Genomic DNA, 1,056,217 nt, shown 5'->3' on the forward strand with positions numbered 1-1,056,217 from the left:
TCACCGTCAAGAATTAAAATAAAACCCAATGTTTTATATAATAAGCGGAAGTCGAAGCAATAAAACCGATGGTCGTTTTGTTTACAGTTTCTCTGTTTGACTCTCACGTATGCTGTTACGCCTGACATCTTAAATTAAGAATGTTTATACATACACGATTTTCAGTTGCCTCTGATACGTATACGTGAGTAAATTGTTTCGTTATTTTATTGATTATAACAAATCAATATTCAAAACGACCCAATTCATTTTCCCGAAAATTTGGGAATACAATAATTTTATTCTTAGCATTACACTACATCTATCCCAACTGATATACGTGTCCTTGCAAAAATGTTGATGACGTCATCGCAATTTTTTTTAAATTCCCACTACAAAAATGTAATGAGAAAAAAAACACAATAGGCATGCAGTCGTCAAGTTTCCGACAGCGAGGGAAGTACTGTCTAAACTCTTTAGACCATTTTTTTCGTACTAAAAGGGTTATAACAAGTCGAGAAAACATGAAATTTTTTTATTTTTGTAATGTTTGTGGTTAAATGTCCGTCGGGGAGTAATAAAAGTCAATTAAATTTAATAAGCTCATTTAGTCATCATGGTGGAAGCAGTACATATGACTAAGGAATCTCAGACAGGACGAGCGAGTCAGCTCAGAGTGTTTAGAATATGGCATGTGACATGGCAAACACTTACAATTAATTTTTTGTGTACAAATAACTTAATGAGATTCTAATTTTTTGGTATGATAAGTAAAAGGCAATATTCGTGCTTAGAGACACCTTATAGTAGTATCGACCGCCAACGCCGGTCTAGCCCGGCCCTGGCGACCTGATGAAGAAATGGTCGGGACAGAAACACATACCACGTAAACAATCAACATTCAACTTTGACAAATAACACATAGGATGAACCGACCTTTGCTACCTTCTCTCGAAACAGTGAATATGAACTGACAAGCCACTACATAATACACCTAGCTATTATCTACACATTTAAATATTAGAATTGTGCTAAATTACCGGTGGGATTCGGCGGACCCGTCACAACCCGACTCGAACCGAATCGGTGCGCCTGGATTCCTGGTAAGCGTTATTGGGGGGTGTAAGGCACATAATAGACTTTTTATGTCGATTTGAACTAGTCTAAAATGTACCGTCTAATGATGATGCTTTTGATTTGGTTTGATTGAACAATAATTCGATCATGAACACGAGAGGCACCTTAAGGTCCGCCGAATCCCACCCACAACATAAAAAAGTCTGTATTAACTTACAAATTTACGTTTGTTATAAGGACTATTATTATTCGACCTTTCACCTGAACTTAGTGATATGAGTAACTTTTGCTTAAAAAAAGTTACTATAACTAGGGCATATTTAAACGGTTTCCTCCTCTCTCAATTCCATTTATCAATACATAAATATAACATTTAATACTTCCAAAATAAATACTCCATTTTTCATATAATATCCGATCATGATTCTCCATATATTATATGTTATTCAGCCTTAGGTATTATTACCGTCTGGGGCCTTTCAAGCCCGTCGTGGACGCGCTTCAGAGGCCCCCAACGTACTGATTGTTCGACAGATATTATGACACTGTTTTCGATATTCTGGCAAATTGTTTCATAGCACACGAATATAACACTATAATAAATATGTATATGTAGTATGTATAAAGGAGATGTGTTAACCACTGTACGATTAACAATTAACAAAGACTCACATGGAGCTAGTCTTCTGTGTCCGTAAACTTAAACAACAAAACAACTCGTACACATAAATAAAAACAATATAGCCTCAGTTGAGAACACTCGATCACATTTATATGGAACATTAAAACCAACAAGGGGGCATGGCATATTTTGTACAATTACAGGGGGGCGGTCATCAAGCTTTACACACCGAACGAATTGTGCCAAAAGCAACTACGTCTAAAAGGAAAAATACGTAAATACACATACCGTACACCCGTGAGATCAGCAAACGAAGATTCAAGTCAAGCACTATTAATTCACGCGATTTTTCGAAAATTTTCACCACTAAATCGGACAAGATGGCGTCGTTGACAGTTATTTAAAAACTGCGCCACCACTCAATCCGTCGTCAAAAAACGATGAAAAACACACGAAAACGATAATTAACACGACGAGCATACACACTTTATTCTAATTATAATTTAATTTGCTATTATTGCAACAGTTAAATTTTTTTTTCAAAAGTTGCTATTACAACGGTGCAGGTGGCGCCACCGACGTTCGATTCAAAAATGGCGCCGCCTGTTCAATTTGGAAAAAATCGACCAAAACGTGAAAATAATAGCCGGCGTGAGTGGATTAGAGCCTCCTAATTGATTCGGAGACGCCGAAGCGTTAGCCTAATTGTGTAAATAAAAGCAAGTTCAAAGACTCCGTCGATAATGTGATTTGTTCGGAGAGGGTCAATGTTTGTGAAAACGAGCTCTAATGGAGTTTTTGAGAGTTGAAATCGTGAGATGGTCGTTGAACCTGGGGCTAGCGACCCGAAAAAACATTTTTTATTGATTTGTGTTAGACGGACGTTTTGACGTAAATTCCAGTGGCGTAACCTGTGTCGGGGAAGGCGTGGATTTAAATCTCCGGAATACTGTCTACGTACTACACTACTCAAGCGCCACCTACAATACTGCGACTAATACTGGACCCTGCCTACTCCTAATTGACAAAACTGCAGCTGCCAATTTATTGCGTGTCTTTTTGTACTCTCTTTTGGCACAACGTTCGTCGTATTGCTGGCCGCGATCTGTCAAACAATAAGCGAGAAAAGAACGACACTTGAGAAGACTTGAATACGATTAACTTGCATCCAAACACACATACAATACTGGGCATTTTGGAGACGGCAGGCATCAAAATAGGGAATACATAGTAGACGAGAACGTAAAGTGGCCGCGCACCGTCCAGCAGTAGGGGGCCGTCCTGGACCGTCGCAACAACAAAGCACAGGGACTTCCATAACATTATATACACATGACTAGTAAACTTTGCACCCCGTTTTACAATAAATAATTACTTTTTTTGTAAGTTTTGTTTTGCATGTGACGCAACTAGTAGTGACGTAAACATCTTGACTGTTTACTACTCGACATGTAATAATTTTTTTAAATTAATACAATTTTGAGGGGATGGGTTCGACTATCGTTCAGAGAAGGCGGGAGCTCGGCTCCGTTCATCGGATGTCTCGGATGTTATGCTTTGAGCCGAATATCTTGAGCATTTGTTCTTCGTAGTCGTTTATGTTGCGCTTCATCAGCTGCATGCACGGGCCCAAGAGTCGCTCGAACGCCTCCACGTCCAAGACTGAAACAAAACAAACAAATTTTACTCTACTATAATAATAACGCTGGGAAGTAATAAAGTGGGTGAGACGAGTTCATATGATTAAATAAACAGAGTTGTTATTTCCTGGACGTAAGCTAATGAAGTGTAGTAATCGAGTCCATCCGCGACTTGTCACTTTCAAGTTTTATCGACGTTTCATGATCCTTGATTGGAGTCAAATTTTGAATGTATATTAGGGATATCATTTAGGTCGTAAAACACTAACCAAAATTACGTAATAATGGGTTTTAAATAGTATAAAATAGCATAATAAATTATAAAACAACAATATTGTATTTAGCCTTTTTTCTTCTTAATATATGTATTTAGTTTTCTATTCACGACAAGCAACTGAAAACATGTTTAAAATTAAATTTAAATTTGTGGAGAAGTGTTGAGGATAAAATTGGTCATTTTAAACATGTTTTCCGCCTCTTCTTTGTGAAAAGTATGTATATTAAGAAGGGAAAAAGGAAAATCATAAGCCCCGCCCACCCACCCAATCTCAATTGTGACGAATTTTTTATTTGTCGTCACACCGAGGGGCGGAGCTTAATTGCAAAATCCTTATTTTTCTAAGAGAAATTGCGATTTTCCAATTTTTCGTCTTTCGATTTTCTAATTTCTCAATTTTCCGACTTGTTGATTTCTAAATTTTCCGAATTTTCGATTTCTCTGCTTTTGTTTTCACAATTTTACACTTCGATTTCTCGATTTTTCGATTTTTCTATTAATTTTTTCGACTTTTCGATTTCTGAATTTTTTGACTTTTCTATTTCTAAATTTTTCGACAATTCGATTTTTTTGGTTTCACGATTTTTCAATTTCTGTGTTTGGATTTTGATTTCTCGAATTTGCGTTTTCTCAATTTTTCCACTTCGATTTCTCGATTTTCAATTTTTCTGTTATTCAATTTTTCGATTTTCCGACTTTTCGTCCAGATTTTTGGAAAAAAAAAATCAAAATTATAAAACAGTTTGCAATTTAATTTTGAATCTGCAAAATCGAAACATAAATTTTAAATCAAAATATATTTACTTCTCCCCTCCAAAAAATTGATGACATCAGCTCAAAATTTTGCCGACTAAATCCTATCTAATTGTACAAAATATGATGAGTCTGTCCTTGGAATTGATCATTCCATTCATATTTTTTGTTTTTTGCATATACAGGGTGACTCAAAAAAATTAGTAAATGCGTGAATTTATTTTATTGATTAAATCAAGAATTGAAAAACTGAATACTTTCAAATCTTGCACAAGTTTTGAAAAATGAGAAAAATCGAGAAACGTTATAGAATTGAAAAATTGAACAACAAAATTTAAAAATGGAAAAATTGATAAATCGAGAAATCCAATAATTCGAAAAATAGAAAACTTAAAAACAGAAAAAATGAAAAATCAAAAACCTGACAAATCGAAAAATTCAAGAACTGAAAAACTGAAAAATCGAAAAAAATGGCGAAATCGAAAATTTGGAAATTAAGAAAGATACAAATTAAAAAATTAAAAAATCATGAAACTGCAATAATGGAATTGAGAATTCGAAAATGAAAAAATCGAGAAATCGAAAATTTTAAGAATCGAGAAATTGGAGAATCGAAAGATTGAAAAAAAAAAACCGGAGAACCTTAAAACTGAAAACCTGAATAAGCGAAACATTGAAAAGTCGAGAAATCGATTACTTAAGAAATTGAGAAATCGAAAATTTGGAATTTTTACAAAGGTACAAATTGAAAACTTGAAATAACGAAAAATTTAAAAACCGAAAAACTGAAGACTTCGAAAATTGAAAAATCATAAAACCACAATAATTGAAAATTCAGAATTCGAAAAATGAAAAAATCGAGAAATCGAAAATTTTAAGAATGGAGAAATTTAGAAATCGAAAAATCGAAAGACCGAAAAATTCAAACATCTAAAAACTGAAATGTAAATTCTAAAATTCAACAGTTCGAAAAATAAAAAATAAAAAAAAAAATAAATAAAAAATTGAAAAACTGGAAAATCGAGAATTCGAAACATCAAAGAATCGACAAATTGAACAACAAAATTTAAAAATGGAAAGATCGAAAACTTAAAAAACGAAAAAATTAAAAAACCAAAAACCTGAAAATCTGAAAAATTCAAGAGCTGCAAAACTGAAAAATCCAAAATTTGAAAATTTAGAACGGCAAAAATTGACAAATTGATACATCGAAAAATTTAAAAACCGAAAAATTAAAGAAGAGTCGAAAATGGAAAATTGAGAATTCGAAAAATGAAAAAATCGAGAAATCTAAAATTTTAAGAATTGAGAAATTGGAGAATGGAAAAATTGGAAACTTAAAAAACGGAACAATTAAAAAATCAAAAACCTGAAAATTGAAAAATTCAAGAACTGAAAAACTGAAAAATCGAAACTTAAGATTACTTAAGAAATTGAGAAATCGAAAATTTGAAAATTTAGAAAGGTGAAAATTGAAAAACAAACATCGAATTTAAAAACCGAAAAATTAAAGAAGAGTCGAAAAATTGTAAAATCATAAAACTGCAACAATGGAAAATTGAAAATTCGAAAAATGAAAAAAATCGAGAAATCCAAAGTTGAAAAGTCGACAGATTATTTACAAATTTTACTATAATAAAAATACATGTTTCCAATGATTATTAAAAATTGAAAAATTAAAAAATCTCGAAAAACTGAAAATCGAGACATCAGAACATCAAAAATCGAAAAATTGAAAAATTCAAAAACTGAAAAATTGAAACATTGAAAAATCGAGAAATCGATTGCTTAAGAAATGGTGAAATCGAAAAAGAATCGAGAAATTTAGAATTCGAAAAATCGAGAGATCCAGAAATTGAAACATCCAAAAACTGAAATAAAAATTCTAAAACTAAGAAGTTCGAAAAATTAAAAAATAAAAATATCGAGGAAATGAAAAATCGAAAAAACGAGAAATAGAAAAATTTTAAAACTCGAAAAACATCAAAGGATCGAAAAATTGGACAACAAAATTTAAAAATGGAAAAATTGATAAATTGAGAAATCGAAAAGTCAAAAACCCAAAAAACGGAAACATTATAAAGTCAAAACCCTGAAAAACTGAAAAGTCGAGAAATGGCTTACTTAAGAAATTGAGAAATCGAAAATTTGAAAATTTAGAAAGGTAAAAATTGGAAAATTGAAACTTCGAAAAATTTAAAAACCGAAAAATTAAAGAGTCGAAAAATTGAAAAATCATAAAACTGCAAAATTCGAAAAATGAAAAAATCGGGAAATGGAAAATTTTAAGAATCGAAAGATTGAAAAAAAACCCTGGAAAATCCTAAAACTGAAATACCAAAAACTTTAATACAAACTTGAAAAGTCGAGAGATTATTAACAAATTTTACTATAATAAAAATACGACATATTTCCAATAATGATTAAAAATTGAAAAATTAAAAAATATCGAAAAACTGAAAAATGCAGAAATCGGAACATCAAAACTCGAAAATTGAACAACATTTAAAAATGGAAAAAATGATAAATCGAGAAATCAAAAAGTCGACAAATAGAAAACTTACAAAACAGAAAAAATGAAAAGGAAAAACCTGAAAAATTGAAAAATTGGAAAATCGGGAAATCGATTGCGTAAGAAATGGCGAAATCGAAAAAGAATCGAGAAATTTAGAAATCGAAAAATCGCGAGACCCAGAAATTGAAACATCCAAAAACTGAAATGAAAATTCTAAAACTAAGAAGTTCGAAAAATTAAAAAATAAAAATATCAAGGAAATGAAAAATCGAAAAAACGAGAAATAGAACAAGAATCGAAAAATTGCACAGCAAAATTTAAAAATGGAAAAATAAAAAATCAAAAACCTGAAAAACTGAAAAATTCAAGAACTGAAAAACTGAAAAATCGAAAATTTAAAGAGTCGAAAAATTGAAAATTCATAAAACTGCAAAATTCGAAAAATGAAAAAATCGAGAAATCGAAAATTTTAAGAATCGAGAAATTGTAGACAAAAAAAAAACTGGAAGATCCTAAAACTGCAATACCAAAAACTGAGAAATCGAAAGTTGAAAAAAGGAGAGATTATTTACAAATTTTACCATAATAAAAATACAACATGTTTTCAATGAATTATATTTAAATCTAGATAATCTAGAAAAGTTTTTCATGATTTTGATTAAAAATTGAAAAATTAAAAGATCGAAAAACTGAGAAATCGAGAAATTGAACCATCAAAAATCGAAAAATTGAACAACAAAATTTAAAAATGGAAAAATTGATATCTCGGGAAATCCAATAATTCGAAAAATAGAAAACTTAAAAAGCAGAAAAAAATGAAAAATCAAAAACCTGACAAATCGAAAAATTCAAGAACTGAAAAATCGAAAAAAATGGCGAAATCGAAAATTTGGAAATTTAGAAAACTAAAAAATCATAAAACTGCAATAATGGAATTGGGAATTCGAAAAATGAAAAAAATCGAGAAATCGAAAATTTTAAGAATCGAGAAATTGGAGAATCGAAAGATTGAAAAAAAAACCGGAGAACCTTAAAACTGAAAACCTGAATAAGCGAAACATTGAAAAGTCGAGAAATCGATTACTTAAGAAATTGATAAATCGAAAATTTGGAATTTTTACAAGTACAAATTGAAAAATTGAAAAAATCGAGAAATCGAAAATTTTAAGAATGGAGAAATTTAGAAATCGAAAAATCGAAAGACCTAAAAATTCAAACATCTAAAAACTGAAATGTAAATTCTAAAACTCAACAGTTCGAAAAATAAAAAATAAAAAAAAATAAATAAAAAATTGAAACATCAAAGAATCGGCAAATTGAACAACAAAATTTAAAAATGGAAAGATCGAAAACTTAAAAAACTAAAAAATTAAAAAACCAAAAACCTGAAAATCTGAAAAATTCAAGAGCTGCAAAACTGAAAAATCCAAAATTTGAAAATTTAGAACGGCAAAAATTGACAAATTGATACATCGAAAAATTTAAAAACCGAAAAATTAAAGAAGAGTCGAAAATGGAAAATTGAGAATTCGAAAAATGAAAAAATCGAGAAATCTAAAATTTTAAGAATTGAGAAATTGGAGAATGGAAAAATTGGAAACTTAAAAAACGGAACAATTAAAAAATCCAAAACCTGAAAATTGAAAAATTCAAGAACTGAAAAACTGAAAAATTGAAACATTGAAAAAATTGCTTAAGAAATGGTGAAATCGAAAAAGAATCGAGAAATTTAGAAATCGAAAAATCGAGAGATCCAGAAATTGAAACATCCAAAAACTGAAATAAAAATTATAAAACTAAGAAGTTCGAAAAATTAAAAAACAAAAATATCGAGGAAATGAAAAATCGAGAAAACGAGAAATAGAAAAATTTTAAAACTCGAAAAACATCAAAGGATCGAAAAATTGGACAACAAAATTTAAAAATGGAAAAATTGATAAATTGAGAAATCGAAAAGTCAAAAACCTAAAAAACGGAAACATTATAAAGTCAAAACCCTGAAAAACTGAAAAGTCGAGAAATGGCTTACTTAAGAAATTGAGAAATCGAAAATTTGAAAATTTAGAAAGGTAAAAATTGGAAAATTGAAACATCGAAAAATTTAAAAACCGAAAAATTAAAGAAGAGTCGAAAAATTGAAAAATCATAAAACTGCAAAATTCGAAAAATGAAAAAATCGGGAAATGGAAAATTTTAAGAATCGAAAGATTGAAAAAAAAACCTGGAAAATCCTAAAACTGAAATACCAAAAACTTTAATACAAACTTGAAAAGTCGAGAGATTATTTACAAATTTTACAATAATAAAAATACGACATATTTCCAATAATTATTAAAAATTGAAAAATTAAAAAATATCGAAAAACTGAAAAATCCAGAAATCGGAACATCAAAACTCGAAAATTGAACAAAATTTAAAAATGGAAAAATTGATAAATCGAGAAATCAAAAAGTCGACAAAAAGAAAACTTACAAAACAGAAAAATTGAAAAAGTGGAAAATTGGGAAATCGATTGCGTAAGAAATGGCGAAATCGAAAAAGAATCGAGAAATTTAGAAATCGAAAAATCGCGAGACCCAGAAATTGAAACATCCAACTGAAAAATTCAAGAACTGAAAAACTGAAAAATCGAAAATTTAAAGAGTCGAAAAATTGAAAAATCGGGAAATCGAAAAATTGAAAAATCATAAAACTACAATAATGGAAAATTGAGAATTCGAGAAATGAAAAAATCGAGAAATCGAAAATTTTAAGAATCGAGAAATTGTAGACAAAAAAAAACTGGAAGATCCTAAAAACTGAAATACCAAAATTTGAGAAATCGAAAATTGAAAAAAAGAGAGGTTATTTACAAATTTGACCATAATAAAAATACATGTTTTCAATGAATTATATTTAAATCTAGATAATCTAGAAAAGTTTTTCATGATTGATTAAAAAGTGAAAAATTAAAAGATATCGAAAAACTGTGAGAAATCGACCATCAAAAATCGAAAAATTGAACAACAAAATTTAAAAATGGAAAAATTGATATCTCGGGAAATCAAAAAGTCGAAAAGTAGTAAACTTAAAAAACAGAAAAAATGAAAAAAACCCTGAAAATTTGACTACTTAAGAAACGTCGAAATCGAAAATTTGGAAATTTAGAAAGATACAAACTGAAAAATTAAAAAATCATAAAACTGCAATAATGGAAAATTGAGAATTCGAAAAATGAAAAAATCGACAAATCGAAAATTTTTGAGAATCGAGAAATTGGAGAATCAATATTGTAAAAAAAACCTGGAAAATCCTAAAAGTGAAAAACTGGATAATCGAAACATTGAAAAACCGGGAAATCGATTACTTAAGAAATTGAGAAACCGAAAATTTGGAAATTTAGAAACGAAAAAATAGAAAAACTTCTTGACACATAATGATCTCGAAAAATCGGCCACTTCCGGGCGTTCCACTAATTTATGACTTGCAGCCAGGCAGCCACCTGCACAAATAGCTGCCGCCTGAGTTTTGTTTGCAGTATCATTTCTCATTCTTATTTTGCTGTTTTTATCGTTCAAAAATTATAAAATCCGCAAAATCAAATGTCATCATTTTGCGAAAATGCTGGATATGTTTCATTGTACTTCAAGAGCAACTTTCGACCAGTTGTTATCTGTTCATACATAATAAGCGAGCGCAGCGAGCTCTTATCAATCCTACGACGTCCGCCCTCCTCCAAATGGAATATCCTAGTAGTCGTCGTCGGATTAGACTTATCAATGCACTTCCATTAAGCAAATTGCGCCGCCATCACAGCTTGATATTTAGTTTTTACAAAGTTGCCGCCTACAAAAACCTTGTTATGGCAGCACGAAGTAATCGAGTTAGCTGCATGACCTTTCAAGTGCAACTACGACTACCTGCGCTGCCGTGTAAGCTAATAAACTTTTATTGATGTACGGGGGCTCCGCATCTGGAATTACGTTACGTTTATTTAATATCTTTATTAAATTACCAACGTCTAAATCGTGGATGCACATCGCTGATTTCGTTGAGCGATGACGGCCAGAATCGCGGACCGCAGACTGAACACGTAGTCGGTCCTTTTTGTTCGGGATGACAAATGTGACATTTGTTGCTGCCGTTGTTACCGAAATTGAGCGCGTGGGCGGCGCGAGTCGGGGCTGGAATTACTTCGACTATTTGTCGAACTGGAATAAACTTGTATAATTGGTTGCATACTCGACAATTTGATTAAATACAACTGGCGCAAATCTGGAATAATTGACATTTCGAAAAATCGCAACGCGTAGGTTATTGATCGGGTTTTCATGTCGTTTGATACGAGGTTTGTTCCGATTTAATTCTATAATTAAAAAATGATGTGCGCTATATCAAAGGCTTTGGGAAAAAATTGTTGCGAATACCCTTGTCGCAAAAATTGTATGAAGGTCGGGATAATTTCGCGTGTTTTTTTTTTATAAAATAAACACGAAGGTGATGTAAAAAGTAAAAAGGTTTCGAGCTGATAATGCATACGAATCCAAAATGGCGACTAGTAATCCGGCTAATGTTTTATTATGTCGGATTTTATTATGATGTGGACATGCAATAAATGTACTTTACGAGATACATGAAAAGTTTGAGTGGTAATAATTGCAGATTGGGGAAAGTCGGAGTGGCTTTTCCAGCATTAAAGATCTTTTTTAATTAAGAAAATTCAGCATGTTTTGGTCGATTCAGCGAAATGGATCGTCGTCTCAAACCTACAATAAGAAAGGTTTGATCAATCCGAAAACATCTTTAGAAATATAAGTCACAAGCATTACTAGTGTACGAATTTGAGCAATAAAACTTTTCTAAATGAAATTGATGTTTGCTTTCAATCCCCTTTCTTCCATCTCGAGCACGAATTGAAAAATTGCAAGTGCATCAATGGCTTCCGCAGCAGTAAAATTTCCATGGTTTGTGTACACTCTAATAAAATTTTCAGCGCTATTTGACGTGAACTTATTTTCTGCCATTTCCGAACATCTCCCAGTCTGTTTGTCTTTTAACAATGCTTTGAAAACTCACTGTTGCGTTGGTGGTTCGCTGAAAACACCAAACTCATTTCATTTCGACCGCGTCAGACACAAAAAGTTGACTTTTTACTGAAATGAATGTGCTTTTGAAAAAAAAAAAGGATTTCAGGTGGCTACGCACGTAATAGACAAAAAAAAAACTGGTCGTGGATTAATTCGACAGAACTTTTGTCTCTCTTGAAATATAGTCCGATAATTCTGTTTCTTTAAAAAAATTATAAAATTTGATTTTGCGATTTCTCAGTACATGCTTAACTTCGACTGTTTATGTTTATATTTCGAAAGAATTTGACTATTACCACGTTCAGATTACAAGAATGAGTGGTTAAAAGGAAATAAAATTTGACTGATTTTGTCTCCTCAAGGTAGAAGAGAGAACTGATCTATACATTAATGACATTGAATTTCTGTTTTGAATTTGAAAAACCGCAATAAAGAAAATTTTAAAAACTGGGAAATCGAAATATAAAAAAGATCGAGAAATAGAGAAGTCGAAAAATCGAGAACTTAAAAATTGAAAAATCAAATATTTAAAAATCGAAAAATTAACACAATGAAAAATCGATATCCTACGTCAAAAATAGAGCAATCGAAATTAAAAAAAAAATGATGGACTAAAATTTAAAAAATCGAAAAAATAAAATGTCGAAAAATTGAAAAATCGAGAAGTCGAGAAATCGAAAATTTGAAAAATCGTAATTTGTATTAGAAAATTTCAAAAGTGGGAAATCCAAACAAAAAAATCGTAAAACTGGAAAAGTGAAAAATGAACAAAAAGAGAAATCGAGAATTTAAAAAACCGACAAATCGAGGAATTTTCAAAAATTGAAAAATTAAATCATCAAAAAACTGCAAAATCTAAAACTCAGAATCGAACGACCAAAAAATGGGAACATCAAAGAAATTGAATAATCGGGAAATCGAAAAATCTAAAAATTTAAAAATAAAAAAAAAACCAACAATCGAAAAATTCTAAATTAAATCTAAAATTTAAAAAATCGAATTATTGAAAAATCCCCGAACTGAAATATCAAAAATTCGTAAAATTAAAAAATTGAAAAACTGAAAAATCGGAAAACTGAAAAACCAAAAAACTGAAAAATAGAGAAATCGAAACTTTGGAATGTCAAAAATTGAAAAAATAAAAAATCGATAAATTAAAAAAGCAAAAAACTGAAGAGTCCCAAAATTGAAATTTCGAAAATCTCAGAGTTCAAACGTCAAAAAATCGGGAAATCCAAAAACCTAAAAATGAAATAACGGAGACATGGGAAAACCGAAAAATCGATGAATCGTAAAAAACGAGATATCGAAAAATTAGTTAATCCAGATATCGAAAATTCGGAAACGCCAAAAATTGAAAAATTTAAGAATCAAAAAACTGAAAAGTCCCAAAATTGAAAGTTCGAAAATCTGAGTTCAAAAGTCGAAAATTATAAAATCAAAAATCTGAAGAATCGGACAACTGAAAAATCGGGAAATCCAAAAATCTAAAAATGAAATAATAGAGAAATGGGAAAATCGAAAAATCGATGAAGCGGAAAGCGGAAAAAACGAGATATCGAAAAATTTGTTAATACAGATATCGAAAATTTGGAAACGCCAAAAATTGAAAAATTGAAGAACCAAAAAACCGAAAAATCCCAAAATATTGAAAAATTTGAAAATTGAAAAACTGAAAAATAGAGAAATCGCAAACTTAGGAACGCCAAAAATTGGAAATATGAAAAATCGCAAAACAGAATTATCGGAAAATCGCAAAGTCGAAAAACCAAAAATTTAAAAAATTGAAAAATAGGGATATCGAGAAGAAGAGAGATGGGAAAATAACAAATCGAAAAATCTAAGCGTCGAAAAACAGAGGAATTGAAAAACTGAAAATTAGAAATATCATAAAATTGAAATATCGGAAAATTGAGCAATCGCGAATTTGAGCAATTGAAAAATCGAGAAATTGAAAAATGAAAAAATCGAAAAATCCCAAAACTGAAGTATTGAAAAATTGAGAAAACGAAAATTAAAAAATCCGGAAATCGAAACATCAAAAAATCGAACAAATGAAAAATTTAATAACGAAAAATCTAAAATTTAGAATTTCGAAAAATCGCAAAATCAAAAAATTGAAAAATCGAGAAATTGAATATAGAAGAAAAGTCTAGAAATAGAGAAATGGAAAAATCCAAAAATAGATGAATCGAAAAGTGGAAAAATCGAGAAATCGAAAAATTAAGAACGCCAAAAATTGAACAAATGAAAAATCGAAAAATTGCAAAATTAAAAAACTGAAAAATCGCATAACTGGAAAATCGGGAAATCGATAAATTAAAAAATTAAATATCGAAAAATTGCAGAATCAAAAGATTGAAAAATCAAAAAATCGAAACATTAAGCAATCGAAAAACTTTATAAATCGAAATATAAACTCCCAAACTGAAATATCGAAAATATGATAAACCGAAGAATCGTAAAATCAAAAAATTGGAAAACTGAAAAATCGAGAAATTGAACATGGAAATAGAAAAGGCGAAAATCGGAAAATCGATGAGTCAAAAAGTGAAAAAATCAAGAAATCGAAAAATCAGTTCATCGAGATCGAAAATTTAGAAAGGCCAAAAATGTTCTATTTTCAAATTTGAGAATCGAAAAATTAAAAAATTGAAGAACCGGAGAATCGAAAAACTGAAAAATCAAAAAACTGAAAAATCGCAAAACTGAAACATTGGAGAATTGATAAATCGAAAAATTGAAGAACTAAAAAAATTAAAAATCCCAAAACTGAAATTAAAAAAAAATTAGAGAATCGCAAAATTAAAGAATAAAAAAAAAATGAAAAATATCGATAACTTAGGAACGGAACGCCAAAAATTGGAAAAAATGGAATATCAAAAAATTGAAAAACTGAAAAATCGAGAAATCGATGAACCGAAAAGTGGAAAAAACGACAAATCCAATCAGTTAATCGAGACATCGAAAATTTAGAAACGCCAAAAACTGAAAAATCGAAAAATTGAAAAACCGAAAAATAGAAAAATCCCGCAATGAAATATTGAAAAATTTGAAAATCCAAACATTATTAAAGAATTGGAAAACTGATAAATAGAGAAATCGAAAACTTAGGATAGCCAAAAAGTGAAAATTCGAAAAAGCAAAAAATTGAAAAATCCCAAAACAGAATAAAAATCAAAAACTAGAAAAATCATAAAACCAAAAATTTTAATAATTGAAAAATAGAGAAATCAAGAAGTCGAGAGATGGGAAAATAAATAAATTGAAAAATCTAAACGCCAAAAAACAAAGAAAACGAAAAATTGAAAATTACAAACACCAAAATGAAAAAATTGAGGAATCGACAATTTAAACAATTGAAAAATCGAGAAACTGAAAAATCAAAAAACTGAAAAATCCCAAAACCGAAATATTGAAAAACTGGGAAAACAAAAATTGAAAATTCGAGCAATCGAAACATCAAAAAATCCTCAAACTGAAATATCCAAAAACTGATAAATCGAAAAATCGTAAAATCAAAAAATTGAAAAATTAAGAAATTGAACACAGAAGAAAAGTCTAGAACTAGAGAAATGGGAAAATCGAAAAATTCAGAAATTGAAAAATCGAGCATTTGAAATTTCGAAAAATTGCAGAATCAAAAAAACGAAAATTCGAAAATTTGAGAGTTCAACAGTCGAAAAATGGAGAAATAAAAAAATCGAAAACTTAGGAATTCCGAAAATTATAAAATAAAAAATCTGAAAAACCGCACAACTGAAAAATCGGGAAATCGAAAAACCTAAAAATTAAATAATCGAAAAATTAAGAAATCAAAATATCAGAAAATTGAGGTATGAAAATTTAAGAAGGCCAAAAATGTTCGATTTGAAAATCGAAAACTGAAGAATCAAAAATTTGAAAAATCGCAAAACTGAAACATTGGAAAATTGATAAGTCGAAAAATTGAAGAACCAAAAACCTAAAAAATCCCATAACTGAAATACCAAAAAATTTGAGAATCGAAAAATTAAAGAATAGAGAACCTGAAAAATCGAGAAATCGAAAACTTAGGAACGCCAAAAACTGAAAAAAATGGAATATCATAAAAATTGAAAAACTGAAAAATCGAGAAATTGAACAAGGAAGAAAAGTGCAGAAATAGAGAAATGGGAAAATCCATGAATCGAAAAGTGGAAAAAACGAGAAATCAAAAAATTGAAAATTAGAAACGCCAAAATTGATAAAATAAGGAATCCAAAATTTGAACAATTGAAAAATCGGAAAACTGAGAAATCAAAAAACTGAAAAATCCTAAAGCTGAAATATTGAAAGATTGAGAAAACGAAAATTGAAAAATCGAGAAATCGAAGAAATGAAAAATTTAAGAAAGAAAAATCTAAAATTTAAAAAATCAAAATATCGAAACATCCTCAAACTGAAATATCCAAAAACCGATAAATCGAAAAATCTGAAAAAATGAGAAATTGAATATATAAGAAAAAATTCTAGAAATATAGAAATGTACAAATCGAAAAATCGATGAATCGAAAAGTGGAAAAATCGAGAAACGGAAAAATTAGAAGCGCCAAAAATTGAACAAATGAAAAAGCGAAAAATTCAGAAATTGAAAAATCGAGCATTTGAAATATCGAAAAATTGCAGAATCAAAAAACTGAAATTTCGAAAATCTAAGAGTTCAACAGTCGAAAAATCGAGAAAACGAAAAATGAAATCATCAAAAAATTTCAGAATCGAAAGATTGAAAAATCAAGAAATCGAAACATCAAAAAATCGAAAAATTTTAAAAATAGAAATATTAATGAACCCCCAAATTGAAATATCGAGAAATTGAACATCGGAGAAAAGTCCAGAAACAGAGAAGGGGAAAACCGAAAGATCGATGAATTGAAAAAAAAATCGAAAAACTGGAGAATCGAAAACTAAAAAAATCAAAAAATTGAAACATCGTAAAACTGAAAGATTGGAAAATCGAAAAACTAAAAATTTGAAATATCGCAAAACTGAAATATCGGAAAATTGAGAAATTGGAAAATTGAAGAAACAAAAAACTGAAAAATCCCAAACTGAAATTTCGAAAATCTCGCAGTCCAAAAGTGGAAAAACCGAAAAATCGAGAAACCGAAAATTTTTAAAATGGAAAACTTAAAAAACTGAAAAACTGAGCACAGAGAAGAAAAGTCGAGAAATCGAGAAATTGGAAATTTGAAGAATCGAAAAACTGAAAAATCAAAAAATTCAAAAAACGAAAAATTAAAAAGCTGAAAAATCGGGAAATAGGTAAGTCGAACAATTGAGAAATCGTACAACTGAAATATCGGAAAATTGAGAAATGGAAAAATTGAAAATCGAAAAATTGAGAAGACGAAAACTGAAAACTCGAAAAACGAAAATTTTGAAAATCCGAAAATTAAAGAATTGGAAAACTGAAAAATCGAAAAAGCGATGAATCGAAAAGTGGAAAAATCGAAAAATTAGGAACACCAAAAATTACACAAATGAAAAATCGAAAAATTGAGAAATTGAAAAATCGAGCATTTGAAATATCGAACGATTCCAAAATCAAAAAACTGAAAAATCCCAAAACTGAAATTTCGAAAATATGAGAGTTCAACAGTCGAAAAATCGAGAAATTGAAAAAAATTTAAAAATGAAATGATCAAAAAATTGCAGAATCGAGAAATTTTAAAAATAGAAATATTAATAAATCCCCAAATTAAAAAATCGAGAAATTGAACGTCGGAGAAAAGTCCAGAAACAGATAAGGGGAAAATCGAAAAATCGATGACTCGAAGTGGGAAAATTAAGAAATCGAAATATCAGTTAATCGAGACATCGAAAAATGTTAAATTTTCAAATTTGATAATCGAAAAACACAAAAAAAATCAAAAAATTTAAACATCGTAAAACTGAAACATTGGAAAATTGATAAATCGAAAAATTGACAAAAACGGAACATCGAAAAATTGCAAAACCAAAAATTTGAAATATCGCAAAACTGAAATTTCGAAAATCTGAGAGTCCAAAAGTCGAAAAAGCGAAAACTGAAAACTCGAAAATCCAAAAATACTGATAACGTGAAACCATTCGCAAGATTTTAAAGCATTCGATTTTGCAATTTCAAAGTTAAATTTTAAAATGCTGTTATACATTTTTGATTTTTTGCAAACATCTGAATGCCTAGGGTAAAAACTCAACACGGACTCATAAACCACAAGTAGAAAAGCACGTCATTTTATAAAATTAAAATACCATTTCACTACTACAAATTTTGGAGATGACGTCATTCCATTGTTGGTGGGGACCAGACAAATTTCGGACTCGATTACAACACTTCCTCAGTGTACCCTCAGTAAACAAAAAAGAGATCTCCGGTAGCTACGCACGCAACAGAAAAAACCGGATCTTCCTTTCAGCCTTGATGCAACAAACCAACCTTCGCACCGCTCTTACGATTGTGTTACTAACGAAATAAAACGCTCGGTAATTTTTCGACACCGTTTCACTTAAACAAATTGCCTTCCGCCTGAACCGAAACTAGTAAAACGAGTAACTTTTTCTTGCCGTTTTTGGTGTTTTTTTTGCCGAAAGCAGTATGTTAATTTTGCCCTTTTGTTCTGTCTTGGGAAGTATATAAAAGCAACAACGCAAGCTCAGTCTTGTTTTGGTTGCTAGAGGCCCGATAATGAAGTCGAATTTGGTAAGCAAATCTGCTTTTTCTCGTAATTGTGTTATTAACAAGTGAACTTTCCAGGTTATCTTCTTCTTAGTAAGTGTGGGAATTATGCTGGCGGTGGCTGCGGAAGCGTCCGCCGAAGGTTACTATTATTACTATTATTATTATTTGACAACATATGGTGACCGCAATTTGTTTTAGACACTTCTTCGGCTCCGGCGGCGGCTCCGGGCAGCGTCAACAACAACGGGAACGCCGGAGTTAAAAACCACGACGGTTCCAGTGGTCAAGGTAGTGATCGATACGCAGGCGACCACAACCACGGAAAGACCAATTAACGACATGATTCCCCACTTTATTAATGGCTGTTTTCCTTCGACCTGTATCGCTTTGTAACCGTTTTTTTACAAATAAACTCTGTATTTTCGCATTTTCGCTTTGGACTTACATGCCAATTTGACGTCGCCTTCGGCGTAGGCCGACGCCGCCCGCGGCCTGTGCGTGACCAGCGCCAGCTCCCCGAAGTATCCTCCTTTGCCCAGGCGGTTGATCTCCACCTCCTTGCCGCTGTCGTCCAGCACGCTGATGATGACCGTCCCGTCCTCGACGAAGTACATGCCGTCGGCGGCGTCGCCCTGCTTGATTATCCTGTCGCCCGTCGTGTACGTCTTGGGGACGAGCGCGTCGGCGAGGTTCATCCGCTCGTACGGCTGGAGCGTCTTCAGCATGGGCACGCTCTCGATGAGCGATTCGTACATCTTTCGTTTCTTGAACGCCGACTTGAGGAGGATGCGTCGGAAGGTCTGTCGGTCCATCGCCCAGAGGGAGCCGTCCGTGTGGGCCTTGATCGTCGCCGCCCGCGGCATGTTGTAGAGGAGGGCCAGCTCGCCGAAGCTGCCGCTGTTCTCGTACGTGTGGATGTGCTTCGGCTCCTGGCCGGGCTCGCCGACGAGGGCGTGGAATATGCCGCTGGAAGAGAAAAAGGGGGTTAGTGAAATGGTACTCTGAGTAAATAAGTGTGGCGTCGGAGATAAAAGTGTTTGTCTAAAGGGGGCACGTATTTGCGAACAGATGGAGATTGTCCTGATGAAGTAGGGTTGCTATTTAAAAAAATTGGTCGAAAGTTATCTCGAAAGAACTTCCCTCGCTCCTGAAGTACAATAAAACAAATAATAAAGCATGTTTCAAATAGGATTTAGTTTGCAAAATTTTGAGATGACGTCATCTACTTTTTGTGGGATGAGATAAACGAATTAATTTTGATTAATTGATTATGATAACCTTAAAACGTTCGTACGATTTTAGTGCATTGATTTTTTGTAATTTTAAAGTTTTTTTTTTTCATAAACTTGGAAGTTGAAAACTTTAACGGAATCATACACCACAAGTACAACAGCATATTATTTTTAAAAATTTGGAACAAATTTTGGGGATAATTAGCCAAATTTTGAAACTAACGACAGACAGACGGAAAGGGAAGACTACTTTTTTCTTACTCTAGGGGTCATGAAATGTCGAGAAAGTATAAAATGAGCAAGTCTCCCGATGGACTCCATTACTATACTTTGTTCGCTTACGCTCAGAAAAAAAAATATTTCGAATATGGAGAAAATATGGTTACTATTAAGAAACATATTAATAACATGTGTAACGTTAATATTGAAAAACTGAAAAATCTAGAAATTGAAACATCAAAAAATTAAAAAATTGGAAAATCGAAAGAGTAAAAAATCGAAGAACCAAAATATGTATTGAAAAAAAAAAAACCTAAAATATCGAAAAATTGAAAAATCGTGAACTGGAAGTCGAAAAATCGAAAAACCATGAATTTTAAAAGTTGAAAAATCGAAAAATTGAATAATCATGAAATTGATGAAGCGAAAAATCGAAAAATCCCAAAACATTGAAAAATTGAAAAACCGAGAAATCGAAAAGTCTAAAACCTGAAAATCGAAAAATTGAAAAACTGAAAATCGAGAAATCGAAAAATTTGAAACGTCAAAAATTGAAGAATCGAGAAATAGAAAAAATGAAAACGTCAAAATAAAAAAATTAAATCAAAAAAATGATAAATCGTAAAACTGGAAAACTGAAAACTGAAAATCGAGAAATCGAAATTTAGAAACGTCAAAAACTGAAAAATACCAAAAAAATAGAAAAATCGAAAATTTGAAAAATCGAACAATCGTCAAGCCGAAAAATCGAAAACCAAAAATAAGAAAAAATTGAAAAATAGAGAAATCGAAAAAAAACGAGAAATCGAAAATTTGAAAAATCAAGAAATTGTAGTGCAAAATTGAAAAATCCCAAAACTGCAACATCGAAAAATTGAAAAACTGAGAAATTGAAAAATCTAAAACCTGAAAAATCGAAAAATTGGAAAATTGAAAATCGGGAAATCGAAAAATTAGAAACGTCAAAAATTGAAAAATCGAAAAACTGAAATAACGGAAAAATTGATGAAGTAAAAAATAGTAAAATCCTGAAACTAAACTATCGAAAAATAGATAAATCGAAAATATGAAAAAAAAATTGAGAAATGAAAAAGTCCAAAAATCGAAAAACCAAAAATTAATAAAATTGAAAAATCGAAAAATAGAGAAATCGAGAAGGCGACAGATGGGAAAATGAACAAATCGAAAAACTGATTAGTCGAGAAGTCGAAAAATTCAAAATTAGAATCGCCAAAATTGAGTAATCGAAAAATAAGAAAATCGAGAAATGGAAAATAAAAAAAATCCAAAATTGAAACATCAAAAAAATGATAAATCGAAAAATTAAAAAACTGAGAAATCGAAAAGTCTAAAACCTGAACAATCGTAAAATTGGAAAACTGAAAAACGAGAAATCGAAAATTTGAAAAATCAAACAATCGTCAAGCCGAAAAATCGAAAACCAAAAATGGGAAAAAATAGAAAAATCTAGAAGTCGAAAACTCGAGACTTGGGAAAACAAACAAATCGAAAAATCTAAAAGTCGAAAAATTGATGAATAAAAACGCCAAAATTGAAAAATAAAATGATAAATCGAAAAATTAAAAACTGAGAAATCGAATAGTCTAAAACCTGCAAAAACGAAAAATTGGAAAACTGAACATCGAGAAATCGAAAAATTAGAAACGTTAAAAATTCAAAAATCGAAAAACTGAAAAAACGGAAAATTGAGAAATGGAAAAATAAAAAACAGATTTGGAAAATTTGAAAAATCGAAAAATTGATGAAGCAAAAAATTGAAAAATCCCAAAACAGAAACATCAAAAACTAAAACATTGAGAAATTGTAAAGTCGAAAAACCGAAAAACCAAAAATTAAAAAAAATGAAAAATTGATTAATCGAGAAATCGAAAAATTCATAATTAGAAACGCCAAATTGAAAACTAGAACAATTGAAAAATAGTAAAATTGAAATAAAAGAAAATTGAGTAATCGAAAAATAAAAAAATCGAGAAATCGAAAATTTAAATAACCAAAAATTAAAATATTGAAAAACTGGAAAGTAGAGAAATCGAGACATCGATAAGTTCAAAATATGAAAAATCTATTAATCGAGAAATCGAAGAATTGAAAATTAGAAACACCAAAACTAAAAAATAGAAAAATTGTAAAACTGAAATATGCGAAAACAGTGAAATCGAAGAATAAAAAAAAAATGAGAAATCAAAAATTTGGAAAATCAAGAAACTGATGAAGGGAAAAATTGAAAAATCCCAAAACTGAAAGATCGAAATATTGAGAAACTGAAAATAGAGAAATCAAAAAATTATAAACGTCAAAAATTGAAAAATCGAAAAACTGAAATATTGTAAAACTGAGAAATGGAAAAAATAAAATATTGAGAAATCGAAAATTCGAAAAATTGAAAGTAAAATTTAAAAAACCTCAAAACTGAAACATCGAAAAATTAAGAAATCGAAAAAATGAAAAATCCAAAAATTGAAAAATCGGAAACCTGAAAAATCGAAAAACTGAAATATCGAACTATTCAGAAATTGAAAAATACAAAAATCGAGTAACCGCAAATTCGAAAAATTGAGAAATTGAAAAATCCCGAAATAGAAACATCGAAATATTGAAAAATCTTAAAACCGAAACATCGAAAAACTGCAAAATAGAGAAATCGAAAATTTGAAACACCGAAAAGTGAAAAATCGATATATCGAAAAATCGTAAAACTAAAATATCGGAAAATTGAGAAATGGAAAAATAAAAAAAATCGGGAAATCGAAAATTTGAAAGATTAAGAAATTGATGAAGTGAAAAATTGAAAAATCGAAAAACAGGAAAATCGGAAACTCGAAAAATTGAACAATCGAAAATTTAAAAAATCGAAAACTCGGAAACCTCAAAAGTCGAAAAATTGAAGGATTGAAAAGTCGTCAAGTCAAAAAATCAAAAAACCGAAAATTTAAAAAAATTAAAAGAATCGAAAACTTGAAAAATCGAAAAATTGAAAAGCTACAAAATAGAGAAATCGAAAATTTGAAACACCGAAAAGTGAAAAATCGATGTATCGAAAAATCGCAAAACTTAAATATCGGAAAATTGATGAAGTGAAACATTGAAAAATCGAAAAACTTGAAAATCGGAAACTCGAAAAATTGAACAATCGAAAATTTAAAAAATCGAAAAATCGGAAACCTCAAAAGTCGAAAAATTGAAGGATTGAAGTCGTCAAGTCAAAAAATCAAAAAACCGAAAATTTAAAAAATTCAAAATAATCGAAAACTTGAATAATCGAAAAATTGAAAAACTGCAAAATAGAGAAATCGAAAATTTGAAACATCGAAAAGTGAAAAATCGATCCATTGAAAAATCGCAAAACTGAAATATTGGAAAATTGAGAAATGGAAAAATAAAAAAAATCGGGAAATTGAAAATTTGAAAAATTAAGAAATTGATGAAGTGAAACATTGAAAAATCGAAAAACTTGAAAATCGGAAATTCGAAAAATTGAACAACCGAAAATTTAAAAAATTGGTCTAAAGAGTTTAGACAGTACTTCCCTCGCTGTCGGAAACGTGACGACTGCATGCCTATTATGTTTTTTTTTTCGCAGTAGATTTCAAAGCATTCGATTTTGTAGTTCCTGAGTAAACCAGTAAAATAAATTTACGCATTCATTATTTTTTTGAGTCACCCAGTATATGCAAATTCAAAAAATATGACTGGAATGATAAATTACAAGAAGAGACTCATCGCATTTTGTATATTCTAGATAGGATTTATTCGGCAAACTTTTGAGCCGACGTCATCAGTTTTTTGGAGAAGATAACCAAATATATTTTGACTAAAAATTTATTATGCTCTTTATAACCTTAAAACATCTGCAACATTTCAAAACATTCGGTTCTGTAGTTCCTGATTAAATTAATAAAATACATTTACGCATTCATTAATTTTTTTGGGTCACCCTGTATATGCAAATCCAAAAAATATGAATGGAATGATAAATCACAAGAAGAGATTCATCATATTTTGTACATTTTAGATAGGATTTATTCAGCAAAATTTTGTGGTGACGTCATAAATTTTTTAGGAAGGATGAGTAAATACATTTTGATCAAAAACTTACCATGCTTATGATAACTTTAAAACATCTTCAAGATTTCAAAGCATTCGGTTTTGTAGTTCCTGAGTAAATCAATAAAATAAATTTACGCATTCATTAATTTTTTTGAGTCGCCCTGTATATGCAAATCGAAAAAATTTGAATGGAATGATAAATCACAAGAAGAGACTGACCATATTTTGTACATTTTAGATATGATTTATTCGGCAAACTTTGGAGCTGACGTCATCAAGTTTTTGGAGGGGATAAGCAAATATATTTTGACTAAACATTTATTATGCTCTTTATGACCTTAAAACATCTGCAAGATTTCAGAGCATTCGGTTTTGTAGTTCCTGATTAAATCAATAAAATATATTTACGCATTCATTAATTTTTTTGAGTCACCCTGTATATGCAAATCCAAAAAATATGAATGGAGTGATAGATCACAAGTACAGACTCATCATATTTTGTACATTTTAGATATGATTTATTCCACAAACTTTTGAGCTGACGTCATCAAGTTTTTGGAGGGGATAAGCAAATATTTTTTGACTAAAGATTTATGATGCTCTTTATAGCCTTAAAACATCTGCAACATTTCAAAGCATTCTGGTTAGCAGATTAAAAATTAAATTTCAAAATGTTGTTTTATAATTTTGATTTTTTTTCCAAAAATCTGGACGTTTCGGGTGAAAAGTCGATTCAGAGTTGTAAACTACATGTGTAGGACTATGTTATTTTATACAATTGAAAACCCATTTACTATGTACAATTTTGAAGTGACGTCATCGCATTAGTGGTGGGGATGATTAGACAAATTTTGGTTAGCGTTTTACCATCTACATGATATTCTTAATATAAGTACAAAATTTCACAACAATCGGTCGAGTACTTTCGGAGATTATCTGTCTAATAAAAATCCGGGACAACAGACGGACAGACGGACGGACAGACGGACGGACAGACGGACGGACAGACGGACGGACAGACAGACGGAAATGGGAGACCTATTTCTTCGTCTTCTAGGGGTCATGAAAGATCGAGAAAACGTAAAAGTAGAGAGTCGGCCGACGGACTCGATTACAATACTTCCTTTGCTTACGCTCGGGAAGTAAAAATCGAAAAATCGGAAACCTCAAAAGTCGAAAAATTGAAGGATTGAAAAGTCGTCAAGCCAAAAAATCAAAAAACCGAAAATTTAAAAAATTCAAAATAATCGAAAACTTGAATAATCGAAAAATTGAAAAACTGCAAAATAGAGAAATCGAAAATTTGAAACATCGAAAAGTGAAAAATCGATACATTGAAAAATCGCAAAACTGAAATATTGGAAAATTGAGAAATGGAAAAATAAAAAAAAAATCGGGAAATCGAAAATTTGAAAAATTAAGAAATTGATGAAGTGAAAAATTGAAAAGTCGAAAAACTGGAAAATCAGAATATCGAAAAATTGAAGAATCGAAAAGTCGTCAAATCAAAAAATCAAAAAACCGAAAATTTAAAAAATTTTAAATAATCGAAAACTTGAAAAATCGAAAAATTGAAAAACTGCAAAGTAGAGAAATCGAACATTAGAAACGCCAAAAGGTGAAAAATAGATAAATTGAAAAATCGCAAAGCTGAAATAGCGAAAAATTAGATAAATTCAAAAATTGAAAAATCCCAAAACTGAAACATCGAAAAATTGAAAAATCGAAAAATGGAAGAAACGCAAATGTGAAAAACCGTAAAAACTGAAATATCGAATTGAACAATTGTAAATCGTTAAAAAGTTCAAAAATCGAAAAATCGGGAAATCGAAAATTCGAAAAACCGTGAAATTGAAAAATCCAAAAACTGAAATATCGAAAAATAAAAACATCGAGATCTCGAAAATTCGAAAAATCGAGAAATTGAAGGGAAAAACTGAAAAATCCCAACACTGAAACCTTGGGAAATTGAGAAATCCAAAATGTAAAAATCGAGAAATTAATGAAGCGAAAAATTGAAAAACCCCAAAAGTAAAATATCGAAAAATTGAAAAATCCCAAAACTGAAACATCGAAAAACTGAAAATTTAAAAAATGAAAAATCAAAAATTGCAAGGGAAAAATTGAAAAATTTCAAAACTGAAACATCGAAAAACTGATTAAAACTGAAATATCGAATAATTCAGAAATTGACAACCAAAGAATTCGGAAATCGAAAAATCGAAAAATTTAGAAATCGAAAACTAAAAAAATTCAGAAAACAAATTAATAAAGTCGAGAAATTGAAGGAAAAAATTGAAAAATCCCAAAACCTTGAAAATCGAAAAATTGAAAAATCGCATAAACAGAGAAATTTTAATTAACGATTTACCAATAACCTTAAAACTTTTGCAAGACTTCATAGCATTCGATTTTGCAATCTCAAAGTTAAACTGCAAAATTTTGCTGTCCAATTTAGAATTTTTCAAAAATCTGGATGTCTAGGGTAAAAATTCAGAACGGATTCATAAACCACAAGTACAGGAGCATTTCATTTTATAGAATTTAAAGAATATATTTTATTATTGCACATTTTGAGGAAGACATTCTGTTGTTGGTTAGCGTTTTACCATCTGCACGATATTCCTAACACAAATATAAAATTTGACAACTATCAGTCCAGTAGTTTCGGAGTTTTGGATTCATGAAACGTCGAGAAAACAAGAAAACAGCCAGTCATCCGAGTACAATACTTCCTTAACTTACGCTCAGGAAGTAAAAATCTACAAGTTCCTTTTGTTCTTACGACCGAGCAGAGAACAGCAGACGCGTAAACCTCGTCTATCACAGGCAATAACGATAATAATAGTAATACATTACGATATTTATAACCCCGAAAATGTCCCTATTATCTCGTGAACTCCAATCTAAACGCCGTCGTCGTAATAATATTAATGTTCCTTTCATTTCGTTCGAGTTTCTGGTGACGTTGGGGTCTTTTATGCCCTGAAACACGGTCTGGGTGGTGTCATTGTCGCTACCCACTATCGTGCACACACATACACATCTAGAGTAACATGTAATTATGTCACACCACGTGTCGCCTTGCTAAGTAAATTCTCATGAAACAAATGTTATGTCACAACTAAAACACGACTTTTCGAAAAACAACTTGCGTTAAATTCGATACGGAGCGATAAGATCGACCCTCGAATTTATTAACGCTCGCTCACGAGTTGATAAAATATCCGGATGTCTTATATTTCAATTAACGGGCAATATCTCGCTTATTAGTGCAGATGTCGATATCGACCATTTACAGGTTAATGTTAAATTTTTACGACGATAGAACTGCACAAATGCGTAAAACGTTAGTTACATGGAAAAAGTGAAAATGGTCGTACCGATAAAAACCAGAAGCTTTATTTTCCACTAATTAAACCGGCGGAATGCGTTGCTGGGCGACGCTGTAACGTCATCACTTTTTCCCCCCGTTTTTTAATTGTCGTTATACCGGGAAAATCCACAATGAATTGTAAATTTTAAACCGTACCTTCAGCGAAACCACTTTTAAAAATTGCCGCACGTGGACATTTTAGCCTCCCATAAACTAAAAAAAAACCCTAGAGTAAAAAAGACTAGAAATCTACGCCCACACAAAGCGCCATCATGCCAAACAACAACCTTAATCACCATCCTCCACTCTAATAAGATAATGTAACTTCCGACAAAAAATAACAAACACCAATCATTACTCGTGATTGTCCCATTATCCACTCAACTACACGCGTCTCCCTGCCCCGATAACCACACCTACAAACCCTTCCTGTACAATAAGCCGACTTTCAATCCAGGTGCGTCAATATTTTCACTTCGACCGTCATTAAACATCGATCCCTTACTTTTGTATAACGTAGAAGTTGTCCCCGTCGTCGCCTTGCTTGATCACCAGCTCGCCGGCCTGGACGATCCTCTCGAACATGGCGTCCAGCACCTCCTGCATTTGCTCCTTGTCGAGGGCGCGGAACAGAAGGATGTTGCGGACGGCCTCGGCCAGTCTCTGGCGCTGCTCGTCCGACTTCGGGAAGACCACCTTGCCGCCGTCGTCCTCGTCCTCCTCGGGGTCGTAAGCCTCGGCGAAGACGGACTTGCGACGTCCCGAAAATCGACTAACAGGTGGTTCTGGAACAATTAAAACAATTAGCGTCAAAGGACGAATTCATTGCGAGCGCGCCACTAATTTAATAACAATTTGGCAAACGCAAAAAGCGGTCGGCTCGGCGGCCTCATTTCGACAAATTGGGGAATAATGGGCGGCGCGGACGTCATCGCGGACGCGGTATTTTAAAATTCGGGAAGCGAGAAGAGGTTGATAGGAAATACGAGCGCGGCGAGCTGAATGGCAAATATTCCTCTGATATACTACGTTTACCGAACCGATGGACCTTCACGTCATTTTAAAACCTCGTTATTATTGGTCGTTCTCACAGTGCTATTTTATATTTCTTACATATGTAGCTAAATTAAAAAAAAAAAAAAATGGAATAAAAACCACGGTTGTCGTTAAAAGTAAATGTTAATGACATCATTAAAAAACCAAATTCGTAAAGTTACCAACACAGAACTTGCCCCCATTGTGAAACACCAAAAATACAATATATTGATTTTTGACCAATTTTAAAGAAGCACCTGATGTTTTGTATTTGAAGTAGATAGTTCTAAAAAACTTCAGTGGGGTCGGGTGTTTTTTCTTGTAGTTTTTTAAAGAATCTCAGAGGCACTTTGTGTTTTGGTTTGGAAAAACTTGAAAGGATCTCTAGTGTTTTATTTTTCAGGTATTTTAAAGAATCTCAGGGACACCTGGTGTTTTATTTTTGAAGTAAATATTGTATAGAATCTCAGACATACCCGACGTTTCAATTTTGGACTAATTTCAAAGAATTGGTGTTTTATTTTTGTGTGTTTTTATTGTTGAGGCATTTTAAAGTATCTCAGGGGCACCTAATGTTTTGATTTTGAGCCCATTTTAAAGAGTCCCAGAGTCCCGACTTTTTACTTTCAGATCAATTTTAAGGAATCTCTGGGGTTTATTTTTGCAGTAGTTTTAAATACATATTCTCGTTTTGTTTTTGAAGTAGCTTTAAAAATCTCAGGGGCTCCAGACGTTTGATTTTTGAAGTAGTTTTAAGAATGTCGGGAGCACCTGGTGTCCTCATTTTTGAGGTACATATTTGAAAAAATCTCAAGGGCATCCGACATTTTGATTTTGGAGCAATTCCAAAGAATCTCCGCGAAACCCGATGTTTTGTATTTGAAGAAGTTTTAAAGAATCTCAGGGGCACCTGGTGTTTACATTTTTGAAGTACATATCTGAAAGAATCGCAGGGGCAGCCAAAATTTTAATTTTGGTGCAATATGAAAGAATCTCCGGAGAATCCGAAGTTTTGTAAGTAGTTTTTAAAAACCTCAGGGCAACTGTTGTTTTGTGAATTTGAAAGAATCTCAGTGAGCTTGGTGTTTTATTTTTGAAGTATTTTAAGGAACCTCAGGGGCACTCGACGTTTTAATTTTAGACCAAAGTTAAATAATGTTTTATTTAAAGAAGTAGTTTTAAAGAATCTCGGAGTAACCTGGTATTTGAAAGAATCTTAGGGGAACCTGGTGTTTTATATTAGACGTATTTTAAGAGTCTCAGGGGCTCTTTGTGCCTCGTGATGTTTTGTATTTGAAGTAGTTTTAAAAAATTTTAGGGGCACTTGGTATTTCATTTTTGAAATTTTTTAAAGAATCTGAGAGGCACCCGACATTTATTTGAAGTAGATTCAATGAATGTCTGGGGCGACTGGTGTTTTATTTTTGAGGTATTTTAAAGTATCTCAGGGGCACCCGATGTTTTATTTGGAGAGGCAGTTTTAAAGAATCTCGGGAGCACCTGGTGTTTTGTTTTTGAAGTAGATATATAGTTTTAAAAAATTTCAAGGCGGTCTGGTGTTTTCTTTTTGAAGTAGTTTTAAAGTATCTTCGGGGCACTTTCTGTTTTGCTTTAGAAAAAATTTGAAAAGATCTCAGGGGCACCTGGTGTTTTAATTTTCAGGTGTTTTAACGTCCCGTCTGGTGTTTTATTTTTGAGGTATTTTAAAGTATCTCAGAGGCACCCCACGTTTTATTTGAAAAAGTAGTTTTAAAGAATCTCGGGGGCACTTGGTGTTTTGTTTTTGAAGTAGTTTTAAAGAATCTCTGGGGCACTCGACGTTTTGATTTTGAATCAATGTTAAAGAATCTGAGGGGCACCTGATGTTTTGTATTTCAAGTAGATAGTTTTACAAAATTTCAGGAAGGTCTGGTGTTTTGAATTTTTTTAAATAATCTCAGACCGATCCGACGTTTTGTATTTGAAGTAGTTTTAAAAAATCTTAGGGGCACTTTGTGTTTTGGTTTAGAAAATATTTGAAAGAATCTCAGGGGCATCTGGTGTTTAATTTTTCAGGTATTTTAAAGTATCTCAAGGGCACCCGACGTTTTCATTTTGGACCAATTTTAAAGAATCTAAGGAGTACTTGATATTTTTTATTTCAAGTAGTTTTAAAAAGTTTCAAGGGCACTTTATGTTTTGTTGTTAAAAGAATTTAAAATAATCCCAGGGACACTTGGTGTTTTATTTTTGAAATACATATTTTACAGAATCTCCGAGATACCCAACGCAACGTTTTAATTTTGAAGCAATTTTAAAGAATCTCAGAGAAACCCGACGTTTTGTACTTAAAGAATCTCAGGGGCACCTAGTGTTTTGTTTTTGAGATATTTTAAAGAGTCTCAAAGGCACCCGACCTTTTAGTTTTAGACTAATTTTAAAGAATTGCGACGGTATTCGAAGTTTTGTTTTTGCAGTAGTCTTAAAGAATCTCAGGAGGACCTGATATTTTGTTTTTGAAGTACATAGTTTTAAAGAAACTCAGGGGCATCTGATGTTGTGTTGTTGAAGTAGCCTTAAAAAATTTCAGGGCCCCAGACGTTCCCTTTTTGAAGTAGTTTTAAAGAATCTCAGGGGCATCTGATGTATTTTTCAAGTAGCTTTAAAGAATTTCAGGGACTTCGACGTTTGATTTTTGAAGTTGTTTTAAGAATGTCAGGGGCGCCCAGTGTTTTATTTGTTACAGATTTTAAAGAATCTCAGGGCTCCAGACGTTTTCTTTTTGAATTAGTTTTAAAGAATCTCATTGGCAGCTGATGTTGTGTTTTTGAAGTAGCTTTAAAGAATCTCAGGGGACCCAGACGTTTGATTTTGAAGTAGTTTTAAAGAATCTAAGAGGACCCAGACGTTTTGTGTTTGAAGTCATTTTAAGAATCTCAGGGGCACCTGGTGTTTTATTTGTTACATATTTTAAAGAATCTCAGGGGCTTCAGACGTTTTCTTTTTGAAGTAGTTTTAAAGAATCTCAGGGGCACCTGATGTTGTGTTTTTGAAGTAGCTTTAAAGAATCTCAAGGGACCCAGACGTTTGATTTTGAACTAGTTTTACAGAATCTCAGGAGACCCAGACGTTTTGATTTGAACTAGTTTTAAAGAATCTCAGGGGACCTAGACGTTTTGTGTTTGAAGTCATTTTAAGAATCCAGCGGCACCTGGTGTTTTATTTGTTACCGATTTTAAAGAATCTCAGAGGCCCTAGACGTTTTCTTTTTGAAGTAGTTTTAAAGAATCTCGGGGGCACCTGACGTTGTGTTTTTGAAGAAGCTTTAAAGAATCTCAGGGGAACCAGACGTTTTGTGTTTGAAGTCATTTTAAGAATCTCAGCGGCACCTGGTGTTTTATTTGTTACCGATTTTAAAGAATCTCAGAGGCCCCAGACGTTTTCTTTTTGAAGTAGTTTTAAAGAATCTCAGGGGCACCTGACGTTGTGTTTTTGAAGAAGCTTTAAAGAATCTCAGGGAAACCAGACTTTTGAATTTTGAGAAGTTGTTTTAAGAATGTCAGGGGTACCTAGTGTTTTATTTATTAATGAATTTCAAGAATCTCAGGGGCCCCAGACGTTTTCTTTTTGAAGTAGTTTTAAAGAATCTCAGGGGCACCTGACGTTGTGTTTTTGAAGAAGCTTTAAAGAATCTCAGGGGACCCAGACGTTTGATTTTTGAAGTTGTTTTAAGAATGTCAGGGGTACCCAGTGTTTTATTTATTAAATAATTTAAAGAATTTCAGGAGTCCCAGACGTTTTCTTTTTGAAGTAGTTTTAAAGAATCTCAGGGGCACCTGACGTTGTGTTTTTGAAGAAGCTTTAAAGAATCTCAGGGGACCCAGACGTTTGATTTTTGAAGTTGCTTTAAGAATGTCCGGCGTACCCAGTGTTTTATTTATTAAAGAATTTAAAGAATCTCAGGAGCCCCAGACGTTTTCTTTTTGAAGTAGTTTTAAAGAATCTCAGCGGCACCTGACGTTGTGTTTTTCAAGTAGCTTTAAAGAATCTCAGGGGACCCAGACGTTTGATTTTTGAAGTTGTTTTAAGAATGTCAGGGGCCCCAGACGTTTTCTTTTTGAAGTAGTTTTAAAGAATCTCAGGGGCACCTGACGTTGTGTTTTTGAAGAAGCTTTAAAGAATCTCAGGGGACCCAGACGTTTGATATTTGAAGTTGTTTTAAGAATGTCAGGGGTACCCAGTGTTTTATTTATTAAATAATTTAAAGAATTTCAGGAGCCCCAGACGTTTTCTTTTTGAAGTAGTTTTAAAGAATCTCAGGGGCTTCAGACGTTTTCTTTTTGAAGTAGTTTTAAAGAATCTCAGGGGCACCTGACGTTGTGTTTTTGAAGAAGCTTTAAAGAATCTCAGGGAACCCAGACGTTTGATTTTTGAAGTTGTTTTAAGAATGTCAGGGGTACCCAGTGTTTTATTTATTAAATAATTTAAAGAATTTCAGGAGCCCCAGACGTTTTCTTTTTGAAGTAGTTTTAAAGAATCTCAGGGGCTCCAGACGTTTTCTTTTTGAAGTAGTTTTAAAGAATCTCAGGGGCACCTGACGTTGTGTTTTTGAAGAAGCTTTAAAGAATCTCAGGGGACACAGACGTTTGATTTTTGAAGTTGTTTTAAGAATGTCAGGGGTACCCAGTGTTTTATTTATTAAAGAATTTAAAGAATCTCAGGAGCCCCAGACGTTTTCTTTTTGAAGTAGTTTTAAAGAATCTCAGGGGCCTCAGACGTTTTCTTTTTGAAGTAGTTTTAAAGGATCTCAGGGGCTCCAGACGTCTTCTTTTTGAAGTAGTTTTAAAGAATCTCAGGGGCACCTGACGTTGTGTTTTTGAAGAAGCTTTAAAGAATCTCAGGGGACCCAGACGTTTGATTTTTGAAGTTGTTTTAAGAATGTCAGGGGTCCCTAGTGTTTTATTTATTAAAGAATTTAAAGAATCTCAGGGGCCCCAGACGTTTTGTGTTTGAAGTAATTTTAATAACCTCACCGGGGCATCTGGTGTTTTGTTTGTTGCAGAATTTAAAGAATCTCAGGGGTTCCAGACGTTTTCTTTTTGAAGTACTTTTAAAGAATCTCAGGGGCACCTGATGATGTGTTTTTGAAGATGTTTTAAGAATGTCAGGGGCACCTGATGTTTTATTTTTCAAGTGTTTTAAGCAACTCAGGCAAACCCGAAGTTTTATTTGAAGAAGTAGTTTTAAAGCATCTCGGGAACACCTGGTGTTTTGTTTTTAAAAGAATTTAATTATTTATTAAATTTGACAGAAGTAGCTGCATTAAAAAAAATGAGTAAAAAGCACGGTTATCATTAAAAACAAATATTGATGACGTCATCAAGTTATCAACACAGAACTTGCCTCCATTGTGAAGCACCAACAATACAATATCAGGGGGTGTTGTTCAATAAAGATTACTCTCATTTTTTTTCGTGATGACGTCTGCAATTTTCTGGCGGACTACAGTGTTTCTGGAATTGCGGCAAATTAGTTTAAATCGCCGGAGATAATCGATAAAATGAATCAGCATTTTTTTGGAGGGACCGAATACATAAATTTTAATTAACGTTCTCTAATCCCGAAATCAATACCACTGTCTTATAAAAATTTCTAAGCGCTCTATTGCGAAATCTGTAAACTTGGACTGCCATAAAATCCTAAAAGAAACTCAAAAGATTCCCGCAAAGCAATGAAGTTACATAAAATAAATGATGCCACTTTCGCCACGTTTCGCTTGTCGACATAAACATCCTCATGTCACAACAGTGACATTAATTTAAATTTATCGCGTATCGATTATCAACCACAAAAAATTTTACCGAGAAGTAGACTTTATAATGAAATGGACTTTTGAGCTTTCATGCTTATAATAAAACGAAACTTGAAATTTAACCGAATCAATAAAACTGGAGACCGAAAAAACACAAGGTTATTCAATAAAAATTAACCCTCAAAAAAACTTACATTAACGTGACGTCAACTTCGCTTCAGCTGAACTGAATAAAGGCTGAAACCTGTCGTATGCACATTAATTCTCGCACCACCAGCACTCTTTTTACTCTTTTTATATATTATGAAGGCTTAAATTCAACGTTTAATTTAAAGTCGCGAAATTGTGACGACGTAAAAAATAAAAAATCAAAACACAATATAAATGTATAAATACCCATTTAAAAACGCGTGAAAAGATATATACAGGGTGTTTGATTTTTTTAAAAAAGAAAACATGAAAATAGCGGTCCGCGTGTCTTTAAATCCAACACGTGAGTACAAGATTTCAAAAACCAATTTTCAAATCACGTATTAGTTTAATGTGAAAAATTAGTTTTACTCACACTACACCCAACCCCACGCCATCTTGGATCGAGGCCACCCATTCATTCAGAAAAATTCTTCGCTACCGTTTAGGTACACACCAGTTTTCTAAAATAGAATCTAGACCAGTTCGAGATTTATTTCGCCTTGAAAGAGTGTTTAATTTTAAATATTTGTACTAGTCAAAGCATACATCACTCACGTCGACGTTAACTCCTTAAACATCGCATTACATATCGCATTACACGTAATTTCTAAGCGCGGTAGCGCGCTATTTGCGCTAGAAATTAACGATCCGGTCGTCAACTCGTTTGGTCCAGTTCGCTACCTCCAAATTGGGCCGAGAGAAAGTCCGCTCTTGCAATCGAGCAATGACAATTTCGTCTCATTAAGGTTATTTGTAGAAAAATCCGTTGCGAAAGTGTAACGCACGTCACGGTGAGCCCGCGACACGTCGCACTCGCTCCAACCTTGAGCGCTCCGCAACCCCGCGTTTATTTAGCCTAAAATTTTAACGTCGTGGGAAATTCGCCCGGGTCGGATGGAACGAGCTCCTTAAATATTTCATGTGGCGTGAGGCGGCGATAAAATTGCATTAAAATCACATAAATCGAATTTGTTGCAAAAAGCGGGCGTTTAACTCCATTGTTGTTGATTTATCGATCGGTGTTGTGTTGTTTTTTCCCAGAGATAAATTTTCCGTTTAAGAAACCGAGACGGAACCGGTCGGACCGAAATAGGATGGAATATTATAGTGGATCGTGGATTTTGAAATAATGAAACTCTTTTTCCGTAAGAGTATCAATTTAGTGCGGAAAATAAGAAATGAGGGAGGGGAAAATGGGCAGCGAAATAAATACGTGAACTAGGTAGAAGGACGAAAAACACGCGTTATCAACGTTTCGATAAAACGTGTTGCTTTAATTTATAATATGTTTAGTAGAAAGTGGAACGTCGTGGATTAGTGTAAACAACGTGGATGAATATTCAAAAACATCGTGATGTATTGGCTTGTATTGTTATCAGTAACGTCATTGAAAGATTAGGTGTACAAAACAAAACATACCTGCGTTCCAGGAAAAAACAAAACAACGGAGTTAATTGGCTTTCTGCCGTCACCGATTGGATAGTTATTTATGAAAACAGTGATTTTTACTTATTCTGAGAACGCTTCCTGATATAGATAGCTTTATATCATTCGAACCGAATTATTGGTTGCCTACCTGTCAGGCGGCAAATACACTGAAAAAATTTTAAAACATTACGTGATGATTGACACCTGTGACAGGCGACGAGTAGTCATCACCATCAATCAGAACGAGGCGGTAAAATTCACAAGCCAAGTTGTGCAATGAAACACGCGAATAACGTAGGACCAATACAAGTTTCCTGTGAAACGTCAGAGGCGACGTAGTAATTCACTTACAAAATAGTCCTCTGTTTTAACAAACTGTATTTTACCTCTAGGGTAAGTAATAAATCAAGTACAACATTCTGTAAAGTAATTTACACCGAACTTGACTCGCCTCTGAAGCAAAATCAATACTGTATACGTCAGACGGTATTTTTCAACATAGATTTATCTGGATTTTTTGTTATGACGTGTTTTTTTTACAGGGAATATATTAATCTTGATATGTGCATAAAGCCACGTTAATCACGACCGTTTAATTTATAATCAATTACAAACATTAAAAGAACATTACTGAACTACAAGCATGATTGCTCTTCAAAAAATGTTTAATGTTTTGTAACTTATTTAAGAACTTCTGCAACGACGGCAGCAATTTTTTGGTGGGGGTGAATAGTATCTTAGACCTAACAAATCAATGGTAAATATAGTTTCATGAAAATTGGCATAACGTCGAATCGGAATTTCAAAAAAGAACCACGGTTATAAGTCCGCAAGAAAATTAAAAAGTGACGAAAAAACTAAAAGCAACAATAAAAAAGGCGACTAAAAACAACGAGAAAAAATGGCTATAAAAAGCGGGAGGAAAGATTAAAAAAGGCGCAAAATGCGACAAAAAATTAAGAAATTAACACGAAGGGTGAGGAAAAACTGATAAAAGATGGGCGAAACAAGTGGACAAAACGCGTCAATATGCTATCAAAAAAGGCGACTTAACAGAGACAGGAAAAAATGGGACAAAAATCGAAAAGAGCAATGGAAAACGGCAACAAAAAATGAATCAAAAGGTGGTTACAAAAAAAAGCAAAAAAAGGCACCAAAAAAGCAGCAAAAAAGGTTAAAAATGACAAAGAAAAGGTCACCCAAAAAAAAGCTGACCAAAAGACGACAAAAACTTGTTTAAAAAAAAGCGAAAAAAGTCATTAGGAAAAAAACGTCGTTCCATTTTTCGATTTTTCATTTTTTTGAATTTTGGATTTTTCGAATTTTCGATTTTATATTTCAAAACATTTTTAATATTCTAGAATTCATTTAATAATTTCTGCAATGACGTCAACAATTTTGTGGTGGGAGTGAATAATATATGGGCCGAACAAAGTCATTTTCATAATTTTGGAGATTATTGTCAATATAACCGTCAACAGACAGTGCGATGGAAATTGGTGACCAACCTTTTTTCGAATTTTTTCCCTAGACAATTCAAGAAAATTTGAATAACTTGGCAACGTTGCATTTCAATATTTAAAATCCCAAGGAGACATCAATCAAAATATATAGAAAAAATATGCAAAAACTAAGTTGCACGTTACGTCTTAAAAAAAGAACACTCTGTACAGTTGAAAATAAATTGGGTCTATTTATTCAGAAAAAAAATGTCTATTACTTGAAGTAAGTACAATGACGTAGGACGAAAAAGGGCGAAGGACGAAAAAGGACGAAAAGGACGAAAAATACGAATAAAGACAAAAAAGGACGATAAATACGAAAAAGGACGGAAAAGGACGAGAAAGAACGAAAAAAGACGAACAAGAACGAAAAAGGACGAAAAGGACGAAATAGGACGAAAAAGGGCGAAAGACGAAAAAGGACGGATGATGAAACAGGATGAAGGACGAAAAAGGACGAAAAGGACGAAAAATGCGAATAAAGACGAAAAAGGGCGAAAAATACGAAAGAGGACGAAAAATACGACAAAGGACGAAAAATACGGAAAAGCATAAAAAAGGACGAAGGACGAAAAAGGACGATGAAGGACGAAAAAGGACGAAAACGGATGAAAAATACGAAAAAGGACGAAAAAAATGATAACAGTATTAAACTGTTTTTGTTCCTTTTGGATCTTTTTTTTATTCAATAAATGTATTATTATTATTATTATAAAAAGACGGAAAAGGACGAAAAAGAATGGAAGAGGACGAAAAAGGACGAGCAAGGACGAAAAATTGAAAAATCGAAAAGTCGAAAAATCGCAAAATTCAAAATTAAAAAAATCGAGAAATTTAAAATTTTCAAAACCTAAACGAATAATTGGGAAATAGAAAAACTGAAAAAAACGGAATACTTGAAAAGCCGAAAAATCGAAAAACCGAGAAATCGAAACTTCAAAAGATCGAGAAATCGAAAATCTGAAAAATCGAAAAATCGAGAAATTGAACAATCCAAAAATTGAAAAAAAAATGGAAATCTCTATAACGCACGAACGTCTTATGCCGTTCACCGATTTCCGTGATGTGCAAATGTGCTAATAAGCTCGTGAGTGATGTTTTCTTGGGTTAGTTCTGTTTATATTATGATCGAGAGTGCTGATTTACTCGTATTTATTTATTTATTTTTTTTTATTTAGTTATTTGTATATTTATTATTATGTATTTTTTATATTTTGTCCTGTAATTAGGGAAACCTGTGGGACAATAAACTTATTATTATTATTATTATTATTATTATTATAACTCGAGAAGTCGAAAACTCTAAAATTTAAGATCTCGAGAAATTTGGAAATTCCAAAACCCAAATGAAAAATTGGCAATACGAAGAATTGAAAAATCGGAAAATCGAAAAATCGAAAAGCCGAAAAATCGTAAAATGGATTAACAGAGAAACCGAAAGATCAAAAGATCGAGAAATCGAAAATCTGAAAAATTTAAATATCGAGAAATTGATAATAATAATAAAATTTAATAGTACTAATAAAAAAAGTACGAAAAGGACGACAAAAGACGAAAAAGGACAAGGAAGAACGAAAAGGTCAATAAGGACGAAAAATAGGGAAAAGGATGAAAAAGACAAAAAAGGACGAAGAGGACGAAAATGGATGCAAAGCATGAAAAATTGTGAGGACGAAAAACGACGAATAAGGACGAAAAGGACGAAAATTACGAAAAATTGCGAAAAGGACGAATAAGGACGAAAAGGGACGAAAAGGACGAAAAGGGACGAAAAGGATGAAAAGGGACGAAAAGGACGAAAAGTACGGCAAGGACGAATAAGGATGAAAAGGACGAAAATTACGTAAAATTGCCAAAAAGGGCGAAAAGGACGAGAAAGGATGAAAAGAATGAAAAATTGCGGAAAGGACGAAAAAGGACGAAAAGGACGACAAAGGACGAAAAAGTACGAGGAGAACGAAAAAGGACAAAAAGTACGGCAAGTACGAAAACGACGAAAAGAACGAACAAGGACGAAAAACGACGAAGGACGAAAAAGGACGACAAAGGATGAAAAAGGACGAACAAGGACGAAAAAGATGAACAAGGACGATGGACGAAAACGTACGAAGGACGAAAAAGACGAAGGAAGAAAAGGACGAAGGAAGAAAAGGACGAAGGACGAAAAGGACGAAGGAAGAAAAGGACGAAGGACGAAAAATACGAAAAAGAAGCAAAAAGGACGACAAAGGATGAAAAAGGACGAAAAAGGACGAAGGGCGAAAAAGGACGAAGGGCGAAAAAGGACGAAGGTCGAAAAATACGAAAAAGGACGACAAGGACGAAAAATACGAAAAAGGAGGAAAAAGGACGACAAAGGACGAAGGACGAACAAGGATAGAAAACGACGAAAAAGGACGAAACAGGAGGACAAAGGATGAAAAAGGACAGAAAAACGCGAAAAATCGACAACGAATAGGACAAAAACCGCGACAAAACAAAAAAGAAAAATGTGACCAAAAGGCTACCAGAAAATGCAGCAATAAAAAGCAACAAAAAAATGAGAAGAAATGAAAGAAAAAAAGACGATAAAAGTGGGAAAAAAAGAGAAAAAAAAAACGATCAAAAAGCGGGGAAAAATAGTAAAAAAATCACAAAATGCGACAAAAAGAATACAAAAATGGAACAAAAAACGATAAAAAAGAAGAGAAAAAACGAAGAGAAAAGCGACTAAAAAATGACAAAAGGACGCGGACAAAAAATTAGAGGAAAGGTGAGAAAAATTACAAAAATGTGGTGAAACAAGGCGACAAAAAGCAACAAAAACTCTGAGAAAAGGCAACAAAAAAGAATCAAAAGACGGCTATAAAAAAAAACAAAAAAGAGGCCGAAAAGCGTCAAAAAGTGACAAAGAAAAGTTCACAAAAAAAGGCGAACAAAAAAAGTTGATCAAACGACGAAAAAAATCGTTAAAAACGGACAACAAACGGATTTTTCAGTTTCCGATTTTTAATTCGATTCCTGCCATCTTGGTTTTCCCATTTTTAAAATTTTTCGACTTTTCGATGTTTCAATTTTCCAATTTCTGGATTTTGCAATTTTTAAAATTTTTTGATTTCTCAACTTCTCGATTTATCGATACTTCGACTTTTCAGAAACATTAACTTTCCGTTGGTTATCTGTTTTAAATATATTTCACATTGTGGCCACTGGTTTTGCGGTATTTGTTGGGCTGACTTCAGGGACGAAGGAAGTTCTGTCGAAATAACCCTCGACCTATTTTTTAGAATTGCTTATACAGGGTATCTCAAAAAAATGAATGAGTCAATTTCATTCCATAATTTTGGAGATTATCATCAATATAATCGTCAACAGATAGTTCTACGGAAATTGGCGACCAACCTTATGGCGAATTTTTTCCCTTAAAATTTCAAGAAAACTGGAATAACTTGGCAACGTGGCATTAGAATTTCTAAAATCCAAAGAAGAGATCAATCAAAATATATGTATTAAAATATCCATATAAAAAAAGTATGCAAAAAACGCGGCAAAATAAAAAAAGAAACATGTGACCAAAAGTCCACCAAAAAAGGCAATAATAAAAAAGGCGACAGAAAGATGAGAAAAAAATGCAACAAAAAAGGCGATAAAAAGTCACAAAATGTGACAAAAAAACAACAAAAAAGGACAAAAAACCGATAAAAAAAGAGAAGAAAAAAGGAAGAATAACTTCGCAACGTGGCATTGGAATTCCTAAAATCCAAAGAAGAGATCAATCAAAATATATGTATTAAAATATCCATATAAAAAAATATGCAAAAAACGCGACAAAATAAAAAAAGAAACATGTGACCAAAAATCCACCAAAAAAGGCAATAATAAAAAAGGCGACAGAAAGATGAGAAAAAAATGCAACAAAAAAGGCGATAAAAAGTCACAAAATGTGACAAAAAAACAACAAAAAAGGACAAAAAAAAAACGATAAAAAAAGAGGAGAAAAAAGGAAGAATAACTTGGCAACGTGGCATTGGAATTCCTAAAATCCAAAGAAGAGATCAATCAAAATATATGTATTAAAATATCCATATAAAAAAATATGCAAAAAACGCGACAAAATAAAAAAAGAAACATGTGACCAAAAGTCCACCAAAAAAGGCAATAATAAAAAAGGCGACAGAAAGATGAGAAAAAAATGCAACAAAAAAGGCGACAAAAAGTCACAAAATGTGACAAAAAAACAACAAAAAAGGACAAAAAACCGATAAAAGAGGAGAAAAAAGGGAGAATAACTTGGCAACGTGGCATTGGAATTTCTAAAATCCAAAGAAGAGATCAATCAAAATATATGTATTAAAATATCCATATAAAAAAATATGCAAAAAATGCGACAAAATAAAAAAAGAAACATGTGACCAAAAGTCCACCAAAAAAGGCAATAATAAAAAAGGCGACAGAAAGATGAGAAAAAAATGCAACAAAAAAGGCGATAAAAAGTCACAAAGTGTGACAAAAAAACAACAAAAAAGGACAAAAAAACCGATAAAAAAGAGGAGAAAAAAGGAAGAAAAAAAGCGATTACAAATGACAAAAGAAGGCGGTCAAAAATTACAGGAAATGTGAGAAAAAGTGATAAAAATATGGCGAAATAAGGGGACAAAAAAGCCACAAAAAGCTCTGATAAAAGGCAACAAGAAAAAAGAAAACGACAAGAAGTGACAAAATACAAGGCGCTCTACTTGAAGAAACCGAAATATCGACATTTGGAAATTGTTATACATAGTTTAGTTTTTTTATAGACACCTGTATGTTAAAACCCAATTTTATTTATAACACAACAAATCGTCCATTTCTATTTATTTCTGCACAAACTATTGTAACCCAGATTTAAAAAAAAAAACCTATTGAAATTGGAATAACTCGACAACGTTGAATGAACTATCTTTATAAAGCCTATGAAGATGTCAATCAGAATATATAAGGATTTCAAAAAACTAAGTTATAATTTGCGAAATTTATCAATTTGTTCAGTCAACAGTTTCCGTGGTAACCCGATCTGGAAAATGTAACATTATTTGTAACTAAAATATCTTCCGCGACATAAAGAACAAGACAGAACTTATTTCAGTGATTATTTATGTCTCTCTCAGGCAGAAAATTTGGCAGTTTACCGATGAGAACTACGAGTTTAAAAATTTTCTTTTCTAAAACAGAATTTATGACTCGCCGTATTGTCAAATAATTTATCAGAGAAACTACCAACCGCCGAGAGATTAATATTTAAAGGGTGACGAAGCAAATTTACATTTGGAACAATGTTAAAATTTTCACCAGTTGCTCTAACATTATCGTGTTTCCGTTAGTTACGTTTCCAAATTTATCAACACCGCTAAACTGGCGTAGCCATAAGTAATTCAGTATTGATACATCGTCAATTTCGCTGTCCTTAACTTGGACTCTAAATTAGTTAAATAAGCTAAAATTATCTAGTCAAGCTCATGAATCATTTAACTTAACGAAAAAACGCCCAATCGAGCTAAACTTTTCACAACCTAATTATTCCTTTTATTTAATATTTCCGGCAGCTCGGAACCGCTAATCACCCCGATTTTCTTTGATCACCACACGTCCCCTTCGCGCCCTCAATCAAAGCCGTCCCCTCGAGACCTCCTCGTCGCCGAAACGAACAACATCCGAAACTTCTCTTCGCGCGATCACAGCCCCATCATCACTCCCCCGGGACGAAATCTGCTGGAAACAAAGCCCGCCGCAGCACGCCGCCGCCCCTGCGTAGGCGAACTCGTCCAATCAAAATTTCATGTGTCTCGAGAAGGCAACAATTGCCCAAGTATCAACTTTTTAATCAATCGCCCGCTGGGCGTTTATCTGCCTTGAAGTGCAACAGTTTGGCACAGGGCCGGCGGAGATCGGCCGCCGCGGCCGCCGCCGCCGCCGCCGGATTTCGCTGAATATTTCACGTTGTTAATAAATGATGGAGCGTTTTGTGAGTACCAGGGATTGAAATGGCTAACCGGGGTTTATTTTTCCGACAAATATGATGGAAAATGTATGAGGGGCGAGGCTGGAGGTTGTTACGTATTAATCGGGGGTTGTAATCGCAGAGCACACAATGCGGACGCGCTCATGGGGCGAAAATCCAAATTTCGTCTCGGGAGGAGGGTTATCGATTATCGTCGCTTGAGGAAATGCAAAGTGCGAAAAAAACGATGTTTTCATTAGTATTTTTGTGCAACATATTATCAGAAAAAAAGTGTGATTAGTATTGGTAATGCTCTTAGTGGCATTCTTTCGAAACCATGACGCCCACGCGCTCCCGAAAAATAGACGAAGAATAGAGCCAAAACGATCGAGCGTCGGCGAGCATATTTTTATTTGTTTTGAAGTGTGATAGAATGCAGGCAGCTGTAAAATTAATTAAGTTTGTCGCTTTGAATAGAACGGCGCGTCGGAAAAAATAAGCGGATTTCGAGAGACGGGTGTACGGGGAGGGCGCGAGCGCGAGCGAGAGCGACAAGCGGATCGATCGAGGGGGCGGGGAGGGATTTTTGAGAGTGCCTGGCTGGGAAAAATTTAAGATTCCGAAATATGTTATTGTGGGTTCTGGTCCTGGAAGATTAATTGGGGTTTAAAATGGGTCGCGAGTGTTGCTCGGGTCCGTAATAATTTTATGCTTCCTGGAATCGTTCATCTAATAAATCAACCTGCTTCGCCCCTGAAGCACAACACGATGGCTTTTTTCAGAAAATTCTGAAATTTGATTTTGCGAATTTTAATTTTTTATAAGCTAAGTATGTAATGTGAAAGTAAATGTAAAGAAGCATGCTACTCGTATGTTTCAAATGAGTTTTTTTTAAATAAAATTTTCTAATGACGTTATCAACATTCGCAATTTAATTAATAAAATAAATTGACTCATTCATTAATTAATTTCGATGGAACTTCCTTCGTCCCTGAAGTAGGGGAACTAGGGGCTTGTTGTAACAGGGGTAAGTTGTAACACTAAATTTTTACCCACAATTTAAACTCTTTAACGTCAGGTATTTTACTGAATTTAATTCTTGCACCATAAGACATCATGTCATCACAACCACTGTTCCTTGAGCCAGCGCAGTAAGTGGATGTGTGCACGTGTCTTGTTTTGGCCAAGTAATGTAAAATATTGCTTTAGTAAAATTTGGTTTTTCGTATCAGTTATTAATTAATTTAATACTTTTAGTTTTGCATGTAGCTCAAAAATTACTCAGCTTTGATATTCCTTACACATTTTGACGCTAAGCCACATAATTTTGTCGAAATGTAATTAAATGTAGAAAATTGTGCCACGGGGCATGTTGTAACAATAGCTTTGGAGCAAGTTGTAACATGTTACAACTTATCCCAAATTCACTTCTACAAATCTCATACCTAGCATACGAAAAGCGAGCCAAAATTTTGACCTATGCCATATATCGCTTTCCAGATATATTAAGAAAAAGGAAGACAACACTCAAATTTTTAATGTTAACTCTTTTTCTAAAAGTTTATTTCAGTTTTACTGAAAAAAAATTGTATATAATGAAGTGTTGTGTTGATTTTTCAAAAATAAAGTCTAAATATGTATCAACATCAGCTTTATTTTTACTGGTACTACCTGTATGATGGCTGTTACAACTAGCCCCAACCACGGGGCAAGTTGTAACAATGCACTTTTTTTAAGAAAATGCCTGGTGTGAAGTGAAGATGAACAATTTTGACCTTTTGCCTGTTCAGTCCAATAGGGGAATAGTTAGACTACCGATAGATACTTTTATAATGGTCAAACAGCTAATAGATACCAAATTATATTCGTTTTCCTAAAAACTGTTACAACAAGCCCCTCGTTCCCCTACTTAACCAACGGGAAATTATGTTTTCTGAAAAATCGAAATTTTGACAAACAGAAAAAATGAGAAATCAAAAAAAAAATTTAAATCGACGAAATTCGAAAAGTCGAAAAATCGACCAATCGAAGCATCAAAAAATCAACAAATTGAAAAATTCCCATAATTGAATTGTTGAAAAACTGAGAAATCGAAAACTTGAAAAATCGAGAAATCCCAATATCGAAAAAAATTGAGAAATCGGGAAATTGAAGAACAGTATTTTATTACTGCTTGCCACATTTTTTGTGGCCTTTTTTACTGTCGCTTTCTTTTTTCGACCTTCTTTCTCACCCTCTATTTTTCGCTTTTTTTTGTTGTCAGTTTTTAATGATTTTTTGTCATTTTTTGTACAACTTTTTGTTCACCTTTTTTGGGGCTTTTTTCTGTTTGTTTTTGTCACACTTTCCGCTAATTTTTGACTGGCTTCTTTTGTTATTTTCTAGTCGCTTTTTCTTCCTTTTATCTCCTCTTTTTTATCGGTTTTTTTTGTCGCATTTTGTGATTTTTTACTTATTTTTTCGTGTTTTTTTTCATCGTTTTTTTCTTTCATTTTTTCCTCATCTTTTTTTTCACCTTTTTTATTGTTGCTTTTTTATAGTCCTTTGGTCACATTTTTGTTTTTTATTTTGTCGCGGCTTTTGTAGGCGAAGTCAAAAAACTGAAAAATCCATAAATTCAAAAACTGAAAAATTGAAAAATCAATAATTTTAAAAATCCAAGAATTAAAAAAAAAACAAAAATCCACAAATCTAAAACCGAGATTCGAAAAGTCAGAAGATCGAGGAATCGAAACATCAACAAACTGAAAAATCCAGAAATTAAAACTTCGAAAAATTGAAAAATGAAAATACCGAAGAATTAAAAAATTGAAAAATCTAAAATTTCAAAAACTGAAAAATTTAAAATACCGAAAAATTGAAGAATTGAAAAACTAAAAAATCGGGAAACCGAACCATCGAAGAATCGAAAAATTGAAAAATCAAAAATTCGAAAATCGCAAAATCCAAAATTAAAAAAAATCGAGAAATTGAAAAATTTCAAAACCTAAATGAAAAATTGGGAAATAGAACAACTGAAAAATCGGGAAACCGAAACATCGAAAAATTGAATAATCAAAGATTTGAAAATCGAAAAATTGAAAAATCGAAAACTCGCAAAATTCAAAAAATCGAGAAATTGAAATTTTCAAAACTTAAACGAATAATTGAAAAATAGAAAAACTGAAAAAAACGAAATACTCGAAAAGCCGAAAAGTCGAAAAACCGAGAAATCGAAACTTCAACCGAGAAATCGAAAATTTGAAAAATCGAAAAATCGAGAAATTGAACAAACCAAAAATTGAAATAAATATCCAAATCTCTATAACTCGAGAAGTCGTAAACTCCAAAATTTAAGATGTCGAGAAATTTGGAAATTCCAAAACCCAAATGAAAAATTGGCAATCCGAAGAATTCAAAAATCGGAACATCGAAAAATTGAAAACTCCAAAAAACGAAAGGCTGAAAAGTCGCATAATGATTAACAGAGAAATCGAAACATCAAAAGATCGAGAAATCGAAAATCTGAAAAATTTAAATATCGAGAAATTGATAATAATAATAAAATTTAATAGTACTAATAAAAAAAGTACGAAAAGGACGACAAGAGACGAAAAAGGACAAGGAAGGACGAAAAGGTCAACAAGGACGAAAAAGAGCGAAAAGGATGAAAAAGACGAAAAAGGACGAAAAGGACGAAAAAGGACGAAGAGGACGAAAAAGGATGCAAAGCATGAAAAATTGTGAGGGCGAAAAACGACGAATAAGGACGAATAAGGACGAAAAAGGACGGAAAGGCCGAAAATTACGAAAAAAAGTGAAAAGGACGAATAAGGACGAAAAGGACGAAAAGGACGAAAGGGACGAAAAGGACGAAAAGGACGAAAAGTACGGCAAAGACGAATAAGGACGAAAAGGACGAAAATTACGTGAAATTGCGAAAAGGGCGAAAAGGACGAGAAAGGAAGAAAAGAATGAAAAATTGCGAAAAGGACGAAAAAGTATGAGGAGGACGAAAAAGGACGAAGAGGATGAAAAGGACGAAGAAGGACGAAAAAGGACAAAAAGTACAGAAAGTACGAAAACGACGAAAAGAACGAAAAAGGACGAAAAAAAACGAGAAAGGACGAAAAAGATGAAAATTACGAAAAATTGCGAAGAGGATGAAAAATTGCGAAAAGGACGAACAACTACGAAAAGGGACGAAGAAGGATGAAAAGGACGAAGAAGAATGAAAAAAACGAAAAAGGACGAAAAGGATGAAAAATTGCGAAAAGGACGAAAAAGTACGAAAAGAGACGAAAAAGGACGAAAAGAACGCAAAGGACGAAAAAGGTCAAAAAGGACGAAAAAGAGTGAAAAGGATGAAAAAGACGAAAAAGAACGAAAAGGACGAAAAAGGATCAAAAGGACGAAAAAGGACGAAGAGGACGAAAAAGGATGCAAAGCATGAAAAATTGTGAGCTCGAAAAACGACGAATAAGGACGAAAAAGGACGAAAAGGACGAAAATTACGAAAAATTGCGAGAACGACGAATAAGGACGAAAAGGGACGAAAAGGACGAGAAGGGACGAAAAGGACGAAAGGGACGAAAAGGACGAAAGGGACGAAAAGGACGAAAAGTACGGCAAGGACGAATAAGGACGAAAAGGACGAATATTACGTGAAATTGCGAAAAGGGCGAAAAGGACGAAAAAGGATGGAAAGAATGAAAAATTGCGGAAAGGACGAAAAAGTACGAGGGGGACGAAAAAGGACGAAGAGGATGAAAAGGACGAAGAAGGACAAAAAAGGACAAAAAGGACGGAAATTACGAAAACGACGAAAAGAACGAAAAAGGACGAAAAAAAAACGAAAAGGGACGAAAAAGATGAAAATTACGAAAAATTGCGAAGAGGATGCAAAATTGCGAAAAGGACGAACAAGTACGAAAAGGGACGAAGAAGGATGAAAAGGACGAAGAAGGATGAAAAGGACGAAAAGGATGAAAAATTGCGAAAAGAACGAAAAAGTACAAAAAGAGACGAAAAACGACGAAAAGAACGCAAAGGACGAAAATGGTCAAAAAAGGCCGAAAAAAAACGGAAAGTACGAAAAAGGACGATGAGAACGAAAAGGATGAAAAAGGACAAAAAAAAGGACAAAAAAGGACGAAAAAGGACGAAAAGAACGAAAAAAGACGAAAAAGGAAGAAACTGAAAAACTCGAAAACTCAAATGAAAAATTGGGAAATCGAAAAACTAAAAACTCGAAAAATCGAAAAGTCGAAAAATGGAAAAACTAAGAAATCGAAAACTCCAAAATTTAAGAAATCAAAAAATTTAGAAATTCCAAAACCCAAATGAAAAATTGGGAAACCGAAGAACTGAAAATCGGAACATCGACAAACTGAAAACTTGAAAAATCCAAAAGCCGAAAAATCGAAAAACCGAGAAATCGAAAATGTGAAATAGAGAAATTGAACAAACGAAAAATTGAAGCTTCGGAACCTCGATAAATCGAGAAATCGATAAATTGAAAAATCGAAAAACTGAAAAATCTATAAATTTAAATATCGAAAAATTGAAAAATCGAAAAACGAGAAATCGAAAATTCCAAAATTTAAAGAAATTGAAAAATTCCAAAATTCAAATGAAAAATTGGGAAATCGAAAAACTTCAAATCAGAACATCGAAAAACTACTCGAAAAATCGGAAAGCCGAAAAATCGAAAAACTGAGAAATCTAAACATTTAAAAGATCGCGAAATCGAAAATCTGAAAAATCCAAACATCTCGAAATTGAACAATCGAAAGATTGGAACATCGAAAACTCCAAAATTTAAGAAATCAAAAAATTTAGAAATTCCAAAATCCAAATGAAAAATTGGGAAACCGAAGAACTGAAAATCGGAACATCGACAAACTGAAAACTTGAAAAATCCAAAAGCCGAAAAATCGAAAAACCGAGAAATCGAAAATGTGAAATAGAGAAATTGAACAAACGAAAAATTGAAGCGTGGGAACCTCGATAAATTGAAAAATCGAAAAACTGAAAAATCTATAAATTTAAATATCGAAAAATTGAAAAATCGAAAAACGAGAAATCGAAAATTCCAAAATTTAAAGAAATTGAAAAATTCCAAAATTCAGATGAAAAATTGGGAAATCGAAAAACTTCAATTCAGAACATCGAAAAACTACTCGAAAAATCGGAAAGCCGAAAAATCGAAAAACCGAGAAATCTAAACATTTAAAAGATCGCGAAATCGAAAATCTGAAAAATCCAAGAAATCGAAAAATTGAAAAGTTGAAAAACTGAAAAATCGTTAAATTTAAAAAATCAAGAAATTGAAAAATTCCAAAACTCAAATGAAAAATTGGAAAATCGTAAAATCGAAACATCAAAATATTGACAAATCGGAAAGTCGAGAAGTTGAATTATCGAAAAACTGAGTAATCGAAATAGCCCAAAATCGAAAAATCGAAGAATTAAAAACTGAAAAATTGAGAAATTTAAAATTAAAATTTTTTGCATTTGTTCCAATAATCTGGATACCAAGTAAAAATTCAACACGGATTCACAAACCGCAATTGGATAGAATTTGAATTTACTATTGTAAAATTTGGAAAAGACATTCCCTTTGACAGCAATCGGTTCGGCAGTTTCGGACCTATTTTTTCGTTCTCTAGACGTCATAAAACGTCCGAAAAACATGAAAGTATCCAGTCGATGGACTCGATCACAATACTTAGCTTACGTTCTGGAAGCAACAATTAATAAACAATAATTTTAATAAATCGCGAACATTTTAAAAAGGATTTCCAACAAAAAATTAAGTCAAAATTAAATCGAACCACAGAATTTCAAAATTCCTAGAACTTTTTCATCATTAACGTTACGCCCAAAATCTATTAATACAAAATTTCATTCCGATAATACAAAAATAACGAGAACACGCCGCCAAAATCCGCGCCCATTTTTCAAAAACCCCGACTCTGCCAACACCCAATTTCCCACGTCATTTTCCGAAAACTGCACCTGTTATTTTTGGGACGCCGATGACACATCCACAAATTAATAAATGTTATCACGGACTCTCGATTCATTTCGCAACGTTACCAACCGCAAGGAAGCGGATTAAAAAAGCACGCCGTACCCACGCCGCCATTCAAAATTATTTTTGTAAACACACCAGATTTCATTTGCCCATAATAAATATTTAGTTCGTTGACATATGCGCTTATTGTTTTAGTAACGCGATATATCAGAGGTGATAATAGCTCGTTCGGTTTATTTGCCGAGCGAATTTAAGAATCGAATCTCTCTCGATTCCCCGAACCGACGCGACGATCAGTGGCGTAAATAGCACCCCGGCAGATCCCGCAATGCGGGGGGGCGCAGCGTCAAAAGGGGCGCAGACCGTAACGTAACAGATATATTTTTTTTTAAATGTGCAATTTTTAAAGAAGGGGTTTTCATTGGAATTGAAAATGAGATCAGGTAAATTACTAGCTATTTAACGAACAAGTTTGTTAATAAAGCTGATTAATAATCGAGATATTTTAACGCGCGAGGAACGAGTTTTTATATTTTTTCTTTTTCTCAATTTGAAATTTTTCAGTTTTTGGATTTTTCAATTTTTTTTGTTTTCAATTTTTTTTGTTTTCAATTTTTCGTTTGTTCAATTTTTGATTTGCAGGTTTTCTAATTTTCGTTTTAGATATGTAATAATAATTATAATTTTTATTAGAGTTGTTCACTTTTTCAATTTTTCGTTTTTGGAATTTTTTAATTTTTCGATCTTTGAATGTTAGTTTTGGACGAACATTTTTCGATTTAATTCGTTCTTTGATTCATTAATTTTTTCTCGATTTCTAGTTTTTCAATGTTTCTATTTTTCGTTTCTTCAGTTCTACAATTTTGTCAAATAAATGTTACATAAATTAAAAAAAAAGTAACAGTGTACCTATGGTCTATGAATCCGTGTTGAATTTTTATCTTCGACATCGAAATTTTTGTGGAAAAATAAAACAAAATTGTATTACAATTTTTCTATTTCTTGATTTCTCGATTTTTAGTTTACTTAATTTTTCGATATTTCAGTTTTACAATTTTTGCAATTTAAAAAAAAAATCATTTTTACATTTCTCAATTTCTCTATTAATCAATTCTTTGATTTTTCGATTTTTCCTCTTTCCAATTTATCGATTTTTCAGTTTGTCGATTTCTCAAGTTTTCGTTGTTCTAATTTTGGGATTTTTCAATATCTCCAATTTTTTAATTTAAAATTTTTCACTTTTTGATATATCGATTTCTCGATCTTTCGATTTTTAAAATTTCTGATTTTTCGAATTTTGAATATTTTGATTTATCGTTTTTTTAAAGTTTAAATATGTATTTCAGTTTTAAATTTTCCGGTTTTTCGATTTCGGGCTATTTCAATTTCTCCATTTCTCGGATCTTTTGATGTCTCAATTTTTTAATTTCGATTTCTCGGCTTTTCCATTTTTCAATTTTTTATTTCTTCAAGTTTTTAGATTTTCAAAATTCTCCATTTTTCGATTTTATGTTTTGTTATGCTTCGATCTCCCGATTTTAACCTTTTTAACGTGTATTCCAATTTTTCGATTTTAAAATGTTTTTACTTTTCGTTCTTTTTTTCGATTCTGGATTTTTCAAGTTTTCGATTTCTCAATTTTTCAACATTTCAATTTTGAGAATGTCTATATTTTTCAGTTTTTTGATATTTTCATTTTTCAACTTTTTAAATTTTGATTTTTCGACTTACCGGAAATCGATTTTTGGGTTTTTCAATTTTTCGACTTTTCAGTTTTGAGATTTCAATTTCTCGATTTTTGGAATTTTTGATTTTGTGTTTTTTTTTTAATGTTAAATTTTTCGTTACTGTAATTTTTCTATTTTTTAAATTGTAGATATTTAGATTTTTCGACATCTTGAATTCTCGATCTTTTTTCAGTTTGAATTCCTCGGTTTTTCGATTTTCCAAAATTTCGATTTTTCAATCTTTCGATTTCTCGATTTTTCAGTTTTTGATTTTCCAACTTTTAGATGTTTCAAATTTTAGAGTTTGCAAATTTCACGAGTTTACAGTTTTTAATTTCGTCAATTTTTCGATTTGCAATTTTTCCTGTGGGTTTTTAATTTTCTTTATTTTTTCAATTTTCTGCTTTCAATTTTCCGTTTTTTTAATTTTTCATTTGTAGTTTTTCTAGTTTTCATTTTAGTTATGTAACACCCCTAATAATTATAATTTTTAAAGTTGTTCACTTTTTCAGTTTTTCGTTTTTGGAATTTTTCAATTTTTCGGTGTTGAATGTCACAGTTTTTGGACTTTACAATTTTCAAGATTCTATAATTTTTCGATTTTACAATTTTTGGATTTTCCAAATTTTCAATTCGAATGGTTTTTCTTCTTTCCCATTCTTCGATTGATTAATTTTTTTTTAGATTTTTTTAAGTTTCTCGGTTTTTAGTTTTTCATTGTTTCAATTTTTCATTTTTTCCAGTTTTTAACTTTTCGAATAAACAAAATCGAAAAATTATAAAATAGAAAAATTGTAAAACTGAAAAAGTACGAAATGAAAGCTTCGAAATATAAAAAAATTGGAAATCAAGAACTTAAAAAATCAAAGATTGAAAATGTAAAAAATTGAATAAACAAAAAATTATAAAATCCAAAGAAACATTGAAAAAATAAAGATAATGGAAAAATGAAAAATTGTGATATAAAATCAAGAAAATGAAAATTACAAAATCGGGAAAATGAAAATATCGGAAATCTGAAAAATATAGAAATTGAAAAGTTCCCAAAATTGCGATGTTTAAAATTGAGATCGCGAAAACTTAAAAATCGAGAAATCGAAAAATTATTAAAAATTGGAAAATTGGGATATGAGAAATCGAAAATTCCAAAAATGGAAAAATTGAAACACATTAAAAAATTAAAATCGGGAAATCGAAACATAAAGATTATAAAAGGCAAAAATGAAAAATTTTAAAAATCGAAAATTTTGAAAATCGAAAAACCAAGAAATCGAAATCGAAAAATTGAGACTTCAAAAGATCGAGAAATCGAAATAGGCCGAAATCGGAAAATTCAAAATTGAAATATTTACTTAAAAAAAAGATAAACGGAAAAATCGAAAAACTCAAAAAAATCGATAGACCTAGGTATGAGAAACAGAAAATTCCAAAAATCGAAAAATTGAAATACATTTTAAAAAATTTTGAAAATCGAAGTTAAAAAATCGTAAAAACAAATTCCATTGGATTTTCCGTTTTATCGATTTTAATATTTTTTGTTTCTTCAATTTTTTCCAATTTTTTAATTTTCCGATTTTTCAATTTTTCGAATTTTCTACTTTCCGAATAAACAAAATGGAAAAGTTAGAAAATAGAAATATTGTAAAATTGAAAACTCAAAATGAAAAAACGCAAAAGTATAAAATGAAGGCTTCGAGAAATCTAAAAACTTGAGAAATTGAAGAAACGGAAAATTCAAAAATCGAAAGATTAAAAATTGAGAAACTTAAAGATCGAAAAATTGCGGTCGAAAACACGAAAATTATTGTAAAATCTAAATATTGAAAATTGGAAAATCGAGGAATTGAAAATGTGAAAAATTGAATAAACGAAAAATTGTGATATCAAATCCAGAAAATGAAAATTAAAAAATCGGGAAAATGGTATTAAAAAAAATGAAGAACTTGAAACAACATCATTACGCCGAATATGTTCATTGCGCTACACATAACCTCAATTTAGTCCTTAATGATTCTGTTAAGAATGTACCAGGAATTTCCGCATTTTATGATTTAATAAATGCTATATACGTCTATTTCAGTGAGAGTTTACCGAGATGGCAACAACAATAACAACATTGAGATGAAATAAAATGATAAGTGTGTTATAAAAAAAACTTTAAAGAAGTTATGCCCCACCAGATGGTCATCGAGATTTGATTTTCTAATTGCCATTAGATATAATCTCTCAACAGTTATGAGCTGAAATTATTTTAACATCAAAAAAGAAAAGTGAAATAGATGAAGCTGTAGCTCTTCGTAAAAAAACGGATTAATTTGAATTTGTTGCTCTATTAGTATTTCAATGCAAAATTTTAGAAAATGTTAATTTGGTCTCAAAAACTTTACAGAGTTCAAATATTACTTGAGATGAGACTTGTATTTACAATTTGGATGGAACATCTAAAAGACAAATTTCAAAGTATACGTGACAATTTTGAACAAATAATGGAGGAATCAAGGAAATGTGCTGATACCTGGAAAATTAACAATTCTTTTTCAAATAAACGTATAAAAAAAGTAAAACTGTTTCATGACGAATTATGAGAAGATACCGTTTTCAAAGATCCCACTGAAAAATTTAAAACAACCGTTTTCTATCCTGCTCTTGATATTTTAAATATTCAAATTAAAGATAGGTTTGAAAACATGAAAAACGTCAGAAACTATTTCTCTGTTCTGGAACCACAGGAAATGTTGAATAGTACAGACGAAGAATTTGTAGAGGCAGCATCAAAGTTGGCAAATAAATACGAAGAAGATATTTCTAGTGCAATCTGTGGGCAAATCGTTACTTTTAAAAACATTGTTGTTGGTGAAATTATTCAGCAAAAAATAACTAAAATTACAGATATTGCTAAGTTTCTGTTTATGGACAATAATTTTTGAACGGCAGAAAGATCTTTTTCTAAATTAAAATTAATTAAATCATATTTGGGAAGCACGATGAGTCAAAAACGATTAACCAACTTGGCTGTGTTGAGCATTGAGTGTGATCGATCCCAAAAATTAGATCTCGACAGTGTAATTTTTAAAAATTATTATGTGTATAAATTATTATTATTTGTAAATCTGTGTTATTCGGCGCCACTACTGGTAAACCAGTAATTTCATATTAATTTTATATTACTTTTTAAATTTGGTGTATGGGGGCGCAGTGGAAGTTAGCTACGCCACTGGCGTCGATATTATCAAAGTAGTACAAATTGCGGTAATGGGTGTCAACTGTCAACATGGCATCGTCACGTGGACGATCTCCGGACTTTGGTTGGCTGCTAATGAGATATTGCAGCGATTTGGCGGAAAACGGCCGCTCCATCTGTTCGGTAAACGGGCTACAGTATACCTATAGAATTTATAGTTCTCGTATGATAGGTTGATTTGCTACCTTCGTCGCCCCCTGTCCCGTCGGAGAAATGCAGCACCGTCGTGCTGTTCCTCCGCGGCCTGTCGCCGTCGCCGCCGTCGGGGTGGCGGCGCATTCCGCGGCCTCCTGCACTCGCGCACTAATTGGCTTTCCGCTCGAATCGTATCACTTTTTGCTTCTTTCGGCCCCGCGATGACAAGGGGAGGTTATGACAACCCGGCGGTGGCCGGGGCGACGGCGTAACTTGTCACCTTGGAAACGTAACTCGCTAGATGTAAAAATTTTAAATTTGGTTCTGATTTCATTTCCACGGGAGAGTGTTTTCTGTATTTAATCATATTTTTAGCTAATCGCGAAGTTGGGATGGGACGGCGATTGCTTCGCGAGGAGAAATGGATTTTTTACTTCAGCGAGGGCGACGCGGAATGGCCGAAATGCGGAGTTTTATGGTTCGGAAGGCGATTTGGAAATGGGCCGCGTTCTCACGTTCGATTTTGTTCAGAAAAAAGTTGCAGGAAGCTATTATGTGTGTTGTGTAACTGGCGAAGTTTTCTCACAAATTATTAAATTCTCATGCATATGTATAATATGTTGCAGGTCAAGTTCTGCCGGTTTTGGGGACTTTCGTTTAGATAAGGAACACACACGAGGTTGGAAGTTACGTGTGAAAACAGTAACATAAATTTTGGGACGACGTTTAAATAGAAAAACTTCGTTCAAGTTGTTTGCTCGTTTGGAAAAGTTGTCTAAAGTCATTTCGTAACTGAAGTAAGACGTACAAAACTGTCGCCATTTTTTTACAAATTCTTGGAGACGAACTTTTTTAATGTGGAAAATTAAACAATCTTCACCGATTTTTCTCTCTAATTATTCATTGCTATTTTTTTTTGTATTTCTGTGGTCACGGAGCGTATGCAGATGAAGTTTAGTAAAAAAAAACATGTTCTGTCTTTCAGCGTATTCAAGTGAAAATCCAAGCCAGTTTAATTTTTTTTAATAATGATGAGTTCTATTTAATTTCAAAGTTGATGTTTCCTCTGGCTAATCGATACAAAATTAATCCCAGACAATCAAAAGTCCCGTTTCCGTCTGTCTGTCTGTCTGTCGTCTTTGGCGTTTTTATTATATATATAATCTCCGAAACTGATTGACTGGTTGTTGTAAAATCTTTTATGTATTGATAGCCCTTGGTGACCCTTGCCCATTGGTATTTCATTTTAGAAAAAATTTGAAAAAATCTAGGGGATCCTTGATATTTTGTTTTTGAAAGAATCTTCGCATTCTATTGTAAAAATTGTAAAACCGACACATCGATAAGTCAAGAAATTAAAACATCAAAAGATAGAAAATCCAACAATAAGAATTTTAAACAAAAAGTTGAAAAATTGGAAAACCAAAAAAATTTTGAATTGTAAATAATGGAAAATCGAAAAATTGTAGCAATGAAACACTGAACAATTGAATAATTAAAAATCGGAAAATTGAAAAATGGAAAAATTACAAAATTGTAAAACAGAAATATCGAAAAATGATATCAAAATTTTCAAAAATAATGGTTGAAATTGGTGCAAGTGACCGAAAATTAACGTCAAATTGTGGATAATTTCCACCACTTACCAACTTGAAATCGCCGTCAGGACATTTGTTCCAATAAACACGAAAAATGAATTCAAAATTTTCAAAAATTTTCCAAAAAATAAAAATGGTTCAATCGACCGAAAATTGGTGTCAAATTATAGCTAATCTTATGCTAGTTATAAATTTGAAATCGCCGTTCGATATCTATTCCAATAAATACAAAAACTGAATTCAAAATTTCCAAAAATTTTACAAAAAAATGATTAAAATTGGTTCAATTGGCCGGAAATTGGTGTCAAATTGTTGATAATCATCCGCCAATTATAAATCTGAAGTCCCCGTCACGATATTTGTTACAATAAACACCAAAAGTAAGTTCAAATTTTTCAAAAATTTTCCAAAAAAATTGTTAAAATTGGTTCAGTCGACTGAAAATTGTTGTCAAATTGTAGATATTCTTCCGCCAGTTATAAATCTGAAATCGTGATCCGACATCTATTCCAATAAATACAAAAACTGAATTCAAAATTTTCGAAAAAAACGCTTAAAATTGGTTCAATCGACTAAAAATTGGTGTCAAATTGTCGATAATCTTCTGTCAACTACAAATTCGAAATAGCCTTCACGACATCTATTGAAATAAAAGTAAAATATATTCTAAATTTGTCAAAAATTTTCCAAAAAAAAAATGGTTAAACTGGGTTCAATCGACCTAAAATTGGCGTCAAATTGTAGATAATCTTTCGCTTGTTACAAATCTGAAATAGTCGTCAGGATATTTGGTCCAATTAACACGAAAAGTGAATACAAAATTTTAAAAAATTTCCCAAAAAAAAATGGTTTAAATTGGTTCAATCGACCGAAAATTGGTGTCAAATTGTAGATATAAATGTGAAATTTCCATCACGACATCCGTTCGAATTAACACAAAAAGTGAATTCAAAATTTTCAAAAAATTTCCAAAAAAACGCTTAAAATTGGTTCAATCGACTAAAAATTGGTGTCAAATTGTTGATAATCTTCTGCCAATTACAAATCCGAAATAGCCTTCACGACATCTATTGAAATAAAAATAAAATATGATTCCAAAATTTTCAAAAATTCTCCAAAAAAATGCAAGTCTAAAATTAAAAAAAAAAAATGTTAAAATTGGTTCAGCCAACTGAAAACTGGCGTCAAATTGTAGATAAATCTTTCACTTGTTACAAATTTTAAATAGATTTCTGTTAGATTAAACAGCAAAAGTAATTTCAAAATTTCCAAAAATTTACTAAAAAAATGGTTTAAATTTGTTCGATCGACCGAAAACTTGTGTCAAATTGTGGATAATCTTCCGCCCGTTACAAATTTGAAATCGCGGTCAGGATATTTGTTCCAAGAATCACGAAAAGTGAAATCAAAATTTCTCAAAAAAATTGTTAATATTGGTTTAATCAAGGGAAAATTAGTGTCAAATTGTAGATAATCTTTCGCCAACTACAAATCCGAAATCGCCTTCACGACATCTATGAAATAAACGTAAAACATGATTCCAAAATCTTTAAAAATTTTCAAAAAACGTCAAATTGTAGATAATTTTCCGCCAGTTACAAATTTGAAATCGGCGTCAGAATATTGGTTCCAATAAACACGATAAATTTTCGAAAATTTTCCAAAAAATGGTCAAAATTGGTTTAATCGACTCAAAATTGGTGCCAAAAAAATGTAGCACCAAAACATCGAAATATTCTATAATTAAAAACCGAGAATTTGAAAAAAAATCGAAGACTCCAAACATTGAAAAATCCAAAATTGCAGCATTGAAAAATTATAAAAGCCACATTGAATCGAAACATTGGAAAATCGAAAAATCAAAAAATAAATCGAAAAATTGCAAAATTGTAGAGCTGAATAACCGAAAAAAGAAATCCAAATTTTTGATGTGGTGATAGCCTCGGTGACTCTTCACACCTGGTGTTTTATTTCTGAAAAAGTTTCCAATTTTAATTCCTTTAATTTTCCACTTTTCAGGTTTGAAATTTTCACTTTTTCGTCTTCTCAATTTTTAGAATTTGCGATTTTTCGATTTTTAATTTTTCAATTTTTCAAAAAACGAACAAATTTAATCAAACTGAAATTTTGAAAAAATGTAACATGTAAAATTGAAAAATAAAGAAAAACAAAAAAAATTCCAAAAAATCACATGGCTGAGATTCCAAAGACCGAAAACTTGTAAAATTGAAAACTAAAAAAATTGTAAATCCGAAACATTGAAAAATCAAAAAATTGTGGCATTGAAAATCGAAAAATTGAAAAATTGTAAAATGCAAAATCAAAATCTAGAAACTGAAACATCAAAAATTAAAAAATCGAATAATTCGAATTGCAAAATTGTAGAATCGAAAAACCCAGAATCTGACAAATCAAAAAATTAAAATCTAAAAAATGTAAAATGAAAATACATACTGCAAATTGAAAAATCGAATAATTAAGAAATCGAAAAACTGCAAAATTGTAGCGCTTAATTATCGAAAAATAGAGAATTTGAAAAATCCAAAATTCGAAAAAACAGAAAATTGTACTCCAAACATTGCAAAATTGAAAAAAATAAAAATAGAAAATCGAAAAATTAAAAAATAGAAATTTGTAAAATTGAAAAATCGTTACACTGGAAAACTCCAACCATTGAAAAATCGAGAAATTGAAAAAGTAAAGATCGAAAAATTCTAAAATGAGAACTTAGAAAATCCAAAAACGACAAAACGCAAGGTAAGAAATCGAAAAATTGAAAAACCAAGAATTTTAAAAATCAAAAATTGAAAACTCCAAAATATGAACTGAACAAAAATCGAATAATTCAGAATTCGAAAAATGGTAAAGTTGTAGAGCTGAAGAATCGAAAAATTGGAGGAATTCAAACATCGAAATTTGAAAAATTAAAACTCGAAAATTGAAAAATCGTAAAATCAAAGGAATGAAATATCAAAAATCGAAAAATCGAAAAAATTGGAACCCCAGACATTGAACTCAAAATTTTCCAAAAAATTGTTAAAATTGGTTCAATGAAGCGAAAATTGGTCTCAAATTGTAGATAATCTTCCGTCCGTTACAAATCTGAAATCGCGGTCAGGATATTTGTTCGAATAATCAAGAAAAGTGACATCAAAATTTTCCAAAAAAAAATTGTTAAAATTGGTTTAGTCGAGGGAAAATTAGTGTTAAATTGAAAATAATTGAAATAAACGTAAAACATGATTCCAAAATCTTCAAAATTTTCAAAAAAAAAATGGTTCAAATTGATTCAATCGACCGAAAATTGGCGTCAAATTGCAGATAATTTACCTTCAACAGTTAACTTTAAAATTTAGTTTAATTTGTATAGAGTACCCATAGGATTTTTTTTTCCTCTACTCTGTAATTTCTCTGTTAAATAAATAAATTTTTTGCTTTCTTCAAAAAAAAAAAATTCCGCCAGTTACAAATTTGAAATCGGCGTTAGGATATTTGTTCCAATAAACACGATAAATTTTCGAAAATTTTCCAAAAAAAATGGTCAAAATTAGTTTAATCGACTGAAAATTGGTGCCAAAAAAAATGTAGCACCAAAACATCGAAATATTGTATAATTAAAAACCGAGATTTTGAAAAAAAAAATCGTAAAACCAAAATCTCCAAACTTTGAAAAATGGAAAAATTGTAGCATTGAAAAATTATAAAACCCACATTGAATTAAAAATCGAAAAATTGTAAAATTTAAAAATAGTAAGATCAAGAAATTGAAAAATTAGAGGAATTCAAACATGGAAATTTGAAAAATTAAAACTCTAAAATTGAAAAATTGGAAACTCCAAACACTGAAATCGAGAAATTGAAAAAACAAAGATCGAGTAATTAGAAAATTAAAAATCGAAAAATTGTAAAATGGAAGCTTTAAAAATCGAAAAATCAAGAGTTTGGAAAAAGAAAATACAAAAATTTGAACTGAAAGAACAAAAAAATCGAATAATTCAGAATTCCAAAAATCAAAAATTTAAAAATCTAAAAATTGTAAACTGAAAATATTGCAAATTGAAAAATTGAGTAATTAAGAAATCGAAAAAAATTGCTAAATTATAGAGCTGAAAAATCGAAAAAATGAGAATTTGAAGAACAAAAACAAAAAATTGTACTCTACATATTGCAAAATCGAAATATTACAAGAATTCTAACGCCGAAAATTTGAAAAATTAAAACTTGAAAATTCAGAAATTCAGTGTCGCAAATTGAAAAATTAAAAATAGGAAAATTGTAAAATCCAAAAATCGAGAAAGACCGAAAAATTGAAAAATCAAAATTTGAAGTGAAAATTTGAAAATTATAAATAGAGAAATTTCAAAACTGTAGAATCGAGAAGGAACATCGAATCGAAATCGAAAAAATGAAAACTAAATAATCGAAAAATTGTAAAACTACAAATAGAAAATTTGAAAAATCGCAAAGCTGGGAAATCGAAAAATTGTAAATTCGAAAAATCGATTAAAACACCAAAAATTAAAAAATCAAATAATTAAGAAGTCTCAAAATTGCAAAACTCTAGAACTGAAAAATCGAACAATTGAGAATTAGAAAAGCCAAAAATAGGAAAAATCAAAAAATTGGTAACTGTAAATATTGAAAAATTGAGAAATTCAAAAAATAAATTGAAATTGGAAAATCGCGCAGCAACGAAAAATTAAAAAAATTGTAAACCTGAACATTCGAATAATTGAGAAATTGAAAAATCGAAAAATCGAAAAATCGGGAATCTGAAAAGTAAATAAAAAATATTTTGACTTTTAATAATAATAATATTTATAAAAATGAAAAAATTGGAAACTCCAAAAATGAAAAATCGAAAAATTGTACAATGGAAACATTGAAAATCGAGAGAAATCGAAAAATTACAAAATTTCTCGGAATGAAAAACTGAAAAATGAAAAATTTGAAAAATTGAATAATCTAGAATTGAAATGAAAAATAGAACCGAGAATTTGAAAAATCAAAAATTGAAAAATCGAAATATGGCACCCGGTATATTGTTCTTGAAAGAATTCAAAAAATCTTGAAGTTTTATTCTTGGAAAAGTTAAGAATTTTGGGGATTCGAATGCATTTTTTTAGAAAACAAACGAATTCTTTTTTGTTTTATTTTTGACAGAATTTGAAAAAATTTTGGGGACGCCCAGTGTTTTTTTTTTCTGAGTATATGAAAGAACCTTCGAGTCCTCTTCTATGGCATTTTTATTTTACGCTCAAAAGCTTAAAGGACATTAAATTTTTTTAAATAGGTAAATATACAAAGGACGGTCTTGAAAAACATTGCAATATTTTTCAATTCAACGGACATTTTTTGTCATTACATAGTTGACCATGACGTTTACATTAACCGATAGGATTTCCAGATCACATTTTTTTGCACTAGTAAGTAAATATGTATTAAAAAATACTATATGTAGTAGTAAAATTATAATAATACCAAATTCACAGACAAAAGTGTAATCAAAGGAAGATTACCGGCCTGGACGCAAGTATAAGTAAAAATTAGTGAAGATTATTAGTCTTGCAAATTTTTAGACGCCTTTAACACTTGATAATAAATAATACGAGGAATAGAGTGTTCAGCTCAGATGCTGGTCCTCCCCACTCTTCTCCGTTCTTTCTGGTAGGCAGAGGGGGAAATCAAAGTGGAGCACACAGCCCTTAGATTTATTTGATTGGGCAAAACTTTTGCGGTGTCGTGGGTGAATAAATCGTGAAGTGTTTGTGTAATGGCTCCATATCCAACAAATAAAAATTAGAATATTAAAGCAGAACTAGTCACAGGAAGAAAAAAATCCCTTGCAAATAGCGACTTCATCAACTTTTTCCACTAGTAAACAAAATACTCGGAACAATGACTTGAGTCTCGTGCGAAAATGTAGCCAAAAGGAGCTAAAAATGGCGTGATCTGTCATATTTACACACACACAAAAATGACACAATTTCTTCAACTAACAAACTTTCCAATAAAAAAAAACGTCGGACGCAAGTTCGCTCGTCAAATATTAAAAAAAAAAACAAAACACAATGAATAAGAACTCAAGTAAAACGAAATTATCCCATTTATTTACATCTAATAATCCTGTTTAGATTACAAGTGCACTCAATCCTCCATTTCATCCTAATAGACTACACGTTCGCGCGAAAATATTTGTCCGAGTATTTGATCACCTGAAAGAAAATCGATGAAAAATGCAAAACTCTCGAACCAACGCTACGAAAAAACCCGGCTTCCGACATGCAAGCAACGAACGCCACTGACCTTCCTCCCGAGACAGGGTCGACTCATCGGGAGAGGACGCTGTCGTGCCGGCCTGGTCGAACACTATCTGGGTGGTTCTGGTCTCTCTGAGTCTGATGAAGTAATCCGCTGCATAGTTGACGACGTCGCCGGGCTGCTCCAGAAGGTAGCTTATGGTGAACTCGAGAAGGACCTCGCGAAGATCATCTGGGACTTGGATGCGTCCTTGGCTCCGACTCATATCTTACGAACGGTAAAGCGCTACGATGTGTTTATCTGTCAAAGAAAAAAAACGTTTAAGTACTCGAGTCGAATGGAGCGGCGGCGGCGTTACCAGGCTGGGCTTGCTGGGAGTCAGGACGTGGCTGAAGGAACCAACATGAAAGGGGGATGCGACTATGGCTGGTAGGGATAAGAACACGGAAAATTTTTCGTGGTTTGGGCCAGGAGAGGTAATTTATGGACGGGAAACAAAATGTCACTGGGTCGGCTTGTCATGAGACGACAGTTGTGACGTTTGGGGTTTTTGGGGGTGGAATGGGGAGAAAATCGAACAGAAACGGGTGGAGCGAGTTGTTTTAGTGTACGATTCGTGGTATGGGGGCTCATGTTTTGTGGTACCAGTGAAATGGTACCGAACAAGTAGGGAAGGTGGTGCCTTTGGGATTAGCGTAGAGGATTAGGAGTGTTTACTCGACAAAATAACAAATTTTGATTATGATTCTTAAATGATATCAGAACTAAGAATAAGAAGTCTAGAAAGAGGTTGTTGTATTATTTGACAAATGTTTTAAAGAGTGCATTACATAGTTGGTGTTTTTTTCATTCATACAAATTCAATACAACCACTATCAAATAAATCGAATAAGAAAAAAAAAGTAAGGAAAACATATCTTCGCAAGTGTTATTTTGAATCGAATTTAATTTAGTATATGTATTTTTATTATACATATTGTGTGGTCTGAGTATTTTTTTTTACTGGCACTGATTTTTGAGTTTTTAGTTTTGATTTTTCAACTAATCCATTTTTTTTATTTGCCTGTTTTCGAGTTTCCAATTTTAATTCCTTTAATTTTTCCACTTTTCAGCTTTCGAATTTTTCACTTTTTCATTTTCGCAATTTTAAGAATTTGCGATTTTTCGATTTTTAATTTCTCATGTCGTCAATTTCTAATTTTTGAATTTTTCAAAAACACTAAACTCTAAACAATGCAAAATTGAAAAATTATAGGAATTCAAACATCCAAAATTTGAAAATTAAAACTCGAAAATTGAAAAATTAAAAATCGTAAAATTGAAAAATCAAAAAAATGAAACACTAGAAATTGAAAAATCGAAAAAACTGGAAATTCCAAACATTGAAAAATCGAGAAAATGAAAAGGTAACGAGTGAGTAATTGAAAAATTAAAAATCGAAAAAGTGTATAATGGGAACTTTGAAAATAAAAAAATTGAAAAAAAAGCTGAGAAATCGAAAAATTGTAAAATGAGAACTTAGAAGATCGAAAAATTGCAAATTGAAAAATTTGGAAATTGAAAAATAAAAAATTGAAAACTCCAAAATTTGAACTGAAAAAAAATCTAATAATTCAGAATTTGAAAAATTGCAAAATTGTAGAATCGGAAAACCCAAAATCTGATAAATCAAAAATTTAAAAATCTAAAAATTGTAAACTCCAAACATTGAAAAATCTAGAGATTGCAAAATTAAAAGTCGAAAAATTGCAAAATTGTAGAGACGAAGAATCGAAAAACTGGCGAATTTGAAAAAGCTAAAAAATCCAAAATTTGAAAAAACAAAAAATCGTACTCTAAACATTGAAAAATCGAGAAATTGAAAAAGTAAAGATCGAATAACTGAAAAATTAAAAATCGAAAAGTTGTTAAATGGAAACTTAGAAAATCGAAAAATCAAGAATTTGAAAAATCAAAAATTGAAACTCCAAATATTGAACTAAAAATTCAAAAAATCTAATAACTCAGAATTCAAAAAAATGCAAAATTGTAGAATCTGAAAAATCAAAAATTTATAAATCTACAAATTGTAAACTCTAAACATTGAAGAATCTAGAAAATGCAAAATTAAAAGTCGAAAAATTGTAAAACGAAAATCTTGTAAATTGGAAAATTGAATAATTAAAAATCAAAAAATTGGAAACTCTAAACATTGAAAAATCGAGAAATTGAAAAAACAAAGACTGAGTAATTAAAAAATTAAAAATCGAAATGTAAAAAAGAAACTTTGAAAATCGAAAAAAAACGCAAGTTGAGAAATCAAAAAATTGCAAAATTTGTAGAAATGAAAATAGAAAAATCGAGAGTCTGGAAAATGAAAATTCCAAAATTTGAACTGAAAAAACAAAAAATTGAATAATTCAAAATTCGAAAAATAGCAAAATTGTAGAATCGAAAAACCCAGAATCTGAAAAATTAAAAATTTAAAAATCAAAAAATTGTAAAATGAAAATATTGTAAATTGGAAAAGCGGATAATAAGAGATCGAAAAATTGCAAAATTGTAGAACCGAAGAATCGAAAAATTGGAGAATTTGAAAAATAAAAAACTAAAAAATCCAAAATTTGAAAAAACCAAAAAATCGTACTCTAAACATTGCAAAATCGAAAAATTGGAAGAATTCAAACATCGAAAACTTGAAAAATTAAAATTCGAAAATTGAAAAATTAAAAGTAGGAAATTGAAAAATTAAAAATCGGAATTTGGAACCCCAAACATTAAAAAATCGAGAAATTGAAAAAGTAAAAATCGAATAACTGAAAAATTAAAAATCGAAAAATTGTAAAATGGAAACTTAGAAAATCGCAAAAATTGGGAAAAAAGCTGAGATCGAAAAATTGTAAAACGAAAACTTAGAAAATTGAAAAATCAAGAATTTGAAAAATCAAAAATTGGAAACTCCAAAATTTGAACTAAAAAATCAAAAAAATCTAATAACTCAGAATTCAAAAAAATGCAAAATATAGAATCTGAAAAATCAAAAATTTTAAAATCTACAAATTGTAAACTCTGAACAATGAAGAATCTAGAAATTGCAAAATTAAAAGTCGAAATATGGTAAAACGAAAATATTGCAAATTGGAAAATCCAGTAATTAAGAAATTGAAAATTTGCATTCAAAGCTGAAGAATCGAAAAACCGAGAATGTGAAAAATCAAAAACTGAAAAATCCAAAATTTGCAAAATCGAAAAATTGTACTCTAAACATTGCAATATTGAAAAATTGGGGGGAATTCAAACATCGAAATTTGAAAAATTAACACTGGAAAACTGAAAAATTTAAAAAGTGCAAATTGTAAAATTACAAATAGTAAATTTGAAAAATTGAAAAATCGCAAATCAAAAAATCAAGAAAATGAAAAAAAAAATTGAAAAATAAAAAATTGGAAACTTCAAACATTGAAAAATCGAGAAATTGAAAAAACAACCAGATCGATTAATTAAAAAATTAAAAATCGAAAAATTGAAAAGACGCAAGTTGAGAAATCGAAAAATTGCAAATTTGTAGAAATGAAAATAGAAAAATCGCGAGTCTAAAAAATGGAAGTTCCAAAATTTGAACTGAAAAAACAAAAAAATCGAATAATCCAGAATTCGATAAATTGCAAAATTACAGGAGTCGAAAAATCCAGAATCTGAAAAATCAAAAATTTAAAAATCTAAAAATTGTAAAATGAAAATATGGCAAATTGAAAAATCAAGAATTTGAAAAATCGAAAACTGAAATATCCAAAGCCTAAAAAAATAAAAAATTGTAGTCTAAACATTGCAAAATCGAAAAATTGTAAGAATTCTAATATCGAAAATATGAAAAATTAAAGCTTGAAAATTGAAAAATTAAAAATCGGAAATTGAAAAATTAAAAATCGGAAAATTGTACAATTACAGACAGCAAATTTGAAAAATTGAAAATGGTAAAAACGAAAAATCCAAAAAATGAAACACCAGAAATTGAAAAACTGAAAAAGTAAAGATTGAGTAATTGAAACATTAAAAAACGAAAAACTGTAAAATGGAAACTTTGAAAATCAAAAAATTGAAAAAAAAGCTGAGAAATCCAAAATTTGAAGAAACAAAAAATTGTACTCTAAACACTGCAAAATCGAAAAATTGAATGAATTGAAACATCGAAAACTTGAAAAATTAAAATTCGAAAATTGAAAAATTAAAAAGCAAAAATTGAAAAATCGTAAAATCAAGGAAAAGTTGAAAGATGGAAACTTAGAAAATCGAAACATTGAAAAAAAAGCTGAGAAATTGAAAAATTGTAAAATGAAAACACAGAAAATTGAAAAATTGAGAAAAAAAGCTGAGATCGAAAAACTGTAAAGTGAAAACTTAGAAAATCGAAAAACGTAAGCTGAGAAATTTAAAAATTGAAAATTCCAAAATTTGAAAGGAAAAATAAAAAAAATCGAATTCAGGATTCGAAAAAAATGCAAAATTATAGATAAAAAAACCCAGAATTGAAAAATCAAAAATTTAAAAATCTATAAATTGTACATTGAAGAATCTAGAAATTATAAAATAAAAGTCTAAAAATTGTAAAATGAAAAACTGAAAAATCCAAAACTTGCAAAATCAAAAATTGCACTCTAATAAACATTGCAATATTAAAAAATTGGAGAAATTCAGACATTAAAATTTGAAAAATTAAAATTCGAAAATTGTAAAATTAAATATCGGAAAATTGTAAAATTACAAACAGCAAGTTTGAAAAATTGAAAAATCGTAAAATCGAAAAATCAAGAAAAATGAAACACCAAAAACTGAAAAAATTGGAAACTCCAAACACTGAAAAATCGAGAATTGAAAAAGCAAACATCGAGTTATAAAAAAATTAAAAATCGAAAAATTGTAAAATGGAAACTTTGAAAATCGAAAATTTGAAAAATCAAAAACTGTAAATTTCTAAATTTGAACAGAAAAAACAAAAATCGAATAATTCAGAATTCGAAAAAAAGCAAAATTTAAATTATAGAATCTGAAAAATCAAAAATTTAAAAATATAAAAATTATTGTAAACTCTAAACATTGAAGAATCTAGAAATTGCAAAATTAAAAGTCGAAAAATTACAAAATGAAAATATTGCAAATAGAAAAATCGAATAATTAAGAAATCGAAAAATTGCTGAATTGTAGAGCTGAAGAATCGAAAAGTTGAGAATTTGAAAAATTGAAAACTGAAATATCCAAAATCTGAAAAAACAAAAAACTGTGCTCTAAACATTGCAAAATCGAAAAATCTAAGAATTCTAACACTGAAAATACGAAAAATTAAATTTGAAAATTGAAAAATCGTATAATCCAAAAATCGAGAACGATCGAAAAATTGTAAACTCCAAACACTGAAAATTCGAGAAATTGAAAAAGCAAAGATCGAGTATTGAAAAAAAAATCGAAAAATTGCAAAATGGAAACTTTGAAAATCAAAAAACTGAAAAGTCGAAAATTTGAACTGAAAAAAATCGAAAAATTGTAGAATACGAAAAATTCAAAACTTCAAAATCGAAAATTGGAAAATTATAGAGAAATTGCAAAAACTGTAGAATTGATAAGAAAAATCGAATCGAGAATTTGAAAATCAAAAATTGACAAATCGAAAAATTGAAAACTAAACATTGAAAAAACGAGAAATCCACAGGATAAAAATCGAGAAATTGAAAAATGAAAAATCTAAAGCTGAAAAATTAATAATCGAAAAATTGTATATTGGAAAAATCGAAAAATTAGGAGATTGAAACGCCAAAAATTAAAAAATCAAATAATTAAGAATTCTCAAAATTGCAAAACTGTGGAACTGAAAAATCGAACAATCGAGAATTTGAAAAGCCAAAAATTGGAAAAAACAAAAATTGGAAACTCCAAAGATTGAAAATTCGAGAAATTGAAAAAATAAAAGTCGAGTAATTTAAAAATTAAAAATCGAAAAATTGTAAAATGGAAACTTTGAAAATCGAAAAATTAAAAAAACGCAAGCTGAGAAATCGAAAAATTGCAAAATTTGTAGGAATGAAAATTTCAAAAACGAAAAATTTGAAAAATTGAAAAATCGAAAATTGAAAATTTCGAAATTTGACTGAAAAAAACAAAAGTTGTAAATTTAAACTATCAAAAATCAAAAAATTGTAGAACTGAAACAACGAAAAATTGGAAAAATCGAAAAATTGAATTATTTCAGTACTGAAATTCCAAAAATTGCAAAACTGTAGAACTAAAAATCGAACAATCGAGGATTTGAAAAGCCAAAAATACGAAAAATCGAAAAATTGGAAGCTCGAAACGTGAAAAATTGAGAAATTCAAAAAATAAATTGAAAATTGAAAATCGTATTGCGGAGAAATCGAAAAATTAAAAAAATTGTAAAACTGAACAATCGAATCGAGATTCTGAAATGTCAAAAATTGAAAAATCTAAAAACTGAAAAAACAAAAAATTGTAAAATCGAAAAGTCAAGAAATCGAAACATTAAAAAATCTAGAATTTGAAAAATTGAAAACTGACAAATCGTACGTAAACTCTAAACAATGGAAAATCAAGTAATTAAAAAAATTCGAAATCGAAGAATTCAAAAATCGAAAATTCTAAAAATTAAATCAAAAAACTGAAACATAGTGAATTCGAAAAATTGCAAATCTAAAAACGAAAAAATGAGAAATCGTAAAATCGAAAAACTGAAAAAATGATTGGCCAGTATGGGTGCGAAAATTAAGCGGCGGAGCGTCATCTTATTAGAAAAAAATATCATCAGACACTTATAGACCTTCAACTTCGCGAAATGTGGCGTACACTATTAACAGGTTTTTCAAACATAAATAAGCTGACAGTAAACAGATAATTTTCAACGATTTTTCGTGCTTGCGATAAATTTTGACATTGAAGTTATTTACTTTGATCGACGATGTACAAAACGAAAACTGATTGTTATTACACAACTTAGTCATTAGAAAACGCAACAAAAAAGTTTTTTTTAAATTAATTTCCATGTATTTTTCGGAAGTAACACACTTTTTTTTCAAATGTGTATAAAAACTAACCAAAAATAAGTGAATAAAAACCAAAAATAAACCGTAACTAAAAAGCATTTCTATAGAAGCCAGATTTGTAAAAAAAAAAACTGTTGTATTGAATACTTGAGGAGTGTTAATAATATTTTCTAAATTCATGGTCAACTACAAGGAAGCATTTAAATAGCCACTTAGTCACACTTACCAACAAGAAAATTGTTTACAATTCACTGTTTTTTTAACTTTTAATAATTAATTATTATCTCTTAATTAAAGTGTGGGAAAACATCATTATCAATTTTTTACCGGAAAAAGTGAATAACTAAATTAATATTCAAAAGACAGACTTATCAATGCCATGTAAACATTTCAGATTATAACAAAGCCAGTGAAAACACAAAAAAACAGGCCTACTTTACTGAATGTCATGACTTAAAAGCTTCATCTATAATTTTTGAAAAATCGCAGCTCAATCCTGTTTTTTTAAAACTCGTAAACCAGCAGTGACGCGTTGATTTCATGCGGAAAAAACATTCGTATTGAAATATTTTAAGAATGCATATTTATTTACTCATGGGCACATCTGCAAAATATAAATCTTGCAAAGTTTGCTCTTCGACTGATTATACAGTGCCGAAAAGTTTTCACCAAACCAACACACAAATAAACAAATTTGACGCCCGATTTTCGCTTTAGACGCTTCTGTGGGAATCTAATAACGTTAGCTAGCAATGTTCCAGCTCACGTTAAATAGCCGCTGTCAAGTTAATTTAATTTGGCACGTCCCAGGTATATTGGACACTACAATAACAATCCATGAATACCTCACGAAATTTAATAAAAGAGCCTCAATTAAAGCTGACGTTTGTGCATATCGCAGACCTTTTCCCAAACGGATATGTTTTAGATTGGCCCAATTCAGGGAACAAAACCCAAGGGGATTACAGTCTGTCGATGACATAATAATTAAATCTTAATTTAATGAGCAACGTTGTCAAAAAATCAAATTAATAACTGCAATCCATCTAACACGGCTTTAAATGTCAGAGATAACATTCCGTACGGTGATGAAATTTAAATTCGCGTGTACTTTGATATCGTCGTCGACACCCACATACATTAATCAAGGCAGATTCATAAACCACTCGTATAGAAAAAACATAACCTCAGTTCGAGAGTTCAATTCACGCCGCTCACCTGTCAGCTTCACCCCCAAGACCACGACGGTGATCGCCGCCGCCTTCGCCGCCTCCACTTGTTCACATCCGCCACCCCCGAGCCCATTTTTCCCTCCCACAGACTTCCTCCTTCGCCCGTCCTCCAAATAAATCATCCCGTGCGTCGCGTCGTCCCGGCATCCATCACAAAAGTTCGATCGCAGCGCGCCACCACGCCGCCCCGAACTAGGTCAGGGATGAACCCCTTTTTTCGGCCGCAACAATTTGTTTATTCGCAACGATGCCGATGTTCCGCGATCACGCATTTTCTATTTCGAAAAATTAAAGCGGCTCTAACCCGTAATTATTCACTCGGTGACGCGGGTTGTACGCAGGTATCGGGTATTAAAGGTTGCGGGTTAGAACTGGCAGCGGACGTCAATCATCGCGATTTTTTGATCAATATCCTTCCATCTAATCGTCCAGACATGCGAAATGTTTTTATCGGGACGTCACGGAGTGAATTATTAACATCGGAGGCAGTGGCGGGTTTTTGCGCTACGCGCACTGGAAATGTGGAAATTTATTAGCGGTTTTACGTTGGAATGTATTGACGGTTGGGTGGCGGCGAAGGCGTGTCTCATGATTTATTTGCGCGGGTTTTAGTTGTCACGTATCATACGGGCACGACATAATCAAAACAATCGTTCCATTTACTTGCAATATCAAACAGACGCAATTATTGTGTGGCGACGAACAAATCGAAGCAAGAAATTAGCAAATGAGGAGTCGATCTCGCTACTTCTCCGACAGGTGTCACAGAAACATTGAGTCAGATATAACATCAAGTGACATTTTATTTAAGGTATAGTTACACAAGCAGGTTTAAGTCGGGCTTGAAAAACTAAAAATCACATATGTCGCAGAAACTACATAAAATTGTTAATCGTGTTGTGAAAATTGGTACTGAGTGTACTTTACGACGTCGTAAACCCGTTCCGGCTTGGCAACCTTACGGCTGTATAAACGGCACTTAAAAAAGTGCCAGTTACATTAAGGCTGTTACTGCGTTTCAAACTATGTCTCGATAGTGCTATTTTTGTTGAACTTTCAGGACGATTTAAGGAATAATGCGAACAAATAAGTTTTTGTCAAGGCATCAGATTACCGCTGATTCGCTTCAGTCAGCCCTGCAGCGTAGCAACAGCCTTAATGTTCATTGTAGACAGGGGTAGTTTATGTTACGCTTTGTAGTCACTGTTCCCTTTTATCATAATTCTAGAGTTGGCACGCAAAACTTTATAAAAATATATGTGTGTAGTTAGTGAAATTATTAATTTGAAGTGAGATAAAGAACAACCAACTTATTTTCACTATTTTTTAAACCACGAGAGGTTAGTGTTGGGAATAAGTAAAAAGAATTATCGAATTTTTTAAGGTTAAATAAGCTATATGTATATTTGTACTGTTTAAAATTCGTTCAATTGCCAAGTTATTAGAATGGAACAATCAAACTAGAACACACAGATAATACATTTATGAAGATAAGCAATAAAAAACGGAGACGATAAATTAAAGATAAGGAAAAGAAAAAAGTATTTTACACACTAGTGAAAATAAAAGACAACCAAATACACAAAATATAAGGGAAAAAAACGATAAACAAAGATGGGTAGAAAAGGATAAAAAGGATAAAAAAATCAAAAAAAAGAAAAATCCGCCAAAAAGGGAGCCAAAAAAAGCAATAAAAACACAACAAAGAAATAAAAAAAAAAAATGACGAAAAACAGCGATTAAAAAAAGCTGACTAAAAAGAGAGGAAAACGCAACAAAAGGTACCATTGTAAAAAAAAGGGTGTCAGAAAAAGGAGCAAAAAAAAAAGTAAAAACCAGACACAAAATGTGCCAAAAAAACAAAGCGATAAAGAAGTCAACAAAATAATAATAAAAAAATGTGACAAAAAGTGTCAAAAAGGGTAAAAAAAACACGACAAAAACTCGAAACCGAACGACGAAAAAAGGGATGAAATGAGAGACAAAATACACAAAAAGGATACAAACGCAAGGAAAAAAGGCCAAAAATAAACGAAAAATGCGCCACAACATTTCATTAATAAAAAGGGAGCCCAAAAAAAGCAATAAAACAGACAACAAAGAAATCGAAAAAAGGGTCTAAAAAAGATCACAAAAAAGGGGAGGAAAACGCGTCAACGGTGCTATAAAAAAAAGTGGTCAAAAAAGGGGCAAAATAACGTACAAACCAGACACAAAAAGTGCCAAACAAATGATAAAGAAAACCAAAAAGGACCGAAACACAGACTCAAAAACGCAATATAAGACGGCCAAAAAAATGAAAAAGACGACAAAAAAAATCAAAACAAAAAAACGAAGAAAAAAGTCAAGTAATGAGACACAAAAAAATGAAAAAGAAGGCAACATAAGAATGACACAAAATTACCGAAAAATGGCAAAAAAGGCGATGATAAAAACTGCAAAGACTGATAAAAAAGACGACAGAAAGACGAAATAGGGACAAAAATTCGATAACAAACGCGCCAAAAAAGGCGAAAAAGGTCAAGAGATGAGACAATATTCCCAAAAAGGGCCAAAAAGTACACCAAAAAATGTTTATTAATATAAGGGAAAAGCGTCAAAAACAATAGATAGGACAAAAAAGACGATAAAGAAGGCATCAAGAGACAAAAAAAATGCGAAAAAAGCGGTAAAAAGCACAACAAAGATGCTGAAAAAAGACGATTAAAAAAGAGCCAAAAACGGCTCCAAAAAGGTGCAAAAATACGATCAAAAAAGGAGAAAAAAGACTATTAAGAAAGAGGCAAAAAGACAAAAAAGGGGCCAAAAACGGAAAAACGAGACACAAAAAGTACGTACCAAAAAAAAACGAGAGCGAAAGCGACAAATATTAGTAAAAAATCGCCAAAAAGGACCAAAATGCAGACTCAAAAAAGTGACATAAGAGACGGCCATAAAAATGAAAAAGACCACAAAAAAAATCAAAACAAAAAAAACGAAGAAAAAACTCAAGTAATGAGAGACAAACTTCCCAAAACGGCTAAAAAATATGAAAAATACACAAAAAAATATTATTAACATAAGGAAAAAAAAAGCGACAAAAAATAGAAATAAAAAAAGGCGATAAAGAAGGCATCAAGACATGAAGAGACAAAAATGCGAAAAAAACGAAAAAAACAACACAGATGTCGAAAAGAGACGATTAAAAAAGGAGAAAAAGACAATTAAAAATGGACAAAAATACGAAAAAAAAAGCCATTGAAAAAAGGCCCACCATAAACGAAACATGCGCCAAAAATGGTCATTAACAAAAAATGAGCCAAAAAAAAGCAATAAAAAACAAAGCAATACAAAACACAAGAAAGAAATCGAAAAAAAGGGACTAAAAAGGGTGACAAAAAAGTTTCAAAAAGGGGCAAAAAAGACTATAAAAACAACAAAGGATTGACAAAAAAAACAAAACAAAGACGAAAAAAGTCAAGAAATCAGACAAAATTCCCAAAAAGGTCCAAAAAATATTATTATTATTATTGTTATTATTATGTGTGAGTTGGTCAACAGGTTGAAAACAAATCCAATGGATATGAAAAAAAGAGGCAATAAAGAAGGCATCAAGAGACAAAAATGTGTTCAAAAGCGATAAAAAACACAACAAAGATGTTAAAAAAAGTCCACCAAAAAAGAGCCAAAAAGACCCCAAAGAGGTGCAAAAATGCAATCAAAAAAGAAAAAAAAGACGATTAAGAAAGGGACAAAAAGACGAAAAAAGGGACCAAAAATGCCATTGAAAGAAAAGTCCAAAATAAACGAAAAACGCGAGTGAAAAAAAGTGACAAAAAAGGGGGTCGCAAAAGGGACAAAAAAAAACTTAAAAAGCACACACAAAAAGCGTGAGAAACGATAAAGAAAGCCACAAAAATTATTAAAAAATCGCCAAAAAGAACCGAAATACAGAGTCATAAACGCGACATAAGAGATGGCAAAAAAAATGATCAAGAAGGTGACCAAAAATTACCAAAAAATGGCAAAAAAGGCAATAAAAACTGCAGACTAACAAAAAAGACGACAAAAAAATAAACAGGAAGACGAAAATGAGACAAAAATGCGATAACAAACGCGCTAAAAGAGGCGAAAAAGTCAAGAAATGAAACAAAATTCACAAAAAAAAAACAAAAAATATGAAAAGAACACCAAAAAATGTTTATTAATATAAGGGAAAGATATCGTCAAAAACAATAAATGCGATAAAAAAAAAGTCGATAAAGAGGGGATCAAGAAACAAAAATGCGAAAAAAAGCGATAAAAAGCACAACAAAGACGCCGAAAAAATAGGTACGGTTAAAAAAGAGCCAAAAACGGCTCCAAAGAGGTGCAAAAATACGATCAAAAAAAGGAGAAAAAAGACTATTAACAAAGGGGCAAAAAGACAAAAAAGGGGCGAAAAACGGAAAAACGAGACACAAAAAGTACCTACCAAAAAAAAAACCGATAGAGAAAGCGACAAAAATTAGTAAAAAATCGCCAAAAAGAACCAAAATGCAGATTCAAAAAAATGACATCAGAGATGGCCAAAAAAATGATAAAGAAGGTGACAAAAGAGTGTCAAAAAGGGCCAAAAAAGGGAATAAGAACCGCAGAGGATGGCAAAAAGACGACAAAAAAACCGAAACAGAAAAACGAAAAAAAAAGTCAAGAAATGAGAGACAAAATTCCCAAAACGGGTAAAAAATATGAAAAATACACAAAAAAATATTATTAACATAAGGAAAAATAAAAGCGACAAAAAAATTAGGAATAAAAGGAGGCGATAAAGAAGGCATCAAGACATGAAGAGACAAAAATGCGAAAAAAACGAAAAAAAAAACAACACATGTCGAAAAAAGACGATTAAAAAAAGGAGAAAAAGACAATTAAAAAGGGACAAAAATACGAAAAAAAAAACAAAAAAATGCCATTGAAAAAAAGGCCCACCATAAACGAAAAATGCGCCAAAAATGGTCATTAACAAGAAATGAGCCAAACAAAGCAAAAAAAAAAACTTAAAAAGCAGACACAAAAAATGTCAAAAACGATAAAGAAAGCGACAAAAAAAAGAATCGAAATGCAGTGTCATAAACGCGACATAAGAGACGGCAAAAAAAATTAAAGAAATACGAAAAAATGGACAAAACTGCGATAACAAATACGCTAAAAAAAGCGAAAAAGTCAAGAATCAACAAATGAGACAAAATTCCCAAAAAGACCAAAAAATACTAAAAATACACGAAAAAAAAAAGACAAAAGGGAATCAAAACTAACTGTAAAATTATAATTCTAATATAGTTCTAGTATAGTTGGCAATTATTAACGAAATTTTAAATTTAAGACAAAAAATCAAAATTTGCGATAATTCTGACTGTTACGCCCCGGTACGACGCCTATGGGCCGTCGAGAACTTTCTAGTATATACGGAGATGATGACTCATCGTCGATGACAGTGGCCGGCGTTCGCTAAAGAAACGCCTGGAAGCGGAAGTCGCGATGGGAAACCCAGAAGAACCTCGAAGCGGCGTCCTCGATTCGTTGAGAGCAACGTATACGTTTAAATAGAGGCAACCGTCGGGAACGAGGATTATTCAGTCAATCGAGTCCACGAGAGTACAATCAAATTGCGCCGGAATCGTTTTGTACATGAACGCTGTGTAATTCGAGTTATTAAGAAATACATTTTTTAGTTTCACCCACGTCGATTTTATTCATCGATCAACGTAACAATACCGTAGATTCTAAATAGTAAAAAATTTAGAAAAATATACTTTCCTATTCTATGCTCTCCAAAAATACGCAGAAATCGATGAAATTAAACATGATTTTTACCATTTTCAAGCTGCCAAAACCAAGTCTTTCGAAATAAAAATTACAAATTAAATTTCGTTTTTCGGTAAATCTTGTCATATCAATTTGTTTTCTTTTCGATTTCTGGATTTTTCAATTTTTCAATTCTTTAAATTTTCGATTTTTGGTTTTTTGAATTTTCGACTTTTCAATGTTTCCATTCTACAGTTTTTAAAATTTTCCTATTATTTTACTGCTCGATTTTCAGTTTTCCCATTGTTCTGTTTTTTAATTACATATTTTACTAGTCAATTTTTTGATTTCTGATTTTTCTAATTTTCGATTTTTCCACTTTTACATAAATTTATCATATGATCGAAAAAAAAGTCTAGTCAGCCACAGAATTAAAAAAAAAATCTGCCCTATCACAATCGTTCGTTTTCGATATTATAGGAAATTTTCTTGCTTGAATAATAAATTCACTGACAACACGAATGTCAAAATGACAGGTGACTTCAAAGAAAAATAACAGTCGTACCACCACAGTTTTTTTATTAATTCCATGGCTGCCTAGACGACTTTTTTTTCGATCACATGGTACTGTCAAATTTGCATTTGAGGTTCTCATCTCATATTATCGTTAACGTCGTTTCTAGTTCTTAGTTTATATCTTTGACGTGTCACAAATTCGTAAATTAACACAGTGAACAGTTTGAATGTAAAATTGTTGCTCGTCACGTTACGTTGTCAAAATTTAAGCAATTGGCACCACTGAGAATTTCCCAGCAGACGTCCAATAACTGTCAAGTTTAAACTAAAATGAAAACATGAAATCTGTTTCAAGCTATGAAACATATTTAGCATATAATCGGAAAAGTTTCCGTAAATTTCCTATAATTAACTGCTAATAATTTTTCATTTAGCGTAGTGGCCAGTTTTTCCCTAGAAACAGGTCAGTGCCTAGAATTATATTTACTTACATATACGTAAATTAAAATACATTACCAACATTCAGGTTATGTTCACCTTCGCACCACTGCGTATCATATTTAACCGAAACAAAAACGAATATAGACGCTTTAAAACAACAAACCAATCCACTTTTTTCTATTAAGAAAAAATCTTCTAGACGAAATAAATTTTGCTAAAAGTAGGTCAACACAAATTTTTGTAAACACAATCGTTTTTTCTCTAATGTAAATATACGATAAAGTATAGCCGTGTTGCGTTATCCGCTATTTAAAAAAATAACAATGACGACATAACCCTGAAGGCGACAGCCAAAATTTATGCAACCGAATTAAGTAACTGAGTAATTTTTGAGAGAACATCCGAGCGAACTTCTTCATTTAACACTTGAAACTATCTATAAAGAAATAGAAAGTAGGAAAATGGGTTTATTACAACAAGAACCGGCCATGTTAGGTGTCAAAACTATGAAATACCTTACTTGTACTGTATAACTCATTTACGGTAGAATAAAACGCTTTTCGCGTTTCTCCAATTCGAATCTATAATGAATGTTAATAACAGCATTAATAACGCTTTTTTCCCCGCCACAACCCGAGGAAATCCCGCCTTCGACGCTGCCTCTGTTTCTGTTTTAACACAATTAAGGTTAATAATCTCTTCGCTCCCTCCCACGCTTCGCCTCATTTAAATTTGGCCCTAAGACGTAATTCCATCTGATACGGCGACATTAACAAATGCACCTCATAACCAATTAAGACCGTCACTTTGTAACGGTTTCGCTAGAAAACTCTCTCAAATAGATGCCGAGAAACTCGTTTATATTATGAAACCTAATAAATTCCGTTTTCTACGCGATAAATCACTAGGATAATGTCCTGCGATGTCTGTTTATTGGGACACGCCGTTCTCTCCAACACCTGAAAAGAGCCGGAATCAGGAGTCGGCCCTGCGGAACGCCCTCGGACGGTATTAAAGTGTATCGATTCGGGGGTGTTCGAATGAAGCGGTTCGCTGAATTTCAAACGGAGGGACCGATTTCGATTGGAAATTTCGGGGGAAATTGATTTTTAAGGCGGCAGGTCGGACGCGCGAATTACATGTGAATCAAGCGGAGAACAGTTAAGTTTTTAGTGGAGGAAGTTGGCGACATGTGCAGCTGAAAGTTTGCCAGAAGTACGAATCAGCGGGGGCGGCGAATTATTAAAATTGAGTAAAACGCGAATTTGCACCATATTCTGAACAGGAGAAAAAAAGTGAGCTCAAAGTTTCCGACAGAATTTTTTTAACATATTACGTACAAAGTCCTCCAGTTTTCTGTACTTCTCGAGCGTAAGCTAAGGAAGTATCGGGTGTTCAATTAAAACAATTTTTGGTTATCTTAAGCATGGCAAATCGTTAATTAAAATTTATTCGTCTATCCCCTCCTAAAAAACTGATGACGTCAACTTAAAATTTTGCTGAATCCATCCGCCGAAATATACAAAATATTACGAAATCTGTATTTAGACTTACTTTCGACCAATTTTTTGATAAGACAAATTTTAGTTTTTCTTTTTCTTCGAATTTACAACTTTTTGAAACATAAATTTTTTGTTTTTTTATTTTCTTTAACTTCTCAATTTTTCCATTTTTCAATGTTTCATAATTTTTCGTTTCTTCAACTTTAATTTTTTCAAAATTTTTCGATATCCTGACTTCCGAATTATTGATTTTCCGTTTCTTCAATTTTTCGATTTGCAATTTTTCAGTTTCTCAAAATTTAATTTTTGAATTTTTAAATTTTTCGTTGCATCAATTTTCCAAGTTCTTAATTTTTAATTTTCAATTTTGCAATTTTTGGATTTCTTGGGTTCACGATTTCTTTAATTTTCAATTTTTAAGTTTCTCAATTTTTAGTCTTTAGTTTTTCAAAGTTCTCGATTTCCAATTTTTAGACTTTTGGGTTCTCACTTCATACTTTTCCGTTTTTTTAATTTTGATTTTTCAGTTCTACAATTTTGCAGTTTTTTAAGTATTTTGATGTGAAAAACTGAAAAACAGAAAAACTGGAAAAACGAAAAATTGTAAATCGAAAAATTGAGGAAACGAGAAATTGAAACATTAAAAAACTAAAAATCGAGAAACTTAAAAATCGAAAAAAACGAAAGGAATCGAAAATTTGAAAAATCCAAAAATTGTAAAATCGAAGTTATATGTAGATTCGTCAAAATTTTCAAGTCGAATAATTGTAACTTGGAAAGATTGAAAAATTGAATATCGAGCAATTCAAAAAGGGAAAAATTCTAAAATCGTAAAATTGAGAAAGTGATTTTTTAAATTTTATTATTACATATTTAAAATTAAAACTAGAAACATTGAAAAATCGAGAAACTGAAAAATATAAAAAAAGAAAAATTTAACTTTGAAAAAGAATAAAATTATAACATCAGAACATTCAAAAACCGATAATTTTAAAAAATCTAGAAAATAAACCGAAACGAAAAATTCCAAACCGAAAAATGAAAATATCGAAAAATTCAAAATTGAACACTTGTGAAATCTAAACACCCATCAGAAGTTGGAAAATCAAAAAACTGAAAAATTGCATTCAGTAAAATTAAAGAAACAAAAAAAAATTAAAATTGAAGAAACGAAAAATTGAAACATATCGAGAAACTGTAAAATCTAAAATTGAAAAATCTAAAAACTGAAAAATTTTACTTCGAAAAAGAGAGAATTTATAAAATCAGAACATTAAGAAAATAAAAAAACCGAAACGAGGGATTCCAAACCGAAAAATTGAAGAAATGAAAAATTGAAATATCGAAAAATTAAACACTGGTGAAATTGGAAATCAAAAAACTGAAAAATTTAAAAATGAAAACTCGAAGAGTTGCATACGGAAAAATTGAAGAAACAAAAAAATGAAAAATTGAAGAAACCAAAAATTGTGAAAAATCGAGAAACTGAAAAATCTAAAATTGAAAAAAAAGAAAAATTAAAAATCTAAAAAGATGAAAAATCTAAAAATTGCGAATCGAAAAATAGAAAATCACACCTCACTTCATAATTTTCCGTTTTTTTAATTTTGATTTTTCAGTTCAACGATTTTGCAATTTTTTAATTTTTTTGATTCGAAAAATTGAAAAATCGAAAATTTTAAACTCAAATAACTGGAACATAGAAAGAGAGAAAAATTGTAATAAAATTTAATAAATAAGAACGTTTTAAAATCCAAAAAAAATGGAAAAATTCTGAACTCGTAAAATTGAAAAAGTATTTTTTTTTTATTTTATTATTACATATTTAAAAAAAAAAATAGTAAAAAATCGAGAAACTGAAAAGCGTAAAAAAAGAAAAATTTAACTTTGAAAATAAATAAAATTACAATATCAGGACATTGAAAAACCAAAAATTTTTAAAAATGAAGAAAATTAAAACCCGAAACGAAAATTAAAAAACTAAAAAATTCTAAAATGAAAGGTCCAAGAGTTGCATACAGTAAAAGGGGAAAAAAAATTAAATTGAAAAATGAAAAATTAAAAAATCGAAAAGACGAAAAATTGAAAAATTGAAAACCGAAAATTGAAAAATTTCACTTCGAAAAAAAGAAAATTTATAAAATCTGAACTTTGAAAAATCGAAAAACTGAAGAAATGAAAAATTGAAATATCGAAAAATTAAACAAACGTGAAATTGGAATTCTAAAAATTGAAACTTTGCATACTGAAAAATTGAAGAAACGAAAAATTGAAAAATTGAGAAACTGGAAAATCTAGAATTGAAAAAAAAAACAGAAAAATTAAAAAATCTAAAAGATGAAAAATTGAAAAATTGAAAACCAAAAACTGAAAAATTTCACTTCGACAAAGAGAAAATTTATAAAATCAAAACTTTGAAAACCCGAAAAATTGAAAAAACCGAAAAATTGAAGAACTGAAGAATTGAAAAATCAAAAAATAAACACTGAACACTCGTGAAATTGAAAATTTATAAATTGAAACAACCAGAAGTTAGAAAATCAAAAAACTGAAAAATTTAAAAATTAAAGCTCAAACATTTGCATAATAAAAAAACTGTAGACATAAAAAAATGAAAAATTAAAAAATCTAAAAGATCAAAAATCGTAAAATTGCAAATCGAAAAATGGAAAAGCAAAAAATTGAAAAATTGAAAAATTTCACTTTCAAATAGAGAAAAATTATAAAATCAGATCATTGAAAAACCGAAAAAATAAAGAAATTAAAATTGAAATATCAAAAATTAAAAACTCGTCAAATTGAAAATTTAAAAATTGAAACATCCACAAGTTGAAAAACAAAAAACTGAAAAATTTAAAGGGCATATAGTAAAGTGGAAGAACAAAAAAAAATGAAAGACACGAAAAAACTAAAATTGAAAAAACAAAATTATAAAATCGGAGTATTGAAAAATCGAAAAATTGTAAAAATAAAGTAAATAAAACAACCGAAACAAAAAACTACAAACCAAAAGCTGGATGAAATGAAAAATTTAAGGTTCGAAAAATTGAAAATTCGAGAAATTTTAATTCGAAAAATTGCAAAATCTAAAAATTGAATAAACAATAAAAATAAAATTGAAAAATCGCATATGGGAAAATTGAAGAAACCAAAAATTGAAAAAATGAAGAAAAGGAAAAACCGAAACGAAAAATTGAAAAAAAAAAGAAAATAATAAGCTGAAACGAAAAACTCCAAACCAAAAAGAAGAAGAAATGAAAAATTGAAAATTGAACACCCGTGAAATTGGAAGTCTAAAAATTGAAACATGCAGAAGTCGGAAAAACAAAAATCTGAAATATTTAAAAATGAGAGCTCGAAGAAACAAAAATCGAAAAAAAAAAAATTGAAAAAACAAAAAATTATAAGATCGCAAAAATAAATTAAACAAAAAACTGCAAACCAAAAAATGGAAGAAATGAAAATTTAATTATCGAAAAATTGAAAATTCGAAAAATTGCAAAATCTAAAAATTGAAGAAACAAAAATTAAAATAATAAAGAAAATGAAAAACCGAAACGAAAAATTGCAAAATGAAAAGTTGAAAAACCGAAAAATTGAAAAAAATAAGGAAAATAGAAAACTCAAAGGAAAAATTCCAAACCGAAGAATTGAAGAAATGAAAAATTGAAAATTAAACACACGTGAAACTGGAACTCTCAAAATTTTAACATCTCAAAATGGGAAATTCAGAAAAATGTAAAAATGAAAGCTCGATGAGTTGCATATAGCAAAATTGATGAAACAAAAATAAATGAAAAATTGAAGAAACGAAAGAAAAAACTAAAATGGAAAAAACAAAAAAATAAAAATCGGAACATTGGAACATTGAAAAATCGAAAGCTCGTAAAAATAAAGTAAATAAAAAACAAAAAACTGCAAACCGATAGTTTGAAGAAATGAAAAATTAAAGCATCAAAAGAATCAAAACTCGAGAAATTTTAAACCGAAAAATCGCATATGGAACAATTGAAGAAAGAAAAATTGGAGAAACAAAATTGAAGAAACAAAAACTGAAGAAACACAAACTGAAGAAGCAAAAAATTATAAAATCTGAACATTGAAACATCGAAAGATCGTAAAAATAAAGTAAATAAAAAAAAGAAACAAAAAACTGCGAACCGGAAGTTTGAAAAAATGAAGCATTAAAGAATCATAGGAGAAGTTTTAAATGGAAAAATTGCATATGGAACAATTGAAGAAATAAAAATTGGGGAAACTAAATTGAAGAAACACAAACTGAAGATACAACAATTGAAAAAACAAAAAATTATAAAATCAAAATACTGAAAAATCGAATAATTGAAAAAATAAAGAAAATAAAAAACCAAAACGAAAAATCGCAAAAGGAAAAATTTTAACCCGAAAAATTGAAAAATAAAAAATTGAAGATTAAACAGTCGGGAAATTGGAAATCTAAAAATGAAAGCTCGAAGAGTTGCGTAAGATAAATTGAAGAAACAAAAATAAATGAAAAATTGAAGAAATAAAAAACTGAAAAAACTAAAATGGAAAAAACAAAAATATTAGGAGTATAAAATCTGAGCATTGAAAAATTTAGAGAAAAAAATGCAGACCGAAAATTTGAAGAAATTAAAAATTAACGAATAAAAAAAAATGAAAACTCGAGAAATTTGAAATCGAAAAATCGCATATGGTACAACTGAAGAAATAAAAACTGAAGAAACAAAAATTGAAAAAGCAAATAAAAAACCGAAAAATTGCAAATCGAAAAATTGAAAACTCGAGAAAATCAAATCAAAAAATTGCAAATTGAAAAACCGAAGAAAGAAAAGACAAAAAAATTGAAGAATTGAAAAATTCAAGTCACAAAAACTGTAGCAGTGTTATTTATGCCACTACTGTTTACTTTGTAGAGCTTATCAAAAAACAAAAAAATATATAATTTTTCAAATAAGCGTTCAAACCTCCGACCAATTTTTTTGTGAACAGACTCCACAAGTGAACGCTCTGTTCTGCTCGTAAATCTTCCACAAAACTTCACTACCATAAAGCAAATATTAAAACCTAGCCACTCAAATAGAAATCGTGGATGTCTGGAAAGTTTTAAAGCAGAGAAAAATTATTCGGAGATTTATGAGAACAGCTTACGTGATTACGAATTACCACGTTCTTTCAATGACCTTTCAGACGAGATCTGCGGCTTCCACACAAGAATGTGGCAACATTAATAATTTTTTAAAACCCAATTTGTCGTCAACCATTTATAGCCTACTTGAGTGACATTAACCACACACATGCTTCATTTTTAATAAACTTCTCAGTTATATGTGTGTACTAAAACGAAACCAGTTCTAAATAAGTAACCCAATAAAGTTTTATTGAAAAATAATACCTGCATTGTTTTCAGATATCAAATGCGGTACACTTTACTCAACAATGTCAATTCTCGTTAAGCCGGCCTTATTAGCAATTTTATCAGGAAATAAACACAAAAAACACACATATGTGCACACCAACACTATTATTCCTGAAATTATGATAATTTACAACCATTTGTTCTCGAAGCTTAATCAAAAACAATAAAATCGGGGTCAAAATTGCAAATATCTGCATAAGTTAACTTGCATTTCGTCAGAAATAAAGCATCCACCGTTAACAAAATAAACAGGGTATTTTCGCACAAGCACCGTTTATTATTAGCCAGAAGTTGTAAGTTCGTTTGTAATGCATCTAAACCCAGCGAGAACGTCTACCTTTGTTCCACAATTCCCCACTAGATTGCCTAAACCTAAACGAATATAGTAAATATAATTTCGACGGTTCGTGCTTCACATGTATTTCAAAAAGGTCAGAGTTCAGATTTAGTTTTCAATTGTGTTATTTTTCCGGGGCTTAACTATTGGGAGCTCACAAAGCCTTATAGATACTAAAATTCGTTGGAAAATGACAGACGAAGGATAATTTCGATCCAAATAACAAGATACACGTTTTTTTGTTAGTTATTACGCGTAACGAAATTTATTTTCTAGCAGAAATACATTAAAATGACATAGTGGAACGACAATTAAAATTTTTGATGCAGTGCCAACTCCAAACGTGAAACTAATTGTACATTCCCTACTCAAATTAGAATATTACATAATTTTTTTCATGTTTGTAAAGATTATAGAGTTTAAGGTACCGTAATGTGCTAAAAAAGACATCCGTTCCACTAGCAACAAATAAACAATCACTCCGACAGCAGCCAAAAATTTAAGTAAATTACGACAGGTTCTAGTAGCCGCAACAGATGGGATTTGTGGTTTCGGTTTATTTGGGACGTACCGTTTCATTATTACTTTAAAGTCACGTTTTTTCAACACACCGTACGCAATTTTCACAATTACCCGAATCCTGGGTAGTTTTTCGAGTGATTAATCGCTAAACCGCTCGCCTCGACCCCATCGACCCCAATTCCCTTCCGATTTCATCCTCGACTTTTTTGACTTTTCCTTTTCTCCCGTCCTTTTACATCGAGATGTGGGGTGCGATAACGTTGTTGAAAGGATGAAAACGAAAATCAAGAGAACTGCAACCACTCCGGCCGGCCTATTTTTAGAAATACTTATTATTATTTACAAACGTTGTAGGTGGAATTTTAATTTGAAAGAGACGATCTTCGAAATCTAGCGACACGATTTTATTGCGATTTGTGTTGCGAGAAGCCAATAAACACCAGTTCTCCCGAAGCAATTCCAAGTTTTGTGCGAATTCTGCAGCGGATAATAAATTATAATAACGATTTTGATGTTTTGTTTCGCTAGTTATAAAACAGGCGCCACTGTTTTGCAGTTCTAGAATCAGACTGGGGTTGACAAACCCATTTGTGCGATCAACACATTCACACACGACTATTCCTCAAAGTTTTTTAACTTCTCCATTAGGGAAGTTATTAAAGTAAAAAGATTTCAACAATTTTCGCGTTTTTGGCTTCCTTAAGTACTTTTAGGTCTTTTTTCTTACGATGTTTTCTCCGAAAAAGTCCAACCGGAACTGGTATATGCAAATTTATGATGTTTTCGGTTGATTGTTCATTAGACAGGGTGAGTCACTAAGCCCGCATTCCTCGATATTCCACCAATTATTAGAAAAAATCAAAGACCAAAGGTGCACGGTTCTTTAATGAAACATCCTATATGTATTTTGATTGACCTCTTCTTAAGCTAGCTTCCATTGCCAAAAAATTTCAAGAAAATTGGAATAACGTGGCAACGTCGCATAAGAATTTTAAAAGTAAACTGTGATTGTAAAGTCTTCAAAAATGACGCACCAACTCAAGAATACATAATTAACTCCACAAGTCCAATAGAAAACATACTAAAAATTCTTCACGTCAATTTCATGTTCAAAAATAATAATGAAGAAATTTATGGATGCCTCAAAAATTAATTTGAACAATAAAGTTCAATCGATTTCAGATACCCAACACAACCACATTTCTGATTATTTTGAAGTTACATCTGGAGTACCCCAGGGCTCACATTGTGGTCCAATTTTATTTCTTCTTTTTATAAATGACTTGAGTTATTGTATTAAATCTTCAAAATTTCTATTCTATGCAGATGATCTAAAGATATATAAACAAGTTTCATCCATAACTGATTGTCAGGAATTACAAAAGGATTTAAATAATATATATGAATGGTGTGAAACAAATTTTTTAAAACTGAATTTAAATAAATGTCATAAAATTACATTTTCTAACAAAAAAATATGATCGATTATGATTATTATATTGGGAAAAGTTTGCTCAAGCCTGTTAGTGAAATTAGAGATCTCGGCATACTTTTTGATAATAAACTCTCTTTCAAAAGTCATTATCGATACATATTTAACAAGGCTCTGCAGATGTGGGGATTGATTTGGCGCCATTGCAAGGATATGAGCTCTCATGCACTTAAAGTGCTATATTGCTCTCTCGTGCGTTCTGTTCTGGAATATGCTTCTTCAGTTTGGCATCCAACATGCGACACTCATATTTCATTGTTAGAGCGTGTTCAAAAAAAGTTTTTGAGGTCTATTGAATTTAAAGAACATCATCTACATCAACAAGGTGAATATGAATGGGTCATGAGCTTCCTCAATATTAAATCCTTGGAGATACGTAGAGATATAACGGATTTATGTGTTCTTCACGCCATTATTAACAACCATATAGATAGTAATGACTTATTAGCCAAACTAATGTTTAGGGTTCCAAATAAAAACTGCAGAACTACTAGATCTTGTAAAATTTTCAGAATTAACAAAGCATCTACTAATATGTCAACTAACCACCCATTGCGAAGAATGATGAAACAAGCAAACGAACTATCTAATTTTGTAAAATTTGATATTTTTAACTCAAACCTTGTTGTATTTAAGAGAATGATAAATAATCTTGTATAATTCGGATAATTTAAAATTGTTTCTTTTTGTGTTTATTGTATGATCATTGTTATAAAGATAATTAATTAAGTTAATCATATACCTTATGTATTTGTAAGTTTAATTTTCTTACTTTTTGTAATTGGAGTTATTCCGTAATAAACTAAACTAAACTAAACAAAGTGGTTAATTTAAATATGGCGAAATTTCGAAAAAAAAAAATGAAGGGCTCTATCTTCTACATTTGGATGAAAGGATTGTTTTAATTATTTTTTTCTGTTCCATAATATGATGTAGATTACGAAAAAAACGTAATTTTGCCATTTCTTCTTAATATACGTAATCTTTTTACAACAAGAAACTTAAAACATATTCAAAACGGAGATCGGGACGGGTGGGTCGTGCTTAGTCTTCGTTTTTTTTTTCTTTTCAATATAGGTATATAGTTTTTTGTGAACAACACAATAATTAAGCATGTTTTCAGTTTCATGTTGCGAAAAGAAGACTTCGTACATTAAGAAAAAATGTATAAAATATAAGCCCCGCCCACCCACCCCCTCTCAATTGTGACGATTTTTTTATTCATCGTGCGTCGAGGGCGGAGCTTAGTTGCAAAATCCTCGTTTCTCTACAAGAAATTCCCATGTGAAATAATGTCTTGAAAGAGTAAAATTTTGAAATTAAACTCCACCGCTCGGTCTGACAACGAATAAAAAAAGATCATTACAACTGAGACAGGGTGGGTGGGTGGGGCTTATATTTTGCCATTTTTTCTTAATGTACGTAGTCTTCTTTTCACAACAAGAAACTTAAGACATGTTCGAAATTTTTGTAGGGAAATTTGTATTTTGCAATTACGCTCCGCCCCTCGGTCTGACAACGAATAAAAAATTCATCACAATTGAGATCGGGACTTTTTTTTTAGTTACATATAGCTTTGTTTGAACAACACGGTAATTAAATAAGTTTTCAGTTTCTTGTTAGAAAAAAAATTCATATATTAAAAAAATGTACAAAATATAAGCCCCGCCCACCCACCACTTCTCAATTGTGATAATTTTTTTATTCATCGTGCGGAGGGCGGAGCTTAGCTGCAAAAACCTCATTTCTCGACAAGAAATTACCAGGTGAAATATGTTCATGAAAGAGTAAAATTTTACAAGGAAATATAGAATTAAATTAAACTCCGCCGCTGGGTCTACAACGAATACAAAAAATCATTACAACTGAGAAAGGGTGGGTGGGTGGGGCTTATATTTTGCCTTTTGTTCTTACTATACGCAATCTTTTTTTCACAACAAAAAACCTAAAACATGTTCGAAATTTTTGTAGGGAATGTATTTTGCAATTACGCTCCGCCCCTCGGTCTGACAATGAATAAAAAAAAAGCATTACAACTGAGATCGGGTGGGTGGGTGGAGTTTATATTTTGCCCTTTGTTCTTAATATACGTAGTGTTCTTTTCACAACAAAAAACCTAAAACATGTTCAAAATTTTTGTAGGGAATGTATTTTCCAATTACGCTCCGCCCCTCAGTCTGACAACGAATAAAAAATTCATCATCATTGAAATCGAGTTTTTTTTTTTTAGTTACTCATAGGTTTATTTGAACAACACGATAGTTACATAATAATGCTTTTAGTTTCTTGTTGGGAAAAGATTTCCTGTATTAAAAAAAAATTAAGAAAATTAAGTCAGCTCGTTTTGTTTCCAAATTGTGATCATTTTTTTGCAAAAGTTAATCATCGGTATTTGCTAAGATAAAACTGATTTTGGCAAATGACATATCCTACAAGAAAATATGGGGTGGGTGGGCGGGGCTAGTATCTGCCAGGACAAGATTGATTTTGGCAAATGAAACCACCCACCCTCTCTTTTCTTACACGGTATATCATTTGCCAAAGTCACTCTTTATCTTAGCAGGCACTAACCCCGCCCACCCACCCTCTCTTTTTTAGAGGTTATGTCATCTGCCAAAAACAGTCTTATCTTGGCAGCTACTAGATCGGATAAGACTAATTTTGGCAGATGACATAACTTCTAAAAAAGAGAGGGTGGGTGGGCGGGGCTAGTACCTGTTAAGATAAGACTGATTTTGGCAGATGACCTAACCTCTAAAAAAAAGAGGGTGGGTGGGCGGGGCTAGTACCTGTTAGGATAAGACTGATTTTGGCAAATGAAATGAGATCTTTCTAAGAAAATAGAGGGCGGATAGGCGAGGCTAGTACCTGCTAAAATGAGTTTTACCTTAGCAGCTACTAGGCCCGCCCACCCGCCCTCTCTTTTCTTAGAGAGTATGTCATTTGCCAAAATCACTTTTATCTAACAGCTATTAGCCCCACCCACCCTCTCTTTTCTTACACGGTATATCATTTGCCAAAGTCACTCTTTATCTTAGCAGGCACTAACCCTGCCCACCCACCCTCTCTTTTTTAGAGGTTATGTCATCTGCCAAAAACAGTCTTATCTTGGCAGCTACTAGATCGGATAAGACTAATTTTGGCAGATGACATAACTTCTAAAAAAAGAGAGGGTGGGTGGGCGGGGCTAGTACCTGTTAAGATAAGACTGATTTTAGCAAATGACGTATCTTCTAGAAAATGGAATTAAATTATTATAAGAAAAGACACTAGAGGCTCCAAAGCATTATTATTAATAAATAAACCAAAAAAAAATATATAAGAGATTTATAAATTATAAACAAAAACAACAAAAGAAAAATACATTAAAGCATAACCAACTAAACACTAGAGATATTTAAAATGCCTGCTTTAAAATTTAAAAATTTAAAAATTCATAAATTATAAAAAGAAAATTCGTTAAATCGAAAAATTGACAAATTACAAATCGAATCAAAAATTGAAAAATTTATAACTGAAAACTCGAAAAATTGGAAATCGAAAACTTGTGAAAATCTAAAAATGAAAGAAAAGAAAAACTGTAAAGTTCAAAAATTAGAATTGAAGAAACAAAAAATTGAAAAATCGAAAAATTAAAACTTGAGTAACTGAAAAATCGAAAAATTGAAGGGGCCAAGAATTTACAACACTAGAATCAAAAAATTAAAAGTCGGGAAACTGAAACACTGATGGAAAATTTAAAAATCAAAAGTTGAAAAATTGAAGAAATCGAAACAGGGAAAAACTGTAAAATCGCAAAATTGTGAGATTGAAAAATTGCAAATGGAAAACTTGAAGAAACAAAAATTTAACAATTGAAAAATACAAAAATTGAATAATTTGTTACTGAAAACTTTGTCAAAATCGAAAAATTTAAACAAAAAATTGTAAAATCGAAAAATTAAAAACTGAATATGTGCAAAATTCAAAAATTGAAAAAGCGAAAAATTTAACAAGCAAAAATGGAAAAATTAAAAGTCGAGAAACTGAAACATCGAAAAATTGAATAATCTTTGAGTTGAAAAATTGAAAAAATCGAAAAAGTGAAAAACTGTAATATCAAAAAATTGTAAGAATTGAAAAATTACAAATAAAAAATTACAAATGAAAAATTACAAATGAAAAATTACAAATGAAAAATTACAAATGAAAAATTAAAACAAAAATGTAATAATTGAAAAATTCGAAAATTGATTAATTTAAACTTGAAAACTCGAAAAATTGAAGATTGGAAACTTGTAAATGTCTAAAAATTAAAGAAACGAACAATTCGAACGTTCAAAAATTAGAATTGAAGAAACGAAAAATTGAAAAATCGAAAAATAAAACTTGAGTAACTGAAAAATCGAAAAATTTAAAAAGCTAAAATCGAAATATTAAAAGTCGAGAAACTGAAACACTGAAAAATTGAAAAATCAAAAGTTAAGGGCATATAAGTAAGCTCGTAATGTTTCCAAATTTTGATATTTTTTTGCAAAGTACTTGCTAAGATAAAAAGAGAAGGTGGGTGGGCGGGGCTAGTAACCAAGAACCGTACAATTTTGGTCTCTGACTTTTTTCGATCTCTAATAATTAATGAGATATCGAAGACGGCGCTCTTAGTGACTCACCCTGTACATCATCATGAATATACGAGCGTGGTGTAGTAAACTTTAATAATTGTTTAAATTTTTATATTTATTGAACATTAAGAAATTTCTTGATTATACTATGCATTTGCAGAGCAGCCCCCTAGTGGAATAAGAGAATAACAAAATTATGGCATTTTTTCCAAAATTTCTGAATAACTGGGGGCAGAAAAATGACAAAAATTGAGATTTAAAATTATGTCTCGTGTTCTAGTACTCCAAAAGACTACAAACTCAAAAATACGCACTCCAGATTAAATTCTGTATTTGTAAAATAATTAACACTTTAAACGCACCAAGAACAAATTATTACAAATAATGTAACAAAAATAATTGGAAAAGAAGCACGTTATTGACAATTTTAGTGCGGAAGCGCTGGCTCTTGTGTATGAACTGAGAAAAATTTCACCGACAATTTCCGGGGTTGGTGATTTGTTGAGATAACACCAACGACGCGACACCGATTTGACAATGTTAACGTTTTTATTCAATCATAAAAGCTATTATTAATTTGGGCTTCTATATTATTCAATATTTTCCTGAATACCCCCCTGTTTTACGACGAGGACGTTATTGCGGTTAAAGAAATTGGCGATGAGATGGCAATAAAAACGTCTCGAATTAACGAACTGGAACGAATTATTAATCTAATTTCCGGGCTACAATATAAACATTACAGATTAAACTAAATTGGATGGTTATGATCAATTTTGTGCATTTATTTAAATTTGGCTTGAGACATGGTTCGACAAAGTGAAAGAAAAAGATTTCGGGGCCGAGGATCCCTCTCGGCCCTAACTTTATCATGAAACGTTTCCACTGCTTTCCATTGATTTTTTATTTCATTAAATAAAGTCATAATAAATGATTAATCTTGTTTGAGTTAAAACTGTGAAAAATTAGATTATTTTAACAAGTTTGAGGTGAGGCTTTTTCTTGTAGTGGCCGGACACGGGTTTGGTAAATTCATGAGGGTGATTATTGATCAACATTCATTTTTTAGCGTCTTATAACGCTATAACCCCATTTAATAAAAAAAAAGTGGTGTCCCATTACCACCGGACTTTAAACCGACCTCCTAAACCTCTCCATCACCGGAATTACCCCGTAAATAAGCAAGCGTCTTGCCCTCTAAACCCGTCTCGACCCCCAAACCGTTCGCAATTTTCCACAATTACCCAATTCGTGAGTAGTTTTTCAGGTGATTAATTCCCAACTCGACCCCAATCCCTCGCTTTCCCTTTCAGACGCCCTCCTCCCATGAATGAACCCCTCGTGTCCACGCAAAGCCCCGCTCTCGCCTAACCTCAAACGTCACAAGGGGGCCCGAGCGAGCCTCCGCTCCGTACCTGAAAGCCGCCCAAGCGGACCGCAGGCGCCCAGCAGACGTCGCCCCCGAGCTTGTTTCCTCACGAACGCCGCCCCCAGCACTCTAGCATCTGCCTCCGGACTTAGGGCCGTCTCCCCGCATTCACCATCACTGCGATCGAGTTGGCACTGCACTAACGCGGCTGTCGCCGGACGGGCCCTTGGCGAAAATGGAGCTGATGCTGAAGCGGACCGCGGATTCGGGGGCTCTCACTGCATCGGGGCGTCACTGCACAGACACTGCTTGGCCGCGATAATCAATGATTAATGATCGACTGACACTTGCGGATGACAGGTGCAAAACGGGAATCTGCCTGACCGGCCGCCAGCGGCGCGCGAACGGGAAAATCGGGAAACGCGGGATGGCCACCAGCGGCGCACGCAGAGTGAGGTCAAAAGGCGCTGACTCCCGCGGGAAGCCGCCGGAAATTACCCCAAAGAGAGCTGGAGGAGGAGGAGGAGCTGCTAGGTGAATCCACCTTGGGTCGGCAGCAATGACAGAATTTCGGACGTTTTGGCATCTTACGACGCACTGACAGACGCCAGGGGGCGCTGCGCCGCAGAAATTTTTTTTTTGTTAATTTTTTATCGGGGACGAACGGGGGGCGCAAACGAGGCGGCGGGAATCGATACGGGGCTCTTACGCAAATTCTCAATTATTCAGCCGATACATCGCCGAACTTTTAAATGGGTTAACGCGGAACACGTGACATGGCAGCGGCGTAACTTGAGCTCCACAAAAGGGGCAATTAAATCGACCCAGTTCGAAATCATCCGGTTTGAATTTCGCGCGCTTAATAAAATACAATATTTATGACTTTTAAAATGGAATCAACAATTTTTTGTACTCAGCTAGAATTAATTAAATATCTTAGTTTTGTAAAACTGACTAACCAAGGACAAAATTTGGGTCTGAGTGATAAAAGCGACTGGACACTTGACTTCTTGTGTCCTTTCTTACGCACTACTCACCAGATGGCGCCGTGCCAAATTAATTGAATCGTTGAACTTTTTTGCAGCTACTCGTTACGACACGTTAATAGTTCTAAATTAGTAACGATTTCTGTTGCACAATTGGGGGCTTCCCTCCACAGTCAGTTGGCACTTGTCTGAATATAGCCACAGATGCACTTGGTAAAAGGAATAAACGTCCACTTGAGTCACTCGTTTCATTCACTCGGCATTGTTTAAAATTACACTTGAGTATCTAAAACTATGAAAAGAATGGTGTTGGGATTATGCGGTGTTCCAATTTTAGCGTCCCGTGTCATAATTTATAATCCGATCTGTTTGAAATGTTGCCAACCCAACACCGAATCTTTTGAAATCGAATTAAATGTTCGCGTGTTGATCCCGGTTTACATAATGTTTTTTTCGAAAAACAAGTCGGTTATAAATAAACCCGTCCAAACAAACTTTTTCTTTATAAAGAGGCGGCGCATCTTTGGAGTGAAGACATGATTAGCAGTTGTTGAAAATCAGTTAATCATATTATTTATTAATATTGTACAGTAAATTTACAAATAAAATGAAAACTGTATAGGTATATAACTTTTTTAATCTTTTTCAAAATTAATACTTATCCAATTCTAGTAAATAAGTGAAGTTGGTCACTTATTTAATAGACGCATTAACCTTAAGAACTAACAACTCATATATAGTGTATACACTTTTCATTTATTCATAGTCGGTCGAAGTCATGGAATAACACCGTTTCACGATGTGTTGTGCAAGTTCGGGGAGATGACAGGCCGGCCTTCGAGTTTACTGTAATCCAAGTGGAATTCTTTCGGGACTTTCCTCCAGTTCTGCGCGTCGAAGAAGTAGTAAGTTCCTCGTTCGTACGTGGAAGTCTTTTCGGCCAGCATCATTCCCGGGACCTGCGTTATCCAGACTTTCTCTTCCGTGTGGTAGCGCCACTCTCTACTGTACCTACAAATCCAGAAATTGCGGCGTTGGTGGATCTTCCACACTACAAAATACTCACAATTCACTAGCTGCGGCCAACTGTAACACGTCACCGACGTTATTATAAAACATGAAAAACAACAGGTCGTCCTTATACCGACTCAACTTCATGGATGCCAACTTATCCCTGCAAACGCTGTTGTTAGTAGACTGAATGAAAGCGCGCGTGAGTCACCTGATGGCGTGGTTGATGAGATATTCAGGAGGAACGTGGAAGTCTATGTCTTGGGGCCGACACGGATACTCCGCCCAGGGGCCTCCGAATGTTGGGTAAAGGTTGTCTGGAGAGTTGAGATTCAGTCCGAGCGCCGTCAAGTCCTGGCCTAACGCTAGCGACACCAGGTTGGGATCCGTTTCCGCCGCCCTTATGAACGTTAAGAGACCGACGATGCCGAACTGGTCGTTCACCATGCTGGCGGGGATGTTCGTCACTCGACCATCGGGGGATGTTTGGATTCCTGGAACGAAAACAACCAAAATTCACTTATTCATCCCTCCAAAAAATCGATGACGTCAAAAAAATTATGTTGGCAACACGATACATTCCTTGTTCGATAACTGTCATTTTAAAAATAAATTTCAATGTGGTAGTAATTTTGTGAATCTTTTTTCATTTTAGTCATTAAAAATCGACCGATAAAAATAAACAAATAAAAATAAATCTTACAAACGCTACACCCACAGATGTTATAGATTACGCTACATTTTTAGTCGCTTCAGACTACATTTCTGCATTTCATTATTCGGAACTTAAAAATACCGAGAACTTTCCATAATTTCATTTAATCCACAAAAAGCCTCATTAAAATGAGACACTTTAACGACTAATTAGTTCAAAGTGCGCGGCTTTTTTCAGAATCGGTCGCCTCAATTAGAACAGTACATTAATAACCACGCTAACTAGGTGATAATAAAACTAGTATTCAGGAAAAATATTGAATAATATAGAAGCCCAAATTAATAATAGCTTTTATGATTGAATAAAAACGTTAACATTGTCAAATCGGTGTCGCGTTGTTGGTGAAATTTTTCTCAGTCCATTCACAAGAGCCAGCGCTTCCGCACTAAAATTGTCAATAACGTGCTTCTTTTCCAATTATTATTGTTACATTATTTCTAACAATTTGTTCTTGGTGCGTTTAAAGTGTTAATTATTTTACAAATACAGAATTTTAATCTGGAGTGCGTATTTTTGAGTTTGTAGTCTTTTGGAGTACTGGAACACGAGACATAATTTTAAATCTCAATTTTTGTAATCTTTCGGACCCCAGTTATTCAGAAATTTTGGAAAAATCCCATAATTTTGTTATTCTCTTATTCCACTAGGGGGGCTGCTCTGTAAATACCATACTATCAGTAGTATAATCAAGAAATTTGTTAATGTTCAATAAATATGTACAAATTTAAACAATTATTAAAGTTTACTACTCTACGCTCGTATATTCATGATGATGTACAGGGTGAGTCACTAAGAGCGCCGTCTTCGATATCTCATTAATTATTAGAGATCGAAAAAATTGTACGGTTCTTGGTTTCTAGCCCCGCCCACCCACCCTCTCTTTTTATCTTAGCAAGTACTTTACAAAAAAATATCAAAATTTGGAAACATTACGAGCTTACTTATATACACTCAACTTTTGGTTTTTCAATTTTTCAGTGTTTCAGCTTCTCGACTTTTAATATTTCGGTTTTAGCTTTCTAAATTTTTCGATTTTTCAGTTACTCAAGTTTTATTTTTCGATTTTTCAATTTTTTGTTTCTTCAATTCTAATTTTTGAACGTTCGAATTGTTCGTTTCTTTAATTTTTACAAGTTTCCGAGTTTTCAATTTTAAATTAATCAGTTTACGAATTTTTCAATTATTAAATTTTTGTTTTAATTTTTCATTTGTAATTTTTCATCTTACAATTTTTTGATATTACAGTTTTTCACTTTTTCGATTTTTTCAATTTTTCAACTTAAAGATTATTCAATTTTTCGATGTTTCAGTTTATCGACTTTTAATTTTTCCATTTTTGCTTGTTAAATTTTTCGCTTTTCCGATTTTTTGTTTAAATTTTTCGATTTTGACAGTTTTCAATTACAAATTATTCAATTTTTGTATTTTTCAATCTTACAATTTTGCAATTTTACAGTTTTTCCCTTTTTCGATTTTTTCAATTTTTCTACTTTTGATTTTTAAATTTTCCATCAGTGTTTCAGTTTCTCGACTTTTAATTTTTTGCTTGCAGCGTTGTAAATTCTTGGCCCCTTCAATTTTTCGACTTTTCAGTTTCTCAAGTTTTAATTTCTCGATTTTTCAATTTTTTGTTTCTTCAATTCTAATTTTTGAACTGTACAGTTTTTCTTTTCTTTCATTTTTAGATTTTCACAAGTTTTCGATTTCCAATTTTTCGAGTTTTCAATTATAAATTTTTCAATTTTTGACTTTCCGTTATTCAATTTTTGTTTCGATTTGTCAATCTTCGAATTTTTCGATTTAACGAATTTTCTTTTTATAATCTATGAATTTTTAAATTTTTAAATTTTAAAGCAGGAATTTTGAACATCTCTAGTGTTTAGTTGGCTATGCTTTAATGGATTTTTCTTTTGTTGTTTTTCTTTATAATTTATAAATCTCTTATTTTTTTCTTTTTTTGGTTTATTTATTAATAATAATGCTTTGGAGCCTCTAGTGTCTTTTCTTATAATAATTTAATTCCATTTTCTAGAAGATACGTCATCTGCCAAAATCAGTCTTATCTTAGCAGCTACTAGCCCCGCCCACCCACCCTCTCTTTTTATCTTAGCAAGTACTTTACAAAAAAATATCAAAATTTGGAAACATTACGAGCTTACTTATATACAACTTTTGGTTTTTCAATTTTTCAGTGTTTCAGTTTCTCGACTTTTAATATTTCGGTTTTAGCTTTCTAAATTTTTCGATTTGTCAGTTACTCAAGTTTTATTTTTCGATTTTTCAATTTTTTGTTTCTTCAATTCTAATTTTTGAACGTTCGAATTGTTCGTTTCTTTAATTTTTACAAGTTTCCGAGTTTTCAATTTTAAATTAATCAGTTTACGAATTTTTCAATTATTAAATTTTTGTTTTAATTTTTCATTTGTAATTTTTCATCTTACAATTTTTTGATATTACAGTTTTTCACTTTTTCGATTTTTTCAATTTTTCAACTTAAAGATTATTCAATTTTTCGATGTTTCAGTTTCTCGACTTTTAATTTTTCCATTTTTGCTTGTTAAATTTTTCGCTTTTCCGATTTTTTGTTTAAATTTTTCGATTTTGACAGTTTTCAATAACAAATTATTCAATTTTTGTATTTTTCAATCTTACAATTTTGCAATTTTACAGTTTTTCCCTTTTTCGATTTTTTCAATTTTTCGACTTTTGATTTTTAAATTTTCCATCAGTGTTTCAGTTTCTCGACTTTTAATTTTTTGCTTGCAGCGTTGTAAATTCTTGGCCCCTTCAATTTTTCGACTTTTCAGTTTCTCAACTTTTAATTTCTCGATTTTTCAATTTTTTGTTTCTTCAATTCTAATTTTTGAACTGTACAGTTTTTCTTTTCTTTCATTTTTAGATTTTCACAAGTTTTCGATTTCCAATTTTTCGAGTTTTCAATTATAAATTTTTCAATTTTTGACTTTCCGTTATTCAATTTTTGTTTCGATTTGTCAATCTTCGAATTTTTCGATTTAACGAATTTTCTTTTTATAATCTATGAATTTTTAAATTTTTAAATTTTAAAGCAGAAATTTTGAACATCTCTAGTGTTTAGTTGGCTATGCTTTAATGGATTTTTCTTTTGTTGTTTTTCTTTATAATTTATAAATCTCTTATTTTTTTCTTTTTTTGGTTTATTTATTAATAATAATGCTTTGGAGCCTCTAGTGTCTTTTCTTATAATAATTTAATTCCATTTTCTAGAAGATACGTCATCTGCCAAAATCAGTCTTATCTTAGCAGCTACTAGCCCCGCCCACCCACCCTCTCTTTTTATCTTAGCAAGTACTTTACAAAAAAATATCAAAATTTGGAAACATTACGAGCTTACTTATATACAACTTTTGGTTTTTCAATTTTTCAGTGTTTCAGTTTCTCGACTTTTAATATTTCGGTTTTAGCTTTCTAAATTTTTCGATTTGTCAGTTACTCAAGTTTTATTTTTCGATTTTTCAATTTTTTGTTTCTTCAATTCTAATTTTTGAACGTTCGAATTGTTCGTTTCTTTAATTTTTACAAGTTTCCGAGTTTTCAATTTTAAATTAATCAGTTTACGAATTTTTCAATTATTAAATTTTTGTTTTAATTTTTCATTTGTAATTTTTCATCTTACAATTTTTTGATATTACAGTTTTTCACTTTTTCGATTTTTTCAATTTTTCAACTTAAAGATTATTCAATTTTTCGATGTTTCAGTTTCTCGACTTTTAATTTTTCCATTTTTGCTTGTTAAATTTTTCGCTTTTCCGATTTTTTGTTTAAATTTTTCGATTTTGACAGTTTTCAATAACAAATTATTCAATTTTTGTATTTTTCAATCTTACAATTTTGCAATTTTACAGTTTTTCCCTTTTTCGATTTTTTCAATTTTTCGACTTTTGATTTTTAAATTTTCCATCAGTGTTTCAGTTTCTCGACTTTTAATTTTTTGCTTGCAGCGTTGTAAATTCTTGGCCCCTTCAATTTTTCGACTTTTCAGTTTCTCAACTTTTAATTTCTCGATTTTTCAATTTTTTGTTTCTTCAATTCTAATTTTTGAACTGTACAGTTTTTCTTTTCTTTCATTTTTAGATTTTCACAAGTTTTCGATTTCCAATTTTTCGAGTTTTCAATTATAAATTTTTCAATTTTTGACTTTCCGTTATTCAATTTTTGTTTCGATTTGTCAATCTTCGAATTTTTCGATTTAACGAATTTTCTTTTTATAATCTATGAATTTTTAAATTTTTAAATTTTAAAGCAGAAATTTTGAACATCTCTAGTGTTTAGTTGGCTATGCTTTAATGGATTTTTCTTTTGTTGTTTTTCTTTATAATTTATAAATCTCTTATTTTTTTCTTTTTTTGGTTTATTTATTAATAATAATGCTTTGGAGCCTCTAGTGTCTTTTCTTATAATAATTTAATTCCATTTTCTAGAAGATACGTCATCTGCCAAAATCAGTCTTATCTTAGCAGCTACTAGCCCCGCCCACCCACCCTCTCTTTTTATCTTAGCAAGTACTTTACAAAAAAATATCAAAATTTGGAAACATTACGAGCTTACTTATATACACTCAACTTTTGGTTTTTCAATTTTTCAGTGTTTCAGTTTCTCGACTTTTAATATTTCGGTTTTAGCTTACTAAATTTTTCGATTTTTCAGTTACTCAAGTTTTATTTTTCGATTTTTCAATTTTTTGTTTCTTCAATTCTAATTTTTGAACGTTCGAATTGTTCGTTTCTTTAATTTTTACAAGTTTCCGAATTTTCAATTTTAAATTAATCAGTTTACGAATTTTTCAATTATTAAATTTTTGTTTTAATTTTTCATTTGTAATTTTTCATCTTACAATTTTTTGATTTTACAGTTTTTCACTTTTTCGATTTTTTCAATTTTTCAACTTAAAGATTATTCAATTTTTCGATGTTTCAGTTTCTCGACTTTTAATTTTTCCATTTTTGCTTGTTAAATTTTTCGCTTTTCCGATTTTTTGTTTAAATTTTTCGATTTTGACAGTTTTCAATAACAAATTATTCAATTTTTGTATTTTTCAATCTTACAATTTTGCAATTTTACAGTTTTTCCCTTTTTCGATTTTTTCAATTTTTCGACTTTTGATTTTTAAATTTTCCATCAGTGTTTCAGTTTCTCGACTTTTAATTTTTTGCTTGCAGCGTTGTAAATTCTTGGCCCCTTCAATTTTTCGACTTTTCAGTTTCTCAAGTTTTAATTTCTCGATTTTTCAATTCTTTGTTTCTTCAATTCTAATTTTTGAACTGTACAGTTTTTCTTTTCTTTCATTTTTAGATTTTCACAAGTTTTCGATTTCCAATTTTGCGAGTTTTCAATTATAAATTTTTCAATTTTTGACTTTCCGTTATTCAATTTTTGTTTCGATTTGTCAATCTCCGAATTTTTCGATTTAACGAATTTTCTTTTTATAATCTATGAATTTTTAAATTTTAAAGCAGGAATTTTGAACATCTCTAGTGTTTAGTTGGCTATGCTTTAACGGATTTTTCTTTTGTTGTTTTTCTTTATAATTTATAGATCTCTTATTTTTTTTTTTTGGTTTATTTATTAATAATAATGGTTTGGAGCCTCTAGTGTCTTTTCTTATAATAATTTAATTCCATTTTCTAGAAGATACGTCATCTGCCAAAATCAGTCTTAACTTAGCGGCTACTAGCCCCGCCCACCCACCCTCTCTTTTTATCTTAGCAAGTACTTTACAAAAAAATATCAAAATTTGGAAGCATTACGAGCTTACTTATATACACTCAACTTTTGGTTTTTCAATTTTTCAGTGTTTCAGTTTCTCGACTTTTAATATTTCGGTTTTAGCTTTCTAAATTTTTCGATTTTTCAGTTACTCAAGTTTTATTTTTCGATTTTTCAATTTTTTGTTTCTTCAATTCTAATTTTTGAACGTTCGAATTGTTCGTTTCTTTAATTTTTACAAGTTTCCGAGTTTTCAATTTTAAATTAATCAGTTTACGAATTTTTCATTTATTAAATTTTTGTTTTAATTTTTCATTTGTAATTTTTCATCTTACAATCTTTTGATATTACAGTTTTTCACTTTTTCGATTTTTTCTATTTTTCAACTTAAAGATGATTCAATTTTTCGATGTTTCAGTTTCTCGACTTTTAATTTTTCCATTTTTGCTTGTTAAATTTTTCGCTTTTTCAATTTTTGAATTTTGCACATATTCAGTTTTTAATTTTTCGATTTTCCGATTTTTTGTTTAAATTTTTCGATTTTGACAGTTTTCAATAACAAATTATTCAACTTTTGTATTTTTCAATCTTACAATTTTGCAATTTTACAGTTCTTCCCTTTTTCGATTTTTTCAATTTTTCGACTTTTGATTTTTAAATTTTCCATCAGTGTTTCAGTTTCTCGACTTTTAATTTTTTGGTTGTAGCGTTGTAAATTCTTGGCCCCTTCAATTTTTCGACTTTTCAGTTTCTCAAGTTTTAATTTCTCGATTTTTCAATTTTTTGTTTCTTCAATTCTAATTTTTGAACTGTACAGTTTTTCTTTTCTTTCATTTTTAGATTTTCACAAGTTTTCGATTTCCAATTTTTCGAGTTTTCAATTATAAATTTTTCAATTTTTGACTTTCCGTTATTCAATTTTTGTTTCGATTTGTCAATCTTCGAATTTTTCGATTTAACGAATTTTCTTTTTATAATCTATGAATTTTTAAATTTTTAAATTTTAAAGCAGGAATTTTGAACATCTCTAGTGTTTAGTTGGCTATGCTTTAATGGAGTTTTCTTTTGTTGTTTTTCTTTATAATTTATAAATCTCTTATATATTATTTTTTTTTGGTTTATTTATTAATAATAATGCTTTGGAGCCTCTAGTGTCTTTTCTTATAATAATTTAATTCCATTTTCTAGAAGATACGTCATCTGCCAAAATCAGTCTTATCTTAGTAGCTACTAGCCCCGCCCACCCACCCTCTCTTTTTATCTTAGCAAGTACTTTACAAAAAAATATCAAAATTTGGAAGCATTACGAGCTTACTTATATACACTCAACTTTTGGTTTTTCAATTTTTCAGTGTTTCAGTTTCTCGACTTTTAATATTTCGGTTTTAGCTTTCTAAATTTTTCGATTTTTCAGTTACTTAAGTTTTATTTTTCGATTTTTCAATTTTTTGTTTCTTCAATTCTAATTTTTAAACGTTCGAATTGTTCGTTTCTTTAATTTTTACAAGTTTCCGAGTTTTCAATTTTAAATTAATCAGTTTACGAATTTTTCAATTATTAAATTTTTGTTTTAATTTTTCATTTGTAATTTTTCATCTTACAATTTTTTGATATTACAGTTTTTCACTTTTTCGATTTTTTCAATTTTTCAACTTAAAAATTATTCAATTTTTCGATGTTTCAGTTTCTCGACTTTTAATTTTTCCATTTTTGCTTGTTAAATTGTTTGCTTTTTCAATTTTTGAATTTTGCACATATTCAGTTTTTAATTTTTCCGATTTTTTGTTTAAATTTTTCGATTTTGACAGTTTTCAATAACAAATTATTGAATTTTTGTATTTTTCAATCTTACAATTTTGCAATTTTACAGTTTTTCCCTTTTTCGATTTTTTCAATTTTTCGACTTTTGATTTTTAAATTTTCCATCAGTGTTTCAGTTTCTCGATTTTTAATTTTTTGATTGTAGCGTTGTAAATTCTTGGCCCCTTCAATTTTTCGACTTTTCAGTTTCTCAAGTTTTAATTTCTCGATTTTTCAATTTTTTGTTTCTTCAATTCTAATTTTCGAACTGTACAGTTTTTCTTTTCTTTCATTTTTAGATTTTCACAAGTTTTCGATTTCCAATTTTTCGAGTTTTCAATTATAAATTTTTCAATTTTTGACTTTCCGTTATTCAATTTTTGTTTCGATTTGTCAATCTTCGAATTTTTCGATTTAACGAATTTTCTTTTTATAATCTATGAATTTTTAAATTTTTAAATTTTAAAGCAGGAATTTTGAACATCTCTAGTGTTTAGTTGGCTATGCTTTAATGGATTTTTCTTTTGTTGTTTTTCTTTATAATTTATAAATCTCTTATATATATATTTTTTTTTGGTTTATTTATTAATAATAATGCTTTGGAGCCTCTAGTGTCTTTTCTTATAATAATTTAATTCCATTTTCTAGAAGATACGTCATCTGCCAAAATCAGTCTTATCCTATCTAGTAGCTGCCAAGATAAGACTGATTTTGGCAGATGACATAACCTCTAAAAAAGAGAGGGTGGGTGGGCGGGGTTAGTGCCTGCTAAGATAAAGAGTGACTTTGGCAAATGAGATACCGTGTAAGAAAACAGAGGGTGGGTGGGCGGGGTTTATATTTCCTACATTTTTTTTTAATACACCAAATCTTATTTTCCTAACAAGAAACTAAAAACATAATGTAACTATCGTAACTATAAGTAACTAAAAGAAAGTCTCGATCTCAATGATGATGAATTTTTTATTCGTTGTCAGGCCAAGGGGCGGAGCGTAATTGCAAAATACATATTTCCCTACAAAAATTTTGAACATGTTTTAAGTTTCTTGTTGTGAAAAGAAGACCACGTATATTAAGAAGAAATGACAAAATATAAGCCCCACCCACCCACCCTGCTCAGTTGTAAGGATTTTTTTTATTCGTTGTCAGACCGAGGGGCGGAGTTTAATTGCAAAATTTTACTCTTTCGAGAACATATTTCACATGATAACTTCTTGTAGAGAAATGAGGATTTTGCAACCAAGCTCCGATCTCGGCGCACGATGAACAAAAAAATCATCACAATTGAGAGGGGGTGGGTGGGCGGGGCTTATATTTTATGCATTTTTTCTTAATATACGAAGTCTTCTTTTCCTAACATGAAACTGAAAACATACTTAATTATTGTGTTGTTCACAAAAAAATATACACCTATATTGAGAAGAAAAAAAAAAAAACGAAGATCAAGCACGACCCACCCGTCCCGATCTCAATTCTGATGAAATTTTCATTCGTCATTAGAACCGAGGGAGAGCGTAATTGCAAAATACATATTTTCCTAGAAAAATGTACCGTTTTGAACATGTTTTAAGTTTCTTGTTGTAGAAAGAAGACTACATATATTAAGAAGAAATGGCAAAATATAATTATTATTATTATTATTATCAATTAGAACAGTCCATTAATAACCACGCTAACTAGGTGATAATAAAACTAGTTCGCAGCTCGTTTTCCAAGTCAAATTAATGAAATACGATACAGTCAAGTGATTTGACATTAACTTGTTTATTTTATGAATCGATGGGAATACACAAACGATCCCACTGTACGCCTTTTTGAATAAAGTAGAACGCGAAACTGTAAAAATTAACACTTGTAGAGTGGGCTGGACTCATCGATTTTCCTTCGATAAGAGACAGCGCGCAATTAATTAGCAAATGGCTCCGAATCGGGAAAAAGTGCGTTTTTTTCCGCTAATGAGTCTAATCTCCTTCAAGGTATTTTTTTAAAGCAAGACCTGGGGAATAAATAAAGAAATTAGCAACAGTTTATCTGTTTATCTTTGCGCCAAATCTCGAGCCAGCGACTTTCAACTGAAATAATATTGATTCTAGATTAAGTTGTGTAGAAACGGATTTAGTGAATGGAAGAGAAAAACAACAATTTTAACTCGTGGGTTCAAACCACTAATTCATTTATCTGAAAGGAAAGTGACTACGAAAAACGTATCAATAAATCAATCGATAAAACACTCAAAATCGCTGATACACCATAAATTAAAAAACCAAAACTCGTCCACAGTTGCTATGGAATGCGTCGGATTTTTTACAGAAACGAGTTTTCAAGTGTTGTTGTCATCGTCGCCTGAAAAATCTACCGAATTATGTAAAACTTCGCCGCTCCACCAGCCGAAAAAAATAATCACAAATCTGGCAACACCTCAAATTGCAGTCATATTCATGCACCGCTGTTTATATTTTTAGAAATTTTCGAATTCGACGCTCGTTTGTTGTGGTGCGACTTTTTGAACTTTGCTATCACTTTCGATTAAATGCGCCGAAATTTCGATCAAAAATCGACGATTTGCGTCGTATTTGATACCGGGTCCGGTTTATCTCCCCTTCAAGATCTTTATTTTACGTGTGACCCATAAAACAACAGGAAACGTTTCTGCGTGTCGTAATAAACCATCAGCGGCTTTATCGGCTTGAAAAATCTTGAAAAGCGACTGAGTCTTTTTAAGCTTAAAGCGTAACAAAAGTGTGTTTGGTGGGTTTTAACGAGAAAGTCGGTCGTGGATTACGGACGATCTCTTACATGGATTTGATTTTTTGAATTCTTTGCTAAGTGAATGTGGCGATTTTAGAGATCCAGTATACAGTTACAGCAGTTTTTTTTTTTTTTAATGACATCTCCTGGGAATTTATTGCATGCGAGCTAGCATGTTTAATTTTTTGGGTTTGTCGTCCCATTGTATTAATATTGTGAAGTGGACTATATTTAGGTTTAAGATAATTATCTATTGCATACAAATTTTGTGCGAGGGTACGAATTACAATACCAAAAGTTGCCAGATTTTTCCTCACATGTTAGTCTCCAATTTATTACGCTTATCACAGAGTTGATCCCTATATTTTTGTAATTTAGATAACAGTAGTTTCTAAAGTGGAAATTAGAAAAACAAATTAAAAATATTTATTGCCTAAATCACGATTATGACGCCAACAAAAGTTCATTTACGACCCATTAAAGTTACCCGAAACCGCAGCCACTATTGCAGACTTTAATGTGTAGCTAAAACTAGCCAATTAATCGTCGTAAATTTTATTCAAATTTGAATAGCGCGCCAAAAATAACCTGTGTTTGTAAGTACCTGTTTTGGCGCTGTTCTTCTCACTCTCTCTCGATCCAGCCGAGCCGTCGCCGCCCCCTCCCGAGTTGGTTTTGTCGCCTGACGTGCTGCCCCCCGGCGACACCCCCTCTCGGTTCTGCGTCCCCGGCAGCGCGGGGAAGTCTTCGGACGACATAGTAAACTCACTCGATTCGGACGTGGGTTGTTTGACCATTCCTACGTAGGGTTTAGCACCGGGCATGGGGCTAGGTTGGGGCACGTTATCTCCCGAACTTCGATTCGTTAACGAAGGAAATTCACTAAGATCCAATAATGACGGGGTGTTAGTATCTCCTGAGCCAAACACAGAATTAAAGGAACTATAACCTCCCAATGAGTTCATGTTACCCATTTGGCTACTATTTCTACAACAGAAGAGATTATTGCGTGAGGGTAACTGGAATGTCGCCATTTGAGTGTTGACACTTAGGTTATAAAACTGACATAAACAAACTCTAGCAATGCTCGTAGTCGAGCTAGAGTTGGTTTACGAGCCGGGCGCCTCGGCGCTATTTACCCCATGGCAGGGATCCCTCTCCTGTCGGAAGGCGCTCTCTGCCCGAAAACGGGGGTGACATGACCAGACATAGAGTTACTTCCGAAGCTAACGCTGGACCGTCCGAGGCTGCTACCTCCTATGTTCCTCGTAAAGTTCAAGTTCGCCATAGCTATCTGGTGTCAAGCCAGCCACCTTTTGGCATAACGGAATTACGGTTGGACGCTGAAAAAATCGCTCGTTTCCTCGCCACAGTCCTTACATTAACTTATCAGCACAAAAAATACAAATAACATCATAAACACTCGAGATTTAAATGCAAGCTTGCTGGTTGAACTAGACGGTTGAGACCACTGGGTGATGGATGCACGATTCTTGGTTCCACTAAAAGGTGAAGAAAAACCTCTCGCTATACAAAATAAAGGCGCAATTTTGACAAAGTGTATGTTATTGTCCAAGTATTCTCCGCCATTACAACTGTAACTGTCAAGATGGTTCTGATTTCAGAACTGTCACCTGTCAGTTGGCCCACTTCGAACAATGCCACCAGGGGGACCAACGCACGCTTTATAGGCAACACTCAAACAACGCTGTATTGCGGGTTGCCCACATCATTTATCAAACCATTCATCGATTCCCATTAATAAAATTATAAATAACAAAACAGTTTTTTTTCTTCAATATATAATTTTCATTGTTGTGTAACAGTAATACAGTTTCTTCAAACACCTTAGAAAACTTAGTGACTATCCTACGTGGTAACAAAACTTACCAAAAAAAAAAACACAAAATGACTCACATAAATAACCCTAACTAACTATAACAAAACACGCCGACTGGTCCACCAGCCCGCAGATATCACACAGAAACTCGAATTTACAATATAATCTCCAAACACCCGAAGTTAAAGCTCAAACAAACCTTATCCTAACTTACAAAAGTATCAAAAGCATATTCCTGTAAAATAAACGCTAACACTATCACTGCAACGTGTGCAAATTATCGAATACTGAATCAACAGTCCCTTTTATAGATTCTTTCCATGATTTTGAAGAAGAGCTTGTGGGGGAGTCCCTTGGAGCTCTGTTGGATGTGGGTGCGGATGATGTTGAAGCTCTCTTCTTCATAGATGGCGTAAGTGTTGGGCAAGCTCAGCTCTTGGTACAGGTTGCGGATGACTCGCGCGGCCTCGGGGCCGGGGCGCCCGTAGAACTCCTCCATGATTTTTCTTTGGGCGGGATTGGCCCTTTGGAGGGCCACGACGGCCAGCCAGGAGCACTTGCCCTCGCGGATGTCGTTGCCGCCTTTGCCGGTCACCTCTGGATCGCCGAAGCAGTCCAGGAAGTCGTCCTGTATCTGGAAGAATTGACCGATTTCGAGTAAAATGGTCTTGGCTTGTCTGTGCATCTCTGGGTCGTACAAATTCGCCATGTACATGGCTAGGGCCACCGGCAGTTGGAAAGTGTAATAAGCAGTCTTATATTTAACAATCGAATTGTACTTTTTCATGGTGAAGAGATCCAGATTGGGTTTCCCGTCTTTTTGACACATGCAATCCAGAGCTTGTCCCATCGCGGTTTTTAAAGTGACGTCATGGAACAGTTCAAGGGTTGGGACCAGGCAAGGGTGATTCGAAAAATGTCTCTTCAATAAAGTATAAATGCCTTGTTCTAGAATTATGGCGTCATTCACGGCACTCAGTCCTATTTCCTCTTTCTTGTACCAGCAAGGAAGCCCCCTTCTGGTCTCCGACCGATCCATGAAGTCGTCCGTGACGACGAAGAAAGCTTGCAACTGGAAAAGAAAACTTTCTTTACAATCATTGCACATTTATTTAATTCAAAAGAATTAGTCAAATTTGGTGCGTGACCTTTCCCCGAAGCCCCACTCCAATCCCATTACTCTAATCCAATTTCCGAAGCCCCGCCGCGCCCCATAAATACCCCGATCGCCGCCCTCGGTCGCTTCTGGTAGAAAACCACTACGCTCTCAATGGTTGTAGCCGTTAAAGTCTTCAAAAAAACCACACCGAATGGTAAAGTCACCGTCTACCTCAGCAAGCGCGACTTCGTCGACCACCTCGACCGCACCGACCCCATAGATGGCGTCGTCGTCGTGGAGGATGACTACCTGCAAGGCCGCAAGGTCTACGGCCAGGTGGTCACCACCTACCGCTACGGCCGCGAAGAGGACGAGGTCATGGGGGTGAAATTCAGCAAGGAGATGACCATCGCCTACGACCAAATCGTCCCGCCTAAGAAAAACCCCGACTTGACCACCGTCCAGGACAAACTGACTAAGAAGATGGGCCCCGTGGCCTACCCGTTCGTCTTCCACTTCCCGGAGATGGCGCCCAGTTCGGTGACGCTGCAGCCGGGGGAGGACGACCAGGGGAAACCTTTAGGGGTTGAATATTACTTGAAGGTGTACGTGGGGGCGAACGAGGAAGACAAGGGGCATAAGAGGAGCACGGTCACTTTGGCTATCAAGAAGTTGCAGATTTTGGCGAGACCTAGAGCAGTGACGCGGTTACCGAGCTCGGTGGTGGCGAAAGGGTTCACGTTTTCGACGGGGAAAATCAACCTGGAGGTGACGCTGGACAAGGAGATTTACTATCACGGGGAGCAGATTGGGGCGAATGTGACCATCTCGAACAACTCGAGGAAGACGGTGAGGAACATGAAGGTGTACGTGGTGCAGCACTGCGAGGTGACGATGGTCAACGCGCAGTTTTCCAAGTATGTGGCCAGTTTGGAGACCAGAGAAGGGTGCCCGATTACTCCAGGTAGAGTCCCAGAGTCCATTCCCTCATTATTAATCTATTAGTTACAAAAAAATATTTCCAGGGACTAGCTTCACCAAGACCGTCTACCTCATCCCCCTCGCCTCCAGCAACAAGGACCGTCGTGGGGTTGCTCTCGACGGGCGCCTGCGCGACGACGATGCCAACCTAGCCAGTTCTACCCTGGTGCCAGACGGCAAATGTCCCATCGACGCCATCGGTATCGTCATTTCCTACTCCTTGAGGGTCAAACTCAACTGCGGGACTCTGGGTGGGGAGATCGTCACCGACGTGCCCTTCAAACTCCTCCACCCAGGACCTGGTGCTTACGACAAAGAGAAACCCAAAACCTTTAAGAAGATGAGATCCATGGAGAAGGGGCGCTACGGCAATTCTTACGAGAACGACGACGACGACAACATCGTTTTCGAGGATTTTGCTCGCTTCAGGTTGAGCCAAGACGGGGTCGAATAAATCGAGAAAATCCAAAAAAATAGTAAAAGTCGAAATATGAAAAAAGGTTACTTCCGCGACCATTGGTGATTCTGCCAGAAGTGATAATTTCAGTTATTTTTTATTATTTACAGGAGATAGCAACATTTTTGTTTTATTTTAATTTACGCAGATTAGTTACAAAGGTGTATAATTATGCATAATTATGAGGTTTATATAACTGTTTTTCCGTTAGATTTAGCAGCGTAGTTTTAGTCTTAGTTGTTGTAAATGCATGCAAAAAAACAAATAAATAAATATACTTCACATTGGGCTACTCGTAAATTTTCAGACTCCAAATTTGCGACTTAATGCAAATCCCCGAATTCTTTACCTTTGTTTACAATGTCGACTTTCTTAAAAATAAATCGCGCGGTGAGTAATAAAAATAAATAAATTTTAAAAAGTGAAACAAATTCTCACCCACATGTTTAAGTCTTGTTTGTTTACAAACTCGCGCCTGATCTCGCCGATGATGTAACAAAATAAAATCTAGTGGCTGCCACGTGATCAGCGCACAAGGTTGTCCTTCAACTTGAAATTACAACAGGCTTTTATAATTTCTACAATTACTTTAACGTCGACGAGTTTCGCTGCTCTATTTAAATAACAATAAAAAAATTGCGCTTTCTTGCTAAACAGGTCGCTTCACACGAACGCCTTACGTAACCGCAACACCTAGTTTCAGTTGCGTTATCTTAAGTCACTTCTTTTGTTCACTATTTACAGAACTGTATTCGTTATTTGTGTACTAAAAATAAGTTTGCTCTTTACACTGAATAATGCATGGATAAACAACGCGTGATTATGTTAATTTTTGAATAGTTTTAGTTGGATGTAGTTGAGACTTGTTGCCAGATGGACCGCGGATCCTATTTTTTCTGCAAATATTTAAAATGGATTAAATTAAGCACGCTGTTTATTCAGTCGTAACAGCGTCAGGTGATTCAGGCTGAGGGAAATGCAAAACATTCGTAAACGTGTCTCACCTTTGACATACGCTACCATGAGAAGACCTCGTGGTATTTTTGAACCGTAAAAAGAGGGCGACGATTTTCATTCTGAGACGATTGGACTGACACGAAATTGGATCAATAGCCAATTATTTTTCGACATAAAAAATTTAAGGTCACAGTGTGCAGGAATTTTTAATATTCAGTAATTTTTTGTTAAAAATCAGTTGTTTGTGATATGTGTTCTCGTGGATTTAAATTTGTTTACTCACCACTTCCACGCACCACCCCATGATGTTGGCCAGCCTGATGTTCTCGGGGGTGAGATTCTCCTCTTTTTCGAGCATTTTGTAGGCGGCGACCACCGCCAGCCCCCGATTTTTCTTCCCGTTGGGGACGTTGTAGTGCAACAATTTGGCATAGCGCTTCGTCACTTCTGGAATGTCCGTCTGGCGTCCCGCGTCGGTCAAATCCCTGACAATATCCGGGAACACCGCCATAAATTCGCGACTCTCATCCTTGGTGACCAGAGTGTAATTGGTCGACTGGGGTTTGGCCTTTGTCTGAATGGTGGATAAAGCTCTGAAATACAAAAAAAAAAAAATGAATCATTGTGCTTGCACTTTCCTGTTGGCCAGACTGTGCGAGGATCACACGTTGACGCGCTAATTTACCATCACTAATTCGTCTGATTGATGTCAAATTAAATTGGAACTAACGGTATTTCCGATAACGAGGTGGTGGACAATGTGATAATAATGACAAATTTTTGAACTTCCGTCAAGTTTTTGCGAAAAATTATAAAGAAGTGGCGGCTTTGTTGGTACAAGGACGCTTATAGTTTACAGTTAATTCAATGTCAAACGAGATTTTTGCGCATTATTTCTACCTGGCAATTGTGGGAGCACTATGCGTGGAGAATGATAGGTTTAGGGCGTCTACGCCACTGGTGTTGCAAATTATACCACATTTATGTGTTGATTGTCCAGTTGGAACATTCACTTTCTTATGGATTTCTCCATTTACCATATACCTATTGGTTTCTAGTCCGTTATCGCAAAATTATCACTCCATCAGACACAATTCTGTTTACTGGTTTATCATTTGGTGTAATAAAGAAATTTACTTTACTGAAATAGATACCACGATGTTTATTTTAATTGTCTGCTTCGAGTTAAAAATGGCTTTGTGATCAGCTGTTGACAAGATAATTTCATTAGTATCAGTGTGAAAATATTCACTGACCTTGGACTTTGTGCTTTAAATAAGCTACAATAAATACAGCTGAAATCGTTGACCAAATACTTAATGAAAATGTCGCTCGTGATTCAAACAATGCAATAAAGTGGATTAAGTCGGTCCTATACAATATGTTACTTATGAAAGATTAAGATATTTTATTTTATTGGACACGAAATTAATATAAATGTGAAAAAACAGTGTACCGCAATCCTAAAAATTTTGGCTTAAAACAAAAATTGTTAAAAATAATGACGGGTTTAAAAAGTGAGTTTTATTAGCGATCCCAAAATTAGTGAAATTTAAGCAGGTTTATTTGTTTTAATTAAAATTTTATTTTCTGTAATATGAAAATGGGTAACTTCTTTAAATAATAAATCAGTTTTTACTATCACTAATTGATAACACTAGTTTTTCGCAATTTAAGTGTTTTTTTTAAGTTTAGTCCTTGAAACCTTTAGAATGCGAGCGCAGCGAGCACGTTCAGGTTTTATTTAAAAAATTGGTCTAAAGTTGTAACCATTTTCACTAAAAAACCCTTTCATTAATAATAACTTTCAATAAAACCTAAATGTGCTCGCTGCACTCGCATTCTGAATCTTCTTTTCTTAATCAATTTAATGACATAAAAACATTTATGAGAGAACGGTCAGCAAAACCAACTTAGTTTTTATTATAATAATTCCCGAGATCTCCCTATGAAGGTAAATAAATCATTCCGAAAAAAAAAGGTCTAAAATTTTTCGACAGAACTTCCCTCACTTCTGAAGTACAGTCCAACAAATACTGCTTCTCTGAAAAATTATAAAATTTGATTTTGTGGAATTTTACTTTTTTGGTTTCACCTTTTTAAAAAAGACAGTTGGGGCCCCCGAAAAGATTTCGCCTTTAAAAAAAAGATATTTGGGCCCCCCGAGAAGGTTTCACATTGTTAAAAAAATACGTTTGGAGCCCCCGAGAAAGTTTTACATTTTTAAAAAGACAGTTGGGATGCCTGAGAAGATTTTACATTGTTAAAAAAATAAGTTTGGGGCCCCCGAGAAGGTTTCACATTGTTAAAAAAATACGTTTGGGGCCCCCGAGAAGGTTTCACATTGTTAAAAAAATACGTTTGGAGCCCCCGAGAAGGTTTTACATTTTTAAAAAGACAGTTGGGACGCCTGAGAAGGTTTCACATTGTTAAAAAAATAAGTTTGGGGCCCCCGAGAAGGTTTCACATTGTTAAAAAAATACGTTTGGAGCCCCCGAGAAGGTTTTACATTTTTAAAAAGACAGTTGGGACGCCTGAGAAGGTTTCACATTGTTAAAAAAATAAGTTTGGGGCCCCCGAGAAGGTTTCACATTGTTAAAAAAATACGTTTGGAGCCCCCGAGAAGGTTTTACATTTTTAAAAAGACAGTTGGGACGCCTGAGAAGGTTTCACATTGTTAAAAAAATAAGTTTGGGGCCCCCGAGAAGGTTTCACATTGTTAAAAAAATACGTTTGGAGCCCCCGAGAAGGTTTTACATTTTTAAAAAGACAGTTGGAATGCCTGAGAAGGTTTCACATTGTTAAAAAAATACGTTTGGGGCCCCCGGGAAGGTTTCACATTGTTAAAAAAATACGTTTGGAGCCCCCGAGAAGGTTTTACATTTTTAAAAAGACAGTTGGGATGCTTGAGAAGGTTTCACATTGTTAAAAAAATACGTTTGGGGCCCCCGAGAAGGTTTCACATTGTTAAAAAAATACGTTTGGGGCCCCCGAGAAGGTTTCACATTGTTAAAAAAATACGTTTGGAGCCCCCGAGAAGGTTTTACATTTTTAAAAAGACAGTTAGGATGCCTGAGAAGGTTTCACATTGTTAAAAAAATACGTTTGGGGCCCCCGAGAAGGTTTCACATTGTTAAAAAAATACGTTTGGAGCCCCCGAGAAGGTTTTACATTTTTAAAAAGACAGTTGGGATGCCTGAGAAGGTTTCACATTGTTAAAAAAATACGTTTAGGGCCCCCGAGAAGGTTTCACATGGTTAAAAAAATACGTTTGGAGCCCCCGAGAAGGTTTTACATTTTTAAAAAGACAGTTGGGATGCCTGAGAAGGTTTCACATTGTTCAAAAAATACGTTTGGGGCCCCCGAGAAGGTTTCACATTGTTAAAAAAATACGTTTGGAGCCCCCGAGAAGGTTTAACATTAAAAAAAAACATTTGACGCCCTCGAGAAGGTTTCACATTGTTAAAAAAATACGTTTGGGGCCCCCGAGAAGGTTTCACATTGTTAAAAAAATACGTTTGGAACCCCCGAGAAAGTTTTACAATTTTAAAAAAGAACAATTGGGACTCCCAAGAAGGTTTAACATTTAAAAAAAAAACATTTGACGCCCTCGAGAAGGTTTTACACTTTTAAAAAAGACAATCGGGACCCCCGAGAAGGTTTCACATTAAAAAAAAGACAATTGGGACTCCCGAGAAGGTTTAACATTTAAAAAAAAAACATTTGACGCCCTCGAGAAGGTTTTACACTTTTAAAAAAGACAATCGGGACCCCCGAGAAGGTTTCACATTAAAAAAAAGACAATTGGGACTCCCGAGAAGGTTTTACATTTTTAAAAAGACAGTTGGGATGCCTGAGAAGGTTTCACATTGTTAAAAAAATACGTTTGGGGCCCCCGAGAAGGTTTCACATTGTTAAAAAAATACGTTTGGAGCCCCCGAGAAGGTTTAACATTAAAAAAAAACATTTGACGCCCTCGAGAAGGTTTCACATTGTTAAAAAAATACGTTTGGGGCCCCCGAGAAGGTTTCACATTGTTAAAAAAATACGTTTGGAACCCCCGAGAAAGTTTTACAATTTTAAAAAAGAACAATTGGGACTCCCAAGAAGGTTTAACATTTAAAAAAAAAACATTTGACGCCCTCGAGAAGGTTTTACACTTTTAAAAAAAACAATCGGGACCCCCGAAAAGGTTTCACATTAAAAAAAAGACAATTGGGACTCCCGAGAAGGTTTAACATTTAAAAAAAAAACATTTGACGCCCTCGAGAAGGTTTTACACTTTTAAAAAAGACAATCGGGACCCCCGAGAAGGTTTCACATTAAAAAAAAGACAATTGGGACTCCCGAGAAGGTTTTACATTTTTAAAAAGGCAGTTGGGATGCCTGAGAAGGTTTCACATTGTTAAAAAAATACGTTTGGGGCCCCCGAGAAGGTTTCACATTGTTAAAAAAATACGTTTGGAGCCCCCGAGAAGGTTTAACATTAAAAAAAAACATTTGACGCCCTCGAGAAGGTTTCACATTGTTAAAAAAATACGTTTGGAACCCCCGAGAAAGTTTTACAATTTTAAAAAAGAACAATTGGGACTCCCAAGAAGGTTTAACATTTAAAAAAAAAACATTTGACGCCCTCGAGAAGGTTTTACACTTTTAAAAAAGACAATCGGGACCCCCGAGAAGGTTTCACATTAAAAAAAAGACAATTGGGACTCCCGAGAAGGTTTTACATTTTTAAAAAAGAACAATTGGGACTCCCGAGAAGGTTTCACATTTTTAAAAAAAGACACTTGGCGCCTCGAGGTTTTACATTTTTAAAAAAGAACAGTTGGAATCTCGGAGAAGGTTTCACATTAAAAAAAGACTTTTGGGACCCTCGAGAAGGTTTTAGATTTTTAAAAAGGACAGTTGGGATCCCGGAGGTTTCACATTAAAAAAGGACATTTGGGACCCCCGAGGTTTTACATTTTTAAAAAAGACAGTTGGGACTCCCGAGGTTTCACATTAAAAAAGGACATTTGGGACCCCCGAGGTTTTACATTTTTAAAAAAGACAGTTGGGACTCCCGAGGTTTCCCATTCTTAAGAAAAAAACATTTGACGCCCTCGAGAAGATTTTACATTTTTAAAAAAGACAGTTGGGACCCCCGAGAAGATTTTACATTTTAAAAAAGGACAGTTAGGACCCCCGAGAAGGTTTTACATATTTAAAAGACGGTTGGGACCCCTGGAGAAAGTTTCGCATAAAAAAAAACATTTGGCGCCCCCGAGAAGGTTTTACATTACAAAAAACATACAAAGAAGACAGTTCGAACCCCCGAGAATGTTTCACATTCTTAAAAAAATACGTTTGGGGCCCCCGAGACGGTTCCTCATTCTAAAAGAAGAAGGTCATATTCTCACCTTTTAGAAAATGTGGGGTAATTTCAGCAATAAAAAATTTGTTATGACGTCATAAACACAGATAATACACAATGCGAAAAAAGAAAAGAAAAAAACGAAAGACCGAGTGTAGAATCGAACTCGCGACGTCCGATTCGCATTTCTGACCCGTAACCACTAGACATCGCCGAGATGCCTTACGCTAATGGTAAACTGTTGTAGCGTGCACTGTTTTTGCAAAAATTTTGACGGTTAAAAAAAAACTCAAAGCGGATTCGTACACCACACATATTGGACTGTATAACTTACATACTTATATAACAGTTAAATCAAATAAACATGGTAAAATATATCCAGCATTTTTGAGTTGAGTTTTTACTTTAAAGAATTTTGTGATGACGTCATCAACATTTTTGCGCGAACAAGTACATATATCAACTTGAATTTGTTCAGTGTAATACTAAAAATAACAGTATTGCATTCCCAAAATTTTCTGGGAAAATGAAGTGAGTCGTTCCTGATTTAATCAATAAAATAAACTGTCACATTCATTAATTTTTTTGAGCCACTTGTGACTTGTATAAGCAAATCTAAAAAATACGAATGCAATAATAAATCACAAGTAAAAACTCATCATATTTTGCACATTTCGGGTAGATTTAAGAATTTAATTCGTTACTATGGAGATTTGCAATTTAACACCTTGAAATTTCACAAGTTTTTACAAGATTAATAGGGGCAAATCAGTTTTATCTTAACAAATACTAGGCCCGCCCACCCGCCCTCTATTTTCTCAGAGGATATGTCATCTGCCAAAATAAGACTTACGTTAGCAAGTAGTAGACATCCAGATTTTTGAAAAAAAATCAAAATTGATTTTAGCCATAGTAAAAAGTTAGCCAAAACGCCCTAAATGATGACGTCGCCTTACAATTTTACTGAATAAAGGTTACCCAAATTTTGTAAAATAACATACTCCTGCATGTGTAATTTATGAATCCGTGTTGCGCTAGATAGACATGCAAATTTTTGAAAAAAAAATCACAATTGTACCAATGGGTAAGAGCAGTTCGCGATGACATCATCAATTTTTTCAACTTCTTTTATTTATTTTTTTACGCTTCTTATTAGTTATTTGACAACTTGACGCACCAACATTTGCAATTAAAATTAATTTCCATAATCATATGTATTTACGTACGGTGGCATTACCTGCTGATTTACTTTAGATAACATTATTAAATGTTAGCTTTCCTGATACACCAAGTTTCAAAAAAGTTCCTTGTGTTTTCCATAAAAGAACTTATTTATTTATAGATCTCAATGTCTAGGAAATCTGTCATAATTATGTGTGTTAAAATCAATTTAATGATTGTGGCAGACTTCCTTGTCAAAACTGGGTTACATATAAATAATTTGACGAAAAAAACATGTTTGCCGGTATTTTTTCAAAACCGGCTTTAACCTCACTTTTGATATTAATATTACACAACATACAAGTCGCCAAATTTGGAGTCCCTGGACTAACAAAAAACAAACTATTAAAAAACCATGATTTTGTGCTAGCGATTTATTATTGAGCCGTAAATCCCCCTACATCCTTGACTGTTTACTGATACAATTTTTATGTAATAAATTAATAAATAAAAACAGATTTTCAGGGCCACTATTAGAAAGAGTAAACAAAACACAACAATAAACCTGTAAACCTCACAAATCATGTATCTGTTGCATCAGCAAGTTGACTAACCGTGATTTTTCTCTATCTTTCGTTGAACTTTACTCGGCTGCATTTAACCACACGGTTTAATAATACACCTTCAGGCCATCAAGCCATGAAAAAATCGACGAATGCAGTTCCTCGATCCATTTGCTGAAACCTGTTCTCCAAGCCTCAATCTACCACTTTTTTCATTTAAAATGAAAAAATCGAGACTCAAACTGGTCTAGAAAATCACGGTATTGATAAAACGTAGCGTGACATGCAAAATCGGCACAAAATAAGCTCTAATTGTTTAATGGGTACTTATTTGTAGAATGTAGCTCGTGCATATTTTTTCAATAAATTGTAGCTAGTTTATACATATTTAGCTACGTTTTTGATAGCGATTTTACGCGTGGTAACAGCTGCTTCGTTATCGCGCAATTATTACCACATACAATTCGACTTAACAATATCCATCACCTCCTCGTTCCAATCTTTAATCATTTTTGTTCAAAATTCGTATCGAGTTCGTTACATAACCCGTCCACTGTTTTCGCCGGTCGGCGTCCTCCATTCCAAGGTCGCGTTAATAGGTCGCAGCGAGCCATGTAAACAAACGCCGCGAAAAGGGGTCGACCGAAGGGCTCGCCGCAACGCGCTCTCGGTCACGTAGCCACGTTGAAGTCTCCACCTCGATCGAAGAGCGAGTCAACGACCGCCGCCTCCTCGCCAAGAACGTTTTTTACCTGTTATTGTTGTGCTTGTTCAAACGCATCCACTTATTCGGCGGATTCTGGCTCAGATTCAGCTCGGTTTTCTGCTGTCTGGAGATGGCGTCGCTGTTGGGGGCGGTGGAGGTCTTGCTGATCTCGCGCCGCCACTCCCTGAGGAATTCTCGGCTGGTGCGGTTCACCGTGTGCCTGAACGTCGACAGCATTGCACTGATAATGATAACGAACTGAAGCGAAACGTTGCGCGCTCGTTGCGAGACTGTTTGACAAGAAGACGACGCCGCGATTATAAACGGGGCAGACAGAGATGAGGAGAAAACAAGCTGATAGAGGAGTCGGTCTCGCTCTAGCGTGTGTACGTGACCACGTGGGTCGCGGATGACGGGAGGTGTCTTGGGGCCGAATGTACGTGCACGGAGTCAGGAGATGGTCGGCGGCGGGTTGGGAGGCTGGTCAAGGGCTAATTGGGTGCTGGAGGAGGATTAGCGTGCGGTGGTTACGCAATCGGCTAGGAATAGATGTTTTGTTGGTGGATTTCGCGGTTTCGAAAAAGATTTCGTTATCGGAGGAGAGATTTCGTTTTCTACGTTGTTTTGTTGTTGGGAGCAAAAAATGGGTGACGCGGTTTTGGGTTGACAAATATCCGACCATGTAAAAATTAAAGAATTTTTTTCCATTGATTATTATTATTATTAGACAGCTGCGACCAGTGGCGTAACAATAAATCTACGGGCCTGTGTTCTACAACACTGTGGGGCTCCTAATGAACAGCGAAATAAAAATTATTTAAAAATACGAGTATAATGAGTAAAGTATGAGTATATTGCAATTAGGGCTTACGTTTTATTAAAATCATTCTACCTGAAACACTGAATTAAAAAACAAAATATAATAACTACCTAAATACATATAATTAAAATGTATATCAAAAATAAAAATGCCCGTTTTTTTTATCTCAAAATTGTTTTTTTCTTGCTTTCCAATGGGCACAAGTTGATACAAGATTTGACACATCTAAGCTTCTGGCAATTTGATTTTCAAGTGAGATAATAAGCCAGTGAAGATAATCTGCATTGGCCCATTGTGTTACTTAAAAAAAATTTAGTCATTTTTAATTTCGAAAAAGATCTTTCCGCTGAAGCCAGCGAACGATGTACCTATTGTAAGAAAAGTGAAACATGTTGTGATAATTTCACTGAAACTAGTGCAGGTACTAGGTACTCATTCTGTAATAATTTGGTGGTCCAGTGTTTTTTCTACTTAAAAAATTAGTTGTAACATACATCAGATATAATTTATTATTCCCAAAAAGCACCACAGACACAATATTAAAATAGTTTTGAAAATACGAAAGTTTTCATAAAACACAATTGAAACTGATTTTTTTTTTACGTCTTACGTCATAAAGTTTCACTGAAGATCTGAAGACAAAATTTAAGTATTCTGTTATCCTGAATCATAAATTAGTCATACTATTGTAGGTTAAAGATTGGTAATTTAGTTAATGGGGTGTTAGATTTGCCACAATGGGATTGCGACAGTGCGACAGGTTTATTAGAAACAGATGCTGCTGCGTTTCTGGCCGCCGGTGCCGATCGCTAAAACCCGAGTTTACTGAGTCTATGTGCTCATTCACAATGGGCATAAAGCATAAGGATGTCATAAGCATTAATGCATAAGAATTTTTTGTTTAGTGCTCTATGCTTCTATTCGTTCACAGTGAGCATAATGCTTAGGACATCCTTAGGCTTTATGCCCATTGTGAATGAGCACTATGATACTGAGATCAGAGAACATAGAGAAGCGTCATAGTTTAAATTAAATGACGGTTGAGGACTCATCGACTTATGTTGGCAACAGTGTTCGTTTCTAACTAGGAATAAAATTAACTAGAAAAAATGTAATAATATTTTTAACGACGCGTTTTAGTTTCGACAAATTAACACTAGATTTATCAGAATATTACAAGCTGATTACTGTTTCCTTCACTGTAATTCAGGTCACACGAATTACAGTTCGTCGTCTGAGAACTTGTTTGATCTACAGACCAGAGCGCACTCAAGCCAATGTCGACTCTAAGCGTTCGGAAACGATTTGATTTATAAGCCATGGTCCGTGATCTGATATACATCCTAGCCGGCTTCGACCATAATTTCTTGCTGTTTCAACTTTCGAAATTTTAGTTTGGGGACTTTTCAATTTACTCCTATTTATTATTTAATTTTTAATTTCTCAATTTTTCAAGTTCTCGGTTTTCAGTTTTTCTCTTCAATTTTACGATTTTTAAATATTTCGATTTTTCAATTTTTGACTTTTATAAACTCTCTATTTGTCGATTTTTCAATTAATTGATTTTTCAGGTTTCTTGGTTTTTCAATTATTCTATTTTTTCAGGTTTTGATTTTTCAACTTCACTTTTTTGATTTTTCGATTTCTCAATTTTTCAATTTTTTAATTTCTCAGTTTTTCGACATTTCAGTTTTAGGATTTTTCAGTTCACTTATTATTCAATTTTTCGATCTTACGATTACGCAGATTTTTGATTTTTCAATTTTTCGATTCTTTAGATTCTCAGTTTTTGGATATTTCAGTTTTGGAATTTTTCAGTTTTTTGATTCGTCAGTTTTTCTTTCATTTTTCAGTTTTGGGATTTTTCAATATTTCTGTTCTTCGACTTTCTATTTTTGACTTTTAAATTTTTTAGATTTCTCAATTTTTTGGAATTTTAATTTTTCAATATTTAAAATTTTTGATTTTTCTATTTCTCGATTTTTCATTTTAGCTCTTCCATATTTCAATTTTTCAAATGTTTCGATTTCTTAATCTTTCGATTTTTCGACTTTCCGGATTTAGATTTTCTGTTTTTCAATTGTCGTTTTTTCAAATTTTAGATTTTTCAATTTTTCAAATTTGACATTTATAAACTGTTAATTTTTCGATTTTTCAATTAATCGATGTTTTGATTTTCCCATTTCTTGACTTTCGAGGGTTTCGATATTCCTGTTCAATTCTTTAATTTTTCGATTTTTCAAGTTTTTGATTTTTCATTTTTTAGTTTTTTTAAGGTTTCGATTTTTCGACTTCACTTTATGGATTTTTCGATTGCTCAATTTTTTGACTTTTTAGGTTCTCAGTTTTTGGATATTTCAGTTTTCGGATTTTTCAGGTTTTCCCATTTTTCAGTTTTTCGATTTTTGACTCCTGGATTTTACGATGTGTCGATTTTTTTACTTTTTCGATTTTTCAATTTTTCGATTTTTAAATTTTAGATTTTTAATTTTTAAAATTTTAGATTTTTCGATTTCTCGATTTTTCATTTCAGTTCTTCGATATTTCAATTTTTCAAGTTTTCGAATTTTTCTTAATCTTTTGATTTTTCGAATTCGCGGTTTTAGATTTTCTGTTTTTCATATGTCACTTTTATAAACTCCCAATTTTTAGATTTTTCAATTAATCGATGTTTTCATTTTCCCATTTCTTGACCTTCGAGTGTTTCGATTTTTCTGTTCTCAATTCTTTAATTTTTTTGATGTTTCGATTTTTTAGTTTTTCGATATTTCAGTTTTAGGATTTTTCAATATTTCAATTCTTCGGTTTTTCTATTTTGGACTTCTGGATTTTTCGATGTGTTTTACTTTTTCGATTTTTCAATTTTTGGATTTTCAATTTTAGATTGTTCAATCTTTTGATATTTTAGTTTTTCAATATTTCTTAGTTTTTCGATTTTTCGACTTCCTGGTTTTAGATGTTCTGTTTTTCAATTTTTCGATTTGTTAATTTTTCATTCCCGCTTTATCGAGATTTGATTGTTCAGGTTTTCGATTTATCAGTTTTTCAATTTTTTATTTTGGCCTATTTCGGTTTCTCATTTTTTCCGTTTTCCATTTTTTCGTTTTTTTTCCGCTTTTCCAATTTTTCAACTTTTAACTTTTTGTTTGTCGATTTCTGTATTTTTCAATTTTTCGACTTCATCACTTTTCGATTTCTCGTTCTTTTGATCATTCAATCTCTCAATTTTTCAATTTTTCGAATTTTAAGTTTTTTGATTTCTCGTTTTATCGAGATTTGGATTTTCCGATATTTTGATTGTCAATTTATAAATCGTTCAATTTTTAACTTTTCGATTTTTCGATTTTGGCCTATTGGTTTCGATCTTTCAGTTATCCGACTTTTTAAATTTGGGAGTTTCGATTTCTCAATTTTTCGTTATTCGATTTTTAAATTTTAGATTTTTGAATTTTACATTTTTTCGATTTTCTGATGTTTCATTTTTTGATTTTCAGTTCTTCGATCTTTCGATTTTTCAATGTTTCGGTTTTACGATTTTTTAAGGTTTCGATTTTTCGATTATTAGATTTCTCGATTTTTCAAATTTTCGATTATTTTCATTTTTCATTTTTTTTCTCACTGTCAATATCATACAGTGTATTGAAAACAACTACAAAAATTGTCACTAAAAACATTTAAAAATTCATACAAAATAGAACACAGTGTTTCCAAAACATTTTCCCGAAAAAAATCCATTGGGTTATTACGATTTCAACAATATTCTTAGTTTAAGACGTTTTGCTAGTATAAAACACAAATAAAGAGTTAATTCTTAGTTAAACAAAATATGTAAAATCATCTAAATCTGTACCAAAAATATTCACCTAGTCGTTATAAAAACTGACCAAACAACTATTTCCCGCAGAAATTATAGTCTAAACCAACCAAGTTGCTTCTGAACGCTTAGAGTCGATAATGGCCTGAGCGCGCTTTGGGCTGTAGATCAAACAAGTTCTCAGGCGACAAGTTGTAGTGAAACCAGTTTTTTTATTGGCATCGACTATTTAAATTTGGCGCTTGTCTTTGGCGGTTGAGGACTCCAATGTCAATAAGGGTGGTTTTGCAAAATCAGACTGTATGTCGCATCTACATATATTAATCTATACTGAGATGCCGCAAGAGGTCCAGCCCTTTGCAGCAAAAAATCGTAAATAGCAATGAACGATCGATCTTGGCATCACCGCACATTTTCGAATTTTTTATTTCGGGATGTAATTTGCCAAATAATATAAAAAATCCAATAAAAAAAATTTTCGTGTGATCGGACCGGGCCCCTTGACGAAGCGGGCCCGTGTTCCAGCGAACACATGGAACACCGGTAGTTACGCCACTGGCTGCGACATACAATGATTCCCGGAAAGATTTCTCACTCCGCATTTCAGAAGATTTTGTCTTTCTAATACAACCAAGAAAGTGTGTTACCTGCTAAATTCAATTAAATTTCCTTATTTATTTTTTTAAATTAAAAATTGTCAAGTTACGACCTATTTTTGACGGAATTTGTTCTGTCAACAAATTCTTAGGTAGAGATCGTCCACTCTAACTTCAACATGATGAGTCATTAGAATCTGACAACTGATTATCAGCCAGTAGCGTAACATGTCCACTTCAGAAGGGTGGTTTTTAATTAAAATTTATTTTGTCAATTTTTTACAGTTGCAAGTAGTAACAAAAGAAACGTAAACTTGTTAAGAAGCCAGCACGAATGCAAATGAATAAACTATTAAACTAGAAATACCAAGGTAGAAATGTCTATGACAAAGAAACGACGACGGACGCCTCTGAGGGTGCGACCACTAAATTTAAAAGTGGAATTAAGCCGACGCATTTTGCACTTCTGCTGGTAACCTTCATTAACAAAAATCAAATAGTTTTAATTGGTACTTTTATAATTTATGATAATTATTATAGTATACAGGGTGATTCACGACTGCATCATTTTGATGGCTAATTATACATATGCCTACAATAGCTTGTCTGGGAAGATCTACTCCTACTGTAACAGTAACAACTAAAATAATTACCCAACTGTCTATTACGCAATTCGCTATAAAATATTTATGAAATCAAAAACCAAAAATATACGTAACTTCCAAGGCAACAATCAGTAAAACCCTGTATTTTTGAAGGCATTCAGCAATTTTTTTAGAACTTTTTACTAAATTTTTTCCGCATAAATCAATGCGGAATTGCATATTGCATAGTTTTATTGGGTTCAGTGATTATGCAAGGAGACTCTAGTCTGGACTTGATACAAAGCACTTATTTTTTTTTCACTTAAATGTTACCGACTTGCTATAAATATGCGAGTGGTTAATTTTCCCCTTTTTAATGTCAAGCTCAAGGATAGCCTAATTAATTTACATAGATCACGTGATAACCACTAACGTTTATAGTCAGCTTTTATTATATTACATCTTATCAGCAATGGGTCTATGGGTCGGTAGGCAAACAAGAGATACAAACGTGACCGAGGTATTTGTTTCAGTTTGTTCGAAATGTCTATTTATTTAATTTATTGTATTGGACTATCGATAAAAGTTCATAATGTACTTATTTTTGCGTCATTTTTTTTAAACTGAAATTAAATAATTCGGCCCATTAAAAGAAAAAAAAAAAGGGGAGCCGCTCAATCGTGTCTGTTGGGGACACTACGGAACCAGTTATTTTACATTTGGTTGCACTCTAACCAGGTCGGGTGATCGCAAATGTTAACCGAAATTTGTTCTAATACCTCTAAAAAAACTAATGACGTCAGGTAATAGTAATCTATTTTTAAGGAAGTTAACGTTTACAGGTCATAAAACCGAATTAGAACTGGGGAAACTGTAATATGAAAAAATCTCAAATTCTTGTGAAAATGTAGACTGATGTAGGTATGTCCATTTCGTGCAGCAGCGGGTAATCGCTACAAAATATGCTTTCCATTACTACCATTATTTTAAACAATGTTCAAGAATTTAAGAATCGGTGTGATTTTAGCTGCAAAACAAGCAAAGACAAACTGAAAAACGAAGCTGAATTATCATAGAAACGTAGTAGAAACATATTCGATCACGTTATGTGTTGATAGGGATGCAAATCTATGCTGGATTTTGAAAAAAAGTTAAAATAACAATGCAGAAATATCGTTTACGTGGAGTGTCTGAATTTGAGATTTGTAAAAATTAACTTTCACAACAAATTATTTGCACACGAGGCGTAGCCGAGAGTTACTTCAAGAGTAAATTACGAATTTACTTTAAATAGTTGTTTTTAAAAAAATCACTCCAAAATTAGAGACACATGTATGTCCGAGTCGTAAAGAAGAGGGGACTCGCTATGAATTATGGTTTCTTATACATATATTTAATATTATTTTAACCTGTTTTTGAGTTAATTTTGGGAGCCCATTTTTTTTGAAAAATTTAAATCAGTTTAATCTTAACACCCCGCTCACCCATCCTCTGTTTTTTTAGAGGGTCCTAAAATAAAAAAAAATCAAAAATTTGAAAATTTCAAAAATTGAAAAATCTCATATTGAAAAAAGAAAAATTATGAAATTAGAACACTAAAAAACTAGAGAATTCAAAAAGCAAAGAGAATAAAAACCGAAACCCAAACGAAAAATTACAAAATTGACAAATCAAAAAATTGTAAAATAGAGACATTGAAAAAAAATTAAAAACTTGAAAAACTGGAGAAACGAAAAATTGCAAATCGAAAAATGGAAAAGCTAAAAATTTAAAAATTTGAAAAATTATAAAATAAGAACACTGAAAAGCCGAAAAACTAAAAAAACAAAAAATAAATACCGACACGAAAAATTACAGATCGAAAAATTAAAAAAAACGAAAAATTAAAAATCGAAAGAAAGAAAAGGAACTGAAAAAACGAAAAATTGTGGTAAAAAATTGAAAAAATAAATATTTGAAAATCGGGAAAATGAAAAATAAAAATCTAGAACTTGAAAGACTGAGGAAACGAAAATTTGAAAAACCAAAAAATTAAAAATTGAAAAACCGCAAATTTGCAAAACGAAAATTTGAAGAACCAAAAAAGTGAAAAATTTTAAAAATTGAAAAATTGAGAAATTGAAAAATTGAAAAATCAAAACCTAAAAAAATTGGAATATCGAAAAGCCGAAAAATCGAAAAATCGAGAAATACAAAAATTCCAAAAATGAAATGACGAAAAATTGGGAAATCAAAAATTGTCAAAAAGCGAAAAATTGGAAAATCGAAAAGCGAAATATAGAGAAACCGAAAAACAAAAAATCGAAACATCGAAAAATTTAAAAAATAAACATTGAGAAACTGAAACGCCAAAAAATCGAGAAATCAAGAAATACAAAATCCAAAATTTAAAAAATTTAACAATTGAAAAATCGAGGAATTGAAAAATTCCAAAACTGAAAAGACGAAAAATTGGGAAATCAAAAATTGAAAAATCGAAACAAAAAAATTGGAAAATCGAAAAGACGAAAAATCGAGAAATACAAAAATTCCATAAATGAAATGACGAAAAACTGGGAAATCAAAAATTGTTAAAAAGCGAAAAATTGGAAAATCGAAAAGTGAAATATAGAGAAATCCAAAAACAAAAAATCGAAACATCGAAAAATTAAAAAAATAAACATTGAGAAATCGAAACGCCAAAAATCGAGAAATCAAGAAATTCAAAATTTTAAAAATTTTAAAAATTTAAAAATTGAAAAATCGAGGAATTGAAAAATTCCAAAACTGAAAAGGCGAAAAATCGGGAAATTAAAATTTGAAAAATCGAAACAAAAAAATTGGAAAATCGAAAAGACGAAAAATAGAAAAATCGAGCAATACAAAAATTCCATAAATGAAATGACGAAAAATTGGGAAATCAAAAATTGTCAAAAATCGAAAAATTGGAAAATCGAAAAGCGAAATATAGAAAAACCGAAAAACAAAAAATCGAAACATCGAAAAATTAAAAAAATAAACACTGAGAAATCGAAACGCCACAAAATCGAGAAATCAAGAAGTCCAAAATCCAAAATTTAAAAAATTTAAAAATTGAAGACGAAAAATTGGGGAATCAAAAATTGAAAAATCGAAACCTAAAAAAATTGGAAAATCGAAAAGCCGAAAAATCGAAAAATCGAGAAATACAAAAATTCCAAAAATGAAATGACGAAAAATTGGGAAATCAAAAATTGTCAAAAAGCGAAAAATTGGAAAATCGAAAAGCGAAATATAGAAAAACCAAAAAGTAAAAAATCGAAACATCGAAAAATTCAAAAAATAAACATTGAGAAATCGAAACGCCAAAAAATCGAGAAATCAAGAAATCCAAAATACAAAATTCAAAAAATTTAAAAATTGAAAAATCGAGGAATTGAAAAATTCCAAAACTGAAGGACGAAAATTAGGAAATCAAAAATTGAAAAATCGAAACACAAAAATTGGAAAATCAAAAAGACGAAAAATCGAGAAATACAAAAATTACATAAATGAAATGACGAAAAATTGGAAAATCAAAAATTGTCAAAAATCGAAAAATTGGAAAATCGAAAAGCGAAATATTGAAAAACCGAAAAACAAAAATCGAAACATCGAAAAATTAAAAAAAAACATTGAGAGATCGAAACGCCAAAAAATCCACAAATCAAGAAATCCAAAATACAAAATTTGAAAAATTTAAAAATTGAAAAATCGAGGAATTGAAAAATTCCAAAACTGAAATGACGAAAAAAAGCGAAATCAAAAATTGAAAAACCGAAACCGAAAAATTGGAAAATCGAAAAGCCAAAAAATCGAGAAATACAAAAATTCCATAAATGAAATGACGAAAAATTGGAAAATCGAAAAGCGAAATATAGAAAAACCGAAAAACAAAAAATCGAAACATTGAAAAATTAAAAAACAAACATTGAGAAATCGAAACGCCAAAAAATTGAGAAATCAAGAAATCCAAAATTTAAAAAATTTAAAAATTGAAAAATGGAGGAATTGAAAAATTCCAAAATGAAAAGACGAAATATTGGGAAATCAAAAATTGAAAAATCGAAACAAAAAAATTGGAAAATCGAAAAGCCGAAAAATCGAAAAATCGAGAAATACAAAAATTCCAAAAATGAAATGACGAAAAATTGGGAAATCAAAAATTGTCAAAAATCGAAAAATTGGAAAATCGAAAAGCGAAATATAGAAAAACCGAAAAACAAAAGATCGAAACATCGAAAAATTCAAAAAATAAACATTGAGAATTAGAAACGAAAAAAATCGAGAAATCAAGAAATCAAAAATACAAAATTAAAAAATTTTAAAAATTGGAAAATCGAAAAACGAATTATAGAAAAACCGAAAAATAAAAATTCGAAACATCGAAAAATTCTAAAAATAAACATTGAGAAATACAAACGCCAAAAAATCGAGAAATCAAGAAATCCAAAATACAAAATTGAAAAGATTTAAAAATTGAAAAATCGAGGAATTGAAAAATTCCAAAATGAAAAGACGAAAAATTGGGAAATCAAAAATTGAAAAACCGAAACAAAAAAATTGGAAAATTGAAAAGCCGAAAAATCGAGAAATACAAAAATTCCATAAATGAAATGACCAAAAATTTGTAAATAAAAAATTATTAAAAAGTGAAAAATTAGAAAATCGAAAAGCGAAATATAGAAAAACCGAAAATCAAAAAATCGAAACATCGAAAAATTCAAAAAACAAACATTGAGAAATCAAAACGCCAAAAATCGAGAAATCAAGAAATCCAAAATTTAAAAAATTTAAAAATTGAAAAATCGAGGAATTGAAAAATTCCAAAACTGAAAAGGCGAAAAATCGGGAAGTCAAAAGATGAAAAATCGAAACATAAAAAATTGGAAAATCGAAAAGACGAAAAATTGCGAAATCAAAAATTGTCAAAAATCGAAAAATTAAAAAAATAAACACTGAGAAATCAAAACGCCACAAAATCGAGAAATCAAGAAATCCAAAATCCAAAATTTAAAAAATTTAAAAATTGAAAAATCGAGGAATTGAAAAATTCCAAAACTGAAAAAACGAAAATTTGGACATCAAAAATTGAAAAATCGAAACATAAATAATTTGGAAAATCGAAAAGGCGAAAAATCGATTCCATAAATGAAATGACGAAAAATTGGGAAATCAAAATTGTCAAAAATCGAAAAATTGGAATATCGAAAAGCGAAATATAGAAAAACCGAAAAATAAAAAATCGAAACATCGAAAAATTCAAAAAATAAACATTGAGAAAACGAAACCCTAAAAATTCTAGTAACCAAGAAATCCAAAATCCAAAATTTAAAAAATTTAAAAATTGAAAAATCGAAAAATCGAGAAATACAAAAATTCCATAAATGAAATGACGAAAAATTGAGAAATCAAAAATTGTCAAAAATCGAAAAGCGAAATATAGAAAAACCGAAAAATAAAAAATCGAAACATGGAAAAATTCGGAAAACAAACATTGAGAAATCTAAATGCCAAAAAATCGAGAAATCAAGAAATCCAAAATACAAACTTTAAAAAATTTAAAAATTGAAAAATCGAGGAATTGAAAAGAAAAATTCCAAAACTGAAAAGACGAAAAATTGGGAAATCAAAATTTGAAAAATCGAAACATAAAAAATTGGAAAATCGAAAAAACGAAAAATTGAAAAATTCAAAAAATAAACATTGATCAACTGAAACATCAAAATATCGAGAAATCGAGGAGTCAAAAAATCGAAAAATTGAGAAATCGAACTAGGCCAAAATTGAAAATTTGAAAAGTAAAATTAAAAAAATCGATAAATCGAAAAAAAAATTAAAAATTTTAAAACTGCCCACCCACCCTCTCTTTTCTGAGAGGGTATCTCATTTGCCAAAACCAGCCTTGTCTTAGCATGTACTAAAATGTATTCTATTTTCATTTTGTTTTGAATTGCTAACGTTAATCAGATAAATATGGAAGATAAGTAAAGTAACTAAATTAACTAGTGATAATGTGAACAAAAACCGTATATTTAAAGCGACGTCACCCTTGTGGGTTTTCAACGATTTATAGTTTCTAGAAAACGAAAAAGTGGGTCACCCATTTGTGTGTCTGTTGAAGATTTTATTATACCTATAAATACCGTACGCCCTTATACATGAATTAATTTGTGAAGCAAAAAACAATGCGTACAAAAAGGAACAAGTTTTATTATATCCTGTAAATTTCTTGAAATCGCGAGCAACTATGTTAACAATGTTAGAAAACATTTATGGTATGATTAGTATGACATTATGCGTATCAAAATGTATATATTTATCCCCACTGAGTAGTTAGTGACGCTTTAAATGAGTCATTTTTTCCCAAAATAACTACATTGTTTCGAAATTTGCATTTGTTTTGTCAAAATCTATTAATACTACTGTACTAAATTTTCATTGCGGTTCAAAATCGTAATCGCAAGAGCTTCATTTGCAATTTAACAGGAAACTCATCTTAACACAATGCTTGTAAAAGTGCGTCCCTAGAATTAGGAATAAATTCGATAAAAATAGGAACGAATCAATTTTGCATTGTATAAATCTTGACACCGTATTTATCATTCATAGTAACTATTTTATTATGAAAAAAGTCTGATAAACTAGACGAAAACGAGCGTAGTGATGCAACACAAATTTTATAGTTAACTTAATCAAAAATTTTGAAATGGATGGATGTACATTTATGACGAAACATCCGTTATTGTTGACATTATAAAACATATTGCTCAATTTAATGTTACTTATTACAACAAATAATAATGGACAATCAGTAGCGAAAATGATTATTTACTAAAAATTTAACTGTATTGTTGTAGTGCATTAAGTGCAACGAATAACCAGCCATTGCAGATCGAGTTTAATTTTCTTAAACACCGTTAATTTATGCTACGAGAATTATAAGCAGCTAGAGTAAATCACTTCGTCACACCAAGCAATGAATCAATCTATTAACTACTCTTCCCAAAATAATGGAAAGTTTAAGCCGCACCAAACTAACAAATTTATCACCATTACGGTTACATAATCCACTAAATGCATTAAATTTGTATAGGAAAAATGAAGCACGCCGATAATTCCAAAACCATTACTAACAATTTACAAACAGATAAGACAAAAATAACCTAGATTAAATCAGCCAACAAGTACATAGTCAACAATAATCCAGCTTGTCGTTTTCTGAATCATGACGAATTAAACAATTCTGCACTCACGTAAAGTACGGAAAACACAACTCTTAAAAATTATGATAACAGGAATGTTGTTTACGTTATCAATATTGTGCCTTTTCTCAGCGTGAAGGCCGACTATGTTTCGGTATTTGTGAAGAGAAACTTTATGTTATGGATGTGGGTATACATTCTTGGTTTGTGTAGTATGAAAGTAAAAGCTTGAATGACGTACAGTTAAATTTGTGGAAGACGTCGACGTGTGATGTATAAATAATGCGAAAGCGACACATGTTGTGCATTTCTGGAGTTATTAATACCGAGTTGTATGTAGATTAACTTATCACCGTGAGATAAAATCGTAACTGGAAGGGTCTGAGCTTGACGGTTAAACACGCTAAATAAATATTTTGGTGGATTTAAACGGGTTATAACTATATGAATTCAATTTTAAATGCGATATCACAGATCACACATTCTAATTATTTTTTAAAATTAAAAAAAAAACTAAAAATAAATATTTGATTATTTGCTTAGCTTTGCTGATACGAAAACATGCAGATTGGAACATGGCTTGTTTTTTATAGCTTAGTGATAGACAGACCTCAGGTGCACCATATTTTAATAAGTATACAACGTGTTTAGTGTTATTTAATAAGCAACAGATAGTCGTATATTTATGTACGTGGGGAAAGCAGTTACTGTTTTAACTGAGCGTGAAATAAAATGACACGACACATTTATTTAAAAAAAGGACGTAAGTTGCATTAAAACTTATCAGTATATAAAAGTAAACCTTGGCAACCAAATTAAATGAAACGTCAATGCAAAAAAATATATATGGCACGAAATTATCAAGCTGTAAAGGTAGGTCATAGTAACTAAATTATGAGGTGAGTCAGTGGCAATGCAAAAAAAATAATAAAAATAAAGATAAAAGCAATTATAGAACCGAGCTGGGTAGTTTTTGGAACTTCACAATGTATAGGTCATCGCTTCAGACGGTCACTATCTTCATTAGTCCATGAATAATGGCCCACTACAATTTTTTTAACAGAAAACAAAAATAATACGAAAATTTTGACAACTTTGTAACAGATTTACAAGAATTAGTAATTGATTGAGAACTTGAAGACTTAGAAGAGACGATGTTATTTTTTGTAAAAGTTAATCATCAGTATTTGTTAAGATAAAACTGATTTGGCAGATGACATACCCTCTAAGAAAAGACAGGGTGGGTGGGCGGGGCTGGGGCTAATAGCTGCTAAGATAAGACTGATTTTGGCAAATGAGATACCTTCTAAGAGAAGGGGGGGACTAGTAACTGCTAAAATCAAAAATTGAAAAGTCGAAACCGAAAAATTGGAAAATCAGAAATCGAGAAATACAAAAATTCCATAAATGAAACTACGAAAAATTGGGAAATCAAAAATTTTCAAAAATCTAAAAATTGGAAAATCGAAAAATTCAAAAAACAAACATTGAGAAATTGAAACGCCAAAAAATCGGGAAATCAAGAAATCCAAAATCCAAAATTTTAAAAAATTTAAAATAGAAAAATCGAGGAATTGAAAAATTCCAGAACTGAAAAAACGAAAAATTGTGAAATCAAAAATTGAAAAATCGAAACAAAAAAATTGGAAAATCGAAAAGACGAAAAACCGAAAAATTCAAAAAATAAACATTGATAAACTGAAACATCAAAATATCGAGAAATCGAGAAATACAAAAATTCCATAAATGAAATTACGAAAAATTGGGAAATCAAAAATTTTCAAGAATCTAAAAATTGGAAAATCGAAAAATTCAAAAAACTAACATTGAGAAATTGAAACGCCAAAAAATTGGGAAATCAAGAAATCCAAAATCCAAAATTTAAAAAAATTTAAAATTTGAAAAATCGAGGAATTGAAAAATTACAAAACTGAAAAAACGAAAAATTGGAAAATCAAAAATTGAGAAATCGAAATAAAAAAATTGGAAAATCGAAAAATCGAAAAATTCAAAAAATAAACATTGATAAACTGAAACATCAAATTATCGAGAAATACAAAAATTCCATAAATGAAATGACGAAAAATTGGGAAATCAAAAATTTTCAAAAATCTAAAAATTGGAAAATCGAAAAATTCAAAAAACAAACATTGAGAAATTGAAACGTCAAAAAATCGGGAAATCAAAAAATCCAAAATCCATAATTTAAAAAAAATTAAATTTGAAAAATCGAGGAATTGAAAAATTCCAAAACTGAAAAAACGAAAAATTGGGAAATCAAAAATTGAGAAATCGAAACAAAAAAATTGGAAAATTTCAAAAATTGGAAAATAGAAATATCAAAGAACTGAAAAATCGAAAACTCGAGAAATCCAAAAATTACAAAACTGAAATGACAAAAATTGGGACATCGAACAATTGAAAAATCCAAAAGCCGAAATATAGAAAAACCGAGAAATCAAATTTTCAAAAATTGAAAAATCTCATATTGAAAAAAGGAAAATTATGAAATTAGTACACTAAAAAACTAGAGAATTCAAAAAGCAAAGAGAATAAAAACCGAAACCCAAACGAAAAATTACAAAATTGAAAAATCAAAAAATTGTAAAATAGAGAAATTGAAAAAAAAAATCAAAAACTTGAAAAACTGGAGAAACGAAAAATAGAAAACAGAAAAATTGCAAATCGAAAAATGGAAAAGTCCAAAAATTAAAAAATTTCACGTTGAAGAAAAGAAAAATTATAAAATCAGAACAAAGAAAAGGGAAAATTGATAAAACAAAGAAAATAAAAACCGAAAAAAGTTACAAATCAAAAAGTTAAAAAACGACAAATTGAAAAACCGAAACATTAAAAATTGAGAAATTTAAAAATTGAAAAAGTGAGAAATCGAAAAAACGAAATATTGTAAAATCGAAACATTGAAAATTAAAGAAATTGGAAAAACGGATAACTGAAAAATCCGAAAATTACCAAAAATATGAAAAATTGAATAAACGAAAAATTTATAAAATCGAAAGAAAGAAAAGGAATTTAAAAAAATTGGTCTAAAGAGTTTAGACAGTACTTCCCTCGCTGTCGGAAACGTGACGACTGCATGCCTATTATGTTTTTTTTTCGCAGTGGATTTTAAAGAATTCGGTTTTGTAGTTCCTGAGTAAATCAATAAAATAAATTTACGCATTCATTAATTTTTTTGAGTCACCCTGTATATGCAAATCCAAAAAAAAATCAATGGAGTGATAAATCACAAGTACAGACTCATCATATTTTGTACAGTTTAGATAGGATTTATTCGGCAAACTTTCGAGCTGACGTCATCAATTTTTTGGAGGGGATAAGCAAATGTATTTTGACTAAACATTTATTATGCTCTTTATAACCTTAAAACATCTGCAAGATTTCAAAGCATTCGGTTTTGCAGTTCATGATTAAATCAAAAAAATAAATTTACGCATTCATTAATTTTTTTGAGTCACCCTGTATATGCAAATCCAAAAAATATGAATGGAGTGATAGATCACAAGTACAGACTGATCATATTTTGTACATTTTAGATATGATTTATTCGGCACACTTTCGAGCTGACGTCATCAAGTTTTTGGAGGGGATAAGCAAATATATTTTGACTAAACATTTATTATGCTCTTTATGACCTTAAAACATCTGCAAGATTTCAGAGCATTCGGTTTTGTAGTTCCTGATTAAATAAATAAAATATATTTACGCATTCATTAATTTTTTTGAATCACCCTGTATATGCAAATCCAAAAAATATGAATGGAGTGATAAATTACAAGTACAGACTCATCATATTTTTACAGTTTAGAAGGATTTATTCGGCAAACTTTCGAGCTGACGTCATCAATTTTTTGGAGGGGATAAGCAAATATATTTTGACTAAACATTTATTATGCTCTTTATAACCTTAAAACATCTGCAAGATTTCAAAGCATTCGGTTTTGTAGTTTCTGAGTAAATCAGTAAAATAAATTTACGTTTTCATTAATTTTTTTGAGTCACCCTGTATATGCAAATCCAAAAAATATGAATGGAGTGATAGATCACAAGTACAGACTCATCATATTTTGTACATTTTAGATATGATTTATTCCACAAACTTTTGAGCTGACGTCATCAAGTTTTTGGAGGGGATAAGCAAATATTTTTTGACTAAAGATTTATGATGCTCTTTATAGCCTTAAAACATCTGCAACATTTCAAAGCATTCTGGTTAGCAGATTGAAAATTAAATTTCAGAATGTTGTTTTATAATTTTGATTTTTTTTCCAAAAATCTGGACGTTTCGGGTGAAAAGTCGATTCGGAGTTGTAAACTACATGTGTAGGACTATGTTATTTTATTCAATTGAAAACCCATTTACTATGTACAATTTTGAAGTGACGTCATCGCATTAGTGGTGGGGATGATTAGACAAATTTTGGTTAGCGTTTTACCATCTACATCATATTCTTAATATAAGTACAAAATTTCACAACAATCGGTCCAGTACTTTCGGAGATTATCTGTCTAATAAAAATCCGGGACGGCAGACGGACAGACGGACGGACAGACGGACGGACAGACGGACGGACAGACGGACGGACAGACGGACGGACAGACGGACAGACAGACGGAAATGGGAGACCTATTTCTTCGTCTTCTAGGGGTCATGAAAGATCGAGAAAACGTAAAAGTAGAGAGTCGGCCGACGGACTCGATTACAATACTTCCTTTGCTTACGCTCGGGAAGTAAAAACAAAAATTATGATCAAAAATAAAAGAAACGAATATTTAAAAATCAGTAAAATGAAAAATAAAAATCTAGAAATTGAAAAATTGAGGAATCGAAAAATTGAAAAATTAAAAATTAAGAAACCGAAAAATTGCAAACTAAAAATTTGAAGAACTGAAATTGTGAAAAATTTGGGTCGAAAAATGGAAAAATTGAAAAATTTAAGTTGAAAAAAAGAAAAATTATAAAACCAAAACATTGAGAAATCGATAAATTGTAAAATTAAAAATCGAGAAAGAAAGAAATTATAAATTGAGAAACGAAAAATTGAAAAATCTTGAAATAAAGAACCTGAAAACTTGAAACACGAAAAATTCAAAACCGAAAAATTGCAATTCGAAAAATTGAAAAATTCAAAAATTTAAAAACCCCACATTGAAATAAAAGAAAAATCATAAAATAAGAACACTGAAAAACCGAAAAACTAAAAAAAACAAAAAATAAATACCGACACGAAAAATTACAGATCGAAAAATTAAAAAAAAACGAAAAATTAAAAATCGAAAGAAAGAAAAGGAACTGAAAAAACGAAAAATTGTGATAAAAAATTGAAAAAATGAATATTTGAAAATCGGGAAAATGAAAAATAAAAATCTAGAACTTGAAAGACTGAGGAAACGAAAATTTGGAAAACCAAAAAATTAAAAATTGAAAAAGCGCAAATTTGCAAAACGAAAATTTGAAGAACCAAAAAAATGAAAAATTTAAAAAATTGAAAAGTTGAGAAATTGAAAAATTGAAAAATCAAAACAAACAAACTGGAAAATCGAAAAGCCGAAAAATCGAAAAATCGAGAAATACAAAAATTCCATAAATGAAATTGGGAAATCAAAAATTGTCAAAAATCGAAAAATTGGAAAATCGAAAAGCGAAATATAGAAAAACCGAAAAACAAAAAATCGAAACATCGAAAAATTAAAAAAATAAACACTGAGAAATCGAAACGCCAAAAAATCGAGAGATCAAGAAATACAAAATCCAAAATTTAAAAAATTTTAAAATTGAAAAGACAAAAATTGGGAAATCAAAAATTGAAAAATCGAAACAAAAAAATTGGAAAATCGAAAAGACGAAGAATTGAAAAATTCAAAAAATAAACATTGATAAACTGAAACATCAAAATATCGAGAAATCGAGAAGTCAAAAAATTAGAGATGTACCGACTACAGTCGGCCGACTGTTTATAAATGCAACAGACAGTGGGTTTTTTTTTTCTATTTCTCTGACTACCTTAAAAACTTGTTTTATTTTAATAAAAGAAATAACTGAAGTTTCTTTTTTTTTCCAAAAAATGTGTTAAATTTTTTTGGATAATTTTAACATTTAATTTTTTGTAGTAACGCAGTACAAAAATAAAGAATAACACAATTTAGGGCAGTTTATACAATACTTAACCAATTTTAACCACTTTTTTGGAAAATTTTTGGAAATTTTTAATTCGCTTTGCGTGTTTATTGGACCATATATCGTGGCGGCGATTTCAGAATCGTAACTAGCGGAAAATTATCTACACTTTGACACCAATTTTCGGTCGATTAAACTAATTTTAACCGGTTTTGACAAAGCCGACTAGTCGGCCGACTGTAGTCGGTACATCTCTACAAAAAATCGAAAAACTGAGAAATCAAAATAGGCCAAAATCGAAAATTTGAAAAGTTAAAATTAAAAAAATCGATAAATCGAAAAAAAAAATTACAAATTTTAAAACTGCCCACCCACCCTCTCTTTTCTAAAAGGGGTATCTCATTTGTCAAAATCATAGAAGGATCTGATTTGCCAAAATCAGTCTTATAGTGGCAGCTACTAGCCCCACTCACCCACCCTTTTCTACAAGGTATCTCATTTGCCAAAATCTGTCTTATTTTAGCAGGTATTAGTCCCGCCCACCCATTCTTTCTTTTCTTAGAGGGTATGTCATATGCCAAAATCAGTTTTATCTTAGCAGTTACTACATAGAATAAGACTGACTTTGGCAAATGTCATATCCTGTAAGAAAAGAGAGGGTGGGTGGGCGGGGCTAGTATCTGTTAAGATAATACTGATTTTAGCAAATGACGGGGTCCCAAAATTAACTCAAAAACAGGTCAGGTCAGAATTTTCCAAGAACAGAACACCAAAGTCCCCAAAATTTGTCCCAAATAATTTATAAATAAAATCTCCATGGGCTCCCAAAATAATACAGCATGGGTACTCAAGTGTCTCCCAATTAAAAAAAAAAAAACACTGCGGCACTCACGACTTTTTCAAATTCGTAAAAAATAAAACACTGCAAGCTCAAAAGATATTTTTAAGTTCATCCGGCAACAAAACAATCCTACTCACAAAAAAGAATGACAAAGAATTTTGCGATTAATAAAAATTATCCTAGAGATTTTATTCCTAATTTAGCTTCTTTAAGAGGACCATTAAGAGATTTGTTAAAAAAAGATACTGTTTGGTCATGAAATGAAAGTCGTAGACAATTATTGAAAAATTTAAAAGATATTACAAATTCACCAGTTTTAACAAATTTCAATTTCAATTAAAAATAATGTTACGAAAGAAACCCATACGCCACCCTGGTACGACGCCTATGAGTCATCGAAAGTTTTCTAGTAGGTATGCACTAATCGTTGTTGACGGCGGCCGAGCGGCGTTCGAAAAGCCTGGAAACGGAAGTCGTGATGGGTATTCGAGAAAGACCTCGATCGCAGAAGTATAGGTTTAAATAGAGGCCACCTTCGGGAACGATTCATTCATTCAGCCAGTTGAGTCAAGAGAGTCCAGTCAAGTTGCGCTGGAATTATTTTGTTTTTGAGTGTTACCCACGCCAATTTTAATCACCGGTTCAACGTAAAGAATTTTTGAAAACCTATGAATTTAAATATGTATAAAAAAGTAACCGTTGATTTTTGCCGCTTTGTCGAAATACGTAACGTACGTAACATAATCGGCAAAGTGAGCATTAGATAATTTTAAATTACCAGTAGTGGGTCGATAGGATAACTATTTAAATAAGCGAAAGTTGAGTTCGAAGTTCATTTTGAATCAAATAAATTTTATAACACCTTTGAAAACCATAATTAATTGAGAGATATCTTCGGATATGCGTAACAGTGCCATGGTTTTTGGTGATGAAAACTCTCAAAAACCTCAAAAAGATCGAGAGCTTGTAATAACACTTTTTGTAATAACACTTTTATTAACATTTTTCCTTTCCTGTTCAAATGTGGTGCTAAAACACACAATCTTGTCTTATCACCGTTAGCAACGACTTAATTAAGTTGATTATATTATTTTTAATGTGGTTTTATTGCTGGTACACGCAACTGTACAAATACGTCTACACAAAAGGAGATTAAAATAAATCAATCAAACTCTCACATAAAAACAAGTTTCGTTGAACATTCAAATAAATAAAACCATAAATCACAATATTTATAATTTTTAATGCAAATATAATGGTAAAAGTTTCAACACGACACACTAAATCCATGTTTTAAAAACATTCTCAATCTTACACAAGATGAATAAAAAGCGACGAGATAATGCGCCTAGAATTATCAACCCGATATCACGGACATAAACATTTACACAAAGTGTTAACTTTCGTAAAACAATACGCATCTCTTTAATCCGCCAATTATCCACTTGTACAACAATTTAAATACCACACAACCCATTGATTAACCACTGTAATGACCCACGTCACAATCAACCATTCAAGGTAAAATTTGGTAACTTGCTGGTATTTTCACAGTAGCTGGTTTTAACCACCCATAAAGCATTCGCCCCATCGTGCAATGACTGGCGAATTCCGCAAAAACCAAAAATCAGTTCATCATCCTGGCGATAATTTCCAGTCTGCTGGTCATTCGTCGAAATATTTAGAATTTTCGAACTCCCGGAAAATAGAACAGAGACGAAAAATTGATGTCATCAGTCGGAATTAGTTCATCAACACGTTGAGACATTAACATGTAACGATTTTATGGCCAAAACAAGGACAGCCCATTCAGAGCGGAAAATTTATACGTGCGGCTAGGGACTAGTCCGGCGAATCCACCATTTGTGCCCAAGGACGAGCTTAAGTCGCCCGTCTTGAGATCGTGCTGATGGTAGTGAGAACCAACGACGTCTTTCAGGAAAATCGGGATTGGCGGACCCATGCAAGAACGGACCCGAATGCGAATGCATCGACTGATAAAGGCCCAATATAATCGTTTTGTCCATGAAAACGACACGCAATTACAAATCCATAAAGTATGTAAAATCCGCGCTTGGAATTGCACAAGTGTGAGTGTTTGGTAGTGAGCAATGACCATCCAGTGACCCGAACATTTGATGCTTTCCCGGAAGCTGGGACAAAGGCACATCCGGATGGCGCGGACACCAAGGCCCCATAGCCTCATCGGTGGCTGCCCCCAGCGAACCATCAGTCGGTGAGTGCAGGTGCCAGTGATTACAACTAACCAAGGAGATACTAGTAAGTGGCTACCGTAACCCTTGCGATAATTAGTAGTGGATTTAGCACCATGGGTCATTTTTCAAATTTTTCGAAAAAAAAAAACAAAAATTGGTGGTGGGTTTGTGGTGGTTTTGGTTTTTGGACAAGTGATAATTTCAAAATACAAAACAAAAAACTGAATTTTTGACTCTGATAACGCTTAGGCCATGTAGAACTACGAGGTTATTAAAGTTAACAAAAAAACGTCGCAAAACTTTTTTGACACTGTTGAAGCAATTTTGGAAAATTTTGGTGTACTAAATACGAAAAATTCGCCACAAAATGTCAACTGTCTGTCAAAATTTTGTTCCAATTCATTCAATTTATTCATTCAAGTCACGAACGCGATTATCATCCCCGATTTTAGGGGAAAAAAAGTGTTTAATCCCTCGATATTTGCACGTTTTTTTCAAATTTTGACACACTTCGATACCCCGAGAGTTTCAAGTTTCTTCCTCAATTGAGTTTTCTTGTAAACAGTTACCTTGTGGTACGATTTACAATTCCCATGGTCAGATACAACAATAAGAGTCCATTAGTTGGGCATAACCCTTTCGTGTAAATTTAAAATGTGACAAGACCATAGAGCACCAAGAGCGTGGTCTGGAGTATATAACTGGATATAATTTACAAGCTTACGGTTTTATCAAATTTACTGCAAGCAATATTTTATCAACACCCAAATTTAAAAGTCGTTAAAATCCAAAAAACAAAATTGTCTTTACAATATCTCGTTTTCCCAAAATAGGTCTATATGTAATAACAATTTCTACTCTTCAAGGTGAAAGCTGTAATATGTTAAACGGATACTTTTCAAGCTACTAATAAACGCTAATTGTAAAATAAACTCAACATTTGAAGGTTACCTACCTGATGAAGACATTATGTAAAACATCGTTCTACAAATAACATATTTATTTATAATTCTATTAGAAAAGTCATTAAAAAAATTGGTCTAAAGAGTTTAGACAGTACTTCCCTCGCTGTCGGAAACTTGACGACTGCATGCCTATTGTGTTTTTTTTCTCATTACATTTTTGTAGTGGGAATTTAAAAAAAAATGCGATGACGTCATCAACATTTTTGCAAGGACACGTATATCAGTTGGGATAGATGTAGTGTAATACTAAGAATAAAATTATTATATTCTCAAATTTTCGGGAAAATGAATTGGATCGTTTTGAATATTGATTTGTAATAATCAATAAAATAACGAAACAATTTACTCACGTATACGTATCAGCGGCAACTGAAAATCGTGTATGTATAAACATTCTTAATTTAAGATGACAGGCGTAACAGCATACGTGAGAGTCAAACAGAGAAACTGTAAACAAAACGACCATCGGTTTTATTGCTTCGACTTCCGCTTATTATATAAAACATTGGGTTTTATTTTAATTCTTGACGGTGAAATTCACAATTGGTTGATTATAAACATGTCTATTTCACATTCGCGGAACCAAATGAACGCATAAAACAAATGCAGGTCTGTAATGTTAAAGTCGATGTAAATAAGCGTGCTACCCTTATGTTTCAACCGAGTTTTTCCTTTAACAAATTTTGTGTCTACCAAATTGGGTTGGTTGGGGTGTAATACTAATAATAAGTGTTGCCTTTAATTTAATCAATAAAATAAATTGACTTCATTAATTTTTTTGAACCGCCTCTTAAGAAAATCTAAAAAATATGAATGGAATGATAAATCACAAGTACAAACTCATCATATTTTTTGCATTTTAGATAAAATTTATTCATCAAAATTTAAGGGTGACGTCATCAATTTTTTTAGGAGGGATGAACAAATACATTTTGAACAAAAGTTTACCATGCTTATAATAACTTTAAAATATTCCCAAGATTTCAAAGCATTCGGTTTTGTAATTCCTGATTAAATCGATAAAATAAATTCACGCCTTCATTAATTTTTTTGAGTCACCCTGCATATGCAAATCCAAAAATATGAATGGAATGATAAATCACAAGTACAGACTCATCATATTTTTACAGTTTAGATAGGATTTATTCGGCAAACTTTGGAGCTGACGTCATCAATTTTTTGGAGGGGATAAGCAAATATATTTTGACTAAACATTTATTATGCTCTTTATGACCTTAAAACATCTGCAAGATTTCAAAGCATTCGGTTTTGTAGTTCCTGATTAAATCAATAAAATAAATTTACGCATTCATTAATTTTTTTGAGTCACCCTGTATATGCAAATCGAAAAAATTTGAATGGGATGATAAATCACAAGAAGAGACTCACCATATTTTGTACATTTTAGATAGGATTTATTCAGCAAAATTTTGTGGTGACGTCATAAATTTTTTAGGGGGGACGACCAAATACATTTTGATCAAAAATTTACCATGCTTATGATAATTTTAAAATATCTTCAAGATTTCGAAGCATTCGGTTTTGTAGTTCCTGAGTAAATCAGAAAATAAATTTACGCTTTCATTAATTTTTTTGAATCACCCTGTATATGCAAATCCAAAAAATATGAATGGAGTGATAGATCACAAGTACAGACTGATCATATTTTGTACATTTTAGATATGATTTATTCGGCAAATTTTCGAGCTGACGTCATCAAGTTTTTGGAGGGGATAAGCAAATATATTTTGACTAAACATTTATTATGCTCTTTATAACCTTAAAACATCTGCAAGATGTCAGAGCATTCCGTTTTGTAGTTCTTGATTAAATCAATAAAATATATTTACGCATTCATTAATTTTTTTGAGTCACTCTGTATATGCAAATCCAAAAAATATGAATGGAGTGATAAATGACAAGTACAGACTCATCATATTTTGTACATTTTAGATATGATTTATTCGGCAAATTTTCGAGCTGACGTCATCAAGTTTTTGGAGGGGATAAGCAAATATATTTTGACTAAACATTTATTATGCTCTTTATGACCTTAAAACATCTGCAAGATTTCAGAGCATTCGGTTTTGTAGTTCCTGATTAAATCAATAAAATATATTTACGCATACATTAATTTTTTTGAGTCACCCTGTATATGCAAATCCAAAAAATATGAATGGAGTGATAAATTACAAGTACAGACTCATCATATTTTTACAGTTTAGATAGGATTTATTCGGCAAACTTTCGAGCTGACGTCATCAATTTTTTGGAGGGGATAAGCAAATATATTTTGACTAAACATTTATTATGCTCTTTCTAACCTTAAAACATCTGCAAGATTTCAAAGCATTCGGTTTTGTAGTTTCTGAGTAAATCAGTAAAATAAATTTACGCATTCATTAATTTTTTTGAGTCACCCTGTATATGCAAATCCAAAAAATATGAATGGAGTGATAGATCACAAGTACAGACTCATCATATTTTGTACATTTTAGATATGATTTATTCCACAAACTTTTGAGCTGACGTCCTCAAATTTTTGGAGGGGATAAGCAAATACTTTTTGACTAAAGATTTATGATGCTCTTTATAGCCTTAAAACATCTGCAACATTTCAAAGCATTCTGGTTAGCAGATTAAAAATTAAATTTCAAAATGTTGTTTTATAATTTTGATTTTTTTTCCAAAAATCTGGACGTTTCGGATGAAAAGTCGATTCAGAGTTGTAAACTACATGTGTAGGACTATGTTATTTTATACAATTGAAAACCCATTTACTATGTACAATTTTGAAGTGACGTCATCGCATTAGTGGTGGGGATGATTAGACAAATTTTGGTTAGCGTTTTACCATCTACATGATATTCTTAATATAAGTACAAAATTTGACAACAATCGGTCGAGTACTTTCGGAGATTATCTGTCTAATAAAAATCCGGGACGGCAGACGGACAGACAGACAGGCAGACAGACGGACAGACGGACAGACGGACAGACAGACGGAAATGGGAGACCTATTTCTTCGTCTTCTAGGGGTCATGAAAGATCGAGAAAACGTAAAAGTAGAGAGTCGGCCGACGGACTCGATTACAATACTTCCTTTCCTTACGCTCGGGAAGTAAAAAATGGTCGAAAGATAACCTATATAAAATGAAAACCAGTGCTGTAATAACACAACTATAACCAACTTAACTTCGACTGTTTATGTTTATACTTCGAAAATTTGCCCGATTTTGTCTCCTCAATCATACTCAGTTTTCCAAACTTACTTATTTTTAAGACGACTATTACAAAAATGCAAAACACCTTTATTCAGTCAACTAACTACTCAAACACCGTCTTCAAAAACAACTCCGGCACATGATAGCACAGAGTTTCCGGTACATCGCAGCCCAACTCGCACAACGTAGGTGCTATCTCCTGGACGATATAAGGATAAATCTCGTTCACCTTATGTCCGCATCGATCTTTGACCGCTTCCAGAAAGCGCACCGTCATAGCGTAATCGTTGACCCTTCGGCACGCATGAAGGGCCGCTATTATCACCGAAGGTTCGGGTACTCCTTCGTACCCCAACAGATCGTTCATCCCTTGACGTATGTCCCATCCGTCGATATCTTCCCGATTGAAGAAGCACTCATATCTGAAAGAAAGGGACGGGAGGGATAAAAACGGGCCACTTGTGTACCTAGATCGACCTCCAACGAATGATAATCGACTTCTGGACCGCCCACTTTAATGCAAATTTGGAACGAGGTCGACACAACAATGGAACTAAGACCTTATTTCTACAAATCGAAGAATTTTAACTTTCTTCCGTGATAAGAGATGACAACAACAAATTTATCGAACGATATTTTTAGAAGTATTGTTTACATTACTCGACGATGATAGTGAGTGCAAATTGATCTAAAACGTGCTGTCAATAAAAAATGAAAATCGTCGAGTAAATAAAGAGGTTAAAATTTTATATCAAATCATATGCGTCAATTGTGACGTAGGTTATTTATTGGTACCGTTTGATACAAAATGTTGATATTAAAATTAGTACCTAAATTGATGTTGGTTTAATTGCGTTCATCAACACAATAGTTACATAAACTTTTAGCAGGATTTTTTTCAAAACAAGTTGACTGTTCTTATCAAACAAAGAAAACAACTTAATTTTTTAGAGTCAATAACTATATGTTGTGTGTTAACCATCCTGATTGATGTTATCTAAATGCATGTTTACACGCGCCACTAATCTTAAAAATACCTTAAATATTTTGCGTTTCAAGAGGGATAATAAACGATCTTTCCAGATTATGAACGAACAATGTAAAACTAAAGCCGGTCAGATTTTTTAGTGATGTTTTTTTTGGAACTATTACGCTTACGAGTTACAAAAAGTTCTAAAATAAAAAAATAAATAATAGCTTATAGTTGATCACCTCAAAAAGGACACGAATAGAAAACTTTGACCGTTGTTCCCCCATTAAACTTACTATAATTAATAACAATTATTATTATTACACCGCAAGAATAAAAAGGGCATTTTAAACATATATATAGCCGTACAATTAAATTTATAGCACACTGATGTCACCCCAATAAAATTAATTTTTCCGGTTTTTCAAATCTTCGACGCAAAATATTTGTGACAGATTTTGCAAAAGTGCTAAAAATAGATTCGACGCGACGAGCGTTATAGCGAAGAAAGTAACCTCAAGTGTCAATTAGATATTAATATTCAACCTGATTGTACGAAACAAACAAAAACAAAATCGATTTTTCTGTATTTTTCCTTTATAATAAACACATGGTACTGTTTATCCGGTCGAGATGACCAAGCACTTCCAAGCAAAAGATCAACCCATTCCTATTTAAATTAAGTTGATCTAACTAGTTGTGCTAATCTAGTTTTAAAGCATGTGGGTTTAGTGTTCCATGCCATTTCCGACCATATTATAAAATCCACAACTCCTCATAAAATTATCTTAATTACGCGATGATACAGACGAACAACTCTATTATAAAAATAAGAAAAAAAATTCCCCACCAACCACATTCTTACCTGCAAGTGAGATCATCATCATGTATTCTGTGTGTAATACTCCTATTCGAACTCAGAGTTTTTGAGAATTGTCTCAAAAGTCGAGCACCGATAGTTTTAGCCAACGCCATCTGCAAAAAGGTAAAAATTTAAATATCGTACCCTTTGTTCCATGCAAATTCGTTTCAATGCCAAATAAAAAATACACATCGTGTCTGGCGCAAAAAACCGACCGTTACATAGAGGAATAACCTTTTTTTCTCGTTTGTCCTTACGCTCCGACCAAATTATGCCATAAAATGTATAATAATCAATGCATTTGGTAATTAGAAGACCGTTTGACATGATAAACACGATACGCCTGATAAGCACGCAAGGTCAGAGCACTTAACGTGACATAATGTGTGTAATAAGTAATAACCACCCCGGACCACCTGGTGCACCCAATGCAAATTTCGTCCTTCGATTTTTCGACGAACCCGTCACAGGTCCGCTTTTTCTCTAGAAACCCCCGACGCAAAAGTCCCAAAACTCCCAAATTCCTAGCACCGATGTGTCATTGGTTGTTCCGCTTGGTTCCACCGTGACCGATGGCCAGATAGACCGTACACCATGAGCTTATTTTGTTCAGGATGTCAGCTTCCTGCTTCTTTGTCCGAATCTGTTGCATAGCACGCGAAACTTTCGCATGCGCCGCTTTGGTCCCCCAAAATCCCCCAAAAAAGATCTTCGCCATCTTCCCATGACTGACCCCGTTTAGGTCGTGGGAATCCGGAAGGACGGAACCGATGCATCCAGTTCCTCTTTGTCCGAATCGCATTGTCCCATTGTCCATTCAACCCCCACCAGGACCCGGTCATCAATATACAATCAATCGTCGATTTGTTCGCAGAAAGAAAAGTATGTCCAGATAGTGAACATCGAATCCCAGATCAGATCAAAATGAAAAGTTATCCGTATGTTCCCAGTATGGTGCACGCGATTACAGTTCTAACGGTTTTGAAGATGATGACGAAAGGTACGAATGGGGAGTCGTGAGGGTATCGATTGACTTGGTGTGTTCTAGCCCAAACATCTTGTGGCTCTGGGTCGATCAACGGCAGGGTGATGTACGAAAGGTTGCCTAATATACAGCTGCAAGGGTTCGATGATGACGTGGTTAGGGACTCGGCACCTCCATTCAGCGTCTTGGAGAAGTGCGAAGATCTGTGTCTGAGGGATCGGGCGTCGAACAACATAGTCCGGGCTTGTGCGTCTTTTGATTTTCAACCCGGCAGCCGAGTCGCCACGTTCAATGGAGGCCCGGAGTACGAAGAATCGACTTGTTACTTAACAGCGGAGCAAGCCAGGCCCGAAGGAATCGGAAGTTTAATGCTAGTACCCAACAGTGTACACTTCACCGAAGTCTGTCTAACATGTACGTACCATCACCAAAACCCTTCAAAACCAACAACGTTACTCTTGTAGCAAACAGACTCGAAAGGGACTGTCCAAACAGACGCTACATCTTCGAAAGACACCCCCGCAAGAAGCTCAAGCTTCCCGAATCCGACATCAAGGAAATGATGGCCAGCAACCGAAGCGAATGTGAAGACAAATGTCTGAACGAGTTCAGCTTCGTTTGTAGATCGGCGACTTTCGACAGCGCGATGCGCACTTGTACTTTGAGTAGGTTCACCAGACGGACTCACCCTGAGTTACTCAAGGACGATCCAGATTCCGACTACCTCGAAAACACCTGCTTGAACGGTAAGTACCCTCTCGACTCTTCCACCAAATCATCTTTATCTTCCAGCTGATCGAAGATGCGACGGTCTGGCCGTCTTCATCAAAGAAGAAAACAAGCGACTCGGGGGCCCTTTCGAAGTCGATCTCTTCACGAACCTCACTCTTGAAGAATGCCAGTCGATGTGTGTCCACGCCGAAAAGTATTTTTGTCGATCGATCGAGTACGACGAAATGACCAAGCTTTGTACCCTGTCCGAGGAAGATTCCATCTCGCAGAAGGAAGATATCGGGATCGCGAGTAGTCCCACTCACCATTTCTACGACTTTGCTTGTTTAGACAGTCGTGAGTTTACTAGTATGGTCAGTATTGAAACCCACCTCAATTAGTAAAATTGCCCGTTTCAGCTCGCGGGTCTGAGTATCCGGATAATCACGCGACTTCGCACTTGTTCAGCGGGAAGAAACCGGATACCGCTTTCCAGAGGTACCGGAATAGTAGACTTGGAGGTGAACACCACTCTGAAATTTCTGGTCGGTCGTTGAGTGAGTGTTTGGATGAGTGTCTGCGGCAACCGAGTTTCCAGTGTAAGTCGGCTGAGTACAGCGAAAGACATAGGATATGTCGGTTGACGAAGTTTAGTCAGAAGGACGGGATGCGGATTATTTATGACGCCGACTATGACTACTACGAAAACCTAATGCGTAAGTACTACACAAGTATGCACACACACATAATAGATTTTGGTGTTTTCAACAGTTGGAGGAGATGACACTCAACGACCTGGAGAGGGTTATCCAGGATACCCTGGTGGTGGTGGTGGTGGTGGAGGTGGTGGTGGTGATAGATACAGACCAGGAGGCGGCCGCTTCCCTCCCGGCGGTGGCCGATATCCACCCGGAAGATTCCCTCCGAGCAGTGGAGGCGGCGACTGGTACGATCGACCATCTGGACGTCCTGATCGTTACCCAGATGACAGATACAGACCGCCCGGAGATCGATACCCACCTGGAGGCGATTTATATCCATCGGGAGCCGACAGATACCCGTACAAACCCATCGATAGTTATCCCGATTCGGGGACTCGCTACCCGATTGGACCTCCCGGTGGCGACAGATACCCAGGAAGATACCCTCCGGGTGATAGAGATCGGTATCCTTATATCCCGCCGTCGTCCAGCGGTGGGGGGTACCCTCCCAGTCGGTACCCAGGCGGGCGTTACCCATCTCCTGGAGATCGATACGGAGATCGTTATGGTGACCGATACGGAGATAGATATGGAGACAAACACGGTGGTGACCGGTATGGAGATAAATACGGTGATCGATACGGAGATAAATACGGTGATCGGTATGGAGACAAATACGGTGGTGATCGGTATGGTGATCGTTATGGAGGTTTTAATGGGCGGTACGGAGACAACGACTACTACGGGTCCAAGTACGGCGGAGGTAATCGATACGGGGGTTCCAAATATGGCGGCGGTGGCAATCGATACGATGATCGATATGGCGGCGGCGGCGGCACTCGATACGATGATCGTTACAGCGGGCAGAGTTACTATGGCGACGAGAGAGACGGTGGAAGTCGGTGGTTCTTCCGGCCTGATCGACGACCAGGACGTCCTGTTGACGGAAGGCCTCTGTATGACTCGAGGCCGCCTTATGACTCGAGACCGCCTTATGACAACTCGAGACCACCCTATGACTCGAGACCGCCGTATGACGATAAACCCCATCGTCGACCGATTTCTCCCGGACCCGACGGACCCATCTACGATAACTTCGGCGGGATTGGACCAAACCGACCGTATGCCTCTCGGTGTGACGAAGGCGATAATTTCAAGCAGGTGGGAAGTAGGCAAAGGCTTCGTCGCGAGTTCGTAAGGAAATTCATGAATGCTCCCTCCCTCACCCATTGTCAACGAGAATGTTCGGACGCCAGGGATTTCATCTGTAGGTCTTTCAACTACCGGTAAGGCTCAAGATCGTCTGCTTCTGTCACCGTTTGTAAATTTTTTTTTTCAGAGACTCTCTCGCCGAGGGTGAACGCGACAACTGCGAGCTTTCCGACCGGGATTCCCGCGATCTGGAGATGTCCAACCGACGCTACTTCGACAACACCGGAAACTACGACTTTTACGAACGTGCGATTAGCCGTCAGGGCGTAGACGGAGACTGTCTCGATGGTAAATAACTCTGTAATTTCGGTGAATAAATCTTTCCTAATTGGTACCTCATTTTATTTCTTGCGCAGTCAGCCAAGTCTGCAACGAAGACGGAATGGAGTTTACTCTCAGAACGCCTGAAGGTTTCTACGGCAGGATATACACCTACGGTTTCTACGACCGCTGCTTCTTCCGCGGTAACGGTGGTACCGTCAACGTTCTCCGGATAAGTGGCGCCCAAGGATACCCGGAATGTGGGACTCAAAGATATGGGGATACCATGACCAACATCGTGGTCGTCCAATTTAGCGACTACGTGCAAACTGGTAGGGACAAACGCTTCAACTTGACTTGCTTGTTTAGAGGACCGGGAGAGGCTGTCGTGTCGTCTGGATTCATAGGCGCAGGGTACGTTTTCCCCAGTAACTTTCTTAATTATAGACAGAAATTCCAGGTCTGGAAGCCCTATCCCGATTGAGTATCTTCCAGCTGAGAACACACTCAGTTCGAAGGTACGACTCATGATTCTATACCAGGGAAGACCCACGACGACCATCGCCGTCGGAGATCCGCTAACCTTCAGACTGGAAGCCCAAGATGGTTACAATTACGTTACAGACATCTTTGCTACCAACGTAGTAGCCCGTGATCCATATTCGGGACGATCGGTGCAACTGATTGATCGGATAGGGTGTCCAGTGGACAGTTTTGTTTTCCCAGAGCTGGATCGAGGTCGCAATGGTGACAGTCTGGAAGCTAGATTCAACGCCTTCAAGATTCCCGAGTCCAACTTCCTAGTTTTCGAAGCCACAGTACGCACGTGTAGAGATGGTTGCCAACCAGCTTATTGTCAATCGGGAACAGGAAGATCTGAACCATCTTTCGGGCGGAAGCGACGATCCATAAACGAGACAGTTCTTCTGGAAAGTAACAACACCATCTCGGAGGAGGATTCAAGCGAGAGTAACGAGACCACGGTTTCGTTCCCTGAAGGTACAAGTCACTATTACTTCAGTCAATTAATCTTCTCTACGTTAACGTTCTTTTCAAGGTTCTCGAATTGACAACATCGACGACGGCTCCGAGGAGAAAGAGCCAGAGTCTCCCGAGTACGTTCGCGAGATGATCGAAGTGTTCGACTCCCGCGAGGAGCTCCAGCAGGAGGCGCGTCGCGCCGAGCCCGCCCCCGAGACCGTGTGCCTGTCCCCTGGGGAGTACCACGGGCTCGTGAGCGCCGTCTTCGCCTTAGTCGCCATCCTCCTGACCCTCGCTCTCGTCTCCGGGCTCGCCTATCGCAAGTATTGGGTCGTCATGCGCAAGAACATCCTCGCCGACCGCGCCTCCTCCAACATGTCGTCCTCCTACCCCAACACCCGCAGCAGCGGACTGTCCATCTTCGGCGGCGGCTTGCACAAGCCGTTCGGGGGCGGCTTCGGCCGTCGCAACTTCCCCGGTTTGCCTAAGGACGACATCGAGTGTCCCGGGCCGGCGCCCGGCGGTCCCTTCGAGGACCCCAGCGAGCCCATCTACACCGACCCGTCGCTGTTCGAGAGGTCGCGGAGTCTGCGGAGCATCGCCGTGTCGCAGAAGAGACGGAAGTCGCCCGGACCCCAGAACCAGTAAACTGTGAGGCGTGTTCGGGGCGGCCAACGCTCTAGGTTATTTTGTATTTATTGAAGCATGCTCGAAATTCTGGTGGACGTCCCGAATACCGTAGGTTAGTTAGGGTTAGCGCTAGGTTGATCGTGCATTATTTTTTATCTCGTTGCAATATGGAATTCACTGCCGAAACCAGCTCCAAATGCCGCTCATGTCAAAATATTGTGATCGCAGCGTGAGTGCGGCGTGTTGCTGCACGGATTTGCGCGATTTTTTTTTGTACCTATTGTCTGCCTATGGTGATGCCATACGAAGGCTAACTTCACTATTTCTAGGGCACGGATGCACCCTTTTAGGTTAAGGTCGTCGAGTAGGGCACATGCTGAACGCACTTTGTTGTAAGGACAAATTAGGTTTAAAATTACGTTTAGGTACTTGAGTAAGTCTAGGTAAAAAATTAAAATTATTTAAATTACTTGACTTTTTTTTATTAATGTAAATAGATACTGCAATAAAGTAATAAAAAAATTAAAGACTTTTAATACACTTCACTTGAACACTTTTCTTCCATGAATTTTTCTCTTTGTACATTACCAACTCACCACGAACGTGAGATAAAAACAAACCGATAATCATTAATGGTTACCGTGAATTTTCCACTTGTTTTCCTCAAACGAATTACGTTTTACCATAAATAAAAGCGCAGAATTACCATAGGACTCGACCGATATACCATGAAAGCAAACGGATTAATTTTGATCGCATTCATACTTTTGAAGTGTGGAAGCCGCGTGATTGGCGAAAAACACGAATCGGACGATGAAGATATCAACAGCAACCACACCGAGGTCACGAGAGAGGTAAAATTTGCACAAAAAGATAACCGCGTAATTAAAAATTTCTAGGTGTACTCTGAACCCATCGAGGAAGATAAAACCGGGATCACAGAAACGCCACAAAAAGATTCAAAAACCAAAGAAAAACGGGAAGGCATAACCCATTCCCCGTCTATTAACATCCCATTTCGAAATGAGTCACCAGTCAAAGGTACCTTAAATAAAAAAACAGACGACGAGTTTTATTTTCCACTTGAAGAAATTACAACACAAGAGTACGAAACTGATTTAGAAATTTCCACTCAAATCCAAGAAGCATCAACTACGGACGATGAAATTTTGAGTACTTTGGAGGCTTCGAACGTTGACGAAACCACAGCTTCCACTGAAGAAACGAACAAAGAAGTGGAAGATTTGCTACATCGGACCATTTCGTTCCTACGATCAATACTTAAAACTTTAGAAGCGAAGAACTTCACAAAAATATATAAACCATCGCTACCTGGAGTTCCTTGGATTATAGACACGGTACCAAAACGCACGAAACGCAGTGTTTCAAATTTTTTAGAAACCTGTTCGACGAGCCTTCCATGTCCACGAAGAGGGCTATTTCGTCTGAATGACTCCTGTACTAAATACTACGAGTGCCGTTTTAGCCCGAAATGTCACAAACTGGCACCCAAAATTAGAACATGCCCCAAATGTCTCAAATTCAACGCCCAAGTTGGAATTTGTGACCTTCCAGAACACGTTCCCGAGTGTTCGAGTTTGTCGTCGCAGACGGTATGCACAGGTCCGGGACAATTTTCGGTTCCCCATGACTGTCAAAAGTACTACGAATGCCGAAAGTTAAACGATACGATGCTTTTAGAGGTGAAAACGTGTCCCCCATCTATGGTTTTTAGCCACAAGGAACGCAAATGCGTGAAAGGTAAAAAATGCAGAAAACCTGTCCCCACGTGTGGCCACGGGAAGTCATTTTTGTCGGATAAATTTAACTGCACTGTGTATTATCACTGTAACAATGCAAATCAGCTTGTTCCGTTGGTTTGTCCAGCGGGTTTTGTCTTTAATGGTCATGTTTGCGAAAAATGGGAAGAGTCTAAGTTGAACTGGAATAAGCGAGGTGACGACAGGAAAGTGATTCGCCCCGACTTATTTTAATCTGTCTTAATATTAGAATCTTGAAGTGTATGTACAACGTAAAATAAAGTAAACAAAATGATAACGCTATTTTTAGAAATTACAAGTTCGTTGCGCCGCCACTGTGCAAGTGACCGATATCTTAATCTGCTGAAAAAGGTGTGTGTCTTGGCTATCCTCAAACATAACCTATTTCGAAAATCGGATAGAATTTGTAAAAAAAATCACACTGAACGCATTTTCGTCGTTCTTGCACGTCCTAAATCACTAAAAAGTGGCTAAAACTCGTAACAGTTTCGCTTTTGCGCAATTATTTATAGAAGTGTCACAGTAATTAGCATCCGGGTTTGGCGCTTTCCCGAATTTCACAACCGAGTTATCAAAATCGGTAAATAACATGTGAATTATGGAAGAAAAACCAAAAATGTGAGTATAATTAATTACCTTTCAGTGAAAAATTGCCTCGAAAATTCGTTGAACGCAAAAAATTACACCCAGCAGTGGCACCAACCACTTAACCTTTCAACTCAATTGTTTTCACAGTGTGCTAGATTGAAATAAATTTCTAATTCCTCAGTGGCGTACTTTTAGATTACTGTGTGGGGATGTGGAGGGAAAGTTTAACACACTCTTCAACAGAGTGGCGGCTATTAATAAGAAATCAGGTCCTTTCGATTGCCTTTTCTGTGTGGGGAACTTCTTTGGCATCAATAACAAGGAATTTGCGCTGTATAGAACCGGAGAGAAGAAAGGTTTTTTGTAAATTTAGTGTGACTGGGTGACTTTGTGGTTGTTTTAGTACCAATACCCACATACATTTTGGGCCCCAATAACCCCGACTATGTGAATTTATACCCAAGTGATGACTCAGTGGAGTTGTGCCCTAATGTGTCCTGGTTAGGCAAAAGGGGCGTCTACACAAACAGCAAAGGTTTAAAAATCGCCTATATTAGCGGACTTGCAAGCAAAGAATCCTCAGAACATGAATATTCAAGTAAAGATGTCATGGAACTGTTCAATGCCTGTGTTCGCGGGAATCCGTCGTTTCGGGGGGTTGATATTCTCTTAACGTCACAGTGGCCCTCTGACGTCATGAATCACGACTCTAAAAAAGTATGAAAGTGAAACTTTGGAAAAGTACTCACTTTATGATTTTAGGTTAATTTGACAATTAATAAAACTAGTGATCTTCCCAGCTGGTTGTCGATGAAGTTGAAGCCCCGTTACCATATATCCGGTTTAGAGGGGGTTTACTATGAGCGTGCGCCCTTCAGAGCTCCTACTTTAGGAGAACATGACACTACTTTAAGTATAGTCACTAGGTTCTTGGGGTTGGCGAGGGTTGGTAACCCTAATAAGGATAAATGGTTGTATGCTTTGAGTTTGTCGCCTTTGGATAAAATGAGGGTTGGGGAATTGTTGCAAAAGACGACTGATGAGACAGAGTGCCCTTACAATTTTGACGACATTAATCAAAAAGGTATTTAAAACAATCGGTTGGTAACAGTGATTTTTGATTAGTAACGTAACTGTCAAACAGTGGCGTAACATTCAAGATTTTTTTACGTGATTTTAATTTCAGTGTTCAATGTAAAGAGGAAAGTAGTTTCTTCTAGTCAGTACTTTTACGACACGAGTGCACCGGAGGAACCGTCTGGTGGTGGTTACAGAAAAAAAAGACCTAGAGTTGAGTTTGACCAGAGTAAATGTTGGTTTTGTCTTGCGAGTCCGTCAGTTGAGAAGCATTTGATCATTACAGTTGCAACTTCTACTTATTTGGCGTTGGCTAAAGGTGAGATGCATGTGGCGCCCTCTGTTTACTGAAATGTCATTCTTAGGCGGTATCGTTGATGAGCATTTCCTGATTTGTCCAATTGAACATTACCAGTGTGGCTTAGGGCAGCCGCAAGACGTTATTCAAGAGGTAAACCAGTTTAAAGAGGCTTTGCGGAAATTTTATGACAGAAAAGGACAAGTTGCGGTGTTTTTTGAACGTAATTATAAGACTTCTCATATGCAGCTACAAGCAGTGCCTCTTCCTAAAAAGGCCACTAAAGAACTGAAGGAAGTTTTTATGGTACGTGGGGTTCTAACTACATTCGTATATTTTCGTCGTTTTCATTTAGGAGGAAGCCGAAGGGAACGGTTTGAAACTCGCACTCTTGGACTCGCACAGTCGACTTGACCAAGTTCTACAACCCAAATCTCCCTATTTTACCGTCGAACTCCCAGATGGCGCCACCCTCTACACCACAATCAAAGGCAATTTCCCGCTCAATTTCGCGCGGGAAGTTCTGGTAACCGGTCCCATTTTAAACTGTCCCGACAAGTCCGACTGGAAGGACTGCATCGCCAACAAAGAAACCGAAGAATCTTTAGTCCAGAGGATACGCACCGACTTCGAACCCTTCGACTTCACGAATGACGAAGTCTAACTTAACACAACATTTTATTATTAGTTTGTTACATCTGACATTCTTACAATAAAAAGGTATATCCAAAAATGACAGTTCTTTGAATTCAGCGGAAAGAGGGTAAATTTTGCGTCGTCTTTTATTTATACAATGAGTAATGTTGTGATCGTGTCAACACAAATAGACTAGAGTGTGGAAACCACTGATCCTTCTCATTAACATTATATAACAATCTATAAAATCTATAACATACACTGCTCTATACACTTTATTATCAATTCGTATTTGGCACACCCACGCGGAAGTTAGGGAATTGTCTCCCTCTGAAGGCACCAGCCAACACTAGTTCGCTCCTCCGATACAAAAATAAAAAAAGTCTCTTAGAATAATGGCGGCGGGGCGCCATCTTGATTCCTTATCGGATCAAACAGCTAACCCGATAAGGAATCAAGATTCTGACGGTGGTGTTAAGAACAAGGGACTACACCTTCTGCGCCGCTTTCCTCCGCCCCGCATTCGAATCCCGCGATTGTCTGAGCCCCGCCCTCGCCCCGCCCCTTAAACGTTGATTTGGAACGCCTCTCGCGACAGCTTGGACATGCCCCGCCCCTTGTGGCCCTTCTCGAAGTCGCCCTCGCTCAGCTCCCTGGGGTTCAGATCGGAAAACCTGCTCGGTGGATGTATCCGTTCGTTGAAGCTCGGAGCGTGCGAAATGCTAAACGTCGTCTCGTCGTTGTGGCTCGAGTACCCGCTACTGCTCCTCACGTGGCGCTTGTTCAGGCCGCCGCCCTTGCCCTTGCCCTTCCTCGAGGGGTAGGGCTTGCGGCCGATGCTCCCCGACGGCGGCGACGTCTCCGACGACGATGTCGAGCCCTCGGCGCCCCCTAACGCAGACACAGTTAGTGCGAAATCGCGGTTACGGCCTGTATGTTAAGTGTGTTTACCACGCATTCTATGACTAAACGACATGAGTTCTTGGCTGGTGGCGCGACCGTCGCCTTCCGAGTCCGAGCCGAGAGTGTCGTACTCTGAAATAGGCAGGTGCAGAGTTAGTATCTTCTTCACTTCTGAGTCAGTGCTGCCCAGGTTATCAGACTCTGAAAAATGTTGCTGTTGGTGTTAGATGTTTGGTGCGCGGACCAACGTGTGAGCAGCAGTGGCCCCAAATCTACTACTGAACTACTCACTGGGGAAGGGAGGGGGTACTGTGGCGGCTCGTGGTCGGTCGAAAAATTTGTTAGTGAATTTTAGTTATGACCACCCTGCCCACCCCGACTAGCCGCCACTGGAGCTGGCAAAAATCTTCTGACAACGTCTGCTCTCCTTCTACCACTACTCACAATTGCTTGGAAGGTGGGGGGAGGTTGCGGTGGTTGAAATATAGTACAACGAGATACAAGTGACATTTTCTTGTTTTGGTTAAGTAGTGCGAAGAGAATGTCAGTTGCATAAAACTAAGTCATGCGTGTTTCAGTTCAGGATTTGTGTTATATTCTTTGGTCACCGGTTGTCACCGTGGCCCAATCTAACGACTGTGACGTTGTCAGGTGTAGGGTTTCGGAACCGACTTTTAGGTTTTTCGTGTGGTGGAGGAAACAAACCGAACCAAAATTGTCGAGTCAAAGAGTGCATGTAAACTCCAACCACATGAATAGTTACCTTGACTCTCCGAGTGTGGATCCCTCAGTCTCCCCCCTTTTCTCCGAACTTTGGTATATTCTGGTTCTTTGTTCTGGAAATAACGACGGTGTCAAAAACGTCTACATCATCTAGGGACAAACAATCACAAGTACCAAGACATCTTTTGACCGCTTGTCCCTTTCTACACATCAGCCCCGTAGCTACGGGGGGGCAAGAGGGGGCTGCGCCCCCCCTAGCAATTGTGGTTGCCCCCCCTGGAAGACTTATACATTATAAATTTCAAATTAGTAATAAAATTTCAATATAATGCCGATTGCCGAAGCATATTAACTGGCCCCACCCGCCCCCCCTTTATTTTCTTACAGGGTATATTATTTGGCAATATCACCCTACCGTTGATGTTGACCGTATAAAAAAATGAACATGTCACATTTTATTCCATAGCCTACTATGTACTTGAGAAAAGTCAAAAATATATGGATTTCCTAAAAATTGAGGATTTATTGAAATGGACAAAAAATCGACAAAAAATTCTGAGATGTAGATCTCGATGAGCTTAATCAAAAAACATAAGGTCTTGATGGTCCCAGACCAAGATTTTTCAAAAATTCGGTTTCAAAGTCGACATTTCAAAATTTCTCAAAAATTACATTTCTTTTGGCGGCTCTGGAAAAATTCTACCAATTTTCGAAAAAATAAAACCAAAAAAAAAACATTTGGAGATCGAAATCAATAAAAAGATTCCTTCTGCTAGTTTTCGAAAATGCGTGGGAAAAGTAAAATTTTTTTTATAGATTTTCAAAAATTGAGCTTTTGTTGAAATTGGGTAAAAATTCTGAGATGCAGATCTCGACGAGTTTAGTCAAAAAAAAGGTCTTGCTGGTCCCAGACGAAGATTTTCCGAAATATTCGGTTTCCAAGTCGACTTTTTATTGTTTCTCAAAAATTATACTCCTATTTCTTTTGACGATTCTAGAAAAATTTTACAAATTTTCGATCAAATAAAACCAAAAACAACATCTGAAGATTGAAATAAATAAATGAATGACTTTTGGTAATTTTTGGAAATGCTCAAGAAAAGTCAAAATTTATTTAGTTTTCAAAAATTGAGCTTTTGTTAGAGTTGACAAAAAATTCTGAAATATAGATCTCGATGAGCTTAATGGAAAAACATGTTCATGCTCCCGGAACAAAATTTACGAAATATTGGGTTTCTACCTAAAATTTTTAAAAAATCTCAAAAGTTACTTTAAAAAAAGCTATTTCTTTATGCGATTGTGGAAAAATTCGACGAAATATCAAAAAAATATAACCAAAAATAACATCTGGAGATCAAAATCAATAAAGAGATCCCTCTTGCTAATTTTCGAAGATGCTTGGGAAAAGTCAAAAAATGTATATGGATTTTCAAAAATTGAGCTTTTGTTGAAATTAACAAAAAATTCCGAGATGTAGATCTCGATGAGCTTAATCCAAAAACATAAGGTCTTGATGGTCCCAGACCAAGATTTTCAAAAAATTCGGTTTCAAAGTCGACATTTCAAAATTTCTCAAAAATTACATTTCTTTTGGCGGCTCTGGAAAAATTGTACAAATTTCGAGAAAATAAAACCAAAAACAACATCTGGAGATCGAAATCGATAAAGAGATCCCTTTTGCTAATTTTCGAAAACGCTTGGGAAAAGTCAAAAACATTTTATGGATTTTCAAAAATTTAGCTTTTGTTGAAGTTGACTAAAAATCCACAAAAAAATCTGAAATGTTGATCTCGACGAGCTCAATCAAAAAACACAAGGTCTAGATGGTCCCAGATCAAGATTTTCGAAACATTCGGTTTCAAAGTTCAAAAATTACATTTCGTTTGGCGATTGCTGAAAAATTTTCCGACTTTTCAACCAAATAAAACCAAAAACAACATCTGGAGATCGAAATCAATAAAGGAATCCCTTTCGGTAATTTTTGAAAATGCCTGGGAAAAGTCAAAAATTTTATATGGGTTTTCAAAAATTGAACTTTCCTAAAAGTTGACAAAAAATTCTGAAATATAGATTTCGACGAGCTTAAAAAAACATGACAGGTTCAAGGTTCCGGATCAAAATTTTCGAAATACTCGGTTTCGAGCTCGAATTTTCAAAATTTCTCAAAAATTACCATATTTCTTTTGGCGATTGTGGAAAAATTGCACGCATTTTTGAAAAAACAACCAAAAACAACATCTGGAGATCGAAATCAATAAAGGAATCCCTTTTGGTAATCTCGAACGTGATTTAAAAAAGTCAAAAATTTGATACAGGTTCTCAAAAATTGCCATATTTCTTCCATCGATTCTGCAAAAATTGTAAGAATTTTCAAAAAAATTGAATCCAAAACAATTTTTGGAAATCGAGATAAACAAAGGAATCTCTTTTGATAATTTTTGAAAATGCTTGGGAAAAGTCAAAAATTTTATATGGGTTTTCAAAAATTGAACTTTCGTAAAAGTTGACAAAAAATTCTGAAATATAGATTTCGACGAGCTTAAAAAAACATGACAGGTTCAAGGTTCCGGATCAAAATTTTCGAAATACTCGGTTTCGAGCTGGAATTTTCAAAATTTCTCAAAAATTACCATATTTCTTTTGGCGATTATGGAAAAATTGTACGAATTTTCGAAAAAACAACCAAAAACAACATCTGGAGATCGAAATCAATAAAGGAATCCCTTTTGGTAATCTCGAACGTGCTTGAAAAAAGTAAAAAATTTTATACAGGTTCTCAAAAATTGCCATATTTCTTCCGTCGATTCTGGAAAAAATGTAACAATTTTCAAAAAAATTGAATCCAAAACGATTTTTGGAAATCGAGATGAACAAAGGAATTCTTTTGGTAATATTCGAAAATGTTTAGGAAAAGTCAAAAATTTTATATGGGTTTCCAAAAATTGAGCTTTTGTTAAAGTTGACAAAAAATTCTGAAATACAGATCTCGACGAGTTTAAAAAAAAACATGACGAGTTCATGGTTCCGTACCAAAATTTTCGAAATATTTGGTTTCGAAGTCGGATTTTTAAAATATGTACTAAACATGCAAAAAAATAAACTCAAACAAATTGGATGTTACCTATATGGCCACTACACAAATTTTTGGATGCAGTACAGCTGTTTGTGAATCTACATTCTCTGTTTTAACCAGCATTTTAACCAAGTACCGTACTAATTTTTTGGACTTCGACAGATTTTTACGAAAATTTAGAGTAAAAAATCGACGTTTCCAATTATTTTAATGTTCTTTCAAATATAAAAACTCAGAAAAAATAAAGTAGTTATCTGAGTGTATTATTAAAATATAAATATTTACATGAAGCCCCCTCTGTCGACAAACTTGCCCCCCCCTGAATAAGTTTTCTAGCTACGGGGCTGCTACACATGCATGTCTTCACTTGTTTGACTCAAAGTAACAAAGTACGAAATCATCAAACAATCATAATCAGAGCAGAAAACAAATAAAAGAAATGAAACTTACATGTCCTAACTTAAACTTATCAATAGGTGGTGGTTTAACATCATGATAAACAAAAGAACCCCGTACCGAATGGTACGGCCCACTGTACACGTTCCCGCTGTACGAGCTTTCACTGTAAGCAGGTTTGGACAGCTGGAACGTGGCATAAGGACATATGTCCTCGATGTAGTCTGCAGATTCGGCCTTATAAGTATCCGAATCAATGGTCAAAGGTTGCGGTCCTCGTCCCGCTCGCACCGCGAGGTACTGCTGATCTCGATTCTGCTTGTTCTGTATCTGAGCCATCGAAGGCGATTCACCCATCGACCTATTCTGGCCCTCCCTCTCACTCCGAATCTCTGCAAAATCTACCAATCAAACATACGCAACCCAGCGAAACCGCGCACTCACTTTTCCTCCAGAAGAGAGTCGCAATCAGAGCCACTAACACTAAAACTGATAAGATTATGGGAACTAGGACGCGGGCGTTGGTATAAAAAGGATGATCCCCGGAATGCGACACAGGGGGCGAGAGTTCTGGAACGGCTGTGTATAAAATCGGTCAGAGTTTGTATCCCGATTTTGGAAGGTACTCACCACCCATCAGTGTCAAAGTTGTGAAGTTGTATAGAGCTTCGGTGTCCCCCGCGTTGTTGTGAGCAGTGATTTTTAATTGGTATTCAGTGGCAGGCCATAGGTCGCTTATGCTGTATATTCGCTCGGTGGGTTTAACGTGGTTGGACGACATTATCCACGAGGAGTGTCTTCCGGGACGAAATTCGATCACGAAGTAGAGGATGCCGCAACCGCCGTCGCCCCAAGAGTCCAACCAGATGGTGACCACCGTCGCGTTCATGGTGAGCATTTGCGACTGCTTAGGCTTGACGGGGACTACAAGAAAATATGACCACTAAGCAGGGAAACATCTTGAGTTTATTTATTCAACGTCTTGAAATGATGTGCATAGTGTATTTATTTAAACAAGATGTAAGTAAGCGAAGAAAAATGTTGCTTCTCCGGTGGGAATCGAACCGTACGTTTACCGCATGCCGGGCAGGTACCCTTACCACTAGACTACGGAGGAGTTTATCTTTCTTCGCTTACTACTACCATTGTTTAAGTATATTATAGTTGGACAACCTAATACAAATTTTACTTCGCCTAAATAGCGAGTTTTAGGACAAGGAATCCAGGGGGCGTTTTGGGCTTTTCCGATTCCGATTCTTCAAATTTTCTATTTCTCGATTTTTTTATTTTTCGATTTCTCAATCTTTCGATGTTTCAATGATACGATTTCTCAATTTTTGTCCTCTTCAATTTTGCGGTTTTTAAATATTTCGATTTTTCAATTTTTCAAATTTTCACGTTTCTAAATTTTCAGTTTGCCGATTTCTAAAATATTTTTTTTTATTTGTCCAATTCTGGACTTCCTAAAGTTTCGATTTTTCACACCTTCAATTCTTCAATTTTTCGATTTTTTAAGATTACGATTTTTCGATTTTGCTTTTTTAGATTTTCTATTTCTCAATTTTCCAATTTTTTAATTTCTCAATTTTTTGAATATTTCTTTCAGTTATGAGATTTTTCAATATTTCAATTTTTCGACTTTTCGATTTTTGAATTGATGGATTTTTTTTTGATTTCTCGATTTTTTACTTTTTGGATTTTCAATTTATTGTAAACTTTAAATTTTTCAATTCTGCGACTGTTTAAAGCTTCGATTTCTCAATTTTTCAACTTTTCGATGTTTTAATATGTATTTCATTTTTTAAAATTCTAGGTTTTTCGATATTTCGAGTTTTCAATTCTTCTATATTTCAATTTTTCAATTGTTCGATTTTTTTAATTTTAATTTTCGATTTTCCAGTTTTTCTTTTTAAAAAAATTTCGATTATTCAATTTTTTAATTTCTCAATTTATCGAATTCAGATGTTTCGTTGTTTTTTTGATTGTTCAATTTCTCAATTTTTCAATTTTTAACTTTCCTTTTCTGCTTCCGACTCCACAATTTCTCGATCCTCCGATTTTTCGCTTTCTCGAAGTCTTAGTTTTTGAATTTTTCGATGTTCCGGTTTTTGGATTTCTCGGTTTTTCGATTTTTTCGTTTGAGCTTTTCAATTTCTGGATTTTCCAATTTTTCAATGTCCCGATTTTTCAATTTTTCAAATTGAATTGAACTTCTCGATTCTCCAATTTTGCGGTATTTTAATTATTCAATATTTTAAATTTTCGATTTTTCGATTTCTCGATTTTTTGACTTCAGTTCTTCAGTATCTAAAATTTTTCTATTTTTCAAATTTTTGCGTTAAATTTTCAGTTTTCTGATTTCCCAATTAATCTATTTTTGATTTTCCCACTTCTCAAAGTTTCGATTTTTCGATTTTTCGACTTGGCTTTATTGGCTTTTAGATTTCTCAATTTTTGGATATTTCTTTCAGTTTTGATATTTTTCAATACTTCGATTCTTTGATTTTTCGACTTCTAGATTTTTCTATTTTTTATTTTTGGATTTTCAGTTTTTCGTTTTTTATACTTTAGATTTTTCAATTTTTCGATTGTTTTATATTTCAATTTCTCAATTTTTCAACTTTTCCATATTTTAATTTTTAAATTTCTAGATTTTTCGATTACTCGAGCTTCCAGTTCTATATTTTAATTCTTCAAATTTCCGAATTTTTAAATTTTTTGAGATCTCAATTTATTGAGATTCGGATGTTTCGATGTTTTGATTATTCAATCTCTCGCTTTATCAATTTTTCCATATTTAAGTTTTCGATTTTTCGATTTTGACCTATTTCGGTTTCTCAATTTTTCGATTTTTCGACTTCTCGATTTTTCGACTCCTCGATTTTTTGGTCTTTTGATTTTTAAATTTCTCGATGTCTCAATTTTTAAATTTTACGATGTTTCAATTTTCCGATTTGTTGGTTTTTCGATTTTTTGCTTGTCGGTTTCTCGATTTTTCGCTGTTTCGATTTTTGAATTTTAGATTTATCCGATTTTTCAATTTTCCAATTTTTTAAATTTTCGACTTCTCGATTCGTTGATTTTTCAGTTTTTCGATTTTTAAATTTTAGATTTACGAATTTTTATTTTTTTGACTTTTTGATGTGTGGATTTCTCCATTTTTCAGTTTTAGGATATCTTAACTTTTCAATGTTGTAAATTTTCGATTTTTCGATTTTTCAGTTCTTCAATATTCTTTTATTTTTCAAATTTTGACATTTATTTTCTGAATTTTTAATTTTCGGATTTCTCGATTAATCTATTTTTTTATATTCCCATTTCTCCACTTGACAAGTTTCGATTTTTCAGTTCTTCAGTTCTTCAATTTTTCGATTATTCAGGTTTTAGATTTTCGATTTCTCAATTTTCCAATTTTTTAATTTCTCAATTTTTTGAATATTTCTTTCAGTTATGAGATTTTTCAATATTTCAAGTTTTCGACTTTTCGATTTTTGAATTGATGGATTTTTTTTTGATTTCTCGATTTTTTACTTTTTGGATTTTCAATTTATTGTAAACTTTAAATTTTTCAATTCTGCGACTGTTTAAAGCTTCGATTTCTCAATTTTTCAACTTTTCGATGTTTTAATATGTATTTCATTTTTTAAAATTCTAGGTTTTTCGATATCTCGAGTTTTCAATTCTTCTATATTTCAATTTTTCAATTGTTCGATTTTTTTAATTTTAATTTTCGATTTTCCAGTTTTTCTTTTTAAAAAAATTTCGATTATTCAATTTTTTAATTTCTCAATTTATCGAATTCAGATGTTTCGTTGTTTTTTTGATTGTTCAATTTCTCAATTTTTCAATTTTTAACTTTCCTTTTCTGCTTCCGACTCCTCAATTTCTCGATCCTCCGATTTTTCGCTTTCTCGAAGTTAGTTTTTGAATTTTTCGATGTTCCAGTTTTTGGATTTCTCGGTTTTTCGATTTTTTCGTTTGAGCTTTTCAATTTCTGGATTTTCCAATTTTTCAATGTCCCGATTTTTCAATTTTTCAAATTGAATTGGACTTCTCGATTCTCCAATTTTGCGGTATTTTAATTATTCAATATTTTAAATTTTCGATTTTTCGATTTCTCGATTTTTTGACTTCAGTTCTTCAGTATCTAAAATTTTTCTATTTTTCAAATTTTTGCGTTAAATTTTCAGTTTTCTGATTTCCCAATTAATCTATTTTTGATTTTCCCACTTCTCAAAGTTTCGATTTTTCGATTTTTCGACTTGGCTTTATTGGTTTTTAGATTTCTCAATTTTTGGATATTTCTTTCAGTTTTGATATTTTTCAATACTTCGATTGTTTGATTTTTCGACTTCTAGATTTTTCTATTTTTTATTTTTGGATTTTCAGTTTTTCGTTTTTTATACTTTAGATTTTTCAATTTTTCGATTGTTTTATATTTCAATTTCTCAATTTTTCAACTTTTCCATATTTTAATTTTTAAATTTCTAGATTTTTCGATTTCTCGAGCTTCCAGTTCTATATTTTAATTCTTCAAATTTCCGAATTTTTAAATTTTTTGAGATCTCAATTTATTGAGATTCGGATGTTTCGATGTTTTGATTATTCAATCTCTCGCTTTATCAATTTTTCCATATTTAAGTTTTCGATTTTTCGATTTTGACCTATTTCGGTTTCTCAATTTTTCGATTTTTCGACTTCTCGATTTTTCGACTCCTAGATTTTTTGGTCTTTTGATTTTTAAATTTCTCGATGTCTCAATTTTTAAATTTTACGATGTTTCAATTTTCCGATTTGTTGGTTTTTCGATTTTTTGCTTGTCGGTTTCTCGATTTTTCGCTGTTTCGATTTTTGAATTTTAGATTTATCCGATTTTTCAATTTTCCAATTTTTTAAATTTTCGACTTCTCGATTCGTTGATTTTTCAGTTTTTCGATTTTTAAATTTTAGATTTTCGAATTTTTATTTTTTTGACTTTTTGATGTGTGGATTTCTCCATTTTTCAGTTTTAGGATATCTTAACTTTTCAATGTTGTAAATTTTAGATTTTTCGATTTTTCAGTTCTTCAATATTCTTTTATTTTTCAAATTTTGACATTTATTTTCTGAATTTTTAATTTTCGGATTTCTCGATTAATCTATTTTTTTATATTCCCATTTCTCCACTTGACAAGTTTCGATTTTTCAGTTCTTCAGTTCTTCAATTTTTCGATTATTCAGGTTTTAGATTTTCGATTTCTCAATTTTCCAATTTTTTAATTTCTCAATTTTTTGAATATTTCTTTCAGTTATGAGATTTTTCAATATTTCAATTTTTCGACTTTTCGATTTTTGAATTGATGGATTTTTTTTTGATTTCTCGATTTTTTATTTTTTGGATTTTCAATTTATTGTAAACTTTAAATTTTTCAATTCTGCGACTGTTTAAAGCTTCGATTTCTCAATTTTTCAACTTTTCGATGTTTTAATATGTATTTCATTTTTTAAAATTCTAGGTTTTTCGATATCTCGAGTTTTCAATTCCTCTATATTTCAATTTTTCAATTGTTCGATTTTTTTAATTTTAATTTTCGATTTTCCAGTTTTTCTTTTTAAAAAAATTTCGATTATTCAATTTTTTAATTTCTCAATTTATCGAATTCAGATGTTTCGTTGTTTTTTTGACTGTTCAATTTCTCAATTTTTCAATTTTTAACTTTCCTTTTCTGCTTCCGACTCCTCAATTTCTCGATCCTCCGATTTTTCGCTGTCTCGAAGTCTTAGTTTTTGAATTTTTCGATGTTCCGGTTTTTGGATTTCTCGGTTTTTCGATTTTTTCGTTTGAGCTTTTCAATTTCTGGATTTTCCAATTTTTCAATGTCCCGATTTTTCAATTTTTCAAATTGAATTGGACTTCTCGATTCTCCAATTTTGCGGTATTTTAATTATTCAATATTTTAAATTTTCGATTTTTCGATTTCTCGATTTTTTGACTTCAGTTCTTCAATATCTAAAATTTTTCTATTTTTCAAATTTTTGCGTTAAATTTTCAGTTTTCTGATTTCCCAATTAATCTATTTTTGATTTTCCCACTTCTCAAGGTTTCGATTTTTCGATTTTTCGACTTGGCTTTATTGGTTTTTAGATTTCTCAATTTTTGGATATTTCTTTCAGTTTTGATATTTTTCAATACTTCGATTCTTTGATTTTTCGACTTCTAGATTTTTCTATTTTTTATTTTTGGATTTTCAGTTTTTCGTTTTTTATACTTTAGATTTTTCAATTTTTCGATTGTTTTATATTTCAATTTCTCAATTTTTCAACTTTTCCATATTTTAATTTTTAAATTTCTAGATTTTTCGATTTCTCGAGCTTCCAGTTCTATATTTTAATTCTTCAAATTTCCGAATTTTTAAATTTTTTGAGATCTCAATTTATTGAGATTCGGATGTTTCGATGTTTTGATTATTCAATCTCTCGCTTTATCAATTTTTCCATATTTAAGTTTTCGATTTTTCGATTTTGACCTATTTCGGTTTCTCAATTTTTCGATTTTTCGACTCCTCGATTTTTTGGTCTTTTGATTTTTAAATTTCTCGATGTCTCAATTTTTGAATTTTACGAAGTTTCAATTTTCCGATTTGTTGGTTTTTCGATTTTTTGCTTGTCGGTTTCTCGATTTTTCGCTGTTTCGATTTTTGAATTTTAGATTTATCCGATTTTTCAATTTTCCAATTTTTTAAATTTTCGACTTCTCGATTCGTTGATTTTTCAGTTTTTCGATTTTTAAATTTTAGATTTTCGAATTTTTATTTTTTTGAATTTTTGATGTGTGGATTTCTCCATTTTTCAGTTTTAGGATATCTTAACTTTTCAATGTTGTAAATTTTAGATTTTTCGATTTTTCAGTTCTTCAATATTCTTTTATTTTTCAAATTTTGACATTTATTTTCTGAATTTTTAATTTTCGGATTTCTCGATTAATCTATTTTTTTATATTCCCATTTCTCCACTTGACAAGTTTCGATTTTTCAGTTCTTCAGTTCTTCAATTTTTCGATTATTCAGGTTTTAGATTTTCGATTTCTCAATTTTCCAATTTTTTAATTTCTCAATTTTTTGAATATTTCTTTCAGTTATGAGATTTTTCAATATTTCAATTTTTCGACTTTTCGATTTTTGAATTGATGGATTTTTTTTTGATTTCTCGATTTTTTACTTTTTGGATTTTCAATTTATTGTAAACTTTAAATTTTTCAATTCTGCGACTGTTTAAAGCTTCGATTTCTCAATTTTTCAACTTTTCGATGTTTTAATATGTATTTCATTTTTTAAAATTCTATGTTTTTCGATATCTCGAGTTTTCAATTCTTCTATATTTCAATTTTTCAATTGTTCGATTTTTTTAATTTTAATTTTCGATTTTTCAGTTTTTCTTTCTAAAAAAATTTCGATTATTCAATTTTTTAATTTCTCAATTTATCGAATTCAGATGTTTCGTTGTTTTTTTGATCGTTCAATTTCTCAATTTTTCAATTTTTAACTTTCCTTTTCTGCTTCCGACTCCACAATTTCTCGATCCTCCGATTTTTCGCTTTCTCGAAGTCTTAGTTTTTGAATTTTTCGATGTTCCGGTTTTTGGATTTCTCGGTTTTTCGATTTTTTCGTTTGAGCTTTTCAATTTCTGGATTTTCCAATTTTTCAATGTCCCGATTTTTCAATTTTTCAAATTGAATTGGACTTCTCGATTCTCCAATTTTGCGGTATTTTAATTATTCAATATTTTAAATTTTCGATTTTTCGATTTCTCGATTTTTTGACTTCAGTTCTTCAGTATCTAAAATTTTTCTATTTTTCAAATTTTTGCGTTAAATTTTCAGTTTTCTGATTTCCCAATTAATCTATCTTTGATTTTCCCACTTCTCAAAGTTTCGATTTTTCGATTTTTCGACTTGGCTTTATTGGTTTTTAGATTTCTCAATTTTTGGATATTTCTTTCAGTTTTGATATTTTTCAATACTTCGATTCTTTGATTTTTCGACTTCTAGATTTTTCTATTTTTTATTTTTGGATTTTCAGTTTTTCGTTTTTTATACTTTAGATTTTTCAATTTTTCGATTGTTTTATATTTCAATTTCTCAATTTTTCAACTTTTCCATATTTTAATTTTTAAATTTCTAGATTTTTCGATTTCTCGAGCTTCCAGTTCTATATTTTAATTCTTCAAATTTCCGAATTTTTAAATTTTTTGAGATCTCAATTTATTGAGATTCGGAGGTTTCGATGTTTTGATTATTCAATCTCTCGCTTTATCAATTTTTCCATATTTAAGTTTTCGATTTTTCGATTTTGACCTATTTCGGTTTCTCAATTTTTCGATTTTTCGACTTCTCGATTTTTCGACTCGTCGATTTTTTGGTCTTTTGATTTTTAAATTTCTCGATGTCTCAATTTTTAAATTTTACGATGTTTCAATTTTCCGATTTGTTGGTTTTTCGATTTTTTGCTTGTCGGTTTCTCGATTTTTCGCTGTTTCGATTTTTGAATTTTAGATTTATCCGATTTTTCAATTTTCCAATTTTTTAAATTTTCGACTTCTCGATTCGTTGATTTTTCAGTTTTTCGATTTTTAAATTTTAGATTTTCGAATTTTTATTTTTTTGACTTTTTGATGTGCGGATTTCTCCATTTTCCAGTTTTAGGATATCTTAACTTTTCAATGTTGTAAATTTTAGATTTTTCGATTTTTCAGTTCTTCAATATTCTTTTATTTTTCAAATTTTGACATTTATTTTCTGAATTTTTAATTTTCGGATTTCTCGATTAATCTATTTTTTTACATTCCCATTTCTCCACTTGACAAGTTTCGATTTTTCAGTTCTTCAGTTCTTCAATTTTTCGATTATTCAGGTTTTTGACTTTTCAATTTTTCGATTTTTTAAGTTTGCGATTTTTAGACTCTGCTTTTTTGACTTTTCTGTTTCTCGATTTTTTAATTTCCTAATTTTTGGATATTTCGTTCAATTTTGTGATTTTTCAGTTTTTCGATTTCTCGATTCTAACTTTTCAATTTTTAAATTAGTTTTTTTCGATTTTTTGAGTTTTCAATTCTTCTATATTTCAATTTTTCAATTTTCGGAATTTTTAAATTTTCGATTGTCCAATTTTTTTTATTTTTCGATTTTCCAATTTTTCGATGTTTCGATTTTTGAATTAACCGATTGTTCAATTTCTCGATTTTTAAATTTTAGATTTTCCAATTTTTATTTTTTTGATTTTTTTATGTTTCGATTTCTCGATTTTACAATTTTCCGATATTTGAATTTTTCAATGTTTTCAATTTTGAACATTCAAGGCTGTTTTAAGTCTGCTACATTTAATTTTTGCGATTTTAAATTTATTTGTTTTTGTGTAAAAATACGTGCTACCACACACATGAAACAGGTATGCACTACATACAAATATATTACATATATGTGAAGTCTTCAACACGTACGTTTGCTTATTTTGTGACTGCTCCCCGTACAACGTACTGACTAATACGTCCGTTTACTACCTTATCGACATCACGTGCTTGCAGACTATTTTTACCCCCTTTCGTAAGGTACCGCCACTTCATAGTGAAGCGAGTGAGATGTAACATATATGTTCATTCTTTTCTACATGGGAAAGTGATTGTCCGTATAGGTTGTCCAACTATAATATACTTAAACAATGCTACTACGTATTATTGTCCCTCCACAAAGATAAGGTAAAGAAAAATAAAAGAAAAAACAAAACCTTGCCCCTTGGGAGTTGTCCGTTATGAGTGTTTGGGACTGTGTCGGGTATGTAACACTCCACACAGGGTGTTTGTGGCCATATCCTCTGGAGCAGCCCACAATGAACCGATAACCGTGCGTGACTCTATTCCCCACCCCCAATAAAAATAAAAAACAAAAGAAAAATATTTTTTTAAAAAATGACAACGAAATAAAACGCCAGTTGAGCGAACCTACCGGTTCCTTTGGTGTGCGCCGTGACGATATCGCACGGGAGCCCTGTCCCTATCCTGTTGAAAGCCGTTATGTACAGGAGATACCGCGTTCCGCACCACAGGTTCCTCAGCATGTGTTCGTCCGTCCTCGCCGAGATCTGCAGCTCCTCCCAGTCACCGTGGTCCCTCTTGTAGTTGATGACGTAGCCCAGGATCGGGGACCCCCCGTTTCCTTGGTCGCTCCACCTGCAACTTTGACTCAAACCCGAGCACCCTACTTCAGCTGGTACACACCTCAAGTGTAAACTATCCGTGAAAGCGTCGACGACACTCAACACTGGCGCTTCCGGAGGCACTAGAACTTTCAAACTGTATCCGATTTCGTCTCTTCCGTATTGATTCTCGACGCTGCAGGAGTAGTTGGCTTGGTCCACGCTCTGGATGTCCTTGATGACGAGAGTGGCGTTGGGAAAAATTGTCCTTCGACCTCCCACTTCGAGCGGTAGCTCGTTCAGCCGCCAGATTGCGTTCGGCAAGGGAAAACCCACTCTTTTACAGTGTAGATAAACATTTTGTTTCCAGGCACTTATCACTTCTCGGCCGAAGGAAGCGATACGCGCCGGAACGGTCTTTGATGGACTCATCGAGATAACCCTTGTGCTTTCGCCCTCGCCGATCTGGAGGGGAGGCGAAATGGGGCATAAACGTGTGCATATCTGTTTGTTACGAGTAGCAGAATATACAGGAAGCGGCAGCTTTTTTAAGCTTTTAAGTTAATCGTGTGCAACTAGTGAAAGAAGTGACTACACGGGACATAGTTTTAGGCGATTGGTGTGCAGAGGTTGAAATTCCGCTTTCGTTCGATAGTAGCAGGTGCTAGAAGCATAATGGTGTTTGCTTCAAAAGAAACGAAGGATTGAGTCCTAATGTGAACGAACGATAGGTAAAAAGATAAAAAAGCTAAAGGAGCTAATACAATTAACGCGGGAAAAGCGAAAGGTTAACTCGAGGCATTAAAACAGAAGCAAGCTACGTAAACGGGCGAAACTTTTGTAAATAGGTTACCCTAATGTATGGAGACGGGGCCCAAAGTGTTGTGATTTCTGGTTTTTACTTTTACTTCTTTTTGTTAGAAAATTGGAAAATTAACTTTTGTTAATCATTTATTTATAATTATTATTATTTTTTTTTACATAGCAACTGTTCCAATATAAAATTAACACTCTTATTAAAATTTCATTTCCATCAACAACTCATTAACACCTTCTCCAAATTTTATTAATTGATGCTTGACATAAATTGTTCTTTCAGGTTTTCAAATTTAATGTTTCCAAGAGGTTTGGTAAATATGTCGGCGATTTGTTTTTCAGTTGAACAATACTTTATGTTTATAATACCTTCTCGCACCTTTTCATTTATAAAATGAAATCTTACATCTATGTGCTTGCTCCGTCGATTGAACTGTCCGGTTTTCACTATTGAGATTGCACTCTGATTAATCAACGTACAAATCTATCTTCACTTCACCATTGGTAAGTTCATCAATTAGAGATTTGAGGTAAAGAAGTTCTTTAACACATTCTGCAGCAGATATATACTCAGCTTCTGTGCTTGAAAGTGAAACTATTGGCTGTTTCCTGGAACACCACGATATGGGTCCACCACAAAAAAATATTATGTACCCTGTTGTACTTCTGCGTGTTTCAGTGTCCCCTGCAAAATCTGAATCACAAATAGGCAATCAATCTCTCACTGTTTTGGCCATCGTAGCACAGTCCATCATTTTTTGTAGATATTAAATAGCGAAACACTCTTTTTACTGTTACAATGTCTTGATTTGAAAAATTTTCCATTTTTCTACTACAGTAATTCACTGCATATGATATGTCTGGTCTGGTCTTGTTGTTTAAATATAATAAACTTCCAACAGCTTCTCTGAATGGATAATTAATTTTTACCATTTTATCTTCTGAACTTATATCTTGTTTGACCATGGGCGTAGGTACAGGTTTGGAGTTTTGCATATTAAATTTTTCTAAAGTTGCTTGTACATAATCTTGTTGTGAAAGTATAACTTTTCCATCATGTTTTCGAATACTAATTCCTAAAAACCTATTAGGATTTTTTTCACTTGTCATTTCAAATTCGGTTTGAAGATTTTTCAATAACGATTTCATTTCTTCTTCACATTTGCTGATCAATAATCCGTCATCTACAAAGATTGCTAATAACATGGTCTTTTCTATATTCGTAAATAAACATTGATCACTAATCAGTGGTTTTAAACCATTCAGTTTTAAAGATGTGGTAAAACGTCCATTCCATTTCATAGGAGCTTGTTTTAGGCCATATAGCGATTTCGACAATTTACACACTTTGTTTTCAGTTTGTTCACATTTGAACCCCTCTGGTACATGCATAAAAATTTCTTCTGAAATACTTCCATACAAAAATGCTGTTTTTACGTCAAATTTGGTAACTGACATATTATACTTGGCAGCTAGTGCTAACATTATTCTTACTGAGCTTATGTTCACAACTGGACTGAATGTTTCGTTGTAATCTATTCCCTTATGTTGTTGGCACCCTCTTACTACCAACCTTGCTCTATATTTTCCATTATCTTTAACTTTGAATACCCACTTGCTTGTCAGAATGCGATGTTTGTCTACTTCATTTATATTCACGTAACTCCATGTAAGATTTTTATTCAGAGATTCTTTTTCTTCACGTATAGCCTCAAGCCATTTGTCCTTTTCTGGTCCCTTGACTGCTTCTTCATAAGTCAATAACGCTTCTTCTTCAACAAAGTTTACAATATAATCTTTAAGTTTTACAGATTGTTTTAATTTTCTTCCACTTCTTGTTTCTGCGATGCCTTCTCCTCTTCTTGATTCTGTGATGCCTTCTCCTCTTCTTGATTCTGTAATGCCTTCTCCTCTTCTTGATTCTGTGATGCCTTCTCCTTCTCCCAAAATTATATTTTGTACTTCTATTTGATTTGGTTTTTGTCTAATGTCTTGTTCATTTTCAGTTTCGGTTTCTGAATTTTCACCTGTATTGTTTTCTTCTAGTTCTGCATTCTGTTCCTGATTTTCTTCGTCGCTTTCTATAACATTTATTTTGCTTGTTCTTCTGTAATCAGCCAAAGATTGACTACCTGGTTCATTGAAGATAACATCTCGGTGTATTTTTATTTCCTTAGATTTTTCATCCCATAAGCGGTAACCATTTGGTGCATATCCTACAAAAAGATACCTTTTACTTCTAGGGTCAAGTTTGTGTAAATTTCCCAGTGTCTTTGCATATGCTACAGAACCAAATATTTGTAATCTGGACAGATCAGGTTTCATTTTGGTCCAGTATTCTATTGGTGTTTTGTCTATTGCTTCTGTAGGACTTCGATTTAACAGATACGCTGCTACATACGCAGCTTCGCCCCAAAAATCTTTACTTAGCTTGGTGTCAAATATCATCGCTCTTGCCTTTTCCAATAAGGTTCTATTTAATCTTTCTGCTTTTCCATTTAGTTGTGGACTATGGGGTATAGAATAATCCAGAACAATGCCTTTATTTTTTGTCCAGAGTTTAAAATTCGATGACGTATATTCACCACCATTGTCACAACGTATTTTTACCACCTTTTGATTATGATAAGCTTCTGCTTCTCTAATAAAATCTTTTAAATGTTCTGATACTTCACTCTTATACTTCAATAGAAAAATTCTACAATAATGAGTATAATCATCTAACACTGTTAAAATGTATCGTTTTCCATCCCAAGTTTCAGGATCGATTGGGCCGCATACATCTGTATGTAGAATTTCTAGTGGTCGTCTTGCCTTCTGTCTCGTTGTATTAAAAGGGAGTCTTGTTTGCTTTGCTTCCATGCAGACTTCACAGAAACCCATTTGACATTTCTTTTTATTCAGTTTCATGCCTGTCGATAGATCTATTAATCTTTTTATATTCTTTGTTCCCAAATGTCCTAGCTTTCTATGCCAGTCTTTTACTGAAGTATTTTCTGCAAGATAACTCTCTTCCTTACTTTGATTTATACTAACCATATATAAACCACTTTCAATTTTTTTTCCTTCAAGTATTTTTTCATTGTTTTTCCTTATTACTACTTTTTCTTTAGTAAATGTTACTTCACCATCATTCTCTGTTATAGCATTAACTGACAGTAGATTTTTACTTAATTCGGGTACAAAAAGTACATCATTCAGTATACATGAACTTCCTTCAACTGTTCCTTTCCCTTCTGCCTTCATTTTTTCATTCTTCTTTGCAACTTGTATGCTACTTTCGATATTTTCTAATGCTGTAAACATCACTTTCGAGTTGACCATGTGGGATGAACATCCTGAATCAACTATAAAATCTTGCGTTGTCAGTCTTCTGTCTTCTGTAAGAAAGGCTATCTTCTTTTTTTCTAATGATTTTGTCTTATCTCTAAAGAAACAGTCTTGCTCTTTATGGTTTGTTTTCTTGCAAATCTTTCATTGGTTATTTGTCTTTTTGGGACAGTTATTTGCAATATGTCCAGAGCATCCACACTTAAAACATTTTACTTCGCCAGTACCCTTTTCTTTCCATTTTCGGCAATATCTTGTATCATGCGAACTACTTTTACAATGTTTACAAAATCTCTCTGAACTTTTAAATGCAATATCTCTCTCACTTTCCTTGCTACGGTTTTCTTCGGATAGTAGTCTTGCTATCAATTTTGGTAAGGTTTTTTCATTATCTTGAGTAGATTCCCAGGCAATCCTGAAGAAACCATAACTTTGAGGTAAAGATGACAGTATTTTTGACATTAACATGTTGTCATCAACTGTTTGATTTAGACTTTTTAATTTGTGTGCAATACTCTCTATTTTGCTAATGTGAGTAGCCATATCAGTACCTTTTCCAAATGTGTAGCCGTAGAACTCTTGCAGCAAATTACATATTTGTTCTGAAGTGCTTCTTTCAAAAATATTTTTGATTTTTTCGAACATTTCTTTGGAGGTGGTGCAGTCCATAATGTGCATCATGTACTTTTTGTCTATTGACGTCACAATTAGTTTTTGCGCTTTTGCATCATTTCTCACCCATTTAGTTTTATCTTCCTCCTTTTCCACACTATATAGAAGCTTGTCTCCATTTACTATTCCAAACAGATCATAAGCCTTAAATGTTACTACTATTTGAAATTTCCACAGCTGATACGTGGTTTCATCTTTGAGCTTTTCTATTAAATTCACCTCTTCTGTCAATGCCATTATTTTTGTTTTTTTTTCTTCTTATGTCACTGTCAAATACGTTTTCTTCCTTTTCGAGTTTTATTTCTCTCGTTAAGGTTCCAAAATTTCTTCTTCTAGCTTTACTGCCTCAGTACTTGCGAGTACTCTGGGCCCATAACCTGTTGTGATTTCTGGTTTTTACTTTTACTTCTTTTTGTTAGAAAAATGGAAAATTAACTTTTGTTAATCATTTATTTATAATTATTATTATTTTTTTTTACATAGCAACTGTTCCAATATAAAATTAACACTCTTATTAAAATTTCATTTCCATCAACAACTCATTAACACAAAGGCCCCACGTGTAATAATAAAATTTATAATGCCGTTACTTATGTAATACGGTTTCTGCTACTCTGTAAGTCTTACCCTCGTCGAAGCCGTGACCCAGAACTCCAAAGTGGACGATTCCTTCACCCTCTCGACCTCATGCATTTCGGTGGAAGGACTCAACACCCTCTTGTGCGTCCCTTCTTCCCTGCCGTCCTCCATTTGGCTCATGTAGAAAGTGTATCCGACTAATGGCCCATTACTGAATTTGGGCGGTAACCACGATACTAGTATTTTATCGGGGGCGCTTAGGACGGCCTTAATTTCCGCCGGTGCAGATGGCACTATAAATTTCCATTGAATGTACCGACTGTTACGTCGACAAAAAATTCATGAGACAGAAATTTATCGATATTTTACGAGCGATAACTTTACGATCTTGTTTATTTCGCCGAATTAGGACGGGCTACATTAGCGCGCTGCCAATTTCGGGAAATTGATGGGACAGTTTAACTTAATTCGTATGGATGTTTCTCGACAAGATCGTGCTACTAAAAAACGCTTACCGTCCTCTTCGGTTTGGCAGTACGTGGGCTCGGACCTCACCCCGTCCCCGCTGGACGTGAAAGCCAGGACTGTCATGCTGTAATTGGTGTATTTTCTTAATCCCGAGATTGTTGTGCGCAGCTGGCTGATTATTTTAGTCTGCTGGTCGTCGTTGTCTACAAAGTTACCGTCAACAAAAAGAAGATCCATGGGATATACAACTACCTAACCACTCTCCGGCCGAGTGGTAAGTAACTTTGTAGCCTTGGATGATTCCGTTGCGACCCTCCGGCAAGGGTGGCTCCCATGATATGTGTAAACTTTGAGCACTTAGGACCGAACATTGTACGTTCTGAGGGGGCAAAGTTGGAGCGTCTTCGAGAGTTCGGGCGGTGACGGGATCGCTCGCTGGGCCTGACCCGCGGCTGTTGTAAGCCTTGAAACAAGGGAGACTTCAGCGCTTAATTGGGTTTTTATCGACCGAATTAACTCCCATTTAGTATTTCTCTTTCTATGTATGCTCAAAAATGGCGCAGTCGGTAAGATTAAAAAAAATTGCGAATGCAAACACTTCCGAGAGATAACCCGTGGTGTTATAAAAGTCGGAGTATCCCCTACCTGCACGATTATTCCGTATGTGGTGTACTTGGAGAGTCCCTGCAGGACCGCTTCGCCCCCAAAATGCGGTCGAACTTCCACGCTTTTGAACGTGTAAGAGGATTGAGCGACGTTGTTTGTCTCTTCGGATGATACTTCTTGGTAACCGACGTGATAGCCTAAGAGATTACCATTCCAAGTTTCCCGACTCGGGGGTTCCCAGGTGACCACCAATTCAGTTGAGCTTTTCGCCTCGGCTCTTATATCAATAGGAGCGCCGCTCGGCACTAAATTAAGATTTAATCGGTTCGGTTCGGTTGATTAAATCAAAGACGAGTAGAGGACGTTTAAGGGAACATGTGGGATCAATTCTTAAGGAAGTTTGCATGCTGTGATCGAAGGCGGTTCTGCGCTGCGATGTCGGATGTTAAACAAAAATGTGTCGCTAAAATTTCGCATGTGAAAATAAAAATATTGAGCCGGTTTTACACAACTTAGGGAAAATAAATACTTCATTTTTACGGTTACTAAATTATTTTAACTTTCTGGACTTCTTATATTTCTCCATTGGCCCGTTTAAAAGTTTTCGCTCCTACGCGCGAGCCTTCCCCCGGCCGCAATCCCTCCCTCCCAAACAATATTCCTCGCAAAAATTAAACTTTTCCGCTCAACACTTTCCCCAGTATCATTATTATTTTCCATCCGACTTGGCAAAACGCGTCCGCGTCTCGTTGCGAACTTTCCTCGTCGACAACGCAAAGAGGAACAACAAAAACTTCTCCCGCGATAATCCTGAGCGCGGTGAAATGATCAGAAAGAAGCGACAGCAAGATGACAATTACCTGCATCAGTTCGGACATGTTTAACAGTGTTCCTAGTGTTTTTCTCTGTAGCGAGCTTTACTTAAACGGAACACGCCTGAGTCAGTGGCTTGCGGGGCGGATAATTGGTAATTGGATTCGTGCTTGGATTAAATTACCTTCTTCCAGGGTGCTCACTTGGACGATTTGGCTCGGGTCGCTTAAGCCCAGACGGTTTTCCGCCAAAATCCGCAGATGATATACTTGAGACGGGCGGAGGTTTTGCAGGGTGGTGGTAACTTGAGAACCGGGAACGGTTACTTTGGCCGGCTGGTTGGGCCACGCGTCTGGAATTAAAACGGGACTATTGAACGCAGCTCGCCGCGTTTACGTTTAAAGTTTGTGCTTGTTAGGGACGAAAAATAAAATGTATTAGCACATCGCGTCAATGACGAAATATATCCTGGTTTTTTGCTCCTAGAGAGTTTAAATCCCGGATTTTAACCCATCTGCAAACAACCGCCCTTAACCCGATGCTTATCACCCACCGAATAATGGAGAAGGCCCTATAATTACCTGATCCTGGCTTGTACTGGACAATGTAGTTAGTGATCGGGCTGTTTCCGGCGTAGGGTTGCGTCCACGATATCCCTATCGATCTAGATAGCTGGTCCATTACCCTGACGTTCCTCGGCGGTTCCGGTATCTCCTGGACGATCAGCTGAATATTCATCTCGTCGCTGCCGTAGGCGTTGGTCGCCGTGCAGGTGAAGATCCCCGTGTCCTGACGTATCGTCCTCTCGATGCTCAGCTCGGACACCATCCCCTCGGCCAGGTGCTGCCCTCTGACGGAGTATCGCTGGTCGCCCTCCTTCGATATGTGCTGTCCCCCCGTCTTCCACTGGATCTCCATCGGGGTGTCGCCAAGGGACGAGCATTGAAGGTGGGCCTGCTCGCCCTTGACGACCTGGATTTGCTTGGACTTCTGCGGGAAGTGGGCGGGAGCTGGAAAGAAAATTGTCTCGGGAGGTTGTAAATGGTGCGGACACGAACGGCTAAATGGTAAGGGTCACGACCCTTCTAAAATTTACGTTAATGTATTTGTCGCTTTTTGTCGAGGGTGTTTATAGTTTCCTAGCCGGTCTTTGTGTAATTTATTTCGGGGACTCACCGTTGACTTTCAGGTAAATGACCTTGCTGACTCCAGCGCCGATGTTGTTTTTCGCTTCGCACAGGTACTGGCCCTCGTTTTCTTTTGATATGTGAAGGAAGTTTAACGAACCGTTCTGGAATTGCTGCACGTTGGGTTCGAAGAGGAAGTCTTTGTATTCGCCGGGTTGCTCGCCTGATGAAAACGAGGGTGTTAATTGTGAATGCTTAAGGCGGGATGGGACGCTATTGGTATCCGGCGAAGTGTGATGGGTAGGCATTTTTAATTAAGGAGGTGGAAGCGAGGTGCACTTTTTCAGATTACTGTAATTAATGCCTTGCGAGGAATCGTAGCGGAAGGAGAATAAAAGAGGACTTAGTTTATCCCCGATTCAGACATGTACTAATACTCACCTACGGCCTTCTTCCACGTGACCGCCGGCTTCGGGTACCCGTCCGCCTGGCAGTGCAGCGTCGCCTCCCTCCCCGCCGCCACGCTGGAGTCCGCCGGCTCGACCGTCCACCGCGGTGGCACTGTAACCGCCGCCGCTTTAGCCCGCCGCCCCCGGCCGTCCCACAACTCACCGTTCACGGTCAGCGGGACGATGTGCTTCTCGTCTCCCGCGACGTTGCTCGCGATGCACGTGTAGTTCCCGGTGTGCGCCGACGTCACCTGCTCGATGATCAGCGACGAGGAGAACTCGTCGATCCGCCGGATGACCGTCCCGAGGGCGAGGTTATTGGAGACGGCCCTGCCGTTCCGCTCCCACCGGAACGTTATCGGCAGGTCGCCCTCCATTATCTGGCAGGTGATGGCGGCCCTCATGCCCTCGCGCAGCACCCCGGTCATCGGGTTTATGGGCAGGATCTTCGGCGGCACTGCAATGTCGAAGCGGTACGTCACGAACGGCGGATGCAGAATTGGCGTGCGAGGGTGGAATGGATAATAAAGGGGGTTTGGACCGTGGAGACGGGGAATATTTTTATTGGGGGTGGAGTGAGATTCTAACCAGTAGACAAAGAAAAAAGATGATGAAAAAAAAAAGATCAAAAACATGGAACCTGTCATATAGTGTATATAGGAGTGGGGAATAAAGTAGTATTAACTGGGCACTGGTTGTGGCTGCACGCTCCCACACCTCCACGTAACACATGGCGCAGTCGGTAAAAGGCGAAGGTCATAAAGGTGACCGGGAGACAAAAGGGCGAGAATAAGGCAAAAAAGGAAGCAAGGAGAAGAAATAAAGTGAGTTGGTGAGTTCCTTAGTGTGTGGAAGTCCCCAAGAAATCTCAAAATATGGAGAAAGGTGCAAAGGTACCCGCAGAGCTCAAGTTATCAGGTGATAAGGCAGCGGAATGGAAATTCTTCGTGCAGAAATTAGACATATATATGAAAGCGGCGAAAATCGATAAAGAATCCGAAGAGTACAAATGTGCAGTCATGCTAAACTGCATTGGAGACGCGGCTCTCAAAATCTATAATACCTTCGAGTTCAAGAGCGGAGAAGAAGGAAAATTCAACTGCTTGTTGGTAAAATTTGAAGACATTTTCGTGCCTACTATCAACGAGACGTACGAGAGACAGGCGCGGATACAGGATTTCGTCCAGGGGGGGGCAATTTTTGTGCAATTTTACCTATCTACCAGAAATTCGTTCTAAACAAAAAAATTTATAAAATTTTAGCTAGTATACTCTTTTTCACATAACATGGGTGACATTTGGTTCTTTTCATTACACGTATAGTGTACAGTAGAACCTCGATAATCCTAATTAATTGGGAAAAAGGTGTGTTCGGATTAACGATTTGTTTGGATCAGCAATTTTCTCAAAAATCTGAAAGGGAATTGAATAACAAACAACTTCATACACAACTGAAAACAAACTTCAAGAAATAAACCTAAATTTTATTAAACAAAAATTAAAAAATTCTTAAGCAAAAAAAATATTACTCCGTGACCATAACCACGCTTTAGATGAATTTTTCAAAAATGAAATTTTCCATTATGTATTCGTATTACCTCCATTATGCAAATTTCGACCCATTCTCGACGATTTTCGAAATTTAACTAAATATATTTTCTAGTAGATTTTGGACCTCAGAAGTCACTTCTGGCTTCATTTCTTCGATAACTTAAACCATTTTTCCAGAATCGTTGAAATATCGCAATTTTTAAAAATTTCGAAAAATTCGAATTTCACAGCGAATTTTCCGAAAATATTGCTCCGTTACCATAAACATGATATATATCTCTGAATTTTTTCAGAATTTTTAGAAAATTTTTTCGAAAATGAAATTTTTCTCATGCAAATTTCGACCCATTTTCGACGATTTTCGAAATTTAACTAAATACTTTCTCTTGTAGATTTCGGGTCTCCGATAACTTCATCCGTTTTTCCAGAATTAGTTAATTAATTCAGTGCTTTGAAATATCGCAATTTTTAAAAATTTCAAAATATTCCATATAACATATGTAGAAAGATCTTGCGTCATTTTTGGAAGTAGATGCATGTTTTCAAGTTCAGATCGGATTGCAGAGTTTTTGTTCGGATTAAAGAGGCATCGACTTCAAATAGCCTCTGTTCGGATTACTGGATGTTGAGGCAATCGTGAGTTCGGATTATAGAGGTTGTACTGTATTTACAAAATGAAATATGATTTCAAAATTTTGAAATTGGTCAAAACAAAGGACCTCGGTCGTGTGTCGGGGGGGGGGGGGGGGCAATTGCACCCATTGCCCCCCCCTGGATCCGCGCCTGACGAGAGATACTTGTTTTTCACAAGAGAAATGAAGCCGGGTGAAACAGTGGATGAATATGTAACACAATTAAGACAATTATCAGAAAACTGTCAATTTGGGACCCTATGTAAGTCGTTAATTAAAGATCGTCTGGTGTTGGGCATAAAAGAAAACAGCGTCAAGGACAGATTGCTTCGAACAAAAAACTTGGAGTTGGTGAAGGCCATCGAAATATGCAAGGCGGCGGAGATAACAAGAAGACAATTGCAAGTTATAAGTGAGGGAACCAGTCGAATGAGTGAGAACGAGACGGAAGATGAAATCATGAGAGTGAGAAGAACGAATCCGCGAGAGGCGAAGCAACACGTGAACCCAAGGAAGGAAGAGAGAGATGCATACAGCAGCTCAGCGGGAGTAAGACAGAGAAGAACACAGAACACCGGTACCACTCATCATCAACAGCGTCAAAAGATACGTGTGACTTCCAAAAACAACAAATTTAATTGTAATAAATGCGGTTATTTTCATTCACTACGTGATTGTCAAGCTTTTGGAAAGAAATGCAGAAACTGTGGACAGTACAATCATTTCAGTAGGTTTTGTCAAAATAAAAGCATTAATACCATAAATAAAAATGATGAGGAATTATTTATAGGTTTGTTACAGAAAAGTGAGAATAAAAGAAATGATTGGAATGTCGATTTAAAATTTTCAAATAAAAGTGTTATTAATTTTAGGAAACCGTTAATACCGCATACTGTTCCAGATTTTCGATGGCAGAAAGTAGGTTGCGATTTATATGAATTAAGGAAAGAGAAATTTATTATTGTAATTGATTATTTCTCTAAATATGTGGAAATATGTAAAATTCAAAATATTACGGCTGATACGGTTATTATACATTTGAAAAATATATATATTCAGCAGATTAGGTATTCCACAAATATTTGTGTCAGATAATGGAACACAATTTTCAGGATTTGTGTTCGAGAATTTTGCGAAAGAATGGCAATTTCAACATGTCACCTCAAGTCCTCCTTATGCAAAATCGAATGGCATGGTTGAAAGGGCTATTCAGACTGTAAAAAATATTATAAAGAAATGTTACGAGACAAACACTGATTTAAATCTTGCTTTGTTAGATTATAGGAATACACCTGTTAGCAATTGCATTTTATCACCTTCTGAATTATTGTTTAATAGAAAAACTAGAACTTTAATACATATCTATACTTATATAATAAAGCTGAAGCTTTTGTTTATTTGAACACGTTAATCTCAGACAATACTGGTTCAAATTCAAAAAATCTTTTTGTGTTGGATAGTCAATGTATCATATCTACATATAGGCTATATAAAATCACGCTACGATCATTAGGAGCGAAGTAGCAATGAAAAATTCGGAAAAACGGGAAAATTATTCCTCCTTTGACAGCTTCGGTTGCTGACACTGCTTAAACGGTTAAAGTTAAGTAAAAATCATGTATGACGAAATTGTTCCCCTCTAAAAGTTCTAAAGAAAAGTCCGCGACAGCATATGTCTATCTTTTAAGGTCGAGTCAGTATAACCTTTTTTATGGTAATGAAATTTGTTCTAAAATAATAATGCATTATGTATAAAATTCTCGCGTCACAGTGTTTGTAACCGAACTTCTCCGAAATGGGTTGACCGATTTGTATGAAATTTTTTATGTATATTCGGTAGGTCTGAGAATAGGTTGTAAACTATTTTTTAAACCCCTAAGTGATAAGCGTGGCCCACCCTAAAAAATTTTTGTCTATTTTTGGGACAAAACTTTTTATTTTTATTTTTTTTTAAGAATTGGCATCAAAAAATACACATAACCCTAAATTTTCACCTTTCTACCACCAACCTCCATTTTTTAATCGTCTATATAATAAAAATCAATTGCTGTTCCTGTTAGTCTCGCTAAGACTCAAAAACGGCTTGATCGATTCGAAGAATTTTTTATATTACGGGGATGGTTTATAAATAAAAAAATAAGGAGAACTTAAAAGAACAGTTAAAAAATTCTAAAAATTTTGTATGGGAATCGCCAGTTCGAATTAATTTCAATAGTTGGCGTTTCTGACGGACCTGTCGTCTAACTGACGTGTCATACAAAACTAATTCTTCCGTGCAATTGTGAAAAGTATATTGCATTTCAAATCGTTCTTTGTTTTTTCGTAAAAAAAAAACGTCGTTTATTTTAAGAAAAGTCTTGGTTAAAGTGAATTTAATTACACATTGCGAAAGTTTCTTATTAATTTTGATCTGCCATTCTATTTACCTATATTCACTTTGTTGGTTTCGACAAAACCTCAAACTTTACCGTTATTCGAGGATTTAATTTGAAGTTTTAAATATTTTAAAATTCTCAAGACAAAATGTACAGATTTGACTGACTGTGAAAATAATTCTGTGTCGTTTTATGAAGTTTATTAAAATGCCGAGAAGACGACAACCTCACATAGGTCCACGAAGTCAATCAAATGTGCGACGAACTACCTCAGGTGCAAACCGCAATGATTTATTTCATGGGTAATTCGGATATGGAAGTTGATCAGCGTTGTGCTCATAATCAACATAATCAAACATTGAAGCGAGACATTGGGTGGTATGAATAAAACTGAGTAGAAACTAATATTCAAAGTACGAAGTACCTACTTCATTATTACTCTTATATACATGAGCATCTACTCTATGTACTGAGTACCTACTTGGAAACATTGTATCTCCCCGGACACACATTGAACATCTACCTACGCGTTTTGTGAGCATTTAATCTAAAAATGAGCACCGGTGGTGGCAAATGACTGAGCCGTCTGTAAAGCAGCTTAGAAAACGAGTAGGATCGTTGTAAGAGTGAATTTTGACTAAACATGGCGACTTTCATAAACGTGGAACGTCGTCAAAAGGTGCATTCAGTTTGAAAAACACATTAGGAGCAGGAATATCGAAAACTTTTCCGGTAATTAACTTTTATTTATGCATAAATTGTGCAGTGCATTTTTTAATAACACTGGCCATAGAGATTCCCATCTCAAGGTGTCTACCCCATACTAACTTATATTTTGGTGACTCGATTTTTGCTTTGATGGTTGAACACTGTCACTGTTGTCCTTTTTTGTTGTATCGAGATGCTACTTGAGCATCAACTGTTACCTACTGAAGTATTAGCATCATCTAGAAAAACTAGAAATATTTTGATTTGATATTCGAGTAGATACTTCGTATTTCGAGTATGAGCATCTACTGAGTTTTATTTATATCAACCATTGTCAAAAAATTGTTCGAACGTTGTTTCGACAGAACTTCCTTCGCACCAAAAGTATAATGAAACATATTCAGCATTTTCGAGTTGAGTCTTTTCTTCACACAATTTTGTGATGACCTAATCAACATTTACGATTAACACGTATACCACCTTGGATTGGTGCAGTGTAATACTAAAAATAACTGTATTGTATTTCCAAAATTATCTGCGAAAATCGAGTGAGCCGTTCCACCAATTTTTTGGGGGCAATAAATAAATATTCTTAACAATTTACTATGCTTACAATAACTTTAAAACGTCTGCAAGATCTCAAAGTATTCATTTTTGCAACTCTTGAGTTGTTCACTAAAATAAATTGACTGATCCATATATTTTTTTGAGTCACTGTAAAAGCAAATCTAAAAAATATGAATGCAATGATAAATTACGAAAATATACTGATGATATTTCCCACATTTTAGATAGGATTTATTCGGCAAAATCTTGAGATGACGTCTTCAAGTTTTTGGGCTTGATAAACAGATATATTTTGATTGAAAACCTAGCATGTCAAACAGTAACTTCAGAACCTTTGCAATATTTCAAAATTCAGTTTTGCAATTCTTGATTCAATCAATAAAATAAATTGACTCGGTGATTAATTTTTTTGAGACACCCCTATAAGCAAAACTAAAAAATTTGAATGGAATGATAAATCACAAGTATAGTCTCATCCTATTTTGGACATTTTAGATAGGATTCATTTGGTAAAATTTTGGGCTGGCGTCATCAATTTTTTGGAGGGGATAAGTAAATATATTTTGAATAAAAATTTATTATGCTTATCATATGTTTAAAACATCTGCAAGATTTCAAAGCATTCGGTTTTGCAGATTCAAAATTAAATTGTAGGTGAAACGAAGTTCAGGGGGTCAGCTAGTTAAGAATAATATGTTAACTCCGAAAAATATTAATTTCAAAAAACAGAGGCAATTGTTAGTAGACAGACAAAATAAACAAAAATGTTATTATGATAGAGCGTCTAGAAAATTAAGAGCTTTGAGAATTAATGAAAAAGTTTATATTAGAAAAAATGATATTTGGATTCCAGGCAGTGTAGTTAGAAAGTTTAATGATAGGTCATATCTTGTTAAAGAAGATGATACCAACCTAGTTATGCGTAGAAATAGATATTTTTTGAAACCACAATATTATATGAAAACTTCCTCTAGTTACATGTCAGATACGGATTCAAATGTAAGCAATGTAGAAAATAATGAGGATGATGTAACTGATATGTCAGAGAACGTAAATGTAACCGATTTAACTGATAAAAATGTAAAACCTGAATTTGTAAGTGAAAGTGACGAAGAAAGTGATAGTACAACTGTGACAGAAGAGGAGCCAAATGAGACAACAGACGAGGCAACGCCATCTTCTTCTCACACAAGAAGAACGATTTATGTTTCAAAGTTTGGCAGGAGAGTAAAGAAGCCAAAAAATGTTAATTAAATTTAGTTTATAATTTTTTTTTCTCGAAAGGGAAAGATGTCATATAGTGTATATAGGAATGGGGAATAAAGTAGTATTAACTGGGCACTGGTCGTGGCTGCACGCTCCTACACCTCCACGTAACACAGAACCCAAAAAAGGACAAAAAGAAGGCTAAAAAAAGCAACAATAAAGATGACAAAGAAATGCAAAAAAACCGATAATAAAATATGACAAAAAAAAGGGATAAAAAATTGCATGATATTTAACTTGTGGTGGCACAATAATAAGTTGGTAAGCGAAGAAAGATAAGCCGCTCTGTAGTCTAGTGGTCAGAGCACTCGCCCGGCAAGCGGTCTCGCAAGACTTTATCTTAAAACTGCCCGTCGACAACAGTAATTTGTTGCCTTGGGACGTCTATAAATTACAATTTCCCCAGATTTACTTGCAAATACCGTTTCAAAACACTTCGTTAATAAAGTTCTTGAAGAGTTTTGTTCTTGCTTGTCGATCTCGAAAGGGCAGCGATTGGGTTATCAGACGGATCTCCGGTGGCTGCAGTGTGGATGCAATTCATCATGAATGGCAAATACAAAAATTGGAATTTGCGAGGCGAATGGCAAATATTTACGTGCAGAGTAATAAATAGGATTTCGACGTGTCGGAGTGATGAATATTTTTATGTGTGGCTGGGGTGAGCCGGGACGTGAGAATAATGTTCCAGCCTGTTTAATCCTAGCCAAGTTAAATTCTATTATCGTATTGTAGGTACATTAGGAACAGTTTTTATGAACTTTTCGCACGACCTTTACCCTTTGCACCACTAAAGCACCAACTCGGAACAACAGTTGGTGCATTGCGCTAAATCTGTCCATAAACCCCGTTCCGAAATATCACAATGTTTTCCGCATAGACACTAAATAACTCGCCTTTACACACCAACTTCTGGCTGTGCTCGGCGTTTAATTACTAGTTTTATAACTAACTTATCCCCCTTCGCCCCTCCGGAACTACAACTTCCAAAGTTGGGGCACGAAACACCGGTCCCGCAGCCTTCTTTCCGCAAATCAGCCTCCACTCACTTCATAAAACAAACATTATTATTACTCTCCGAAAGCCGGCGCTAAACTTCGTAACAGATTCTTTTATCCGCGGATCCATCGGCCCGAACCGAATAACCCCCTGTCCGTGACGCGCCTAGCAATCTCCGCATTTCTCACGACGGCAGCGATCTCCCGTTATCCATGTGAGGCACGGCCCTATTAATATGCATGACGACTTGCCTATAACTTGCACCTCGACGTTCCTCCTGTCCGAGTTCCTCTGCCTGTTTTGGGCCTGGCACGTGTACGTTCCGGCGTCCTCGTTGCGCTGGGTCTGCTCGACGACGAGGGTGCCGTTGGCGTACACCCTCTGGCGACGGTTGACGGGCAGCAGCTGCCCGTCGCGCTCCCAGGTGATGGTCTCGATGGGGTAGCCGGCCACGGGGCACTTGACGATGAGGCTGCTGCCGGCCACGCCGGTGATCTTGGGCATCTCGCGGATGTAAGGTAACCCGTAGACGTTCACCCTAACAAAACATCCTTTTTAAAACCCTTGCAATAATCCTGTCATCCGTCTTTATCATCCCAGCCAAAACTTAGAAGAACTTCAAGCGGAGAACACAAAAGGCACTTCTTAATTTAATTAAGACTAACATTTCTGTCATGCCAGGATCCAGGAAATACACCACTCCCTCAACACCCAAACTTGGCCGCTTTGTAAAGCCAACTTCCGGAAAGTTCGCGACATGAATAAACGACATCATCGAAAAAATTCTTTCATAAAACTTCAAAACTTTCTAAAACTACAAAATCTTTCATTATCCCTTCCGAAACAAAAAACCATTAATGGTCCGTAACGATTAAAAATTACCTCGCGCTATGCGAAATCTTGCCGACGCTGTTGTGAGCCGTGCACGTGTACTCCCCACCATCCTCGGCTTTGATGTTGGTGACGTTCACGTGACTGATGACGTCGTCCTGGATGGTGACGTACTGGCCAACCAGGAAGCGCGGATGGTCTGGAAGGGGAAAACCGTCCAGAGTCCAGGTGAACTGGGGTGGGGGGTTGCCGGTGGCGACGCATTTTAGGGACACCATGGGGCCCGGCTGGAGGGTCTGCTCCGAGAACCAGTAGAGGAGCTCGGGACCGGCGTCGCCCATGTCCAGCTCGGCGATGGCCTGGGCTTGGTCCCAGTTGTTGCTGACCATGCACTGGTACATGCCGCGGTCTTCTTTGGCCAGCTGGCGGATGGTGAGGCGGGGGGGCTCGGCCATGAGCTCGACGCGGTGGTCGGGGGCCACGGGTTTTCCTGAATTAGGGAAACAGTTTCATGGAAAAAAGGGTTCTACGTTAGGGACGTTCAATATTTGCTATGCAATCTATCAAATGTGTAGACTATTAGCATCGTATTAACGTCAGTTTCACCGGAAATGACATCAACGTTTTTTTTTCTAACTCTAAAAGAGTAGGTACTATAAAAGATATAATTTTTTTCTCTTTTCAATGATATATGGCTTGGTATACCAGTATTCATCTAGAAGCTTTAAAACGCTTGTGAATTAAAAAAATATATAATACGGTAATGTTTCTCAATCAACGTTTGCTCTCCTTTTTGGTGTTCTGGCTTGTCACTTCTAGATTAAAATAAATAAAATATTGTAATGTCAAAAAATGAAAACCGAAAGATTCAGCAATATCAAAAAGTTAGATATGATTACGAAGATTATACGCGAAATAGAAGACAATCCAGAACATTATACGAAGACAGATTTCCAAACATTTAGAACAATCTCGGTCTTTTACGAAAAACGGCACACCGTAGTTGTCTTGGAGACGGTTAATGTGGATCCTCATATTTCCATTCCCTTTGCAAAGAATTTTAAAAACGGCCAAATATCATGATTACAAAATTCATTCACGTCAAGCTTTTAGTACCAGCTGATTTTGGAAGAAGATTGGCTTTTATTGCTTGACTAACTAATAAAACTCCTTTCAATAATAATGGAATTGTGAATCGACATAATTGCCATTACTGGGCTTCAGAAAATCCTCATTAGGTGAGAGAAACTAATGTTCAACACATTAGTTTTGTGTGGCAAAATCAATAGTCAAATTATCGGGCCTCGATTTTACGAAGGAGATCTAAATTCGTAAATATATTTGGACTTTGTTGTAGACGAACTTCCCGTGTTATGAAGATGTTTCACTCGTCGTGAGACAAAAAAATTATTTCCAGTAAGATGGTGCATCACTACATGACGCGCGAATAATAACAGATTATTTTTTTCATAAATGGATTTGGTGGCCTGTCAGATCTGCACATTTACAACAATTGGTCTGGTAGTTTAAAAAATTATTTGTCTGATAAAGATCGACACAGACGCGGAGAAATCACAGATGGCCGACAGATAGACGGAAACAAGGGACCTATGTTTTAGTATTCTAGGAGTCATAAAACGTCGAGAAAACATAGAAGTAGCCAGTCGCCCGATGAATTCGATTATAATACTTCCCTAGCTTATGCTTGGGAAGTAAAAATAAATAAAATCAAAGCAATTACTTTTATCGGAAATGTAAAGACTATAAATCTGTGTTTACTTGTTGATCAAATCGGTTCTTAGAAGTTCGTTTGTCTTCATTTAAATTTTTGACAATTCCTAAAGTAGATATATTTAAAATTAAATGATTATCCCGGCGCCTCAACCATTTTTACACCAACTTTTAAAATAATTGTTAGGATTGAAATAAAATTGTGTTGTCGAATCAGAAATTTTCTTAATTTTCGTAGAACCACGAGTTTATATAAAATTTTATGACGTGAATTACGAAAAAAATGTTTCTCAATTTTTCAATGTTTACTTTTTGATTTCCCGAGTTTTCGTGTTTTCAATTTTGGAATTTTCCAATTTCTGGATTTCTCAATTTTTAAATTTTTTAAATTTTGGATTTTGGATACCCTGATTTCTCGATTTTTTGGCATTTCGATTTTTCAATATTTATTTTTTGAATTTTTCGATGTTTCGATTTTTTGTTGTCACATCAATAAAAGTTTTTCGGTTTTTCTATTTTTTGCTTTTCGATTTGCCAATTTTTCGATTTTTCAGAATTCTTGATTTCCCAATTTTTCGTCATTTCATTTATGAAATTTTTGTATTTCGCGACTTTTCGATTTTTCGGCTTCTCGATTTTACAGTTTTTCGCTTTCGATTTTTCAATTTTTGATTTCCCAATTTTTCGTCATTTCGGTTTTGGAATTTTTCAATTTTCGATTTTCCAATTTTTCAATTTTTTTAATTTTGGATTTTCGTTTTCTTGATTTCTCGCCATTTTTGTTTCGATTTCTCAATGTTTATTTTTTTATTGTTCGGAATTTCGATTTTCTGATTTATCGGTTTTTCTACATTTCGGCTTTTCGAATTTCCAATTTTTCGATGTCTCGATTTTTCAATTTGTGACTTGCCAATTTTTGTCATTTCCAATATGTAATTTTTGGATTTCTAGATTTTTCGATTTTTCAGTTCTTCGATATTTCTATTTTCCAATTTTTGAAATTTTCAAATTTTTTATTTTTGATTTTTTTTTTATTTTAGGACTTTTCGATGTATCGATTCAACATTTCGGTTTTTCGATGTAGCTGCTAAGATAAAACTGATTTTGGCAAATCACATACCTTCCAAGAAAAGAGAGGGTGGGTGGGCGGGGCTAGTAGTTGCTAACATAAAACTGATTTCAGCTAATGAGACACCTTCTAAGGAAAGAGAGGAGGGTGGGTGGGCGGGGCTAATACCTGTTTTTTTTATGCGATTTTTAGATTTTTCAACTTCTTGGTTTTCGATTTTTCGGTTTTACAATTTTTCATTTTTTTCGATTTATCAATTTTTTTAATTTTAACTTTTCAAATTTTCAATTTTGGCCTATTTTGATTTCTCAATTTTTTGATTTTTTGACTTCTCGATTTGTCGATATTTTGATGTTTCAGTTTATCAATGTTCATTTTTTGTAATTTTTCGATTTTTCGACTTTTCGCTTTTCTCATTTTTTTATGTATCGATTTTTCAATTTTCGATTTCCCAATATTTCGTCCTTTCAGATTTGGAATTTTTCAATGCCTCGATTTTTCAAATATTAAATTTTGTAAATTTTGGATGTTGGCTTTCTTGATTTCTCGATTTTTTGGCGTTTCGATTTCTCAATTATTTTTTGATTTTTTCGATGTTTCGATTTTTTGTTTTTCTATATTTCGCTTTTCGATTTCCCAATTTTTCATCATTCCATATATAGAATTCTTGTCTTTCTCGATTTTTCGATTTTTCGGCTTTTCGATTTTCCAATTTTTCGGTTTCGAATTTTCAATTTTTGATTTCCCAATTTTTCGTCATTTCGGTTTTGCAATTTTTCAATTTCTCGATTTTCCAATTTTTCAATTTTTTAAATTTTGGATTTTCGTTTTCTTGATTTCTCGACATTTTTGTTCCGATTTCTCAATGTTTATTTTTTTATTGTTCGGTATTTCGATTTTTCGATGTCTCGATTTTTCAATTTGTGATTTCGCAATTTTTGTCATTTCAGTTATGTAATTTTTGGATTTCTTCATTTTTCGATTTCAGTTCTTCGATATTTCTATTTTCTAATTTTTGAAATTTTCAAATTTTTGATTTTTGATTTTTTTTTGATTTTACGACTTTTTGATGTATCGATTCAACATTTCGGTTTTTCGATGTAGCTGCTAAGATAAGACTGATTTTGGCAAATGACATACCTTCTAAGAAAACAGAGGGTGGGTGGGCGGGGCTAGTAGTTTCTAAGATAAAACTGATTTTAGCTAATGATATACCTTCTAAGGAAAGAGAGGAGGGTGGGTGGGCGGGGCTAGTACCTGCTTTTTTGAAGCGATTTTTTGATTTTTCAACTTCTTGGTTTTCGATTTTTCGGTTTTAAAATTTTTCTTTTTTTTCGATTCATCAATTTTTTTAATTTTAACGTAACAAATTTCTAATTTTGGCCTATTTTGATTTCCCAATTTTTCGATTTTTTCACTTCTCGATTTGACGATATTTTGATGTTTCAGTTTATCAATGTTTATTTTTTGAATTTTTCGATTTTTCGACTTTTCGACTTTCCAATTTTTGTATGTTTCGATTTTTCAATTTTTGATTTCCCAGTTTTTCGTCTTTTCAATTTCGGAATTTTTCAATTGCTCGATTTTTCAATTTTTAAATTTTGGATTTTGGATTTCTTGATTTTTCGATTTTTTGGCGTTGCGATTTTTCAATGTTTATTTTTTGAATTTTTCGATGTTTCGATTTTTTGTTTTTTGGTTTTTCTATATTTCGATTTTCAATTTTTTTATGTTTCCCTTTTTCAATTTTTGATTTCCCAATTTTTCGTCTTTTGAGTATTGGAATTTTTCAATTCCCCGATTTTTCAATTTTTAAATTTTAGATTTTGGATTACTTGATTTCTCGATTTTTTGGCGTTTCGATTTTTCAATGTTTATTTTTTTAATTTTTCGATGTTTCGATCTTTTGTTTTTCGGTTTTTCTATATTTCGCTTTTTGATTTTTTAATTTTTCGATTTTCAACAATTCTTGATTTCCCAATTTTTCGTCATTTCATTTATGGAATTTTTGTATTTCTCGAGTTTTCGATTTTTCGGCTTCCCGATTTTCCAATTTTCCGGTTTAGATTTTCCAATTTTTCAATTTTTAAAATTTTTGATTTTCCTTTTGTTGATTTCTCGACATTTTTATATTTCGATTTCTCAATGTTTATTGTTTGTATTGTTCGGTGTTTTGATTTTTTGATTTCTCGGTTTTTCTATATTTCGGTTTTTCGAATTTCTAATTTTTCGATGTCTCGATTTTTCAATTTGTGATTTTCCAATTTTTGTAATTTTCAAATTTTTGATTTTACTTTTATTTGATTTTAGGATCGATGTAGCTGCTAAGATAAAACTAATTTTGGCAAAGGACATACCTTCTAAGAAAACAGAGGATGGGTGAGCGGGGCTAGTACCTGCTAAGATAAGGTTAATTTTGACAAATGGCGTATCCTCTACGAAATTTAATTAAATTTTTATAAGAAAAAACACTAGAGGCCCCAACGCACTTTCAAATTCTGTCCAAATAGGAATACCTAGAACCTTAAGATTGTTTTAAATTTTTCAAAAAAAAACGGCGTCTCAAAATTAACTCAAAAACGGGTCAGGTCAGAATTTTCCAAAAACTGAACACCAAAGTCCCCCAAAATTGTTTTAAATAATTTACAATGAAAAACCCCACAGGCTCGCAAAATAATACGCCATGGGTACCTAAAATTAACCACGAACATTTTAAACGTAGGATTTTGACAACTTTGACAATTTTTGATACGTCAAACATATTTTACTCGATTTTACCTACGCTTTATATCGGATATATTTCAAACACTCGTGAAAGTAAAGTTTTTGTGGAATAGTTACTTACACTTGGTCACTTCAGTGTGAAAAACTATTCATTTTATTACAAATACGCGTTTACTTTGCTATTTCATTCAAATACAAGGCTCGAAGTAAATATTTTTAAAATTACAGCTATCCCTCCCTGATATTAGTTTTCGCTGCGTAAAGTTAATTAATTTTAAAATCCGCCTCCACTCAAAAAACACGTCTACAAACAAGTCAAAGCAAGCCATCACGAGGCAATTCACCTCTTCGCCCGTTTGCAAACGTCAGATCCTCATCCCTTCATAATTTCATTACATCAAATTTCCACTAACCCTTGTGCCATCAAATGTCTTGCAACATTTGATGTACTCTGGCGTTGCGGTTGTTACTTATTTTTCAGTAAAACCTAGTTAGCGTAGGCAGAAACACTGCCTCCCGACATACTTACCGTTGTGCAACCAGGTGACTTGGGACACCGGGTATCCGTTGACGATGCACTGGAAGCTCGCTTCCTTCCCCACGTCCACCACCTGGACTTGGGGTTGAACGTGTGCCGACAGCGGCGCCGTTATCTCCAGGGTCACCCTAACGCTCTCCTCTCCAGCCGAGTTGTTCGCGAAGCAAACGTACACCCCGCGGTCCTCCAGACGCACCTGCAACAAGGATTCACATAAACAACACCTTAGTATACGGTTTCTAATAAAGCCCGATTCTCACCGCTGCGTGACTAATGGCGCCAATTTTCACGCACGGGGAACGGATGGCGTGAAGGCATCCGGCAGGGATGAGTGCAGACGTAAATTTTGCTTAGTTGAATAAGGCGAAACGAGGCGGTGGACGAGAGGTGCGAAAATACCGCAAAAATGATTTTACTTAAGAGAGGTTGAAAGAGGGAGGATGTGCCGATGAAATGACAAATTCTCAAACGTACAGTAAAAGATGTTTTTAAATTTAAGGGGACTCGCTAGACGAGGTATAACATTTTTTTGTTTTTTTGTATGAAAAAATGATATTAATATAGATGTATCATACATCAAACTGCAGCTTTTTTCATATTCTAGAGCGCAGAGACCAGTTCAATCAATTAAAAAAATATGACTGAGAAATATCATAGAATCGCTTGAAAATTCGCACATGGATAAAACATCACTTTTTTTAGTGGCACAATTTGTTTAAATAATAAAGTGTTTATTAAAATCAAAATATACCACAAATTAAAGCAAAATACGTGGAATAATTTTAACAGGAATATCAGAGGAAAATTACTGATCTATTGCTTAGCAGAGTTTTTAACAAAAACTAACAATTATTGAAAAAAATGGGTATCAATTCGACAGAATTTGAGCAGTTAGTTCAGTACTTTGCCGATAGGAGCGCCACTAAAATTTACGGAAGCGACTTTCCAGGTAAAACCCTTATCGCCTGCTCTACCATAAGCTGATTGTTAGAGTTCTCGGCTGATTTTTCTAATTTATGGCAAGGAAATCAGTTTTATAACAAGCCGCCAGGACCGGCCGTAGTAATCTATTGTTAAGGAAATTAACTTTTACGCAATGAGGTACTATCATAAAATCGAATTAAAACTGGGAAACTATAATATTTTTACTCCACTCAGGATCCTGAATTCAATACACATGATTACTAAAAATTCATTGTAATATTATTGTTAATATATATTTTGCTTTGTTAATTAATAAAACTAATAAACATATTTATAATAATAATAAAAAATATATAAAATACAGCTTTTGTTTAACACGTATAAGTTTCTAAGTGTATCTACTACTTATCCCAGAAAGGAGGTGTTTTAAAAAAGCCCTACGCCCAGTAACTTCTCCCTTCATTGTTTACTCGAAAAAAGTGCTCGTATATGTTTTCATTTGCCGAGAGATCATTTTCAAAATATAATTATAATAAAAATATGCAAGTCTTGGTGATGAAAAATGTACTCCTAATAAATTATTAAAGTACATAAAAAAATAGAAACAAATTTTATTTATTTAAAAAAAATCTCTCGCAAAGGCAGGTTCCTCTTTCTTCTTAAATCAATTATTTCGGGCAATAATGCGCCAAAGTAAAATCTGCCAAGTTTATCTGCCATCTTTTTACATATTTCTTCGTTTTTTTCTATATCAATTCTTTTGGGTGTCCACACAACAAAATAAACTTGTGAAATACCCGAAACAAGCATTTGTCCCTGGACTTGAAAGTAGTAATCATGATTTTTTTTTAGTTTCAATTCTCTGTCTGTCAATATACAAAATTTGTTTTTTTTTTTCTAACCGCTTCTTCGGGAGACAAATCTTGCGATTTTGAAGGGCATTTAATTTCGACTAATGCACTCCTATCCTCTAGAACCCTGTCTGGACTAGCAGCCAAGTAAGGAAATTGGTTTGAAATAAAGACACACCGTTCAGTTTTTATATTTTTATTTATTTCAAAACACTTGACAGCTTTTTCCTCACTTTGCTGTCCATAGTATGTATGACTATTACCTCTAAATGTACTGTACAACAGAGACTCCACAGTTTTAGCTATTGCTGTAGTCGGTCTAAGTTTGTAAATACGTCCAAAATTTGAAGCCGTAACACTAATTTCTCTTTCTTTTGCCCAAATGTGCCGGTTGCCTAATGTCTATTTCAATTTGGTCTAAATTCAAAGATAATTATCTCAAAAAAACGTCTTTGGCAGTCACAAATGTTTTTACATCCATTTAAATTTATCATAAGCATCGTAAATTTTTGATTAAAATATATTTGCTCATCCCTCCTAAAAAATGGATGACGCCACCCCAAAATTTTGCTAAATAAATCCTATCTAAATTGTATAAAGTATTATGAGTCTCTTCTTGTGATTTATCATTCCATTCATATTTTTTGGATTCGGATATACAGGGTGACTCAAAAAATTTAATGAATGCGCAAATTTATTTTATTGATTTAATCAGGAACTACAAAACCGAATGCTTTGAAATCTAATGTGAAAAAAACATAATAGGCATGCAGTCGTCACGTTTCCGATAGCGAGGGAAGTACTGTCTAAACTCTTTAGACCAATTTTTTTGATTTTCCCATTTCTCCATTTCTCAATTTTTCAATGTTTCAGTTTTGGATTTTTTCACTGTTTCGATTCTTTAATTTTCCTTCCATTTATAGGTTTTTCAATATTTCAGCTTTGGAATTTTGCAATATTTCGTTTCTTCAATTTTTCAAATTTTTGATATTGTGTTTTCTCGGTTTTTAAATTTTTCGATATTTTAATTTTTCAGTTTTTAAAGTTTTAGGTTTTTAGATTTCTCACTATCTCGACTTTTCGATTTTTCAGTTCCATGATTTTTCAATTTGTCGAATTTTTAAATTTTAGATTTTTTGATTTCTTTGATTTATTGAGTTCTCGATCATTCGATTTTCTGAGTTTTCAGGCTTGGATTTTTTTTGTTGTTCAATTCTTGGATTTTTAAAATTTTTGTTTTTTAAAGTTTCCTATTTATCAACTTACTGGGATTTCAATGTTTTGATTTTTTTATTGTTCAATTTCTCGATTTTTTGAATTTTTAGTTTTTGATACGATTTTTCAGTTTTTCGATTTATTAACTTTACGGTACTTCAGTTTTGCCCGATTTCGATTTCTCAATTTTTCGATATATTACTGTTGGGTTTTTTCAATTTATCGATTCTTCGATTTCTCGATTCTTCATATTTTCGGTTTCTCGAATTTCTTCATTTTCCGATTTCTCAATTTTCCGATGTTTGAGTGTTACGATTTTTTATTATTTTTTTTTCAATTTTCAATTTTTGACGTTTGTAAATTTTTCGATTTCTCAATTTTTCGATTAACTGATTTTTCCATTTCTCTATTTCTCCATTTTTCAATTCTTTCTTCAATTGTGATTTTTCAATTTTTCCATTTCTGAATTTTTCAATGTTTCAGTTTTGGATTTTTTCACTTTTTCGATTTTTTCCTTCCATTTTTCAGTTTTTCAGTATTTCAGTTCTGGGATTTTGCAATGTTTCGGTTCTTCAATTTTTCCATTTTTTGATGTTTCGATTTCTCGGTTTTTCAACTTTTCGATAGGTATTTTAATTTTTCAATTTTTAAGTCCTACATTTTCCATTAATTTTTCTGTTTTTCTTGATGTTTTGATATCTCGATTATTCGATTTTTCAAGTTCTCGGTTTAGATTTTTTGGTTTTCCAATTCTTCGATTTTTGAATTGTTTAATTTTTAGATTGTTCAATTTCTCGATTTTTAGATTTTTCCATTTTTCTGTTTACCGATTTTTTTTCATTAAAAATGTTTCAATTTTTCAATTATTAACTTTTCGATTTTTCATTTTTGGTTTAATTTGATTTCTTAACTTTTTGATTTTTTGACTCCTCTACTGTTGATGTTTTGATTTCTCGATGTTTCAGTTTTTGAACATTCCGATGTTTCGATTTTTCGACTTTTTGCCTTTTCGAATGTTCAATTTTTTGATTTTTGAATTTTAGATTTCTGTTTTTTTTTTTATTTTTTGGTGTTTCGGTTTCCCAATTCTTCAATTTTTCGATATTTTAATTTTTCAATTTTTCGAATTTTTAAATTTTGGATTTTTCTTTTTTTATTTTTCAATTTTTGGATTTTTTAAAATTTTACATTTTTCGATTTTACTATTTTTTAATGCTTGGATTTCTCAATTTTTCAAGTTTTCAAGACTCAATTTTTCAGGATTTGAATATTGAGAACTTTTCAATTTCTGGATTTTCAATTTTTTGATTGTTCAATTTCTCGATTTTTTGAATTTTTAGTTTTTGATACGATTTTTTTTTTCAAAAATTTTCAGTTTTTCAATTTATTAACTTTACGGTACTTCAGTTTTGCCCGATTTCGATTTCTCAATTTTTCGACATATTACTGTTGGGTTTTTTCAATTTATCGATTCTTCGATTTCTCGATTCTTCATATTTTCGGTTTCTCGAATTTCTTCATTTTCCGATTTCTCAATTTTCCGATGTTTGAGTGTTACGATTTTGAATTTTTTTTATTTTTCAATTTTCAATTTTTGACGTTTCTAAATTTTTCGATTAACTGATTTTTTGATTTTCCCATTTCTCTTTTTCTCGATTTTTCAATTCTTCAATTGTGATTTTTCAATTTTTCCATTTCTGAATTTTTCAATGTTTCAGGTTTGGATTTTTTCACTTTTCCGATTCTTCAATTTTCTTTCCATTTTTCAGTTGTTCAAGATTTCAGTTTTGAATTTTTTCACTTTTTCGATTTTTCAATTTTCCTTCCATTTTTCAGTTTTTCACTATTTCAGTTCTGGAATTTTGCAATGTTTCGGTTCTTCAATTTTTCCATTTTTTGATGTTTTGATTTCTCGGTTTTTCAATTTTTCGATAGGTATTTTAATTTTTCAATTTTTAACTCCTACATTTTCGTATAATTTACAGATAAACTTCGCCCCCTTGGTTCACGACCAATAAAGAAAATCATCAGAATTGAGACAGGGTGGGTGGGCGGGGATTATATTTTTCCTTCTTTGTTTATATACATTGTCGTCTTTCCAAAGCAAGAAACTTAAAACATGTTTAAAATGGTAAATTCTTGTAGACAAATATGGATCTTACAATTAAGCCCGTCCCTCGATCTGACAACGATTGAAAAATTCATCACAATTGAGAATTGAGATAGAGTGGGGCCTAATCTTTGGCTTATTTTTTTTTTGTTAATATAAATAGTATTCTTTGAATAACACGATACTCAAAACATGTTTTTAATTTCTCGTACAGAAACAAGGACTTTTTAGTTAAACCCTGCCTTCTCGGCTCACGACGAATAAAAAAAATCATCAGAATAGGGATAGGGCGGGTGGGCGGGGTTTATATTTTGCCTTTTTTTCTCCTTATTTACATAGCCATCTTTTGATAACAAGAAATTTAAAACATGGTTAAAATGGTAAATTTCTGCAAGGAAATATGGGGCGGAGCCTCAATGCAAAATTGACATTTCCTTATACAAATTTTCCATTTTAAACATGTTTCATGTAGTGAAAAGAAGTCTACACATATTAAAACAAAAAAAGCAAAATGTAAGCCCGCCCACCCGCCCTGTCTCGATTGTAATGATTTTTTTTATTCGCCGTGAAACAAAGGGGCGGAGACAAACTGCAAAATATCTTTTCCTTACAAGAAATTAAAAACATGTTTTTGAGTATCGTGTTGTTCAAAGAATACTATGTATATAAAGAAAAAAATAAAAAATATAATTCGCCGAGAACCAATGGGGGGGCGGAGCTTAACTGCAAAATACTTATTTCTTTACAAGAAATTAAAAATATGTTTTTCAGTATTGTGTTGTTCAAAAAATACCATGTATATTAAGAAAAAAACGCAAAATATAAACCCCGCCCACCCACCCCATCTAAATTGTGACGATTTCTTTTATTCTTAGAAACTCTAAACACGTTTAAAAGCTCCGCACCCTTGGTTCACAGCGAATAAAAAAGATCATTACAATTGAGACAGGGTGGGTGGGCGGGGCTTATATTTTGCCGTTTTTCGTAATATATGTTGTCGTCTTTTCGGAACATGAAACTTAAAACATGTTTAAAATGGTAAATTCTTGTAGACAAATATGGATTTTGCAATTAAGCCCCGCCCCTCGATCTGACAACGAATGAAAAATTTATCACAGTTGAAAATTGAGATCGAGCTTTATTCTTACTTCCCGAGCGTAAGCAAAGGAAGTATTGTAATCGAGTCCGTCGGCCGACTCTCTACTTTTACGTTTTCTCGATCTTTCATGACCCCTAGAAGACGAAGAAATAGGTCTCCCATTTCCGTCTGTCTGTCCGTCTGTCCGTCCGTCTGTCCGTCTGTTGTCCCGGATTTTTATTAGACAGATAATCTCCGAAAGTACTTGACCGATTGTTGTGAAATTTTGTACTTATATTAAGAATATCATGTAGATGGTAAAACGCTAACCAAAATTTGTCTAATCATCCCCACCACTAATGCGATGACGTCACTTCAAAATTGTACATAGTAAATGGGTTTTCAATTGTATAAAATAACATAGTCCTACACATGTAGTTTACAACTCTGAATCGACTTTTCACCCGAAACGTCCAGATTTTTGGAAAAAAAATCAAAATTACAAAACAACATTTTGAAATTTATTTTTAATCTGCTAACCAGAATGCTTTGAAATGTTGCAGATGTTTTAAGGCTATAAAGAGCATCATAAATCTTTAGTCAAAAAATATTTGCTTATCCCCTCCAAAAACTTGATGACGTCAGCTCAAAAGTTTGTGGAATAAATCATATCTAAGATGTACAAAATATGATGAGTCTGTACTTGTGATCTATCACTCCATTCATATTTTTTGGATTTGCATATACAGGGTGACTCAAAAAAATTAATGAATGCGTAAATATATTTTATTGATTTAATCAGGAACTACAAAACCGAATGCTCTGAAATCTTGCAGATGTTTTAAGGTCATAAAGAGCATAATAAATGTTTAGTCAAAATATATTTGCTTATCCCCTCCAAAAACTTGATGACGTCAGCTCGAAAGTTTGCCGAATAAATCATATCTAAAATGTACAAAATATGATGAGTCTATACTTGTCATTTATCACTCCATTCATATTTTTTGGTTTGCATATACAGAGTGACTCAAAAAAATTAATGAATGCGTAAATATATTTTATTGATTTAATCAGGAACTACAAAACGGAATGCTCTGACATCTTGCAGATGTTTTAAGGTTATAAAGAGCATAATAAATGTTTAGTCAAAATATATTTGCTTATCCCCTCCAAAAACTTGATGACGTCAGCTTGAAAATTTGCCGAATAAATCATATCTAAAATGTACAAAATATGATCAGTCTGTACTTGTAATCTATCACTCCATTCATATTTTTTGGATTTGCATATACAGGGTGATTCAAGAAAATAAATTAAAGCGTAAATTTATTTTACTGATTTACTCAGGAACTACAAAACCGAATGCTTCGAAATCTTGAAGATATTTTAAAATTATCATAAGCATAGTAAATTTTTGATCAAAATGTATTTGGTCGTCCCCCCTAAAAAATTTATGACGTCACCACAAAATTTTGCTGAATAAATCCTATCTAAAATGTACAAAATGTGGTGAGTCTCTTCTTGTGATTTATCATTCCATTCAAATTTTTTCGATTTGCATATACAGGGTGACTCAAAAAAATTAATGAATGCGTAAATTTATTTTATTGATTTAATCAGGAACTACAAAACCGAATGCTTTGAAATCTTGCAGATGTTTTAAGGTTATAAAGAGCATAATAAATTTTTAGTCAAAATATATTTGGTTATCTTCTACAAAAAACTGATGACGTCAGCTCAAAAGTTTGCCGAATAAATCGTATCTAAAATGTACAAAATATGATGAGTCTGTACTTGTGATTTATCATTCCATTCATATTTTTGGATTTGCATATGCAGGGTGAGTCAAAAAAATTAATGAAGGCGTGAATTTATTTTATCGATTTAATTAGGAATTACAAAACCGAATGCTTTGAAATCTTGGGAATATTTTAAAGTTATTATAAGCATGGTAAACTTTTGTTCAAAATGTAATTGTTCATCCCTCCTAAAAAAATTGATGACGTCACCTTTAAATTTTGCTGAATAAATCCTATCTAAAATGCAAAAAATATGATGAGTTTGTACTTGTGATTTTTTAGATTTTCTTAAGAGGTGGTTCAAAAAAATTAATGAAGTCAATTTATTTTATTGATTAAATTAAAGGCAACACTTATTATTAGTATTACACCCCAACCAACCCAATTTGGTAGACACAAAATTTGTTAAAGGAAAAACTCGGTTGAAACATAAGGGTAGCACGCTTATTTACATCGACTTTAACATTACAGACCTGCATTTGTTTTATGCGATCACTTGGTTCCGCGAATGTGAAATAGACATGTTTATAATCAACCAATTGTGAATTTCACCGTCAAGAATTAAAATAAAACCCAATGTTTTATATAATAAGCGGAAGTCGAAGCAATAAAACCGATGGTCGTTTTGTTTACAGTTTCTCTGTTTGACTCTCACGTATGCTGTTACGCCTGTCATCTTAAATTAAGAATGTTTATACATAAACGATTTTCAGTTGCCGGATACGTGAGTAAATTGTTTCGTTATTTTATTGATTTTAAAAAATCAATATTCAAAACGATCCAATTCATTTTCCCGAAAATTTGGGAATACAATAATTTTATTCTTAGTATTACACTACATCTATCCCAACTGATATACGTGTCCTTGCAAAAATGTTGACGTCGTCGCAATTTTTTTTAAATTCCCACTACAAAAATGTAATGAGAAAAAAACACAATAGCCAAGCAGTCGTCAAGTTTCCGACAGCGAGGGAAGTACTGTCTAAACTCTTTAGACCAATTTTTTTCTTAATATACTTAGTATTCTTTGAACACGATACTCAAAAACATGTTTTTAATTTCTCGTAGAGAAATAAGGATTTTGCAGTTAAGCTCCGCCCCCTTGGCTCATGACGGATAAAAAAATCATCACAATTGAGATGGGGTGGGTGGGCGGGGTACATTTTGGTATTTTTTTTTCTTGACATGTGTAGACTTATTTCGACAACAAAAACATAAAATATGACAATTTTCAGCTCTAAAAGCAACATCTGCAAATGCCGCAACTTCTCATTAAAACGGTATTAATTTTTGTATGTTGTCGCCGCAGGAAAATCGTTTATGAGCACATTTTCCCGTTTAACACCCAGAAATGATGCGAGATTCCACAAAAGTCGCCCCCGGCCGCAGCCGAAAACAATAACCGCCTGCCCTATTGAATTAAAGCAAATAAATTAGTGTTTAAAAATTCAATATACACACAGCAACTACAATTGAGTACATAACAGAGTCAATAGTTCATCAAATTCGCTCTTTTTCATATAAATTACAATAGAAATTCGCTGCGGTGATCATCAAACAATATAAAACTCCGTTCGGCTGAAAATTTAATACGCGTTTGCCATAATTGCAATCCACATGTAGCGCATCCTTTGTGCGTAAATGAACGGAATTTAATAAATCAGCGACAGTTTTATACCGCTACTGAACCAAGTGCATACTTCTCTTTCTCTTCGACAAAAGGAGACGACCGAAAATGGCTCTTTTAGCATAAATCGATCCCGGCGAGTCTTAACACCGTCGACGTGGAGATAATCACGAGCCGTAAATTCCAATCCAAATGAATGGCATCGGATCCCCGTAAAGAGGAATTAAAAATGTCTGGTCGCGTCTTGATTCGCGCCTGGAGCGGAAATTGAATTAATCGCGATGCAGTAAGGTGCACGTCAACCTGCGAGACGAAATGCATTTCATTGAATTACTCGTACATTTAGGACGTTTTGTAATTTAGCAATGCAAATGTCTGGTCGGAGAGTTCATCTGCATACACAACATCAAATTGCTTTTCATTTTGGTGGAGTTGAAACTGCGAGGCAACATTTACTTGCCGGCTCTTTTGTGATTGTTCGGAGTCGGGAGAAGTTCGGCTATAATCTCGTTCTTATGTTGCACATTTCCTAACGAGAGCTATATTTGCTTTTACGAGCCGATGATAAAGGCGTGTTTGATGATTAGAGAGATGGTGCGAAGATGTCGGACTAGTTTTACACTCGGAGGGCTTCGAGATTATAGGATCTGGAGAGGTTTTGTTCGCGATAATTACAGAAGGTGTTAATTAATTTCGCGATTAAAGATTTTCGAATAGGTGAATGGCTTAAGGAAACAACGGGAAACAGGTGTCAAATTACAGCGAATGCTTTTACTAAGTACTTCCAAACGCTTATTAATAAGAACGTTACTATACGCCCTCTCCAGGTCCATGGAGAGTTACAAAAAAAAAAATGAAAATGCTTAAAATTTGATGCAAAGTAACAACGTGGATGATCTAACTAAAATTATACTTATTTTGTTGTATGTACAATCGCACGCAAATGTTTTGAGCCTATGGGCGGATCGTTTTTGCTTGCCCTCACCGAAGAAGGCGGTCCAAATCCTCCAAGGGCAGAATTTCTAGGTAGGCTCAAACTACAACGAAATTCACATTTTACCCTATAAAATTTTATTGACAATAACGGGACGGACAGTAGTTACATATACATTTGGTAAGAAATATTTATGGCTTACACCAGTTCTCTCGAATTTGTCGGAGAAGATTTAGCAGGTAGTTGTTCCCATAAAATAATGGTCACTTTCGTTCGTGAGGAACGATGGTCCGGACATGAATTATTTTGCTTTCTAACATCTTTCGAGCAATTGTTCCGTATAAAAAATTTCATCACTTTTTCAAATAAAATACTCTTAAAAAAAACGATATTGTCGTTGAGTGACATGTAACTGGCATAATAATAAAAACGTGCCATTTTTATTAACTAATATTTTTTTCATAAATGTCGCAAAATTATTAAATTTGTCTAATCATCCCCACCAATAATGTGATGACGTCACTTCAAATTTATGCATAGTAAATGGGTTTTAAATTGTATACAGTAACATAGTCCTACACATGTAGTTTATGACTCCGTGTTGAGTTTTTATCCGAAACGTCCAGATTTTTGGAAAAAAAATCAAAAGTATAAAACAGTATTTTGCAATTTAATTTTGAATTTGCAAAATCGAATACTTTGAAATCTTGCAGATGTTTTAAAATCATGATAAACATGATACATTTTTAATTAAAATATATTTGCTTATCCCCTCTAAAAAATTTATGACGTCACCTCAAAATTTTGCAGAATAAATCCTATCTTAAATGCATAAAATATGATGAGTTTTATACTTGTGATTTATCACTGCATTAATATTTTTTAGATTTGGTTATACAGGGTGTCTCAAAAAAGTTAATGACTGATTCAATTTATTTTATTGAAGAAATCAAGAATAGCAAAACTGAATACTTTGAAATATTGTAGATGTTTTGAAGTTTTTGTAAGCATGGTAACTTTTTTGAAAATTTGATTAATCAAATATGCGCAAAATCAAAAATCGGAAAAACTGGAATTCACTAATGCAAAAAACAGAAAATCGAAAAATACAAATCGTAAAAATCGAAAATCTAAAAATGAGTAATCAAAAAATCGAAAATTCAATGAATCAAATACCTATGTCGATCGAAAAGTGGAAAATCACAAACCTCAAAAATCGAAAATTGAAAAACGGGAAAACCAAAAAATCGAAAAGTCAAAAATTTGTAATATTGAAAATTAAAAAAATCAAAAACAAAAATAAAAAAAATCGGAAATTAAAATAATCAAAATATATAAAGTAAAAAAAATGAAAAGCCTAAAAACTGAAACGAACAGAAAAATTGGAAAAACAAAAATTCGAAAAATCTAAAATCGAAAAAGTGGAGAATCGAAAATCTGAATAAAGCAACTTGGAAATTCTGAAAATTGGAAAATCGAATACCAAAAAATCGGAAAGTAAAAAAATTGAAGTCTAACAGTTGAGAATGGAAAAATTGAAAAACCGAAAATTCTAAAAATCGACAATGGACAAATTGAAAATCGCAAAATTTAAATTGAAAAATTGAACATAGAAAAATCGATGAATTGAAAAATCGAAAATTCGACTACTCGAATTTTCCAAAAATCGAAAAATCATAAAACTGGAAAATCCAAAATTCTAATCATCGAAAGTCTGAAAACTGAAAATCGAAAATTCTGAAAAGCGGAAAATAGAATATCGAAAAATTTAAAAGAAAGAAAATTGAAGTCTATAAACCGAAGAATGGAAAAATTAAAAATCAAAAATTCGAAAAATCAAAACCGAAAAATTCAACAATTTAAAAAGAAAATCGAAAAATCAAAAATCTGAAAATTGAAACTCGAAAATTTGGAAAATCGAAAAGTAAAAAAATTGAAGTCTAAAAGCTGAAAAATGGAAAACTGAACAATCGAAAATTCGAAAATCAAATATCGAAAAATCGAAAAGCCGAAAATCGAAAATTCAATGAATCTAATACGTAGGTCGATCAAAAAACTGGAAATTCACAAATCTGAAAAATCGAAAATTTGCAAGATTGAAAAACCGAGAATTGAAAAATCAAAAAACCGAAAAATGGAAAAATCCAAAAATAGGAAAACCGAAAATTCGAAAATTCATAATATTGAAAACTCTAAAAGTCGACAATTCAAAAATCAAAAAACTGGAAAAAAATAATCGAAAAATCGAAAAGTACACAAATTGCAAAGCCTAAAAACTGACGAACAGAAAAATCGAAAAATCATAAAACCAAAAAGTGGAAAATCGAAAACTGGAAACTGAAAAAACGAAGATTGGAAAATCGAAAAATCGAAAATCGGAATATCGAGAATCGACAAATTACAAAACCGAAAAATCGAAAAATTAAAAAATCGGAAATCGAAAAATCAAAAAAAAACGAAAATTCAAAAATCGAATAATCCGAAACTAAAATAATAGAAAAGTGGAAAAGTAAAAATTGCAAGGCCTCAAAACTGACTAACAGAACAATCGAAAAATAAAAAAAAATCGAAAAATATCTGAACATGGAAAATCGAAAAATCGAAAATCGGAAAATGAAAAACCGAAAAATCGAAAATCGAAAACTCGAAAATTCGATGAAACAAATACTCGAAAAAGCGAAAAGTAAAAAAATTGCAAGGCCTAAAAATTGAAAAATCAAAAAATCGAAAAAATGAAAATCGAAAAAACGACGATCGAAAAAAAATCAAAAAATCGAAAAGTGGAAAATCGGAAAGTCACAAAATTGAAATCTAAAAGCTGCAAATTGCAGAACCATAAAAACTGAAACAAACAGAAAAATCGAAAAACCACAAAAGCGGAAAAACGAAAATCGAAAAATCGTAAAATCAGAAAATGGAAAATCGAATAATGGAATGTTGAAAAATTGAAGGTCGAAAAATAAAACAACCGAAAAATCGAAAAATTTTATGATTAATGGAAAATCGAAAAATCGAGAATAGAATAATTAAAAAACCGGAAAATCGAAAAATCGGAAATCGAAAAATTAAAAACGTAAAATCGAGAATTCAAAAATCAAAAAAATCGGAAAGTAAAATATAATCGAAAAATGCAAAAAAATTGCAAAGTCTAAAAACTGACGAACAGAAAAATCAAAAAATCAAAAAATAGAAAGACGAAAAATCGAAAATTGAACGAATGGCAAATTAAAAAATCGAAACATCGAAAAATCAAAAAAACGAAAAATAAAAAAATCGAAAAACGAAAAAACTGAAAACTCGAAAAATCAAAACACCGCAAATTCAAAAATCGAATAATCCGAAACTAAAATAATAGAAAAGTGGAAAAGTAAAAATTGCAAAGTCTCAAAACTGGCGAACAGAACAATCGAAAAATAAAAAAAAATCGAAAAATATCTAAACATGGAAAATCGAAAAATCGAAAATCCGGAAATGGAAAAATCGAAAAATCGAAAATAGAAAACTCGAAAATTCGATGAAACAAATACTCGAAAAAGCGAAAAGTAAAAAAATTGCAAGGCCTAAAAATTGAAAAATCAAAAAATCGAAAAAATGAAAAAAGAAAAAACGACGATCGAAAAAAATCAAAAAATCGAAAAGTGGAAAATCGGAAAGTCACAAAATTGAAATCTAAAAGCTGCAAATTGCAGAACCATAAAAACTGAAACAAACAGAAAAATCGAAAAACCACAAAAGCGGAAAAACGAAAATCGAAAAATCGTAAAATCAGAAAATGGAAAATCGAATAATCGAATGTTGAAAAATTGAAAGTCGAAAAATAAAACAACCGAAAAATCGAAAAATTTTATGATCAATGGAAAATCCAAAAATTGAGAATAGAATAATTAAAAAACCGGAAAATTGAAAAATCGGAAATCGAAGAATTAAAAACGTAAAATCGAGAATTCAAAAATCAAAAAAATCGGAAAGTAAAATATAATCGAAAAATGCAAAAAAATTGCAAAGTCTAAAAACTGACGAACAGAAAAATCAAAAAATCTAAAAATGGAAAGACGAAAAATCGAAAATTGAAAGAATGGCAAATTAAAAAATCGAAACATCGAAAAATCAAAAAAACGAAAAATTAAAAAATCGAAAAACGAAAAAACTGAAAACTCGAAAAATCAAAACACCGCAAATTCAAAAATCGAATAATCCGAAACTAAAATAATAGAAAAGTGGAAAAGTAAAAATTGCAAAGTCTCAAAACTGGCGAACAGAACAATCGAAAAATAAAAAAAAATCGAAAAATATCTAAACATGGAAAATCGAAAAATCGAAAATCCGAAAATGGAAAAATCGAAAAATCGAAAATCGAAAACTCGAAAATTCGATGAAACAAATACTCGAAAAAGCGAAAAGTAAAAAAATTGCAAGGCCTAAAAATTGAAAAATCAAAAAATCGAAAAAATGAAAATCGAAAAAACGACGATCGAAAAAAAATCAAAAAATCGAAAAGTGGAAAATCGGAAAGTCACAAAATTGAAATCTAAAAGCTGCAAATTGCAGAACCATAAAAACTGAAACAAACAGAAAAATCGAAAAACCACAAAAGCGGAAAAACGAAAATCGAAAAATCGTAAAATCAGAAAATGGAAAATCGAACATTCGAATGTTGAAAAATGGAAGGTCGAAAAATAAAACAACCGAAAAATCGAAAAAATTTATGATTAACGGAAAATCGAAAAATCGAGAATAGAATAATTAAAAAACCGGAAAATTGAAAAATCGGAAATCGAAGAATTAAAAACGTAAAATCGAAAATTCAAAAATCAAAAAAATCGGAAAGTAAAATATAATCGAAAAATGCAAAAAAATTGCAGAGTCTAAAAACTGACGAACAGAAAAATCAAAAAATCTAAAAATGGAAAGACGAAAAATCGAAAATTGAAAGAATGGCAAATTAAAAAATCGAAAAATCAAAAAAACGAAAAATAAAAAAATCGAAAAACGAAAAAACTGAAAACTCGAAAAATAAAAATACCGCAAATTTGAAAAATCAGAAACTTAATAAAATCGAAAAGTTGTACTGACAGACATAAAACTAAATCATCAAATCAGTTTATTCAACTTAAAGAAAAAATATCAAAGCCTACTTTACCATATAAAAATCGTTAATGGATAATAGAAATGGTGGATGCGCCGGGTTTGTTTTCTAATATTTTTCATAAATATATTTTTTTAATTCTGATAGACATCGTCGAAACTGGGAGAAAAAATCATATTCAGCCCGATTTAAAAACCAGAGCGAATGTCCCGAATCCGCGCATTTTTTCTTTCGTGCAGTGAAATTCAGCCAACGCAACAAATTCACATCGAGAAGATTACATTTCTACATTTGCCGACGCGATCCACCTTATAAAGATAAATACTACCTAAGAACTTCTCCATTCATTCTTTTTTAACTTCGTTGTTGTCTCCGGCTTTGAAGCTGCTCGCTTTTCTGGCATAAACTCTTTTATACCGAGTCTCGAATTACCAATAAAGGAAGCAGTTTAGTTAACGATCTTTAAAATGCTCTTTGTTTCACTTCCTCAGTCTCAGACCTGCAGCGAGCTTTCAAATTGAACGATCACCATAAAGGCAGAGATTACGTCATTACAAATTCACTCTCTCCGAGATGTTGCTGCGACTTTCGGATTGCGAAATAAGTTGTAGAAATTCCTCGAGGAGGACAGGGAACGTAATCGGACGCTGGCTGCAAGGGTGGGAATAAAGGCAGCCGCACTGAATTAATTTTTCACTCACTTTGGATATCCGGAGTAATCCGGCCGATAAAATGGTCAGACGCTCGCCGAGTGCAACAGGTACGCTTTGTCCTTGCAATTCCCGTTTCCAGTAGTATCCAGGAACCGGATGTCCTTGCGCGACGCACGGCAGCGTGACGTCCTCCCCCAAGACGACGCGTCTGGCGTTGTACTTGTCGACGCTGATGCGCGGCTGGACGTTGCCCTTAGGCTCGGTCACTATTATCCTGCCGGGGTACATGCTCGTCTGGACTTCACCTGAAAGGAGACAATGGACAACACGGTTATATAACCGAGAAACACCAGCATAAAAATTAACAGAGATCGTGAATCTCCTTTCTTTATGGCTCCAACTCCCGAATCAAGAAAACTCCCCTTTTAAATCTCGCACGCCCCGTTGTCCGGCTCCCTCCACATTTCCCCGAGACTATATTACCCCGTTTCCTAAATGTGTTTGTGGAACTTTTCCAATTCGATACAAACAGCATTCTCTTCTTCCTGCGACCAACTTTTTCATTAAAAAACCGCCGGTCCCAAATATTTTTACAGCCCAATGTTTGCTTGGCGAGTCGGGGTATTTCTTGGGTAAACAGGAACTACACAGCGACAATTTCCAAACTCCTAATGTATTCCGTACGAGAGCCAAAGCAATTTTTTGCCGAGAGGGAAATAACCCCGCAAACTTCGCGGTTGCAGAAAGCAAAGTTTTAAATAAACTCACTTACTGACTCTTTCGGATCGAATTACCCAAATAGTGGGAGCTTTAATGCTCCAGGAAATGCAATTTGCGCTCCTTGGAACACTCATGCCGTGAATATTTAATTAAAGGAGTGCAGAAGTTTCGAAGAATAGCGACAGTGTCAATGGTGAAAAGCAACGAATTTAAGGATTATTTCGTTAATTTACCCTTTTCATTGATCGAGCTAAAAGTATGATTTTAACATGAGTCTGACCTGTTAAACGGTTGACAGTCCGACAGCCATAATTCTTGTAGCCGTCTCCTGGTCCGACGTTCGCCACGTAGAGGTCTCCGTTGCTAAGGACGACATATTTTCCCCCTATGTCCGTGTTGGGATAAATGTTTACAGTTTCGTCCTGGACCCAGGACGTAACCATGACGTACTCGGTCACATAATTCGGAATCTTGCATTTTAGCACCGCCGTGTTTCCGGCTATTACGTATTCGTCGTGCACTTGGACGTCGTATTTCTGCTTGACAACTGCAAATGGAAAAGCCACAGTGAGATACGTCGGGACATTTCCTGCTGAATGCGCTGCAGGAATTTTTCTTTCAACAACAAAAAAAACATGTAAAAAATGAAATTGTTCCCTTGTTGTTAGTTGTTCCAAGTAAATAACTTGCGCGAATTTACGTCCTTCCCCGTGTTTCATGAATAGTTAAAAAATCCGCTTCATAAATAGATAAAGAAACGTCTTCCCAAACTGGTCGTATTACGCCGATCAATCGTAATTTAATTTAACAAGTTTGAAATCTCGCGCACCTACACGCCGAATCTTAAAGTTTTTCGAGCCGTTTTCACCCTCAAAATGCTAATTCGGCCCCGAATAGCCCATTTATTTCGTATACTGGCTGTTGGAAGTTGAAACTTTTAAATTGGGCAAGTCGAGCAAAAAAGTTGTTATGTACTTGTAAGTCCGTACACACAATATAACTTTACAATGTAAATATACTCTCAACTTTTCCGCTTAAACTAAACGTGGGAATTTGATATATGGCTGATGATAAAACGGATCGGGTAATGATTTCCAGTGGCTTTTGTTCGAATAGGGGAATTTTGTTTGGAATAGTGGTTTATTTTACGAGGTAATCTCGATAACTACACGGGCCCGAGGTATGGGGCAAATGTTAATACTTAATTGAAAATGCAACATATGGAATGGGGCTGATTTGTATCGAGCGGGGCTAAATGATTCGTTTATTAACTGATTTAGCTGAATCGTGTTACGGCCATAAGGGACGCGGAAAATCGCTTTATTTATTCATCCCGGCACCGAATATTGCCGGTACGATTTTGACCGCCGCTTCGATATTTAATGCTTTAGGTTTATTTATCACGAAACAATTACCTATGTACATTTGTTTTTAAACAAAGAATCTCCAGTGTTCATTGTAGAGCCACATTTAATTTATAATGTTTAATTTTGGTGACACGACGCTCACAACCATGTTGTTATATAACTTGCATAGAGTGTCAATGATTTTTTAAATCACTGGTTTTTGGTTTAAAAAAATCGGATTTTTTCCCAACCCTCTTCCTAACAATAATGGGAATTTTATACAATTGGATACCACTGCATTTGTGGTTTATGAATCCGTGTTGATTTTTTAAGGTTATCGGAAGTATGGCAAATCGTTAGTTTTCTGTTTATCCCCCACTCCAACTGATGACATCATCTTACAATTTTGCCAAGTAATTATGTAGCATAGTACAATTTAATAATTTTTCAAAGAAGCGGGATTTGTTGGATTGTACTTCAGGTGCGAGGAAAGTTCAGCGAAAGTAGCCTTCGACCAGTTTTTTATCAGTTTAATAGATTTTAATGCGAAAAAAGTGCCCAATTTGTCACAGTTCGATCAGATGCAACTTGGCCGAGTGCCAAAATTAGTTGGCAAAAAGTATAAACGGTTTATTATTATCTTTGTTGTGAAAATTTGTTATTAGAATTTGTTAGTGGCATCTTAATTTTTGTTACTGGTTTATAAGAAATTGACTGATCCATTGAAAATATTCTCTGTAGTCAGCGGTACGTAGTTCAGCATTTGTTGCGATGTAGCAATCAATTTTTAAGTAACTTCCGTGGGGAACCTATAATAAATTGGAGGGTTTTTGTAAATCAAGAACTACAAGTATTAAAAAAGTGGTTTGTTCTATTTTGTAATAGAACGACGTTTTCCTGGTTTGGACTGTTGTCAGTTTTGAAGTGTTTAGACCTTTTGTCCACTTCGTAAGGAACATTTTCGTGTTTATTATTATTATTTCTATATAAATAAAAAACTAAAGTGGAAATTTCTGTGAACATCTATTTCTGAAAAAAATCAGTGTTTGTGGTTTCGAAGATTTTTGAGAAAACTGCTAATTGTGCAGATATTCTAAGTAAGTATTAAGTGGAGGACTTAAGTTGATTATTACCATTTTAGACATGTTTTAAGTTTCTTGTTGTCGAAATAAATCTACATATATTAAGAAAACAAAGGCAAAATATAAACCCCGCCCACCCACCCTATCTCAATTGTGATGATTTTTTTATTCGTCGTGAGCCAAGAGGGCGTAGCTTAACTGCAAAATCCTGATTTCTCCACGAGAAATTGAAACCATATTTCTGAATATCGTGTTGTTCAAAGAGTACTATGTATATTAAGAAAAATTAAGCCCCACCCATACCTGCCTTGATCTACATAGTAATGAAGTTTTCATTCGTTGGCAGCCCTAGGGGCGGAGCCTAATTGCAAATTCCATATTTCCCTCCAAACATTCACCATTTTAAACGTGTTTTAAGTTCCTAAGAATAAAAAAATCATTACAATGGAGATGGGATGGTGGGCGGGGTTAATATTTTGCCTTTTTTCTTAATATACACAAAATTCTTTGAACAACACGATACTCAAAAACATGTTTTCAATTTCTTGTAAAGAAATAAGTATTTTGCAGTTAAGCTTCACTGCGAATAAAAAAATCATCACAATTGAGACAGGGTGGGTGGGCGGGCTTACATGTTGTCTTTTTGTTTTAATATGTGTAGACTATTTTCACAACATGAAACTTAAAACATGTTTAAAATGGAAAATTTGCATACGGAAATATCGATTTTTTTTCCTTGCAAACATGTACCATTTTAACCATGTTTTAAGTTACTTGTTGTGAAAATATGGCCATGTATATTAAGAAAAAAAAAAGGCAAAATATAAGCCCCGCCCACCCACCCTGTCTCAATTGTGATGATTTTTGTATTCGTCGTGAGCCAAGAGGGCGGAGCTTAACTGCAAAATCCTGATTTCTCCACGAGAAATTGAAACCATGTTTCTGAGTATCGTGTTGTTCAAAGAGTACTATGTATATTAAGAAAAATTAAGCCCCACCCATACCTGCCTTGATCTACATAGTAATGAAATTTTCATTCGTTGGCAGCCCTAGGGGCGGAGCCTAATTGCAAATTCCATATTTCCCTCCAAACATTCACCATTTTAAACGTGTTTTAAGTTTCTAAGAATAAAAAAATAATTACAATGGAAATGGGATGGGTGGGCGAGGTTAATATTTTGCCTTTTTTCTTAATATACAGAAAATTGTTTGAACAACACGATACTCAACATGTTTTCAATTTCTTGTAAAGAAATAAGTATTTTGCAGTTAAGCTTCACTGCGAATTAAAAAATCATCACAATTGAGACAGGGTGGGTGGGCGGGCTTACATTTTGTCTTTTTGTTTTAATATGTGTAGACTTTTTTTCACAACATGAAACTTAAAACATGTTTAAAATGGAAAATTTGCATACGGAAATATCGATTTCCTTTTCCTTGCAAAAATGTATCATTTTAACCATGTTTTAAGTTACTTGTTGTGAAAATATGGCCATGTATATTAAGGAAAAAAAGGCAAAATATAAGCCCCGCCCACCCACCCTGTCTCAATTGTGATGATTTTTTTATTCGTCGTGACTCAAGGGGGCGGGGTTTAACTGCAAAATCCTTATTTCTCTACGATTTATTATAAAAACATGTTTTTCTGTATGGTGTTCGTCAAAGAATGCTGTGTATATTAAGAAAAAATTTAACCCCACCCATGCCTGGTCTGATCTAAATAGTAATGAAGTTTTCATTCGTTGGCAGACTTAGGGGCGGAGCCTAATTGCAAAATCCACATTTACCATTTTAAACATGTTTTAAGTTTCTAAATATCAAAAAATCATCACAATTGAGACAGGGCGGGTGGGCTATCTTATATTTTGTCTTTTTTTAATATTTGTGGACTTCTTTTCACATCATGAAACATCTTTAAAATGAAAAATTTGTATAAGGAAATATCGATTTCCTTTTCCTTGCAAAAATGTACAATTTTAACCATGTTTTAATTTTCTTGTTGTGAAAATATGGCCATGTATATTACGAAAAAAAAAGGCAAAATATAAGCCCCGCCCACCCACCCTGTCTCAATTGTGATGATTTTTTTATTCGTCGTGACTCAAGGGGGCGGGGCTTAAGTGCAAAATCCTTATTTCTCTACGAGTTATTATAAAAACATGTTTTTCTGTATGGTGTTCGTCAAAGAATGCTGTGTATATTAAGAAAAAATTTAACCCCACCCATGCCTGGTCTGATCTAAATAGTAATGAAGTTTTCATTCGTTGGCAGACTTAGGGGCGGAGCCTAATTGCAAAATCCACATTTACCATTTTAAACGTGTTTTAAGTTTCTAAGTATCAAAAAATCTTCGCAATTGAGATGGGGTGGGTGGGCGGTAGTTAATATTTTGCCTTTTTTTCTTAATATATATAAAATTCTTTGAACGACACGATACTCAAAAACATGTTTTCAATTTCTTGTAAAGAAATAAGTATTTTGCAGTTAAGCTTCACTGCGAATAAAAAATCATCACAATTGAGACAGGGTGGGTGGGCGGGCTTACATTTTGTCTTTTTGTTTCAATATGTGTAGACTTCTTTTCACAACATCAACTTAAAACATGTTTAAAATGGAAAATTTGTATAAGGAAATATCGATTTCCTTTTTCTTGCAAAAATGTACCACTTTAACCATGTTTTAAGTTAGTTGTTGTGAAAATATGGCCATGTATATTAAAAAAAAAAAATGCAAAATATAAGTTTCTTTTTACACAACTTGTTTCCGGAACTGTCAATAAAACTACATAAATGAAGATATTACGAATTAATAAAGGCGTTTATGGCCTTAATAACGTCGGGTTTATGCTTAATTTACATTTTAATGTCCTCGCACGCGTGATATTAGAATATTTTGCACTTTATTACAATTGCCATATAAAAATGTTTTAACCGTACCCCAAGACATAAAACAAAATTACTAATCCCGGACGAGAAAAAATTCACGACACCGTTTCCATTTTTGGTTGTCGCGAATTGTCGAAACTGAAGATGCTATTAAAAGCACCGAAACCGATCAGCAACAAATTCGTTTGACTGATCAACCGGTGCGTTTTCTATTTCCCGATCGCATAACCCCAATAATGAAATTTTAAGTAATTCCGCTTCACTTATATTCTGAATTATTGCCATCGTAAATAAACCATAAAATCGAACACATTTATACCTATTGCTCGTACCCTGTATTTTATTGCTTTTATTTGAAATGAACACGTCTCGAGTACCATTTTACTAAATCACTTAAGGCCGTAATAGATTTCCGTTCATGTTCAGAAAGTTTATGTATATCTAGGGCGAATTTACGTATGGCATAAAAACAAAAACAGACGACATAAACTTTTTTATGGAACATTAAATATTCGCTCAAAATCACAAAGGAAAAGACAAACGTAGAAAATTAGGGTCCACCACAGGTCAATAAAAAAAGCCTCAAATGGAAACTCGACGTTTGACCGGTTTTTCGACGTAGGACGCAACTGAAAATACGACAACTCAGCAGCATCACATTTCGCCGACTCAGCAGCGCCAAAACCGTCACGGTAAACCCCGGAATCCATCGCATAAACTTCAGCATACCTCCCCTTTGAATCTGCCAAGTTCTCTTTGTCTCGTTTTGAAAACCCACCACCCATCATCTCTGCACGCAAATCCGCCATAAATTTTCCAAATCCTATTGACATACAAAAGTGGCGTAATGCGTTTCTCCCTCTCCCGAATTGAAACGCGTTCAAACGTCTTAATTACGCCTCCGTGTTCGAACAAAGTCCCTGAATTCGAGCATGTTTTGATATGTCTGAGGTTGCCTCCAAGACAAAATAGCTAATCAATGGGGGATGTGAAGGCACGATTTAACTCCCCCGTTAAGTTTGTACACGTGTTCTTGTAATCAGCAGTAATTATCCTTGACGGATCGACTTAATTCGATTTGATGGGAACGAAGAAGTTAAGCGATGATATTTTCAATTACGTAAAAATGCTCCCAGGGAGAATTCGCATATTTCAGGATCGTGATATGTAGGCGCGTATTGAATAATTGATAGCATTTAAAAGCTCTCAGGTAAGCAGATGCGGCCGGCGGGAGGCCGGGAGGCGGAAGGGGGTGTGCTTCGTCTTGGAAGTTTCGGGGGGTAATGCATTAACTTGATATATGATTTTTATTATTGAGAAATTGGAACACAACAAAGCTTGAAGCGGAACGATGAGCCAGACACAAACAGAGCGACTCAGCAGCCCCAAATTACACACACACATACATAGGACTTTATTCATGATAAAATGATACATGTTTAGGCGGAGTCTAGCCATAGGCTATTCCACTCAACCTTACAAAATAAATATTAATTGCAAAAACAATAAAATAAAATAAAATAATAAAATTAACTTAGAGATGCAATATCTAGGAAGAAAATAATAATATAAATATGTAATAACCACAACAAAAATATATAATTCACACAATAATTTAACAGTGAATATTAAAAATATAGTTTATAATTATCCATATTGACCACTTAAGAAGGTATATGATCAGAAAGCCAAGTCTCCGTCACCGCTACCACATCAAAGTCATTGGAATATATTAAATTCTGAAATTCAGTAAATCCTATAAACACGGAACGTACATTCAAATGAGCTATACTCATTAGCTTAGAATTATTTTTATTTGAGCTAGTGGCCATAGTCAATTTTAGATATTAATATATTAAGCTGCTTCTTGTACATAGCGCACTGCTGCTTGTCCCCGCATACATGTTGTGTCGAAATTAATGAATTTTTGTTTTTTAAATTATACTCAGCGCAGTTGATACATTTATAAGACTCACTAGTACACTGTTTAGCTTCATGACTTAGAGAGCACTTGTAACATACTGACTCCTCATTTTTACAATCACGACTCCATATCTTAGGCATTTAAAACATTTTAGTATCCTAAAGTTATCATTACATTTACATGAACGCCAACCTACAAAAACTTTACCCTTACTCACTAAGATATTACGAACTTGATAGCTTACTTGCATTACAACATTAAAACTTTTTTTAAATTTTATCCTAGTTATAATTTTAACATCACTGGTAATAAGGGTTTCATCAAGCTCATTAGATGTTACTATTTTTCTGATCAATCTTGCATCATCATATTCAAAAAAATCTAAATCAATACCTTTAATTATAACACGCGGACTCCACTTTTTGCTCTTCTCAACAGAATAAGCTTCACCCAACGTAGATTTAAGCTCTTGCATCAGCACGCAATTCAGCACAATTTTACGTATTTTAAATTTATCGTGTTCAACAAATGGCATTATAGGTAAAAATTTTCTGAAAAAGTTTAGAGGAGTTATTGATTTTGAAAAGGATACTTTACTTCTGTCACATTTTAATAAAGAAACTATAATACCGTTACGTTCTGATAATGATGATATTATTGCAATTCCACCGCGATGTGAGTTTGTTTTTTGGTTATCGACAAAAATTAAAGAAGATTGTGTTATTGTGTCAAAAGAATTATGTTCTGAAGTCTTTATTGCCAACAGTATTGTTAGACCAAAAAATGGTAAAATTCCAGTCAAAATTCTCAATACAAGAGAAACTGAAGTATGTTTGAAAAACTGTGTACCTGAGTTGCAAAGATTATGTGAATATAACATATGTAAATTTGAGAGAAATACAGTTCTGGCTGATAGAGTAGAAAATTTATTAAATTTGTTAAACTTAAAGTCGTTAAATCCACAAGAACAGAAAACAATTGAAAATATTTGTGCTAAATACGCTGATATATTTCATTTACCAGAAGATAAATTATCGACTACTAATTTATATAAACAATCCATTAAACTGAAGGATAATACAAGTTCTATTTATGTCAAACCCCATAGGATTCCACAAACACAAAAACTAGAAATCGAAAAACAAATACGTAACATGTTGAAAGATGATATAATAGAAGAATCTAAAAGCGAATATTCGTCACCACTTCTTCTAGTTCCAAAGAAAAATGATAGAAATGGGGAAAAGAAATGGAGGGTAGTTATCGATTATAGGTTACTTAATCAGAAAATTGAGGACGATAAATTTCCCTTACCGAATATAACAGATATTTTAGATTCATTAGCGGGAGCGATATATTTTTCGCATTTAGATCTGAGTCAGGGATACTATCAGGTAGAATTAGAACAACAAAGTCGACCTTATACAGCTTTTACTACAAACCAGGGGCAGTTTCAAATGAAAAGGTTGCCGATGGGTTTAAAAACAAGTCCCAGAGCTTTTTCACGACTAATGACAATAGCAATGTCTGGTTTAAATTATGAAAAATGTTTTGTCTACCTAGATGATTTAATTGTATTTGGAAGAAATCTACAAGATCACAATTCTAATTTAATTAAAGTATTTAACAGGCTTAGGGAAGTGAACTTGAAACTTAATCTAGTAAAATGTGAGTTTTTGAAGAAAGAGATTCTTTATTTGGGACATATTATTACATCGAATGGTATTTTACCTGATCCTAGTAAAACTAAAATATTAAATGAATATCCTATTCCGACAACAGTTGATGAAGTAAGACGATTCGTGGCATTTGCTAATTACTACAGAAAATACATACCAAAATTTGCTGAAAGGGCAGCACCCTTAAATCAACTTTGTAAGAAAAATGTATAACATTTGAATGGTCTAAATCTTGTCAACAAGCTTTTCTAAATCTTAAAAATGCTCTTACGAGACCTCCGGTATTGGATTATCCAGATTTTTCAGAAAAAAATGAGTTTATTTTACAAACTGATGCATCTGGGATAGCAGTTGGAGCTATTTTATCAAATCAAAATAGTAAACCAGTAGCTTACGCCAGTCGAGTTCTAAATAAAGCCGAATTGAATTACTCAACTATAGAAAAAGAGTTATTAGCTATAGTCTGGGGAGTGAAACATTTTCGACCATATCTGTATGGTAGACGGTTTAAAATTTTAACTGATCACAGACCACTGGTATATTTATTCAATCTTACCAATCCCTCTAGCAGATTAACTAAATTTAGATTATGTTTGGAAGAGTATGATTTTGTTGTTGAGTATGTGAAAGGAGCAGATAATGTCTCTGCAGATGCTTTATCACGAGTGAGTGTGTCATCGAATGAATTGAAAAGTATGAATGAAAATTTGATTGCTGTGATGACAAGAGCGCAAGTAAAAAAATGTAAATCCAGTGACCAGAAATATGACAATTCAGAGATTACTGCAAACATACGGACTGATCACCCGAATATTGTAGAAATACTCAAAAAACCCAAAGATTGTATTGAATTGGTAGTTAATCCTAAGGCAATTTCCAAAAGTTTTGAGAAATATCACAAAGAAAAGATTGGAAATTTTACCTATATTCCTGCTGTGTCAACAATTTACACAAACCTAAAATCCCGATCGGCATCAGCGCGAGACGAGTTGTCGAGAGAATTAGCGTTAATTTGTAAAAAATTTGATATTACAGAGTTGACAGTTTTAAAAAATAATGATAATGCGCATGTTATAAGAGACCTAGCTAGGATATGTAATAATGAAATGAGCTCACAGGGTACCCAAAATACAAATAAGTTCAACCTTCCTTTTCCAAGGATTTATGTTGTGTCAGGAGCTCAACGTGTATTTAATAAAGATGAACAAACAGTAATTTTAAATGATTTCCACTTACTACCAACTAGTGGTCATGCAGGAATTAACAGAATGCTAAATAATATTAAAAAATATTACTTTTGGCCAGGATTAGGTAGAGACGTTACGAATTTTGTAAAAAAATGTGATAGTTGTCAAAAACAGAAATTTAGTAAACATATAAAAGAACCAATGGTAATTACATCTACACCATCTTCTTCATTTGAGAAAATCTATTTGGATATCGTAGGCCCCATAGAAAAAGATTTATATGGTTTTAACTATATACTCACACTGCAATGCGATTTAACTAAATTTGTAGAAGCGTATCCATTAAAAACCAAAGACACGATAACAGTAGCTAAAAATTTTGTAGAAAACTTTATTTTACGGTTCGGAATTCCGAAAGAAATTGCTTCAGATCGGGGTACGGAATTTATTTCATCAACAATGGCTGAAATTTGTAAACTATTGCATATTAAGCAGTTGCATTCTACATCTTACCATCATCAGAGTATAGGGGCACTTGAAAATTCTCATAAAGTTTTAGGAGCTTATTTGAGAACGATGACAGAAAATAAAACGAGATCATGGAGTACATGGCTATCTTATTGGTGTTTTTCTTATAATACTACAGTACATACGGAAACAAAGTACACTCCTTATGAATTAGTTTTCGGAAAAAAATGTAAAATTCCTAGCAATTTAGTTAAGGAAATTGAGCCAATGTATAATTTTGACGATTATTCTAAAGAATTAAAATTTAGGTTACAGAAAGCACATCAAGATGCACATTGTAATTTAGTTGCAAGTAAACTTAAACGGAAAGATAAGTACGATAAAAATGCTAATCCCATAGTTTATAAGAAAGGTGATTTAATTTTAGTGCAAAACGAAACAGGTGATAAATTAAGTGTTGTGTACAACGGTCCTTTCGAAGTTTTAGAAGAAGAAACACCAAATGTGAAAATAATTAAAAATAGTAGACAGGTAACAGTGCATAAAAATAGAACAAAATTATATCATATCTGCTATGTACGGCTCACGTTGCATGTAGTGTAGCATGTCTTGTAAAGTCATCAAAAGAAAATTTGTAATAGTAATAGTTAGCGTAGGTCATAACATGTTTAGAGTTAGTTTAAACCAAGTTTCAGATGAATGATTGTGCGAATGTGTTAGTTTTAGACAAAAATTACATCTAAATGTTACCTAAATGTAATTTTTTTTTTTTGTCCGGTAGAGGTGTAGTATAGTGTCAATAAAATGAGTAGGGAAAATTGTTAACGTAAGGAATAGATATAAGAGGTGATTGTACAGTTGGAGAGTGTGGATTAGGTAGTGTTAGAATAAAGTTCTGAAGCGCAACCTGCGTTTCTGTGACCCTTCCCCCCCGTACTCCGTGCCTAAATGTAAGCAGACAACAAATATAAAACGGCATATAAATGTTGAATATTACGCCGACTCAGCAATTTCAAATCGAAACGACTAACCCAATTGATTTGTCTTCCTTTGAATACTAATAACACGACAGAGTACATTCCTATGACCGTAAAAAATAATGTTACGTTACGCTAACTCAGCAGACCCAAGTTATGCCGACTTTTTAGCTCTAGATTGAGTTATTCTAAAACAGGCGTCGAGAAAATCCAGGTTGTCCAATTTCCTCGCTACTTAAAATTTATGGGTAATTATTCCCCGAACCAGCCAATTATCTCCCAGCCTTGCAGCTTGTAAAGGCCGCATTTAACCCCCGATCGGGTGTTCTTGTCCGGCTCTGAATACCTGATGTGTTTCGAGCAGCGCGTCTCAAGAGCCGTCGTTCACCGCAGGCCTGAGTGCATCCGGCCATAATACAGAATTTAGAACCCATAACGAAGTCTATCGTCAACCCATATACCTCCAGGTAATGGCTGTACACACCTGGAGCGGATTTACCGCCCCATGACGACTTTCGTGCGCTCGAGCGCGCTGTAATTCCGCGGAAAATGGCCGAATTTCCATTTTAATTCCGACCGCTGTCAATTCAATTTGATTTTAGAGCCTCGCCACACAACATCGCGTTTATTAAGAACGCCCCATTTTTTACCAGCCGCTCCCGATAATAAGCGGATAATGGTGGCGACGATTTATGTCCGACGTTCTTCAGAAAAATCGCAGTAAGTTCTAATTTCGTACACGGAAGGATTATTTCTATCATAAATAAATGACGTTTACTGCCCGCGGCGGTGTTTTTATGTTGAGGGAAATTTCTTTTTTTGGAGGCATTACAACGGCGACGTCTCTTTATATGGGTTTTATATGTTTTGTGAGCTGGGTCGGTAGGGAGAGCTCCGGTTTAATTATGCTTCAAATGAGTCGGAAATTGTGTAAGAATTAATCTGTTGCGACATGTTTTTGTGATGGCTTGCAGCTAGTTGTGTAATTTGGGGGCGGGGAATTAACGGGATGGCTCGGGGCCAATATAACTTTAACGAATTACGCGCGAAATCGAAACTGATACGAATGCGAAACTCCGGGAAATGAAAATCAGATATTATGCAACCAATCATATACATGTTGAGCTATTACATACGCCACCGCATCACTTCGGTTTTATTACTGAAACAACTTACGTACTTATGTTCTTTCTAGTTTATGCTTGCCCCCTAAGTCCGGCTCTGCCAACGAACGCGTCGTTGTATCGAGATCCCGTCTCTTTCGAGCCAAATTAACCGTTTAACCTCCGAATAGTTGCCTATTGTGGGGATCTTTGAGTAAAGTTGGCTTTTGACCTCTCAGCCGCGTCAATTAAGCCCGAAAGGAAACGCTTAAAATCGGTTTTGCGAAAATTTTATTAGGTGACCAGCGTTAGTGGTCCATTGTTATTCAGCGCGTATCGCCGAGGTGTTCTTTTTGCTTCAAGAAGCTTTTAGCGAATTGAATTCGCTTTAGAAACAGCAAAGGGTTTTGTTGGAGTGGAAAAAATGCATTCGGCGTAGCAGACGTTGTCGTCGTGTTGAGGGCAGTTTTTTTGCCTTTTGGAGAGGCGAAGAGGGGTGCTAACAAAAGTGATTGCATCGATATTCAGGGCTTTGTGTCACACGCGGCGAGGAAATGAGTGAAACGAGCGAGTTGTGGAGAGTGCCGCATTATAGGTACTCTGGGCCCATTGTGACAAATATTACGGTATTTCACTAGAATAGAAAATGTTTTAAATTAAAGCAACATTTTCGCACCTTTCCCTTTGCATTAAATAAAATAAATAGGCCCCGAAAATCTCCCATTAACAATTTTTAATTCAAAAATTCGGAAACTTGACGACTGCATGCCTGTTGTGTTTTTTTTCTCATTACATTTTTGTAGTGGGAATTTAAAAAAAAATTGCGATGACGTCATCAACATTTTTGCAAGGACACGTATATCAGTTGGGATAGATGTAGTGTAATACTAAGAATAAAATTATTATATTCTCAAATTTTCGGGAAAATGAATTGGGTCGTTTTGAATATTGATTTGTAATAATCAATAAAATAACGAAACAATTTACTCACGTATACCTACGTATCAGAGGCAACTGAAAATCGTGTATGTATAAACATTCTTAATTTAAGATGACAGGCGTAACAGCATACGTGAGAGTCAAACAGAGAAACTGTAAACAAAACGACCATCGGTTTTATTGCTTCGACTTCCGCTTATTATATAAAACATTGGGTTTTATTTTAATTCTTGACGGTGAAATTCACAATTGGTTGATTATAAACATGTCTATTTCACATTCGCGGAACCAAGTCAGCGCATAAAACAAATGCAGGTCTGTAATGTTAAAGTCGATGTAAATAAGCGTGCTACCCTTATGTTTCAACCGAGTTTTTCCTTTAACAAATTTTGTGTCTACCAAATTGGGTTGGTTGGGGTGTAATACTAATAATAAGTGTTGCCTTTAATTTAATCAATAAAATAAATTGACTTCATTAATTTTTTTGAACCACCTCTTAAGAAAATCTAAAAAATATGAATGGAATGATAAATCACAAGTACAAACTCATCATATTTTTTGCATTTTAGATAGGATTTATTCAGCAAAATTTAAGGGTGACGTCATCAATTTTTTTAGGAGGGATGAACAAATACATTTTGAACAAAAGTTTACCATGCTTATAATAACTTTAAAATATTCCCAAGATTTCAAAGCATTCGGTTTTGTAATTCCTAATTAAATCGATAAAATAAATTCACGCCTTCATTAATTTTTTTGAGTCACCCTGCATATGCAAATTCAAAAATATGAATGGAATGATAAATCACAAGTACAGACTCATCATATTTTGTACATTTTAGATACGATTTATTCGGCAAACCTTTGAGCTGACGTCATCAGTTTTTTGTAGAAGATAACCAAATATATTTTGACTAAAAATTTATTATGCTCTTTATAACCTTAAAACATCTGCAAGATTTCAAAGCATTCGGTTTTGTAGTTCCTGATTAAATCAATAAAATAAATTTACGCATTCATTAATTTTTTTGAGTCACCCTGTATATGCAAATCGAAAAAATTTGAATGGAATTATAAATCACAAGAAGAGACTCACCATATTTTGTACATTTTAGATAGGATTTTTTCAGCAAAATTTTGTGGTGACATCATAAATTTTTTAGGGGGGACGACCAAATACGTTTTGATCAAAAATTTACCATGCTTATGATAATTTTAAAATATCTTCAAGATTTCGAAGCATTCGGTTTTGTAGTTCCTGAGTAAATCAGTAAAATAAATTTACGCTTTCATTTATTTTCTTGAATCACCCTGTATATGCAAATCCAAAAAATATGAATGGAGTGATAGATCACAAGTACAGACTGATCATATTTTGTACATTTTAGATATGATTTATTCGGCAAATTTTCGAGCTGACGTCATCAAGTTTTTGGAGGGGATAAGCAAATATATTTTGACTAAACATTATTATGCTCTTTATAACCTTAAAACACCTGCAAGATGTCAGAGCATTCCGTTTTGTAGTTCCTGATTAAATCAATAAAATATATTTACGCATTCATTAATTTTTTTGAGTCACCCTGTATATGCAAATCCAAAAAATATGAATGGAGTGATAGATCACAAGTACAGACTCATCATATTTTGTACATTTTAGATATGATTTATTCCACAAACTTTTGAGCTGACGTCATCAAGTTTTTGGAGGGGATAAGCAAATATTTTTTGACTAAAGATTTATGATGCTCTTTATAGCCTTAAAACATCTGCAACATTTCAAAGCATTCTGGTTAGCAGATTAAAAATTAAATTTCAAAATGTTGTTTTATAATTTTGATTTTTTTTTCCAAAAATCTGGACGTTTCGGGTGAAAAGTCGATTCAGAGTTGTAAACTACATGTGTAGGACTATGTTATTTTATACAATTGAAAAGCCATTTACTATGTACAATTTTGAAGTGACGTCATCGCATTAGTGGTGGGGATGATTAGACAAATTTTGGTTAGCGTTTTACCATCTACATGATATTCTTAATATAAGTACAAAATTTCACAACAATCGGTCGAGTACTTTCGGAGATTATCTGTCTAATAAAATCCGGGACAACAGACGGACAGACGGACGGACAGACGGACGGACAGACAGACGGACGGACAGACGGACGGACAGACGGACGGACAGACGGACGGACAGACGGACGGACAGACGGACAGATAGACGGAAATGGGAGACCTATTTCTTCGTCTTCTAGGGGTCATGAAAGATCGAGAAAACGTAAAAGTAGAGAGTCGGCCGACGGACTCGATTACAATACTTCCTTTGCTTACGCTCGGGAAGTAAAAAGTTAATTTAAATTTCGGTAAAAAAAACAAGTTTTTACGCAAATTGTCATAATTTCGGGTTATGTTTCATAGATTTTTTGCGCTCCCTTTTAGCACGAACTTTGATTAGGGGTTTAATACGCAAGCACAGCGCGTTCAAATTTTATAGACTTTACTTAAATATTTGCTGTTTTGTTAATTAATAATACTTTAACGCAAACATAACGCACGTTATGTACTTTACCAGTAACTTTATAGACAGAGGAATAAACGCAAATAAATAGATGAAACCCACATAAGCGAATAATACATTAATCCGGCGAATCCAGCGTTCCCTACAGTCTTGTTGCTTCCTGACGAACCTTTTCGATCCGCAACTTATGTGCAATTGAATATTTATGAAAATAAATCCTTTTGTTAGATTTCGTCTAGTCGAAGTTGCTGCAAGCTCAGCGAGCTTAAAATTCTCAAACAGCTTACTTTGACTGCGTCCGATGTTGATTTATGTGCGCTTCTTATTTGAATAACAATTACTAAAAAGCGTATCCGCGATCCGTCCATTACCAATCATTCTGGTAAAATTGAAAATCCATAATTCGCAATTTTAATTTAGGTTTTGCAGTGCCGACTCACAAATGACATTTTAAATGCAACGTGCCGGGATTTAAAAAGCGTTTTAATATTTCATCGAGGGGCGTTTACTCGCTTTGATTAAATTTAAAAATTGGGAATGATACGACAGGAGTTTTAAAAATAAATCGGTTGACGTCTTGATTGCGAGCCAGTAAATCGAAACAGATTATCATATCGCTTTTCGTTCCCCGAGCAATAGCTTGGCTGCAAAAATTTTAATTTGACAAAAAGTGAAATTCCTAGGTCCTATTGTGTCCACTAATCAACGTTAAATAAGTATTTTTGTTGAAGATTTCTACGCTTCTGTTTATTTCCTCCGAAAGGAAAGAGACGGAAATTGCTCCGGCTCTCGGAAAATTCGCAATTAAATGCCAAAAATTTATCACTAATAAAACCGTGAGATGTCGCGGAAATTTCCGAGCGATCATTAATTAATTCTTCGGTGGCTTAATGATCTTTCGGAGGATTGTTCTTGTTATTTAACGACAATTAGAGTTGGGGCGGTGATAAATTGTGAAGCAGGATACGGTACATTCTTAATAATTAAATGGCGGAGTTATTTCGAATGAGCGGGCTTTGAGCGAAGCAGAGGGAATTTTTCGAGGCATTAATGCCGGAAAAATGAGAGGGCTAATGCTTTATCAATACTTTGTACGGAAAATTTATGATGTGTTCGGGTTTTATTGGAAAAACGTTGATAAATTCATGTGCCCGCCAGATAGAGAAAACTAAGTGAATTGATTTGCGGGAAAATTGCGCTTGAATAGTGATTACTTGTAGAATTGCAACGGAGAGGTGAAATATTGTTCCAGAAAGGGCTCGTTAGTCAATGAGTGCCTCTGACGTTTTCGGTGCAAGTAATTTCGTACTACTTTCGTAAAAAAACCAGAAATAAATTGATAAAATATTTCTAGGTTTATCAAAGAAACGACGAGGCCGGAAGTGAGTTCTAGGGCTCGAAATCTACAAGAAAATGTACTTAGTTAAGTTTAGAAGATGGTCAAGAATGGGTCGAAATTTGAAGAAGGGAAAAATTTCACTTTAAAAAAAGTTATCAAAAAGTTCTTAGAAAATTTAGAGATGTAGATTTGGACATGTTGATTCCAAAAATATGGCGCATGCATGGTCATCGCGCAACATTTTCAAAATATGCGGTTTTAAAGACAAATTTTTCAAAAATTCCAAAAATTTCCATATTTCGTCGGTCTATTCTGGAAAGATTGTTGGAGTTAACAAAGGGACGAGACCGGCAGTGAGTCATAGGTCTCGAACTCGACAAGAAAATATATCTAGTTAAGTTTCTAAAATGGTCAAAAATGGGTCGAAATTTGAAGAATTTGGTAGAACTGGAAAAATTTCACTTTTAAAATAGTTGTCAAAAAATCTCAAAAAATTCAGGGAAGTAGATCTTGACGTGCTGATTCCAAAAATATGGCGCATACATGGTCATCGCGCGACATTTTCAAATTGTGCGGTTTTAAAGACAAATTTTTCAAAAATTTCAAAAATTTCCATATTTCGTCGGTCTATTCTGGAAAGACTGTTGGATTTATCAAAGGGACGAGACCGGAAGTGAGTCCCAGGGTTCGAAATTGACAAGAAAACATATCTAGTCAAGTTTCGAAAATGGGCAAAAATGGGTCGAAATTTGAAGAATTTGGTAGAACTGGAAAAATTTCACTTTTAAAATAGTTGTCAAAAAATTCTCAAAAAATTCAGGAATGTAGATCTCCACGTACTGATTCCAAAGATATAGCCCATGTGTGCTCACCGCCCAACATTTTTAAAATTTTCAGTTTAAATTCCAATTTTTCAAAAATTCCAAAAATTTCAATAATTCGACGGTCGATTCTGGAAAAACTGTTGGATTTATCAAAGAAACGAGGCCGGAAGTAAGTTCTAGGGCTCTAAATTGGTAAGAACGTGTAGTTAATGTAGCTCAGTTTCGAAAATGGTAAAAAATGGGTGGAAATTTAAAAAATTTCACTTTTAAAAAAGTCGTCAAAAATTCTCAAAAAATTCAGGGATGTAGCTCTTAACGTGCGGATTCCAAAAATATGGCGCCAAACATTTTTAAAAAGTTTGGTTTTAAACACAATTTTTTCAAATTTTCAATATTTCGACGGCCGTTTCTGGAAAAACTGTTGGATTTATCAAAGAAACGAGATCGGAAGTAAGTTCTAGGGCTCTAAATCTATAAGAACATGTAGTTATTGTAGTTAAGTTTCGAAAATGTCAAAAAATGGGTCGAAATTTGAAAAATTTCACTTTAAAAAAAATCGTCGAAAATTCTCAAAAAATTCAGGGATGTAGATCCTGACGTGCTGATCCCAAAAATATGGCGCATGCATGTCATCGCGTAACATTTTCAAAATGTGTGGTTTTAAAGGCAAATTTTTCAAAAATTCCAAAAATTTCAATATTTCGTCGGTCTATTCTGGAAAGACTGTTGGAGTAAACAAAGGGACGAGACCGGAAGTGAGTCCCAGGGCTCGAAATCGGCAAGAAAATGTATCTAGTTAAGTTTCGAAAATGGTCAAAAATGGGTCGAAATTTGAAGAATTTGTTAGAACTGGAAAAATTTCACTTTTAAAATAGTTGTCAAAAAATTCTCAAAAAAATCAGTAATGTAGATCTCGACTTGCTGATTCCAAAAATATAGGCAATGTGTGTTCACCGCCCAACATTTTTAAAATGTTCAGTTTTAAATTAAAATTTTTCAAAAATTCCAAAAATTTCAATAATTCGACGGTCGATTCTGGAAAAACTGTTGGATTTATCAAAGAAACAAGGCCGGAAGCAAGTTCTAGGGCTCTAGATCTATAAGAACATGTAGTTAATGTAGTTAAGTTTCGAAAATGTTAAAAAACGGGTCGAAATTTCAAAAATTTCATTTTTAAAAAAGTCGTCGAAAATTCTCAAAAAATTCAGGGATGTAGATCTTGACGTGCTGGTTCCACAAATATGGCGCCAAACATTTTAAAAAAGTTCGGTTTTAAACACAAATTTTTCAAAAATTTCAAAAATTTCAATATTTCGACAACCGATTCTGGAAAAACTGTTGTACTTATGAAAGAAACGAGGCCGGAAGTGAGTGAGAGAAATTTGAAGAATTTGAGGAAGAGTATTAGAAAAATTTCATTTTTAAAAAGTTGTCAAAAAATTCTCAAAAAATTCAGGAATGTAAATCTCGACGTACTAATTTCATAAATATGACACGTGTCTGCTCACCGTGCAACATTTTTTAAATAGTAAATTCAAAAAATCGGGAATAAAAAAATTTAAAATTTAAAACATTGAACAATTAAAATATGGCAAATTGAAAAATCGAGAAATCCAAACATCAAAAAACCTAAAAATACAAATGTGAAAATCTAAAATTTAAAAATTGAAAAATTGAAAAGCCCAAAGGTAAAAAATCGAAACATCGAAAAATTCAAAAATTGAGACATCGAGAAATCGAAAAATTAGATCTTATACTGAACAGAAATAAAATTTGTTGTTAGAATGAAAAGAGGGGGGATGGGCGGGGCTAATGCTTAAGATAATACTGATTTTGGCAAATGACATACCTCCAAGAAAATAAGGGCGGGTGGGCGGGGCTAGTACTTGCTAAGATAAGACTGATTTTGGCAAATAACATATCCTCTAAGAAAATAGAGGGTGGGTGGGCTGGTCTAGTATTTGATAAGTTAAGATTGATTTTGGCATTGTTGACATTTTCGACCAACGGTTTTTTTTACTTTTTTCACATCCTAGATTCTATTATTAATTTGCACTCCCACTCGACAAAGGTACATAATTAGCCCCGCCCACCCACCCTGTCTCTTTTTCAGTGATTGATATTTTCCGATCTGAATGAAATGAATATTCTTATACTTAACAGATATAAAATTAGTTAGAATGAGAAGAGGGGGTGGTTGGTAGTAATACTTGCTAAGATAAGACTGATTTTGGCAAATGACATACCTTCCAAAAAAAAAAGAGGGTGGGTGGGCGGGGCTAGTATTTGATAAGATAAGACTGATTTTGGCACTTTTAACATTTTTCAACCATTTCCGAAAATTAGTTGAAGAGATTTTCGACAATAGAGAAGTCAAGACAGGTCAGTTGATTTTAGGCCAAGTCAGGTCAAGTTGCATGAAATAATAAATGAATTTTATAGTAGACAGTTCAACAAAAAAATTACGGTTAAAGTTGTTTTTTAATTTTTTTTACATCCTAGCAGTCAGAAGAACATAGTTTCTTCTATTCTAAAATTTTCTAAAAATTCGAAAATTGCGATATTTCAACAGTAAATCGTAATTTACTTTTTCAGACAGACATGCTGTATATTATGTCAAGTTTCAAGCTCAAGCTTTATCTTTTTTGCACTTCTCTCTCCTGCTACATGTTCCTTAACGAACCGCGTTATTTCTGAAACCCGTCTTTACTTTACTTCCTAACACTCTGCACTTTTGCACTGCTGCAGCTGACGTCACGTCATTAAAACTTCGCCTCAACGATTTATTAATTGCCCAAGAAAAAGCGCACTCAACTCGCCGACAACTTGATCGAAATTTTATTTCGGCTTTTACGACGCACGTCGAAGAGTGTTCTTGCTGATACCAGTTAATGTCACTATACGTGATGGAAATTCGAAGGTAGAAAAGTTAAATAGGTATATAGTGGGTGCGAAGCTCATTTGACAGTTATGACGTTCAGTCTTGGCTATAAATTTTTCTACATATAAAGTATTGATAAAACATTAGAGACGCGTTTTGGGGGCCTTAAAAGCTAGGAAACGGCGATAAAGACGGATTATGGGTTATTAATATTAAAGCATAACACTGTATTTATTTTCAGCTGGCCATAAGAATGGCAGTTAAGGTGACCCTGTTAAATTCGTGGGACAGAGGGGCTAAAAGCACTGACGTTTCGCTCAACACAACGATATTTTACAAAATAATTAAAACCACCCCTCGACGTAATAAACTCTTCCAAAATGATATTTATATCTACAATGTAACGAAAATTTTCTCCTGCTCTCGAATGTTAACGTTGTTTATTATTCTGTTTCGTGTATTGAAACTACGCAACTTTTGCCTGTTTAATTAGCCGCCGTCGCTCGACAAACTGCACAAATCCAATAAACCTGCCTCCTTCTCCGGCTACTCTAGCTTTGCACATTGACAAAAACAAATCTGAATTATTACGAATTCATTATGTTTGCAGACTGCTCCGAATAAATCTTCCTTGTCAACAGTGGATTCTCTTCGTAACTGAATCTGAAACGCAACGAAGTATTCTCGACGGATCGCTCGACTTTTTCTGAGATAATCTGTCATCAATATTCCTTACCTCATGCACAAAAACTGTTGCCATGACATTGTAAGCCGATAGAACAGATTTAGTTGAACTTGGATAGGAGCTAAGAGATGTTTGCGGAACTCGGCTTTGTTGAAAGTGAGCAAAGTCGTTCGAGGTTTATAACATTGCATCATGTGCGAGAAAAAGGCAAGTGTGAAACGAATAAGTAACTATAAACGTTGATTATAATCTCCGTCTAGCTGATTAACCAAACTCCATCATCTCGGCGCTCCCCGCGGATAGTAATACTCAAAATTGCAGCCCGCGAAAAAGCAACGAATTGTGAATGTAGAGTGGTTATCTTAAATGCAAATGAGCGACCATAAATCGTAACAGAGGCTGTATATCTTGCGGCTAAAACACAGAAGCATAAGCTTATCCGGCATCCGAAAATTTGAAATTTGTATTGGTATAAAAAGATAAAGCATCACCACAAATCATCCGGGAGCTCGGTATAATGCCGATGTCTTATCGGAACGTATAAATTGAGTCGATATTGTGAATTCGCCAGAAAAATTCAATCCAATATGTGTGTGGGCAATCTTAAGCCCCAAAATCCCGAAATTTACACCAACTTGTAGTAAATATTGTCGGTCGTAAATAGCCCCGAGGGGTAATAGAATTTTTTGTTTTTCGGGGGCGAGTGGTGTTTATGAGGGTGCGTGAGATTGTATTTTTCCGCGAGAAGAGAGATGGCCGAGGGTTGCACTAAATGCGGGTTTTTCGTTTTGTAATGATATCTTAAATCGGCTGTGGGAACTACGTGGGCGTGGAAAGTCTGCACAGACTACGACTTCGGGCGCCAATTTTTTTCGTGGCAATAATTATAACTCACCTGCTTTGACGTGCACTTCCCTACTAATCACCGTTCCTAAAGCACTTTTTAGCTTGCACCTGTAGAGCGTGGCATGTACATCATGCCTGTATCTTTCGTTTGGAAACGGCGGAAAAACCAAAGAGCCGTTAGGGAATAGCAGCCTCAGTTCTGGAACCTGAAAAACGACATAATTCAGATTGGAACAGAGCCACGAGCACTGTCTGGAAATAAAAAGCTCCATACATAGCCGAGGATATCTCCTGAAAGCCATAGAAGCGTGATTTTTACTAGTTTATGAACGATTAAGGGTGTGAAGTTGGACATATTATTTGAGTTACAACACGGCTGAGTTGTTTCACTGGGTAAAATGAAAGCAGCAGCTGTTGTTATTAAAAATACAGTTCTCTGATTTCGTATCGTGGAAAAAACTGCGTAATCATAACGTTGTTATTGATTTTTTTAATAAATGTTTTATGTATGATTTTTCGGAACATGTTTCAGCTAAATACACAAGAAAACAGAGCACATGAAAATATTTTTATCAGAATACATATCTTTTAAAATACACATTTAGTTTGTAATTGTTACCGAAACGAAAATATTTTCATTGCGATACAGCTGCTTTTTAAATGAAATTGCCGCCGAGTATAAATTATTATTTTTCCAGATATGTAGAGCGCAAATTGTTTTCGCAACATCAAAGTATCAGAATTTTGATGAGATATTGTGGTATTTTTTAATCCTTCTGACTCGGAAATAAATAAACAAATATCCATTCTTAAACCTTGACGACGTTTTAAATTCTACCACCGTGCAATACTTACAAAAACAGGTTGGTATATTATATTTCTGGGGGAGTTGGACGCCTAATGCATCCCATCCCTATAAACCTGTACTCAAAATTTACTGGACAAAAAAGTAATTAACACGAAAACAAACGGAAAAAATGTAGAGAAATATAATTAGAATTTTGAACGCGACCAGAGTTTTTGAGATGATGAAAGTGTTGCCACAGGCGGAGTTTTTTAGTGACGCAATTTAACAAACCTGTGTTGGAAAATCAAAACGGAGTAGTGTCAGAGGTGTAAATAGCACAGTCTCATTTAGCAATAATTTTAAACGAGCGTGAAATTTATTTAATGTTTAACATGTTCTCTTTATCACGTTTGGAAAAACAACCGTTATTTGGTATACAACCTCGAAATAATTTATTGAAATTTTTGCTACAAGCCGTTTCCATCTGCAAGAAAAAATCGGATAAAGGATGGGCGAAACGAATAAAATATTTTATTTTCCATACACACGCACCCTAAAGGAGCTTTCCTTCAACACCCTTGCAAATATCGAACACATTTATTAAATTTTTTCCTTTTCACTGAGCACTGCCGTGCAATGTGAAGCATAATTCATAAAAAAGTTCCGAACTTAAATTGGATTAGAATCTTCATTCAAACAGAATTCATTTATTAGAGTAGAGCCAGTAGACGCGAGATTTATATTAAGAAAATATTTCTTTTGAGCCGAAAGCACCTCGCACTTTCTCAGCTTATAAAACTGTGCACATTTTTCATGTTCAAATTAAACGCACAACGAAATTTACAAGCTCGTAAGTCCGCTAATAAAGATAAATCCGAACTTTTTAAACTACTCGGAGCGAGGTAAAAAGGCCGACAAAAACGGTTCGGCGTATTGGAATTCCGACGGATATTAATTTTAGATTTACAGAATCTGAATAAATAAAAAACTCCGATATTGGATCGTCGAAAATACCAATAACTGTGATGCCTCGGGCTACGGCCTAAATAATCCCCCCAACAGAAACTAGAAAAATTCTATTTCAAGATAATTAACATTTTAGCTACTGTATTTTCGCGTCGTCCAATTTTTACCCAAAAATAACATTAATGGAAGTTAAAACGACTTTCTGTGTCAATCGACGGTGCTCTAGTTTAATAACAGACAGGTAATTAGACGAAAATAAATGTATTTTTTTTTCGAACAACGTCGAAGCTTGATGAAAAGTTATTACAAAGTTGAAAATGCTGAAGCGCGAGGGGTCTCCACGGAGCAATATTTCAAAAGAAAATTGCTGGTTACTTTGTACTTCAGAGCGACGATCGACTTTTTTTGTTTTGTTTCAAGCTCGAGTCTTTTTGTACGATTCGGTAAATCTGGAGATGGTCGCTTGAGACTACTCTTCGGTGAAGGTAGGTTTAGAAAAGTTGAAGATGTTTCTTGGCATGGAAAGCCAGAGAAATCCTCCCTGGGCGTTTGTGTTATTTAGTGGATGAAGAGTCCGATAGAAGCTTTATTGGTAATACCCCTTTGGGTAAAAGCATGCAAGAAATGTTTACTTGAGTTATTTGTTTGTAGAGATCGCTGCATATCGAGATGAGGGTTTTAACCGTTTTTCAAATTTTCTTTTACAAAAAAGGAACGGTGTAAACAATAATTAAGTAAAAGTCAAAGGGTCAACAAATTTATTAAATTGATTTTGTGAAAGACGACTACGTTGTATTTCTGACAGACAACAATAAATTAAAAATTGAATCAATAAAACGAGAAAGAGCAATAGTTACCCTGACGCGGCTTACGGTAGATTTTGTTTTATTTATTTCTTACTGAAAACAATTTTCAATTTATCTTCTGACAATTGCAGAGTACAGGAAAAGCCGCGATTAATTTAGTTTATGAAGCGAGTTCAGACAATAATGCTCTTTAATAATTTCAAATTGCAGCTCAAGTAAACTGACAAAGAAAGCAGATGCTATTAATCATCTTTATCTGAAATTGCTGCTGCAAGAACCGCTGTAGAAAACTTGAGGCATATTTTTTTAATTTTTCTAAAATTTAAATCAAAATTTGATACCTGATGCACCGGAGAACCGTCAGCAAGCACCCACTCCACCTCCGGAGACGGGCTCCCGTGTGCAGTGCAGTCCACTTTGGCCCCCGCGGAATTGCTGAATTCCACCCTGTGGGGCGGTTCGTGCAAGAACAAAGGCCCTTGCAGGTCCAGTCCTCCGCTCCATACTGTAACGAAAACAATACTAGCAATTCATCAGTCCACACAAACCCGTCTCGCTTGAAGGGAAATAGGGACGGTGGGGCAAGGTGGAACGAGACAAGGCACTCCAATAATAATAATCAGACAATTATTTTCTTAATATTTGAATAGTTATAGTCTCACTAGTTTATATTTTTTATTTACAGTTTTACTTCTGTCAGTACAATCCCGACTTAAAACTATTATCTATCTTGTTTATTTCCATCAGAAACCAATCTACATATTCATAGAATCACCTCAAACTCACTACGCCTCCATGTTTCAATAGTAATTTGATTTTGTTATTGCACAAACACTTGATCCACACTATACAGGTTCACGTGTCATTTGCACTTTTAACACATCGGTTGCACCCTCACCCTTCGTACGGTTATGTTAATTTACAATTCCGTGATTTATTCTACATTTACATTTACAAAGTTCTCCAAGTTCTGATTGCCCCTGCTTCCGCTCGAAAACACCTGTTTCGATGTTCGTCTTGCGCCACTCTCCCCTGCTTGCCCGGAGCGGCGCTCGCCCGGAATGCGACTTTTATTGACGGTATTGCCCCAGATCGGGGTTAATCCACACAGGGATTATGGACATATTAGAGGATCCCGTGCCGCTAACGCCCGCACGTGAGCTATATTGCATACCTTCGGGCGACAATTCAGGACTGAATTTCGAGTTATTAAAGGGACGGCCGCAGGTGGGGGTATTGTTGGGTTAATAGACAGGAAATTTGGTTTGGTGGTCGCCGCCTCCGGGAATGGGTCACCCTTATTATCGGCGGACGTGACAGGATTTAATTGCTTAAGCTACGAAAGGTAGGTTAGGTTTATTAAAAACATGTTACAGACGAGGGTGTTTATTCTGAGCGAGCTGGTGTGGAATTATTAAGAGATATTAAGGAAGGGGAGGATTTCGATGTTAGAGCTCTGGTTTATGTTGTGGATAGGTCAAAGTTCTTTTAACGGGTTGCAGGTATAACAAGTTTAATGCGAAATAAAAAAAGTAATGGTTCTCTTTTGTAATATATATTTTTTTTAATTTACAGTTCCACGGTAAATTCAGACGGATTTTACCTTTTAAAAGCGAAATGCCGAGAAATTTAATAAGACAGTAGACGCTCCCCATATTTCATATTCCACATTTCGTTCACATAATATCCGGGCGACAATTTTAATCTTAAGCCGCCAACTTGTACGCTCTACAAAGAAGGTGTAATTGTTTAATATGAAATGTCAGTGTGTCCGTGAAAAATGAAATATAGTTGTACTTTCGCAGGAGGATATAAAGCGCTCTAATTAAATGAAAATAAAAACAAGTTAAGATTCTTTAAACCAGCTTAAGCGAGCAACGCGTCCTGAGTAGGGAAAACGATGACGTTTATTCACGAAATCCTAACTTCCGTTTTCAGAAAAAGGGTAAAGTTCAACGAGTGCTAATTATTTCAGAAATATATTAACCCACTGTCGGCCAGAGCATTTCGTTTGTCAAGTAAATGTTAAGCCGTCGTGTGGCTTATTTGGAATTCGTGAAATATAGTGTCATTTCCAGTTAAGAATTAAAACGAATAATTTAATCTTACTTGAGAAAATTTGATCTCTCTTGACTGTAATTTAGTTAAATCAGTGCTCATCTTAATTAATTTGACATCTCGGGAATGGGTGAATTAATTTGTAAACTTTGGTCTTACCTGTTTCATCTATTTCTGAATACGACTTGATACACGACACAATTGAGCGAAAGGAGTGACACCAAAACGATTTTACAACAACCGAAAACCTGTAATATCTGTTGTGATTTCTGGTTTTTACTTTTACTTCTTTCTATTAGAAAATTGGAAAATTAACTTTTGTTAATCATTTATTTATAATTATTATTTTTTTTTTACATAGCAACTGTTCCAATATAAAATTAACACTCTTATTAAAATTTCATTTCCATCAACAACTCATTAACACCTTCTCCAAATTTTATTAATTGATGCTTGACATAAATTGTTCTTTCAGGTTTTCAAATTTAATGTTTCCAAGAGGTTTGGTAAATATGTCGGCGATTTGTTTTTCAGTTGAACAGTACTTTATGTTTATAATACCTTCTCGCACCTTTTCATTTATAAAATGAAATCTTACATCTATGTGCTTGCTCCGTCGATTGAACTGTCCGGTTTTCACTATTGAGATTGCACTCTGATTATCAACGTACAAATCTATCTTCACTTCACCATTGGTAAGTTCATCAATTAGAGATTTGAGGTAAAGAAGTTCTTCAACACATTCTGCGGCAGATATATACTCAGCTTCTGTGCTTGAAAGTGAAACTATTGGCTGTTTCCTGGAACACCACGATATGGGTCCACCACAAAAAAATATTATGTACCCTGTTGTACTTCTGCGTGTTTCAGTGTCCCCTGCAAAATCTGAATCACAATAGGCAATCAATCTCTCACTGTTTTGGCCATCGTAGCACAGTCCATCATTTTTTGTAGATATCAAATAGCGAAACACTCTTTTTACTGTTACAATGTCTTGATTTGAAAAAGTTTCCATTTTTCTACTACAGTAATTCACTGCATATGATATGTCTGGTCTGGTCTTGTTGTTTAAATATAATAAACTTCCAACAGCTTCTCTGACTGGATAATTAATTTTTACCATTTTATCTTCTGAACTTATATCTTGTTTGACCATGGGCGTAGGTACAGGTTTGGAGTTTTGCATATTAAATTTTTCTAAAGTTGCTTGTACATAATCTTGTTGTGAAAGTATAACTTTTCCATCATGTTTTTGAATACTAATTCCTAAAAACCTATTAGGATTTTTTTCACTTGTCATTTCAAATTCGGTTTGAAGATTTTTCAATAACGATTTCATTTCTTCTTCACATTTGCTGATCAATAATCCGTCATCTACAAAGATTGCTAATAACATGGTCTTTTCTATATTTGTAAATAAACATTGATCACTAATCAGTGGTTTTAAACCATTCAGTTTTAAAGATGTAGTAAAACGTTCATTCTATTGCATAGGAGCTTGTTTTAGGCCATATAGCGATTTCGACAATTTACACACTTTGTTTTCAGTTTGTTCACATTTAAACCCCTCTGGTACATGCATAAAAATTTCTTCTGAAATACTTCCATACAAAAATGCTGTTTTTACGTCAAATTTGGTAACTGACATATTATACTTGGCAGCCAGTGCTAACATTATTCTTACTGAGCTTATGTTCACAACTGGACTGAATGTTTCGTTGTAATCTATTCCCTTATGTTGTTGGCACCCTCTTACTACCAACCTTGCTCTATATTTTCCATTATCTTTAACTTTGAATACCCACTTGCTTGTCAGAATGCGATGTTTGTCTACTTCATTTATATTCACGTAACTCCATGTAAGATTTTTATTCAGAGATTCTTTTTCTTCATGTATAGCCTCAAGCCATTTGTCCTTTTCTGGTCCCTTGACTGCTTCTTCATAAGTCAATAACGCTTCTTCTTCAACAAAGTTCACAATATAATCTTTAAGTTTTACAGATTGTTTTAATTTTCTTCCACTTCTTGTTTCTGCGATGCCTTCTCCTCTTCTTGATTCTGTGATGCCTTCTCCTCTTCTTGATTCTGTGATGCCTTCTCCTCTTCTTGAGTCTGTGATGCCTTCTCCTTCTCCCAAAATTATATTTTGTACTTCTATTTGATTTGGTTTTTGTCCAATGTCTTGTTCATTTTCAGTTTCGGTTTGTGAATTTTCACCTGTATTGTTTTCTTCTAGTTCTGCATTCTGTTCCTGATTTTCTTCGTCGCTTTCTATAACATTTATTTTGCTTGTTCTTCTGTAATCAGCCAAAGATTGACTACCTGGTTCATTGAAGATAACATCTCGGTGTATTTTTATTTCCTTAGATTTTTCATCCCATAAGCGGTAACCATTTGGTGCATATCCTACAAAAAGATACCTTTTACTTCTAGGGTCAAGTTTGTGTAAATTTCCCAGTGTCTTTGCATATGCTACAGAACCAAATATTTGTAATCTGGACAGATCAGGTTTCATTTTGGTCCAGTATTCTATTGGTGTTTTGTCTATTGCTTCTGTAGGACTTCGATTTAACAGATACGCTGCTACATACGCAGCTTCGCCCCAAAAATCTTTACTTAGCTTGCTGTCAAATATCATCGCTCTTGCCTTTTCCAATAAGGTTCTATTTAATCTTTCTGCTTTTCCATTTAGTTGTGGACTATGGGGTATAGAATAATCCAGAACAATGCCTTTATTTTTTGTCCAGAGTTTAAAATTCGATGACGTATATTCACCACCATTGTCACAACGTATTTTTACCACCTTTTGATTATGATAAGCTTCTGCTTCTCTAATAAAATCTTTTAAATGTTCTGATACTTCACTCTTATACTTCAATAGAAAAATTCTACAATAATGAGTATAATCATCTAACACTGTTAAAATGTATCGTTTTCCATCCCAAGTTTCAGGATCGATTGGGCCGCATACATCTGTATGTAGAATTTCTAGTGGTCGTCTTGCCCTCTGTCTCGTTGTATTAAAAGGGAGTCTTGTTTGCTTTGCTTCCATGCAGACTTCACAGAAACCCATTTGACACTTCTTTTTATTCAGTTTCATGCCTGTCGATAGATCTATTAATCTTTTTATATTCTCTGTTCCCAAATGTCCTAGCTTTCTATGCCAGTCTTTTACTGAAGTATTTTCTGCAAGATAACTCTCTTCCTTACTTTGATTTATACTAACCATATATAAACCACTTTCAATTTTTTTTCCTTCAAGTATTTTTTCATTGTTTTTCCTTATTACTACTTTTTCTTTAGTAAATGTTACTTCACCATCATTCTCTGTTATAGCATTAACTGACGGTAGATTTTTACTTAATTCGGGTACAAAAAGTACATCATTCAGTATACATGAACTTCCTTCAACTGTTCCTTTCCCTTCTGCCTTCATTTTTTCATTCTTCTTTGCAACTTGTATGCTACTTTCGATATTTTCTAATGCTGTAAACATCACTTTCGAGTTGACCATGTGGGATGAACATCCTGAATCAACTATAAAATCTTGCGTTGTCAATCTTCTGTCTTCTGTAAGAAAGGCTATCTTCTTTTTTTCTAATGATTTTGTCTTATCTCTAAAGAAACAGTCTTGCTCTTTATGGTTTGTTTTCTTGCAAATCTTGCATTGGTTATTTGTCTTTTTGGGACAGTTATTTGCAATATGTCCAGAGCATCCACACTTAAAACATTTTACTTCGCCAGTACCATTTTCTTTCCATTTTCGGCAAAATCTTGTATCATGCGAACTACTTTTACAATGTTTACAAAATCTTTCTGAACTTTTAAATGCAATATCTCTCTCACTTTCCTTGCTACGGTTTTCTTCGGATAGTAGTCTTGCTATCAATTTTGGTAAGGTTTTCTCATTATCTTGAGTAGATTCCCAGGCAGTCCTGAAGAAACCATAACTTTGAGGTAAAGATGACAGTATTTTTGACATTAACATGTTGTCATCAACTGTTTGATTTAGACTTTTTAATTTGTGTGCAATACTCTCTATTTTGCTAATGTGAGTAGCCATATCAGTACCTTTTCCAAATGTGTAGCTGTAGAACTCTTGCAGCAAATTACGTATTTGTTCTGAAGTGCTTCTTTCAAAAATATTTTTGATTTTTTCGAACATTTCTTTGGAGGTGGTGCAGTCCATAATGTGCATCATGTACTTTTTGTCTATTGACGTCACAATTAGTTTTTGCGCTTTTGCATCATTTCTCACCCATTTAGTTTTATCTTCCTCCTTTTCCACACTAGATAGAAGCTTGTCTCCATTTACTATTCCAAACAGATCATAAGCCTTAAATGTTACTACTATTTGAAATTTCCACAACTGATACGTGGTTTCATCTTTGAGCTTTTCTATTAAATTCACCTCTTCTGTCAATGCCATTATTTTTGTTTTTTTTCTTCTTATGTCACTGTCAAATACGTTTTCTTCCTTTTCGAGTTTTATTTCTCTCGTTAAGGTTCTAAAATTTCTTCTTCTAGCTTTACTGCCTCAGTACTTGCGAGTACTCTGGGCCCATAACCTGTTGTGATTTCTGGTTTTTACTTTTACTTCTTTTTATTAGAAAATTGGAAAATTAACTTTTATTAATCATTTATTTATAATTATTATTTTTTTTTTTTACATAGCAACTGTTCCAATATAAAATTAACACTCTTATTAAAATTTCATTTCCATCAACAACTCATTAACAATATCTAGTCATAAATTTGGTTTGCGACGCAGGTCGCTGTACTTTTGGCCAAACAAATAGGGCTCAGCTTTGAGCAAAAACATCGAAATAATTAAATTACATTATTTAAATAAAATTTACGTACTCGACCCCAAAGGTAATTTGTTTCGAGCTTAATTAAGAGTAGCTTTATCAGCGCGAAATATTTATTCCCCGAAAATAATTATTCATATCCATCATATTAATCTACAGATTTAAATTAATAATTCCAATTTTGCCTCCCCCTTAAATTCCATACAAATATGGGCTGCGATAATCGAACCCACTTCCGCTAAAAACTCTAAAAAACAAAACTCCCTCCACTAATCTCCAAATCCCATAAAAAAATTGCACTTTAAGTGGAAACTTCTGCACCAGCTCCCGACAAGCGCTTAATCAGCTTTTCAAAATTAGTTCGTTTAAATTTCCAACTTACTCGCCCCCAAAAAAACTATCCAAGTTTCCAGACACCCCGCATTTTTTCGCATCCGAGCCGTCGGGGCGGAACTGCGCCATAAATGCCTCCGAAACTCCCTCTAATAACCCCATTCATCGCGCATCGATTTTCAAAAAAGCTCAACCACCTAGACGCGACTCGTGCTTTTCCCTTTAATCCTCTAAAAGCCACGCAGATGTAAATCCCAGATGAACACTACCCTAATTGAGTTTTTCATAATGAAATGAATCAAAAGTCCCTATTGTTACAACCTGCAAGTCCCGAGCACGCGAAAATCAAAGGCCCCTTTGCAGCGAAAATAGCATGACGCTTTGAACGGACTTTTTCCTTTATTTCTTTAATTAAAGCGCAGCGCGTTGGGTCTAGTTTATACGGATGACGAACGCTGCATTTTTTTTTTCTGGACGAGGCAACGCTTGTTGACAGTTTTTTGCTGCTCGGGAAAATGCAAAAGGTGGAATTAAATTTGGTAAATTTTCCCGGCGCAAGCTTATCCGGATGAAACGAACACGCCGGTGACGGGGCGAGTTATAACGTTTAATTATTCGAAACATGTAGGAAATTATATTATTTTAGCGATTAATCGCTTAAACCGATCATTCCGCGATTTGGACGCCACTGAAATCGGCCAGAATTAGCAGGTAATCGGGTTTCGATGGTGCGTGCGAACGTTTGAACCGGCAGGAAAAATCCTCATCATAAATGCCGATTGTAATATTTTTCCAACGGTTTCCATTAACATAAGACTACTCGTGTCGCTAGAGGCGACCGCACACACCATAAAAATGCTGTCACGTGATCAAAGGCAGCCACCGCCAGCGCCAGATTTTGCATTAAGCTTTCCGAACACGTTACACGTACATTATCTACAAACACCTATAATCAAACACCTGTCATCAGCAGGAAATTGCATTTTCGCACATTAATATAGATCGACCAACATAAATAAATAACCGGCGTAAAATTGCCAAAACGTGGCCATTTTTCTTAAAAATTGAATCGCGCTTTAACAATTCAACGCAAAGAGAGAGCGCGGATCTAATTATTTCAGCAAGTGTCAACGTCATGACACGATAAAAAATTAAAACTCCCGTTGACATCCCCTAAAGGTGCCACCACTGATTTTTACGAGCAGACATGACGTACGGTTTAAAATGTCAGCTCGAAACGTGTGGGAGCAGGCAACCAGAAATACACCTAATGCATATTGCAGGGGCGTATTTTCGGCTGTCTAATTACCGCCCGTGTAATTTTTATTTTTGTGTAGCTTGTTCCCGTGGTGTGTAATTGGCGTCCCGATACACCTCCTATACTCCGCAACAAGCTGAAATCTGTCAAAACCAGTCTGCGTCTAGCTAAATCTAATATCCCCCTAGGAACTGTCACTTTACTAAAGGATCCTTGAACCTCAAGCGACGCATCTCGGGAGAAAAGCAACTGGACAAGAATAAAAATCCCACCTCTGCTTTCCTAAATCGAGGAAATTACTTCGAAAGAATTCTTCTTTCAATTTTTAATTGTACGAAATTATCCGGACACGGTGTTCCTTGGGGCGCGTTTTTGAAGCCAACACATCTGAATATTTAATGCAGGCGCTCGCTGCCCCGTTTTCCTGGCAAAAAATATCGCTTTTTCAGCACAACGCCGCGTTAAATTCTTTTATTACGCTTTCGAGGCATTTCTTGGGTCACGACTCATTTTATCTACACGGGAAAAATATAACAAACATGAAGTCGGGCAAGTTTTCCCCGGATAAGAATCGGGATGACAGGCAGAGGCGTTTTTGTTGATTACAGCAAATTTATAATAAAAATGTAAGACGCAAGTTGACAGCACGGATATTCACCAAATCAAAAACGTATTTTGTGTCTAAACCCTACCGACTGCGTCTGTTCAAACTTGAATAGTTATTACCAACTATAACTAAACAACCACAAACTTCCTCTAACCTTAAGTCGTGTATCGCTCCGCAGAGTTTTCTTCTTTTATAGCTGCTCTGCCTTATTACAAAATCAGTTTTTATACACCCCGGGGAAGTTTCATTTTGATGGCGATCGATGTGCTTCTGCTTAATAAAATGTAGAATTGTCTTGACGGAAACAATGTACTTTAATAACTAAATCAAGCACGTATCCCACCGACTGCGCCATGTGTGAACATTATCTCGAGTGAGTTTCGGATACCCACTTTAATGCTTATTATAAAACCAGCTCCGACTAACGTCTTGGAAGTATATGTTAACGTTAAATGGCGTTTCGTTTTAGTGTGTCTTTTTATTTTGCAGCTGTTCTCCCCTTACACAAAATCAGTTTCTTGTAGACTTTAAAGTAGTTTTATTTTGATGGCGATCGATGCGGTCCTGCTGGGTAAGTAGCAGCTGCTTTATTGTCTCGAAATATGAGATTGGCATTTTATTGCTCGGTGGACGCTATTAAAAATTGTTATCTTTAAAGGATCCGATATTTCCTCGGAGATGTGAAACTTAATAGCTAGCCGATCAAGATGCTGGTCAATATTGGCAGGTCAAGCTTGACCGGTTCAAGATGGAGCATTTTTATTTATTTAAGTTTTTTTCCAATTGTTACAGACTTGAGTTAACGGTTCTAAGTATATAGAAATTATAGATTTTAAGACGTGGACGTGACCTAGACACTCGACTTAAGATTTACGACGCACGTATAATTTGTCTGCGCAAACTTTCCTCTTTAAAATATGACCTCCAACGTTTTCTACATCCAGTTCAGCAACCCCTAAACCCATATTTCACCCCGAACGCAATACTTCTTTATCAAGCAAAAATGATATTTTGTCTTTGAGTGAAAGCCGTGTGAGTCTCCTTTCTCCCCTTGACACCCTAGCGACAGGGATGAAATATGCGGCGCCAATATATTTATCTCGACGAAACCCTTGCTAAATTCTGGATTGCTCGTAGAACGGGACAAACGCGTATTTATACGACAAACCACCTCCTGTTCGGATTATCCTGAAATATGAGCCGAATAAACTGTCCCGCCAAGAAAAATTACACATCTACGAAATAATAGTAGCAATCCGGAGCGCTTTTATTTCCACTTGGATCCTTTCATTAGACAAGACGTGGAGTTTTTTTATTGAGGAAGACATAAACGAACCAATGGTAAAGAAAACAAAACCTACTGGCTTCATGGAAAGCGAGCTCGTTTTTGTCGTGGCGTAGTGGTAATTAATGAATTAATTTTTGAGCTGCCGCCACCGGAACGAGCGACAGTCGATCTAAAAATAACCGTCGCGTTTTTATTTCCACTTGGATCCTTTCATTAGACAAGACATGGAGTTTTTATTGAGCAAAAACATACACGGACCGATGGTAAAGAAAACAACCCGGGGCAAAAAACTCGGCTTTACGCCCCGTTATCATGTCTCAAACATTTATACACAAATCCAATACGGGGAAATAGCGCAGACGTGAAGGGGAATAAGATAGAGTCCGGCGGGGACAAAAAAGGGACAGCAAGGTGCGTGTGCTTTGAGGGTTGACGGCAAAAAGGAGAATGACCGAAAATGTCATGTAAATTAGCCGAAAGTGATTAATTTTTCGTGTTTACTAAATTGATGCAACAGGATTAAATATATTGATCCGGGACGGACCGGAAGGTTAATGTAAATTTACGATAAGCTTGTTTACACTTCAGCAAACGAGTTTTTAATTAAGTCATCTTTAAAAGTTTGGAATTGGTAATACAAGAACAAGATGTCGAAATTAGAGAGATGGCGAAAGTTAATAAAGTATCTCTTGTAAGTTTTAATTTCGTCGAATCGATTTTTTGGTCTTTGATGAAACCAGGGGCTTGTTATTAGCAAAAAGCTTCTTTTTGAACGAGACATGACACAGGTAATTACAAAAAGGTATTATAACGCTGGGCGACGTAGCGGGGCTGAGTAATTAATATTTTTTGCGTATTAGTAACCCGATACGCTTTACGGTTTCAGGACATGCCAAGAACACAACTTAATAAATATCACTCGCGTCCTTTTAACAATTCGTTTGTTGTACATACATGTATGAGGCTTGAACGAATACGGAGATAGAATAGTCAACGCGGATGCTGGTCCCGTTTCATTCTCGAACAAATTTAACACAAATTCTCGTGTTAAGTACTTTTAGATTAGAAGGATTTTTTCTTAAACTTGATAGCCATTAGTTCAGCGATAAAGACCGTTAATTTCCGCTCGATTTGTCGACCGGCTGAACCAGATAAAAAAAAATCGCTGTATTCGGAATTACATCCAACTAATAAATAACGAAGCTCGAGTAGCGAACTTCGTCCCTGTATCATTAAGCGTTTTTTCCAGGACGCCGTGCCAATTTTAACGGGAACCGTGCCCGTTACCTGGAAACGTGTCGCGAAAATGATTGCCTCCCCCTCGGATCGCTCCGCTCCACTTGAAAATTGAAATAACTAGCGCAAAGCGTCTTTATCGTAAGTTGAGCTTTTGTTCCGCGTTCGGCGTCCCACTTTTAATTTATCATCAAACCGTGGAAAAAACTCGAATATAATCTTCTTTACGTAGGCTCGAGCGCGTTCGCTCCCGAAAAGAGACACCTTAATCCGGAAAGGGCGCTCCCAGCGCACGTCTCGAGTACGACTCCATGAAAAACTGCTTGTTTGCCAGAAAAGCGTCTCCAATTTCCCGCTAATTTATCACTTCCGGCTCTGTCCAATCGGATTATGCGACTCATAAATCCACTCGGTACGTAAACACAAAGGGCGCTAATTAAAAATTTTAATTATGAGCGATCGGATTGTCGGCGGGGACGTGCGAGTCGGAGAATCAATTTTCCGGAGGAAAGTGGTGTCGTGGACGAGAGTAGCAAATTGCGTTCTTTACGCTGCTATGTTTCTTATAATAATGCCATAAAGCCCCATTATTCGAATATAAAGCAGGAAGTTAGAGCAAACTAGTGGTGTTCGTTGCAAACAAGGAAATAAGAAGGTAACGAGAAGTTTATTAAAGGTTGCATACAAGCAGTCTAATGGAAAGAAAAATCGTTTCTTTGCAACTTTCAAATTGGTTGCATTCTAGGCAAAATTAAATCGCGTAACACAAAACAATTTATCTAAAAAAAAACGTGAAACCTTTTTATGTTAAAAAGGGAGCAACAATTCCTCAACTTTCGTTCCACGCTTTCGATTTATCACGTTTTCCCATAACTCTCGCCCCCCGGCGGTCGATGACAAAATGGTGGATGCGCCGGGCCAAATTAGTTTTGATATAGAAGACCTAATGTGTGTGGGGCGGAAAGAATACTCGACGGAGTGACAGCAGAAAAGATGATGCTTTCTCGCAGCAAACAGGGCGCGAAGAGGGACTGACACTGGAACCTCGTCGCTGATGGTGGCAAAGACCGATAAAAGGGGTATCGGATTACCGCCTGTTTACAGAGAGCTTGAGCAGATATCGGGAAAAAATCATCTCGACGAATATTGCACGTCGACTCCGTCGGGCGACAATTAAGAGAGAAGTGTTCTCGGCGGCGAGATATTGTTAGACGGAGGTTGAAGTTGAGCTCGCTTCTTCTGAAATTTGTCTTAAAAATAGGGCTGTGATAAAATAAGTGACGGAGTGTAGAAAAATGGTGAAAATAATTTCATCCACGTAATCTATGAAAATGAACAGCGAAAGTAGTGAAAGTGCCAGAAAAATCGGCGATTCCAACTCTTCTACTTGAAAAATCTGAAAGCCAATATGAGCACGCGAACGATGAATTTAAGAAACGGCGCAAAGAAAAAAGAATCGATGGTTTTGGAGAATATTGTTCTAGCATATTTCGGGGTCAAACCTAAAGGAATGAAATCACCGACACCGCAGTCGATTTTCTACGTGCACACCGAAGAAAACATCGATATTGTCAAGTTGGAATTTCGTCTCAAGAAAAACTCTGCTGGACAAGAATACACCGAAAAAAATTTTGCACGAAATGAAGTTAAGATATTTTATACCTTGTTTGTTTTTAGTTAAGACCTGAAAAAACAATACGTGTTGCTGTATGTCTGGATGTAAACGACTTTCCTTTCGCGTTTATGTAAAATATTATTATGAACAAAATTGAAAATTGGATTGAAAATGGAATTTTACCTGAGGTGATGTGAAGGTGTCGGTTGTTTTAGAACGAGTATATTTTAAAGTATACCGTAAATAAGCACAGATTCGTGAGTCTAAAAAAATTTCCAGTATGAATAAATCAACGTCCTGCGAAAATTTACCCGTTTTTAAAAAATCACGAATTTTATGTTTGCACAAAAATGGTGGATGCGCCGGGATAATAAATAACGTTATTAAATATTTGATTTTGCAGAAAATTGTACGTTGCGCGTCTTGACCTTTCTCCACCAGAATTAAGCACGTTATCAAATTTGAATCCGTACTGACAATAAAAACACGACGTTAAACTCACCCCCCAGCATCGCGAGTTCAGCCGTTTATCTAACAAAAAGAAAAACGCTCTCCCCGGCACTGCATAGTTAGACCGAGTTTGAAGTTCATTCTGGCGAAGAAATATCCGAAGGGGATTTTCAACGGGAGGCCGTTGACCGTCAGCGATAAATGTGTAAAGAGTTGGAAATTTTGAGAAATGCGGGGAATTATAAAACGCGATTGAGGCGGCAGTTTGGTTTTGTGGAAGCGTCGACGTTTGCATATTTTAAAAAGGAAGTCAGCGACTCATTGTTAGCAGATCGTGAAAGAATCATGCAGGAAGGGACTCTTGAAGTGGAGTGGCGATGGAGACGTCAAACATAGGGTTCTTTGTGCGAAGGGCGTCTTGCAAGTGGAGGGATGATTTTTTAGAATAAGCTCAATTAAGCAACGTTTTGACTTAGACGATATTTGACAACTCCCACTGTTGCCCTGAAACCTGTTATCTTTCACACATTCCAAATCCCTCAAATTCATAAGAACCACCCTCGTCTGCGCGAACATTTGTCGGCGATTCGCTTTTATCTGCAATAAAATAAATCTCAAGAACATCTTGTGTTTATCCATAATAACACAGCGAAACTCACCCTCAATCTACTTTGATAAAAACGCCTCAACAACCCCGACACCAAATCGTCCACATGTCGCGCAATTTTAATCCATATCGTCACCCCAACATCATTAGCTAGATTTTAATATAACGGCAACTTTTATTGCCCCGCCGCCCTAAATAACCCTCATAAAACAACAGGCTTTTTGCTCCGCACACCAACCCTGATTGAGTCTAAATAATGTATTTTTTGGAAATTAGATCCCTCTGTAGTACGATTAAAAAAAGATTTGAGGCAGCCAGAAATATTGTAACCCGATTTCGCAATGAGTTTTTTTCATTAAAAATTATAATACATTACAGGCTGTGCCACGAAAACGAGACAGTTTTTTTAATCACGCCAATGAGTACAGCCTGCCAGGATTTATCATTTTCTGAGATGTGTGTCTTGAATTTCGTAGGGATGCAGCAATAGAGAGGGGTTAAAATATCTCGCGCACCAGTCCGTTATTGGAATCCCTCGGGCTTGTAAAATATAACCTTGCGCAAATCCTCGTAAAATTGTAATATTAAAAATGTCATTTAGCTGATGCAGAATGTGAAGTATGGGAATAACTAGAGAGGCTATTTCTAAATTTCAATGATGGAAATGAAATTAGCCTGTAGTGGGGCCATCAGGCTAATTTATTACCCCGAGTTTAAATTGGAATTGTTGCATATAGCGACCGAACCAGGTTAAGGTTTTATTTATTTTGGTTTGATTTGATGTTTGATTTTTTGGTTGTAAAGGTTAAACAATCCAGAACGTCAAACGTTAAAAGACAATGTAAAGGAATTTGAGACAAAAACAGGTTCATTAAGAGCGATTTATATTCTACGGCTGAAATTTTTTGTAGAGATTAAAAACCGAGAGACATTAGGAGACAGTGTAAAAGAATTTAAAAGGAAAAGTTCGTTAAAAGCGGTTTATATTCTAAAAGCAATCAATTTTAAATACGTAATTCTTGACAGCTTTTTATACAAACAAGTATGTGTTCGACAAAACGTGGAGATCCGTTAAAAATCCAATATCTATCTTGGCGTAATTTCCCCATTAAAAGTTATATCGGAAGTTAAAAATCTCTTCCGACGATATCTGCTACAAGTCGTCGAAGTTGCGCTATCTAATCAAACCCCGTTTGGCTTCCTACAAACGTAAAAACCCTCCGCATGCAAAGAAAACAAACTCACGAATCGACGACAATTTTCCGCGCTACAGCCCCGCCCCCCGTTTTCATCTTCAGGCTTTTCAGCACGACATAATGCCCCAACTTGTGAGCTACACCTTTTAATTTTGATGAAATCTTTCCAACAAAGCCATAACCATTTCAGATATTACTCTCCGAACAAGCTCAACTCGGCCGAATCGCGCTTTTATAAAGACTTCCATAACAAGGCACGCTCCAATATTTCCAATATTCGAATCCCATAAGATTTTATGACGACTTTCCTTTATTACGCCCTCTTCATTCCGACATTATTATTAATAAGCGTCTCCATAACCCGATTTACACTTCGGAGTGGATCAAACGCGTAGTTCGTAACGCGCCCTCGTACGGGAGCTTTATCTGTATCTCTTTGTTTCTCGCTGCGTATTAATAATTGACTCGTTTGTGTGTGGCAGTAATAAAGCTGCTATTAGTCGTTGCGACAGGATTTACAAAATGGACCTCGTGTTCTCCGAGCAGGAGCAGGCTCATGATCGGCTGTTTTAAGCGTCTGTAGCGAAGATTACGGGAAATTTATGAGGAATGGGATCTAACAATAAACTTTAATAAAACAGGGGGATACGGGGATTATGCTTGATGCGATTTATATTCGCAGATGGATTGTAGTTGGAGGGGCTATAGATCAGGGCTGGCACGTTTATCTGGGCTTTTGTGCGGAGGTGCTTGACCAGGTGCGGATAACAGTGAGTTATGAGCGGAGGCGGAGTAATGATAAAAATAATCGCGAGAAAAGGGAAACAGACGCTTTAATATGGGTGTCAAGACAGAAAAATCAGATTCTCAGACACGAAAATGACGATAAAATCTTAAAATAACTTCTTGAAACAGAACCGCAAAAAATCGCTACTAAGGAACAAAAACGATATTCAAATGCAAATATTTTTATAGTAATTTTAATCGAGAACTCGAACGATTTAACTCGAAACAGTACAAAAAAGTTTAAGATTTATATATTTGACCTGCTTTTATACGGTAGCCAGGGTAACTCCCTCAGGTGATCGAATTTTTTATTCATCCTATGATAATTTCGAGCTTTATTTAATGACTAGGAATAATTCTAAAGCTACCTCTTTTGCTTTGTTTTCAGCACTGATTCCGAGTAAATTACGTCATTACGACGCACGCACCTTTTCCGCTGCCGCTCGTCTAATTTGAGGTTCTTTGACATTGGAATACAATTTTCAAGCGAAAAAAATCTTTGTGTAAACTCGTGTGTAATTTATTTTTTAAACAAGGAGCAGATTGATTTTTTTTGTTGACTCGAGAGGGAAATCTCTGTCTGTCTTGCTCAACGTTTCAATCCATAACTTAGCCCGGTTAAACACAGATCAAAATAGAAAAATAACCGTGTACTGGACGTACCTAGATCATTATCACATTACAACCCTTTTCTCTTTCGCCAAAATTAGAGTGACGCGACTAAAAATCCAAATCCTTTACGAACTATTTGGCGCTTAAAATTCATAGCCGCCTCCATCGCCGCCTCGCTCGCACGTAAAATATGTCGAGTCGGCACAAAGCGGCCAAAATAAAAATATGGACACAGAGTTTGAGTTCGTGTCGAGTGGAAGTGAGCGAATCGGCGCGAACAACCGGCTTGCGGTTATTTTGCATTGCAAACACAACCGTCGAACGAATCTCTCCACGCCAGATTTTCCCCGAGAACTTCCACACACGTAGGGGCAGAAAGGGCGACGAAATTCATCGAGACGGATGAAAAATGCGCACGATTTATCCGCTATGGAAGGACAAAATAAGTAAACGCCTCGCGTGGGATTTAATGAATAAATTAATATTTTTCGGCGAAGGCGACCCGTAAATATTTATGTTGGTCTTGCGCCGATATTATGTAAATGTTGGAATTTTCGGATCTCCAATTTACGAAAAATTAAATTTAAACTTTCACCTCGACTTGTACGGCGAGGAGATCGACTCGTCCAACTTTGTAATTATTCATCCCCGCTTCGCGTGCTCTTCGGGATATTTAATTTTACATCGAGCAACTTCCTAAATAATATAAATATCTTTAATTTAATAGCGAGGAATCGCATCAAGTATGCATGTTACGAAAATACAGCTCCTTTTGAAGTCGTGAAATATTTAAGGGGTTCGGGAGTTTTATACCCCTTTGCTCATTACACCGGAATTTCGGACAAATTTACTCGCGAGGGCGCGAGGTAGCTCAAGACGTACGTCTTATTTAAGCACGCCCGTTTGATGTTTAAATTCCTTAAGAATAAACAATGATGCGGAGTTTGTAGACTTTACAAAGGCGTTTGACCGAATAGATCACGACGTCCGGCAATCGTTACAATTTCCGGAGTCGGGGGACCGTTCTGGATCTCCTATTATTTTGAGTATTCATAAACGATTCAACTAAATCGCTACAATATTTTAAGCTTCAAGGGCGACATCTGTGAATTAAGCTTTGTTTATTTAATTTACTCGCCACCTTTTTTATTCCTGAAAATTTTTAACAGCAGCCGCGTCAAATTCTTCCGGGTTTATAAATTTTCACTAGAATTCCGGAAAGTCGGTTTCCTGGCTGTATGCACATGTTCCCTCTTTATTTATTGAAGAACACATCGCTGCAACGAATTAGCGTCTGTTCTCCGTCCTGAAGCTCAACTATTTACGATGTTGTGTACGAAAATAAAAACAAAAACTTAAAGTGCACCTGCCGGAAAGTTCGTTTTTCGCTATTTTGTGACAACAAAAAATATACGACATTATATACAAACATAAAGGGCTAAATTTTAACACTATAATGAGTTTTGTTGTTGACCACAATTTAATTAATAAATCGCTCCCTTCCGCCGGTTGTAATGCCCGAGTTTCGTTCCAGATTCTCCCGAAATTATGTATGCAACGTGTTATATTATTGCAGCTGTTTCAATAACCGTTCGGCAAAATATCTGTCAACAACAATTGTGTTATGGATTGTAATTATGGAAATTGCATGTAATCGCACTTTATATTTAGACTGCATTAAAATAACCGTCATTTAATCAACGAAACGTGGATGCCGCGTATTGGTTCATGCAAATGCCGGATAACTCTAAAATTTAATTAAATGGATTAAATGCTTAAGATGAATTTGTCCCGTTTTCCAAAAGTAAATATGTGTGCGCAAATGTTAAATTATTATTTCAGTCCACAATGCTTCTGATAGTATGGATTATTTATTTTCCGTTATGGTGAATTTCGAGTGCTCTTGCTAATTTATAACAGTGCATTAAGATTTCTTTGTTAATTAAAGAAACAGAGAGAAACGAAGTAGAATCTCGTAATCCTGAAATAAAATTCTACAGAAATAAATCTTTGTTGGACAAAAATAATAAATTAAATTTTTACAAAAAATGGTGGAGGCGCCGGGACAACAAATTATTTTAACTCAGTTCAATTCCACAGTTTTGAAACAATCGTGCAGCTAGATATCTATATAATTAATTAAAAGGCTTAACAACTTATGTTTAAATTATTATTTTAATTCATACTGCTTTTGACACTTGGATTAGAGTATAATTTCGTGTGACACATCTCTGTGGTTCATGTTCCTGCCTCCGAAATCGAACGCTTTTCCCACCTACACGTCATCTGGCGTACAGTTATATTTCCACGTCCCTGTTTGATTTAGATTTCCATCTGCTCTCCAATTATCGCAGCTATGACAGCTTGATCTACGGCGGCAAGAAAATGATAATTTTAGCATAACCTTATTAACGCGCACGTTATTCTACCTACGCCATAACTCAGCAATCCCCGCAACCGTCATCGCCCGACTTTACCAACATATGGTCACGTGATTTATGACTACTGCGGTTTCAGCATCATCTTGTTGAAACTGCCTTACTAAAGGGTAAACAATCAATACCGCCCATTCCGGCGGAACATAAATATCGCTCAAAACTTTTAATCCAAACATGAACATCGACATGAACCGTTTCAACATTTCGCCGAAAAACGCGACGGCTTATTCATCCGCAAAATCCGGCCCGGCTCTAATTGCAATCAATCCTCCCCATTTGGGTAGATAATCTTTAAAATTTAAAAGCCCAAAGCCGCCCCAATAAAGCGCGGCCACCCCTTTTCGAGCCGATGCAGTCGATAAATTTCACGAATATAAAGGGAACTTTCGCGGCAAGTTGATCACAGCAGATGGGAGACGCCGGAATTTGATAAAAATCACTGAAATTATTTTCGGGTTGCGATTTTTACCAAAGCAAATTCTGTTAGAGCTTTGTTCTTCGTCGGTGTTCGATAAATCAGCTTCGAGGAGATTGCCCCATCTACATCTGCACTGGCTGTTTAATTACCGCTCCGTTGGCAGCACTTGGAACTTGGTGCTTCCGCCCCCAAGGTGCGATATATTACCGATTACAATCACGATCTATGATGGAGCGAATATTAGCCTTTGATTAAAACCCGCTCTGGTAAAATGCAATTTCGACAAGCAACTTCATAAATTGCCAATGTAGTACAACGGAGACTGTTATTATATAGCAAGTGAAAGGAGAGAACTCCGGAGCAACCATATATTTCATTCCGGAGCTCGATTTCAACGGGAATCCCCGCAAATGCACGCCAGATAAGAAACATACAGAATTCGAGGCGGTTCAGAAATTACATTCAATTAACGGGACATGAAAGGAAAGTTGGAGTTAAGGCTTCGAAATTTATCAATTAATTGGGCTTTGGCGGAAAATGAGGGCGTATTACTTTGTGAGCTTCCGTTCGAACGTGGAAAAATGTCGAAGCTGTATTTACACTTGACAGAAAAAGGGGTGTTAATTTCGAAACATGATATAAATCGTGACGAGAGGTTAACCTCAAGTGGCTGCTGGAGACTAAACCGGGAGTGCAGTTCCACGTTTTGATTAACGATTTATGTTTATCACGAGTAAGAGGAACCTGTGGAATGGAACAAAACCAATCTGCTTCAAACGCTATTAAAGACACCATTTTCCTTAATATAATAACTTCATCCAAGTACCTAACCCAAAATATTTTAATAACGCAACACTAATTACACAAAGCACTTAAACCTCTTGCACTTCATCCCCCGCCTCTCTTCCCGCTCCAATTTTATCGATCATCCACCCATTTTCCTCTCCGCTGCACTCTATCGTACACAGGAACCACCAGTACCATCGCCGCCTCTCGCAGCCATCATGGCTGCATACGAGTGGCACGAGCGTGACCTATGACGATGTCGTTGCCGCCATCGATTTCTTTAAAAATGCAATGCACCTCTAATTACTGGATGCTGGATGAGTGCGCAACCGCACCGGCTCGATCGCTTACCCCAATTTCGGATTCCGCACCGATCGTTGATAATTAAAGGAGAGATGCCCACACATGACACGATTTCGGAGGGTCGCTGTGTTTGCATAACGGGGAGTCCAAACTGACCTTTTTACGATACGGTTTATTTATGTGCGTATCAGAGTACGTTTGATTTGATCGATGGGGGCGAACATGTGCTAAGCGTCACAAGAAAACAAATTTATGAAAAAAGTTGGACGTGTTGACATCTTTGGGGCCGATAAGCGACTCACGCTAGCTTTAACTTTCACGTTCATAGAGGGGCGCTTTCGCATACAAACCGTCCCGGAGCTATATCAATCTCTCGGCTTAGGCAAGGACACGAAAAAATTAACGCAGTTTTCTTAATGGAGACTCAGTTCTTTACTGAATTTTATTTATTTATTTTCTCTGATTGAACAGTCTGATCGTGTTGGCTGATTCATTATGTAAGTATATAGTTTTTTTTTTTTTGCAATGTTAGTTCCAGAAATTTCACCCTGATTCATATTTAATGCTAAACTAATTATATAAATTCGAGTCTGAAGGTACGCCGTTAGAAGCTGTTATGCATTTTCCACATCTGCTGCAGCGCTTAATGAGAAATTCAGAGCTTTTGAATATTTACTGAGTCGGGATGTTCCCTCTGGATAGTCTGTTAAGAGAACTGACACGATGCACGTACCGCTCGCATAGTTGTAACCAATGGAGGTTAAATAAGGCACAGATTAAATTTTAATCCTCAGGACATAGAAACGGGTAAAAATGCATGAAAAAACCCTTCATTTTACCCTACGCAATTGTGAAAAATGCAAAATCCTGGTATAAATCGCCTGCAGCGACAACTGCAATCCATAATGCTTGAATAAAAGACACAGGCCGCAAACAAAAGACCGACTAGCTAATGCAATAATCCGTCATATGAAATCTCCTATATGCTATTATTTTCTACATTAATTTTTCCGATTTGCCGGAAATTGTTCGTCCGAGCTCGCTTTTTTGGCCGTCTCTGAATAATTAAGAGTCGGCAGCGCACTGACCGGGCGCCGCTAAACGTCACCGTCATCGAGAATCGCAAAATCGATGCGCGATTTAACGCAGCCAATTTACGAACTTTTACCTGCTATCTTACATCGCATATGTTGCTTTTATCACTGTTTGCTTCCACGCAATCTCTTTCTCATTTACGTTGCGTGTGTCTAAACTCGTTACAGATTTTTTGATTTTCTGGATAGATTCGAGTTTTTGGATTTTTGCAATTATTGGATATCTTCGGTTTATTGTTTTTTTTTTAGATTTTTTGGATTTAGTTTCTTTCGATTTTTTTTGGGTTTCTTGGATTTTTTTAAGTTCTTCGATCTTTTGTGTTTTTTTGAATTTATTGGATATTTTCAATTTTTACGATTACTAAATTTCTTGATTTTCTTGGGTTTCTTGCATTTCTTGTGTTTTTTGGATTATTTCTTTCGTTTTTTTTTTTTTTTTTCTTTTGAGTTGTTTGGATTTTTTATATTTTTGGTCTTTTTTCGGATTCTTCGGATTTTTCCTTAAATTTTTTTGACTTTTTAGATAGATTCATTTTTTGGACTTCATTAAATTTTTCGGATATTTTCAATTTTTTGGATTATTGAATTTCTTGCGTTTCTTAAATTTCTTGCATTTATTGGGTTTTTTTGGATTTTTTCTTTCTTTCCATTTTATAGATTTTTTGATTTTCTGGGTAGTTTTTGGATTTTTGCAATTATTGGATGTCTTAGGTTTATTGTTTTTTTTTTTAGATTTTTTGGATTGTTTGAATTTTTTATTTTTTTTTTCTTTTTTCGGATTTAATTTTTTTCGATTTTTTTGGTTTTTCAATTTATTGGATATTTTCGATTTTTCCGATTATTAATTCTAGAATTTCTTGGGTTTCTTGCATTTCTTGCGATTTTGGATTTTTTTTGGATTTTTCGGATTTTTTGGACTTCTCGGATTTTTCTTATTTCTCGGATTTTTAGAATTTTTCGGATTTAGGTACTCTTATTTTCGATTTTTTTGGATTCTTCGAATGTTTCGAATATTTTGAGATTTTAGAATTTTTCATCTTAATTCAAATTTAAATCAAAACCATTTTCAAACCGAATTTTTCGAAAATCTTACTTCGGGACATTAATACATTCTATTTTTCGAATCAGTTCATTGAATTGAATTTTTCAGAATTTTTTGAGAATTTTTAGGCAACTTTTCAAAATTCTCAATTTTTCGATATGATTTTTTTTAGTTTTCCCAATATTAAAATAAAATCATTTTCAAGCCGAATTTATCGAAAATTTTGGTCCTGGACCATCAACACGTTTTTTTTTTCGAATTAGCGCGTCGAAGTGTATTTCACAAAATTTTTTGAGAATTTTTGGGCTACTTTTAAAAATTTTCAATTTCTCAATTTTTTGACCATTTTGGAGAACCCTTTGCAAATTGCCCAAAGACATTTGCTTGTAGATTTAGACTTGTAGAAGTTATTTTCGGCTTCATTCCTTCGAAAATTCTAACAATTTTTCCAGAATCGAAAAAATAAAAATCAAAATTTTCGAGATTTTATAAAAACAATCATTTTACAACCGAATTTTTTGAAACTCTAGTTTTGGAAAATTAGCATGTTATGTTTTTAGAATAAGTTTGTCGAAATGTATTTTCAAAATTTTCTGAGAATTTTTAGGCCACTCCAAAATTGCCAATTTTTCAATATCCTCCCATATGATTTTTTTTAATTTTCGAGATATTAAAAAAAAACATTTTCAAACCGAATTTTTCCAAAATTTTTCGATATTTTTGGGCAACTTTTCAAAATTCTCAAATTTTCGATGCCCTTCCATATGCGTCTTTTTTTAGTTTTCCCAATGTTTAAAGAAAATCATTTTCAAGCCGAAAATTTCGATCTGGGATCATCAACACATTGTTTTTCGAATCAGTTCGTCGAAATGTGTTTTACAAATTTTTTTAAGGATTTTTAAATTTTTTTATCATTGTTTGAGAACCCTTCGTAAATTACCCAAACACAAGTTTGTAGATTTAGAGTTGTCGAAGTTATTTTCGGATTCATTCCAACAATTTTTCCAGAATCGAAAAATTGAAAAATCACAATTTTCAAGATTAAAAAAAATCTTTGTTGGGGACCATCAACATTATGTTTCCCGATCAGCTTATCAAAGTGTTTTTTTTTCAAAATTTTTGGAAATTTTTGGGCTACGTTTCAAAAATCGCAGTTTTTCAATTTTTTGACCATTTTTGGAGAACCCGTCGCAAATTACCCGAATACATTTTCTTGTAATATGGAAAATGAAAGAGGTTTTTAGGCAACTTTAAAAAAAAACTCACTTTTTGATTTTTTTGACTATTTTTGGAGCACTTCGAAAATTAAAGACACTTTCTTGTAAATTTCAACTTCTAGAAGTAATTTAAAGTTGTTTTTGGCTTCTCACTCTTGTTTAATAACAAAATTTGATAATAAATTTATACTGAAAAGACGCCAATTTGGACATGGTTTTCCACTGAAAAATTAAGTTACGCGTATATTGCTTCAGAAAATGAGAGAACACTCTGTATAGTTAATGCTGTTCAGAGTAGGTTAGTTCGTCCGAGCTCGCTTTTTTGGCGGTCTCTGAATAATTAAGAGTCGGCAGCGCACTGACCGGGCGCCGCTAAACGTCACCGTCATCGAGAATCGCAAAATCGATGCGCGATTTAACGCAGCCAATTTACGAACTTTTACCTGCTATCTTACATCGCATATGTTGCTTTTATCACTGTTTGCTTCCACGCAATCTCTTTCTCATTTACGTTGCGTGTGTCTAAACTCGTGTTTCGTATCTGAAATGCAAAATTGAAACCAAAGTTTACGCACCTATCTAAACTAGTGATTTATGCCCGACTTGATCAGCGTGTTTTGTCAGCTGTCAATTCTTTGTTTATGTCGGAGAAAGAAGGATGGATGTAAGTGGGGGCGATAAATCAAAACCGGAAAGTTACGAGACGAGCGAGTTTGCATATGAATAGAGAAAATGGAGATTAGAAGATCGTACTTGAAATTCGTAAGATAAAAAACGCCTTTTTATGAAGTCTTATTGAGGCGCCTCGTTGGAAATGGTGGAGTTTTTTGCGAGATAAGCAAATTGCGACAAATATGCTCGAAATATAAAAAAACACAATATGTTCTTGTTTGACTTGCTTTCTACATTTACTCTCGGAATAGAGTCGACAAGTTTGCTCCATCAGGGTTCAGCAAACAGTCACTTAAGTAATTCTAACACAATGCTAAACCAATGCCAGATTTTTCCAGTGTCAGGCACCGATTTTCACACAACGAATTAAATAAAAAAAACGACAGCTCTTAACATTAGTTCACAATCGACTACAACTCTCGAGCAATAAATTTCTCGTTTCCTTATTCCTTTTAGAAAACCGCTTCGTCATAATCCCCTTTTTATGTATCTCTCCACTCCATTTGTTTTTCAGCACAAACGAGAAGATTTGTTTAGCGTCTATATACTTTATCAGCTTATTTATGAAGTCTGTAAAGCTCCCCGCGAGACTACAAATACGTAATCGCCGCCACTCCTCACACGAGAAGGCAATTCCACCCCGCCCGATTTTCGCGAAAAAACATAAACAACATTAATTGTTTACCCCACACGTTAATCAAACCACAAAGCGACCGCGCACAATGGACGCCTAAAAACTAATTTCTGTGTACAAAGCGGGCCTCGATCGTGCTCCCACTATGTACCGAATCCTATTTTTGCATAATTATTAATCCACTTTGTTGCGGTAATTAAGTACCACACTTCGCCGGAAGTAGCGCAAATTCGGTTCGCCTAGAGCTGCACCTTGGCGCTAGGTTGCCGTGTTATCGCGGCAAGTTTTGTTTTAGTTTCGGTTTTTACTCGCATAATTATCGAGTCCGGCCCTGCAGCTAATCCGAAGCCAGACGTGTTGGATATTTAATACTCGGCTGAGTTTCAGCTCGAAGCACATCAAAGTGCGTTAATTAAGGCGTGAAATTTCTCGAATAGGACCTCTTTATTATTTTTTTTTGAATACGGCCCGTTGTGGGTTTTTTATTGTGAGCAGACGTGGATTGATGGTCGTTCGGAGGGAAGAAAGTGAACAAACCGGTCGTGTAAATATATTAAGCCTACGGGAATGCTTTATTGGCGGCTATAAATGTTTGGAAGTCGTGATGTAGCCACGATGTAGACTTTCAGATGCCATTCGGGCTATTTATCTTCGGCGGTTTAAATCTCCCGCTTAATTTTATTCAAGAATTTCGCACTGCGTTGGAGGGGAATGGATTGGAGAAAGTGGAAATTTATTGGAGACGGTGCAGAATTGAATTAAAATGGTGGAGGCGCCGGGACAATTTTTCACGCGGAAGTAGATACTAAAACACCAATCTATAATTTCTTTGGTAATCCCCCGCCAAAAACTGATGACGTGTTAATTACGCCGACAAGTGTCTACACACACAGGTATTCACTCAAACCTAATTAACCGTTTTGAGTTCCGCCAAACTCCACTCCCTCTTCAAAATCTAAAATTCCAACTCGTTCCCTCAGCATCACTCCGAAACATGTTTATTAGCCACCCGAGCATAAATAAGAACCGTAGCCAGAATGTAAAGTAGCGCAATTACACGATATTGAAGGCAATAGAGGTGGAATAAATGTATTGTTCCCTAATGGAGACATCGAAAGCGTCCTCTTACCATACTCGCAATAATTGCTTCCAACTCTTAGAATTCGGTCTTTTGTGTGTTCGATTTTTCGGGCTGAACGAGCCCGATTTAAGGCACTCGTTCGGCAAAAGTGAATGGAACGTAATTACATTAACAAAAATTTCGGTATTTTATTTCAACACGCGTAACGCGTGTTCGGAAGAGGGAGTGCCGCAATAAACCGTGTAATTTATTCCCCTACACATATATTTACCGAGTGTTTTGATCGGCAATTTTAATCTCATCGCACGGACGACGCTAAAGCAATTTTCATTTTTTTCTGTAAACAACCTAATGGAAATGCTAATTATAAATTGTGGGGTCGTTACTCCGGAATGAGTGATGTTTAAGGGTGTTTAGCTCGGAAAGGTGAAAATTAACGAGGCTGATGTTTCAGTCAGTTTTTTATTAAAGTTTCCGGGTTTCCGTTCAAACTACGCGCCACTGAACAATTGTGAAGTGCCAATCGTGACGTCACCACTATTTTTTGCTAAGCAATAATTTTTCACAGTCGCGTTAAATTAGTGTCAAGACAAAAGCGCATTCCCAATTCGATTATTACTTTCAGTGAACATTATTTTTCCGGAGCTCGTTTGCGCTTACGCCGAAACCTGTGTCCCCGATGCGTGAAATTAAAATTGTATCGTGTAATATTTCTCGCAACTACCCACCACATTTTTGCCACCATAATAGCGGCGTAACGAGGGGAGGCGTAAAGATGTGAGTCTAAAACATCGGTAAAAGCATGAGTGGATCTGACAGAACGTTACAAATGTGCTGGAGCGTTCAATTAAAGAGGGTGCGGTGCGATACACGAATGCAAACTTTGCTTATGGAAATGGGGTGAAATCGTGATAAAGGTCGCCTATATTTGCCGGTGGGATAATGCCGGAGCTTTTTGTGTATGAATTCTGCTGTTTACGGACTTCTTTGGCGTTTATTAGGGGGGTCGGAGAAGATATGAAGAGAAATTCGCCGCGGTTGCCGAGAAAAATTGCGGAATTAGATGACGGGAGTTAGGGGACGATAACATCTCTAAATTGGAGACAGTTTTTCACAAGGAAATGCAGCGCTTTAATTGCCGTGAGTCTCCCCGAGTTTTCGGTTAAAGCTTGAATTTTTCAATATAAACATCTACTAGCCGCTTTTCCATAACGCTGGCCCATTTCTCAAAAAACCCATTTAATGCAACCCGAAGTGTAAATAAATTGCAAAAAATTAAAACTTCGCGCCCCTCTGCATGCTAACTAGTATTGGAAGTAGTGGAGCGCAAATAGCCATTAAAAAATCCATTAACTAGAACATTTCCAAAAAGAGGTAAATAAATAAGCCTCCCGAGCGTGCAGAACGGGGTTGTTTTGAGCGTTTTGCGCATTTAAAATTAAAATCGTCTGCGTAGGAATCCATCGGGAACAAAACAGGGTATAATAATGATGAGGCAGCCACTTACGACTCACCCCTTGTTTTCATACACCGATTCAGACATTTTAAACGCAGGGTGCAGCGTGTGGAACATCTATTGGTGGATGGTTTTGAATATTAAATGGATGTGAAGCAAACATAATCTAGAGGGTTGTTTTTGAGCCAAGCCTAGGGTGAGTGTGGGGTAATTTGTAAACTATATGCTAATAGATGAACTCGTTCTTGTCAAAACGTGATTAAATATAAATTCCACAATTACCAGGGTAAATATCCGCCAGGGTTTAACAGCGAAGCCATTAAAAGCGAGAAAGAAGTGTAAGTGTAGCATGGTGGGGATGGCACGAAACGAAGAAATGGTTTATGGACTTAGAAGTCAAGGCTAAAATTAGTATTGTCGACCCTCAGTGTTAATGCCCTTCGAGCAACCTTCTCCTAAAAATACAAATTATTAAGTGCCGCTCCACTTTCGGACTGCTCTTTATTCCTTTCGCTTTCTTCAATCCTCTTAAACTCTCACTTGTTAGCGCCACCCAAAGAAGAATCATTCCTATTTACCCCGTCGGCAACTAATGGAAATTTATTGCATTTTATCACGCAAAGCCACCCTGCCTCCGCCAAACTTTCGTTAAATTATCGAAGTTGGCGCACTTTTTAATCGTCGCACAAGTTCAAAGTCATTAGAGAGCCGAATTTCAACTTTGACAATTTGACAGAGTGCTGAATGGGGTTTTAACCGGTCGGGGCCTTTGATTCTTGCAGCCGCAAAACACGCAACGTTTAATCAACTCGATTATATTGGAAAGAAGCGATTTTTCAACCCCACGTGGAAAGGGGCGGTAATTAAATCTCGGTTGCTGCAATGAACAACTCCAATAAAGTTGTAGCAGGTTTAGCGGGAGAATTCGTGACCTGGAAATCAATTCGGAAAAGCGACAGTTCGAAGACGGTTTGTTTAGCTGAATGACGCAAAGGTGAAAATTTTGCGTTATGATATGCGATTTAAAATCGTTGTTAAAACGAGACTGTTTGCGATTTGCCACTTGTGCGGCGTTCAACAAATATGTTTCTTAAAATTTTGGACGAATTAAAAATTTAAGTAAACAGTTTTTTGCAAAAACTCGGTTTAAGTCGACCCTCCGGAAATTTCTATCGCTCACCTACTCATCGCCGACTTCTCTTTAATTCCTGCCTTTCATATTTGCATCTCCAACGAGACGTTTCTTTTGACGAATTTTTAATAAGCCGTTGGGCAAACAACAGGAGTAAAAATGAAGGGGACGATGATAAGAATTAAAAATCGGGGAGCAAATCCGAATCTGCCGAAGAGGCAGAGAGGGAGGCAAACTGGATTAATCCCAAACTGGATCCGTTCCGTCTTTTCTAATTTACCTCTAGAACGTCTTGACAAGCCTCTTGTTTCAGACTGTTAAGTCTGCCGCTTATAATCCAGTCTTTCGTCTAGATTTGGGGAAGATCTCGACTGGAATTGTCACTGTATTAGGTTAAATGGCGCTAAGCGAGAAGCTCCCATTTAATAATTACGTATTCGTTTGGAGCGGTTGTGGAAAACAGGATTAGAGAAAACGCGCATTAAACGAAATTAATAGGAATCGTTTTGGCGCGGAGTCCTTCTCATCTTTTATGAAAGCCAAACGGGAATGGAGGAATTTTAACTGAGAAAATCGTGCCGCAAAACTAAGAATACGGAATTATTAATAGAAAAGCGTAAAAGTCAGCTAATTTTCCGACCTTGCTGCACAAATGTTTTAGCTACTAAATTTTTTTAGAAACACTCTATATTTGACTGAAATTCTTTCACACAAAAAAATCTATTACCTTTATAAATTATTTCCTTTTAAAGCAAGGAAGGAGAAAAAAGTCCGGAAATTTAATCCTCGAATATTCTTTTTATAAAATAAATAAAACATAACAACGCTGTTTCGAATAACAATTTTTGTGTCTAAAGGTATTAATTTAGTACGAGTTGAGGAACTACGAACGTACATTTTCAACAGGCATCGTTTTTATACATATTTTGAACAGCTGTAGAAAAAACGCTTTGAAGTCTATCAACACCGAAAACAATTTTTTGATGGGCTTAAAACGTTTAGAAAAGAACACAACAACTATTCCCGAATCCCTCCAAGAAAGTACTACTTTCAAAAAAATTTTGACTTATAAAAACATTGTTGATTTAGTGTGTTATGGGTGTTATTATTATTATTATTATTATTATTAGGACCTACCACTGACCCGGGAACGACCGGTATTCAAACAAGACTTCTATCATTACTAACTAGTAAGAGTAAAGTAATATTACTATTATTGTCAAACTTCTATCATCGCCTCACCACATCAAACAGTCACGAGCCGCCACTCCACATTAGTAATCTAAAGAGAATTCTCTAGAAGCTAGCACTTTTTTTTCAAAAAAAAATGTTCGAAATTTTGGAAGTTTGTTTCTCACATTTCTCAATAGTTCGGACAGAAGTTTCACACACGATTTCATACTTTATACAATATCAATAAATATTTTCAGAAGTCACATTTAACGTTTTCAAAATCAAATTTTGCACATTTCTGGAAAACCTTTTCTCATATTTCTCGTCTTTTTGGCAAGATATCGTAAAAATTATTTCAGATTTGTAATCTCTAGAAGATATTAACTTTCTTTTTTTCGTTCAGTTAAACGTACATTTTAAAATTTAAAAAAAATGGGAATTTTTGAAAATTTATTTTTCGCTTGCTAGTTGAATAAATGTTTCTATAAATAATTTCTGATTAGTTATTTACCAAAAATTCTAGGCTTTTTGGGTGGGGCTTATATTTTGCATTTTTTTCTTAATATGGGTATCCATCTTTTCGCAACAAGAAACTTAAAACATGGTTAAAGTGGTACATTTTTGCAAGAAAATATGAATTTTGCAATTATGAGACGGAATCTAATTGCAAAATCGATATTCCCTTATACAAATTTTACATTTTAAAAATGATTTAAGTTTCATGTTGTGAAAAGAAGTCTATACATATTAAAACAAAAGGACAAAATCTAAGCCCGCCCGCCCACCCACCCTGTCTCAAATGTGATGATTTTTTTATTCGCCGTAAACCAAGGGGGTCAAGCTTAACTGCAAAATACTTATTTCTTTACAAAAAATTAAAAACCTGTTTTTGAGTATCGTGTTGTTCAACGAATGTGTATTAAGAAAAAAAAGCAAAATATTTACCCCGCCCACCCACCCCAGCTAAATTGTGATTTTTTTTAACCTTAGAAACTGAATACACTTTTAAAATGGTAAATTTTTGTAATGAAATATGGATATTACAATTATTGCAATTAGGTTCCGCCCCTAGGTTGGCCAACGAATGAAAACTTCATTACTACTTAATTTTTTTTTTAATATACATAGTATTCCTTGAACAATACGATACTCACAAACATGATTTTAATTTCTCGTAGAGAAATAAGCATTTTGCAGTTAAGCTTTACCCCACGGTTTACGACCAATAAAAAAAATCATCAGAATTGAGACAGGGTGGGTGGGCGGGGCTTATATTTTGCCTTTTTTCTCTTAATATACATAGCCGTGTTTTTACAACAAGAAACTTAAAACATGGTACATTTTTGCAAGGAAATATGAATTTTGCAGTTATGAGGCCGAGCTTAATCACAAAATCGATATTTCCTTATACAAATTTTCCATTTTAAACATATTTTAAGTTTCATGTTGAAAAGAAGTCTACACATATTAAAACAAAAAGGCAAAAATAAAACTGACTTTGGCAAATGCCACAGCCTCTTAAAAAATACAGGGCGGGTGGGCGGGGCTAGTACTTGCTAAGATAAGACTGATTTTGGCAAATGCCATACTCTCTGAGAAAATAGAGGGTGGGTGGGCGGGGCTAGCACTTGCTAAGATAAGAGTGATTTTGCAATCTCAGTTTTATCTCAGCAAGTATTCGTTCCGCCAACCCACCTTTTATTTCCTCAGAGAGTAGGTCATTTGCCAAAATCAGTATCATCTTAGCAGCTACTAGCCCCGCCCACCCACCCCCTCTTTTTTAAAGGATATATCATTTGTCAAAATCAGTTTTATCTTAGCAAGCACTAGCCCCGCCCACCCACCCTCTCTTTTCTTGGAAGGTATCTCATTTGCCAAAATCAGTCTTATCTTAGCAAGTACTAATATAAAGCTAATGAAAAAACGAAACATTGTGATACAAAAAATTGTAACATCAAAAAAAAAACGAAAACGAAAAATTATCATAGCAAAAATTGCTGGAAGGTAAATAAATCCAGTTTTTTCGAAAAATTGTAACATTTGATTTTGCGAATTTTATTTTTATGATAAACTTCATAAGTTAAACTAAAGATATGTTTGTAATGTGAGATAAAATGTAAACATTTTGTGATGAAAATAAGCCCCGCCCACCCGCCCTGTCTCAATTGTGATGATTTTTTTCATTCGTTGTCAGACCGAGGGGCGGAGCGTAACTGCAAAATTCATATTTACCTACAACAATGTTTTAAGTTTCTCTCTAAATTTTCAGTTTTCAAACGTTTCAATTTTTTGCAATTTTTTTATGGCGAATGTAAGCATAAAGCTAAAGTCTCATTAAAAACGTAGTTACAGTGATGTGCTTTAATTAAAGTTTTTCGTTTAATTGCCAATTAAAATGTTTTATAAAAATTTGGAATTTCTGAGTGAAGGCGGAGTTACAGAATAGAAATGTAGATCACAAGAAATAATTATTACGTAATTTCTTCGAAGAATTTTCCTTAACTACATCGTAAAAGAATATGATACATCAGTATAAGTAGTAAAAAATAAGTTTTTAAAAACATTTCCAACAAAGGAGATGCGTAATCCTGCCTAAAATTTGAATTTCCTACGCAAAAAAGGGTCAACTGAGACTGCGCAGCTTGACGTTTGCAGTCCATAAATTACGAAAACGCAAGTTTCCCGTCTTCATGTTCCTCTTGGCTATTTATGAAGTATTAGTAAAAGGATAAAAAGGATTAAAAATCAACCATCAAATTAGAGAAATTTCTTTATCCATTTAACATCGAAAATCGGCCACTTGGTTTTTAATCAAGTCGAATGGAAAACGTCCTGTTTGATGTAGTGCTCGCCAAAACTGCTGGCGAATTCTGCATTCGTGTATCGCTTATTCGGTTGGCAAATTGTTCTTATTACATACCTGACTTTGCTATATTGCTCCACATCCTCGCCGAGCAATGTGGTGAATACAGAATGAAGTTATTGCGCTTCCGCACTTATCGTCGCTCAATTACAACCCCGAAATGACTTTTCGCCGCGCAATCGACTCGCGACTCGGCTAAATCGCCAGAAAACCCGTCTGAGGTCGAATTTTTCTCCCGGCATGTGTCCGTTGATAATGGACTAATGAATCAGTTTCGACTCGAAACACGGAGGTAATAACCTAGAGATGAAATATATACCCGCCCCCGCCCCTGCCGCAACCAACAGCTTGAAATATGAGATTTGATATATTTCAGCTCTTTTCTGCGAAACTTCATTTCATTCCGTAATTGACTCTTAAGTTTGTTGCTGAAATTCAATTTGGCTCTCTTTATGTCTTCTCTAATTCCGAATACATAACTTCGGCGATGTCATCTCTAACAGATTCGACGTCAAGTCGACGATTCTGTTGTTAATTAAGGAGTGGAGAGCATTCGTTTAAAAAGCGGCAACATTTCGAAATTCTGAATAATAAAGTGCTTAAACACACATAATCCGGATGGCTTAGCCGTGTTGCCGACACGAAGTGTCGCAGCAAGTGCAGAGTTGGCAATTTTGGTATTCATTAGAGGATGGTGCGCTATTAATGAAGCTAGTTAGGGATGAGGCATTCATTCGGAAAGCACTTCAGAGGGCGAGTGCTGCACTCGACACACGTGCTGCAGAACACGATATTGTGATCATTATGCAGTTTTTTAAATGTCGTTTCTGGATGATTGTGTGTTAACACTCCACTTAACGCTTCATTGGATTTCCTGCTGTTTTTAAAAGGATGTCAGCTGCAGATTGACCCGTAGCCACAGATGTCAAGGAAGCGATTAAATGAGCGACGTTCGTGCTTATCACCACACTCCAGATTCTGTGTTTACAACGCACAAACAACCAAGGATTACAGTTCGACGATAAGTAAAAATAAACAAGTTATTTATTAACGTGGATTGTGAATTGAAAGAAACGTCAACAGAATTCCAAACTTATGTAAGTGAGCCACGCCTCGCAATTATGGAGTAAATCGAGTAAGCACCCAAGGAAAATTTATCGAGAATTTATTTGCCTAGCGCATGAGACGAGACTTTTCCCATTAAATTTGCCTCTTCATTATCCTTCATCTAGCGTGCGAAATTGCACTCTGAGAGTCATCAATCACGTCACATGTTCCGGTTTCGGGAAGTATTTTTTCGATTAGGGTTCAGCTGGCTTGCCAGAATTGTCGGTTTTTTTCTAAATGACACTTGTAGATTGCGCCGAAAGAAGATGTCCAATGAGGAATGCACGATTAACGAAAGCACAGTTTTAAACTTCGCTCCTTCCTCCCTCTCGGTTAAACTAGAAATTCCAGACGAACAAGTAGACAACTTCGGAACCCCTATTCGTAAGAACGCAATGTAATGTACTCGTAATTTGTCATATTTTTCCATTAAACACTATTGCCTTTCTCTTCTTATAGGTGTTGGGTATTTTCCTTGTATTCATTAAAATATCGTCAAATGTGTTAGTTTTAGGCGTCTTGTTCCCTTCACCTCATTAACTAAGTATTATAAGAACTTGAAAAACCAAATGTAAACTAGAGCCGTTAAGAACGTCGCGCGAATGATATTCAGTCGCTGTATTTGTGGAAAACTACAAAATAAAGAAAAACCATCAGTAGTGCAAAGTGTAGATTAATTGTCCCTAGCCAACCCATTACATAAAAGTGGTGGCAGCGGTGGGATACCGAAAAAGTTTGGGATACGATCAGGGTTAATTATTGTGCTGACGAATTACCGACTGGTTGATTCGTTATTCGATCCGAAGGAAGCCGTGATCAACCCCCTGGAATCTTCGATTTGTATGGTGTTGGCCATGGAATCAAGCACCACACTACTGTAAGTGACTTTTGTTAATGGTCGAGACACGATCCGGAAAAAAGTGCGACGGTACTCCAGTGAACGAAAATAGTGTAAATAATTTAACACCGGAAGTTACCGAAATTCCCGAAAGCATAAGTGAAGAAAGTGCGCGTTCAAACCCAATAATGGCTCTCTCATTAGAAACCGCGGAAAGAATGTTAATTAAGTTTGATGGTACTCGGTCCTTACTGTATGAATTTATTGATAATTGTGATACGGCCCTAGAAAGTATAGATAACAATAAAAAAGAAATTTTATTCTCGATAATTAAAACTAAGTTAACAGGTAAAGCGAGAGAACTAACGCGAAGTAGGCAATTCACAACTTGGAATTCATTAAAAGATCATTTAGTAGAAATTTATGCTGATAGGAGAACACAGGCGCAATGGCAACTAGAATTAAACTCTTGTAAACAAAGATTCAATGAGGACGTTTCGTTATATGCAAGTAGAGTAGAAAATTGTTGCACTGAATTGATTAATTCGCTTAGTACCACCCTTACAGCTGATGCTCACAAGGCGTGTGTAGACCTTTTTAAAACTCAGGCATTAAATGTGTTCGTGGCAGGACTAACCAAGGATCTAGCATTGTTAGTAAAGGCACAAAAACCAGATAGTTTAGAAGACGCAATTTCGATAGCAATTAATGAAGAACAAGAAATAAGATCTAAAATTGAAATCCAAAAATTTCGCTCTGGTTCACTTTCTGGTCAGTTTTGTAATTTTTGCCGAAAATCGGGACATTCTATAACTAATTGTCGGAATAAATTTAATAACCGTAACTTACACGTACATCATATGCAGAATACCACCAGAACATTTTCTAAATCACATTCGTCTAATAATACACTTAATCAATTTAATAATAATAATAATTTTAGTCAAGGTTTTGGATCAAAATTTTGTTATTATTGTAAAATTCCTGGACATATTAGTAGAAATTGTCGGAAAAAACAACGCGATGATGATCATAAAATACATAGTGATAGAACACGATATAGCCAATTTAATAATTGTAATCAGAATAATCGCAGCTACGGCAATAGTTCGAAATATGATAATCGAAATGGAAATAATTGTAGTACTAATGATAACACGAATAACAGCAATTTAAACTTCCCCGGTCCTTCAAGTTTACCGGCACCTCTGAAGGCTACACATATTCTGCAAGCCGGATCTCAACTATAAATCTTGCATCTACTTCATATGTTTCTTAAAAAATTGATCAATTATCAAACCCAAAAAATAAATTTCTTTTAGATTCAGGCGCTGATATTTCTCTCATTAAAGTATCTCAACTTAAAGGCGATACGGATTGCTATGTAGATAACATTATTACATTAAAAGGAATAGATCCAAACACAACTCTACATACTAAAACACTTTGTTATTGTTATTTCGATATTTATATCTATGGTCAGAAATTGACTCATATCTTTCATGTAGTACCTGATAACTTCCAAATTCCATTAGATGGTCTTCTTGGTAATGATTTCTTTCGAAGTTTCAATTGTGATATAAGTTATAAACAGAAAAAACTTTTTATTGGTAATACATTTTTGACAATTTTCCATATTGATGAAGATAACTCTAACAATTATTCACAAGGTTTTAAAGAAAATAGCTCTAGACAAGACAGTAGTAAAAATTTTGATCCTAATTCAAACACGCAAGTCAAGTTTCAGTTAGCTCCACGAACGGAGACAATTGTTAAAGTCAAAGCAATTAATAGTAATATCAAAGAAGGCATTTGCCCAAAGTTACAAATTTTAGATGGTGTTCATTTATGTCCTAGCGCTGTTAAGGTAAACAGAGATGGCGAATTTATAACTTCAATATTAAACACTACAGAAAAAATTATTGATGTAAAGAATATAGAAATTGTATTAGACCCAATCCCAGTAGAATCTTCAAACCTGAATGTTTCCAAAATACACTCAGATCAAAATTACAAATCGCAAAGGCTTGATAAAATTACGAGTTTATTGAGGACAGATCATTTGAATCCAGAAGAAAAAGAGTCTTTAACAAAACTATGTCTTGAATATAACCAGATTTTTCACGTAGAAGGTGACGTTTTGACCTGTACAGATTCTGTCGAGCATACAATACCGACTAATTCTCAAATACCCATCCATACAAGAACATACAGATTTCCAGAAATTCATAAAAATGAAGTAACGAAACAAATTGATCAAATGCGTGAGCAAGGTATTATATCACCGTCTAATTCCCCTTGGAATTCCCCAATATGGGTTGTGCCCAAAAAATTGGATGCCTCTGGAACTAAAAAATGGAGAATTGTAGTTGATTATAGGAAATTAAACGATATAACTATTGGAGATTTTTACCCACTACCTAACATTGTTGAAATTTTGGATCAACTAGGTAATTCAAAATATTTTTCAGTTATTGATCTCACATCTGGTTTTCACCAAATTAAAATGTCTCAAGACGATGCACCAAAAACTGCATTTTCGACATCCACTGGTCATTATCAATTTAATCGCATGCCTTTCGGTCTTAAAAACGCTCCAGCGACGTTTCAAAGATTGATGAATAACGTTTTAACAGGAATCCAAAACCACTGCTTTGTTTATCTTGACGATATAGTAGTTCACGGTAGCAACTTAGAAGAACACAATAAAAGATTAAGAGAAGTTTTTCAACGTTTATCAAACCATAACCTTAAGATTCAGCCAGATAAATGTGAATTTCTTAGGCGTGAAGTAGTTTACTTAGGTCATAAAATAACAGACAATGGCGTTTTACCAGATCCAGAAAAGATTAAATCAGTTTTACAATACCCTACCCCTAGGTCACCAAAAGATGTTAAAGGATTTCTTGGATTAGCCGGATATTACCGAAAATTTATTGCAAACTTTTCATCAATAGCGCAACCTCTAACAAAATTACTAAAGAAAAATTCTGAATTTAATTGGACCAGCGAACAGCAATTTGCTTTTGAAAATCTTAAAACGACCTTAAGTATGGAACCGCTTCTGCAGTTTCCAGATTTCGAACAAACGTTTTATTTAACAACCGACGCCAGTAATGTTGCAATAGGGTCAGTACTTTCGCAAGGTGAACCTCCAAATGATTTACCTATAGCATACGCTAGTCGAACTTTAAACAAGGCAGAGATGAACTATTCCACTACAGAGAAGGAACTTTTAGCTATTGTTTGGAGTGTCAAACATTTTCGCCCATACCTGTATGGCAGGAAGTTTAAAATCATAACTGATCATCGACCTCTAACATGGTTATTTAATGTAAAAGATCCTGGCTCACGTTTGATTCGGTGGAGACTGGCATTAGAAGAATATGAATATCAAATAATATATAAACCCGGAAAATTAAATAAAGTTGCCGATGCTTTAAGTAGAACCAACTCAGAAGATGCAAAAGAAAACACAAATAACGTAGAAATCAATCAGATCCAAACAAATACTATGAAAACTTATAACGATTTTTTAAGAAATTTACAATTCACTATAATTATAAATGATAATTTAGAAGAAATTAACGATAACCTAATTGATTCATCAGATAATATAGCACTATGCTTATCTAGCGACCTAGACGACAAAGACATGGTACAACAACAATTTAAAAAGAAATTTCCAGATCACCATTTAATATTACTTGAACAAGATTTAAATCCCCCTAAAATTATTAAAGTAAGCGAAAAAACAAAAAGGTTTTATTATTTAATCAATAAACAGTATCACTGGGAAACGACTTCATATGAAAAATTGTTTGATATTCTACTGCAACTAAAAGCTGAATTACTCAACGATAAAATTGAAAGTATTAGCATTCCAAAATTAAGTACCTCTTTTGACAATTTACACTGGAAAAAGATTCGTTCAATGATTAGATATATTTTCCACGGTACAAACATAAAAATCAAGGTTTATCATAATGATTTGATCATACCTACTACTCAAGATGAAATTAATAGAATTCTCATTGAAAATCATTCCAATCCCGTGTCAGGACATTCAGGCTATCACAGAACGTATAATAGAATCAAACAGAATTATAAATGGACTGGTATGAAAAACGATATTAGAAAATTTCTAAGAACTTGTGAATCCTGTCAAAAAAATAAGTTAGTACGCAAAAAACATAAAGAACCAATGGTGATAACGACCACTAGTCAAACTCCATTTGAGAAAATCTTTCTAGACATCGTCGGACCATTACCTATAAGTGAAAAGGGTAACAGGTTCATTCTCACCCTACAAGATGACTTAACCAAATATTCACAAGCTTATGCCATCACGAGTCATGAAGCTGAAACTATTGCTGAAATTTTAGTACGTGAATTTATTTGTAAATTTGGCATTCCGTCTATAATAGTAACAGATCAAGGTCGTGAATTTACTTCTAATCTTCTAAAACAAGTAGCCAAATTGTTTAAGATAAAACAGATAAACTGTTCTGCATATCACCCCCAGAGCAATGGAGCTCTAGAACGGAGTCAATCATACCTTAGCCGACTATCTAAAACACTATATTAACAAAGATCAAACAGATTGGGATTCATGGATAGATTTTGCTATGTTTTCTTACAACACTACAGTTCATTCAAGCACGAAGTTTACTCCTTTTGAATTGATCTTTGGTAATAAGGCAAATTTACCCTCAAATATCACAAAAAACCCCGATTTTAAATACACATACGATGACTATATTGATAACCTAACTCTAAAATTACAAAAATCTCAAGAAATCGCTAGAAACCACATCCTTGATTCTAAAGAGCGCAACAAACAATACTATGATAAACGGTGTAATAAACAAAAATTTCAAATCGGTGATAAAGTTTTTCTTTTAAACGAACACTCGAAGCCCGGTACTTCTAAAAAGCTTACCCCTAACTACAAAGGTCCTTATGAAATTGTCGACATACAGTCACCCGTTAATTACACTATTCTTGTTAAAAACAAAAAACTGATAAGTTAATTGAAGATAATTCTCTAATACCAAATGTACCAAATACCGTGACATATACTGTTGTAATAATAATTAAATTAATGATTTTAATTGTTACAATTAGGTTTATTTACTATTGTTATTATAAGTATGTTAAGAAACAAAATATTAATTTCTGTCCTTTTCAAATGTGTCAGCGTAACAGTCAACAGACTGTTCCGCCAGTTGAAGTAAGATACTACCCGGTATCTGATAGTATAGTAAATTCACCTGATCAGATTCCCGAATCAGTTTCAATGTATCCGCAGTTGTCAACTAAAGATGAAAAACCATTAAATTCTATTGTTAATTGTAAAGCAAAATTAATAGCCTAAGTAGCTATTAATTTTGTTGTTATGGGGGAAGGTGTAATGTACTCGTAATTTGTCATATTTTTCCATTAAACACTATTGCCTTTCTCTTCTTATAGGTGTTGGGTATTTTCCTTGTATTCATTAAAATATCGTCAAATGTGTTAGTTTTAGGCGTCTTGTTCCCTTCACCTCATTAACTAAGTACCTATTATAAGAACTTGAAAAACCAAATGTAAACTAGAGCCGTTAAGAACGTCGCGCGAATGATATTCAGTCGCTGTATTTGTGGAAAACTACAAAATAAAGAAAAACCATCAGTAGTGCAAAGTGTAGATTAATTGTCCCTAGCCAACCCATTACAGCAACTACGACAACCCTTATTGAAAATGATCCACTTGTAACAGTACACCAGTGCTGCGGTCGCGTTTATCCTACTTTCGCGCAAAATTTAACTCGACGATTTTCATTTACAAACAAGTCAACTCGAAGACTAAGGGCGCGACAACCGCATTTCCGCCATATATCAATTACTCGGAAGAACGCGTGTTACTAGAAGCGTTCCAGCACATGCTCGACGCAACCACGAACTCGTGTAGTGTTCGAGTTCGTTAATTAATAAAAATTGCAGTTGCGAGAAAATCTTTTCTTTCGTAATGGATTTCCCTCTTTCTCGACGAAGATTATCGTTGTCCGGATCACGAGAGAGGAAAAACTCGGGGAAACAATTTGGGCTTGATTGGTCCCAGATGGAAAACTTGCCTTAAAGCGTTTTTGTCCCATGCTCCAATTAACAGAATCGCTTAAAAGTGGAGAGAATATTGATCGTGTTTAGCGAACACGGCCACTAAAGGTTAAAACGGGGAATATACACGGGGCGCGACAAATTAAGGCAACCGTGAAATATAGTGTCCCACTGGTCACTAATTAAAATTTTATTCCATTACTGAACACACATATATTAAGTGGTCTAAGTTTCCGGACAATGCAGCGGTCGTCCTGATATAATACGTAAACACATTTTTTTTTCACACTTCATTAGCCCCCGAATCCCCAATCCCATCAGCCTAAGTATCCTTGCATTCTTCGCGTAAATCCTCTCCCTTCCGCCAATTCTGCCATATTTATGCCGAAATCATCCCTAAGTGGCGCTTATAAATACCGTTCATCTCCATCCGGCGTCCCCATCAAGTCGACCGGATCGAGCCCTCCGAAATCCATCAAAAAATGATCGCGTTCGGTCCACTTTCCGATCGCTTCGACCCGGAACTCGGCAATAATTAATCCGTTAGGTGGGGCCTAAATAATTCCAGAGACGAATGACGCAAAGTTGAGCGATTTGGGAATTTCCCGAAATAACTGCTAATTGTTTAATAGGGTTACGAGCCCTTCGCTCTACCTGCGTAATCCCTTCCTATTAGTCTACACACGTCGCGACGCAGAAATAGGCCGTGTTCGACAGCCTGTTTTCGGGTAATTAGCGCGTGATTCCGCATCATATTTCGTAAATTCGTCGGTGCGACGATTGCGACGGCGCTTGATTTAAGTTGGCACTAATGAGGCAGCCGTATTCCGGACGGAGGCTCTCACACTACTGCACCACCTCCGCTGGGGGTGATTGTAATCTTAGATGGTGATAATACACGGGGGTTTTTGTTACGGCGAGCTTGGAGGGTGCTTGGGGACGGAGAGAGCCGGCTAGTTGGAATTTTGCTCGGATTTGAGAGGAGCGGAATAATGAAGTGACGTGCTATCGACTATGGGGGCTCTCTTGAAATTTCTCGCACTATTTTAAAGCAGCGACGTCGACTTGTTAAACGCTACGTAACAACAAAGGTGTGCTTGCGAATGTTGTGGCATAAAGTCCAACTAAAATTATATTGTAGTTCGCAACAGACCTACAATAAAACTCGATGAATGTGAGAGCCCCGACGGCCCTTCCACACTCCCGTCGACACGAATCGTTTGAACATTTGAACAATTAAAAATTTTAGCTTTGGAGTTTTATGTTTATGTATCCACCAGCAATAATTATAAAGTAAAAATAAATTTAAGTACGGTCCTGGCGAGGATCTGTTAGATAAACACCTTTACAACAGCTTGTGGTTAAAGAGCTATAAAGTTTTGTGAAAGTTAATAACTACCTTCGGGTCACAATCACGCTGTAAACTAGTTGGACTATAACTAGTTAAATTGTATATGAAATGAGGCAGAAATTACAATTTTATCACACATATATATTTTATGTCATATATTATTGATGTTCCTCAAGGCTCCATCTTGTGGTCATAATTTTTTACCATTTACATAGATGATGTTAAAAAATCGACATTTTGTAAGCACTACCACCACTTACTTAATCCAAAAATATCGTCCATAAGCGTAATCTAAAAAATTGTTACTTATCCCATTATCCTCCTCTTCTGCGTACCCTCCCGCCGTCAGAATTTCACCGACGATAACCCGCGCAAATTCCATAAGAACAACAAAAGCAACGAATTAGCGAATATCGTCGCCATTTTCGTACTCCATGATGAGTTTTCCCCAAATCAAGACGTTTTATCACCGGCTCCAATCTTGCACCCGAAGCACTTTTGTCAAGATGAATTCATTTAACTTGTGAGTGATCTTAATAAAAGTAAATTAAATTTTCAAAGGAAACTTTCCCTCAACTAAGTTCGAGGCGAGACAGTGGGCAAAACCTATCTCACTTCGGGATCGCATTCTCGAGCCTCTTGCGATAATTCCAAATAAATTACGACGTCTGGGTTGGGGATGATCGTCCCTCGTAGAGGAAATCGGGCGCGGTTGGTTCAGATGTAGGTCGTTACGTCGCATTATAATTTTATTTGATGGGTGTCGCAGCTGGGTCACGTAAATTGTTTAAATTGTGTTGTAAGTTCGAAGTTTACGAATAGTTTGGGCGAATTCTGTCTTTCTTCTGGCCTTACCTAGTAGACCGTGGTTGCGGCTTAAATCCCGGTCTCCCATACTCAAAATACATACACTGTATGACGCAACAACAAGGTTAAAGACTTCGAATGACAAGAGAAACAAGAAGTCGATGCTCGGAAATGCGTTCGTTTCAACCGAAAACGAGAAGTTTGCTTATTAAAGTCTCATATTTATCCTGGACTTGGATTTATTTTTAGAAGGAAATACGTTGGGGCTTTAAATTTAATAATGCCGTTTGAAAAACGTCGCTTATGGTTTGTGACTTTCTTTAACTTGTTTGTACAAATTGGACAAAGGATGAGTTTACTTAGACAAGGACGTCTCGGAGGATGAGTTTATGAAAAAGTTTAACGACTGACATGTAAGGCAAACAATGAGACAAGGGTCAGACTGGTGGTGGTTAAAGAAATCAACAGCGTAAAGAGATATGAGAGTTTCAATTCGTGCTCGTTTTTTGACAGGAAGGGATTCTTTACGATTCGGTCTATGCACAGAGAAAGGAAGGAAAGATCTACAATCAAAAAAATACAATACGAATCCCAGAAATGTTTATGCTGATCTGTACGTCTACTGCAGACTGTGCGTGCCGTATAAAGCTGCTTAAACAGAACTTTCCCCACCTCTGAAGCGCAAGCAATACCTAAAACCATTGTTTAAGTTTATTATAGTTCGACAACCTATACGGACAATCACTTTCCCATGTAGAAAAGAATGAATATATATTTTACATCTCACTCGCTTCACTATGAAGTGGCGGTACCTTACGAAAGGGGATAAAAATAGTCCGTAAGCACGTGATGTCGATAAGGTAGTAAACGGACGTATTAATCAGTACGTTGTACGGGGAGCAGTCACAAAATCAACAACTTCGTCCACTTTAAAGGTATACGAAATTAAACGACCACTACTTTAATTAATAAGTAACAAGTCATCTAATTTGCCTCCAGAATAACTATGGGTTATCATCAAACTATGAACACCAAATTAATTCAATATGAACATCTTCTTACGTATTTTTTTTATTAACAGTAGTCAAATCATTAAATACATATTATTTTTGAAACTAAAATGCATTTTATCCTAAGATTGTATCACAAAATATTCATCATCATTTAAATATATACGATGATATAGACATTAAGAAATAAATTTAAAATTGCAAAAATTATATCTAGCAGACTTAAAACAGCCTTAAATCTTAAATGTGTCTTGTATGTACGTGCTTATCAGTATGTAGGCATTTTAACGCACAGCAATAATCGTTCTTGATGAGTAATGACTGATGACTACTGTAACACAGTAAATCCTCGAAATCGAAAATTTAAAACACTGAAAAATTCAAATCTGGGAAAATTGTAAAATCGAGAAATCGAAACATAAAAAAATCAAAAAAATTAAAATTGGAAAATCTAAAATTTAAAAATCGAGAAATTGAACAATCGGTTAATTCAAAAATCGAAACATCGAAAAATTGGAAAATCGAAAAATAAAAAAAAATTGGACAATCGAAAATTTAAAAATTCCGAAAATTGAAAAATTGAAATATAGAAGAACTGAAAACTCAAAAAATCGAAAAAAATTAATAATTTCAAAAATTAAAAAGTTAAAATTGAGAAATCGAAAAACTGAAAAATCACAAAATTGAACGAAATATCAAAAAATGAGGAAATTAAAAAATTGAGAAACAGAAAAGTCAAAAAAGCAGAGTCTAAAAATCGCAAACTTAAAAAATCGAAAAATTGAAAAATCAAAAACCTGAATAATCGAAAAATTTAAGAACTGAAGAACCGAAAAATCGAAACTTTAGGAAGTGGAGAAATGGGAATATAAAAAAATAGATTAATTGAGAAATCCGAAAACTAAAAATTCAGAAACGTCAAAATTTGAAAAATAAAAAAATATTGAAGAACTGAAAAATCGAAAAATCTAAAATTTAAAACATTGAAAAGTTAAAATATCCTAAAACTGAAAAATGGAGAAATCCAAACATCAAAAAATCAAAAAAAAAAAATCTAAAATTTAATAATCGAAAAACTGAAAAATCAACGAAGCGAGAAGTCGACAATTTAAAAAATTGGACAATTGAAAAATCGGATAAATCAAAAATCGAAACATCGAAAAATCGAGAAACCGAAAAGCAAAAAATCGAAAAACCAACAAATCGAAAATTCGAAACATTGTAAAATTCAAAAATTCAGACATCGAGAAATCGAAAAATCAAAAGACAAAAAATCGAGGAGCCGAAAAATCGAGAAGTCGAAAAATCAAAAAATTGAGAAACCGAAATAGGCCAAAATCGAAAAATCGAAAACTTAAATATGGAAAAATTGATAAAGCGAGAGATTGAATAATCAAAACATCGAAACATCCGAATCTTAATGAATTGAGATCTCAAAAAATTTAAACATTCGTAAATTTAAAAAATTAAAATATAGAACTGGAAACTCGAGAAACTGAAAAATCTAGAAATTTAAAAATTAAAATATGAAAAAGTTGAAAAATTGAGAAATTGAAATAAAAAACAAAAAACTGAAAATCCAAAAATAAAAAATAGAAAAATCTAGAAGTCGAAAAATGAAAGAATCGAAGTATTGAAAAATATCAAACCTGAAAGAAATATCCAAAAATTGAGAAATCGTCAAACCAATAAAGCGAAGTCGAAAAATCGAAGAATTAAAGAACTGAAAAATCGAAACTTTGAGAAGTGGGAAAATCAAAAATAGATTAATTGAGAAATCAGAAAACTGAAAATTTAACGCAAAAATTTGAAAAATTCAAAAATTTAAATTATGAAGAACTGAAAAGTCAAAAAATCGAGAAATCGAAAAAACTAAAATTTAAAACAATGAATAATTAAAATATCGCAAAATTGAAGAATCGAGAAATCCAATTCAATTTGAAAAATTGAAAAATCGGGGCGGTGAAAAATTGGAAAATCCAGAAATTCAAAAGCTCAAAAGAAAAAAATCGAAAAACCGAGAAATCCAAAAATCGAAACATCAAAAAATTCAAAAACTGAGATTTCGAGAAATCGAAAAACCGGAGGATCGAGAAATTGAGGAGTCGGAAGCCGAAAAGGAAAGTTAAAAATTGAAAAATTGAGAAATTGAACAATCAAAACAACGAAACATCTGAATTCGATGAATTGAGAAATTAAAAAATTGAATAATCGAAAATTTTTAAAAAAGAAAAACTGGAAAATCAAAAATTAAAATTCAAAAAATCGAAAAATTGAAAAATTGAAATATAGAAGAACTGAAAACTCGAGATATCGAAAAACCTAGAATTTTAAAAAAAGAGTTAAAATATCCTTGAAATATTGAAAAATCTCATAACTGAAAGAAATATTCAAAAAATTGAGAAATTAAAAAATTGGAAAATTGAGAAATCGAAAATCTAGAAAAGCAAAATTGAAAAATCGTGATCTTAAAAAATCGAAAAATTGAAGAATTGAAAATGTGAAAAATCGAAACTTTAGGAAATCCAGAATTGGACAAATAAAAAAAATACTTTAGAAATCGGCAAATTGAAAATCTAGAAACGTGAAAATTTGAAAAATTGAAAAATCGAAATATTTAAAAACCGTAAAATTGAAGAGGACAAAAATTGAGAAATCGTATCATTGAAACATCGAAAGATTGAGAAATCGAAAAATAAAAAAATCGAGAAATAGAAAATTTAAGGAATGGACGAATCGGAAAAGCCCAAAATTGAAATATTGAAAAATTGAGACATTTAAAGTTGAAAAATCGAGAAATCGACAAGCCGAAAAATCCCAATAGCGTATTTAGGTATAAATCCCAAGATCAGGACTATTCTACTTTTTAAAATTTAAATAACATTATAAATTGGAAAATGTTGATTTTTTTTTCCAAAAATCTTGACGTCTAAGGTGAAAACTCGACACGGATGCATAAACCGTAAACGGGGCGAAACTACAATTTTACTATTGTAAAATTTCATTGTTCGTGACAAATTTTGGTGAGTGTAATTTGATAATACATACAATTTGAAATGTAAATTTTGTAGTATAATTAAACAATGCTAAAACTTAGGAGGTGCATGTAAAAAGGAGAGTAAAAGTCGTAATATAATTGTTTTTCCATTATTAGAGACGCTTCGTTGAATGAAGCTGAAAATTAGGGTTACGTAAATTCACTGCCATAAATATGTAGACGGATAGAGAACCTATTTTTGTAGTTGTGTAACAACTGATTCAAATTTAACTTTACTCGCAAACGCAACTTATACTTAGGTGCAACCGAATATAACAATCATTAATTCAAATATGATAGCTAATCATTCTGAGATTACAACTATTATTAGACACAATTCTAGATTAGATATAATGATGCACTAATTACAACGGGTACAGAATAATTAATCAATCTGTGCAACCACCAGATATTATATTACGAAAATCAATGAAATCTATTTCGATTAAACAACAAATATTTTAATAACAAATTGTTTAGTTGTATATTTTTAAGCCCACTATCAACACACTGGTGAAAAAACGATTCAAGGTGTTGAAGTTTGCACCAACTTAGAAACTAATTACTCGACAACTCCTAGGATGTTCGTCATTGTCCAGGAAGTTACCCCAAGAACTTTCTAAGCCACGTTGAACACCGGTTCGCATATCCAGTTTCATTATCAAACAGTGTTTTAGGCTTTCGTTCGATATATATCCGCATTGTCGAGTTTCTCTCCTGCTTATTTGTCTGCTACCCTTTTTTATGACGTCGTAGTACAAAAAAAACGTGTTTTATACTTCCGTCCTTACACTAAACAGAAAAAATAAGCCACTTGTTAAAAGCTTTCGTCTGTGATTTGGCGCAGCTGGTCGGATAAGATTGTACGCTTTCAAACGAAAGCTAGATTATAAAGCGCCTCAACTTTATTTACAAAACACAGAACTTCACATCTAATCTACGATAGTTGAGTTTGTTTTTTATCAAGTTAGAATTCCGCGGCAGGAGCGCGATTCAATGTCATGTGTAACGTTCTTCTCGAACTTTCAAAAGAGATTAACTCGTCGACCGCGCCGTCACAATAACGTCGCAAATGGCTCAATTTTTAACGTCGCCACCCCCACGTGTTTCCCACGTCAATCCTGCAGGTGTTGACGGCGTGCATTCGCGCTATTTTATCATGTCTCCGCCTCGAATCTCTTGAATTTTATTACTTTGTCGATAGCTCCAGGCCACCGATATTTTCCATTCAATTTGAATGTATCCGCGTGTCCCGAAAAAACATAAAAAAGAAACATTGCTTTCTCCTGTTTTCCATTTGTTTAATAAACCGAAACGACATTAGACAGACTCGACTTCCCATTAAATGTCGGATTTGCCCTCGAGACAATACAATTTTAAAAAAGTCAAATGCTCGAGTTTATGTTTCTTTTTTTGAGCAAATATAATCACACCGAGGCGAGATTGGAAGGATCGGGATAGTAACCCAATTTCAATATTATTGGCTGGAACACGTAGGACGGGACCAACTCCATCAGGACTTCGCAACTAGATAAACTCGTTTGCGATCGACGAGGATAAATCTGTTGCAGCCAGACGACGACTCTTCGGGACTTAATTCGGGGGCATTAGACGTTTGTTTTCGTCGCGCAACTTTACGACCTAAGCTATATCCACGGTTTTGTTTACGGGCAACGACGCGACTTCGGATGGGCGGGAAATTGCACGGTTCAGCCTTTGGCGTGTCGATGGAGATCGAAATCTAAATAAATTCCGGGAAGTAGGCAACCAACTGTACTTGCCGGGGAACGGACTGACAACAAATAAAGGAAAAGGCGGCTACGATGAGCGGGGCGTGTCGACAACAATTTTTAACGTGATTAATCGAGGTGAATCCTCAGCCTAACTACTTTCCCGAACCTCTGATTGACAAATCAGACGCTCAAATCTTCTAATTTCGTTTCCAGATTTTCCGCCGAACTCCAAGCAAAGAAAGCGAGATTTGCGCTATTCCTATTACAAATGTCTTCATCTCGTATTCATATCCTCGCCGCCCCGTATTGTTCCTTTTGCCCTCAACAATCGCATTTACTATACAACATCAGGCTTTTACCCAATTGAACGAAACCATTCCCCCAAAATGTTTTTCGCATCGTATCAAACACAACGTTTATGCCTCAAATAAAACTGTTTGAATGTACTTAACGGTTTCGGCATTCACCTCGCGGCTGAAAACTTTATTAATTATCATTTCATAAATAATTCAAGCCGAAGAGGCGCGAAACTCTGACAAATTGGATCCAATTAGTCAAATTAACCGTTCCGTTCTATTCCGAACGCTTTTTTGACGGCGCCGAAACGTCAGAAACGTGTAAAATGTTCCAGATTAGGTATTCGAAAGGGATTATTCGCTCGTTTTGTGTCGTTAATTGTTTGGATTTCTCTGTCGGTCAGACTGGGGAAAAATGGAGAAAGCCGACATGAAAATAATCTCTTCGATTCTCGTGCGTGTTAACAGTGGCGGGTGTTTTTTTAATTGAAAAAATGTTATTTTTAAAATTATCATCCCGGGAGGTTGATGAAGGCACGTTCTGTGTACGCAAACACGTTACACAGGTGCTTTAGAGGTATTTTTTATAATGCGAGTTTTAATTACGCTTAATTAAATTTAGCATTTTGGCGGGACGGGCGGGCGGCGTAATGTGAGCAGGGGATTTCGTGGGGTTATTGTACCATTTGGAAAATGTAAATATAAAGTCAAACATATTTCGCTAAAAGGTTTAAATTCTTTGACAAAAACTCGACTTTAGCAAGTTAAATGTTACATTTCCAACTAATTACCTACGTTTTAAAATGTAGAATTTATTATTTCTAGAACCGTTTATTGCTAGCATCACGACTTATTGTCGCCCTCTGACAAACCAGTAAATAAGAAAATTACACCAACAACTTCATCCTCCCTGCCATAAAATTCGGGGACCGACTTTTCGCCATGAAAATTTTATAGCTTTGTTTATTCATCCACCGGCACCAGTACAACGTTCTTTTGAGACCTTATCATTCCAATAGAAATTATAACTAGAATAGCGACTTTTTTCCAAAGGGGTTCAAAGTTCCGGAGGGCGTCGAGGGTTCCGAGCCATTGAGACGGTCGACTGAAGAGTAAACGGAACACATAACGGGAAGTAGAAGGGTTGCAGGCCCTAAGGGCTGCTTAATGATTTTATAGAACAATAGAGCAGGTCTGAAAAGATCCGAGTTAGGCAACCCTTTTTGCAGACAATTCTCCAACCAGTACACAACAGTTTTTCCGAAAGAAATGAGCCGGAAAATCCAGCCAAGCACGCATTCGAAGCACTACACACACGGTTATTGTAATTCGGTCGGTATTTAAAGCCTCTTCGGCTTAAAACCCACCCCAACCCAAAACAGGGTTTTGTTTTAATAACACGTGCACTTGAAAGTTAACTCGCATAGAAATGGAAGCCGACGTTTCAATGATACCAAAACTGTCAAGTGCTTGACGAATGTAAAGAGTTTATTAGTATTTGTGTATATTAAACTTGCCACATCAACCCTGGCAAAATGCAAGTTATGCACCCCATCCCCGTCAATTTTTCCCGAAGAATCCATTCGGAAAATCCGTCCTAGCACGCATTTCGATGCACGGTTATTGTAAATTGTAATTCGGTCGTTATTTAAGCCGCATCGGCACAAACCCTACCTGAACGCAAAACAACAAACCCCCGATCGATGCCATTTTAAAAACACAACGGTTCCATTCGACAGCTGTAATCGTCCCTAATCCTTGCAGCGGCTTTATCATTAATATCGGCACCGGACCGTAAACGTCCACTTTTTATCTCACTCTTGAACTGTTCGCCTCCGAAGGCGCACCATTTATTTTTTCGCGCGTCAATCTCTCCGATCGACCGCTTTCGTTTTCACTCTTGGACGACGTTCAAATGCCGGACTGCGAATTTGTTGCACTCGATTTCACACTGTTTACCTCCGTGGTAATGCTGTCAAGTTGGAGCGAGTTTCGCCGGGGTATGTTTTGAAAAATTTCCACGCTGGAGCGGAAAATTGACGGCTGATAGTGTTTATTAAAAAGGTAAATGGTGGAAAACACGCCGACGCGCCAATATTTTCCGTTAACTAAAAATTACGAGGCAAATATTTGATAGTCGGGGCGGAGAAATGTGAAGCGTCATCGAATTGGGTGAGGATGTCGCATCCGTGGGCTAAATTTTAGCAGGGTTTCGTGTTCTTTGTGAGATTAAAAAAGGGGACAGAAAAGGTATGAAAGTCAGGCGCGGTGAATTTGACTAAATTTGTTACTTTGATTTCAAATTTCACTTGTCTTACTACAAATAGTAGTAGAGAAAACGTAACACCTACGTGCCAAATCTTTTTATTTAACCCGACTTCGCCACTCTACATTCCTTCAATAGACTTGTTACGCTAGTTCCATCTCTGCGAGAATACGATTCTAAACGAGTATAGATTCTTATTGTTATTTAGCCAGAATTTTCCGTTTAGGAAAAAGACTCAGACTCGCATCGTCCCATTACGTTTCTTCGTGACATCCGCCGGAAATGGCCATATTTCGCTACATATTCTTTTTTCCCATTTCCCCAGAACACATTTGCAGCGATATTAACTTAATGCCGAGAATTTTGCTAACTTTCGGACGGGAAGCCTAATTTACGACCGCTTATTATATGTAAAGGCGCAAAAGAAAATTATCTTTGCAGCTAAGCGTATAATATTTTAATTATGAAAGAACTTTGGAAATAATTTAATTTTAGCATTTTTACTATGCATTATCAACTTAACCAAAAACACTTTAATGAAATTGTAATGCAAATGAAAAATACCCCCCGGGAATAATTACCCACCATCCATCACCGGCTCAATCAACCGTACTCTGCCTATTCCCCACTTTTTTTAATTTAAATTCTTCCTTATTTCCAGCGACCAATTGGCTCGATCCAGCATCGACTATTTATGGACGACAGGCTTCCGGTTTATCCCTTTATCCCATCTCCATGCGTCGTAAGCGCTTTTCATAAGTGGCCAGAAAGACATTAAGTCCCCGTTTAGGTAAAATACAAAAACCCATCCGTCTCGCCCCCAGGAACGTCTCGCAATCCCCCAATCTACCTTAATCTAATCCGACACGCATTTTCCCGTGCGGAGCAATTAAATTCGAATGTAAGTGCCTTACAATCGTTTAAATCCGCACAAATCCACGCGAGTCATTAGTGAGTAGTTGGACCTTTAGCTGCTTAATGATAATGAAGCAGCCGAGGGCGAAAGGGCAAAAGTAGATAAAGTAGTGAGCAGAAAGGGTGCTTAGAGCCGAATTATGAAGTTGGCGCGCCGGGGGAAACGGCCGTTAAAATTCAAAAGTGAACACCGTATTTTTAATGACAAAAAATTTTTTTTTTCGAAAATTTTTAAGAAAATTGTGTGCGCATTTTCAGAGAGTGAAAACAAGCACAGATTTGTGATCCTGAAAAAAATCCATCCGCTTTCGATTAATTTTAAACAATTTAAAAATTTAATATAAAAATGGTGGAGGCGCCGGGATAATAATTGCTTTTTTTTTTCATTTTTAAATATTTTCAGACACTTTCTGTCAGATCTGCGTTGAGCAACACCTTTACGTTATAGCTTAAAGCCGTGGGTGTTTTTAGTGCCGTTTATTACCACTATTATCGTTATTATTGTTATGAAAAGCTTGTATTTGCGTCGAGGGTGTCAAACGTGTCAAACATTTCGACCGAAATTGCCGCAATAGAAGCTAATAAATTATTTCCGAACAGCCACCCTTCGAAAGCTCGTGGAACCCTTCGCTAATCGCTCCCCGCGCTGGATTTGTTTCATTCGGTTAGTAGGTGAAACCCAGCTTGAAACTTCGGCCAAAGTCTCCCGTATCAGTCCATTAGACTCTTGCACGTACATGCAGAATACGCTCAAACTCTAAGTATCCCTATTTCACCCGTAATGTTCAGTTCAGGGATTCCCAAACTGTGTAGGAAGTCACGTATGTGACTAGGTTGGGAACCGCCAGGGATGTTCTCAGGACGCAAGCTTTCCGTAGTTAAGCCAGGCGGAGGCACTTGCCGAATGCGAATTGCGTATTTAAGGGAGGATTGGCCGATTTTAAATAATAGCGTGGTTCCGGACATTTTTCCGGAGGTGGAGGCGCATTTTTATATCGGAGGAATTTCCGAGCAGATGTTGGGGGAAACGCGGCGGATTGCGGAGGCGGCGGTGGGGTCGGGCAACAAACATAATTTTGGGGAAGAAATTTGCATACGTATGCTCATTGATGTTAACATACCGAAACTCCCTAAAATCACAGCAATAAGATCGGAAATCGATCGGTTAATAAAAAAAAATCACGCAAAAATATTAAACACTACGCGACTTCGCAGTTGAAATTCAAATTCCTGCAAAACAATCCAGCTTACACTTCGAACGGTTCTTGCTTATTTTGGTTTGGTTAAATTAGGTTTTGAAATATTTACGTCGTCGCTTTAACATCTTTCACTGTCCGAAGCGCTTATCATTTCATGGGGTAAATTTAATTCTGCTTAGTACAATGTCTCGTTTCATGAATTATACTGCACACATCCGCCTCTCGCGGCGTACCAAAACAAATACAAGTTTATCTTCCTGCAAATTTTGCAGCAAATATTTTGCATCTGAGCAAAGTTTTGTTGACACACAAAACAAAACGACTCTTCCGCCGACCTTCTCGCGAACGTTAAGTCAAACATAATATCCGCCTTTAAATGAAGCCTCGGCTCTCATATTTTGACGTTAATATTTTAAGGACGAGATTTAAAAAACGCAGTTTATGCGACGTCATTACGGTGGTTAAATTTAAAAAAATAAACAACCTCAACATTATTCATCGTTCCGCATCCGAGTTTTTTAAATTCATTAAGTTAATGAGTCGGCCGGAATCCGACTGCAGAAGTAATTTCCCGTGATTTTGTTAAAGCGATTTCTGTTTAACGAGAAATACTCGGGATTTTTTAGAGAAAACATTTGTAAGCTATTCACTCGTAGAGTGCGGAAACGATGTGTCGATGACGTAATCAACATTTCTTTTTAATAGAACCGCGGATTTGTATTTTCTTGGCTTTGTTTACCTCTAGAGTAAGAGTCTCGTCACCAATAAAAATCCCCGAAAAATCCCTACACGTGTGTCCCCTCCACACCGCGACGTAATACAATGCAGGTTGTCACTTTTAAAGCCAGTTGTGCCAGCCCAAATTGAAAATTTTCCCTATATAAACTGAATGTTTATTGGAATCTGATACAGTTTTGTTGACATTCGTATCTTTCAGTTTTCCCGAAGTTTGTTTCGGAAGCGGTTTATGCGACAGCCGTGATTTACAACTTATATTGATACTCTGTTCGGGAGGAAATGGAAACATGCGCTCGAATTCCATCAAAACAAAAGTTTCAAGAATGAGAAGGGGACACAATGACCTCGATTGCTTTCTGGACATTCTTCCGATTAACCGGGGAGATGTATTATGGTAGTGTGTCACAGGAAGTATGAGATTCCACTGGACCGGAATTTATGGGAGTATTTTGCTTGTAATTTAATTTCGGAGGCTGGGTAATTTATGGAGGCGGGTAAGACAAACATGGGTTTTGGGGAGCGTTTTTCTACGCTTGGAGGTGATACCGTTGTAAAGGATAATAAGTTGTGTTGACATACGTTTATGAATGTTATCAGTGATAACAGCGATCGACGGGGATAACTTCCGAATATTATAATACCAGGCCGATACAGCGAAATTCAAGAACACAAGCAACACAAAATTATGTTCCAGATGAAAGAACATTCGGTAAATGATTGCAAATATGGACACAGAAAAAATAATAAAGGCACTTATTAAATTGAAACAGACAGCCATGATATATATAATATGATGTTTCCTGGAGAAATTGGACACCTACAGATGAATAACAAATATCAACTGCTATGACAAAGTGCACAAAAAAACAATGTTAACGTTTGTATTTTTGTAGCATATTCTCGACAAACTTAATTATTAATCAAAAATTGTTGACACATTGTAAATGTCATCATTACCGACTTGCCTGCAGTTCCGACTAGACGAAATCAATAAAGCGATTCTAAAATTTAATTAAATTAGCAGCAACTCCGAGCAAATGTGAACGCCAGATCGACTTCCCAGCACTCATGTGATATTTACACGGCGAATTAGACCGAAAATCTAAATAAAACGATATAAAGCTTAGTGTTTGATGTAAAAACACAAAGCTCGCAACAATTAAAATATCTTTAAACCCTTGCGAACACCGGTGAAAAAAAGCCGCAAAAAATGTAAAGCCGGATCTGTCTAAATAGTTGGTTAGCGTGTTTTCAAATTTTCCATTTAGCCAGCACCAAATTCGACTGATCCATTATTAACGACGATACGCGAACGTCCCCTATCTCCCTATTCCGCTTTCCTGCTGGACATCCCCCAGGTGTCACCCCTTTCGCGTCCCCACTAAAACAATCACCCCTTAATGGAACCTTCACCCCGTCACAACTCATCTCTCTAAAAAAAAATCCATCCGCCCCATTCGCTCCTTATTTATCAGATTCGCATTTTTCACGTCGACACAAAAATATGCGCGAAACCTCAGCACCCCTAAAATTGAGTGGAATAAACGCCGTGGGCACCATCCCGATTTATTACACGGATACAACATTTAAATGTCTCGACGAATAAAGGGAAGTCGGGCCAGTGGCGGCGACAGCGCGCAATCTCGACAGGGAGCCATTTCCTATACTGATGGCATTGCACTTGTCACAAAATTCGGATGAATTTCATTGCTTTGATATGTTCATTTTTATTCAGGAGGGATAAAAACGCGATGTGTCTGTGCATTTGACATCTGCTCTCGGAGCCGAGATATATGCAAAGAAACAATTCGGGGCTCCGCGTCGGATGGAAAATAATGGGTTTGATGGGATCGGGTTGGATGGTGTCTTTGTCATTCAATATTTAAGGGCCGTTAAGGGAGCGCAGCGGTCAAAAGGGGCCTGATAAGCCCACGTAATGCGTAAACGGGAGAGTTTAAATAGAGTAATAATATTTATCATGTGAGAAGGGTGGGTGTTTTGGGGAGTAATGGGCAATAAAAAGGAGATAAAAAACTGGACGTGCTGCGAAAATGTCAATTATTTATTATACTGGGCTCGCTGGCTGCGAAACAATGGCGGCTGAGCTGAAATTTAAGAAAAGTTGGCGGTCTGGGCGATCACGACGACGATACAGATAGGACAGGGCCGTAATTTATGCTTACACAACCAAAAGTTTTAACACCTACACCTACACTTTCAAGCTCCTTTATAAAGGACAAGTTAGTGGCTTAAGGAATTTGCCACCTACTTTTCTTTCAAGATTGAGTAAAGTTTATTTGGTTGCATAAACAAGACAATTTAAAAATTTTGGATTTAACATTACACAAATTTTTTTAAATCTTAATTAATTTAATTAGAAAACTTCATACACGTTTCGTGGTCTCAGCATAGTAGTAATTTATTTTTAGTTACAAACTAATCTACACTTCTTCCGAAAACAGGTAGATAAGATTACCTCACCAGCCCTAATCCTTCAGGGGTTTCCCTGACTCTTATTTATGGCCCTAATTCTGTAATCTGTTAATTAGTTGAGACGGAAATTTTAACCAGTCACTCCAAAATATTCACGACTTTACCCGGAAATTATTTTAGACGACGGCAGTATTTTCTGTTAAATTCATGATTAAAAGATGCTCTTTAATGATGGCAGTTTATAAATATCGCGATAAGCTGGTAGTATTTCGTTGTTTCCTGCAAAATTAATCAAAATTAAATAAATGTCAGCGACAATTTCCATCGAAATAAATTTGATCTAAACAATGACGAATGTATAAAATGGCCATTATTTACAATCTGAACGCATTGTTTAAACAAAATCCTTTGTGCGTTGTCCCCGACTACCAACAACATTTAAATAAATTGTTTATTTTGATGCTATTTACAGCGCTTTATCAGCCGTCCCGACCCACTTTAAAAAATTCAAACTCTAATGTCTCACACGAGTCCCTGAATAAACAAACACAGAAAACTCTGTTAAAATCAGCTTTGACGTAAAAATTTAAAAACGTAATGAGTTATCCGAGAACGCTTTTATCCATCTCGCAAAAAACTTTTAATCAGCGACAAAAAAGCGACTTAGAAATGATCAATTTCAGCCCTGAAAAAACATTCCATTATTAAAATTCCTGGAATTCAATTTACCGGCATTCCGCCAGCAATTAATCCCCGACCTGAAATACCATCAGGTGCATTATTTCCAGGTAAAATATCGCACAATAAATTGACGCGGTGATATTAAATTTTCCGTCGCGCTCCTTCAAACTTAATTCCCGTTTCCATCCCGAAAAAAACCCCAGCAGGAATTTTGCGCGAGAATTAAATCCGCGACGCTGCATTTGGCCCAGTTTTCAACTTTTCGAGGTTATGGACCTCGCGCCGACACATTTTTGCGTATCGGCGTAGCGAAAGTTTTGCCAGAACGCGTGACAAAAACGGGATTTTTACTCACCCAGCGAGAAGAACAGCGCGGTCCAGCACCATACGACCGGGGCACTGCTCATAGCTGCCCCATGCTATCAGAACACCATCACACACATGGGACGGGTCCCGTACGACGGCCACACACTGACTATTCCTGCGAGTCCTGCTGCCATGCGAGATGGATGCGCGCGGCGCTCCTGCAAGGGGTGCGAAATCGAGGCATGCTTAACTGGTACATCATCTCGGTGCTCGATATCTCCGTAAGCACACGACAACTGAATTCCGCTGAAACAGGATGACAACGTGCATGAATTAAAGAACGGGTTGATGGGGCGGCGATGGAAAAAGCGGGATGGGTGAGGGATAAAAGGACGAGAGGATGGGAGGTTTTTGATGGAAGATACGTGGAATAAGTTGAGAGGATGGGGCTGTTTGGGATAATTTGGTACCAGGGGCACAGCTGGTACTAGCTAGGCTTCCTGAGGCTTAATGGCATCATCAAACTCGGATTTTTTTAATCAAAACTCATATACAGGAGGTCTCACTAACGCCATCAAAGTTATATTCTTAGCGAAAAAATAAAAGATATGATATTTACATAAGTTCGAATTGTTATTGAGAGTTTTAACATCAGTCAAGGTGACATTTTTAATCTGAAACTATATATATAATTTTAACTTGTACTGAACATGAGTTCAGTTAATTTTTCAACAAAGTTATTATTTCCAGTTTCCCTCCTCAGGGTCTGTAATACGATAACCTCAAGGATTATCTCTACGTTTGTCAGACCTATAAATAGACTCTAATTTTGGAGAGATTTTAATATGTTAATAACAATCTTACATCAGAGAGACTGAAATGACGACGTCGTAAATCATTGTCGGGAAGCCAGAATATACAAGTGACAGAATATTAACTTAAGGTGATCTCTTGCTGGGGTGAATTTTAATTTAAAAGTAATTTACAACAAGCTTTGTCTCCGATTTGTCTTGAACAAAAGGACGCCGATAACGCCGTAATTAATAATTTGGCCAAACAAACGCCGATGTGAATAGCCCTTAACAGGTATTTTTCTCTACGGGTTGTAGGTGGGTGTCAAAAAGGCGCACCTCGCTACAAAAGTGATTAATTTTGTGTCGACTATAGAAAAGTGTTTGACGAGAAAAACTAATTAAATGCGCCGTTTTTGTCTTATTGTTAGTAGTCGACCTTTAATTAAACAGAGGTTATTTCTCACGTAGTAATAATTTAATTTCAATTTGGATTTCTTTGATAAAAAAGGTATTTATTTTTTACCTTCCGAACTAAACTAAACTAACTAAACAGCCCCGTAGCTAGAAAACTTATTCAGGGGGGGCAAGTTTGTCGACAGAGGGGGCTTCATGTAAATATTTATATTTTAATAATACAGATAACTACTTTATTTTTTCTGAGTTTTTATATTTGAAAGAATATTAAAATAATTGGAAACGTCGATTTTTTACGCTAAATTTTCGTAAAAACCTGTCGAAGTCCAAAAAATTAGTACGGTACTTGGTTAAAATGCTGGTTAAAACAGAGAATGTAGATTCGCAAACAGCTGTACTGCATCCAAAAATTTGTGTAGTGGTCATATAGGTAACATCCAATTTGTTTGAGTTTATTTTTTTGCATGTTTAGTACATATTTTAAAAATCCGACTTCGAAACCAAATATTTCGAAAATTTTGGTACGGAACCATGAACTCGTCATGTTTTTTTAAACTCGTCGAGATGTGTATTTCAGAATTTTTTGTCAACTTTAACAAAAGCTCAATTTTTGGAAACCCATATAAAATTTTTGACTTTTCCCAAGCATTTTCGAAAATTACCAAAAGAATTCCTTTGTTCATCTCGATTTCTTCCAAAAATCGTTTTGGATTCAATTTTTTTGAAAATTCTTACATTTTTTGCAGAATCGACGGAAGAAAAATGGCAATTTTTGAGAACCTGTGTCTCAAATTTTTGACTTTTTTCAAGCACGTTCGAAATTACCAAAAGGGATTCTTTTATTGATATCGATCTCCAGATGTTGTTTTTTCGAAAATTCGTACAATTTTTCCATAATCGCCAAAAGAAATATGGTAATGTTTGAGAAATTTTGAAAATTCCAGCTCGAAACCGAGTATTTCGAAAATTTTGATCCGGAACCTTGAACCTGTCGTGTTTTTTTAAGCTCGTCCAAATCTATATTTCAGAATTTTTTGTCAACTTTTACGAAAGTTCAATTTTTGAAAACCCATATAAAATTTTTTACTTTTCCCAAGCATTTTTAAAAATTATCAAAAGAGACTCCTTTGTTCATCTCGATTTCCAAAAATCGTTTTGTTTTGGATTCAATTTTTTTGAAAATTCTTACAATTTTTCCAGAATCGACGGAAGAAATATGGCAATTTTTGAGAACCTGTATCAAATTTTTGACTTTTTTCAAGCACGTTCGAGATTACCAAAAGGGATTCCTTTATTGATTTCGATCTCCAGATGTTGTTTTTTCGAAAATTCGTACAATTTTTCCATAATCGCCAAAAGAAATATGGTAATGTTTGAGAAATTTTGAAAATTCCAGCTCGAAACCGAGTATTTCGAAAATTTTGATCCGGAACCTTGAACCTGTCGTGTTTTTTTAAGCTCGTCCAAATCTATATTTCAGAATTTTTTGTCAACTTTTACGAAAGTTCAATTTTTGAAAACCCATATAAAATTTTTTACTTTTCCCAAGCATTTTTAAAAATTATCAAAAGAGACTCCTTTGTTCATCTCGATTTCCAAAAATCGTTTTGTTTTGGATTCAATTTTTTTGAAAATTCTTACAATTTTTCCAGAATCGACGGAAGAAATATGGCAATTTTTGAGAACCTGTATCAAATTTTTGACTTTTTTCAAGCACGTTCGAGATTACCAAAAGGGATTCCTTTATTGATTTCGATCTCCAGATGTTGTTTTTGGTTTTATTTGGTTGAAAAGTCGTAAAATTTTTCAGCAATCGCCAAACGAAATGTAATTTTTGAACTTTGAAACCGAATGTTTCGAAAATCTTGATCTGGGACCATCTAGACCTTGTGTTTTTTGATTGAGCTCGTCGAGATCAACATTTCAGATTTTTTTGTGGATTTTTAGTCAACTTCAACAAAAGCTAAATTTTTGAAAATCTATAAAATGTTTTTGACTTTTCCCAACCGTTTTCGAAAATTAGCAAAAGGGATCTCTTTATCGATTTCGATCTCCAAATGTTGTTTTTAGTTTTATTTTCTGGAAAATTTGTACAATTTTTCCAAAGCCGCCAAAAGAAATGTAATTTTTGAGAAATTTTGAAATGTCGACTTTGAAACCGAATTTTTCGAAAATCTTGGTCTGGGACCATCAAGACCTTATGTTTTTGGATTAAGCTCATCGAGATCTACATCTCGGAATTTTTTGTTGATTTTTTGTTAATTTCAACAAAAGCTCAATTTTTGAAAATCCATATACATTTTTTGACTTTTCCCAAGCATCTTCGAAAATTAGCAAAAGGGATCTCTTTATTGATTTCGATCTACAGATGTTATTTTTGGTTTTATTTTTTTGATATTTCGTCGAATTTTTCCACAATAGCATAAAGAAATAACTTTTTTTAAGTCACTTTTGAGATTTTTTAGAAATTTTAGGTAGAAACCCAATATTTCGTAAATTTTGCTCCGGGAGCATGAACATGTTTTTCGATTAAGCTCATCGAGATCTATATTTCAGAATTTTTTGTCAACTCTAACAAAAGCTCAATTTTTGAAAACTAAATAAATTTTGACTTTTCTTAGCATTTCCAAAAATTACCAAAAGTCATTCTTTTATTTATTTCAATCTTCAGATGTTGTTTTTGGTTTTATTTGATCGAAAATTTGTAAAATTTTTCTAGAATCGTCAAAAGAAATAGGAGTATAATTTTTGAGAAATTTTAAAAAGTCGACTTGGAAACCGAATAGCAGCAAGACCTTATGTTTTTTGACTAAACTCGTCGAGATCTACATCTCAGAATTTTTTGTAGATTTTCAGCCAATTTCAACAAAAGCTCAATTTTTGAAAATCTATAAAAAAAATTTGACTTTTCCCACGCATTTTCGAAAACTAGCAGAAGGGATCTTTTTATTGATTTCGATCTCCAAATGTTTTTTTTTTTTGGTTTTATTTTTTCGAAAATTCGTACAATTTTTCCAGAGCCGCCAAAAGAAATGTAATTTTTCAGAAATTTTGAAATGTCGACTTTGGAACCGAATTTTTGAAAAATCTTGGTCTGGGACCATCAAGACCTTATGTTTTTGGATTAAGCTCATCGAGATCTATATCTCAGAATTTTTTGTCTATTTTTTGTCCATTTCAATAAAAGCTCAATTTTTAGAAAATCCATATAATATTTTTGACTTTTCTCAAGTACATAGTAGGCTATGGAATAAAATGTGACATGTTCATTTTTTTATACGGTCAACATCAACGGTAGGGTGATATTGCCAAATAATATACCCTGTACGAAAATAAAGGTGGGGCGGGTGGGGCCAGTTAATATGCTTCGGCAATTGGCATTATATTGAAATTTTATTACTAATTTGAAATTTATAATGTATAAGTCTTCCAGGGGGGGGGGCAACCACAACTGCTAGGGGGGGCTCAGGCCCCCTCTTGCCCCCCCGTAGCTACGGGGCTGTAACTAAAAGGAATATTTCACATTTCTGCGAACTGCTGTATTGCTGGTTGCCTTTAAAATTTCTGCGGGCTCATTATTCCAGGTGAGTAACCCTATATATTTGCGGAGTGTTTATTAAAACTTGCAATTACGTTGTTTTGTCGTTTGCAGCAGCGCAAGTACACATACGTTCGAAATTCGTGGCAATAAAGAAATTTATTGATTTTCATAATTCAAATTCTGCCAATTACCCACAGCCATAATTAACCGGCCCGTTTGGCAAATAACGATAGCCGGGATAAAAATGAAATCGCGCCATTTATCCCTGTCACCCGCAGCCATCAAAACCAGCAAATAGTTTGTTTAGGGAACGATAATTGCGCCTATTTTTAATTTCCATAAATTATGAGAGAAATTTGTTTTTTAACTGGATTAGGTTGGTACTAATTAATCCGGCCTGTGGAAGGCGCTCATTAAAAACAAGCAAGACAAAGGGAGCTTTATTTCTTCGCGAGTGTTCTCGTGAGGAAATTTCATGACGGCACGAACAATAAAAATTTTTAATGTAAATTCCGGGCGAAACGTCCAAATTAGGAAGCGCTTGTCGATGCGAGAAAGAGGCATTTTAAAGTCTCAAGTTTTTGCTAATTTGCCCGACGCTCGCATGCTTTATGTGACAGCGACCGTGCTACGGAAAGTCATTAGGGTAGGTAGGGAAAAAATGGAGTGTCGATGAACTGGCGACGGCTTAGCGGATCCAAACGGGGATTGAAAACGAGGTTTTTCAAAAATTTATAGCCGCAAAAATGGCGCAGTCCGCCGCATTGACCACACACATAATTATTTCATACTTGAACAGCAGTATTGTATGAAATTCCAAAAAATTCCTCCACTTTTTTAAGCGCTCGATCTTTTGAAACGTTTAAGCCAACGCAGAATAATAATTTTATGTAGATCGAATACTTAATTCTCGGCGACTTTTCGCTCCAACTTTTCCCACCCCTACTTAACAAAACATAACGACGTCTTCACGCGGACACAAAGAAATGTCAGAGATCAAAAGTGCCAATTTTCCAGTCCTCTTTCTCTGGCGGCGCCTGTTGACGCCGTTACTTCCTCCACTGCAAATACGATTCCAGCCGAAATTTAATTAAATCCGATTATTAATTATATGAGTTGGGAGTTACACAATAAGTGAGCTATTTAATCGCAATCACGGGCCGCCGGAATTTGATTAAACTTATGCAGATGATCTGGGCAGCGGTCCAGCAACACCCTATACACCAGACAAAAAGCCAGATCTAATTATCTCCTACTAAAAGTTGCTTCTTGGAAGAGCCGACTCGGCCACAATCCAAGATAATCCACAAATTGCCTTTGTTAGGTACATTCCGATAATTCGATTAACAGTATCGTTTTTTTTAGAGTCGGCACTTCTTCGAAAGCTTTCAGCCCTTGCAATTAGAGGGAGCGAAAGCAATTTCTTTTAATTAATATTAATTTTCGAACGGAGTTTCAATTGTGGAAGATTTTTTCCGTTGGAGGGATAATTCAATGGGCGGTTGACGTCAACGCAGAAAATGAGAAAGTAATTTTTTTCCGGCTTTGCGATCAACAGAAACCTGCAAGTGGTCCGGGGCGGGATTGTCAGGGAAGTCAGAATCCAATTATTTATATCGCCTCGGCGAGCCGGCGAAAGTGTAAAACACAATTTTCGGACAAACAAAGGTTCCACAGTACAAGAAATTTTAATTAATAAACAAACACAAAACGAGGCCCTTTCTTGCCTATCAACTGTAAATAAATAAATAAATAAATACACAGAGCTATTTAGTTGGTAAATCACAAACCTTCAAAGCTTGACTGAGAGTTGTATGTTAGCAGTAGCTGTATACAAAACTGAAAATTTTTTTTCATGTACTGCAAAAAATGTCAACCCTCTCGTGAAGTCACCGCTCTTCCCTTCGCTAAATTACCGCAATACACATCCTCGGCGGAATTATCATCCCCGAAAGGCTAATACGGATCCGCTTCTCTCCCCCCGATAATGTCTTGTGAAATATCTTCCCTTAACACGCGGCCCTAACCTGAACAAACTACCCTCATTAGGCGCCCCATATTAATACCCGCCGTTAACATTTTTCCCGTTTCTTGTTTTCGTCGAGCATAAAAAGGCCAATTAGCGCACTCGCTGCGACTAAATCACCGGAAGAGTCCGGGCTCCGGAGAGCATCACTCACGTGGCTAACCAGATGGATATGCACGACATATGCTGGGTCAATGACGTACGACGGAGAGAGGTGGTTACTATGGCAGCGTAGTACTCGCGTCTGCAACACTCATTGAGTAGTGAGTGCGCACAACAAAGACAGACATTGATTATTGCGCACGCCAAGGTGCTTCCGGACAGGTCGAGCTGCTTAGGAAAAAAGTGACAAGAAGCGATGGAAGCTGACGCAAGATTTATCAAAAATCGTCCTTTCGGAATGTTCCTTGCTCTATTTTTTGCTTGAGTGTTTTAAATATGATTGGTTAAAAATTAAATTGTGACGTCAGGAATATGGCGGGACGTGTTCAAACCCATTCGCGCAAGTCAAACCGAACATATTTCCGAAGCATAAGGATATAAAGTAAATAAATTCTAAATTATTACTTTAAAACTATGTGAATTTTGTTGAGCATAAACATTCCGGAAGTGCACTTTTCGATAAAATCTAAAAGTAGCGTAAATTTAAAAATTGCAATAATCTTTTGCTTTGAAGCACATAACTAACATACTTTTCTGGTAATAGTTTTCCTCCAGAGTTTTGAAATACCTCGTACCCGTCCACATACATTTACTCCCTTTGATTCCCGACACAATATTTTCCACTAATCTAATTGTGATTACCTCCGAAGTATCCACAAAGACCAACTTTACATCGATTCCGAGCAGAAACCTGCAAATCTACAGCCCATTTTAAATTGCAAATGTGAACGTTGATGGAAAAACATCGAAATAGGCCTTTGTCGACGGTAGATGAAAACCTGGATTGGCGGAAAAATTTGAATTTTTACCCGTGTTTTTCCATTATTATTCATTAAATCCTTCCGTTTTTTCGACGTTAAGTAAACATTCCCCGCCATTCCATTACAACTAATTTATTTACCACCGCATTTGCATGTTTATTAAGCAGTGGCCCCCTGGCGCCAACAATTAAAATATTTAGCGGATTTGTAACGTTCGTCGCGCAAGCTAAGAATGGAAGGTAACTATTCGGAAGGGCGGCGACACGGGATAAGGGTTTTTGAGGCGGCCGAATAGTTTTCAGAGGAATCCACCCACACCGAAGTAACTGATTTAATTAATGTGAGGGCATATTGATTAGGGGAATCTTTGAAGGATTTACAGGTATTCAGAGTCCAGTCAAAGGGACTTATTAAGTGGAAACAACAATTTTATTAATTTCCTAGAACCAAGGGCTACGAATTTTCTAAACGGTAAAAATATTCTGCGCAGTATAATATTTTTTCGACAAGTTACCTTTACCGATATATTATACAATTGTTCAGTGGAAAATATAAATGTTATATAACAAATTTTTTGTTACAGTAACTAATTTTAACGATATGTTTTTATCATGGAAGTTATGTATATTATTCATTTTGTTCAGTAAATAAAACTATTGTCCTGTAAAAATAACGAAAGCTTAGTTAAAAATGTTGGATATACAGTAGAAATCATAGACATTCAGTAGAAATTGAACAGGTTTGTTAGAAAATTATGATGTTCTTTATAGTTAACACCCACACATGATACATAACCTCATTATTTTTTAGAATATGCATGTTAATCTTTATTACATATATAGAATCATTTATTCAGTGGCGTAGCTAACTTCCACTGCGCCCCCCCGCAGTTTATAGTAAGCGCCCCCATACACCAAATTTAAAAAGTAATATAAAATTAATATGAAATTACTGATTTACCAGTAGTGGCGCCGAATAACACAGATTTACAAATAATAATAATTTATACACATAATTTTTAAAAATTGTTAATTGATTATACTGGCTTCATTCGACGTTATCGAGAGTTCATAAATTCGGGTATGACACTGTCGAGATCTAATTTTTGGGATCGATCACACTCAATGCTCAACACAGTTAAGTTGGTTAATCGTGTTTGGCTCATCGTGCTTCGCAAATACGATTTAATTAATTTTAATTTAGAAAAAGATCTTTCTGCCGTTAAAAAATTATTATTGTCCATAAACAGAAACTTGGCAATATCTGTAATTTTAGTTATTTTTTGCTGAATAATTTCACCAACAACATTGTTTTTAAAACTAACGGTTTGCCCACAGATTGCACTAGAAATCTCGTCTTCGTATTTATTTGCCAACTTTGATGCTGCCTCCACAATTTTTTCATCTGTACTATTCAACATTTCATGTGGTTCCAGAAAAGAAAAATAGTTTCTGACGTTTTTCATGCTTTCAAACCTATCTTTAATTTGAATGTTTAAGATATCAAGAGCAGGATAGAAAACGGTTGTTTTAAATTTTTCAGTGGGATCTTTGAAAACGGTATTTTCACATAATTCGTCATGAAACAGTTTCACTTTTTTTATACGTTTATTTGAAAAAGAATTGTTAATTTTCCAGGTATCAGCTCATTTCCTTGATTCCTCCATCATTTGTTCAAAATTGTCACGTATACTTTGAAATTTGTCTTTTAGATGTTCCATCCATTTACAAGCCTCATCTAAAGTAATATTTGAACTCTGTAAAGTTTTTGAGAGCAAATTAACATTTTCTAAAATTTTGCATTGAAATACTAATAGAGCAACAAATTCAAATGAATCCATTTTTTTACGAAGAGCTACAGCTTCATCTATTTCACTTTTCTTTTTTGATGTTAAAATAATTTCAGCTCATAACTGTTGAGAGATTATATCTAATGGCAATTAGAGAATTAAATCTCGATGACCATCTGGTGGGGCATACCTTTTTTAAAGTTTTTTTTATAACACACTTATCATTTTCTTTCATCTCAATGTTAAGTTGTTGCCATCTCGGTAAACTCTCACTGAAATAGACGTATATAGCATTTATTAAATCATAAAATGCGGAAATTCCTGGTACACTCTTAACAGAATCATTAAGGACTAAATTGAGGTTATGTGTAGCGCAATGAACATATTCGGCGTAATGATGTTCTTTCAAGTTCTTCATTTTTTTTTATACCATTTTCCCGATTTTTTAATTTTCATTTTCTGAATTTGATATCACAATTTTTCGTCTATTCAATGCCTCGATTTTCCAATTTTCAATATTTAGATTTTACAATAATTTTCGTGTTTCGACCGCAATTTTTCGATCTTTAAGTTTCTCAATTTTTAATCTTTCGATTTTTGAATTTTCCGTTTCTTCATATTCTCAAGTTTTTCGATTTCTCGAAGCTTTCATTTTATACTTTTGCGTTTTTTCATTTTGAGTTTTCAATTTTACAATTTTTCTATTTTATAACTTTTCCATTTTCTTTATTCAGAAAGTAGAAAATTCTAAAAATTGAAAAATCGGAAAATTAAAAAATTGGAAAAAATTGAAAAAACAAAAAATTGCAAAATTGATAAAACGGAAAATCGAATGGAATTTGTTTTTACGATTTTTTAACTTCGATTTTTTAAATTTTTTAATCTGTATTTCAATTTTTCGATTTTTGGAATTTTCTTTTTCTCATATCTAGGTTTATCGATTTTTTTTGAGTTCTTGGATTTTTCCGTTTATCTTTTTTTTAAGTAAATGTTTCAATTTTGAATTTTCCGATTTCGGCCTATTTCGATTTCTCGATCTTTTGAAGTCTCAAGTTTTCGATTTCGATTTCTTGGTTTTTCGATTTTCAAAATTTTCGATTTTTCTAGTATATATTTTAAATTTTCGATTTTTAAAATTTTTCATTTTTCCCTTTTATAATCTTTATGTTTCGATTTCCCGATTTTAATTTTTTAATGTGTTTCAATTTTTCCATTTTTGGAATTTTCGATTTCTCATATCTCAATTTTCCAATTTTAAAAATTTTTCGATTTCTCGATTTTTAAGTTTTCGCTATCTCAATTTTGGGAATTTGTCAATTTCTATATTTTTCAGATTTTCGATATTTTCATTTTCCCAATTTTGTAATTTTCATTTTCTTGATTTTATATCACAATTTTTCATTTTTCCATTACCTTTATTTTTTCAATGTTTCTTTGGATTTTATAATTTTTTGTTTATTCAATTTTTTACATTTTCAATCTTTGATGTTTCAAGTTCTTGATTTCCAATTTTTTTATATTTCGAAGCTTTCATTTTCTACTTTTTCAGTTTTACAATTTTTCTATTTTATAATTTTTCGATTTTGTTTATTCGAAACGTTAAAAACTCGAAAAAATGAAAAATTGAAACAATGAAAAACTAAAAAAAGAGAAACTTACAAATCCAAAAAAATGAATGAATCGAAGAATGGGAAAGAAGAAAAATCATTCGAATTGAAAAATTAGAAAATCCAAAAATTGTAAAATCGAAAAATTATAGAATCTTGAAAATTGTAAAGTCCAAAAACTGTGACATTCAAACACCGAAAAATTGAAAAAGTCCAAAAACGAAAAACTGAAAAAGTGAACAACTTTAAAAATTATAATTATTAGGAGTGTTACATAATTAAAATGAAAACTAGAAAAACTGCAAATGAAAAATTAAAAAAACGGAAAATTGAAAGCCGAAAATTGAAAAAATAAAGAAAATTAAAAACCCACACGAAAAATTGCAAATCGAAAAATTGACGAAATTAAAAACTGAAAACTCGTGAAATTTGCAAACTCTAAAATTTGAAACATCTAAAAGTTGGAAAATCAAAACTGAAAAATCGAGAAATCGAAAATTTTCAAAACTGAAAAGTCGAAAGATTGAAAAATCGAAATTTTGGAAAATCGACAAACCGAGGAATTCAAACTGAAAAAAGATCGAGAATTCAAGATGTGGAAAAATCTAAATATCTAAAATTTAAAAAATAGAAAAATTACAATAACGAAAAATTTAACATAAAAAAAAACACAAAAACAAAAAGTCGAAAAATCGAGAAATTGAGAAATGGAAAAATGAAAATTTAGAAAAACCAAAGATTGAAAAGCATAAAAAAAATTAAAATCGGGAAATCGGAACGTAAAAAAATAAAATCGAAAAATTGAAAAATTTTAAATTTAAAAATTCGAAAACTGAAAAACTGAAGAAATGAAAAACTAAAAAATCGACAAATTGAAAAATCTCAAAACTGAAAAGTCGGAAAATTGAAAAATCCAAAAATCGATTTCCGGTAAGTCGAAAAATCAAAATTTAAAAAGTTGAAAAATGAAAATATCAAAAAACTGAAAAATATAGACATTCTCAAAATTGAAATTTTGAAAAATTGAGAAACCGAAAACTTGAAAAAAAGAACGAAAAGTAAAAACATTTTAAAATCGAAAAACGAAAAATCGAGATGTAAGAAATCGAAAATTCCAAAGTCGAAAAATTGGAAGACACGTTAAAAAGGTTAAAATCGGGAGATCGAAGCATAACAAAACATAAAATCGAAAAATGGAGAATTTTAAAAATCTAAAAACTTGAAGAAATAAAAAATTGAAAAATGGAAAAGCCGAGAAATCGAAATTAAAAAATTGAGACATCAAAAGATCCGTGAAATGGAGAAATCGAAAAACCGGAAAATTTAAAACTGAAATACATATTTAAACTTAAAAAAAAAAAAACGATAAATCAAAATATTCAAAATTCGAAAAATCAGAAATTTTAAAAATCGAAAGATCGAGAAATCGATATATCAAAAAAGTGAAAAATTTTAAATTAAAAAATTGGAGATATTGAAAAATCCCAAAATTGCAACAACGAAAACTTGAGAAATCGAAAAACTGAAAAATCGATAAATTGGAAAGAGGAAAAATCGAAAAATCAAAGAATTGATTAATAGAGAAATTGAGAAATGTAAAAATGATTTTTTTTTTAAATTGCAAAAATTGTAAAATTGAAATATCGAAAAAGTAAGTAAACTAAAAATCGAGAAATCAAGAAATCGAAAAATTGTAATTCAATTTTGTTTTATTTTTCCACAAAAATTTCGATGTCGAAGATAAAAATTCAACACGGATTCATAGACCATAGGTACACTGTTACTTTTTTTTAATTCATGTAACATTTATTTGACAAAATTGTAGAACTGAAGAAACGAAAAATAGAAACATTGAAAAACTAGAAATCGAGAAAAAATTAATGAATCAAAGAACGAATTAAATCGAAAAATATTCGTAAAGTCCAAAAACTAACATTCAAAGATCGAAAAATTAAAAAATTCCAAAAACGAAAAATTGAAAAAGTGAACAACTCTAATATAAAATTATAATTACATATCTAAAATGAAAATTAGAAAACCTGCAAATCAAAAATTGAAGAAACGAAAAATTGAAAACAAAAAAAATTGAAAAATCCAAAAACTGAAAATTTTCAAATTGAGAAAAAGAAAAAATATAAAAACTCGTTCCTCGCGCGTTAAAATATCTCGATTATTAATCACCTTTATTAACAAACTTGTTCGTTAAATAGCTATTAATTTACCTGATCTTATTTTCAATTCCAATGAAAACCCCTTCTTTAAAAATTGCACATTTTAAAAAAATATATCGGTTACGTTACGGTCTGCGCCCCTTTAGACGCTGCGCCCCCCGCACATCGCGGGGTCTGCGGGGGTGCTATTTACGCCACTGCATTTATTTGTTATAATTGAAACAATGAAGAACGTTTATTGTTATTATTATTTTACTGTTTATTTTTATTTTTTTTTTATACATGAAAGTGTATTCTATATTTAAATGTGATCTATTTTTTTTCTTACAATTTTATGTTAATTTTTATAAAGAACAATGTATAGGACTTTGTTATTTTTCCAATAAAAATATTTATTAAAAATATTGTTTCCTACCTATTGTTACAATTACTATGTACTTATAGATTACTATTTTTTAATAAATATGGGTATCATTAAAACGTTCCATCGCCAGTTAGGTCAACCAGACACTCAAGCATTTCTACTGAACATCTATTATTTTTACTAAACACTGCACAATTAAATACTTGCACATTGTACTGGTCAGGTTTTATTTTAACACTTACAATTTCTACTGAACAAACTTATTAATGTACGTAACAAACTATTAAAGTTACCGAAAAAAATGCATTTTATACTTATCATTTAATTACAAGCCTTTTCTAAATGTGGAAGTTGGCAATTTCAGATTATTACCTCGTAAATAACTAGACGAAAATACACTATTTACTCAGATAAAATAAGAAGTCCAGACGTCGATAACAAAATTACTGATTCAAAAGATTTATTGCTGAACTAAGATAAACACACCAAGTTGGACTTCTTTACAGTAATCTCTCTCTAATAAGAATTCAGTGTCTTCAATGTGAACAATGCAACAATTTTAATTAAAAACAATAGACAACAATCTATTCCGAAACTCGAATTAGAACACAGTTCATAACACAACCCAGAAATTCCACGGCTGATGACCAAATAAGCCTCTTGGCAATTTATTAACAAAATTACCTCAGCAAATTCATGCATTGAATTAATTTCATAACGCAATGTTTGTTTCCTGCCACCATATGATTGATTGCATCATTTCGTAGGTTGTTCATCGCAGACAACCACTTTCTTCAAAACAATAGCTCTATTCCAGCCACAACAATGCGCTCGTAACAGTACCCACTATCCCCACAGCGAAAAATAACCCGAAGGATAATTACCTCGACCGTAAATAGCATAAAATCAACGAAAACTACCTCCAACATCGTCGCGAATCGTGCACTTGTTTGCTTTCCTCTTTCGATTCAGACCCTAAAACCCTTTCAGCTTCGCCAGGGTCCGATTCATAGAAACGCAAAAAATTTCGCTTTTTCAATTACCGAACGAACGAGGTAATTTAAAACTTGCTAATTAATATAGAGCACGAAGTTCCCATTGTTGGATTTTTCGTATTTTGTTTCGTGTTTTCCGAGAATATCTCATTCGCCGGATGTATTTGTTGTATTCTCGGAATCATTTTCCGTTTTTTCGCCCACATTTTCTCGGTTATTGCGATGAGTGTACGCGGAGGAAATAAGATCGGACTTAGTGGACATCCTTGTTCTACCCCTAGAATGACGGTGGTTGTCTCGGGCTAAATAGAATGTGTCCGTTATCAGGATTGTGTCCGGATATTCGGCATATACGTACGAGTCCTGGATATTATATTGTGGTTATCTAGTTTTAGGGGTTGGGGGATATTTTGTCTGGACGTATTTCAACTGAACCGTCTTATTATGTAAACTAAAACCACCTTGATGACTTGGCAAACTTTTTTTAACATGTCATCACGCAAGTCCGATAATACAGTTATTATTATTCGCACCCCCCCCCCCTTTTTACTTAAATCTCATTATTCCCCACCCCTCCCATACAAAATCATTAGCAAACAAAAACCAGTTTGGCGGTGTTTTAAAAACGCACACTTTAGGATCAATAACCTGCCCCAAGCCCCATTATCCCGAATCCTGCTGGCACATGGAAATCGCCTAAGTACAGCGGATAAAACGCGTTATTAAAGCGCCATTAAAACGCGTACATCTCAATTATTTCGTGGCGCAACTAGTGTCAACGGTTTTAGTGATTAGACGTCTAATCGCGGTTCCGACCCTCCTAACCCTCCAAGGTGTCCGTGACTCGAACTGGGTCAGATACATTAGCAGGGAATTGATTTTCATCTATGAATAATTTGCGTCCCATCCATTTCGTGTGGACGCCGTATTGCGATTTTAATGAAAATTTAATCTTATTTTCGCGCCGGCAATTTTCATCCCTTTTAACGGCGGCGTTTTTACGGGGCACCTAGGGGCCACGTGACGGGGTGCGCCCAATGAGACGAGTCGATGTGGTGATGACCCAATCGATGGGGAGTTGGCAGCGATTAACCAATAACGTCTGCGGGTGATTAACCAATAGAACGGAGCTTTCAAAAAGACAGCCCATTTGGGGTGCAGTTGAAAGACAACGATTATGACTTCTCGAAAAGGCTTTTAATATTAATGTCACTTTGCAGTTTCTGGAATATTTGTTGGTTGTTTCTCTTGTTGATTGTTCCGCGAAACTGCGACTTGGTTACTTAAACATTTTAACTTTTAGCCACAACGTGCTTTTTGGCATGCTGTTGGTGAACCAATTAGAACTTTTTAGCATTTTTACTCTCCATAAAAGTTCGCAAGCGATAAAAATAAAACGGACAGGCAGTAACAAGGATTGGTCGAGAAGTTCAAGCGGTTTGTTTGTTTTATGTCGAATAATTAGCTGTGTTTTTTCAGATAGGTTCACGTACGATTTATAACAACCTATGTGAAACTCAAAATATAAAGACTTTAATACGGGAGTTAAGGGGGAACGCTAGACGAGAGACAAGTTTGAATTGGACGCCATTTGTTGGTTTAAACGCAACCAGCAATTCTTCTTTAAATCTACCTGACGTACTGGGATAGACGACTACCGGACGTGGGTCATAAAAACATCCTAAGCCAATAATGAAGAATAATGATAATTTATGACAGGCGACCCACAACATACCTTCAGCACAGACTAATCATTTCTCGTATTCTTTTGATATATTAATTTTAATATTCGAGATAATTATTATACTTATTATTCAAACACAATTTAGACACTGTAGAGCAAACAAGGCTTATCAAGCCCGTCTATTAGTTTATTCGCGTAAATGTATTATTAATACCGTTTTCTTGTTATTTAGATAAGGGAACAAATTAAATGCACAGTTCTATTTTTAAACGCTCTGTATTTTTGCTCGGTAAAAATGATAAATGCTAAGTTATATAATAAATGCTCAGTTAAAAAATAAATTCTCAGTAAAAATAATATATGCTTGGTGAAATAATAGCTGCTTAGTTAAATTAATAACTGTTCGGTTAAATAAGGAATGCTTAGTAAGAACCCTACGTGCTAAGTATAAAAATTGGTCGAAGGTTATTTCGACAGAACTTCCCTCGCCCGTCAAGTGCAGCACAACAAATAATACTCCCGCAGAAGGCGCAAATTGAAAAATGAAATACATATATTTAAAATAGACAACAAATCGGAAAAATCGAAAAATCAAAAACTTTAAAAATCGAAAAATCAAAACACCCAAAAATCGAAACATTAAAAAAATCAAAAAATTAAAATATCTGAAAATTGAAAATCCAGAAATTGAAAAGTTCTCAATATTCAAATCCTGAAAAATTGAGTATTGAAAACTTGAAAAATTGAGAAGCATCAAAAAATAGTAAAATTGAAAAATGTAAAATTTAAAAAATCCAAAAATTGAGAAATAAAAGAATAGAAAAATCCAAAATTAAAAAATTCGAAAAATTGAAAAATTAAAATATCGAAAAATTGAAGAATTGGGAAATCGAAACACCAAAAAATCAAAAAAAACAAAAATCTAAAATTTAAAAATCAAAAAATTGAACATTCGAAAAGCCAAAAAGTCGAAAAATCGAAACATCGGAATGTTCAAAAACTGAAACATCGAGCAATCAAAACATCAATTAAGAAATCAATTTAGACCAAAATTGAAAAATCGAAAAGTTAATAATTGAAAAATTGAAACATTTTTAATGAAAAAAAAAAATCGGTAAACCGAAAAATTGAAAAATCTAAAAATCGAGAAATTGAACAATCTAAAAATTAAACAATTTAAAAATCGAAGAATTGGAAAACCAAAAAATCTAAACCGAGAACTTGAAAAATCGATTAATCGAGAAATCAAAACATCAAGGAAAAGAAAAAAATTAACGGAAAATGTAGAACTTAAAAATTGAAAAATTAAAATACCTATCGAAAAATTGAAAAACCGAGAAATCGAAACATCAAAAAATGGAAAAATTGAAGAACCGAAACATTGCAAAATCTCAAAACTGAAATACTGAAAAACTGAAAAATGGAAGGAAAATTGAAAAATCGAAAAAGTGAAAAAATTCAAAACTGAAATCTTGAAAAACTGATACATGGAAAGAAAATTGAAGAATGGGAAAAGTGAAAAATCCAAAACTGAAACATTGAAAAATTCAGAAATGGAAAAATTGAAAAATCACAATTGAAGAAAGAATTGAAAAATCGAGAAATAAAGAAATGGGAAAATCAAAAAATCAGTTAATCGAAAAATTGAGAAATCGAAAAATTTAGAAACGTCAAAAATTGAAAACTGAAAAATAAAAAGAATTAAAAATCGAAACACTGAAACATCGGAAAATTGAGAAATCAAAAAATGAAGAAATTCGAGAAACCGAAAATATGAAGAATCGAGAAATCGAATAATCGATTAATTAAAAAATCCCAACAGTAATATATCGAAAAATTGAGAAATCGAAATCGGGCAAAACTGAAGTGCCGTAAAGTTAATAAATTGAAAATCTGAAAATTTTTGAAAAAAAAATCGTATCAAAAACTAAAAATTCAAAAAATCGAGAAATTGAACAATCAAAAATCAAAACATTGAAATCCCAGTAAGTTGATAAATAGGAAAATTTAAAAAACAAAAATTTTCAAAATCCAAGAATTGAACAACAAAAAAATCTAAGCCTGAAAACTCAGAAAATCGAATGATCGAGAACTCAATACATCAAAGAAAACAAAGAATCTAAAATTTAAAAATTCGACAAATTGAAAAATCATGGAACTGAAAAATCGAAAAGTCGAGATAGTGAGAAATCTAAAAACCTAAAACTTGAAAAACTGAAAAATTAAAATATCGAAAAATCTAAAAACCGAGAAAATACAATATCAAAAATTTGAAAAATTGAAGAAACGAAATATTGCAAAATTCCAAAGCTGAAATATTGAAAAACCTAAAAATGGAAGGAAAATTAAAGAATTGAAACAGTGAAAAAATCGAAAACTGAAACATTGAAAAATTGAGAAATGGAGAAATGGGAAAATCAAAAAAATTGGTCCAAAGAGTTTAGACAGTACTTCCCTCGCTATCGGAAACGTGACGACTGCATGCCTATTATGTTTTTTTTTCACATTAGATTTCAAAGCATTCGGTTTTGTAGTTCCTGATTAAATCAATAAAATAAATTTGCGTATTCATTAAATTTTTTCAGTCACCTGTATATCCGAATCCAAAAAATGAATGGAATGATAAATTACAAGAAGAGACTCATCATATTTTGTACATTTTAAATAGGATTATTCGGCAAACTTTAGAGCTGACGTCATCAATTTTTTGGAGAGGATAAGCAAATATATTTTGACTAAAAATTTATTATGCTCTTTATAACCTTAAAACATTTGCAAGATTTCAAAGCATTGGGTTCTGTAGTTCCTGATTAAATCAATAAAATAAATTTACGCATTAATTAATTTTTGGGGTCATCCTGTACATGAAATCCAAAAGACATGAATGGAATGATGAATCACAAGAAGAGACTCATAATATTTTATACAATTTAGATAGGATTTATTTAGCAAAATTTTGGGGTGGCGTCATCCATTTTTTAGGAGGAATGAGCAAATATATTTTGATCAAAGATTTACCATGCTTATGATAAATTTAAAACATTTCCAAGATTTCAAAGCATTCGGTTTTGTAGTTCTTGATTAAATTAATAAAATAAATTGGGCATTCATTAAATTTTTTGAGTAACCCTACATATCCGAATCCAAAAAATATGAATGGGATGATAAATTACAAGAAGAGACTTATCATATTTTGTACATTTTAGAGCAAAATTTTGAGGTGACGTCATGAATTTTTTAGAGGGGATAAGTTAATATATTGTGATTAAAACGTTCCTGGTTTAATAACAAAAAAATATTGTTCGTCTATGAAACAAGCTCGTATTAGACAAAGTATTCGTAAAAAAATATGTCGTAAAAAAATGTACGTATGCTGGTCCCGATTGCGATTATGGTTTAAATATTTGTTAGATAATCCTGACATGGATGTAGACACATTTGTGACAGCCAAAGAGGTTTTTTTGAGAAAATTATCTTTGAATTTAGACCAAATTGAAATAGACACTAGGCAACAGGCACATTTGGGCAAAAGAAAGAGAAATTAGGGTTACGGCTTCAAATTTTTGACGTATTTACAAACTAGAAAGACTACAGCAATAGCTAAAACTGTGGAGTCTCTGTTGTACAGTACATTTAGAGGTAATAGTCATACATACTATGGACAGCAAAGTGAGAAAAAAGCTGTCAAGTGTTTTGAAATAAATAAAAATATAAAAACTGAAAGGTGTGGCTTGTTTATTTCAAAACAATTTCCTTACTTGGCTGCTAGTCCAGACAGGGTTCTAGAGGATAGGAGTGCATTAGTCTCCCAAAGAAGCGGTTAGAAAAAAAATAATCAAATTTTGTACATTGACAGACAGAGAATTGAAACTAAAAAAAAAAACATGATTACTACTTTCAAGTCCAGGGACAAATGCTTGTTACGGATATTTCACAAGTTTATTTTGTTGTATGGACACCCAAAGGAATTAATATAGAAAAAATTATAAAGACGAAGAAATATGTAAAAAAATGGCAGATAAACTTGGCAAATTTTACTTTGGCGCATTATTGCCCGAAATAATTGATTTAAGAAGAAAGAGGAACCTGCCTTTGCGAGAGATTTTTTTTAAATAAATAAAATTTGTTTCTATTGTTTTATGTACTTTAATAATTTATTAGGAGTACATTTTTCATCACCAAGACTTGCATATTTTTATTATAAATATATTTTGAAAATGATCTCTCGGCAAATGAAAACATATACGAGCACTTTTTTCGAGTAAACAATGAAGGGAGAAGTTACTGGGCGTAGGGCTTTTTTAAAACACCTCCTTTCTGGAATAAGTAGTAGATACACTTAGCTACTTATACGTGTTAAACAAGAGCTGTATTTTATACATTTTTTATTATTATTATAAATATGTTTATTAGTTTTATGAATTAACAAAGTAAAATATATATTAACAATAATATTACAATGAATTTTTAGTTATCATGTGCATTGAATTCAGGATCCTGAGTGGAGTAAAAATATTATAGTTCCCCAGTTTTAATTCGATTTTATGATAGTACCTCATTCCGTAAAAGCTAATTTCCTTAACAATAAATTACTACGGCCGATCCTGGCGGCCTGTTATAAAACTGAGTTCCTTGCCATAAATTAGAAAAATCAGCCGAGAACTCTAACAATCAGCTTATGGTAGAGCAGGCGATAAGGGTTTTACCTGGAAAGTGGCTTCCGTAAATTTTAGTGGCGCTCCTATCGGCAAAGTATTGAACTAACTGCTCAAATTCTGTCGAATTGATACCCATTTTTTTCAATAATTGTTAGTTTTTGTTAAAAACTCTGCTAAGCAATAGATCAGTAATTTTCCTCTGATATTCCTGTTAAAATTATTCGACGTATTTTGCTTTAATTTGTGATATATTTTGATTTTAATAAACACATTATTATATAAACAAATTCTACCACTAACACACATTTAATGACTCTGCGCCCTGTAAAAAGTGATGTTTTATCCATGTGCGAATTTTCAAGCGATTCTATGATGGTTATGACTCAAAAAACTTGAACAGAAAACATACAATGGCGCTTTTTTAAGATATTTCTCAGCCATATTTTTTTAATTGATTGAACTGGTCTCTGCGCTCTAGAATATGAAAAAAGTTGCAGTTTGATGTATGATACATCTATATTAATATCATTTTTTAATACAAAAAACCAAAAAAATGTTATACCTCGTCTAGCGAGTCCTCTTAAGACAGGGGGGCATTTTACGCTCCATATTATTCACAGTACCAATGAATGACGCTATAGCGAAACGTAAGAATAAATTGAAAAAGTTTAGTGGCAGTAAAAGCCGAATAAAGACAAAGTTATAACTTTAATTTCATTATTTTCTTTAGTGCCATTTAATTTAGATTAATTTAAAAAAAATTCATAACCTCGACGTGACTCTTTCTTCTCCCGTTTGTCACAATTTTTAAATAACTCTAAAACTGGTGAATAATTCAGTCGTACGACACAGCGACTCAACTAAAGAAACTAGAGCGAATTGTGTCAAAAGCAGCATAATTCCGCCTTCAAAGGATCCCGTATTGTGTCAGGATCCCAAATTCTGTACATGTTATCGACAATAATTGTATGTACGAGAGCAGTTCTCGAGCTTTGGATCTGTTATTAGAGAATACATAATTATGCGGCAACAGCAGGACACGCAGGATTGGATCCTGGATCACGTCATGTATGTCCTCTCAGCAATAATTCAGGATAAAGGACGAAATACGGCAGATTACGTGCCGGCTTATAATTGATATATCGTTAATTAAATTAATTACAATGGCGATTATGCTCATTAGAAAACTGTCAGCGTATATCTCTCTTATAAATTACGGCGAATAAGAGGTTATCACTGTTAATTATAAGGTCACGTCTTGCCGGGCCTCATATTGATTCCAATTTTACTAATGCTGCGGCCTTTTCAATATTTATGCGGAAAATGGCAGAGCTGAGCTAAAAGGCCGGAAAGTCGCCGGCAGATTCGCCAGGGAAGCTTCTTTCATTTCCTACATTTAAAACGGCTTGTTTTAGCATGTTGCCTGGTTTATTTTCAAGATCGAGGACGGAACGAGAGCCAATCGGAACTGAGATGTTTAGTATATTGCTTTCGTGCTACTTCATTCGACACCCCTGTCAAAGAAGTGCAGCCGATATTGATATTCGATTCGAGCTGCATCTCGTTGCCATAACAAGATCTTTAATATCCTCTTGCACTTCGTCGTCATATCTCCAGTCATCCGCAAACGCGACAAATCCGCACAGAAATGCTCTTCGATTTTGACTCTCAAGTGGCCGGATTTTATTTCCAGAAAACGAATCAAAGTAGAGCTTTAGACGTATGCGAATACCATTATATAAACACGCTGGGGACTCCTGGGCGAGCTTTTCTGTGTTATTAGAGCTTAATTTTTCTGTGTCGTATGAACCGGCCCTTGGTTGCTTTAATCAATAGTGACGTATTAGTGGCGATTAGACCTTCTCCCCGGCACCTTTTCGCTCCTTCCCACATTTCATTTTTACCCTCTTCATGTATGATTTTTAAGCACTTCCAGCAACCCATTCAAATTGAATTTTGTTTACGCTCGACAAACAAGAGCCCGGAAACCACCTGTAAGCACGCAATTGTTTCCATCTAAAAATAGTTCTTTGCCCGTTTTCGTTCCGCTTGATCTGAAAAGGTCCATAACGGAGGGAATGTGGTCAACGACCGTGTCGATGGAGATGCCTCGAGGCACATTTATTTCGCGGTCTAAAAATGCAGCTCATTTGCAATTCCATCGGGCTCCGTATCGAGTGGAGTTTGAGCTGACTAATCAATTTCGCGAATGAGAGTAAACTGATCAAGCAAAATACGTGTCGTAGATATCGATGTCTCCTGTTTGTGCCGTCCGTTAAGCGACGATGAAACTCAAATTTAACTTATCGATTGCGGGTTTCGGCGACGCGTCTGAAGAATACCGAATTAATTCTGTTCCGGGAGTTATGTGCATTAAACTAATTCCGGGGAGTAATTAGAAAATAGCTGCTAATCCGCGTTAACGTCTTGAAAAATGAGTTGGAGCCGCGCTTATTGGATTATTCCTAGTGGGATGATGAATTTTTTGAATTAATCTCGTAATGGATGGAGAAAAAAGTGATTTTTATTAATTTGGGGGACTGGGGTGGAGACGGATGAGCGATGGCCGCAGTGACGGCGAAAGAAAGGGGCGACCTGAAAATTTTGTATTATTTTCGAGTATGAACGAATCTTCTTCTTAGTTAAATTTAAAAAAATGTGAAGAAACGATTTACACAATTTTCGAAAATATTGATGCAGCTGTAACCACCAACCAGTGTAAATACAATTTTGCACAACCGCATTATTATCGAACTGTATTCAAACTCGGAGTTTGCAGATCAGGTGTACCTGCCACAGATGGAACATTTCCAAGCATGTCGCTTTGTTAAAGTTATCCACGTCCTGAAAATTAATAACCAGCAATCTGTAAAGTAAAGCTTAAGGTCATCATTACAGAGTGCAGCAGCAAACGAGCTTTCCGAGTGTTTGTGGGATGAATATAATTCTAGATGCAAGACAAATTAATCCGGCAGACACAAAAGCCAGTTTGACGGAAACTCCATAAGCTCGTAACAAACAAAGTTGAGTCTGAAAAAACCTAAGCTTTTCATATTAGAAGCACAGTCATTGTAAATAAGAACACCATAAAAAGCACTCGGCCGTTGAAAAGATCCCATAAGTGTCGAGATTTTCCGCCGCCATTAATCAAATTTAATTATACATTCTAGGTATTTACGTGACTTTAAGTCACAATAAATCGTTTTTGCGGACCTAATCCTGCTCAATTATCTGTGAAAGCTGGCTTTTTGTTAGCTTTCGAATTTAAATTCCAGGCCGACGTTCACGGCAGCCAACGTAAACAAAAAATAGCAATTTTCTAGTGCCTTTTTTGTTGGCTTGCTCATGCCAAATCGTTCGAAACAATAGTAGAGCCATTTATTGGAAAACACAGAACGCTTCGGTATCGAATTCCTCCACAATGCGAATTCAGCTGACATGTTGGCATTATTGCAGGTGCATACACTACAGCATGCTTCGAAATGTTTCGTCATTCACTGAGGTCGGAAAATATCTCCGCGATTTGGCGCTCTTGTTCTAATTAGTCGATAAATAAAAACGCGAGTTTAAAATTGACGCGCCACTCTAATTAACGACACACTTCGATTAGCTGCCCACGAACCGAAATTTAATTCATCATGCGATATGAATGTCGTTGCAAAAATGGTGGATGCGCCGGGAGACAGCGTTACATGAAACATTAGCAATGATGGGAGATCTCCGCTGTGCATATTGATTGGCTAGGCGTAATTGGCATTAGGCAAGTTTATGGCATTATCAGCAAGAGTCTTCGTTTTCTCCAACTTTTAACAAGCTTAGCTTTTTCGGTCTTAACTGAATGAGATACGTGACGATGGCTGAAAGAAGCACACACACACGTACGAAAATGGGAGAAACTGGGCCAAAATGGCGTAGGTAAGGAAAAAATTCTATTAGGGCGAAGTGAATAAAACAAAATTGCTCGTCGTTGTTAAAGGCGAACGGGTATTGAAATGCTAATTGTGATTAGTCACAGCAGAAAACGTTAAAACGCTAACTTAATTAAACCTATTTTTATTCGAAAATATCAAAGTGCGATATTTCTCAAAACGGGTACTGAATTATAAAACAGTGACAAAGTTAAAACATATTTCTCGGATCAATACCTTGTACGTTATTACCGTTCATGTTCATGACATATGAAAAGTAGTTAAATTCACTGTTCGCTGACTCCTCAGAAGCTTATAAATCTGTTCGTTCACCAAGATGATAAGAGTTTAGACAGGTGACAGGTAACATCGCGCGGAAACAAATCTACTTACAAATTTATTTTTAGTCCAAAACAAAATTAATTTCTTCTATTGGTCTTAACACCTCGTACGATCGCACGCTAATGTTTTGAGCCTATGGGCGGATCGTTTTTGCCTGCCCTCAAACTACAAAGAAATTCACATTTTACCCTATAAAATTTCATTGACAATAACGGGACGGACAGTAGTTACATTATGGTAAGAAATATTTATGGTTCACACCAGTTCTCTGGAATTTGTCGGAGAAGATTTAGCAGGGAGTTGTTCCCATAAAATAATGGTCACTTTCGTTCGTGAGTCACGATGGTCCGGACATGAATTATTTTGCTTTCTAACATCTTTGGACCAATTGTTCCGTATAAAAAATTTCATAACTTTTTCAAATAAAATACTCTTAAAAAAAACGATATTGTCGTTGAGTAACATGTAACTGGCATAATAATAAAAACGTGCCATTTTTGTTAACTGATATTTTTTTCATAAATGTCGCAAATTTATTAAATTTGTCTGATCATCCCCACCAATAATGTGATGACGTCACTTCAAATTTATGCATAGTAAATGGGTTTTAAATTGTATACAGTAACATAGTCCTGCACATGTAGTTTACGACTCCGTGTTGAGTTTTTATCCGAAACGTCCAGATTTTTGGAAAAAAATCAAAATTATAAAACAATATTTTGCAATTTAATTTTGAAGTTGCAAAATCGAATAATTTGAAATCTTGCAGATGTTTTAAAGTCATGATAAACATGATACATTTTTAATTAAAATATATTTGCTTATCCCCTCTAAAAAATTTATGACGTCACCTCAAAATTTTGCAGAATAAATCCTATCTTAAATGTATAAAATATGATGAGTTTTTATACTTGTGATTTATCACTGCATTAATATTTTTTAGATTTGGTTATACAGGGTGTCTCAAAAAGTTAATGACTGAGTCAATTTATTTTATTGAAGAAAACAAGAATAGCAAAACTGAATACTTTGAAATATTGTAGATGTTTTGAAGTTTTTATAAGCATGGTGACTTTTTCGAAAATTTGATTAATCAAATATGCGCAAAATCAAAAATCGGAAAAACTGAAATTCACTAATACAAAAAACAGAAAATCTAAAAATACAAATCGGAAAAATCGAAAATCTAAAAATGGCTAATCAAAAAATCGAAAATTCAATGAATCAAATACCTAGGTCTATCGAAAAGTGGAAATTCACAAACCTCAAAAATTGAAAAATCGAAAATTGAAAAACGGGAAAACCAAAAAATCGAAAAGTCAAAAATTTGTAATATTGAAAATTAAAAAAATCAAAAACAAAAATAAAAATAATCGGAAATTAAAATAATCAAATTATATGAAGTATAAAAAATTGCAAAACCTAAAAACTGAAACGAACAGAAAAATCGAAAAAGCAAAAAATTGGAAAAACAAAAATTCGAAAAATCTAAAATCGAAAAAGTGGAAAATCGAAAATCTGAATAAAGAAACTTGGAAATTCTGAAAATTGGAAAATCGAAAACCAAAAAATAGGGAAGTAACAAAATTGAAGTGTAACACTTGAGAATGAAAAAATTGAAAAACCGAAAATTCTAAAAATCGACAATGGACAAAATGAAAATCGCAAAATTTAAATTGAAAAATTGAACATAGAAAAATCGATGAATTGAAAAATCGAAAATTCGACTACTCAAATTTTCTAAAAATCGAAAAATCATAAAACTGAAAAATCCAAAATTCTAATGGTCGAAAGTCTGAAAACTGAAAATCGAAAATTCTGAAAAGCGGAAAATAGAATATCGAAAAATTTAAAAGAAAGAAAATTGAAGTCTAAAAACCGAAGAATAGAAAAATTAAAAATCAAAAATTCGAAAAATCAAAACGGAAAAATTCAAAGATTTAAAAAGAAAATCGGTAAATCAAAACTCTGAAAATTGAAACTCGAAAATTTGGAAAATCGAAAAGTAAAAAAATTGAAGTCTAAAAGCTGAAAAATGGAAAACTGAACAATCGAAAATTGGAAAATCAAATATCGAAAAATCGAAGAGCCGGAAAATCGAAAATTTGATAAATCAGATATGCGAAAAACAGAAAATCTGAAAATACAAAACTGGAAAATCAAAAATCTAAAAATGGAAAAACCGAAAATCGAAAATTCAATGAATCTAATACGTCGGTCGATCGAAAAACTAGAAATTCACAAATCTGAAAAATCGAAAATTTACAAGATTGAAAAACCGAGAACTGAAAAATCAAAAAACCGAAAAATGGAAAAATTAAAAATCGAAAAGTAGGAAAACCGAAAATTCGAAAATTCATAATATTGAAAATTCTAAAAGTCGACAATTCAAAAATCAAAAAATTGGAAAGTAAAATAATCGAAAAATCGAAAAGTAAACAAATTGCAAAGCCTAAAAACTGACGAACAGAAAAATCTAAAAATCGTAAAATCAAAAAGTGGAAAATCGAAAACTGGAAATTGAAAAATCGAAGATTGGAAAATCGAAAAATCGAAAATCGGAATATCGAGAATCGACAAATTAAAAAACCGAAAAATCGAAAAATTAAAAAATCGGAAATCGAAAAATGAAAAAAAAACGAAAATTCAAAAATCGAATAATCCGAAACTAAAATAATAGAAAAGTGGAAAAGTTAAAATTGCAAAGTCTCAAAACTGACGAACAGAAAAATCGAAAAATCAAAAAAAATCGAAAAATATCTAAAAATGGAAAATCGAAAAGTCGGAAAATGGGAAAACCGAAAAATCGAAAATCGGAAACTCGAAAAATCGAAAATTCGATGAAACAAAAATCGAAAAAGCGAAAAGTAAAAATGTTGCAAGGCCTAAAAATTGAAAAATCAAAAAATGGGAAAAATGAAAATCGAAAAAACGACGATCGAAAAAAAATAAAAAAATCGAAAAGCGGAAAATCGGAAAGTAACAAAATTGAAATCTAAAAGCTGAAGAAGGGAAAATTCTAAAACGCAACAATCGAAAAAAGCAAAATTAAAAATTGAAAATTTGAAAAATGGAAAATCGAAAACTCGAATATCGAGATTTTGAAAAATCGTAAAAATGATAATCGAAAAATCGAAATTCTCAAAAATCGAAAATTCGATTAATCAATATTCTAAAAATCGAAAAAACGGACACAAATCCATAAATCTGAAAAATCGAAAATCGAAATATGAAAAATTAAAAAACTGAAAAATTGAAAAATCCCAAATCGAAAAATGGAAAAACCGAAAATTCAAAAATCAAACTGTAGGAAAGTAAAATAATCGAAAAATGGAAAAATAAAACAAATTGCAGAACCATAAAAACTGAAACAAACAGAAAAATCGAAAAACCACAAAAACGGAAAAGCGAAAATCGAAAAATCGCAAATCGAAAAATCGCAAATCGAAAAATCGTAAAATCAGAAAATGGAAAATCGAATAATCGAAAGTTGAAAAATCGAAGTTGAAAAATAAAACAACCGAAAAATCGAAAAATTTAATGATTAATGGAAAATTGAAAAATCGAGAATAGAAGAATTAAAAAACCGGAAAATTGAAAAATCGGAAATCGAAAGAATGGCAAATTAAAAAATCGAAACATCGAAAAATCAAAAAAACGAAACATTAAAAAATCGAAAAACGAAAAAACTGAAAATTCGAAAATTCAAAACACCGCAAATTTGAAGAATCAGAAAATTGGAAAGTAATAAAATCGAAAAGTTGATAGAAAAATGGAAACTGAATAATCTAATTCGATGAAACGGTTGGTCGAAAAAACGAAAAATCGAAAATCGAAGTGACCTTTTTTTGAGACAGGCTGTATAAGTAAATCTAAAAAATATTACTGCAATGATAAATCACAGGTATAGACTCATCATATCAAATTTTACGATGATGTCATGCATTTTTTGGCGAAGATAAGCAAATACATTTTGATCGTGGCTTTGAAAGTATTCTTCGACTTTCGTTCCATTTCAAAATTTACTCTTTGTATATTTCAGTGGTCACAACGAGTTCACTAACTACGCTGAAGTATGCAAAGATTAAATTTGTCACCGAAAAGATGTCAGAAGTAATAAATTATGCTATCGGTCGAAGAACGTTCGGTCCGGTGTTACATCTCGACCCAAGAGAGACCGCAGTTAAGGATAACAAATGGAATGGGTAAAATAAAGCGTCAAACATGATTGATAAACTTTAAACCAAAATTATGAAGTTTATAAACTGAACATTTTTTTTGCTTTTTGAAATGTAGTACACTTCAAAAAATGTCCGTGACTTATTTTAATGTGAATTTTATAACTATGGTCGGCACAATTAGACCTAATATTAGTGTGATTTTAAGCATATTCTCGATGTTATTAGAGCAGGACAGGTTTTTTTTTTCTAACTAATTGACAAGATTTCAAAGTATTCAGTTTTGCAATTCTTGATTTCTTCAATAAAATAAATTGACTCAGTCATTTTTTTTGAGTCACCCTGTATGTATAAACAAATCCAAAAAATATTATTGCAATGGTAAATCACAAGTATAGACTCATCATATTCTGAACATTTTAGATAGGGTATTTATAAAATTAAAACTAATTCAGAGTAAGAATTTGGTCAACACGTAAATTTCGTTGTAGTTTGAGCGTACCTACAAATTCTGCTCTTGGACGATTTGGACCGCCTCCTTCGGTGACGACCGGCAAAAATGATCCGCCCATAGGCTCAAAACATTTGCGTGCGATTGTACACCACATAAAATTCAAATTTAATCAACTTTCTCGTCGGATTTTTTTTTCAAATAAATATTAAAATTACCCTTCAAATTATTAACGTCTAAACCGCAATTTCTCGAAGACAGACTCCCTCGCAAAGAAAAATTCCCCAGAATAATTGACTCTTTGACACGACACAGAAGGCGGGATCGACGGCTTAAGTCATTTCATTTCCGTTTTTCGTCCAGGGTTCTAGTCCATTTGTTCCCGTCTTTTCACTTCTTTATACAGCCATTCCTACAGAGGTTTTCCACACAATAAAATTTAATTCTCTTTTCTTGTGCAGGTCACACAGCGTCGCGAATTACTTAATTTTGTCCACTTTGTTTTTGTTTTTCTTGCCGGATCGACGTTTCAGTCTTTATTTGCTCGAACTGGTGACTTCTGGCTTATCTGGAGATGTTCAATTAAGATATAAATTTACTTTCCGGTGGGGATTCGCTTCTTGAAAAGGTCCGAGCGAACACAAACAGAAAAAGAATTTGATAACCGGAACCGGAGGGTCGCGCAATCCCCTGAAAACACCCTTTGCGAATTGTATAACAACATTTTTTATTTCCTAGTAAACGATACACCCACGCGTTGTATTATAATTTCCTCGACGCTCGTCTGCGGCTCGTGTGGCAAAATCCACCCCCTCGTTGCGTGGAATAATCTCCCATTTTGTGGTTTTAATTGCGAAGAAAAACCGTACCAGTATATCAAATTATTTTCGACGCTCTCTGTAATAATCTCGTCTCAATGACTCTCTTTCATTCCGGACTCCACAATGCTAACTTTTATCATTAAAACCGGATTTGAAAAGCCGATATAAAATTTGGCCGCGTCTCCACCAAAAATCATTTATCTCTCAGCCCTCGTTATTATTCAAGACACTATTTTAGAAGCTTTTAATAACAATAATAACGGAAGCTTCTCGAACAAAGCTGCGATGGAGCCGAGCTCTCCCCCAAAAATCATATTCCCATTACGTTTCTTTCTTCGAATTTATTGGAGCTTTTTACTTTATCCGGTATTGTTTTATCCGAGGAAGTTTTTTAATCGAAACGAAGAGTATCGGGGGACTTTCTAAGGGCTCTATTGATTCTCTGTTTACCGAATATAAAGCTTCCTGCTTAACCGCGCGCTTGATGAACTGAATTCTGGCCTCTCGGAGCTTTTTCGCTTTTTCAACGCGCAAAAAATTCTTTGCGCAGTGGGGAATTTTATTCGTCGTTGCACCGGACTTGGAAGAACTTAGTCTACCCTCTATAATTTAATTAATCCACACTTAGAGCCAACCGAAAAATGTAATTTGAAAGGGAGGTTCTGGGGAAAAAAAGCTTTGATGTAGAGCAGACGGCGGTTTTTTACGGCAATTTTATAAACTGTTAATGAGCGAAAGTGAAGGGGAAATTGCTCTATTAAACAACGGTTTTCTAGAGTTAAGTGTGATAGTAAAAGTTGTGATAAAACAGGGAACATATAGCTATAAATATCCATGGAGTATCACAAGGTTCCATTTAAAACTTACTATTTTTAATTTACAGAAACGATCTACAGTTTTGAAGATAATGTAAATATGAAAATAGTGCTGTTGCTATAAAAAAGTTTGCAGACGTCTGCCCTTTCTCTTTCAGTTCTAGGCACCTTCGAATACTGTTATTTACTCAAACGAACTAAGTTGTGGCCTGCAAGTTCATACCTTGAGTATTTACACTGATCGCTGTAGCTCGTAATTAGTAGCTACTTCAGCAACCGAAGCGAACCAAATACCCACTCATGCAACCACAATACTGCCAACCTCAAAAACCCTTTGAAACAGACATTCGCATAATTACACCATTTAATTAATTGCGCACCGAGACGGGTAACATTATTGAAAACTAATTGCATTTTCTGCCCTAAAATTAATAGAGAGGACGTTAATTCACTGGTGACAGGTCGGAAATGCCGTCGCCGGATTCACGATAAAAGGGTTGATAACACTCGATCTAAGCCGTGATAACCACTTGATTTCCCTCCTTGCGACAAGTGCGTGAGTCATTTTCGAAGTGAATTGAACTCGTGGGCAATAATTCTGCCCCTAAAACCAGTAACTTAGCGCAAAGTGAGCCAACTTTCGCTAGTTTAATATGCCTTACTTTGCAAACTTCCCCAATAAAAACTCATTCCGTAAATTAATGATCGTGACATTGTTGAACATGTTGTGAAGTTGAACGAAATCCTGCTAATAATTAATAGGGTGTGGGTTTGACGAAAGTTTCTTGCTAAACTGACGTAGTTTTTATTTCCTGGAAGTAATTCTGCCGCTTGAACGATTTTCCGCTAGAGAAAGTAAGCGGAAATTTCGTGTTAATCACGAGGACTTCAAAGAAAAATAATTTGTGATTTACATACTTTCAATGGTTTTTTGTTCAAACCGGGAGCAATCCTACCGGCTGCGCCATGAATGCTCTCTCGAGTCATCAAAAACAGGTAAAGTTGTCGTACGGACTATCAATCACAACCATTCAACAAAAACCTGCTAACAATTCCTGCAAACCTCATTTTTGGCACGGGAATCTAGATTCTCGTAATAATTCAGCCGGGTGTGGGTTCGTGCCAAGTTTTGTCGGTTAAACCGCTCTAATTTTCATCTAACTAAACTGATCCTACCACTTAATTATTTAATGTTTTAGTGTTTCCACTCTGGCGTTCGTGCAACTGTTGTATCGCCTCCTCCATACAAAAACTCTCTATTTAATTGTTTTGCATTAAATGGCTGTGGCAGTATTAATGGAACGAAAACTGTTTTAAACTCCAACTACTATTTGTTCGGCGTGTTTGGGTGAATGCGTGCCTTTTATCGCCGATTTCGATTACCTACTACTTCTATATTATCTCTCACCTCGCACCCTATTCGCACGATACGTTTACCTCGCACGTATAATGAATATTTCCACCGAGATGGGTTTTCTGAAATATTTTAGATGGAAATTTGCTCCGGTGAATCTCAGGTGAAAACTCTTTGTACAGTGCTGTGTACAGGTGGTTTTAGGTGTTCTCTTAAAAAAAAATAACGACGGATTGCAAATGAAATTACATTGTTGCATTTTTTAAATGAAAAACCACGTACCAATAAAATCAAATTATTAAATCAACTGAAGAAATTCCATCCCGTTGGCTGTATTTTAAAAATGTAAACGTGTATGTTGAAATTGTCCGAGTATTTCGCGTTGTTTCTACTGGACTGGAAGCAACGACTGATTATCCATTCGAATCATAACAAATATGTTTTGCTCGAAGTACGTAATAGATACAGCAACAGTGGCGTAACTACCGGTGTTCCATGTGTTCGCTGGAACACGGGCCCGCGTCGTCAAGGGGCCCGGTCCGGTCACACGATATTTTTTTTTTATTGGATTTTTTATATTATTTGGCAAATTACATCGATCGTTCATTGCTATTTACGATTTTTTGCTGGACCTCTGGCGGCATCTCAGTATAGATTAATATATGTAGATGCGACATACAGTCTGATTTTGCAAAACCACCCTTATTGACATTGGAGTCCTCAACCGCCAAAGACAAGCGCCAAATTTAATGCGATGCCAATAAAAAAACTGGTTTCACTACAACTTGTCGCCTGAGAACTTGTTTGATCTACAGCCCAAAGCGCGCTCAGGCCATTATCGACTCTAAGCGTTCAGAAGCAACTTGGTTGGTTTAGACTATAATTTCTGCGGGAAATAGTTGTTTGGTCGGTTTTTATAACGACTAGGTGAATATTTTTGGTACAGATTTAGATGATTTTACATATTTTGTTTAACTAAGAATTAATTCTTTATTTGTGTTTTATACTAGCAAAACGTCTTAAACTAAGAATATTGTTGAAATCGTAATAACCCAATGGATTTTTTTCGGGAAAATGTTTTGGAAACACTGTGTTCTATTTTGTATGAATTTTTAAATGTTTTTAGTGACAATTTTTGTAGTTGTTTTCAATACACTGTATGATATTGACAGTGAGAAAAAAAAATGAAAAATTAAAATAATCGAAAATTTGAAAAATCGAGAAATCTAATAATCGAAAAATCGAAACCTTAAAAAATTGTAAAACCGAAACATTGAAAAATCGAAAGATCGAAGAACTGAAAATCGAAAAATGAAACATCAGAAAATCGAAAAAACGTAAAATTCAAAAATCTAAAATTTAAAAATCGAATAACGAAAAACTGAGAAATCGAAACTCCCAAATTTAAAAAGTCGGATGACTGAAAGATCGAAACATCGAAAAACTGGAAAATCGAAAAACCGAGAAATCGAAAAATCAAAAGATCAAGAAATCATGGAGTCGAAAAGTCGAAGAATTGAGAAACAGAAATAGGCCAAAATCGAAAAATCGAAAAGTTAAAAATTGAACGATTTATAAATTGACAATCAAAATATCGGAATATCCAAATCTCGATAAATCGAGAAATCAAAAAACTTAAAATTCGAAAAATTGAAAAATTGAGAGATTCAATGATCAAAAGAGCGAGAAATCGAAAAGTGATAAAGTCGAAAAATTGAAAAATACAGAAATCGACAAACAAAAAGTTAAAAGTTGAAAAATTGGAAAAGCGGAAAGATAAAAAAAACGAAAAAATGGAAAACGGAAAAAATGAGAAACCGAACTAGGCCAAAATAAAAAATTGAAAAACTGATAAATCGAAAACCTGAACAATCAAATCTCGATAAATCGGGAATGAAAAATTAACAAATCGAAAAATTGAAAAACAGAACATCTAAAACCAGGAAGTCCAAAAATCGAAAGACTAAGAAATATTGAAAAAGTAAAATATCAAAAGATTGAACAATCTAAAATTGAAAATCCAAAAATTGAAAAATCGAAAAAGTAAAACACATCGAAAAATCCAGAAGTCCAAAATAGAAAAACCGAAGAATTGAAATATTGAAAAATTCTAAAACTGAAATATCTAAAAACTTAAAAAACGAAAAATCAAAAAAATGAAGTCGAAAAATAGAAACCTTAAAAAATCGAAAAATTGAAAAATCAAAAACCTGAAAAATCAAAAAATTAAAGAATTGAAGAACAGAAAAATCGAAACACTCGAAGGTCAAGAAATGCGAAAATGAAAACATCGATTAATTGAAAAATCTAAAAATTGGGAGTTTATAAAAGTGACATGTGAAAAACAGAAAATCTAAAACCGCGAATTCGAAAAATCAAAAGATTAAGAAATCGAAACATTTGAAAAATTCGAAAACTTGAAAAATTGAAATATCGAAGAACTGAAATGAAAAATCGAGAAATCGAAAAATTGAAAAATCGAAAAATTAAAGAATTGAACAGGAATATCGAAACCCTCGAAAGTCAAGAAATGGGAAAATCAAAACATCGATTAATTGAAAAATCGAAAAATTAACAGTTTATAAATGTCAAATTTGAAAAATTGAAAAATCGAAAATTTGAAAAAACGACAATTGAAAAACAGAAAATCTAAAACCGGAAAGTCGAAAAATCGAAAGATTAAGAAATCGAAACATTTGAAATATGGAAGAGCTAAAATGAAAATCGAGAAATAGAAGAATCTAAAATTTTAAATATTGAAAAATTAAAATTCAAAAAAATTGAGAAATCTAAAAAATTTAAAAGTCAAAAATAGAAAGTCGAAGAACAGAAATATTGAAAAATCCCAAAACTGAAATATCGAAAAACTGAAAAATGAAAGAAAAACTGACGAATCAAAAAACTGAAAAATTCCAAAACTGAAATATCCAAAAACTGAGAATCTAAAGAATCGAAAAATTGAAAAATCAAAAATCTGCGTAATCGTAAGATCGAAAAATTGAATAATAAGTGAACTGAAAAATCCTAAACCTGAAATGTCGAAAAACTGAGAAATTAAAAAATTGAAAAATTGAGAAATCGAAAAATCAAAAAAGTGAAGTTGAAAAATCAAAACCTGAAAAAATAGAAAAATTGAAAAACCAAAAAACCTGAAAAATCAATTAATTGAAAAATCGACAAATAAAGAGTTTATAAAAGTCTAAAATTGAAAAATCGAAATATTTAAAAATCGTAAAATTGAAGAGAAAAACTGAAAACCGGGAACTTGAAAAATTGAGAAATTAAAAATTAAATAATAAATATGAGTAAACTGAAAAGTCCCCAAACTAAAATTTCGAAAAACTGAGAATTCGAAAGTTGAAACAGCAAGAAATTATGGTCGAAGCCGGCTAGGATGTATATCAGATCACGGACCATGGCTTATAAATCAAATCGTTTCCGAACGCTTAGAGTCGACATTGGCCTGAGTGCGCTCTGGTCTGTAGATCAAACAAGTTTTCAGACGACGAACTGTAATTCGTGTGATCTGAATTACAGTGAAGGAAACAGTAATCAGCTTGTAATATTCTGATACTCGTAAATCTAGTGTTAATTTGTCGAAACTAAAACGCGTCGTTAAAAATATTATTACATTTTTTCTAGTTAATTTTATTCCTAGTTAGAAACGAACACTGTTGCCAACATAAGTCGAGGAGTCCTCAACCTCAACCGTCATTTAATTTAAACTATGACGCTTCTCTATGTTCTCTGATCTCAGTATCATAGTGCTCATTCACAATGGGCATAAAGCCTAAGGATGTCCTAAGCATTATGCTCACTGTGAACGAATAGAAGCATAGAGCACTAAACAAAAAATTCTTATGCATTAATCCTTATGACATCCTTATGCTTTATGCCCATTGTGAATGAGCACATAGACTCAGTAAACTCGGGTTTTAGCGATCGGCACCGGCGGCCAGAAACGCAGCAGCATCTGTTTCTAATAAACCTGTCGCACTGTTGCAATCCCATTGTGGCAAATCTAACACCCCATTAACTAAATTACCAATCTTTAGCCTACAATAGTATGACTAATTTATGATTCAGGACAATAAAATACTTAAATTTTGTCTTCAGATCTTCAGTGAAACTTTATGCTGTAAGACGTAAAAAAAAATTCAGTTTCAATTGTGTTTTATGAAAACTTTCGTATTTTCAAAACTATTTTAATATTGTGTCTGTGGTGCTTTTTGGGAATAATAAATTATATCTGATGTATGTTACAACCAATTTTTTAAGTAGAAAAAACACTGGACCACCAAATTATTACAGAATGAGTACCTAGTACCTGCACTAGTTTCAGTGAAATTATCACAACATGTTTCACTTTTCTTACAATAGGTACATCGTTCGCTGGCTTCAGCGGAAAGATCTTTTTCGAAACTAAAAATGACTAAATTTTTTTTAAGTAACACAATGGGCCAATGCAGATTATCTTCACTGGCTTATTATCTCACTTGAAAATCAAATTGCCAGAAGCTTAGATGTGTCAAATCTTGTATCAACTTGTGCCCATTGGAAAGCAAGAAAAAAACAATTTTGAGATAAAAAAAAACGGGAATTTTTATTTTTAATATACATTTTAATTATATGTATTTAGGTAGTTATTATATTTTGTTTTTTAATTCAGTGTTTCAGGTAGAATGATTTTAATAAAACGTAAGCCCTAATTGCAATATACTCATACTTTACTCATTATACTCGTATTTTTAAATAATTTTTATTTCGCTGTTCATTAGGGGCCCCACAGTGTTGTAGAACACAGGCCCGTAGATTTATTGTTACGCCACTGCACAGCAACAACGTTATTTTCCTGTTTTAAACACCCTTAAGGTGTGCATTAACAGGGTTGAAAAACGCGTCCATTAGTTTCTGACGAAACGGAGAAACGCAGACTGCGTATTACGCTATTACCATATTTAAACAAACGCAGGTAATTGCTCAAATTTATAAGTTTCATTACCTCGCTAAAAACGCAACAAAATTACGGGAAAGAGATGAATTTGCATAATTATGAAAGGCCGTAAAGGTCTAGCGTGCTTATTTATCTCTCCTCGTTTACCGCATCACGCCATATTCAAATATTTTTTAATCAACGCAGAATACCATCCGGAATTAATTCCATTATTCTTAATAAAACTGCATCTACAAATAGCCGGTTCTCATGCTTGTGCGTATGCTAATTAAGGTCGATGGAAAGATCGCTTAACGGCTCTCACAAGTAGCGAAACTACCCGTTGTTTCGCGAGTCAATTAATTTATTCAAAACATAAAATTTTACAGCGAAGTGTTTAGTTGAAGTAATTTAGTCGTGAAGTTTAACGAGTAACTTATTCAGCAGAAACAAGAGAACACCGTTCATGTATTTCCCATGTGGATAATGTTAAAACGTTCGTGAAGCAATATACTAATTGATATAGTGTAATTGCCAAAAGCGCCTCCATTACGGCTTTTTTTGTAATTTATGGAGTGTGAAGCAACGAAATTTTAAATTATGCAGACTTTGCTGCTAACGTGCTACACTGGATAAAATTCCTTAGCGAAATTCAAAGGTTTGCAGTTGCGGTAATTAAAGCTATTTATTTTATTTTGATAAAATGAGGACTGTTTTGTCTCTCTAAACAAGCTGCTTCGGGAAATGCATTTTCATTATGTTGGCTTTTTACGACCCTTAGCTGTATCATAAATTTGCCTTTAAAAATTAATCCAAAATGTGTGCTAGAATGAAAATTTACTGATGTTCATATTTTTGAGAAATTCAATTTCCACTTAATTTCGGCGCTTTTCCGCCATCATGGCTGGATTAACATGTTCGCAAGCGTTTTAATAATGAAAAATAAAATTTTAAAAAAGTTCATTTAATTTTTTTTTTCCCAAAATGAAATATCTAAAAGCTGCAAAAGCTGGAAAAAATTGCCAAACATCTTAGGAAACACGAAACTACACATTTCTGAAACTACATTGTCAAAATAACTCCGCTCGCAGTCAAAAATCGATAAATACCACAATTAACACCGCATAGCGCTATGTAACCAGAAATATTTTCTAGCATGTCAACTTAGGAAAAAAAAACACAAAGTCTGTAGTACCATTTATTAAATAAAAGGAAAAGACAAGGACTGTGCTATTGTTCCTTACTGTACAACTCATGCCGCCTTAACAATTAAGCCTTAGAAGCAAGCGCCCCCAAGGCCACAATACAACTATCAATGTTCTGTTTCTCTTGATCAGGGGTAATAGAAGCCTTCACTTTCTTCACGACCCAATCGACAAGATTCTTCTGACCGATCCTGCGCTCAATATTTTGTTTCTCCACTTGATAATCCAAACGTTTCTTTACTTCCTCATACGCCGCCAGCAGACGATTACGGTACGCCGCCTCCAACTGCAAGGCAACATTTTCGCGTTTAGCTTGAATAAGCATATTCTGCCCTTCCATGCTCCACTGATTCCTCTCCTCGTCGGAGATGGCCTCTTGAAGCGTATCTTTGTTAACGGTGCGGGTTTCATTCCATTGTGACTCATAGTCCTACATAAAATCACACTATACCTTTCATGTTTTGACCAAATCACCAAACTTACGTCAATTTCTTTATCGAGATATTTAGCTAGTTTGGGCCCCAAAATCTTGATGCCCGCAATCCACATAATAGCCAACGAGAGTCCGTTGTAGAACTCGTGTTCCATAACGTAGATTTCCTTACTTATGAGGTAGGTGGAGAATGTGACGGCGAAGGTGTAAGGACCTGTGACGCCGGTTTTTTTATAAAAGAAGGTAAACCACTCGTCGGGGACAAAACCCAGCCGGACTTTGCCCGGTTCTTGACGAACCTATTGGCAAAAATTTAGTCACGAAGTAGTGTCAGGTTAATTACTTACGGGTCGCCGAAACATGGGGCCATCGTCTTTAGTCGCCGGAGACGAAGTGGCGCTGCACGCTTTTGTGGTGTGAGCCACCAACGATCGAACCTGTCGGCCTGAAAATCCAAAAAGAGGGGCTATTACATAAACGGAATAGTGTGACAAAAATAAGGTTATTTACTATATTCATTCAGCTGAAATGTTCCACTGACGTGTGGAGAATACTTACCGGATAAAATTGAGGCCCGGGATAACATTTTACAAGGGTTTTTTAACTAAATTAGAGGGTGCACAAAATGTCCGGGCTGCAGCCCCAAATCCACCTGTCAAGAACTAGAGAGAGCTGCACTTATGCAACCGTACGCGATAGACGAAGATAGAGTGTTACGTAATCACTGCCAACACAAAAACACCAAACACCCCAACTACTGTTTGATACGTCAACTTATAAATCAAACTCGTAAAACTTCATTATTCAATTAATTACAATACAGAAACGTAAAAAAAACACAATTTCGACAATTAACAATTATAAATTTAAATGATTCTTCCTGTAGGTTTCATGAAGCTGTGACACTTGTTCCAAATGGGAGGAAATTTGCGCAGTATTCCGATCAATCCACTGAAGCGAATTCATATGAGCGTTTAAAATGCGACTAATCTGGATAACGGGATCTGAAATATCCTCGTTCTTGTTTGATTCATTCAAATGCTCCACGATTTCTTTCAAATCCTCAGACATTTGTTTCAACTGTGAATCAATAATCTCAGACAATTGGTACCTAAAATGCGTCATTTTAAATCATGTAATTACACAAATAAACAAAGTACGTTTGAAATCTATTTTGGTCTGTGATAGGTATATCGGCTAATTGTTTCTCCAGTGGCAAACTTAACTCATCCAGTTCGTTCTGCTGGGCTAAAACAAAATCAAGTTCTTGATCCAGTTGCTTCTGTTGCTGCTTAATACGCTCGATTGTTTCATTCAAAGCTAAAATTTTGTCACTGTTTGACACCAATAGGTTGTCCCAGGCGTTCAACTGTTTGGCTTGATTGATAAAAAATTTCCCTTGTTCCTCTAAATCTATTGTCCATTTGTTTATGGAATCTTCCAACTGGACATATGTTAGAGTACCAGTTGGTGCCACTGTTGCTGTTGTTGTGGTGGTGACAGCTGCAGCCCTACATCATCATCATTAAACAACAATCAACATTATTATAAAAATCATTACTGAGTTGTTGATGTTGATATTCCCCCTAGCCCCAAACCTGGAGTTGTACTAGCAGCAGTGCTTCCAGGAGTCAAAGAAGTAGTTAATTTCAAAGGCGCTGAAGTCGCAGCAGCGCTCGAAGCAAGCGACGTTCCACCCCCAAAAATAGGGGTAAAAGAAGTAGCAGCAGTTGTATTTGCTGTTGTGCTACTCCCTAAGCTAAACTGAGCTGTAGTCGCGGCGGCAGCAGCAGCAGCTACAATTCTCCCTCATTACTCGTGAACTCCCCCTACACAAATACTCACGAGTGATGGAAAAACTTGGGGTTGGTGCAGCACTTGTGATCGTGCTAATGCCAAAACTTGGCGCTGGCGCTGTGGTTTTAGGGGTGGTGTTCAGTGAAAAAGCCGGGGTGGTCGCAGGTGCCCCGAATAAACTCGTCAAGGGTTTGGGTGGTGGTTTATTGTCACCGGCGCCCCCCGTGGCAGTTGTGGTACCTTTATGACGGATTTAATTTTCGCAATAGATGGTTATTCGTACTTACTTGGGGTGCTGGAGGTGGGTAAGGTGAAACCCGTGGCTGATTTGGTGGCTCCGAAATTTAAATTCATTGTGGATGATCGCGAAACTTAAATGTGGAGGTTAGGAACGCTGTCGAATTTTGGTGTTGGGTCGTTGGGTGAGGCGAAAGTGGCGCCATCAGTCGGTATTTGTAACAAACGTAATGTGAAATGAATGAACGCTGTAAAATTTCAAAATTTGGAACTTGTTATGTGATTACACGAAAATCGATTTTATTCCTATATTATAACAAAATCACAACATTGCAGCTCTTTAAGTACTAACGCAAACACCCTATAACAGTGGTCTTTCTTTAATTTGGTTATTGAAAGATAGATGGCGCAACGAGGAATGTGACAAAAATTGACAGTTGTTACAATTATCGGTAAACTATTCACATTTTAAAATGCTTTACCATTAGTTCTTAATTAATTTGTTACAAACACCGTTTAGGAATTTATATCCACCTGGAGTGAAAATTTAAAGAGAAATCTAGAAATCTTATTAATAAAATTGACAGAGTTAAAGGCGCCAAAAAGAAATTAACTGAAAATAGTTCAAAATAACTTTGAACTATAGATCGGTTCACACTTAATTTTTAAGATGACGTCATCAATGTCTGAAAGAGGTGACGAAAAAATATATTTCAGATAATTTTGAATTTTTTTAAGTTTCTAAATTAATTCATTTACGTTTATGTACTCTTTAGACTATTATTAACGATATAGAAAGTAAATATTTTGAAATATGAATTATAAAATTCAGAACCTTATTATCGTTTTAATAAGCTTATCTAAAGTCGCGATCTTTTCTATAGAACCACTCCCTAGTGTAAATTTTCAAAATTTGTTTGGTGTAAGTGACCTTGACGGGTTTCTGGGGGAAAACATATGTGTCAAAAATTTGACAGGTTAGATGGCCCCATTGTCAATGTAGATATTTTATTTTAATAAATAGATGAACAGAACATACAGTCTGCACGGGATACAGTGCGGCATAGCGGAGGGCAACCGAAACATTCGTGTTGTAGTAGTTTCGATTGCCGTATCAACTACCGCTACCAACCGCGTTCGGCGTAAAGTACTAGATGACAGGGCTACCAACTTGACTTTTTATCGAGTGGTTCCGTAGAAATGACCGCTACTGTAAACAGTTATTTTATTTCAAAGTCTGGCTTTTGAAATATACTTGAGTCATTAAAATACTCATATATTATTTGTAACTCCCGATTTATATATAATCCAAAGTACAGAGTCATCAAAATTGATTGAGAGAGTTGGTAAACCTGAACTTGAATAATTTGGTTTATTAAGTTGTATAAAAATATTAGCTGTCAGATTTGAAGTTTCAAGTTTCAAATTTCAAAACTCAGTGGCGTCTTTTTTCGACTTTTTTTTTTGGTAAAAACATTAGTTGTCAGATTTGAAGTTTCTAATTTTTGTCACGCCACTGAATTCATTGCCATATAACCTTAAACAAATCTGTCATAAGGTTGACAAACTTCACGACAAAAACAGGAGGTACCAACTCTCTCAATCAATTTTGATGACCCTGTACTAGAGTTTATACTAGGCGAACGTCTGAAAATAAACAAGATAAAAAATAATTTTGACAATCAGACAGTTTCAAATGTCAGTAGAACAATGAATTTATTCATTTGACAGTTAAATGGAATGAAATGGGACACTAAACTGAACGACAGGCATATGACCGAAAAAAATTCCATGAAAAAAGGCCATGGAATTTATTTTTTAAATAATCATGTTGGCACTGCATTTAACACTTTATTTGGCAGTTATTTGACCCTAACTGTCAGACTGAACCAGGAACGTGTTAGTGGGGCCAACATCATTTTTTTACCTTTAAATTTCAAAGCTTACTAGAGGACTTTTTTCGGTCATTATATAGCATTTGTGTTTTTCACTACTCTGTACTTTATCTCAATTTTTGGTGAAATTCACAGAGTAAAATTGCACGAATTGAATTAGTAATAGGTATAACACTAGTCACACCTTCTACATACTTTTAAATATATAAATAAATGAATAAATTCATTGCTATTAGGGTTTGAATGAGTAAATCGATGGAGAAGTATGACACATATTTATTTGAACGAAACTGATGATTCATGAAAATTACGTTTAAATCAAAGCTGACTGCAGGTGTGCCCAGCTTAAAACTAGATTTTTTTTGAAAACAAATATTTTGGTCTCGAATAATCTGAAAAAGAAAGAAATAAATAAAGAAAGAAAGGCAAAATTATGGTGTTGCACGAAGCTGTATATAATAGTACAGAGTTCTCAAAAAATATATAACCTTAAAAATTGGTCGAAGGTTATTTCGATAGAACTTCCGTCGCCCCTGAAGTATAGTACACCAAATCCAACTGTTTAAAAAATATATAAAATTCTTATATATATAATATTCAAGAAAAGAAAAATACCCTTGCTAAGCGTTTATTTCAAATGAGTTTTTCCATTGCTAAATTTTGTGATTATGTCATCAATTTTCGGAAAAATGGAGTGAGTAGTTCTTGATTAATCAATAAAATAGTGTTACGTTGAACGGGTGAATAAAATCAGCGTAGGTTAAACTCAACAATTTATTTCTTAACAACTCGAATTACACGTCTGTTTATTACACAGCGATTATGTAAAATAATTCCGGTGCAACTTGACAGTACTCTAAGCCCCTATTTAAACCTATGCGTGCTTCTCGATGGATCCAGAACGCCGCTTCGAGGGTTTTTTTGGGCCCGTCGCGACATCCGCTGCCAGACTTTCCTTTAGCGAACGCCGCTTGGCCCGGCTGATGAGTCATATTACACACGAAACTACTAGAAGAAACACATACATACAAATTTTGAGATGACGTCATCAATTTTTTGGAAAGGGATAAACGAATAAATTTTGATTGACGATTTACCATCGTTACGATAACCCTAAAACGTTTGCAAAATTTCAGAGCATTCAGTTTTGCAGTTTCCATGTTAAATCGCAAAATGTTGTTATACAATTTTTATTTTTTTCCAAAAATTTTAACGTTTAGGGTGAAAACTGAACACGGATTCGCACATCACGAGTGAAAGAGTATCTTATTTTATGAAATTGAAAAAGTATATTATTGTAAATTTTGGAGATGACGTCATCCCGTTGGTGGTGGAGATGATTAGCCAACTTTCGGTTAGCGTTTTACCACCTACATGATATTCTTAATATAATTTAACAACAATCGGTCAAGTAGTCTCGGAGATTATCTGGCTAATAAAAATCGACACAGACGACACATAGACGGAACCCAGAGACCAGTTTTTTCGTACTCTAGAGGTCATGAAATGTCGCGAAATCATGAAAGTAGCAAATCGCCCGAAGGACTCAATTTATACTTCCTTGTAGCTTACTCTCGGGTGGTAAAAATTACAAAAATTGTATCAGAATTCTTTTTGATCAAAAAATTATCCACTAGCCAAAATTGGACACTTTAAAAATACTCTAAAATCGTGATAAAAACTCGAGAATAAGCAAGTACTAAAAAAAAATAATAAAACCCTAAAAATTCCCCTGAGAGATCAGCTTTGATATATTTTTAAAAGACAATTTGAAATTTACATAAGTTTATAAAAAAAAAAAAAACAAAATTGACAAAAGGACAAAAATTAAACGTCAAAATACCCCAAAAATTACAAATAAGAGAAGAGAAAGACATACAAAATGAAAGCCCCCCACTTCCTGACTTCTCAATTTGTAGACCATTAATTTATAAGTACTAAGAGAGATACAATAGAAATATTTTGAGAAGAATACACCAACAAAATTATCAATTTGAGAATTTTGAGAGGTTTATTAATGTATAGGAAAATACATTTTTTAGACTCCCTCATTTCAACCTAAGTGATAGATTGTGGTGAAATGTTATTCTCATAATATTTCCACTCTAGTATTTTAATGCTTTGGATCAAAGGTTTCAAGTGAAAAATGTCATCTCACCAAAGCATTTCGAAAGCATCTTAGTCGTCAAATATTTAAATTTCTTTCTATAAAATTATTTGGCAAAAAATTTAAGTAAATTCACGAAGAAACAGTTGTGCATTGTGCAACATTTGTTTCAATAGAAGCTTCAAATCTTTTTTTTTTGTTATTCAGCGCTTAGGTAGTGGTAAAGTCAAAGACATCAAATCTATTTCTTTCTCGTATTGAACAGTAAATTTATAAATACGTTTTGTGATACAATCCACATCATTGACTAGAAGGAATATCCCCGAGTACTATTTTAATCTTCAATGAAGTCTAATAAAATCCCATCAAATTTTTCTCAAATCCGGGTCATCATCACCATCACGCCGGCGAATTTCCTCGCGCATTTCAAAAGCCCCGAAAGAAATAAACCCAAACAAACACATCACCGACATGTAAGAAAAGATGAAACAATGGCACAAATCCGTCCAACATCAACTTCAAAGGTAAGGTCACCGGACGCGCCAAAATAAATCTCGGTGTATGAATGATGAGGCAATTAGTATCGTCTAAACGTCAATCATCGGCGTGAATTACGACAATTCCTTATTTTATTAAAGTCGGATGGACAAAGTTATAAAATAAGATCAAACATCGAAAAAATCTTTAGGAGGGCGCCGAGGATTATGTAAACAGCTTATGTTAGGCAAATAAAGCTTTTCTACATATTCAAACAATCAGAGTGGTATCAAAAGTGCCGACGCGGGACCAAAATACTTTGACTGTTTTTAAAACTTCACACTCGCGTGTTCGAAGGGCCAAAGTATACAAACTCGGCGGTCTCGTTTCAACTTTCTTTTTTCCACGAATCGATTTTCGACAGGTTGGGTCGAGTGATTGTTTAACGACGGAGAGAATATCAGTTCGAATTATTCGAGTGGTTTCGGAACCGACTACTTTACGGAAAATAATGTTTATTTGATGAGTTGGCGTTCGGTTCGAAAAATTTTATCTTGTTCGGAAATTCCATGAAGGCTGTACGCAACTTTAAATTAAACTCGTGCTTTTCACGATTAGTCGATTTCTTCAAAAACGAACTGCGTAAAAAGTGTTCCCATTATCTACTTAAAATAACGATAACACAAAAATAAGGTTCTTCCAGTGAAACATTTTACTTATCAGCCTTTTTTCTTAAGCTTCATTTATAGTTTTTTTTCTGATGACATTGATATATACCTATATTTTAAGCACATACGAACTGTAAACTACTTTCTACTTTTTATTTTCTTGTCTATGGAACTAACGACTCCAAAGTACACCAGAAAAGAACCTATTCCATCATTGTAAAGTTTAATAAATCCAATAGAAATTTTATGTCGACGAAAAAACCGAGCCATTAAGAACATGTCAGTTAAATTAACGCATTAATTAAAAAATGCATGCAGTAACTTTTGGTGGGACCATAAAAATCTCCGCACGTTGTCATCGTCTCTAGTCGTAAAAATAAATCTGCATTCATTTGGTTTATAAAACAAAATTGTTTTTCCAACGTTTCTAAAAATTTATATCAACAATTAAGTTGTGAAAATTTTGTTAGCTCTGATTATGAAATAATTGTCTTAATTATTTATGTATATATTTATGTTAAACGATCACCACATAAGCCAATTCATCCTGATTATCACTTCGGTACAACGAACAAGGATTTAGCGAAATTTAGCACGATGTTTAGTTAAATATGTATTATGATATACCTATAATAAACTGATTATTTTAATAATGAATTTCCATGGGATTTGAGGGAGAAAACACAAAACCGTTGTAAACCGTATAGCGTTCGAATTTTATTTTATACAGGGTGATTTTTTGATTTGTGATCTAGTTATCCAAGAATTTGTTGATAGAAAAAATCGACCGAAATTTTACGACATGACTTGAACATGGGTTGGCTATGGCTGAACTTAGCAAACTAGGTTATGTTATATTTATATGTCAACAAGAATTAAACCCTCGTTGGAATTAAAAATGTTTTATTTATGATAAGTAACATATTTAATTAAATTTACAACAACTGCTGCTTTTCATTACATAAATTTATTCGACATTTCATGTTCTCAAATACTCGAATAAGATCTTTCGGCCAAATACGTACTTTCACACTCTTGTATGATTCTCACTTTTAGATCTTTTAATTTATATTCCATGATCGTTTAAAAATAGTGTTTTTTAAAGTCAGGAACAAGAAATAGTTAATCTAAAGGTATCAAATCAGGTGATCGAGGTGGGTAGATTAAATTACTTAAATAATTAAACAGTCGTCATAAAATTCCCTTAGAAAGATCAAACTTGTTTGAATGTTTGAGTTGTATGAGCTGTTGCGCAGTCATGCTGAAAATATCCATTCTACAATTCTTCGGAATCAAGCTGACCAATAAATTCCTGTAGGTATAACTGACTCCTCAAAAAAAAGGACCCAAATAGTACTTGTCAAGATAAGACTGATTTTGGCAGATGACCGATTCTTCTAAGAAAATAATGGGTGGGTGGGCGGGGCTAGTACTTGTCAAGATAAGACTGATTTTGGCAGATGACCCACTCTTCTAAAAAAATAATGGGTGGGTGGGCGGGGCTAGTACTTGTCAAGATGAGGCTGATTTTGGCAAATAACATACCCTGTAAGAAAATAAGGGTGGGTGGGCGGGGCTAGTACTTGTCAAGATAAGACTGATTTTGGCAGATGACCCATTCTTCTAAGAAAATAAATGGTGGGTGGGCGGTGCTTGTACTTGTCAAGATAAGACTGATTTTGGCAGATGACATATCCTCCAAGAAAATAAGTGAGGGTGGGCGGGGGGCTAATACCTGTCAAGATAAGACTGATTTTGGCAGATGACCCATTCTTCTAAGAAAATAAAGGGTGGGTGGGCGGGGCTAGTACTTGTCAAGATGAGGCTGATTTTGGCAAATAACATACCCTGTAAGAAAATAAGGGTGGGTGGGCGGGGCTAGTACTTGTCAAGATAAGACTGATTTTGGCAGATGACCCATTCTTCTAAGAAAATCAAGGGTGGGTGGGCGGTGCTTGTACTTGTCAAGATAAGACTGATTTTGGCAGATGACCCACTCTTCTAAGAAAATAATGGGTGGGTGGGCGGAGGGCTAGTACTTGCCAACATAAGACTGATTTTGGCAGATGACTTACTTGCTAAAAATAAAAAATTAAAAAATTAAAAATAACAAGTTCAAAAGTCGGAAAAACGAGAAATCGGAAAATTGTACACTGTATAATCGGAAAATCAAATAAAAAAACAAATCTTATAAAATCGAATTCGAAATTCCAGTTTTCATTTTTTTTTAGTTTATAGATTTTTCAGCCTTTGAATATTTCTTTTCATAATTTGTTTAACAATTTTGCAGTTTTCTTTTCTTTTGATGTTTCAAGTTTTAATTTTACAATTTTGGAATTTTTTGATTTTTAATTTTTCAAGTTATGAAGTTAAAATTTTTGCTTTTCACGATTTGTCATTTTTCGATTTTTTAATTAAAAGAACAAATTTATTCCAACCGAAATTTTGAAAAACCGAAAAATCCAAAAATTGATAATTAGAAATAAAATTTTCAGATGATTTAAAGTTGCGATGTTTCATGGCCAATCGCTTATGAAAATTACATTTTACTCCCTTCCAAAAACCCGGTGACAAAAAGTCAAAAATCGAAAATGTAAAAAAATAAACATCTATTTTCTCGATTTTTTTAAAAATCAAATAATTAAGAAATCGGAAAACTGTCAAAATTTAAAATTAAAAAATCCAAAGTTTTTTTCAGTTGCCCAGAGAAATCAAAAATCCAAAGACAGATGAAAAATTTTAAAATTTAAAAGGTGAGAGATTGAAAAATTCGAAAGTTCAAAAAACCAAAAACTGAAAAATCTAGCACTATTCGCTACGATAAGACTGATTTTGGCAGATGACCCACTCTTCTAAGAAAAAAAAGGGTGGATGGGTGGGGCTAGTACTTGCTAAAAATAAAAAATTAAAAAAAAAATAATTAAAAATTAAAAAATCGAAAAAAAAAACATCTTATAAAATCGAATTCGGAATTCCAGTTTTCATTTTTTTTTAGTTTTTAGATTTTTCAACTTTTGAATATTTGATTTTTTCTTTGACAATTCTGGAGTTTTTATTTCCAATCATTTGATTTTTCAAGTTTTAACTTCATAATTTTGGAATTTTTTGATTTATAATTTTTCAAGTTCTCAAGTTAAAATTTGATTTTCGGATTATACAGTTTTACAATTTTCCAATTTGTCATTTATCCGGTTCTTTAATTTGTCATTTTTTGATTTTAATTTTTTTTATTTTTAGCAAGTACTAGCTACACCCACCCACTCTTTATTTTCTTGGAAGCTGCCAAAATCAGTTTTATCTTAACAAGTGCTAGCCCCGCCCACCCACCCTTAATTTTCTTGGAAGAGTGGGTCATCTGCCAAAATCAGTCTTATCTTGACAAATATTAGCCCCGCCCAGCCACCCTTTATTTTCTTAAAAGAGTGGGTCATCTGCCAAAATTAGTCTCATTTTGACAAGTATTAGCCCCGCCCACCCACCCTTTATTTTCTTGGAAGAGTGGGTCATCTGCCAAAATCAGTCTTATCTTGACAAATATTAGCCCCGCCCACCAACCCTTTATTTTCTTAGAAGAATGGGTCATTTGCCAAAATTAGTCTCATTTTGACAAGTACTAGCCCCGCCCACCCACCCTTTATTTTCTTAGAGTATATGTCATTTGCCAAAATCAGTCTCATCTTGACAAATACAATACGTCTTCGAGAAAAAGCGTACCAAATTCCAATTTTTTTGTGGATGTAATGACCTTTCTTCCAAATAATGAGGTTTGGTTTATTAATTGCGACTTCCTGATTTCCTCTTAATACGACCAGTTTCACGAAATAATTTTTTAACAAAACTGATTCTTCTAAAAAAATTAGTTTCAAGAACAGTAACACTAGGGAATTTTTGACGAAATTTCTTATGATCTTCAGAGAACATTTTTATCGAATATACGAAAATGAAAACAAAGCACAATTTATGTTGTTAAGACACGAGATTATGGGCAACCCACCAGAACATAGGTTTTATGTTCTAAGAGATGTCTTACGTAATTTGGTTATATAATGGGCAGCCAATATTAGATCACAAATAAAAATATTTAAATGGTACATGAATCACTGAAACCGACAATTTTTTAAATAAATAAATGATAAAATAACACAAAACTCATATACCTAATATATTTCGGAGAGGTAATAAGATGTTTGAGGATAAACTAGAATCCTCATTTTGTTAATTAAATTGTTTTATTAAAAAATATTAGTGCTTCAGTTTCAACGAAAAAGTAATTTTTTGAATGCTTTTATGGAAACGAATATACAAAAATAATATTTTTGTTAATTTGTTTTTTGGTCTTTGTAGATAGTTCAATTCAGTACAAAGAAATTTTTGAGAATACACCAGTCATTTTCGCTGGAGTTCGGCTATAGAAAAAAAGTATAGATTTTATTACCGTAACGAACCACATCGAATTTTTGAAGCATTTTTTTTATAAGTATTTATATTCTTCTATGCATGTTCAACCTATATACGAATACAAAAAAAAAATGGATGCCTATACAATCAAACAGTATATCCAACACTACAATATAATTCGCCTGATAAACTCTCCAGACCATCCAACAGCACATGTTCCCGTCCGTCCCGCCGACCCGCCCCCACCTCCACCCAAGCAGGTACCGCACGTCCAATTATGTCATCATAGTCCTATGCAAATCAGATGCAAATGTGAACAAGTGTCAAACACAACGACAATCGTTGAACAACACAAAACATCACAACAAACTCCGCAACTGCTGCACGTGTTGTGCGGAAGAGTCCACAGAAGAGGCGTGTCAATCGTTCGACCATGTCCAATGGTGACTCGATAGATAGACGGTGTCCGCCCCCACTGTCGGCGCCGTCTTGATCCGAAACCTTCAGTTCATAGCTGGTTCGTGGGCAAGCAAGTGCAAGTGCGTCTCTGTGAACAACCGCGGCATGAAGCGTCGCGGCGCGGGACTCTTTGCTTCCGTCGCTTTGTGGACGCTTCTACTGCAGATCACGGATGCCGACTGGTGGTAAGTCCTGTAGATTTTTCCAGAAAAAAAAACAAAAGAAAATATTTTTTCGCGGACGAAGATCGGGCAAGAAGTACCAGGAAGATAGTGGTTGTGAGGTGAGTGAGTGGTGTGGTGTTTTGGACCGGCCTGTATGTGGTGTGGTGAATTCATTAGTTGTCGCGTAGAGGAAACGGTCTTCCTGCGGTAGTTTGATCGAAGAAAGTGAACGTGCTGTGGTGCTGTGTCTCGGTGTTTTGGAACACTTGTATAGTGTGTTGAAAGCAGTGGCGGCTCGTGTTGTGCATGTTTACAGGTGAGTTCGAAGTAGGAAATTTTCTGATATCACTTAAACTATTAAATATTTAGAAATAGGACTTGCAACAGCACTTTCAGCAACTAGGGTTCTTGTTTATACTTTTTATGTATAAAAAAAATATATATGTTTGCGTATTGTATATGTGGTCATCTTTTTCTATAGACTATATAGGAATGTTTTCTGTATACCCCGTATATCAGGTAAAATTTTATTTATATTTAATTATATTACGTGAAGATGAATAAATCATGGAACATACAAAGTCATTGTAAAATATACAATGTTCACAACTATGGTGCCATAAATTGACCAATGAAAAAATGGCAAATGTTTAAATCCCGATTTTATAAACAACAACTGAATAAAAATATGATATTGTGACAGTTCATTATTTCCAAAAATCTATAAGACAATATATGTGTATTTAAAAATAAAAAATTCAGAGTAGCTGTATATTATCCAACTTGTCATTATAAACATATCTTTTATAGCATTTCGATGACTATTATAAGGCAGTTATTGTGTATGAAACAAAACCATCAAATGGATGTATGTAGTAGAATTATGTATATACAGAATGTTTTTTTAACCAAAAGACAATAGGATATTTTGATGTCCTAAACCACAATACATATAACACCATAGGACCAAAAAATTAAAAAGTCCTGTATATTTTAAAAAATTTCGAAACATATAGATAAGACTTTTGCTTGAAAAATGTATTTCTTCTTATTTTTATTTTTATTTTTTTTTTCTTCTTTGATTGAACGTTTGAATTCATTAATAACTTTTAATAACTTTTGTTTTATGTGAAATGACGTTTAGTCCGATAAGATGACAGCGTAGCTACTGAAACATGTCGATATTGTGTGTTGATTAACGTGTTTTAATTATTATTCAGGTTGCAAATATGACAACGTTGTTGCACATTAATTATGCACGCTAAAATATTAAACATTTAGGCTTCTCTGAAGGTTCTCTGTTGAAACTGAAGCTTTTAAAAACGCTAATTCAAGCCCTATTTCTAACATTATTGGTTTAAATATCGAACAATTTCTTATTGGTGATTCACCCTGTATATAAGTGTTAAATCCAATGGTGGCTCGTGACAGGTGACAACACCTCCCTTTTCCACCGAATTTCTGTATCTTCTAAAAATCCCAAATCGAATATTTTTCTCTCGTAGTATTTATTAATCGGCTGTGAAAAATGAACCATTTGTTCCCTCCACATCCGCAGCACATGGCTTTGTACACAACCAGCTAGCTTTCAAAGTACTTAAAATGTTTATCCCAAGCTCCCGCTCTAACAACTTTCCAGACTTTGATGAAAACTCTTTATCCAAGACTAAACACCTGCTATTGTACCACCAAGAAGTGGTCTAATATTAAAAAAAAAACGGAAAAATGACATAAATAACCCAACCTGTCATACATACGGCTACATTGTACAGTGTAACAGCGCAATAAAACCTCGTCTTAAGGGCCGCGCGGTATGTTATATACAGGTGTCTGTAAAAAAGCGGGACGTTTCGAGACAATAAAACGAAATCGACAAACATTTGACCCGGGACAAATGTCCGACAAGACATTCCACTTAGTCCACCGAGACTTGAATTATAAATATTTGTTAATCGTTCAGTTCAGGTATGGGAGAAGGTAGATCGTTCCTTCGAACGGAGTGGAAACGTTAAAAGCGTTAACAAACGTATTAATTAACATGAGACGTCTAAAACGACTACAGAAATAGTTTTTATAACGTACGAGCGACTGCTCGTCATCATTTAAAAGTCTAATTTTTTGAATGCATTCAACCTGTTCGGATAGACAGACGTGTGCCAAACTCTTGTAGATTTCGAGACGAGAAGGATGACTCCAAATATGGGTTGTTGTTACGTGGATGGAAATTTTACTTCTATATTATATTTTCAGAACTGTAGAACAAAGACTTTTTTCCGAGCTGTGCAACGACTTAATTAAATAATTACACGATATTTTGAAACCTGCCGAGATTTTGTGCTTGATCGTGCTGTATAGCACGTACAGTGCATTTGTTTTCAAATTAACGTCACTAGAAAATTGAAAAAATCGAACACTATTGTTCAGTAGACGTGATTAATCGCGTATCGTTTGCCTTGCAACGATAAGACTAATTGCTTCAAATCAAAACGTCCAAAGCGAAAGAGCATTATTCATTTATAATATCCTAACTGTGAAATTGTTTCGCACTAAAAGTTTCTTTCAAAAACGAAAACAAAAAATTTTGGTTTATTTTTAAAAAGTAATGTGTCTTTTTAAATGTTTTTATGATCATTCTGGACCCATAATTAAGGACACTTTTGTCTCATTAGTGCGTTTAAATGGCTTGTTTTTTCTTACTACTTGCTTTTAATTTCTCTTCGTTTTTCTTGTTTGAAAAGTTAATTACCACATTATTAAAACTAGATACACTGCAGTAAGTATAAATAGACAAACATTTATTCTATTTTAAAGTTTGATTGGTCATAAAAGTGCTTTCACCTCACAAGTGAAAAGATGACATTTGTGCAGGATATTTTTCAACAAACATTCACTTAACACATTTTTGCAATGAAGTCATTTCTAGAGTGGATGAACAAGTAAATTTTTAAATAACTGTCTAAAATTTCAAAAAAGTTCATAGGCCGCTGTAAATTTTTTCTTCTTCTAGATCATTTTTTTAAAATACCTAAGTATTCAAAAAATAGGGCCCTTGTTAGAAACAAAATAATATTAACGTTTTAATCACAAATTTTCAAATTTGTATCTTGAAATTTCATCGATTTATTAAAAAACTAATTTTAGTAACTGATAACACTATTTTTCTAGACTTAGTTTAATTATGCATGGACGACAATCAGATTCACAACTAGGAATAAATTTTTGATAATCTGTTTTATATCTAACATGTTACTCATTAATTTCGATCAACAGAGAGCCAAAAAAAAGCAGTCGTGTTAGTTTCTCATCAATGTTAGCCATAAATTTTGTCAAAAACACGATCTGGGCATTTCTTCTAAGCGGTTTATGCTATCTGGTGTAAAAAGTGAAAATAAAACTAAAAAACCGAAGCTGATAATATCGAACAAAGAAAAACAAAAATTTAACGAGTTTTTATACCTACTAGCTATGGAATTAATTTCGACGTGTGCCATAGTTTTACACAGTTGTTTGCTTTCCCAGCGATTATTAAAATACTTTTTAACAGGCTGTAAAAATTCACAGAATTTATCATTAACCCAAGAATGCCGAGAATCCGTCTAATTAATTAACTTAATTAAAATATTATAGTTTCGACTAGAAACATAATGATCTCGTTTTAGTCCACACGCGACTGTTGTGACACAAAAAAGCTTCCCGATTCCTTAAAACCGTGCACTCGTCCCTAATCCGCAAATAAACCCCTCAAATACCACCACAAACTTCCCCATTTTCGCAACAAACTCACCTTTTATCTCGTTCTGCGTCTACCTGTATTATACCTTCCCATTGTGAAACCAATATAACGAAAGCAATACCAAGTCTTAAGGTCGGTCGGCCGACTGTAGACCGCTTTGTGTTGTCTGAGCAGAGGCTGTTTTCATGGCTTGTTATTAGTTTGTAGGGTTTCTTTAATGGATTCTTAAATATCTGCCGACAGTTTATGGGAAACTCACACCGTACCTGGCGGCTAAAAGCCATCAACACCCGAAAATTTACCGCCGAATTCCTCTCTCTCAACCCTTAATTAGACCTCCACAATGCGACAATGGATCATAAAGTTGGAAAAACACGACACCCCCTTAAAAGCGTAACCGAACCGGGCGATGGTAATCGAAGATCACTTCAACATGCTTCACGGATGACCAGATTACATGTGTCGATTATTTCGGTTCCTTGGGTTGTCAGTGCCCGTTAGGATTTGGGAAAAAAAGAACGCCATCAAAGGACCGGAATCCTCGGAGGAATTTCAGAAACAAAGTGATAATGAAGTGCTAATTATCGTGGAATGTCGGAAACGTCGGATGTGCGGGGAAAAGGTGGATTGTAAAATGGTGATCGTCGACGCGGTGTGTTGTACTGATAATAAAAGTCGGCATTAATTATTGATAATAAACGGAAAATATGTTCTACTTGGGTGGCGTGGCTTTAGTGTGCTGTAAATACTGCTAGACTATGATACCGTACAATCGAAAATATACTACATGCTAGCATAAATATAAATACAATTTCTTAGCAAAATTTTGGGATGACGTCATCAGATTGTTAGTGGGAATAATCAGAAGAATTTTAGTTAGTGTTTTTTCTCACGAAGTGGTGGAACAACAATGAGTCACTAACAGAATTTTGAGGTAAACCCTCCCAAAAACCACTAGTCCCACTAAAATTTATTGTGATTATTGCCTCCATATTTAAAATGTTTTGTGGCAGACCTCCAATAAAACACCAGATGGTCGAAAATAGTTCTGTCGGAAGGTATAATGAACATTTTAGGTAGCAAATCATTGGAATTTTTCTACGTTTGTTGCATTATATTGACAACTGTTATTATTGACACTAATCTGTATTTTATATCCAATTCTTGTTAAAAGCAGTCTTTTTTAAGACTACTCATTTTATCGATAACATCCACAATTAGTCCGTCATTTTCTTAGTTTAGATCGAACTAATTTTTCCACGAACGTCACCATATTCTGTGATCTGTGAAGCGCCAAAAAATCATAAAATTAGACACTCATCAAGCCTCCTCTGACGCATTACCTGTCTCGGCTATCGCTCGGGAGTGACAACCGCCTCCAAAGGGAAATCATTTTTCACAGTTTTCCTGTAGCTCCGAATCCCATTTGTTGCCAATTATCCTCTCTTAACCGAAAAAGTTAGATTATCTCAAAATTTAAATATTAAAACCCGTTTAGCATGAATCACGGGAGTTTGGCGGGCTTTCGTTAAAATTAGTGTACCTAAGCTCGCCCGGAACAACAGCACTTATTACACCTCACTGCATTATTTACACTCATGAGTCACTGTGGAAATACAGGTGAGATAGCACCATCTTTAACGGCATGAAATCACGTATTAAATCCCCCGACTTCCCCAAACTTCCTCTCCAGACTAATCCAGACGTGGTCTTTAGTCTTCGGCATGCGGGACATTTTATGGCCGCGATGTAATTAACAAGTTGTTTCGGCCGGCTGATGGTTCTTGTGCACGCAATTGGACTTCCACGAATTGTCAGTCCGGACAATGCCGAGGAGGAACAGAAAAGAGCGGCATCGCACTCCGGACTACCACATCTAATTGATTATTAAGCTAAACAGCTGATTTATTGCTTCCTTCGGCCGAGGGAATTATTCACAGACATGCGGCGTATTTGGAGGCGATGGCGGGATTTCATGCTGTCACATTCGATTGAAAGGTGTGACGTAAATTGACAAACTTTACAATTGCGGAGGTTTTTTCAACAGACGCGAAAAAATGGTGGCAGCTGCAGGATTCGAAGAACCTCTGCCAAAAAAACACTATTATTTTTCTTCAGGCTTCGCACAATAGTCGCACTACATCATAAAATTTTGGACTGTATCGCGTGTAATCTTAAAAAACCAGCAGCACCATATTCCATTTATTTGTTGTCTCTAAAGCAAACCGCAACCTTTGAAAAAACTTTTCTAAACCAGTTGCTCGAGCAATTTATCCATGAACCAATTTCCATCGATCTTATCACATCTATAAAAATTAGAAGTTTATATCCATTCCCGGACAAGCGTGCATTTTAATTCAACTATAAATTTACCGGCAAACCACCTGAAATGTACCTGTTAACGGTGCAATTTGCCACATATTGGCAGCTTTACAACTCCGACCGTTTCGATTCAATTAATCTGTATGGAAATTATAAATGTCGAAAGTCAACATAAATAATAAACGAAAGCGATTTATTCAGTGTCCGGTGGAAAACTGGCACGCTTTCTTCAAAATCCAGCTCCGAATTAAGAGTTCATGAAGAAAATTATAACAACCGCAATAAAATCAATTGGTTAATTCGGCTATTTAGCGAACACAATGGGCGTGAAGAATTACAGGGTGAATAATGAAACTAATAAAATTTTGCTATAACGGTTTTACAAGCGGCGAGTTCGCCGAAAAGAATCCAACCAACCTACCGGTACTTGCTTTTCATTTGCAAATCGGCCGTTTTTCTTCTTTTGAATCCCGTTTAAACAATGATACGTTTCGCTTTAACTCTTTAAAGAACGAGGAACACTCGCTGAGGCACGCATACGTATGAAAAAGGTAGGTATGTCGGAATTATCTGCCATTATCTGTTAATCGGCTTTGTCTGGCATTCACTATTCGATAAAAACATGCAAACATTTTATTTATGCAGATTCAAGATTCACATATATGATGAGGGCGACTTCAAGGTCAATGACTGGCGGAAAGTGAGGTTAAGTGTGTCGCGGCATCTAGCGGAATTTTTACGTTTATTATCGCCCAGATTAAATTATGGGACTTTCAGCGGGAACGAGTCGAAATGGCTTTGTTGCGTTAAAACACATTACGGGTTTTGCGTAAATGGATGGAGATTTCATTATAATGTTAATTTTTTTAATAAGGTTTATTATCTAAACATGCGTTTTATTGGGCTCTTTCGTTTTATATTCTATGATTTCTCTTTTCGTTATCACGCTGGGGTGTATACCACACATGATTATTTATTCATGTTTTGATTCAAGTAGTAATAAACACGCCATGTTTTGTTAAATAATATATATCATTAGTCGCTTAACGGTGCGGTTTAAAATTTGTCGTTAACGAAATGATAAAGCCACATTCGATGACCGTTAACCTTTGTCGGGCCACTACAGATGTTTTAGACATTTGATAATAACTCTCCTTCTAGATAACAATAACTACTTACATACAAATTGATATGAGATGCTGCATTTTTTTAACCAAAGCCAGACTTGGTGTGGTATCAATTTTACTGAGCTTATTTGGACGTCCCCTCCGAAAAACTGATGACGTCACTTGATAAAATTATTTTAAAAATATGCTAAAACTAGTCAACAATTACATTTAATTTTTCTCTGTTAAATCTAGTGCAACACAAGATACATTCTGTTTTCGGGTTACGCGTAAGGTGCTAAAATCCTGCACAAATTTTGTATATTACTTAACGATGATTCCGGGATAGTAAAAAGTGAAAAATTATCAATTACCGCGCTGTGTACATGCATAAAATTAGCCAGTTCGCACCTATAAACTCTATTTTAATACATTTTCAACTTATTTTAGACCAAGTGATAAAATAGCTATTACTCAGAACAAATTTCTGACTCATCTAAAATCAATTAAAAACTTGTAAAACTGCAAGAATAACAAACGATACATTCACGAAATTTTCAGCACCTTTAAGTACACCAAGAGTAAGTCAACAAATAATAAAAATATGCGCACTCTCAATTTGCATCTTGCCTTGAAACGCGAAAAAACAGTTTTTTTACGAAACGAAGACGGCTAGATCGTGCACGTTCAACCAATTCGAATCCCGCCGAAACCGACTTCCACAGAAAACTAGCGATTACGAGAAACACTTTGATGAAGTTTCTATTCTAACCATCCGGCGGCATAATAAAACATAAACGTATCCGTATAGGAGTATAAATATCGACATTCCACGAGTCAACTGCAGCAATTCGTCACATGGCGTTTTAACAATAGACTTGTCCGAGGCGGTTTAATTCTTATGAATTGAACACTCCGTCGTTTTCTTGTGGACCTACAATTTTCGAAAAACGTGTCCAGCTGATGGAGTGCTTCTCTCTGTGTGGTAAGCGACAATTTTTGCAAAAAAATTGTGTGTAGCGCACCCGGTTTCGAACCGCTATCCCCGTCGTAATTAAAGCACTTCCCAACTCGTCCAGAAATTCGTGTTTACACGTCCTAGGGGCAAAATTGCACGCTGTTATTCGCGAGGAAACATCTAAATAAGTCATTGTAATTTATGTACCCACCGTCCGAGTAATTAAGTGCTGAATTACCCCACTTGCCGGTGATTTAATGAAATAAATCCGATATTAACGGATGATTTACCGCAAACTACTTACCGGAGTAGTGCTTCGATATAAAATAACGAAGCAAAAAACACAGTATCGTGCTTTGACTGCATGTTATAGTTCATAACCGAGCCGCATTAGCCTCCAACATGTCTCATTAGTACACTTTATGTTTCTACCGGCTATTTTGGGACTAAGTGTCGGCTCGATTTGGCCATTTTAGTTGCCAGATGGGCAGGTCTGAAACGGCTTACATCACGAAGATGGGAAAAGGTACCATTGTATGGGCTGCCACCGGAATAAGATATCTGTTTTCTTTGATAGCGCGATTTGGAGACATTTTGCCAGGTTTTACGCCTGTCTGTAACGACGAGATTCTTATCGCTGCGATTAAATTAACGACGTTGTTATGTTGTGTTACATTAGTGCAGAAATTTTAGCTCGTAATTAAACCTGAATGCACTATTAATTTACAGAAAAACTAAGAAACCAACATCACTTACTAAAAAAAAACGATCAAGTTTGTTACTAATCTAGAGCCGAAAGAGCAATGAGTCACCGACAGAACCCTGAGGTAGACTTCGCACTGAAGCTTGCACACCACCTCGACGCTCTCAACAGTATTAACCCCGTTTAAAGTCCATTATACTCCACCCTGTAATCTCATTACGAACAGGGTCCGACCAAAATAGCTCAGGTACCCAAATTCGATACCTGTCTACTGCAGGTTTCTTCTTGTCGAAACCACTTTAACCCATTACGCGTCAACTTTGTAAAACAAATCACTCCCAAAACCGGCATCATCAATTCGCAACAATAAATTTACCGTAAACGGCAGAAAAAGCACGTTCGCAATTCGAAAATCGCAGCCAATTAGGGCCAGCACCGTTTCGTCGAACAATAACCTCCTTAAGGAAACATTGCATTGCGTCTACTTTTAATTAACGCGGTGCGGCGGCCAAAATCGTGAAAAAATTTCCACTTTATTCCCAATAAATAACTCAAATGAACACCTGGCCGATCAGGTTTCCGCCGAACTGGTTCGGATTGAGCCGTTCCACCGAATTTTGTCGAAAATTCGTTCATTTTTTTTGGCAATAAAGTTTCGGTGCAGCAGCAGATGGAAATTTTTGAACGCCGAAGCCAAAAGAGACTTACATTCAGCCCGCTTCCGTGAATTTGTCCCCACACGAGGCCGGCTCTGCACGTCGCACCCTTCTTGTCGCGACTGATTAATAACCTCCCTCGAGATTCCGGATTCTTAATTGTTATTCATCACAGAACTCACTTAAATGGCTGATTAAAGCCTTTTGTCTCATTGGATAATAACGGAGGGACATAAGTTTGATTTTAATTTAATCGGGGGGTTATTGATTTTTTCGAAATGTACCTACCTGTCCACGCGAGAAGGTGGTTTGTGAAAAAGACAGCTTGTCATTTGCATACTTAATCGAAAACACGTCGTAAATTTAATAGGCAGCTAGGATGTTTGGACCGATACAGGATGGTCCGGAAATAACCGAATGTGGGTAAAGTGGAAAAATAAATATGACAAGAGGGTATGTATATGTGGGGTGAACGATCGTACAACATCTGTTACGCCTTCTTCATTTGTTGTATAGTTGTGGAGGGCCCCGAGGAGACGTAATTAGCCCACATTATTATTTCGCTGGGTGTATGATTAAATTTTTGAGTGTGTTCATTCCGAAAGAATAATCGTAAAAGTGATATTTATGATGATATGGGTGGAAGGCATGGATTCTTGGAATATTTTTTGTGGCCGTTCACGAACGACAGAAAACAATCTTTAGAAAAGTCTGACTTTTTTTAAAAATGTTCCATAACTTTGTCTTACGTCCAAAAAATTTAAAATTTAGGGGAGTAACAACATAAACTTGCTTTTAAAAGTAGTTTCTAACTTTTTACCATACTATTTAATATATTTATCACGTGTATAAATTATCATTATCTTTCCAATTATAACATAAGTCATGTTGGTGCCACACTACACATAACTGATGATATACAGATTTAAAGCTTGAATTCAAACCACACAGCGAACCCACCTCAGGCCAGCAGTGCAACCCGATTCGACACTATCTCCGACACGGATCTGTATATTTAAAAAAAATTTGAATGCGACCCCTAAGTGTTCTAGATAACGTGTTGATTAAAATTTGATTTACGTACTTAGCCCGGTCGTAAAAATTCCGCCACTTTCCGTACGCGATACTTGTGAAAAAAAATAAAAGAATATTTTTTCGTAATTGAGTTGGGGCGAATAACGGCAGCAAGAAAGCTGACATGATGTGTTCACTTGTATCGCGATAACAGGCAGACAATGAGAAGACTGAGGTGTGTTACCCTCGGGTAAGGTTAATGAGATATTGGGTAGACCGCCGCGCCAACCTCGGTCGTCCGCCAACAGTTAATTATACGAAGAGGGTTGAGTCCTTAGGGGTGGTTCCCGGCTCGATGCCTTCTCGGAAAACCGCATCGTTATACCTGAGGTGGAGGAAAGTGCAGCGGACGGAATAAAAAAACTCCGAACGCGTAATTATATTTTTATCTCTTGTTACAGACACACTGTATATTGTCACCGTTGCGTCCAACGAAAACAAGGAAGCTCCCGATTTCTAAACAAATAGATTTATGTGCGTAATATTTTTCACTTTTCATGTAAACTTCAATATTTTGGTAATAAATTGTGGTTAAAATCTTAACGTTGTTTTTATTGGTTTATACAAAGATTGGCACGAATGCATAAAAATGATGATAACTTTCCGTAGAAAGTTAACACCTTGGAAAAGACATTGGTATTTTCCCGATGATTCGCACGATAAACACTGCACAAATGTAAATATACAGGGTGTTCCAACTGTCAACTCTGGAAGTCTGTAATGTATGTGGGATATTTCATTTTGTACAAGAAAGTCAGAATGCATACCACTGAAAATTGCCTCGAAATTACCGACTTCTTCACCGATTCTTTTACAGATAATAATGATTTCTTCCGTGGTCACAAATTGATAAATCAGCGGTTTCACAGCGCAACCATTAAAAATCTCCACAAATAAGTGTCTCTTTCCCCGAACTCCTCGATCGGCCGCAAAAACCCATAATTATTTCATCAGAGAGTTGATCTAGTGCTTGGGAAATTCGTCGATCCGGCAATTATCGCTAGTAATGCGTCTAATTTATTATGTTTACTGATGGCCGGACCTGCCCACAACGAACATGTGGCTTTCGTTAAAAAATCATTAAATAAGTCGCATCCGTTGATTAGCGTACAAATTTTAATTAAGAACCGCCAAAGCTCGATTATTAATTATCTCATTTTTCGAGTCCGCCGATTTGCATCCACCTACATGACGAGCCGGGACCAAAACGCACCGAGACATGCAATATTAAAAACAAAGTCAAATCGTCCGACATATTTAATAACCTGTTCAAATTTATTACGAGAACTCGAAACCGGTTATTAAGTCCGCTCAAATTTTCTATACTCTAAATTACAGTTTACGACGAGCTGCCGTTGTCTTATTAAAACTCATTACCTTTACCTTTTTGTGCTTCGAGCTTTCCGTCTCAATTTGTACAATGGCGGAATTAGCGCTGCTTTCCGGTAAAGCATGTCGCCACTATTGTCACGGCAATATTCCACGTCCGCCGAAAGCAGCGCGCTGTTTATGCGTAACGGTAACGCAAGTGCGTTTTTTAATTAACGAGCATCTTACTTCTCGTCGTGAAACCGCTTATAAATCCCCCTCGACAAGGTGTTATTAAATTTAATTTCGGACCTTATTAATCGCTATTACTAATCATAATTCGACTGGTTTCTCCATGTTTGCAGTTGTATTAACAAATTACGACTCGGAGACCTATAATTAGATGTGTAAATCATAATTAGGTTGAGACAGCTGTTATATTATCGGGAAAAAACTCGTCAGAGTCATTCCGTTCATCATGGACGTAGTATTTCAGACGAGATCGTTATCTTCGAGATTGGATGTGAGGGTTGTGGGTCACGATTTTTAAAGGTTAATCAAAGTGCAGGCGAAATTTGTTAGCTGCAACACGTGAAGGTGGGCTCCGTCAAGACCGAACGATCAAACTGTTCGAAACAGGTACCTGCATCACGAGAAATAAATTATGCAACGGAGTGTACCAAAAAAGCTTCCGGTTTTACCAAAAAGGAAAAAGGAAAACGACATTTGTTACTCGAATATCGAACTACGTTTCTCGTATATTTTTTTTTGGAAAAAAAAAACGCTTTTAATGTGTTTAAAAAACATTATTCCATTTAACTTTACTATGCTATCTCATCTAATAAAAAATTCTAAACACCCGTTTTTTACACAACAAAGTTTTCGAGTAGATTTTAAATTTGTTTAAACCAAAATAAAAAAAACAGTTGTTGGAAGCATCTTAAAAAAGTTAAACTTTTAATAGAGAGATCTCCATGTACGTAACTTATTTTTTAGGGAGGTTATAATTCCATTTACTACCGAATCGATTACTTCTTCACCTACACTATCGTTTAATATAATCAATCACCTTGGAGGTTCTAAAGAAATAAGCCAATTTGACGGCTTCTCCCAACATAGCAGACTGGGTGGGAATCATTTTGCAAAAAATGGAAGTGGTTTTGATGTTACAAACCATGAACTTTGGTTCTTTAGAACAACAAATAATGTTGCCTTTAAAAAATCTTATATAAACTAATAAACATTATTTTAATTATAATAAGGCTTGTTTTGTGGAACGACTTAATAATACACTGCAAATACTAATTACAAAGAAAGATATCAAGAACCTCAAAAAACTCTAGCAAATTTTGTGTACCACATAATTAGATTATAATTTCAAGACATTTGTCTACAATACATTCCTTTCATTTTGCTTTAAGGACACAGACATACTATACGCCAGTTTCTCTCAATTAGGCAAGGTAAAGTAATTTCTCAAAACTGGCCATGGAACCTCATAAAGCTGTAAAATAAAGCAACAATCGTGGTTTCTTTGAGCGCGGTAATAAGCTTTAACGATTTCGGAAAGGACACAAGACAAGTGAGGTTTCTGGGCAAGAATTACAGCGGAAATCTATATACGACTCCAGTTTTATGAAGTTTCACGTTCGACTTTAAAGCTTGTACTTGATTTTATTTTTATGTCCACGTATGAGCAATTTAATGCTTGGTAATCCTTTTCATACAGCTTTCTTTTATTTCGAAAATTATTTATCATCATTACTCTCGATAAAAAAAGTGTATATTCAATCTTCTTTCAGCGCCCCTAAAGCACAAAAACAAAAAATTGCAAAGTTGTGGTGCATAAATCAGAATATTTAGTGAAAGGTTTATGGCGCTGTAAGTGCCTCGACGATATTTTATGACATGCTACTTATACATTTTCGAATTATAATACAAAGCAAGTCTTCATATGGCCACTGTCATATATAATACTCATACTCCAGATACTTTAAGAGTTAATAACGGTCATTAATCAGACAAGGGTAAAACGGCAAACCAGAACCGTGTCTCCAGTAATTATAGCCACCTGTATACAAATCATATTACTGAATTTTTTTCACAGCGACTGTTTACGTTACAGCCCCGATTTGCATAAACGCCTCTATAATTACTTCAAAACGTGATGTGCGACATCCAGACCACCTCTATCCTCTCGGAAAAGACATTTTTCGCGGTGTGCCCCAAGGCCGTCCCGGCCCACTCATCCCAAGAATTTTAATTGGTTTTTGCGCTTCTGGATGTTCCCAATGGTGGTATCCATCGCGACAACGTCCCATCAAGCAACAAATTACAATGGACTCGAGTCTATCGTTCGAAATGATATATAAGCAAACAGCACGCGACAAGCTCTCCGAGTTTTCAGCAGTTTCAATATTTGCCTTGGAAGGATAGTGCCGATAATTACCAGTCAACAAGGACTTGCTGATTCATGGCTCCATTATCAGACCAATTAAATGCCTGAGCAAACATGCATAGAGCGCATATCTCCGGATAAGTCCTGTCGTCCTGCTCGAATTAACGGTGGCTCAAAAATGGCGAATAAAATAATCAAAAGGCCGTAAAGTGTGGATAATTAACCGGATTCGAATGGGAAATAAAACAAATTGTTTATTATTGATAACGTGGAGAGGGGCACTAAAACCGAGACGAGATGGTTTTTAATGGACAATTAATGGTGATATCGATGCCGTAATAAAGGAAGACTTTCTTATATCGTTAAATTTCGAGATGATGTTTTTAATTAAACTCTTAGGGTTTATCTCCGGTTGTTAAATGACGATTAAGAAGTCTTATCTCTAAATGGAAGAACGGACGCTGGCGGCGCTTGTCGAAATTTTGAGCGTACAATTTTAAGAATTATAAAAATCACGCGATCAAAAAAACCTGTGATCGAGTCAGGCTTGAATGACCTGAGTTTAGCACCGACATATGTTTTCTTCAGATTTACGTTTAAAAACCTGCAACTTCAAATGGAAAGAACCAACCTTCAAGTTTCCATCAATGATGGTCCAAAAACATTTACGAATAAAATAATTCACCTGCTGCCAACTGGGTAAATCGGTTGTTTATAATGCACGCTTACTATTCATCAGGATGTTTGTGATAAATGTTTAAGTAATAAAATTACGTTCGGCCACTTGATTCCATGTTGAAAAATAAACTATTGCGCCAAAGTAAAATAATAAAAAGGATCATCTAAAACTGTACAAAAATATACTACTCAAGAAATTTTTTAGTCATATGAATTTATTTTCGTGTTTACGTTAATTTATCGAGACGACAGTCGATGCGTACAACTCGAAACCCGTAGGGAATTTTTAAAAATAAAAGATCTCGCGCGTACACCTAATTTGTAGCTTGCATTAATTGAATTTGAACCGCAAACGCGTACTTTAGGTCCACTCTATAAACATCTCGGCCTTGCAAAAATGGTAATAAACCCATATTGACTGTCAAACCAGACCTTGGTTTTCTCAGGAGCGCCTTAACTCTTTCGCAACTACTGGACTTGCCCATGTTCAGCCGTTCGTTTTTATTTCGAGACGAATTCTTAAATGTTGGACCATGTTCGTCTGTTTTGAGCTCACCTTACGCAACACCTACAAAAATAGCACCCCTCAAGCTAATCTGTCACCACTCAGTTAAACGAATGATAAATTCCCCATTTAAAACGTCAAATTGTAATATAACCCAGCAGAAAATGTGATAATTTCAGATAGTCTGGGCGTTCATTTCACTCAACGCCTGCTCCTGCCACCACGCTTCTGTAAACAATTCAGTAGCGCGATTTATTGTAGCTTTCAGGATTTCAGTAGTGTCTAGGTTTTGAAAGCGTTGATTTTTATTTCGTACAAGAACGATTTCCCGATTAATTTTTTTAACGCCGCTTGTGCGAGATGTTATCACGACGTCGAGCAAATACCGGCAGGAACCTTTACGAAACCGAATCAGTGACATGTTAGTTTTGAAAGCGAGCAAACACAACCTCCATTGTGTTGTTCTTCGCTTGTTGTCTCATAAAAATAGGTTAAAAATGCAAGCCCCGAAGAGTTATTAAGCAGTCGAATAATACTGACACATCCTGCTCTCCGACAAACAAAAAAGCCACCATTGAATACCATCCTTCATAATTTTCATTATAAGAAATTTGATTGACGGTGACCCTTCGGAAAATAATACCCCCGACTCGCCGCACAAAGGCCAAACCACAATACCCTCCATGTTTACGAATCACATTTATAATTAGAGAATTTTATAATAACGCTCGTTTTTCTCTCATGGCCCCTGGCCAATCTCCAATTAAAAAGGAAACTCCGACCTCTTCACATTCGGAATATGCAGCAGCTGCGTTGCGAGTTGCACTTTCTGACGGAATGCAATATCGTGCAACTTTTTATTGGACGATAAAGGGGGCGAGGGCGATTTTTACGCAATACTCTGCGCGGCATAAACACTTTTATTGCAACATATTAAGGGAGAAGAGCTGATTCAAACTTAATAGCTCGTCTTATGTGCCATTAGACGGTGAAAATGCAGCGTGCTTTATGCCGTAATACACACGACTCCGGTCATAAGCAGAAGCGTTCTTCTTTGTTTGATGGATGCCTGATGGATGCGATTTCGCCATAAATTCGTCGTTTCGCGTGGACGTAATGAACCCCATTAATTTTATACAACGATACTAAATATTTTATCTATTGCTAACGGTACGAAAGCGGATTTCATTAATGGGGCTTCCGTGATGGCGAGCTAAACGGGACCGTAAAATGCACATTTTCAGCGATTTACACCAACGACCAACATAAACCGAGAAATTTAACCGGCTTTGTATCGAGAAACCGCGAGAACCTCCATCAAGTAAACATAAAAAAATATTTCAATTATTGGATGAAGTGCCAATTGGGTCCGTACACCCGCATCAGTGATTGTGGACCGCAAGTTTCCGGACCTTGTTATTAAAAAATATACCGCATGGGCTTTTCACGTTCAAGGTCGCGCTGGAAAACCCCCGGTGAGCCGTTGTGGCCGCCGATGTTAATAATTTAATTGGCCCGGCTCATACACACCGGGGGAGCCCTGAATTTGCTAGTAATTTTATTCGAAGCGACAAGGGTGAGGGTTAGTTACATTGCATTAGGGGCAGTAACTCGCGGTAAACCAGATACACACGTCCCCGACCGGCCGGCTTCAAGACAAATAGAGAATTATGGCAGCCCTACATTACGCAAACATGAGGGCGTTCGCCGCGGGGTTAATTCGGAGGAGATTTTTTTTCTGCCTTGGTTCTTGGACGGATTGATGGGATGATCGGGTTTCTGGTATTCTAGTAGTGATGGTCGGTGGTGAAACTGTAAATCAAGAGGAGGTGGGTTGTGAACAGGCACGATAAGAGACCACCGGGAAGGCTCGCTGGAAGGTTGTTGGTGGTTTGACGGTCTTCCGGAAAGTGTTGGCAGTAGATGACGGGGGCTATTTGTCTTGGCGTGGACATGACGCACGACGTGAGGCGTGATGGATTGGATGGGTTGAATGTGATGGGATTTAAAAAAAACGATTATGCATTTATAATACTGAAAGCGACTTTCATCAACTTTGAATTGTAAAGTGATGAATAAATTATTACTTATGGAGACTTAGGTTAGGATTATTTCCTCGATTATTGAGTTAAACTCCCAAAACCAGCACAGCGTGAACAGACACGATTGTTGAACATTTTTGAACCCGAAGAAAGTAAGATTTTACAGTGGTTGGATTGTGAAAAATAACTTCTAAAAAATTTAAAACCTTTAGAGCTTTCCAACCGTCTACAAATGACTCCGATTCATCTTTTTTTCGTCACTTCTCTAGCTCCCAAATACCGGAGGTTTTCCACGGCGACCTTGAACGTGAAAAGCCAAAAATAACTGTCACTGAACCGAGATACCGAGATGCCAGCTCGCGGGAGTTTATTTTGATTAAGACGAGTCCCCACCACGGTGGAAAAATAAATTCAACGATGTCGATGCAGCGATTCAATAAATAAAAGACGTCCGAGTGGGGGATAGGGAAGTGTTTGCTCAAATATTGTTCCAAGATAATCGTGTCTCGTATCCGCATTTTTGTGTGAAATTCTTATCAGTTTGCTCGGTAAATTGGGGATTTCCACATTGTGCCGCCAGACTTGTGGTTGTAGTAAATCATTCCGGCTTCGGTCGTCGTGGAGCATCCAGAAAGGCCATCATTTCGTAAATTTGGAAAGCAATATTTTCGTGTGTGCTTCAAGATCGATCTTCTGGTTATACCATGCCTTACTTGTGTGACGTGTGACAGTACGGAAGAGAAGGTTACGTTACGTCACGTGGTTGGTGAAAGAGTACCATTGGGTGTGAGATGCTTTGATGCACACACGTTTTCGTTGAAAGTACAAAGCGCATTTTTACTATTCCGAGACTTGCTAAGTATTTAGTGTGTTTATACAGAGAAGACTTCAGGTTCGAGTCAACTGCTGGAAGTAATAAATTTTATAGTTTTCTTATGCGTTTGTTTAAGTATTTTTCAAACATAAAACTTATCAGAAGAAGTACATCATTATACATTTAGTACCATTCTCTCTCAAAACAAAAACCTAATTAACCATAAAAACTTCCCTGCGTGCGTAAAGTTTACGACGCGTGTTACTAACCCCAAGGAAAAAAATCTGTAAAATGATTTCGCGTAAGCTAAAGATTAATAGTGACATGATCGTGGCCAAGATAAGCAAGAAGTATGACGTGGTTGTTAAATTAAAAACATCTGATGAATCGTTACATGAGAAGTTTTATTATGCCTTTCCAAAGTAATAATGTTAATGAGATTTTTTCGAAATAATTATAGTCGGCTCTCTTTAACACAAAACCCGACGATAATTAACAAACTCATTTGTTGCGAACGGGTTTTTTTCACTCGATTCCCCCGTATTATATAAAAACGCCGTTTTAATAGGAAACGACTTAATCACTACGTTTTGCTGCACACTGACTTATTAAAGTACGAGGTTTAATTTCTTGCTTGTAAGTCGTTTAGACGGTACTAATTAAAATTTAATTGAATCGGTTATTTTGCATTCACTGACGGACAACGAGACCGGCTACTAGTCAAAACAAAAACAAACTATAGAAAAAAAAGCAGTCGGCGTTGGTTGTGCAAACAAAATCTATACACCAGTTACTTTACAAATTTACTCACCGCACCTTTTTCGGTTATTGGGTAAGTGTGTCAATAAAATTTTATGGTAGCCGGATAAGAAATATACTGCCGTCAAAACAAATTCCATTAGCGAACCCATATAGTTATGTCATAAACGGACGTTAACAATTAAGCCACCTCGCTTGTAACTATTCTCCTTTTTATTGAAACGGCCATAAAATCGATTTACAATGTTTTAAGAAGTAATTAGAGATGCAATTTTCATTTTACGACCATTTTCTCATCATGTATGCACACAACTGGCAAACATAGGTCATGGTCATCGGCCATTTGCAAACCCGACATTTTCATTACCTACCATCAGCATACACTACCGAAAGCGGAGATTCATTTTTTTTAACAATGTTTATCTTCTTTGTTTCTAATCCGATTTTTGTTTCCAATTTACTTATAAAAATTCGCAGCTGGACAGTTTTCATTTGTGATTTCTATTTTTCGAAATTAAACCAATATGTTAGATTCATATGGTACCACTAGACAAAAACATATCCAACGATGCATAGCCAACCTTAAAGGCGACTTTTTAAACACCGGTCATAAAAACAAGCTGAAAAAATATTTCCTTCGACTCTAAAGACAACAAATACGGCATGCACGTCAGGCAGCATTTTACAACATAAAATTAAAAATTTGTGGAATGACGTCATCGACTTTTTTATTGTCTGTATTTGTGTGAATCGAAAAATGAACAAATCCTACCTTTTAAATTCAACATGTAAGTATAAATTTTTTAAGACCTAGTTGAAATTTTACAATAACAGAAAATTGGAGTTTTCAGAATTTGACCTCGTGCTTCAAGAACGTCGAAACCACTAAAACCGTGTTTATTTTTGCTATTGTAACGAAACGCAAGCCCCTATTCGAAAATCTCGCCTAAACTCACATCGGCCATTGTCTAGTCGATAAGGTGGTGATGTAGGTTTATTTTCGCAAACCTCTAAGGTATCATAGCTTGATGAATAATTTATAAACAAGCGGTAATTGTGTATTCTGTGTAATCTAAAAACGTAGCGCATGTTGCCCGTAATTCAAAGATAAACAAATTAAAAATCTCACTCGTCAATCACACCTTAAAATAAGAAATGTAAACAGCGAAGAGTTAAAAATGTTATAAACATTATAAAACCAGAAAATTCTCACGAATTCATTCTTGGGTTATTGGGGGACCGTCGATGTTGACATCTTGCACATGTTCCCGGTTCCATCTGTGATGTCAAAGGTACTATTCCGATTAAAGTAAATTTATAAATAATATTTTATAGGTCGTAAAATCGAGATTTATTTTACTCTAAAGAGCAACAAGCAACTATGTAAACCAGTAAAGTTTTATCTGTCAAATTGATGCATGCCAATCGGTACTTGACGTCTGATCATAGACAGACACTTTCACCACGGCTATTATTCCACAAAACGCGACACGCACGTACGGTTTTAGCCCTCGAGTGCTAAAACCGTCGATCACTGGCTAATTACTTGTCCGAAACGCTATTTTTATCTCAAAGCATACTTCCGAGGCTTCTCACTCGACTGGAAAGTCATTTTATTCTAGTTATATCGGTACAAATTTTTATTTGGACGCGTATTAGCCCGCTTTATTAAAGGCACATGTGTGGGGACACCATTAGCCGCACAGTAGACCTGATTTATGTCCGCTTGAGGCGCGATCGTTTGTCATTCGCGTGCCTTCGCTCAGCGCGAGAATTGCGAAAATTGCAGTCTTTACAGCGAATCGTCATTTTTGCATTTTTTAATGACCATTTGCTGCCACAATTTATGACAACGTCGACGATTTTTTTTAAACCAATGAGAACTGTTCTCGCTGTCGCGCCCCTCGCTCTTCCCTTCCTCTCGCATAAGAAAAATTGCAGCCCCTTCGTGCTAAAGCAGCTGAAACCGTATTTACAACGATATCAATTTTAATAACTGACCGACTCTTGGGGGATAAAACCCGATATATTTTTAATTATATTAGACACCCTAATCCGATCCGATTATCGTACCAATAATACCCCCGATACAGAGCGCACCCCTCATTTGGTATTAAATAATTCCGAGATTACTCCACCGATAAAGAAGTCAAAGATATAAAATTTCCGTATAGATGTATTAAACCCCATAACATCGCATTTTTTATGTTTGTTTCTTCATATATTCCAGAATCTTAACCATTCAAATATGTTTTCGTCAAGATAAGGGAACGCTAGTTTCTCGACAGTGCAGAACTAGCCTCTTTTCGTCCTTGATTAAAATTTTCCGGAGAAAATAAAGCGGGAAAACTGCAAAAACAGGAAATTTATAACGGGACTCGGTCGTCGTGGATTTTCGCCTCGGCGTTCAGATTCCCGGCAGCGGCACCTGCGAGTCCACGTAATATTCGAGATCGTAATTTCGAGTCCGGTCCTGCGTCGGGGCCGGCGTCCTCATATGAAATTTGAAATTTGTCAATATAGGAAGCGGACACATGTTTACGAGCACGAACCCTCGACTTTATGATGGCCGCCTAGATTTGATTGCTAATACCAGCATTTATTGCCTACTGCATAAATCTTTTACCCTCCGCACTATCCACTAAGACCTGCAACTATATATTAATACAGATCGATTCCGGTTTGTGCTATTGAAAGATGTCTTTCATGGCCTGTGTGCATTTTGTGGTCAGGAGCGTGCTTCCTCTGCTTAATGGGGCGGCAAATCGAGGGGTTGCCAGAAAAATGGAAATTACGCAACGCTAGAGGGATGATTTATGCAATTAATAAACCAACGGATGCAACGATCGACATTTAATAAGAAATTATTGTTCTTATTAATTTGCTTAAAACTAGAAATTCAACAATTCGCCATAACTTATTAACTCAATGGTAATAAAATATTCACAGTTAATTAAAACCTGAATGTTGCAGACCAGTACCGAGAAACATTCAATATCCGCATACAAAGTATGTATACTCTGTGCAACAGCTCCCAGCTCCTAGCTGTATCTAATCTCCTCTTCAATAAGCCGAAAGACAGAAATAACATTCCACTAACAGCGCTTTGTTCTAATCTTCCGACTCCTATTAACCTATCGCGAGCTTTCAGCTTAATAAATAACGGCTCCCAACTTTTAAATTTACGAATTTAAGGAATGCAGCGACTCCCACACCTAACGTTTATCATTTTGTCAAAACTCTTGGGCTCATTATTCGAATGAGACAATGACTAGGTAGCTCGACGGAAGTGTGACAAACAACCGTGTACGGGGAGTCCGCCTACACTCTGTAAATCGTTGACAGGATTATCTGCATGTTTATTGACTTAATAAAGTGGATTATTTATATCATTAGTCGCTCATCATGGGTGGTTTGCGCACCGCCTCATTGTTGTAAGGTCCAGACGAGAGCAAAAATTCTCTACAGCGATTTAATTTTTTTGAAAGCTTGTAACATCCGGTTTCTAAAGCAACACTGTAACGTCGATCACGATGAAATCGATCTGAATTTTTCGTGCAACATTTTTTTGCTCGTCTTCAACAACAACAATCCACAGACCGCGCTTTATCCACTGGAAAATTACAACACAGACAACGATTTTACGCGTTTTTTACACTCGTTGTTCGAGTGATACTTTGTATAATGCGAGTTATCGCCTTCGCGAACGCATGATTTACCATTAAGAAGCAATTATATTTTGAATCGGCTGCTTTTACGCATGACTAAAAATTTTAATGCCGAGTTTAATAATTTCCTCAAGAAACGTGAAAGTCGTCTGGGCAGTAACGGTACTGACTTATTGTTTGAAATTGATTTTTGGTTTTTTAAAAAATGAAAATTTCAAAATCGGGGAAAATTTCGTGCCCATTTCGCATTGTAACTCAACGTCAGTGTCGGATTGAGGACATGGGGGTCCAATTTACAAAGTGGGGCCCTGTGGTATTGTATACAGATGTTTGGGTATTATTACTATTATTATTTTCAGTTTTGCGGGCGACATTGGCGTTTTGAAAATATGTTTTGTTTTTGGAATTTTGATGACCTTAACAAGAAAAACAAACCTAGTAAAAAAATTGTATAAGAGTACTTTGACAGAACTTCCCTCCCCTTGAAGCATAGTCCGACAAATTTCGCTTCTTTAAAAAATCATACAACACATTTGCTTTTGCAATTTTAAAGTTAAATTGTAAAATACAATTTTGAATTTTTTCCCAAAAATCTCTATGTCTAGTGAAAAAACTCAATACGAACTCTAAATTCCAAATACATGGAGTATGTATTTCTTTCAAATTTCAAATTTAAGGGAAATTTGTTCTGCAAAATTATTAGTTTATAATTAAGTTTTCAAAGCATTCGGTTTTACAATTTCAAAGTTAAATTGAAAATTCCTCCGAGTTCGAGCGATATCGCGTTTTATTGCGAATTCAAAAACAGTTTTTCAAATTCAACGGGCCATAACTCCAAAACGGTTTAAGATTCGGATTTGTGGTTCGCACCGTTGGATTCCTTCAAGCTTTTTAGTCCTAGCAGTCAATTTTCAGGCTGAATTCTCAATTCGTCCAGTATTGAGAGACGGATGAATGCGACGGTGTCACTTTCCGAAATTCGTAACACCCAAAAATTTGGAAAAAATTCAAGAGTCAACAGAGACATTTTTCGAGGCCGACTTCTTCTTTCAGAGGCTCTAACTAATGAAGAGACCAATTTTAAGAAAGATGAGAGTCCATTTAAGTAAAATAGATTGATATGTACAAAATGTCGAAATTTTCAAGATAGCGAAAAATTAGGTGCAAAGTGAAAATTATCCTAAATACCTGAAATCGAGTTTCTATTCAAATTCTGGACCATAGAATCCATTTCTGGGCTTAGTTGTTGAAAACTTTGCCGATTTCTTGTGACAATGCGTTTTACAAAGAATTCAAAAAATATTTTTCAACTTTAACCGGAGATAACTCCAAAACTGTCTAAAATTTCGATTTGCGGTCTGGACCGTTGGATTCCTTCAAGCTTTTTAATCCTAGCAGTCAATTTTCAGACTGACTTCTCAATTCGTCCAGTATTGAGAGACGGATGAATGGGACAGTCTCACTTTCCGAAATTCGTAACATCCAAAAATTTGGAAAAAATTCAAGAGTCAACAGAGACATTTTTCGAGGCCGACTTCTTCTTTCAGAGGCTCTAACTAATGAAGAGACCAATTTTAAGAAAGATGAGAGTCCATTTAAGTAAAATAGATTGATATGTACAAAATCTTGAAATTTTCAGGATAGCGAAAAATTAGGTGCAAAGTGAAAATTATCCTAAATACCTGAATCGAGTTTCTATTCAAATTCTGGACCATAGAATCCATTTCTGGGCTTAGTTGTTGAAAACTTTGCCGATTTCGTGTGACAATGCGTTTTACAAAGAATTCAAAAAACATTTTTCAACTTTAACCGGAGATAACTCCAAAACTGTCTGAAATTCCGCTTTGTGATCTGCACCGTTGGATTCTTTCAAGCTTTTTAGTCCTAGCAGCCAATTTTCAGGCTGAATCCTCAACTCGTCTAGTATTGAGAGACGGAAGAATGGGACGGTGTCACTTTCCGAAATTCTTGACACTCAAAACTTTGGAAAAAATTCAAGAGTCTGCAGAGACATTTTTCGAGGCCGACTTCTTGTTTGAGAGGTTCAAATTAGTGAAGAGACCAATTTTCATAAAGATTAGAGCCCATTTAAGTAAAATAGTTCCATATGGTCAAAATGCTGAAATTTTCAGGATGCGAAAAATTTGGCGCAAAATGAAAATTATCCTACATAGTTGAAATCGAGTTTTTGGCCTAATTATGCACCATAGAATCCATTTCTGGCTTTAGTTGTTGAAAATTCCTCCGAGTTCGAGCGATATCGCGTTTTATTGCGAATTCAAAAACAGTGTTTCAAATTCAAAGGGCCATAACTCCAAAACGGTTTAAGATTCGCATTTGTACTTTACACCGTTGGATTCCTTGAGGCTTTTTTCTACAAACAGTCTTTTTTTAGACTGGATTCTCAATTCGTCTGGTATTAAGAAACGGATGAATGGGACGGTGTCATTTTCCGAAATACTTGACACTCAAAACTTTGGAAAAAATTCAAGAATCTGCAGAGACATTTTTCGAAGCCGACTTCTTGTTTGAGAGGTTCAAATTATTGAAGAGACCGATTTTCAGAAAGATTAGAACCCATTTAAGCAAAATAGTTCGATATGGTCAAAATGCTGAAATTTTCAGGATGGCGAAAAATTTCGCGCTAAATGAAAATTATTCTACATAGTTGAAATTGAGTTGCTGGCTTAATTCTGCACCATAGAATCCATTTCTGGCTTTAGTTGCTGAAAATTCCTCCGAGTTCGAGCGATATCGCGTTTTATTGCGAATTCAAAAACAGTTTTTCAAATTCAAAGGGCCATAACTCCAAAACGGTTTAAGATTCGCATTTGTGCTTTACACCGTTGGATTCCTTGAAGCTTTTTTCTACAAACAGTCAATTTTTAGGCTGGATTCTCAATTCGTCTGGTATTAAGAAACGGTTGAATGGGACGGTGTCATTTTCCAAAATACTTGACACTCAAAAATTTGGAAAAAATTCAAGAGTCTGCAGAGACATTTTTCGAGGCCGACTTCTTGTTTGAGAGGTTCAAATTAGTGAAGAGACCGATTTTCAGAAAGATTAGAACCCATTTAAGCAAAATAGTTCGATATGGTCAAAATGCTGAAATTTTCAGGATAGCGAAAAATTTCGCGCTAAATGAAAATTATCCTACATAGTTGAAATCGAGTTTTTGGCCTAATTATGGACCATAGAATCCATTTCTGGCTTTAGTTGTTGAAAATTCCTCCGAGTTCGAGCGATATCGCGTTTTATTGCGAATTCAAAAACAGTTTTTCAAATTCAAAGGGCCATAACTCCAAAACGGTTTAGATTCGCATTTGTGCTTTACACCGTTAGATTCCTTGAAGCTTTTTTCTACAAACAGTCGATTTTTAGGCTGGATTCTCAATTCGTCTGGTATTAAGAAACGGATGAATGGGACGGTGTCATTTTCCAAAATACTTGACACTCAAAAATTTGGAAAAAATTGAAGTTTGCAGAGACATTTTTCGAGGCCGACTTCTTATTTGAGAGGTTCAAATTAGTGAAGACACCGATTTTCAGAAAGATTAGAACCCTTTTAAGCAAAATAGTTCGATATAGTCAAAATGTTGAAATTTTCAGGATGGCGAAAAATTTCGCGCTAAATGAAAATTATCCTACATAGTTGAAATCGAGTTTTGACCTAATTATGCACCATAGAATCCATTTCTGGCTTTAGTTGTTGAAAATTCCTCCGAGTTCGAGCGATATCGCGTTTTATTGCGAATTAAAAAACAGTTTTTTGAATTCAACGGGCCATAACTCCAAAACAGTTTAAGGTTCGGATTTGTGGTTTGCACCGTTGGATTCCTTCAAGCTTTTTAGTCCTAGCAGCCAATTTTCAGGCTGAATCCTCAACTCCTCTAGTATTGAGAGACGGATGAATGGGACGGTGTCACTTTCCGAAGTTCTTGACACCGAAAAATTTGGAAAAAATTCAAGAGTCAGCAGAGACGTTTTTAGAGGCCGACTTCTTGTTTCAGAGGCTCTAGTTAGTGAAGAGACCAATTTTAAGAAAGATGAGAGTCCATTTAAGTAAAATAATTTGATATGGTCAAAATGCTGAAATTTTCAGGATAGCGAAAAATTAGGTGCAAAGTGAAAATTATCCTAAATACCTGAAATCGAGTTTCTATTCAAATTCTGGACCATAGAATCCATTTCTGGGCTTAGTTGTTGAAAACTTTGCCGATTTCGTGTGACAATGCGTTTTACAAAGAATTCAAAAAACATTTTTCAACTTTAACGGGAGATAACTCCAAAACTGTCTGAAATTCCGCTTTACGGTCTGCACCGTTGGATTCCTTTAAGCTTTTTAGTCCTGGCAGCCAATTTTCAGGCTGAATCCTCAACTCGTCTAGTATTGAGAGACGGATGAATGGGACGGTGTCACTTTCCGAAATTCTTGACACTCAAAACTTTGGAAAAAATTCAAGAGTCTGCAGAGACATTTTTCGAGGCCGACTTCTTGTTTGAGAGGTTCAAATTAGTGAAGAGACCGATTTTCAGAAAGATTAGAACCCATTTAAGCAAAATAGTTCGATATGGTCAAAATGTTGAAATTTTCAGGATGGCGAAAAATTTCGCGCTAAATGAAAATTATCCTACATAGTTGAAATTGAGTTACTGGCTTAATTCTGCACCGTAGAATCCATTTTTGGCTTTAGTTGTCGAAAATTCCTCCGAGTTCGACCGATATCGCGTTTTATTGCGAATTCAAAAATAGTTTTTTTAATTCAACGGGCCATAATTCCTTGAAGCTTTTGGTATAAAATTTTGATTTGTTTTTTCAAAAATCTGGATATCTAGGGTGAAAACTCGACACGGATTAATGAATCACAAATGGAGGAGTATGCATTATATAAAATTGAATACATATAATACCAAAAAAAAAAGGGGCAAATTAGTACAGTAAGTAAGATGGCACTTTTCACAACATTTTGATTTTTAATTTATTATAAGGTACTTCATCATTTTTTTTTTTTTAGAAAATAGATGCGCTGGAATCATGGTCAAAATCTTTAGGAATCCACAACTTTTTAAAAAATAATCTTAAAAATGGGGTGAAATGATAAAAAATGCATTAAAAAAACTTCAAGCCAAAAATTTACTTATTTTATTCAAAATAATACAATACCTTAAAGTAGATGAAAAAAAGGCAAAAAAGAGCTTAAATTCAAGAAAAAAAAATGTGGGATGGAACGTATGATTTTACTTTCTACTGATTCCAATTTAAAAATTTCATATAAAACATCCGATATCCAATCCATAAACCCAAGTCATTCGATGAGAATTCAGTTTGAAATAGCAAACAATTCTTTTGGAACCATCAAAATTTATATTTGGTAAATATAAATTAAAGGACATTAATTCGCCAAAATTCTAAAATGATGTCATTGTTTTAGACGGCTATAAACGAAAAAAATATTTGCAAAATTTCAGAGCGTTCGGTTTTGCAGTTTCAAAGTTAAATTGCAACATGTTGCAACTTTGAACTTTGATTTTTTTTTTCTCCAAAAAATCTGGATGTGTACGATAAAAACTCAATAGGGGTTCATCAACCACATGTGCAGAAATATCTCATCTTATAAAATTTAAATAATATTTACTATGGTAAATTTTGTTGATAAATATTTCGAAGTTTAGACACCCGCCGTTCAAAATAACATTGTGTATAAATACAATATAAAGTGCCAAAATGCACAAAAAACCCTCGAATTTTCCAGTTTTCAGGTCTCAGAAAAATTCCGCTACCGGTAGCGGAATTCCGCAACGTCTGGCAACACTGATCCTGAGGATCGTTGTGGTCTAGATTTAGATATCTCTGAATTCTGGCTGTGGGTATAGGTGTGTTTTCTTAGAGCATCCTGGGGGTGCTCAGAGACGCAATCAGCACCACTTTATGAGACGTTTCATGGTACATATTGTTTTGATAGTTTATTTCTCTTTCTCTCTCTTTCTTTCTCTCATTCTATAGTGCGGCGTTATATGCCGATGTTCATACTCAGTTTAGACTTTGTCTCGGTGACCTCGACACCGACACCGACACGAAGCTCGTAGCTGAGACTCGACATTCCTATTCCGGCGCGTATGCGTGTTCTATATTACGACAGGAAAGGGGAGTTAAAATTCAATAAATAAAAATCCAATAAATTGTTGAGTTTAATCCAGGCCAATTTTATTGGCCCGCGAAACGTAACAGTATTATGAATTTAAAAACCAACTTTACTACGACAGATACTGAATAATAAAAATTATGACAATAACGAATAAAATCAAGGCTAATTCATAAACCACAAGTACCTGATTGTGGTTTTGTAAAATTTATATGACATAGACTAAGTAAAATTTTGCGAAGACGTCATCAAATTGTTGGTGGGAATGATTAAGAGGTCTATTTTGTAACTCTTAACGATCTCGCTAGAGCATCGTTAACTTACGATAATCGTTCCCATAACGATTTTGGGACTGATAGCGATTTTGTAACATCTATCGTCTCGTTACATAGCGATCGTATCGTTAGAATGTCATCGTTCCGGAACGATAGGTTTCAGCTCACCGTTAGAAGTGTCAGAACACGTTAGAAAAGTATTTATACAATGAAGAGGAACGTTTTGGTGCAAATATGGGTAGAGAAGGTAAATGTAAGTAATTAATGTATGTTTGGATTAGGTTGATAACTTATTATAGGTATATTTTTTTTACTGCAGAGACAGAATGAGAAATTTGTCTCGGGTCTTAAGAGATGTAAACGACCCCTTGATCGTTCGAGAAGAAACCTTTAGGAAGACCTACCAACTGCCGCAGAGTTCTGTATTATTCACCAGAAGTTGCAGGAAAAATTATATACTCATGTGCTATTTCACACAACATCTTACGCATAAGAAATATCGAAAATGACGAGATCAATATTGTCTATGACAAGGAGAACGATAATAATGAAGAACTTGAATATGAAGAACACAATTTACTACATGAATGGCATATCGCAAGAAATAATTTAATAATACAGCATTTTCAATAATGTATTTATTATTTTTTTTACAACATAATGAAATTATTAAACAGTTCCTCTTTCACATAGTCTTAAATTTCTGGCCCTCTTTCAAACATTGAATTTCCAATCTACAAATCTCTGGAACACACAGTGACGTTTACTTACCAGGCAGTACATTGTAATTAGAGTGCTCATGTTATATTCTTGGTGTACTAAAAAACACAGAGGTTATGGTTTATTGTGTAACAGTATTTATAAAGATTAAACATCTCAGTTCTCATAATTGATTGGTCATGACTAAACAAGATGTTCACTTTGTCATAACCAAAGTGTTGATGTAAGCAGAACAATTGCTAATAGTTGTACGATAAATTATAGTAAAGTACACATTTTTTAAAAGAGTGCTCGGGAGATTCATTAATTACACATACCTCTCTGAACTGCTGAACACTTTTTTGTGGTCCTCCCACAGAATTTAGTTTTGCTACCAACCCTTCCCATATCTTTTCTAAAAGATCTGGCTTGTCCGCTACGAACTTTTGGGCCCTAAAATCTACATTACCTTCTAACTCCTCCACATACAACTCATGTTACTCTTGGGTAATACGCTGGGCCCTTTTACGTTTTTCCACTGCTCCCGTGAACGTATTGTAAACTGAATTTCGTGTTAGTGTGATTATTTTGATGTTTTTCTTTTATAATTATTGTTTACTTACATGTTATAAAGTTCACAAATTTGTCCAAACTTCAATCAGTAGCAAAACAAATGTCACATGTCACAACAGAGAACAGCGTAATCTAGACGCTACGCAAATTTAAATACTACCGATTCTAAAAACATTTGATTCATCGTTCCGCTAACGATTTCAAAGCTTTACGATTACGATAGTGTTTATAAAATTGGAAATTTGTACAATCTCGCTAAACTGATTTTACGATTGCTTCTAACGATTATCGTTTGGGAACGAGATCGTTCCGGAGCGATAAATTACAAAATAGACACCTAATTTTGCTTAGTGTTTCACCATTTACGATACTCCCCTAACATGCATATAAAATTGAAAATAATTGGTTCAATAGTTTCGGAGATGAGATCTGTTTAATATCTGTCTATGAAAATTTCTAGACTATTCACTATTAGTGCCGATAAGTCCTATCGAAAAAAGTTAAATAGCAAAGTTCTAGGTAATAAAAAGATCTACAACTTTTGTATTTAGACTTTTTTTTGCATAACCTCAAAATTTATGCGAAAAATGCAAATAACCGAGTTTTTGGATTTTTATTTTTATCTCACACAAAAAATTTTTTTTTTTCGCAAAATTTGCTGAAAACTTACCTATTTATGTCGTCCCAAACTCACTGTATTTTTTTTTTTTTATTCAAAATATTTATTTTTCTCCCTTATTTTGATTTAATATCGAAAAACCACCCTAATTTTCAATCGAAAATTCTCACGTCAAAATGTTTGCTTTTTGAAAAAAATGCGTGTGCTTTTTGTTAGTTGAAATCTCTAGTTTCTGATGGTGTAAAGAAAAGTATACATTACTATGGCAAATTTTCACAGGAAATCCAAAAAAACGAAAAAACTCGAATTCGAAAATTTTTTTTAATTATGTAAAATTTTGAGATATTTATTAAAATTTACACTTTAATTACTCGAAAAACGTAAGATTCAATGTTACACTGATAAACCAAAAAATTGAAAATCCATGAAACAAACGCCTTCTGTTGGTGGGAGATTTGTCAATATGAAAGATGATTTAATTCTTGCCAATTGATTTTCGAAATCTTAATTGATTCAGGGTTATATTGTCATTTATACATTTATAAATATATTTGATTAATTGTAATCCATTTTTTGCGATATCTTCTTTGTTTGCATGTTTTTTATAAAAAATATTGGCCAAATTTGACAAATTTTTATCGTCTAACTAGCAGACCCAGCAAACGTTGTTTTGCCATATAAATTATTTCTAGTGAATATTTTAGTAGATAAATAAAAAATTAAATTAAAATAAATAAATAAATTATAATTAAATTAAATTATAAATTATACATAAAAATTTATCGTACGACAATGATTATATTCAACAGTCATCTTGCAACCCCATTGCAAGATGGCTGTGGGGTGGCCCACCCAAATTTTTTTGGGTGGGTCACCCTTATCACCTAGGGGTATAAAAATGGTTTACGACCTATTCTCAGACCTACCGAATATAGACAGAAAATTTAATAAAAATCAGTCAAGCCGTTTCGGGGGAGTTTGGTTACACACACTGTGAGACTAGAATTTTATATACCTACTTATTAGAAGACAATGAATTTACGATGTTTTTCTTCAATTGATTCAAAAGGACCAAAAGATCAATATCTTGACCCACAATTATGACAGTTTTATTAGTATCTCTGGCACTTTCTATCGAGATCTTAATTATGTCAGCATCAGCATCTTCTTCTGCTTGTTTACAGGAAAATCCTTGTGGCTGTAGATTCCAAAAGTTTCTTTTAAATAAGTCAATTTGTCACGATTCTCTTCAACTAATTCAGCCTGCACGTGTATTTTTATAAACAATGTTGTTCATTCTTCTGATTGGCTAAAATTTTCCGTAGGCCATTCAAGTATATAAGTTATCTTAAAATAGCGATAAATAGGCACCTATGCATATTATTTAAAAATTATCCTACAACTTTAACAAAGTATTGTAGATGTCTTATGAAGTATTAAGTTTATTAACTTATTTGGTTGTTAATTATAGTAGTATATTTCGATTTGCAACTTTTTAATTTATCAATGTAACATGGAATCTCACGTTATTCGAGTAATTAACGTGTAAATTTTAATAAACAGCTGCGAATTTTACATAATAATTAAGAAACCACTTTTTGAATTCGAGTTTCTTCGTTTTTTTGCATTTCTTGTGAAAATTTGCCGTAGTAATATATAATTTTTTTACACCATCAGAAAGTAGAGATTTCAGCGAACAGAAAGCACACCGATTTTTTTAAAAAAGCAAATATTTTGACGTGAGAATTTTCGATTGAAAATTAGGGTAGTTTTTCGATATTAAATCAAAATAAGGCGAAAAAATAAATATTTTGAATAAAAAAATTACAGTGAGTTTGGGACATAAATAGGTAAGTTTTCACCAAAAAAAAAAAATTTTTTTGTGGGAGATAAAAATAAAAAACCAAAAACTCGGTTATTTGCATTTTTCGCATAAATTTTGAGGTTATGTAAAGAAAGTGTAAATACAAAAGTTGTAGATCTTTTTATTATCTATAACTTCGTCATTTAACTTTTTCCGATAGGACTTGTAGTTTTGCCGGAAATCGTGATAAACCGTTTTCTACCCTTAAAAGCTCCCCCTCTTCCACTTCCCGACCTCAGATCGCCCGTAAATTATTTTTCCTTTTGTTTTTGTTATATTTTTTTCCTTTTCCAATGGTTATCATCCTGTTCTAATTTTTTTTCACTTTTTACCATTTTCAAAGGCTTCAGCACTGGCCTATATGAAATTTTAAGCCTGTTATATGTATAGGATAGTTTCACCAAAAATTCTAGGACGCTATCTCAGATTTTTGCCAGGTAAATCTTACTTCAAATTTATATTGTGTAACCCTATATGCATCCATATTGTTATTACGCATATCAATAATTGTAAATTAAAAATAAAATTTATGATGTGAAATATTGCTACTTGTCTTTGAGATTACCTTTTCGACCCAGTTAAATCATTAAGCTTAATGTAGTTACAATGGGAATGGGGTGATTTATTAAATTTCTGCTCTAATTGGTCATTACGTTTACGTCAACCATTTGAATTGCACTATTGTACAAACCATCGAATAAAATTATCTGCTTATTCCTTCCAAAAATTTAAACTTATTAAGAAAAAAATAAATAAATGTTTATTAAGCAATATATCCTGAAATCCAGTGTTGTTTGTGCCTGATAATAAATTTAAGAAATAAAGGTGTGCTATCATCCTAATTTTTTTTAATTAATCCAGATTTTGTTACTCTTATCGTTACTACTATATGAATCAAATAGTACAAGCAAAAAGGAAAATTTACAACTCAAAACTAGCTACTCTGTTAATGTTTTCTGAACAAGTGTAAACAAAATAGAATTAACAATTTAAACAGCAGATCTCGCGGAAGTTTGTTAATTTCTCTCAGAGTTTCCAGAAACGACAACCTCAGGTTTCAGGTCTGTTGGCTGAAAAATTCCAACACTTTACTTAGCCAACCGTAAAACTGACACGTCTGTTTGACACGACGATTAAATATTAGCGCAAAATGCATGTGCAAAGGTTGTAATTTGCACTTTTCTACAGTTTTTTGACTTATTAATTCAGATATTACCTTCGTAAAACTAAAATTTTGAACGTCATGTGGTTGCATATTCTATAAAAAGCTTGTTATCAATGTGTATACGACTGTTCTCTAGCTGCGTTCAGATGTAAATATCACTAACACCATTCTTCTCACGTATGAGGCAATAAAATCAATGCAACTTGTTACATTCCAGCGTTGAATGACGACTATTGCGTATTTTGTGTGTGCGAAGAAGGGTTCGAGTCGTTCGGAAACAGATGAGGTTATCGTCTAGGGACGAGTTTAGTAACATCGCCCACCTGAGACCAAAGTCAGAAGCCAATATCTTTACCCAAGTCTGCAGACGCGTCTGATGCCCTTGCTAATGCGTCTATAGGTAGCCTTTGGAGTTTACAACCGAAACAAAAAGCGCAGAACAACGATATTGTTAACTCGCACTGATCTGCCCACTTTTATATTATAACTATGTATAAATTCCGATAACCTTTACCCTACAGTTATCGTCGTACCTCAAAAGTCTAAAAACAAAAGTCGCACGAAAACAACCCCTGAAAAATTTTTTGTTCTTGTTCGGTGCGTTGGACTCAGAACATCGTATCAAATTACGCTGAACTGCAGAAACAGGGAACTAATTAATCCAACAAAACTGGGGTTGGCTTGAGGCGTCCAATAGCGAACCATTTTCAAGGGTTACTTCATGCCCTATTGGTTTGAAACACGGCCATTGTTAGCTCGTTGTTGAACAACAATAGCGCCATTATGCGTATTTGCATTCATGTTAATTGCATTCAACAACTAATCAGCTGTAATGACCAATCTTCCGTGCATAGCAGTCCATTAAAATGGCGGAGTTTTTACTCGGAAATAGAATTGGACCTGCATCATGGGGGGCTCTTTATTGTTAGTCGTCTTCGTCTTCGCCGCGAAACGAACAACCTCTGCTGCGCCACTCTCGACAAGAAGGTTTTTCTTTTGCGCTTATTGAGCATTGGCGAGCCGTATTATTGTCCTCAATCGAATCAAATCGGTTTGTTGTTGGTCCTAGAGTTTTAATCTAGTCCGATAAGCGGACAAATCGGTGATTGAACCGTATGCGGAGCTTAATTGAGCTTTCGCTCGTAAACATAGGTTTGATTTTTGCGGTCGCCGTATATATTTCTGGTTATGCATAATCAATCCTTTTATGTTGCTTGCTTAATAATGTTTACATCACACGACGGCGTGTTCTTCCGGTCGTAGAAAAAACATCGAGCGACAGTAGTGCGTAAAATTCCGTTTTGGCACTAACGTCATAAAGCTGCAGCGACGAGTCAACCGAAGGTCAGAAATAAACTGCGAACCCTAAAAAACGAAATAATTCAGAAAAGAAACTGAGCAGAGACAGGGAACCGACTTGTTCGGGCTTTTTGCTTCGGAACAAAGTGGGCAGATACAACATCTCCGCCACCCATAAATAATAACTCTTTTGCGTCTTTCAGGGTTCGTGTACGTCCGCACATCACGACGAATTAATCAACTTCGGCACCTGCATTCCATTAGTCCATCCAGTGGCGTATCGATAAAGCCACCCTCCTGCCATCAATTCCACGCACGCCCTCCTGTCAATTACCTCGCAGCGATCCCCTTATTTTCAAGGTTATCCCGTAACACCCTTAACCTGGCAAATCCGTATCGTTTAGACAAAATTCATTTGTCTGTGCGTCTGGAATAAATAGTCTGGAGAGAAGCCGGACATATTCGGAGGGTGGCGTACGTAGCGCGCAGTCTGAATCGTTACTTTTTACGACTGCTATAAAATGTACGGGAAATAATTCGGACCGCAACCCCCAGGACAATGGGCAGGAACGACACCACAAATCATGTATTGAAATCTAATGTAATAAAGTGGAGCCGGATTGCATTTCCTGCTCGGTAGGGATGTAACTGACCAGCAGCACGTGTTCCGGGCCTTTGTCGTCTTTAAACGATTTTTAATAATGACGGAAACAAATCACCGAAGGAAAATTTACGTCTATTTAAAAGTACTTTTATCAAAACTGTCTTGACAACTTGTCATCAACACTAGCTTTTACCGCATACCAAAACCTGGAACACCCAATACGTTTAAGTCTCATCAAGTTTGCCTCTTGGCACTCGTCATGTTATAGTCGATTAATGACCTCCACACGTTCTTAACTCTCCGTTTTGTTTGGTTCCAGGCAGCTCGGATTGCCAACTTCCATGACCAATTCAGTAGACTTGTCACCGGCGGCCCATAAAGAGCGCTGCAGCAAACTAGAGTACCTGGTCGAGCGCCAAAAGCAACTGTGTTCCTTACACGACAGAATATTACCTGTAAGTGCCGGCCGTCCGCGAATTCCGCCTCGTCTTATTTTCTCTTGTCCAGGTCCTCGGAAATGGCGCCAAGTTGGCGATGGACGAGTGCCAACATCAGTTTAGGAATAGTAGATGGAATTGTACGGCGTTTCCCGAGAAGAACGTTACGTTCGGAAATGTCGTAACAATTAGTATGTTTCCGAGTGCGGAAAGTTGGTTGTGTTGTAAGTAAAGGAGTGTTGCAGGAAGTAGGGAGGCGGCGTACTTATCGGCGGTGTCGGCGGCGAGTGTAGCTTTCGCGGTGACGCGAGCGTGTTCCAAGGGGGATCTGGCGGACTGTTCCTGCGACACGAGGATAAGGCAGAAGAAGTCGCAGAAGTGGAAATGGGGAGGGTGTTCGGAGGACATAAGGTACGGGGAGAGGTTCAGCAGGGAGTTTTTGGATGCCAAAGAGGATGTCAACACGGCCACGGGCCTGATGAATCTTCATAATAATGAAGCAGGAAGAAGGGTGAGTGGAACTTTTTAGAACTGGAAAAATGTCTTATTCAATATGTTTAACACATATACTAAAAGGACGCATAAGGTGATAGGTCAAAAAATAATTACAGACAATTAAATAATATCTAAAAGATATCGACATTTAATGCGTGGTGTGTTATAAATTTATCTTTAAATAACATATGCCATTTGACATTTAGCACTAAATAAATTTTATTCTAGTGTATAAATATCGCATGTTGTAATAGAAAATATATTTATAAAGTAATCTGTAAATATAAATTAGACAAGTGTGAAATATCTAAACCGCCGTGTAATTTTAATCACCTTATAGTGTGAATTATTACCCTGCGATGATGCATAGTATTGTGCAAGCATAAAATACTATGCTAATAAGCCTACGGTTATTTTCACAACATCTAGCGACCCATTTCCTTAGTGCGATTAATAAAGAAAATTATTTCTCATGTCCATAAAAAAATTAATGTCAGTTAAAACGGTTGTTACAGGCAGCTGCAATTTTTTCCGAAAATTGTTCTTTAAAAATTAGGTATCATCGGAATTAAATGATGAACAGGAAATTAGCTTACAAAAACATTAAAATGAATACACTTACCCAAAGTACAAACCTTTAGTAATTCGGAATATCGGAAAATAAATTCTGTCCTATAAAACTCACTTAAACGTCTAAATAACTATAAAATCATTAATAGTAATAACTCGAAAGTTGAAGTCCGATCAAGTCTTTGCAAGTCAAAATCAAAATGAGAATCTGGTGGTGTCAAAAGCCAACAAACGCAATTGCAGTAAATAATTTTCTAAACAATGGTTCCTTTAATAAAAATTCACATCCGAAATCGAAAATCATAATTGCATTCCATTTTTAGACATACGCATTGTATCCAGGCGCGGATCCAGGGGGGGGGGACAATGGGTGCAATTGCCCTCCCCCCCCTGACAAACGACCGAGGTACTTTATTTTGACCAATTTCAAAATTTTGAAATCGCATTTCATTTTGTAAATACAGTATTGTACTGTATAATCCAAATTCACGATTATTCGAACATCCAGTAATCCGAACAGAGGCTATTTGAAGTCAATATCTCTTTAATCCGAACAAAAACTCTGCAATCCGACCTGAACTTGAAAACGCACCTACTTGCAAAAATGACTGGAAAAAAGGTTGAAGTTATCGAAGAAATGAGGCCCGAAATCTACAAGAAAAAGTTGTTAGTTAAATTTCGAAAATCGTCGAAAATGGGTCGAAATTTGCATGAGGGAAATTTCATTTTTGAAAAAGTATCCTAAAAATTTTGAAAAAATTCAGGGATATATGTATATCCCGACGTGCTGATTCCAAAAAGATAGTATGTTAATGGTAACCGAGCATTATTTTCGGAAAATTCGTGTGAAATTTGAATTTTTTGAAATTTTAAAAAATTGCGACATTTCAACTGGACGAATCTGGAAAAATGGTTTAAGTTATCGAAGAAATGAAGCCAGAAGTGACTTCTGATGCCCAAAATCTAGAAAAGAAAATGTATTTAGTTAAATTTCGAAAATCGTCGAGAATGGGTCGAAATTTGCATAATGGTGGTATGTAATACATAATGAAAAATTTCATTTTTGAAAAATTCATCTAAAAATTCTGAAAAAATTCAGGGTATAGTTCCCGACGTGTTAATTCCAAAAAGATAGTGTGTTTATGGTCACAGAGTAATATTTTTTTAGAATGAATCTATTATGCATTGTTGCTTAAGAATTCTTTAATTTTGTTTAATAAAATTAAGGTTTGTTTCTTGAAGTTTGTTTTCAACTGTGTATGAAGTTGTTATTCAATTCCCTTACAGATTTTTGGGAAAATCGCTGATCCGAACAAATCGTTAATCCGAACACACCTTTTTCCCAATTAAATCGGATTATCGAGGTTCTACTGTACACTATACGTGTAACGGAAACAACCAAATGTCACCCATGTTATGTGAAAAAGAGTATACTAACTAAAAGTTTATAAATTTTTTTGTTTAGAACGAATTTCTGGGAGATAGGTAAAATCGCACAAAAATTGCCCCCCCCCCCTAAACGAAATCCTGTATCCGCGCCTGATTGTATCAGTCATTAATTTTCTTATAATATTTAGAGAAAACCTACCACTACTACCGAAACCTTGTCCCATAAATTCACAGCATTTAATTCTTTATTCCTTAGATTATTCCACATTTCCCTAAGTCATGAAGCCTTTGAGAGTGGAATTGGTAGCATTAAACAAATTGCCATTAATAATTTCTCTTACACCTACTTAATTATGAAAATCGTCTATAAAACTCTATATAAACATCAACTCTCCAATTCATATCAATTTCCAATCACAGGCTATTCCCCGTTTTGCCCTCTATCTCCTTTTTTCAAAATTTTCAAAAAACTAGATTATAACATTGCTTTTAAGACTTTCTCTAACCTTTCTTCTTTGTTTGTAAGAAACAAATGCATTGTCCCTATTTTCTCTATTTCGGGCGTTGGTCCTTGCGATGGATTGCGTAGATGGGGTACCTAATAACTGCTCCGTACTCCAATCTTCATCTTACGATGACAGAGCTTTTGCAGTGATAAGCAAGGATCTATTTTATCGTAAGCTTGTTCTAAATCAGTGTATATCACCTCACATTGTCCATTACCATCAATTACTTTCGATATATATTGGGAAAATACAGCTAAATTTGTAATGGTCGAGTTTTTCTGGACAAAACCATGCTGGCTAGATGAAGTCAATAGCTTTGCCAAGTATCGAAATACCTCTATAACTTGTCACCTGATTCTGCTGTCCCTTCTTTAGAATGGGACAAATATAACCCTTCTTCTAAAGTGATGGAAAGATGGATTATTAAATTAAATATAATACAAAGTGGCTGAACAAGAATCTCGTCATAACAGGTTCTGGAGGCAATGGACAATCCGGTAAGGCTTCCCGAAAAGCTTCAAATGAGCTTTAAGAAACACTTTCTTTACGTTGGAGATTAAACCATTGACATTAAACTAGTAACATCTTAGGCAGTATTAGCCCCGCCCAGCCACCGGTATATCATTTTCCAAAATCAGTCCTATCTTAGCAAGTACTATCCCCCCCCCCCCCCCCCCCAACCGCCCTTTATTTTCTTATCGTTTATTAAAACTAGTTTTATTTTAGCAAGTACTAGCCTCGCTAACCCATCCTCTATTCTCTTAGAGTGTCATTTTCCAAATTCAGCCTTATCTTAACAAGTACTGGCCCCGCCCGCCCACCCTTTATTTTCTGAGAGGGTATGTTATTTGGCAATATTAGTCTTATGTTGCCAAGTACTAGGCCCGCCCACCCGCCCTCTATTTTCTGAGAGGGTATGTGATTTGCCAATATCAGTCTTATGTTGCCAAGTACTAGGCCCGCCCACCCGCCCTCTATTTTCTGAGAGGGTATGTGATTTGCCAATATCAGTCTTATGTTGCCAAGTACTAGCCCCGCCCACCCGCCCTCTATTTTCTGAGAGGGTATGTGATTTGGCAATGTCAGTCTTATGTTGCCAAGTACTAGCCGCCCCCCCACCCGCCCTTTATTTTCTGAGAGGGTATGTTATTTGGCAATATCAGTCTTATGTACTACCCCCGCCCATCCGCCCTTTACTTTCTTAAAGAGTAGGTCATTTGCTAAAATCAGGCAATAATTTGGCAAATACTAGCCCTGCCCACCCGCCCTTTATTTTTTTAGGGGCTATTGATTTTGCCAAATGGCATACCCGCTAAGAAAATAAAGAACGAGTGGACGGGGCTAGTATTTGCCAAGATAAGACTGATTTTGGCAAAAGACCTACTCTCTAAAGAAAAGAAGGGCGAGTGGACGGGTACTTAGTAGGATAAGACTGATTTTGGCAAATAACATATCCTCTAAGAAAAGAAAGGATAGATATTGGACAAAATGAAAAAAAAGCAGACAAATTTTCCTTAGAAATAAAGCACACAATAAATTAATCACTCAAATTTCAAACATTGGTATAACTAAGACTAATTCAGTTTTGCCAATCACATATTAGAATTTGGATATTTCTTTCAACCCGATTCTTTCCTTTCTTCCCTCCTAACTATATTTTTTAAATCGTTCCATGTTGCCTTCCTCTTCACGTCCGGTTTTCTCTCTTTCTGTGCTTTACACTTGGTTTTTCTTTTTCGAAAGATATTTTCAATTTTTAATAACTCTACATTTTTCTACTGGATATTTGTCGAACCCTCGATATGCGGTGTCTATTACCACTTTATTTCTAGAATACTCGATAGATGGCGCTGGTTACATTTTTATTTCTAATACTTGATAGATGGCGCCAATTACCTTTTTAGTTCTAGAACACTTGTTAAATCTCTTCAATTTACTTTTGTATTTCATGTTTCGTTTTTTTCATTTCCTAGTTAGACCTTGAGCAGGTCTCAAGCTTAATTTGTATAATTATATAATTATTAAATTTTTTGCAAGCTAATTTCCTGTTCATCATTTAGATCTAGTAGTAGCCCTCACTCCACAACAAACCCTAATTATTCCCATATTTTTGGGATAATACTTACTACTTATTGCCACTGGGAGAAGAAGATCTGAACTACTACATTTTACACAAAATTTTCTTTCCAGGGAGTCAGATCCCGAATGCAACGTACTTGCAAATGTCACGGAGTTTCCGGTTCGTGCAGCATGCAAATCTGCTGGAAGCGCCTACCGCCCTTCCGACAAGTAGGTGAAGCTCTCTTCCAGCGCTACGAAGGCGCTTCCCACGTGAAATTCGTGGAAAGGCGCCGGAAAAAGCTCCGCGCTATAAGTCCCGACCTGAAGAAACCCAACAAGACCGACTTGGTCTATCTTGACGAATCTCCGGATTATTGCGAGAAGAATGAAACGTAAGGAAAATATTTTTGGTCGCGATATGAACTGTCGGACATTATTTGTTTCAGATTGAACATTTTGGGGACCCACGGCAGGGTGTGCAATCGCACCAGTCAAGGGATTGACGGCTGCAGATTGCTCTGCTGTGGCAGGGGCTACCAGACGCGCGTGCGGGAAGTGGAGGAGAAGTGCAAGTGCCACTTCGTCTGGTGCTGCAACGTCGTCTGTGAGATTTGCAGGTATAGGAAAGAGGAACACGTCTGCAACTAGACTATGAACTGTGACGATCGACTGAAGATACCGAAGACTACGATATACTTACTCAATACGTCCTCGTATTAACAAGATAACCAGAATTGTTTTCTCATGTATCAACTGTAGATAATTGTAATAACTCGTTTCTTCAAAATTTGTCTGTTTAGATTTAGCTCGTCATCGTTTTATACAACTTTAGGATCTAAAGTCGTTTGATATTTATTGCAATTATCTCAAACTCACGACTGCTTCGACCATTCTCATCCAGTAAATGTATCATCACGTTGTATATTTATTTATGTGTTTGCACCTAGTACATAATTTAATGATGTGGAATGTATTGAAATTTATATAGATCTGTACATAGATTTTTAATATATTTATTAGGTACTTAATAATTGTAGTAGAGCTAAGTTCATTGTACATAGTTAATTTAATTATAAACGTAATTTATGTCGTGTTCAATCAAAACATTAAAACTAGCTCATCTATGAATTGCTCTGGTGATAAAATTATTTTTCCAGTGTATTTAATGTGCCATAAATCCATTCGATTGACACTCAAATTCCTTCTCTGTACTGTCTTCACAAAGAAAATCGTACCGTAATAAATTAATAAACTCTTTGTGTACATACGTGAATTTATATTGCCCCTTAACCCTTCACGTTGTTTTTTAACCAAAAATCACTTCTAAATATGTACTAAGCTTAAATAAACTAAAATAAATTTCGCTACTCACCCAACCAATTTTTTTTCGTTCAAACAACGAATCAACTGGAGATTTAAATCTGGGTTCTGGGAACCCATTTACACGCATACTTCATTGTATTATTCTAAACCTCATTTAAAACAAGATTAACGCCAACGATAATGGGAATGAAATTATATCAAAGTGTAATTTTGAATAGTTTTATCGTCCCTATATGTTCACAAACACACAGTCTTTCCCACAATTTTTATTAATAAAGATAAACTACGCATATTACTGACTGTCAAATGAATAAAATCTGAGAGTATTTTATTATCTGATTTTCTGTTCGAACGAAGAAGTTCTGCAAGGTTTCGAGGCAGGTCCGCCTCAAGGTCATTTAACCTGGCTGACTGATCATATCAACCTCTCGATTTTTTGTAGACAATGGAGATTAATTTAACAGATCGAGGTAGGTATTTACGATCTTTATGAAAGTTTTTTCTCAAAATTTTAATAATTTTGATATCGATTGGCAATATCTTCAAAAACTCAGTTATAATTTTTTCAATTTATCAAAAATATTATCACAATTATTACAGGGTGAATTTCGGTACCAATTCAAGCGCCTCCACCATTTTTGTTCCCATTTTGCACAGCTACCAACTTTAAAAAATAAAACAGTACCAAATCTAGTCAAGTGAGGCGGCCATTTTCTGAAAATTCGTTACTATGACTAACACACTTGATTTCTAACTTGAACAAGCGATTGGTAACTGGGGGCAAAATTATAACCTAATAATTATTAAAAAATTCTTCTTGAATTCAAATTAACACGCTGGTTGGCAACCAACATAACACTAGTAATTTTACTAACCTGGAATATCTCCCAGTAACCATTTTCAGCACCCTGGACACCTTACACTGTGACCGAATTTATAGGAAAATTAGACACTTATTATTAGTCAGTATTGTGGGAAAACACTATTTTAACACTTTTATGCCGAATTTGAGTAATTACTTTCGAAATTTTTCAACTTTTAACCCAATTATTCGTGAAAACGCGCAGCCATTATGCAATTTTTTCGCAAAATAAAATTCACTTGTTTGTGACATATGAACCCACTTGATTTTAAAAGTGGTGAAAATTAACAAGACAAGTAAAACGGGATGGGGCGGGGGTGGGGCGAACAAATCAATTAAAAAAAATAAAGAACATTATTAAACGGAATTTATCAGATTAAAAACTGAGGCAGAGTTTATTTAACTGTGGGTTGACTGTATTTGTTTTTAATTTTTAATTGCAAGTTGTATAGGCAACCACCAATACACATGTGTAATTTCGGTAATCTATGCAAGCACTTTAGTATTCGATATGTTTGAATAAATCATTTTAATTTTATTTACAAAATAAGTAAATATCTGACCCGAATTAACCACAGAAATATTCTTTTATTTATTAAAATTCGTTATTTATAAACACTTATTCACACAGACAAACGTTAGATTATCAAGTCATTAAATCGGTTAAAAAATTTGTTCAATCTGACAGATTTTTCTTCTAGAGACATTGTTGTTGCTGATAATCTCTCCATGGCTGTTGTAACTGTAGAGAACTCCTTTAAACTAGATGAGGTGGTCATTTTACAACAAACTTTGGGAAACTTCGCGTTTGTTGCACAGATTTGTGATCTCAGAAATCTCAGCAGCTCCTTTGGTACCGGTCTTTGCAGATTCACTAAATACATCAGGGGTCCACAATGCACGACAGGGATACAGTGAAACCCAACATCACACGGTTGCTTCTCTGGTTGTTCTAAAAACTTGTATGTTCACTGATAAAAATTGCGAGATAAAAATACTTACCTTTGGTTATTGTAGCACTAGGAGTAGCAACTGTATGTGCGTCCTCGCTGAATCCACTCTTCTTTCTAAAATAAAAAAAAGTATTAGTATCTGATAAAATACCAGTAAAAGAAATCTTACAACGTATCGTCTTCATCACAACTTTTGCTTTGTGACTGATTTATAAATAGTGAAATGCAGACGATAAAAGCTAAAATTCTGTGATAAATCATGATGACACGACTTTCAGAAAGCAAGAATGTACTACAAACTACATCCAAAGCGAGATAGCATTTATAGTACTGACAAACAAATCCAACTAATGTCTTTCCAGGAAGACCGGTTATCACCGCTTCATTAGAAACTCCTTTCTTCCTAATAGTGGACCTAATGGTTTGAAAATCGTTATTACCATAGTCCTAAGTGATTGATGTCTTTAAAGTGTACTTTAAAATCATAAATTCTTACGACCATCCCCACTCAGTATCAGGTGGGGGTCATACGACGGGAACACGAAAACAGTACCAATTCTCCAAAAACCCTTTATCGAAAGTTTTTCTGAAGAGTAATCCAAATTATATACGAAACTCTTTCTTGTGATGTTTTTGCTATTTGTGACTTCGTTTTTGTGTGTGATTTTCATAGGACGATCTATACTAATAGGTAGTACTTTTATAGTGAATATTCATAGGAGAGATTAAAATATAGATATTTTTTAGACCCGACATGTGGCCCGCCCCACAGAACAGGAACATGTACCTTAATAACCGAGTGCCCTTACTTTATGAACTTAATAGGCCACGCAAAGTTAAAACCAGTACCACGGCCTGTGTTACACCAGGTGAAAACAAACATGTGTGGACAACAGGACCAAACTTACAAAGTGTGTTGTCCTGAAGACAACCACGATCTCAGCAGCCACCGGAATTTCCATTTGTTACCATTGACAACGTGTGGGTTCGTCCTTCATGGGGGTAGAATTACAAACGGGGACACAGCTAGCCCTCGAGAGTTTCCCTGGATGGCTTTAATCGCGTACAAAACAGGTCGGTACTTTTACAAATCTTGAGAAAGTACAACTACTTGATTGTTGTAGAAGACGAGAACGAATTTAAGTGCGGGGGGAGCCTCATCACCAGAAACTATATTTTAACGGCGGCTCATTGCGTAGATGATAAATCCGTGTAAGTCGTGGTGAGTACCAAATAGTACTAAAATAATGCTTCGTGCTTTAGGCTGGGTGTTCGTCTGGGGGAGTACGACATATCGCTAGAGCACGAGTGTGACGACCATCAAAACTGCGAACCTCCAGTCCAAGACATAATAATAGACAAAGTAATAATCCACAAAAATTATAACCCTTCCACTTACATCAACGACATAGCTTTAGTTCGACTGCTAGTTCCAGCAAATATCGAAAATGGTAATTTTTAACTCAAAATTTTCAAAAAAAAACTTCATTTTTTTGTTCTAGCTAATATAAAACCTATCTGTTTACCAACCGGCGACCTACTCAAAACAAACTTATTCGGAAAATATTTGACGGTAACCGGGTGGGGTACCACCGAATCAGGTTTGTACTTAAATCAGTTTGTAGAATATAAATAAAACTAAGAACTTTGTAGGTCATAAAAGTATGATTTTGAAGAAAGTTTCGGTTCCAGTGGTTCGACTAAGTGCGTGTCGAAGGGCGTACGGGAAACAGATTCTACATCCGAAGAAACAGATTTGTGCTGGTGGGCACGAAGGGAAGGATTCTTGTTCTGGAGACAGTGGAGGCCCTTTGCAATATATTGCTGCGACAGGGGGGTCGCAGCGGTACGTTCAAGATGGTATAGTGTCGTATGGGCCGAAACAGTGTGGCCTGGAAGACTGGCCTGGGATTTATACGAACGTTAAGGAGTACATGTCGTGGATACTGGATAATATAGGACCATAGTTGTAATATTCTTACAAATTGTGTATATAGCAGTTTTTAATATATTTTTTAAGTACCGGCTGATAATGATTAAATTTTTGAGTTGGCAATGTTGATTACCTTTGCGAGGATGTTATGCAACACACTTAACACGTGTTTAAATGGTTGCCTGCACACATTTTCGATTTTGTTTAAGAAATTAAATTTTAAGAGCTCGAGCAGAAAAAGCAAACACAAAAGAAAGTCGTTTGACAAAAAAGTTATGATACGATAACATAAGGTTATAATTGTTAAATAAACTTATGTAACAATAAATGCTTACTCTAGGAAATGTCGAAACGCATGGTAAATAAACAATGATATTAATAGTTCATAATTACTCCAATAAATGCACAACGTGCATCAAGTTTTTCACCTTGTGACGCACTCGATGCAACTTCCTGACGATAATTAAAAAAATAGAAACCTCACTAACTCTACAACCGCACGCAAACCACTAGCTATCTCATCTGTGTGATTTTTCAAAATGATTCAAAAATATTCTTGCTTATTTTTAGTGTTTGTTCCAATTTCCGTGATTTCGGCCCACCACCACCGTAAGTACCAAAGTACTACATTCTACAATTACTATAGTTATAAAATTCTAGGACTAATTTATTACTGTCGCCCCCCTTACGTCTGCACGGAACTCTCTCGCTGCCGATCCCCCAACGACTTGCTTTTTTTCCAGAAAAACTACTGCGGTTTTGGTGCCAACGAAGCCAAAATTTGCTGCCCGATGCTGACAGAGACAACTACAAGCAGCTCCCGCATTATCAGAAAAAACGACGACGTAGTCGGCCACAAAAATTTTCGACTTCTGCCTTTCGATAAGTGTGGTGTTGTTTCTAGTCGGTTGAGGATTACTGCAGGGGTCAGTTGTAGTCTGGGGGAATTTCCTTGGATGGCCTTGATAGCGTACAAAACAGGTAAATAGGAAAATAGGTGGTGTTGAAAAAACTCATTGCAACTAATTCTTAAAGAAAATATTACGAGGTAAAGTTTACAGTTTTATTTGTACGAAGGTCAAGCGAGTAATTCATTTAATTACACTTAAAGTTCTAATTAATTAAATTAAGTGGTGCGATTTTCTTAACAAAATTTTGTGAAGCAGCCCCGTAGCTAGAAAACTTATTCAGGGGGGGGCAAGTTTGTCGACAGAGGGGGCTTCATGTAAATATTTATATTTTAATAATACACTCAGGTAACTGCTTTATTTTTTCTGAGTTTTTATATTTGAAAGAACATTAAAATAATTGGAAACGTCGATTTTTTACGCTAAATTTTCGTAAAAACCTGTCCAAAAAATTAGTACGGTACTTGGTTAAAATGCTGGTTAAAACAGAGAATGTAGATTCACAAACAGCTGTACTGCATCCAAAAATTTGTGTAGTGGCCATATAGGTAAAATCCAATTTGTTTGAGTTTATTTTTTTGCATGTTTAGTACATATTTTAAAAATCCGACTTCGAAACCAAATATTTCGAAAATTTTGGTACGGAACCATGAACTCGTCATGTTTTTTTAAACTCGTCGAGATGTGTATTTCAGAATTTTTTGTCAACTTTAACAAAAGCTCAATTTTTGGAAACCCATATAAAATTTTTGACTTTTCCCAAGCATTTTCGAAAATTACCAAAAGAATTCCTTTGTTCATCTCGATTTCTTCCAAAAATCGTTTTGGATTCAATTTTTTTGAAAATTCTTACATTTTTTCCAGAATCGACGGGAGAAATATGGCAATTTTTGAGAACCTGTATCAAATTTTTGACTTTTTTTCAAGCACGTTCGAGATTACCAAAAGGGATTCCTTTATTGATTTCGATCTCCAGATGTTGTTTTTAATTATTTTTTCGAAAATTCGTACAATTTTTCCACAATCGCCAAAAGAAATATGGTAATTTTTGAGAAATTTTGAAAATTCCAGCTCGAAACCGAGTATTTCGAAAATTTTGATCCGGAACCTTGAACCTGTCATGTTTTTTTAAGCTCGTCGAAATCTATATTTCAGAAATTTTTGTCAACTTTTACGAAAGTTCAATTTTTGAAAACCCATATAAAATTTTTGGCTTTTCCCAAGCATTTTCGAAAATTACCAAAAGAGATTCCTTTGTTCATCTCGATTTCCAGAAATCGTTTTGGATTCAATTTTTTTGAAAATTCTTACATTTTTTCCAGAATCGACGGGAGAAATATTGCAATTTTTGAGAACCTGTGTCAAATTTTTGACTTTTTTTCAAGCACGTTCGAGATTACCAAACGGGATTCCTTTATTGATTTCGATCTCCAGATGTTGTTTTTGGTTGTTTTTTCGAAAATGCGTACAATTTTTCCACAATCGCCAAAAGAAATATGGTAATTTTTGACAAATTTTGAAAAATCGAGCTCGAAACCGAGTATTTCGAAAATTTTGATCCGAAACCATGAACCTGTCATGTTTTTTTAAGCTCGTCCAAATCTGTATTTCAGAATTTTTTGTCAACTTTTACGAAAGTTCGATTTTTGAAAACCCATATAAAATTTTTGACTTTTTCCAAGCATTTTCAAAAATTATCAAAAGAGACTCCTTTGTTCATCTCGATTTCCAAAAATCGTTTTGGATTCAATTTTTTTGAAAATTCATACAATTTTTCCAGAATCGACGGGAGAAATATGGCAATTTTTGAGAACCTGTGTCAAATTTTTGACTTTTTTTCAAGCACGTTCGAGATTACCAAAAGGGATTCCTTTATTGATTTCGATCTCCAGATGTTGTTTTTGGTTATTTTTTCGAAAATTCGTACAATTTTTCCAGAATCGCCAAAAGAAATATGGTAATTTTTGAGAAATTTTGAAAATTCGAGCTCGAAACCGAGTATTTCGAAAATTTTGATCCGGAACCATGAACCTGTCATGTTTTTTTAAGCTCGTCCAAATCTATATTTCAGAATTTTTTGTCAACTTTTACGAAAGTTCAATTTTTGAAAACCCATATAAAATTTTTGACTTTTCCCAAGCATTTTCATTATCAAAAGAGACTCCTTTGTTCATCTCGATTTCCAAAAATCGTTTTGGACTCAATTTTTTTGAAAATTCTTACAATTTTTCCAGAATCGACGGAAGAAATATGGCAATTTTTGAGAACCTGTATCAAATTTTTGACTTTTTTCAAGTACGTTCGAGATTACCAAAAGGGATTCCTTTATTGATTTCGATCTCCAGATGTTTTTGGTTTTATTTGGTTGAAAAGTCGTAAAATTTTTCAGCAATCGCCAAACGAAATGTAATTTTTGAACTTTGAAACCGAATGTTTCGAAAATCTTGATCTGGGACCATCTAGACCTTGTATTTTTTGATTGAGCTCGTCGAGATCAACATTTCAGATTTTTTTGTGGATTTTTAGTCAACTTCAACAAAAGCTAAATTTTTGAAAATCTATAAAATGTTTTTGACTTTTCCCAACCGTTTTCGAAAATTAGCAAAAGGGATCTCTTTATCGATTTCGATCTCCAAATGTTGTTTTTGGTTTTATTTTCTCGAAAATTTGTACAAATTTTCCAAAGCCGCCAAAAGAAATGTAATTTTTGAGAAATTTTGAAATGTCGACTTTGAAACCGAATTTTTCGAAAATCTTGGTCTGGGACCATAAAGACCTTATGTTTTTGGATTAAGCTCATCGAGATCTACATCTCGGAATTTTTTGTTGATTTTTTGTTAATTTCAACAAAAGCTCAATTTTTGAAAATCCATATACATTTTTTGACTTTTCCCAAGCATCTTCGAAAATTAGCAAAATGGATCTCTTTATTGATTTCGATCTACAGATGTTATTTTTGGTTTTATTTTTTTGATATTTCGTCGAATTTTTCCACAATCGCATAAAGAAATAACTTTTTTTTTAAGTCATCACTTTTGAGATTTTTTAGAAATTTTAGGTAGAAACCCAATATTTCGTAAATTTTGCTCCGGGAGCATGAACATGTTTTTCGATTAAGCTCATCGAGATCTATATTTCAGAATTTTTGTCAACTCTAACAAAAGCTCAATTTTTGAAAACTAAATAAATTTTGACTTTTCTTAAGCATTTCCAAAAATTACCAAAAGTCATTCTTTTATTTATTTCAATCTTCAGATGTTGTTTTTGGTTTTATTTGATCGAAAATTTGTAAAATTTTTCTAGAATCGTCAAAAGAAATAGGAGTATAATTTTTGAGAAATTTTAAAAAGTCGACTTGGAAACCGAATAGCAGCAAGACCTTATGTTTTTTGACTAAACTCGTCGAGATCTACATCTCAAAATTTTTTGTAGATTTTCAGCCAATTTCAACAAAAGCTCAATTTTTGAAAATCTATAAAAAAAATTTGACTTTTCCCACGCATTTTCGAAAACTAGCAGAAGGGATCTTTTTATTGATTTCGATCTCCAAATGTTTTTTTTTTTGGTTTTATTTTTTCGAAAATTCGTACAATTTTTCCAGAGCCGCCAAAAGAAATGTAATTTTTGAGAAAGTTTGAAATGTCGACTTTGGAAGCGAATTTTTGAAAAATCTTGGTCTGGGACCATCAAGACCTTATGTTTTTTGATCAAGCTCATCGAGATCTACATCTCAGAATTTTTTGTCGATTTTTTGTCCATTTCAATAAAAGCTCAATTTTTAGAAAATCCATATAATATTTTTGACTTTTCTCAAGTACATAGTAGGCTATGGAATAAAATGTGACATGTTCATTTTTTTATACGGTCCAGATCAACGGTAGTGTGATACTGCCAAATAATATACCATGTAAGAAAATAAAGGTGGGGCGGGTGGGGCCAGTTAATATGCTTCGGCAATCGGCATTATATTGAAATTTTATTACTAATTTGAAATTTATAATGTATGAGTCTTCCAGGGGGGGCAACCACAACTGCTAGGGGGGGCTCAGCCCCCTCTTGCCCCCCCGTAGCTACGGGGCTGTTGTGAAGTCGCATTTAAAAATGTTTGAGATGACGTTACCCTTCAAGGTTATATTAAATAGGCAAACGGAAACGGCAGACCGACTTTTCGTGTTCTAGAAGCTCTGAAACATCCAGAAAACGTAGTTCAGGTTCAAATATTTAAAAAATGCTCCGATTACAACTGAGCTGTGAAAAGATTGGTTTTTCTCCTATAATTATATGTACCTACATACTTCAGATATATGTATTACGTCGGCTATAATTTAATTTTTGATGTAATGTGGGATTTTCCCATTTACTAATATTACTAATATTTGTTTTACTGACCTGATTAAAAGCGAAAGGTGGAACAGAGAATGTTTTAAGTGACTGTTCAAAAAAAATACAAATCCTGAATTGCAAAAAAAAATAGAATAAGAAAAATAAATGCTTAATTTCTTGTTTAAAATTCGTGTATTATAACACAACATAAACCAATGAAGTTTTTAACATTAAATATAATACTTTTTGAGGCCATTTTTTATTCTTTGTGAGATGCCATTAAACTTAGCTTTTCGTATTGAAAATCGAATTAATGCAATTTTGCTGAAAATCTTTCATTTTGTTGCGCAACTACTTTCCAAGGAAGCAAATCATCTTCAGCCAGCGGGTTCACCGATATTCAAACGAGTTTTCTCGGTCGTTCTTCGAAACATTTCTTAATAAATATTCACCAGATTACAATAATGTAATTTCCGCATTATAACACGTAAAAACGTGTTTACGTCGTTCTAAATCCGACTGTCAAAAGTCACGCTTATAAAATTTTTTTAGGAAATTCCACGACCCAACAGGACTTCAAATGTGGCGGAACATTAATCACCGACCAATACGTCCTGACAGCTGCACACTGCATCGACAACCAAACAATGTAAGCAATCATTCCCAACAAGTCTAAACATGTCCAACGGTACCATTTTTTCAAGCTTAGGAGCCCGTTTGGGCGAATACAACATAAACACAGAGCGAGATTGTGACCCGAATGGCCAACATTGCCAACCTCCTGTGCAAGATTTATTAACTGACAAAACCATCATTCATCCATTTTACGACCCATCGAGTTTTATTAATGATATAGCTTTAGTCAGACTAGCGACACCAGCGAGTTTTAGTGGTAGGTACTTGGTGGTACAAAGCGTCTGGATAAAGTCGTACTATTGTAGACAACGTCAGCCCTATTTGTCTCCCAGTCGGTGAACTTCTAGATGTGGATCTGGTTGGACGGGAGTTGACAGTGGCAGGATGGGGAACCACCGAAGACGGTAATACGACTGCCACCCTTCGCAAGGTTTCCGTCCCGGTGGTACCCACCCCCACGTGCCGCCGCTTGTACCGCGGTCTCAAACCCATCTCCCGGAAACAGATTTGCGCAGGGGCCGACCATGGCAAAGACTCGTGCGCCGGGGACAGCGGAGGCCCCCTCAAACGCGTCGATTCCATCGACGGTACGCCACGGTACGTCCAGTACGGGATAGTGTCCTTCGGGCCGTCGAAGTGCGGTCTGAGTAGGCGACCAGGAATCTACACCAACGTCCAGAAATACATGGAGTGGATCTTAGACAACCTAGAGTAACCGGGAAAACCTAATTGCGCAATCTTATTACTATACAAAAAAAATTCGTGTTCATTCATGTTGTAGTTTTATTCACCTTTAAAACCACACATGAGGGTTTGAGATTCCTGAATGAGTACCGCTACCGTTTTGCTAATGTTAAGCAGTGACGTTGAGAGACTGCAACATTTAAAAGACTACAAGGACGGTTTCCAATCAGTGGTTCGCAAGTACTCGCTCGAAATGGGCTGCAGACTGAGTTTGAGGTTCGGCGTTTTCGTGGTTGTTTGTGCCTGGCTTGTGGCTGCGCGTAAGTTGCTAAGGCCGTTTTTGCCTGGTGGTGGTACCACGATTTTTGGGTTCGCTCTAAAACAAAAAGTAACTCAAGTGTTTATTAGTTTTAGTGGTGCTTTAGTATGTTTAAGTTAGTACCGGTACGATAACTGGGAAATCCAGTTCCGCTTGTGAAATTACTTGCGATTAAGAAAAGTCGAATTGTTCGCAGGTAACTCTGTAGTTCAAGGTTTCATTTTCGTGATAATTTTTGTTGTGAGGTTGGTTTTACAGTTCATGATTATTTCTTGTGGAGATTAGGATCTGAACCAGTTTCTCGGGTTCATTCTTCGGAGATTGCTACTGTCTGATAAATTTTCTTTTTTTTTTGAGGTGCCCGTGTGTTCATCGTTATTATTGTTTTAGTGTGAAGAATGCGGTTTTTCTGCTTTTTACAGATCTGTTAAATAACTGAAGTATTGTTTATAATCTAGTAAAGTGGATTCTCGAGAAGTCGCGTATTCAAGTGTGTACTTACTTTTTTTTAAAGAAAAATTACGCAAAACTTAAAAAAAACATTTAATTTTGGTGTGATTTTTTTACAAATTAGTGACCTTTTATTCGTTTCGTGTGTCAAATTATTATTTTTTTTTAACAATAAAAATTCGGTCAGACGGATCAGCCTTCAGTCTGTATCGGGGAAGCAATTTAAGTATAAATTACATAGCGATTACGTTATGTTATGGTGCTGTAAATAAATCATACGTTATTATTCCATTAACCCCTTGGGAAATACAATTACTCTTAGTACAGTACGATCCGGCTGAAGAATTTGCTATTAATAAACACTTCATACAAAGTGTCACAGTATTTTAGAAATTTTCAACATTTTGGATCGACTGATAACGAAATTTTATGCGTAATTATTGGATTCCTCAGACGCCAAATTCCGTATTCTACACCAGCTGCCACGAATGACGTACATAAGGAGGAAGATTGCGCTATTATTATTTTACTTAAAACAAAAGTTCAAGGCTTGAGTCATTTTACAATTTTCGTGTGTGAATTCTTTTCGTAGTCGAACTGTAATTACGTTTCTCCAAAATAAATCGGATCGATTTATTATTATAACAATATCTCAGCGACATTTATAATTACGAAATAATTGTTATCACGGTTTTGAAAGCACGTGTCGTGGTAAAACCCAGACAAGAAGAGTGGGGGTGTTTTTAAAAGAAATGGGTACGAGAAAGTGTGATAAAATTGTAAGTCAATGTTCTTCTGCTTGGACAAGGTTTTCTTTTTTGTTGATAATTCGTGAACTATTCAGCTGTTTTCTGTTTGTTTACTGTTCCAGTTTCATTCATGTTTAATTTATCTTCAGTTCTTTGAAACCGTTTTTCATTTTTCGTTTTCTAGCCATATGTAAACAGGTGTAACAAATTGAAAAAAAAACATTAATATTTATAAGTACAAAAATAAAATTTTGTATATTGAAATTAACATAAAACGTTTCACACGACGTGTAGTCTTTAAGTTCTTTTTTTTTTGTTTTACCTGCAAAACATTTCCTGAATTTAACTTTTGGTTCATAATTATCTGCTTTTGAGGGGTAAAACACGTAATAAAATTTACATATTCATCGATTTCAAAAAATGTTTGCTGAATTAAGTACTAATAAAGTTTGTAAGTAGGTACTTCAGTGTCAAAATTCATCACTAAAGACGGAATGTCCTTGATAGATTTAAGGATTATTTATTTATTTATCTTCTCTAAAAGTTGTTATTGGGAGTGGAGTGCCTCAGGCTCCATATTCGGTCTTTTACCCTTCATTCTTTACGCGACTGATCTAAATATACCTCGTCTCTTTTTAACTAATTTATTATATATTCAATTCTCGTTTGAAATTATTTATTCCTATTACATCAGAATCTAATTACCATACGTCATTCATCACCAAGAATGTCTACATACACAGCGTAAACGTCAAACCGAACACCATCTCTAACGAATCTCACTCATATTTCCCCTTTGCCATAACCAGAATTCGGGGTCACCCACAATTATCATCACTAATAACTCTCACACAAAAAAGAGGTCGCATCAAACCAGTACCACACCATCATCTACGCACCATCACCGTCATTACCAAACCTGTCTTTCCAACACTCGAACTTATTTTTAGTTAATGCAAACGACAACAACATCGACGTTGTTTTTCCAGAATGGGTGCCCGCAGAGGAGTTCTGCAGGACGCCCGACCGGGAATTGGGCGACTGCATCGTGGTCAGCGACTGCAAGCCCATGATGGACGTGCTGGACGCGGTGTCGCAGCCCATCCCCCCGAAAATCATCCAACTCCTGAAGGCGTACCAGTGCGGGTTTAGCGGCAAGAACCCCAAGGTGTGCTGCCCGTCCAAGCCCATCATCGTGGAGGGGGTGAACACGGCAGAGGCGGCACTGCCGCCGGACGTTTCGAATCACAGGAACCTGGGGCTGATCCCGCGGGAGTGCGGCGACATGGACACCGGGGATAAGATCATTCACGGGAATAAGACGGTGTTGTTCGAGTTTCCGTGGATGGCGCTGCTGTCGTATAGGACCAGTGAGTGTCTTCAGACCCGATGACGTCTTTAAATGCTTATTATTCGACAATCATCGGGTTTTCACCTATTGTTAGAAAATTGGGACACCTCAGTTTTCTCTTTTCCGATTTTCTTTAATCATGTAATTGTTGCAGATCGTGGTCCGGACTTCCGCTGCGGCGCCTCAATAATCAACGAAAGGTACATCCTCACCGCCGCCCACTGCATCACCAACCTGAAGAACCCACTGTAAGTACCACGACCCCCACCAACCCATTTTGTACCTTCGTCGGTTTCCAGAATAGGTGTCCGCGTCGGAGAACACAACATCCAAACCCCAGTCGACTGCGAAGTCTCCAGAGAGGGAGTCCGCACTTGCTCTCCTCCTCACCAGGACCTCGCCATCGAAGACATCATCCCGCACCCGGACTACAACACCAAACTCTACACCAACGACATCGGTTTACTCCGAGTCAGCCAAATGGACTTCTCCCAAGGTACCCCAAATCCAAATTTTGAACCAAACTAAAATTTCAATTCCAGATAACATCAAGCCCATCTGTTTACCTCTAGAAAAAGCCCGGACTTACAACTTCACCAACCGCAACTGCGTGGTCACCGGCTGGGGGGTCACGGAGAAGGGGCGCCCCAGTCCCGAGCTCCTCAAGGTCCAGATTCCCACCATGAGTAACGAGGAGTGCAGCAATATTTACAAGAACGTTACCACTATTAATCACCGGCAGTTGTGCGCTGGGGGCAAAACTAGGAGTGATTCGTGTGCGGGGGACAGTGGAGGCCCGCTCCAAGCACCGGCTAACATTTTCCGCAACGTTCGCTTGGTCCAGCAGGGGGTAGTGTCCTTCGGACCTAGGGACTGCGGGAGGGAGGGGCTGCCGGGGGTGTACACGAGGGTGGCGTATTACATGGACTGGATTTTGGACAATATGAGGGCGTGAGAGGTGAAGACTGTACTTACAATGACTAGACTGCCGATAGATGACGCGATTTTGCTAAGTGAAGATGGAAAATAATTTAAGTTAGGTTATGTTGTGCTTATTTATATGTGTTTTGTACACCGAGAAATAGATTTTTTTATTAATGGGTGTGTTTTTTTGTAATAATGTCGGGATGGATAATAATAGTTAATTATCAAAATATGATTGCCGGTTACGTTGCTAATTTCAGTGATTAATAATAAATAAGTACCCAGTTTTTTATAATTTCGTTAACAATAATAGAGGGTTTTTTGAATTTTTAAAACTGACTTTATAGTTTTTTCAAAACGAATATAAGGATTGATTTAAGCACTTAAAACTACCCAATTTTTGGTTCTTTATTGTACATATAAAATTATTAAATTTGTGATATAAAATCCCGGGGTCATGGTGACTCGGTTTCATGGTCAAACAATGATAATAAGCATCCACAAAAAACGAATGTTCCAGCGATCGTCAAACGTTACGCACTTCTGAATATATACGTTGTTCTGTGACAAAATGGATAATATTAAAATAGTCTTTAAAACTAATAAAAATCATTATGAAGATATTGGAATATAAAACTTGTAAAAAATTTTAGTGATGAAAGGTACAAAGGAGAGTGAATATGCAGAAAAATTCTGGTTAAATTCTGCCCTTGAAGTCGTTTTTAAACTGTGTAAATCTTGAGAAATGGATTTACATAAACTAGAAACAATAGATGTTATGCAACCAGTTATACACCGAGATTGTCAAAACAGCACTGGTATATTTTTTCAAAAATCTGCATGCCTCGGGTAAAAACTCAACACGGATTCATAAATCACCATGAAGGAGTATGTTATTTTATAAATATTTTTTATTTATTCGGCAAAATTTTAAGATGACGCCATCATTTTTTGGGGAGGCATAAACGAATAGTAAATTATGATTAACTACTAATCATACTTCTAATAATATTTAATCTTGATAACTAAAACTAGTATGTTAGGTAACTCCACTTATCTTGGTGTTTGCTTTCCATTTACTTCATAAACCCACCTATACTTCTCTAAATTCTAATGAATCTTCCCACTTGGAAGATTTTCTTGCAGGAATCCCCATGTTGAGACCTTGTAACCTTGTTAACGGTTTCTAGTAAGGTGGGGCAAAATGGCGAGGTAATTCCCAGTAGAGTAACGACCTGTGACGCATAATTACCTCCTTTAAAGCTATAGAACACACCCTCCATATCAGACTGATGACCACCAAAAAGAGCTGTTTCTCTTATTGTGCATACACACCATGCACTGTGTGGGGATTTAAGAACTTTTCCACTTAACAAAGCGCTAGTACGTCTCTGTTCACCCAGATAGACTAATTCGAAGTCATTATTGTGACACATTTTAAAACTCGTTAAATATCTAAACCCAAACTCAGGATTATCGCTTTCATTAAATATTACTTAAATGGAAGATTAGTCCGAAGAGAGTTAGTTTCACGTGGACTTTTTCAATGTCGTGGCTTCTTCTTCTGTACTTTTTTGCTCCAGTGCGGGCACGTAAGTAAACAAATACCTAATAATCGGGTTATTGTTAACACAATTAGCACCTCGCTTCTAACTTTTAAATAAACTCGTCCAATCTAGAATGGGACGTTATTTGGAACCCTCCCAACACCAACGGTTGCACAACTCCCGACCAAAAACCGGGATCGTGTCTGCAAATATACAACTGTCAACCGATGCTGGATTTTCTGGATAAAGTACGTCAACCGATTCCGCCTGAAACCGAAAAACACCTGAAATCGTACCGGTGTGGAACTGATAGAGGAAAACCAAAAATCTGCTGCCCTTCAGGTCTTATAATTATAGACAACGAAAAATTGGAAGACAGTATTGTATTCCCCGACGTTTCGACCCACAGGAATTTTCGCCTTCTACCAAAGAACTGCGGGCACTTCGACGCCGATAACAAAATCGTCAATGGAGAAAAAACTGGACTTTTTGAGTTCCCGTGGATGGCGCTGTTATCATATCGGACTCGTTTGTAAATTTGGTTTCTATTTTGACTATTACCGAGTGTGACTTTTAGGAAATGGGCCACAATTTAAGTGTGGAGGCACTATTATCAACCAAAAGTATATTCTAACAGCGGCTCATTGCTTAGCAAACTTGAAGACCCCACTGTGAGTACCACAACACCGCTATTATTACTATTATTATTATTATTAAATTGTTGAAACAGAATTGGAGTCCGAGTTGGAGAACACAACATTCGTACTCAGAAGGACTGCGAGTTTGACAAATGGAACGGGGAAATTTGCGCACCCCCGTACCAAGATCTGGGGGTTGAAGCCGTTATCACGCACCCGGAGTTCAGTTCCAGGTACTTGAGCAACGACATCGGGCTTATACGGGTGTCACCCATCGACTTGTCGCAAGGTTCGTACAAGTATTCCTGTTGTTCGTGTACCAATCAAGATTTTTTTAGAAAACAGCAGACCCGTGTGCCTTCCCCTAGCCGAGTCCAGGGATTACAACTTCACCAACCGCAACGTCTTCGTCGCCGGGTGGGGGATAACCGAAAGAGGAACCCCGAGTCCCGAGCTCCTGAAGGTCGCTCTTCCCGTTGTTCCCTTGAAGGAATGCGAAGACGCGTACGCGAAAACCGCTAGAGTGGATAATCGGCAGCTGTGTGCTGGTGGAAGGAATAAGAAGGATTCGTGTGGAGGCGACAGCGGGGGTCCTCTTCATGCCCAGGGACGCATAAATGGGGACACCAGGCTCGTCCAACAGGGAATAGTTTCGTTTGGACCCATAAGGTGCGGAGAGGTTCCGATTCCGGGGGTGTACACCAGGGTAGCGGCTTTTATGGACTGGATTTTGGATAATATAGAACCGTGATTGACTATTATGATTTTGTTTTGTACTGACACTATTTATTTTTTATTAAATTTTAAAAAGTGGCCTGTGAGTTTTTTAAATCAAATCCTCTTGAAATTAAATTACGAAAGAGATCGTTATGTTGTTGGAAAACTTGGAAAAAATTAATCACTAATGACTTCTAGACTTAGAACAATTACCTGGATATACGTGGGATATTGATAATGCTTCAGACAAAACACAGCGCTTGATAAAACCACACAATCCGACCCTGGGCTCTCACTGATAATTTTTCGCTTAAAAAACTATTAAACGTTAATATTCCAAGAAACACAAAACTCTTTAAAAACAACTTACTACATTTCTTGAATTTAGTAACACACAGGACTCAACAATGTTGACCACGTTGCTACTTTTACTCTTTGTTTGCACAGCTCACGCACGTAAGTACCTACTCCACTAGTACTCCTCTAGTTTGTTAAAATTTTAGAATCCAATGGCTGTCAAACCCCAGACAAACAACCAGGTTTCTGCATAGTGGTTCAATCATGCAAAACCTTGTCTGACTTTGTTTCCAAACTTCCAAAACCCTTCTCACCAGCGATCCGCGAAAAAATAAAAGCGTACCAATGTGGTGTGTCCGGAAACAAAGCCAAAGTATGTTGTCCATTAAAACCCATCATTGATCAGTCTGGAGGAGGTTCCGAGGGCTTCCAATTCCCTGACGTCTCCAACCACAGGAACATCAATCTCTTACCGAAGAGCTGTGGTCATTTGGACACCTTCGTCAACAAGGTAGTGAATGGTAACGAAACGGTTTTGTTTGAGTTCCCATGGATGGCACTTTTGTCGTACCAGACCAGTACGCACTGACATTGTTGTGAAACCGAGTTTATAAATTGTGTGTTGTAGAAAGGGGACCAGATTTTCGCTGTGGTGGTAGCATCATCAACGAAAACTACATACTCACGGCAGCCCACTGCGTCGTCAATGTCGAAAGAGCGGGACTCAAACTGTAAGTACCCCACTTTAAAATTACACTTTATCAATTTTGAAACCAGAATTGGAGTCCGTGTTGGAGAGTACGACCTTCGTACTACGACAGACTGCCAAACGGATAACGGAGAAGAAATATGTTCTCCTCCGGTGCAAGACCTAGCAATTGAAAAAGTTATCCCTCATGCGAGATTCGACAGCAAGTCCATCCTCAACGATATAGCACTCATTCGAGTTTCCAAAATCGATCTAGAGCAAGGTACCAAATCCACTATTTCGAGTACCATTTAACCCCCTGTTTTAGAAAACACACAACCTGTGTGTCTGCCCCTGGGTAACACCGGTAACTTCAATTACACCAACAGAAGAGTGGTTGTGACTGGCTGGGGGAAGACCGAAAAAGGTGCAGCAAGTCCTGTTCTCCTTAAGGCAGAACTTGAAGTTTCTCCTCGAAAAGAATGCCAAGAAAAACACACTCGTAACAAGATACAGGACACCCAGCTGTGTGCTGGTGGGCAAGGGGGCCCGAAGGCCGCCGATTCGTGTAACGGGGATAGCGGAAGCCCTTTGCACTCCTTGGAGTTCCTTCACGAGGAGCCTAGATACATCCAGCAGGGAATAGTTTCCTTCGGGCCGAGCGACTGCGGAAAAGTAGACATTCCGGGGGTCTATACCAGAGTGGCTTCCTATCTGGACTGGATCCTGGACCAGCTACAACCGTGATCTTTCATTATTTGTATTACTCTTGACAAATACTCGTAAATAAACTCTGAATGCTAATGTTTTGTTACGTGAGTACCACAATCAGTCAAATTGGAGAGCACAACATTCGAACCCATAAAAACTGTGAGATTGATAAATGGGCTTATACCAGTAAAATTAGTTGATAAAACTACACAATCCGCTACTGGTCTCCAATTGACAATAATTTATAGTTCAAAAAGCACTTAAAAATCTATTAATAAAAACAATCATCATTAAAAACAACTAACCAGATTCCTTCAATTTAGTAACACACGGCTCCCAACAATGTTAACCACGTTACTACTTTTACCCTTTCTTTACACAGCTCACGCACGTAAGTACCTACTCCACTAGTACTCCCCTATTTGTTAAAATTTCAGAATCGAATGGGTGTCAAACCCCAGACAAACAACCCGGTTTCTGCATAATGGTTCAATTTTGCAAAACCATGTCCGACTTCGTGGCCAAATTTCCAAAACACCTCCCACCAGAGATCCGCGAAAAAATAAGACCGTACCAATGTGGAGTGTCCGGAAATAAAGCCAAAGTATGTTGTCCGTTAACACCCATCACTATTGATCAATCTGGAGATTTCGAGACCTTCCAATTCCCTGAGGTGTCCAACCACAAGAACATCAATCTGTTGCCAAGGAACTGTGGACAATTGGGCATCGGTAATAAGATAGCGAATGGGGACGAAACGGATTTGTTTGAGTTCCCATGGATGGCACTTTTATCGTACCAGACCGGTACGCACTAACACTGTTGTGAAACAGAGTTTATAAATTGTGTGTTGTAGACAAGGGACCAGATTTTCGTTGTGGTGGTACCATCATCAACGAAAACTACATACTCACGGCAGCCCACTGCGTCGTCAACGTCGAAACAGCGGGACTCAATTTGTAAGTACCCCACTTTAAAGTACCACTTTATCAATTTTGAAACCAGAATTGGAGTCCGTGTTGGGGAGTACGATCTTCGTACTACGAAAGACTGCCAAACGGAAAACGGAGAAGAAACTTGTTCTCCTCCGGTGCAAGACCTAGCAATTGAAAAAGTCATCATCCATTCGAGATTCGACAGCAAAACCGTCCTCAACGATATAGCCCTCATTCGGGTATCCAAAATCGATCTAGACCAAGGTATCAAATCCACTATTTCGGGTACCATTTAACCCTCTGTTTTAGACAACAGCAGACCTGTGTGTCTGCCTCTGGGTAACACCGGTAACTTCAACTACACCAACAGAAGGGTGGTTGTGACTGGCTGGGGGAAGACCGAAAAAGGTGCAGCAAGTCCTGTTCTCCTTAAGGCAAAACTTGAAGTTTCTCCTCGGAAAGATTGTCAAGAAAAACACACTCGTAACAAGATACAGGAAACCCAGCTGTGTGCTGGTCGGCAAGGGGGCCCGAAGGGCGTCGACTCGTGTAAAGGGGATAGCGGAGGCCCTTTGCATTCCTTGGAGTTCCTTCACGACGAGCCTAGATACATCCAGCAGGGAATAGTTTCCTTTGGGCCGAGCGACTGCGGAAAAGTAGCCCTTCCGGGGGTCTATACCAGAGTGGCCTTCTATCTTGACTGGATCCTGGACCAGCTCCAACCGTGATCTTTAATTACTTGTGTTACTTTTGACAAATATTCATGAATAAACTCTGAATGCTAATGTTTTATCTATTCGCTGACCTGACCTGACTCCACTGTGAGTACCTCAACCAGTCAATTTGGAGAGCACAACATTCGAACCCAGAAAAACTGGGAGATTGATAAATGGTACGGGAAACTTCCGCATCACTGTACAAAGAAGCGTGGGCTAGAATAAAGTTCCAAGTAGGGGAAAAGTGCCTAAAATGATCCCCTCAGGTCAAATGATCCCCATCAATTGTAAGAAAATTTGTGGCTCCATCTACCAAACATAACTGTCATTTGATTAAGCGCTCTGTAATTAGTACCTTCTGAAAGTTTGATGGCGTTCTGTGTATTCTGCACAGTTTTGTGCCAAAATATGTAAAATAAGCACCTCTGATCTAAGGTAAGATATATTTTAAAAGTCCATTTTGACAGAATTAGATACATTTCAGTCGTAGGTTGGTTATGATCTTTTTACCGCATGTAAAAATTGAAGGTTAGTTTACAATTTTTGAATGCGGATATGCTATCTAAGGCGAAATGATCCCTTTTTCTTGAGGCAAAATCATCCCGGATCATTGGGCGGGACTAGTACCTGCTAAGATAAGACTGATTTTTGCAAATCATATACCCTCTAAAAAAAGAGAGGGTGGGTGGGCGGGGCTAGTACCTGCTAAGATAAGACTGATTTTTGCAGATAACATATCCTCTAACCCCGCCCACCTACTCTTTATTTTCTTTGAGGGAATACCATTTGCCAATATCAGTTTTATCTTAGCAAGTACTAACCCCACCCACCCGCCCGTTATTTTCTTAGCATGTATGTTATTTGCCAATATCAGCCTTATCTTGCCAAGCACTAGCTCGGCCCATCCGCCCTTTATCTTGTTAGAGGGCTAGTACCTAATAAGATAAGACTGATTTTCGCAAATGACATATCCTCCAAGAAAAGAGAGGGTGGGTGGGCGGGGCTACTACCTGCTAAGATAAGACTGATTTTTGCAGATGACATATCCTCTAACCCCGCCCACCCACCCTTTAGTTTCTTCGAGAGAATACCATTTGCCAATACCAGTTTTATCTTAGCAGTTACTAGTCCCACCCACCCACCCTCTCTTTGCTTAGAGGGTATATCATTTGCCAAATTCAGTCTTATCCTAGCAGTTACTAGCCCCACCCACCCACCCTCTCTTTTCTTAGAGGGTATATCATTTGCCAACTTCAGTTTTATCTTAGCAGGTAGTAGACCCGCCCACCCGCCCTCTCTTTTCTTGGAGGGTATCCCATTTGGCAAAATTAGTCTTATCTTAGCACGTACTGATGACTAAAGTATTGTCCCAAACACTTCCAGAAATTATACACCCCTTATTTTCGGTGCTTTTCAAACTTTTTTTGTTTATTTTTTTTAAGAATTTATTTTTTTGTTAATTTTTGAAATAAAATATTTATCAGTTATGTCATGATTTGATTTTTCTTGTTGATGCTGTCCCCTTATGGTCAAAATTCAAAGGGATCATTATGCCCATGCCGAGGGATCATTTTACCTATGGGGATGCATAAAATGATCCTTTTGTAAGGTCCTGGAAAAACGTTAATAACTTTTTTTATAATTATCGAATCACCAATTGGCTTATATTGTTACCTAGATAAATCAATGTTCTTACAAATAATGCTACAGTTTTACATGAATAATAATAATTTGTATTTTTTAAAGAATTTCTCCCTTAGGGGGATCATTTTAGGCACCTTTCCCCTAGTTATTAAACCAACGTTGTTGGGCTTATACGAGTGGAATTACTTGATAAAACTACACAATCCGTCTCTGGTCTCCAGTTGATAATAATTTTTCCAAAAACACTTAAAAATCTATTAAGAAAACCAAAAATCTTTAAAAGCAGCTAACCAGATTCCTTGAATTTAGTAACACACGGTACCTAACAATGTGGACAACGTTGCTACTTTTACCCTTTCTTTACACAGCTCACGCACGTAAGTACCTAATCCACTAGAACTTCCCTAATTAGTTAAAATTTCAGAATCGAATGGGTGTCAAACCCCAGACAAACAACCAGGGTTCTGCATAGTGATTCAATCATGCAAAACCTTGACTGACTTCGTGGACAAACTGTCAAATCCCGTCCCACCAGAGATTCTTCAAAAACTAAGAGAGTACAAATGTGGAGGATCCGGAAATAACACCAAAGTATGTTGTCCGTTAAAACCCATCACTATTGATCAATCTGGAGGAGATTCCGAGACCTTCCAATTCCCCGACCTCTCCAACCACAGGAACATTAATCTGTTGCCGAGGAACTGTGGGTTTTTGGGCAAAGGCAATAAGATAACGAATGGGTACGAAGCGGATTTGTTTGAGTTTCCATGGATGGCACTTTTATCGTACCAGACCAGTACGCACTGACACTGTTGTGAAACATAGTTTATAAATCGTGTGTTGTAGAAAACGGACCAAAGTTTCGCTGCGGTGGTACCATCATCAACGAAAACTACATACTCACGGCAGCCCACTGCGTCGTCAATATCGAAAAATCGGGACTCAAACTGTAAGTACCCCCCTATAAAGTACCACTTAATCAATTTTCAAACCAGAATTGGAGTCCGTGTTGGTGAGCACGACCTTCGTACTACGAAAGACTGTCGAACAGAATACGGAAGAGAAACTTGTTCTCCTCCAGTCCAAGACCTAGCAATTGAAAAAGTCATCCCCCACCGGAGATTCGACAGCAGGACCGTCCGCAATGATATAGCCCTCATTCGAGTTTCCAAAATCGATCTAGACCAAGGTACCAAAGCCACTGTTTCGAGTACCATTTAACTCCCTGTTTTAGTAAACACCAAACCTGTGTGTCTGCCCCTGGAAAACACCGGTAACTTCAATTACACCATCAAAAAGGTGACTGTGACTGGTTGGGGCAAGACCGAAAGACGTGTACCAAGTCCTGTTCTTCTTAAGGCAAAACTTGAAGTTTCTCCTCGAAAAGAATGCCAAGAAAAATACAAACGTTACCAAATACAGGAAACCCAGCTGTGTGTTGGTGGGCAAGGGGGCCCGAATGCCGCCGACTCGTGTAACGGCGATAGCGGGGGCCCTTTGCACTCCGTGGAGGATCTTCACGAAGCGCCTAGATACATCCAACAGGGAATAGTTTCCTTCGGGCCGGTCGACTGCGGAAAAGTTGCCATTCCGGGGGTCTACACCAGAGTGGCCTTCTACCTGGACTGGATCCTGGACCAACTCAAACCTTAACAAATACTGGAAAATAAACTCTAATTCCTAATGTCTGATTACTTGAGGACCCCTGCTTTACCCATTTTCCGGCAAATCGTTTCAAACAAGTTTGGTTTTTGGCGGGAGGGTTGCCTTATCGTGTCACGAGAACCGGTCGTGTGTCGAGTCTTCGGGTCAGGGTCACATCAAGTTCACTCCAATCATGAAAATCGATTAAAAGAACCTTCTCGTTTGGCTGTGTTGACCTTTTGAAACCCGACGAAATCGTGGAGATTTCCCCAGTGTTTACATAGTGAGTACTTCTCGGAAGGCGAGTCCGTGCGCAGGCGTGACTTAACACTGACATTGCTGCAGGTAAGTCTCATTTGTGTTGTTTGTTGACGAAATCGTTTAAATGGCTCTCGGATGGATTTTTCTTATCATTATCGTGGACTTTGTTTGTGAGTATGTTTACTAATTGTTGTTTGATGGGTGTGCTGGGGGCCGGGGAAATTTTCAAGTGTCGTAAAAAATACGCAGGGGAAAGAAGAGTGGGAATGGGCGACCACAATCAAATTTTCTGCATTAAACCAACGATGGATTTGTGATTATTCAAACACCTTTCTTTGGTTTGTAGTGGCCTTGAACATCACTAATAACGCAGTTATTAGACACAAATGGGTGTTATTCTCAGGCGAGTTCACGGAAATGGTTGTTTTGAGTTGGAAATTACCAACACCACTTGTTGGAAGTTTAATTGTTATATAATTTAAACAGTCGTGACTCACTTGGTCTCTTGCAAGTACCGTTTTTGACACCGTGACACGGAGAAAGTGTGCCGCAAGGACTTACCACAGTACCGTTCTTGTTATTGTAGGACCCATGGACAAAGAAACGAAAAAAACTTTCTTTAGCCGCGACATTCCATCCCAATTTACGTCACCGAATATCAAAAACAAACACGATAATTTTTTTTGACTGTATAATAATCTTTGTGTAAGCAAATACGTCACAAATTTTCCACGAAAACATGTACGCACACCCATAATCGTAAATTTTTCTTAGTCTGGGTTCCCTATATTAGTTAAAAAAACTCTGACTAGCTCTCTTCCGTTGCAGCTCTCGCCGCCCCCCAGCGCAACGAAACCTCCATAAAATGCCCCCGCAAGCACGACTGCGTGCCGCTCACCTCCTGCAACATCACCGACGCCGACGCCTTCATCTACCCCTGTCACAGTGGGCTCAACTTCATCTGCTGCCCCTGGGGCTTGTACACCAACACCACCCTCGAGAACCGCAAGACGTCGCAATTCCCGGTGACTTGCGGGCTTGTCATGACCGCTGACAAGATCAGCGGTGGTAAGAAGGCGGACTTGGGGCAGTTCCCGTGGATGGCCCTACTGGGCTACAGACGTAAGCGCCGCACCATGTTCAACTCGTGTTAATCCGTCTGTTGCAGAATCGGGCCTCGACTACACGCAGTTCTTGTGTGGGGGCAGCCTCGTCACGGAAACCTACGTGATGACGGCGGCGCACTGCATCCACCTGGATCGAAGACTAGAACTGTAGGTAATGAGAGGAAGCAGGGAGAGGGAGCAGGAGTAATCGTTGGGTTGTAGGATTGTGGTGAGGTTAGGAGAGCACGATTTGTTGAAGGAGAAGGATTGTTATACGGTGAGGGACTACGAGATGTGCGCGGAACCCCATGTGGATGTTTTGATACAAAGAGTGGAGATTCATCCGAGGTACGACGAGGAGAACTTGCACAATGATATTGCTCTGATTAGGGTGAAAAGAAGAATTCAGTTTACAAGTAGGTATCGAGGTTCTAGAGAGGTTTGGATGATGAATGAACTCTTTTAGATTATATACAGCCGATTTGTCTACCTTTTGAGAGGAATTTGGAAGCGAAAGATCTGACCAAACAAAAACTGACAGTGAGTGGGTGGGGTAAAACCAGTGCGGTGAACGTGGGGGGTTCTACTACCCTTCAGTACGCGTTGGTGACGGTTTGGAACCAAAGCACGTGTGCTAAAAGTGTCCCTCCGGACGTACAACCCATCACGGGTACCCAACTTTGTGCCAATGGACCGTCCGCAGAAGACGCCTGTAAAGGTGACAGCGGAGGACCTCTAGTTAACGCAACCCTGGATGGCAGAGGCGATTTACGCTACTTCCAAATCGGGATAGTCTCTTTCGCTTCCACTCTGACCTGTGGAAACCCGAGCCTCCCCACTGTGTACACACGAGTAGACAAATATCTACAGTGGCTAGAAGAAACAATTTTTTAAGACTGATTGTTATTTCTTTATTTTTTTTTAATATATTGTGTTGGGTTTAATTAGTATCTTCACTACTCAGACTTTCATCCTTCTCCTTTTCTTCCTGTATGCTTTCTTTCGAGTTTAAAGAGTCTTGTTCCAGAAGAGCCTGAATGGCTGCATCCTTCAACTCCGGTAAAGAACGAACGTCGGATAAGTCGCTAACGCTTCTCTTCTGATTCCTTCTAGACTTATACTCGGTGTACAACGTATCCAGAAGCTCATCTCTAGTTTTGGGATACTTCACCTAGAAGACATCGTCAGTTCTGGAAACCGCAACTAATAACCTACTTGAGACTGGCGTTCAAAAAGAGTAGGTTGTCGATTTACTCTACCCAACATTAGCTGCATCCTCAGCCTGTGTTCTTCGCTACGCAACTTCTCTTCATCTCTTCGCAGTTGCAACCTCATGGCTAAATCTTCCTCGTGACTGTAAGCCAAAGACTGCCACACCGGTTTCTTCCGCATCAGTTTTTCCCTCCAACGAGCCTCCTCCTTCAATTTTGCCTCCTCCAGCTTCTTGCACATCTCCATCTCCAGTCTCTTACGGGCGGACTGCACTCGTAAAAGAGCCGCCAAGTTCGAGCGGTTAAGAGACTGAAATTCCAAAGACGAAGGTGTCCTACTATCGGTGCTACTAGCTGAAGCATTCCTGTAGTTCTTCTTCTTCTACAAACACGACAGCGTGAAAATCAGTTTGACTATTGTAATCTTACCTGTTTCTTCTCGTGTCTTCTACTCTTAGACTTTGGTTGCGGACTGAGCCCCAGAAACTCGTTCTTCAACTCCTCTAGTTCTTTCTCGTAGCGGTCGTGCTCAAACTTGTACGAATTCTTAGTTTTCTTCGGTTTATTATCAGCAACATCTCGGTACGAACGCGGACAAACATCGTACTTTTTCGTGGTTCGTTCTCTTTTCGCCATAGATGGTGGTAAAGAAGCAGCACGAAGCATTTCTTCAGCACGAATCTTCTTCTGAAGAGCCCTGGAAACAATCGCTTGGTTGCAATTCTAACCAGAAGACAACAAACCTGTAGAACTCATCTTCGTGCATCTTCTTATAAATGTAGTTACTGAACAAATTCTTCGGTATCGGTTTTGCTTTGAATTTTTGCACTTTAATCGGAGGGTCATCTAGGAAGAGACTAGGGGACGATTTAGACAATCCCTTGCTTAGTTTCTGGATTTCTTGGATTTCTTCGTCGCGTCTGGTGAAAGAAAAAGGGCGCATTTGAGCTTGTAGAAGGGCTTTGCTGCGTTCGCGCACTATACGATTCCTAGAAGCAGAATATAACCACACGAAACGACCATCAAGGGCTTACTTTATCTCCTGCTCTTCCATGATTCTGTCGAAGAGAGGAATCTGCGACTCTATCGGAACCGGATGGGCTTTGAACATCTCCGGTTTCTGGATTTTGGGTTTATTTTGTGCCACCACTTCATCTATTATCTTGTTTTCTTCATCCTTCACCGTCATTTCGAACGGTTTTGGAATGGTTATCCCGTTGTCTTTCCAACCCACGCTGGGTTTGCTTTTGGTTGGGCTGTTAGGGGCGCTTTTTGACTGCACAGGCGACTGCTCCTCTAGATCTAGCTTATACTCGTCGATACTAAAATTGTCCCAGTCGTCTTGACCTTTCGAACTAGCCGAAGGTAGTCTGGATTTGGCTCTTCTAAACAACTCAGACGGCGTATCTCCTGGTGATAACTTATCACTCGGGGTTTCGATTCGCACCGATCTTCGCGATGGTGGCTTTAGAGAAAGATCACCCGAAAGCGACTCGCCATCTTTGGGACTTTTGCTCAGAATCGGGGTCACGCAGAACGGTTTCAATGTTTTCTTTTTCTCATCTACGAACTTCTTCTTCGCGTAGTCTTTGTATTCTTCCAGCCATTCGGGGTTTTTGTCTGTGTATTTCGTTTCGTGTTGGACGTAGTCGCTGTAGGTTTTTTGCTTCTCTTTCAGGAGTTCTATGCGCTTGTAGAACTCTTTGTTCGAGAGGTGGTTTAAGTCGTCGTACTCTGGGATACTATCGTAGAATTCTAGATACGATTTCACTGGATCTTTGTCTTTGGAAGATGTAGATTTCATGTCGATTTCATTCGACGATTCTAGAGTCAGTTTGGTGGCTTCGTTTTGCAATTGGTTTAAGTATTTTTGTTCGTAGACGGCCAGAGGGTGGTTGCTTTTGGGGTTTCGGGGCAGTTTTAAACAGTTGTTGTTAAACACGGAACCGCTGTGATCGGACATCGCACCTTTAATTGTTACCCGAAGGTAAAAGGGGTGTTTATTCCTATGGAAACGATATCGATTGTTAAATTTCATTAAAATATTCAACGAGGGATCAATATTTTAACCCATTTTAAAGGGGTGACTTGTGTAGTGGTTTTGTAGCTAATAAAATATCAGAAGGTGGTTTTCTTTCGAAAAAATATTAAAAAAGTCGCGATTGAGGAAAAAATACAATCAAATTTTCATTTTTACATGTTGGCAGTAACAGAGAACATAGAGAAGCGTCATAGTTTAAATTAAATGACGGGTGAGGACTCCTCGACTTATGTTGGCAACAGTGTTTGTTTCTAACTAGGAATAAAAACTCAGATTGTCGAAATTTTAGTTTGGGGACTTTTCAGTTTACTCTTATTTACTATTCAATTTTTGGATTTTACAATTTCTCAATTTTTAAATTTCTTGATTTTCAGGTTTTTTCTTCAATTTTACGATTTTTAAATATTTCGATTTTTCAATGTTTGACTTTTATAAACTCTTTATTTGTCGATTTTTCAATGAATTGATTTTTCAGGTTTTTTGGTTTTTCAGTTTTTCTATTTTTTCAGGTTTAGATTTTTCAACTTAATTTTTTTGATTTTTCGATTTCTCAATTTTTTAATTCTTTCATTTTTCCGTTTTTCGATATTTCAGTTTTGGGATTTTTCAATATTTCTGTTCTTCGATTTTTCCATTTTTGACTTCTGGATTTTTCGATTTGTCGACTTTTTACTTTTTCGATTTTTAAATTTTAGATTTCTCAGTTTTTTGGTATTTTAATTTTTCGATTTCTCGATTTTTCATTTCAGCTCTTCCATATTTCAATTTTTCAAATGTTTCGATTTCTTAATCTTTCGATTTTTCGATTTTTAAATTTTAAGTTGTTCAGTTTTTGATATTTTAATTTTTCAATACTTTTAGATTTTTCGAATTCTCGATTTTTCATTTCAGTTCTTCGATATTTCAGTTTTTCAAGTTTTCGAATTTTTCAAATGTTTTGATTTCTTAATTTATCGATTTTTCGACTTCCCTGTTTTAGATTTTCTGTTTTTCAACTGCCGTTTTTTAAAATTTTCGATTTTTCAAATTTGACATTTATAAACTGTCAATTTTTCGATTTTTCAATTAATCGATGTTTTGATTTTTCTTGACTTTCAAGGGTTTTGATGGTCCCGTTCTTCAATTCTTTAATTTTTAGATTTTTCAGGTTTTTGATTTTTCATTTTTCAGTTTTTTTAAGGTTTAGATTTTTCGACTTTCCTTTTTGGATTTTTCGATTGCTTAATTTTTCGACTTTTAAGGTCTCAGTTTTTGTATATTTCAGTTTTCAGATTTTTCAGTTTTTTTTTCATTTTTCAGTTTTTCGATATTTTCAGTTTTGGGATTTTTCCATATTTCGATTCTTCGACTTTTCGATTTTTGGCTTCTGGAGTTTTCGATGTGTCGATTTTTTTACTTTTTCGATTTTTCAATTTTTCGGATGCTTAATCTTTCGATTTTTCGACTTCCCGGTTTTAGATTTTCTGTTTTTAATTGTGATTTTAAATTTTCCGATTTTTCGATGTTTTGATTTCCCGATTTAGTTTCCCATTTTTAGTTTTTTTTCATTTTTAAGTTTTTCGATATTTCAGTTTTGGGATTTTTCAATATTTCGATTCTTCGACTTTTCGATTTTTGACTCCTGGATTTTTCGATGTGTCGATTTTTTTACTTCTTCGATTTTTCAATTTTTCGATTTTTAAATTTCAGCTTTTTTAACTTTGAAAATTTTAAATTCATTTCTCGTTTTTTCATTTTAGTTCTTCGATATTTCAGTTTTCAAGTTTTCGAATTTTTCAAATGTTTTGATTTCTTATTCTATCGATTTTTTTTTACTTTTTCGATTTTTCAATTTTTCGGATGCTTAATCTTCCGATTTTTCGACTTCCCTGTTTTAGATTTTCTGTTTTTCAATTGCCGTTTTTTCAAATTTTGGATTTTCATTTTTTCAAATTTGACATTTTGACTGTCAATTTTTCGATTTTTCAATTAATCGATATTTTAATCTTCCCATTTCTTGACTTTCGAGGTTTCGATTTTCCTGTTCTTCAATTCTTTAATTTTTCGATTTTTCAGGTTTTTGATTTTTCATTTTTAGTTTTTTTAAGGTTTCGATTTTACGACTTCACTTTTTGGATTTTTCAACTTTTTGGGTTCTCAGTTTTTGCATATTTCAGTTTTACTTTTTCGATTTTTAAATTTTATCGACAAATTGAGAAATCGAAAAGTCGAGAACTGGAAGTCGGAAAATAGAAAATTAGAAAAATTGAAAAATGGAAAAACGATAACACGAAAATTCAAAACATTTAATTGAAAAACTGAAAAATCGAACCACCGAAAAGAAAAAAATTGACAAATGGAATAATAAAAAAGTCGATTAATTGAGAAATTAGAAAATCGTAAAAATGAACATTTAGCAACGTCATAAACCAAAAAATTGAAAAATCGAGAAATGCAAAAATCCAAAAATTTGAAAAATTTTAAAAGTAGAAAAACCGGATCGTCAAGAAATTAAAACATTAAAAAATTGTAAAAACGAAAAATTGAAACACCAAAAAACTGAAAAATCAAAAATTTAAAAATCCGCTACATTGAAAAATATATCGGAGAACTGAAAAATCGACAAATCGATAAATCCAAATGTCTAAAATTAAAAATTGAAACATCAAAAAAATGGAAAATCGAATAACCGAATAGCCGAAAAGTAGAAAAATCGAAAATTTGAGAAATCGGAATAGGTCAAAACTGAAAAAATAGAAAAATTGAAGAATCGAAAAATCAAGAAATTGATCAATTAAAACACTGAAACACCGAAAAATTTGTTTTAAAAATCGAAAAATTGAAACATCTAGAACCAAGAAGTTGAAATTTCGAAAGATCAAGAAACTGAAACAAAATCTAAAATTTAATGTTCGAAAAATTGAAAAACAGAGAAATCAAAGAGCTGAAAAATCGAAAAATAGAGAAACCGAAAAATGCAATGTCTTCATAATTGAAAAATTAAAATTTGGAAAAACTGAAAGTTGAAAAATTTAAAATTTTAAAATCCAAAAACTAAAAAAACGAAAAAATAAAAACCGAGAAATCGAAAAGTCGAAAAATCGAAAAACTGAAGAATCGAAATATTGCAAAATGCCGAAACTAAAACACAGAAAAATTGAGAAATCGAAACGTCTTAAAGTGGAAGCCGAATAATCATAATGGAAAATTTGAAAAATCGAAAATGGAAAAACGAAAACCCGGAAATTCAAAAACTTGAATTAAAACACTGAAAAGTCAAAAAATTTAGAAATGGGAAATTCAAAAAATCGATTCGATTTTTGACTCCTGGATTTTTCGATGTGTCGATTTTTTTATTGTTTCGATTTTTAAATTTTAGATTTTCTAATTCTTAAAATTTCAGATTTTTCGATTTCTCCATTTTTCATTTCAGAATTTTTCAAACTTTTATAAACTCTTAATTTTTCGATTTTTCAATTAATCGATGTTTTGATTTTCACATTTCTTGACCTTCGAGTGTTTCAATTTTTCGATTTTTTAAGGTTTCTATTTTTCAACTTCACTTTTTTTATTTATTTTTCGATTTTTCGGCCTTTCTATTTTTGACTTCTGGATTTTGCGATACTATCTTTTTACTTTTTCGATTTTTCAATTGTTGGATATTTAAATTTTAGATTTTTCGATTTATGTTTAATTTTTCAATATTTCTTAACCTTTCGATTTTTCGACTTCCTGGTTTTAGATATTCTGTTTTTCAACTTTTCGATTTGTTAATTTTTCATTCCCGATTTATCGAGATTTGATTATTCATGTTTTCGATTTATCATTTTTTCAATTTTTTATGTTGGCCTGTTTTGGTTTCTCAGTTTTTCCAGTTTTCCATTTTTTCGTTTTTTGATTTTTCCGCTTTTTCAATTTTTCAACTTTTAACTTTTTGTTTATCGATTTATCTTTTCTCAATTTATAATTTGTTCAATTTTTACGATTTCTTGATCTTTTGATTTTTCGATTTTTCAGTTATCCGATATTTTAAATTTGGCAGTTTCGATTTCTCGATTTTTCGTTATTCGGATTTTAAATTTTAGATTTTTGAATTTTACATTTTTTCGATTTTCTGATGTTTCATTTTTCGATTTTCAGTTCTTCGATATTTCGATTTTTCAATGTTTCGGTTTTACGATTTTTTAAGGTTTCGATTTTTCGACTATTAGATTTCTCGATTTTTCGTATTTTCGATTATTTTTATTTTTTATTATTTTTTTTTTCTCACTGTTAATATCATTTCTCGCAGAAATTATAGTCATAACCAACCAAATCGCTTCTGAACGCTTAGAGTCGACATTGGCCTGAGCGCGCTCTGGTCTGTAGATCAAACAAGTTATCAACAATGTCAATAATAAGGGTGGTTTTGCAAAATCAGCCTGTATGTCGCATCTATATTAATCTATGGCATTAAACCCAGTTAGGGATTTTCAGTTTTCGACTACGTCAAACATTATTTATAAATAATAATGTGATAATAATATCGGCAAAATAACATTGATAACCTCAAAACGAACAAAATAAACGCAACAAGATGTTGGTTAACAATTTAAACAGGTATTTTTTACAAAACCTGATGTTTCTTTCGAAACGATTACAAAGTACGCAAGTGTCTTCCAACCACTATGACATCATAGTCGCCGGGGGTGGTATGGTGGGCACCACCCTTGCTTGCACTCTAGGTTCATTGCTCCGTAATCTGAAAGTAATCACAAACCTAAACGTGGCTTTATTTCAGGAAAAAACCCGAAATTCGCCGACAAGAAAATTCTGCTTCTTGAAAGTAGCAAAAAGTCCCAGTGGAGGCTCCCTGAAACCTATAGCAACCGGGTGTCCGCTTTGAATGCAGCCACGGTCGATTTATTGAAGGACATAGACGCTTGGAAACACATATCAGGTGCCAGATTTGGTCCAGTCAAGCGGATGCAGGTTACTTTATAGTTAAAAGTGGCTATAAATTTAATGGGGGTATTGTAGGTGTGGGATGCCTCTTCAGAAGCCGCTATCACTTTTGAAAACGACGGTTTTGAAGAACCTGTAGCTTATATTGTCGAAAACGATCTTTTATTGGATGCTGTGCGAAATGAATTACAAAATGTGAACACTGTGGAGGTTGTGTATCAGGCTAAAGTAGAAAGTTGTCGGCCTCCGAGGGAAGGCGAGGACGAGGTGAATTTGGGTCTGGAGAATGGGACGTCATACACTTGTGATTTGTTGGTAAGTGGTATTCGAAAATTGCGGGTGTGTATTACTGGTTGCATACATTGCGTTATTTTTTTAATTGTACAGTTTATAAAAATTTTACACTAATTCTTCGCACCTCTAAGCATCTGCGTTGTAATAAACTCCACCTTTTGTCTGAAGACTCTACTGTACTCCGCGAACTCCCTCTGAATTTCTTCCAGCTCCGTTCGTAGCGCCATCTGTTTATCCAATCCGGCGAAAGTGCTCGAGTACGAGTTCATTCTTGATAGCGGCGGCGAAACTCCTTCTTTTCCTCCGTGGTTTCTCCTTCCTCTCGGCTACCATATGGTATATGCTTCTGATCAAATCCTTCGGAATTCTCTCCTCCCGGGGATTGTTGGGTTTGATATAAAGCGCCCCGTGGTACTGCGACTTCAACAACAGCGCCTGCTTGTGAAAGAACTTCATTAGTTTGTGCGGGATGCACCTCAACAAGCGCGAAAAAAGCATGGATTCCAAGTGGGCAACGAGTTCAGCTTGTCGGACGAGTCTATCCAAACCCGCGCTCTGTTGCAGACCTTGGATATGACTAACCGCCAAACCAAGCCGAGGATCTTTTTAAAAATGTAAAACCTTCCCGGGGGCCTCAAAAGTATTTTTTTAATGTGAAACTTTCTCGGAAGTCCCAAGTGTCTTTTTTAAAAATGTAAAACCTTCTCAAGGCCACAAATGTATTTTTTAGGAATGTGAAACCTTCTCGGGGATCCCAAGTGTCATTTTTAAGAATGCAAAACCTTCTCGGGGGCCCCAAATGTCTTTTTTGATCTGAAACCTTCACAGGGATCTCAACTGTGTTTTTTAAAAATGTAAAACCTTCTGAAGGCCCCAAATGTATTTTTTAGGAATGTGAAACCTTCTCGGGGATCTCAAGTGTCTTTTTTAAAAATGTAAAACCTTTTCGGGGGCCTCGAAAGTATTTTTTTTTAATGTGAAACTTTCTCGGAAGTCCCAAGTGTCTTTTTTAAAAATTTAAAACCTTCTCAAGGCCACAAATGTATTTTTTAGGAATGTGAAACCTTCTCGGGGATCCCAAGTGTCATTTTTAAGAATGTAAAACCTTCTCGGGGGCCCCAAATGTCTTTTTTGATCAGAAACCTTCACAGGGATCTCAACTGTCTTTTTTAAAAATGTAAAATCTTCTCAAGGCCCCAAATGTATTTTTTAGGAATGTGAAACCTTCTCGGGGATCTCAAGTGTCTTTTTTAAAAATGTAAAACCTTCTCGGCGGCCTCGAAAATATTTTTTTTTATTGTGAAACTTTCTCGGAAGTCCCGAGTGTCTTTTTTAAAAATTTAAAACCTTCTCAAGGCCACAAATGTATTTTTTAGGAATGTGAAACCTTCTCGGGGATCCCAAGTGTCATTTTTAAGAATGTAAAACCTTCTCGAGGGCCCCAAATGTCTTTTTTGATCTGAAACCTTCACAGGGATCTCAACTGTCTTTTTTAAAAATGTAAAATCTTCTCAAGGCCCCAAATGTATTTTTTAGGAATGTGAAACCTTCTCGGGGATCTCAAGTGTCTTTTTTAAAAATGTAAAACCTTCTCGGGGGCCTCGAAAGTATTTTTTTTTAATGTGAAACTTTCTCGGAAGTCCCAAGTGTCTTTTTTAAAAATTTAAAACCTTCTCAAGGCCACAAATGAATTTTTTAGGAATGTGAAACCTTCTCGGGGATCCCAAGTGTCATTTTTAATAATGTAAAACCTTCTCGGGGGCCCCAAATGTCTTTTTTGATCTGAAACCTTCACAGGGACCTCAACTGTCTTTTTTAAAAATGTAAAATCTTCTCAAGGCCCCAAATGTATTTTTTGGGAATGTGAAACCTTCTCGGAGATCTCAAGTGTCTTTTTTAAAAATGTAAAACCTTCTCGGGGGCCTCGAAAGTATTTTTTTTTAATGTGAAACTTTCTCGGAAGTCCCAAGTGTCTTTTTTAAAAATGTAAAACCTTCTCAAGGCCACAAATGTATTTTTTAGGAATGTGAAACCTTCTCGGGGATCCCAAGTCTCATTTTTAAGAATGTAAAACCTTCTCGGGGGCCCCAAATGTATTTTTTTTAAGAATGTGAAACTTTCTCGGGAGTGCCAAGTGTCTTTTTTAAAAATATAAAACCTTGCCGGGGGCCTGAAAAGTAATTTTTTTAATGTGAAACTTTCTTGGAAATCCCAAGTGTCTTTTTTAAAAATGTAAAACCTTCTCAAGGCCACAAATGTATTTTTTAGGAATGTGAAACCTTCTCGGGGATCCCAAGTGTCATTTTTAAGAATGTAAAACCTTCTCGAGGGCCCCAAATGTCTTTTTTGATCTGAAACCTTCACAGGGATCTCAACTGTCTTTTTTAAAAATGTAAAATCTTCTCAAGGCCCCAAATGTATTTTTTAGGAATGTGAAACCTTCTCGGGGATCTCAAGTGTCTTTTTTAAAAATGTAAAACCTTCTCGGGGGCCTCAAAAGTATTTTTTTTAATGTGAAGCTTTCTCGGAAGCCCCAAGTGTCTTTTTTAAAAATGTAAAACCTTCTCAAGGCCACAAATGTATTTTTTAGGAATGTGAAACCTTCTCGGGGATCCCAAGTGTCATTTTTAAGAATGTAAAACCTTCTCGGGGGCCTCAAAAGTATTTTTTTTTAAGAATGTGAAACCTTCTCGGGAGTGCCAAGTGTCTTTTTAAAAACGTAAAACCTTGCCGGGGGCCTGAAAAGTATTTTTTTTAATGTGAAACTTTCTCGGAAGTCCCAAGTGTCTTTTTTAAAAATGTAAAACCTTCTCAAGGCCACAAATGTATTTTTTAGGAATGTGAAACCTTCTCGGGGATCCCAAGTGTCATTTCTAAGAATGTAAAACCTTCTCGGGGGCCCCAAATGTATTTTTTTTTTTTAAGAATGTGAAACCTTCTCGGGAGTGCCAAGTGTCTTTTTTAAAAATGTAAAACCTTCTCGGGGGCCTGAAAAGTATTTTTTTTTAATGTGAAACTTTCTTGGAAGTCCCAAGTGTCTTTTTTAAAAATGTAAAACCTTCTCAAGGCCACAAATGTATTTTTTAGGAATGTGAAACCTTCTCGGGGATCTCAAGTGTCATTTTTAAGAATGTAAAACCTTCTCGGGGGCCCCAAATGTATTTTTTTTTAAGAATGTGAAACCTTCTCGGGAGTGCCAAGTGTCTTTTTTTAAAAATTTAAAACCTTGCCGGGGGCCTGAAAAGTATTTTTTTTAATGTGAAACTTTCTTGGAAGTCCCAAGTGTCTTTTTTAAAAATGTAAAACCTTCTCAAGGCCACAAATGTATTTTTTAGGAATGTGAAACCTTCTCGGGGATCCCAAGTGTCATTTTTAAGAATGTAAAACCTTCTCGGGGGCCCCAAATGTATTTTTTTTTTAAGAATGTGAAACCTTCTCGGGAGTGCCAAGTGTCTTTTTTAAAAATGTAAAACCTTCTCGGGGGCCTGAAAAGTATTTTTTTTTATGTGAAACTTTCTCGGAAGCCCCAAGTGTCTTTTTTAAAACTGTAAAACCTTCTCAAGGCCACAAATGTATTTTTTAGGAATGTGAAACCTTCTCGGGGATCCCAAGTGTCATTTTTAAGAATGTAAAACCTTCTCGAGGGCCCCAAATGTCTTTTTTGATCTGAAACCTTCACAGGGATCTCAACTGTCTTTTTTAAAAATGTAAAACCTTCTCAAGGCCCCAAATGTATTTTTTAGAAATGTGAAACCTTCTCGGGGATCTCAAGTGTCTTTGTTAAAATTGTGAAACCTTCTCGGGGATCCCAAGTGTCTTTTCAAAAATGTAAAACCTTCTCGGGGGCCCCAAATGTATTTTTTTTTTTAAGAATGTGAACCCTTCTCGGGAGTGTCAGTTGTATTTTTTTAAGAATGTAAAACCTTCTCAAGGCCACAAATGTACTTTTTTAAGAATGTGAAACCTTCTCAGGGGTCCCAAGTGTCTTTTTTAAGAATGTAAAACCTTCTCAGGGGCGCCAATTGTATTTTTTTAAGAATGTAAAACCTTCTCAAGGCCACAAATGTACTTTTTTAAGAATGTGAAACGTTCTCAGGGGTCCCAAGTGTCTTTTTTAAGAATGTAAAACCTTCTCAGGGGCCCCAAGTGTCTTTTTTAATCTGAAACCTTCACGGGGATCTCAACTGTCTTTTTTAAAAATCTAAAACCTTCTCAAGGCCCCAAATGTATTTTTTAGGAATGTGAAACCTCGGGGATCTCAAGTGTCTTTTTTAAAAATGTGAAACCTTCTCGGGGGGTCCCAAGTGTCTTTTTTTTTAATTTAAAACCTTTTCAAGGCCCCAAATGTATTTTTTAGGAATGTGAAACCTTCTCGGGAATCCCAAGTGCCTTTTTTTAAAATGTATGACCTTCTCGGGGGCCCCAAATGTATTTTTTTTAAGAATGTGAAACCTTCTCGGGAGTGCCAAGTGTCTTTTTTAAAAATGTAAAACATTCTCGGGGGCGCCAAATGTATTTTTTTAAGAATGTGAAACCTTGTCCGGGGTCCCAACTGTCTTTTTAAAAATGTAAAACCTTCTCGGGGGGCCCGAATGTCTTTTTTAATCTGAAACCTTCACGGGGATCTCAACTGTCTTTTTTTAAAATGTCAAATCTCCTCAAGGCCCCAAATGTATTTTTTAGGAATGTGAAACCTTGTCGGGGATCTCAAGTGTCTTTTTTAAAAATGTAAAACCTTCTCGGGGGCCTCGAAAGTAATTTTTTTAATGTGAAACTTTCTCGTACGTCCCAAGTGTCTTTTTTAAAACTGTAAAACCTTCTCAAGGACACAAATGTATTTTTTAGGAATGTGAAACCTTCTCGGGGATCTCAAGTGTCATTTTTAAGAATGTAAAACCTTCTCGAAGGCCCCAAATGTCTTTTTTGATCTGAAACCTTCACAGGGATCTCAACTGTCTTTTTTAAAAATGTAAGACCTTCTCAAGGCCACAAATGTACTTTTTAGGAATGTGAAACCTTCTCGGGGATCTCAAGTGTCTTTTTTAAAATTGTGAAACCTTCTCGGAGGTCCCAAGTGTCTTTTCAAAAATGTAAAACCTTCTCGGGGGCCCCAAATGTATTTTTTTTTAAGAATGTGAAACCTTCTCGGGAGTGCCAATTGTATTTTTTTAAGAATGTAAAACCTCAAGGCCACAAATGTACTTTTTTAAGAATGTGAAACCTTCTCAGGGGTCCCAAGTGTCTTTTTTAAGAATGTAAAACCTTCTCAGGGGCGCCAATTGTATTTTTTTAAGAATGTAAAACCTTCTCAAGGCCACAAATGTACTTTTTTAAGAATGTGAAACGTTCTCAGTGGTCCCAAGTGTCTTTTTTAAGAATGTAAAACCTTCTCAAGGCCACAAATGTACTTTTTTAAGAATGTGAAACCTTCTCAGGGGTCCCAAGTGTCTTTTTAAAACTGTAAAACCTTCTCGGGGGCCTCAAAAGTATTTTTTTTTTATGTGAAACCTTCTCGGAGACCCCAGCTGTCTTTTTAAAAATGTGAAACCTTCTCGGGGGGCCAAATGTCTTTTTAAATCTGAAACCTTCACGGGGATTCCAACTGTCTTTTTTAAAAATGTAAAACCTTCTCAAGACCCCAAATGTATTTTTTAGAAATGTGAAACCTTCTCGGAGGTCCCAAGTGTCTTTTTTAAAAATGTAAAACCTTCTCGGTGTGGCCCCAAATGTATTTTTTTAAGAATGTGAAACCTTCTCGGGAGTCCCAAATGTTTTCTTTTTTTAATGTAAAAATTTGTGATTTGTAGGTGTGGTTATGTATTACTGGTTGCATACATTGAAATGCGTTATTTTAACTTTATTTTTTAATAAGAGAACAATTATACAGTTTATAAAAATTTAACACTAATTCTTCGCACCTCTAAGCATCTGCGTTGTAATAAACTCCACCTTTTGTCTGAAAACTCTACTGTACTCCGCGAACTCCCTCTGAATTTCCTCCAGCTCCGTCCGTAGCGCCATCTGTTTATCCAATCCGGCAAAAGTACTCGAGTACGAGTTCATTCTTGATAGCGGCGGTGAAACAAAATCGTAGTAGCCCTTATTACTCCTTCTTTTCCTCCGTGGTTTCTCCTTCCTCTCGGCTACCATATGGTATATGCTCCTGATCAAATCCTTCGGGATTCTCTCCTCCCGGGGATCGTTGGGTTTGATATAAAGCGCCCAGTGGTACTGCGACTTCAACAGCAGCGCCTGCTTGTGAAAGAACTTCATAAGTTTGTGCGGGATGCACCTCAACAAGCGCGAAAAAAGCATGGATTCCAAGTGGGCAACGAGTTCAGCTTGTCGGACGAGTCTATCCAAACCCGCGCTCTGTTGCAGACCTTGGATATCACTAACCGCCAAACCCACCATAAGGTTGGCCAGAATAACAGTGACAAGAATAACGAAAGCCAGGAACATGATCTGCGCCGTCCATTCGTACTCTATGGGGGCGTCGGGGTCGTAGAAGATGTCTTCGTACTCGAGCTCCCCGGACATCATCACCAGGACTTTAATAATTACCCATTTTAAGTCTTTGAAGGATTTGTAGTTGGCGAAGAGGACGCCGAAGCTGAGGGCGAACGCCAAAAGGAGACAGAAGTAGGCCGCTACGAACTTAACGAAGTTGACGGAGACGGTAGTGAACATTTGGATGTAGAGGCCGAAGATTGGGAATCTTCCGACGATCATCATGAGTTCCAGCCAGGCGAAGAAAATCCCGATGGCGGCGACGTGGTGCTGCCAATTATCCACGCTAGCACGAACATTCATATGGTGACGTGGTTGCACGCAGCAGAACACGGTGATGATGATAAGCCACTGCAACCAGTTCTCCCACTGTTTGATGTAGATGCGCCAGGAGTGGCAAATCTGGAACATCTCTTTCCCCAGAAGCATGAAATTGAAGCAGAGGAGAAAATACCCGAAGATCTCGACGTCGTTGGCTACGTGGCACGGAGACAGTGCTAGAAGACTCCTCTGCGAAGGACAATACTTAAGAAACACACCGATGACGTAGTAAGTATACAAAACCACAAACAGAGAGTGGTAGAACAAACTGAAGAGAAAAAATTTTCGGATGCGCCTCCACTTCAAAAACAAGAAGGTTTCGCAGAGTGGGTGCTTGAGCACCTCGCGGTGTCCCACCTCGATGAAGTTCAACAACAATTCGGTTTCTTTGTGCCCCATCGTCGGCACCAGGATTCTAAAGTCGAGCTTTAGCTCACAATCCACGTCCCCCAGCTCATGGTCGCTCACCTGCACCGACCCGTCGAACTTGGCTATGTACTTCGGGATGACGTCGGGCGTTTTCCTGGTGATGAAGCTCAACACCGACACGCCGCCGTTCGTCCTCATAGTGACGTCGCCGCCGTGGTTCAACAACAACATAACGCAGTTGGAGAACTCGTTGAGGGCGGCGAGGTGCAACGGCGTGTAGCCGAAGGAGTCTTGTCTATTGACGTCGGCGCCGGCGTTGAGCAGCAGCCGCACGCACTCGCACGAGCGCGACACCTTGACGATGGCGCTGTGCAAGGGCGTGCGGCCGTCGACGTCGCGCGCGTTGGGGTTGGCGCCGCGGTTGAGCAGCAACTCCAGAGTCTCCGAGCACTGACCTAGTGCGGCGAGGTGCAGCGGCGTCTGCTTCTTGTGGTTCTCGCTGGAGAGCTGGGCGCCGGCGTCGATGAGCAAACGAGCGCACTGGGCGTCGCCGTCCTCGGCGGCCAGATGCAACGGCGTGAGTTTATCGGTACCGGACTGGACGTTAACAGCGGCGCCGTGCGATAGCAACAGCGCGACGATCTCCGAAGACCCGAGGGAAGCGGCCACGTGAAGCGGGGTCTCGCTGTACACCTGGGGCGTGTTCGGGATCGCGTTACTCTCCAGGAGCTCCTTCACACAGTCGACCGCCAGGCTCTGCACGGCGTAGTGTAAAGCGCTCTTGTTGCTAAGTCCGGCGTTGACGTCGGCGCCGTGGCGCAGCAGCATCCTCAAACAAGCTAAATTTCCTTTGCTGGCGGCGCAGTGCAGAGGGGTGGCGCGGTTTGGGCAGTCCTTGCCGTTGACGTCGGCGCCGTGCTGCAGCAGGAGTTTCATGCATTCGGTGTTTCCGACGCAGGCTGCCAAGTGTAATGCGCCTCTGTAAACAAACATTGAGAGCGTGTTGGTGAAAAGTTGGTGGTCGACCTGCCCGATTCGTCGGCAGCGGCTTCCACGGTGACGCCGTTGGCGAAGAGTTCCTGTAAGATTTGTTCCTTTTCGAGCCAGGTGGCGATGAGGAGGACGCTCCTGGGGTCGTGTTTGAGGAGTTTGTCGGGGGCGTTTTGGTTGATTGGGTCGATGATTTGGTCGGCGTCGGGGAGGGCCTACGAAGAAAATAAAGAGTGACTGTGTTCTTAAATTAAGTTACAATGAATGTGTATTTTAAGGTTGGATTTGTTCGTGTCAAACAAATGCTATTAACATCATGGGTGTTTATTTTGGTTAATTTTTTGGGTGTATTTATTGAGGAAATTAATTTTAGATGTGTATTTAAATCTTGTTCACGTTTTACAGATGCACCGACGTCGAATTTACTTGCGAAATAGCGGAAACCGACTATTAATGACTAAAACAAATTTTGAGTTGGCAATTCTGGATTATTGGCAGCAATGCCAGTTAACAGTTATCAATTTTGACATGAGCAACAAAAAAAACGCCTTTGACCATGGATTTTTTAAGTTTTGTCTTTGATAGAATTTTCGTCTTGTCAGATGTCAATTTAAAAGTTTAAGTTGAAAATACAACTATCAAAGACAAACTTTAAAAAAATCCATGGTTGTCTTTAACCGACTTTGATTGACAAGTTTTTTAACAGTATTTACAAAAAAATCTAAAATATAATTTCTCAATGGTAATCTCAGTTTTTTCATATTTTTCGCTCTGGTTAAGTATATATTTTTCTCCTAAAAGCTTGATCATTGGTGTGATAATCTCGAAACTACTGGACTGATTATTGTCAAATTGTGTATGTGTTTCTAATCAGCCCCATCAACAATTTGATAACGTCCACTTTTTCAAAACTAATATGTGGTTGCAGTTGAAAATTTTAGCTTTATTTATATCTCAAATAACGAATGACATAACGAAAAACGGGTACTTATTGATTCGCCCTGTATATATTTTTATAGTAATCGAGTCCATCAGACGAATGGCCACTTTTATATTTTCTCGACGTTTCATGACCCCTAGAGTCTGTTGTCTCTATCCATTTTTTTTAGACACATAATCTCCGATACTGCTGGAGCCATTGTTGTCAAATTATGAATGTATATTAGAAATATCGTAAAGATGGTAAATGCTAACCAAAATTTTGCTAATCATTCCCACCAACAATTTGATGACGTCATTTCAAAGAATTCTGTGTATATTTCATTTAACTGTTATGCGACAATATAATTCTAGAGTGTATAAGTGTGGTGTACGAATCCGCCTTGAGTTTTTCCCCTAAACGTCCACATATTTGCAAAAATATAATGCACGGTACAATAACAGCTTAGCATCAAAAATGTAAAATCCCCTCGAGGCCCCAAATGTTTTTTTAAAGAATGTGAAACCTTCTCGGGGGTCTCAAGTGTCTTTTTTTAAATGTGAAACCTTCTCGGAGGTCCCAAGTAGCTTTTTAAAAATGTAAAACCTTCTCGGAGGCCCCAAATGTATTTTTTTAATAATGTGAAACTTTCTCAGGAGTCCCAACTCTCTTTGTAAAAATGTAAAATCTTCTCGGGGCCCCCAAATGTCTTTTTTTATGTGAAACCTTGTCGGGGGTCCCAAATGTGTTTTTTTTTTAATGTGAAACCTTCTCGGAGGTCCCAACTATCTTTTTAAAAATGTGAAACCTTCTCGGAGGCCCTATTTTTTTTTTTTTTTTTTTAATGCGAAACCTCGGGGTCCCAAGTATCTTTTTTTTTTAATGTGAAACCTTCTCGGGCGTTCCAACTATCTTTTTAAAAATGTAAAATCTTCTCGGGGGCCCCAAATGTTTTTTTATGCGAAACCTTCTCGGGGATCCTAACTGTATTTTTACTTCCCGAGCGTAAGCAAAGGAAGTATTGTAATCGAGTCCGTCGGCCGACTCTCTACTTTTACGTTTTCTCGATCTTTCATGACCCCTAGAAGACGAAGAAATAGGTCTCCCATTTCCGTCTGTCTGTCCGTCTGTCCGTCTGTCCGTCCGTCTGTCCGTCTGTCCGTCTGTCCGTCTGTCCGTCCGTCTGTCCGTCTGTTGTCCCGGATTTTTATTAGACAGATAATCTCCGAAAGTACTCGACCGATTGTTGTGAAATTTTGTACTTATATTAAGAATATCATGTAGATGGTAAAACGCTAACCAAAATTTGTCTAATCATCCCCACCACTAATGCGATGACGTCACTTCAAAATTGTACATAGTAAATGGGTTTTCAATTGTATAAAATAACATAGTCCTACACATGTAGTTTACAACTCCGAATCGACTTTTCACTCGAAACGTCCAGATTTTTGGAAAAAAAATCAAAATTATAAAACAACATTTTGAAATTTAATTTTTAATCTGCTAACCAGAATGCTTTGAAATGTTGCAGATGTTTTAAGGCTATAAAGAGCATCATAAATCTTTAGTCAAAAAATATTTGCTTATCCCCTCCAAAAACTTGATGACGTCAGCTCAAAAGTTTGTGGAATAAATCATATCTAAAATGTACAAAATATGATGAGTCTGTACTTGTGATCTATCACTCCATTCATATTTTTTGGATTTGCATATACAGGGTGACTCAAAAAAATTAATGAATGCGTAAATTTATTTTACTAATTTACTCAGAAACTACAAAACCGAATGCTTTGAAATCTTGCAGATGTTTTAAGGTTATGAAGAGCATAATAAATGTTTAGTCAAAATATATTTGCTTATCCCCTCCAAAAAATTGATGACGTCAGCTCGAAAATTTGCCGAATAAATCCTATCTAAACTGTAAAAATATGATGAGTCTGTACTTGTAATTTATCACTCCATTCATATTTTTTGGATTTGCATATACAGGGTGACTCAAAAAAATTAATGAACGCGTAAATATATTTTATTGATTTAATCAGGAACTACAAAACCGAATGCTCTGAAATCTTGCAGATGTTTTAAGGTCATAAAGAGCATAATAAATGTTTAGTCAAAATATATTTGCTTATCCCCTCCAAAAACTTGACGACGTCAGCTCGAAAGTTTGCCGAATAAATCCTATCTAAACTGTACAAAATATGATGAGTCTGTACTTGTGATTTATCACTCCATTGATTTTTTTTTGGATTTGCATATACAGGGTGACTCAAAAAAATTAATGAATGCGTAAATTTATTTTATTGATTTACTCAGGAACTACAAAACCGAATTCTTTGAAATCCACTGCGAAAAAAAAAACATAATAGGCATGCAGTCGTCACGTTTCCGACAGCGAGGGAAGTACTGTCTAAACTCTTTAGACCAATTTTTTTTTTTTTAACGTGAAACCTTCTCGATGGTCCCAAGTATCTTTTTTTTATGTGAAACCTTCTCGGAGGTCCCAACTATCTTTTTAAAAATGTGAAACCTTCTCGGAGGCCCTAATTTTTTTTTTTTTTTTTTTAATGCGAAACCTCGGGGTCCCAAGTATCTTTTTTTTTTAATGTGAAACCTTCTCGGGCGTTCCAACTATCTTTTTAAAAATGTAAAATCATCTCGGGGGCCCCAAATGTTTTTTTATGCGAAACCTTCTCGGGGATCCTAACTGTATTTTTTTTTTTAACGTGAAACCTTCTCGATGGTCCCAAGTATCTTTTTTTTTATGTGAAACCTTTTCGGAGGTCCCAACTATCTTTTTAAAAATGTAAAACCTTCTCGGAGGCCGTAAATTTTTTTTTTTTTTTTAATGCGAAACCTCGGGGTCCCAAGTATATCTTTTTTTTAATGTGAAACCTTCTCGGGAGTTCCAACTGTCTTTTTGAAAATGTAAAACCTTCTCGGGCGTTCCAACTATCTTTTTAAAAATGTAAAATCTTCTCGGGGGCCCCAAATGTTTTTTTATGCGAAACCTTCTTGGGGGTCCTAACTATATTTTTTTAAGAATGTGAAACCTTCTCGGTGGTCCCAAGTATCTTTTTTTTATGTAAAACCTTCTCGGAGGTCCCAGTTGTCTTTTTTAAAAATGTAGTATCTTCTCGGGCGCCCCAAATGTTTTTTTTTTTTAATGTGAAACCTTCTCGGGAGTCCTAAGTATCTTTTTTTTATGTGAAACCTTCTCTGGAGTTCCAACTGGTAGTCTCCCGTTTCCCTCTGTCTGTCTGTCTGTTGTCCCAACAATCTTTTTAAAAATATAAAATCTTCTCGGGGGTCCCAACTGTATTTTATTAAGAATGTGAAACCGTCTCGGGAGTTCCAAGTATCTTTTTTTTTTATGTAAAACCTTCTCGGAGGCTCCAAATGTATTTTTTTAAGAATGTGAAACCTTCTCAGGGGTCCCAACTCTCTTTTTAAAAATTTAAAATCTTCTCGGTGGCCCCAATTTTTTTTTTTAATGCAAAACCTTCTCGGGGGGGCCCAAATGTATTTTTTTAAGAATGTGAAACGTTCTCGGGGTCCCAACTCTCTTTTTAAAAATTTAAAATCTCCTCGGGGTCCCAAATGTTTTTTTTAATGCGAAACCTTCTCGGGAGTCCCAACTGAATTTTTTTAAGAATGTGAAACCTTCTCGGGAGTCCCAAGTATCTTTTTTTTAATGTGAAACCGTTTCGGAGGTCCCAACTGTCTTTTTAAAAATGTAAAACCTTCTCGGAGGCCCCATATGTATTTTTTTTAATAATATGAGACCTTCTCGGGGGTCCCAACTCTCTTGGGAAAAATCTTGTCGGGGTCTCCAAATGTTTTTTTTTTTATGCAAAACCTTCCCGGGAGTCCCAAGTATTTTTTTTTTTTTTATAATGTAAAACCTTCTCGGAGGCTCCAAATGTACCTATTTTTTTAAGAATGTGAAACCTTCTCAAGAGTCCCAACTCTCTTTTTAAAAACGTAAAATGTCCTCGGGGTCTCCAAATGTTTTTTCTTTTTTTTTAATGCAAAACCTTCCCGGGAGTCCCAAGTATCTTTTTTTTAATGTAAAACCTTCTCGGAGGCTCCAAATGTATTTTTTTAAGAATGTGAAACCTTCTCAGGGGTCCCAACTCTCTTTTTAAAAATTTAAAATCTTCGCGGAGTCTCCAAATTTTTTTTTTTTATGCAAAACCTTCCTGGGAGTCCCAAGTATCTTTTTTTTTTAATGTAAAACCTCGTAGGCTCCAAATGTATTTTTTTAAGAATGTGAAACCTTCTCAAGGGTCCCAACTCTCTTTTTAAAAATGTAATATGTCCTCGGGGTCCCCAAATGTTTTTTTTTTAATGCAAAACCTTCCCGGGAGTCCCAAGTATCTTTTTTTTAATGTAAAACCTTCTCGGAGGCTCCAAACGTATTTTTTTAAGAATGTGAAACCTTCTCAGGGGTCCCAACTCTCTTTTTAAAAATGTAAAATCTCCTCGGGGTTTCCAAATGTTTTTTTTTTTTTAATGCAAAACCTCGGGAGTCCCAAGTATCTTTTTTTTTAATGTGAAACCTTCTCGGGAGTTCCAACTGTCTTCATAACAATGTAAAACCTTCTCGGGGGGCCCAAATGTATTTTTTTAAGAATGTGAAACATTCTCGGGGTCCCAACTCTCTTTTTAAAAATGTAAAATCTTCTCGGGGTCCCAAATGTTTTTTTTTATTGCGAAACCTTCTCGGGAATCCCAACTGAATTTTTTTAAGAATGTGAAACCTTCTCGGGAGTCCCAAGTATCTTTTTTTTAATGCAAAACCTTCTCGGAAGTTCCAACTGTCTTCATAAAAATGTAAAACCTTCTCGGGGGGCCCAAATGTATTTTTTTAAGAATGTGAAACATTCTCGGGGTCCCAACTCTCTTTTTTAAAATGTAAAATCTTGTCGGGGTCTCCAAATGGTTTTTTTTTTTTTAATGCAAAACCTTCTCGGAGGCTCCAAATGTATTTTTTTAAGAATGTGAAACCTTCTCTGGGGTCCCAACTCTCTTTTTAAAAATTTAAAATCTTCTCGGGGTCTCCAAATGTTTTTACTTCCCGAGCGTAAGCAAAGGAAGTATTGTAATCGAGTCCGTCGGCCGACTCTCTACTTTTACGTTTTCTCGATCTTTCATGACCCCTAGAAGACGAAGAAATAGGTCTCCCATTTCCGTCTGTCTGTCCGTCTGTCCGTCTGTCCGTCCGTCTGTCCGTCTGTCCGTCTGTTGTCCCGGATTTTTATTAGACAGATAATCTCCGAAAGTACTCGACCGATTGTTGTGAAATTTTGTACTTATCTTAAGAATATCATGTAGATGGTAAAACGCTAACCAAAATTTGTCTAATCATCCCCACCACTAATGCGATGACGTCACTTCAAAATTGTACATAGTAAATGGGTTTTCAATTGTATAAAATAACATAGTCCTACACATGTAGTTTACAACTCTGAATCGACTTTTCACCCGAAACGTCCAGATTTTTGGAAAAAAAATCAAAATTATAAAACAACATTTTGAAATTTAATTTTTAATCTGCTAACCAGAATGCTTTGAAATGTTGCAGATGTTTTAAGGCTATATAGAGCATCATAAATCTTTAGTCAAAAAATATTTGCTTATCCCCTCCAAAAACTTGATGACGTCAGCTCAAAAGTTTGTGGAATAAATCATATCTAAAATGTACAAAATATGATGAGTCTGTACTTGTGATCTATCACTCCATTCATATTTTTTGGATTTGCATATACAGGGTGACTCAAAAAAATTAAGGAATGCGTAAATTTATTTTACTGATTTACTCAGAAACTACAAAACCGAATGCTTTGAAATCTTGCAGATGTTTTAAGGTTATAAAGAGCATAATAAATGTTTAGTCAAAATACATTTGCTTATCCCCTCCAAAAAATTGATGACGTCAGCTCGAAAGTTTGCCGAATAAATCCTATCTAAACTGTAAAAATATGATGAGTCTGTACTTGTAATTTATCACTCCATTCATATTTTTTGGATTTGCATATACAGGGTGACTCAAAAAAATTAATGAATGCGTAAATATATTTTATTGATTTAATCAGGAACTACAAAACCGAATGCTCTGAAATCTTGCAGATGTTTTAAGGTCATAAAGAGCATAATAAATGTTTAGTCAAAATAAATTTGCTTATTCCCTCCAAAAACTTGATGACGTCAGCTCGAAAGTTTGCCGAATAAATCATATCTAAAATGTACAAAATATGATCAGTCTGTACTTGTGATCTATCACTCCATTCATATTTTTTGGATTTGCATATACAGGGTGATTCAAAAAAATTAATGAATGCGTAAATTTATTTTTTTTATTTAATCATGAACTGCAAAACCGAATGCTTTGAAATCTTGCAGAAATTTTAAGGTTATAAAGAGCATAATAAATGTTTAGTCAAAATACATTTGCTTATCCCCTCCAAAAAATTGATGACGTCAGCTCGAAAGTTTGCCGAATAAATCCTATCTAAACTGTACAAAACATGATGAGTCTGTACTTGTGATTTATCACTCCATTGATGTTGTTTTGGATTTGCATATACAGGGTGACTCAAAAAAATTAATGAATGCGTAAATTTATTTTATTGATTTACTCAGGAACTACAAAACCGAATTCTTTGAAATCCACTGCGAAAAAAAAACATAATAGGCATGCAGTCGTCACGTTTCCGACAGCGAGGGAAGTACTGTCTAAACTCTTTAGACCAATTTTTTTTTTATGTAAAACCTTCTCGGGGTCCCAACTCTCTTTTTAAAAATGTAAAATCTCCTCGGGGTCCCAAATGTTTTTTTTCAATGCGAAACCTTCTTGGGGGTCCCAACTGAATTTTCTTAAGAATGTGAAACCTTCTCGGGAGTCCCAAGTATCTTTTACTTCCCGAGCGTAAGCAAAGGAAGTATTGTAATCGAGTCCGTCGGCCGACTCTCTACTTTTACGTTTTCTCGATCTTTCATGACCCCTAGAAGACGAAGAAATAGGTCTCCCATTTCCGTCTGTCTGTCCGTCTGTCCGTCCGTCTGTCCGTCTGTCCGTCTGTCCGTCTGTTGTCACGGATTTTTATTAGACAGATAATCTCCGAAAGTACTCGACCGATTGTTGTGAAATTTTGTACTTATATTAAGAATATCATGTAGATGGTAAAACGCTAACCAAAATTTGTCGAATCATCCCCACCACTAAAGCGATGACGTCACTTCAAAATTGTACATAGTAAATGGGTTTTCAATTGTATAAAATAACATAGTCCTACACATGTAGTTTACAACTCTGAATCGACTTTTCACCCGAAACGTCCAGATTTTTGGAAAAAAAATCAAAATTATAAAACAACATTTTGAAATTTAATTTTTAATCTGCTAACCAGAATGCTTTGAAATGTTGCAGATGTTTTAAGGCTATAAAGAGTATCATAAATCTTTAGTCAAAAAATATTTGCTTACCCCCTCCAAAAACTTGATGACGTCAGCTCAAAAGTTTGTGGAATAAATCATATCTAAAATGTACAAAATATGATGAGTCTGTACTTGTGATCTATCACTCCATTCATATTTTTTGGATTTGCATATACAGGGTGACTCAAAAAAATTAATGAATGCGTAAATATATTTTATTGATTTAATCAGGAACTACAAAACCGAATGCTCTGAAATCTTGCAGATGTTTTAAGGTCATAAAGAGCATAATAAATGTTTAGTCAAAATATATTTGCTTATCCCCTCCAAAAACTTGATGACGTCAGCTCGAAAGTTTGCCGAATAAATCTTATCTAAACTGTACAAAATATGATGAGTCTGTACTTGTAATTTATCACTCCATTCATATTTTTTGGATTTGCATATACAGGGTGACTCAAAAAAATTAATGAATGCGTAAATTTATTTTTTCGATTTAATCATGAACTGCAAAACCGAATGCTTTGAAATCTTGCAGATGTTTTTTAAGGTTATAAAGAGCATAATAAATGTTTAGTCAAAATACATTTGCTTATCCCCTCCAAAAAATTGATGACGTCAGCTCGAAAGTTTGCCGAATAAATCATATCTAAAATGTACAAAATATGATGAGTCTGTACTTGTGATCTATCACTCCATTCATATTTTTTGGATTTGCATATACAGGGTGACTCAAAAAAATTAATGAATGCGTAAATTTATTTTACTGATTTACTCAGAAACAACAAAACCGAATTCTTTGAAATCCACTCCGAAAAAAAAAACATAATAGGCATGCAGTCGTCACGTTTCCGACAGCGAGGGAAGTACTGTCGAAACTCTTTAGACCAATTTTTTTTTAATGCAAAACCTTCTCGGTGGGCCCAAATGTATTTTTACTTCCCGAGCGTAAGCAAAGGAAGTATTGTAATCGAGTCCGTCGGCCGACTCTCTACTTTTACGTTTTCTCGATCTTTCATGACCCCTAGAAGACGAAGAAATAGGTCTCCCATTTCCGTCTGTCTGTCCGTCTGTCCGTCTGTCCGTCTGTCCGTCTGTCCGTCCGTCTGTCCGTCTGTCCGTCCGTCTGTCCGTCTGTCCGTCTGTCCGTCCGTCTGTCCGTCTGTCCGTCTGTTGTCCCGGATTTTTATTAGACAGATAATCTCCGAAAGTACTCGACCGATTGTTGTGAAATTTTGTACTTATATTAAGAATATCATGTAGATGGTAAAACGCTAACCAAAATTTGTCTAGTCATCCCCACCACTAATGCGATGACGTCACTTCAAAATTGTACATAGTAAATGGGTTTTCAATTGTATAAAATAACATAGTCCTACACATGTAGTTTACAACTCTGAATCGACTTTTCACCCGAAACGTCCAGATTTTTGGAAAAAAAATCAAAATTATAAAACAATATTTTGAAATTTAATTTTTAATCTGCTAACCAGAATGCTTTGAAATGTTGCAGATGTTTTAAGGCTATAAAGAGCATCATAAATCTTTAGTCAAAAAATATTTGCTTATCCCCTCCAAAAACTTGATGACGTCAGCTCAAAAGTTTGTGGAATAAATCATATCTAAAATGTACAAAATATGATGAGTCTGTACTTGTGATCTATCACTCCATTCATATTTTTTGGATTTGCATATACAGGGTGACTCAAAAAAATTAATGAATGCGTAAATATATTTTATTGATTTAATCAGGAACTACAAAACCGAATGCTCTGAAAACTTGCAGATGTTTTAAGGTCATAAAGAGCATAATAAATGTTTAGTCAAAATATATTTGCTTATGCCCTCCAAAAACTTGATGACGTCAGCTCGAAAATTTGCCGAATAAATCATACCTAAAATGTACAAAATATGATCAGTCTGTACTTGTGATCTATCACTCCATTCATATTTTTTGGATTTGCATATACAGGGTGATTCAAGAAAATAAATGAAAGCGTAAATTTATTTTACTGATTTACTCAGGAACTACAAAACCGAATGCTTCGAAATCTTGAAGATATTTTAAAATTATCATAAGCATGGTAAATTTTTGATCAAAACGTATTTGGTCGTCCCCCCTAAAAAATTTATGATGTCACCACAAAATTTTGCTGAATAAATCCTATCTAAAATGTACAAAATATGGTGAGTCTCTTCTTGTGATTTATCATTCCATTCAAATTTTTTCGATTTGCATATACAGGGTGACTCAAAAAAATTAATGAATGCGTAAATTTATTTTATTGATTTAATCAGGAACTACAAAACCGAATGCTTTGAAATCTTGCAGATGTTTTAAGGTTATAAAGAGCATAATAAATTTTTAGTCAAAGTATATTTGGTTATCTTCTACAAAAAACTGATGACGTCAGCTCAAAAGTTTCCCGAATAAATCGTATCTAAAATGTACAAAATATGATGAGTCTGTACTTGTGATTTATCATTCCAATCATATTTTTGGATTTGCATATGCAGGGTGACTCAAAAAAATTAATGAAGGCGTGAATTTATTTTATCGATTTAATCAGGAATTACAAAACCGAATGCTTTGAAATCTTGGGAATATTTTAAAGTTATTATAAGCATGGTAAACTTTTGTTCAAAATGTATTTGTTCATCCCTCCTAAAAAAAATGATGACGTCACCCTTAAATTTTGCTGAATAAATCCTATCTAAAATGCAAAAAATATGATGAGTTTGTACTTGTGATTTATCATTCCATTCATATTTTTTAGATTTTCTTAAGAGGTGGTTCAAAAAAATTAATGAAGTCAATTTATTTTATTGATTAAATTAAAGGCAACACTTATTATTAGTATTACACCCCAACCAACCCAATTTGGTAGACACAAAATTTGTTAAAGGAAAAACTCGGTTGAAACATAAGAGTAGCACGCTTATTTACATCGACTTTAACATTACAGACCTGCATTTGTTTTATGCGGTCACTTGGTTCCGCGAATGCGAAATACACATGTTTATAATCAACCAATTGTGAATTTCACCGTCAAGAATTAAAATAAAACGCAATGTTTTATATAATAAGCGGAAGTCGAAGCAATAAAACCGATGGTCGTTTTGTTTACAGTTTCTCTGTTTGGCTCTTACGTATGCTGTTACGCTTGTCATCTTAAATTAAGAATGTTTATACATAAACGATTTTCAGTTGCCCCTCATATTACTAGACAGCGGATTTCTGTCGGGCTACGTCACGATTATAGGGGGGACGTGCTGGATTCCATAAATATAATTAACGATTTATTAATCAAACGGCTAAGTAAATGAGAACGGGAATTAACAGCAGAGTGCAACGAAACAACGTTATTCTAATCTCAAATAAACGAAGTGCAGTCCGCAACGGCAATGAATTCGCATCCCGTGCGAGCCGTACCGAGTTTGGCCTTGCCTAGCCCGACAGAAATCCGCTCTCTAGATATTACACACCGGCGCCGTATACGTGAGTAAATTGTTTCGTTATTTAATTGATTATAAGAAATCAATATTCAAAACGACCCAATTCATTTTCCCGAAAATTTGGGAACACAATAATTTTATTCTTAGTATTACACTACATCTATCCCAACTGATATACGTGTCCTTGCAAAAATGTTGATGACGTCATCACAATTTTTTTTTAAATTCCCGCTACAAAAATGTAATGAGAAAAAAAAACATAATAGGCATGCAGTCGTCACGTTTCCGATAGCGAGGGAAGTACTGTCTAAACTCTTCAGACCAATTTTTTTAAGAATGTGAAACATTCTCGGGGTCCCAACTCTCTTTTTTAAAATGTAAAATCTTGTCGGGGTCTCCAAATGGTTTTTTTTTTTTTTAATGCAAAACCTTCTCGGAGGCTCCAAATGTATTTTTTTAAGAATGTGAAACCTTCTCTGGGGTCCCAACTCTCTTTTTAAAAATTTAAAATCTTCTCGGGGTCTCCAAATGTTTTTTTTTTATGTAAAACCTTCTCGGGGTCCCAACTCTGTTTTTAAAAATGTAAAATCTCCTCGGGGTCCCAAATGTTTTTTTTTCAATGCGAAACCTTCTCGGGGGTCCCAACTGAATTTTCTTAAGAATGTGAAACCTTCTGGGGAGCCCAATTGTCTTTTTTTAAAATGTAAAACCTTCTGGGGGGTCCCAAGTATCTTTTTTTAATGTGAAACCTTCTTGGGGATTCCAAGTATCTTTTTTTTTAATGTGAAACCTTCTCGGAGCCCCCAAATGTGTTTTTACTTCCCGAGCGTAAGCAAAGGAAGTATTGTAATCGAGTCCGTCGGCCGACTCTCTACTTTTACGTTTTCTCGATCTTTCATGACCCCTAGAAGACGAAGAAATAGGTCTCCCATTTCCGTCTGTCTGTCCGTCTGTCCGTCTGTCCGTCCGTCTGTCCGTCTGTCCGTCTGTCCGTCCGTCTGTCCGTCTGTCCGTCTGTCCGTCCGTCTGTCCGTCTGTTGTCCCGGATTTTTATTAGACAGATAATCTCCGAAAGTACTCGACCGATTGTTGTGAAATTTTGTACTTATATTAAGAATATCATGTAGATGGTAAAACGCTAACCAAAATTTGTCTAATCATCCCCACCACTAATGCGATGACGTCACTTCAAAATTGTACATAGTAAATGGGTTTTCAATTGTATAAAATAACATAGTCCTACACATGTAGTTTACAACTCCGAATCGACTTTTCACTCGAAACGTCCAGATTTTTGGAAAAAAAGTCAAAATTATAAAACAACATTTTGAAATTTAATTTTTAATCTGCTAACCAGAATGCTTTGAAATGTTGCAGATGTTTTAAGGCTATAAAGAGCATCATAAATCTTTAGTCAAAAAATATTTGCTTATCCCCTCCAAAAACTTGATGACGTCAGCTCAAAAGTTTGTGGAATAAATCATATCTAAAATGTACAAAATATGATGAGTCTGTACTTGTGATCTATCACTCCATTCATATTTTTTGGATTTGCATATACAGGGTGACTCAAAAAAATTAATGAATGCGTAAATTTATTTTACTAATTTACTCAGAAACTACAAAACCGAATGCTTTGAAATCTTGCAGATGTTTTAAGGTTATGAAGAGCATAATAAATGTTTAGTCAAAATATATTTGCTTATCCCCTCCAAAAAATTGATGACGTCAGCTCGAAAATTTGCCGAATAAATCCTATCTAAACTGTAAAAATATGATGAGTCTGTACTTGTAATTTATCACTCCATTCATATTTTTTGGATTTGCATATACAGGGTGACTCAAAAAAATTAATGAACGCGTAAATATATTTTATTGATTTAATCAGAAACTACAAAACCGAATGCTCTGAAATCTTGCAGATGTTTTAAGGTCATAAAGAGCATAATAAATGTTTAGTCAAAATATATTTGCTTATCCCCTCCAAAAACTTGATGACGTCAGCTCGAAAGTTTGCCGAATAAATCCTATCTAAACTGTAAAAATATGATGAGTCTGTACTTGTAATTTATCACTCCATTCATATTTTTTGGATTTGCATATACAGGGTGACTCAAAAAAATTAATGAACGCGTAAATATATTTTATTGATTTAATCAGGAACTACAAAACCGAATGCTCTGAAATCTTGCAGATGTTTTAAGGTCATAAAGAGCATAATAAATGTTTAGTCAAAATATATTTGCTTATCCCCTCCAAAAACTTGACGACGTCAGCTCGAAAGTTTGCCGAATAAATCCTATCTAAACTGTACAAAATATGATGAGTCTGTACTTGTGATTTATCACTCCATTGATTTTTTTTTGGATTTGCATATACAGGGTGACTCAAAAAAATTAATGAATGCGTAAATTTATTTTATTGATTTACTCAGGAACTACAAAACCGAATTCTTTGAAATCCACTGCGAAAAAAAAAAACATAATAGGCATGCAGTCGTCACGTTTCCGACAGCGAGGGAAGTACTGTCTAAACTCTTTAGACCAATTTTTTTAAGAATGTGAAACATTTTCGGGGTCCCAACTCTCTTTTTAAAAATGTAAAATCTTCTCGGGGGCCCCATATGTATTTTTTTTTATAATATGAGACCTTCTCGGGGGTCCCAACTCTCTTGGGAAAAATCTTGTCGGGGTCTCCAAATGTTTTTTTTTTATGCAAAACCTTCCCGGGAGTCCCAAGTATTTTTTTTTTTTAATGTAAAACCTCGGAGGCTCCAAATGTATTTTTTTAAGAATGTGAAACCTTCTCAAGAGTCCGAACTCTCTTTTTAAAAACGTAAAATGTTCTCGGGGTCTCCAAATGTTTTTTTTTTTTTAATGCAAAACCTTCCCGGGAGTCCCAAGTATCTTTTTTTTAATGTAAAACCTTCTCGGAGGCTCCAAATGTATGTTTTTAAGAATGTGAAATCTTCTCAGGGGTCCCAACTCTCTTTTTAAAAATTTAAAATCTTCGCGGAGTCTCCAAATTTTTTTTTTTATGCAAAACCTTCCTGGGAGTCCCAAGTATCTTTTTTTTTAATGTAAAACCTTCTCGGAGGCTCCAAATGTATTTTTTTAAGAATGTAAAACCTTCTCAAGGGTCCCAACTCTCTTTTTAAAAATGTAATATGTCCTCGGGGTCTCCAAATGTTTTTTTTTTTTTTTTAATGCAAAACCTTCCCGGGAGTCCCAAGTATCTTTTTTTTTAATGTAAAACCTTCTCGGAGGCTCCAAACGTATTTTTTTAAGAATGTGAAACCTTCTCAGGGGTCCCAACTCTCTTTTTAAAAATGTAAAATCTCCTCGGGGTCTCCAAATGTTTTTTTTTTTTTTTTAATGCAAAACCTCGGGAGTCCCAAGTATCCTTTTTTTTAATGTGAAACCTTCTCGGGAGTCCCGACTGTATTTTTTTCAGAATATGAAACCTCAGGGGTCCCAACTCTCTTTTTAAAAATTTAAAATCTTCTTGGTGGCCCCAATTTTTTTTTTTTTTTTTTTAATGCAACACCTTCTCGGGAGTTCCAACTGCCTTCATAAAAATGTAAAACCTTCTCGGGGGGCCCAAATGTATTTTTTTAAGAATGTGAAACCTTCTCGGGAGTCCCAAGTATCTTTTTTTTTAATGCAAAACCTTCTCGGGGGGCCCAAATGTATTTTTTTAAGAATGTGAAACATTCTCGGGGTCCCAACTCTCTTTTTTAAAATGTAAATTCTTGTCGGGGTCTCCAAATGGTTTTTTTTTTTTAATGCAAAACCTTCTCGGAGGCTCCAAATGTATTTTTTTAAGAATGTGAAACCTTCTCTGGGGTCCCAACTCTCTTTTTAAAAATTTAAAATCTTCTCGGGGTCTCCAAATGTTTTTTTTTTATGTAAAACCTTCTCGGGGTCCCAACTCTCTTTTTAAAAATGTAAAATCTCCTCGGGGTCCCAAATGTTTTTTTTCAATGCGAAACCTTCTCGGGGGTCCCAACTGAATTTTCTTAAGAATGTGAAACCTTCTCGGGAGCCCAATTGTCTTTTTTAAAAATGTAAAACCTTCTCGGGGGTCCCAAGTATCTTTTTTTAATGTGAAACCTTCTTGGGGATTCCAAGTATCTTTTTTTTAATGTGAAACCTTCTCGGGGCCCCCAAATGTGTTTTTTTAAGAATGTGAAACCTTCTCGGGGGGCCCAAGTGTCTTTTTTTAAGAATATTAAATCTTCTCGAGGTTCCCAACTCTCTTTTTTAAGAAGGTGAAACCTTATTTGTTTCTATTACACTGTCACTAGACCTTCTATATTGTTTTTATGGCGTAGAGTTTATTACGAAAAAGTAAAATTCCGCAAAATCAGATTTTATAATTTTTCAGAGAATAGAAGCAGCATTTGTTGGACTGTACTTCAGAAGCAAGGAAAGTTCTGTCGAAATAACTTGTTTCCTAAGTTTACAGGTTGTGCGCCACTATGGGATATATTTACTGATTTAATAGTAATCCCAAATTAGAAAAAAAAATGTGACGCTTCAAATGCCCCAACACTGTGGATTGTGCTTTTATATACTTCTCAACATGTCATTAAACCCAGCTTTTATTGCAGACCAATTTCGAAAACAAGAATCAATTCATTCGTTTATAATGTACTGACTCAGGAATTTGACTTTACTACTCCACGGTAACAATTTGACAAACACTTTCCTTAATAATAATTATAAAAATATCGAAGTTCAAGTAGGAAATAAGTGACCTGACCTAGTAGTTATAAACTTCGCGGCCACCGAAAAAAAATTGTATACCAAAATTCTACCTGCAGCCTCTGCCAAATGTAGTCATTATCCCATATCTCCACGACCGACTTCGACCTGCTCCTCTGCTCCCCGTCGTACGCCGTCCCCGTCTCCTCCTCGCTCGAAATACTGAGATCATCATCGTCGTCGTGTATCTCCATCGCGACGTCATCGGCCCACCGGATCGTGGAATCCTCGATCGGTTTTCCCGGTCTCTCTAGCCGCAGCGACATCATCCAAAAAAAATTTACACCCGAACCGCGGTACAAAACTTCAAATAAATCATTCCATTTCTTGGACCCGTTCCCGTTAATTTCACACTCAGTTACCGCACGATATGACTTACGTTGCACATGGTCGCTATTTACTTTACCCGACGCTTTTCACTAAAACAGAATTAGATCGAAAAATAAACCGATCAAATAAACAAAAAGTGCGTGCGCTGGCTAAGACGAAGCCAATTTGTCCATCGATGCGCTCAAACACAACACACCCCGATGTTTAATTTGAATAATCGTGTCACAGCTCGAACACGGCATGTATTTAAAATTTGTGTTTTTTTTAAGCGCTTTTGAGGGTTTAGTGTTTGATTAATGGCCGACGCGGTGTTTGTTTAATTTTTGTGTGTTGAAAGTCGAAACGGCAACGTTACTCGGCCGCATCCACCACGAGACTAACTGATGATTTTCCGAACATGTATTTTGTACTAGACGATTCTATTTTTAATTTCTATTGAATTTGTCCTGAGTTTAAACTCAAAAATTTATTGGAAGTTAATAGCGTTTAACTAGTCGGATTTGGGTCAATTTCCACTTTCGTGCCAGATGAACGGCTGTTTGGAGCGAGAGGCAGAGGCGGACTGGGTTTAGGTGATGTTGCTAAAAATCACGAAGTGTCAGTCTATGAAAAACGTCGTGGTAGTTCTTCTCTCATTATACTATTTACCTTACTATTGATAAATATTGATAACAATGAAGATTAAGCGATAAGACCAGCTTCTGCGTTAAACACTCTATTCCTGTTGTTTGTTGTTTGTTAGTACGACCCTGTAGTCACGTGTCGTAACTTTTCCAACAACAAAGCTGTGAAAATATTTTCAATTTTCAGCTAGGCTGTGATGGTGCCAACTCATTGGTGAGGAAGGAAATGGATTTTCATCATATCGCGTGCAACTACAACCAAATGGGAATTGTAGCCACGCTTAAATTACCAGAGGTACGTTATTCACACGCTACTAACATTGCCGTTGCTTTATTCAAAAATTGTAGGATTCCCCGAACGTGGTGGCATGGCAAAGACATCTTCCCGATGGCGGTTTTCTGGCGCTTCTACCGGTCGGTAACTTAACAATAATTATTACAAGCTTTATTTTCCACGTCGCTTTATAGCTAACTCAAGGTTTCTCGTCGATGGTGTGGTCCATGAATGCCAAAGAAGCTAAACGTGTGGCGAGCTTGTCCGAAGATGCGTTCGTAGATGCCATTAATGACGCTCTTGTATGTTTCAATTGATTTTTTATTTTATTTTGTTAATTGATAATTATAGTGGAAAGTTCAACCCAGAAGTGGTTTCGTGGATCAGGCGACTCAGACTTTCGATAATTTAATACGATTTTTCAATCTTCCGTCGACTTCGATGACCCAGTGTCCTCCAAAGGTCTTGGGTTGTGATATTAAAAGCAGGGCGATGTTTCCACTTGGCATAGGGCATGCTACGAATTATGTGTCTAAAGGGGTGGCTCTGGTTGGGTAAGTATCACAAAGTTTTGGGATTCGAGTGACAGTTGGAAATTTCCATTTTTTACTTTTTTGCACTTTGAAAAGTTGATTTTTCGTTATACAAATTTTACATTTTAAACATGTTTTAAGTTTCGTGTTGTGAAAATAAGTCTACACATGTTAAAACCAAAAAGCAAAATGTAAGCCCGCCCACCCGCCCTGTCTCAATTGTGATGATTTTTTTATTCGTTGTGAGCCAAGAGGGCGGAGCTTAACTGCAGAATCCTTATTTTTCTCTACGAGGAATTGAAAACATGTTTTTGAGTATCGTGTTGTTCAAAGAATACTATGTAGATATGTTAAGAAAAATAAAGGTTGAAATTGGGGTATTTTGCATATTTTTGAATGTTTCAAAGGACGATTCTGGAAGAACCATTGGATTTATCGAAGAAATGAAAACGGATATGACTTCTGCGGCCGAAAATCTATAAGAAAAAGCGTTTTGTGAAATTTCGAAAATTTTGTTGAAAATTGGTCGAAAATTGGGGTATTTTGCATATTTTTGAATGTTTCAAAGGACGACTCTGGAAAAACCAATGGAGTTATCGAAGAAATGAAAGCGGATATGACTTCTGGTGCCCGAAATCCATAAGAAAAAGTGTTTTGTGAAATTTCGAAAATTTTGTTGAAAATTGATCGAAAATTGGGGTATTTTGCATATTTTTGAATGTTTCAAAGGAAGATTCTGGAAGAACCATTGGAGTTATCGAAGAATCGAAAGCGGATATGACTTCTGCGACCCGAAATCTACAAGAAAATGTATTAACTGAAATTTCGAAAATTTTGTTAAAAATTGGTCAAAAATTGGGGTAAAGGACGATTCTGGAAGAACCATTGGAGTTATGGAAGAAATGAAAACGGATATGACTTCTGCGACCTGAAATCTATAAGAAAAAGTGTTTTGTGAAATTTCGAAAATTTTGTTGAAAATTGGTCGAAAATTGGAGTATTTTGCATATTTTTTAATGTTTCAAAGGACGATTCTGGAAAAATCATTGGAGTTATCGAAGAAATAAAAGCGGATATGACTTCTGCGGCCCGAAATCTATAAGAAAAAGTGTTTTGTGAAATTTCGAAAATTTTGTTGAAAATTGGTCGAAAATTGGGGTATTTTGCATATTTTTGAATGTTTCAAAGGACGATTCTGGAAAAACCATTGGAGTTATCGAAGAAATGAAAGCGGAGATGACTTCTGCGGCCGGAAATTTATAAGAAAAAGTGTTTTGTGAAATTTCGAAAATTTTGATGAAAATTGGTCGAAAATTGGGGTATTTTGCATATTTTTGAATGTTTCAAAGGACGATTTTGGAAAAACCATTGAAGTTATCGAAGAAATGAAAGCGGATATAACTTCTGCGGCCCGAAATCTACAAAAAAATGTATTTTGTGAAATTTCGAAAACTTTTGTCGAAAATTGGTCGAAAATTGGAGTATTTTGCATATTTTTGAATGTTTCAAAGGACGATTCTAGAAAAACCATTGGAAATATCGAAGAAATGAAAGCGGATATGACTTCTGCGGCCCGAAATCTATAAGAAAAAGTGTTTTGTGAAATTTCGAAAATTTTGATGAAAATTGGTCGAAAATTGGGGTATTTTGCATATTTTTGAATGTTTCAAAGGACGATTTTGGAAAAACCATTGGAGTTATCGAAGAAATGAAAGCGGATATGACTTCTGCGGCCCGAAATCTATAAGAAAAAGTGTTTTGTGAAATTTCGAAAATTTTGTTGAAAATTGGTCCAAAATTGGGGTATTTTGCATATTTTTTAATGTTTCAAAGGACGATTCTGGAAAAACCAATTGAGTTATCGAAGAAATGAAAGCGGATATGACTTCTGCAGCCCGAAATCTACAAGAAAATGTGTTTTGTGAAATTTCAAAAATTTTGCTGAAAATTCTTCGAAAATTGGGGTATTTTGCATATTTTTTAATGTTTCAAAGGACGATTCTGGAAAAACCATTGGAGTTATCGAAGAAATGAAAACGGATATGACTTCTGCGGCCCGAAATCTATAAAAAAAGTGTTTTGTGAAATTTCGAAAATTTTGTTGAAAATTGATCGAAAATTGGGCTATTTTGCGTATTTTTTTAAAGTTTCAAAGGACGATTTTGGAAAAACCATTGGAGTTATCGAAGAAATGAAAGCGGATATGACTTCTGCGGCCGGAAATCTACAAGAAAATGTGTTTTGTGAAATTTCAAAAATTTTGCTGAAAATTCTTCGAAAATTGGGGTATTTTGCATATTTTTGAATGTTTCAAAGGACGATTCTGGAAAAACCAATTGAGTTATCGAAGAAATGAAAGCGGATATGACTTCTGCGGCCCGAAATCTACAAGAAAATGTGTTTTGTGAAATTCCAAAAATTTTGCTGACAATTCTTCGAAAATTGGGGTATTTTGCATATTTTTGAATGTTTCAAAGGATGATTCTGGAAAAACCGTTGGAGTTCTCGAAGAAATGAAAGCTGATATGACTTCTGCGGCCTGAAATCTACAAGAAAATGTATTAAGTGAAATTTCGAAAATTTTGTTGAAAATTGGTCGAAAATTGGGATATTTTGCATATTTTTGAATGTTTCAAAGGACGATTCTGGAAGAACCATTGGAGTTATCGAAGAAATGAAAACGGATATGACTTCTGCGGCCGGAAATCTATAAGAAAAAGCGTTTTGTGAAATTTCGAAAATTTTGTTGAAAATTCTTAGAAAATTGGGGTATTTTGCATATTTTTGAATGTTTCAAAGGACGATTCTGGAAGAACCATTGGAGTTATCGAAGAAATGAAAACGGATATGACTTCTGCGGCCGGAAATCAATAAAAAAAGTGTTTTGTGAAATTTCGAAAATTTTGTTGAAAATTGGTCGAAAATGGGGTATTTTGCACATTTTTTAATGTTTCAAAGGACAATTCTGGAAAAACCAATGGAGTTATCGAAGAAATGAAAGCGGATATGACTTCTGCGGCCTGAAATCTACAAGAAAATGTATTAAGTGAAATTTCGAAAATTTTGTTGAAAATTCTTCGAAAATTGGGGTATTGGAAACCAATGGATTTCTTCCAGAATCGTCCTTTGAAACATTCAAAAATATGCAAAATATCCCAATTTTCAACAAAATTTTTGAAATTTCACAAAATACTTTTTCTTGTAGATTTCGGGCCGCAGAAGTGACATGTTTGATCTCCACTTTTGATATTTTTCAAGTTTTCATTACGTACTTTTTCGTTTTTTTATTTTTGGTTTTTCAATTTTACAGTTTCTTGACTTCTAAATTTTTCAATTTTTCGAGTTGCAATTTTTTATTTTACAATTTTTCGATATTACAGTTTCTCATTTTTCGATTTTTCACATTCTCAGTTTTTTATTTTCGCCATTTTCAATTTTTCATTTCCTCAATTTTTCAAGTTCTCGATTTTTATTTTGCATTTTCCTGATTTTTTATTTTTCATTTTCTCAATTTTATATCACAATTTTTTGTTTTTTCATTTCCTTAATTTTTGTTGTTTATTTCGATTTTCCAATTTTTCGTTTATTCAATTTTTCAAATTTTCAGGCCAATCGATTCCAATTTGTCGATTTCCCAATTTTATTTCAACTTTTCGATGTTTTAATTTTTCTTTTTTAAAATTTTTCAATTTTTTTTATTTCTCGATTTATCGAATTCAGATTGTTCAATTTCTCAATTTTTTTCTATTTCTCGATTTTTGGATTTCTCGGTTTTTCGATTTTGCGATATTTCAATTGTTCAATGTTTTAAATTTTAGATTTTTCAATTTATGGATTTTTTGATTTTCCGGTTATTCAAAATTTCTATTTTCCAATTTTTCAAATTTTGACATTGCTAAATTTTCAGTTTTCCGATTTTTCAAGTAATATATTTTTTTTGATTTTCCGGTTTCTCGAATTCGCAGTTTCGATTTTTCAGTCCTTCAATTCTTCGATTTTTGGATTTTTCAGTTGGCTAATTTTTTAATTTCTCAATTTTGGATGTTTTTTCAGTTTTGGGATTTTCAATAGTTCTATTTTTCGACTTCTCGATTTTTTATGTTTTTAATTTTCAGTTTTTCGTCTTTTAAACTTTAGATTTTTCAGTTTTCGACTGTTTTATATATATTTCGATTTCTGAATTTTTCGAGTTTTCAGTTGTTGTATATTTTAATTTTTCTTTTTCGAGATTGTGCAAAATGCAACAAAATTGGCCACTTCCGGGCGTTCCGCTAATTTCTGACTTGCAGCCAGGCAGCCACCTGCACAAAGAGCTGCCGCCTGAGTTTTGTTTACAGTATCGTTTCTGATGACTCAATTTATTTTATTGATTAAATCAAGAACAACTCACTCGATTTTTCCAAAAATTTGTGGCCGGGATATAATTTTCATTGTACTTCAGGAGCACGGGAAGTTCTGTCGATGCAACTTTCGACCAATTTTTCCACCTGCGTCTAAAAACATCGAACTAAAAGAAAAAACACGATCGTTAAGCAACACTTAAAATTAATTTATCTCTTGAACTCTGTACAAATTTAGTTCTTATACAAATTTCCTGGAAATTTTCAACGCAACCGGGGAAATTTAGAGTTGTCTAATAATATCTCGCTTTAATGAAGAAAGCATGTTCAATTTCGTTCAGTCTGGAACGCAACAATGTTTAAATTCGGAGATTAGAGTTATTTACGCACAAATAAAATAAAACCAATGGCGTTTAAATTATCGCAAATTCCCAGATAACGACTATTTAAAATTTACCAAGAAGGATAAGTACGCCACTAATAGCATTTTCGCAAAAGTCATCATCATCACGCCGAAACCGGCTTAAGTCATTAGGAAATTTCTCTTTTATTGTCGCTGGAAGTCATAAATCCTCATTTACTTATAATACTTGTCCCCATTATTGTTTCTAGAGACGCGGCCCACAGAGTTCACCCTTTGGCAGGCCAAGGGGTTAATCTCGGTTTCGGTGACGTCATCTGCTTGAATAAAGTCTTAGCAGAGGCGGTGTACGCCGGCAGCACCCTCGGTAAGCCCTCGAACGTGAAAGCGACCGCAAAAACAACCCCTTTGTGTTTTTTGCAACAGGCAACTTGCAATATTTAAAGAACTATGAAACGGAACGGCAACGGTTCAACGTTCCCATGATCCTGGTCGTCCACGGTCTCGTCCAGCTGTACAGCACACAATTCACCCCTGTGGTGATTCTCAGAAGCTTGGGGTTGCAAGCGACAAATGCTCTCACCCCTCTCAAGGTAAGGAGCTATTCAAGTTCAAGAATATTTCAGGTCTGAATAAACCTCCGCGGCTGCACAGGGGGGACATAAATCAGCTATTTTAAACACGGGACGAAGTGCTTCCGGTTTTGTTTTCGTTTTATGGTGCATAAATAAACAGGAAATTTTGTTTGAAGTTTTAAAAAAGGTGATAACTTAGTTTTTTTTACAGAAATTCCTGATGTCCCAAGCTGCTGGCCTGCGATCTCAACAAGCCTAATTTTGCGTTTTTGTATAATAACAAAGCTGTAAATTTTGTAAAAACGAATATTAAAAAAAATAACTCAAATATATTTCAAAACAAATACAAACTTTACAAAAAATAAACAATATTGAGACTTACGTCTTTTTACCCCTAACTTTAACTTTAGAAGGGGGCGCACTGGGATTAACCCCCTTGTAAAACTCCTTCAACAGGTTCATAGCTTCCTCAGCTCTCCACCCACCTTTAATCCTAGTAGGCGCCTGTCTAACACTACCAACATCAAAAACAGTTTGTCCCCCAAATCTGTCATTTTTACAACCAAAAACGACACTGTGCACTAGAGATGGGAACTATCGTTACTTTGGTGTACTCGTACGTATTCGTTACTTTTTAAAAAAGTAATCGTTATTTATAATCGTTACTTCGGGTATTGATTACTTAATGAAACTCGCTTTGGTTTTATTTTATTGCGGTATGAAAATATCTAATAATTTCTGGAATAATACAAAAAATATATTTAAATCGTAAAAAAATACAAAAATAAATCAAATAATATTACATAGAATAAAAAAAAACAAAAACAAAAAACGTACTTTATAAATCTATTATTATTTAGTAACTTTAGTTACTTCATTCAATTTTTGTTAACTAACAAAAGGCCGCATTATTTTTAACTTATTATTCCTTTTTCTATATTCAACATTCAACTCAACTTGAAAGCGAAGTGTTAGTAAATAAAAGTAAGGGTATTTGATTTATAGGTTTAGGAGGTCGGTAGTTCTCGGTATTTCGGCAATCGGTTCTTGATTCCTTAGTATTTGAATCCAGAATGCATACTCGAAATCACGAAATGATCAGTAATCATTGACGAATAGTAACGATTACTTTTCAACTTCGATACTCGGTAGTTCGGGTCTCATCGTGTACCGAATACTTTGTAACGAATAGTTACTACCCGTCCCACCTCTACTGTGCACCCCCAAGTCATACAAAGCATTAATACACATGATACACGGTTCTACAGTCACGTAAACACACACTTGGCGGAACGCCGCCCCCAAATCCAAACCCTTGTCTCTACAATAGTCCGTAACTTGCTCAATACAGTTAATTTCAGCATGTCTGGTGGCGTTCCGACTCTCGTTCACCGTGTTTCGCCCCAGCGCCACAATTTCGTCCTTGTAGACAAAAATACACCCCACAGGGACTTCCTTAGCAGCCAGAGCTTCATACGCGTATTCAAATGCTTTCTCCATGAATTGTTGCTCAGTGTCCGTCAACTCCATTTTAGTTTGTCATGTACTTCAGCAAATCCTCCTTCTTGAAAAACTCCTCCGCTTTGGAGGGCCAATTCTGGTTATTCTTGACACGCGGACTCGGGTGCACCAAATTGAGCACTTTAACGTCACTGTCGTTGTTCTTTAGGGTCAAAATAGCGCGTTTTTCGGCATACCGTCCTATCCCTATTATGATTTCCGGGCTCAACAACTGGATGACTTTCCAGAAGTACTGGTCACAGATTCCTTCCAAAATATTAGTGTCCTGTAAACAACGATGAGTAAGTTTTCGCAAAAGTTACGTTTGTACCTTAATTCTTCAATTTTCCGATTTTTTAAATTTTGAATTTTTTGATCTCTCCGTTTTTCAATTTTTCGACTTCTCGGCTTTTTCAATTTTCTACTTTTTTAATTTTTCATTTTCTTAAATTTTGGATTTTTTAATTTTTCAACTTCTCGGCGTTTGGATTTAGCAATTTTTCGATTTTTAAGTTTTATATCTTTCAATTTTTAGATTTTTTGATGATTCGATTTCCCGATTCTTCGATTTTTCCATATTTTAATTTTTCAATTTTTTAAACTTTACACTTTTCAATTTTTCGTACTCTCCGATTTTCAGTTTTTCAGATATTTATATTTTTCAAATTTTCGAATTTTTTATCTTTCGGTTTATTGATTTTTGAATTTTTCAATTTTACGATTTTTTGATTCCATTTCTTCGGTTTTTGGATTTTAAAAACTTTTCGACTTTCCGATTTTTCAACATTTCAGTTTTGAGAATTTTTCAATTTCTGGATTTTTCAATTTTTGGATGTTCTGATTTTTCGATTTTCAGTTTTTTTATTTTGTCGCTTTTATTTATTTTGTTTTACTCGATACTCGGATGTTTCCATTCTTCCATTGTTCGATTTCTGGATAATTTGATTTCCCAATTTTTCGTCATTCCAGTTTTGGAATTTTTCAATTTCTCGAGTTTTCAGATTCTTCTAATTTTTTTCAATTTTGGATTTTTCGGTTTTCCGATTTTTCGAATTTTCGGCTTTTCGACTTTTTGGTTTTCCAATTTTCCGTCATTTCAGTTTGGAAATTTTACAATGTATCGAGTTTTCAGTTTTTCAATTTTTGGCGTTTCTAAATTTTTGGATTTTTCGATTTCTCAATTTCTCGATTCATCGACTTTTGAATTTTTCGACTTTTCGTCTTTCCGATTTCTCGATTTCTCAAATTTACAATGTTTAAGTTTTGGGATTTTTCATTATGTACATATTTCGATTTTTTAATTTTTATTATTTATTAAAATATTGCTTACATTTTTCGATTTTTCAATTTGTTAATTTTTCGATTTGTTGATGTCTTGATTGCTCGATTTTTTAAATTTTCAATTTTTCGAATTTTTAAATTCTAGGTTTTTTACTTTTTTGTTGTTTCGATTTCTCAATCGTTCGATTTTTTGCCTTCTCATTTTTAGATTTTCCAATTTTTCTGAATTATTTTTCAGATTTTCGATGTTTTGACTTCTCGATCTTTTGATGTTTCGTTTTCGCGATTTTTCGGTTTTTCAATAATATAATTCATCTTTTCGAATTTTCGATTTTCCAGTTTTTCAACGTCTCACTTTTAGGATTTATGTATGTATTTAAATTTTTCGATTTTTCAATTTTTGGCGTTTCTAAATTTTTGGATTTTGCGATTTCTCAAATTTTCAATGTTTAAGTTTTGGGATTTTTCAATGTGTATTTCGATTTTTAATTTTTAGATTTTTCGACTTTCAATTTTTTTTATTACTTGTTACTTATTCGATTTTTCAAAATATTGCGAATTTTTAAATCATACATTTTTCGATTTTTCAGTTTTTCGATTTTTCGATTTGTTGATGCTTTGATTGCCCGAATTTTATTTAAATTTTCAATTTTTCGAATTTTTTTATTTTAGGTTTTTCACTTTTTTGTTGTTTCAATTTCTCAGTCTTTCGACTGTTTGCCTTCTCAACATTTTCATCCATTCGATATTTTAATTTTTGGATTTTTGGATTTTTTAGATTTATAAAATTCCCGATTTTTCATTTTTATATGGGTTTTGACAAAATTTTGATTTCTCGTTGAAAAACGAAACATCACATATTTAAAAAAATTACGCTAGGAGCCCCTAAGATTTTTTAAAATTATTTAAAAAACAAAGATTTTTTATATTAAAAAAAAACACTAGGCACCTACAAGACTTTCTTTTTTAAACGCAAAAAATTGGTCGAAAGGTATTTATTTAGATAGATCTTCCCTCGCCTCTGAAGTAAAAATATATTACTAGTACATGCTTAACTTCAATTGTTTATGTTTATACATCGAAAATATGCGACAATTAAACACCCATCAATAAAATAACCATCAGTCTTATTAAATTGAAATTACAGTTGTTTTTAAATGTTTAGTGTTTTTTTTTTTCTGAATAAACCTCCGCGGCTGCACAGGGGGGACATAAATCAGCTATTTTAAACACGGGACGAAGTGCTTCCGGTTTTATGTTTTCGTTTTATGGTGCATAAATAAACAGGAAATTTTGTTTGAAGTTTTAAAAAAGGTGATAACTTAGTTTTTTTTTTTACAGAAATTCCTGATGTCCCAAGCTGCTGGCCTGCGACCTCAACAAGCCTAATTTTGCGTTTTTGTATGATAACAAAGCTGTAAATTTTGTAAAAACGAATATTAAAAAAATAACTCAAATATATTTCAAAACAAATACAAACTTTACAAAAAAAAAAAACAATATTGAGACTTACGTCTTTTTCCCCCTAACTTTAACCTTAGAAGGGGGCGCACTGGGATTAACCCCCTTGTAAAACTCCTTCAATAGGTTCATAGCTTCCTCAGCTCTCCACCCACCTGTAATCCTAGTAGGCGCCTGTCTAACACTACCAACGTCAAAAACAGTCTGTCCCCCAAATCTGTCATTTTTACAACCAAAAACGACACTGTGCACCCCCAAGTCATACAAAGCATTAATACACATGATACACGGTTCTACAGTCACGTAAACACACACTTGGCGGAACGCCGCCCCCAAATCCAAACCCTTGTCTCTACAATAGTCCGTAACTTGCTCAATACAGTTAATTTCAGCATGTCTGGTGGCGTTCCGACTCTCGTTCACCGTGTTTCGCCCCAGCGCCACAATTTCGTCCTTGTAGACAAAAATACACCCCACAGGGACTTCCTTAGCAGCCAGAGCTTCATACGCGTATTCAAATGCTTTCTCCATGAATTGTTGCTCAGTGTCCGTCAGCTCCATTTTAGTTAGTCATGTACTTCAACAAATCCTCCTTCTTGAAAAACTCCTCCGCTTTCAAGGGCCAGTTCTGGTTATTCTTGACACGCGGACTCGGATGGACCAAATTGAGCACTTTAACGTCACTGTCGTTGTTCTTTAGTGTCAAAATAGCGCGTTTTTCGGCGTAGCGTCCTATCCCTATTATGATTTCCGGGCTCAACAACTGGATGACTTTCCAGAAGTACTGGTCACAGATTCCCTCCAAAATATTAGTGTCCTGTAAACAACGATGAGTAAGTTTTCGCAAAAGTTACGTTTGTACCTTAATGTCGCTGGGGGTCAAGTTACCCCCGTCACTCTTCAACAACGCCAAAGGGCAATAATTATAAACGAAACAATTTTTGAAAAAAACCTCAGGGCTTCCGCACAGCTTTTTGAGGACGTTCCAGAGTCGGTCCCCGCTCACTTCGGATCGGGTGCACGCGAACCCCAACACGGGGCGCTGCGGACACTCTTTCTCGGGCTTTGAGACCTCCTCTTCGATTTCAAGCCAGTCGCGGACTGACTTGATTTCGCCGAACGGCACGCCGGTTTGAACCATGCCGAAGGGGCCGGGGTTCATGCCCACGAAGAGGAGCTTCTTGGGGCCTTGGCAGTATTTTTTGACGTAGGTTTCGTTGGGTTTGAATGCGTATTCGACTGGGTTGTAGACGTAGGCTACAGGGGGCTTGAACTGGAGCGGTTTGAGGGCGGCGTTTAGGTCGAGTTGGATGTTGATGAATTGTTGGGCGAAATCGGGCGATTGGGGGCTGGAGAAGTACCGGGATTTGTCTGGGGGACCTGGAGAGTCGGTTTCGGGGCGCGAGGTTTTGGCGGCGACTTCGCTCTCTTGGGGGGTGGTGGAGGAGGGTTTGGAGAGTTTGCGTTTCAGCATGGTGCGGGTGGTTAATTTACTAACCTTTTCGAGAAATTTCATGAATATTTTGGGTGTTTGGGGTTGGGTGGTCTAACCTCACTTTTTTTAAAAAATGACATTTGGAGTGACGTTTCAGAAAAAAATAACACGTGTCTATGGAGACGCGTGAGGTAGTTTACACAAATTTATAATACCGGCGTTTTTGGAAAAGCAACAAAAACAGATACATTTATTTGTGAATTTTATTTCCAACGAAGAAATGCATTCAGTTTCAAGTGGAACTCAATTATGATATAAAAAATCAAAGTCGTAAGATTTTACAGTTTTTGAGGTTTTTGAAATATGTAACTTTTAATGGTTTTTAAACGTGTATAATAATGTATGGGAGACAAACTATCGCATGCAAAAGTATTGTCGGTACCCAGCAGCGAGGGGTATTAAGCTCCTTCGCCTTCTCTCTCCGGGTTGCCATAATTCCCTAAACACTCAGGTAGAATAACGGACAAGGATTAAAGTTCCCTTGCTTGATTACATAGTACCTTCTTCAGGTAGAAATAACTGTGTTGTAGTATGTTTAATTCAGAAAATACTTTTCTTAAGATAAAAGCGAAAAATCTGTACAAATCGTTATTTATTAATAAAAATGGAAAAATTTATCATGGGTAGATTTTAATTGGAAAGTGGTGTTTTTTTCATCAACCTGACTTAGTGAGAAATCGAATAAACTAACGAATATTGACAATTCGAAAATAAAACAAGACGAAACCTCGGAATTTCTATTTCGATTTTTCGACTTTTCGTGTTTTCGATTTTTTACTTATTCGATTTTTCAAAATATTGCGACTTTTTAAATCGGACATTTTTCGATTTTTCAGTTTTTTAATTTTTGGATTTGTTCTGAATGCTCGACTTTTTCCCAGTTTTTCTAATTTTTAAATTTTAGATTTTTCGATTTTTCGACTTTTTTTAATTAATTTTTCAGTTTTTCGATGTTTCGATCTTTCACTTTTTCGGTTTATTAGTTTGTCGTTTTTTTAAGTTAAAATTTTTCAATTTTGAATTTTCCCATTTCTCAATTTTTCGATCTTTCGACTTCTCGATCTTTTGGGGTTTCGATTTCGCGATTTTTCAATTTTTCAATTTCGATTTCACGATTTCTCGGTTTTTCGATTTTTTGTCATTTCAGTTTTAGAATTTTACACTTTCTCGATTCTTCAATTTTCCGATTTCTTGTTACCGTTTTTTGTTGTCTTTTTTGTTGTATTTTTTGCTCGCTTTTTGGCTACTTTTCTTGTGCCTTTGTTGTCCGTTTTTGTCGGTTTTTTTCTATCGCATTTACTTAAGGATTGTCGCTTTTTTATTCGTTTCTTTGGAAGCGTTTTTTTTGTCTTTTTTCTCGCCCTTTTTGGTCGTTTTTGTGTGTTTTTGCTATCGGTTTTTTATTGCCGTTTTTATTGTTTTTACTTCCCGAGCGTAAGCAAAGGAAGTATTGTAATTGAGTCCGTCGGCCGACTCTCTACTTTTACGTTTTCTCGATTTTTCATGACCCCTAAAAGACAAAGAAATAGGTCTCTCATTTCCGTCTGTCTGTCCGTCTGTCCGTCTAATCACTAATTACTAATTACTAATCACGAATCACGAATCACGAATCACTAATCACCAATCACTATTCACGAATCACTGATCACTAATCACGAATCACTAATCACGAATCACTAATCACGAATCACTAATCACGAATCACTAATCACGAATCACTAATCACGAATCACAAATCACGAATCACTAATCACTGATCACGAATCACGAATCACGAATCACAAATCACGAATCACTGATCACTAATCACGAATCACTAATCACGAATCACCAATCACTAATCACGAATCACGAATCACTAATCACTAATCACTAATCACGAATCACGAATCACCAATCACTAATCACGAATCACTAATCACCAATCACTAAACACTGATCACTGATCACTAATCACTAATCACGAATCACTAATCACTGATCACTAATCACGAATCACTAATCATGAATCACTAATCACGAATCACAAATCACAAATCACGAATCACTAATCACTGATCACTAATCACGAATCACGAATCACGAATCACTAATCACGAATCACGAAATCACGAAATCACGATCGGTGAATCAGAATCGACTTCTCGTTTTTAGTTTTTCGATGTTTCGATTTTTCACTTTTTCGGTTTATTATCGTTTTTTAAGTTCAAAATTGAATTTGAATTTTGAATTTTCCCATTTTTCGATTTTTAGCCACTTTCATTTCTCAATTTTTCGATATTTCGACTTCTCGATCTTTTGATGTTTCGATTTCGCCATTTTTCAATTTTTCGATTTCGATTTCACGATTTCTCAGTTTTTAGATAATTCATCCTCTCAGTTTTTCGATTTTTGAATTTTTCGATTTTTTTTGTCATTTCAGTTTTGGAATATTACACTTTCTTAATTCTTCAATTTTCCGATTTTTTAAATTTTGAATTTTTTGATCTCTCCGTTTATCAATTTTTCGACTTCTCGGCTTTTTCAATTTTCCACTTTTTTAATTTTTCGTTTTTTTAAATTTTGGATTTTTTCATTTTTCAACTTCTCGGCGTTTGGATTTAGCAATTTTTCGATTTTTAAGTTTTATATCTTTCAATTTTTAGATTTTTTGATGATTCGATTTACCGATTCTTCGATTACTCCATATTTTAATTTTTCAATTTTTTAAACTTTACACTTTTCAATTTTTCGTACTCTCCGATTTTCAGTTTTTCAGATATTTATATTTTTCAAATTTTCGAATTTTTTATCTTTCGGTTATTGATTTTTGAATTTTTCAATTTTACGATTTTTTGATTCCATTTCTTCGGTTTTTGGATTTTAAAAACTTTTCGACTTTCCGATTTTTCAACATTTCAGTTTTGAGAATTTTTCAATTTCTGGATTTTTCAATTTTTGGATGTTCTGATTTTTCGATTTTCAGTTTTTTCATTTTGTCGCTTTTATTTATTTTATTTTACTCGATACTCGGATGTTTCCATTCTTCCATTGTTCGATTTCTGGATAATTTGATTTCCCAATTTTTCGTCATTCCAGTTTTGGAATTTTTCAATTTCTCGAGTTTTCAGATTCTTCTAATTTTTTTCAATTTTGGATTTTTCGGTTTTCCGATTTTTCGAATTTTCGGCTTTTCGACTTTTTGGTTTTCCAATTTTCCGTCATTTCAGTTTGGAAATTTTACAATGTATCGAGTTTTCAGTTTTTCAATTTTTGGCGTTTCTAAATTTTTGGATTTTTCGATTTCTCAATTTCTCGATTCATCGATTTTTTAATTTTTCGTCTTTCCGATTTCTCGATTTCTCAAATTTACAAAGTTTAAGTTTTGGGATTTTTCATTATGTACATATTTCGATTTTTTAATTTCTAGTTTTTTCAAAATATTGCTTACATTTTTCGATTTTTCAGTTTCTTAATTTTTCGATTTATTGATGTTTTGATTGCTCGATTTTTTAAATTTTCAATTTTTCGAATTTTTAAATTCTAGGTTTTTTACTTTTTTGTTGTTTTGATTTCTCAATCGTTCGATTTTTTGCCTTCTCATTTTTAGATTTTCCAATTTTTCTGAATTAATTTTTCAGTTTTTCGATGTTTTGACTTCTCGATCTTTTGATGTTTCGTTTTCGCGATTTTTCAGTTTTTCGATAATATAATTCATCTTTTCGCATTTTCGATTTTCCAGTTTTTCAACGTCTCACTTTTAGGATTTATGTATTTAAATTTTTCGATTTTTCAATTTTTGGCGTTTCTAAATTTTTGGATTTTGCGATTTCTCAATTTCTCGATTTCTCAAATTTTCAATGTTTAAGTTTTGGGAATTTTCAATGTGTATTTCGATTTTTAATTTTTACATTTTTCGACTTTCAATTTTTTTTATTACTTGTTACTTATTCGATTTTTCAAAATATTGCGAATTTTTAAATCATACATTTTTCGATTTTTCAGTTTTTCGATTTTTCGATTTGTTGATGTTTTGATTGCCCGAATTTTATTTAAATTTTCAATTTTTCGAATTTTTTTATTTTAGATTTTTCACTTTTTTGTTGTTTCGATTTCTCAGTCTTTCGACTGTTTGCCTTCTCAACATTTTCATCTATTCGATATTTTAATTTTTGGATTTTTTAGATTTTTAAAATTCTCGATTTTTCAGTTTTATATGGGTTGTGACAAAATTTTGATTTCTCCTTGAAAAACGAAACATCACATATTTAAAAAAATTACGCTAGGAGCCCCTAAGATTTTTTAAAATTATTTAAAAAAAAAAGATTTTTTATATTAAAAAAAACACTAGGCACCTACAAGACTTTCTTTTTTAAACGCAAAAAATTGGTCGAAAGGTATTTATTTAGATAGATCTTCCCTCGCCTCTGAAGTAAAAATATATTACTAGTACATGCTTAACTTCAATTGTTTATGTTTATACATCGAAAATATGCGACAATTAAACACCCATCAATAAAATAACCATCGGTCTTATTAAATTGAAATTACAATTATTTTAAATGTTTAGTGTTTTTTTTCTCTGTGTGCTTTTAAGATACAATCAGAATTTTGGATAGATAATCCTCTACGTCTCCTGGGATTGACAAGATTTTTATTAGGATGCTATGACTCATTTCTGTGTAGACCAGAAATAAGAACAAAATAAACACCGAATTTCTGGGAAAATTAGTTAAATGGTTTCTAGTAAAAGATTATTCTTAATCACAACATAATTGGTCTTTCAAGTATAACCCGTTTATTTATGAGGGGTGACGTTAAGCTCTTTCGGTGATGTGTATTTACCTGCTCTCATCCCCAATAAGCCAGAAAATTTTCTGTAATTACTCAGCTTGTAAAATATTTTCGAATATGTTTTTCAGCATGTGATTTAAAGCTTATTTATTATGTGATTTTGATTTTCCAAAAAGAAATCTATTTTAGAAGAAATTACTACAGATGTGCGGAAGCAAAATTTGTAATCGAATTCACCTTTGGAAAAAGAGGATAAATTCTTCAAAATTTTGACTTTTTTAATAAAAGCTATCTTTGGAAAAACAGGGTAGATTTCATAAAATTTGGTTTTTACCCTATTTTTAAAGAATTTTTTCTTGAAAAAGTTGTGTGCTGAAGGGGTGTATTGTTTTTATTTATAATAGATAATTCATCTATTGTGTTTTTGAGAAAACTTAACAAATACGTCAATATAATGTACAAATAGCTTGTTTGTTTGTTGTAATAGAAATTTAAATAAACAAAAGTCGCATACAGAAATTCCTTCCTCTCTAAACAATGACTCATTAAAGCTTAAAATCGCGTTTTATGTGGCACATTCTTGTGATAAGAACAGCAATTTCACAATTCTCAAATAAAGAATTATTCCGTTATCAATATAATGAAAACAGTTAGCTATGATAAAAGTGGAAACACCCATAACGATCTGCGTCTAACGTTGGTGACGTCAGCGGAACTCTGCAACCCGACGCCAACGAGATTCTTCTAGAATTTTTTCCAAATCTCAATTTCCGCCGAATTTCAGACAAGGAAATCATTGCCATTCCTCTTTTCGTGAAAAGAATAGTCATTTCCCGTCGATTTATGCCAATTTTGACCCTACTACGCCGCAAATCTCGGATCTGCTTTTCCCTCCACCGCGTAGGATTACAACTTCTGGCGTGACCTCTCTATATAAGCGAGCGCGTCATCTCCCGTCGCCATTTTGTGGTGGTCGCCGACGAGTGAAGAGTGCAGTTCTGTGCAAGCTCCGTCCCCTGTCCTCGGGCTGCATTCTCCAGAAATCAGGCACTGTAGAAACCGTAATCAGGTGTGTTATCACTAACTTTCAAAAACAAGCGCTGATAAGAGGAGATTTTTTGAAAAAAATTTGTGAAAATTTTCCGTATGGGTTGCTCGGTTGGCCACAAAGAGAGCACGGTAAATTCGTTATGCGATTGGATCAATAAAGTAAAATTCAAGAAAACAAATTGCAAACAGCGAAAGCGTAGAAATCTCCTCGTTCAGGCTGTTTTATCGAGCGCCCTTTCGCGGGCCGAACACGAATTAAAAATGAAGCAACAAGAGCGAAGACTGAGGTGGGAGCTGATCAAGGCCAAGGTGACGGAGAAGGTCGACTGTTCCAAGGACGTGCGGTGGGACGAGTCCGTCTGCGAGGAGATCAACACGAGTCTCGATCACTTCATGAGCCAAATGAAATTAGTGCAATTTTCGAAAGCTTGATTTTGACACACTAGCTTAGAAGATCTCGATGTGATAATTATTCTGTGATTTTACGGAGTTTTTTCATTGCAGTCACCTGGGGGGTCCACTGTCCGAATCTGGTAGCCTGGATTGTGCCCGTATTCGGTTTGTAATGTATCACTCTATGTACAAATTAATTTAAGTTTGAATCGATTAAGTAGCATTTGTAAGACTAGTATTTTTCCAATTTGATCTAATAAAAAAAACAAAAGAGTTGAGTAGTTTTCGCATCTGCTCCTGTTGTTCCTGTGTACTAATTGTTTTGAATTTACATGTGAGCCGAGTCCTGCTGGTAAAGGTACCTTCAGAAAGCGACTTAGCCATTACACCCAGAAAGCACGTTGCGCACGGCTAGGGCGACACCCACTGGTAAACAAACCCACGAAGTATCCCTCCTCGACACCACCTGTTCATTTTTTGTGAACATCAACGTGGCGCCCGAAGTTCACAAATAATAAACAGCGGTGCTGCACGTTTCTGTATGGATGAATGCTAGCGGATGAATCTTTCTGTAGGGCGGCAGCCGAGCTACGCCTTTTCGAAAGCTGCTGACGCTATAAGTAGAGGAATGGAACACTTTCCGTTACTTGCTCGAACTCTGTCGGACATACGTACTGCAAAAACGTGCCCTTTGGGGATGTTCGAGTAACGGTAAAGTACCTTTTGGTCCTAACTGTTAGCCACTTGAAGTGGCCTGTTTGGAGTTGTGTTTGGTTATTTTTTGTCAGGTGATTGGACGCTGGTCATGAGCGGCCAGGCGAATTAAGCGCTGAGGATTGCGGTAAAAGGCTTGCTGTATCTAACCTAATCGTCGAAGTTAGAAAGCGAAAGGCGATTTATCAAGTTGCGTCAATGCTGTTGAATTTTAATACGGAGGAGAAAGCTGCTCATGCAGGATAAAATGGGTCAGGTATTTGTAATGAGTTTGAGTTTTACGTGAATTTTCAGGATTTATGAGAAGACGCTATTCTAATAATTAATACAATAAAGTATCAGATTTTATTTGAAGAGTAATAGATTTGTTTAAAATTTCACGCAAATGTTCGTAACAGTTTTAAGTAACTCAATAGTCGCAAATAGAAAAGTACGTAACGTCGTCGTTCTTCAAGTTCACGAAGAGGACAGGATAAAGGAGCATGTAAGCATTTGAACGTGGACACAGGATTTTTTTCAGGACTTCAGTTAGAAGAACTTTGTCTTTATTAATATGTAAAGTAATTTAAACCACAATTTCTTTAAAGTTGAGCTGCAGGTAATGTTTTACAAAAAGTTACGAATATTTGCAGATGTTGAGTTTCGAAGAAATTTATTTTGCAACTCAAATAAAAGTGCACTAGAAAGTAATATGCAAGTAAAACCGGAATCTTTGATTACAAATTTCTCACTATGGAGTTCTTTGAAAATCGACAACCGGTAGTTTTTACAATGCAAGGTAGTGCGATTTAAATTTTAATAGGAAGAAAGAATGCTCGACGCGATAGGAGGTAGGCTGTGGGAGCTTCTTAAATCCGACTAACATGGATGAAGAAACAGGTACTAAGTAAATCGAATGTGCTAGCATTAATACAAACATAATTTGCTAAATGTTTTAACAATAACCATGTGCTCGTGACCGCGTCGAAGTAAAGTTTTGTAGATTACGTAACTTGCAATCACAAAATGCACCGTGTGCGGGCAGAATTTTTCCATTGTGCTTCAGTATTGTGACGTCAACACTTCCACTCGAACGAAGTAGCCCATTTTTAAGTTCTTTCGCATGTTGGACTCGAAGAATGGTAAAATTTGTGCCCCCAATCCTACAACTGTTGCAGCAATAAGTGCTTCCCACATCATTATTTCGCATTACATGGCATTAGAATAGATGATCGCAGTTCCATCACTAGTTACGCAATTATTAAGGACATACAGCCTAAGAAAAGGAGGTTTAGGTACTGTATGCATGCAAAACATTTAATGTTTGTAGGTTTTGATAAAGCCATGAATCGAATAACGTGCAATCACGACGAGAAACGACGATCAACTTTCAGGACACTCGTTACAAATACACGATTGATAAAATCGCAAGTATTTTTGCAATATCGAAATTGCTCTTGTTCCAGAATTTGCTAAACACGAGGTTATAAATGTCCAGAAAAAGATATTTTCCTTTGTAATTTATATAATATGACTAGATTTAATCAAGCTTTCAAGTACTGGGAATATCCCACTTCAACCGTAACCACATTCGCAAAATAATTTTTTATAGATTTATTTTATTATCGACGCAAAATTGAAGTCGCATCCTAGAATATAAGAAGTTCTCGGCAAATAGTTAGAATAAACGAATGTACAGTTCAAGAAGTTTCCGCTCTTATTAATTAGGAACAATACAACTTTGAGGGATTGAACAAACGGTGCCAGGTATTCAAACATGTAGACCACCTGCGTTATTAGTTGTAGGAATTTTTCCACCAACGGTTTCTCATCTCATAAGAAGGCTCGAAATTGCGTCATTTCGGTTACCCATTGATGAAATCTCGCCGTCTACATTATACAGGACTACAATCGCAAGTATTCTTGGAATATCCCCAAGTGTGCTTCTTCTTATAGGATCATCGGTTTGTTCATTCCCCACGGTATTAAAAGTTTACAAAGCCATCGCCAAAACTCCTTTCTATTTATACAACAATGGAGCTGAGAACCAAAGCAATGTCGCTATCATGGCCACCGTGAATTGCAAGTATTCTTTACACCTAGAGCATCGCAAAGTGTCCCTTGTTCCAGACTACTAAATACGTTGGAAAGCTGTCCCTTGTCAGTCGCAAAAGGTTTTCTACTTATATACCGTCATTTGCCGCCCAAACAACTAAAAATTGCGCAAGTATTTTTGCAAATACGAGTATTGTAGGATTAAAATCGTGATAAACAACGAGCTGCATGCAAATCTAGCTAAATTACGATTAGATTCTCTTGATTCGAGGATCCCATCGCTAACGTATGTTGTTCGCTTGGTTGTGGATAGTAGTAACTGATTGTAGATCGCACGATGAAGTGGCCAAACATCAATTATTAGTCGATCGCTCAACTCTTCAGAATAAACCCGAGGCAAAATCAAAATCCTTCAGTGACAAGTGTTTTCGCGCACCAAATTATAAGTGAAGGTATTTCATACGTCGTGTCCACAAAACCGTTGTTTGCAGATCGCATCGACGTTTCTTCTCAATGAAAATTCGTCAAGCTAAATACGGAAAGTGCGTACGTGACTCGCTGCATCTTTAGTCTTCTACCACAGTCGGGTCATCCCTCTACATTATCTTCAATTTCCGTCGCGAAGTATCACAATATGTGTTCAAACTCGACGTTAAGTTTCGTGGTTCCAGATTTAAACAGGATTCACATTCCATCGAAGACGCAAATCGAGTCACAGTTCCTCCCAAGTTCGGCCGTCTCAGCTATATCAACAACGATCAATAGTTTTTACATCCAACTTGTGACGAGTCAAGAAAGTCGTTGAAACGTGTTTGTTCGGTCTTCACTTTTCGTCGCAAAGTATCACTGTATGTGTTCAAACTCGACGTTAAGTTTCGTGGTTCCAGGATTCGCATTTCAAGGAAGACGCAAATCGAGTCACAGTTCCTCCCAAGTTCAACTATATCATCGATTAATAGTTTTACAGTCAACTTGTGATGTCCAAGAAAATCGTTGAAACGCGTTGATTCGGTGCATTCTTCGGTCAACCTGAATCGCGAAGTATCATTATTTTTTTCAACGCAGAACTACAAATTGATGATTGCAGATCCAAATAGTCGGTCTTTTGCGATCAAGAATCGACGGGGCGTTGCTGCAGAAGAAACGTCGGTCGTTAGACACCGCAAGTATATTTACAATATCGCAAAGTTGTATAGTTTTTAGAAGTCAAGTTCTGAGACAACGGCCACGTTAGTACGGTTTTATTTCTACCGGCACCCGTGACACCGACAAGGTTTGTCAATACAATAACATGAATGTTCACAGAATTGAAAATGCAAAAGTGATTACGTCATCAATATAGTGTACAGGAATTTTTATAATTTTGCGCCCGTGTAAAACAAATTTTTCACTGCGATGCTGTAGGTTCTCAAGAAGCAACTTTAATCAACCGAATGAGAGCGTGAACGAGTTTATATTGGCACGTGATGTCACTGAAGCACTGCAGGGTCTTCATTATAGAAATATTGAGCAAAATTAACAGCAAGCCTACAACCGCAGGTATTCGTAAACGTCAAAAACACAAGTTGTTTTAGAATGATAAAAGCCAAGTTTAAATGCGGCGCACGATTCCACATCTTATTCTTTTTCGTAAATGATCTACACTTTCTACAAAAGGCAGCAAGAATTCACCATGGAACAAAATCTCATTACCTGAGTATCTGATCTTTTGTGTTCGCACCTATCGTGAAAAACTATATTTTATAGTCGCCAACCACAAACCACTAGAGGTAGTTCGTCCCCAAATCATAAACATCTGTCAAATACAGAGGCAATTAATTGAATCATCCTGAAGAAAAGATCACCGAGAATCCGACTCTATTATCACAGTAAGATACATACAGTAGGCCACAAATTCATTGTTCCTAGGACCACAACCGTCCCCACAACTTGATTGATTTCTTCATCTATCATGAAGACGACTCGGACAAATTGTGACTTGACGTAGACCCCCACTTTCGTCATTATAGATTCGGACTCTTTATCTTCTCTTCAGGATAATTACTACTAGCAACTTGCTTCGCTTTCAACGTCAATGTACCATCAGGTAACCTGAAGTAGAGAAAGCACCGCCTTATATTTTTTAGAACAAATCTTACCAACCTCAAATGCGCCCGTTCTCTTCATTGAAAAATACTTGGAAAATCTTAATCGAAACAAAACGAAAAGTCGCCCAAAGCCGTTAATGCGCAGGTTAGTGCACTTGAAGTACGCAAATCCGGTAGTTGTAGTCCCAAAGAATCGAAACGTGCTGAACTGGTACCTATGAAGTACACTACTCACCTAATTCGCTGCCCCCTCCATCCCCCCTAGCACCGTTTTTAACATTTCAACAGGAAAAGACGAGCAGGAAAGGATCGACGTACGCGAAGGTATTTAACGATTGTTATTGAAATTAAATGTTTTGACGAATTAAATTGATAGTGGCCCGAGGACAGGATCTCTGGACATCGCACTCCATCTGCCCCCACCGACACCACCATCAGTCACTAATAAAGCGTTGAAATCATTTGTTGTAACTGCTCCATCCAGATTGTCAGCCGTGGTTTCCTGAGTAGCAGCTGTAAAATTCGTCAGAGCGTTGAAAATAAAACCTTTTGTGAAAATTCTGCGTATTTTTTCCTGGTGATTGCATTTCAGGAGAAAATTTTTTCTTGGACGTCAGAGGTAAGTCGCATCTTTTGTCAAAGAATTTTTGTTATATGCAACAATTTTAGGAAGATTTCGAGGATTGAAGATTGAAACGTCATGGTTGAAGAGGATTGTGTGAATCCAGATTCAATAAAGGTAAAAAAAAGTTTTAAAATTGCTTGAAATTTCATTGTTATATTTTAGAATCTTCAATGGATTCGTAAGTATCCGGTTTCCAATTTTTTCGGGAGCAATAGCGTTGGTTTCTGCTGTAATTATCGAAACAAAAGTTCGGTCGTCAATTCCGGTTAGAAAAAAAAAACATCGTTGGATTTGAAATGGAAGAACGAAGATTGTTTCAAGGAGCTGGAGGAAGTACAACGGTGAAGATTGAAGAGGTTCGACGAGAAGAAAGAAGACTGCGACGGATCATCGGTTTCCAGGAAGATGAAGAACGAAGAGGATTTATCGAACAATTGAGGATGGATACTTCGTGGGATTAGAAGAGGATCGAGCCCGAGAAGACTGAAGATGATTTCATGGGAATCGGAAGAGGACCGGCTGATATTCGTGGAACAACGGAAGATATCGAAGGATGAAGAAAGAAGAACGCTCTTTGATTAGCGGATGAAGAACAACTTCCGGGAGATGAAAGGTTCAATAGACCGATGAAGATTTCGTGCGGTCAGAAGAATGAAGAAAGCTTCGAAGATTTCATGAGAATGTCGGCAAAAGAAGAGGATTTTTTAGAAGAGGATGGATATGAGTGTTGAGGAAAACGAAGATGAAGAAGAAGGAACAGGATCTACTTTCAAGAGGAACAGAGTATGTTGCGTCGAGGGAGAAAATTGTTTCAAGAAGGAAAACATCGAGTGGAAAATAGAAGATTTTTCGTGATTCAGCGTCATTAAGGTACTGTTTGCCCAAATTGTAAAGTATGAAAATTCAATGATATTTATTTCAGATCGTGTCGTAAGTATCCTGCTTTGTCTTTGGGTATTCACTAGGTACAACATTAACCGGAAATGACTGAATCATGGAAATTACACACTTCATAATGATAAGAAGACAACTAACTCCAAGGAAGACAGAAGAATGAAGAGGATTTCGACTATGAAGGGGATTTTGCGTGTCAAAAGAGTACTATAGATTTCGTGGGAATGAGATCAACGTTCAGAGGAATGAAGACTGAAGATGGTTATGCGTCGAACAGAAAACATCGACTTGCAGTGAAGCAGAAGAATGAAGATTTTTCCTGGGATTAGTTTAAAGAAGACGAAAATTTTGGATTTTCTCCTAAGATATACACATAAACGAAGAAGGTTTTTAAGATGTGAAAAAAATCTACGTGGAAGAAGGCAGAAGGAGGTAAATTTCGCGTCAAATTGTAAGATACAAAAATTTAGTAGGGTTAATTTCAGATCAGTTGTTGGCCCGTAAGTATCCGGTTCGAATTTCTTTGGGTATTCAGTAGTTACAGCATAAATCGAAAACAACGAACAGCGAAGATATTCGTCATCAAAATTAGAAGACCAGCTCCAACTTAAAAGGACGGAAGGGTGAAGACTGAAGATAGCGACGTGAGCATCAAAAGAGCATCGTGTAAGAAGGCAGAAAATGAAGAGTTCGTGGAAATCCGAAGAAGACGACAGTTTCACTGAAGAATGGAGAACGAAGATCGCAGAAGAGGACCAACATCTACGAAGATTGAAGAATGGAGGCTACGCAGCGACCAGAAGAGGTGCAACTTTTACGAGGATCGAAGAGTTGAAGACTTCGCGGCGACGAGAAGAGGCTCGACTTACGCAACCATTACGAACATCAAAAGATGAAGATAAACTTCCACGGTATTTGAAGAATGAAGACTTCACAGCGACAAGAAGAGGATTGACTTCACGGGGATTGAAGAATGAAGACTCCACGGCAACAAGAAGAGACTCAACTTCTACGGGTACTGAAAAATGGAGGCTCAGTCGCGTTCAGAAGATCAACTTCCACGGAGATCGTAGACGAAAGGAGAATGCATTTCGACAGAAACTGAAGAATTGAGGCTTCGCGGCGATCAGAAGGGTTTCGACTTCCCAAGACTGAAGATTCGGCGGCGACCAGATCGACTTCCATGGAGATTGAAGAGAGAAGACTTCGCGGTGTCCAGAAGAGGCTCAACTTCGACAAGGAATGAAGAATGGAGGCTTCGCAACGGTCAGAAGAGGATGATTTTCATGGGGATTGAAGAACGAAGACTTCGCGACGGTCAGAAGAGGATCGACTTTCATGGGGATTGAAGACTTCGCGGTGTTCAGAAGAGGATCGACCTTCAAGGGATCGAAGAATGAAGACTGCGGCGACCAGCTTCGAAGGGGATTGAAGAACGAAGACTTCGCGATGGTCAGAAGATGATGGACTTCCAGGGTATTGAAGACTGAAGACTTCGCGGCGATCAGAAGAGGATCGACTTCCAGGGGATTGCAGATGAAGACTTCGCGGCGACCAGAAGAGGCTCAACTTCGACGGAGATATAAGAACGAAAGCTTCGAAACGGTCAGAAGATATCGATTTCCATGGGGATTGAAGAACGAAGACTTCACAGCGACCAGAAGAGGCTCAACGCAACGAATGGAGGCTTCGCGGTGATCAGAAGAGGATTGACTTCCAGGAGATTGAAAAATGAAGACTTCGCGACGATCAGAAGAGGATCGACTTCCAGGAGATTGAAGAACGAAGACTTCGCAGCGACCAGAAGCGGCTCAACTTCGACGGGGAATGAAGAATGGAGGCTTCACGGCGACCAGAAGAGGCTCAACTTCGACGGGGAATGAAAAGTGGAGGCTTTGCGGTGACCAGAAGATCGACTTCCAGGGGGTTGAAGAAGACTTCGCGGCGATAAAAAGCGGCTCAACTTCGACGGGGAATCCAGAATGGAGGCTTCGTGGTGATCAGAAGAGGATCAACTTCCAGGGGATTGAAGAATGGAGGCTTCGTGGCGACCAGAAGAGGATCGACTTCCAGGGGATTGAAGAATGAAGACTTCGCGGGGACCAGAAGCAGCTCGACTTCGACAGGGAATGAAGAATGGAGGCTTCGTGGTGATCAGAAGAGGATCGACTTCCCGGGATTGAAGAATGGAGACTTCGCGGCGACCAGAAGAGGATCGACTTCCAGGGATTGAAGAATGAAGACTTCGCGGCGACCAGAAGAGGCTCGACTTCGACGGGGAATGAAGAATGGAGACTGGGACGATCAGAAGAGGACCGGGCGAAAACGAGAAATTGCATATGTTTTAGATTCAGGTAATAATCCATTAAATTATAAAATGAGAAATACTGGCAATGTAAATTTCAGGCCACGGAGGTATTGTTACTTCGAATTTATTGTGGGTATGGATCAACTCCCAACTTAAGGGAGACGGAGATGTAGGAGAACTTCGTAGAAATCTGAAAACCAACTTCTACTTCGGGAGAAAAGAATTTCGGTAAAGGAGAGAACAAATACTTCGTATGTGCCAGTAGAGGCTTCATTTCATAGAGTAAGGAATAAAAATGGCGTCGAAAATCAAAAATGAAGACATGAGAATCGCCAGAAGGTAGTTCTAGAGCATGGAGGAAAAGAAAAAATGACGAGAACTTATTGGAAAACCAAAGGTCAAATTCCAGAAGAGCGGAAATTTGAAAACAGCCACAACGAAAATTGCTGCGGCGACAACAAAGAAAGAAGCTTCACAGGAACCAAAAGGGCGGAAGAGGGAAGACATTTAGCACGAAAATGAAGAAGGAATAAAAGACCATAAATACTGTAGGAACAAATCACGACGAACAACAACTCATGAAGATATAAAATGGAAGATGTTAACAGGATTCATTTTTAATGAGGTAGAGTAGGAAGTTATTTTATGAAATAAGAATTTAATTATGTACGTCATTTTCAGATCTCTTTGTTACTGGGCCGGAAGTATCTGACTTTGAATTTTTCCAGTGCTCATTAAGTGGGAGTGGTAGAAACAAGAGATGAACGAATAGGGAAGAAGGAAATTATTGTACGTTCGAATTTTTCCACATTCAGGATAAAAAACGAAACTATGAAAATAACTAGAAGAGATAAATGAAGCAAACTCCTGAAAGATGTCATCTGATTTGGAAGAAAGAAGATTATAGAAGAAAAAGAACGCAAACTGCTTCATATAAGGAAGTTTGGGGAACAAAAAAACAACGAAAATAACCGTAGATAATTGAACATTTTCATCTACCGGTACTATTCCAACTTCCAATTTTTATGACTGAAAAGGACACTTGGATGTTGAAAAACAAAGAGAAGAGAAGCAACATTTCAAAGAGAATGAAGACACATTGATGCAAAGTAGAAGAAACTATTCTTGAAGAAGCAAGAAGAGGACTAGATTATAAAATATGGAAACCAGAAAAGAATGCAGTTTCAGAATTGATGATGTTGTGGAAAGCAGACAAATAATCCTTTCCAGAATGCAAAAATGAATACAGTTCTAGAATTAACGGAGTCGTGGAACACATAGAAGAATCTCCCTCAGAAACCGAGAATCAATACAGTTTCAGAATTGACAATGTTGTGGAAGATAGGCCAGAATTCAAAAATGAATGCAGTTTCAGAATTCACGGAGTCATGGAAACATAGAAGAATCTCCCTCGGAATGTGAGAATGAATACAGTTTCAGAATTGATGATATTGTGGAAGACAGACAAGAATCCCTTCCAGAATCTCGGAAAACAGTTTCAGAATTAACAATGTTGTGGAAGACACCAAATTTCAAGAATGAATACAGTTTCAGAATTGACAATGTTATGGAACACAGACAAGAATTCCCTTTCAGAATCCAAGAATGAATACAGTTTCAGAATTCACGCATTCGTGGAAGACAGACGAGAATCCTTTCCAGAATGCAAAAATGAATACAGTTTTAGAATTGACGGAGTCTTGGAAGACATAGAAGAATCTCTCAGAATCCGAGAATGAATACAGTTTCAAAATTGATGTTGTGGAAGACAGAAAAATCCCTTCCAGAATAAATACAGTTTCAGAATCGACGATGTGGAAGACAGGCCAAAATTCCCTTCCAAAATTCAAGAGTGAATATAGTTTTAGAATCGACGATGTGGTGGAAGACAGACCAAAATTTAAGAATGAATACAGTTTTAGAATTGACGAAGTTGTGAAAGACATACAAGAATCTCCTTCAGAATCCGAGAATGAATACAGTTTCAAAATTGATGATATTGTGGAAGACAGACGAGAATCCCTTCCAGAATCTCAGAAGACAGTTTCAGAATTAACAATGTTGTAGAAGACACCAAAATTCAAGAATGAATACAGTTTCAGAATTGACAATGTTGTGGAACACAGACAACAATTCCCTTTCAGAATCCAAGAATGAATAAAGTTTCAGAATTCACGCATTCGTGGAAGACAGACAAGAATCCTTTCCAGAATGCAAAAATGAATAGTTTTAGAATTGACGGAGTCGTGGAAGACAGAAGAATCTCTCAGAATCCGAGAATGAATACAGTTTCAAAATTGATGTTGTGGAAGACAGAAAAATCCCTTCCAGAATAAATACAGTTTCAGAATCGACGATGTGGAAGACAGGCCAAAATTCCCTTCCAAAATTCAAAAGTGAATATAGTTTTAGAATCGACGATGTGGTGGAAGACAGACCAAAATTTAAGAATGAATACAGTTTCAAAATTTATGTTGTGGAAGACAGAAAAATCCCTTCCAGAATAAATACAGTTTCAGAATCGACGATGTGATGGAAGACAGGCCAAAATTCAAGAATGAATACAGTTTTAGAATTGACGAAGTTGTGGAAGACATACAAGAATCTCCCTCAGAATCCGAGAATGAATACAGTTTCAAAGTTTATGGAAGACAGAAAAATCCCTTCCAGAATAAATACAGTTTCAGAATTGACGAAGTTGTGGAAGACATACAAGAATCTCCTTCAGAATCTAAAAATGAATACAGTTTCAGAATTGACTGGAGTTGTGGAAAAGATAGAAGAATCTCCCTCAGAATCTGAGAATGAATACAGTTTCAAAATTTATGTTGTGGAAGACAGAAAAATCCCTTCCAGAATAAATACAGTTTCAGAATCGACGATGTGGTGGAAAACAAACCAAAATTCAAGAATGAATACAGTTCCAGAATTGACGAAGTTGTAGAAGACATACTAGAATCTCCTTCAGAATCCAAAAATGAATACAGTTTCAGAATTGACGGAGTGGTGGAAGACAGAAGAATCTCGCTCAGAATCCGAGAATGAATACAGTTTCAATATTTATGTTGTGGAAGACAGAAAAATCCCTTCCAGAATAAATACAGTTTCAGAATCGACGATGTGGTGGAAGACAAACAGAATCCCTTCTCAGAATTGAAGAATGAATACAGTTTCAAAATTGACGAAGTTGTAGAAGGTAGACAAATAATCCTTTCCAGAATGCAAAAGTGAATACAGTTTCAAAATTGATATTGTGGAAGACAGTGGAGAAGAATCCCTTCCAGAATCCAAGAATGAATACAGTTTCAGATTTGATGAAGTTGTGGAAGACAGAAGAATCTTCTTCAGAATCCAAAGATGAATACAGTTTCAGAATTGACGGAGTCGTGGAAGACAGAAGAATCTCCCTCTGAATCCAAGAATGAATACAGTTTCACAGAAGATGGACGTTCGTGCGTCGGTGAAGAAATATACAAGCCACCCTTAAATGCTTAAAAACTACTTATAATTTTAATGAAGAAATTTCTCTGGATGTTTACACGCCCAGAGAAAACTGCCACATTGGAGTGGACAGCAAGGAAGAAAATTAAACTAACTGGGAGGAAGAATGGAAACTAAAGTTAATCAAATATTAATGGAGACTGGATATACCGTTATTTCATAGCTTTTGAAAACAAAATGGCGAGGAGAAGAATATAAAAACTTCTGAATGAAAATAAAATCAAACGCAGAGAAAAGAAGAGAAAGAAACAATTCGACGTAGAAGACAACCTACATAACCTGAAGAGGACTCGACGCGAGGGAAAACGGAGGAAGAAAGAAGAGGAATCGACGTGGAAGAATGAAGCACGGGGATAAGAAGATGGAAGAAAGAAGAGTGAAGACGAAGAATGTGAAGGTAGGACATCTAATGAACATCGACGTGTAAGAAGACTGAAGAAAGAATATGCTGCAACATGCAAACTCAAGAACAACTTAACATGAAGAACAAAAAAATTTGACGCTGAGGAAGACGGAAGAATGAAGATGCTGCAGAGATTGGAATTTCATAACGATGAAAAATGAAAAGTGAAACAAATTCTAAATCCTGAAAGTAATTGAAAGGCGTGAATACGAAACCAAAAGAATAAGGAGTACCATCTGGCAATGAAACGTTGACGGCATACAATTTAGAAAACTACCCGCATTTGTAACAATAAGGTAAATAATGTTAACAATTATTATTTCAAAACTAATTTTTCTTTTTGCCCTAACAGAAATACCATCCAGGGAATGGCATCTACTTCAATAAAAAAAACATGGACAAAACGAGAACATCACGTCTTCTAAATATAGTTGATTTTTTGTAATTTATAATTTTTTAGTGTCAAATTTTGTATTACATTTTGATTAAATTTATTTACCTATTTACACGTATTGTAATTTTTTTATGAATAAAGTAGCCCTAGTTGAAAGATTTATTATGATTTACTAATAAAAATTAGTGATGATATTTACGTGTAATTAATTCCAACTAGTGTATTTTTTGTACTGCTTTAAGTGGAAATAAACGGTCTTTCAACAATTTCTTAGTTTCAATTTTTGCACAATTAGTTCCATCACATGATTTTCTGCTCCAAGATTTTGCATAAGAGCTCTAACAGAATCTTAACTGCGTTAGGTCTTGAAGATGTCACACTCGGCAGTTTTATGAGTGCATCGACAGACGTTACATCATCTAAAATGTGGCGCTTCTTGGTGTTAAATTTATACTTCTCGTACCCCCTCACAGCAAAAAGTGCATGGGTAGAAATCCCCCAAGTACCCAGCAAAAAGACGACACCATTCGTTTTCGGTAAAAATTCAGCCCAAACAAACCCCACCTAATTTCTCACCCACAGGAACCCCCAAAGTCAGTTTCATCGAGCCAAAATTCACATCCACCACCCCTTCGAACCCCATGGTCTTAACCACAACCCCCCGACAAACAACGCCTCCTGCGTACCGAGAGATAATGACAACAAGCACGATTTCACCCCTGACGACGGCGCGCCAGTTGGAGAGAAACCACAACGAAAAACCAAAGACGCCCAAAGTACAACCGGACAAAGCGAAAAACGCAACCCAGACGAGCGAAAGCGCGTACTCTGGTTTCCTCCCGCTGCTACAAAGCATCCAGCAAACCCTAACAATAAACGCGAAAAAGTCGCTCAAAAACAAAATCTCTGTACTGACGAACTTGAGGGACAACTTGCTGGCAAACATAGGTAAGTTCGTAATAGCTCTGTCATAATTTAAAGTTTTTTTTTAAGATGAGCGAATGTCGGGTCTGTGGAGCAGATCCGACACACAGGCTGAAGCAAGGGGGCACGACGACGAGATGGACTTTCCGTCGAACGAAGGCGCTTTAATGACCATCGGGTTTTTGACTTTCGCGGTTTTTTTGATTAAGTTGGTTCTGGTTAGAAATTTCTATAAAAATTTTTATATTTTGACGAAAAATTTGTGTTTTAGAAACTGGTACATGCGCTCAAGAGCAAACAGGCGCCTGTGGTGGTGACCACGATAGCGCCAGCTACAGCTTTCATTGGCCGAAAAAAGCGAGACGTTGAAGACAGTTTGAAAATACTACAGTTTATTGAAGAATACAAATTTAGATAAATTTATTTCAACGAAAACAAAAACGAATTCTTGAAGAACCAAACTTAGTTTAACTTATTTTGTAACGAAAACTTCAATAATAAATTTAATTTTTGTTTTTTGTGGACGAGATATGCTTGGCCACAATGTGTGCCTTCAGGCTATTTTTGCGTGTGCTCTTATACCCACAGTCGTTGCAAGTAAGCCACTTGATCCCTTCAAAATTTCCGTGTTTCGTCGCCAGGTGGCCTTCCAGATGAGACTTCTGTTTACCTTTATAGGCACAGTGGGCACATCTGAACCATTGAATATCCTCGCTGTCTGTGTGTTTCGCTATCACGTGTTCCTTCAAGCGCGTCGTATGCTTAGCTTTATAATCGCACTGTTCACACCTAAACCAATTAATACTTTTCAAGTGTACGGTTCTTAAGTGCTTCCTTAGAAGACCCTTACTCTTGGCTCTATATTCACATTGCTCACACTTTATATCACAGTTATCATGTTTCAAAGAAACATGTTGGTTTAAATCAGACTTATGTTTGGCTTTAAAAATACAAAACTGGCATAGAAACCACTGAATCTGTTCATCAGGTGTATGTCTTGAGATTATGTGTTTTTTAAGATCCGATTTGCGTTTGCACTTAAGACAGCAGTGCGCACACTCGAACCACTTGATATCCTCGTTCCGTGTGTGTTTATACAGTATGTGGACTTTAAGGGTCGCTTTAGACTTAGATTTGTACGGACAGTGGGCACACTGCACCCACTCAACCACCCCATGCCTCCTACTCACATGAGAGCGAAAATTACAGCTGTCTTTGCTCGAATACGGACAGTGTTCACACTGATAACAATCAACCTTGTGTTTTTCTACATTGTGCCTTCGCAACTCTGCCAAATCCACACTCCCAAAACCACAATAAGCACAACCGAATTTCTTTTTTGTGCGTGAACACCTCGCCCTCTCTTTGCCAACCAACCCGTGCCCCCTCCTCAAATGCTCTCTGAAATTCGTGCTCTTAACCGACTCGTACGAACACTGGTCGCATCTATAAGCCTTCGCTTTGTGCTTTTTCAACAAATGTCTCCGTAACGTGCGCAGGATTGGCGCCTTGAAACAACAATACCCACACCTGAACGCTCCCGCGTTTATCAAGTCCAGGCACCGGTGGTCCCCAAACACGAGCTCCGAAAAACACTGAAAGTTGCATTTCCTACAAACGTACTTCTTCATGACTTGTGAAAGCCCCGCGAAATGGGGCTGGTTTTTGTGAAATACGCGGACGTGATTGTGGAGTTTGACTTTCACGTGGGTTTCGAAAGCGCACTGTGCGCACTTATATTTACTCAAAGGCGGCTCCATGCAGCTAAAAGAGTCGCCGGAGGGACGCTCGTGCTGCTTTAAGTGCGAGTAAAGGGTTACAAGAAAGTTGCATCTGTAGGGACACAAGTGGCAACGCTGGAAGTTGTACCTGAGGCTCGCTGTGGAAGGTTCTGGGGGGCTAACGTCGTCTGACACCTCCATATTTGGCGTACAAGTGGTACAAGCGTCTACAAGGGCGGCTGTGAATGGTGTGTCGAGGGGTTAGGGATACTCACATTTCGAATGATTTTCATCTTAGGCGGCACGCAAATAGCGCGTACCACTTTCTGATGCATTCAAAACGCGTCTCGTGGATGAACACCGCTTTTTTGTTATATTTATTAGAAGAAACGTCCCGCGGATTAACATAACCTCGAATGGAAAAACACGCACACGTGACCAAATCGCGCGACGCGATTGGCTGATGATGCGTTGCCAACATAAATAACGCAGTGATTAAAGTTGACTTTTAAAAATAACAGTAAAGATTCGGCAACAAATTTGGACTTTTGATTGATTAATTTATTAATTGTGGCAGGTTTAATTTAAAAATAACCTTGTTGGCGCTTTACGCGCGCGCAACAAACGCCGCTCTCTCATTGGTCGTTCGCCAAGCGGGGGCTGCCAAAAACCTAACCTCAAACTCGACGTGTCATTGACATCATCTTCCCGATCTATCACGATTTTCGTGGCCTCTTCCCATTCGTCTAACAAGTGAGAGGTGTTTGCCTGTGTTGTTACGAAGGTTGTTAACTTTCTGACATTTCGAGCCGACTCTTTGTTCAGTCGAGACATGGGGTACAAAGCGCTCATCTTCTGTGTTTTCCTGGCGCTGTGCGCTTTCGCCAGCTGCGACGACGACAAGTCAAAAAAGGGCCCCCGAGTCACCGACAAGGTACCTATAACAATAAAACTTTTATCGCTGGTTTTATCTATCAATAAAATAGGTTTGGTTCGACATCACGATCGGCGATGAGGCCGTAGGGCGCATCGAGATCGGCTTGTTCGGCAAGACCGTCCCCAAGACGGCGCAGAACTTCAAGGAGTTGGCGCAGAAGCCCGTCGGGGAGGGCTACAAAGGCAGCAAATTCCACCGGGTGATCAAAGACTTCATGATCCAAGGGGGCGACTTCACTAAAGGAGACGGAACTGGCGGTACGTGGCTCTATTGTTGTTGAATTTAGCTAATTGGTGTGTAGGTCGCAGCATTTACGGCGAGCGCTTTGAAGATGAAAACTTCAAGCTGAAGCACTATGGAGCCGGATGGTTGTCTATGGCCAACGCCGGGAAAGACACCAACGGGTCGCAGTTCTTCATCACCACGAAGAAGACGTCGTGGTTGGATGGCCGGCACGTCGTGTTCGGAAAAATTCTCAAGGGCATGGATATTGTGAGGAAGATTGAAAACACGAAAACAGATAACAGAGATAAGCCCGCCAAGGACGTGGTGATTGCGGATTCGGGGGCAGAGACCGTCGAGGAGCCGTTTGCTGTAGCGAGGGAAGACGCCAGTGAATAGATTGTTGAATTAACAGTTTTTTTACATAGATAATAAAGATTTTTCTACGAGTTTGGACTTTCATTCCGTTACGGATTAATGCGGTTATTTATAAACGAAAAAGTACTATTTTAAGCGACTGGTACGTGTGCTAAGTACGTTCATCTACAACGGGATTCTTGTATTGTTATTTAAGAGACAAACAAAAAAATATTGGCTGTATTTGCATTTCAAATTGGTAAATTATCTCTATCCTGTTTTTTGTGTAGGTTGCTTTTCTAAATGTCCTCAATTTTTTCATCTGTGTGAAGCTTCCTGACCTCGAAATCTTGTTAGCGCCATCGGCAACTATAAATTATTAACATCTTTGAAATTACAAATTATGAGGGGTTTAAAAGGACGGTTACCTGTTATAAATTTGAGTGGACCAGAAAAATGGCTAAAGTTTGTTTGACCACAAATTTTAAATCATAAACTCATTTTAGATTTTAACTGCCTACTGGGTTAATCTTCTCTTTGTGGGGACGAAGTGACTGAATTACTCAAAAAAAGTAATTCGTTACAATTGCTCATTACTTGAAGAATGTAACGGGCGATAAATTTACTTATTTTTGGAGATGTTAATATGAATGAGAACAATAGTCATTGTCGTAAGAATCAATGTGAATCGTGGATTTTATGGTTTCACATCACGCTAATTAAGGTTTATAATTTCACAGTTAAATATTGGCGCCATTTGACTGGACACGATATCTTTGTCCAGTTTTATAGTTTCATGGTTTAGATTTGTTAATTTTAACAAAAAGCACATTTAGCCACTAAAAATCTTCATAATTAAGTTAATTAAGCCTAATTTGATGGAAACGCAAATACTTTTACGACACCCCAAATAGACTGGACAATTTTGCGAAAACAACTCCTTTGGAGGGGTCTTTACTTATAAAAGATCTAAAGATTAATTAAAGGCCAGATTCCTGTAGCCAGTTGCCTATTTAGCGTGTGTTTGTGTTGTTACACAAAAGGTAAGTGTTGATATCTCCAAAAATGTGCATGATTTCATTAAATGTTTAAAATTTTGTTTTTGTTAATATTTTAAAGTTCAGTTTAATTTTGATGATAAATCCTTTGTATTTATTTAACCATGTTCTAAGTTTCTTGTTGTGAAAAGATGGCTATGTATATTAAGTAAAAAAAGACAAAATATAAGCTCACCCACCCACCCTAAGCCGAGGGACGGAGCTTAATTGTGAAATCCTTATTTCATTTGTTGTTACAAAAAAATTCGAGGAGGGGTTTAATTGAGAATAATTTTAGTTTGTTAGTAAAAAATTGTTAGAAAAAAAATAATTTAAATGATTTTTTTCGGGGTCATATTTCCTGATTTTTTATTAACTTTGGGCGTTGTTATTAAAATCGGATTTTTTTTTAAATTTACCACTTTAAATAAGTGTGTTTTTTCTTGTTTTGAAAAGATGGCCACACATAATAAGAAAGCAAGGCAAAATTTTAAGCTTCACCTATTTAAAGGGGTTGTAGAGGAAAAGTGAAGGATTTAAGTTGATTACTACAAAAATTTACCAAGTAGCCCCGCCCATACCCGCCCCGATCTCAATTCTCAATTGTGATCAATTTTTCATTCGTTGTCAGATCGAGGGGCGAGGTTTAATTACAAGATTTATATTTGTCTACAAGAATTTACCATTTTAAACATGTTTTAAGTTTCTTGTTCTGAAAAGACGGCTACGTATATTAAGAAAAACGGCAAAATATAAGCCCCGCCCACCCACCCTATCTCAATTGTGATGATTTTTTTATTCGTAGTGAGCCAAAGGGGCGGAGCTTAACTGCAAAATTCTTATTTCTCTACGGCTTGTCCTATGAGACAGGTGAGGCAATGCCTCAGCAGTGAATTTGGTCCGTGTAATTATTTTTATTATTTCTGGCCAAAAAAATTTTTTTTTTATATTTTAAAATAAACGTGAAAAATTATCTCATCTTGGTAGATGGATATTAGTTGTTTCGAAAAATTCAGAAGAATCTAGAACAATCTGAAAGAGTCTGCAGGGATCTGAAATTATCTGAGAAAATTTTAAAGAATCTGAAACGATATGAAAGGTGAAAAATTCTGAGAGTATCGAAAAAATCTCAAGATTGTTTAAGTTTTTTTAGTTCTGTTCAGATTGTTTCAGATCCTTACATATCCTTTCAATATTCCTACAGATTTTTCTAGATTGCTTTGATATTCCCTGAAGGAATCTGAGGGAATCTCGAAGAATCTCGAAAAATCTAGAAGAATCTGAACGATTTTGCAGGACTCTGAAGCGATCTAACACAATTTTAGAGATTCGTAAAGAAACTGAAGGAACTTTTGAGAATCTGAAATAATTTTGAAGAATTTAGAAAAATCAAATAGAACCTAAAAAAAACTGGAGGAATCTAGAGGAATTTGAAAGAGTCTGCAGGCACCTGAAACGATCTGAATAGAACTGAAAAATTTGAAAGAATCTTGAGGATTCCTGACGGTGTTTGATAGAATCTAAAAAAGTTTGATTGGAAACAAACCGAAAGCATCTAAAAGCATCCGAAATAAAAAAAAATCGAAAAAATCTGAAAGAGAGGATCAGAAGGAAAATGAAAGAATCTGAAAGCATTTGTAAGAATATGAAGAAGTTTGAGGGAATCTGAGAAAAACTGCGAGATCGGAAAGAATCTGAGAGATTCGGAAAGTATTTGAAGGAATATGAGGAAACTTGTGAGAATCTCGAAGAATCTAGAAAATCTTGAAGAACCTGGAAAAGTCTGCAGGGATCTGAAAATATCTGCACGGGTTTAAAACGACTTGAACAGAATTCAAAAATTTGAAAGAATGTGAAACACCAGAAAAATCCGAAAGAATCCGAAAGGAAGAATCTTAAAAAAAGGAATGAATCTGAAAACATCTGAAAGAATTGGGAGAATTGGAACGAATTAGAAAGAATCAGAGAGGATCGAAAATAATCTCAGGAAATCTAGACAAATCTAGGTAAACCTGGCAGAATCTGAAAAATTTTAGTGAATCTAGAAAAATGTAGAAAAAACTGGAAGAATCTGGAACAGTCTGCAGGGATCTGAAAGGATCCAAAGCGATCTTGAAAAATTCTAAGGAATTCTAAGGGAATCGTCAGGGATATTGAGAGATTCTGAAAGAATACAAGAAAATGTGTAACAAAGTGTATTTTTTCTAGAAACTTTTGCATTAATTTTTGAACATGTTGGTACGAAAATTTATGAAAAACTTGATATTGATATTTTACCGTTGAGACGTTATAAACGAATTGAAATGAATGATAAATAGAAATTAAGACAATTTTTTTCCGAAATTCTTGATAATAAAATTAATCAAATACGAACTAGAATTTCTATCATAGAAAAATTACGCACTTTTGACTTTTTTTAATGTATCTAAAATTTCATTTTTTCCGAAAAAATGTTCATGTTAACTAAAAACGCAAGCACAATATAATTTTTTTGACATTTATATGTATATTAAGAAAAAACAAGCCAAAAATTAAGCTCCACCCATATCCATCCGAAGCTCAATTGTGATGTATTTTTCATTCGTTGTCAGACCAAGGAGCGGAGCCTAATTGCAAAATCGATGCTTTCCTACAAAAATTTACCATTTTAAACATGTTTTAAGTTTCTTGTTCTGAAAAGACGATTACGTATATTAAGAAAAAAGGCAAAATATAGGCCCCGCCCACCCACCCTATCTCAAATGTGATGATTTTTTTACTCGTCGTGAGCTAAGGGGGCGGAGCTTAACTGCAAAATTCTTATTTCTCTACGGCTTGTCCTATGAGGTAGGTGAGGCAATGCCTCAGCAATGAATTTGCTCCGTGTAATTATTTTTATATTTCTGGCCAACAAAATATTTTTTTTAATATTTTAAAATAAACGTGAAAAATTATCTTTTCTTGGTAGATGGATATTAGCTGTTTCGAAAAATTCAGAAAAATCTAGAACAATCTGAAAGAGTCTGCAGGGATCTGAAATTATCTGAGAAAATTCGAAAGAATCTGAACGATATGAAAGGTGAAAAATTCTGAGAGTATCGATTCCTGCAGACTCTTCTAGATTTTTCTAGATTGTTTTAGATTTTGCTAGGGAATATGAGAAAATCTCGAAGAATTTCGAAAAATCTAGAAGAATCTGAACGATTTTGCAGGACTCTGAAGCGATCTTACAGAATTTTAGAGATTCGTAAAGCAACTGAAAGAACTTTTGAGAATCTGAGAGAACTTTGAAGAATTTCGAAGAATTTAGAAAAATCAAATAGAATCTAATAAAAAAAACAAACTGGAGGAATCTGAAAGAATTTGAAAGAATCTGCAGGCATCTGAAACTATCTGAATAGAACTGAAAAATTTGAAAGAATCTTCAGGATTCCTGACGGTGTTTGATAGAATCCAAAAAAATTTGATTGGAAACAAATCGGAATAATCAGAAAGAATAAAAAAAAATCGACAAAATCAGAAAGAAAATGAAATAATCTGAAAGCATTTATAAGAATTTGGAGGAATTTGAGGGAATCTGAGAGAAATTGCGAGATCGGAAAGAATCCGAGAGATTCGGAAAGTATTTGAAGGTATCTGAGGATAGGTACCTGTGGGAACCTATGTGAATCTCGAAGAATCTAGAAAAATCTGGAAGAATCTGGAAAAGTCTGCAGGGATCTGAAATTATCTGGGAAAATTTTAAAGAATCTGAAACGATATGAAAGATAAAAATTTCTGAGAGTATCGAAAAAATCTGAAAGAATCTGAGAGAATTTAAGATTTTTTCAAATTCTTTCGAACTTTTTCAGATTCTTTCAAAGGAACCATCAGAAATCCTCAAGATTGTTTAAATTTTTCTAGTTCTGTTTCAGATCCTTACGTATCGTTTCAGATTCCTGCAGACTCTTAAAAAATTTTTCTAGATTGTTTTAGATTTTGCTATAGGTTCTTCGAGATTTCTGGAAGAATTTGAACGATTTTGCAGGACTTTGAGGCGATCTAATAGAATTTTCGAAATTCGTAATTTAGAAAAATCAAATAGAATCTAAAAAAAAAAAACTGGAGGAATCTAGAGGAATTTGAAAGAGTCTGCAGGCATCTGAAACGATCTCAATAATTTGAAAGAATCTTGAGGATTCCTGACGGTGTTTGATAGAATCTGAAAAAAATTTATTGGAAACAAACCGAAAGCATCTAAAAGCATCCGGAATAATCAGAAAGAATAAAAAAAAAAACTGAAAGAGAGAATCAGAAAGAGAATGATATAATCTGAAAGTATTTGTAAGAATACGGAGGAATTTGAGGGAACCTGAGAGAAATTACGAGATCGGAAAGAATCTGAGAGATTCGGAAAGTATTTGAAGGAATCTGACGAAACCTGTGAGAATCTCGAAGAATCTAGAAAAGTCTGCAGGGATCTGAAAAAATCTGCACGGGTTTAAAACGACCTGAATTGAATTCAGAAATCCAAAAGAATCCGAAAGGGAGAATTTTAAAAAAAGGAAAGAATCTGGAAACATCTGAAACAATTGGGAGAATCTGAGGGAATCCAAGAAAATCTGAGGGAACTAAGAATCGGAACGAATTAGAAAGAATCAGAGGAGATCGGAAATAATCTCAGGAAATCTAGACAAATCTAGGTAAACCTGGCAGAATCTGAAAAATCTGAGAAAATCTCGAAAAAACTGGAAGAATCTGGAACAGTCTGCAGGGATCTGAAAGGATCCAAAGCGATCTTGAAAAATTCTGAGGGAACCTTCAGGGATATTGAGAGAATCTCAAAGAATAGAAGATAATGTGTAACAAACTGTATTTTCTCTAGAAACTTTTGCATTAATTTTTGAACATGTTGGTAGTAAAATTTATGGAAAACTTGATATTGATATTTTACCCTTGACACGTTATAAACGAAGTGAAATGAATGATAAATAAAAATTAAGGCAATTTTTTTCCGAAATTCTTGATAATAAAATTAATTAAATACGAATTAGAATTTCTGTGATAGAAAAATTACGCACTTTTGACTTAATGTTTCTAAAATTTCATTTTTTCCGAAAAAATGTTCATGTTAACTAAAAACGCAAGCACCATTTTAAACATGTTTTACCTTTCTTGTTGTGAAAAGAAGACCACATATTAAGAAAAAAAGGGAAAATCTAAACTCTTGTAGTTGTATTATCTAATCAATTGAGCGGCAAGTTTGTCAATCGACCTTTAAAAGGGCTTTTTCATGAAATATCTGGTTGTTAAAGGACACTATCAGAAAGACACTCCCAACGTGGAAATTCTTGCTCTATAAATCATTTGGAAGTTAGAATTGTAGCTAGAGAAAGTGTGTATGTTGGGTTGCCTATATTTAACACATTAATGAGCATTTCGTGTTTCACAACTGTGGATTCTGTGGGGTCACGAATATTTCATCTACAACGGGATTCTTGCATTGTTAAAAACACAAAAGCAAAAATATCGTCTTTATTTCAATCTCAAAATGGTAAATTATCTCAATTCTATCTATATTTGAGTAGTATATAGGAGTTTGCACGTCCTCCATTTTTCACCTGTCTGACCTCCAGCGTCGCCAGCGCCATCTGCAACCACAAACATTAACCTCTTTCAAACCACTCACCTCCACCCACTTCATCCCAGCTTATCCTCCAACATCTTCACCAAATCGTCCCCGTCCTCCCGCTTCACTTCCACGTCATCAGCCATCTCGTTCAACAGCTTCAACAACTGATAACTGTTCCTAGGGGCCCTCTTCCTCCCTATACACAAATCAAGGAGTAATTAAAACAAAATCTACCAAAAAACGTTTCATTCAAATCGATATAATACAACGAAATATCCAATCATACAACTTTGTTCAACGCATAATTAAACTCAGCTGATGGCGCTTCATCTGCACCACTAGGCAAAGGCTGCTCTCTTAGCACTTGCGCAATATTTTCCCTCAAGTTCTGCAAGAGCTCCGTCGCGGGAAAGTTAGCCTGAAACCGATTGTGCGCATTGTGACCACTAAGCCGACCCGGTACGGTTTGGTCAAACAAATGCAGGAAGTTGCTCGCGGGCTGGACAACCCGGTTTGACACCTGGGGGCGCATACCGTTCGGAAGAAACACCCTCCTGAAACACATCGTCAAGTTTGATTCCGACACTGTTACCAACTTACGGCAGGAAGCCACGCGCGTTGTTGTTCATCGGGTTTGGCACCAGAGTTGGACCGTTGGTTCCTACAATATAAAATTAATCGAAAATAGTATTTTATTGAGGATGATTACTCGGATGCAAATACACCCTAAGCCCTCTGTGCGCAGGTGACATATGTGCGGGGAAAATTGGTAGTTGAAATATTGGGTTTACTACTACTGGGGGTGCGAATTGTGGTAGTGGCTCTAGGAAAAAGCAAACAACACATGCGTGATTAAAGCCCACACCATGCTATGATAATGACGTACTCGCCGCCTCCTCCATGTTGTTGAATTCGTCCCAGGCCATTTTTTTATCTTCGTCGGTGAGTTCTTCTTCCGGACGATTTTCTAGTAACGAATTGTGGAGGTGGTACCGGTAGATGTCGTACGTGTTTTGTACCAGTTGTGCCAATAGTTTGTCGGTTGGTACTATCGGGATAGGTCGGTCTACAGTGTATTCGCTAAAGTCGACTTTGTACAATTCTCGAAGGTCACTTGATGTGTATCTTCGCACGAAGTGCAGCTTATCTACTACGGTTCCGCTCAAGTGTAACTTGACGACGCACCTTTGGTAGATTTTTTCTTCCATGGTGGCCTGAAACAATAACTGACTTTTCCACTTTTACAACAATGGAATGACCTACCATTGACAATAATCTATAAACGTAGCACTTCTTCGTCTGCCCGAATCGATACACCCTGTACATACTTTGGGTGTCCAGAGACGGGTTGTAGTTAGACCCAATCATAATCACTCTATTCGCACCTACTAAGTTTAAACCTAACCCACCCACTCTATGGGTAAGAATAAATAATTTAGCAGTCGCGTCGGTGTTAAATCGTCTGCATAACGTAAGAATATGGAGGAATTTGCGGGAATCTGAGAGAAATTGCGAGATCGGAAAGAATCTGAGAGATTGGGAAAGTATTTGAAGGAATCTGAGGAAACCTGTGAGAATCTCGAAGAATCTAGAAAAATCTGAAAATATCTGCACGGGTTCAAAAACGACCTGAATAGAATTAAAAAATTTGACAGAATGTGAAACACCGGAATAATCCAAAAGAATCCGAAAGGAAGAATCTTAAAAAAAGGAAAGAATCTGATAACATCTGAAAGAATTGGGAGAATTTGAGGGAATCCAAGAAAATTTGAGGGAATATGAAACAATCTCAGGAAATCTAGACAAATCTAGGTAAACCTGGCAGAATCTGAAAAATTTGAGAGAATCTAGAAAAATGTAGAAAAAACTGGAAGAATCTGAAACAGTCAGCAGAGATCTGAAAGGATCCAAAGCGATCTTGAAAAATTCTGAGGAATTCTGAAGAAATCTTCAGAGATATTGAGAGAATCTGAAAGAATAGAAGAAAATGTGTAACTAAAAAGTGTATTTTTTCTAGAAACTTTTGCATTAATTTTTGAACATGTTGGTACGGTCGTGGACAGTGAATTTCGTCCACCCAATTTCTTTGACAGAAAAAAACTCTAAATTAGCCCTTAGATCTTTCTAACCTTTTTTGTCATTTTGACATAAAGGGGCAAACATTTTTTTATACGATAACTAACACTAGTCCGCGGTAAGCCCAAAAGTGTAGCGACATCCCGTCTTGGAAAAGGGATATTAGTTTACCTTCATTAAAATAACTAATCGATGGCAGGTTCGAAGCTAAATTAAATTTGACAATACTTACGTCAGTCATCATGATAATAAAGCACCGACTGCAGTGAATTTTTGTGAATTCGCGTGAATTGTGTGGACGAAATTCACTGTCCGCGACTGTACTACAATTTACGGAAAACTTGATATTGATATTTTACCGTTGAGACGTTATATACGAAGTGAAATGAATGATAAATAGAAATTAAGGCGTTTTTTTTCCGAAATTCTTGGTAATAAAATTAATCGAATACGAATTAGAATTTCTGTCATAGAAAAATTACGCACTTTTGGTTTAATGTTTCTAAAATATCATTTTTTCCGAAAAAATTTTCGTGTCAACTAAAAACGCAAGCACAATATAATTTTTTTGACATTTATATGTATATTAAGAAAAAACAAGCCAAAAATTAAGCCCCACCCATAGCCATCCGAAGCTCAATTGTGATGCATTTTTCATTCGTTGTCAGACCAAGGGGCGGAGCCTAATTGCAAAATCGATACTTTCCTCCAAAAATTTACCATTTGAAACATGTTTTAAGTTTCTTGTTCTGAAAAGACGACTACGTATATCAAGAAAAAAGGCAAAATATAGGCCCCGCCCACCCACCCTACCTCAATTGTGATGATTTTTTTATTCGTCGTGAGCTAAGGGGGCGGAGCTTAACTGCAAAATTCTTATTTCTCTACGGCTTGTCCTATGAGGCAGGTGAGGCAATGCCTTAGCAATGAATTTGCTCCGTGTAATTATTTTTATATTTCTGGCCAACAAAATATTTTTTTTAATATTTTAAAATAAACGTGAAAAATTATCTTTTCTTGGTAGATGGATATTAGCTGTTTCGAAAAATTCAGAAAAATCTAGAACAATCTGAAAGAGTCTGCAGAGATCTGAAATTATCTGAGAAAATTTGAAAGAATCTGAACGATATGAAAGGTGAAAAATTCTGAGAGTATCGATTCCTGCAGACTCTTCTAGATTTTTCTAGATTGTTTTAGATTTTGCTAGGGAATATGAGAAAATCTCGAAGAATTTCGAAAAATCTAGAAGAATCTGAACGATTTTGCAGGACTCTGAAGCGATCTTACAGAATTTTAGAGATTCGTAAAGCAACTGAAGGAACTTTTGAGAATCTGAGAGAATTTTGAAGAATTTCGAAGAATTTAGAAAAATCAAATAGAATCTAAAAAAAAACAAACTGGAGGAATCTGAAAGAATTTGAAAGAATCTGCAGGCATCTGAAACTATCTGAATAGAACTGAAAAATTTGAAAGAATCTTGAGGATTCCTGACGGTGTTTGATAGAATCCAAAAAAATTTGATTGGAAACAAACCGGAATAATCAGAAAGAATAAAAAAAAATCGACAAAATCAGAAAGAAAATGAAATAATGTGAAAGCATTTATAAGAATATGGAGGAATTTGAGGGAATCTGAAAGAAATTGCGAGATCGGAAAGAATCTGAGAGATTCGGAAAGTATTTGAAGGAATCTGAGGAAACCTGTGAGAATCTCGAAGAATCTAGAAAAATCTGGAAGAATCTGGAAAAGTCTGCAGGGATCTGAAATTATCTGAGAAAATTTGAAAGAATCTGAAACGATATGAAAGGTGAAAAATTCTGAGAGTATCGAAAAAATCCGAAAGAATCTGAGAGAATTTAAGATTTTTTCAAATTCTTTCGAACTTTTTCAGGTTCTTTTAAAGAAACCATCAGAAATCCTCAAGATTGTTTAAGTTTTTTTAGTTCTGTTCAGATTGTTTCAGATCCTTACGTATCCTTTCAGATTCCTGTAGACTCTTCCAGATTTTTCTAGATTGTTTTAGATTTTGCTAGATTTTTCGAGATTTTCTCATATTCCCTGGAGGAATCTCGAAGAATCTAGAAAAATCTAGAAGAATCTGAACGATTTTGCAGCGATCTAACAGAATTTTAGAAATTCGTGAAGAAACTGAATGAACTTTTGAGAATCTGAGAGAATTTTGAAAAATCAAATAGAATCTAAAAAAAACAAACTGGAGGATTTTGGAAGAATTTGAAAGAATCTGCAGGCATCTGAAACGATCTGAATAGAACTGAAAAATTTGAAAGAATCTTGAGGATTCCTGACGGTGTTTGATAGAATCTAAAAAAATTTGATTGGAAACAAACCGGAAGCATCTAAAAGCATCCGGAATGATCAGGAAGAATAAAAAAAATCGAAAAAATCTGAAAGAGATAATCAGAAAGAAAATGAAAGCATTTGTAAGAATATGGAGGAATTTGAGGAAATCTGAGAGAAATTGCGAGATCGGAAAGAATCTGAGAGATTCGGAAAGTATTTGAAAGAATCTGAGGAAACCTGTGAAAATCTCGAAGAATCTAGAAAAATCTGGAAGAATCTGGAAAAGTCTGCAGGGATCTGAAAATATCTGCACAGGTTTAAAACGACCTGAAGAGAATTCAAGAATTTGAAAGAATGTGAAACACCGGAATAATCCGAAAGAATCCGAAAGGAAGAATCTTAAAAAAACGAAAGAATCTGAAAACATCTGAAAGAATTGGGAGAATCTGAGGGAATCCAAGAAAATCTGAGGGAAATATGAAACTAAGAATCGGAACGAATTAGAAAGAAGCAGAGGGGATCGGAAATAATCTTAGGAAATCTAGACAAATCTAGGTAAAATTGGCAGAATCTGAAAAATTTGAGAGAATCTAGAAAAATGTAGAAAAACTGGAAGAATCTGGAACAGTCTGCAGGGATCTGAAAGGATCCAAAGCGATCTTGAAAAGTTCTGAGGGAATCTTCAGGGATATTGAGAGAATCTCAAAGAATAGAAGATAATGTGTAACAAACTGTATTTTTTCTAGAAACTTTTGCATTAATTTTTGAACATGTTGGTACAAAAATTTATGGAAAACTTGATATTGATATTTTACCCTTGACACGTTATAAACGAAGTGAAATGAATGATAAATAAAAATTAAGGCAATTTTTTTCCGAAATCCTTGATAATAAAATTAATCAAATACGAATTAGAATTTCTGTCATAGAAAAATTACGCACTTTTGACTTAATGTTTCTAAAATTTCATTTTTCCCGAAAAAATGTTCATGTTAACTAAAAACGCAAGCACCATTTTAAACATGTTTTACCTTTCTTGTTGTGAAAAGAAGACCACATATTAAGAAAAAAAGGGAAAATCTAAACTCTTGTAGTTGTATTATCTAATCAATTCAGCGGCAAGTTTATCAATCGACCTTTAAAAGGGCTTTTTCATGAAATATCTGGTTGTTAAAGGACACTATCAGAAAGACACTCCCAACGTGGAAATTCTTGCTCTATAAATCATTTGGAAGTTAGAATTTTAGCTAGAGAAAGTGTGTATGTTGGGTTGCCTATATTTAACACATTAATGAGCATTTCGTGTTTCACAACTGTGGATTCTGTGGGGTCACGAATATTTCATCTGCAACGGGATTCTTGCATTGTTAAAAACACAAAAGCAAAAATATCGTCTTTATTTCAATCTCAAAATGGTAAGTTATCTCAATTCTATCTATATTTGAGTAGGTTGCTTTGCACGTCCTCCATTTTTCACCTGTCTGACCTCCAGCGTCACCAGCGCCATCTGCAACCACAAACATTAACCTCTTTCAAACCACTCACCTCCACCCACTTCATCCCAGCTTATCCTCCAACATTTTCACCAAATCGTCCCCGTCCTCCCGCTTCACTTCCACGTCATCAGCCATCTCGTTCAACAGCTTCAACAACTGATAACTGTTCCTAGGGGCCCTCTTCCTCCCTATACACAAATCAAGGAGTAATTAAAACAAAATCTACCAAAAAACGTTTCATTCAAATCGATATAATACAACGAAATATCCAATCATACAACTTTGTTCAACGCATAATTAAACTCAGCTGATGGCGCTTCATCTGCACCACTAGGCAAAGGCTGCTCTCTTAGCACTTGCGCAATATTTTCCCTCAAGTTCTGCAAGAGCTCCGTCGCGGGAAAGTTAGCCTGAAACCGATTGTGCGCATTGTGACCACTAAGCCGACTCGGTACGGTTTGGTCAAACAAATGCAGGAAGTTGCTCGCGGGCTGGACAACCCGGTTTGACACCTGGGGGCGCATACCGTTCGGAAGAAACACCCTCCTAAAACACATCGTCAAATTTGATTACGACACTGTTACCAACTTACGGCAGGAAGCCACGCGCGTTGTTGTTCATCGGGTTTGGCACCAGAGTTGGACCGTTCGTTCCTACAATATAAAATTAATCGAAAATAGTATTTTATTTAGAATGATTACTCGGATGCAAATACACCCTAAGCCCTCTGTGCGCAGGTGACATATGTGCGGGGAAAATTGGTAGTTGAAATATTGGGTTTACTACTACTGGGGGTGCGAATTGTGGTAGTGGCTCTAGGAAAAAGCAAACAACACATGCGTGATTAAAGCCCACACCATGCTATGATAATGACGTACTCGCCGCCTCCTCCATGTTGTTGAATTCGTCCCAGGCCATTTTTTTATCTTCGTCGGTGAGTTCTTCTTCCGGACGATTTTCTAGTAACGAATTGTGGAGGTGGTACCGGTAGATGTCGTACGTGTTTTGTACCAGTTGTGCCAATAGTTTGTCGGTTGGTACTATCGGGATAGGTCGGTCTACAGTGTATTCGCTAAAGTCGACTTTGTACAATTCTCGAAGGTCACTTGATGTGTATCTTCGCACGAAGTGCAACTTATCTACTACGGTTCCACTCAAGTGTAACTTGACGACGCACCTTTGGTAGATTTTTTCTTCCATGGTGGCCTGAAACAATAACTGACTTTTCCACTTTTACAACAATGGAATGACCTACCATTGACAATAATCTAACGCTATAAACGTAGCACTTCTTCGTCTGCCCGAATCGATACACCCTGTACATACTTTGGGTGTCCAGAGACGGGTTGTAATTAGACCCAATCATAATCACTCCATTTGCACCTACTAAATTCAAACCTAACCCACCCACTCTATGGGTAAGAATAAATAATTTAGCAGTCGCGTCGGTGTTAAATCGTCTGCATAACGTAAGAATATGGAGGAATTTGCGGGAATCTGAGAGAAATTGCGAGATCGGAAAGAATCTGAGAGATTGGGAAAGTATTTGAAGGAATCTGAGGAAACCTGTGAGAATCTCGAAGAATCTAGAAAAATCTGGAAAAATCTGGAAAAGTCTGCAAGGATCTGAAAATATCTGCACGGGTTTAAAACGACCTGAATAGAATTCAAAAATTTGACAGAATGTGAAACACCGGAATAATCCAAAAGAATCCGAAAGGAAGAATCTTAAAAAAAGGAAAGAATCTGATAACATCTGAAAGAATTGGGAAAATTTGAGGGAATCCAAGAAAATTTGAGGGAATATGAAATAATCTCAGGAAATCTAGACAAATCTAGGTAAACCTGGCAGAATCTGAAAAATTTGAGAGAATCTAGAAAAATGTAGAAAAAACTGGAAGAATCTGAAACAGTCAGCAGAGATCTGAAAGGATCCAAAGCGATCTTGAAAAATTCTGAGGAATTCTGAAGAAATCTTCAGAGATATTGAGAGAATCTGAAAGAATGGAAGAAAATGTGTAACTAAAAAGTGTATTTTTTCTAGAAACATTTGCATTAATTTTTGAACATGTTGGTACGGTCGTGGACAGTGAATTTCGTCCACCCAATTTCTTTGACAAAAAAAAACTCTAAATTAGCCCTTAGATCTTTCTAACCTTTTTTGTCATTTTGACATAAAGGGGCAAACATTTTTTTATACGATAACTAACACTAGTCCGCGGTAAGCCCAAAAGTGTAGCGACATCCCGTCTTGGAAAAGGGATATTAGTTTACCTTCATTAAAATAACTAATCGATGGCAGGTTCGAAGCTAAATTAAATTTGACAATACTTACGTCAGTCATCATGACAATAAAGCACCGACTACAGTGATTTTTTGTGAATTCGCGTGAATTGTGTGGACGAAATTCACTGTCCGCGACTGTACTACAATTTACGGAAAACTTGATAGTGATATTTTACCGTTGAGACGTTATATACGAAGTGAAATGAATGATAAATAGAAATTAAGGCATTTTTTTTCCGAAATTCTTGATAATAAAATTAATCGAATACGAATTAGAATTTCTGTCATAGAAAAATTACGCACTTTTGACTTAATGTTTCTAAAATTTCATTTTCTCCGAAAAAAATTTCATGTCAACTAAAAACGCAATCACAATATAGTAATTTTTTTGACATTTATATGTATATTAAGAAAAAACAAGCCAAAAATTAAGCCCCACCCATATCCATCCGAAGCTCAATTGTGATGTATTTTTCATTCGTTGTCAGACCAAGGGGCGGAGCCTAATTGCAAAATCGATACTTTCCTACAAAAATTTACCATTTTAAACATGTTTTCAGTTTCTTGTTCTGAAAAGACGATTACGTATATTAAGAAAAAAGGCAAAATATAGGCCCCGCCCACCCACCCTATCTCAATTGTGATGATTTTTTTATTCGTCGTGAGCTAAGGGGGCGGAGCTTAACTGCAATCTCGAAAAATCTAGAAGAATCTGGAAGAATCTGAACGATTTTGCAGGACTCTGAAGCGATCTAATAGAATTTTAGAGATCCGTAAAGAAACTGAAGGAACTTTTGAGAATCTGAGAGAACTTTCAAGAATTTCGAAAAATCAAATAGAATCTAATAAAAAAAAACAAACTGGAGGAATCTGAAAGAATTTGAAAGAATCTGCAGGCATCTGAAACGATCTGAATAGAACTGAAAAATTTGAAAGGATCTTGAGGATTCCTGACTGTGTTTGATCGAATCCAAAAAAATTTGATTGGAAACAAACCGGAATAATCAGAAAGAATAAAAAAAAATCGATAAAATCAGAAAGAAAATGAAATAATCTGAAAGCATTTATAAGAATATGGAGGAATTTGAGGGAATCTGAGACAAATTGCGAGATCGGAAAGAATCTGAGAGATTCGGAAAGTATTTGAAGGAATCTGAGGATACCTGTGGGAACCTGTGCGAATCTCGAAGAATTTAGAAAAATCTGGAAGAATCTGGAAAAGTCTGCATGGATCTGAAATTATCGGGAAAATTTTAAAGAATCTGAAACGATATGAAAGGTGAAAAATTCTGAGAGTATCGAAAAAATCTGAAAGAATCTGAGAGAATATAAGATTTTTTCAAATTCTTTCGACCTTTTTCAGATTCTTTCAAAGGAATCATCAGAAATCCTCAAGATTGTTTAAATTTTTCTAGTTCTGTTTAGATTGTTTCAGATCCTGCAGACTCTTCCAGATTTTTCTAGATTGTTTTAGATTTTGCTAGATTCTTCGAGATTTTCTCATATTCCCTGGAGGGAATCTCGAAGAATCTCGAAAAATCTAGAAGAATCTGGAAGAATCTGAACGATTTTGCAGGACTCTGAAGCGATCTAACAGAATTTTAGAGGTTCGTAAAGAAACTGAAGGAACTTTTGAGAATCTGAGAGAACTTTGAGAATTTCGAAGAATTTAGAAAAATCAAATAGAATCTAAAAAAAAAAAAAACAGGAGGAATCTGAAAGAATTTGAAAGAATCTGCAGGCATCTGAAACGATCTGAATAGAACCGAAAAATTTGAAAGAATCTTCAGGATTCCTGACGGTGTTTGATAGAATCCAAAAAAATTTGATTGGAAACAAACCGGAATAATCAGAAAGAATAAAAAAAAAATCGATAAAATCAGAAAGAAAATGAAATAATCTGAAAGCATTTATAAGAATATGGAGGAATTTGAGGGAATCTGAGAGATTCGGAAAGTATTTGAAGGAATCTGACGATACCTGTGAGAACCTGTGTAAATCTCGAAGAATCTAGAAAAATCTGGAAGAATCTGGAAAAGTCTGCAGAGATCTGAAATTATCTGGGAAAATTTTAAAGAATGTGAAACGGTATGAAAGGTGAAAATTTCTGAGAGTATCGAAAAAATCTGAAAGAATCTGAGAGAATTTAAGATTTTTTCAAATTCTTTCGAACTTTTTCAAATTCTTTCAAAGGAACCATCAGAAATCCTCAAGATTGTTTAAATTTTTCTAGTTCTGTTCAGATTGTTTCAGATCCTGCTGACTCTTCCAGATTTTTCTAGATTGTTTTAGATTTTGCTATTCCCTGGAGGGAATCTCGAAGAAGCTCGAAAAATCTAGAAGAATCTGGAAGAATATGAACGATTTTGCCGGACTCTGAAGCGATCTAACAGAATTTTAGAGATTCGTAAAAAAAACTGAAGGAACTGGAGAATCTGAGAGAATTTTGAAGAATTTCGAAAAATTAAATCGAATCAAAAAAAAAACACAAACCTGAGGAATCTGGAAGAATTTGAAAGAATCTGCAGGCATCTGAAACGATCTGAATAGAACTGAAAAATTTGAAAAAATCTTGAGGATTCCTGACGGTGTTTGATAGAATCTAAAAAAATTTGATTGGAAACAAACAGAAAGCATCTAAAAGCGTCCGGAATAATCAGAAAGAATAAAAAAAATCGAAAAAATTTGAAAGAGAGAATCAGAAAGAAAATGAAAGCATTTGTAAGAATCTGAGAGATTCGGAAAGTATTTGAAGGAATCTGAGGAAATCTGTGAGAATCTCGAAGAATCTAGAAAAATCTGGAAGAATCTAGAAAAGTCTGCAGGGATTTGAAAATATCTGCACGGGTTTAAAACGACCTGAATAGAATTCAAAAATTTGACAGAATGTGAAACACCGGAATAATCCGAAAGAATCCGAAAGGAAGAATCTTAAAAAAAGGAAAGAATCTGAGAACATCTGAAAGAATTGGGAGAATCTGAGGAAATCCAAGAAAATCTGAGGGAATATGAAACTAAGAATCGGAACGAATTAGAAAGAATCAGAGGAGATCGGAAATAATCTCAGGAAATCTAGACAAATCTAGGTAAACCTGACAGAATCTGAAAAATTTGAGAAAATCTAGAAAAAACGGGAAGAATCTGAAACAGTCTGCAGAGATCTGAAAGGATCCAAAGCGATCTGAGGAATTCTGAGGGAATCTTCAGGGATATTGAGAGAAGTGTATTTTTTCTAGAAACTTTTGCATTAATTTTTGAACATGTTGGTACTAAAATTTATGGAAAACTTGATATTGAATTTTTTTCCGAAATTCTTGATAATAAAATTAATCAAATCGAATTAGAATTTCTGTCATAGAAAAATTACGCACTTTTGACTTGTGAATGTTTCTAAAATTCCATTTTTTCCGAAAAAAATTTCATGTCAACTAAAAACGCAAGCGCAATATAATTTTTTTGACATTTAGATATTGGAGCGTCTTGTCCCTTGCCTCATCAACTTTTTAACTTATGAGCCGCCTAAAAATTAAGTCCCACCCATATCCATCCGAAATTCAATTGTGATGAATTTTTCATTCGTTGTCAGACCAAGGGGGGGAGCCTAATTGCAAAATCGATAGTTTCCTACAAAAATTTACAATTATAAACATGTTTTACCCTTCTTGTTGTGAAAAGAAGACCACATATTAAGAAAAAAAGGGAAAATCTAAACCCTTGTACTTGTATTATCTAATCAATTGAGCGGCAAGTTTATCAATCGGATTTTTCATGAAATATCTGGTTGATAAAGGGCACTTCGCGCCCCATCAGAAAGACACTCCAAACGTAGAAATTCTTACTCTATGGATCATTGGACAGTTAGAATTTAAGCTAGAGAAAGTGTGTATGTTGGGTTGCTTATACCTGGCACTGCCAAGGGTTAAATTTGAAGAATTTTAATTTTGGTTCAACTATTTGAGTAATCTTGTCAATATGGAAGTTTTGTGGACAAAATTATCCTGACAAAACAAATTCTTAAAATTCAGTTTTTAAAACTGGTGAGCATTTCGTATTTCTCAACTATGGGATTCTTGCATTGTTAAAGACACAAAAGCAAAAATATCATCTTTATTTCAATCTCAAAATGGCAAATTATCTCAATTCTATATTTGAGTAGGTTGCTTTACACGTCCTCGACTTTTCATCTGTCTGAACCTCCCTGACTTCCAGCGTCACCAGCGCCATCTGCAACCACAAACATTAACCTCTTTCAAACCACTCACCTCCACCCACTTCATCCCAGCTTATCCTCCAACATTTTCACCAAATCGTCCCCGTCCTCCCGCTTCACTTCCACGTCATCAGCCATCTCGTTCAACAGCTTCAACAACTGATAACTGTTCCTAGGGGCCCTCTTCCTCCCTATACACAAATCAAGGAGTAATTAAAACAAAATCTACCAAAAAACGTTTCATTCAAATCGATATAATACAACGAAATATCCAATCATACAACTTTGTTCAACGCATAATTAAACTCAGCTGATGGCGCTTCATCTGCACCACTAGGCAAAGGCTGCTCTCTTAGCACTTGCGCAATATTTTCCCTCAAATTCTGCAAGAGCTCCGTCGCGGGAAAATTAGCCTGAAACCGATTGTGCGCATTGTGACCACTAAGCCGACCCGGTACGGTTTGGTCAAACAAATGCAGGAAGTTGCTCGCGGGCTGGACAACCCGGTTTGACACCTGGGGGCGCATACCGTTCGGAAGAAACACCCTCCTGAAACACATCGTCAAGTTTGATTCCGACACTGTTACCAACTTACGGCAGGAAGCCACGCGCGTTGTTGTTCATCGGGTTTGGCACCAGAGTCGGACCGTTCGTTCCTACAATATAAAATTAATCGAAAATAGTATTTTATTGAGGATGATTACTCGGATGCAAATACACCCTAAGCCCTCTGTGCGCAGGTGACATATGTGCGGGGAAAATTGGTAGTTGAAATATTGGGTTTACTACTACTGGGGGTGCGAATTGTGGTAGTGGCTCTAGGAAAAAGCAAACAACACATGCGTGATTAAAGCCCACACCATGCTATTATAATGACGTACTCGCCGCCTCCTCCATGTTGTTGAATTCGTCCCAGGCCATTTTTTTATCTTCGTCGGTGAGTTCTTCTTCCGGACGATTTTCTAGTAACGAATTGTGGAGGTGGTACCGGTAGATGTCGTACGTGTTTTGTACCAGTTGTGCCAATAGTTTGTCGGTTGGTACTATCGGGATAGGTCGGTCTACAGTGTATTCGCTAAAGTCGACTTTGTACAATTCTCGAAGGTCACTTGATGTGTATCTTCGCACGAAGTGCAACTTATCTACTACGGTTCCACTCAAGTGTAACTTGACGACGCACCTTTGGTAGATTTTTTCTTCCATGGTGGCCTGAAACAATAACTGACTTTTCCACTTTTACAACAATGGAATGACCTACCATTGACAATAATCTATAAACGTAGCACTTCTTCGTCTGCCCGAATCGATACACCCTGTACATACTTTGGGTGTCCAGAGACGGGTTGTAGTTAGACCCAATCATAATCACTCTATTCGCACCTACTAAATTCAAACCTAACCCACCCACTCTATGGGTAAGAATAAATAATTTAGCAGTCGCGTCGGTGTTAAATCGTCTGCACAACGTATCGCGATCGTCGACCGGGGTTTTACCGTCCATCCTGTAGTAGTCGACGTTGGGTCGCCACGACTGCTGGTTCTCGGTACCGTGGTACTTCAAAAAGTTCTCAATTATGTCCAGTTCGACCAAAAACTGGACGAAAATTAATCTAAAAATATACATAGCAACAAATGTTCAGCCATACACCACAAAGTAAATCAAACTTACACTTTTTCTTTAACGCGTAAACACTCATTCAAAATATCAAAAACTAGTTTCAATTTGGCACTATAATTGACGTTAATGTTAACATCTTCGGGTAACGACACTTTGAACCAATCCTGGGACACGTGACTTACGTCGGCTTCTTGTTCGTCGTCTTCGGTGGCGCCCTCTTCAGTCCGCTTCCGTTTCTTCTTCTTGTGTTTGGGTTTATTATACTGAATTTAAAAACAAAATTAGTTAAATTTGTATAAAATTATAATTTTATTGTTTACATAAAGCTGGATCGTGTAGGGATGCAGATTATTAAAGTTGAGCATCATCACATCTGTTAGTAATTTTTTACCAAGTTCTGTGGACTGTCCAGTGGTCATGTTGATGTACTTAGTGTACATCTCCATCTGTAGTGGCGTTAGTTTTAAACAAATCGTATAGTCGACTATTTCGGGTAAGTATGATGATAGAACTGCAGCTTCCACCCTCTAAAACCACCAATCAAACCCCAAGTCAATAAACCCTCCATACCCACATGTATCGTCTTTTTTAGAAGCTTAGTAAGCACGTGAGTCCTCTTCTTCATCAATTTAATATCTTCAGGTCTGGAATCATGGTACTGCCCGTTCTCGATGGGTGTCGCAAACCGATTTTTATACTCCTCCTTAGTACCCAAGAGGTGGGGTTTAACAAATTCAACCATCACGTAATCTACAACACCCCCAATTATTATTTTTTTTTTTACTATTGGTTCTACAGACATTCTTTGAGGTTGTTCTGCAACGGGGTCCCCGTCAACACAATCCGTCGTTTCGTTTTCACCTTAATCAGCGAATTAAACCTCAAAGTTTTGCTATTTTTGAGCAGGTGCCCCTCATCACACACGATTAAATCCGGCCCTGGATTAGTGAGCGCTTCCAGGACCGCTTTTCTTTGCTCGGGGGTCACCCGCGGCGACAATTTCTCACTAGTCAGTCTCTGGAATGCTTCATAACCCATGACTAGGACGCCGCCATTTTGGCGCCACCAGCGCACGGTTCGGATTTTTTCGACCACGTCACCCTTGCTACAATAACAAAATAGTGTCACTCAAATTTGGGTACTAGAAAAATTACACTATAAAGTAGCGACGAATCCTATCGTCGTTCAGCTGCCGGAAAGCCTTCTTGAATTCGTTCTTCCAGTTAGTAACCGTGGATAAAGGGCACGTTATCAACACGTGCTTGGTTTGCGTCAGGCTGCCATGGGTGAAAAGAGTGTGAATCAAGGTGATAACTTGAAGGGTTTTGCCCAGTCCCATGCAATGGGCTAAAATGCAACCAGTACCGGGTTTACTCTTTAAGATGTCGACGCTCTCGTAGCAGGCTTGCCACATAAATTTAACGCCGTCTTTTTGGTGGGGTTTTAACATGTTGGTTAGGTGGTAATCCACGGTTATTAATGGGTTACCGGTTTGGACGTCCACGTCTAAGACGAAGTCTTCGCGTTGCGACTGAATGGAGTCGATCTACCAAGAATTCAACAATTATAATTAAATTAAAAAAACAAAAAAATGTGACAATACAGCTTTTGAGTGTTCTTCTATCCTCTGAATCCTCTCGTCTTCCTCGTACTTCGCTTTCTGCGTCAACTCGTTTAGTTCGTCGTCGCTCAGAATCGCTCTGATGTTTCTCCTTCCTCGACCCGCATTCTCGTCACTGGTCACTTCATCGACACTAAAAAAAAAAACACACAACGTTGGCGCTACCATAGATTAATATAGATGCGACATACAGGTTGATTTTGCAAAACCACCCTTATTGACATTGGAGTCCTCAACCGCCAAATTTAAATAGTCGATGCCAATAAAAAAATATTTTTGGTACATATTTAGATGATTTTGCATATTTTGTTTAACTAAGAATTAATTCTTTGTGCTTTAATGAATTTTTTTCGGGAAAATGTTTTGGATACACTGTGTTCTATTTTTTATGAAATTTTAAATGTTTTTGGTGACAATTTTTGTGGTTGTTTTCGACACACTGTATGATATTAACAGTGAGAAAAAGAAAATTAAAATTAAAATAATGGAAAATTCCAAAAATTGAGAAAACTCATAATAGAAAAACTGAAAATCGAAAAATGAAACATCAAAAAATAAAATTTAAAAACCGAATAACGAAAAATCGAGAAATCGAAACTCCCAAATTTAAAAAATCGGATAACTGAAAAATCGAAACATTCAAAAACTGGAAAATCGAAAAACCAAGAAATCGAGGAGTCGAAAAGTGGAACAATTGAGAAACCGAAATAGACCAAAATCGAAAAATCAAAATATCCAAATCTCGATAAATCGAGAAATCAAAAAACTTAAAAATTCGAAAAATTGAAAAATTGAGAGATTGAAAGATCAAAAGAACGAGAAATCGAAAAATAAAGAAATCGATAAACAAAAAGTTAAAAGTTGAAAAATTGGAAAACCGGAAAAATCAGAAAACGAAAAAATGGAAAACTGGAAAAACTGAGAAACCGAAATAGATCGAAATCTAAAAATTGAAAAATCGAAAACGTAAAAAGGTAGACACATCGAAAAATCCAGAAGTCAAAAATAGAAAAGCCGAAGAATTGAAATATTGAAAAATCCTAAAACTGAAAAAACGAAAAATCAAAAAAGTGAAGTCGAAAAATAGAAACCTTAAAAAATCGAAAAATTGAAAAATCAAAAAATTAAAGAATTGAAGAATAGGAAAATCGAAACACTCGAAGGTCAAGAAATGGGAAAATCAAAACATCGATTAATTGGAAAATCGAAAAATTGAGAGTTTGTGAAAGTCAAATTTGAAAAATTAAAAAATCGAAAATTTGACAAAATGACAATTGAAAAACAGAAAATCTAAAACCGGGAAGTAGAAAAATCAAAAGATCAAGAAATCGTGGAGTCGAAAAGTCGAACAATTGAGAAACCGAAATAGGCCAAAATCGAAAAATCGAAAAAATTGGACAATTTATAAATTGAGAAATTGACAATCAAAATATTGAAAAATCCAAATCTCGATAAATCGAGAATTCAAAAAACTTAAAAATTCGAAAAATTGAAAGATTGAAAGATCAAAAGAACGAGAAATCGAAAAGTGATGAAGTCGAAAAATCGAAAAATAAAGAAATCTATAAACAAAAAGTTAAAAGTTGAAAAATTGGAAAAGCGGAAAAATCAGAAAACGAAAAAATGGAAAACTGGAAAAACTAAGAAACCGAAATAGGTCGAAATAAAAAATTGAAAAAATGACAAATCGAAAACCTGAACAATCAATCAAATCTCGATAAATCGGGAATGAAAAATGAACAAATCGAACATCTAAAACCAGGAAGTCGAAAAATAGAAAGATTAAGAAATATTGAAAAATTAAAATATCAAACGATTGAAAAATCTAAAATTTAAAAATCCAAAAATTGAAAAATCGAAAAAGTAAAAAGGTAGACACATCGAAAAATCCAGAAGTCAAACATGGAAAAATCGAAAAACAGAAATATTGAAAAATCCCAAAACTGAAATATTGAAAAACTGAAAAATCAAAAACCTGAAAATAAAAAAATTAAAGAATTGAAGAACAATTGTAAAATTGAAAGTTTATGAAAGTCAAATTTGAAAAATTGAAAAATCGAAACATTTGAAAAATTGAAATATGGAAAAGCTGAAATGAAAAATCGAGAAATCGAAAAATCAAAAATTTTAAATATTGAAAAATCAAAATACCAAAAAAATGAAAAATCTAAAATTTAAAAATCGAAAAAGTAAAAAGGTGACACATCGAAAAAGTCAAAAATGGAAAAGTCGAAGAACAGAAATATTGAAAAATCCCAAAACTGAAAAATGAAAGAAAAACTGACGAATCGAAAAACTTAAAAATCCCAAAACTGAAATGTCCAAAAACAGAAGTTGAAAAATCGAAACCTGAAAAAATAGAAAAATTGAAAAACCAAAAACCTGAAATCAATTAATGGAAAAATCGACAAATAAAGAGTTTATAAAAGTCAAAAACTGAAAAATCGAAATACTTAAAAATCGAAAAATTCAAGAACTGAAGAACAGGAATATCGACACCCTCGAAAGTCAAGAAATGGGAAAATCAAAACATCGATTAATTGAAAAATCGAAAAATTGAAAGTTTATGTAAGTCAAATTTGAAAAATTGAAAAATCGGAAATTTGAAAAAACGACGATTGAAAAACACAAAAATCTAAAACCGGAAAGTCGAAAAATCGATGGATTAAAAAATCAAAACATTTGAAAAATTCGAAAACATGAAAATCGGAAATATCGAAGAACTGAAATGAAAAATCGAGAAATCGAAAAATTTAAAATTTTAAATAAGTATTGAAAAATTAAAATATCAAAAAACTGAAAAATCTAAAATTTAATAATCGAAAAATTGAAAAAACAACAATTGAAAAACAGAAAATCTAAAACCGGAAAGTAGAAAAATCGAAATAATAAGAAATCGAAAAATCTAAAATTTTAAAAATTAAAAAATATAAAATTTAAAAATCGAAAAATTGAAAAATCGGAAAAGTAAAATAATCGACACTTCGAAAAATCCAGGAGTCAAAAATCGAAATATTGAAAAATGCCAAAATTGAGATATCGAAAAACTGAAAAATTAAAGAAAAACAGAAAAATGGAAAACCTGAAAAATCCGAAAACTGAAATATCCAAAAACTGAGAACCTAAAAAGTGGAAAAATTGAGCAGTCGAAAAATCCAAAAAGTCAAGCCGAAAAATCGAAACCTTAAAAAAATTAAAAATGAAAAATCGAAAAATTAAAGAATTGAAGAACAATAATATCGAAACCCTCGAAAGTCCAAGAAATGGGAAAATCAAAACATCGATTAATTGAAAAATCGAAAAATTGACAGTTTATAAGTGTCAAATTTGAAAAATTGAAAAATTGAAAATATGAAAAAACGACGATTGAAAAACACAAAAATCTAAAACCGGGAAGTCGAAAAATCGCTGGATTAAGAAATCAAACCATTTGAAAAATTCGAAAACATGAAAATCGGAAATATCGAAGAACTGAAATGAAAAATCGAGAAATCGAAAAATCTAAAATTTTAAATATTGAAAAATTAAAATATCAAAAAACTAAAAATCTAAAATTTAATAATCGAAAAATTGAAAAAACGACAATTGAAAAACAGAAAATCTAAAACCGGAAAGTAGAAATGCGAAAGATTAAGAAATCGAAACATTTGAAAAATTTAAATATGGAAGAGCTGAAATGAAAAATTGAGAAATCGAAAAATCTAAAATTTTAAAAATTAAAAAATCTAAAATTTAAAAACCGAAAAATTGAAAAATCGGAAAAGTAAAATAATCGACACATCGAAAAATTCAGGAGTCAAAAATCGAAATATTGAAAAATGCCAAAACTGAGATATCCAAAAACTGAAAAATGAAAGCAAAACAGAAAAATGGAAAACCTGAAAAATCCGAAAACTGAAATATCCAAAAACTGAGAACCTAAAAAGTGGAAAAATTGAGCAGTCGAAAAATCCAAAAAGTCAAGTCGAAAAATCGAAACCTTAAAAAAATTAAAAATGAAAAATCGAAAAACTAAAGAATTGAAGAACAGGAATATCGAAACCCGTCAAGAAATGGGAAAATCAAAACATCGATTAATTGTAAAATCGAAAAACTGAAAGTTTATGAAAGTCAAATTTGAAAAATTGAAAAATCGAAAATTTGAAAAAACGACAATTGAAAAACAGAAAATCTAAAACCGGGAAGCCGAAAAATCGAAAGATTAGGAAATCGAAACATTTGGAAAATTGAAAAATGGAAGAGCTGAAATGAAAAATCGAGAAATCGAAAAATCAAAAATTTTAAATATTGAAAAATTAAAATACCAAAAAAATGAAAAATCTAAAATTTAAAAATCGAAAAAGTAAAAAGGTGACACATCGAAAAATCCAGAAGTCAAAAATGGAAAAGTCGAAGAACAGAAATATTGAAAAATCCCAAAACTGAAATATCGAAAAACTGAAAAATGCAAGAAAAACTGACGAATCGATAAACTTAAAAATTCCAAAACTGAAATGTCCAAAAACTGTGAAGTTGAAAAATCGAAACCTGAAAAAATAGAAAAATTGAAAAACCAAAAAACCTAAAATCAATTAATGGAAAAATCGACAAATAAAGAGTTTATAAAAGTCAAAAACTGAAAAATCAAAATATTAAAAAATCGAAAAATTCAAGAACTGAAGAACAGGAATATCAAAACCCTCGAAAGTCAAGAAATGGGAAAATCAAAACATCGATTAATTGAAAAATCGAAAAATTGAAAGTTTATGAAAGTCAAAATTGAAAAATCGAAAATTTGGAAAAACAACAATTGAAAAACACAAAAATCTAAAACCGGGAATTCGAAAAATCGATCAAAACATTTGAAAAATTCGAAAACATCAAAATCGGAAATATCGAAGAACTGAAATGAAAAATCGAAAAATCTAAAATTTAATAATCGAAAAATTGAAAAAACGACAATTGAAAAACAGAAAATCTAAAACCGGAAAGTAGAAAAATCGAAAGATTAAGAACTTGAAATATGGAAGAGCTGAAATGAAAAATTCAGAAATCGATAAAAAATCCAAAATTTTAAAAATTAAAAAATCTAAAATTTAAAAATCGAAAAATTGAAAAATCGGAAATGTAAAATAATCAACACATCGAAAAATTCAGGAGTCAAAAATCGAAAAGTCGAAGAATCGAAATATTGAAAAACGCCAAAACTGAGATATCGAAAAACTGAAAAATTAAAGCAAAACAGAAAAATGGAAAACCTGAAAAATCCGAAAACTGAAATATCCAAAAACTGAGAACCTAAAAAGTAGAAAAATTGAGCAATCAAAAAATCCAAATAGTCAAGTCGAAAAATCGAAACCTTAAAAAAATTAAAAATGAAAAATCGAAAAATTAAAGAATTGAAGAACAGGATTATCGAAACCCTCTAAAGTCAAGAAATGGGAAAATCAAAACATCGATTAATTGTAAAATCGAAAAATTGAAAGTTTATGAAAGTCAAATTTGAAAAATTGAAAAATCGAAAATTTGAAAAAACGACAATTGAAAAACAGAAAATCTAAAACCGGGAAGTCGAAAAATCGAGAAATCGAAAAATCAAAAATTTTAAATATTGAAAAATTAAAATACCAAAAAAATGAAAAATCTAAAATTTAAAAATCGAAAAAGTAAAAAGGTGACACATCGAAAAATCCAGAAGTCAAAAATGGAAAAGTCGAAGAATAGAAATATTGAAAAATCTCAAAACTGAAATATCGAAAAACTGAAAAATGAAAGAAAAACTGACGAATCGATAAACTTAAAAATCCCAAAACTGAAATGTCCAAAAACTGAGTAATTAAAAAATTGAGAAATCGAAAAATCAAAAAAGTGAAGTTGAAAAATCGAAACCTGAAAAAATAGAAAAATTGAAAAACCAAAAAACCTGAAATCAATGAATGGAAAAATCGACAAATAAAGAGTTTATAAAAGTCAAAAACTGAAAAATCGAAATATTTAAAAATCGAAAAATTAAAGAGAAAAACTGAAAACAGAGAAATTGAAAAATCAAAAATTGAATAAATAGGAAAACTGAGTCGACATTGGCCTGAGTGCGCAATTAATATTCATGTACATGGATTACCTAAACTATAAATTTTTTGAAAAATTTTGCGAAATTGGAAAAAATCTTGTATGATACACGTGAATAAACGAATTTTACCCACTCAAAAACATTATCACACTCAGCTTCGCCTAAACTGTTTTTTCGTTGGATAAAATTCACTTTTATTCACTTATACCACAAATAACTATTTTTCTATTGTAATTTGCGCAAACTCACAAAGTGACATCATCGCTGTCAGAATTCGAGCCTTCCGAATCCGTAATCACGACCGCCTCCCCGTCCGTCTTGATCTTAATCTGCAACTTCTCTTTCTTATCTTCGTCCTCATCCTCGTCGGCTCTCTCTAGCGGGTCGTTGAGCACCACCACGGGCTCGTCCTCGTCTTCGCTTTCCGAGCTCGTATCGAAGAAAATCTCGTTCCTCCAACTACCCTTCTTCTTTTCGGGTCGCTCCACTTCCACGACCTGCTTGACTTCGTCGTCGCTCTTGATTTCCTGAATTTCCGGTTCTTCATTTTTTGGTTTTTCTTCGTCGTCTTTATTTTTAGATTCTAGATCCGAACTGGTGTCTGAAATGTCCGAGTCTATGTCTATGTCGTCGTCGTCGTCTTCGTCGTCTAGGAGATCGACTAGTTCGTCTGCTAAAGCGGTAACGTCTGGAAGCGCTTCGTTCGGTACAGATGGAGGACGATCGATTTCTAAATCTAACTGTAAATCTAGATTTTGATCTTGATCTAGTGCGAGGTCTGGAGTTACGCTATCGGACGATGTCGACGACGACGAGCTACTAATAACTCTGATTCGCTTCCGCTTTTTTCTTTTAATTTTGTGGATTTCTTTGACGCAGCGACGTTTGTTGATGGTGTGCGTATTGCACAAACTGACAAAAATCGGGAATTGGTTAAAAACAAAAACAAATTTTTTTAGTCATACTTTGCTATTTCGTCGTCGTCCATATCATCCAACCGCTTGTCCAACTTAATGTCGAACGTTTTGAGTCGAAATTGCGGTTCTTCTTCTTCTGTTGAGCTTTCAGAGTCTGAACGACTTTTTTCGCTTTCTGAATCCCGCTCTTTCCACGACGTTTCGGGTTTCCAGTCATCGCTTGAATCGTTGTCTGACTCCCTGGCGCTTCCGTCGTCGCTTGAATCGTTGTCTGACTTCCTAAAACTCCCCTGTAATTTGTACATAAGCCAAACTTTCAACTTACATGGACTCGTCTGAATCCGTTAAACTCGATAACGAAATTTCGTTTTCGAGGATTCTCAACGCTTCATCGCTCTCCTTCTCAGTCACTGGACCTTCGCCAATAGCTTTATTTAGTAAGTCTAGAAGCTCGTGATTGTCCTTTTGAACTTGTTCTCTAGCATCTGAAGGCATTTCTGTTAATAAACATTCGACAAATTAGCGAATGTTTGTGGTCTAGAGACGCCTTCAGTGATTAAAAAAAACTACGACTAGACACAAACAAAACGGCGGCTACTTAAAGCAACAACACAAACACTGACTAAAATATTAAATACCTTTGTTCTTTTCAAATTTATCTAACTCAGCGGCAATTAAATCATCTAGAAAATACAAGCGTGTATTCTATAAATTAGTAAAGCTAAATTACCATCTATATCGTCGAAATCAAAACTTTGAGACTCTCCATTAACTCTCTCTTTCGTTGGCTCTTCAGTTTTGTCATCTTGTTTGTCCAACGCATCCAACGCTTTAGTAAATTCGTCGCCTGATTCATCCCCATCTGAAAGACCTTTCACAAACAATACAACTACTTACTGACGTGTCAAAAATTACCGCCAACAGAGCCATTGGTGACCGGAACATCAAAATTTCGAACGCTCTTCTCACTATCGGTATCACTTCCACTTTCCGCATCGCCGTTTTTTTCAACAGTCGCGCTGGACCCTTGCTTGCTATTTTTGTCACTTTTGGGGGGCTCGGCTTGCTCTACATCTACGACCGCTACAATTTTGTTTTTTCTTGTATACACACCTACTCACCTTCATCCGGCGTTAAATCTACATCAGTCTCTGCAGCAGCTGCACTCTCTTCTAAACTAAAATTCGCTTTTTCCGTAGGACTAACTACATCTTTGGGACGTTCGTTAAGAGAAGCACTTTTTTCATAATCACTAATGGCAGTATCAAACGTATTTTTAAACGCACTTACATTGGTATTGACGCGATCTAAAAGGATTTGTATGTTGGTAGATATGGAGGAAACTGTCTCCTGGCGCAACAACTCGGCATCGTTTAGGTACGTATTTGACTTTCTTATAACCGATGCAGACATAGACATTAAGTCTTTAAGCACGTCGGCAAACGATTTTTGCAGCGTTTGCAGCGGATCAGACATGGCAAACTATCACAGTAGAGGAATCTAGGAAAGTGCCGACTCGGGTAAAAAAAAAGGTTATGTTGTGTTTATTAATTCCGGGTGTCACTATGCTACAAAAACAAGCTCAGAATAGCCCAACTTACACAAAAAAGGGGCTTACCATTATTCAACTAATGCATTTCTAATAACACCTGAGTTTGAAAATAATAACCACCCAAAACTTTTCTCAAATCGTGAAATGTCAACGCGCGGGTGACAATCGAGTAACGCGAAAATCACTACTTTGTCAGAAAAATTAGTAAAATAAAAACTCGCACGCTGTGTATGATTTTTGTAACTTGAACGAGGGTGTTAGAAGTTTAATTAAGTTGAATTTGTGTCCATTTCGAGCGCGGTATAATTATTAATTACACTTGATACTTGAGTTGGCATTCGTGCTACTGCAACAAATTCCCCAAAACCCGAAACTCCCCAAGAATCAGCGATTCGGCATCTACCAAAAAGGATGCGTTTTAAACCAATCCTTTAAGGATTTTCCGACTTCTGGCCCTAATAACATACATGATCTAACTACGCAAAGCACACAGCATGACTTCCATTATTAAATTGCAAGCCCTGTCGGGGGCCATGGACGAGTCGCCCCCTTGCTACGTCCTCCAAGTCGACGAAGTTCGAATCCTTTTAGACTGCGGCTGGGACGAACATTTCGATATGGAAATCATCAAAGAACTGAGACGGTAAACCTAACCTCAATCGTGACCCCGTTACTGACCTTTGGTTGCAGACATGTCCACACTATAGACGCTGTTCTGTTGTCGTACCCCGACGTGTCCCACTTGGGGGCTCTGCCCTTCGCTATCGGCAAGTTGGGTTTGAACTGCCCCATCTACGCCACCATCCCGGTGTACAAAATGGGGCAAATGTTCATGTACGACTTGTACCAGTCTCACCATAACATGGAAGACTTTGATTTGTTTTCGCTGGATGACGTGGACGCGACGTTCGAGAAAATCATCCAGTTGAAGTACAACCAGAGTGTACCTTTGAAGGGTAAAGGGTATGGGTTGACCATCACGCCTTTACCGGCTGGACACATGATTGGTGGGACTATTTGGAAAATTATGAAAGTTGGTGAAGAGGATATCATTTACGCGAACGATTTTAACCACAAAAAAGAGAGACACTTGAATGGGTGCGAACTGGAGAAGTTGCAACGACCGTCTCTTTTTATTATTGATGCTTTTAATGCGACGTACCAGCAAGCGAGGCGACGGGCAAGAGACGAAAAATTGATGAGTAATAATTTGACAGAGTTTCCATCGCACAAAATTAATTCAAAAAATTGTAGCTAACATTTTACAGACTTTGAGGAACAACGGGAACGTTTTAGTGGCCGTGGACACCGCTGGTCGGGTTTTAGAGTTAGCACACATGTTGGACCAACTATGGAGGAATAAAGAATCAGGGCTTTTGGCTTATTCTTTAGCTTTGTTGAATAATGTTAGTTATAATGTGGTTGAGTTTGCCAAGTCGCAGATCGAGTGGATGAGCGATAAGTTGATGAGGAGCTTCGAGGGGGCCCGCAATAACCCCTTCCAGTTTAAACATTTACAACTGTGTCATAGTTTACTCGAGTTACAGAAAGTCCCGAGCCCTAAGGTGGTTCTAGCGAGTTCGGCCGACATGGAAAGCGGGTTTTCTCGAGAGTTGTTTTTGCAGTGGTGCTCCAACCCCAGTAACAGCATCATTATCACATCCAGGTAACCCGATTTAGGGATTTTTGTGTCTGAGTTGTACCAACTGAGTTTCAAGGACGTCGCCAGGAACGCTGGCGAGAGATTTAATTGATAATGGGGGCAACAGACAGATTGATTTGATTGTGAAGCGGCGGGTGAAACTAGAAGGTAGCGAACTGGAGGAGTACCAAAAGAACCAAAGAGACAGACGCGACGAAAACGCCAACAAAGAGTAAGTACTGGTTTATGTTGGTGGAAAATAAATATCCCTATTGTTCAGCGAGGAGTCCGACTCCGACGACGACATCGAAATGAGTGTGATCTCAAAAGGCCGACACGACATAGTAATCAAACAGGAGGGCAAACAATCCGGCGGATTCTTCAAAGTTACTAAAAAACAATACCCGATTTACCCCTTCCAGGAAGAAAAAATCAAGTGTGACGAATACGGCGAAATCATCCGACCGGAAGACTACAAACTGGCGGAGGTCGTGCCAGAAGCCGAAGACAACAAAGAAAACGTAGTGATAAAAAAGGAAGAGGAAGATATTCGTAATATTAATCAAACTTAAAATTTCAAAAAAATACAAGTTGTTTTGTAGCTGAGGTGACTGAAGCGCCCTCTAAGTGTATCGTACTTAGCAGAACTGTCCAAGTCAACTGTCAAGTCCAGTATATAGATTTCGAAGGTCGCTCCGACGGGGAGTCCTTGATGAAGATTTTGTCTCAGTTGAGGCCCCGGAGGGTTGTTATTGTACGTGGGTCGCCTGAAAGCACAGCCACTATTCAGAATCACTGTCAGGAAAATATCGACGCGAGGGTGTTCGCCCCAAATCGGGGCGAAGTGGTGGATGCCACCACGGAGACGCACATTTATCAAGTGAGGTTGACGGACGCTTTGGTGTCTCAGCTGAACTTCCAGAAGGCGAAAGACGCCGAAGTGGCGTGGGTTAATGCCGAGATTGTGGTGAGGAAGGGGCAGTTGGACGCGAAGAGGATGAACGTGGATAATGAGCCCATGGATGGTAAGGGGGACAAAGAAAATAAGCAAAAAATTTTAACTGTCATTCCAAAAGTGTATTTTGGAGGGGTGTGGTTGGTAGTATTTTGTTTGAAATGTCAAAATAGTGTGATTTGGTGGTTGTGGTATGACCAATATGACTGGTTTGAAGCGAAGTTAAATGGCTAAAATGGGTTCTGGTTTTATGATGAAATGGGTGAGACTAAATTAACTAGTTCTTCATAAATGCACTTGTAAAAAAGTCTTTAAACACATCTGGTGATTTTTGTTATAAAACTAAACAAACCAAACCATGGCAAGTGACATTTAGTTCAAGTTTTTGAAAAATTATAAAAAAAATTAGAATCAATTAAATTAAAATTTTGTTGGGTTAATACCGAGATTGTGGTTGGACGCTAGGAGGATGAACGTAACGAACAAAGAATTTTCTTTGACTGTCATTCCAAAAGTGTAGTATGTAGTGTCTTTTGGAGGAGTGTGGTAGGTATTTTGTTTGAAATGTCAAAATAGTGTGATTTTGGTACGACCAACATAACTGGTTTGAAGTGAAGTTAAATGGCTAAAATGGGTTCTGGTTTTAAGGTCAAATGGGTGAGACTGAATTAATGAGTTCTTCATAAATGCGCTTGTAAAAACTCTTTAAAACACATCTGGTGATTTTTGTTATAAAACTAAAACAACCAAACCATGACAAGTGACATTTATTAGGAGTTCAAGTTTTTGAAAAATATTAAACAATTTAGAATCAATTAAATTAAAATTTTGTTGGGTTAATACCGAGATTCTGGTTGGACGCTAGGAGGATGAACGTAGATAATGAGCAAATAATTTTCTTTAACTGTCATTCCAAAAGTGTAGTGCAGGGTCATCAAAATTGATTGAGGCAGTTGGTACCCCTGTTTTTGTCGTGAAGTTTGTCAACCTTATGACAGATTTGTTTAAGGTTATATGGCAATGAATTCAGTGGCGTGACAAAAATTAGAAACTTCAAATCTGACAACTAATGTTTTTACCAAAAAAAAAAAGTCGAAAAAAGACGCCACTGAGTTTTGAAATTTGAAACTTGAAACTTCAAATCTGACAGCTAATATTTTAATACAACTTAATAAACCAAATTATTCAAGTTCAGGTTCACCAACTCTCTCAATCAATTTTGATGACTCTGTAGTGTCTTTTGGAGGGGCGTGGTTGGTATTTTGTTTGAAATGTCAAAATAGTGTGATTTTGGTATGACCAACATAACTGGTTTGAAGTGAAGTTAAATGGCTAAAATGGGTTCTGGTTTTAAGGTCAAATGGGTGAGACTGAACTAATGAGTTCTTCATAAATGCACTTGTAAAAACTCTTTAAACACATCTGGTGATTTTTGTTATAAAACTAAACCAACCAAACCATACAAGTGACATTTATTAGGAGTTCAAATTTTTGGAAAATATTAAAAAATTTAGAATCAATTCAATTAAAATTTTGTTGGGTTAATACCGAGATTCTGGTTGGACGCTAGGAGGATTAACGTAGATAATGAGCAAATAATTTTCTTTAACTGTCATTCCAAAAGTGTAGTACAGGGTCATCAAAATTGATTGAGACAGTTGGTACCCCTGTTTTTGTCGTGAAGTTTGTCAACCTTATGACAGATTTGTTTCAGGTTATATGGCAATGAATTCAGTACCGTGACAAAAATTAGAAACTTCAAATCTGACAACTAATGTTTTTACCAAAAAAAAAGTTGAAAAAAGACGCCACTGAATTTTGAAATTTGAAACTTGAAACTTCAAATCTGACAGCTAATATTTCTATACAACTTAATAAACCAAATTATTCAAGTTCAGGTTTACCAACTCTCTCAATCAATTTTGATGACTCTGTAGTGTCTTTTGGAGGGGTGTGGTTGGTATTTTGTTTGAAATGTCAAAATAGTGTGATTTTGGTATGACCAACATAACTGGTTTGAAGTGAAGTTAAATGGCTAAAATGGGTTCTGGTTTTATGGTGAAATGGGTGAGATTAAATTAACGAGTTCTTCATAAATGCACTTGTAAAAAAACTCTTTAAACACATCTGGTGATTTTTGTTATAAAACTAAACCAACTAAACCAGACAAGTGACATTTAGGAGTTCAAGTTTTTGAAAAATATTAAAAAATTTAGAATCAATTAAATTAAAATTTTGTTAGGTTAATACCGAGATTCTGGTTGGACGCTAGGAGGATGAACGTAGATAATGAGCAAATAATTTTCTTTAACTGTCATTCCAAAAGTGTAGTACAGGGTCATCAAAATTGATTGAGACAGTTGGTACCCCTGTTTTTGTCGTGAAGTTTGTCAACCTTAGGACAGATTTGTTTAAGGTTATATGGCAATGAATTCAGTGGCGTGACAAAAATTAGAAACTTCAAATCTGACAACTAATGTTTTTACCAAAAAAAAAGTCGAAAAAAGACGCCACTGAGTTTTGAAATTTGAAACTTGAAACTTCAAATCTGACAGCTAATATTTCTATACAACTTAATAAACCAAATTATTCAAGTTCAGGTTTACCAACTCTCTCAATCAATTTTGATGACTCTGTAGTGTCTTTTGGAGGGGTGTGGTTGGTATTTTGTTTGAAATATCAAAATAGTGTGATTTTGGTATGACCAACATAACTGGTTTGAAGTGAAGTTAAATGGCTAAAATGTGTTCTGGTTTTAAGGTCAAATGGGTGAGACTGAATTAATGAGTTCTTCATAAATGCACTTGTAAAAACTCTTTAAACACATCTGGTGATTTTTGTTATAAAACTAAAACAACCAAACCATGACAAGTGACATTTATTAGGAGTTCAAATTTTCGGAAAATATTAAAAAATTTAGAATCAATTAAATTAAAATTTTGTTGGGTTAATACCGAGATTCTGGTTGGACGCTAGGAGGATGAACGTAGATAATGAGCAAATAATTTTCTTTAACTGTCATTCCAAAAGTGTAGTACAGGGTCATCAAAATTGATTGAGACAGTTGGTACCCCTGTTTTTGTCGTGAAGTTTGTCAACCTTATGACAGATTTGTTTAAGGTTATATGGCAATGAATTCAGTGGCGTGACAAAAATTAGAAACTTCAAATCTGACAACTAATGTTTTTACCAAAAAAAAAGTCGAAAAAAGACGCCACTGAGTTTTGAAATTTGAAACTTGAAACTTCAAATCTGACAGCTAATATTTCTATACAACTTAATAAACCAAATTATTCAAGTTCAGGTTCACCAACTCTCTCAATCAATTTTGATGACTCTGTAGTGTCTTTTGGAGGGGTGTGGTTGGTATTTTGTTTGAAATGTCAAAATAGTGTGATTTTGGTATGACCAACATAACTGGTTTGAAGTGAAGTTAAATGGCTAAAATGGGTTCTGGTTTTAAGGTCAAATGGGTGAGACTGAATTAATGAGTTCTTCATAAATGCGCTTGTAAAAACTCTTTAAACACATCTGGTGATTTTTGTTATAAAACTAAACCAACTAAACCATGACAAGTGACATTTATTAGGAGTTCAAATTTTTGGAAAATATTAAAAAATTTAGAATCAGTTAAATTAAAATTTTGTTGGGTTAATACCGAGATTCTGGTTGGACGCTAGGAGGATGAACGTAGATAATGAGCAAATAATTTTCTTTAACTGTCATTCCAAAAGTGTAGTACAGGGTCATCAAAATTGATTGAGACAGTTGGTACCCCTGTTTTTGTCGTGAAGTTTGTCAACCTTATGACAGATTTGTTTAAGGTTATATGGCAATGAATTCAGTGGCGTGACAAAAATTAGAAACTTCAAATCTGACAACTAATGTTTTTACCAAAAAAAAAAGTCGAAAAAAGACGCCACTGAGTTTTGAAATTTGAAACTTGAAACTTCAAATCTGACAGCTAATATTTCTGTACAACTTAATAAACCAAATTATTCAAGTTCAGGTTTACCAACTCTCTCAATCAATTTTGATGACTCTGTAGTGTCTTTTGGAGGGGTGTGGTTGGTATTTTGTTTGAAATGTCAAAATAGTGTGATTTTGGTATGACCAACATAACTGGTTTGAAGTGAAGTTAAATGGCTAAAATGGGTTCTGGTTTTAAGGTCAAATGGGTGAGACTGAATTAATGAGTTCTTCATAAATGCGCTTGTAAAAACTCTTTAAACACATCTGGTGATTTTTGTTATAAAACTAAACCAACCAAACCATGACAAGTGACATTTATTAGGAGTTCAAATTTTCGGAAAATATTAAAAAATTTAGAATCAATTAAATTAAAATTTTGTTGGGTTAATACCGAGATTCTGGTTGGACGCTAGGAGGATGAACGTAGATAATGAGCAAATAATTTTCTTTAACTGTCATTCCAAAAGTGTAGTACAGGGTCATCAAAATTGATTGAGACAGTTGGTACCCCTGTTTTTGTCGTGAAGTTTGTCAACCTTATGACAGATTTGTTTCAGGTTATATGGCAATGAATTCAGTGGCGTGACAAAAATTAGAAACTTCAAACCTGACAACTAATGTTTTTGCCAAAAAAAAAGTCGAAAAAAGACGCCACTGAGTTTTGAAATTTGAAACTTGAAACTTCAAATCTGACAGCTAATATTTCTATACAACTTAATAAACCAAATTATTCAAGTTCAGGTTTACCAACTCTCTCAATCAATTTTGATGACTCTGTAGTGTCTTTTGGAGGGGTGTGGTTGGTATTTTGTTTGAAATGTCAAAATAGTGTGATTTTGGTATGACCAACATAACTGGTTTGAAGTGAAGTTAAATGGCTAAAATGGGTTCTGGTTTTAAGGTCAAATGGGTGAGACTGAATTAATGAGTTCTTCATAAATGCGCTTGTAAAAACTCTTTAAACACATCTGGTGATTTTTGTTATAAAACCAAACCAACTAAACCATGACAAGTGACATTTATTAGAAGTTCAAATTTTCGGAAAATATTAAAAAATTCAGAATCAATTAAATTAAAATTTTGTTGGGTTAATACCGAGATTCTGGTTGGACGCTAGGAGGATGAACGTAGATAATGAGCAAATCATTTTCTTTAACTGTCATTCCAAAAGTGTAGTACAGGGTCATCAAAATTGATTGAGTGAGTTGCCATATAACCTTATGACAGATTTGTTTAAGGTTATATGGCAATGAATTCAGTGCCGTGACAAAAATTAGAAACTTCAAATCTGACAACTAATGTTTTTACCAAAAAAAAAAGTCGAAAAAAGACGCCACTGAGTTTTGAAATTTGAAACTTGAAACTTCAAATCTGACAGCTAATATTTCTATACAACTTAATAAACCAAATTATTCAAGTTCAGGTTTACCAACTCTCTCAATCCAAAGACTTCAAATATATATAGACTGGCTGTCACCCTAAATTCTATTGTATTTCGTGAAGCAGTTCTGTCAACAGAAATCGCCGCCATTGCTGTTACTTTTCTGTCACTAATAACACCGCAACAACCCATACCCATAACCTATTTCTTTCTTATGTATCACTTTCAGTTGTGACGTGGATGTGATCACAGTTTATTGGGTTCTTTTGATCGTGTTTCCGTGCATTAAGTTTCAGCAATTATAGTATTGTTGAAATTTATTAGTTTGTGTGTGTATGGTGTGCAAACTCACTATTCATATGAAGTCGATTGTATACGATTTTAAACTTCCCGCGGTTTCGGTCACATCCAAAATGGCGACCGGTTAGCTTCAGCTTTTTCGTTCTATCGCCGGTCTATATATATTTGAAGTCTTTGTCTCAATCAATTTTGATGACTCTGTAGTGTCTTTTGGAGGGGTGTGGTTGGTATTTTGTTTGAAATGTCAAAATAGTGTGATTTTGGTATGACCAACATAACTGGTTTGAAGTGAAGTGAAATGGCTAAAATGGGTTCTGGTTTTAAGGTCAAACGGGTGAGACTGAATTAATGAGTTCTTCATAAATGCGCTTGTAAAAACTCTTTAAACACATCTGGTGATTTTTGTTATAAAACTAAACCAACCAAACCATGACAAGTGACATTTATTAGGAGTTCAAATTTTCGGAAAATATTAAAAAATTTAGAATCAATTAAATTAAAATTTTGTTGGGTTAATACCGAGATTCTGGTTGGACGCTAGGAGGATGAACGTAGATAATGAGCAAATAATTTTCTTTAACTGTCATTCCAAAAGTGTAGTACAGGGTCATCAAAATTGATTGAGAGAGTTGGTACCCCTGTTTTTGTCGTGAAGTTTGTCAACCTTATGACAGATTTGTTTAAGATTATATGGCAATGAATTCAGTGGCGTGACAAAAATTAGAAACTTCAAATCTGACAACTAATATTTTTACCAAAAAAAAAAGTCGAAAAAAGACGCCACTGAGTTTTGAAATTTGAAACTTGAAACTTCAAATCTGACAGCTAATATTTCTATACAACTTAATAAACCAAATTATTCAAGTTCAGGTTTACCAACTCTCTCAATCAATTTTGATGACTCTGTAGTGTCTTTTGGAGGGGTGTGGTTGGTATTTTGTTTGAAATGTCAAAATAGTGTGATTTTGGTATGACCAACATAACTGGTTTGAAGTGAAGTTAAATGGCTAAAATGGGTTTTGGTTTTATGGTGAAATGGGTGAGACTAGATGAACGAGTTCTTGATAAATGCACTTGAAAAAACTCTTTAAACACATCTGGTGATTTTTGTTATAAAACTAAACCAACTAAACCATACCCAGTGACATTTAGGAGTTCAAGTTTTTTAAAAATATTAAAAATTTTTAAATCAATTAAAATAAAATTTTGTTGGGTTAATACCGAGATTGTGGTTGCACGCTAGGAGGATGAACGTAGATAATGAACAAATAATTTTCTTTAACTGTCATTCCAAAAGCGTATTAGTGTCTTTTGGAGGGGTGTGGTTGGTATTTTGTTTGAAATGTCAAAATAGTGTGATTCTGGTATGACCAATATAACTGGTTTAAAGTGAAGTTAAATGGCTAAAATGGATTCTGGTTTTATGGGGAAATGGGTGAGACTAAATTAACGAGTTCTTCATAAATGCACTCGTAAAAAACTCTTTAAACACATCTGGTGATTTTTGTTATAAAACTAAACCAACTAAATCATGGCAAGTGACATTTAGGAGTTCAAGTTTTTGAAAAATATTAAACAATTTAGAATCAATTAAATTAAAATTTTGTTGGGTTAATACCGAGATTCTGGTTGGACGCTAGGAGGATGAACGTAGATAATGAGCAAATAATTTTCTTTAACTGTCATTCCAAAAGTGTAGTACAGGGTCATCAAAATTGATTGAGACAGTTGGTACCCCTGTTTTTGTCGTGAAGTTTGTCAACCTTATGACAGATTTGTTTAAGGTTATATGGCAATGAATTCAGTGGCGTGACAAAAATTAGAAACTTCAAATCTGACAAACAATGTTTTTACCAAAAAAAAAAGTCGAAAAAAGACGCCACTGAGTTTTGAAATTTGAAACTTGAAACTTCAAATCTGACAGCTAATATTTCTATACAACTTAATAAACCAAATTATTCAAGTTCAGGTTTACCAACTCTCTCAATCAATTTTGATGACTCTGTAGTGTCTTTTGGAGGGGTGTGGTTGGTATTTTGTTTGAAATGTCAAAATAGTGTGATTTTGGTATGACCAACATAACTGGTTTGAAGTGAAGTTAAATGGCTAAAATGGGTTCTGGTTTTAAGGTCAAATGGGTGAGACTGAATTAATGAGTTCTTCATAAATGCGCTTGTAAAAACTCTTTAAACACATCTGGTGATTTTTGTTATAAAACTAAACCAACCAAACCATGACAAGTGACATTTATTAGGAGTTCAAATTTTCGGAAAATATTAAAAAATTTAGAATCAATTAAATTAAAATTTTGTTGGGTTAATACCGAGATTCTGGTTGGACGCTAGGAGGATGAACGTAGATAATGAGCAAATAATTTTCTTTAACTGTCATTCCAAAAGTAGTACAGGGTCATCAAAATTGATTGAGAGAGTTGGTACCCCTGTTTTTGTCGTGAAGTTTGTCAACCTTATGACAGATTTGTTTCAGGTTATATGGCAATGAATTCAGTGGCGTGACAAAAATTAGAAACTTCAAACCTGACAACTAATGTTTTTGCCAAAAAAAAAAAGTCGAAAAAAGACGCCACTGAGTTTTGAAATTTGAAACTTGAAACTTCAAATCTGACAGCTAATATTTCTATACAACTTAATAAACCAAATTATTCAAGTTCAGGTTTACCAACTCTCTCAATCAATTTTGATGACTCTGTAGTGTCTTTTGGAGGGGTGTGGTTGGTATTTTGTTTGAAATGTCAAAATAGTGTGATTTTGGTATGACCAACATAACTGGTTTGAAGTGAAGTTAAATGGCTAAAATGGGTTCTGGTTTTAAGGTCAAATGGGTGAGACTGAATTAATGAGTTCTTCATAAATGCGCTTGTAAAAACTCTTTAAACACATCTGGTGATTTTTGTTATAAAACTAAAACAACCAAACCATGACAAGTGACATTTATTAGGAGTTCAAATTTTCGGAAAATATTAAAAAATTTAGAATCCATTAAATTAAAATTTTGTTGGGTTAATACCGAGATTCTGGTTGGACGCTAGGAGGATGAATGTAGATAATGAGCAAATAATTTTCTTTAACTGTCATTGCAAAAGTGTATTAGTGTCTTTTGTAGGGGTGTGGTTGGTATTTTGTTTGAAATGTCAAAATAGTGTGATTCTGGTATGACCAATATGACTAGTTTAAAGTGAAGTTAAATGGCTAAAATGGGTACTGGTTTTATAGTGAACCAAGACCTATAAGGTTATATGGCCATCATAAAAGTAGTTGACCGCAAATAAATACCCCCTTTGTGTGGTTCGAACTAAGCTTACCGGTTGGCAATAAATCATCTTCTAAACATTTCTTGCTCATATTTAACAGGGCCGGCTTTCAAAGCGAGTGGTTATTTCGGAATCCTCAGCGGCTGCAGGTAGTAAAGAAATAGTGGAGTGGTGGATTTTCATATTTAGTGAAAGCCGCCCCCGAACGAAACCACAAGAGCCGGTCGAGCTGCAGTGGACACGCTATTTACGACCCTAAAACCTTTTCTATTGTAAACAACTTAACTTCGACACAATGGGATGATTTTATGATGGCCATATAACCTTATAACTTGGTTCACTATATGTGAAATGGGTGAGACTAAATTAACGAGTTCTTCGTATTTGTAAAAAACTCGTTAAAAAGATCTGGGGATTTTTGTTATAAAACTAAACTAAAGCAAGTGACTTTTAGTTAAAAAATTTGAAAAATTTAAAAAAATTAGAATTAAATAAATTAAAATTGTGTTCAAATTCGTCAACAAACATCAAACATGTGTCACTAAAAAGAGGGCACAATTAATTGTCTGACGTAAAAGCATGATGTCATTTTTGAATGACGTTTGTTTTTAAATTTGTATTCTAATTTAGTCTACTTTTAATAAACGATTGAATCGGTTCTTGGAAATCTGCAATCTGGTGTTTAAAATGCTGGAACACATTTGAATACTCTTTCAATCGCGCGCCTGATTTCTTGAAATTGGCGGTGACCTTGACGACTACAAACAACTGTTAACTTGTTTTAGTGGACGAGGAAGACTCGAAAATCCTTACTCTGGAGCCCTACCCCACCACCATCCCCCACGAGACGGTCTTCGTCAACGAGCTGAAACTCTCCGAGTTCAAGCAAGTTTTGGCCAAGAGCAACATAACCTCTGAATTTTCAGGGGGCGTCCTGTGGTGTTGTAACGGTACTCTGGCCATCCGGAGGGTGGAGTCGGGCCGGGTGATCCTCGAGGGCTGCATTTCCGAAGACTACTACCGCGTGAAAGAACTCCTCTACGAACAATACGCAGTACTATGAATGTATTTTATTTTTTATAAAAAAATTTTGTATCATTGTTGGTTGTTTGTTTTTTCCCGTGCTTTACTACCGAATCACGTTTTACGACCATTGTTTACTCCCGCCCCTCCAGCCGCAGCGACTTAAGTCAACCCATCTGTCAAATGTGACATTTATTGGACAATAATACCGCGATAAATCGGCCGGCTCCCGATGACGTCACCTTCCAGCGCCCAGCGAAAAATTGCGGTTTGGATTTTTCGAACAATGATTGGGATTAAAAGGGACCCAAACAGGCTAATATTAGCAGCCGAGGCGTCGGCGGGCCAATGACAGCGCCGCCCTCCCCACCCTTACTCAATTCATTCAGTTATCTTTTCGCTGAGCATCATCGGCTATCTCTTTTTACTTGTGTACAGTAGATGGTACAGAAAGTGTGGTGTCGTTGTGTTTTCTGTTTTCTTGTGTTTTTCTCGTGGAAAGAGCGTGCGAAAAGCCAGCGGAAAAGTACGCAGCGTGGATTCGGGGTCCATTGAGGCGAAAGTAAGTCGGGCCGGCGGGGGCGGGCGGCGGCGGTCAAAGAGCACCGCCAGCACTTATATTTGCGAAGTCGGGAAATGCGAGAGGGTGTCATTCTACGCTGTTGCGAGGATCCGCGATAAGTGATAAGAGAAAGGGACGGAGATAGTGGGATTTTCGTGGAACGAGGAGTGTGTCGATGGGATTTGTTTGATTGAGCGCCAAAAATCGATTGTTTTACCTGTGGTGATTGATATCGATGGTAAACTTCCAAGAATACCACTTGACGATCAAACGACACTTTATTGGTGTTGTCGTTATTGTAATTATTCAAATTTCCAAATACTAACGAGTGGATAAGTACATCACAGTGCATATTTAATGTCCAATTAAAAGTGCATGCCCAAAAGCGTACACACACACACTCGATTTGTTATTTAAATTATTCCGATTTAGGAATGAGGGGCCTTGCACACAAAGGACCCCCCGACCGTGAACCAATCGCGATTAGTGCACCTGCATTCAATGCACACAGGTTACCGGGGCGAAATCCGAGAGGGTTGCCCCCTTTCCACTGACTGATCCGCTAAAAACGGGAACTCTATTCATTGTTGCCACTCTTCGAGTATCTCCGGAATAAAAATGTGTTAATTATTATGTCATCACGTTGCATCAAGTGTATCACCACAATGTGTTTACTTTTACACTTCTGGAATTAAAACCGCGATCGATCCAAATTTGATTTTTCCGCATTTTTTTTACGTGACAAATCGTGATGATTGATAGATACAGTTGTTCGGGAGGTCGGACCTACCTGCGACGTCACGACTTGATTGTATAAATAGGCCAAAGGTGCTACACGGAAAACAAATGTCGAAAAGTGTTTGCAACCGGTGTCGTAACGCATTGTTTGGGCGATTATTTCATCAAAATTATTTTTGTGTCACATGGTGAGTGGCTAAAAGGATCAAAAATAAATCTTACTGTTGTTTAATTTGAGAAGTGATGGAAACACGATAAGGTGATGACTTGGTTGAAATAACACGCAAACGTCGTGTAAAACAAGTGTTCTTGCAGTTTATGGCATGCGAACGAGGCGGCAAATTTGAAACAAATTTTTGAAAAGAGTTATTTTTGATTTTTGAATCTGATTGACAGCTAATACAAGAAGAAATATAGTAGACCAAAAGCAATAGGGTTATATGGCCTTCATAAAATTATCCCATTGTGTCGAAGTTAAGTTGTTTCAATAGAAAAGGTTTTAGGGTGGTAAATAATGTGTCCACTGCAGCTCGACCAGCTGTTGAGGTTTCGTTCAGGGACGGCTTTCACTAAATATGTAAATCCACCACTCCACCACCACTCCATTATTTCTTTACTACCTGCAGCCGCTGAGGGTTCCAAAATAACCACTCGCTTTGAAAGCCGGCCCTGTTAAATGTGAGCAAGAAATGTTTAGAAGACGATTTATTGCCAACCGGTAAGCTTAGTGCGAACCACACAAAGGGGGAATTTATTTGCGGTCAACTACTTTTATGATGGTCATATAACCTTATAGCTTTTGGGCTACTTTATAAATAGAGATCAATTTGTGACAACTTACTTGCTATAGTCATCCTCTCCAAAAAGTGATGACAGTAACACTTCTATTAATCCCCGAGTCGATGTTAATATTTTCGAAAATTGTCTGTTAATGACTTCTGAGATGATTTGTAAAATTTGACACTTCAGCGACGTCACCGATTTTTTGAAGTGAGTGCGTGTTTTTGTGCAGGGTGCTGCCAACGTGAAGAAATTCTAGTGCTAGGTTCCAAGTGGATCACTTATCACAGCCGTGACATTCAAAGGCGGTTTGGTGGCGTGGAATCCCATCTCTTTTTCGTTTTGCGTGACAAATTAATAGTAATTAATTCCGCATGGAGTTGGCAACGTGACAGAAAATGTTGCCACACTGAAATGGCGACTCTGTCAAAATCAGTGGTCTTCAAAATTTCTAGATACGAAAAAATTGTTCTTTATTTTGCACAAGCCACTATATTACAGATAAGCGTAGCAATAGCCTTAACTGCGCACATTTTTGCTATTAATTTACGCACTCTCAGTAGCAAGTAATTTTTGATTGAGGCGTAATACTTCACCTTAAATTAATATAGTAATGGCTCGTTGAAGTCTGTGTCACATTGTATACCCAAATATAATTTAAACAACTTTTGTCAGAATATTGTCCATACGTGATGTTTAGGTGCTGACAGCACTAGATTCTTTCAAACTACTTCAAAAACAAAACACAAGGGGTCCTCGAGATTCTTTTAAATTACTTCAAAAACAAGACAAGGGATCCAAAAAGATTCTTTAAAACTACTTCAAAAACCAAACACAAGTGATTCCTGAGATTCTTTCAAATTACTTCTAAAACATAACAAAAGAGGTCCCCGAGATTCTTTAAAACTATTCCAAAAACAAAATATGAGAGGTTCCTGAGATTCTTTCAAATTACTTCAAAAACAGTATAAGGGATCCCTAAGATTCTTTAAAACTTCTTCAAAACAAAACAAAAGGGATCCCCGAGATTCTTTAAAACTACTTCAAAAACAAAGGAGCCCCCGAAATACTTTCAATTTCTTCAAAAACAAAAGGGGTCCTCGAGATTCTTTCAAACTACTTCAAAAATCAAAACAAAATTGACCCCAGATTCTTTAAAACTACTTCAAAAACAAAACAAAGGGGCCCCGAGATTCTTTAACACTATTTCAAAAATAAAACAAAAAGGGTTCCCGAGATTCTTTTAAATTACTTCAAAAAGCCAGACACAAGAAGTCCCGGAGGTTCTTTCAAAGTACTTCAAAAATAAGATAAGGGATGCCCAAGATTCTTTAAAACTGCAAAAATAAACAAAAGGGGCCCCCGAGATTCTTTAAAACTACTTCAAAAATAAAACAAAGGGTTTCCGAGATTCTTCGAAACTACTTCAAAAACAAAACAAAAGGGGTCCTCGAAATTCTTTTAAATTACTACAAAAACAAGACAAGGGATCCAAAAAGATTCCTTAAAACCACCTCAAAAACAAAACAAAGGGGGTTCCCGAGATTCTTTAAAATTACTTCAAAAACAAAAGAAAAGGGGTCCTCGAGATTCTTTTAAATTACTGCAAAAACAAGACATAGGATCCAAAAAGATTCTTTAAAACTGCCTCAAAAACGAAACAAAAGGGCTCCCCGAGATTCTTTCAAACTACTTTAAATATCAAAGCAAATGGGTTGCCGAGATTTTTTAAAACTACTTCAAAAACAAAAAGGGGCCCCCGAGGTTCTTTCAAAGTACTGCAAAAACAAGACAAGGGATCCAAAAAGATTCTTTAAAACTGCCTCAAAAACGAAACAAAAAAGGTTCCCGAGATTCTTTCAAGTTACTTCAAAAACAAAAAGGGGTCCTCGAGATTCTTTCAAACTACTTCAAAAATCAATACAAAAAGGGTCCTCGAGATTCTCTAAAATTACTTCAAAAACAAAAAAGGGCCCCCGGGGTCCCAGAGATTCTTTCAATTTCTTCAAAAACAAAAGTGGCCTCGAGATTCTTTCAAACTACTTCAAAAATCAATACAAAAAGGGTCCTCGAGATTCTCTAAAATTACTTCAAAAACAAAAAAGGGCCCCCGGGGTCCCAGAGATTCTTTCAATGTCTTCAAAAACAAAGGTGGGCCTCGAGATTCTTTCAAACTACTTCAAAAATCAAAACAAAAAGGATCCCTGAGATTCTTTAAAACTATTTCAAAAACAAAACAAAAGGGGTCCCCGAGATTATTAAACTACTTCAAAAACAAAGCAAAAAGGGTTCCCGAGAATCTTTAAAATTACTTCAAAAACAAAAGAAAAGGGGTCCTCGAGATTATTTTAAATTACTGCAAAAACAAGACATGGGATCCAAAAAGATTCTTTAAAACTGCCTCAAAAACGAAACAAAAGGGGTCCCCGAGATTCTTTCAAACTACTTCAAAAATCAAAACAAAAAGGGACCCTGAGATTCTTTAAAACTATTTCAAAAACAAAACAAAAGGGGTCCCCGAAATTTTTAAACTACTTCAAAAACAAAGCAAAAAGGGTTCCCGAGATTCTTTAAAATTACTTCAAAAACAAAAGAAAAGGGGCCCTCGAGATTCTTTTAAATTACTGCAAAAACAAGACATGGTATCCAAAAAGATTCTTTAATCTGCCTCATAAACAAAACAAAAGGGTCCCCGAGGTTCTTTAAAACTACTTCAAAAACAAAAAGCCCCCCCCCGAGGTACTTTCAAAGTACTTCAAAAACAAAACGAAAGAGGTTCAAGAGATTGTTTCAATTTCTTCAAAAACAAAAGTGGTCCTCGAGATGCTTTCAAACTACTTCAAAAATCAAAACAAAAACGGTCCCTGAGATTCTTTAAAACTATTTCAAAAACAAAACAAAAGGGGTCCCCGAGATTCTTAAACTACTTCAAAAACAAAGCAAAAAGGGTTCCCGAGATTCTTTACAATTACTTCAAAAACAAAAGAAAAGGGGTCCTCGAGATTCTTTTAAATTACTGCAAAAACAAGACATGGGATCCAAAAAGATTCTTTAAAACTGCCTCAAAAACAAAACAAAAGGGGTCCCCGAGATTCTTTAAACCTACTTCAAAAACAAAAAGGGCCCCCCGAGGTAGTTTCAAAGTACTTCAAAAACAAAACGAAAAAGGTTCCAGGGATTCTTTCAGTTTCTTCAAAAACAAAAGTGGTCCTCAAGATTCTTTCAAACTACTTCAAAAATCAAAACAAAAAGGGTCCCTGAGATTCTTTAAAACTATTTCAAAAACAAAACAAAAGGGGTCCCCGAGATTCTTAAACTACTTCAAAAACAAAGCAAAAGGGTTCCCGAGATTCTTTAAAATTACTTCAAATGCAAAACAAAAGGTGTTCCCGAGATACTTTCAAACTTCTTCAAAAACAAAACACAAGAGGTTCTCGAGATTATTTTAAATTACTGCAAAAACAATACAAGGAATCCAAAAATATTCTTTAGAACTAATTCAAAAACCAAACAAAAGGGACCCCTGAGATTCTTTCAAACTACTTCAAAAATCAAAACAAAGGTGTCCCAGGAAATTCTTTTAGAGGGAGATGATACCATCTGGAAATCGGGAATTTGTGTGCCCGAATCCAAATTTCGTATTCTTTTAAATGAAGTAAGTTTTCGACCTTTCAAGCACCATTTAGAAATATTTGTTAAAATCCAGCGTACTTTTCATTTTCATTTATTTAAATTAACTCTGTGTAACTTTGGAATTCCTGGTTCTGGTAAACAATGTACTGACGTCACAATTTGACAGCACCAACCATTTTTTCTATTTTTTGTTAAGCAACGTTTCACGATTTTTTAAAATTCCATTTTAAAGCACATAAATCGTTACCAATGTCGGCGCAGTTTGTTTTGGGGCGAAGACATTTAATCGGCGCAGTTAGGATTCACCTGCTGAAGTCGATCGAGCCAAAATCCACCATTAATCATCCGCCCGAGTCTTTTTTCGATTTTTATACATAGTTAGGAAAAAGTGAAGTCGTTTTTCAGTGACAGCTCGACTAGAGTTGCGCTCTAAACTAGCAGCTGCCTCCACTATTTCGAAAATAAATTGAGGAAGAAATGAGAATTATGTCGAGCGAAGAAAATCCCAGTTATTTGGAACATTTCATTTATTGCCAGTAGATAATTTAGTTATTAGATTAAGAACTGGGGAAAACGTTGGAGAAAAGCGGACTTTTTTGTGTTGCGATCGAGTACAACGACGTGAAGTGTTCGTTTCCGGAAAAGATAGGTTTTAAGCTCATTTCCGTCTAGCGTAGCTACGACTTGTAAAATATAGAGATTTTGGGTGAAATTCCGGCGTCACTGTGACAGACTTATCACTCACGAACAATCAGAATTCGCATTGTTTCAGTAAACACTTCTAAACTCAATTGAGGGCTTCAGATAATCGGGTTTATCAGATTGCGCTCCCAGTCGAAATACTGAAGTAATAATTAGTTTTCGTATTTTTAGATCTAGGGTTGTGGAACAAGCAACCCGGGTATGTGATCTTATTACAGTTTACAATACACATCTGGCTCAACAGCCACCATATCGACCGTGTATTGTCTGTCCCGGAAAATGGGACATAACGAGCACAGTTTTTATTTTAACTATTACGTTGACATTGTTTTTACTGCTTGGTTTAGCAGTCCATTCATATTTTTAACTTTTATTTGTGCGGGTTGTAAAAAGTTGGAAAGTTCAATGCTAACCCGGTATCTGGTGAAAAATCATTGTTGACACTGGTTTGTAGTGTTAATCGCTGAGTAAATTCTGACTCATTTAATTATTTTAATTTTGCAAGTGTTTTATTTGGTGTGCTATTTTTATTTCCGGAGCGTAAGCGACCGCAAATTCCAAAAAATTTCAGGAAAACAATTTTTGAATAGATTTGTGTTTAGAGTAAAAATATTATGAGAAGAACACACCAATAAATCGTCATTCTATTTTGTGATTTTTGGTTTAAATGAGTGTTGATAGTCATTTCTGTGCTTTATTGAAGATCAGTTTTTTCCAGAACTTCAAAATGTAAAAAAATGTACCAGAAAATTTGCTTTTACCATTTATTACATTGGCCAAAGCCTAATGTGTCTCATAATATTTCTACTCTACTAAAATACGGAAGTTCAGTGTCCAAATTTAAGTATTTATCTTATACAGGGTGATAATAAAAAGATGTACATGCTCGATGGTGTGTTCTTACGAAGGCTTCGAAAAAGTCGAAAAAATAGTTAAGAAAATCTCCGCTCCAAGTTTTTGAAAATATTGAACGTCAAACTTGAAGAATTAATTCGTAATTCTGATTTGTTTTATGAACTGCATTATCTAACAGACAATTAGTTATTAATAAAATATTAGAATTACGAAGTTTATTCTCCAATTTTGAAATTCAATATTTTCAAAAGTAGCTGCTAAAATATGACTGACTTTGGTAAACGACATACCCTCTAAGAAAAGAGAGGGTGGGTGGGCGGAGCTAGCAGCTGAGAAGACTGATTTTGGCAAGTGATTTTGAGAGAGACTACTCAGTCAAATCAAATTTGCATATACAGGGTGACTCAAAAAAATTAATGAATGCGTGAATTTTTTTTATTGATTTAAGCAGGAACTGCAAAACCGAATCCTTTGAAATCTTGCAGATGTTTTAAAGTTATCGTAAGCACGATACATTTTTCATGAAAATGTATTTGCTCATCCCCCCTAAAAAATTGATGACATCACCTCAAAATATTGCTGGATATACCTTAAAGGTGCAAAATATGATGACTCTATACTTGTGATTTATTTTTAATATATAATTAATATTTTTTGAATTCGCTTATACAGGGTGTTTGCGAAAAATTAATGATTGAGTTGTTAAAAAATAAATATCCAATCAGATTTAGCAATCTAACTTGTTACTATGGAAATATGCAATTTAACACCTTTTAAATTAAACAAATTTTTACAAGTTTAATAGGGGCAAAATCAGTGCTAGTCTAGCTCCACCCACCCGCACTTTATTTTCTCAGAGTTTATGTCATTTGCCAAAATCACTCTTATCTTACCAAGTACTAGCCCCACCCACCCGCCCCCTATTTTCTCACAGTTTGTCATTTGCCAAAATCAGTCTTATCTGGGCAAGTGCTAGCCCCACCCACCCGCCCTCATTTTCTCAGAGTTTATGTCATTTGCCAAAATCAGTCTTATCTGGGCAAGTGCTAGCCCCACCCACCCACCCTCTATTTTCTCGGAAGGTGTGGCGTCTGCCAAAATCAGTCTTATCTGGGCAAGTACTAGCCCCACCCACCCGCCCCCATTTTCTCAGAGTTTATGTATGTCATTTGCCAAAATCAGTCTTATCTGAGCAAGTGCTAGCCCCACCCACCCACCCTCTATTTTCTCGGAAGGTGTGGCGTCTGCCAAAATCAGTCTTATCTGGGCAAGTACTAGCCCCACCCACCCGCCCCCATTTTCTCAGAGTTTATGTATGTCATTTGCCAAAATCAGTCTTATCTGAGCAAGTGCTAGCCCCACCCACCCACCCTCTATTTTCTCGGAAGGTGTGGCGTCTGCCAACATCACTCATATCTTATCAAGTACTAGCCCCACCCACCCGCCCCCTATTTTCTCAGAGGATGTCATTTGTCAAAATAAGACTTACCTTAGCAAATACTAGCAAGTAGTACCCTCTGAGAAAATAAAGGGCGAATGGGCGGGGCTAGTACTTGCTAACATAAGTCTTATTTTGGCAAATGACATCTTCTGGGAAAGTAGGGGGTGGGTGGGCGGGCCTTATATTTGGTAAGATAAGATTGATTTTGACAAATGACATATCCTCTGAGAAAAAAGAGGCGGGTGGGCGGGGCTAGTACTTGATAAGATAAGAGGGATTTTGGCAAATGACATCCTCTGGAAAAGTAGGGGGTGGGTGGGCGGGCCTAATATTTGATAAGATAAGACTGATTTTGGCAAATGACATATCCTCTGAGAAGAAAGGGGCGGGTGGGCGGGGCTAGTACTTGGTCAGATAAGAGTGATTTTGGCAAATGACATCCTTTGGGAAAGTAGGGGGTAGGTGGGCGGGGCTCGTACTTGATAAGATTAGACTGATTTTGACAAATGACATATCCTCTGAGAAGAAAGGGGGCGGGTGGGCGGGGCTAGTACTTGGTAAGATAAGAGTGATTTTGGCAAGTGACATATCCTCTGGGAAAGTAGGGGGTGGGTGGGCGAGCCTAGTATTTGTTAAGATAAAACTGATTTTGCTCTTATTAATCTTGTAAAAATTTGTGAAATTTAAAGGAATCTGCAAAATATGATGAGGTTTTTATTACTTGTGATTTATATTTGACAGATAATGATTAATATTTTTTAGATTTGCTTATACAGGTGGCCCAAAAAAAATTAATGAATTAGTCAATTTATTTCATTGATTAAAGCAGGAACAGCCCACCCCACTTTTCCAGAAAATTTTGGAAATACAATTTATTTTTAGTTTATTTTTATTATTACACTGCACCAATCCAAACTGATATACGTGTCCTTGCAAAAATCTTGACGTCATCACAAAATTCTGTAAAGTGAAAACTCAACTCAAAAATGCTGAGTATATTTCAGTGGACTTTAGTTGCGAGGGAAGTTCTGTTGAAACAGCTTTCGACCAATTTTTTAAAAATGTAAAATGTTCTCGAGGGTCCTAACTGCCTCTTTTAAAACCGTAAAACCTTCTCCGGGGTCCCAACTGTCTCTTTTAAAACTGTAAAACCTTTTCAGGGGTCTCAATTGTTTTTTTTTGAGAATGTGAAACCTCGGGGGTTCCGACTGTTTTTTTTTATACAAAACCTTCTCGGGGGTCCCAACTATCTTTTAAAACTGTAAAACCTTCTTGGGGGTCCCAACTGTTTTTTAAAACTGTAAAACATTCTCGGGGGTCCCAACTGTTTTTTTTTTAAGAATGTGAAACCTTCTCGGGGGTCCCGACTGTCTTTTTTAAAACTGTAAAACCTTCTCGGTGGTCCCAACTGTAAATTTTAAAACTGTAAAACCTTCTCGGGGGTCCCGATTGTCTTTTTTAAAACTGTGAAACCTCGGGGGTCCCGACTGTCTTTTTTAAAAATGCAAAACCTTCTCGGGGGTCCCAACTGTCTTTTTTAAGAATGTGAAACTTCTCGGTGGTCCCAACTGTCTTTTAAAACTGTAAAACCTTGTCGGGGGTCCCAACTGTCTCTTTTAAGAATGTGAAACCTTCTCGGGGGTCCCGACTGTCTTTTAAAACTGTAAAACCTTCTCGGGGGTCCCAAGTGTCATTTTTAAAACTGTAAAACCTTCTCGGGGGTCCCAACTGTCTGTTTTAAGAATGTGAAACCTTCTCGGGGGTCCCGACTGTCATTTTTAAAACTGTAAAACCTTCTCGGGGGTCCCAACTGTCTTTTTTAAGAATGTGAAACCTTCTCGGTGGTCCAACTGTCTGTTTTAAAACTGTAAAACCTTGTCGGGGGTCCCAACTGTCTCTTTTAAAACTGTAAAACCTTCTCGGGGGTCCCGACTGTCTTTTTTAAAACTGTGAAACTTCGGGGGTCTCGACTGTCTTTTTAAAAAATGCAAAACCTTCTCGGGGGTCCCAACTGTCTTTTTAAAACTGTAAAACCTTGTCGGTGGTCCCAACTGTAAATTTTAAAACTGTAAAACCTTCTTGGGGGTCCCGACTGTCTTTTTTAAAAATGCAAAACCTTCTCGGGGGTCCCAACTGTCTTTTTTAAGAATGTGAAACCTTCTCGGTGGTCCCAACTGTCTTTTAAAACTGTAAAACCTTCTCGGGGGTCCCAACTGTCTTTTTTAAGAATGTGAAACCTCGGTGGTCCAACTGTCTGTTTTAAAACTGTAAAACCTTGTCGTTGGTCCCAACTGTCTCTTTTAAGAATGCGAAACCTTCTCGGGAGTCCCGACTGTCTTTTTTAAAACTGTAAAACCTTCTCGGGGGTGTCAACTGTGATTTTTAAAACTGTAAAACCTTCTCGGGGGTACCAACTGTCTTTTTAAAACTGTGAAACCTTCTAGGGAGTCCCGACTGTATTTATTTAAGAATGTGAAACCTTCTCGAGGGTCCCAACTGTCCATTTTTGAATTTCCCGCGGGCCCCAACTGTCTTTTTTTTTAAGAATACTGAAACTTCTCGGGGCTCCCAACTGTCTTTTTTAAAGTGAAATCTCTTTTCCTGTTACATTGTGACTAGTACCTTCTATATTTTTTTTACTCTATAGAGGATAACCTCTTAAAAATTATAAAATTTCGCAAAATCAAATTTTATAATTTTTCAGAAAAACAAAACTTGTCGGACTGTACTTCAAATAATAATAAAAATAACTCTGGATCAAATTTTGGTTCACAGTTTATTTTAGTCCTACTTGTTATTTTATTAAAGATCTACCAATGCGTCAATTTACACAAAAATTCGTTTAAACCAACAGGAAGTATTTATTGGGTCACCAATATTAATCACCTGTAGACAATCTTAAAATGTGAACAGATAACATTAAACTAATTGAATCAGAACTTTGTGCTAATTAAGTCAAAATTCTGATACGTTATCTCGAAATTCTGATCTAACAATCTTAAATTTATTTCCACAAACTTACATAATTGAAAGCTTCAAGCAAAAAAGAGATTTATTTACTTTACAAAATGTTGAGATGACGTCACCAGTTTTTTGGACGGAATAAATACACAATCTTTGGCCGGCGTTCAACCACGCCCGCTTTGATCTCGACAATCATTTACAAATTTTCCGAAAAAGCAAATCAAAATAAACCGAAGTAATTTAATTTTGAAAATCAGCAAACCCACATTTGACACCAGAAAACCTTGACCTTGACCTTGTCACCAGCCCAAGTGCCCATTCCTCGACATTACCATCCAGCAAACCCAATAAATCACGTTACGTAACGCCGCCGCCCCCACTTGGCCCCATCCTCTCCTGTTTATTTACACCTGCTTTTGGCACAAAACCTCGCATAATTTTAAAATTACTCAATACTCCTCGCAATAAACAGGTCGACTTTGATGCATTTCGATTCTATTTAGAACGCGATTTATCACGAAGTTCCCGGTACCCGAGCGGTCCATAAACAAACGCCGTCTCTCCCCCCGAGTCCCCGTGCATCCGACCGAGTGCATACATTTGAATGGCGATGAGGCAGCGGTCTCGGCGTGCGTGTCTCGGGTAGCAAGCGGGCGTCCGCCGGGGGTTGCGGGCTCACCTTGGAACAGGGGTGTGGGAACGGGACCGAGGCCTGCGTGCCACCTGTTGCTGCAGATCGCGTTACAGTTAGATGTTGTTGCAGATGGACATGGACTACATCGACAGTTCCTTCGACTACGATGTGGAGAACGAGGACTTCTACGAGGTGAGCGTGCCCGCCAAGGGCCAGAAGAGGAGGGTCACTTTCAAGCAGCAAGTGTCCACGAAGGTGAGTGAGGGGCTGTTCTGGGGCTGGGTTTTCGTTGTGTTCCGTCTGTACTTCAATCAATCGTGGTTTATAATCCAAACACTTGTGCGCTTCCTGGAAAAAATCCTCCGAATTTTTCTGGCTCGAGTCGAGGCGATGTAAAAATAGCTATTGGGTTTGACTTCTGATGAATGGACGATGCGGTGTAGACTTTCGTTTATTATTTCGATTTTTACTTCCCGAGCGTAAGCTGAGTAAGAATTGTAGAACGACTGGCTACTTTTATATTTTATTGACGTTTCATGACCCTTAGACTACGAAAAAGGAGGTCTCCCGTTTCCATCTGTCTGTCTGTCTGTCTGCCGTCTGTATTTGTATAAACATATCCACCAACAAGAAGATGACGTCATCTCCAAAATTTACATTCGTTAATATTATTTCAGTTTTATAAAATAAAATAATCCGTCACCCACATTTTCGGAAAAAATCGTGCAAACGTTATTGTAATCATGGTAAATCGTTGTTTAAAATTTATACGTTTATGACCTTCCAAAAAATTGATGACGTCATTCCAAAATTTTGCCGAATAAATCTTTTGATATCAGTTTTTCGTTTTCTTTATTTTTTCAATTTTTCCAATTTCTCCATTTTTTCCATTTTTCGATTTTTCAGTTTCTCAATTTTTTTACTTTCATTTTTTCGATTTTATATCACAATTTTTCGTTTTTTCATTTGCTTTATTTTTCAGTGTTTCTTTGATTTTTTTGTCTATTCAATTTTTCAAATTTTCCGATTTCTTTAATTTTCAATATTTCGAGTTTACAACATATTTCGTTCTTTCGATTTTGCAGTTTTTCGATTTTAAACTTTCTCAGTTTTCGATTTTTCAATTTCTCCCTCCTTCAATTTTTAAAAGTTTTCATTTTATACTTTTTTGTTTTTTCATTTTTGATTTTTCAAGTTTACAATTTTGCAATTTTACCATTTTTTGGATTCGAAAAGTTGAAATATTGAAGAAGTGAAATATTAAGTAAATTAAAAATCGAGAAACTAAGAAATTGGAAAAACTGCAAAATCGAAAAATTGAAAAATCCATATATGTATTGAAAAATTTAACTTTGAAAGTCAAAAATTTATAAAATGAGACCATCAAAAAACCGAAAAATTAAAAAAAAAGAAACACCGAAGATGAAACATTGAAAACTCGTGAAAATGAAAATCCAAAAATTGTAAAATTTCAGAATTGAAATATCCAAAAGTTGGAAAATGGAAAACTTGAAAAATTAAAAAAAAACTTATGAAATCGGAACTTTTAAAAATGAAAAGTTGTAAAAATAAAGAAAATAAAAAACCGAAGCGAAAAATTCCAAATCTGGAATTGAAGACTAAACAATCGAAAAATTGAAAAATTAAAAATGGAAAAAATTGATGGAAAAGGTACTAAATCCAATAAATTGAAATATGAAAAAATTGTAAAATCGTAAAACTGAGAAAGTGAAATATTGTAAAAATTGTTTTCACATATTTTGAGATGAAAAGTTCCAAATCAAAAATTGAAAAATCCAAAAAGTGAAGAAATGAAAAATTGAAAAATTAAAAATTGAAGAACTGCATCACGAAAAATTGAAAAAAACGAAAAAATTGAACACATCGAAATCACAAAAACCACTAAAATCGGAACACTGAAAAATTATAACAAAAAGAAAATAAAAAACCGAAGCGAAAAATTTCAATTCTAAAATTGAAAAAATGAAACACTGAAGAATAGGATAATTGAAAAATTAAAAATGGAAAAAATAAATGAAAAAGTTCTAAATTCTAAAAATTCTAAAATTGTAAAAGTGAAATATTTTAAAAATTATTATTACACACCTATTTAATATGAAAAGTAGAAAAATTGGAAATCGAAAATTAAAAAAAGAAAATTGAAATCTCCGAAACCTGAAAAAGTGAAAAAGTGAAGAAATGAAAAATTGAAAACTTGTGAAATTGCAAATCGAAAAACTAAAGAAACAAAAAAAAATAAAAAGTTGAAGAATTGCATCTCGAAAAATTGAAAAATCCATATATTGAAAAATTTAACATTGAAAAAGTCAAAATTTATAAAATCAGAACATCGAAAAACCGAAAAAATTTTAAAATAAAGAAAACGAAACGAATAATTTCAAACAAAAAATTGAAGAAATGAAAAACATCAAAAAATTAAAAATCGAAAAAATTAAAAATTAATAAAATTTTTAACTGAATATTAGGAAAATTTCCAAATCAAAAATTCAAGAAACGAAAAATACAAAAACTGAAAAGCTGAAAGGGAAAAATTATAAAATCAGAACATCAAAAAACCGAAAAATTGAAAAAATAAAGAAAAGAAACACCGAAAACGAAAAATTGCAAATCGAAAATTGAAGAGATAAGAAATTGTGAAATTTAAGAATTGAAATATCCAAAAGTTGGAAAATCGAAAACTTGAAAAATTAAAAAAAAATTACGAAATCGGAACTTTTAAAAACGAAAAATTGTAAAAATAAAGAAAATAAAAAACCGAAGAAAAATTTCAAATCTAAAATTGAAGAAATGAAAAACTGAAGAATCAAAAAATTGAAAAATTAAAAATGGAAAAAATCGATGGAAAAGGTACTAAATCCAATAAATTGAAATATGAAAAAATTCTAAAATTGTAAAATTGAAAAAGTGAAATATTTTAAAAATTATTATTATATATTTAAGTTGAAAAGTTGCAAATCACAAATTGAAAAATCCAGAAAGTGAAGAAATGAAAAATTAAAAATTGAGAACTCGTGAAATTGCAAATCGAAAAACTGAAGAAACAAAAAAATAAAAAATTGAAGAATTGCATCGTGAAAATTTGAAATCGAAAACACAAAAAAAACACTAAAATCGGAACACTGAAAAATCGAAAAATTGTAACAAAAAGAAAATAAAAAACCGAAGCGAAAAATGTCAATTCTAAAATGGAAAAAATGAAAAACTGAAGAATAGGATAATTGAAAAATTAAAAATGAAAAAAATAAATGAAGTTCTAAATTCTAAAAATTCTAAAATTGTAAAATTGAAAAAGTGAAATATTTTAAAAATTATTATTACACACCTATTTAATATGGAAAGTAGAAAAATTGGAAATCGAAAATTAAAAAAAGAAAATTGAAAAATTGAAAAGGTGAAGAAATGAAAAATTGAAAACTTGTGAAATTGCAAATCGAAAAACTAAACAAAAAAAAATGAAAAATTGGAGAATTGCATCTCGAAAAATTGAAAAATCCATATATTGAAAAATTTAACTTTGAAAAAGTCAAAATTTATAAAATCAGAACATCGAAAAACCGAAAAATGAAAAAAAAAAAAGAAAATAAAAGACTGAAACGAATAATTTCAGACAAAAAAATGAAATATCAAAAAATTAAAAATGGAAAAAATAAAAAATTATTAAAATTAGAATTATTATTACATATTTAAATTGAAAACTAGGAAAATTTGCAAATCAAAAATTCGAAAAACGAAAAATTTCAAAAATTCAAAAACTGAAAAGGAAAAATTATAAAATCAGAACATCAAAAAACTGAAAAATTGAAAACTAGTGAAAATGAAAATCCAAAAATTGCAAAATTTAAGAATTGAAATATTCAAATGTTGGAAAATCGAAAACTTGAAAAATTAAAAAAAAAACATGAAACGAAAAATTGTAAAAATAAAGCAAATACAAAACCGAAGCGAAAAATTCCAAATCTGAAATTGAAGAAATGAAAAACTGAACAATCGAAAAATTGAAAAATTAAAAATGGAAAAAATCGATGGAAAAGGTACTAAATCCAATAAATTGAAATACGAAAAAATTCAAAAAACGAAAAATTCAAAAATTCAAAAATTCAAAAACTGAAAAGGAAAAATTATAAATTCAGAACATCAAAAAACTGAAAAATTGAAAAAATAAAACAAGAAACACCGAGAACGAAAAATTGAAAACTAGTGAAAATGAAAATCCAAAAATTACAAAATTTAAGAAATATCCAAAAGTTGGAAAATCGAAAACTTGAAAAATTAAAAAAAACTTATGAAACGAAAAATTGTAAAAATAAAGAAAATAAAAAACCGAGCGAAAAATTCCAAATCTGAAATTGAAGAAATGAAAAACTGAAGAATCGAAAAATTGAAAAATTAAAAATGGAAAAAATCGATCTAAAAGTTATTAAATCTAATAAATTGAAATATGAAAAAATTCTAAAATCGTAAAATTGAAAAAGTGAAATACTTTAAAAATTATTATATATTTAAGTTGAAAAGTTGCAATTCACAAATTGAAAAATCCAAAAAGTGAAGAAATGAAAAATTGAAAAATTAAAAATTGAGAACTCGTTAAATTGCAAATCGAAAAACTGAAGAAACAAAAAAAAAGAAAAATTGAAGAATAGCATCTCGAAAAATTGAAGAAACGAAAAATTGAAGAGATCTAAAAAACAAAAACTACTAAAATCGGAACACTGAAAAATCGAAAATTTGAAAACTCGAGAAATTATAAACCGAAAAATTGTAAAATCTAAAAACTGAAAGAACAAAGAAATGAAAATTGAAAAATCGCAGATCCAAAAATTGAAGAAACAGAAAACAAAAAATGAAAATTAAAAGAAAAATTATAAAATCGAAACTGAAAAATCGAATAGTTGAAAAAATAAACTATTTATTTTCTTCTTTTTCTTTATTAAACCGAAACAAGAAATTACAAATGAAAATAAAAAAATTCTAAAATGTTAAAATTGAAAAAGTGAAATATTTTAAAATAATTATTACAAAAATTACAAATTAAAAATTGAAGAAACGAAAAATTGAAAAATCGAGAAACTGAAAAACTAAAAAGAAAAAAGAAAAATTGAAAAATTCGAAAATTTAACTTTGAAAAAGAGAAAATTTATAAAATCATAAATAACAAAAATTGATAAACAGAAATATTTTAAAAAATAAAGAAAATAAAAAATCGAAACGAATAATGCCATACCAAAAAAGTCGAATAAATGAAAAATTGAAATGTCCAAAAATTAAAAATCGAAAAAAATCGAAAAAATCAAAAAGTTTTAAAATCCAATAATGGAGAGTCGTAAATTTGAAAAATTATTAAAATTAAAATTATTATTACATATTTAAAATGAAAAGTAGAAAAATTTGCAAATCAGAAATTTGAGAAAGGAAAAATTGAAAAATCGAGAAATTAAAAAATCTAAAATTGTAAAAACGAAAAATTGAAAAATTCAAAAACAGAAAAGAAAAATTATAAAATCAGAACGTTGAAACACCGAAAAATTTTAAAAATAAAGAAAATAAAAATCGAAAACGAAAAATTGCAAATCGAAAAAAAATGAAAAATTAAAGTTGAAAACTTGTGAAAATGCAAATCCAAAAATTGTAAAATGTAAGAATTGAAATATCCGAAAGTTGGAAAATCGAAAACTTGAAAAATAAAAAAAAAACTTGTGAAATCGGAACTTTTAAAAACGAAAAATTGTAAAATATAGAAAATGAAAAACCGAAACGAGAAATTGCAAATCTAAATAAGTCAAAAAGTTATAAAAACCAATAATTGAAATAAGAAAATGTTTAAGATGAAAACTAGAAAAATTGGGAATAAAAAATTGAAAACTCCAGAAACTAATCTAAAAATTGTAGAATCTAATAAATAATCGGAATATCCAAAAATTGAAAAATTGCAAATCGAAAAATGGAAGAAACGAAAAAATAAAAAAAATCGAAATTGAAACAACAAAAAGTAATAAAATGTGAACATTGAAAAATTTAAAATTTGAAAACTCGAGACATTTTAAATCGGAAAATTGCAAATACAAAAAATTGAAGAAAAGAAAAGCTGGAAAAATTAAAACCGAAAGAAGAAAGAAGAATTAAAACCGAAGAAGTAAAAAAATTATTTTCGTTATTTTTTTTTATTATTAAATCGGAACGAAAAATTACAAATCGAAACGTGGCAAAATCTAAAAATTGAAACATCCACAAGTTGGAAAATTTTAAATCTGACGAAACAAAAAAAAAATGAAGATTTGAAAAATTGGAAAATTCAAGTGAAAAAAGCTGTGGGGGTGTTATTTACACTACTGGTTTTTACTTTATCGAAAAGAAAAATCGTAAAAAAAAATTATAATTTCTGAAGTTCTGTCGAAATAACCTTCGACCGACAAACTGGCACTGCTGCCAATTATTCAGAATTGCCAACACAAAATCTTTTAAGATATTTTAATACATAGACCAAATTTTTGCGTCAGACTGACATGGATCAGAGTCAATAAAATTCAGATGTCATCTCATCAAACAACTATTGGCAACATCGCACTATATCGCCACAAACACTCCACAGATAAGATTAAAATTCTGATGTCACCCAGCGATCAGAAATATAACTTCGATATGTACCAGTACCTATAATAAATTAATAACATAATTAAATCTCCACGTTGCCCCATTCCGCCCCCACCATCTCCACATTCTTAGCACGAAAAACTTAATAATAATAAAACTCCGATAAAGGATTCACCAAGTCATACTCTGTAATCTGCAAACATCAAACAAAAACAAACACAACCATCCACCGCATGCCTCATTTATCTCTACATTACGCTTCAGGAATTTCACTACGTGTTGTAAATACATTTTTCCTCGATGATGATTAAAGGAAAAAAAGCAAAGTTCGAAGAATGAGTAGAAAAACCGAAGTCTGTTTCAATATCGCTTGTTTAATAACGCACTCGCGAGCAAATATTTATCGACGTTACCCCAAGAACTGAGGAAAGTGGAATTACCGCCTCTAGACAAACAAATTGACGGAATTTCGACAAGCGATTATTTCGTCACCAGACGACCACAAAAATCCTGTTAATAATAAAACCGAAAAGTAAACTGTCTTGTCGGTCCAAATGTGTGCGTTTGTCTCGTCTCACTTGCCACCCCATCCCCCAAGATAATTAAACTAATCACGACGTGCACTCGACCGTTTTAATTCGGCACCGGAAGATGTCTCTGACGAGCGAAGACAGGAAGTGCGCTTGTTTCGACCGGCAGTGATATCAACTTGAGCTTTTGGGGCTTCGTGTGGGAAGAGAAATGGGTTCAGAAAAAAACTGGTTCAGAGGTGTTCATATCAATTTGACAATCAGGTGTACCATCGTAAAATGTTGCCAACCTGCTAAAATAGTCACAAACATTTTTAATGAAAAAATATGTGAGAATGTTAAATTCTTATGAGATTTCTCGGTTAATTTTCGATCATTTTCAAAAGTTTTGCCTTGAGACCGAATCACGCTATATTTTTGAAATCACCTCTTCGACTTCCGTATTCTTGCATTTTTGGGAATTTTTTGACAACTCTTTCAAAAGTAACATTTTTTTAAAAAATGAAAATTTCGGCCAATTTTCGATAATTCTTTATTCTTGAAAAATGTTCAGAATCGCTCACTGGAATATTGCAATTTTATGGGTTAAAAAATTATATTTAAGCTGAATATTTCTGAAGTCTTGCCCGACGACCACATGTACGCTATATTTTTGGAATCAGCACGTCAAAACCTACCTCGCTCAATAATTTGAGAATTTTCTGACAAGTTTTTCAGAAGGAACATTTTTGGAACTGAAAATTTCAGTGAATTTTCGACCATTTTTGCAACTTCACTAAAGACATTTTCATATAGATTTCGACTCACAGAAGTTAATTTCGGTATAATTTTTCAGAATCGCCCGGTGGAATATTTCAATTATCCGAAATTGATTTTCAAACTTTATTATTTATAAAATCTTGCCCAGAGACCATAAACACGATGTTTTTGGAACCACCTCAAATTTCATAATTCTGAATTTTGTGGGAAATTTTTAACAACTTTATCAAAAGCAAAATTTGTCAAACTGAACATTTTGACTAATTTTCGACAATTTTCGAAATTTACCCAAAAACATTTTTTTATAGATTTCGAGATACAGAAGTTAGTTTTGTCCTCGTTTCTGCGATAACTATTACAATTTTTACAAAATCGCCCTTTGGGTATTGCAATTTTTTTTATTTTTGGATTAAAAAGAAAGATTTTCAAACCGAATATTAGAAAATCTGCCCCCAGAACAATAAACACGCTATATTTTTGTAAACAGTGCGTCGAAATCTATTTCCCTAAATTTTCTGGGATTTTTTTGACAACTATATTTTTCAAAAGCAACATTTTTTCAAACTATGAAAATTTTTACCAATTTTTGATAATTTATAAATTTTACCAAGGACATTCTCTTATAGATTTCGACCTACAGAAGTTAATTTCGGCCCAAGTTCTTCCATAACTCCTACAACTTTTCCAGAATTTGAATAGAAAGAATATTGGAACATTTCAATTTTTCGAATTTTTAAAAGAAATTAATTTTCAAACTCTATAAAATCTTGTCCAGGGACCATAAACACGCTATGTTTTTGGAATCACCCCCAATATTTCTGAATTTTTTGGAAATTTTTTAACAACTTTACCAAACGCAAAATTTTTTAAACAGAAAATTTTGACCAATTTTCGAAATTTAATTGAAGATATTTTTTTAATAGATTTCGACCTACAGAAGTTAGTTTTGTCTTCGTTTTTTGGATACCTATTACGATTTTTTCAAAATCATCCTTTGGACACTGCAATTTTTTATTTTTTAATTAAAAAAAAAAAAAAGATTTTCTAACCGAATATTTCAAAAATCTGACCCCCGAACCAGAAACACGCTATAGTTTTGGAAACAGTACGTCGAAATCTATTTTCCTGAATTTTTTGGGATTTTTTTGACAACTATTTTAAAACCAAATTTTTCAAACTATGAAAATTTCGACCAATTTTCGACAATTTTTCCAAAGACATTCTGTTATAGATTTCGACTTACAGAAGTTAGTTTCGGCCTTATTTGTCCGCTAATTCTTACCATTTTTTCAGAATCGCCCATCGGAATATTTCCATTTTTTGCATTAAAAAAAAAAATGAATTTCGTACTGAATATTTTATAAAATGTTCCCCCGGGGCTATAAACACCCTATGTTTTTGGAATCACTTTAATTTCATATTTCTGAATTTTTTGGGAATTTTTTAACAACTTTATCAAAAGCAAAATTTTTCAAACTGAAAATGTTGACCAATTTTCGACATTTAACTAGACCTTTTTTTATAGATTTCAACATACAGAAATTAGTTTTATCCTCGTTGTTTTGATAACTATTACGATTTTTCCAAAATCCTCCTTTGGATACTGCAATTTTTAATTTTTTGGGTTTATAAAAAAATTGATTTTCAAACCGAATTTTTCAAAAATGTGGCCCCAGAACCATAAACGCGCTATATTTTTGGAAACACCACATCGAAATCTGTTTATTTGAATTTTTTGACAACTATTTCAAAAGCAAAATTTTTCAAATTCTGAAAATTTCGACCAATTTTCGACAATTTTTGAAATTTAACCAGAGACATTTTCCGATAGATTTGGACCTACAGGAGCTAATTTCCTCCTTATTTGTTAGCTAACTCTTACTTTTTTCCAGAATCACCCATTGGAATATTTCCATTTTTTGAATTTACAAAAAAGATTGAAATTCGTATTGAAACCATAAACAGGCTATGTTTTTGGAATCACCTCAAATTTTATATTTCTAAATTTTTTGGGAATTTTTAACTTGATCTAAAGCAAAATTTTTCAATCTATACAAATTTTGACTCATTTTCGACATTTTTCGAAATTTAACTAAATACATTTTTTTATTGATTTCCACCCACAGAAGTCAGTTTTGGCCTCGGTTCTTCGATAATTATTACGATTTTTCCAAAATCGCTTTTTTGACACTGCAATTTTTTATTTTTTGGAATTTTAAACCGAACATTTAAAAAATCTGGCCACGGAACAGTAAACACGCTATATTTTTGCCAACAGAACGTCGAAATCTATTTCCTTGAATTTTTTGGAATTTTTTTGACAACTATTTCAAAAGTAAAATTTTTCAAATTCTCAAAATTTCGATCAATTCTCGACAATTTTTCAAATTTAACTAGATATAGATTTGGACCTACAGGAGCTAATTTCCTCCTTATTATTCGCTGACTTACAATTTTTCCAGAATCGCCAAACCGAAACATTTTTAAAACGTTCCGGGATCATAAAACACGCTAATTTTAATTTTTTTTTCTTTCTTAATATACATAGCAATTTTTTCACAACAAAAAACTGAAAACATTGTTAAAAAGTCCTTTTTACTTCCCGAGCGCAAGCAAAGGAAGTATTGTAATCGAGTCCGTCGGCCGACTCTCTACTTTTACGTTTTCTCGATCTTTCATGACCCCTAGAAGACGAAGAAATAGGTCTCCCATTCCCGTCTGTCTGTCCGTCTGTCCGTCCGTCTGTCCGTCCGTCTGTCCGTCTGTCCGTCCGTCTGTCCGTCTGTCCGTCTGCCGTCCCGGATTTTTATTAGACAGATAATCTCCGAAAGTACTCGACCGATTGTTGTGAAATTTTGTACTTATTTTAAGAATATCATGTAGATGGTAAAACGCTAACCAAAATTTGTCTAATCATCCCCACCACTAATGCGATGACGTCACTTCAAAATTGTACATAGTAAATGGGTTTTCAATTGTATAAAATAACATAGTCCTACACATGTAGTTTACAACTCTGAATCGACTTTTCACCCGAAACGTCCAGATTTTTGGAAAAAAAATCAAAATTATAAAACAACATTTTGAAATTTAATTTTTAATCTGCTAATCAGAATGCTTTGAAATGTTGCAGATGTTTTAAGGCTATAAAGAACATCATAAATCTTTAGTCAAAAAATATTTACTTACCCTCTCCAAAAACTTGATGACGTCAACTCAAAAGTTTGTGGAATAAATCATATCTAAAATGTACAAAATATGATGAGTCTGTACTTGTGATCTATCACTCCATTCATATTTTTTGGATTTGCATATACAGGGTGACTCAAAAAAATTAATGAATGCGTAAATATATTTTATTGATTTAATCAGGAACTACAAAACCGAATGCTCTGACATCTTGTAGATGTTTTAAGGTTATAAAGAGCATAATAAATGTTTAGTCAAAATATATTTGCTTATCCCCTCCAAAAACTTGATGACGTCAGCTCGAAAATTTGCCGAATAAATCATATCTAAAATGTACAAAATATGATCAGTCTGTACTTGTGATCTATCACTCCATTCATATTTTTTGGATTTGCATATACAGGGTGATTCAAGAAAATAAATGAAAGCGTAAATTTATTTTACTGATTTACTCAGGAACTACAAAACCGAATGCTTCGAAATCTTGAAGATATTTTAAAATTATCATAAGCATGGTAAATTTTTGATCAAAACGTATTTGGTCGTCCCCCCTAAAAAATTTATGATGTCACCACAAAATTTTGCTGAATAAATCCTATCTAAAATGTACAAAATATGGTGAGTCTCTTGTTGTGATTCATCATTCCATTCAAATTTTTTCGATTTGCATATACAGGGTGACTCAAAAAAATTAATGAATGCGTAAATTTATTTTATTGATTTAATCAGGAACTACAAAACCGAATGCTTTGAAATCTTGCAGATGTTTTAAGGTTATAAAGAGCATAATAAATTTTTAGTAAAAATATATTTGGTTATCTTCTACAAAAAACTGATGACGTCAGCTCAAAAGTTTGCCGAATAAATCGTATCTAAAATGTACAAAATATGATGAGTCTGTACTTGTGATTTATCATTCCATTCATATTTTTGGATTTGCATATGCAGGGTGACTCAAAAAAATTAATGAAGGCGTGAATTTATTTTATCGATTTAATCAGGAATTACAAAACCGAATGCTTTGAAATCTTGGGAATATTTTAAAGTTATTATAAGCATGGTAAACTTTTGTTCAAAATGTATTTGTTCATCCCTCGTAAAAAAATTGATGACGTCACCCTTAAATTTTGCTGAATAAATCCTGTCTAAAATGCAAAAAATATGATGAGTTTGTACTTGTGATTTATCATTCCATTCATATTTTTTAGATTTTCTTAAGAGGTGGTTCAAAAAAATTAATGAAGTCAATTTATTTTATTGATTAAATTAAAGGCAACACTTATTATTAGTATTACACCCCAACCAACCCAATTTGGTAGACACAAAATTTGTTAAAGGAAAAACTCGGTTGAAACATAAGGGTAGCACGCTTATTTACATCGACTTTAACATTACAGACCTGCATTTGTTTTATGCGCTCACTTGGTTCCGCGAATGTGAAATAGACATGTTTATAATCAACCAATTGTGAATTTCACCGTCAAGAATTAAAATAAAACCCAATGTTTTATATAATAAGCGGAAGTCGAAGCAATAAAACCGATGGTCGTTTTGTTTACAGTTTCTCTGTTTGACTCTCACGTATGCTGTTACGCCTGTCATCTTAAATTAAGAATGTTTATACATACACGATTTTCAGTTGCCTCTGATACGTAGGTATACGTGAGTAAATTGTTTCGTTATTTTATTGATTATTACAAATCAATATTCAAAACGACCCAATTCATTTTCCCGAAAATTTGAGAATATAATAATTTTATTCTTAGTATTACACTACATCTATCCCAACTGATATACGTGTCCTTGCAAAAATGTTGATGACGTCATCGCAATTTTTTTTTAAATTCCTACTACAAAAATGTAATGAGAAAAAAAACACAATAGGCATGCAGTCGTCAAGTTTCCGACAGCGAGGGAAGTACTGTCTAAATTCTTTAGACCAATTTTTTGGTTTTTTTTTTTATTCGCCGTGAACCAAAGGGGCGGAACTTAACTGCAAAATACTTATTTCTTTACAAGAAATTAAAAACACGTTGTTGAGTACGTGTTGTTCAAAGAATACTAAGTATATTAAGAAAAAAAGGCAAAATATAAGTGCAAATATACAGCAGTTTATAAAAACAATTGTATTATTTAGCATTCCTTAATGAAAATAAAATAATTCCTGGTTGATAATAATTTATTTAGGTAATTATAGTATGACGAAACATAGAAATATACTGGTATAATAAAAGACCCTATATGTAAATTATATACTTTTTTCACACATGGAGTGTGCAACATTTTTCATATTGCATACTTCCGTGGTAGAAATTTCACCCGTTTTCACAATTCTTCAAGATCTGGGAAAATTTTTCTTACAACATAACGAAATAATTTTCAAAAAGCCGCGAAATTAGTGAAATTTTCAAAAAAATTTTGTACACTCAAATTCACTAGTCGTGTATTATTTATATTCGTTTAGTAACAATTCTTAGTAACCCAAATTATCCAGTTCGCCCTCAATTTTTTTGATTTTTGTACCAAAACCCCACCAATTCAGCCACACTTCGTCCCCTCACCAGAATCCACGTAGATTCTTGAGCCGAAATGCTATAAACGCCAACGACCCCACCTCTTTGTTCTCGAGTCAAAAGTCTTTATGCCTACTCGCAATGCACAGCCGTAGCTCACTTTATGAATAAATTGTAGCCTTTTTGTATTCAGATGATGGCGCAACCAACAGACAACTTATTGCTTTACCAGGAGTCAACATTCACTGGACGGTTGGCACATGGAACGTAAATTGTTTTATAATCACTTGATAAATTCCGTTTCTGAATGAATGAATGCGAAACCCCAGACCTTGTGCTTTTCTTCTACTATGTTGACATTGTCTGACTGAAGAGGTTAAAAAACCTGGAGATTGTTGACGTATTTTTAGCTCCGACTCGACAATTGGCAAATGAAAATGATTATCGAATATCGAAAATCTACGTGGTCGAAAAATAGAAAAATATAACGCAAATCCGAAGGTGAATTCGCACCTTGTCCAATTCCAGTTTAATCAATTTCACGCTTTGCAAGGTTTCGAAAGTCATTTTTTCCCCTTCGGAATGGTTGCGCAACCGTTTGGGATACGTTGTGTCATCGCAATTACCGCCGTTTCGGGCCGGTAGCGTCACACGAGGTAATCCCCATAAAAATCGGCGTGTCCTCAACGGAAGCGATGCTATCACGCACCGGATGTCTAAGGGTCCCTTAGATGTAATTATAACGAACCAAATTCAGGTGTCACCTACAAATAAAAGATCGAGAAAAAGCCAGGCGGAAGAGCCAGGTTTTTCTCTTTTTGGGTCATTAGAATTCCTGGCGCGGCTCTTTTCTGCTCCACGTGATGCCCGCTTCCGGATAGGGTAATGGCTTCGATTCACGTTGACACCTTAATGCGCTTCCGCTGCTTCCGAAATTTCAATTTAACGGGCGATTTTTTCGGAGCGAAATTGACGAATTGTGATTTTTGCCGCCGAGGTGATTAAATTCGTGGAGTCGGACTGATTGGATCCGCCGCGGGTCTGATATGGGTGACAGTTTATTAATAGACGGGAAAGGAGCAAGGTGGAGGGAAATTACGAAAATAAAGCTAGGCCAATGTCATGAGCGGCGAGTGTTACGACTCTTGTAAAATAATCAAAGTTTGTTTGAAATCGAACGAAACATTAAAGAGAGATTCGTAAACATCGGAATAGTTTGGGGTTACGCCGGGCGAAAACAGAAAGACGATTTGAAGTGTCAAGAAAGAGTTAAAGATAACTCGGACTTTGACCGGACTCAGGTGTGGTGTCAAAAACGCATTTTGGTAACACCGAAAAACCTTTGATTTCTGAAATTTCTTTAAAATCCAAAATTGCAATGTCTAAAGCTGAATTTGGAAAAATGATGAGTTATCGAAGAAATAAGGTCGAAATTAAGTTCTAAGAAAATGTCTTTGATTAAACTCCAAAAATTTGTCGAAATTTCAGTTTCATAAATTCTGCTTTTGAAAAAGTTGTCAAAAAAAATCCCAAAAAATTCAGGGATATGTATTAAGAAAAAAAGGGAAAATATAAGCCCCGCCCACCCACCCTATCTCAATTGTGATGATTTTTTCTATTCGTCGTGAGCCAAGGGGGCGGAACTTAACTGCAAAATCCTTATTTCTCTACGAGAAATTAAAAACATGTTTTTGAGTATCGTGTTGTTCAAAGAATGCTATGTATATTAAGAAAAATAAAGCCACAGATTAGGCCCCACTCATACCCGCCCCGATCTCAATTCTCAATTGTGATGAATTTTTCATTCGTTGTTAGATCGAGAGGCGGGGCTTAATTGCAAGATCCATATTTGTTTAGTAGAGTTTACCATTTTAAACATGTTTTAAGTTTCTTGTTCTGAAAAGACGACTACGTATGTCTAGAAAAAAGGCTAAGTATGAGCCCCGCCCACCCGCCCTATCTCAATTGTGATGATTTTTTTTTAATCGTCGAGAGCAAACGGAGCGAAATTGAATTGCAAAATTGTTATTATTTCTCTAGAAGAAATTACCATGTTATTACCGTGTTATTCAAAGAATACTAAGTATATTAAGAAAAAATTGAAGTCAAAGGTTAAGCCCCACCCATACCTGCCCTAACTAAATAGTAATGAAGTTTTTATTCGTTGGTGGACCTAGGGGCGGAACCTAATTGCAAAATCCATATTTCCCTACAAAAACTTACCATTTTTACCATTTTAAACGTGTTTTAGGTTTCCAAGACAAAATATAAGCCCCGCCCACCCGCCCTGTCTCAATTCTGATGATTTTTTTTTATTCGTCCAAGTCGAGGGACAGAGCCAACTGTGAAATTCTCGTTTTTCTACCAGTAATTACCATTAAGTAATCGTGTTATACAAAGAAAATTAAAAGTATTAATTAAAACAGAAAACCGAAAGAGAAGCCCCACCTATCCCTCTCGATCTCAATCGTGATGAATTTTTCATTCGTTGTCAGACCGAAGGGCGGAGCGTAGTTGCAAAATAGATATTTCCCAATGCAAACTTACCACTTTAATCACGCTTTAAGTTCCATGTTATGAAAAGACACTGTATATTAAGAAAAAAAGGGAAAATATAAGCCCCGCCCACCCACCCTATCTCAATTGTGATGATTTTTTTTATTCGTCGTGAGCCAAGGGGGCGGAGCTTAACTGCAAAATCCTTATTTCTCTATGAGAAATTAAAGACATGTTTCTGAGTATCGTGTTGTTCAAAGAATACTATGTATATTAAGAAAAATAAAGCCACAGATTAGGCCCCACTCATACCCGCCCCGATCTCAATTCTCAATTGTGATGAATTTTTCATTCGTTGTTAGATCGAGAGGCGGGGCTTAATTGCAAGATCCATATTTGTTTAGTAGAATTTACCATTTTAACCATGTTTTAAGTTTCTTGTTCTGAAAAGACGACTGCGTATGTCAAAAAAAAAAGGCTAAATATAAGCCCCGCCCACCCGCCCTGTCTCAATTGTGATGATTTTTTTTTTATTGGCGATATCAAAAGGAGCGAAATTTAATTGCAAAATTGTTATTGTTCCTCTAGAAGAAATTACCATGTTATTACCGTGTTATGCAAAGAATACTATGTATATTAAGAAAAAATTGAAGTCAAAGGTTAAGCCCCACCCATACCTGCCCTGACTAAATAGTAATGAAGTTTTCATTCGTTGGTAGACCTAGGGGCGGAGCCTAATTGCAAAATCCATATTTTCCTACAAAAATTTACCATTTTAAACTCGTTTTAGGTTTCTAAGAAGAAAAAAAATCATCACAATTGAGATCGGGTGGGCGGGCGGGGTTTATATTTTGCTTTTTTTTCTTAATGTACATACTATTCTTTGAACACGATACTCAAAACTTTGTTTTTAATTCCTTGTAAAGAAATAAGTATTTTGTAGTTAAGCTCCGCCCCCTTGGTTCACGGCAAATAAAAAGGTCATCACAATTGAGATCGGGTGGGTGGGCGGGGTTTATATTTTGCTTTCCTGTTTTAGTATGTGTAGACTTTTTTTTCACAACATGAAACTTAAAACATTTTTATTCGTATAAGGAAATATCGATTTTGCAATTAGCCTCCGCCCCATATTTGCAAAATCCATATTTCCATTTTAACCATGTTCAAAATTTCTTGTTGTGAAAATATGGCTATGTATATTTAAAAAAAAGACAAAATATAATATAATGGGAAATTTGTATAAAGAAATATCGATTATGCAATTAGGCTTCGCCCCATAATTGCCAAATGCATATTTCCTTGCAAAAATGTACCATTTTAACAATGTTTTAAGTTTCTTGTTGTGAAAAGATGACTACACATTTTAAGAAAAAAAGGGCAAAATATAAGCCCCGCTCACCCGCCCTGTCTCAATATATCTTATATCTTTATGTATCTCTCTTTTCATTGCTAAAAATGTCAAGGAAATTGGAATAACGTGGCAACGTCGCGTGTTCATAAGACCTAAGAAGAGGTCAATCAGAATATATATAAATATATAAGATTTTCGATTTGTAAAAACTTCAATTATGTTACGCTTTAAAAACTGAACTTTGGTCTTTCACTTTTTTTTAGTTTTAGTAATTAATGAGATATCGAAGAGCGCGTGCTTAGTGACTCACCTGAATTATATACAGGATGTTTAAAAAATGACGCATTAGCTCGATGGTACCTTGTCAAGAAGACTCTGAAGAACTTGGAAAAAATCTCAGAACCAAATTTTTAAAAATATTGAACGGTAGAATTGAAGAATTATATTTTTTTTATGCTGTTAATTAAATTCACATTAAAACATATTTAAATTACAAAGGCAATTCTTCAATTTTGAAGATTTATATTTTCAAAAATTTTGTTCAAAGATTTTTTAACCATTTTTTCGAGTCGTTTGAGCCTTCTTAACAACGTACCATAGACTTTATGCGCCATTTTTGAAACACCCTGTATAAAAAGACAAATTGAAAATTTTGGGTAAAGGGGTCAAACTTGGATCGAATAGTTAATATGTTGTAAATAATGTTTTGGATTTGGAAAAAAATCACTCTACTACAAAAAAAAAACATTTTTCAATTTGAAAAACTGCCTACGATAATCTTAAAACGTTTGCAAGATTTAGAGCATTCGGATTTTCAAAGTAAAATTTCAATATGTTTTTATACAAACGTGACTTTTTTTTTCGAGTAATCTGGATATCTAGGGTCAAAAAACAAGACGAATTCATAAATTACACCTATAGGAGTTTTGTTATTTCATAGATTTAAATAACATTTCTATGAAACATTTTGAGGTGACGTCTACACGATAAAATTTTCAGAAATTTGGAAGTTTAATCAAGTTTTGGAATCTCAAACATTGACTAATTTTCGAAAATTTTTTTCATTTTTCACTCGTGTGCAAAATTTCAGACAATTTTATATAAATTGGGGTTATTTGGACATCATTAAATTTTTGAAGGGGAGTATAATTTAGGTCCAGAGTGTTCCATTATTCACGTCTAGACAAAAAATGTACCACCATGACCCATTTCAGGGACAAAGGTTGTTTTTATTTGAATAATAAAAAAGTATCCATAAGAAGGAAAATTTCTGGAATAACTTTTTTTGAACAACCCGAAATAATCCAGCAATTTTTTTATTTCAAATTCTAATGTTGTACAAGCATTGTCGTAACTTAAAATCTCGTTAATTTAGCAATTCGAGGTTATTTGTTATTTTCAACATCGCAAGAAAAACTTGTGCAACCGTTCCAAATTTCAGAACCACCGAAACCAGCAAACTCTAATTCAGCAATTTAAAACCCAGTCGTCTGATTTGACTTTTCTCAGTTCATGCTATCTTAACAACCGTCAATAACAAACAACTGCTTTGTTATCTCGAAGAATTATTTATCATTTATTGTTATTTAATGCAACAAGTGTTCTAATTCGATCCACGTACCATTACGATTACAACCACATCACTCTGTATATTCCAAATTATACCATACTCCTGCGCAAATCTCGTCTAAACGCGCCTTTAATTAACCATTCAGTAAACGCGTTTTGCTCCAGACTCGCTACTGGAGAAAGAGCCACTGTTGACAGAGATAAACACAAGACAGATGCATTCTTCATGTAACAACAACAGTCATCGGCCTTTGAGGGGCAAGGGCGGCGCTGCCAAAGGTGCGCTCACTGCCCGCCGAACACCAGAAGCCGCCGCATCGGCGGGCGAGGGGATGAATCACAACCGGCCCATGGGTGGTGATGTATGGGGCGGCGGCGGCGCGGGGTGTCGGCGGCAAGTGGGCCAAAGACTAATGAGTTGACCTTTCTGCTCAAGACTGGTAGCAAATGGAGACAGCCTGCAAGACGACTACGTTAATTTGTTTTAATGCGGCTGGAAATCAAGGACGGGTGTACTATGGGATATGGAAATGGGCTCGGGATCGGTTTTTTGTGGTGGAATTCGGTTGAGCAATCCGAGACATGGTTTTCATCAAAATCGAGTTTGTTTGGTCGAAAAAGCCGCAAGGTCCATTAAATAGATCGTTTATTATTGTTTACTTGGACAATTAATGAAATGATTTTTTTGTTGAGTATGAATCACATTATCAACTGCAAAATCTCATTTGAATAAGTTGTAGGTTTGAGTGTGTTTACTCAAACCCACCTGCCTGAAAATAATGCTTAATTATATTCAAAAAACAACACACACACGCTACTAATAATAGCCGATGCGAGTGAAAGATAGCAAAAAGTACACAAAATCGAACGGCAAGTGCGAATTCTAAGCAGTAATTTCACGGATTCAATCCATTAGTTGGCGACAATTAGTCAGTGAGAAATTCCGCGAAATACCAAATAAATCTTGAATAATCCCGTTTCAGCAACCCGAATTATTATCGTCCAAAACCGTGGTTTCACTAAATAGATGAATGCAAAACCATAAAAGACGTTTTTTAAAATAATAATACTGAAAAAAACGATCGATGATACAAAGCGGTAAATTCGCAAAATCGTGAAAATACAAAATGAGGCAACTGTCACTGAATCGTTTAAAAACTTGTCCAAAGATGTCAGCGGAATGCAGATTTTTTAGTAACTTTTTTGACAGACAGGGTTGTGCAAAAATGTAAAACTTACTAGTGTCATTCTAACTAGATGTGAGTAATTCGTCATATCTATAAAAGTTATATATATATATATTTAGTGGTCTTATTTATAGTGTGATAACAAGCGACTTTTATTTACACAACAATAGTTGTTTTATTTAGCAATGAGTGTCTATTGTGTTCCATACGTAATTTTGACTGAGGTCTTTTATAAGGATTTAGAGATGATGTCATGAATTGTAAATTAATTAAGCTCACTAAAATATTTTCTACGCTAGAACAAAAATAAATCATACTTAGCACTGCCGCCAATATTGAAAAAAATTGGTCGAAAGTCGTTTCAACAGAACTTCCCTCGCTCCTGAAGTAGAATAAAATAAACACCCAATCAGATTTAGGAATTTAATTCGTTACTATGGAAATTTGCAATTTAACACCTTTTAAGTTTAACAAGTTTTTACAAGATTAATAGAGGCAAAACCAGTCTTATCTTAGCAAGTACTAGCCCCGCCCACCCACCCCCTATTTTTTCACAGGATATGTCATTTGCCAAAATAAGTCTTATCTTAGCAAGTACTAGCCCCGCCCACCCACCCCCTATTTTTTCAGACGATTATGATTTGCCAAAAAAAGTCTTATCTTAGCAAATACCCGCCCTCTATTTTTTTAAAAGGTATGTCATTTACCAAAATGCTACTAGTATTTGCTAAGATAAGACTTATTTTGGCAAATCGCATAATCGTCTGAGAAAATAGGGGGTGGGTGGGCGGGGCTAGTACTTGATAATATAAAACTGATTTTGGCAAATGCCATATTTTCCAAGAAAATAGAGGGCGGGTGGGCGGGGCTAGTTCTTGCTAAGATAAGACTAATTTTGGCAAATGACATATTCTCTGAGAAAATAGGGGGCAAATCTAAAAAATATGAATGCAATGATTTTCGGTAGAATTTATTCGGCCAAATTTTGAGATGACGTCATCAATTTCTTCGGGGGAATAAACAGATACATTTGGTTACATGCTTACAATAACTTCTAAAACATCTGCAAGATTTCAAAGTATTCATTTTTGCAATTCTTGATTTCGATAAAATGAATTAATTTTTTTGAGTCACTCTGTATAAGCAAATCTAAAAAATATTAATGTGGGATTTATTCAGCAACATTTAGAATTTATATTTTCTTAAGATGGTGCAAAATGTGATATTTTGAGATTTTATAACTTTCGATTTTTTTTAATTTTTCAGAATTTGTAATTTTCAAAATTTTTAAATTTTCCAGATTAGCCCGATTTTTCAGATTTTGCACACACAAAATGCCCGAAATTTATAAATTTTCCAAAATTTCTAAAATTATGAGGCTCCGGTGATGTCAGAATTTTGAAATTCAACCATTGCGTAAATTTTCAACATTTCTAGGATTACATTTTCCAATTTTCTAAATTTTTCCAGATCTTCCAAGATTTATAGACCTCCAGCTCAGTCTGTGGAATTTTTGGAAATTCTGGAATCTTTACAATCTCCAAGATTTGTAAGATAATTAGACCTGTAGAGTTTTAAATTTACAAAAATTAATTTTATGATTTTTACATTTTTAAGATTCTAGTTTTCTTTAGTCTTTGGAATCTTTAAAATCTATGGCATTTTAAGAGTTCATGTAATTTTTACAAGTTCCACAATGTTTGAAATATTTGGAGCGGAATTTTAAATATCTTTTTAAAATTTGAGTCTTCAAGAGTATCTTTAGAGTTTTCAGACTCTCTAGAATCTTTAGAGCTTTCAATCTTTAGAAACTTTGGACACTTTCGAATTACTAGAAATTTTACAAAGTTTAAAATTTTTAGAACTTCTAGGATCATTAGTAGATCCAAGATCTTTGTGATTTTTTAGATTTTGTTGGATTTTTTCCATCTAGAATCTTCAGTGCATTTACACTTTACAATTTTTGGTGTTTGGAATCTTTGAAATTTTGAAACCTTTTAAATCTTTCAAATTCTTTCATTAGTTTTTCAATTTTTCGATTTTACAGTTTTTCATCTTTCGATTTTTCAGTTTCTCGTTTTTGTTTTTTGTTTTTCTTATTCCCGATTTTTTGATTTTCATTTTCTCGATTTCATATCACAGTTTTTCTGTTTTACAATATTTATCTCGATTTTATAATTTTAAAATTAAAAAATCGAAAAATTGAAGAATCAAAAATTGAAAACTGGTGAAATTCTTTCTTCAGAGCCAATAACAATGAATGTTGAAAACGGAATAAGGGTGGGTGGGAGGGGCCTCTTCTAGTAAATATTTGCCAAGACTTATTTTGACAAATCGAATAATCGTCTGAGAAAATAGGGGGTGGGTGGGCGGTGCTAGTACTTGATAATATAAAACATTTTGGGTAGAATTTATTCGGCAAAATTTTGAGATGACGTCATCAATTTCTTCGGAGGAATAAACAGATATATTTGGTTACATGCTTACAATAACTTTAAAACATCTGCAAGATTTCAAAGTATTCATTTTTGCAATTCTGGATTTACTCAATAAAATAAATTGATTAATTTTTTTGAGTCACTCTCTATAACCAAATCTAAAAAATTTTAACTTCCGATTTTTTTAAATTTTTTAGAATTTGCAATTTTTAAAATTTTTAAATTTTCCAGATTAGCCCGATTTTTCGGATTTTACACACACAAAATGCCCGAAATTTACGGATTTTCCAAAATTCATAAAATTATCAGGCTCCGGTTATGTCAGAATTTTGAAATTCAACCTTTGCGTAAATTTTCAACATTTCTAGGATTACATTTTCCAATTTTCTAAATTTTACCAGATTTTCCAAAATTTAGACCTTCAGACTCAGTCTGTGGAATTTTTGGAAATTCTGGAATCTTTACAATCTTCAAGATTGTAAGATAAGTAGACCTGTAGAGTTTTAAATTTACAAAAATTAAAGAAAGCATTCCTTTACGATTTTTACATTTTTAAGATTCTAGTTTTCTTTAGTCTTTAAATCTTTAAAATCTTTGGCATTTTAAGAGTTCATGCAATTTTTACAAGTTCTACAATCTTTGAAATATTTGGACCAGAATTTTAAATATCTTTTTAACGTTTGAGTTTCAAGAGTATCTTTAAGAGTTTTTAGACTCTCTAGAATCCTTAGAGTTCTCAGAGTCGTTTCCAATCTTTAGAAACTTTGGACATTTTCTAATTACTAGAAATTTTAAAAAGTTTAAAATTTTTAGTCAGTTTTTCGTTTCTCATGTCCTTAATTTTTCAATGTTTCTTTCGATTTATTTTTCAATTCATCGGTTTTCCAATTTTTAAACTTTTCAATTTTGCAAGTTTTGGATATCCAACTATCCAACTTTACGGTTTCTTTATAATGAATATTTTGATTTTTAAGTTTCTGAATTTTTAATCTTTCAATTTTTCAAGTTCTTGATTTTCAGTTTTTAGATCTTTCACAGATGTTTTTTTATACTTTTTCGTTTTTTCATGTTTGATTTTTCAATTTTACAATTTTTCGATTTTTAATAAAAAAAAGTTGAAAAATGAAAAAATAAAAAATCTTAAACCTAACAAATAGGAAAAAACTGAAAAATCGAAAAATTGAAAAACCCAAATAATGTAAAATCCGAAAATTATAATACATATCGAGAAAACGAAAAAGTTTTAAAATCCAGTCATTTGAAAATGGAAAAATTCAAAAACCCCAAAATTAAAAAGTAATACATTTTAAAATGAAAACTAGAAAAATTGCAAATCTAAAACTGAAAAATCGGGAAAACAAAAATTGAAAATTTTCACAATGAAAATTATAAAATCAGAACACTGAAAAACCGAAAAAGTGAAAAAATAAAGAAAATAAAAACCTAAACAAGAAATTGCAAATCGAAAAACTTAAGAAACGAAAAATTTAAAACTTGTGAAATTACCAATCGAATAATTGCAAAATCCATAAACTGAAATATCTAGAAGCTGGAAAATCGAAAAACTGAATAATTTAAAAATGAAAAACTCGAAAAATTGCCGGAACAAAAAAAATTGCAAATCGAAAAATCTAAAGATATCGAAATTCAAAAAACAAGAAATTTTAAGATCAAAATATCGAAAAATTGTCAAAATAAAGAAAATAAAAACCGAAACGAAAAACCGCAAACCGAAAATTTGAAGAAATGAAAAATTGGAGAATCAAAAAAATGAAAAATTAAAAATCGAAAAAACGAAAAATTTTAAGAATCATTCACGGAGGTAGAAGAGACTCTCTCTTCTACCTCCGTGGAATCATTGCATATTTAAAAGGAGAACTAGAAAAAATACAAATCAAAAATTGAAGAAACGAGAAATTAAAAGAACTAAAGTTAAAAAAATCGAAAAATTGAAAAATCCAAAAATTGTAAAGTCAAAAAGTTATAACATCGAGACACTGAAAAATTAAATATCAAGAAATTGAAAAGTTTTAAAATCCAGCCATTGAAAAATTAAAGAATTTTAAAACCGCAAAATTGAAGAAGTGGTAAAATTTTTTAAATTACAATTATTATTACATATTTAAAATGAAAACTAGAAAAATTGCAAATCTAAAAATGAAAACTAAAATTAAAAAAAACTAAAAAATGAAAACCGAAAAATTGAAAAAATAAAAAAAAACCGCAACAAAAAATTAAAAATTTTTTAATGACTCGTGAAATTACCAATCGAAAAATTGCAAAATCTATAAATTGAAACCTCCGGAAGTTGGAAAATTGAAAATCTGAAAAATTTTAAAATAAAAATCTCGAACAATTCGCGGGACAAAAAAAATTGCAAATCGAAAAATCTGAAGAAAATTCAGTAATTGAATAAATGGAAAAATTCTAAAATCGTAAAATTGAAAAAACGAAAAATTTTAAAAATCATTGCATATTTAAAAGGAAAACTAGAAAAATTAAAAAAGAGAAAACAAAAATCGAAACGAAAGAAAAACTGAAGAATCAAAAAACTGAAGAAAAATAAAATACTAAAAAATAAAAAATCGAAAAATTGAAAAGTCGAATAAATGAAAGCGTTTTAAAATCCAATAATTGAAAGATGGAAAAATTCTAAAATCGTAAAATTGAAAAAACGAAAACAAATTGTGCTGACGTCATCAATTTTTTGGAGGGGATAAGTAAATATATTTTGGTTAAAAATTAATCATGCTTATCATAACTGTAAACCATCTGCAAGATTTCAAAGCATTCGGTTTTGCAGATTCAAAATTAAATTGCAAAATGTTGTTTTATATTTTTGATTTTTTCCCAAAAATCTGGACGTTTCTGGTAAAACTCAATTCGGAGTCATAAACGATTTTGAAGTGACGCCATCATATTATTGGTGGGAATGATTATACAAATTTTGGTGAAAGCTTTGAAACATTTTAAAGCTTCCAACCTTTGGAATCTTTGGAATTTCTATTTTCTTAAGATTGTGCAAAATTTGATATTTTGAGATTTTATAACTTTCGATTTTTTTTAATTTTTCAGAAATTGCAATTTTCAAAATTCTTAAATTTTCCAGATTAGCCGGATTTTTCAGATTTTACACAGACAAAATGCCCGGAATTTACAGATTTTCCAAAATTTCTAAAATTATCAGGCTCCGGTTATGTCAAAATTTTGAAATTCAACCTTTGCGTAAATTTTTAACATTTCTAGGATTACATTTTCCAATTTTCTAATTTTTTCCAGATTTTCCAAAATTTAGACTCAATCTGTGGAATTTTTGGAAATTCTGGAATCTTTACAATCTCCAAGATTTGTCAGATAATTAGGACGTTCAAGACCTGTAGAGTTTTAAATTTACAAAAATTAAAGAAAGCATTCCTTTATGATTTTTACATTCTAGTTTTCTTTGGTCTTTGGAATCTTTGAAATAGTTGGACCAGAATTTTAAATATCTTTTTAACGTTTGAATCTTCAAGAGTATCTTTAGAGTTTTTAGATTGTCTAGAATCGTTAGAGTTCTCAGAGTCCTTTCAAATCTTTAGAAACTTTGGACACTTTAAAAAATTATACGGAAATTTGTGTCATATTTAACAAAACTAAATTTGGTATCTCGCTCCACTTGCATAAAGTGTATCAAAAGTTACATCTAAAGATGTTGTGAAAGCCGGAGACGGAGACCAAAGCATGACTGATTCAGACGTGTTGTTTACACCGTTGCCATGGAAACCGTGCGTCCAGTCGCGATATTGCACTGGAGTAGGGTCCAGTTCCAACAGTGCCCAGGAGCAGTAACTCGATTAATTTATTCGGGTTTTAATTTGTATTCACTATTTACAATCACTAAATAGGAGTATTGTTATTCCTAGAATATTTTGTAAATTACTTGCAAACAGCATGTAAGTGGGATTTATAAACTTGATGTTTTAAGTTTCTTGTCGAAATAAGTCTACAAATACTAAGGAAAAAAGGCAAAATGTAGCCCCACCCACCCACCCTATCTCAATTGTGATGATTTTTTTTATTCGTCGAGAGCCAAGAAGGCGGAGCTTAACTGCAAAATCCCTATTTCTCTACGAGAAATTAAGACAAAATTAAAGCCAAAGACTAAGCTCCACCCATCCCTGCCTTGATCTAAATAGTAGTGAAGTTTTCATTCGTCGGCAGCCCTAGGGGCGGAGCCTAATTGCAAAATCCATATTTCCACACAAAAATTTACCATTTTAAACGCGTCTTAACTTTCTAAGAATACAAAAATCATCACAATTGAGACGGGGTGGGTGGGCGGGGTTTATATTTTGCTTGTTTTCTTAATATACATAATATTCTTTGAACAACACGATACTCAAAAACATGTTTTACGTAATAATTTCTTGTAGAGAAATAAGAATTTTAAGCTCCACCCTCTTGACTCACGATGAATAAAGAAAGTCATCACAATTGAGATGGGGTGGGTGGGCGGGGCTCATATTTTGCCTTTTTTCTTAATATTCGTAGTGGTTTTTTCGCAACAAGAGACTTAAAACGTGTTTAGAACAAGAAATATTACGGATTTTGTCATTGCGCTCCGCCCCTCAGTCTGACAATAAATGGAAAATTAATCCAAGATCTTTGTGATTTTTTAGATTTTGTTGGATTTTTTCCATCTAGAATCTTCAGTGTATTTACAGTTCGCAATTTTTTGTGTTTGGAATCTTTGAAACTTTGAAACCTTTTAAATCTTTCAAATTCTTTCATTAGTTTTTCAATTTTTCGATTTTACAGTTTTTCATCTTTCGATTTTTCAGGTTCTCGTTCTTGATTTTTGTTTTTCTTATTCTCGATTTTTTGATTTTCATTTTCTCGATTTCATATCACGATTTTTCCGTTTTACAATATTTATGTCGATTTTGTAATTTTGTAATTTTAAAAATAAAAAATCGAAAAATTGAAGAATTAAAAATTGAAAACTGGTAGCATATATTAATATAAATACAAAATTTGACAACAATCGACCCAGTGCTTTCGGAGATTATCTGTCTAATAAAAATCCGGGACGGCAGAGAGACAAACGGACAGACAGACAGACAGACGGAAACGGGAAACCCATTTCTTTGTACTCAGGTGTCCTGGAAGGTCGAGAAAACGTAGAAATCGTAGTTTCTTCTAGCTTAATTTGAAAATTAAATTCCTCTAAATGTAATTCCGCTAAGTTAACACAAATTAACATAGATTTCAATAATCGTCCAAGCTTTTCGTATTATTCCATAATTAAATTTATCATTTACGTAAAAGCCTCGACGTAGAAACAGATTCTGAATAATCTAATCAGTCAAAGAAATCAACTTTTTTTCAACGTCATTTTAAAACCTAAATTTCGCTAATTTATCACAAACTTAATAAAAATAAATTTCAATGCAGTTCAACGTGTCAAAGATAATAATCTAACAGGATTATTTTGACGAATGTCTAATTCCATTTTTTTTGACGTTTCCATACTTCTATCGTCTGACTGATTACTAAAAAATTTAATTGTCTTTTAGAATTATCGTGTGGATAATAAAACGTCAACTAAATTTTTCTACTCGTTCGGTTTAAATATTGATGACTTCGTTTCAAGGTGTTAAGTAAATCTCACTGGAAATTTATAGCCTGACATTCTCCTTTAACTGTAGCTTAATAATATGCTGCAGTATGTAAAAAAACTTCAGTCCGGGTCATGTTACGAAATTGTGTCAGATTTAAAAACGATGAGAACAAAAGTAAACAAATTGCGTGTTAGTGTTTTTTACAAGTGGATATTTTACTAATAATAAAGTTACAAACTATCTCAGTAATCTCAGTGATCTGTTGATTTGTAGAATTAGTATTTTTTTCCAAATTAATCTCTCTTATCTTTTTAAAAAATAATTATATGTTCTGATATAAAAAAATTAAAAATAAATGGAAATCAATTTCATCATCTTCACCTTAGTACTTAGTGATATAATACTATGCATATCTGGTTTATTTTGATAAGCGAATGATTGTAATTTTGACTTCTTAAATAGAAAAATATCATCACATTGGAATTAAAAATACTGCAGACTAAATATTTGGCGATTTAAATAAATAACAAAAAACAATAACACTGATTTGAATGTGGCGAAAATATTTGGCGATATTGCGCCAGTTGCGCTATCTAGCGGCGCCTAGTTTAGCCAGCGCGGGTTCTCGTCTCGGCTATTTTGCATTTCACCGGTTTTGCATCAACACAACTTGTCTTTTCAGCAAAATCCAGTAACTTCCCAGTTTGTTGTCTCGCGAAGCCTGCGTTTCTCGTTCTCTTCTCCGAATCCCCGTCCTCCGATTAGGGAGGTCACGTTCCCGTCCAGAAATAGCCTCCCGCTTCTCGGAAAGCCATCGTGAAGAATTGATTGTGGGTCGGTGTATCATTAGAGCACTTTATGCCGTTTTCCCGCAATAAATCCTTTGTCACCTGAACGTCGAGCTCGCCCGTGCACAACGCTATCATAATAACGGTGCCGTCTAGAAATAGCCTGAACTTGAGCCAGCGAACGCGACGTCCATGTTTGGCCTCTGCAGCCGTTAACTCCGGCAAAAAGCCGGAGGAACAACATCTGGCGAAAAGCGCATCTCGGCCAGCGCGGAACTGGGTTAGGGGGCGGCGGCGGGGGGCGCGAATCTGGATCTCCGAAGAGATGTTAACATCGATGTGGAAATCTCTTATCAGCAAACAGAGGCTGCAACGTTCGGAGTTACGCAACGGCCTGTTACACGTCCATTCATTCATGTCTAGCGGAGCAAGGCCGCGCTTCACTCCTACCAGCTTCATTCATAAAACTGCGTTTGTTTACTTTCTTGGTTAATTGTTGACGCGGGTTATGCAACCAATTAAACGTTGCGCGTGTGATGGTTAATGTGGAGTGGATGGTTTCAGAGCGACGATGCGGACGTGGTCACGCTGGGCACGATGAAGACGGAGCTGGTGGACGACGGCGAGGAGGCCCAGACACCGCAGTCGCTATGCGAAATACAGAAGGTGCCTTCCATCAGCGACCTCTCAGATCCGGAGGCGTCTTTGGGTAAGTGGAGAGTTTAAAGTAGCAAGAGGCGGATTAAAATGACTACTTTCGTATAATGCGGAGATATAGATTATAGGTTTTTTTTTTGAAAAAACAACTGGCAAAAAATTAATGTCATGTATACTTTTTCAACATAAAAAAATTGTCTCGCAGACATGATTATAGTTTTTCGGAGTTTTAGGAGGTTTAACCTCTGCAAAATACCAATGGTGGTTCGGTAGGTTATGTTTCTGCCTCTGATTTTGCACCTAAATCAAATGAAAATTGGTGGTAATTCTACAATGCAAATAGTCTTTTTTAGTCAACAAACGGGAAATGTTGTCTTTAATTAGGCCGTAAAACCAAAAATTGCATATTATTAGCTTCATGGGCACTTTTCTCCATTAATCACCAGTAGTTTGTTAAGAGAAGTGTTACGAATTGTCTATTGTCTCCATCCTCCGGTATAACTATCCCTCAGTGGAGTAAATTTTAGGTGGAATTTTTTATAAAAAATGATCGTGTGGTGGTTTAAAATAGAAATATCCCTCTGCTGCACGAACAAAACACTACGAAATACAACATTCTTTTATTTTTTCTAAATACAACATTCAGGCTCCCCAAGACTATTTCCATTTATTTTGCAAAAACAAAATATGGGTAACTAACATTCTTTAAATTAAAAAAAAAATAGGAGCTCCCAAAATTATTTCAAATTGTTTCACAAACAACACGAAAAACCCTTGAGATTCTTTCAAATTAAACCAAAAAATTCCAAAAACACAACATGAACAGTTTACATATTCTTTGAGACTAATTAGGAGAAGTCCCCAAGACCCTTTTACACTACTTCTAAAACCCAAATTCACAAACCCCCCAAGATTTTTTCAAAATTTTCTAAATTAAAAAAACTTGCCCACAGTCTCAGAGATTCTTTCCGATTAATTCTAAACTTCTCAATTCATTACTTAATTAACTTAATTCATCAAGGACCCCCAAAGCTTCTTTCAAATTCTTCTAAACACGAAGCGCCACAGGTCTAGATCTTTAATGAGAAGCTTCCAAGACCTTTTGTACTACTGAAACCCTCGAGATTCTTTCAGATGAATTCCGAATCGAAACACTTGGGACCTCCAAAGCTTCTTCCAAATTCTTCCAAAGACGAAACTCCAGAGGCCTAAGATTCTTTCATATTGTTCTAAAAACACAACACCAGGAACCCCAAAATTCTTTCAAAAACGCAACCCTAGGAACCCTAAGATTCTTTCGAACTGAAAAAAAAAAACACATCAAAAGCTTTCCCAAGACCCTTTTACACTAATTTTAAAACCCAATACCAGAAACCTCCAAGATTTTTTCAGATTAATTCTAGAACAAAACGTCAAGCACCCCCAAAAGTTTTTTTCAAATTCTTCCTAAAACGAAACGCCAGGGGTTTAAAATTCTTTCAAATTGTTCTAAAAATGTAACAAAAGAAGCCCCAAGATTTTTTCAGACTAAAAAAAAAGACCTAAATTTTTAATGAGAGGTTTCCAAGGCCTTTTATACTACTTAAACCCTCGAGATTCTTTCAGATGAATTCTGAAACAAAACACTTGGGACCTTCAAAGCTTCTTCCAAATTCTTCTAAAAACGAAACTCCAGGGGCCTAAGATTCTTTCAAATTGTTCTAAAAACACAACACCAGGAACCTGAAAATTCTTTCAAAAACGCAACCCTAGGAACCCTAAGATTCTTTCAAACTGAAAAAAAAACACATCAAAAGCTTTCATGAGAAGCCCCCCAAGACCTTTTTTTACACTAATTTTAAAACCCAAGACCAGAAACCTCCAAGATTTTTTCAGATTAATTCTAGAACAAAACCTCAAGCACCCCCAAAAGTTTTTTTCAAATTCTTCCTAAAACGAAACGCCAGGGGTTTAAAATTCCTTCAAATTGTTCTAAAAATGTAACAAAAGAAGCCCCAAGATTTTTTCAGACTAAAAAAAAGACCTAAATTTTTAATGAGAAGTTTCCAAGGCCTTTTATACTACTTAAACCCTCGAGATTCTTTCAGATGAATTCTGAAACAAAACACTTGGGACCTTCAAAGCTTCTTCCAAATTCTTCCAAAAACGAAACTCCAGGGGCCTAAGATTCTTTCAAATTGTTCTAAAAACACAACACCAGGAACCTCAAAATTCTTTCAAAAACGCAACCCTAGGAACCCTAAGATTCTTTCAAACTGAAAAAAATACACAATAATATTTAATATTTAATATTTAATATTTAATATTTCAAATTAAAAAAAAATAAAAACACAACATGAACAGTTTACATATTCTTTCAGACCAATTAGAAGAAGTCCCCAAGATCCTTTTACACTATTTTTAAAACCCAACTTCACGAACCCCCCAAGATTTTTTCAAAATTGTCAAAATTAAAAAACTTGCTCACAGTCTCAGATATTCTTTCCGATTAATTCTAAACTTTTCAATTCATTATTATTAACTTAATTCATCAAAGACCCCCAAAGCTTCTTTCAAATTCTTCAAAAAAAACGAAACGCCAAGGGTCTGAGATTCTTTCAAATTGTTCTAAAAATACAATATTAAGAAAAATTCTCTTAAATTGTTCCAAAAATATAACCCAAGGAGCCCCAAGATTTTTTCAGACTAAAAAAACACCTAAATCTCTAATGAGACGCCCCCAAGATCTTTTTACACTACTTTTAAAACCCAACACCAGGAACCCTCAAGATTCTTTTAGATGAATTCTGAAACAAAACACTTGGGACCTCCAAAGCTCTTCCAAATTCTTACTTCAGGGGCTCAAGAATCTTTCAAACTGAAAAAAAGACACCAAAAGCTTTCATGAGAAAAACCCCCAAAACCCTTTTACAGTGATTCTACTACAAAACATAAGGGACCTCTAAAAGTTTCTTTCAAATTTTTGCAAAAACGAAACTCCAAGGGCTAAGATTCTCTAAAAACACAACACCAGGAACCTCAAAATTCTTTCAAATTCTTCCAAAAACTATTAGGAACCCCAAAATTCTCTTAAATTGTTCCAAAAATACAACACCAGGAGCCGCAAGATTTTTTCAGACTAAAAAAGACACCTAAATCTCTAATGGGAAGCCCCCAAGACTTTTTTACACTAATTTTAAAACCCAACACCAGGAACCCTCAAGATTCTTTCAGATGAATTTTAAAACAAAACACTTGGGACCTCCAAAGCTTCTTCGAAATTCTTTCAAAAACGAAACTCCAGGGGCCCAAGATTCTTTCAAATTGTTCTAAAAATACAACACCAGGAACCTCAAAATTCTTTCCAATTGTTTTAAAAACGCAACATTAGCAAACCCAAGATTCTTTCAAAGTGAAAAAAAGACACCAAAAGCTTTAATGAGAAGCCTCCAAGACCCTTTTACAGTAATTCTACTACAAAAGTTTCTTTCAAATTCTTTCAAAAACGAAACCCCAGGGTTTAAGTTTCTTTCAAATTGTTCTAAAAATACGATATAAGGAACCCCAAAATTCTCTTAGATTGTTCCAAAAATACAACTCAAGGAGCGCCAAGATTTTTTCAGACTAAAAAAGACACCTAAATATCTAATGAGGAGCCCCCAAGACCTCTTTATACTACTTCTAAAACCCAACACCAGAAACCTTCAAGATTCTTTCAGATGAATTCTGAGACAAAACTCTTGGGATTTCCAAAGCTTTTTCCAAATTCTTTCAAAAACGAAACTCCAGAGGCTCAAGATTCTTTCAAATTGTTCTAAAGACACAACACCGGGAACCTCAAAATTCGTTCAAATTGTGTTAAAAACCCAAAACTAGGAGCCCCAAGATTCTTTCAAACTGAAAAAAAAGACACCAAAAACTTTCATGAGAAGCCCTTCAAGACCCTTTTACTCTAATTCTAAAACCCAACACCAGGAACCCCCAAGATTCTTTCAAATTAATTGTAAAACAAAGCACTTGGAATCCCCAAAAGCTCCTTCCAAAATTTTTCCAAAAAGAAACGTCAGTTCCTTAAAATTCTTTCAAATTATTCTAAAAATACAAGACCAAAAACCCCAAAATTCTTTCAAATTGCTCCCAAAATCGCTACACAAGGAGTCTTAGATTTTTTCAGTTTAAAAAAAAAGACCAAGAGATCTCATAAGAAGCCCCCCAAGACCATTTTTACACTACTTCTAACATCCAACACCAGAAACCCTCAAGATCCTTTCATATTAATTCTAAAGCAAAACACTTGAAACCCCCAAACCAAAACCTTCTTTCAAATTGTTCTAAAAATACAACACCAAAAACCTCAAAAATTCTTTTAAATTGTTCCAAAAATACAACACAAGAAGCCCCAAGATTTTTTCAGACTGAAAGAAAGAGACCAAGAGATCTCATGAAAAGCCAATAAGACACTACTTCTAAAACTCAACACTAGAAACCTCTAACTTTCAGTTCAATTCTAAAACAAAAACATTAGGGCTCCCCAAACTTTCTTTCAAATTCTTCCAAAAATGAATCTTTAGGTGCCTAGAAAGATTCTTTCAAATTGTTCTAAAAACACAAGACCAGGAACCTCAATATTCTTTCACATTGTTTTAAAAACACAACACTAGGAACCCCAAGATTCTTTCAAACTGAAAAAAAGACACCAAAGGCTTTCATGAGAAGTCCCCAAGACCCTTTGACGCTAATTCTAAAACCCAACACCAGAAACCTCTAAGGTTCTTTCAGTTCAATTCTAAAACAAAAACATTAGGGCGCCCCAAACTTTCTTTCAAATTCTTCCAAAAATGAATCTTCAGGTGCCTAGAAAGATTCTTTCAAATTGTTCTAAAAACACAAGACCAGGAACCTCAATATTCTTTCAAATTGTTTTAAAAACACAACACTAGGAACCCCAAGATTCCTTCAAACTGAAAAAAAGACACCAAAAGCTCTCATGAGAAATCCCCAAGACCCTTTGACGCTAGTTCTAAAACCCAACACCAGAAACCCCCAAGATTCGTTCAGATTAATTCTAAAACAAAATATTTGGAACCCCCAACATCTTCTTTCAAATTTTTCGCAAAGAAACGCCGGTTGCCTAAAATTCTTTCAAATTGTTCTAAAAATACGACACCAAGAACCCTAAAAATTCTTTTAAATTGTTCCGAAAACAAGGAACCTCAAGATTTTTTGAGACTAAAAAAAGAGACCAAAAGATCTCATAAAAAGTCCCCAAGACCTTGTACTTCCAAAATCCAACACCAGAAGTCCCCAAGATTCTTGCAGATTGATTCAAAAATAAAACACTTGAAGCCCCAAAATTCTTACAGACTAAAAACAAGACACCAAGAGCTCTCACGAGAAGCACCCGAGACCCTTGTACAATACTTCCAAAAACCCAACTCCAGAAACCCCAAAGATTCTTTTAGATTAATAATTCTAAAACAAGAGGTCAGGAACTCTCAAACCTTGTTTAAAACCCTTCCAAAAAACGAGACACCAAGGGCCCAAAATTCTCTTAAATTGTTCCAAAAACACAACACTTGGAGCCCCACCAACACCCTTTTACATTACTTCTAAAACTCAACACCAAGACCCTCAGGATTTTTCAAATAAAAAAAAAATCTGGCAAGAGCGCTCATGATTTTTTCAGGTTAATTCTAAAACAAAACAGTAAGGACAATGTCCGCCCCCAAGATTCTTTGAAATTTTTTCAAAAGAAAACACCAGTGATTCCAAAATTCTTTCAAAAACAAAACACCCTAGAATTTTTTTTCTAGAACAAAACCCAACGCCCCTAAGATTCTATATTTTTCTTTAACAAAACGTTAAGGCTCCGCAAGATTCTTTCACATTCTTAAAAATGATACTAGAGCACCGTTAAGACTCTTTTAGGTTAGTTCTAAAACAAAATTCTTAAACGAAAGTATTTTCGGTCTATTTTTAGAATGTGGTATCTCCGTTACTAACAGAGCTATGGTTTTGAAATTTTAAATATATGTCGTCCATAACTTTCTTTATATAACGCAAGGGCCATTTTGTTAAAAACAGTTTGTGATTATATTTTTCTTTTAATTTTACTGAAATTTTTGCATAACGTATTTTTAAAAATCAATATCTCAATTATTGAAGGAAATCTCAGAACACGGATTTCAACACTGTTTTCAGCTTACAAAACTCAAAAATAGACGATTTCTAAAGTTTTGCAAGCGGAAAACAGTGGTGACAACCCCGTTCCAAAATTTCCATAAATAATTGAAATACTGATTTTTTAAAATACGTGATGCAAAAATTTCAACAAAATTAAAAAAAAATCTAATAATAAATTGTTTAAAAAAAACTACCCTCGCATGGGTGAATATTTCGAATATTTGTTGTGTCTTTCGGGATTAAATTAGCTGAAATTAGGCAATGAGATAATCAGAAAATTACTCAAGTTTGCAGGAAATGGCAACAAATTCCAATTTAAATAATTCAAGGATTAAGAAATTGGATTCATAAATAAAATTCAAGGGAAACTCTAGCCGATCAGAACTGGTGCGATCAAGTTACATACGTGGTTTCTAGAAAAACATAAATTTTATAATAACCGTCTAAAATTTACCGCGGAATTAGTAAATAGGCCGTAAAATTTAAAGCAGATGTGCGTGTCCTAGTAAAAAAAAAATGTCGCATTAAGTAATCGAGTAAATGTAACACCAAAAGATTTCATAACTACGATGATTTCAAAGTACTTTGTTACAGCTTATTGAGATTTGCATGTTCTTAATTACTTTGAGTTCCTGCAAACCACAACGAAAATTACGCTTAAGATTCAATTAATTATTGCGAAAGTACTTTTTTGGAAATTTGTATTGAAATAGTACAGTGATTTTGTTGCAATTAAAATGTTGATTTTTTCGTTCGAAGCGTTTTTCCCACGGGTGCCTTTGATCTCTTTTTTTTTGAATCATGATTTAAAAACAAACAACATATTTTAACAATTTCGTCAAAAAAAAAAACTTAACAAAAGGTGTATTTTCGGGTGTAATTTTTCTAAATTTTTTAGAAGAACCCGCCGTTAAAAATACGCTTCAAAATAGCATTATGAATTATGACTTACACTTATACGAGGTCGTTTATTCGTGTGTTAAAAATACCGTCTATTAAAGCCACCTCTTTTCCTCGGTTTATCTCATTATAAGTCGAGATGCAGAATTTTTAATGAAGACGCTATAAATCTCACACTATTTTAGTGACAATTGACACAATGCCAATTAGACACTCTTATAGCCCGAAGTTCAAAGAACTTTAATAAACTTTGTGTTATCAGTTTCAATCAGGCTCTCGAAAACTTGACGTTTGAGAATCGATCCGGCTCTTCGCCACCTCCCCCGAATCCTGCGTTCCCGCTGGCTCGTTCTGCCATTACGGTCATTTTCGTTTCTCATTTTCGCGTCTATCCGTTCATCTCGTCCCACTGTGCTGCGATACAGTCTAATTAGCGCTGGTGGGGCCGAGGCATTTCGCATTAATGAGGATGTTGCCGTTTATACTATTTAGCATTTGCGGTTACATAAGTGCCAGACGTGGATGATTCAACACAACAAACCATCACAGAAATGACAGCGATCAAAATTCCGGTCGTACGAGATTCCGAACGCTAATAAAGACATGGCAGAATCGCGGCTGATAAATTATGGGAATGTGACATGTGGGGGATACAGGATACGAAACCTGTTCGGTATCCTGGCATCGGCTAATTGTCGAGTGTCGAATTAAGTCCTTTGGTGGGATTTGTATCGGTTGCACTTCCGGCTGGGGTGTGTGGGAAAGGGAGAAAACCGCAAAAGGGAAAATTAATGAGCAAAGAAATGCGGGAAAGCGAGATTTAATTGTTTCGTTTTTAGACGACGTGGAGTTTTGATTAGATCACTTGTTATCGGAGTTTTTGCATGACACAAAAAAACAGAGGACAAAAAGAGACTACGACGACGACGATATTTTTTATTCTGATAAATCCGATCTATGATATTTGATATTAATGCAGAAAAAGCAGTCTTTATTTATTATTTTTTTACAAAACAACTGTGTATAACAATACGCAGAATCCAATGCGACTAAAAAGTAGAATTGAATAGAAATCTATGTTTATTAAGTTTGTGCTAAATTGTCGGAACTACATCATTAGAAAAATTTAGTGAAAAATTAAAGTGAAAAAAATTACTTCAAGATTTGTACAGAGAAGCTAAATAATAATCGTTTTGAAGTAATGATGTGACACGGAGAATAAAAATTTACTGAATACAACTAATACATATTTTAAAAGTTTGTTTTTCTTCTATGTTGGTCTGTAATATTTGATATTAATATAGAAAAGGAGCCTTTAATTTTTTCTTTAAATAATTCCACCGATTTTGCAATTAGGCTCCGCCCCTCGATCTGACAACGAATAAAAAATTCATCACAATTGGGCTTGGGATGGATATGGGTGGGGCTTAATTTTTGGCTTGTTTTTTTCTTAATGTACATAGTATTCTTTGAACAAGACGATACTCAAAAACATATTTTTTATTTCTTGTAGAGAAAGAAGGATTTTGCAATTAAGGTCCTTCCCTTGGCTTACGACGAATAAAAAAATCATTACAATTGAGATAGGGCGGGTGGGCGGGGCTTATATTTGCCTTTTTTTTTCTTAATATACATAGCCATCTTTTCATAATAAGAAACATAAATTTTGTTTAAAATGGTTTTTGTAAGGAAATATGGATTTTGCAAATATGGGGCGGAGCATATTGCAAAATCGATATTTCCTTAGACATATTTTCCATTTTAACATGTTTTAAGTTTCATGTTACGAAAAAATGTCTACACATACTAAAACAAAAAGTCAAAATGTAAGCCCACCCACCCGCCCTATCTCAATTGTGATGTTTTTTTTATTCACCGTGAATCAAGAGGGCGGAGCTTAACTGCAAAATACTTATTCCTTTACAAGAAATTAAAAACATGTTTTTGAGTATCATGTTCAAAGAATACCAAATGTATTAAGAAAAACAAAGCAAAATATTAACCCCGCCCACCCACCCCATCTCAATTGTGATGATTTTATTAATTCTTAGAAATTTAAAACACGTTTAAAATGGTAAATTTTTGTAAGGAAACGACGAATGAAAACTTCACTACTATTCAGATCAGGACATCTTAATATACGTAGTATTCTTCGAATAATACAATACTCAAAAAAATGTCTTACATGGTAATTTCTTGTAGAGAAATAATAAGGATTTTTCAGTTAAATTCCGCTCCTTTGGCTCTCAACTATTAAAATAAAATCATCACAATTGAGACAGGGCGGGTGGGCGGGCTTACTTTTTATTTTTTTGTTTTAATATGTGTAGACTTCTTTTCACAACATGAAACTTAAAACATGTTTCAAATGGTAAATTCTTGTGGGCAAATATCCAGAGACGGCTCATAAGTTAAGAAAAAAAATTATATTGTGTTCGCGTTTTTAGTTGACATGAAAATTTTTTTTCGGAAAAAGTGGAATTTTAGAAACATTAAGTCAAAACTGCGTAATTTTTCTGTGACAGAAATTCTATTTCGTATTTGATTAATTTTATTATCAAGAATTTCGGAAAAAAATTGCCTTAATTTCTATTTATCATTCATTTCACTTCGTTTATAACGTCTCAACGGTAAAATATCAATATCAAGTTTTCCATAAATTTTAGTACCAACTTTTTGAAAAATTAATGCAAAAGTTTCTAGAAAAAATACAGTTTGTTACACATTTTCTCAATATCCCTGAAGATTCCCTCAGAATTCCTCAGAATTTTTCAAAATCGCTTTGGATCCTTTCAGATCCCTGCAGACTCTTCCAGATTCTCCCAGTTTTTTCGAGATTTTCTCAAATTTTTCAGATTCTGCCAGGTTTACCTAGATTTGTCTAGATTTCCTCAGATTATTTCCGATCCCCTCTGATTCTTTCAAATTCGTTTCGATTCTTAGTTTCATGTTCCTTCAGATTTTCTTGGACTCCCTCAGATTCTCCCAATTCTTTCAGATGTTTTAAGATTCTTCCTTTCGGATTCTTTTGGATTCTTTCGGATTATTCCGGTGTTTCACATTCTTTCAAATTTTTTAATTCTACTCAGGTCGTTTTAAACCCGTGCAAATATTTTCAGATCTCTGCAGACTTTTCCAGATTCTTCCAGAGTTTTCTAGATTCTTCGAGATTCTCACAGGTTTCCTCAGATTCCTTCAAATACTTTCCGAATCTCTCAGATTATTTCCGATCTCGCAATTTCTCTCAGATTCGTTCAAATTCCTCCATATTCTTACAAATGCTTTTAGATTATTTCATTCTCTTTCTGATCTCTCTTTCAGATTTTTTTTATTCTTTCTGATGATTCCAGATGCTTTTAGATGCTTCCGGTTTGTTTCCAATCAAATTTTTTTAGATTCTATCAAACACCGTCAGGAATCCTCAAGATTCTTTCAAATTTTTCAGTTCTATTCAGATCGTTTCAGATGCCTGCAGATTCTTTCAAATTCTTCCAGATTCCTCCAGTTTTTTTTTAGATTTTATTTGATTTTTCTAAATTCTTCGAAATTCTTCAAAATTGTCTCAGATTTTCAAAAGTTCCTTCAGTTTCTTTACGAATCTCTAAAATTCTATTAGATCGCTTCAGAGTCCTGCAAAATCGTTCAGATTCTTCCAGATTTTTCGAGATTCTTCGAGATCCTCTCAGATTACTCCAGGGAATATGAGAAAATTTCGAAGAATCTAGCAAAATATAAAAACAATCTAGAAAAATCTGCAGGATCTGAAACAATCTGAACAGAACTAAAAAAATTTAAACAATCTTGAGGATTTCTGATGATTCCTTTGAATCTGAAAAAATTCGAAAGAATTTGAAAAAAATTTAAATTCTCTCTGATTCTTTCAGATTTTTTCGATACGCTCGGAATTTTTCACTTTTCATATCGTTTCAGATTCTTTAAAATTTTCCCAGATAATTTCAGATCCCTGCAGACTTTTCCAAATTCTTCCAGATTTTTCTAGATTCTTCGAGATTCACACTGGTTCCCACAGGTATCCTCAGATTCCTTCAAATACTTTCCGAATCTCTCAGATTCTTTCCGATCTCGCAATTTCTCTCTGATTCCCTCAAAATTCCTCCATATTCTTATAAATGCTTTCAGATTATTTCATTTTCTTTCTGATTCTCTCTTTCAGATTTTTTCGATTTTTTTTATTCTTTCTGATTATTCCGGTTTGTTTCCAATCAATTTTTTTTTGGATTCTATCAAACACCGCCAGGAATCCTGAAGATTCTTTCAAATTTTTCAGTTCTATTCAGATCGTTTCAGATGCCTGCAGATTCTTTCAAACTCTTCCAGATTCCTCCAGTTTGTTTTTTTTTTTTTAGATTCTATTTGATTTTCCTAAATTCTTCGAAATTCTTCAAAGTCCTCTCAGATTCTCAAAAGTTCCTTCAGTTTCTTTACGAATCTCTAAAATTCTATTAGATCGCTGCAAAATCGTTCAGATTCTTCTAGATTTTTCGAGATTCTTCGAGACTCCACCAGGGAATATGAGAAAATCTCGAAGAATCTAGCAAAATCTAAAACAATCTAGAAAAATTTGGAAGAGTCTGCAGGATCTGAAACAATCTGAACAGAACTAGAAAAATTTAAACAATCTTGAGGATTTCTGATGATTCCTTTGAAAGAATCTGAAAAAGTTCGAAAGAATTTGAAAAAATCTTAAACTGTCTCAGATTCTTTCAGATTTTTTCGATACTCGCAGAATTTTTCACTTTTCATATCGTTTCAGATTCTTTAAAATTTTCCCAGATAATTTCAGATCCCTGCAGACTTTTCCAAATTCTTCCAGATTTTTCTAGATTCTTCGAGATTCACACTGGTTCCCACAGGTATCCTCAGATTCCTTCAAATACTTTCCGAATCTCTCAGATTCTTTCCGATCTCGCAATTTCTCTCAGATTCCCTCAAATTCCTCCATATTCTTATAAGTGCTTTCAGATTATTTCATTTTCTTTCTGATTCTCTCTTTCAGATTTTTTCGATTTTTTTTATTCTTTCTGATTATTCCGGTTTGTTTCCAATCAATTTTTTTTTGGATTCTATCAAACACCGCCAGGAATCCTCAAGATTCTTTCAAATTTTGCAATTCTATTCAGATCGTTTCAGATGCCTGCAGATTCTTTCAAATTCTTCCAAATTCCTCCAGTTTGTTTTTTTTTTTAGATTCTATTCGATTTTTCTAAATTCTTCGAAATTCTTCAAAATTCTCTCAGATTCTCAAAAGTTCCTTCAGTTTCTTTACGAATCTCTAAAATTCTATTAGATCGCTGCAAAATCGTTCAGATTCTTCTAGATTTTTCGAGATTCTTCGAGACTCCTCCAGGGAATATGAGAAAATCTCGAAGAATCTAGCAAAATCTAAAACAATCTAGAAAAATCTGGAAGAGTCTGCAGGATCTGAAACAATCTGAACAGAACTAGAAAAATTTAAACAATCTTGAGGATTTCTGATGGTTCCTTTGAAAGAATCTGAAAAAGTTCGAAAGAATTTGAAAAAAATTTAAATTCTCACAGATTCTTTCAGATTTTTTCGATACTCTCGGAATTTTTCAGCTTTTATATCGTTTCAGATTCTTTCAAACTTTCTCAGATAATTTCAGATCCCTTCAGACTTTTCCACATTCTTCCAGATTTTTCTAGATTCTTCGAGATTTTCACAAGTTCCCACAGGTTACCTCAGATTCCTTCAAATACTTTTCGAATCTCTCAGATTCTTTCCGATCTCGCAATTTCTCTCAGATTCCCTCCAATTCCTCCACATTCTTATAAGTGCTTTCAGATTTTTTCATTTTCTTTCTGATTCTCTCTTTCAGATTTTTTCGATTTTTTTTTATTCTTTCTGATTATTCCGGTTTGTTTCCAATCAAATTTTTTTGGATTCTATCAAACACCGTCAGGAATCCTCAAGATTCTTTCAAATTTTTCAGTTCTATTCAGATCGTTTCAGATGCCTGCGGATTCTTTCAATTTCTTCCAGATTCCTCGAGTTTGTTTGTTTTTTTTAGATTCTATTTGATTTTTCGAAATTCTTCAAAGTTCTCTCAAATTCTCAAAAGTTTCTTCAGTTTCTTTACGAATCTCTAAAATTCTATTAGATCGGTTCAGAGTCCTGCAAAATCGTTCAGATTCTTCTGAGATTCTTCTGAATTCTTCCAATTAGCTAATATCCATCTACCAAGATAAGAATACCATTAATTTTTCACGTTTATTTTAAAATATTAAAAAAAAAAAAAATTCTGGGCCAGAAATAATAAAAATAATAACACGGCGCAAATATCGATCTTGCAATTAAGCCCCGCCCTTCGATCTGACAACGAATGAAAAATTCATCACAGTTATTCTTTGAACACAATACTCAAAAACATATTTTTAATTTCTCGTAGAGAAATAAGGATTTTGCAGTTAAGCTCCGCCCCCTTGGCTCACGACGAATAAAAAAATTATTACAATTGAGATGGGGCGGGTGGGTGGGGCTACATTTTGCCTTTTTCTCTATACACTTATAAGCAAACTTTGATACAATTCAATTTTGAAACAACGAAAACAGTGAAGTAAAACGAAAATTTCCATATAACTAAGAAATAAAGAGTTTTCTATATATATTGTGATTTTTTGTCAGGTTGGCAATCCATTGAGAAGTTAATGATAACATCCTGATTGTCCGAGTGCCATTTCTGACACCTGCCATCGCGTCAACCAATCAACACGTTTGTTTGGCGTGCTCGTGTCAAAACTCACAACTGTGAATTGACGTACTGGCATGAATGCCAATAATTCAGAATTGCCAACACAAAAATTTGGTTCAAACGTTAATAGTCACATGGTATTAAATAAAAATATAAAAAATGTGTGGTCACCGTGTCGCTTTTACTTTAGACAGGACGAAAGTTCGTTGTAATAACTCTTCACTTTTTGTATTACACAATATTATGAATTACGGCGTCACCGTTAACGTTTTTAAGTGGTTAAAAAAACAGACCAATACTGATTTATTGCAATTCAAACAATGCTTATTTTCGTACTAAGACATTTATAAATTCTTTAAATTCTTAATTCTTTACATATACCCAGCATAAAATGATCATTTTTTTTATTTTTATCACTTATCTTTGCGGTGACTCGTACTACAGATCATAAATCGACGTGAAATATTACCCTATCAAGTGGATTAAATTTCCGTTTTTGTCGAAGCTGCCAATCGTGATTATAAGGATATATAGTTGAGCCTCTATACACCGGTGTACAGCTGGTTGCCTACGTACTACTCCACCGTCACCGCAACGATTTCAAAGATAACGACTCCCAACTACAATCGCGCGCAATAAAAACCGTCTCATCTGATTTAGACCATTCTTTTTCTTTCCCCATAAACTCAGCTATTTAAATTGCAAAACAACGCCATCCAAGTAGCTATTCTTCGTAGCACAAAGCGACTCCACACACATCTCAAACTCGTTCTGGGTGACCTCAAGAAGTCGAGCAGGTGCAATTCAATGACGGATTTTACATTATATAGTTCTTAACTTCATCTTCTTCCACAGAACGCGTTAAATAAAGACGCACTGCTCCCTCAGAAGCCTCGTCCGTAAATACAGGTTTCGCGAATTTTTTTCCCCAAAAGGAAGATGTGAGATATGAAATTCCCAGCTCATCGTCCCGGCTCGATTTAGCAGCGCTCGCCAAACAATTAATTTCGTTGTTGCGACATCTGGTGGTGCGAAAAATGTCATCGCCGTCCCGTGCTGCCCTCTCTGCTTTGTTAATACAGTACGAATTTTTCGAATTGTACGAGTGGATGAACTCGACTCGTCCTTCACTTGTTAATAATGGAAAAAAGACGAGCATGTTGAGCGCCACCTGCTCCCCTGCATCCCGGCAAGAGTGCGCCAGGTCGGATCGTGCGTCTCGCTCGCTCAGGTGGCGGTTGGAGGGAGGAGAGAGACGGAGAGCGGCGGCGGCTGCGAGAAGCAGCCCACCTGAAGATGCCTGTAATAGAAGATAGTGGACTTAGTAGATAGATGATTCGGCCTTAGGCTCAGTTTTTATACTCGGTCAACAACCCAGGCCTTAGCCCCAGGCCACATATGCTAAACATATCTTTTCCGTATTTCGTGTCCTTTTTGTTTCGCTGCAGCCACTACAACAAAACGAAAGTATCCAGGAAGCCGGACCGGATGCCTCATTATTGGCGATTTTCGGAGATAAGCAATTAAGTGGGGCTGGAGGTGAAACTGACTAAGCAGGATTAGTCAGATGGAGGTATTTACCCACGTTTTATGAGGATTTTGGTGGGTTAAATGGTTGCTGGGTTGCTGGGTTTTACTTTTAATTATCCTAATGGGCGATAGGTACATGGAACGTAAATGACGTGGTGACCAAACGAGAAATTAATTAATTACTTAAGAAAAAAATATATATATATATCAGATCAAAACCAAAATTTGCACTTTTCGTCAAAAATAGAACAGTTCGCGAATCGGCAGGATGTTATGATGACGTCACGCGCACATCTCCCGCCATTTAAACTACGCTAATTAGACTATACATGTTAGAAAGTTTTAGTGGATTTTATATCTAGATTAAGTAAAAATTAAGTGTTTAAAATGCTAAAAATCTTGAAGACTTAGTTCCATAGGTGCGGCCGTTATTCCAATTACAGAGTAATTAATTTTAGAGGCCGAAGTGGACTGCGTAAGGAAAACCTTCGTTTTGATTTATCTCAGTTTAATACAATTTTAGACGATGGATTTAATCGAGATTAGAAAAAACTGTAATTTTCTGTCGTAGTTTTCTTTCTTACTAAAATGGCTGAAATCTTCAATGAAATTTTCCCAGTACAAGAACCAATTATCTATGACTTACAAGGAAAATGAAATTTCCAACAGTTAATTATGTAAAACGGTTTATTTTCATGATTCACGTTTGTACATTTATTTTTTATTATAATTGTTATAAAAATCTCAAAATTGATTTATTTTTAATAAGAAATGAGTCATTGGCTAATAGTTACAACACAGTTTGGCGTTTCTCGACTAGGCCTCTTCCAAAAAATTCCCTTTTTTCTTGTGCGCGAAAGTGCTATTTAGCGCACTATTTACACAAGTAATATATTTTTTTACAACTCATTTTTTGTGATTTTCAATTATTAAAATTTTAGATTTTCTGCTGCGATTTTTCGATTTTTCAACTTCTTGGTTTTCGGTTTTTCGGTTTTTTTTTTAATTTTAATTTTTCAGTTTTTAACTTTTCAAATTTTCAATTTTGGCCTATTTTGATTTCTTAATTTTTCAATTTTTTGACTTCTCAATTTTTCGATATTCTGGTGTTTATCAATGTTTGGATTTTTCGGCTTTTCGGTTTTCCAATTTTTTTTATGTTTTGGTCTTCTCAGTTTTCGAATTTTTCAATTTCTCGGTTTTTTAATTTTTCAATTTTTTAAATTTTGGATTTTGGATTTTTTGATTTTTCGATTTTTTGATGTTAGATTTCTCAATGTTTATTTTTTGAATTTTTCTATATTTCGATTTTCTATATTTCGCTTTTCGATTTTCCAATTTTTCGATTTTCAGTGTTTGATTTTTTAGCCGTTTCAGTTATGGAATTTTTGGATTTCTCGATTTTTCAATTTTTAATTTCCCAATTTCTCGATATTTTTATGTTTCGATTTCTCAATGTTTATTTTTTTATTGTTCGCTGTTTCAATTTTTTGATTTCTCGGTTTTTCTATATTGCGGCTTTTCGATTTTCCGGTTTATGTTTCGATTTTTCCATTTTTGATTTCCCAATTTTTCATCTTTTCAGTTTCGAATTTTTCAATTTCTCGATTTTTCAATTTTTTAAATTTTGGATTTTCGATTTCTTGATCTCTCGATTTTTTGATGTTTCGATTTCTCAATGTTTATTTTTTTTAATTTTTCGATGTTTCGATTCTTTGTTTTTCGGCTTTTCTATTTTTCGATTTTCAAATTTTTCGATTTTTAACAATTTTTGATTTCTCAATTTTTCGTCATTTCAATTATGGAATTTTTTGATTTTTGGATTTCTCGATTTTCCAATTTTTCGGTTTGGATTTTTCAGTTTTTCACCCAATTTTTCGTAATTAATTTCAGTTTTGAAATTTTTTTCAATTTCTCGATTTTTAAATTTTTCAATTTTTTTAATTTTTGATGTCTCGATTTCTCGATATTTTAATGTTTCCATTCCCCAATTGTTATTTTTTAATTTTCCAATGTTTCGGTTTTTCTATATTTCGGCATTTCGATTTTCAATTTTTCGGTTTCGATTTTGCAATTTTTGATTTTCCAGTTTTTCGTCATTTCAGTAAGCGAATTTTTTTGATTTTTCGATTTTATAGTTCTTCGATATTTCTATTTTCCAATTTTTGGAAATTTCAAATTTTTGATTTTTCATTTTTTCGATTTTAGGGTTTTTTGATGTATCAATTCGACATCTCGGTTTATCGATTTTTAAAATTTGTCGGCTTTTCGACATTTAGATTTCCAGACTTTTCGGATTTCGATTTATCAATTTTTGAAATTTTTCAATTTCTTGATTTTTCAGTTTTTCAATCTTTTAAATTTTGGATTTTCGTTCCTTGATTTCTGTTTTTCGATTTTTAAACTTTAAGTTTTTAAATTTTTCAGTTTTTCAACTTTTCGATATTTGAATTTTTGAGGTTATAAATTTTAGATTTTTCAATTTTTGGAATTTTAAAATTTTTGATTTTTCAATTTTTGGATTTATTGATGTATAGATTCGACATTTCGGTTTTTCGATTTTTAAAATGTGTCGGCCATCGATTTTTAGATTTTCCGATTTTTCAGTTTTTCGATTTCCCAATTTTTCGATTTTTTGCTAGATCCTTCGATTTTTCGACTTTTCGGATTTCAATTTTTGGAAATTTTAAAAATTTGATTTTTCAATTTTACAATTTTTTTTCATGTGTCGATTTCTTGACATCTCGGTTTTTCGATTTTTTTTTAATCTTTAGACTTTTCGGTGCCTGGATTTCTGGATTTTCCAAGTTTTCGAAAACTCAAATTTTCAACATTTTAATTTTTCGATTCTTCAGTTTTTCAATTTTTCGGCTTTTAAAATTTTTTGATATCCCAATTATTCGATATTTCGATATTTCAATTTTTCGATGTATTAGTATTTTTCTATTTATTGACATATCAATTTTTCAAAATTTCAGTTATAAGCCTTTTCAATACATAGTTCCGTTCTTCAGTTGTTAAATTTTCCAATTTTTCAATTTTTCGATTCTTCTATTTTCCGATTTAAATTTTTTTTACATTTTGGATTTTCTATTTCTCGATTTGTCTTTCGATTTTTAAAATTTTAGATTTTAGAATTTTTCGGTTTTCCGATGTTTCGATTTGTTTTGAAATTTTTTATTCTTCAATTTTTCCATATTTTGATTATTCTATTTTTGAAACTATCAATTTTTTGATTTCTCGATTTTTGGATTTTTCAGTTCTTCGATATTTCTATTTTTCAAATTTTGGAAATTTTAAATTTTTTGATTTTCCAATTTTCCGATTTTACGATTTTTTTGATGTTTCGATTTCTTGAAGTCTTAAAATTTTTAGACCTTGATTTTTGGATTTCTCGATTTTTCGAGTTTTCGATTTCTCAATTTTTCAAGATTTCAATTTAGAGAAACTATTTCAGTTTTTCGATATTTTAATTTTTCGATTTCTGGATCGTTCGATTTTTCGACTTTTCGGATTTCGATTTCTCTGTTCTTCCATAGTTCCATTTTAAGATTTTGGAATTTTTAAATTTTTGATTTTGAATTTTACGACTTTTTGATGTTTCGATATCTCAATTTTCCAACGTTTTGATTTTGGGAATATTTCAATATTTCGATCTTTCAAGTTTTTGAATTTTGGATTTTTCAGTTTTTCGATTCTTTAGTTTTTCAATTTTTCGGTTTTTAAAATTATTTGATATCTCAATTTTTCGATATTTCGATGTTTCAGTTTTCGATTTATCCACATATCAATTTTTCAAAATTTCAGTTATGAGCTTTTTCAATACATTCTTCAGTTTTTAAATTTTTCAATTTTTCAGTTTTTCGATTTCCAAGTTTTTCGTCTTTTCAATTTTGCAATTTTTCAATTTCTCGATTTTTTAATTTTTCGGTTCTTCTATTTTCCGATTTTAATTTTTTTTACATTTTGGACTTTCTCGATATTTTTAATTTTATATTTTTGAATTTTTCGGTTTTCCGATGTTTCGATTTGTTTTGCAATTTTTTATTCTTCAAGTTTTCCATATTTTAATTATTCAAATTTTTGAACCATCAATTTTTTTTTCTCGATTTTTGGATTTTTCAGTTCTTCGATATTTCTATTTTTCAAATTTTGGAATTCTGAAATTTTTGATTCGATCTGACATCTCGGTTCTCCGATTTTAAAAATTTGTTGACTTTTCGATTTTTAGATTACTCGATTTTTTGATGTTTCGATTGCTAGATCCTTCGACTTTTCAGATTTCGATTTTTCAATTTTTGGAAATTTTTAATTTTTTGATTTTTCATTTTTCCGATTTTCCGATTTTTTTGATGTTTCGATTTCTTGACATCTTAAAATTTTTAGACTTTTCGAGTTTTCGATTTCTCAAATTTTCAAGATTTCAATTTAGGGAAACTGCGTATTTTGATGTTTTAATTTTTCGATTTCTGGATGATTCGATTTTTCGACTTTCCGGATATCAATTTTTCTGTTCTTCCAGAGTTCTATGTATTTTCAAATTTTGGAATTTTTAAATTTTTGATTTTGAATTTTACGACTTTTTGATGTTTCAATTTGACTTCTCACTTTTTCGATTTTAAAAATTTGTAGATTTTCGATTTTTAGATTTCTCGATTTTTCAAATTTTCGATATCTCAATTTTTCAACATTTTGATTTTGGGAATAATTCAATTTTTCGATGTTTAAATTTTTAGGCTTTTCGATCTTTGAATCTATCGATTTTTCAAATTTTTGATGTCCCAAATTTTCAGCATTTCAATATTTCAATTTTTCGATCTTTAAAATTTTTGATTTTTGGATTTTTCAGTTTTTCGATTCTACAGTTTTTCAATTTTCCGACTTTTAATGGAGTGATAGGTAGTCAGATAACACAGCAGCATTAATAATTATGCGGTCTAGACGATTATTAATTTTCTCTAGTCTCAACCCACTTGCCTTTTACAGTCATCAAAATAAATTAGTAAAATTTATGGTTTCACCAGTAGCCGTCACACGACCTCGTTTTTCGCATCTGCTTACTATGTTACAATTCCGAAAAATGTTTTCATAAACCACAAATCTAGTAACCTTCGTGTCACAGGCTACTCCAAACCCGTACGTTTTCGCTCCCAATCACTCCGACTTTTCTTCACTTCTAATGACCCCACGCAAGAGCACATTAATTGAGCCATCGTCCGCTGCGGTGTCGCTGCCGTCGTGTTTGCCTTCGCACCGGAAACGGGCCATAAAATCTGGTCGGAGGGTGGCACCAGATGTGTGTGGAACCTGAAAAGTGCGACTCGATGCCGTCACATCCGGCCAAGGACAGATCCTAGGTGAAATCATTTCATTATGGTGATCATGCTGGAGATTAAAGACGAGCTGATTAGTATTCGAGTAAAGCGTTTACGCTCAAATTGTGTTTCCGGCCGTGGAAGTCGCCTGTCTCTACGATTAATTCGAACGCTCGTCGACGAGATGGATAGGGGATTGTTCGCCGGGAGGGGGTGGGAATTCGCTTCTTGTTTTTTCGTCCATGGGAATCGGCCGCGGCGCGATGACTTATTCCTTGTTGTTTTTATGTCGGAATTTTCGTTTTTCCGGCCGAATTTGGGCCTGGTTTTGATCGGATCTCAAGGCCGTTTCTGCAGGATGTGCTGTCTGTGCGCTTTTTGCGCGGGGTTTGATTTACATGGTGGATGTGCAACGAGTAGTTTTTGCATTAATATACAGGATGTATCAACATTTTTGTCTTAACTAGGAATTTTAAATCTGACAAGTTTTTTCTGACTCAAACAAAAGGAAATAGTTTGTAGACATTTCAACTTTGACCATTTTGTAAGCAGAAGTACAAAAACAGCCATTATCTTTTCACGCAGATCCACCACTTGTGATTTATGTTGATAATGCCATAAATAATCCTGCAGTAACTTACGACCTGACGATAATGGAGATTGATACGAATATAAAGACACTTTCATTGCCATCAGTGCAGGTAAGAGAATCATAAATCACGTTAAACTTGTTACAACAAAAAAAAAACTTGTTTTCTTGCTTGTTATGAACTGCACCAGAATCATTAGTTCATTACATACATATCTAGACATTTTTTTATTTATTTTGTTTGTCAAGCTTAATAGGATTTTTTTTTTCCAGAATTAAAAATATGCGACGTTGCCACATGTGATGTGTGACGTTTAATAAATAGATGTCGCTTTTCGAGAGTTTTCGATGTTTTGATAAGGTTCATTCTTCAACTTTGAAGTTTAATGTTGTCAAAAATTTGGCCCCGGAATTTTTTTAAACACGTTTTTCGCTTTCTCTGGAGCCTTATTACAACATACCGTCGGGCTTTTGCGTCATTTTTGGAACACCCTGTATCTGTATATAATTTTGACTTATTCAAAATTACGTTTTTTTATAAATTTATATCCCCATTAACATGGTGGTAGGATTTATAGCTACAGGTTTTTTTAATTTTAATGCTACGTTGCCACGTCATTCCAATTGATATATTGATACTTGAAAATTGTAATAACAATTTTTTTTATAAAGACTCTTACTAAGACTTTTTTTCAGAAATAATTGTAACCCAGATTTTATAAATAAGCCTGTTGCGAAAATTTGCAAGGAAATTGTAATAACGTGGCAACGTCGCAACTTTACAAGGATCGATCAGAAAATGTTAAAATATGTTGGGTGTTCCATTTGAAAAAACTAAACTCTGTGTTGCCCCTAAAAAATCTAAAAATTGCAAGAAACCCAAGAAACTCAAAAAACTTAAGAAATTGACTGCCAAAAATATATAAAATATCTCAAAAATCCAAAAAATAGTCAGAAAATTTTAAAAAATCCAAAAATCGAATATGTATATCAAAAAAAAAATCTAAAAGAAAAAATAGAAAAAACCTAATATTTCAAAATTTAAAAATCTAGAAACTCAAAAATCTCAAGAAGTACAATAATTCCGAAAAGCCAAAAAATTTAAAATCCAAAAAAAAATCGCAAAAATTATAAATCAAACAATTTAAAAAAACCTAGAAATTCAAAAAACTCGAGAAATTCAATACCAAAAAAATCGAAAAGGTCTCTAACAACCAATAAAAGTAAAAACAAGTCCAAAAATCGATTACGTATATCAAAAAAAAATCTGAAAAACCTAATAAATCACAATTTAGAATATCCAAGAAACTCAAAAAAACTCAAAAAATTAAAAAAAATACAATAATTAAATAATTTTAAAAATTCAACAAACTAAAAAAACTCAAGAAATCTAAAAAAAATCGCAAAAATCCAAAAAATCAGAGGATTTAAAAGAATTCAAAAAATGTAAAAAATTCAAGGAATCCGAAAAATTAATAAAAATCAAAAGAATTTAAGAATACCCAGAAACTCAAAAAAACTCAAGGAATCCAATTCCAAAAGAAGAATATCTAAAAAATTCCAAAAAAAGTTATACAATGAAAAAAAAAGTCCATGAATCTAATACGGATATCCAAGAAAAATCTAAAAAAATCCAAAAAACAATAAATCAGAAAACTCAAATAATACAACGAAAATTACAAAAACGAAATAATTTTAAAAATCCAAGAAACTCAAAAAACTCAAGAAATCCAGTAATTCCGAAAAACTAAAAATCTAAAATCCAAGAAACTCAAAAAACTTAAGGAATCCAAAAAAAATCACAAAAATATAAAATAATCAAAGATTTTAAAAAAACAAACCCAAGAAACACAAACTCAAGAAATCGAGTAACAAAAAATCGAAAATATCCAAAAAATCGGAAAATAAAAAATAACAAACTTTAAAAAAATCTGAACATTCCAACAAACTCAAATAACTCACGAAATAAAAAAAAATCAAAGAATAAGAAAAATAAAAAAATTCAACAGATTTAAAAAAGCTAGAAACTCAAAAATCTCAAGAATTCTAATACCAAAGAAATCAAAGATTTCTCAAAATCCAAAAAATTCAGAAAATGAAAAAAAACAAATCGAATACGTATATCAAAAAAAAAAATCAAAAAAGATGTAAATCAGAATTTTAAAAATCCGAGAAACTCAAAAAACTCACGAAATCCGGTAATTACGAAAAGCTCACAAAAGTTAAGAAATAAAAAAAATCACAAAAAAATTGAAGAATAAAAAAAACAAAAAAATGTAAACAGTCCAAGAAACTCAAAAAAATCAAGAAATCCAAAAAATTAAAAAACTAGAAGAATTTAAAAAATTCAAAATATCTAGAAAAAATCCAAGAAAATTAGAAAAAAAACTAAAAAAGTTGAAAAAATTGCAAAAATGGATACATTTTAGAAATCCAAGAAACTCAAAAAGTTAAGAAATCCAAAAAAACAGAAAAATTCATAAAATCAAAGAATCTAAAAAAATTCAAAAGATGTAAAAAATCGAAGAAGCTAAAAAAATCCAAAAAAATAAATCCAAGAACTTAAGAAAACCTTGAATCTCAAAAAAACTCACGAAATCCAATGACAAAAAAATCGGAAATATCTCAAAAATCCACAAAAGCCACAAAATGAAAAAAATCCAAAAATTGAATGCGTCTATAAAAAAAATCAAAAAAATGTAATAAATCAGAATTTAAAACATCCAAGAAACTTAAAAAACTCAAAAAATTTAAAAAAGCACAATAATGAAATGATTTTAAAACTCTAAGAACTTCAAAATTGAAAAAATCCAGTAATTCCGAAAAACCAAAAAATTTAAATTGCAAAAAATGGAAGAATTAAAAAAAAAAACAAAAAATGTAAAAATTCCAAGAATTTAAGAAAACTTACCCAGAAACTCAAAAACCCAAGAAATCCAATACCAAAAAATTGAAAATATCCTAAAAATTCAAAAAATGGTCAGAATGTGAAAAAAATCCAATAAATTAGAGTTTAAAAATCCAAGAAACTCAAAACTCAAAAAATTCAAGAAAAATTACAAAAGTGAAAAAATTTTAAAAATCCAAGAAACTCAAAAAAAAAACTCAATAAATCCAGTAATTCCGAAAAACCAAAAAATCTAAAATCCAAGAAGCTCAAAAAACTTAAGAATTCCAGAAAAAAGCACAAAAATATAAAAAATCAAAGAATTTAAAAAACAAACCCAAGAAGTCGAAAATACCCGAAAAATCGGAAAATAAAAATAACAAAATTTAACAAAATCTGAATAGTCCAAGAAACTCAAACAACTACGAAATCCAAAAAAATAAATAAAAAATCAAAAGAATTAAAAAAATTAAAATATCTAAAAAAAAATTCCAAGAAAATTAAAAAACAAAAAAATACAAAAGAATTAAAATCAAAGAATTTAAGAAAACCTAGAAACTCAAGAACTCAAGAAATCCAATACCAACAAAATCGAAAATATCCCAAAAACCCAAAAAAAGTCAGAAAAAAAACAAAAATGGATACGTATATCCAAAAAAAAAATCTAAAAATCCAAAAAACCTAATAAAACAGAATAAAAAAAATCAAAGAAACTCAAAAAAAATCAAAAAGTTGAAAAAAATTACAAAAATGAAATAATTTTAGAAATCCAAGAAACTCGAAAAACTTAAGAAACCAAAAAATTACAAAAATCCAAAAAATTAAAGAATTAAAAAATTCAAAAAAAGTAAAAAACCAAGAAACTCAAAAAAACTAAAGAAATTAAAAAAAAAATTCAATAGAATGTAAAGAATTCAAACAATCTAAAAAAATTCCAAAAATTCAAAAAACTAAAAAAAATAAATCCAAGAACTTAGGAAAACCTAGAATCTCAAAAAACTCAAGAAATCCAATACCAAACAAATCAAAAAAGTCGCAAAATGAAAAAAATATAAAAATGGAGTACCTACGTATATCAAACAAATCCAAAAACATAATAAATCAGAATTTAAAACATCCAAGAAATTCAAAGAACTAAAAAAATTGAAAAAAGTACAAAAATGAAATTATTTTAAAAATCCAAGAAACTCAAAAACTGAAAATCAGGAGGTCCGAAAAACCAAAAAATTTAAAATCCAAAAAATCAAAGAATTTAAGAAAACCTAGAAATTCAAAAACCCTAAGAAATTCAATACGAAAATATCGCAAAAATAAAAAAAAACGGTCAGATTGTAAAAAAAATCCGATAAATCAAAATTTAAAAAATCAAAGACACTCAAACCACTCAAAAAATTTGAGAAAAAAGACAAAAATGAAATTAATTTAAAAGTCCAATACAGGGATTGTCAAAAAAAAAATGCGCCATCAAATTTTACTCATTCATTCATCTCCAAAATCAGGTTACATATTTTTTCCAAATTTTGTTAACCAACTCGTAGATTATTATTATAGAACAAAATTTATTTCTTGGTTCTCTTCAGAAAATCGATGACGTCATTTGAAAAAAACAACTACATATATTTAAAAACGGTTTAGTGTTTTGGCACTCCTATACAGGATGTCTACAAAAAAATTACGAATTAATATACAGGGTGAGTCACTAACCACACGGTCTTCGATTTATCAGTAATTGTTGAGATAGAAAAAAGTTTAAGATCAAAATTGTACGGTTCTTTGAGAATTGTACTTTAAAATCATTTTTAACTGTACAGAGTCTTCTTGTAACACAACTTACTCTTTTTAAATGAAACAGCCTATATATTTTTATATATTCTCATTAGTCCCTTCCCAGGCTTTACAACTACAGTTTATTTTTGAAATTTACTTGAATTTTTTTTTGAAATGGAAAGGTTCACAAAAAAAATCGCAGTAGGGTTTTTTTAAACATACTGAGTGTTTAAAAAATTCTAAACTTTACAATTTTCAAATATCAAAATTTCAGTTTTTTGAAATAGAACACTGTATCTTACTCTGTTTTGTTTTAATTTTACTAAACCAAATTTTGTAAATCTCAGTTATTTTAAGCTTCACTTTTAATTTAATTTTGCTGAAATCACGCGATAAACTATTGTGATGAATTAAAAATCACGAGATAAAATTGCGACAGACGTAAAGGCAACCCACAGTTTTATTGTTATTGAAGGTGAAAAGCCTAAGACGTTACAAATAGAAAAATCAAGATTTTTTTACGTGAGTGTAAATTATAGCGGAAGTCCAGCCTAAGCTCTTAGACACTTGACTGACAGTGACAGTTCAGAAGTAATTGCTTAATGCTAAGCTTAATAATCCCGAGCCAGCCACTTACAATTACGTATTTATAGACTTCACTACACTCACAATTATTTTCAGTTACAAAATAAAAATCAAATTTAGACCCTCACATGTAAATTTCCATCTGCGGCCACGTCACTGAAAAACACTGAAAAACCTGCCCCCATTTGCCCGTAGATACAACATCCACCTTCTTGTTTTTCTCGAATTCCGGATGTTGTGAGCACGCCTCGACGTTATTAAGGTTTATTTGTACCATTTTGCTGCCATTCAATCCACAAAATAATGAGAAACGTGTAACAAATTGGCACTCGGACTGTGAACGCACTTCGCATGCTTTGATTTGAAATTTTGCTTCCACAAAAAAAAAAAGTGTTCACAGGTGGCCATAAAAATGTTTAGTTTAATATAGGCCGGAAGTATTTTTGTACAGGATTTGTTTGTCGTTGAACGATTAGCCGCCCACGATCTCCTCGCAGGAAATCGGAAATCCATTTTTCTGACAGATCGCTCGACTGTTAGTTAATTTACATTCCGCAATGGCATGTCGCAACGGCGTTGAAATACTCATTATTATAACTATAAGGTTAATGTAATGGCGGGTGAGTCATCACTGCATGCCATCTGACAAGTGCCAGTGACATTTCAATCGACGTCAAAAATGTCAAACAGAGCCGAAAACCTTGAAAACTGCATATCCCCAGCGTTCCTCTAATCAGCATAATTGAAACCGTCCGTTTTTCCCGATTGCACACACAAATTAGGGTCAATTTTTGCAAATACCAAGGTTAGCGCGCACTCTATGATTTTCGAAAGTTCCATTTATAAGAACTACAATCAGTTATGTAACGCACCATCATAAAAGAACCAACGATACGAAGCCATGATTTATAATTGCCTATCATTAGATTATGTAAATCGCACGACAGCTTTATTACGACTATAATAAGCACCCGCCTCCATGATACAAATCATCGATTCTTGTTATTCAATTCGGGTGCACTTGTTCTTGTTTTTGAGGCGTAGAAGACGAGCACCGTTAAATTTGCACAGCCACTTCCGACTCTTTTTTTTTTTTTTTAATAAATTGTAGAGTACAAATATTATGAGAAGAACATGCAGAGTCGACACAACCTGTCATTAATGAGTTTAATTACAAAACGTGTACAGTTTCCTCCCTCTGATGTTGCAGGTGGACTCGTCCAAATGCTATTGGTTTCAGTGATAGAAATTTTTGACGTTTGTGACCTTGAAAAATCGAAATCTCAGCCAACTAAGCCATCCAATTACCGTCCGCCGATTCCAAGCCACATAATCCCATTTATCACGAGCATCTACGCACCTCGCAGCGGTCTTCCGTGTCGAGTGAAACGCGACCCGGTTAATCGGTTCCCAGCCTCCATTAGCATATTAATCGGCTAAAAATCCCCGAAAACGTGGCCGCTATGAGTTACGAGTATCGTAGGTGGCCGAGCCGGGGTTCGGTAGCCTCCTCACGGGGGCACCCCCCGCGTTCGGCGCCCCAGGTGCAACAGGTTCCGCGCTGACGTCACCGGCAGCCACGCGACCGCTCCATTCATGCCTCCCTCCCACCTACTCCAAGGCGGATTTACTCTCCGGTCACGGATCCGCCGACTCTTCTGCTGCATCATCCTCGACGTGAGCTTTCAATTATGATGACACGCTATTAGAGGAGATTGTTTGCTCGAGGACGCGACTTCTGGTTAATTGAGCGGAGGACGGGATTTGGGAGGCAGGAGCGAGGCGGGTTTGGCCGCGATTAGGGGTAGTGGGAGGTGGTGGGTTGGTTTTGGGTGTGATAAGGATGAGGGAGGTGTGGAGTTACAGGTGGCTGAGGTTTTAAATAGGTGTTTGTTCCTATTTCTGACGATTTTTGGATAAATATTTGTATTATTCAGATGAAATAAAACACAAAATTATTTCTAAAAATGTAAGGAGAAAAATTCAAATTAAAAAAAAAAAGGAATTAAATAACTAGTTTGCTTATTATTTTTAAAATCCGATCAGAGATGGTAGTTTTGACGTTTGTGACAGTTGAAGTTTTTTTATATTATTGATATTGTTGCTTTTTTTTTCAAAATTTTTACAATTAGCGATGGCGGGCTGTATTTTCAAAGAAAAAAATTGATTCATTGAAACGACTAAAATCATATTTTTGATGTTTGTGGCTATTTTGAAGTTTCCTTTTTTTTCGTATTTTTGATATTGTGGGAGGCTTTTGCCATTCTACATGTTTATAATATCATCCACTTCTTGGAAATGAATCCCCCTAGATTATTTCGAATTACTTTAAAAACACAAGCGGTTTCCAGTTTCTTTCAAACTACTTCACAAACAAGACAATGGGTCCTCGAGATTCTTCAAATTACTTCAAAACCAGGACCCACATAGGATCCCCGAGATTCTTTCAAACTACTTCAAAAATCAGACACAAGGAGTCTCCGAAATTCTTTTAAATTACTTCAAAAACAAATTTCATAAGGGGTCCCCAAAATTCTTTTAAATTACTTCAGAAACAGGACCTACAGAGGACCCCGGATATTCTTTCAAAGCATGTACTTCAAAAATAAGGCAAAAGTCCAAGATTCTTTTAAATTACTTCAAAAATAAGAACCACAGAGGGTCCCCAAGATTCTTTTAAAATACTTCAAAAACAAGATTCACTGGAGGTTCTCGAGATTCATTCAAACTACTCCAGAAACAAAACACAAGGGGTCCCCGAGATTCTTTCAAATTACTACTTCAAAAAGAAGACCCATAGAGAATCTCAGATTCTTTCAAATTACTTCAAAAATAAAACAAAGGTGCCCCTGAGATTCTTTCAAACTACTTCAAAATCAAAACACAAGAGGCCCTCGAGATTCTATCAAACTACTTTAAAAAAAGACACATAGGACACCCGGGATTCTTTCAAACTTCTTCAAATTCAAAATACAACGGACCTCCGAGATTCTATCAAACTATGTACTTCAAAAAACAGACATAGGGTCCCCAAGACTCTTTCAAACTTCTTCAAAATCAAAAAACAAGGAGCCCCGATATTCTATCAATCTACTTCAAAAACACACATAGGATACTCGAGATTCTTCCAAACTACTTCGAAAAATACTCATAGGTCCTCGAGATTCTTTTAAACTTCTTCCTAATCAAAATACAACGGGTCGCCGAGATTCTATCAAACTACTTCAAAAAACACACTTAGGACACCCGAGATTCTTTCAAACTTCTTCAAATTCAAAATACAAAGCGCCCCCGAGATTCTATCAAACTATGTACTTCAAAAAACACACATAGGGTCCCCGAGATTTTTTCAAACTTCTGCAAAATTAAAACACAAGGAGCCCCCGAGATTCTATCAATCTACTTCAAAAAAACATACATAGGACACCCAAGATTCTTTCAAACTTCTTCAAATTCAAAATACAAAGCGCCCCCGAGATTCTATAAAACTATGTACTTCAAAAAACACACATAGGGTCCCCGAGATTCTTTCAAACTTCTGCAAAATTAAAACACAAGGAGCCCCCGAGATTCTATCAATCTACTTCAAAAAAACATACATAGAACACCCGAGATTCTTTCAAACTACTTCAAAATCTAAACACAAGGGGCTCCGGAGATTCTATCAAACTACTTCAAGATCTAAATACAAGGGGCTCTCGAGATTCTATCAAACTACTTCGAAAAAATACTCATAGGACCCCCGAGATTCTTTCAAACTTCTTCCAAATCAAAACACAACGTGTCCCCGAGATTTTGTCAAACTTCTTCAAAACACACACGTAGGACACCCGAGATCCCTTCAAACTTCTTCAAATTCAAAATACAAACGGCCCCCGAGATTCTATAAAACTACTTCAAAAAACATACATAGGGTCCCCGAGATTCTATCAAACTACTTCGAAAAACACACATAGGACACAAAATTCTTTCAAACTTGTTCAAATTCGAAATACAAAGCGCCCCTGAGATTCTATCAAACTTTGTACTTTAAAAAACACATAGGGTCCCCGAAATTCTTTCAAATTTCTTCAAAATCAAAACTTAAGGAGCCCTCGAGATTTTTCAAATTTCTTCAAAATCAAAATACAAAGGGCCCCCCGAGATTCTATCAAACTACTTCAGAAAACATACATTGAGCCCCCGAGATTCTATCAAACTACTTCAAAAAACATGCATAGAGTCCCCGAGATTCTATCAAACTACTTCAAAAAACAGACGTAGGACACCCGAGATTCTTTCAAACTTCTTTAAATTCGAAATACAAAGCGCCCCCGAGATTCTATCAAACTATGTACTTCAAAATCAAAACATAAGGAGCCCTCGAGATTCTATCAAACTACTTCAAAATCAAAACACAAGGGGCCCCCGAGATTCTATCAAACTACTTCAAGATCTAAATACAACGGGGCTCTCGAGATTCTATCAAACCACTTCGAAAAAATACTCAGGACTCCCGAGATTCTTTCAAACTTCTTCAAAATTAATAAAAACAAAGGGCCCTCGAGATTCTTTCAAACTTTTTCCAAATCCAAACACAACGGGTCCCCGAGATTCTATCAAACTTCTTCAAGAAACACGCGTAGGAGACCCAAGATTCTTTCAAACTTCTTCAAATTCGAAATACAAAGCGCCCCCGAGATTCTATCAAACTATGTACTTCAAAAAGCACACATAGGGTCTCCGAGATTCTATCAAACTTCTTCACAAAAAACACACATAGGACACCCGAGATTCTTTTAAACTTCTTCAAAATCAAAACATAAGGGGCCCCCGACATTCTATTAAACTACTTCAAGATCTAAACACAAGGGAGTCTCGAGATTCTATCAAACTACTTCGAAAAATACTCATAGGGCCACTGTGATTCTTCCAAACTTCTTCAAAATCAATAAACACAAAGGGCCTTCGAGATTCTTTCAAACTTCTTCCTAATCAAAACACAACGGGTCCCCGAGATTCTATCAAACTTCTTCAAAAAACACGCGTAGGACGCCCGAGATTCTTTCAAACTTCTTCAAATTCAAAATACAAAGAGCCCCCGAGATTCTATCAAACTACTTCAAAAATCCTACATAGGGTCCCCGAGATTCTATCAAACTACTTCAAAAAACACACATAGGACACCCGAGATTCTTTTAAACTTCTTCAAAATCAAAACATAAGGAGTCCCCGACATTCTATTAAACTACTTCAAGATCTAAACACAAGGGAGTCTCGAGATTCTATCAAACTATTTCGAAAAATACTCATAGGATCCCCGAGATTCTTTCAACCTTCTTCAAAATCAATAAAAACAAAAGGTCCTTGAGATTTTAACAAAACTTCAAAAACAAGACCCACAAGGGGTGCCCGAGATGCTTTCAAATTACTGCAAAAAACACACGGGGCCCTTGAGATTCTTTCAAACTACTTCAAAATCAAAAGACAAGAGGCCCCGAGATTCTATCAACTTACTTCAAAAAAACACACATAGGACACCCGAGTTTCTTTCAAACTTTTTCAAATTCAAAATACAAAAAGCCCCCGAGATTCTATCAAACTACTTCAAAAAACATACATAGGGCCCCCGAGATTCTTTCAAACTTCTTCAAAATCAAAACACAAAGAGCCCACGAGATCCTATCAATATATGTACTTAAAAAAAAACACATAAGACACCCGAGATTCTTTCAAACTACTTTAAAATCAAAACACAAGGGGCCCTCGAGATTCTATCAAACTACTTCAAAATCTAAACACAAGGAGCCCCCGAGATTCTATCAAACTACTTCAAAAAACACTCATAGACCCCTCAGAGTCTTTCAAACTTCTTTAAATTAAAAAAAAACAAAGGGTCTTCGAAATTCTTTTAAATTACTTCAAAAACAGGATCCACAGGAGGTCTCCGAGATCCTTTCAAACCACTTCAATATAAAAACACAAATGCTTCCCGAGATTCTTTTAAATTACTTAAAAAACAAAACCAACAGAGGATCCCGGAGATTCTTTCAAAGTACTTCAAAAATAACATCCAGAGAGGGTCCCCGAGATTCTTTCAAAGTACTTCAACAACAATTACTCCAAAAACAAGATCCACTGGGGTTTCCCGAAATTCTTTCAAACTACTTACATTAAAATCAAAACACAAAGAGTTCGAGATTCAAGGAGGGGAATCTCTGAAATTCCAAGTACTTCAAATACAAAACACCGAGATGTTTTCAAATTTTAAGTAAGTTGAAGTAAAGATAAGCCGCTCTGTCTCTTAGAGGTCAAAGCACCCGTCCGGCAAGTGGGAGATGTATGGTTCGATTCCCACCGAGGCAGCAAACATTTTTCTTCGCTTACCTACAATCAAAAAAAAAAAATACAAGGGGTATCCACGATTCTTTCAGATTACTTCAAAAACAAAAGGGGTCCTCGAGATTCTTTCAAATTGTTTTAAGAATTAAACCTACAGTAGGTCCCTGATATTCTTTCAAAATACTTCGAAAACAAAACTTAAGGGGTACCCAAGATTCTTTCAAACTACTTCAAAAAGAAATACAAGGGGCACTCACGATTCTTTCGAATTACTTGAAAAACAAAAGGGGTCCCCGAGATTCTTTCAAATTGTTTCAAAAATTTGATGTACAGGAGGTCTCTGAGAATTTTTCAAATTACTTCATGTGAAAAACTAAATTAAACGGATAATAATTTTTTTCTTCGAAATTTTTCTGTTGAGCGAAAGCGATTCTTATTAAAATTCGGTCATAAATGATTTTATTCAAATCGGATAAATTTTCAAAATTAGGCAATTCTATTTTTGACTTTTTACTCTTTTGGACTTTTTTTTTCGTATTTTTAATATTGACGTTGTAGACCAGAAACACGATATGTGTTTCGATTAAGTTCGTCAAGATCTACATCTCAGATTTTTTTGTGAATTTTTAGTCAACTTCAACGAAAACTCAATTTATGAAAACCTTAAAATTTTTGACTTTTCCCAAGCATATTCGAAAATTATCAAGGAATTTCTTTATTGATTGCGATCTACAGATGTTGTTTTTGGTTTCATTTTTTCGAAAATTCGTAAAATTTTTCAAGAATCGTCAAAAAGATGTGGTAATTTTTGAAAAACTTTAGAAACCTCGATTTTGAAATCGAATATTTCGAAAATGTTGGTCCGACCTCAACAAAAGCTCAATTTTGAAAATCTTGGTTAACATATTCACTTATATTATGTTAAGATATTTTGACATTTATATTATTTTATATAATTTTTTGTGTGGTTTGAATGTGATACATTGTTTGATTTTTGACATTTTTCAAACCAGAAACGTAACAAGTGAGCGGATCTAGAGATCACAGCCTCATAACTCTACTTTCCCACTATAATCAGGCTTAAAATTTCCACATCTCAATCTTCACAGTAGTCGGACAAAATTTGTGATAGTGAGCTCGAAATGTCTATAATTTCGTCGGCAGGGAATGGGTGACTCACATCGTTCACGAACTTGTATCATACGTTATGCTACTAACTGCTTTCTATTTACGCGATTATGAAATACCTCAATTAACCTGCCTGATACAATTCGATCAAATTTCATTCATAAATTATCACATTAATGTAACAGAACTATTGCAGCAGGGCGTGACGAACTTGTTGTTATCTTTGCAATCGCTGATAATGTTGTAATGTTTTCTACTTTTTAGAGCATAAATATTTTTATTGCCTTAACAGGATTGCTCGTATCTAATCTGGCAAATTTCGAATATCATAAATTGAGTCGTTAGTCCATGAGGGATTAATTGTTATTTGAATGTGAGTATAAAAATGGGTAAAATGTCGTCACGTCCACTCACAGTAACTCGGCAAACACAACAGTGTTGAACAACATGAGTAATATTGACAATTTTATTGTTGCAGGATTCAAAGTCAAGTACGTGTGAATGTTATCTACGAAGCAATATTTTACAATGTGTAATTTATGTTTTGAAAACGTGTTTGACAGATCTGTGCTGAAATAATGCAATTTAATTTTGTTGCTCCAATTTTCGGTAAAGTGCGATTTTGGTATCTGGTTTTATCAAAATTGCATAACAATTATTTTACCATTAATCGGAAACTGGAGGACTAGAGGTGTGTAGATGTCGAACCACCAAATACTATGGATTATAGATTTCGCAGTATATCAGGTACCGCTTCTAGAAAGGCCAATCTAATTCCCTTTCAGCCATAAACATAAAAAACCGGTAAATTAAGACTTTATAAAGCCATTTATTAATTCGCAGGCCAATACCTCCATTCATTGCCTCGAAACATTTAGTCCGCTGTTTGACACTGAAAAATAATGTCGTAACACGCAGGATACAGGAAATTGTGCATTCGACTTTTAGTGCGCCTGCAGATTTGCAAGCCTCTCGCGTTAAAATTTCGTTACGTCATTATTTATAGTCAACCAACATAAACCCGATCGCCACATTCGATTTCTCACAGTTTCCACAAAACTTCTCTTTTTTGCGCGATCAGCCTTCAGATAACCAAAATAAATGTCCATTTCCCGTTTTCGTCCCAACTACAACATTTCAAACACCTATCGAAGTCGCTGCAAACAAAACGGTAAAAACCCAATTCAGGTTCGGTATTTTTAGATCGAAAAAACAGTAGAGCAACATGCAAATCGGTTTTTTGCGGCGTGCAGTATAAAGTTTCCAAGTTGTAAATGTCGGGTTTGATTTGATGCGAGTGGATGAGGGGAATTCGGGCGATTTTGTGTTTTCCGTTGGGCTCCTTTGTGTCCGCGCTGACCTTTGCTGGCTTTTCGAAAGTATGTCTCGCACGTTACGCAACTCCCTTTAAAATTAGGTTACGTGAGAGAAGAGTTTTTGTTGTTTTTGGCGCCGATTTCCTGTTGGTTAATTTCTCGCGGACCGGTTTCGTCTCGTAAATAACAACTACAGATTGATCCGGTCCTAATTATATTCGGAGAGCAAAAATCGATGGGAACTTTTCGCTGCACCGGCCAGGGCAGGCCGGGCCAAGCGAGACACCTGGGCAAGAGGAAAAATCAAAGGTCTAATCATTTCCGCGGAATCCTTCTGAAGAACCACAGGGTTGTCATCTCGGAGATGTACTATACATTAATGACGTTGTTAGTGATATTCTGTCTATTCTCTGACGATTTAAACTTATTTTTGCGAATTAAGAGAATGAAACGACTGCAAAATCGTTACTACGTAACAAAGTAAAAAAAATCGACTCTGATGTTTGATTCTCCTTGGATTGGCACAAAACGAACTGAATCAAAAATTGTAGCCCGTTGAAATATTTCACTTTGGCGATTCTGGACTTCAACAAAAGTTCAATTTTTGAAAACCCATATAATTTTTTGACTTTTCCCAAGCAACTTTGAAAATTACCAGAAGAGATTCTTTTGTTGATTTCGTTTTTCAGTTGTTTTTGGTTTTATTTTTTCGAAAATTCCTACAAATTTTCTAAAACTACCACAAGAAATATGGCAACGTTTGAGATACTCAAAAATTTGACTTTAAAACTGAATATTTTGAACATCTTGGTCCGGGATCATCAATACGTTATGTTTTTCTACTAAGCTTGTTGAAGTCTATATTCCAGATTTTTTCATGGATTTTTAGTGGACTTCAACAAAAACTCAATTTTTTTAAAACCCACGTAGTTAAAATTTTGGACTTTTACCAAGCATCTTCGGAAATTACCAAAAGAGATTCCTTTGTTCAATTCGATTTCCAGAAACTGTTTTGAATTCCATTTTTTTGAAAATTCTTACAATTTTTCCAGAATCGACCAAAGAAATATGGCAATTTTTGAGAACCCATACCAAATTTTTGACTTTTTTCAAGCAACTTCGAAATTATCAAAAGGGATTCCTTTATTGATTTCGATCTCCAGATGCTTTTTTTGGTTGTTTTTTCGAAATTCCGTACAATTTTTCCAAAATCGCCAAAAAATATGGTAATTTTTGAAGTATTTTAAAAATTCGAGCTCGAAACCGATTATTTTGAAAATTTTGGTTCGAATCCATGAACCCGTCATGTTTTTTTAAGCTCGTCGAGACCTGTATTTCAGAATATTTTGTCAACTTTAAGAAAAGCTCAATTTTTGGAAACCCATATAAAATTTTTTACTTTTCCCAAGAATTTTCAAAAACTACCAAAAGGGACTCCTTTATTGATTTAGATCTCCAGATGTTTTTGGTTTTATTTTATCGACAATTCGTAAAACTTCAAGAATCAGCAAAGGAAATGTAATTTTTAGAAATTTTAAAAAGACGATTTTGACCCCGAATATTGCGAAATTTTTGATCTAGGACTATCAAGACCTTGTTTTTTTTATTGAGCTCGTCGAGATCAACATCTCGGATTTTTTTGTGGATTTTTAGTCAATTTCAACAAAAGCTAAATTTTTGAAAATCTACATATATAAAATTTTTGACTTTTCCCAAGGATTTTCGAAAATCGGTAAAAGGAATTTCTTTATCGATTTCGATCTCCAGATGTTGCTTTTAATTTTATTTTTTCGAAAATTCGTGCAGTTTTTTCAGAATTGCCGAAAGAAATATGGTATTTTTTGAGATATTTTAAACATGTGATTTTGACACTGAATATTTCGAAAATTTTGGTCCGGGACCATTAACGCGTCATGTTTTTCGATTAAACTCGTCGATATCTACCTTTCAGATTTTTTTTGTCAAATTTAACAAAACTCAATTTTTGAAAACTCATAAAATTTTTGACTTTTTCCAAGCATTTTCAAAAATTCTACATCTCAGAATTTTTTGTCGATTTTTTGTCAATTTCAACAAAAGCTCAATTTTTGAAAATCGATATACATTTTTTGACTTTTCCCAAGCATCTTCGAAATTTAGCAAAAGGGATCTCTTTATTCATTTAGATCTTATGATGTTGTTTTTGTTTTATTTTTTCGAAAATTCATATAATTGTTCCACAATCACCAAAAGAAATATGGTAATTTTTGAGATACTTTAAAATTTTGAGTTTGAAACCGAATATTTCCAACATTTTGATCCGGGATCATAAACCCGTTATGTTTTTCTATTAAGCTCGTCGAGATCTATATTTCAGAACTTTTTTGTCAACTTTAACTAAAGCTCAGTTTTTGAAAACTCAAACAATTTTTTACTTTTCCCAAGGATTTTCGAAAATTACCAAAAGAGACTCCTTTGTTCATTTCGATTTCCAGAAATTGTTTTGGTTTAAATTTTTTTGAAAATTCTTACATATTTTTTCCAGAATTAACGTAAGAAATATGGCAATTTTTGAGAGCCCACATCAAATATTTGACTTTTTTCAAGCATCTTCGAAAATTACCAAAAAAATTTTCTTTGCTCTTTTTGATTTCCAACAATTGTTTGGGATTCCATTTTTTTGAAAATTCTTACTTTTCCAGAATCGACGGAAGAAATATGTCAATTTTTGAAAACCCATGTCAAATTTTTGACTTTTTTCAAGCATCTTCGAAATTACCGAAGTGGATCTCTTTATTGATTTCGATCTCCAGAGGTTGTTTTTGGTAATATTTTTTCGAAAATTCGTGCAGTTTTTTCAGAATTGCCAAAGAAATATGGTATTTTTTGAGATATCTTAAACATGTGATTTTGACACCGAATATTTCGAAAATTTTGGTCCGGGACCTTAAACGCGTCACGTTTTTCGTTTAAGCTCGTCAGATTTTTTTATCAAATTTAACAAAACTCAATTTTTGAAAACTCATAAAATTTTTGACTTTTTCCAAGCATTTTCAAAAATTACCAAAAGGGATTCCTTTATTGATTTCGCTCTCCAGATCTGGGTCTGGGACCCTCAAGACCTTATGTCATTGGATTAAGCTTATCAAGATCTACATCTCAGAATTTTTTCTCGATTTTTTGTCAATTTCAAGAAAAGCTCAATTTTTGAAAATCTATATACATTTTTTGACTTTTCCCAAACATCTTCGAAAATTACTAAAATAGATTCCTTTCTTGATTTTGATTTCCAGATGTTGTTTTTGGGTTTATTATTTCGAAAATTCATAGAGTTTTTCCACAATCGCCGAAAGAAATATGGTAATTTTTGGGATACTTTAAAAATTCGAGTTTGAAACCGAATATTTCGCACATTTTGATCCGAGACCATCAACGCGTCATGTTTTTCGATTAAGCTCGACGAAATCTATATTTCAGAATTTTTTTCAGCTGTAACAAAAGCCCAGTTTTTGAAAACTCATAAAATTTTTGACTTTTTTTAAGCATTTTCAAAAATTACCAAAAGGGATTCTTTTATTAATTTTGATGCCCAGGTGTTGTTTTTGGTTTTATTTTATCGAAAATTCATACAATTTTTGAAGAATCGTCAAAAGAAATGTGGTAATCTTTGAGAAATTCAAAAAAAGTGGACTTTGAGACCGAAAATTTCAAGATTCTTGGTCTGGGTCCATCCAGACCTTATGTTTTTGGATTAAGCTCGTCGAGATCTACTTTTCAGATTTTTTTGTGGATTTTTAGTCAATTTTTTGGAAAGCTCAGTTTGTGAAAACACATATAAAATTTTTAACTTTTTCCAAGCATTTTCGAAAATTACCAAAAGGGATCTCTATCGATTTCCATTTCCAGAGGTTGTTTTTGGGTTTATTTTTTCAAAAATTTGTGCAGTTTTTTCAGAATTGCCAAAAGAAATATGGTACATATTTTTCGAAATTAATTTAAAAATGTGATTTTGAAAATGAATATTTCGAAAAATTTTAGTCTGGAACCACGAACCCGTCGCGTTTTTCGATTAAGCTTGTTCAGATCTAAATTTCAGAATTTTTTTTGTCAACTTTAACAAAAGCTCCATTTTTGAGAACTTATGTAAAGTTTTTACTTTTCCCAAGCATTTTCAAAAATTACTAAACGGGATTTCTTTATTGATTTCGATATCCAAATGTTTTTGGTTTTACTTTATCGAAAATTTGTAAAATTTTTCAACAATCGCCAAAAGAAATGTGTTAATTTTTGAGAAATTTTCAAAATTCGACTTTGAAACCAAATATTTCTAAAATCTTGGTTTGGGACCATCAAGGCCTTACGTTTTTGGATTAAGCTCGTCGAGCTCTACATCTCAGAATTTTTTGTGGATTTTTTTATTCAATTTCAACAAAAGCTCACTTTTTGAAAATCCATATGAAAATTTTGACTTTCTCCAAGCATCTGCGAAAATTACCAAAAGAGATCTCTTTATTGATTTCGATCTCCAGATGTTGTTTTTGGTTTAATTTTATCGAAAATTCGCAGAATTTTTCCACAATCGTATAAAGAAATAACTTTTTTTAAATGTCTTTTGAGGTATTTTAAAAATTAGAGTTTGAAACACAATATTTCTAAAATTGTGCTCCGGGACCATGAACCCGTCATGTTTTTTGTTTAAGCTCATCGAGATCTATATTTCAGAATTTTTTGGCAACTTTAACAAAAGCTCAATTTTTGAAAACCATATAAAATTTTACTTTTCCCAAGCATTTCCAGAAATCACCAAAAGGTATTCCTTTATTTATTTCGATCTTCAGATGTTGTTTTTGGTTTTATTTAATCGAAAATTGCTAAAAGTTTTCAAGAATCGCCAAAAGAAATCTGTTAATTTTTGAGAAATTTTAAAAATTCGACTTTGAAACCAAATATGTCTAAAATCTTGGTTTGGAACCATCAAGACCTTATGTTCTTGTATTAAGTTCGTTGAGATCTATATCTCAGAATTTTTTGTGGATATTTATTTAAATTCAAGAAAAGCTCACTTTTTGAAAATCCATATAAAATTTTTGACTTTTTCCAAGCATCTACGAAAATTACCAAAAGCGATCGCTTTATTAATTTCGATCTCCAGATGTTGTTTTTGGTTTAATTTTTTCGAGAATTCGCAGAATTTTTCCACAATCGTATAAAGAAATAACTTTTTAAGTGACTTGTGAGATATTTTAAAAATTTTGCCCCGAGAGTGAACCCGCCATGTTTTTCGATTAAGCTCGTCGAGATCTATATTTAAGAATTTTTTGTCAACTTTAACAAAAGCTCAATTTTTGAAAACAATATAAATTTTGGCTTTTCCTAAGAATTTCCAGAAATTACCAAAAGGGATTCCTTTATTTATTTCGATCTTCAGATGTTGTTTTTGGTTTTATTTGATCGAAAATTCGTTAAATTTTTCAAGAATCCCCAAAAAAGATGTGGTAATTTTTGAGAAATTTTAAAAACTCGACTTGGAAACCGAATATTTCGAAAATCTTCGTTTGGGACTATCAAGACCTTATGTTTTTTGACTAAACTCGTCGAGATCTACATCTCAGATTTTTTTGTGGATTTTTAGTCAATTTCAACCAAAGCTAAATTTTTGAAAATCTATACAAAAATTTTGACTTTTCTCAAGCATTTTCGAAAACTAGCAGAAGGGATTTCTTTATCGTTTTCGATCTCCAGATGTTTTTGGTTTTATTTTTTCGAAAATTCGTACAATTTTTCTACAGCTGCCAAAAGAAAAGTGTCAATGTTGAGAAATTTTAAAAAGTCGACTTTCGAAAATCTTGGACTGGAGCCATGAAGATCTTATGTTTTTGGATAAGCTCGTTGAGATCTACATTTGTGGATTTTTTAGTCGACTTCAACAGAAGCTCAATTTTTAGAAAATCCATATAATATTTTTGACTTTTCTCAAGTATCTTCAAAAATTACCCAAAGAATTCCTTTATTGATTTAAATTTCCAGAACAAGTTTTTGACTTTATTTTTCGACAATTCCCACAACTTTTCCAAAATCACCATATTTCGAAAATATTGGTCCGAGTCCATCAACACCAAAATTTTTCCATTAAACTCGTCGAGATCTACAGCCCAGAATTTTTTGCGGATTTTTAGTCAACTGCAATAATAGCTCAATTTTTGAAAAGCATCTTCGAAAATTACTGAAAGAGATTCTTTTGTTGATTTCGATTTCCAGAAGTTGTTTTTGGCTTCATTATTTCGAAAATTTTTACAACTTTTCCAAAATCACCGAAAGGAGTTGACAATTTTTGAAATATTGAAACATTCGATTTTGAAACCGATATTTCGAAAATTAAGTTTTTGGAGTAAGTTCGCCTAAGTCTGTCCTAGAATTTTTTGTGAATGTCTTATCAACTTCAACAAACGTTCAAGTTGTGAAAAACCCATACATTTTTTTATTTTTCCCCAAAATATTTAGAAAAATACTTCTTCGGTTGATTTTGATTTCCAGGATTTGTTTTTGACCTTGAATCTGAATATTTTGGTCACCCAGTTTTTCGGAGTTGCCCTAAATAAGTGTTTAGGATTTTCTATGTTTGAGATGACGTCATCGATTTCAAGAGGGGAATGATTGACAAATTTTCGCAGCAAGTGTCTGACAAATTAAATGAGACAAAAAAGGAGAGATACAAAGAAAAAAAACACTTAATTTCCAGCAAAAATTATGAAAATTGTCAAAAATAAATAAAATCGAAGCAGCCTCATCTACACATCTCATTATAAGCAATCCAGCCAGTCCAGATTATAAACAAGCTTCAACTCTCGCCAATTGTTCATAATTTGCTGCAGCATTCAGTAAACGTAATAACCCTAACTAGACTGCAATAAGCACGCCTGCCAACCCAAGATAAATCTATCGAAATTTCTTCATTCCCCTTGTTCCACGCCGATTTCCCTCCGCTAATTGGTCGCATCGAGTTAGCCACGACGTTTTACCTTAATTCAGTCGCAAAAATTCCACTACCAACCAAATACCTCGAAAATCCCCATCTGCCTCGCAACCGACAAAGCCTGCTAATTACCATCGGCCTAACATCGCCGTTTTAAAAACAGCCACCGAGGGTAATTACCGTATAGAATCCAGCTTTTATGCGTAAGTTTTTATGTTTTAACGAATGGAATCATCGGTCGGCGTTCCATTCATTGAGTCCGGTGGCATTTGAAAAATCCGAAATTTCGCAAAGATCTCGACAAAACCGATAATTAGTGAAAAATGTACGGGTATTTTAATAATTTACCATTTGCGCGCACCATAACCATTTATTTTAATTTGATATGCGGCATTCTCGCTGTTTCCTAAGCTAATAAAGTCAATTACGCATTGATAGAACTATAAATTCCTGGACTCTAATTACGGAGAAATATGATATAAAGCGAGCCATTATTGCCCGCGAAAAGTCGAGGAAATTAAACAAATAAAACGCATAGTGGGCAGGGCGTTCAACCCTTTTTTTCCCAAAGCGCAGAGGCTAATTAAAACCGAATTCCGACGGCTTAGGGGAAGCCGGGGAAAAGTGCTCAATTTCAAAACCGATTAATATGGATTTAATACAAAATTTGACAGCAATCGGTCCAGTAGTTTCGCAAATTAAACTGACAGACGGAAATGGGAGACCTATTTCTTCGTACTCTAGGGGTTATGAAAAATCAAGAAAACACAAGAGTAGGTATTTTATATTTGTTGATAAACCAAGACCAAGAATTTCGGTCCAGTGAGTCCGCCTCTGCGCCATCGTTCCAACTTCTTCATTCTTCATTTGCACTTAGCAAATATGGGTTAGTCTACCGCCGAATCCGCCGCCAACGACGTCACTTCCGCCCCCTCCCCCCCATTTTCGAAATTCGCTCCTCAATGAACCTCCCTCTCTCCGATTTCTCTCCGCATCCGCATCAACTAAAGCCAAACTTCCTGAACGAATCTAATTTGCAAGCCGATTTCCTAAATCCAAATCCATCTAACGGTGAACAAGCTCCGAAAAAAAAAATCTGACTTTATTCTCAAGCGCACCCACATCATAAATCAAGCCGAACCGCGAACGAAACCCGTACATAGACACTGAAACTATTATATAAACACTTATGTATCCTGCCGTCTTATTTTTGTCTACCCCGGGGGCATGTAGTAGGTATACTGACCCCGCCATCTACCTATTCATTCATAGATCGTGGGAAACAGAAGAGAAACCGTTCACCGCCGCAGAACCTGTCTCGCTGCGCTTCTTCAGCGCGCTGAGTTCGGCTCTTTCCGTCTCTGTCCGACGCTGGACGGTCGCGCGCTGAACGAGAACTGCATATATCGTCGCCTCCTCCCGCGCCGCGCGCCCTCTAGCCGCCGGCGATGGCCGTTCTCCGCGCTCTTAATATAAGATAATCTTTGTTCCGATTATAGTTTATGTTAATTGCGGCGATATTGATTCTGTTATGGAACGAGTTACTGTTACGAGAGGTGATTAGGTTGGTCAAAAACTGCGACTGCAGTGGCGTAACGGTTGTGCAATTCATTGATTAGAGTATGAGGGGGGCGGGGCGGTTTTGTAAGAGGTGTTGGTTCATTCATGCTTGGAGAAGAGAAAAAGCGGCGCGGAGGAGGAGGAAGGAAATTCGACGAGAGCAAGTCGGCGGATGTTTTTTGCGACAAGTTTATAGAAAAAAAGATGTAGTGGTTTTCACAGGCTTGGGTATAATTAATTTTAAACGAGTTGTTTGGATATTGTAGCAAAATTTTTTGTTGAGTTGGAAACATAATTTTCTTGAACTTTTGCGTCTCAAGCTCAGTGTAATAGTTTAGGAATTTTAAAATTTTCGATTTCAGGTAAAGGTGTTTTTTTTTTAGGATCTCGTGAGACAACTGATTCTGTATTAAATATTAATCTTTTTTTTGTATCATAACACAATTATTTATTAAGTTAAAAATCTAACTCTTTTGAACTTGCGTGTCTCAAATTTTGAATTTTTTGAATTATGAAATTTTTGGTCTCAGTTCAAGGATTTTTTTACAAGCATAAAATTTTCCAAATCTCAAATTTAATCGCTCAAGGAAAAAATTCTGTGTTAATTTTAAACCACTTTTTGTATGTTATTTCAAAATTATTTATTAAATTTGAAATCTACCTTTCTTGAGCTTAAGTTCAGTTCAGTGATTTCTTTTTTGCAATCACTGATTTTTCAAAATCTCAAATTTAATATTTCAGGAATAGATTCTGCATTAAATTTTAATCAATATTTTTTGTGTGTTATATCAGAGTTATCTATGAAGTTAGAAACTTAACTGTCTTGAACTTGAATGTCTCAAATTCAGTGTAATGTCTTCGGAATTTTGAAATTTTTGGTCTCTGTTCAAGGATTTTTTTACGGGTATTAAATTTTCAAAACCTGAAATTTTATCTCTCAAAAAAAAATCTGTGGTAATTTTTAATCCTCTTTTTGTATGTTATATCAAAATTATTTGTCAAATTTGAAATCTACCTTTTTTGAGCTTCAGCGTCTGAAGCTCAATATAGTCGCTTGTGAATTGTTTGAAACTTTTGTTTTCAGGTCAGTGATTTTTTTTGCAATCACGAAATTTTCAAAATCTCAAATTTAATATCTCAGGAATAGATTCTGTATTAAATTTTAATCTATTTTTTTGTGTTATATCAGAGTTATCTATGAAGTTAGAAACTTAACTGTCTTGAACTTGAGTGTCTCAAATTCAGTCTAATAGCTTGGGAATTTTGAAATTTTTGGTCTCAGTTCAAGGATTTTTTTTACGGACATTTAATTTTCGAAATCTCAAATTTTATCTTTCAGGGAAAAAAATCTGTGTTAATTTTGAACTACTTTTTGTGTGTTATATCAAAATTATTTGTCAAATTTGAAATCTACCTTTTTTGAGCTTAAGCGTCTGAAGCTCAATATAGTCGCTTATGAATTTTTTGAAACTTTTGTTTTCAGGTCATTGATTTTTTTTTGCAATCACGGAATTTTTAAAATCTCAAATTTAATATCTCAGGAATAGATTCTGTATTTAATTTTAATCCAATTTTTTGTGTGTTTTTTATCAAAAATTATCTAGGAAGTTAGAAACCTAGCTGTCTTGAACTTGAGTGTCTCAAATTCAGTCTAATAGCTTGGGAATTTTGAAATTTTTGGTCTCAGTTCAAGGATTTTTTTACGGATATTTAATTTTCGAAATCTCAAATTTTATCTTTCAGGGAAAAAAATCTGTGTTAATTTTGAACTACTTTTTGTGTGTTGTATCAAAATTATTTATTAAATTTGAAATCCAACTTTCTTGAGCTTAAGCGTCTGAAGCTCAATACAATAGCTTGGGAATTTTTTGAAGCTTCTGTTTTCAGTTCAATGATTTTTTTTGCAATCGCTGGATTTTCAAAATCTCAAATTCAATGTCTCAGGAACAGATTCTGCATTTAATTTAAATCCAATTTTTTGTGTATGTTTTATCAAAAATTATCTATGAAGTAAGAAACCTAACTGTCTTGAACTTGAGTGTCTCAAATTCAGTCTAATAGCTTGGGAATTTTGAAATTTTTGGTCTCAGTTCAAGGATTTTTTACGGACATTAAATTTTCGAAATCTCAAATTTTATATCTCAGGCAAAAAAAATCTGTGTTAATTTTAAACAACTCTTTGTGTGTTATATCAAAATACTTTATTAAATTTGAAATCCATCTATCTTGAGCTTAAGCGTCTGAAGCTCAATACAAAAGCTTAAGAATTTTTTGACGCTTTAGTTTTCAGTTCAATGAATTTTTTTGCAATCGCTGGATTTGCAAAATCTCAAATTCAATGTCTCAGGAACAGATTCTGTATTTAATTTTAATCCTATTTTTTGTGTGTTATATCAAAATTATCTATGAAGTTAGAAATCTAACTGTCTTGAACTTGAGTGTCTCAAATTCAGTGTAATAGTTTGGGAATTTTGAAATTTTTGGTCTCAGTTCAAGGATTTTTTACGGACATTAAATTTTCGAAATCTCAAATTTTATATCTCAGGCAAAAAAATCTGTGTTAATTTTAAACAACTCTTTGTGTGTTATATCAAAATACTTTATTAAATTTGAAATTCACCTATCTTGAGCTTCAGCGTCTGAAGCTCAATACAATAGCTTGAAAATTTTTTGACGCTTTAGTTTTCAGTTCAATGAATTTTTTTGCAATCGCTGGATTTGCAAAATCTCAAATTCAATGTCTCAGGAACAGATTCTGTATTTAATTTTAATCCTATTTTTTGTGTGTTATATAAAAATTATCTATGAAGTTAGAAACCTAACTGTCTTGAACTTGAGTGTCTCAAATTCAGTCTAATAGCTTTTGGGAATTTTGAAATTTTTGGTCTCAGTTCAAGGATTTTTTACGGACATTAAATTTTCGAAATCTCAAATTTTATCTCTCACGGAAAAAATCTGTGTTAATTTTAAACTACTTTTTGTGTGTTATATCAAAATACTTTATTAAATTTGAAATCCACCTATCTTGAGCTTAAGCGTCTGAAGCTCAATACAATAGCTTGAGAATTTTTTGCGCTTTAGTTTTCAGTTCAATGAATTTTTTTGCAATCGCTGGATTTGCAAAATCTCAAATTCAATGTCTCAGGAACAGATTCTGTATTTAATTTTAATCCTATTTTTTGTGTGTTATATCAAAATTATCTATGAAGTTAGAAATCTAACTGTCTTGAACTTGAGTGTCTCAAATTCAGTGTAATAGTTTGGGAATTTTGAAATTTTTGGTCTCAGTTCAAGGATTTTTTACGGACATTAAATTTTCGAAATCTCAAATTTTATATCTCAGGCAAAAAAATCTGTGTTAATTTTAAACAACTCTTTGTGTGTTATATCAAAATACTTTACTAAATTTGAAATTCACCTATCTTGAGCTTAAGCGTCTGAAGCTCAATACAATAGCTTGAGAATTTTTTGACGCTTTAGTTTTCAGTTCAATGAATTTTTTTGCAATCGCTGGATTTGCAAAATCTCAAATTCAATGTCTCAGGAACAGATTCTGTATTTAATTTTAATCCGATTTTCTGTGTGTGTTATATCAAAATTATCTATGAAGTTAGAAACCTAACTGTCTTCAACTTGAGTGTCTTAAATTCAGTCTAATAGCTTGGGAATTTTGAAATTTTTGGTCTCAGTTCAAGGATTTTCTTACAGACATTAAATTTTCGAAATCTCAAATTTTATCTCTCAGGGAAAAAAATCTGTGTTAATTTTAAACAACTCTTTGTGTGTTATATCAAAATACTTTATTAAATTTGAAATCCAACTTTCTTGAGCTTAAGCGTCTGAAGCTCAATACAATAGCTTGGGAATTTTTTGAAGCTTTAGTTTTCAGTTCAATGATTCTTTTGCAATCGCTGGATTTTCAAAATCTCAAATTCAATGTCTTAGGAACAGATTCTGTATTTAATTTTAAACCTATTTTTTTGTGTGTTATATCAAAATTATCTATGAAGTTAAAAACCTAGCTGTCTTGAACTTGAGTGTCTCAAATTCAGTCTAATGGCTTGGGAATTTTGAAATTTTTGGTCTCAGTTCAAGGATTTTTTTACGGACATTAAATTTTCGAAATCTCAAATTTTATCTCTCAGGGAAAAAAATCTGTGTTAATTTTAAACTACTTTTTGTGTGTTATATCAAAATAATTTATTAAATTTGAAATCTACCTTTCTTGAGCTTAAGCGTCTGAAGCTCAATACAATAGCTTAGGAATTTTTTGAAGCTTTAGTTTTCAGTTAAATGATTTTTTTGTAATCGCTGGATTTTCAGAATCTCAAATTCAGTGTCTCAGGAACAGATTCTGTATTTAATTTTAAACCTATTTTTTGTGTTATATCAAAATTATCTATGAAGTTAGAAACCTAACTGTCTTGAACTTGAGTGTCTCAAATTAAGTCTAATAGCTTGGAAATTTTGAAATTTTTGGTCTCAGTTCAAGGATTCTTTTACCGACGTTAAATTTTCGAAATCTCAAATTTTATCACTCAGGGAAAAAAATTTGTGTTAATTTTAAACTACTTTTTGTGTTATATCAAAATAATTTATTAAATTTGAAATCTACCTTTCTTGAGCTTAAGCGTCTGAAACTCAATACAATAGCTTGGGAATTTTTTGAAGCTTTTGTTTTCAGTTCAGTGATTTTTTTTTGCAATCGCTGGATTTACAAAATCTCAAATTCAATGTCTTAGGAACAGATTCTGTATTTAATTTTAAACCTATTTTTTTGTGTGTTATATCAAAATTATTTATGAAGTTAGAAACTTAACTCTCTTGAACTTCAGTGTCTCAAATTCAGTCTAATAGCTTGGGAATTTTGAAATTTTTGGTCTCAGTTCAAGGATCTTTTTACGGTCATTAAATTTTCGAAATCTCGAATTTTTGTCTGTCAAGGAACAGATTTTGTATTAATTTGAAAGTATTTTTTGTGTGTTATATCAAAATTATCAACCAAATTAGAAACGTAACTTTCTTGAACTAAAGGGCCTGAAGCTCACTCTGGTAGCTTGAGGACTTTAATGTTTTTGATCTCAGTTTATCAATTTTTTTGACAGTGATCAAATTTTCAAAAAATCTTAAATTTTATCTCTCAGGCGATAGATTCAGTATTAATTTGAAACAAATTTTTGTGTGTTGTATCAAAATTGTTTATTAAGCTTGAACCTAACTTTCTTCAACTTAAGTATGTGAAGTTCGATGTAATAGGTTGGGAATTTTAAAGTTTTTGATTTCAGTTTGAAGGTTTTTTTTTTAAATCATTAATATTTAAAAATCTCAAATTTGTGTCTGTCAAGCAAGAGATTCTGTATTAGTTTGAAAGTATTTTTTGTGTGTTATATCAAAATTATCAACCAAATTAGAAACATAATTTTCTTGAACTTCAGCGCCTGAAGCTCACTCTGCTAGCTTGAGGATTTTAATGTTTTTGATGTCAGTTCATCAATTTTTTTTTGACAGTGATCAAATTTTCAAAAAATCTTAAATTTTATCTCTCAGGCAATAGATTCTGTATTAATTTGAAACAAATTTTTGTGTGTTGTATCAAAATTGTTTATTAAGCTTGAAACCTAACTTTCTTCAACTTAAGTATGTGAAGTTCGATGTAATAACTTGAGAATTTTAAAGTTTTTGATTTCAGTTTGAAGTTTTTTTTTTAAATCAATAATATTTAAAAATATCAAATTTGTGTCTGTCAAGCAAGAGATTCTGTATTAGTTTGAAAGTATTTTTTGTGTGTTATATCAAAATTTTCAACCAAATTAGAAACATAATTTTCTTGAACTTAAGCGCCTGAAGCTCACTCTGCTAGCTTGAGGATTTTAATGTTTTTGATGTCAGTTCATCAATTTTTTTTTGACAGTGATCAAATTTTCAAAAAATCTTAAATTTTATCTCTCAGGCAATAGATTCTGTATTAATTTGAAACAAATTTGTGTGTTATATCAAAATTGTTTATTAAGCTTGAAACCTAACTTTCTTCAACTTAAGTATGTGAAGCTCGATGTACTAGCTTGGGAATTTTAAAGTTATTGATTACAGTTTAAAGGTTTTTTTTAAATCATTAATATTTTAAAATCTCCTATTTTTATCTGTCAAGCAACAGATTCTGTATTAATTTGAACTATTTTTTGTGTGTTATATCAAAAGTTATCAACCGACTCAGAAACCTAATTTTCGTGAACTTAAGGCGTCTAAAGCTTGGTCTGGGAGTATTGTTAATTGATTTTCAGTCGTTAGTTTTTAATTTTTTTACATTTAAATATTTTAGGACTAGATTTTGCATTCAATAGGAGAAATATATTACAAAAGGTTTTAAAATTTCAAACTAAAAATAGTTCAGACTGACCATGAAAAAGCGGAGTACTAACCCACAGCGGAAACATCCTTTTCAGATCGGTTTCAGTTTCAATTTAAATTTAAAACGAAACAGAAAACAAACCCAAAAAGCGTAGTTTCGAAAATACAAAATGTGAGACACCATAAATGCGAAAAAATCCCTTTCGTTGCCCCAATTTATCCCAAAATCAAACTTTCCAAATTGCTTAACACGAATGAACTTTGAAACATGACTCGCCTATACAAACCAATTTCCTACATCAAGTGAGATTATGAGGAAGTTTGTTAAACCGCGCAATTAATTCTTTAAAGCGACCGTTAAGCAACAACTTTAACCTCCACTGCAAATGGAATTGCAGTACAAATCGCACTCTTTCTGTGGGATCATCTCACCTGTCGACAGGAAAACGGGCCCAGGCGCCGCCAATTCCCCCCAAAGACAAAAAGCGCCAGAATTAATTCGCCGACCACATTAATCATAGCTCTTAATAGTTTTTCAAGCGACTTAATTACGAGGTTGCGTCACGTCCAAATAAACGTGAGAATTTCGAAAAAAAAATTCAAACGTTCGCTTTCGGAATCGTCGTCATCACGGTCTACAAAATTTCCAGCTCATCCATCCAATGAATAAATTATTTTACGGTCGTTGCGATACAGAAGGGCGAAGTTTAATTATAGCGATGGCGAATCGAGATAAGAGCCGCTCTAAATTGGACTTTTTATTTATACGTTACATGTTAATTCGGGTCCGAATGGCCCAAAGTACGGAATCGCTGCGACTTCTTAATTAGCGATGTGGCGGTGTTCTTCGCAACAAAACGAACCGAACTGGTCCTAATTACACAGATATGCGCCGTTTCGACAAAAAATAATACGCGATTTTTTTAACCACTTCATTAAGCGCTGAGAAAAGACGCGAAAATTTTTTCACTCGGGGGAGGTAATTTTCACATTAAAACCACATAATTTACAACAGGAAGAAATGTGACGACGACTTAGCTCTCAAATTTATGATCTATAATCGGATCGCTATAAATCACACCACAAATCCCCGAATTAATCAACTCATTCAAATCTCCCTCAAATCGCAACATAAACCGAAATTTTTATTAATTAAAAGGAACATTTAAACGGGAAACGGTGTCAAGCCCGTAAAATAAATTAACCCAAGCTGACAACTACAAAATATTGCGTGTTGGCAATTCCCGAGAATTTAAAATCTGGAAAACATTTAAAACAAATTTATGACATCAAAAAGATCGATAAAACCTGCATTATAACAACCACACATTAAATACTGCATTAAGAATAGACCGCCCCAAATCTCTACAAAAAAAAAAATACAGTAGGTGAGTTATCAAAATTTAATTCGTCGAATCAATAAAACACGGCTGTGGATATGTTTACATTTTTTTAGCTAATTGCACTCGTTTTTTTTCTATCTAGGAGAGCCACAATACAAACATTAATGACATTTAAATTATAAACCCCAGCGGGCGTTTTAATTATACGGTCTTAGAAACCGCAGAGAATCGCTATTTGGGGCGGAAGGGGTCGAAAGCGCTTGATTTACAACTCCACTAATCACCCCTTCAATATCGCTCGATCTCTACCCAATATTTACATTTGTGCACGGTTCTCACCCTTGTAGTTGGAATTAATACGTACATTATTAAGTATCGAGCGATTAAGTGGTTGATGAAGCAGCGGCGGAGAGCGTGGGCTGCGAAGGGGGCCATGACCACAATAAAACAGCTGTAAAGAGTTCAGTCGCCGAAGCAGTGTCTTTTTATTTCACACAGATTTGATTTTTAATATTGGAGGTGACCGAAGTCATCAGAATAAAACGGAAAAGATAACAGACGAAGTATGGAACCTTGTGATATTTTTTTTTGACATTTGTTGTATTTTTCATTCGTCCTCATTTTTCTTCAAGATATGAAATATGTTTCTTTTTTCAAAGTATGAAATATAATGATTTTTGTTTTATAATTTGAAAGCAAATAGTGCAAAGAACACAAATTTTTATTTGATTTTTCACTGGTCTTATGAAGTGGAAAAAATGAGAAAACCTGATATAGTATATATAATGGCAAAGAAGAATTGTTTTAAGTATAACCACATGGAACTTATTTAATATTGAAGATCTCATAAGTCATTCGAATAAAAGGGGAAAAGCACCAGACGTAATGTGGAACCTTGTTGTGCTCAATTTTTTTGACATTCATTTTATGTTTCATTCGCCCTCAGTTTCTTTTTTCAAAGTATGAAATAAGGTTTTAAAAGAGATTGATTTTTGTTTCATAATTTGAAAGAAAATAGTGCAAAGAACACACATTTTTATTTGATTTTTCACTGGTCTTTTCATTAATTTTATATATAAGAATTAAAAGCGATGACTAAAAGCTCATGAAGAACTTAAAATATATTTAATATGAAGTGGAAAAAAATGAGGAAACCTGATATAGTATATAATAGCAAAGAAGTATTGTTTTAAATATAACCACGTGGAACTTATTCAATATTGAAGATCACGTAAGTCATTCCAATAAAAGGGGAAAAGCACCAGACGTAATGCGGAACCTTGTTGTGCTCAATTTTTTTGACAATCATTTTATGTTTCATTCGCCCTCAGTTTCTTTTTTCAAAGTATGAAATAAGTTTTTAAAAAAGATTGATTTTTGTTTTATAATTTGAAAGAAAATAGTGCAAAGAACACAAATTTTTATTTGATTTTTCACTGGTCTTTTCATTAATTTTATATATAAGAATTAAAAGAGATGACTAAAAGCTCATGAAGAACTCAAAATGTATTAAATATGAAGTGAAAGAAATGGGGAAACCTGATATAGTATAAATAATGGCAAAGAAGAACTGTTTTAAGTTATAACCACATGGAACTTATTTAATATTGAAGGTCATATAAGTCATTCGAATTAAAGAGGAAAAGCACCAGACGTAATGGGGAACCTTGTTGTGCTCAATTTTTTTGACATTCATTTTATGTTTCATTCGCCCTCTGTTTCTTTTTCCAAAGTATGAAATAAGTTTTTAAAAAAGATTGATTTTTGTTTTATAATTTGAAATAAAATAGTGCAAAGAACACAAATTTTTATTTGATTTTTCACTGGTCTTTTCATTAATTTTATATATAAGAATTAAAAGCGAGACTAAAAGCTCATGAAGAACTTAAAATATATTTACTATGAAGTGAAAAAAAATGAGGAAACCTGATACAGTATATAATAGCAAAGAAGTATTGTTTTAAATATAACCACGTGGAACTTATTCAATATTGAAGATCACGTAAGTCATTCCAATAAAAGGGGAAAAGCACCAGACGTAATGCGGAACCTTGTTGTGCTCAATTTTTTTGACATTCATTTTATGTTTCATTCGCCCTCAGTTTCTTTTTCCAAAGTATGAAATAAGTTTTTAAAAAAGATTGATTTTTGTTTTCTAATTTGAAAGAAAATAGTGCAAAGAACACAAATTTTAATTTGGTTTTTTACCGTTCTTTTATTAATATTATATATAAGAATTAAAAGAGATGACTAAAAGCTCATGAAGAACTCTAAATATATTAAATATGAAGTGAAAGAAATGGGGAAACCTGATATAGTATATATAATGGCAAAGAAGAACTGTTTTAAGTTATAACCACATGGAACTTATTTAATATTGAAGGTCACATAAGTCATTCGAATTAAAGAGGAAAAGCACCAGACGTAATGTGGAACCTTGTTGTGCCCAATTTTTTTGACATTCATTTTATGTTTCATTCGCCCTCAGTTTCTTTCTCTAAAGTATGAAATAAGTGTTTAAAAAAGATTGATTTTTGTTTCATAATTTGAGAGAAAATAGTGCAAAGAACACAAATTTTAATTTGGTATTTCACCGTTCTTTTCATTAATATTATATATAAGAATTAAAAGAGATGACTAAAAGCTCATGAAGAACTCAAAATGTATTAAATATGAAGTGAAAGAAATGGGGAAACCTGATATAGTATAAATAATGGCAAACAAGAACTGTTTTAAGTTATAACCACATGGAACTTATTTAATATTGAAGATCACGTAAGTCATTCCAACAAAAGGGGAAAAGCACCAGACGTAATGCGGAACCTTGTTGTGCTCAATTTTTTTGACATTCATTTTATGTTTCATTCGCCCTCAGTTTCTTTTTCCAAAGTATGAAATAAGTTTTTAAAAAAGATTGATTTTTGTTTCATAATTTGAAAGAAAATAGTGCAAAGAACACAAATTTTAATTTGGTTTTTCACCGTTCTTTTCATTAATATTATATATAAGAATTAAAAGAGATGACTAAAAGCTCATGAAGAACTCAAAATATATTAAATATGAAGTGGAAGAAATGGGGAAACCTGATATAGTATATATAATGGCAAAGAAGAACTGTTTTAAGTATAACCACATGGAACTTATTTAATATTGAAGGTTACATAAGTCATTCGAATTAAAGAGGAAAAGCACCAGACGTAATGTGGAACCTTGTTGTGCTCAATTTTTTTGACATTCATTTTATGTTTCATTCGCCCTCAGTTTCTTTTTCTAAAGTACGAAATAAGTTTTTAAAAAAGATTGATTTTTGTTTCATAATTTGAAAGAAAATAGTGCAAAAGAACACAAATTTTAATTTGGTTTTTCACTGGTCTTTTCATTAATTTTATATATAAGAATTAAAAGAGACGACTAAAAGCTCATGAAGAACTCAAAATATATTAAATATGAAGTGAAAGAAATGGGGAAACCTGATATAGTATATATATAATGGCAAAGAAGAACTGTTTTAAGTATAACCACATGGAACTTATTTAATATTGAAGGTCACATAAGTCATTCGAATTAAAGAGGAAAAGCACCAGACGTAATGTGGAACCTTGTTGTGCTCAATTTTTTTGACATTCATTTTATGTTTCATTCGCTTTCAGTTTCTTTTTCTAAAGTATGAAATAAGTTTTTAAAAAAGATTGATTTTTGTTTCATAATTTGAAAGAAAATAGTGCAAAAGAACACAAATTTTAATTTGGTTTTTCACCGTTCTTTTCATTAATTTTATATATAAGAATTGAAAGAGACGACTAAAAGCTCATGAAGAACTCAAAATATATTAAATATGAAGTGAAAGAAATGAGGAAACCTGATATAGTATATATAATGGCAAAGAAGAATTGTTTTAAGTATAACCACATGGAACTTATTTAATTTTGAAGGTCACATAAGTCATTCGAATAAAAGGGGAAAAGCACCAGACATAATGTGGAACCTTGTTGTGCTCAATTTTTTTGACATTCATTTTATGTTTCATTCGTCCTCAGTTTCTTTTTCTAAAGTATGAAATAAGTTTTTAAAAAAGATTGATTTTTGTTTCATAATTTGAATGAAAATAGTGCAAAGAACACAAGTTTTAATTTGCTTTTTCACCGTTCTTTTCATTAATATTATATATAAGAATTAAAAGAGACGACTAAAAGCTCATGAAGAACTCAAAATATATTAAATATGAAGTGAAAGAAATGAGGAAACCTGATATAGTATATATAATGGCAAAGAAGAATTGTTTTAAGCATAACCACATGGAACTTATTTAATATTGAAGGTCACATAGGTAAGTCATTCGAATAAAAGGAGAAAAGCACCAGACGTAGTGTGGAACCTTGTGCTCAATTTTTTTTACATTTATTATATTTTTCGTGTTCCCTTGTTTTATTTTTCAAGAGAATCAAACATTTTAAAAAAATATTTACAAATTTTGGTTTTTATAAATGGAAAGAAAAAAGTGAGAACAACACAAATTTCGGTTAGGTTTTTCAATGTATTTTTCGTTAATTTTACCTCAAATAATTAAAATCGACAACTAGAAGTTCAAAAAGTACTCAAAATAAACTAGGAGCCAACTGTGAACAGCCGAGTTTTGGGCCCTTGTCCCCCCGAATTTTTCCACAAAAATCGTACCAAATTTACTGAAGACCCTGGAACTGGCTCGCCATTCGCGTCCACCGCATTCTTACCAGAAATCTCAACCACTTCCTTCCGCCACGGGACAACCCTGATAAATCCCGATCCGATAAGCCGTTTCTTTCATATTTTAATTTCCTGTTTCTGTGCGCACTTACTCACGAATCCATCAACCCCGTTGTCAGTAGTCATTCCTTCGACAATCCTTGACCATCGGCCGCCTTATCGCCCATAGACTAAACGGGATGTCCTGTAGCTCTGGCCCAGCGCGATAACGGCTGATAACGGCTCCAACCGGCGATAAGCAACCAGTTTCGGATAATTTTATCGGTATGTCTGTTTTGAATTGATTCTGCTCGCTTGCCACCACTTACCTATCCTTGCCTGAAATTGCACATTGTTCCCCTTCTACGTGCACAGGTATTTCCGGTCATAGTTCATTGTCGATTCGTTCGGCGGTTGCGCTTTTGTCTTTCCTTTCTTTCTGGCTTTGCTGCTTGGCTTGTCGCCGTGATTCACGGCTCCGAGATCCATCCAACTGTTGCCAAGATCGCGGGTTAAAGGTCGCGACGAGGCGGAGCGCCATTATCCAATCAACGGATTGTGGCTGCGAGGGGATGGGAGAGGAGTGGTCTGGGAGTCCCGCGGGAGAGAAGGGTGCGGCGGGATTGGCACTGGGAAAATCAAAGAGCTTTGTGCTTTTGTCCGGGATTTGGGTCGAGACGTTGTTGACCCAGTTAAGGGTTGAGATTGAGACGCCCTGAACTAGTGGTAATTTCTTGCTGCCGAATATTTCATACCCACAACAATATTTTTCCTTGAACTTCCGTTCACCTAATTCCCATTATTTGATACGCCATAAGCGGCTGCAGCGTAGGTGTTAAAGGCGGCTAATTATGGGATTTTTAGGCGACTTTCGGTTTTGTTTGCACTGGGTTTGCAGGAAATACTATATCTTTTACGTGCATTTGCTTTAAAACTTTGTAAATATGTATCTTCTGTGGAAAAGAGGGGAAATGACATTTTTGGGTTATATTGTTACTATCACGCAACAAACCTGTGGTCTTATACAAAGCGATTTTTCTTTTTTCTTTTTTCTTTTTTCGCATTTAAATGAAGTTAGTAATGTTTGTTTATTGTTGTTTCCTAGACATCAGATTGAAGGAAATCCGTACTTGTATCAGTTTTCTAGGAATGAGAAATGACATTATAAGGTTGCAGACAGTAAGTTCACTCACTGTCTTTGATATGAAATCATTTATTTCATCTTTAGTGTTTCACGTTTATGAAAATTTAAAATCGGAATTTTAAACAACCTAAAACTGTGAATGAATGGGTGAATTAAAAATTGTAGCAAAAGCGATTGCTCTTCTTCTTCCATTTGGTTAGCTTTAAAATTCCCCAAAAATGTTGGAAATGAGGTTTCTAAAATTTTCCTCGATTGTTTAAACTGAGTGTCCTCCATTTTATGATCTATGTGACGATTTAATTATCATGATTTAACACTTTAGATTCGTAATTCGGAGGAAATTCTTCTCATTTCGGACAAAATTATTAGAATTTTCTAAAAAATAGAAATCTGTTTGATTTATTGTTCAAAGATATGTCTGTTATGAGAATCTTAGATTCTTAATATACACGAGACGATTATCTATGATTTTCGGAGGTTTTAAAATTTTTTAGCGGAGCTCACCCACCCCTGTTTTCTCAGAGAATGTCATTTGCCAAAATAATACTTATCTTAGCAAATACTAGCCCCGCCCGCCCAACCCTATTTTTTTAGAAGGTATGTCATCTGCCAAAATAAGACTTATGTTAGCAAGTAATAGCCCTCCACACCCGTCCTTTATTTTCTCAGTGGGTAGTAAGTAAGTCTTATTTTGGCAGATGACATATCCTCTGAGAAATACGGGGGCGGGTGGGCGGGGCTAATACTTGTTCCTAACATAAGTCTTATTTTGGAAGATGACATATCCTCTGAAAAAATAGGGGGCGGGTGGGCGGGGCTAGTACTTGGTAAGATAAGACGTATTTTGGCAAATAACATAAGTTAGTAATATATAAAGTCTGAATTTCGGAATTTTAAACAACCTAAAACTATGAATTAAAAGTTGTAGCAAAAACGATTGCTCTTCTTCCTCCATTTGGTTAGCTTTAAAATTCCCCAAAAATGTTGAAAATGAGGTTTCTAAAATTTTCCTCGATTGTTTAAACCGAATGTTCTCCCTTTTATGATCTATGTGACGATTTAATTATCATGATTTAACACTTTAGGTCCGTAATTCGGAGGAAATTATTTTCATTTCGGACAAGATTATTAGAATTTTTTAAATAATCGAAAATCAGTTTAATTTATTGTTCAAAGATCTGTCTGTTATGAGAATCTTATATTTTTGATATATACGAGACGATTATCTGTGATTTTCGGAGGTTTTAAAATTTTCTAGCCCCACCCACCCCTGTTTTACTCAGAGAATATGTCATTTGCGAAAATAATATTTATCTTAGCAAATACTAGCCCCGCCCACCCACCCCTGTTTTCTCAGAGGATAAGTCATTTGCCAAAATAAGACTTATCTAGCAAGTACTACCCTCTGAGAAAATAAAAGGGGGGGGGGGGGGGGCTAGTACTTGCTAACATAAGTCTTATTTTGGCAGATGACATATCCTATGAGAAAATAGGGGGCGGGTGGGCGAGGCTAGTACTTGTTCCTAACATAAGTCTTATTTTGGCAGATAACATAACCTCTGATAAAATAGGGGCCGGTGGGCGGGGCTAGTACTTGGTAAGATATGACGTATTTTGGCAAATAACATAAGTTAGTAATATACAAAGTCTGAATTTCGGAATTTTAAGCAACCTAAAACTATGAATGAATGGGTGAATTAAAAGTTGTAGCAAAAACGATTGTTCTTCTTCTTCCAATTGGTTAGCTTTAAAATTCCCCAAGAATGTTGGAAATGAGGTTTCTAAAATTTTCCTAGATTGTTTAAACCGAGTGTCCTCCATTTTATGATCTATGTGACGATTTAATTATCATGATTTAACACTTTAGGTTCGTAATTCGGAGGAAATTCTTTTCATTTCGGACAAAATTATTAGAGTTTTCTAAAAAATCGAAAATCAGTTTGATTTATTGTTCAAAGATCTGTCTGTTATGAGAATCTTAGATTTTTAATATATATGAGACGATTATCTATGATTTTTGGAGGTTTTAAAATTTTCTAGCCCCGCCCACCCACCCCTGTTTTCTCAGAGAATATGTCATTTGCCAAAATAAGACTTATCTTAGCAAATACTAGCCCCGCCAACCCACCCCTGTTTTCTCAGAGGATATGTCATTTGCCAAAATAAGACTTATCTAGCAAGTACTACCCTCTGAGAAAATAAAGCGGGGGGGGCTAGTACTTGCTAACATAAGTCTTATTTTGGCAGATGACATATCCTCTGAGAAAATAGGGGGCGGGTGGGCGGGGCTAATACTTGTTCCTAACATAAGTCTTATTTTGGCAGATGACATATCCTCTGAAGAAATAGGGGGCGGGTGGGCGGGGCTAGTACTTGGTAACATAAGACGTATTTTGGCAATTAACATAAGTTAGTAATATATAAAGTCTGAATTTCGGAATTTGAAACAACCTAAAACTATGAATGAATGGGTGAATTAAAAGTTGTAGCAAAAACGGTTCTTCTTCTTCTTCCATTCGATTAGCTTTAAAATTCCCCAAAAATGTTGGAAATGAGGTTTCTAAAATTTTCCTCAATTGTTTAAACCGAATGTCTTCCTTTTTATGGTCTATGTCTATGTGATGATTTAATTATCATGATTTAACACTTTAGGTTCGTAATTCGGAGGAAATTCTTTTCATTTCGGACAAAATGATTAGAATTTAAAAAAAATCTAAAATCAGTTTAATTTATTCTTCAAAGATCTGTCTGTTATGAGAATCTTAGGGCCGGTTTACAGAACAGCGAGTTAAATATTTAATCCTCCATTAGTTTAACAGAGAATTAAAATGTGGAATATGAGCCCGTGATTGGTTGAAATATGCGCGTTGCCTCGCAACGGACCTCAGTTAAAAGTTAATCGCGAATTAACTTTAACTTCGCTTTCTATAAATCGGGTCTTAGATTCTTAATATATACGAGACGATTATCTATGATTTTCGGAGGTTTTAAAATTTTCTAGCCCCGCCCACCCACCCCTGTTTTCTGAGAGAATATGTCATTTGCCAAAATAGTACTCATCTTAGCAAATACTAGCCCCGCCCACCCACCCCTGTTTTCTCAGAAAATATGTCATTTGCCAAAATAATACTTATCTTAACAAATACTAGCCCCGCCCACCCACCCCTGTTTTCTCAGAGAATATGTCATTTGCCAAAATAATACTTATCTTAGCAAATACTAGCCCCGCCCGCCCAACCCTGTTTTCTCAGAGGATAAGTCATTTACCAAAATAAGACTTATCGTAGCAAATACTAGCCCCGCCCGCCCACCCCTGTTTTCTCAGAGGATATGTCATTTGCCAAAATAAGACTTATCTAGCAATTACTACCCTCTGAGAAAATAAAGCGGGCGGGGGGGCTAGTACTTGCTAACATAAGTCTTATTTTGGCAGATGACATATCCTCTGAGAAAATAGGGGGCGGGTGGGCGGGGCTAGTACTTGTTAATAGCATAAGTCTTATTTTGGCAGATGACATATCCTCTGAAAAAATAGAGGGCGGGTGGGTGGGGCTAGTATTTGGTAAGATATGACTGATTTTGGCAAATGATATATCCCCTGAGAAAATAGGGGGCGGGTGGGCGGGCCTAGTACTTGTTAGGTAAGTAATTCTGTACCTAAAGTAAAAACTCAACTCAAAAATACTGGATATTTTTCACTGTACTTTAGGTGCGAGCTTTCGACCAATTTTTTTTTATGAAGAAATTTTGGGTTAAGAGTTTTCTGAAAAACTACTTTGGTTTTGCAATTAAAAAAAAACTCTGCATCAATTTTCCTTCTTGAGAGTTTTTCTGTGTGAACATTTTTGCCATTCAATTGTCTTGAGTTTTTAAGATTCTCAAAAAATTTTTAAAAAATTTCTGAACTGAAAAAAATTTGTAAAAACGCTTCCCGTTTTATGATCGGGGGAAGTCTCTTCGTAGTACAATTTTGGTGCACTGGACTTTCAACTTTCCAAACAACTTTTTAGAATTTTTTGGAAAACCACCAGATTTTCAATTTGCAGATTTTTAATTTTCTCTTGATTGACGATATTTAACAACAACGATTTCGGTTTAATAATCTCTGTAAAGTTTGTTGTACCAATTATTTTGTAGATTTTTTCTCCATTCGTTTATTCCAATTTTTAATGTTTCGAAAAATTTTTGAGAAACCATTCTCATCGGTTTTCTCCTTTTTTTAAAGAGTTATTTAAAAAACCGCTTCCAATTCATGACTAATAAGAGTTTGTTTTCCGAGACGATTTTCCGCTAGACTTTTAAGATTTTCAGACATTTTTTGAAAATGAATTTTTGTTAATTTTTTTCGTTTTTCGTTTATAATGCAAGGGAAGTCGCCCTGTAGTACAGTTTCCTCCACTTGATTTTACCGATTTTTAAGTTTCAAACACTTCTTAAGAATTTTTTTGAAAAATCGCTTTAGTTTCACAATTACCAAAAAAAAAAAATGCATGGATTTTCATGCTTGAAAGTTTTTCTATTTTTGTTTGTTTTGTAAATTTGATGAATTTTTCCCGCTCCATTATCGGAACTTTCAAAATTTCCAAAAATTTTTCAAAATGAGATTTTTTTTCTCTTTTGCAAATTTTTTTTAACTCGTTTATTCCTTCAAATATTCTCAGAAAATTTGCAAGGGTGAAATTCGATCCAGAGAAACAATTTCCGGTATCGGTCTTCTGGAATTTCGCCTATTTTTTAAAATATCTTACTCAAACTAATTTAACAAAATTTTGAGCCAGTAAACCTCAAGTTTGAAAAATCATGTTTTTCGAACGGGCACTCAGTTTTCGAAGGGACTTGTTTTTTCTGAAAACTGCAACCTTTCTGTGCTTATAAATAAAAATCCAAGTGTCCCTACGAACCGGAGTTTCTTCTGGACACAACTGAAAGTACCCTCGTGCTAGTCCTGCTCAAAATTTGCTCAAATTTTTGACTTGATTCGGTTCGTGGGTTTAGGAGGTCTTTGAAACCTACAAAAATTGACTCCTCTACACGTAAAACACTAATATACCAACTTTTGTATATTTTAAACTTCCTACTTGGAAAATAAAATTTTCGTATTTCTTCCAACGGAAGCACTCAAGACCACTGAGATATAAAATTTTCAAGTGCCTTTGATTATTCTCAGAAAATTTGCAGGGGTAGAATTCGATCCATAGCAGCAATTTCCGATATCGGGTTTCTGAAATTTCGCCTATTTTTTTTAAATATCTTACTAAAACCAATTTAACAAAATTTTGAGCCAGAAAACCTCAAGTTTGAAAAATCATATTTTTCGAACGATCCCGCAGTTTTGATTTTTCTGAAAACTGCAACATTTCTGTGCTTAAATAAAAAACCAAGTCTTCCTCTATTTTCTCAAAGTGTATGATGTTCGCCAAAATCAGTCTTATGTGAGCAAGTACTAGGCCCGCCCGCCCACCCCTATTTTTTCAGAGGATATGTGATTTGCCAAAATAAGACTTATCTTAGCAAGTACTAGGCCCGCCCGCCCACCCCTGTTTTTTCAGAGTATATGTGATTTGCCAAAATAAGACTTATCTTAGAAAGTACTGGCCCCGCCCGCCCACCCTTATTTTTTTAGATGATATATGATTTGCCAAAATAAGACTTATCTTATGAAAAATGAAAATAAAACGTTTTTCGTTTATATCGCCCTGTAGTACAGTTTCCTCCACTTGATTTTCCGCTTTTTAACTTTCAAACACTTTTTAAGAACTTTTTTGAAACATCGCTTTAGTTTCACAATTTCCAAAAAAATGCATGAATTTTCATGCTTGAAAGTGTTTCTGTTTTTGTTTGTTTTATAAATAGATGTCATAAAATCAATATTGAATTGATGATGTACCAGAAATTCTGTGTACTAATATTGTATTATATTTTTGATTTCTTAAAACGACTTAGTTCATTTGTGTGTAAGGAAATTTTTCCCGCACCATTATCGGAACTTTCAAAATTTCCAAAAATTTTTCAAAATGAAATATTTTTTCTTTTTCGCAAATTTTTAAATAACTTCTTTCTTGTCGTAACATAGAACACGTATACGCGCCGGAATAGGGGTGTCGAATTTCAGCTACGAGCTTGGTGTCGGTGTCGGAGTCGAGGTCACCGGCTGAATCCGCAGGAGGAAGTGTCGCCAATTTTTTAAAATATCTTACTAAAACCGATTTAACAAAATTTTGAGCCAGAAAATCTCAAGTTTGAAACATCATATTTTTCGAACGGTCCCTCAGTTTTCGAAGGGACTTGATTTTTCTGAAAACTGCAACCTTTCTGTGCTTAAATAAAAATCCAAGTGTCCCTACGAACCGGAGTTTCTTCTGGGTACAACTGAAAGTGCGTTTAGGAGGTCTTTGAAACCCACAAAAATTGACTCCAAGATCATTTAGATATAAAATTTTCAAGTGCCTGCGAATAATCTCAAAAAATTTGCAGGGGTAGAATTCGATCCAGAGAAACAATTACATTAATAAAATTTTAGTGGCCACAAAAACTATTTCGCAGCCAATAAAGTTATCTTTCGGAAAACTGCCTACCAGAATGCAGACAAGGTAGACGATAGTTCAGAGAGAGAGAGAAAAAGAAAAGCGGTTTCTACACCTGAAAGAACCAGTAAGAAGCGTCTAAGTGGCCGTCCATGGGGCAATTACTCCCCGTCCCATGCGCCTGCCCACCCTACCATGAAGGCCAGCTCTTCGGCCGCCGTCTCCGCAGGGCCGGCGCGGTCTCGTCGTCGGCGGCGGCAACCGCGGCCGCTTCAGCTGCGGCGAGCTCGGCGCATCGAGCTGAAGGTGGCGAAAGGTCATGGGGGCCCCAGCAGGGCACTTCACGCACCGGTGCCCCGCCACACATGCCACTGTCTGTTCATAATGGCCATTGCATGTAAATACAACAACAATGAGTCCAGTACAGCTCCGTCAAAACGAAAGCGGCGTTCGAATTTCGCGGCGGCGAAATGAAAAACTGGAGTCTCGGCATTTGCAATGCAAATAGCGCACCTGCGTTTGAATTTTTCCCAGGAAGGCTGACACTCGGGCGTTTGGTGTAGCGAGTTATTTACGCTTATGTTTATTAGCGTCTGTGATGTTACAGTGTTACGCCGTGGAATGTTATTATTTATCAGTCTACTTATTAGCGGATTGTCGGATGCTAATGAATTTTAGAATTGATGGCGGAGCTGGAAGCTCGTTTCCTGGGCAGGGAGGAGAGGGGCGCCATTATCGATTAGCTAATGTGAAACTTTATCATTATTGTGATATTTATTCGCTTCCTTACCGGCAAGGGATTATCGTCTTACCGCAACAAATCATCGGTTTCTTCAACTCGAAAACTAATAACGCGTAACTAGATGTGCTTGTTAATGTCCGGAGATGGGAGCTCGATTTGCTCGTGTTTGAGGCGAGGATTTCTCTCAGGAAATGTCCACTGGGCCCCGGTGGGAATAACGCACGATGAAAGCTCCAACGCGGAACAAATCGACGGACTTTTACCATGTGCCACCGCCGAAACAAAAAGCTAACTTATAGCGCAAGATTTGCATAAATCTTGATCGTAATTTCACTCGGTCTCTACGCGGAAGTTCCGAAATGGTCAACTTTAATGGGCACCAAGTGGAAAATTTCTTTAAAAGAACTGAAAAGCTCTTAAGATGTAAATAAAATTAAAAACTAGGTAATTGATTTTTTTTCAAAACCAACATTAACTATTATTATTTATCATACCTGTGGCCTTATTTTCACAACAAGAAACTTAAAACTTGTTGAAAATGGTACATTTTTCTAGAGAAATATGTATTTTGCAATTACGCTCCGCTCCTCCGTCTAACAACGAATGAAAAATTTATCACAATTGAGATCGGGGTGGGTGGGTGGGGCTTAATTTTTGTTTTTTTTTTATATCTAGAATTTTCTTTAAACAACTGGATGGTTAACATGTTTTCAATTTCTCGTTGGGTAAAAAAGATTTCCTATATTAAGAAAAAACGGACTAAATATAAGCCCGGGATGGAGTTTAGTTGCTTATATTTTGTCCATTTTTTCTTAATATGCGAAGTCTTATTTTCCCAACAAGAAACTGAAAATATGTTTAACTATCCTGTTGAAAGAAAATTCTAAAAAAAAAAACAAATTAAGCCCCGCCCACCCGCCCGATCTCAATTGTGATGAGTTTTTCATTCCTGATCAGACCGCAGGACGGAGTTTATTCCTAACATCAATATTTCTTTAAAAAATTCTACCCTTTTAAAAAATCCAAAAAAAAAACCTAATAAATCAGAATTTAAAAAATTCAAGAAACTCAAAAAACTCAGAAAATTGAAAGAATTATAAAAATGAAATGAACCAAGAAACTCAAAAAGCTCAAGAAATCCAATACCAAAAGAAAAAAAATCTTAAAAATCCAAAAAATGAAACAAAAAGTCCAATGATCTAATACCGATATCAAAGAAAAATCTAAAGAATCCATAAAACAATGAATCAGAAAACTCAAAAAATTCAACAAAAACTACAAAAAGGAAATAATTTTAAAAATCCAAGAAACTCAAAAAACTCAAGAGATCTTAAAAAATCACAATAATCCAAAAAATAAAAGGATTTAAAAACACTCAGGAAATTGTAAAAAATCCAAGAAACTCAAAAAACTCGAGAGATCTTAAAAAATCACAATAATCCAAAAAATAAAAGGATTTAAAAACATTCAAAAAATTGTAAAAAAATCCAAGAAACTCAAAACACTCAAGAGATCTTAAAAAAATCACAATAATCCAAAAAATAAAAGGATTTAAAAACATTCAAAAAATCGTAAAAAAATCCAAGAAACTCAAAACACTCAAGAAAACCAAAAAATTAAAAAATAAAAAGAATTTAAAAAATCAAAAAAAAAATCAAAGGATATAAGAAAACCTAGAAACTCAAACAAACTCAAGAAATCCAATACCAAAAGAAAAATATCTCAAAAATCCCAAAAAGTCAGAAAATGAAAAAAAAGTCCAATAATCTAACATGGATATCAAAGAAAAATCTAAAAAAATCCATAAAACAATGAATCAGAAAACTCAAAAAATTCAACAAAAATTACAAAAAGGAAATAATTTTAAAAATCCGGGTGGAGTTTAGTTGCTAAATCCTCGTTTCTCTACAAGAAATTACCAGATGAAATATATTTTTAAAAGGGTAGAATTTTCTAGAGAAAAATTAATCTCAATTGAAATCGGGGCAGGTGGGTGGGGTTTAATCTTTTTTTTTAAATATAGAGTTTTCTTTCAACAACAGGATAGTTAACATGTTTTTACTTTCTTGTTGGGTAAGAAAGATTTCCAATATTAAGAAAAAATTTACAAAATATAAGCCCCGCCCACCCACCCCTTCCCAATTGTGATGAATTTTTTATTCATCGTGAGCTGAAGGGTGGAGTTTAGTTGCTAAATCCTCCTTTTTCTGCAAGAAATTACCATATGAAATATGTTTTTAAAAGGGTAGAATTTTCTAGAGAAAAATTCATTAATTACAATTGAGATGGGGGGGGGGCTTAGTTTTTATTTATTTTTTTCTTTATATAGAGTTTTCTTTCAACAACAGGATAGTTAAAATGTTTTCAATTTCTTGTTGGGCAAAAAAGATTTTATATATTAAGAAAAAATGGACTAAATATAAGCCCCGCCCACCCACCCCTTCTCGATTGTGATAAATTTTTTATTCATCGTGAGCTCAAGGGTAATCTGCAAAATCTAAAAATTGAAACATCCGAAAGTTGGAAAATGGAAAACTGGAAAATTTAAAACTGAAAACTAGAAGAGATATGGCGAAATTGTAGAAAAGAAAAACAAAAAATTGCAAATGGAAAAATTACAAAATCTATAAATTGAAAAATTCTAAAGTTGAAAACTGGAAAAATTTAAAATCGAAAAAATGAAGGAACAAAAAAATGAGAGATTGAAGAACTAAAGAATTCAAGTCAAAAAAGTTGTGGGATCGTTTTTTACGCCACTAGATTTTACTTTATAGAAAACAAAAATTGCAAAAATAATTATATATAATCTTTTGAAAAAGTGGGATTTATTTGGGTGCACCTCAGAGTTGAGGGAAGTTCTGTTGAAATAACCTTCGACCCATTTTATTTTAAATTGTGAAACTGGAGCGATTTTGGAAAAAATTCTTAAAAATTGTGCAAAAACCTAGTAAGTTAAAAGTCAAATAATCAAGTGGAGGGAAATTTTACTTCCGTCGATCATAAACGAAAAGGATTTTTGCATTTTTTTTCAGTTCAGAAAAATTTTATAAACTCTAATTTTCAACAAAAATTTTGGAAATGTTAGTCCAAGAATCCTACGGAAAAATTTTCTCAAAAAAAAAATGTTTAGTATGTAGTTGTGAATTTGAAGTGGTTTAAATATAGGTCTTTAAATTATAGACAAAACTAAAAAAATTGGAATAATTGAGTGGAAAATGTAATGTATAGTTTTGGAAATTTCATCCTACCCTATAAAAGTTTATTGACGATAACGAGAGGGACAGTAGTACAATGGTAAGAAATATTAATGGCTCGAATTTGTCTGAGAACATTTAGCAGGTAGTTGTACTCATAAAATAATGGTCATTTCCGTTCATGAGTAAGGATGGTCCCTGGATTATTCTGCTTTCTAACATCTGGGGATTACCGGCACGCGACAACTTAAGTTGTAAATATTTCTTGTACTACTGTTCGTCTCATTATTGCCAATCAAATTTTATATAATACAATGAAATTTCCAAAACTATATTTCCCCAAAAATATTCGGAAATATTAAAAATTGGATTAAACGTGTAGAAAAAATCTGCAAAATAATACAAGAACTTTAAATAAATTGAAATAACTACTATCAATTTTTTGTTTTGTTTGGGAAATAAATATCTACGATAATCAAACGGAAAAAAGTACCAAGATATACGGAATTTCTGTTAGATTACGAATCTGACGTTGTTTTTATGAAATCTGAAACAGAAAAACTTTCAGCATAAAAATCCATGATTTGTCAAGTGGAGGAAATTTTTTTTAGTTCAGCAAAATTTTCAAAAATCTCGTTTTCAAAAGATTTTTGCAACAATCGAGCGGAAAAATCTTCTCGGAAAATAAACTCTCAGTGGCTATGAATATGGAGCGGTTAAAATTAATAATTGAAAAAATGTGTCATAAAAAAAACAAACAATTTATAGGTTATCAAAATTATAGGATCATTTAGCTTAATACACTGTTGGTGGTATTACTAATCTACATTTACTTTAATGTATTGAGGTTATCACAAAAAATAACTTGTAAAATCTTTAACGTACAATGGTACGCAAAATCGACGGGTTATAATTAGGGGAGTAGGCGTTCGCTACTCGTTTTCCTTTCTAGTTCGGTCGACAGAGCGGCACTCATAATAAGTGCTGTTGCAGACTTACTCCCGTCACTAATTATTACATCATTGACGCCTCAACTCCCTCCAGGATCCTAGAACTTCCAGACTTGATCATTATCCCTCTCATCTCCGCGTGGGCGAAAGCCCATCTCGATTTTTCCAGCAATCGTGTCGAGGCGCGGCCGGGTTCGGCGACTAGCCAAGCGTAGTTCCTCCGAAATGGCCCCTTTATGCACCTTCGTGCCCCTAATGACCGTTCCAGGTCTCCCTCGACTTTTATTTAAGACGTAATTGTTTTATATCTCTCGTTTCTCGCCGTCCGACAGCTCTTTGTTCTTTCGAGGCAAATAACGGTCGCTTTTATTGCGGAAATCGCTCATGTCCACGGTTTATCGCTCGTATTTTTCGCCGATTCGCCGCCGGATAGCACAAAGGACTAATTGTGGCACTGGGAGTGAGATGTTAAAGGGTTGGAAGCAATCAAACGCCTCGCTGTGTTGACACCGGAGACGAGCGACTTCTAAGATTAATTTTAACGCCACGTTACCGAACTTAATTAATAGATGGGTGCGAAGAATCGGATAATGGGCAAAGGAGGCACTGAGGCGGCAGGGCAAACAAGCTGGAGGCGAAGAGGCGAAACGGGAGTTTAAGGGATTTATTTTTGGGAAAAAAACTGCTGCTGACTAGGTGGTTATTTTCTTATTATTACGTTGAGATAGCAATGAAATCGTTCACTGATGAAAGGGGACGTCGTAACTACAGACCTGAGGCGCTACTATTGGAAATACAATATTTAATTGAAAATCACATCAAATCTTACAAGACCAGACAGTCCCGTTATTCTTTAAGGCACAATGGCAGTCGTTATTACCTACCTGAAGCTGTAAGTGTCAAACACTTATAGAGATCTTTTATACTATATACATACATATATACTTATATAATTCCTCCTCCGAGTCGTCCCACAGGTGCATCCATCTTCTCATCTCTTATCAATTATCTCCCCCATTAGCCCCACCCTCGCTAATCAATCCTCGTTCGATGTAAATTGTGGGTGGCGCACCTGTGGGGGTTTCCCACAGTTCCACAGCCACCTGTGAGCGACGACACGCTCGACGGGCCATCGCGGGGAAACGGTCGCTCCAGCCACACATGGAATTACAGAGAAATTACACGTCCCGATGGTATCTCTTCGGATTATGATGTGCCTTCGTGAGACAAAGAGCGTAAATCGGGTCTTAATTGGCGGCGCGACTCGCGCTAATCCAGATTTATCCCGTCGCAAATTAGCGCGCATTCCGGGCATAGCTCGGACGTTCCTCGGAAGCGATGGTAAAATATGGGCGATAACGGCGACACCTGCACGTTTTCCCATTTCCCACGCGTAATATGCACGGACGGACACACGTGTCCGAGGGCTGCTTCGTACCGGGAATACGCGTTATAGCCCAGCGGTAATGATGCGTGAACGTGAAACAACCCAATTACGTACTTCGTTATGCTCCGTCGTACTGGAGATTTGCGTTTTTAACTTCGATCGGGTTGTTAATTGGTCGCGCCATGTCATTACGCGGGTTATGGATGGCATGGGTTTTTGCGAGGAGCAGGGAAGGTATGGGTGGTACCGACGCGGTACTGAGTGCACCTGCATGCTTGTATTTTCGGCGTCCGTGGTACTATTACTATTACTATTACAAAACCGGACGAATTGCAAGTGAAACGGATAATCTATAAGCAGCTCGACGAAGCATATAATGTTAAATAAGTACGCAATATGCAGAAGCAATTTCAGCGTAATATGTATGCATGTAGAAACGTTAAAACAAAAGGATGATGCATATGAAATTTCAGATAGTTAGTTATAGGACTCATCGCTCTTGCTTTCTTGGTTAATGTAGTGGAAACTGGAACTCCCATGGATTGACGTTCACTGCGTCATTATATATAGTTGTATAACATACCAGACGGGCCGATTTCGATTTTTTATTACTATTGAACGATTACTTGGGTTTCCACCTCTGATAAACCACCAAATCATCTTCTTTTGGCATTTCTAGTATTATTATTGATAAAACAAACTGTTTTTTTCATTTATAAATAAACCAATGGCAATGATATACCCTCTAAAAAAAGAGAGGGTGGGTGGGCGGGGCCGTTGAAAGTTAGATTAGGTATTATACCTACAAGGGCTTACATTTTGCCCTTTTTTTCTTAACATGTGTAGTCTTCTTTTCACAACAAGAAACTCAAAACATGTTTAAAATGGTAAATTTGTATAGGTAAATATCAATTTTGCAATTACGCCCCGCCCCTCGGTCTAAAAACGAATGAAAAATTCATCGCGATTGAGATCGAGACGGATGGGTGGAGCTTCTCTTTTGATTTTCTTTTTTAAAGAATACATTTAGTTTTCTTTGTATAACACGATTATAGGAACATATTTCATATGATAATTTCTCGCAGAAAAATACGAATTTTGCAATTAAGCTCCGCCCCTCGGCTTACGACGAATAAAAAAAAATCATCAGAATTGAGATCGGGCGGGTGGGCGGGGCTTATATTTTGGCTAGTTTTTCGTAATTTACATAGCCATCTTTTCACAACAAGAGACTTAGAACATGGTAAAATGGTACACTTTTCCAAGGAAATATGGAGGTGTAGCCTAATTGCAAAATCGATATTTCCTTATACAAATAAACATGTTTTAAGTTTCATGTTGTAAAAATAAGTCTACACATATTAAAACAAAAAGGCAAAATGTAAGCCCGCCCACCCGCCCTATCTCTATTATGGTGATTTTTGTTATTCGCCGTGAACCAAGAGGGTGGAGCTTAACTGCAAACTACGTATTTCTTTACAAGACATTAAAAACATGTATTTGAATATCGTGTTGTTTAAAGAATATCATGTATATTAAGAAGAAAAGGGAAAAATATAAACCCCGCCCACCCTCCCCATCTCATTTGTGATGATTTTTTTATTCTTAGAAACTCGAAACACGTTTAAAATTGAAAAATTTTTGTAAGAAAATACGGATTTTGCAATTAGGAGTTAATGAAAACTTCCTTACTATTTAGATCAGGGCAGGTGTGTGTGGGGCTTAACTTTTGGCTTTAATTTTTTCTTAATATACATGTTATTCTTTAAATAAAACGATACTCAAAAACATGTTTTTAATTTCACGTGGAGAAATAAGGATTTTGCAGTTAAGCGCCGCCCCCTTGGCTCACAACGAATAAAAAAAAATTATCACAATTGAAATAGGGCGGGTGGGTGGGGCTTATATTTTGCCCTTTTTTTCTTAAAATGTGTAGTCATCTTGTCACAACAAGAAACTTAAAACATGTTTAAAATGGTAAATTTGTATAGGGAAATATCAATTTTGCAATTATGTTCCGCCCCTCGGTCTGACAACGAATGAAAAAAATCATTGGAATCGAGATCGGGCGGGTGGGTGGGGCTTCTCTTTTGGTTTTATTTTTTAATTAATACATTTAGTTTTCTTTGTATAACACGATTACTTAAGAACATATTTCACAAGGTAATTTCTCGTAGAAAAAGGACTTTACAATTAAATTCCGCCTCTCTGCTTACGACGAATAAAAAACTCATTAGAATAGAGATCGGGCGGGTGGGTGGGGCTTAAATTATGGATTTTTTTTTAATATACATGGCTATCATTTCACAACAAGAAACTTAGAATATGGTTAAAATTGTACATTTTTGCAAGGAAATATGCAAAATCGATATTTCCGTATACAAATTTTCCATTTTTAACATGTTTTAGTTTCATGTTGTGAAAAGAAGTCTACAGATATTAAAACAAAGAGGCAAAATGTAAGCCCGCCCACCCGCCCTGTCTCAATTGTGATGATTTTTGTTATTCGCCGTGAAGCAAGAGGGCGGAGCTTACTGCAAAATACTTATTTCTTTACAAGAAATTAAAAACATGAATTTGAGTATCGTGTCGTTTGAAGAATACTATGTAAATTAAAAAAAAAGGCAAAATATAAACCCCGCCCACCCACCCCATCTCATTTGTAATGATTTTTTTTTTTCTTAGAAACTCGAAACACGTTTAAAATGGTAAATTTTTGTAAGAAAATACGGATTTTGCAATTAGGAGTTAATGAAAACTTCCTTACTATTCAGATCAGGGCAGGTATGTGTGGGGCTTAACTTTCGGCTTTAATTTTTTCTTAATACAGATTGTATTCTTTGAATAGCACGATACCCAAAAACATATCTTGGATGGTAATTTCCGGTGGAATAATAAGGACTTCACAATTAAGCTCCGCCCCTCGGCTTACGATGAATAACAAAATCATCAGAATTGAGATTGGGCGGGGCTTATATTTTGGCTATTTTTTCTTAATTTACATAGCCATCTTTTCACAACAAGAAACTTAGAACATGGTTAAACTGGTACATTGGTGGAGCCTAGTTGCAAAATCGATATTTCCTTATACAAATAAACATATTTTAAGTTTCATGTTGGGAAAAGAAGTCTACACAAATTTTTTAAAAAAAGAGGAAAAATATAAGCCCGCCCACCCGCCCTGTCCCAATTGTGATGATTTTTGTTATTCGCCGTGAAGCAAGAGGGCGGAGCTTACTGCAAAATACTTATTTCTTTACAAGAAATTAAAAACATGTATTTGAGTATCGTGTCGTTTGAAGAATACTATGTATATTAAAAAAAAAGGCAAAATATAAACCCCGCCCACCCACCCCATCTCATTCGTGATGATTTTTTTTATTTTTAGAAACTCGAAACACGTTTAAAATGGTAAATTTTTGTAAGAAAAAATGGATTTTGCAATTAGAAATTAATGAAAACTTTCTTACTATTTAGATCAGGGCAGGTATGTGTGGGGCTTAACTTTCGGCTTTAATTTTTTCTTAATATACACAGTATTCTTTGAATAGCACGATACTCAAAAACATATCTTACATGGTAATTTCTGGTGGAATAATAAGAAATTTACAATTAAGCTCCGCCCCTCGGCTTACGATGAATAAAAAAAATCATTAGACTTGAGATCGGGTGGGTGGGCGGGGCTTATAGTTTGCTTTTCTTTTCTTAATTTACATACCCATATTTTCGCAACAAAAAATTTAGAACATGGTTAAAATGGTACATTTTTGCAAGAAAATATTAATTTTACAATTATTTGGTGGAGCCTAATTGCAAAATTTATATTTCCTTTTTCAAGTAAACATGTTTTAAGTTCCATGTTGTGAAAAGAAGTCTACACATATTAAAACAAAAAAGGCAAAATGTAAGCCCGCCCACCCACCCTATCTCAATTCTGATGAATTTTGTTATTCGCCGTGAACTAAGGGGGCGGAGCTTACTGCAAAATACTTATTTCCTTACAAAAAATTATAAACATGTATTTGTGTATCGTGTTGTTTAAAAAGTACTATGTATGTTAAGAAAAAAAGGCAAAATATAAACCCCGCCCACCCACCCCATCTCATTTGTGATGATTTTTTTTTTTTAGAAACTCGAAACACGTTTAAAATGGTAAATTTTTGTAAGAAAATACGGATTTTGCAATTAGGAATTAATGGGTGTGGCTTAACTTTCGGCTTTAATTTTTTCTTAATACACATAATATTCTTTTAATAGCATGATACTCAAAAACATATCTTACATGGTAATTTCTGGTGGAATAATAAAGACTTTACCATTAAGTTCCGCCCCTCGGCTTACAATGAATAAAACAAGTCATCAGAATCGAGATCGGGCGGGTGGGCGGGGCTTATAGTTTGCCTTTTTTTTTTCTTAATTTACATAGCCATATTTTCACAATAAGAAACTTAGAACATGGTTAAAATCGTACATTTTTGCAAGAAAATATGGATTTTGGAATTTTTTGATGGAGCCTAATTGCAAAATCTATATTTCCTTTTTCAAATAAACATGTTTTAAGTTTCATGTTGTGAAATGAAGTCTACACATATTAAAACGAAAAAGACAAAATGTAAGCCCGCCCACCCGCCCTATCTCAAATGTGATGATTTTTGTTATTCGCCGTAAACCAAAGGGGCGGAGCTTACTGCAAAATACTTATTTCTTTACAAAAAATTATAAACATGTATTTGAGTATCGTGTTGTTTAAAGAATACAATGTATGTTAAGCAAAATGGGCAAAATATAAAATTATTTTTAGAAACTCGAAACACGTTTAAAGTGGTAATTTTTTGTAAGAAAATACGGATTTTGCAGTTAGGAATTAATAAAAACGTCCTTACTATTTAGATCAGGGCAGGGATGTGTGGGGCTCAACATTTGGCTTTAATTTTTTTCTTAATGTACATAGTATTCTTTGAATAACACGATAGTCAAAAACATGTCTTACATGGTAATTTCTTGTAGAGAAACAATAAGGATTTTGCAATTAAACACCGCTCCTTTTGCACTCGATGATTAAAAAAAATCATCACAATTGAGATGGGGTGGGCGGGGTTTATAATTTTGTCTTTTTTCTTAATATACGTAGTCGTGTTGTCAGAACAAGACACTTAAAACATGTTTAAAATGGTAAATTCTTCTAGACAAATATGGATCTTGCAATTAAGCCCCGCCCCACGATCTGACAACGAATGAAAAATTCATTACAATTGAGAATTGAGATCGGGGCGGGTACGGGTGGGGCCTAATTTTTTTCATAATATACACAGTATTCTTTGAACAACACGATAATCAAAAACATTTTTTCTATTTTTTGGCAGAGAAATAAGGATTTTGCAGTTATAGCTCCGCCTTCTTGGCTCACAACGAATAAAAAAAAAATCATTACAATTGAGATAGGGCGGGTGGGTGGGGCTACATTTTGCCCTTTTTTCTAAATATGTGAAGATTTATTTCGACAACAAGAAACTTAAAACATGTCTAAAATGGTAAATTTTTGTAGTAATCAACTTAAATCCTCCTCTTTTCTTCCACAACCTGTAAGCACAGCATCGGACTCGTTTGATCCACGCACCACGTTCCTGTCAAGGGAACATCGACTCTAGTGTTATTATTAAAATGTACCAAATTTCTTGCACGCACGCAAAAACCTCCTGAGACAGGCCCTGTAAATCGCCATGTTTACGTCTGCCGGCCAGACGGAGTCCATTTTAAAATTAATACCTGAAGATTTCTCACAGATAACGAGCCATTGTTTGAAAACAATCGCTTTTTTACAATATGGCATACGTACTTGTGTAATTTAAACGCGCGGTCATCTGCCATGTCTTCCACGAACGAACTCTATTACTTCCAATTGAAATAACGCGCTTACGGCCAGCGCTCGCCCAAATTCTCAACCTTGGACGCATTTCAGGCGCGATTTATTATTTATGAGCGACTGATTAAATTCGTATTCGCTGATATGCCCTTGCGCGTACCGGAGCGCATCCGGTACTCGACGGACTCGCTTAATTAGAGCTCGTCGATTAATTTTTACCGAATTAAACTCTGTAATTTTACATCTGCGGATGGATGATTGTTATTGAGTAGCTCCATTACACGTAATTGTAACAGAGGCCGTCTAATCAGACTTATTGGCCGGTTTTTAAGTCTTCGGCGACGCACAAACTCATTACTTTTCTAATTAAGGAGACGGAGAACAGCGCGGGGAAAAAATCGACGGCACCTCCTACAGTTTTCTTGGTTGAGGCCGTTTCGATTAGATTGAAGACGCTTGATTGGGAAGAACGTGCACCTTGTTGTGTAGGAACGAACGAGAATTCAGCGGTTACATGCTGGAATTGTACGTGAACACGCAGCTTTTTGTGCACCAGGTGGCCCAGTGGTGGAGGAACGCCCATTTCATTAACACCACGTTAAAAAATTAAGTCGTTAGTACTCGTTTATTTAGTTTCACTTTTATTCTATTTATCCTGGAAAATATCCAAACGGTGCAAACGGCAACAATGCAATGAAGCGGCGCACCGTCTTGTCGAAGCCAGATTTCAAGGTTTTTGAACTTTCTTTATTATTACTTTTATTATTTGTTTTTTAATTATATTCGTACGTCGTTAAAAGTAGCGTTGAACTACTCCGAACGGTATTTCGACGAAATTTGGAGATAGTGACGTCAGTTGCGCTACCTGTCGAAGTGGGTAAGGCATTTTACATTGTCTCTTTATCTACCTTTCGTTCGATTCATTTACATAAAGTTTTATTATTCGACCATTGTCCCAGATAACAGTCGGCTATTCATCATTCATCATATTGTTTCCTGAGTTTTTCGTGTAGTTACATTTTTTCTCTTGTTTCGGATCACATCAAACGATAGAGAAAACACAACACTGGAGAATTGGTGCTTCTTCTGCTTTGCTTTGTGGTATTTTGGTATCCAGCTACACCATTTTTTCAAAGACGGGAAATATAGTCGCAATTAAAAACTTTTTAATTAACTTAATAATTAGAACCTCCTGAACAAGAATCCGGCTCCAGATTTGCTCTCTGAGGCTGTAGTAATTTTTTAAGAGCTGATCTTTTCCAACTTTGAGAAAACTGACATCGTCCGATAAATTCGTTCTCTGCAACTAAACCACTAAAGGCGTAATGCTGATGATTTTTTTTCTAAATCAGAAAACTCCAAGGAATCCAACAGTTTTTATTTTAACTGCGTAGCACCAGTGGTTCTCAAGTTATGAATTTTCAAAGTTGTAAAAAAAGTTTAAGCACACAAATAAAATGAAATGAGGGCCGATTTTTCTTGAACCGTTATAAATTCCCGACACATGATTCTATTTAGCATCGTCGAATTGACCGTGGGCCAAAATTTCAGCTCGATGTAACAATTTTAATTTTTTCTCATTTTTTTCCGAGTCAAATTTTGAGAATTTTCTGAAAATTCATAGATCTACTTGAAATTTGTTCCACTTAATAATTAGAACCTCCTGAGCAAGAATCCGGCTCCAGATTTGCTCTCTAAAGCCACAGTAATTTTTAGGAACTGATTTTTTCCAACTTTGAGAAAACTGACATCGTCCGATAAATTCGTTCTCTACAACTAAACCACTAAAGGCGTAATACTAATGATTTTTTTTCTAAATCAGAAAAGTCCAAGGAAACCAACAGTTTTTATTTTAACCGCGTAGCACCAGTAGTTCTCAAGTTATGAATTTTCAATGTTGGAAAAAAAATTTGAGCATGCAAATAAAATGAAATGAAGGGGGATTTTTCTTGAACCGTTATAAATTCTCGACACCTGATTACCAAAATCAATTTAGCATCGTCGAATTGACCGTGGACCAAAATTTCAGCTCGATGTAACAATTTTAATTTTTTTCTCATTTTTTTCCGAGTCACGAATTAGTCAAATTTTGAGAATTTTCTGAAAATTCACAGACCTTCTCGAACTTTGCTTCACTTACTAACTAGGACCTCCTGAACAAGAACCTGCTTCAGAGTTACTCTCTGAAGCCAGAGTAATTTTTTAGGAGCTGATTTTTTTCAACTTTTAAGAAAACTGACATCGTCTGATAAATTCGTTCTCTGCAACTAAACCACTAAAGGCGTAATACTGATGATTTTTTTTCTAAATCAGAAAACTCCAAGGAATCCAACAGTTTTTATTTAAACCGCGTAGTACCAGTGGTTCTCAAGTTATGAATTTTCAAAGTTGGAAAACATTTTTGAGCATGCAAATAAAATGAAATGAAGGCGGATTTTTCTTGAACCGTTATAAATTCCCGACACATGATTACCAAAATCAATTTAGCATCGTCGAATTGACCGTGGACCAAAATTTCAGCTCGATGTAACAATTTTAATTTTTTCTCTTTTTTTTCCGAGTCACGATTAGTCAAATTTTGAGAATTTTCTGAAAATTCACAGACCCTCTCGAACTTTGCTCCACTTACTAATCAGAACCTCCTGAACAAGAATCTGGCTTCAGATTTGCTTTCTGACGCTCCAGTAATTTTTTAAGAGCTGATCTTTTCCAACTTTGAGAAAACTGACATCGTCCGATAAATTCGTTCTCTACAACTAAACCACTAAAGGCGTAATACTGATGATTTTTTTTCTAAATCAGAAAAGTACAAGGAATCCAACAGTTTTTATTTTAACTGCGCAGCACCAGTGGTTCTCAAGTTATGAATTTTCAAAGTTGGAAAAAAATTTTGAGCACGCAATTAAAATCAAATGAAGGCGGATTTTTCTCGAACTGTTATAAATTCCCGACGCATGATTACCAAAATCAATTTAGCATCGTCGAATTGACTTTGAACCAAAATTTCAGCTCGATGTAACAATTTAAATTTTTTTCTCATTTTTTTCCGAGTCACGAATTAGTCAAATTTTGAGAATTTTCTGAAAATTCACAGACCTTCTCGAACTTTGCTCCACTTACTAACTAGCACCTCCTGAACAAGAATCTGGCTTCGGATTTGCTTTTTGTGGCTGCAGTAATTTTTTAAGAGCTGATCTTTTCCAACTTTGAGAAAACTGACATCGTCCGATAAATTCGTTCTCTATAACTAAACCACTAAAGACGTAATACTGATGATTTTTTTTCTAAATTAGAAAACTCCAATGAATCCAACAGTCTTTATTTTAACTGTGTAGCACCAGTGGTTCGCAAGTTATGAATTTTCAAAGTTGGAAAAAAATTTTGAGCACGCAAATAAAATGAAATGAAGGCGGATTTTTCTTGAACCGTTATAAATTCCAGACCCATGATTACCAAAATCAATTTAGCATCGTCGAATTGACGTTGGACTAAAATTTCATCTCGATGTGACGATTTTAATATTTTTCTCATTTTTTTCCGAGTCACGATTTAGTCAAATTTTGAGAATTTTCTGAAAATTCACAGACCTTCTCGAACTTTGCTTCACTTACTAACTAGGACCTCCTGAACAAGAATCTGCTTCAGAGTTACTCTCTGAAGCCAGAGTAATTTTTTAGGAGCTGATTTTTTTCAACTTTTAAGAAAACTGACATCGTCTGATAAATTCGTTCTCTACAACTTAACCACTAAAGGCGTAATACTGATGATTTTTTTTTTCTAAATCAGAAAACTCCAAGGAATCCAACAGTTTTTATTTTAACTGCGTAGCACCAGTGGTTCGCAAGTTATGAATTTTCAAAGTTGGAAAACATTTTTGAGCACGCAAATAAAATGAAATGAAGGCGGATTTTTCTTGAACCGTTATAAATTCCGAATACATGATTACCAAAATCGATTTAGCATCGTTGAATTGATCTTGGACCAAAATTTCATCTCGATGTGACGATTTTAATCTTTTTTCTCATTTTTTTCCGAGTCACGATTAGTCAAATTTTGAAAATTTTGTGAAAATTCACAAACCTTCTCGAACTTTGCTCCACTTACTAATTAGAACCTCATGAAGAAGAATCTGGCTTCAGATTTGCTTTCTGACGCTCCAGCAATTTTTTAAGAGCTGATCTTTTCCAACCTTGAGAAAACTGACATCGTCCGATAAATTCGTTCTTTACAACTAAACCACTAAATGCGCAATACTGATGATTTTTTTTCTAAATCAGAAAACTCCAAGGAATACAACAGTTTTCATTTTAACAGAATAGCACCAGTGGTTCTCAAGTTATGAATTTTCAAATTTGGAAAAAATTTTTGAGCACATAAATAAAATGAAATGAAGGCGGATTTTTCTTGAACCGTTATAAATTCCCGATACATGATTACCAAAATCAATTTAGCATCGTCGAATTGACTTTGGACCAAAATTTCTGCTCGATGTAACAATTTTAATTTTTTTGTCATTTTTTCCGAGTCACGAATTAGTCAAATTTTGAGAATTTTCTGAAAATTCACAAACCTTCTCGAACTTTGCTCCACTTACTAATTAGAACCTCCTGAACAAGAATCTGGCTTCAGATTTGCTTTCTGTGGCTGCAGTAATTTTCTAAGAGCTGATCTTTTCCAACCTTGAGAAAACTGACATCGTCCGATAAATTCGTTCTCTACAACTAAACCACTAAAGGCGTAAAACTGATGATTTTCTTTCTAAATCAGAAAACTCCAAGGAATCCAACAGTTGTTATTTTAACCGCGTAGCACCAGTGGCTCTCAAGTTATGAATTTTCAAAGTTGGAAAAAAATTTTGAGCACACAAATAAAATGAAATGAAGGCGGATTTTTCTTGAACCGTTATAAATTCCCGACACATGATTACCAAAATCAATTTAGCATCGTCGAATTGACCGTGGACCAAAATTTCAGCTCGTTGTAACAATTTTAATTTTTTTCTCATTTTTTTCCGAGTCAATTTTTGAGAATTTTCTGAAAATTCACAGACCTTCTCGAACTTTGTTCCACTTACTAATTAGAACGTTCTGAACAAGAATCTGGCTTCAGATTTGCTTTCTGAGGCTGCAGTAATTTTTTAAGAGCTGATTTTTCCAACTTTAAGAAACCTGACATTGTGCGATAAATTCATTCTCTACCATTAAACCACTAAAGGCGTAATATTGTTGATTTTTTTTCTAAATCAGAAAAGTCCAAGGAATCCAACAGTTTTAATTTCAGCTGCGTAGTGCCCGTGGTTCTCAAGTTATGAATTTTCAAATTTGAAAAAAAATTTTGAGCACGCGAATTAAATAAAATGAAGGCGGATTTTTCTTGGACCGTTATGAATTTCTAACAACTGATTGCCAAAATCAATTCAGCAGCGTCAAATTGCCCTTGGACGAAAATTTCAGCTCGATCCAGAATTTCAGAGTGCTTAGGCCAGCAGTTTCGGGGATCCTGCAGACAGACCTGGCGGAAACGGGAAAGCTCGAGAGTACAAAAGCAACAGAGTCGCCTAGAACTGTCCGTTAAAGAGCCGTCCAACAACTTAGAAAAAAAATGAGACCACTACACCTCTAGTGCTACCGGATTGAACCGCACTCTAAATTGCCCTCTTTAATAACACTCCTGTCTAAGAATTTTCACGGTGTTCCACGCGATGCCTGGTGACCCGTAGAGCGATGGCACGGTGTAATTTCGAGAGTATTAATCCGAAGCAGCTTCCTGTTCAATGCAGATATCCCGCATCCGGCCACGGACCGGAGCCCCACCGTAATTAAGCTAGACGCGTACTAGGCGCCCATTCAAGAGATGGCTCTTTGATGATTCGGAGTGTTTTGCACGTGAAACCGTCGGTTTTATGGACTGTAAAATCCCACATGCGTAATAACGTTCGAATATCGAGAGGGTCATATTCGCGGCGTCTCTTTGAATCGCGGTCGGAACGAGGTTAACGGTCTAATTTTACCGAATAAACATTTATTTTCGATGATATAAACTGAAAATCGCGACAATAAAAGGCGAGCAAAACCCACGGGTGGAAATAACGGCCGAATTCGGGGTTTAAGCCCGCGAAATACGAACGAGGGTCAGCGTGGCGGCGTCTCTTTGACTCGCGACGAAGGAGGTCAACGGTCTAATTTTACCGAATAAACATTTATTTTCGATGATATAAAGCGAAAAATCGCGACAATAAAAGGCGGGCCGAGGACTGTGTCTATATGAAGTGGACATTCGTGAAATTCTACGTTTTTTCGAGTCGAGATTGTTTGCGCAGCAAATAGACGGGTATTATGTTGGTACACATGCAAACAACATGATGAGTTTGAACAATGGTGCAATTATTGGTATTATTTGAGTGCTAACACGTCGTGTTTAACGAGACAACACTGGCAATTAAGGGAAACGCGGGTTTTGGGAAAGGTGACTCAGGAGGATGGGTGTTGGGCAACCAAGCGAACAAAGAAGTCGAAATTCTTAAAAAAAAAGTGGTTTTAATTTTTTAACTTTGTGCGAGATAATAAGTTCAGCTGCTGCAGCGGTGTTCAAAAACACTGAACCTTGTCACCTGCGAAAACAACGACCCTATCAGGTGCAATTATGCACTTTGGTGATATTCGTAGCCAGATAGAGTATCATTCGGGTCAGCTGTCAAACCCCTGCCTGCAATTGGCGCAAGTGGAAAAATACCTCAAGTGTGTACAGCATAGCCATGCGAGCGATATTCAAATGCGTCGATAACGGCAGGGGTCAGGGCGAGTCAATCCTAACAATATAAGTCTGCTGAATATTCATATCGCTTTATATTATATGTAGATTCGGTGCATTAACATAACGACAGCCACTTGTTGACAATACTATTAGCCGAGTTTTATGTTTTACGGGCGTTTTTTCTCCTTTCTTTGCCCTCGGAGGTCCCCACCGAAACCAATAAATTATCAACAGAGGGAGACGCATATTTAAACTTGTCGCCGACCTACAAAACCCCGATTTTCCCCGAAACCGAAAAACCATCAACCTCACTTTTTTCCAAATCTTAATCACAGCCCGATTTCCTCTAACTGTAACCGATACGGGCGGAAACAAAATGCAAATCAGCCATCTAAAAAACGCCAAGTCCGCTTCGACGAAGAAGAGGAGACTCGTCGCAACCTCCGCCGCGTGCTCTTGCAGGAAGCTATCGGTTTTTTTGTTCCGGCCGCCATCCAGAATACAGTTAATCGTCGATTTTGTTTTATTCATCACCGTGGACATTAAAACTAGACAAACCTGTAAACTCTCCACTCCAGGATGTCGCTCATTAAAATGACGCAATGTACTTATTTAATATTTTCTATTTCCGCCACACGTTCGCCTCAACTGGACACGTTCATTCACTCCGGCGCAGCGTTAATGGTCCAGAATGGCTCATGCCAAAACCGTGACGAAGCGCGTCCCGGGGGAGGCGCAGGTGCGCACGGGAAGCGAAAATTGTTACGCGATCCTGCAAAAAATCGGTGACGTCAAGGCGCCACAAACGAGGCTGCGGTCTCTGGTACATTTTTCTATCGTCGAGCCTGAGATATCGAAAACGGATTCTCTGCAACAATTAACTGTAAATCTAGAATTTTACCTTTTTTTTTTTCGAAAATTGTAAACCTTCTGGTACGATGCTTGTATAACAAAAAAAAATTCCCACAAGAGTCCCCAAAATTCTTTCAAACTACTTCAAAAACCAGACGCAAGTAAGGGTCGCCAAATTTTTTTAAAGCATTTCAAAGACAAAACACTTGTCATATTTTAACCATTAAATTGAAATCTCGATTAATCTTATAAAAAATCTAAAAATGTATTGGAAGAGTAATGAGGAAGTACTTTGAATAAATTACTATTAGAACAGGAGTTTTAAATATCTAATATAATTCTTACTATATAGGGTTCAAAATCATTAGAAGTTGTAAAATAGCCTCAAAGAATTAAAATTTGCTCTAGAATTTTGTTCTGTATTTTATTTCACATTGAGAAAAATGATTTTAAATGAGGAAAAGTACTAAAGAGAATTAACAACCTGTAGATATATCAAATTATTTTTCTTATTTTCTGAAGAAATTTTGGGTTAGGAGTTTTCTGAAAAACTACATTGGTTTTGCAATTTACAAAAAAATTTGCATCAATTTTCCTTCTTGAAAGTTTTTCTGTGTGAACATTTTTTTCCATTCGATTGTCTTAGTTTTTAAAATTCTCAAAATTTTTTAAAAAATTTCTGAACTGATGATCAGGGGAAGTCTCTTCGTAGTACAATTTTGGTGTACTCGACTTTCAACTTTCCAAACAACTTTGTAGCATTTTTTGGAAAACCACCACATTTTTAATTTTCTCTTGATTGACGAAATTTAACAACAACGATTTCGGTTTAATAATCTCTGTAAAGTTTGTTGTACCAATTATTTTGTAGATTTTTTCTCCATTCGTTTATTCCAATTTTCAATGTTTCCAAAAATTTTTGAGACACTATTCTCATCAGTTTTCTCCGTTTTTTAAAGAGTTATTTCAAAAACCGCTTCAAATTCATAACTAATAAGAGTTTGTTTTCCGGGACGATTTTCCGCTAGAGATTTTTAAGATTTCCTAAATTTTTTTGCAAATGAATTTTTTTAAATTTTTTTAAACTGAAAAATAAAAATAAAACGTTTTTGGTTTATAATCCAAGGGAAGTCGCCCTGCAGTACAGTTTCCTCCACTTGATTTTCCGATTTTTAACTTTCAAACACTTTTTAAGAATTTTTTTCAAAAATCGCTTTAGTTTCACAATTTCCAAAAAATGCATGGATTTTCATGCTTGAAAGATTTTCCGTTCTTGTTTGTTTTATAAATAATGTCATGAAATCAACATTGAATTGATGATGTACCAGAAATTCTGTGTGCTTATGTTGTATTATATTTTTGATTCGATTATCCTAGACGTTATTTTCAGTTATTTTAATTTATTTCTTAAAACGACTTAGTTCATTTGTGTGTAAGGAAATTTCCTGTGTGAACATTTTTCCCGCTCCATTTATCGGAACTTTCAAAATTTCCAAAAATTTTTCAAAATGAGATTTTTTTCTCTCGCAAATTTTTGGATAACTCTTATCTTGTCGTAATATAGAACACGTATATGCGCCAGAATAGGAATGTCGAGTTCCAGCTACGAGCTTGGTGTCGATGTCGGTGTCGGTGTCGAGGTCACCAGCTACGCGTCGGGCCTCAACCTGAATCCGCGGGAGAAAATGTCGACGCACTCTTTTTTTTCTACTCTTTTATTCCTTCAAATATTCTCAGAAAATTTGCAGGGGTAGAATTCGATCCATAGCAGCAATTTCCAATATCGGGCTTCTGAAATTTCGCCAATTTTTTTAAATAACGTACTAGAACCAAATTAACAAAATTTTGAATTAGGAAACCTCAAGTTTGAAAAATCATATTTTTCGAATGGGCCCTCAGTTTTCGAAGGGACTTAATTTTTCTGAAAACTGCAACCTTTCTGTGCTTAAATAAAAATCTCTAAGTGTCTCTACGAACCGGAGTTTCTTCTGGGCACAACTGAAAGTACCCTCGTGCTAGTCCTGCTCAAAATTTGCTCAAATTTTTGACCTAATTCGGTTCGTGGGTTTAGGAGATCTTTGAAACCTACAGAAATCGATTCCTCTACACACAAAACACTAATGTACCAAGTTTTATACATTTAAAACTTCCGATTTGGAAAATCATTTTTTGTACTTCTTCAAACGTAAACACTCAAGACCACTGAGATATAAAATTTTCAAGTGCCTTTGAATATTCTCAGAAAATTTGCAGGGGTAGAATTCGATCCATAACAACAATTTCCGATATCGGCTTTCTGAAGTTTCGCCTATTTTTTTTTAATATCTTACTAAAACCAAATTAACAAAATTTTGAATTAGAAAACCTCAAGTTTGAAAAATCATATTTTTCGAACGGACTTGTTTTTTCTGAAAATTCCAACCTTTCTGTGTTTAAATAAAAATCCAAATCTTCCTCTATTTTCTCAAAGGGTACGATGTTCGCCAAAATCAGTCTTATGTGAGCAAGTACTAGGCCCGCCCGCCCACCCCTATTTTTTCAGAGGATATGTGATTTGCCAAAATAGGACTTATCTTAGCAAGTACTAGGCCCGCCCGCCCACCCTTATTTTTTCAGTGTATATATGATTTGCCAAAATCAGACTTATCTTAGGAAGTACTAGCCCCGCCCGCCCACCCTTATTTTTTCAGAGGATATGTCATTTGCCAAAATACGAGGACGGGTGGGGGGGCTAGTACTTGCTAACATAAGTCTTATTTTGGCAGATGACATATCCTCGGAGAAAATAGGGGGCGGGTGGGCGGGGCTAGTACTTGGTAAGATATGAGTTGTGTTGGCGAATAACATACCCTCTGAGAAAATAGAGGGTGGGTGGGCGGGGCTAGTACTTGCTAAGAAAAGTCTTATTTTGGTAAATGACATATCTTCTGAGAAAAAATGGGGCGGGTGGGCGGGCCTAGTATTTGCTAAGATAAGATTTATCTTGGCAAATAACATGTACTCTGAGAAAATACCGGGCGGGTGGGCGGGGCTAGTACTTGCTAAGAAAAGTCTTATTTTGGTAAATGACATATCTTCTGAGAAAAAATGGGGCGGGTGGGCGGGGCGAGTGTTTGCTAAGATAAGACTTATTTTGGCAAATAACATGTACTCTGAGAAAATACCGGGCGGGTGGGCGGGGCTAGTACTTGCTAAAATAAGACTGCCTTTGCCTCTATTAATCTCGTAAAAACTTGTTAAATTCAGAAGGTGTTAAATTGCAAATTTCCATAGTAACGAGTTAAATTCCTAAATCTGATTGAGTGTTTATTTTTTGTTTCATTTTACTTCAGGAGCGAGGGAAGTTCTGCTGAAACAACTTTCTGTGCTTAAATAAAAATCCAAGTCTTCCTCTATTTTCTCAAAGGGTACTATGTTCGCCAAAATCAGTCTATGTGAGCAGTACTAGGCCCGCCCGCCCACCCCTATTTTTTCAGAGGATATGTGATTTGCCAAAATAAGACTTATCTTAGCAAGTACTAGGCCCGCCCGCCCACCCCTATTTTTTCTGAGGATATGTGATTTGCCAAAATAAGACTTCTCTTAGGAAGTACTAGCCCCGCCCGCCCACCCTTATTTTTTCAGAGGATATGTGATTTGCCAACATAAGACTTATCTTAGGAAGTACTAGCTCCGCCCGCCCACCCTTATTTTTCAGAGGATATGTCATTTGCCAAAATAAGACTTATCTAGCAAGTACTACCCTCTGAGAAAATAAAGGGGGATGGCTAGTACTTGCTAACATAAGTCTTATTTTGGCAGATGAGATATCTTCGGAGACTTATGTTAGCAAGTACTAGCCATCCCCCTTTATTTTCTCAGAGGGTAGTACTTGCTAGATAAGTCTTATTTTGGCAAATGACATATCCTCTGAGAAAACAGGTGGGCGGGCAGGGCTAGTACTTGCTAAAATAAGAGTTGTTTTGGCAAATAACATAACCTCTGAGAAATAGGGGGTGGATGGGCGGGGCTAGTACTTGCTAAGAAAAGACTTATTTTGGCAAATGACATATCTTCCGAGAAAATATGGGGCGGGTGGGCGGGGCTATTATTTGCTAAGATAAGACTTATTTTGGCAAATAACATGTACTCTGAGAAAATACCGGGCGGGTGGGCGGGGCTAGTACTTGCTAAAATAAGACTGCCTTTGCCTCTATTAATCTCGTAAAAACTTGTTAAATTCAGAAGGTGTTAAATTGAAAATTTCCATAGTAACGATTTAAATTCCTAAATCTGATTGAGTGTTTATTTTTTGTTTCATTTTACTTCAGGAGCGAGGGAAGTTCTGTTGAAACAACTTTCGATCAATTTTTTCCCTTTTACTACTGTGAAGGTAGAGTCAAAGGACACTCTCTTTTACAAATTGTTTACTAGAAAAAATTACGTCTCGAATTTTACTTTTGTTTTTCAAAAATTGGATGCCTCCTGATACCATGTTTGTATGACAACACACGAAAACTGGAAACCTGCGCTTTCGCATTCTACAAGTTGTGATTTCGTTTCCGTAAAAAGCCAAAATTTTGGAAAAAATCTATGCAAACTTTTTTTTCATCCCCTTCAGAGAAATATTTTTTCTTCGTTTTAGTTGTGATTTCGTTTCCATAAAAAGCCAAAATTTTGGAAAAAATTTATGCAAACTTTTTTTTCATCCCCTTCAGAGAAATATTTTTTCTTCGTTTTAGAAATTTGACATTAGTTTTTCATTGGAATCTGGAAATTATTTGTATAAAACCAAAGAGACAACTAAACATTAATAATTATAAAACTGTCTTCTGTTTGTCTTTTTGTCTTTCTTCTCTTTTTCTAGTGAAGACTAACGACTAAGAGTATATAAAAAATTGTCGAAGGTTATTTCGGCAGAACTTCCCTCTTCCCTGAAATAGTAATCCCTCTTTGAAAAATTATTCCGTATGATTTTTTAAATTTGTGTTCTAGTTGGCCATGACGCGTACGTCATTAGTGCAACTGAAACGACCGAACCAAGCATCATGGCCAACTAGAGCGCAAATTTTAAAAATCACTATTACAATTTGAAAACATGAACCAACCAGTTAATTCGAAATATATCGTGTAAACAATCGGTGACGTCACTCGGTCAAAAACGAGCCTGCCTCCTCTACTCCATTTTTTGGATTTTCTTTCCGATCGCCCATCCTCCCAGCGCGTGCATCGGAAAATCTGCTCTCAGGAAGCGCTTTTTTGCGAAAGAGCTAATGAATCGCTTCGTCGGTAATTAACAACCGCCGTAAACAAACCGAAACCATTCATCCATCAGCCGATCGATCGGATCGAATCGTCTTATTACCATACGCGATAGCCATCTACATCTATCCATAACTCGGAAATGGCGCAATTTCGCATGCTAATGCCGATCCCATCATCGACACGAAGACGCATGATATAACGTGCCATCGACGTGGGCGTACACAATGGCCTGCGAACAGTAGCTGCTACGACTCATACTAATGTTAAAACGCGCTTCGACACCACGTCACACCGGAAGTCGTCCATCATGCCGATGCTGCTTCTGGAGCCGAGCGATCCAGGCCGTCAGCTGCTGGGGTTCGGGCTTAGGGGTGCTCTAGAGAGGATTCAGAGATTCAGAGTTCGACAAGTCGTCGGGACTGAATAAGGGGAAAAACACCGACGCCAGTTAACAGAGTTAACGATTCAGTGGAACTAATAATTCCACTAAACAATTTGTAAACAAAAGTTTTAGTTATCGCGCTCGTTCATTGTTGTTAAAATGTGCGAGAGAACTCGGCTTCGTTTTTGGCAGAGTGACGTCACCGATTTTTTTCAGGCGCGAACCCTGAAAGAAACACGAACGAAAATTTAATAAAGTCCACAAATTGCGAAAAATGATCTCGGTTCCGTTATTTCAGACTGTTGTCTTTGTGCTCGATTTTGCTAATTACACGGTTCGAGATGTCGATGTGGTTCATTCGGTTCGAATGAATAGTCCGGAAATGACACCTACTTTTTTCCGAAACGGGACAATATGGCAACACACGCTTGATCAGTGGACCAGTTTCGAAACACATTAGGTTCGATGTGTTTTTTAGATCGTCGTCACTACTTTCTTAACACAACGAAAATTTATTTGGTTCACCAAAATTGTCAAGGATTATTCAAGTTTTGAATATTTTTAGATTCATAAGTCGGAACATCCGGCGAAAATTTCAAGTTCGAATTTTTAGTTTGGTTTCTATTTATCGAGCAATGTCCTTATTTCAATGAAACTACACTTTTTTATCTTTGTGGAGTAGGAAGCGCCTACTTCACTTTTACACCTCTCGATTTTGACTTGACCGGAAAAAATCTTTCTGCCAAGATTATCGCAACACATATCTGGAATTAGTGTCTGGTTTCTAAATCATCTATTTTTGCCGATTAATTGCATTACTCTAACCGATAACACGTAAGATTTTGTTATCCGTACCACCATTCATAAAGATAACGAGGTCATAAAAACTCCAAGTAGGTAACTAGATAAATTCACTATTTGATATTGTTATATAAATACAGATAATCGAAAAAACGAAACGAGAAAACATTGGATTTCGATTTACGGTACTTGAGGTGAGGAGATCTTGTTTTACGACAAAACATAAGTCTATGCAAATGAAAGAAAACAAAAGTGCGTCAAAAATGACTCACTGCTGGTTATTCAGCCCCTAGGAATGCGAAACCGTTACGGTCGATATTTTAGAGCATCCCTTGTTATCAAGATCTTGATGGGTATCGGTTTCTGGAATCGGTGGGGTTTTGTGCACTCGAGAGGTCACAAATTTGTTGTTTTTCGGAAACACAAAATCCAGGAAAAATTTTTTTTCATATTTGTAATTTTTTAGAAAAAAATGACAAAAAGTAAAAATTTTCAGATCGAGCTGAAATTTTGCTCCAATGTCAACTCGATGCTGCTGAATTGACTTGCAGAGTCAGTTGTTGAGAATTGATGACGGTCCAAGAAAAATCCGCCTTCGTTTCATTTTATGCGCATGCTCAAAAATTTTTTTTCGACTTTGAAAATTCATAACTTAACAACCACTGGTGCTACGCAGCTAAAGTAGAAACTGTTCGATTCCTCGGACTCTTCTGATTTAGAAAAAAAATCGTCAATATTACACCTTTAGTGGTTTAGTTGTAGGGGACGAATTTATTGGACGATGTCAGTTTTCTTAAAGTTGGAACAAGTCAATTCTTAAAAAATTATTGCGGCCTCAGAGAGCAAATTAGATTTTTTTGTGATGTTGCTTTTTATAATTCTTGAATAAACTAAACTTTCATTAAAGTTTCTTCCGCACAAATTTGTGTCATTAATCCAATTGCATTGAAATTTTGAATAAATAAAAATTTTACTTCTATTATATACCGGTGTTTGCCTATTAAAAACAAAACAAAAAAAACCATCGAACACTCGGTCCATAAAACCATAGATTTTTTTGAAATTTTTGTGAGTTACATCAATTAAAATTGTTTCCTCCTCTTTAAAAAAATGATGACGTCATCTTTAAAATGCAATTCATTAAGTCTTGTTTTAACTGGGAAGATTCTTAAGTCAGTCATAAGAAAATATAAAAAAAGTTGTGAAGCAAAATTTTGAAGTCATTTCGAATGTGAGAAATGAGGATTCAGAGAAATTGGAATTGTGGGAAATGAGAAACTAACAAATGGGAAACGTGAGAAATGAGAAATCTGAAAATGAGGAATGTGAGAAATGGGAAAAATGAAAAATGATACATGATACATGATAAGAAATGACAAATGTGAGAAATGAGAAATGTAAGAAATAGGAAAGGTAAATCAGTAACGTGAGAAATAGGAAATATGAGAAAGGAAAATGTGAAAAATGAAACATGTCAGAGTGAGAAGAAATGGGGAATGTGAGAAATGGAAATTGTGAGAAATGAGAAATCTGAGAATTGAGTTTGAGAAATAGGACAAAGAAAGAAAAATGTGGGAAATGGAAAATGTGTGACATCTAAAATGTGAGAAATGAGAAACATGATATATTAAAAAAAAGAGAAGTGTGAGAAATGGAAAAACTGAGAAATGAGAACGTGATAAATGAAGATGGATGAGGAATGTGAGAAATGGGAAAGGTAGCAAATGAGAAAAGTAACAGTGAGATACTTGAGCAATAAGAAACAAAAAGAAATGGGAAACATGAGAAATGAGAAATAAGAAATATTTAAAAAATGGGAACGTGAGAAATAGGAAATATGAGAAAGGAAAATGTGAAAAATGGAACATGTCAGAAGTGAGAAGAAATGGGGAATGTGAGAAATGGAAATTGTGAGAAATGAGAAATCTGAGAATTGAGTTTGAGAAATAGGAAAAAGAAAGAAAAATGTGGGAAATGGAAAATGTGTGACATCGAAAATGTGAGAAATGAGAAACATGATAAATGATAAAAAATGAGAAGTGTGAGAAATGAAAAAGTTAAGGAATGAGAACGTGATAAATGAGAATGGATGAGGAATATGAGAAATGGGAAAGGTAGCAAATGAGAAAAGTAACAGTGGAATACTTGAGCAATAAGAAACAAAAAAAAAAAAATGGGAAACATGAGAAATGAGAAATAAGAAATATTTAAAAAATGGGAAAGTGGAAATGGGAAATATGAGAAATGAGAAATGCAGGAAATGGGAAAGGTAAATGAGGAACGTGAGAAATAGGAAATATGAGAAAGGAAAATGTGAAAAATGAAACATGTCAGAAATGAGAAGAAATGGGGAATGTGAGAAATGGAAATTGTGAGAAATGAGAAATCTGAGAATTGAGTTTGAGAAATAGGACAAAGAAAGAAAAATGTGGGAAATGGAAAATGTGTGACATCGAAAATGTGAGAAATGAGAAACATGATAAATGATAAAAAATGAGAAGTGTGAGAAATGAAAAAGTTAAGGAATGAGAACGTGATAAATGAGAATGGATGAGGAATATGAGAAATGGGAAAGGTAGCAAATGAGAAAAGTAACAGTGGGATACTTGAGCAATAAGAAACAAAAAAAAAATGGGAAACATGAGAAATGAGAAATAAGAAATATTTAAAAAATGGGAAAGTGGAAATGGGAAATATGAGAAATGAGAAATGCAGGAAATGGGAAAGGTAAATGAGGAACGTGAGAAATAGGAAATATGAGAAAGGAAAATGTGAAAAATGAAACATGTCAGAAGTGAGAAGAAATGGGGAATGTGAGAAATGGAAATTGTGAGAAATGAGAAATCTGAGAATTGAGTGTGAGAAATAGGAAAAAGAAAGAAAAATGTGGGAAATGGAAAATGTGTGACATGGAGTAAATGAGGAATGTGACAAATCGGAAAAGTAAGAAATGAGGAACGTAACAGATGAGAAACGTGAGCAATCGGAAACGTAAAAATGGGAAATGTGAGAAACGAGAAATCTGGGAAATGAGGAATCTGAAAAATGGGAAATATGAGAAATAGATAGTGTAAGACGTGGAAATGGGAAATGTGTGAAATAGACAGGATGAGAAATGAGAAACCTGAGCAATCAGATACGTAAAAAAAGTGAAATGTGAGAAATGGGAAAACCTAAGAAATGGGAAATGAGAAATGTAAGAAATGGGAAAGGTAAATAAGGAACTTGAGAAATAGCAAAAGTGGGAAAGGAAAACGTGAAAATAAGAAGTGAGAAGAAATGAGGAATCTGAGAAATGAGAAATGTGAGAAATGAAAATTCTGAGAAATGGAGAATGTGAGAAATGAAAGTTCTGAGAAATGGAGAATGTGAGAAATGAGAAACATATGAAACAGGAAAGGTGAGACAGTGCCAACGTGAGAAATGAGAAATCTCTGAAATGAGTATGAGAAATAGGAAATGTAAGAAATAAGGAATCTGAAACTTGGTAAATGTGAGGATTGAAAACGTGGGAAATGGGAATTGTGGTACATGGAAAATGTGAGAAATGAGAAACGTGATAAATGATAAAAATGAGAAGTGTGAGAAATGGGAGAGGTCATAAATGAGAAAAGTAATAAATGAGAATAAATGAGGAGTAAGAGACAAAGGAAAGGTAGGAAATGAGCAACGTAACACATGGGAAACGTGACAAACGAAAATCTAAGAATGATGAATGTGAAAAATGGGAAATGCGAGAAATAGATAAAAGAAAATGGGATATGTGTGAAATGGAAAAGGTGAGAAATGTGAGACGTGGGAAATGAAAAATGTGAGAAATGAGGATGAGAATGAGAAACGTAAAAAATGGGAAAGATGAGAAAATGTAAACATGAGATGAGAAAAACATCGTGAGAAATGAGAAACGTGAGAAATGGACAACATTAAAAAAAAAATAGAAAATGTGAAAAATGAGACACGTGAGAAATGAGAAATGAAAGAAATTGATAACGCGAGGAACGTGAAACATGAGAAATGAGAAAGATAACACTAGATATATTTTGAAATGGTCATAATTTTATGGCCGATCCTTTCATAAGCAATAATGGAGTTTTTCAATTTTCATTTTTTTAGAATATGTATCAGTATTCTGATTTAGTTCTTTTTTCGAAAACATTTTTAAAACGATTCCTGAAATTAAACTTTTCCTCTTGCACACAAATTTTACTTTGTTTTTGAAGTCATAATTCACCAAGTTTTTTTTTATATCGATGAAATATTTTGAAATATATGTGTTCTCATATAGACTTCATACTCTGTAGAAATTAAGTATAACCAACGAAAAGACGCCACTGGTACGACTAGTACAGTTTCCTCCCCCAAATTCGCAGATAGACCAGTCCGGATGCTTAGATCGACTGATTAATTTTATTGGTGCATTCTTCTCAAAGTATTTCTACTCTATCCAGCTACGCAGACTTTGTGAGTTAAATTGCTTGTATACAATTATAAAATTGGTTTTTTGAGATGTCATCCGTTTTTAAATTTTAGTCAATATTCCAAATCAGCGTTGTAACAACATCTCAGATATTATTTTTGGGATAACGTGACGGAAGTTACCAATCGTATTTCAAATTAGGATAAGTTGGCAATATTTTGAGATAATTTTCTGAAGAGGATGAACAGACAAATTTTAGTCAATCTTGACAATCGCCAATAATAAGTTTTTTTCCGTTAAGTAAACGTAGCACTTGTACATTTTTACCAAACCAAAGACTTATGGAAAATTTGAAAGGAAAATGAACTCAAGGCCAATTGGAATTTTAATAATCTCTTTGTATGAAAATGTGGCTTAACCAACTTTGAAACAATTGATTCAGTTATTGCTTCTAAGAAAACCCATACCAACATAACAATAATCGCCGTCCCATGAACTTATCCATCCTTCCGTACGTATTGCGTACTCAGCCCAGTACCCACCCAGCGCCTTATTTGTCAGCCGCATTCACCCAAACCCTCGCTTCCAGACCCATCCACCCTCCGTTCCCATTCACGAATTCCCGCACCTCGCCACTGTTTACCTTGGCCTATCTCGCCTAGCCTCGGCCCGGGTCCCGTGCACTTCCGGCACGAGGGTGAGCTCCCCGTTTCCGGCCCGAACCTACCCCAGGCGGCCAAACATCCGCCGCCGCCTCGGGCCGCCCCACCTGAGCGCGCTACCTGCGGAAGCGGAATCGGTCATCTCCGTCGGCTGCGGCACCCGGAGCGAGGCTACGTTCATTCATAACTCGGCGGCGGCGGTGGGGAGCGCTCGCTCGGCGGCCAACACAAGCTCTATTCATACCGCTCGACACAGGTGTACGCCAGCCGAAAGCGAGAGTAGTGCGCGAGTGCGCCCGTTTTCGCACCACGTGCGTGAAAGCAGCTTTTCGCACCGCGTCCGTAGAGAAAATTTTCCGCGCCGAGTGGAAAAAGAACGCCCTTGTGCGCCGGAGATGGGAAATAGGGCGCGCCGGAGAGACCTGCCGAGCGTAGTGTGGACTGTGTGGTGTGCTGTTTTCCAGTGTGTAAGTGTTTGTTTCTAGTCAATGTATATAGACGCTGCGAGCTTGCACTCCGGGATGGGCATAAAAACAATGAAAGCGTTCAGTAGGCAAAAAGGTAGGCTTTGGACACATGTGCAACAGATGTGGGGTCTGCGAGCGAGGCTCAATTGCTAGACAAAGGGCCGGACCGGCGGTAATTGGGGTTTTGTGTGGTGATTGTGGACAAAGGAAACGTGCCCTAAAAATCTTATCCGAGTGCCGATTTCCGAGCCGTTTTACAAGCCGATAAGCTTATCGACTGCGGAGACGAAAATATTGTGTGGACCTGTTGATTCCAGATTGCTAACTAAAGGCAGGTGGCCCAAAATTACACCACCACACAACTAATTTTTTCTTCCATGTACATATATATTTTCTAATAGAAAATTTCCAACTGTTTTCTTCCAAAAACGTCAAGTTTTCCTCTTGTCAGTTGACAGTGGCCAATGGCGCCATCTTGACAGATGTTGCTATTCGCGTTAAAGAGAAGGGAATTTCCGCCAAATTTTCACGTTGTTGCGGATGCGCTGTACAACAAAACGGGTGACAGAGTAGGCTATTAATAACAAACAAACAAGCGAAATGAGACCAACGTTCAAAACGTCTATCTATACATATGGCCACTACAATTATTGCTCGAAAACACCAAAACAACTCCGTTTTTAGTGTAGAATATACGAAATCACAATGGAATTTTTTATGTGAAATAACAGATAAACAAACAGTAATAAAACAAAAAATATAATACTACCTTTAAAAACTGTTTAAAAATTGAATCAGGTCCGTGTCGCCCTGGATTCAATCCACTTTAGTGATTCCCATACTGATTAACGAGTATCTAAACTTCAACAACATTCTTACCGATCCATAAAAATATTTTGATAGTGTGTTCCATTTTCACGAAAACGCTCTCTGTAAAAGAGGACACTGAAATTGTACAGATATACAGGGTGTTTCAACTAAAACCACCCTTATAAACATACACTGTTCACTCTGTTAACAACAATCAAACGGTTTTGCGTTTCAACAGTTCGCATGGTTTCACGGCCGGGCCAGTTCAAGGTTTTTGGTTCGATGAAGTGGTTGTTAGTTGATTTTTGTGAAAGTTCAATAAAGGTTTTTTGGTGGAAAGTTAATATTTATAACTAGGCTATAAATAAACATGGCAAGAAGTGCTTTTGTAACACTCGTGTACTGCCTGTCCTTCAAACAGGAATTTAAAGTAGTCGTGTTATTTGGCGTGAAAAACTACGCAATTGTAGCGAGCTATTTAGAACTACAAGGAGCCGAAAGCGTGGAAAGCTCTTATTGGAGGACTTCGGGTCTCGGGTTCGCCTTGGACGTGTGGAATTAATTAATCACTGGAAAAGATGGCTGGGATGTCACGTGTTGTGAAATATGGTGAAAAATAATGTAACAAGTATGTCAATAAAATAAAATTACGCAACAGACGAAAGGGTTTTGCTTGAGCTCTGACATTTCAAAAAAAAAAAAACATAGATAGGTGTTTCGGATTTTGGCCATTTATCTTCATTATTAAAAAACGTTTACCTTGAAGAATATTTCATTTTTTTCTATCGACTCTTAGTATCTTAAAAAGACAAAATTGTATATATAGTATAATTTAGGAAATATCGTACCCTATACAATTTTATTGACAATAACAAGGCGGACAGTAGTACAATGGTAAGAAATACTTATGGCTCATACCCCAATTTGTCGTAGAAACATTTAGCAGATAGTTGTAGTCTTGGGTTATTCTGCTTTCTAACATCTGGGGATTACCGCCACGCGACAACTTTAAGTTGTAAATATCTCTTGGTATTGTACTATTGACCGTCTCGTTATTGGCAATAAAACTTTATAGGGTACAACGATATTTCCTGAACTATATTTACAAAAAAATATATTTTCTAGATTTATTATTGATAGGTGAAGATTTTTTTACGTTGAAAGGAAGAAAATAAAAAACTAGAGTAAGATGCAGTAATAAAATACGAAGTGTTCTATTTGAAGCAACTGAAATATCGACATTTGAAAATTGTATAGTTTATTTTTTTTGTAAATACTCTGTATATTAATTTTTTATTTAATTGCTACTATAACTCCACAAAATTTTGCAACACAAATCACATTATTGTTTTTTTAACCTTTCCATTGCCAAAAAAATAAAGAAAATTAGAATAAGGTGGCAACATTCCATTGGAATTTCAAAAATAAATTATGGTTTTGAAGCCTAGAAAGAGGCGGTTGTTCTGTTTTGTGTTTTGTGTTTTGTTTTTGCAGTACTTTAAAAAAATGTTGACCCCCTGTAGGTTTTGTTTTTGAAGTAATTTGAAAGAATCTCGGGATTCCCTTGTGTTTTATTTTTGAATTAGTTAAAAGGATCTCGGGGATCCTCTGTACTTTTTGTTTTGAAGTAATTTAAAAGATTCTCGGGACTGCTTGTGTTTTGTTTTTGAAGTAGTTTAAAGGAATCTCGGAAACCCCTTGTAGGTCTTGTTGAAGTAATTTAAAAGAATCTTGGGGACCTCTTGTGCTTTGATTTTGAAGTAGTTTGAAAGAATCTCGGGGATCGTCTGTGTATCTTGTTTTTGAAGTAATTTCAAAGAATCTCGGCTAGCCCTTATTCTTTGTTTTTGAAGTAGTTTCATTTAAAAGTATCTAAAAATAAAATTCCTGAGATCCAGATTTTGTTATCCTCCCCTGTTAATAATAATATGTAAAAATATGTATGGTATTCTTAAAAAAAAAAAAAATTTGGAGACCCCCTGTGGATCTTGTTTTTGAGGTAATTTAGAAGAATCTTGTGTTTTGTTTTTGAAGTAATTTAACAGAATCCTAGGGACCCCTTGTGTTTTGTTTTTGAAGTACTTTGAAAGAATCTCGGGGATCCCTTGCGCTTCTTGTTTTTGAAGTAATTTAAAAGAATCCTGGGGACCCCTTGTATTTTGATTTTGAAGTAGTTTGAAAGAATCTCAGGGAACTCTTTTGTTTTGTTTTTGAAGTACATAGTTTGAAAAAATTTCGGGATCCCCTGTATATCTCGTTTATGAAGTAATTTAAAGAATCTCGGACTCCTCGTGTTTTGTTTTTGAAGTACTTTGAAAGAATCTCGGGATTCTTTTGTGTATTATTTTTGAAGTAGTTAAAAGGATCGCGGGGATTTTCTGTGGGTCTTGTTTTGAAGTACTTTGGAAGAATCTCGGAGTCCTTGTGTTTTACTTTGAAGTACTTTGAAAGAATCTCGGGGAGCCCTTGTAGGTCTTGCTTTTGAAGTAATTTAATAGAATCTTGGGAATCCTATGTGTTTTGATTTTGAAGTAGTCTGGAAGAATCTCGGGGATTCCTTGTGTCTGATTTTTGAAATGGAACTACTTCAAAAACAAAATATAAGGCTTTTGAAGTAGTTTCATTTAAAAGTATCTAAAAATAAAATTCCTGACATCCAGATTTTATTATCCGCCCCTGTTAATAATAATATGTAAAAATACGTATGGTATTCTACAAAAAAAAAAAATTTTGGAGACCCCCTGTGGATCTTGTTTTTAAGGAAATTTAAAAGAATCTCGGAGTCCTTGTGTTTTATTTTTGAAGTACTTTGAAAGAATCTCGGGGAGCCCTTGTAGGTCTTGCTTTTGAACTAATTTAATAGAATCTTGAGAATCCTATGTGTTTTGATTTTGAAGTAGTTTGGAAGAATCTCGGGGACTCTTTGTGTCTGATTTTTTAAATGGAACTACTTCAAAAATAAAATATAAGGTTTTTGAAGTAGTTTCATTTAAAAGTATCTAAAATAAAAATTCCTGACATCCATATTTTGTATCCTCCCCTGTTAATAATAATATGTAAAAATATATATGCTATTCTACAAAAAAAAATGTTGGAGACCCCCTGTGGATCTTATTTTTAAGGAAATTTAAAAGAATCTCGGAGTCCTTGTGTTTTATTTTTGAAGTACTTTGAAAGAATCTCGGGGAGCCCTTGTAGGTCTTGCTTTTGAACTAATTTAATAGAATCTTGAAAATCCTGTGTTTTGATTTTGAAGTAGTTTGGAAGAATCTCGGGGACTCCTTGTGTCTGGTTTTTTAAATGGAACTACTTCAAAAACATAATATAAGGTTTTTGAAGTAGTTTCATTTAAAAGTATCTAAAAATAAAATTCGTGAGATCCAGATTTTGTATCCTCCCCTGTTAATAATAATATGTAAAAATATGTATGGTATTCTACAAAAAAAAAATTTGGAGACCCCCTGTGGATTTTATTTTTAAGGAAATTTAAAAGAATCTCGGAGTCCTTGTGTTTTATTTTTGAAGTACTTTAAAAGAATCTTGGGGATCCTATGTGTTTTGATTTTGAAGTAGTTTGGAAGAATCTCGGGGACTCTTTGTGTCTGATTTTTTAAATGGAACTACTTCAAAAACATAATATAAGGTTTTTGAAGTAGTTTCATTTAAAAGTATCTAAAATTAAAATTCCTGACATCCATATTTTGTATCCTCCCCTGTTAATAATAATATGTAAAAATATGTATGGTATTCTTAAAAAAAAATTTTGGAGACTCCCTGTGGATTTTATTTTTAAGGAAATTTAAAAGAATCTCGGAGTCCTTGTGTTTTATTTTTGAAGTACTTTGAAAGAATCTCGGGGAGCCCGTGCAGGTCTTGTTTTTGAAGTAATTTAAAAGAATCTTGGGGATCCTATGTGTTTTGATTTTGAAGTAGTTTGGAAGAATCTCGAGGACTCCTTGTGTGTGGTTTTTTAAATGGAACTACTTCAAATACAAAATATAAGGTTTTTGAAGTAGTTTCATTGAAAAGTATCTAAAAATAAAATTCCTGTGATCCAGATTTTATTATCCGACCCAGTTAATAAGAATATGTAAAAATAAAAAATTAAATTTGGTGCTTTGCCATAATCGGTATTGTCGAAAATAATTTTAATATACTACTCAAAAAGCCATTTATGATAAGAGATGTCGAGGGTGTCAAGCTTAGTGACTCACCCTGTATATTCAAACTTTGCCAATTTTTGAAATTATTGTCAAGCAGTCCTTGGTTATTATAAGTCTTTGGGACAAAAAAACCGAACAAAGTGAAAATTCCAATATTCTTGATTAGTCGAACTTATATGACGTAACATTTAGTCGTCAATTTTCAATAAAGAAGTGGGACACACTGTATATTTTTAACGGGATTTTTTAATGTACATGTTATTTATTTCTTGTGTTTTTTTTAAGAATTCAGTCACTATATTTACGTCTTGACAATGGTTTACATAAAAATCTGACGCCCACGGATTGTTGATAACGATGAAGTCATTATGTTCTAATTGTTAATATTTTCTAACAATTGTTACGTTTTCCTCTTCGTCCACTTGTGTGAATTAATAACAGATATAAATAGAGTAAAATTAACAAAAGCTTTGTTTTTCGCCGCGACCGCAGTTTCAGATTTTTTGCGCAATCTATCCTTGTGGAAAGCGGAACATATTTTTTAAAAATCTGACTGCAGAGAAAAAAATTCGAAGAAACAAATAAGCCGAATGATCCAATCTTGTCAGAAATAAATTATAATTCCGATCTAATCAGCGGCGTCTGGTGCATAATCCACGAACTTTTTTGTTTTAAACGCTCCAACACTGATAAAAGCGCATACCAAAAACTAGTTTCTCCTAATTAACGAGTCATTTCCGTGCCAAGAGAATTTTAGCAGAATTTTTTTTCGCGAATTCTAAAACCGGTGAATGTCTCATTACGACGAATTTTCCCGTCGATTTATCTCCCTTTTGTCCCTCGACTGTTCATCGTCTCTGCTTTGTCACCGCTCCTTGCTTACTTTACAAATGAAGCAATAGCTCATTTATGCCTTGCCACTTTGTTTGCCTTTTTGCCACCCATCGCAGTTCAAGAGTATCCTCTTACATTGTTATTTTATTCTTCTCGCTGCACGTTTTGACACTCGAGTAATTCCATCAGCGCTCTGTCGAGAATATTTAAATAAATTACCAACAAACTCACCTGTCAGGTTCTCTTCGCCTTCCATCATTTTACGATGTTTTCGCGTTTTTTATTTCCCATCGACCGTAATTACCGGTTACCTAAAGGCAACAGAATTAAAGCACTCCACAATCCTGAATAATTATTTTCACGGTTTTCACTCGCTCCTGCTTTTCGAATTGTGTTCATTGTCTGCGACTACGTAAACACTCGAGCGAATGTTTATTGTTGTTTCTGTGCATTTGGCTCGCAGTTTGTCAGCGAGGAGACTGTTTTGTTTCGGTTTTTACTTTGAGCTTTGTTAAAAAATTGCAATAATCTTTAAGTTTGATCTAAAATTAGAGCGGAGCGGTTTTTTCCGTTGCGCAAAAACAGGGGGATTACGAGGGGATCAAGTGCAATAACAATAAAGACGAGCAAAAAATACACAAATTGCAACGTACTTTGTACCTGTAGTCGGCGATGAGAGGAAGAGGAGGATCGATCCCTGTTCCATTCAGGACGTTTCCACCGTATCGGGTGCGAAGAAAGGACCATCGGCATTGTTCGATTTTTCAATGGGGCAGGTTGTTCGTAGTAAATAGCGGACTGACCTGCTTACTATGAGGTTGCGATTGCTGTAGCTCGGTGGAGGTTCTTGGGGTCGAATTAATCGGATACATTCCAGAAATTTCGGCTTGTTTGGGTGTAATTAGTAATTAGTTGCGAAAATTGCGTTCGGTGTTACCTCGAAGTGAGGTCGTTGATGATCATTATTTTCATGGATGGAGGACTGAGTTTATTTCACGAGGTTTTAATAGGGTTTATTGACGAACAAACAATTTTATTTAATTTATGGACACTTTAGAGCTCCTAGAATATGAAGAAGTAGGTCCCGATGCCGGTTACACATTATTCACAAAGTAACAAAACAAGAGGTATAAACTTATTAAAAAAATACAACATGAACCATACCTGTATACAACGTACGCATAATATATGGCAATAAAATATTAATTACTATAAATAATATATTTAATAAATGAAACACTAAACCGTTTTGGAGTTATGGCCCGTTGAATTTGGAAAACTGTTTTTGAATTCTAAATAAAACGTGATATCGCTCGAACATGGAAGAATTTTCAACAACTAAAGCCAGAAATGGATTCTACGGTGCATAATTTGGCCAGAAACTCGATTTCAACTATGTAGGATAATTTAAATTTAGCCCCAAATTTTTCGCCATCCTGAAAATTTCAGCATTTTGACCATATCAAACTATTTTGCTTAAATGGGCTCTAATCTTTCTGAAAATTGGTCTCTTCACTAATTTGAACCTCTCAAACAAGAAGTCGGCCTCGAAAAATGTCTCTCCAGACTCTTGAATTTTTTCCAAATTTTTGGGTGTCAAGAATTTCGGAAAATGACACCGTTCCATTCATCCATCTCTCAATACTAGACGAATTGAGAATTCAGCCTGAAAATTGACTGCTAGGATTAAAAAGCTTGCAGGAATCCAACGGTGCAGACCGCAAAGCGGAGTTTCAGACAGTTTTGGAGTTATCTCCCGTTAAAGTTGAAAAACGTTTTTTGAATTCTTTGTAAAACGCAATATCACTCGAAATCGGCAAAATTTTCAACAACTAAGGCCAGAAATGGATTATATGTTGTGGAATTAGGATGGAAACTCGATTTCAGCTACATAAGATAATTTTCACTTTGCACCTAATTTTTCGATATCCTGAAAATTTCGACATTTTGTAAATATCAATCTATTTTACTTAAATAGACTCTCATCTTTCTTAAAATTGGTCTCTTCACTGATTAGAGCCTCTGAAACAAGAAGTCGGCCTCCAAAAATATCTCTGCAGACTTTTGAATTTTTTCCAAATTTTTGGGTGTCAAGAATTTCGGAAAATGACACCGTTCCATTCATCCATCTGTCAATACTAGACGAATTGAGAATTCAGCCTGAAAATTGACTGCTAGGATTAAAAAGCTTGAAGGAATCCAACGGTGCAGACCGCAAAGCGGAGTTTCAGACGGTTTTGGAGTTATCTCCCGTTAAATTTGAAAAACGTTTTTTGAATTCTTTGTAAAACGCAATATCACTCGAAATCGGCAAAATTTTCAACAACTAAGGCCAGAAATGGATTATATGGTGTGGAATTAGGATAGAAACTCGATTTCAGCTACGTAAGATAATTTTCACTTTGCACCTAATTTTTCGATATCCTGAAAATTTCGACATTTTGTAAATATCAATCTATTTTACTTAAATGGACTCTCATCTTTCTTAAAATCGGTCTCTTCACTAATTAGAGCCTCTGAAACAAGAAGTCTGCCTCCAAAAATATCTCTGCACAGTTTTGAATTTTTTCCAAATTTTTGGGTGTCAAGGATTTCGGAAAATGACACCGTTCCATTCATCCATCTCTCAATACTAGACGAATTGAGAATTCAGCCTGAAAATTGACTGCTAGGATTAAAAAGCTCGAAGGAATCCAACGTTGCAGACCGCAAAGCGGAGTTTCAGACGGTTTTGGAGTTATCTCCCGTTAAATTTGAAAAACGTTTTTTGAATTCTTTGTAAAACGCAATATCACTCGAAATCGGCAAAATTTTCAACAACTAAGGCCAGAAATGGATTATATGTTGTGGAATTAGGATAGAAACTCGATTTCAGCTACATAAGATAATTTTCACTTTGCACCTAATTTTTCGATATCCTGAAAATTTCGACATTTTGTAAAAATCAATCTATTTTACTTAAATGGAGTCACATCTTGTTTAAAATTGGTCTCTTCATTAATTAGAGCCTCTGAAACAAGAAGTCGGCCTCGAAAAATATCTCTGCAGACTCTTGAATTTTTTCCAAATTTTTGGGTGTCAAGAATTTCGGAAAATGACACCGTTCCATTCATCCATCTCTCAATACTAGACGAATTGAGAATTCAGCCTGAAAATTGACTGCTAGGATTAAAAAGCTTGCAGGAATCCAACGGTGCAGACCGCAAAGCGGAGTTTCAGACAGTTTTGGAGTTATCTCCCGTTAAAGTTGAAAAATGTTTTTTGAATTCTTTGTAAAACGCAATATCACTCGAAATCGGCAAAATTTTCAACAACTAAGGCCAGAAATGGATTCTATGGTATAGAATTAGGGTAGAAACTCGATTTCAGCTACATAAGATAATTTTCACTTTGCACCTAATTTTTCGCTATCCTGAAAATTTCGGCATTTTGTAAAAATCAATCAATTTTACTTAAATGAACTCTCATCTTTTTTAAAATTGGTCTCTTCACTAATTAGAGCCTCTGAAACAAGAAGTCGGCCTCGAAAAATATCTCTGCAGACTCTTGAATTTTTTCCAAAATTTTGGGTATCAAGAATTTCGGAAAATGACACCGTTCCATTCATCCATCTGTCAATACTAGACGAATTGAGAATTCAGCCTGAAAATTGACTGCTAGGATTAAAAAGCTTGAAGGAATCCAACGGTGCAGACCGCAAAGCGGAGTTTCAGACGGTTTTGGAGTTATCTCCCGTTAAATTTGAAAAACGTTTTTTGAATTCTTTGTAAAACGCAATATCACTCGAAATCGGCAAAATTTTCAACAACTAAGGCCAGAAATGGATTATATGGTGTGGAATTAGGATAGAAACTCGATTTCAGCTACGTAAGATAATTTTCACTTTGCACCTAATTTTTCGATATCCTGAAAATTTCGACATTTTGTAAATATCAATCTATTTTACTTAAATGGACTCTCATCTTTCTTAAAATCGGTCTCTTCACTAATTAGAGCCTCTGAAACAAGAAGTCTGCCTCCAAAAATATCTCTGCACAGTTTTGAATTTTTTCCAAATTTTTGGGTGTCAAGGATTTCGGAAAATGACACCGTTCCATTCATCCATCTCTCAATACTAGACGAATTGAGAATTCAGCCTGAAAATTGACTGCTAGGATTAAAAAGCTCGAAGGAATCCAACGTTGCAGACCGCAAAGCGGAGTTTCAGACGGTTTTGGAGTTATCTCCCGTTAAATTTGAAAAACGTTTTTTGAATTCTTTGTAAAACGCAATATCATTCGAAATCGGCAAAATTTTCAACAACTAAGGCCAGAAATGGATTATATGTTGTGGAATTAGGATAGAAACTCGATTTCAGCTACATAAGATAATTTTCACTTTGCACCTAATTTTTCGATATCCTGAAAATTTCGACATTTTGTAAATATCAATCTATTTTACTTAAATGGACTCTCATCTTTCTTAAAATTGGCATCTCTTCACTAATTAGAGCTTCTGAAACAAGAAGTCGGCCTCGAAAAATATCTCTGCAGACTCTTGAATTGTTTTCCAAATTTTTGGGTGTCAAGAATTTCGGAAAATGACACCGTTCCATTCATCCATCTCTCAATACTAGACGAATTGAGAATTCAGCCTGAAAATTGACTGCTAGGATTAAAAAGCTTGCAGGAATCCAACGGTGCAGACCGCAAAGCGGAGTTTCAGACAGTTTTGGAGTTATCTTCCGTTAAATTTGAAAAACGTTTTTTGAATTCTTTGTAAAATGCAATATCACTCGAAATCGGCAGAATTTTCAACAACAAAGGCCAGAAATGGATTCTATAGTATAGAATTAGGATAGTAACTCGATTTCAGCTACATAAGATATATTTCACTTTGCACCTAATTTTTCGCTATCCTGAAAATTTCGGCATTTTGTAAAAATCAATCAATTTTACTTAAATGAACTCTCATCTTTTTTAAAATTGGTCTCTTCACTAATTAGAGCCTCTGAAACAAGAAGTCGGCCTCGAAAAATATCTCTGCAGACTCTTGAATTTTTTCCAAAATTTTGGGTATCAAGAATTTCGGAAAATGACACCGTCCCATTCATCCGTCTCTCAATACTAGACGAATTGAGAATTCAGCCTGAAAATTGATTGCTAGGACTAAAAAGCTTGAAGAAATCCAACGGTGCAGACCGCAAAGCGGAGTTTCAGACGGTTTTGGAGTTATCTCCCGTTAAATTTGAAAAACGTTTTTTGAATTCTTTGTAAAACGCAATATCACTCGAAATCGGCAAAATTTTCAACAACTAAGGCCAGAAATGGATTATATGTTGTGGAATTAGGATAGAAACTCGATTTCAGCTACATAAGATAATTTTCACTTTGTACCTAATTTTTCGCTATCCTGAAAATTTCGACATTTGGTAAAAATCAATCTATTTTACTTAAATGGACTCTCATCTTTCTTAAAATTGGTCTCTTCACTAATTAGAGCCTCTGAAACAAGAAGTCGGCCTCCAAAAATATCTCTGCAGACTTTTGAATTTTTTCCAAATTTTTGGGTGTCAAGAATTTCGGAAAATGACACCGTTCCATTCATCCATCTGTCAATACTAGACGAATTGAGAATTCAGCCTGAAAATTGACTGCTAGGATTAAAAAGCTTGCAGGAATCCAACGGTGCAGACCGCAAAGCGGAGTTTCAGACAGTTTTGGAGTTATCTCCCGTTAAAGTTGAAAAATGTTTTTTGAATTCTTTGTAAAACGCAATATCATTCGAAATCGGCAAAATTTTCAACAACTAAGGCCAGAAATGGATTATATGTTGTGGAATTAGGATAGAAACTCGATTTCAGCTACATAAGATAATTTTCACTTTGCACCTAATTTTTCGATATCCTGAAAATTTCGACATTTTGTAAATATCAATCTATTTTACTTAAATGGACTCTCATCTTTCTTAAAATCGGTCTCTTCACTAATTAGAGCCTCTGAAACAAGAAGTCGGCCTCGAAAAATATCTCTGCAGACTCTTGAATTTTTTCCAAATTTTTGAGTATCAAGAATTTCGGAAAATGACACCGCCCCATTCATCCGTCTCTCAATACTAGACGAATTGAGAATTCAGCCTGAAAATTGACTGCTAGGATTAAAAAGCTTGCAGGAATCCAACGGTGCAGACCGCAAAGCGGAGTTTCAGACAGTTTTGGAGTTATCTCCCGTTAAAGTTGAAAAATGTTTTTTGAATTCTTTGTAAAACGCAATATCACTCGAAATCGGCAAAATTTTCAACAACTAAGGCCAGAAATGGATTATATGTTGTGGAATTAGGATAGAAACTCGATTTCAGATACATAAGATAATTTTCACTTTGCACATAATTTTTCGATATCCTGAAAATTTCGACATTTTGTAAATATCAATCTATTTTACTTAGATGCACTCTCATCTTTCTTAAAATTGGTCTCTTCACTAATTAGAGCCTCTGAAACAAGAAGTCGGCCTCCAAAAATATCTCTGCAGACTTTTGAATTTTTTCCAAATTTTTGGGTGTCAAGAATTTCGGAAAATGACACCGTTCCATTCATCCATCTCTCAATACTAGACGAATTGAGAATTCAGCCTGAAAATTGATTGCTAGGACTAAAAAGCTTGAAGAAATCCAACGGTGCAGACCGCAAAGCGGAGTTTCAGACGGTTTTGGAGTTATCTCCCGTTAAATTTGAAAAACGTTTTTTGAATTCTTTGTAAAACGCAATATCACTCGAAATCGGCAAAATTTTCAACAACTAAGGCCAGAAATGGATTCTATGGTATAGAATTAGAATAGGAACTCGATTTCAGCTACATAAGATAATTTTCACTTTGCACCTAATTTTTCGCAATCCTGAAAATTTCGACATTTTGTAAAAATCAATCAATTTTACTTAAATGAACTCTCATCTTTTTTAAAATTGGTCTCTTCACTAATTAGAGCCTTTGAAACAAGAAGTCGGCCTCGAAAAATATCTCTGCAGACTCTTGAATTTTTTCCAAAATTTTGGTTGTCAAGAATTTCGGAAAATGACACCGTTCCATTCATCCGTCTCTCAATACTAGACGAATTGAGAATTCAGCCTGAAAATTGACTGTTAGGATTAAAAAGCTTGGAGGAATCCAACGGTGCAGACCGCAAAGCGGAGTTTCAGACGGTTTTGGAGTTATCTCCCGTTAAATTTGAAAAACGTTTTTTGAATTCTTTGTAAAACGCAATATCACTCGAAACCGGCAAAATTTTCAACAACTAAGGCCAGAAATGGATTATATGTTGTGGAATTAGGATAGAAACTCGATTTCAGCTACATAAGATAATTTTCACTTTGCACCTAATTTTTCGATATCCTGAAAATTTCGACATTTTGTAAAAATCAATCTATTTTACTTAAATGGAGTCACATCTTGTTTAAAATTGGTCTCTTCATTAATTAGAGCCTCTGAAACAAGAAGTCGGCCTCGAAAAATGTCTCTGCAGACTCTTGAATTTTTTCCAAATTTTTGGGTGTCAAGAGTTTCGGAAAGTGACACCGTCCCATTCATCCGTCTCTCAATTCTAGACGAATTGAGAATTCAGCCTGAAAATTGATTGCTAGAATTAAAAAGCTTGAAGGAATCCAACGGTGCAGACCGCGAAGCGGAGTTTCAGACGGTTTTGGAGTTATCTCCCGTTAAATTTGAAAAACGTTTTTTGAATTCTTTGTAAAACGCAATATCACTCGAAATCGGCAAAGTTTTCAACAACTAAATCCAGAAATGGATTATATGGTGTAGAATTAGGGTAGAAACTCGATTTCAGCTACATAAGATAATTTTCACTTTGCACCTAATTTTTCGCTATCCTGAAAATTTCGACATTTGGTAAAAATCAATCTATTTTACTTAAATGGACTCTCATCTTTTTTAAAATTGGTCTCTTCATTAATTAGAGCCTCTGAAACAAGAAGTCGGCCTCCAAAAATGTCTCTGCTGACTCTTGAATTTTTTCCAAATTTTTGGGTGTCAAGAATTTCGGAAAATGACACCGTTCCATTCATCCATCTGTCAATACTAGACGAATTGAGAATTCAGCCTGAAAATTGACTGCTAGGATTAATAAGCTTGAAGGAATCCAACGGTGCAGACCGCAAAGCGGAGTTTCAGACGGTTTTGGAGTTATCTCCCGTTAAATTTGAAAAACGTTTTTTGAATTCTTTGTAAAACGCAATATCACTCGAAATCGGCAAAATTTTCAACAACTAAGGCCAGAAATGGATTATATGGTGTGGAATTAGGATAGAAACTCGATTTCAGCTACGTAAGATAATTTTCACTTTGCACATAATTTTTCGATATCCTGAAAATTTCGACATTTTGTAAATATCAATCTATTTTACTTAAATGGACTCTCATCTTTCTTAAAATTGGCATCTCTTCACTAATTAGAGCTTCTGAAACAAGAAGTCGGCCTCCAAAAATATCTCTGCAGACTCTTGAATTGTTTTCCAAATTTTTGGGTGTCAAGAATTTCGGAAAATGACACCGTTCCATTCATCCATCTCTCAATACTAGACGAATTGAGAATTCAGCCTGAAAATTGACTGCTAGGATTAAAAAGCTTGCAGGAATCCAACGGTGCAGACCGCAAAGCGGAGTTTCAGACAGTTTTGGAGTTATCTTCCGTTAAATTTGAAAAACGTTTTTTGAATTTTTTGTAAAATGCAATATCACTCGAAATCGGCAGAATTTTCAACAACAAAGGCCAGAAATGGATTCTATAGTATAGAATTAGGATAGTAACTCGATTTCAGCTACATAAGATATATTTCACTTTGCACCTAATTTTTCGCTATCCTGAAAATTTCGACATTTTGTAAAAATCAATCAATTTTACTTAAATGGAGTCACATCTTTTTTAAAATTGGTCTCTTCATTAATTAGAGCCTCTGAAACAAGAAGTCGGCCTCGCAAAATGTTTCTACAGACTCTTAAATTTTTTCCAAAATTTTGAGTGTCAAGAATTTTGGAAAGTGACACCGTCCCATTCATCCGTCTCTCAATACTAGACGAATTGAGAATTCAGCCTGAAAATTGACTGCTAGGATTAAAAAGATTGAAGGAATCCAATGGTGCAGACCGCAAAGCGGAGTTTCAGACAGTTTTGGAGTTATCTTCCGTTAAATTTGAAAAACGTTTTTTGAATTCTTTGTAAAACGCAATATCACTCGAAATCGGCAGAATTTTCAACAACTAAGGCCACAAGTGGATTCTATGGTGTGGAATTAGGATAGAAACTCGATTTCAGCTACGTAAGATAATTTTCACTTTGCACCTAATTTTTCGATATCCTGAAAATTTCGACATTTTGTAAAAATCAATCTATTTTACTTAAATGGAGTCACATCTTTTTTAAAATTGGTCTTTTCATTAATTAGAACCTCTGAAACAAGAAGTCGGCCTCTAAAAATGTCTCTGCTGACTCTTGAATTTTTTCCAAATTTTTGGGTGTCAAGTATTTCGGAAAATAGCACCGTCCCATTCATCCGTTTCTTAACACTAGACGAATTGAGAATTCAACGTAAAAATTGGCTGTTTGATGAAAAAAGCTACAAGGAATCCAACGGTGTAAACCACAAATCTGAATCTCAAACCGTTTTGGAGTTATGGCCCGTTGAATTTGAAAAACTGTTTTTGAACTCGGCGGAATTTTCAACAACTGAAACCCTTTCATGGACCGAATTTAACGCTTTATGATTGTTAACTAAATCACAGCAAAGGGGTAGTGTTACAGACAACTTAATTAAGTCTTCATAGTAAGTTCAGTGATGTATTTAGAGGTTGTGGGTCCTCTCGAAAAGCATCCCTGTTTATTGCTCTTAATCTCGTTGTTGTAAAATCCCCAGCACGTGTCCGATTTTGTAGCATCTCGAAACAAAGCTCCCGTATCTCCGCCCAATTTTCGAATTAAGAAATTCAGCCCGGGCCCACAAAGAGCGGTGAAATAATTAGTGAGTCCGCTACTGTAGGCGCTCTATTAGCTGATTACCGGATGTGGACACTTCACTCCGCGTCCTTGGAAGACATCAGCACGCCGCGTTCTCAAGCCCCGATTTTTAAAATTAGTATCTACAACAAATAAACTGGTCGACCACCCGTCAAATTGTAAAATCCCTAAGCAAATATACAGCAAACGTCCGAATTATTTCATTAAATTATTAAACAAACACGGAATGGTTGTTTGTATGAAATATTCGAAATAACACATTTCGACATCGTGACGCATCCAGCCTCGGATTGTTTAATTACGACTTCTGGAAGAGATTTAGGGCTCTCGGCGGCCGTAATTATCGAAAATCTCATCTCGAGACGTGTAATTATTAGATTAATTGAACTGTCTTGCTGTTAAATACAGTAATTACTGGGTTTAAGGGTCACGCTTTTTTAAGCGGCGTGAAGGAGACGGAATTGTTTGAAATATGTTGCATGTTCTTAAAATACTCGCTATTTTTACTTATCATTTTAATGGCACGAACTTCTTCAGTTTGGGTCTTTGAACCGGCATTCTAGACAACTTGGCCAAAATCGGACTTTGTTGAATCGTTTTAATAGCGGCTACCGTAATCGAGACATCTCGAATTATTATAGACGGTCTAAAATTACTGGCTCTTTGTTTCGACGGACGGTAAAAAATACCTACAGTCGGTGCTTCATCCATGAAAATAATGAATCTGCGGTGGCCTTGCGCCGAGGTGATAGAAAATTATGCTTTTTGCCACTAATTTCAACGCAACCGGCTGAAATTTTGCGGAATGTGGACGATTCTGACAAATACACACAAGTTTATCATAAATTTCGAACGGGAAAGTGCTGGCTAACTTTATATACCTACATATATTGTCAGCTTTATATTAAATTGCTTGATTTATCAGCCGGAATTTTTCTGCTCTTTTGCCCAGTCTGAAAGTGTTTTGGGTCATATAAATCTAAGTAATTTTAGTCTGCTTAAAACTTGCTTGAATGTGGCCAATCATTAACATTTTTTTAATATGAAAGTTATGAAAAGACGTTTTTCCCAAAGTCGATTTTTTTTTCTCAGAATGTTGAGACTTTTGGTTAGATTCGTAAGATTTTCTTTCAAAGTTTTCGAGTTTTAATTTAATTTTTAGTTTATTTCCTTGATGGTTGATATTCGCTGCTGAAAATTGTGACATTTGGTTTCAATTTTTCCTCTCTTTTCTCGATATCGTCTAGTGAAAAACAACGATTTTCTTTGTTTCAATTCTTCAAAGAATATGAAATTTTTTCCAATTCATATAGCTACATTACCCTCTTCTTTTTTGTTATAATAATATCGACTTTTTTATTTCAGTTTTTGAGCTACTTTCTCAAATTTTGGCCTCAAGTTTTTTTAATCTCGGGATTTTTTCCTTGGTATCTTGATTTTTCAAATTCCTCTTTCTTCAATATTTGCCGTTTTTTAATAGTCTTGAGATTCATTTTTTAAGAATCTTCAAATTCTTTTTCAAAGTCTTATTGACATTTCATAATTTTGATAGGTTTTTTTTTTTCAAGGTTTTGGATTTTTTCATAAACATCTCGATTTTTCGTCTACATCTTTATGTTTTCTCATAATTGTTATTATGTTTACGCAAAAGTTGAAATTTGGTTTATTTTTATTCTATATTGAGGTTTTTATTTCAGTTTTTCAGCTATTTTCTCAAATTTTGGCCTCAAGGTTTTTTTTTATTCTCCGCATTTCTTCCATGAGAACTTGTTTTTCCCAGAATCCTTTTTCTCCAATATTTGTCGTTTTTTAATAGTCTTGAGATACATTTTTTAAGAGTATTCAAATTCTTTTTCAAAGTCTTGAGATTTGATAATTTTGATTTGTTTTTCTCAAGGTTTTTGATTTTTTTGACAAACATCTAGACTTTCCGTCTACCTTTTTATGACGTTTTCTCATAATTTTGATTTTTAATTTGTGTAGAAGTCGAAACCTGGTTTATTTTCATTCAATTTTGACTTTCGTTTCAGTTTTTGAGCTGTTTTCTTTAATTTTTGGTTCAAGATTTGTTTTAATCTCAGCATTTTTTCTTTGGGATCTGGATTTTTCAAATTCCTTTTTCTCCCATATTTGCCGCTTTTTAAAAGACTCGAGATTTCATTTTTAATAGTCTTCTAATTGTTCTTCAAGCTTTTGATTATTAAAAACCTTGATATGTTTTTCTCAAGGTTTTGGATTTTTTTATAAACATTTAGACTTTTCGTCTACATTTTTATGTTTTCTCATAATTGTGATTTTTAGTTTGCGCAAAAGTTGAAACTTGGTTTATTTTCACTCTATATTGAGTTTTTTATTTCAGTTTTTGAGCTATTTTCTCAAATTTTGGCATCAAGGTTTTTTTAATCCCCACATTTCTTCCATGGGAACTTAATTTTTTCGAAAATCTTCTTTCTCCCATAGTTGTCGTTTTTTAGTAGTCTTGAGATAGATTTTTTAAGAGTATTCAAATTTTTTGTCAAAGTCTTCTCATTTGATTTGTTTTTCTCAAGGTTTTGGATTTTTTTGACAAACATCTAGGTTTTCCGTCTACCTTTTTATGACGTTTTCTCATAATTTAGATTTTTAATTTGCGTAGAAGTCAAACCCTGGTTTATTTTCATTCAATTTTGACTTTTATTCCAGTTTTTGAGGTTTTTTCTTTAATTTATGCTCAATATTTTTTTTAATCTCAGCATTTTTTCCTTGGAATTTGGATTTTTTCAAATTCCTCTTTCTCCCATATTTGCCGCTTTTTAAAGACTTAAGATTTCATTTTTATCAGTCTTCTAATTGTTCTTCAAAGTCTTGTTTCTTAAAAACCTTGATAGTTTTTCTCAAGATTTTGGATTTTTTTTTATAAACATTTAGACTTTTCGTCTACATTTTTATGTTTTCTCAAAATTGTGATTCTTAGTTTACGCAAAAGTTGAAATCTGGTTTACTTTCACTATATATTGAGTTTTTTATTTCAGTTTTTGAGCTATTTTTCCAAATTTTGACCTCAAGGTTTTTTTTTATTCTCCGCATTTCTTCCATGAGAACTTGTTTTTTCCAGAATCTTCTTTCTCCCATATTTGTCGTTTTTTTAATAGTGTTGAGATTCATTTTTTAAGAGTATTCAAATTCTTTTTCAATGTCTTGAGATTTGATAATTTTGATTTGTTTTTCTCAAGGTTTTGGATTTTTTTGACAAACATCTAGACTTTCCGTTTATTTTTGTATGCCATTTTCTCATAATTTTGATTTTTAATTTGTGTAGAAGTCGAAACCTGGTTTATTTTCATTCAATTTTGACTTTTATTTCAGTTTTTGAGTTGTTTTCTTTAATTTTGGGCTCAAGATTTTTTTTAATTTCAGCATTTTTTTCTTGGGATCTGAATTTTTTCAAATTCCTCTCTCTCCCATATTTGTCGCTTTTTAAAAGACTCGAGATTTCATTTTTAAGAGTCTTCTAATTGTTCTTCAAAGTCTTGATTCTTAAAAACCTTCATATGTTTTTCTCAAGGTTATGAATTTTTTCATAAACATTTAGACTTTTCGTCTACATTTTTATGTTTTCTCATAATTGTGATTCTTAGTTTGCGCAAAAGTTGAAATCTGGTTTATTTTTACTCTATATTGAGGTTTTTATTTCACTTTTGAACTATTTTCTCAAATTTTGGCCTCAAGGTTTTTTTTTATTCTCCGCATTTCTTCCATGAGAACTTGTTTTTTCCAGAATCCTTTTTCTCCCATATTTGTCGTTTTTTAATAGTCTTGAGATACATTTTTTAAGAGTATTAAAATTCTTTTTCAAAGTCTTGAGATTTGATAATTTTGATTTGTTTTTCTCAAGGTTTTGGATTTTTTTGACAAACATCTAGACTTTCCTTCTACCTTTTTATGACGTTTTCTCATAATTTTGATTTTTAATTTGTGTAGAGGTCGAAAACTGCTTTATTTTCCTCCAATTTTGACTTTTATTTCAGTTTTTGAGTTGTTTTCTTTAATTTTGTGCTCAAGATTTTTTTTAATCTCAGCATTTTTGCCTTGGGATCTGGATTTTTTCAAATTCCTCTTTCTCCCATATTTGCCGCTTTTTAAAAGACTCGAGATTTCATTTTTAAGAGTCTTCTAATTGTTCTTCAAGCTTTTGATTATTAAAAACCTTGATATGTTTTTCTCAAGGTTTTGGATTTTTTTATAAACATTTAGACTTTTCGTCTACATTTTTATGTTTTCTCATAATTGTGATTTTTAGTTTGCGCAAAAGTTGAAACTTGGTTTATTTTCACTCTATATTGAGTTTTTTATTTCAGTTTTTGAGCTATTTTCTCAAATTTTGGCATCAAGGTTTTTTTAATCTCCACATTTCTTCCATGGGAACTTAATTTTTTCCAAAATCTTCTTTCTCCCATAGTTGTCGTTTTTTAGTAGTCTTGAGACAGATTTTTTAAGAGTATTCAAATTTTTTGTCAAAGTCTTTTCATTTGATTTATTTTTCTCAAGGTTTTGGATTTTTTTGACAAACATCTAGGTTTTCCGTCTACCTTTTTATGACGTTTTCTCATAATTTTGATTTTTAATTTGCGTAGAAGTCAAACCCTGGTTTATTTTCATTCAATTTTGACTTTTATTCCAGTTTTTGAGGTTTTTTCTTTAATTTTGAGCTCAATATTTTTTTTAATCTCAGCATTTTTTCCTTGGGATTTGGATTTTTTCAAATTCCTCTTTCTCCCATATTTGCCGCTTTTTAAAGACTTAAGATTTCATTTTTAAGAATCTTCTAATTGTTCTTCAAAGTCTTGTTTCTTAAAAACCTTGATAGTTTTTCTCAAGGTTTTGGATTTTTTTATAAACATTTAGACTTTTCGTCTACATTTTTATGTTTTCTCATAATTGTGATTCTTAGTTTGCGTAAAAGTTGAAACTTGGGTTACTTTCCCTCTATATTGAGTTTTTTATTTCAGTTTTTGAGCTATTTTATTTCTTTTTTTGGGATATTGATTTTTCAAATTCTTCTTTCTCCCATATTTGCCGTTCGTAAAAGTTCTTGAAATTTCATTTTTTAAGAGTCTTCAAATTCTTCAAGATCTTCACTTTTGATAACCTTGATGTTTCTCAAGATTTTGCGAAGGAGTTGAAACTTGGTTTATTTTCACTTAAAATTGACTTTTTTATTTCAATGTTTGGGCCATTTTTTTAAATTCCTCTTTCTCCCATATTTGCCGCTTTTAAAAGTTCTTGAGATTTCACTTTTCAAAATTCTTCAAATTCTTCAAGGTCTTGACTTTTGATAACTTTGATATGTTTCTCAAGATTTTGGATTTTTTATTAAACATCTAGACTTTCCGTCTATTTTTTATGTCGTTTCTCATAATTTCGATTCTTAATTTGCGAAGAAGTTGAAACCTGTTTTATTTTCACTCAACACTGACTTTTTTATTTCAATTTTTGAGCTCTTTTCTCAAATTTAGGGCTCCAGATTTTTTAATCTTGACATTTTTGCTTGGAATCTTGATTTTTTCAAATTCCTCTTTCTCCCATATTTACCGCTTTTAAAAGGGGTTAAGATTTCATTTTTTAAAAGTCTTCAAATTCTTCAAGGTCTTGACTTTTGATAACCTTGATATGTTTCTCAAGATTTTGGATTTTTTATTAAACATCTAGACTTTCCGTCTATTTTTTATATCGTTTCTCATAATTTCGATTCTTAATTGGCGAAGGAGTTGAAACCTGTTTTATTTTCACTCAACATTGACTTCTTTATTTCAATTTTTGAGCCGTTTTCTCCAATTTAGGGCTCCAAATTTTTTAATCTTGACATTTTTGCGTGGGATCTTGATTTTTTCAAATTCCTCTTTCTCCCATATTTGCCGTTTTTAAAAGGTCTTAAGATTTCATTTTTTAAAAGTCTTCAAATTCTTCAAGGTCTTGACTTTTGATAACCTTGATATGTTTCTCAAGATCTTGGATTTGTTATTAAAAATCTAAACTTTCCGCCTATTTTTTAAGTCGTTTCTCATAATTTCGATGCTTAATTGACGAAGGAGTTTAAACCTGGTTTATTTTCACTCAAAATTGACTTTTTTATTTCAATGTTTGAGCCATTTTCTCAAATTTAGGGCTCCAGATTTTTTAGTCGTGACATTTTTGCTTGGGATCTTGATTTTTGCAAATTTTTTTTTCTCCCATATTTGCCGTTTTTAAAAAGTCTTAAGATTTCATTTTTTAAAAGTCTTCAAATTCTTCAGTCTTGACTTTTGATAACCTTGATATGTTTCTCAAGATTTTGGATTTTCTATTAAACGTCCAGACTTTCCGTCAATTTTTTATGTCGTTTCAGATAATTTCGATTCTTAATTTGCGAAGGAGTTGAAACCTGGTTTATTTTCACTCAATATTGACTTTTTTATTTCAATTTTTGAGCCGTTTTCTCAAATTTAGGGCTCCAGATTTTTTAATCTTGACATTTTTGCTTGGAATTTTGATTTTTTCAAATTCCTCTTTCATATTTGCCGTTTTTTAAAGGTCTTATGATTTCATTTTTTAAAAGTCTTCAAATTCTTCAAGGTCTTGACTTTTGATAACCTTGATATGTTTCTCAAGATTTCGGATTTTTTATTAAACATCTAGACTTTCCGTCTATTTTTTATGTCCTTTCGTATAATTTCGATTCTTAATTTGCGAAGCAGTTGAAACCTGGTTTATTTTCACTCAATATTGACTTTTTTATTTCAATTTTTGAGCCGTTTTCTTAAATTTTGAGCTCAAGATTTTTTTAATCTTGACATTTTTCCTTAGGATATTGATTTTTTCAAATTCCTCTTTCTCCCATATTTGCCGTTTTTAAAAAGTCTTAATATTTCATTTTTTAAAAGTCTTCAAATTCCTCAAGGTCTTGACTTTTGATAACCTTGATATGTTTCTCAAGATTTGGATTTTTTATTAAACATCTAGACTTTCCGTCTATTATTTATGTCGTTTCTCATAATTTCGATTCTTAGTTTGCGAAGGAGTTGAAATCTGATTTATTTTCACTCAAAATTGACTTTTTTATTTCAATTTTTGAGCAGTTTTCTCAAATTTAGGGCTCCAGATTTTTAATCTTGACATTTTTGCTTGGAATCTTGATTTTTTCAAGTTCCTCTGTCTTCCATATTTGCCGTTTTTAAAAGATTTTAAGATTTCATTTTTGAAAAGACTTCAAATTCTTCAAGGTCTTGACTTTTGATAACCTTGATATGTTTCTCAAGATTTCGGATTTTTTATTAAAGATCTAGACTTTCCGTCTATTTTTTATGTCGTTTCTCATAATTTCGATTCTTAATTTACGAAGGAGTTGAAGCCTGCTTTATTTTCACTCAATAATGACTATTTTATTTAAATTTTTGAGCTGTTTTCTCAAATTTAGGGCTCCAGATTTTTTTAATCTTGACATTTTTCCTTGGAATCTTGATTTTTTCAAATTCCTCTTTCTCCCATATTTGCCGTTTTTAAATGGTCTTAAGATTCCATTTTTTTAAAGTCTTCAAATTTTTCAAGGTCTTGACTTTTGATAACCTTGATATGTTTCTAAAGATTTTGGATTTTTTATTAAACATCTACACTTTCCGTCTATTTTTTATGTCTTTTCTCATAATTTCGATTCTTAATTTTCGAAGGAGTTGAAACTTGGTTTATTTTCACTCAAAATGGACTTTTTATTTCAATGTTTGAGCTGTTTTTTCAAATTTAGGGCTCCAGATTTTTTAATCTTGACATTTTGCTTGGGATCTTGATTTTTTCAAATTCCTCTTTCTTTCATATTTGCCGTTTTTAAAAAGTCTTAAGATTTCATTTTTTTAAATTTTCAAATTCTTCAAGGTCTCGACTTTTGATAACTTGGATATGTTTCTCAAGATTTTGGATTTTTTATTAAACATCTAGACTTTCCGTCAATTTTTTATGTCGTTTCAGATAATTTCGATTCTTAATTTATGAAGGAGTTGAAACCTGGTTTATTTTCACTCAATATTGGCTTTTTAATTTCAATTTTTGAACTGTTTTCTCAAATTTAGGGCTCCAGATTTTTTAATCTTCACATTTTGCTTGGGATCTTGATTTTTTCAAATTCCTCTTTCTTTCATATTTGCCGTTTTTAAAGTCTTAAGATTTCATTTTTTTAAATTTTCAAATTCTTCAAGGTCTCGACTTTTGATAACTTGGATATGTTTCTCAAGATTTTGGATTTTTTATTAAACATCTAGACTTTCCGTCTATTTTTTATGTCGTTTCTTATAATTTCGATTTTTAATTTGCGAAGGAGTAGAAACCTGGTTTATTTTCACTCAATATTGACTTTTTTATTTCAATTTCTGAGTTATTTTCTCAAATTTTGGGCTCAAGATTTTTTTAATCTTGACATTTTTCCTTCACATTTTTAGAGAAACCTCAGTATCGTGAAAGACTCAAGAAATTGTGAAAAATAGAACTTTCTCATAATTTTGATTCGTAATTTACGGAGAAGTTGAAATCTGATTTATTGTCACTAAATTTCTTGAGTCAGTTAATAAATTAAATCGATATCTATTCAAAAACAGAAAAACTGAATACCTCTAAAAAGGAAACGCAAATAACCGTTACAACCTGAACTTGAAAACTGCTACACAACCTCAAATCGCAGTGAAAAAAGAATCACAATAATAATAAATATGTCACTGGGAAATAAGTGTTGTACATGTCCTGAATATTGGCAATTTATGCATTCGCAATAAATGGACGATATTTCCCTATATGGTCAAACCAGTCGCTTTTTAACTCACACTTAGCATTTACTGCTACAACTTCAATCCTGTTTCACGTACAGACTCAATTTTTTCTATAATCAAAGCGGTGGAATTACCGCAGACGCAGCGATAAACTCTGCACAAAAATCCCCAAGTAGATATTATATTTATAAATTTTCTCCGATAAACGTCAGGTGATACAAAGCACGGGATTACAAGTGGATTAATTCTCCGAAAGATTGCGCACCGTCGCACGTCGTCTAAATCCTCCACTTGTCTCTACTTTGCGTTTTTGGCCAATTCTTCGCCGCCAAAACTGGGTCCCGCTCCTCCACCTGCCGCCGTCCACGCGCCATCTGCTTCGTTGCAGTTTCGCACCGCCACACCTGACCATCGACTCGCCTCCACCCAATCTCCACCGATTCCGATCATCTCGTATAAATTTTAATGAGGCGCTGTAATTTATGTAAATTCGATTTGTTTTTTGTCGACTCGTAATTAGGATTATGGGAATTTGACACCGGAGCGGCGATAATAAATCCGTCGGAGAGCCGCCAACAGTGTCGCCGTTATTAAAACTCGAAAAAATGCCATTTATTAATAACGTGCATTGGCAGGTGCAGGCCGGCGCAGAGGCACCTGCCCTGCATGTGGTGACCGAAACTTGACATAACCTACCCCGAGGGGCGGCCGCGATGGCACATCTGGTCGGGGGCGGCGGCGCGCGCGCTGCGGTTTGACACTCGAGCGACTCCGACGGCGGACGTCTGCGAGTAATTGCTGGAATATTTTAATAAATTACGTGGGAACTCGCCTTGTTGATGGTATTGTGGCTGGAAATGGGTTGATGGTCTGGGGCGATGGTGCAGCGGTTTGTGGATTCGAGGTTTGTGTTTGGGTTGGCAGTGGCGGCTCGTGGGGTATTCAGAGGTGGGAATGTTTTCTTTGGAGTGGCTGATTGGTCACTTGAATAATTGCGTTGTTTTAAACTGGGTTTTTGTGTTGGACTAAGATAGCGTTTCCTGCGATTTCGTGCTATAAATTTACATTATTGATAGATTTAGTGGAAGGTTATTCTTGCCTGGAGGGAAAATTTAATCGCGGATTTTAAACGTATTTATAGTTGTTCCGTCTCGAAAGGAAACTTTTCAGAGTATATATAGGTCAGTGTAATATTTTGTTTTCACAAATTTGGAGTTTTTTTTCGCAAAATCTTGGCTTCATCTCAAATTTAGGGGAATTTGTTTCAAAACTCACTGTTTTCCAAAGACTTGATATTTTTTTGTCAAGAAAAAAATTGCTTGTTGATCTTTTCGTCCAATTTTTTCCTCAATCCAGTTTAAACTGTCATTATCTTTAATTGTCTAATAAGTCGTTGCAATTTTTGAATTTTTTTCCAAATTAGAGATTTTCCTGAGGATGTTCAGTTAGTTGTCATGATTTTGTGTTGCAAGTTTTATTATCATTTAAAATTTTTGAATTTTTTAATATTCTTTAGACATCTTTCATTTTCTTGCATAGAATGCTGACGTTTTTTCTCAAGAACATCACTCTGTCTATATTTTTCAAAAGGTCAATTTTTTTGCGAAGATCTTGGTTTTTATCTCAATTCTTCAGATTTTTTCTCAGAGATGTACCTATTACAAAATTTTTCAGTTTGTGGCTTAAAATTCTTTCTCAAAGACTTCGCAATTTTTTCAAAGTGGGGATTTTTTTGTCAAAATTCTGATTGTCTACGCAAGCGCTGCAATCGATTTCGTCATCATCTAGATTTTTTTCGCAGGATCTTGAGAATCTTTTCGTCAAGATTTTTATTCTCTTTAATTCTTACGATAAATCGTTTTGATGTTTTTCTCAGAATACGATTCATTCTGAAGATCTTGAGATTTTCTTCTAAAAATCTTTACTTTTCGTCATTACGTGTTTTCTCCAAGGATTTTGACTTCTTATCTATTAAGGAACTCATAAATTGTTACAATTCGATTTTTTACGCTTTTTTTAAGATTTGTTTTGAAGAGTTTGATTTTTTTCCAAATCAGTGATTTTCCTTAGTTTTTTGTCATGATTTTGTGTTGCAAGTTTTATTATCAATTAAAGTTTTTGAATTTTTTAATATTCTCTAGAAATCTTTCATTTTCTTGCATAGAATGCTGATTTTTGCTCAAGAACATCACTCTTTGTCTATTTTTTTCAAAGGGTTGTAAATTTTTTTGCGAAGATCTTGATTTTTATCTCAATTCTTCTGATTTTTTCTCAGAGATGCACCTATTGCAAAATTTTTCAGCTTGTGGCTTAAAATTCTTTCTCAAAGACTTCACAATTTTTTCAAAGTGGGGATTTTTTTGTCAAAATTCTGATTGTCTACGCAAGAGCTGCAATCGATTTCGTCATCATCTAGATTTTTTTCGCAGGATCTTGAGAATCTTTTCGTCAAGATTTTTATTCTCTTTAATTCTTACGATAAATCGTTTTGATGTTTTTCTCAGAATACGATTCATTCTGAAGATCTTGAGATTTTCTTCTAAAAATCTTTACTTTTCGTTATTACGAGTTTTCTCCAAGGATTTTGACTTCTTATCTATTAAGGAACTCATAAATTGTTACAATTCGATTTTTTACGCTTTTTTTAAGATTTGTTTTGAAGAGTTCGATTTTTGTCGAACTCAGAGATTTTCTTAGTTTTTTGTCATAATTTTGTGTTGCAAGTTTTATTATCATTTAAAATTTTTGAATTTTTTAATATTCTCTAGAAATCTTTCATTTTCTTGCATAGAATGCTGATATTTTTTCTCAAGAACATCACTCTTTGTCTATTTTTTTCAAAGGGTTGTCAATTTTTTTGCGAAAATCTTGATTTTTTTCTCAATTCTTCAGATTTTTTTTCAGAGACGCACCTATTACAAAATTTTTCAGTTTGTGGCTTAAAATTCTCTCTCAAAGACTTCGCAATTTTTTCAAAGTGGGGATTTTTTTGTCAAAATTCTGATTGTCTACGCAAGAGCTGCAATCGATTTCGTCATCATCTAGATTTTTTTCGCAGGATTTTGAGAATCTTTTCGTCCAGATTTTTATTCTCTTTAATTCTTACGATAAATCGTTTTGATGTTTTTCTCAGAATACGATTCATTCTGAAGATCTTGAGATTTTCTTCTAAAAATCTTTACTTTTCGTCATTACGAGTTTTCTCCAAGGATTTTAACTTCTTATCTATTAAGGAACTCATAAATTGTTGCAATTTTATCATTTACACATTTTTTTTTATTCGTTTTGAAGTATTTGATATTTTTCCCAATTTAGAGATTTTCCTCAGGATTTTTTTTTGTCGTAATTTTGTGTTGCAAATATTGAGTTCTTTTAAATTCTTCACTTCGTATTTACAGTTTTTTAATTTTTTCGTTTTCTGTAGATATCTTTCATTTTCTTGCGTAGAATATTGATAATTTTTCGTCAAGAACATCACTCTTTGTGTCTATTTCTTTTTTCAAGATTTGCGAATTTTTTTATGAAAATCTGGATTTTTATTATCTTAATTCTTGAGATGTTTTTTCCTGTCACAGAAAAAATTTCAGTTTATGGCTTAAAATTCTTTCTTAAAGCCTTAAGATTTTTTTCATAATGGAGGTTTTTTAGCAAAATTATCTAGATTTTTTTTGTATGTTCTTGGGAATATTTTTGTTCAGATTTTCATTCCTATTCAAGTTTTTCAGGTTTTTTTCTTAAATGTTTTGTTAAATTTTTTAATATTTTTGATTTTTGCTATCATATATTTTTTTATGAAGATCTTGAGAGTTTCTTCGAAAAATCTTTACGTTTTTTCTAAGAATTTTGACTTTTTATCAATGAAGGACTGACTGAAGTTTTATTTTTTACCCGTTTTTTAATATTTGTTTAGAATAAGTCGACTTTTCCCCAAATCACAGTTTTTGCTCAGGATTTTAAGTTTTTTTTAAGCTTGGAGATTTTTTTTAGATTTTGAAATTTTTCATTTTCGTCTTTTAAATATTGACATTTTGCCCTCAAGATTTTCCTGTTTCTATTTTTTTTTTTCAATTTTCTTTGTAAACTTGATTTTAAGCTTAATTATGTTTGTTTTCTTAAAGATCTCCCTACTCAATTTTTCGGTTCATTCCTTGAAAAAATTTGACATTTTCAGTTTAAAAGTTTTTTCTCAAATTGCGTTTTCTTAGATTGAGATATATTTCTAAGATCTTGGCAATTTATTTTTGTTGTAATCTGGTGTTTTTTCAGGATCTTGGGCTTTCTTCTAAAGATTTTTTTGGTTTTTCTGTAGATATCTTTCATTTTCTTGCGTAGAATATTGATAATTTTTCGTCAAGAACATCACTCTTTGTATCTATTTCTTTTTTCAAGATTTGCGAATTTTTTTATGAAAATCTGGATTTTTATTATCTTAATTCTAGAGATGTTTTTTCCTGTCACAGAAAAAATTTCAGTTTATGGCTTAAAATTCTTTCTTAAAGCCTTAAGATTTTTTTCATAATGGAGGTTTTTTAGCAAAATTATCTAGATTTTTTTTGTAAGTTCTTGGGAATATTTTTGTCCAGATTTTGATTCCTATTTCAAGTTTTTCAGGTTTTTTTCTTAAAGGCTTTGTTAAATTTTTTAATATTTTTGATTTTTGCTATCATATAGATTTTTATGAAGATCTTGAGAGTTTCTTCGAAAAATCTTTACGTTTTTTCTAAGAATTTTGACTTTTTATCAATGAAGGACTGAAGTTTTATTTTTTACCCGTTTTTTAATATTTGTTTAGAATAAGTCGACTTTTCCCCAAATCACAGTTTTTGCTCAGGATTTTAAGTTTTTTTTAAGCTTGGAGATTTTTTTTAGATTTTGAAATTTTTCATTTTCGTCTTTTAAATATTGACATTTTGCCCTCAAGATTTTCCTGTTTCTATTTTTTTTTTCAATTTTCTTTGTAAACTTGTTTTTAAGCTTAATTATGTTTGTTTTCTTAAAGATCTCCCTACTCAATTTTTCGGTTCATTCCTTGAAAAAATTTGACATTTTCAGTTTAAAAGTTTTTTCTCAAATTGCGTTTTCTTAGATTGAGATCTATTTTTAAGATCTTGGCAATTTATTTTTGTTGTAATCTGGTGTTTTTTCAGGATCTTGGGCTTTCTTCTAAAGATTTTTTTGGTTTTTCTGTAGATATCTTTCATTTTCTTGCGTAGAATATTGATATTTTTTCGTCAAGAACATCACTCTTTGTGTCTATTTCTTTTTTCAAGATTTGCAAATTTTTTTATGAAAATCTGGATTTTTATTATCTTAATTCTAGAGATGTTTTTTCCTGTAACAGAAAAAATTTCAGTTTATGGCTTAAAATTCTTTCTTAAAGCCTTAAGATTTTTTTCATAATGGACATTTTTTAGCAAGATTATCTAGATTTTTTTTGTAAGTTCTTGGGAATATTTTTGTCCAGATTTTGATTCCTATTTCAAGTTTTTCAGGTTTTTTTCTTAAAGGCTTTGTTAATTTTTTTAATATTTTTGATTTTTGCTATCATATAGTTTTTTATGAAGATCTTGAGAGTTTCTTCGAAAAATCTTCACGTTTTTTCTAAGAATTTTGACTTTTTATCAATGAAGGACTGAAGTTTTATTTTTTACCCGTTTTTTAATATTTGTTTAGAATAAGTCGACTTTTCCCCAAATCACAGTTTTTGCTCAGGATTTTAAGTTTTTTTTAAGCTTGGAGATTTTTTTTAGATTTTGAAATTTTTCATTTTCGTCTTTTAAATATTGACATTTTGTCCTCAAGATTTTCCTGTTTCTATTTTTTTTTTCAATTTTCTTTGTAAACTTGATTTTAAGCTTAATTATGTTTGTTTTCTTAAAGATCTCCCTACTCAATTTTTCGGTTCATTCCTTGAAAAAATTTGACATTTTCAGTTTAAAAGTTTTTTCTCAAATTGCGTTTTCTTAGATTGAGATATATTTCTAAGATCTTGGCAATTTATTTTTGTTGTAATCTGGTGTTTTTCAGGATCTTGGGCTTTCTTCTAAAGATTTTCTTTTTTACTAAATTTTTAAGGCATTTTTGTCATTTATAAGAAGATAATTTGATTTCTGTTCTATTTTCCTCGTAGACATTTTTTTTATAATAATATTGACTTTTTTCAAAGCTCAAGTTTAGAGGTCAAGAGTGTTTTTAATCTCTTCAATTTTTCCTCAGAATTTTAATTTCTCAACTTCCTCTTTTGCCGTTTTCAGAAGTTCTTGGAAGTTGTTTTTCACAGTCTACATATTTTTCTTTAAGGTTGAAATCCTTGATGTCATCCACCTTTTTGCTGTTTTCTTATAAATCTTGCCTTATACCCCCCCTGCGGACGCCCCTGGTTGTTGTTATAGTCATTAACTGCAAAATTGCGAAGGCTGCAGGTGGTCCCAGTTTAATAAATCCACACCGACAACATTTTTTCTTCTTGTAACACTAACAAGAGTCGATTTCGTCCCGATTAAGCCGAAACACCGAACCGGCGCGAAAAATATCAAAAACGACAGTTCAGTGCTACCAACATCTGCCATAATGGAGGTTATGTGCGATTATTGATGCGTTTAATTAACCCTATTTGATTAATTTCGTAGATATGGGCGGAACGTATTACTGGAATACAAATAATTCGAATAACAAGATACAGATAGCAGATGTTCCGCTGCAGTAGTGCCAATTTACTGGTATCATCAACTAGCCAATACCAACCTAATTTACCTTAACGTCCTAGATGACAATCTAAAGTATTCTAAAGTACCCCGATAGAAGCGCTCTCGCACGGTTGAATGACGTCATCAAATGTTTGACTGGCTTGAACAGTAAATTTAATTTTTGCCTTTTAGTCACCTCAATAATTATAGAATTAATCGTAATTTCGTAATTCTCTAACAATCCCTCGGCGCTCCGAGTCTTCGCGTGCCCGCGCCCCTCTACCAGGAAAACCTCATTATCCACGGTCCATGAAACCAATTACGTTTACAGTCCCATAAACAGCAGCGATTAAAGCCGGAGCGATTCCTGGAAGCTTATTTCGGTAGAGTGGATGATTTGCACGATCAATCCGCGCGGTGACTTCTCGAAATAGCGGTCTCCGCTCCAGGTGTTGGTGATCGTAAAGCTCCTACCTCGATATTATTAGTAACCGACTGCAACATCGTCCAGATGCCGCCGCATTATGAACCGATCCAAAATTAACGCCGCGATTGTTTCGGGTTTCCCTGGAGCCGGTGGCGGAGTCTCCGACGCAGGCCTCGGCGGGACGTGCCGAAGGAGGCCGCACGTACGGAGCCCGTGCCGGCGGCGCGTCCGTGACCACCTCGGAGACGCTGGCGGAATACTAAGACGCCAGCGAGACGGGCGATAACGCCGCTGGCGAGGGGTTTCGGAAGCTTATCTGGGTATCTGCACTAAGTGCTGCTATCGGACGATTGTTATCACAAGAAGTAAATATTTGGAGAATGGGGAGGCGACGTGGAGACAAAGAGATTAAGTGGTAGATTAGAGGGTTCCAGTAGTGCTTGAGGGTGGTGTTGAAGTCTAAAAGACGAAGGTTTGCATGATTGGCGCTGTTTTTCGACAGTTTTCAATCCTACTGGATTCCTGGAGACCGAAATTGGGTCACTGGATCAAAGGGTTTTGTATAATCCGCATCATGCTTGGAACGAATGAAACGTGAAGTCACAAAAATAAGGAATTTGTAGATGATAAGAGTATTTTTAGCAAATTTTGGATTAATAATTTTCCACGCCCTTAACGGGGAAAACATAGGTAGAATGAAAAGTGTTGAATACTCGTATTTTGTGGTTGAAGTGCGTCACAAAGGGCTGGAGCTGGTGAAAAATTCAAGCATGCCGGGATAAACGGAGGGAAAATATGGATCAACTTTATGTGATTTTCAAATTTAAGGTACATAACAGGGTTTCTGGAATTTATAACATTTTTCTGAGTTATACATTTTTAAATTGCGTCTCTGAATGGATTTAACGTTTTTGAAATAAATTTTTCAAATTTGTGAAGGTCTTGGATTTTTTGTTCGTGGAATTTTCCGATTTTTTAACATTTTGACAAAGGTTTGATTGTTTTGACAATTTTCGATTTTCACGTTTTCAAAATTTTTTGAAAACCAATTTTGACTGACCTTGGGTTTAATTTTGAGATTTTTGGCGTTTTTAATACCCCGAAGTAGTAACAACTTTATTCTGGAAGTTTTTGCTGTTTCAACATATTTAAGATAATTACAGTTTTTGAAATTTGTACCTTTTTGATGGATTGACTTTTTGACGTTTTTTTTAATTTACGTTTTGGCCTTTTTTGATATTTTTGACATCGCTTAATATTGAGTTGTTCGGGTTTTCAATGTTTTTGATTTTGCTTTACATTTTTAAAATTTTGACATTGTAGATTTTATTGAAAATGTTCATTTTTCTCAACATTTTTGGTTTTTTCAAGTTTTTGTGATTTAAATTTATGACATTTTTTACGTCTGTTAAATAGTTTTCTCCATCGAATTTTTTCCTTTTTTTAAATTTTATAAACAATTTTCACGTTTTCGATTTCTTTAAGTTCTTGAGAAATGTGACCTGACGTTTTTCAAGGTGTGTACACTCGTCATTTGCCTCATATTTCAAATTTTAATAACATTTATGAAATTATTGAGATTTTTCGTTTTTGAAATTGAATATTTTTGAATTTTTCAAGTTTTTGGGGGTTAAATTGTGACATTTTTGACTTTTTTAACATTCTAAAATACAAATAACTTTGTACTCGATGTTTTTGATGTTCTACCATAATTGAGATTTTTAAATTTTTTGAAATTTTTACTTCCTTCTATTTTCAAGTTTACAACTTTACTGATGATTTGACGTTTTGGACTTTTTTGAAAATATTAATATTCCACTTTTCCACGTTTTTGGTTTTCAAAATTGTATGGTTAAAATTTATGAAATTTTTGACTTTTTTTTGATATTTTGTAGTCAGTTTTCACGTTTTACAATTTCTTTAAGTTCTTCAGAAGTATGTTTTTTTTTTACGTTTTCAATATTTTTAAAGTGTGTACACTGATGATTTGCTTGACATATTTTCTATTTTGAAGATGGACATTTTGGAATTTTTGAAATTTTTTGGGGTTAAATTTTGACATTTTTGACTTTTTAACATTTTAAAATACAAGTAACTTTGTTCTCGATGTTTTTGATGTGTACCATATTTGAGATTTTTGAAATTTTTTGAAATTTTTACTTCCTTCTATTTCCAAGGTTACAGCTTTACTGATAGTTCGACGTTTTGGGCTTTGTTGATATTTTTGACCTGTTTGAATTTTGAGCCGTTCGAGTTTCGAAACTTTTTGATTTTTTAAAGTTTTAAAAATTTTGGCGTTTTAGATTTTTTGATTTTTCACTTCTCAACGTTTTTGGTTTTTTCAAATTTTTATGCTTGGAATTTTTTTTTTAGATTTTTGAGATTTTTTAAAGTTTCGAAATTTTTATTTCCTTCCATTTTTCAGAATTTCTGCTCTTCTGATGGTTTGACATTTTGTCTTTTTTGATATTTCTGACTTCACTGAATTTGAGACGTTGGGGCTTCCAATGTTTTTGATTTTTTTGGTTTTTGAAAATTTTGACATTCTAGATCTTTTTGAAAATGTCCATATTCCACTTTCTCAATATTTTTGGTTTTGTCAAAACTTTTTCGCTTATTCAATAGACGACAGGTTTTTTCTTTCGAAATTTTTGACTTTTTTTCTATATTTTGTAGTCAATTTTCACGTTTTCAATTTTTTTAAGCATTTGGGAAGTCTAATTTTTTTTTAATTTTTGACGTTTTCAATATTTTCAAAGTGTGTATACTCATGATTTGCTTGACATTTTTGACATCGTAGCATGGTCTACATTTCAATAACATTTATGATATTCTTGACATATTTTCTATTTTGAAAATGGACATTTTGGAATTTTTGAAGTTTCTTGGGTTTAAATTTTGACATTTTTGACTTTTTTAACGTTTCAAAATACAAATAACTTTGTTCTCGACGTTTGTGATGTTCTACCATATTTGAGATTTTTACATTTTTTGAAATTTTTACTTTCTTCTATTTTCAAGTTTACAGCTTTACTGATAGTTCGACGTTTTGGGCTTAGTCGATATTTTTGTTCTCACTGAATTTAGAGGCGTTCGAGTTTTGAATGTTTTTGATTTTTTTACTTTTTAATAATTTTGACGTTTTACATTTTTTTGAAAATATTTATATTTTATCTTCAATAGATGACACACGTTTTGTTCATGGATATTTTTGACTTTTTTTTTTGATAATTTGTATTTTGTAGTCAATTTTCACGTTTTCAATTTTTTTGAGATCTTAAGAAGTGTATTATTTTTTATTTTTTGTGTGTACACTCTTGATTTCCTTGACATTTTTGACATCGTGGCACGTTTTACATTTTAATAACATTTATGACATTATTGACAAATTTTCGATTTTGGAAATATACATTTCGGAATTTTTGTAGTTTTTTGGCGTTGAATTTTGACAATTTTGACTTTTTTAACTTTTCAAAATACAAAAAACTTTGTTTTTGAGATTTTTAAAATTTTTGAAATTTCTGCTTTTTTCAATTTTCAAGGTTTTAGCTTTTCTGATAATTTGACGTTTTGACTTTTTGTGAAATTTTTGACGTCGGGTTTTCAATGTTTCTGATTGTTTACGTTTTAAAAATTTTAACGGTCTAGATTTTTTTGAAATTTTTTATATTCCACTTCTCAAAGTTATTGTTTTTTTTTTCAAATTTTTATGATTTAAATTGACATTTTTTACGCTTTTTGATGACACGTTTTGTCCTTCGAAACTTTTGACTTTTTTTTATATTTTGTAGTCAATTGTCACGTTTTCGATTTTTTAAGTTCTTGAGAAATTTGATCTTTTAAATTTTTGACATTTTCAACATTTTATACATTTTTGGTTTGTTTAAACATTTTTGACATTGTGGCATGTTTTACGTTTTAAATGCATTTGTGAAATTGTTGACATTTTTTCGATTTTGAAAATAACATTTTGGAATTTTTGAAGTTTTTATGTAGTTAAATTTTGAGATTTTTGTCTTTTTAACATTTTTAAAATTCGTATAACATTGTTCTCTCGACGTTTTTGATGTTTTACCATATTTGAGATTTTTGAATTTTTTGAAATTTTTACTCCCTTCATTCTCAAGACTTAAGATTTCAGCTTTTCTGATGGCTTGACGTTTTGGGCTTTTTTGATATTTTTGACCTCACTGCATTTTGAGGCGTTCGACTACTCAGTTTTTTTTTATTTTTTTACGTTTTAAATTTTTTTGAAAATATTTATATTCCACGTTCTCAACATTTCTGGCATTTCAAGTTTTTATTATGTTTTTCTGAATATGTGATGCTTTTTTCCCTTTGGTCCTTCGAAATTTTTGACTTTTTTTTGTATTCATCTAGTTGAAATTGACGTTTTCGAATTTTGGTAGTTTTTGAAAGTATTTTTTTTTTGTTTTTGATGTTTACAATACCTTCAAATCGTGTACTGCCCTTGGTGTACTTGACATTTTAGGCATGAAGTGGCATATTTTATATTTTAATAACATCTGTGCAATAATTGACATTTTTCCGTTTTTCAAAATTTTGAAACATTCAATTTTGACGTTTTCGAATTTTTCAAGTAATTGAAGGGTTTAATTCGGGCATTTTTCATGTTTGGTGCTTTTTAAAATGCAAACAATTTTGTTCTCAACGTTTTTAATCATTCACCATATTTGAGATTTTTTAAAGTTTCGAAATTTTTATTTCCTTCAATTTTTCAGAATTTCTGCTCTTCTGATGGTTTGATATTTTGGCTTTTTTTGATTTTTCTGACTTCACTGAATTTTGAGACGTTGGCGCTTTCAATGTTTTAGATTTTTTTGTTTTTTGAAAATTTTGACATTCTAGATCTTTTTGAAAATGTTCATATTCCACGTTCTCAATATTTTTGGTGTTGTCAAGTTGAAATTGATGCTATTTTTTACGCTTTTCAAGTATATCATGTCTTTATTCCATCTGCCTGGCAGTTTAAAACATTTATCGATTTTTTTGATTGATTTTTGAACTTTGGTTTGACATTTTCCACATCACAGTATTTTACATCCGTCATATTTTGAACGATTTGAATTTTTTGGCGTTTTTATCATTCCACGTAGTGATTTTTATTTGCTTATCTTAATACTTACCAATATCAGTATTTTTTTTTTATTTTCGCTGTATTTCCATTTTTGAGATCTAATCATTTGACATTTAAAAAAATAAAAGGTTTTTTGTGTATTTTACTTTTTTGGAAGTTTTTTGTGTTGACATTTTTTTATTCTGTTTTTATATTTAATTTTAGGTGTTTGTGCCGATGTTGCAGGGTTTTCTTAATTAAATTATTTGATATTTTTAACTTATTGAACTTCTGAATTTTATCTTTTCGTAATCTTCCAAGGAACCTTTTTAACAGTGATTGACATCCGACAACAAAAAACCCCGATCAATGTGCCTGAAATTAGCTACCTTGTGGTCAACCCTCATCCTCCGACTCTTCATGCTTTGACAGAAATTCGGCTTGACAATTACCCACAACTAAAACTGCCAATATTACTTGTCCACCGAACGACTTTCCACCGCATTTGAGACTTGGAAGAGACTTCAAAGACTTCAAAAGTTCCAATTACCGTTACTCTAACGAAAAAGCGCACTCTCTCAACCGCCAACTCTACACACGCACACCCTTTTTTCCGTTTCGGCTCTTCGGCTGGCACTCCGTCGATAAGTTCCTCATTTTAGGATCCCATAAACGATTTTTCCATCGATTCGCTACATTCCTTAGACGGTATTCTATTAAATGCGTTTGTGTTTGGCCACAATTTAATTCAACCGTCGTTTCGTTCGACACTAACGTGTCTTTGAAGACCGCTGGAATTTAATATGTAGCAGGTGGCACCATTAAGTATGCGATACATGTACTCGGTCACTGTTTGCAAATACTTAGGCACATCCATTACGTCTTTATATACCCAATATTGTCGCGAAAATCGACTCGAGGTTATTTCCCGTGTGGTGCTTGGGTCGTGGGAAGAGTGGAAATGGTCGAAGTTCTGGAATTTTGAAATTTTTTCGTTCGTTATGTCGAGGAAAACCGCAATTAGCTTAATATAAAGCAGCGCCGGTACCAAGTTGGTACACTTCCAAATATTAATAAAACCAACTTATTACTTGTTGCCATAAATGTTTAGCTTCTGAGGTGTATAATTATGCCAATACTTAACATTCTATTTCATAGAAGTCATCAACGCGGGCTTAACTATTACTACTTTTCCTATTATCTTTTATTGCAGAACTGAAGTGTTACGCAAGCACTAAATTTTTTATTCATGGCTATATTGGGCTTAATTTTATTTAAGTACGTAGCTGAAATGCCATGATTCGCTTTTAGTGCCAAGAGTAGGTTTAATGTGGCCATAATTCACTAATTAGAGATTCTTGAGAACCTTAAATTAATAGATTTTTTCTGCTTTTGCAGATATACCGACCCAGGTGCCGCCCCTGACGCCTGGCACCAACAAGACCATGGCCGAGGCGCTGAAGGCGTCTTTCGCATCGTGGGAAAAGGAACAAGTCCGATTGAACATAACCAAAGGTAAAACACCCATATGGGTCTATTAAAACGACACACTCTGAGCTAACTGTTTTGATGTTTTTGCGATTTTTGTTCTAGATTTTTTTTTTTTTTTCGATTTACATTTTAGGCTTTTGCCATTTTTACGGGTTTGGTATTATTTGGTGCTTTCGACGTTTCAAAAGTTTACGTTTCTGGAGTGATTTTGGTTCTTTGGGGATTTTTAATTTTTCACAGTTTTTGATATCTGCATTTTCTCTGTCAGTTCTTTTCAGGCCTTGGTTTTTATTTTTGTAACTTTTTTCATTCTTTTTCCATATTTTTACTTACCGAGCGTAAGCGAAATGTGCACAATATGATGATTCTATACTTGTGATTTAATATTTTTTAGATTTTCTTATCTCAAAAAAATGAATGACTGAGAATAAATTATATTGGTTAAATAAAAAATTGCAAAACTGAATACCTTGAAATCTTGCAGACGTTTTAAATTTATTGTAAGCATGTAACCGATTATACTTGTTTATTGCCCCCCAACAAATTGATGACGTCATCTAAAAAATTTTGCGGAATAAATTCTACCCAAAATGTGCAAAATATGATGAGTTTTTACTTGTGATTTATCATTGCATTCATATTTTTTATTTTTAGTCTTATCTTAGCAAGGACCAGCCCCGCCCACCCGCCCACTATTTTCTTAGAACATATGGAATTTGCCAAAATCAGTTTTACCTTAGCAAGTACTAGCCCCGCCCACCCGCCCCCTATTTTCTCAGAGGATTATATCATTTGCCAAAATCAGTCTTATCTTAGCAAATACTAGCATTTTGGCAAATGACAGACGTTTTAAGAAAATAGAGGGCGGGTGGGCGGGGCTAGTACTTGCTAAGACAGGACTTATTTTGGCAAACATACGTTCTGAGAACATAGGGGGTGGGTGGGCGGGGCTAGTATTTGCTAAGATAAGACTTATTTTTGCAAATAACATACCTTCTGAGAAAATAGGGGCGGGTGGGCGGGGTTAGTACTTGCTAAGATAAGACTGATTTTACCTCTATTAATCTTGTAAAAACTTGTTAAATTTAAAAGGTGTTCATAGTAACGAGTTAAATACCTAAATCGGATTCTATTTCCAGAGCGAGGGAAGTTCTGCTGAAACAACTTTTCTCACTTGTAATAATAAAAACGTATCTGAATTTGAAGTATGTGACATTTTTTGCATTTTTTACATTTTCGAAAAGTTTCATATTTTTCACTTTTCTCATTGGCGTTTTAAGTGTTTATAATGTTTATATGTACGTTTTTTTACATATTTGACGCTGACAACATTTTCAGCCGTAGACATTTCTGTATTTTTTTACATTATTTCAATTTTTTTTTTTACTTTTTTGACATTTTAAAGGACAAATGACCTTCTTTTCCGGACGGTTTTGTTGTTTTACTGTACATATTTGAGTTTTTTTTTTAATTAATTTTTTACTTTCTTCTATTTTCAAGGTTTGATTGATGTTTTGGGCCTTCTGAATATTTTTGACCTCGCTGAATTTTGAAACGTTTGAGTTTTCAATAGTTTTCAGTTTTTTACATTTTGAAAATTTTTACGGTTTAGATTTTTTCGAAATTATTCATATTCCATGTTTACAACATTTTTGGAGTTTTCAAGTTTCTATTATTAAAAATGATGACGTTTTTGTGTTCATCTATTCAAAATTGACGTTTTCGAATTTTGTAGTTTTTGGAAGATTTTTTGTCTTTTTAACGTTTTCAATATTTTCTGGTTTGCTTGACATTTTTGGCTTGAACTGGCATGTTTTATATTTTAGTAGCATTTGTGAAATTATTGACAGTTTCCCGTTTTTGAAAATATTGAAGGATTTAGTTTTGACATTTTTGATGGTTTTTACTTTCCAAAATACGAACAACTTTTCTCTCAACGTTTTTACTGTTTCACCATCTTTGAGATTTTTAAAAATTTTCAAAATTTTTCTTCGACTTTCAGGTTTCAGCTTTTCTGATCGTTCGAGGTTTTAGCCTTTTTTTGATATTTTTGACTTCATTGAATTCTGGGACGTTGACGCTTTCAATGTTTTTGATTTTTTTTTACTTTATGAAACATTTTTGGTTTTGTCAAATTTTTATTGTTTAAAAATTGATGTAATTTTTTACGCTTTACAAATTTTTAAGGTTTTTTTTTTATATTTATGCAGGAAATTTTTTCATTTTTGGATTTTTGAAAAAGTTTCTTCACTTTTCTCATTGGCGTTTTAAAAGTGTTTAGATGTGGATTTTTTACATTTTTGACACTTTCAACATTTTTTAAAGAACTCTTTGACCCCCTAGACATTTTTTGACATTATTTCTAAAATTGTTTTCGGTTTAATTTTCGAGATTTTTGACATTTTTGTGGGTTTCGGATGTTTTTGTGCTTTTGACGTTTAAAATTTAGTAACGTTTCTGAAATGATTTTGCTCTATCGGGATTTTCAAATTTTTGTGTTTTTTTTTTGGAATTTTCAGTTTCCATTTTTGACGTTTTTGGCATTTCTGACATTTTTCCGTATTTGGTATTTTTGGTGCTTTCGACGTTTCAAAAGTTTACGTTTCTGGACTGATTTCGGTTCTTGGGGGATTTTTAATTTTTGAGGTTTTTTGACATTTTCTAATTTCCACAACGGCAACAGGTTTTTTTTTGAAATTTCGATTTTCTTTTTTGAGGTTTTTGGCATTTCTGACTTTTTTGTGAGATTAGTATTTTTGGTGCTTTCGACATTTTAAAAGTTTGTAACATTTCTGGAATTTTCAAAATTCTTCCTCAGTCTTAATAATAGAACTCGACAACACCAAAAATGTTGTAAACGTGGTAATTTGAAAACTTTGACTTTTTTGTATTCATCTATTCAAATTGGCGTTTTCGCATTTTTGTAGTTTTTGGTAGATTTTTTTGTCATTTTAACGTTTTCAACATTTTCAAATTGTGTACAGCTCTTAGTGTGCTTGGCATTTTTGGCGTGAACTGGCATGTTTTATATTTTAGTAGCATTTGTGAAATTATTGACATTTTATCGTTTTTGAAAATATTGACGGGTTTAGTTTTGACATTTTTGATGGTTTTTACTTTCCAAAATACGAACAACTTTTCTCTCAACGTTTTTACTGTTTCACCGTATTTGAGATTTTTAAAAATTCTCAATATTTTACTTCTACTTTTAAGATTTTAGCTTTTCTGATCGGTCCGGGTTTTGGCCTTTTTTTTGATATTTTTGACTTCACTGAATTCTGGGACGTCGGCGCTTTCATTGTTTTTCATTTTTTTACTTTATGAAACATTTTTGGTTTTGTCAAATTTTTATTGTTTAAATTGATTTCAGTTTTTACGCTTTACAAATTTTTAAGTTTTTTTTTTTTATATATTTATGCAGAAATTTTTTTCATTTTTGGATTTTTGGAAGGTTTCTTCACTTTTCTCATTGGCGGTTTAAAAGTGTTTAGATGTGGGTTTTTTTACATTTTTGACACTTTCAACATTTTTTAAAGAACTCTTTGAATCCCTAGAGATTTTAGAATTTTTTGACATTATTTCTAAAATTGTTTCCGGTTTAAATTTTCGAGGTTTTTGACTTTTTTGTGGGTTTCGGATTTTTTGTGACTTTGACATTTTAAATTTAGTACCGTTTCTGGAATGATTTCGCTCAATAGGGATTTTCAAATTTTTGTTTTTTTTTTGGAATTTTCAGTTTTCATTTTTGACGTTTTTGACATTTCCGACATTTTTCCGGATTTGGTATTTTTGGCGCTTTCGAAGTTTTAAAAGTTTACGTTTCTGGAGTGATTTCGGTTCTTGGGGGATTTTTAATTTTTGAGGTTTTTTGACATCGCATTTTGAGGTTTTTTAGCGTTTTCTACTTTCCACAACGGCAATAGTTTTTTTTTTTGAAATTTCGATTTTCCTTTTTGAGGTTTTTGGTATTTCTGACATTTTGGTGAGATTGGTATTTTTGGTGCTTTCAACATTTTGAAAATATTGATACATTCAGTTTTGACGGTTTTGAGTTTTTGAAGTTATTGAAGGGTTTAGTTTGGACATTTTTACTTTTCAAAATGCGAACAACTTTCACCATATTTGAGATTTTTGAAATTTTCCAAAATTTTACTTCAACTTTTAAGATTTCAGCTTTTCTGATGGTTTGACGTTTTGGCCTTTTTTTAATATTTTTGTTTGACTTCACTGAATTCTGCTTTTGATTTTGTACTTTATGAAAATTTTGACATTCTTTTTGAAAATGTTCATCTCTTTGACTTTTCTCATTGGCGGTTTAAAAGTGTTTAGATGTAGATTTGTTTATATTTTCGACACTTTCAACATTTTTTAAAGGCAACTCTTTGTGAACCCCTAGACATTTTTGTAATTTTTGACATTATTTCTAGAATTTTTTTCGGTTTAAATTTTCGAGGTTTTTGACATTTTTGTGGGTTTGGCATTTTTTGTGCTTTTGACGTTTAAAAGTTTGTAACGTTTCTGGAATAATTTTGGCTCTGGGGATTTTCAAATTTTTGAGGTTTTTTTTTTGGAATTTTCATTTTCCATTTTTGACGTTTTTGGCATTTCTGGAATTTTTCCGGATTTGGTATTTTTGATGTTTTCAACATTTTTTCCCACATTCCTCGATGTTGATACTTTTCACGTCTTGGATTTTGTTTTCCAACTTAATTTTTAATTTCGACATTTCAAAATTTTTGACTTTTTTGTTTCTGAAAGGTTTCGTATTGGGTTTCCATCATTTTTGAAATAGTAAGGCTTTTAAAATTCTGAAGATGTTTTACATCTTTTTGCATATTTTCTCACTTTTAATATAAAAAAAAGGTATTTTAATTTTGAAGTATCTGACGCTTTTTTACATTTTTGAAAAGTTTCATGCTTTTCACGTTTCTCTTTGACGTTTTAAAAGTGTTTGGAAATTTTTGAAACATACCTCAAAAAATCCCTAGACATTTTTGGATTTTTTGACATTTTCAATAGTTTTCAAATTTTCAATACTTTCAAAAATCTTAAAAATACACCTGAAAGTGTTAAAATTCACATTTTGACGCCCGAAAATTGCTCTAAAAAACCAAATAACTAAAAATTGAGCACATGAAAAAAGTCGTTACACAACAAAGAAAAAATGGAAAATTTGTCATTGTTATTATTGTTATTATTATAAGATTACACAATTGATTATAATGCTTTTTAATTTTCACAAGCTCCTTTTTATAAAATTTTTCCGGATTTAAATTTTTGATGAAGTGTTGTAATAGGGTCCACCTAACGAATGGCTACTTTCAAGTTTTCATAGCCGCTAGAGTACGAAAAAGTAGGTCCGCGCTTCCGTTTGTCTGTGTCAATTTTTATTGGACAAATAATCTGCGTAACTACTAAACTGATTGTCGTTTAACTAAAATTTGTCTGATCATCCCCAACAACTATTTGATGACGTCCCCCCAATTTTTTTATAAACGCCATTTAATTTTTCTTAAATAACTTGTGATTTATGACTTCGCCTTGAGTTTTTACCCGAAGTATTCAAATTTTCGCAAAAAATGCAAAGTTGTATATGTATTAGTAAAAGTGTCCATCGGGCGATTGACTATGTTATGTTTTCTCGACATTTCATGACCCCCCAGAATTCGAAAAAGTAGGTCCCCGTTTCCGTCTGTCTTTCGTCTGTGTCGATTTTTATTGAACGGATAATCTCTGAAACTTGTAACAATCACGAAGTAATTGTTACATTTATTTCGCACTTATTTCAAATTCTTGCGCTTCTTTTTTACTGACATGACGCTTGGCCGTGTAATTGATAAGGCGCGAGGATCAGCGGAAAAAGACACACAAAAAGAGAGGGGTTCCGAAAAAGATTTAAAAATGGTGGCGAGTAATTCTGTGAGCTGAATTTTATTAATAATACCACCTTACAATTATTATACTCTAAAATTAAGTGATTAAAAAGGACCAATAACACCTAGGTAACATTTTTATTTGGTAAAATTAAAATAGATTTCTAATCATTGGGAATTCTCTAGGTCCTTTTTTTATGTCTCATTTGGTGTAATTTTGGCCATGAAGTCAGAGTGTGAACCATCATAGTGTTGCTGCTATACACCCCTGCTTTTGTGTGGACTGGTTCCGTTGAGATCCCGAATCTTATGGGCCGATGGTACGTCTGATATCTTGGTGCTGTCATTGGTGTCATATTGGTGACTCCCTACCAGGCTCTGGAGTCAAGAGAGTCAATTTGAAATAGCCGTGGGATGTGGTAGCTGCCTTTTTTTTTTTTTGATTAGCCCGAGATACCATCCCCTAACAACTATTTGGAGGTATTTACTGTACAATTTATGGTTTATGGTGGCAAAGAGGTCCACAAAATGTGATTGTTATAATTGTTAAGTTATGGTTTTGCCTAGTAGTTATTAATTCGTAGCTTTAATCAATAATTGTTAGTAGGTACGTTAATCATTTAGGAGCATTGTAGAAGGCACTTACCTATTTATGGTTTCGATCCCAGTATTTATAATTAGTTAAGAAATTTATTATAACATACAAGAGTGGCGGCATTGGGAATATCAGTTTTCGTGGCATAAGCACATAAGGTAATCAAGAATCAAGGTAAAGATTGTTTTACCCACTTTGTAAATCTTAAGGGTCGTTTACACGCTTAAGCGTCATGTCATTGCCGATCTAGAGTAAGCCATTCCGGAAGTTCAGTTTCAAAATTATATTGTTATTGCATATTTAAAGCAAGTCATTTCGGAAGTTCAGTTTCAAAATTATATTGTTATTGCATATTTAAAGTAAGTCATTTCGGAAATTCAGTTTCAAAATTATATACATATCAGCGAGTAGGTGTTGTTTCTGTCATTCAACTACCTCTTCTTCCCTCTTCGTCTAAACTTTACTTTTTCATTTTCTCGTCGACATTCTGTCGACTGGCGCCCAAAATATTGTCACCACCCCAAATAATAAAGATCCACGGCCTTGCCCCGATTAAATCTAGCTGCCGGTGCTGTAGTTGACGTCAGACGGGAGTGACGTCACAAACTACTGGACCGATTGTTGTCAAATTTTATATGTGTGATATGAATATCGTGTAGACGGTAAAAAACTCGCCAGACTTTGTCTAATCATCCCCACTAACAGTTTGTCGTCTCCTAAATTTTTTCAGTAAACTCAGATTAAATTCTATTAATAACGTTCTCTTATACTTGTGGTTTATGAATCAACTTTGATTTTTTACCGTAGGCAATAAAATTTTCCTCCTCATCAACTTTACTTTATTCTTACAATGTTACAGCTATCATGTACTTATGGTATATGAATCCGCTTTGAGTTTTTACCCTAAACATTCAAATATTCCCAAGAAAATCCAAAATTGTTTATATTATTAATAGTGTCCATCGGGCGATTGGTACTTTTATGTTTCCTCTACGTTTCATGACCCCCATAGTACGAAAAAGTAGGTCCCCGTTTCCGTCTGTCTCTCGTGTCGATTTTTATTACACAGATAATCTCCGAAACTACTGGACCGATTGTTGTCAAATTTTATATATATGCTATGAACATCAGGTAGACGGCGAAACACTAACCAAACTTTGTCAAATCATCCCCACTGACAGTTTGATGACGTCTTCTAAATTTTTTTAAGTAAACTCAATTTGTATTCTATAAAATAACGTTCTCTTATACTTGTAGTTTATGAGTCCACCTTGTGCTCTAGTTGTCCATACCGCTTACAATAAATACTGCTGTGCTTGTGGTTTATGATTTTCAGCACAATTAATTTACAATTTAAAAAAAATAGATTTGTTCGATTGTCGGACGAAGGAAATTCTGTCTCCCTCATCTTCGACCAAATTTTTAAGTTTATGTATAGTATTTGGATTTTCGAAATTTTTGAAATTAGCTAATATTTTTTGACCATTTGGAAATTTTAACGTTTCACATGAAAGATCAATTTTTAGTCTCTATTAGTTGTATTTTCCTTATTATGTTTGAAACTGCTGAAGAAAAGCGATTTTCAATCGTGCTAAAGAAACAAATATACAGGGTGAATCACTAGAAAGAGAGTCAAAACTCAAGTTGTGTGTGTTTTTTGGAACGACTTAAATAATTTCCAAGGATTGCCAACATGTTCATATCACCTCAAAATTTTGCATGGCCAATGCTATTTTTAAATTTTATAAAACATACTCTTGTAATTGTGGTTTATGAATCCGCCTTTATTTTTTACTCTAGTTGAGTTGCAATATTTTATATATAATAAAATTTAACAAATTCTTTTGAAAAGTAAATATTTCTGGAAGAAAAAAAAATCTTTGTGACCATCAGCATCAAAACTTCATGAGTATGTCACCAATTTTCTGCATAACCAAGCCAAAAATCGCCGATTTCGCAACGCCTTGCGCCGCCTGATTGAAATTCCGCTCACAAGCGACAATGCCTCCCAAAATACCGAAGGGTCATTATTATAATGCGAAACGGTTGAATCGATGCAACCGTGCATACGACTAAAAAAGCCCGTAATGGACGCGTGGGCGTAATAGAGCGGGATACAATTGGTGACCACTCGACCGAACCGCGCTGTATCAAAGTAAAAATCTCTAATTGCATGTGTTTCAACAATGGCGATGCAGTTTGGCTGAAAATAAAAAAATTACACACTCGCGAAGAGTGCCATATCGCATATTATGCGCGTTTCACAATCAAAAGCTGATGGTGTTTATTGACCGGAAAGCGAAAAATGCGCAATGGATTGTTGGGTAACGTTTTGTCTTCGTGGTTTTGCAGAACTTAACCTCACTTTTGGTGGTGGATTCGTAGGGAATCGATGGAGTGATGGAGGTTGCATTGTTCTAATTTTTTTTTGTGACCGACTTACTCGTACTCTCCTAAATTTGGCGCAGAAATAAAAAGTGTTTCAAAGACACACTTCAAAGGACTTGATTAATAGTGGAATATTAAAACGATCTAGTACGTTGCGGCTTTGTGTGAATGCCGCCATATTGATCTATTTAAGCATTGACGCCATTGACATTTTTAATGTAACCTCTTTGCATTTATGTACATGGAATTATTAATAATGATAATTCATGACTTACACTGTTGCGACTTTTATTTCAATTAAATTGATTTGATTGAAATTCAAATTGGATGTAGGGCGTACTTCATCCCCACTAAGAGTGAGATGACGTCACCCCAAAACATCGCTAACTAACTTGTAAAACCTTGTGTTTATTTGCGCAACACTGTAAACACGCCAACCTCTAATCCATCGTAATTAAATCCCAATCAGTACAAGCCACTCGTTTCGTTCGTTTAATAGATGGCTCCCGATAGCTCCCCTACCTAGCTATTTTGCAAAACGGTACACCGATTCCGTGACAATTAAGCTATCACACAATCAGGGGTTAATCAGATGGACAGGAAACGGCGAAAGTTCCGCTCCTATTGAAAACCAGCAAGTGTAACGATGCAGCATCCGCTCTCTAAACCAGCCGATACCGAGTGTTCAATTAAAATCACGTCAAGGGTTCGCCCGAACAGATTAAAAGTGTCAACACGGAGCGGCTCTTTTGATGCGGATGGCCGAGCTAACAGACCAAATGTGTTTGACTTCTCAATATTTGGGCAAACAGCGACATCAGGTGTGAACACCCACGAGGAAACGATTTCCACCGAGCGGAAAACGCGACGGCGACTGAGAAAACTGTTTTATTGTTATTTTTTGAAAGTACTAAGAAACTCGTGTTTTTTTGACTTGTTTTTGAGATATTTAGGGCTAATTTCCGATTTTGAGGTGAAACTAAAACGTTTCTGGTTGCTTGTTCGTGTGCAGCAGATGGGAATTCGAGAAAAAATATTTCAAGCAACTTTCTTCGTTATTTAGTGCCTGAACTTTTTTTCTTCTTCATTATTTCAGTTCGGATTTTTTGACCCTTGTGTATGAGATTGTTGTCCTTGAAAAAAAAACACCATCTTATTTCACTACCTATTGAACACTATTTTTCTGTTCTACAGAGTTGTATTCAATTATTATTGTTCTAGCGTCTAACCACCAATGGCATGACGTCATCTCCAAAATTGAAAATAATAAATCAGTCTTTAATTTTATAAAATAAGATACTCCCAAGTTTTACAATTTTTAATGTTTAGATTTTTCAGTTCTTCGTTTCCTCAATTTTTCAGGTTCTTGATTTTTATTTTTCGTTTTTCCGATTTTTTAATTTCCATTTTCTCGGTTTTATATCACAATTTTTTCGTTTTTTCATTTCCTTTATTTTTTCAATGTTATTTCGATTGTATAATTTTTCGTTTGTTCAACTTTTCAATTTTCAAATTTTCAATCGTCGATTTTTCAATTGTTCGCTTTCCTTTTTTTATACTTCTATTTCGCGATTTTTGGATTTTTTAAGGTTTAATACTTTGATTTTACAATATTTCGTTTTTTCGATATTGTAGTTTTTTCATTTTTTGCTCCGTCGATTTTTCGCTTTTTTAGTTTTTCAAGTTCTTGATTTTCAATTTTAAATTTTTTAAATTTCCGTTTTTTATTTTTGATTTTTTAAATATGTATACAATTTTGCAATTTTCCCATTGTTTCAATCCGAAAAGTTGAAAAATCGAAAAATTGTACATCGAAGAACTGAAGAAACGAAAAATTGAAACATTGAAAAAGTAAAAATCGGGAAACTTAAAATTGGAAAACCTAAAAATTGTAAAATGGAAAAATTATATTATAAAATCGTCAAAATTCAAAAGTAGACAATCATTTTCCCGATTTTTCATTTCCTTTATTTTTTTCATCAATTTTTCAATTTTCAAATTTTCAATCGTTGATTTTACAATTTCTTTTTCCATTTTTTATACTTCCAATTCGCAATTTTTGGATTCCTCGATTTTCCGATTTTATAATGTTTAGTACTTTGATTTTAGAATATTTCGTTTTTTCGATATTGTAATTTTTCAATTTTCAAGAGTCTCAATTTTCAGATTTTTTAAAGTTTTCGTTTTTCATTTTGATTTTTTAATCATAGAATTTTGAAATGTTTCCCTTGTTTTAATCTAAAAAGTTTAAAAATCGAAAAATTGCACATCAAAAAATTGGGAAATCGAAAAATTAAAACTGAAAAATTGTTGCAATTGCAAATGATTTTTATTTTTCATTTTCCCGATTTTTTATTTTTCATTTTGGTTTTTTATCACCATTTTTCGTTTTTTCATGTCTTTTCTTTTTTTTCAACGTCTTTTCGGTTTTATAATTTTCTTGTTTCCTGAATTTTTCAATTTTCAAATTTTCAAGCGTTGATTTTTTCAATTCCTCGTTTTCTATTTTTTATACATTTCGCGATTTTTGGATTCCTCGATTTTCCGATTTTTAAATGTTTAACACTTTGATTTTACAATATTTCGTTTTTTCGATATTGTACTTTTTCACTTTTTAAGTTTCTCAATTTGCAGATTTTTTAAAGTTTTGGTTTATCATTTTGATTTTTTTATTAGACAATTTTGAAATTTTCCTATTGTTTTAATTTGAAAAGTTGAAAAATCGAAAAATTGCACATCAAAAAATTGGAAAATCCAAAAATTGTAAAATCGAAAAATTAAAATCGTCAAAATTCTAAAGTCGAAAAATTATTGCAAATCCAAAATCCAAAAATTGCAAAACTTTTAAATCAGAACATTGAAAAACTAAAAAAATTGAAAAAATAAAGGAAATAAAAACGGAAACGAAAAATTAAAATCGTCAAAATTCTAAAGTCGAAAAATTATTGCAAATCCAAAATCCAAAAATTGCAAAACTTTTAAATCAGAACATTGAAAAACTAAAAAAATTGAAAAAATAAAGGAAATAAAAACGGAAACGAAAAATTGGAAAATCTAAAAATAGAAGAAATGACAAACTGAAAAATGAGGTTGAAAAATAAAAAAATTAGTCTTGAGAAACTCGGCTCGAAAATGTGTAAAATCTAAAAATCGAAAAATTCAAGGTTTGGAAAACTGAAAAATTTTAACAAAAAAAATTGGAAACAAGAAAAAATGAATCGAATCAAAAAATTGGAAAACCCAAAAATTGGAAAACCAAAAAATTATAAAATCGTCAAAATTCGAAAGTCGAAAAACTGCAACTTGAAAAATCAGAAAGTTAAAAATCGAGAAATCGAAAAATTAAAAACCGAAAAATTGAAGAAATGAAATATTTAAGAATCTAATAATTGAAAAATGAAAAATTGCAAAATTGAAAGTTGAAAAATAAAAAAATTAAATCTCGAAAGACTCAAATCGAAAAGTGCAAAATCTAAAATCGAAAAATTCAAAATTTGGAAAACTTAAAAATTGTAAAATGACAGCTCGAAGCTTTATCAAAAAAAATAATGAATCGAAAAATTGGAAAGAAGAAACAATGAATCGAATCAAAAAAATTGGAAAACCCAAAAATTGGAAAACCAAAAAATTATAAAATCGTCAAAATTCGAAAGTCGAAAAAGCGCAACTTGAAAAATCAGAAAGTTAAAAATCGAGAAATCAAAAAATTGAAAACCGAAAAATTAAAAAAACTGAATAAAAATCAAAAACGGAATCGGAAAATTGAAGAAATGAAATATTTAAAAATCTAATAATTGAAAAATGAAAAATTGCAAAATTGAAAGTTGAAAAATAAAAAAATTTGAAAAACTTAAAAATTGTAACATGACAGCTCGAAGCTTTATCAAAAAAAATAATGAAAAATCATACAATTTATGATCCTTCGAATTTTGAATTTTTCGCTTTTTTAATTTTTCAAGTTCCTCATTTCCAATTTTTAGATTTTTTAAAGTTTTTATTTTATAGTTTTTCGTTTTTCATTGATGATGTTTTAATTATACAATTTTCCCATATTTTAATAATTTGAAAAATTGAAACATTGAAAAAGATTTGATGAATCGAATAAAAAAATTGTAAAAACGAAATTATACAGTCGTCAAAATTCGAAAAACCGCCACTTGAAGCAACGAAAAATTAAAAACCAAAAAATTATTCCACATCGAAAATTTCAGAAATCCAAAAATTAAAAAACAGCACATTGAAAAAAAGAAAAATTTTGAAATCAGAGCATTGAACAACTGAAAAATATAAAAAATAAAGCAAATAAAGAAAGGGATACAAAAAATTGCAAATCGAAAAATTGAGGAAATGAAATATTTCAGAATCGAAAAAGTGAAAAATCGCAAAACGAAAAACTGAAAAAATAAAAATTGAAAAAAAAATATATCTCGAGAAATCAAATCGAAAAATTGGAAAGAAGAAAAATGTGAAATAAATCGAATCAAAAAATTGTAAAGCCGAAAAAATGCAACTTGAAAATTGAAAAGTAATAAATCGAGAAATTAAAAACCAAAAAATTATTGCAAATCGAAAAATTCACATTGAAAAAAAGAAAAATTATAAAATCAGGACATTAGACAACTGAAAATTTGAAAAAATAAAGCAAATAATAATCGGAAACAAAAAATTGCAAATCGAAAAATTGAAGAAATGAAATATTTAAGAATTGAAAAAATTGAAAACTGGAGAAATTTTAAACGGAAAAATGGAAAATCTGAACATTGAAGAAAGAAAAAAGTGAAAAATTGAAAAATCGCAAAACGGAAAGCTGCAGAAATGAAAAACTGATAAAAAATAAAAATTGTAAAAGAAAAAAATAAAGTCTCGAGAAACTTGAATCCAAAAATTGTAACAAAAACTCGAAACTTTATCAAAAAAATATTATGAATCGAAAAATTGGAAAGAAAAAAAAAATGAATCGAATCGGGAAATTGGAAAACCTAAAAATTGTGAAAACTGAAAAATTATACAATCGTCAAAATTTTAAAAAGCAACAACTTGAAAAATCGAAAAACTTCACATTGACAAAAGGAAAAATGATAAAATCAGAACATTGAACTGAAAAATTGAAAAAATAAAGAAAATGAAAGATCGAAACGAAAAATTGTAAATATTCCACTTTTTCCATTTTTAATGCGTTTCTCAATTTATGATGCTTCGGATTTTGAATTTTTCGCTTTTTTAATTTTTCAAGTTCTTCATTTTCAATTTTTAGATTTTTTCAAGTTTTCATTTTATACTTTTTCGTTTTTCATTGATGATTTTTTAATTATACAATTTTGCAATTTTCCCATATTTTAATAATTCGAAAAGTGAAAAAACTGAAATATTGAAACATTGAAAAAGAAAAGATGAATCGAATAAAAAAATTGTAAAAAAGAAATTATACAATCGTCAAAATTCCAAAGTCGAAAAAGCGCAACTTGAAGAAAAAGTTAAAAATCGAGAAATGGAAAAATTAAAAACCAAAAAATCATTGCACATCGAAATTTCAAAAATCCAAAAATAAAGAAAATAAAAACGGAAACGAAAAATTGAAAAAACAAAATTTTTAAGAATCAAAATATTGGAAAATGAAAAATTTAAAAATGGCAAACGAAAAGCTGAAAAAAAAATTGAAAAATAAGAAAATCTCGAGAAACTCAAATCGAAAAAGGTCAAAATCTAAAAATTCAAGATTTGGAAAACTGAAAAACTGAGAAATTTTAACACAAAATCTCGAAAAATTGAAGAAACAGAAACAATGAAAAATTGAAGATATCAGCCAAAAATGCTGGAATGTTATTCACACCACTGGTTCCAGATATCCGTAAAAAAATTAAAATTTTATAACAACATTTTACCGCTGAATGCTCTGAAACTTTGTAAAGGTTTTAAGATTATCTGAAGCATGGTAAATGCAAATTTTAATTTATATTTAAAACTGATGACGTCATTGTCAAATAAATCTTTTTTAGAATTGCTTATACAAGTGACTCAAAAAAAGTAGTAAATGAGTCGATTTATTTTACTGCTTAAATCAGGAAAAATCACTCAATGTTCATCTTTAATTAATAATTATGAATCGAAGATACATCTTTCCGATTCCGCGAACTCGTTAAGACTGGTTTCGGTACATTACACCCCCTCCCAGCTCCCTCGGCGACCGATTTTCCGGTCTGCGAATTCCAAGAATCGAATAAACACAAAATTTCCTCGAAATATACAAAATTTTGCTTTTTACTATATATTTTGAAATTATTGTGGACTGATTTAGATGAAATTATAAGATCTCGAATGTGTCAACTTGAATGAATTCATCTATTTATCCCCACAAGGAAATCGATGACGTCGCGTCAAAAATCCACTCAGCACAACGGCCTTCTCGATTTTTTCCATAAATCCGCATGCAAGCATCTTCACTTCCTGAGGGTGCTCTGCACCTCGCCCATAAACTATATTCATTTACCATCATTTACGCATCAGTAGCAGTTAATTACTTGCTGCATGCTTGTACATCATCCTCTGGCCGTAAAAATGTGAAGATGTAAACGTGTTTCGTGCTCACCGATCGTTAGAGACTTATGTCGTCATTAAATAACGTGCTCGACATCCAATTATCTCCACTAGAAGATGAAAGACGTAAACACGAATTATAAAACAATCACAGGTGCTGTTCGGCCGAGGTAAAAAAGCCGCCTTAGAGATGGGAGAGGTGGCGAAATGGGGAGGATCGGGGAAAACTCCGCGGTTTCTCTTTTCGGAGATCAAACCACTCCTTTTCCTTTCGTAAATACACGACGCGCTTTTAAACTTGTCGATTGTTTATATTTTGGTCGTCAACGGGCGAATGTTTACAATGAGCTGTAAAGTGTATTCTGTTAGCTCGTTAAACAGTTGTAAAGTTATTTTCTTTCGGATTAACCTGATCGGGTGAAAATGGACTCCGAATTGTAAAAATCGCTGGAAAATTGTGGCCTTGAGACGCGTCCAATGCGCCCGCCCTCCCCTACCGCGTACTGCATGGTATGTAAGGCCACTGTCGCTTTACCGTGAACATGACGTCACATCATTGTTCGTGCACAACGTAAGCTAATGAGCCCGAATCTGTTTGTCCGAGAGCTCCACTAATAATCGAAATCAAAAACAACAGTTTTGGTGGTTTATGGCTTCCGCCGATTGGAGCAACAAACACGCTTTTTATTGCCGCGAATATTTTAAATTCGGTGCGAATTTGTTATTATAAAAATAGACGAATTTATGGAAGGAAGCACCGCTCGTCTAGGCTGTTAAGTCGGCAAAATGGGCGCATGGGCGAAAATAGGCCGGCCGGTGTCGTTCGCGGAATTTTGATAATAATCAGATGCGCTTCTAGGAATCTGATAAATAAAAATTACAAAAACATGGTGGTGTTTGAACAGGTGGCTGATGCGTTTTGAAAGTGACGTCATCACAGTCGCGGAAGGGAGGCGCGCTCTAGTCCCACTTTTCGGTAATTGCCCATCAGCTACCGCGGCTTATCTCACAAGCACGATCCGGCAAAAAGCGCGTTTTTATTGTCAATCTCCAACGCCTCCTCGCGTTCTTCCAGCTAATAACGATTTTTTGCCCGGTGTAGTTTTCGATCTCTACGTGTATTCATCATTACTTGACAAGGTAATTGCTGGAAAAAACGTAATAGCGATATCGAATTAGTATTATTTAGGCGTAATTAGGACACTAAATGAATTTTTTCGCCGTAATGGTGTGTCTCGTGGAAGTCGGGCCAATTGCTGCTAATTTGGCCCGAATTGAGTCGCAACTTGGGTATTGTTTCTTCGGTGATTATTCTGATTATACGATTTTCACATCGGTAATCGCGGCGTTGCGCAATTTAATGTTTAGAGAGATTAAGGAGGTAGCGAGGTTCCGGGAATTCTAATCTGATAAGGGTTCCTTACGCGAAATTTTGCACTCTCTTAGATAAATTTGTTACAAATGAGGGGTACTGAGACAACCGCGTTACAAAATTTCGAGGTTTATCTGATATCGCGTTTTTGATGTAAGAGTGACACGCTGTCAAAAAGATTGTTTATTTGCACATCGAACACCACACATGATAGTAAAATCAACCTAGCGTCTGACGTTCTTTAATTCGATTTTATTTGAAGAAAATTTCTACACAGTGGGTAAGAATCACTCTAAGTCATTTTTGTATAAATTGTGGTGTTGGTGGCTCTTTACTATGTGAACTTTACGAGATAATTTTATGGTTGTGCACATCTAAAATTTTCCCAGAAAAAATAAATGTTTTAATAAAATGTCGTGGAAATATGAGCGTGGAGAAGAATGCCATAAAACAACCGCAGCTGTTCCACAGAATTGTTCCAATTGAGCACTTGTTCTGATTAGAGTCACTGTTTTTCGAAATTTGTACTTAAAGGTCGATTTTTGCAATTTTGAGGCAAGATCGATATTTCCTTATACAAATTTTCCATTTTGAACATGTCTTAGGTTTCATGTTGTGAAAAGACGTCTACATATTCCAAAACAAAAAGGCAAAATGTAAGCCCGCCCACCCACCCTATCGCAATTGTGATGATTTTTTTTATTCACCGTGAATAAACGTAACGGAGCTTGGCTGCAAAATACTTATTTTTTTACAAGAAATTAAAAAATGTTTTTTCACTAGCAGCCTGGACGCATGCAAATGTCGACTCATTTAGTGGTAGCAAATTCAACTTTTGCTACCACGGGTTCAAAAAGAAAAATTGAGGTTATGTACGCAAAGTTTGATGTAATTATTTCTTAAAAAATGAACAAATGTGTGCTACAAACATTACTTGAATATACGCATGGTAGTTGGTGGATGGTAGAAGATAAAATGATTAACTCAGTGACAAGTATAAACGGTTTTCTTTGTATTGAAGATTTAGATTAAGTTTGATTCGAAATCAAAACAAAATCATGTTGCGTCAAAAAATTGAACATTTATTTTTCAGTTTATTGTCTTATGGTTTCTACTAGTGAAAAAAATAGTATATTAACCACGGTTGCAAAGCCACTTCTAGACCTCGCACTTAGAGCCCTCGACGCTGTGCGTCTCGGGTTCTAATTTGCGCTCGGTCTAGAATGCTTGGCTCTGCAACCTTGGCTAATAATATACTATTTTGAGTATCGGGTTGTTAAAAGAATGCCATATATATTAAGAAAAAAGGCAAAATATAAACCCTGCCTTGATCTTTTTATCCTTAGAAACTTAAAATACGTTTCAAATGGTACATTTTTGTAAGGAAATATGGATTTTGTAATTTGGCTCCGCCCATCGACCTGACAACGAATGAAAAATTCATTACAATTGAGAATTGCGATCGGGGCGGATAGGGGTGGGGCATAATCTTGGGTTTTATTCTTTTCTTAATGTGCATAGTATTCTTTAAACAACACGATACTCAAAAACATGTTGTCAATTTCTCGTAGAGAAATAGGGATTTTGCAGTTAAGCTTCCCCCCTTTGGCTCACAACGAATAAAAAAATCATCACAATCGAGATCGGGTGGGTGGGCGGGGCTTATAATTTCCTTTTTTTGTTGGTATACATGGCCATCTTTTCACAACAAGAAACTGGGACCATAGTGAAAATGGTACATTTTTGCAAGGAAATATGGATTTTGCAATTATGGGGCGAAGCCTAATTCCTTATACAAATTTTCCATTTTTGACATGTTTTAAGTTTCATCTTGTGAAAAGAAGTATACACATTCTAAAAACACAGAACAAAATGTAAGCCCGCCCACCCACCCTATCGCAATTGTGATGATTTTTTTATTCGCCATGAATCAAGGGGACGGAGCTTAACTGCAAAATACTTATTTCTTTACAAGAAATTAAAAATATGTTTTTGAGTATCGTGTTGTTCAAAGAATACTATGTATATTAAGAAAAAAAGGCAAAATATAAACCCCGCCCACCCACCCTATCTCAATTGTAATGATCTTTTTATTCTTAGAAACGTAAAATACTTTGTACGTGGTACATTTTTGTAAGGAAATATGGATTTTGTACTTTGGCTCCGCCCATCGATCTGACAACGAATGAAAAATTCATTACAATTGAGAATTGAGAGCGGGACGGGTATGTGTGAGGCCTAATCTTTGGCTTTATTCGTTTCTTAATATACATAGTATTGTTTAAACAACACGATACTCAAAAACATGTTGTTAATTTCTCGTAGAGAAGTAGGGATTTTGCAGTTAAGCTTCACCCTCTTGGCTCACATCGAATAAAAAAAATCATCAGAATTGAAATCGGGCGGGTGGGCGGGATTTATATTTTGCCTTTTTCAAAATCGACAATTCCTTATAGGTACAAATTTTCCATTTTAAACATGTTTTAAGTTTCATGTTGTGAAAAAAAGTCTACACATATTAAAACAAAGAGGCAAAATGTAAGCCCACCCACCCGCCCTATCCCAATTGTGATGATTTTTTTTATTCGCCGTGAACCAAAAAGATGGAGCTTAACTACAAAATATTTAATTCTTTACAAGAAATTAAAAAGATGTTTTTGAGTATCGTCTTGTTTACAGAATCCTATGTGTATTAAGAAAAAAAGACAAAATATAAACCCCACCCACCCACCCTATCTCATTTGTAATGATGTTTTTATTCTTAGAAACTTAAAATACCTTTAAAATGGTAAATTTTTGTAAGGAAGTATGGATTTTGTAGTTAGGCGCCACCCCTAGATTTGTCAACGAATGAAAACTTCATTACTATTTAGATCGGGGCAGGTATCGGTGGGGCTTAATCTTTGCCTTTAATTTTTTGTTAATATACTAAATAATAAGGATTTTGCAATTAAATTCCACTGCTTTGGTTCTCGATGATTTAAAAATCATCACAACAGTGATAGGGCGGGTGGGCGGAGCTTATAGTTTGCCTTTTCTCTTAAAATACGTAGTCGTCTTTTCAGAACAAGAAACTTAAAACAAGTTTCAAATGGTAAATTCTTGTAGACAAGTATGGATCTTGCAATTAAGCCCCGCCCGTCGATCTGACAACGAATGAAAAATTCATTATAACTGAGAATTGAGATCGGGGCGGGTATGGGTGGGATCTAATCTTTGCCTTTATGCGTTTCTTAATATACATAGAATTCTTTAAACAACACCATACTCAAAAATATGTTGTTAACTTCTTAAGAGAACTAGGGATTTTGCAGTTATGCTTCGCTCCCTTGGCTCACAACGAATAAAAAAATCATCACAATTGAGATCGGGTGGGTGGGCGGGGCTTATATTTTTCCTGTTTTTTTGTTAGTATACATAGCCATCTTTTCACAACAAGAAACTTAGAACTTGGTTAAAATGGTACATTCTTGCAAGAAAGTTTGGATTTTGCAATTATGGGGCGAAGCCTAATTCCTTATACAAATTTTCCATTTTTAACATGTTTTAAGTTTCATGTTGTGAAAAGAAGTCTACACATATTAAAACAAAGAGACAAAATGTAAGCCCGCCCACCCACCCTATCGCAATTGTGATGATTTTTATTATTCGCCGTGAACCAAGAGGGTGGAGCTTAACTGCAAAATATTTAATTTTTTACAAGAAATTAAAAACATGTTTTTGTATTGTTTACATAATCCTAAGTGTATTAAGAAAAAAAGACAAAATATAAGCCCCGCCCACCCACCCCATCTCAATTGTGATGATTTTTTTTCTTCTCAGAAACTTGAAACACGCTCGAAATGGTAAATTTTTATAAGGGAATATGGATTTTACAATTAGGCTCCGCCCCTAGGTCTGACAACGACTAAAAACTTCATTACTTCATTATTTAGATCAAGGCAGATATGGGTGGAGCTTAATCTTTGGCTTTGATTTTTTCTTAATGTACATCGTATTCTTTGAATAAAACGATACGCAAAAATATGTTTTTAATTTCACGTAGAGAAATAAGGATTTTACAGTTAAACTCCGCCCCCTTGACTCACAACGCATAAAAGAAAAATTATCACAATTGAAGTAAGGCGGGTGGGTGGGGCTTATATTGTGCCCTTTTTTTCTTAAAATGTGTAGTCATCTTTTCACGACAAGAAACTTAAGACATGTTTAAAATGGTAAATTTGTATTGGGAAATATGGATTTTGGAATTAAGCCCCGCCCCTCGGTCTGACAACGAATGAAAAATTCGTCACCATTGAGATCAAGACGGATGGGTGGGGCTTCTCTTTTGGTTTTCTTTTTATTTAGTTTTCTTTGTATAACACGATTACGTAACAACATATTTCACATGGTAATTTCTGTAGAAAAATAAGGATTTTACAATTAAGCTCCGCCTCTCAGCTTACGACGAATAAAAAAAATGATTAGAATTGAGATCGGGCGGGTGGGTGGGGCTTATATTTTGCCTTTTTTTTTTAATATACATAGCTATCTTTTCACAACAAGAAACTTGGAACATGGTTAAAATGGTGCAAAATCGATATTTCCTTATGCAAATTTTACATTTTTAACAAGTTTTAAGTTTCATGTTCTGAAAAGAAGTCTACACATATTAAAACAAAGAGGCAAAATGTAAGCCCGCCCACCCGCCCGATCTCAATTGTGATAATTTTTTGAATCAAGGGGGCGGAGCTTTTAACTGCAAAATACTTTAATTCTTTACAAGAAATTAGAAATATGTGTTTAAGTATCATGTTGTTCAAAGAATACAATGTATATTAACTGCCCATTCACAATGGACATAAGGCATAACAAGTACATAAAGAAAAGCTTACATAAATACATAAAGTTGAAACGATGGAAAGCGTGTACCCCTGTTCACAGTGGACGAAGGTAATTCTTATGCTTATGAACGTTTTATGTAATCCTTGTGTGCGTACACAAAGTTGAAACAAGTTCAACTTTGTGCAGGAATTATGTCAAAATTATTTTAAAATCTAGGGACTTTTGAATGCTGCTATTGAATTCCCTTTGACAGTTGGCACTTGGCACTTCACACCTTTGATTATATTGTATAAATTATATTCAAAGCGTCACACTGCGAGTCTGTTCTGTACTGCAAGTTGTCAAGTTCGAATATCGTATGAAATTGTAGGTTAGATATTTTGATTGACTCAGTTTGAGGTTAGCCGCTTCTATGTTTAGCCAGGAGTTATTCCGTTCTGCGTTTGCGCAGTTTAACAATTCTTACAGAGTTCACTCTGTCCACTGTGAACGTAGATAAGCATAAGCCAGATACAAACCAAAAACGTAAATTATGTTATGCGCTCGTTCTTATGTCTTATGTCCATTGTGAATGGGCAGTAAGAAAAAAATGACAAAATATAAACCCCGCCCACCCACCCCTTCTCAAATGTGATTTTTTTTTTTATTCATCGAAACTTTAATTACGTTTAAAATGATAAATTTTTGTAAGAAAATATGGATTTTGTAATTAGGCATAGTATTCTTTGAACAACACGATATTCAAAAACATGTTTTCAATTTCTCGTAGAGAAATAAGGATTTTGCAGTTAAGCTCCGCCCCCTTGGCTCACGACGAATAAAAAAAATCTCAATTGTAATGAGACAGGACGGGTGGGGGGGCTAAATTTTGCGAACTGCAACGGGAACTTCAATGTCAACAGCAATTTTGTAAGTCCCACTTAAAACTAGGAGATTTTATTAAAAAAAATCGCAAAAAGTGCCAATGTTAGTCCACTGTAGAGATAAAAGATAAAGCACTTGAAGAAAGGGCTCTTGTAAAAACGGCCTCCAAAACTGACCCATTTTCGTGAAATTGTGTTTGCAGTACGTGACAAAAATATTTATTTAATCGAGTGAAGTAAATACATTTTTTCTGTAGTCACTTTTTCCATATTGAAAATCTGAATTTAAAGTGAAAGTATGACAGTAAAAGAAAAATTTCTACGAAAACTGCAACTTTATATCAGCTTTACAGGTCCGTATCTGTTATATTACAGCGACAAGAGAAATTGAGGCATCTGTAGGAATTGTCTAGAGTGATTCACTTGTTTGTGTTTGTATATGCGTATAGCAGTTGATTTTCGGTGTTCATGAATTTATCTTATCTCAATATTTAATCATTGTAATTGCTATTAATCTTTTTTTTCTGACTACAATTTTACCATTTACGTAAATTCCGAATCCACAAGAGTCGCCTATTTCGTATTAATGAGAATATTTATCAGGAAGGTCGCTCGAGCTTTAGTGGCTCAAATGACACTATGTAATGGGATTTAAAATTTTATTAATATACAAAAAAGTGTGCAAAGAATATAGTATTTCCAAAACAATCAAGACCACCCATACCTGGTCTTACCTGACCTTATCGCAATCTGACCTGGTCTTGATATGACCTGATCTTAACTTGACCTGAGTTGATCTTTGACCTGACCTGACCTGATCCTTGATTTGACATGACCTGATCCTTGATTTGACTTGACCTAATCTTGACTTGACCTGACCTGCCGTAAAGTACCAAAAACATATAATGTGACTGTATTTTTCTTTCCAGATCCACGTCAATGGACGGAGAACCACGTGGCCCACTGGCTGCAGTGGGCGGCGAAAGAATTCTCCCTCGAATGCATCCCCTTGCACCAGTTCCGCATGAAGGGCAAGGACATCTGCGCCATGGGCAAAGACGCGTTCGCCGCCCGCGCGCCCGCCTTCGTGGGCGACATCCTCTGGGAGCACCTGGAGCTCCTCCAGAAAGGTGCGGCCCCAAACCGCGTCTTACAGACTCGCACCGCCAATTATCCCGCTCATCCAGCGTGCGATCGACGCACGGCACGCCAGGAAAAAAATCTTTTCATGGGATTTAACTTGTAATTTCGCGCACAGAACGAATATTGTAATTCCCACTAATTTGATTGACGTGCGATCGGTAGATAAGCACATTGTGGCCGTCGATGCCGCCAATTAACCGTTCTCTGTCTCACAGATGTCGAGAGGGAACGATCGCTGACGAGCACCGTGGTTCCCGGAAGCCTGTACAACTCGATGTGCGTCCCGGACCTGAACTTCCTGGACTACCAGGGTTCCATGATTCCGGAGGACCGGAAGCCGGTCACGATCACTCCGGGCAGCAACAGCGCGCCGACGCCGCCCAACAACAACAACTTCTTGCACGACGGTGAGTCCACGAGTGGTCAATTTTTATAGTTTGGTTGTGTAACGCATTCAGTATTTGTCGTTAAAAATGCTAAATGGGCCAATCTGGACATTATTGTTTTTCGTGCTTTCACTATTGCAAATTACGTAGAAATTACGTTAGTAACGGACGGGACGATTCACTTATTTATTACTTTTACATTATTGATAGCTTACGCAACTGAGCATATACGGTAATAATGTTGCATTACGGGACGATAATTGTAGTGTTAAACAAACACGGTACATCCGGTCCCATCTTATTATTTTTTATCTATTTATCAGTATCCATTCAAGTTTCTTCGAAATCACTTTCGTGGACTTTAATTTCCTGATTATGTTTTTCCAGGAGGTAAGGCAATAATAGTTATCTTGGGTTTGTGTTTGAAATTCGTAGATGGGAGTGTTTGCTAGTTCGAGTGAGTGGTATTGAGATCGAGAACAATTTCGAGTGTGATAAGTTTACCGAGTTATCTTAGACGATCCTCGATACACGAATTGTTTAAATAGTGGAGCAGATATTTTTATTGCAGCTTGTTTACGAAATTTGAACAACTGGTTGCCAATATTTATTGAAAAAAAAAAAACACTTGCGAAAACTGGGACTTCACTGAACAATTTTGGTGGAAACAATCGGACCACAATATATTGTACATAAGTATGTGAGAAATATCAAACAACTAATAACTATAATTGTTAACTAAACAAAATCTAATGATGAAAAAGTATTCCTAATATTGCTCAGTTATGGCTAAAAACGTATGTTAAGCACGTCTTTGTCGTTTGTGTTATTGTTACCGATTACTGTTTTCATCATTAACTGGTGTTTTTTTAACGTTAAGAATAATCTAAAATCAATAGCTATTTTGTGTTACTTCACTGCTAATAAAAGCCCCTTTTCGTCTGTTATGAAAAAAAAACAAATATCTACATACATTTATAAAAAGTAGGGAGTTCAAATATTAACTAATATCACCTACTCCATATTCCGGTAACAAGATTGCTTGAAAAACACAAATGATTCGTTATAGCGATAATTGTGGCCATCAAAAAAAAAAACAGAAATGATAGTTAATTAACTTTAAATCCTTCGTTTTTAGATAACTTGAAAAGTACGGTTACAATATATCGTGATTTTTTAGTCGAAATTTATATTATAATTAACTTTTAAAGACAATAGTTTAGTTAAAAGTGAGCTACTACTGAGTCAGTCATATTATTTTGGGTATTGTATGTATTGTATACCGTTATTAGTTTTAAAACTTTGGTTATTTAATAGTTAAAAATCACCATTATTTTAATGATTTTAATTATTCATAACACTTTGAATACTTAATAAAAAATATATTCGGTCCAGATATTTTTTATATTTGTTTGAACATTACCGACGTTCCTGTTGATGTTAACTATCATTGTTTTTATTATTAACTCTCCATCTTTAACGTTAGGAATAATCAGAAATGGAAAAATGAAGTGTACGTATTTTATGTTGGTTAAATAATAATAAATGTCGATTATTATGTTACAATTAAGTAACAACCTGTCCAATAATAAGAAAAAATTAATGAGTTTCAATATTAGCTATCACCAACACCATTCTAAGAATAAAGTCGCTTCAATGAATATAAATCGTTCACTACAGCAATTCAGGAAAAACAGAAATAATAGTTAATTAACTATAAATGCGTCAGTTTTAGATGACCAGAAATATGTCTCATTTAATACGAATAATACAGACATATCGTGATTTTTAGCCGATTTTAGTCTTATAATTAACTATAATTGGTTAACTACAAAATTATTTTTAAATTCAAGAACTTTTTGCCTTCTGTAGCTTTAAAAGACAATTTTAGCTATAATTGACCCACTTTTGACTCAACTACTAATAACAAATTTTCTCTGAAAACTTGTGCTAACGACTGTTAAACTTGGATTAGTTTTATAAGTTCAGTTTAATAGTTGAAAATTCAGCTAAACTTACTTTGTATGTTAGTTAAATAATAAATTTTCATCTTTAACACCACTAGGAATAACTCATAGTTGAAAATACATTGAAAATATTGCTACCCTTTTAACTGAGGTTAACTATTATTATTTTTATCGATAATGTAAAAATCTATATGTTAATTAAATAATAATAAACGTCGATTATTATCTGTTATAGCTAAAAACACCAACGATGAGCGGGAATTAAAGAGTTTAATATTAACTATCACCAACACTATTCTAAGAATAAAGTGTCTTGAAAGAGTACAAATTGTTCACTATGTGAGGAACCAAAGTTATCGGGATAAACGATAAATAATAGTTAATTAACCATAAATGCCTCAGTTTTAGATGACTAGATATCTTTACTATTTCAAAAGCTTAATACAGATACCTCGTGATTGCCTCGTCGAGCTTTAAGCAACAATTTAGCTATAATTGGCCTATTTTTGAGTCAACTATTATTAACAAATTTTCTTTGATAACTTGTGCTAGCGACTATTAAATTTGTATTATTTATAATTTAACTATCATTATTTTTATCTACAATGCAAAAATCTATATGGTAGTTAAATAATCATAAATGTCGATTATTATCTGTTATAGCTAAAAACACCAACGATGAGCGGAAATTAAAGTGTTTAATATTGACTATCACCAACACTATTCTAAGAATAAAGTGTCTTGAAAGAGTACAAATTGTTCACTATGTGAGAAACTAAGGCCATCGCGATAAACCAAAAATAATAGTTAATTAACCATAAACGCCTCAGTTTTAAATGACTAGATATCTTTACCACTTCAAACGCTTAATACAGATACCTCGTGATTTTTTTAGCTAATTTTAGTCTTATAATTAACTATAATTAGGTAGTTAACTGTGATGAAGATGATTTTCTTCTAAATTCAAGAAAATATATTAATATAATTTAACATATTTGCCTCGTCGAGCTTTAAGAAACAATTTGGCCATAATTGGCCTATTTTTGAGTCAACTATTATTAACAAATTTTCTTTGATAACTTGTGCTAGCGACTATTAAATTTGTATTATTTATAATTTAACTATCATTATTTTTATCTACAATGCTAAAATCTATATGGTAGTTAAATAATAATAAATGTCGATTATTATCTGTTATAGCTAAAAACACCAACGATGAGCGGAAATTAAAGAGTTTAATATTGACTATCACCAATACTATTCTAAGAATAAAGTGTCTTGAAAGAGTGCAAATTGTTCACTATGTGAGAAACTAATGCCATCGCGATAAACCAGAAATAATAGTTAATTAACCATAAATGCCTCAGTTTTAGATGACTAGAAATCTTTACCATTTCAAACGCTTAATACAGATACCTCGTGATTTTTTTAGCTAATTTTAGTCTTATAATTAACTATAATTAGGTAGTTAACTGTGATGAAGATGATTTTCTTCTAAATTCAAGAAAATATATTAATATAATTTAACATATTTGCCTCGTCGAGCTTTAAAAGACAATTTAGCTATAATCGGCCTACTTTTGAGTCAACTATTATTAACAAATTTTCTTTGATAACTTGTGCTAGCGACTATTAAACTTGCATTAGTTTTACAAGTTCGATTATTTAATAGTTAAAAATTATTATATTATTTATAATTTAACTATCATTATTTTTATCTATAATGCAACAATCTATATGGCAGTTAAATAATAATAAAAGTAGATTATTATCTATTATAGCTAAAAACACTAACGTTTAGCGGAAATTGAAGAGTTTAATATTAACTATCACCAACACTATTCTAAGAAAAAAGTGTTTTGAAAGAGTACACATCGTTCCCTATGTGAGTAACTAAAGCCATTGCCAAAAATCAGTTTAAACGAATAGAAATCTTTACCATTTCAGAGGATACGTTCTGATTTTTTTAGCTACTTTACTCTTATAATTAACCATAATTAGGTAATTAATTAACTGTGATGATGACGATTTTTTTTTTAATCAAGAAAATGTATTAATATGATTTAACATATTTGCCTCCTAGAGTTTTAAAAGACAATTTAGCTATAATTGGCCTACTTTTGAGTCGGCTACTATTAACAAATTTTCTGTGGCAACTTGTACTAACGACTATTAAATTTGTATTAGTTTTATAACTTCAGCTGCGTAATAGTTAGAAATTCGCGTTAGTTCAACATGAACTGTGCAGAATTTTTATTTATATTTTTGTACAAGATTATGAGAAGGTATCTTGTTATCAGAAGTGATAGTTAAATAACCATAAAAGTGTCAATTTTACATAACTGGGAACCTTTTTTACCGGCTAACATGATTTACTTAATTTTCTGTACCATGTAATATAAACAGTACTTGCGTTTTTTATTTGATATTGTTATTAAATTAACTATAATTATTCAACTGGAAGAGGATTATTAATAATAAAAAGTATACATTTGTATAAAGTTGTGCTACTTTAAATTATTTCCTATAATTTTCTGTAATAATGTGAGGAAGCTATTATAACTACATTAGTTAAAAGTAAACAAGCAAACTGTTACTTATATATCATTTGGAACGATATACGATATCTGCAGTTAGAGTCGACACATTACTAATGAAGTGATAATAATTATTGTTATTATTAGTGATACCACAAGACAGTGCTCCGATAATGGTCATACAAACGCATTATCACCTTCCTTATCAGTTTCATTACGCATAATTAATACAACATTAAAATGGAACACCCAATCACCACTCCGACATCGCGTCACGTGACGAACCGTTCCTTCCCATTGGTCGCCGCCGATGCCATCCCAGCTCCGCCCAGCCAGATCTCTATCTCAACCCAAGCGCCGACTTTTCCCCCGTTCCCACACTCTACTGTCCACCTGCATTGCCAACCTGGAAAAAAAAACAGCGGCCCTTCTCGTGACCCATAATTGCGGCAGTCGCGCTTGTTAGTGGGAACCTCGTCATTTTGTAACGAATCACTTTTTTATGTAAATCCACAATTACAATTTCAAATGAGCAAAAGTACACGGTTCTAATTTTAGTGCTCAGCAGTTCGGAACGCCGTCTCAAAGACACAGTTCTTCGTCGACGACGTAACAAAGGACGCCTCGTACGAAATTATTAATAAAATCGCAAAAGTCGACAATCACACATTTAGCCACCGTATTAACCTGGATTGGGCAACAAAACAAAACTTTCGGATGCACCAGCGTGACCGTTGTTCTTTTTCTTAATTGCGCAAGCTAATAACACATGGACGATACCCATCAGTTATTAGGTGGTGGAGGTCGGCTTATCTGCGACGTGAAGAAACCATTGCAAAAATGCGAAAACCACCAGACCGGTGGAGGATGGGTTTGATAGCGAAAGCGAGATAAGGATAAGGATGGGTTGCGCACCACCAAGGCACCAAAAATTTTTGATACTAATTCAGAATCTAGAAGCTTGGTATGTTTTGGCACCAAAAGCAAACTTGTCGAAAGTTAGGGTGCGAGCGCAGCGAGCTGTGTTGATCGCCCAGACAAAAATTGCCACCATTGCAAGAACGCGAAAACCAGCGGACCACAGTATATTTCGTAGACGAGGATGGGTCTGATAGTGAAAGTAAGATAAGGACGAGTATTGCACACTTCCATGGTCCGCTTCCAACGCTGGTTCTGCTCTCGATTCAACACTAGTAGTTTCGTGGGTGTGTAGACCCATGGTGGTGAACCGGTGCTTTGGCATGGCAGTGTTGTTCAGAGGTAAAGTTCCGTGTGTGGACAAGTTTTGATAAAGTCGTACCCGATGGATATCCTGCGTGGAAGCAAAAAAGCTCCCATGAGATAAAAAGGAAATTGGATTGTCGCTTCCTCTTCAAAACCCGACTTACAACTAATTAAACGGTTATTGGTTTATTATTAAGCAGTCGTTATTTGTCCTGGGATGACCGTGAATTAATTAATTTTTTAAGCCGATGGCAACAGGATGTTTGCCTTTACCACCGCCGCATTAATATGAATTTTATTATTTATTGTACAACGGTGTGCTCGATTTCCGACGAAAACAACCGTTTCGACCGAAAAAGTCGCTGCGAAGATTTGGTACTGCCGGGAAAAGTGCGCTTCGCGAATCGCCGCTGTCGCAATGTTGACGGTTCGTCTCTCGGTTTTATTTATTTTTCGCATTGTTTTATTATTGATAATTTTATTTGTTCAAATCGTTTGGACATAGGGTGTGCTACATTTTTATTGTTTGCTGAAGAAATACTTCAATGCCGTTGGTGTTTCGTAAAGCGGAAACGAGGATTTCTTGGACTGTGGAATTTTGAAACGGTGGATATTGCCTTGTTGATATTTGGAAAAGTACGTGTTCCAAATGACGCGTTCTTCTGCCTTTCAGAGTTTTCGTCATTTCCTGTTTACTTGTCATCAGATTTTTACCTCTGTTTCGAATCGAGATCGGAGATAAAGTCGTAATTAAGTAAATTGTTACATACTGTTGTGGTTTTAATTTATTGCGTTTCAGTGTTTGTGGATTGTTTGATTGAATTTCGACGACTTTGGTAATTACGAAAACGTGTACAAAAGCAAAGGAGCGGTTAAAATATTTCTTAAAAATTATAAAAACAACTAAGATGATTTAGGATTGTTTACTTTTGAGACCTTGGTGCTTTTGCGTCGACATTCGACATTTTAATGAGCTTTAGAACGTTTAACATTTGCACTGCATTTTTAAATAATTAATTAGCAAAAAAACTTGAATTTAAGACGTAGATAATACACGTTCTAAGAACTTTTTTTTCACGAGTTAAGGCTTGTTCTGTAAAATTAAAACCAGGAAACGTGAGTCAATAAAGCTGAGTCTTTAATTACAGTATATTTTTTTAGAAAATGGTCGTAATTTTCGCCGAAAACCGACACTGTGTCCTCTTTGATAGATATTTTCAAAATTTGGTCTTATTTTGTAAAGAATTTTTGAAAATTGATCGTCAAATGGATGTCGAACAGGCTAGTATTCAATAACGAAAAGTTTTCACAATAATTTTAAAGAAATTTGGAGAATCTTGTGTTTGTCAGAAAACCATCAGCAAAATTATTTTTGTATTTTTTTAACTATAATAAAATTCATTTTAGTTTTCCAAAAGTCGAATGACTTGGTTAAATTAAGGTGAAATACTAACAAAAAAAAACACAGAAAAATGTGATTTTTCAAAAGGAAAAAGAAGATCAATCCAAAAAATCTTTGAATTCAAAAGGTCGACTTTATGCGAATCTTTTTTCTATTTTTGTTATAATTACATGATAGCCTGGCACATCTTCGCATCAGCTTTGCACCAATCGAACGAATCAATTAAATTATTAATAGTTTTCCAAAAGTTTTCAAAATATTAATAAAATAATGGCGAAAGAGATACAAATTCGGTGAAATTAGACAAAATTCGGACAATTTTATAATATTCGATCTACAAAATATAATAATGGTCAGGTCAGGCACTACTAAAACATTACAGATTCTTAAAATAACACAGTCGTTTTTTAATTAAACACCCTATATATTTTTTTATGAATTTAAGGGTGCAACGAAAAAGGGAAACCATATGTGATACTAAAATCTTTTCAAAAATATTTGCATTTTTATTTAGACTTTTTTTATTTTCATCTAATTTACTTCTACTGAAAATCATTTTTACTTTCCGAGCGTAATCAAAGTTAAAGTAAGTACATACCTTTATATTTTCTCGACATTTCATAACCCTAAGAGTGCGAAAAAAGTGGTCTCCCGTTTCCGTCGGTCTGTCTGTCTGGTATCTGTATTCATTTTTATTTGACACGTAATCTCCGAAACTGCTGGACCGATTGTTGCCCAACTGTCTTTTTTACAAATGTAAAACCTCTAGATTCCAGCTGGGTGGATCAAAATGTACTTTTTTAAAAATGTGAAATCTCGGGGGTCCCAATTGTTTTTTAACTTTTTCCGAGGCTCCAAATGTGTTTTTCTAATGTGAAACCTTCTCAGGGGTCCTAACGGTCCCTTTTTCAAGAAGACGAAACCTCTCTGGGTTCTCGGTGTTTTTTTTTGAAAATTTGAAACCTCGGGGGCGCCAAATGTCGTTTTTTTCGGGAGTCCCAAGTGTCTTTTTTTTAATGCAAAACCTTCTCGAGGGCCCCAAATGTCGTTTTTTTTTAATATGAAACTTCCTGGTGGGTCCCAATTGCCTTTTTTAAAAATGTAAAACTTTCGGGGGCCCCAGATGTCTTTTTCTAATGTGAAACCTTCTCGGAGGTCCTAACGGTCCCTTTTTCAAGAAGACGAAACCTTCTCTGGGATCGCAAGTGTCTTTTTTTAAGAGTACCTATTAAGTATGTCTTCTGGGTGGTCCCCACTGTCTTTTTTGAAAATTTAAAACCTTCTCGGGGGCGCCAAATGTCTTTTATAATGTGAAACCTTCTCGGGGGTCCCAACAGTCTTTTTTTAATGAAAAACCTCGAGCACCACAAATGTAGTTTTTTTTTTAATATGAAATCTTCTCGGGGGTCCCAACACTCCCAACTGTCTCATTTAAAACTGTAAAACCTTCTCGGGGGTCTCAAGTGTCTCTCTTAAAAATGTTAAACCTTCTCAGGGGGCTAAATGTCATTTTTTTTAATGTGAAACCTTCTCGGGGGTCGCAAGTGTCTCGTTTAAAAATGTAAAACCTTCTCGGGGGTCCCAAGTATCTGTTTTAAAAATGTTAAACCTTCTCGGGGGCGCCAAACGTCGTTTTTTTTTAATGTGAAACCTTCTCGGGGGTCCCAACTGTCTCATTTAAAAATATAAAACCTTCTCGGGGGTCCCAAGTGTCTCTTTTAAAAATGTAAAACCTTCTCGGGGCTCCCAAGTGTCTGTTTTAAAAATGTTAAACCTTCTCGGGGGCGCCAAATGTCGTTTTTTTTTTAATGGGAAACCTTCTCGGGGGTCCCAACTGTCTCATTTAAAATTTTAAAACCTCGGGGGTCCCAAGTGTCTGTTTTAAAATTGTTAAACCTTTTCGGGGGCGCCAAATGCCTTTTTTTTATTGTGAAACCTTCTCGGGGGTCCCTACCGCCTCATTTAAAAATGGACAACCTTCTCGGGGGCCGCGAATGTCGTTTTAATTTTTAATGTGAAACCTTCTCGGGGGTCCCAACTGTCTCGTTTAAATATGTTAAACCTTCTCGGGGGTGCCAAACGTCGTTTTTTTTTTAATGTGAAACCTTCTCAGGGGTCCCAACTGCCTCATTTAAAAATGTAAAACCTTCTCGGGGGTGCTAAACGTCGTTTTTTTTTTAATGTGAAACCTTCTCAGGGGTCCCAACTGCCTCATTTAAAAATGTAAAACTTTCTCGGGGGTCCCAACTGTCTCATTTAAAAATGTTAAACCTTCTCGGGGGCGCCAAATGTCTTTTTTTTTATTGTGAAACCTTCTCGGGGGTCCCTACCGCCTCATTTAAAAATGTAAAACCTTCTGGGGGGCCGCGAATGTGGTTTTAATTTTTAATGTGAAACCTTCTCGGGGGTCCCAACTGTCTCGTTTAAATATGTTAAACCTTCTCGGGGGTGCCAAACGTCGTTTTTTTTTAATGTGAAACCTTCTCAGGGGTCCCAACTGCCTTATTTAAAAATGTAAAACCTTCTCGGGGGTGCTAAACGTCGTTTTTTTTTTTTTAATGTGAAACCTTCTCAGGGGTCCCAACTGCCTCATTTAAAAATGTAAAACCTTCTCGGGGGTGCTAAACGTCGTTTTTTTTTTTTAATGTGAAACCTTCTCAGGGGTCCCAACTGCCTCATTTAAAAATGTAAAACCTTCTCGGGGGTCCCAACTGTCTCATTTAAAAATGTAAAGCCTTCTCGGGGGTCCCAAGTGTCTGTTTTAAAACTGTTAAACCTTCTCGGGGGCGCCAAATGTCTTTTTTTTTTATTGTGAAACCTTCTCGGGGGTCCCTACCGCCTCATTTAAAAATGTAAAACCTTCTCGGGGGCCGCGAATGTGGTTTTAATTTTTAATGTGAAACCTTCTCGGGGGTCCCAACTGTCTCGTTTCAATATGTTAAACCTTCTCGGGGGTGCCAAACGTCGTTTTTTTTTAATGTGAAACCTTCTCAGAGGTCTCAACTGCTTCATTTAAAAATGTAAAACCTTCTCGGGGGTCCCAACTGTCTCATTTAAAAATGTAAAACCTTCTCGGGGGTCCCAAGTGTCTGTTTTAAAACTGTTAAACCTTCTCGGGGGCGCCAAATGTCTTTTTTTTTTTATTGTGAAACCTTCTCGGGGGTCCCTACCGCCTCATTTAAAAATGTAAAACCTTCTCGGGGGCCGCGAATGTGGTTTTAATTTTTAATGTGAAACCTTCTCGGGGGTCCCAACTGTCTCGTTTCAATATGTTAAACCTTCTCGGGGGTGCCAAACGTCGTTTTTTTTTAATGTGAAACCTTCTCAGAGGTCTCAACTGCCTCATTTAAAAATGTAAAACCTTCTCGGGGGTCCCAAGTGTCTGTTTTAAAACTGTTAGACCTTCTCGGGGGCGCCAAATGTCTTTTTTTTATTGTGAAACCTTCTCGGGGGTCCCTACCGCCTCATTTAAAAATGTAAAACCTTCTCGGGGGTCCCTACCGCCTCATTTAAAAATGTAAAACCTTCTCGGGGGTCCCTACCGCCTCATTTAAAAATGTAAAACCTTCTCGGGGGCCGCGAATATCGTTTTAATTTTTAATGTGAAACCTTCTCGGGGGTCCCAACTGTCTCATTTTAAAATGTAGAACCTTTTCTTGGGTCTCAAGTGTTTCTTTTAAAAATGTTAAACCTTCTTGGGGGTGCCAACTGTCTTTTTTCTTTTTAATGTGAAACTTTCTGGGGGGTCCAAGTGTCTCTTTTTAAGAATATTAAATCTTCTCGGGTCTTCCAACCTTCTTTTTTATTATTACACTGTGACTAGTACACTCTATATATTGTTTTTAACTCCATCGAGGTTATCACGAAAAAATAAAATTGGGAACTTCTATCGAAATAACTTTCGACCAAATATTTGAGTAAAACCAAACCTTGGTGACTTTTTCCCACCAGCTCCACATTTGCACCCAGCGGAAGCCACCCGCGGCCCATCATTTATTCCATCGCAGCCTTCCTCTCACGGTTGTCATCGTAAAAACCTCCTCTTTATTTCCAGCTCCGACACGTCTCTCGTGAATCATCGCGATTTCGTCCTTCGTTAAATTTCAGGTAATAACAATTCATCCAAACGAGCCGTATTATTTAATTATTAACGTTTTATTACGCAATTTGGTGAGTCACGTCACCAAATCCACCATGGCGCCCATCCAACCGACGTCACATCAGCACCCATCAAACTGGCCGTCGTCGGCGAAAATCACACCACGGCCGACGCCACCTCCCGTTATGCCCATTAATTAATTATTTACAGACGTTTTGATCAACAATTCAAGATGTTATCTGCGCGCGTTTCCTGTCCTGCAGGAAATCGGGCCGCGTCCATTAACCGGTCTCCGAGCGCGATTTTATTGTGTTTTCCCCGACAAAATTAACTATTAATGCTCCGGTAATTTAAATATCCGAAGTGTCATGTCGCATTAATTTTACATGGAGTCGATAACACGGGAGTTTTGTGCGTTGGGCGACTTTGTCGGGACGAAAACTAGGATAACGGGGACAATATTTGGTAATTGGGACGAATGTTTTTATACTTTGAATTAATAAGAAAACCGTATGTGTGTCATATCGGTAAGTTCTTACAGAATTCATAAGAAAGTATGTCTAGATAAAATTTTATATTTCTTAATTTTGCTTGATTTGACAGCGCAAACTTTTAATAATTAATTTATAGGACTAATTTTACGTATTTCCGTTCTCATAAACCTAAAATATTTCTTTTTAGATTTTATTTTCATGGTGCCAAGAACTGTGACAACAAATATTTCAAATCAAAATCAACAACTTTTGATAATACTGCGAATTATAGAAAAAAATCTCCGATGTATTGTAAGATGGACTTCCAAAAGTTGTAAATATTTGTAAAATTGCTAGAAACTTTAAGTAAGTCCCAAAATTGCGACTATTTCGAATGATTTTCAGCAAAGAGATTACTTTTGGGAGAATTTAAGTCTTGAAACATTTACGAAATTTTGGAAAATCGAAGTCCAACAACTGTTGAAATTTTGAAAACTTTGCTATTTCGAAAAACACTTGAGAAGTTCCAAAGTTTTGGGTTTAATGTAAACACTGAAAACTTACATCTTTGCAAACTTTGAAGTCCTAAACATTTTAAAAAAATATATTGTAAGCTGGACTTCCAGAATTGTAAAATTTGAAAAATTGTGAGAAAATTAAAAAGTCAAAGAAGTTATGAATCTCTGAAGTAAAGCCAAAAGTTCAAACATTATAAAATATTTAAATATCCTGAACATTTGATAAAACTGAGAATTATGGAAAAAAATAGAAATTCCTAAATTTCTGACGGTTTCACATGGCCATCAACAAAAAATTAATTTAGGAAAAATTTAAGTTTTCAAATTTCGACGAAAGTTGCAAAATGTTTTTAAATCTTCGAAAATCGGGGTCCAAAAATTGTAAAACTTGAAAACATTGTAGTTTCTAAGAGACTTGAGAAGTTTCAAAGGTTTGGGAGTAGTAGGAAAATTGGGAAGCCACAGATTTGTAAACTTTGAAAAATCTTCGATGTATTGTAAGATGGACTTCCAAAAATTGTAAATGTTTGTAAAATTGCTAGAAACTTTATGTAAGTCCCAAAATTGCGACAATTTCCAATGATGATCAACAAAGGGATTAATTTTGGGAGAATTTAATTCTTGAAACATTTACGAAAGTTTGAAATTTTGGAAAATCGAAGTCCAACAACTGTAGAAATTTTGAAAACTTTGCATTTCGAAAAACACTTGAGAAGTTTCAAAGTTTTAGGTCTAATGTAAACACTGAAAACTTAATCTTTGCTAACTTTGAAGTCCTAAAAATTTTTAAAAAATATATTGTAAGGTGGACTTCCAGAATTGTAAAATTTGAAAAATTGTGAGAAAATTAAAAAGTCAAAGAAGTGATGAATCTCTGAAGTAAAGCCAGAAGTTCAAACATTATAAAATATTTAAATATCATGAAGATTTGATAATAATGAGAATTATGGAAAAAAATAGAAATTCCCAAATTTTTGACGGGTTCACATGGCCATCAGCAAAAAATTAATTTAGGAAAAATACAAGTTTTCAAATTTCGACGAAAGTTGCAAAATGTTTTTAAATCTTCGAAAATCGGGTCCAAAAATTTTAAAATTTGAAAACATTGTCGTTTCTAAGAGACTTGTGAAGTTTCAAAGGTTTGGGAGTAGTAGGAAAATTGATGACCCACAGGTTTGTAAACTTTGAAAAATTTTCGATGTATTGTAAGATGGACTTCCAAAAATTGTAAATATTTGTAAAATTGCTAGAAATTTTAAGTAAGCCCCAAAATTGCGACTATTTCGAATGATCATCAACGAAGGGATTAATTTTGGAAGAATTTAATTCTTGAAACATTTACGAAAGTTTGAAATTTTGGAAAATCGAAGTCCAACAACTGTAGAAATTTTGAAAACTTTGCTATTTCGAAAAACACTTGAGAAGTTCCACAGTTTTGGGTCTAATGTAAACACTGAAAACCTACATCTTTGCGAACTTTAAAGTCCTAAAAATTTTCGAAAAATATGTTGTAAGCTGGACTTCCAAAGTTGTAAAATTTGAAAAATTGTGAGAAAATTAAAAAGTCAAAGAAGTTATGAATCTCTAGAGTGAAGCCAGAAGTCCAAACATTATAAAATATTTAAATATCCTGAACATTTGATAAAACTGAGAATTATGAAAAAAAAAACAGAAAGTCCCAAATTTCTGACGGTTTCACATGGCCATCAGCAAAAAATTCATTTAGGAAAAATTTAAGTTTTCAAATTTCGCCGAAAGTTGCAAAATGTTTTTAAATCTTCGAAAATCGGGGTCCAAAAATTGTAAAACTTGAAAACATTGTGGTTTCTAAGAGACTTGAGAAGTTTCAAAGGTTTGGGAGTAGTAGGAAAATTGGTGACCCACAGGTTTGTAAACTTTGAAAAATTTTCGATGTATTGTAAGATGGACTTCCAAAAATTGTAAATATTTGTAAAATTGCTAGAAACTTTAAGTAAGTCCCAAAATTGCGACTATTTCCAATGATCATCAACAAAGGGATTAATTTTGGAAGAATTTAATTCTTGAAACATTTACGAAAGTTTGAAATTTTGGAAAATCGAAGTCCAACAACTGTAGAAATTTTGAAAACTATGCTATTTCGAAAAACACTTGAGAAGTTCCAAAGTTTTGGGTATAATGTAAACAGTGATAACTTACATCTTTGCGAACTTTAAAGTCCTAAAAATTTTAGAAAAATATATTGTAAGCTGGACTTCCAAAATTGTAAAATTTGAAAAATTGTGAGAAAATTAAAAGGTCAAAGAAGTTATGAATCTCTGGAGTGAAGCCAGAAATTCAAACATAAAATATTTAAATATCCTGAACATTTGATAAAACTGAGAATTATGGAAAAAAAATAGAAATTCCCAAATTTCTGACGGTTTCACATGGCCATCAGCAAAAAATTAATTTAGGAAAAATTAAACTTTTCAAATTTCGACGAAAGTTGCAAAATGTTTTTAAATCTTCGAAAATCGGGGTCCAAAAATTGTAAAACTTGAAAACATTGTGGTTTCTAAGAGACTTGAGAAGTTTCAAAGGTTTGGGAGTAGTAGAAAAATTGGGAACCCACAGATTTGTAAACTTTGAAAAATGTTCGATGATAAGATGGACTTCCAAAAATTGTAAATATTTGTAAAATTGCTAGAAACTTTAAGTAAGTCCCAAAATTGCGACTATTTCCAATGATCATTAACAAAGGGATTAATTTTGGGAGAATTTAATTCTTGAAACATTTACGAAAGTCTGAAATTTTGGAAAATTGAACTCCAACAACTGTAGAAATTTTGAAAACTTTGCTATTTCGAAAAACACTTGAGAAGTTTCAAAGTTTTAGGTCTGATGTAAACACTGAAAACTTACATCTTTGCTAACTTTGAAGTCCTAAAAATTTTTTAAAAATATATTGTAAGCTGGACTTCCAGAATAGTAAAATTTGAAAAATTTGGGAAAATTAAAAAGTCAAAGAAGTGGTGAATCTCTGAAGTAAAGCCAGAGGTTCAAACATTATAAAATATTTAAATATCCTGAACATTTGATAAAACTGAGAATTATGGAAACAAAATAGAAAGTCCCATATTTCTGATGGTTTCACATGGCCATCAACAAAAAATTAATTTAGGAAAAATTTAAGTTTTCAAATTTCGACGAAAGTTGCAAAATGTTTTTAAATCTTCGAAAATCGGGGTCCAAAATTTGTAAAACTTGAAAACATTGTGGTTTCTAAGAGACTTGAGAAGTTTCAAAGGTTTGGGAGTAGTAGGAAAATTGGGAACCCACAGGTTTGTAAACTTTGAAAAATTTTCGATGTATTTTAAGATGGACTTCCAAGAATTGTAAATATTTGTAAAATTGCTAGAAAATTTAAGTAAGTCCCAAAATTGCGACTATTTCGAATGATCATCAACAAAGGGATTAATTTTGGGAGAATTTAATTCTCGAAACATTTACGAAAGTTTGAAATTTTGGAAATTCGAAGTCCAACAACTGTAGAAATGTTGAGAACTTTGCTATCTCTAAAAACACTTGAGAAGTTCCAAAGTGGCACTAATGTGAACACTGAAAACTTACAGCTTTGCAAATTTTAAACTTCTAAAAAGTTTCAAAAGATATATTGTAAGTTGGACTTCCAAAAATTGTAAAATTTGGAAAATTGTGAAAAAACTGAAATATCAAAGAAGCTATTATTATACTCAATTCCGCAGTCGCTAGAACACGAAAACGCCAAACCCACGTGCCCGACTGTCTCATTATCCCGGCTTAACCAACACCCTCTGGCCGAGTTTAAAACTCCGCAATTACCCCCCAATGACCGTCCAGATTCCGGCTAATTGCCCCCGCGAGGGTGCCGCGCCGCCGCTGTTAATTGGCGTTATTTGTTTCAATTATCCCTCGTTGTCCTAAATGCCTCTATTGAATTAACGTTTTATTTTACAAGGCAAATTACGATACGGCTATCGTCGTCGCTTTTGTGTACTAAGCAGTGTTTAACACGAGTGTCAAAGGATGATAACGGATTATCGCCGCCCGGCTATCTTATGTTTTAAAGCTGCGCAGATAAGCGCTGTTTGCTGGGCCTGGTGGTGATTGCGAATGCCAGCGTCGACGAAAAGAATGCAGCAGAAATTTCAGATTTCGTCGGGTACTCATGCCAGGCCAAACCGCTATCAATCGCGGTCAGTTTCGCGATACGGCTTTGACGTTAATTGTTCGACCACATCATCAACGTTTTTATCGAGAAAGGCTTTGTTTCCGCTCTGTTTTCCCAGATTTTTTTGACGCACTTGTGTGCTGTTATCGGACGATACACAAACATGGGCAAAATCGGTTCCATTCAAACAAACTGAAAACGCAGCGCGCCTGAAAATAAGACAGTCATCATTGTTTCGAGTCTCTTTGCTGCGACCGGGCACGTCGCCAAATAGTTGTAGGAACCAATAAAGTTTAAAATGTAAACATGTTGGCAAAGGTTGCTACAGCGAAAATATTAATCTCTGAAAGTTCTAGTCGTCTTGCGCAACCTCTTCGCAACCAGACGACGTCTTTAGACGTCTTTAGACGTCTTTATCTGCGTCCATCGCTCCCCTTAGAAATCCGTTGATGGAGGGCCCTTCACCCCCGAATCGTTTTCCCGAACCCCTTTCAGTTCAAGACAGTTGTCCGACGAGTCGCACGTGTTCGAAGATACCCCCGACATACAACACCACTTCCTCTCTTTTGCCGGTACAGGGGCGGACTCGCGATGGGTTCCATTGTCGAGAGGGTAGCGCACACACTCTCCTATTACCAGCACGTGGAATGGAGGAATGCGTGTTTGTCGAGCGGAAATGGGTGGTTTCGAGGGCCGAGGATGATAAAGGTGGTGTTTTAAGGTAGCGGGGCATTGTGAAGAGGAGAGGTCGAATGGACGTCAAGACGAGAGGTTTTTTGGCGGAGATTTGGGCCGCAGCCAAGACTTTTATAGATTTCATTCACTTAACTGCTACCGACAGCTAATAAAACAAAATTATAAACGCGCTGGCAAGGATTGTTCGTGTTGGGTGTACTGCCTGCCACACCTTTGATTTATATGATTGCTGATTGTTTTTGTTGGGGTTTTTATTTAAATGTGAGATTGAAATTAATTTCTGATATTAATGTCAGTGATTCATGGGTAAAAGCGACGCAGAATGAATCAGACGCTCGTGAGATTTAATTCGAGCGAAAATAATGCGAAGAGTATGAATGAAATTATTTATACATTATTAATTTTATCTTAGGAAAATTTACAATTTTTACGAGGTTAAACTTTTTTACGTTTTGGAAACAAATTTCAGCATTCTACAACCGTGGATTCAAAAGTTTACAAAATATATGGAACGATTTTTCAGTTTTGAAAATTTCGACTTCTACATCACCGACAAATTTAAATAGCAAAATTGGCGATTTTTAAAAATAACATGGCTGTGTACATTGCTTTATATACGCAGATGTATGATCAGGACAAAATTAGAGACCGCGTTAAAAAAAAACTTTTTCTTGGTGTATTTTAAGGTTAAATTTTTCAAAATTAAAATCAATGGAAAGCTTGACATTCAGATCTTTCAACTGATTTATAGTGTCATTTTCGGATTTACTTATTAGCAAACTGGCTGATGGCTTTTTGACGACCACAGGATTCTCAAAATTTCTTTAAATCACTGTTCACAAGTTTAAAAAAAATACCACCCTGTATAGTCAAATAATGACAAAATTCCGTAAATTTCTAAACTTTTAAAATGGTTGTCGACGCAGTAGGGCATGAATGTGTAAACCCACCTTTAGGTTTAGTTAAAAAAAAAAGTAACTAAGTTTAAGGTGTTTCTGACGAGTCAATTGAAATGTCAAAAAAATATTTCATAATTTTAGAACTACTATATTTGACGTACTGCCAACTTTATCTAGAATTTTCGCAGCCATCAGCATCGACGACCATTTTGAAATAAATAATAGCACACGATTTGCCCATGTTAAATAAAGTGTAGAAAGTAATATCAAACCTAAAAAATGAACACGTTAAAATTGGTGTCATCAACGACATGATTTTATTCCAAAGCCAACCTAGATTAGAAATTTAAAGAATCGCACTTCGTTTAAAAAACTACAGTTAAAAAAATCAATGTTGCTCTGAAATGTAGCTTAAATGAAACCTTTTATTTAAATTTCTCGAAAAAGTCTTAATTTTTTCTAGGTAATTTTGAAACCACCTTGTAAAAAGAAATATTGCAGTTTGGATTTTATTTAATTCATGACTGTTTTCTCTATTAGTCTTTAACATTTTTTTCAATCGCTAATATTTAAAACGATATCGAGGACCACGCGCTTAGTGATTCGGTCTGTAGATTTTTTTATACAGGGTGAATCACTAAGCGCATGATCCTTCGTATCTTATCATTTAGTGATAGAAAAATATGTCAAAGTCTAAAGTATAGTAGTTAGTTCTTTGAGTACCATACACTAAAATTATTAGCAATTAGTAGCCCCGCCCATCCGCCCTCTATTTTCTTAGAGGATCTATCATTTGTGAAAATCCGTCTTACCTTAGCAATTACTAGCCCCGCCCACTCACCGTCTTTTCTTAGAGGGCTACTAATTGATAAGATAAGACTGATTTTAACAAATGATTGTAGCCAATGACATCCTCTAAAAAAATAACGGGCGGGTGGGTGGGGCTAGTACTTGAAGGGTTAGATTGAGTTTGCTAAATGATATATCTAGATAATGATATACCCTTTAAAAAAATTGCTAAGATAGGGCTGATGTTCACAAATTAAATACCCTCTATAAAAGACGCATGGGCGGTACTAGTACTTGTTAAGATACGACTGATTTTAGAGGATACCAAAATCAGTCTTACCTTACAAGTACTAGGCCCTCCCACCCATCCTCTATTTCCTTAAAGAATATATCATTCGCAAAAATCAGTCTTACTTTACAAGTACTAGCCCCGCCCACCCACCCTGTGTTTTCTCAGAGGACATATCATTTGCCAAAATCAGTCTTATCTTATCAATTACTAGCCCTCTAAGAAAATAGAGGGCGAGAGGGCGTGGCTAGTAATTCCTAAAATAAGACTGATTTTAGCAAATGATATATTCTCTGAGAAAACACAGGGTGGGCGGGCGGGGTTAGTACTTGTAAAGTAAGACTGATTTTTGCGAATGATATATCCTCTAAGAAAATAAAGGGCGAGTGGGCGGCTGATTTTGGTAATTGATATATCCTCTAAAATCAGTCTTATCTTAACAAGTACTAGTCCCACCCATCCGTCTTTTACAGAGGCTATTTAATTTGAAAAAATCAGTCCTATCTTAGCAAGTACTAGCCCCGCCCACCCACCCTGTGTTTTCTCAGAGGACATATCATTTGCCAAAATCACTCTTATCTTATCAATTACTAGCCCTCTAAGAAAATAGAGGGCGAGAGGGCGTGGCTAGTAATTTCTAAAATAAGAGTGATTTTAGCAAATGATATATTCTCTGAGAAAACACAGGGTGGGTGGGTGGGGTTAGTACTTGTAAGCTAAAACTGATTTTCGCGAATGATATATTCTGCAAGGAAATAGAGGGCGGGTGGGCGGGAGTAGTACTTGTAAGGTGAGACTGATTTTGGTAATTGATATATCCTCTAAAATCAGTCTTATCTTAACAAGTACTAGTCCCACCTATCCGCCTTTTACAGAGGCTATTTAATTTGAAAAATCAGTCCTATCTTAGCAAGTACTAGCCCCGCCCACCCACCCTTTATTTTTTTAGAAGATATATCATTTGCCAAAATCAGTCTTACCTTATAAATACTAGCCCCGCCCACCCGCCCTGTATTTTTTTGGAAGGTATATCATTTGCTAAAATCAGTTTTATCGTATCAATTACTAGTCTTCTAAGAAAATAGAGGACGAATGGGCGGGGCTAGCAATTTCTAAGATAAGACTGATTTTGGCGAATCAAAGATCCTCTAAAAAAATAGAGGGCGGGTGGGCGGGGCTAGTATTTGTAAGGTAAGACTGATTTTTGCGAATCATATATCTTCTAAAAAAATAGAGGATGGGTGGGTGGGGTTAGTACTTGTAAACTAAGACTGATTTTTGCGAATGATATATCCTCTAAGAAAACAAAGGGCGGGTGGGCGGGGCTAGTACTCATATGGTGAGACTGATTTTGGTAAATGATATATCCTCTAAAATCAGTCTTTTCTTAAGTGCTAGTCCCACCCATCCGCCTTTTACAGAGGCTATTAATTTTAAAAAATCAGTCCTATCTTAGCAAGTACTAGGCCCGCCCACCCACCATCTATTTTTTTTAGAGGAAATATCATTTGCCAAAATCAGTCTTACCTTATGAATACTAGCCCCTCCCACCCGCCCTTTATATTCTCAGAGGATTGTCATTCTCCCAAAATCAGTTTCACCTTACAAAAACTAGTCCCGCCCACCCGCCCTTTATTATCTTAGAGGATTATGTCATTGGTCCAAAAACAGTATTATCTTAACAAGTACTAATTTCCTATATAAATATAGGGTGTTCTTTTTAAAAAAATTCTAAAATCTATGTTTCAATATTGTAATATTTTAGATTTAATATGTAATTAAGACTCGACTTAATTTACACGATAACAAAGCGCGCTCCTTTTTTTAGATCATTTTTTAGAGGGTATATCATTTGCTAAAATCAGTCTTACCATATCAATTACTAGCCCCGCCCACCCGCCCTTTCTTTTCTTAGAGGATATGTCGTTCGCCCAAAATCAGTCTTATTTTAACAAATACTTGTCCCGCCCACCCGCCTTTTATAGAGGGTATTTAATGTGCCAAAAACAGTCCTATCTTAGCAAATACTAGCCCCGCCCACCCGCCCTCTATTTTTTTAGAGGATATATGATTTCAAAAAAATTGAAATAACGTGGCAACGTCGCCTCAGAATTATTTCAAATATAACCTGTGGTATTAAAGCCTTGGAACAGGCAAATGAGAATAAGTTAAAATATATAGGGTTGTTTTTTCTTTTCAATAATTTGTGAGATATCGAGGACCCCGTGCTTAATGACTCGTCCTGTATATTTTTTTTATACAGGGTGAATCACCAAGCGCGCAGTTCTCCGTATCTTATCAATTATTAGAGATAGAGAAACACGTCAAAGTCCAAAGTCATGTAGTTCTTTGAGTACCATACACTAAAATTATTTTCCATTATACAGAATGTTCTGTCTTTTGAAGCGTAACATACAACAATTTTTTAATAAATGAAATGTATATTTATACCTATATGTCTGTATGTTTTTTCTACAATGGTTGGCCAAGTTGTAGGATTTACAATCATACTTTATTTTTGAAATTCCAATGCGACGTTGTCACGTTATTCCAATAGGATTATTTATATAATATAAGTGCAATATGTTATGGATAGATAAACAAATTAGGAATATTGTATATTGCGCAGAAAATTTATTAAGAAAAACTAGAACTTCACAATTTTCAAATTTCGATACTTCAGTTTTTTCAAAAAAATTTAGGGTGTTCGTTTGAAAAAAATTCTCAAGTAATATGGGTAATAATTGTATGCTACTCAAAGAAGTGTACAACGAGATATCGAGGAACGCGTGCTTAGCGACTCACCCTGTATATGTTTATTGGACTGAAATCTTTAGACTAGAACCATCTTTCTTAGTTTATTGATTGGAAAATAATTTCAATCTTTTTTAACTGTCAGTTGCTGAGCATCCAGTAATGGAAACAGCTCAAAACAATTGTCGGATGCTATACAGGGCGTTTACTAAACATACGGCAGAAAATCAGGGCGTTATTTCTTGGAATATTATAAGATTTTGATATTTTTATCACCTTATATCTTCGAAACGAAGCGTTTTCCCGAAAATCATGCACGGACAAAAAAGTCTTAAAATCACCCAAGGAGAACTCCCTGAATGTTTGCCGCATGTTTGACCAACACTCTGTATAATATATCATTTTTCAATTCATAGTAAGTTTTAATTGCGGAAAATATCCATCACGATAATTTTCGTCTTTGCTCAGACATGGCCGTCTTCGCGAAAACCGCAACACAAACAACGATAAGCACGAACCCGTCCATAACGATAACTGTATTTTTTACGAAACTAAAACATGTTTACGTTCGTCGGCGTCTGCAAACTCGACAAAAAGCCCTTTTCTACGTAAACGCTGTCACCACAAAACTTCAAATTTGTCGGCCAGTGTAACTCGACGCGCGTGATTTTCGAGTATAGGTAGGCAAATCACGTGTGGCGGTGTCAGGTTTCCTCCTCTTCCGCCACCGGAAGTCGTACAATGGGGCCGTAGGCGCGCATTCAAGACGGTAGGAAATCGCGCATTTATAGCCTAGATTGATGCAAGCGGCATGAAGTGCATCTTGCACATTCTGGAGGAAGCTGGATGGCCTTGCGCTTTCATTTCGGCCCTTTGTCTCTGGAGCTGGGTCGCGTGGGAATCGACAATTTTGCATTTGATAAACGGGGTTAAAATCGTCTATTATTTTTAGTCATCCGGTGCCTGTGAAAAATTGACATCTCAGGACCCATTTCGGGCGATTAATCGCTTAATTATAAAGTCATATCCTTTTCCGTTTTCGAATCAATTAGCAGATAATTTTAATCGGGCGCTTTTTGCGTTCATTGATGATGAGGGAATTGTACACATGCAGCGACATCTATTTTTAGAGTCAGATGTATTGTGCAGACGAATTAGCCATATGTGGATTTTATTTGTTGTTTCGCGTTATTGTTTATCGTTGCTGGGATTTGATTATTTATCGATTGTGTTTCATTCTTCCTGACTGAAGATGTGAAAGTTGGCCGACGAAACGGGGTGATTAGCGGTGATGATGTTATAAGATGGTGTGGTTTTATTGCTTTGTTAGAAAGTTAGTTCGTGGAATGTATTCAGAACTTTCTTTTTTACCCCTGTGACAGCTATTGATATACAACTCAGGGGTGATTTGCTTAAAGATAAAGTTTTAAAATAGTTACAACTACAAATTCAGATTGAACTCAAGTACCGATAGAAATATCGAAAAAGAGAAAATTATAGCCGCAGTTTGACCAATTAGCGTATCCAACTAGGTTCAAATCTGGAGCGGAAATCAACATTTTGTATGCAGATGTAACACTTTTTTTTTTCGACAAAAAATTCGCGGAAGGCCCCCTAATGCAGCCCGCTACTCTAATTGCGTGCATTACCCCAAATTGCCCGTGTGCGTCTTTCCCGTAATTCCATTTTTCTTCCGCCCCTTAACCAAATTACCCCCAAACAAAACACAGACAAGACCTTTAATTTCATTTCGCCCCCTCGTAACTTTAAAAGCTCGGTAATAACTCGTGATTGAATTTTCAGGCGACTTTTTCATGGCCGCTTAAATTCGCGGGTCGCTGAAAACCGAAAAGCAACTCAATTGTTTTGCTTTCTTTGTCATGCGAAGAAAAAATTAGTGGCTATGTCCGAATTACAATTATTGTTAGGTGGCACATTGAAGCCGCTGAACGAGTCAAATGTCTCCTAATTGAATTCAAAGCGCGCCTTTTCCATGTCCGCTCCGGTTATCGCGTTTCCTGAATTTCCGAAGTCTCCGAAAGCTCTGGTAGCTTGCGGGCGGCGCGGTGGGGAAGGCGCTTCCAGCGGGAGGGAGTAGCGCTCGACCCATTGTGGGTTCAGTGCGAAGTCGTGTGTCGGTCGAGAAGGTCGCGTTTTGCCGGTTGTGACGTAATCGCCGGAGCGGAACCACGGAGACGCCCAAGGGCACCATGGTGCTGCAAGTGTTGGATCTAGTCAGTCCCAGCAGTGCACCTTTTTACGGAGATTGCCCGCAGACATACACAGACCTGGACGTCAACGCCACGGGACACACCACCTGCACGGTCATTCCGCAAGGTACAATCGGGAAGATTTTTGATTCGTGGAATTTTTTTGAGTGGTGTGCACCAAATTTTGTGGGAGAGTTTCGAATGGCGGTTTCAATGTGGAATAAATTGTGGAAAGTCAGGTTGAAGAGGCATTTTTGGGTAAAAGTGCGTCGGGCTTTTGGAACTCGCGAACGATAACTTGCACTTTTGTAATTGTTGTAACCGCATTTCGTCAATTTGTCGGGTTGCTTCAGCTTCCGGGAAGACCATAAACTTGAAGATTTGAGATTACAAACCTCAGGCTTTATCGTAATCGTGACGTGCTTTCGCCACCAGCAACCGTTTCTTTTTTGTACAAGTCGTCCAAAAAAATCTACAAATATGTATTTTATTTCGCACGTTGCTAATTTGATTATTATTTGTTATATAAAGTAAATTGGTCAACGTAGACAATGGCGTCATGTGGATAAATGCCGGTAATGTGCATAATTGTTTATGGGTTCGTGTATTATGTACCAGGCTGCTTTTACAAAGATATTTAGTTTTCACATTCGCACCACTTAAAATTCATCCCTCGCTTTTTCGGTGAAAGTTTAAAAATTGCAGTTTTCCAAAAATCACGATCTTATCGCAAGTGCCATTTTGTCGTGAAAGTTGTAAGATCGGCCCTTTTTACCTTTTTTTCGCCCTCAATAAAAATTTTCGTTTGGTTTTGGTCTTTCACATTGTGGTCAGTTTTCTTTTGTTCTACTTTGTATTTTTCCTCGGTTCTCTTTTTATCCCCTCATTTTCACTCTCCGCCGCTTATTTTCGTTTATTTTCAAACTTGTGTCTTTGTTTGATCTTCTCCTATTAGTTTTTGTTCTTTATTCTCAAATTATTTTCAAAAATTCAGCTCAACAAATTTTCATTTTTGCTTTCCAAGCCTAAACGACATTTCAGGATCCTCAGAGTCCAAAAAAGTAGGTCTTGTCGATTTTTATTAGACATATATGTAATTGGACTGATTGTTGTCAAATTCGTCTTGTGCTATGAATATCGTGTAACTGATTAATCGCTAACCAAACTTTGTCTAACCATCCCAACTAATAGTTTGATGACGTCCCCTTAAAATTTTTTAGTAAACGCGATTTAATTCTTTCAAAATATATACTCTTATACTGGTGGTTTATGAATCCGCCTTGATTGTATCCGCCTCAGGGGCTTTTCGTTTTTTCTTACATTGTTGGTACTATTGACTATATTGATTTTATATACTCTTAAGTTATCACAAATACAATGTCGCGAAACCAATTGTATCGGATTAAATACTCTTATACTTGTGGTTTATGAATCCGTCTCGATTTTTTATCCGCGTCATGGGCTTTTCGTTTTTTCTTACACTGCTGCTACCATTATTTATATTGATTTTATGAATTACAGTTATCACTAACAAAATGTCGCGAAGTCCAATTGTATCGGATGATTTTTTAAATTTCTGCTCTAGTTGGCCATGACACCAATTGCTAGACAAAAATTAAAAAATCACGGTATAATTTTTCAAAGAGAAGGATTTGTTGGAATGTACTTACGGGGCTAGGGAAGTTCTGCCGAAATATCCTTGTAGGTACATTTTTTTATAATGTGCCTTTTTAGTTTAATTTCTCTTTCTCCAAAACCCTTTATGTGAATATTATCTTTATTTGAATTTTAGTTATTTAGAACTGTTTTTAGTTTTAGTTCTGTTAGTTTAATTACCAGGTTTTGTTTGCCATTTAAAAATATAGTCTGAGGCTTCCAATTTTGAAAAAGAAATGTGCGAAATTAACTCATTTGGGGTCAAGTTTTCTAAACGAACAAAAAATGCTTCTACGTAGGGGGACGAAAACAAGAAGTTTTTAAACATTTTTTCGAAAATTTCTACCTTTTGAATTAATGCTCAATTTAATGCTTTCTTGGTTTTTCAGAACTTTTATACTTGCAAAAATCAGGAGGGTTCCAATTTTCATAAATGAAAAGGAGAAGTCGAGTCAAGATTTTCTCTGGTTTTTAAATCATTTGAAAAAAGGAGTTTTTTTAAAGTTGTTTAGTTAGGAGGAAAGAAAAAAATGGAAGGACAAAATGCTGAAAAAATATTGGACCAAAATTTTGATTTTTTATTCAAACGAAATCTGGAGAAAATATTCCGAAATTGTTTTAACGAGAGTCATAGTTCCAATTTTGACAAATTCTGTGAAATTTAGAAATTCTAGGAACTTCGAAAACAATTTCCCAAATAATTACTTATTACCTTCTCGATGGAAAAATTGGACAAGATAAATGGGACTAAAATCAAAATTTTGATCTTTTATTCAAACGAAATCTAGAGAAAATATTCTGAGATTGTTTTAACGAGCGTCTTAATTGCAATTTGAGAAATTCTGTGAAATTTAGAAATTCTAGGAACTTCGAAAACAATTTCCCAAATAATTATTTATTACTTTCTCTATGGAAAAATTTAACAAGATAAATGGGACCAAAATCAAAATTTAAATCTAAAGAAAATATTCCGAAATTGTTTTAACGAGAGTCATAGTTCCAATTTTGAGAAATTCTGTCAGATTTAGAAATTTTAGGAACTTTGAGAACAATTTCCGAATGTATTGCCTTCTGTGTGGAGAAATTAAATTAGATAAATGGGACCAAAATCAAAATTGTAATCTTTTATTCAAACGAAATGTGGAGAAAATATTCTGAAATTGTTTTAACTAGCGTCTTAATTCCAATGTTGAGAAATTCTATGAAATTTTGAAATATTAGGAACTTCGAAAACAATTTCCCAAATATCTAGATATTACTTTCACTGCGGAAAAATTAAATAAGATAAATGGGACCAAAAGCAAAATTTTGATCTTTTATTCAAACGAAATCTAGAGAAAATATTCTGAAATTGTTTTAACAAGCATCTTAGTTCCAATTTTGAGAAATTCTGTGAAATTTAGAAATTTTAGGAACTTTGAGAACAATTTCCCAATGTATTACCTTCTCTGTGGAAAAAATGAACAAGATAAATGGGACCAAAATCAAAATTGTGATCTTTTATTCAAAGGAAATCTAGAGAACATATTCTGAAATTGTTTCAACTAGCGTCTTAATTCCAATGTTGAGAAATTCTATGAAATTTAGAAATATTAGGAACTTCGAAAACAATTTCCCAAATATCTAGATATTACTTTCACTGTGGAAAAATTAAATAAAATTAATGGGATCAAAAGCAAAATTTTGATTTTTTGTTCAAACGACATCTAGAGAAAATCTTCTGAAATTGTTTTAACGAGAGTCATAGTTCCAATTTTGAGAAATTCTGTCAAATTTAGAAATTTTAGGAACTTTGAGAACAATTTCCCAATGTATTACCTTCTCTGTGGAAAAATTAAATAAAATAAATGGGACCAAAATCAAAATTGTGGTCTTTTATTCAAAGGAAATCTAGAGAACATATTCTGAAATTGTTTCAACTAGCGTCTTAATTCCAATGTTGAGAAATTCTATGAAATTAGAAATTTTAGGAACTTCGAAAATAATTTCCCCAATATCTAGAAATTACTTTCACTGTGGAAAAATTAAATAAGATAAATGGGATCAAAAGCAAAATTTTGATTTTTTGTTTAAACGAAATCTAGAGAAAATATTCTGACATTGTTTTAACGAGTCTTAATTCCAATTTTGAGAAATTCTGTGAAATTTAACTAATTCTAGGAACTTCGAAAACGATTTCCCAAATCATTATATATTACCTTCTCTATGGAAAAATTGAACAAAATAAATGGGACCAAAATCAAAATTTTGATCTTTTATTTAAACGAAATCTAGAGAAAATATTCTGACATTGTTTTAACGAGAGTCTTAATTCCAATTTTGAGAAATTCTATGGAAGTTAGAAATTTTAGGAACTTCGAAAACAATTTCCCAAATATCTAGATATTACTTTCACTGTGGAAAAATTAAATGAGATAATTGGGACCAAAAGCAAAATTTTGCTCTTTTATTCAAACGAAATCTAGAGAAAATATTCTGAAATTGTTTTAACAAGCATCTTAGTTGCAATTTTGAGAAATTCTGTGAAATTAAAAAAATTTAGGAACTTTGAGAACAATTTCCCAATGTACTTATTACCTTCTCTGTGAGAAAATTGAACAAGATAAATGGGACCAAAATCAAAATTGTGATCTTTTATTCAAAGGAAATCTAGAGAACATATTCTGAAATTGTTTCAACTAGCGTCTTAATTCCAATTTTGAGAATTTCTGTGAAATTTAGAAATTTTAGGAACTTCGGAAACAATTTCCCAAATAATTAAATATTTCCTTTTCTATGAAAAATTTAAACAAGATAAACGGGACCAAAATCAAAATTGTGATCTTTTATTCAAACGAAATCCAGGGAAAATATTTGAAATTGTTTTAACGAGCGCCTTAATTCCAATTTTGAGAATTTCTGCGAAATTTAGAAATTTTAGGAACTTCGAAAACAATTTCCCAAATAATTAAATATTTCCTTTTCTATGAAAAAATTGAACAAGATAAATGGGACCAAAATCAAAATTTTGATCTTTTATTCAAACGAAATCTAGAGAAAATATTTGAAATTGTTTTAACGAGAGTCACAGTTCCAATTTTGAGAAATTCTGTGAAATTTAGAAACTTTAGGAACTTCGAAAACAATTTCCCAATGTTTTTACCTTCTCTGTGGAAAAATTAAATAAGATAAATGGGACCAAAATCAAGATTTTGATCTTTTATTCAAACGAAATCCAGAAAAAATGTTGTGAAATTGTTTTAAGGAGCGTTTTACTTCAAATTTTGAGAATTTCTGTGAAATTTAGAAGTTTTAGGAACTTTCAAAACAATTTCCCAAATAATTATGTACCTATGTTTTATCTTTTCTATGGAAAAATTGAACAAGATAAATGGGACCAAAATCAAAATTTTGATCTTTTATTCAAAGGAAATCTAGAGAAAATATTCCGAGATTGTTTAACGAGAGTCATAGTTCCAATTTTGAAAAATTCTGTGAAATTTATAAAATTCTAGGAACTTTGAAAACAATTTCCCTTTCTCTGTGGAAAAATTAAATAAGATAAATGAGACCAAAATCAAAATTGTAATCTATTATTAATCAAACGCAATCTAGAGAAAATATTCCGAAATTGTTTTATTTTAACGAGCGTGTTAATTCCAATTTTAAGAATTTCTGAGAAATATAGAAATTTTAGGAGCTCCAAAAAAAGTTTTCCAAATATTATTGTCTCCGTGGAAATATTATATAAGGTAAATGGGGAGAGGGACAAAATGTATATATTTTTTAAATTGCAATCTTAATTTCAAGAAAACCTTACAAAAATTTATTTGAACAAAATTGCTAAAACACAATTTCCATTTTTTTTTTGTTTGAAAAGTTTTCTCTGGGCCTCCAATGTGGAGGAAAAAAATAATTGTTAATTGGTCAAATTGAGCAAAGACGTTACGCTTGTGTATTCTTCCTCTCCAAAATATTGATGACGTCATCCCAGTGTCACCAAGTAAATTTCGCTTTAAACACCAAACAATTTTGAGAAATTTTTAAACCTTGATTTTTTTTAGTAGGTATGTAATTCTTTTCCATTTTTCAAATTCTATATGATTATCAGATATTTAAAACTGTTGTGTAATGTCGTATTTTGTCAAAGTACCTACTCATCGTGTTGCAATGCATTTTTAGATTTTTTACAAGATCGATCAACTTTTCAACTTATGATTAAAATACAAGTGTTTTTAATCGTGTCTAGAGATTGTTTCAGATAAATAAAAATGTCTGCATTATATAATAATAATAATACCAATTTCAACTGTGCTCACCTTGAAGTACTCACAACCATCATTATCATTCCGTCAATAAAACGAAACTTTTTGCTCCCAAAATACGTTTCATAAACAACAATCATCACTCGAACCTCCATCCAGAACCTTCCCCACTTTGACACCGATCCTCTTTTTTGGCACCTATTTTCGGCTACGTCGACGGCATCTGTACAGTGTCCGGACCGCAGCTGACTTCACGTATGCCTTCTGCTCCCAACACCTGTTGCAGACGACGCGTGCCTCCAACCGAAATAATTCAAGTATAAATTAAGTCGCGGTTCTTGCTTTCGTAGACGTAACACGAGGGTCCCAACCCATCGGCGGGGGAGTCGAGGGGGTGCCGTAATTGCTCTTTTCCAAACGCCAGAGACGCGTTACGAAACAAATCGGAGCCGCGGATGTTGGCCAATCTGGTCTTCCGGGAAAGGTAAAGGCGCGAATCACCGCACTGCGATCGGTGCCACATAAATCGCGCTGTTTAGTGCCGCTTCTGCGAAATTCTGTTGTTGTTCAGATTCACTTTACGATAACGTAAATTACAGCTGAGTGAGTTTTTTGCTTGAATTTGTTGGAATATTATAGTTGTGGAAAAGTTTTCAAAGTCGATTAAACCCGGTTTTTATTGTTGTCGTTTTAGATATACCGGGTGGTTCAGTTTTATAGTTTATAAATATATATTCAGTGCTATTTTGTGATTGTGGTGTAATTAAAAATGTTCTTTTGTTTTATGGTAGCATATAGGGGCAGTGAATTAAAAACCACCTGTGTGTAATTACTAGCGAAAAAGCCTCCTATGTGTATCAAGAAGTGGTGATCATACCACCATGTTCGCTTCTTACTAAGTACATAGCGCTACTTTGTTGTATTCATGGCTGAATATTAATTAGAAAAAAAAATGCGTCGTTTCGTATTCGCCGCATTCTCTCAAAACCCGCCTATAGATCATTGCATCGCATTCCGGACCAGTTCGTTTAATCAGTGTGCAAGTGTTTCGCTCGAGAATTCTTCGCATTTTCTATTGGCTAATTGGTCGATAAACCCGCGATTCCACTACGTACATATTATACAGTATGATTTTTTCCTTTCGCGACGTTTTACTGTTAAATTAATTTGCTTATGCAAATCGGCCGGACGGCATGCAATGAATATAGATGGACTTATAGATCATGGTTTGGCTTGTGCTAAAGCTCCGATTAATTTTATTTAAGTGATCGAATGAGGCGAGGTTGGTAGTACCGAGGCCGCGGCGCAATCTTGCAACTTTTCAGTTAAAAATACAAACTGGTGTGTGAGACAGGTGCTAGTTTAACTCAACCACCTGCTTGGTCAACAACTTGTGTTTTACGGAGAGAGCCGATATAGAGAGATAGGAGCGGGCAGTGGCGTGGGCAACGACGGGGAAACGAACGAAAAATCGAACAGTTAAAACTAGAAACGACACACTCAAATCGTTGTAATTTTAATTAACATAACATAAAATTTGATTTTTCCATAATGTCACGTTAAAATGTTACAGCCAAATTTAAAATTATCAGTGGCAACAACGTGATCAGCGTTCCCGTCGTTTGTAAAATGACATTTTAATTGTAAATTCGCTCTCAAATCACGAACCCACTTTCATCTTCGGTACCGTGATGAATGAACCCGCCACGTCCGTCTCCCTCTAACCTCTGCGGTCGCTCTTTATTTTCGACTTAACCCATGTACCGGTTTTTTACATCGGCTGCTCTTAATGGTACAATCAATTTGTGGTTGTTCGAAGCGTTTTATTGAATTAAATTGGTTACAGTTCACTTTATTATTCCGGTTCGGAGTTACTCGTTGAGGTTTTATTAATTACGTGTGTAATGTACTCGTTAAGGCAAGTTTTATTGGGCTTCTTGTAATCGATGTAGTCAGTAATTAGCCACAAGAACTGAGTAATCCACTTTTATCGACCTTTCGATGAGCGAGTTTGGAGAAAAAAGTAGCGACCTTGCCGGGATTCGATCTTCGGTTGAGTACGAGTGTTAGATTGAGTGCAGACATGTGGACCATTAACGTTCCATCTGGTGAAGAAGAATGGGTGTCATTCAGAATTAGTCATGAATGAATCCGCTATTTGGGCGAACGCTGGATGTGTGGTCAGTTTGGTTCCATGGTACGAGTGGTTTGATTTCGACCATTAAAGTGTGTATATCGAGATTCTATTATTATTATTATTTGGGTACAAGATAGGTAATCGAATCTCTGAAACATTAGCTATTGTTGGGTCGTAAATAATATCAATTCAGAATCCATTTATAACCCCATTATTGCCATCGTCACAACCATAACCATTACCATACAATAGCGTATAGCGAATCAAACCTAGAAAATCTATTTAGCCTGATGACCTCCACTTGTAGTAAAACAAGCAAACAATGCCTGAAAAAAACGCCACGGATACACGCATTAACACCAAGGTATAAACTTAGACCCAACTCAACATCCCCAGGAAGCACAACCCACAAAAAACAAACATATTCACTCTCCATCCATCGATTAATATTCACCATCGGTCCGAACACCGGACATCCTCTATAACGAAACCCATGAATGATCCTCTCCAGAGCCGAAAAAATCCTCTGAAACATCCTGTATGCGCCGATACGCAATTGGTCCATAAATCACCTTTCGATACGCGGAAGGCTGGCAGCCGAGATGTGGACCAACGGGAGATGGAGGGCGTGGTCAGCCTCCCAATTAGCCGCTCTCGTCGAGAGGCGGATCGGCGCGGGCCAATCAGACGGCGCGGTCATCTCGCCAACCTCAGCCTCCGCGATTTGCATTGTCGGCCGCCAAACCGGACTAATTCATTGTTTGCTCTAGGTGGGTACGGTCAGCTGAGGAGTCCGGCGTGTCCCCCCGCCCCCGCAGACGAGATCCGGGAGGAAGGCTCGCCGCCTCCGGGGCCGCCCTCGGGGTTCATGCATTTACAGAGAAGTCCTGCCTACCACCACTTAAAAGATGGTAAGATCGTATACAGGGTGAAAAATGAACTCTTCCGATTGTTGGCTTATTTAATCCAGGTTTCAAAAGTTCGTGTTCGCCGACCGAGTCGGGCACCAATTCCTTCGGCATGGACAACCTCCCCTCAATGAACAGCGACGATCAATCTCACCTCTTCCAGACGTCCCATTATTCGCCCGAAGAACACGAGTACCAAGCGTTGGAAGCCGGCCACCAGCCCCAGTACTTGGAAAGTTCGCCCGAATTCTACGCTGCCAACAACCTAATAGAGTCCAAGTACCACCCTGCGCACCCCTACGTCAAAAACTATGCCCGAGGTATGCATTAGTACGGACTGGCGGCGCGCAAAATCGCCCCCGATAATAAAAATTATCTAGACGGCTCGGAGTTAATGACCTTCGCTCTGTCATTTACATTCAAGGTTCAAGTAATGGCCCTCCGTAAATGGAGAAGCCATTTTGGAACAATAGACTATCTTCGAGTAACGTAATGGCGATAAGCGAGCTGGGACGTGCTCGGAACTGTATAATAATAATAATAATGATAATAACGCGGGGCGAGCTCCACTAAAGGGGAACAAACGGTGGTGCGTCAATGGAATGCATTGTTGTAGAAAAAATGTCGTGACGTCAATGCAACATCCGCCAATAATATGATAATCATAAGAGTGAAAAATGTTTTTTTTTTTTTTTTGTCAGGTACGGCAAGGTATAACGACGGCTACGGCGACACGTACGGCTCGCCCTACGATGGGTCCCCTTTCCAGACGGTGCCCAGCGGCACCAACGGTGCCCCCGACCAGTGGGCGCACAACCACGATCTCGGTTCCATTGCGCACGCGCATTCACACACGCATCCCGCCTTTCTGTCGACGGGAATGCAGGGGAGAGACCCCATCAACCCGTTGGCGCCGGATACCAAGCCCATGCTCCAGAATGGGATGATCGCCGGGTATCCCAACAGCGGGGCGCCGGGAGGGCCCTGTTTCACAGGTATGATTGGTGGTCGGCTGGCCGGTTCATAGTATGCTAATTTCTTTGTTGTTGTTTATGAAAATGGGTGGGTTTATGCGGTGTAAGCGAACTTTTGAACACTTGTTTGAGGAAACAGTTGGATTAATTGCTGATGTAGCTGTAGGCTTTGTCGGTGTTTGGATTTTAATATTAATGGATTTTTTCAACTTTGCAAAGAGCGATTAAATGGGAAATTACAGTGGTGACTAATAGGATATGCATTGTTTAAAGTATGAACATTGTGCTTTGTAAATAAACAATAAAGATAACAGGACTGTTAGAACTGTTGGGTGTTTGGGTTTGTGATTTTTTGTTGGGTGTAAACAAAGGAAACGCCAAAGAAGTCGAACATTAATAATAATAATAACAGGCTTCATCTTTGGATGATTATCACTGCTGTGGAGCCCGGAGCGAGCGAAGCTCGCGACATACAATTTTCACTTTGTCAAAGTAACTTTCCTCTTATTTATTCAAAATTTTTCACACATTTTAAAAATATATTTAAAAGATAGTGCCTTTTTCCACACTAGTGGACAGATTTCGGTTTCATCTTTTCGAAAATTCCAACAGTTTTTCCAGAATCGATCAAACTGAAAATGAAAATTTCCAAGATATTTTAAAAATTTCATTTCCAAAGCGAATTTTTTCAAAATCTTGATGCAGGAATATCAACAGGTTGTTTTTTAAATCAGCTCGTTGAAATATATTTCCCAGACTTTTTTGTGAATTTTAAGACCAATTTTCAAAAATCGTAAAATTTTCTAAACCTCCGCGAATTCTTCATTGTTTTTCGAATCAGCTCTTTGAGGTCAATGCCAGTTTTTTAAAATATTTATACAATTTTTCAAAGTTTTCAATACATGAATTCAACCTATAGAAGTTATTTTCAGCTTCAGTTTTTTGAAAATTCGCGCCTTTTTTTTTTGTTTTTGAATCGATTAAATGAAAAATGACACTTTGAAATGAAAACTGTTTTCATTTTCAAACCGAATTTTTGAAGAATCTTGGTCCGGAACATATTTTTCGAATCAAGTCATCGAGATCTATATCCAGGAATTTTTTGACGATTTTGAGGGAATTTTAAAAATTTTTAATTTCTTTTTCAATGTGAATTTTTTGCCATTTTTCGAGAACAATCGAAAATTTCCAGAAGAATGTCTGTAGATTTCGACTTGTGGAAGATAATTTCGGCTTTATTTCTTCGAAAATTCCAACAATTTTTCCAAAATCTAGAAAATTAAAAATGTCAATATTCGGGACGATTTTTCTTTAAACTGAGTTTTTGGAAAATCGTAGTCCGGAGAAGTTAACACATGTTCGAAATGCCAAAATTTTTTTCAGAATTTTTTGATAACTTCAAAATTTTAATTTTTTAATTTATGAGTTTTTGAATTTTTTGGTTATTTTTCAAGCATACGTACTCCAAAATTTACCAAAAAACATTTTCTTATAGATTTCGACTTCGAGGAGTTATTTTCGGCTTCAGTTCTTTAACGATTTTTAGGCAGTTTTCAAAATTCTCAGTTTTTCAATGTGTGAATTTTTTATAATTTTTTTAGGACCTTTTCAAATTACTTTAAGACATTTTCTTGTGGATTTCGACTTAGTCTCGGCTTTATTTCTTCGAAAATTCCAGCAATTTTTCCAAAATCGAAAAAATTTAAAATGAAATTTTCGAGACGATTTTTTTTAATTTTTAAACCGAATTTTTCGAAAATCTTGATCCGGAAAGGTTTCAAACATCCGCCGAAAATTATGAAAAACATTTCCTCGTAGATTTCGACTTCTGAATATTATTTTCGGTGTCAGTGTTTCAAATATTAAGCAATTATCTCAAAATCTAAAAAATGAAAAATTACCATTGAAGAGGTATTCTAGAAACACCATTTCAAACCGAATTTTTTAGAAAATAGTGGTCCGGTATCTTAAAGTTATATTTTTGAACCAGTTACTAAATTTGTATTTCCCCCAATTTTTTTAAAATTTTCAAACAACTTTTCAAAAATCTCAGTTTACGCTATGAATTTTTGACCGTTTTTCGACTACTGTTTGAAAAATGTCTAAAGACACTTTTTGAAGATTTCGATGTGCAGAGAAATTTTCGGCTTCATTTCTTCGAAAATTTCAACAGTTTTTCCAAAATAGATTAAACTGAAAATGAAAATTTTCAAAATTTTGTAAAAATCCAAATTTCAATGCGAATTTTTCCTAAAATCTTGGTGGAGGACCATCAACACATTGTATTTTTCGGGCCACCTTGTTGAAATGTATATCGCAGAATTTTTTGGGAATTTTTGGATGAATTTTCAAAAATCTCGAATTTTTCGATGTAGAATTTTTGACCTTTTTTCGAGCATTCTTCGAAAATTGCCCAGACATTTTTTGTAGATTTTGACTTCCAGAGTTATTTCCGGCTTCATTTCCTCAGGTTTTCCAGAATGGATTAAGCTCGAAATGAAAATTTTCTAAAAATTCCATTTTCAAAGCGATTTTTTCTAAAATCTGGATGGGAAACCATTAATAAATTATAATTTTCATATCAGTTCGTTGAAATGTATTTCGTGGAATTTTTTGGGAAATTTTAGGCAACTTTTCAAAAATCTCAATTTTTCAGTTAAGAATTTTACCGTTTTTCGAACATCCTTTGAAAATTACCTAAAGAATTTTTTTGTAGATTTCGACTTGTGAAAGTTATTTCGGCTTCATTTCTTCGAAAATTCTTCCAGAATCGACAAAACTAAATTTCAAAATTTTCAAGATTTTCAAAAAATGTAACTTTTAAAGCATTTTTTTTTTTTATTATTTTGGTGCAGAACCATCAACAAATTCTGATTCTGGAATCAGTTCGTCGATAAACATTTCTCAGAATTTTTGGAAAATTTTCAGGCAACTTTTCAAAAATCTCGATTTTTCAGTAGTACTTCCACAAATGAATTTTTGACTATTTTCGAGCACCCTCCGAAAATTACCCAAAGACATTTTCCTGTAGATTTCCACTTTATTTTTGGCTCCATTTCTTCGAAAATTCCAACAATTTTTCCAAAATGGATTAAACTGAAAATGAGAATTTTCCAAATTCTTTAAAAATCCTATTTCAAAGCGAACTTTTCTGAAATCTTGGCGCGGGCCTATCAAAAATCATATTTTTCGAATTTGCTTGCTGAAATGAATTTCCCAAAATTTTTTGGAAATTTTTAGACGAGTTTTCAAAAATTTCAATTTTTTTTTCAAAAAATCAAACTTGAGCGTTTTTTTTTTAATCTTGGTGCAGAATCATCAACAAATTCTGCTTCTGGAATCAGTTCATCGATAAACATTTTTCAGAATTTTTTGAAAATTTTCAGGCAACTTCAAAAATATCAATTTTTGGCCATTTTTCGAGCAGCCTCCGAAAATTATCCAAATACATTTTCCTATAGATTTCCAGTCGTGAAGTTATTTTTGGCTCCGTTTCTTCGAAAATTCCAACAGTTTTCCCAAAATTGATTAAAACTGAAAATGAATTTCAAAATTGTTTAAAAATGCAATTTCAAAGCGAACTTTTCTAAAATCTTGGTGCCGGCCTATCCAAAAATCATATTTTTCGAAACTGCTTGCTGAAATGTATTTCCCAAATTTTTTTGGGAATTTTTAGACGAGTTTTCAATTTATAAAGTTTTGACCAATCGGGCACCCTTTGAAAATTACCGAACGACATTGTAGATTTCGACTTATGAAAGAAATTTCGGCTTGCTTTCTTTGAAAATTCCAACAGTTTTCCAGAATCTGTAAAACTAAAAATAAAAATTTTCAAGATTTTCAAAAAATGTAACTTTTAAAGCATTTTTTTTTTTTTAATCTTGGTGCAGAACTATCAACAAATTTCTATTCTGGAATCAGTTCGTCAATAAACATGTCTCAGAATTTTTGGAAAATTTTCAGGCAACTCTTTTAAAAAACTCAATTTTTCAGTATCCCCACGAATCAATTATTGGCCATTTTTTGAGCAGCCTCCGAAAATTACCCAAAGACATTTTCCTGTAGATTTCCACTTGCGAAGTTATGGTTGTCTCCATTTCTTCGAAAATTCCAACAGTTTTTCCAAAATGGATACAACGAAAATGAAAATTTTCAAAAGTTTTTAAAAATTCGATTTCTAAGCAAACTTTCCTAAAATCTTGGTGCGAGACCACCAAAAAAAAAAAAAAAATTCAAAACAACTCGTTGAAATGTATTTTCCAGAATTTTTTGGGAATTTTTAGACAGTTTTAAAAAATTAAATTTTTCAATTTATGAATTTTTAGCCTATTTTCGGGCACCCTTTGAAAATTACTTTCGGCTTCCTTTTTTCGAAAGAAATTCCAACAGTTTTTCCAGAATCGATAAAACCAAAAATGAAAATTTTCAAAAAATCTAACTTTTAAAGATTTTTTTTAATCTTGGTGCAGCACCATCAACAAATTCTGATCCTAGAATCAGTTCGTTGTTATACATTTCTCAGAATTTTTTAAGAATTTTCGGGCAACTTGTAGTAAAGTTATTTTTGGCTTCATTTCTTCAAAAAATCCAACAATTTTTCCAGAATCGATAAAACCAAAAACGGCAATTTTCAAACCGAATTTTTAGAAAACGAACACATATTTCTCGAATCAGCTCATCGAAATCTATGTTTCAGAATTTTTTGACTATTTTTAGGCTACAAGAATTTTAATTCCAAACAAAATTTTACCCATTTTAAAAATATAGTTAAAACTTGGTACGTTACCGAACTAGTGGAAAAGTACCAAGTTACTACACCAATTTGTGACAAATGATGTTCTTTTGAATTTATGACTTGAATATTCAATAAAAATGTATGAAATTCAAGTGAATTTAGCATTACTTTGATCTCTGGGCATAAACATTTTAATTTTTAAAACTATATTATGTTATCTAAATGTGGCAAAATACCACTAAAGCTATAGTACGGAGCGAGCGAAGCTCGCGACTAGTTACAAATAGAATGTTGACACTTTCTACAAATATTTAATAAAAAAACTACAAATGTATTTTTTTCTAGGCTCCGGCCCTATCCAGCTGTGGCAATTCCTGCTCGAACTCCTCACGGACAAATCCTGCCAAGCGTTCATCTCCTGGACCGGGGACGGTTGGGAGTTCAAGCTGACGGACCCCGACGAGGTGGCCCGACGCTGGGGCATCCGCAAGAACAAGCCGAAGATGAATTACGAGAAGCTATCGCGCGGTCTGCGCTACTACTACGACAAAAACATAATCCACAAGACTGCCGGGAAGCGCTACGTCTATCGCTTCGTCTGCGACTTACAGACCTTGCTAGGGTAAGCCTGTGCTCTCTCAAACTCCCACCAGTTTTAACTAACCGAGGACTTTGCCAGGTACAGTCCGGAGGAGCTGCACGCAATGGTAGATCTCAAGCCCGAGAAGAAGGAAGATGACTGATCCAGCGCCGCGTCGCACCCCTCGCCCCTCCCGCAACCTGGTGCCTATCGGAAACCCATCACTTAATCATAAAATTGGCGATCTGCGCGGTAAACCGACGTGTCTGCGTTTAGCGCGCAGCGCACTTGCTCATCTGCACACCAACCAATCAGAAACAACAAAATTAAGTGTGATTTACTAATTAAGATAGAGTAATGTATAAAGTTAAGGATTGTGCTCTCTTGTAGTAGCGAGGGTCAGCGCCACTGATCGAGCTGTCTGTAAATATCATTATTGTGATAAGTCTTTCAGAGCAGATAGTTATATGTTTATATTTTTGCAAAGTTCAGGAGGCGCATGTGCGCGATTAAAGAGACAATATGATAAATTTTTGCACATTTGATTATTGTTAAACTTGCAATAAGATGTTTTTAAAGATACGTTCTGAATGTTAACAAGTTTTTTTATCGTGGTCTCAACCTCTAAAGTATATTCTACTATAAGTTATTATTTAAAAGAAAAATAATTATGACACGTTGGTACGGCGGGAAGTCGCGTTCACGCTGTATTTCTTTTGTGTTATCCATACGTATAAACTATGTATTAAATAGTGATGTTTGAATAAAATATTGGTTTTACCAAAATTGAAGTTTTCTTTATCACACATTTTTAATTAAACTGAAGCGACAAAGCAAAACTACGAATTATTTCTTGAATTACTTACAACCACGTTTAACTTTGCCGTTGTAATTTTATTACTTTAGTTGTGGAAAGTTCTGGTGTAGTTTAATGACTATTCGTTTTCTTTTGGCTGTATTTAGTTGGGTTACAAGTCTGAGTGCAACAGAAAAAATGTTTGGGTTTGTAACAAAAGAAACAAGTAAAAAACTCTAAAATATGAAAGCAACTAGCAAATAAACCTCCAAAATAAAATCATGAAACACAACTGTGCATAGAATTCACCAATAATAATGACCTCAATAGAATTGGAAACGCAACCCAAAATACACCTCCAAAGGATGCTCGATCTTTATCATAATTCCGACAAAAAATTCTTTAATGAATGTAACAACTGCCCAAAATGCCCATATTTTCTTTCACATACCCTAATTCCATCCCTGACTGACATTTTTTTTCTCGACTGTCCTCTGCGTCAATTTTTATTAGACATAATTTCCGAAACCTCTGTAGGTATGTGTATAGATAAAACACCAACCAAAATTTATTTAAGCTTCCCCACCAATAATGTGACGATGTCATCGCCAACTTTTCCACAGTAAGTGGTAATTAATATAAAATAGGATACTCCTAGACTCCTACACTTGTGGTTTATGAATCCACGCTGAATTTTTTCAAAACGTTTCGAAACGTTTTACGGTTTTTATCGATTCTGAAAAAACTGTTCCAATTTTAGAAGAAATGAAACCGAAAATACTTTTTACGAGTCGAAACCCACATAGCACATTACGTCCGAAGGACATCCCGGTTAGTGCCCATGCTGGATTATCCCATTGGGATCCTTTGAGGACAAGCTTAGGAATCCCAGTTAAATCCCAGCGCCATTATCCTAAGGAAGTAGCAATTTGATGGTGGTGGGATATTCCAATGGGGCAATTCTGGGATCTATTTGTAAAAGATATTCCTCACGTGCAACTTTTACGAAAGATACTAGAATAATCAAAGTCTTACATTTTTTCAGTTTTAATTTCTTATGTAAAAGTGTTTTTGTGAGAAACTATTATCTGGGAAACCCACACAGCGAACAGACTGCGTTAAAATGGTCACCTGGCGCCGTGTTACAGAACTATATCGCTGCTTGTGATCGCTGCTGCTGTGCTCGTTTGCGCAATATTGCGCTGATGTTGAGGTTATGTGGTGGTTGTGTGTTGTGTCTGTGTGATTCCGTTTGTTGATGGTACATGGCCACTGTTTTTGTGGCAGAGATTATATTTAATAGTGGATGGTAATTCAGGTAATAGAATTTTCAGTAAATATATATTCTATTTTATATTGTAGATGAAAGCAATTTGATAATATTGTACATTTATAGATAACCCACATGCATACATAACCTCAAATTATGCCTAAATCCCGCTCTTCGTTTTATCGACATGTGAGACAGTACAATTCATTTATTCTATCTTGCACTGAGAATAATGTCGTTGAGAACAATAATCCATTAAGTAGAAACCAGTATGAAAGTGCACAAGCACTTGCAACAAATTTGGAAATTACTGAAAATATTCCATTACCATCAACATCGGCTAACATCGATGAAAATATTGAATTTTGTTCAGTTTTTCACACTAGTTATTGGGAGTTATCTGATTTAGATGATAGTAGTAATGAATCTTTTACAGATTGCAGTAATACATTTTTGGTATCTAGTTTAGATTTATATCAACAATCCAATCATTCAACTTCTGAGGACAATTGTTCTAACATTACTAACGATTTAAGAGAATGGGCAATTTCTCATAACGTGTGTCATAACACTTTGAAAGAGTTACTAAAAATTTTAAAACCAGTTATGCCTAATTTGCCGCAAGACTCTAGGACATTCCTACGAACACCACGACAAACTTTGCTTAAATGTGTAAATCCAGGAAAATATTATCACTTTGGTTTAGGAGAAGGTGTTAAATGGTTACTTGAAATGTCTCTCCCACCACCATCTGTACAAACAATTGAAATTTGCGTTAATATTGATGGGTTGCCATTATCAAAAAGTTCCAATTCTCAACTATATCCTATTTTGATATCACTTTTCCCTCAGAATAACTACATTTCAATGATCGGTATATATCATGGTAATGAAAAACCCAAAGATTCGAATCTATTTCTAAAAGATTTTGTAGATGAAGCCATTATGATGGTGAACCACGGTTTTGAATTTAAGGGAAAAAGATATTACTTCAATATTAAAGCTTTTATTTGTGATGCACCTGCTAAATCCTTTATAAAATGTACCAAAGGGCATACAGGTTATTATTCATGCAGTAAATGTTGTCAAAGGGGCTTATTTGATAACAACAAACTATGTTTTCCTGACATAATTTTTGTTAAGCGGACGGATGAAGACTTCATTTCACAGAAACAAGAAGAACACCATATTAATACTTCTATTTTAACGACCATTCCTAACGTTGGTCTTATTTCTTGCTTCCCATTAGATTACATGCATCTTATCTGTCTAGGTGTTGTTAAAAAATTATTGCTGTTGTGGTGTAATGGGAAACCACCAAATAAATTATCTTTTGGTCAGATTTCAGAGTTGTCAAATTCTTTAATTTTACAGTCCAGAAATATTACTCGTGATTTTTGCCGAAAGCCTAGATCTATACTTGAAGTTAAACGCTGGAAAGCAACTGAGTTTAGGCAACTTTTATTATATAGCGGACCAGTTGTTTTGAAAAATATATTACCACAAAATATGTTGTTAAATTTTATGTCTCTTCATACAGCTATGTTCATTTTGTCAAACCCATTTAATTTAACACACGAAAGAGTTAATTACGCTGACTCTTTACTTAAATATTTTGTAGAAACATTTATGATTTTATATGGAAAATGTAACGTATCCCATAATGTTCATAATTTATTACATATAGCTGATGATGTTCTGCAATTTGGAAGTGTAGACAACTTTAGCGCTTTTCGTTTCGAAAACTACATGCAATTTATAAAACGCCTTGTAAGGAAACACGACAATCCGATTTCACAAATTGTACGCCGAATTTCAGAAATAAAAACATTTAGTCAGCTTTGTCGTACAGGGATAAACCAAAGTAAAGTTCAATTGAAAGAGCACTTTTCGGGCATTTTAATAGATGGATGTTATTCTCCCCAATATAGTAACTTTCATTTTCCTAAGTTTCAGCTGAAGATTATCGCTCCTGATAACTGCTGTGGTTTAAAAGACGGTAATATTATTATAATTGAAAATTTCGCAACTAACGCATCAAAAGATGTTGTCATAATTGGAAGAAAATTTTTAAGTGTAAGTGATTTCTATTTAGAACCTTGCAAGTCTTCATTAGTAGGAATTTTTAAAGTTCGCTGTTTGGGGGTATTGGAATATTGGCCAATTTCCAATGTAGATATAAAATATGTTAAATTTAATCTAGATAACAATAGTTTTGTCGTTGTCCCTCTTCTACACGGCGTTAACAATTAGTCCCTTTTTGTGTGTGATCTCACAAGTAGTCGTTTACTGGATTTTGACTTTTGTTTATCCTGAAAGACGTCTTGTAAGAAAATCAAATCATATTAAATTGTGCAGAACACGAACGAAATTTAACATTTAAAATGCCGTAAATATATGCATCGAAGCCTAATAATGCCGCACAGAAAAATGTATTATTTACTTTGTCAGCGTAACTATTTTACGATTATCTGGGGCTATTCTTTTGTTTTTCTTCTGTTATGCGTGGTGATGACTTTTTGATCAATCATAACTTTTAGAATGTGGGTGGTAGTATTATTTCAAAAAGAAAACTCTCTTGCTGTAATACCAAAATGTTGGTTAATGTTTGACAATGATAAATGCTACTGGCCTCCAGTACCAGACGTGTCGAATTACGTCTGTAAGTGCAAAGAGCCGGATGGTAACTGGCATGTATTTGGGGTGAGAGTTTTAAACAATGGAAAAGTGTATGGTAATTTACAACCTGTCGAAGTTTAAGCTTATTTTAACTTATTGTTTTTTTAGACAATTATTTGAAAGCACGGGCAGCTGCTCGTGCCGCAGAAAACACGTCCGATATAAATACAGAATCTGAAGATCAAAAGAAAAGGAAACGGAAACCAAAAAAAATTTATAGTGATTCTTCTTCTGAAGATGATGATATTAGCGTCTATTCCAAGGCTGCATTCCCACCTTTAGCCAATGCCCCAACGCGTTTTGCTTGTAAGTTTCATTTGTTAGTATACCCCTTTTAGGCATTGTTTTCTTCAGCCTGTTCATCGTCAGAACCAAGAAGTGCAATCTCACAAAGTTCCTCCGAGTTAAACAAAAACGGTAAAGTATTTAAAAGTAACGTTTGTTTATGCCATTCTGATTATTTCAGACATTTCTTCTTCTGTTTCTAAAGAAACTCTCACAGATGGTAAGTTCCACGCATTTTAATGTGTTGTTTTGTAGTGTTCTTGTTTCAGTGTCCCCGTCTACTTCACAATCCCAAAGACTGATTGAAAAAACTTCAGATGGTGAGTTTCAGTTTTGTATAATTACGTCTATCATTAAATCCATTCTTAGATTTTTTGCACCGACTGCGACACCAACTTTCTGTCATGAATTTTAAAATCAACAATATACAAAGTGACATGACAACTATCATAGATCTGTTAAGGAAAACACAAGAAGTGAACTCAGGTCAAAGTGATTTTAATTATGAACCATTACCCTTGCAAACTTTGCAATCACTAAACGAATTTGAGGACTATTTGCAAATTGAGGACAATTTTAAAAAATTTGTATGTTTAAATTTTTAACGTCAATATTTTTTAAACTTTGATGGAATTTTCACATTGCAGACTTTGTTTGTTCAGAAAATTGGAGGTTCGTCCATATATGAATGCGTGAAGAGGGTGCTTAGAAGAGTTATGGTTGACGAATTAGCGACAAAATTCTCATGGAACGGCAAACGACAGAAGCGGGCTTTTGAAGGATTGAATATACAAAAAGGATTAACAAGTTAGTAATATATACTCTGTTGTTTTTGCTTTTTATCTGTAATGTTGTGTCGGTCTTTTAAGGTGGAATTCAAGCAAACGTTACCACAAAAAACTGTTCAGAGAAGGATGTGGAAGCTTCCATTAAAAGTTGGTTACGCCATGCGAAATCAAGAATTAAAATTTGATTAATACGTGATACCAAAAAATATTCATTCGTTAATAGTTTTTTTTTATATATATATATAATCATTTCAGTTATTATAGAAATAGGTATTTTATTTTTTAGATTATTCATATGAAATATTTTTGTAATATATACTTACTAATTAAAGAAAAAATTAAAATTGAATCGTTTCATGTACCCAACAGTAACAATAAACCCATATCCTATTTTTGTCCTCGTTTTGTTCAAGGAAAATATCTGTGGGATGTAATACGGAGATCTAAAGTTGTCTCATTCCAATGTCCCAGGCATGTCCCAAGGAGAATTTGGGAATACCCAGGGACATCCCGTAATTCCGGCACAAATCTCCCAGGTTAGTCCATGGGATACATTTGTGCTATATGGGAATATACAAAAAAATGTTTTTAGGTTATTTTCAATGGTTGAGAAAGGTTGAGAGAGGGAAATTCATGTGAATCTAGGAACGGTTCAAAAACCATAACTTAATGTACCGTCGGCGTTACGATTAATTTTTGTTAAACAAAGGCTTCCACCCTTTTATTAACTACCAAACCAACTAATTTAACCTAGGTACTTACAGCGTCTTTCTCTGCAAGAAACTACCATATGAAACATATTTTTAAGTATCATGTTCTTGGAACAAAACCATATACCTACGTTAAGAAAGAAAAAGGCACAAAATAAGCCCCACCCACCCGCCCCAATCTCAATCGTGATGAATTTCCCATTGGTTATCCGATCGAGGGGCGGGGCATACCTGCAAAATCCATATTTCCTGTCTTAAACATGTTTTAAGTTTCTTGTTGTGGAAAGAAGACTACGTATACCTATTAAGAAAAAAAAAGAGAAAATATAAGCCCCGCCCACCCGCCTTATCTTAATTGTGATGATTTTTTTTATTCGTCATGAGTCAAGGGACGAAGCTTAATTGCAAAATCCTTATTTCTCTACAAAAACTTATCATCTGAAACATGTTTTTAAGTATGATATTTTTATTTTTATTATGTAATATTCAAAAATTGAGAAGTTTGAAAAGTTGTCTTAAAATACTAAAAAATCATGGAATCAAAACTTTCCAAAAATTCGCTTTAAAAATTAAAAAATTTCGTCTGGAAAATTGTCATTTCTTGTTTTGTCGATTCTGAAAAAATTAGTTGGAATTTTCAAAGAAGTGAAGTCGAAACCAACTTTTAGTCCAGTTCTACAAGAACACGTCTTTCGGTAATTTTTAAAAGGTGCTCGAGAAACGCTTAAAAATTATACATCGAAAAATTCTCAAAAAACTCTAGCATAAAGTTCTGGAGCTGATTCGAAAAACAATGTTTTAAATTTTTTCAATTTTTTATTTCAAGGATCATTTTTTTATTTAATCGATTTTGGAAAAAAGAGTCAAAAAATCAAAAATTGAAAAATTGCGAAAATATTCTAAAAAACTGTGGCATAGGGATCTTAACGGCCTGATTCGAAAAACTATAATTCAAATACAAAGGTATTGAGCAGCTGAGATTTTTGAAGAGTTGTCTAAAAACTGCCAAATTAATGGTTCCGGACCAAGATTTTCCAAAAATTCATATTGAAAATGAAATTTTTTTCATCCCGAAAACCATCGTTTTTCTTTTGATTCTGAAAAAATTGCTGGAATTTTCAAAGGGGTAACGTCGAAAATGACTTCTACAGATTGAAATCAATAAGGAAATCTTTTTTGATAATTTTCAGAGGGGCTCGAAAAAAGAGCAAAAAATTCAAAAATTTATTACTTAAAAAATGATAATTTTGAAGAGTTGCCTAAAAATCTCGCATATAGATCTCGACAAACTGATTTGTAAAACATGTGGACTACGATTTTCCAAAAATTCGGTGTAAAAATGAAAAAAAATCGTCTCGAAAATCGTCATTTTTAATTTTTTCGATTTTGAGAAGTTTCAAATAAAGCTGAAACTAACTTCTATAAGTCGAAATCTACAATAACATAATGTCTTTAAGGTAAGTTACTTTCAAAGGGTCCTCGAAAAACGGTAAAAAAATCACACATTGAGAAATTGAGAATTTTGAAAACAGCCTAAAAATCGTCAAAAAATTCCGGCATATAGATCTCGATGAACTGATTCCAAAAATATGATTCCCGATCAAGATTTTCCAAAACTTCAGTTTGAAAGTGATTTTTTTTTCATCTCGAAATCGTCATTTTTCATTTGATTGATTCTGAAAAAGTTGGGATTTTCGAAGAAATAAAGCCGAAAATAACTTCCACAAGTCGAAATCTACAAAGAAATAGCTTTGGTAATTTTCTAGGGGTGCTCAAAAAATGGCCAAAAAATAAAAAAATTCATATCTCGAATTTTGAGAAGTTAATTGCTTAAACACTAAAAAAATCTGGCATGTGGATCTCGACGAGCTGATTCGAAAAATGTGATAACATTTCCGGATCAAGGAATGTTGGAATTTTGAAAGAAATTAAGTCGAAACTAACTTTTATATGTCCAGTTCTACAAGAACATTTCGGTAATTTTTGAAGAGTGCTAAAAAAAAGGTATTGAAAAATAGAGTTTTTTGAAAAGTTGTCAAAAAATTTCGAAAAAATTCCACGATATACATTTCAATGAGTTGACTGGAAAAATATAACTCGTTGATGGTCCACACCACGATTTTAGAAACATTTTTTTTTGAAAATGGAATTTTCATTTATAATTTTGTCGATTGTGGAAAAATTATTTAATTTTCGAAGAAATTAAACCAAAAGTTACTTTTAGAAGTCGAAATATATAGGGAAAAACGACCAAACGTCTTCAAAATATAGTTATTTCTAAAAAAATCCTCGTTTGAATTTAAACTCCCCTCTTTTTTAGAGTGGGTAGGCGGGGCTTATTCGTTTAATGTTTTTCTCAGAATAGTCGTGTTTTCAGTAGTAATGAAATAAGTATTTAAAAAAAAAAAAAATTAAAAGGCATTTTTTTTCTACAGAAATATTTCAATCTCATCCAAGCTTCGCTCCCCTCGAGCCCATGAAAAATAAAAAGGATCACTAGGGTAGAGTTCAGGGTGGGTGGGCGGGGCATCTTTTTTTACCACAGCAATCAATCAATGGAGCACTTTTTTCTTTTTATTAATTAAAATCATCAATTTTCAACGAACATGTACCTAAAAGAGTTTAAAATATAGGTACTTCTACAAAAATCCTCGTTTGAAATTAAACTCCGCCTCCCGTTTCATGAGAATCAAGCACTCATTTACGCTAGAAGACGTGAGTGGGCGGGGCTCATTCGCTTACGTAATGTTTTTCTTATAATAGTCGTGTTTTTAATAGTAATGAATTATCAAAAAAGACCTGAGTTGAAGAGAAATAGATAGAGTCATAAAGGCGGAGTTAAGGGAGGGTGGGCGGGACATGTTTTTTCTAGCACAGTAGGTAGTAAACGTGTACACCCTTTTTCTAAAAACCATCAATTTTCAATGAAGAAATACTTAAAACGTGATCAAAATATAGATATTTCTACAAAAAAAACTCATTTGAAATTAAGCTCCACCCCTCACTCCACGATGAATCAACACACATTTAGATTAGGAAATGTGAGTGGCGGGATTTTTCGTTAAATGTTTTTCTTAAAATAGTCGTGTTTTCAGTATTGAACTATCTGAAAAAAATTCAAAAGGCATTTTTATTTCTAGAGGATGATTTGATTGGCACTAAGTTTCTCTTTCCCTGAAGTCATGCGAAATTAAAAGGATCATTAAGGCGGAGTTAAGGGCGAGTGGGTGGGCATACTTTTTCTAGCACAGTAGGTAGTAAACGTGCACACCGTTTTTTATAAAAATTATCAATTTTCAATTAACAAATACTTACAACGTTTTCAAAATACAAATATTTCTACAAAAAATTCTCATTTAAAATTAAGCTCCGCCTTTCGTTTCAGGATGAATGTACTCATTTAGGGTAGAAGAAATGAGTGGGTGGAGCTTATTTGTTTAATTTTTTTCTCCTAATGTTCGTGTTTTCAGAAATACATTATTAAAAAAAAATCAAAAATATTTTTTTTCCTACAGAAATATTTCATTTGCAGCTAAGGTTCGCTCACTTGAACTTATGAGAAATAAAAGGATCATAAGGCGGAGTTTGGGGTGGGTGGGCGGGCATACTTTTTCTAGCATAGTAGGTAGGAAACGTGCACACCCTTTTTCTAAAAACCATCAATTTTCAATGAATAAATACTTAAAACGTGATCAAAATATAGATATTTCTCCAAAAAAATAAAAACTCATTTGAAATTAAGCTCCACCCCTCTTTCCACGATGAATCAACACTCATTTAGACTAGGAAAGGTAAGTGGGCGGAGCTTATTCGTTTAATGTTTTTCTTAGAATAGTGTGTTTTCACTAATTAACTATTTGAAAAAAAAATTCAAAAGGCATTTTTATTTCTAGAGGATTATTTAATTGGCACTAAGTTTCTCTTTCCCCAAACTCATTCGAAATTAAAAGGATCATTAAGGCGGAGTTAGGGAGTGTGGGCGGGCCATGCTTTTTCCACCACAGTAAGCAATAAACGGGCACACCCTTTTTCTAAAAACCATCAATTTTCAATGAAGAAATACTTAAAACGTGTTCAAAATATAGATATTTCTACAAAAAAATTCTAATTTGAAATTAAGCTCCACCTTTTGTTTCACGATGAATAAATATGTACTCATTTAGGGTAGAAGAAGTGAATGGGCGGGACTTATTTGTGTAATTTTTTTCTCTCAATATTCGTTTTTTATTAAAAAAAAAACTCTTTTTTTTTCTATAGAAATATTTCATTTGTAGCTAAGCTTCGCCCGTCTGAGCTCATAAGTAATAAAAGGATCATAAGGCGGAGTTTAGGGCGGGTGGGCGGGGATACTTTTTAATCATTGTAAGCAATAAACGAGCACACCGTTTTCTCTGAGAGCCATGAATTTTAAATGAAGAAATGCTTGAAAATGTAATCAAAATGTAAATATTTCTACAAAAAAACCTCATTTGAAATTAAGCTCCACCCCTCGTTCCACGGTGAATCAACACTCATTTAGACTAGGAAAGGTGAGTGGGCGGGGCTTTTTCGTTTAATGTTTTTCTTAAAATAGTCGTGTTTTCTCTAATGAACTATTTGAAAAAAATTTAAAAGATTTTTTTTTCTAGAGGATTATTTGATTGGCACTAAGTTTATTTTTCCCCAAACTCATTCGAAATTAAAAGGATCATTAAGGCGGAGTTAGGGAGGGTGGGCGGGCATACTTTTTAATCGCAGTAAGCAATAAACGAGCACACCGTTTTTCTAAAAACCATCAATTTTCAATGAAGAAATACTTAAAATGTGTTCAAAATATTGATATTTCTACAAAAAAAAAAACTTATTTGAAATTAAGCTCCGCCTTCAATAAACACTCATTTAGCCTATAAGAGGTGAGTGAGGGTGGGGCTTATTCGTTTACTGTTTTTCGTATAATAGTCAATTTCACTTATCAGTTACTATTTTGAGTAAAAAATGTAAGTTAAATTTAATTTATTTATATAATTTATAAGAATTCCTCATCAGAAAATGTAAATCTGGGTCCGAATCAACAATATTTTGAAGATTTATAAATTTATTTATAAAAATAGTTTGGAAATTATAAAAAAATTCAAAGAAATTAATAAGCAAATTTATATATAGATACAGGTGTCCCATTTGTGAACTGATAAAAAGATAATGAAATTTTGTAAACGCTCTTATTTTTAGCTTGAAGGGGAAAACTTATTTTAGTACGTGTAGTTCATCGTTGGTGGTACGACTTAGGCAGACAAAGCCAACCACTGCAGTTCGGACATCCCTTCTACAGACTGTAAAGGACTGTAAAAAAGACTTTGGTTTTCAAAAGAATATTTTTTGAAAATATTATTTTGATCCATCCAGACGTCGCTTTTCCTTTTTCTTATTTATAGTTCCATTAGAGTTGACCCATCGCCGTAATCCGGCTCAACCCAGACCAAACCCACCATTCCCACCGCCCAAGCGGCGCCAGCCCCAAAGCCAAAAATTTCTCCAACAAAATCGATTTATCCGCTTTTGGAAATAGACAATTCAAATATAGATCCACCGCGACACTGGCGGGAGGCTGGAGTCGATCCAGATGTCGAGCTTGTCTCTGTCAGTGCGTATAAGTGTTCCGAAAGAAGATGACTCACCTTAAGGTCGGCGTGCGCGTGCGACCACTCTCGACAAGGTAAATACGCGTGTTTTCCTCCGACCTGACTAAACCCAAAACACGGTCATTTCGTAACCTCAAACAAACCAGCTTATTTTTACCAAGCAGCTACAATAAATAAACAAGCCCACGCCCACCAGGAACTCCACTCCAAGCTAAGCGCACCTTGACTAACACCACTTACAATACCTACAATTTTTTTTCTAAGCTCATCTATCGGAAAGCGGTTTCAAAGGGCCCCCAGCCCGTAAACAAAGAAACACCGTTCACGTGTGCAGCAATCCCACGGAAACGGCTAAAATTAGAGGCAGCAGTGCAAAAAGTCACTGCACTCTTTCTCCAGCCGCGTGTTTACGTTTCTTTTGGTCGGTTTTCGTCTTCAGGTTGGTTTTTGTTGTTTCAGGGAGATCGAGCGCGGCTCTTGCGGGGTGCTGGAGGTGGAGGACGACGGGAGGACGGTGGCCGTGACGAATATCAAGGTAATTAGTAGAAGAGTTGTTCAAGTGGCACTTTAACACTTGTCGCCGGATTAACATGTGATTTATTTTAATTGAGATAAAGTGAATGATGCATTGCGATTCTAAAATTAAGAGAGGTGGATTCACGCGTCTAATTATAAAATAGGTCGGGTCGTGTAAACACTCGGTGCGAGGGGTTATCGCGGAGATAAAGAGGTGGATGGGGGTATTTTTGGAGGATTGGGAAAGAGCAGATGATGGCTGTCATAAAGGAGGTTTATTTTTGTTGGAGTTTTATTGCGTTTGGGTGGATGACAGCTGTTTTATTCGATCGGGGTTTTGTGTGTGATGATAAGAATCGCGGGAATGTTGTACGAGATTCACGAGATTTGTACAAGATTTGTGGGAGGTGGATTCACCACGCACGTCCGGGTCTTTATGGGAGGCGTAATGGATGCAAATAATGTCTGGATTGCAGAATCTAGGACAAAAATTTTGTTTGGTAATACGTGGTATAATTTGTTACAACATCTCTGAACTGAGCAGGTAAAATGGGTTATTGAAGCCTGAAAAAAAATTTTGCTAAGATTCGGAAGATGTGGAAGATTCAAAAAATCCAAGATACGAAAAATCGAGAATAAAAAAAATTGAATGAAAAATCAAAAATTTGAATATCGAAAATCGAAAATTTGGAAGTTGAAAATCGAAAATAGAAGAATCGAAATGTTGAAATACAAAAATTCGAAAAGCAAAATGTTTACATTCGAAAAAGTGAAAATCCAAAAATCGGTACTTCGAAAAACGAAAAATGAAAAATCAAAATTAGAAAAATCGAGAATCGAAAAACGAAAATTTGAAAATTCGAGAAGTCTAAAGCCAAAACCTCAAAAAATTTTAAATTTAGAAATCTAAAAATTAAAATATTTAAAAAATGTCAAAATTCCAAAGAGTATTCACTGTTAACTGAAATTTCTGGGAGGATCAAAAATGCGAAAAATGGAAGATTTGAAAAGTCAAGAATTAAAAATCCAAAAATCGAAAAATCGTAAGTTGAAAATCAAAAAACAAAAAATCGAAAGATTCAAAATCGAAAATCGAACAACTAAACGAAAAATCGAACGAAAAATCAAAACTTAAAAAACAAAATTGAAAATTTGAAAAATCGAATAAAGAAAAATGCAAAATTCGAAAAATCGAGTATCGGAAAACGAAAATCTGAAAATTCGAGAAGTCCAAAGCCGAAAAATAAAAAATCTAACATTTATAAATCTAAAAATCAAAAATTTAAAAACTAAAAAATCGAAATATTAAAATTCGAAAGAGTAATTGTTAACTGAAATTTCTGGGACCATCAAAAATACGAAAAATCGAAAATCGAAGATTCAAAAATCGAAGATTCGAAAAATTGCGAATCAAAAATCCAAAAACCGAAAACTGAAAATCAAAAAACGAAAAATCGAAACACCCAAAATCAAAAATCCAGAAAGTGAAGGGAAAGTTAAACGAAAAATGAAAAATTTCAAAATACAAAATCGAAAACATCAAAATTCGAAAAAAAGGAAATAGAAAAACCGAAAAATTGAAATCCGAAACATTGGAAATGGAAAAATGAAAAATGAAAAAATCTAAAGATCAAAAATTGAAAATTCGAAAAATCCAAAAGAAGAAGAAGAATCAAAAATCGAAGAATCGAAATGTTGAAATTCGAAAATTCGAAAAGCAAAATGTTTACATTCGAAAATGTGAAAATCGAAAAATCGGTAATTCGAAAATCAAAAATGAAAAATTCAAAATTTGAAAAATCGAGAATCGAAAAACGAAAATTTGAAAATTCGAGAAGTCTAAAACCAAACCTCAAAATTCGAAAGAGTGTTCACTGTTAACTGAAATTTCTGGGAGCATCAAAAATGCGAAAAATGGAAGATTCGAAAAATCGAGAATTAAAAATCCAAAAATCGAAAAATCGTAAGTTGAAAATCAAAAAACAAAAAATCGAAACATTCAAAATCGAAAATCGAACAATTGAACGAAAAATCGAACGAAAAATCAAAACTTAAAAAACAAAATTGAAAATTTGAAAAATCGAATAAAGAAAAGTGCAAAATTCGAAAAATCGAGAATCGAAAAACGAAATTTTGAAAATTCGAGAAGTCCGAAGCCGAAAAATAAAAAATCTAACCTTTATAAATCTAAAAATCAAACATTTTAAAAACTGAAAAACCCAAATATTAAAATTCGAAAGAGTAACTGTTAACTGAAATTTCTGGGAGCATCAAAAATACGAAAAATCGAAAATCGAAGATTCAAAAATCAAAGATTCGAAAAATGAAAACACCCAAAATCAAAAATCCAGACATTGAAGGAAAGATCAAACGAAAAATGAAAAATTTCAAAATACAAAATCGAAAATTTGAAAAATCGAAAACGGAAAAATGCAGAATTCGAAAAATCGAAAAATCTAAAACATCAAAATTCGAAAAAAAGGAAATAGAAAAACCGAAAAATTGAAATCCGAAACATTGGAAATGGAAAAATGGAAAATGAAAAAATCTAAAGATCAAAATTTGAAAATTCAAAAAATCCAAAAGAAGAAGAATCAAAAATAGAAGAATCAAAATGTTGAAATTTGAAAATTCGAAAAGCAAAATGTTTACATTCGAAAAAGTGAAAAACGAAAATTCGGTAATTCGAAAATCGAAAAATGAAAAATCAAAATTAGAAAAATCGAGAATCGAAAAACGAAAATTTGAAAATTCGAGAAGTCTAAACCATAACCTCAAAAAATTTTAAATTTACAAATCCAAAAATTAAAATATTTCAAAAATGTCAAAATTCGAAAGAGTATTCATTGTTAACTGAAATTTCTGGGAGCATAAAAAATGCGAAAAATGGAAGATTCGAAAAATCGAGAATCAAAAATCCAAAAATCGAAAAATCGAAAACTGAAAATAAAAAAACAGAAAATCGAAACCTTCAAAATCGAAAATCGAACTGAACGAAAAATCGAAAGAAAAATAAAAAATTTTAAAGCTCAAAATCGAAAATTTGAAAAATCGAATAAAGAAAAATGCAAAATTCGAAAAATCGAGAATCGAAAAACGAAAATTTGAAAATTCGAGAAGTTCGAAGCCGAAAAATAAAAAATCTAACGTATATAAATCTAAAAAAAAAAAATTTAAAAACTGAAAAATCGAAATATCAAAATTCGAAAGAGTAACTGTTAACTGAAATTTCTGGGAGCAGTGGAAGATTCGAAAAATCCAAGATTCGAAAAATTGGGAATCAAAAATCCAAAAATCGAAAACTGAAATCAAAAAACAAAAATCGAGACATCCAAAATTGAAAATACAAAAATTGAATGAAAAGTCGAAAAGAGAAAAATGCAGAATTCGAAAAATCAAAGATCGAGAAACGAAAATCTGAAAATTCGATAAATCCAAAGGCGCATAATCTAAATCTCTAAAACTTGGAAATCGAAGCATCAAAAAATTTAAAACTGAAAACGCGAACTATCGAAAGTCCAAAAAAAGGAAATAGAGCAACTGAAAAATTGAAAATTTGAAAAATCCAAAGTTGAAAAAATTCAAAAATTGAAAAATCGAAAACTGAAAAATCGTAAAATCGAAAAGTTAAAGGAAAAATTGAAACATTCAAACTCGAGAATCGAAAAATTGAACAAAAAACTGAACGAAAAATCAATAATTTGAAAATTAAAAATAGAAAATTTGAAAAGTCGTAAATTCAAAAATTGAACAATGAAAATTCGAAAAATCGATTGTTAAAATTCGAAAGTTTGAAAAACAAAATGTTTACATTCGAAAAAGCGAAAGTAGAGAAATCGATATGCAATTCGAAAATTGAAAAATGAAAAATCCACAATTCGAAAATTCGAGAATTGAAAAACGAAAATTTGAAAAATCGAAAAATCTAAAATTTGGAAGTCGAAATATCTAAAATTTGGAAATCGAAAAATCAAAAAATTTAAAACTCAAGAACCGAAATATTAAAGTTCGAAAGAGAGGAAATAGAAAAACCGAAAAATTGAAAATTCCAAAAATTCAAAAACTGAAAAATCGAAATCCGAAGCATTGGAAATGGAAAAATGGAAATTGAAAAAATCCAAAGATCAAAAATCGTCAATTCGAAAAATTGAATGAAAAATCGAAACATCCAAAATTGAGAATCGAAAAATTTAACGAAACATGGAACGCAAAAAAACAAAAATTTGGAAATTGAAAATCGAAAATTTGAAAATTCGAGAAATCCAAAGTCCAAAAATCGAAAAATCTAAAATTTGGAAATCGAAAACTTTAAAATTTGGAAATCGAAAAATAAAAAATTTTAAAACTGAAGAATCGAAATGTCAAAATTCGAAAGAGAGGAACTAGAAAAACTGAAAAATTGAAAATTCGAAAAGTCCAAAATTGAAAAAATTGAAAATTCGAAAAGTCAAAAACTGAAAAATCGAAATCCGAAACGTTGGAAATGGAAAAATGGAAAATGAAAAAATCTGAAGATCAAAACTTGTCAATTCGAAAAATTTAATGAAAAATCGAAACATCCAAAATTGAGAATCGAAAAATTGAGGGAAAAATTGAAAATTCAAAAATTCAAAATTCAAAAAATCCACAATTAGAAAAATCAAAAATCGAACAATTGAAGCCAAAATCGAAACATCCAAAATCGAGAAACGAAAAATTGTATCTTCGAAAAATTAAAAATTTGAAAATTAAAAATCCAAAATTAAAATCCAAAATTAGAAAACTCAAAAATCGAAATATCGGAAAATCAAAATGTTGAAATTCGAATGTTTTAAAAGCAAAATATTTACAACCGAAAAGTCGAAAATCGAAAAATCGGTAATTCGAAAATCGAGAAATGAAAAATCCACAATTCGAAAAATTCAGAATTTGAAAAATTGAAAATTCTAAAAATCGAAAACTGAAAAATCAAAATTCAATATATTGGAAATGGAAAAATGTAACATTTAAAAGCTGAAAAATCGAAAACTCTAAAAATCTAAAATCCAAAAATTGAATATGAAAAAATTGACTAATAAAATCCTGAAAAACCCAAAATTCCAAAAATCGAAAAACAAAAAACAAAGATCGAAAATTAAACATTCCCGACATCGAAAATCGGTAAATCAAAAGTTGAAATCTAAAATCCAAAAATCCAAAATTCAAAAAATCGGAAATTCAAAAAATTGAAAATCGATATATTGAAAAATCTGAATTTAGAATTAAATTCCAAAAAATCGAAAATCAAAATCATGAAAATCGAAACATCGAGAATTCTAAAAATTTAGAATCGAGAAATCGGAAGTTCAAACAACTGAAAAAACGAACATTAAAAAATTGAAAATCGTAAAATCGAACGTAAAAAATTGAAAAATCAGAAAAAATGAAAAATTGAAAATTGAGAAAAGTGGAAAAGTCAATAGTCGAAAAATCGAAAGTTGAAAAATTGAAAAATCTAAAATCGAAAAATTCGACATCGAAAATCTATTATCGAGAAAACGAAAAATCAGAATTCGAAAAATCGAAAATCGAAAATTTGAAAGTCGTAAAGTCGAAAGTTGAAAAATCGAAAATTCAAAAATTGAAAATTCCAAAAGTCAAAAATCGAAAAATCTGAAATCCACTGCACGTATCGAAAATCGATAATTGAGAAATATGAAAGCCAAAAATCGAAAAATGAAAATCGATAATGAAAGTTCGAAAATCGCAAAAATCAAAATTTCAAAAGTCCAAAGTTGAAAAATTCAAAGTCAAAAAATACATAAATCTAAAAATCGAAAAATTCGAAAATTGAAAATTCCAAAAATCGAAAACCAAAAAATCAAAAATTCGAGAATTACAAAAACCGAAAATTGAAAAATCGAAAATTTGATAAACTAAAATTCGAAAGTCGAAAAATGCCAAACTTGAAAAATTTGACAATGAAAGCAAAGTTCAAACATTTAAAAAGCCGAAAAATCCAAAAATTGAACATTAAAAAATTGAATAACCAGAAATTGCAAAAATCCAAAAACCCAACATTCAAAAAATCTAAAATCGAAAATTAGAAAATTCCAAAAACCGAAGAACCTAGAGCGGAAAATTTGAAAAATTCTAAATCCAAAATTCTAAAAATCGAAAGTTGAAAAATTTAAAATCAAGGAATCGAAAATTCCAAAAACTGAAAAGTCGTAAATTGAAAAATGGAAAATCGAAGAATCGAACATAAAAAATCGGGAATTCCAAAAATCGAAAAACGAAAATTTGGAAAACGAAAATAAGAAAAGTAAAAAGTCGAAAAGTCGAAAGTCGAAAAATCAAGAGTCGAAAAATTCAAAGTAGGACAATCGAAAAATCTAAAATCGAAAAATTCGACATTGAAAATCGATATCGAGAAAACGAAAAGCCAAAATTGGAAAAGTTGATACTTGAAAAACGAAAAATCGAAAAATCGAAAGTCGAAAAATCACAGTCAAAAAGTCGAAAGTTGAAAGATTGAAAGTCAAAATAGAAAAATCCAAAAATTGAAAATTGAAAATTCCAAAAATCGAAAATCAAAAAAAATCTAAAAATCTAAAATCGAAAAATTGCACGTACCAAAAATGGAAATTTGAAATTGAAGCCAGGAAAAATTGAAAATCGGAAAATGAAAATTCGAAAGTCGAATAATTAAAACTCGAAAAGTCCAAAGTTGAAAAATCGAAAATTTCAAAAATCGAAAATAAAAAAATCGAAAAATCGAGAACTAGGAAAAGCGAAAATTGAAAAATCGAAAAGTCGAAAAGTTGAAAAAATGAGAAATCCAAAAATTGAAAAATGAAAATTCCGAAAATCGGTAATCGAAAAATTGCTCCTATCGAAAATAAATTGATAATTGAGAAATATAAAAGCCAAAAATCGAAAAAATTGATAATAATCGAAGAACGAAAATTCGAAAGTCGAAAAATCAAAACTCGAAATGTCAAAAGTTGAAAAATTCAACGTCAAAAAATCGAAAAATCCGAAAAATGAAAATTCCAAAAGTCCAAAACAGAAAAATTAGGAATTAGAAATACCGAAAATTGAAAAATCGAAAATTAGTAGCTCCCATCTTCTCATTGGCTTCTTAGGCGCCCTCATGTCAAAATAGACAACTATGCACTAACATTCCAACACTGCTGCCAATAATTCAGAATTGCCAACCCAAAAATTTGGAATATCATCTCCCCATAAAAATAGACAGCTTTTCCACAAACGGAAGCTTTGCTTCAGGAAACACCTATCTGACTCACACCCGACAATTTTCTACAAAGCTACGTTTCATTATAAAAAAAAATAAAGAAACCTCACACAGGATATCTGCAGCAGCAACTTTAACACATCCAACCACAAATACCTCAACCAAAACGATCCACATCTCCATCAAACCCTCAAAACAACCAAACGACTTGTTTCCGTTGTAAACGTCTCCTCAACACATGTCCTCTCCACGTCCACGATTTACGACAGTCCTCCACAATCGCCATCATCTCCAGCCCGCCATTCCGTCTAATCCATTCATTTTCCGCCTTAATTTGACAAGCACCGTGCCTTCCTTTGATCTAATTTCGTCCGCAGGTGCCCGAACAGCACGCCGGCGACAGCCGCAAGCGCACCAGGAGGTTCACCTTCGACTTCTGCTTCCACCAGAATTCCACGCAGGACGACGTACGTAAACACACACAAAAAATCGAATTGGCGCATCGCCGTCTAATTGCTCTCTATTTCGGTTCGGCGCTCGTAAATCTTCCGGAGATGAAAGGGCTGCGTTTCAGGTGTTCCGAGCTGTTGAGAGCGTCGTCGGCGAGGCGATCAAGAAGAGGCGGCACTCCTGCGTCCTGGCGTACGGACAGAGCGCCTCGGGGAAGACGCACACGATGATGGGGTTCCCCCACGACCCGGGGCTGATTCCCAAGCTGTGCGAGAGGATTTTTGGGTACTTGCTGGAGGCGGCGGTCGGGGAGGAGGTGGACAAGGCGAAGGTGGACGTGAGGTAGAAAAAAATTGTTTTGTTCAAGTTCTAAAGGTACAAGGTTAAAATATAACAAATAATAATTAATTCAAGCATTCTGTAGGATGAAATATGGGAGTACGTTGAAGGAATAAAAATTTGTACGTTTTTTTTTTTAATAACCTCTATAAAGTAAAAACTTACAACTTTTTTGACTTGAATTTGTCAATTCTTCAATATTTAATTTTTTCGATTGGTAATTTTTTGAATTTTTCAATTTTCCAAATATTTTGATTTCCAGATTTTGCAATTTTTGGATTGGATTTTTTGTTTCGGTTTTTTATTTTCTTTGTTTTGAATTATTTATTCGATTTTTCAGTGTTTCGATTTTATCATTTTTTATCTTTCCAATTTTTAATTTTTTTGTTTCACCAATTTTTAGATTTTGAAATTTTTCGATCTAAAATTTCTCGAGTTTTCAATTTTTAATTTTTCAAATTTCAGATTCTTTAATTTTCCATTCTTCACATTTTCAATTTGCAATGTTTCGTTTTTTCAATGTTCTGATTTTATAATTTTTTGTTTTTCTAATTTCCATTTTTTCAATTTTTCATTTCCTTGATTTTTGAATTTCAGTTTTTCAATTTTTCATTTTTCTTAGTTTTTCCAAAAAAAAAATCGAAAAGTGAAAAATTCCAGGTCGGAAAATCGTAAAATTCCACATATAGAAAATCGTAAAATCTAAAAATTGAGAAATCGAAAAGCTAAAATTCGGAAAACCGAATATCGAAATTCGAAATCAAAAAATCGATCAATTAAAATTCGAAAAACTGGAAATTGAAAAATCACAAATCGAGAATCGAAAAATTGAACGAAAAATCGAACCGAAAATCGAAAATTTGGAAAATCGAAAATTCAAAAACTGAAAACTGAAAGCGCGAAAAATCCAAAATTAGAAAAATCAAAAATTTAAGAAGTGAGAAAAAAAATTAAAACTGAAAAACGGAAATATGATAACTCGAAAAAGAGGAAATAGAAAAACCGAAAAATTGAAACTTCGAAAAATCCAAAATTGAAAAACTTAAATTCGGACACCCGAAAGCTGAAAAACTGAAAAGCCGAAAATTGGAAAAATCAAAAATCGAAGAACGAAAACCGAAGATCGAAAAGTCGAAAGTTGAATATTTCGAAAATCGAAAATCGGGAAAGTTAAAAAATTGAAAATCCAAGAATTCAAAAATCGGAAATTTCAAAAATTGAAAATCGAAGAATTGAACATCAAAAATCGAAAATCGAAAAGTTAAAAAATTGAAAATTCAAAAAATCGAAAATTTGGAAAAAGAAAGTTTGAAAATCGGAAAATCCAAAATTTGAAAATTTTAAAAACCAAAAAATTGGAAAACGAAAATTCGGAAATTGAAAAATCAAAAATTGAAAACAAAAAATTGAACGAAAAATAAAAAATTTGAAAATTGAGAATCGAAAATTTGAAAAATCGAAAATTCAAACATTGAAAAACTTAAATTCGGACACTCGAAAACTGAAAAACTGAAAAGCCGAAAATTCAAAAATTAAAACCTCTAAAAATAGTAAATTCGAAACACCCAAAATTGGAAAAATCGAAAATCGAAAAACGAAAACCGAAGGTTGAAATGAAAAGTCGAAAGTTGAATATTTCGAAAATCGAAGATCGGTAAAGTTAAAAAATTGAAAATCCAAAACCAGAATTAAAAAATCGGAAATCGAAAATTAGAAAATTCCAAAACTCGAAGAACCTATAATTTTGGAAAATTCGAAAAATGGAAAATCCAAGAATTCAAAAATCGGAAATTTCAAAAATTGAAAATCGAAGAATCGAACATAAAATAATCGAAAATCGAAAAGCGAAAATTTGGAAAAAGAAAGTTTTGAAAATCGGGAAATTCAAAGATTGAAAATTCCAAAAACCAAAAAATCGGATAATCGAAATTCACAAAATCAAAAATTGGAAACACGAAAAATCAAAAATTGGAAAAATCAGAGAAATCGAAATGTTGAAATTCAAACATTTGAAAAGCAAAAATCGATACTTCGAAAAATCGAGAATCGAAAAAGGAAAATTTGAAAATTCGAGAAATCCAAAGTCGCAAAATCGAAAAATCTAAAATTTTGAAATAGGAAAATCAATAAATTTAAAACTAAAAAACCGAAATACATATCATAATTCGAAAAGGAGGAAATAGAAAAACTGAGAACTTGAAATTTCCAAAAATCCATAATTGGAAAACTTGAAAATTCGAAAACTGGATAACTGAAAAATCGAAATTCGAAACTCTGGAAAAGAAAAATGGAAAATGAAAAAAATTTAAAGATCATAAATCGAAAAATTGAAAACTTCAACAATCCTAAAATCGAAAAATCGAAAATTGAAAAACGAAAACCAAAGATCGAAAAATCGAAAATCGGTAAATAAAAAGTTGAAAAATCGAAAATCCAAAAATCCAACATTCTAAAAATCGAAAATTCCAAAACTGGAATTAAATTCCACAAAATCGAAAATCGAAAACCGAAATATTGAAAATCGAAAAATCGAAAATCGAAAATTTTAAAAATTGAAACTCGAAAAATTTAAAATCGAGGAATAGAAAGTATCAAAATCTAAAAAGTCGAAATTCAAAAAATGGAAAATCCGAAGAATCGAACATAAAAAGATCAAAAATCGAAAAATCAAAAACCGAAGAATGAAATTTTTGAAAAGGAAAATGCGAAAATTTCAAGTCAAAAGTGGAAAAACCGAAAAATTTAAAATTGTAAAATGGAGAAATCCAAAAATTGAAAATTGTAAAATTCAAAAAATCGGATAAGTAATCAAAAATTGAAAAACGAATATTCGGAAATTCGAAAAGTCAAAAGTCGAAAAATCCAAAGTCGAAAAGTAAAAAGTCGAAATTGAAAAATCAAAAATGCAATTATGTAACTAAAAATCGAAAAATAAAATATCATCTGAAAATCGAGAAACCGAAATGCCAAAATTCGAAAAATTGGAAATAAAAATTAGACAGTTCCAAAAATCGAAGAACCCAAGATTGGAAAATTCGAAAAATTGAAAATCCAAAATTCAAAAAGTCGGAGATTCCAAAAATTGAAAATCGATAAATCGGAAATTATCTAAAATCGAAATATTGAAAATCGAAAAATCAAAAAACGAACATTCTAAAAATTGAAGTCAAAAAATTGAAAGTTGGAAAATTGAAAATCGAGGAATTCAAAGTGCCAAAAACTGAAGCAAAAATCAAAAAAATGAAAAATAGATGAATCGAACAGAAAAAAATAGAAAATCGAAAAACCAAAAAAATCAAAAATTAAAAAAAATCGTAAATCGAAAAACGAAAATTCGGAAAACGAAATTTCGAAAATTTGAAATCAAAAGTGAAATCTCGAAAAATTTAAAATTTGAAAATCGAGAAGTCCACAAATTGAAAATTCTAAAAATCAAAAAATCGATTAATTAAAAATCGAAAAATTGGAAATTAAAAAATCAAAAATTCAGAAAATTGAAAATTAAAAAATCGAAATCCCCAAAATCTCCTGATAAATCATCGAAAAATCGAATCGAAAATCCTAAAAAGTGAATATTAAAAATGCTAAAATAAAAAACTAAAAAAAAAAATCGTTTTGTTCAAGTTCTAAAGGTACAAGGTTAAAATATAACAAATAATAATTAATTCAAGCATTCTGTAGGATGAAATATGGGAGTACGTTGAAGGAATAAAAATTTGTACGTTTTTTTTTTTTAATAACCTCTATAAAGTAAAAACTTATAACTTTTTTGACTTGAATTTGTCAATTCTTCAATATTTCATTTTTTCGATTGGTAATTTTTTGAATTTTTCAATTTTCCAAATATTTTGATTTCCAGATTTTGCAATTTTTGGATTGGATTTTTTGTTTCGGTTTTTTATTTTCTTTGTTTTGAATTATTTATTCGATTTTTCAGTGCTTCGATTTTATCATTTTTTATCTTTCCAATTTTTAATTTTTTGTTTCACCAATTTTTAGATTTTGAAATTTTTCGATCTAAAATTTCTCGAGTTTTCAATTTTTAATTTTTCAAATTTCAGATTCTTTAATTTTCCATTCTTCACATTTTCAATTTGCAATGTTTCGTTTTTTCAATGTTCTGATTTTATAATTTTTTGTTTTTCTAATTTCCATTTTTTCAATTTTTCATTTCCTTGATTTTTGAATTTCAGTTTTTCAATTTTTCATTTTTCTTAGTTTTTCCAAAAAAAAAAAAATCGAAAAGTGAAAAATTCCAGGTCGGAAAATCGTAAAATTCCACATATAGAAAATCGTAAAATCTAAAAATTGAGAAATCGAAAAGCTAAAATTCGGAAAATCGAATATCGAAATTCGAAATCAAAAAATCGATCAATTAAAATTCGAAAAACTGGAAATTGAAAAATCACAAATCGAGAATCGAAAAATTGAACGAAAAATCGAACCGAAAATCGAAAATTTGGAAAATCGAAAATTCAAAAACTGAAAACTGAAAGCGCGAAAAATCCAAAATTAGAAAAATCAAAAATCTAAGAAGTGAGAAAAAAATTAAAACTGAAAAACGCAAATATGATAATTCGAAAAAGAGGAAATATAAAAACCGAAAAATTGAAACTTCGAAAAGTCCAAAATTGAAAAACTTAAATTCGGACACCCGAAAGCTGAAAAACTGAAAAGCCGAAAATTGGAAAAATCAAAAAGTCGAAAGTTGAATATTTCGAAAATCGAAAATCGGTAAAGTTAAAATATTGAAAATCCAAGAATTCAAAAATCGGAAATTCCAAAAATCGAAAATCGAAAAACGAAAATTTGGAAAAAGAAAGTTTGAAAATCGGAAAATCCAAAATTTTAAAAACCAAAAAATTGGATAATCGAAATTCACAAAATCAAAAATTGGAAAACGAAAATTCGGAAATTGAAAAATCAAAAATTGAAAACAAAAAATTGAACGAAAAATAAAAAATTTGAAAATTGAGAATCGAAAATTTGAAAAATCGAAAATTTAAAAATTGAAAAACTTAAATTCGGACACTCGAAAACTGAAAAACTGAAAAGCCGAAAATTCAAAAATTAAAAACTAAAAATAGTAAATTCGAAACACCCAAAATTGGAAAAATCGAAAATCGAAAAACGAAAACCGAAGGTTGAAATGAAAAGTCGAAAGTTGAATATTTCGAAAATCGAAGATCGGTAAAGTTAAAAAATTGAAAATCCAAAACCAGAATTAAAAAATCGGAAATCGAAAATTAGAAAATTCCAAAAATCGAAGAACCTATAATTTTGGAAAATCCGAAAAATGGAAAATCCAAGAATTCAAAAATCGGAAATTTCAAAAATTGAAAATCGAAGAATCGAACATAAATAAATCGAAAATCGAAAAGCTAAAATTTGGAAAAAGAAAGTTTTGAAAATCGGGAAATTCAAAAATTGAAAATTCCAAAAACCAAAAAATCGGATAATCGAAATTCACAAAATCAAAAATTGGAAACACGAAAAATCCAAAATTGGAAAAATCAGAGAAATCGAAATGTTGAAATTCAAACATTTGAAAAGCAAAAATCGATACTTCGAAAAATCGAGAATCGAAAAAGGAAAATTTGAAAATTCGAGAAATCCAAAGTCGCAAAATCGAAAAATCTAAAATTTTGAAATAGGAAAATCAATAAATTTAAAACTAAAAAACCGAAATACATATCATAATTCGAAAAGGAGGAAATAGAAAAACTGAGAACTTGAAAATTCCAAAAATCCATAATTGGAAAACTTAAAAATTCGAAAGCTGGATAACTGAAAAATCGAAATTCGAAACTCTGGAAAAGAAAAATTGAAAATGAAAAAAATTTAAAGATCATAAATCGAAAAATCGAAAAATTGAAAACTTCAACAATCCCAAAATCGTAAAATCGAAAATTGAAAAACGAAAACCAAAGATCGAAAAATCGAAAATCGGAAATCGAAAATTAGAAAATTCCAAAAACCGAGGAATCTAAAATTGAAAAATTCGAAAAATTGAAAATCCAAAATTTAAAAAATCGGAAATTCCAAAACTAGAATTAACTTCCAAAAAATCTAAAATCGAAATATTGAAAACCAAAAATCGAAAATCGAAAATTTTAAAAATTAAAACTCGAAAAATTTAAAATCGAGGAATAGAAAGTACCAAAATCTAAAAAGTCGAAAATCAAAAAATGGAAAGTCCGAAGAATCGAACATAAAAAGATCAAAAATCGAAAAATCAAAAACCGAAGAAAAAAATTTTTGAAAAGGAAAATGCGAAAATTTGAAGTCAAAAGTGGAAAAATCGAAAAATTTTAAATTGGAAAATCGAGAAATCCAAAAATTGAAAACTGTAAAAATCAAAAAATCGGATAAGTAATCAAAAATTGAAAAGCCAAAAGTCGAAAAATCCAAAGTCGAAAAGTAGGAAGTCGAAATTCAAAAATCAAAAATTCGAATAATTAAAAATCGAAAAATCCAAAATCATCTGAAAATCGAGAAACCGAAATGCCAAAATTCGTAAAATCGGAAATCAAAAATTAGACAATTCCAAAAATCGAAGAACCCAAGATCGGAAAATTCGAAAAATTGAAAATCCAAAATTCGAAAAATCGAAAATCGGAAATTGAATATGTATTCTGCAAATCGAAAATCGTTAATTCAAAAGTTGAAAAATCGAAAATCCAAAAATCCAAAATTCAAAAAATCGGAAATCGAAAATTACAAAATTCCAAAAATTGAAGAACCCAAAATTGATAATTCGAAAAATTAAAAATCCAAAATTCAAAAAGTCGGAGATTCCAAAAATTGAAAATCGAAATATCGAATAACGAAAATTCTAAAAATTGAAGTCAAAAAATTGAAAGTTGAAAAATTCAAAATCGAGGAATGGAAAGTGCCAAAAACTGAAGTCAAAAATCAACAAAATGGAAAATCGAAGAATCGAACATAAAAAAATCGAAAATCGAAAAACCAAAAAAATCGAAAATTAAAAAAAAAATCGTAAATCAAAAAACGAAAATTCGGAAAAGGAAATTTCGAAAATTTGAAGTCAAAAGTGAAAACTCGAAAAATTTAAAATTTGAAAATCGAGAAGTCCATAAATTGAATATTCTAAAAAACAAAAAATCGAAATCCCCCAAAATCTCCTGATAATCGAAAAATCGAAAAGCCAAAATTCGAAAAATCGAATTACTAAAAATCGAAAATTGGAAATAGAAAAATCAAAAATTGAAAAAATAAAAAATAGGAAAATAGAGAAATGGACGATAGAAAAATCAGAAAAGAAAAATTCGTATTTTCCAGAAATCCAAAATTCCAAAAACTGTAGAATCGAAAAACTGAAAATTGAAAACGAAAGTGGAAAAAGTGAAAAATCCAAAACCAGAAATTCCAAAAATAGGAAATCGAAAAGTCGAAAAGCTAAAAAACCCAAAAAATTAAAAATAAAAATGAAGAACTTGAAAAATAAAAAAAAATCAAAACATTAAAAATTGTGACATAAAAAAATTGCTCTAAGTAAACATAAATTTTTCGAAAAATTATAAGATTTGCATTGATAAATCACAAGTATGGAGTAAAGTTGAATTGCAAAATGATATAAAACTTTGTTTTTTTTTTTCAAAAAACTAGATGCATACAGTGAAAACTCAACACAGATTCATACACCATAAATGCAGGAGTTTATTATTTTAAATTTAAGAGGTGATGTCATCCCATTGATTTACACGACAGTTCTAATATACATACAGAATTTGACAACAATCGGTTCGGTAGTTTCGGAGATTATCTGTCTAACAAAAATCGACACAAACAGACGACAAATAAACCGAAACGGGAGACTACTTGTCGTATTCTTGAGATCGTGAAACGTCGAGAAAAGATGAAAGTGGCAAGTCGCCCGATGGATTCAAGTTCAGAAAGTAAAAATGTCTCAAGCCTTTAGTAAAAAAGCCTCAAAAAACATCAGAATAAAACAAAATTTTCAAAAACAGAAAAAAGATGAGACTTGAGATATCTAAAGAATTGAGACAAGGAGTCAAAATCTTCGGAAAGAAAATTACAGAAATCTAATAAAACAAATATTTAAAATCTGGACATAAAAAAATCTCAACTTTGGGGAAGAAAATGAAAGATTCACAGAGAAAGCTCAACAATTCAAAATCTTCAAACAAAATAGTCAAATTAAAAAAAAAAAACACAGGACCTTGATAAAAATTTCACGAGCTTGAGCAAATATCAAGACCTTCTCCTCAGGAAAAATTATACAAACCTGGAAAAAATAGAAAAGAGGTGACATTTCAAGATTTTCGAAAAAAGTCCCAAGAATTTAGTTAAAAGACAAAATTTTCAGAAAAAACGAAGATTCTGAAAAAACAACAGAACTTCTCTCAGCAGAGTCAAGCAAAAACAGCTTCGAAAACACTTTAAGAAGGACACATAATTATATCAATTTACCCCAAAGAAATAATATAATTTGTTCAAGCAACCTTGGCCCTTTTTCCCAATTCCTCCCCTACTTGTTGCCCTCGCCGCCAACCACCCCACCACCCTCGCCCCTTCCCCCCAAATTGAAAAACTTCCAAACACCTCCCATCCAAGCAATCCAACTTTCCACATAAACCCATCCAAACAAAACAAGCACCGCAACAATCCCACAGCCCAAATCACAATGCAGCCACTTCCGGCTCCGCACCACGCATGAGATATGCGTGCATCCGCCCCCATCGCTACGCATCTAATCGCCGCCGCCTTATCACACCCCAAACATTGCCAATTCTCACACTTCACACATGCAACGATGATTGTTTATCGATCTCGGACGCGTCCAACTCTTGGGTAAACTCAAATTGCGAGGTTTTGGAAAGTTTTATGAAAAATTGCCCCACGGTGCCCCCATATTTCACGCCGATGCGAAGAATTAATTAGTGTTTTGACGGCGGAAGCTTTCGTGAGCGCTACTCACATTTACTTATCACTTTTACAACTCTCCGACAAGGTGGAGTGTGTTGGGAGTAAATTTCGCGTTTCAGACAGTGCGCGCTGGTTGATGGTAGCGGATGTCACGCGAGTGTTCTGGAATTCTTAAGGGTTGTGAGTGCTTTGTTGCAGTTATTTGGAGATTTACAACGAGAAAGTGCGCGATCTGCTGCACGAAAACGACAAGTGTGCGCTGAAAGTGAGGCAGCATCCGAAGAAAGGGCCCTATGTGCAAGGTAGGACCTTTTTCTTGTAAAAATTGCGAAAGGGTTTAAGTGCAAGGTGGCGGTTTAATGTTCTTTGTCGTGGAGTCGTCAAAATGGCGGAAATTCTGCGACACCGATTTAATTACGAAAAAATATCCCAAAATTTACAAATTACTAGCAGAAATTTAAGTAAACAAAAAGGTAAAATTGGCGCCAACTGAAGCTGACCTTGAAACTGAAGCTGACCATGAAACTGAAGCTGAAACTAAAAATAATGACTACCTAACTGAATTTACTAATAAGATTGAGATTGAAATTAAAGCTGTGTCAAAGCGATCGTAAAACTAAAGTGAAGCTGCAGCTGGTCCAAAACTATATGAAACTGATATGAAAACAAAACCTGAGAGTGAAATTTAACAAAAGCTCAAGTTGATTTAAAATAAAATTTTGTTTAAGATCCAGGCTTGAAGTTGAAGTTTAATTGAAACTGAAACTAGTAGCAACTAGTAATTACTAAAGCTAAAATTGTAACTGGAGCTAAGTAATTTAAAGCTAAAACTATCAAAATTTCCCTACTCCTAACAAACTCTGAAAACAGACTCGGCACTGAAATTAATATTGAAACTGAAGCTCTTACTAAAGCTAATAAAACCTAAACCTAATCAGAAACAAACATTGAAGCTGAAATGTGCTGGAAGCTAAAATTGGAATAAATTCTCAAGTCAAAATTGAAACTCAAACTGAAACTAGAGTTAGCTTAAATTGTCATTTATAAATTCCGTTGCCAAGTTGCCGTTGATAATAATTTTGATGTTCAACTTTTACCGTATTTAAAGGGGTTGTTAAAGAAAAGTGGAGGATTTAAGCCGATTACTACAAAAATTTACCATGGACACGTTTTAAGTTTCTTGTTATCGAATTAACTCTACATATATTAAGAAAAATAGGCAAAACGTAGCCCCGCCCACCCACCCTATTTCAATTGTGGTAATTTTTTTTATTCGTCGTGAGTCAAGGAGGTGGAGCTTAACTGCAAAATCCTTATTTCTCTACGAGAAATTAAATACATGGTTTTGAGTATCATGTTGCTCGAAGAATACTATGTACATTAAGAAAGGCAAAACATAAGCCCGCCCACCCACCCTATCTCAATTGTGATGAATTTTTCATTCGTTGTCAAACCGAGGGGCGGAGCCTAATTGCAAAATACCTACTCCCCTACAAAAATTTACCATTTTAAACGTGTTTTAAGTTTCTAAGAAATAAAATCATCACAATTGAAACGGGGTGGGTGGGCGGGGTTTATATTTTGCTTGTTTTCTTAATATACGTAATATTCTTTGAACAACACGATACTCAAAAACATATTTGTAATTTCTCGTAAAGAAATAAGTATTTTGCAGTTAAGCTCCGCCCACAATTGAAATAGGGCGGGTGGGCGGGCTTACATTTTGCCTCTTTGTTTTAACATGTATAGACTTCTTTTCACAACATGAAACTTAAAACATGTTTAAATTGGAAAATTTGTATAAGGAAATATCCATATTTTCTTGCAAAAATGTACCTTCTTAATATAAGAATATAAGCCCCACCCACCCACCCGATCTCAATTCCAATGATTTTTTGTATTCGTCGTAAGCCGAGGGGCGGAGCTTAATATTAAAATTCTTATTTTTCCGCTGAAATTACCATGTGAAATATGTCCTTAAGTTATCGTGTTATACAAAGAAAACTAAATGTATTACATAGTTAAAAAAAGAAAACCAAAGGAGAATTTTTTCATTGGTTGTCAGACCGAGGGGCGGAACATAATTGCAAAATTGATATTTCCCTATACAAATTTACCACTTTAAACATAAGTTTCTTGCCGTGAAAAAATGACTAAACATTTTAAGAAGAAAAGGGCAAAATTTAAGCCCCACCCACCCGCCCTATTTCGATTGTGATGATTTTTTTTATTCGTTGTGAGCCAAGGGGGTGGAGCTTAACTGCAAAATCCTTATTTCTCTACGTGAAATTAAAAACATTTCTTTGAGTATCGTTTTATTCAAAGAATACTATGTATATTAAGACAAAATTAAAGCCAAAGATTAAGCCCCACCCACACCTGCCCTGATCTAAATACTAATGAACTTTTCATTCGTTAGCAGACCTGGGGGCGGGTCCTAATTGTAAAATACATATTTCTTTAGAAAAACTTACCATTTTAAACGTATTTCAAGTTTCTAAGAACAAAAAAAAATCATCACAATTTAGATGAGGTGGGTGGGGGGGGGTTATATCTTTTATTTTTTTCTTAATGTACGCAGTATTTTTTGAACAACACGATACTCAGAAACATGTTTTTAATTTCTTGTAAAAAATGGGTATTTTGCAGTTAAGCTCCGCCCCCTTGGTTCACAGCGAATAAAAAAAAAATCATCACAATTGAGACAGGACGGAGCCTAATTGCAAAATTCATACTTCCTTACAAAAATTTACCATTTTAAACGTGTGTTAAGTTTCTCAGAAATAAAATCATCACACTTGAAATGGGGTGGGTGGGCGGGGTTTTATATTTTGTTTTGTTTTCTTACTATACATAGTATTCTTTGAATAACACGATACTCAAAAACATATTTGTAATTTCTTGTAAAGAAATAAGTATTTTGCAGTTAAGCTCCGCCCACAATTGCCTTTTTTTCTTAATATACATAGCCATCTTTTCACAATAAGAAATTTAAAACATGGTTAAAAAGGTACATTTTTGCAAGAAAATATGGATATTTCCTTATGCAAATCTTCCATTTTAAACATGTTTTAAGTTTCATGTTGTGAAAAGAAGTCTACACATGTTAAAACAAAGAGGCAAAATATAAGCCCCACCCACCCGCCCGATCTCAATTCCAATGATTTTTTTTTATTCGTCGTAAGCCAAGGGGCGGATCTTAATAGTAAAATTCTTATTTTTCCACGGAAATTACCATGTGAAATATGTCCTTAAGTAATCGTGTTATACAAAGAAAACTAAATGTATTAGTTAAAAAAACAAAACCAAAAAAGAAGCCCCACCCACCCACCCGTCCGACCTCGATTCCAATGATTTTTTTCATTGGTTGTCAGACCGAGGGGCGGAACATAATTGCAAAATTGATATTTCCCTATACAAATTTACCACTTTAAACATGTTGTAAGTTTCTTGCCGTCAAAAAATGACTACACATTTTAAGAAGAAAAGGGCAAAATTTAAGCCCCACCCACCCGCCCTATTTCGATTGTGATGAATTTTTTTATTCGTTGTGAGCCAAGGGGGTGGAGCTTAACTGCAAAATCCTTATTTCTCTACGTGAAATTAAAAACATATTTTTGAGTATCGTTTTATTCAAAGAATAACATGTATTTTGATAAAAATTAAAGCCAAAGATTAAGCCCCACCCATACCTGCCCTGATCTAAATACTAATGAAGATTTCATTCGTTAGCAGACCTAGGGGCGGACTCTAATTGTAAAATACATATTTCCTTAGAAAAGCTTACCATTTTAAAGGTATTTTAAGTTTCAAGAACAAAAAAAAAATCATCACAATTTAGATAAGGTGGGTGGGGGGGTTATATCTTTTAATTTTTTTCATAATGTACGCAGTATCAAACATCTTTTTAATTTCTTGTAAAAAAATGAGTATTTTGCAGTTAAGCTCCGCCCCCTTGGTTCACAGCGAATAAAAAAAAATCATCACAATTGAGACAGGGCGGGTGGGCGGGCTTATATTTTGCCTTTTTGTTTTAATATGTGTAGACTTTTTTCACAACATGACACTTAAAACATTTTTGAAACGGTAAATTTCTATAGGGAAAGACGGCTATGTATATTAAGAAAAAAAAAGGCAAAATATAAGCCCCGCCCGCCCGCCCTATCGCAATTCTGATGATTTTTTTTTGTTCGTCGTAGGCCGAGGGGCGGAGCCTAATTCCAAAATACCTATTCCTCTGCAAAAATTTACCATTTTAAAAATGTTTTAAGTTTCTAAGAAATAAAATCACCACAATTGAGATGGGGTGGGTGGGCGGGGTTTAGATGTTGCCTTGTTTTCTTAATATACATAGTATTCTTTGAACAACACGATACTGAAAAACATATATGTAATTTGTAAAAAAATAAGTATTTTGCAGTTAGGCTCCGCCACCTTAATTCACGGCGAATAAAAAAAATTATCACAATTGAGACAGGGCGGGTGGGCGGGCTTATATTTTGCCTTTTTGTTTTAATATGTGTAGACTTTTTCACAACATGAAACTTAAAACATTTTTAAAATGGTAAATTTCTATAGGGAAAGACGGCTATGTATTTTAAGAAAAAAAAAGGCAAAATATAAGCCCCACCCACCCGCCCTGTCTCAATTGTGATGTTTTTTTTTATTCGTCGTAAGACGAGGGGCGGAGCCAAATTGCAAAATACCTATTCCTCTACAAAAATTTACCATTTTAAAACTGTTTTAAGTTTCTAAGAAATAAAATCACCACAATTGAGATGGGGTGAGTGGGTGGGGTTTAGATGTTGCGTTGTTTTCTTAATATACTTATTCTTTGAACAACACGATACTCAAAAACATATATGTAATTTGTAAAAAAATTAGTATTTTGCAGTTAAGCTCTGCCACCTTGGTTCACGGCGAATAAAAAAAATAATCACAATTGAGACAGGGCGGGTGGGCGGGCTTATATTTTGCCTTTTTGTTTTAATATCTGTAGACTTTTTTTCACAACAAGACGCTTAAAACATTTTTAAAATGGTAAATTTCTATAGGGAAAGACGGCTATGTATTTTAAGAAAAAAAAAGGCAAAATATAAGCCCCACCCACCCGCCCTATCGCAATTATGATGATTTTTTTTTATTCGTCGTAAGCGGAGGGACGGAGCCTAAGTGCAAAATTCTTATTGTTCTACGAGAAATTACCAAATGAAACATATTCTTAAATAATCGTGTTGTTCAAAGAATACTGTATATTAAGAAAAAAACAAACTGAAAATTAAGCCCCACCCAGATCCATCCCAAGCTCAATTGTGACGAATTTTTCATTCGTTGGGAGACCGGGGGGCGGAGCCTAATTGCAAACTGACAGAAAGCTGCAGTGTAGAAAATTATGGCAGCTATTTAAAATATGAGGGTTTCGGTGAACAGAACAGTATCGCAATTTGATTGGTTGAAAATCCAACGTCAACGGCAACGTAAATCGACCTTTATGGTAAAATTTTGCCTAAAATAGTTTCTAGAGATTAATTTAAAGCTAAAAAAATTACTACAAGTGATCTGACCTGACCTAGCTTCTCTATTGTCTGTGAATAAATGAACAAATTAATTACTTTCTGTTCGAGCAATCCCACTACAGTTGGCGAAACGCGTCGACATTTATCCCAAATTGTTGCGGATGTGCGTAGCGTGTTGGTATTCGTGCAGCCACGCTATACGAAAAAGCAGCGAATGCACAAACGAACTGTACAATTATAGACACGAATTATTTTTTTATCTAGAGAACCAACTCGTGAAAAATCAAAATCTCAATAGAAACATGTTGCTTTGACACAAACTAATACTTTTTTTGTCCCACGCAATGGAAGTCATTTTAAAGAAAATTAAATTTGAACGGAAGAATCGTTTGCGGTTATTTAATTTTATAGTGCGTGTCTGACATGGTGCACCGACTTAAACGAAAGCACACACGATATTTTCGATTGTTCAAAAAAAAATTACTAGAGCTAACTTCGTGCAAGCGGAAGCAAACTAACACTACATTATTAACTAAATTTGTTATTAATTTTATTTATAGCGACTTCGGGGTCTGTCAAAAATGTTTACCCAATTTATTTTTAGAGCATAATTAATGAAGTTTCTAAATATAACTTCCTGGTTTACAAACATAATATAAACCGATATTATAACGTTCATCTCCAATCTGCTCATTCCTATATTGATCAATACTATCAATAGTCACGATACAAGTGATGGGAAACCGTCGAAAACATTCAGAAAATAAATTTTATTACGTTAATAGGTTTTACGCGGCACGACAACTCTGAAGATCCAAAAAATGATTTAAAGCGACTTTCACATTGTTGGACTGTCTGCCAGTCCGTGCATCTGTCCGTCGGCGAACAATCCCACGACCAAAACCTCTTCAATCAACATTCACATCTTCTAATTACCATTATCGCAGAAACCACCATGCACCATAACGAGCCACCATGCACTTAATTACCGCCGCTACAATTTCTCATTAGTACCCACTTACATAACCTTACATAACTCTTTCACGGTGCAACACCCATCATGGGAACATCCATTACGCAACGCCATTATTTTCTCTTTGACCCAATTCTCAGGTCTAACATCGCACCCAGCCTACGATTCCGCCAGTCTTTTCGGGCTGCTGGCCGCCGGCAACAACACCAGAAGAGTGGGCGCCACCCTCACCAACCCCCAGTCCAGCAGGAGCCACTCCGTCTTCATAGTCGAGTTCGACGGGATCAAGCTCACTCTGGTGGACCTAGCCGGGAGCGAGAGGGCCTCGAACCGCTGCTGCACCACCTCCAGGTTCCGGGAGGGCGCCAACATCAACAAGAGCCTAGTGGCCCTCGGGAACGTCATCTCCGCGCTAGGTAAAGTCGTTAGAGTGTGCAGGGAGTGGAAAGTGATGACTGTGATTAGAGTGTGATTACAATAGTTGTAGTTTGTGGGAAATTGCAGGTTTGGGTTGGTAACCTTGGTGGAGGTTTTTGTGCTGAAATATAGCATCAAGTTTAAAATGTGTTGCCAACGTGATAAAAAAATCACAAACTAGTCAAAATCAAAAAGTTCTCAAAATTCTTGTCCAGTAGCAACTTATCCACTGTAATCCCATGTTATGTCTTTTGATTTTTCTCTTGCAATGAACTTGGCGCGAGCACTGCTAAAAATACCATGGCGCCGCTCTCGAATTCTTATTTCCAGCTGAAGACACCAAGTGTTCCAAGGGGATCAGACGGAGGTTCATCCCGTTCCGGGACTCGGTGCTAACATGGCTATTAAAAGATACGCTAGGAGGAAACTCCGACACTGTGATGATAGCGAGTAAGTGGAAGACTCCACCTCCGTTCGAGTCTATGGAAGTGTTTTGCAGCTATTTCTCCTTCGAGTGAGTGCTACAGTGAGACGGTGAATACTTTGAGATTTGGGCAGCGTGCCAAACTCATCGTGTCGATTCCAGTAGTTAATGAAGACCCCAAGGAACGGACCATCCGAGAGCTAAGGGCGGAAATTGCGCGATTGAGGGAGCTTCTGAAGTCGGGACAGGTGAGTATTTCCAAAAATAGAAGCCCAAACACTTCTTAGTTTAGCACGGCTATTTTTAACCCGTTGCATAAATGCACAGCTGGGTTGCGTCTTAGAGCATTTTTTAAGTTTCTCTTTTTTCGTAGATACCAATGTCGAACGACCCGCTTAACACCACTGAGAAGCTCATCCCCGTGATGAGCTTCACGGATAACAACAAACCCCCACAAGGGAGACTCCGGCGCACCTACAGCGTGGACCACTCGGGGAAAAAAATGGAAGTGCCTAGTCGAAAATTTGGCTCAGAGGAAGTCCTAAGAAAGAAAAGTACGAAAACGGAGAAGAGCCAAACCGACTTGAAACCCAAAGTGGAAGCTAAAGTAGACTCGATTCGGAGAACACCCGTTAAACCCAGATCCCAGATAGTGGCCGCGGTCACTCATCGACTGTACGCCAAAACCAAGAAGAAGGAAGCCTCGACGGACACCCACGACTTACCTATTGCTTCCACCCCCAAAGAACTAAGCATCTGCTCTAACGCTCGTCTTCAACTCAAAGAACTGACGAAGCGAGCCCTCAAAGCCCAGAAAGTCAAAAACGAAGAAACTCAAACCGAGCACTTCCCGGTTTTACGAGTCAAGGAAATGGCGACGGATGTAGACGATTTGAAGTCGCTGTTGTACGAAGTGAAGGACGTGGAAACCTCGACGGTCGCGCTTACCACCGAAGACAAGGAAATCAGCTGCACGTTCTTGGATAGTCTGCAGAATGCGTTCGTGGTAACGAGAAGCTGCGGAACGCAGTCCCAATCCACCGTTTCCTTCACCAAGTACTTGCAAGAGCCACCAAAAGTGGAGGTTTTCAACCCCCATACAGCCAACCCGATTTATACGTCGTCGGTGAATATTAACATCTCCCACAACTATATTAACAAGCAAAGAATCTTTGATAGTGTTTCTGAGGATAGTTTGGATGATCAGTCGAACGTGTGTTTCCCGACTCCTGATTTGATCAGCAACCACAACTCGCTAGAGCCTCATAGTCACCCCTCCACGTCTAAAGAGTCGATAGAAAGTAAGGTACGACACGCGACGTGTCATAGTATTGACGACCACCAAGAAGAAATCGTCGATTTTGTTGAAATCAAACCCCCGACTTTAGTTGCCAAGTCTTCCACTAGCCCTCATTGTCAAGAAAGGATAAGTTCGATCAACATTCCTAGTGTTCACGCGCCGGAAGTCTACCACCAAGGGGAAACCCCCCAGAGGTGTCAACACTTCACACCTGCCGCTCCAGAAGTGGCGAAACCCATCGTCATTGACTGTAAGACATACAGTGACGATTGTATCACTCTGGTCGAACCTATGGTGTTAAAATCAATCATGAAGCACATCCCCGAAGCCACTATAGAACCAGACGACCTCCCCGACTCCCTCGAATACCACAAGAAAGTCCACTTCAACAAAACGTCTTGTCAGAACGAGAGGATGATGAAAGCCATGTCTGGTTTCTTAGAGGAGGCCACCATTCTCATGAGTAATTTGACACTAGCGGCGGCGCGGCTCGACCAAGACCAAGAATACGACGTCCAAGTCACCGTCTCGGGTTTAGAACAGCGAAAAAAGAAAAGGAAGACACTTCGCGTTCTGAAGAACGCGAAATGTCAAACCGACGACATGTCAACCAAAACTAGCTGCGTCCAAACCGACGCCCCTTTGGACCTCACCAACAAGTACGACTTGCTTCTGGAGGACTCTTGTAGACGCCTGGAGGACAAAATTGCTGCTGCTAGCGACGATAGTTTGTACAACCCCTGGGATCTCCTGCACGAAGACACGAGTTTGGAAAGCAACCCCAGGACGTCGTCGGACTACGGTAGTTTACCCAGACGACGAAAAAGACACTCGTCTTGTACTCCAAGTGCGTATTTGAGGCAGCTCGCCACCATGAGGCGACAAGTGGTGGAGGCTTCTCGCGAGGAACTTTCCAATAATAGTGATACGTGAAGATAACATTGTAACGTTTTTATTACTATATTTATACATTTATTATCAATAAATAATTACGAGGTTTCTATTTTACAAAAAACGAAAGTTTCATAATTCACACCTGAAATAACGGGTGAGTTAATGGGGTGGTGGCTGGTACCGTCTTACACTTGAAGTTTAAATGTCTCTTTGAAGTTGGATGGGTTTTAAACACAGTTTGCTCGTAAAATACGGACGTCACAAGGGCGTGATGTTAGTCGCTAATTGGGCGACAATAAATTACAAGAAATGTAGTTTTTTAGGAAAATTAATGGGAAGTGGTTAGGGCGCCGGATCGATGCCCCTCTTTGTGACAGTCAAAATAGGTGTGCGAGTAAATACATCTAAATTCTTATTTAGTAAATTGTGTCCAAAATGGCAGCGCTCGTCTTGAGATCAAAATGTCTCTTGGTTTCACATGTTAGAATTTAGTGTCGATTATAGACGCAGCGCTGGAAGGATTAGCATCAGGAGCAACGTCACGGTGAGGTTGCAGCCCCTGCAGGCGCTTCCCGAGTCAGAACCTGAAAAACAAAATCCATCACTGTATTTCTAAACACCAAAGTTATAAGTGTTACCTGTGGGATAATACAGTAAGCTCCTTTTTTTGACGTACCCGGTCCCTGGAATGCGCAACTCGCAGTGAATCAAGGACCCCGGAGCCAAAGACTCCACCAAGGCGTTCGCTATCACAAAAACGGAAAACCGTCCATTGGGATGTCTGCTGGTGTTCCACTCAAGCGCCTGCAACGGATTCCTGAAAGCGCCCCTTTAAAAACCCGCCTTGTCACAAACTCCGTCATACTTATTATAAAACTCGTGCGCCCTATCCTTGTAAAGAATCAATTTAGGTGCTGGATACACTTCGTTGGCATAGCACGTAAAATTAACACTGTAGTGGTTCCCTTCCTCCTTCAAAATCACGAAAGACTTCTCAGGCTCTGAAAACCCGATTAAAAAAAATACGAATTCTTTGCGACTACTCACCAAACACAATCATGTTCTTGATACTGAAATCCTCATCTGCGAACGTCGACACGAAACATTTATACTCCCCGGCGATGTCAGTAGTCGGGTTCCAGATTTTCATAGCCCTGTAGACGCTCTTCGGGTCATCTGACGCCTTATAGCTCAAATCGACCCGGTTTTTCAGCAAACCTAGGCTCTGTGGCTTTTGCGGGGGTATCCACTGGTAGACCACCTCGTCATTCAGCAGCCACTTCACCACCAACTCCGTGTCGTCGGGTCTAACCGAGTAATTGCAGTCTAAAACCGCCGGACTTCCGGAATCGTTCTTCACAGCACCCGGTACTTTAACGTAGTTTATTTGCACCGCTGAGCATAAATCTGCAATTAAAGGTCACTAATGTTAATGGTCATAAAGAGATGCGTCGTGCTAATTTTATCATCAAAGGGTGCGTCAAAGCTTGAATTTATTGGGGCTATTCACGTGTGAAAGGGGTAGTCGAGCGGAAAGGGACCACAAAACACAACAACAACAACAACATTAATAAATAAGAGTTGGGTGGTGGGTTGTAGAAGTGTGGGTCTCACAAGGGAGTGTCTTACCCCACGTGGCTACACTCAGAATCGAGGTAAAAATAAGACGCATTGTCTTTCGAATTTGGAGGATTTAATGCGGCAAATCCGGAGGGAGTACGACGGGTTTGTGGCAGGCGCTTGTCACTACTCGGGGCATGCGCGCCGCCACTGTCTTTATTAGGCGCCCCTTGTCTACGACACTGGTAAAGCGGTAGTGGAATAGGCACAACGCGTTACAACGATGTCGCACGGGTTGCATAATTTTGACATTTGTCACGTCTTGGCTTGACGTTTCGCTTAATAGAGTGAACTAGTTAAAAAAAGAAAAAGTGGGTCTTAAATACTTGCTTCACTTGTGTTTCACTTGTGTTTTTAAGCGCCGGCTGATTTTTATGTGTTTCATTGTAAAAGTGGCTTCCGAAGACCTACTTAGTGTATAGGTTAAAATGTTGACGTTACCTTTTAGAAATCTAATCACAAAGACTGCGAAGAGGACTTTACAAACCAATTTATTAATAAGGGCTAAGTCGACCAAAGAAGAGCCAAATGAGAGTCAGAAGCTTCAAGAAGCAGCTCTGAACGAGAATTTGTTCCTTGTGGACGATAACGATACGGTTGTGGGTCGAGCCTCCAAACGGGAATGTCACCAAGTGGGGAAGTGTGGCGGCATTCCGCTGCATAGAGCTTTCAGTGTGTTTCTTTTTACAAGCCATGGGGATTTACTGTTACAGAAACGGGCGTCCGAAAAGGTAAGTAAACACGTTTTCGGTTCAATTGCAGCTATCACTGTTGTGTTTTTTCAGATTACATACCCTGATCAGTATACAAACTCGTGCTGCAGTCATCCAGTTGCCGATATTCCAGGCGAAGATGAAGAAAAGGACGCTCTAGGGGTAAAAAGGGCGGCCCAGCGACGATTAAACCACGAACTAGGAATTCCGACAGATAAGCTACCTTTAGAACAATTCACGTATCTAACCAGAGTGCACTATAAGGACGAGGGCGATGGGCAGTGGGGCGAACACGAAATCGACTATGTCCTGTTTTTCAGAGGCGACGTGCCAGTCAAGCCTAATCCGAACGAAATTTCTGAAATTAGTTTCGTCCCGCGGGGCGACCTAGACCAACATATACCCACCCTGGGGACTTTAACGCCTTGGTTTTATTTAATTTTGAAAAACAGATTGAAGTTGTGGTGGGATAATCTAGATAATTTAGACAAATTTAAGGATCACCACAATATCCTCAAGCTAGGTGGCGCTAAAAAAAATTAAAAATTGTCCTGTTTTACAGCCTCAGTAATTATAAGTTGGAAAAATTAGAAGCTGCATTCAGCAATTTATGATCCAATAAAATTAAACACAATTGAGTTTTTATAATGTACATAATTGCTATCGGTAATAAAGGTTATAAATATTTAACTTGTTTCCTTGTGTGTAATAGTCGTAGAAAATAGAACGACTCTTTTTAAATGGTAATTGGGGTCGAAGTTTGAGGTTATGTCGCACGTGTCAAGTGACCAGATTTAGGTTAGGAGGGAGGTAAAAATTAAAAATTGCCATATAAATAATGCGTCCGTCTCCACACCTCTGCAAGCAACACTTGGGTTGGCATTTTAAAAAATTATGGGCCACTCAAAGCGCTCGAAAGATCCGGGACGCAGGAATCGAACAAAAATTATTAGAAAAAGGCGTCCCAGTGGTGAGAGCGGCAGACATCCTGTGGGAAAAACGACCCCTTGAAAAGTAACTACTAGCTCTTAGTGAGTGTACGCTCATATCAGTGTTTCAGAATCGAAGTTGTTGGTTTAAAACCAAAGCCTGTGGTTTTCGATCACACGCACCCAAATTGGCACGACAAGACGATTTTAACGTATAGAGATAACAACGTGCTTCTGAAGGGGCTCCAGCAAGCCAAGATTCTAACAAACACGGTAGAACTCAAGCAAGGTTTGCCCGACTTTACTTTAAAGAGCACAAAGCAAATTGACAGAAGAGTGAAAGAAATAATTTTAACGTCGCACGTGTTTGACGCTGAACAGAAGATATTGCCGAAAGTGAAGGATCCGGAACGGCCTGCGTGGAACTTCCCGAGGGTTTATGGCATAACGCAACCGAGAGTCATGTAAGAGTTTGGTTACCAACTATGTACTAATCACTCAATTAATTGTAGTAAATTACTTTTAAACAACCTACTCCAATTAATCGAAAACTCAAGTGACTTGGAAGTAGTGAAGCAACGCTATGTGTTTGATGACACCCATTTCTCGTACAATTTCGAAAAATCGAGCGATTTGATCCAGTTTGAGTTGACTGGAGACACGCTTTTAACATCCACTAAACCTCTGCCTCCTGTGACAGAGGAACCAACTGAGTCTTTTCAATTACCGGACATTCACCCAATCAAGCCCACTATAACCCTAAACAAAGAAAATATCTATGAAGTTCGCGGAATTTACCGTAAGCGTGACCCCAGTTTTGGAATAAATAACCAACAACAATTTTTAGCAATCAGTTTAAAATTCGCTAAGTCGCACCCGCACACAATTTTCGTCCCTCATGTAGAAACTGAAGTGAAAAATCTGTATGAGGAGCCGGTGACAGAGGCGCAGATATTTGGTCGCTCGCTTTTGAAAACATTCACGGTTGCTGCATCCTACGCCAAAGAAAAATATGGGGTACGAATTTAGTGACTTTTGGTGTTAATTTCTAATTGTTTGTTGTAGAATGACGTGACAGTTTTGCCGAAACCGGTTGTCGTACAGTGTGTCCACACCAATGGAAGGTTTTTCCATTTTGGAATTTTCCAGTTGAACACGCTTGATCTTGAAGGTGGTGTGAAAAACGTGTGGTTCCAGACTGGCAGACTCCCGCTCTTTGAAACTTGTTGCTACAAGGTTGGCAGGCCTGTCTTGGAAGGTTACAACAACGAAGTCATTCAGTATCTAGACGCGTTTTATAATAACGTTTAATTATTATAAACTTTTGTATAAAAGTTGGCACATTTGTAAAAAACATTGATAGGATTACGTAACATCGAGTATTGTTGATAACAAATCTCACTACATTCACGCTATAAATCTCTTAAAAAAAACAAGGGTACATTTACCTAAAGTTTTCGTCAAAAATAACATTAAGATGACTTTCCAAACCGACTGGATTGTTAGTTTCTGAAAATATATACAAGGTGTTCGTGTTTAATTGTTTAAATTGCTATGGGTCACTTGATATGGGTCTGTTTTTTGCGATAAAAAATCGTTTGCGGCCAGTCTGGATGTCATAATGTGAGGAACATGCACATAACACTGATAACACCGTTCGGTACAATGAGGGGCGTCCACCTTTCAAAAAATGCTAAAAAAGTTGGCACAACTGTGTCTTGGTGGTCAGGATTGGCTTACTCCAAGCTGTACTTGTGTTTAAAATTGTGTCACACAGAAGCCCTTTTTATTTTTAAATTGGAAGCCAAAACAGTCTGAGATGGGTGGTAGCTAGTGTCCAGCAGCCACTCTTGATTATCAATGTGATTCAGTCCTAGACAATTACACGAACAGACGGACATTTGATCAATTTCTGGATTTTCACCAATACCTAGGTATGGATTAGCGGCTAACAGTTTTCCGTTGACAGCCATAACTTCGCCGTCGAGTGTCAAAACGTGGTGAGAGGAAGACTGCATGTCTGGATCGTCGCGTCGGATGTCTTCAGCGTTCCTAAAACCGACAAGCTAGATTTATAACGAAAAACGCACGAGCACTCACATTGTCATGAACCTCAGCACGAGAAGATTAATACTGGCAGCCACTACCGCCAACCCGAACAAAATAAAAACTAAACTTAAAGCGACGTAACCCGGTTTGTCTTTGAGGGCGTTATCGTTCTGCAAAGCCACATAGTCGCCGAAACCTATAGTCGTCAGGGTTACAAAACAGTAGTAGAAACTATCAAAATACGTCCAGCCCTCATATCTAGAAAAAACCGCAGCTCCCGTGGTAATTATAATAGAAGACAGCATACCAGTGGCGAACATGAGATTCATCTCAGTCGCTTCGATTTTCTTACAGTGCAGATATTTTTTAATTTGTCTTATGACGACTGAAGCGAACTTGTTCAGACGCTCACCGATGCTCTGAAACATCACCAGCCCCAAAGGAATCCCCACCTGAAAACAAACCAGTGATCAAGCGTGTCCGTGTCACTTGTCATTTATGTCAACAATGTCACAGTACTCTAGATTTATTTCTGTACCATGGCATAACCCATGCAGAACGCTTTTCCCCCGGCTGTCACAGGAGTCGAGTGCCCATAACCGATCATCGCAAGCACCACCGTCGCAAAATAAAAAGCCCCGGCGAACTTCCACTGCGGGCCCGCCTTGTGCGGTTTGTACTCAGTAATGACGAGTTCGATCATCCTGTAGTCGTCATCTGATATGTTGTATTTGCTCTTGAGGGCGTTTGTGGACACTAGCGACGTGATAAATTAAAACAGAGCGGAAAAGTAGGTAATACGAACCTTTGAGAAGTTCGTCCCGTCTGCTCTCCTCCTTTGATTCCAGAGCGTCGAAAACCGCCGCACCTATTAATAAATAAGTAAACGTGCAAACTACCAGAGATAATGTGCGAACATTCTGCCTTTTCATTGCGGCACGACTAATTGCTGTTTTAATATTGATAAACAAAATCGATTCGAATTTGGGTCGACGCTCGGGACGCTGGACGTCGACAGGGGGATTTTCCTAGCGCCAAAACCAAAGTCCCTAAAATCACCAACCAAACGTCAACGAGCACGTTGCTAACCTAAAAGTTTTGTTTTGAACAAAAACAGAAATGACAATAATGGCAAAAGTTGTAGAAACAAGGGGTAAAACTGTGATATTACCTCGTCAAAAAATTACTTTTGAGTTTTAGATTCTGAAAGTAGCGACGAAGATCAAAGTTTGTCGGACGATGATGACACTCCAGGTACCGCCAACGCGGGGTGGGCCGATTCCATCGCCAAAATCCTAAAAACGAACAAACCCAAAGGAAAAAAGACGCTAGTGTTATCAAAAGCGAAGAAACTAACAGACACAAAAAAAACTAAAACGAAATCGGCGGGGTTTGAAGTGGCAACTGCAGATGGTGACGTCAAAGAAGAACAAGTCGAGGTTGAAGACGAGCGGATAGAAGAAACGCAACCACGGAAAAAGGTGGGTTCGTGTTTGGCAACAACACGTCTAACTTTGCGTTTTAGAGGAAAAAAGAGTTGCCCAATTTACGTGTCAAACCCAACGTGCTCGAAAAAGATAGGGAGCGCACTTTGGCGAAAATAGCGACCAGAGGTGTGGTGCAACTGTTCAACGCGGTGAAGACTCAGCAGAAAGACATTAGTAAGAAACTAGAGGAGGCAGGCCCTTTGGAAGTCCGAAAAGAGAAGGTTTTGAAAAATATCGACAAGAGGGCGTTTTTGGACGTTTTGATGGGTGGAAAGTCGCACACTGAAGATACGGACAAAGAAAAGGAGAGTGTAAAAGGGGGCGACTCTACTTGGAGCGTTCTACGCGACGATTTTATGATGGGTGCTAAGTTGAAGGACTGGGACAGGGAGCCCGAAGAGGAAATGGAAACGGAGGAGCAAGTCGAAATGGAATCTGATTAACGCTTTTTGTACAAATTTAAATAAATTTTTACTAAAACAAAAAAAGTTAAATTTCTTTGGGGTGTTTGGGTGTGAGGTTGGCAATTCTGTGACACGAAATACACCAAATAACAAAATGGAAGTAGCGAAAAATGGTTACAGCTGTTTTTCGTGTACTGATAAAGTGATAAACACTCGGTGTGGATGTTGTTAATCAGTGTCGGTCACAAAACACGTGTTGGTGTTTCGTTTTGGTATAACAATTAAGGGTTTCGAGTTCCGGTCTTCAAACCCAGTGAGCGGGTTTGAATTTTCGTACGAAAGTTTGGTTATGTTGATGTTTAGTGTGTGTTGAAATTTTGCTCAAAAATGGGTGATTTGCTAGCGGATCTGTTGAATAATAGAATTGAACCGGTACCCACGCGGGGACAAGTTAACGGGGTCATGGATTACGGGGTTTCCGACGATGAAGACGACGATGTATGGGATTCCGAGGATGACTCTGATACGGAACAGCAGGAGTATGTTCAGAAGGAGTTTGAAACTTATTTTCCTCGGCAGCAGGTAAAGCAATTAAGGGAACGTGTGTTTGGGGGTTTTTGGTATGATTGGCTGACACGCAGCACGTGTATTTTCATTTTTTTTTTAATCAATTGTGGACCAAAAAAGTGATCATTTTTTTAACGATAACGCCGTAGCTGATTTATCCTAACGAAAAATTGAATAAAAAAAAAAATAGTTGCTTCTTTATACAATAAAAAATGTATAAACATTTATCTAGACTAATAACTTCCCGGCTCCTTGTAAATCACGTTTTGTATAGGAAGAAACTGGCGGTTTAACAGACATCGAAGACGGCCATGAAGAATCCCTCCTGGGTACAGACATTATGGAGCTGGTCCACGTCCCCGTGGTGTTCAGCAAATACCGATTCGACACCTACTACAAAAAAGAACTCCCAATTGACTCATTCAAAAACACTGTAGGTTCTTACTTGAAACGTCGCCACCAATGACCCCCCGAATTTCCAGATTCTCAATACCATGAACACTAACTCAGTCGTGATAATCCAGGGACCTACGGGTTGTGGAAAAACCACCCAAGTTCCTCAGTACATTCTTGATCAGTGTAGGGAAACCAAATCTCCATGCAACATTGTAGTAACTCAACCGAGAAGAATAGCGGCTATAAATATAGCCCAGAGAGTGTGTGAAGAACGAGGATGGGCAATTGGGACAGTTTGCGGTTATCAAGTAGGAGTTAAAAATTAGTCATTTTTTTATTATAATGAGGATTTGTTAGGTTGGACTGGATAGAAACGTAGGAGAGGATGTGATTTTGACTTACATGACTACAGAAGTCCTTCTACAGAAGCTAATTTTGCAGAAAAATTTGAATAAGTACAGTCATGTGATTATTGATGAAGTTCACGAACGAAACAAGTCGCTCGATTTTTTGTTGTTGATTGTGAGGAAGTATCTCTTCACGAATTCTCCATCTGTTAAAGTGAGACTTTTTTGTCGTCATTTTCGCTTAAATAAAAATTCGTTTTAGGTCATTTTGATGTCAGCTACAATGGAGGCAGACGATTTCGCTTATTACTTTCGCAGCATTCCGAGAAACAACCCCGATAATTTTCTTCCAGCCCCGATTTTATACGTAAACAAGAAAAGCGAATACGAAACGAACATTTACTACGTCGAGCAATTCGCCCAGTCTGTACTTTCGGTATTCACGGATTTATTTGTCGTATTTTCACCCACTTTTTGTATTTTTAGCAAATATCTTACAGTATTGATGATCCTTGCATAATGCCCCAGCAGTACGAAATGTGTTCCAAACTAATTAAGATCTTTGATGAATTAGACGAGAAAGAAGTACCGAACGGCGACGACACCCTCCACGGAAGTGTTCTAGTTTTCTTGCCAGGCTACCACGAAATCGAAGAAATGCACAAACTCCTAGTTGAAAAGAAGTAATTTTGTGTGTATTTGGATTAGCCGAATTTGAATTTTGTTTTGTAGGAACACTTCTCTCGATTGGGATATCGTTCCGTTGCACTCGTCGCTAACAAGCGAACACATGTTTAAGGCGTTCCAGAAACCCAAATCCGGGTGTCGGAAAATCATCCTTTCTACGAACATCGCTGAGAGTTCGGTTACCGTTCCCGATGTTAAATACGGTAAGCAAACTGGTGTGTTACCCCCTCTGAGAAAACAATGACGTCATATATTTCAGTGATCGATTTTTGCTTGACCAAAATAATGACGATGAACGAGGTGACGAAATTTTCCACGTTGAGTCTCCAGTGGGCTTCCCGCAACAATTGTATCCAGAGGGCGGGTCGCGTGGGGCGCGTCTCCAGCGGCAGAGTCTACCGTCTAGTACCGTGTACATTCTACGAAGTTAGTACTAATTATTAATCAAACATTGCGTACTAAGTTTGCACCTTATCTAGTGCCAGATGCAAGAAAGCACCTTGCCGGAGCTCCAGCGAGCCCCTCTCGAGAACGTCATCCTCTACATGAAGCTCCTAGATTTGAACGACACCCCCAAGAACGTCCTCTCGTTGGCCATAAGCCCCCCAAACCTCAGAGACGTCGAAACCTGCATTTGGAACTTGAAAGAAGCCGGGGCTTTGCTCACCACTTGCCGCGGTCATAAGACACCCGCCGACGGTGACATTACCTTCATCGGACGCATCATGGGCTCGCTACCCATCGACATCCGGCTGTCCAAGCTCATCATACTAGGTCACATGTTTAGTTGTTTGCAAGAAACGGTCATAATGGGTAGGTTCGTGTGGACGTTTTGGGTCAAACTTAACTATGACTTTCAGCTGCCGGTTGTATGACCAGGAACATATTCGTGCAGAATTTCCACGCCAGGATCAAGTGTTACCGGAAAAAGTTGTTGTGGGCTGACAGATCGTGCAGCGACTTCATGACACTCCTGAATTTATACAACGTGTGGATGAACAAAAAGCGCGAAAACGCTTTCCGCAACATCAGCGAGGAGTACGGCTGGTGCAAGACCAACTTCGTCAACTTGAAAGGCCTCCGCGAGTGGGATCTCCTCATCAAGGAAATCAACGGCCGGCTGAAGAAATTCTCCATCGAGCAAGCCGTGGGCCCCAACCGAGTCCCTCTCTCGGCCATCGAGAAGCCCACGGTTCTCAAAATCATCATCTGCGGCGCTTTCTACCCCAACTACTTCGTCCGCTCGTCGGACTACGGCCAGGTGGACTCCCGAGAGGCCGTGAAGATCCTGAACGGCCGCGATCCCAACAAAACCGTGTACTTCAGTAACATGAAGGTCAACCAGCCGGGACACATCTACGTGCGCCAGATCAAGCAGATGCTGCAGGTCGACCACAACGACAGCGTCCAGATCGGGTTCGACGCACAGAGTACGAAGGTTTTCGTCGAGTTCAACAACGTGCAGCAGCCGGAGCAAGTCACGGTGGAGGGGCGACAGTTCATCGCCACTATTCCCGGGAACATCGGCGTCGACGTGTACGAGGCGGTGCGGAAGCGGCAGCTGAATACGCCGTTTAGGTTGAGGATTTTGCCGTAAGGGGGCGGAGCGAGTGCTTGGTGGAGATTTGAGAGTGAGTTTGTTGCAGGGACCATAAGGCGTGGGCGTTCGCCAATTCGACGGAGGAGAAGAACAAGAAGAAGGAGGAGGAGGAGGAGCTGAATTGTTTTACGGCGGTGGAGTACTCGCCGCTGCCGCCGTTGGATCTCGAGTACATCACGGTCACAGTCACACACGTAAGTTTGAGATGGTGTAATATTCAACATTCATATGCCGTGTTATATTTGTTGTCTGCTTACATTTTAGGCACTGAGTACGGGGGGGGAGGGTCACAGAAACGCAGGTTGCGTTTTAGAACTTTATTCTAACACTACCTAATCCACACTATCCAACGGTACAATCACCTCTTCTATATATTCCTTACGTTAACAATTTTCCCTACTCATTTTATTGACACTATACTACACCTCTACCGGACAAAAAAAAAATACATTTAGGTAACATTTAGATGTAATTTTTGTCTAAAACTAACACATTCGCACAATCATTCATTCTGAAACTTGGTTTAAATTAAATCTAAACATGTTATGACCTACGCTAACTATTACTATTACAAATTTTCCTTTTGATGACTTTACAAGACATGCTACACTACATGCAACGTGAGCCGTGCATAGCGTTAGTCATCTTTATGATATAATTTTGTTCTATTTTTATGCACTGTTACCTGTCTACTATTTTTAATTATTTTCACATTTGGTGTTTCTTCTTCTAAAACTTCGAAAGGACCGTTGTACACAACACTTAATTTATCACCTGTTTCGTTTTGCACTAAAATTAAATCACCTTTCTTATAAACTATGGGATTAGCATTTTTATCGTACTTATCTTTCCGTTTAAGTTTACTTGCAACTAAATTACAATGTGCATCTTGATATGCTTTCTGTAACCTAAATTTTAATTCTTTAGAATAATCGTCAAAATTATACATTGGCTCAACTTCCTTAACTAAATTGCTAGGAATTTTACATTTTTTCCCGAAAACTAATTCATAAGGAGTGTACTTTGTTTCCGTATGTACTGTAGTATTATAAGAAAAACACCAATAAGATAGCCATGTACTCCATGATCTCGTTTTATTTTCTGTCATCGTTCTCAAATAAGCTCCTAAAACTTTATGAGAATTTTCAAGTGCCCCTATACTCTGATGATGGTAAGATGTAGAATGCAACTGCTTAATATGCAATAGTTTACAAATTTCAGCCATTGTTGATGAAATAAATTCCGTACCCCGATCTGAAGCAATTTCTTTCGGAATTCCGAACCGTAAAATAAAGTTTTCTACAAAATTTTTAGCTACTGTTATCGTATCTTTGGTTTTTAATGGATGCGCTTCTACAAATTTAGTTAAATCGCATTGCAGTGTGAGTATATAGTTAAAACCATATAAATCTTTTTCTATAGGGCCTACGATATCCAAATAGATTTTCTCAAACGAAGAAGATGGTGTAGATGTAATTACCATTGGTTCTTTTATATGTTTACTAAATTTCTGTTTTTGACAACTATCACATTTTTTTACAAAATTCGTAACGTCTCTACCTAATCCTGGCCAAAAGTAATATTTTTTAATATTATTTAGCATTCTGTTAATTCCTGCATGACCACTAGTTGGTAGTAAGTGAAAATCATTTAAAATTACTGTTTGTTCATCTTTATTAAATACACGTTGAGCTCCTGACACAACATAAATCCTTGGAAAAGGAAGGTTGAACTTATTTGTATTTTGGGTACCCTGTGAGCTCATTTCATTATTACATATCCTAGCTAGGTCTCTTATAACATGCGCATTATCATTATTTTTTAAAACTGTCAACTCTGTAATATCAAATTTTTTACAAATTAACGCTAATTCTCTCGACAACTCGTCTCGCGCTGATGCCGATCGGGATTTTAGGTTTGTGTAAATTGTTGACACAGCAGGAATATAGGTAAAATTTCCAATCTTTTCTTTGTGATATTTCTCAAAACTTTTGGAAATTGCCTTAGGATTAACTACCAATTCAATACAATCTTTGGGTTTTTTGAGTATTTCTACAATATTCGGGTGATCAGTCCGTATGTTTGCAGTAATCTCTGAATTGTCATATTTCTGGTCACTGGATTTACATTTTTTTACTTGCGCTCTTGTCATCACAGCAATCAAATTTTCATTCATACTTTTCAATTCATTCGATGACACACTCACTCGTGATAAAGCATCTGCAGAGACATTATCTGCTCCTTTCACATACTCAACAACAAAATCATACTCTTCCAAACATAATCTAAATTTAGTTAATCTGCTAGAGGGATTGGTAAGATTGAATAAATATACCAGTGGTCTGTGATCAGTTAAAATTTTAAACCGTCTACCATTCAGATATGGTCGAAAATGTTTCACTCCCCAGACTATAGCTAATAACTCTTTTTCTATAGTTGAGTAATTCAATTCGGCTTTATTTAGAACTCGACTGGCGTAAGCTACTGGTTTACTATTTTGATTTGATAAAATAGCTCCAACTGCTATCCCAGATGCATCAGTTTGTAAAATAAACTCATTTTTTTCTGAAAAATCTGGATAATCCAATACCGGAGGTTTCGTAAGAGCATTTTTAAGATTTAGAAAAGCTTGTTGACAAGATTTAGACCATTCAAATGTTACATTTTTCTTACAAAGTTGATTTAAGGGTGCTGCCCTTTCAGCAAATTTTGGTATGTACTTTCTGTAGTAATTAGCAAATGCTACGAATCGTCTTACTTCATCAACTGTTGTCGGAATAGGATATTCATTTAATATTTTAGTTTTACTAGGATCAGGTAAAATACCATTCGATGTAATAATATGTCCCAAATAAAGAATCTCTTTCTTCAAAAACTCACATTTTACTGGATTAAGTTTCAAGTTTACTTTCCTAAGCCTGTTAAATACTTTAATTAAATTAGAATTGTGATCTTGTAGATTTCTTCCAAATACAATTAAATCATCTAGGTAGACAAAACATTTTTCATAATTTAAACCAGACATTGATATTGTCATTAGTCGTGAAAAAGCTCTGGGACTTGTTTTTAAACCCATCGGCAACCTTTTCATTTGAAACTGCCCCTGGTTTGTAGTAAAAGCTGTATAAGGTCGACTTTGTTGTTCTAATTCTACCTGATAGTATCCCTGACTCAGATCTAAATGAGAAAAATATACCGCTCCCGCTAATGAATCTAAAATATCTGTTATATTCGGTAAGGGAAATTTATCGTCCTCAATTTTTTGATTAAGTAACCTATAGTCGATAACTACTCTCCATTTCTTTTCCCCATTTTTATCATTTTTCTTTGGAACTAGAAGAAGTGGTGACGAATATTCGCTTTTAGATTCTTCTATTATATCATCTTTTAACATGTTACGTATTTGTTTTTCGATTTCTAGTTTTTGTGTTTGTGGAATCCTATAGGGTTTGACATAAATAGAACTTGTATTATCCTTCAGTTTAATGGATTGTTTATATAAATTAGTAGTCGATAATTTATCTTCTGGTAAATGAAATATATCAGCGTATTTAGCACAAATATTTTCAATTGTTTTCTGTTCTTGTGGATTTAACGACTTTAAGTTTAACAAATTTAATAAATTTTCTACTCTATCAGCCAGAACTGTATTTCTCTCAAATTTACATATGTTATATTCACATAATCTTTGCAACTCAGGTACACAGTTTTTCAAACATACTTCAGTTTCTCTTGTATTGAGAATTTTGACCGGAATTCTACCATTTTTTGGTCTAACAATACTGTTGGCAATAAAGACTTCAGAACATAATTCTTTTGACACAATAACACAATCTTCTTTAATTTTTGTCGATAACCAAAAAACAAACTCACATCGCGGTGGAATTGCAATAATATCATCATTATCAGAACGTAACGGTATTATAGTTTCTTTATTAAAATGTGACAGAAGTAAAGTATCCTTTTCAAAATCAATAACTCCTCTAAACTTTTTCAGAAAATTTTTACCTATAATGCCATTTGTTGAACACGATAAATTTTTAAATACGTAAAATTTTTGAACAAAATATTTTCCATTATATTTCAATTTTAAATGAACGTACCCTTCTGAAAAAATATAACCTGTAATCCCCTTAATTTTCAATTTTTCTTTTATTATTTCATTATCGCTAGATAAACATTCATGCTTAATAGCACACAATGAAGCTCCCGTATCTACTAAAAAACTAAAATTATTATCGTTTACTCCACAATTTACCCATGAGGTGCCATTGCATTCACAAATTTCATTAATTATTACTTTCTCGAAAAAATGGTGGTTACGGGTTTCTACTTCTGTGTTTTGTTTCGTCGTTTCTTGGACATGATTAATTTGTTTATTTGATTGGTATTTACGAAATGAATTGTTGTTATGGTTATGATTAAAAACTTTCCCTGTTGAGTATTTGTTTCTATTAAAATTACGATTTGTGTTTGATGTATTCCCTCTTGCATAATTTGATCCATTTGCGTTATTATCTCTACGAAATTTGTGTGAATAGTTCCAATTTTTATGTGAATAATCCGAACCTTGGTTTGATTTATATTTCTTGCTAGCGTTATTATAATTCCGTTTATTGTGATTTGCTGTCATAATTTGATTTTCTGGACCGAAGCGTGATATTTCTTCATCCTGCGCTACTTGAATCGCGTCTTTAAGAGATGAAAAATTTCTAGATGCAACAATGGTACTTAATTTTTGATTACGCAAGCCATCCGCGAATCTTTTAATAGCATTTTTTTCATTCACTGATTTTAAAATATTAAATGCTGTCGAATCGCCATTAGCTTGTGATATAGTAAGATTAACAAATATTTCTTCTATTTCTTTACCAAAATCTGAAACGGATTTATTTCCTTGTGTGGCGCGCATTAATTTCGTTTGCAAAGCGGTATCGCTTTTCCTTGTAATCAAATGTGTTTTCATATCCGATATGAGCAAAGCAACACTATCGTAATTCGATTTAAGTCGAAGTTTCGCACCAACTGAAAGACGTGTTTTCAAGACAAAATTTATTAAAGAAGGTTTACCGGTTGATTCTAACATAGTATCGTAAAGTTCTATTGCGTCAATCAATTGCATTGTTACAGCCTCATCATCATTCATGACAGGTAATAGACTAACAGCCGTTTTAAGATCAAATGCCATCTTGGGGCCGACACTCGTACTGGTACTTTTTGAAAAATTTAAAATTTCTTTGTATATCTTTCGTATCTCACCATTTAGTGCATTTAATTTTTGAATATCTTCGTCAGTATACTCCTTATTTGTTACCTCTAATTTAACCTGCTTGTTTACCTGATCTAAACATTTATAAGTTTGATTTGCTTCATTTATCTTCCTATTTACACACTCAATAGTGCGCCTATCCCGACCGATTTTTATTAAATAAGTTCTTATCTCTTTTAATTTGTTATGAATGCCCGTTAAGTTTAACTCCATCAAAAGTTTCTCAACCTTTCATACCAAATTAGCATATCAAACATTTTACGATAAATCAAACAATAATTACAACGATCAGCAATAACAATGAACCCAAGTTTTATATCTAACATGCAAAAAAAAAAAATTCTCGATGCAATAACTAGTTAAATTTGCTGAAGTTCCAATTTTCATTTCCTACGAGTGAAAGTGTACTTTGCACTTCCTTTGACCGATGTTAACCCGACATATTTCCTTTTTGAAAACCTGTTACAATACCTTATGCGCAATTTCACGAACTTAACCACTTTTTCCCACTTTCAATAGATTAAAACTTAACTTGATTTTCACTTTCCATTCAATCACTGCACTGTAACACTACATCACTATGCCTCTGTAGTAGCGTCCCTGGAATGCTCCAATTCATTCTTATGGATTTCTTGACGTACCACTTTTCTTAGCATTTTCTTACACTTTTTGATTTCCAGCCATAGTAATAAAACTACCAACACAACCGTCAAACAGATTAAAATCCAATCCGTCTTCGTTATGGTCGCATCCCCGCTTGCTGTTTGCGCAATTATGACTTCTTCTTTCGACGTTTTACTGCCCATGTCTTATTTTCCTCTGACAACGGGTTTCAGTTTCAATTATCCTGGAATCATCCTGGAATCTTCGGATCCTGTCACGGTCGCCATGCAATTTTCCCTACTCATTTTATTGACACTATACTACAATGGCGTTGGATAATAAAAATAATAATAATAATAATACAGATTGTGGACGCCAGCCACTTCTACTGCCAAAACTGGAACGACGAAACCCGAATACTCCTCGATAAAATTTTCACGGCCTTGAACAACCCGGGAGTCTTCCTGGAACCTCTAGACACCGACGAAAAAGTCTACTTGAACGGAAAATTCTACGCCGCCAAGTTCAACGAAGACAACAAGTTCTACAGATGCCAAGTCGTCGACCTCAAACCCGGAAAACCGTATATTGCCCATGTAAGTTTTCTCCTTTTTCTTTTTTTTTTTTTTTTTTACCGTTAAAACGTTGAAGGTCCGGTTCGTCGACTACGGTAACTTCCAAAAAGTCCCCTCCAACCGTCTGTACCATCTACCCCAGGACTGTCCCGAATGTCACGTGAAACCCATCGCCATGTGCTGCGTCCTGAGCGAAGTGCAACCAGATCTAGTTACAAACCCCAAGGGGCTTTGGATTGACGAAGTCAACGAAACGTTTAAAAAGAAAGTAGACAAAGTTTTACTCAACGCGAAAGTTTATTCGGTCGTTGACGACATTGTCCATCTCGAGTTGTACCGCCAGCGGTGTTCTACTTCGTTTAACCAATACTTGATTGATATGAGTTTTGGGCTGAAGTGCGAGGAGAGCCAAAGGTCAAAGGTAGGTGCTTCACAATTGTAAAACTCGATAATTCACGCTTAATAAAACAGATGGATCACGAACTGCGCCAAAAAGTGCTCCGGTCCGAGAACCCCAACAACGTAAGTACTCTATACAAACAGCTCACCACGGCCAGGAACTACACCGATTTCGAGGAGCCTTCAACCAGCGACGCCACCGACATCGTGGAACTGCGGGGGCCTTTCAGCCCCCTTGAAATGAAAGTTTGTGGGTTAGTCCAAGCCAGCGTGGGTGCGTCAGTTCGCATCGACGGCGACTCCGTCAATGCGGTTCTGCTTGATGATAACCCAGACGACCCCCACGCTAGATTGCTCGTCGCTGCGACGGTTTCGCAGTCGGCGTTAGGTCAAAGCATCAAACTTTCCCAAACCACCGTAATGCCCAGCATCCCCGGCTTACCCATGCTGGTAACGCTGCTATTCTGCCCGAACATGGAGCCCAAACTAACCCCCGACGGGTCCAGAGTGGCGTCCATTTTGTGCGGTATGGGCTGCAAGGAGTTCAGTGGAAAACCAAATTTCCCCATGCATGACATATCGCTGGTGCTTGACACCGAGCTCCACAAGGAACTCGTGGCTAAAATCAACCAACTGCGCTACTACATGAACGCGGCTGTTAAAACCATGAGTAATATGCACGATGGGTTGTCGGGGTCGAGCGACTTATTCACATACCAGATGTTTCTGAAAGAAAACCTTTTTTCGTAAGTACATAGTTACATTGGTAGACTTGGGGTGATTAGTGTTTTCAGGTTGTTGCACATGAGGCAAAGGAGCGTCGATCGGGTTAGAATCAAGTATGCTGATGTCTGGAATAAGACGTTGTGTGGAGAAGTGGCAGTTATGACAGTCGACAAGGTTGACCAAGAGGGGACTCAAGTGCGAATCGAGAGCGATGATGAAGCGATTTGGCCACTGATGTGGTTCGTCGACTTGAAAGACGACGTGGGGGCGAGAATGACCATCGACAAGAATTTGAACGAGTTGCTACTGGTCGCGAAAAGGTGAGCTCGGCGTTGGTTGAATTGTTGGTGATTTTGGGGTTTTAGGTTGGCACCGGAGCGGGAGATTGCGTGCGAGCTGTGCGCGACTGCTCCGATGCGCACGATCAGTGAGGTCAGGCTTCATTTGTTCAAGAAACAACACAAAGAAAATTTGCAGAAGTACGAAACGAGAGAGCAAAATTAAACCAATGAGTTATTTTTAATACATATGTGATTTAGAATTATGTAATTCAAGTATTTTTATAATTTAATTTTAAGTTTTAATGTAAAACAATGAGTTATTTTTTTACATATGTGATTTAGAATTATATACTCCTAGTTCAAATATTTTTATGTGTTAATTTTAAGTTTTAATGCAAAGTTACGCTAAAGAATGGTAATTTTGTTACTTAATAAACGACTGAGTTAGTAATCGACTTTTTATTTACTTTTAAAATAGTATTGACATTACTCTAGTTTACAGACTTTGTTAAACCGTAACTGTCAGAACGCGTTACAATTACCAACATAATTTTGTTACAATAAAACGCAGCCGACTTTTTCTCGATCATATGGTATGCTCGTATTTAATTACACCAAACTCTGATTTTAACCATAAATTGAACAGATAAAACTGAAACCCAGAATACCTAATTCATGCGCTATGCTAGCAGCGTACGCGAAAGTCGACTTAAGTCAAGGTCACGGCTAGAAAGTCAAGCGCACTCGAGATGCTCGTTTTAAGAATGTTAACATGTGTGAATACCGTTAAACCTACATTTCCAGCGCGTCGTGAAGATGTCCGAAAACCCAAAACCCCAAAAAGAGGTGAGTTCTGACGCTTATTTTCACCCACTTTACCCAATTTTTAGGAGCAACCCGAACGTCCCACGACGGTGCAGACCTTCGTGTCCCAATATGAAAAATATTACGGGCTCTCCGTACTAATCGCTGTGGTTTCCATAATTACGATATTGATAATAGCAGCGGACGAGTGCAGAACGTGCTTCAACAAACTGGAAGAAGCGCAAGGTATAAATGGTGAAGGATTGAAGACGTACTGGGTTTACGGCAGAAACGTCGAGAGTGGGTACTTGAGGCACGTGTTCAAGATTTTGGACAGTTTGGGATACAAAAACGAGCCGAATTCGACGAACTGGGATTTGTTATGGGCCCACGATTATCCGTTTCGGAAATTGTATCCGGTTTTGAGTAATCTGAGGCCGCATCAGAGGGTTAATCATTTTCCTGGTTGTGGCTATATTACAAACAAGGTGGATTTGGCGGTCAGCAAACTCAAATATATACCACCGGCGTTCCGGCTACCTGAAGACAAAGAAGAGTTTTTGAGATACGCCACGACACACCCGAGTGCCAGTTTTGTCCAGAAAAACAACGACCACAGAAATATAAAAGTGAAGAATGTGTCGGATATTGAGTTGGATTCAGAGGGGACTTTTGTGCAAGAGTTTGTCGATAGACCGTTGTTAGTGAGCGGGCACAAGTTTGATATAGGGATTTACACGATTATCACCTCTTTGGATCCTCTTAGGGTCTATATCTACAACGGAGACGCGCTTTTAAGGCAAGTACTAAACCAAACAGGCACGTAACCAGCCTTTTATTTTGGAGGGGCCCAGCCCGGGCACTAATTTCAAATAAGGGGGCCTTTAGAGAAAGTTTTCATTAGTATAAATCATCATTTTACTTGGATCACAACCAGTATATAAACTTAATGGGGTGCAAATAGTTGAAACTGACAAGTATTTACTTACTACTATTTACTGAGAGACATGTACAATTTTCAAGATTTTCACGCTAGTACACGAACCTCATTTGACATACACCTGTTAAAACTAGAAATACATATAGTATTTATTATGATATGCCAACAATTCAAAAAGCAGTTAAAAAAAAACTTCGCAAGTAGTCAAGATAAAATTAATAAAATCTCACCAGAAATGAGTTGGAATATCAGTTATATCGGCTAATTGCTTAAAAAACGTATCGACAAAACTGTTCATAGCAGTATCGCTTTACTCAGAGAGTTATATTACAAGATAAGAATATAAGATTACTCTCATAGCTAAAATTTACTGTTGATCTGAAATTTGGAATTTGCTTTTCTTTTAAAATTTAAAATTAATTTAAAGGGGCACCAGTGGTGGCACAGGGTTTCGCTGGGATGGCCTGTGCCTGAAACCAAATGTACACAATTACTTTCAAATTTTCAAAATAAGCTTAGTTGATAACACTAGCACAGTAGACACTAGTTTACAAGGTTTTATATCCAAAGACAAAAATAGTTGAGTCCAAAGGATTTGGGTTCGGGAAATTCAAATCTGAAAGCAGAAAAAATCCATCACGTCAGGTTTTTGAGATATTTATATAAACATACCCCGTATTTCTTTTCTTTTATACAACTTTTGTATTTTTTTTATTTTTAAATATATATGAACATATAGTTCTTTGAGCAAATTTGTATCATTTTAAAAGATCATTTACGTAAATAAATAACATGAGTCAATTTTTCAAGCTAGATTGTCATCAATGTTTTATTTAAAATTTTACAAGTACTTATTAATTTTAAAATAATTGGTTGCTTTTGATTTTCCTACGGGAAGTGATAATAAAAATGTGAGGTTGGCCTCACAAAGATTTTTTAAAATGATATAAATTTGCTCAAAGAAGTATAGGTTTATCTTTAAGAATAAAGAAGTTACAGGGGTTGTATTAAATAAAAGCAACACCCAGTATATATTATCAACATTAAGACTGAAAATTAAAAATGATTAACACTTTCTTTTATTGGCAGTACTGTCAGTTTCCCTTATAATAGCCCAACAATAACACATTTTCGTCCCAAAAACCTTGATACCTTCTTTTTAAGCATATTTGAACAGGTCTTCCAGCCTTAGGTACTATAATTTTAACACAAACGTAAGAAAACTGATTTGCACTTACTTTGCACGATCTCGAAGACATTTTTTATGCGACAATGGTGCATTAACATGAATCAGTTTAACACTAACAAGAAGGTAAAAGCAGAGTTCATTATTTTGGATTTATGAAAAAACCTGACGTGATAGGGATTATCCGTTTTTGGATTTGTTATCAGTAAGTAATTTAGAAGTAGAAAATATTTTTTTTATTTTTGGATACGAAAAAAAGTTTAAATTTGTAAACTAGTGTAATTAGCGTGCAAACCCCTGCACTCCAACAACTTAATTTCTCTCTTTCAAAACTTTAGATTTTGTCCGGTCAAGTACTACCCCTTCGACCCCCAAAACCTCGACAAGTACGTAGTAGGCGACGACTACCTCCCCATCTGGCAAATCCCCGCCCTCGACTACTACTACAACGACCTCGGCTTCGGCATGCGCGAAAGCCTCAACGCCTTCCTGCGCTCCAAGGGCCAAAACCCCCAAAAAATGTGGGACCAAATCGAAGACGCCATCCGCACCCTCGCCCTCGCCAAAGAGCCCCGAATCGTCGACGTTGTCAACAAGTAACCCCCCACCCCGCCCCCATTTTGTAATCCCCCAAAGTTTGCAGGTTCAAGTCCAAGCATAACTTCTTCGAGATGATGCGCATCGACTTCGTCGTCGACGAAGACCTGAACGTGTACCTGCTGGAGGCCAACATGAGCCCCAACTTGTCGTCGGCGCACTACCCCCCCAACCAGCTGCTGTACGAGCAGGTCTTGTACAACATGATGGGGTTGCTGGGGCTGGGGGAGCGCGTCCGCAAGGACTCTCTCGCCGTCAGGTAATTTTGCGACCAATAATTCAGAACTGCCAACACAAAATTGTTTGCAGATTGCAGTCAGAGGAGGACATGATTGTTTCTGATAAGCAGCTGGCGACGTTCCCCAAGGAGTGCAGCAGTGTGGTGTGCAAGAGTAGCTGCGTTTCGCCGGTTTGTCAGCTGTGTAGGCCGTGCTTGTCGTGGGAGACTCGGGAGGATTTGGTGAGGGCGTACAAGGAGCACGTTAATCGGGGGGAGTGCAAGAGGATATTTCCCCCTAGCCAGGTAAGTGATAAGGTAATCCAATGTAATTAATGAAACACAAAGTTTTATTGGAGTTAAATGTAATTTTCAGTAAAATCGATTGTTCCTTTTAGCTTGAACATTAAACTATAAGCATTGTTTAAGTATATTATAGTTGGACAACCTAATACAAATTTTACTTCACCTAAATAGTGAGCTTTAGGACAAGGAATCCAGGGGGCGTGGGACAAATTTTTAGTCAACGCGCATTTTCACTACAGTAAGCGAACGTATTAGGTTTATTTTACTCTACTTCAGATGGCGCCATCAAACATTAGCAAAGGCAAACACCCTTCACTCTGCTCTTATACGAGGAGTTATCCATAAATCCATAATTAACATTGTTCCGTAAGGAGTAATGTGTATAGACATATATATACAAAATATGAAAATATACTTGACATAAAAAATATGAAGCAACGCGTTGTAACGTGATACGAAAGAATTGTATTTAAATGAATTTGACGCCTATTTTTATTTGACTATATCTGAAGACTGACAGAAACTTTAAAAAGGGTTTTTAAACTGGTATAATTGTTTAGTTTTACAAGATTTCGTAAAATTTTGATTCGTGGTGTTACAAAAATATTAACACAAAATGAAAATATATATTCAAAGTAAATAATAGAATGACATAAACTTTCGGCGTTGACATTACAAATAATTACAAGACAGAAAAAAAAACGCATGTTTGTAATACCGGGTTGTTAAAGGCTGCTTTGAAGACTGTTTGTTTCTATGAAAAACAATTGATGAAATCCGACGTTTTGGTAGATTTTGTTCCAAAAATACGAGATAACTAATTGTTTCTTGAACTAGTTTCCGTAACTTTTAAAATTTAAAAAGGATACGGCATTCTGCTGTAATAAAATCTAGAATAAGGTCAAAATCACACATTAGTGTGATTTTGACCTTACTATTAAATTATTAAATCAGATGTGATATTAATTACATCTGATTTTGTCAACCACATGAATATAATTTACATTAAAATAAGTTACAGACATTGTTTGAAATGTTTACTATATTTCGAAAACACTCCTTCAAGTGTTAATTTTTTTAAGATGTAATATTTGTCAGCGTTTCCAAAATTTTCCTCTTTGCACAGGTCAAGTATTTTTTCGTAAATCGCATTTTAAAATTTTTGTTATTGTATTTTTTACTTTTTAATTTACTTTTTAATTTTCTAAGGCATTCATATAGGTTTCTATGAATTTATTAACGAAATCAACTGATAACTTGCGCGCCATTTTGTGTTAATTAATATCAATAGTGATTATGATAATTTTAATCCATCTGAATGAAAATCCATCTCTCCCAAATATTTTACACCGATATAAATTTATTACTTTCTTGGCACGATTTGTAATCCGAAGTCTCCCTCCACATGCAATTTTTCGTCGCCTGAGAACTTGTTTGATCTACAGACCAAACCACACTCAGGCCAATATCGGCTTTAAGCGATTTATTTATAAGTCGACATGCGTTAGAGTTGATCTGATACACATCCACTACGAAGAACGAACCCGTTTGGACCATTGGACTTTACAACGAATAAGTGAACAAAGTTCTTGAACATCTTAACGATTTAATACATAATGTTTCCGAATGACAAAATTTACATTTCAAATTGTATTATCAAATGGTAAAACACTCACCAAAATTTGTCACCAACAATGAAATGACGCAATCTCCAAATTTTACAATACTATATCCTCCGTTTACGGTTTATGCATCTGTGTTGAGTTTTCACCTTGAACGTCAAGATTTTTGGAAAAAAAAAGAACATTTTCCAATTTATAATGTTATTTAAATTTTAAAAATAGCATAGTCCTAATCTTGTGATTTATAAATACGCTATTGAGACTTTTAGGCTTTTCGATTTCTCGATTTTTCAACTTTAAATGTCTCAATTTTTCAATATTTCAATTTTGGGCTTCTCCAATTCTTCCATTCTTCAAATTTTCCATTTCTCGATTTTTACTTTTTGGATTTTCCATTTCTCGATTTTTACTTTTTGGATTTTCCATTTCTCGATTTTTACTTTTTGGATTTTCAATTTATTGTTAAACTTTAGATTTTTCAATTCTTCTTTCCAATTTTTATTTTTTTGATTCTTCTCCATTTTTGGATATTACTTTCAGTTTTGATATTTTTCAATACTTCGATTCTTTGATTTTTCGACCTCTAGATTTTTCGATTTTTTATTTTTGGGTTTTCAGTTTTTCGTTTTTTATACATTAAACTTTTCAATTTTTCGATTGTTTTATATTTCAATTTCTCAATTTTTCAACTTTTCCATATTTTAATTTTTAAATTTCTAGATTTTTCGGTTTCTCGATTTTTCAGTTCTTCAGTTCTTCAATTTTTCGATTATTCAGGTTTTTGATTTTTTAAGTTTTCGATTTTTCGACTCTGCTTTTTTGACTTTTCTGTTTCTCAATTTTTTAATTTCCTAATTTTTGGATATTTCGTTCAATTTTGTGATTTTTCAGTTTTTCGATTTCTTAATTTTAACTTTTCAATTTTTAAATTATTAGTTTTTTCGATTTTTTGAGTTTTCAGTTCTTCTATATTTTAATTTTTCAATTTTCGGAATATTTAAATTTTCGATTTTCCAATTGTTCGATATTTCGATTTTTTAATTAACCGATTGTTCGATTTCTCGATTTTTAAATTTTAGATTTTCCAGTTTTTATTTTTTTGATTCTTCTCCATTTTTGGATATTACTTTCAGTTTTGATATTTTTCAATACTTCGATTCTTTGATTTTTCGACCTCTAGATTTTTCGATTTTTTATTTTTGAGTTTTCAGTTTTTCGTTTTTTATATATTAAACTTTTCAATTTTTCGATTGTTTTATATTTCAATTTCTCAATTTTTCAACTTTTCCATATTTTAATTTTTAAATTTCTAGATTTTTCGGTTTCTCGATTTTTCAGTTCTTCAGTTCTTCAATTTTTCAATTATTCAGGTTTTTGATTTTTCAATTTTTCGATTTTTTAAGTTTGCGATTTTTCGACTGCTTTTTTGACTTTTCTGTTTCTCAATTTTTTAATTTCCTAATTTTTGGATATTTCGTTCAATTTTGTGATTTTTCAGTTTTTCGATTTCTCAATTTTAACTTTTCAATTTCTAAATTATTAGTTTTTTCGATTTTTTGAGTTTTGAGTTCTTCTATATTTTAGTTTTCCAATTTTCGGAATATTTAAATTTTCTATTGTTCAATTTTTTTTTATTTTTCGATTTTCCAATTGTTCGATATTTCGATTTTTGAATTAACCGATTGTTCAATTTCTCGATTTTTAAATTTTAGATTTTCCAGTTTTTATTTTTTTGATTCTTCTCCATTTTTGGATATTACTTTCAGTTTTGATATTTTTCAATACTTCGATTCTTTGATTTTTCGACCTCTAGATTTTTCGATTTTTTATTTTTGAGTTTTCAGTTTTTCGTTTTTTATACATTAAACTTTTCAATTTTTCGATTGTTTTATATTTCAATTTCTCAATTTTTCAACTTTTCCATATTTTAATTTTTAAATTTCTAGATTTTTCGGTTTCTCGATTTTTCAGTTCTTCAGTTTTTCAATTTTTCAATTATTCAGGTTTTTGATTTTTCAATTTTTCGATTTTTTAAGTTTGCGATTTTTCGACTCTGCTTTTTTGACTTTTTTGTTTCTCAATTTTTTAATTTCCTAATTTTTGGATATTTCGTTCAATTTTGTGATTTTTCAGTTTTTCGATTTCTCAATTTTAACTTTTCAATTTCTAAATTATTAGTTTTTTTTTTATGTTTCGATTTCTCGATTTTACAATTTTTCCATATTAGAATTGAGCACGTACATACAAGACGCATTTAAGGCTGTTTTAAGTCTGCTACATTTAATTTTTGCGATTTTAAATTCATTTCTTGATGTCTAAATCGTATATATTTAAATGGTGGTAAATATTTTGTGATAAAATGCATTTTAGTTTCAAAGATAATATGTATTTAGTGATTTGACTACTGTTAATAAAAAAAATACGTAAGATGTTCATACTGAATTAATTTGGTGTTCATAATTTGATGATAACCCATAGTTATTCTGGAGGCAAATTAGATGACTTGTTACTTATTATTATTAATTAAAGTAGTGGTGTTCATGGACAATATACTGCGATAATATTAAATTTTTATTACCTTAACCTTTATTTGTTTTTGTGCAAATATACGTGCTACCACACACATGAAACAGGTATGCACTACATATAAATATATTACATATATGTAGTCTTCAACACGTACGTTCGCTTATTTTGTGACTGCTCCCCGTACAACGTACTGACTAATACGTCCGTTTACTACCTTATCGACATCACGTGCTTACAGACTATTTTTACCTCCTTTCGTAAGGTACCGCCACTTCACAGTGAAGCGAGTGAGATGTAAAATATATGTTCATTCTTTTCTACATAGGAAAGTGATTCTCCGTATAGGTTGTCCAACTATAATATACTTAAACAATGCTATAAGTATGTCGCTTTTAATTAAATAAAAATGAGAGTGGTTTTATTTTTGCAGTTAAACCCCGGAAGCGACGTCAATTTGGAGGAATACTCCGCCGAAAACCAGCTGCACTATCGGTGGTTCTTGGGCAAGTGCCAGCTGGACTCCACGTGGTGTTAATCACTTCTAACACCATCCAAAAAGAAAGAATCTTTACATTTCGTGTAATAAATTGTACCATAAAAGTTAGCAATAAACGATTTCCTGCGCGCCTGCGTTTTATGCAACCCATTATACACATCTAGGGACTTTCTCACTCCCTAGTGTCTTTGTCGACAGGTTGCTGATGTCTCTCGTCAAGACGTATCGCAAAGTGTCCCGGTGGAGAACAAAAGTGTCTTGTGTGGCAAAAGATGGCAAAAACATACGATTACCTTTTTAAATTGTTACTCATAGGTGACTCGGGCGTAGGGAAAACCTGTGTGTTGTTTCGTTTTTCCGAGGACGCCTTCAACACGACGTTCATTTCGACGATCGGTGAGTGCGAATTTATTTTGACCGAACCTCCAGGCGTAATTTTAACAATCTCGTTTTTTTTAACCGTAACCTTCCGCTGCTAAATCGGGCCGACGTTTGAAAATGATTTTTGACGAGGCGACGGGCGGTTCGTTAACCACACCTAACGCCGAAATAGCTCGCTCCGGCCGCCTCTATTCCGGCCCGTAATTCGATTGTGGGCAAAAATGCCGTTTGCGCTTCCACATCGTGACTAATGTGCTAATTAAGAACGAGATGACATCAACGATGACAGTCGCGGGAGATTGACAGGTGTCAAACGTCACGTTGTCAGGGGCGACTAGATCGCGTGCCCTTTGACACCTGTCAGATGCGCCGGACTGGGGGCCACTTCCGGTGGGAAAGAGCGACTAGAAGCGACAGCATTAATTAAAGAGTGTCAGCAATTAAATGAGGCCGCTATTAACTGTTGAAGCGGGTAAACAATGTTGAAACGAAATACCACTAACTGGTAGTTGGCCATCGAGTTACGGTTCTTCGCTGTTCGGCTTATCTTTATAGTGGCTATTACTACAGGTCGCAGGCGGCTTGTACTGTTCGACAATTTAGTTACCGTCCCTGGTGTCGACAAGGCGGCACAAGTCAATGCCTACCATGATAGACGAAAATATTTTAAATAAAACCCGAAGACAGGTACAAAGTGCGTTTTTTTGTACTTTAAATTGCCATTAGCTTCAACCTTGCGTTCATTTTACTCTAAAATGAGAACAAATCGAAAAATCACTTTGATCTATGATTTCAAAAAACCTGAAAATAGTCAACTGTCAAGGTTATGAGGTCAATGATATAATTTTCAAATAACAACTCTGCTCTCAATAGTTGATTAACTAATTAAGCTAGTGCTAAAAAATGACATGTACAGGAAATAGTAAGTTAAAAAATTAGAAAATTACTCAGGTAACACAACTGGCATCTGATGTCATAGGTTATGGCGTCCTTCAAGGTTCCGTCAGCTCCCAACTTATTTAATTTATACATCAACGACTACCAACCTACACCCCACTAACAAAATTATTCTCGTCGCAGGTATCGATTTTAAAATCAGGACGATAGACCTCGACGGCAAAAAAATAAAACTACAGATATGGTAAGTCCCTTTTAAACTCGCGACGTTTCGTCAACGCTGCCTTCCACAGGGACACAGCAGGTCAGGAGCGTTTCAGGACGATCACGACGGCGTACTACCGAGGAGCCATGGGCATCATGCTCGTCTACGACATAACAAACGAAAAAAGTTTCGAAAACATCAAAAACTGGATCAGAAACATCGAAGAGAACGCCTCGGCGGACGTAGAAAAAATGTTGTTGGGTAACAAGTGCGAACTAGAAGAGAAAAGACAAGTGTCGAAAGAACGGGGCGAACAGTTGGCCATCGAATACGGTATTAAGTTCATAGAAACGAGCGCGAAAGCCAGCATACGGGTCGAAGAGGCCTTCTTCACGCTAGCCAGGGACATAAAAGCGAAAATGGAGAAGAAGCTGGTGAGTAGAGCGGCGAACTCGTTTCACTTTTCGTGCGCGCGATTTTTTTTCTACGGTCGCGCGAAAAGTGAAGCAAATATTTCGAGACTAATTATTAATTAATGTGTTTCCTTTTTTCTTGCACCCTTTAATTGGCAGAAGGTAAATAGTTTTTTTTGTTGGGATAAGCATGCGCTTGAAAACGTGCTTTTGCGCGGAGCGGACGGAGGTTTAAATTCGCGATTCGTCGTGTGATACAGGGTGTTTGTGGAAGCATGACGCTGGGTTGAGGAAAGAATGCGACTTTGGCAACCACTTCCGCTCCGCTGTTGCATGCGATTTGAATTCTGTTTTTTCTGTGTTCATAATCAAAACGAAGCGGAAAAACCGATTAAACGGTAATTGATAAGTCTGGTATGATGATCAAGCGTGGGCATGTTGTAGTCATGCTTCGTACTAACGAATGAATAATAATCGTTTCACGGTTCAAACATTAAGTTATTTATGTCAATTCCACCATTTAGTTGACGACTGGAGCACTTAAAAGTAAATGAGATTTTTTGTGTCGCTATCAAACTTTTAATCACTTTAAACAATGACGTCGTTGAGGTGCTTGCATGAAAAAATATGGCTTGTGGCGGTGGGCGTTTTTTCCCGACGTGAAATTTATTTTTGAAAATTGTTAAATTGTATTTTTGGGGTTGAGGAAAAAGCGCGTGCGCGTCACCGGTTTAACCCCCGCTTGAGCCCCCTTGAAGTGCCGGCTAACCATGTGCGTGTGTGCGTCTAGGAGGCCAGCAATCCCCCCAAAGGCGGCCACCAACTCAAGGCCTCAGAACCACAACGAAAGCCCACGAACTGGTTGTCCCGGTGCAGCCTGCTCTGACCAATCGGCGGAGTTTAAACGCCCTTATACTAATCGTTCACATCACAGCCTTATGGGAGAGTCGGTTCTTTTCATTTCCTGACGGACAGGAGACGTTCTTGCGCGGGGGGAGGCTTCGAAACCGGAGGTCGTCAGGTTGTGGTGTGGTGTGTAAGATAGTCGGCGCGACATGTCGTCCTGTGTCCTGTGACACCTGTACGTTATTTTTTGATCGAAAATAGAGCAAAGAAAGCAGGCGAAAGGGACCAACTTTCCGTTGATTCGAGCACTTTTCGGTTTTTCGTTGTTTCGTTCGAAGGCCCCGCTTTCCCTCACAGAGCACCGGACGGTATGTCGGCGACTGATAATACTTATGTGATTAAGGGTAATTATTTTTTTACCGTTGTATTTTTTTTAGATAATTTATAGGTATATTTATACGTGTGCACATTAAATTAAAGACAATTGTATTCTTGGTGGCAGTCCGGACGTCCCATTACTAAAGTCAATTACTGCTTTCGACTGGCATTAAGAATATTGTTACGATTCTTTGTTGTGATTTTTTTACCAGTTGTGTCTGAATTTGTTTTACTCCGCTAGCCCGAACAAGCAAAGTTTCTTGTGTACAGATTTTGATATTTTTCAAGTATTATTTAGAAATTCGACAGGGCGCGATTCATCTACATCCAAAAACACCTTAGTTGCAAAAGTGGACAAACAAAGATATTAAAGGAAGACTAGATTTTGTATGTTTGTATATTTACATTTCACAAATTGTTTAAAATTATCGCCCTATAGGTTTAGAGATTACACTAAGTAAATAAAAGTGATGGAAATCTTATCGGTGTTTCTCTTATTATACACTCAACGTGACTACCAAAAGTCATACATCAAGTTGGCTTTTAACACCGCGCGAATTTGCCGCTTCGTTATGATTGATGTCTATTCATTATGTGTCACAAATGTCAATTATAACCCAACTTTCAGCAGCAGAGATTGAAGAGCGGCAAATTTTTTACTTTCTTTTGATGAGTCTGTCCTTGCAATTTATCATTCCTTTGCATATACAGGTGACTCAAAAAAATGAATGAATGCATGAATTTGTTTTATTAATTTAATCAGGAACTGCAAGACCGAATGATTTGAAATCTTGGGGATGTTTTAAAGTTATCGTAAGCTTGGTAAATTTTTGCCAAAATCAATCTTATCTTGGCAAATGTCATACCTTTCAAGAAAATAGTGGACGGGTGAACGGGGCCAGTACTTGCTAAGATAAGTTTATTTTGGCAGATGACATATCCTCTGAAAAAAAAAGGGGGCGGGTGGGCGGGGCTACTATTTGCTAAGATACGACTTATTATGGCAAATTACATACCCTCTGAGAAAAAAATCGTGGTAAATTTTTGATCAAAATGTATTTGCTCATCCCCCCGAAAAAATTGATAACGTCATTTCAAAATCTTAATGTGCAAAATATGATCATTCAATATTGTGATTTATCACTGCATTACTTTTTTTAGATTTGCTTATACAGGCGTCTCAAAATTAATGACTCATCAGTCAGTTTATTTTTTTGATTAAATCAAGAATTGCAAAACCAAATACTTTGAAATCTTGCAAACGTTTTGAAGTTATTGTAAGCAAATAAAATGTATCTGTATATCAACCTCAAAAAATATCAGTCGATACTTATAATTGATCATTGCATTGATATTTTTTAGATTTGACTATACAGAGTGACGCAAAAAAATTAATGACTCAAGTCAATTTATTTTATTGAATAAACCAAGAATTGCAAAAACTGAATACTTTGAAACCTTGCAGACGTTTTAAACTTGTCTGTTTATTCCCCCCAATAAATTGATGATGTCATCTCAAAATTTTTCGTTGTAGATACTTCAGAAGCGAGGGAAGTTCTGTCGAAACAACTTTCGACAAATTTTTTTAGGAATGTGAAACCTCGGTAGTCCCAATTGTTTTTTTTATATATGTAAAATCTTCTCGAGGGCCCCAAATGTGTTTTTTAGGAATGTGAAACCTCAGAGGTCCCAATTGTCTTTATAAAAATGTAAAACCTCTGCTATAAATATCTTTTTTTTATTGTGAAACCTCGAGGCGCCAAATGTCTTTTTTTAAATGTGAAATCTCCTCGGGTGCCCTAAATCTATTTTTTAAGAGTGTGAAACCTTCTCAGAGGCCCCAATTGTCTTTTTTAAAAATGCAAAACCTTCTCTGGGGCCCCAAATGTGTTTTTTAGGAATGTGAAACCTCAGAGGTCTCAATTGTCGTTTTAAAAATGTAAAACCTCGGGGGGCCAAATGTGTTTCTTTAATGTGACACCTTCTCGGGGGCCCCAAATGTCGTTTTTTTTTAATGTGAAACCTACTCGGGGATCCCAAGTGTCTCTTTTAAAAATGTGAAACCTTTTCGGGGGTTCCAATTGGCTTTTTTAAAAATGTAAAACCTTATGGGGGGCCCCAAATGTATTTTTTTTAAATGTGAAACCTTCTCAGGAGTCCCAACTGGCTTTTTTAAAATTGAAAAACCTTCTCGGGGGCTCCAAATGAATTTTTTTAAAAATGTGAAACCTTCTCGGGGGTCCCAACTGGCTTTTTTAAAAATGTAAAACCTTCTCGGGGGCCCCAAATGTATTTTTTTTTTTTTTAAGAATGTGAAACCTTCTCGGGGGCCCCAAATGTCTTTTTCTTTAAGAATGTGAAACCTTCTCGGGGGCCCCAAATGTCTTTTTCTTTAAGAATGTGAAACCTTCTCGGGAGTCCCAACGGTTCTTTTCTAAAAATGTAAAACCTCCAGGGCCCCAAATGTCGTTTTTTTTTAATGTGAAACCTTCTCGGGGCTCCCAACTGGCTTTTTTAAAAATGTAAAACCTTCTCGGGGGCCCCAAATGTATTTTTTTTAAAATGTGAAACCTTCTCGGGGGCCCCAAATGTATATATTTTTTTAAATGTAAAACCTCCAGGGCCCCAAATGTCGTTTTTTTTTAATGTGAAACCTTCTCGGGGGTCCCAACTAGCTTTTTTAAAAATGTAATACCTTCTCGGGGGCCCCAAATGTATTTTTTTTTTTTTTAAGAATGTGAAACCTTCTCGGGGGCCCCAAATGTATTTTTTTTTTTAAGAATGTGAAACCTTCTCGGGGGCCCCAAATGTCTTTTTCTTTAAGAATGTGAAACCTTCTCGGGAGTCCCAACGGTTCTTTTCTAAAAATGTAAAACCTCCAGGGCCCCAAATGTCGTTTTTTTTTAATGTGAAACCTTCTCGGGGCTCCCAACTGGCTTTTTTAAAAATGTAAAACCTTCTCGGGGGCCCCAAAATGTCTTTTTCTTTAAGAATGTGAAACCTTCTCGGGAGTCCCAACGGTTCTTTTCTAAAAATGTAAAACCTCCAGGGCCCCAAATGTCGTTTTTTTTTTAATGTGAAACCTCGGGGCTCCCAACTGGCTTTTTTAAAAATGTAAAACCTTCTCGGGGGCCCCAAATGTATTTTTTTTTTAATGTGAAACCTTCTCGGGGGTCCCAACTGGCTTTTTTAAAAATGTAAAACCTTCTCGGGGGCCCCAAATGTATTTTTTTTTTGAAGAATGTGAAACCTTCTCGGGGGCCTCAAATGTCTTTTTCTTTAAGAATGTGAAACCTCGGGAGTCCCAACGGTTCTTTTCTAAAAATGTGAAACCTTCTCCAGGGCCCCAAATGTCGTTTTTTTTTAATGTGAAACCTTCTCGGGGGCCCCAACTGGCTTTTTTAAAAATGTAAAACCTTCTCGGGGGCCCCAAATGTATATATTTTTTTAAATGTAAAACCTCCAGGGCCCCAAATGTCGTTTTTTTTTTAATGTGAAACCTTCTCGGGGGTCCCAACTGGCTTTTTTAAAAATGTAATACCTTCTCGGGGGCCCCAAATGTATTTTTTTTTAAATGTGAAACCTTCTCGGGAGTCCCAACTGGCTTTTTTAAAATTGAAAAACCTTCTCCGGGGCCCCAAATGTACTTTTTTAAGAATGTGAAACCTTCTCGGGGGCCCCAAATGTCTTTTTCTTTAAGAATGTGAAACCTTCTCGGGAGTCCCAACGGTTCTTTTCTAAAAATGTAAAACCTTCTCCAGGGCCCCAAATGTCGTTTTTTTTTTTTTTTAATTGTGAAACCTCCGGGGTCCGAACTGGCTTTTTTAAAAATGTAAAACCTTCTCGGGGGCCCCAAATGTATTTTTTTAAGAATGTGAAACCTCGGGGACCCCAAATGTCTCTTTTAAAAATGTGAAACCTCGGGGGTCCCAACTGGCTTTTTTAAAAATGTGAAACCTTCTCGGGGGCCCCAAATGTATATATTTTTTTAAATGTAAAACCTCCAGGGCCCCAAATGTCGTTTTTTTTTAATGTGAAACCTTCTCGGGGGTCCCAACTAGCTTTTTTAAAAATGTAATACCTTCTCGGGGGCGCAAATGTATTTTTTTTTTTTTTAAGAATGTGAAACCTTCTCGGGGGCCCCAAATGTATTTTTTTTTTTAAGAATGTGAAACCTTCTCGGGGGCCCCAAATGTCTTTTTCTTTAAGAATGTGAAACCTTCTCGGGAGTCCCAACGGTTCTTTTCTAAAAATGTAAAACCTCCAGGGCCCCAAATGTCGTTTTTTTTTTAATGTGAAACCTTCTCGGGGGTCCCAACTGGCTTTTTTAAAAATGTAAAACCTTCTCGGGGGCCCCAAATGTATTTTTTTTTTGAAGAATGTGAAACCTTCTCGGGGGCCTCAAATGTCTTTTTCTTTAAGAATGTGAAACCTCGGGAGTCCCAACGGTTCTTTTCTAAAAATGTGAAACCTTCTCCAGGGCCCCAAATGTCGTTTTTTTTTAATGTGAAACCTTCTCGGGGGCCCCAACTGGCTTTTTTAAAAATGTAAAACCTTCTCGGGGGCCCCAAATGTATATATTTTTTTAAATGTAAAACCTCCAGGGCCCCAAATGTCGTTTTTTTTTTAATGTGAAACCTTCTCGGGGGTCCCAACTGGCTTTTTTAAAAATGTAATACCTTCTCGGGGGCCCCAAATGTATTTTTTTTTAAATGTGAAACCTTCTCGGGAGTCCCAACTGGCTTTTTTAAAATTGAAAAACCTTCTCCGGGGCCCCAAATGTACTTTTTTAAGAATGTGAAACCTTCTCGGGGGCCCCAAATGCCTTTTTCTTTAAGAATGTGAAACCTTCTCGGGAGTCCCAACGGTTCTTTTCTAAAAATGTAAAACCTTCTCCAGGGCCCCAAATGTCGTTTTTTTTTTTTTTTTAATTGTGAAACCTCCGGGGTCCGAACTGGCTTTTTTAAAAATGTAAAACCTTCTCGGGGGCTCCAAATGTATTTTTTTAAAAATGTGAAACCTTCTCGGGGGTCCCAACTGGCTTTTTTAAAAATGTAAAACCTTCTCGGGGGCCCCAAAATGTCTTTTTCTTAAAGAATGTGAAACCTTCTCGGGAGTCCCAACGGTTCTTTTCTAAAAATGTAAAACCTCCAGGGCCCCAAATGTCGTTTTTTTTTAATGTGAAACCTTCTCGGGGCTCCCAACTGGCTTTTTTAAAAATGTAAAACCTTCTCGGGGGCCCCAAAATGTCTTTTTCTTTAAGAATGTGAAACCTTCTCGGGAGTCCCAACGGTTCTTTTCTAAAAATGTAAAACCTCCAGGGCCCCAAATGTCGTTTTTTTTTTAATGTGAAACCTCGGGGCTCCCAACTGGCTTTTTTAAAAATGTAAAACCTTCTCGGGGGCCCCAAATGTATTTTTTTTTTAATGTGAAACCTTCTCGGGGGTCCCAACTGGCTTTTTTAAAAATGTAAAACCTTCTCGGGGGCCCCAAATGTATTTTTTTTTTGAAGAATGTGAAACCTTCTCGGGGGCCTCAAATGTCTTTTTCTTTAAGAATGTGAAACCTCGGGAGTCCCAACGGTTCTTTTCTAAAAATGTGAAACCTTCTCCAGGGCCCCAAATGTCGTTTTTTTTTAATGTGAAACCTTCTCGGGGGCCCCAACTGGCTTTTTTAAAAATGTAAAACCTTCTCGGGGGCCCCAAATGTATATATTTTTTTAAATGTAAAACCTCCAGGGCCCCAAATGTCGTTTTTTTTTTAATGTGAAACCTTCTCGGGGGTCCCAACTGGCTTTTTTAAAAATGTAATACCTTCTCGGGGGCCCCAAATGTATTTTTTTTTAAATGTGAAACCTTCTCGGGAGTCCCAACTGGCTTTTTTAAAATTGAAAAACCTTCTCCGGGGCCCCAAATGTACTTTTTTAAGAATGTGAAACCTTCTCGGGGGCCCCAAATGTCTTTTTCTTTAAGAATGTGAAACCTTCTCGGGAGTCCCAACGGTTCTTTTCTAAAAATGTAAAACCTTCTCCAGGGCCCCAAATGTCGTTTTTTTTTTTTTTTTAATTGTGAAACCTCCGGGGTCCGAACTGGCTTTTTTAAAAATGTAAAACCTTCTCGGGGGCTCCAAATGTATTTTTTTAAAAATGTGAAACCTTCTCGGGGGTCCCAACTGGCTTTTTTAAAAATGTAAAACCTTCTCGGGGGCCCCAAATGTATTTTTTTTTTTTTAAGAATGTGAAACCTTCTCGGGGGCCCCAAATGTCTTTTTCTTTAAGAATGTGAAACCTTCTCGGGGGCCCCAAATGTCTTTTTCTTTAAGAATGTGAAACCTTCTCGGGAGTCCCAACGGTTCTTTTCTAAAAATGTAAAACCTCCAGGGCCCCAAATGTCGTTTTTTTTTAATGTGAAACCTTCTCGGGGCTCCCAACTGGCTTTTTTAAAAATGTAAAACCTTCTCGGGGGCCCCAAATGTATTTTTTTTAAAATGTGAAACCTTCTCGGGGGCCCCAAATGTATATATTTTTTTAAATGTAAAACCTCCAGGGCCCCAAATGTCGTTTTTTTTTTAAAAATGTGAAACCTTCTCGGGGGCCCCAAATGTATTTTTTTTTTTTTTTAAGAATGTGAAACCTTCTCGGGGGCCCCAAATGTCTTTTTCTTTAAGAATGTGAAACCTTCTCGGGGGCCCCAAATGTCTTTTTCTTTAAGAATGTGAAACCTTCTCGGGAGTCCCAACGGTTCTTTTCTAAAAATGTAAAACCTCCAGGGCCCCAAATGTCGTTTTTTTTTAATGTGAAACCTTCTCGGGGCTCCCAACTGGCTTTTTTAAAAATGTAAAACCTTCTCGGGGGCCCCAAATGTATCTTTTTTAAAATGTGAAACCTTCTCGGGGGCCCCAAATGTATATATTTTTTTAAATGTAAAACCTCCAGGGCCCCAAATGTCGTTTTTTTTTTAAAAATGTGAAACCTTCTCGGGGGTCCCAACTGGCTTTTTTAAAAATGTAAAACCTTCTCGGGGGCCCCAAATGTATTTTTTTTTTTTTTTAAGAATGTGAAACCTTCTCGGGGGCCCCAAATGTCTTTTTCTTTAAGAATGTGAAACCTTCTCGGGGGCCCCAAATGTCTTTTTCTTTAAGAATGTGAAACCTTCTCGGGAGTCCCAACGGTTCTTTTCTAAAAATGTAAAACCTCCAGGGCCCCAAATGTCGTTTTTTTTTAATGTGAAACCTTCTCGGGGCTCCCAACTGGCTTTTTTAAAAATGTAAAACCTTCTCGGGGGCCCCAAATGTATTTTTTTTAAAATGTGAAACCTTCTCGGGGGCCCCAAATGTATATATTTTTTTAAATGTAAAACCTCCAGGGCCCCAAATGTCGTTTTTTTTTAATGTGAAACCTTCTCGGGGGTCCCAACTAGCTTTTTTAAAAATGTAGTACCTTCTCGGGGGCCCCAAATGTATTTTTTTTTTTTTAAGAATGTGAAACCTTCTCGGGGGCCCCAAATGTATTTTTTTTTTAAGAATGTGAAACCTTCTCGGGGGCCCCAAATGTCTTTTTCTTTAAGAATGTGAAACCTTCTCGGGAGTCCCAACGGTTCTTTTCTAAAAATGTAAAACCTCCAGGGCCCCAAATGTCGTTTTTTTTTAATGTGAAACCTTCTCGGGGCTCCCAACTGGCTTTTTTAAAAATGTAAAACCTTCTCGGGGGCCCCAAAATGTCTTTTTCTTTAAGAATGTGAAACCTTCTCGGGAGTCCCAACGGTTCTTTTCTAAAAATGTAAAACCTCCAGGGCCCCAAATGTCGTTTTTTTTTTAATGTGAAACCTCGGGGCTCCCAACTGGCTTTTTTAAAAATGTAAAACCTTCTCGGGGGCCCCAAATGTATTTTTTTTTTAATGTGAAACCTTCTCGGGGGTCCCAACTGGCTTTTTTAAAAATGTAAAACCTTCTCGGGGGCCCCAAATGTATTTTTTTTTTGAAGAATGTGAAACCTTCTCGGGGGCCTCAAATGTCTTTTTCTTTAAGAATGTGAAACCTTCTCGGGAGTCCCAACGGTTCTTTTCTAAAAATGTAAAACCTCCAGGGCCCCAAATGTCGTTTTTTTTTTAATGTGAAACCTCGGGGCTCCCAACTGGCTTTTTTAAAAATGTAAAACCTTCTCGGGGGCCCCAAATGTATTTTTTTTTAATGTGAAACCTTCTCGGGGGTCCCAACTGGCTTTTTTAAAAATGTAAAACCTTCTCGGGGGCCCCAAATGTATTTTTTTTTTGAAGAATGTGAAACCTTCTCGGGGGCCTCAAATGTCTTTTTCTTTAAGAATGTGAAACCTCGGGAGTCCCAACGGTTCTTTTCTAAAAATGTGAAACCTTCTCCAGGGCCCCAAATGTCGTTTTTTTTTAATGTGAAACCTTCTCGGGGGCCCCAACTGGCTTTTTTAAAAATGTAAAACCTTCTCGGGGGCCCCAAATGTATATATTTTTTTAAATGTAAAACCTCCAGGGCCCCAAATGTCGTTTTTTTTTTAATGTGAAACCTTCTCGGGGGTCCCAACTGGCTTTTTTAAAAATGTAATACCTTCTCGGGGGCCCCAAATGTATTTTTTTTTAAATGTGAAACCTTCTCGGGAGTCCCAACTGGCTTTTTTAAAATTGAAAAACCTTCTCCGGGGCCCCAAATGTACTTTTTTAAGAATGTGAAACCTTCTCGGGGGCCCCAAATGTCTTTTTCTTTAAGAATGTGAAACCTTCTCGGGAGTCCCAACGGTTCTTTTCTAAAAATGTAAAACCTTCTCCAGGGCCCCAAATGTCGTTTTTTTTTTTTTTTTAATTGTAAAACCTCCGGGGTCCGAACTGGCTTTTTTAAAAATGTAAAACCTTCTCGGGGGCCCCAAATGTATTTTTTTAAGAATGTGAAACCTCGGGGACCCCAAATGTCTCTTTTAAAAATGTGAAACCTCGGGGGTCCCAACTGGCTTTTTTAAAAATGTAAAACCTTCTCGGGGGCCCCAAATATATATATTTTTTTAATGTGAAACCTTCTCGGGAGTCCCAACTGGCTTTTTTTAAATTGAAAAACCGTCTCGGGGGCCCCAAATGTACTTTTTTAAGAATGTGAAACCTTCTCGGGAGTCCCAACGGTTCTTTTCGAAAAATGTAAAACCTTCTCCAGGGCCCCAAATGTCGTTTTTTTTTTAATGTGAAACCTTCTCGGGGGTCCCAAGTATCTCTTTTAAAAATGTGAAACCTTCTGGGGGGCCTCGAATGTCGTTTTTCTTTTTAATGTGAAACCTTCTCGGGGGTCCCAAGTATCTCGTTTAAAAATGTAAAACCTTCTCGGGGGCCCCAAATGTATTTTTTTTAAAATGTGAAACCTTCTCGGGGGTCCCAACTGGCTTTTTTAAAAATGTAAAACCTTCTCGGGGGCCCCAAATGTATTTTTTTTTTAAGAATGTGAAACCTTCTCGGATGCCCCAAATGTCTTTTTCTTTAAGAATGTGAAACCTTCTCGGGAGTCCCAACGGTTCTTTTCTAAAAATGCGAAACCTTCTCGGGGGCCCCAAGTGTCTCTTTTAAAAATGTAAAACCTCGGGGGCCCCAAATGTATTTTTTTAAGAATGTGAAACCTTCTCGGGGGGGCAAGTGTCCTTTTTTTTAAGAATATGAAATCTCCTCAGGGCTCCCAACTGATTTTTTTTATGAAGGTGAAACTTACGTTTTTATTACACTATAACTAGTAGATTCTATACCTAAAGTTTGTACTCCATAAAGTTACACCGAAAATGTAAAATTTCGTAAAATCAAATTTTATAATTTTTCAGAGAAGCATATGGACTGTACTTCAGAAGCGAGGGAGGTTCGAAATAACTTTCGACCAATTTTTAATGTAGTGACAGATTTTTCAGAACCAACTTGATGTGCGATATTTTATAATCATTCTTAATCAACCAGACTAGATTTCGTTCCTTCGTGTTTATTTTTCACAGGTTGTTTAAAAATTATCATCCTCTACATTTAGAGATTACACCGAGTAAATAAAACCGATGGAAATCTTGCTGCTGTTCCTAGATTATGGTGTTTAGGTATAATAAAATTATACTACGGCATTAAAATTTATTTAAGACTGTAAAAATCATGGTGTTATAAAAATTTACATGACGCCTAGCTCGCGCAACTTCACTTGCATCTTCTTTATCGTACCGTCCCAGAAGGTTTGTAAAGGTTCTCGGGTCGTGGTACCACAGGTTCCAGTAATGATGTCCGTCGCGGCCTTAAAAGCTGCTATAGAGTCTCCTGAAAGGACGAATTTCGGAGAAAAGCAATGACTCATCATATCAACGATTGTGCAAAAATTAAATTAAGTTGGATATCAATGACTATTTACGTAATAGATTAACAGTGTGATAAGGTTCAAGTGTTAATTAAGTAAAGGCGCGCACACACGGATGCTCAAGTACCGTGATAAAATTACAAATTACCTTCTTTCAAGACGACATCTATCGTTTTTATGAGTAAGTTTTGTGACGTCTGAGCCGCCTTTAAATTACCCTCTCGCACAGCCTCACAGATTGATTCCACCAGCTTTGGGAGGAAATTAAGACTAGTTCCCATAATACAGGTGAAACCACTGGCAGCGGCACCTAAAATCCCCTACACAACAAAGCTACAACTTCTCATGTCTTTCTTAACCCAAATTACCTCATCAGTCCCCATAAAAATCGTGAACTTCTCTCTATTGACAGCCGCCGCCGCCATACTTTGTTGAATATCATTTGTACTGTAAATCACCCCCACAAAACTATCCACTTCTCCAATAATATCCAAAAGAAACGCCCCAATATCAACTAAAACCCTCAATTATTTTAAGCAATCAATATTCAACCCCATACTTTCAACCCCCGTGTATTTCGGATAATGATGATACAAAATCGGTACATTTCTTGTGAATTCCGACACCAACTTGACGTACTTGATGAGATCCAGGTGGTTTTTAGGTTTTGTGTACAAATCCGGGAGCACCACCACAGCCCCCACTTCCCGCTTGGCGGCATGCTTAGCCTACAACAAAATCTGTTTTGGGTTTAACCACTCACTAACTTTACCAATTCAACGACGTCCTTCAGAGGCGCCCCCCCGATTTGCACCATCAAAAACTGATTAGTTTTTTCGCAAATGTCAGCCCACGCATCCGCAATATCTATTCTCTCACGAATGGTTAACGACATGCCTTCACCCACAACATCATTGACTACAAAACATCATTAATGTCAAACCCGCGCTCCAGAAATCATACCTAGGATGCCTCTGACCCCACACGCCGACAAAAAATTGGCGTACTTAGGCACCGCTTTGAGATTCACGTTAGGCGCTACGCTCTTCATGGCCACGAACGGGGTGAACACCGGGCACAGCAGCCCCCTGAACTTGAATTTCTGCGCCCGGAACTCGGGCATGGTGGCCCGCAAAGTGTGCTTCTTCGACGACATGTGTTTGTGGATGTCGGAAATGCCGCAGCGGTAGTCTTTTTTACAAAACTTGCAATAGAAGTAGGTGTTTCCGTGGATGCTCTCTGACAACCAGGATTTCAGTTCGGGTTTGCTCTCCCATTCTTTTTTGTATTTGGGGATGTATTTCTGAAAAGCGACGGTGAGTGTGATTTTTAAGTGTGACGAGGCGTACTTTTGAACTGTCTTTGGGTTTTTTCGACGCCGGCTCGTAGTTTTCGCTTTTCTTGCCACTGTCGTCGTCGCTGCTGTCGGATTCGTCGGGGGCGAAGTCTGCGAATAGGTCTTTGGCGGTGGTGGGGGACGGGTTGGTTTGTGGGTCGTCTGGTGGCTCCGACTTTGTGCCGGTTTCTTCGGTGGACTCCTTCTTAGAAGACTCGGGTTTAGTCATTTTTTAAATGAGTTTATTTATATTTTGGTTTGAACATAACCTCAACGGTCGGTTGAATCGCTGCCAACAAAAAAAAGTGCGAAAAGTTACTACGTCTGGTGACAAACGTAGTGAATTTTGTGTCGTGTGTGGCGGCACTATCACTAGTGACATATTGTGATTGCATGCTCAAGTTTTTCGAGGTTATGTTGATCGTAATTTAAGCACTCGGAAAACATTAATAAAAATGGATAGAGTGGTTAATGATGAAAAGCCCCGTGTTATTCTGGGTGAACATAAAATCACACAGGTACGTTTAACGCGATTTTTTATATTTTTATTTAATTACAAACTTATTTCCAGAACTTGCCTTCACAGCCTACAGTTTTAGACGAAAAGTGGAGTTTACGGAGTTTCAAGAAGAAGTTTAGAGTTGTGATGGTTCGCTACGACGAGAACGAACTCGAATTTGATTTGATAGGGATCCACCCGTTTTTGGCAAACGCGTTTCGGAGGTTAATGCTCAGTGATGTTCCAACTATGGCTATAGAGAAAGTGCACATTTTGAATAACACTTCTATTATTCAAGACGAGGTTTTAGCTCATAGGTTGGGATTAATACCCTTAAAGGCTGACCCTAGGTTATTTGAAATGAAAGCAGACCGTAAGTTTCTGAATAATAAAAGCTTCAAGTCACATTGTTGTTTTTAGCTGCAGCTGAAGGCACCGAGCAGGATACATTAGAATTCACTTTAAAAATCAAGTGTACGAATAATAAAGACAGCAGTAAGGACTCTCTGAGGGTTGAAGATATGTATAAAAACAACAATGGTAAGAATTATTTATAAATTTAACCCACTTTAGTTGGAAATTTGGTTATAGTTTACTCAAAACACATAAAGTGGGTGCCTATTGGTAAGCAGAAGGAGCGATTGACTGACGTAGGCCCCATTCACCCCGATATATTGATAGCAAAAATGCGTCCTGGGCACGAATTGGACTTAAAATTAATCGCGGTGAAAAGTGTGGGTCGTGATCATGCCAAATTTTCCCCAGTAGCAACCGCCTTTTATAGATTACTCCCTGATATAAAATTATTGCGGGAGGTGGAAGGTGAGGCCGCCGAAAGACTACAGAAGTGTTTTTCACCCGGCGTTATTTCAATCCGACACGAAAAAGGTAGACAATATGCTGTGGTGAATGACGCTAGGTATGACACTGGTAGCAGAAACGTGTTCAGGTATGAAGATCTTAAAGACGCCGTGGCTATGACAAAAATTCAAGACCACTTCATTTGTAAGTATTTTTTTCGTTGTGTTGTTGTGAGTCTCATGGGTTTCTATAGTTACCGTTGAGTCAGTGGGGGCGCTCCGACCCGACGTCATCTTCACCGAATCTGTGAAAATCCTAAAAGACAAGTGTCTTTCGCTATTGGATGAACTAAGTCACGTATAAAGGATTTTATTGTATTTTATCAAACCACAAAACAATGGCTTTTAATCAACAGGTTAAAAATAGAAATGAAATATATCTTTATATAAACACTACAGAATGGTGTATGTAAAACAATACTACCTGAACCTTCCTTCACCTATCTCTAATTAAAAAATTACTTTATTCTTGTTGTAAATTGACTGGAAATGGAAAATTATTGCCCTACGCGTAATAACTGGGAGGCACTGTGAGATCGCTTAAAACTAACAGTTCTTCCTCTGTGAATTTTAGTTTGTGGATTTCCCAATTCTCGTGGTGGGTTCGCTTAAAGTCGCCTAATGTCTTGCGAATTGTTGTCTGAAAAAACAAAAATAGGAGACAATTTTGGAATTATTCGTACGTACCGGAATGGGTTGTGGGTCGTTCAGATGCGGTCCCAACTGCCCGAAAATATCGGGCAAATAATCAGGTACATCGTATGGATGGCTGTTGATAAACGTGCACAAACCTAACACCCCTGCATGTCTAAATCTCAGTGTGTTATTCACTAGGTTCAAGCTACTTGAACTGTCGTTATTTTTCCGCTTTACTTTGGTTTTCGCTTTTTGTTTGAATTGTGCCTACAAGTCAAACACTGTAACGCCATCCGGGACAACGCACCAACTTACTAATAGCTCTTCCGGGTTTGGAAGAAACTGGCAGTGTAAAAGTCCGCTTAAAACTTGACTAGCGCTTATTCTAACTTCAGGTTGTATATCTTCTAAAAGCTCTAGCACCATTTGTTGTATATCCAAAACCCACTCCTTTTTGGAGATGATGGTGGCCATGTTGTGGAACACGAACCCGGACATGAACTCGGTTATAACCGCTCGGGCCGACCAGAACGGACACGTTGCCACTTTTCGCATAGCCTGGAGTGCAGAGGGCATAACCTGGTCTATCGTTATAGTATACGCCAACACCGCTAGTAAATTGGAACAAATCGGGGCAACTTCGTCGTCGGTGTCGTTACTCTGGAGCACGCAACAAAGAGGTAGAACCTCAAAGTACTCCGGAAGCGTAGAGTAGTTCATGCGGACGACGCTAGACGTCACATATTTTGACACTAAAATTAACAATCATGACACTATAACCCGAGTTTTGCGACTACTCACCTAGTTTGAATAGTCTCATCGCGTTTTCTCTCGCCTCGTCATTATCCAACGTCAGCGTCTGCATCTCCTGCGACACCTTCGCCGCGTCCGCCGCCTCCCTCGCATTCACTTTACTCAAGCTATAACTGTACAAGTTGTGCAGCGTCGGCATGATCTCCCTAAAGAACCCCTTCATGCTCGGCGGATTCATCTCCTCGTCGCTCGGCAAAATCAAATCTTTGGAGAAGATCATCGTCAGGCAGCTGCTGATCTTGTCGCGGATGTTCTGGAACGGGTGCGACAGGTGCTGCTTGAAGTACTCGTACAGACGCACCGCCAGCTCGGCGTTGCGCCACGTCTGCTGGTTGAGGGCGGCGTGCAGCATGTGGAGGCGGCCGCAAGCCACGAACGACGTCTGGTCGGAGAGGGGGTCGTTGACCAGAAACTCCAGGATCCAGTGGTGGCGGTTGGGGTCGCGCGAATCCAGCGCCATCGCCATACTCAAACCCCAGTCCGTCATAGTCTCGCCGCACATGTTGACGATGGCGGTGTGCAGAATAGGCAGGAGGAGGGACCACAGTTTGGTGACTTTGTCGTAGCTCCAGTGCTTGGAGCCGCGAATCAAGCCGCTGATGATCTCGGCGGCGCAGCGCTGACTCGATTCATTCTTGTCGGCGACGAGCTTCTCGATATGAGGAATGAGCGGGTCGAGGAGTTTGTCTTCGAAGATTTTGAAAAGGTTCTGAAATTATTCAATCATAATTTTTATTTAACGAGTTGAGGTAGTGTTTACCTTAAACAAAAGGAATTTGTATGCGTTGAATTGGTCCTTTCCCTTTTTCTCTTCCATAGAGAAGTACTTAATGAACTGTTCCAAGTTGCCCGCGTTACTGAAGAAACTATAAATTTCCTGTTCCTCTTCAGTGAGATTCGAAAATCGTTTGTCAATGTTGGGTTGGTCCTCAGAAGGCGCATAAATCTCCAACTTCTTCGGCCACGCATAAAAACCCGTACTATGGTCATGCAGAAACCTGGACTGTTCCCACGCTTCAGCATCCTTTGGAATGGTTTTACTATCATACAACAACCACTTATTGTCTTCCCTAATACCCGGATTCAACTTGTCCTGTCCACCCTTACAACTCCCGAAACCGTACGGACTAATCTCAATCTTCTTAAATCTCGGTTTATTCTGAATCAAAATAAACAAAGACACCCTTAAAGCCGTCTTCCGTATCGTTATAGACTCATTAATTAAAGCTTGGAGGAAATATCTGACAATCCTCACGTTATATTTCACGTCATAATGCACTAAAACCTTCAAAAAAGTCACAGCCATAGAGTGGTACCTCCAGTGTCTAAAAAACCGAATCAGTTTAGCCAACACCCAAAACCAACTCACAAGTTCCCATTTATACAAGCATCCAGTAACCCGTCCACGGTTTCATTATAAGCCACCGCTCGATTCTGACACTTGACTTGGAGCGCCCTCTCACTCTCCTCGATGCACTTCTGGAAGCTACGTAAGTCGCACTTGGGGTAGTTTTGGGCGAGGACGTTGGCAGTGTCGAGGCAGTTTTGGGGGAAAACCAAATTGATAGCGATGGTGGGGAAAAATCGGTTAACGGCGTCGAGCACCGCGTTTATCAAATTGACGATCGAGGGTTTCTCGGAGGGCATGGATTTGATTATAAGCGGCCACAATTGGCGGATGAAGTTCCAGTCGTGGCGCGCCACGATTGGTGTATTTTTCGGACTAATCAAAATGTATAAGCAACCCTTGAACTTCTCGTGGTGTTGCTCGGAGTCGAGTTGCAGGATTTCGAAGATTCGTGAATTGAGGACCGTGTAGGAGTAGGGGAAGTAGGAGACGACTGAGAACAGCTTGGATTGAGCGGAAATCCTCACCTAAATCCATCACAGTCAAAAATGTGTAACTTGTTGAGAACCGCTGACTAACGCGCGTCGTTGCTGAGCAGCCAATCACACCGCGCGATTTGAATTTGGCGCCCGTTAAAGTCAGCGGTGCTCAAAAGTTGTCAACTTGACAATGTCAATACTTACTTCACTATATCGGGACACGCTCAGTTCGAACAAATCCAAAAGAATCCGTTTGTGTGTCTCCGTGAACGAGCAACTTCGACTCTCGATTCTGAATTCTTGCTGCAGCATCACTCTATTGATGAGAATGTGGCGCAAATGGAGTTTGTTTTGGTGTAAACGGTCTTCCAGAAGTTTTTTCACTATGTGGAAATTTTTCCATTGGTATTCGAAATCGTGGACGCGAGACTTATTAAACAGAAGAATATTATAAACCTGAAAATCAATTGGTTCACGTGGGGTGTTCCGATTGACGAGTAAATCTTACGTGGACTATGTTGTGTATGCTTTTTGTGTCACCTTCGTCCGTTTCTAGGACGCGCTGTTGCACTTTATGCATCAAGTCTGCAATTATTTTCCTAATGTTGGTACCATCTGGCATGCTGACAGCATGCGAGTCACTGACTATTAAATTAAAAGCCCATGGGTCTAGAACTGAGTTCACTCTACAAAATTGACATTAATTGTGGAAATAATAGTAAAAATGAGTACAATTGAATCGCAGGTTCGTCCCATATTGGCAACACTGGGTGAGAAGATAAAATAGAAATTACTATTTTTAGGGACCTCCTGAGTTCCTCTCTGCTTAACGTCAAAGTTCCAGAGGCGTACTTGTTCAGTTTGTCGATCTCCGGCAGTAAATATTTGTTAATGAGTGACTGAACCAGACCTATTTCTTTGTCTCCAGGGACGTACCAGGATATTTTCAGATCTTTAATATTTTGAGCTTTACCCCACTCCCTAAAAACCAGTCGTGAGTAACCGAAAGAGCACCAATCACGTCTCACCGTATCGACAGGAAATCCTTAACAGGTGTGTTATAAGGCGTCGAACAACTCCTATACTCCGTCGGTAACACGTACGTCAATGACGTCATCATAACCTCGAGCATACGTGCCGCCATCTGGCTACCACTCAACGAATTCATGTGTAAAGTCCTATCCAAAATATTCATCAACCGTTCAGAGTAATTCAAAAGTTCGGTCCTGGCGTCCACTAACTCCGACAGAATTTGTAAATTGTAAAGCAACTCGTCATCCAAGTGTTCCTCTTTTTCTATATTTGGATTTTCGTTCATTAATCTTTCAATAATATCACACAGGTGCGGAATGAAAAGTTTTAAAGTCTCTTTAGGGTTAACTTTCGTAAACCCTTGACATATAATGGCGACCATTTTCCCCGATACGTGTATCTCCATGACTTTGTCGCACACGAAATTAAAGACTTTTTTAAGGGCGGCCTGCCAAAGTTAACCAATAACATTCGAACAAGTGGGCGTGGTTACTTACTGTAAAGATTTGTGGTGAGCACTGATGCAAAACTGTCGAAATGATCGAAAAGAGGGCGCTCTCGGCGATCACTTCGGCTCGGTTTTTATTGTTGTTGGTGCTCCCGGCTTGCTCCAATCGCACGAAATCCAACGAATTAGACTCCACCCACAGACACAATCTGTCAAAGAATTGTAAAACGAAGTCCTCGAAACCGTCAGTCGCTTCACAGACTATGTGTTCTTCTTCGGTGAGATCGTCGTGATATGTACTGGCTTCCGAACAGTTGATTAGTGGTATCATGTTGATAAAGTGGACCATGAAATTGAAAGTTACTAAGCATTTTCGGATGTCGTTTGGGTCTATGCCGGGGAGGAGCGCCATGAGGAGGGGCAACACGTGGGTGAAACCCTCTGGATAGTTGCTGCGTGCCCCTTGCACCATGTACCTGCAACCAATCATGAAGCGACGCGTCGTGCGATAGGCGTGGCTTACCTCGCCACAGCGGTCACGCCCATCATCGACGACGTCAGCTTGTGCGGCTCAGTCAGACTGTCCATGGACGAGTAAAGCTTGTCCAGAGTCATCGGTATGATGAGGTTCGGTCTTAACGACCCCAAATATTGTAAAGCTAGACTGATGTCCTGTCCCCCTTGTCGTGAAAACATGGCTTGTTCAAGGCACGGTTTTAAAATATTGACGAAACGGTCTATGTCTTGATCTGAGAGCTTGTAGTGGTCTGGAATGTTTGTCTCCCAGGTTTTTTTCTTGAAACGTTCCCAGTGGATTCTTTGGACGAAGTAGTAGGCGAGTTTTCGCAGGAGTTCTCTTAGTTTCATGGACCAACGACCTAGATTAGCCGGATAGTAGTACGATTCTAACGCCTGCATGAACTTCTCTAGGTGGAAAAAGGTGGAGTTTTTGTCGCCGTTTAAGGCACAAGAGATCCACATCGCCATCGACGAAATCTCGATTTTGTATTGCTTGCCGGTTTGCTTTTGTCTGTAGGCAACCGGCAGCTGGAAACTGCGCGAAAATCGAACGAACATCATCGGGATGTAGGGCTCCCAGTTGAGGTAGCCCATGGTGAAGCTGCTGAGACGGGCCATCATCCACATCATGTGCTACAAGAGTCAAATTATAAAATTCAAAATTTCTACTTTTTAAAAAACATACATCTTCCCATGCACTTGCATTGTGACAAGCATTCCACAAAGTCATAAGTTCCTCAAACCACAACTCATAGCTAACTGGTGCTTCCTCTGGCTTAACACAAACGGGCAAGAAAATCTCTAAATACTGAATGGCTGAAAGAATCGTCGGACTACTCATTGGACACAACTTGGGTCTGAACTCGTCCAAAATCTCTTGAGTCGCCGAAGCCGGAAAATATCTACGAATTTCGATTATTCGCGCCACAACGACAGACTAGAACTCACATCCTGGCCAGTCTGATTACATGCATTATCGTTCCTTCGAGAGTGGAAAAGCAACGATACATCCCTATGTCGGTTTTGCTTTTCTCAGTCACGCGAACACAAAGTGTGTATAGGGGGCGCCAGTCAAGCTGCAACTCATCCCTCGAAATCAAATACCTCTTTCTACAAACAAAGTTTATCTTATCGTTCGAAAAAAAAAAAAAAAACAAAAAAGATTACTTGAGCAATTGTGTCAGAGTTGACGCACACTTATTTATTCTAGTAGGTTCTAAATCCGGTATGGTCAGCATTTCGTAGAACAACTTAATGAAGCCGATGTGGTCCTCCTTCGAAAATTTCATTCCGTAGATTTTTATGTACCTGTAAAACAAAAACCAGTTGTGAGTGCGCCGCCTATGGCAAGTCACGTGATCGACGTTTTGTCTGTCAAGGTTTGACAAAATGAATTGTCATAGTAACCTCAAATGCGGTTGTCATTGTTAACGATAAGCGGTAAAAAAAAGTAACGATAAGAGTACAAAAAGCGCGTAGGAATTTGGGTGCAACGAAATGGCGAAAAAAATCGTTTTGGCCCTTTTCAGGCGCGGATGCGCCGCCTCTGGCCCGTCACGTGATTTTGACATTTCGGCCAGTCTGCCAAAACCCGCATTTGACATTTCGCCTAGTGCCCTCAACCCCCGAAAAAACGAAGAAATCGGGTGTAAAAAAGGCACTCGACGATGAAGAAGGTGTAATTTAGGGAAAGCATCCCATTCTGCATACTTGTTCAAGCGCGAGGTCCATAAGGCGCATCCCGGTCTCATTTCACGTGCTAGAACCGACTTGACGAGGTTAGTTTTGATGTTGGCGTACAGCTGCGTGGACTCCTCGTCGAGCTTGTCGGCGTAGGGCAGCAGCTTGTTGTAAACGTTCTCCTTCTGCGGTTTAAAACCCAGTTTCGCATATCGTCTTTTGTTAACATCTTCATCCATGGCATGGATTAGTGAAGTTGGTCGAACACACACACGAGCACGGCACTAACAACAACAACGACAGATTAACAATGCACGATTGTTTAACAACTTGCTATTTTTATTGTTTTGTACTAGTCATTTGCGGACATATTTGTTTCATGCAAAGTGGCACTCTTTCAACCAATGCGGTCGCAGCTCGTAAACTGCCATCTCATGCCAGCCAATGGAAGCAACCGGCGCCAAGCCGCCAAATTCGAACCGCGAACGAAGGACGTTTATTTCAGTCGGGTTATTTTTAGCAGGACAATGGCACAGGCTATCAAGGGGGCGATCACCGCGCGGCTGCGAAGTCTATGCGGGGCGCGATTGCTGGGGAGCTTCGCCCGGAATCAACAAAATCAAGACTTGATGAAGTTCGCCTCGACCACGGATTTCTTATTGGGGAATCTCAAGAGCGCGCCGAACACGAGGACCGTGCTGGAGATGGTGGCGCAGCACAACAACATCATGAACAACAAGCACATCATGCAGGCGCTGCGGACGTTGTTTACGTTACAGAAGAACGGAAAGTAGGTAAACGCTGGTGTGTTTAGCACCAAAGTAAAGTTTTCTTGCAGCTCGGAGCTATCAACGAACGAAATTCTAGCTCACAAAGACTTTAAGAAACTGTGTCGGAAGCTGCGGACTCAAGCGCCGGGGATCGAGCTCGGGGACACCATAGAAGCGTTGAAAGTAGTGTCTTACGTAGGGGTTTCAGCTGAAAGCACAATTTTTCAAGTGTTGCTTCAGTTAATCAGACACAACGTGAACCAGCTCAATTTGCAACAAATCATTTTTCTTGAGTTTTTGTTGTCTCAAGCGGGTGCGTCGCCTCTGGTCGAAGCGTTAAAAATCGCGCTTCCAATGGTTTTTGAGATTCATCTACCCGTCAAGATGGATTATCCTAATCCGGCTCATTTAGCCGAATATTTGTATTTCGCGTCGCGAAATAACCTGAGTGAAGACTCGGTTGAAAGAATTGTTAGCGCGTTGTTGGAGCATCCGGAGTTTGATGTTAAAACGGCCAGGAGTATCGTGTGGTCGGTTTGCGAAATGCAAGGTCACGAGATGTTTAGACCATTAATGAAAAAAGCAATCGATTCGTTAGTTGTGCATTTAGACGACTTAAGTTTCAACGATATGGAGACGACCCTGACGAAACTCATCTCGCGCTTTACCAGAAAACACAGCTACTTTTACAACCAAACGTTCTACGAATCGTGCGCCAACCACGTCATAGATAAAGATCTGGGTTTCAAGCAGTCAATCTATATCTTACGAAAGTTCGGACGTTTGGTACGTCGCTACCGAAAAAATCAACCACTTTTTCAACCCCTTTTTCTAGAATTTCTTCCACCAATATCTCCTCGACTACATGTGCAAGAAAGTCCACGAAAACCCCGACGTTCTAGCCAAAGCAGACCCCGTAGACGTTTATAGCATTGCAGTGGCGACATCTATGACCGACTACAAACCACCGCATTGGGACACCGTTAAAAATATCATCGCCAGATCGGAAAATGTGGCTAACTCGGACCGAAAAGAGATAATCTGGATTAAATTCGCCGCTTCGCTTTGCCTCCTAGACATATTTAAGCTCGACGTTTTAAACAAATGTTTGAACGCGAGTTTTTTGCAGCAGTTATTTAGCAAACGAAGTATGTTACGCCACTGTCTATTACGCAGTTTTTCATTGTCATTTTTAGAATTTATGTCTGACTTTGAGAATTACGTCACCGTTTGGCAGTCTATCAAGTTATTTAGGCCCGAGTTCAACTGTTTGTTAACACCAGCGTATGACCCAGAGGCCTTGGTGAAGAATTTTAGGCAGTCGTTGGAGTTTCCGTTGGAGGCGGCGTTGCATAAGGCTTTGGGGGGCGAGGGGTACGTCAAAACGGATCTCCACTCGAAATCGGGGGTCCAAATAGGTGGGTCAAGTTCGTGTTTATCTAATAATTTTGTAATTTTTGTATTGTTGGTTTAGATCACGCTGTAGTCTTTAGGAAGGGTGGATATCCTGTGGCTATGAATTTTCCAGAAGATGTTGAGTTCATTGAGGAGATTGAAGTGCCACCAGACAACCAGCTGTAATTCTCGTTAATGACTAGTTGTCAAAAATTCTAACTGCTTTGTTTCAGAGTTGCCATTCTAGGACTGCGACACTTCAGTTATACTTTAAATAATAGGATAGCGAGGAGTTCGACGAACCTAAATGTCAAAGTTTTAGAGTCACAGGGGTATCAGGTGGTCCCCGTAAACTTAGAAGTTTGGGAAGGTTTACCAGACTTTGAGAGAATTCCCTACATAATGCGTGCTATTAAAGAGCGGACTGTTGGTGATTTGAATGTGTCAGAGAGCGTAATTTAATAGAAAAATTTCTCTAGTTAAGTGGCAAAGTGTCTCGTTAATTTTTACCCAGTTTCAAACTCCTGTTCAAGCCCATTTTATGACGTTATCAGTTTTGTGAAGTATGTGTAATGTTGGTTGCATACGTATACAAATTTTGAAATTGAGTTATTGTGGGTGTTTCAGTTTTATATTATGCAAAACATTCTATTTCTGTTCTACATCACTATTTTATGGATAAATGTGGCTCTATTTGCTAAATAAATCTGAAACGAGAATAATACTTATTAAATGACTGGTGCAAAATCCAGTAACTTTTGTGTCGGTGGATTGGCCAAGGTCGCCCTTTGACATCTTTGACATTATTATGACAACTTGTCAACGAAGAGGATGTCTGAGATTTAAAGAATTTTAATCGGCAAATCCCACGATCTAATGGATTTAAAACGAGAAAGTGAGCAAATGTACCCATTTCAATGGCTATATTTGAGCGTCAGCCCGTCAAGAAGGTCGTATTAGATGATACAGAACCTCTTAGCTGCGTAATCGAGAACTGGCGAAACGTCAACGGACACACAGTAAGACCCCGAAATTCCAAGAACCCGCAAATAACGCATACCTTCCAGGAATTCGTTATAAAAGTACAAAGAGGACCCTTTCCGGACAAGACGTGGCGCGTGTACAAACGATACAATGACTTCTACAAGTTGCACACTTACCTACAAACATCGGGAATCTCTCTCCAGCTACCACCAAAGAAGCTCATCGGGAACATGGACCCGGAATTTATCACCGAGAGACAACAAGGACTGCAGAAATATCTAAACAGCATCCTCATGAATCCGATTTTAGTGTCGTCGCTACCGGCACGGTCTTTCGTGGATCCTGCGAATTATTGCCAGCCGTTCGGCGAGTTGGCTCTCCAGCATGTGTCGCTAGCTTTACGTGGAGAAGTGGGTTGGGAGGTTGTGGGGCCGCTCGAGGATATAGGGTGGCGGCTCAGGAAGCACTATTATCAAATCAGGTGTAAAACTTCACCGAAGGATGAACTCTTAGGGGGGTGGACTGACTACGGTCCGGATAAATACTTGGACGACAAGGATATGCACGCTTTGTTTAAAAGCTTGAATCAGATTCAGCACCCATTCATACATTCCATTGAACTGTGCTTGTGCACGGATATCGGGGGCCTTGTAGTCAGATCCAACCACAAAAATGGATCTCTGAGGGATATTATATGTGGCTCGAAACCGCGACAGTCGTTTTTAAAAAAGTACGGGAATCCGAAAGGGCACAAACCGCTCGAAGCGAGCCATGTGGCTTTATATGGTAGACAAATTCTCGAAGGTTTGAAATTTTTAATGGACAAGGGGCTGCCATACGGTACTCGACTGACCCAATTTGGCTAAATTTTTAAACAGTCGTGTTTCAGGTCATTTGCACACTGGGAATGTCATTGTTGATAATGACAGAGTTAAGTTGTTGGATATAGAGAACGGCGTCTTGGGCGTGCCGTCGTTCTATCGCCCCTATTTCATGCAGCATCGCAAAATTTGTACTTTACAGGCTGTAGACGTCTACTGCTTCGGTCACACTCTGTATGAAATGACTTTCGGGTCGCCCCTTCACGAGAGTGTGGCTGACAATATTCCCAGTTGCTCTTCACAATTGAGTAATTTTTTGCGTCAATCGGGAGTTTTTATTTAATTTTGGTTGTTTTAGAATCCGTTCTCGAATCAATACTCTCATCTGAAGCTTGTAAATCAGGCCTGCCTACTATTGAATCTTTATTGAATCATCCATTTTTCTCTTCGGTTGTGGTAACTTTACTACCGGACGACAAAGCGCATTTAAAAATCCCGAATTCGACTAAGGAGCGGCTGAAGGCGACGTGTGCGCAAATGGAGGAAAGACTGAAAGAAGAACAAAAGATGGTGAGGAGCCAGAAGCGGTTGGTGAAGGTGCAAGAAATGATGAGTTCTGAGGAGGAGAAGAAGAAGCAAAGACAGAAAATGGTGAGGACGCTTTAAGTTGACGTTTGAGCGTCGTTGTGGTGGTTTTTCTCATAGATGGCGCTTTATAATTTTGTGTTGTATTGTTGCACAGAAACAAGAACAACGTCAGCTCGCCAAGGAACAAATGAGACAAAAGAGCAAATCTGAAAAAGATGATAAAGTAAATGGTGATAGACCTGACAGTGTGAACAGCAGTACGGCGACGTCTGTCGGGACAGCAACACCTCCTTCGATATCAGGTGAGGCGCTGATCACTCTGAAACACAAGTTGGTCAAGGCACTGAAAAAAAATTCGCCTTGTCGCAATTCACGTGTATGAAAAAATGAAATCGTTGCTTTTTCCTAGGCCTGAGAAGCTTTTAAGGAATTATTACATAGGGTACAATCATCTGCATTCTCAATGTAGCATGCTAAATGTTCTTTTCCTCAAATCCTGCAACACCTTAGCACTGATTTTCATTAGTAAGCTCGGATTATATGCACTGAAAAATGTAATATTTTTCTGAAACAAACAAAATTTATTTAACGAAAACGAACGACACAAAGTTGGTTATTTATAATCATTGTGGGTGCTCACGAGGCTTGAAGTTCTTGATGTTGGCAAGGCAAAAAAAGGGCACTGATATCATTACCACCGTGAAGATGAGAAAGTGCGTCGCTTTTTCCATCGCAGTCATGCGGAAGCGTGGGGGCCCCGAAATCACGTTCATTCTGTGGTACTGTCTCGCAGCTAACCCCAATCGAGGGGCTCTAGCCAAAGCGCTACCGGAAAACATCACAATTTTTCTGTGACACGATAAAATGTGATTAAATAAACAATATGGCGACTCGATTTTTGACGTTTTCTCCCAGGCACCTTGATACATTTTGCGTAAAATCCGAGTCTTATTTCACGCTTTGGTTTTGTGTTGGCCGCGCTAAGAGCGATGTTTTTGCAGGTTCCAGTGTCCCCTCGCCTCCTCCGCCCCCTCCCCCGCCGCCACTATCGAGCGGGTGCCCGCCGCCCCCGGAAGCCAGCAAAGACCGGTCGGCATTACTGGGGGCCATCTGTAATTTTAATAAAACGTCCCTGCGTAAGACCAAAGTTAACTAAATTTACTCTAAGTTCGAATACTTTGATGTTACATATGTGATACCTTACTGCATTATATCGTCGTTATTTTAAGGAATAGCGTAATTGTAAAAACTTGTGTTTTAAGGCATTCGATCCCAATTAGGTACGTCGTTGGTAATAATGTAATTTATGAACTAATGCACCAAGACATTCAGCTAGATGAAATTTAAAAGGGTCCACACACTGTATAAAGTAGATAGCTTGGTCTTTGTTTTAATGTCATGTATGTGCCTTCCCTCGATTGTTTTCTTGTGTTTAGGACTTATCAAATTCGTATTTGACTGTGCCAATGGTATTTGTGTAAGTAATTAAATTGTGGCATTTAACCTATGATTCGAGATGATATTTATGTAACTAACTAGTCAGGTGTCCTTGATATGATTTATCTTGTGTGTACAGATCATAATAAACTGTCTCTTTCTATTCAATGTTAAGGAATAAATAGGAAGAAAACTCTTGCTTTTTCGCTTAGGCATTTTACTATTTAAACAATTTAATTAATAAACATAAATTACAAAAAAGACTATTGTGTTAACACCTTGGTACTTAATCGTGAGACCTGTAGTTCTTGATGTTGGCAAGCACCCACAATGGTACGGCTAAAATAGCCCCAGTGATGACGAGACCATGGGCGGTTTTTTCCGCCAAGGAAATGCGGACTCGTGGGGGCCCCGAAAGCACCGACATTTGCCTCACTTGAGGGGCAGCCTTAACTAAAGCTCTCGCAGGAAACATATCTACAACAAAGACACACTAAAATCACCTTACCACGACTACCATTTCCAATTATTTTACCGAATTATTGCCTAGCAAGATTAGGTAACCAATTCAATATGGCGACTCGTTCGATTCAGGGATTTTCGTTTTGTCACCAAATCGAATAAATTTCCCGAAAGGTCACATAAATTTTATCTTTACGCCAATTTGTCGTTATCGGCGCCGCGATAAACCGGTGACACATCCAGCTGTTCGACTGGGGGCCGCCGAAACCTTAGATTAGCAAGTCCAGCGATAACATTTCGTCTACGAATTGGCTCAGTTGGCGGCTTGTGCTGATAACCTCAATCAACCTCTAAAATTAAAATTGGCCTTGAACACCGCAACGGCCTTTGTTTTTGTGTTGTCACCGAAATTTAACAGAAATGGCAGGACGAGTAGCTGAACTTAAGGATGAATTGAACAAAGCGTTGCACGATGGGTCGAAGCCGTGGACTAGTTTGTTGGCGATGGTTGAAGCGAAGACCGGCGTGGACAGATTATACGTTTTCGTAGGTAAGGGTTAAGGTCCATCTTGGTGAATGAATAAGTGATTTTTGTGGACGTAGGCTCGATTGCGTTCACCGGCTTGTGGCTGGTGTTCGGTTACGCGGCGCAGCTGGTTTGCAACTCGGTTGGTTTCTTGTATCCGGCCTATGCCTCGATTCACGCCATCGAGACTAAGCAGAAGGATGATGACACCAAGTGGCTGACGTACTGGGTCGTTTTTGCCATTTTTTCGTTGATGGAGTTCTTCGCGGATCTCATCGTGGGGTGGTTCCCGCTGTACTGGCTCATCAAGGTAAAATGGCGATTGATGGGGGTTGCTGATTTAATTTTTTTTGACTTTGTAGTGCATTTTCTTAATATGGCTTATGATCCCCACTGAGCTCAATGGCTCGCTGATTTTGTACCGAAAATTAGTGCGCCCTTATTTCCTCAAACACCACAGTGGGGTGGACAGCGTTTTGGCCAAAGCCAAGGATTCAGGTAACAAGGTTGATGAAAGTGAACCTAGCATAACTGGTGTATTTTCAGCTACTAAACTATTGGACAAGTCCGATTAATTAGGGGGTTTTTGTGGGATGTTTATCACCTAGTAACATATATCTCAAATATTTTACCTTCTTTTTTTGAGACTTTCGAGGAGTGTTTTTTAGAATTCCTTTGAGGTAATTATAGTATTACATTTTATCTTATTTTAGTGCCTTTTTGGGGTGGTTTTGTTTTACAAAATTCCATTTGAATCTCACTATTTTTGTATTTCACCACATTTTAAGATCTCTTGTAAGGTTGTCGCAAAGTTCAAATATGTGCTGTGCTTTGTCTGTTGGTCCATAATAAACGTTTAAATCAAAACACAATGTATTACTTAAACTAATCATTTATGGTCGCCTTCTGGTTTCTCCTCCACAACTGCTGCCTCAGCCACTTGTCGGTTCTTCCACGCCGCCATGTAGCTCAACGGATGTATGGGCAGAAATCCAGACAAACCTGCAAAAACGTGCCAAAACCCATACAAAAACCAACAACAATCAACCTAATAATTCCTGGACTGGCTTGGTGCAATCAGCCCCATTTCCAAGCCAATACGCTATTCGTTCTAAATTAAGAGAGACCAGCTTTTCATTTCTTTCATTTGGCATGGGATCATAGGACCCTACTTGTTCTATAACTGGTTCAAACTGTTCCCTCCGCCGCTAAAAATAGGGTTTTGAAACAGATCGCTAACAATAATTTTAGTTTTACCTCTGCAACAACAATGTGAAAAAAAGGTCGATTCGTGCAACCGTGACGAACGAATCGGATTATTTTTGCCGACAGCGCCGCGTACTGGCCTGTCCCGCTCGAAGGAACCAACATGTTTTGGCTTTTGGGCGATTTTTTTCGACGAGAATAAAAATTCAACGAAATGTGAGGTTAGGAAATTCGCAGCCGGGTAAGGTTAGGCGCGCCAGTGGCGGAGGCAAGAGCGGAAAGTCAGCGTTTATTTTGAAATTTAAACTGCGATAAATAAATCGTTCGATTTTTTTATTGTAGTAGTCATTGCTTTCCTAGTGAAACCAGTGCTTAAAAAAAGTTTAGTCAAAAACGCAATGAAATAATGTTTTATTACATCAAATCGCAAAATATGCGTAGATTAGATTCAGTTCTTTGCATAATTTTGTATTCGAAAAAGGAAAAATATTGAAGGTTATAAGGTTCCATTTTTAAAAATGGCGAAACAGTAAATTTCGTTATTATTATATGCCATTTGCTAATACCAGTTCAATGTTAGCAATTAAGATGACCCGCCGACCCGCCCTTTATTTTCTTAAAGAGGTCATTTGCCTAAATCAATCTTATTTTGGCAAGTACTAGCCCCGCCCACCCACCCATTATTTTCTTCGAGAATATGTCATCTGCCTAAATCAGTCTTATTTTGGTAAGTACAACTATAGTTTCCCCAGTTCTAATTTGGTTTTATAAAAGTTAACTTCCTTAACAATCCCATCACCGACCGTAGCAACTTCTTGTTAAGGAAGTTAACTTTTACACAATGGGATACTATCATAAAACCGAATTAGGACTGAGCAAACTATACCGTCTACCCACCCTTTATTTTCCTAGAGGGTACAGTTTTATTCAAAAAATATTGGGCACTTAGCATTTAAAGTCGCGATCTTTTCTATAGAACCACTCCCTAGTGTAAATTTTCAAAATTTGTTTGGTGTAAGTGACCTTGACGGGTTTCTGGGGGAAACATTTGTGTCAAAAATTTGACAGGTTAGATGGCCCCATTGTCAATGTAGATATTTTATTTTAATAAATAGATGAATAGAACATACAGTCTGCAGGGGATACAGTACGGCATAGCTGAGGGCAACCAAAACATTCGTGTTGTGTTAGTTTCGATTGCCATATCAACTACCGCTACCAACCGCGTTCGGCGTAAAGTACTAGATGACAGGGCTACCAACTTGACTTTTTATCGAGTGGTTCCGTAGAAATGACCGCTACTGTACTAATGTCATAACTTGTAAAATGTGCTTTATTTAGATAACCTTAATTTACTGACAGTAGTGTCATATCTGGCGGATATTAATAATATCAAAGACATCGTTTGACAAAATAGATTTTTGAAAAGTACTAATATTTGTCAAAATGGCAGTAAAGCTTGAATCACATATCATTTGTCATACATGATAGAACAACAGTGCCTAATATTTTTTGAATAAAATAGTATGTTATTTGGCAATATCAGTCTTATCTTAGCAAATACTAGCCCCGCCCACCCACCCTTTGTTTTCTTAGAGAGGTCATCTGCCAAAATCAGTCTTATTTTGTCAGAATCATCAAAATTGATTGAGAGAGTTGGTAACCCTGAACTTGAATAATTTGGTTTATTAAGTTGTATAAAAATATTAGCTGTCAGATTTGAAGTTTCAAGTTTCAAATTTCAAAACTCAGTGGCGTCTTTTTTCGATTTTTTTTTTGGTAAAAATATTAGTTGTCAGATTTGAAGTTTCGAATTTTTGTCACGCCACTGAATTCATTGCCATATAATCTTAAACAAATCTGTCATAAGGTTGACAAACTTCACGACAAAAACAGGGGGTACCATCTCTCTCAATCAATTTTGATGACCCTGTACTAGCCCCGCCAACCCACCCACCCATTATTTTCGTAGAGTAGGTCATTTGCCAAAATCAGTCTTATTTTGGTAAGTACTAGTATAGTTTCTCCAGTTCTAATTCGGTTTTATGATGTATAGAAATTAACTTCCTTAACAATCCTTTATGACTGTCCCATCACCGACCGTAGCAACCTCTTGTTAAGAAAATGAACTTTTACACAATGGGGTACTATCATAAAACCGAATTAGGACTGGGCAAACTATACCGTCTACCCACCCTTTATTTTCTCAGAAGGTATAGTTTTATTCAAAAAATATTGGGCAGTTGTCATTTACTAAAGTCGCGATCTTTTCTATAGAACCACTTCCTAGTGTAAATTTTCAAAATTTGTTTGGTGTAAGTGACCTTGACGGGTTTCTGGGGGAAAACATATGTGTCAAAAATTTGACGGGTTAGATAGCTCCATTGTCAATGTGGATATTTTATTTTAATAAATATATGAACAGAACATACAGTCTGCACGGGATACAATGAGGCATAGCTGAGGGCAACCGAAACATTCGTGTTGTGCTAGTTTCGATTGCCATGTCAACTACCGCTACCAACCGCGTTCGGCGTAAAGTACTAGATGACAGGGCTACCAACTTGACTTTTTATCGAGTGGTTCCGTAGAAATGACCGTTACTGTAATGACATAACTTGTAAAATATGCTTTATTTAGATAACCTTAATTTATGACAGTAGTCTCATATGTGTCGGATATTAATAATATCAAAGACATCGTTTGACAAAATAGATTTTTGAGAAGTGCTAATATTTGTCAAAATGACAGTAAAGCTTGAATCACATGATTTGTCATAAATGATAGAATGACAGTGCCTAAATTAAATTTTAATTTAATAGTACCTTCTAAAAAAATAAAGAGCGGGTGGGCGGGCTAATACTAGCCAAGATAAGACTGATTTTTGCAAATGACAAATCCGCAAAGAAAATAGAGGGCGGGTGGGCGGGGTTAGTACTTGTTAAGATAAGACTGATATTGGCAAAAGACATACTTTTTAAGAAAATACAGGGCGGGTTTTGAAAATTGTTAAGTTTTAGTTTTTTTTATAAACACTTCGTATATGAAATTTGATTTGGTTAATACCACAACAAAATGATTTTTTGTGAACCCTTCCAGTGCCAAAAAATTTCAAGAAAATTGGAATAACTAGGCCAAAACCAGTCTTAACAAGTACTATCCCCATCCAACCAGTCTTTATTTTCTTAAGACGGTATATCATTTGCTAAAATCAGTCTTGTCTTAACAAGTAGTAGCCCCGCCCACCCGCCCTCTAGTTTCTTAGAAGGTATATTATTTGCCAAAATCATTTGTATCTTATATTATGTGCCTAATATTTTTTGAATAAAGTAGTATGTTATTTGACAAGATCAGTCTTATCTTAGCAAATACTAGCCCCGCCCACCCACCCTTTTTTTTCTTAGAGAGGTCATCTGCCAAAATCAATCTTATTTTGTCAGAGTCATCAAAATTGATTGAGAGAGTTGGTAACCCTGAACTTGAATAATTTGGTTTATTAAATTGTATAAAAATATTAGCTGTCAGATTTGAAGTTTCAAGTTTCAAATTTCAAAACTCAGTGGCGTCTTTTTTCGATTTTTTTTTTTGGTAAAAATATTAGTTGTCAGATTTGAAGTTTCGAGTTTTTGTCACGCCACTGAATTCATTGCCATATAACCTTAAACAAATCTGTCATAAGGTTGACAAACTTCACGACAAAAACAGGGGGTACCATCTCTCTCAATCAATTTTGATGACCCTGTACTAGCCCTGCCCACCCACCCACCCATTATTTTCGTAGAGTAGGTCATTTGCCAAAATCAGTCTTATTTTGGTAAGTACTAATATAGTTTCTCCAGTTCTAATTCGGTTTTATGATGTATAGAAATTAACTTCCTTAACAATCCTTTATGACTGTCCCATCACCGACCGTAGCAACCTCTTGTTAAGAAAATGAACTTTTACACAATGGGGTACTATCATAAAACCGAATTAGGACTGGGCAAACTATACCGTCTACCCACCCTTTATTTTCTCAGAAGGTATAGTTTTATTCAAAAAATATTGGGCAGTTGTCATTTACTAATGACATAACTTGTAAAATATGCTTTATTTAGATAACCTTAATTTATGACAGTAGTGTCATGTGTGTCGGATATTAATAATATCAAAGACATCGTTTGACAAAATAGATTTTTGAGAAGTGCTAATATTTGTCAAAATGACAGTAAAGCTTGAATCACATGATTTGTCATAAATGATAGAATGACAGTGCCTAAATTAAATTTTAATTTAACAGTACCTTCTAAAAAAATAAAGAGCGGGTGGGCGGGCTAATACTAGCCAAGATAAGACTGATTTTTGCAAATGACAAATCCGCAAAGAAAATAGAGGGCGGGTGGGCGGGGCTAGTACTTGCTAAGATAGGACTGATTTTGGCAAACTAAATATCCTCCAAGAAAATACAGAGCGGGTGGGCGGGGTTAGTACTTGTTAAGATAAGACTGATATTGGCAAAAGACATACTTTTTAAGAAAATACAGGGCGGGTTTTGAAAATTGTTAAGTTTTAGTTTTTTTTATAAACACTTCGTATATGAAATTTGATTTGGTTAATACCACAACAAAATGATTTTTTCTGAACCTTTCCAGTGCCAAAAAATTTCAAGAAAATTGGAATAATTAGACCAAAATTAGTCTTCACAAGTACTATCCCCATCCACCCAGTCTTTATTTTCTTAAGACGGTATATCATTTGCTAAAGTCAGTCTTGTCTTAACAAGTATTAGCCCCGCCCACCCGCCCTCTAGTTTCTTAGAAGGTAAATTATTTGCCAAAATCAGTTGTATCTTATGTTATGTGCCTAATATTTTTTGAATAAAGTAGTATGTTATTTGGCATCAGTCTTATCTTAGCAAATACTAGCCCCGCCCACCCCTTCTCTATTTTCTTAGAGAGATCTCATTTGCTAAAATCAGTCTTGTCTTAACAAGTATTAGCCCCGCCCACCCGCCCTCTAGTTTTTTAGAACGTATATCATTTTCCAAAATCAGTTATATCTTATATTATGTGCCTAATATTTTTTGAATAAAGTGGTATGTTATTTGGCATCAGTCTTATCTTAGCAAATACTAGCCCCGCCCACCCGCCCTCTATTTTCTTAGAGAGATCTCATTTGCCAAAATCAGTCTTATTCTAGCAGGTACTAGCCCCGCCCACCCACCCTCACTTGTCTTGGAAGGTATGTCATTTGCCAAAATCACTCTTATCCTAGCTAATAGCTGCTAAGATAAAACTGATTTTGGCAAATGACACCTTCCAAGAAAAGAGAGGGTGGGTGGGCGGGGCTAGTACCTCCTAAAGTAAGACTGATTTTGGCAGATGAGATACCTTGTAAGAAAAGAGAGGGTGGGTGGGTGGGATACTAGTAGCTGCTAAGATAAAACTGATTTCAGCAGGTCCTAGCTCCGCCTACCCGCCCTCCGTTTTCTTATAGAGATTTCATTTGCCAAAATCAGTTGTATCTTATATTATGTGCCTAATATTTTTTGAATAAAGTAGTATGTTATTTGGCAATATCAGTCTTATCTTAGCAAATGCTAGCCCCGCCCACCCACCCTTTATTTTCTTGGAGGCTATGTTATTGGCCAATGTCAGTCTTATCTTGGCGTTCTTTTTTGTTTTGTGTTTTAAAATCATTGTTTAATTGGCTTCAGTAAAGATACTCATGTATTTGTGGCTTTTATTTTTCTCGCTTATACTTTTATTTTGTAAATCTTATCGCTCATGCTTCCCTTGTTCTCTTGATGTATAATGGACTCGTTAACTTTGAACCGTGAACATCTGAAAACAATCAATTTTACTCCGGTAAATATGACGTAATTAAAAAAGTGATACATTGTCCGCTTCCCACTTCAGGAAAGTTCTCAGCCCGGGCTTCACAATAAAAAATTATGTAATAACTCCTGCACGCCACTGGTTCATGACGTCGCGCAAGCCTGCCATGCGCAGTGTCCTTGACATTGAAGATCATCCACTAACTTTCTTCGTACTAAAAAAATTCGTCGATTTTAACTTACCTCGAGGACGTTTCCAAAAATTAATTTTCATTAATTTCCGGCCGAATTTCCGTTTTTTCGTGGTTAAATCGCGCTTTCCCGCACACACCAAGTAGGCTTGAAATGTTTCCCGAGTAGTTGAAATGCACGTCTCCAGTGCTGCCAACCCACGTCTCCTCCAACCCATGCATTTTTCATGAAAATCCGAACTTTCCGCGATTATTATTTAAAATCTGCACCCCTCGCCGCAGCTGCGACCTTTTCGCGCCGCGTCACCCCGTTCCGAGGGCGTCCTCGCCCCGTTCCGCTAGTGCATAATTTTCGTTATGTTGGTGGCCACATATGTGCCATCTTACGTCACATCAGCCAATGGATAAAAAACGTTTAGAAGGAAAGGATTGTCGTCCATTGGAGACCAGCTGATTTAAGTTGACAATAAAATGTTCCGGTCTTGTCAGCCCGTATTGGCTGGTAAAGTGTCGAAAAACTGTGCGGTTCACACGGAAACCAAGTGAAACGGCCGGGAAAAGCGCTGGCGATGATGGAAAACCCACCATGGCCCACTAAATACCAACAATCTGGGGCCGGGACCGACACCACACAAGATAGTTTAAACAATGGAGAGCACAACGCCGCCAAGGACCAGAACGACAACGACAAAAGGGACGAGCACGAGAGCCCTACTATTAGGTCAGTATGGTTTGCGTACCGCGGCTTTGCGGCCCCCGGGGGCCCCCGAACCGCTAAATCTGCGCTAGGGGAATTTTGCGAATCGGGGGAAGCAAAGGGCTTTGGGTGGCGGATTTAGGGGGCGCGGGGGCTGTGTGTGGTGGTTGGGGGTGGTTTGAGGGGCGATCAGGGCCGGACTGGATATTGGAGCCTTAGGCTTAGCCCGGTGGTCCAGGGGTAGAGTGGAGTAAATTCAAACAACAAAGTTTAGTGCAGTTGGGGTCATCTTTCCAAACAGGTTGCTACTACAATAAAAAAAAATGAAATTTGTTTTTTTTTTTGTTTATTTCGACAGAACTTCCCTGCTTTGAACAATTATATAAAAAAAATTGTTAAAATGATTGATTAAAATTCAGAAATGGGAGACTTATTTTTCGTACCCTTGGGGTCATGAAGCGTCGAGAAAACATAAAAGTAGCCCGTCGTCCAGTGCACTCTGGGTTTAATAATTAGTTAAAGTTCAGTTGGCGCTTGTTTCAGTGAGAAAGCCAGGCAGTTAATAGCGCTGATCCTCGATCAGATGAAAGAATTAACGAACGCCGAAAAATATCTCCTGTACTTGAAACTCTTTCAAATCAGCAACGTCGTGGACCCCTTGCGGCAACCCTTGAACCCATTGGGTAGCCGTTCGGAAATCAATAGGACCATATCATGGATCAAGACACACTTAGAAGAAGACGCAGAAACTTCCCTTCCCAAGCAGGAGGTTTACGAAGAATATACGTAAGTTCGCTCCAGAAAAATCCAAGATTCGTTTCATTTTTGTATATTTTTTCGTGCCTCGTGTGTATTGTTCGTCTTAGATTGACCAGGATCAGATCAGTTTAATCGTGATTAAGTTAAGTTATTAAGATAACAGAAAGATAATAAAACGAAAACAAACACGTCAAGTGATGATCAAAGCGTGGTTTAATTTTATACTATAAAACTTAAGTGGTTTTGTTAATCAAAAGTGCCACTTAAATTAAGATGGGTAGAGATTTCTTCCAAGTCATTGTTTTTATAGAGATTCTTGTCGTGCCTTAGCGGAGATATCACCAATAAGTCGCCATTTTAACACTTCTGGAGATGCTCAGTTTTTTTTAAATTTGAACCCTTTCCAGGTTATATTGTTCGCAAAACCAAATCAAATCGCTTTCCCAAGCCGACTTTGGCAAAGTGATGAAGCAAGTGTATCCAAAAGTGAGGGCTAGGCGTTTGGGTACTCGCGGCAATTCTCGCTATTGCTACTCAGGTTTGCGGAGATGCCTCAAGTTAAAGCCTCCGAAATTGCCCGACCTCGGCGACAAGCCTCTGGTAAGCACGTGATTATCGCAACACGACGCTTAAACTTGTCGGCGCCTTCTCCAGAGTACTGAAGCCCCTTGCACCCAGTCCACCCTGACCGCGGCCGCTTGGTTGATCGTGAAGGAATGGTCCGAGTTCCACTTCAAGGTTCAGTTTCCGTCGTTGCAGGCGCTGGCGAGGTTCCTGGTGGTTTCGCACGCCGTCGGCGTGGGCACCGACGCCGCCAACCAGCTGACTTCGGCGACGGAGGCGCAGATGAAAGGTAACCGGACGGGGGTTGTGAGCGCGAGGTTTAGGTGTTTTTGTCTAGGAGAAGTGTGCGGTGCCAAGGGCGGAACCAAGCACAGGGAAATGCAGTTACAGCTACAGAAAAAAATACAGCAGAAGAACGAAGTTAAAGAGAGAAAGAGGAAAATGCAGGTGGGTGTCGCTTAATTCATTCATCCTTGAACTTTATAATTGAACCATCGTCGTATTGACTTTGAAGCTATAATTATTTACACCTGCACCTACGAGTTTGTGTACTTTTATGAGTGAGGAATTACACGAAAGCTATTTGTGGAAGTGGTGAGTTATCAAAGGACGCGCGTTTTCTGTGTTGGAAGTCGTTACTTTGTTGTGTTTATAGTTTTTTCGTTCGCTGGGTGGAAGGCGAAAACGAAAATTTCGTTGCTTGTTGATGATTTAAAATTACTTTGGAATTATCGCGTGTTATTGAATTTAACAACAAATTGCATAACTCGCGGCATATCAGGAAATACGATTAAGAATGGCTGTGATAAGGTTTTGACCACATTTGCTTGAAAAATAACTATTAACTGAAAGAACTGTGAGGTGAAGAAACAAATTCTGTATTAAATGTTGAAAAAAAAATTGATATAAAATGTTAGAACAACGGAAAAATAACAATTATGACCGAAAAAACTTCGTTCGGCACCGGTGTTATCTCTTATAACCCAACCTTGACCTATTTTCTTAGGTCAGGTTATAGATTGATCGTGAAATTAGGAAAAAAACCGTGCTATTTTTTTTATTAAAAACCGAAATTATCTGATCTTTGAAAAATTGTGTAATTAATTAGACTTGGAGTCCTTCTAAATATGTTACACGATAAATCTTCATAAAGCTCCGCAAAAAATTGGTCGAAGGTTATTTCTTAACTTTCCTCGCCTCTGAAGTACAAAAGATATCCAATTTTTTCAAAAAATTATAAAATTGATTTTTACAAAATTTTGTGATGATAAAAAAATCGACAGTTTTTCAAGGACACATCAATTTGGGTAGGTGCAGTGTAATATTATTTTTTTGAGTCACATTGTATAAGCAAATTTTAAAAATTACAACACAAGTCTAGACTCAATTTTGAATTGACGGCATCAATTTGAAAAATTGTAAAATAGAAAAATTAAAAACTGAAGACGTTAAATTGAACATTTTTTTTAATAATACCCTTATAAAATAATCATTGTTTATTGAAAATTTGAAAAATTGCAAATTGAGAAACTGATGAATCCAAAAATGCAAACGTCAAAAAATTTAGAAGCCTAAAATTGGGAAAATGAAAATATTCAAATTTAAAAAATGAGCCCACAATTTGAAAAATCGGAAAGATTAAACATTGGAAACTGAATACATAATTGAAAATTCTAAAAATTGGAAATAGAAAAATTACAGATTGAAAAACAGAAAAAATGAAAAATTAAACATTGAAAAATTTAAAAGTTGGTAAAAATCGAGAAACTGAAAATTGAAAAATAAAAATCAACAAAATTTCGAAATCGTAATATTGAAAAATTAGACTGTCGAAAAACTAAAAATCAGAGAATTGAGATATTAAAAAAAAATCCAAGCGTCAAAAAATTTAAAAATTTAGAAACTGAAAAATGGCAAAATTGAATGATTAAAAAAAAATTATATGTGTAAGATACAAAAATTGGAAAATCGAAAAATTGCAACACCGAAAATTTGAAAAATTAAAAAATTTAAAATGGAAAAATTAAAATTTTCAAATTTAAAACATGAGTCCAGAATTTGAAAAATTTGAAATCGAGAATTGCAAAATTGGAAATCGAAAAATTGTAGATTGAAAAACCGAAAAATTGAAATTAAATAAATTAAATGTGTAAGATAAAAAAAATACAACACCAAAAATTTGAAAAATCGGAAAATCTAAAAATTGAAAAAAAAAAGTGAAAATGAAAAGCCGAAAGATTGCAACACCGAAAATTTGAAAAATTAAGAAATTAAAAATGGAAAAATTAAAATATTCAAATTTAAAACATGAGTCCAGAATTTGAAAAATTTGAAATCGAGAATTGGAAAATCGGAAAGATTAAAAATTGAAAACTGAATACGTAATTTAAAATTCGAAAAATTGGAAATCGAAAAATTGCAAATGAAAAACTGATAAAATGGAAAATTGAAAAATTTTGAAAGTTGAAAATCAAGAAACTGAAAATTGAAAAATAAAAATCAACAAAATTTCAAAATCGTAGTAATGTTGAAAAAATACAATCTCGAAAAACTGTAAAATTAGAAAATTCAGATATTAAAAAAATCCAATCGTGAAAAAATTTAAAAATTTAAAAACTGAAAAATTGCAAAATTGAATGATTAAAAAAAATTAAATGTGTAAGATACAAAAATTGGAAAATCGAAAAATCGAAAGATTGCAACACCGAAATTTTGAAAAATTTAAAAATTTAAAATGAAAACATTAAAATTTTCAAATTTAAAACAGGAGTCCAGAATTTGAAAAATTTGAAATCGAGAATTGCAAAATTGGAAAGATTAAACATTGAAAACTGAATACGTAATTGAAAATTTGAAAAATTGGAAATCGAAAAATTGTAGATTGAAAAACCAAAAAATTGAAAAATAAAAATCAAAATTTCCAAATGTAGAAACTGAAAAATTGAGAAAATTGAATGATTAAAAAAAATTAAATGTGTAAGATTAAAAAAAAATACAATACCAAAAATTGAAAAATCGGAAAATTTAAAAATTGAAAGATCGAAAAATCTAAAAATTGAAAAAAAAAAATAAATGTGAAGTTGAAAAATCGAAAGATTGCAACACCGAACATTTGAAAAATTAAAAAATTAAAAATGGAAAAATTAAAATATTCAAATTTAAAAAATGATTCCAGAATTTAAAAAATTTGAAATCGAGAATTAGAAAATCGGAAAGATGAAAAATTGAAAACTGAATACGTAATTTAAAATTCGAAAAATAGAAAATTTGAAAAATTGGAAATCGAAAAATTGCAAATGAAAAACTGAAAAAATGGAAAATGAAAAACTGATAAAAGTGGAAAATGAAACATCGAAAAATTGAAAAATTTTAAAGTTGAAAAATCGAAAAACTGAAAATTGAAAAATAAAAATCAACAAAATTTCAAAATCGTAATACATATTGAAAAATTACAATATCGAAAAACTGAAAAATCTGAGATATTAAAAAAATTCAAACGTCAAAAAATTAAAAAGTTTAGAAACTGAAAATGGCAAAATTGAATGATTAAAAAAATTTTAAATGTGTAAGTTAAAAAAATTGCAACATCAAAAATCGGAAAATCTAAAAATTGAAAAATTGAAAAATCTAAAAAATTAATAAATCTGAAGAAAGATAGCAACAGCGAAAATATGGAAAATAAAAAAAAAATAAAATGGAAAAATTAATTAAAATATTCAAATTTAAAAAATGAGTTCAGAATTTGAAGAATTTGAAATCGAGAATTGCAAAATCGGAAAGATTAAACATTGAAAACTGAATACATAATTGAAAATTAGAAAAACAGAAAATTTGAAAAACTGGAAATCGAAAAATTGCAGATTGGAAAACTGAAAAAATGAAAAATTAAGTAAACATCGAAAAATTGAATGATTAAAAATTTAAATTGTATAAAGTAAAAAAATTTCTACACAAAAAATTGAAAAATCGGCCGAAAATTTCAAAAATTAAAAAGTTAAAAATGGAAAAATTAAAATATTCAAATTTAAATCATGAGTCTTGAATTTAAAAAAATTTAAATCGAAAATTGGAAAATCGGAAAAATTAAACATTGAAAACTGAATACATAATTCAAAATTCGAAAAACAGAAAATTTTAAAAATTGGAAATCGAAAAATTACAAATTAAAAACTGATAAAATCGAAAGTGAAACATCGAAAAATTGAAAGTTGAAGAATAAAAATCAACAAAATTTCAAAATCATAATATTGAAAAATTACAATATCGAAAAACTGAAAAATCAGGAAATTGGGATTAAAAAATTCCAATCGTCAAAAAATTCAAAAATTTGGGAACTGAAAAATGGGAAAATTTGATAATTAAAAAATAAATGTGAAGTTGAAAAATCGAAAGATTGCAACACCGAAAATATGAAAAATAAAAAAAAAAACTGAAAAATTAAAATATTCAAATTTAAAAAATGAGTGCAGAATTTCAAAAGTTTGAAATCGAGAATTGCAAAATCGGAAAGATTAAAAATTGAAAAAACTGAATCGATTATTATTGAAAATTTGAACAATTAGAAATCGAAAAATTGCAGATGAATAACTGAAAAAATGAAAAATTAAACATGTAAAAATTTAAAAGTTGAAAAATCGAGAAAATAAAAATCAAGAAAATTTCAAAATCCTAATATTGAAAAATTACAATATGGAAAAACTGAAAAATCAAAAAATTGGTATATTAAAAAAATTCAAACGTCAAAAAATTTAAAACTTTAGAAATTAAAAAATGGGAAAATTTAACAAATGAGTCCTGAATTTGAAATCGAGAATTGCAAAACAGAAAATTTGAAAAACTGGAAATCGAAAACTTGCTGATTGAAAAACTGAAAAAATGAAAAATTAAGTAAACATCGAAAAATTTAAAAATTTAAAAGTTGAAAAATCGAGAAACTGAAATTGAAAAATAAAATTCAACAAAATTTCAAAATCGTAATATGTATTGAAAAATTATAATATCAAAAATCTGAAAAATCAAAAAATTGAGATTTAAAAAATTTAAATGTGTAAGAAAAAAATTGCAACACCAAAAATTTAAAAAATTAAAAAATTTAAAATGGAAAAATTTAAATACATATTCAAATTTAAAACATGAATCCGGAATTTGAAAAATTTGAAATCGAGAATTGCAAAACGGAAAGCTTAAATATTGAAAACTGAATAATTTATTGTAAATTTGAAAAATTAGGAATCGAAAAACTGCACAAAAAAAACTGAAACAATGAAAAATTGAAAAATTTAAAAGTTGGAAAATCGAGAAACTGAAAATTGAAAAATTACAATATCGAAAAACCGAAAAATCAGAAAATTGAGATATTAAAAATTGAAAATTCAATAATTGAAAACTGAAAAACCGACGAATCTAAGAATTGAAAAACTGAATAATGAAAATTCGATAACTTTTGTAGCAGATAAACACTATATTTTGATTACAAGTTTACCATGCTCACGGTAACTTTAAAACGTTTTCGAAGCTCCCGGAGTTTTGGATTTAATCAATAAAATAAATTGACTAATTCTAAAAAATATGAATAGAATGATAAGTCACTCATCATATTTTGCACATTTTAGATAGGATTTATGTGGCAAAATTTTGAGATGACGTCATCAGTTTTTAGAGGAGTTGTAAGCCATATTTCCGATAACCTTAAACCTTTTTCAAGGTTTCAGAGCATTCGGTTTTGCAATTTCAAAGTTCAGTTTTAAAATGTTATACAATTTTGATTTGTTTAACAAAAATCTGGATACCTAGGGTAAAAACTCAACACGGATTCATAAACTACAAGTACAAAATTTAAATAACAATAATTACTATTCTGAAAATTGGAGATGCCATCATATTGTTCATTATGCAAAATTTGACAACACTTTGTCCAGCAAACGATCATAATGTATTATGGTACCCAACAGTCTCCAAAGTGCGATCCAAAGCCGAGCGGCAAGAAGTCGAAGACGGCGCCGGCGTCGGTTCGAGTCGAGGAGACGTCTCCAACGTTGACGGGTGCCGGCGAGAGCAGTACCAGCACAAGTACCGGTAGCACCAGCACGAGTCCCACTCAGGGCAAACCTATCTGTGATAAATCGTTAGATTTCACTCAACTACCAGCGTTACCTGACTTCAAAAGTTTCCAAAAGCCCGTCTGTGAACAGCAGCAGCAGCAACAGCAGCAGCAAAACGGCGTCGGCGCCGCCTCAGCCGCCGCCGCCGCCAAAGTGGCGATACCCCGCCTCGCCGCCTCCGGATTGAAAGCTCAACAACAGCAACGATCGCCCCTGTCGTCCCCGAAGAAGCAAGTGAAGAATGCAAAGTACAAAGCCATCCAACCCAAACCGCAACCATGTGATAACGCATCGTACAACCCGCAGGCCGCTGCGGACATCAGATCTCAAGGTGTACTACACAACGTAGATAGGTTTAAGGAGAGAAAAAGTGATGACGAGGATGCTCCCGTTTTTCCCCTGCCGAGGGAGAGGCTCGAAAGCATCAGCAATGTGGACAAGGACGCCATGGACGAATATTTAGGTGACATTCTTCTTCTTTGTCTTGTTCCATGATACAATAAATACTAGGTATGATATTGCGCACGTACGGAGTGGGGGAGTGACGTCACTCGGTGAGTAAACACAGGCATTTCGCGCATATTCTGCGACGATTTTCTGTCTTCCACGTATTTTTTAGAAGATTTAGTGGTTATACGTTATGTTTTAATAATTTTATAAAGTCACAACGATGCGTTGTGGCGTTTTTGGGTGTAATAGCGATAAACAATCAAGGCATTTTCAGAAAGACATACAATTTTATTCGTTTCCAAGGGACAAGTATGGGTTATTTCTTGTTGTCGTTCGTACTCTTTTATAGTAAAAAATGCAAGAGTGTGTTCACAGTCTTTTAGTGAAGCCGATTTCGAACGAAATTTGCAGCACGAACTTCTGAATTATCTTTCTAAAAAAGAAAAAAAAATTAAGTCTGGAGATCAGCCAAGTTAGTTAAAGAAATTTGTTCTAGGGATAAAATCACAGAAATTAAGTGGGTTATTTTACTTGAATATTGATATAAATCAAACAAATTCAATTACAAAAAATTAGAGATGTACCGACTAGTGGCCGACCGGTCGGATAAGCCGACTATTCGGCCGTTTTTCATCGTCGGCTGCAGTCGGCGACTGGTCGGCTAAACAGCCGATCGGTCGGCTTTTTTTATTAAAATTAAAATAATATATAAAACAATTAAACCCGGTTTACAGAACCTCAATTAAATATTTAATTGCGATTTCTTTTTTAACCCCGCGTTAAAGTACCATGTGACCGACTCTACGCCAATCAGACGTCGCTAATGGCCTTGTTAAATGCGCGATCAACTTAATCTCACTTAAAATATTGTATAAACTGGCCCTAAATTGTGTTATTCTTTATTTTTGTACTGAGTTACTAAAAAAAATTAAATGTTAAAATTATCCCAACAAATTTAACACATTTTTTGGAAAACAAAGGAACTTTAGTTATTCCTTTTATTAAAATAAAACCAATTTTTAAGGTATTCAGAGAAATAGAGAAAAAAAACACTGTCTGTCGCATATATAAACCGGTATAGACAATAATAAATATATAGGTAAATTGTTATACACGTCACTGGTAGTATTTCTTGTTGAAGCTGAAGCTGGAGTTTCACAGTTTGTAGTGCATCGTACGTAAAGAACAAGTCTCAGATCCATACCACGTTCAAAAAGTGCAAGCTTTGGAGTTTGAAGTTTTTACATCTAGCATTTCTAGGTCAACGATCTCAAATTTTTCTGGAATCTCTGAATTTCTAAACGTTCCATCCCACTAGAACTTCTCCAATTTCTAAAACCGCGGAATCTTTGAACATCTGGAATTTTTGAAATCTTTATAATGCTTAGCAGTTACTAACTAGGATAATACTGATTTTGGCAGATGATATACCCTGTAAGAAAAGAGAGGGTGGGTGGGCGGGGCTAGTTGCTGTCAACATAACACTGATTTTGGCAAATGAGATCTCTCTAAGAAAATAGAGGGCGGGTAGGCGGAGCTAGTACCTGGTAAAACAAGTTTTATCTTAGCAGCTACTAGCTAGGATAAGACTGATTTTGGCAAATGACATACCTTGTAAGAAAAGAGAGGGTGGGTGGGCGGGGCTAGTTGCTGTCAACATAGCACTGATTTTGGTAAATGAGATCTCTATAAGAAAATAGAGGGCGGGTAGGCGGGGCTAGTATCTGCTAAAATCAGTTTTATCTTAGCAGTTACTAGTACCCCTCCCACCCACCCTCTCTTTTCATACAATGTATCACATCTGCCAAAATCGGTCTTACCTTAGGAGATGCTAGCCCCGCCCACCCACCCTCTCTCTTCTTAAAGGGTATATCATTTGCCAAAATCAATTTTAGCTTAGCAGCTGTTTGCTAGGATAAAACTGATTTTGGCAAATGACATACTTTCTAAGAAAAGAGAGGGAGAGCTAGTAGCTGATAAGATAAGACTGATTTTGGCAGATAACCCAATCTTCTAAGAAAAATGAGGGTGGGTGGGCTAAGAAAAGATCGATTTTGGCAAATAAGATACCTTCCAAGAAAAGAGAGGGTGGGTGGGCGGGGCTAGTACCTACTAAAGTAAAACCGATTTTGGCAGATGAAGTACTTTGTAAGAAAAGAGAGGGTGGGTGGGTGGAGTACTAGTAGCTGCTGAGATAAAACCGATTTTAGCAGGTTCTAGCTCCGCTCACCCGCCGTCTATTTTTTAAGAGAGATCTCATTTGCCAAAATCAATTTTATCCTAGCAGGTACTAGCCCCGCCCACCCACCCTCTCTTTTTTAAGAAGGTATGTCATCTGCCAAAATCAGTTTTATCTTCGCAGCTATTAGCTAGGATAAAACTGATTTTGGCAAGTCACATACTTTCTAAGAAAAGAGAGGGAAAGCTAGTAGCTGATAAAATACGACTGATTTTGGCAGATGACTTTTTAATTTCTTGGTTTTTAAAATTTTTCAATTTTTAGATGTCTGTTTGTCCATTTTTTGCTCCTTCATTTTCTCGATTTTTTCATTTTTCGATTTCTCAATTTTAACCAATATTTCAGTTTTACAACTTTTCAGTTTTTCGATTATTAAAATTTCCGATTTTTCAATGTACCATTTTTGGCTTTTCAAAATTGTCGATTTTTTAATTTCTCCGTTTTTCCATTGTTCGATTTTTCCATTTCTCGACTTTTAGATCTTTCCAATTTTTGATTTTACCATTTTTTGATTTCTCGAATTTCCGATGATTTTGATTTCTCAAATTTTGAGTTTTAAGATGTTTCAATTTTTGGGTTTTTCGATGTTTCGATTCGTCAATTTGTTGATTTTTAAATTGTTAGACTTTTCGATTTATTGATTTCTCGTTTAATCAATTGTTCCATTTTTCGACTCTTCGATTTTTCTACTTTTGGATTTTTCGATTTTTTAATTTGTCCATTTTTCGATTTCTACATTTTTCGATGTTCCAGTTGCAGGATTTTTCAATTTTTTGATTCTTCAATTTTTCCTCATTTTCCCAATTTTTCGAGATTTGAGTTTTGGGATTTTTCAATTTTCGACTTTTCACATTTTCGATTTCCCGATTTTTTTATTCTTTAATTTCTCAATTTTCCGATACTTCAGTTTTTAATTTACGGTTTTTCAATTTTTTGGATTTTAAAATTTTTTCGACTACATTTTGCGATTTTTCAGTTTTTCAATTCTTGGCTTTTCAAAATAGTACCTACTAAAGTAAAACCGATTTTGGCAGATGAGATACCTTCTAAGAAAAAGAGGGTCTGTCTATATTTAGCAAAGCCGAACAGTCGGCCGACTAGTCGGTTTTTACTGGCCGAACAATCGGCTAGTCGGTTAGTCGGCCAGACCTACAGTCGGTACATCTCTACAAAAAATGTTTTCAAAGAACATCTTATAGGACTCTTTTTTAGCAAATATTTAATATTTTCATTTATTTTATAGCATTGAAACCAATAACGCAAGTGCTGCTTTGGATGATAAAACAGAAACTACAAGTAAATCTGTTGGCTATATTGAACATTATTTATTGTATTTACTCAAGGAAAGTGTTTTTTTTTGAAGAATAACTTTTATGTTTGCACGTTTTTTTTTTGCATGATGTATATTTCTGTCTCAATGGAAACGATTATTTGAAGACGTAGTATATCCAATATTTAATTATGTTTTACATACATAGTACAAATACAGATCAAGATACAGAGAAAAGATCTAGAAGCAAAAATTGCTTATCTTAAAAACAAAACGACGAACTTGTGTTCATAGCTTGACGAAAATCAAGCTATGAAAACAATTTTCACTCCAAGAAAAATTGTTAATTAACATGTAGATTACAGTTCAATAGTACAATGTATTTATTTTTAGTGGTTACTTTTTCTTGTAACGAATTATAACAATAAAATTAAAAAATATTAGCGATTCTTCGTGTTTTTATGCTGAAATTCCACTAGTTCTACTCACCGAGTGACGTCACTGCGCGAACTGGTTTAATTTTGAGCCGCACGAGTATCATACCTAAAGAATTATTATATCATGGTCTTGTTCTATCTAAACGACTTTACCAATGTTTGTGTAGGTACAAACAACAGTCAGCACGAAGAAGAACTGTCAAAATACTTCAGCAACAACATCGAGACCGCGGACCAAGACAACACAACAAAAATCTCTCAGCTCCGCCAACTCCTCGAGCAGAACGGCATTTCCGACAACAAAAACTTCGTAATAGACAATAGCCCTACCGTAACCTTGACAAATCCCCTAATCGATCCCGTATCTGCACAGACCGTGGGCATATATCCGGCGCCGGTCCAGAGCGCCCAGGCCAGCGCGGCGACGACCCCCGGCAGCGCCAGGCGTCGCGTCAGCTTCGAAACCCCCTTCCAGGTAAATTACCGACTATCAAGGACCAGCAGTTAAACTGAAGCGCTTACAGGAGGACACGGTCCCTCCGAGTCCCAATACTCGCCGCAAGAACTTCAGCTTCACGCCCATATCGCCGGGCCCGCAGTCGCCCAACGGCCGCCAGTCCAAGTGCTCCAGCGCCAACGTGAGCCCGTTCGTGAGCCCGCGCAACACCCCGGTGCCGCGGACCAAGAACAACACGCACCAGAACGCCGGCATCGGCGTGAGGAGGAAGATCAAGCGGGAGCCGGATCTGTGCGTCGACATCCCCGAAAACAAGAACTACATGAGCGCCCCGGCCAGCCCCATGCTGTACAACAACAAGTCCGTGCTGGAGAAGCTGCTCCACTCGAACAGCAAGGTGGCGTACACTCCGGACTACGTCACCTCCATCAAGCAGGACGTCTCCAACGAGGTCGACATGCTGGAGGAGAACGTCGACGGGTTCTCGGATTTCACGTACAGGTGGGGAAACGACCAAGAACCAAATTCTTATCATCAATCTGCCAAATGACCGTAAAATTTTGTTAACCTAACCTCACAAATTCGTTGCGTATTTATCATTGACAAAACAAAAAGTTTGGCTTTCAAACGTGCCAAATCTAGCAAATTGTGTCACTCTCAAGAGAAAATAACGAAATTTTACCATTTTTCGTTAAAAAAAATAATAATCCAGTGCATTTTTGAGGTTAGAATCAGAGTTAGAGCCAAATCTTAGTTGGCCATGCATTTTGTTTGTAAGTTGGTACTGCTGCGGATTGTCAAGTTCAATTTTAAATTTGATTTTCACCGAAAGCTCCATAAATCAGTCTAGATAAAGTGGGATTTATAAACCATTTATAAACTTGCTGTTCCCGCTGACGTTGCTTTCATAGAGCTGAAAATTGTTGTAATCCGTATTTCCTTAGAAAAACTTACCATTTTAAATGTGTTTTAAGTTTCTAAGGATTAAAAAAAAATCATGACAATTGAGATGGTATGGGTGGGTGGTGTCTATATTTTGACTTTTTTTTCTTAATGTAGTTTATTTTCAACGACATAATACTTAAAACATGATTCTAACCTCGAATTCACCATTTGATATTTTCAGTATTTTATTACTGAAACGAATAAGCCCCGCCCACCCACCCCATCTCAATTGTGATGATTTTTTTTATTCGTCGTGAGACCGAGGGGGCGGAGCTTAACTGCAAAATCCTTGTTTCTCTACGAGAAATTAAAAACATGTTTTTGAGGATCGTGTTGTCCAAAGAAAACTACGTATATAAAGAAAGAAATAAAGCCAAAGATTAGGCCTCACCCAATTGTGATGAATCTTTCATTCGTTATCAGATCGAGGGGCGGGGCTTAATTGCAAGATCCATATTTATCTACAAGAACTTAACACTTTTAACATGTTTTAACTTTCTTGTTCTGAAAAGACGACTACGTATATTAAGAAAAAAGGGATTTTTTTTAATGGTCGAGAGCCAAAGGGGCGGAGCCTAATTGCAAAATCCATATTTTCTTACAAAAATTTACCATTTTAACCGTATGTTAAGTTTCTAAGAATAAAAAAAAAATCATCACAATCGAGATGGGGTGGGTGAGCGGGGTTTATATTTTGCCTTTTTTTCTTAATATACACTGTATTCTTTGACATCACGATACTCATAAACATGTTTTTGATTTCTTGTCAAGAAATACGTATTTTGCAGTTAAGCTCCGCCCCCTTGGTTAACGACGAATAAAAGAAATCACCACAATTAACACAGGGCGGGTGGGCGGGCTTACATCTTGCCTTTTTGTTTGGAAATTTGTATAAGGAAATATCGATTTTACAATTACGTTCTGCCCCATAATTGCAAAATCCATATTTCCTTGCAAAAACTACCATTTTAACCATGTTTTAAGTTTCTTCTAAGGCAAAATATATGTCCCGCCCACCCGCCCTATGTCAATTCTTATGATTTTTACTTGGCGACCTTTTATTTCTCCTAGAGTACGAAAAAATTGGTCTCTCGTTTCCGTTTGTCTGTCTGTCCGTCTGTCTGCCGCCCGGGATTTTTATTTTTATTACTCATTGGCTTCTTTTTCTTAATGTGTAGAGTTTACTTTCAACAACATAATTCTAATCTTTAAAATATGTAAAAATTGAAGAATCGAAAAATTGCAAAATAGAAAAATCGAATCATCAAAAAATCGGAAAAGTGGAAAATTCAAAAATCTAAAATTTAAAAATTAAAAAAACGAAAAACAAGAATAGAGAAATTGAAAATCCATAATTTAAAAAGAATTAAAATCGGAAAATTGAAGAATCAAAAAACTGAAAAATCGAGAAATTGAACAATTCCTCAATTGAAATGACGAAAAATTGGGAAGTCGAAAAACTAAAAAATTGAAAATTTTAAAAATTGAATAATCGAACAATGTATTGAAAAATCCCAAAAGCGAAATTTCAAAAAATCGAAATATTCACAAAATTGAAATGTTGAAAATTTGGGAAATTAAAAACTTGCAAAATCGAGAAATCCAAATGTCAAAAGAAATCAAAAATCGCAGTATTGAAACATCGAAATATTGAAATATCAAAAAATTTTAAAAACCGAAAAATTGAAAAATTCAAGAACCGAAAAACTGAAAAATCCAAAAATCAAAAATTTTAAAGATCGAAAATTTGAAAAACCGAAAGATGGCAATCCGAAGATCGAAAAGTCACAAAATGAAAATCTGAAATGTCAAGAGCTCGAAACATCAAACAAATCGAAAAATAAAAAAATTTGAAAATTCCGAAAATTGAAAAATCGAAATCCGAAAAGTCGAAAAACCGAAGGATCCACCAGTCGAAATATTCAAAAATCGACTAATCTAAAAATTGAAAAGTCGACAAATTTTTAAAATCGAAAAAAAAATGAGAGATCAAGATCCAAACATCAAAAAATCGTAAAATCGAAAAATCAAAAATCCAAATACTGAAACATCGAAAAATTGAGAATATTGAGATATCAAATCGAGAGATCGAGCAATCGAAACATCAAGAAATCGAAAATTAAATTACATATGGAAAAATTGATAATTTATTTATTTTTAAGATCCAGAAATCGAAGACTAAAGATTTAAAAAATCGAAAATACGAGATGTCAAGAAATCGAAACATGAAAACAAATTCTAAAACCGAAAGATTGAAAAATCGAGAAATGTAAAAATCGATAGCCTACAAATTTTAAAAATCGAAAAATTTAAAAATTCCAAAAATTGAAAATAGAAAAATCGAAAAATCTAAAATTTAATACCTGAAAAATTAAAACATGGAAAAATTGAGAAATCGAAACATCAAAAAATCGAAAAACTGAAAAATTCATAAATCTAAAATTTGAAATCTAAAACAGAAGTCAAGAAATCGAAAATCTAAAATTTAAATAATTGAAAAACTAAAAAAATCAAGAAATTGAAAATTTTCAAAAATTCATAAATCGAAATCCGAAAAGTCTTAAAAATCGAAGGATCTAGCAATCAGAACACAACAAAAAATCGGAAAATCTAAATATCGAAAAGCCGACAAATTTTAAAAATCGAAAAACCGAGATGTTGAATCGATACATCAAAAAATCCTAAAATAAAAAAAAAATGAAAAGTCAAAAATTTGGAAATTCTAAAAATTGGAAAATAGAAATATCGAAGGACTGAAAAATCGAGAAATTGAAGAATTACATAACTGAAATGACGAAAAATTGGGAAATCAAAAATTGTTAAAAATCAAAAAATTGGAAAATCGAAAAGCAAAATATAGAAAAACCGAAAAACAAAAAATCGAAACATCGAAATATTGAAATATTGAGATGTCAAAAAAATTAAAAGACCGAAAAATTGAAAAATTCAAGAATCGAAAAACTGAAAAATCCAAAAATCAAAAATTTTAAAGATCGAAAAATTGAAAAACCGAAAGATCGAAAAGTCTAAAAATTGAAAAAAATGAGAAACTGAAATTTCAAGAGATTGTGACATCAAAAAAATCGAAAAATCAAAAAATTTAAAAATTCAAAAAATTGAAATACTCGAATTCCGAAAAGTCGGGAAATCGAAGGATCCACCAATCGAAACATTCAAAAATCGACTAATCTAAAAATCGAAAAGTCGACAAATTTTTAAAATCGAAAAAACGAGATCAAGATCCAAACATCAAAAAATCGAAAGATCGAGCAATCGAAACATCAAGAAATCGAAAAGACGAAGGATTTTAAATCGAAACATGAAAACAAATTCTAAAACATCGAGAAATTTAAAAATCGATAGCCGACAAACTTTAAAAATCGAAAAATTTAAAAATTCCAAAAATTGAAAAATAGAAAAATCGAAAAATTGAGAAATCGAAACATCAAAAACTCGAAAAACTGTACAATTCAAAAATCTAAAATTTAAAATCAAAAAGCAGAAATCAAGAAATCGAAAATGCAAAATTCAAATTGAAAAACTAAATAAATCGAGAAATTGAAAATTTTCAAAAATTCATAAATCGAAATCCGAAAAGTCGAAAAAATCGAAGGATTTAGCAAAATCCAAAATTTAAAAAATTAAAAATCGAGAAATTGAAAAATTCCAAAACTGAAAGGACGAAAAATTGGGAATTCAAAAAAAAAATAAATATTGAGATATCGAAATAAAAAAATCGACAAATTAAGAAATCGAAAATTCAAAATTTAAAAAATTGAAAAATCGAAACAAAAAAATTGGAAAACCGAAAAGCCGAAAAATCGAAAAATTCAAAAAATAAACATTAATAAAGTGAAACATCAAAATATCGAGAAATCGAGAAGTTAAAAAAATCGAAAAATTTTGAAACCAAAAAATCGAAAACCAAGAAGTGAGTGAAATATGTTCTTAAGCAATCGTGTTATACAAAGAAAACCAAAACAAAAGCCCCACCCATCTGTTTCGGTCTCAATCGTGATGAATTTTTCATTCGTTGTCAGACCGAGGGGCGGAGCGTAATTGCAAAATCGACATTTCCCTATACAAATTTACAATTACAAATATGTTGTAAGTTTCTTGTTCTGAAAAGACGACTACGTTTGTGTTTCATTGTACTTTAGGTGCGAGGGAAGTTCTGTAGAAACGACTTTGGACCAATATTTCCCTTAATTGTTCAACGAATAAGTTGAAAATGATAATTTTTTCCAAAGAAATGTGGATTTTGTAATTAATCTCCGTCCACAATTGAGACAGGGGTGGGTGGGCGGGGCTTAATCATTGGCTTCTTTTTCTTAATGTATAGAGTTTACTTTCAACAACATAATACGTAAAATATAATTCTAACCTCGAATTCACCACGTGATATTTTAAGTATTTTATTATTGAAAACGAGAAATTAAAAACATGTTTTTGAGTATCGTAAGTTGGCAGCACTGCACACAACTGCAGTTTGATTGGTTGAAAACCCAACGTCAATGGCGACAAGTTTATAAATCGACCTTAAGTAATTCGGCAACAGTAGCTATTGAAAGGAATTTAATAAAATTTTTGTAAGATAACTTCATCCTTAGTAAAAATAATTGAGGTAATTTACAAACAAAGTAACTAAATTAGTAACACTTCGTTTTCCAGGTTAACGACGTGTGAAATAATTTAAACATTATTTATTTATTTTTATTTTCAGAATATTTGAATTTTTTTGCATGTTAATTTTGTGGTATCTTGGGGATTTATTATTCGTTTCGCTTGGAATTTTTAATGTTGTTTTTGTTTTCAGTGTTTATTTTATTGTTATCCTCCTTCCTGTCCCGACAAAAGTTGGTTCTTGCTGACCGATATATGTAATATTTCTAAAAAAATACAAAGACCTGTTATAATATACTATTTGGTTTTTTTCTCTCACTCTCTCTCACACAGTACGTTGGTTTGTAGTAGGTCCCAGTCAGTTCCAATCAACCAGATGATCAAGTCCAACTTCAGCGAAGACGCTCAGTTCTTGCCGAACCTGACGAACCAGAACGACTTCAACGACTTCGACCCGATCTCCGAGTCCGTCTCCGTCAACCACATCATCGACGCCCTCGACGAGCCGGCCTGCGAGAGCGCCAACAACATGGACATGTACAACGTGGAGATCGCGCCCACCGGCCAGTGCATCCCCAGCTTCAATCTCATCGTCGACAACAACCTCGAAATCCCGCCGGCCTTCGGCGACGGCGGCATCCCGTACGCGCCCGGTCCGCGCCACCTCGCCCGCTCCCAGAGCATCGACGTGAACAGCTGCTACGACCTCAAGGGCAACCCGTCGCGGTCGGTGCCCAGCACGCCGCTGTCGTTCAAGCCGCAGCCGGCGAAGAACTTCAACAGCCAGAGCTCGCGCTCGTACCCGTCGACGCCGCTGCTCGTCGCCGAGACGGCCTTCAACTACACCGTGAACGGCGACTGCCTGCTCAACGGGCAGCCGATCCGCAGCAACGGGGCGGCGCGGGACCAGGACCTGACGTACTTCATGAACTTGAACGAGGCCAACGAAGACAATAACATTGAGCGGCACCTGGGGGCCGAGGACGAGTTCAGCATAGGGCGCGGCCTCCAAGGTAACGACTTCGCCATCGTCGAGAACGAGCAGGCTCTGATGGACGAGAACGGCGTCCTCATCGCCGAGCAGACCTATAACAATTGATCGCGCGGAATCGTACCGAATGCCACTTCTACGGCCAGTCGGGGGCGGAGCCTAAATTTGTTTGTTGCTGGTGCTAGGGTCAGTTGAGCTGATTTACGTGTTTTTGGCGAAATTTGTTTGTTGTTTTAGCGGCGGGGCGAGGAGGGGCCACGCCCAAGGGGGGGATTTTAGTCTTTATAATTTTACGGATTTATTTATATTTGCGGAGCCCATCACAGTTACGGTCGAAATTTTCGGGAAATTTTGGGTGATATTAAGAATAAATGGGGGAAAACGGCTTCGGATGTGTGATAGTTTTCCCAGTTTGGGGCGATGTAGCGGTCAGTAATCTGATATTAGGACCAAATTGTTTGAAGCCGTTTTTGGTGGGGGTGGCCCGACTTCTCGCGCGAGACCGCCGCTCGTGTACATAAGGAAATCACTATATATTTGCTGTTTTGATGTGTCATTTAAAGTATGTAACAATTCGGATACGTAACTGAACATGTGCAATATATGTTGACGTTAATTTGGCTTTAAATGTGTTGGGCCTGTGGAACTGGTGTTGGTTTCGGTTCGAGTCGGGGGCGGCGTAGTTCCAAACTACCGAAAACATACTTGTAGGCTTTTTAATATGTTTTTTTGTTTCAAGTCGTTTTAAACAATAGCTAGGTTTTAATGAATTTGTGGACAAGAAAAATTTATACAAGATTGTCTGTGATAAATTATATTCTTTTTGGAATATTAGTGGCGCTAATCATTGTTTTATGATTTCTGAAATCATGTAATTGTTTCCTTAGTTGTTTTCTTTATTTTACCGAAATCGGAAAATTGGTGTTATGTTTGTGAGCGTAAAGTGTGAGGGTAGTCCAAAAATAATTGTCGCATGCAAAAACCCTCTCGCGACGATGATTGATGATAGCCTATGAAATGTATATTTTTTTACAAGTTGTACACAGTGGTTAGTGGACGATGTGAGTTAGGGACGACGAAAAAGCGGGTGGGTTTTGATTATTTGTGGACTATTGCAGAGTACCTTTTTGATTAATCAGAGTCCGAATTATGAATTGTATGTATTTTTGTACCTACGCTTGAGAACCAGCTAATTGTTTTTCGATTCACACCGGTGATCGTGCATTTTAAGGTACAGTTCGATGCACTGATAGTACGAGGCGGTTTTTTACCCCCCAGCCTATTACCTGTGCCTAGCTTTTTACACCATGATAGCTTGTAGTTTTTTAAAGGAACAATCTGAAAATATAACTGTTTTACACTGATACTTCTAGTTTTCTTTTGTTTCTTATTTTTGCTTACAAAGCTAACAAAGTTTAGTTTATTTTGTGCAGCTTCGTCGATTCTGTTTTCGATAACAAACGTAAAGGAGCGCTTGCCTTATTAACGAGCATCACAAACTCTAGTTACGTTGTTCATTTATGATTTACGTTGATCTCTTTTCTCTTCGTTTTGCTTAAAAAAGTCCGAGCTTTTTTATGCAAGTTTCAGTGAAATTATTTTAGAATTTAGTTGTATGGCAGTGAGTTTTAATTAAGGTTTAGATACAACAAATGAACGACTAATGTATATACATATTTACAAATTAACTGACTAAAAGTCTGAATATTGGTAAGCTCATTTTGTAAAGTGAATAAAGTTTGGGATATTCTTGCAAATTATTTTTGCAAGTTATTGTTAAATCCTTGTAAGAGCTGTTATTTTATCAAGTACAAATTTATTTAAAGGTAATTTGAACAGTTCGTAGATTAGTTTGGATGTTTTGGTGTATACTATTTGTATCAATATAAAAATAAATATATTCGTATCTCTTGTTTAATATCCTATTTTATTTAATTTACAAAACTATATACTACATCCAAGGTCGGAATTTTGTTAAAAATATTTTTTCAATGATCACTCGGCACGTGTTTAAACAACTCTAGTTATCATAAAGAGATAAAGTAAACATGTTATATACAAAAATGACACACCACCTTTTCAACGTTTCAATGACCTGAGTATTATCCATTCACGATCTTTATATAGTAAGTAGGCTTTGATATTTTTTCTTAAGTTGGATAAACTGATTTGATGTCAGTCGTCTGATTGACATTTGCTTTGATCTGGATTGCCACTTTTCCACTTCATTTATTAGATCAGAATTATTAGACGCAATTTTTTAATCAAGCAAACAAATGTTTTAATTTTGTCAGTATAGATAATTTGTCATTGTGACAGATTCACAGATCATTGCGACATTATTTAAAAAGAAAATCCCTAAAATATTTTAATTTTTTTCCTCAAAAAATTTCTTAATTTTAGCACCTCCTAAAAGAAGAAAAGAAAAGACACTAGAGGCTCCAAAGCACTTTCAGATTCTTTCCAAACAAGAATACCTAGAAATCTCAAGATTGTTTCAAATTAAAAAAAAAACCGAGTCCAAAAATTAACTCAAAAACTGGGTGTCGAAATCTATAAGAAAATGAGTTCAATTATTTTGAAAATGGTTGAAAAATGGTCCAATCCAAAAATGTTAAAACTGCCAAAATCAGTTATATCTCATCAAATACTAGCCCCGCCCACCCACCCTCTATTTTCTTGGAAGGTATGTGATTTGCCAAAATCAATCTTTTCTTAGCAAGTACTAGCCCCCCTCTTCTCAATCTAACCACTAATTTTATTTCTGTTCAGTATAAGATAACCCATTTCATTCAGACCGGATAAAATCAATCACTGAAATAGATACAGGGTGGGTGGGCGGGGCTAATTATGTTCTTCTGTTGAGTGGGAGTGGAAAAAGTATGTGAAAAAAGTAAAAAAAAAGCGCCTGACCTGACCTGACCTGACCTGACCTGACCTGACCTGACCTGAGTATTATCCATTCACGATCTTTATATAGTAAGTAGGCTTTGATATTTTTTCTTAAGTTGGATAAACTGATTTGATGATTTAGTTTTTTGTCTGTCAGTCGTCTGATTGACATTTGCTTTGAGTTGGATTGCCACTTTTCCACTTCATTTATTAGATCAGAATTATTAGACGCAATTTTTTAATCAAGCAAACAAATGTTTTAATTTTGTCAGTATAGATAATTTGTCATTGTGACATTATTTAAAAAGAAAATGCCTAAAATATTTTAATTTTTTTTCTCATAGGGGGGAACATCAACTGTGGCGAAAATTTTATCAACAGGGGACCAAAATTTAAAAACATCGCAATCTGGCAAGCGAAAACCAACGGATTTATTTACAAATTATATGTTTCGGAAAGACCTGCAACGACAAATTTGGCAACTTAATGAAAAAAACGGATATTTCACTGTGGATACTCTTCTGGCATATTCTAGGGAACAGTTGGAATTTAAACGGGGGAGGGCGAACCACATTATACAAAATTCTTAATTTTAGCACCTGCTAAAATGAGAGTGATTTTGGTAAATGACTTATCCTTTAAGAAATTTAATTAAATTATTATAAGAAAAGACACTAGAGGCTCCAAAGCACTTTCAGATTCTTTCCAAACAAGAATACCTAGAATCTCAAGATTGTTTCAAAATAAAAAAAAAACCCGAGTCCAACAATTAACTCAAAAACTGGATATCGAAATCTACAAGAAAATGAGTTAAACTATTTTGAAAATGGTTGAAAAATGTTCCAATCCAAAAATGTTAAAACTGCCAAAATCAGTTATATCTCATCAAATACTAGCCCCGCCCACCCACCCTCTAGTTTCTTGGAAGGTATGTGATTTGCCAAAATCAATCTTTTCTTAACAAATACTAGCCCCCCTCTTCTCAATCTAACCACTAGTTTTATTTCTGTTCAGTATAAGATCATTCATTTCATTCAGACCGGATAAAATTAATCAGTAAAATAGAGACCGGGTGGGTGGGCGGGGCTAATTATGTTCTGCTGTTGAGTGGGAGTGGAAAAAGTATGTGAAAAAAGTAAAAAAAGCGCCAATCGTAATTTTTTTGTTATACTATTTGCTATAAAATTAATTTTTTGTTTCATACACGTGACCTGACTTGACCTAACGTGACCTGACCTGTTCTGACTTTTCTATTCTCCCAAATAAACAAATTTTAAACACTTCTGTGAATCTACAAGAAAATGTCTTCAATTAATTTTCGACAATAGTGAAAGTTTCAACATTAAGATCATCTCAAATTATTTGGCTTTAATCGCTCTCATTTTTTTGAAAGTTTATTTTTTGGTTAATTCGGACCTGCATAATAAGAATCGGGGCTCAAAACATATCTTCCTGAATTTTTTCTCAATTTTTGGGTGGTCAACTCTCAAGGAAAATGACATCCTCTGATGTACCCATCACTGAATACTAAACGGATCAAGAACCCGAACTGAAAATAGACTGAAAAGAGTAGAGAACTTCAAAGATTTCAGTAGTGCAAACTACTAAACGGAATCTTGAATCGTTTTGTAGCTACGTCCCATTTCCACTTAATTTCAAAAACGGATTTTGAGTTAGGAATAAAAGCCAATACACCATAGCTCGAAATCAGAAGAATTTTCAAAAACTGGCTCCTATGGTATAAAATTACTCCGGAAGCTTAATTTAAAACAGATCGGATAGAATTCATTTTTGTACCTTATTTTACGCCATATCGTAATATCATGAAAATTTCAACAATAAGATCATGTCCAATTGTTTGGCTTTAATGGCTCTCATTTTTTTTGAAAATTGTTTCTTCATTAACTTAGACCTTCGTAACAACTTTTTCTAGTAAAAAATGTAACAAAATGGCTCTTTAAACATAGTGTTGAATTTGCCAAAAAATTTTCGAAGATACAGTTGTGGGACTTAATTAAACCCTTCAGAAACAATAGAAAAAAAAGATATTTGCTAGACGAGACATTGAGAGAAAGTGGCCATGAAGTTCTTAGATTACCTCCGTACCATTGTCAATATAATCCATTTAAAATGGGGTTGGGATTTTGTAAGAACTGTTACAACAAGCATATAAATTCTCAACCTTCACTAAAAACTAGGGTGGAGAATTTATGGCTTGAGGTGCTTTCTAAATGTACTCCAAGCATGTGGCAAAATTTTTCTAAACATTGTGAAAAACTTATTTTGGCAGATCGGGAAAAAATATGGAAAATCTTTCGTACGAATCTATACCTCCTTTCATTATTTTGCTAGGTGAATCTGATTCAGAATCTGAATTTGAAAATGACGGTGATGATACAGATTTTCATAGCGAAATAATGGAAATGGAGTGAGTGAATTGTAGCTTGTCGGGGGGTGATATTTTTACGCATCTTTCGTTCTAAATTTACCAAGGTAGTATGCGAAAAACTACCTGACGTACAACAATAAATAAGTATAATTTTAGTTAGATCATCCAGGTTGTTACTTTGCACTAAATTTTAAGCATTTTCATTTTTTTTGGAACTCTTCATGGCGTATAGTAACGTTCTTATTAATGAGCGTTTGGAAGTACTTAGTAAAAGCAAATAAAGATCACTTACGTAAGCATTAGTAATAGCTATATAGATAAATCCTTCAGTTTAAGGCCGGAAAAATGTTTCAGAAGAGCTAAACCCATCAAAGCACTAGAGCAAGGTGTTGTCTTTTACCAACCCTTTTAGTAATCTTAGAAAAGTGAAAAAAGAAGTTGGAAATAGGCTGTTCACAAAGGTCGAAATTTCCATTTCTAAGAAGAGTGGGCGAGCAGAACCAACTGATGATTGAGAATTAAAGATGAGATGCTAAATGTCGCATGCGACAATAGTCGTATGCTGAACCCCCATTCATATAAAAACAATGTTTAAGTGAAATTTTAGTGTTTGTTCCTTACATATGAAATAAACACTTACAAAAAGCCGATGTTTAATTTCCAAAAGGTTTAAAGAGTTTCAAGGATCCCCGACGTTTTATTTTGAAAGGCTTTAAAGAATGTCAGGGACTTCTGACGGTTTATTATCAAAAAAGTTTAAAAAATATCGGACTCCCGACGTGTTATTTTTAAAAATTTAAAGACTCTCAGGGACTTATAACATTTTATCTTTAAACGACAATTTAATGATCTCAAGAGCTCCCGACGTATTATCTTTAAAGGATAGTTTAACGATTCTCAAGCCCCCCCCCCCCATGTTTTATTTTTAAAAGAGTTTAAAGAACCGCAGGGGCTCCCGACGTTTTATTTTTATAAGAAAGAATCTCAAGAGCTCGTAATGCTTTATTAAAGACAGTTTAAAGAAACTCAGGGATCTCCAAAGTTCTAATTTTGAAGCGGCTGAAAGACGTATGATCTTTAAAAGATAGTTTGAAGAATCTCAAGAGCTCCCGACGCATTATATTTAAAAGATAATTCTCTCAGGGGCTCCCGACGTTTTAGTTTTAAACGAGTTTAAAGAGTCTCGGGGGTTCTCGACGTAGAATCTTTAAAGATAGTTTAAGAATTTCAGAGGCTCCCGACGTTTCATCTGTAAAAGAGAGTTTAAAGAGTCTCAGAGGCCTCCGACGTTTTATATTCAAAAGAGTAAAGAAATCTCGCGGATCTCAAACGTTCTAATTTTGAAACGGTTAAAGAATCTCAGAGGCTCTCGACATATTATCTTTAAAAGATAGTTTAAGAATCTCGGGGGCTCACGACGTTTCATCTTTAAAACAGAGTTACGAAATAAAGAGAGCGAGAACGAAATAAAGAGTCTCAGGAATTTTAGACGTTTTATTTTCAAAAGAGTTTAAAGAATCTTGGTATTCTCGACGTTTCAGGGGTCTCCAACGGTTTATTTTGAAGAGGTGTAAAGAATGTCAGGGGCTCCCGACATATGTATTATCTTTAAAAGATAGTTTAAGAATCTCGGAGCTCTCGACGTTTCATCTTTAAATTTAAAAGACAGTTTAAAGAATCTCAGAGGTCTCCAACGTTCTATTGTTGATGAGCTTTAAATAATCTAAAATAAAGATTTTTAAACTACCTTTTAAAGAAAAGGTAGTTTAAAAATCTCAGGGACTCCCAACGTTTCATCTTAAAAAGACAGTTTAAAGAATCTCAGAAGGCTCCAATGTTCAATTTTTGAATAGGTTTGAAGAATCTCAGAGGCTTTTGACGTATTATCTTTAAAAGATCCTAGTTTAAGAATCTCAGGAGCCCCCAACCGTTTCATCTTTAAAAGACAGTTTAAAGAATCTCAGGGAGCTCCAACGTTCTATTGTTGAAGAGGTTTAAAGAATCTCAGGGGCTCCCGACGTTTCATCTATAAAAGAGGGTTTAAAAAGTCTTAGGGACCTCAGACGTTGTATTTTCAAAAGAATTGTAAAAATCTCGATATTCTTTTAAAGAATCTCAGGGGTCTCCAACGTTCTATTTTTGAAGAGGTTTAAAGTATCTCAGGGGCCCCAGACGTTTCATCTTTAAAAGACAGTTTAAAGAATCTCAGAGGCTCCAATGTTCTATTTTTGAAGAGGTTTAAAGAATCTCAGGGGCTCTTGACATATTATCTTTAAAAGATAGGTAGTTTAAGAATCTCAGGGGCCCCCAACGTTTCATCTTTAAAAGACAGTTTAAAGAAACTCACGGAGCTCCAACGTTCTGTTGTTGAAGAGGTTTAAAGAATCTCAGGGGCTCTCGACGTTTCATCTATAAAAGAGAGTTTAAAAAGTCTTAGGGACCTCAGACGTTCTATTTTCAAATGAATTGTAAAAATCTCGATATTCTTTTAAAGAATCTCAGGGGTTTCCAACGTTCTATTGTTGAAGAGGTTTAAATAATCTCAGGGGTTCCCGACGTATTATCTTTAAAAGGTAGTTTAAGAATCTCAGGGGCCCCCAACGTTTCATCTTTAAAAGACAGTTTAAAGAAACTCAGGGAGCTCCAACGTTCTATTGTTGAAGAGGTTTAAAGAATCTCAGGGGCTCCAGACGTATTATCTTTAAAAGATATCTTAAGAATCTCAGGGGCTCCCGACGTTTCATCAATAAAAGAGAGTTTAAAAAGTCTCAGGGACCTCAGACGTTTTATTTTCAAAAGAATTGTAAAAATTTCGATATTCTTTTAAAGAATCTCAGGGGCTCCCGACGTATTATCTTTAAAAGGTAGTTTAAAGAATCTCAGGGGTCTCCAACGTTCTGTTTTTGAAGAGGTTTAAAGTATCTCAGGGACCCCAGACGTTTCATCTTTAAAAGATAGTTTAAAGAATCTCAGAGGCTCCAATGTTCTATTTTTGAAGAGGTTTAAAGAATCTCAGGGGCTCTTGACGTATTATCGTTAAAAGATCCTAGTTTAAGAATCTCAGGGGCCCCCAACGTTTCATCTTTAAAAGACAGTTTAAAGAAACTCAGGGAGCTCCAACGTTCTATTGTTGAAGAGGTTTAATGAATCTCAGGGGCTCCCGACGTTGCATCTATAAAAGAGAGTTTAAAAAGTCTCAGGGACCTCAGACGTTGTATTTTCAAAAGAATTGTAAAAATCTCGATATTCTTTTAAAGAATCTCAGGGGTCTCTAACGTTCTATTGTTGAAGAGGTTTAAATAATCTCAGGGGCTCTTGACGTATTATCTTTAAAAGGTAGTTTAAGAATCTCAGGGGCTCCCAACGTTTCATCTTAAAAAGACAGTTTAAAGAATCTCAGAGGTCTCCAACGTTCTATTGTTGATGAGCTTTAAATAATCTAAAATAAAGATTTTTAAACTACCTTTTAAAGAAAAGGTAGTTTAAAAATCTCAGGGGCTCCCAACGTTTCATCTTAAAAAGACACTTTAAAGAATCTCAGAAGGCTCCAATGTTCAATTTTTGAAGAGGTTTGAAGAATCTCAAGGGCTCTTGACGTATTATCTTTAAAAGATCCTAGTTTAAGAATCTCAGGGGCCCCCAACGTTTCATCTTTAAAAGACAGTTTAAAGAATCTCAGAGGTCTCCAACGTTCTATTGTTGATGAGCTTTAAATAATCTAAAATAAAGATTTTTGAACTACCTTTTAAAGAAAAGGTAGTTTAAAAATCTCAGGGACTCCCAACGTTTCATCTTAAAAAGACAGTTTAAAGAATCTCAGAAGGCTCCAATGTTCAATTTTTGAAGAGGTTTGAAGAATCTCAGGGGCTTTTGACGTATTATCTTTAAAAGATCCTAGTTTAAGAATCTCAGGGGCCCCCAACGTTTCATCTTTAAAAGACAGTTTAAAGAATCTCAGGGAGCTCCAACGTTCTATTGTTGAAGAGGTTTAAATAATCTCAGGGGCTCCCGACGTATTATCTTTAAAAGGTAGTTTAAGAATCTCATGGGTTCCCAACGTTTCATCTTAAAAAGACAGTTTAAAGAATCTCAGGGGTCTCCAACGTTCTATTTTTGAAGAGGTTTAAAGTTCCTCAGGGGCTCCAGGCGTTTCATCTTTAAAAGACAGTTTAAAGAATCTCAGAGGCTCCAATGTTCTATTTTTGAAGAGGTTTAAAGAATCTCAGGGGCTCTTGACATATTATCTTTACAAGATAGGTAGTTTATGAATCTCAGGGACCCCCAACGTTTCATCTTTAAAAGACAGTTTAAAGAATCTCAGAGGGCTCGAATGTTCTATTTTTGAAGAGGTTTAAAGAATCTCAGGGGCTCCAGACGTATTATCTTTAAAAAAATATCTTAAGAATCTCAGGGGCTCCTGACGTTTCTTCAATAAAAGAGAGTTTAAAAAGTCTCAGGGACCTCAGACGTTTTATTTTCAAAAGAATTGTAAAAATCTCGATATTCTTTTAAATAATCTCAGGGGCTCCCGACGTATTATCTTTAAAAGGTAGTTTAAAGAATCTCAGGGGTCTCCAACGTTCTATTTTTGAAGAGGTTTAAAGTATCTCAGGGGCCCCAGACGTTTCATCTTAAAAGACAGTTTAAAGAATCTCAGAGGCTCCAATGTTCTATTTTTGAAGAGGTTTAAAGAATCTCAGGGGCTCTTGACATATTATCTTTAAAAGATAGGTAGTTTAAGAATCTCAGGAGCCCCCAACGTTTCATCTTTAAAAGACAGTTTAAAGAAACTCACGGAGCTCCAACGTTCTATTGTTGAAGAGGTTTAAAGAATCTCAGGGGCTCTCGACGTTTCATCTATAAAAGAGAGTTTAAAAAGTCTTAGGGACCTCAGACGTTCTATTTTCAAATGAATTGTAAAAATCTCGATATTCTTTTAAAGAATCTCAGGGGTCTCCAACGTTCTATTTTTGAAGAGGTTTAAAGTATCTCAGGGGCTCCAGACGTTTCATCTTTAAAAGACAGTTTAAAGAATCTCAGAGACTCCAATGTTCTACTTTTGAAGAGGTTTGAAAAATCTCAGGGGCTCTTGACGTATTATCTTTAAAAGATAGTTTAAGAATCTCAGGGGCCCCCAACGTTTCATCTTTAAAAGACAGTTTAAAGAAACTCATGGAGCTCCAACGTTCTACTGTTGAAGAGGTTTAAAGAATGTCAGGGGCTCCCGACATATGCTTTATCTTTAAAAGATAGTTTAACAATCTCGGAGCTCTCGACGTTTCATCTTTAAAAGACAGTTTAAAGAATTTCAGAGGTCCCCAACGTTCTATTGTTGATGAGCTTTAAATAATCTCAGGGACTCCCGACGTATTATCTTTAAAAGGTAGTTTAAGAATCTCAGGGGCTCCTAACGTTTCATCTTAAAAAGACAGTTTAAAGAATCTCAGAGGCTCCAATGTTCTATTTTTGAAGAGGTTTAAAGAATCTCAGGGGCTCTTGACATATTATCTTTAAAAGATAGGTAGTTTAAGAATCTCAGGGGCTCCCAACGTTTCATCTTAAAAAGACTGTTTAAAGAATCTCAGGGGTCTCCAACGTTCTATTGTTGAAGAGGTTTAAAGAATCTCAGGGGCTCCCGACGTATTATCTTTAAAAGATATCTTAAGAATCTCAGGGGTTCCCGACGTTTCATCTATAAAAGAGAGTTTAAAAAGTCTTAGGGACCTCAGACGTTTTATTTTCAAAAGAATTGTAAAAATCTCGATATTCTTTTAAAGAATCTCAGGGGTCTCCAACGTTCTATTGTTGAAGAGGTTTGAATAATCTCAGGGGCTCCCGACGTATTATCTTTAAAACGTAGTTTAAGAATCTCAGGGGTCTCCAACGTTCTATTTTTGAAGAGGTTTAAAGTATCTCAGGGGCTCCAGACGTTTCATCTTTAAAAGACAGTTTAAAGAATCTCAGAGGGCTCGAATGTTCTATTTTTGAAGAGGTTTAAAGAATCTCAAGGGCTCTTGACGTATTATCTTTAAAAGATAGTTTAAGAATCTCAGGGGGCTCCAACGTTTCAACTTTAAAAGACAGTTTAAATATTTTTTAACCTTTAATTTAATAAAACATAACCTAACGAAAAACGTTCGGGGAATTTTTATTCTTCTGCATTAAATACCAACAAACTCACTAGATTTTCATGGCCAACCCTACTATATAAAGATAGTGAATGGATAATAATTAAAATTGTCTTGTCAATTAACCCGGAAAACCCTCAAAATTTCAAAAACTCAAGGGAAAATGAACAATAAGTCGCTCTTATAACAATATATTGGTCCGCACTGTTGAAAAAACGTAACATAATTTTTACAAATACGCCGGATCTCTCAAATGCGTCACAGTCAACTCAGCCGTCAGCGCCTCCACGGTGGTGGCTTCATTCGCCGTAAATTGCACAGTCCTAGAGGGCAGCACGTGCAAGAACCCATTCGCCGAAAAAGTACCAATAATCCTATGACTATCCAACCAAACAAACAACGCCACGACATCCGTAGTCACAACTACGTCAAACTCGTAGCCTTCTTCGTCCGTAGCCGTGACAGACTCAATCTGGACGTTAGCACTCGGAAGAGCCACATTCCTCAGCTTCTCCGGGAAGAGGTGATTGAAAGGCACCAGGTGGTTGTTGTTTTCGTCCAACAAGTGGAAATGGAAGAAGCAGTTCTTTTTGGCTTCTTCGTAGTTGTCGCCGCAGCCGACTGAAGCAAGAGCTGTCGGTGCGTCTACCGTGGTAACAAGAACCGCTGTCAGAGGGTCCAAGGTTACTGGATACTCGATGGCGACCAGAGGCTCCAGGGAGTCCCACACGTAAATGTGCATTAGTGCCTTGATTGTAAAATCGGGGACTTCCAGCGCATCCAGGATTGCGTATATTTCCAAAACGTCATCGTTAGTCAGTCGACCGGTTATTAACATCGGGTTGAAGAATTCGCGCGCTTGGTAGTGCAGCATCTTCCAGCGACCCGTGAAATCTAAAACATTCTTTTCCATTATGGATTACACTAATCGATAAAAGTGTGCGTACCGATTCCAGACCAGGTGGGTGCCACCCACACGTCGTTCAATTGCCAGTACAGCGCACCCATAGTATTACCATGCCCGTCGTCAGTCAAACGTCCCTTAAAACTCCTGTAGTGCTCAGTTTGGGTTTTAATAGCCTGCGCTTGTAATATCTGTGAAAAGTAAACAAAAGCTTTCACGTAGTTTTCGTGCGAGGAATCCGGTAGTTGCAGCTGCAAATTAATCAAGTCGACGTTTTGCTGGTTACCGTCAGGGTGGTGCTGTCTCGCGTTCAAGAAGTCGCTGTCGGGTCTCAAGTCGTCCAAACTCTCGGTCGCCGTGTACCAGGATTCTATACACGGCATGGACTGGTAGCCGTACTCTGACGAGAATCTGGGTATTGGGAAAGTGCCCACGTTCCAGCTGTCCGACTGGTAGTCGTAGAAATGAACTGAAAACATGGCTGTGGGTGGGTTTTCACAGTTGGGGTGTCTTACCGTCGCCGTATAGAGGATTCCCCGGCCACTGGGCAACGTGGTCTTCTTGATCCGTCTCCAGTCCGTTGGACGGGCTCGATGTTACGAAGTTCACGTTGGGTAGAATTTGCGCCACTTCGCTTTGAATGAGGTCGACGTACAATTTAATGTAGTCTTGCTTAAAAGCGTCGAAGTTGTCCGAAGTGCCGTACCAATTGTCGCGGAGAGCTCCCTCGTTTTCGTTGTTGCCAGACCACAGCGCTATGCTCGGGTGACTACCCAGACGTTTCAATTGGTGCCTAACTTCGCCACCAACGTTGCTGCAATTTTTAGGAATATAAAAAAATTGGTCGAAAGGTATTCGACAGAAAAATTATAAAATTTGATTTTGGGGAATTTTACTTTTTCGTGATAACCTCTACTGAAGGGACTAGTCACAGTGTAATATAAAAAAATGAAGGTTTCACCTTCTTAAAAAAAGACAGTTGGGAGCCTCGAGAAGGTTTAATATTCTTAAAAAAAAGACACTTGAGGCCCCCAGAAGGTTTCACATTCTTAAAAAACAGTTGAGGCTTCCCAGAAGGTTTTACATTAAAAAAAAAAAGCAGCCCCGAGAAGATTTAATATTCTAAAAAAAGACACTTTGGGTCCCTGAGAAGGTTTCGCTTTCTTTTAAAAAGGACAGTTGGGACCTCCGAGGTTTTACATTCTAAAAAAAAATATATGAGGCCCCCGAGGTTTTACATTTTTGAAAAAAACAGTTGGGACCCCCGACAAGGTTTCACATTCTTAAAGAAAAAGACATTTGGCGCCCCCGAGGTTTTACATTTTTAAAAAACACAGATGGGACCCCCGAGAAGGTTTCACATTAAGAAAAAGACAGTTGGGACCCCCGAGGTTTTACATAAAAAAAAGACAATTGGGACCCCCCGAGGTTTTACATTAAAAAAAAAAAAAAACAGTTGGGACCCCCGAGAAGGTTTTACATTTTTAAAAAAGACAGATGGGACCCCCAAGAAGGTTTCACATTAAAAAAAAAAAGACATTTGGCGCCCCCGACAAGGTTTTACATTTTTAACAAAGACAGTTGGGACCCCCGAGAAGGTTTAACATTTTTAAAAAATCGATCCATCAAAAAATTGAAAAATCTAAAATTTAAAAAATGGAAAGATTAATATGTCGAAGAATTGTCAAAAAAATCTAGGAAACTAAACTTGAAAAAAAAAATCGAGAAGAGAAAAAATCCAGAAACCGTAAAATCGAAAAATTTAAGAATCGAAATATTGATAAATCGAAAAACTGAGAAATCGGGAAATCGCGACGTTGAGCAATCGAAAAACTGAGAAGTCAATGGGGAAGTCAAAAAATCAAAAAATCGTAAAACGGAAAAATCTGACAATTGAGAAATCAAAAAATTATAAGTTCTAATAATCGGATAATTGAAAAACCGAAAAGTCTAAAACTGAGAAGTCGAAAAATCGAACGATCGAGAGATGGAAACATAAAAATTGAAAAAACTACTATTTAAAATTCAAAAAGCTGAAAAATAGAAAAATCGAAGAAACGCAAAGTCGAGAAATAGAAACATCAAAAAATCGAAGAACCGAAAAATTGAAAAATCGAAGAATCAAAAAACTGAAAACTCAAGAAATAAAGACCTCGACCATTGAAAAGTAGAGAAATCGATAAATGGAAAAATCAAAAAATCTAGAAGTGGAAAGTCAAAAAATCGAAAAGTCGAAAGATCGATTAGTGCAGAATACATCGGAAAATTGAAAAAACGAAAACTCGAATAATTGAAAAATCAAAAAAGTAGAAAATAGAGAAATGCAAAAATCCTGACGAAAAATCGAAAAATTGATAAATAAAAAAATGGAGAAATCGTGACATTAAAAGTTCCAGAAAACGAGGAACGGAAAAATAAAAAAATTGAAAAATCGAGAATTCGAAAACTCAAAAAATCGGTTGACCTAGAAATCCAAACTTTGGAAATGCCAAAAGATGAAAAAGTGAAGAATCGAGAAATTGAAATATAAAAAAAATCGAAAAATGAAAAATTTAAAAATCAGAAACTGGAAAAATTAAAAAACCGAAAAGCTAAAAAGTCTAGAAATCGAAAAACTGTAACGAAAAATTAAAAAATTGATAAGTCGAAAAATTAAAACATCGAGAAATCTAAAAGTCGAAAAACCGAATATTTTGAAAATCAAAAAATTGAAGCCTTGAAATCGAGAACTGAGAAAATCAAACAATCGGAAAATCGAAAATTTAGGAAAGCTAAAAATTGAAAACTTGAAAAATCGAAAAACTGAAACATGGAGAAATATTGACGTAGACCATCGTCACATTAAAAGGTCCAGGAATCGGGAAATGGAAAAATAAAAAAATCGACAACTTAAAATTTGAAAACTCAAAAAATCCATTTATAAATTTAGAAACATCAAAAGTTAAAAAAGTGAAAAATCGAGAAATCGAAACACCAAAAACTCAAAATTAAAAAATCGAAAAGGTAAGTTCGGAAATCGAAAAATCGAGTTGCGACCTCTGAGAAGGTTTCACATAAAAAGACATTTGGCGCCCCCGAGGTTTTACATTTTTAAAAAAGACAGTTGGAACCCCCGAGAGGGTTATACATTTTTAAAAAATCGAACCATCAAAAAATTGAAAAATCTAAAATTTAAAAATTCGAAAAAAGTAGTAAGTAGAAAATGAAGAAATTAAAAAATCTGAAATTTAAAAAATGGAAAAATTAAAATGTCGGAAAATTGTCCAAACATTGAAATATCTAGAAAACGAAACTTCAAAAAATCCAAGCAATGAAAAATCGAAAAGGTAAAAAATCCAGAAACCGTAAATTTGGAGACACCAAATATTGTAAAATCGAAAAATTGAAGAATTGAAAAATCGTAAAAGGGAAAAATCGGACAATTGAGAGATCAAAAAATTAAAAGTTCTAATAATCGGATAAAAACCGAAAAGTCTAAAACTGAGAAGTCGAAAAAACGAACGATCGAGAAATGGAAACATCAAAAAATTGAAAAAACTACTATTTAAAATTCAAATAGCTGAAAAATGGAAAAATCTAAGAAATACAAAATCGAGAAATCGAAACATCAAAAAATCGAACAATTGAAAAATTGAAAGATCGAAAAGTCGAAACGAAAAATCGAAGAATAAAAAAACTGACAGTTCGAGAAATCGGACTGCCCAAAATTAAATTAAAAAAGTGAAAACTCAAGAAATAGAGACCTCGGCCATCGAAAAATCTAAAAGTCGAAAGTCAAAAAATCGAAAAGTCGAAAGATCGATTAGTGCAGAATACATAAAAAAATTGAAAAAACGAAAACTCGAATAATTGAAAAATCAAAAGTAAAAAATAGAGAAATGCAAAAATCGTGACGAAAAATAGAAAAATTGATAAATCAAAACGTCGAGAAATCGTGACGTCGACTAATCGTGACATTAAAAGTTCCAGAAAACGAGGAACGGAAAAATAAAAAAATTGAAAAATCGAAAAGTCAAAAAATCGAGAATTCGAAAACTCAAAAAATCAGACACTGGAAAAATTAAAAAATCGAAAAACTGACAAATCGAAGTAAAATTGATAAATGGAAAAATGAATGATCGCGAAATCCAAAAGTCGAAATATGGAATGTTTTAAAAATCAAAACATTGAAAACTCAAAAACTTGCAAAATTCAAAAATCAAAAAATCGAAAAATGAAAAACTGAAAAATCACAATGACTAAAAATAAACAAGCCAAAAGGTAAAAAGTCGAGAAATCGAAAAACCGTAGCGAAAAATTAAAAAATTGATAAATCGAAAAATTAAAACATCGAGAAATCTAAAAGTCGAAAAACCGAATATTTTGAAAATCAAAAAATTGAAGCCTTGAAATCGAGAACTGAGAAAATCAAACGATCGAAAAATCGATTAATCGGGAAATCGAAAATTTAGGAAAGCTAAAAATTGAAAACTTGAAAAATCGAAAAACTGAAAAATGGAGAAATATTGACGTAGCAACCGTCACATTAAAAGGTCCAGAAATCGAGAAATGGAAAAATAAAAAAAATCCACAATTTAAAATTCGAAAACTCAAAAAATCCATTTAGAAATTTAGAAACACCAAAAGTTAAAAAAGTGAAAAATCGAGAAATCGAAACACCAAAAAATCGAAAACTCGAAAAATTAAAAAATCGAAAAGGTAAAAAGTTCGGAAATCGAAAAATCGTGTTGCGACCTCTGAGAAGGTTTCACATAAAAAGGCATTTGGCGCCCCCGAGGTTTTACATTTTTAAAAAAGACAGTTGGAACCCCCGAGAGGGTTTTACATTTTTAAAAAATCGAACCATCAAAAAATTGAAAAATCTAAAATTTAAAAATTCGAAAAAAGTGGTAAGTAGAAAATGAAGAAATTAAAAAATCTGAAATTTAAAAAATGGAAAAATTAAAATGTCGGAAAATTGTCCAAACATTGAAAAATCTAGAAAACGAAACTTCAAAAAATCCAAGCAATGAAAAATCGAAAAGGTAAAAAATCCAGAAACCGTAAATTTGGAGACACCGAATATTGAAAAATTGAAGAATCGAAAAATCGTAAAACGGAAAAATCGGACAATTGAGAGATCAAAAAATTAAAAGTTCTAATAATCGGATAAAAACCGAAAAGTCTAAAACTGAGAAGTCGAAAAATCGAACGATCGAGAAATCGAAACATCAAAAAATTGAAAAAACTGTTATTTAAAATTCAAAAAGCTGAAAAATAGAAAAATCGAAGAAATGCAAAATCGAGAAATCGAAACATCAAAAAATCGAACAATTGAAAAATTGAAAGGTCGAAAAGTCGAAACGAAAAATCGGACAGTCCAAAATTAAATTAAAAAAGTGAAAACTCAAGAAATAGAGACCTCGACCATCGAAAAATCTAAAAGTCGAAAGTCAAAAAATCGAAAAGTCGAAAGATCGATTAGTGCAGAATACATCAAAAAATTGGAAAAACGAAAACTCGAATAATTGAAAAATCAAAAGTAAAAAATAGAGAAATGCAAAAATCGTGACGAAAAATCGAAAAATTGATAAATCAAAAAGTCGAGAAATCGTGACATTAAAAGTTCCAGAAAACGAGGAACGGAAAAATCAAAAAATTGAAAAATCGAGAAGACAAAAAATCGAGAATTCGAAAAGTCTAAAAATAAGACACTGGAAGAATGAAAGATCGAGAAATCGAAAAGTCGAAATGTGAAATGTTTTAAAAATCAAAACATTGAAAATTCAAAAACTTGAAAAATTGAAAAAATCAAAAAATCGAAAAATGAAAAACTGAAAAATCACAAACACTAAAAAATAAACAATCCAAAAGGTAAAAAGCGAGAAATCGAAAAACCGTAGCGAAAAATTAAAAAATTGATAAATCGAAAAATTGAAGAATTGAAAAACTGAAAAATGGAGAAATCGTGACGTCGACTAATCGTCAGATTAAAAGGTCCAGAAATCGGGAAATGGAAAAATAAAAAAAAATCGAAAATCGAAAATTCGAAAAGTCAAAAAATCAAGAATTCGAAAACTCAAAAAATCCGATTAATCTAGAAATTGATAATTTAGAAACACCAAAAGTTAAAAAAGTTAAAAATCGAGAAATCGAAACACCAAAAAATTAAAAACTCGAAAAATTGAAAAATCGAAGAATAAAAAACTAGAAGTTCGAGAAATCGGACAGTCGAAAATTAAATTAAAAAACTGAAAACTCAAGAAATAGAGACCTCGACCACCGAAAAATCGAGAAATCGATAAATGCAAAAATAAAAAAATCTAAAAGTCGAAGTCAAAAAATCGATTGGTGTAGAATACATCGAAAAATTAAAAAAACGAAAACTCGAATATAGCTGAAAAATCAAAAAAGTAAAAAATAGAGAAATGCAAAAATCGTGACGAAAAATCGAAAAATTGATAAATCAAAAAGTCGAGAAATCGTGACGTCGACTAATCGTGACATTAAAAGTTCCAGAAAACGGGGAATGAAAAAATAAAAAATTGAAATATCGAGAAGTCAAAAAATCTAGAATTCGAAAACTCTAAAAATCGGTTGACCTAGAAATCCAAACTTTAGAAATGCCAAAAGATGAAAACTGGAAAAATGAAAGATCGAGAAATCCACAAGTCGAAATATGGAATGTTTTAAAAATCAAAACATAGAAAAATCAAAAACTTGAAAAATTAAAAATCAAAAAATGAAGAATTGAAAAATCACAAACACTAAAAAATAAACAATCCAAAAGGGTCGAGAAATCGAAAAACCGTAACGAAAAATAAAAAAATTGATAAATCAAAAAATTAAAAGATCGAGAAATCTAAAAGTCGAAAACCCGAATATTATAAAAATCAAAATCTTGAAAAATTAACAAATTGAAGCCTAGAAATTGAGAACTGAGAAAATCAAACTATCGAAAAATCGATTAATCGGGAAATCTAAAATTTAGAAAAGCTAAAAATTGAAAACTTGAAAAATCGAAAAATTGAAGATTTGAAAAACTGAAAAATGGAGAAATCGTGACGTCGACCAAGCGTCGCATTAAAAGGTCCAGAAATCGGGAAATGGAAAAGTAAAAAAAATCGATTAATGTAGAAATCGAAAATTTAGAAACACCAAACTTGAAAAATCAAAAACTCGAAAAATTGAAAAATCGAAAAGTTGAAACGAAAAATCGAAGAATAAAAAAACTAAAAGTTCGAGAAATCGGACAGTCGAAAATTAAATTAAAAAACTGAAAAGTCGAGAAATAGAGACCTCGACGATCGAAAAGTCGAGAAATCGATAAATGGAAAAATCAAAAAATCAAAAAGTCAAAAAATCGATTGGTGCAGAATACATCGAAAAATTAAAAAAACGAAAATTCAAATAATTGATAAATCGAAAAATCGATAAATCGTGACGTCGACTAATCGTGACATTAAAAGTTCCAGAAAACAAAAAATGGAAAAATAAAAAAAAATCGAAACATCAAAAAATCGAAAGAGTTGGGATCCCTGAGAAGGTTTCACATAAAAAAAAGACATTTGGCGCCTCCGAGGTTTTACATTTTTAAAAAGACATTTGGGACTCCCGAGAAGGTTTTACATTTTTAAAAATTCGAAAAAAGTGATAAGTAGAAAACGAAGAAATTAAAAAATCTGAAATTTAAAAAATGGAAAATCGAAAAATCGAGAAATCGGACAGTCGAAAATTAAATTGAAAAACTGAAAACTCAAAAAACAGATACCTCGACCATCGAAACATCTAAAAGTCGAGAAATCGGTAAATGGAAAAATCAAAAAATCTAAAAGTCGAAAGTCAAAAAATTACATTACATTTTACAATGTAGAAAACGAAACTTCAAAAAATTCAAGTAATGAAAAATCGAAAAGGTAAAAAATCCAAAAACCGTAGAATCGAAAAATTTAACAATCGAAAAACTGAGAAATCGGGAAAATCGAGACGTCAAGCAATCGAAAAACTGAGAAGTCAAGAAATGGGGAAGTCAAAAAATCAAAAAATCGAAAAATTGGAGACACCAAATATGGTAAAATCAAAAAATTGAAGAATCGCAAAATCATAAAAAGCGAAAAATGGGACAATTGAGAAACTAAAAAATTAAAAATTCTAATAATCGGATAATTGAAAAACCGAAAAGTCGAAAAATCGAACCATCGAGAAATGGAAACATCAAAAGATTGAAAAAACTACTATTTAAAATTCAAAAAGCTGAAAAATAGAAAAATCGAAGAAATGCAAAATCGAGAAATCGAAACATCAAAAAATAGAACAATTGAAAAATTGAAAAATCGAAAAGTCGAAAAATTTAAGATTCGAAATGTTGAGAAATTTCAAAACTTAATGTTCAAGACAAATCAAAGAATAAAAAAACTGAATCTTCGAGAAATCGGACAGTCGAAAATTAAATTAAAAAACTGAAAATTCTAAAAATAGAGACCTCGACCATCGAAACATTGGAACGTCGAGAAATCGATAAATGGAAAAAATCAAAAATTCTAAAAATCGAAAGTCAAAAAATCGAAAAGTTGAAAGGTCGATTAGTACAGAACACATCGAAAAATTGAAAAAACGAAAACTCGAATAATTGAAAAATCAAAAAAGTAAAAAACAGAGAAATGCAAAAATCGTGACGAAAAATCGAAAAATTGATAAATCAAAAAATCGAGAAATCGTGACATTAAAAGTTCCAGAAAACGAGGAATGGAAAAATAAAAAAATTGAAAAATCGAGAATTCGAAAACTCAAAAAATCGGTTGACCTAGAAATCCAAACTTCAGAAATGCCAAAAGATGAAAAATTGAAAAATCAGAAACTGGAAAAATTTTAAAAATCGAAAAACTGAAAAATCGAAGTAAAATTGAAAAATGGAAAAATGAAAGATCGAGAAATTCAAAAGTCGAAAAACCGAATATTATAAAAATTAAAAAATTGAAAAATCAAAATCTTGAAAAATTAAAAAATTGAAGCCTAGAAATTGAGAACTGAGAAAATCAAACGATCGAAACATCGATTAATCGGGAAATCAAAAATTTAGAAAAGCTAAAAATTGAAAACGAAAAATCGAAAAATTGAAGAATTGAAAAACTGAAAAATGGAGAAATCGTGACGTCGACCAAACGTCACATTAAAAGGGCCAGAAATCGGGAAATGAAAAAGTAAAAAAATCGAACATCTAAAATTCGAAAAGTAAAAAAATCGATTAATCTAGAAATTGAAAATTTACAAACACCAAAAGTTAAAAAAGTGAAAAATCAAAAACTCGAAAAATTGAAAAATCGAAAAGTCGAAACAAAAAATCGAAAAATTGAAGATTCGAAATTCCAAAACTTGAATATAAATCGAAGATGAACTATGAAGATAAATCGAAGAATAAAAAAACTAAAAGTTCGAGAAATCGGACAGTCGAAAATTAAATTAAAAAACTGAAAACTCAAGAAATAGAGACCTCGACCAGCGAAAAGTCGAGAAATCGATAAATGGAAAAATCAAAAAATTTAAAAGTCGAAAGTCAAAAAATCGATTGGTGCAGAATATATCGAAAAATTGAAAAAACGAAAACTCAAATAATTGATAAATCGAGAAGTCAAAAAATCGGGAATTCGAAAACTCAAGAAATCGGTTGACCTAGAAATCCAAACTTCAAAAATGCCAAAAGATGAAAAAGTGAAAAATCGAAAAATTGAAATACAAAAAAAATCGAAAAATGAAAAATTGAAACATCAGCAACTGGAAAAATGAAAGATCGAGAAATCCAAAAGTCGAAAAAAATTAAAAATCAAAACATTGAAAAATCAAAAACTTGAAAAATTGAAAAATCAAAAAATTGAAAAATGAAAAATTGAAAAATCACAAACACTAAAAAATAAACAATCCAAAAGGTAAAAACTCGAGAAATCGAAAAACGGTGACGAAAAATTAAAAAATTGAAAAACCGAATATTTTAAAAATCAAAAAAATTGAAAAATCAAAATCCTGAAAAATTGCCTAGTAATTGAGAATTGGGAAAATCAAACGATCGAAAAATCGATTAATCGGGAAATCGAAAATTTAGAAAAGCTAAAAATTGAAAACTTGAAAAATCGAAACATGGAGAAATCGTGACATCGACCAAAAGGTCCAGAAATCGGGAAATGGAAAAATAAAAAATAATCGAAAATCTAAAATTCAAAATGTCAAAAAATCAAGAATTCGAAAACCCAAAAAATCGATACATCTAGAAATCGAAAATTTAGAAACACCAAAAACTCGAAAAATCGAGTTGGGACCACCGAGAAGGTTCCATATTCTTAAAAAATATATTTGGGGCCCCTGACAAGACTTTATATTTTTAAAAAGACAGTAGGGACTCTCGACAAGGTTTCACATTACAAAAAAATTGTCGAAAATTACTACGACAGACCTTCCCTCCCCCATAAAGCACAGCCTGTCAAATCCAGCTCTATAAAAAAATTTAAAGATTTGGCTTGCGAATTTTATTGTTTTTTTTATGTCAACCATGATCAGATAAAATAAAAATACGTATCTATTACAAAATTTTGTGTTGATGTCATCTACATTTTTGCAAGGACGCATAATATCAGTTTGGATAGATGTATTGTAATACTAATAATAAAAGTATTGTATTATCGTTATTTTTGAACCGTGATTTATAATCAATAAAATAACGAAAAAATTTAATCATGTCTGCTTTATGTAATAACAGAAGTGCTCAATTGCACTGAAAATCATCTATGGTACTCGTAATTTAAGACAAATAGCGATAACACTTATCAACCTGTAGACGTGAGAGTGAACCAGAGACTAAACTAAAAGACGGTTTCTACGAATTGCAATAACTAGATCACAATGCCGACGGTCCAGACATTTTTATTCCACTACATTTTATTTTGATTTTCGATGTTGTAGACAGACAGACGGAAACGGGAGACTACTTTTTTCATACCTCAGAAAAGCGTCGTCGGCGGGGTACATAGCGCACGCAAACATGAAGTCCTGCCAAATAATGAGCCCGTACTCGTCGGCCAGGTCGTAGAAGTAGTCCGACTCGTAAACGCCGCCGCCCCACACCCGGAGCATGTTCATGTGCACATCTCTGGCGCTCTGCATGAGGAACTTAATACTGGCTTGATCCAGACCCTTCTCTGGTAGAATGTTAACTGGAATTTCGTTCGAGCCCTTGGCGAAAATCGGGTGGTCGTTCACTTTGAAGTAGAAACTGAGCCCTTGTTCTGGAAAGTAGGTGGTTAGATGGGGGTGGGTAGGTCATAGCTTGTGGTTACCCAGTTCGTCTTGCACTACTTCGATTGTTCTGAAACCTACTCGGACGGTTTTTTCGTCTTCTTCGGTTTCACCCACGAAGCCCACGGTTAGGTTGTAGAGGGGTTGGGCGCCGTAGCCGTTGGGCCACCAGAGCTCGACACGGTCCTGGAATATTACTAGTACGTTTAAGCATCGTTTTACAAGTTTTTAAACTGTCAAAACTGGAAAGCATGGCCAACTAGCTCTACTAACTTAAGGGAACTCGCTAGACGAAGTATAACATTTTTTTTGGTTTTTTGTATGAAAAAATGATATTAATATAGATGTATCATACATCAAACTGCAGCCTTTTTCATATTCTAGAGCGCAGAGACCAGTTCAATCAATTAAAAAAATATGGTTGAGAAATATCGTAAAAAAGCACCATTGTATGTCCTCTTTTCAAGTTTTTTCAGTCATAACCATCATAGAATCGCTTGAAAATAAGCACATGGATAAAACATCACTTTTTACTGGTCGCAGAGTCATTAAATGTTTGTTAGTGGTACAATTTGTTTAAATAATAATGTGTTTATTAAAATCAAAATATACCACAAATTAATGCAAAATACGTCGAATAATTTTAACAGGAATATCAGAGGAAAATTAATGATCTATTGGTTAGCAGAGTTTTTAACAAAAACTAACAATTATTGAAAAAAATGGGTATCAATTCGACAGAATTTGAGCAGTTAGTTCAGTACTTTGCCGATAGGAGCGCCACTAAAATTCACGGAAGCGACTTTCCAGCTAAAACCCTTATCGCCTGCTCTACCATAAGCTGATTGTTAGAGTTCTCGGCTGATTTTTCTAATTTATGACAAGGAACTCAGTTTTATAACAAGCCGCCAGGACCGGCCGTAGTAATCTATTGTTAACGAAATTAACTTTTACGCAAAGAGGTACTATCATAAAACTGAATTAAAACTGGGGAACTATAATATTTTTACTCCACTCAGGATCCTGAATTCAATACACATGATTACTAAAAATTCATTGTAATATTATTGTTAATATATATTTTGCTTTGTTAATTAATAAAACTAATAAACATATTTATAATAATAATAAAAAATATATAAAATACAGCTTTTGTTTAACACGTATAAGTAGCTAAGTGTATCTACTACTTATCCCAGAAAGGAGGTGTTTTAAAAAAGCCCTACGCCCAGTAACGTCTCCCTTCATTGTTTACTCGAAAAAAGTGCTCGTATATGTTTTCATTTGCCGAGAGATCATTTTCAAAATATATTTATAAAAAAATATGCAAGTCTTGGTGATAAAAAATCTACTCCTAATAAATTATTAAAGTACATAAAAAATAGAAACAAATTTTATTTATTTTAAAAAAATCTCTCGCAAAGGCAGGTTCCTCCTTCTTCTTAAATCAATTATTTCGGGCAATAATGCGCCAAAGTAAAATCTCCCAAGTTTATCTGCCATCTTTTTACATATATTTCTTCGTCTTTATAAATTTTTTCTATATTTATTCCTTTGGATGTCCATACAACAAAATAAACTTGTGAAATACCCGTAACAAGCATTTGTCCCTGGACTTGAAAGTAGTAATCATAATTTTTTTTAGTTTCAATTCTCTGTCTGTCAATGTACAAAATTTGATTATTTTTTTTCTAACCGCTTCTTCGGGAGATAAATCTTGCGATTTTGAAGGGCATTTAATTTCGACTAATGCACTCCTATCCTCTAGAACCCTGTCTGGACTAGCACCCAAGTAAGGAAATTGTTTTGAAATAAAGACACACCGTTCAGTTTTTATATTTTTATTTATTTCAAAACACTTGACAGCTTTTTCCTCACTTTGCTGTGCATAGTATGCATGACTGTTACCTCTAAATGTACTATACAACAGAGATTCCACAGTTTTAGCTATTGCTGTAGTCGGTCTAAGTTTGTAAATACGTCTAAAATTTGAAACCGTAACCCTAATTTCTCTTTCTTTTGCCCAAATGTGCCTGTTGCCTAGTGTCTATTTCAATTTGGTCTAAATTCAATGATAATTTTCTCAAAAAAACCTCTTTGGCTGTCACAAACGTTTCTACATCCATGACAAGAGTTTCTAAAAAATATTTAAACCATAATCGCAGTCGGGACCAGCATACGTAATTTTTTTACGACATATTTTTTTACGAATACTTTGTCTAAGACGAGCTTGTTTTATAGACGAACAATATTCTTTTGTTATTAAACCAGGACCGTTTTAATCACAATATATTTACTTATCCCCTCTAAAAAATTGATGACGTCACCTCAAAATTTTGCTGAATAAATCCTATCTAAAATGTACAAAATATGGTGAGTCTCTTCTTGTGATTTATCATTCCATTCATGTTTTTTGGATTTGCATATACAGGATGACCCCAAAAATTAATGAATGCGTAAATTTATTTTATTGATTTAATCAGGAACTACAAAACCCAATGCTTTGAAATCTTGCAAATGTTTTAAGGTTATAAAGAGCATAATACATTTTTAGTCAAAATATATTTGCTTAACCCCTCCAAAAAATTGATGACGTCAGCTCAAAAGTTTGCCGTATAATCCTATTTAAAGTTTACAAAATATGATGAGTCGCTTCTTGTAATTTATCATTCCATTCATATTTTTTGGATTCCGATATACAGGATGACTCAAAAAATTTAATGAATGAATGGGCAAATTTATTTTCTTGATTTAATCAGGAACTACAAAACCGAATGCTTTGAAATTTAATGTGAAAAAAAACATAATAGGCATGCAGTCGTCACGTTTCCGATAGCGAGGGAAGTACTGTCTAAATTCTTTAGACCAATTTTTTTGATTTTCCCATTTTTCCATTTCTCAATTTTTCAATGTTTCAGTTTGGGATTTTTTCACTGTTTCGATTCTTTAATTTTCCTTCCATTTTTAGGTTTTTCAATATTTCAGCTTTGGAATTTTGCAATATTTCGTTTCTTCAATTTGTCAAATTTTTGATATTGTGTTTTCCCGGTTTTTAAATTTTTCGATATTTTAATTTTTCAGTTTTTAAAGTTTTAGGTTTTTAGATTTCTCACTATCTCGACTTTTCGATTTTTCAGTTCCATGATTTTTCAATATGTCGAATTTTTAAATTTTAGATTTTTTGTTCTCGATCATTCAATTTTCTGAGTTTTCAGGCTTAGATTTTTTTTGTTGTTCAATTCTTAGATTTTTAAAATTTTTGTTTTTTAAATTTTCCTATTTATCAACTTACTGGGATTTCAATGTTTTGATTTTTTGATTGTTCAATTTCTCGATTTTTTGAATTTTTGGTTTTTGATATGATTTTTTTTCAAAAATTTTCAGTTTTTCAATTTATTGACTTTACGATATTTCAGTTTTACGATTTTTAAATTTTTTTATATTTCAATTTTAAATTTTTAACGTTTCTAAATTTTTCGAGTTTTCAATTTTTCGATTAACTGATTTTTTGATTTTCCCATTTCTCTATTTTTTGATTTTTCAATTCTTTCTTCAATTGTGATTTTTCAATTTTTCGATTTCTGGATTTTTCAATGTTTCAGTTTTGGATTTTTTCACTTTTCCGATTCTTCAATTTTCTTTCCATTTTTCAGTTTTCCAAGATTTCAGTTTTGAATTTTTTCACTTTTTCGATTTTTCAATTTTCCTTCCATTTTTCAGTTTTTCAGTATTTCAGTTCTGAGATTTTGCACTGTTTCGGTTCTTCAATTTTTCCATTTTTTGATGTTTCGATTTCTCGGTTTTTCAATTTTTTTTACGACATATTTTTTTACACATACTTTGTCTAAGACGAGCTTGTTTTATAGACGAACAATATTCTTTTGTTATTAAACCAAGACCGTTTTAATCACAATATATTTACTTATCCCCTCTAAAAAATTGATGACGTCTCACCTCAAAATTTTGCTGAATAAATCCTATCTAAATTGTATAAAATATGATGAGTCTCTTCTTGTGATTTATCATCCCATTCATATTTTTTGGATTCGGATGTATAGGGTGACAAAAAATTTAATGAATGCGCAAATTTATTTTATTGATTTAATCAGGAACTACAAAACCGAATGCTTTGAAATCTAATGTGAAAAAAAAAAACATAATAGGCATGCAGTCGTCAAGTTTCCGATAGCGAGGGAAGTACTGTCTAAACTCTTTAGACCGATTTTTTTAATTATCCCATTTCTCCATTTCTCAATTTTTTCACTGTTTCGATTCTTTAATTTTCCTTCCATTTTTAGGTTTTTCAATATTTCAGCTTTGGAATTTTGCAATATTTCGTTTCTTCAATTTTTCAAATTTTTGATATTGTGTTTTCTCGGTTTTTAAATTGTTCGATATTTTGATTTTTCAGTTTTTAAAGTTTTAGGTTTTTAGATTTCTCAATATCTCGACTTTTCGATTTTTCAGTTCCATGATTTTTCAATATGTCGAATTTTTAAATTTTAGATTTTTTGTTCTCGATCATTCAATTTTCTGGGTTTTCAGGCTTAGATTTTTTTTGTTGTTCAATTCTTGGATTTTCAAAATTTTTGTTTTTTAAATTTTCCTATTTATCAACTTACTGGGATTTCAATGTTTTGATTTTTTGATTGTTCAATTTCTCGATTTTTTGAATTTTTGGTTTTTGATATGATTTTTTTTCAAAAATTTTCAGTTTTTCAATTTATTGACTTTACGATATTTCAGTTTTACGATTTTTAAATTTTTTTATTTTTCAGTTTTCAATTTTTAACGTTTCTAAATTTTTCGAGTTTTCAATTTTTCGATTAACTGATTTTTTGATTTTCCCATTTCTCTATTTTTTGTTTTTACAATTCTTTCTTCAATTGTGATTTTTCAATTTTTCGATTTCTGGATTTTTCAATGTTTCAGTTTTGGACTTTTTCACTTTTCCGATTCTTCAATTTTCTTTCCATTTTTCAGTTTTCCAAGATTTCAGTTTTGAATTTTTTCACTTTTTCGATTTTTCAATTTTCCTTCCATTTTTCAGTTTTTCAGTATTTCAGTTCTGAGATTTTGCAATGTTTCGGTTCTTCAATTTCTCCATTTTTTGATGTTTCGATTTCTCGGTTTTTCAATTTTTTTTACGACATATTTTTTTACGAATACTTTGTCTAAGACGAGCTTGTTTTATAGACGAACAATATTCTTTTGTTATTAAACCAAGACCGTTTTAATCACAATATATTTACTTATCCCCTCTAAAAAATTGATGACGTCACCTCAAAATTTTGCTGAATAAATCCTATCTAAATTGTATAAAATATGATGAGTCTCTTCTTGTGATTTATCATTCCATTCATGTTTTTTGGATTTGCATATACAGGACGACCCCAAAAATTAATGAATGCGTAAATGTATTTTATTGATTTAATCAGGAACTACAGAACCCAATGCTTTGAAATCTTGCAAATGTTTTAAGGTTATAAAGAGCATAATAAATTTTTAGTCCAAATATATTTGCTTATCCCCTCCAAAAAATTGATGACGTCAGCTCAAAAGTTTGCCGTATAATCCTATTTAAAGTTTACAAAACATGATGAGTCTCTTCTTGTAATTTATCATTCCATTCATATTTTTTGGATTCGGATATACAGGGTGACTCAAAAAATTTAATGAATGCGCAAATTTATTTTATTGATTTAATCAGGAACTACAAAACCGAATGCTTTGAAATCTAATGTGAAATTCAGAATTGGAAAGGCAAATTTTCGAATTATAGAATTGGAATTCCTAAATGTAAATTCGGGAGCCCTCAATGTAAACGCAGAATTTCAAATCAATATATTCGGAGTCAGAATTTTGAACTAGAAAGTTGGAACTACTAGTTGTAAATTTGAATTTCAAAGATATTAGGGCAAATTTACTAATTATAAATTTGGAAAAAGTTCAAAGTTCGCAATTCCGTTCCAGAAAGTCAGAATTCAAAGCCATAAAGGTGTTCCGAGTTTAAAGTCCCAGGTTCAAAACAAGAATTCCCAAATAAAAATTAGGAAACGGGGAATTGAAATTCGAAATTATTGCTTGTAAGGTCGGGAGTTGAAGATGTAAAAACTCAGTTATGAGCCCGAAAGCTGGAAATTTTATTTTAAAGTGATCATTTCAAACTATAAACTCTGAAATTTTCTTCCTCTTTTAAGAGTAAAAATTCAAAACTAGAAAGTAGGAACTGCTAGTTATCAAATTGAAATGGAAAAGAAAACATAATAGGCATGCAGTCGTCACGTTTCCGATAGCGAGGGAAGTACTGTCTAAATTCTTTAGACCAATTTTTTTGATTTTCCCATTTTTCCATTTCTCAATTTTTCAATGTTTCAGTTTGGGATTTTTTCACTGTTTCGATTCTTTAATTTTCCTTCCATTTTTAGGTTTTTCAATATTTCAGCCTTGGAATCTTGCAATATTTCGTTTCTTCAATTTGTCAAATTTTTGATATTGTGTTTTCTCGGTTTTTAAATTTTTCGATATTTTAATTTTCAGTTTTTAAAGTTTTAGGTTTTTAGATTTCTCACTATCTCGACTTTTCGATTTTTCAGTTCCATGATTTTTCAATTTGTCGAATTTTTAAATTTTAGATTTTTTGATTTCTTTGCTGTATTGAGTTCTGGATCATTCGATTTTCTGAATTTTCAGGCTTGGATTTTTTTTGTTGTTCAATTCTTGGATTTTTAAAATTCTTGTTTTTTAAATTTTCCTATTCATCAACTTACTGGGATTTCAATGTTTTGATTTTTTGGTTGTTTAATTTCTCGATTTTTTGAATTTTTAGTTTTTGATACGATTTTTTTTTTAAAAATTTTCAGTTTTTCAATTTATTAACTTTACGGTACTTCAGTTTTGCCCGATTTCGATTTCTCAATTTTTCGACATATTACTGTTGGGTTTTTTCAATTTATCGATTCTTCGATTTCTCGATTCTTCATATTTTCGGTTTCTCGAATTTCTTCATTTTCCGATTTCTCAACTTTCCGATGTTTGAGTGTTACGATTTTTAATTTTTTTTATTTTTCAATTTTCTATTTTTGACGTTTCTAAATTTTTCGATTAACTGATTTTTTGAATTTCCCATTTCTCTATTTCTCGATTTTTCAATTCTTTCTTCAATTGTGATTTTTCAATTTTTCCATTTCTGAATTTTTCAATGTTTCAGTTTTGGATTTTTTCACTTTTCCGATTCTTCAATTTTCTTTCCATTTTTCAGTTTTTCAAGATTTCAGTTTTGAATTTTTTCACTTTTTCGATTTTTCAATTTTCCTTCCATTTTTCAGTTTTTCAGTATTTCAGTTCTGAGATTTTGCAATGTTTCGGTTCTTCAATTTTTCCATTTTTTGATGTTTCGATTTCTCGGTTTTTCAATTTTTCGATAGGTATTTTAATTTTTCAATTTTTAAGTCCTACATTTTCCGTTAATTTTTTTGTTTTCCTTGATGTTTTGATTTCTCGATTATTCGATTTTTCAAGTTCTCGGTTTAGATTTTTTGGTTTTCCGATTCTTCGATTTTTAAATTGTTTAATTTTTAGATTGTTCAATTTCTCGATTTTTAGATTTTTCCATTTTTCTGTTTACCGATTTTTTTTTTCATTAAAAATGTTTCAATTTTTCAATTATTAACTTTTCGATTTTTCAATTTTGGTCTAATTTGATTTCTTAATTTTTTGATTTTTTGACTCCTCTACTGTTGATATTTTGATTTCTCCATGTTTCAGTTTTTGAACATTCCGATGTTTCAATTTTTCGACTTTTTGGCTTTTCGAATGCTCAATATTTTGATTTTTGAATTTTAGATTTTTGTTTTTTTTTTATTTTTTGGTGTTTCGATTTCCCAATTCTTCAATTTTTCGATATTTTAATTTTTCAATTTTTAAATTTTGGATTTTTCTTTTCTTTTATTTCTCAATTTTTGGATTTTTTAAATTTTACATTTTTCGATTTTACTATTTTTTGATGCTTGGATTTCTCAATTTTTCAAGTTTTCAATACTCAATTTTTCAGGATTTGAATATTGAGAACTTTTCAATTTCTGGATTTTCAATTTTCAGATATTTTAATTTTTTGATTTTTTTAATGTTTCGATTTTTGGGTGTTTTGATTTTTCGATTTTTAAAGTTTTTGATTTTTCGATTTTTCCGATTTGTTGTCTATTTTAAGTATATTTCATTTTTCAATTTGCGCCTTCTGCGGGAGTATTATTTATTGTGCTGCACTTGTCGGGCGAGGGAAGTTCTGTCGAAATAACCTTCGACCAATTTTTATACTTAGCACTTAGGGTTCTTACTAAGCATTCCTTATTTAACCGAACAGTTATTAATTTAACTAAGCAGCTATTATTTCACCAAGCATATATTATTTTTACTGAGAATTTATTTTTTAACTGAGCATTTATGATTTTTACCGAGCAAAAATACAGAGCGTTTAAAAATAGAACTGTGCATTTAATTTGTTCCCTTATCTAAATAACAAGAAAACGGTATTAATAATACATTTAGGCGAATAAAGTAATAACGGGCTTGATAAGCCTTGTTAGCTCTACAGTGTCTAAATTTTGTTTGAATAATATAATAATTATCTCGAATATTAAAATTAATATGTCAAAAGAATACGAGAAATGATTATTCTGTGCTGAAATTTGTCTCTCGTCTAGCGTTCCCCCTTAACCTCAAAAATTCGCAACAACTGGCTCGTTTTTATAAGTTTACATACTTAACACAGACAATTTACATTTAAATCTAAATTTGTATGTAATTTTCGTGGTGCTTGGTATTTTTCTATTTTGAATTTTAAAAAAATGCCGCCATTTACCCAACGATTTTTTGAGGTTAGGGAATTAATTTTAACACCAAAATGTACTTACGCCCGTTATATTCAGGGATAGCCCAATGGAGACCTCGAAGTCCTGGTTGGGGGTCGGCTCCACGTACATACTCACGGACTCCGAGTCATCCCCGAGATCCAAAGTCGTGGTGATGGTTCCGGCGATGGGTCCCGGTTCCCCCCCATCCAAATACGTGGTAATAAAAACCGTCCATGTGTCACTATCTGCATCTTTGACTGGAGTGGCCACCACGTAATCAATAACCGCATTATCAAAACCCTCCAAATAAACATCTTTCCTATAAGTGGTGTCATTATCTATAAAGGCAAATTTTTATCGACATTACCATATTCCCGTAGAGGCGAACGCCGGTCCCCAGTCCCACGAAAACGACGCCTGCATTTTTCTGACACGATTTGCGTGGCAAATACCGTTGTAACTGGGATCGGGGCACTCCGGAGGAATGACATAGGGGTTGTTTGGGTCTTCGGCCAGCTCCGCCGCTCTAGTGACGGCTGAGGTGAACTGTACGGAGAGTTCATTTTCGCCTACCTGTGTCAAACCAAATCACGTTATAATCACACAACCAGAAAAAACAGTACTTGTAGTTGGTCTTTGATGTTGTAGGTGTAGCGGACGAACATGTTCTCGGATGTGCCAACTTCATTCCCGTTGATGAGAATTGTAGCGAAAGTGTCTAAACCTTCGAAAACCAGAGAGACGACACGGTGAGCTAAGAGTTCTTCTACAACCGTGAATGTTAGGTTGTATGTCCAGTCGCCTTCGCCTACCCAAACGGAGTCCGCGTCCCCCGAGCCGAAGAAGACGTTGTCGAGCACGTCACGGTCCATCAAATTGGAGAAAATACCCCCTGGGACGGTCACCGAGAGTGGAGCCTCTGCAATGGTCACAATTCACACAGATGTGACATCGGCGCCTATAGAATTATAAAACTTAGATGCACCACATACCTAAACCTGGTCCTTCTAGAGTCCATTCCCCTGTCAAGCTCTGCCGCTGCAAAGCGCTACAAAAAGTAGCACTCAGTACAAACAAAACAACACAAACGCTAGCTGCCATCGCTACTGTACCAAATCACCCTAAAACTCCCTTTTATACGTAATCATGATGTACGTGCAGATAATCAAACTCGTTCATCAAAACCGTCGCTGAGTGTTGTTGTCAACAACCACCTTGAGATTCTAGATACGACAGGTACTTAGTAGAAAATAATATATTTTACAACGCGATAAGGACAACTTCGTTAACATTACAAAAATATACCTAACAATCTTCATCAACAGTAACGGTGCTCACTATACACATTTCAAACTTGACAATACCACTGTGATGCTTAAAATTGAACTATAATTTAAACGACTTAAGTATGACACACTTGTAAAAATACTCATTATCACAAATTTAAATTCATACATTTGTTGGTTTCGAGGAGACGCACTTTTTGTAGTGAGACTCGAATTCACTGGCCGTCAAGGAGACGTGATTGCAGAATTGGCAAAGGAATTTTTTTGACGGGCTTTTCCTGGTGGATCTTCTCTCCGGCACCGGGTCTCCGCAGTCGGAGGCGTGCGCCTTTGAGAAAATAGAACAGGTAAGAAGACGAATGGGGAAAAATCGGCATAGTTACCGCTAGTTCGTTGAGGGGGAACATTTTGTTACAGACGGGGCAAGGGCCCTCCTCGGGGGCTGCGGACGTGCTCGGCACAGGCGCCGCATGCTCCTTGGCTTTCGACTTCCCTTTGGGTTTGGCCCGGTCTTCGGGGCTTTTGTTGATGTTGGGGCGCTTTGTGGCCGGGCTTGAAGTGGGGGTGTACTCTACCTTTTGAGCGGCTTTTGTCATCACGCGTTTCTTCGATTCTGAAACTAAGATTTTTGGGTGGGGCGATTTATTTATTACTCAGCAAAATTTTCATATGACGTCACAGAGTTTTGGCAGGACAAGTTTTCTTAAAATAGATCTAAAATTTCGCAACGGTTCGTTCACGATGGTACTTCATTTCAATTTTATCTCGATTTATTTTTAATGGAAAAACAACTTTATTGCCTAAGTCTGGTGATCGAAATGATGAAGCTCTTCAATCTTCTGTTATCTAATCGGTTTAAGGAGGCTCGTAATTGATTAATGAGGACAACATTGTTATTGTTGAGGCCGCTGCACAAAAATAATTTATCAAATAAAATTTAAAACTTCTGATAATCACTCATCAAATTTTAGTATATAAATTAGCTGTTTAACATGCTAAAAATCTTGAAGACTCAGTTTCATAGATGCGGTCGTTATTCCCATTAATTTTTCAATTTTTGAATTCGAGGTTAGAATTACGTTTTAAGTATTATGCTGTTGAAAGTAAACTCTATACATTAAGGAAAAGAAGCCAACGATTAAGCCCCGCCCACCCATCCCTGTCTCAATTGTGATGAATTTTTCATTTATTGTCACTTCGAAGGACGGAGATTAATTACAAAATCCACATTTGTTTAGAAAAAGTTATAATTTTCAACTTATTCATTCAACAATTAAGGAAAACATTGGTCCAAAGTCGTTTCTACAGAACTTCCCTCGCACCTAAAGTACAATGAAACACAAACGTAGTCGTCTTTTCAGAACAAGAAACTTAAAACATATTTGTAATTGTAAATTTGTATAGGGGAATATCGATTTTGCAATTACGCTCCGCCCCTCGGTCTGACAACGAATGAAAAATTCATCACGATTGAGACCGAAACAGATGGGTGTGGCTTTTCTTTTGGTTTTCTTTGTATAACACGATTGCTTAGGAACACGTTTCACTCACTTCTTGGTTTTCGATTTTTTGGTTTTAAAATTTTTCGATTTTTTGACTTCTCGATTTCTCGATATTTTGATGTTTCGGTTTATCAATGTTTATTTTTTGAATTTTTCGATTTTTTGGCTTTTCGATTATCCAATTTTTTTGTTTCGATTTTTCAATTTTTTAAATTTTGGATTTTCGATTTCTTAATTTCTCGATTTTTTGGTGTTTCGATATCTCAATATTTATTTTTTTATTGTTCGGTGTTTCGATTTTTTGATTTCTCGGTTTTTCTATATTCGGCTTTTCGGTTTTCCAATTTTTCGATTTTTCAATTTTTGATTTCCCAATTTTTCGTCATTTCAGTTATGCAATTTTTCAATTTCCCGATTTTTCAGTTCTTTGATATTTCTATTTTCCAATTTTTGGAATTCTCAAATTTTTGACTTTTCATTTTTTTTTATTTTAGGATTTTTTGACGTATCGATTCAACATCTCGGTTTTTCGATTTTCAAATTTGTCGGCTTTTCGATATTTAGATTTCCCGATTTTTTGTTATGTTCTGATTGCTAGATCCTCCGATTTTTTAGACTTTTCGGATTTCGATTTATGAATTTTTGAAATTTTTCAATTTCTCGATTTTTTTAGTTTTTCAATTTGAATTTTGCATTTTCGATTTCTTGATTTCTGCTTTTTGATTTTAAATTTTTGAATTTTACAGTTTTTCGAGTTTTTGATGTTTCGATTTCTCGATTTTTTGGAATTTTTATTAAAAATTTGATTTTTCAATTTTTCGGTTTTAGAATTTGTTTTCATGTTTCGATTTTTTAAATCTTTCGTCTTTTTGATTTCTTGATGTTTCGATTGCTCGATCTTTCCATTTTTGGGTATTTGGATTTTTGATTTTTCGATTTTACGATTTTTTGATGTTTGGATCTTGATCTCGTTTTTTCGATTTTAAAAATTTGTCGACTTTTCGATTTTTAGATTAGTCGATTTTTGAATGTTTCGATTGGTGGATCCTTCGGTTTTCCGACTTTTCGGATTTCGATTATTTCAATTTTTTGAATTTTTAAATTTTTTGATTTTTCGATTTTTTTGATGTCACGATCTCTTGACATTCCAGTTTCTCATTTTTTTTTTAATTTTTAGACTTTTCAATCTTTCAGTTTTTCAATTTTGCGATCTTTAAAATTATTGATTTTTGGATTTTTCAGTTTTTCGATTCTTGAATTTTTCAATTTTTCGGTCTTTTAATTTTTTTGATATCTCACTATTTCAATATTTCGATGTTTCGACTTTTTGTTTTTCGGTTTTTCAATTTTTCGATTTTTAAAAATTTTTGATTTCCCAATTTTTCGTCGTTTCAGTTATGGAATTTTTCGATTTTTCGGCTTTTCGATTTTCCAATTTTTTTGTTTCGATTTTTCAATTTTTTAAATTTCGGATTTTCGAATTCTTAATTTCTCGATTTTTTGATGTTTCGATATATCAATATTTATTTTTTGAGTTTTTCGATTTTCCAATTTTTCGTTATTTTAGTTTTGGAATTTTTCAATTTCTCGATTTTTCAGTTTTTTATTTTGGATTTTCGTTTTCTTGATTTCTCGATATTTTTGTTTCGATTTCTCGATGTTTATTTTTTTATTGTTCGGTGTTTCGATTTTTTGATTTCTCGGTTTTTCTATATTTCGACTTTTCGGTTTTCCAATTTTTCGATGTTTCGATTTTTCAATTTTTGATTTCCCAATTTTTCGTCATTTCAGTTACGTAATTTTTCAATTTCCCGATTTTTCAGTCCTTCGATATTTCTATTTTCCAATTTTTGGAATTCTCAAATTTTTGACTTTTTATTTTTTTTTTATTTTAGGATTTTTTGATGTATCGATTCAACATCTCGGTTTTTCGATTTTTAAAATTTGTCGGCTTTTCGATATTTAGGTTTCCCGATTTTTTGTTGCGTTCTGATTGCTAGATCCTCCGATTTTTTAGATTTTTCGGATTTCGATTTATGAATTGTTGAAATTTTTCAATTTCTGGACTTTTTTAATTTTTCGATTATTTAAATTTTGCATTTTCGATTTCTTGATATTGTCACGTATTGTAATGTGACAATATCTGTTTTTTGATTTTAAATTTTAGATTTTTGAATTTTTCAGTTCTTCGATTTTTTGATGTTTCGATTTCTCAATTTTTCCATTCTTCAATTTGTCGGCTTTTAGATATTTAGATTTCCCGATTTTTTGTTGTGTTCTGATTGCTAGATCCTTTGATTTTTTAGACTTTTCGGATTTCGATTTATGAATTTTTGAAAATTTTCAATTTCTCTATGTTTTTAGTTTTTCAATTTGAATTTTACATTTTCGATTTCTTGATTTCTACTTTTTGATTTTAAATTTTAGATTTTTGAATTTTACAGTTTTTCGAGTTTTTAATGTTTCGATTTCTCAATTTTTCGATTCTTCAATTTTTCTGTTTTAATTTTTCAGGTTTTAATTTTTAGATTTTTCGATTTCTCGATTTTTCTATTTTTCAATTTTTCAATTTTTCGATTTTTAAAATTTGTCGGCTATCGATTTTTAGACTTCTCGATTTTTTGGAATTTTTAAAAATTTGGTTTTGCAATTTTTCGGTTTTAGAATTTGTTTTCATGTTTCGATTTTTTAAATCTTTCGTCTTTTCGATTTCTTGATCATTTCGATTGCTCGATCTTTCCATTTTTGGGTATTTGGATTTTTGATTTTTCGATTTTACGATTTTTTGATGTTTGGATCTTGATCTCGTTTTTTCGATTTTAAAAATTTGTCGACTTTTCGATTTTTAGATTAGTCGATTTTTGAATGTTTCGATTGGTGGATCCTTCGGTTTTCCGACTTTTCGGATTTAGATTATTTCAATTTTTTGAATTTTTAAATTTTTTGATTTTTCGATTTTTTTGATGTCACGATCTCTTGACATTTCAGTTTCTCATTTTTTTAAAACGTTTAGACTTTTCGATCTTTCGGTTTTTCAATTTTTCGATCTTCAAAATTTTGATTTTTGGATTTTTCAGTTTTTCGATTCTTGAATTTTTAAATTTTTCGGTGTTTTAATTTTTTGATATCTCAATATTTCAATATTTCGATTTTTTGTTTTTCGGTTTTCCTATATTTTGCTTTTCGATTTTTCAATTTTTCGATTTTTAACAATTTTTGATTTCCCAATTTTCGTCGTTTCAGTTATGGAATTTTTGGATTTTTCGATTTTTCAATTTTCGATTCCCAATTTTGGTTATTTCAGTTTTGGGATTTTTCAATTTCCCGATTTTTCAATTTTTTAAATTTTGGATTTTCGTTTTCTTGATTTCTCGATATTCTTATGTTTCAATTTCTCAATGTTAATTTTTTTATTGTTCGGTGATTCTTTGATTTCTCGGTTTTTCTATATTTCGGCTTTTCGGTTTTTCAATTTTTCGATTTTTCAATTTTTGATTTCCCAATTTTTGATTTCCCAATTTTTTGTCATTTCAGTTATGTAATTTTTCAATTTTTCGATTTTTCAGACCTTCGATATTTCTATTTTCCAATTTTTGGAATTTTCAAATTTTTGACTGTCCATTTTTTTTTATTTTAGGATTTTTTGATGTTTCGATTCAACATCTCGGTTTTTTGATTTTTAAAATTTGTCGACTTTTCGATATTTAGATTTCCCGATTTTTTTGTTGTGTTGTGATTGCTTCGATTTTTTAGACTTTTCGGATTTCGATTTGTGAATTTTTGAAAATTTTCAATTTCTCGATTTTTTTAATTTTTCAATTATTTAAATTTTGGATTTTCCATTTCTTGATTTCTGTTTTTCGATTTTAAATTTTTCAGTTTTTCGACTTTTTGATGTTTCGATTTTTCAATTTTTCCATGTTTTAAATTTTAGATTTTTCAATGTTTCAGTTCCTCGATTTTCTATTTTTCAATTTTTGGAATTTTAAAATTTTTCGATTTTTAAAATTTCTCGGCTATCGATTTTTAAATTTCTCGATTTTTGAAGTTTTCGATATTTCTCAATTTTTTGGAATTTTTAAAAATTTGATTTTTCAATTTTAGAATTTGTTTTCATGTTTCGATTTTTTGACATCTCGTACTTTCGATTTTTTAAATCTTTAGCCTTTTCGATTTCTCGATTTTAAAAATTCATAAATTTTCAATTTTTCGATATATATTTTGATTTTCGATTTCTTGATGTTTCGATTGCTCGATCTTTCGATGTTTCAGTATTTGGATTTTTGATTTTTAGATTTTACTATTTTTTTATGTTTGGATCTTGATATCTCGTTTTTTCGATTTTAAAAATTTGTCGACTTTTAGATTTTTAGATTAGTCGATTTTTGAATGTTTCGATTGGTGAATCCTCCGGTTTTTCGACTTTTCAGATTTCGATTTTTCAATTTTTGGAATTTTAAAATTTTTTGATTTTTCGATTTTTTTAATGTTTCGATCTCTTGACATTTCAGTTTTTAATTTTTTTTTTAATTTCAGACTTTTCCATCTCCGGATTTCGATCTTTTGGTTTTTCAATTTTTCGATTTTTAAAATTTTTTGATATCACATTATTTCAATATTTCAATGTTTCAATTTTTGGATTGTTCGGATTTCTCGATATTTCCACTTTTCAATTTTTCGATGTTTCAATACTGCGATTTTTGAATTTTCAATTTTTTGATTTTTTGATGTTTCGATCTGACATCTCGGTTTTTTCGATTTTAAAAATTTGACGACTTTTCGACTTTAGATTATTAGATTTTTTGATGTCTCGATTGCCAGATCCTTCAGTTTTTCCACTTTTCAATTTTTGGAATCTTTAAATTTTTCGATTTTTTGACATTTCAATCTTTTGACATTAAATTTTCTCGATTTTGCAAGTTTTCAGTTTCTCAAATTTTCAGCACTTCAATTTTGTGAATATTTCGATTTTTCAAAATTTCGCTTTTGGGATTTTTCAACTCAATTTTTGAAAATTTAAAATTGTTTGATGTTTCGAGCTCTCGACATTTCAGTTTTTCATTTTGTGACTTTTCGATCTTCGGATTGCGATCTTTCGGTTTTTCAATTTTTCGATCTTTAAAATTTTTGATTTTTGGATTTTTCAGTTTTTCGATTCTTGAAATTTTCAATTTTTCGGTTTTTAAAATTTTTTGATATCTCAATATTTCGATGCCTCAATACTGCGATTTTTGATTTTTCAATTTTTCGATTTTACGATTTTTTCATGTTTCAATCTTTCGACATTTGGATTTATCGATTTTGCAAGTTTTCAATTTCTCAAATTTTCAACATTTCAATTTTGGGAATATTTCGATTTTTCTAAATTTAGCTTTTGGGATTTTTCAATACATCGTTCGATTCTTCGATTTTTAAAATTTTCCGATTTTAATTCTTTTTAAATTGCGAATTTTCAATTTCTCTATTCTTGTTTTTCGTTTTTTTAATTTTTAAATTTTAAATTATTTAATTTTCCAGTTTTCAGATTTTTTGACGATTCGATTTTTCTAGTTTGCAATTTTTCGATTCTTCAATTTTTACATATTTTAGAGATAAGAATTATGTTGTTGAAAATAAACTCTACACATTAAGAAAAAGAAGCCAATGATTAAGTAAGTAATAAAAAAAAAATCCGGGACGGCAGACAAACGGACAGACAGACAGACAGACGGAAACGAGAGACCAATTTTTTCGTACTCTAGGGGTAATGAAAGGTCGCGAAGTAAAAATCATCAGAATTGAGATAGGGCGGGTGGGCGGGGCTTATATTTTGCCTTAGAAGAAACTTAGAACACGGTTAAAATGGTAGTTTTTGCAAGGAAATATGGATTTTGCAATTATGGGGCGGAGCCTAATTGCAAAATCGATATTTCCTTATACAAATTTTCCATTTTAAACATGTTTCAAGTTTCACGTTGTGAAAAGAAATCTACACATATTCAAACAAAAAGGCAAAATGTAAGCCCGCCCACCCGCCCTATCTCAATTGTGATGATTTTTTTTATTCGCCGTTAACCAAACTGCAAAATAGTTATTTCTTGACAAGAAATCAAAAACATGTTTATGAGTATCGTGTTGTCTAAGAATACAGTGTATATTAAGAAAAAAAGGCAAAATATAAACCCCGCCCACCCACCCCATCTCGATTGTGATGGATTTTTTTTTATTCTTAGAAACTTAACATACGTTTAAAATGGTAAATTTTTGTAAGAAAATATGGATTTTGCAATTAGGCTCCGCCCCTTTGGCTCTCGACCATTAAAAAAAATCATCACAATTGAGATGGGGTGGGTGGGCGGGGCTTATCCGTTTCAATAATAAAATACCGAAAATATCAAATGGTGAATTCGAGGTTAGAATCATGTTTTAAGTATTATGTCGTTGAAAATAAACTCTACATTAAAGTCAATGTCAATGTCAAATTTCAAATTGAACATGACAATGTGTCAGTGGTACCAACTTACGAAGAAAATGAATTACCCACTAGATATCAACCATTAATGAAAGCCCTTTTCCAACGCAAAAGATTGGAAAAAATTAGAATCAAAATTAAGCGGGAATTTTTACACCAATAAAAACTTTCATTAAGAAAGCAGAGCCACCTCATCACGACTTTAGAAAATAATTACTGGAACACGAGGCTTGTAATTCTATAAATTATTCAATCAATTTGACACGTACTCATCGAAAAACCGACTTTTTGACCAATTGAAATTAAATTCAAGATTGGAGAACAAATCAAATTAGTACCTTCTTTGCTCCCTTTTCTCCCTCTACCTCTCCCTCTCATGGGCAACGGGGGCGACACCCTCTCCCTAACAAAGGTCTCATCGTCGTCCCTGTTTTCCGCAACGGAACTGTCCTCGAAAATACGTTCTTGTTCGAGAATGTCCGCACTGGGCAAAGTTTTTTCCACCTCTTTTGACTGCTGCTGTCCCGTTTCCTCTTTTTCTTCCGTTATTTCGTCCGATTCGGTCCACTTCAGCTCTGACGTGGCTTGGGTGTAAGGGACAAACGGAGATTCATAAGGCATGTTTTCGAACGGATCTTCGCTCTTGTTTTTTTTTTGCGAAAACGAATCGCTCTCACCATCCCTCGTTTCCGTATAGATTTTCCTCTTAGATTGTCGCCCCGAGCGACTAATGTAGATTTCCTGCTCCGGCAAGTTGGGCATTTCTTCCTGGATAATTTTCTTAGGCGAGATGACTGAAGGTATGGGGGCCCTGCGCAGACTCTTCCGCGCCTGTCTCGCTTGCAACTCTTTGATTGCATCAATATGAAAAGCGAGTTGTTTGACCCGCTCTCGAAGACTAGCTGTGGGGTCAACTGCATCGTCGAACATGGGTGGGTGGTACACGATATCCAGAATCATGGTGGGCTTGGTGTCTTCCTCGGTGAAGAAGCACACCGTCGACGTGGCGGGAACCTGCCCCGGCGACTTCGCCCCCTTGCTCCATTGCTTCGGCGAGAAGGGTATGTCGTCGCGAGCGGCACTCGTGCCGGGCTTCGCCGCTCTCTTCAGGATTTCCTCGGCTTGGCGATTAGCCTCTCGTTTTTGTTCCTCTAAACTTGCCGACAGTTTCGAGTTATCAATAGCTTCCTGCAACTCCTGCGTTTCTTTCGCCGTTAGTTCTTCATCTGTGGGCTGCTTTTTACCTGACAACGTGCGAAATTCAAACGTTTGGGGAAAACTCGGCGCGGGACTTACTCAAGTACTCCTTAAAATTATCCTGGAAAGCCATCGGGGCGGCGCGAAACCAACATAAAAATCATCACACAAAAAGTACGAAAAACGCTTGGGTTTTTTTAAGCGCTAAAAATCCATTTGCAAAACATTCGTTTTTAGAGGTTAAGACGGTTAAGAGTGGAGTTTTTTGACAGTTGACAGCTAATAGCGGGAGGTTTTTGTTTATGTTGGGCGAAATTAAAAGTGGGGGGTGTCTTTCGGGGGTAAGCTGGCTAAAATTGAGCCAATTTTTCGACAAGTGGTTTTTCTTGAAGAACGGGACAAAACAAAAATTTTGGCGAAACGCAACTTCTAGCCGCCAATGCAGCGTCAAGCGTCAACTGTCGAATATCAAATCATAGATTAATGTAGATGCGACATAGAGGCTGATTTTGCAAAACCACCCTTATTGACATTGGAAATCGTAATAACCCAAAGGATTTTTTTTTCGGGAAAACGTTTTGGAAACACTCTTCTATTTTGTATGATTTTTTTTTATGTTTTTAGTGACAATTTTTGTGGTTGTTTTCGATACACTGTATGATATTAACAGTGAGAAAAAAAAATAAAAAATCAAAATAATCGAAAAATCGAAACCTTAAAAAATCGTAAAACCGAAACATTGAAAAATCGAAATATCGAAGAACTGAAAATCGAAAAAATGTAAAATTTAAAAATCGAATAAAGAAAAATCGAAACTCCCAAATTTAAAATCTCGATAAATCGAGAAATCAAAAACCTTAAAAATTCGAAAAATTGAAAAATCGAGAGATCGAAAGATCCAAAGAACGAGAAATCGAAAAGTGATGAAGTCGAAAAATCGAAAAATAGAGAAATCGACAAACTAAAAGTGAAAAATTGGAAAAGCGGAAAAATCAAAAACGAAAAAATAGAAAACTGGAAAAAGTGAGAAACCGAAATAGGCCAAAATAAAAAATTGAATAACTGATAAACCGAAAACCTAAACAATCAAATCTCGATAAATCGGGAATGAAAAATTAACAAATCGAAAAACTGAAAAATAGAACATCGAAAAATAGAAAGGTTAAGAAATACTGAAAAATTAAAATATCAAAAGATTGAAAAATCCAAAATTTAAAAATCCAAAAATTGAAAAATCGAAAAAGTAGAAAGGCAGACACATCGAAAAACCCAGAAGTCAAAAATAGAAAAGCCGAAGAATTGAAATATTGAAAAATCCTAAAACTGAAATATCTAAAAACTGAAAAATCGAAAAATCAAAAAAGTGAAGTCGAAAAATAGAAACCTTAAAAAATCGAAAAATTGAAAAATCAAAAACCTGAAAAATCAAAAAATTAAAGAATTGAAGAACAGGAAAATCGAAACATTTGAAGGTCACGAAATGGGAAAATCAAAACATCGATCAATTGAAAAATCGAAAAATTGAGGGTTTTTTAAAAGTCATATTTGAAAAATTAAAAAATCGAAAATTTGACAAAATGACAATTGAAAAACAGAAAATCTAAAACCGGGAAGTCGAAAAATCAAAAGATTAAGAAATCGAAAAATTTGAAAACTCGAAAAATTGAAAAATCGAAAAAGTAAAAAGGTAGACACATCGAAAATCCAGAAGTCAAAAATGGAAAAGTCGAAGAACAGAAATATTGACAAGTCCCAAAACTGAAATATCGAAAAACTGAAAAATGAAAGTATTATTGACGAATCGAAAAACTGAAAAATCCCAAAACTGAAATGTCCAAAAATTGGAAAATTAAAAAATTGAAAAAGTCAGAAATCGAAAAATCAAAAAAGTCAAGTTGAAAAATCGAAACCTGAAAAAATAGAAAAACTGAAAAACCAAAAAACCTGAAAAATCAATTAATTGAAAAATCGGCAAATAAAGGGTTTATAAAAGTCAAAAATTGAAAATTTGAGAGTTTATGAAAGTTAAATTTGAAAAATTAAAAAATCGAAAATTTGACAAAATGACAATTGAACAGAAAATCTAAAACCAGGAAGTCCAAAAATCGAAAGTTTGAGAAATATTGAAAAATTAAAATATCAGAAGATTGGAAAATCTAAAATTTAGAAAGCCAAAAATTGAAAAATCGAAAAAGTAAAAAGGTCGACCCATCGAAAAATCCAGAAGTCAAAAATAGAAAAGCCGAAGAATTGAAATATTGAAAAATCCTAAAACTGAAATATCGAAAAACTGAAAAATGAAAGAAAAACTAAAAATGGGATACTAAATCGGGAAATCAAAACATTGAAAAATCAAAGAATTTAAAAGGACAATTGAAAACAGAAAATATAAAACCGGGAAGTCGAAAAATCGAAAGATTAAGCAATCGAAAAATTGAGAAATCGAAAAAGTAAAAAAATCGACACATCGTAAACTCCAGAAGCCAAAAATCGAAAAGTCGAAGAATCAAAATATTGAAAAATCCCAAAACTGAAAAATGAAAGAAAAACTGAAAAATGGAAAACCTGAAAACGCCGAAACCCAAAATATCCAAAAACTGAGAACCTAAAAAGTCGAAAAATTGACCAATAGAAAAATCCAAAAAGTGGAGTCGAAAAATTGAAACCTTAAAAAAAATAAAAAATAAAAAATCAAAAACCTGAAAAATCGAAAAATTAAAAAATTGAAGAACAGGAAAATCGAAACACTCGAAGGTCAAGAAATGGGGAAATCAAAACATCGATTAATTGAAAAATCGAAAAATTGGGAGTTTATAAAAGTCAAATTTGAAAAATTAAAAAATCGAAAATTTGACAAAATGACAATTGAAAAACAGAAAATCTTAAACCGGGAAGTCGAAAAATCAAAAGATTAAGAAATGGAAACATTTGAAAAATCGAAAACTTGAAAAATTGAAATATCGAAGAACTGAAATGAAAAATCGAGAAATCGAAAAATCTAAAATTTAAAAATCGAAAAGTCGAAGAATCGAAATATTGAAAAATCCCAAAACTGAAAAATGAAAGAAAAACTAAAAATGGGATACTAAATCGGGAAATCAAAACATTGAAAAATCAAAAAATTTAAAACGACAATTGAAAACAGAAAATCTAAAACCGGGAAGTCGAAAAATCGAAAGATCAAGCAATCGAAAAATTGAAAAATCGAAAAAGTAAAAAAATCGACACATCGTAAACTCCAGAAGCCAAAAATTGAAAAGTCGAAGAATCAAAGTATTGAAAAATCCCAAAACTGAAAAATGAAACAAAAACTGAAAAATGGAAAACCTGAAAACTCCGAAAACTGAAATATCCAAAAACTGAGAACCTAAAAAGTCGAAAAATTGAGCAACCGAAAAATCCAAAATTTGAAAAAACGACAATTGAAAAAAAAGAACATCTAAAACTAGGAACTCGAGAAATCGAAAGATTAAGAAATATTTAAAAATTAAAATATCAAAAGATTGAAAAATGTAAAATTTAAAAATCCAAAAATTGAAAAATCGAAAAATTGAGGGTTTATGAACGTTAAATTTGAAAAATTAAAAAACCGAGAAATCGAAAAATCAAAAGATCAATAAATCTTGGAGTCGAAAAGTCGAACAATTGAGAAACCGAAATGGGTCAAAATCGAAAAATCGAAAAGTTAAAAATTGAACAATTTATAAATCGAGAAATTGACAATCAAAATATCGAAAAATCCAAAACTTGATAAATCGAGAAATCAAAAAACTTAAAAATTCGAAAAATTGAAAAATCGGGAGATTGAAAGATCCAAAGAACGAGAAATCGAAAAGTGATGAAGTCGAAAAATCGAAAAATAGAGAAATCGACAAACTAAAAGTTAAAAGTTGAAAAATTGAAAAAGCGGAAAAATCAAAAAACGAAAAAATGGAAAACTGGAAAAACTGAGAAACCGAAATAGGCCAAAATAAAAAACTGAAAAACTGATAAATCGAAAACCTGAACAATCAAATCTCGATAAATCGGGAATGAAAAATTAACAAATCGAAAAACTGAAAAATGGAACATCGAAAAATAGAAAGATTAAGAAATACTGAAAAATTAAAATATCAAAAGATTGAAAAATCCAAAATTTAAAAATCCACAAATTGAAAAATCTAAAAAGTAAAAAGGTAGACACATCGAAAAACCCAGAAGTCAAAAATAGAAAAGTCGAAGAATTGAAAATAAATATTGAAAAATCCTAAAACTGAAATATCTAAAAACTGAAAAATCGAAAAATCAAAAAAGTGAAATTTAAAAATAGAAACCTTAAAAAATCGAAAAATTGAAAAATCAAAAACCTGAAAAATCCAAAAATTAAAGAATTGAAGAACAGGAAAATCGAAACACTCGAAGGTCAAAAAATGGGAAAATCAAAACATCGATTAATTGAAAAATCGAAAAATTGAGAGTTCATAAAAGTCAAATTTGAAAAATTAAAAAATCAAAAATTTTACAAAATGACAATTAAAAAACAGAAAATCTTAAAACGGGAAGTCGAAAAATCAAAAGATTAAGAAATCGAAAAATTTGAAAACTCGAAAAATTGAAAAATCGAAAAAGTAAAAAGGTAGACACATCGAAAATCCAGAAGTCAAAAATGGAAGTCGAAGAACAGAAATATTGACAAGTCCCAAAACTGAAATATCCAAAAACTGAAAAATGAAAGAAAAATTGACGAATCGAAAAACTGAAAAGTCCCAAAACTGAAATGTCCAAAAACTGGAAAATTAAAAAATTGAAAAAGTCAGAAATCGAAAAATCAAAAAAGTGAAGTTGAAAAATCGAAACCTGAAAAAATAGAAAAACTGAAAAACCAAAAAACCTGAAAAATCAATTAATTGAAAAATCGGCAAATAAAGGGTTTATAAAAGTCAAAAATTGAAAATTTGAGAGTTTATGAAAGTTAAATTTGAAAAATTAAAAAATCGAAAATTTGACAAAATGACAATTGAACAGAAAATCTAAAACCAGGAAGTCCAAAAATCGAAAGTTTGAGAAATATTGAAAAATTAAAATATCAGAAGATTGGAAAATCTAAAATTTAGAAAGCCAAAAATTGAAAAATCGAAAAAGTAAAAAGGTCGACCCATCGAAAAATCCAGAAGTCAAAAATAGAAAAGCCGAAGAATTGAAATATTGAAAAATCCTAAAACTGAAATATCGAAAAACTGAAAAATGAAAGAAAAACTAAAAATGGGATACTAAATCGGGAAATCAAAACATTGAAAAATCAAAGAATTTAAAAGGACAATTGAAAACAGAAAATCTAAAACCGGGAAGTCGAAAAATCGGAAAGATTAAGCAATCGAAAAATTGAGAAATCGAAAAAGTAAAAAAATCGACACATTGTAAACTCCAGAAGCCAAAAATCGAAAAGTCGAAGAATCAAAATATTGAAAAATCTCAAAACTGAAAAATGAAAGAAAAACTGAAAAATGGAAAACCTGAAAATGCCGAAAACCAAAATATCCAAAAACTGAGAACCTAAAAAGTCGAAAAATTGAGCAATAGAAAAATCTAAAAAGTGAAGTAGAATAATTGAAACCTTAACAAACTTAAAAAATCAAAAATCAAAAACCTGAAAAATCGAAAAATTAAAGAACTTAAGAACAGGAGTATCGAAATCCTCGAAAGTCAAGAAATGGGAAAATTAAAACATCGATTAATTGAAAAATCGAAAAATTGACAGTTTATAAAATGTCAAATTTGAAAAATTGAAAAATCGAAAAAACGACAATTGAAAAACAGAAAATCTAAAACCGGGAAATCGAAAAATCGATTGATTAAGAAATCAAAACATTTGAAAAATTCGAAAACTCGAAAAATTGAAGTATCGAAGAACTGAAATGAAAAATCGAGAAATCGAAAAATCTAATATTTTAAAAATTAAAAAATCTAAAATTTAAAAATCGAAAGTCAAGAAATGGGAAAATCCAAACATCGATTAATTGAAAAATTGAAAAAGTAAAATAATCGACATATCGAAAAATCCAGGAGTCAAAAATCGAAAAGTCGAAGAATCCAAATACTGAAAAATCTCAAAACTGAAATATCGAAAAACTGAAAAATGAAACAAAAACTGAAAATGGGAAACTAAATCGGGAAATCAAAACACTGAAAAATCAAAAAATTGAAAACGACAATTGAAAACAGAAAATCTAAAACCGGGAAGTCGAAAAATCAAAAGATTAAGCAATCGAAAAATTGAGAAATCGAAAAAGTAAAAAAATCGACACATCGTAAACTCCAGAAGCCAAAAATCGAAAAGTCGAAGAATCAAAATATTGAAAAATCCCAAAACTGAAATATCGAAAAACTGAAAAATGGAAAACCTGAAAAATCCGAAAACTTAAGTATCCAAAAACTGAGAACCTAAAAAGTCGAAAAATTGAGCAATAGAAAAATCCAAAAAGTGAAGTCGAAAAATTGAAACCTTAACAAAATTAAAAAATAAAAAATAAAAGACCGGAAAAATCGAAAAATTAAAGAACTGAGGAACAGGAATATCGAAATCCTCGAAAGTCAAGAAATGGGAAAATTAAAACATCGATTAATTGAAAAATCGAAAAAGTCACAGTTTATAAAATGTCAAATTTAAAAAATTGAAAAATCGAAAAAACGACAATTGAAAAACAGAAAATCTAAAACCGGGAAGTCGAAAAATCGATTGATTAAGAAATCAAAACATTTGAAAATTCGAAAACTCGAAAAATTGAAATATCGAAGAACTGAAATTAAAAAATCTAAAATTTAAAAATCGAAAGTCAAGCAATGGGAAAATCAAAACGTCGATTAATTGAAAAATCGAAAAAGTAAAAAAATCGACATCGAAAAATCTAGGAGTCAAAAATCGAAAAGTCGAAGAATCGAAATATTGAAAAATCCCAAAACGGAAATATCGAAAAACTGAAAAATGAAAGAAAAACTAGAAATGGCATACTAAATCGGGAAACCAAAACATTGAAAAATCAAAAAATTTAAAACGACAATTGAAAACAGAAAATCTAAAACCGGGAAGTCGAAAAATCGAAAGATTAAGCAATCGAAAAATTGAGAAATCGAAAAAGTAAAAAAATCGACACATCGAAAACTCCAGAAGCCAAAAATCGAAAAGTCGAACAATCAAAATATTGAAAAATCCCAAAACTGAAATATCGAAAAACTGAAATATGAAAGAAAAACTGAAAAATGGAAAACCTGAAAACTCCGAAAACTGAAATATCCAAAAACTGAGAACCTATAAAGTCGGAAAATTGAGCAACCGAAAAATCCAAAAAGTGAAGTCGAATATCGAAACTTTAAAAAACTGAAAAATCAAAAATCGAAAAATTAAAGAATTGAAGAACAGGAATATCGAAACCCTCGAAAAACAAAAAATGGGAAAATCAAAACATCGATTATTTGAAAAATCGAAAAATTGAGAGTTTATGAAAGTTAAATTTGAAAAATTAAAAAATCGAAAATTTGACAAAATGACAATTGAAAAACAGAAAATCTAAAACCGGGAAGTCGAAAAATCGATTGATTAAGAAATCAAAACATTTGAAAAATTTGAAAACTTGAAAAACTGAAATATCGAAGAACTGAAATGAAAAATCGAAAAATCGAAAAATCTTAAAATTTTAAATATTGAAAAATTAAAATACCAACAAATTGACAAATCTAAAATTTAAAAATCGAAAAGGTAAAAAATCGACACATCGAAAAATCCAGAAGTCAAAAATGGAAAAGTCGAACAGAAATATTGAAAAATCCCTAAACTGAAATATCGTAAAACTGAAAAATGAAAGAAAAACTAACGAATCGAAAAACTGAAAAATCCCAAAACTGAGAATCTAAAGAATCGAAAAACTGAGAAATCGAAAAATCAAAAAAGTGAAGTCGAAATATCGAAACCTTGAAAAAATAGAAAAATTGAAAAATCAAAAACCTGCAAAAACGTAAGATCGAAAAATTTAATAATAAGTAAACTGAAAAATCCCAAAACTGAAATGTCCAAAAACTGAGAAATTAAAAAATTGAAAAATTGAGAAATCGAAAAATCAAAAAGTGAAGTTGAAAAATCGAAACCTCAAAAAATAGAAAAACTGAAAAATCAAAAAACCTGAAAAATCATTTAATTGAAAAATCGACAAATAAGGAGTTTATAAAAGTCAAAAATTGAAAAATCGTAAAATTGAAGAGAAAAACTGAAAACCGAGAAATTGAAAAATTGAGAAATTGTAAAATCCAAAAATTAAATAATAAATATGAGTAAATACCAAAGTCCCCAAGCTAAAATTTCGAAAAACTGAGAATTCGAAAGTTGAAACAGCAGAAATTATGGTCGAAACCGGTTATGATGTGTATCAGATCACGGATCATGGCTTATAAATCAAGAACGCTTAGAGTCGACATTGGTCTGCCTGCGCTCTGGTCTGTAGATCAAACAAGTTCTCAGACGGCGAACTGTAATTCGTGTGAGCTGAATTAAAGTGAAGGAAACAGTAAGCAGTTTGTAATATTCTGGTAAATCTAGTGTCAATTTGTCGAAAGTAAAACGCGTCGATAAAATATTATGACATTTTTTTCTATTGTAGTTAATTTTATTCCTATTCTTAAGTTTTGTGGATTGATCGTTTAATAAACACTTTATCAAGTTATTTGTGCGTTTTCTGTCTAATCTAAGACACATAGTTGTTGTTAAAAATAAGTATATATTAAAAAAAAGATTCTGCAGGAAAAAGTTAAATTAAGCCCCACCCACCCGTCCCTATCTCAATTGTGACGAATTTTTTATTCGTTGTCATATAGAGGGGCGGAGTTTAATTGCAAAATCCAGATTTTTCTACAAAATTTACTATTATAAACATGTTTTAAGCTTCCTTTGTTTCTTCTCTTCAATTGGGGCAGTACTTTTTTTTATATAAAACTAATAACCGAAATAGAGTCGGGTGGGTGGGCGGGGCTAAATTTAACTTTTTCCTACAGAATCATTTATAAGCTAGCAATAGCCCCGCCAACCCACCCCCTCGTCATTCCAGTAATTACTCTTAATATTGTTCAGTTTTATCTTAGCAAGTTTTAGCCCCGCCCACCCACCCTTTTTTTCTTAGAGGATATGTCATCTGCCAAAGTCGATCTTATCTTAATAAATACTAGACCCGCCCACCCGCCCTCTAGTTTCTTAAAGGCTATGTCATTTACCAAAATCAATCTTATTTCAGCAGATACAAGCCCCGATTTTAACGATTTTATCTCTCTTCAACTGAGATCTACCTTTCATTCGGACTAGAGAAAATGAGTCACTGCAATGGAGCCAAGGTGGGTGGACGGGGTGAATTATACCACGTGTTTCTTTTATTTTATACAGCCCCTGTGAGATTACAAAATTTACTATTATAAAAATGTTTTAAGTTTCCTTTGTTTCTTCTCTTCAGTTGGGGCAGTTTTTATATAAAATTAATAACCGAAATGGAGTCGGGTGGGTGGGCGGGGTTTGTTATTAGTTCTACTGCAGAGCTGTAATTAACTGATCGAAAATAGGCTGTAAAAAAGCTCCAATCGTAACTTTTTGTTGTACTATTTGTTATAATATTTATTTCGGGTGGGTGGGCGGGGCTAAGTATAACTTTTTCCTAGAGAGTTTTTCGTACAATACTCTTAGTATTGTTCAATCCTATCTTAGAAAAAAAATAGACAACGGGTGGCTGGGCGGGGCTAAATTTAACTTTTTTCTACAGAATCCTTTATAAGCTGGCAATAGCCCCGCCCACCCACCCCCTGTTCATTCCAGTGATTACTCTTAATATTGTTCAGTTTTATCTTAGCAAGTTTTAGTTAGAAACAAACACTGTTGCCAATATAAGTCGAGCAGTCCTCAACCGTCATTTAATTTAAACTATGACGCGTCTCTATGTTCTCTGGTCAAATTGTCAAAATCGTGTCTGCCAGCGTCTGCGCATAACCTGCGAAAATGGCTGTGTTTTGAATTGTATAAAACTGTTGCTCCTAGGTTTATTTTGAGTTTTTCGCTTCATAGTTTATGTGTCTGTTAATAATAGTGTATAAGTTTACTAGTTCAAACATTGTAGTTTAAGTTTCAAGTGATTTTATTGTCCCAAAGAGCTCCAACCTCAAAGGGTAAGTATTACAAAATAATGCAACGACTTGCTTTTTTCTCCAACGTGGATACGCAGTACCACATTGTCACATTAAAACGAATATATTACTCCCCGCCAGAGTTAATCATGTCACGTATACACACAAGATTGATCTTTTTTATTTTTTTTTTCATTCGAAAAATTAACCCGTGTTTCAGACATCCCAAAATGGGTAAAAAACGCAAGCGCGAAGATGACGACGAGGAAGACGAGTACGTGGGTTTCTGCCACGGCCTGCAGCAAAATTCCAGGGACGGCGTAGGCAACAGTTCGTACGTCTACTCATCCAGTCGCCGTTTCAAGAGGCCCCGAATCAACCCCAATTTCTACGAACCGGCCACCGTGGAATACAGATACTTAGATAGGAGCGACTTGCCGTACCGAGAGATCGCAAGACTGATTACTAATAGGTCGATCGTCATTGACGACATAGTAGAAGTGCAAAACCCGGTCCTCGAACGGGCCTACAACCAGAAGAAAAGCCAGAGACTGCGCGAGTACGGTAACAGTTTGAAAGAAGAACTCCTCTTTCACGGCACCAAAGGGTCCAACGTCAGTAGCATCTGCAGGTTCAATTTCGACTGGAGATTGACTGGCTCGAATAAAGGCCACAAGTTTGGCAAGGGGATTTGTTTCTCCAGGAACGCCAAATACGCGAGCAGTTATTCGGATAAATCATACTACAAAGTCATGATTGTCGCAAAGGTTTTAATAGCGCGAATTTGTAAAGGGTACCATGATATGTCTATGCCGCCACAAGGATTTGATACAAGTCAGAAGGGCGCAAATGGAATAGTTCTTGTTAAGTATGAGGATAACGAGTTCTATCCTGCGTATATTTTGTATTATCATTTTAACGACGATTACAATTACAGTTATGAGCGCATAAATTGTACTTGTAATCGGTTTAGGTGTTCCCATCACCATGGAGATTACAACAGTGGTCTCTACTATGATTTTTCCAATCACGGTAACTATAACTGGGGCGAATTTTCGGGTTATAATAACTACAGCAACGGTTGGAATTTTAATCAGTATTACAACCAGCGCAATGAATATTTTTATAACAGCCAAAATTATAGTAGCGGCGAGTATTCCCAAGATGGGGAATACCAGACAAGTTCAAACTATTTTTCGTTTAATTGAAACAAGAATGTTACGTCCTTTTTATTATTCGTATGTTTTTTTTAGTTTTATAGTTTTTCATGTTTTTTTTTATATAGATATTATTTTTACGAATTGTTCCTTTTTTTGTAACTGAAACCAAATAAATTTTTTGTAACTTAATTTTTGCAGTACGTTGCTGTTGCCTCTGGTGTAGATTAGAAAATGCGTATTGCGAGACTTAAGTCGTTTGACTTCGACCAGTGGCGTATCACTTGCGTTCAGAAACGGAGCATTTTGTATATATTTTTTAGATTTCGTAGTTCTACCAGAGAACATAGAGAAGCGTCATAGTTTAAATTAAATGACGGTTGAGGACTCCTCGACTTATGTTGGCAACAGTGTTTGTTTCTAACTAGGACTAAAATTAACTACAATAGAAAAAATGTCATAATATTTTTAACGACGATTTTTCGATTTTTTAGATTCGTCAGTTTTTCTTTGATTTTTCAGTTTTTTGGTATTTCAGTTTTGGGATTTTTCAATATTTCTGTTCGACTTTTCCATTTTTGACTTCTGGATTTTTCGATGTGTCGACTTTTTACTTTTTCGATTTTTAAATTTTAGATTTCTCAATTTTTTGGTATTTTAATTTTTCAATATTTAAAATTTTAGATTTTTCGATTTCTTGATTTTTCATTTCAGCTCTTCCATATTTCAATTTTTCAAATATTTCGATTTTTCGACTTCCCGGTTTTAGATTTTCTATTTTTCAATTGTCGTTTTTTCAATTTGACATTTAAACTGTCAATTTTTCGATTTTTCAATTAATCGATGTTTTGATTTTCCCATTTCTTGACTTTCGAGGGTTTCGATATTCCTGTTCTTCAATTCTTTAAGTTTCGATTTTTCGACTTCCCTTTTTGGATTTTTCGATTGCTCAATTTTCGACTTTTCAGGTTCTCAGTTTTTGGATATTTCAGTTTTCGGATTTTTCAGGTTTTCCATTTTTCAGTTTTTCTTTCATTTTTCAGTTTATCGATATCTCAGTGTTGGGATGTTTCAATATTTTGATTCTTCGATTTTTCGATTTTTAATTCCTGGATTTTTCGATGTGACGATTATTTTACTTTTTCGATTTTTCAATTTTAGGTTTTTTATTTTTTTTAATTTTAGATTTTTCGATTCCTCGATTTTTCAGTTCAATTTTTCGATATTTGAATTTTTCAAATGTTTCGATTTCTCGATCTTTTGATTTTTCGACTTCCCGCCTTTAGATTTTCTGTTTTTCAATTGTCATTTTGTCAAATTTTCGATTTTTTAATTTTTCAAATTTAACTTTCATAAACTCTCAATTTTTCAATTTTTGACTTTTATAAACCCTTTATTTGTCGATTTTTCAATTAATTGATTTTTCCGGTTTTTTGGTTTTTCAATTTTTTTATTTTTTCAGGTTTCGATTTTTCAACTTCACTTTTTTGATTTTTCGATTTCTGAATTTTTCAATTTTTTAATTTCTCAGTTTTTGGACATTTCAGTTTTGGGATTTTTCAGTTTACTTATTATTCAATTTTTCGATCTTACGATTTTGCAGGTTTTTGATTTTTCAATTTTTCAATTTTTTCAAGGTTTCGATATTTCGACTTGACTTTTTTGATTTTTCGATTTCTCAATTTTTCGATTCTTTAGATTCTCACTTTTTGGATATTTCAGTTTTTCGATTCGTCAGTTTTTCTTTCATTTTTCAGTTTTTCGTTATTTCAGTTTTGGGATTTTTCAATATTTCTGTTCTTCGACTTTTCCATTTTTGACTTCTGGATTTTTCGATGTGTCGACTTTTTACTTTTTCGGTTTTTAAATTTTAGATTTGTCAATTTGTTGGTATTTTAATTTTTCAATATTTAAAATTTTAGGTTTTTCGATTTCTTGATTTTTCATTTCAGCTCTTCCATATTTCAATTTTTCAACTGTTTGCATTTTTTAATCTTTAGATTTTTCGACTTCCTGGTTTTAGATTTTGTTTTTCAATTGTCATTTTTTCAATTTTTCGATTTTTAAATTCTAGATTTTTCAGTTTTTTGATATTTTAATTTTTCAATATTTAAAATTTTAGATTTTTCAATTTCTCGATTTTTCATTTCAGTTCTTCGATATTTCAGTTTTTCAAGTTTTCGAATTTTTCAAATGTTTTGATTTCTTAATCAATTGATTTTTCGACTTTCCGGTTTTAGATTTTCTGTTTTTCAATTGTCGTTTTTTCAAATTTTTGATTTTTCAATTTTTCAAATTTGACGATTATAAACTGTCAATTTTTCGATTTTTCAATTAATCGATGTTTTGATTTTCCCATTTCTTGACTTTCGAGGGTTTCGATATTCCTGTTCTTCAATTCCTTAATTTTTTGAATTTTCAGGTTTTTGATTTTTTTAAGGTTTCAATTTTTCGACTCCACTTTTTGGATTTTTCTATTGCTCAATTTTTCGACTTTTTAGGTTCTCAGTTTTTGGATATATTTATAAAATTTAGATTTCGGAGTTTTCAGATTTTCCATTTTTCAGTTTTTCTTTCGTTTTTCAGTTTTTCGATATTTCAGTTTTGTGATTTTTCAATATTTCGATTTTTGACTCCTGGATTTTTCGATATGTCGATTTTTTTACTTTTTCGATTTTTCAATTAATCGATATTTTGATTTTCCCATTTCTTGACTTTCGATTTTTAAATTTCAGATTTTTTAATTTTTAAAATTTTAGATTTTTCGATTTCTCGATTTTTCATTTCAGTTCTTCGATATTTCAATTTTTCGAATTTTTCAAATGTTTTGATTTCTTAATCAATCGATTTTTCGACTTCCCGGTTTAAGATTTTCTGTTTTTCAATTGTCGTTTTTTCGATTTTTCAATTTTTCAAATTTGACATTTTATAAACTGTCAATTTTTCGATTTTTCAATTAATCGATGTTTTAATTTTCCCATTTCTTGACTTTCCAGGATTTCGATATTCCTTTTCTTCAGTTTTTTAATTTTTCGATTTTTCAGATTTTTGATTTTTTATTTTTTAATTTTGTTAAGGTTTCAATTTTTCGACTTCACTTTTCGCATTTTTCTATTGCTCAATTTTTCGACTTTTTAGGTTCTCACTTTTTGGATATTTTGGTTTTCGGCGTTTTCAGGTTTTCAATTTTTCAGTGTTTCGATATTTCAGTTTTGGGATTTTTCAATATTTTGATTCTTCGACTTTTCGATTTTTGGCTTCTGGAGTTTACGATGTGTCGATTTCTTCGATTTCTCAATTTTTCGATTGCTTAATCTTTCGATTTTTCGACTTCCTGGTTTTAGATTTTCTGTTTTCAATTGTCGTTTTAAATTTTTCGATTTTTCAATGTTTTGATTTCCCGATTTAGTTTCCCATTTTTAGTTTTTCTTTCATTTTTCAGTTTTTCGATATTTCAGTTTTGAGATTTTTCGATTTCTCGAATTTTCATTTCAGTTCGATATTTCAATTTTTCAAGTTTTCGAATTTTTCAAATGTTTCGATTTCTTAATCTTTTGATTTTTCTACTTCCCGGTTTTAGATTTTCTGTTTTTCAATTGTCATTTTTTCGATTTTTTAATTTCTCAAATTTGACTTTCATAAACTCAATTTTTCGATTTTTCAATTAATCGATGTTTTGATTTTCCTATTTCTTGACCTTCAAGTGTTTCGATTTTCGTGTTCTTCAATTCTTTAATTTTTTGATTTTTCAGGTTTTCGATTTTTCAATATTTGGATTTTTTAAGGTTTCTATTTTTCGATTTCACTTTTTTGATTTTTCGATTTTTCAGTTTTTAGATATTTCAGTTTTAGGATTTTTCAATATTTCAATTCTTCGGTTTTTCTATTTTTGACTTCTGGATTTTTCGATGTGTCTACCTTTTTACTTTTTCGATTTTTCAATATTTGGATTTCTGAATTTTAGATTTTCTAATCTTCTGATATTTTAATTTTTCAATGTTTCTTAATCTTTTGATTTTTCGACTTCCGGTTTTAAATTTTCTGTTTTTCCATTGTCATTTTGTCAAATTTTCGATTTTTTAATTTTTCGAATTTAACTTTTATAAACTCAATTTTTCGATTTTTCATTTAATCGATGTTTTGATTTTCCCATTTCTTGACCTTCGAGTGTTTCGATTTTCCTGTTCTTCAATTCTTTAATTTTTTTAATTTTCAGGTTTTTGATTTTTCAATTTTTCGATTTTTTAGGGTTTCTATTTTCCGACTTCACTTTTTTGATTTTTCGATTTTTCAGTTTTTAGATATTTCAGTTTTAGGATTTTTCAATATTTCAATTCTTCGGCTTTTCTATTTTTGACTTCTGGATTTTTCGATGTGTCTACCTTTTTACTTTTTCGATTTTTCAATTTTTGGATTTCTAAATTTTAGATTTTCCAATCTTCTGATATTGTAATTTTTCAATATTTGTTAATATCAGTTTTTCAATTTTTTATTTTGGCCTATTTCGGTTTCTCAGTTTTTCCAGTTATCCATTTTTTCGTTTTTTGATTTTTCCGCTTTTCCAATTTTTCAACTTTAAACTTTTTGTTTGTCGATTTCTCTATTTTCCGATTTTTCGACTTCATCACTTTTCGATTTCTCGTTCTTTTGACCTTTCAATCTCTCAATTTTTCGAATTTTTAAGTTTTTTGATTTCTCGATTTATCGAGGTTTGGATTTTTCGATATTTTGATTGTCAATTTCTCAATATATAAATTATTCGATTTTGGCCTATTTCGGTTTCTCAATTGTTCGACTTTTCGACTCCACGATTTCTTGATCTTTTGATTTTTCGATTTTCCAGTTTTCCGATGTTTCGATTTTTCAGTTTTCCGATTTTTTAAATTTGGGTCGTCAATAAGGGTCGTTTTGCAAAATCAGCCTGTATGTCGCATCTATATTAATCTATGGTTCTACAAACTGGTATGAATAAACTAACAGAACATTGAAACCAGGAGACTTGTACTATGATTGCCCCCTAAATTTTTAGGACGAGCCGCCACTGCGTTTGACTAGTGTTTCAATTAGAATATAAAATTTACATTTCGCAGGTGAACTGTAATTTTGATTTATAACATATACAAAGCGTTAAAATATTTTTACACTAAAATATCTATCCATTTTTTTGCGAACATTGTGTTGGTAAACCTGTGAATTGCGGACTTTGGAAATCCGGAAATACCAATTATGCAATCCGTGAAAACACAGACTTGTCGCGATAAGTAATTGATCAGTGTTTCTACTTAAGTACGGTAAGTTTTAAGTAGTGTTACTATTTCACAACAAAGAAAAGTTACACCTTAAAATTTTAGATGGATTATTTTGGTTATCCCAGAAAATCTAGATCAGCCCAGTACTCAAGACCCAAAAAATTTCAAACGTCTCCAGTCCCATGCAAATTAAACCCGAACATCGTCAAAACAAAAACCAACGCGAGAAGGGCAGTCACTTACAGAAACGTCCATCCAACTGAAGACACATACAACGACATTTTAAGTTTGATCACAAATCAGACCATAGTAGTTGAAAACTTGGTTCAGATTAATAATCCATATTTAAAAAGTGCTTATGATCTTAAGAAGGAGCAAAAGGTGTCTCAATATGGAAACAAAGTAAGTGAAAAACTTCTGTTTCATGGTACTAGAAAAGAAAACCTTGATAGTATTTGCACTTGGAATTTTAACTGGAGATTTTTTGGCGAAAGCACTGGGCACAAATTCGGGCAAGGTGTGAGCTTTTCTCCAAACGCTATGTACGCCAGTAATTACTCAGATACCAACTGTTACAACAAAGTCATGATTATTGCTAAAGTGTTAATAGCGCAAAAGTGCCAAGGAAACGAAAATATGGTGTTACCTCTGGATGGATGCGACACCAGTCAGAAAAACAATGGCATAGTTATTGTTAAGTACGAAGATCATGAATTTTTGCCACTATACAAGATGTACTACCACATAGCTGAATATTCTGATTCAGAGGAACAGTCTGATGAAGATAGTGAAGAAGAGGAGAGTTGGGATGAAGAGGACGGTAGCGAGTATGAAGAGGAAGAAGATGAAGGTAGTTCTGACGAAGACGAAGAAGAGGAAGATTGTGAAGAAGAATCAGAAGACTATGATGATGAAGAGGACTCTTATGACGAAGAAGACTACTATGATTCTGAAGAGTATTCCTCTGATGATTATTATGAATAAATGACGCTTCAAGGATTATATTAATATCAAATGTTTAATATTTTTGTTTTTTTATTAAATAAAAAATTGTTGACGTAAGACTGACGTATGACGTTGGCACCCCTGTTGTTTTTAAAACGTGCGCCTTAAAAAACTCATCGTGATTGGTTCGCCACAATTAATAGTAAACATAACCTCACTTGTGGCGAGCAACCTTTAAATCGAGTTTTATCCACGACAACAAAATGATGTCTACATCTGAACTAGATGACCATTCCCGTTGCATCATTCACATAGATATAGATTGTTTTTACGCCCAAGTGGAAATGAACAAAGAGCCAAAACTGCGTTCGGTGCCCCTCGGCATCCAACAAAAAAACATCGTAGTTACCAGTAATTACAAAGCCCGTGAGTTCGGTATCAAGAAGTGTATGTTAATAGCAGAAGCCCGAAAGTTGTGTCCTGATCTTGTGTTAGCTAATGGTGAAGACTTGCACGACTATCGACAGACTTCATACCAAGTTACTAACTTGCTGCAGAGGTACTCGGCGCTGGTGGAGCGCTTGGGTTTGGATGAGAATTTCATCGACGTGACGACGTTGGTGAACGAGAAGGTAAAACAAGGGGGCGACTTGAGTGTAGTTGGAAATGTTTTTGGAGAGTCGAGTGAGAGGTGCGATTGTGGGTGTACCAGACGTTTGACACTGTGTACACTAGTGGCTCAAGAAATTAGGGATTTGATTAAGTCCGAACTTAACCTGACGACGTGTGCAGGGGTTGCTCATAATAAATTATTGGCGAAATTGGCAGGATCGCGCCACAAACCGAACCAACAAACTGTCGTTTTCCCCAATAGCGCTCTCGAGTTGATGTTGAGTTTGAGCTCCCTTATGAGTATTCCCGGGATTGGGAGAGCCATGTTCGAACAGCTACACAAATCAGACATCAAGACAGTCGAGGATCTCCAAAATACGGATTTTAAAAAACTTGAAACCGTCACAGGTTCAGACAAAGCTCACTTCATCTACAACTTGAGCTACGGCATTGACAAAACCCCCGTCAAACCCTCAGGTAAACCCCAAAGCATCGGTTTAGAAGACGCTTGTAAGTCGATTTCCGTCGAGACCGAAGTCAAGAAAAAACTCGAACAACTCCTCCACCGCCTCCTCGTACTAGTCACCGAGGACGGCCGCGTCCCCAAAACCATCAAACTAACAGTGCGTAAGTTCGACAAAGACAGCAAAATCAGCCACCGCGAAACCCGCCAATGCAACGTCAACCCGTCCCTCTTCACGTCCAACCAGCCCAACAAAGACGCCAAGATAATGGCCACAGTTATGCATTTATTCAGCAGAATCATCGACCCCAAGAAGCCTTACCACATCACCCTGCTGGGGCTCTCCTTCACGAAGTTCCAGGAGCTCCCGAGGAACTCGATCGCGTCGTTCCTGCGCAAGGACCTGGAGGTCCAGTCGGTCATCAGCATAGAAAACCAGAGCGCGGTCGAGGACGCCTCTTCTTCGGCGCCGTCCACGTCCAACGTGGCCGTGGAGGTGGAGTCGCCGACGCCGTCGCCGAAGAAGCTCAAGCTGTCCTTGGTCAGCAAGAAGCGCTGCTTCCGGGAGTACGAGGACTGCGAGAGCCCGTCGAAGCTGAAGGTCGCCGAGTTGTGTCTGGATTCGGTGCCGTGTCCGCCGGACGCGGATAAAGACGTGTTCAAGGAGCTGCCCTGGGAGGTGCAGAAGGAGCTGTGGGACGACTACAAGAGGAAGAGGCCGAGCGAGATCTTCTGCAGCAGTCAGGTGAAAAAGTCCAAACCCAACACTCTGCTCAATTATTTCATCAGGAACAATTAAATGATTGGAATTAGGATTAATTTTGTATATTTCTAGATGTTTTGAATATAAACTGTGTTAAGACGATGTTTCATTCACGTAAAACCGGCCCCTCCACAACTTGATGACGTCATCGCAAAATTTTGCGAAGCAAAACTCATTGAAATGTACTTTTATAAATATTTATACAGGTGTCCCAAAAAATGTCTGTTTATTGGTTACATCGACGACGTCGTAACCAATATGCTGGGAATTGTTAGATTATTTTTATAAAATATATACAATTTTTTACTTAATATACGTAGTATTCTTGGAACAACTCGAGAAATATGGATTTTAAGCTCCACCCTCTTGACTCACGATGAATAAAAAAAGTCATCACGATTGAGATAGGGTGGGTGGGCGGGGCTTATATTTTGCCTTTTTTCTTAATATTCGTAGTCTTGTTTTCGTAACAAGAAACTTAAAACGTGTTTAAAACAGGAAATATTGGTTTTGTAATTACGCTCCGCCCCCTTGGCTAACGACAAACAAAGAAAAAGCGTCACAACTGAGGCAGGGAGGGTGGGTGGGGCTTGGGTTTTGCATTTTTTTCTTCTTAATATACATTACAATAGGACTTGCTAAGATAGGACTGATTTTGGCAAATCACATACCTTCCAAGAAAATAGAGAGTGGGTGGGTGGGGCTAGTACTTGTTAAGACACGAATTTCCATAGTAACGAGTTAAATTCCTTAATCTACCTTAATGTGCAAAATCAGTTTTTTCTTAGAAAGTACTAACCCCCCCACCCACCCTCTATTTCCTCAGAGGATATGACATTTGCCAAAATCAGTCTTATCTTAGCAAGTACTAGCCCCACCCAACCACCCTCTATTTTCTTGGAAGGTATGTGATCTGCCAAAATCAGTCTTTTCTGAGCAAGTACTATCCCCACCCGCCCACCCATATTTTACCAGAGGATATGTTATTTGCCAAAATAAGACTTATATAAGCAAGCACTAGTAAGTAATACCCTCTGAGAAAATAAAGGGCGAGTGGGTGGAGCTACTACTTGCTAGTATAATCTTATTTTGGCAAATAACATATTCTCTGAGAAAATAAAGGGCGGGTGGGCGGGGCTAGACTTGCTAAGATAAGACTGATTTTGGCAAATCACGTACCTTCCAAGAAAATAGAGGGAGGGTGGGTGGGGCTAGTACTTGCTAAGATAAGGCTTATTTCGGTATATTGTTTTTTCTCCATAACAAGAAACTGAAAACATGTTTACAATGGTAAATTTTATCCCATACACTTCTCTACAAATTTACCCTTTGAAACATGTTTTCAGTTTCTTGTCGTGAAAAGAAAACTACATATATTAAGAAAAAAAAAGGCAAAATACAAAAAACATAATTCTATCCTCGAATTCACCATTTGATAATTTCAGTATTTTATTATAGAAATGGATAAGCCCCGCCCACCCACCCCATCTCAATTGTGATGAATTTTTTTATTCGTCGTGAGACCGAGAGGGCGGACCTTAACTGCAAAATCCTTATTTCTCTACGAGAAATTAAAAACATGTTTTTGAGTATCGTGTTGTCCAAAGAAAACTACGTATATAAAGAAAAAAGGCAAAGGCCCCGCCCACCCGCCCTATCTCAATTGTGATGATTTTTTTGAATCGTCGAGAGCCAAAGGGGCGGAGCCTAATTGCAAAATCCATATTTCCTTACAAAAATTTACCATTTTAAATGTATTTTAAGTTTCTAAGAATAAAAAAATCATCACAATCGAGGTGGGATGGGTGGGCGGGGTTTATATTTTGCCTTTTTTTTTTCTTAATATACATAGTATTTTGCAGTTAAGCTCCGCCCCCTTGGTTCACGGCGAATAAAAAAAATCATCACAATTGAGACAGGGTGGGTGGGCGGGCTTAGATTTTGCCTCTTTGTTTTAATATCGGTAGACTTCTTTTGACAACATGAAAGTTAAAACATGTTTAAAATGGAAAATTTGTATAAGGAAATATCGATTTTGCAATTACGCTGTGCCCCATAATTGCAAAATCCTTATTTCTTTGCAAAAATCTACCATTTTAGCCATGTTCCAAGTTTTTTCTTGTGAAAAGATGTCTATGTATATTTAAAAAAAAGCAAAATATAAACCCCGCCCACCCGCCCTCATTTCAGTTGTGATAACGTTTTTATTCGTTGTGAGTCGAAGGGCGGAGTTTATCCCAAAATGCTTATTTCTCTACAAGAAGCTACTATATGAAGCATGTTTTTAAATAATACGTTGTTGAAAGGAAACTATATATGATAAGGGAAAAAAAATATATATATCATAATTGAGATGGGGGTGGATGGGTGGGGCTTAATCATTGGCTTCTGCACAGAGTTTACTTTCAACAACATAATACTTAAAATATAATTCTAACTTCGAATTCACCATTTGATATTTTCAGTATTTTATTATTGAAATGGATAAGCCCCGCCCACCCACCCCATCTCAATTGTGATGAATTTTTTATTCGTCGTGAGACCGAGAGGGTGGACCTTAACTGCAAAATCCTTATTTCTCTACGAGAAATTAAAAACATGTTTTGAGTATCGTGTTGTCCAAAGAATACTATGTGTATAAAGAAAAAAATAAAGCCAAAGATTAGGCCCCACCCATACACGCCCCCATCTCAATTCTCAATTGTGATGAATTTCTCATTCGTTGTTAGATTGAGGGGCGGGGCTTAATTGCAAGATCAATATTTATCTACTAATCCACTCTTGTTCTGAAAAGACGACTACATATATTAAGAAAAAAGGCAAAATATAAGCCCCGCCCACCCGCCCTGTCTTAACTGTGATGATTTTTTTTAATCGTCGAGAGCCAAAGCGGCGGAGCCTAATTGCAAAATCCATATTTCCTTACAAAAATTTACCATTTTAAATGTATTTCAAGTTTCTAAGAATAAAAAAAAATCACAATCGAGATGGGGTGGGTGGGCGGGGTTTATATTTTACTTTTTTTCTTAACATACATAGTATTCCTTGAACAACACGATACTCAAAAACATGTTTTAATTACTTGTGAAGAAACAAATATTTTGCAATTAAGCTCCACCCTCTTGGCTCACAGTGAATAAAAAAATCATCACAATTGGGGTAGGGCGGGTGGGCGGGCTTAGATTTTGCCTTTTTGTTTTAATATCTGTAGACTTCTTTTCACAACATGAAACTTAAAACATGTTTAAAATGGAAAATTTGTATAAGGAAATATCGATTTCCTTGCAAAAATCTACCATTTTAACCATGTTCTAAGTGTCTTCTTGTGAAACGATGGCTATGTTTAAAAAATTTAAAAAAAGGCAAAATATAAGCCCCGCCCACCCACCCCATCTCAATTGTGATGAATTTTTTTATTTGTCGTGAGACCGAGGGGGTGGACCTTAACTGCAAAATCCTTATTGCTCCGATTAATCAACTTTTGGAATTTGGGAATTTTTGTGTTTTCAGGATTTGAGAATTCAAGTGTTTTGAGAATTTGTGGATTTTAACGTTATGATGATTTGAGGATTTTTGGATTTTTCATCAGGTTTGTGATTTTTCGAATCCCATTTTTTGACTTTTCGATTTCTCGTTTTTTCGTTTTTTTGATTTTTAAATTTTTCGATTTCTCACTTTTTTGAGGCTTCAGTTTTACGATTTTTCAATTTTTCAATTTTTGACCTTTTAAATTTTGGAATTTTCGATTCCTTAATTTGTCGATTAATCGACTTTTTGGGTTTTCTTCTTGACGTCTGGCTTTTTCGATTTTTCAGGTTTATGATTTTTCAATTTTTCGATTTTTTAAGTCTTGATTTTTCGGCTTCCATTTTTCGATTTTTCGATTTCTCGATTTCTGAATTTTTCGATGTTTCAGTTTTGGGATTTTTTTCTTCAGTCTTTCCATTTCCCGACTCTTCAAATTTTCGACGTTTCATTTTAGACATGTTTTAAATTTCTTATTGTCAAAATAAGTCTATACATATTAAGAAAAACAAAGGCAAAATGTAGCCCCACCCACCTACCATATCTCAATTGTGATGATTTTCTTTTATTCGTCGTGAGCCAAGGGGGCGGAGCTTAGCTGCACACTCCTCATTTCTCCACGAGAAATTAAAAACATGTTTTTGAGTATCGTGTTGTCCAAAAAATACTACGTAAATAAAGAAAAAAAAAAAAATTCAAAGGCTAGGCCCCACCCATACCCGCCCCGATCTCAATTCTCAATTGTGATGAATTTTTCATTCGTTGTCAGCTGAGGGGCGGAGCTTAATTGCAAAATCCATATGTACCTACAAGAATTTACGACATTTAGTATGTTTTGAGTTTGTTGTTCTGAAAAGACGACTACGTATAATAAGAAAAAAGGCAAAATATAAGCCCCGCCCACCCGCCCTATCTCAATTGTGATGATTTTTTTTAATAGTCGAGAGCCAAAGGGGCGGAGCCTAATTGCAAAATCCATATTTCCTTACAACAGTTTACCATTTTAAACGTATTTTAAGTTTCTAAGAATAAAAAAATCATCACAATCGAGATTGGGTGGGTGGGCGGGGTTTATATTTTACCTTTTTTTCTTAATATAAATGATATTCTTTGAACAACACGATACTCAAAAACATTTTTAATTACTTGTAAAGAAACAAGTATTTTGCAGTTAAGCTCCGCCCTCTTGGCTCACAGCGAATAAAAAAAATCATCACAATTGGGATAGGGTGGGTGGGCGGGCTTAGATTTTTCCTGTTTGTTTTAATATCTGTAGACTTCTTTTCACAACATGAAACTTAGAACATGTTTAAAATGGAAAATTTGTACAAGGAAATATCGATTTCTTTGCAAAAATCTACCATTTTAACCATGTTGTAAGTTTCTTCTTGTGAAAAGATGGCTGTGTATATTTAAAAAAAAGGCAAATAATAAGCCCCGCCCACCCACCCCATCTCAATTGTGATGAATTTTTTTATTCGTCGTGAGACCGAGGGGGTGGACCTTAAGTGCAAAATACTTATAACTCTACGATATATTAAAAACATGTTTTTGAGTTTCGTGTTGTCTAAAAAATACTACGTATATAAAGAAAAAAATAAATTCAAAGATTAGGCCCCACCCATACCCATCCCGATCTCAATTCTCAATTGTGATGAATTTTTTATTCGTTGTCAGTTGAGGGGCGGGGCTTAATTGCAAGATCCATATTTATCTATAAGAATTTACCACTTTTAACATTTTTTAAGTTTGTTATTCTGAAAAGACGACTACGTATAATAAGAAAAAAGGCAAAATATAAGCCCCGCCCACCCGCCCTATCCCAATTGTGATGATTTTTTTTAATCGTCGAGAGCCAAAGGGGCGGAGCCTAATTGCAAAATCCATATTTCCTTACAAAAATTTGCCATTTTAAAAGTATTTTAGGTTTCTAGGAATAAAAAAAAATCACCACAATCGAGATGGGGTGGGTGGGCGGGGTTTATATTTTGCCTTTTTTTTCTTAATATACATAGTATTCCTTGAACAACACGATACTCAAAAACATTTTTAATTATTTGTAAAGAAACAAGTATTTTGCAGTTAAGCTCCGCCCCCTTGGTTCACAGCGAATAAAAAAAAATCATCACAATTGGGGTAGGGTGGGTGGGCGGGTTTAGATTTTGCCTCTTTGTTTTAATATCTGTAGACCTCTTTTGACAACATGAAACTTAAAACATGTTTAAAATGGAAAATTTGTATAAGGAAATATCGATTTCCTTGCAAAAATTTACCATTTTAACCATGTTCTAAGTTTCTTCTTGTGAAAAGATGGCTATGTACATTTAAAAAAAGGCAAAATATAAGCCCCGCCCACCCACCCCATCTCAATTGTGATGAATTTTTTTATTCGTCGTGAGACCGAGGGGTGGAGCTTAACCGCAAAGTCCATTATTCTGTACGGAGTGAAATATATTTGAAGCATTACAACGACGAGAAAACCTGAATGTGCTCACTGCGCTCGTATTCTAGGGGTGAGTTTCCGAAAATCTACAAAATTATAATATAAATGATCCCAAACAATTTCGCTAAAACAACTTTCGACCAATTTTTATTCATGGACTAAATTGACAAATTGAATTTGTACATAGCAAGCTGATCAGATTATCACAGTAATTAACAATAAGTTGCTTATATAAATTTATATAATTCTTTTAGACCTAATAATTATTTAAAATAATAAATATAGATTATAAAAATAAAATACCATACAAATCGTCATAAAAATTAGTCAAGGTATGAAACATCGTAAAGGTCATCAAAAAACGACATTCCTCCTGACAAATTCTGTCTCCCCCTCTTGGCTTGTTTCTTCTTAAATCCCGGCCCCTTCCCCACACTCTCATCCCTCACATGATACTTAATTTTATAAACGGGACAGAACTCGTTGTCTTCAAACTTCACAATAACAATCCCGTCGAACCCCTTCTGACTAGTATCAAACCCCTCTGGAGGCACCACCATCCCCTTATCCCCAATGCAACTATTCCCAATCAGAACCTTCGCCACAATCATCACCTTATTAAACAGCCCCTCGTCCGAATACACCGAGGCGTAAGTCGAGTTCGGCGAAAAACTGACGCCTTTCCCGTACTTGTGCGTCTGGCACCGCCTCCAGTTGAAGTTCATCCGACAAATCGCGTCAACGTTCGCCCTCTTGGTACCATGGAACAGCAGCCGCTCCTCCACGCCCACGAACTGCGTCTCTTTTTGGTGTTTTTTCAGCTCGAACGCCTTCTCCAAGTAGGGGTTCTCGATTTTCTCGATGCTGTCCACCTTGAAGTTTTTCTTGTTGGTGATCATTCTGGTGACTTGTAGGTATTCGGGGTGGTAGGGCTCCAGTTGGACGTAGGTGACGATTCGAGGCGAGTCGACGAGTAGCTGGTTTCTGGAGGAGCGTTTCGGGCCTTCGATGCGTCTGGAGGGTTGACTGATTTGGAGGGATTGCAATCTTCTGGTGGCGCCTGCGAAGTCGTCGCGGGTGCTTGCGGGTTGGACTCTGTTGTAGCTGGGGGTTCGTATAGGGGATGATTCGTAAATGAAATTTCGGGTGGGTTCGGCGAACTGGTCGTGGTAGTACGTACGTTGAGGTTGGACTCGGTAGGATGATTCGTAGTTGAAGTTTGGGGTGGGTTGTGGGGGTTCTTCTTTTGACGAGAAGATTCCCATCGTGGGTGTCTGTTAATTACACGTGCAAATTTTATTCGAGGTGGTCAGATAACTTACGAATTTGTGAAATTAGGTCGCAGAGGTTAACAACGATCACAAGGCACGACTGCTGCGTCAGTTACGTGGGGGAAGTCCCGGAGCACGTGGTTACTTACACCTACTGCGCATTTGATCTACGCGGATCAATGACGAGGAACGAATGAACTAATGCAATTATGCAACTGGTTGGTAAATGGCTGTCGCTAATTTTACTTCGGACAAAACAATGAGTGGCGTACTTACCCGTATGAATTTCCTGTTTTCAGTAACGTACAGTACGAAGATCAATGTTGAACTGATACAGAACACGACGATAATGTTAATAAAGTAAATATGCACTTCCGATGACTTGAAATAGATAAAACGTAAGTATAAACCATAATAGCGTGACGAGTTTTCCAACATAGGCAGTGGCGTAACACAGAAATTTTCGTTGTCCACATTTTCTGTTAATTTTTGTTGTACCCTATAAAATTTTATTGACAATAACGGGGCGGACAGTAGTTATATATAGATATTTTTTTCATAAATGTCGCAAAATTATTAAATTTGTCTAATCATCCCCACCAATAATGTGATGACGTCACTTCAAATTTATGCATAGTAAATGGGTTTTAAATTGTATACAGTAACATAGTCCTACACATGTAGTTTATGACTCCGTGTTGAGTTTTTATCCGAAACGTCCAGATTTTTGGAAAAAAAATCAAAATTATAAAACAATATTTTGCAATTTAATTTTGAATTTGCAAAATCGAATACTTTGAAATCTTGCAGATGTTTTAAAATCATGATAAACATGATACATTTTTAATTAAAATATATTTGCTTATCCCCTCTAAAAAATTTATGACGTCACCTCAAAATTTTGCAGAATAAATCCTATCTTAAATGTATAAAATATGACGAGTTTTATACTTGTGATTTATCACTGCATTAATATTTTTTAGATTTGGTTATACAGGGTGTCTCAAAAAAGTTAATGACTGATTCAATTTATTTTATTGAAGAAATCAAGAATAGCAAAACTGAATACTTTGAATTATTGTAGATGTTTTGAAGTTTTTGTAAGCAACAATATTTGATTAATCAAATATGCGCAAAATCAAAAATCGGAAAAACTGAAATTCACTAATGCAAAAAACAGAAAATCGAAAAATACAAATCGTAAAAATCGAAAATCTAAAAATGGCTAATCAAAAAATCGAAAATTCAATGAATCAAATGCCTAGGTCGATTAAAAAATCGGAAATTAAATTAATCAAAATATATAAAGTAAAAAAATTGCAAAGCCAAAAAACTGAAACGAACAGAAAAATCGAAAAAGCAAAAAATTGGAAAAACAAAAATTCGAAAAATCTAAAATCGAAAAAGTGGAAAATCGAAAATCTGAATAAAGAAACTCGGAAATTCTGAAAATTGGAAAATCGAAAACCAAAAAATCGGGAAGTAACAAAATTGAAGTCTAACAGTTGAGAATGGAAAAATTGAAAAACCGAAAATTCTAAAAATCGACACTGGACAAATTGAAAATCGCAAAATTTAAATTGAAAAATTGAACATAGAAAAATCGATGAATTGAAAAATCGAAAATTCGACTACTCAAATTTTCTAAAAATCGAAAAATCATAAAACTGAAAAATCCAAAATTCTAATCATCGAAAGTCTGAAAACTGAAAAGCGGAAAATAGAATAACGAAAAATTTAAAAGAAAGAAAATTGAAGTCTAAAAACCGAAGAATGGAAAAATTAAAAATCAAAAATTCGAAAAATCAAAACCGAAAAATTCAAAGATTTAAAAAGAAAATCGAAAAATCAAAAATGTGAAAATTGAAATTCGAAAATTTGGAAAATCGAAAAGTAAAAAAATTGAAGTCTAAAAGCTGAAAAATGGAAAACTGAACAATCGAAAATTCGAAAATCAAATACCTAAAAATCGAAAAGCCGAAAAATCGAAAATTTGATAAATCAGATATGCGAAAAACAGAAAATCTGAAAATACAAAACTGGAAAATCAAAAATCAAAAAATGGAAAAACCGAAAATCGAAAATTCAATGAATCAAATGCCTAGGTCGATCGAAAAGTGGAAATTCACAAACCTCAAAAATTGAAAAATCGAAAATTGAAAAACGGGAATACCAAAAAATCGAAAAGTCAAAAATTTGTAATATTGAAAATTAAAAAAATCAAAAACAAAAATTAAAAAATCGGAAATTAAATTAATCAAAATATATAAAGTAAAAAAAATTGCAAAGCCTAAAAACTGAAACGAACAGAAAAATCGAAAAAGCAAAAAATTGGAAAAACAAATTCGAAAAATCTAAAATCGAAAAAGTGGAAAATCGAAAATCTGAATAAAGAAACTTGGAAATTCTGAAAATTGGAAAATCGAAAACCAAAAAATCGGAAAGTAACAAAATTGAAGTCTAACAGTTGAGAATGGAAAAATTGAAAAACCGAAAATTCTAAAAATCGACAATGGACAAACTGAAAATCGCAAAATTTAAATTGAAAAATTGAACATAGAAAAATCGATGAATTGAAAAATCGAAAATTTTCTAAAAATCGAAAAATCATAAAACTGAAAAATCCAAAATTCTAATCATCGAAAGTCTGAAAACTGAAAATCGAAAATTCTGAAAAGCGGAAAATAGAATAACGAAAAATTTAAAAGAAAGAAAATTGAAGTCTAAAAACCGAAGAATGGAAAAATTAAAAATCAAAAATTCAAAAAATCAAAACCGAAAAATTCAAAGATTTAAAAAGAAAATCGAAAAATCAAAAATCTGAAAATTGAAACTCGAAAATTTGGAAAATCGGAAAGTAAAAAAATTGAAGTCTAAAAGCTGAAAAATGGAAAACTGAACAATCGAAAATTCGAAAATCAAATATCGAAAAATCGAAAATTTGATAAATCAGATATGCGAAAAACAGAAAATTTGAAAATACAAAACTGGAAAATCAAAAATCTAAAAATGGAAAAACCGAAAATCGAAAATTCAATGAATCAAATGCCTAGGTCGATCGAAAAGTGGAAACTCACAAACCTCAAAAATCGAAAAATCGAAAATTGAAAAACGGGAAAACCAAAAAATCGAAAAGTCAAAAATTTGTAATATTGAAAATTAAAAAAATCAAAAAAAAATTAAAAAATCGGAAATTAAATTAATCAAAATATATAAAGTAAAAAAAATTGCAAAGCCTAAAAACTGAAACGAACAGAAAAATCGAAAAAGCAAAAAATTGGAAAAACAAAAATTCGAAAAATCTAAAATCGAAAAAGTGGAAAATCGAAAATCTGAATAAAGAAACTTGGAAATTCTGAAAATTGGAAAATCGAAAACCAAAAATTCGGAAAGTAACAAAATTGAAGTCTAACAGTTGAGAATGGAAAAATTGAAAAACCGAAAATTCTAAAAATTGACAATGGACAAATTGAAAATCGCAAAATTTAAATTGAAAAATTGAACATAGAAAAATCGATGAATTGAAAAATCGAAAAATCATAAAACTGAAAAATCCAAAATTCTAATCATCGAAAGTCTGAAAACTGAAAATCTAAAATTCTGAAAAGCGGAAAATAGAATAACGAAAAATTGAAAAGAAAGACAATTGAAGTCTAAAAACCGAAGAATGGAAAAATTAAAAATCAAAAATTCGAAAAATCAAAACCGAAAAATTCAAAGATTTAAAAAGAAAATCGAAAAATCAAAAATCTGAAAATTGAAACTCGAAAATTTGGAAAATCGAAAAGCTGAAAAATGGAAAACTGAACAATCGAAAAGCCGAAAAATCGAAAATTTGATAAATCAGATATGCGAAAAACAGAAAATCTGAAAATACAAAACTGGAAAATCAAAAATCTAAAAATGGAAAAACCGAAAATCGAAAATTCAATGAATATAATACGTAGGTCGATCGAAAAATTGGAAATTCACAAATCTGAAAAATCGAAAATTTGCAAGATTGAAAAACAGAGAATTGAAAAATCAAAAAACCGAAAAATGGAAAAATCAAAAATCGAAAAATAGGAAAACCGAAAATTCGAAAATTCATCATATTGAAAACTCTAAAAGTCGACAATTCAAAAATCAAAAAACCTGAAAAAATAATCGAAAAATCGAAATGTAAACAAATTTCCAAGCCTAAAAACTGACGAACAGAAAAATCGAAAAATCGTAAAATCAAAAAGTGGAAAATCGAAAACTGGAAATTGAAAAATCGAAGATTGGAAAATCGAAAAATCGAAAATCGGAATATCGAGAATCGACAAATTAAAAAACCGAAAAATCGAAAAATCGGAAATCGAATAATCCGAAACTAAAATAATAGAAAAGTGGAAAAGTAAAAATTGCAATGTCTCAAAACTGACGAACAGAACAATCGAAAAATAAAAAAAAATCGAAAAATATCTAAACATGGAAAATCGGAAAATGGAAAAACCGAAAAATCGAAAACTCGAAAATTCGATGAAACAAATACTCGAAAAAGCGAAAAGTTAAAAAATTGCAAGGCCTGAAAATTGAAAAATCAAAAAATCGAAAAAATGAAAATCGAAAAAACGACGATTGAAAAAAATCAAAAAATCGAAAAGTGGAAAATCGGACAGTAACAAAATTGAAGTCTAACAGTTGAGAATGGAAAAATTGAAAAACCGAAAATTCTAAAAATCGACAATGGACAAATTCAAAATCGCAAAATTTAAATTGAACAAAGAAAAATCGATGAATTGAAAAATCGAAAATTCGACTACTCAAATTTTCTAAAAATCGAAAAATCATAAAACTGAAAAATCCAAAATTCTAATCATCGAAAGTCTGAAAACTGAAAAGCGGAAAATAGAATAACGAAAAATTTAAAAGAAAGAAAATTGAAGTCTAAAAACCGAAGAATGGAAAAATTAAAAATCAAAAATTCGAAAAATCAAAACCGAAAAATTCAAAGATTTAAAAAGAAAATCGAAAAATCAAAAATCTGAAAATTGAAACTCGAAAATTTGGAAAATCGAAAAGTAAAAAATTGAAGTCTAAAAGCTGAAAAATGGAAAACTGAACAATCGAAAATTCGAAAATCAAATATCGAAAAATCGAAAAGCCGAAAAATCTTTGCGAAAAACAGAAAATCTGAAAATACAAAACTGGAAAATCAAAAATCTAAAAATGGAAAAACCGAAAATCGAAAATTCAATGAATATAATACGTAGGTCGATCGAAAAATTGGAAATTCACAAATCTGAAAAATCGAAAATTTGCAAGATTGAAAAACAGAGAATTGAAAAATCAAAAAACCGAAAAATGGAAAAATCAAAAATCGAAAAATAGGAAAACCGAAAATTCATAATATTGAAAACTCTAAAAGTCGACAATTCAAAAATCAAAAAACCTGAAAAAAATAATCGAAAAATCGAAATGTAAACAAATTGCAAAGCCTAAAAACTGACGAACAGAAAAATCGAAAAATCGTAAAATCAAAAAGTGGAAAATCGAAAACTGGAAATTGAAAAATCGAAGATTGGAAAATCGAAAAATCGAAAATCGGAATATCGAGAATCGACAAATTAAAAAACCGAAAAATCGAAAAATTAAAAAATCGGAAATCGAAAAATGAAAAAAAAACGAAAATTCAAAAATTGAATAATCCGAAACTAAAATAATAGAAAAGTGGAAAAGTAAAAATTGCAATGTCTCAAAACTGACGAACAGAACAATCGAAAAATAAAAAAAATCGAAAAATATCTAAACATGGAAAATCGAAAAATCGAAAATCGGAAAATGGAAAAATCGAAAAATCGAAACTCGAAAACTCGAAAATTCGATGAAACAAATACTCGAAAAAGCGAAAAGTAAAAAAATTGCAAGGCCTAAAAATTGAAAAATCAAAAAATCGAAAAAATGAAAATCGAAAAAACCACGATCGAAAAAAAATCAAAAAATCTAAAAGTGGAAAATCGGAAAGTAACAAAATTGAAATCTAAAAGCTGCAAATTGCAGAACCATAAAAACTGGAACAAACAGAAAAATCGAAAAAACAACAAAAGCGGAAAAACGAAAATCGAAAAATCGTAAAATCAGAAAATGAAAAATCGAATAATCGAAAGTTGAAAAATCGAAGGTCGAAAAATAAAACAACCGAAAAATCGAAAAATTTTATGATTAATGGAAAATCGAAAAATCGAGAATAGAATAATTAAAAAACCGGAAAATTGAAAAATCGGAAATCGAAGAATTAAACACGTAAAATCGAGAATTCAAAAATCAAAAAAATCGGAAAGTAAAATATAATCGAAAAATGCAAAAAAATTGCAAAGTCTAAAAACTGACGAACAGAAAAATCAAAAAATCTAAAAATGGAAAGACGAAAAATCGAAAATTGAAAGAATGGCAAATTAAAAAATTTATATCATAATCTGAAATAACGACATGATCATTATTGATGTATTTTTTTGTTGCTCTTTTTTACCACTTTTTTAATTGCTTTTTTTCACCTTTTTTGCAGCCTTTGTTTCCATTTTCTTGACTCTTCTGTCTATTTTGTGGTTACTTTTTTGTCCCCCTTGTTTTTTCCGTTTGTTGACTCCTTTTTTTCTTGCATTCTCTTTTTTTTGTAATTTTGTGAACTCCCGTTTTTAGTTGCATTTTTTATATTCCCTTTTTGGCAGCTTGTTTCTTGTCCTCTTTTTTAATCCCCTTTTTTGTGTTTTTTTTAATGTTGTTTTGTTGCTTTTTTGTTCCTTTTTTAAATCGTCTTCTTTGTTGCTTTTTTTGTCCTACTCTTTTTTACGTCTTTTTTTATCTTTTTTGTCCCATTTTTGTGGTCTTGTTTCTATCGCTTTCTTGACTTTCTTTTGCACTTTCATTCTTTTTTTATCATTTTCTGGACTACCTTTTATAGTTGCAATTTTTGTCGTGTCGTGTTCTTAGGAAAATGGTTTTCGGTTTAATTATCATATCTTAATAGTTATCATATTTAAACATTGTAAATAATATTAATTATATTTAAATATTATTTAATTATATCGTGAAAATTTATAACTTTGATAGACCAACTTTAATCGTTTTGAAAATTTCCCCAAAATTTAAACTTTGTCGAGGAAACCAATCACGGAACCTGATAAATTAAAACTGTTAGATTAGAAATTCGTGAAATTGCTCTACTTTTACGCCAAAAGGACGCGATGATCTTGTCGCCCTCGAACAAAAATTAAAACTGAACACGAAGGACCGAAAAACGTGACCTTGGGACAGATAGCTCACGTGACAGTGACGTCATCGCACGTCACGATGAGATTGCAAAAATTATTTTTCATATTTTGGCCGCGAAATTAGACATTTTCAGGATTAACTTAACAATATTTAAACAAATTGTTTTGTTTTTAATATCATCGTGTATTTAGTAAAACGGTTTTCGGTTTGATTATAATATATTAATAGTTACTTACCATATTTCAACATTATAAATAATATCAATTTTGTCTAAATTTTATTTAATTATATCGTGAAAATGTATAGCTTTGACCGATCAACTTCAACCGTTTCGAATTTTTTTCCAAAATGTAAACATTGTCGAGTAAACGAATCATGGAACCCGATAAATTAATACTGAAGTCGTACTTTCGTGACCCTCTTTTGGTCCTCTTTTTTGGAGATTTTTTTATTTGTCGATTTTTGTACGTTTTTTCTCGCTTTCTTAACTATTTCTTCCATTTTTTTGTATTTTTTGTCCTATTTTGGTAATATTTTTGTCCCCTTTTTTTTAATCGCATCGGTCATCTTTTTGTTGGTTTTTTGCCCCCCTTGCCTCCTTTGTCTTTTTTTCTCGCAATCTTTTTTGTCCCTTTTTTGACAGTTTTTTTGTTTTTTTTTTTTAATAGTTGTGATTTAAACTCGCAACTTAACAAAAAATCTCTGGAATAATAATTCGACCTTGTATGAACAATATTGTTAAAGAAGTTATTACCTGTGTGGGAAAATCTATAAACAAAACACTTCAAAAAGTAAGTGCCTACTTCCAGGGAAAGTGACACGTCATGATTTTCCTTTTGTATTAAAATAGTGATACATTTTCCAAGTATGCATTCTGCGTTGAAGTTTCACGAGAATTTATCTCATCCTCATGTGGTGAATCTTCAAAATAGTTTTATCTAGTGATAAGTATCTGATAGGAATGTGTCTGATCGACACTACACAGTACCAAGGTTAAATAACACATAGTGATTATTATTAGTTAAATTTAAAAAACCCATTTTGGTTCACGGACGGATTAAAACGACTACCTTGAAACCAATTCCATCGCAATACATGTTTATTGATCACCTCAGTTTATCAAACTGAGCCATTATTAAATCTCAGTCATAAAATTACAAAAATAACCGGATAATTGCAACACTGAGTATTTGTCACACATTTTTAATCCTACAATCTCTGATTAAATACAACAATTGTCCCAGCAATAAAGCTAAACTCGTAATCTATAAAAATATTCAAAAAATTTATGCGTGTATCGATTTTCTGAGATCTATATTTCTCTCCATGGGTGATTGGGGGACCTGGATGTCTTCGTCTTCGACGTATCGATACATCAGGAAAATCGCCGCACAGCCTACCACGGTGAGAACGCCCCCAGCAATCCCCAGAGGCTACAACACAAATTTAGCACCCAGTCTCTCAAAGTGTCAAAATGACTTTCTCACCCCTGGTATCTGGTGCATGCTGACGTTCTCCTTACACGTCACTTTGGTTGCAGTGGTCATTATCGAACCCACAATCCCAACCACAGCGAATATCAAATTCAAAACGATGTCCTACAAAAACAATTTTCAAAAATTTCAAACAAAACAAAAATAAATTAATTTACCGCCGTCACCCATTTTCCAGGTTGGCTTACGGTGCCCCCGCACGAAAATATCAAGTACAACCCTAATTGTACAACAATGTTACAACCCACACAAGCGGGGAAAACTATGTCGTACCAATCGGGTTTGTCCACACAGACGTCCCAGGCCTGCGCCAAAAAGAGAGCTATTCCGGCTAAGGACACTATCTGGAATGAATAATTGTTGTGGTGACGGTGTTGCGAGTCCTTTGGGACTTACTGTAGCCACTACTTTAATCCACGCCGTTTTGGTCAGGGGGAATTTTCCACATTCTAACTTTTCTCGGACTAGTTCGTCGAAGGAGACGGTCACTGGGGAAAAACTGTTCAAAAACTGGGCTTTTTTCTGATTTATTGCCCGCTCTGCCATATTTCACTTCACATAATTTTCTATAACTAGGATTTATAGTACGGTAGGTGATCACTGATCATAAACTGTACAGATTTGAGATAAGGATCGATACATTGCGTTACAGGTTTATCTGTTTTCGTCAGAATTAATCCTCAAAGGTTAGAACGATAACGGATTTCGATACACGAAAAAAGGACAAGGGTCGTTTCGAAGGATATTTTTTAAGTTTGGCATAAAATCGTTCTTTAGAATGGTCGCATTTTTTTTTTTTATAAAAATGTATATATTCAAATCTTACTAAATTAATTTTACTAATGTATTTTTAGTGACGAAAATAAGTGTCAGTTGTCATTCATGTCATAGATAAAAAATAAATGTACTGATACGATAACAAGTTAATTAAAAACAATGCGAAGTCGGGCGTGCATAAATTTACTTTATGCGTTTAATTTATCGTCTATTTTTCTATTTCAGACGTCTGATTAATGTAGAATTTTAGAGACAGAACAATATGTGGTGATTGATAATAATATGGTGGATTATTTTGATTTATTAGTGCCAAAACAATATCTCCGTTAATCCATAGTCAACTATGCAGACTGCAAAATATTCGTCGAAAAGATTTTGTTTCAGAGTTGGCCTTAATTTTTCTTATGAACAAAGTATAACACATTCCAAAGATTTTAAATAAACGAGCAACTATATATAGCAGAATATCGCAATTACATAATACTATAATTAGGATTTTGTGTACTGTTGATTATTTAGTGTGCTGAAAGCATTTTAATGTTTACTTACTTAGTGTAAAACCGTTGTAGATATGACTGCGATTATCAAAAGTTTGTTGAAGTGTGACTGACAACAAACAGCTACACTGTTTTTGAGGTGAGTCTTAAAAAAATACCAAGTTATAATTTAATGGCGTCGTAGCCACGATTTAATTACTCTTTTGCTTTGCGATTCGGACAATTTTGAAAAAATTCGAAAAAAAAAGGGTGGGCAGCATTTTTCTCGCTCATTTGAAGAGGTATAACAAAAACATGCACGGAATCGTAATCCTGACAAAATTCTGCGTCCGATGATACCCCACACGGTCGATTCGGACCATTTTGAAAAAATTAAAAAAAAAAGGTGGGGCAGCATTTTTCTCGCTTATTTGAAGATATACATCAAAAACATGCACGGAATCGTGATCCTGACAAAATTCTGCGTCCGATGATACCCGACACGGTCGATTCGGACCATTTTGAAAAAATAAAAAAAAAAGGTGGGGCAGCATTTTTCTCGCTTATTTGAAGAGATATATCAAAAAGATCCACGGAATCGTAATCCTGACTAAATTCTGCGTCCGATGATACCCCACACGGTCGATTCGGACCATTTTGAAAAAATAAAAAAAAAAGGTGGGGCAGCATTTTTCTCGCTTATTTGAAGAGATATATCAAAAACATGCACGGAATCGTAATCCTGACTAAATTCTGCGTCCGATGATACCCCACACGGTCGATTCGGACCATTTTGAAAAAATTCGAAAAAAAAAGGGTGGGCAGCATTTTTCTCGCTTATTTGAAGAGATATATCAAAAACATGCACGGAATCGTAATCCTGACAAAATTCTGCGTCCGATGATACCCCACACGGTCGATTCGGACCATTTTGAAAAAATTCAAAAAAAAAGGTGGGGCAGCATTTTTCTCGCTTATTTGAAGAGATACATCAAAAACATGCACGGAATCGTGATCCTGACAAAATTCTGCGTCCGATGATACCCGACACGGTCGATTCGGACCATTTTGAAAAAATAAAAAAAAAAGGTGGGGCAGCATTTTTCTCGCTTATTTGAAGAGATATATCAAAAAGATCCACGGAATCGTAATCCTGACTAAATTCTGCGTCCGATGATACCCCACACGGTCGATTCGGACCATTTTGAAAAAATAAAAAAAAAAGGTGGGGCAGCATTTTTCTCGCTTATTTGAAGAGATATATCAAAAACAAGCACGGAATCGTAATCCTGACAAAATTCTGCGTCCGATGATACCCCACACGGTCGATTCGGACCATTTTGAAAAAATTCAAAAAAAAAGGTGGGGCAGCATTTTTCTCGCTTATTTGAAGAGATATATCAAACACATGCACGGAATCGTAATCCTGACAAAATTCTGCGTCCGATGATACCCCACACGGTCGATTCGGACCATTTTGAAAAAATTCAAAAAAAAAGGTGGGGCAGCATTTTTCTCGCTTATTTGAAGAGATATATCAAAAACATGCACGGAATCGTAATCCTGACAAAATTCTGCGTCCGATGATACCCCACACGGTCGATTCGGACCATTTTGAAAAAATTCAAAAAAAAAGGTGGGGCAGCATTTTTCTCGCTTATTTGAAGAGATATATCAAAAACATGCACGGAATCGTAATCCTGACAAAATTCTGCGTCCGATGATACCCCACACGGTCGATTCGGACCATTTTGAAAAAATAAAAAAAAAAGGTGGGGCAGCATTTTTCTCGCTTATTTGAAGAGATATATCAAAAACATGCACGGAATCGTAATCCTGACAAAATTCTGCGTCCGATGATACCCCACACGGTCGATTCGGACCATTTTGAAAAAATTCAAAAAAAAAGGTGGGGCAGCATTTTTCTCGCTTATTTGAAGAGATATATCAAAAACATGCACGGAATCGTAATCCTGAGAAAATTCTGCGTCCGATGATACCCCACACGGTCGATTTGGACCATTTTGAAAAAATAAAAAAAGGGGGGGCAGCATTCTCTTGAAATAGTATCACGAAAAACTAAAATTCCGCGAAATCAAACTTATCATTTTTGAGAGAAGCAGTATTTGTTGCACTGTACTTCAGGAACAAGGAAAGTTCTGTCGAAAAAACTTCCGATAAATTTCTTAAATTTATTTCATGTTTGGTCATTTTTCGCAATCAAGTGGTAATATTTGCCCGCATTCAAAGTTTAAGTTGGCAACGGTGAAACTTTATTGAACTACCACATTTGATTGGTAGATTTCGTGGCGCCAAATTTAAAGTGCGCCCAAACAACTGATGAAAATTCGACTCGTGCGATTCCGGCCCCGTCCCGTCCGTCATAATTTGCATAAGATAAACACGTCATACTCAAGGCGAAAGTTCGAGCCAGCGATAAAACCACTCATAAAATGTCACGGTTATTTCGAATAATAGTGCCAAGTCAAAGTTTATTTACTTGAAGCACTTGTCCCTCCATTGTCTCTTAAAGTACACAGTTCAGATGCATTCAAGCATTACTCAACTTCGTGCCTCAATTCTTTCGTGTTTTGTCACCAGCGTATAGGTTAGAATCATGAGTGCCGCCCCCAGGTGCTACGAAGACATGCTGGCGTCCCGGAGGGAGGAATTCAGCAACTTCATGTGGGCGTCGAGGCACCTGAAGCCCCAGGTGGCCTACCAACAAGAAAGACGGGCTTTGCCCCAGTACCACAAGGACGAGGTGCTGAAGTGCCCCAAAATCCAGGAACTGCTAGAGACAGTAAGTGGTAATTAACGTGTTTCGAAGATTCATTTGTTTTATTTAAGTTAAGCCAACAACAAAACGTCGCTAGAGAGGTCCTAGAAGCCCAAGTTAAAAGTATTTTGGACGAGATTGGCTACAATAAGAAGTTGAAAGTGATACGGTGGCTGGGGTTGGCGCTTGTCAAAATCACCAAAAAAATCTGTTCGGGGATTTATATTAATAGGAGCGCGATTGTGCATGTGAGTTACATTACAATTACCAAGATCAAGTGGTTATTGTGTGATTCATAGGTTAAGGCTCAAATGGGGGACTGCCCTGTGATTTTCGTACCTAGTCATAGAAGTTACGCCGATTTTATTTTAATGTCGCTGATTTGTTTTTCCGAGGATATGGCGATTCCGGCGATTGCGGCTGGAATGGGTAAATTCCCCCAATTAAAAATCACAACCAATTTTAACTGACGCTTGATTGGTAGATTTCCACGGTATGTGGGGCATGGGGACCATGCTTAGAGACACGGGGGCCTTCTTCATGCGCCGCACCTACAACAACGACAGTCTCTACTGGACCACCTTCAAACAATACGTCTACCAACTCGTGACAAAAGGCGATCTACCAATCGAGTTTTTCATTGAAGGCACCAGAAGCAGAAGCAACAAATCCCTCATGCCCAAATACGGCCTCATTCTAATGATTCTCAAAGCCTTTTTCTTGTCACAAGTCCCTGACATCCTTTTCGTTCCAATCAACATCAGCTATGAGCGCATTTTGGAGGAGAAGTTGTTCGCGTTTGAGCTTTTGGGGGTCCCCAAACCCAAAGAGTCAACCTCGGTAATTTCAAACTTATTAAATAATTAATTGATTTAGTGGTGATTTCAGGGCTTCTTTAAATCTCTTAGTATTATGAAAGAAAAGTACGGCGCGATTTATTTTGATATGGCGCAACCCATATCCGCTAAACAATTCTTCGGGGCTAAGTTCAACAAATCTGGTCACAATTTGCAGCCAATTCACCAACAAGAAATCACTGAAGAGGAAAAAAAGTTGATACCGGAGTTAGCGCATGAGATTGTACTTCAACAACAAAAACACTGCGTTATAACGACGTTTAATTTGATAGCGATTGTTTTACATCATAACTTATTTAATGAAAAAAGTCTGATGGGTGTGGATGATCTCTGCACCCAAGTATTATGGTTGAAAAAAATTCTTGAAGCTGTGGGGGCTTTCGTTCAAACCGACGACGTCAGAAATAGCGTGTTTGAAGCCTTGGAGGTCCACAAAAATATAGTCAGAGTAGATGAAAGTGGTAAAGTCACTCTAGTTTGGAACCAGATAGTCTTAGACAAAGCAAACATTGGCAAACTCAAAGCCCACAATCTCTCTGAAACAACTCTAACAACTTGTGTACCTTTCATCATGTTGCAGCTATACATAAACCCGGTATTGCACTATCTTGTGGACTGCGCCATTTTGGTAGCCATTTTGAAACAGCAAGCACTCACTCCAGGTCAGTACTTTTGCGTTTGATTGTACATTGAGGGCGACTTTTTCATAACCGCATGTTGGGTAATCATTTTATTTCTGTGCAGATGAACTTTTTGGGCGTTATCATTTTTTGAGGGCTCTGTTGTCCCAGGAATTTGTTACTTTTAGTACCAGGGAAAAAATGGTGTGTGGGTTTTTCAACTACCATTCCAATTCCAGTCAGTGTTTTACGTTGCGTATTTTCTTGTAGGAGTTTGAAGTGGCGCTAGAAAATTGCTTGAAATTGAATCTGGTGGCTAAAAATGGCGATGTGTATGAAACCGGAAGCGATAAAAAAAGCCAGGACGTGGTCAGTGGTTGCATTGATGGGTTTATTTTTACGTATTTTGTGGTTTGCTCAGTTCTTTTACAGGTAGTTGATGGTTTTGGGTTTATAAATAAATAATTGTTTGTGTTATTAGAGTGTGGATGGCGTCATTGACGAAAAAACGATTTTAACGAGAGTTCAAGCTGAAATTGAAGCGCGACTAAACGAAGACAACGCATTTATTCACCCGTATTCACTAAGCTTAGATACTATTACAAACTGCTTGACCACTCTTTCAAATGAGAAAATTTTGGTGAAAACTAGAAGGTACGTAATCGTCGGTTTTAACATTAAATTGAATTTAGTTTTTCCAGTAAAAACAGTATTTTGTATGAAATAAACCCCGCTGGAGTGTTATCAGTGAAAAGCAAATTAGGTGAGATTTGCTTATCTTATTGACTTTGTTTAATCCCGTTGATTGTAGAAGAATTTGTGGCGCCAAGCCACTCGTTACAAACCAAATTGGAAAGTATTCAGCTTCACTTAAAAACTAAGCTTTAATTCATTGCTGTGTTAATCCAGTATTTTTTTTAAACCAAAGTTGTATGTGGTGTTCTGGTGTGATTTTTAATAAACTAGTGTTGTGTGATTGGTCGTTTTGAATTCGGCGCCGCGTTCAAGTTGGCATCACCGCAAAAATCAAACTCCCTATTTTTTTACCTTGATAAGTAATGAAGGGATTTTAAAGACTTTTTCATCCAATTCTAAAATTAAGATACAAAATTAAATAAAAATGAATTCCGAAGTTAAAGAGAACTGTGTTATGTCTCAAGAAAATGTCGACGCCGGCGAACGTCTAAAATCCGAAGCTAACGAATACTTCAAAAGTAAGTTTCCGATTATTTACCTTATAAACCCGCATGATTCGTAAAAAACAAGCTCGTTAATTCGTTTAATTACGTACTCGGGTGACACGCCGTTTGTTTACGTTGTTTAAAACACGCGAACTTTATTGCTGTGTTGAGTCAACATAACCTCATTTTTTCGTTCCGTTTCAGAACAGAATTACAATGCCGCTATCGAGCTCTACTCTAAAGCAATAGAAGCGAATCCGACAGTAGCGATTTATTACGGCAATCGCAGTTTCGCTTATTTAAAAACCGAATGTTTTGGATACGCCTTAGCCGACGCTTCAAAAGCGATCGAATTAGACAAAAGCTACGTTAAAGGCTTTTATCGGAGAGCGGCGGCTCATATGAGCCTCGGAAAATTTAAGGAAGCCCTTAAAGACTACGAATACGTAAGTAGCCCCATTTAATTCCACATTTATTGATTTGTAATCCATCTAGGTTACTAAAGTACGCCCCAATGACAAAGACGCCAAAACTAAATACACTGAGTGTAATAAAATCGTGAAAAAGTTAGCTTTCGAGAAAGCTATTTCAGTAGAAGATACTAAGAAGAATATCGCTAGTACTATTAATTTAGACGCTATGAGTAAGTCGGTCTTTGGTGGTAAACACAATTTGAATGTGTGTTTTTTGTGTTTGTAGCTATTGAAAACGAGTACACAGGCCCGGAGCTCGAGGACGGCAAAGTCACTCTACAATTCATGAAAGAATTGATGGAATTGTACAAGAATCAAGGGAAACTCCACAGGAAATACGCCTATAAAGTACTATCAAATTAATGTGTCTCCGTTTTGTTGTAATCATGGTCGCGTTTTCAGATTTTGTTAGACGTGAAGGCTTATTTCATGAAGCAACCTTCGCTCATCGACGTGGAAATCGGCAGCGAAAACAAATTCACCGTTTGCGGCGACATCCACGGCCAGTTCTACGATCTCATGAACATTTTTAGCTTGAACGGGCTCCCGTCGGAAACCAACCCGTACCTATTCAACGGCGATTTCGTCGACCGAGGTTCCTTCTCCGTTGAGTGTATTTTCACGCTATTCGGATTCAAATTGTTATTCCCGGATTACTTTTTCATGTCGAGGGGGAACCACGAAAGCGCCACGATGAACCAAATGTACGGGTTCGACGGCGAAGTCAAAGCTAAATACACAGCTCAAATGGCCGAACTTTTCACGGAAGTGTACAACTGGTTACCGTTAGCTCATTGTTTAAATAAGCGAGTTCTCGTGATGCACGGCGGTTTGTTCACGAGGGACGACGTGACGTTGGGGGAGATCGGGAAAATCGATCGGAACCGGCAGCCCCCTGAAGACGGACCGATGTGCGAGCTGCTGTGGTCGGACCCGCAGCCCCAGAACGGGCGAGCGCCGAGCAAGCGAGGAGTGGGGTGTCAGTTTGGCCCGGATGTTACGAAGAAGTTCTTAGAGTTAAATAAGTTAGATTATATTATCAGAAGCCATGAGGTGAAAAATAACGGATACGAAGTCGCTCATGACGGAAAATGCATCACTGTGTTCTCCGCTCCTAATTATTGGTAAATAGGGGTGATTTTGTTGTGATGTGGATTGATTGATGGGTTTTAGTGATACCATGGGTAATCAAGGTGCTTTTATTACATTAAAAGGCAAGGATATGGAGCCTAAGTTTACCACGTATGAAGCAGTGGTAAGTTGCGTGGATGGGGGGTGTATGGGTCGTAATAGTTTTTTTCTAGGCCCATCCTAACGTGAAGCCAATGGCGTATGCACACTCTCTACTAAGTTTAATGTGCTAGTACCTGCCTTTTTAATGTAGTTGACGTAGGTATTTCATCACACTTTAATTTTTTTTGTATTAAACTTAATTTTTATTGTTTCTGTTATTTAATTTTGTATCATAATCGAAAAGATACCTCTAGAACTAAACTAAATAAAATATTTATTTATTGCCCAGTTTCCTTCATTGTGACGTAAGGTCGATAGCAATAAAGGTCTTCTACACTTTTAGTGTGGTTTTTCTTGTTGTTTTTCTCAAAGTTCGCCGTTTTCGAAGTATTAGAAAAATTTTGAATTTGTTGACAGTTATGCAACAAAGTCAAAAATTTAGTGACTTGTTGTTGCTACACTGGAGAGTTGGTAGTCCTGACTGTCATCGTGTCATCTAAACGGCGCGAATTGTTTAGAACGTGAAGTGAGGTTAAGTCAGTCGTGATTGTTTTGGTTTTTATTATTATCATCAATTAAAATCTTTGTAACGCTAGAATTTAAAAAAATAGTAAAATGGAAACGATAGAAGAGAGTGTAATTTCGCAATCGGACGACGAAAATGAAATGAACTTAACAAATCGGGGTAAAATTACCAAAAAGGCCAACATTATTGATAGTGACTCAGACAACGAAAACGTGATTATTAAAACCAACGTAGTTGAAATGCAAGACTCAGAAGACTCTACTTTAAATGATAAACCCACCAAAAGTAGACTCAAACGAGTGGCAGTCATCGATAGCGATTCTGACGACGAAAAAGACCAAACTAATTCTCTTAGTGTGAAAAGACACTCCGGTGTGCTTAACAGTGACGTGGAAGATGTCGTCGATGAGGAAGAAATCACCCCCCATAATAAAAGTTTCCCCGATGAAAATACAGCAGTGCAGGCTATAATTTACACGACGAACAGCAAGGGGGCCTTAATTACAGAAACAACGTCAATGGTGACCCCCTCTCTATCAGCGTTGTGTGATTCTGACTCAGAAGAAGAACTTGATCACAATATTATTGACACAACAGTGGAAAATTTGCAACCACGTGCGTATAAAAGAGCGCGGAAGAAGAACACCGACGAACCCAAAAAAATGACTGTCAAAGACGCAGCTAAACAAAGAAGCGAAATTCGTTCGGAATCTCAGAGAATGGTGCGCTGTTCGAATGTAAGTTTGCCCTATCATAAACCCAAGTCGTACACAATCACGGAATTTTTGCAAAAGAGGTCCAAGTTGGCGTCTACTTTACCTCCAATTCCGAAAGCGTCGCCTTCGGTCGCTATTAAAATGTCCAAAGACCAACTAAAAGAAGTTTCAAAAAACTTAGACGCGAGAATCAAGGAGGTGGAGGAGTTTTATAAGTCCGAAAGCGACGACGACGAAGACGAAGAGAACGACGACGCAACTGACGAAATTCAAACTTGGTTGAACGAATTAGTCGAAAAAGCGATGGATGAAGTGGAAAAAACTGAAGAAGTGGTTGAAATGGAAACGTCAAAGACTGAAGAATCGCTCGAGTACGATTTTAATTTAGATGATAGCGAAAACGACGCTTTAAAAAAATCTAGCGTGACTGACTTGATTAAGGATAAGCTCACGCTTCAGCCTAAGTTGTCAGGGTCGCCCGACGATATTATCGATTTTGACGAAGGGGTGACCAAAGTGAGTGCCGTTAAAAAACTGGTGGATAAATTTTTTCAACACGCTTGTAAAAAAGTCCCCCATAAGCACAAAGTCGAGTTGAAGTAAGTTTAAGTAAGGTGTGAGTTTGGTTTAAGTTTGGTTTTGTAGCGTGGTGGAAGTCGGGTCTCAGGGTCAGATTATCAAGGAGACGGTTTCTATGAATGTGGAGGAGGAAGAGGAGCCTGCGCTGGTCGAGACTCCGGGGGCTAAGTTGAAGAAGTTGCGCGAGGAGTTGCAGCTGCAGATGGCGCAGAAGAGACTGGAGCAGTGGAAGTTGAAGCATGAACAAGGGGACTGTCTGACGACGGAGAAGAAGGAAGGGTTTGAGGAGGAAGCGGCTGAGAAGGATATATTGGATGATGAGGAGGAGGAGTGTGAGATGACTGAGAGTGAAACGGAGGAAGAAGACGATGAGGAAGAATACGTAGAGGCGAAACCTGAGAAGAAAGTTAAATCGGTTTTTGTAGATGAGGAGGTCGGTCTCGGTTTTGTGTTTAATCACTGCCATTAAATGTACTTTTACAGGCTTTAGAAGATGAAGAAATGGATGAAGGTGGGGACGAAAGTGAAGACGATATAATCGAGAATGATGGGGGTGAAGACGGCGCCGAAGACGACGCTTGTGATGGAGATGTTGAAGAACCGCCAGAGGATGAGAAGTTGCAAAGTCCAAAGAAGAAAGTGTTGAAGAGAATCTTGAAACCGTTTAGTGTTGACTCAGATGATGAAGAGGATCAAAGTCAAGTCGTGGAATCTGCGGGGGCTTTAAAATATTACACAACTGGTTGGTAACAGATGTCTGCAAAAAATGTCTTTTACGCGAAATTGTTTAAAAAAATTAGTTATTTTCATAGATGTGGCGAATTTTGCCAAACTTTATTTTTGGACAAAATGGTGGGTGCGCCGGGATAATCCATGTTGATGACGTCATCAGAAATTTTTTATTGGTCAAATTAAGAACGAGTCAAATAAGAATTATAATATTCAGAACATTTTGCTCGATTGTGGCTTAATTAATAATTTTAGTCCTGTTTTGAGAAGACAAACTCATTCAAATCAGTAGAGAAATGTGTATTTTGAAATTACGCTCCGCCCCTCGGTCTAACAACGAATGAAAAATTCATCACAATGAGATAGGGGCGGGTGGGTGGGGCTTAATCTTTGTTTTCTTTTTTATTATAAAGAATTTTCTTTCAACAACAGGGTAGGTAAGCATATTTTCAGTTTCTTGTTGGGAAAAGAAGACTTCGTATATTAAGAAAGAATGGTCAAAATATAAGCCCCGCCCACCCACCCCTTCTCAATTGTAATGAATATTTTATTCATCGTGAGCTGAAGGGCGGAGTTTAGCTGCAAAATTCTAATTTCTTTACAAAAAGTTACCATATGAAATGTTTTTTTTCTTGGATTTTTAAAATTATTTAATTTTTGTACTTTTTTTAATTTTTTGAGTTTTCTGAGTTTCTTGGATGTTTTAAATTCTGATTTATTACGTTTTTTTTAGATTTTTTGTTATACTCACTCCATTTTTGGATTTTTTTTTTCATTTTGTGACTTTTGGATTTTTTTGGAATTGGATTTCTTGATTTTTTTTGAGATTCTGGATTTAAGTTCTTGGATTTATTTTTTTTAATTTTTAGGTTTTTTGGATTTTTTAGATTTTTTGTGGATATACGTATCCGATTTTTGGATTTTTGGGATATTTTCGTTTTGTTGGTATTGGATTTCTTGAGTTTTTGAGTTTGTAGGTTTTTTAAATTCTTTGGTTTTGTTTTTATAATTTTTTTTATTTTTTGAGTTTTTTAATGTTCTTGAATTTTTTCTAGGTATATTTTTTGAATTTTTTAATTCTTTTGATTTTTAATTTTTTTGGATTTTTGTAATTTTTTTTTGGATTTCTTAAGTTTTTTGAGTTTCTTGGATTTTTGATTTTTTAGTTTTTCGGAGTTATGTACTGGATTTCTTGAGTTTTTTGAGTTTCTTGGATTTTTAAAATTATTTCTTTTTTGTAAATTTTGTTGAATTTTTTTAGTTTTCTGATTCATTGTTTTATGGTTTTTTTTTTAGATTTTCCTTTGATATCTGTATTAGATTATTGGACTTTTTTTCATTTTGTGACTTTTTTGGATTTTTGAGATATTTTTCTTTTAGTATTGGATATCTTGAGGTTTTTTGAGTTTCTAGGTTTTCTCAAATTCTTTAATTTTTTTGATTTTTAAATTTTTTGTTAGTTTTTAAATTTTTTGTGTTTTTTGGTATTACTGGATTTCTTCAGTTTTTGAATTTCTTGAATTTTTAAAATTATTTTATTTTTGTACTTTTTTTATTTTTTGAGTTTCTTAGATTCTGGTTTACGTTTTTTGGATTTTTTTTTAGATTTTTTTGATATACGTACTCCATTTTTGTTTTTTTTTTTTTGGTATTGGATTTCTTGAGTTTTTTGAGATTCTAGGTTTAATTAAGTTCTTGGATTTTTTTTTAATTTTTTGAGTTTCTTGGAATTTTTTTAGATTGCTTGAATTCTTTACATTCTTTTGAATTTTTAATTTGTTTGGATTTCGAGTTTTTTGAGTTTCTAGGAATTTTTACATTTTTTGAAACTTTAGATGCTTTAATTTTTTGGATTTTCGTGATTTTTTTTTTGATTTCTTAAGTTTTTTGAGTTTCTTGGATTTTTTAAATTCTGATTTATTGGGTTTTTTTGGATTTTTAAGATTTTTTTTGGATGTATGTATCTGATTTTTGGATTTTTTATTTTCTGACTTTTTTGTTTTTTTGGGATATTTTAGATTTTGTTGGTATTGGATTTCTTGAGTTTCTAGGTTTTCTAAAATTTTTTGATTTTGTATTTTTTGTTTTTTAATTTTCTTGGACATTTTGTAGGTAGATTTTTTGAATTTTTTAATTCTTTTGGTTTTTCAATTTTTTTGATTTCTTGATTTTTTGGATTTTTGTGTTTTTTTCTTGGATTTTTAAATTTATTTCATTTTTGTATTTTTTTTCAATTTTTTTGAGTTTTTTTAGTTTCTTGGATTTTTTAAATTCTGATCTATTACGTTTTTTGGATTTTTTTAATTTTTTTTTATATACGTACTCCGTTTTTGGATTTTTTTTCATTTTGTGACTTTTTTGGATTTTTTTGGTACCAATTGGATTTCTTGAGTTTTTTGAGATTCTAGGTTTAATTAAGTTCTTGGATTTTTTTTTAATTTTTTGAGTTTCTTGGAATTTTTTTAGATTGCTTGAATTCTTTACATTCTTTTGAATTTTTAATTTGTTTGGATTTCGAGTTTTTTTTATTTCTAGGAATTTTTACATTTTTTGAAACTTTTTAGATGCTTTAATTTTTTGGATTTTCGTGATTTTTTTTTGATTTCTTAAGTTTTTTGAGTTTCTTGGATTTTTTAAATTCTGATTTATTGGGTATTTTGAATTTTTTAGATTTTTTTTGGATGTACGTATCTGATTTTTGGATTTTTTATTTTCTAACTTTTTTTGGATTTTTGGGATATTTTCGATTTTGTTGGTATTGGATTTGTTGAGTTTTTGAGTTCCTAGGTTTTCTTAAATTCTTTGGTTTTGTATTTTTTGTTTTTTAATTTTCTTGGACATTTTGTAGGTAGATTTTTTGATTTTTTTAATTCTTTTGATTTTTAAATTTTTTTGATTTCTTGATTTTTTGGATTTTTGTGTTTTTTTCTTGGATTTTTTTAAATTTGTTTCATTTTTGTATTTTTTTTTCAATTTTTTTGAGTTTTTTTTAGTTTCTTGGATTTTTTAAGTTCTGATTTATTACGTTTTTTGGATTTTTTTAAATTTTTTTTGATATACGTACTCCATTTTTGGATTTTTTTTCATTTTGTGACTTTTTTGGATTTTTTTGGTACCAATTGGATTTCTTGAGTTTTTTGAGATTCTAGGTTTAATTAATTTCTTGGATTTATTATTTTTAAAAAATTTTGAGTTTCCTGGAATTTTTTTAGATTGTTTGAATTCTTTACATTCTTTTGAATTTTTAACTTTTTTGGATTTCGAGTTTTTTGAGTTTCTTGGATTTTTTACTTTTTTTGAATTTTTTAGATTCTTTAATTTTTTGGATTTTTCATGTTTTTTTTTTATTTCTTAAGTTTTTTGAGTTTTTTGAGTTTCTTGGATTTTTTAAATTCTGATTTATCGGGTATTTTGGATTTTTTAGATTTCTTTTGGATAGACGTATCTGATTTTTGGATTTTTATTTTCTGACTTTGGATTTTTGGGAAATTTTCGATTTTGTTGGTATTGGATTTCTAGAGTTTTTGAGTTTCTAGGTTTTCTTAAATTCTTCGATTTTGTTTTTTTGTATTATTTGTGTTTTTTAATTTTCTTGGATATATTCTAGGTAGATTTTTTGAATTTTTTAATTCTCTCGTTTTTTAAATTTTTTGGATTTCTTGATGTTTTGGATTTTGTTTTTTTTTTTTTTTTGGATTTAAGTTTTTTGAGTTTCTTGGATTTTTAAAATTATCTCATTTTTGTATTTTCTTTTCAATTTTTTTGAGTTTTTTTTTGTATTTTTTAAAATCTGATTTATTACGTTTTTTAGTTTTTTTTTTGCATATTCGTATTCGATTTTTGTTTTTTTTTCATTTTCTGGCTTTTTTAGATTCTGAGAAATCTTCGATTTTCTTTGATTTTTTTTTGATTCTTTGATTGTTTTTTTTTGGATTTCGTGAGTCGATTTTCTTCGGTTTGTTTTTTAAATTCTTTGATTTTTTTATTTTTGTATTTTTGTATTTTTTTTTGGATTTCTTAAGTTTTTTTGAGTTTCTTGTAATTTTTGTTGAATTTTTTTGAGGTCTCTGATTCATTGTTTTATGGATTTTTTTAGATTTTTCTTTGATATCCGTATTAGATTATTGGACTTTTTTTTTCATTTTCTGACTTTTTTGGATTTTTGCGATATTTTTCTTTTGGTATTGGATTTCTTGAGTCTTTTTGAGTTTCAAGGTTTTCTCAAATTCTTTAATTTTTTTGGAGATTTTAAATTCTTTTTATTTTTTAATTTTTTGGATTTCTTGAGTTTTTTGGATTTTTTGAATGTTTTTAAATCCTTTGATTTTTTTGATTTTTGTGATTTTTAAAGATCTCTTGAGTTTTTTGATAGTTTTTAATTTTTTTGTTTTTTCTTTTTTGGAATTATTGGATTTCTTGAGTTTTTGAGTTTCTTGGATTTTTAAAATCATTTCCTTTTTCTAATTTTGTTGAATTTTTTTAGTTTTCTGATTCATTGTTTATGGAATCGTTAGATTTTTCTTTGATATCCCTATTAGATTATTGGACTTTTTGTTTCATTTTCTGACTTGGATTTTTGAGATTTTTTTCTTTTGATATTGGATTTTTTGAGTTTCTTGGTTTTCTTAAATTCTTTAATTTTTTTGGATTCATTAAATTCTTTTTATTTTTGGATTTTTTGAGTTTTTTGAGTTTCTTGGATCTTTTACAATTTTTTGAATGTTTTTAAATCCTTTGATTTTTTGGATTTTTGTGATTTTTTTAAGATTTCTTGAGTTTTTTGTAAGTTTTAAAATTTTTTGTTTTTTTTTTTTTTGGAAATATTGGATTTCTTGAGTTTTTTGAATTTCTTGGATTTTTTAAATTCTGATTTATGAGGTTTTTTTGGATTTTTTAAAAGAGTAGAATTTTCTTTCAACAACAGGATAGTTAAACAAGTTTTCAGTTTCTTGTTAGGAAAAGAAGTCTTCGCATATTAAGAAAAAATGTACCAAATAGAAACTCCGCCCACCCACCCCTTCTCAATTGTGATGAATGTTTTAGCTGCAAAATTCTTATTTCTCTACAAAAAATTACCATATGAAATATGTGTTTAAAAGGGTAGAATTTTCTAGAGAAATAATATGTCACAATTAAGCTCCGCCCCTCGTCTGATTGGGAATCAAAAATTCAACTGATATCAGGGTGGATGGGGCTTAATTTTTTATATATATATATATATGTATATAAAGACAAATTATAATAAAAAACATATTTCCAATCGAAAAATTGCAAAATCTAAAAATTGGAACGTCCAAAAGTTGGAAAATCGGAAAACTGGAAAATTTAACAATGAAAACTCGAAGAGATATCGTAAAATCAGGAGCGAGGGAAATTGCACAGATCCTCGATCCTTCAACTTTTAACTTTACGCAAAAATGTCGTGGTGACAGATATCTGTATAAAGTGCATAAAATCTCTTGCTAGAGGGCGCTGCCTTTGTTTCTGTGAGTTCACTTAGTTGCGCTTCTCGATCGAACTAGAAAATAAAACCAGTAGCGAATTTATTGCTTAAATTTAACACACATTAATTCTTTTTGCTTCAGACGAAGACGACTTCATACCCCCAAATTTGCCCCGAGTCGGCAAAACTCCGCAGCGCACACAACTCGATAAAAATAAATCCGAATTCGACTTCCTAACACCAGTAACGTATTTAACGGGCCTCCAGAATCTAAATTCGGACTCCAAGGTACCTAACTCCATAAACGTCGTCCGAAAGTTATCTCTTACGTTTTTTTTAGTTTTTGCACGACTCCCCAACATCCCCATCTAATCTAACTAGAACTCAATCACTCGAAACCGGCACCCAATCTCAAGTACAAAAGCAACTGTTTTCGGAAAACTCTGAGCCGTCACAAGACTCCCAGGTACCTTCATTCTTTTCATTTAAAATTTTTCATTTAAAACGATTCTATTCAGGGTAATTTCGAAGACCTAGCACAACTGTGCTCTGGAACGTTTCCCGAAACGCAGACCGGAGCATCCGGTGCCAAGTCTCTCGAGACAGAAGAGTTACCTTCCACTCAAGATTTAATAAATCTGTGCTCAGGCGATTTTTCCAATACTAATTTAAATAAAGAAGACAAACCAATCAACCATGTCCACACTCACCCAGACAACGAACTCAAAAGTCTTGACGAAGAACAAGACCAAATCATCTCTCAGCTTCTCGACGAAGACGAGTTAGAACGCTTCAAGAAAAAATTCGAATCGCCCATCAACCCCACGATCCGGAAAACTCAAGTGTTGGAAGACGTCGAGGAAGTCAACGCCACCGGTCTCATTAATTCGGACGATGAAGGCCTCGAAATCAAAAAGAAGAAACGCACGAAATTGGTGTTTTCGGACGACGAAGATTCCGACGACGAAGACGTGGAAGAAGACGAAGAGGAAGAGATAGATTTGCACGATGACGTGGACGAGGAGCAACAGCTCGAGGATGAGATCGTCGCGCAGGAGTCGCACGGGTATAAAATAAGCGACTTTTTGGATAAGGAGGCCGAATTGTCGGAGTCGGAGTGGGGGAGCGCCGACGAGGACGAGAAGGGTTTGGATGAGCTGGAAGTGGAACAAGGGGACGAAGAAAAATTCAACGAAAATAAAGTGAGGAGTGAGCTGGAGAGGATACACATGTAGGTATTTTAAGTAAAACACGTACACCGAGATGGTTGTTTTTGGTTGAAATAGGCGTCAGCTGTTGGATGAAGATAACAGAGAGGTGAAACTTCTCCAGGAGTTGTTATTGGAAGACGGCGAACTGCACGGAACCGGTCGGAAAAGACAATTCAAATGGAAAACTCTCGGTACTTGCGGAAACATTTATAAACTTGTCTTATCAGGTTTTTGTAGACTCGGCCGATGACAGTCAATTCGAGAAGCGCGATGACGATGACATATACCTAGACGAAGAAGAAACGGAAGAACATTGGCGCAAAATGAGGCACAAGAGAGAAATGTTTTTGAAGAAGAAGTCAGGTGGTGACGACGAGGACAATATTTTAAGTGATAGCGACATTTTAAAAATCGGACAACAGGTTTTAAAAACTAAGTCACTGTCTTCTCAAAATAGTACTCCCACTAATAAAGAAGAAACTAAAGAACCTTTCAATTTATTGGTAAGTTTGTGTCGTTTTTGATCAATTAATAAGTGTACATTTTGTTTTAAAGAACAAGCGAGGGTCGTTTTTGAGCAGGAGCGACCAGGTTTTACAACGACTAGCGGAATATAATAAAGTAACAACTAGTGTAGGAAATTCGGCAAAAAATTCGAAGTGCTTTGTTTTTCAAACAGTTGACTCTAGTGTGGTTAAGGTATGACGTGTGTTTATATTTTCAGTGTGTGTAATTATTTTAATTCTAGGATAACAACAATAAGAGAAAAGCGACGGAAAGCACACCAAACGTGATTAAAAAATTAAGGCTAGATGACTTAAGTCCAGCCATTGCGAAGAAGAGCGCCGGGAAAAATTCAAAAGCAAAAAAACTCTTCGGAAATTGGTGATAGTGTTACATTGTGCATATTTATTTAGGTTATTATAAGCAATAATTTTGTAATGAGTATTTAATAAATAAATCGTTTTATTATTTTTCTCGTTTGATTTTACTAATGTTTATCGGCTTTTCCGAGAAAACGAACCTGAATTCAATTATCCTAGGTGGATAACGGGCTTCGCCGGTCCCCAAGGATTTGAGATAATTGCGGGGACTGGTCGCTAAACGGGATTACTGTCTTCGCGTCGATTTATCCCGAAGATTCTGATGACGAGTGCTAATTTGGTAGGAACGAGTTTGACAAAAAAGGTGGATGCGCCGGGATATGTGCTAAAATCGCATTGTTTTACACCACCCAGACACTCACCCTCCCGATCATTACCGAGCTCATCCAGGCGCATTATGCAACCATTGTCGAGAAAAACGTCGGCGGCCACTTCAAAGAAACTCCAGCTAACGACGCGGTCAGCTCCACGGTAAATACAACAAAAATGGGGGGCGTCCAGTGACGTCATTAACTGGGTGAAATCGGAACGGTGTATACAAAGTCGTCAAATAAAAAACCATCGCCTCGACGGCAACCGGAGATTGTTTCTTGTTTACACAGTGGTCACAGCACGCCAGATTTAATAAAGCACATGTCCGATAATGTTTGTCTTTCACATCTGCCGCTCTCGCTTTGTAGAGCGACGTTTTCCTCGCGCTAAATTAAAATGTCGACAATGGAGAAGACCAGATAGTCCATTTTCGGGCGACGAGTGTTTGCTCTGGGTGGATGAGAGGCGCAGCAAATTGGTAATTGGCTCGGCGATTCGGCGAAGACTTGTTGATTCGGGATTTGGGACAGCACGAGGGTCCAATTAGGAGGAATTGTGGCGTGATTTGCGCGATTGGGGCACCGGGTGGCGGAAAATTGGCAAGTGAAGGAGTAAGTGTGAGGAATGAAATTGAAAAAAAATGTTTAAGTGGTTTTGAAACAAGATTTTCCGCTGTGTGTAAATTTCGACACATTTTCGACGATTTTCGAAATTTAACTAAATATATTTTCTTGTAAATTTCGGGCCGCAGAAGTCACTTTCGCGCTCATTTCTTCGATAACTCCAACCGTTTTTCCAGAATCGCTCATTGAAATATCGCCATTATTAAAAATTTGAAAAAATTCGGATTTCACACCAAATTTTCCGAAAATATTGCTCCGTTACCATAAACACGCTATATTTTTGGAATCAACACGTCAAGATCTATACCTCGATTTTTTTCAGAATTTTTAGACAACTTTTTCAAAAATGAGATTTTCCACTATTTATGTATATTTCGATCCATTTTCGACGATATTCGAAATTTAACTACATACATTTCTTGTAGATTTCGAGTCACAAAGTCACTTCTGGCCTCATTTCTTCGAAAATTCCAACCGTTTTTCTAGAAACGTCCATTGAAATATCGCAATTTTTTAAAATTTAAAAAAATTGAATAGGTACACGTGCAGAAGATCTTGCGTCATTTTTGCAGAGTTTTTGTTCGAATTAAAGAGACATCGACGTCAACTAACCTCTGTTCGGATTACTGGATGTTCGAATTATAGAGGTTATACTGTACTTGTATTTACAATTGAGTCAAATTCAAAATCAACTAGTCTATTTTTTTAGATATTTAGAATTTAAACTGAATTGTTTTCTAATTTCTTTGCTAAATAAGATCTTGGAAATTTCAGTTTGTAAATTATTTAAAACAATTTTGGTGTACTGTTTTTGAAAAATTCTGACCTGATCTGTTTTTGAATTAATTTTGGAACCCCGTTATTTTTTTGAAAAATTTAAAACAATCTTGAAGTTCTCTTTTCTTAGAAGGTATCTCATTTGTCAAAACCACTCCGATCTTAGCAAGAACTAACCCCGCCCACCCACCCTCTCGTTCCTTAGAAGGTATGTCATTTGCCAAAATCGATCTTATTTTAGCAGGTATTAACCCCGCCCACCCGCCCTCTTTTTTCTTAGGGGATGTCACGGGTGAGAAAAATATTAATTAAAAGTTTTATTCCTAGTTATTGTGCTACTAGCCCCACCCACCCGCCCTGTCTTTTCTTACAAAGTATCTCATTTGCTAAAATCAGTCTTATCTTAGAAGGTACTAGCCCCGCCCACCCACCCTCACGTTTCTTGGAAGGTATGTGATTTGCTAAAATTGGTCTTATCTTACCAGGCACTAGCCCCGTCCACCCCCCCTCTCTTAGGGAGTATCTCATTCGCATTTCACACTAAATTTTCCGAAAATATTGCTCCGTTACCATAAACACGCTATATTTTTAGAATCAACACGTCGGGATCTATATCCCTGAATTTTTTCAGAATTTTAGGACGACTTTTTCAAAAATGAGATTTTCCACCATGTATGTAAATTTCGACCTATTTTCGACGATTTTCGAAATTTAACTAAATACATTGTCTTGTAAATTTCGGGCCGTAGAAGTCACTTCCGAGCTCATTTATTCGATAACTCCAATCCGTTTTTCCAGAATCGCTTATTGAAATGTCGCTATTATTAAAAATTTGAAAAAAACCGCATTTCACATCAAATTTTCCGAAAATATTGCTCCGTTACCATAAACACGCTATAGTTTTGGAATCAACACGTCGGGATCCATATTCCTGAATTTTTTAAGAATTTTTAGACGACTTTTTCAAAAGTGAGATTTTCCACTATGTGAGTAAATTTTGACCCATTTTTGACGATTTTCGAAATTTAACTACATAAATTTTTGTAGATTTCCGGCCACAATTTTCTTCGAAAATTCCAACCGTTTTTCTAGAAACGTCCATTGAAATATCGCAATTTTTAAAAATTTCAAAAAATCCAATACAACACGTGCAGAAGATCTTGCGTCATTTTTGCATGTCGGTGCATGTTTGCAGAGTTTTTGTTCGAATTAAAGCCACATCGACTTTAACTAACCTCTGTTCGGATTACTGGATGTTGGGATAATCGTGGGTTCGGATTATAGAGGTTATTACTGTATTTATAGTTACAACTGAGTCAAATTCAAAATCCGCTAGTCTCTTTTTTAAATATTTAGAATTTAAATAGAATGGTTTTCTAAATTTTGTACTAAATAAGATCTTGGAAATTTCGCTTTGTAAATTATTTAAAACAATTTTGGGGGACTTTGGTGTTCTGTTTTTGAAAAATTCTGACCTAAACTGCTTTTGAGTTAATTTTGGGACCTCGTTATTTTTTTGAAAATTTTAAAACAATCTTGAGGCTCTAGGTACTCCTGTTTGGAAAGAATTTAAAAGTGTTTTGGAGCCTCTAGTGTCTTTTCTTATTATAATTTAATTAAATTTCTTAGAGGATATCTCATTTGTCAAAATCACTCTTATCTTAGCAAGAACTAACCCCGCCCACCCACCCTCTCGTTTCTTAGGGGATATGCCATTTGCCAAAATCACCCTTATCCTAGCAGGTACTAGCCCCAGTTTTACCTTAGAAGGTACTAGCCACGCCCACCCGCCCCCTCTTCTCTTAGAGGGTATCTCATTTGCCAAAATCAGTCTTAACTCGGCAGATACTAGCCCCGCCCACCCACCCTCTCTTTTCTTGGAAGATATGTGATTTGCCAAAATCAGTTTTATCTTAGCAAGCACTAATGGACTAACTTTTACAAAAAATGATCAAAATTGATCCTCTGATCATCCCAACAAGAAAATCCCTGGGAAAGGAAATGCTATCTGGGTGACTGGAAAATGGCAGATTAACTCTTCAGTACGGGTGTATCGAATCCCCCAAAAAAAAAAAATCTTTACGATGTAGATTACGAAAAAAAAGTAATTTTATAAAAGTAAAATTTCTGATTTCTTAGTAATGGTGACTGAAATCCACTTTTTATTTTTTTTAAAACAATAACCATAACAGTAGTCATCGTTGTGCATTATTATTAATAAAATAAGCTGTTATTGTTCATTAATAAATAAACAAAAAAAAAAACATTTAATAAGACATTTATAAATTATAAACAAAAACAAACCAACAAAGAAAAATCCATTAAAGCATAACCAACTTAATCAAATTCCCTTGTGCATCTAAGGAAGATGTTTCTAAATTTTGATCATTTTTTGTAAAAGTTTACTCATCAGTACTTGCTAAGATAAAACTGATTTTGGCAGAGACATGGTCTCTAAGAAAAGAGAGGGTGGGTGGGCGGGGCTAGTACTTGATAAAATAAGGTCGATTTTGGCAAATCACCTACCTTCTAAGAAAAGTGAGGGTGGGTGGGCGGGGCTAGTACCTGCTAAGATAAAACTAATTTTGGCGAATGACATACCCCCTATGAAAAGAGAGGGTGGGTGGACGGGGTTACTACCAATGACACTAAAGGCTCCAAAGCAGTTTCAAATATTTTCCGTACAGGAATACCTAGAACTTCAATATTGTTTTAAATTAAAAAAAAAAAAACATTTGATCAAATTGTTACAAAAAGAACACAACCATATCTTTGTATATTCTAACTGAAATGGTAATTAAACATGGTCACGGGCGAGAAAAATATTAACTAAAAGTTTTATTACTAGTTATTGTGCTACTAGCCCCACCCACCCGCCCTGTTTTTCTTACAAAGTATCTCATTTGCTAAAATCAGTCTTATCTTAGAAGGTACTAGCCCCGCCCACCCACCCTCACGTTTCTTGGAAGGTATGTCATTTGCCAAAATCAGTTTTATCTTAGCAGGTACTAGCCCCGCCCACCCACCCTCTCTTTTCTTGAAAGGTATGTGATTTGCTAAAATTGCTCTTATCTTACCAGGCACTAGCCCCGTCCATCCCCCCTCTCTTAGGGAATATCTCATTCGCATTTTACATTAAATTTTCCGAAAATATTGCTCCGTTACGATAAACACGCTATATTTTTGGAATCAACTCGTCGAGATCTATATCCCTGAATTTTTTCAAAATTTTTAGACGACTTTTTCAAAAGTGAGATTTTCCGATATGTGTTAGTACCCATTTTCGACGATTTTCGAAATTTAACTAAATACATTTTCTTGTAAATTTCGGGCCGCAGAAGTCACTTTCGCCCTCATTTATTCGATAACTCCATCCGTTTTTCCAGAATCGCTCATTGAAATGTCGCAATTATTAAAAATTTGAAAAAAATCGCATTTCACACCAAATTTTCCGAATATACTCGTATTACTCCGTTACCATAAACACGCCATATTTTTGGAATCAACACGTCGGGATCTATATTCCTGAATTTTTTCAGAATTATTAGGTGACTTTCAAAAATGCGATTTTCCACTATGTATGTAAATTTCGACCTATTTTCGACAATTTTCGAAATTTAACTACATACATTTCTTGTAGATTTCGGGCCACAAAAGTCACTTCCGATCTCATTTCTCCGAAAATTCCAACCCTTTTTCTAGAAACGTCCATTGAAATATCGCAATTTTTAAAAATTTCAAAAAATTCAATACAACACGTGCAGAAGATCTTGCGTCATTTTTGCAGAGTTTTTGTTCGAATTAAAGAAACATCGACTTTAACTAACCTTTGTTCGGATTACTGGATGTTCGGATAATCGTGGGTTCGGATTAAGAGGTTATACTGTACTTGTATTTACAATTTAGTCAAATTCAAGTTCAACTAGTCTATTTTTTAAATATTTAGAATTTAAACTGAATTGTTTTCTAAATTTTTTACTAAATAAGATCTTGGAAATTTCACTTTGTAAATTATTTAAAACAATTTTGGTGTACTGTTTTTGAAAAATTCTGACCTTATCTGTTTTTGAGTTAATTTTGGAACCCCGTTATTTTTTTGAAAAATTTAAAACAATCTTGAGGTTCTCTTTTCTTAGAAGGTATCTCATTTGTCAAAACCACTCCGATCTTAGCAAGAACTAACCCCGCCCACCCACCCTCTCGTTCCTTAGAAGGTATGTCATTTGCCAAAATCGATCTTATTTTAGCAGGCACTAACCCCACCCACCCGCCCTCTGTTTTCTTAGAGTGATCTCATTTGCCAAAATCAGTCTTATCCTAGCAAGTACTAGCCCCAGTTTTATCTTAGAAGGTACTAGCCCCGCCCACCCGCCCTCTCTTTTTTTAGAGGTATCTCATTTGCCAAAATCAGTCTTATCTTAGCAGGTACTAGCCCCGCCCACCCACCCTCTCTTTTCTTAGAAGGTATGTGATATGCCAAATTCACTTTTATCTTAGCAAGTTACTGATAACTAACTTTTACAAAAAATGATCAAAATTGATCCTCTGATCATCCCATTAGGAAAATCCCCACAGGAAATCCCTGGGAAAGGAAGTGCTATCTGGGTGACTGGAAAATGGCAGATTAACTGTTCAGTCCAAAAATAAAAAAAAATATTTACGAGCTAGATTACGAAAAAAACGTAATTTTATAAAAGTAAAATTTTTGATTGCTTAGTAATGGTGACTGAAATCCAGTTTTTATTTTTTTTTAAACAATGACTATAACAATCAGTAGTCGTCGTTGTGCATTATTATTAATAAAACAAGCTGTTATTTTTCATTAATAAATAAACAAAAAAAACATTTAATAAGACATTTATAAATTATAAACAAAAACAAACCAACAAAGAAAAATCCATTAAAGCATAACCAACTTAATCAAATTCTCTTGTGCATCTAAGGAAGATGTTTCTAAATTTTGATCATTTTTTGTAAAAGTTTACTCATCAGTACTTGCTAAGATAAAACTGATTTTGGCAGTGACATAGTCTCTAAGAAAAAAGAGGGTGGGTGGGCGGGGCTAGTACTTGATAAAATAAGATCGATTTTGGCAAATCACATACCTTCTCAGAAAGTGAGGGTGGGTGGGCGGGGCTAGTACCTGCTAAGATAAAACTGATTTTGGCAAATGACATACCCCCTAAGAAAAGAGAGGGTGTGTGGGCGGGGTTACTACCTGCTAAAATAAGACCGATTTTGTCTAAGATAAGACTTATTTTAGCAAATGACATATCCTCTAAGAAATTTAATTAAATTATAAGAAATGACACTAAAGGCTGCAAAGCACTTTCAAATTTTTTCCGTACAGGAATACCTAGAACTTCAAGATTGTTTTAAATAAAAAAAAAAAAAAACAGGGTCCCAAAGTGAACTCAGAAACAGGTTTGGTCAGAATTTTCCAAAAATAGAACACCAAAGTCTCAAAAAATTGTTTTTAATAATCAAATACCAAAAAAAATCTCCATGGGTTCTCAAAATAATACACCATAGGTATCCAAGAGTCTCCCGAATTAAGAAAAAAAAACATTACGGCACTCAAGACTTTTTCAAAATCGGAAAAAATATAACACCACAAGCTCAAAAGATTTTTTTCAAGATCATCCAGGAACAAAACACCAGATATCTTTAAATTTATCCGAAAGTAAAACACCAGGGGACTTAAAATTAATTGCGAACATTTTAAACGTAGGGTTTTGTAAACTTTGTCAATTTTTGATGCGTCAAACATTTTTAATTGCTAACTCGATTTTACCTTGGCTTTATATCAGGCAAACATTATTGTCAAATGGAATTTCATCAAATTATTACGAAAAGAACACAACCATATCTTTGTATATTCTAACTGAAATGGTAATTAAACATGGTCACGGGCCAGAAAAATATTAACTAAAAGTTTCATTACTAGTTATTGTGCTACTAGCCCCACCCATGCGCCCTCTCTTTTCTTACAAAGTATCTCATTTGCTAAAATAAGTCTTATCTTAGTAGGTACTAGCCCCGCCCACCCACCCTCACGTTTCTTGGAAGATATGTCATTTGCCAAAATCAGTTTTATCTTAGCAGGTACTAGCCCCGCCCACCCACCCTCTGTTTTCTTAGAGGGTATCTCATTTGCTAAAATTGGTCTTATCTTACCAGGCACTAGCCCCGTCCACCCCCCCTCTCTTAGGGAGTATCTCATTCGCATTTCACATTAAATTTTCCGAAAATATTGCTCCGTTACCATAAACACGCTATATTTTTGGAATCAGCATGTCACAATATATGTCCTTGAATTTTTTCAGAATTTTTAGACAACTATTTCAAAAATGAAGTTTTCTACAAATTTCGACTCATTTTTGACGATTTTCGAAATTTAACAAATACATTTTCTTGTAAATTTCGGGCCGCAGAAGTCACTTTCGCGCTCATTTATTCGATAACTCCAACCGTTTTTCCAGAATCGCTCATTGAAATGTCGCAATTATTAAACATTTGAAAAAAATTGCATTTCACACCAAATTTTCCGAAAATATTGCTCCGTTACCATAAACACGCTATATTTTTGGAATCAACACGTCGGGATCTATATCCTTGAAATTTTTCAGAATTTTTAAATGACTTTTTCAAAAACGAGATTTTCCGCCATGTATGTAAATTTCGACCAATTTTCGACGATTTTCGAAATTTAACTACATACATTTCTTGTAGATTTCGGGCCATAAAAGTCACTTCTAGCCTCATTTCTTCGAAAATTTCAACCGTTTTTCTAGAAACCTCCATTGAAATATCGCAATTTTTAAAAATTTCAAAAAATTCAATACAACACGTGCAGAAGATCTTGTGTCATTTTTGTAGAGTTTTTGTTCGAATTAAAGAGATATCGACTTTAACTAACCTTTGTTCGGATTACTGAATATTCGGATTCAGATTATAGAGGTTATACTGTACTTGTATTTACAATTGAGTCAAATTCAAAATCAACTAGTTCTTTTTTTAAATATTTAGTATTTAAACTGAATTGTTTTCTAAATTTTTTACTAAATAAGATCTTGGAAATTTCACTTTGTAAATTATTTAAAACAATTTTGGGGGACTTTGGTGTTCTGTTTTTGGAAAATTCTGACCTGAACTGTTTTTCAGTTAATTTTGGGACCCCGTTATTTTTTTGGAATTTTTTAAACAATCTTGAGGTTCTAGTTACTCCTGTTTGGAAAGAATTTAAAAGTGTTTTGGAGCCAATAGTGTCTTTTCTTATTATAATTTAATTAAATTTCTTAGAGGATATCTCATTTGTCAAAATCGTTCTTATCTTAGCAAGAACTAACCCCGCCCACCCACCCTCTCGTGTCTTAGAGGGTATCTCATTTGCCAAAATCAGTCTTAACCCGGCAGATACTAGCCCCGCCCACCCACCCTCTCTTTTCTTAGAAGGTATGTGATTTGCCAAAATTAGTTTTATCTTAGCAAGCACTGATTGATGGACTAACTTTTACAAAAAATGATCAAAATTGATCCTCTGATCATCCCATCAGGAAAATCCCGATAGGAAATCCCTGGGAAAGGATGTGCTATCTGGGTAACTGGAAAATGGCAGATTAACTCTTCAGTACGGGTCTATCGAGTCTCAAAAAACAAAAAACAAAAATAATTTACGATGTAGATTACGAAAAAAACGTAATTTTATAAAAGTAAAATTTCTGATTTCTTAGTAATGGTGACTGAAATCCACTTTTTATTTTTTTTTAAAACAATAACCATAACAATCAGTAGTCATCGTTGTGCATTATTATTAATAAAATAAGCTGTTATTTTTCTTTAATAAATAAACAAAAAAAAAACATTTATAAATTATAAACAAAATCAAACCAACAAAGAAAAATCCATTAAAGCGTAACCAACTTAATCAAATTCCCTTGTGCATCTAAGGAAGATGTTTCTAAATTTTGATCATTTTTTGTAAAAGTTTACTCATCAGTACTTGCTAAGATAAAACTGATTTTGGCAGTGACATACTTTCGAAGAAACGTGAGGGTGGGTGGGCGGGGCTAGTACTTGATAAAATAAGATCGATTTTGGCAAATCACATACCTTCTAAGAAAAGTGAGGGTGGGTGGGCGAGACTAGTACCTCCTGCTAAGATAAAACTGATTTTGGCAAATGACATACCTTCTAAGAAAAGAGGGGGTGGGTGGGCGGGGTTACTACCTGCTAAAATAAGACCGATTTTGTCTAAGATAAGACTTATTTTAGCAAATGACATATCCTCTAAGAAATTTAATTAAATTATAAGAAATGACACTAAAGGCTGCAAAGCACTTTCAAATTTTTTCCATACAGGAATACCTAGAACTTCAAGATTGTTTTAAATTAAAAAAAAAACAGAGTCCCAAAGTGAACTCAAAAACAGGTTTGGTCAGAATTTTCAAAAAATAGAACACCAAAATCCCAAAAAAATGTTTTAAATAATCAAATACCAAAAAAATGCACCATATCTTTGTATATTCTAACTGAAATGGTAATTAAACATGGTCACGGGCGAGAAAAATATTAACTAAAAGTTTTATTACTAGTTATTGTGCTACTAGCCCCACCCACCCGCCCTGTCTTTTCTTACAAAGTACCTCATTTGCCAAAATCAGTCTTATCTTAGAAGGTACTAGCCCCGCCCACCCACCCTCACGTTTCTTGGAAAGTATGTCATTTGCCAAAATCAGTTTTATCTTAGCAAGTACTAGCCCCGCCCACCCACCCTCTCTTTTCTTGGAAGGTATGTGATTTGCTAAAATTGGTCTTATCTTACCAGGCACTAGCCCCGTCCACCCCCCCTCTCTTAGGGAGTATGTCATTCGCATTTCACACTAAATTTTCCGAAAATATTGCTCCGTTACCATAAACACGCTATATTTTTAGAATCAACACGTCGGGATCTATATCCCTGAATTTTTTCAGAATTTTTAGACGACTTTTTCAAAACTGAGATTTTCCGCCATGTATGTAAATTTCGACCCATTTTCGACGATTTTCGAAATTTAACTAAATACATTTTCTTGTAGATTTCGGGTCGCAGAAGTCACTTTCGCGCTCATTTATTCGATAACTCCAATCATTTTTCCAGAATCGCTCATTGAAACGTCACAATTATTAAAAATTTGAAAAAATTCGCATTTCACACCAAATTTTCCGAAAATATTGCTCTGTTACCATAAACACGCTATATTTTTGGAATTAACACGTCGGGATCTATTTCCCTGAATTTTTTCAGAATTTTTAGACGACTTTTTCAAAAATGATATTTTCCGCTATTTCGACTCATTTTTGACTATTTTCAAAATTTTCAACTAAATACATTTTCTTGTAAATTTCGGGCCGCAGAAGTCACTTTCGCGCTCATTTATTCGATAACTCCAACCGTTTTTCCAGAATCGCTCATTGAAATGTCGCAATTATTAAACATTTGAAAAAAATCGCATTTCACACCAAATTTTCCGAAAATATTGCTCCGTTACCATAAACACGCTATATTTTTGGAATCAACACGTCGGGATCTATATCCCTGAATTTTTTCAGAATTTTTAGACGACTTTTTCAAAAATTTAAATATCGACCCATTTTCGACGAATTTCGAAATTTAACTAAAAACATTTTCTTGTAAATTTCGGGCCACAAAGTCACTTCTAGCCTCATTTCTTCGAAAATTCCAACCGTTTTTCTAGAAACGTCCATTGAAATATCGCAATTTTTAAAAATTTCAAAAAATTCAATACAACACGTGTAGAAGATCTTGCGTCATTTTTGCAGAGTTTTTGTTCGAATTAAAGAGACATCGACTTCAACTAACCTCTGTTCGAACTACTGATGTTCGGATAATCGTGGGTTCGGATTATAGAGATTAATACTGTGCTTGTATTTACAATTGAGTCAAATTCAAAATCAACTAGTCTCTTTTTAAAATATTTAGAATTTCAACTGAATTGTTTTCTAAATTTTTTACTAAATAAGATCTTAATAAATAATTAAAACAATAATTATTTAAAACAATTTTGGGGGACTCTAGTGTCTTTTCTTATTATAATTTAATTAAATTTCTTAGAGGATATCTCATTTGTCAAAATCACTCTTATCTTAGCAAGAACTAACCCCGCCCACCCACCCTCTCGTTTCTTAGAAGGTATGTCATTTGCTAAAATCAGTCTTATCTTAGCAGGTACTAGCCCCGCCCACCCGCCCTCTCATCTCTTCGAGGGTATCATTCTTAACTCGGCAGATACTAGCCCCGCCCACCCACCCTCTCTTTTCTTAGAAGGTATGTGATTTGCCAAAATCAGTTTTATCTTATCAAGCACTGATGGACTAACTTTTACAAAAAATGATCAAAATTGATCCTCTGATCATACCATCAGGAAAATCCCGACAGGAAATCCCTGGGAAAGGAAGTGTTATCTGGGTGACTGGAAAATGGCAGATTAACTCTTCAGTACGAGTGTATCGAGAGTCCCAAAAACCAAAAAAAAGAAATATTTACGATGTAGATTACGAAAAAAACGTAATTTTATAAAAATAAAATTTCTGATTTCTTAGTAATGGTGACTGAAATCCACTTTTTATTTTTTTTAAAACAATAACCATAACAATCAGTAGTCATCGTTGGGCATTATTATTAATAAAACAAGCTGTTATTTTTCTTTAATAAATAAACAAAAAAAACATTTATAAATTATAAACAAAATCAAACCAACAAAGAAAAATCCATTAAAGCATAACCAACTTAATCAAATTCCCTTGTGCATCTACGGAAGATGTTTCTAAATTTTGATCATTTTTTGTAAAAGTTTACTCATCAGTACTTGCTAAGATAAAACTGATTTTGGCAGTGACATAGTCTCTAAGAAAAGAGAGGGTGGGTGGGCGGGGCTACTACTTGATAAAATAAGATCGATTTTGGCAAATCACATACCTTCTAAGAAAAGTGAGGGTGGGTGGGCGGGGCTAGTACCTCCTGCTAAGATAAAACTGATTTTGGCAAATGATATACCTTCTAAGAAAAGAGGGGGTGTGTGGGCGGGGTTACTACCTGCTAAAATAAGACCGATTTTGTCTAAGATAAGACTTATTTTAGCCAATGACATATCCTCTAAGAAATTTAATTAAATTATAAGAAATGACACTAAAGGCTGCAAAGCACTTTCAAATTTTTTCCATACAGGAATACCTAGAACTTCAAGATTGTTTTAAATTAAAAAAAAAACAGAGTCCCAAAGTGAACTCAGAAACAAGTTTGGTCAGAATTTTCAAAAATAGAACACCAAAATCCCAAAAAATTGTTTTAAATAATCAAATACCAAAAAAATGCACCATATCTTTGTATATTCTAACTGAAATGGTAATTAAACATGGTCATGGGCGAGAAAAATATTAACTAAAAGTTTTATTACTAGTTATTGTGCTACTAGCCCCACCCATCCGCCCTGTCTTTTCTTACAAAGTACCTCATTTGCTAAAATCAGTCTTATCTTAGAAGGTACTAGCCCCGCCCACCCACCCTCACGTTTCTTGGAAAGTATGTCATTTGCCCAAATCAGTTTTATCTTGGCAGGCACTAGCCCCGCCCACCCACCTTCTCTTTTCTTGGAAGGTACGTGATTTGCTAAAATTGGTCTTATCTTACCAGGCACTAGCCCCGTCCACCCCCCCTCTCTTAGGGAGTATCTCATTCGCATTTCACACTAAATTTTCCGAAAATATTGCTCCGTTACCATAAACACGCTATATTTTTAGAATCAACACGTCGGGATCTATATCCCTGAATTTTTTCAGAATTTTAGGACGACTTTTTCAAAAATGAGATTTTCCACCATGTATGTAAATTTCGACCTATTTTCGACGATTTTCGAAATTTAACTAAATACATTGTCTTGTAAATTTCGGGCCGCAGAAGTCACTTCCGAGCTCATTTATTCGATAACTCCAACCGTTTTTCCAGAATCGCTCATTGAAATGTCGCAATTATTAAAAATTTGAAAAAATTCGCATTTCACACCAAATTTTCCGAAAATATTACTCCGTTGCCATAACCACGCTATATTTTTGGAATCAACCCGTCGGGATCTATATCCCTGAATTTTTTCAGAATATTTAGATGACTTTTTCAAAAATGAGATTTTCCGCTATGTATGTAAATTTCGACCCATTTTCGACGATTTTCGAAGTTTAACTACATACATTTCTTGTAGATTTCGGGCCACAAAAGTCACTTCTAGCCTCATTTCTTCGAAAATTTCAACCGTTTTTCTAGAAACGTCCATTGAAATATCGCAATTTTTAAAAATTTCAAAAAATTCAATACAACACGTGCAGAAGATCTTGCGTCATTTTTGCAGAGTTTTTGTTCGAATTAAAGAGACATCGACTTTAAATAACCTCTGTTCGGATTACCTACTGGATGTTCGGATAATCGTGGGTTCGGATTATAGAGGTTATACTGTACTTGTATTTACAATTGAGTCGAATTCAAAATCAACTAGTCTCTTTTTTTAGACATTTAGAATTTAAACTGAATTGTTTTCTAATTTTTTCACTAAATAAGATCTTGGAAATTTCGGTTTGTAAATTATTTAAAACAATTTTGGGGGACTTTGGTGTTCTGTTTTTGGAAAATTCTGACCTGAACTGTTTTTCAGTTAATTTTGGGACCCCGTTATTTTTTTGGAATTTTTGAAACAATCTTGAGGTTCTAGTTACTCCTGTTTGGAAAGAACTTAAAAGTGTTTTGGAGCCAATAGTGTCTTTTCTTATTATAATTTAATTAAATTTCTTAGAGGATATCTCATTTGTCAAAATCATTCTTATCTTAGCAAGAACTAACCCCGCCCACCCACCCTCTCGTGTCTTAGAGGGTATCTAATTTGCCAAAATCAGTCTTAACTCGGCAGATACTAGCCCCGCCCACCCACCCTCTCTTTTCTTGGAAGGTATGTGATTTGCCAAAATCAGTTTTATCTTAGGAAGCACTGATGGACTAACTTTTACAAAAAATGATCAAAATTGATCCTCTGATCATCCCATCAGGAAAATCCCGACAGGAAATCCCTGGGAAGGGAAGTGCTATCTGGGCGACTGGAAAATGGTAGATTAACTCTTCAGTACGGGTGTATCGAGTCCCAAAAATAAAAAAAAAATCTTTACGATGTAGATTACGAAAAAAACGTAATTTTATAAAAGTAAAATTTCTGATTTCTTAGTAATGTTGACTGAAATCCACTTTTTATTTTTTTTTAAACAATAACCATAACAATCAGTAGTCATCGTTGTGCATTATTATTAATAAAATAAGCTGTTATTTTTCATTAATAAATAAACAAAAAACAACATTTAATAAGACATTTATAAATTATAAACAAAAACAAACCAACAAAGGAAAATCCATTAAAGCATAACCAACTTAATCAAATTCCCTTGTGCATCTAAGGAAGATGTTTCTGAATTTTGATCATTTTTTGTAAAAGTTTACTCATACTTGCTAAGATAAAAGTGATTTTGGCAGTGACATAGTCTCTAAGAAAAGAAAGGGTGGGTGGGCGGGGCTAGTACCTGCTAAGATAAAACTAATTTTGGCAAATAACATACCTTCTAAGAAAAGAGGGGGTGGGTGGGCGGGGCTAGTACCTGCTAAGATAAAACTAATTTTGGCAGATGACATACCTTCTAAGAAAAGAAGGGGTGGGTGGGCGGGGCTACTACCTGATAAGATAAAACTGATTTTGGCAAATGACATACCCCCTTAGAAAAGAGAGGGAGGGTGGGCGGGGTTACCACCTGCTAAAATAAGACCGATTTTGTCTAAGATAAGACTTATTTTAGCAAATGACATATCCTCTAAGAAATTTAATTAAATTATAAGAAATGACACTAAAGGCTCCAAAGCACTTTCAAATTTTTTCTATACAGGAATACCTAGAACTTCAAGATTGTTTTAAATTAAAAAAGACAGGGTCCAAAATGAACTCAGAAACAGGTTTGGTCAGAATTTTCCAAAAATAGAACACCAAAGTCCCAAAAATCTGTTTTAAATAATCAAATAAGAAAAAAATCTCCATGGGTTCTCAAAATAATACACCATGGGTATCCAAAAGTCTCCCGAATTAAGACAAAAACATTATGGCACTCAAGACTTTTTCAAATTCGGAAAAAATAAAACACGGAAAGCTCAGAAGATTTTTTCAAATTCATCCCGCAACAAAACACCAGATTTCTTTAAATTTATCCGAAAATAGAACACCAGGGGATCTAGAATTAACTGCGAATATTTTAAACGTACGGTTTTGAAAACTTTGCCAATTTTTGATACGTGAAACATTTTTAACTATGGTCATGGGCAAAAAAAAGTTTTATTAAGTATACTAGTTACTGTAATAATGGATGTGTTGTTTAGTTGTTACACGTAACAAAATAACCAATTTTAAAATCATTATAACTCCACCAAAATGTGAGAAGGAATTTTTTTACTATTTTTCCCAGTTGATCGTTAAGACCGTAGCGGAAAGTTAATACGCCATTTTCCAGACACCCTGTACATATTTTCTCCTTCCTTTATAATCAAAACTGTTAAATGGCATATTGTCTGATATAATTAATATATGTCATTGTCAAAATCAGTTTTATCTTAGCAGATATTAGCTTGTTTTATTTATTAATGAAAAATAACAGCTTGTTTTATTAATAATAATGCACAACTATTAATTAATGACTACTGGTTGTTATCGTTACCAAGAAATCAGAAAGTAAACTGGATGTATTGATTGACGCGTGCAGTGTTGCCAATTTTACTTTTATAAAATTACGGTTTTTTCGTAATCTACATCGTATAGGATTTTTTTATTATTTTTTTGGGACTTCGAAACCCCCGTACATAACGTATTATAGAGTTAGTCCGCCATTTTCCAGACACCTGGTATAAAAAATAACACTATTACCACTTTTTTTCAATGAAATTAGTTATTTTAAGCGTTGTACCTACTCAGTATTGGTTTTATCCAATTGTTGATTTTAAAAAAATTTATAAAATATCGGATATGCTGATCCATTTCGGGCTTCTTCGCCGACTATCCACCACTAAATAAAGTTCGCATTCAACAAGTCCGGGATTCGGGGAGCGAAAAGTACTCCTATTTTATTCTGTTCGTTTCCCGCAGCTTATTAGATTCTTTCTCGAGGACTATATCTTTTGAACACGTGGGGAATTACATTAGGGGGATTCGGGATTCGCTTATGCTTTATTCCTGGGATTATTTTATAAGATTTTTACGCACGTGAGACGGAGACGTCTCGAAAGCGAGAGCCGGCATTATTTTCCCCGATAGTTTTAATCGGACAAAAACTAAAACCCGAAGATGAAGCCGGGACACATAATCCCTCTAAATATCTTGATCTCTTAACAAAGCCGCCAAAGAAATACAAAATCCCTTCGGTTTCGGTACAGTCGGCGGCGCAAGCGATGCTTGTGTGGAAACGGGGCGGCGCACGTCGAACCCTTTTTACGTTATTATGACTTATGGAGGCATGACGCACGACGAATGATTCATGAAAAAAATCTATCACCGCACGACCGACACACAAGACACAAATAAAAAGTTGTTGCGTCTTTGGAATAATCGGGCTTGAAATTGATTCGGGAATTGCGTCTCGTATTACTCTTGCGTTTGTGCGAGCCATAATAAGCGCAAATAACAAACCCATTTTTCAAAGTGTCGTTGTTTGTGTTTCGCAGATAAACAAATAGAGCACAGATTAGATCGCAGAAATTACAGTGTAACATACGCCGAACGTCTCGTGTTCACGCACAAGAACTAATTTATTATGTACCCCCGAATTTCTGTGAAGGTTTTATGTGATTTACTTATTTTAAAATTGACGGAGATAAACGAATTTTACAAAAGACGTGTTATTTTAAAAAGGGGTTAATTGCTTTATAAAATGAACGCCTGAAATGAAGTCGGAATGCGCCTGCTACTATCGAACGGAAGCGGAGGGGGATTATCAATTTTGTGAGAACCGCTTTGTCGACAGAACTAGAAAGTAAAACAAGAAACGAACGCCTGACCGTTGTCTAATAATTAATTAGTCTTTACTTATATATAAATTGTAAATGTACTTACATAAGAAACGGAAAAATAAAAATAGACAGAATTTTTGAAACAAAAAATTTTTGAAAAATCATTAATATTTCTCCAAAAAATTCTACCCTTTCAAAAAATAAAAAAAAAACCTATTAATCAGAATTTAAAAAATTCCAAGAAGCTCAAAAACTTTAAAAAAATAATAAATCCAAGAACTTAATTAAACCTAGAATCTCAAAAAAACTCAAGAAATCCAATCTAAAAAAATCCAAAAAACGTAATAAATCAGAATTTTAAACATCCAAAAAACTCAAAAAATAAAAAAAAAATACAAAAATGAAATAATTTTACAAATCCAGTAATCCGAAAAACTAAAAAATCTAAAATCCAAGAAACTTAAAAAACTTAAGAAATCCAAAAAAAAAATCACAAAAATCCAAAAAAATCAAGAAATCCAAAAAAATTAAAAATCTAAAGAAAAAAAAGATTCAAAAAATCTACCTAGAAAAAAATCCAAGAAAATTAAAAAACTCAAAAAATAAAAAAAATACAAAAAAAAAACAAAATCAAAGAATTTAAAAAAAATTAGAAACTCGAAAAACTCAAGAAATCCAATACCAACAAAATCGAAAATATCCCAAAAATCCAAAAAAAAAGTCAAAAATAAAAAATTCAAAAATCAGGTACGTATATCAAAAAAAATCTAAAAAATCCAAAATACCTAATAAATCAGAATTTAAAAATTCCAAGAACCTCAAAAAAATAAAAGTTGAAAAAATTACAAAAATGAAATAATTTTAGAAATCCAAGAAATTCAAAAAACCTAAGAAATAATCACATAATTCCAAAAAATTAAAGAATTTCAAAAATTTCAAAAAACGTAAAAAATCCAAGCAACTCAAAAAACTCGAAATCCAAAAAAATTAAAAATTCAAAAGAATGTAACGAATTCAAGTAATCTAAAAAATCCAACAAACTAAAAAAACTCAGAAAATTTAAAGAATTATAAAAATGAAATAATTCTAAAAATCCAAGACACTCAAAAAACTCAAGAAATCCAATAATTCCAAAAAAAAAACAAAAAAAATTAAAAACTAACAAAAAACTCAAGAAATCTTAAAAAAAATCTCAAAAATCCACAAAACAAGGGAGTTAAAAACATTCAAAGAATTGTAAAAAAAAAAGAATTTAAGAAACCCTAGAGACTCAAAAAACTCAAGAAATATACCAAAAGAAAAATATCTCAAAAATCCAAAAGTGTCAGAAAATGAAAAAAAGAAGTCCAATGATCTAATACGGATATCAAAGAAAAATCTAAAAAAATCCATAAAAGAATGAATCAGAAAAACCAAAAAATTCAACAAAAATTACAAAAAGCAAATAATTTTAAAAATCCAAGAAACTCAAAAAACTCAAGAAATCCAGTAATTCCGAAAAACTAAAAAATCTAAAATCCAAGAAACCAAAAAAACTTAAGAAACCCAAAAAAAATCACAAAAATCCAAAAAATCAAGAAATCCAAAAAATTTAAAAATCAAAAGAATTAAAAAATTCAAAAAGCCTTACGTATATCAAAAAAAAATCTAAAAAATCCAAAAACCTAATAAATCGAAATTTAAAAAATCCAAGAAACTCAAAAAAATCAAGAAGTTGAAAAAATTACAAAAATGAAATAATTTTAGAAATCCAAGAAACTCAAAAAACCTAAGAAATAAAAAAATCACATAAATCCAAAAAATTAAATAATCTAAAAAATTTCAAAAAACGTAAAAAATCCAAGCAACTAAAAAAACTCGAAATCCAAAAAAATTAAAAATTCGAAAGAATGTAACGAATTCCAGCAATCTAAAAAATCCAAGAAACTCAAAAATTTAAAAAAAAATAAATCCAAGAACTTAATTAAACCTAGAATCTCAAAATCTCAAGAAATCCAATACCAAAAAAAATCCAAGAAGGTCACAAAATGAAAAAAAATCCAAAAATGGAGTACGTATTTCAAAAAAATCTAAAGAAAAACCCAAAAAACATAATAAATTATAATTTAAAAAATCCAAGAAACTCAAAAAACTCAAGAAATCTTAAAAAAATCACAAAAATCCAAAAAGTCAAAGGATTTAAAAACATTCAAAAAATTGTAAAATCTCAAAGAAACTCAAAAAACACAAGAAATCCAAAAAATTAAAAAATAAAAAGAATTTAAAAAATCCTAAAAAATCAAAGGATGTAAGAAACCCTAGAAACTCAAAAAAACTCAAGAAATCCAATACCAAAAGAAAAATATCTCAAAGATCCAAAAAAGTCAGAAAATGAAAAAAAAGTCCAATAATCTAATACGGATAACAAAGAAAAATCTAAAAAAAATCCATAAAACAATGAATCAGAAAACTCAAAAAATTCAACAAAAATTACAAAAAGGAAATAATTTCAAAAATCCAAGAAACTCAAAAAACTTAAGAAATCCAGTAATTCCGAAAAACTAAAAAATCTAAAATCAAAGAAACTCAAAAAACTTAAGAAATTAAAAAAGTCACAAAAATCCAAAAAATCTAGAAATCAAAAAAATTTAAAAATCTAAATAATTAAAAAAATCAAAAAATCTACCTAGAACAAATCCAAGAAAATTAAAAAACTCAAAAAATAAAAAAATACAAAAAAAATCAAAGAATTTAAAAAACCCAGAAACTCGAAAACTCAAGAAATCCAATACCAACAAATCGAAAATATCCCAAAAATCCAAAAAAGTCAAAAAATAAAAAATCCAAAAATCGGATACGTACATAAAAAAAAATCTAAAAAATCATTAAAAACCTAATAAATCAGAATTTTAAAAATCCAAGAAACTCAAAAAAATCAAAAAGTTGAAAAACTCGAAATCTAAAAAATTAAAAATTCAAAAGAATGTAAAGAATTCAAGCAAACTAAAAAAATTCCAAGAAACTTATAAGATTAAAAAAAAATAAATCCAAGAACTTAATTAAACTTAGAATTCCAAGAAATGCAACACCAAAGAAATCGAAAAAAGTCACAAAATGAAAAAAAATGCAAAAATGGAGTACGTATATCAAAAAAATCTAAAAAAATTCAAAATAAATCAGAATTTAAAACATCCGAGAAATTCAGAAAACTCAAAAAATTAAAAAAAAGTACAAAAATTAAGAAATAACTTTAAAAATCCAGGAAACTCAAAAACTGAAAAAATCGAGTAATTCCGAATAACCAATGAGCCCCACCCATCCGCCCCGATATCAGTTGTGACGAGTTTTTCATTCCCAATCAGACGAAGAGTGGAGTTTAATTGTAACATATTATTTCTCTAGAAAATTAAAAACATATTTCATATGGTAATTTTTTGTAGAGTAATGAGAATTTTGCAGGCAAACTCCGCCCTTCAGCTCACGATGCATAAAGCATTCATCACAATTGAGAAGGGGTGGGTGGGCGGGGCTCCGATTTGGTCCATTTTTTCTTAATAAATAGTTCTTCTTTTCTCGACAAGAAACTGACCATATGTTTAACTATCCTGTTGTTGAAAGAAAACTATATATTAAGAAAAAAACAAAAATTAAGCCCCGCCCACCCACCCTGGTCTCAATTGTGACGACTTTTTCATGGGCGGAGTTTAATTGTAACACCAATATTTCTCTAAAAAATTCTACCCTTTTAAAAACATTTCATATAATAATTTCTTGTAGAGAAATAAAAATTTTGCAAACTAAACTCCGCCCTTCAGCTCACGATGAATAAAGCATTCATCACAATTGAGAAGGGGCGGGTGGGCGGGGTTTATATTTTGTTCATTTTTACTTAATATGCGAAGTCTCCTTTTCCCAACAAGAAACTGAAAATATGTTTAACACTCCTGTTGTTGAAACAAAATTCTATATAATAAAAAAGAAAACAAAAATTAAGCCCCACCCACCCACCCACCCGGGTCTCAATTGTGATGACCTTTTCAATGATAATTTCTTGTAGAGAAATGAGAATTTTGCAAACTAATCTCCGTCCTTCTGCTCACGATGAATAAAATATTCATCACAATTGAGAACGGGTGGGTGGGTGGGGCCTATATTTTGTCCATTTATTCTTAATATATTTTTTTTTCGCAACAAGAAACTGAAAACATGTTTAACTATCCTGTTGTTGAAAGAACACTCCGTATATTACAAAAAACAAAGATATCGTTATTATACCATGCAATTGTTTTTGCGAAAATTTGAGTCTTAAGCGATAAACGTGAAAGCGGATTCGTATACTACAAGTTTAGGAATATTTGACAACAATCGGTCCAGCAGTTTCGGATATTACGTGTCTAATAAAAATGGATAGACACAGACAAACGAACAGACAGAAACGGGAGACTACTTTTTTCGTACTGAAGGAGTCATGAAACGTCGAGAAAATATAAAAGTGGCAATTCGTCCAATGTACTCGATTATTATACTTCCTTAGTTTAAGCTCGGGAAGTAAAAATGAGAGAACGGGTGGTTGAGCGGGGCTAAGTTTGACTTTTTTCTACAGAGTGCCAATAGCCCCATCCACCCACCCTCTCTTCATTTTAGTCACTACTCTTAGTATTGTTCAGTTTTATCTTAGAAAGTACAAGCCCCGCCCACCCACCCTCTATTTTTTTAGAAGGTATGTCATTTGCTACAATCAGTCTTATTTTATCTTGGCCTGCCAGGTTTTGGACGTTCTTTAACGCTTCCAGTTTCATTAAGTTTTGAAATATACAGGGTCGCTAGACTCTACGTGAACCCTAACCGACTGTTTTTTGGAGAAAGAGAAGACATTATTATAGTGTAAGGAAATAAAGACAATTTAAAAGTTCGATTTTGAGAAATGATCGATATCATCTATTAAGTTGGACTCAGATCCCCATTATCGCCAAATTTATGTACACATGATAAATCGCGGCTTAACGCACTCATACGCACTCGTGTCCTCCGAATTTTTGCTCGCAAATCCCACCGCCCCCGAAAAATTCATGAATCGCGCAGCCGACCCGCCCACCTCGTAACTTCGCTCCTCATAAAAATTTCAGGCTCCGCGGGCTCGTGCCGTCGAAAGCGAAATTAAAGAGCAATTCGTTCGATTGCGTTATGCAAATTACTGTAGTATAGAATCGTCGATGTAGTGGTAGATAAAAGTCGGCGTCACGACGCAGGTATGAATGACGCCACACGCGATGCGACGCTCCCGCATTCCCTCAACGCACTGTCTCGGCGGCGGCGGCGACGCCGCCAAATCTGCCTCCTTACGAACCGGGTTTGGCACAATTTGGCGCTTGAGACTCCGGTCCAACTATGTATTCGTTTCGGAAATTTCAGGGGCCACGTGTTCGATAGTGGCAGGAAAATTTGCCCCTTCTAATTGCGTTTTACCTGGCGCCTGCTAGCTCGGCGTCACCTACCTGGCGTCGTTACGGTGAGTCATTGCGATGCCTCCCGTCGCGACGCCTTCGTCAGACTTGTGCGTAGCGAATGGGTACGAAACGTCGGGTTATCGGGGGATTTGCGAGTATTTTATGACTTAATTTTAAACATTCGTATGGAGATTTTCGCATGCGGGGTTTTATCGGCGGCGGCGAAGGGCGGTTTTTGCATACATTTTTTTTTTTTAATTACAGGGAAGGATACAAGGTTTAGGCTTTGTTTGGTCACAAAGAAGCGTGTCAAATTTAACGTGAAACAACAAATTCCAATCCAAATATTGTTGCATGTAGATATTTCAAGTTAAGCATGACGGAATTTGTTAACAATAGCTGTAAAAATTTAAAGGGGCGTTAAAACTCACGACACGAACCTAAAACAGCGCTTATCGCAGGCGATTTTAATGAAAAATAAAACAACAATCACGTCAATGGCAGTTAAAAATTACATTATTGCGTCCGTTTCAGACGAAATTTTATCGACGGAAAAATAGCTGTCTGTGCTTTTCGCTCCGACTGTCCCTCCGTCGCCTAATACGCGTCAAGGATCTCGACCGCAGCGAACAAAGTCCTTTCAGACGCGGCAGGATCACAGGATGACCTATGGACGTATCAAGGATGTCGTTCCCATTGTCATCTTTCACAAATTTAATCAAAACCGCGTAGCGGAAATTGCATTTGGGTTGTGTGTGCTTCTTTAAAATGAAAGCGGAGACGGAGCTTCTGATTATTGCTTTCATCAGTTTGTAATTCACTTTGTACCGTGATCCGGACATTAGATTATGGTATAACTTTTGCTGTTTTGGGATGGCGGGGGTCGTGCGACTGCGACTGGACAAATGAGGTATTTATTTTGCCTGTGGTGGTTTCCCCGTTTTGTGAAAATAACGTCGGAAGAATCGAATAATGAAATTCCGAATGTTAAACGGCGCGTACGGTGCGAGATCCGTAATGACTCAAAGCTTTACTAATTGATAAAGCATTGCGTCCTGCAATATTGGCATACATTTCATATTTGCGCATCCGGAGTTAATTTCACAATTATGATACATTAAGTTGGATGGAGAGTGGAGGCGCGACTTCACAGTTTAGTGAAAATGTTGTCTGATTGACATTTGCTTTGAGCTGGATTGTTTTAATTTTGTCAGCATAGATATAATTTGTCATTGTGACAGATTCACAGATCATTGCGACAAAATTTAAAAAGACAGACCCGATCTTTCTTCCGAAGAAGTAACTATGAGAGTCTCGAACATATTTTCTGTAATGTAAAAATACGCTGTTAAATATTATTTAATTTTTTTACTTCCCGAGCGTAAGCAAAGGAAGTATTGTAATCGAGTCCGTCGACCGACTCTCTACTTTTACGTTTTCTCGATCTTTCATGACCCCTAGAAGACGAAGAAATAGGTCTCCCATTTCCGTCTGTCTGTCCGTCTGTCCGTCCGTCTGTCCGTCCGTCTGTCCGTCCGTCTGTCCGTCCGTCTGTCCGTCCGTCTGTCCGTCTGTTGTCCCGGATTTTTATTAGACAGATAATCTCCGAAAGTACTCGACCGATTGCTGTGAAATTTTGTACTTATATTAAGAATATCATGTAGATGGTGAAACGCTAACCAAAATTTGTCTAATCATCCCCACCACTAATGCGATGACGTCACTTCAAAATTGTACATAGTAAATGGGTTTTCAATTGTATAAAATAACATAGTCCCACACATGTAGTTTACAACTCTGAATCGACTTTTCACCCGAAACGTCCAGATTTTTGGAAAAAAAAATCAAAATTATGAAACAACATTTTGAAATTTAATTTTTAATCTGCTAACCAGAATGCTTTGAAATGTTGCAGATGTTTTAAGGCTATAAAGAGCATCATAAATCTTTAGTCAAAAAATATTTGCTTATCCCCTCCAAAAACTTGATGACGTCAGCTCAAAAGTTTGTGGAATAAATCATATCTAAAATGTACAAAATATGATGAGTCTGTACTTGTGATCTATCAGTCCATTCATATTTTTTGGATTTGCATATACAGGGTGACTCAAAAAAATTAATGAATGCGTAAATATATTTTATTGATTTAATCAGGAACTATAAAACGGAATGCTCTGACATCTTGCAGATGTTTTAAGGTTATAAAGAGCATAATAAATGTTTAATCAAAATATATTTGCTTATCCCCTCCAAAAACTTGATGACGTCAGCTCGAAAATTTGCCGAATAAATCATATCTAAAATGTACAAAATATGATCAGTCTGTACTTGTGATCTATCACTCCATTCATATTTTTTGGATTTGCATATACAGGGTGATTCAAGAAAATAAATGAAAGCGTAAATTTATTTTACTGATTTACTCAGGAACTACAAAACCGAATGCTTCGAAATCTTGAAGATATTTTAAAATTATCATAAGCATGGTTAATTTTTGATCAAAACGTATTTGGTCGTCCCCCCTAAAAAATTTATGACGTCACCACAAAATTTTGCTGAATAAATCCTATCTAAAATGTACAAAATATGGTGAGTCTCTTCTTGTGATTTATCATTCCATTCAAATTTTTTCGATTTGCATATACAGGTTGACTCAAAAAAATTAATGAATGCGTAAATTTATTTTATTGATTTAATCAGGAACTACAAAACCGAATGCTTTGAAATCTTGCAGATGTTTTAAGGTTATAAAGAGCATAATAAATTTTTAGTCAAAATATATTTGGTTATCTTCTACAAAAAACTGATGACGTCAGCTCAAAAGTTTGCCGAATAAATCGTATCTAAAATGTACAAAATATGATGAGTCTGTACTTGTGATTTATCATTCCATTCATATTTTTGGATTTGCATATGCAGGGTGACTCAAAAAAATTAATGAAGGCGTGAATTTATTTTATCGATTTAATCAGGAATTACAAAACCGAATGCTTTGAAATCTTGGGAATATTTTAAAGTTATTATAAGCATGGTAAACTTTTGTTCAAAATGTATTTGTTCATCCCTCCTAAAAAAATTGATGACGTCACCCTTAAATTTTGCTGAATAAATCCTATCTAAAATGCAAAAAATATGATGAGTTTGTACTTGTGATTTATCATTCCATTCATATTTTTTAGATTTTCTTAAGAGGTGGTTCAAAAAAATTAATGAAGTCAATTTATTTTAATGATTAAATTAAAGGCAACACTTATTATTAGTATTACACCCCAACCAACCCAATTTGATAGACACAAAATTTGTTAAAGGAAAAACTCGGTTGAAACATAAGGGTAGCACGCTTATTTACATCGACTTTAACATTACAGACCTGCATTTGTTTTATGCGCTCACTTGGTTCCGCGAATGTGAAATAGACATGTTTATAATCAACCAATTGTGAATTTCACCGTCAAGAATTAAAATAAAACCCAATATTTTATATAATAAGCGGAAGTCGAAGCAATAAAACCGATGGTCGTTTTGTTTACAGTTTCTCTGTTTGACTGTCACGTATGCTGTTACGCCTGTCATCTTAAATTAAGAATGTTTATACATACACGATTTTCAGTTGCCTCTGATACGTATACGTGAGTAAATTGTTTCGTTATTTTATTGATTATTACAAATCAATATTCAAAACGACCCAATTCATTTTCCCGAAAATTTGAGAATATAATAATTTTATTCTTAGTATTACACTGCATCTATCCCAACTGATATACGTGTCTTTGCAAAAATGTTGATGACGTCATCGCAATTTTTTTTTAAATTCCCACTACAAAAATGTAATGAGAAAAAAAACACAATAGGCATGCAGTCGTCAAGTTTCCGACAGCGAGGGAAGTACTGTCTAAACTCTTTAGACCAATTTTTTCTCATAGGTGGAACATCAAAACCAACGGATTTATTTACAAATTATAGGTATGTTTTGGAAAGACCTGCAACGACAAATTTGGCAACTTAATGGAAAAAACGGATATTTCACTGTGGATACTCCTTTGGCATATTCTAGGGAACAATTGGAATTTAAAGGGGAGCGAACCACATTATACAAAATTCTTAATTTTAGCACCTGCTAAAATGAGAGTGATTTTGGCAAATGACTTATCCTTTAAGAAATTTTATTAAATTATTATAAGAAAAGACACTAGAGGTTCCAAAGCACTTTCAGATTCTTTCCAAACAAAAATCCCTAGAATCTCAAGATTGTTTCAAATTAAAAAAAACCCGAGTCCAAAAATTAACTCAAAAACTGGATATCGAAATCTACAAGAAAATGAGTTCAACTATTTTGAAAATGGTTGAAAAATAGTCCAATCCAAAAATGTTAAAACTGCCAAAATCAGTTATATCTCATCAAATACTAGCCCCGCCCACCCACCCTCCATTTTCTTCGAAGGTATGTGATTTGCCAAAATCAATCTTATCTTAGCAAGTACTACCCCCCCTCCCTCTTCTCAATTTAACCACTAATTTTATTTCTGTTCAGTATAAGATCATTCATTTCATTCAGACCGGATAAAATCAATCATTAAAATAGAGACAGGGTGGGTGGGCGGGGCTAAGTATGTTCTTCTGTTGAGTGGGAGTGGAAAAAGTATGTGAAAAAAGTAAAAAAAAAAGCGCCAATCGTAATTTTTTTTGTTATACTATTTGCTATAAAATTAATTTTTTATTTCGTACACGTGACCTGACTTGACCTGACGTGACCTGACCTGTTCTGACTTTCCTATTGTCCCAAATAAACAAATTTTAAACATTTCTGTGAATCTACAAGAAAATGTCTTCAATTAATTTTCGACAATAGTGAAAGTTTCAACATTAAGATCATCTTAAATTATTTGGCTTTAATCGCTCTCATTTTTTTGAAAGTTTATTTTTTGGTTAATTCGGACCTGCATAATAAGAATCCGGGCTCAAAACATATCTTCCTGAATTTTTTCTCAATTTTTGGGTCGTCAACTCTCAAGGAAAATGACATCCTCTGACACTGGGTACTAACCGGATCAAGAACCCGAACTGAAAATATACTAAAAACAGTAGAGAACTTCAAAGAATTCAGTAGTGCAAACTACTAAACGGAATCTTGAATCGTTTTGTAGCTACGTCCCATTTCCACTTAATTTCAAAAACGGATTTTGAATTAGGAACAAAAGCCAATATATCATAGCTCGAAATCAGAAGAATTTTCAAAAACTGGCTCCTATGGTATAAAATTACTCCGGAAGCTCAATTTCAAACAGATCGGATAGAATTCATGTTTGTACCTTATTTTACGACATATCGTAATATCATGAAAATTTCAACAATAAGATCATGTCCAATTGTTTGGCTTTAATGGCTCTCATTTTTTTTGAAAATTGTTTCTTCATTAACTTAGACCTTCGTAACAACTTTTTCTAGTAAAAAATGTAAAAAATGGCTCTTTAAACATAGTGTTGAATTTGGCAAAAAATTTTCGAAGAAACAGTTGTGGGACTTAATTAAACCCTTCAGAAAAAATAGAAAAAATAGATATTTGGTAGACAAGACATTAAGAGAAAGTGGACATGAAGTTCTTAGATTACCTCCGTACCATTGTCAATATAATCCAATTGAAATGGCGTGGGGATTTTGTAAGAACTATTACAACAAGCATATAAATTCTCAACCTTCGTTAAAAAATAAGGTGGAGAATTTATGGCTTGAGGCGCTTTCTAAATGTACTCCACGCATGTGGCAAAATTTTGGTAAACATTGTGAAAACTTATTTTGGCAGATTTGGAAAAAAATATGGGAAATCTTTGTACGAATCAATTTTTTCATTATTTCGCTAGGTGAACCTGATTCCGAATCTGAATTTGAAAATGATGGTGATGATACAGATTTTCTTATCGAAATAATGGAAATGGAGTGATTGTGTAGCTTGTCGGGGGGTGATATTTTTACGCATCTTTCGTTCTAAATTTACCAAGGTAGTATGTGAAAAACTACCTGACGTACAACAAAATAAGTATAATTTTAGTTAGATCATCCACGTTGTTACTTTGCACCAAATTTTAAGCATTTTCATTTTTTTTTGTAACTCTTCATGGACCTGGAGAAGGCGTATGGTAACGTTCTTATTAATAAGTGTTTGGAAGTACTTAGTAAAAACAAATAAAGAGCACTTACGTAAGCATTAGTAATAGCTATATAGATAAATCATTCAGTTTAAGGCCGGAAAAATGTTTCAGAAGAGCTAAACCCATGGGCGCCGGCAGGATTATTTGCAGGGGGGTGCACCCATACATTATAGGATATAGTATATTTGCTCCATTTTCGAATTGAATCTGGGGATGAAATTTTAAAAATCATTTAGAGTCAGGAGCAGGAAACTCTTTGTATATATATCGCATCAAATTCGAAATGAATTGATTGAAATTTGTTCTGATGTTCTGAAGGGCAAAATAATTGAGGAGGTGAATCAGGTATCCGTTTTTTAGGTGTTGGCTGATGAGACTGCTAATATTAGTGGCACAGAACAATTATCGATTGTATTTCGGTATTTGCGTTGTGATCAAGACAATAAAAATCCAATAATTTGCGAAGAATTTTTGGGATATGTGCCGCTGCAAGAACTGAATGCGGAAGCTATTTCAAAAACTATTATCCACTTCCTAGAAATTGCAATTTGGATTTAAATTAAAGTGTGTATTTTATTTGCACCCCCCTGGCGGCGTCCATGGCTAAACCCATCAAAGCACTAGAACAAGGTGTTGTCTTTTACCAACCCTTTTAGTAATCTTAGAAAAGTGAAAAAAGAAGTTGGAAATAGACTGTTCACAGAGGTCGAAATTTCCATTTCTAAGAAGAGTGGACGAGCAGAACGAACTGATGATTGAGAATTAAAGATGAGATGCTAAATGTCGCATGCGACAATAGTCGTATGCTGAACCCCCATTCATATAAAAACACTGTTCAAGTGAAATTTTAGTGTTTGTTCCTTACATATGAAATAAACACTTACAAAAAGCCGATGTTTAATTTCCAAAAGGTTTAAAGAGTTTCAAGGATCCCCGACGTTTTATTTTTAAAAGGCTTTAAAGAATGTCAGGGACTTCTGACGTTTTATTTTCAAAAAAGTTTAAAAAATATCGGACTCCCCACGTGTTATTTTTAAAAGTTTAAAGAATCTTAGGGACTTCTAACGTTTTATCTTTAAACGACAATTTAATGATCTCAAGAGCTCCCGACGTATTATCTTTAAAGGATAGTTTAACGATTCTCAAGCCCCCGCCCATGTTTTATTTTTAAATGAGTTTAAAGAACCGCAGGGGCTCCCGACGTTTTATTTTTATAAGAAAGAATCTCAAGAGCTCGTAATGCTTTATTAAAGACAGTTTAAAGAAACTCAAGGATCTCCAAAGTTCTAATTTTGAAGCGGCTTAAAGACGTTTAAAGAATCTCAAGAGCTACCGACGCATTATATTTAAAAAATAATTCTCTCAGGGGCTCCCGACGTTTTAGTTTCAAACGAGTTTAAAGAGTCTCAGGGGTTCTCGACGTAGAATCTTTAAAGATAGTTTGAGAATCTCAGAGGCTCCTGACGTTTCATCTGTAAAAGAGAGTTTAAAGAGTCTCAGAAGCCTCCGACGTTTTATATTCAAAAGAGTTTAAAGAAATCTCGGGGATCTCAAACGTTCTAATTTTGAAACGGTTAAAGAATCTCAGAGGCTCTCGACATATTATCTTTAAAAGATAGTTTAAGAATCTTGGGGGCTCAAGACGTTTCATCTTTAAAACAGAGTTACGAAATAAAGAGAGCGAGAACGAAATAAAGAGTCTCAGGAATCTTAGACGTTTTATTTTCAAAAGAATCTTGGTATTCTCGACGGTTCAGGGGTCTCCAACGGTTTATTTTGAAGAGGTGTAAAGAATGTCAGGGGCTTCCGACATATGTATTATCTTTAAAAGATAGTTTAAGAATCTCGGAGGTCTCGACGTTTTATCTTTAAAAGACAGTTTAAAGAATCTCAGAGGTCTCCAACGTTCTATTGTTGATGAGCTTTAAATAATCTCAGGGGCTCCCGTCGTATTATCTTTAAAAGGTAGTTTAAGAATCTTAGGGGCTCCCAACGTTTCATCTTAAAAAGACAGTTTAAAGTATCTCAGGGGTCTCCAACGTTCTATTTTTGAAGAGGTTTAAAGTATCTCAGGGGCTCCAGACGTTTCATCTTTAAAAGACAGTTTAAAGAATCTCAGAGGGCTCCAATGTTCTATTTTTGAAGAGGTTTGAAGAATCTCAGGGGCTCTTGTCGTATTATCTTTAAAAGATAGTTTAAGAATCTCAGGGGCCCCCAACGTTTCATTTTTAAAAGACAGTTTAAAGAAACTCAGGGAGCTTCAACGTTCTATTGTTGAAGAGGTTTAAAGAATCTCAGGGGCTCCCAACGTATTATCTTTAAAAGATATCTTAAGAATCTCAGGGGCTCCCGACGTTTCATTTATAAAAGAGAGTTTAAAAAGTCTTAGGGACCTCAGACGTTTTATTTTCAAAAGAATTGTAAAAATCTCAAAATCATCAAAATTTTCAAAGGAGTGGATGGATATTTCTATATCGGTTTTTCAATGTTCTGGTTTTATTTATCTTTTTTCGTTTTTTCAATTTTTGTTTACAATTTTTCTAGTTTTCATTTTAAATGTGTAATAATAATAACTTTAAAAAATTTTCAATTTTCCAATTTACGATTTTAGATTTCTTCCATTATTGGATTTTTAAATTTTTCCATTTATTCCATTTTTCAACTTCTCATTATTTAATTTTTCAATTTTTAGATCTTTCGGTGTTACAGTTTTTCAATTTTGCAATTTTTTGGTTTTCCAATTTTTCAGTTTCACATCGTAAAATTTAAGAAACAAACAACTGTAAAAGTGAAAAATCTGAAAACTGGAAAATTGGAAAACTCAAAATTTAAAAATGAAAAGTCGAAGAGATGCAAATCGCAAAATTGGAGAAACAAAAAAAATAATGAAAAACTGAAAAATTACAACTGGAGAAAATAAAAAATACAAAATTTGAAAGATTTCACATTGAAAAAAATAAAATCAGAACATTGGAAAACCGAAAAATAGAAAAAATCAAGAAAATAAAAAATCGAAACGAAAAACTGCAATTTGAAAAATTGATTGATACATTCAAAATTTCGAAAATCGAAAAACTGGAAAATTAAAAATGAAAACTCGAACGGTGCACATCGTAGAATTTAAAAAACAAGAAAAAATGACATTACGAAATTGCAAATCGAAAAATCGAAGAAACGAAAAACTGAAAAAATTGAAATTCAAAAACCCAAAAAATGATAAAATCGGAATATTGAGAATTCGAAAAATTGTTAAATTCAAGAAAATAAAAAACCGAAACGAAAAACTGCAAATCGAAAATTTGACGAAATGAAAAATTGAATAATTCTACACTGAAAACTCGGGAAATTGTTAACAGAAAATTGCAAAATCTAAAAATGGAAAAAACAAAAAAAAAATTAAAAAATTATTAAGAACATAAAAATTCATAACTCGAGAATCTCAAATCGAAAAATTGGAAAATTTCGCACCGAAAAACAAGAAAAATTAGAAAATCAGAAAATTGAAAAACCGAAAAATTGAAAAAATAAAGAAAATAGAAACCGAAACGAAAAACTGCAAATCGAAAAATTGCAGCAATGAAAAATTGAAAATTTTAAAATCTGAAACATTCAAAAACTGGAAAATGGGAAAACTGAAAAATGAAAACACGAAGAGACGCAAATCGTAAAATTGAAGAAAAAAAAATGAAAAACTAAATCATTGCAAATCGCGAAATTGAAAAATCCAAAAATAAAATCAGAATATTGAAAAAACGAAAAATGAGAAAATCAAGAAAACAAAAAAGCGAAACGAAAAATTGAACCATCCAAAACTTGGAAAACCGAAAAACTAAAAAATTAAAAATGAAAACTCGAAAAAGTGCACATCTTAAAATTGAAGAAACAAAAAAAATGACAAATTGAAAAATTGAAAAAAATTAAATAAAAAAAACAAAAATTATAAAATCGGAATATTGAAAATTCGAAAAATTGTAAAATTGAAGAAAATAGAACACCGAAACCAAAAACTGCAAGTCGAAAATTTGACGAAATGAACAAGAATAAAAACTGAAAACTCGAGAAATTGTAAACAGAAAATTGCAAAATCTAAAAATTGAAGAAACAAAAAAAAATTAAAAATTGAAAATTTGCAACTCAAGACATTTGAAAATCAAAAAATTGATTAATTTAAACATAAATATTGATAACTGGAGTATCCCAAATATCGAAAAATTGAAAAATTTCGTATTGAAGAAAAAGAAAAATTATAAAATCAGACATTGAAAAAGCGAAGAATTGAAAAAATAAAGAAAATAAAAACCGAAATGAAAAATTTCAAATCGAAAAACTGAAGAAATGAAAAATTGAAAAATCTAAAAAGTGAAACATCCAAAAACTGGAAAATTGGAAAACTGAAAAATTTAAAAATGAAAACTCGAAGAGATGCAAATCGGAAAATTGGAGAAACAAAAAAAATGACAAACTGAAAAATCGCAAATCGAAGAATTGAAGAAACGAAAAATTGAAAAAATTGAAATTCAAAAAACAAAAAATTATAAACCTGGAATATTGAAAATTCGAAAAATTGTGAAATTCAAGAAAATAAAAAACCGAAAAGAAAAATTGTAGTCGAAAATTTGACGAAATGAAAAATTGAAGAATTCTACACTGAAAACTCTGGAAATTGTTAACAGAAAATTGCAAAACCTAAAAATGGAAGAAAAGTTGATAACCCGAGAATCTCAAATCGAAAAATTGACAAAATCCAAAAATTGAACAAATAAAAACCTAAACGAAAAATTGCCAATCGAAAAATTGAAGAAATGAAAAATTGAAAAATCTAAAAACTGAAACATCCAAAAACTGGAAAATAAAAAACACGAAAAACTGAGACATCCAAAAATTGGATAATCGAAAACTGAAAAGTTAAAAATGAAAACTCGAAAAAGTGCACATCGTAAAATTGAAAAAACAAAAAAAAAACAAACTGAGAAATTGCAAATCGAAAAATTGAAGAAACGAAAAACTGAAAAAAATTTAAATTAAAAAAAAACAAAAAATTATAAAATCGGAATATTGAAAATTCGAAAAATTGTAAAATTAAAGAAAACAGAAAACCGAAACCAAAAACTGCAAGTCGAAAACTTGACGAAATGAACAAATGAAGAATAAAAACTGAAAACTCGAGAAATTGTAAACAGAAAATTGCAAAATCTAAAAATTGAAGAAAAAAAAAATTGAAAATCGAAAAATTTATTAAATTAAACATAAATATTGATAACTGGAGTATTCGAAAAATCGAAAAATTGAAAAATTTCGTATTGAAGAAAAAGAAAAATTATAAAATCAGACATTGAAAAAGCGAAAAATTGAAAAAATAAAGAAAATAAAAACCGAAATGAAAAATTTCAAATCGAAAAATTGAAAAATCTAAAAAGTGAAACATCCAAAAACTGGATAATTGGAAAACTGAAAAATTTAAAAATGAAAACTCGAAGAGATGCAAATCGGAAAATTGGAGAAACAAAAAAAATGACAAACTGAAAAATCGCAAATCGAAGAATTGAAGAAACGAAAAATTGAAAAAATTGAAATTCAAAAAACAAAAAATTATAAAATCGGAATATTGAACATTTGAAAAATTGTAAAATTCAAGAAAATAAAAATCCGAAAAGAAAATTGTAAGTCGAAAATTTGACGAAATGAAAAATTGAAGAATTCTACACTGAAAACTCTGGAAATTGTTAACAGAAAATTGCAAAACCTAAAAATGGAAGAAAAGTTGATAACTCGAGAATCTCAAATCGAAAAATTGACAAAATCCAAAAATTGCAAAAATAAAAACCTAAACGAAAAATTGCCAATCGAAAAATTGAAGAAATGAAAAATTGAAAAATCTAAAAACTGAAACATCCAAAAACTGGAAAATAAAAAACACGAAAAACTGAGACATCCAAAAATTGGATAATCGAAAACTGAAAAGTTAAAAATGAAAACTCGAAAAAGTGCACATCGTATTAAAGAAACGACCAATTAAAAATTGGAATATTAAAAATTCGAAAAATTGTAAAATTAAAGAGAATAAAAACCGAAACGAAAAATTGCAAGTCGAAAATTTGACGAAATGAAAAACTGCAGATTTACTGAAAACTCGACAAACTGCAAATGGTAAAATTGCAAGAAAAAATTTGAAAAATTGCAAATAAAAACACCTAAATATAAAAAAAAAAATAGAAAAATTAAGAACATAAAAATTGATGATTCGAGAATTTCAAGGCGATAAATTGCAACATCTAAAAATTGCAAATCAAAAACTGAAGATACAAAAAAAAATAAAAATTGAAGAATTGAAAAGTTCAAGTCAAAAAAGCTGTGGTGGCAGTATTATTTGCTTTCTACAAGTCTACATTTTTTGATTAATGAATCCATTATTGCTAGCACCACCATATAATCAAATAACTAATTTAGTAATTTCTACAAAATTTTATTACCACCTACTCTCGTAAAATTAAAACCGGAAACATCATTATCCGATAAATAATCAACTGGAAAATTGGAAAACTGAAAAATTTAAAAATGAAAACTCGAAGAGATGCAAATCGGAAAATTGGAGAAACAAAAAAAATGACAAACTGAAAAATCGCAAATCGTAGAATTGAAGAAACGAAAAATTGAAAAAATTGAAATTCAAAAAACAAAAAATTATAAAATCGGAATATTGAACATTTGAAAAATTGTAAAATTCAAGTAAATAAAAAACCGAAAAGAAAAATTGTAAGTCGAAAATTTGAGGAAATGAAAAATTGAAAAAAATAAAAACCTAAACGAAAAATTGCCAATCGAAAAATTGAAGAAATGAAAAATTGAAAAATCTAAAAAGTGAAACATCCCAAAAACTGGAAAATAAAAGACACAAAAAACTGAGACATCCAAAAATTGGATAATCGAAAACTGAAAAGTTAAAAATGAAAACTCGAAAAAGTGCACATCGTAAAATTAAAGAAACGACCAATTAAAAATTGGAATATTAAAAATTCGAAAAATTGTAAAATTAAAGAGAATAAAAACCGAAACGAAAAATTGCAAGTCGAAAATTTGACGAAATGAAAAACTGCAGATTTACTGAAAACTCGACAAATTGCAAATGGTAAAATTGCAAGAAAAAATTTGAAAAATTGCAAATAAAAACACCTAAATATAAAAAAAAAAATAGAAAAATTAAGAACATAAAAATTGATGATTCGAGAATTTCAAGGCGATAAATTGCAACATCTAAAAATTGCAAATCAAAAACTGAAGATACAAAAAAAAATAAAAATTGAAGAATTGAAAAGTTCAAGTCAAAAAAGCTGTGGTGGCAGTGTTATTTGCTTTCTACAAGTCTACATTTTTTGATTAATGAATCCATTATTGCTAGCACCACCATATAATCAAATAACTAATTTAGTAATTTCTACAAAATTTTATTACCACCTACTCTCGTAAAATTAAAACCGGAAACATCATTATCCGATAAATAATCATTTTATTCGCTACTACATGCAATTCAGCGTAGAATTACAGACTTATAACAAGCTCGTCAATTGCACCACCACCTGCATTTTCGCCACTGCGTCAAAAATTTATCCTTTTTGATTCGAACCGAATCAATTTTAACACGAGCAACAGCTGTCCGATAACCGTCCTGAAAAAAAACATAATGCGCATAATCCTATCAAATATCTATTTGCGTTATTAATTTTCGAAATGTCAGCCCCAAATATCAAATCTCGCGTGTTAAACAGATAACGAGCGGATTAAACCACACTTACGATTTGTGAGTAATCTGTTCGGTAGTTCGACAGACCCTCGTCGTTCCTGCGTTTAAAGATAAATCGTCGTTTTCGATTGCGTCTTCGTTCCATTATGTTCCTTCCTGCAAAATACATGTCTGCCTCGTCTGAAAACTGGCAGTCCGGGTCCAAATCCTGAGGTAAATGCAGCCAGCGATATGCATATTTGATACGATTTTAATGTGTCTAGAGTCGTAAGCCTCTTATGTGGCATATTGGTGCTGTTGCTGCTGCACTCGCTCCATGAATAAATTATATCAAATATCTATCAAGAGCTCTCTCCGAAAGCCGATCAGATTGGCCCTTTGATGTGTGCGCGATCACATAAAATAAATCTTGGAAAATTTCTTTTCAACAGATCGATCCGCAAGCCAAATTTGTCAGCTAGCGACGAGTTTTTCGAAATTCGTTGTCGGATTTGGTTCGGTCGTGGGGACTATCGCTATTATAATTTGTACAAAGGGCCCTTTGTCACAATTCGATAACCTAAACTAGCACGCGTGCTCTTCGACACGACGCCCTTCGTCGAGCACGTGCGTCGGCGTCCCGGGAGTGTTGTAATCTTCGTGGACGGTGGCTGATGAAGCCGTTCCCACACATTTACCTAACGTTACCCTTGTTTGGTTTAGTGCTGGCTCTTTGCGGCGGATTTTTTCACGAGGGGGAGGTTTTTAGATGCGATGAGTTGGCTGAAAGGGGACTAATGTGGCAAAATGCGAAATTACCAGAGGATTTTATGGTGGGAACTTGAAAAAGTGGACCCGTCCTGGCAGTCAACTCGGTAAAAACACCAACAAACGTACTTATTTTATGTTTTCTCTACGTTTCATGATTCCTAGAGTACAAAAAATAGGTCTCCCGTTTCCTACACTTGACATGCAGATTGTTGGGAAAAAAATTATTATTACATTCACATTTTTCTGAATTGCTTATACAGGTGAATTTTTAAGTTTCTCATGTTCTTTATTTCCAATTTTTAGATTTTTCAAACTTTTCATTATACCGGGTGTCTGGAAAATGGCGGATTAACTCTCCGCTACGCTCTTAGCAATCAACTGGTGAGTCTGGGAAAAATAGTAAAATGATTCCACGCCACTGGTAATAGCCAGACTTACATTAAATTAAAAATTAAAAAAAAAATGGAAATATTTGGAAATGGAAATCCAATAATTGAAAAATGGAAAAACTCTAAAATCGTAAATTGAAAAAGTGAAAAATTTTTAAAGTTTTTATTATTTCATATTTAAAATGAGGACTAGAAAAATTATAAACAAAAATTGAAGAAACGACCTTTTGCAAAATCGAGAAACAAATCTGAAATTAATAATATGAAAAATTTAAAAATCTAAAAGTTAAAAATCGAAAAATTCAAAATGGAAACAGTGCAGATGAAAAAATTGCAAATTCAAAAAATTTAAAAATTTCAAATTGAAAAAAGATAAATAAAATCAGAACATTGAAACACCGACATTAAAAAAATTAATTATCTATCCATTCCTACCCAAAACTTTGATGACGTCATTTAAAAATGTACTAAGTGAATCCTATTTAAAATATCAACTTCCAGAGTGAGGAAAGTTCTGTCGAAATAACCTTCGACCAATTTTTAAGTTTCTCAATTTTTTCCCTTTCCAGTCTTCATTTTTTCTTGATCTTCATTTCAAATTTTTCGATCTTTCAAACTTTTCATTCAATGCTTTTTAGTTTTTTCATTTTTGATTTTTCAATTTTGCAATTTTTCCATTCTCGTTATTCGAAAAATCGAAAAATTAAAAATCAAACGACTAAAAAAACGAAAAATTGCAAAATCGAAGAAGTGGAAAATCGAAAAACTGCATATCGAAGATTTGAAGCAACGAAAAATTGAAACATTGAAAAACTAAAATTCGAGAAACTTAAAAATCAAAAAAGGTTAATGATTGGAAAAATTGCAAAATCGAAAAACTCTAACACTGGAAGATCGGAAAAATAAAAAATTAAAAATCAAGACGTTGAAAAACTTTAAACAAATTGACAAATCGAATAAATGAAAAAGTTTTAAAATCCACTAATTGAAAATTTTATGGAAAAATTCTAAAATCGTAAATTGAGAGAAAAAATTTTTGATGTTATTATTACATATGTATGTATTTAAAATGAAAACTAGAAAAATTGCAAACCAAAATTGAAGAAACGATATTTTGAAAAATCGAGAAACTAAAAAATTAAAAATCGATAACACGAAAAATTGAAAATTCGAAAAATTCAAAACCGAGACGTTACAAATCAAAAAACTGGAAAATCAAAAATTGGAAAATTTCAAATTGAAAAAAGATAAATAAAATCAGAACAGTGAAAAACCGAAATTAAAAAAAATAATCTATCCATTACCACCCAAAACTTGACGTCATTTAAAAATGTGCTAAGTAAAAATTAAGATATCAACTTCCAGAGTGAGGGAAGTTCTGTCGAAATAACCTTCGACCAATTTTTAAGTTTCTCAATTTTTTCTCTTTCCAGTCTTCATTTTTTCTTAATCTTCATTTCCAATTTTTCGATTTTTCAAACTTTTCATTCAATGCTTTTTAGTTTTTTCATTTTTGATTTTTCAATTTTGCAATTTTTCCATTCTTGTTATTCGAAAAATCGAAAAATTAAAAATCAAACGACTAAATAAACGAAAAATTGCAAAATCGAACAAGTGGAAAATCGAAAAACTGCATATCGAAGATTTGAAGAAACGAAAAATTGAAACATTGAAAAACTAAAATTCGAGAAACTTAAAAATCGAAAAAAGTTAATGATTGCAAAAATTGGAAAGCAGAAAAAACGCGAAAGTGAAAAACTGGAAAACCAAAGAAGTGCAAAATCGAAAAACTCTAACACTGGAAGATCGGAAAATTGAAAAACTAAATATCAAGACGTTGAAAAACTTTAAACAAATTGACAAATCGAATAAATGAAAAAGTTTTAAAATCCACTAATTGAAAATTTTATGGAAAAATTCTAAAATCGTAATTTGAAAAAGAGAGAAAAAATGTTTGATGTTATTGTTACATATGTATGTGTATTTAAAATGAAAACTAGAAAAATTGCAAACCACAATTGAAGAAACGATATTTTGAAAAATCGAGAAACTGGAAAATTAAAAATCGATAACACGAAAAATTGAAAATTCGAAAAATTCAAAACCGAGACGTTACAAATCAAAAAACTGGAAAATCAAAAATTGGAAAATTTCAAATTGAAAAAAGATAAATAAAATCAGAACATTGAAAAACCGAAATTCAAAGAATTTATTATCTATTCATTACCACCCAAAACTTGACGTCATTTAAAAATGTGCTAAGTAAAAATTAAGATATCAACTTCCAGAGTGAGGGAAGTTCTGTCGAAATAACCTTCGACCAATTTTTAAGTTTCTCAATTTTTTCTCTTTCCAGTCTTCATATTTTCTTGATCTTCATTTCCAATTTTTCGATTTTTCAAACTTTTCGTTCAATGCTTTTTAGTTTTTTCATTTTTGATTTTTCAGTTTTGCAATTTTTCCATTCTCGTTATTCGAAAAATCGAAAAATTAAAAATCAAACGACTAAAAAAACGAAAAATTGCAAAATCGAAGAAGTGGAAAATCCAAAAACTGCGTATCGAAGATTTGAAGAAACGAAAAATTGAAACATTGAAAAACTAAAATTCGAGAAGCTTAAAAATCGAAAAAAGTTAATGATTGGAAAAATTGCAAAATCGAAAAACTCTAACACTGGAAGATCGGAAAAATGAAAAATTAAAAATCAAGACGTTCAAAAACTTTAAAGAAATTGACAAATCGAATAAATGAAAAAGTTTTAAAATCCACTAACTGAAAATTTTATGGAAAAATTCTAAAATCGTAAATTGAAAAAGAGAGAAAAAATTTTTGATATTATTAGATATGTATTTAAAATGAAAACTAGAAAAATTGCAAACCAAAATTGATGAAACGATATTTTGAAAAATCGAGAAACTGGAAAATTAAGAATCGATAACACGAAAAATTGAAAATTCGAAAAATTCAAAAACCGAGACGTTACAAATCAAAAAACTGGAAAATTAAAAATTGGAAAATTTCAAATTGAAAAAAGATAAATAAAATCAGAACATTGAAAAACCGAAATTAAAAAAAATAATCTATCCATTACCACCCAAAACTTGACGTCATTTAAAAATGTGCTAAGTAAAAATTAAGATATCAACTTCCAGAGTGAGGAAAGTTCTGTCGTAATAATTTTCGACCAATTTTTAAGTTTCTCAATTTTTTTCCTTTCCAGTCTTCATTTTTTCTTGATCTTCATTTCCAATTTTTCGATTTTTCAAACTTTTCATTCAATCCTTTTTAGTTTTTTCATTTTTGATTTTTCAATTTTGCAATTTTTCCATTCTCGTTATTCGAAAAATCGAAAACTTAAAAATCAAACGACTAAAAAAACGAAAAATTGCAAAATCGAAGAAGTGGAAAATCGAAAAATGCAAATCGAAGATTTGAAGAAACGAAAAATTGAAACATTGAAAAACTAAAATTCGAGAAACTTAAAAATCGAAAAAAGTTAACGATTGGAAAAATTGGAAAACAGAAAAAACGCGAAAGTGAAAAACTGGAAAACCAAAAAATTGCAAAATCGAAAAACTCTAACACTGGAAGATCGGAAAAATGAAAAATGAAAAATCAAGACGTTGAAAAACTTTAAACAAATTGACAAATCGAATAAATGAAAAAGTTTTAAAATCCACTAATTGAAAATTTTATGGAAAAATTCTAAAATCGTAAATTGAAAAAGAGAGAAAAAATTTTTGATGTTATTATTACATATGTATGTATTTCAAATGAAAACTAGAAAAATTGTTAACCAAAATTGAAGAAACGATATTTTGAAAAATCGAGAAACTGGAAAATTAAAAATCGATAACACGAAAAATTGAAAATTCGAAAAATTCAAAACCGAGACGTTACAAATCAAAAAACTGGAAAATCAAAAATTGGAAAATTTCAAATTTAAAAAAGATAAATAAAATCAGAACATTGAAAAACCGAAATTAAAAAAAATAATCTAACCATTCCCACCCAAAACTTTGATGACGTCATTTAAAAGTGTGCTAATTAAAAATTAAAATATCAACTTCCAGAGTGAGGGAAGTTCTGTCGAAATAACCTTCGACCAATTTTTAAGTTTCTCAATTTTTTTCCTTTCCAGTCTTCATTTTTTCTTGATCTTCATTTCCAATTTTTCGATTTTTCAAACTTTTCATTCAATCCTTTTTAGTTTTTTCATTTTTGATTTTTCAATTTTGCAATTTTTCCATTCTCGTTATTCGAAAAATCGAAAAATTAAAAATCAAACGACTGAAAAAACGAAAAATTGCAAAATCAAAGAAGTGGAAAATCGAAAAACTGCGTATTGAAGATTTGAAGAAACGAAAATGAAACATTGAAAAACTAAAATTCGAGAAACTTAAAAATCGAAAAAAGTTAATGATTGGAAAAATTGGAAAGCAGAAAAAACGCGAAAGTGAAAAACTGGAAAACCAAAGAATTGCAAAATCGAAAAACTCTAACACTGGAAGATCGGAAAAATGAAAAATTAAATATCAAGACTTTGAAAAACTTTAAACAAATTGACAAATCGAATAAATGAAAAAGTTTTAAAATACACTAATTGAAAATTTTATGGAACAATTCTAAAATCGTAATTTGAAAAAGAGAGAAAAAATGTTTGATGTTATTGTTATGTGTATGTGTATTTAAAATGAAAACTAGAAAAATTGCAAACCACAATTGAAGAAACGATATTTTGAAAAATCGAGAAACTGGAAAATTAAAAATCGATAACACGAAAAATTGAAAATTCGAAAAATTCAAAACCGAGACGTTACAAATCAAAAAACTAGAAAATCAAAAATTGGAAAATTTCAAATTGAAAAAAGGTAAATAAAATCAGAACATTGAAAAACCGAAATTAAAAAAAATAATCTAACCATTCCCACCCAAAACTTTGATGACGTCATTTAAAAGTGTGCTAAGTAAAAATTAAAATATCAACTTCCAGAGTGAGGGAAGTTCTGTCGAAATAACCTTCGACCAATTTTTAAGTTTCTCAATTTTTTCCCTTTCCAGTCTTCATTTTTTCTTGATCTTCATTTCCAATTTTTCGATTTTTCAAACTTTTCATTCAATCCTTTTTAGTTTTTTCATTTTTGATTTTTCAATTTTGCAATTTTTCCATTCTCGTTATTCGAAAAATCGAAAAATTAAAAATCAAACGACTGAAAAAACGAAAAATTGCAAAATCAAAGAAGTGGAAAATCGAAAAACTGCGTATTGAAGATTTGAAGAAACGAAAAATTGAAACATTGAAAAACTAAAATTCGAGAAACTTAAAAATCGAAAAAAGTTAATGATTGGAAAAATTGGAAAGCAGAAAAAACGCGAAAGTGAAAAACTGGAAAACCAAAGAATTGCAAAATCGAAAAACTCTAACACTGGAAGATCGGAAAAATGAAAAATTAAATATCAAGACTTTGAAAAACTTTAAACAAATTGACAAATCGAATAAATGAAAAAGTTTTAAAATACACTAATTGAAAATTTTATGGAAAAATTCTAAAATCGTAATTTGAAAAAGAGAGAAAAAATGTTTGATGTTATTGTTACATATGTATGTGTATTTAAAATGAAAACTAGAAAAATTGCAAACCACAATTGAAGAAACGATATTTTGAAAAATCGAGAAACTGGAAAATTAAAAATCGATAACACGAAAAATTGAAAATTCGAAAAATTCAAAACCGAGACGTTACAAATCAAAAAACTAGAAAATCAAAAATTGGAAAATTTCAAATTGAAAAAAGATAAATAAAATCAGAACATTGAAAAACCGAAATTAAAAAAAATAATCTATCCATTACCACCCAAAACTTGACGTCATTTAAAAATGTGCTAAGTAAAAATTAAGATATCAACTTCCAGAGTGAGGGAAGTTCTGTCGAAATAACCTTCGACCAATTTTTAAGTTTCTCAATGTTTTCTCTTTCCAGTCTTCATTTTTTCTTGATCTTCATTTCCAATTTTTCGATTTTTCAAACTTTTCATTCAATCCTTTTTAGTTTTTTCATTTTTGATTTTTCAATTTTGCAATTTTTCCATTCTTGTTATTCGAAAAATCGAAAAATTAAAAATCAAACGACTAAAAAAACGAAAAATTGCAAAATCGAAGAAGTGGAAAATCGAAAAACTGCGTATTGAAGATTTGAAGAAACGAAAAACTGAAACATTGAAAAACTAAAATTCGAGAAACTTAAAAATCGAAAAAAGTTAATGATTGGAAAAATTGGAAAGCAGAAAAAACGCGAAAGTGAAAAACTGGAAAACCAAAAAATTGCAAAATCGAAAATCTCTGACACTGGAAGATCGGAAAATTGAAAAATTAAATATCCAGACGTTGAAAAACTTTAAACAAATTGACAAATCGCATAAATGAAAAAATTTTAAAATCCACTAATTGAAAATTTAATGGAAAAATTCTAAAATCGTAAATTGAAAAAGAGAGAAAAATTTTTTTGATATTATTACATACGTATGTATTTAAAATGAAAACTAGAAAAATTGCAAACCAAAATTGAAGAAACGATATTTTGAAAAATCGAGAAACTGGAAAATTAAAAATCGATAACACGAAAAATTGAAAATTCGAAACATTCAAAACCGAGACGTTACAAATCAAAAAACTGGAAAATCAAAAATTGGAAAATTTCAAATTGAAAAAAGATAAATAAAATCAGAACATTGGAAAACCTAAATTAAAAAAATGTATTATCTATCCATTACCACCCAAAATTTGACGTCATTTAAAAATGTGCTAAGTAAAAATTAAAATATCAACTTCCAGAGTGAGGGAAGTTCTGTCGAAATAACCTTCGACCAATTTTTAAGTTTCTCAATTTTTTCTCTTTCCAGTCTTCATTTTTTCTTGATCTTCATTTCCAATTTTTCGATTTTTCAAACTTTTCATTCGATGCTTTTTAGTTTTTTCATTTTTGATTTTTCAATTTTGCAATTTTTCCATTCTCGTTATTCGAAAAATTGAAAAATTAAGAATCAAACGACCAAAAAAAACGAAAAATTGCAAAATAGAAGAAGTGGAAAATCCAAAAACTGCGTATCGAAGATTTGAAGAAACGAAAAATTGAAACATTGAAAAACTAAAATTCGAGAAACTTAAAAATCGAAAAATGTTAATGATTGCAAAAATTGGAAAGCAGAAAAAACGCGAAAGTGAAAAACTGGAAAACCAAAAAATTGCAAAATCGAAAAACTCTAACACTGGAAGATCGGAAAAATGAAAAATTAAAAATCAAGACGTTGAAAAACTTTAAACAAATTGACAAATCGAGTAAATGAAAAAGTTTTAAAATCCACTAATTGAAAATTGTATGGAAAAATTCTAAAATCGTAAATTGAAAAAGAGTGAAAAAATGTTTGATGTTATTATTACATATGTATGTATTTAAAATGAAAACTAGAAAAATTGCAAACCAAAATTGATGAAACGATATTTTGAAAAATCGAGAAACTGGAAAATTAAAAATCGATAACACGAAAAATTGAAAATTCGAAAAATTCAAAACCGAGACGTTACAAATCAAAAAACTGGAAAATCAAAAATTGGAAAATTTCAAATTGAAAAAAGATAAATAAAATCAGAACATTAAAAAACGGAAATTAAAAAAAATAATCTATCCATTACCACCCAAAACTTGACATCATTTCAAAATGTGCTAAGTAAAAATTAAGATATCAACTTCCAGAGTGAGGGAAGTTCTGTCGAAATAATCTTCGACCAATTTTTAAGTTTCTCAATTTTTTCCCTTTCCAGTCTTCATTTTTTCTTGATCTTCATTTCCAATTTTTCGATTTTTCAAACTTTTCATTCAATGCTTTTTAGTTTTTTCATTTTTGATTTTTCAATTTGCAATTTTTCCATTCTTGTTATTCGAAAAATCGAAAAATTAAAAATCAAACGACTAAAAAAACCAAAAATTGCAAAATCGAAGAAGTGGAAAATCGAAAAACTGCATATCGAAGATTTGAAGAAACGAAAAATTGAAACATTGAAAAACTAAACTTCGAGAAACTTAAAAATCGAAAAAAGTTAATGATTGGAAAAATTGCAAAATCGAAAAACTCTAACACTGGAAGATCGGAAAAATGAAAAATGAAAAATCAAGACGTTGAAAAACTTTAAACAAATTGACAAATCGAATAAATGAAAAAGTTTTAAAATCCACTAATTGAAAATTTTATGGAAAAATTCTAAAATCGTAAATTGAGAGAAAAAATTTTTGATGTTATTATTACATATGTATGTATTTAAAATGAAAACTAGAAAAATTGCAAACCAAAATTGAAGAAACGATATTTTGAAAAATCGAGAAACTAAAAAATTAAAAATCGATAACACGAAAAATTGAAAATTCGAAAAATTCAAAACCGAGACGTTACAAACCAAAAAACTGGAAAATCAAAAATTGGAAAATTTCAAATTGAAAAAAGATAAATAAAATCAGAACATTGAAAAACCGAAATTCAAAAAATTTATTATCTATCCATTCCCACCCAAAACTTTGATGACGTCATTTAAAAGTGTGCTAAGTAAAAATTAAAATATCAACTTCCAGAGTGAGTGAAGTTCTGTCGAAATAACCTTCGACCAATTTTTAAGTTTCTCAATTTTTTCCCTTTCCAGTCTTCATTTTTTCTTGATCTTCATTTCCAATTTTTCGATTTTTCAAACTTTTCATTCAATGCTTTTTAGTTTTTTCATTTTTGATTTTTCAATTTTGCAATTTTTCCATTCTCGTTATTCGAAAAATCGAAAAATTAAAAATCAAACGACCAAAAAAAACGAAAAATTGCAAAATAGAAGAAGTGGAAAATCCAAAAACTGCGTATCGAAGATTTGAAGAAACGAAAAATTGAAACATTGAAAAACTAAAATTCGAGAAACTTAAAAATCGAAAAAAGTTAATGATTGGAAAAATTGCAAAATCGAAAAACTCTAACACTGGAAGATCGGAAAAATGAAAAATGAAAAATCAAGACGTTGAAAAACTTTAAACAAATTGACAAATCGAATAAATGAAAAAGTTTTAAAATCCACTAATTGAAAATTTTATGGAAAAATTCTAAAATCGTAAATTGAAAAAGAGAGAAAAATTTTTTGATATTATTATTACATATGTATGTGTATTTAAAATGAAAACTAGAAAAATTGCAAACCAAAATTGAAGAAACGATATTCTGAAAAATCGAGAAACTAGAAAATTAAAAATCGATAACATGAAAAATTGAAAATTCGAAAAATTCAAAACCGAGACGTTACAAATCAAAAAACTGGAAAATCAAAAATTGGAAAATTTCAAATTGAAAAAAGATAAATAAAATCAGAACATTGAAAAACCGAAATTAAAAAAATTAATCATCTATCCATTCCCACCCAAAACTTTGATGACGTCATTTAAAGTGTGCTAAGTAAAAATTAAAATATCAACTTCCAGAGTGAGGGAAGTTCTGTTGAACAAACCTTCGACCAATTTTTAAGTTTCTCGATTTTTTCTCTATCCATTATTTTGTAATATTAGAACACTTAAAATATTGTTTTGTTCCTTGATTAGGTCGAAGTTGGAGTATGGTACTTTAATTTGGTATCCGATTTATGAAATACATTGCCGTCATTTAGAATCTGTTCAAAGACGATTCCTCAAATTTTTAGTATATTTGGAGGATGGTGTTTATCCCCCTCAAGGTTATGAACACTCCATGTTACTTTCTCGTTTTAATTGTTTGTCTTTGGCTGTACGACGAAAAGTAATAGCGGTCAGATTTTTATATAATTTATTTCACAATAAAGTAGACTGCATTGATATTCTAAATAGATTTAATATACTTGTACCTAGACTTAATTCTCGTCAACAAGTTCTGTTTTATATTGATTCTAGCCGTACAAACGTCTCAGTTGGCTCTCCAGTGTCGGTTATGTGTAATTTATTCAACAAAATTGCACATTTATGTGATATTAATTTTGATTCTAGTGTTAGTATTTGTAATTGCATCGTTAATTTGGGTTAATGTTTAATTAGCTGTAGATACTTTTGTTTTTTCAATATTTATACCTTTTTAGTTACTGTCATGAATTAGTTTAGTTAGTTTGATATTATTCCTGTAATTGGGTGTTACCTGTAGGAATAAATATTATTATTATTATTATTATTATTATTCATTTTTCATGATCTTGATTTCCAGTTTTTAAATTTTTCAAACTTGCCATTTAATCCTTTTTCATTTTTGATTTTTCACTTTTCAATCGTGCAATTTTTCCATTTCTTTAATTCGTAAAGTTGAAAAATCGAAAAACCGAATAATTAGAAATCAAGACAAAAAACGAAAAATTGAAACATTGAAAAATAAAAAACAGAGAAACATAAAAAACGAAAAAAATTAATGAGTGAAAAATTGGAAAGCAGAAAAAAACGCGAAATTTTTAAAGTGATTATCAGAAAAATTGCAAACAAAAATTGAAAAAACGAAATTTTGAAAAATCCAAAATTGATAACACGAAAAAATTTAAAAATCCAAAGTTGAAAAATCGAAAAATTCAAAACGGAGACATTGTAGACCAAAAAATTTCAAATTGAAAAAAAAAATAAAATGAGAACATTGAAAAACCAAAAAAAAAATTATCTATCCATTCCCACCAAAACTTTGATGACGTCATTTAAAAATTTGCTAAGTGAATCCTATTTAAAATATCGACTTCAAGAGCGAGGGAAATTCAGTCGAAATAACCTTCGATTATAATTTTTAAGTTTCTCAATTTTTTCGCTTTCTATTCTTCATTATTTTTTCATGTTCTTGAACACATTTGGATTTGACTACAATACTTCCTTAGCTTACGCTCGGGAAGTCAAATACAAATTCTTGTTATAATTATTATTATTATTTTTTTTTTTTCAAAAACAAAACACAAATCTCGTCAGCCCGGAAGCAACAACGAAAGATCAAATAATTTAAACTGATTGTAACAAAATTAGTAAGGAATATCTAACAGCTTTGATAATCCAATTCGCCAATTACAGCAGCCCCCTGCAGTGATAATTATTTCCATTCAAGCTGTAATTTAAATCAGATTCTAACATGAATGTTTAAGTTAATTTCAGCGTCCGCGTTCGATATGATAGCTCAAACATAATATTAAATTTTACACATCTGGGCGCAATAAATTATTAGCGCTCGCAACATCATTACTATTGATTTATTTTATTATAACCCAATTAAGCGCATGCATCTACCATTAAATCTCCCTGACAAATCTCGAACAAAACCGACAACCTCCAGATTAGTTTTTGCGCCACCTGAGATTCGATTTCGGAGTCGAGCGCAAAAATATTGGACTATATTTGGAGGGCGCTAAAAGTTATCAGTATTTCCTTTTACCAGATAAGATGTTCGTTCACTTTTCGCACCTCTTATAGCAAAATCCAATTCACATCCAATTTCCAGCAGCGGCCGACAATGGAGACGGTAACAAGATAAGTACGGCTCGGATTTTGCATGAAATGCACATTTTTGAGCGAAAAATAGTACTTCCAGTGGATCAATTTTTCGTCGCGACAAGTCCCCGTAGTCTATATTTAAGTTAATTAGGCGAAGGAGTTTTAAAAAGGGTATTCGAACGCACAACTACCTTGGTTCGAGCTCACCCCGTCTTGTGCGTGTGTACGTTGCAGGAAAATGAGTGATTCACCGCGTTCTACCCCTCAGTTCAGCAATTTACGTGGATATTTTAACAGGACCCTTTACTGCCCTGAACCAACCTTACTTGTGTTGCGTGATCGTTACTCGAAAAATCGCGGAGGATGCATAAATATCTAATGCGAGGGGAGGGCTGGGATCTATTATTACAAATATGATAAACGCATCAGTGACTAAGCTTGAGCTGTGGAGGAAAGTAATTGGGCATTTACTAGTGGTTGCAGAAACATGGTGGTGCAAGGTTTTTAGTTTTAGGTGGAAGCGGTGGACGAAATGGCTATTGTTGTCTATTAGATAAATATCTTTGGAGGGATTTAGTGGAGGTATTGTGTTTCATAAGGGTGACAATGGAAGTGGGTTTACACTCCCTTATTCTTTATTGCGCGGATAGGGCCAGGTCTAGGGAGGTCAATAGATTTGTAAGGGTGAATGGAAATAAAATTAGGTATTATAATCAATAATGTTTTTTATTTTTCGGTTCTCGGAATAGGCACAGAATTTTCTGCATTGTAGCATTTTCAATAAAAAAATATTTTTGGAAATTGTTTCCCATTTATTTTCTTTGACGTGAGGCTGATAAACTGTGAAAAATTCTACACATTTTCGGGACGAATGGAAAAGAAAAATTTTGAAAATTTAACTTAATTTTCAATTAAACAGTGGCCAAACATTTTGCAAAGAGTTCTCTACATACTAACACTTTCTTCCGCATGAAGAGAGCCACATAAATATTTTTGGGAATTTTTGAAAATTTTCTCCTTTTTTGACTCTCTTCATTGAGCAAGTACTGGCAAAGAGACTTCAGATCCTTGATCAAGGAAGAATTTTCTATATATTAGCACTTCTTCCCACACAAAGACACCATCGTTTCACAAAGAATTTTTGGAAATTTTTGCAAATTTTGTTCCCATTGTTCACCGTTATTCCAATACTGGCAAAGCGAATTTAGATTCTTAATCTGTAAAGAAGTTTCTACATATTACCATTTTCATTCGCGCGATAAAGCCACCTTCAGCATTTTCAAAAAATGTTTTTGGAAATTTTTGAAAATTTTTTTCCTATTTTTTCAATTATTTGAATAAGTATAACTATTGGGAAAGCGACTACAAATTCTTGTTCTGGGAAGAATCCCTACATATTAACAGTTTCCTCCGTACGAATAAAAGCTTGAACATTTTCAAAAATAATTTTTGGAAAATTTTTGAAAATTACGTTTTCATTTTTCTTGGTTATTTCAAAAAGTACTGGAAAAGCGATTACTGATTCTTAATCTGTGAAGAAATTTCTACATAATACCACTTACTTTTGCACAAGTGGAGCCACTTTTGGAATTTTTAAAAAAGTTTTTTGAAAATTTTGTTCACATTTTTCTTGGTTACTTCAACAAATACTGACAAAGCGATTTCAGATTCTTACTCTGTGAAAAAGTTTGTACATGTTACCATTTTCTTTCGCGCGAATAAAGCCAGCTTCAGTATTTAAAAAATTATATTTTTGGAAATTTTATAGAATTTTGTTCTCATAATTAGCACTATAAAAGCGATTTCAGATTGTTAATGTGTGAAGATTTTTCTACATATTACCACTTTCTTTCACACGAATAGAGCCACTTTTGGCATTTTCAAAAAAATATTTTTGGAAATTTTTGAGAAGTTTGGTCCTATTTTTCTGGGTTAATCAAAAAAGTACTGAAAACGCGATTAAAGGTTCTGAATATGTGACGAATTTTCCACATATTACCAATTTTTCGTACGAATAGAGCCACCTTTGGAATTTTCAAAAAACGTTTTTGAGAATTTTTGAAAATTTTGTTCTCATTTTTCTCGGTTATTTCAATTAGCACTATGAAAGCGATTTCAGATTCTTAATGTGTGAAGAATTTTCTACATATTACCACTTAGTTTCGCACGTATAGAGCCACTTTTGAAATTTCCAAAAGAGTTTTTGTATTTTTTTTAATTTTGGTCCCAATTTTCTTGGCTGCTTCAACAAATACTGGCAAAGCGATTGCAAATCTTAATCTGTGAAGAAGTTTCTACGTATTACCACTTTCTTTCACACGAATAGAGCCACCTTGAGCTTTTTAAAATAAAAAAAAATTTGAGAAATTTGTTCCCATTTTTCTCGGTTAATTAAAGAAATACTGTGAAAGCGATTTCAGATTCTGAATATGTGAGGAATTTTCTACATATTACTCCTTTTTTCGTACGAATGGAGCCACTTTCGGAATTTTCAAAAAAGAGTTTTTTGCAAAATTTTGAGAACTTTGTTCTCATTTTTCTCGGTTATTGCAATAAGTACTGGAAAAGCGATTTCATATTCTTAATCTGCGAAGAATTCTTTACATATTATCACTTTTTTCGTACTAATAGGGCGACTTTTGGAACTTTGAAAAAAGAGTTTTTGCGAATTTTTGAAAATTTTCTTCCCATTTTCCTAGGTTACTTCAACAAATACTGGCAAGCGATTGTAGATTCTTAATCTGTGAAGAAATTTCTACACAGTACCACTTTCTTTCACACGAACAGCACCACCTTCAGCATTTTCAAAAAAATATTTTTGGAAATTTTTAAGAATTTTGTTCTCATTTTTCTCGGTTATTTCAGTTAGCACTATAGAAGCGATTTCAGATTCTGAAGCCGTAAAAAAATTTCTACAGATTCCACTTACTTTCGCACCATTAGAGCCACTTTTAGAATTTTCAAAAAAAAGTTTTTTGGAAAATTTTGAGAACTTTGTTCTCATTTTTCAGTTATTGCAATAAGTAATTGAAAAGCTATTTCACATTTAGTGAGCCGTTCCTGATTTAACCAATAAAATAAATTGACACATTCATTTTCTTTTGAGCCACCTGTATAACTAAAAAATATGAATGCAATAATAAATCACAAGTAAAACTTCATCAAATTTTGCACATTTCGGGTAGATTTAGGAATTTAACTCGTTCTATGGAAATTTACAATTTAACACCTTTAAATTTCACAGGTTTTTACAAGATTAATAGGGGCAAATCAGTTTTATCTTAACAAATACTAGGCCCGCCCACCCGCCCCATATTTTACAAGGGGATATGTCATCTGCCAAAATCAGTCTTATCTTCCCGAGTACTAGCCCCGCCCACCCGCCCTCTTTTTCTTGGAAGATATGTGATTTGCCAAGATAAGAATTTCGTAAGCAAGTACTAGCCCCGCCCACCCGCCCTTTATTTTCTCAGAGGGTAGTACATGCTAGTACTTGCTAAGATAAGTCTTATTTTGGCAAATGACATATACTCTGAGAAAATAGGGGCGGGTGGGCGGGGCTACTACTTGGTAACACAAGTCTTATCTTTTCAAATCACATATCTTCCAAGAAAAGAGAGGGTGGGTGGGCGGGGCTAGTACTTGGTAAGATAAGACTGATTTTGGCAAATGACATCCTGTGAGAAAATAGGGGAGGGGGGCTAGTATTTGTCAAGATAAAACTGATTAAATTGCATATTTCCATAGTAACGAGTTAAATTCCTAAATCTGATTGGATATTTATTTTTTAACAACTCGGTCATTAATTTTTCTGTGACACCCTGTATAAGCAAATTTAAAAATTATTAATTATATATTAAAAATAAATCACAAGTATCGACTCATCATATTTTGCACATTTAAGATAGGATATAATCAGCAATATTTTGAGGTGACGTCATCAATTTTTTAGGGGGAACGAACAAATACATTTTGATCAAAAATTTACTAGGCTTATGATAACTTTAAAACATTTCCAAGATTACAAAGGATTCGGTTTTGCAGTTCCTAATTAAAGCAATAAAATAAATTCACGCATTCATTAATTTTTTTGAGTCACCCTGTATATGCAAATCCCAGAAGTGTAAATGCAATCATAAATCACGCACTGGTCATATTTTGCACATTTCGGGTAGATTTAGGAATTTAACTCGTTCTATGGAAATTTACAATTTAAACCGTTAAATTTCACAAGTTTTTACAAGATTAATAAGGGCAAAATTAGTTTTATCTTAACAAATACTAGGCCCGCCCACCCGCCCCATGTTTTCCAAGGGGATATGTCATCTGCCAAGATCAGTCTTATCTTACCATGTACTAGCCCCGCCCACCCACCCTCTCTTTTCTTGAAAGATATGTCATTTGCCAAAATCAGTCTTATCTGAGCAAGTACAAGCTCCGCCCACCCACCCGTATTTTCTCAGAGGATGTCATTTGCCAAAATCAGTCTTTTCTGAGCAAGTACTAGTACCGCCCACCCGCCCCGTGTTTTCCAAGGGGATATGTCATCTGCCAAGATCAGTCTTATCTTACCATGTACTAGCCCCGCCCATCCGCCCCCTATTTTCTTGGAGAATATAGGGGCGGGTGGGCGGGGCTAGTACTTGCTAACACAAATCTTATCTTGGCAAATCACATATCTTCCAAAAAAATACGGGGCGGGTGGGCGGGGCTAGTACTGGTAAGATAAGACTGATCTTGGCAGATGACATATCCTCTGGGAAAATATGGGGGGGGGGGGGGGGCTCGTATTTGTTAAGATAAAACTGATTTTGCCCCTATTAATCTTGTAAAAACTTGTAAAATTTAAAGGATTTAAGTTGCATATTTCCATAGTAACGAGTCAAATTCCTAAATCTGATTGGACATTTATTTTTTAGTAACTCATTAATTTTTCTGAGACACCCTGTATAAGCAAATTTAAAAAATATTAATTATATATTAAAGATAAATCACAAGTATAAACTCATATTTTGCACATTAAGGTAGGATATATTCAGCAATGTTTTGAGGTGACGTCATCAATTTTTTAAGGGGATGAATAAATATATTTTGATCAAAAATTTACCATGCTTATAATAACTTAATAACGATTGGACCAGTACTTTCGGAAATTATCTGTCTAATAAAGATCAGGACGGCAGACAGACGGACGGACAGACAGACAGACAGACAGAAGTAAAAATCCTTCAGATCATTCAACTGCGCAGAGTTCTTATATTAATATCACTTTCCAAAGAAATTTGTATTCTCATTTTTCTCATTTATGTAAATAAATATCCAGAAAACGACTTCAGGCTATTAATTTTCCGTGAAAAATTCCCCCTTTAATTTCCATGTAAGTCCAGGTACCCAGCAATCAAATCAATAAACCCATTGCGTTCATCGCAATTCTAAGCTATGCATACCCAAGGCGCAATTGAAAACCGCATTACATGCATCCCTCGGCATTTTTCCCGGAAGCTTCCCCAACCCTTAATCAGCCCTCCCGTCCTTGTAATCAGACAATTTTATTTATAATAATTACCTCCCGTACTAGATTTCGTGCAATTATTCTTTATGCATCGGCTTCGCTATTGTCTCCAAAACGCACATGCAACCCATAAATAATACCCGACTCCACTTACTACCCCGTCAATACTTTATTAGCGTCTTAATATTTGAAATGTTGGTGGTCGTCCGATGTTATCAAAATACTACGTGTGTGTGTGTATATAGAGGTGTTCCGAAAGACACCTGCGCTATCTGTCGACGGGTTAGAGGACCGAGAGTTACCTGGGCAGCTGTGCATGACGTCACGCGACAGATGTGCGTCCGACACGGCTGGCTTCCTTCATGGGGTGCATGTCCATAGATTAAGACCACTAGCTCGATAACCAAAGCCACGCGAATTTATTTATATGGACGAGCGCCCATGCATTTTGATTTTGGGACAAGACAATGGGCACCCGGTCGGGGCGGTAACGGTGCCAGTGGAAGCCGAATTTCGTGCTAAGTAAATCTGACTAGAATTTTTTAATTTTTGGCTTTGCTTGGGTTATAAAGATAAACAGCCAAATTGCGAAATATTTATTTATTAGTTAACTAATTAATGAAACAAAGTACAATAATTATACATGCAGGATATAAACAAACTCTGGATCAACTTTACAGAAAGTTTAATTTGTTGTGGATGTCATTTTTATCCGAAACACAGAAATCTAAATAATGAAGTCCCAAATAATTACTACAATCATCTGGCTGTGAATTTAAATAGAAATCGCTCCACCTGAGAATCTTCTCAGTGTCCATGTACACCACACTATCTGCCCCAGATTAGTTCAATTTATTCACTTATTTTGTAAACAAGTGCTTCCACATCAACTACCTCACCAATTTAATAATCGTACTACCCGTAAAGTACCGATTAGATAATAGACTATCAAAAAACATAACAAAATCCCAATTTCGCCTCTTCATGTGCAAGCACCATAACCGAGCAAACAGTTCGCCTCGCTTTAGGAAGTGTTTGATGGACCGATGCCAGGGGCTTCATAGAAAAAAAGGCGAAGGGGAATCCAAATACACGCTCAATACACGGTGTCACTGTGGCCATATGGCCTCTTGAGCTGTCCTTAATTGGCCGGGAATGGCAGTGATTCGCAATATAATTCTTTGTTCTCGAACCGCCCCTATCACTTTCGTCCGGCAAAAATATTCACAGATAAAAACAACAAAGGTTAGTGAATGTTCGACAAGTTCAAGATCATTGCCGTGCGGGTATGCGTCATTTAGGGCCAAACTGCTCGGGCAGGTATGCGCAGGTTACGTATGCGAGGGGACATAGGGGCGGGTTTCGCGGCGACGAGCGAATGGTTGTTACAAGAAGAACATGTGTTAAAATTCAGGATGATAATTATAATGCGGGTATTTTATGGTTTTGAGTGCGATTAGGACGCAAGACAATCGAATTCTGAGATGGGGGAGAGTGGCGAGTGGGGGCTATGGAAATAAAATCTGTGGGGATGAGAAGCGAACAATTCGATGTTTATTTATTTCTAACGTTTAACTAAATTTAACTAATGAAAACTCGTCTAGTTGTCTCTTAATTTTTATATTTGTGGTGAAAATAATCACATATTCACAGGTTTAAATTGGTAACACACCCTTAAGTGCTTTTTGAGTAAAAAATATAAAAAAAATCTGTCTACGTGAGATTAATTTTTTTGCAGAATACCGAATTTCGATCCTTTAATATTGGTCCAAAATTAAAATGTCGGGTACCCGTGAGAAAAAATAAAATACCAAGGCACCTTGGATTCTTTCAAACTCTTTAAAAAATAAACTACCAGGTGCCTCTGAGATTCTTTAAAACTACTTATTTCAAAAATAAAACGTCTGGGGCCTTTGATTTTTCAAATTTTTGAAAAACTAAAACGTGCCTCTAAGATTCTTTAAAACTACTTAAAAAGTACATACAACCTCTAAGATATCTGAATGTATAAAATTCTTTAAAAAATAAAACACCAGGTGCCTCTGAGATTCTTTAAAACTATTTCAAAAATAAAACGTCGGGTGCCCTTGAGATTCTTTAAAATTGGTCCAAAATAGAAATGTCGGGTGCCTCTGAGATTTTTGAAAATTCTTTAAAAAACAAAACACCAGGTGCCTTGAGATTCTTTAAGACTATTTTATTTATTCAAAAATAAAATGTCTGGGGATTTCTTAATTTTTTTTTAAACTAAAACATTAGGTGCCTCTAAGATTCTTTAAAACTACTGAAAAATAGTACCTCTGAATATTTAAAATTCTTTAAAAAATAAAATACCAGGTGCCTCTGACATTCTTTAAAACTACATATTTCAAAAACAAAACTTCGAGTGCCCTTGAGATTCTTCAAAATTGGACCTAAATTGCAGTGTCGGATGCCTCTGAGATTTTTGAAAAATCTTTAAAAATAAAACACAAGGTGTCTCTCAGATTCTTTAAAACTACTTCAAAAATAAAACGTCTGGGGCTTTTGAGATTCTTGAAATTTTTTAAAAACTAAAGCACCAGGTGCCTCAAGATTCTTTAAAACTATGTACTTCAAAAACAAATATGCGGGGCCCTAAAATTCTTTAAAACCAATTCAAAGACAAACGTGTGGCGCCCTGTGATTCTTTAAATCTACTTCAAAAACAAACGTCTGGGCCTTCAGATTCTTAAAACTACTTCAAAAGCCAAACGTCTGAAGTCCCTGAAGATTATTTAAATTCTTGAAAAGATAAAATACACCATGTGTCCCTGACATTCTTTTAAATTACTTCAAAAATAAACGTTTGAGGTCCTGAGATTCTTTAAAGCTACTTTAAAAGCAAACTGTCTGAAGCCCTTGAAGATTATTTAAATTATTTCAAAAATGAAAAATCAGGAGCCTTTGAAATTTTTTCAATTTTTTAAAAACTAAAACACCATGGGTTTCTAAGATTCTTTATAACTACTTAAAAAATGAACCTCTGAAATCTCCGAATCTTTAAAATTCGTTAAAAAATAAAACATCAGGTGCCTCTGTGATTCTTTAAAATTACTTCAAAAATAAAACGTGCGGGGCTTTTCAGATTCTTTAAATTTTTTAAAAACTAAAACACCAGGTGCCTCTAAAATTCTTTAAAACTACTTAAAAAATAGAACCCCTGAAATCTCTGAATGATTAAAATTCTTTAAAATATAAAACACCAGGTGCCTCTAAGATTCTTTAAAACTACTTAAAAATGAACCTCCGAAATCTCTGAATGTTTAAAATTCTTTAAAAAATGAAACACTAGATGCCTCTAAGATTCTTTAAAACTACTTCAAAAATAAAACGCCTGGGGCTTTTTTTTGAGATTCTTTAAATTTTTTAAAAACTAAACAGATGCCTCTAATAGGATTCTTTAAAACTACTTAAAAAATAGAACCCCTGAAATCTCTGAATGATTAAAATTCTTTAAAATATAAAACACTATACTTCAAAAACAAAACGTCGAGTGCCCTTGAAATTTTTGAAAAATCTTTAAAAAAAAACACCAGGTGCCTATCAGATTCTTTAAAACTGCTTCAAAAACAAAACGTCTGGTGCCCTTAGATTCTTTAAAATTGGCCCAAAATTGAAACGTCGGGTGCCTCTGAAAATTTTGAAAATGCTTTAAAAATAAAACACCAGGTGCCTCTCAGATTATTTCAAAAACAAAACATCGGAGGCCTAGGAAACTCTTTATAAATCTTTGAAAAAAAAAAATGCCAAGGGACCTCAGGATTCTTTCAAACTCTTTCAAAAATAAACCACCAGATGCCTCTGAGAGATTCTTTAAAACTATTTAAAAAATGAAACGTCGGGTGCCTCTGAGATTTTTGAACATTTTTTAAAAATAAAACACCAGGTGCCTCTAAGATTCTTTAAAACTATTTAAAAAATAGAACCTCTGAGATATCCCAATGTTTAAAATTCTTTAAAAAATAGAACACCAAGTGCCTCTGAGATTCTTTAAAACTGCTTCAAAAACAAAACGTCTGGTGCCTCTGAGATTTTTGAATATTTTTAAAAATAAAACACCAGGTGCCTCTAAGATTCTTTAAAACTACTTAAAAAATAGAATCTATGAGATCTCCGAATGTTCAAAATTCTTTAAAAAACAGAACACCAAGTGCCTCTGAGATTCTTTAAAACTGCTTCAAAAACAAAACGTCTGGTGCCTTTAGATTCTTTAAAACTGGTCCAAAATTGAAACATCGGGTGCCTCTGAAATTTTTGAAAATTCTTTAAAAATAGAACACCAACCCCAGGATTCTTTCAATCTCTTTCAAAAATAAACCACCAGATACCTCTGAGATTCTATAAAACTATTTCAAAAATAAAACACCAGGTGCCTCTGAGATTCTTGAAAACTACTTCAAAAACAAAACGTCGGATGTCCTTTAGATTCTTTAAAATTGGTCTAAAATTGAAATGTCGGGTGCATTTGAAACTTTTGAAAATTCTTTAAAAATAGAACACCAGGTGCCTCCCAGATTCTTTAAAACTACTTCAAAAATAAAACATCGGAAGCCCAGGAAACTTTTTAAATCCTTGAAAAAATAAACTATCAAGAGCCCTCGGGATTCTTTCAAATTCTTTTAAAAACAAAACATCAGGTGCTTCTGAGATTCTTCAATTTTTTTAAAAACTAAAACAGCAGGTGCCCCTAAAACTACATATGTACTTAAAAAATAAAACCTCTGAAATCTCTGCATGTTTGAAATTCTTTAAAAAGTAAAACACCAGGGGCCTCTGAGATTCTTTAAAACTACTTCAAAAACAAAACGTAGAGTGCCGTTGAGATTCTTTAAAACTGGTCCAAAATTGAAACGTCGGGTGCCTCTGAGATTTTTGAAAATACATACTTTAAAAATAAAACACCAGGTGCCTCTCAGATTCTTTAAAACTACTTCAAAAACAAAGCATCTGAGGCCCAGGAAGCTCTTGAAATCCTTCAAAAAATAAAATACCAACGGCCCTCAGGATTCTTTCAAATCTTTTCAAAACCAAAACACCAGGTGCCTCTGAGTTTCTTTAAAACTACTTCAAAAATAAACGTCTGAGGTCCTGAGATTCTTTAAGACCAGTTCAAAAGCAAACCGTCTGAATCCCTTGAAAATTATTTGAATTATTTAAAAAATAAAACATGAGGAGCCTTTGAGATTCTTTCAATTTTTTAAAAACTAAAACACCAGAGGCCTCTAAGATTCTTTATAACTACTTAAAAAATAGAACCTTTGAAATCTCTGAATGTTTAAAATTCTTAAAAAAATTAAACATCAGGTGCCTTTGAGATTCTTTAAAACTACTTCAAAAATAAAACATCTGAGGCCCAGGAAGCTCTTGAAATCCTTGAAAAAATAAAATACCAAGGGTCCTCTGGATTCTTTCAAATCCTTTCAAAAACAAAACACCAGGTGCTTCTGAGTTTCTTTAAAACTACTTCAAAAATAAAACGCCTGCGCTTTTGAGATTTTTAAAATTTTTCAAAATATAAAACACCAGATGACTCTAAGATTCTTTAAAACTATGTACCTACTTCAAAAACAAACATGGGGGGCCCTAAGATTCTTTAAAACAACTTCAAAAACGAATGTGTGGCGCCCTGAGATTCTTTAAAACCACTTCAAAAACAAACGTCTGCGACCCTAAGATTCTTAAAACTACTTCAAAAACAAAACGTCGGGTGTACTTGAGATTTTTGAAAATTCTTTAAAAATGAAACACCAGGAAACTTTTTAAATTCTTGAAAAAATAAAACACCAAGGGTTCTGCGGATTTTTTCAAATTCTTTCAAAAACAAAACACCAAGTGCCTCTGAGATTCTTTAAAACTACATCAAAAAGAAAATGTTAGTGCCCCTGCTTGAGATTCTTTAATTCTTGTTCAGATTCTTGTTCAGATTGATTCAAATTCTTTAAAAAAGTTTCAATTTCTGTTAAAAATTTGCAGCGCCCGATTTCGCCTCGCGTTTAAAATTATCAACTTTTGAAATGGCAAGTATTTATAACTTCAAAAACACAAAACTAACAAAAAGAGGAACATTTAATTTTTCGAAAATGTTTCACAACATATTTATTTTTGTGACAATTACTTGGACGAGTTTTTGTGTCAGAAAAATTGTACTAATAGGAGAAATATCAATGAGCCAAGTGGGGATTTTTCTCTTTTAAACGTCGTCGGTAAGTGCAAAGATATCTAATAAATAAGATTCAGAATTTTGAAAATTACGAAATTATATTCATTTTAAAAAATCGGGTTCATAATCCAATATAATAAATGTGAAAGTCTGAATAAGAGGTAGTAAATAATTTTTAAAATACAAAAAACTAATAGAAAATTCAAATTAATTGAAAATATCACAGCAGACAAAAATAAAAAAAAGTTTCTGGATTTACTGTTGCTTTTGACACTCATAGCAGTTTGTTTTTTCTAATAAAAAAATAAAACACCCCTAAACCACCCAAAACGTCAGTTTATTTAGCGTGTCAACCCACAATGCTCCATTTTCCTTCGCCTAACACGTAGTTCCTGTTGCATCAACGCTCCCCAATTAATCAAAATCATCACACTGCTAAAAGAAGAGCCCCCGAATCACCCATGTCTGAAAACATTCCATTAGAAACGGGCGACTGCATCCTGATTAGGTCTCATCAACCATATCATCCCCTTTCCTAGTGAAATTATTTTTGATACCTCGCTCGATTAGGGTTTTTACTTGGTGAAAAATGTACCCATTGGTTATGGTTTGATGCGCAACGACACGCTGTTTTACGCACCATATGGACACTCTGCCCCGAATTCCCGAAATCTGGACCATCTCGAAAAATCACACCTGGACAATGGTTGTGTCTTACACGCGATTAATTAATTATAAATCCACCCCTATTTTTTAACAGTATCTAGCAATTTATCGGAGAAACTGGATTTGTTCGATTGCGTTTCAGGACGAATTTGTGTGTGTCGAAATTGATCTTCCGTGAAGGGTACCAATAAAAGCTTTCTTAGGGTGCACGTGCTGGGTCGGCACGTGGCTTAAGGTATGTTAAAATTCAAAAACGCCCCTCCTGTCATTACATATCGTGAGTCAGAGCCCAACGCACCTGTCTCCTTGTGACGCCAGCGCCTTGAGGACCTTGAAGAAAAGGTCCTTACGTCACACTGACGTCACCCATTCATGGTGGAGTTTTATTTTCGTCTATTTAAAGTTTAACGAGATAAGGTGCCGTGACTCGGAGCACTTACCCCTCGCCAAACGGCAGAATAGAATTCAATTACTTATAATAAAAGCCTTGTAATATTTGGCTTTAATAACCATAAATTTCTGTTAATCCTCCCAGGGGCCTGTTATTATCCGGCGCGGAGCGATTAAGCCTTTGAGATACTCGATATGGTTGTTTGGAGCACTTTCTCATTACCCGGCGATAAATCGCGGAATTCGCGGATTTTTACGGAAAATTTATAACTGTAAGTGGCATTAGGAATGCGGGGTAATCACAGGGCGATTGTTGGAGAAGGCCAGGTGTGCGCTGGTGAGGGGGCTTCCACGTGCCCGCCAGCTGCCAGGGGTGCCACCCCATTTACTATTATGGCACACATGCCGTGACGTATGTACGCGTATGTGTCACCTTCGAAGCGCATTGTTAGCTTCGTAAATATGCAAATCGGTTTTTGGTTCCATTGTTGCTGGGTTATCTGCCAGACCCCGGGCCAGACGGAGAAGAAGAAGAGAGAGATGCGGCGGAGCAGGCGGAAACTCGTTTGGGGGTCAGCAGGGTGCCAAATAATTACACTGCATCTGATGGACTTCATTTAGGAAAAAGCGAACGATGTGTTTCAATTTTTCCATTTTTTTCAGTTGTTATTTCTCCAAATAATTCTGGTGAAATATTCGTGGGGCTAATTTTTTAAATCTACCTCATCGGACCAAAAAATTTTAACAGTGTGAACAGAGCAATTCTGATATAGTTGAGGAAACTGAAATTTTGTGCAGTTTCACTCTGTTCTAATTTTTTTAATTAGAAAAACTAGCTAATACCACAAGCAACAATAAGATGTCTAGAAACTTTTTGTTTATTTTTACTTACCTAGTATTTCAGAAATCCAGAGAATAATTTTAGATTATATTTCATATATCATCATTCAGAAAATACAATACATATCAAATTTTACCACTTTGGTTACATGATTCAAAATTTTAGAAATACAATCTTTTGATAATGAAATGAATATAATATTAATTTAGTTTCATAGAACTCCAAGACGAAAACAGGACTGGATATAACAGGTGTTCAATTGAAAAAATTGCGAAAAACGCATGTGTTTATTTATTAATCTACACTGTGTATATAATTGACATTTCCTGTTGTCAGCTGTCATCAATTAAATTTTAGGTTAATTGTAGACATACTTCACAACAGCTTTAAAAAATCAAAGCCAACTTGATCACTCTTTCAATTGAACACCCAATGTATTTGAGTTTCAGCTGAAGTAACAAAAGGACGCAAGGCGAAACCAAACGTTGCAAATTCAGAACATGCATTGATTTTTTCAGACGTTCTATTTTTGACGCAGTTTTAAAAAATCTTCATCTAGTGTTTTGTTTTTGAACGAATTTAAAAGAATCCGGAGGGCCTTTGGTGTTTTACTAATTTTTTTAAAATGTCAGGAGCACCCACTGTTGTTTTTTTTTTTTTTTTGAAAGAATGTAAAAAAATCGAGGGGGCTCCTGGTGTTTTATTTTTGTGAGAATTTGAAAAAATCTTGACGACCTTGTTCTTTTTTATTTTTTTAAGAATTTAAAGAATCCCATAGGCCTCCGAAGTTTTCTTTTTAAAAAAAAATTAAAAGAATCTTGCCAGCTTTTGGTGTTTTATTTATTTGTTAAAAATTTCAGAGGCACTCAGTGGTTTTTTTTTTTGAAAAGAATGTAAAATATCTCGGGGGTACTTGGTGTTTTGTTTTTGAAAGAATTTAAAAAAATCTCAGGGAGACTTGGTGTTTTTGAAGTACTTTTAAAGAATCGAAGGAACACCTGATGTTTTATTTTATTTTTTAAAGAATTTAAAGAATCTCAAGGGTTTCAGGCGTTCTATTTTCAAAGTGATTTTAAAGAATGGTTGTTTGTTTTTGAAAGAATTTGAAAAAATCTATACATATTTTAATAAGTACTTCAAATATTTTTGAAGTATTTTAAAGAATCTCCTCGGCACCCGACTTTTTGTTTTTGAAGTAGTTTTAAAGAATGCAAAGAAACTAAGGAACACTTGATGTTTTATTTTTAAAATATTTTAAAGAATCTCAAGAGCACTTGGTGTTTTGTTTTTGTAAGAATTTGATAAAAATTCTGAGGACCTTGTTGTTTTTTATCTTTTTTAAGAATTTAAAGAATCTCATGGGCCTCGAAAGTTTTTTTTTTGAAAACAATTTAAAAGAATCTTGTGGAGTTTTGGTGTTTCATTTATTTATCAAAAATTTCAGAGGCACCCAATGTTTTTTTTTTTTGGAACAGGAGTACTTGTTTGAAAGAATCTCGGGAAGATTTGGTGTTTTATTTTTGAAGTATTTTAAAGAATCTCAGGGGCACCCGGCTTTTTGTTTTTGAAGTACTTTTAAAGAATCGAAGGAATACCTGATGTTTTATTTTTTAAAGAAGTTAAAGAATCTCTAGGGTTTCGGGCGTTCTATTTTCAAAGAAATTTTAAAGAATCTCAGGGACACCTGGTTGTTTGTTTTTGAAAGAATTTTAAATAATCTATAAACATTTTAATACTTCAAATATTTTTGAAGTATTTTAAATAATTTCCGCAGCACCCGACGTTTTGTTTTTGAAGTAGTTTAGAAGAATTTGAAAGAATTTCATGGGGACCTGGTGTTTTGTTTTTGAAGTAGTTTAAAAGAATTTGAAAGAATTCCAGGGGGACTTGGTGTTTTATTTTTAAAAGAATTTGAAACAGTCTTGAGGATCCTTGTTGTTTTTATATTTTTAAGGATTTAAAGAATCTCCCATGCTTTGTTTTTGAAGTAGTTTTAAATAATGCAAAGAAACTAAGGGACACTTGGTGTTTTATTTTTAAAATATTTTAAAGAATCTTAGGGACAGCCAACGTTTCAATTTTGGACCAAATTTAAAGAATCTCCGGGGACCCAATGTTTTGTTTTTGAAGTAGTTTTAAGGAATCTCAGAGACACCTGGTGTTTGTTTTTGAATGGATTGGAACGAATCTCAAAAAGTCTTGGTGTTTTATTTTTGAAGTAAATGTTTTAAACAATCCCAGAGGCAACCGACGTTTTAATTTTGGCCAATTTTAAAGAATGTCCGGACGTTTTGTTTTTGAAGTAGTTTTAAAGGACACCTAGTGCTTTATTTTTGACCTATTTTAATAAATCTGGGAGGAATTCAACTCGTGGTTTTTGAAGTAGTTTTAAAGAATTTCGGAGGCATCTAGTGTTTTGTATTTTAAAGAGTTTAAAGAATCTCGCAGGCCTCAGATGTTTTGTTTTTGAAGTAGTTTTAAAAAATCTAAGGAACACTTGGAGTTTTATTTTTGAAATATTTTAAAGAATCTCAGAGGCAGCCAACGTTTCAATTTTGGATTAATTTTAAAGAATCTCAAGGGCACCCGACGTTTTGTTTTTGAAGTAGTTTTAAAGGATCTCAGGGGCACCTAGTGTTTTGTGTTTTAAAGTATTTTACACATTCGGAAATTTCAGAAGTTCTATTTTTTAAGTAGTTTTAAAAAATCTCAGAGTACCTGATATTTTGTTTTTAAACGATATTTGAAAGAGTCTTTTCACGGGAATTTTATTTTTGAAGTAGTTTTAAAGAATCTAAGGGAGACCTGGTGTTTTATTTTTTAAACAATTTAAAGAATCTCAAGGGTTTCAAGCGTTCTATTTTCAAAGTAATTTTCAAGAATCTCAGGAACACCTGGTTTTTTGTTTTTGAAAGAATTTGAAATAATCTATACATATTTTAATACTTCAAATATTTTTGAAGTATTTTAAAGAATCTCAGGGGCACCTGGTTTTTTCTTTTTGAAGTACTTTTAAAGAATCGAAGGAACACCTGATGTTTTATTTTTTAAAGAATTTAAAGAATCTCAAGGGTTTCAAGCATTCTATTTTCAAAGTAATTTTAAAGAATCTCAGGAACACCTTATTGTTTGTTTTTGAGTGAATTTGAAAAAATCTATACATATTTTATAAGTGCTTCAAATATTTTTGAAGTATTTTAAAGAATCTCCCCGGCACCCCGACGTTTTGTTTTTGAAGTAGTTTTAAAGAATGCAAAGAAACTAAGGAACACTTGGTGTTTTTTATTTTTAAAATATTTTAAAGAATGTCAGGGGCACCCGGCTTTTTGTTTTTGAAGTACTTTTAAAGAATCGAAGGAACACCTGATGTTTTATTTTTTAAACAATTTAAAGAATCTCTCAGGGGTTTCAAGGGTTCTATTTTCAAAAGTAATTTTAAAGAATCTCTGAGACACTTGGTGTTTGTTTTTGAAAGAATTTGAAATAATCTATAAACAGTTCAATCCTTCAAATATTTTTGAAATATTTTAAAGAGTCTCCACAGCAGCAGACGTTTTGTTTTTGAAGTAGTTTTAAAGAATGCAAAGAAACTAAGGGACACTTGGTGTTCTATTTTTAAAATATTTTAAAGAATCTTAGGGACAGCCAACGTTTCAATTTTGGACCAAATTTAAAGAATCTCCGGGGGACCCAATGTTTTGTTTTTGAAGTAGTTTTAAGGAATCTCAGAGGCACCTGGTGTTTGTTTTTGAATGGATTTGAACGAATCTCAAAAAGACTTGGTGTTTTATTTTTGAAGTACATGTTTTAAACAATCTCAGAGGCAACCGACGTTTTAATTTTGGCCAATTTTAAAAAATGTCCGGATGTTTTGTTTTTGAAGTAGTTTTAAAGGACACCTAGTGCTTTATTTTTGACCTATTTTAAAAAATCTGGGGGACATTCAACTTGTTGTTTTTGAAGTAGTTTTAAAGAATCTCAGAGGCATCTAGTGTTTTGTTTTTTCAAGAGTTTAAAGAATCTCGGAGGCCTCAGGTGTTTTGTTTTTGAAGTAGTTTTAAAGAATCTAAGGAACACTTGGAGTTTTATTTTTGAAATATTTTAAAGAATCTCAGAGGCAGCCAACGTTTCAATTGTGGACCAATTTTAAAGAATCTCAAGTGCACCCGACGTTTTGTTTTTGAAGTAGTTTTAAAGAATCTCAAAGGCACCTAATGTTTTGTTTTTTAAAGTATTTTATACATTCGGAAATTTCAGAAGTTCTATTTTTTAAGTAGTTTTAAAAAATCTCAGAGTACCTGATATTTTGTTTTTAAACGATATTTGAAAGAGTCTTTTCCCGGGAATTTTTTTATTTTGAAGTAGTTTTAAAGAATCTAAGGGACACCTGGTGTTTTATTTTTTAAACAATTTAAAGAATGTCAGAGGATTCAGACGTTCTACTTTCGAAGTAAATTTAACGAGTCTCAGGGCAGTTGGTGTTTTATCTTTGAAGTATTTTAAAGAACCTCAGGGCATTTGATGTTTTGTTTTTGAAGTTTTTTAAGGAATCTTAGAGGCATCCGACGTTTTGTTTTTGAAGTAGTTTTAAAAAATCTCAGGGGCAACTGGTATTTTGTTTTTAGAAGAATTTGGAGGAGCACCTGGTGTTTTGTGAATTTAGAAGAATCTCAGTAGGCCTGGTGTTTTATTTTTAAAGTATTTTAAAGAATTTCAGGGCCGCCTGACGTTTTGTATTTTAAGTCGTTTTAAAGAATATCAGGGGCGCCAGGTGTTTTATTTTTGAAGTTTTTTAAAGAA

The 1,056,217-nt window shown here is 34.3% G+C and overlaps 60 protein-coding genes and 3 long non-coding RNA genes across 96 annotated transcripts; 37 read left to right on the forward strand and 26 right to left on the reverse strand.

Moving 5' to 3' along the window:
• Positions 1 to 567: 567 nt before the first annotated feature.
• LOC135126172 (cAMP-dependent protein kinase type II regulatory subunit) lies at positions 568 to 94,177 on the reverse strand. 3 transcript variants are annotated; one of them, XM_064052013.1, is made up of 5 exons: positions 93,659 to 94,177; positions 63,436 to 63,690; positions 28,012 to 28,291; positions 19,057 to 19,577; positions 568 to 3,340 (listed from the first exon to the last, which is right to left on the reverse strand). In XM_064052013.1, exons 2-5 carry the CDS (start codon positions 63,653 to 63,655, stop codon positions 3,210 to 3,212), a joined length of 1,152 nt encoding a protein of 383 aa, XP_063908083.1. In that variant the 5' UTR covers positions 63,656 to 63,690; positions 93,659 to 94,177; the 3' UTR covers positions 568 to 3,209. The 3 variants fall into 3 exon arrangements, with proteins under 3 accessions (XP_063908083.1, XP_063908084.1, XP_063908085.1); XM_064052014.1 differs by lacking the exon at positions 93,659 to 94,177 and adding an exon at positions 63,749 to 63,927; XM_064052015.1 differs by lacking the exons at positions 63,436 to 63,690; positions 93,659 to 94,177 and adding an exon at positions 55,582 to 55,758.
• Positions 18,526 to 19,038, forward strand: LOC135126173 (uncharacterized). Its single transcript, XR_010280008.1, has 3 exons — positions 18,526 to 18,632; positions 18,687 to 18,750; positions 18,810 to 19,038. It is a non-coding gene; the product is annotated as an uncharacterized LOC135126173 (long non-coding RNA).
• A 978-nt stretch (positions 94,178 to 95,155) lies between the features above and the next one.
• LOC135126180 (regulator of gene activity) lies at positions 95,156 to 108,244 on the reverse strand. Its single transcript, XM_064052033.1, has 5 exons — positions 107,757 to 108,244; positions 107,222 to 107,604; positions 95,821 to 96,103; positions 95,665 to 95,772; positions 95,156 to 95,609 (listed from the first exon to the last, which is right to left on the reverse strand). The coding sequence occupies exons 1-5, from the start codon at positions 107,903 to 107,905 to the stop codon at positions 95,393 to 95,395; spliced, it is 1,140 nt and encodes a 379-aa protein (XP_063908103.1). The 5' UTR covers positions 107,906 to 108,244; the 3' UTR covers positions 95,156 to 95,392.
• Positions 108,245 to 108,399: 155 nt separating this feature from the next.
• LOC135126178 (farnesyl pyrophosphate synthase) lies at positions 108,400 to 155,962 on the reverse strand. 2 transcript variants are annotated; one of them, XM_064052031.1, is made up of 4 exons: positions 155,869 to 155,962; positions 147,974 to 148,083; positions 112,235 to 112,544; positions 108,400 to 109,529 (listed from the first exon to the last, which is right to left on the reverse strand). In XM_064052031.1, the coding sequence occupies exons 2-4, from the start codon at positions 148,081 to 148,083 to the stop codon at positions 108,750 to 108,752; spliced, it is 1,200 nt and encodes a 399-aa protein (XP_063908101.1). In that variant the 5' UTR covers positions 155,869 to 155,962; the 3' UTR covers positions 108,400 to 108,749. The 2 variants fall into 2 exon arrangements, with proteins under 2 accessions (XP_063908101.1, XP_063908100.1); XM_064052030.1 differs by lacking the exons at positions 147,974 to 148,083; positions 155,869 to 155,962 and adding an exon at positions 119,784 to 120,045 and having other exon boundaries at positions 108,402 to 109,529.
• On the forward strand, positions 109,629 to 111,204 carry LOC135126179 (arrestin homolog). Its single transcript, XM_064052032.1, has 2 exons — positions 109,629 to 110,520; positions 110,582 to 111,204. The coding sequence occupies exons 1-2, from the start codon at positions 109,728 to 109,730 to the stop codon at positions 110,989 to 110,991; spliced, it is 1,203 nt and encodes a 400-aa protein (XP_063908102.1). The 5' UTR covers positions 109,629 to 109,727; the 3' UTR covers positions 110,992 to 111,204.
• Positions 141,151 to 153,949, forward strand: LOC135126176 (uncharacterized). 7 transcript variants are annotated; one of them, XM_064052024.1, is made up of 11 exons: positions 141,151 to 142,013; positions 148,845 to 148,970; positions 149,019 to 149,369; positions 149,420 to 149,701; positions 149,748 to 150,035; positions 150,086 to 150,382; positions 150,438 to 151,653; positions 151,707 to 151,867; positions 151,936 to 152,254; positions 152,292 to 152,839; positions 152,898 to 153,949. In XM_064052024.1, exons 2-11 carry the CDS (start codon positions 148,895 to 148,897, stop codon positions 153,467 to 153,469), a joined length of 4,110 nt encoding a protein of 1,369 aa, XP_063908094.1. In that variant the 5' UTR covers positions 141,151 to 142,013; positions 148,845 to 148,894; the 3' UTR covers positions 153,470 to 153,949. The 7 variants fall into 7 exon arrangements, with proteins under 7 accessions (XP_063908094.1, XP_063908091.1, XP_063908093.1 ...); XM_064052021.1 differs by having other exon boundaries at positions 149,748 to 150,023; positions 150,068 to 150,382; XM_064052023.1 differs by having other exon boundaries at positions 141,151 to 141,969; positions 149,748 to 150,023; positions 150,068 to 150,382.
• Positions 155,581 to 157,928, forward strand: LOC135126177 (CWF19-like protein 1). Its single transcript, XM_064052029.1, has 7 exons — positions 155,581 to 155,850; positions 156,016 to 156,176; positions 156,224 to 156,537; positions 156,583 to 156,904; positions 157,007 to 157,216; positions 157,263 to 157,501; positions 157,551 to 157,928. The coding sequence occupies exons 1-7, from the start codon at positions 155,831 to 155,833 to the stop codon at positions 157,857 to 157,859; spliced, it is 1,575 nt and encodes a 524-aa protein (XP_063908099.1). The 5' UTR covers positions 155,581 to 155,830; the 3' UTR covers positions 157,860 to 157,928.
• Positions 157,861 to 297,609, reverse strand: LOC135126174 (cell adhesion molecule Dscam1). 5 transcript variants are annotated; one of them, XM_064052018.1, is made up of 25 exons: positions 297,211 to 297,482; positions 239,522 to 239,685; positions 236,671 to 236,827; positions 214,220 to 214,486; positions 213,268 to 213,524; positions 196,934 to 197,138; positions 190,932 to 191,370; positions 190,301 to 190,587; positions 182,116 to 182,409; positions 181,945 to 182,064; positions 181,553 to 181,726; positions 180,958 to 181,386; positions 180,561 to 180,728; positions 179,603 to 179,868; positions 179,210 to 179,420; positions 179,005 to 179,160; positions 178,538 to 178,782; positions 173,175 to 173,557; positions 172,903 to 173,126; positions 163,557 to 163,850; positions 163,371 to 163,496; positions 162,981 to 163,327; positions 159,498 to 159,570; positions 158,783 to 158,935; positions 157,861 to 158,722 (listed from the first exon to the last, which is right to left on the reverse strand). In XM_064052018.1, exons 1-25 carry the CDS (start codon positions 297,260 to 297,262, stop codon positions 158,397 to 158,399), a joined length of 5,817 nt encoding a protein of 1,938 aa, XP_063908088.1. In that variant the 5' UTR covers positions 297,263 to 297,482; the 3' UTR covers positions 157,861 to 158,396. The 5 variants fall into 5 exon arrangements, with proteins under 5 accessions (XP_063908088.1, XP_063908086.1, XP_063908087.1 ...); XM_064052016.1 differs by having other exon boundaries at positions 163,371 to 163,505; positions 297,211 to 297,481; XM_064052017.1 differs by having other exon boundaries at positions 162,981 to 163,318; positions 163,371 to 163,505; positions 297,211 to 297,480.
• LOC135126417 (putative uncharacterized protein DDB_G0271606) lies at positions 274,348 to 275,541 on the forward strand. The gene is made up of 2 exons (XM_064052466.1): positions 274,348 to 275,142; positions 275,377 to 275,541. The coding sequence occupies exons 1-2, from the start codon at positions 274,348 to 274,350 to the stop codon at positions 275,539 to 275,541; spliced, it is 960 nt and encodes a 319-aa protein (XP_063908536.1).
• A 38,505-nt stretch (positions 297,610 to 336,114) lies between the features above and the next one.
• LOC135126183 (ATP synthase subunit b, mitochondrial) lies at positions 336,115 to 337,240 on the reverse strand. Its single transcript, XM_064052037.1, has 4 exons — positions 337,126 to 337,240; positions 336,915 to 337,012; positions 336,618 to 336,866; positions 336,115 to 336,564 (listed from the first exon to the last, which is right to left on the reverse strand). Exons 1-4 carry the CDS (start codon positions 337,151 to 337,153, stop codon positions 336,199 to 336,201), a joined length of 741 nt encoding a protein of 246 aa, XP_063908107.1. The 5' UTR covers positions 337,154 to 337,240; the 3' UTR covers positions 336,115 to 336,198.
• Positions 337,241 to 337,341: 101 nt separating this feature from the next.
• On the reverse strand, positions 337,342 to 338,820 carry LOC135126181 (nuclear pore glycoprotein p62). Its single transcript, XM_064052035.1, has 5 exons — positions 338,652 to 338,820; positions 338,413 to 338,604; positions 338,129 to 338,363; positions 337,728 to 338,078; positions 337,342 to 337,678 (listed from the first exon to the last, which is right to left on the reverse strand). The coding sequence occupies exons 1-5, from the start codon at positions 338,716 to 338,718 to the stop codon at positions 337,426 to 337,428; spliced, it is 1,098 nt and encodes a 365-aa protein (XP_063908105.1). The 5' UTR covers positions 338,719 to 338,820; the 3' UTR covers positions 337,342 to 337,425.
• Positions 338,821 to 348,648: 9,828 nt separating this feature from the next.
• Positions 348,649 to 391,458, forward strand: LOC135126182 (protein Wnt-4-like). Its single transcript, XM_064052036.1, has 6 exons — positions 348,649 to 348,790; positions 385,055 to 385,190; positions 385,243 to 385,363; positions 385,418 to 385,683; positions 390,323 to 390,585; positions 390,640 to 391,458. The coding sequence occupies exons 1-6, from the start codon at positions 348,711 to 348,713 to the stop codon at positions 390,839 to 390,841; spliced, it is 1,068 nt and encodes a 355-aa protein (XP_063908106.1). The 5' UTR covers positions 348,649 to 348,710; the 3' UTR covers positions 390,842 to 391,458.
• On the forward strand, positions 377,913 to 378,600 carry LOC135125989 (uncharacterized). Its single transcript, XR_010279987.1, has 2 exons — positions 377,913 to 378,165; positions 378,232 to 378,600. It is a non-coding gene; the product is annotated as an uncharacterized LOC135125989 (long non-coding RNA).
• A 1,558-nt stretch (positions 391,459 to 393,016) lies between the features above and the next one.
• On the reverse strand, positions 393,017 to 394,214 carry LOC135126443 (uncharacterized). The gene is made up of 4 exons (XM_064052490.1): positions 394,141 to 394,214; positions 393,501 to 393,746; positions 393,381 to 393,445; positions 393,017 to 393,330 (listed from the first exon to the last, which is right to left on the reverse strand). The coding sequence occupies exons 1-4, from the start codon at positions 394,212 to 394,214 to the stop codon at positions 393,017 to 393,019; spliced, it is 699 nt and encodes a 232-aa protein (XP_063908560.1).
• Positions 394,213 to 395,298, forward strand: LOC135126444 (serine protease grass-like). The gene is made up of 5 exons (XM_064052491.1): positions 394,213 to 394,405; positions 394,456 to 394,543; positions 394,595 to 394,782; positions 394,834 to 394,932; positions 394,985 to 395,298. Exons 1-5 carry the CDS (start codon positions 394,213 to 394,215, stop codon positions 395,296 to 395,298), a joined length of 882 nt encoding a protein of 293 aa, XP_063908561.1.
• Positions 395,299 to 395,779: 481 nt separating this feature from the next.
• LOC135126445 (uncharacterized) lies at positions 395,780 to 405,782 on the forward strand. Its single transcript, XM_064052492.1, has 10 exons — positions 395,780 to 395,873; positions 395,925 to 396,245; positions 401,048 to 401,144; positions 401,200 to 401,387; positions 401,437 to 401,842; positions 401,993 to 402,135; positions 404,323 to 404,703; positions 404,839 to 404,932; positions 404,984 to 405,180; positions 405,227 to 405,782. Exons 1-10 carry the CDS (start codon positions 395,804 to 395,806, stop codon positions 405,637 to 405,639), a joined length of 2,310 nt encoding a protein of 769 aa, XP_063908562.1. The 5' UTR covers positions 395,780 to 395,803; the 3' UTR covers positions 405,640 to 405,782.
• A 648-nt stretch (positions 405,783 to 406,430) lies between these two features.
• On the forward strand, positions 406,431 to 408,544 carry LOC135125990 (serine protease grass-like). The gene is made up of 6 exons (XM_064051773.1): positions 406,431 to 406,496; positions 406,799 to 407,200; positions 407,288 to 407,683; positions 407,733 to 407,826; positions 407,886 to 408,082; positions 408,132 to 408,544. The coding sequence occupies exons 2-6, from the start codon at positions 407,155 to 407,157 to the stop codon at positions 408,542 to 408,544; spliced, it is 1,146 nt and encodes a 381-aa protein (XP_063907843.1). The 5' UTR covers positions 406,431 to 406,496; positions 406,799 to 407,154.
• A 373-nt stretch (positions 408,545 to 408,917) lies between these two features.
• Positions 408,918 to 410,242, forward strand: LOC135126446 (melanization protease 1-like). The gene is made up of 5 exons (XM_064052493.1): positions 408,918 to 408,966; positions 409,014 to 409,385; positions 409,436 to 409,538; positions 409,585 to 409,778; positions 409,824 to 410,242. Exons 1-5 carry the CDS (start codon positions 408,918 to 408,920, stop codon positions 410,240 to 410,242), a joined length of 1,137 nt encoding a protein of 378 aa, XP_063908563.1.
• Positions 410,243 to 410,750: 508 nt separating this feature from the next.
• LOC135126447 (serine protease grass-like) lies at positions 410,751 to 415,178 on the forward strand (the record flags this gene model as incomplete). Its single annotated transcript, XM_064052494.1, is given in 4 exon segments — positions 410,751 to 411,012; positions 414,348 to 414,450; positions 414,497 to 414,690; positions 414,736 to 415,178. Coding segments are annotated over 4 exon segments (1,002 nt in total), but the record flags the coding sequence as incomplete, so codon positions are not given.
• A 305-nt stretch (positions 415,179 to 415,483) lies between these two features.
• On the forward strand, positions 415,484 to 417,456 carry LOC135126185 (phenoloxidase-activating factor 1-like). The gene is made up of 5 exons (XM_064052038.1): positions 415,484 to 415,576; positions 416,235 to 416,528; positions 416,575 to 416,680; positions 416,735 to 416,928; positions 416,979 to 417,456. The coding sequence occupies exons 1-5, from the start codon at positions 415,531 to 415,533 to the stop codon at positions 417,404 to 417,406; spliced, it is 1,068 nt and encodes a 355-aa protein (XP_063908108.1). The 5' UTR covers positions 415,484 to 415,530; the 3' UTR covers positions 417,407 to 417,456.
• On the reverse strand, positions 417,298 to 419,686 carry LOC135126448 (protein FAM161A). Its single transcript, XM_064052495.1, has 5 exons — positions 418,758 to 419,686; positions 418,467 to 418,712; positions 418,153 to 418,420; positions 417,728 to 418,105; positions 417,298 to 417,683 (listed from the first exon to the last, which is right to left on the reverse strand). Exons 1-5 carry the CDS (start codon positions 419,684 to 419,686, stop codon positions 417,453 to 417,455), a joined length of 2,052 nt encoding a protein of 683 aa, XP_063908565.1. The 3' UTR covers positions 417,298 to 417,452.
• Positions 419,687 to 424,240: 4,554 nt separating this feature from the next.
• On the forward strand, positions 424,241 to 461,072 carry LOC135126187 (ubiquinone biosynthesis monooxygenase COQ6, mitochondrial). 2 transcript variants are annotated; one of them, XM_064052041.1, is made up of 10 exons: positions 424,241 to 424,467; positions 424,524 to 424,714; positions 424,763 to 425,002; positions 450,896 to 451,003; positions 451,057 to 451,122; positions 451,177 to 451,284; positions 451,334 to 451,536; positions 456,468 to 456,583; positions 456,643 to 456,809; positions 460,914 to 461,072. In XM_064052041.1, exons 1-10 carry the CDS (start codon positions 424,320 to 424,322, stop codon positions 460,959 to 460,961), a joined length of 1,395 nt encoding a protein of 464 aa, XP_063908111.1. In that variant the 5' UTR covers positions 424,241 to 424,319; the 3' UTR covers positions 460,962 to 461,072. The 2 variants fall into 2 exon arrangements, with proteins under 2 accessions (XP_063908111.1, XP_063908110.1); XM_064052040.1 differs by lacking the exon at positions 460,914 to 461,072 and adding an exon at positions 457,003 to 457,172.
• On the reverse strand, positions 430,824 to 450,564 carry LOC135126186 (transient receptor potential channel pyrexia-like). The gene is made up of 3 exons (XM_064052039.1): positions 449,809 to 450,564; positions 433,208 to 433,386; positions 430,824 to 433,160 (listed from the first exon to the last, which is right to left on the reverse strand). Exons 1-3 carry the CDS (start codon positions 450,022 to 450,024, stop codon positions 430,886 to 430,888), a joined length of 2,670 nt encoding a protein of 889 aa, XP_063908109.1. The 5' UTR covers positions 450,025 to 450,564; the 3' UTR covers positions 430,824 to 430,885.
• On the reverse strand, positions 457,101 to 458,412 carry LOC135126191 (tRNA-specific adenosine deaminase 2). Its single transcript, XM_064052044.1, has 2 exons — positions 458,006 to 458,412; positions 457,101 to 457,372 (listed from the first exon to the last, which is right to left on the reverse strand). The coding sequence occupies exons 1-2, from the start codon at positions 458,319 to 458,321 to the stop codon at positions 457,170 to 457,172; spliced, it is 519 nt and encodes a 172-aa protein (XP_063908114.1). The 5' UTR covers positions 458,322 to 458,412; the 3' UTR covers positions 457,101 to 457,169.
• LOC135126190 (tRNA-specific adenosine deaminase 2-like) lies at positions 458,426 to 461,594 on the reverse strand. The gene is made up of 2 exons (XM_064052043.1): positions 461,086 to 461,594; positions 458,426 to 458,577 (listed from the first exon to the last, which is right to left on the reverse strand). Exons 1-2 carry the CDS (start codon positions 461,592 to 461,594, stop codon positions 458,517 to 458,519), a joined length of 570 nt encoding a protein of 189 aa, XP_063908113.1. The 3' UTR covers positions 458,426 to 458,516.
• A 1-nt stretch (position 461,595) lies between these two features.
• Positions 461,596 to 462,605, reverse strand: LOC135126189 (single-strand selective monofunctional uracil DNA glycosylase). Its single transcript, XM_064052042.1, has 2 exons — positions 461,896 to 462,605; positions 461,596 to 461,850 (listed from the first exon to the last, which is right to left on the reverse strand). The coding sequence occupies exons 1-2, from the start codon at positions 462,547 to 462,549 to the stop codon at positions 461,596 to 461,598; spliced, it is 909 nt and encodes a 302-aa protein (XP_063908112.1). The 5' UTR covers positions 462,550 to 462,605.
• A 5,649-nt stretch (positions 462,606 to 468,254) lies between these two features.
• On the forward strand, positions 468,255 to 483,148 carry LOC135126193 (uncharacterized). Of its 3 annotated transcripts, none has more exons than XM_064052049.1 (14): positions 468,255 to 468,370; positions 468,856 to 473,903; positions 473,956 to 474,198; positions 474,249 to 474,318; positions 474,367 to 475,074; positions 475,127 to 475,530; positions 475,584 to 477,452; positions 477,505 to 478,031; positions 478,088 to 480,633; positions 480,764 to 481,606; positions 481,663 to 482,240; positions 482,287 to 482,652; positions 482,698 to 482,846; positions 482,900 to 483,148. In XM_064052049.1, the coding sequence occupies exons 11-14, from the start codon at positions 482,009 to 482,011 to the stop codon at positions 483,044 to 483,046; spliced, it is 894 nt and encodes a 297-aa protein (XP_063908119.1). In that variant the 5' UTR covers positions 468,255 to 468,370; positions 468,856 to 473,903; positions 473,956 to 474,198; positions 474,249 to 474,318; positions 474,367 to 475,074; positions 475,127 to 475,530; positions 475,584 to 477,452; positions 477,505 to 478,031; positions 478,088 to 480,633; positions 480,764 to 481,606; positions 481,663 to 482,008; the 3' UTR covers positions 483,047 to 483,148. The 3 variants fall into 3 exon arrangements, with proteins under 3 accessions (XP_063908119.1, XP_063908118.1, XP_063908117.1); XM_064052048.1 differs by having other exon boundaries at positions 468,856 to 469,173; positions 469,320 to 473,903; positions 478,088 to 481,606; XM_064052047.1 differs by having other exon boundaries at positions 478,088 to 481,606.
• LOC135126192 (zinc finger Y-chromosomal protein 1-like) lies at positions 483,100 to 484,752 on the reverse strand. Its single transcript, XM_064052046.1, has 2 exons — positions 484,625 to 484,752; positions 483,100 to 484,576 (listed from the first exon to the last, which is right to left on the reverse strand). The coding sequence occupies exon 2, from the start codon at positions 484,548 to 484,550 to the stop codon at positions 483,132 to 483,134; it is 1,419 nt and encodes a 472-aa protein (XP_063908116.1). The 5' UTR covers positions 484,551 to 484,576; positions 484,625 to 484,752; the 3' UTR covers positions 483,100 to 483,131.
• A 251-nt stretch (positions 484,753 to 485,003) lies between these two features.
• On the forward strand, positions 485,004 to 485,957 carry LOC135126194 (peptidyl-prolyl cis-trans isomerase B). The gene is made up of 3 exons (XM_064052050.1): positions 485,004 to 485,283; positions 485,336 to 485,543; positions 485,588 to 485,957. Exons 1-3 carry the CDS (start codon positions 485,182 to 485,184, stop codon positions 485,905 to 485,907), a joined length of 630 nt encoding a protein of 209 aa, XP_063908120.1. The 5' UTR covers positions 485,004 to 485,181; the 3' UTR covers positions 485,908 to 485,957.
• A 6,766-nt stretch (positions 485,958 to 492,723) lies between these two features.
• LOC135126450 (transcriptional regulator ATRX homolog) lies at positions 492,724 to 494,809 on the reverse strand. Its single transcript, XM_064052496.1, has 5 exons — positions 494,676 to 494,809; positions 493,756 to 493,954; positions 493,379 to 493,706; positions 493,093 to 493,153; positions 492,724 to 493,046 (listed from the first exon to the last, which is right to left on the reverse strand). The coding sequence occupies exons 1-5, from the start codon at positions 494,807 to 494,809 to the stop codon at positions 492,773 to 492,775; spliced, it is 996 nt and encodes a 331-aa protein (XP_063908566.1). The 3' UTR covers positions 492,724 to 492,772.
• A 3,442-nt stretch (positions 494,810 to 498,251) lies between these two features.
• LOC135126451 (transcriptional regulator ATRX homolog) lies at positions 498,252 to 500,709 on the reverse strand. Its single transcript, XM_064052497.1, has 7 exons — positions 500,576 to 500,709; positions 499,639 to 499,825; positions 499,244 to 499,583; positions 499,067 to 499,180; positions 498,958 to 499,018; positions 498,892 to 498,911; positions 498,252 to 498,553 (listed from the first exon to the last, which is right to left on the reverse strand). The coding sequence occupies exons 1-7, from the start codon at positions 500,707 to 500,709 to the stop codon at positions 498,426 to 498,428; spliced, it is 984 nt and encodes a 327-aa protein (XP_063908567.1). The 3' UTR covers positions 498,252 to 498,425.
• A 4,034-nt stretch (positions 500,710 to 504,743) lies between these two features.
• LOC135126195 (transcriptional regulator ATRX homolog) lies at positions 504,744 to 516,787 on the reverse strand. Of its 10 annotated transcripts, XM_064052061.1 has the most exons (21): positions 516,685 to 516,787; positions 516,188 to 516,634; positions 515,982 to 516,149; positions 515,797 to 515,937; positions 515,705 to 515,749; positions 515,392 to 515,563; positions 515,115 to 515,345; positions 514,399 to 515,061; positions 508,083 to 508,233; positions 507,634 to 508,025; positions 507,280 to 507,584; positions 507,054 to 507,229; positions 506,800 to 507,006; positions 506,531 to 506,742; positions 506,120 to 506,471; positions 505,743 to 506,070; positions 505,566 to 505,679; positions 505,457 to 505,517; positions 505,391 to 505,410; positions 504,924 to 505,052; positions 504,744 to 504,875 (listed from the first exon to the last, which is right to left on the reverse strand). In XM_064052061.1, exons 2-20 carry the CDS (start codon positions 516,540 to 516,542, stop codon positions 504,925 to 504,927), a joined length of 4,221 nt encoding a protein of 1,406 aa, XP_063908131.1. In that variant the 5' UTR covers positions 516,543 to 516,634; positions 516,685 to 516,787; the 3' UTR covers positions 504,744 to 504,875; position 504,924. The 10 variants fall into 10 exon arrangements, with proteins under 10 accessions (XP_063908131.1, XP_063908130.1, XP_063908124.1 ...); XM_064052060.1 differs by having other exon boundaries at positions 504,744 to 505,052; XM_064052054.1 differs by lacking the exons at positions 504,744 to 504,875; positions 504,924 to 505,052 and having other exon boundaries at positions 505,088 to 505,410; positions 515,982 to 516,134.
• Positions 516,788 to 516,804: 17 nt separating this feature from the next.
• LOC135126197 (probable cleavage and polyadenylation specificity factor subunit 2) lies at positions 516,805 to 529,239 on the forward strand. Its single transcript, XM_064052062.1, has 7 exons — positions 516,805 to 517,261; positions 517,309 to 517,820; positions 517,873 to 518,284; positions 518,337 to 518,492; positions 518,541 to 518,812; positions 518,863 to 519,285; positions 528,925 to 529,239. The coding sequence occupies exons 1-7, from the start codon at positions 517,113 to 517,115 to the stop codon at positions 529,200 to 529,202; spliced, it is 2,202 nt and encodes a 733-aa protein (XP_063908132.1). The 5' UTR covers positions 516,805 to 517,112; the 3' UTR covers positions 529,203 to 529,239.
• A 340-nt stretch (positions 529,240 to 529,579) lies between these two features.
• On the forward strand, positions 529,580 to 768,979 carry LOC135126198 (ETS-like protein pointed). The gene is made up of 11 exons (XM_064052063.1): positions 529,580 to 529,724; positions 541,601 to 541,726; positions 571,065 to 571,209; positions 704,861 to 704,977; positions 728,332 to 728,532; positions 728,761 to 728,952; positions 761,767 to 761,907; positions 761,967 to 762,224; positions 762,606 to 762,899; positions 767,959 to 768,235; positions 768,293 to 768,979. The coding sequence occupies exons 2-11, from the start codon at positions 541,601 to 541,603 to the stop codon at positions 768,354 to 768,356; spliced, it is 1,815 nt and encodes a 604-aa protein (XP_063908133.1). The 5' UTR covers positions 529,580 to 529,724; the 3' UTR covers positions 768,357 to 768,979.
• A 1,203-nt stretch (positions 768,980 to 770,182) lies between these two features.
• Positions 770,183 to 774,360, forward strand: LOC135126200 (uncharacterized). 2 transcript variants are annotated; one of them, XM_064052065.1, is made up of 9 exons: positions 770,183 to 770,307; positions 770,386 to 772,993; positions 773,047 to 773,244; positions 773,293 to 773,355; positions 773,405 to 773,443; positions 773,493 to 773,543; positions 773,593 to 773,810; positions 773,871 to 774,030; positions 774,093 to 774,360. In XM_064052065.1, the coding sequence occupies exons 2-9, from the start codon at positions 772,801 to 772,803 to the stop codon at positions 774,194 to 774,196; spliced, it is 1,026 nt and encodes a 341-aa protein (XP_063908135.1). In that variant the 5' UTR covers positions 770,183 to 770,307; positions 770,386 to 772,800; the 3' UTR covers positions 774,197 to 774,360. The 2 variants fall into 2 exon arrangements, with proteins under 2 accessions (XP_063908135.1, XP_063908136.1); XM_064052066.1 differs by having other exon boundaries at positions 772,800 to 772,993.
• A 5,951-nt stretch (positions 774,361 to 780,311) lies between these two features.
• LOC135126199 (kinesin-2b-like) lies at positions 780,312 to 807,355 on the forward strand. Its single transcript, XM_064052064.1, has 9 exons — positions 780,312 to 780,413; positions 780,799 to 780,874; positions 788,449 to 788,538; positions 788,646 to 788,863; positions 797,969 to 798,072; positions 804,400 to 804,675; positions 805,007 to 805,126; positions 805,176 to 805,348; positions 805,474 to 807,355. The coding sequence occupies exons 1-9, from the start codon at positions 780,367 to 780,369 to the stop codon at positions 807,331 to 807,333; spliced, it is 2,964 nt and encodes a 987-aa protein (XP_063908134.1). The 5' UTR covers positions 780,312 to 780,366; the 3' UTR covers positions 807,334 to 807,355.
• On the reverse strand, positions 807,337 to 809,034 carry LOC135126201 (uncharacterized). The gene is made up of 5 exons (XM_064052067.1): positions 808,924 to 809,034; positions 808,342 to 808,701; positions 808,160 to 808,295; positions 807,933 to 808,111; positions 807,337 to 807,878 (listed from the first exon to the last, which is right to left on the reverse strand). Exons 1-5 carry the CDS (start codon positions 808,964 to 808,966, stop codon positions 807,793 to 807,795), a joined length of 804 nt encoding a protein of 267 aa, XP_063908137.1. The 5' UTR covers positions 808,967 to 809,034; the 3' UTR covers positions 807,337 to 807,792.
• A 110-nt stretch (positions 809,035 to 809,144) lies between these two features.
• On the forward strand, positions 809,145 to 810,317 carry LOC135125991 (isopentenyl-diphosphate Delta-isomerase 1-like). The gene is made up of 2 exons (XM_064051775.1): positions 809,145 to 809,645; positions 809,700 to 810,317. Exons 1-2 carry the CDS (start codon positions 809,343 to 809,345, stop codon positions 810,168 to 810,170), a joined length of 774 nt encoding a protein of 257 aa, XP_063907845.1. The 5' UTR covers positions 809,145 to 809,342; the 3' UTR covers positions 810,171 to 810,317.
• Positions 810,318 to 810,381: 64 nt separating this feature from the next.
• On the forward strand, positions 810,382 to 811,929 carry Mrpl37 (mitochondrial ribosomal protein L37). Its single transcript, XM_064052069.1, has 5 exons — positions 810,382 to 810,641; positions 810,688 to 811,020; positions 811,069 to 811,355; positions 811,404 to 811,573; positions 811,622 to 811,929. Exons 1-5 carry the CDS (start codon positions 810,466 to 810,468, stop codon positions 811,865 to 811,867), a joined length of 1,212 nt encoding a protein of 403 aa, XP_063908139.1. The 5' UTR covers positions 810,382 to 810,465; the 3' UTR covers positions 811,868 to 811,929.
• A 253-nt stretch (positions 811,930 to 812,182) lies between these two features.
• On the reverse strand, positions 812,183 to 813,620 carry LOC135126203 (two pore potassium channel protein sup-9). Of its 2 annotated transcripts, XM_064052071.1 has the most exons (5): positions 813,411 to 813,620; positions 813,144 to 813,361; positions 812,657 to 813,057; positions 812,487 to 812,608; positions 812,183 to 812,429 (listed from the first exon to the last, which is right to left on the reverse strand). In XM_064052071.1, the coding sequence occupies exons 1-5, from the start codon at positions 813,535 to 813,537 to the stop codon at positions 812,326 to 812,328; spliced, it is 972 nt and encodes a 323-aa protein (XP_063908141.1). In that variant the 5' UTR covers positions 813,538 to 813,620; the 3' UTR covers positions 812,183 to 812,325. The 2 variants fall into 2 exon arrangements, with proteins under 2 accessions (XP_063908141.1, XP_063908140.1); XM_064052070.1 differs by having other exon boundaries at positions 812,183 to 812,608.
• A 24-nt stretch (positions 813,621 to 813,644) lies between these two features.
• LOC135126204 (RRP15-like protein) lies at positions 813,645 to 814,580 on the forward strand. The gene is made up of 3 exons (XM_064052072.1): positions 813,645 to 813,758; positions 813,806 to 814,086; positions 814,131 to 814,580. Exons 1-3 carry the CDS (start codon positions 813,725 to 813,727, stop codon positions 814,533 to 814,535), a joined length of 720 nt encoding a protein of 239 aa, XP_063908142.1. The 5' UTR covers positions 813,645 to 813,724; the 3' UTR covers positions 814,536 to 814,580.
• Positions 814,581 to 814,643: 63 nt separating this feature from the next.
• Positions 814,644 to 826,397, forward strand: LOC135126205 (probable ATP-dependent RNA helicase spindle-E). Its single transcript, XM_064052073.1, has 16 exons — positions 814,644 to 815,078; positions 815,338 to 815,496; positions 815,546 to 815,767; positions 815,817 to 816,020; positions 816,069 to 816,242; positions 816,293 to 816,489; positions 816,539 to 816,696; positions 816,753 to 816,919; positions 816,973 to 817,306; positions 817,354 to 818,086; positions 818,140 to 818,287; positions 824,331 to 824,561; positions 824,617 to 824,961; positions 825,012 to 825,685; positions 825,734 to 825,985; positions 826,031 to 826,397. Exons 1-16 carry the CDS (start codon positions 814,884 to 814,886, stop codon positions 826,167 to 826,169), a joined length of 4,332 nt encoding a protein of 1,443 aa, XP_063908143.1. The 5' UTR covers positions 814,644 to 814,883; the 3' UTR covers positions 826,170 to 826,397.
• A 220-nt stretch (positions 826,398 to 826,617) lies between these two features.
• On the forward strand, positions 826,618 to 834,771 carry LOC135125992 (probable tubulin polyglutamylase ttll-15). Its single transcript, XM_064051776.1, has 6 exons — positions 826,618 to 826,792; positions 826,837 to 827,549; positions 829,215 to 829,472; positions 829,520 to 829,732; positions 829,783 to 829,996; positions 834,578 to 834,771. Exons 1-6 carry the CDS (start codon positions 826,763 to 826,765, stop codon positions 834,680 to 834,682), a joined length of 1,533 nt encoding a protein of 510 aa, XP_063907846.1. The 5' UTR covers positions 826,618 to 826,762; the 3' UTR covers positions 834,683 to 834,771.
• A 64-nt stretch (positions 834,772 to 834,835) lies between these two features.
• Positions 834,836 to 838,245, forward strand: Rab8. The gene is made up of 4 exons (XM_064052074.1): positions 834,836 to 835,039; positions 836,105 to 836,165; positions 836,215 to 836,560; positions 837,330 to 838,245. The coding sequence occupies exons 1-4, from the start codon at positions 834,916 to 834,918 to the stop codon at positions 837,423 to 837,425; spliced, it is 627 nt and encodes a 208-aa protein (XP_063908144.1). The 5' UTR covers positions 834,836 to 834,915; the 3' UTR covers positions 837,426 to 838,245.
• Positions 838,246 to 847,858: 9,613 nt separating this feature from the next.
• LOC135126211 (N-acetylneuraminate lyase A-like) lies at positions 847,859 to 849,654 on the reverse strand. Its single transcript, XM_064052080.1, has 7 exons — positions 849,439 to 849,654; positions 849,053 to 849,392; positions 848,862 to 849,007; positions 848,649 to 848,817; positions 848,458 to 848,603; positions 848,238 to 848,409; positions 847,859 to 848,052 (listed from the first exon to the last, which is right to left on the reverse strand). Exons 1-7 carry the CDS (start codon positions 849,652 to 849,654, stop codon positions 847,910 to 847,912), a joined length of 1,332 nt encoding a protein of 443 aa, XP_063908150.1. The 3' UTR covers positions 847,859 to 847,909.
• An 89-nt stretch (positions 849,655 to 849,743) lies between these two features.
• LOC135126212 (DNA-directed RNA polymerases I and III subunit RPAC1) lies at positions 849,744 to 851,185 on the forward strand. Its single transcript, XM_064052081.1, has 5 exons — positions 849,744 to 849,943; positions 849,997 to 850,297; positions 850,345 to 850,464; positions 850,516 to 850,929; positions 850,979 to 851,185. The coding sequence occupies exons 1-5, from the start codon at positions 849,881 to 849,883 to the stop codon at positions 851,086 to 851,088; spliced, it is 1,008 nt and encodes a 335-aa protein (XP_063908151.1). The 5' UTR covers positions 849,744 to 849,880; the 3' UTR covers positions 851,089 to 851,185.
• On the reverse strand, positions 851,079 to 858,143 carry LOC135126207 (proteasome activator complex subunit 4-like). Its single transcript, XM_064052075.1, has 16 exons — positions 857,770 to 858,143; positions 857,227 to 857,367; positions 857,008 to 857,169; positions 856,745 to 856,961; positions 856,064 to 856,692; positions 855,590 to 856,016; positions 855,089 to 855,540; positions 854,793 to 855,041; positions 854,569 to 854,746; positions 854,265 to 854,516; positions 853,603 to 854,108; positions 852,994 to 853,558; positions 852,222 to 852,942; positions 851,736 to 852,172; positions 851,472 to 851,687; positions 851,079 to 851,424 (listed from the first exon to the last, which is right to left on the reverse strand). Exons 1-16 carry the CDS (start codon positions 857,976 to 857,978, stop codon positions 851,290 to 851,292), a joined length of 5,496 nt encoding a protein of 1,831 aa, XP_063908145.1. The 5' UTR covers positions 857,979 to 858,143; the 3' UTR covers positions 851,079 to 851,289.
• Positions 857,611 to 860,387, forward strand: LOC135126209 (uncharacterized). 2 transcript variants are annotated; one of them, XM_064052076.1, is made up of 7 exons: positions 857,611 to 857,837; positions 858,260 to 858,529; positions 858,578 to 859,295; positions 859,345 to 859,657; positions 859,706 to 859,927; positions 859,984 to 860,086; positions 860,138 to 860,387. In XM_064052076.1, exons 2-7 carry the CDS (start codon positions 858,267 to 858,269, stop codon positions 860,364 to 860,366), a joined length of 1,848 nt encoding a protein of 615 aa, XP_063908146.1. In that variant the 5' UTR covers positions 857,611 to 857,837; positions 858,260 to 858,266; the 3' UTR covers positions 860,367 to 860,387. The 2 variants fall into 2 exon arrangements, with proteins under 2 accessions (XP_063908146.1, XP_063908147.1); XM_064052077.1 differs by having other exon boundaries at positions 858,263 to 858,529.
• A 300-nt stretch (positions 860,388 to 860,687) lies between these two features.
• Positions 860,688 to 863,928, forward strand: LOC135126210 (PX domain-containing protein kinase-like protein). The gene is made up of 6 exons (XM_064052078.1): positions 860,688 to 860,923; positions 860,972 to 861,728; positions 861,778 to 862,017; positions 862,068 to 862,360; positions 862,452 to 862,599; positions 863,299 to 863,928. Exons 1-6 carry the CDS (start codon positions 860,822 to 860,824, stop codon positions 863,451 to 863,453), a joined length of 1,695 nt encoding a protein of 564 aa, XP_063908148.1. The 5' UTR covers positions 860,688 to 860,821; the 3' UTR covers positions 863,454 to 863,928.
• Positions 863,929 to 863,934: 6 nt separating this feature from the next.
• Positions 863,935 to 866,193, reverse strand: LOC135126214 (small ribosomal subunit protein bS16m). Of its 2 annotated transcripts, none has more exons than XM_064052083.1 (4): positions 865,980 to 866,193; positions 865,771 to 865,930; positions 864,270 to 865,724; positions 863,935 to 864,211 (listed from the first exon to the last, which is right to left on the reverse strand). In XM_064052083.1, exons 1-3 carry the CDS (start codon positions 866,091 to 866,093, stop codon positions 865,612 to 865,614), a joined length of 387 nt encoding a protein of 128 aa, XP_063908153.1. In that variant the 5' UTR covers positions 866,094 to 866,193; the 3' UTR covers positions 863,935 to 864,211; positions 864,270 to 865,611. The 2 variants fall into 2 exon arrangements, with proteins under 2 accessions (XP_063908153.1, XP_063908154.1); XM_064052084.1 differs by having other exon boundaries at positions 863,935 to 864,227.
• LOC135126213 (receptor expression-enhancing protein 5) lies at positions 864,617 to 865,346 on the forward strand. Its single transcript, XM_064052082.1, has 4 exons — positions 864,617 to 864,746; positions 864,800 to 865,032; positions 865,085 to 865,220; positions 865,269 to 865,346. Exons 1-4 carry the CDS (start codon positions 864,617 to 864,619, stop codon positions 865,295 to 865,297), a joined length of 528 nt encoding a protein of 175 aa, XP_063908152.1. The 3' UTR covers positions 865,298 to 865,346.
• A 5,442-nt stretch (positions 866,194 to 871,635) lies between the features above and the next one.
• LOC135126216 (uncharacterized) lies at positions 871,636 to 872,166 on the reverse strand. The gene is made up of 2 exons (XR_010280012.1): positions 871,805 to 872,166; positions 871,636 to 871,750 (listed from the first exon to the last, which is right to left on the reverse strand). It is a non-coding gene; the product is annotated as an uncharacterized LOC135126216 (long non-coding RNA).
• A 37-nt stretch (positions 872,167 to 872,203) lies between these two features.
• On the forward strand, positions 872,204 to 892,831 carry LOC135126215 (uncharacterized). 4 transcript variants are annotated; one of them, XM_064052088.1, is made up of 10 exons: positions 872,204 to 872,655; positions 873,175 to 873,417; positions 873,798 to 873,990; positions 874,045 to 874,243; positions 874,292 to 874,401; positions 879,906 to 880,518; positions 884,619 to 884,761; positions 884,825 to 884,926; positions 884,976 to 885,409; positions 890,825 to 892,831. In XM_064052088.1, the coding sequence occupies exons 1-10, from the start codon at positions 872,504 to 872,506 to the stop codon at positions 891,573 to 891,575; spliced, it is 2,940 nt and encodes a 979-aa protein (XP_063908158.1). In that variant the 5' UTR covers positions 872,204 to 872,503; the 3' UTR covers positions 891,576 to 892,831. The 4 variants fall into 4 exon arrangements, with proteins under 4 accessions (XP_063908158.1, XP_063908157.1, XP_063908155.1 ...); XM_064052087.1 differs by having other exon boundaries at positions 872,205 to 872,655; positions 884,619 to 884,926; positions 890,828 to 892,831; XM_064052085.1 differs by having other exon boundaries at positions 872,297 to 872,655; positions 884,619 to 884,926.
• A 10,220-nt stretch (positions 892,832 to 903,051) lies between these two features.
• LOC135126221 (beta-mannosidase-like) lies at positions 903,052 to 925,085 on the reverse strand. Its single transcript, XM_064052093.1, has 9 exons — positions 924,887 to 925,085; positions 924,518 to 924,813; positions 924,262 to 924,467; positions 923,955 to 924,213; positions 915,084 to 915,228; positions 914,747 to 915,032; positions 904,296 to 904,594; positions 903,824 to 904,249; positions 903,052 to 903,770 (listed from the first exon to the last, which is right to left on the reverse strand). Exons 1-9 carry the CDS (start codon positions 924,993 to 924,995, stop codon positions 903,106 to 903,108), a joined length of 2,691 nt encoding a protein of 896 aa, XP_063908163.1. The 5' UTR covers positions 924,996 to 925,085; the 3' UTR covers positions 903,052 to 903,105.
• A 46-nt stretch (positions 925,086 to 925,131) lies between these two features.
• LOC135126222 (uncharacterized) lies at positions 925,132 to 934,795 on the reverse strand. 2 transcript variants are annotated; one of them, XM_064052095.1, is made up of 4 exons: positions 934,430 to 934,795; positions 933,472 to 934,377; positions 925,564 to 925,793; positions 925,132 to 925,508 (listed from the first exon to the last, which is right to left on the reverse strand). In XM_064052095.1, the coding sequence occupies exons 1-4, from the start codon at positions 934,461 to 934,463 to the stop codon at positions 925,344 to 925,346; spliced, it is 1,335 nt and encodes a 444-aa protein (XP_063908165.1). In that variant the 5' UTR covers positions 934,464 to 934,795; the 3' UTR covers positions 925,132 to 925,343. The 2 variants fall into 2 exon arrangements, with proteins under 2 accessions (XP_063908165.1, XP_063908164.1); XM_064052094.1 differs by having other exon boundaries at positions 925,564 to 925,799; positions 934,430 to 934,794.
• A 9,546-nt stretch (positions 934,796 to 944,341) lies between these two features.
• On the forward strand, positions 944,342 to 945,692 carry LOC135125993 (protein mono-ADP-ribosyltransferase PARP12-like). Its single transcript, XM_064051777.1, has 2 exons — positions 944,342 to 944,500; positions 944,679 to 945,692. The coding sequence occupies exon 2, from the start codon at positions 944,689 to 944,691 to the stop codon at positions 945,664 to 945,666; it is 978 nt and encodes a 325-aa protein (XP_063907847.1). The 5' UTR covers positions 944,342 to 944,500; positions 944,679 to 944,688; the 3' UTR covers positions 945,667 to 945,692.
• Positions 945,693 to 950,776: 5,084 nt separating this feature from the next.
• Positions 950,777 to 951,926, forward strand: LOC135125994 (uncharacterized). Its single transcript, XM_064051778.1, has 2 exons — positions 950,777 to 950,906; positions 950,967 to 951,926. The coding sequence occupies exon 2, from the start codon at positions 950,967 to 950,969 to the stop codon at positions 951,846 to 951,848; it is 882 nt and encodes a 293-aa protein (XP_063907848.1). The 5' UTR covers positions 950,777 to 950,906; the 3' UTR covers positions 951,849 to 951,926.
• Positions 951,927 to 952,006: 80 nt separating this feature from the next.
• Positions 952,007 to 953,744, forward strand: LOC135126217 (DNA polymerase iota). Its single transcript, XM_064052089.1, has one exon. It carries the CDS (start codon positions 952,073 to 952,075, stop codon positions 953,681 to 953,683), a length of 1,611 nt encoding a protein of 536 aa, XP_063908159.1. The 5' UTR covers positions 952,007 to 952,072; the 3' UTR covers positions 953,684 to 953,744.
• Positions 953,745 to 959,734: 5,990 nt separating this feature from the next.
• On the reverse strand, positions 959,735 to 961,310 carry LOC135125995 (protein mono-ADP-ribosyltransferase PARP12-like). The gene is made up of 2 exons (XM_064051779.1): positions 961,163 to 961,310; positions 959,735 to 960,889 (listed from the first exon to the last, which is right to left on the reverse strand). Exon 2 carries the CDS (start codon positions 960,878 to 960,880, stop codon positions 959,939 to 959,941), a length of 942 nt encoding a protein of 313 aa, XP_063907849.1. The 5' UTR covers positions 960,881 to 960,889; positions 961,163 to 961,310; the 3' UTR covers positions 959,735 to 959,938.
• A 7,883-nt stretch (positions 961,311 to 969,193) lies between these two features.
• LOC135125996 (uncharacterized) lies at positions 969,194 to 970,239 on the reverse strand. Its single transcript, XM_064051780.1, has 4 exons — positions 970,012 to 970,239; positions 969,774 to 969,959; positions 969,610 to 969,720; positions 969,194 to 969,555 (listed from the first exon to the last, which is right to left on the reverse strand). The coding sequence occupies exons 1-4, from the start codon at positions 970,159 to 970,161 to the stop codon at positions 969,409 to 969,411; spliced, it is 594 nt and encodes a 197-aa protein (XP_063907850.1). The 5' UTR covers positions 970,162 to 970,239; the 3' UTR covers positions 969,194 to 969,408.
• Positions 970,240 to 973,245: 3,006 nt separating this feature from the next.
• LOC135126218 (dihydroxyacetone phosphate acyltransferase) lies at positions 973,246 to 976,100 on the forward strand. Its single transcript, XM_064052090.1, has 10 exons — positions 973,246 to 973,671; positions 973,719 to 973,895; positions 973,947 to 974,076; positions 974,132 to 974,487; positions 974,536 to 975,166; positions 975,249 to 975,328; positions 975,395 to 975,556; positions 975,606 to 975,778; positions 975,826 to 975,887; positions 975,936 to 976,100. The coding sequence occupies exons 1-10, from the start codon at positions 973,486 to 973,488 to the stop codon at positions 976,010 to 976,012; spliced, it is 2,034 nt and encodes a 677-aa protein (XP_063908160.1). The 5' UTR covers positions 973,246 to 973,485; the 3' UTR covers positions 976,013 to 976,100.
• Positions 976,101 to 976,148: 48 nt separating this feature from the next.
• Positions 976,149 to 978,293, forward strand: LOC135126219 (serine/threonine-protein phosphatase 5). The gene is made up of 7 exons (XM_064052091.1): positions 976,149 to 976,338; positions 976,510 to 976,751; positions 976,801 to 976,948; positions 977,005 to 977,126; positions 977,181 to 977,902; positions 977,952 to 978,033; positions 978,083 to 978,293. Exons 1-7 carry the CDS (start codon positions 976,245 to 976,247, stop codon positions 978,140 to 978,142), a joined length of 1,470 nt encoding a protein of 489 aa, XP_063908161.1. The 5' UTR covers positions 976,149 to 976,244; the 3' UTR covers positions 978,143 to 978,293.
• Positions 978,294 to 978,503: 210 nt separating this feature from the next.
• LOC135126220 (claspin-like) lies at positions 978,504 to 988,188 on the forward strand. Its single transcript, XM_064052092.1, has 10 exons — positions 978,504 to 979,852; positions 979,899 to 980,265; positions 980,316 to 980,574; positions 986,147 to 986,292; positions 986,345 to 986,470; positions 986,523 to 987,235; positions 987,291 to 987,406; positions 987,453 to 987,718; positions 987,771 to 987,914; positions 987,964 to 988,188. The coding sequence occupies exons 1-10, from the start codon at positions 978,627 to 978,629 to the stop codon at positions 988,102 to 988,104; spliced, it is 3,504 nt and encodes a 1,167-aa protein (XP_063908162.1). The 5' UTR covers positions 978,504 to 978,626; the 3' UTR covers positions 988,105 to 988,188.
• The last annotated feature ends 68,029 nt before the right edge of the window (positions 988,189 to 1,056,217 follow it).

The sequence above is a fragment of the Zophobas morio genome, unplaced genomic scaffold (genome assembly GCF_036711695.1).
Source record: "Zophobas morio isolate AGI-343-1 ecotype UQ-CSIRO unplaced genomic scaffold, CSIRO_AGI_Zmor_V1 ptg000010l, whole genome shotgun sequence".
Lineage (NCBI taxonomy): Eukaryota > Metazoa > Arthropoda > Insecta > Coleoptera > Tenebrionidae > Zophobas > Zophobas morio.

Bases quoted from the DNA above. Each gene is read 5' to 3' on its own strand.
- LOC135126172 (XM_064052013.1), bottom strand. From the start codon at position 63,655: ATGAGTCGGAGCCAAGGACGCATCCAAGTCCCAGATGATCTTCGCGAG. The intron at 19,578-28,011 runs GTAAGGGATCGA...TTTCTCTTCCAG, and splicing joins AACTTCTACGTTATACAAAA to CGGCATATTCCACGCCCTCG. The intron at 3,341-19,056 runs GTAAGTCCAAAG...GTTTTGTTTCAG, and splicing joins AGGCGACGTCAAATTGGCAT to TCTTGGACGTGGAGGCGTTC.
- LOC135126180 (XM_064052033.1), bottom strand. From the start codon at position 107,905: ATGGCGAACTTGAACTTTACGAGGAACATAGGAGGTAGCAGCCTCGGA. The intron at 107,605-107,756 runs GTAAATAGCGCC...CTTCTGTTGTAG, and splicing joins AGAGGGATCCCTGCCATGGG to AAATAGTAGCCAAATGGGTA. The intron at 95,610-95,664 runs GTGAGTATTTTG...CTGGATTTGTAG, and splicing joins TTGGCCGCAGCTAGTGAATT to GTACAGTAGAGAGTGGCGCT.
- LOC135126179 (XM_064052032.1), top strand. From the start codon at position 109,728: ATGGTTGTAGCCGTTAAAGTCTTCAAAAAAACCACACCGAATGGTAAA. The intron at 110,521-110,581 runs GTAGAGTCCCAG...AAATATTTCCAG, and splicing joins AGGGTGCCCGATTACTCCAG to GGACTAGCTTCACCAAGACC.
- LOC135126178 (XM_064052030.1), bottom strand. From the start codon at position 119,974: ATGCTGTCGACGTTCAGGCACACGGTGAACCGCACCAGCCGAGAATTC. The intron at 112,545-119,783 runs GTAAAAAACGTT...TTTGTATTTCAG, and splicing joins AACAAGCACAACAATAACAG to AGCTTTATCCACCATTCAGA. The intron at 109,530-112,234 runs GTGAGTAAACAA...TTTCTTTTCCAG, and splicing joins TGGGGTGGTGCGTGGAAGTG to TTGCAAGCTTTCTTCGTCGT.
- LOC135126176 (XM_064052021.1), top strand. From the start codon at position 148,895: ATGAAAAGTTATCCGTATGTTCCCAGTATGGTGCACGCGATTACAGTT. The intron at 151,868-151,935 runs GTAAATAACTCT...TTTCTTGCGCAG, and splicing joins AGACGGAGACTGTCTCGATG to TCAGCCAAGTCTGCAACGAA. The intron at 152,255-152,291 runs GTACGTTTTCCC...AATTATAGACAG, and splicing joins TCTGGATTCATAGGCGCAGG to AAATTCCAGGTCTGGAAGCC.
- LOC135126177 (XM_064052029.1), top strand. From the start codon at position 155,831: ATGGAAGAAAAACCAAAAAT. The intron at 156,538-156,582 runs GTATGAAAGTGA...TTATGATTTTAG, and splicing joins TGAATCACGACTCTAAAAAA to GTTAATTTGACAATTAATAA. The intron at 157,502-157,550 runs GTACGTGGGGTT...GTTTTCATTTAG, and splicing joins AACTGAAGGAAGTTTTTATG to GAGGAAGCCGAAGGGAACGG.
- LOC135126417 (XM_064052466.1), top strand. From the start codon at position 274,348: ATGGTCGAGACACGATCCGGAAAAAAGTGCGACGGTACTCCAGTGAAC. The intron at 275,143-275,376 runs GTACATCATATG...AATTGTAATCAG, and splicing joins TTAATAACCGTAACTTACAC to AATAATCGCAGCTACGGCAA.
- LOC135126174 (XM_064052016.1), bottom strand. From the start codon at position 297,262: ATGAGCAGTGCCCCGGTCGTATGGTGCTGGACCGCGCTGTTCTTCTCG. The intron at 214,487-236,670 runs GTGAGTTATAAT...TTCCATTTGCAG, and splicing joins GGAAGTGCACGTCAAAGCAG to TTGTCAAGCAGAAATACGAC. The intron at 163,328-163,370 runs GTGAGTGCGCGG...TTTGATTGGTAG, and splicing joins GACTCTCTTCTGGAGGAAAA to ATTTTGCAGAGATTCGGAGT.
- LOC135126183 (XM_064052037.1), bottom strand. From the start codon at position 337,153: ATGTTATCCCGGGCCTCAATTTTATCCG. The intron at 337,013-337,125 runs GTAAGTATTCTC...TTGGATTTTCAG, and splicing joins CCGGGCCTCAATTTTATCCG to GCCGACAGGTTCGATCGTTG. The intron at 336,867-336,914 runs GTAAGTAATTAA...TTTTGCCAATAG, and splicing joins GCCCCATGTTTCGGCGACCC to GTTCGTCAAGAACCGGGCAA.
- LOC135126181 (XM_064052035.1), bottom strand. From the start codon at position 338,718: ATGAATTTAAATTTCGGAGCCACCAAATCAGCCACGGGTTTCACCTTA. The intron at 338,605-338,651 runs GTAAGTACGAAT...TCCGTCATAAAG, and splicing joins ACCCACCTCCAGCACCCCAA to GTACCACAACTGCCACGGGG. The intron at 338,364-338,412 runs GTGAGTATTTGT...GGAGAATTGTAG, and splicing joins CCCAAGTTTTTCCATCACTC to CTGCTGCTGCTGCCGCCGCG.
- LOC135126182 (XM_064052036.1), top strand. From the start codon at position 348,711: ATGAAGCGTCGCGGCGCGGGACTCTTTGCTTCCGTCGCTTTGTGGACG. The intron at 385,364-385,417 runs GTATGTTTCCGA...GGAGTGTTGCAG, and splicing joins CGGAAATGTCGTAACAATTA to GAAGTAGGGAGGCGGCGTAC. The intron at 390,586-390,639 runs GTAAGGAAAATA...TATTTGTTTCAG, and splicing joins TATTGCGAGAAGAATGAAAC to ATTGAACATTTTGGGGACCC.
- LOC135126444 (XM_064052491.1), top strand. From the start codon at position 394,213: ATGTGTGGACAACAGGACCAAACTTACAAAGTGTGTTGTCCTGAAGAC. The intron at 394,406-394,455 runs GTCGGTACTTTT...TGATTGTTGTAG, and splicing joins TTTAATCGCGTACAAAACAG to AAGACGAGAACGAATTTAAG. The intron at 394,783-394,833 runs GTAATTTTTAAC...TTTTTGTTCTAG, and splicing joins TCCAGCAAATATCGAAAATG to CTAATATAAAACCTATCTGT.
- LOC135126443 (XM_064052490.1), bottom strand. From the start codon at position 394,214: ATGTTTGTTTTCACCTGGTGTAACACAGGCCGTGGTACTGGTTTTAAC. The intron at 393,747-394,140 runs GTAAGGGCACTC...TCAAACCATTAG, and splicing joins TGGCCTATTAAGTTCATAAA to GTCCACTATTAGGAAGAAAG. The intron at 393,331-393,380 runs GTAAGTATTTTT...ACAAGTTTTTAG, and splicing joins TAGTGCTACAATAACCAAAG to AACAACCAGAGAAGCAACCG.
- LOC135126445 (XM_064052492.1), top strand. From the start codon at position 395,804: ATGATTCAAAAATATTCTTGCTTATTTTTAGTGTTTGTTCCAATTTCC. The intron at 401,388-401,436 runs GTAGGTACTTGG...GTACTATTGTAG, and splicing joins GACACCAGCGAGTTTTAGTG to ACAACGTCAGCCCTATTTGT. The intron at 401,843-401,992 runs GTAACCGGGAAA...AATGTTAAGCAG, and splicing joins TGGATCTTAGACAACCTAGA to TGACGTTGAGAGACTGCAAC.
- LOC135125990 (XM_064051773.1), top strand. From the start codon at position 407,155: ATGTCGTGGCTTCTTCTTCTGTACTTTTTTGCTCCAGTGCGGGCAC. The intron at 407,201-407,287 runs GTAAGTAAACAA...CGTCCAATCTAG, and splicing joins TTTTGCTCCAGTGCGGGCAC to AATGGGACGTTATTTGGAAC. The intron at 407,827-407,885 runs GTGAGTACCACA...TTGTTGAAACAG, and splicing joins GCAAACTTGAAGACCCCACT to AATTGGAGTCCGAGTTGGAG.
- LOC135126446 (XM_064052493.1), top strand. From the start codon at position 408,918: ATGTTGACCACGTTGCTACTTTTACTCTTTGTTTGCACAGCTCACGCA. The intron at 408,967-409,013 runs GTAAGTACCTAC...TTAAAATTTTAG, and splicing joins TGTTTGCACAGCTCACGCAC to AATCCAATGGCTGTCAAACC. The intron at 409,539-409,584 runs GTAAGTACCCCA...TTTTGAAACCAG, and splicing joins GAAAGAGCGGGACTCAAACT to AATTGGAGTCCGTGTTGGAG.
- LOC135126185 (XM_064052038.1), top strand. From the start codon at position 415,531: ATGGCTCTCGGATGGATTTTTCTTATCATTATCGTGGACTTTGTTT. The intron at 415,577-416,234 runs GTGAGTATGTTT...CTTCCGTTGCAG, and splicing joins CATTATCGTGGACTTTGTTT to CTCTCGCCGCCCCCCAGCGC. The intron at 416,681-416,734 runs GTAGGTAATGAG...GTTGGGTTGTAG, and splicing joins CTGGATCGAAGACTAGAACT to GATTGTGGTGAGGTTAGGAG.
- LOC135126448 (XM_064052495.1), bottom strand. From the start codon at position 419,686: ATGTCCGATCACAGCGGTTCCGTGTTTAACAACAACTGTTTAAAACTG. The intron at 418,421-418,466 runs GTTTGTTGTCTT...GATTGTTTCCAG, and splicing joins CACGAAGATGAGTTCTACAG to GGCTCTTCAGAAGAAGATTC. The intron at 418,106-418,152 runs GTAAGATTACAA...TCGTGTTTGTAG, and splicing joins GAAGACACGAGAAGAAACAG to AAGAAGAAGAACTACAGGAA.
- LOC135126187 (XM_064052041.1), top strand. From the start codon at position 424,320: ATGTTGGTTAACAATTTAAACAGGTATTTTTTACAAAACCTGATGTTT. The intron at 425,003-450,895 runs GTAAGTGGTATT...TTCAATTTTCAG, and splicing joins CATACACTTGTGATTTGTTG to CTAGGCTGTGATGGTGCCAA. The intron at 451,285-451,333 runs GTATGTTTCAAT...TGATAATTATAG, and splicing joins ATGCCATTAATGACGCTCTT to TGGAAAGTTCAACCCAGAAG.
- LOC135126186 (XM_064052039.1), bottom strand. From the start codon at position 450,024: ATGATGTCGCTGCGGCTAGAGAGACCGGGAAAACCGATCGAGGATTCC. The intron at 433,387-449,808 runs GTAGAATTTTGG...TTTTCTTCGTAG, and splicing joins ACATTTGGCAGAGGCTGCAG to GCCCTCCCCGACGCCGACCA. The intron at 433,161-433,207 runs GTCGACCACCAA...GTTTGTTTACAG, and splicing joins GCTGCCGACGAATCGGGCAG to AGGCGCATTACACTTGGCAG.
- LOC135126191 (XM_064052044.1), bottom strand. From the start codon at position 458,321: ATGGAGTTGACGGACACTGAGCAACAATTCATGGAGAAAGCATTTGAA. The intron at 457,373-458,005 runs GTAGAGGTGGGA...TCCCATCTCTAG, and splicing joins GTATGACTTGGGGGTGCACA to TGCACAGTGTCGTTTTTGGT.
- LOC135126190 (XM_064052043.1), bottom strand. From the start codon at position 461,594: ATGGAGCTGACGGACACTGAGCAACAATTCATGGAGAAAGCATTTGAA. The intron at 458,578-461,085 runs GTAAGTCTCAAT...CGTTGTTTACAG, and splicing joins AAAGTTAGGGGGAAAAAGAC to GACACTAATATTTTGGAAGG.
- LOC135126189 (XM_064052042.1), bottom strand. From the start codon at position 462,549: ATGAAATTTCTCGAAAAGGTTAGTAAATTAACCACCCGCACCATGCTG. The intron at 461,851-461,895 runs GTACAAACGTAA...CGTTGTTTACAG, and splicing joins TGACCCCCAGCGACATTAAG to GACACTAATATTTTGGAGGG.
- LOC135126193 (XM_064052047.1), top strand. From the start codon at position 482,009: ATGATTTTCTGCTCCAAGATTTTGCATAAGAGCTCTAACAGAATCTTA. The intron at 482,653-482,697 runs GTAAGTTCGTAA...TTTTTTTTTAAG, and splicing joins CAACTTGCTGGCAAACATAG to ATGAGCGAATGTCGGGTCTG. The intron at 482,847-482,899 runs GTTAGAAATTTC...TTTGTGTTTTAG, and splicing joins TTTTGATTAAGTTGGTTCTG to AAACTGGTACATGCGCTCAA.
- LOC135126192 (XM_064052046.1), bottom strand. From the start codon at position 484,550: ATGGAGGTGTCAGACGACGTTAGCCCCCCAGAACCTTCCACAGCGAGC.
- LOC135126194 (XM_064052050.1), top strand. From the start codon at position 485,182: ATGGGGTACAAAGCGCTCATCTTCTGTGTTTTCCTGGCGCTGTGCGCT. The intron at 485,284-485,335 runs GTACCTATAACA...TCAATAAAATAG, and splicing joins GCCCCCGAGTCACCGACAAG to GTTTGGTTCGACATCACGAT. The intron at 485,544-485,587 runs GTACGTGGCTCT...ATTGGTGTGTAG, and splicing joins TAAAGGAGACGGAACTGGCG to GTCGCAGCATTTACGGCGAG.
- LOC135126450 (XM_064052496.1), bottom strand. From the start codon at position 494,809: ATGACTGACGTAAGTATTGTCAAATTTAATTTAGCTTCGAACCTGCCA. The intron at 493,955-494,675 runs GTTAGTTATCGT...TACGTTATGCAG, and splicing joins TGGGCTTACCGCGGACTAGT to ACGATTTAACACCGACGCGA. The intron at 493,047-493,092 runs GTAAGTTGGTAA...GATGTGTTTCAG, and splicing joins AACGCGCGTGGCTTCCTGCC to GAGGGTGTTTCTTCCGAACG.
- LOC135126451 (XM_064052497.1), bottom strand. From the start codon at position 500,709: ATGACTGACGTAAGTATTGTCAAATTTAATTTAGCTTCGAACCTGCCA. The intron at 499,584-499,638 runs GTTAGATTATTG...TGGAAAAGTCAG, and splicing joins AGAAGTGCTACGTTTATAGC to TTATTGTTTCAGGCCACCAT. The intron at 498,912-498,957 runs GTAAGTTGGTAA...GATGTGTTTTAG, and splicing joins AACGCGCGTGGCTTCCTGCC to GAGGGTGTTTCTTCCGAACG.
- LOC135126195 (XM_064052051.1), bottom strand. From the start codon at position 516,542: ATGTCTGATCCGCTGCAAACGCTGCAAAAATCGTTTGCCGACGTGCTT. The intron at 515,938-515,981 runs GTAATTTTTGAC...TGTTTGTGAAAG, and splicing joins CACCAATGGCTCTGTTGGCG to GTCTTTCAGATGGGGATGAA. The intron at 505,518-505,565 runs GTAATCATCCTC...TTTATATTGTAG, and splicing joins TAGGGTGTATTTGCATCCGA to GAACGAACGGTCCGACTCTG.
- LOC135126197 (XM_064052062.1), top strand. From the start codon at position 517,113: ATGACTTCCATTATTAAATTGCAAGCCCTGTCGGGGGCCATGGACGAG. The intron at 517,262-517,308 runs GTAAACCTAACC...CTTTGGTTGCAG, and splicing joins ATCATCAAAGAACTGAGACG to ACATGTCCACACTATAGACG. The intron at 518,285-518,336 runs GTAACCCGATTT...CTGAGTTTCAAG, and splicing joins AGCATCATTATCACATCCAG to GACGTCGCCAGGAACGCTGG.
- LOC135126198 (XM_064052063.1), top strand. From the start codon at position 541,601: ATGGACATGGACTACATCGACAGTTCCTTCGACTACGATGTGGAGAAC. The intron at 762,900-767,958 runs GTATGATTGGTG...ATTTTTTTCTAG, and splicing joins GGGAGGGCCCTGTTTCACAG to GCTCCGGCCCTATCCAGCTG. The intron at 768,236-768,292 runs GTAAGCCTGTGC...GGACTTTGCCAG, and splicing joins GACTTACAGACCTTGCTAGG to GTACAGTCCGGAGGAGCTGC.
- LOC135126200 (XM_064052065.1), top strand. From the start codon at position 772,801: ATGTGGGTGGTAGTATTATTTCAAAAAGAAAACTCTCTTGCTGTAATA. The intron at 773,356-773,404 runs GTAAAGTATTTA...TGATTATTTCAG, and splicing joins CTCCGAGTTAAACAAAAACG to ACATTTCTTCTTCTGTTTCT. The intron at 773,444-773,492 runs GTAAGTTCCACG...TTCTTGTTTCAG, and splicing joins TAAAGAAACTCTCACAGATG to TGTCCCCGTCTACTTCACAA.
- LOC135126199 (XM_064052064.1), top strand. From the start codon at position 780,367: ATGACTCACCTTAAGGTCGGCGTGCGCGTGCGACCACTCTCGACAAG. The intron at 788,864-797,968 runs GTAGAAAAAAAT...GCTTTGTTGCAG, and splicing joins AAGGCGAAGGTGGACGTGAG to TTATTTGGAGATTTACAACG. The intron at 798,073-804,399 runs GTAGGACCTTTT...CCCAATTCTCAG, and splicing joins GAAAGGGCCCTATGTGCAAG to GTCTAACATCGCACCCAGCC.
- LOC135126201 (XM_064052067.1), bottom strand. From the start codon at position 808,966: ATGCGTCTTATTTTTACCTCGATTCTGAGTGTAGCCACGTGGG. The intron at 808,296-808,341 runs GTGAGTAGTCGC...TCGGGTTTTCAG, and splicing joins CAAGAACATGATTGTGTTTG to AGCCTGAGAAGTCTTTCGTG. The intron at 807,879-807,932 runs GTAACACTTATA...TTTGTTTTTCAG, and splicing joins CTTACTGTATTATCCCACAG to GTTCTGACTCGGGAAGCGCC.
- LOC135125991 (XM_064051775.1), top strand. From the start codon at position 809,343: ATGTTGACGTTACCTTTTAGAAATCTAATCACAAAGACTGCGAAGAGG. The intron at 809,646-809,699 runs GTAAGTAAACAC...GTGTTTTTTCAG, and splicing joins AGAAACGGGCGTCCGAAAAG to ATTACATACCCTGATCAGTA.
- Mrpl37 (XM_064052069.1), top strand. From the start codon at position 810,466: ATGCGTCCGTCTCCACACCTCTGCAAGCAACACTTGGGTTGGCATTTT. The intron at 811,021-811,068 runs GTAAGAGTTTGG...AATTAATTGTAG, and splicing joins ATAACGCAACCGAGAGTCAT to TAAATTACTTTTAAACAACC. The intron at 811,356-811,403 runs GTAAGCGTGACC...AACAATTTTTAG, and splicing joins TGAAGTTCGCGGAATTTACC to CAATCAGTTTAAAATTCGCT.
- LOC135126203 (XM_064052070.1), bottom strand. From the start codon at position 813,537: ATGAAAAGGCAGAATGTTCGCACATTATCTCTGGTAGTTTGCACGTTT. The intron at 813,362-813,410 runs GTTCGTATTACC...TCACGTCGCTAG, and splicing joins ACGGGACGAACTTCTCAAAG to TGTCCACAAACGCCCTCAAG. The intron at 812,609-812,656 runs GTGAGTGCTCGT...TGTCGGTTTTAG, and splicing joins GTGCTGAGGTTCATGACAAT to GAACGCTGAAGACATCCGAC.
- LOC135126204 (XM_064052072.1), top strand. From the start codon at position 813,725: ATGACAATAATGGCAAAAGTTGTAGAAACAAGGG. The intron at 813,759-813,805 runs GTAAAACTGTGA...TTTGAGTTTTAG, and splicing joins AAAAGTTGTAGAAACAAGGG to ATTCTGAAAGTAGCGACGAA. The intron at 814,087-814,130 runs GTGGGTTCGTGT...TTTGCGTTTTAG, and splicing joins AAACGCAACCACGGAAAAAG to AGGAAAAAAGAGTTGCCCAA.
- LOC135126205 (XM_064052073.1), top strand. From the start codon at position 814,884: ATGGGTGATTTGCTAGCGGATCTGTTGAATAATAGAATTGAACCGGTA. The intron at 816,021-816,068 runs GTGAGACTTTTT...AATTCGTTTTAG, and splicing joins CGAATTCTCCATCTGTTAAA to GTCATTTTGATGTCAGCTAC. The intron at 816,243-816,292 runs GTATTCACGGAT...TTGTATTTTTAG, and splicing joins TCGCCCAGTCTGTACTTTCG to CAAATATCTTACAGTATTGA.
- LOC135125992 (XM_064051776.1), top strand. From the start codon at position 826,763: ATGTCCGAAAACCCAAAACCCCAAAAAGAG. The intron at 826,793-826,836 runs GTGAGTTCTGAC...CCCAATTTTTAG, and splicing joins ACCCAAAACCCCAAAAAGAG to GAGCAACCCGAACGTCCCAC. The intron at 829,997-834,577 runs GTAAGTGATAAG...TTATTTTTGCAG, and splicing joins GGATATTTCCCCCTAGCCAG to TTAAACCCCGGAAGCGACGT.
- Rab8 (XM_064052074.1), top strand. From the start codon at position 834,916: ATGGCAAAAACATACGATTACCTTTTTAAATTGTTACTCATAGGTGAC. The intron at 835,040-836,104 runs GTGAGTGCGAAT...TTCTCGTCGCAG, and splicing joins GACGTTCATTTCGACGATCG to GTATCGATTTTAAAATCAGG. The intron at 836,561-837,329 runs GTGAGTAGAGCG...GTGTGCGTCTAG, and splicing joins CGAAAATGGAGAAGAAGCTG to GAGGCCAGCAATCCCCCCAA.
- LOC135126211 (XM_064052080.1), bottom strand. From the start codon at position 849,654: ATGACTAAACCCGAGTCTTCTAAGAAGGAGTCCACCGAAGAAACCGGC. The intron at 848,410-848,457 runs GTAATTTGGGTT...TTTGTTGTGTAG, and splicing joins TTTTTATGGGGACTGATGAG to GGGATTTTAGGTGCCGCTGC. The intron at 848,053-848,237 runs GTAATTTGTAAT...TCGTCCTTTCAG, and splicing joins AGATGTCGTCTTGAAAGAAG to GAGACTCTATAGCAGCTTTT.
- LOC135126212 (XM_064052081.1), top strand. From the start codon at position 849,881: ATGGATAGAGTGGTTAATGATGAAAAGCCCCGTGTTATTCTGGGTGAA. The intron at 850,298-850,344 runs GTAAGTTTCTGA...TGTTGTTTTTAG, and splicing joins ATTTGAAATGAAAGCAGACC to CTGCAGCTGAAGGCACCGAG. The intron at 850,930-850,978 runs GTAAGTATTTTT...GGGTTTCTATAG, and splicing joins AATTCAAGACCACTTCATTT to TTACCGTTGAGTCAGTGGGG.
- LOC135126207 (XM_064052075.1), bottom strand. From the start codon at position 857,978: ATGGATGAAGATGTTAACAAAAGACGATATGCGAAACTGGGTTTTAAA. The intron at 856,962-857,007 runs GTGAGTTCTAGT...CGAAATTCGTAG, and splicing joins GTAATCAGACTGGCCAGGAT to ATATTTTCCGGCTTCGGCGA. The intron at 852,943-852,993 runs GTAAACACTACC...GAATAATTTCAG, and splicing joins ACAAATTCCTTTTGTTTAAG to AACCTTTTCAAAATCTTCGA.
- LOC135126209 (XM_064052076.1), top strand. From the start codon at position 858,267: ATGGCACAGGCTATCAAGGGGGCGATCACCGCGCGGCTGCGAAGTCTA. The intron at 859,658-859,705 runs GTATGTTACGCC...TGTCATTTTTAG, and splicing joins GCAGTTATTTAGCAAACGAA to AATTTATGTCTGACTTTGAG. The intron at 860,087-860,137 runs GTAATTCTCGTT...GCTTTGTTTCAG, and splicing joins GTGCCACCAGACAACCAGCT to AGTTGCCATTCTAGGACTGC.
- LOC135126210 (XM_064052078.1), top strand. From the start codon at position 860,822: ATGGCTATATTTGAGCGTCAGCCCGTCAAGAAGGTCGTATTAGATGAT. The intron at 860,924-860,971 runs GTAAGACCCCGA...CATACCTTCCAG, and splicing joins GAAACGTCAACGGACACACA to GAATTCGTTATAAAAGTACA. The intron at 862,018-862,067 runs GTAATTTTTTGC...TGGTTGTTTTAG, and splicing joins CAGTTGCTCTTCACAATTGA to AATCCGTTCTCGAATCAATA.
- LOC135126213 (XM_064052082.1), top strand. From the start codon at position 864,617: ATGGCAGGACGAGTAGCTGAACTTAAGGATGAATTGAACAAAGCGTTG. The intron at 865,033-865,084 runs GTAAAATGGCGA...TTGACTTTGTAG, and splicing joins CGCTGTACTGGCTCATCAAG to TGCATTTTCTTAATATGGCT. The intron at 865,221-865,268 runs GTAACAAGGTTG...GTGTATTTTCAG, and splicing joins GGCCAAAGCCAAGGATTCAG to CTACTAAACTATTGGACAAG.
- LOC135126214 (XM_064052083.1), bottom strand. From the start codon at position 866,093: ATGTTGGTTCCTTCGAGCGGGACAGGCCAGTACGCGGCGCTGTCGGCA. The intron at 865,931-865,979 runs GTAAAACTAAAA...CCCTATTTTTAG, and splicing joins TTCACATTGTTGTTGCAGAG to CGGCGGAGGGAACAGTTTGA. The intron at 865,725-865,770 runs GTTGATTGTTGT...ACGTTTTTGCAG, and splicing joins GCCAGTCCAGGAATTATTAG to GTTTGTCTGGATTTCTGCCC.
- LOC135126215 (XM_064052085.1), top strand. From the start codon at position 872,504: ATGATGGAAAACCCACCATGGCCCACTAAATACCAACAATCTGGGGCC. The intron at 873,991-874,044 runs GTAAGCACGTGA...CGCCTTCTCCAG, and splicing joins ACCTCGGCGACAAGCCTCTG to AGTACTGAAGCCCCTTGCAC. The intron at 874,244-874,291 runs GTAACCGGACGG...GTTTTTGTCTAG, and splicing joins GACGGAGGCGCAGATGAAAG to GAGAAGTGTGCGGTGCCAAG.
- LOC135126221 (XM_064052093.1), bottom strand. From the start codon at position 924,995: ATGGCAGCTAGCGTTTGTGTTGTTTTGTTTGTACTGAGTGCTACTTTT. The intron at 924,214-924,261 runs GTAATGTCGATA...CACCACTTATAG, and splicing joins TTCGCCTCTACGGGAATATG to GAAAGATGTTTATTTGGAGG. The intron at 904,250-904,295 runs GTAAGACACCCC...CCATGTTTTCAG, and splicing joins GAATCCTCTATACGGCGACG to TTCATTTCTACGACTACCAG.
- LOC135126222 (XM_064052094.1), bottom strand. From the start codon at position 934,463: ATGGCTTTCCAGGATAATTTTAAGGAGTACTTGA. The intron at 934,378-934,429 runs GTAAGTCCCGCG...GCACGTTGTCAG, and splicing joins TAATTTTAAGGAGTACTTGA to GTAAAAAGCAGCCCACAGAT. The intron at 925,509-925,563 runs GTAACTATGCCG...ATTTTCTCAAAG, and splicing joins TCCCCCTCAACGAACTAGCG to GCGCACGCCTCCGACTGCGG.
- LOC135125993 (XM_064051777.1), top strand. From the start codon at position 944,689: ATGGGTAAAAAACGCAAGCGCGAAGATGACGACGAGGAAGACGAGTAC.
- LOC135125994 (XM_064051778.1), top strand. From the start codon at position 950,967: ATGGATTATTTTGGTTATCCCAGAAAATCTAGATCAGCCCAGTACTCA.
- LOC135126217 (XM_064052089.1), top strand. From the start codon at position 952,073: ATGATGTCTACATCTGAACTAGATGACCATTCCCGTTGCATCATTCAC.
- LOC135125995 (XM_064051779.1), bottom strand. From the start codon at position 960,880: ATGGGAATCTTCTCGTCAAAAGAAGAACCCCCACAACCCACCCCAAAC.
- LOC135125996 (XM_064051780.1), bottom strand. From the start codon at position 970,161: ATGGCAGAGCGGGCAATAAATCAGAAAAAAGCCCAGTTTTTGAACAGT. The intron at 969,960-970,011 runs GTAAGTCCCAAA...TATTCATTCCAG, and splicing joins GGATTAAAGTAGTGGCTACA to ATAGTGTCCTTAGCCGGAAT. The intron at 969,556-969,609 runs GTGAGAAAGTCA...TTTGTGTTGTAG, and splicing joins GCATGCACCAGATACCAGGG to CCTCTGGGGATTGCTGGGGG.
- LOC135126218 (XM_064052090.1), top strand. From the start codon at position 973,486: ATGAGTGCCGCCCCCAGGTGCTACGAAGACATGCTGGCGTCCCGGAGG. The intron at 975,329-975,394 runs GTGTGTGGGTTT...ATTTTCTTGTAG, and splicing joins TTAGTACCAGGGAAAAAATG to GAGTTTGAAGTGGCGCTAGA. The intron at 975,888-975,935 runs GTGAGATTTGCT...CGTTGATTGTAG, and splicing joins ATCAGTGAAAAGCAAATTAG to AAGAATTTGTGGCGCCAAGC.
- LOC135126219 (XM_064052091.1), top strand. From the start codon at position 976,245: ATGAATTCCGAAGTTAAAGAGAACTGTGTTATGTCTCAAGAAAATGTC. The intron at 976,949-977,004 runs GTAAGTCGGTCT...TTGTGTTTGTAG, and splicing joins TATTAATTTAGACGCTATGA to CTATTGAAAACGAGTACACA. The intron at 977,903-977,951 runs GTAAATAGGGGT...GATGGGTTTTAG, and splicing joins TTCTCCGCTCCTAATTATTG to TGATACCATGGGTAATCAAG.
- LOC135126220 (XM_064052092.1), top strand. From the start codon at position 978,627: ATGGAAACGATAGAAGAGAGTGTAATTTCGCAATCGGACGACGAAAAT. The intron at 980,266-980,315 runs GTCGGTCTCGGT...GTACTTTTACAG, and splicing joins CGGTTTTTGTAGATGAGGAG to GCTTTAGAAGATGAAGAAAT. The intron at 987,719-987,770 runs GTAAGTTTGTGT...TTTGTTTTAAAG, and splicing joins AAGAACCTTTCAATTTATTG to AACAAGCGAGGGTCGTTTTT.